Raw genomic sequence first — 1,072,055 nt, 5'->3', positions numbered from 1 at the left:
CATGCTGCGGTTTACATGCTATTCTACGAGCGCAAGGATCCTCTTCGAATTTTTCAATGACTACGCGTCTGTTGTTACCCACAAATTTATAGACTAATTACTAATAACGATTATCAAGGATTAACAAATGCTATTTAATTCAAGTAGCTCTGAAGTACGTTTCTGACGCGGTAGAGCTCACACACCCTGCGTGCCAGATAATAAATCTTTATTCACACAATGACGATGACCAAATCGCCTGCCTCCACCATATCACCGTTCTTGTGGAGCACATTCAACACCTTTCCATTTTTCGTGGCGTTAACCACCATCTCGGTTTTCATAGCCTCGATGACAACTAGACCTTGACCATTCTCCACAATATCTCCATTTTTGACTAGTGGCTTCCAGAACCGTCCGGAGTACTCAGAATACACCAATTCAGCATTTTCTGGCCAATCTTCAGGAGGCTTGTCAGACGTCGAGCTCGATTTCTGAAGTTCTTCATTGGCAACCTGTATCAACCGGCTAAATTCTTCTAGCTTCTCGCCCCCCTGGTTCTTTTTAAATGACTCGATACTTTGCGCGTTTTCCTGGATCCATTGCAAGTACTTGGTATGGTCGAACACAGATTCGACCATATCCACCTTGAAGAATCCATGTTCCCAATCGTCGCACATCTTGTTAAGCTCTGCCTCAGAGACCGGGTAAAAACTGACCTGATCAAATGGAGTCAATAACCATGGATTGCCCTCGTTTAAGTTCTTGGTGTGAACACCTAGAGAAAGCTTATCCCAAATAGGAACCGTTCTACCAACCAATTGATATCCGCCAGGTGACTCCATAGTATATATGCACATGTACATACCACCGATACCGACGGTACCTGGGGGAGTGTAGATTCTAGATGGATTGTATTTGGAACCCAAGAAACGTTGACGAGGATCCAATGGAACAGCACAAGGGGCACCGAGGAACACATCACCAAGCCCAAGAACTAAAAATCGGGCAGAGTAAAGCATATCTTGCACATCCTTATGTTTGATACCATTAACCTGTGCAATGAAATCCACATTGTTGGGCAACCATGGAGCAGAGGACCGAATTGTCTCCTGGTATCTCGTCACGGCATCCAATGTTTTCTTGTCTTCAAATGCCATGGGCAAATGAATTATTTTTGAGGGCACCGTCCACTTATTGGAGAATGCAACTTCGGCTTCGTAAGCCACTAGCGTCTCGATAAGAGTAGTCTGATCAATCTCAAGGCCATCAAACTCAATTAAGACAGACCTAACACCCTGAGACATTTCAACTATGCCAACAGTCTTATGCGTGTGGACCATATCGATCAATTTATGAACACGATAAGACTTGTTGAGGTCCATCGTGTTGTCACCATACTCAACAAGAACATACCTGTCACCGGCTTGTCTGTAGGTGACCAAGGGAGCGGAGCTCGATGGCTTGAAGGTAGCGATGATGGCCTTTTCTGGGGATGGCAATGAAGACTGAATGGATGGCATGTCACCAGAGAGACTTTCGATGGCATTATCCAGAGCCTTTCTTTGGACAATAGCATCGGAGAAGCTAACAGGAACAAAAGTGATCAAATCTCCGGCCTTTACTTGTCCAATCTTCCACATTTCAGCCTGGACAACAACGGCAAAGCAGACAAATCCGCCAAGAGACGGGCCATCACAGGTCAAAATCACCGGCTCATCACCAGTGAAGTTAATTGCACCAAGAGAATAGACGTAATCGTGAGTGTTGGATGGATGAAGGCCTCCCTCACCTCCGTTCTTACGAGCCCACTTTGGCTTTGGACCGACAAGTCTGACACCAAATCTGTTGGAATTATAATGAACCTTCCATTGAGCAGAGAAGAACTCGCCAACATATTCATCTTTAAAGAAGTCTGGGGCCCCGTGAGGACCGCATGTGACACCAACTTTCCATTCCTTGGCTGGAATATGAGGAACAAGAGAAGCTGGAGCAGCCTCGGGAGCAGAAACGGGAGCCGGAATGCTGCAGGCGGGAATTCCAGGTTGTCCAAGAAACAATACATCACCCATCTTAAGAACACGGCCATTGTAACCACCTAACTTACCAAGAGCAAACGTTGAACAAGATCCCAAGTATGTAGTGACATCAATACCGCCTCTAATTGCTAAGTAGGCTCTGCAACCAGAGGTAAGCTTACCAATAGAAAGCTTATCGCCATGTTTGATAGAAATTGGGGTGTACATCTTTATCGTTTCACCATTGAGAGTGACTGGTGTTTCACCACCTGTCACTGCAATGATCGTCTCGTGATGGAAAAGAATCGAAGGACCTTTTAGAGTAATCTCAATAGCAGGAGCTCTTGAATCATTGCCAACAATGCGGTTGGCCAATCTGAAAGAATAGACATCCATAGGTCCAGAAGGAGGAACACCAATGTGCCAATAACCTACACGACCTGGATAATCTTGCACAGTAGTGTATGCACCAGGCGCACTAATCTCAAAGGCATTAGGTTGGTAGTCATAAGAGTCCAATACTTTGGTAAACATCTGCGCATTCTCGAACAGGGCAGAATTGGCAATGGAGCGCAAATAGTCAATGTTAGTGACAACGCCATAAACAACAGTTTCGTTAAGTGCTTGACGAAGTTTCTTCAAAGCATCCATTCTGTCTTTACCGTGAACAATGATCTTGGCCAAAGTAGGGTCGTACTCAGCAGAAATAACAGTACCAGTCTTTACCCATGTATCAACACGGGCCCATGTTGGGAATCTGACTTCAGTCAAGGTACCAGGAGATGGCACAAATCCCTTAACTGGGTTTTCGGAATATAGACGAGCCTCCATAGATGCACCGTCAATGGTTAAAGCCTTAGTAAAATCAGGAGGATCGCCAGCAGCAATAAAGAGCATCCACTCAACCAAATCCAAATGAGTAACACTTTCGGTAATAGGATGTTCCACTTGTAGACGGGTATTAACTTCAAGGAAGTAAAACTCGTCTCTAGTAGCGTCATATATAAACTCAACTGTACCAGCACATCTGTAGTTGATGGATGAGCCAAGTTGCTCGGCGGCTGCACGCATCTTCTTCCTTGTAGCTTCTGGTAGGTTAGGAGCAGGGGTTTCCTCAATAATCTTCTGATTTCTTCTTTGCAAAGAACAATCCCTTTCGCCAATTGCAATGGCATTGCCTCTGCCGTCACCAAACATCTGGATCTCGACGTGACGAGCGTGATCAACAAATCTCTCCAAAAAGACACCAGAGTCACCAAAGAAGGCTTTACCCTGGTGTTGAACCGTCTGGAAGACGCTTTCAATATCCTTAGCAGAATCAACCTTCTGAAGACCAATACCACCACCACCGGCAGTGGACTTCACCATGACTGGGTATCCTAGCTTTTCAGCAATCTTCTTGGCCTCCGCAGAAGATGCAACCAATCCAGACCCCGGAACCAATGGAACACCAGCTTTCTCAGCAATCTGACGAGCAGAGTGCTTCAAACCAAGTTTTCTAATCGAATTTCCTGTTGGTCCAACAAATTGAAGGCCTTCAGCTTCAAGCCTATCTGCAAAATCAGCATTCTCGGATAGGAAACCGTAACCAGGAATAACAGCTTCGGCTGCAGACTCTTTACAAGCTTTGACAACCTTATCGATGTTTATGTAAGTCTCTGCGGCGGTTGTACCGTGCAAAGGCAGCGCAACATCAGCCATCAAGACATGTTCGGAGTATCTATCGGGATCAGAGTATATTGCGACGGATTTGATGCCAAGCTTTCTGAGGGTCTTGATGATGCGTACAGCAATTTCACCACGATTGGCAACAAGGACAGTTTTAAATGGCTTACTATGTTTGGCCTTCTCACTTGACGATCTTTCAACGTAAGGCAACCAACCTCCAAGTTCCGTGATATCGCTAGCGCCCTTGACCTGGTAACCAATTTCCTCGCAAACAAACCCTTTCACGAATTCACCACCGATCGTTTCAACGGTACCAATAGCTAAAGGCTCAGGGACCATTGCAATAAACTCGCCAAATCGTTCGGTAGGTATGGCATACACCTCGATGTCAATGGCAGCAGCACCACCCTCGGCTTCAACGTCGACTCTTTTCAAACCCGGCTTAGGAATTGCAGTTGGAGTCTTCGTAGGAAGTGCATACAACTTGTATTTGGGAGCCGTTGTAGTACTCTCAAGGAAAACAGCCTGCACCTTATCTAGCTGCCAGTGCAATGGCTGGCCTTTCAAGTGCGCGCCAACAACTGCGAGCCTAATAGAAGCCTGCATATTAGGAGCAGGTATGCGATCATCTAATTCATCGGAAACACCGGAGATTTTGTTCTCAATGTGACCAATAGGGCGGTTGTGTTCAGGATATAATGCGTGGAAAAATCTGGATGCCAAATCTAGCAAGGCGTAATCCTCAAAAGCCCTGCCAAGAAGAGTAACGCCATTCGGAAGGCCATCAGAATCCCTAAAGCCAACAGGAATAGCCAAACCACAGAAATCAGCCAAATTGACAAAGTTGGTCCATGTACCCTGTCTGGAATTTACAACAACTGGCTCTAATTCTACACTTTTAATGGTAGGATTCAAAGGGCAAGTTGGCACCATCATTGCATCAATATCTTTGAACTTTTTATTCACCTGGTTGAGAATGGCATGACGTTTATAATCATACTCGTAGGCGGTAGCAGCATCATATTTTGCACCACCTTTGATGATAGAAGAAACAGTCGGGTCCAAGGTGGATTCATCGGGATTGGTAGCAAAAAAATCTCTGGTAGCGGCCCATCTTTCAGCCACCCATGTACCTTCATAGAGGCATTCCGCCAAATCAAGCAAGGGTGAGAAGTCCAGCGGGACGACCTCGACGCCAGCCTTCTGCAAAGTATGCACGGCCTTGGAGAAAATCTTGGGATTGTCATTATCGCCGAACCATTTATCGGTCATATCAATTGGAATGGCAACACGAGGCTTAGGAGGATAGTGTCTAAGAGGATTAACTGGTAAAGCGCGAGAGAACTCGCATTGATCCATATCTGGTTGAGCACAAATGGTGTATGCCAATTGAGCATCGTTTAGGTTAAGAGCAAAGATGGAGACACAGTCAAGAGACTTGCATGCAGGGACAACACCGGCAGTCGAGATGGTACCGAGGGTTGGCTTAAGGCCAATTAAGTTGTTCAAAGCAGCAGGGACACGGCCAGAACCGGCCGTATCAGTTCCTAAAGCCAATGGAACTATCCCATTCGCAGTTGCAAAAGCAGAGCCAGCAGAGGAACCGCCACAAACGTTTTTCGAGCAGAAACTGTTAGGAGTGACACCGTAAGGAGACCTGGTACCGACCAAACCGGTAGCAAATTGATCCAAGTTGGTCTTACCAATGATAATAGCACCTGCCTCCCTAAGCAATGCAACAGCGGTAGAATCTTCTAGCGGGGTGTAAGCATATGCGGGACAAGCAGCAGTGGTCTGAAATCCAAGAGCGTCGATATTGTCCTTGATGGCAACAGGAACACCATAAAGCTTAAGATTTGGCTTATCAGATTTAGATTGAAGAATTTTCCATTGATGATTCAAATTGTACTTATCAGCAACGGAGATCCAAGCAGGGTCTTTGGGCGAAATCTTAAGGGATTCGGCTAAAACGAGTAACGTTTGAAAGGACTGCTCAGGAGTAGAGTCCCGGTGGAAATTGGTCCAGTCACAGACTGTCCATCCGATTGTGTTCGGAATAGAACCACTCATAGCGGAAATCAGGTTAAGTACAAAAGGATATAAGAACGACGATCAAGGAGTATGTGAGAGTCTCTTTGTAAGCCGAGTTAGAATCCAATCGATATAGTGAACGACGAATAAAGAAACAGGGAAGAATCAAAAAAAAGGGAAGGAGAAAAATGGCCGGACGGGAATTGACACCTATAAAAACGCCAAACAAGAAGTGAAAGATGAATGTTAAATGATTTATTCAAAGAAAATGAGTAAGTCCGGTGGTGGCATAGAGCGGGTTAGTGAGGAGAGAGGTCGTGAGGAAGTACGGAAAATCTGAGTATATCGTTTGTTATCTACAGCGAGTAATCTCTTTGGATTTTACCAGTATCGATAAAAAGAAACGTTTTGAATGAATGCCTAGCGGTGTTAGCACGCGCAGAGAGAAGCCATCTGAAAAAGTCAGCTTCTGAAGGTGTCCGTCCTATCTTCTGCATTTTAAAGTTGGGGAAAAAGGTACCAATTGATTATCATGTGTAGGCTTGAACTAGACCCTTTGGACCGATAATCAACGATGAGGGGTTTTCGTTTATAGGAGAAGACCGAGATCTGGAGCGAGAAAATGTCTTTTCACAAGCTGTCCTGCTCCGTTCAGTTACTGTTCCAGTTTAGGAAACTGCTTAGAATTTTTAGTTTCGCGCACAAGTTTCGGCGAGATCCTGGCGATCGAGTGAACTTAAGTTTAAGTTGTCTTTGCACGGCAAGTGACCGATTCCGTTAACTATCGGCATTCCGATTCATGTATAATGTCTTTCGTCATTTGTACTCTATAGTATTTAGAATGCAATGGCCTTGACAAGATTGAGAAAGAAGGTAAATATTTACAGTCAACTCCGACTTGCTAATAATAACTATGTTTTTAATTTTGATACCTATGTGGCAATCCACACCGAGTTTCTATTAATTCGATCTTCTTGGCTAATTACAGTTTTATCTTCACGTTTTCGATTTTTGTATTTTTCACTTTTCATTTTCGTTTTCACTTTAATTTTTCACTTTTCGTTATCACTTATTTCAATTTTTCACTTTCCATTTTCTCTTGAGCTCTCGCTTCCAGTCTTCTCGTTTTTCGCTTCTCGTTTTTCTCTTGGCTTTCTCTCGCTCAGCCGCATCCGAAATATATTGTCCACCAATCATTGAACGAACAATTAGCTAAGAGCTGCTGCTTCTCATCTCTGCTCCGCAATATCACCCAATCGGCCAACCAATACCACAGTCGTCAACTTTCTTACCGTTTTGGACGTTTTGAAGACTTTCAACTTACCGTAGTTTCCTTAGGTTTACCCGGAGTTCCCCGAACTCCCTTCCCGACCCCCTCCCACCGAAGTCCCGAGACACCCCCCAACGTCTGTCACATTTCGATTTGTTCAGTATTGTTCGCGGCTATTTTCATCCAATAACAACTGTTTCCTTCTGTTCAGGGATTAAATCTTGCATTTCTCCTATATAATTAACTATCATCTTAGCGAGAGGAGCATCCAATTCGTATCAAATATGTCCCCAAACGATATGCCTTTACTTTATAATTCAGTACCATTATCCCCCCTCATTTGTTTCTCTCATATATAGTTCTCTAATCCATTAGCTTATTCCTACAACTTTCTGTTCAATCACCCGAAGCTGATTTGAAAGCTCCGGAAAAAAATAAAATTTTTGCAGAAAGAGCTGGGTGAATTTTCTTTTCTTTAGTGCAAGAACGTGGACTAGTCCTGTATATTTTTTTTTTGGATTTTGTGTGTCTGTTAACCACAGGAGACGTAGTGAGGGTAGTTGAGATTTCTTATATATCCACCTTTAACATCACTTCTTCTTCTTCTTCCTTGTTTCTTATCATTCTTTTTGTGTGTTTCGTTTGCCATTCGGTATACAATTCAAACTCCTTATTAAACGCCGAGAAGCCGTCCGAAGCCAAAAGCGTAAACGCATATTTCTCTCTCTCGACAAGACGTTTTTTTTTTGAAAATCGATCGTTGTCCTGATCATTACATTCAACTTTCAAGTGGCTTCTGTGGCACCTTTGTGACTACTACTCTTTACTATACATCAAGCCGCAATCGATACTACAGCGAAGTGCACATAATTCGAAGTTCTTTTCTACTCGGTAATTCGCTCTACTACGTATAATCAACTCTTTTGATTTCCATGTGCAAAGAAAAAGCAACAAAGCTGATATCAAACATATCTATACATATTATTCACTAGACCTAATTCATTGGTTACTATTCATCTTTCTGTTATTGTTTTTTTCCCTTTTGGATTCCCCTCATCATGAATAAAGAGAGCTTTATAAACACATTACCTATTCAGCTCAGAAGCATCATCATGGACGGTGACTTGCCTGATTCAGCTGATCCCACTTCGAATGTACCTAATGGTACTGTGGCAGTACCACTCTCTACTTCTTCTTCCTCCAGGTCTTCAGGACGTAACGACTCCGTTAGATCTACAAGCTTCGCAGGATCGGTGGGTTCATCTGACTCAGCAGACTTTACTGAATCTCCCTCACCTTTTCCGGCTTCGGATTCTCGATCATCATCTGACTTAGCTGCAGCCTCATTGACAGCACCACTGCCTACTTCTGTTCCATACTCTGGAGATGAGTCACAAGTAATAGACGGAAAAGCCCAACAGTTCCTTGTCAACAAGCTTTTAGAACAGAAAGGCATCATCTTCACTGAGTATAATGACATTCAACTAAAGCTATTTGATGTGGATTCAACTTTGTCTCCTAATGAGTTTGATAGACTTGCAAGGAAATTGGATCCTCAAAGTAAAATTCTACTTTGCGAGAAAGTGAAACTCATATATGGTTTCAACTCACTTACTCCTTTCATTGTTAGACTGATCCATATCCTGAACTTTTCCACCTTCTTCTCAATATTTGATATCACCTCGAATATCAAACTTTACGGATTCTACAGTTTGAATTATACTAATCCTGTCGAAATCCTTGTCAAACAGATTCGTCATGATCTCTTCATTGTCAAATCCTTCAAGGAGTTTACCATCCAAGAGATGAAGAAAGAGCATGATTTCCATCTTCCTTACAAGGAGTTTAAGAGATTGAATTTGAATGATGGAAATTTGGTTGTTGTTAAGATATTGTTCAAAAATGAACAGAAACCTATAGATTTGGCTCTCATTAAGCCTTTGCTACCCCGAATCGAATTGTTACATCTTTCTCTTGAAAGTGAAGCCAAATTAAAGCCATTCAATGATTTAATTGATCAGTATGGAACTAACTTGAAATACTTAAAGTTTGGTGTTAATCGGGGTACTTTCAAGAAGATACCCATCCGAAACTCGATTGATGTGATGAAGTTGGTCAACATTGACAACTTGAATTTCATCAATGACTTGAAGAACTGTCAGTCTTTGGACGTATTCTTCGATAACTGGGAGTTACGCAAGAATTGTGATATCAAATTTCAGCAGAACTTCATCATCAAGTTTGACGTTAAACAGAGGATTCAAAATTTGAGAACATTGAATATATTCCACACATATCTGGACTCTAAGGATTTGAACAAGTTGAAATTATTTCCTAACTTGACCTATTCGAAGATCAGTTACGTTATCTTGGATAATGATGGGTTCGACATGAGTGAATGCAAAAAATTGCAGGAGTTGAAGATTCACTTCACCTACCAGAAGGCCGTAGAGGAGCCTGATAATGGAGAGGATGTTGCCTCTAGAATTCAGTGGCCTCCAAACGCCAAGAAGCTTTCTATTACTATCCACAATATCAAAAACTTGGATCAGAATTTTAGTATTCGCTTGAATATTCTCAAAAAGATTGCCAAACCCTTACCACCATCTATTGTTGACTTGTGCATTGATATCAGCTACGACACCGGTGGCTCAGGACCCGAGTTATACTCAATCTCTAGAGACGATATTCTCAAGATATCGATGTTAATAAACCAAATTCTGACGAGTAACTTGGAGAATTTGAAGTTGAAAGGTATTTCCCGTTACAACTACAAAATTGGGAAGCCTTTGATCTTTTCGGCTATAAACTTTCCTCCTTCTTTGAAACTTCTTTCATTGAATGACTTCATTTTGGATTACAACTTCATCAATTTGCCCAAACTTAAAAAGCTTTATTTTGAGCACTCTCTGTTCGATTTGGACTTTCGTTTACCAGATTCCGATGAGATTCTGATTGAAAAGTGTACGTTTAAAGACTTAGCTCACTTGCCTGCGAACTCAAGTAAAATTGAGTTTAAGATGTGTACTTTCCGCAAGATCCCAACATACAATGGAGATGTTTCTAACGTTGTTATTAATAACTGCAGAGTTATGGAGCAGCCTACTAACAATATTTTCAAGTTCCAACAGCAGCTTCAAACGAGTCGTGAAGATCAGAATGGTTCTGAGCAAAGGCAGTCTTTGAATCAGCGTCGTGGTCAAAAATCCGGCCGTCAGAATGGTCAGCCGCAGAAGGCAATTTCCAACTCCGTTACGCTGTCCGCATCGTCCTCGATGGAAGATGCTCATCAGCGGCGGCGGCCACAACGGCAGCAACAACAGCAGCAACAGCAACGCGAGACGATTCCTAGGCATTCCGGGATGCATCATCATCTTCGTCAGAAAGCTGCCCCGCTGCCCCAGCAAGCATCAATGTTTGCTTCTACGTTTACTTTTCACCCATCTCAGCAGTCTCAGCAGTCTCAGCGGGCTCAACAGGCTCAGCAGCCTGTGCAACAGTTCCAAATGTTTCCATCTTCCTCTCTGGGCAATATGACAAATCCTCCTAATGCAGTGCCCGCAATGAAACCTTCTTCGTCTGTCAACCAGATTATGGGTCCACATCAACCTGATATGAACTTTGCAGGTTACGACTATCTTGGAGGTTCTTCGCAGTTTTCGAATTTTATCGATAAGGATTTGGAAATGCAACTCAATGGTTTATCTCTTGACAATTCATCCTCCTATCTAGGTGCGCGCGGATCTCCATTTGGAAGAAATGCGCAAGAACAGCACGTTAGCAGTCCCCCACTCAACTCTCTGGCGATGTCCAATTCTTCCTCTAATCAGCAGGCGCAGCGTTCTGTCCGCCCTAATGAACAACTAATGCCTCAGTTTTCCGGTTCTGGTTCTGTCGGTCCTGTGTCTGGTGCCTATTCAGGTATGCTGCTCCAGTTTGCGCCGTCCGCTCTTTCTTCTATTCAGAAAGAAACAGCCCCTATACCTTCCTCCGGATATGGAATTCCTTCATCAGCTTATGAGAAAACATTTATGGCTTCTTCCACCAAGAGCAATGATGGCATTGGATATTTCGTTAATGGAGCTGTTTCTCAAGATTATGCTACTCAGCACTCACCACAGGTGGTGCCTGTACAGCAAAGAGTGGCTGTTCCAATGCAAGGGCAGCCTTTGAACAATTCAAATTTCATACCTTCCAATGAGCAGGCTTTCGTCGAGATGATGAACGCAGAGATGAACCGCGCTAATTCCAACGGTGTCTCTGATTCGTTTTAGTCATAGCAGATACATATATTTTTTTATGGCTCTCCTACTTCTACTTCAGATAGCTTTGTGATGCCTTTCCCTGTACCCGTGGTATGACTTTCTTTGTTATATCTTGATTATCCCATTCACTTTGTCGGCGTTTGTTATTCATTTTTTTGCTACTCTATCTCTCTCTATATATATATCTTGTTTATTTTATTGTTTTCATATCCTACCAACGGCACGATGCAACTAGATAATAATAATTCAACTACACTTGATAAATGGAGGGTAAAGTTACCGTATATGTACAAATGTGATCTAAAAATTAGCTGAAGAAAAAGAACGATCTTTCTGTGCTAGTGTAACCTTTACAAATGGATCGAAAGTAAGTCATAATTGCTGAATTGCTTGTTGCAATTCGGGCACTTACGCATTCTGGAAGCAAGACGGTTATGAATGCATTCGCTACAAAAGCAGTGGCCACAAGACTTTAAAGTGACATCTTTGAAATTCTTGTTGCAGAGCTGACATTTCGTCATCGTCAAAAGAGCCTGGTTGATCTCCTCATCTTCAGCCGATCTTGAATCAGATCTGTATTTTTCGACAAGCTTTTGCAATTCGTTCACTTGCGACTGCATCGACTGTGTGTGGGAGTCTAAAGAAAGAACCTTTTTATCTTTCTGGCTAATTACCTCTTGCTTCTTCACTAAGCTAGACTGTAAATCTGAGTTATTATCCTGTAACGTTTTCAACTTGATTTCAAGCTCTTTGTTCTTATTTCTTTGAAATGTGAGGTCATTATTGTAAACAGACTCGAGATTCTTCAATTTCGAGAACAATGAGTTTTCAATCTCAAGCTTCTTGAGAAGTTTCTTCTCATTGGCTTTCAACACTTCGATTAGTTCCGCCTGTTTAGTTAAATTTCCGTTCAATATCTTATTCTGCATGGTCAAAGCATCCTTGGTTCTCATTGCCTGAAAGTACTTTTCATCAGCTTTGCTTTTCTCCACACTAAGTTTGTTAATGTAAGAGTCTGATTCAATATATTTGGCAAGCTTGGTGTTAGCTAACTGCCGCGTCGATTTGAACGCATCCTCCATCTGCTTCAATTCTCGAGATAGAAGCTTATTGTGCTTGGAGAGAGTTTCAGAATCTTGGTTTCCCTTATCACTGTTATTCTCAAAATTAAGTTCGGTGTCCATCGATTCCTCTAGTTCTTCTACTCTCTTTTCAAGAATCTGATTCAACTTCCTATACTCTTCAGCAAGTTCACTCTTGCCCTTCTCTGCCTTCATGATGTTAATTTTGGCCTTAAGGCTATCTCTATCCGATCTTATTCGATTAATGTCGTTCTCTAGTTTGGCGATATATCCATTGTTGAATTCCATCTCAGACTTCAATTGAGCCTCCAATTTCTCCTTTTTTGCCGTGAAGTTGGATTCGAGTTCAAACAATTGTGATTCAATCTTCGAACCCTCAAATTTGACCTGGCTAATCTGTGTGCTTAGACTAGAGTTTTTGGCTAGTAAGGCCTGATATTCGGAACACCTAACTAGGTCTTTTTCAGATATATTAATCATCGCGCCTTTCAATTCGGTCACCTGCTTCTCTAGCAATGCAGCTTTACCACTCTTGTCGTCAAGTTGTTCGGACATTGCTTTGTTCTCAGATGTAAGACCTGCCAATTCAATTTTCAGGTCCTCAACTTCTTTTCGACTGGCCTTAAGGGCCTCTAAATCTTCTTCGACTTTAGCTGTACCGTTGCCATTAACACCCACTGTTTCACTTAAGCCATCGGCTACGTCCGTAACTTCTTCTTTAATAACACCGCCATCTTTATCTTCAGTTTTCAACTCCTCCTTATCGTGAAGATTATCACTAATGCGGTTGAGAGACTTAGAACTTCGATTCTCAACAAATTTAACATAAGTATCCACTTCCTGGTTCAAATCCTCAATCTTATCTCTCAACAACTTGTTCTCATCTTCCAATCTGGATTTGAAAACGTTCAAATTTGTGAGAGATTCTTCTAAATCCACCAGCTTGTCGTCTCTATTTTTGACCGGTTGTGATAACAAAGGTTGTAAGAGGGATATGAGTTTGGTACGTTTTGCCTGCAACTCTTGCTGCAGTTGGTCGGTTTCCTTTACTGCAGACTCGGGAACATTAATTAATAGATGCTGATTGAAATCAGATCCATCGCTAGCCTCCACCTTGGCAACCATATCAAAATTTTGAAAGTTGTCAATAACCTGTGACCACCAATTATTTATGATAGAATAATACTTGTTGAGAGAGGAGTAATTGTCATTGATCCTGCTAAGTTCTCTTCTCAAACGTCTGTTCCGGTGACGTACGAGGTTCAGCATACGGTATATGGCCTCTTTTTGATAATAAATCACATCGTCTTGGGACAATAGACCGCCATCTGTCAACTCCTCGAGCGAAGTTTCAGACCGTTTGAACTTCTTCTTGACGGATTGTTGACCGGTAGTATTCTCCGAAAATGGCCTTTTCACTGTAGACATCTTCTTTTTCCTCGCTCCAATAATATACAGACTATAGTACAGTACAGCACAGTCGACAACGTGTGGCAAAGGCAAAAATATGGGTGAGTAAAATATCCCAGGTTGTTCCTGACTAATCGCAAAGGAGAAAAAGGTGTTCAGTGTAACAAGAGAAAGAAAAAGAACGGACAGAGAGCCACGTCGATCCAACTGTAACAAGTAAAAGATCGCTCGCTCACTCTTTCGTCGCTGCGTCGCTAGCCCAGCTACTTCTACTCCGGGTAACTATATTAGTGGACGATTGGTCGGTCAATCAGAAGTAATTTTCAAAATATTCCCGCCGTAGTAGAAGCAGCCCACGCACGCACCCTCCCCGAGGACAGGACGATTCTATAGCTCAGTTCCCCGTAGTCCAAATCTTGATGCTTTTAATTAGGGGAATTTTTTTTCTTTCCATCCTTTTTCAGAGAAGCGAAACAGCGCCTTTAATTTAAGCTAGTTAATTAGTTGATAGCTGAACCGTTAAATATATCCTTACTCTGTTATTCGCCATGTTCAGACAAATTGCTTACGCTGCAAGAAATTCTGCCAAATTGGCATCGAGAGCTGCCACTTTTAGAGCCGCCACTCTTAGAGCCACCACTTCCGTTGGTTCCATGATGAGACCGGTAGCCTTTACTCCTGTCAAGTTCATGAGATTCTCCTCCACAGGATCTTCTTTGACTAAAGAAGATGTTCTTGCTAGAACAGTTTCTGTGTTGAAAACCTTTGAATTGAAGAACTCGACCGATAAGATTGAGTTGGAAACCCAGTTTACCAAGGATTTGGGAATGGACTCCCTAGATTACAACGACGCTTTGGTTGCTTTAGAGGAGGAATTTGATGTTGTTTTCGACGACAAGAGTGCAAATGAGATTAAAACTGTGGGTGAGACTGTTTCCTACGTTCTTAAAAACTACTTGCCAGAGCAGCAGGACTTGGACAAGGAAGTTCGTTAGATATTCTAAGAGAGGAGCTTTCCTTCTATATATGTATATATGTTTGTCATTGAACAACTTTTTTCCACCGTACCTATTCATTTATTCCGGGCTCAAGTGATGTAGTTAGTGCCTTAATTAGTTAGTAAGTGTTCATTCCATTCACGGCAAAAGTTTTGTTTCCACACTACTTTTCCTCATGAATCTGAATCTTGCAATCATCGGCTGACGAAAAGTATCCACAACAACAATTCTTTCCCTTGAGGCGGGCGCCTGTTTCTTTGCTGCTGGTTTTTTATTAGGCAGTCGATCAATGGCATACTAATTTCAATTCCTCTCGACCTCTGACTAGTACTTTTGTGCAGTTCTACAAAACAAAAGAAAATATTAACAGAAGGTTAGTACTATTTGCATTCGGATTATGTCTGGAGATAAGCAGGATCAGCATTTAGCGGACAAGGTCGACAAACTGCGCCTTCAAGAAGGTACAGAGTCTGTCAGCGGTGAAGTTGAAGCTGTTGACAGCTCTGGGGAGGCTGTCCGATCGATGTCTTCTGCCACTGATGATGAGGACGATGACGATGATAATGATGATGAGGAGGAGGATGAAAGTCCTATGGTTAAGGCCATTAGAGTCGAAGAAGAGATGAAAAAGAAAGAATTCGCCCATATTGAAAAGACTTATGGCATGACTGAGATTCCTGACTCTACTCCGCAGATTCTCCCCGCCGATAGTGAACTTACTGAAGATGTGCCCCTTGACACAGACTACATTGATTTGGTTCATATGAAGATCCGGTCTTTGGAGTCCTTGGGTCTAGACCGCTTTTCAAAATTGGAAAGTCTTGTCCTCAGAGACAATTTGATTGAGTCTCTTCATGAGTTTAAACTTTTGACTTGCAAAGATTGTTTGGAAGAGCTTGATCTTTATGATAACCGAATTAAGCACATCTCCAAACATATCAATGAACTGATTAATTTGAAGAGTTTGGATCTTTCATTTAACAATTTGAAGCATGTTAAGCACGTCGACAAGTTGACCAAGTTGGAAAACTTGTATTTTGTGCAGAACAAGATCCATTTCATTGAGAATTTGGAAGGTTTGAATCACTTAAAGAATTTGGAGTTTGGTGGTAACCACGTTGAAAGAATATCTGAGACCATATTGAAGTTACCTTCTTTAGAGCAGCTCTGGTTGGGTCAAAACAAAATTACAAAGCTTGAAAACTTGGATAATTTGAACAATTTAAAGATATTATCGATTCAGTCCAACCGTATTGACCACATCGAAGGATTGGATAAACTACAAAGTTTGGAAGAACTTTATCTCTCCCACAACAAGATTACAAAACTACAAGGTTTGGAGAAATTGTCCAATCTAAACGTGTTAGATATAACAGGAAATAAAATCTCAAGGATCGAAAATATGAAGGAGCTCAAGAATCTCACTGATTTCTGGGCCTCGTATAATTTGATCGATTCCTTCGACAACCTCCATGAAGAATTGGGCTGTTTACCAAAGTTGGAAACGGTTTATCTTGAAGGTAATCCAATCCAGCGGAATAACTCGACTCAGTATAGAACTAAAGTCAGATTAAACCTCGGCAAGTCGCTTAAAAAGATTGATGCTTTGTACATTGCGTCCAATCAAATGGTTCTTTAGTGTGAGGTAAATAGTTTAGCTAATTAAGAAAAGAAAAAAAATGAAAATGTATGTATGTAGTCAGGTAGTATTACACCGAGATTGCTCCCCCGCAGTTAAAGCACACCATATAGTCTATTCTCACCGAGCTTCTTCCCCACAAATTATTAATACCGGACCAATCACTACATTTAACTGCATGTGAATGACACTAGCTCCCCTTATAAATAGGGGAGCAGGTCTTCTCCTTGATGTAATTTGTGGGAGTTCAGAAGAGATGCCTTGCAAGACAGCGATCGGCCTTTCTCTTTTTTTTTAGTCTGTTAGATTTCTAGCTTCTTCTTTTTTTAAGATCTATCGGAGATATCACAAATTCTAGTTAACTTTCACTCCCGTACCTTTCTTGTCACTTTTTCAGACTCTAGCTAGCTATGTTCAGGTCTTCAAAATCTGTTCGATATATTCGTTTCCCGTCAACTTATTCGTTGGCGTCCAATCTTGTGCGATTTCAGTCTAGATGGGCCGGCGTTCCTCAGGCTCCATCAGATAAAATATTAGGGCTCAGTTTGTTGTACACATTAGACGCCAATCCTAATAAAGTCGATCTAGGAGTGGGAGCTTATAGAGACGGCAATGGAAGCCCTTGGATTTTACCGTCAGTTCGAATGGCTGAGAAAATCCTTCAAGACACGGAATCTGACAAGGAATATTCTCCTATTCTTGGTTCTCCCAAATTCATTCAGCTTGTGCAGAAGCTTTTGTTTGCGCATGACACGAGTGGCTTTCAGCTATTGGCGGATGGCCGGATCGTCACCGCACAGGGACTTTCGGGGACGGGTTCACTAAGAGTATTGGCCGAGTTTCTTCATAGGTTTCACAGCAACCATCACGTGAAAGTACCAGATCCTACATGGACCAACCACCTAAGTATTATGAAAGACTCTGGACTCACTACATCAGCATACAGATATTATGACCAGAAATCAAATGCATTGGATTTCGATGGTCTGCTGGAAGATTTAAGTAGATCGGAAGAAGGTACCATAGTGCTATTGCATCTGAGCTGTCATAATCCGACAGGTGTGGACTCTTCGCCAGAACAATGGGACGAAATTATCAAGATGCTGAGCGAAAGGAATCTTGTTCCAGTGGTGGACACGGCATATCAGGGTTTTCAATCGGGAGATCCAGTGAAAGATTTGGCAACACTATTTAAATTTAATGATGCCGTAGCCATGGGAAAAATCCCTACTTACCTATTATCGCAGTCATTTGCAAAAAATATGGGTCTTTATGGTGAACGTGTGGGTACATTATCGGTTATCTGCTCAGGTCCTCGAGAATCAGAGCGAGTTCGTTCTCAATTGGCCAAGTTAATCCGGCCCATGTACTCGTCGCCACCTACGCACGGCTCAAAATTGGTGGAAACTATTTTGGGAAATGAAGATATTTACAACCAATGGTTGAACGATGTAAAAACTATGTGTGATAGGTTAGACTCAATGAGACTATTACTTTATGACAAGCTAACTGTCGAATACAATAGTGCTCTTGATTGGGAACATATAATAACCCAGAAAGGAATGTTTTGTTATACTGGTTTGAATCCTCGTCAGGTTGAAAAACTTCGGAGTACAAAGTCCGTGTATATGACAGCTGATGGCAGAATATCCATTGCCGGCATTTGTCTCAAAAATATCGACTACTTGGCCAGATCTATAGATGAGGTGACAAAGGAAACAGCATAATTCTCTGTAGTACTTCGTATGCTTGTATATCCATATATATGCATATATATATTAACGAAGTCATGATTGTCTCTACTGTGAGGTGCTATATTAAATCTTCTTTCGGCTCTACTGACAAATGATGATTTGCGGGAACATTTCTTTTTTTTATGATGCAGGTGCTTTCGGTCCCCTTTGTCCCCCACAAAGCTGGAGACGACGACTGACTTCATCAAATGACACCTTCATGATTAGGTTTCTGCTTGTTTCTCTTTTCTTCTTTCTTCTTATCCTACTGCTTTTTATTCAACATTTACAATGTCCTTCGCCGTTATTACCGTTCCTACTAAACCGTTCGATGACCAGAAGCCTGGTACTTCTGGTTTGAGAAAGCACACAAAAGTATTCCAGGAGCCTCACTACTCTGAGAACTTCATCCAATCTATATTATCAGCAATGCCCGGCGGACCAAAAGAAAAGACCCTTGTTGTTGGTGGCGATGGAAGATATTACAATGATCATTTTCTCAACTTGATAGCGCAAATTGGTGCTGCCAATGGCCTAAAAAGTTTGGTCATTGGTCAGAACGGTCTTCTTTCAACTCCAGCTGCGTCTCATGTAATAAGAGCTTATAATGAAGCAGGAAAGACTGTGGATGGAGGTATCATTTTGACTGCCTCTCATAATCCTGGTGGACCAGAAAAAGATTGTGGTATCAAGTACAATTTATCTAATGGAGGTCCCGCACCTGAGTCTGTTACTGACAAAATCTTTGAGGTTTCCAGACAGCTCACTTCCTATAAGATCATTAAGGATCTTCCTAAATTGGATCTTACTCAGGTCAATAAAAAGTTTTACGGACCTTTGAGCGTGGAGATTATTGATTCTACCGCAGATTATGTTGCTATGTTGAAAGAAATTTTTGACTTTGATTTGATTAAGCGTTTCATAAAGAAGAGTCTTCCAGCTGGATTCACTTTCTTGTTCGATGGTCTAAATGGTGTGACTGGTATTTACGGTAAGGCAATCTTTGTCGATGAGCTAGGCCTACCTGTTTCTGCTATTCAAGACTGCACCCCATTACCTGATTTCGGTGGCATGCATCCGGATCCTAATCTAACCTACGCACGTTCTCTTGTTGATCGCGTTGACAAAGAACAGATCTCTTTTGGTTGCGCTTCTGATGGTGACGGCGACCGTAACATGATATATGGTGCCAATGCGTTTGTTTCTCCCGGTGATTCCGTTGCTATCATCGCCGAGTATGCGGCTGATTGCATTCCTTACTTTAAAAAGACCGGAGTTCGCGGTTTGGCAAGATCCATGCCAACATGTGGTGCCATTGACCTTGTTGCTAAGGATAAAGGTTTGAACTTGTATGAGGTGCCAACTGGTTGGAAGTTTTTCTGCGCCTTATTCGATGCCAAAAAACTATCTATTTGCGGTGAAGAATCCTTCGGTACTGGTTCAGATCATATCAGAGAGAAGGATGGCTTATGGGCTATCATGGCATGGTGGAACATTTTGGCCTATTTGGCTGAAAAGAACCCTGAAGATGACCCTACTCTCGCCAATGTTCAGCATTCTTTCTGGAAAAAGTATGGAAGAACTTTCTTCACCCGTTATGATTTTGAAGGATGTACTAAGAAGGCCGGTGACAGTGTTATGACTCTCTTAAAATCAAAGATTGATAATCCTGTTTTCATTGGTTCTAGAATAGGTGAGGCTAAGGTAGTTGAAGCTACCAGTTTTTCGTACACTGATTTAGACGGATCTGTGTCCAGTAATCAAGGTTTGATTGTTAAATTGGATTTTGGTGTCAGATTCGTTGTCAGATTATCTGGTACGGGATCTGCAGGTGCAACAATCAGATTGTACTTGGAGAAACATGCCTCCGACAAGTCCGATGTCACTTTAAGCAAGGACGCTGGCAGCTTCCTTGGTGCAGATATTAAGGCTGTTATCGAGTTCTTGCAGCTCAAGAAGTTCATTGGAACCGAAACTCCAACTGTGATTACTTGAGCAGATGATTTTCAATTTTTTACTTGTCTTCCTTTTTCTTTCTTCCGTTTAATCATGTAAGTGGCAGTGATGAAATAATCGTTTTATTCAGTTATGTAAAGGTAACACTCTAGTTGGTTTCTCTGAGACGTCTGAGTACCTCATCGTTATCGACAGCGGCATACGAGGAGGTCTTATAGTTTCGCGTACTACCGAACGATCCGAGTAAAATGGGCACCAAGAGTAGAGAATGAATAGAAGAAATCACTATCAATGATAGCCACATTCGAAAGTAGTACACCTGGAAGATTTTCGATCTGGTAAAGCCAAGCACAGAAATACCAATAAGTTTTGTCATAGTAATTCCACTGAGAGTCGTATTTCCAATGAAGCAAAGGGAATTATACGCCCTACCATCTTTTCTGGAAAGTTTTGGTTCGGTTTCAGAGTTAAAGTTGAAGTTGAAGTGTCGCACAAGATGAACGGTAAACTCCACAGCCAATCCAAGGCAGATCATCAAGTTCACAAGTGAGACGGCATTGAGTGAGACATTCCACAAAGCCATTGACCCCCCAACATTAATCATAATCAGCGCAACGTTGAGCACAATGATAGCGGCATTGGTAAAAGATCCGAGTAGAAGAGATGCTAGTGCAAATACAAGAACAAGTCCAATACAAATTAACGTAATGGAAAGGGAGATAATGTTCTCGTATTGGACAAAGAAAATGTAGAAAGGTGAGTATGCAAATACATCGAGATCTGGCTGTTCCTTCTTGATTTCCTGGGTAATACGTATTGAATCGTGATAAGCATCAATAAAATCTTGCTGAGAGCGAAGGGGAGAATGAGCATTTCGAAAAGAAGAACGAGCCACTTTTCCATCGACTAGATACACTGAAGATGAGTAGGGAGCTTTTCCACCCAAAGGACAAGATGTATCTGATGAAGATTGTATCCATTCATTGAAGAAAGAAGCAAACTCCTCTCCCTCGGGGAATCCATCCATGTTGACGTTCCATGTCCGGCCTTCATAACACGATCGGCATTGTCTTGGAGGTTGATGAGGGGAGCAAAATTCGGTACTCTCAAATATTTCCAAAGGAGCATTTGACTTCTTCATTCGGCAACAATCCTCCAAATCTGGATTGAGCCAAAGAAGGAAATCGTCGAGCCAACTTGCTACTGGCTCTGCAATCGTGCTCAAACCTTCTCTTTTGTATTCCTGCTGAAGAATGTTGACAAAAGACATGGAGTCACAAGTCGTAAATTTGCCACATAAGTGTCTCTGTTCATCGATAGAGCTCACGTTATTATTATCAACAACCCAGTATATTGGAGGTCCCACATTCAAGTACTTGTACATGTCATCAAAGTATCCGACCAAATGAGAATCAGCCGGCATAGCAAGCCTTTGATCCAATCCAAGTTCAATTTTTGGAAGCAAAGAGAGTGAAATACCAAGCCATGTTATGAAAAAAATAAGAACGCCTTTTTTGACAGTAGGCCTGAAAAGCCAGGGAGCTAGATGCTTCTTAATGAGATTACCAAACCAGCCATCACCTGAAGCGCTGGAAGTCCCGCTTAAAAGTTCAGAAAGATTGGCTTCGTGAGCTGCCGAATTTCCAGCTTCCGAGTCTTCTGGAAGAGAAATTAATCCTTCCCTTATCTGGATGAAAGGTAAAAGATCAAGGCGGCCTTCTTCAAGACGTTTCTGATCGAGAGCAAGGACAGCAACAAACGCGGTGAGTTGTAAAATGGTGTTGAAGAAAATTGCCAACGCAGAATAGATGGCAAAGTTACGTACCGCTGGCATTCCGACTGCACTCGCCAAGAGAAAGCATGCAACTTCACTCGTAGCACTAAGTAGAATACTAGGGCCAACATTGGCAAGCGTCTTGGCAACTCTTTCACACAACTGCAGGTCATTAGTCACATTTAGGTAGTTAATATCCTGAAGTTCATTGCAGAGGAGAAAAATGTTATCGACACCAACAGCGAGAACCAAGAATGGTATCACTTCAGCAATGATAAGAGTAGATTTTAAGTTGAAAATGCTGCAAACACCAACAGAGGAAAATACCGACAATAGCACAATGAAAACGCCAGCCAGCCCTAGTCCAAACCTGGTTCTAGTTAGAATCGAAAGCACACTGTCCATCCCAAATTTGTGGCCTGTTGGAACTATATTTCCCCCTCTAGTTCCCAACGCAATCGAAACGTATGCAAACATGACAAGGTAGGATATAACAATAATCTTAACATCTGTATTTGAAGACTTATTAATCTCCTTTTCAACAGAACCATCCGTGTTGTAAGTTATATTGACACCCCATGCCTCTGCTTCTGGAATAAGACTGCCAGAGATATACGTTTCAAGTTGTTCTTCCCAGGATTTTGCTTCAAGAATCTGATTGCTCTGTTGATCTTCATTGTTATTGAGGAGAAGAGTAACCACAAATGCTGGAGAATCGAGTACAGGTTTTTCAAAATCGCCGCCAAATAGCAAAGGCCGAGTAAGCGGCTGCTGGAATGTTGGCAAGCAGTTGACAGGCGATGCAGCACAACTGGAAATTTTCTGCTTCCAAGATGATTCGGGTAAGTAGTTGATGTCTCCATGGAAGTATTGAGAGAATGATTCAAGAGCGCAGGACTCTCCCGTAGGCTTGAAGCAAATATCTGAATAAGTAACATTCTTATTTTCAGCTTGTAATGTCTGAATCTCAACCTCTTTTTCAAACCACCATTTAACAAATTCGTAGTCTTGGAAAATACTGTCTCCAGTAGCATTGGAAACAAATAGCTGCTCTGACCGGTAAAAAGGACCGAAACTCTTATCAAATATGTCCTTCTGTTTGTATGCATTGGCCTCGGGACTAACCCATAAATGAATTGGGTCTCTTTCAAGCTGCAATTTATAGATGAATGAGCAGATTATAGTTGCAATTGTTAGTGTAACACAAATAACATGCCATGGGTATTTGGCACAATATAAGCCTTGTTGATAGAACAGTTTTTCAAGCCAGTCATTAAAAAAGTATGATTTGTTAGCCTTGAAAGAGTCGAAGTTGCTCATCTCATCCGCGGAAGAGAGTTCAGTAGTTTCTTCGGCATCGTTATTGTCGTCGCCCATATCATCAGTAAGCAGAGCAGATTCCCTGTCAAAGAGATTCAGTAAAGAGTTTTTTGAGTCACCATGAGCAAAAGCAACAATGTAAATGTATGCGGCAGCTACAGCTGTATATAGAAGGATAACGGCAAAGGAGAAGCACGGAAGTTTACCAACGGTACATCTGTGTGACGGGTTCAACTTTGAAAGAATGGGACATGCTTGCGGACAATCTGCGCAGGAGCATCTAAATCTTGGATCAACATCGTTGCATTTTCGAGCAATTGTAGTGAATGGAACTATCTTATTCTTGGCATCCTCATACTTGAAGTTCATTTGGAAGGGGGAGCCTCCCAGCATAGGCTTCTTGTCACCCAAAAATTTAAGAAAACCTGAATAGTTATGAGCACCACCACCGATTAAATCCATGGCATAGCCATTTGTGGCACCAAACTTTATATTCTTGCAAGAATCAAAGAACTCAGAAGCAAATGAAGCACTATCGATATAGAAGTCTAGCTCGTCAACAATGTCGTTGCCAGACGTCGATTCGCTGATCTTGGTTACATTGACAAAAGTTGATTGGTCGGGCGAGCAAGTAAAATGGCAGAACATCTGAAAGAAATTCTCCTGACAAGCCGGACATGATGATATCAACGGTCTCACTTTAGCTAAGTTGGTTTTCAACTGCTGGATTTGGCTCATATCGCAGCAAGCAGTATCCGAATTCTGCCAAGAAGAGCCACAAATGCCGACTAGTTCGTTTCGTTCCTCTGCTGTCAATGGCTGTGCCTCAATATTCTGAGGCAGAGGAATGTCAATAAACGATTCCTTGCCTCCAATGCCGTATAATGCACAGAAGCCAGGAGAATGAAGCTCCGTGTATGGGGAAACAGCTAGCGATAACGAAGCCCAAAAGGCCAATAAGGCAAAGGGGATGTTCATTGGGTAGCAGAAGAGAGATGAAAAATCAATTGAGAGAATGAAAATGAAGGAAGTGGTGGGGAAATATCTGGCCGAGGGTCGATAAGAAATGGGTTTATCTGGGGTAGTGATGGACCTACCTGCTGCGCCCGGTAGAACCTGATCAATGTGTGGCTGAGTTTTGACGAACGGGATGTTGCCGAAACTAGCGTAGGAAGCATTCCGCACTAAGAAAAAATTAATTTATAATGATGATGCAATCAATGTAGAAAGACAAGAACTTAGAGAAGCGCGCTTCCGTAACGGTGTTGTTACTCACTAGACTATCGACCGCAGAATATCGAGATCCCGATAGTACTTTAAGTGGCAACAAACAGATCGTGTAAATCAGACTGTTTCTCTTTTTCATTCGGATAGTCTGGATAATCCCTAACTTAGAGCTATCGAGAGAGCAAAAGGAGATTTGGTACCATTGAGTCATTATGACATCATCCTCAACCTCAAAATTCGCTAAGATTTCCGCTGCTGGGGCTACTGCAGCTCCTTCGAAACTTCCATCAACCTCTGAGCATCAATCTCAGGGTTCGTCTGGTTCACGTAAGACCTTAGACCTAGAGCCCAATCCTTTTGAGCAGTCGTTTGCTCAAACTAAGGATGGCCATGCAGATACAGCAGGATCCAATGGAGCAGATGAAGGCAGTAAAGGCGTTGAAGTCACAGGAGCTGGAGCTGGAGCCGGTGGAGAGGTTGGCATCGATGAAGCATCTAGGATCAATGGAGGCAGTCAAAGTAATGCAAATGGAGCCGCGCTTGCTACCTCTAAAACTGCAACTGTTACTTCAGTTCCTAGTTCTCTAGCAGCTATCGCTTTACCTCAAAGCTTTATGCATCAGCAGCCACAGGTCAAATCTGATGCTCAGGCACAGCCTCCTCAGCAGCTCTCTCCTCCAGTGCTAACTCCAGGTGGAACACGTAGACTTCATACTTCAAGTATGCTACCTCCCCTGGTAGGTATGATGTCTCCTGGTGGAGGCTCTCTGCCTGGAACGCCTGGGCTTTGGTCTGCATTCTTTAGTGGTGGTGGTGGTTCAGGAACCCCTGGCAGTGCAACTGCCCAATATTTCAATATTAATCCTTTGAATGGAGCCAGTGATCCACAGCAGCAACAAAAGCAACAGCAACAGCAACAGCAGCAGACTTCTGCTCAGGCTCAGCAGGGACAGCAATACTTTAACTTTGTGTCTGACTCCAGGAAGGCTGGCCTAACTCCTAACGAAAGTTCTATGAGGACAGGTATCACTTCTGGAGGTGGTATGTTATCAGCGCATCTCCCTGGAAGTAATGGATTCAATTTAATGATGGGAACTATGCCTTCTGACCCTATTTCCGGGATTCCTTCCACCCCTGGAGGGTCACTTGCCTCGTTTACTCTACAAGGTAGTGCTACTGGGGAGGGAAACCGAGGCACGGGAGTCACGGGACTTTCACAGCCTCTAAACTTGCCCAATCTGAAGCTGCCAGATAGTATTACCACGCATAAAAGTAAGGTGAACAGCAAGAAGATATGGGACGTGAAATCTTTGGGGGTGGCGGCTGATAGTTCTGGAGCTTTTAAGGGAAAGCATTCACTGAAAAACAGTGATAAAGAGTTGTCCAATAAGAAAAGAAAATTAAGCGTAAAGAAGGAAGCTTCTGCTACATCATCACCACCACCACCACCAGATAACTACGAAAGTGGTAACGGTAGGAAGAGAAAATCTCGCGGTGAGATGACGGAAGAAGAGAAGAGACAGAATTTCCTTGAGAGAAACAGACTTGCAGCGTCTAAGTGTAGGCAGCGGAAGAAGAGGATGGTGGAGAATATGAAGGAAGAATTGGACTTTTACACCAAACAATATCAGAGTCTGAACTCTCAGGTCAGTATATTGAGAGAGCATGTGCTGACATTGAGAACGATCTTGTATGCTCACAAGGCATGTCCGCAACTCGTCGAGCAGGTAGGCGGCATAGAGACTCTCAATACTTTACTAAACGGTACAAACTACGTGGCCCAGCTTCCACAGGCACATCAGGCTCCTCCACCAACCCAATCTCCCCTAACTACTCAAGAGATTTCGAGCTTACAAAGCCTCCCCTAACCACGAATCAGAAACGACCACTCCACAGACTTCCGTGGCTGCCGCTGTGGCTATGAGTACGAACGGACTGATCAATAGACACGAGCAGCGGTCTTAAAAATAGCTAGATGATGCTCAAGGTATTTAATTTTTTGTGCCTGGTTTATTTAGAGTCATATATTGTTTATTTCAAGCGTACTGTTTTCCGATATCAGATCCGAGGTCATTGATTTTTTATTTTATTTTCCAACAATGGAGAAGCAACAGAGAAAGAGAGAAAAAAGCCCATATTAAATACCGATGATTCCCAGTTACCTCTTGCCAAAGAGAGAGAATTAACTAACTGGCTCTGAGTTGAAAGTTGTCGCTCCATCATGTCGTATGATTATCTCAAACACGTCGGAAAGGTCCTCTGTATTGGTAGGAATTATATGGCCCACATCAAGGAGCTTAACAATGCCAAACCGATAGAACCGTTTTTTTTCATCAAGCCCGAATCGGCCGTGTTGAAGTATGGAGAAGGACCGATTTTAATTCCGAAGGGTGTGCTGGCCCATCATGAGATTGAGTTGGCTTGTATCATTGGCAAGCAGCTTAAGGATTTGGATCCTGCTAAATTTGGACCTCAGGAGGCAATCGATTCCATAGAAGGATATGCCTTAGCCATCGATATGACGGCTCGAAATGTTCAGGCTGTAGCCAAGAAGAAGGGATTACCTTGGACCATTGGTAAAGGATTCGACACCTTTTTGCCCATTTCACCCTTGTTGTCCAAGAAACAGATCCCGGACCCTTATAATGTGGAATTAAACCTCAAGGTCAATGATGAGCACAGGCAACATGATGTTACTAACCTCATGATTTTTCCTATCCACAAGTTCCTTAGTAAGATGTCCTCAATTATGACGCTAAATCCCGGTGATGTTATACTTACGGGTACTCCAAAGGGTGTGGGTATCGTCAAGCCTGGCGATATTGTCGAGTGCTGGTGCTCGGTCAATGATGCGGAAGTTCAAGGCTCTCGTATGAAGTTTGATGTGGAGCAGAAGCCTGGTCCATACGAATTTAAGGGTGAGTAGAAAACGCTGTCTGCTAGACAGATCTCGATTGGAAGCTCGCTTTATGTAAGTAATTTCATTCCTTTATTTTTGGTCTTGGCTTCAAGTAAATAGGACTTAAATCCTTCAACCCATTTGAGACTCGATTGACGCGTCGAGAACTAAAAAATTTTCCCATAAGTTTGGAGTTGTCTTTTTTTCCTCCTTAGAGATCATTTGTTCAGGTTCATATAAACGACTAGGCATTCACTAATTGTCTTTCACAAACTTAATGACGGAAACTGTTCAACCTTTAGGATCCATTATTAGTCAGTCGACTACTGAGAGCAGTAAGCCTTCCTCTACGGCAGCCGCCGCAACTGTTGACTCGGCTAGAGAGAACCGGACAGCTGCTCATACACATATCAAGGGACTCGGTCTAGATGAACATGGTTATGCAAAAAAGAACGAAGGAGGCTTTGTAGGTCAAATGGAAGCCCGTGAGGCTTGTGGTGTTATTGTCGATCTTATCAAGTCCAAGAAAATGAGTGGCAAAGCTATCTTATTAGCTGGAGCACCAGGTACCGGTAAGACGGCTTTGGCGTTGGCAGTGTCCCAAGAATTGGGGCCAAAAGTGCCGTTTTGTCCAATAGTTGGCTCTGAATTGTATTCTGCAGAAGTGAAGAAGACTGAAGCTTTAATGGAGAATTTCCGTAGGGCCATTGGCTTGAGAATTAAAGAGACCAAAGAGGTTTATGAAGGAGAGGTCACAGAATTAACACCAGAAGAGGCTGAGAATCCATTGGGAGGCTACGGAAAAACAATCAAACACGTGGTTATTGGTCTGAAAACTTCAAAGGGTACGAAGAGCTTGAAGCTCGACCCATCGATTTATGAAGCTATCCAAAAGGAACACGTTGCCGTCGGTGATGTCATATATATAGAGTCCAATACGGGCTCTGTGAAGCGTGTTGGCAGATCTGATGCCTATGCTACGGAGTTTGATTTGGAGGCCGAAGAATATGTGCCTCTACCAAAGGGAGATGTTCACAAGAAGAAGGAGATTGTGCAGGATATTACGCTTCATGATCTTGATGTTGCCAATGCCAGACCTGAAGGTGGTCAAGATATCCTTTCCATGATGGGACAGTTGCTCAAACCAAGAAAGACAGATATTACTGAAAAGCTTAGAACAGAGGTCAATAAAGTGGTTAGTAAATACATAGATCAAGGTGTTGCCGAGCTTGTTCCCGGTGTCCTCTTCATTGACGAAGTTAATATGTTGGATATCGAGTGTTTCACTTTCTTGAACAAGGCTCTAGAGTCTGAAATTGCCCCTGTGGTGATCCTGGCTTCTAACAGAGGTATGACGACTGTGAGGGGCGCAGAAATTAAGTCTCCTCATGGTGTTCCTCCCGATTTGATTGACCGTTTGTTGATTGTCAGAACTCTTCCTTACAATCATGACGAATCCAAGAATATCATATTGAAGAGATCCAAGGTGGAGGGCTTGGCGCTTTCAGGGGAGGCGTTGGATAAGCTTGCCACGACTTCGATGACTACTTCATTGAGATACTCTTTACAGTTAATGTCTCCGGCTGCCGTTATAGCCAGCGTGGATGGAAGAAATCAGGTCGAAAGTAAAGATATTGATGAATGTTTGTCTCTCTTCTTGGATGCTAAACGAAGTACAAAAGTGTTAGAAGACACCAAGGGTTATTTGTAAAAACTGTATAAATAGATTTAGTGTGTCTTTTATTTCTCTACCTATTATTACATTACTCAATGTTTACCGAGCTCCGCACATTCATCAAGGAATTCGTTCACGCTGCAAATATGAGTAGATCCATACGTGACAAGTTTCTGCCGCGATCCTGCAGCGCCTAAGGAGTTGTTCAAGCTATTACACCAATCCTGCAAATTGGAATACTCAAGATAGTTTCCTCCACCGACAACAAACACCATTGCCTCATTATAGGAATATCTCTTAGGAGGTCTAGAGTGCGTACCACGAGTAGCGTTAGGATCAAAGTACAAGTAGTCATCTGTAAGATTGATTGATTCCTGGTTAGCATTTGCAGGCATCACAATCGATTCCACAATATTGGTAATTGGCATATTTGCCTTTTCTGGAAGAAGATTCTTTATACCGCTAATTAATGAGCCGAAACCTTCCGTAATTTTCGATGATCCCTCCGTAGTTAATCCCATAAGCTTTGATGATAGACCACTAAGAAGATCACCTCCATTGCTTGATAAATTTCTATTCGTACCATTAGTCTGCAATGATTTTCCTGTGTTCATAGCAGACATTTTGTTGAGTTCTTTTACCTTCTTGATGTACTTAAGAGGTGCCAAGTCAACACCAAGATCACCTAATGTCTTTTCGCATTGATCGCAGAAACTCTTTGGCAAATCATCGCACTTAAGATATATGATAAGATAAGTTCTCAACTTATCTCTTGAATTATCACCTTTGGATTGCTTTTTTATTAGTTCTAAAAACTGCTTTTGGGTTCTCAAGTCGTTGAAATTTTGCTCAATCTCAAAGTAGGAATCCAAGTTCTTGGCATCTAGTTCCTTAATTAATTCCGTCAATACCGACATGTGCATGTCAATAATGTTCTTACGCTGGGTAAGCTCTGGCAATGCCTTAATAGCCTCTTGAATATGCTGTGTATTGGTCTTATCGGTAGGATCTATATCTTTGATGGACGAGTATCCAGTTTTGGAAGTGATCTCCTTAGCCTCCTGTGTATATTTACTAAGTTCAGCTTCAACGTGTTCAACGGCATCTGGAAATGGTAACGATGCGTTCTCGTTCCAGAAGAAATCATGCGGATCAATGTCATACCTCCTGACCGTAGACTGGTCATCATCTCCAGAGAGCTTGATTTCAATGGTGTTACGTTCCAATTTAAAAACGTCACTCACCATGCACTGATAAATCCAGGAATGTGCTAGCATAGAGGAAATATCAACATTTCTATCCAGCAAAACAAGAACAAGCTTGTCATGAGACGAGGATGAAGCCGTCGATGTAGATTCAGCACCAGTCCCCTTGTTCTGTCTAGTATTTATTACATGATCTCTAAGCCTCTGGTCGAGTCTCTGAGAGATCAATTCAGCGGGGCCGCCACGGTTGCATCGGATAATGGGAATAGATCCCATAGTCAATATAGCTGAAAACAATCCAGACACAATCTGATCAGCCTTAGATGTAATCTGGTCCTCGGTAGTGTTGGGATCGTTGAACTCTGAATATACGTTTTTCATATCAAGAGAAAAGAGGTTGGGTTCAGTTACTATGAAATCCAAATATTGGTCGTATACCTGCTTGATCTTGTAAGACTTCCCAGTCTGAGCCACCTTCTTGGCAAAATCTTCAAGTAAGGATCTGCTTAAACTCGAAGTAAAATTCACGTAGAAGTCATCATACTGATCGTTTTCGATATCAGCGATGGTCTGGGCGATGTTCTCGGCCGTCGGCTGCAGAAAGTAAATGGCAGGAACATCAGGTAATGCGGCTCTTCTCTGATCAATTAACGTGTGCATAGTAACGCCATATTCTAACAAATCATTAACACGCAGAACAGACGAAACTATACCCGAGGATCTGCGGTCCAAAATCAGCACCTTCCATGTAAGTTCTTCCTGATTTGACGATGATACAAGGTTGACGTCGGTACCAACGTTCAGATGAAGCATCTTCTTCAACTTCTGAATCTGGCATTCTCGAAGAGTCTGTGGATTTTCCATGAGAGACATGTTGTTAGTGTGAGAAAAAAAGAATTTAATAAGAAAGAAAAGGCACAACCTTTATTTGTTGCCAATTCGTTGTCCTTCTTTCACCTGATGAACAAAGGAGCTCGCGAAACATTTCAATTTGAATTCTTGTGAGTTCGAGATCCGAATATTATTATGGTGTAAAGATGTTTGATATCCGGACTACAATTCATCTACGCTTATAAGTATATTATCATGGTTATCATCACTATAAAACGAGGAGAATAAGAAAAAAAAATCGGATTCTCTACGGCAATCTCTTAATTGGTCCGCCAGGAGAATGCATGTTCCTAGCTGTAAGAATCTCTACTCCATCCTCGGTAACAAGTAAAGTGTGCTCGAACTGGGCACTTGGCTTACCATCAGAGGTTGCGGCAGTCCAGTTATCTGGCCACATTATATCTCTGTAGGTGCCCATATTCAACATGGGTTCGATGGTAAAGCAGATACCGGCCTTACACGTTCCAACGCTCTTATTTCTGGCATAATGCAAGATATCAGGCTGACAATGAAACAGGTTATTGATTCCATGACCGCAGTATGTTCTCACAACAGAAACATTGTGCTTCTTTGCATGCGCTTCAATCAAATCACCAAAGTGTCTAAACGGAATGCCCGGCCTAACAGTAGAAATAGCTTTCATAGTGGCCTCACGAGTGGTTTCCACCAAATTAACGAGCTCCTTGTTCTGCTTGGCCTTCTCACCAACATAGTAAGTCTCGTTCAAATCAGCGTGTAAACCAAACTTGTAAATGGTGACGTCTAAATTGACAATATCACCGTCCTTTAGAACGGTTTTATCGGGGATACCATGACAAATCACCTCGTTGACAGACGTACACACCGATTTGGGATAGTTGAAATAGTTAAGAGGTGAAGGATAAGCTTCCCTCTTGATAGCCTCCTTATAAATGATCTTATCGAGATCTTCTGTGGTGATCCCAGGTCTAACAGCTGCAGCTGCTGCATCCAACACTTCCCTGCCCAATTTACACACAACTCTCATCTTTTCAATCTCCTCAGATGATAATACTCTGACTTTGTTTGTTTTGTCATTTTTTATTTCCGAGACTGGTCGTCCATCACGTGAATAGTCAGGTCTTTGGATAGATTCGGGAACTTGAGGCTCGATGGTGAGGGGATAAGCAGGTTTAATATCACCACTGAATTCAAATTCTGGAAATGGGTTGTATGATTCTGCATCCTCTTTAGGATGATAAGCTTTATGTAGATGCCAGGATTCTCTGAAGCATTTAGAGCTGCAGAAATATTGTTTGGCACCGTTTTTCAGACAAATCGGGCACTTTAGGTTAGATGTCGTCTTCTTACCACACACAGGAGAAGCACAATATCTGGCTTCTTCTTGGTCATCATTTTTGGTTTCCTCCGCTGTCATTGTAAACAAAAGACAAATAAATAGAGAGACAAAAGATAGAACGAAAATAAAAAAGGATATGGAACAATAAAAAATTTTGTCAAGTTTATGACATCTCTCTCGATCCAACTCCTCTTTCCTCCGGTGGGTCTCCTACAAGATTCTGAAGAGATGAAAATTGAAAAAGACGAAAAGAAAAAAAAAATTCTTCTTCTAGAATTTCCAGGCTTTTTTTATTCACAAAGAACGACAGGAACGGTTCTCTTTTCTAGTATCACTATTAAAGAGTAGCTTTCTTTAATTATATATCGTTGGTTATGGCCATCAAGCAGCTCAGAGAATATACAGTTTTACCGGTTTTATTACCGGGTACCAGAAACATTTCAAAGGCATGGCATTATCTATTCATCAAGAAGCATGTAACCAAGGATGAAGCTGAAAGTAAGACAAGATCATTATTCATAGTGAATATACCTGTGGGGGCAAATTTCAATAATATGAAACGATTAATGAGTCAGGTAGCATTAGGCGCAAATATAGAAAGCTTTCAGGCATGTGAATACTACGACCCAGACAATGTCATCAATTATAACATGGATATCAACTTGAGTAAACTCAGCAATGCCGACTTTGGCGAAGAAAATCTTAGAGACAATAGAATACCTGTTGGTTGTGGAGTGGTGACGTTTCTAGACAGAGATGGTATGAATTTGGCATTATCTAGCATCAAGAAGCTAGTCATGTCATCAAAGAGTGATTGTAAACCACCTGAATGGGAGTTGTTTACGGATAAAGAAACGGGAAGTTCTAGATATCTTGGTGTGAATAATAGATTGAATGCTGGCAGTTTATCGAAAGATGTGTATTCTTCGATGAAAGCTTTTGAAAAGCGTGAGCACGAGGTTGAAGAAGAGCTTAAGCAGATGACAGAGACAGTTGATGAAGATGGATTTACAGTTGTGGTTGGACCTCATAGAAAGACCAAGAGTGGTATCATGGGATCTCTGAAAACTTTAACAGATCTTGAGCATGATGAAAAGTACTCAAAGAAAATAAAGAAGAAGGAAAAGAAGGACTTCTACAGGTTCCAGATAAGAGAGCGTAAGAAGCAAGAGGTGAATGATTTGCTTAAGAAATTTAAAGACGATCAGGAACGTGTGCGTATAATGAGAGAGAAGCGCCGGTTTAACCCATACTAGATAAAAAATCAATGTAATAATAGCATATGCATCTATACACGTTTATAATCGTCCCCCAGGAGTATCAAACTCCTGGTAATCAAGTCTGTCCTCTTCGTCAACCTGCCTGAGCATCATTGAAGGATTCAGTCCCAATTCGCTTAGTTCCTTAAATACCACGACAGGTTTCTCGTCGTAACTTAGCACTCTTTCCTGATCTCCTCCATAAACAATGACTAAGGCGTAGTTTTTCCATTCTGAGATGTCCAATCCGTGGCTTTTCATAGCGGCTTGAAGAATTTTATAACACTTGTCTTCTGTCCTGGCACGAAGCTGCTTTAGTGGTTCGTTGGAAGACTGTGTTCTATGCTTAGAATGGTGATGTGCTTGTGGAGTCAATGAATTTGGAGGTGGTTGAGCTTCCGGTGAGTTTGTAGGCACTGAGCCGGGTAGTATGGAAGCTGCATTGGATACTGTTCCGCTTGTCGGTATCTCTGATATACTTGCCACCGGCTTTGATATGGTTTCTACGGTCTGCTTCATAGCATTATCGCCTTCTGGTTGCACAAGTATAGGCCGGGCGTCCAACTTCCGTGCTGCAGTGGCTGTCACAATCTCTGCCGACGAGAACATGGACGGGAAGGATGACAAAGTTTCCTGTTCCAAAGTCGACTCTCCACTGTTACGATGGCTGCTCATAAGATCCATAGAAGAGTTTCTAGAAGACGCAGACATTACACTCATACGCTCGGATATTGACGAGTCTCTTTTTGACGACACTCTGCTCAATTGAGCCGATTTTGAAGGTGAGCCAGAAAAATACTGGCTCCTTTGAGTACTATTCAGATCAGGAGTAGGAAGAGGCTTCTTGTCCTTGAGTTCCTTAAGAATTGGCAAAAGATCCTCCCGAAGTTTTCCAAACTGATGCAGCAACGACTTATTACTGCTTTCCGAATTTGTAATAACATCATCTCGAATATCCTGTGAAATAGTATTGATTAAAGTCGTAGCCATCATCGTGGATTGTAACTGTATCATGATGGGATGCATGTTACTTCCTATAAAATTCATGTTTTTCTCCATAAGTAACGAACAGATATCTTTCATCAACCTGAGGCGTAGTTGTAAGTTTTCTATACCCATTTCCTTCAATTCTTCAGTGTTTAGAAACGGTAGAGTAAGTCCTGTAATATTGTGAGATCTAAAGGCATCAACGACATCGTTCGAGTACTCGGCATTTTTTAGCCAGAGAAGAAGCTGGTCATTACCCCAGGAGAGCATCTTGAAGTAAATATATCGTTACAGTAGAGGTAGTGGAGGATATGCAATGAAGAAAGAAAGTCTGCTCGTTGGTTCATTTACATACCGATGTGAAAAAGAACTGGATTATAGTGGACTACATCCTTCTATTAAAAATAGACGCAAGCCCTACGCGGGGATTGAACCCGCAACCTTGTGATTAAGAGTCACACGCTCTACCGATTGAGCTAGCAAGGCATCTACGCAAATAAAAATTTCATACTTTTACAACAGATATAGATGATTACATGTGATTTGGTTTTAGTATACATTTTGTGGGACCGTTGGTTATCATCTATTGAATTTTCTTCTTTATATAATGCGCGTGCATGTTATAAAGTTATTGGTGGAGTTTTTATCTAATTCTGTAAAGTGGTACATTGTGGCGTTATCGCTATATTCTTGAACTGATTACTACTGTTTTTTGTATACTTTTCATTTAATAATTTCTTTACAAAAAGACTTCTTCCAGTCAACTATTTAGTTTCATTTCTGCATTACTAAGAACCATCTTGGGAATAGTTTGAGACCCCCCTCAACAATAGCATCAACTCTTCTGATAAAGTGCTTTAAACGCGAGAAGTGACTGCTGTATTTACTTTTCGCGTGTTTCCCATTTTATTTCATTCTACTTGTGAAGTCAGTATTCAAAACTTATGGCTTTGTTTATGTCTATGTCTAGGGAAAGATCAAGAGGACGGTCTACAGTGACAGCAAGGTCAATTTCTGCTGATCGAGATAGCGAACAAGGAGAGAACAATAGGCAAACGCTTGGACCCTCGTTCTACTCTTCATCTGCAGTTGCTACGAACGACCCAACTAAACAGAAGATCCTTGAAGAGATTGAAAAAAAGGAGCAACTAGTGACATTCAATTCACAGGCAATAGATAGGGATTTATTGAAATGCAACAATGGAGCAATTGATAAGGTCCTACCGACGGTAAAGATCCTCAGGAATGTGAGCCATGCTAAAGAATTCATTGAAAATGCAGCTAGCGTGAGCGACATTACGACCACGGACCTTGACGACGCAGAGAAATTGTCACCTATAAAGCAGGGAAGGAAGTGTGAAATAAGTGAATCTACAGGTCGGGGGAAACAAAGCGATGGACTAAGCGAGTCTGAAAAAAGCTCAAATAAAATGCATTTGGCTAAAACAAAGTACAACAAATCCTCTTTATCAGAGGTGAACGAGGAGTTCAACGATTTCCCTTCTAGTTCCGCCGGAGTTGATAGCAGCAAGAGTTCAAGGGGACCGGCTAATGCAGATGTTAATACTGTCAGCTACTTGGAGCCTTCCTCAGAGATCAAACATCTTTTGCAAACTGAATCAGGGCCGGATGATAATATGACGAGTAGTATGAACGAGTCGGAACTAAATGTTGAAGATGAATCTACTGGAAAAGTATTACATAAAGTGATCAATTCTCCTAGGATACGTACAAAGAGGGGTGCAGATTCAGATGAAGATCTCAGTATAGAAACTAAAAGGAGCAGGATTGTGGATGAACTTATTAAGAAATATGATTCCCCTCCCTGGGAAGATCCTCCAGAATTGGAATCCGAGAAGAAGAGAAATCGATCTAGATCGAGATCGAGATCGAGATCAAGATCAAGATCAGAATCCAATTCACAACTAAGTTCAAACTCGCCTGAAAGGTTTCCCCGATCCCCGAAATACGGCGCTCAAGGGAAGCTTTTGCGAAGTGATCGAGGCCGAAAATTGGCTTTGGATTACGCTAGAGTGGAACTGACTCAGACGCACCCTGTTCTCTCGCTGTCGGGTGCCCGGAAGGAGGACCAATCACAGGTAGTAGGCTCTGCAGCAGACTCGGTTCCGGCGTCAGAGGACTCCAGCTTTAATAACTATTCTTCAAACACATCCTCGACGCTCGAGCCCCCAGTACTATCTACCGAAAAACTTGCGCTTAGCAAGAAACTCTCGGATAAATCGGACGATTCCCCTATGGTGGAGGCAGTTAGAAGGCTCCGAGCGATGGAGAAAGAATTCGGGTTAAGCGACGATGATGGTGATCAATTTGACAGTCCTCCGGTATTGTTGACAGAGGTGATACAGGGCGATACTGGTGAGAAAAGTGATACCAGAAAGGTAGACGATACTAAACCTACAAATGGTGTCACTGAAGTTCATAGTCCATTCCTTGAGTGAATTATCCCCACCCCGCGTGCCACGGCGAGTTACTGGAGCCGCGTGGTTTCCGCGCACCTCGTTTAAAGATCCTGGCCGCAGACGCGTCCATATATTTTTGCTGCAGTGTGGAGAAAAGAGTGAAAGATTTCCGGATGTTCACGACTCAAGTCGATCCATAAAGCCGGAGATATATATATGCTGTGATTATGCATCTTCTTAAACGAAATATATTTCTAGTCCAGAACCAGTTGCTAATGATATCACGTGCTTGAATTTGCTAAATAGATGAACTTTTCTTCCCGCAGAGATGTCTTCCCAGGCAGGAGAGCAAACGGCTTGCATGATAGACACCGCAGGAGATCGTCCATTCTCCATCGGGCACATCTCCATTTGTTTTGCAAGAGTAACCAAATATTTTACCTATTGTGTGCAGCCGTTTGCTTGGTCGTGTTGTTGGATCAGATGACGGGCTGGAGAATGTGCAGAGATGAAGAATCTCGCACTCAGGCTGAAACTAAATATGCGAGAATGCTGGGAGAAGTAGAATCGGAACCAGAAGATCGATTCCAGCCTTTTGATACACGCTCATTATCAATGGCCACGCTTCTGCTAGGTGCATTTGGGTTACTACTGCTATGAATAACATGTATAATATAGGTTGATAACAAAAAAAACGTTGCATATATTTAAACGTAAAGACAATGAAACCTTCAGAAGACCAATCCAGATTCAACAGATTTGGCATGGTCAAACGAGATAGATAATAATAACAAAGAGTAAAGTTGAAGGAAGTGACATAATGGGATAATTTGAAGGATAAGAAAAGGGATGAATAGTACCAATTGGAACAGTGCGCATGCACAAAATGTAAAGAATATGGATGATGAAATAAAAAATAGAATAATAGAGCCAGTCCGTTAGTTTGAAGCTGAGGCTTTCAAAAAGATGATTTCTAATATTGTTCTCTCGAACCTGCATCGATCCATTGAAAAGGGAACAAGAATATTTAGTTGGCCTTTTCCTTAAATAGGTGAAGATCACTGAGCTCCTCTTCAGTACCGTAAACTCGTTCATCTTTGTCACCCTCAACAACCTCTCTGATCTTGTCCATCTCAGCGGCTTGCTTAGCCCAGGTAGTTTCCTTTCTAGCCTTTTTGTCAAACAAGGCTCTCTCCGGCTGTCTGTAAGTACCACCAAGTCTGTCCCACAAAGTGGTAAACTGACCATAATCATAGTTGAAGTACAAATGATGAACGGTGTGACAAGCGGCGCCATTAATAATAGGGCCATTGGACAAGTACTGACCATCATGAATCATGACAGTCCAGAAGTTAACGAATGTAAACATAAACAAATAGGTGAACTTGTGAAGAGGGAACAAAAATGGATACCAATGGTAAGGAAGAGACTGGCAGTAACCATCAACTGGGTTGAAAGCATGGGAAGCAAATGGTGTACAAACGATCCATTTGTGGTGGGCTTTGTGCAAATATTTGTAAACCAAAGGCCAGTGCAACCATCTATGGAGGAAGTAGATACCCGCATCAGTAAACATAATACTTGCAGGGAGCTGGAAAAGAATAGTCTTCCACCCTCCAGTAGACTCATCGATGTCCCAGTACAAGTAAGAGTAGCCATGTAGCTCAGAAAGAAACCAAGGCACAGTCAACAAAACCATGACTGGAATAGCTTCAGTTGCTAGCCTTATCTCCATGGATATCTGATTCTTCAAATAACGAGGGTGGTTAAAGTTGCTCTTATCGTAGACGAGAAAGAATGATAACGATGCAACAGTGAAATACAACAACCAACCAAATATACTCATCATCACCAATAGTGAAAGAGATTGTCTCAAAATACTGGATCTTGAGAGAAACGAGGCATGTGTATACACGGTCTCACCAAAAAAGTGGTATGGTGCATTTTCACCATATATCATTGCTTCCTTACTAGTATCAGAGAAAGCTTTGGTAAGGAACGTCTGAAACTTTGAGTTTTCAGAGTAAGACATGGCAACCTTGGTACCATTATCAATGATCTTTGCCCATTCTTGTATGAAAGCAGGGGCCTCAGGAAGACTCTCTTCCATAGACTTTGGGAACCAACTGGCATAAAACTTATCCAAGAAGGCATAATCTAAAACTTCTAAAACTAAATCCATGGTGAGACTTTGATAATGACAACTGCTACGATCTCTAAAGAGTAAGAAGGAAGAAGAACAAAACAAAAAAAAATAAATCAAGATCTGCTCGAAAACAGATATATATATTACGCACCTTATATTTCAAATACTTATGTGCTGAAAAAGGCATTAAACGAGTTATACGAGATAAATATTATAGTGTGATTACCTTGAAAAATTCGTATTGCTCGTTTACAGTTGCAGGGCTATGTTCAAACAGTCTTACGTCCGAAATTGCGTGCTTTTATCCTACATTTGGGAGAAAGACCGACGTAGTGCATCTAACGTTTGTATTAATGCAGCAAACGTTTATGTTCTTATGTTCTGTTCGTTGGGATCGCCGTGCTATACCCGTTACTTCCGTGAATTTCATCCCTGCGAACCATTTTTCCCGGTGAGTTTCCCCCCCCTGACGCCTCGCGTCCCGACCTCTTTCTGTTTAGACACCAACCAATGGATGGCTCGGCAACAGCCTGCTTTCAATCACATACGAGCAGAGATCCAAATGTTTTTTTTTTTGGAGTCTTCGTTCCGACAATCTCGCATATTACTATCTCGCTTGATTCTACTCGTCAGAGATCGTACCATAAATGGCACTCTATTATTCTACATTATTATATGACACGATATTATCCGGGAAACATCTATCCCCATTTCCATCATACTGCTTAGTAGTCTATGACATTCTGATTTGCCCAGATACTTGAAAAAGAGATACCATATGGACCAGATCACTACATAAGCATCATTTTTCATCTCCTGAAGGATCCTAAATGTTCGACGATAATATTTTTTGCCGAAGAGCTTCTAGTAGTCTGTAGTTGTAGCCGTCAGGCAACTGGCGGAAATATTCTTCGCTGTCGACTGCTATTTCTCCCTTTTCCTGTATGTAATTCCAAAAAACTGCTGTTCCTGAGACGCCGCACGGGTCTTGGCAAATGAGAAGAAAATACCCGCAATTCTACTTTCAATGCCATCCTTCGGCTCCTCAACGGGCGATATGAACGAGTTTTCTAACCCCTTTCCCAAGTATTTTGAAGCCATTCTGTCACTTTTCTGGGGTCGTCGTAGCAAGTCCTCTTTTATGAAATCCGAAGGAATTTTGTTATCAATCATGGCCATCAGGCTGTATACCTTCACCCTTCATTATTTTAATCACCTTCACGGTTCACGAATCGGGCCCATTAAACGAAGCCCAAAGAAGATATTTCAATGAGGTTAATTCTGGTCTAAAAGTTCTCGCTCGTACATGTAGATTTTGCACAAGAATTTAATGATGGACATTACAGCAGACACTTCAAGCATCTCAATTTGAAGGGAGTCCAGAATATTTAAAAGATAGTGAACAGCTTCAGAAGTCTCCAGACTTGACCTTACCTTCCATTAAATATACGAGATGTCGATAGGCGAATGCATGTGAAGACTTCAAAGAGAAATAAATGACTTTATGAGATGGCCTGTCGTCGTGGGCCGAGTGAACAAAAAGAGAGATATGGTAGATCGCCAATCGGGGTTTTTAGGGGATAAGGCCATAAAAGAAAGACAAAAAGAGGATTAGAGTTATTCTATTGAATCAATTGAAGAACTAAAATATGTTGAAGAAAGGAAAAGAATACAACCAGATATCGAATTTCCAAGCTTCGGAACCACTTTGCTGTAACTAAGTAGTTCAGGGTCCAAAGTTCATTAATCTACTGAAAAGAGAGAAAATATGTCATCTGCTCCACTATGAAGAATCTGAGATCTCTGACCAATGAAAAGTTGTCTCTTCTCAGCTGCATATTTATATCACATTCTTTCCTCTTTAGAATCTGTGCGAATAATAAAGGTAATAAAACATATCAACAGAATGAAATTAAAGCCCTTCTTTTTCCTTTTACTATCTGTGTCCTCTACATTTATTTTCTCTCAAACATCTTTCGTTATACAATGTTCAGGTCTCTACCAAATCTCACTTTAAGGCATTCATGGTTTAAGAGTAGTTATGCCATCGCCAAAACGATTAGGCAAGTATCATCTACTTCTGTCAGATACCGATCTGCCACCAAGTTCAATGAGGAATCCCCAAATCCCGAGGATGCTGCCGATGCTACCTCGACCGTTCTATCGGATGCTGTTGATTTCCAAAAACGTTTACAATCCAAGAATAGACTGACTTGGTGGGAGATCCTCCAGAAGCGTTCCGAAAGAATTAAAGAGGGTAAAATGAGTGACTCAGACACATTGGATGACGTCAAGACTACTGCAATAACTGACAAGACGCGCTCAGATTCTTTTTCTTATGTGTGCCTTCCTTTCAAAGATGACATATTCTTAAGGGATTTTTACATAAATGCTCCAGGGAGACTTAGATTCGGTCATCTGTTTCAGGATTTGGATGCTCTTGCCGGAAGAGTCGCTTCCAGACATTGTAAGCCTGCTGAACCCATGAATGTTACCGCCTCTATTGACAGAATTTATGTTACAAAGAAGATTGATGAGATTGACAAGTTCAATTTTGTCCTCGTTGGCTTTGTCACCTACACCGGACGTTCCACGATGGAGATATGCATAAAGGGTCTCGCTTACTCGGGATCAATTCCCGCCAATATTACTACGGACATTGTGATATCTGACGCTGAGAAGTGCTTTATTTCTGCCAACTTCACTTTTGCCGCCAGAAACCCCATCACTCACAAAGCGCATGCCATTAACAAGATTCTTCCAACTACGGAGAGAGAATGGGCAGATTACAAACGTGCCGAGTCTCATAATGCAGCCAAGAAAATGCGTGCCAAATCGGAGAACTTGAACAAGGTACCTCCGACTGACTTTGAGTCTAAGATGATACATAGCCTATTTACAGCGGGAAAGGCAGCGGAATCGTTGGAGAAAAGGCCTGAGAACGTCTCCTTTATGAGAGATACACGTCTCAACTCTACGCAAATTCAGCAGCCGCAGTACAGAAATAGGAACGGTATTATTTTTGGTGGCTATTTGCTTAGACAAACCTTTGAATTGGCTTATTGTGCAGCTGGCGCATTCTCTAGAGCCGCTCCTAGGTTCGTTTCTTTAGACAACACCACTTTTCAGGCTCCAGTCCCAGTTGGCTGTGTTCTATTCATGAATGCGGAAGTTTGTTATACGGAGCACGTACATGAGACGAAAGAAGACGCACCTTCATCAGCACAATTGAACGGCTTACTGAATGATTACGATACAGCTGCGAACGGCCTTAGTGAGGATCCTCACGAACTTATTAGTGTTCCAGGAACTTTGATACAAGTCAAGGTGAGCACCAAGATCAGATCATTGAGTGACTCCAAACACTACATTGAGAGTGGAAAGTTTGTTTATTCATTCTTTGTTCCTAGAGATACCTCTGGTGTTTTCGATCAACCAGGATACTCTTCTGTGATTCCGGTTAGCTATGAGGAGATGATCGATTATGTGGAAGGAAGAAGAAGAGCTTACGAGACCGCAGCATATGCCCAACAATTGAAGCTCAATGGCGAGATGGCATACTAACTTATCTATTTATCATTCTATTTATTATTTTTTTTAAAGTACTTTTTGCTATTAACAATACGAACTGAATTGGTAAACTAATAATACAAGCGGTGGGTTCATCAAGGAAAACACAAAGTAAAAGCGTAAAAAATCGTAATCGTAATACCTTTCAAGCGGAAAGAAAAAGAGAGATAGTTACTAGAACCATTTCACTCAATCACACCGTGGTACGATCTGTTGTCAGTGTTTAACGGAGTAGCACTGGTCTTTTCTATCGACGCCCTATCTTGAAAATCCATCAACTTTGCCGACCCTGTGGAGCCTGAGTTCCCTGAAAAATCTCTAATTGGAGCCAACTTCTGTTCTGAGTGCGTGTTCTTATCACCGAAAGAAGTAATGTTATTCTTCGAGTTTGAAGCTGAACTATTCGAATCAAGAAGTTCTATATTTGACGAAGGTTCTGAGCTGAAGTAATCTGAACTATTGTTCCTCCCAATGTTGGTGCTGTTGTTGTTTTTATTGTGTTTGATACTGCCACTATCACGATTAGCAATGCTAGCCACACGACTGTTTCTATAGCTTGGTATCAGTTTTGTGTTGCTTAGATTGTTGTTGCTAAGGGCATTACTATTATGCCGAAGAAGTAAATTCATCTGTGATCTTCTTTGTAAGCTTGGATCATCGACAACGTTCATTGTCAATAGATCATTAGTAGTAACAGTGGCGAGAGATGTTAACGAATCTCTTGGCTTCCAATTGGATTTTGACCTCGTAGAGTTCTTTCTCCAAGAATTTCTAACTGCCCCCTTGGAATCTGAACTGTTATTATTGCTTCCATCACCTGTTATCACGCCATACGGTGTGTGCATCTGCCCTTGTTTTTCTCCATCACTATCCACATCGGTGGCAGATGAAGAAACCGATGAAGCCGAACCGCCGTCAAGTTTTAGCATGTTCTCTTCAACCAATCCGGCAGCGGCACCACCATCATTACTCAACGTATCGTTGGTTGGAAATTTATTCACAGGGCCTCCATCTTGTTCTTCATCCGTATCCTTTTGAGATTTTCTGCGCTTCCAGCAGCAGAAGAAGAATAAGATACCAGCTATAATGGCAGCGAGAGGGAGAGAAACACCCAAACCGATAGCGAGGTTCCTAGTCGTATCAGAGGACTTCTTACTTGAGGAAGAACTCGTAGGCGTAGGACTGACGGTAGAAGAAGAGACAGAAGTTGGGGTGGAAGAGGCCGTGGAACTGGAACTAGAGGAAGAGGAAGAAACTTTACCAATTCCTTCAATAGTGAACTCTCTGGAATCGGTCAAATCTCCCAGAGTTCCATTCACGGTAACGTCAACTGATTCAAAATCTTTAGGAACCCAACCGTTGAAAGTATTGTTGGAATAGTAGAAATTTAACCAGTTGGCATCTTCGTACGTGGCGGTAAGGTTAGTGGAATTTGCATGCATCAAATCGTCACTATCAATGGTATATTTGAAGAATTCTCCTCTAGTCGCATTAACTTCTGGGAAAGTGCCGATTGCGAACACCTGATCGAGGACGTCAACATCAAAGGAGATAAATATAGAATCTCCATATATGTCGGTAACCGTAACATTCAACGAAGTATTTGATAGAATATCATCGGGAACTGTACCAGCCAAAGTATCATTATCAGAAATAGAGACCCAGCTAGGGCCTTCATACAAATCAACGGAAGAAATATTAGTTGAAGAAATTTGTTGACCATCCAAATAAACGGAATCGATGGGAATCTCTTGAGATATCTCTTTACCGGCAGTGGCATTGATTATGATAGGAGATTCAACCTTGGAAATTAGGTAGTGACCACCAACCACGATATGGAAGGCACCATAAGCACCAGTATAACCAATATAGTCAGTCGCAATGAGAACAAGATCAAACTCCTGACTTGGAGCATCAACAGCATTAACTGTCGGAGCGGTACCGGAGAATGTTAGAGTATCGTCGTCGAACTGGCACCAAATAGGAAGAGAAGTTCTATTGGCAGATCTACCGTAATATGAAACAATACTACCACCGGAGCCAGAGCCCATCTCAAAAGTGTCGTTATCGAACTTGATACTGAAATCCTCATTGGGTTGGAGAACAATACCGTCATAACCATTGGTATTTCCTGATTGAGCCAACTGCTCATAGAGAGATGTCTCGGAGGTTAGTCTTGGGCCAGCATCTTCAGAGACAACAAGCTGACACTCCTCATCTACCGAACCGGTAGAATCAGTACCTGTGATAGTGAAAGTGATGTTTGTGGCATTCTCTGCAGTGCCCGTAAACACCAAAGAGGTGGCATCGAATGTCAGCCAAGACGGCAAACCGCTGGCAGAGTATGTAACAGACTCCCCAGTGTTATCTGACTCAATTGTATCACTATTCAAGGCGAAATAATAGTCCTCGCCAACGCGGGCCACATCAGGTAGCTGCTCGTTGAATGGTAAACCCACAATAGGGGTAGCAGTAACCAAGATGCCAATATGAGCCACTAGATATAAAAATGAGAGTACGTGGAACATTTGATAAACGAACGAATGGATAGGTAGAGAAGGAAGTAAGCAAGTGATTGAACGTGGATAAATGAGAGAAAGATCGAATGAGCTAGTGGACGAATGAATGAACAACTTTGATCTGACCTGCTGAGCTGCAAAATACTACCCAGCTTTACTTATCCCGAAAACGAAATGTGAGGACTAAGGAAAGTGAAGGATAAGAAGAAGAATAGGAGTGAAGGAGTGTGAAGAAAGCAATACTGATGAAGGGAAAAGGTGATTAGAAAAGAACAAGAACAAAAAAACAACCACCAGATGCAGTAAGACACAAATGGAAAACAGCACCAATTTTTCCCCAAAGGGACAAAAAGAGATCAAAGAAAGAGGGAAAAAAGAAGAAAAAAAAGTTTCACTCAGCGCACAAAGGATAATTTTAAGAATTTAACTCGAATAGGAAATCTTGGAAGGTGATTACCAAGCGCGTTTATATTTGGTAGCGGCGAGATAGTTTCAAAAGAGAGGGAAGACAACGAAGTATAAGAATAAAAGTGAAGTCAAGATTTGGCTTTCTACGAAAAATTTATCGTACCTGTTTAATCTTGCTCAGATTAGAACTGACTAGACCTTGCCTCTATTTATTGATGAACGATTATGGGTTAGATAGGTTAGAATTAGGACACGCGCTTGGAGAAGAGATATTGAGCCGCCCAGAAAAAATATAAATGCAGATTAATGCAGATTAGCGCGTTGGACACAGCAGACCCCTTTAAGGGTTTATTACAAAAGAAGATTAAATGAAAGGGGTGAGAAGAAACGCGTTAGCAGGACACTATTAGTGAAAAAATGGAGTGTGGAAACGAGGGAGAGGGGAGTTGTCAGATCCGTAGAACCAGTATAGTCGAAGAGAAGAAAAAAAAGTCGATGACGCAAATCATTGACGACGAACGAAACAACGGTCGCACGTGATGATACGCCCGTACACCAAATAATATCTAATTTCTTGGTGATAATAGGGATGAGATCAATCTCCGTTTAAATGCACGGCTTCATCTTCCCCCATGTTTTCTCTAAAATGGATATTATAATGCTTCCTTTTGATATACCTTGAAAGTATTTTATGGATTTCCATGGTCACCAATACGATCCTAAGATAAGACTTTCAAGTATGAAATGAAGAGGAAGCCACTAGCGATCGGTGCTGATTCTTAACACGGGCCGAAGACAGCGATCATAACCCGCTAAGCATAGTTAGAGATGGCACTCTACCATCACCTCGGACTGAGTATCCATTTAGCTCGAAATTTGAACTCATACAGACTGCGATAAGAATCCGTAAAAGGTTGCCCGCCCATTTTGGAAATTACTATGACGATCCAATTGCGGCAGAGTATAAAAATAGGAAGTTCGATATGGAGGTCAAGATGGCTTCTAATCTGGAGGCAATTTTGGAGGCAACCCTAACTATTATTCGGGAAACCCATCGAGAGACGGCTTAAGCGCTATCGCCATTTCTTACTCTAAACGGCAAGGTTTTTCCAATTTTCGCGCTACCCTATTAACAAGTAATGTTCCAGTGCGAAAAATTCCTTTGTGACAAAGCCCATTCATGGTACAGCCGCGGGAAAATTCCGTACGATAACCAAACTCTGCCCAACCAGAGACTCGGATTCAGACTTCGATAAAGAGTTAGGCATTCAAATCTGAGTAGTCAGCAAAGGTGACCTGCAAATAGAACGGCAAAAGAGTTGTCAGACTGCTGAACCAAGAAAAAACTTTTTAGAGCCTCGCATGTCTTCAGAACTGAATGCTGAAAGCAATAGGAAGAACGATAAAGGTACTAACGACTTCCATGTCAAATACCAATGGTCTCAGGGGGAGATATATTCCGCTTAGGTGATGCTTCGATAAATAGCACTGCCGTAGAAACAGCACATCTTGCGGCATTTGATCCTAGTCTGGTTTTTTGTTCTTTCGTTTCTTTTTTTTTCAGGTTTCATTATTTTTTTTCTCTTTATCCCCCAGGTATCTCTTTATCTATGTTCGTTATCAAGATTTAATGCTGAAAAAAGAAAGAAGATGAAAATATCAAATGCGATGATCGTCAGTTTCTCGATATAAATACATGAGAAGTTCTTTAATGATTTCTTGCCTTTTGATCTTTGCTTATCGACCTATCTGATTATTGTTCACCGATATGTCATTTACACATAAGACTGCATCCTTCTTGAAAGATGTGTTCATTCCTGTGTCGCCTGTTAAGGCTGTTGGTACTGCTGGAAGAGGTGCTCCTCATGTCACGGAATCACAACAGGCAATAGGTACCGGTTCTAGTGCCGGTTCGACTGTTCCTGAAGCGTTTGATACGGAGAAGAAGAATGGCTCTGTGGAAGTCACCGTTTCTAATGCAGAAGAAGTTACCAAAGAGTACAGAGAGTACGAACAGGGTCGCACGCATCGTCTTCTTTCAAATCGTCAACTTCAGTTGATTGCCTTGAGTGGTACTTTAGGTGTTGGTATGTTTGTCAACACCTCCAAAACCTTGTCTAAATGTGGTCCTCTTTCGTTACTTTTAGGTTGCATTTTTTGGGCCATTCCGGTTTTGATTGTCAATATTTCTTGTGGAGAAATGGTGGTTTATATGCCCATTCCTTCCCCTTTCATTTCCATTGGTCAAAGGTGTATCGACGATGCTTTTGGCTTTATGGCTGGATGGAACTTCTGGGTACTTCAAGGCTCGTTGGTTCCATTTGAGATGACTTTGTTCAATAGTTTGATTCATTATTGGAGAGATGACTTTTCCGCCGCTATTCCATTCACTATTATTATTATTCTTTACTTCCTCATTAACTTGAGTACTGTGAGATGTTATGCAGAAGTCGAGTTTTATCTTGGTATTTGCAAGATCTTACTCGCCATCGCCATGATTTTATTTGTCTTCTTCACTATGTTAGGCTTAAATCCTATGCACGATAGATACGGTTTCCGTTATTGGTCTACTCCCATGGTTGAATACATTGGTACAGGTGCCAATGGTAGATTCCAGGGTTTCTTGGATTCTGTTATTACATACTCCTTCTTAATGGCTGGACCTGAGTATATCAGTATGTGTGCTTCTGAGATTAAGAACCCAAGGGCTGTGCTTCCTAACGCTTATAAGTCCGTTTTCTACCGTATTGCAATTTTCTTTTTTGGCTGTGCCATTGCTACTGGTACTTGTGTTGAGTATGACAATCCTACTCTTTTGGCAGCAATTGAAAACGGTTCTCCCGGTGCCGGTTCTTGCGCATTTACTGTGGCCATGAAGAACCTACAAATTTCCGTGCTTCCGGACATCGTTAACGTTGTTCTTCTACTTACCTCCTTTTCCGGTGGTAACGACTTTACCTACTGTGCTTCCAGATCATTATATGGTATGGCTGTTGATGGTAAAGCTCCAAGAATCTTTGCCTATTGTAATAAAAATGGTGTGCCAATCTATGCTGTGCTTGCCTCATTGGTCTGGGCCTGCCTTTCTTATTTGCAACTAGGTGAAGGTGCCAGTGTGGTCCTTGATTGGATTATCAACTTGGTTACCGCTTCTCAAATGCTCAACTATCTGATCATATTGGCCACCTATATTCAATTTAGAAAGTGTGTCAATGCGCAAGGTATCAGCAGAGATGAATTCAAGTTCCAGGGCTGGTACCAGCCTTACTTGGCTTGGTTTGGCCTCTTTTTAGTCACTTGTATGCTTGGTGCCCAAGGTTACTACGTTTTCTTGCCAGAATCCTGGGACGTTTCCTCTTTCTTATTTTCTTACATCATGATATTTGTTGATATCTTCTTATTCCTTGTATGGAAGGTTATCAAGCGTACAAAATTCGTCAGACCAGAGAATGCTGACCTCGTTACCGGTATGGATGAAGTCGAAGCTCATGAGAAGTATTTAGAGAACATCGGTGAGCTTAAACCATTACCGCCTAAGGGATGGAAGGGCCGGATTGTCAACCTTTTGTATGGTTACTAGATAATAAATTTCATGTTTTACTATATTCGCAATAATTCTATACTAGTATTTTTTCCTTGATCAATTCTAAAATTTACCCTCTAAATAACCTCCTGTTGAAGGTATTATAGCTTTCTTTTTGCAAATTCTTTATTATGGGAAACCTGATGTCGACATCATTTGCTCCAGAGTGTACAGAACTCAAACATAAGTACGATTCCTGCTTTAACCAATGGTACTCGGAGAAATTCTTGAAAGGAGAGGGCCTTCATAATGAGTGCGTCGATTTTTGGGAAGATTATAAAAAGTGCCTCGATATTCATATGAAGAAGCAGGGCATCGATCATCTGATAGACGATGCCAGGAAAGATGCACCTTTTGAGAATGGTGGAAAGCTTCTCGATCCAGATGAACGGTCTCAAGGAAGGGGGAAAAAGTGAGGGACATGTATATATAGTGTACAATTAGATATCTAAGTTAATGATACTCGTTGAAATCGTCTTTAAAACCCGAAAGTATGTCGTCCGTTCCCGCGGTCTGCTCATCTTCATCTGATTCGCTATCATCTTCATCGGACTCTCCGACAGGTGCCAATCCTGGAGTAAGACCAGGAACACTAATGAGCCCTTTCTCAACTTTCGACTTGAATTCAATCTGCTGTTTACTCTCACCCTCCAGATTTGTTTCTGCTGTCTTTCTTCTCCTCCTTCCTGCTCCTCCACTTCTTGACTCACTACCATACTTTAAGTCTAGTACCTCTTTCTCCAACATCTTGATCTGCTCCTCATTTTCTGGCTCTAATTTCTTTAATCTTTCCAAATTCTGATCCACAAGTTCTTCCATTTCTTTAGTATCTCCAATGGCTAACCTTCCAAGCTTTTCGACTCTGCTTTGGAACTCTCTATTCTTCTGCATCACTTGATGCCTCTGCTTTTTGAGCTTATTCTTCATTTTCATCCTTTGACTTCGGCTTTTCTTTATGTTGTTAGCCTGCTTGCTTATTCTTGCAATCTCTGAGGCACCCGATTTGTAACTGCTGCCCGATGACGATGCTAAAAGACTGGCATACTCTTTTCCACTGCGAATATCCTCACTTGAACCCAGTACTGTCGATACTGACGGTAAGTAAGTTATAAGTGACTTATTCACTGAGTTTATAGTAGCCTCACGACTATTTTTAGATTTGAATGAGTCCATTACCATAAAGAAGCCCTATAAAAAGAGTTTTATGAAAAAACAAAAGTCCTACATTTCTTCAAACGTTTAAAATTAATTTTTTTTAAATCCTTGGGCACAGCCCTAAAAACAAAAACAAAAAGAATACATTTCTCAATATACCAGCATATACTCATAGTTTGGCCTTGATAGGTTCCCTGGAAAGGACTTCTTTTAGTTCATTCATAGACTCGGTAAGATAGTATGCCATAACGTCAGCTCTTAGTCCCAAAGGATTGTTCTTGAAAACCGTGATATTGACATGGCACCAATCTTTGTTGATCATATATGCCAAACCAAATCCTTCAGGAACAACGGGAGACCACCCATAACCGTTAAACTGAGAGGAGCTCAATTGTGACGTGGATACGTACCAATGCTGAGAGTATGAAAATATTGGATCAGTAAAAATAGCGGGCTTTTCCTCTTCCTTAGTGAGCATTTGAGTTAATCCAAGGAGATGACGGTCGACTCCAAGGCCATCGCTTGCTTGCTTGATATATTGAACATGAGCAGTGATGGCCTTTCTGAAAGAGGCAGTCTTCTCTGCTAAAGATTTTGTTGGATCTTCCCAGTCTCTTACAAACTTTAAAGACTCCTCAGACACCGATCTACAGGTCTCTGTTCTACCGCTAAAGTATTTTCTAGTGGAGGCACTTTCGTAGGTTGGTCTTACGGTTCCAGTGTACTTGTAATATGCCAATTGTATAAGCATCTGAATGAAAGCATCGGGAGAAGTCTTGAACTGTTTGATTTGGTCTTTACCTACTCCAAAGTAGTGCCAGACATTGATGTCTAACGAGTTGACAGTATTGTTAAAAGTGGCCAACTCCTTAGAGATAGCTGCCATCATAGTAGGATTGATTTCAAACTTCAACTCTGAGTAGCTAATTCCATGCTCAGATTGTGGTCCTGTCTCGAAGTCTTCAGCACTCATTTTAGACACTTGTTTAACAACCCAATCATTCATTCTTAAAGTTGGGGTACCGTCCATCTTAGAATGCTCTCCAAGGAATCCAGAGCTTGCGTTTTTGGCCACAAAGATCTCCACAGGTTTGTCAAACCATCTGTTGAACCCATTTCCGTGCCAGCAGTTGCGACTTTTCTCTGCCACCGTAGACGGAAAGTTATCATCGAGGCAGAGTACAAATGAGGATCTTTGAATTTGCTCGAGAGACATTGTGTTGACAGGATTCTTACATAATTCGCTATAGTTTTGAGCCCACACATCTCTGTTGGATGAGGTCAAAATCCCAACCGGATTCTTGCAAGGGGGCTTGCTATGTGCGTCTTCATAAATAGCATCAATGCCTGCATAGAGATCTGCAGGAGCAAGTATTTCGCAAGTATCAGGGTTGTGATGGTGCAACTTGTAAATATAACCATTGCTAATCACTGTCATAAACCTATTTTCTTCCGGCCTAAACTTCACAGTATCGTCTGCAGGTAATTTGGGAACACGGCAATTATTGAACATCCACTTGAAGCTCTCCATACAATAAGGATTACCTTTAATAAGCTCAGGCTCCAATGCTTCCTTTTCAATGGCTTCCATGAATCTAAGTATTTGAAAAGAAAGTGCCGAAGCCTTCAAGATTTGATCCTTACCAATGAAGGTATTAAGATCTTTGTGAGAAAAAAAATAGGAGACAAATGGAGACACAGGGTCTCTGTATGCAAGATAGGCGTATTCATCCCAAATATGGCTCAACCAGTTTCTATGACCCTTAGAGAATTTAAGCAAACGTCTTTGTAACTGAGATCCCTTTTCTTTACCGAATTCATCTATTATTTTACAAGACTTCAAGTAGTTTGGATCCTGCTGACCCATTGGATAATAAGGAACGATGGACTTCTTATATAATGTCAACGTATGCTCCAATGGAGGAACAGGTAGCGAAGGAAGGCTGTCCTGGTACTTGAATAAATCACCCTTCGTCGATGTTGAATAAAGTAAGGCAGGCATCTTTTGGAAAAGAGGACTTTTGAAAATTGCTGTCTTCAAGTGAAAGGGTGTATGAATGAGAATCATTGTCATAGATAAAAAAAATCAGCAGATGAATATGAAGAAATGTGGATTCTATTTGTACTAAAATGAGACTTCAATTGAGGGGAGCTGAAATCTGGGACAAACGGTGATTGCGAAAATCTTATGCCAAATACAGTGTATTAGGCCGAGTAATGTCAACGCAGGTATATAATGGCTGGTACCTATTTCAGCTTCCGGAAGGATATCTTTCCTCTTATTTATACTTCGCCATCTTAACATATATACTGTGTTGAATATCTCCTCTTCAGTGCATCTCAGTACGTAAAGTTTACCACATCTTACCTATAAGAATTATGCGGTCATCGATGCATTTGAGGCAGAAAGGAAAGAAAAAAGGTCGGAGATGAGGCTCTGAAAAAAAAACTAGAAAATTGCGGGGTAAAATCGGGAGGGAGCGGGCGGACACCGCTAAGACTACGAGACGTGAAAAGTCGCGAATACCCCAGGCGGAGAGAGACGCACTCTTGCTAACTGTTGACTATGCCTCCATATCATGCCTTCTGGATCTCGTAGATAAAGACATAATCGCTGGCCTTTCCGTGCCATCCCCTATTACCACTAGCACTGACCACAAACCTGGAGGTTGGATCTACGTACATATCACTCAAAACTCCTCCATTATGTCCCGGAACAATCATAAACGGCACTTTTCTTCTTCTCCTCTTATGATGATGGTGATCACGATGATGATCATAGGACCTGTCTTCTTCTCCCTGGTGGTAGTCAGAGAGTCGAAGATCGTACAGCCTAATATTGTCTTCACAACCGCAGAGTAGGTAATTTTTATTGGGAAGAGAGCGAACACAGCTGATTGGTCCAGAGGCCAAAGGAAACCGAAGAACGTCCTTATATTTTTTCAAGTTTCTCACATCATATTCTTCCACGACGGAGTTTCTTCTTCCAGCAAAGATCGAGTTTCCGTCCACAGACCATATGGCCGACATACACCACGGGCTCGTCTCATTATGAAGCCCTATAGTTCCGACCTGATTACTTTCTTCCGGCATCCTCACATCCCAGATATTCACTATGCCGTTAATAGATGACGATACAAACACATTGTCTGACCTAATAACACCTTCATAGCGTCCTTTCTGGAGTGTGGTCTTGGAGTCCATGGCGAGATCTTTTTTAATCTGGCCCTTTGTGCTATCTTCATCATCCTCAGCGGCGTCTTTATCTGGCTTCGAATCCATATCCTCGCCTGCATCATCATCTTTCAAAAGAGGTATATCGATACCAACAATTGGCCTGCAATCAATACTCGACACCTGTCCCGTTGACTTGTTGAAAACAGCAGTGCATGCACCGGTGTTGAGATCCCATTGCAAGATCTTTTTATCCCACGAACCACTTAAAAACTTGTCATCCGTAGAGTTCAATTTTAGACACGACACTGCACTGCTGTGCTGATGCTCTCCGAGACCATTTTTGAAGTAATACTGTATACAGCCTTCATTCGACCTAGTAGACTGTAAGGCTATTCCTCCGCTCTTCAATCCGCTTAACAACCAAAACGCATCCGATTGTGCAGCCAAAGAATATACTGGCGACAGCCGAGGCTCGTATAATGTAATTGAATTAATGTCCATTTTCTTAGTCCGTCCTCCCTTACCTTTTGTTTGTTGTTCCTTCACCAACTCTTTCAATAGTTCCTCTTTATAGTAGGGTTGTTCGTTCTCCCAATAGGATGAGATCATTCCCCCAAACGCTATCGAATCAACTAACTGATGCCTCTGAGCCACAGTCAACGGGGACTTTCCCTCCACAGATCCAAAGAAATCGTACTTCCTAATAAGACCGTCTTCTCCTCCGGTAAACATCCATTTAGGACCCTTACTAAAAGCTAAAGAATGAACGGGAAACGAATAAGGAATGGCTACCAGGGGAAGAATTTCAGTTACGTTCACCTTAGATGCGTCTCTTACTAGCTTTTGACGCGCCGTAAGATCTGAATTATCCTCAACAGAAGAGCTGAGATCCTTCTCTTCCGTTTGGCTGGTCTTTCCATGAACTCCTGGCTCTAGACTCTCGGTTTTCTTTGCATTCTTCCGGTCAGCAAATTTGCTTTGTTCTACTGTTTCGATTAGTTCCGTCGAATCACTTTGCTCCGTTATGTCAGTAGCAATTTTAGCAGACCCCGGTTCTGATCGCTTAGAAGTATCGGGGGGCTGTGCATCATACTTCGTATCAGTCGTTTTTGTACTACTTTCACCTGTCCCTTCGACATCATCAGAGCCTCCAACATCGTCTGTATCGTCTTCCGTGTCAACTTCACCATCACTATTACCCTCATCTTCTTCTCTGCCACCGTCATCATCATCTTCCTCTTCTTCTTCTTCTTCTTCTTCGTCCTCCTCTTCCTCTTCTTTTCCTTCATCCAGCTCATCTCCCTCAGCTTCTCCCTTCCTAGCATCATCTTCGTCATCCCCTTCGTCCTCTTCACCTTTACCTTTTCCTTCTCCCTCTCCTTCTCCTTCTCCTTCTCCTTCTCCCTCTCCATCTCCTTCTCCTTCTCCTTCTCCTTCTCCATCTCCTTCTCCTTCTCCTTCTTCGTCTTCTTCTTCTTCGTCTTCTTCTTCTCCTTCGTCTTCTCCTTCTCGACCCCTCTCTACCTCATCAACTTCTTCCTCTCCATCACTCTCCTCATCCATCTCCTCATCTTCCTCCTTTTGCTTCTCTTCAATCATCTTGTCGACATCTTCTTCAAAGATATGATCACTTGACGTCATTATCTTGACTATCAATCCAATTTAAGTAAACAGGAATTAGTGAACTTTCAGTTCAACTCAGAAAAGGAAAAAAACTGTTTCTAAATTTCAGACGGACTTCGATTTTCTTGAAGAGTGGAAAAAGAGATCACTAATTCACGTTGTACAACAGATACTTACTCCTTATTGTACTCTTCATATTTAAACGATCATGACTGAAGTTCCCTCAATTTACACAAAGAACTTATTTTATAGGTATCCGAATTCTCGAATCGGACTATTTGACATTAATATAACCTTGAAGAGAGGGTCTAGGATGCTTCTTGTGGGTCCTAATGGTGCGGGCAAATCTACTCTACTCAAGATTTTGGCGGGTCAACGTTTGATCAATGACGGTATAGTTTTGCTAAACGGTAAGGATCCCTTCGACATGGTTGACAGAGGCAGCCAGATTGTCACATATTTGGGTACTGAATGGGCAAATAACGAGATCACTAAAAGAGATATTCCGGTGACAGTGTTGGTTGAATCCGTAGGTGGTAACTTCTACAAACAAAGGCGAGAGATGCTTATCAATATGTTGGATATTGACATCACTTGGAGGATGAATCAATGCTCGGACGGTGAGCGTAGACGTGTACAACTATGCATGGGACTATTGAAGCCTTGGGATTTGCTATTGTTGGACGAGGTCACTGTGGACTTAGATGTTTTGGTCAGATACAGGCTACTTGAATTTCTTAAAAAAGAAACTGAGCAAAGAAACTGTACTATAGTTTATGCTACCCACATTTTTGATGGCTTGGGAGAGTGGCCTACTCAAGTTGTTCACTTGAATGGTGGAATTATTGTTAAGAAGTACCGTCCAGAGGATATTGACTTTATCAATGGCGCCGAAAGACCTGTTGAGGAAACAGAATTGAAGGAAGATGCAAAGATGGAAAGACAGGAGAGAAGATCTCATGTCGTTATAAATAAAATCAAGAGTTTCTACCCACTTGCGTTAAAATGGTTGAACGAGGATTTGCATGTCAGAGGAGAGAGAACTGATGATAATACTAAGCCCAAGTATGAAGAATTGACCCAGAGGTTGGTCAAATTTTATTATGATGATCAAGATCGGATCAGCAAGTACTTTGAAAGGACTCAGCAGTGATGTACACAAGACCCATTTCTGCCCTGTACGAATTATACCTGATATGAAGTTAACTGCGGATTTTCATTGAGAAAATAAATATCCTGTCAGGGCTTGAACGGACTTCCATAACAGTCCAACGAAATAGGCGAGGAAGTAATTATAGACTCAATTTGGAGCTGCTATATACCTCATGGTCCATAATGCATGAAAATTATTCTGATAATAGGTGGTCTGGTTAACAGCAGAGGTACCTATCTGTGCTCGAAACTCAGTAGCAAAAGTATTAGATTCCCTATTATTATATATATGATCGGACCTTTACAAAAACAAAATATTGATATTCTGCACCAGCTGATTTACAAACCCGTAGACCATCCAAAGGTTGTCAATAGCCATTTTCAATATCTTTTTACGATAGAGAATTTAAGTATACTTACTTATGTTTAGAAGGGGGTTGCCAGCGGCCACCATCCAAGTCCGTATGCCCTTTTCCCATCATTCTTGTACCGTCCGATAGCCGTCAAAATTTAGTCTTCCTTATATGCGGGACAATTCAATGACTACGTTCGGCCAAAAATATTTTGTGGGGTACATATGCATATTCATATGCATATTCACGCCAACAATAGAAAATCGTTTTTTCGGATTTTACTGGAATGCAACTACTCATGAAGAAAAAATGAAGTCGTAAAACACCTACTGGAAGACATCAGATTAAAAATGTGTCCTCTGCCGTTGCGAGATATCAAAATACACTTAATTTAGATTTCCCTTCAAAAGACCAGAATGTTCCCGGTGTGAAAAAGAAAAAGACCATCACCAGCATATCTAGTGGTGAAGGTGAGGATAGATACAGAGCTAAAAGGTAGGAAAAATGTGAGATGAGATGAGATAATCTAAGAAACGTTTTGGTCCAAGAAGTCGAATTGAGAGAGATTGCGGATAGAGAACTAGCTGAATATATATATTTTAGAAAAGAAATTCACCCAATCTTCTAATAAACTAACAACATTTCAATTTAAATTATTGCTTTCGCACATAAAAGTAGGTGGTGCGACCATCATTCTAGACTTGATGTAGCGATGTAAATTCTTAGTTCTCTATTTACGAACTTCATAAAATACTAATTTGTCTCTACTTGCCGGCTTTCAAGAGCGGCCAAATTATGCTAACAAAAATTAGAAGCAATATCCTGGTAACGAGTAGTGCGGTTCATCTTCTTGGTAATCTCAAACGTAGAACCAATATTTTCAGGCCTAAGACTTGCAAGTAATCCACTAGTTTGTTCTGCATCGTTGATCAGGAGGGGATGCATATAGCTAAATATAAAGGTATTGATGTCGCACAGGTTCACAAGTTCACATCACAGGCATGTTCTTCAAAATCCTAAAACCTAATGAGACGAAATGAGTAATGAGGACTAGATACATCTGTGTCGAAGCCTTTTCGAATAGCCGCTTCTTTTAATATAGGTCCAGTGCAGGAGTAATCAACACTAGAGCCAGTGGTTTGCACAATCCTCGTGAACTACTAACATGTTATTTGAAAGCGTAAATGCTAGCAGCGATCAAAAGATCCTGACAATTAGGAGCTATTAAACTCAATTTATCAGCGAAGGGCTGCAGTGAAAGTCATGGTTGCGTTAAAAGTTCCATAATTCTCTAGTGAATCTTTGGATTAATATACATTACCATGAGCTTGCCAGCCTCCAACTGAAGAAACACCCTAATTAATACCATGACCGGCATCAATATTTGCTTTGTACACTTTGTGATGCTTCAAGTTGGTATGGAATAGATCACCTTCAATCGTTCAGTAAACATATTCAACTTCAAGAAGGGGAGGGGGCATAGGCGTCAGGATCAAAGATGATTATTCCTGTACTCTGATCTTGAATAAAGGAAGTAAAAAAGTTGTTAGCAAAAAGTTTCAGAATTATAACTTCACGGCTAGTGGGCCATTATATCCTTTCATTTGAAGGTAATCTTCTGGCTTTCATCAATATTGGTTTCCGATCAGGAACTGCCTCTGATGTCCATACCGTATCAAACTACCAATTGATATCGATTTCAGTAAAGGAGTTCCGAAAAGCACAGCTTTTATAGAGTTTGTTGTGTGACCGTGATCGAGAAGTCACTGTACATTGCTTTAATTGGGTAGCAGTCACCCAACCTCACCGCTTGACAATAACGAATAGATGTGTGAGGACAAAAAAACAGCATCCAAAATTTCCCCACAACTAAGTGTTAAAAAAAAGACAATAGGCTATGCTATTGTCTTATGGAGATGTCAATAATACGAACCAGTAGCCCTATGACCAATAAGAATGATTGACACTGAGTCGGGTCTCAGCTTAAAACAATATAATTTTTCTGCTGCTACCAGTTTTCACCAATCCAGGTAAATGCCGTCTTTGCCGTGATCTGAAAGAGAAATCTTTTCTTTTTCAATATATTGTCTGACCTCCTAAAATATGCTAACGCCGCAAAGAGAACGTTCCAATTGCAGAAGTTATTAAAAAAGAAATTTTTATCACTGTGTCACACTTCTCCATTCTGCAGATACATTCAATAACAAAAGAAAGAAACCGGTGAAAACACAATACAAATTATAGTTATGCAATATTCCTCACAACCACCGGTTCGAAACTTCAGACTATAAATACTGGTGGCCATCGAGGCTGAAAATAATCTCTATGATTTCGTAGCTCAATTTAACTTGACTTGGCTTATAACACTATGAATAACTCGAAGCCAGAAATTTTGCATGCTGAATACCAGGAAGAAGTTTGTGAGCAGGATAATATTCAAGGGAAAAACAAAGTCGAATCTGATTTGTATAACTTTGACACTTCTGTTCTCGCAGATTTGGATGAGATACCAACATATCTCAAAGTATCAGGAAATAAGTTGCAACTTATGGCAACCTTGATGGGTTCTGTTGGATTTTGTCTTTTTGGCTATGATCAGGGGGTTATGGGTTCATTGCTTACACTTCCAAGTTTCAGAGACACTTTCCCATCAATTGATACAGTGACACACCCAGATACTCACACTTCCACAATCCAGGGATTTGTAATTGCAGTGTATGAGATTGGCTGTTTATTTGGTGCCTTAGTCAACTTGAGGCTTAGTGATAAGTATGGAAGACTAAAATCAATTTTCCTTGGTTGTGCTCTTATGGCCATTGGTGCTGCCATTCAGTGCTCTTCTTTTACTATCGGACAATTTGTTGTTGGAAGAGTCATCACAGGTCTAGGAAATGGTTTAAACACTTCATCTATCCCTGTTTATGAATCTGAGACGGTCCGGGCAGACGTCAGAGGTAAGTTAGTGATGCTCTTTGGTGCTGTGAACACTGGTGGTGTTGCCTTGAGCTATTGGTTAGACTTTGCTTTTTATTTCATTCATTCATCTGTTAGTTTCAGATTCCCGATTGCCTTCCAGATTCTCTTTCCTGTTCTCATATTACCGATGCTTCCTTTTTTACCAGAATCCCCAAGATGGCTTTCCAAACATGGACGCTTTAGAGAAGCTGCCAAAGTGTTTGCCGCTTTTGAAGGCACTTCCATAAACGATCCTATCGTGTTAGGAGAAATTGACAGAGTTAGACAATCCCTTATTGAAGAGAAAGAAGCCGGAAAGGGTCTTAGCATGCGCAAAGCTTTGTTCTCCCAAGGGAAGCATAGAAATTTCCATAGAATGATGTTGGGTCTCTGCTCTCAAATTTTACAGCAGCTTACGGGTATCAACCTTGTGACTTACTATGCCGGTACTATTTTCGAGTCTTATATTGGTATGAGTGCCTTGAACTCTCGTATTATGGCTGCCTGTAATGGTACCGAATACTTTTTCTTCTCCTTTGTGCCATTCTTTACCATTGAAAAATATGGTAGACGTGCTTTGATGATGATTGGCTCAGTATTTGAATGTTTCTCCATGACAATGCTTACTGTATTTACGGAACTTGCCAGGCAGGGACACAACAAAACTAGCATGGGCATCGGTGCTACAGTAATGCTTTTTGTGTTCAACTCTGCATTTGCATTTGGATGGCTTGCCATGACTTGGCTTCTACCTGCAGAACTTACTCCATTATCGATCAGAGCCCCCGCAAATGCCATTACCACTGCAGGTAACTGGTCTTTCAACTTCATGGTTGTCATGATTACGCCTATTGCGTTTAACAACATCCACAGTTACACATACACAATTTTTGCTATCTTCAACTTTTTGACTATCCCAATCATTTACTTCATGTATCCTGAAACCAAAGGAAGAACTCTTGAGGAGATGGATGAGATATTCGGCCAGTGCCCAATTAAAGAGCCCTGGAAGGTTGTTGGAATTGCCAAGAGAACGCCATACGAGGCTAGACGTTATATCAACATCGAAACCAGTACAATTGACAGTAGTTCAAAGAGCAATTCAGAGGCTGAAAAAGACATTGTTGTTTAGTACGATTTTATAACTACTTTTCTTCTTCACACAAAGTCACCATCTTCTCAGATTCAGGATCATTTGTGCTGAATATTCACTTCTACTTTAACATCTCTCGAAAATATCCTATTATCACAAACAGTGAAAAATGGGTAGTAGTGACATAAACATGAAAAGAGCACGGCTTAACATCCCGTAGGAATGGTGGATAGCTAAACAATCTTGCTAATCCCTTTTTGTAAAAGGCCAGGAGGAATCGGCATTGATGCCGGAAAAACTTTATGACAGGCAAGGGAGCCGTTTAAGTTCATCCCCGGTGGGGATAAAGAAACTTTTTCCGCGACTTCCCTCCTCTCTCCCTGCTTTAAAGTGGTTTCTGAAAGAAAAAAGAGACGAAGCAAAGTAAAGTGCCACAAGTGCGACGCTCGAGACGGGACGGTTTTGACTTCCAAGACACACCAAATTTTATATATTAGATTTAATTTCATTGCGTGCTATTCTCAAGGTTGGCTCTGTTTATCTACTCGCTTACACACAGAAATGAACTCCAATTTAGGAGGATCGGATGATAATTCTTATGTCCCGCGACAGATAGCAGATGCTACAGATGCTGATCTTCCGATGCATCCCCCAGTGAAAGCTGGGATGAATGATAGAGCTAAGAAGAATCCCAAGAGCTCTAAAACGCAGGCTCCAACTATCAAGGACAAAAAGGGAAGATCAACTTCTTGCTACCTCTGCCAGAAAAGAAAACAGAAATGTGATCAACGGTTCCCAAGTTGCACCAACTGTATTAGGGCTCATGTCAAATGTGTTCAACCTCCGCGATACGGTGAAAATTATCGATCGCATGTGAAGGACGATTATACAGCTCTCCTGGAGAAAAAGGTCAAGCAGTTGGAGAGCTTGTTAGATGAGACAACAAAGAAAATATATCAGCTAGAGCAGCAAGATAATCGAATTACTAGTAGTAGTGGTATTACAAGTAGTTCCGTCAGACAGATAGACACGCACGAGAACAATCATCGTGTAGACACTATCAATGCCAACGTGAAAAATGTTGCTTCTTTGCCATCAGCTGTGCTGGACAGATCAGAGACGTCGACTCCCTTTGATTCCAGCAGAATTTTAAAGTATAGAAAAATCGGTGATTTATTGGACATCTCCAAAAATACAGCTCGTTCTTACCTTCCTTACGACCAGTTTGATCATGCTTTAAACAAACCATACACATATTTTATGGCTGACAATGCGGATCGTGTCAAAAAGTCTTCAGTGGCTTCATACCATTTAACCAATTTTCTACGCTATGATCCGGTATTTGATCTCGATCAGGAATTGTCCAGACAACTTATTGATATCTATTTCGCTATGCTGCAGTATAAGTTTCCCCTACTCAGCGAGCAAGAAGTCAAGCAGTTTCATCACGATTATTTCGAGCGGAAAGTATTTTCCAACCATGTTGATTACCACTTTCGTGCCGCACGCATGCTTCTTATCTTTGCAATATCGGCCATATTATATCGTGCAACTGGAAGATACAGAGGTCCTGCTCCCTATAGGTTCTTTTCGAGTGCACTAAGACATATAGTGTTTTGCCAGAATTTAGAGCCACTCAAAAAAATCGAGCTACTCGTTTTACTCTGTTTGCTCATCAATAGGACGGACAAGGATTCTAATTGCCTTTATATGATAATCACAGATGCCATGAAACTTTGCATGCGGCTCAGCTTACATAAACAAAAATCGTATTGCAATGTCTCATCAACTCTTCGTGAACGTCATCTACGATGCTTCTGGTGTGCTTATATCCTGGAAAGATCTGTGTCAATTGCTGTTGCAAAGCCATTTACACTAAAGGAAAGCAAAATTGATAAATCATTACCCTCTTTTGACTCCGAAAGCTCCAAGCCTACGCCTCATTCTACTATTGGTACTAAGTTTATTAATCAGGTCATCAAGATTCGTCGCATGGAAGCTCACTTTGTTGAAGATTTGAATATTCTAAGTTCAGCTTCCATAGCCACACGTACCCAGCTGCCGAAAGTCCAGATCTACTTTCAGCGGTTACAAGAGTGGCGTAAAGAATGTCAGGGTTTCCAATCCGATAAGGAAACTGAGACACTATCCGTATATTACTATCGTGCCGTAAGAAATTTGATTCAGCCGTTTTTGGAACTTCTGGATCCTGATGATAAACTTTTCAAGGAATGCCAGGCTGCCGCAGGACAGATTTGCCAAGCAATCAAAACATTTCATCAGAAAACTGTTAGTGGCCATAGCATATTGAACATTCACACCACATTCACGTCTGGTGTTACACTCATATACTGCTTATGGTTGGAAAGAAACAGGGATGATATGAAGAGGAAGTTACTGGGAGATGACAAGAAGCACACGCGTCCATTGGTTTCTGCAGCGCTATTCTCGGGCATTGACGATCTCAGGGCTTGCTCAATATCTCTTTATGTGATGGCTGAGAGAACGAAATTTGCTCTAAGTTTTAGAGATTCATTTGACGAGTTGATGCATGCTACCGTTGACAATTTAATACTTCGTTGTGGACCAAACTCTTCAGAGATTTTGAATTATAGTGAACCCGGAATGCCCCCTGCTGTATACAGGCAGCCTTTGCAGCATTATCAGCTTGATTCTCGTTTTACACAGAAAACAGCAGCAGAGACCCAAGAGGATGAAGAGAGAACTAAGCGGACGGGGCACCTTACACGCTTGGCCATTCCAAGGGGCTTGAGCCATCTTCTTATTCACTCTCCTACCATAAGCGGAGTAAGATATGGTCAGATTGGTAATTCTTTGTCATCGGCCCAGCCGACAACCTCTACCTTTGCACCTCCAACCAAGCCCCTCATTCAATCTTCGGCTTTTGGCCAGTCGAACAACACTTTTTCAGTATCGAATTTTCACGCTCCGCCTCCGTCGGTCAGAAGCATGAATTTTGGGTCCTCTGCGACGATGCCGAACGTTTCCATACCTCCTGTCATGGCATCTCCCATAGCAAATACTGCTTCCTCTTTCTCTTCGATGTCGGCCGACACATTACGCCATGCTAATAGTGGTAACGAAAATACGGTAGAGGAGTTAGCACATTCTCAAAAGACTCTGAATGGGGCGCACGCAAACAATAGTGATGCTGTATACGCTATGAGTTCATCCGTCACCGATGTTGAACACACTCCCTCAACACCGACAACGACTGCCTCCTCTTCATCTTCAATCACTCCAGTCATTGCAAACACTCCAATTATACCAGAATTGCTACCATTTGTTGGTAGAACTACAGCTATGATCAATAACATTTCGGTGTGGACTGGCGAGTCTGGTCAACAGATTCCTCAGACTGGATTGGTGATGATCCAGCAGCAGAACAATGCCAATAGCAATGGTAACCCAGGATTTCTAATGAACTCTTCTGGAAATACCGATGGCTATACGGGGATGCCTTTCAGGGCCCCAAGTCAGACAGGGGCCGATTCAAGCATTTTCGGAAATCAGGTTGGTGTCGGAATGAACTTTATTGGAGGAAACTCTGGAACTAATGGTGGCAATGGTGGCAATGGTGGGAATGGGGCCAGTGGACAGAGTGGGGTTGAGGGTGCGGTCAGTGGTAACGGCAATGAACAAGTGATTGACTCGTCATCTGGCAACGGTATGGAACTGCTCAACAACTGGGGAAGCTACCCTAATGATGACTTCTGGTCTGTTCGAAATGATTTAGGATTTATACCTTAATTCCACAGATGGTATATAGATACTATTTAGGGTGTTAATTGGATTCTTTGCAAGTCCATCTCACATCATCCTTAATTGTAGTAACTCCTTCTTTGACCGGCTCTTCTTCCAATCCTTTTAGTTTACTGATACAGTCACCAAATTGAAGAATCGTTATCCATTTGGAGCCGTTTTGATGCCTTCTGATAACACTAATTGGGCAGTCAATATTCGATTTATCCCAAATTAAACCTTGGGCCCAGGCTCCAAGTCTGATGAATCGTCCCTCGTATTTTTCCTCGACTTCTATGTCAAACAAGGTCGATTTAAACCTCACATTATCGGTGCTATCATCGTCCAATTGAATCATATTATTGGGCTTACTATTGAGTGGATCCACCGAAACCCAGTGCTCTATGTAAGGTTCAACTTTTTTAGTATGTTCATTCATCATTTCCCCGGTCTCCTCTCTAATTCCAGAGCTCAAAGTGACAAAACGGCCACAATCAACAGGTATTTCATCCCTATTCGGCTTCACACTTGACTCTCTTCTCAAATAAGAGCTTAATCTTAATATATACGAAGAATCAAAGAACTGATGGGTGAACTCGATCTTAGTTGGGTTTTTGCTCAAAACACGTTCATCGCCAGCAAATGCCCAATCAAATGGAAATGACTTGAGTTCTGGATGAGAGTCAAGTGAGTTCTGTTTATAGCTTCTTATATCTATATACCTTCCGCTAGAAGTAGTGAGAACTAATGTATCTGTCCTTTCGGGCAACTGTTCAGGTTCTGAGTTAGGCCAAAAAATAGAGAGCCTAATGGATGCACTCATGGAAAGTTTGAAAGAAATGGAGCACTTGCGGTACACTATTAATGAACGTACAAGCAGTAGTAACTAGTGGATCTTTCTCTCTTCTTATTCCATCCACTTGAGAATGGATCTCGAAATTCACTACCGAACTAGGTAATTCTATTTCCACTAGCGCGGAATATTTCGTACGACCTATGAAAATAAATCTATTGAGATAAGATTAATAAGGGTACCTAAAAACTATCAATTTGCAAACTGAGTATGACGAGGTGGGAGTGTATCCATTTACTACCATATTTCCCTAAACTAAAGGCAGTAAGCATAAGGTGAGCTACCTAGATAATGATGGTATGGTGATGTCCTGGATCATTAATCACGTTACCCTCCTTATCAATAGTACAGTACTTGATATCGTTAAACCAAGAATCCGCTAGAATTTCGTCTATCGTAGCCCTCTTTTTAGGATCAACACAAAGCATGCGTGATATCAGAGGTCTAGAAGCATGAGGAAGCAACCTCATCAATCTATAAGGACCGTGAATTTGCCGATGAGTCTTGGAAACCGCCTTTTGGCGACGCTCTGGTACACTGTCGATTTCCGATTTAGGCTCTGGGCTCAACTTATGATGTGATGAGTGTAACTTGTCAGGTTGTGCTTCAAGCTTATTCTGGTCAACGTTCTCTAAGTCATCAACCTTCTGATCTGAATCTTCTTTTGCATCATCCTGCTCTTCATTCTTCACATCTTCTTTCACCTTCATATCATTATGGTCTTCCACAAATTTGTGCTCATCCCCATCACTCTGCTCATGCTCATTCACATTTTCCTTCTCCTTATTCTTCTCCTCGTGCCCGTGCTCCTGCTTTGACTCGTGTTCTTTCTCCTTCTCCTCATTCTCACGATCTAACTCAAACTCATCAGCGTTCTTCTGTTCATGCTCACCCTCATGCTCGTTCTCGTTCTTCTCGTTTTCGTGCTTATCTTTAATGTACACTGCTTCAACACCCTTCGTAACACCACAAAGATCATCGTTTTCATCTTGTTCCTCTTTTCTCTGTTCCTCTAACTTTCTTTTTTCTGCAATCTTCTGCTTTCTCTCCAGTAACAATTGTTTATGTCTTTTTGCACTCTCCAAGTAGTCATGGGGAATATCATCTTCCATGCAATACAGAGAGAAACTTGGATCATCTTTCTTAGGAGCTTTCCATGGAAATCTCCTGAGAGTCATACAACAATATATGATACCAATAGACCATATATCGACAAATTGTGGATCGTAACGATTGGTAGAAGAAAGAACCTCTGGAGCCAGGTATGGGTCTGATCCCACAATGCCGTGTGCCATCACCACTTCGTCTTCAAATGGATACTTGAACACTACGGCGGAGCCAAAGTCGATTAGTTTGAGTATTCCCTGTTTGGTCACCACGCAGTTATCTAATTTCAAATCTCTATGTGCCAATCCAACAGAATGTAAATATTGAACACCTAAGGTGATCTGTTTGAGGGAGCAATTGATTTCTGAACGAGTCATCTTACCGGACATAACCACAGAAAAGAAGTCAACAGGAGCGTATTCCATCACTTCATAGTAGTGATTGTTCTCGCAGATAATATCCAATGTTTTGATAACGTTGGGATGATGAAGCGTGGATCCGATACAAAACTCAGCTGTGCATTTTTTGGCATACTCCTTGACACTCTCATGGGCTCTTCGAGGAACAAACTCCTTGACGGCAAATGTGACATTATCGGATTCTCTGCTGATCAAACGAACGGATCCACCCGCTCCCGAACCCAACATTTTACCTGGCTTTCCATATTTCTTTGAGAGAGAACCTTCCAGTCCATCCCAGAATCTCTGATCTGTCTTAACTATCATGTTGTTATGTGAATCATGCGTAAAAGTAGGGCCGGAGTTAGCATGCGATACGGTTCGAGGAGACGTCGTTCCACTGTCGTGTGTAGTCCGCTTCCTCATAGGACGGAAAAACTTTTTCAATTGTACCATGGAAGATGAATAATGAGGCTGCGGCCTTTCAGCATGAGCAGACGTCATATTTAATTGAGTGTTAGCACCGTGGTAATGGTCCAATAGACTATCACCAGTATGAGATCTTCCCATAGATAATCCAAAGAATGAACGTCTAGAGCTGATCACTTGAGGCACAGATCCGGTATTCATACCAGAATTAGAAACAGTAGGACTCAATGAGCCATTGGTAGCCGCAAATGATGCAGCAGCTTCTCCCGCATTGGACATCTGTTGATTGAAAAGTTGTGACTTACTATGATTATGACTGTGACCCTGAATCATGCGTTGACTCTGATTTGCATCTGTAATACCAACTTGACTCTCACTATTATTTGAAGAAGATATCTGAGGCTTCAGGGCCATGGAGGATTGTCGGCTTGAAAGAGACTGTTGGGATGACTTTTGACCATCTATTAGGTCTACTCTTTTTTCCGGAATAGAAGTTTCTTGATCATTAGACTCCTCGTGGTGCCTAAGATGGGCCAGCATTGTTCCGAATCGAGCCATGATGTGTGATAATATAGTTCTTAAGTCCTTTAAAAGAAACTCTAAAAAAAAAAGCCAAAGATTAAAAAAGGAGAGAATAATAAGTGGGGACGAATATCCGCAAGGAATATACTCTAGCAATAGAAGAAGTTGGTCAACTAGAAAAGCTGGATATCTTGGCTTAAGGAATGGTCGATCCTCCTCCTAAAAAATGGTAACTGAGATAAAATGAAATAGCCTTGGAAAAGCAGGACATGCGAACTAAAACTGTATGACTTCTTTTTTAGAGCCAATATGGAAGAAGCTTTTTTTTTTACTCTCTATTTATTTTACGCTTTTTATTTGTTTCCTCCTGGTTCCTGTAGCTCATTGCTTGGCATTTTACTAGCTGTTCTCGGAGTGTGGGGAGGGGATGCAACTCTGTGAAGAATTCGAAAATTTTTCGTTGCTCCAATTTGCCTGACAGGGAAGAAAGTACGCCGCGATTGGCGGACGTGAGGAGTACCGGGAGCCCACCAGGTGATCGATCTTCATTGGAAGGCAGGTCATGAGGGAATTGACTCTTTGGGCAGTCTAGGTACGCTTATGTCTACAACCCATGTCCTATACAGAGATGCAGACAGTTTTACCTCTTTAGTATTAGAATTTGAATTTGTGTCTCTTTCCTTCGTGTCTTGCTTCATCACTCTTTCCACGGCCCGGAATATGTTCAGTTAGTAGATCGGATGTTCTGGTGTTCGGATGCTTCGGAGATTCTAGTGCATTAATATTACAACCGTTTATTACTTGTCTATTTATAAGTCAGTGATCGAGGGTTATGAACAAGAGTATGGGAACCTGCTACTTGGCTTCGGATGTTGCAGGCTCAGCCGTTGCATATAATCCGAGGAGTCCGGCATTGTTCCCGCGATCGTTGAAGTCCACTATGAACTTCCTTAAATTCTTTCTCATTTCATCCTTGGCCGGGAAATTGGTGTAGTAGCTGTTCGTCTTGTTATGACTGATATTCTGCATCAAATTCTCAATATCAATTAATCCTCTTCGTATACATGCATCGAATAGTTCCAGAATGTCCAGCTTATCCACACCTCCATCTCTTACAATGAGATAGTTGTCCAAGGAAATCTCTTTGTACCGTTTTAGTAAACGCTGACACATAAAATGTCGACTCTCCATGTAGTTGGCCCATTTAAAGCTTCGATTCACTAAAAGAAATTCGCACAGGAATCTCGATTCTTCCGTAGACATACTATACGGATTTCTAGAAGCAATATCAACTAACGGCACATTCTTTCTGAGTTTCTTCAACTCCTTCTGAGCCTTAACACTTCGGCTATAATATCTAGGCATGAACTTGGGAAACAAACAAGTTGTGGGCAAGATGTATGGTGAAAGCCAGCAAATTGCTAGGGAGAATTCTTCCAAAATGGCAAACAAAACAGCAAAAAATGGAAGTCTTCGCATGTCATATTTGTTTCTAATCATACTCTGTAGCTGCTTTCTTGAGATACGTATGTAGTTTCTGTCATCCTTCTTTTCAAATAGCCACATCTTGTCCCCTTCTACGTTATGCTGGCACCTTACCGCTGTAGCTAGCTCGCCAATGATCTGATCTAGTGACAGACTCCTCAAGATCATCTTCTTATCTTTCGAGCTTCCAGTAGCCTTATCGGATCTATCCAAACCATTATCAAAAATATAGAAAGGATCATGCCGTCTATACACAGTTTTCTTTAACTCTCTGTATGTTCTCCATACGTTACTGATACCTTCTTTGAAGAACTGGATGTAGCCGTGGATAATTCTGTACCATAATATTAACTTCCTCATACTGCCATCCTGTAGATCCGGTCTATCATGTTTCAATGTTGCTAATATTTCACCTCGGCTCTTCAATAGTTGCAATTGAGGTAGTGTTCGTAACGAGTTCAACATATCCTCTCCGTCATTTCTCTCCGTCATTTGCCTGGAAATCGTCCGAAATAGATAGTCCTCCTCTCTCGGTTGATTTAAACATTTTTCTATATCGTGCAACGATGTTAACTGTGACTTTCGTGCAATAACTGACGTATTAAATAGTCTGGCACAATTGATGCCGTGCAGTGACTGAATATGGAATCCTGCTGCCCTGCATCTTCCATTGATCGCCAGTCTGCTCTTGTACATTTCAAGAACTCTTGTTATGATTTGGAGTGTGTATTAATGTAAAATAGAAAACCTAGTTATAGAGAAGATGCGCTCAGGAACAGGAGCCAGATGAAAGAGACATTTTTTACCCACCGGGGATTTTATTGGGTAGTCACGGCGTAGCAGGATTCTTTTCCCAGGTAATACCGCGTCCGACGCTGATGAATTCTTTCAGCCTACTCTAAAATAGGCTTGTCGGTAGGATCTTTACCATACCAGACGTACCAATCACTGTACTTCTTTGCAATTTCAACCTTGAGCTCGTCCTCGTTTTCAAAGTTCCCTTCTATACTGTGTTTAGCGGCCATTGCAGATATCACATCAAAGAATTGGATCCCAAAAGATAGTTTCCGTGAAATTACTGGCGTCACTTCAACTATTTTTCCAAAATGGGAGAAATCCTTAATTACCGCTTCTACATCAAAGCTCTCTGTGTAATTATTTAAAGGATTAGGGTATGAGAATTGTTTTTTAACTCCTGTTGCTGTCTTCTTTTTGTTAGGAACAGGTCGTTTTAAAACAAGAACTCTTCGTGCCCCTTCTGGTTCAGCCATGTATTCTAGAACCTCTTTTTCAATATCGTTGGCAATTCCCTTATTGAATTTCCTTTTTGAGAATTCATTAGGAACCCATTGTGTAACAATATGAAACCCATTAACAACAAATGCTCCAGTTCTGGAATGTTCATAAAACTTCATCGCATTCTCATGGTTATCGAATTGAAGCCTAAGATTTGTTTCTCCCCAATCAATGCAGTCATTCCAATTATGAAGCCCTGTAATTAGATTCCAGTCGATTCTTCTTAGTAACTGCACGCTTTGTAATGGTCCTCCTCCAATCTGGGTAAGAATCGTTGCTAGACTTGTACATTTTGGAATATCCGTAAGAAGAAGCGTCCAAGAGGTAGCCAACTCCGTATTATTAGCAAATATATTTGCTATTGGTAATACTTGATTGAGAACAGCCTCATTATTCTGAAGAGCTTGAAAATATAATGCCTTGGTAGGTGGTAGCAATTGTTTTAGGGTTTTAGTATTCTTCGACTGGGCGCTTTCAGTGTTGCTCAAATTTGCCTCTATCAATCTACTTAATAGAAGTTGTTCCTTTAAAGCAAATTCGTCCTCTTTTTTCACAACCGTTCCTGATACCCTCCTTTCTTCCGAAAACCATTCGCTTAAAAAATGTCTACCACTTCTTCGACTGGTCTTTCTCGAGGAACGAAACCGGCTGGATTCGGAGGTAACCTCAGAAGCCTCGTTTTGAGCGAATAGACCTCTACTCTCTGTTTGTCTATTACCTACAACTTCACTAACATTAGAGTTGAAAAGCCAGTTCTTGGCTAGTTTTCTGAAATGTGTGTGCTTTTCTCTGTAGCTGTCACTTTCATCGACTCTATAAAGACCTTTTTCTAAGTTGGATCCCTTGGAGAAAGACCTGATATCGTTAGCTTTCTCCTGGTAGCCACTTTCGTGAGGAATTCCGCAATCCAATGGTCTCTTGAGTTTTCTCAGTGATGGCAAGAGTCTCGATTCTGATGTATCAGAATTTCCGCAAATTTCATCTTTGGCATCTGTAGATTGAACCATTGATGATTCATCTCGAGAAAGCAATTGTCGAAGCATTTAATCAGAAGGAAGGCCAGCTACCTTTGAAATAGCAATTTTAAGCAAATAATATGTTGACACTCAACGATGGTAAAAAAAAGATTGAGTGACCTTTTCATGAAGGAGGTAGAAAAGCTACGAGTCCCTCTCCTATACGCTTTTTCTCAAAACGGAAATTCAATTGCGTCGCTTCCTGATTAGGCGCTTAATTGGATTGTTCCTTCGGGAATCTGGCATGTAGTTCTTTTTTTATACATAATATGGAGCTTGACAGACCCCAGTGCACTATTCGTACTTCGTGTAGCTTCAAAGGACAATCGTAAAATAATACTCAAACACTTCTCAATATTTTACCTTGTTTGCTAGTGTACAATTTATTCAGAAAATATTGTCTAATAAGTGGTTTAGTTCTTCTTTGGAACTCCTCCATGAATTGAAGTATCTTCGACAATGAGTTCTCTCAAAGCCATAGTTGCATATGTAGAGGATGGAAGCTGCATCTTAATTATCAAGGCACTTTTATCACCGTTAGGATCTCCAGGAAGTATTCTATCCACACTAATATCCTTTTTACCCTCTTCCGTGGCCTTTTTAAGCAAATTCAATATCTCAAGATCAGTTCTAACCAATTCATCTGTGAAGGTGTCGTACTTTCTTATGTAATACTCCAAATTGCCTGCCCTGGCAATCACTTTTCTGTACGTACCTGGTAGCGAGAATTCTCTCACTCTTCTAGACATATTGAAGGGATCAAGACCATCTTTTTTCATCACTTCAACGTAAGAATTTCTCAATTCCTCATTTTCAGGATATACCACATCATAGCCTGGTGTTGGAAGAACTATATCGTGAATAGTGTACTTGTCAGCTTTGATATCGTCCTCAGTAACGGCTAAAGCAGTGGTGACAGTCTCATTCTTGACGTCCTCTACCATATCGCCGTCCTGTACCTTCTTATTGATAAGAACTAAATCACCTGGAACAACAGTGTACCCAAAGAGTTGGACACGACGAGAAGCAACAACATTCCACACATAGGATTGATAAGAATGACCATACATGATTCTTAAATTTCTAGGAATGCCCATGATAGCGTTGAAATACGCTCCAGAAGAATATTCGCCATCGTCCTCCTTCTCTGAGCGGTCCAACCGACTTAAAAGAGAGAACTCCGCACTGCATTTTCTAGGCATCTTCTTCAATGCCATATTTGCATCTCTAGTTTGTTTCCAAATATGTCTGGCATCTCTTGAAGAGGGAACAACAATCTCTTGTTCGCTAAGAATCAATTCACCCGCAGCTTTCCAGTTACCGTTCAAGATTTCCTTACCAACCTCATGAGTGGAGACCGAAAATGTTCCGAACCTCTGCATACCGTAGTAATTAACAAACCCTATTGTAGAAAGCGATTTCACAATGGACGAAACAGCTTCTTCAAGAGTGATCGATGAATCGATAGATTTAGCGTCTCTTAAAGTTATGATGAACTCGTTACCAGCTAAGGCAGCCAAATTAACCGGAGTATCGCTGTACTCGAATCCACCAATTTGGCAGCCACGCAATATTCTATTCAAAGAATTGGCCCTTTCAACAGGAACGTTCTCTAAAGAAGCCTTTTGAACAGTAACACCCCTTCTATCCTTGGTACCTGCATATTTAACATGCTTGACAGGAATACCCATGATTTTGGCAAGAATGTTTGCCACTTCCATTGTTTCTTTGTTCTGCTTGTACATGTTGAACCATAAAAATGTTTTACGAGGACCAAGGTTGTGGATAAGTCCTGGAGCATTGTTGCCATGAGTATTTTCCCTTTTCTCATGATTACGGAACGAATTGGCTCCAACTATAATTTTATCATCCTCTGTAGTGGCAGTCTCGAAACTATTGTCAAAGATCTTTCTTATCAGCTTGTGCACTTTGGTGCGTTCCATCTTATCTGGATATGACTTGGTTGTCTCCATCTTGTTTCTAGTACCAACCATAGAAATGAGCTTTTCTGTATCATCCTTACCAAGTAATTCGGTAAGGACATTTTTGTCTTGTTCGGAGATATCAAACTCCTGCTTGTCCTCTTTCCGCTTTTCCTCTTGTCGTTCCTTCCGTTCTTTCTTCTCTTTGTCTTTCTCTTCTTCTGATTTCTTAGGAGTATCAATTCCCAAGTCTTCCAAGTGTATCACCTTTCCATCAGGAGCAATTTCATTAACCTGAAAGTCTGTATATCTCTGTTTCAAGATACCTGTAATTCTGGAACCGGACCCATGATAAACGTACTCGGTAATGCCGACATCACTCTCCTTTATGCCTATTTTCGGTTGTGCAGGGCGACTAGATGTTTCATTCAACAACACTGAAGATATCTTACTTCTTTTGGCATCTCCATTATCTAATGAGTCAAACCCCCTTTTCAAGGTTGTTTCACTAGTCATTGGAAAAAGACAGTCAGAACAGAAATAACTAATTGGTTAAGTGAAAAGGGATTTTCATTTGTCTTGACATAAAATTTTTTTTTCTTCAGATTGAATTGACTGTGGCGTAGTGTGGCACAGCAGTTGAATTTTCACCGGAATTCTTTTCAACTCCTTCACGCGTCGCTTACTTCATGTAGATCAGATCAAGTCAGAGAGAGCTAGCTCTATTTAAATCTCGTTGAGCAACTTTGCACCCATTCCATGGCAAGTATTGCATCACCGTTTAAAAAGGGTGAGCGTCATCAGGTATCGCCATCGTGCCCTGCGCATGGGCAGAGCTCGAATAGTATCCCTGTTACAAGGGGAACCCCTGGAGGCGGATGCGGACGCACGACCCAGGTTACACAACCAACGCAGCCAAGTGTACACAATCAAAATATGGATAATCTGGCGGAATATCTTGTACGTTCAGGAGTGATATGCAGGCTTATATGTATTACGGATACTGACGGTAAAAATTCCTATATTGACATGAAATTGAAGGATCATGATGATACCAGTGGTCTACAGGAGTGGATATTCGGCCGGAGAATTGAAGCATGCGATTATACTTTACCTACGCGAAGCAATCGTATTAGTAATAAGCATTTCAAGTTATGGATGAATACCCGTGATCGTAATAAAAGTCATGATGCCAACGTGATGATTCAGGATACCAGTACCAATGGCACATGGATCAATGGTTCAAAATTGATCAAGGGTGCCAACTATATATTAGCGCAGGGTGATGAAATTAGCATTGGAATAGGCGTTCCTGCGGATGTAATTAGGTTTGTGGTTCACTTCCCTAAGTATTCCGGTTTCAGTAATGAAGAAGATAGCGGGTTGCAAGAGACTTTTGGAGGGACCAAACTCAAGCCAGAGAAACAGGGTAAGGAAATTACCACAGTACCATTGAATAGACGGGCGTCAGAGCATCATCAGCGGCCAAAGACTGGAATATTGGCAGACTTTATAATACGAGACGAGATCGTGGGGTCTGGTGCGTTTGCTACAGTGAAGAAAGCCATAGAGAGAAGTACTGGAGAAACATATGCTGTGAAAATCATCTCTAAAAAGAAGGCTCTAACTGGGGCTCTTGAAGGTGTCAGTAAAGAGCTAAGGATATTACAGAAATTGCATCATCCCGGTATTGTTTCCTTGAAAGCCTTTTATGAGGACGATGACGAAGATTACTTGGTAATGGAATATGTTCCCGGTGGAGATTTGATGGATTTTGTTGCTTCTTATGGTGCTGTCGGTGAAGCAGCTGGACGTGAAATTGCACGCCAAATACTGTTGGCGATCAGATACGTTCATTCAAAGGGCATTTCCCATCGTGATCTTAAGCCCGATAATATATTAATAGCTCAGGATGATCCTGTGACGATTAAAATTACTGATTTTGGTTTGGCTAAAGGTCAGGACAAATCAAACATGTTGAAGACTTTTTGTGGAACTCTTGCTTATCTTGCGCCCGAGGTTATTACCGGTAAGTATGGGCCGCGTATAAGTGGTAAGAAGCGATACTTGGGTAATGGTAAGAGTTTAGAGGATTCCTACTCGAACAAGGTCGATATGTGGTCCATTGGTTGCTTGCTCTTTGTCATTTTAACTGCGCATCTACCGTTTAGTGGATCCACACAGGAGCTTCTTTTCAAAAATATTACGGCCGGTAATTATCATGAGGCGCTCTTGAAGGAAAATGCCGTCTCTCTTGAAGGCCGGGACTTTCTGAACAGGCTTTTAGAGGTAGACGTCTCTCTTAGGATGAATGCAAAAGAGGCTTTGAATCACCCTTGGATCCGGGAAATCTGCCCGGAAGATTCCCAGATCAGTTTATCTCAGAGTCAGTCTTATCAACAGAGACTCTCTCAACAGATGTCTCAACGCGTTGCTGCTAGGGCTGACGTTAAAGCTGCAGTTACTTCCAACTTGCGTGTTAGTTCACACAACAGCCATCACGAACGAATGACCTTCAAAGTTCCGGACATCCCGAAACCTTCTCAACGTGCTGCTACTACCAATATTAGTGCGGGTTCTTCTTGCAGTTATATCACCACTGATCCTGTCTGTGAAAATGATGTGGAGACGGCCAACTCTACAGCATCCATATCTGCTCCCCTAGATATAATTAGGACCGATGTACAAACCCCTCCGGGGACGTTTCTTTCTTTAAAATTGATTTCTTCAACAAAGGATATCAAGCTCAAGCCACAAATACACATTAGACAGGGTAAAACAATGTTCTACTTTGGTCGTTTCAACGATCTTGATTGCACCATTACAGATGAACGGATCTCAAAACTCCACTGCATTTTAATGAAGAAGAGGCATCCAATTCAGCAGACTTCTATATTTGAATCGCCTGCTATGGGATTAGAAGACATTTGGCTGCTGGATTTGAGTACTAACGGCTGTTTCATTGGTGATAGAAAAATTAAGAAGGGACATAAGGTGAAAATTCACAACGGAGACCTTATCAGCCTATTTAGAGACAAACAGAAAGGTGATGGATTGACGTATCAGATAATTGTTAACGATGGTACCGGCCTATTTCACAGCGGTGAAAGGGATTCTGAGGTATGTGAGGATGACCCGATTGAGCCTCTGGATAACTTCGATATCAAACTGGCAAAGGATAAAATCACTGCTTGCTTGAATAATGGAAAGTTTGCATCGTCGTCATCGAAGCGGATTCACAAAAGGAAGCTTACTGAAAGTAGTCAGCCTAACTCAATTGATGATGGCTCTCAGAGATTGAAGAAGACCAGAAGGGCAGACTTGGTCGAATAAAAATGGCAATTCAATTCATTTTAGTTTACTAGATTATTTACTTTAACAATAATGACATAACGGATTAAGATAAGGAAAGATATCTTTAATGCATAGAGATGCTCTGCATTATTTTTTTAAGAAGACGAACAAGAAAGAAAACAGAAAAGCTAATGATTTTAGTACCAGCACTCCGCTAAGATTTTAGACGGCTTCAGCCAATCCAACGGCATCCTTAGCAAGGTCATACACTGAGTAGTATTTTCTCAAGAAAGCATCACCAATGATAGCCAAAGGACCAATTGGTTCAGGCATATCCATACCAGTGAAGGCAGACATGCAGCTTCCAGACACTTCCAAGGTATACTCGTAAGGAGAAAGAGTAAAGTTGTAACCGTCAAAGTTGAGAGTCAAATCTGGTAAAGAATCTCTCTTGGCACAATCAACAGTGTATTGTCCGGACCAAGATTTCTCAGCACCAATCTCAGAGTTCAAAACCTCGGCTAATTGAGATGGTAGAACAATCAAGGATGTACCAGTATCGATGGCTGCACCGTGCTTTTCCAATGGAGCATATTCGTCACCCAAGCCGATACCATTGAACTTAACTTCCCAGTATGCCTTTCTTCTGACTGGAAGCCAAGTTATTTTACCAGTGAACTTGGACTTGTCAATACCACCAAAAGTGCAAATACCGCCATCCTCTGATTTCGAGCTGTCACCCAAATAGAAGGAGAATTGAGGCTCGTCTAATAGGTCTTTGTCAATAGCATTATAGATAGGTGGAACAATGTGGTTGACAGCAATCGTATCGTAACCCAACCCAAGGATACCATCAAACTTACCAAATGCAAAGGCCAAGCCTGGCTCTTCAGTGGCCTCAGCAAAGTCTTGATTAGGAATGACTAGATCTCCCAATTTAAGTGTATCCTGGGAGATGTAACCCTTCATGGAGCCAGAGCCATACTGAATAGAGAAATCGGTTCCATTTTTCTCGTAAGAGGTAGACTGCTCATGATCATATTTGGTGTGCAAATAACAAGCAAGCGAGGAGCAATCGTTGCTTGGAACCCACAAATTGGACGAACCGGTATCCAAGATCACTTTGAAAATCTGTGCTGGAGTACCCAATTCAATTTCAGTAAAATACTGAGCATTCATGTAGTTTGTCAATGGAGTGTCATGACTAGCCTCAATTTGAACCTCGTTGCTCTTCTCGGCGAAAGGAACAAAAGGTGTCTGAATGTCACCAGAAAGAGAACCAACAACGTTGTTAGCTCTCCTCTTTTCAGCATCTAAGTGCTCCTGGAAAGTTTTGATGTACTTGTTCTTCAAAGAGTTGACATACTCGGTAAAGGTAATATCTTTGAAGGTATCAGCAATTGGGTTCTTCTTCAATTGGACCGAGTGGACCTTAGCATTGGCAGTATCGGAGAAAGCAAGCGCCAAAAGCACTGAGGTGCAAATGGAAAGGGAGAGTCTCATTTTGAGGGAAATATGAAAGATGATAAGAAGAGATAAAAAAAAAGGTAGCAGAAGCAAGAAAGAAAATAGGTTACGAGCAGATTACGAGGAATGATAGCTACTGATAAGGAGGGCGAAAAAATAAAAACTGCCAATGATTTTGAAGCAGAAGCAGGCGAGGCTGTTAAGGCTAACGAATCAGGTAAATAATAGATCCCGCATCGGTGAGAGTGCGAGCAGCTGAGCGCGGCTCGAGGCCCGGGGCAGACCAGGAATAACTATGTATTTACATTTAGTCATATGTGGCGAAACAATAACGTAACGTTCGTACTGAAAAGAATATATTTAAATTATATACCAAATACTATCATGACTTGTCAAAAGTGGAGTTTTGGTCATCTGTGTCTAAGTTATCTATAACTTGTTTATTAGGGAAATTGGGGTGATTGTGATCGTAGCAATCCTGTACTGGTGATAGTACCTTAGTAATGGTGTCCGAAAGCCGAGCAGCAACATCGGCAGAAGGAGACAGAGAACTCGCGACTGATCTGCTATCATTTTCAGCGGAACAACCGTAATCATCCAATAAAAAGTCAATTGGCGTGAGAGGAGTAAATTCGCTCAACTTGCGGATATGCTTTGGAGATAAAACACTCGGAGAGAATTTGATTGGTTTACTTGGAGATTCCATTAGTAGAGGAGAACGAGGGCAGTGGGTCAAAAGAGACAGATCTTGATGCATAGGCTCTTCTTCGCAGAAGCCCACAATATCATAGTATATCCACTGCAGTATGACAAATGCATCAAAAAAAACGGTGCCAATTGAGCCGACAAGGTAGCAAAGCTCATCCTCCCAGAATTGAATCGTGGTATGACCTCCTTTAATGGCATCCTCACTTGTAAGTAGCGACACTGCATACAGAAGATTTCCAACTAAGGCACAAATAATCAACTTCAGCGAGACACCTCCCGTAGATTGAACCTGGATGTTCTTGAAAATTTGAGGAACTCGTGAGGATATATATAAAAAGGCAGAGACCCATCCAAAGATCTTACCCAGTTTCTGGGTGTCTAATGAGATCAAATAGTCGAGCACTCTGTAAATGACTGAATTATTTTCTTTTTGCTTGGCAAGGCTAATAAATTGTGCTGTTATAGGCATTGCCTGTGCTTTTCCGAGTCCCATTATGATACCTGTGCCAATAATTTTGGTCAACTTGAGGGAGCTAGATGGTACTAGTTTAGTAGTAATGACTTGGGTTGACTCCGGTGATGATAACGAACTATATTTGGCATCATTCCCTGGCTCCGTTGTAGAATAATCGAGTAAATTCCGCCTTAGACAGGTCCGAGGACTAGTCCATGGACTAGAATTCACAACCGTCTTGGGACTACGAGGGGAAAGTCTTACGGACAGACCGTACTTAGGACCCCGATACATGCGACTATAGTAAATGTATTGGCCAGCCATTACAATATCCACAATGCAGTAGTAGAGGCTCAATAATATCTGGAACAGCATGGCATCATTCAGAAAACAACTCGTCAAATTCAAGAAATCACCCAAGAACCACGACGATAAAAATCCCGGAGATAGCCCTGCCACATCCTTCTCACTGTAATTTTTAATCACCTGTGGAAGCTGTGCAAACAGCCAAGAAGTGATCGAAAGATACCCGGAATACTTGGAGATCCTACCCATGATAACATGCAACTGTTTGTCTGTGAGGCTAAAGCTGCAGTCTCCCTTAGCATAGTATATGAGCTTGACAAAAAAGTTGAGACTTGCACAGTATTCATTATCATATGATGGATCTGCCATAGCATTTATATGGGGCCTAAAACAAATGAGTGGGTAATGGCTGAACGGGTAAGGATAAGAAAGATGCACGTAAAGGGATAAGAAAATGATCTCTCGTCGCTATCTTCAATTTCTTGTCAGTTTCTTTTTATCTTATCCTTTTTTTTCACTTTCTCTTTTTTGTTCACTCGCAGCCGAAGAGATCGCGGTAATGGCCCGGTATATACGAACTTACAACTGATAAGAAGATAAATCACGAGTAGTAGATATGAATTACAGTGTAAATAGAACCCTAGAAAACAATACTACTATTATATCTTGATGATGATGCATAAAATATTTCAATTTGAAGAAAATAGCCCGGTCAAGTCCTCAGTCGGAGCATCTTCCATTAGAAACCCTTTCGATCTGCTTAAATAACCAAGCGCTCGAGAAGTTAACCAATCGTATGGCCTTGGAACGTAGACTCATATTTCGGTCATCTGTAATTAGTATGTTGTACTTGAACGCACTAGCTTCAACACGAGTTAGTATCTTACCACCCTTGTTTATACGGTAGTTATTGCCCAAGAGAAGCGACTTCCCAAGATCATCGTTCAGTTTTATAGACTTCATAATGATCTCATCCGTGTTAGACCGCCAGTTTTGGTTCTGTTCGAACTCAAGCGTCTCGTTCAATGACGATGCCTTTGAGCCGTCAGCACGAACTGGCAGAACGTCCTCTTCTGAATATAGTTGGCGAATGATTATCACAGCTCTAGTAGCAGAATCTGCAACAGAAGCGTCTGTCGATCGACGAAGCGAACGTAGCTCCTGAAACACTGTTAATGGAACCGAAAGTCTGAAAATTTCAGCCCGAACACATTTGAACACTCTACCGCAATGCTTGAGCCAAGTATTGGTATCAAGAGATATAAATGTGAGCGAAGTGTCCATTTTATCACCGAGGTCTCCAGCGATTCTCAGTGGATCCGCCTGATAAGCACCATGTTGCAAGTACATGTCGTTGTACTCAACCTCATCATCAGCCTGCACCTGCTGTTCTTCCTGATGCTCTTCGTCGGGATTCACGGCTGGATATTCATTGTTGAGGAAAGCAGTCATAAATCCATATGAATTGGCCTCCATCGTAGGCAGCTGAGGACTGGCATTCTCATCGACCCATTTTTCAGCGTTGAAAGTGACTGTGAAGTCAGTTTTTCCAGCCAGCGTTAGCTCAGCAGAAGGCTTCTCGAAGAGGCCTTGAAAACGTTGATCCTGGCAGAAGGATTCTAATCTAGATGATTCCCCGGGGGTAATCATTGTGCCAGTTTGATCAGGAGCGTACTTGAAGATGTTGCAATCAATGGTGAGGCCCATCTCCGGGAAATTTTGAGCGATGTAATTACCCAACACAGCTATCCGCACAAATCTCGGTCTGTTCTCGGTGAACTTGTAACGAGGACCTCCGGCGGGCATATCGAAGATATCAGTTCTAACACCACTGTCGATAACTGATCCGTAATCCTTCTTGCAAGAAAGGGCATCAAACCACAGTGATCCCCAACATTTCCAAACCTCCCAAAGATTCTCATTCTCTGAATGGTACAGAAGAACATCGCGGTCATCGAGTTTTAAATTATCAATGTCTGCTTTCAACAAGGCGGAAGATTCCGGTGAAAACCGGAGAATGCACAGGATATCGTTTAAGTAAGGAATCACTTTAGACCAGGGAAAAAATCTGTGAACTAGTTGAATGAACAATGGTTTGGCAGACGGCTGCACTTGGACAGCTTTTCCAACAGCAGCCACAAAATAGAGCCAAACAATAACATGGGGGGTAGACGTTTGTATAGGCCCTGTAACGTACTGAAGAAGCATTCGCATGGAAAGCTCTACAACTCCACGATTCAGGTAGCTGAGAAGTTGGAACCATGAGGTTTCATCCTGCTCGGACGCAGTAGAGTAGTACAAGGCATCTGGATCATCCTCGATATTGGACTTGCCATCGGCATCCAAAGTGCGTGTCGATTTTCTGTGCTTATCCTTGCGTTCCTTACGTTCCTTAAGTGCTTCCGGTAAGTTGAAGAGTTTCGCTAACGGATTCCGGCTATCGCCGAATCCAATGATATGATTGATATTGCAAAGAGCAAAATTGGCAGACTTCTGATACCAAAATTGAAGCTTTTCACTTGGTACAGCCCCAGAGCGTAACTGGAAAAAGTCTAGATTACCACTATCCATGCCAAAATGAGTAGCGTAATGTGACACAAGGCTCACCATTTCCTGGCTTCCTTCATAGTTGGGTAAGAGCAGAATCTTATGAATCTTGACGAAATCGATCATAGCCATTTCGGTGGAGCTTAGGATGTTTCTCTGAGAGCAAACATTGTCTACAATCATTCGCAGATACTGCTGAGTGGGAACAAACGGATCTCGACAGGTAACGCTCTTTCCGATATCAACAAGAGCCTCTAGATTGTCACTTTCCACGGTGCATGCATGATAATATATTTTACCGTGGCCAAACTGCGTTTCCATGGCAGCACGATACCATGATACAGAGGAAGCTTTCCAATCCATGTATCTGCCAGGATAGAGTGCAATAGCCATGCGAGAAAGGTCGCCGAGCTTCTCCGCCCACCAGCCCTCTACACCCAATTGAGGGTCTGTAAGGCAGGATATGATGTTGAAAGCGTACGCAATGAAACAGGCACAGATTTCATGCTCTACAAATATGGCAGCGACATTCTTTAATACCTCCAAAAAAGAGACAACGCCATAAACCCACATTCGACGCAGGATCCGATAGTTCATCACAAGAGGCTTTCCGGCCCTTGCGGATGTGGGTGACAAAGCGTAGAGAAGAAAATCATAGTAGTGGTCCAAAAGCTGTACGACATTTTTGTAAACGACCCAAAGCTGTGACGTTATTTCTGCACCTGCATCATTTTCTATGAGTCTCTGATTCACTTCGGAACAGCCTTGTTGTGTTTCCACTTCTAGCTTCAAAATGGCCTTGTAAGTCTCCTGGAGATTTGAAGCGAGGATCTCTTCCTCCCCGGTCAGAGATCGTTGATTGGCAGCTTCAGGCTGAATTTGAGAGGACGTCTGTGATATGACGGTGCTGGAACTTTGTCTTCTAATAGCTTGAACTCTTTGCTGTGGCTGTGGTGTTTGTTGCTGTTGCAAGGGCTGTTGAGTCTGTTGAGGCCGTTGCAGGGACTGTTGTTGAGGCAGTTGCAAGGGCTGTTGCAAGGGCTGTTGAGATTGTTGAGGTTTTTTGGGCTGTGACTGTTGAGGCTGTTGCTGTTGCTGTTGCTGTTGCTGTTGCTGTTGCTGTTGTTGTTGCTGCTGTTGCTGTATATAGAGCAATTGTTGCTGTTGCTGTGGAGAAAGAGTATGAAGATTTGTAAGCGGGTAATGATGATAGTGATGATGTCTCTGCGCCTCATTTGATGCATCTATAGTAGCACCAGTAGTTGTAGCAGTGGCTGCAGTAGCATCGGTGGCAGCAGCTGCTCCTGTTAAAATAGGGGTGATTCCCCTTGACTCGCTGGTGGAGCCGTTGGGGCTGATCTCTGTATTCATTTGTTTAGCAGCGGCAGGCGAATATGGAAGTTCAAAAGCTGGCTGTGTTGGAGTACTATTCTCTTGGAAAGGTGTGCCTCTTTTGATCTGATATTGAACAATTGAAGAGTGAGAACCGTGTCTTTTCTGAGAACGATTAATTGAGTTGGAAGGTGAAATCTGTTTGAGTCTGGCAGAGATGTCCATTGTACCCCATATGGGAGCCTGGATATAAAGATGATTAATAAGGAAGCAGAGGCCAACAAAATTGAGGCAAAAAAAGGAAGTGGTATGATTCCGCCACAACAAGTAGATGACAGAAAACTGCTGGATGAATTAAGTGTGTCAGAGAAATGAGATCACTAGTGACGAGCAACAAGTTACCTGAAAATTGAGAACTGTGAGCCGGAAGATTCAGGCTACAGATTCATTTTCAAGCGAGGAAAAATTTTATTGGTAGAAAACGGTGTAAGGATGGGTGGGGACATGATATTTAGTATTTGTCTATTTAGTCTGTATTGAGAGCATGATCTATAAACTGAACGAAGAGTGGTATGATGCTTTGGTTATCGATCGATCTCATTCTATTCATAGAAACATAGGTTCTTCTTAGTCTCTGTAGTTGAGCAATAGAGACATTTACAGCCGGCATATTTATGTAGATTGATTGTGCATCTGTCCTCTCATTTTTAGCCTTGATGAGGACTTTCCCTCCTATCTGATTCAAGTTTTGGTATTGAATAACGCTATCCACGACTTTAGAAGTGAGTCTGTCCAACTCTTGAAGGTAGTCTGAGGCGGCAGCAGGTTTTAAAAATGTCGACTGGTTGGGTTTGGGAGGTTTTTTAAGTATGACACTGGTCCACACATCATCAAATGGTACCTCTTCATCATCGTAACTAATAGGTATTAGAGGGGAATCCCAACGATTACGTCCATCAGGTTCTTCAAAACGCATAATCAACTCTTTGACAAGCGAGGAATCCCAACGATCTGTTTCTGGTCTATCTTGATTCCATTGAAAGCAGACGCTGTTGGGAGCTATTACCTGGATCACGCAATAGGTGGTACTTAAATTTTTGGTCTCACAGAATAGTTGGTATCTGAATCCTTTAATGTAATTCAAGCCATCGAGTATCACTATGTTATTCTTAGAAAGATCCCTTTTCACTGCAGACATCTGTTCTCCCCTTGCAGCTTTCTCCGAAGTAGATTCTTTGTACATTTGGTGGTTAATTCTTAAAGTTTCGTCATTGTGAAGAATAACCTTCATACCTGCTCCTGGTTCTGTAAGATTGAGACTGGATATCTTTTGTTTGAGCTGTTCGCAAAGTTTCCGCGCGAATCGCGTCTTTCCAGACGACGGATATCCGACGAAAAGTATGAGTGGCATACGAAAAGAAGACCCCTTTTTTATTGATCAAGTAGAAGTAATAAAAGGTTGGTTTGTTATTTTTGAGATTTTTTCAGGTCTCGATTAAGCAGAAAGCTGATTCTAGATTATTATAGATATCGCAAACTTATAGCCAGTAATAACAGCGATGTCGACCATTCGTCAAGCTTTTAAACCCAGAATGATATTTCCGGAGTATAGGGTTAATTTGGCGGACTTCAAAGGGCATCAATCCAAGGCACTAAGTAGAATGAAGGAGCTTTCTCCACAGCTCGACTTAATACTAGAGCTAAGAGATGCCAGAGCACCAGTTTCCACAAGTAACCCTTTATTGCATCGAGTTTTCCGTGATAAGGAGAAACTTATTTTATATACAAAGCGAGATCTCAGTTCGATGACAGCCAGCCTACTTGATAAATGGCATGAACCACTTCATGAGAATTGGAGATTTATAGACTGTCGATCGTCCAACGATATTCACAAATTATTGGCCAGCATTAAGAAACAGTACGATTCTATGTATCCACGGCCTCCACTAGGGCTAAGATTGATGGTAGTTGGAATGCCTAATGTGGGGAAGTCCACCTTGGTGAACAGTTTAAGAGGTATTGGACTAAACCAAAAGAAGAAATCTGTGGCTAGAGTAGGATCAAATGCAGGGATTACTAGGAGTACCAGTGAGATTATAAGAGTGAGTCGAGATCCAGAGATTCTTCTATATGATACTCCAGGAGTTCTTCTGCCTCAAGTCAAGCAAATCAAGACAATGCTTAGTTTATCATTGATAGGTACAGTTTCAAAGGTGAATCAGGCGGACCCTGTGATTACCGCAGATTATATGCTCTACGTGATGAATCTTACAGATTCCAGCGGTAAACGCTATGGCAAATACTTGGATCATCCTACCAACGATATCTACGAGTTGTTGGGGGCCATGGCCAAGAAAAATGGTAACTATAAACGTTTCAAAGGAGAATCCGAAAAAAAGCTCAACTACTTAAGCTGCGCGATGGAATTAATTCAAAGTATCCAAATAGGGAAATTCGGTAAATGGTGCTTTGACATCGATGCCCTGAGGGAGCTTCAAAGAGGAATTCTACCACAGATCGATCATGCTCCAAACTGGGCACATAATTCCTTTATATCATGAACTTGTACATAAATACAGAGATGATCGTTTTTTTTACCAACTGCGAGAATTTCATTACTCACCCTCCCATCCTGCCATCTTCCTTTTTTGTAAGGCGATGATGATTAATGAAACTGTCCCAGAAAGAGAATTTAAATTTTTTTTGCTTGTGTTTAAACATTTTTTTTTTCCGCTAAAGGTCAAATTTTCCTCTCTTTGAGGCGGTGAGGGGGTAGAGTCGTATTACGGTAGAATCAATTAAAAAAAACCATTGCTTATACTTGCTTGTTCACATAAAAGCAGATTCGGCAATTGACCATGGAATCGATTCTAGATTTTTCGAAGGATCTTGATATCAGGCTTCTTGATCAGATAGTGGAGACCTTCTACAGAGGCTCGGGAGAGGAGCAGAAGCAAGCTCAAGAGATACTTACCAAATTTCAAAACCATCCGGAGTCTTGGACCCGAGCAGACCAGATTTTACAGTTTGCTACCGATACAGAAACCAAGTATATTGGCCTTTCCATTCTTGACAATCTCATCAAGACCCGCTGGAAGGCGTTGCCCGATCCTCAACGTCAGGGTATTCGAAACTTTGTTGCCAGTATGATCATTGCCATGTGTGAGGATGATGCACAGTTTGAGGCCCAAAGTGCTCTAATCAACAAGTGTGATTTGACTTTGGTGCAAATTTTGAAGCAGGATTGGCCCCAGAACTGGCCCAATTTCATTCCTGAGTTGGTGCAGTCTTCACGAGCAGGTTACAATGTATGCGAGAATAACATGAGAATTTTACGACTACTTTCCGAGGAAATTTTCGACTATTCTGCAGATCAGATGACTCAGGCCAAGGCTACAGCGCTTAAAACTCGTCTCTGCGACGAGTTCGGAGAGATCTTCAAGCTTTGCTTTGAAATTCTTGACAAAGCTACTAGACCTAGTGTAATTCTAGCCACTTTGAATGCCCTTCAAAAATATATGCCCTGGATACCGTTAGGTTTTGTCTTTGAGACGGAGTTGCTTGACTTGATTGCTGGTAAGTTTTTACCTGAGGATGGTTTTCGTAGAGCAGCTATTAAGTGTCTCACCGAGGTATCTCAATTAGTGGCTCCTCAGTACAATCAGCGTTTTGTTCAGATGTTTGGTTTGGCCCTGCAAGCTATAAATAAAGCGATTCCTTCCGGTTCCGATCTCAGGGCCATATATCGTCGTGCCGGTACTTCGGAGCAACAATTCCTTCAAGATTTAGCTGTTTTCTTGGTAACATTTCTTGGAAATCACTTGCAGCCTTTAGAGACCCCAGCAGTACTCAGGGAATTGCTTTTGGGTGCCCACACATATCTTATCGGTTTGTCCCGTATTGAAGAACGTGAATTGTTCAAGACCTGTCTTGATTATTGGTCTCAACTTGTCGCTGGTCTTTATGATGAGATCCGGGATCTACCTCGTCAACTGGCCCAAAGTCCCCTACAACAGTTACAGTACAATCCTCGTGTGGGTGCTCCTGATCCTTCTATTTTTGAAGGTCGTGAATTAAGGAGAAACTTATATCAGGATATTCTCTCCAAGTTAAGACTTGTAGTCATTGAAAACATGGCCAGGCCTGAAGAGGTTCTTATTGTGGAAAACGATGAGGGTGAAATTGTCAGAGAATTTGTTAAAGAGAGTGACACCATCCAGCTTTACAAGGCTATGAGACAGGTGCTTGTCTATTTGACCCACTTAGATGTGAAGGATACCGAGAATATCCTCTCTGCCAAACTGAATGCACAAATCGATGGTTCTGAGTGGTCCTGGCATAATATCAATACTCTATGCTGGGCTATAGGTTCAATTTCTGGTTCCATGGATGAAGAAAGAGAAAAAAGGTTTCTTGTTACCGTTATCAAAGATCTTCTAGCCCTTACCGAAATGAAACGTGGTAAGAGTAACAAGGCTGTTGTTGCCTCCAATATTATGTATATTGTGGGACAATATCCTCGCTTTCTAAAAGCCCATTGGAAGTTCCTTAAGACTGTTGTGAATAAGTTGTTTGAGTTCATGCACGAGACTCACGAAGGTGTCCAAGATATGGCCTGCGATACATTCATCAAGATCTCCAACAAATGTCGTCGCCATTTTGTCATACAGCAGCCTGGAGAAACTGAGCCTTTCATTGATGAGATTATTCGTAACATTCAGGAGACAACGGCGGATTTGCAACCTCAGCAGGTTCATTCTTTCTACAAAGCCTGTGGTATCATTGTGTCTGCACAGAATACTCAGGTTCCGCGTGCTAGACTACTAGCTAACTTAATGCATCTGCCAAACGTTGCTTGGCATACAGTGGTTCGTCAAGCTGGCGAAGATCCAAATTTGCTTTCCAACCCGGATATTGTTAAAATCATCGCCAACATCTTGAAGACTAACGTGGCTGTTTGCACTCCGTTGGGTCCTGGATTTTTGCCACAACTTGCCGGTATCTTCAACGACATGCTGTCTCTATACGGGGCCGTCAGTAGTCTCATTTCATCCGCAGTGGCAACAGATGGTCCTGTCGCTACAAAGACACCTAAAGTTCGCGGCTGGAGAACTATCAAGAAAGAAATTCTTACTCTTCTTGAAATATACATTTCCAAAGCCACTGATGAACAGCAGATTGTTACCGATCTTGTGCCGAACCTGTTGAGTACTGTACTTCAGGATTACAAGGAGAGTGTACCAGATGCACGTGATGCGGAGGTGCTAAATTGTCTATCTACTCTTGTGGCTAAGATTGGTCGTCGCATCCCCTCTGAGACCGTTGAAATTCTTGGCGCCGTTTTCGCAACTACTTTGGACATGATCAATAAGGATTTCACAGAATACCCAGAGCACAGAGTCGAATTTTACAAATTGTTACGGGAGATCGATTTGCAAGGATTTGAAGCATTGCTTCAATTCCCTCCAGAGTCATTCCAATCGTTTGTGGATGCCATCTTGTGGGCCCTTAAGCACAATAACAGGGAAGTGGAGAACACAGGTCTTACTCTCTGTGTGGAGTTGCTTGATAACATTGAGCAGCTTGGACCTTCCAATGCGTTTGCGCTTGGATTCTACAGAAACTACTTTTTCTCTATCATCTCGGATATTTTCTACGTTCTTACAGACTCTGATCATAAAGCTGGATTCCGTTTGCAAGCACAACTGCTATCCAAAATGATCGAATTGGTGTGTGAAAATAAGATTGCCGATTCAATCTATCCCGAAGGCTCAGCACCTAAAGGTACCGCGAATCACGTATACTTGAAAGAGTACCTTGGTAACATGCTTATGCAGGCATTTCCACAGTTACGAAAGGAACAGGTTGCCAACTTTCTTCAAGTTTTGTTCAGCAGTTACAACAATAAGGCCAAATTCCGAGGTGTTTTGAGAGATTTCCTTGTTCAGACGAAGGAGGTGGGAGGAGATCCCACCGATTACTTGTTTGCCGATGAAAAAGAAGAAGAGCTTAAGCAGAAGGCTTTGGAAGAAAAGGAAAAGGCTAGGATGGTTGGTGGCTTGTTGAAGCCATCTGAGATGGAGGATTAAATAATACACAGACGTGTATTCTGTGCTGTTACTATGCTATTATGTGAAATTTTCTACAAATATCCATAGAGATCAGATCTATCAAGATATATATATATAGGTAATTGAGCTTAGTGAGCTTCGCTAAATTTGTATGGTGTACGCGCATCGAATCTAGGGATGGGCTGTTTCATGTTTCTGTCCAATGTCTTTGGAGGTGACACAGCAGTTATTATCAGTGCTAAGTGATGAGATAACTCTATATAAGTGTGTTCAGTGTGTTGCGGACTCTGATGTGAATCAGGACTCTTCGTTGGGGTCGTTATTTAAGGCGGAAACTTTTCCTCATAAATATGATCCAAAGAAGAATATCCTAGATATTCTAGTCGAGAAGAGCCAATTGGCTCAATGCTTTGTTGAATGCTACAAATATCTATACATGGGTGAAGATGGTGACGACAAACTAAAGTATTTTGCAGCTTTGGGAATTCTACTAGTTACTCCAGAAGATCATACCGCTATGAAGTATGTCTCGAGTATCAGAGGCCCACAGTACCAACAAGATTTCCAATTCAGGATTATATGTGCATACTTAACCAGCTCTATAGCCAAGACTAACAAATCGTCCAGCCTTTGGGTCTGTTTTCGAAGATTACTCGTGAAGCTGATGGAGGATGATCGTTGTAACGTTGGTCCACTTTCTAGAGTGACTTTGAAGATCATTTTGATTTCTGTGAAAGTCCATCCAAGAAACTATTACGCTTTCAATACCCTCCGGTTTCTGATTGCAATGCTACGAGATAATGGAGATAGGTCTCTTTTAAATTATTATGAGGCTTCTATTATGGAATACCTTAAAACCGACGGATTAGACGACTATTCCATGTGGATGGCATTAGTTCAGCTAGCAACTGGATTGAGTACTGAAGAGTATTACTTGAAAGAATTCAGGAGGTATTGCAGCTACAAATGGGATGCTGAATTTATAGAATATCGATACACGAATGATTCCTATTCGGATCTTGTCAATTGGTTAAGGGGTTCCGAATATAAGTACTACTCAGGATGGTATGCTGCACTGATAATATCAACTAATATGGGAAATGATTTGCCAGATTTGGAAATGTATTTTGAGCTGAGTTATATCAATTTTGAGAACAGTCATAGTTGCATCATTGAATCGAGAACGGAAATTTTAAGAGATAAGAATTCAGGAGATGCTATCAACTTGGATGAAGATTTGCTACTAAAGGAGAAGTTTACTAAGAATTTAGCATTCAAGAAAATTTGTACACAAAAGGCAAAAGAAAGCACTGAACAAGTATCATAAAAGTATAGGTGAGAAGCTTCCTCACTCTTCTCCGGGTTGGTCCGCAATCTTCTCATAAGCAGGAATACGGAACTGCTTATCGAATTTCTGGCCAGGAAGAATCGGAGCCATCTCAAAGATGTGTTTTTTTATGGATTCAGTATCATGCTCGGCAAAGTCTTTATCAAGCGAACGGTCCTTGTAAATGATGAATTCCAACTTATCGTTACCATCTTCAACTGATTCTTCAATCGATAGCGGTTTGAAAAGCTTTGGATGAAACTCCACCCCTTCTTCTTCTCTGGCTGTAGCTTCTTTCCGTTGTTCTTCTTCGATCTTAAATTTCTCATCTGTAGCTATTTTATGGTCCCTATCAGCTAAAGCATCTGTGACTTTCTTCCATAGCTTCCGACTCTCATAGTCGCCCTGTTCTTCAAGAGGTCTAACCTTAGGTCTCAATGGATTGGCTTCATCGCAATCCCAAAATATCTTCTTCTCGTCAGAGTCCAAATCTTTAATGTACATCTGCTCGTTCCACTTACCTGTAATTTCATACAACGTTTCGTCTGTCCGTGTATCAATTATGACACCGTGGATGGCATTATAGGTGCCAGAGATAAAACCTTTCGTCTTGAACTCAATATCCGCTTCATAACCGGTGCTAGGACACTTCACAACCATATGATCTCCTAATTCGAACTTCAAAGAGCCAAAAAGAATACCACGTCCGTACATGTTTGGCTGTGTAAGGGTGTAGGTCTCAGGTTCTCCAGTTTCTGGGTCTCTGATATCCATAAATGAAAGTCTTGTAACTCCGTCCATGATGGCAGCCGTGGAATTTCCTAAAAATCGAGACTTTGGAATCACGATTCCATCAACCCTTAGATTAGAAGAGGGAATTGTATAAAAGTATGACGATTTAGGAGGATGATGAGACGTCTGTTCTGATATATAGTAGGCTTGCTCACCGTTAGGCAAGTCCCAATAGCAAGTGAAGAACTCTCCCAAAATTGGATTCAATGGCTTCTTAACCGCCTTCGGTGCGATGTGCCAGCAAGACATGTACCACTTAACAACAAGTAAGAATCGTTCCAAGGAGTCGTCCCTGGTAGCCTCGGCTTTCATTACAATGTCGGGTTGCTGCAATTGACTGGTGATCCTTTCCAACAGCGATTTTCTTTCCAAAATGAATGTAGGCAAAGTAATTCTAGACAAGTCACAACCCGGTCTTAGCTGTGCTATAATCCCCAGTAATATGCTTTGACCTTGTTCATCCACTTCATCGATATCATCGACATTCTCACAGCCATTGGTATTGGTAGTCGAAGCTGAAGTGTTCTTCCGAGATGATGACACCGATGTTTTCTTACTATCGGAGCTCGATCGACCCAATAGTTTGGAGGTGAATGAAGGCATTGCGGTGCTTTCCGTCTCTGATTACTAAAAAAAAAATGGAACAAAAAAAACACTACTAGTAGATGTTTCTACCTTGTGAAACTGAGATGGTCTGTCTCACTGCTTGCTACCGCTGCTGGTGCTGCCATTTTCTTCAATTTCCATCAGCACTTTCATTTATTTTTTTTTCTTCTCCTGGCTGATTGTCTCAATGAATCTCAGTTTCCAATTTTGAAACTGTATCCATTTTTTCTGTAATGATACGGCTAACTATTTCATTCAGTGAACTTATTCAGAACCAATTTTTTATTTTTATTTTATTTTATGTACTGGCGTTGGCCACGACTCCAGAGGAAGGCGGAGCTCCGGCTTGCACCTGGGTAGCTGCAGACGAGGAGGACGTGTCACCTTTCAACTTCTTGTGCGTAGACTCACCGTTACTCTGATGTTCTGAAGCCTTTCTCTTCGACCTCTTAACTGGTCTCTTCTCATCCTCTTCGTAAACATCATTAGGCAAGTTCCAAAGTTTTACGTGACGAATACTAAGAGAGTTCTTGTCCTGGTCAAAAGCGGGCCAGCCCCGACAGATCATGTCGAATTCCGAGCATGGTACTTGAATATCCAGCTTCTTGTTGGTACCTTTCATGTCCAATTTCAATCCAATGTATAGTTTCATCAAATAGACGATATGTTTGTTGGCCTTAGCTGCTTCTTCTTCAATTTTTTTCACATCAGTATCGTCATCGATCTTAAATTCTTCTAAGTGGTCTTTAGCGAACTTTTCCCCTTCTAGTGTGCCGTAGAGTTCTTTCATCTTGAAAAGATCGCTTTCTTCTTTAGACAAATATGCGTTCATCATGGGCTTGACGTAAGGATGAACTAACACAATTCCTTCAATTGGTTCTAATCTTTGCACTAATAATCTCAACTTCGACTCCACCATACCACTCCACTTCAAATGTTCCTCGTAAGAACCTTTAGTAGCTGTGATCACCGTAAGGTAAAATTTGTATCTATAGAAGAAGTCATGTTTTTCGAATAGAGCGTTCCACTTCTTATTTCCAGATTCTATATCCGTCACAATCTCTGAAGCTCTCCGAATTTCTTCCAAAATGATCGCCTGAGTGGATGCACCAATATTATGGGTGGCACACATGGATGGATAAGCAGGCGTGATAACTGGCATTATATGTGACCTGTCCTGGCCGTACAATTGAGGATTCCAAACTCTCACTGGTAATGGACCATCCCCAATCTGCTGAAGCACCACAGGCTGGGGCCACTTCCATTGAAGGTAAATGTGGAAAAACTTCTCCACTATAACAGCACCAACAGCATTAGGATATAGCTGACAAATTCTGGCCACAAGCATAGCCCAGGCAACACCTCCGGGAAAACCAAACATATTAGCATAGATCGCTCTCTTTTTGGCCCATAGCTTAATGGTACGTAAGGCTGCACGGAACACAGTTTTTTGTGGAACCAATTGTAGTATAAGATCGGTCACACGGGTACCATTCAAGGCCCGAAGATCTTTGTCATCAATGTTTCTCAACAAGTTGTTGTCCTTTAAAGACATGTCAAGTGGTACCTGGGGCACATCTAGACGGCTACAGATAATATCGATGTCTACGCCGTCAAACACGGTCTTGAGAATAGGCACATAAGCATCCGGAACTGACTGAATGTTTTGTAATTCTGGTCTCTTCCTTATAATTTGATCAAAAATCGTGAAAAAGTCTTCTCTCGTAACATGTTTAGGCACCACAACTAACGTATCGATATCCGATCCTGGTCCGTATACTCCTAAACGGTACGATCCAAACGTGAAAAGTTTACCACCAGCATCTTTCGACATTCCCTCGCTCATATTCTTCTTTCTCGAAACTGTATACACAAACTCTTCTACAAGTGTTTGCAACGTGGCAAGAATTTCTCTTCTTTTCAAAACTCCTGCCTCTGTTTCGAACGAGCCTTGATTTCTCAATTCTTCTATCATGGCATCGTTCAATTTCACTTGTTCAGGTGTTGATGCCGCCGTAGAAATCGGTGGTGTTACTCCATACTGTTTCACTGGCACTGACACACTCATTATTTGGAAAAAACTGCCACAGATGAAAAAGTAGCTATCTACCGCTAAATAGGAACAACTAGGGAACTTTTAAGGAGAAAATATCAAGGCTCGAAAATTCGTTATTCGATTTACTACTCAAATTCGGGCGGTGCTGTATATCTTAGTCTGGTTATTCAGTACTATTCATTAATCAAAGTCCTCTATATCTTTAGGTTTGGTGACTCCGTACAAGATAGTCTTCAGCTTTATGTATCTAATATCAACTATTGAAATTTCAGGGAGAGTATTCTCAAAGGCGTTATGGATTCTCAGAAAGTTGTATCCTGGTAAGAGTCTGAGAAATTTCTGTTCTATGAAGGATTCGTTCTGATACCAACTATCGAGGGTCATCTGTGTGTGCACCTCCAAATTCATCTTGGCTTCTTTGGTGGAAGACGGTAGCTCCATTGTCTTCCATTTTTTCTTCTCGTTGTCTTCGTTCTTATTGGGGTCGGTGTCTATCAAATTCGAGTAGTGAACTCCTAGGTAGCTCTGATAATTAGTCAACGTGTTTATATTATGGTTTCGTCCGACTCCGTAGATGCCAATTACAGCACCTTCATTTGTTCCAACAGTGCAAATCGAAGATTTTGCACTTTCATTACTGAAGAGGTCCTTCAAACGGACATCTCTCATAGTCAGAGTGGAATCAATAGCACCTATTGCTCCAGCCATCAAATTGAGCTGAGTCACGATAGAAAGTTGTTTCTTATCATCTATCAGTAATAAATAAAAGTTTCCCAAAAGATCACAAACAGCAATACCATCCCTGCAAATCATGGCAAATGTAGTAATATTGACACCAGAGAGAATTCTTGTAACTTTTGTTATTTTATCGGCGGAATCGTGAAATTTCACATAGTAGAGGCCTTCAATCGAGTCTGCAACCAATAACTCTTTACCATCGGAATCCAACTTAGCTACCTGAGTAATGTATCCGCATGGCAAGCCTAAACATTTGCTTGCCAAAACTATCTTGTAGCAAATTGACTCCTCTTTTTGGGATGCTGTTATGGTAATCCAAAACATACTATGAGGTCCCAATAGAAGACATTTATTTTCATTCAACTTCAGGATTTGATTAAGCTCTTTGTTAAGGATGGCCATAGTACTCAGCCGTAGCATATCAGCACTGTCATCTTCAATGATGAAAAATAAGATCTCACTCTTTTCCACGTTCGTATCATCCAAGAAAGTGCTCACTGCAAGGAATGAATTAGACATCTGATTGTCCAAACCTGTAAGAGACTCATCATTTTCATCAAGATGGCACTTGAAGCCTTCCAATGAAAGAAGATCGACACAGTTACGGCCAGGATCGAATTCATAGCATGATATTTTCTTGAAGTTGGAATCATAAATAGTAATACGGTCCTGAATGTTCATAGAATCAGGATCGTTAGTATCATCTGCAATATGCGATTCCGTCAAAACTACAAATAGTAGTCCAAATAGCGTACTATCCATGAGAATCACTTTTCGCACAGCTGCATCCGGTATATTCAATGTTTCTTCGCCATAATTCAAATACGTACCTTGGTAGTTTCCTTTAGCATACATCATCCTTTGCGAGTTATGTGAGGAAAGAAAAATTACCGGTAAGCATTGGTAAGTAGTAACCGTTTTCAAACTCTGGCTCGGGCTACTGATCTTGGAAAAACCAAAGCTGCCTAGCGCAGAGACCCCAAAAAAGGAATCTTTTGCACTTGTGCCGATCAAGTAGTCACATCTCAGCCCCTCTTCTCCACATTTGCATACTTCCCATTTCTCCAAATCAAAGCATTCGTTTTTTTCGGAGGGAAGTATCATCTTGTCTGGATCTAGTCTCTCTGATATAGAAGAATTGTTCGTCCTACTCTTTTCGGTCTTTTCCTTCACCTCGAGTATATAATAGCCACCTTTCTGAGAGCATAATAACAGCCGTGTTGTACTTATATTACAGGCTGAAACAAATACAGCGACGCTGCTGGCCTCAACGGTCACAAACCTCTTCTTTGCATAGCTTCCAACTGTTTTGACGTCATCCAATTGACAATGCATTTCACAGTTAGGAGCAGGATAGCAATACTGTATAAGTCCACAAACGATAAGTAGAGCATTGCACCCGGAAAGGGAATAAACAAGTGTTGGCTTAGAATCCAGTGGTGTCATTTTTTTCACTTTCTTTACCGATAACCGTCGCAGCTTGTAAATTCTGTACCATTCAAGAGAGTACCTTAAACTTATATCCCTTGTGATCATGCCAAACCAAAAATTATTCACGTTATCAACTTCAGACGGACCGCTTAAGAATCTTATTGAGATTATCGGATCAGAACCAACGGTCACAACGTAGGGGTCCTCGAACACCTTGAAGGCATTTAAAAGAGCCGCTTTCGAATTCTTTTCCACCTGTTTTGGAGGCCTGTTCTTGCTAGCTCTCTCTGCCAGATCGAGTTTACTTGGGCGAAGTTCAAATACCAATAAAAAGCATCGGCAGGAGTGTACTATAATGAACCTCTGCTGCGGATCCACTTCAAGTGAGGGTGTTGATGAGGGAACAGTCAAGATCCCCTTATCAACGTCAACTACATTATTCTGTCTATTGAGGTAATCGTGAATATGAAAGGTTTGAATGACGGTTAGTTTCAACTGATTGGAGTCTATAAGAGTTGGGCTTACTACCATTAGCTGATTCAATTCGTTCAATAGAAGTAACCATTCACCCTTCTGGCCATCCGAAAGAATGTGATTTGCGGCCACTATTCTGTATTTAGTCTCGAACTTCGATATGACAGAAGTGGTTTGTTTCTTGAGATTTAATCTGTGCAACTCGACTAGAAATGGCCTTATCATGAAAACATGATCATTAGTAGAATCACCATCTACTTCAGTTTTGAAACCAAAGCTCGCAATAATCACTCCCGGATGCTCAATTTCATCCTGCAAAACCAAGGACATCCTTTCTCAGAAAAATACGTGGTCTGCAGTGTGATTTACCAGCATCAATTGTAGAATAGGAATTAAAAATAAGACAACCTAAATGCAGAAATAGCCAAAAATATGTGCTAATGCTTGCACTCACGGCGGGACTCGAACCCGCAATCTCTTGATTAGAAGTCAAACGCGCTAACCATTACGCTACGCGAGCATTGCTATGCCCACTAACTGCTTTATATTAATTTGATAAAACATTATGTTTTCTGAAGTTTTGTATCTTAGTTAGGATTCTTTATAGAATGTGTATCAAAGTAATTGATATTTTCAGATTAATATTGTAGGCATAAAGAAAGCCAGCAAAAGTTCAAGAAAATCAATTATTAGTACTCTCCAGTGGTTTGTATGATTTCTTTCTTATCTTTCCTCATGACGATTATCGAAAATCAAAGAAAAAATTGAGAATTCTTGATAATGGTAAGAGAGGATTACATTACTTTTGTTGTTTAATGTTTTGAGAAACCAGATGCAGATCTCCTTAGCTCGTTATTTTACAAGTACAAGATTGAGTTTTCAAATGATTACGATGCCATTCTTGATTTTTGCCATATTCGAAAAAATAGCCATTTGCTTTTAATAAAGAGCCTAAGTAATGCGATGAAAGCTCAGTACTTGTATCTGAATGAAGGATCTTCGTACTCGACAAGTTCTTTTTCAACTTCTATTTCCTCTTCAACGACTGGAACAAACTCAGCAGCCAGCTTCTCCAGCTTCTTATTGGCACGGATAGCAGCAAGTCTGATAAGAAGAGTGAAGACAACATTCAAGCAGTAACAAATAATCCAGGAGAGGAAAGCATGAGGATAGTGTGGAGCATCACTGCTCTGGAACAATTGAGGACCTCCAATGTTACAAGCACAGTAGATGATGAAGATAGCACTGTTGACAGTAGATCTTCTTGTAGTTCCTCGGAAATTGGAAGCAGCCATACCAAGAAGCAATGGAAGAATTGCCGGCTGAACGTCAACGAGGAAGTAGCCGAGTAATTTAACACCTTTAGAGTTACCCTTGTAAATAAGGCAACCACCTGTGATTGCAAAGACCAAACAAAGCCAAATGACATAACAACGAGCATTCTTGAATCTCGAAGCAAGATAACCGGCCAAAGCAATGGCGAACCATGTAAAGATAGACAATGCCAAGTTAAGCAAAGTACTTTGAATGGAGGTGAATCCAAAACTGTCCAAAATGATGAAACCGTAACTTGTGATACCAGCGTTTGGAAGCACACACAAAACCGTGGAAAATAATAGAAGCCAGACTTGAATGTCAGTAAAAGCGGACTTTGCCTGTCCCCAGTCCCACTTCTTATCGACTTTAGAGGACTTCATCTCCTTCTGATAATACTGCTTTTCGCCTTGGTTCAAAAAACGTGCATTTTGAGGAGAGTCAGGTAGAAAGAAAAGAATGACAAAACTCCAAACAAAGGCCATCAAACCATAGGTTAAAAAGATATATCTCCAAGGGCTCCAGGGACCGTTGGCATGACCCAAACCAAATGCGATAAGAGAGTTAAGCACACCACCAATATCGTTACCGGCAAACCATAAGTTAGTTCTGACAGCTTGCTGCTTTTGAGTCCACCACATGGAGGTGATGAAAACGAAAGTAGGAGAGATGGCACTTTCCAAAAAACCGAGGACAAATCTGGCAACCAATAGTCCAGCGTAATTTTGAGAAGCAGTGCTGCAAGCAAGAGTGATACCCCAGGCACAAATGACAAAAGACACAAATCTTCCAATCTTCACCAAATGAATAAGACGAACAACAAAGAAATTTCCTAGCATAAAGCCAAAGAAGAAGATAGACGAGGCCCATGAATAATCTTGATTGACCAACTTCAAATCAGTCCGCAATCCAAACACAGAACCAGCACTAAGAGCCAATTTATCCATAAATTGCACAGCATAAGTGAACATCATGATAGGAAGGAGAACAAAATCTACCTTTCTGAACATGTGCTTAACGTCTACGAAGGCTGGAGCTTCGATAGCCTTAACCTCTTCTTCCATACTAGAAGTTTTTGCGTCCTTTTCTGAATCCATAACTTACGAGAATGAGCACCAGTGGGAAATATAAAACACAAGAGATATTCAAGACAAAAGCCATTACTCTAGGGTATATATTATATTTATATCAGATCATATTTCTGACTCCCCCCTCATCAAGAGATTATTGATTAGAAGATAAGAAGGGTCCACCCGAGCTTCTCGGACGAGGTACCTGGCGGGTGCCAAGAAAGTCGATAAAAAAAAAAGAAAAGAGGCCGAGGGAGTTAATAAAAAAAGAACAAAATAAATAACGACCGATTACCTCTAATCGACCCTCACCAGCTGATTCACTTTATCTATTCATTCACACATTTACTGAGTTACCCGAGATGACTATTGACAGCCAAATTCCACTTTGGATGGACTGTGACCCGGGCCAGGATGATGTAGTGGCCATTGCACTAGCAGCTTACAACCCTCACTTCAAACTGGTTGGTCTCTCTACTGTTCACGGTAACTCCTCATTGAAAAATACCACGAGAAATGCATTAAGATTTTTGACTGCCTTGAACAGAACAGATATCCCTGTGTATCCCGGAAGTGCATATTCTCTCGAAGGTACTACAGACGGGGCACCAGAAGTTCATGGAAAGACAGGTCTCAACGGGTCTAATCTTCTCCCAGAGCCCATTTTTGACGCTCAGAGACCCGACCAATTGTTTCCGGCTTTGAAGCAAGCCATTTTACAATACAATGGACAACTTTGCATTGCTGCTATTGCTCCTTTGACCAACATAGCCAAGTTTTTCAGTGAGAATCCCGAGTTGAGAGATAAAATTCGGTATATAGCGATTATGGGTGGTGGATTTCACAAGTTCAACCGGAACAATGTGGCCGAGTTTAACATCTATGACGACCCTTTGGCTGCGAAAAGGGTCTTAACTGACCCTATTTTATCTGAAAGAATCATTCTTGCTCCGTTGGATACCACCTCAAAAATTAGGGCCAGCATTTCGATTCAGGATAAGATTTTGGGCAGTCCAAGTTTAGACAGTGCTTCAAATTTCAGGGCCATGATGTACGAGCTTGTACACGCTTTCTATTTACGGGTCAAGGAGAGAATGGGTCCGGACTATGTGGGGCCTAGCGTTCATGATCCAACGGTAGTGGCTTCTCTATTACAACTTTGTGGCTTTGATAGGGAACTTGAGTGCACATCAATTAAACGCTCTGTTGATGTGATTGTCGGCGGCAAAAGGAACGGAGCAACTGTGATGGCTGAGGACACCGGCGATAACACCAAGAGAATAACGATTCTTACAGGATTAAACGTTGATCGTTTCTGGCAACTTATTTTGGACGCTTATGCTACGGCGGATAAAGATGCATATGTGAACACGGTCGATCGACAGACACTGATCAACCAATATAGACCTTAGAAAAAAAAAGAAACCAAACAATATACCATTCAAATAAATGTCACGTGACCTCGGTAAAACAGGACCTCATCGCCGTACAACAGAAGTACGAAATTAGGTAATTGAAGGCCCTTTGACTTCGCCGATCAAGATAATTTTTCATCCACATTCCTCTGTTGCTTCCCATTAGCTTAGTATATATAGGTAGAAAAGTGAGGAAAGGCCAAAACTGCAATTATCTTGAGTCACTTTTTTTTGTAATGACTGTTGAACCTAATCGGCATCTGTACGAGATCTGTCACAACGTCCCTAAAGTTGAGCTTCACTGCCATCTCTTTGGCACAATTAGGAAAAATACTTTTTTGGAATTCAACGAAAGAGCTGGAAAACCTTTCACGGATAAGGAAATCCTAGCATTTTATATAAGAGGAGAGAAACCGGTTGGTGTTCTCCGGGCATTTCGTACTCTTGATTCCAGGCTAATTAAGTATGCCAGAGACTTGTACAGATTGACGTTTGAATACCTCGAAGATGCCAAATCTCACAACATTCACTATACTGAGTTCTCTTGGAACCCTACTGGTACGGTAATAAGTTCCGGTATACCCTTTAAGGATGCTCAGAGGGCCATTGCTGATGCTATAGAAGAAGCTCACAGTAAGCTCCGAATAACGGGTAGATTAATCTGTGCCATTGATAGAGAAGATTCTCCAGAGAGGGCAGTGCAGATGGTTGATTGGATGATAGCCAACCCAGATCCTATTCACACAATTGGTATTGGTATCGATTATAGAGAAACCAACAGAGGTCCTCAGTTATTCTTCGATGCCTATGCAAGAGCTAAAGAATATGGATTCAAACTCACGGCCCATGCGGGTGAATTTGAAACTCCGTGGCAAAATGTTCAGTATGCAGTGAACTCATTGCAAGTGGACCGGGTGGATCATGGGTACTCGATGTTACATAATCCTGAATTGGTGCAACAGATTCTTAAAGAGCAGAAGGTCATTACGGTGGTACCGACCAACTCTTACTATTTGCGGACCCTTCCCCGAAGTCAATGGGCTTCCAAGCATCCGATCAGACAAATGATCAAGTTGGGATTGAAAATCCATCCCAACTCGGACGATCCAACACTCCACGACTCCAATTCTACCAAAGATTGGATGATGATGGTTGAATGTTTTGGAGCTACCATAGAAGATTTAGAGCGATTTTCTCTTAACGGAATCGATGGATGCTGGGCTCCAGACGAGAGCAAATTGCAATGGAGGGAGGATATTAAGGATTTTTTTAAGCACTACAAATAGTAATTCTATCTTTGGGCTTATATAGGGATCTGTAGCCTCTCACTATTTAGACCAACCTCAAGTACAAATGTGAGTATAATAGGCCCCTACTTGAATTACGTCTTGGATATAAGATTTCAAAAGACGACTCCCCAGAACTGTCTGTCTGCCCAGTTTTTAATCCGGACGCTAGGTAGGCAGAGGGTTAATAATTACTGTATTGGACAGTGAATGAGAAGCTTTATATAGCGAATGAATGCCCTGTCTCTTCCCCACGGGAAATATCAAAGATGATATCGGGTATTTACTTTTTCATCCTCTCTCGGACTTGGAAAAACAATTTCCCGTATCCAATCGGCTAAAACGGGTGCGCCCTATCCTTGATTATCTCAATAGGTCCTACTGGGTCCTACCGGGTCCTACCGGGTCCTACCAAGTCATACCGGATTTTCCGGGTGCCAGATCTCAAAAATTTTTATATGGCTGTCGTTCCGTTTTCGGGTTCGGGGTTTATCCACTCTTCCTACTTATTTACATTGATTAATTTATTGACCTCTCGAAAATTTTCGGAAGTCACGGCTGCTTTCTTTAGTGAGTATAAGTTTTTTTCTATACATAAGATCATATCTATTTCTTCTTTGCTGTCCCTAATCTGTCGCATTTAATTAACAACCAGAGATGAAATTTTCTACATTCGTGATTGGTGCTGCTGCTTTGAATTGCATGGCTTTTGTCTCGGCAGACAAGACCCCTACTGGTACTACCACCGTTACTAAGACTTACCCTAATACACACACTAAGGGAAGATTCAACAACACCCACGGTCAGAATCATAAGACTACTACTACTACTGGTACTCATACTAAAGGTAGATTCAACAACACTCATCATGCCCTCGCTACTACCACTGTTACTGTTGCTTCTAATTCCAACTCTACTATTGCAGCATCTTCCACAGGTGCCGCTTCTTCATCTTCTAACGGTGCTAACAGCAAGGCTGCCATTGGCATATCTGTTGGTGGTGTTGCTGCTATTGCCATCGCTTTGCTCATGTAGAAGAAGAAAAATATTTTCCGTGTTTCCAAGTTTGATACCAATACACTAGATCGATCATTTGTTCAGCTTACTTACTCCCTTTTTTTTTCCTTTGTATCTTTTATTTAAAACTGTTTTTACCTTATTTTGTTGATTAATTAAAGTTACAATCTTAGCATAAAAGAGAATAGGAACATATAAAATTAGGAAGAGAGGAAGAGAGAGTAAAAAGATGTAGACACAAATTAAAGAGATGAAAAATGACAGAATGATGGTTCAAATGGGTTAAAGCAAAGATACAAACCAGAGAAGACCCGAAAAAAACACACAAACAAAATGGGTATTCAGTTAAAGTTGAAACCACCTTGTTGGTAGTTGTCATTAACACCGAAACCGAACTGATCACCGGCCATTTCCGGCTGCAACTCATTCGCTTCCTCATCGTTGTCATCACCGTTGAAGTAGGTCTCTATAATATGATAGGCTTTCGAATAGATCTTATCGTTCTCGTTGTTCTGACACTCGAAGATCTTCTCTGCACCACCAGCCTCTTCGATGAAGATGGCGTTTTCATTGATGCTTGCTCCACGAGCCTCCTTCTCCATCTCACCTACTTTGAGAATGTTTTCAAGTGCATCCAATGCCACCTCAATCACCTTATTATCAGCAATAGCCAACAAATCACAGAGAGGTTTGATACAACCTTGACTAACCAGATACCTGATTTGATCTGGTCTAGTAAGACCACCAGAGGAAGCGTTGGAAATAGCCCAGCAAGCCTCCTTCTTAGTCTTGTAATCACCTGTAGCCAACAATTTGATGATTTGAGGAATCAAATTGGCGTCTATAACGGCCTGAATCTGGTCAGTGTTACCAGCAGTAATGTTTGAAATGGTCCAGCAGGCTTCTTTACGAATCGATTCCTTCGAAGACCTGAGAAGAGGAGCAAGAGCAGTTAAGACACCAGCATTGATCACAATTTGCGTCTGTAAATCATTACCCGTCACTATATTACCAACAGCTCGCAAAGCTGGGGTTTGCACAAGTGTAGACTCGTGTCCCAACAACTCCACCAATCTCTTAGGAATACGTGCATCGCAAACAGCCTGAATAGCATCTGTAGTACCATCACTTAAGTAGGAAATGGCCCAACAGGCATCGATTAGGGTCTCAACGTCAACAGAGAAAATGAGCTTTGCCAACGTTGGGAGAGCAGACTTGACAATCTGCCAATCCGGCTGAGGATTCTTGCCTCTACACAAATTCGAAAGAGTCCACGTAGCAGTTCGAATAAGTGACATTTTGGAGCATTGGAAAAGTGACAAAACAGGATCCATAGCATTACAAGAGAGAACATAATCTCTATAAGCCGAAGAATCACCTGCCACATTACCCAAGGCCCATATAGCTTGCTCTTTCACCTCCATAGATTGCGAATATAGAAGCTCGACAAAAAGCGGCACGGCACCTGCATCTACAACAACTTTGGTTTGCTCAGATGAACCAGAAGCAATGTTAGTCAAGGCCCAGGCTGCCTCTAATTGTAACACTTCAGGACCTGCCTTCATGAACTCCACAAGCTTTGGCACAACCCCAGTTTCAATAACAAGGTCAATAGGAGGATTATGCTCCTTCGAAAGGATCTGACGAAATTTGATGGTAGATTCCAGTTGACGCTCTAAGTCCGCTGATGTCACATCCTCCATCATCTTGGGTAACACCTCCTGCAGTTGAGAATAAAACAAGTGTTCCCCATTAGAAGTATCCGTGTCTTCTTCGCTGTCAGAATCATTTTCCTTTGAGATATCGGAAGAGTTGAAATTTCTTCTCTTGGTTAACAGTTCTTCCCTCTTTTGCTTTCTCAATTCCACCTGCTGTGTTTCCCTTCTTCTCCTCACTTCATCTTGCTGGAACCGATTCTTGTTTTTGAAGTTGGCCTTTCGGTACTCTGGCACGTATCTGGTAGTGTCTGTTGAATCCATCGTTACTAGAGTTACCTTATTACCAGTAATTAAAGCCTAAAAAACCTATTGAGACAAAAATCTGGAAATATATATAAGTCACAAACTAAAATGTGACCAGACAATAATGGAAAGCAAAAAAAAAATTATTAGGAAAGAAAAAATAGAAAAAATGATTACTATGTAAAGAAATCGAGATACCTAAGCGGTACGTAAATCTCAGGCAACGTACAAAGGACGAAGGCCCAAAACCCGTTAGCTATTATAAGATTGGAGATACTTCCAGACCCCTTTTCTGGATTATACGCCACCACGATCAGTTGGGTGATTGCAACTGTGGTGAAATGCAATGCCAATACTGAGAGGCAGAGTGAAATTTAAAACTTATTGGATGTCCTGAAGCCGTCATATCGTCGCGACGGAACAAAACTAATTTATTAAATATAGACAAGCTCATCTTACCACTAACTACTTCACGATATCTGCTTGCGAAGGGCCATCACGTCCTCGATCTTGCCTAGTGCAAGCTCCAACAACTCCTTTTTCTCTTGAAGTTCGATATGGCGTTTCACCTTTGGATCCTCTTTGGCGTATGCATCAATTTGCTCTTTGGTTAAACCAGAACTTAGCTTACTCTCCAACTCTCTTGGAAAGCTGTAATAGAAATCACTGAGAAGCTCCACATTCAAGAATAAAACGGCTGTCTGAGTCAACTTATCAGCAACAACATCCATAAATGCCTCCGGACACCTGTATTTATTGTCTTTGTTCTTGCAAGCAGAACTTCTTAAAAACTTCAACCTCATCGAAAGCAAAATAGACCTGTCTCGAAGAAACAAGGCTTCTTTACCACGCAGCATCAATCCAGGACTGAAACCAATATTTTCCTTAGCAATAGACTCTCCAACACTGTTATCTTCATTCTCAAGAAACGTCATAATCTGCTTCAATTTGTTGCCACCAACCGTTCTCTTTAAATCTCGATATGCATCGTTACACTGCTTCAACTCCTCTCGTAGAAGTCCCACAGCATGTTGACGGCTCATGGTCCATTCCCGTGGCTCCACATCAATTTCATACTTATAAGGTTTGATACAGTTCTCCACCTGATCAGAGGTAGAGTTGTATCTTTTAACTAAAACGGCCGCAGCGGCATCCCTAATTGCATCTTTCATACCTGGATGTGTGCGAAGCTCTGAATTATCAAGCATAACTCCAATTTCAGCCAACAAAGCATCACTGACGAGACTGGTAGACAACCTTCCTACCCCCAATTTAGTGAGACTTGCAGTGGAAAGTTCTAATTTCCGGCGCCAATAGCTGTCATCCACAGAGAGATTGGCCAGCTCTTCAAGAGAAGGCTCATTGAATTCCGATTGCTGCTCTTGCTGCTGTTTTTTTGCCGTCACAGGCGGCTTATTCCAATATCGCTGGGCCAAAAGATCAAGAACTCTCTGATCCAATTCAGAACGAAGTAAAGACTTCAGCTCCGGACGTCCAAATCTCTCGCTAAATTCCTTCACCACCAGCTTCAAATTATCAATAGTCTGAGCCATGTACTTTTCACTGGTCAAATCACGGTCGTTGAATTCCACTTTAAACTGATAACTGGCCTCCTCCAATTCATTGGCAACTTTATCATGCATGGGCTTCAAAGCCCTGGCCATAGAAGACTCTAAGACTTTCATCAATCTTCTCTTCAACACCTTAGTGCCTATACTAGTTCCTAAAAACTCTTCCTTGTTATCCTTGAAGTAGGATTTTTCAAAGCTCTGTTGAGCCAAATAGGCCTGCGAGCCCGTCTTTCTTCTGAAGATAGAACCCGAATTAGGAGCCCTGGTGATAACACCAACGTATCCCATCTTTAGTGGATACTTACGATTGGTCAAAAGAGCTCTTCCATCTTCAGGACTCACCAAATCTAACTTAGTTATGACACCAATAGTTCTTTCACCCTTGGGATCGGATCTTTTGGCTGCCCTTAAGGCAGAAGAGTTGGCAAGATCAACATCAGCAGAACTTATTGCTAGAATGATATTAGGCTCATCAAGATAACGGCCACAAACTTCGCGGATCTTCTCTTTTAAGCTTGCAGGCTGATCCGCGGCTTCTACCTGAATATAACCAGGAAGATCAACAAGCGACAAATCAGGAACTTTTGGAGACCTAATGGTGAGTTGAATAGGATCTCCGGAAACAGTTTCCTCATCTGGAACAGCCAGGTTCAAATCTCTAAGAATCTTTTGCACTTGCTGGAAATCCGTCATGTTGTACAACTTCAAAGCAGGGAATTCAGCAACCTCTGCAGCCTGTGAAGGATCATTAACAAGCGTAAGTTCAATGGGACGGCGCGTTACCATATTGGAACCTTTAGGAAGAAATTCCTGACCCACGATGGACTCGAGAACCGAAGATTTTCCAGAACTTTGAGAGCCAATAACAACAATTGCAGGAAGTGTAAGTGCGGTAGCACCATCTATACTCATAAGCAAGCTTCGTATCTCGATCATCTGTTTAGTAAGATTGACCATAGCATCATCGAGATGCTGTTCCTGCTCTCTTTCAGCATCCTCGTCTTCATCATCATCACTAATTTCGCCGTTCTCATTTAAATTTCCTTCATCATCACCGTCAAAACCAACTCCAACAGCAGCAGCTGCAACTCCAGCAGTAGCAGCATCATCACCGTCACCACTACCACCATTATCTTTCCCATTCTCTCTTCCACCTCTACCAAAGATCGATCCTATACCATCCCTAATATTACCAGCAAATCCCTTCATCTTATCAAGTTTATCAGAAGTGAAAGTCTGAACCTGCTCAAACTTATACATAACGTAAGATCCTGCGGCCGCAAGACCCCCCCCTATATAGGCAGGCAGTTTAACAGTCTTACTAGCCGCCTTACCCAATCCTATAAATGATATAGTTCTCACCGTGGTTCGCGCTTGTAATGAGGACATATTTCGACGAATTAAAGTGACCCTCACCTCTGACATAAGCGGAGACCTATACACAGGACCCATCTGATGCAGGCCTCTAGATACAAACAACGAAAAAAGACGCCCCCGACCTGGCCCTATCAAGCCAGTGGATAGAGATCCATTTAAAAGCATAACTAAGAACAGTTGCCTTGGCCGTTGGTCCTTTTATGGTCTTCTCGATTCAATGAAGCGTCTTGCTATTTTCCTGAAGCGATTTTCCCCTTCGATTTTTTTCTCACTCATGCTATTTTAGTGGCACCGATTTTTCTAGTAAATGCGATTGATGAGAAAATGAAGGGGCAGCAATCAGAATGATTCTACTGACGTAGTCGATGAGGTACGTAAACCGTATAATTTCGGGCTGTGTACATATACTGATGACTACTATTTTAGCGGCCGGCTTCTCGACTATTATCTTTTCTATGTACCAGCAGATACTTTTCACCAGCACTCGCAGGTCTTTGACATCACTATGAATTCGAATGTTCAACAAAAACGCTTGCCCTAGAACTACTTAGCGTTCTGTAGCGTGACTCGAGACATGAATGGTTTTGTTATGCTTTTCTTTTTTTAAATTGCTTCAGTTGTGTGGGGGGTATAAAAAAAGCCTTGAAGCTCATTTTATTTAAATACCAGACGCATCCGGACTCAACAATCAAATAAGGTTGATATCTGTTCAATTGAGTATTCAGTTTACATATAATAATGTCTGAAACAACTAAAGTCTTTTATAAAGGTGATAAGATGGATTTGTTTGTCTTTTTGGACTCTGAAGAAGCTTACCACAAATGGCTCAAAGGCGACAAAACTGTCCCTCTATCAGATGTTCTCTCAACCTTCAACGTCTATACTTATCTTACGAAGATCGGTTCTGAAGGCGTCTTACTAGCTGCCTCTAAGCAGATGATGTCGGAAGAATTTGGAAATTTCGAGTCCGTTGAAGATGAGATAATCCCTAAAATTCTAAGAGAGGGTAAGGTTCAGCGAAAAAAAATAGAAGAAGGCAAAGATATGAAGAAAAGACGCAACTCCCGTAGCTCGAACAAGAAGAAATGAACGTTGGAAAATGGAACATTGTATAGTTAATATAATTAATAAACCTTATCATTTTCTTGTGCTCAATCCCATCATTCCTCGGACTACACTCCAGCTACCTTTAGCTTGATTTCTCCCTCGGAGCCTTGCCTTATCATCACGGAAGTTCATTGCGGGGTTTGGTGCGAGCGATGGAAATGGAAGAATGATGTTTTTAAGTTCCCGAAGAGACTGATGGAATCGAACATGATGCTTTGTTTCCTTTCTCTCATCATCATCGTTTCCACGATCATCAGCAGTGAACTTGGAGAAGATTGATTGAGTCTCCTCACTTATCATCTTTCTCAAACTTATTGCAGATACGCTTCTTGACAACCTTCCTCCTTCAAGGTGGTATAACGGAAGCTCCTTAGACCATAGACTTCCAATTGACTTTTCCATGAAAGTACGATGATCTCTGCGAACGCTGACCAGTACAGCAGAAACATGCTTGATTTCCTGAGCAGAACTGATAATATCATCCTGATCACATTCATTTATCCGAGTGAGGAAGTGTCTGACCACAAATATGTGAGTTTTTTCCAATTCTTCATTATATTCTCCTTCCTTCTCCTTGTAATATCCAAGTTGGTTGGGAAGATGACCGGAGAACACAAATGGCTTTGAACCAGACTCGGTGAAAGGACGACTTCTCACGAAATCAGAGTATCCAAACTCGGTATCAGAAATTCTCTTTCTCCACTTACGTACCCGTTTCTTGATTTTCGATATCCAAATACTCTTCTCGTATTCACTGGGTAAGATAAGGACCACTTCGTATTGCCTATAATTCTCCTCGAACCTGAGTTTTAGGTGGAATGGATACCGAGTGAAAAGGCGTGTGACTTCAATCTCCTCTCTTTGAAAGCTGTTCAATAAAGAAGAAATTGGTATAATGAATCTAACTTGAGGTTGACCAAAATGATGTGGTTTAGTAATCAAAATGTGAGTATCGAAAAGAAATAGACCGACATATTCGTATACAACGACGTTGTCCTCTATCCAAACGGTACCACAACCTCCTGAGAAAATTGCGGCACCGAGGTTCTCTGGGAAAATGGGTCCCATCAACTTCTCTACCGCCCCGTTAGACAATTGCTTGAAGAGGCGAAGTTTGTTCTGTTTCTCCTGTGCGAAACCGATGTACGAGTTAATAGAAAGACACTTTTCTGTGAGACAATCGATTACTTCTTGACCTTTACCGAACAGTTCGCCATCAGGATCATCTTGCCGGACTTTATCCATTAAAGACCTTATGATAAGGGCGTACCTAGTGAATCTGGCAGTTGGCATTTGAATCAAAGAGATAAATCTTATATCCAAAGATTGATCCACCACATACTCGGCCCTTGTGGAGTCTATATGTTTGACCAAATAATCGTTTTTGATTTTGATGGAAAGACGCTTGTACTTATCAACATTTTTATCCTTGCAGAACTCAAGGACCCTGCTGAAAAGTGAACAGTATGAACAATAACTGGTGACATCAATAGCATCCTCGGAAACCAACGTAAAGATTTGCTCGAGATAAGGAGTCTCATTGAAAGGAACCTGGAAAGTTTCAAAGTCGGGAGACGCTATAGCGGGTTCCTGCAAGGCACTGCTCGTATGCTTACCCCATATGACATAGATGGAGCTAACCTTATTCAAAAAAATTGTATGGGTATGGATCAACTTGGCCACGACTCTTTTGAACGTTCTGAAATAAAGAGGTGTCTCAAGATCGGCCATAATCCCTTGAAGATAAGTGGACCTGAGAATTTCTAGTGACTGAATATAAACCCTTTCTGTGTTGAGGAGCTCTTTCACCTGTTTCAGTCTTGAAAAAGATCGTTTGATTAGTCCACTGGAAGGAAGTTGAGTGATTTTCGACGCTGGCGTCGAAAGGATAGTATCTGTAGCTGTTGCTGTTGAAACTTTGCCAGCGATTGGTTCTGGACTGCTCAAATTGCCCATCAATATCGAACCACTGCTACACTTAAAAGTAGATGTGGTCTTTATAACGGGTGAAGTATCATCAAGCATATTAGGCACAGAACAGATAGAGGAAAGAGTTATTGAGCCACTACCATCGCTTGTTCTTCGTTTTTCTTCAAGCATGATGAAGGAATAATGAAGAATAAACTATTAGAAAAGAATGAAAAAAGATAAAAGGGATTTAAAGACAAAAAGGGATTACGAAGTCGGTCCTCTCTATTGCCCCCTTTTTATACGAGCGAACTCGCAGGACAATCAAGTGTGGGACTATATACACATAATATCTAATTAACATTTTATTATGATAGGTTCTGCATAAGGGAACAGTGCCCATCTCTTGTGACGGGGACACAGTTGCTTATCCAGGTTAAAAAGGCTATCACTCTTTAGCGCCTAATTAAGAAAACGCCCAATCAATTTTTCAGGTGCGCGGATTGGGGTTTCTATTGTGGTGATGAGGCCCCCTCATTTAAAGAGGTGGGTGGGCATTTTACTTTTGATGGATTGATCCAATCACCATTTGATCTTGGAAGCTAGTTGACACACAATGTTTCGCAGTTACAGAACACTTTTCTCCAGAAGGGTGGCCAGAAATGGTGTTTTAAAACGTTTGAGTGGAGTTCCCAAGATTGAAGTCAGATTGTTCACAAACTCGTCTTATGCATTGGGTAAAAAGAAGAAGTCTCGTAAAGGAGGCAATAAAAAAGGTGAACAGCAACAAGAGGAAAATGAACCAACGGAGGAGATTGATACTCGACAGATTTTGAAACAGGCTGACAATGAGTTTCAGAAAAGTATTGAGGAGTATGGTAAGAGGGCCACTCAAGTGAAGATGGGTAAGGCCGACCCAGATATCTTCAACAGCTTGGAAATTGCATTAACAAATAAACGTAGAGCCAACTTTCAACAGGTTGCGCAAACGACCATGAAAGGAGGAAAATTCCTTACAGTTACAGTCTTCGATCCAAATGACACCAAGAGTGTTATTAGTGCGATTCTCGGTACCAACTTGAACTTGAACCCTGAAGTTGATTCGAAAAACTCTCAGCTATTAAAGGTTTTGCTTCCAAATTCCACCAAGGAATTGAAAACTAAGCAGCTGAAAGAATTGAAAGAATTGACGGATGACTTTAAAACCGCACATAACAACAAATTCTCATTAGTTCATCTCCGTGGGAAATACATGAAGCTGATTAAAAACGTCGAAGGATCCGAAGATGTGGTCCGAAAAGTGGAAAACGACATTGAAAAGTTGTACAAGAACTACGCTTCCAAGTTGAGCGATGCATATAAGGCCTCGGAAAGGTCCCTTAGATGAAAAAACCATCACTTTTCCATCTCTCCTATATATAGACATTCTATTAAATAATATGTGTGACTTTCAGTTGGCATTCTTGGCCAAAGTGACGACGGCCTTGACTCTTTGCCAAGCACTGTAATCATAACCCGCCTTACACAAAGCAGAAACAAATTTCCAGGCTTTTTTACCGTTTGAAATGGGATAATCTATGACATTTGGAATCGAGGTTGAGATAAGACTCGTTTTGTCGTAGCAGACAGACTTCTCTAGGCAGAGACCTCTCAAACCCTCTTCTCCACCAAATTTTCCATAACCGGACCCACCCACTCCACCAAACGGAAGCTGGCATACATAGAATGTAGCGAAATCGTTGATGGCAACGTTACCTGCACGCATACCGGCAGTTAACCGTTTGGCCCTTGCAAAATTAGTGGAGAAAACGGAACCTCCAAGTCCGAAGATCGTGCTGTTGGCCAAATTTAATGCTTCATCATCATCTTTTGCATGTATAACACACAATACAGGTCCAAACACTTCATTTGTGGCCAACTTACACGTTGGATCAACATCAACAAGAAGTGTAGGTTCGAAGTAATGTCCTTGAGGATAGTTTGGATGAGTGTATCGCTTACCTCCATGAAGTAAACGGGCACCGTGTTTGACAGCCTCTTCCACCCACGATTCTAGCTCGTCAAATTTGGCACCACCCATTATCATGGCACCCATATCAATCTCCTCATTTTGATCGATTGCAGAGCCTACCCGGAGGGTGGCCACTTTTTTGGCCAACTCCTGAACAAACCTTTCATAATTATCACTATCTCCCGACACAATGACACGTTCAATACCAATACAGTTCTGACCTGCACTTTGAAAAGTTCCACGCATAACTACAGATGCAATACCATTGACTCCCTTCTTTTTCAAATAATCTTCACATATTAAAACAGCGTCTTTGCCACCCAATTCAACGACGACTGGAGTGACAACCTCACTGGCTGCACGAAGAACATGCTTGGCTACCGGAATCGAGCCAATGAATGTAAGATGATCAAAACCTGGGTTTCCTGATACAAGATCACCGTCTTTACCCCAACAGCAGATCAATTGGACAAGATCATCATCGATATCACAAACTCGAAGTGCCGTTTTCACTAGATTGACAAAGTATTCAGAAGACCATCTGACACGCTCACTACATTTCACAACGATACCGTTACCAGAAAAAATGGCAGCAACGACAGGGTTTAACATATTATGGAAAGGATAGTTCCAAGAGACTAAAGCACCCACCACACCACGTGGCTCATACCAAACCTCAGCAGTCTTGTATTTCATTAACATACTAGAAGGTCCCGGTCTTCTTGAAGGTTTCAAAGCTGCTTCACCGTTGTTGAGTATCCAATTGATCTTTTCTAAAGTCACCATGATCTCACCCATTGAGGCATCCACCATAGTCTTGCCCGAATCACGGCAAGCAACACGAGCAATTGTCTCTTGGTTGCGAATGATGAATTCGTTAAGGGTTCTGAGAACTTTACGGCGCTTTAAAGAAAACTCTGGATCTCTATAGAAGTTCTGTTGAGCCTTACGACAATGAGCAATGGCAACATCAACTTCCTCCTTAGTGTTGGATTTAAACTTTCCCAAGTACTGTGCAGTTGCGGGACAATAGCAATAGATGTTATCTGGATCATTCTCCTGATAAATGTCTGCAGGAACAAGACGACGGCCTTTCCAGTTGGGCTTAGCCTCTTCAGGAGCAGGGAACTCAAACTTGGTGGGCTTCTCAATATTCTTCTTGGATCTTCTCAAAAGAAAAACTATAATAGGAATAAGACCTAGTATAACAGAGAGTGAAATCTGAACGGGGAAAATCGAATCCGATGTGGTGAAAAGCTTAGAGTTGGTGAAATTGGTAGCCAACAAGGCTCTAGTCAACTCCGTGACATTGACAGAGTGGATCGACTGGTTGACCTGTGAAACAAAGTCTGTAAAGTTGGACATCACACGGCTGCCCAAACACTATCTTCAGGACTCTGTTCTCAAATGGACGCTGACAAGAGTCAAGCTGCGAAACGCGCCATTTTCTCTTTCTGGATACCTTTTTTCTCTTCTTCACCTCGTTCCGCTGAATAAATATACTGTGCCACATACTGTGTAAAACCGTGGCGAGTAAGGACTACTCAGTATACCATTAAATTGTTATTGCAGTATATATTATTCCGCTTCACTTATTTCATCGTCCAAATCATCAAGTGCTCTGTCAAGTTCTTCCTCATCAAAATCAATTTCATCATCTTTGGCCTTATCTTGTATCTTTCGCGTAGTTGTAGCACCGTGCAATGGAGATGAATCAGGAGATGAAATTTCATCACCCAAGTTCGGTGTATCGATTCTAATATTAGGAGACGACAATCCCAAAGGAGTGCTTCCCCGGGATATAAGATTACCTGTAACTGCCAACTTTCTCATGCTAATGGGTCCTCTAGGCAGAGGAGAAACTATACTGGACGCTGAGTCTGAAGCATATGCTGTCGTCATCGTTGGGCGGAGAGAATTCTTACGCCTTGGATTGTCTTCTACAGTCACATGAAACAAGCCGCCAAGACCAGTATTTTTGAGGTCATCTAGTTTCGAGTTCTTATTGGTGACTTTTTCCAATACGTCATCTATACTTCTGGAAACAGAAGTGGCACCCTTATGATCTTCATCCAACTCCTCTTCCAATTCATCAGCAAATTCCGCAAGATCTTCATCACTCATCACGTGTTCAGTGGATTGACTGGATGAGTTTTCTGAAACTTCTGAATCGGACACAGCATTGCTCGATCTTTCTGGAGAACCCGTAGTCGAGCCGCTCTTAGAAGGCCCTGAAGTAACGATTTTTACATCCCCCCCTTTCGTACCTTTAATTCTAGTAGCCACTTTTCGTGTTAACTTGGACTCACCAGAAGTGAACATTCTTGGAGATTTTGCCACAGCTCTCTGAGCTGCTCTCAATAACTCGGACTTCTGTTTCTGTTTTTGCCTCCGCCTTTGCTTGATTTTTGGTTTAACAATCTTCAAAGGTGACACAGAATTGGAATCAGATAAGGACGGAGAATTGACATAAGAAGAAGGTCTTACCAAGTCAGAAATCTGTGGAGGAACACTAGAGCTTTTCTTTTTAAGAAAAGATATCCGATTGATGTGCTGAGAAAAAGTAGCAGCTGTATCATCGAGCTTCGCTGATTGCAAAAGAGAGTCAACAACACTGGTGGTACTACCTAAAGGATTTAAACTTGAGGAAAGACGCTTCTTCTCAATGTCACGCAATCGTTTTTCAAGAACCTCGGGCTCTCTAGACTTACTCAGCTTGATGACTCCATTGAATCGTTCCATACGAAACTTCTTAGCAACATCATCATACAGAAGAATGAAGTCTGAGAGGCTGGACATAGCCAAGGGGGTGTTGTAAGGATTGGTAACCGCCAAACCTCTTGCAATAGACGGAGAGCCGGCCGATAACGACGGCGATGACGGAGAAGACAATGTGGAAGAATGTGATACAGTCCTTTTTGCTGCGATAGTAGATTGAGGCATCTTTCCCTCGAACAAAATATGATCTTGACGAGTCGATCTGTCATGCGATAGAGAAGTGACGGCCTTAGTGTTTTCCTTAGCCTCTGTTTTCAAAATATACAGGTCATCATCGACATCCTTAACGAGAAGTGAGCTATAGGAATCATCAATTGTTTCAGGACGGAAGCCAACTAAATATCAAAGTTAGTAAGGGGAACCAAAATAAGCTAGCACCAAAGTAAACTTACACCTTATACCAAAGACATCGGACAATTGTTGGGAGCAGAAGAGGCCGGACATGTCCACCTCATATTTGCCATCTTCTATTATGTTATCTGGAGCCATTTTGAAGGAATATATGTCTTCCTAGTCAAAAGGAAAAAGTGGACTTGATAAGGTGAAATGGGAAATCTCTACGACTGACTAAGTCTAATTTAAGACTGTCGGCGTGAATGTAGGCGAGCACATAGCGTCAATAACCTTGCCAGTTATTCCATTTTGGGAAGAATTCAACAGGCTATTGAAAAAATTTGGGGCTCTGCGGCTCTACGGCTCTGCGGCAAGTAAGTACCCTTACTACTAACTAACTATACCATACATTCTAATTACTTAGTTTCTCAAAACCCTTAATCTCTCACTCAACTTATCCTCAGACTGCTCGACAGCCTCCTTCTGTTCCGGGATCTTCAAGTTATCGACCTTTGCGTCATTAATCTTATGCTTCATTTCAACACCAGCTTCATCAGCCACTTGCTGCATTAAAAGTTCGACTTGATCTTGCGGCTGCTGTGTAGCATTCATCTCGTTGGAAACCGTCTCGTAATAGTTAGTGGAACTCTCTATGTCTTCAAATTGCTCCTCAAATTTGTCCATAACCATAGTAATCCTTTCCAAATTCATGGTCTCCATCGCCTTATTCATTCCGTTCACTACACGTGCCATGTTTCCAGTGACACTACGCATAGTAACCGCCGTTTGTATCCGGGAGGAAACTGCATCGATTCTGGACGAAAGCCTTAAGAGGTTGAGATACTCCTGACCCTTTCGTATCGCATTCTGCGCATATATTTGTGCAATGTCGTTATTTCCCTCAATTAGAGCTTTCTTCACTTTACCCTTTTCTCTTTGCTCTTCTTTGCGCGCCTTAGCGGCTTGTCTGGTGAGCTGCTTAGCTGTAAATTTTAGCTGGAAAAGTGAATCTGCAAGAAGCTGCCTGTTAGTATAAGTCCAAAATGAAGCTATTTTAATATATCTACTCACTTTCCAATCCTGACATGTTTGCCTTCTCCAGAATGAACGACGTAGCCTTATTCACAGGGCTGGCTTATCGAAGTTAATCTTTTTTTTTCGGCATTTTTTTTTCCTTCCAAACTTTGAGGCGATGCACCCAAAAAGAAAGCTATATATACAGTTTGGTTAATAGTTTGACATAGAGATCTATATATTTATTTGTGAATCTCAGTCTCTGGCTTACTGAGCTGTTGCTTATTCCTGATAAACTTTTCCACGTCAGTAATACTTCCTCGAAATTTAGATCTCCCTAGTAATGTACTGTTATACACAAATTTGTCCAATCCCGAGCTGGTCTGTATCAAAAGCGTCCTTGGACCTTTAACTTTGATATATCTCCCATTAAAAGCAACCAATTTGCTCACTCTTGCTTGGCTAGAAGCTAGAATGGACAAAACTTTAACTAACATGGATTTGAATGCACCAAACCACGACAAGCGACTCTTTGTAGTTTCCAATTCCCCCAATCCCACCTCCTTCTTGGCTTTGACCTTCACAGATTTCGCAAAAGTCTTATTGTCTATATTCTTGCCAATGAAATATCCCGAAGAAAGCTCACTGACATCTTTTATCGTCGTGGCCAACAAATTAGCCTGCTTGATGTAGATCTCCTCATCTCGAGCCAATCCAAGCTTGAAGATAGATCCAGATCCAACCAAGGAAACGTATCCTCTTCCAGTCAATAGCGTATAACCCGACTGGAAAAGACTATATAACCCGGTGTCTAACTTCTTCTTCCCATTTGTCTTTTTGGGAAGCATCTGACTTGTGACCAACAGATTGTTACCCGTATACACGTGCAAAGACTTGGGATCAAGCAAAGCCCAATCCATCGTTCCATCCATAGCAATATTACAGAAAGTCTTGGTCGACTGAGCCTTAGTACTGAACATGAAAGAAGATAAGGGACCTCCTTTGGAATATGCGGAGATCATCAAATTCAATGATACCGTAGATAACAACCTTTGATATGTAGATGTGAATCCCCCATAAAGAAACCTCCTAATAGGTTGGTTGATTCTCAAGGTGCTTGTTACCGCGGTATCTAGATTAGCACCAGAATCAGCCATGAATATAGATATGAGAGACCCTCTCTTCACATAAACGGGAACAGATGGAGGAATTGTAAGTGATAATGTCGATTTTGGATTGCCCAATGTCTCCATAACAGGTTCATCTTTGGTAAATTCAATGGCATACTTCTCGTTCCTCGCTATCTTCAACGTCGACACATTTCCAGGCACGTCAGTATCGTCCACCACTGAAGCCTTGATAATAGGTGGGACTGAAGGTTGTTCTATTGAGATGCATCTAGAAAAAGTTAACAAAGTGTCAATTGCCTTGCCTCCGGAAACCAGGGGTCTGTGTAAAATCATAATGATTTGTCACCAACAAATTCAAAACTGAGGACAAAGACAGACTAACTGACAAGACATCCATCCTTTCCTAGCTTTTCTATTTGCTCGCAAGCCTCGAGGTCCGCGAACTGAGCGCGCTCTAAATAATCGGTGTACGGATGAGCTATCTCACAAGTTCATATCCATACTTTATATTCAGCAGGATCTACAAGTGAGCTGCTAGTTGTACAAGCACGAATGTAGCTGTGTGAAACAACTCTTGGTATTCTTTTGCAAAGCTTTCGTAGTTCATTTCTTTGCCTCATAGTTCGTTGTACTATAGCTGTTGTGCTAGAGTATGATTCGAAACTATTCTGCTTATCCACTTTGAAGAGTACTACCACAATCATTGACGCTTCTTCCAAGCTCTCGCACACCTTTCCGCCGTTGATTTCAATTTCTTGTGCAACAATTGAACCAATTCTCGCATTTTCTGCGGAGAATATCACCTTAAACTTCATTTTGTAGAAAACGAAGAAACTGTGATACCGATTCAATTCCTCTTGGCTCAAGTTCACTTCATTTCTCTCCTCGGATGGCACCATTTTCCATAATGTATACTCAGTCAAAGGAGTTACCAAGTTATTTCCAAATTTATCAAGTCTCTTACGGCAATCTTCTTCCAAGCTCGGTTCAGCAACTAGTATATGTGTCAAATCTGGCTCTATCAATTCCTTTACTGCTAGGCAATCTTCGCACCACTTGAACCGAAACACGTTATACTTATTGCTGAGATCTTTCACCTCAATAGTCATTTTCTCCGCTATAACCATTAGCCTCTCGTGCTTATCAGTATCTAGCACGACCGATTCAGGATTACGTGCTAAAGCTCCCCCATTATCACTAACAATCTGGTTAAGCTCTCTTATTCTTACCAGCTTTCCCAGATAGATGCAATCTGTTCTAATACTAAAAATGTAACTCTCAAATAGGTTGCTCTTAGGTGCCAAACCGCCTACCTCGTACTCTTCATTCAATTTTTGAAGCATTGTTATCTTCTTGCTTGGATACCCTATCCTTCTCTTTTTAGACTCATTCCCAATAACATTCTGAGCATTGTAGAGTTTCGACTGATTTGAAGACTGTTCATATTCTTTCAAGGTACTTGCAGTTTTCCAGTCTTTATCGGTACGTATCTTCACACAAAAAGCGTTGTATAGCGTGGTATCGGTAGCGTAAAATTCCTGCTCTGGCTGCCTAGTGATGGACCTTGCTCTTGCTTCAATTACTACTGAATCTCTTGGGTCTATCCAAACAACAGGCAAAGTCTTCCCGAACTTTACTAAATTATCGTTAGGCGGATCCATGTTGATGTCCTTCCACTTTCCTGCCGTTACCCTATCAATGTGTCTATAATCATCTTGAGAAAACCCGTTGGATATTTTGCACAATGTCATAAATTTACAGCCTGAATCATTATCGTCCCTTAGACCACATAAAAAGGAACTCTTAATGCCAGGAATCTTTCCAACCACTACCAAATCCAAATTCTCACCGAACTCTTCCAAATATTCCGGTTTGATTTTGATCCATTGCTTCGTAGTGGCTCCTATGTCGTATTTGGATTGTATGCTTTTGAGAACTAAACCTTCTGAATCCATGCCAATCGCTCTGTCCATGGCTTTCTCGATCTCATCACCAGTCCGAGCAACAATAAAATCAGCCGCCACAAATAAATTTGCAATAGGTTTCTTCAACACATAACTCAAAACCTTCTTTCGGCGCTCAAGTGGATACTTCTCAAGCGACTCGCCATTCACAAAGACACAGTCAAAGGCTACAAACATAGGATGAGGATTTTTACTTCCAGGTTTAGCTGAAAGAGAGTGTAGTGCAGACGTCTTAAGCACAGAGTAGGGAAGTGGAACTTTTAATATTGGATCATAGCATATCATTTCTCCATCCAATATGCAACTGTGCATATGTAAGTCAAAATTTTCAGGACCTAGAAATGGTGACAAACAACCTCTTAAAGACGTCGAAAACTCGCCGTAAATTGATGTGTAGTCCATCGCATTCCTGGTGTAATACTTGAACTGAAATCTCTCTCCATCTACCCGCTTAATATGAACTTGAATACGCTCTCCATCGAACTTCTCTTCAATAAAAAACGGCCCATCGTTAAAGTTCTCGGATGGAATTTTAACGTATTGGTCTCTAACTCTCTGACATCTCTGAGGAGTAAATGGAAGCATCAACTGTATTTCCTTTTCCTTATCCGAAAGCTGAAAATTGGGATCACTAAGCCCCCAGAAAACCAGTTTGAGATCATGAGTCAAGTCATACAATTTCTTAGCATCTCGATGCCAGCATCGTAAGAACACGCTTTCTGAGCCTATAGGATCAGTCTTGAGTACGATTCGAAAGAAGAAACGTAGCTCGCTGTCGGTCAGCCTATCTATAGCTTCTTTAATCAACTTCATCTGATCGAGTTTTGAATCCTGGGCAAATCCTTGCAATTTATCTAGCATATCATTGATGTCATCGACTCCCAGTGAATCTTTGATTACCGGTCGAACTCTTCTTTCGAGAATCACTTTTACAAGCAAATCTGAAAACTTGACAGTAGCATGAACCCTATTATAGGAGAGCCGTTTCCAGTTCGCAATTGTCTTGTAATCATCGCTGTTCTTCCCCAAGTTCAAGTATTGGCATACAAGGTGGCCGAGTCTGTACTCTTTCATCATGTAGACACGGTCCCTGTCCCATTTAGGGAAAAATAAATGCGCAACTGGTAATATATCGTTACCAACAGTTTGACGGTAGTTGCGAATAAATCTCTCTATGACGTCTGCTTTCTTCAAGCTTATCCCGAGCTGAAGGTTTCTAGTGATTCTCTCAACAGGCAAAAAAAGATCATCCACTAACTGTTTGAATTTCGGAAGTCCGCCATGATTCTGGGGCTTTGATACAACCAAGGAGCTGAATGAGACCAACTGAGCTTCATCAGACATTACACGTGAAGTATCATAAGAGTATTGTACATAAAGAGTAGAAGAGGACAAGAAGAAGGAAAAAAAAAAGAGAGTTCATTATTCGTCTTACTATCGCTGATTTATTTCATTACGGTCTTCATCACAGCCGCGCAGTGGAAAGCCAACCCAGGACATTTGACCTTCACTTGAGCAAACTCATCTACAAACTCGGCCAAATCCAGTATGCAGTATACCATGGCTGCCAATTTATAGTCGAACACGCTGGGTTTATTCGTTTCACTACCGAAGAAAAAGCCTTTTTGACCTGCGTCGTTGTAGACCCGCTCAAACTGGAGCAGAGCCTCAATACCTTCGTCCTTGCATCTCTGGTACTCCTCATTAATTGATTGGGTGTAGTATTTGGGCCTTATCCAAGATGGAAACCAAAAAAAGCCGGTGTTGAATGCCGAAGCAATTGACGGATTCCTTAAGTCAAACTGGAATCTCGACACTAAATGAGCCATCACCGATGGGTAAACCAATTTTTCAGAGATATCCTGCTGCTTTTCTTCGATACCAGACAATGAATATAGCCTCATTATAAGGCTCTTGTCTTTCGTCAGCGTTAGTCGAGAAATATAAAAGTCAAATAATCGGGTATCAACCAACTTAATATACATGAGCTCTGTAGTATCGGTAACACTAGCAAGGGCAAACTTGTTAACCACGGTGGTTCTTCTCACCTTTCTCTTGACCGTTTTGGTAATCTTATCGATCTCATCTTCTATTAAAATAGGCAACTCTCCATCTGGTGAAGCCCCAAATGCAAGTGAAACAATAGAACCATTACGGGTATTTGCATATCCCGCACTGTTGGTATCAGGCCCTAGTTTGGGTAGATAACATCCCGATCTAGAAGCAAGAAGTAGCAAAGCAAAGAAACATAACGGATCCACTGTCACCAAAATATTCTCATCGAAGTTAAATGGAAGCACATTGTAGACCCCAAGTTTGAATTTAGTGTACTGATTGACATTCCCGTTGTCTTCTTCTTCTTCGTCCACAAGCTTAAACTCCCGTTTACTTTCTAAACTATCAAATGATTCAGAAACATTGTCAATAGGTGCGTAAGTTACTAAAGGAAAGTTGCTGTTGAATCTATTGATTTCAGCTATTAGCGAGATCATTCTAGTGGGGAATCACTCACAATACAAATTGAAGTAAAGCTGATAGGCCGGCCAATTCTGTCAATCAATATGAATACTTTTTTCCGCTTTTCCACTTCGAAGGAAAAAAGTTTGAAGAATATTCCAATTAGGAAATATTCTTATCATGTCTCGGAAAACCTGATAAGATAGGGGGTCGAGATCTGGAATGAAAGCAATATTTACACTATTTAGATTAACCATACTACTATATACATCTCTGAAAGGAGTTCTGAGTATGCCATTGTTCAGTTTTCTACAAAAATTGGGCTTTTAGATGAGCCTTTAAAGTTGATTTCCCAACAGTCTTCACTCTTCTCATAGTACCCACTTGAAGTTCATGATTGCAGCCGGTATATGCAGAACAATTGAAAGATGGTTTTCGTGTGAAAAATATCTTGTGACCTACAGATGTTGCTATTTCTGTGTCAAGACTTCCTAAGGTGATTACTAAGACCGTTGATGATATAGAAAGTCCCGGATTACTGACCACAGTTGTCGGACATGTTGGGGACCGAAATATTCATGCATTGGAAATCTTTCCACGAGGAAAGATTGCTGTTGCTAAACAAGTCATTAACAACATGGTTCAGAGAGCAATTAACAACGATGGTGCTGTTTTCGGAGGGCATGGTGTTGGCATTGGTAAAAAAGAATATCTTCAGAAGAAGCTATAAACGCCATGAGGAAATTGAAGTTTGCTTTGAAAAAAGCTTCTCTTCAATCCACATAAAATCATCAAGACCGACCCTAATGAGCACCGCAAAGACACATCTTAGAATGAACATAACATAAATATACTCATTATTGACTAAAAATACATATAATACAAAGTGAGGAAGCGATCAATTCATCGGCTTTCCTCGCTTTTAATCAAAATAGAATCCTCCAGCGATGAACCGAATCATGTACTCATCGACATCTCCGACCCCATCATCTTCATCTTCATCTTCATATACTTGTTCGGGCTCATGCCCTTCCACTGTTTCCTCTTTCAAAGCTATTTTCTGTGCCATCTCGGCAGATTTGGTCACATCACTTTCCATAGGAGTTCCGACGCTCGGACTTCTACCACTGTCCTTATTATCGTCCTCGAAGTCCCTAGTATCCAAGCTAACTTCCTTCATTGCAACTTCAGCTGCCGCTGCATCTTCAGTATCTTCAGCCTGTTCCAACGCCTTTGTCAAATCTTCTCGGCCAGCATTATCAAGAAGAACTTTATTACCTTTAGAATAATTTCCTTCAACACCCGATTTCGTCCCGTCTCCTTCCTCAGCGCCACTCTGTTCTCCTAGTAAATCTTTAACGGTAATCTTGTTGAAATAATCTGTGGTAAAGTCACCTTCCTGGATGACAACGTTATCCAATTGCCGTTTTTGGTTGGCCTTCTTGAGAATGTTCGACTCAATCGTATATTCCGAGACAAACCGGTAAATATGGACGTCTCGTGTTTGACCAATCCTGTGACACCTATCCTGACACTGCTTATCCATGGCTGGATTCCAATCGGAATCGTAAAATACAACTGTATCGGCACCGGTCAAGTTTATACCCAATCCACCAGAACGTGTACTCAAAATGAAACAGTTTACACGATTATCTCTGTTAAACCTTTCCGTCATCAACTGTCTGTCTTCAATCTTTGTGGCACCGTCTAGTCTCATGTATGTATAGCCATTGTAATTCAAAAATTTCTCCAGAATATCCAAGACCTTAGACATTTGTGTAAAAATAAGTACTCGGTGCCCGTTACTAATTAACTCTTGTAGTAAGATAGCAAGTTTTTGTAACTTACCGCAATCATACTGTAAAAGTGATTTGTCCGGAAAGGCAATGGATGATTTTATCTGCACTTGATGGAACGGATTACTGATCTGATCGATTTGAGCTGCATGCTGAATCTCTCTTTTCAACTCTGCTGGAGCGCACATATCAACCATATCTTCAGCAGTAACTTTTGGCGTAATGAACGTGAAATTCTCAATAATGGGAGACATCAGCTTGGAACGGAAATCTATAGTCTTCACCGCTCTTAGCTCTTCAAGCTGCTCTATATTTTGCTTAGAATATCTATCAACGGTAAGCAGTTTGATCAAGTTCGAGGATATTATCTGAGCCTTGTTGCAATTATTGCTATTCACATACATGGCATGCTTTGTATGTTCAAGAAGATCATTGTTCTGCTTGTAGATCAGCCATTTGTAATAATCTTCCAAGTTTGCCAAGCTAGGTTCACTTTTTTCGACCTCAAGTTTACTCTTCAGTTCTTTGACTCTTTGTGCAAAAATATTAGAGGCTGAAAGCCTCTTGACACCACTGAGCTCATGAGATGTTAACAGATAATTTTGAGAGGGAATTAGATTCAGGAAATTGAGATCAACTTTCTTAAAAGGATCAGACTTCATGTGCCTCTTGACAACCATCTTCTTCAAAAGGAAATCAACAGTGACAGACTTCTTAAGTGCAAAGCTCGTATTGATAGGACGGACTTCAAATAGATCGGGATGGTTACAAACTTTCCTCAATTGCATCAAACAGTTGATGATACTCAAAAAGTTTCCGCTTGCAAGAGTCTCCTTTGTTTGGGCCCGACTCATGAAATCATCGTAGAGAAGTCTCTGTCTTTTTGACAATCTGCAATAAACTATATGCTCATATTTTGCAGGCATCTGCTTTTCAACGTCCTGTTTTAACCGCCTAAGAAGATAAGGCCTCAATACTTGGTGAAGCTTATCCACCGTTTCTCTGGTTTCCTTATCGTTAACGAGACCACCACCTTGAATGATTTTATCAACAGGCCTTCCAAACCATTGCTGAAAATTCATTAAATCGGCAAATCCTTCGGGCATGGATTGGTTGGTCTTCGAAGAAGGCATCAAGAAATATAACAAGGACCACAACTCAACGATGTTATTCTGAAGCGGAGTACCAGTAAGTAACAACCGGTGTTCTGTGTTGAAATTTAGCAAAGATCTCCACCGCTGAGAACGGAAGTTCTTGATGTTGTGGGCCTCATCTAGTATCATGTATTGCCATTTTTTTCTGCGAAACACGGCGTGGTCTTGCACAACCAATTGGTATGAGGTGACGCACACATGAAAAGAATCTAGAGTATTCCAACCCTTCCTCTTCTCCTTACGCTGCTGTGGAGAGCCATAGTACGTCAGAACTTTAAAGCCTGGAGCAAATCTCTTGAATTCCATCTCCCAATTAAGCATCACGGAGGTCGGTACAACAATTAAATGTGGTCCCCATTCATTTTTCTCACATGCAAGATAGGCGATCAAAGCAATAGTCTGAATAGTTTTGCCTAAACCCATTTCGTCTGCAAGAATACCGTTGGTACCATTATTGTACAACGAAGCAAGCCAGTTAAGGCCTTGCTTTTGGTAAGGCCTTAGAGTACCACGTAATAGAGACGGAAGAGGAACATCTGGAATGGACGAGGACTCGTCTTTGCCAGAGCCATCCTTAGGAGACGAAGTAGGAGTGTCAGAGTCATGCTCACTGTAAACAGAATCATCATCGGAATCATCAATGTTTTTATCCAATAAAGACTCCAATCCATGATCCGTGGGTCCATTTAGACTCACATCTCCGCTTTCACTGTTGACCGCACTCTCTGCTTCACTGTCACCCAGTGAGCCACTATCATCAGTGGAATCGGAAAAGTCGTCATCGTCATCATCGCCGTTATCTTCATCCTCAAGAAGTGGATCTGGTGTCTCGTTCGCGAGTAATTGTTTCTCCCTTTCAGAAACTTCACTAGACGCCAATTCAGGATTTAAGTCGACGTGAGAAGCATTACCCCCATACAAATCCGCTAGCCCTGAGCCAGGTAAATTTTCACCGTCATCAGATTCTTCTGCATCCTCTTGGTCTGCTTCTACCAAAACTTTGTACTTTTGCCTCAACTGCTCAGCCGTCAATAGATTATCATCACTGTTTTCATTAATTTGTCCATCAGTCTGCTCACCCATAGTCAGATCATTATCATCAGTATCCCCTTCCTCGTTTGATGTGCTGGAACTAAAGTAATCGTCGTCATTTATGGAAGAGTCGGTTTCCGAAGCCTCATCATGTGCGCCTAGCACTCGAGGGCTGGTACTTCTTTTATTAGTCAGCTGGGCACCTAATACCTTGGTACTTTGATCAAGTATCTTCGATAGCTGTTTCTTTGATTGCTCAGCTCTCTCCCTTTCCTGCTCTCGTTCTTCTAAAATCTTGAAGGCCTTAACAGCGATAAGCCACCTCTTTTTGACCTCCCGTGCAGTATCGCGAGCTAATTTAAGCTTCTTTCTATGAAATTCACGCTGCCGTCTCTCCTTCTCTTGCGAGAGCCGCCTAAAATGATTTTCAATCATCTGAGCGATCTTGCGGCCTTTTTGTAACTTGACAGTTCTCATATGATGAACCACTTTAGAGAGCTTGATACCTTGAGCCACTATATGATCATAATGAGTCAATTCATTCTTCATTCTAAATGGAGATGGAGGAAGTTTGTAATGACTGATATTATGCTGAAAATTCCGTTTGATGATAGTAGGCTCTCGACTGCCACTTGGAACGTTTCTGAAAATGTTTTCATTGAAATCCAATTTCAACAGCTTCCTCCGTAATCCATCTTTAATCTTATCTACAAGATGTTCTTGTGATTTCAAATATTCATTGTACTCTGGAATCGAGAGATCTCTAGGTGGATCCTCTATTGTGGTCTTATAAGAATTGAGAAACTCATCCAAGCTTTTGAATTTAGGCCTGGTGATGAACATTGGGTGTGCGATTCTTTGCGGTTTAATGTGATAAGATAGAGAAATCTTTTTTGGCAGATGGTAGTTTTCAGGTAAAGGAGAAACGTGAACGACTGAATCATCTGACGACATTTCAAAACTGCTATCCTCTTCAGACTCATCATTATGATCTTCTTCTTCTTCTTCCACTTCTTTTTCCTCCTCTTCTTCCTCCTCTTCTTCTTCCTCCTCTTCATCCCTTTTTTCCTCCTCTTCCTCTTCCTCATCTTTCTTCACTTTCCCCTGAGACTTCGTTTCACGCTTCACCATTGCCTTCGGTTTATCTTCCTTAACCTGTTCTATAAGTTTGGTCCGCGTCTTTTTGGAACGCTCAAATAGCATATTATGTATTTCAAGACGGAGAGGATCGGAATGCTGCATAACTCTGGAGCTAACACGCCTCCCGCGCTGTTTCTCTTCTATTTCCGGCCATAATTGATACTCCTGTTCAATCCGCTGAAAGCTCTCGGAGGATCTAATTTCAGAAGCCTTTTGGGGATCAAAATAAACCAAGGAGGTGTAATTTCGAAGATGAAATAGCTCGTCTATAAGTTTCTCGTTCGATATAAGTAGATCGCATAACTTCTGTTTGCCAGACTCTTGATCCACCACTTTTCTCTGATGAGATAGAATTGTCGATTGAGAATAGTATGCAGGAAGCTTCAAAGAATCATTGACAGAGATGGTGATTGAATCAGAATCACCTTGATTCGTTGAACCCGTTATTTCTTCTATATAGTGTGATTGCGCTGAGCTGGTATTCTGGTCCTTTTTTGACCTTTTGGCCAGTCTATTAGCAGTATCAGTATCATTACTTTGATGTCTTTTCCCAGAATTTGCCAGTCGACCTGACTCCAGCTTTACACTATAAGGCATAGTATAGTGAATGATAGGATGAAAAAAGAAGGAAGAAGTATCTGGTGCTAAAATGTTATACAAGCATGAAATAAAATGGGGCGCGATCCAAGCGAGGAGCGCGCACGGCGTTTGAGGTAGACAGCCGTCACAGCAGGGGGGGGGTGAAAAGGTGGGCTTCTGCTTGTCAATTTGCCAAGATGGAAGATATCAAAAATCACAAGACAATCAAATAATGAATTATCTGGTACATTGATTTTACCGTCATCCTTCAGCCTTCTGCCTTCTCCCTTGTGTCTTCTGTCATTCTTCGAAATCCTGTAATCCCAGCGCTTGGTATTTCGCCACATATATTCTCTTGTGGCACAGCAACATAAAATTTTTTTCGCGCTTTCTGGTTGGAGAAGATAGAGAGAATAGGAATAATCAAAGGGCATACAAAAGAAGATAGAGAAAAATAATTACGACAGCATCTAACACAATTGATCCTTGGCAAGCGTAAGAATTGTTTGTTGAAAATGTTCAGACAAGTAACTAAGAGCATAGTGGCATGCAATAGAAGAGGCATAAAAGATGTTTGTTTGCAAAGCAAAAGATTTGTAAGTTCCAAGGAAGAATACGAACTTCCAAAGTTCCTCCCGGATGCGGAGAAAGAGTTTGGTGTCGAAGTGCCTAAGGACTACGTTCCTCCACAGTACAGAGACCCGTATAAGAAGTACGATGATCAACAAAACAGAGTCAATTTTGGTGAGAAGATCCATCCATTCCATGATTACATGGATATGTGGTCTCCAGATCACTTTCATCCAGTGAGGGACAGAACGGCCCTCAAGCAAATCAGCGTGTTTTTTGGATGTTTGGGTGCCTTTGCTGCTGTTATCTATCTAGGGGATCTATGGCCGGACAGACCGAGTATGCCAAGGGATTACCCTTACGATGGTTTATACAAGGATCTTGGGGGAAGGGACGGTGAGGAGAAGTTGTTCCAGGCCAGACCGGACAAGGGTTTCAAATGAAGCTGAACGTGGTGCTCAACTATTTATTTATTTATTCATTTGTTATTTATTATTCAAAGATATTACGAAATATACATGAAGTATATCGAGTCGATTCAATTGGCAGCTCTGCCATCGTCTTTTTCTTTGGTTGGGGCATCTTTCAATGCCTTGTCGATGTCGATCTTGTAGTTCTCTCCATCCTTTACTATTAATCCTTTATTCAGTAGATTTTCAAAGACATCTTGAGGAACCCAGCCACCTGTGGCGGCAAATGGAGTGGATGAAAGATCCTTCTGAAGATCCTCGAAATCCTCCTTGAACTTGTCCAGGTCTTCCTCAGTAAACTTGATTGGACAGTCTCCCTCTCCAACAACATGATCCTCAGAAAATGACTTCCAAAGCATCTCAAGATCCGCAAGAGATGCTTCAATGTTAAGGTAGTCCTTCGGGTTTTTATCTTTCAACGCACTGGTAAACGACTCCCTGATTTTCTTAACAGCAGGAGCCGCACTAATGGCAAGCTTGCTAGTATTCTCTGCCAACGACTTTTCCCAGTAAACTTGGTTTCTGGTACGCTTTTGCATATACTCATATTGATCTTTCAGGTCGGCATCCAGTTTTTCCAAGTCCGGAATCTCACTAAGGTGGAACACTTTAGGACCAGTGTATTCCACAAACTTCGGTGCAGGGTTTAAGATGAAAGGTGTCACAGTACTGTCTTCAAAATCGACAAAGTAGTTCCCGTTCTCTGAAGTAATTACGTTCATTGGATCCAAGTCGGGAATGAACAATCTTGGTTTGATCATCTCTTTGAAATTTGGAATACTGGAACTCTTCAAGTCAAACAACTTTTCGCCAGTAGCCAATAGCGCTTTATATACCCTGAGAGCTTCTTCTGCATGTCGATTATTCTGTTCCTTTCGAAGACTAGCAATGTTGACTTGGGCCAAGTCAGAAACCATCTTTAAAGGCTGATCAAGGGCCCACGGTCCAACAAACTTATCCACTTCCTTCTGATCTAAATTCGATCCTTTTTCATAGTATGGCTTCAAAGTGGTAGGGCCAAGAACAAACTTTTCTTGGCCATCAATGGCAGGTTTACCTTGAGGATAATCCTGTTTAAAATACAATGATCCATAACCTGTGAACACTGGTTTAGTAACAGCCTTGAAAAAATCAAATATAGGGGTGATTACCTTGTGCAATTCATTGCTAACCTTTTTATCTTCAACCTTACCTTCAACAAGGGGATACCAATCTTTCATAAGTAGATCTCCCTCAATATACTCCGATAGAATGAAAGGATAGTTGAGATAATTGTCGAACTGACCCGAATAGGCCAACACCTTTGGCACTTTCAAGCCTAACTGTTCTCTGAGAAACTCCGTAGTGGCTACTTCACTATTAACAGCTCTGCTTGTATAGTAGTCAGGGTAGAGCTTATAAGGTAATCTGAGAATCATGCTTTTACCATTGTTCAGGTTCACCAAGTAAACGTGGTGAAACATACCTTCGTGAATAGAAACAACCTGTTTGATATTCTCAAAAGATGAACCTGTCAATTCTTTCAAGTTCTTGGTAAGAACATTTACATTTCCATCCATCATCTTCAATTCTCCCTTTTTGTCTACATCTTTAGCATTAGCAACATCCTCTAGCACTCCTGTGAGAATATTCAAGCCAGAAATCGAGAACTTGGTAATCCTCTTCTGTTTCTCAGCAGCATCGTTATTCATCCACGTTCCCCAATGATATTCAAATAGTTTGTTTCTCTTCGGATCTGTGTCATCATTTAATCTGGTGAACACCTCGTCTGAAGAATCCTGCTTAGCTTTGTAGGAGGTAGTAGTTCTGAAGCCCCTAATAAGGCTGATTCGGCCAATTCCTAGCGCTCTTTTAGCAGTAAGTGCGATTCCGGTACCTCTTGAAAGCATATTGAGATAAACTATAAATAATTAGATAAAGAAAGTTGTATCCGGTGGATCATCACGATGTCTTTTTGTATATTAGTTAGCTACCCCTCGGCCCCACAATTTCGAGGTTTCAAATTTCAAAACTTTTTTTTTCCAATCCATTGCCGCGTCTAAGATATAGGGCACAAAAAGGGACTGAAGGGGAACCAAAAGGGATCAGCCAATTCAAAGATATTCATACATTTTTAGATCTTCCCTTCTCTACCAATTCTCCATATGTCCTTACTACGTAGAACTCCATCTTCAAGGCTGCCGCTCTCAGTGAGTGAGGATTTGATCAATTCCTTCTTATTCATTGCCGTAAGCAGCGTGTCGTATTTGCGGGGTCTATTTGATGATTTGCATTTTGTCAAAACAAAGTACTCGTTCAGTAAGCGGTATGGCCGGGAAAAAAACTTGTCAGAGGCCCTTTCTGTACAACTTCTAAAGGAAGGTCTGTCTCTAGAGGCAGACACGATCATCTTGTGGCTGCGAAATTCTGTTGGCGAGGCAATTCATAGAGGATACTTGCAGGCCGTGTGCCTTACCATTATTCTCGATAACAAATCTACACAGAATGTGTTTGAATCCTACACATTTAGCGTCAATTATGAAAGACGTGATCATTATCTTACCATGGTTATCAATGATAATGAGCTAGTCGTCGATGATGAGAAAAATGCCATGATGAGCCTGTTGAAGCATCTCATCGCTGAGACACAATTATTACCCGCTCTTCCTCCCAAACGTTATCTTTTGATGAGACTCGTTTTAAACAAGGAGGCTCCCAAAGATTATGTCCCTGAACACTTCAAAACCATGAAGAATTCTTCTGATTCGCTCAAAAATCCTCAGTACTCGACTGATTGTGGTTCCGTTAAAACCATTCATCATGAGATCCGTTGCGAACTCTCTTCTAAAATTTGCACTAATGCCGCATCAACCTTGCCTAACAGAAATGAATCTGATTCTGATTCTGAACTGGACACAGACGTAGAAACGGAATTCCCATCAATTCCTTATCCCATGGCCCAAATGACAAGACATATCACTAATATAGGCTGTCCCAAATAAAACTCACTATATACCTACCTCTTTCTTCAATTTTTTATCGTTCAGATGCACAAACTGAACCAGGTCTTGCTTACTTATTACTCCTCTAAAGTTACTTGTACCCGCGTGGCAAACAAATATGTTACTTAGTTTCAACTTATCCATGGCCTGATATGCCGTCAAAAGGTTGAAATTGGGAGCGACAACAAATAGATCTGCCAACGGCGTCATCGTCTGGCCCAGAGAAAAATAGCCGTTGCTATTTCCGTCCTCGGCCTCATTACGAACAGATTCATTGGTGTCAGTTGTAGGTGTTAGATTAGTATGAATTCTATCCACTTCTTGGCCGATTTGAAACGAAGTAACATAACCAATGAGTTCAGGATCCGATGGAGACTTAAGAATTGGGTGTCCATACAGACTTGCAGGAACATCTTCAAGATCTTGCACAGTTATGCATCTGCTATCATATATAACTTCCAAATCATCGGCAGAAGTCATTAGCTGTGTTGCCGACATCATCGACATCTCTGATACTGTCATGGTATCCTCCAAATTTGATGGCAAGTAGCATTCATTTTCAGCAATGAGCCACAGCTCATAGATTGATTTTCCCAAAAACAAATCGTTCAAGACTTTGGCACAGAAGACTCCCATCATGATAGGGATGATATAATTGAGAGCACCGGTAAGCTCGAATACAATCACTACAGATGCAACACTCATCTTGGTGACAGCAGCAAAAAATGATGCCGATCCAACCACAGCATACGATGCAACAGAAATACAAGAGATTTTCTCGTTGTAACAGTGTAGAAAGACACTCAAATCGGAAAACCTGTACTGAATAAACTCGACAAGAACTCCAACAAACCTGCCTATCAATGCTCCCACCGTAAGGGCCGGAATTAATGCACCACCTGGAACGAAAATACCGTAAGTGTAAGCGGAGAGAAAGTAGCCCTGTACAATGAGGAAAAGAAGTACGAGCAACGTCTTTATAGGGAAGCCTTCGGTGTTATCTAAGGAGCATAGAGGGCTGTTGGGATCATCAGCACAATCTGTAAAAAGTAAATCCATCATTTCGGTTATACTACGATGAGAGGCATTGAAGCAGAAAGCTAAAACATTTGAGACGATAGCAACAACAACGACTTCGGTCAGACGAAGTCCTGAACTGCCTCCAATGTGTCTCTTTCTAAAGCGAGCGAATGTAGTGTTAAGCTTATTGAAAAGGATCCCAAGAGAGCCACATATCAAACCAAGAAAAATGTATACGAAGGCCTCGAAGTAAAGCCAATTGTTCTTAAAATCCACTTTGAAGGAGTCGTTGACTGAAACGTCCTTAAAGGGGTTGAGTTTCTGTAGAACAGTGACACCAATGGTGGTGCAAATAAATGAGTTCCACATCATCTTATCAACTGGGAAATATGACTGTATCTGTTCGAGTCCAAATAAAACCCCGCCAATAGGAGCATTGAATGCAGACGCTATACCTATAGAGAAACCAGAAGATAAGAACTCTCTTCTGATAGCCTCGTTCGTGAATCCGACGCCAAAGCGAGAAAAGACATCAAGACAGGTACTCAATAAAGCACATGCGATGTGAACCAATGGTCCTTCATAGCCTAGCCATAATCCACTGGCGATAACCATCAAAAGACTAATGATTTTGCTGAAAATTAGAGAAGAATTCAAGAATCGTGGAAGGAATAGACCAGAAACAATCATTTTCATCTCAGCAATTCCGCTTTTCGAAATATCAGAGTGTCTAGCAGCGATTTTAAAGGCACCAATAGCAAGGAGAGTAGTTGTGATCAAGACTACTGCGAAGTTGATAATGGTCTGAAGAAGTGTCTCACTGACAAACAACGGTCCCCAATTGGACCACTTAGTGTAACACTTAGATCTAACGCGATAGAATGAGTCAAGACAAATTCCAAATTTAATGTCATGAAATAGCATTCCTACATAATCGATTAGCAGAGTCACCATGGCCGTACCTATACTGGATATGATCAATGTGAGCCACCTCACACTGAGATTTTCAAATCTTTTGAACCTCGATGCACTTTGTGACCATATGCGCTTGGGAAAATTGAGTCTGGCATACTCATATTGCCAGTCTATGAACGTATTTTCTTCATATTTTGGAGATCCAGAAGGAGGGGTGATATCATCACTATCATTGAGGGTAGCACTAGAAATAGTAGTAGAATGTGAACTATAAGATATCACGGGAATGAGCGAAAACCGAGGATCGTCTTTAATCTGTCTAGCAGAAGTATATCTCGGTGACATATAGCAATGGTTTGTGAACTAAATAAAGAGATAGAAACAGTAAGGCTGAGATATAAATAAAATACTTGGAATACAAAACGTTCATCTTTACACCAGAAGAAGGCAAAGGGAAGAAAATGAAGTTAGATAGATAATCGATCGTTTCAATCGTTGATAAGAAGCATCTTAATGGCATCAGTCTCAGAAGCATTGCTGAAGACATCGTAAGCCTTTTCGATCTCATTTAGTTTGAAGCGATGAGTAATCAAAGACGAAGGATCCAATTCTCCGGATACAACTTTCCTGAGTAAATCTTTTGTAGAATGGCCGCAGACCAATCCGGTACTTATGTTGATATTCATGACCCATAACTTTTCCATAGCAAGTTTGCATGACTTAGAGTGAACACCGACATTGGCAATTCTACCGTTCATACCAACAATATCCTGGCACATCTCGAAAGTTGCCGGAATACCACAGCATTCGATGGCCACATCGACACCGGGTAGCTTACCCTGTTTCACAGGAAGCCCCATAACAAGTTTAACAACATCATCCTTGCTTGGATTAAAGGTGTAGTCGGCACCCAATTTTTTGGCAGTCTTCAATCTGGATTCGTTCAAGTCGATAGCAACAATATAATCTGGATTCAATGCCTTAGCACTGATCAAAGCAGCCAACCCAACAGGTCCCATACCGACAATGGCAACGGTACTTCCTTCTTTGACACCTCCATCCAGAACACCAAGTTCGTAGGAGGTTGGTAAAATGTCACTAAGCATTAATAAAGACTCCAACTTCACGTTATCCGGGCATTTGATTAAAGAATTGTCAGCAAGAGGAACTCTAACATAATCAGCTTGAGTTCCATCAATCTCACTACCCAAGATGCATCCACAGGTTCCCTCGTTCTGTGTACAATGAGCTTCGCAACCTTCTTTACAGTAAAAGCATTCACCACAAGGAGTGATGCAAGAGACGATGCACACATCACCGACTTTAAAGTTCTTTACTTCAGAACCTATTTGCTCCACCTTGATGATACCCTCATGACCCAAGATAAATCCTCGGCCAGCCTTTTTCTCGGCCAACTTGTTGAACTCTGGGAAAGCACCTGAAAGGATATGAAGATCCGATCCGCAAATAGTTGTTACAACGGTCTTTCCGATCACATCTGTAGGCTGAAGTAATTTTGGTTTCTCCACATCCTGGTACTTGATAACTCCTGGTCTGACATATGTTAAAGCTTTCATCATAGTGAATTGATAGTTTAGATAATAAAATATTCGATACTCCAGACAATAAAGCTACAAAATTAAGGATTCACACCTTATATTTATACGACAGCATGATTATCTCCTTAGCCCTGTCCCATGTGGAATCAGGCAGGCATCACTGGATGAAGGCAATCGGCAAAAAATTAGAGCTTCCCGGAAACTATCGAACCCGATAAATAACTCCGGTTAATTTACGGCCTCCGGTAGCTGACGATCAGGTGACGTACAGGATTATATATATATATTTTTTGGTTCCGTGATATTCAGTTTCCCAATTCTCCTGACCGACCACATGCTGCTAATTACTTCGTACAGGATTATATATATATATTTTTTGGTTCCGTGATATTCAGTTTCCCAATTCTCCTGACCGACCACATGCTGCTAATTACTTATTGTCGAGGATCAAGTAAGCAGTAAGTCTCGTCTGAATTCGGAAGAGGAAATACCAAACACAAGATATGCCGAATGCGGATTGATCCTTGCACTGCCACAAACCTTTTTGGGAAAATTTGAGTGGGACACGAATGTAAATAAAGGATATTTATCAACATTGGGCCTTGGACACGCATTGTTGATCTGACATACTTCAACAATTTTGTTTTGTGTTTTATTCTCTTTTTTTTACCATAGTTCACCAAGATGCTAAGAAATATCAAGTCTCTTCCCTCATTGAGGGTCTTTGCGGAGCTGCAATCGAATGCTGTCCTTAAAGCTGTCGATCGACCTCCTGCAGCCAGGACGTTTGCTACCCTGACAATGGCATCTACTACAGCTCGAGCTAAACCAACAAATAGCATGAACTGCAGTTCAAGGTTTAGCAAATTTTTTCACAGAACAGTACATTCTACCAGTAAAAAGGAGACTATATTGTTTGATCTGAATAACGGCTCAAAGAGTAAGTATGGTTCGATGAACTGTCAGGGTCTCAAGATGGAACTACGTCGGCGTGGATTGAAGGTTTCAGGAAAGAAACTTGAGTTGATTCAAAGATTATGTCAGGCTGATGAGACAAGAATGTCTCAAGGTTCCAATGCAAACACTTCTAGCAGGGCTTTCTCTACTACTAAGGTCTCGAATGGAAGACTGCCCATGAAAGAGAGCAAAGCCAAAAGACAGAGGACTAAGAAGGCGAAAAGCATTCAACAAGTCGCACAGTTTGAGATCAGGAAGGTTTCTACGCTTCATAAAGTTCCGGAAAAGCAGGCTATAGCTTCTCTTACGAGGAGTCTTAGCTCTTCTTCGCCTGTCGAGGCTAAAGATGATACTTCAAACATTGATTATTTCAGACCTGCAAAAAAGGAGGCACCACCAGTGGAGCATTTGAAGGTTCCGAAAGTAGAGAAGCCCGAAGAAGAGATTTACACCAAATCGGGTACTCAGAGTTTCAAGGCACCCCAGAAACCCAAGGAACCCAAGGAATCCAAGGGATCCAAAGAACCCAAAGAACCTGGAGTAGAGCCTAACGGATCCTCCGACACCAGAGCCGCTACTTTCTGGGGAGTTTCTGGTCTTTTAACACTAATTTGGTGGTCTGGAAGAAAAAGAGATGGTAGACAGTAAATATAACCACTGCTTCTGAGCAACTGAGGTACTCCAGTACTCTCGTTGGAGATATGGCAGATGGTTTCTACTCGTTCTATTTCTCACTTAATCTATATTCATGGACTTTTATCGAATACATCTAACAACGTCTGGCTTCTTTTTTCTTTTTCTTCTCTTCCCTTCAGTACAAGTAGATACTATCGACACATCCATAGCCTGCAGCCACGCCACCCTCGTTGCTGCTGCTGATCTTCGACCTTAAAAGGTACCCTTGATAAGCAGCATTGATCATCTCTCCAGAGTATTCGTTGAATAAAAATGAACTGTATATACCCAACTCGGAAACAATTCCATCCTTGGCCAACTGACCGTCTCTAAGCAGAATGTTTTTTTGAACTGGAGGATGAATCAACTCCATTAAGATATATCCGGACCATTCTTCCTCCGGAATTGACCTTAAAAACCCTGGAATGTCTTCTTTATAGATATTGTTTCCTCCTCCCTCTCTCTGAGGTTTAAGAACAAAGTTTTCTGGACATTCAAATGCCAATTTCTTGGCAGCAGCGGCTCTCGCTGAGTCATCTAAAGGATAAATCTTGCAGAAAGTAGAGTGAAGTTCTGATTTATCTTGCTTATCATAAAATTTAGCTAAAATTGACTCATCAGTCAATAGTTGCTGAATCTTTTTGGCCCCACTGAGTTGAGCCAATAATGATGGACACTTTATAGCTAGGGTTGTTTCCAAGAGAACCCTGCAATCCCAAGCCTCCTTGACCTCAAAATCATGGGGGCTGTAACCACTTCTATAGTATACCACTGACACTTCCCTGCCCTCGTAGTACAATCTATGCGATATTTCATCTACAACTACTTCAGATGTAACTCTAGCCAAATCGATCCTTTTGGAAACAATCCCAAAATCATCAAAAAGAGTGTACTCGATGGCCCTTTGATCGAAAGCGTTCCTCTCATTTGGCTGGATGACAAATAGCACTATAGTCTTAGTATAACCGTCCGTATGATGAGCCTCGTAGCATGAAACCCCATCTCTCAAACCTCTAGCCAAACCCAGAGAAGAATCGCTTACCGGCAAATCAGAATCATCATAATATGCATCTCCATTGGAGGTGTAGAGACCATTATCGTTGCAGAATTTGTGTAATTGGCCCACACATCTAGAAAGACCTGCAAAAGACACACTCACAGTGTTAAACTCAACTTGCTTGATCTGCTGTGTGGTTGTATCATACATGTAGTCAGATCTAGCAATACCCAATGATATAGGCTGTACAATTCCCTTCTTTTGTGCTTTCAAATAAGATTGATACAACATACCAGTGAAGCTGGAGTCGACTGGAGCAAGTGCCTCTATGACATTTATGAGCCAATCATGCTGAGATACAACATTGGCATAAAGTTCACTATACGCGGTAGCAAGGCTTTTAGCCTTTTCGAACTGCGATCTGGGAAATGGAGTAGGGAAAAGTGTTAATGGAGCCAAGTTGACCTGGTACTCCTGATAAGAAATAGGATACATGATAAGACCTTTCGAGAGACCGTATTGAGTCAAGTTATGAATAAGCTTGGATTCATCTTCATCGTGGAGTTGAGGAAATTGAAGCGGCATCGTTGAAGAATGGAGTGGCCTCAATAAGAACTGGAGGTGTGGTGGTATATTTTCTCCCTACTCTTTGTACGGAGAGCCCCCCATGTTACTCAGTCGCGGGGTACTTTTTCTTTCGCTGAATAATCAATTCAGTCGCGTCGCTCGTCCTTATGCCTGATTCAGGAAAATTTTTACTCACTATAAGCATGGAACCATCTATCAGGTCCCTTGTTCATAAGCCTATAGTCCATCGTTTGTTCTATCGGCCTCGCTTGTTTTCGACTTTGTTTTGGTGCTCTTCCTGCTCAATTTTGCATTGAGACACTTGAATTGATCTTCTTCTTTTCAACATGTCGTTCCATTTCTCTCAAGTCCTAGGTTCCGAGAACAATAACAACAACAATGACGACAACAATGACAATAACAGCATCAACAACGGCAATATCTCGACTTCTGGCAATGCCAATTCTCAGAGTATCAAAATCGTTGCCTCAAACCTCCAGAAAAGCCGTGCTGAAAAGAGAACAAGAGGCAATGGACGGCAAGGTTTCATAGGTTCATTTTTTTCTTCGAGACCTGCCAATACATCTTCACAGCTCATGAAAACACATCAGTCCGATGGAATTGATACTGGCAAATTAACCACTCCTCCATTGTCATCTTCATCGCCTCTAGCATTGGCCTCTGGCTGTGTCACTAATGCAATTACAAAGGACAACAGCATGCCACCATTGTATGAGGCTTTGTCAAAGTACGCGGTTGATAATTATAACTATAAGCCATCCAACGAATCCCTCACTCCTTTTTCAAGGTTCGAAAAATCAAATATCTTTAACATTCCTGACCGGATCTTCCAAAAATATAAAAGCCTGGACTGCATAACGAACATAGGTATTTTCACGGAGTTGCAGAAGTCTTGGTTGACCGTGGACGATAAATTGATCATTTGGAACTACAAGGCAGGATCGTCGGAGCAGGAGTTTTTCACGATAGATGACTTCAAAAGCACAATATTGACCGTTGCATTGGTTAAGCCAAAGCCCAAAGTGTTCGTCGACTCTGTGAACTACTTACTTTTGGTCTCTACATCGGTTAATATCCATATTCTTGCCGTTCAAAATACCAAAGATCACTTGGATGTCTCAGACACAAAGATGTCTGTGTCTACTCAGGGTCTATTGGTGAATAAATTCGTCACTTATGATGCTACGAGAGAGATCTTCTTTACGGGCGCTGGTGATAGTGAAGGCATATGGAGATTAAACTATTCTAACGATGATGAATGGTTCAGCAGAAACTGTTCAAAAGAATGTCTTACAAAATCTAGTCTATCCTCAGTGCTACCTGGGGTTCTGCGGACATTTTCGGGATTTGGTCTCATTGGTGGATCCTCGGGTAAGAACAGCAGAATGGAGACCATAATAGAACTCAAAATCGATCAGTCGAGAGGCATCTTGTATACTCTTTCATCAAAATCGATTGTTCAGGCATTCAGATTGAAGTCTGATAAGGGTAAAACGAGCTTGGGTTCTCGGCTTACAAAAAGATCTTTTGATTTATTGAAAGAACTGTCAACTACTACAATCAATATGCAAACTCCTCTATTGGCGAGGAACAAGATGAAGATGATCAATATATTTCCAATTTCTAAGCAAGAAAATAACAATTTTTTCTTAGTTGTCGTTACTGATACTGGGTGCCGAATCTTCCTTAATGGAAGTACTCTTTATGGGGATAGGTTAACCCTTACTGCTAGTCAGGTCAAATTTCCTCCTCCGGACTCCAGGTTTTACGACAATTTAGAAAAGAAGAAGGAACAGCAGCTGATTCAACAACAGAATTTCATTAATAATAATGGCTTCGTACCTTCTGCCAGCAAGTCGTCGATTACTAAGAACCCTATGGGCTCTTTGGTAACTGTGCGGGATTTGAAGCAAGCACAGGAATCTTCACAACTTCTTACAGGACTTACGAACACAATGATGATCGCTCCCGGTATTTTTATTGGCTTCACAAAGGACAAGAAGGTATTTTCTTGTGTTCCGGATTACGGCATTCTCAAGAATTCCTCCCAGTATATTGAGGATTTTGAGTTTGTTGACGGATTTGATAAGTTGCATTCCATTGTTCAGTTGACTCCAAGTTTCAACGCTACGAATACTCCGTCGGGGTATTGTAACGAGTTCGCGTCACAGTACTCCAGTACGCCTTTGAAGTTTGCCGTGTTGACAAGCACGGGAATTCATGTGTATAGATACAGAACACCCGATTTGATCTTGGAGGATTCTTTAGACGACAAGACTTTCCAGGAGTTTTCAAAGAAGTACGGTTCTAACGAAGCCTGCTCTTCTGCCTTATATTTAGCATGCAAGTATGGAAAGTCTGAGAACTTCCGGAACTTGGCCACGAAATATTTCATCTCTGGAGGTGAAAATGCCAGACTCAATAAGATGGTACAGCCAACTCTTGACGATGTCGAATTGAGCGATAGATTCTACGCATTGGTTATTTTAGTTTCTCGATTAGTGAGAAACTTTTGGGACAAAGAAGTCTTTCAGTTGAAGCCGGAGGTGAAATTCACTAGAAGTGGTTACATAGACATCAATTCAGTGAAGAAGATGAATAATAGTAAGATCATATTGAAAGGATTGAGTATAACGAAGTCGCAGTTGGAGTACTTTTTATGCTCTATTCTAATATTGGTCAAATACTTTAAAGAAAATGGGAAATTGATTCCCGGATTGTTGAATGGATTTAGCCAGCAGATGGATTCAACCTCTTGGAAGGAAAAGGAATCTGAAGTGTGTCTTCAGGCTGAACAGATTGGGTTCAGTGCTATGATGAACTTTTTGAATACTGTAAAGGAGGGACTTTCGTTTTTAACTATACTACTGGATGAGGATCCCAAATCAAAGAATTTCGAGGCAACCATGAACTATCTTTCTGTACAATCACAGGCGGATTTGAGTTGCTTAACCTTCAACGAATTCTTTACTTGTTCCAACACATATGTTTCCAAATTGAACAAGGAAATCCTATCGGCTGTCATTAATAAGAGTATTGCATCTGGAAATTCTGTCGAGCTTGTTGCCAACACGTTGCAAGAAAAGTGTGGTTCTTTCTGCTCTACCGGAGACGTGCTAATATTCAAGGCTATTGAAAGTTTAAAGAAGTCCAAGGATTATGCCAACTACAACGACCAGGAAATGAAGATGAACTATTTGCGTGCGGCTGTAAAGTTATTGAAGAAGACCAGTAATTCGTTAACGGAGGAAACTATCACTGACTGTGTCAATATCATGCTTCAGTTGGAGTATTATGATGGCGCGGTAGAATTTTTATTGGACGTGGCGAACAATCCAGAACAGGCCAAGCTTGCTATTCAATATGAGAACGAGATGCAGACTCAGATGGTAAGAGATCCGAAGAAGAAGAAGATGTACGAGCGCCGTCTGAATTTGTATCAGCTTGTCTTTCAGATTTTGGCAGATATAGATAAAAGGACCATCATGAGTTTAGAAAAGGCCAGTGCGGGTAACATTTCTGCAACTACACACACTGTCAATGGTACCGCTGACATATCGGGGCATGTGTTTGTTGATAAAAATGGTAAGTTGATCACGCAGTATTCTCAGATGCGAACTCGCTGCTATAATATTTGCTTGAACTATAAAGATAGGATGTTCCACTACGAGTTCTACAAGTGGTTTATCAGCAACGGTGTCGGTGAAAAATTGTTGGATATTGATACTCCTTACATTTTGGATTTCTTGAAGGACTACGCTTCGAAAGACTTGGAAATGGCCAAATTGCTTTGGGTTTATTATTCAAGAAGAGACCATTATTATGAAGCGGCTGAAGTGTTGTACGATTTGGCGGTTTCCAGCTTTCCTGTTAATCTTTCCTCCAGAATTGAGTTTTTGTCACGTGCCAACGGATTTTGTCATTGCATTCCACCTCAGTCATTACGTCAGGAGGTGCTTATTCTTTCTTCTGAAATCTCAGATCTTATGGCAGTTTCGAACTTGCAGGATGAGCTTCTCCTAACAGTTCTTCAGGATACAAGAGTAAACAGTGCCGCTAGACAGAATGCTACCCTAGCTTTGGATAGAGGAATTCACACCATCAGTGATTTGTACAACGACTTTATTGATCCACTTGGTTACTACGAATTGGGACTAATAACTTTCAAGATATCTGATTACAGGAATTCCGAGGACATTCTCACCAAATGGGAGTCGCTCTTTGGCAAATGGTATGTTGAGTATAAAAACAAACCCAACCCTGCCAGTGAGCCTTTCTTTCTGGAATTGACGAACAAGTTTGTTCTCATTGCTGCTCGACTCAATGACACCGACGTACTTTTCCCTATCCTGGACCTCTTTCAACTGCTTGCCAAATATATTTACAGTGAGGATTTTTCCGGTAACGTGCGGGCTCCAACAGGTGTTATTGTGGATGTTTTCATCAAGTCAGAGGTGAAGTATGGTAAGTTGTACTACAGTTTGAGAAGTATCATTGAATCGACTACTTTTGAGGTGTTCGAAGGCTACACAAAAATACTTAACGACGAGATGAGCTACTTAATTCATAGTTGGTACAAGAACGATAAGAAACTTAGAGAGATTATCTCTGATGATTCTGTGAAGAATCTTCAAACGTACTCTGTGGAGAAGGACCCGATTTACGAGTATATCAGGACTACTGGTAATCCATTGTAAGATGAAGGGTATATATTAATATTAGTCTATAATAATGAGATCTGGATTTCCATCCTTCTTTTCGTCATCGTCTTCTTCGTCTAGTTCAACTACGTTGAGTTCCTCGTCCCGAGGTACCACCTGGTTTATATCGTCCTGATTCATTTGAGACGGACATGTCTTGTTATCTTTTACTCGTCTCTCTGTAGCCTCTAGTATAAGTTGCCTGATGGGCTTTGAACTATTTTTAGTTGTCCTTAATGTGCCAAGTTTTGTCACTTTAGACACATATTTGGGCTTTCCGAGTTTTTTGAGACGGGCCTCTCTAACAGTGGAAGAGCTTCCTAAAAGTGAAGCACGACCCAATCTATTATTTTCCATCAAGTAACCTGTAGCTTGATAGGAGCCTTTGGCTTGAATCTCATAGTATTTATTCTTCAATTTGTCTAAAATCTCATAGAATTTATCGTTGTGGGGCCCACATTGATTGTGGGCCAACTCGTGAAGCATGGTACCTACCAACTCGTTCATAGGGAGAAACCAATTTTTGTTATGAGGAGGCCTAAGTCTTATGCAAATTTTGGATCCGGAATTAACATTAAGACCAAGTAGTTGGCCATTTTTAGGGAACATCTCGCAGAGCACACCCACTTTGAACCCGAAACAACTCATTATAGGGGCAGCCATTCGTGCAAGATCATGGAGCAAATCGAGGGCCTGATCTCTAGCGGGCATCCGAGTTAATGATGCGATCCGACCAATGAGTGGAGTTGGTGAAGGCTTGTTTGGGCGCTTAGGTGGCTTTCTACCGGGAAACCGACCTTTTCCTTTGACTACCATGAGGAAGGGGAAGAGATGAAGGTATATTCATTGATAATAGATTTTTCACTGTCGCGTTACTTAGTGTGGGTCAATTTTTCCTCAAACAAGTAAGTCCTTGATTTGAGTCTACGACCGACTGGCTCATCTAGTTCTACTATATTACATACATCTTTTATTGATCACGCACAGCATGAATCACAAGCCCCTATTAAATTGGACTGCAGAGATGACTTTTCCGTTTTTATCCTTGAGATTGTGGAACTTATCCTCTAGCCTATCTGGATTAACAATTCTTCTTTGAGGGAATATGGCCAAGGCAAATGGAAGAACGGCAAACGAAGTAACGGCAATTAATCCGATATTTGTAACAGTCTGGATTCCAAGGCCTCTTCCTCTTAATAATCCTTTTTGTAATCTGAGCAAGATCAAGGGAGGAATCACCATAATCGGAGTAGCATTGATTACTCTGGAGGCAGCAGTCTCACCAACGGCCTGGAAAGCAGCCTTTTTTGATGAGCCTATATCATTACCGTCATTATCAAACACTGAAATACCTTGCCTGATTTCTTCTCCTCTCATTAGAAAGACATTAACTATGCCAGCAGCCACCACTGCAGCGAAAGGCACCAATCTGCCGAGAATCAATCTTGTGTGTACATCAACATTCTTCAACTTTGGAATGACTGAATTTAAGCCAAGAGCCACACCGCACGACGAGCCAACGGCCAAAAAGTAACTGGACACAAGCTGCTTGGTTGTTAGGGGATGTGACTTGTTGCCGTTTGCAGTGTTGATGGCAACGTTCAAGGATTGGTTGGCTATTTGCCAAAAGACAGTACCGACACTGCCTAATCCCGGCGTTAGCATACCCGCTGTGACTACCAAATTGGAAAGAACACAGCAAGACATTCTGAAAGGGAAGAAAACGGTTTCGCCTGTATCTGGATGGACAGAAGAGTCCAATATCTTCTTGGCACGCCATAATTCCGAGGTCATCCGAGGAATCACACCATTTTTGTAGTCCCAAATGAGTTGCCTGGACTTCTGGATGTCTGTTTTACTTGATAGAAGCAGGGTAGGATCTGAGATCTCCGCGCAATGTTTCACTCTACCAGTATACGTGGATAGGTCATATCTTGATTCTGGTAAAACCACTGGGCCAGGAACTGATGATGCCATGGTTAAGCAAAAGAAGCAGAGTAAGAGAGCCTAGGAAAGATACTTTGTTCGCTCCTCATCGTATCAGTCATCCTCTTGAGATTGAGGCAATAGATCGGATGACACAGCCTGAAAACCAAAAATTTTTTCACCTCGATATTTTCCGAGGGAGTTAAGATAAAGCTAACAAACCGTTATTAACCGCGATGGTCGATTACCGAAAAGGTATACTATATGTGGCAAGTGAGATGGTGCGCCACAGGCATGCTTTGTTGTGTTTACATTTATCCTAAAGTAGTTATGTAATAGCGGTTAGAATTAAGGTAGGGAGAGGAAACCGGGGCCGATCAGAAAGGGTCTTGTAAAGGTCTTTCAGGTACAAGAAAGACGTAGAAAAAGAGGTTCTTCATTTGTTGCCCAGAATCTCATACGCATCAACCACACACTTTGGTTATGCCTCACGAAATTGATCTGAATGGAAATCCCAGAAATCCTTGGCATAATATCATAGAGGAACTTGGAGATCCTGAAGAACAGGCCAATCAACGAAATCGTCAGCACCTTCAACCTCCTCGTCCATATATTGGCGACAATACATATATTGCAGCCGATCAGCGAGGCCATGAATTAATAGGGTTCCCCGAAGAGGTATCACAGAAAGCTACTCAAGCTGCCAATCATGTCACTTTTCGAATGCCCACTAAGATTTACTCGCCTGAAAGATACAGTGTATCATCTCGAAATAGCAACAGCATTTCGCCAACAAGAAAATATGACTCACAATATTCACCTTCACCTACAAGGCCACTATTAAGGTCCGATGTACTCGGCAGTGGATTCAAGCCGGCAGGAATATCGCAGGGAAGAACCCGAATTCCTGATATACCCGATATGGATGGTGATACAGCTACAGAGACAACTTGTTCTTCAAGCACAAAAATTCCAGAACCTCGACAAGCCAATGAACCATCAGCTGGCCACATCGCCAGCCCGCAGAACTCGGATCCTTTCTGTGGCTATGACTTTGACGATGGTAACAGTGAAAAGAATGGCGATGACGATGAAGTGCGCAGACATGGAACTAGTGATCATTCATGGCAGAAAGAAGGACCTGAAGAGTTTGTACCCTTCCCAGACCTTGAAAACTCCTACTATCCAATCAATCCACCACAGGATTTCTACGACCCGTTTTCATTTGAAAGTTACTATAACGACGATGGTTCGGCTATGGAGTCTTCATCGGATGACCCCACAGTTAAAGAGAAGGGGGAAGACGATGATGATATGGACCAATTCATGGATTTATACGAAAATGGGGAAGGGCAGTCAGATCTAGCCGCCAGGCAGGTTCGTATGGTGAACGGTAACTTAGTGTTGGATTGTCCAGTCTCTGATGTGCTTCTAAACAAGTATAAAGTTCCGCTTACTGAAAGAGATAGAGAGTTTCTCTTCATGAGATTCCAGGCCTGCACTGCAGATCCCAACGAATTCTTGGAAAAGAACTTCAGTCTTAGACAGAGATTCTACACGCAGCCAAGAGGGACAGAAATGCTGGTTGTGATCACCATGTACAACGAATCTGAAATACTACTTGCCAGGACATTAAAGGCTGTATTCAAAAACATTCGATACCTTTATTCTTTAAAGCACAGTTCAACTTGGGGCAGAGACGCATGGCAAAAAATTGTTGTATGCGTAGTGAGTGATGGAAGAAGGAAGATCAATCTCAAATCCAAGGCTCTTTTGGCAGCCATGGGGGTGTACCAGGAAGGATTTGCTAAGAATAAGATTAACGAAGATAAAGTTGTCAGCCATATTTACGAGTATACCACCATGGTTGGCATTTCAAAAATATATCGTGATCATGTGACCCTTACAACTGAAAACCAGGTTCCTGTTCAGATGATATTCTGTTTGAAGGAGAAAAACCAGCAGAAGATCAATTCTCATGCCTGGGCCTTCCAGGCTTTTGCCAAAATCTTGCAGCCAAACATTGTCACATTAGTTGATGTTGGTACCGAGCCTCAAACTAAGTCGTTGTATAGACTCTGGAAGTCTTTCAAAGATCCTCGTGTGGCTGGTGCCTGTGGAGAAATCAAGGCAAGTTTGGGAGCCCATGATAAGCTCCTTTTAAATCCGTTGGTTGCTGCCCAGAATTTTGAGTATAAAACCTCTAATATTCTTGATAAGCCTATGGAGTCTGTTTTTGGCTTTGTCACAGTCTTGCCTGGTGCATTCAGTGCATATAGATACCAAGCATTGTTAGGAGCACCTCTAGATAAATATTTTAAAGGCCAAGATTTGAAAAAGAGCAACGATGACGGTATTTTCAACGCTAACATGTATCTTGCCGAAGACAGAATTCTCTGCTTTGAATTGGTGGCCAAAAAAAACTGTTCCTGGATTCTAAAGTACGTCAATTCTGCAAGTGCCTATACTGATGTTCCGGAGCATCTTCACGAGCTAATCAGCCAAAGAAGAAGATGGTTGAATGGTTCATTTTTCTCGGCTATCTATTCATTGTGCCATTTCTATCGAACCTGGCATACCTCGCATTCCCTTGGGCGCAAAATATTGCTTCATATCGAGTTCAGTTACCAGCTTCTTAACTTACTTGTTTCCTGGTTCTCATTAGGTTCATACTACCTTGTCTTCAGAACATTGACTGTGTATCTCGGTGATTCGGACTCGAACTTTGCACCGGGAAATGTACTTTCCGTCATATTCTTGTGGATCTACTTGGCATCTTTGGCTACAACATTTGTTCTAGCCCTTGGCAACAAGCCCAAAGGTACCAAGAAGTTCTACTTAGCCATTGTGTGGTTCTTCGCAATTCTCATGATCTACATGATCTTTGCTGCCATTTATATGGGCATTCAGGCTATTCAGGATATCCTCCAAGAACATTCATCCGACTTCAAAATCAAGTATCTATTTACAGAGACTCGATTTAGAGACTTGATCGTGGCCACTTCTTCCACGTATCTCCTCTATTTGGTAGGTTTCACAATGTACTTGCAACCATGGCATATGTTCAACAGTTTTATCCAATATCTGTTATTAAGTCCGTCATATACCAATGTGTTTAATGTGTATGCTTTCTGTAACATGCACGATATATCCTGGGGTACAAGAGGAGAAGACAATGCAAACGATCTCGGTGTCGCTAAAACCACCAAAAATGCAACGGATGGGGAGTTGGAAATTGTGATTCCAACCACCAAGCATCAGATCGATATGGCGTATAGAAAGATAGTGGAGGAGCTTACCACGAGAGATGAAAGTCCTGCTGAGGAGACACTGAGTATGGATGAAAAAACATCCTTTTACTATGCCAATATGAGATCTATTACTCTTCTAGTCTGGTTGTTCACAAACTTTGTTCTTGTTGCTGTTGTTACTGATACAGGAGGGTTATCGCAACTTTCCAGTGACAGCAGCGACGACGATCCGTTGCCAATGAATAAAACGTTCATCTTCCTTACGGTGATTCTATGGATAGTGGCATTTATGGCTCTTTTCAGGTTCGTCGGATCCTCGACATATCTTATTCTCAAGCTTGTAGACAGGTTCAGGTTACGCAAATTCAGAAAGAGTTACAGTATCCGAGGAGCACAATACGATGTATAATGGAATAGGTTTGTATGGCAATTAGTCCTAATTAGGCTGACCAAGTAGTCGCGCACCGAAATTTTTCAAATTTGCTTTCTCATCGATTTTACCCTTTACCACCACATAGCTCTTGAAGGACTCAACGGGAAAGCCAGGATGGAAAACCCCTTTTTGCCAGGAAAGAAGAAACGTACGGATGAGATGACTCAGGAGGAGCGGGCGGAGTATGGGGCTCATCAGATTATGGAGTTTGTGGCCTCTTGTCCCGGCAAAACTGTTCTTTCTGGAGCATCGGGATTTGCACTCGGTGGGTTCTTTGGTTTGTTTATGGTTTCCATGCAGTACGACCAACCATTAACAGGATCGGTCACACATATTTCAGAACTTCCTTTGAAACAACAGATGAGACTTCAGATGGCGGATATGGGAAAGCAGACGTGGAGAAGTGCTAAGAACTTTGGCTATATCGGTATGCTTTATTCAGCTGTAGAATGTGTATTGCAGTCATTCAGAGCCAAGGAAGACTTATTTAACGGTGCTGCAGCTGGATGTATAACTGGAGCTGGTTTGGCTATCAAAAGTGGTCCTACCGCTGCGTTGACCGGATGTGCAGGATTCGCTGCCTTTTCTCTTGCCATTGATACCTACATGCGAAGTGAAAATGGTGCTCCCCCGCCTACAGACTACGACTAGTTTCGATGAACTACCAAACAGATACTGACGTGTCTCTCATGTATATTAGTTCTTTCATTGGGTACACATATAAATATTACTACTGCTTATGTCATCAGTTAAACTGTCAATCCGGCTCTACTTCTCCCTTCTCTTTCCAAAGGAGGAACCTCCTTATCACTGATATCTTCTTTAGGTATCATACCCATTAATCCCTTGCTTTCAGCAAACTCTCTGGATCTGATGAAAGTTGGGTTCTCCTGATAGAACTCGTCGATTATCGGATGCAGCATAACAATCTGCTTCCTAATTGTTAGAGTGGAATTTGTTGGCATTGAGATCCAATCTCCTCTCTCGAAAGTAAGAGGCTCTGATGCCACCATAATGATGTCCTGAGATCTGTTGAGTCTTTCCATTTTGAATTGTCCTTGTGCTACTTCTATGAATTTGGAGCCCGTAGAAAAGTAAAGCGAAGCAGCTTCGTCTGTTTTTGACGTCACATACCGAGAAACCACGATAGATTCACCGTCCGTCACGGCAAAGTTCATTAGAGATGGATCGGTGTCTTCCAAATGCAAATCTGTCACCCAATCCTTAATATATTGAATAGTTTTCACTAATGCGAGTCTCATTATCTCAGCAGGAATCGCCCTGTCAAGTTTTGGATCATATCCCATCTTATATAGAGTGTCTAAAAACAAAGAAAAACTGCATTCGGAGTCTGTAGCTCCTTGGATAGTGAGGAAGAATTCATCTTCGATATGGCTCATGAGTCTTCTTTTGATTTTTCTGAAATTGCAAATTCCCCCATTGTGCATGAACATCAAGTTATGATAGGTGAATGGATGACAGTTTGTCTCGCTGAGAACACCATAGGTGGACGATCTTACATGAGCAAAAATCATACGCGATCGTGTCTTTTCAGCCAATCTCTGCAAATTCAAGTTGTTCCAGGCTGGAGTAATGGCCTTGTAGACACAAGGTCCGGACACCTTGCCTGAATTCATCTCATTTTCTTCGTCTTCCAAAGTGTAGTAGCCCACACCAAAGCCATCACCATTGATCGGCTGGTGGTCGATTCTCAAACGGGAATCAAAGGACTGATTGATGATAGAATGTGCGGGCTTGGTAAGGAGATTAGATAAGAGCATGGGCTCTCTCCCCTTGTATATAAGGAAACGACACATGTTGAAGGAGGAAAAGCAGCAGTTCATCAGAAGACAAATGTCAAGCTTCGTACTTCTGCGCGCTCTGTACCTTTTTCTTTTTCCCGCCACCGTTCTGCCGGTGGAGATAAATCTCCGGTAGCGTGCGGCTCTATGAGGCTCCATGGGGCCTCCACTTCATGGTCGCTCATGGAAAAAGGAAGGGTAGTGAGTGGATAAGCGATAGATATAGTTGTGGTTGATTAGGTGGCCTTTTTTGATTTTCCCCTTATCCTAAACGATGTCGAAAGTGCCCCTCTTGCCGATAAACGCCAGTGTACATCCACATAGCATTGACAAAGCCATTTCTGGGGTGTCCGAAGACAATTTGCCTCCAGTGGAAGAGGCAGAGAATGAAGATGCATTGGCAGAGGCGGATGCAAACGATGAGCAATTTAACGAGGAAATAGAGAGGAGGCAATTACAAGAGTTGATTGAAGAAACAGGATTTATGATGATGGATTATCAGATGCCTGTTGATACTGAGACACAGAGAAATACGCTCCACAATGCGTTACTGTATCAGATGTCTGAGGAGGAGTTGAGGGAGATGGATCCTAAGTACATTTCTGACAGCGATACTGAGCGATTGATGATGTCACCGGAAGTGGTATCTTCTCCGGTGATGGTAGATTCTGTTCCTAGCTTGCCGCTATCTCCTATAAGTAGTTCCGAGTTTAGTGTATGTTCTGAAGGAACGGACAATGCTGTGAATTTTCACCGTGGCGTCACTTTGGACACCTTCAACACTACTGCCCATGATCTATCCAAGTATCAAATCACCCTCACTCTGAGGCACAAGGATTACAAGTACACGAAGAGTGCCCGAACTTTGATATGCACCTACGATGAGAAACAGATGTCTTTGGCAGCACTTCGATGGACCATGAAAGAGATGGTAAGTGACTTCGACACGCTAGTCGTGTTTAGCGTACTTGATCCTGAGTTGGATATGGCACTAGTGAGAAAGAATCACCGCCAGAGGGCAGAGCATCTCCTTAATCAGATACTGCAACTCAATGAAAGAGACCAGAAAATCAAGATCGTGCTTGAGTTCAAAGTTGGTAATGTTCAATACATGGTAAGCAAAGCGATGAGGGACTACGATCCTACATTCCTTATTGTAGGTACTAATGGCAACGAGAAAACGGGATTCAAGTCACTCATAGCTCCTAAATCCATGTCCAAGTCCTTCTTACAATTGGCTAAAATGCCCGTAATAGTGATAAACCCGCTTTACAACTCTATGGAGAGCGAGTCAACGCTGATTGATTCAGCTGATCAAAATGCATTTCTTGATCGGCTATTGAGTTATCCTTCTATTTATACGAATCCAGAGGAAGACGTAATTACACCAGTCTCTTCGTCGGATTCTTCTACAAGTGTCGGTCGAGGGTCCTGGTTTCTGAGGTTTGGTAATTCAGGCAATACCACTGTGTCTCCTTCAAGGACAATAAGTCCGCTTCGTTTCTTGAGAAAGAAGTTTTAGGTTGTGAAATATAAAGCAGTTCAGTCTAATTTTAATCGTATACATTTTTCATTTGTCTCTAGTGTCCCATACAATAGTTACGGGACCATCGTTGACCAGAGAGACTTCCATCATGGCACCGAATTGTCCGTCTTTCACCTTTTCCTGGCCAAGTCCGTTTCTGAGCTCTTTTAAAAATGACTCATAAAGAACCTGTGCCAGTTCTCCTTTTTTAGCCTTATGGAAGTCTGGCTTCGTACCTTTCTTGATACTGCCGTATAATGTGAACTGAGAAACAGACAAGATTTCTCCGTTGAGATCTGTAACCGATTTAGCCCACGGCTTTCCTACCCATTTGGTATTTGTTCCCGCATCTTCTTTGCTGTCTTCAAACACCCGTAGCCTCAGCACCTTATTGGCCAGCTTACTGACATCTTCCTCGGTATCTTCATTGCAAATGCCCACGAAAAGTAAAAGTCCCCGTTTTATTTGGGATATGACTTCATTTTCAACCGTCACTGATGCTTCTTTGACTCTCTGAATCACCACCTTCATTTGCTTACTACCAACTTATCTTTTAGAAGAAGATTGGATATTCCACCAATCAAATATCGCGATTCGAAATTTCAAAGACATATCGTAATTGATTACAGGAAATCAAAATATATACATATATAAGTATTCAGTTATCGAAGAAATCCCTTCCATTATTAACGCCAGCCTTTCTCTCAGAGATTGCCATTATTCTGTCCATCTTAACGTTGCCAAAGCCGTCATTGATGTAATAGTACATTTTTAACCCCGTCTTTGGGTCCTCACTAACCAAATTCACATAGCCAAACCTACTCTCATAGTCATTTTTATCCGGGGCCCTTAATGAATCTACACGCACCAATTCATTGTAAGTTTTGAAGCCATTCCAGTTAATTTTCTCAAGAAGGATTTTCTCATCTTTGATTAAGTTCTCCATCGTCTGAGGTTTCTTTGTGTCATATATTCTAAACACTCGAGCCACGTAAGGTTGGTAAAGGTATAGTAGAACTGGAAATGGAATTAGACTTATTATTGCCACTGCTTCAGATATCTGGGGCCACACAATTCCTGTTCGGTCCATAAGATATGCAAATAACACACCTATCACACCAAAGGCCAGCGACAATCTCTTTGCTCCAATGACAAAATTGATTAATGGATTCTGATAAATCGCTTGATTTCCCAATCGATAATTCTCTGGAAGCCTCAAATTGTAAAACGATGTTCCATGGGTTCTGTATCTTATCGGATCCTCGGCCTCCTTTTTGTTTCTCACTTTATATCTAGGCTGATCTTCACCCATCTTGATCTTATTGAGAGATTTGATGGAAGTGCTGAAAAATCTCGGCCATCGAATGTTCCATCCAGGTACTATTAGCCTTGCCGGCGAAATTGGTAATCTATATGCTCTGCTAACTAGAGGAATCATTGTTTTAGATCCGTTTGCAATATGAATGAAGTAATGAGATCTTACGTCCACTCGGCGTTTTCTCTTCTTGGCGTATCTATTTTTGTGGCTGTGCTGTGTAAGGGATTTGGTTTTACATCAATGGAACACATCCTGCAAGTATAAAGCCATTTTTATAGCCGCAATATTTTTGAGTGATAAGTCCCTGTTAATTGGAGAAAAAGTGGTGACAGTGGTGGTTCTAGCAGTATAACTGGTACTGGGGCTAGAGATAATTTTCGTTTGATTATGATTCTACTTTTTGTGTGAGTCTCGGTGAATGTATTTAAGAGTTACTGTGACAGACACTGCCTCGAATATGACTTGAAGGAGTTACTGTAAGCAATGAACTGTAACGGACAATCTATTGATCCTAACAAGACTTTGCGTCCCGCATAATGCAAGTATAGTTAACCAAAAATTAATATCTTCCTTCATTTTATGTAGCTCTCAAGTATATAATGAATGTCAATTCAAAATATCAGCAAACAGTATTCAAGTCTTCAACAGAGCATGAATATTAGTTGACATTGATGAAGGGTGATCAATATTGAGGAATCTACTCTTGCAATTATACACCCAGAAATCTTATTCATAAAGTATCTGGTAAGAATAAATCAGGAAGTAAATTATGATTATTTTCGAAGCATTCAAGCATATCTATCAGCACCTCAAATGACTATCAAAAAATGCGGAACATTTTAAGTAAAAAGTCCTGGAATCCTTGTCATTCTTAAAACAAGCCTACTTCTGCAAAACTTGTCCTTATAATGATTGACTAGAGACACCCTGGAAAGCCAGGAATACATTTCTCAATCAATAACTTCTTATTGATATGCCTGAACCATCTTCTCGACTACGCTATTAATACAAACTGATATAGATAAAAAAGAAGATCATCTTAAGATTTTGAATTCTCACCTTAGCTCAGTTGGAAGAGCATAAGACTGTAATTGATTATTGAAATCTTGGGGTCCCCGGTTCGATCCCGGGAGGTGAGACTTATTTTTTGGTATACCTTACCAATAGCAGGTAGCTTAAATTACCGGAATATGACCAAAAACAAATCGAATCAATCTAAATAAGACATTTACAATAGCCAACCATCGGTCGACACAAGATACATACTAATAAACAAGCCATCAGAATGAGATACTTATAGATCAATCAAACTACCGGGAGGTTTCTGAGAGGAGGACTGCTGCTGGTTACCGAAGCCATAGCCCGTAGGTGCCGCAACAATTGTGCTTGGCATGCCGGCAAACTGAGTTCCCATAAAAGGGTTTCCAGCAGAGTTGCCATTTTCCTGACGGAATCCAGTACCGGAAGAGTTGAGAAAAGTTCCTGTTTTTGTATGCTGGGCAGGGATTCTAGAGTCTCCTTCATTACCAAAGGTATCAATACCTGTGCCTTGAGCCAAAAGATTGTTGAGCTCTGCGTATTGCTCAGAGATCGCCTGGTTGGCAGCTGACGGAGCAGCAGAGGTCTGAGCTTGCTGTTGTAGCTGTAACTGCTGTAGTCGTTGCTGCTGCTGCAATCTTTCAAGAGATGCATGATCAGGAGTATCCGTGGGCTGACTATTGAAAGCAAATGGATTGTTAGAACCAGTTTCCATAGGAACTTGCTGTGATGCTTGCTGCAGCAGAAGCTGCTGTTGCTGTTGCTGTTGCTGTGCGGCAGCCAATTGTTGCTGATACAACTGCTGTTGTTGCTGTTGCTGGGCAGCAGCCAATTGCTGAGCCTGAGCCTGAGCTTGTGTTTGCTGTTCTTGCAATAGTTGCTGCTGCGAGGCAGCAGACTGGTAAGCATTCTGAAGATAACCAGTAGGCATGGCCTGGTTAGCGTACACAGGATTACCGTACATATCGTAGCCAACAATCTGGCCTGACGAATTCATCGGCTGTGGCAGCCCAGTATAGTAACCAAGAACAGTGGGAGGCACAGGAGTATCATCATCAAGATCCAACAAGTTTTGTTTCTTCTTACGCATCTCATCCTCTTCCAGACTCAACTGAATAGCCCTTTCAATACTAGCATCACTATTATGACGGTTTCTCATCTCCTCTTCCTCTTGTGCAGTCATTTTACTCTCCTCTATAGCTCTCTCTAGGTCAAAATCATTCTCTCCTGGAATATTCTCCTGACTACCAGAAGCAGCATATCCCCTCTGTGCACGATGCCCAGACTTCCTGGATGCAGCTTCTCTTTCTTGCCGAAGCCTTTCATCATCAGCCAACAAATCAGTAAGCTCTCTAGCCTTCACTCTCACTATGCCACCTTGATCCTGGCCCATAGAATCAGTAGCCTGAAATTCTCTAAGTGTCTTGACCACATAGACGTTATCTTTAGCCCAAATAACCACGTCCTCACTTCCATATCGAACAAGATAGCCTAACAAAGTCAGCGACTTTGCAACATGACGCCAATTTTTCCCCTTGTCGTTCAAACGGCGATCAATAATGTCCATAATCTCTAGAAATTCGCCCCTGTCGTACGTGTGATTGGCCACATCTGCCATTTGAGTAACTGTAGGCCCCGAGGCGTCGTTACTGGTGGCATTCCGGACCATCACCTGGGCAGAACTGTAACCGTTGGTCACATTCTTTATACTTCTAAGCATAGATTTCGTCGTCATTGTTCTTGCCTATCTGTTGAAGGAGAACGATTCACTCGATCCTGCTTGGAGAAAAAAAAAATTGTGAATCGTAAAATGCAGAACTGCGAGACGAGCAAGTTGACGATTTATTGTGCCTCGCGAAATGAAAGGAGAAAATAAATTAGACCTCGAAGCCAATAAATTGTGGCGAATGCATTAGACAGCGTATCTATTAGTATATATCATTTCTTGCGGCTGTTGGATTCACATCCTGGACAGTTATGTAGAACTTCGTGAATAAACACATCACAGTCAATACAAAAGTCTTTACCGCAACTAGTGCACCTATATCTGGAGCTAGTTTGGTACTCTTTCTTATTCGTATTATTCTTTTGGGATATATCCAGTGCCTTAGGAAAGCCCACCTGGCAGCCGTAGCATCGAGTAGATGGGTATGAGTGGGAAATACGAACTTCGACAAAGAGCAGTAAGGGAAACAAATGATGGTAGGAGCGAGCAAGATGTGTAGAAAGAATAAGCATTAAGTCGCAACATGGACAAACCGTCGGTAACACACATACTTTACTCTTACACTTGGGACAAATGTAGCCTCCGTGGACCAATTTAGAATGGCATGCACATAGACTGGGGTTTTCCTCACTGATTCTCTGCGGGAAACCCATTTTCACCAAGGTGAATCCGTGTTTATTTCGAGACTCACTCTTGGCAACAGCCAATGGAGTCACAGCATCCATGAACAAGTCTCTGAAATGATGCTCGTTTAAGATCACATTGTATGACGACTTCAAGTCGCCGTGATTGGTCAAGCTGCAGAGTTCATCGCAGACTGCCACCCGGGCAGTCAAACCGATCACTCTAACACTGATTTTCTCCGCAATCAACTGCTTAACGGTATTGTGAATATTTCCAGGGTCTGAAGTGAACAATGCTCCAAATATAATCAACACTTCTCGCGTACAATGAGACGCTACATGCAATAAGAGACCTCGAGACATCTCCAAGGCATTTTGTAAAGAAGGATCACCCTCCGGTTCCATTCTCCTCAACTTCTTCAACGCTTCAATATGATCGTGAGGGTTACCACTCACCTCAGACACAATCTGTGCCAATCCATTTTTCATAATGACAATACTAAGCTGAGAAATCGGATTCTGATCGAAGAACTCGTTTACAAAATCAATAGAGTAACTAATCATCATAGAGGCTCTATTGGGTCGAAGATCCTTTTCTCTCATCACCTTGGAAAAGTCCAATACAAGCACCAAGGCTCGTATAATACCTCTTTGAAAAGGTGTAACATTCTTTAGATACTGCTTCTTTTGCGATTCCACCAAACCTGATACTATAGTCTCCAAACTACCACTCTCATCTTCCTGAACTATATCCCAAGAACGCCTATATTCATCTTCCCATGAGTATCCTCCACTACTACCTTTCAGTTGCTCTGGTGGTAGCTGGCTATCATCTATTCCCACTTTATCCGAATCCGGACCTTTAAGATGACGTCTCTTTGTTCGACTTGAAACACTATCCTGGCCAACAGAGACGCTATCTTCCGATTCACTTGTCGTTCTCTTTTCTCCCAACAAAGGAGGAGATATATCAGAGCCTTTATCACCTACATCTTGCTCGTTATAATCGTCATCGTCCTCAAACGACACTTTCGTTCTCGTTCGGTGACTTGTATTGACGATATCGTCTTCATCCACGTCCGATTGCATAAATTCAAAGGAAATAGTGCAAAAGAATAAAGAGGCAGATACCGGAATCGAGTCCCGGAGATGAAAAATAATATCTAAAGCCAAAAATGCTCCCTTTGAAAAAAGAAAAAAAAAATCGAGAAAAAAGTGAGCAAAAAATTCTTCAGGTGGGTAAATCCTTTTTTCTTTAGAGATTGACACGACAAAGATGGGTAAAAGGGGCAGAGAAGCCAAAAAAGAACGTGATGAGAAGCACAAGGATGAGCACAATCATGAACACAAGCATGAACATAATCATGAACACAAGCATGAACATAATCATGAACATAATCATGAACATAAGCATGGACACAAGCATGAAGATGGACACAAGCATGAAGATGGACTTGATGGAGAAGAAAAGGGAGTAGATGAGGATGACAAGAACTCAGAAGTGCTTGAAGTTAAACCATCAGGAACGACGGAGACCACAAATATGCCATTTTTTGGTCTTTTGAACTCAGAGCAATCTGCTTATTTCAGGCAGGCAGAATCTACATTGAATTTGGACACATTTGACAATGCAGAGGCCAAACGCGCATTTGTGGACAGTGTTCTAGAAGAGGCCAAAGGTAACGAGTTAAAGTTGGCCACGAACCAAATTTGCTCGAAGTTAATGGAAAGATTGATTCTTTTGAGCAATGAACGAGAAATGCGGCAGATTTATCATGGATGTAAGGGATTTTTCTATCAGCTATGTATCCATAAGTATGCATCTCACGTGATGGAGGCTTTTTTGGTGAGAACCGCTTCCATGGTGGAAAAAGAGATGCTTGGACATAAAGATGGGAATAATTTAGATTCTGAGGACGAGGATTTCACGTCAATGGAGGGAATAGTTCTTGAGATAGTGAAGGAGATGCAACCTAAATTGAAAAGTTTGGCAAAAGATAGGTACGGATCTCATGTGCTCAGACTAGTTCTCCTTATAGTTGCAGGTAAAAAATTACCATCTTCAATCGAGTCTAATTCGTTATTACGGTCTAAGAGATCGAAAATCGCCAGAAAAATGGTGGAAATCGAGGATAATGAAGATTACGAACGGAACTTTCAAGTACCATCCTCATTTGCCGATGCATTGAGTAACATAGTGACCCAAATGATTGATGGAGAAACAACGGAGTCTCTTAGAGAGGTGGCCATTGATCCTGTGGCATCTCCTGTGCTTCAGCTTTTGATTCAACTTGAGGGTAAAGTGAGCAGAGAAAGACCATATTGGAACATGACGTTTGCACGTGCGGACGAACCCAAAAATGATAAAGAGGGGGCATTTATGGAGTACTTATTGTCTGATCCGGTGGGCTCACATTTCTTGCAGACTGCGTTGTCCAATCAGAAGATGAAGAATATCAATAGAGTGTACAGATTCTACATGTTAGATCGAGTTGGTAAGTTGGCAAAAAGGGAAACGACAGGTTCTTTCGTTGTGCAGACTTTACTTGAAAAGTCGAAACCAAAGGACCAGGAAGTGATCTTAGATGAATTGGTTCCGATTTTAAACGAATTGATTGTGAATAATTTTGGCCTCGGTGCCAGTATTGTGGACTGTTCTGAGAGGAACAATGATTACTTAAAAAAAGAGATTGTGGACAAGTTTTTTGAATTTTTCAATAAGACTGTTAACGGAGAGAGAATGGATGATACGAGCATTTTAGAGAATTTACTTCAGCTTAGTCGATCCACTCTATTTTCTGTTAAGGACGACTGGCCAACCTCGGAAGAGAGAAGAAGAGCACTTTTTCTGGAAAAATTGATTGATTACGATGACAGATTTCTTCGGGCATGTGTGGAAGGCTTGATGGGGTTGGCAGAGGTCGCTAAGCCTCAAAAGAATTATGCAAGAGAGAGAAACAAGATAAATGAATCTGAAACGAGCGAGGTGGAACCAAAAGATGAGAAAGATGAAACAGATGAAACAGATGAAACAAAGGACATTAATTCTGTGGAATCAGAGTCAAACATGCTAATCGAGATTTGTAAGCATGGAGTATTCTCACACATAGTAGAAAGCTGCATAGCAAAACCAGAAAGACTAGAGATGGTGACCAAAAAACTACTTTTGAATCTTTTAGTGGGTCACGTGATTGAGCTTGCATGCAATGCACAAGGCTCGCACATTGTGGATAAGCTATTCGAACTAACGTTCCGATTAAACATGTACAAAGATCGGATTGCTAAGAAATTAGTAGATAACGAGGATTTAGTGAAGAGAACAGTTTATGGACGACAAGTTTGGAAAAATTGGAAGATGGATCTTTATGCTAGACGATTTGGCGAATGGAAGAGAATGGTTAAGCAGGAGGAGATCGATAAAAAGGTCCAGAAAGGTGTAGACATCGGATTAGCCAATAGAAAGCGTGGATTTAATGGTCAGGGACCTTCGAAAAGACTTCACAGGTGAAGCGAAGCCGAACCAAATGGGATCGGGCCTAGGTCATGGTCGAATTCGTTGACTGCCCACAGTATACATACAGATATCGATAACACATGCCGGATTGAAAAGTTCTGCTAAAAGAAGAGGAAAAGAAACGAGAATAAAAAAGAAAAGGGGAGTAGAATCAAGAGGGTGCATATACCTAGTACAAATAAATACGGCAAAAGTCACCAGAAGAGGTAAGGGATAGGATACCTGACTAAAACTATACACAATCGGGAAGTAAATATACAATGATGAACTTGATAGACTGCACCTGGATAGACGTCCGAAAAATGCTGCTTTCAGGACCGGACTCACATATGTCTACGGGTTGCATGAATGAATTGGAGGAGTTCATGGATACCTGGTAGCAGCAGACACTTATCGGCCTTTGAACTATTAACAACTTGAATACCACAACCCTTCTCGAGGCTCGATTTTTTGAGTTTTGAACCCTCTTCTATTCAATTTTCTTTTCAAATTTTGGGTTAACAACCACAATAAAAAAGAGGAAGACTTAGTATCTCAAGAAAAAAAGAACGATGAAAAAGCCATGGATCCACACAAAAAGTGACGACCGCCTTTTGCGGTTAAAACGATGTCAATCAACCAAAACCTATTGTTTCGGCTATTAGTCGGGTAATATTTAATGCATGAATCCATGCAGGCAGATTTGGCAGGTCAGGAATTACGGCTTTCTCTTTTAAGAAAGCACTAATAGCACCCTATCAGTATATAAATATCAGAAGCCGAACTAATATACACTACACCATGTCATTTAAGAAGTGATGCAAGCTCGCATCACCTTTTAGCCTACACCTTCGAGATATAGAGACCACTAAATGTAACGGGCAGCTGCACCTGCTACCTTATCCGGTGCTGAGGTGATCAATTGGGCTTTAATGTAAAATTGTTTCAGTCCTGTTTCAAAAACTGCTATTGTATAGTGAGCCACACAACGATAGGCTCATTCTGAATGAAACAGACAGAAGATAGTCACATCTTCTTTTAGTGGCACAGCAATTCGGAGCGGCGATAATGCAGGTTCTTTTCCCATAACAATCACGACTTGATGACTGGTTCTTTAGAGCTGCATGGACGCATAGACCGGGGAAGAGAGAACGAAATTAATCCTAAAGTGGACAAAACGCATAAAAATTCAAAAAACAAAAGAAAAGACATCATCAAAAAAAAAAAAAAATTGATACAGGGTGATATTTATCTTTCCATTAGATTGGCTTACACTGTAATCAAACTAGCAAAGTTATCAGCCACCTTAGCGACCATTGACCAATTCTTCACACCCAGATAAAGAGAAGGAGAGAAACATATAAAAACCTACATTGTTCCTGAAATTTTCACCCGATTACTTATCGTATCACATTATATCATACTACCATATCGGTACCTTTTTCGTTCCGATATTTCAGCTATCTACTTAGGGAGGGGTATTTAGTGTAACTTTCAAAGGTTTTTTCTTATCAAAGAAGAGTCGGTAAAAAATAGAAAGGGGAAGTCAACAGTTGACTGAATCATTCTCAACGTTCGATCGGCGCGTCGTTATCTTCATATCTATTTTTATTATTTTGTTCCATTCATCCCATTCATTCTTCATCTGATCTGACATTTGATCTAGAGCAAAATTTCACATTCTAATCCAAACATCTTATAAAACGGAACTATGGTGGAACAACAGTCTCCTATAACTACTTACAGGCATAGCATCAGCGGTGACGGTATTTCCGATACTACTACGGGGTCTCCTTCCTCGGTCAATCTTTCCAAAGATGATAAACTCACAAAGAGTGAGATAGAGGAAACAACCAAGAATCTTGAACTAATTCATGACCTTAAATTCTTTCTGCTGACAGCCCCTGTTAATTGGCACGAAAATCAGGTGATTCGTCGTTACTACTTGAATAAAGAAGAAGGCTTTGTTTCCTGTGTCTATTGGAACAACCTTTACTTCATCACAGGTACTGATATTGTTCGTTCCGTCGCTTACAAGCTGGAATTGTTTGGGCGAAAGATTGTTGATAGAAAAAAATTAGAAGAAGGAATCTTTAGTGATCTAAGGGCACTCAAATGTGGCACATCAGCCATTCTAGAGATGCCCAAATCCCCGTTTCTTCGGTTTTTGCATAGAAACCAATGTCTTCGAACGCAGAAAAAGCAAAAGGTCTTTTTTTGGTTCAGCGTGCCTCACGACAAGCTTTTCCAGGATGCCTTGGCACGTGACTTGGAACGGGGGTTATCTAGCCTTCCTTCTGCAACAGTCCCAAGCACAAAGCTTCTTAAGAGGTTCAAGTATGATCATACAGAGGCTCTTGTGCCTCAATTAGAGAGCCATATATTGGCACAAACTGGTAAGAGCTTCTCTTATATTCTCTCAGAATCTTCTCCAGAAGAGACACAGGCTGTCTTTGCAAAACAGGAGAAGGCAGCTGCAGAAGCATCGGTGACGACGACGACGACGACAGCAGATAACACTGCAAATGTCAGAAATTCAGAAGAAGAAGAATCAAGTATGCTGTCATTTTCAGACTCCTCTCCAGGATCATCATCTGACAACGATGCCGGATTTCCGTTGGACTACATACAGAACGACTCATTCCTCTTCAATGTGGACGGTGTTGGTTCTGTGACCGAATGTAATGGAGGTGCTATGGCAGCTGGTTCCGCTGCAGTGACCGATTTTACGTACACACAGAATCCATCCTCGGCATTTCTTCCGGATTTTCCATCTTTATGGCTTGTGTCTCCTACGGTGGGTGGAGTTCCAGACGACTTGCTTCTTGACCAGGCCACACCAGTGGTTCCCATGTTTGGTGCAGCTTCAAGATCACCGATTACTGCCACTACTCCACGCTCATTGTATTTCAAAAACACCGGATTTGGAAATAAGGCCACAGCCCTGGGCGGTGATGTACCTTTCAGTGGTGGCCTGGCTTCTCCGGGATTTGCCATGTTTACTACGCTCGGTAACTTTGAATCTGTCAATGAGACGACCGTTCAGCAGCAAGAAACGGGTCATGATGTTGCAGAAGCACAAGACAAACCTATAAAATCTTTCAGTTTTGTTCCTAGTGCTTCTTCACTCACAAATAATGGTCTCGCTACCAACGCTGACGATGTTTCCACAGAGGATAACGGCAATTTAAAGCCACAAATTATCACCATTCCGCCCGGTACAGGAATATTTGACGCTGCGTCTCTTTCGGGTCAGATGTTTTCACCGGTCATTGGCAGTAGCGTTGAACCAAATTTGTATTATTACTATGGTGCATCTCCATACTTTGCGGATTTCCCTGTTCTTCCTTTCAGTCGGCCCCTAAGTGGTATTAAAAGTACTTTCGATGGAGGTGCCGGTAACGGTATTGGCAAGAGCAATGAGAGAGTCAATGGAAAGACCAAGGGTGAAATTGGTAAGACGGAATCGGGACGAATAGGCAAGCCAAAAAGGAAAGGATTACTTAATCCTTCTCTACGGCATCTGGAGCTTGACATCCAGGAACAAACGGATAACGAATCACAACCGACCAACAAGGGAGAAGTAAGACTCAAGTTGGAACACGGTGTGGCTATGTGAATTTTTACTTAACTGGGTGTACATTATTGGTCTACTATATATGTTGGTATACAGAAATCACTTAGGATTATAAAATAACTTCCTTTCGTAGGCGTCGATCGACTGACCTTTGAGACGTTTTTTCTTCCGCCCAAGGAGCCTGATCCGATGAGATCATAAATCATCCATCGCTCACGGAGAGAAGGAGGGCCTTGATATTTGTTAGAGCGACAGTTGACAACGCACTTTTTGTTTGAGCTATTGTTTATAGAATTATAGCACATGCAGAAATTTGTTTAGAATTCATTACAGAATATACTTCAAGACCTCCAAGAGTCACTAGGTAACTAGCACTATTAGTGAGCGAAAAGAAAGAATAAAGAAAAGCAGTTAGCAGCCACCCCCCAGCATTCACCGTACGCAAAATCTTATAGATTAGACGACACCTGGCCATATATATCACTGCATTGCTACCACCTTATACATACATTACAATTATTTCTTTTTTTCCTTTACAATGAGTTTGGACTACCAGAGGTTCTTGAACGGAGGGCTCTTGCACAATCGTTACACACGTGTTGAAGGACTTAACGAGGGATCCTTCGGTATCGTTTCCCTTGCGAAGGATGCACTTAACGGCAGCAAGTTGGTTGCATTGAAGTATAACACAGGGGAATTGGAGGATTTTGAGGCCTTTGAACAAAAGGAAGCCAAGACTACTTATGCAAATGCTAAGATCGAGCATCCCGATGTCGACAAGTCATTTGTACTCTCGGAAACCACCAGAGAGGTGAAGATGCTTCGTAAGGCAGGCAGACATCCCAACATTGCTCAACTTCTTGACAACTTTGACACCTATATTGTACTAGAGTACGTGTCTAGAGGAGACTTACACGATGCCATTCAATTAGGAATTGCCCCCGTTTCTACTAGGGACGTTGTTGACGTTTTCATGCAACTTATTAGTGCAGTAGAGCACTGTCACAATCTTGGAATTTACCATAGAGACATAAAACCCGAGAATATCCTCATTGCCGAAGACTGGTCTATAAAATTGACCGATTTTGGACTTGCTACAGATCACCTCTGGTCCACTGATTTTGACGTTGGAAGTGAACGATATATGGCTCCTGAATTGCTAGAACACAATGATATAGACAGCTATAGGGCTGATAAAGTTGATGTCTGGTCAATGGGAATATGCCTTCTCAATATCGTCTTTGGAAAGAGTCCCTTTAAATCGGCCAGTTCTGGTGACAAGATGTTTCTCTACTTTGCTGCCAACAGAGAGACTTTATTTGATATTTTCCCCTCGATGAGTTACGATCTTTTTGGAGTTATGAGGCATTCGTTGACTATAGATCCTGAAAATAGAGACCTTCAGCAGATGAAGGAATCTTTAAGTAAGGTAGATGTCCTCACTTATGACTATGAATTTGAGGAGGAAGAAGAAGAAGCTACTTTCGACCTTCCCGAGCTTGCTGCGGAGCCTGCAACTCCTGAAATTATTCCTACTCCTATAAAGATTTCAGGAAAGCCCGAGGATGATACCTTGGGCAAGTATATACTCAAACCTTATTCAGGAGAGAATGCATTGGCAATGGATTTCCATGGTGTGAACAAAGTGCCAGAGCGGCCTGTTCAAACATCAGTTCCTGTGACTGCGTCTCAGATTTATACCGTTCCAAAGGGTAAGCATCGGTTCCCACATCATCGGAAACCGCTTAACATTCCAGCCGGCACTCGTCATAGGAACAGATCACAAAAGGGAAGGGTGAACAAGGAAACATACACCGAATCAGAGCTGAATGGCTCATTTTTGAGAGAGGACTACTTTACTCCACGGTCTGTATTTAATCATTACATGGAAAAGACCAACCAGCATCGGAAATTCGATCATAGAGCTCGTGAACAGCAACAGCAGCAGCAGCATAGATATGATTATCACGAGGATCGGCACAGCGGACGTGCTTGGAGACAGAGAAAGAACCAGCGTAGCTATGCTTTCAACAAGTATCGTTCTGGTAATAGGGTGAATGGAAGGAAACCGTACTTCAACTCGGGCAGAAACTACTTATATGCCAGGAACAATGCTAGATCGAGTTCATTCCAAGATGATCGAAACAATGGTGGCATAGCTAGAAGTATCCCTATTTCTCAATCATCTAATACGGCACGATGCGCCTACAAACCACGGACGCTACAGAACCTTAGTAGCCCCTCTGGAAAATACATTCCTCCGAATATGAGGAGCAGACCTCTCAGTCCGGGACTTCCACCAGTAATGGGACCGGAATTAGAGCTTGCTCCTCCATTAGAGGGTGCCACTGAAGATGACGAAATGTTCATGTTTGAAGACGCTGGAGCTAGGAAAGAGACTAAAGTTGAAGATAACAGTCAGCAGATCTCTGCCCTTTCGAGAAAGTTTAGAGATTGTACCCTCAATGTTACTTCTACAGTGCCAGAACTTTCACTCTCTGCACCTCAGGAAAAATATGTTCCTCCGCACCACCGACGGAAGAGTTCTTATTCGTCGAAAAGCAGACCTATTTTCTTGTGCCCCAAGAAGTACAATATTCCACATAATAACGTGACACCAATGACCGCAGCTGCAGCTAAGTCGGAAGACCGTGTCATCTCATCGTCCGTTCCTGCGAAGAACACCAACTGGTTTATGCAGCACTACCAGCCACATAAGGATAAAAGTACTATCATGACTGGCGATCGGAGTAACTGGTATGATTATGATGACCAGGACTTGGAAGATTACGTATCAGAGGGATTTGGCCTCTCTTATGTGAATGGAGAAAACAGAGAGGGTAGGCATCTCCAGATGAAAGACATACGTGGACACGGAAAACTAAACTAAATATATTAAGATTATTATATGGCATTTCTAGCCTTTGCCCTTTTGAGAAGAGCCTTAGCAGCCATAGACACCGTTGGATTGTAGTGCTTTTCAAGTAAAACATTTTCCCAGAGGACAGCCACTTCGGTATTGGCTCTTTCAACAGAATCCGCGTAGGAATGGTACACACCATTCTGAATACGGTCTTCCGTGGTATATAAACATTTGATCTCATCGTATCGTGACATGAGTTTATCTATGAACTTTAAGATGGCGATAGAAGTCTTTTCAGGAAAATTAAGCATGTCCAAGTAAAATCTCTTGGTGAAAGCCAAAGCACGAGCTTCTGAACCGGAACGAGAGCTAAGAAAAATGGCATCGGCACATCTGAGTAACAACTCAGCCTCTGTCGAGACGTTGACAGAAGGCTTCATTTGTAGCTGTGTTGAGAGGGGGTCCATAAGTCTAAGTGTCTTATGAGAGAACTCTATATCTGCATCCTGAGATAACATAGGAAGCAAGGAGTAAAGGTAGTCGACAAATTTGTTAAGGTCTAGGTGGACCTTTTTCGGAGGCATGTACGAAACCAAGGAGAATGAGGTGATAATACATAGAAGCACCTGCCTCATCTGATTACCAGTGATGCCCTTTCCAGACATCTGGTTGGTTAACAAGTCCTCAGAAATCTCTCTAAGGACCTGTAAGAAATCACCCATCAAGTCTAAGTTAACCTGATGCCCATATTTAGCTAGACCCTCCAAAACTGGGGCCATTAATTTCTCCGGTCTTCCCCTTAAGATTTCAAGGTACAAAGTGAGTAGTAGCTTAAGAATCTGAGCTTGGAATCTCTCTCTTTGCTGAGAAGTCACCTTCTGCTCTGCCTGGTCCCATTCTTTCTCAATCAGCTTGCGCTCTTTCAACTGCGCTCGCTGCTTCCTGGTCAAGTATACACGATCTTTCTTTCTCATCTTGGCTTCCTCTTCTTTTTCGTCCTCTTTCCGTAATGGATCATAGTCGCTCAAAACCGTTAGAGATAAAAAGATGTTGACAACACTCTCATCAACTTTAAAATCTCTATGTCTAATGGATCTGCATACAATCCTCACTATATCGAAGGAGACGTCACCGGACTCAAAATCTTCTACCAACAATCCCTCCAAGGTACTAATACACCTTCTGAATGCATCATGCTCGGATTCACTAGAAGGCTTCCTCATAACACGTCTTATCAACAGTTTGAAAAGGTCGGAACGAAAATTAAAGAACCTCAACGATTCTGTCAACTCACAGGCTGCCCTAGTAGCCACGATTCCCATCTGCTTATCAAGATTACTTGCTCTTGGAGAGTTGATTACCACAGAAGCTTTACGAGCGAGAAACTTCAAGTATTTTTGATAGTAGCTCACTAAATTTTGCTCAAAGAATCTCGTTCTCTGCACATCTTTCGACATTTTCTCCTTCCTTTCTGCTTCGGTAAGAGGCCTTATTCTATAGGATGGCGATATACTCTTGAACACAGGAACCAAAGAAAGAAGAGAAAGCTTGGCTATTATAGGATTTTTGGACGTCATCATAGTCAACACCCTACTCATCAACATAACGTTCTCCTCCGGATCCTCAATCATACTTTGGGCCATGTCGGCAAGATCCTCCTTTATTTTGAGAACCATTTCGGCAGCACTAAGATCTTTATACTTCTCATCATTTGATTCGTCAAAGACAGAATTCTTACCATCTTCTTTGCTAGCTTGTTCTTCTTGTTCTCGCTCTTCCTGTTCTTGCTCTTGTTCTTCTTCGAGCTCCTTCTGCTCCTCATCCTGAAGTCTCTTGGTTTTTCTCTCCTCTTTTTTCATAACAACCCTATGAATTGTTCCATCTGAACTTCTAACAGGTAATCCCTCAACCAAATCCTCATTCTGATCGTCAAAACGTCTTGGCTTAGCCTCATAATCGGCAATCTCCTCTTCTTCTACCACTCCATCATCCTCTTCTTCAAGCTCCCCATCCATTTTGTTGAACAAACTACCTCTAAGCTGAGAATCCCCCTGCTTCCGTCTTTTATTCTGTCTCAATTCTACTGATCTTTTAACTCGTTTTCCCATTCTTAGACCAAATCCCTGTTCACAAACGTTCCATGAAGTTGGAAACTCGGAAAATTTCACTTTTTTCAATATGAATTTTTTTTTCTCAATTTTCATCATCATTTTATGCAAACGTTTCTGCACATTTAAAGATTAATGAGCATTTATAAACTTTTATGGAAAAGCTATAAGCCCCCACTCATCCCTACACCACATCCCCCACCCCCACACAAGTCGGCCTTCCCTCCCCGCGCTTCTCCCGGATTTCTGCGGAGCGAAACATTTTTCCGTCTCTATCAACTGATTTAATTCCTCTCAAAAGCCGTCCGTGAAACAGCCTTGACACTCACTTTGTCAAGCATAGACCGTATACAACCTGTATAGGTGGAATTTTTTTTTTCAGTTAGTTTCGTTGAATTTTTTTTTTTCTAACCTTGTTGCCTGCCTTTTTGTTGTCTTGTTCAACTGATCTTTTCCCAGTCTGCTTTATCAATTGATCATCAATTTAGTACAATATGTTAAGAACCTTCACAGTGAGTACCACCAGAACGGTGTTTAAGGCCGTTATGGCTAGAAGAACTTTCACCACCACCTACGCCAGACAGGCCGCCAAGATCTATGAGATGCCTGCCATGTCTCCTACTATGGATGAGGGTGGTGTTGTTGAATGGAAGGTCAAAGAGGGTCAAGAATTCAGTGCTGGAGATGAGCTTTTGGATGTTGAAACTGATAAGGCTACTATGGAAGTTAATGCTGGAGACGACGGTATCATGGCTAAGATTTTGGTTCCTGCTGGAACAAACGGTGTCAAGGTCGGAGCCCCTATTGCTTTCCTTGCAGACCCTGGTGATGATTTGGCTACTTTAGAGTACCCCGATATCAGTGCTGCTGCTGCTGCTCCAGAAGCTGCTAAACCGGCTCCAGCTGCCGCTCCAGCCGAATCACCTGCAGCTCCCGCAAAGGCACCTTCCTTTACCGGAGGAAAGGCAAATCCAGACCAAACCTTCTTCCCTTCTGTTGAATTCCTATTGGCCGAAAACAAAATCTCCCGTGAAGACGCCTTACAGAAGATCACTGCCACTGGTCCAAAAGGTAAAATCTTGAAAGGTGATGTTCTTGCTTATTTGGGCAAAATACCTGCCGATGATAACACCAAGATCGCCTCCTTCCTTGAAGACCGCGAAAAGTTGGATCTTTCTCACATCGAGTTGGCTACTCCCGAGGCTGCCGCCGAGACTGCTGAAGGATCTGAAGGAGCTGCTGCTGCTGATAGCTCCGCTGCTGCTCCAGCCAAACCTGCCAAACAACCAGTCGTTGTTTCGCATCAATTCGTCATCTCAAGTGCTGTTCCATCCAAGATTCTTGCTGCTTTAGTCGCCAAAGCTGCTTCCAAAGCAGAGACTGCAGCTTATGCCACCAAGAATTACAAATCCTCCGACTTGGTTGATCCATTGTTTGAGGACTTGATTGCTCCTCCAGCAAATACCGAGAGATTTAAGGTTAACTACTCCATTAACACTACTCCAGCTCCTTCTGCTGCTATCTCGGAATCTATAGTAGACGAGTTCGATTTCGAGCCTTACGAAGAGCCTGTTAAATCATCTAAACCCGAACTTTTAACTACCGTCGATGTCGAGTTGACATGTAATGAGAAGGTCATTGACTCCAAGACCAAGGCTGGCGTGTTTGTTTCCAAGTTTGGCAACTATTTGGGCCAGATCGACCGTAAGTTCACCAGGGTTTAAGCTTCAGCTTAGGTTTTGGACGTTAGACGTTAGACGTTATTACCTCCTAGACGAATTCGAGTACGTACTCTTATTACGATTTGATTTGATTTGATTTGACTTTTTTGATTTTTTGATTTTTGTTGTTTTGTTTCCTGCCTTTTTGTTCAGTCCTGTTTCTATTTCTGTTTCTGTTTCTGCCTTTGATTTTCTATTTTTATTTATCTAGTGTTATTTACTTCTTAACGAACATTGAAGTTTCATTTTATCATCCGGGTGGAATTTTTATTAAGATTTCTCCGCGATGACGACACGTTCTTGAGTGAAAAGTTTCGCGTTATGACGCGTAAAGTCGTTCATACGGCTTTACTTGTGCGAAGAGAAGCTTTTTTCGTTACCGAATGAACTATGCAGTTCGATGGGAAAATAACCGAGCTTCCTCAAATACGGGTTGATAACTTCACTAATATTTCTGAGACGATAAGATATGGCTTTATATCACACGCACACACAGACCATTTGGCTGGGTTCGGCAGTAATAGTCTCAACGACATCGTGGTGTTCTGTACAGATGCCACCAAACAATTGATTAGAGGATTTCACAATATCGAATATGATAAGAATTTAGAGAAAATTCGTGTTTGTAGGTTTAATGAGACTATTTCTTTACATAACGGTACCCTCAAGGTCACCTTTATCCCCGTCTATCACTGTATAGGCTCTGCCATGATTCTATTAGAGGCACCAGACCATAAAATTTTATATACGGGAGATGCTCGATTTGATTCTCCCATTCTCAAACTCGTAAGCATGAACCATAGGCTTCTGGAATACATCGCAAACTCAGCCTGGCTTGACACCATTTACCTGGATACCACCTTCTCTTACAGATCGAAGAACATTCAAATCATGGATCGATATATAGGAATAGAAATGCTTATACAGTCGATTCAGACCTATCCTATTGGAACAAAGTTCAACTTGATCAACACCACATGCGGGTTTGAAGATGTCTGGATGAGACTAGCATGGAAATTTGGAGTTAGCAGTCTAGCATTTGATGAATCACTTAGAAAGCGATTCGAGTTGTTGAGAAAGGTAAGGGACAAATTTGAGTTGATGACGAATCCCGTGGACAATTTTCTGAACTTTCTAGGACTTCATCAGTCAGAGGCTAAAGGAAAACCTACAGATCAATCTTCTCCTTATTCATTTTATGTTGGAAAAGGCTTCGAAGGATGTGATGTTAGGGTTAGCGCTGCAATCAATATCACTTCAAGGGAATTCAACCAGAGATATATCGGCAAAGGGAAGGGAGAGTTCAAAAAACTAGTCATAGATGACCAAAATACATACTCTGGCACATTTGCATATCATATCAATGATCGAGTATCAATAGACTTGACTCAGAGATATCTGCCGTTTCCTGAAAGAGGAATTCTGCTTCCAACAGAACTTAAATTTGTATTTTCTAGACACAGCTCTTGCCAAGAATGCCTGAAATTTCTTGCGGCCTTTAAGGGGAATGTTAGAGAAGTATACCCAACTGTTTATAATACTGAAGCGTGGATAAGAGGGTTCAGCATGCAACGGTACTTTGGAAACTTCTGTATGCGGAATAGTTTTCGTTTTGATAGGGAAATGAACGAAAAGTACGGTTCTTCGGCCATTTCATTTACAGAACCAGTAAAGCTAGCGAATTATTGGCCAACTGAGTCTAACCCTTACCGTCGTCACCTTGACCTTCTGGGACAATCGGGCGGAATCAAGGGCGAGAAAGTTGAACGAGGGACATCACTGTATAGAATTAGGAAGCTGCGAAAATATCGTAAACTTCATCATTCTGATAACCGTGAAAAGGTATTCGAACAGTCGGAAAACCATCAGAAAGTGTTCAAGAGTCACAAAGTCCCCGAAATGAATATCACAAACTCTGAGAGCAGTAGTAACGATAACGATCGACATATGGAGGAGGCTGTAATTGCCAAACAACTCCAATTAACTTCAAGAAAAGAAATTATGGACTCTATTTCAATCTCAATAGATTATTCTGTAATAGAGTCTTCGACTACCACTGAAACAGACTCAGAGCCGCAGAAAGCTGAATTGAATCGCTGGAACGATTACGTTGTTGAACCCACTAAGGAGTTCGGCAACTGCGAAGAACCGATAAGTGTCAAGGATATTTATTGTCAAAAATATAACAGAAGAAGAGCTGATGTCCGTCATCGCATCTTGAAGATCTTATGAACAATGAAGTCTCCCGCAAGAGGAATTACGCAAACGGGAAATACCTCCGAGAACATCTGTGAAAATTCAGGCGGTGCACCGTATAGATAAATCCAACCAGTGAGCAAACTTCATGTTTGCTTGATTGTAATAGCCATGTCTAGCTATACCAAGAACACTGGCAATCTTTTCGATGCGCACTGCCATCTTTCCCCCGTGGTAACGAAGCAACGATTTTCTACGTTGAAAGAAGAGCTTCAAAAGAAATTATTGCAGGAGCCAAGTGATGGCTTTATATTCAAATACCCATGCTTAAATATGATGTCGACTAACTTCATCGACTATAAACTAGTGCATGAGCTTTCAAAGGAATTTCCAGGGTTTGTGAATCCAAATTATGGTGTGCATCCTTGGTTTTGTCACCTTTACACTTTCGTGGACTACTCCAAGGATGAGAACGCACCTCTCAGTTCCACACAGGTCAAAAGACTTCACTACAGCTCAATACTTCTACCGCACAAGGATATTTCTGACCAACTACTCGAAGCATTACCGGTTCCTATTTATATTTTTGATTATCTAAAAGAGGTTGAAGCGCTATTGCAGGAGAATCCGCTGGCGGGAATAGGTGAAATCGGTATAGACAAATCATTTAGATTACCCATGTGCGGCTATTTGGGTTCGGAACAATGCCTGGAATGGATAGACGACCCTTTTTTGAGAACGAAAAATCCCCAAGAACAGGAATTAAGACACAAATGGTCGCCGTTCCGCACAGATATGGACCACCAGATCCGCGTGGTTGAGGCCTTTCTTGATCTGGCTAAACGATTCAGAAGACCTGTCAGCCTTCATTGTGTGGGAAACCACGGTAAGCTCTTCGACTTGTTGAAGAAAGTGTTCATAGATGATACCTCCACCAACAACGGCTATAGGTTCTCATCCATAGACTTGCACTCCTATTCAGGTTCCATCGAACAAACCAGAATGTATACTCGGATGTTTCCTGGAATCAAGTTTAGTATTAGCAGCGTCTTGAATCTCAAAAGATACAGAAACCGCTTAGATGAGAGTCTCAAGAGCGGACACTTGACTCCCAAAAATCTTCTACTAGAAACCGACTTGGGTTTGGATGCATTGTATTGGCCTCAGAAAGAGGAGGATGGAGAAGACCGTTATGAATTATTGGTCAGTAGAAAGACGGGTTCTCTAGACAGACACACGGAGCTTCTCAGTTCTACGTTAGAACAGATATATGATCTCGATTCGCGAGTGTCGCTTCAGACCCTTAATGATAACTACCGTGAATATCTAAACTTGGTCACAAACTGATGTAAACTAATAATAAAAGGAAAGAAATATAAACATACCTTTTCAAGGAATAGTATATGACTAGAGAAAAGCGACCGTTCTGTTGCGGCAATTCTTGATGCATTTAATCGAGAAGACCAGCTCCTGATACAAGCTTACACCTAGTTCTGGAGACGCGGCAGCTTTTTCATATTGACCTTCTCTGGCTAAGGTAGTGCCGCCAGTACCCATTCTTTCAACTGTGGAGAATATCGATTCAGAAGAGGTTGGAGAAGAGGCAGGACCTAAACCAGAATCTGACGATATAGAAATAAGTTCCTCCGTTTCTGTTGACCCAATTGCCTCTTCATCCTCCTCGAACTCAGGTAAAGCCACGGTCACAGCGGACTCTACGGTAGATCTCCGACCTCTATTTCTTCTTCTTGGAATACAATAATCTATGGGCATGGTAAGACGGAGGTCCAAATCTAAAGAAATCTCATGTGCAATATTCAACCTGTAAAAAGTCTGAACAAAGATAGAAGGATTAGAACACACAATCACAAACTGATCTGTAGGAAAAACAATACGTAAGGTGAATGGCTTTTCATGGTAATCACAAGCATTTCCAAATTTGGAAAGTTCTTGGAGTGACCATGAACCAATAAGGGTCGAGGAATTGCATTTTAAAAGCTCCATCATACTCTCTGTCTTGTTAAACGTTGTGTTTGTGACATCGCTCATTGACGGTCTATAGTTGAAAAGACGTCTAGCTATCGAATCATCAAGAGATTGTGAGTGGTCTATCTTGTCACTGTCTGAGACCGATTTTTTACTTCTGATCCGGTCTAAAAACTTACTAACATGGCTCATATGGGACACCCTTGAATGAGTCGAGCACAACAAAGTAGAGGAAATAGACGACGAATAGGATCTAGTCATAGAGTAAGGCCCCACGCTCAGGTCTATAAGTTGCTGTTCTTGCTGCTTTTGCTGTTGTCGAGAAAGATTACTCTTAAGGTTGAGTTGAGGATCAACACCCTCAGACTTCAATCTGTCAAAAAAATATGATACACGTCTTCCTATTTCACCTTCAATCTGATAGAGAGACAGGGTTGTGGACTCTATAGACAAAATAGCAGGAACAAATGGTTCACGTCGTCCGGTCAAAATTTCTGCAGATTCACGAAGACAGTAACAGACAGATATGTGTCTCACAGAGGGTGAGTAATGGGGAGGAGGGGGGCCTGAGCTGCCTTTCAAAGTCTTCCGATGCTCCTTGAAGGGAAAAAGTTCATTGTAGGATGGAGGTGCAGGAGAGGAAGGAAGAGAAGGAACCTTAGTTCCTTTATTCTTGGTTGATCTCGTCGGTAGTCTCATGGAAACAAAGAAACATATAACAACTATTTTGGATTTCAAATAACCGAAATAAGCCGGTTCACGATATCGACGATCAAAAGAATCGAGAACAAGACCTCTTTCTGAAAAGTTGTTTTCTGAACGTAGCAACAATGAGAAAATGTAGTCTAACAACAGTGAGAAGATGTAATGAAGATAATGGATGTAAGAAAAGAAGAATGAGAGGTATTAAGGACAAGAAATACAAGAAGCAATATAAAAATCCCCTGTGAGGGACGGATTGCAAGACCCCTAAAGCGAAACTGGTTCCACCCCGCAGAAAGCTCCGCAGATGTTTATTGTTCCCCGCAAAACTGCGGTCGTCACGGGAGGCGAAGAGATCGCATCAGGAAATTCTTCTTTCAATCTTTTAAAGTGGATCGTTGAACGCTGGCGCGTGCTCGCGTACAGCGGGTTATCATTTCTTTTGAATCCAACTATATGTGATATGCAAGGACTCTGGAAAGGGCAACTTAGGATCACTTTTTATTTTTTATCCTTGTTTCTTTTTGATCTTCTTTTGGCGATCCTCGTTTGAGGTTACCCGATTGGTATGAGCTAGCATACATATGGGACTTGAAATGTAAACTTGGAACTGAATATATCGCAACCACGGCGAAAATGGTATTATTAAAGAGCCGTAGTGCAGAGATCGTCCGGCACTATTTCTTAAATTTGCTGTTTGGTATTTCGTATCGATGATCTAAGCCATAATACACACCTCTGGTGATGCGCATACCATTTGAGGCTAACTAACCGGAAGCCAAAGCATAACGCGTTCAGATCTGATAACACCTACGTGGGAATCTGCTCGTCAGTATACGATGCCGACAACTCACACCTCTCTGTTAAGCAAAATACTTTATACATTAAGCTACTACTCTACCACCATTCGTCCACATCCCCAATACAATACAGCTTCATGAAATCATAATAATATTACTATACACAAGTGATGCAAAGGTAGAAAAGTCAACAGACATGATTCATTCGTCCTCTTGAACCAGATCCCTTTTAAGTTCAGCGTCAACACTCAAATTGTCCTTATTGAAACCATCAGCATATCTGCTAATCGTAGGGAAACAAACAATCTTATCTGGCTCATCATTCTGACCTGCTTTGATTAACACAGGTAGATTATAGTTGTTGAGTAACCTTTTGAAATCAAGATACTTGGCAAACCCCTGTTTTAACAAGTCCAAATGCTCACTATCTTTGTAGACCTCTAAACGATAGTCACCATTATTGGACATGGATTTGTTGAAAAAACGGAAAAACACACGATTATCAAAATAGATCCAGTTGGAGAAACCCTCCTTCATCGAGAATGGCATAACGTTATAACCTTGATGGGTATTTTCGTTTGCACGACAAACAGAAATCTCGATGAATTTATCTGTTTTCGTCACCTCAAATTGACAGTTAAGGACTGTGAATCTATTTGGTTTGTGACCAGTATTGATGTCCTGCATTAACGAATTCTTCTTCTTGTTGGAAGGATTCTCAGTGAATGCAGAATACTTGTTATCGACCTTTGTAAATTCATGGAAAAAGTTCTTTGAAGGAGAAACCTGATACAACTTAAGGAATAGATATCTGTCCAGAGTGACAAAGCTGAAACGAGAAAACATATCTTTTGGAATCTTCAAGTTAAGCGAGATGGTCTCGGGATCGAATTTGACAGAACCATTCTTCGTCAGCGACCTGTCCATCAATGCTATTTCCCGCTCGACACGGCTATTGAATTTCTCAATTCTGGCAAGAGAGTCTAGGAGACGGGCCTTATGAAGTACTGGAGGAAGTCTCTTTTTTTCATCCTTCAACAAGTAACGGTAGTAGTTCCGCCTGGTAAGTTCGGGCATAAAGTTTGTAGAGTCCTCGAACCATACAAGTTCGTTCTCCTTACAAAATTGCAAAATCTCCTTTTTGTCCACCTCTAAAAGCGGGCGAATAACTTTCAAGTCGAGTGTCGGAGAAACCATTGGGAATCGGCTGACTGGTGTCATAGACCGAAGACCAAACAACGTGGAATTACTCTGCATGCGCATCATGAACGTCTCCAACTGGTCATCTCGGTGATGGCCCATAAAGAGATCACTAATACCCAGCTTCTCGCAAGCACCTAGCATGAGCTGGTAGCGAAGCTCACGGGCGGTTCTTTCCATCTGTTTCGGATCAATTTTCTGCTTAATCTCCAGAACATGATGAGTAATTGGCAAATGAGATATCAGCTTACTTAATTGGTCGACCTCATCCGTACTTTCTGGTCGTATGTTGTGATTAACGGTGATGGCATCAATTTTTAGATCGTTAAGCTTCTTCATTTTAATCTTTACTAACAAATTTAGGAGAGCCATAGAATCTGCACCACCACTTAATGCAACGGCCACTCTAGGAGGAAATTTTGTTAGATTGGCAGCAAATATTTTAGTTAGAGAAGTCAAGAACTTTGACGACACGGTTGCCGTGGCCGTATTTGTTAGGCCTAACGGGTTAATGAACATTGGAGAAGTAATGAGATTAGGCTTCATCTTTGATAGTTTAGACGGCTAAGATTATGTCGGGTATAAATAGGAAAGAAAAATCGGAAGAAGAAAAAGAAAGAAGCGGCGGAAATTTGTAACGCGCTGAGCGAAACTGGTGTAAAACCTCCCGCACGGCTTCCACAAAGTCTGCGGGATGAAAACTCCATCTATGGTGCTGCTTTGAATCACTCCATTATTCTGGAGAGTTACCGCCTCAAAAGAAGATCGAACATACTAGAGCTTGGGAAGGTTCAGGGCCCACGTTCCCAGATCATATAGGCCACATCAACTTGCAGTTGGGACAACTATAGAACAACTGATATACGATGAATATGTTAGCCGACAAGGCAGGGTAGCACAAATCATTCAGGGGGCCGAGCTGATCGCAAGGGTTGTACTTTATAGATGCTTATTTTGTTTTCAAGATGATTAATGAATGAGCAGAAGGAAACAAAGGACTCAATATAACGGTTAGTCCGCAAGGACTACCGGCAAAGATCGATTTTATCCGCAAAAAGAAAGAAATACCCGCGAACTATTTCCCTCACAGAATGGATGACCCGCAGACTTTTCAACGTGCGTTAACATAGCTTGTGGTGGAGTTGGGATTACACTTCGGACTTTTCCTTGCCATTGTTACGCCATATAATCTGGGGTTTACATTATATCCTTTGAAATCACCGTCGAACACTTTGGCCCCACCAAAAAATACAGACAGGGCAAGAGTTCCGACAGACTCATTTTTTTTTTCCGATACGATGACTTGGTACAATACATCGGAAAAAGTAGTGGCACCGCCCTAAGTGAAGATAACCTTAGGTTGGATCTCATAACGGCGGCGCATAACTTTGGTAGGGACGTGGATCTACGCGACAAAGACGAGTTCATTGTACTCTCACCAGTTGTGCATAACTTAGCATAACATAACATTTATTTATATATACGATTTATTCATAAAGGAAGCTTCCGTACTTCGCTGTCTCTCTACTCCTTCAACTCACCGCAGTCTTCGACTCGAACCTCCTGGCTGACTTTGCCAGACGAGGAGCCGACACCTTCAATGGTTTTGACAGTATCATACCCGTCGCTCACCTCTCCAAACACCACGTGATGTCCGTCCAACCAAGGACATGGAATAGTCGTGATGAAAAACTGAGAGCCATTACTATTTGGGCCTGCATTGGCCATGGAGAGCATACCGGGTTTGGTATGCTTGAAGGGAAAACCTTCGTCATCGAAATGGTCACCATAAATGGATTTGCCGCCGTAACCGTTGAAATGGGTAATATCACCACCTTGTAGCATGAATTGTGGGATAACTCTGTGAAAGATAGAGTTTTTATAGCCAAAACCTTTCTCGCCTGTACATAGCGCTCTGAAATTTTCCGCCGTCTTTGGGAGCTCTTTATCGAACAAATCAAAGACGATTCTTGGCTGTTTCTTGCCACCAATTGTGACGTCAAAGAAACACTTGGTAAGATTAATTGATGAGGTCGAGAAGGCTCTCTTGCTGATGTTAAACATGGTTATTATTCTTACTACGAGTGTCTAGTAACAAGAAAGAACTAAAAAAATTTTGCAATTGGTATAGAATATGCGAACATGCGAATGTGCGAGCGAATTTACGACCGACACAATTTCCGACAAGGAGACGCGACTTGCGACGCGATTTCCAACTACTACCTCAACTTCGAGTACACTTTCTCTAAGGCCTCTCCAAAAGCCTGTATATTCCTTTCGAAGAAACCATACTCTCCATTTTGCAACGCCTCTGTGAAGCCAGGAAGAACCTCCAATCGATAACCGCTGACTCTGTCTGGTGCAAATATCAAGTGCCGAAACCATTTTCGACCCTTCAATAGTCCTTCTCTCTGCCCATCCACGTCGACGTTCGTATACTTCTCCGGCGCAACAAACAACTTGTCTAAAGCCTTAATTTTAGCACTAGCAATCTTAATCTGAAATGCTATCTTGATCTTCACGTACATCTTGAACCATGGATAATCTTGAAGGATTTGTCGCTGTAGCCATACTAAATGATCATCGAAGTTCTTTGCGATCGCCACGATCTCACTCAACAATTCATCGAGTCGCTCTATCTCCTCACCAACATTACGGCCATCTTTCTGTCCTCTAATCTTCATCTTCTTATGCTTCCACCCGCTCGGGACACGGGAAGAGAGGACATCAAACCTTTGCTGTATACGTGACATATAATCACCTGTTCCGACATCGATTATCTCTCTTTCACTTATTTGCAGGACAAATAAACCAGCGAATTGGGCCACCAAGTTGTGGTACCGAAGCTTCCTGTCTAGCAATAGCTGCCAGTCTTCGGAGTCGTATTTGGAGTTAGTGTAGGGAACCGGGTCTTTGTCTTTGACGTTGGAAAACCCGATGTTGATGGACGGAACACCGACAAAGCACTGAAAAACGGAGTAATCACCAGACCGTTGGCTAATCAAGTCGATTTCCGACCCATTATGCTGGTGCCGATCGATGTAATACTCCCACAGAGTCGTATCGTCGTCCACTAGGATCTCCTTCATGCTCTTAACCAAAAGTTGACCATACAATGGGTTCGACTCAACCAAAAGTCGCGATCCTTTAACTCCATCCAAATTCACGTACACCACGGCATTCTTCCGAAGCTTTCCCTCGTAGAACTCACCAAACTCAGTCGATCCAAGCAGCCCCGCTGCCGATCCATCCCAGCTGATTAACTTGATCGTTCGTAGTGGCTTCCAGCCCTTCTTGGCAAGCTCGTTGAATCCTCTCGCCAGTTCTAACAGTTCCGAAAACCCACTCGAAGCTCCTCCAATTCCCCCAACAATGTCACGTGACGCTCCTACATAGATAACTTCGTCTCTTATGATTCCCTTGATCTCCGTGATGATATTATAGATGGGCTTGATCTTGAACTGAACTGTACTGCCTAATTCCAGTGTGTTCTCGGATACGCTGGCGGAGTAGCTGAAGTTCGCATAATCTCCTTTCCAGCCTAAATCCGCCCCATTGGATAAAGAGTCCAGTATGGGCTGAATGGCTGCAAAACTTATTGGCAAAACGGGAATTGTTGGGATTGTCTCTGGCTTCACACGTTTTGAGAAAAGTGTCGACGACCAGCCAGGAGTTGTCGGATCCCCGGGCTGCTCAAGTATTCGACTAAGGGTGTCCTTCTGTATGGCATGGTGATTTCTTGCAAATCCGTCGGGAAAGGCTGCATATCCATGGCTCTCTACGTATTTGCCGTCATCATAGGGATCGGAGTATATTACCGCACCCGCGACATGCACCCGCTGGGCGTTCTGAATCTTGATACTTGGATGTAAATTGCCATTGCGCAAAATAACGATCCGGTCTTCCACAGGGATTCCCGACGCGTTCAACTGTTGGAAATCCCCCACACTGCCATAATTCGCATAAACGTACTTGGCCCTCATTTTCCCGCTGGCACTGTATGGATAAAATGACATCAACTCGGTCTCTTGTAAGTTTGCGTCATATATCACCTTATTATCGGCAGATAAGACCCGTAGCCATGACTCCTGAGGTCGACTAAACCATGCTTCATACTTTTCCGTAGACGTCTTAAATGTCGGGAATTCCCTGAATAGTTCGACGGTGGCCTCATAATTATCGCCTGTAGTATGAATTTCCTCTGAATAGCACTTCATGTAGCGGCGGATATCGTTCTTCAACGTGAGGTGGGTGAGAAACAGCCGCGAGCAATCATCTAAGGTGAGATATTCGCCGTGGAGCCGTCGGAGATCTCTATCCAACGATGTGCGCGGCATAAAGATCAGCTTGAAAAGGAGCATGAAGATAACTCCAAATATGCAAACGGTTAGGAATCTCTGCCTTCTCATCTGCCTAAGGGTCATCTGAGTGACGCTAATCACGCTGTTTGCAATTGATTCGGTAATTGAGGTGGAACGAGATGCTAAGAATGAGTTACGCTCTCCCAGAGACCCATAATATCCGACGTTAGGGTGTAAAGTTTTCCGAACGTGGCTGCTTTTGCGATGCTGCTGAGGATAATCATGATAAGTAAACTCTTCATCCGTCTCTACTGATGTTTGCCCCGTACTTCCCGGAAATGGCGTAAGTCCTGCCGGCGCACTTTGTGTGGACGATATTTCCGCAGAATCTGAAGGCGACGACTCTGGCATTGAAAAGTCTGCTTATTAGAAAGTTATGACGAAACGCCTGTGAACAGATAGATAACGTAAGGCATAATATCATTTGAACCCCATATCTATCTAATCAGCAATATATGCAACCTTACACCATACATAAACACCTCTACACCGGACAGAGATTGTCTATATTATATAAAGAAAGATGGTACACAATGAATAAAGCCAACCTGTCAACGATACGTGGCAACCGCCTACTTCTTTGCAGCCTTCTTCTGGTACTCCTTTCGGTTCTGAGCACTCTTCAAAGCGCTCTCCGAGTTCTTCAAGTGACCACGATCATCCAAGTCGACCGATCCGGCAGTATCGAACAACGAGACCTGACCAAGTAGTAAGCCAATGGTATCCAGAACCTGTTGAGGGTCACTGAGGTATGCTTTTGCAACAGTCTGCTTGTTGGCAGGTCCCACTGTGACAGGGAACAACCCATAGTCGTCGCCAGTCGCGTTTTTAGTCACTCCTTGCATCTGCCAGTGCTTCTCAATGCTGTTCAAAGTCTTAAACATGTCTTCATCCGTCGTATCATCGCCCAAACAAAGAACAAAGTCTGGACGTTCACCATGCTTACGCACTACCTGTTTCACAGGGTCTGAGCATAACACTATTCGTCTCACCATCTCTCCCTTATTGACAAAACGAGGCCTGACTTCAACATTAGCCTTACCAGGCATCACTTCAACGTCATACTGTGAACATATCTCTTCTTCAAGCTGCTTACGACATTGTTCTCCTTGATATGCTCCCAATTCAGGGTCAGATTTCCTGTAATGCCACGTGAGTGCCACTTTCTTTTTCTCTATGAAAGAACCGGACGTCCGTTCGGTATAGTACTGGAAAACTTCCTCGACTCGTTTCTGCCAGTTCATATCCACAGATGCAGCTAGATTAGTCCACTCTGGGGTATTCGGATTCTTCAGAAAACATCCGTGCTCTGCACTAAGCCCCAACTCTGGCACCTCTCTCGCAAACCATTTCTCCAAAAATGCCTCGTCCCTTCCGGAAATGATCCAGACCTCGTTTCTCTTATCAGCAACCAAATCCTTCAACAATCCCAGCAATCTTGCAGAAGGAATAGCTGCTGCAGGATCTCTCACAATGGGTGTTAGGGTTCCATCGTAATCAAATAGAAATAACCTTTTCTGAGCGACCTCGTAACACTTCAGAAGTTTTGGCTTATTTAAATAAGGTGTGATTCCATTACGAGAAAATCGTTGGTTTCCATCACTACCATTCGAAGGAGTGAGAAACTCCAAAAGTGATGATAATATCTTACAAGTCCAATCCTGGACGGTATGAGAAACCACAGACTTGTATAGCTTAGTTTCTGTGGCCTGTTTCGTTGGTGCAGAAAGCAACAAACACTCATTTAACGCTCTTGAAACGCCCACTGTATCCCATGGATTGATCTGGATTGCATCAGGAAGAATCGATGCAGCACCCGAGAACTCCGAAAGAATCAACGGATGACCTTGAGTTCTTTGACAAACAACATACTCTAAAGCGGTAGTATTCATGCCATCTCTAATGGATGTGACCAAACAAAGATCAGCAGCACGCAGCAACGCCAAATATTCAGCCTTAGGAACCCTCATATTGTAATGGAGCACAGGAGTATATTCTAAAGTTCCATAGCGGCCGTTAATATGTGCCACCAGTTCAGAAACTCGCTTGACCAGCCTGCTACTATGATATGATGGTATGAAAGAAACTTGAATCAAAACAACACGACCTATCCATTCAGGATACAGTTCGAGGAACTGGTCAAAAGCCAACAACTTCTGCTCCACACCACGCACCGTGTCTAGTCGGTCTCTACCGACGATAAGTTGCCTACCACCGGTTAATTCATGCAATGCAGTGACTTTGGCATTGACTTCCTTGGAAAAAACGTCCTTCTCCAAAGCGGTGACGTCAATACCCAGCGGGAAAGTGTCGACCCTAACCTGTGAAGAATGTACATAGACAAAGGTAGGAGTAACATCATAGCCCAATAATCGAGTGCAACAGCTGAGAAAATGTCTGGAAAACGAATAACTCTGGAATCCCAACTGATTGGCACCCAACAGACCATCCAATATGATTTTACGCTTGGATAAACATCGGAAATACTCCGAAGAAGGAAACGGAACGTGCAAAAAGTGACAGATGTATGCCTCAGGAAGCTCCATACGCAATATTTGCGGGAGTAAAAGCAAATAATAATCATGAATCCACACAATATCACCAGGTTTATACAACTGTTTCACTTTAGCAGCGTAAGCCTCGTTGAACTTGACGTAATCATACCACCACTGAGACTCCTGTCTACCGTCACTTGGCTCGTTCAAAAGATAGTGAAAGAGCGGCCAGATCACGTTTTCTGCATACTGCCGCCACCGATCCTGGTCCTTACGAAGTAACCAAATAGGATGAATATTCTTATTCCCGTTCATTGTCCTTATTTTCTCGGTAACATCTCGCTTGTCCTCTTCACTGAGATACAAAGGATCATTCTCAATCTTCTGTGACGCAGGAATCGATCTAGGGACCATCTCATCTGCCTCAAACAACTCCCCTGTCCATCCAATCAGATGTGTTTCCCACTTTGTATGCTTGGAAAGAAACATATTACTGGCATACAAGGCTGAAGACCCCCTTATGTGCTTCACCTCCCATTCCCCTGTTTTAGTACGGTAAATCTCACTGGGCAACTGAGTTACGCAGTTGAGAATCCTACCGGAAAGTCGGAGACCCGAATTCTTGCAGTCACTTGGTTCAATCGACATTGTAGAAAAAAACAGGTGTCTTTTCATCTGCTCACTATTTTTCTTCTTCTGCTCATCTTCAACTTCGTCAAAAATAAAGTTGCCTCAAGGATTACGTAATCTCTGAAAACCTGCACAGCCCTTCACATCAAGGGTAACTCCGAACCGAGTGACTACTGCTAAGTTACACTTATAGTTATAGTTATAAAAGTAGAAGGAAGCAACTGCTCAGTATGACACAAATTAATGCGGCACACAGCATATCCAGTCCACTCATTCTGTTCTAGCAAAAAAAATGAATAGTCGGTAAGTCGACAGAACAACTACTAAGATCGGATACAGATCTTAGATCCATCTTTCAATCTCTGCATATCCTCCTTCGGTGGTTGCTCAGCGGACTTCTTAGTAAGGTTCTCGGAATGGTCTCCAGCTGGTTTCTCAGCTGGTTTCTCAGCGGGCTTTTCAACAGGCTTTTCAACAGGCTTTTCAACAGGCTTCTTCGAATTTCTATTGTGCTGCATGTGCGCACGGACCAAATGACCCGCTGCCAATGCACAGCACAACGATAACTCAGCAGCAAGAACGGCAGCAGCAACAATCTTGGCTAACTGTCTGGCATTAGCTCCCGGATGTGTAGGATTTGGTCCACGCACACCAAGCATGTCAAGCATGGCTGCCTGTGGCTCCAATATCGTTCCACCTCCAATAGTACCAACCTCAATAGAAGGCATAGAGACAGAGATCTCTAGATCTCCATCCGGTCTCTTTTCCATCAAAGTAATACAGTTCGAACTCTCCACATTCTGTGCAGGATCCTGACCCGTAGCAAGGTAAACAGCGGTAACTAAATTGGCAGCCTGCGCATTACAACCACCAATAGATCCAGCCATTGCAGATCCAATAAGGTTTTTATCAATATTCAGCTTAACCAACGCATCTACATCCGACTTCAGAACCTTCTTAATAATTTCAGCAGGAACAATAGCAGATGCAACAACACTCTTGCCTCTTCCCTCAATCCAGTTGATGGCTGCGGGTTTCTTATCGGTACAATAGTTACCAGAAAGAGACACAACATCCATATCCTCAAAACCACACTTTTCTTGCATATATTTCAATGCATATTCAACTCCCTTTGAAATCATGTTCATACCCATAGCATCACCTGTAGAGGTTTTGAATCGGATAAACAACAATTTACCGGCCAAAGCAGTCTTAGCATGCTGCAACCTAGCAAATCGAGAAGTCGAGTTAAAAGCACTCTTGATAGTTTTCTGTCCATCTTCAGAGTCCAGCCATCTCTTGGCTGCTCCGGCCCTACTCAAGGACGAGAATCTTACACAAGGACCACGAGTCATACCATCAGCAGTAAGCACAGTTTCAACTCCACCTCCGGCATTAAGAGCTTTACAACCACGCATGGTCGAAGCAATAAGACATCCTTCAGTAGTAGCCATTGGAATATGGTATGGAACACCGTCAATAATAAGAGGACCAGCTACACCAACAGGTAGAGGCATATATCCGATAACGTTTTCACAACAGGCACCAAACACTCGGTCATAATCATAACCCTTCCATGGTAACCGATCAGTATTCAAAACAGGAGCGTTCGCCAGCTTAGCGATAGCCTTTCTACGAACAACAACGGCCCTTGCACTGTCACCGAGTTGTTTTTCAAGCGCATACAAAGGCATTTTACCATTGGTGGCAAGTTCGCACACTTCAGCATCGTTGCACTCGTCTCTTAGTCTACCTTCTTTAAAGATGGAAACCAATTCATCCAATGGACGAACACTTTCGTCATTGACGGACTCCTCAGAAGAACTAGCACTATCTGATACAATCTGATGGTCCTTTACGTTATCAAAAGTGGAATTGGCAGGCACAGGAGCAGAGACAGGAGCAGAAGAAGTCACCGAAGAAGCAGGAGCAGTAACAACAGCAGCTTTCTTGCCTGCATGAGAAGTGGAAGCTTCGCCTCTGGACTTAACATCAGTTCTTTTCTTCTTAGAGATCTTTTCAGATATAACAGAGTCAGAATGTTTGAACAGATGATTTCTAGCGACATTTAGCAAATAGACATTGATGGCAAAAGAGATACCAGCGACCAAAACAATAAATTTAGAAATGTAGGGATCTCTAATTGCCTGAGAAAATCTGCTAAGAGAATCAAAAACAACATCCTCGACCTGAGTGAGTAAAGTGACTCTTCTGTAAACCTTAGTTGGCATCAGAGTAACCAAAGTACCTTGGATGCCCAATGGAATTTTCTCGGAAACCCTTCCAGATAGATGACCACCGATAGCATAGCTCAACAGTGCGGCCGACGGTGTGTAGTCACTGAAATCGTCGTACAACCAGGAGGTACCTAAAGCAAAGAGATGAAGAACTAAAAATCCCGCAATAGTAACAACTTTGAAAGCCCAGACATTTTTATCGTGCTTGAAAAGTGGCTGATAAGCAGAAGAGGCCAAACCAGTAGCAGCCACAGAATGTGCCACCTCCTCACTGACACCTTCTTCTTCCAAGGCTTCAGTAAGTGCGACCTGTCTGTGAACAATATTGATCTGGGCCTTCAGAGAAATAACGGCAGAATAGAAGGTGAAGGTAATGAAAAGATCGCAAACCATCAGAACGGCAGTAAAGACACAGAAATTTCTCAAACCAGGCATGTTTGAAGTGAACAATGCGATACCAAGGAAACAAGCAGCCGTTATAAGCTCTTGCTTAGCCAAAGGAGCAGCAGTCTTCTTCAAAACGACTTCCCACATGGTATCTGAGATATCACGGGTTGGCTCTTTACGAATGGCCTCCATGGCAGGAACAGTATAGGCAATCTTATGACGGAAACCCATGGATGCCACAAGAAATGGAATACCTTCGGTGAGAGAAGAGAGTGGTAAATGAATACCGAAAACCTCAGACGTTAACACAATGGCAAATAAGAAGGCTATAACCGAAGAAAGGAGTGAGCCAAAGGCCAACCAAAACTTAGAACCAGTGGTACGCATCTCATAGAAAAGTTGGATAATGATGAAGATCATTGCTGCGTAAGCAAGAGCCACCATGAGAAGGTCCAAAGGTTCAGCACCCTTAGCAGAACTCCTTAGAGTATTGGCCAAGTTTCTGATATACTCATAGTAACGACCTAGCCTGTTGCTTTTTCTAAGCTTAAAGACGTCGCCTTCTGCGTTTGTGAAAGATGGGGGAAGAGGAATTTGATGAGAATACTCGGTAAGATAAAATTTTTCATCATCATCAGGACCAGAGATAAAATGAGAATCGTTAGAAGGAAAAGGAATAGCATGAGAATGGGCTCTAAATATGATTGGAGTAAGAGCCCAGTGAGGAGTAGAGTTGAAGGCCAAGTCAGAGAAAGAAGAGTCAGAAACTTCGGAGGAGAAAGTGGTAGCCACATCGTTATCGTAAGCAGTAGCCAACTTGGAAGCGGCATTAATTTCGAACTCGGTCAGATTGGCAACAATGTCCCATTGAGCATCATCGGCAAGAGGAGAATGATAGAAGGTCAAGGAATCACCACCCAAAGAATTGATTCTGGCTAAATAATGGTCAAATATAGTCAAATAAGAGATGGAAGCAACAAGAAGAGTTGCCACGATGAAATGAATAGGTCTGTTGGCACAAAGCTTGGCAAGATATGCGGGAGCTTCAGTGAAGATCATTATAATAAATATAAAAAAGGAAATGAATAGATGAACACGACAAATGCTTAAGCTTATGCTTATGTTTATGCTTATGCTTATGCTTATGCTTATGCTTTTGCTTATGCTTATGCGCTAGTTAGTAAGGGCGCCACGGCAAAACAGAGGTAAACAAGTTGGCCTAAGTCCCCTTTTTTTTCAGTTAAGAGAAGTTTGTTTGGTCTTATTAGAGCCAAAATTTTTTTCCCAGCGTTGAGATAACTGAGATTCGCGAGCCTGTTCTTGGAGAGTATATACGAGCAAGAAGCTTGTAGACAGAGCGGAGAGGGGGTATGAACGTCGTACAGCTTAAGTAAGCGTAATCGGTATCAAATGAAAAGGAGCGAATTAACGGTTGTTTAAATAGGTTTCAAGGGGAGCGAGCCCAGTACGTCATACGAGATATGTGGGCGGCGGGGTGGAAAGCGGAGCAACGAGAGATTTGGGGTGGGCACGACCGGAAGGACTGCAGGGTACCGTGGCATATCGCCGTGGAAGTCACCGGGCGATCTATGAGTATGCATGCGGCTTCAACTTCTTCCTTCCTCCCCCTCCCCTCCACTGCATGGAAGAATCTCTACACCACTCAATTAAATTCGTCTGGACGTCTATTTTCAACATCTCCCTCCCTCCATGTCCATTTACCTTACAAACAGAAATAAAATGGGTAAAGAACTTATTAGAGAAAATCTTGTCAAACCGTGAGTATTCAGCACATGACGTAAATCATTTACCGGATATACTAACTGCATACAAAGTTACGTCCACACTCCATTGGATAAGAGTACAAAGGCATCAGACTTTGCTGCCTCTAACTTCCCCATGGTGGCTATGTTCATGAGAAACAAGGCTCTCTCATGGTCTGCATTGTTTATTGCTGTGCAGTCTTATTTGAACGATCCTCTAATTAAAGATCCTTCAGATCAGTCGCAGCCTGCCATATTGAAGGTGGTATTCGCATTCGTTGCAGTGACCACTAGTTATTTAGATATATTATTTCCTCAGATGAACCCTGCTGTTAACATGCAGGCTATTAATGCTGCTGCTGCTGCCACTGCCACTGCCACTGCCACTGCCGCTACGGTTACTGCTGCCACCGGATCTAACTAGATATACTTCTAATATACACTACTTATCTACTACCCGCTTTTTCCTCTTATTACCCATTTTTAAAGGCAAAACCTTTGGCTTCCTCTTTAGCCTCGTTATTAAGTTGTGATCGAACTTGGAATGACATGTAGGACACCTTTCATCGTCAGGGATAACACTTAAAATACACAAACACACAGAGCATACGTAGCCCACGTCAACCAACTTATTCGTAATGAAACATGATGCTCTGAAGTCAATGGAAGTGTTTGTAGGCAGAACCACAATGGGTCGAAGCAGTGGATCAATGAATAGTGCTGTCGAAAGATACTGAATCAACCCATCCGGATTGTTAATATGTATATAAACGCCATTTGTAGCGTCCGAGGCCTGCTGCAAGAACGTTGAGTCGGGTCCAAGCTTACACACATCAACAGAAATCTTCATCTTCTGTGCTGCAAATATCGAGTTCATGATAGAAACGTAGGGAAGAGCAGAGTCTCCACTGACACTGATACACAGCACTCGGGCCTTTAAACCTGAATGCTCGTCTGATTTCTGCAGCCGATTTATGTAACTTAAAGCCTGTGAAAGAGCCCCAGATAGAGTTCCCTTGATATGTGTGTTTCCTTTATTCACCATACTCTTTAACTTGCTCGGCTCCTCTTTTATAAGGCTATCCAACTTATCCACGATACTCTCATCGACGATTCGAAACTGCCTGTATATTCCAGAAGCTTTCAAGATATTGTCAGCATTCATTCTGCGCCTCTTACTATTCTGTTCGCTACCGTCACTACTATCGTCCCGGTCATCAAACCATGGATATACCAACTCAGCACCATGCAAATAGCTGTTCGCTATATATAGAGCAACTTTATTGCCACTGTTTAAAGCCATATGAGAGTTGAGCATCACAAGTAAAGCAGACACAACATTTTTGAAATCTAAAGTGCCTGAATCCATCAACTTCTTCCACTCTAATGGACTAACATCGAGAATTACTATGAGAAGGGAAGGTGTCTCATCCACAACCCTGTGGAGGTTTCCTTTACCACTTTGCACATCCACAAATGCTCTATCTGCAATTGCATCCATTTAAAAACAAAACAGACTGTTTGTCCCCCTAAGAAAGTAAAGTCGACGGGAGATGGTCGGTGGTCTCTTAAGCTCTTTTCTCTATAATGCTTAAAAAATTCCACCTCCTTCCATGCACCAAAAAAAAAAAAAGTATATAAGGTGGGTGAAATCTCTCGAAGTGCCAAGAACTTCATATAATCTTCAAAGCTTATCAATAGAATGGATGGATTATTGAAATGGTCTCTTGCACAGCAAGGAGGTAATGATGAGGCCAAAGAACGTGCTGGAAAACCGGATCCAAACGCGCTAGCCCAGTTATTGGGTATGGGACATTTTAAAGATGACCCTTCTCTGATGAAAGAAAGTGCAGAAGTGCTTAATAACAAAGAATCCACGAAAGATCAGTTGAAAATAGCCTTTGGAAATATGGAATTGCTAATAGAGAACTTGGATAATGCGAACAACTTGAAGAATATGGATCTTTGGCCCGCTGTTTTACAGCATTTGAATAATGAGGACCCTGATATCCAAGCTTTAGCATGCTCCTGTATCGGTTCTGCCGTTCAGAATAATCCACGTTCACAGAACGATTTTTTGGATCAGTGTAAAAGTAGCAACTCTGAATGGTTCGATACGATTTTGAAGCATGCCCTTGATACTGACCCAGATCATAATCAGCTTAAGATGAAGGCATTGTATGCGTTGTCCAGCATCACGAGGCACAATGCCACTGCCTACAAACTGTTTGAAGTATTGGATGGGTGGAAGGTAGTTTCTGCAGTATTGAATGATGCAGAGGCTTCCAGCAAATTGAAGCTGAGGGCATTATCCTTACTTACTTCTCTACTTTCTGAGGAGGAGGAGGACGCCGACCTTTCTAGTGAACAAGGCCGGGAGAAGATTCGGAGAATTCAAGAAGATAAAGTAGTGGATTCCATGATTAAAACATTGGACAGTGATGGAGACATTAACTGCAATGACCGTATTATTCACCTACTAGCAGTGTTGATCAGCCATGGATACAAATTCAAAGGAGACGAGGTCTCTCAGATTTCCCTTAAATTGAAGCAACTTGAACCAATAAAGGATCGTCTTAACGAGGACGACCTCAAAACACTAAAGTCAGTACTTTCATAGGTAACTTATACCAAAAACGCTTTTTTTTTGCCAATCTTTACTAACTCTTCTTTTACAGGACGTTTGCCAAGGTTAACTATAGAAAGCGGGTATATCATAATCATAGCAAATAATCTAAACTATATGAGTTCTTCACCATCTTCGGATAAGAGCACTTTGCGTAGCACGTTCTCCACATTACTTCTGACCACTGGTCGGCCTGCAGAATTGACAAGCTTATCACCTTGTTGCAACATAAGCATCAATTCCGTCACAGATTTGATACCTGTTTCATCAACAAGCTTGTCTGCAGAACTCGTGGTCATAAATTTGAATTGCTTCAACATCTCTATGAAGGAGCCCCGGGCATCTTTACCCGATCTAATCTGACCTATGTTTGAGAAATCCAAATTTCTCTCCAAGTTATCTATATATTTACTGGCCAATGTGTAACCGAGGCTCTTGAGCCATTCCACAAGATCTTTAATTCCCTTTATAGGAAATAAATGGATATCATGATCAACTTCGTAGCGTAGTAATTTCGCTTGAACCTGTTCAGCGGTAAATTTGACCTCACCACCATCCATATCCTTGATGTTCTTCCTTCTTCTCTTACGTTTGGTAGTTTCTGAATTATCTGAGGATTCCGTCTCTTGGGTCATCTCTTGCCTTACCTTATTGATGTACTCTTTGTTTTGACGGGATCTCACACCCTGTAAGAACGAGTCATATCCAGATAAAAACACCACCAAACGATAATCCGCATAGGTCTTTCTCATGGAACGAATGGTATCCCCCAAAAAATGAGATTTGAACATCTGGGGAAGTTTCTTGGAGTCCACGTATAATCCAATCATCTTCTCATTTTCTAAATGAGTCTTCACGGGAACGAAGGCTCCCTTAGCTTTATAATAAACGGAGTTAACTTTGCGCTGAAACATAATACTTGGATAGTTATCAGGATTCTGGTAGGCGGAAAAGTGCATTGGCTTCAAAAACTCTGTAAAGTTGGGATTGATCTCCTTGAGTTCGTCCATAAGTTTCACATCAAATGACACAGTCATCTGAGCTATAAGCTCGGGCTTAGTGTGTGACACAAGGTTAACTTGTTTTAGAAGCTTTGGATCATTACGTTTGGCTGTTTCCAACATTATATGAAGTTCCGAGTCCGTATAATGCGGTGTAGACAAACATGAATGAGATGTCTTTGGCTCCAGAGTGGTATTGATAGGTTGATAGTTGTGAATCTGGTGTAAAGGCGAGCTTCCAGTTGCTGCAGTACAAGTTAAGGGCCGAGATTCATTAGCATCCAGCAAACCTTCAATCACGATACTATCACTGTGATTTGATATGGAGCTGATGTCACTGTATGATTGGATGTGCTGATTAGATGCTCTGGACCGACGACAAGAGATCGAAGTATACTGGGACGTTGGCACACTAAAATCGATAATTTGATCTGACGATGACTCGACGGTTATGACTCCAGACTGACTACTTGGACAATCAGTTTCACTCTTTTCACTCTCGACTGATAACACTCTTGCAGCGTGTCTGGAACGAATGGGTGCTAACTGCTGAGAAGAAGATGGAGGAGAAGACGAAAGTAGCAATGCAACTGCTTTTGACGATTGTTTTATTCCAAGAAGATCACATAACTGATCGGGATCACTATAGATCAATCCATTATGGTCGTCAGAGAATTCATCGATCTCGTCAACATCTATAACGTTTTCCAATGGTTGACTAAAAACAGTGTTAGTAGGAAAAAATGCATAAGAGGCTGGAAACAAAGCTTACTCTCTATGTGGCGAAGTATCTAGGTTGATGACTTCTATATCAGACATCGAAGTATGAAGAAGTAATGATATACAGTAGGATTCAAAATAAAAAATAATGCGCTACATAAATAATATTATATGCGCAGAAATTGATTAGGCTACAAATACTCCTTCTGTACATCGTTACACCCCAAAGTAAAAGGTGTCTTCTCAGCCACCCACTTCCATCATCGGTCACGTAAGTCACATCAGCCACATCAACAGCAACTCATCCCATCTCCTCAGCCCCTGCCTGACCCTTAACCAGACGAGACACATCACCTAACTACGCCGTAGGAACTTCCATAACATCCAGACACCACTTTGATTGCAGATTTTTGATGCAGCACATGCATGGACTTCTTGGTTGTGGCAACTAAGATATTACAAGGTAATGGACAAATATCATGCCAGTAAATAATCATGATGGTGGTCAACTATCCCAGTAGGATAAACATGCTACTAGTTCGAGTCCGGGCATATATCTTAAGCTCTAATTCCGACCCCACATATGCCGTAATTATTCGACTCCCTTCCCACCCGCATTCGCTCCACTTTCGGTTGCTCCTGTTTACGTTTTAAGTTAAACCAAGTTGACTATTCTGGAAGCCTCCGAAAAACTTTTTTATGCTGCTGCGGGAAAATTGTTTGTATGTTTCCCTTTTTAGTGCCGCATGTCCTTTTGCTTTATTTTGACATCATTTCTTTAGAGAGACTGAGTCTTTGGTTTTAGCTTTGACTTTAGTTTTTGTTTTTGTTTTGCCATTCTACAGACTCTAGCTAATTCTTCCGAATATACTTCTGTTCCATTACAAATGTTCTTTACTTTAGTCAATAGGACCCTCACGGCTATTCTAATTGCCGGTGCCACTCTTTGTCTTTTGTTTATTATCCTTTCTGGTGCCGTCAACCATTCCCCTTTCAATCAATTCTACTGGTTACAGGCTCATACTGCAGACATAAAAAATGCGGGGGGTAGTGTTACCAGATGGACTTACTGGGGTGTCTGCCATCCTAACAGTGTGAATTCCTCAAAGAACGGCAACTGTACTCAGTTGGGTCCAGATATCCCTCTTTCTCCATTCGATAACTTTGGAAACAGCACCAGCTTGCCTCACGAATTCGTTAGCAACAGAGACACTTACTACTATCTTTCGAGATTTTCTTTCCCATTGTTGTTCGTAGCCTTTGGGTTTTCTGCTATTTCCTTCATCGGTCAATTCCTCACTCCTTGCTGGGCTGCCATGAGACATGTTACTTTCTTCTTTGTCTCCCTTGGTCTCATCTTTTGTCTTGCAGGTGCTGCTTGTCAAACTGCCGTTTCCGTGTTGGCAAGAAAGCAATTCACTAACTCTAAAATGGCTGCCAAGATTGGCGCTTCCATGTTTGGATTGGTTTGGGCTGCTACTGCTTGTCTTCTCATTGTCTTCTTTCTAACATGCTGTTCTTCTCTGCGCAAGGCTTATACTGTTCACAGAGAAACTTATGCCAATGATCGGGCTCTTGAATTGAACGAGGCTCAACAACAGGACGGTTTCCAACCTATCGTTCCTGGCCAGACATTGGCTGACGGTTCGCAACCTCAACTGGCCACTGTTCCTGGTGGTTCTGCTCCGGTCGGTGTCCAGCAAACACTTTCTCCAAGCGAAACTGGCGATGACTATCTCCAGTCTCAAGGAGCACTTCCTTCCAACGAGGGAGGTATCAGGTTCTTCAAAATTAAGAGAAATAACAAGAATACCGATGAGGAATCTCTATAAGAGTCCTCTAAACAACAGCAACAACAACAACTTTGATACCACTTTAAGTGCACTCTAACTAATTCTTTCTATCGTTGATGTGTTTGTTGTTAGCACATACCCCCTTCATATTATCCCTGGTTACTTTTTTTCCTTTATTCTGTCCCTTTTTTATCTTATAACTTTATTGTTTACTCCTCCTATCCTTCTTATTTCTGCCCGTTGCTTTCTAATACAATTTGCATATTGTACTTATTACATACTGGTAACTGTGTTCACAAGTAGAGGGTGTATCTGGAGCTCAGCATTGGTAAAGGCTTTTTTGGTCTGCTCCACCAATTCGCTGTTTTTCGGGAACCTGCCTATCTTAATGAGAGTAGACAGTCCTTGAAGATTCTCATATACAAACTCCATCTTAGCTTCGTCCAACGACCAGCCTAGGCATCCATCTACAGGATGCTCCTTAATAATCCAATTGGTAATATCTGAGACATTGCGTGCGATAGCATCAGCGTACGTGGTTAGAGCCTCACAATCAGGTGCAATTTCGACTTCCAGAAGAATCTGGTTCAACTGATCTGCTCTATTAATCTCATCTCTATACAAGTTCTGCTTCTCAAATTTGAATAATAACAGATCCTTAGTAAAGAGATCTCGAAACTTCTGGTTATAATTGAAAAACACAAAGCAGGACGAGTCGAAAACAAGTTCAACAAGTGCTTTATTAGCCACTATAATGCCCTTTAACCAATCAACCATTCTCTTCTCAGTCATTGCTGGAACAAGAGTGAAATCGAGTCCCAAAACAACAGTAGACAAATGCTGAGAAACCAAATCACGAAGCTCGTGATCATCATCACTAAGGAATCTAAACAACAATGCCACAACTTTCATTTCTTCTTTGGAAATCTCGCTGCTTCTTTCATCATGAAAGTAGTTTGTGTTGAAACCAATCAAAGATCTTAATGCAGCACTTCTCTCCGGGTATTCTAGATCATCATCAACCAACAACCTAACCTTTTCAAGCCATATCACAAAGAAAGAGTCCAATCCTGGAGTTTTCTCTAGTGCCAAACTTTTACCAACCAGTGGTCCAAGCGCTTCAATGCAGGCAAGTTTGAGAAACTTGTTAGCAGATTCTGAAGACGACAATAATGCCATCAATAGTTTAATCCTGTCTAGTTCAGAACCCTGAGAAGAGGTTACTCCCTTCTTCACCAAAAGCTCGTTAAGGAGCTTCAAAGAACGAGCTTTGATATAAGTCCAAGCTGGCAGTTGAACCAATTTCCATAGACACCTTACAACATCGTTAGCTTCTTCAGCTGTCATCTCATCCTCATGGTTCTCACAAAATGTAAGAGCGCTTTTTTGGACCTCATACAATTCAGATAACAAACACTCACTGACAACTATTCGGAAAATCGTCTTCTGAGACAAGCGATGCTCTAAAACTATCTGACATGCTTCACTCACTGCCAATTGTTTGCCGCCATTTAATCTTGAGCCCAAATTGACGTGATCTGCCAACCAGTTCTGCATACAATCAAGCTCAGTGCCATAGTCAGTTAAGTCATGAAACGTGGAAACCAATTTAAAGTATTCTAGTTGAATAGGGTAGCATGGGATGGCTAGCACATCATCTAACTTCGACATGACAATTTTCTTCACCTCTGATATCATCGACTGGGCCGTCAGGTCGATTGATGAGGCCTCTCTGGACCAGCCAAAGAGTCCTTCCCTCAATCGGAAGAGCAACTCCTTCGATGCCAACAATGCACCATGGGCCATATTCAAATCTTTAGTAGTTGATGTCACAGTAGAAAGTCTTTCGGCAAGCTCCCATCTCAAAGCTTTATGCGACGAGAGCAAAGCAGGAAGAGATCTTGCTGCCATCTCTCTCACTTTCCACTGCTTACTGCACAAGCATTGCAATATCAACGGGCGGAAGGCATCCAAACTCGTGTAGTTTGGAGTCGGATCTAGTCTACCCATAATCGTAAGAATGGGGAAAATTCTCTGCACCTGACGAGCATCACTGAGACCTGATTCAATAGCCTGTTGCAAGTTTCTGAGAAATGTTTCCTTGATGGAGCCAAACTTCGTAAAGAAAAGCTTTGCAGGATAAGTTGGTAAGAAATTATTACGAAGCTTCCTGGATGAAAACATTCTGTTCTCAAGGGCAGTGAAAAGCATCACTGCACAGTTTCTTATAGCCCATATTGGTGATTCAAACGATTGTAGCGCCAACTCCATAGCTCTGTCAATATATAACACGGAAACTTCCGACAATGCTTTGTCTACAAAGAAAGCTTTAATGCAATTGAAAGCGTTCACCTGAGGAAGGCTGACGTTTTCCATAGTTTGGTCAGCATCTGCCGGTTCTTGGGCTATAACCATTAACTTGTCGAATGTAGGCCCAGCCAGTTCAGGATCAGCAGTAAGAATACCGTTAATAAGGAAAGGAATGCCAGCGGATCGACGGGTGATGAAGTTGGATTTTTCGGTAATCAGTTGTAAATTGGATTTCAACCAATCCCTAGTTACTAGAGAAATCTCTGGTGTTTTATGACATCGCAAGCAGCAGGCCACAAATGTTGGATAAACAGCTGAGAATGCACCTCTATGACGAATAGTGGCAAGCTGTTTCATTAGGAGAGGTCCAATCTTTAATAGCTGCTCCTTATTGAGCGGTGCGTTGATTATGGCAATTTCGAGCATACCGGTGGACTCTTTCAGCGTTCTCCAAGCATAACTGGATATTATCTGAGTTCCCTTACCATATGTAGCTTCCAGCTCTGGACTGTAACTCTTCTCAATCTCCTTGGGTAAGTTACCCTCTGGAGAATCATGCTGTAATACCCCTTTGGATACATTCCAGCCATCAATAGCCTGATAAATAAGTCTATTGAGCATATCTATCATGAATTTGTCATCCCGAAAAGTTTTATCAAAGTCAATTATCTCAATAATAAGCTTAAAGGCAGCAAAATACCCCTGAATGCTATATTTAAAACATGCAGAAGCAATATCGCTCTTGGCTATGGCGATTCCTTGTGCCAAGTGGTCGTTCAAGCTCGAAAGAAGTTCTCGACAGGAGTCCTTCTCGTTATTATTCTGATACAACTGAAACAAGAAACAAAAGAAACGTGCTCCAGAATCAACGTTTTTACCTTTGAGATCTGCCAACAGCTGTAATGCTCTAACTTTGGCAAGCTTCAAATCGGTGTTGGTCAGAGAAAGGGGGGATATAGAAAGGACATTCACAGCACTATTCCTGTTATCCTCGTAATCATCGGAGATATTGTCGATCATAACTCGCAGTAAATATGAAGAATAGACTGCAACATCAAACGGATAATGAACAACTTTAAACTTATCATGATGCTCCTCTCTCACTCTTGAGTCCAATCCAGAATGAATAAGAGCAAGCAATACCATAAAGGCAAAAGCCTTCCGCTGGTGTGAAGACCCAGGCTTCAAATTAAACACCGAAAAGTCCAGCAGATTCTGTAAGAACTGCCGGCCCAACTCAATGTCATGCTTTTTCGATTCGATTTCTTCTACGAACCGCTCAGGATCCTTTGACTCCATATTTTTATAGTCCCTTTGTAATTTATGAGTAGAGTCTCTAATTCTCAAAATGAACTTCTTTAGCAGAGAAAACATCTTATTTCTAGTTTCCACGTTCATTTCTGAAAACAATGCATCCAGGCAGGAGCTAATAAGATCATATAAATAGGGTTTGATGGGACTAGAATGCTTGGGACAACTCACTAGTAAGGAAAATGCAGTGACTTTGAAATACTCATCGTCCTGAATCAGCAGGCTTTCCACAGTATGCAAGGAAAGAAGGGGATTCTCGCCATCAAATGGCTCTATAATGATAGAAGTAGATTGTGCAACGGTAAGACAGCCTAGTAGCATGGTGATATCATTCTCAGAATTGACTCGCTTGAGAAATGCCTCTGTGGCAGTCTTTGAGATCTTGAAAAGTTGAGGTAAAAGGTAAGTTTCTATACCTTGTCTTAACTGGAGGTTCTTGAGACTAATGATTAGATCATCGCACCAGCAATCCATCCATTCGGATTCATTCTCACTGCTATACATGTTTCTAAGCACCATAACTATGGCCTTGCCAACATTTGTAGCCAAAGAGCTTGACCATATGTATTCTAATGAGTCTCTAACAAAGGTTGGTCTCTTTTGGAGAATAAAATCAGCAGGCTCAACCTGCTTATAGAGATGCTCTATCAGAAAATAAAAGACTCTCATCGAATAAGGAATTTGCAAAGCCTCTAAAGTCCACTTTTGAAATAGCTGTTTCCTAAACTGATCATCTTCAGTGGCCGTAATGAAGCTCATCAACTTGATGAACATTTCTTTCAGAGCATTTCCAAGAGGAGATCCTGAATCCGTCCAAAAGTCAATGACATAATGGAGAAGCGAGTCTGCTGTATCGGTGGAAACAAACGAGCTCAATTCCTGGGCGTATCGAATCCTCGTGGCTGACTTCTGTGAATACACTAATTGAGATGCTCTAGACAACCACACAGCCATAGCATCACACGCCACTGTACGATAGTCTGTGGTTTCAATGTTGACATGATTCTTCGAAAGAGCGTTCAAGATTCTTCTAGGAACCTTGTTCAAGAAGACAATCTGCCCAGTTTGTTCATCGATATAGTTTCGACGCTTTATGAGGTATCTCTTAAGGTCGAATAGCTTCTGACGGCTTAGTTCTTCAAAGCAAGACTCGTCAAACCAGCATGGATCAATGACAGACATTATAAAAGAAAGCAACTATATTTCAGTCAAGTCCCTTCTTATGTCCAAATGTGAAATCTTTCAAAAGGATCTAAAAAAATTTCTCTAACTCATCCTCTTTCACATGTATCTCCCTCTTTCACGAACAAAGAAAACTTTCAAGATTCGCGTCGGATCGAAATCTGGGCTGAGCCTACACCGCAAGGCTGCCATAATCAGTTAGTTGGCTTGTCTTGACGGGTGTCTCAATTCTAAAGCGTCTTCTCTCATTGTCATCATGGAAGAGAAATATATAGGTTTAGCACTAGCCGTCTCGTCTTCTTTTGCCATAGGCTCATCCTTTGTTCTCACAAAACTCGGCCTCTTAAAAGATGGATCACGTGGTGAGTCCTATACTTACGTCAAGAACCCTGTTTGGATTTTAGGTACTGCTCTTATGGCCATTGGAGAAATAGCCAACTTTGCTGCCTATACTTTTGCACCGCCTATCCTAGTCACTCCTTTGGGTGCTCTTTCCGTCATTATTGGTGCCGTTCTTGCAGCCATATTTCTCAAGGAAACCTTGGGTGTTCTTGGAAAGATGGGATGTGCCATTTGTTTGCTTGGATCCGTCATTATTGTTCTTCATGCTCCTGGTGATAAGGAGGTGACCACAGTCGACGAAATATTGGATTATGCTGCTCGTCCCATGTTTCTACTGTATGCTACTGCAGTGGTAGTGTTTTCCTTCTTTATGATCTACAAAGTTGCGCCTAAGTACGGCTCGCAGAATCCTATGGTGTACATTTCAATCTGCTCTGCGGTCGGTTCCATTTCTGTTTGTGCCATTAAGGCTTTTGGTATTGCTCTTAAGTTGACATTTGGTGGAAGTAACCAGTTTACACACGTCTCCACCTACCTATTTATTATCACAGTTGTTGTCTGCATTTTGACACAGATGACCTTTTTCAATAAGGCCTTAGCACAGTTCGATACTTCCATTGTCAATCCGCTCTACTATGTTACTTTCACTACAGCCACACTTTTGGCTTCTTTTATTCTATTCTCTGGTTTTAATACCACTTCTGCTGTTGATGTCATATCTTTACTCTGCGGCTTCCTTATCATATTTTCCGGTGTATACATTCTCAACATTTCAAGGAAAAATCCTGAGGAGGTTAGTCGTGAAGAGTTTTTCTCTACCAATAAGGATGGATTAAGTGATATCTCCTTGAACAATGATATCTCTGCCTATCAGATCCGAAAGTCCATTGAAACGAAAAGACCAAAACTACATCAGGGTACAACCAGCATTAACAATACCGACCAGTATTATCAGATTCCTAACGAAAATTCAGCCTCTTCAGCTAGAAGATCGGATAGTTTCGAATTGTGATTCATTCTCTCTATCGATTCTCTCATAATAAGCCCATTATTATTAACAATAAAATATAGTTAGATATATCAAATCAAATATTATCAATATCCAATTCCTCATCAGTATCGTCTGCACTTCCAGTGCCAAACTCAAAGTTGGCGTCCTCATCCTCGTCCATATCAAACGTACCGGTTTGGTTGATCTTAGCACCTTCCGGTAATTCGCCCATTGAAACCAACGTTCTGGCCTCATCAGAGTTATATTTGTGCACCACATCACATTGTTTATCTTGGAAATCCCTTAATGCAACCAATACAATATCTCCCTGCTGCATCCAAACCTTCTTTCTCAATTTTCCTCGGATATGTGCAATTCTCTTCTCTCCATCAAAACATGTTGCTTCAACACGTCCGTTACCTAACATCTTTGTGATTTGTGCGTATTCCTGGTCCTCTTCTCTGAGTACAAGCTCTCTCTTTTGAGAGTAGTTTTCATGCTTTCCTCTTCTTCTATTTTTTCCTCCTTTACCTTTACCTCTGTTACCCATGATTCCAGTACTTTGATCAATCAATGAAGAAGAACACCATAAAACTACTTGAGCTAAGAAAAAATTTTCAATTCTTTTTTATTTTTCACTTTTTCACTTTTCAATTTATATTTTTTTTTTTAGACGCTACGCGATACCTGAATAATTGGCTCAAGACTAAACTCAACAACTTATTCAAGACAGGAGGGTAGAGGCGTCAACTTCCCAAGTTATTCAATGGATCCTTTTGAAGCTCGCATTTATTTTGCTAAACAGCTTGTCGCTCTAACGCCTTCCAAGGTGGCAGCCCAAGAGCTCATCCGTTTCCTTATACACTATTCGGGCATCCAGAACGACTTGTATCCTGCTGTCCTTGAAACTCTTCATAAAGTGGACCTGAACTATCGTATCAATATCCTTCAATTTCTTAATGATTTAATTTCTACTCTGGTTCTTGATCCAAAGCATTTCTCTACCATATCTCCTGCTTACGGTTATGTCAGACTCACTGTTAACCAGCTGCCGTCAATATTAGCTCAAGTGCTACCTCGGAAACCGGATCCGGATTCTATTGTTTCTATGGATCCAAAGCAGCTCGAAGAAATGCGATGCCTTACAAACCTCAGGGCCTCCTACTCAATTTTGATCGATATCTCTAAGTTACTCCAGTTTCCCGACTTGGAAACCTATGTCGACCAATTCGATGCTACGTTACTCACCCAAACTGATGTACAAAGTATTAAGCAGGATAAAACTTTCGATGAGGCATATATATACGAAACCGTCGCTAATAGAAAACCGATTGATCAACCTGAATTGGTTCCTCTTCTGCATCAGGAGAAGATGTTCATAGAACCTCTCACTGATAGCTGGAAGTTCATACTGGCCAAGAAGAGGCAGAGTCAATATGAACGAGTGATGATAGATACTCATCCTGGTAGACTCAAAGACTCTGATTTCTTATCAACTATCTCCACAGTACCTTCTGATCACCGTAATCCATTACTACTTTCTCAAAAGCAGATCCTTCAGCGTATGGAGGCAGATAGAGAGCGTCAGAAAAAGGGAAAAGAGACTTTATGGAGAGTACGCCGGCCAACCAACGAGGTGTCCATGCCGGAGTTCCAACATATATGGCACAGTTTGGACAAATACGATCTTAAAGCTGACCGAGCTTTGCTGGACGAGCTCAACGGATTGTACAACGTTTGTAAGACTCCGGATGTATCTGACTCAAGTGCTCATCACCGTAGACACCTACCTCCGAATCATAGGCCTCGCGGAGGTAGACGAGGAGGGGCGAATTCCAACGTTGTTTCTAGGCACAGGGCCGAATGAAACAACTATACTACTGCCTCTATGTATCATTATCTTCCATGTATAATTATAAAGTCAGAGAAAGAAAATAGATAGATTAGGCCACCCTTGAAAGTGCAATCAAGAGCTCATTCATACCATGCAACTTAAATTCGGCATTCGAGCTGTCGTGAGCTTTGCCCATCTTTACGGTCAACACGTTATTGGCGAACCGCTCTCTACGCTCTCTGAAGAAATTGTACACTTCTTCATTGGTAGGGCTGGTCTCTCCTGTAGCCATAACAAACGTAAGTTGACTCTGGTCAACAATGTAGGAAAGAGCCTTTTGCACAGTATCTGCCTCTTGAACCACGACCATCTTGTTCACTACATGAGCATGTAGGTTCCAGTCATGACCATATAATTCGTTGATATGAGCCATTAGCTCTCCGACAAGCTTGTCCCTGTGCTCGGGTTCGATATCGTGACTTCCCTCTGTGTGGAACCTCACCATAGAAGACTCAGTCTCCACGTAAGCTCCTGGAATTCTAAGACTAAAAGACTTCATCGTGTCCACCACGGCAGACAACCATTCCAATTCCTTATGAGACACCAAAGAAGTAAACTCCAATTCGTTACAGAGTCTAACATACGCACCATTCTCAGAAAGAATTCCCACATCATTCATACTTCTGCACCGCATTCCAAGATCAGCTTTGGTAGAGGAGCTTAATAAATACACTGCATTTGAAGGATCCGATGCCAGATTGTTGATGATACTATCTGTAAGTCTTTGCTGAATAGGGTTGATCTTGGTTCCGTGAACTTCCACGTTGGAAATAAGAACACCAAGGTCAATGATAAACAAACGAGAATAGGTACTACCTGAATCTGTATGTGACATCGAATTGCTCTTCAGAAGAGCATTGTCAACTGCGGCCCACGTTAGCTGCTTCATGTCCCCCGGTTGTTGACTTGTATTTAGTAAACTGGCCTCATCGATATCCTTGAGATCTTGAATAACCCAGTTGAGCGAATCATGGCGTAATACTGCCTCGTGCATAGCCTTCCATCTGCGTCCTTTCTCTTCAGCACTCATTTCAACACTAATTCGAATGGCTTCTGCCACCTGCCTAACATTGTAAGGATTGGTGATCAAGGCACCACCGGACAAAACTGCGGCAGAGCCAACAAACTCACTTAAAATCAACGGTGAATGGTCTTCTGAAGACGCTTCAACGAACTCATGGCACGTCAAGTTCATACCTTCACGAAGAGTGGACACAATAAACAAGCCCGCCTCACTAAGAAGGGCCAAGTACTGCTCAAATTGCAAGTCCTGATTAAGAACGATAACAGGCCTGTCACTAGCAATGTTGTCTCTGCGAGAATTTATTCTATCCACAACAGTAAGAATCTCGTTTTCCATCTTTTCGTCAGCAGCAGCACGCCCAGGAATACAGATAAGTAAGAGAAGAGTCTTCTCTAGATACTCTGGATTCTCGTTGAGAAATCGTTCATAGGCTAGAAGTTTCTCCTTTACACCACGAATCTTGTCCATTTTGTCTCTAGACACGATCAGCATCTTTCCAGCCCATCTGTCCCTCACTAAGACCCTCCAGTTATTCACCACATCACCATTAATGACCTTCTGCAATCCAAAAGCATCAATACCAATTGGATTATGGGTGACACTGATAGTTCTGTTACCGTAATGAATGCCGTAGTCATCAAAGTCTGCCAATAGAAGCCTGTTACAGCTCTGGAAAAAATGGGCGACGTACTCATCGGCTTGCATACCAACACAATCAGCGCCCAACAAACCTTCAAGGATTTGCTTACGTTGAGCCAAGCAACGGAAAACCTCACTGGACGGGAAGGAAACGTGAAGAAAGAAGCCAATCTTAGCCTTAGGTAAAGCCTTACGAACGTAGGCTGGAACAAGCATTAAATGGTAGTCGTGAATCCAAATAATATCGCCTTCTTTATACTTAGCAATTAATTTATCGGCAAACTGACGGTTTACAGTTTCATAGTCTCTCCATGAACCATTGAGAAACTCGTTGGCCTTCTGCTGTTCAGGAAGCTGATAGTGAAGAATAGGCCATAAAACTTGCTTGCAGAATCGATCATAAGCTCCTTCAAAGACATCGTCTGATACATATATTGGGTCGGAAGCGTATTCAGCATTTAATTTCACAGAAATGGCATCTCTGGTTTTCTGAGGAACCAAATCTGAAGGCATACAAGGAGTACCGATCCATTGAACATCTTTCAAATGACCACTTTCGACAGCTTGATGAACGGCGTTACGTAAACTACCGTTACCACGTTCGTAATGAACAACCTTCCAAGGAGCAGTAGCAAACACATTGTTCTGCTCGTTTAGCAAGGACTTGTAATCACGGGAGAAACCGCCGAAGGGAACCACTTTTCCATTGGTAGTCTTCTCAGCAAAGTAGCGATCTAATTGATCATCAGCTCTCTGTCCACTGAGTGGTTTCATCATTGCAGCCGAATCACCATCACCCTCAAATCCGACGTCAGCACCCGCTAATGAAGATCTCTGACGAGGAATAACCTGAGAGCTGGCTCTACGAGCCAACAAGGCTCTGCTCATGCTGCTACCAAAACTACGAGTTGATCTGGTATGTTCCAAGCTTGGTCTAGGAAGAAGCTCTGATACATTAGTAGGAGGGGGAGGATTTCTCAACCTCGAGTGAGGTCTAACATAGGCAGATGCAGAAGAACCGGCCAATCCAGAGGGTGGAATGCCAGATTTGCTTCTCTGAACGGCACCGGTGGGCGAAGAAGTGGAGGCCCCAGAGCCTCCAGAACCCACTGAGCCAACTGCAGGCACCGTGTTAATCTTGGAAGGCGTGGTAGCAATAGCAGACCCAGAGGCTGGAGATTCAGCAGTGGTATTAGTGGCGGCAGCAAAATAGCCGCCTTCAGAACGGGCCTGAGTATCCTCTATCGAAGGAGAGCTTAAAGACAGCCTGGAACTGTTGGGATTGTTGAAGAAAAAGTCCTGCACTGACACTCTATTGGAAGGAGTGAACATTATGGGTTGTTGCTGCTGCTGCGGCTGTTGCAGTTGCTGTTGCAGTTGCTGCCGAAATGATGGCTGCTCAGATGCTTCGCCGCTCGAAATAGAAGCCAATTCGGATTCTTCATAGGACAAGTTAGAAGTGGACTTGTTTTTGGCAAGAGACTTCAAAATGGAGATTGTGGAATCCTCATAGTCAGATTCTTCAGAAGGACTACCAATCCGCGTAGCATTATTGCTATTGAGGGATTCTACAGGCTCAACAATTTCGTCATCGTTGAGCATAGGCACCTTGGATGCCTCAACCTCAAAATGAATTGTGTAAGGAAGAAACAAAGATGCAATATAGATAGTCATTGTGTAATAGAACTCCAAGCAATAAGGAACAAACAAAGAAGAGATCAATCTTAACAGAGAAAATATAATCTCGCAAAATTAGCACTGATCGGAGTTCGCGAGTGCCAAAGTTAACCTGACCTAATCACATTTTGCTACAACTACTGCTGCTCTGATTATGTTGTCATATGTCATTATATAATTCTGTAATTAGCTATTTTACCATGGGACGCTTCTTTAGAAGAAGGAAATCAGCAAGCCGATCAAGGCACCAAGCAAAGTTGAGATGGTCTGCTTGGTAGCGCTGCCACAGTAGGTCGAGGTGATTCCTTCAACAGAACTGCCATTAGTGCTATTAGTGTAGTTGGCATACTGTCCACCATAGCCAGAGGTAGAATTTGAGTAGCTGTCGTTTTTTTCTTGCTGATGGACATCAGTGAAGTCATCGGTGTACTCTTTTTTCCAGAACTTGCGCTTGGACTCATACAAGTTAGCACATAGCATCTTGGTCATATCCGAGTAGTGAACAACCACGGACAAGTCCCCAATAAAAGCCTTATTTTCTTTGTTCAAAGACAAATATGGATCATAGTAGGTAGTCTGAAAGCAAGTAGTGTTGATCCAGCCATGCTTTCCAGATAAGTCACCCACTTGACAGTAGGAATCATCCTGATTGGAATCACATTCTTCAAAAGATGCTTCATAAGGATTGAAATGAGTTCCGGTGGCTTCACAGTCACCGCTTTCTGGAACTTTGTTTTGATGAAGGTGGTAGAAGAAAGGACCTCCTTTTTCTGGCAAACCAGTAATGTCCAAATGAACCTTGGCAGAACTATTTCTGGCAGTGTAAATTTCGATGATACCTTTAATATCACCGGAATCTAGATGCGCCTTGTAAATGGCTCCTTCTGGGTTGTCTAAGTTTTGTGGAGCCTCTTCTGCAGAAACAATAGTAGCTGATATGAGAAGAATTGAACCGAAGGAAGCAGATATTTTATTGAATGAAACCATAATTAAATACTGAAGACTTGATAATGAAAGAACCAACGAGAGGAAGAAAGTAGATAAACTCAAATTATATCAACCGCTCAATCAATTTAAATCAAAATTAAGCGCCAAAATGTATATTTGAAATCCTTTCCTCACAACAATGATTAAGTCGCGATGTAATATTTTTAGATGGCAGCAGAGGCGCAGATATTCTGTCTACCAATTCAATATGGGTTTATGGGGGATAAGTGTATTCATTAGTCTACAGTACCTCTCGCCCTCATGTCTATGTGTAATGAAATTCGATCAAGCTGAATAATTCAATTCCCCGCCCACTGCATCTGCCCATATCTCTGATTGACTCCCTATTGAACTCTGTCTGGCGCTAACTCATTCATCTACTTATCTACCTTCCATTCATGGGGCATTTGGTATTGCACGACCTTAAAAAATATTTCATTTCGATAATTCGGAGAGAATAAAAATTTTTTTCATCTGCCTCCAAAAAAGAAAACTTATCTAATCGCTGAATCTATCGTGGAAAATATCACTATCTGGACTATCCTATGTCTTTCTTTCTTTATCTTTATCCCTTTCTTGCTGATAATTCAGATTTTTTTCTTTGAGAGGAACATCATCTATATTATCATTGTGTTGATCATAATCTTTTCTGTTTGATATCACTTTTCTCTTTAATCGCTTCTCCAAACTTTCAAATCTGGTGACCTTATCGGTTTTATTTCGATCTTCTGTTCAATTGAAGGAAAAAAAAATAACATAAACTCGACCTCGTGTTTGAATTTTTTTTCAGTGATACTCTCCTCTTTTGGAACTTTTCTCCTCTTAGCGTGCAAATACAATGCTACAGGCAGTTCAACAAGACATTGCTGTGAAAAAAGAGTCCACGGCATCGTTATCTACTACACCACCTTCAACAGCAAATATTCCGTCGTCAACAACAACAACTACAACTCCAACGGCAACGACTACAACTCCAACAGCAACACCCTCCAATTATCCGTCAGTTTCCAAATCGGAAACTTCTTCCTCTAAACGATCCGCATCGCCAGTGTCGGCCTCAAATTCTGCCTCGAGTTCAGAACCTGTGCATCCTAACGCCAAAACAACCTCAACTAAACAGTCTAACGGATCTGTGACTACACGTCAAAGTATGTCCACTCCTATTTGTAAGAACTGCAAGACGCAGACAACTCCTCTCTGGCGTCGGGATGAATCTGGTCAGGTACTTTGCAATGCTTGTGGCTTGTTTCTCAAGCTTCATGGAAGACCTAGACCTATCTCCTTAAAGAGTGATGTCATCAAGTCCAGAAATAGAGTCAAGCACAATAACTCCAAGTCTGGGCCTAACACTCCCGAATTAAAAGCCAAAGACTCTAGGGCCAAGTTTTCATCGAAGCAGTACAGACCCAAATCTTCCAGATCTGGCTCTAAACGAAACAGCAACGGTAGCAATGTCACCAGTTCTCAATCTGAGAATGGCTCTAATGGAACTCCGCATTTTGGCTCTATGGCCGCCGTTACTGGCTCAGCAGCAGCAACGACAACAGGAACCACGGCTGGAGCAACAGGGGCTAATATGGGCTCTCCTGCAAATGGAAAATCACCCGGATTACTTCCCTTGCTACCACGTAATCAAAATGGCATTACTTCTCCCGTACAGGCATATGCCTACGGAAACACAAACTCTTGGGTTGGAAAGTCTCAGGTGAATCCTACCATTCACCCGTTACACTATCCTTCTTCGACTCCTGCTCAGTTTGCTTCCAACCTGGCCAGAGTGACGTCTCCTCTTCTTCTTTCGTCTACGGCGCCACCTAAGTTTAACCCATCACAATCTTCTGAAAGATCAAGTTCCCAGCAGAACCTGGGTAGAGATGCGATCCTCAATGCTGCCGGCGCATTAGAGACTCTCAGTCAGCAAAGCTCTAACGACAAGATTCCGGGAATGCGCTTGGATAACAAGGCTCAGTCAGCCAATGGAAATAGCGGTAATGGTAATGGCCTTCCAACACCTTCGGATTCTGCTCATTCGCATACTACTGAGGCGCTTCCTCTTATTGGTTACGGTCGGAAACCTTATTCTCCCTCTACAGAACTTAATGGTTACGCGACACCTCCACTTTTGCCAACTGGCTCCGCAAAGCTTCCTTCCCTAGATTCTGCAACGACAAGACCTGGAATGTCACCAAATTTCGGTGCTTATCAGTCTCAGAACACAGAGAAGTTACCTCCTCTCAAGAATCTTACTCAGAACTCTTCTCCATTGGGATCTAACCCACCAACTCCAAACTTTGGTGCTCAGCAACAGCAGCAGCAGCGATCTCAGATGATTTCGCCCATGCTAGTTGGTTCTGCAGATGGTACACGTCTTCCCTCTTTGGGGAGGTCCCCAATGTTGGCATCATTCCAGCAGCAACAGCAACAACAGCAGCAGCAGCAGACCCAACAGTTCCAATCTCAACAGAATGGATTGACTTCGAATGAAGAGTTGCGGACGCGAATTTCGGAGCTTGAATTAGTGAACGACCTTTACAAGACTCGGATTATCGAGTTGGAAGCTACAGACAATGCTGCCAAGCAAAGGGAAATGCTACTTAAGAAGCGGATCGATGACTTGACGGATATGCTTAGAAGAAGAAAGGAGTACAGATACTCAGGGGAGTATGCAGGTCAAGCTTTGCAGACAATGCGGGGAGTGCCTCAAATATCGGCAATACAAGCTGTTCAAGGGAAGAACCAAATGTCATCTTCGTCTAAACCGCATAATCAGCAACAAAAACCTCAACAGCCCCAACAACAACCTCAACAACTAGCCTCGCCTCCAGTGCCTCAAGTACAGCCCCAGCAAACTCAACAGCAGCCTGGAGGAGATCTCAAGAGAATTAAAGTTGAACCGAATTGAAATCATCGATGTCCTTTGTACCAATTACACTATAATGCCAATAAATGTACATAAATAAAATGCTGAGACGTATTTTTTTCTTTTTGAGGGTGGAGGAGCTGCCTGCAATTTGATGTACTGCTTATTTCTTCTATAGCTTTCAATAATGGGAGACCTTACATTATCAGAGGAGTTTGATGCTGTTGTAGAGAGACTGAATAATTTCCATCGAGACGGAAACCGCGCGGCATTCGTCAAACAATACAATGATCGGCTTGACCAATTAAAGGACCTTGACAACAAGGTAGATCAGTTACATCTTTTCAGCTCAAACGAGCCGCTAGACGACATCAGTACGGATAATTTGAAGTTCCTTGCGATTCCGTATCATCTCGCACATTTTATGGAACAATACGGAGGTGTTAGAAGTGATGGAGCTCCGGATAAACGGTCTAGATTGGTGAACCTACTTCACGCTGATAGCATTTATATGGGGTTCTTACACAGAGCACAGGATTATGGGATTTTAACTAAGGCACAGAGTGAGCTGTTGGATTCACTAAAAGAAAACAATCAACTTGAATTGTCTCAAATTGAAATTAGAGATCCAGTATTGAGGAGACAGAGGAAAATTGAGAACTACAAGAAGGAAAAGGCATTCAGAGAAGCATTGGAAGTGTTAAAGGATAAGGAAAGTATGAAAGAGATGGATGATGAAGTTGTACGCAATATATTACAGGAGCAGTTACAATATTATGCTTTAAAGAGCTTTGAAGCTTTAGAAGGAAACGTAATGGAATTGGAATTGTTGAAGAATGCAACGAGATTTGAGGAACAGGAGGTTCCAACTGAAAATGATTCTGATCGAGAGAGAAAGAAACAGGATCAGAAAGGGAAATTTGATAAGGGATTTACGGATAAAGTTGAATCGATTGATAATCCGGTCTTTTCTGATAAAGGTCGGGTTTTACGTCCATTCACCATCGTTCCCGCTCAGACAAGAGAGCAGATCCGTACCGGAATTCAAGGTACTGGACAGAAACTACCGACGATGACCGTGGAGGAGTTTGTGGATCATGAGCTCAAGAATGGAGGTATGGTATCAAACACAAACGAACATGAAGACAATGACGATAAAGACAACGACCAATATCAAGATAAAGAGACTTATAAACAGAGAGAGCTGGATGAGTTCAAGGACTATCATGCCAAGGGAAGTGGTAATACGAAGGGAAACATGGGCTGAATGTGGTGTAAGGATGCAGAAGCAAATTTGTACATACACCGTTTTATTTTTTTGATTTGGCGACGTTTCGTAATGAAATAAAAACAAAAGAAGCAGGTTTAATGTAGAGTAGATCAGGTCAAGGAATTCATCGATTAGAAAATGAGCTCGTTTGTGCCCGCACAGTTTTCATCCTTCACGTCGAATTTTGACTTTGATACTTTCAAGGTAAGTTTAAATGGGGAGCCGACCGATTTGCTTCGTACCTTCTGTACTAACATTGTTCTCTTGAAGAGTGGAACCAAGAATACCTTCACTTCCAAGCTACAACAGCTTAGAAAATTCAATGACTTTTTTGATGTTAGTCGTGTGAGCAAACCAACTAGCGTGCTCGACCTTCAACGCCGATGTTCCTACAATTTGTCTTACTTCAGCTCCAATTACATGCTTATAGTGGCAGCAATATCGCTTTATATGATTCTCACCAACTATCTTCTCCTTATTTTGATCATATTTGATGCTGCCTCATTATATTGTGTACAGAAATCTTTTGGTATTACTGATGAGTTGGATCTACATATGTTTACCTTGCACAGGAACGTCGTCTACACAATCATCTTGATAATCAACCTTCCTGTTCTCTTCATCTCCAGTCCTATCATCACTCTTCTATGGTTATTCTTTTCTAGTGCCATAATTGTCTTAACTCATGCTTCCTTGATGAATAAGCCTGTTGAGGCTTCCTACTCAGATGCCGTCTAGAATAGATAATGTATATACTTGCCTAATGAGAATGGTTACATAAATAAACATAAATGAGCGTAAATAAATTAAAAGCCCCCCTCTTTATCTCTTATCTACTGATAGCTGAGAGCGCCCTTGTTTACACTTGCTTTACACTTGAGCTCTATTTTTTTACCGCCCTGCAATGAATGCTAGTTTGCTCTGTACCATCATTGCAGTACTAACTGTGACAGTATCTGCCGGTATACCACAGCGTCTGCATCAGAATGTGCTACAAATGGATGATGATTACTCTTCAGGTCACACGTCATTCGCTTTGAAGCACATATTTCACAACGCTGCTGACGGCCACACACACAAACGGTTGGATATTGACGATCAGCTCTTGGATTCACTAAATATAAAGTCTGATGAGCCTTTGAGCGTTACTCAGCAACCGTTTACTCATATATTTGATATGTCTTCAGACACTCAATCGACCATCAGAATGGCTAATCGAGATCCCGATTTTGTTGAGTCATATCTGAATTATGCATTTGAAGCGAGAAATGAATCATTTATTCATCTTGATTGGTCTGAAGAGCAGATCAGTATTCCGAACATCACTGATCCAGAGACGATACTCAACTTGGCAGAGATGTGTTCTGACGCGTACGCTAAACTTCCAAGTGATCCTAGCTGGCGTGATGTAGGAGATCATTATAAACTTGGACGTGGATTTGGATGGAAAAAAGGTGGAGTTAGAGGACATGTGTTTGTAGAAAAGGTCCCTAAACTTGAGGGTAGAAGACCTCCTAAAGTGATTATCGCCTTGAAAGGAACATCCGCCTCCGGTATAGTGATTAGTGATGATATGGATGCGACGGGAGACGACGGAGAAACGGTGGATGGAGACAAATTGAACGATAACCTCTTATTTTCATGCTGTTGTGCTCGTGTTTCGTCTCTTTGGACAACGGTATGTGACTGTTATGAGGGCTCAACATATCAGTGCGACGAGACTTGCATAGAACGTGAATTTAGAAGACCTGATAGATATTACAAGGCGGCTTTGGATATCTACAGAAACGTCTCCAGCGAATATCCGCGTTCCGAAATTTGGATCACAGGCCATTCTTTAGGAGGAGCATTAGCTTCACTCGTCGGACGCACCTATGGACTTCCTGCAGTGACATTTGAAAGTCCAGGAGAACGCCTACCTACAACAAGATTGCATCTTCCGGTTCCACCAGGACTTCCAGAAGAATATGAGCACATCTGGCATTTTGGAAACACGGCAGACCCTATTTTCTTAGGAATTTGTAACGGTGCATCATCATCATGCAATATAGCCGGCTATGCCATGGAAACGCAATGTCATTCTGGCCTCGTTTGCACTTACGACTCTGTTAAGGACTTAGGATGGCATGTTAACATGCTCAACCATCGTCTTAAAAACGTGATTGATAACGTATTGTCAGTTTACAACGAGACAGCACCATGCGTAAGGCCTCCTCCCTGTATGGACTGCTACAACTGGTATTTTGTCGATCATTCGGACGAAAAATACAAGGCGCCTATAAAGTCAAGTTCAACGCCAGCAGGGTCCACACCTACAGATGATCCTTCGGGTGGGAAATGCCTAAAGAGGACATGGTATGGGCGGTGTTACAAGTGGGAAGGGGATGGACCAGAGTGATCAGACCTTCTGCCTCAACAGCATTTTATTCTTTCTCTTATTATTTTACTGGCCGCGTTTTCATAATTACACGAATCGCGACGCGTTAATTTCAGATTCTCAGATCTCATGTATTTTCATTTCACTTATATCTCTATAGTAGTTATTGAACTTAAATCATGTTCAGAAAGGTTAGAAGAAGAACAGATGGTCGAAGAAACTTTGACTCAAATCCCAGCAAAGGCTTTACTGATGATTTGAGTCGATATCCGCGTCGACTAACATTCTATCGTATGCCACCGTTGGAGGAAATCACTTTAGAGGAGTTTGAAACTTGGGCTATTGACAGGCTCAAAGTGTTGCTTGAAATTGAATCGTGTCAAAGCCGTGGCAAGAAGTTTAAGGAGACGAGCTCCATTGTGACGCCGATCTTGAGCAAGCTATTACCATTGAATCCACCGAGTAAAGAGTCTTCCTCGTTGTATCAGGAAAGGAAGAAAGACCACTATTCTCACTTTATTTTGAGACTAGCATTTTGTCGGTCAGATGAGTTACGTCGCAGATTTGTCAAGGCTGAAACTGCACTATTCAAAATTCGATACCAACAGCTCGGTCTGCAAGAGCAGAGAGAATTCGTGGATAGCATCGACTTACCATGGGAGGAAGTCAGTGAAGGAGAAAGAGAGCAGTTCAGAGATCAGCTTTTAAGTTGCTCATATAATGCTATTAGATCTACTCTCATGCAAACAGTGGATTACCAAAGAACCCAGCATGTGACGGATCAACAGATTTCGGCTTATCTGGATACTGTAAAGTTTTATAGGCTTCCCTTTGAATACGTGCCCGAGTTGGTTTCTACTCGTCAGTCATTTCTACATTTGGGATACGCTTATGTGGGAGAGTTTCAGCGATTGTCGTTGATAGCCACCGAGTTCTCGAACTTCCTTATGGAGCAGTTACAAGCAACAATGAAGGCTTTACCAACTTTGGATGAAGACGATCGTCTTGTCCCCGTTTTAAACAACCTTTCCAAGGGATATGTGGCTATTGATTACAAGTTGAATGGGTATGGAGTAGGAGAAGGAGATGGTAGTGATAGCAATGACATGATTAATGCTGGTAACGTGGGCCAATTCGTACAAGATTTTCCTCTATGCATGCAGATATTGATGGAAGGAGTTCAACAGAACCACCATTTACGATACAGCGGTCGTCAGCAATTATCGCTCTTCCTGAAGGGTATTGGGCTGAATGCAGAGGAGGCACTGAAATTCTGGCAGCAACAATTCACTGCCATGGGACCGGGATCTATGAGTGTAGAAAAATTCAACAAGGATTATAGATACAGTTTCCGTCACAACTATGGATTGGAAGGTGGTCACATCCACTATAAGCCCTGGGATTGTCGAACAATTATATCCAAACCGGGACCTACGAAAAATGAGTATCACGGATGCCCCTACAGAGATCTACATCGGGATGAGTTGAGCACGCGATTACAACAGCTCGGATTAGAAGACGATACACGACTAGGAGAGGTTCTTGAACTAAGCGAGAGAGGAGAGTACCAGACAGCCTGTACTAAAGTGTTCGAACTTGTTAACAGAGAACGTATAGACAGCTGCCTCAAGCAGGGAGTCAAAGTGGATGAGAGCTCTATAGTACATCCTAACCAGTACTTTGATCGGAATCGGTACCTTGACGAGCATACAGAGCCAACCAAAACTAAGTAATTAATACTAAAGTTAGCTTACCTAATGCTTTTCGCGTTACTTGGAATTTTCCTCTTCGGGAAAAAAAGATTACAAGCCACCACTAAAAGAGAATAAAAAAATATCCGAGAAAAAAAGATGATCGAAATTGAGAACAGGAGCAATAAGAGAAATGCTCGGTCTTACTGTTCTTCTTGTTGATACATAAAAAAAAGCATATAAACAACTAATGAACCTTATTTCTCGCGTTCTACATACAGACAATTCTTCACATTCTACAAAACATGGATTTCGGCTGCCGAAGACCCCGCGACTAGGGCTTGGAATGTCATCCAATACCCATAGCACACAGTTGACACCAAGAACGCTGACTGATGGAGGATTTAAAGGAGAGCTAAAGAGATCGGAAGTTCTTGAGACTCAGATTCGGGAGATTAGTCAGACCGCATCACAGGCTTATGACAAAATAGATGATTTGAAGACGAGGAACAATATGCTTGAAGAGCAGGTTGCCCAACAGAAACGGCTGATTCATAATATTATGGGAGAACTTGACACGGCTAAAGATGATGCTGAGAAAGTGGAATCATTGGTGAGTGAGGCAAGAGAACAAGCAAAACTGGCCAGACAAGCACAAGCACAGGCTGAAATGATAGCAGAGGAAACACAGGAACGTTTAAAGTCGATGCTCAGAGACAGCCAATCATCAAATGGGTCAGCCAGTAGCGGGAATGCAGCCAATATGAATGCGAATTTTTCCAACATGTCTTTAACTACAAGGGGAACACCGGCCACTTCTGTGTATACTTCTCCCAACAGTACTATTGAGATAAAGAAAGCTGTACAACCGCCATGTGTGGACGGAACAGATGTGGATAAGGTGGCACATGAGAATAATATTATAGACAAACAACAACATTGCATTACGGAGTTAAGGGCCAGAGTGAAGGAATTGGAGGTACAGACAGACAGAGACGACAAGGAATATCAGGATACTCTAAATAGACTGAAATCATCATTACTTGCAATTAGTGCCAACCGAAAGTTTCTGGGCAGCAGGTTAGAAGTTCGGGATGATGAAGAATACCAACGCAGACCTAAATATTTTGGTCATGAAGAGGGGAAAACTTATGTTCTTAAGTTGTGAAATCCGCCAGCATTAAACCCCCAGGAATACGAATACATACATACTTTATGAACAATTGCATAATACTAAATCTGAGTAAATCGCGAATTTCGAGTTCCGAGTATGAGTAGACAAAGAAGCAGGTCAGAGGCCACCAATAGTTAGATTCTTTGACAGCAGATCAATTTGCAAGGGACAAAAATCCACCAATGCTTCTTCTTCCAGTTTTTCTTATTGTTGCTTCGGTTGTGCAGGCTGCTCTGCCTAAGTCGCTCCTCAGACAGCGTGCTTCAGAGTCCGACAGCAACGTAATTCTCGTGCAAAGCGATGAGTTCGAACCAGTCTTCAACAGATCCAATGATAGAGATTACTTTATGGTCACCTTGCTTACTGCTTCTCATGCTGAGGCCAGTTGTGATCTCTGCAAATCTGTTCAGCCTCTGTTTGAGGAGATCGCGTCAACCGTTGGAAGGAAGGAGCCAAATGCTGACATCTTCTTTCTTCACATAGATGCACATGAAAATTTGGCCAATCTCAAGGAATATGGCATACGTAGCGTTCCCCAGCTGTGGATCTATCCTCCTTTTCAGTTAATATACAAAGAAAGTTCTGATATCGATTCTACTGATGATTACGATAGCAGACAGATCTTCCCAAAGAATCTCAACATAACCAGTGAACACTATGCTTTCACGTTATCAAATGAGATCCCAGAGTCTGTGCTAGAGCTAGATTTGGCCATGTTTATCTCACATATATGCCACGTTAACATACAAATAGATAAGGGAATTGAGATGCAGACGCTAGTGAAGTCATTCGTAGCATTCACCATCGTATTTAGATTGTTGAAGAAAAAGGGCCGCAAGGTCCTCGACCTTCTTAGCGATTGGAGACTCTACTGCGGTCTCAGCATCATACTTATTTACATCAACATGTCTGGCTTGAACTTCTGTATTCAAAGAGGTGTTCCTTTTCTAAGTAGAAGCAGCACCGGAAATATACAGTTGATGACTGGAGGAGTGCAGTATCAGCAGGGAGTAGAGATTGCCATCTCGATAGCTTTCCAAGTATCATTTACACTCTTTTTAGTGGTTCTTTTGCTATCTCCCGAGTATCTCGAAGAAGGAAATAAAGGTTTGGCTGTGACAATTAGTGTTGTGAGCATCTTCCTAACTTATAATACATTTACTACAGCATTTCTCGCCAAAGATCACGGATATCCGTTTAATGTTGTGGAGATGTTCCATCAAAAACTATAGAGTATTATTTAGTCTAATCATTTCGCTGATAAATCTCATCCACCTTTTCGTCCTTATTGACCATGTAGAAAGATACGCAAATCAAAGCTGCTCCGAACATGTATATTGGAGAGTTCCACTTAAATTTGAAGACAAAATCACACACCATAGCCACTGGAATTGTCATAGATAAACCAACGGTAACAGTCAACGGCGATGTAAGAAGCATTGCTCTGGCCCAAAGAAAGTCGGCCAAAAAAGAGGCGAGACAGTTGACAAGAATAATCATATACACATAAACATTGGGCGGTAGTTCCAGCTTTTCGTATCCAAGCTTATGCATTATAATCAATGGTGGCCAAAGAAAAAGGAAGTTGAACAAGCCTACAAAGCCAAAAAACAACTTCATGTCTATGCGAGAGTCTTCTTTGACTTTAAGTTTGAGCAAAATCGAATAAATACCGTAACAGAGAGCACCAGCCAAAGCCAGAAGATTTCCATAAATGATATCTGTTGTAGAGGCCTGATTAGTCACGGGATCATCATTGCTCGTGACAAGAATGATGCCTAACACAGAAAGACCAATTGAAATGACCTTTGTTTTGGAGAGTGACTCCATACTTGCGATGTAGCCAATAATAATAGTGAAAAAGGAAGAGGTGGATGCAAGAATAGTCTGCGAAGAGACAGAAGTAAAAATGAGCGAACCATTATTAAGAAGATTTGAAGTGAACCATAAAATGCAGAACCAGAAAGAAAGATTGATAGTCTCCGAAAAAGTGAGTGGTTGAAATCTATGAGACTCCACAATAATCAAGGAATTGGAAGGGGTAGGGTCAGAGTCGGCAACGACGGCATCAGCCACGTCTGCATTAGCAGCCTCTTCATCGACATCATTGATGGATTCTATCTTGGATGGTAAATTTCCCTTCTTGTAACGAAAACCGTAAGGAATAAGATAAAAGATAAACGCGGAAGTGTTGATCCATGTTATGAGAAACGGTTTGGAGTAGATATGCCTTTCGAACAAATCGTTAAGTAAGAACGAAGAAAGAACCCATAGCACCACCACACAAGAAAGAAATAAGAGACCCAAGGTCCAGTCCTTTGATTTTTTCAGCTGATCTCTAATACTGATAGCCATAACCAAAGAAGATCGACGAGGTGAAAGAGAGAAAGGCGATAGTGGATAAGATAAGTCCCATATGGCTGTTGTAAATTACTTAATCGCTTATGTCAGTGAGAAAGAACTCTTCTGAATCGCAGGTAAAAAATTTTCTGTGCCGGCGAAAAATGAAAAATACGGTAAGCCAAAGAAAAAGATAGTCAAACCCGGAAGTCGCTATGACAGAGACTGAAGGGCAGACATTTTCTTCGCAGTTATTGCATACAAAGGCCACACCATCCCCCTATAGAACACATAATGTGGTTTTTTGGCAACGATACAAAGACAGAAAATGGTGAGACTCTGAAACGAGAGCAAGAGCAGGTGTCCAATGAACCATCAAAGCGAAGCGAAGACGTCTCCTCTATCCTGAATACGACTGATTTCGATCCTTCAAAACTCCATCCTTTGGCAGGACTAGATAAAGATATTGAATATCTCGATCTGGACGACGAAAAATTGAATTCACTAGAAGGAAGTAGCAACGGTATCCTTGCTTCAAGAGGCTGGGGTGATGATATGTGTTACGGTGCCGGTACGGTGTATGTGCTGGGTCTTGGATTAGGAGGTTTGAAAGGTTTGGATGAAGGTATTAAACACTTGCCACATCCGAAGATTGATCCTGTGACGAGTGCATTGCGCCCGGTTCCCTTCAAGTTAAAATTGAACACAGTTCTCAATCAGGTCACCAAATATGGACCCCACGCTGGCAACAATGCTGGTGTCCTAGCCATAATGTACAACATTTTCGACTCATCATTGGATAATATAAGAGGAAAACATGACGACTGGAATTCGCTTGCCAGCGGTTTTCTCTCCGGAGCTTTGTTCAAGAGTACTTCTGGATTGAAAGCCATTAGTATTAGTTCCACGCTCATGACTATTGCAGCAGCTTCCTGGTGTGGGTTGAAGAGACTGATTTCCAGAAGGGGTGGAAGAAACAGCTTTGGTGCTTGAATGTATCATAACTTATACATATTGAATAACGAAACTAAAAAACTCTAATGCTGCTGTAATTGTCTCCTTAATTTACAATTAAACGCATTTCCCCATGATGCTACGATCAATGTGTAGTGCGAATTGATTAGATTCAACTCCTCTATTTCGTCTAACATCTCTAACTGTGAAATCCGCATGATCGAGTTTCTAACGATCCAGTTATAATAGATAAACTTCAGATCGCATACAACCAAGTCCTTTAAATCGATACCAAACCCTTTAAAACGGGCCTCCTGTTTCTCAATTGTATTATAGACCATCAAGTTTGGCATCTCGATTCCTCTGGTCTTCAAATTTCTCACCATCACTTCACCATATCGGCTGTCCTGTGTTTCTTGTCCTCCCATGGGCTCGTATACAACGAAAAGGCCACTTATCAACCATTTTCTCAGATATTCAAGCAGTTGATTCGATTCTTCTGTACCCATATAACATATACAACATTCACTGAGTACAAGAGTCTTTTTCGTCCAGTCAAAGTTGGCTGGGATCATCTCTTTACGCAATTTTCTCAAATCAGAAGGTATTAGATGATAGCAATTGGAATCTAACTTGCCATCAGAACTACTGAAACTGAGATAGTCAGTGGGAAGTTGACTAGCATTCGCAGAAGCTTCCACAAACAACTTAGCATAGAGACGTTTGTCTGTAAGAATTGTGAACTTCTTCACTTTACAGCTATCCGGAAAATCCAACTCGAAGTATTGGAGAGTTTTATGATACTTGGGGAGCAATTCAAAAGCCCTCGTATCATTTCCAGCACCAAGAGATAATATTTGAACATTCTCACCTTCATTTTGTTTCATAAAATCATCGATGATCATACTAATAGACGATGTTCGTAACCAGGTACCTCTATTAATGACTGGACTTTTTAAAGCACCCACAGGAACATGAGGGGTGCCAAATCGAGGAATATTATTGCCATTATCTGATGCTTTATAATCCACCAAGTTGAAAAAGGTTTTACGCAAGTTTCGAGATACTGCTAAGCGTCGAAACTCGGACTCAATTGACATAAGCTTATAGTGCATAAGTAAGGGAATTATCACCGGGAGTAGTATATCATTCGGAAGATATCCTTTTAAATAACAAGACAACCGACTCGATAAAGCGTCATAATCTGTGTTTCGAATGTTTTCATCTTCATCATGAAGAGCCATGCTAGTATGAAAACGTGAACCACCAGAAACAAAGTGGATCGGAGTGGAGTAATGAGAGCTATAGGCACAGCCTTGAGTTTTGAAGATGAAGATTCCTTTTTAGGAAAATAGGGATTACTATTCTTTTTATCTTGCTCTAATTGATAAGTTGTTGCATTGCAAAGAGAGGTCGCATTTGTGGTCTGCTAAGCTTGTCCTTATAGGAATTCAAGGTAGACGCTTCAAAAAGTCAGGATGTAATCTATTGAAAGTATGAATGAACACCTTCAGTAGAATTAGGGATTTGAAGGCTTAGCTGGGAAAGGCATTGTACATGGTACGTCTTCTTTAACTATCTATCTGAATCTCCACCAAGCTGACCTGGTTGAACATAGTGGTGGATCATCGTGGTCACATGTCCAGCACAAGTTACGTCGTTCATACTAATCGACGGGACGACATAGATTTTTAGAAGCTTGCCTAGAATAGTTGTGTGGGTTTGTTGGCGGCTTTTTTGTTGGGGCCGCAAAAAAAGTTAGATCTGGCCACCGGGTGATATCCGGTTCCGGGGTTACCTTGCGGCGTAGGTTGAAAATTTTTTGTTAAGATTACCGGCTACTCTTGCACACGTAGGTAGGATCGTCCCTGACGTCAGCTCAGAAGCATTAAGGCGCGGAATTTGTTGGAACAGGAAAGGGTTTTGAAATTTGGGATGAGCCAAGGAGCGAAAAAGGATTTCTGAATAACGATGTCTCTTCTATACCAAGAAATATCGCTATACATTTAGCTACAAACTCACCCAAAATCGTAACACCGGATCCACTCAAATTATGATAGCCATCTAGTTTGGTAAAATAATCAATGCATTTTGCATGGAAGGCTGTCTTACCAGGTACAAGCTTCGTTCCGGAGTTTACACCTGCATTTGCCGGCTACCAACATCTGCGCTATCTACACTTCCTACATAATGACCTCATTGTCACTACATCTTCAGTATATCTTCACCCGTTTCACTGCATTTCTTTTTCAGATCTACTACACCCTTTATAAATTTTTCATCTGACCAGTATGAACACATAATTTTCTTTGAATATTTTTTTTTCACTAGCTCAACAGTTGAGGCTGGGGAAAATAGGCTGTCTTTCTTATTGTATATATTCTGAGTAGTCCCAGGTTTTTCTTATCTACACCGATCCTTTATGAAGATCATTGCTCTCTTTAACTAGTCAATTCTGCTTTGAATATTTAAAAGGAATCCACAATAAAGCCAATTTATCCAAACGCTTTATTTTAACTTTGTTTGTTAACAACTCTCTACTTCGGTTTTCCCATTAGACTACCATAGAGAACTTTAACTTTGAAAGGTGATTCTGATTCTGATTTCGTTTGTGATTTCCCCGCAGATTCAGTTTATCTTCAGTTTTCGTTTTCATCAGTTTTTCCTAAGATTAGTTGATTCGGTTGTCCTCTATTCCTGTGTTAACTCTTCAGTTTCCTCCTTTTATTGAATCCAAGCGCGTACCAACTTCTCGCGTCACTGACTCAATTGCTGTTCAAGTTTTTTAGGACATTGTTTTTAAGGTAAGTATTAATTATTCACGTTCTTTCTCATACTGTGCATTGCGTCTGCTTTTTCTATTTTTCTGTTATCCTGCTGTTGGTGAGGCCTGTTCTTAATCAACTCCACCACTTTGTTTTCAGGCTGTGCATCCAACTTCAACTTCTTCGCGAATGTTAGAGCCATCTGTATCTTTTCTTGTTCAAATGTCTCTTCCAATCTCAGCATTCTCTTTGAAGTCATCACACAGCCGTCTGCATCTTTTCTACACATATTTAAGAGCCAACCTTTTCCTCTGCTTTTTTATTTTACCAGAGACAGCTTTCAGTCTTGCTTTACCTGCGCCGCTTTGCATCGTCTATGACCCCACTGGGTCTTTTATGGACGCCATACCCTTCTTTTTATGAACCCAAGACTAACATTTCATCCTCTTTTTCGTAGAAGTCCACTTTTGAAGCCACACTATATTTCGGCGCTTTTTCACACACCGTTTCGCTTTACATCCGTGCAGTCTATTCGCCATTTCCACTACTTCCCACACACTTTCATGTCATTCACATCCAAGCAGAAAGAACTTCCGGCCAATTTCATTGGTCTTCATACCGTGGAAAATGCCGAACCTTCTTCAATGAAGGATTTTGTTATTGAGCACGAAGGTCACACTGTCATCCGAAAAGTTTTAATTGCCAACAACGGTATTGCTGCCGTTAAGGAGATTCGTTCAGTCCGTAAATGGGGCTACGAGAACTTTGGCGATGAGCACATTATCCAGTTTGTTGCCATGGCTACTCCCGAAGATTTGGAGGCTAATGCCGAGTATATCAGAATGGCTGATCAATATATTGAGGTTCCCGGTGGAACCAACAATAACAACTACGCCAACGTCGACTTAATTGTCGAGATAGCCGAACGCACTAATGCTGATGCTGTATGGGCCGGTTGGGGTCATGCTTCTGAGAATCCTATTTTGCCTGAACGCCTAGCTGCTTCTCCAAGGAAGGTCGTCTTTATTGGTCCTCCCGCTTCTGCTATGCGCTCTTTAGGTGATAAGATTTCCTCCACCATTGTTGCACAGAATGCTCACGTTCCCACCATTCCTTGGTCTGGTTCTGGTGTTGACGATGTTGTTGTTGACGAGAAAACGGGCCTTGTCTCCGTCGATTCTATCACTTATGCCAAGGGTTGTTGTGAAGGCCCTGAAGACGGTCTTGAAAAGGCTAACAAGATCGGTTTCCCAGTAATGATTAAAGCCTCTGAAGGTGGTGGTGGTAAAGGTATTCGTATGGTAGATCGCCAGGACGACTTTGTCTCTATGTACCACCAGGCTTCTGAAGAAATTCCCGGTTCTCCTATATTCGTTATGAGATTAGCGCCTCATGCCAGACACTTGGAAGTGCAGCTATTGGCTGATGAGTACGGTACGAATATTTCTTTGTTTGGTAGAGATTGTTCTGTTCAGAGAAGACACCAAAAGATAATTGAGGAGGCCCCGGTGACCATTGCTAAACCCGAAACCTTTCATCAGATGGAACTGGCCGCAATAAGGTTAGGCCAGCTTGTCGGTTACGTCAGTGCAGGTACTGTTGAGTATTTGTATTCACATGATGATGAAAAGTTTTACTTCCTTGAGTTGAACCCTCGTTTACAAGTGGAGCATCCTACTACAGAGATGATCTCGGGCGTCAATTTACCTGTTGCTCAGTTGCAGATTGCTATGGGTATCCCAATGCATCGTATTGAGGATATTCGTTTGCTTTATGGTGTCGATTCGCATACCTCGACTCCAATTGATTTTGAGTTCAAGAACCCTAATAGTCTCAAGACCCAAAGGAGACCCGTTCCTAAGGGTCACTGTACTGCTTGCCGTATCACCTCCGAGGATCCAGGCGAAGGTTTCAAACCTTCTGGTGGTACTCTACATGAACTTAACTTCAGATCATCATCCAATGTCTGGGGTTACTTTAGTGTTGCCAATCAGTCCTCGATACATTCTTTCTCTGATTCACAGTTCGGCCATATATTTGCCTTTGGTGAAAACAGACAAGCTTCAAGAAAGCATATGGTGGTTGCACTGAAGGAGTTGAGTATTAGAGGTGACTTTCGCACCACTGTGGAGTACCTCATCAAACTTTTAGAAACCCCAGCGTTTTCCGGAAATACCATGACTACTGCTTGGTTAGATGAATTGATATCCAAGAAGTTGACAGCTGAGAGGCCCGACCGTATCGTCGCCGTTATTTGTGGTGCTGTTACCAAAGCATTCTTGCAGGCTGAAGGGTGCCGTAAAGAGTATGTCGCCTCTTTAGAAAGGGGCCAGGTTCCTTCCAAGGATTTGTTGAAGACTATGTTCAATGTTGAATTTATCTACGAAGGAAGCAAGTTCAAATTTACCGTTGCTGAGGCTGGTCAGGGAATTTACACGTTGTTTATCAACGGCTCTCGTTGTGTCGTCAATGCCAGATACTTGAGCGATGGAGGATTACTTATTGCTCTTGGCGGAAAATCTCATGCCGTTTACTGGAAAGAAGAGATTGCCTCAACTAGACTTTCCGTTGATTCCAAGACTTGCCAATTAGAGGCCGAAAACGATCCTACGCAGTTGAGAACTCCTTCTCCTGGTAAGCTAACCAAATACCTTGTTGAGAATGGTGGCCATATCAGTGTTGGACAATCATTTGCCGAGGTCGAGGTGATGAAGATGTGCATGCCTCTAGTAGCTTTGGAAAATGGTACCGTTCAGTTGTTAAAGCAGCCGGGTACTACCGTAAAGGCTGGCGATATATTAGCTATTTTGGCATTAGATGACCCATCTAAAGTCAAGCATGCTGTGCCCTTTGAAGGCACTCTGCCGAAAGTGGGTCCTCCGATTGTGGAAGGTACTCAGCCTGTTCACAAGTATTACAAGTATTTCGGTATATTGAACAATATCTTGGCAGGCTACGATGATCAGGTTGTTATGAAATCCACCCTTGATGGTCTTATGGCTGTATTAAGAGAGTCCCACCTCCCTTACTCTGAATGGGCACACAAAATCTCTGCTTTGCATTCTCGTTTACCATCCAAACTTGATGAAAATCTTGAAGAGCTAATCGAGCGGTCTCAAAACCGTGGTGCCGAATTCCCTGCTCGTCAGGTTCTTAAGATGTTTGAGAAAGCTCGCAGTGAAAAGGATACCGATATTTTGATATTTTCACAGACGATTTCTCCTCTTGTTCAGATTGCAGAGGCATACAAGGATGGTCTCAAGTGTCATGAGTATCAAGTGTTTGCTGACTTACTTAATGAGTATCACAGGGTTGAATTCTTGTTTTCGGCTCGTAACGCTCGTGCTGAGGAAGTCATCCTTAAGTTGAGAGAAGAATTCAAGGATGATCTCAATCAGGTGATCAATATTGCCTTATCTCATTCTCGTATCGCAGCCAAAAACAATCTTGTGATTGCTATTTTGGATGCCTATCAGGCCGTATTACAAGAAAGTCCAGAAGCTGTTGCCGCTTTCAAACCTGTCTTGAAGAAGCTTGTGGAGTTGGACTCCCGTTCAACTGCCAAGGCCACTTTGAAGGCTCGTGAAATCATGATTCAGTGCTCTATGCCCTCGATCAAGGAGCGTTGCGATCAGCTGGAGCATATTCTCAAGTCTTCCGTGGTTAATACTAAGTATGGAGATTCGACTGCTGCTGAACACAAGATGCCTGATAAGGCTGTACTTCAGGATGTTATAGATTCTAAGTATACTGTATTTGATGTTTTGACGCAATTCCTTACCTCAAAGGATCCTTGGGTTGCAGCTGCCGCAGCTGAAGTTTATATTAGACGTGCCTATAGAGCTTATTCGGTTTCCAAAGTCAAGCACGAAGTCTCCGGGACCTCTACCTTTTCAAGTTGTGCTCCTGTCTCTTTGTGGAGTTTTCAGCTTCCCAGTTTGTCTACTTCTCAGTATAACGCTATTCCTGCTGCTTTGCGTAAGGCATCTTCCTCTAATGTGTCATCTTCCGAGGTGATGAACAGAGCTGTTTCTGTCTCCGATCTTACATTTATGATCAACAAGAATGACTCTCAGCCTTTGAGAACCGGGGTTCTGGTTTCTGCTCCTCATTTGGATGATGCAGAAGATGCTCTGAGTAAAGGGCTTGATGCAGTCAAGCACATTGCTGATAAAAATGGTGATGACTTACTCAACGTTTGTAACGTTATGGTGAATTCCACTGATGGATTTCAGAGCCAGGATCATGTTCTCACTCGTATGAAGGAAATTGTTGATGACAATCGTGCTGATTTGAATGATGCCAAAATCAGGCGTATCACTTTTGTTCTTGGAGACAAAGCGGGCTCTTATCCAAAGTACTATACTTTCAAGACCTCTTCTTCATTTGCTGAGTACAAAGAGGACCAGGTAATCAGGCATATTGAGCCAGCATTGGCCTATCAGCTTGAATTAGGCCGTCTTTCGAACTTTAGCATCAAGCTCATTCCTACTGATAACAGAAATATTCATGTCTATGAAGCTGTTGCTAAGAATTCTGCTGGTGTTGACAAGAGGTACTACACTCGAGGTATTATCCGTACTGGATCCATCAGAGATGACATTACTGCTCCAGAGTATTTGATTTCTGAAGCACACAGACTGATTTCTGATATTCTAGATACTTTGGAGGTTCTGGACACCTCTAATACAGACATGAATCATATCTTTATTAACTTCTCGGCTGTGTTTAACATCACTCCTGCAGATGTTGAAAGTGCGTTTGGAGGATTCCTTGAACGCTTTGGAAGACGTTTCTGGAGATTAAGAGTTACGGGTGCTGAAATCCGAATAATGTGCACAGATTCTGACACCGGCGTGCCATTCCCATTGCGTGCTGTCATTAACAATGTCAGTGGTTATGTAGTGAAGTCTGAGTTGTATGTTGAAGAGCGTGACAGTAATAGCGAGTGGAGATTTAAGTCAATTGGTGCTCCTGGTTCTATGCATATGCGTCCAATATCCACTCCTTATGCTACCAAAGAATGGCTTCAGCCAAAGAGACAAAGAGCACATAGTCTGGGTACTACCTATGTTTATGACTTTCCCGAGTTATTTAGACAGGCCCTCTCTGATCAGTGGAAGAAGACAAACCCTAACATGAAGTTCAAAGACGATTTTCTCACATACGAAGAGTTGATCTTTGATGAATCTGGTGATCTCACCACTGTTGCTCGTGAGCCTGGTGCTAATACTATTGGTATGGTGGCCTTTATGGTTACTGCTAAGACCCCAGAATATCCTAAAGGACGACAACTCATTATTGTTGCCAACGATATTACGTTTAAGATTGGTTCGTTTGGCCCCAAGGAGGATGCATTCTTTGACAAAGTCACCAAACGTGCTGAGAAATTGGGCATTCCAAGAATTTACCTTTCTGCTAATTCTGGTGCTCGTATCGGCATGGCTGAGGAACTTCTTCCTTTCTACAAGGTTGCTTGGAATGACCCTGCTCATCCCTCTCATGGCTTCAGCTACTTGTATCTTACCGAAGAAGATAAAGTGGAGTTAGAGAAGGATGGTAAGTGGTCTAGTGTTCAAACCGAGATTGTTGTTGAACAGGGAGAAACCAGATATATTATCAAGACTATCATTGGTGCTGAAGACGGTCTTGGTGTTGAGTGCTTACGTGGATCTGGTCTTATTGCCGGTACTACATCTCGTGCTTATAAGGATATCTTCACTCTTACTCTAGTCACCTGCAGAAGTGTTGGTATTGGAGCATACTTGGTTCGTTTAGGTGAGAGATCTATTCAAGTTGAAGGCCAGCCTATCATTTTGACAGGTGCAAGGGCCCTTAACAAGTTGCTTGGACGTGAAGTATACACCTCTAACTTGCAGTTGGGTGGTACTCAGATCATGTACAAGAATGGTGTGTCTCATCTCACCGCTGACGATGACCTTTCCGGTGTTCAAAAGATCATGGAATGGCTTTCTTACGTTCCCGCCAAACGTGACATTCCAGTTCCAGTTCTTGTTGATCCTAAGGATGGGTGGGATAGACCGGTGGACTTCAAGCCCGTGGTTGGCGAGACGTACGATGTTAGATGGATGATTGAAGGTAGAGATACAGAAGATGGATTTCAGTATGGTCTCTTCGATAAGGACTCCTTCCAAGAAACTCTTTCTGGATGGGCAAGCGGCGTTGTTGTCGGCAGGGCCAGAATTGGTGGTATTCCAATGGGTGTCATTGGCGTCGAGACTCGAACCATAGAGAACTTGATTCCTGCAGATCCTGCAAATCCTGGGTCCACTGAGATGCTTGTGCAAGAAGCAGGTCAAGTCTGGCATCCAAACTCTGCTTTTAAGACTGCCCAGGCTATTAATGATTTTAATCATGGTGAACAACTTCCTCTGATGATTTTGGCCAACTGGCGTGGATTCTCTGGAGGCCAGAGAGATATGTACAATGAAGTGTTGAAGTTTGGCTCGTTCATCGTTGATGCTTTAGTTGGATACAAACAGCCTATATTTACGTATATCCCACCTACTGGTGAGCTACGTGGTGGTTCTTGGGTCGTTGTTGATCCAACCATCAACCCAGATATGATGGAGATGTATGCAGATGTTGAATCACGTGCAGGTGTTCTTGAACCTGCCGGACTTGTTGGCATAAAGTATAAAGAGAACAAATTAGTGAAGACCATAGACCGGTTGGATGATCAATGCCGGGAATGGTCCCTAAGATTGTTGTCTGCTGAACTTTCTGAGGAAGAAAAGACAGAGGTTACTGAGAAGTTGAATGCCCGCCATGCTCATTTGCTGCCAATATATCGCCAGGTCTCAATTCAATTTGCGGACTTGCACGATAGATCCGGAAGGATGTTGGCTAAGGGTGCCATAAGAAAGGAGCTCGAATGGACTGAAGCTCGTAGATTTTTCTTTTGGAGGGCAAGACGTAGATTGAATGAAGAGTATTTGATTAAACGTATCGCCGAACAGGTTACTACTTCAACACGTTTAGAAAGAGTTGCAAGACTTAATTCTTGGCTTCCTTCCACTTTAAACACCGAAAATGACCGTGAGGTGGCCAAGTGGATAGAGGATAACCATAAGACGTTGGAGACTCACATCAAGAAATTGAAGGGTAAATTTGTCAAGCAAACGCTTGCCCGCTTATTTAAGACAGATCCGAAACACACATCAGAGGGATTGTCAGAGATCATGTCCTTGTTGCCTGCAGAGGAGAAGAAGAAAATCCTTAAAGAATTGAAATGATGATTGCTAGGTAATCCATTATCCTTCGTTTTCATTTGATATTACTTTTATTCTTAATTTGCTTGTTTGTTTATAAATACATTTGTGTTTTATTTTATAGCTGAGTCTAATGAGATTCTATGATAAGAGAAGGTAGACATTGATGGTCTAACCCTTACTTCCTTTTTAACCAAAAGGCTATTTTACGATGCAAGCTTACTTGAGTACATTTAGCTAGTCTTTTTATTACTTGAGAATTTCGAATCGTTATACTTTTTCAGGTATTTTCCAAATTAGGAATTTCGCAATGTGGGAGTCTTAAGCGCTTAGTGTTCATTAATCATATTCTTCTATTATTACTTTATCTTCATTTGACTAAACAAAACATAATGAATCTTTTAATTGTGATAATATTGGCACTGATGCATTTTTCTGTGTGTGCACCGGTTGATGGTCTTTCATCATGGCATAAACCGACTAAGTACTTAATTCAGATGAAGAAACCACTAACAATGGAGGCATTATGCATTCAAGATGATCAGATAAAAGCATTCAATCATGTTCGTTCTGGTATTAGAAAAGTGTTTTCTTTTGGGAAGTTTGAGGGAATAGTTGGTGAGTTTACTAACGACGTTGTTCAGAGGTTGACGGACAATCCTTTAATCGAAAGAATCACTCCTGACATCGTTGTCAGTGCTGTAGATTATACAGTCCAGTCGGATACACCAGCTCATTTAGTAAGACTCACTCAAGAAAATGCTGTTGACAAAGAAGAAGATTCGGAATACTTTTATGATACAGCTCATTTAGGACAGGGAGTCAACGTATACATTATTGATACGGGAGTATTTGTTGAGCATCCGGAATTTGAAGGAAGGGCTATTTTAGGACCAAATTTTTCTGAAGATATAAGACACCTAGACTATGTTGGACATGGTACTCATGTTGCAGGTGTAGTTGCATCTAAAACATACGGTGTTGCAAAGAAAGCTAGAGTTATATCCATAAAGTCACTAGACAGGTTTGGACTGGGTTCCCTTTCATCCGTCATCGCTGGATTAGAATATGCAGTAAATCATCGTAAACAAGAAGATGTTCCAGGAGTAGCGAACTTGTCTCTTGGAGCTGCAAGAAGCTCAATATTGGACTCCGCTATAGAAGCTGCGGTTGATTCAGGAATGATTGTCCTAGTGGCTGCCGGAAATAGTAACATGGATGCTTGCAGAACGTCCCCAGCAGGATCATCCTACTCCTTAACAGTAGGAGCTATTGACGACAAAAAGGACCGAATTGCAGGATTTTCGAATTGGGGTCGTTGTGTGGACATTTTCTCCAGTGGTGTTGATGTGATTAGTCTATCAAATAATCCTTTTGATTATTCCCAGATTAGGAAGATGTCCGGCACTTCTATGGCTAGCCCTGTTGTTGCCGGAATATGTGCTATTTTATTAGAGAAGGGAATTTCTACTAATGCTATCAGAGGAGAGCTATTCAAACTAGCAATTGACGGAGCTATACCTCGTACCAGCCTTCTTCTAAGGCCGGGAAGTCCTAACATGATTGCCAGTACAGGCGTCAGAGAAAATATGTTGATGGGAAGACAAGTTATCAATTCGACGATTCATATGAAATCGAGTGCTACAGTATAAATAATCTAAGAATATATTTAACTAAGGTTATAAACAGTCAGAACAGCTCCGGCTAAATATGTGTGAGATAAGCAAAGAGTAATACTATCAGAAGAATCTCCTTCCATTATGAGATTTACTGATGAACTTGGTGGGAGAAACAAATCATTAAATCCCCATTTCTCATATCATAGTCTAAGAATATAAGCGAGTTGCAACCGCGATGTGTCAATTTTGAGGATTGAACATATATGTTTTCTTTAAATCCTTCTAGTTTAAGAGCTTCAGGATCAATATTCTCTTCCTTCACAGTAGTCAATGAACTATGATCTTTGGCACATTTTAAAAATCGTTTGATCACGGGAAATATCCGGGCATGATTGGACGACTTCTCACTATTGCCGTTTGTCTCATGATCTATGTCATCTTTCATGAAGATGAACTCAGCACCAGTGACATTATTGATTGGATCAATAAATCTATCGTAAAGCTTGTTGATAATGTTCGATCTGGATCTATCCGCACTCAACGAAGACTTGAGGAGATTGTCAACAGAAATCCTCGTGACAAATATCACTTTGTACAAGTCCTGACGCTTATTGAGTTTTAAAACGGTCAAGTAATAGTTGAAAATATGAACGATAGAAGGTCTGGATAGACAACCATCACAAAGCTGCCTGCCTCCATTGGGTGTCGCAATATTTCGAGAGCAATTAACACATTGATCAGCTCGCAGACCCAGCGCACTATATTGAAGGGAGTTTGTATATCGTTGATCATAGTGTAATTTCGTCAAAAATGACAGCTGGATCAGTGTCTGCTGTTCCTGGGGAAGACTCAACGGATTTGATTTTGAATCTATGCTTCTAATGTTGAACGAATAAAGGCCTTCATTGAAGATGGAAGGAGTTAAGGATGAGACACGTCCATGAGCGACACTACCATCACCAGCATTACCAAGCGGAATGACGTTGAGAGCGTTAAACGTAGAAGGAACGGCGGCAGCAGCAGCGGCGGCAGCTGAAATAGAGGCACCATCAAGCGTCACAATTCCTGCTCCGTTACCCTTTGAAACGTATGCAGAGTTGCCTCTAGCAAAACTGTTGGCAAGGTTGATGTTGATTAAGTTGTCAGAGTTCATAGTACTAACGTCAGGAACATTAAGACCATTTGTCAGTAGACTGGAAGAAGTATTTCTATTAACAACTCCCACATCCCCGACAGAATTTGCAGCACCTATCGGGTTGAAAACAGCAGGAGCATGGGATGTAGCCGTGGGCCCGCCACGTGTGTAATAAGAACTGGCTATATCTCTGTGAGCATGATGCGAATGAGAGAGAGAAGGAGAATCGAGTCTTGAGCTACTACCTCTTCTTCTGGCTTGATTCACCTTCTTCTGGTCTCTTTCAATCATACGGCAACGATAACATGTCTTGAATTGAAGATGCTCAGGAGGCTCATCTAGTGTTCTCTTTCGTTTGCACCGACGGCATGTGGATATCTTACCGTCGATATAGTAGAACCTAGCAGAAGGCATGATATGTAGTGGTGTAAGGATGCAACACAAAAAATCCGGGAAAAATCGATGTTGATGAAAACAAGGGCAAAAAAAAATGAAGCTAAATAATGGAGTATTCCGCCGTTAAAAGCAGCACAAAATATGCAGTTCTAAAGGAGCAATGCCAAGTTAGAAAAATGGCTATCACTAAGAACAGTAGAAGCGTAGGGAAGACAAGTCCTGTCAGAAATCGCTTCAGTTCAATGTTCTTGTTCGCTAACTAGAAAAAAAACTGAGGGAACGAAAAAAAGCTGAGACTGAGAAAAGATGCTTTTTCGCTGAGAGAAAACACTTATATAAGGAGAATGAATTCGCTAAAGCACTCGAAGAGAAATTTCAACGCTCTGAGAACCACTTTGAGTAAGACCGTTTAGCTTTGTAAAGAGAAAGAAGATGTAGATAATTAATGGGAAAAATAATCTGTGTTTCTTGGATGATTTTTCTGACCGTCGCCTACCAGGTTAGCCGGACGGTAGGTCGGTTTGGAAAAAATTTTGCTACTCCAACAATTAAAAAAAAATTCACAATTGGCACGGATGTCGGAAAAAACATACACTGTGGACGTGTAAAACACAAAAGTTTTTGAATTTATTTTATATGTGATTAGATGTTGGGTGTTGTAATACCCTAATAATCCTCTGTCCTAGAATCAGTCAGAGGAAGATTAGCAGTTAAAGTCAGTAGTAGAAACATTAAGGAGAAGTGTAGAAAAGGTATTTTCCCGATTTGGAAAATTGGGATTGTCGCGGCTACAAATATGGATAAATGTATTTCTTTTTTATTGAAATTTCGATGTACTAAACAACGAAATAATCAGAACTGATAGAATTCTTGTTCCTCCAAATAGAGTACAACCTTTTGAATAGCTTCGTATATACCATCATCACTGAGATCGGCGCTAATGTCCACGTTCTCAGGAGCCTTGAAATCCTTTGCCTCTGGATGCTCATCATAGAATCCAAATCTATCATTTTTGAGGCATTGTTCCAACGGAGTATTGACAGAAACCAAGATGAAAGATCCGGCTTTAGAAACAGATTTCTGCAATTCCGCAATCTGTTCTATAGTTGGAATTTCTTTGTCCTTCTCTTCAGAATTGGCAACAATGACACCAGCCCCAGCACGAACCAGCTCAGAAATAACCACTGGATAAGTATCTCTAGGAATATTGACACCATCAAGAAGGGTAATATGTCTTCTACCATTGAACTGATTGAAAGTGGCCTGTAAAGCATATCCCAAAGCAGAAACTCCTGAGTAAGGCAAACCAGTCAAATAAACAGCGAATCCCTGATGGGGTCTCGCCGGATGATACGTTCTAAGAATTTTCACAACCTCGGGATAGGAGAACCAATCAGGAATAGCAGCTCCAGTCTTCAATCTGAGTCTGAGCTCAGTACCAGAGATATTGAGAGTCTTTGTATTTTCGGCGACCGTGTCCAATGGGGCATATCTATTTTCGTCGGGAAGATAAGTAACCATTCTGAACGGAACCATTTCAATCTCTAATTCCTTAGAAAACTTCTTAACAAGAACCTGAGCATCGTAAGGACCATAGAAGGGAACTCCCTTACTGTTGCTACCAGGACCAGCATGATCTCTACCAACAATGAAGTGAGTAGCACCGTAATTCTTACGAATAATAGCATGCCAGACTGCTTCCCGATCCCCAGCCATCCGCATAGCCAACGGAAGCAAGGAAAGCTGGGCCATACCATTTGGATACTTTTTGATGATCTCTTGATATACTTTAACACGAGTGTGGTGGTCGATATCGCCTGGTTTGGTAAGTCCAACCACCGGATGGATTAACAAATTAGCCAATTTATCACGTGCAGCACGAACAGTCAACTCCCTATGAGCTCTATGCATGGGATTTCTGGTCTGGAAAGCCACCACACGAGTCCAATGTCTAGAGGCAAACTCGGATCTCAACTGAGCGGGAGTCTTACGAAGATCTGTGTAATCATAATGCTTAGGAAGAGAAATCGCATCAACCGCTCCTCCTACGTAGTACTCACCTGCTACATCGTACAAATAACGAACTGCTGGGTGGTCAGGATCACCTCTAAACACTTCTTTGGCCTCCGTAACCTTGTCTGGCTTGTAGACATCTTCAACTGTAATGATTGCCAATGGGGCATCATCCCTCGGATCCCTAAGAACGATACGCTCTCCAGATTTGAGTGAAGAGCCAACAGATTGCGAAACATCTAGATTGATAGGAATGGTCCAGATGACTCCACTTGTCAATCTCATCTTATGAACAACAGCCTGATAATCCTTTTGGTTAAGAAATCCGGTCAAAGGAGAAAAGCCTCCATTAAGAAGCAACTCCAAGTCACATATCTGTCTCTCCGTTAGAACAATGCTCTTTAAGTTTGCCGCTTCTATAAGCAATTGCTTATTTTTAGAGGCATCTCTCTTAATGAGATCCTGTAATACTCCTCCATGTGGTGTAAGCATGATTTCAGATATGATTATCCGGTGTAGAGATGTAATACAATAAGGCTTATATCACAGTATGCAGTTGAGCTATATCAAGACAACTATTAAGACGGCAAGCAATGCAACAACTTAAAAATGAGAAGGGAAAGAAAAAAGAGGAAAGCAAGTCGAACAGTTGAATAAATCAAGATTCCGGCCATGCACTCGCTGACTTCTTTGTTAATTAAGATTCATAGTTAACTGTGGATTCCATCTGAAAAAGGTTAGGCGGCTCTTGCTAAGATCTTCTCAAGTCACGTGCAATTGATCTCACCCATAAAAATGCGTTGTCACGTGAATGTGAAAGCTCCCCCGAAGTTAAATTGAATAATCATATTACGAGTTAAATGTATACAAACTTACAACCTATGACAACTCAAACGGAGTGTAGTCACAGTCATCTTCCGAATACATATCCATGCATTCAACGATTCTTAGTTCGCATTCCTTCATTGAACGGGAGTCCCCCATCTTAGCCTTGACCTCCTTACCCAAGTCTTTTAAGCATAATTCTCTAGTGACATAAAGAACTTTGGACATGATGGTCAAAACTTGATTGGTGGAAATTATAACGTCTCGAGTCTTGTAAAGTCTGTCCAATAAAAGGGCCGAAAAGAGATCACCTACCCCGGTAAAATAGGAATCATATTTGTCTATTTCGAAGAAGACTATCTTACCAGATTCAGCAGATGATATACAACTGTACATCTTTCCCTTTTTCGCTGATCCGAGTCCCAAATCTTCAGCTGTTAGCGTTAAAGAAGAGATTACCAAGTATTTCACATTGTACTCCTTGTGGACCAAGTTGACAGCTACTTTGAGAGATTCAAGACTAGTAATCTTAACATCTAGCAACAACTCCAACTCGAATTGATTCGGGGTAATGATATCCACCAGTCTACAGCAGAGAATGTCTCTATAAATGGGAATGGCATCCTCGCTGACATAAAGTTGACCCTCATCACCCATAACGGGATCCAAAAGCCACAAGGTTTCAGGATATGAACTCTTTATGGAGATACACTTTTGGCCCACGCACATCAATGCAGATGAGCCATGAATGTAACCGGTAAGAATGGCCTCATAGTGCGTATGTATCCCTTCAAGTCCTTCAAAGAGTTGTTCTATCTCTTCACCTGTACAACTATGCCCTTTCCAACTACCATATCCAGTATGATTGGAAAAATTCACTGAGTTAAGCACATCCACATCCCAATTGAGAGTTTGAAGTGGGAAAGTCGCAGCCTTGTTTCCGACGTATCCATGAACTACGTGAGATTGAATCGAAAGAACTCGATCTGCTTGCTTTGGTATAGTAAGAGGAGTCTTAGATCTGGTCATCATGTATCGTGCTGCTGCTTAAAAGCAAGTACAATAAAGAAAAGATGAATTTATTGAAAAGTTTATCAGATAAATAGAATCTGCTCGATACCGATTTGAGGATTCAACGTCTAATCTGAAAACTCTAACGGGGAGTCATTCTTTGTCGAACTTGCCAAATTTGTCAAACTTGAAGGAAAACTTGTCAAATGTGAAATCAGATCGTCAAATAGAATAAAAAATTAGATAGTCGAAAAACAAAGGTATCACTATTAAGTGTAAGGATGTAAAGGTATGGACACCACTATTAAGAATAAGGTATAGTGTAAAAGGCGGACTAACAGCAGGAAAAGACGGGATTTTTGCTTTGTACGGGATTGAGTTGCTCAATAATAACTGATTTTGTAGCCAGCTGGTTGAGACTAAGTTGAGACAAGCTGTAATCGTTGAACGAGATGTTGGAAGTACTAGAATTTTGTTCACCAATGATGGATTGGTGTAGACAAGTCTGAGCGCAAGAAAGCTGTAATTCAGAGTCATTTAGATATAAGATGGGCGAGCACGCAAGACTTGAAGACGGGATTTCGATTTTCTGATCAACTACCAACATTCTCGTCTTCCTTATCAAATTCGAAGGTCCTTCGTTGGCTTTCTTTAAAGTTTCAACTACGTTCCATGCCTGACCCTTGAGCACTTCCAGTTGCTTTTGAAAAAAGCTTTGAGTAAATGTCAAATCTTGCTGAAATAGTAGTTCAAGTAGGTATATGGTTTCTTCCCACCATTTGGGAGAAGTTAGAATTGCTAGGAAGTGACGACGTGTTGCTTCGGAAAACGGTCTTCCTATCAAATTCAACGGTAAAAATATCCAGCCGTAAGGAAACGATCTCCATTCATTTGGATGCTTCCAAGGAAATGATAATCCATTATCTATAGCCCCCAAACTTACTCCTGGATTTTCCGGATCTGAGAGATCCAATTTTATCATCCAGTTATCAAGGCCACGATCTGTATTTCGAATAATAAAGTCCAATATAACCAACTTTTCAATTTCTTGTATGAGTTTATAAACAAGATTGGCATTTCTCCAAATTGGACTATTTGGAAAAGGATAAGTCTTGAAGAATTGATCTGCTCCCATATACCCATTTAGAAAAAGCTGGAAAGAACCAACTTTGCTTCCACAATGTTTAAAATATGTAGGACAGTAAAACGCTGTCGATGATAGTGAAACAATATTTGTGTAAGGAACAATGTATATCTGTAACCTTTTATCCATTAAGCTGGCTGCGCTTTCCGAAATATAACCAGTATTCGCAATGAGGCACGACCGACCAAAGAAGCAAGGAAATAATTTCCTATGAATCCACTTAAGTAGCTTCGGTGACAATGGGCCATATGGCTCTTCGTCCTTAGGTTTAAATACTGCGATGATGTTTCCTTGACAATCATTTATAAAGTATGAACCGGAGGATCCTGCAGATATCAGTTTTGGACGAGAAATTTCTGTATCAAGAGTAATTGCCGTCTTAGCTTTTTTGACTATTAAATCAAACTCTTTTCTCTTGGACTCTAATTGTTCTGTAGAATCCTCCATCAAGAGATTAATTCCCGGAGGAGCTGAAAATACAGAATATTGGATTTCCGTGGGACAGGGAGTTGTCTTTGTATTATTGGATAAAAATATGAGTGGAATTTCCAGTATTCGTTTTGTCCATTGTTTCAATATTTGGTGAAGGCTGAAAGACAAACTTCTTTGACTTCTCGAATCATAAGTATCGGTCCGAGTAGAAGGAATCGTAGAAGATGGTAATAGAGTTGTTATTTCGTTCACTACAGGTTCATTTGCTGCCGAATGCAGAGTAATATACCAAGAATCGGAACGTGGTGGTTGAGTTGTGATATTCATAAGAAAGAAAAGCCTTCATCAAAGAAATAATTATAATCCTTAGCGCTATTACCGTTTTAGGCTTTGAGTGTAGTTCCTCAGCGGTTGTATTTCCCCTAATAAAACAATTTCGAGGACTCGAAGAATTTACTGTAACTTCATGAATATGTAGAACAGCTTTAAACGAAGAATATGCCTACACTTTCTTTATGATTATTAGATGCGTCTTTATGTTACATTTATTTGCATCTTTATCGAATCGGTAATACAGTTGACCCTCGCTCTGCTTGATGTGCACTGCCTGATCCAACAGCTATCCGGAGAAAAAATATGTTGAGATCTGAAGTACCAAACTTAGCACTAAAGATCAAGCCATTGACAATGTCTTGTTTTCATTTTTGCATTGACCTTTTGATGCGGCAAGTAGCTTCTTCTACTATACAACTTTTATTTCAATCGGATCTTTAGTTATGATCACACTAGAAGGGCTCCCCGACTCTATCCTTGAACTTGTGATAGATCTATTACCTCAACAGGCCAAATTCAATCTATGTCTTGTCAACTATAAGTTTTACCAAGTGGTCCAGCCAGAGCTCTACGAAAATCTAATATTTACTATCAGTTCGATTATTCCCTCTAAGTCGGATTTTCGCAGCTCTTTGGCCACTATAATCGGCGGATCCAGCAATCCTTTGGTAAGCACCGAATCGCAGAGAAAGCTGTATAATGTCAGACAGGAAGTGTTGCTTCAATCATTATCCATCAACGAGCAGTTAGCCAAATTCATCAAAAGGGTAATTGTTTATACAGGAAAGGAAGAAGGAGTTTTTTCTTCAAATTCTATCAATGATAAGAATGACGACGATAATGCAGCATTTCCTGCAGCCAATCTCAAGCTTCTTGATCTCATTAAGAAGCGATCCGTCAACTTGGTTCAATTCACTGTCATTGGAGATACATCAAGGGGCATCGCCGGATTGACTAAGGAGCAGATTTTGTTATTACCTCGTTTGGAGAGGCTTGATATAACTGATTTAACGTACCTCGACTGCTTGACAGATAGTATCAAGACTTTAGTTATTCACAAATTGACGACAAATCGATTCGACCTAAAGACCTCTAAACCAGATATCATCAATCAAATTGGTCGTTTGGACTCACTTATTATCAACGATGAAGATGCTCAGGTGAGATTTTTGCAATACCTCATCGGAGATAATCCTAAGTTGACGTTCAAGTTTAAAGCACTCAGACTTCTTCATTACCATGGCTTCAGTGATTATAATGTTATCAGCACAAGATTAGCTCTTCAGTTGCTAAATTACGTGGATAGAGAAACCCTCAAAAGTTTAGAGTTGGTCATGGGATGTGATCACATAACCTGTGATTGCTTGAAAGAATTGGTTAATAATATTACGGTGAAAAAGGACTTTGATCTTACTAGAATGGCAATTCAGCAGTTCACTGTCCACAAAGATCATAACTATTCGGAGAAATTTGACTTCTATGTTAGTGATTTGCTTAGTAAGATGAAGCACAGAAGTTCGATCAGATATCTTTGCATTAGTTACGATACCCCTAACGATTTCAATATTGGTAATGGGATTAAGGGTAATGGCATCGAGGGTAACTGGTTGAAGCGAAAGAGACTATTTGCCGCAACACTACCTAAACTAACAGGACTAAAAACCTTGGTGCTACCACATTTTCTTGAGAATGCGGCAGGCTACGAGCAGATCATTTCGGACCTGCTATGGAACGGTTGTAAATGTTCTCACTGCAAAGATTATCTATCTTTATTTGACTACTATATCATGCATCACCAATATTACAACAGTCTTGATGGTTACATGACAGATATGATATCCCCGATACTATTTGGAAGTGCCGGTAGAGTGATGGCCTCACGGGTGATTGAAGATTTCAATTTGAATGCATTGAAATATCCTCCTCTTGATACATACTGGAATTTCCACAAAGGTAATGGTATTTCACATTTCAAATCTCAGGATAAAAATGATTGCAAATTTAATGAGAGCTGTTTCAAACCGTTAACCAAATGTATCTCGCACTTTTTCTTGGAGTACGTTGAGAGCTATGGAAGCAGTTTACCATCTCTCAATTTGGTGGTGATGAACGGTGAATATTTTGATAGAGTTGAAGGTAAATCAAGTGAATGGATTTGTGAGTATGCTTAGATTCTTAATTACAATAAATGAATGAATTTATGAAATCATAAAAATGAAAATGAAAACGAAAATGAAAATGAAAATGAAAATGAAAATGAAAAATGTAATCTAAAAAAAGCTACTCCTCGTTACGGAGTTAACGACGAATCGAGAGATTGAAGACAAGGAATATCAAGAGACATGGCCAAGGACGAACGGAACAAGGAGATCGGCTCTCGGAACGGTAATGTATCATGCTGTTTTTAATCATCGTTGCTGTATTAATGCCGTGCATTGGGTATTGTATATCAGGCAAAATCTGAGATCTACAGCATATTTTCTAGTGCCTTTGGAAAAAAATAATGCCCCTCTTTCATTTGAATTTTTCAATTTGATAGCCTCTTTTCCCCTAAGGGTTCTGTTCCTCAGTGTCGTAGTGACACTTGATGATAGCTGCAAAATATTCATACGCGTAAAAATAGAAAAAAAGAAAACACCCCCTCACCGCAATAGGAAAGATTGTAGCTTATTGTTTTTTGACAGCCAATCGAAGAATACGGAAGCAATCAATCATCGGCACTCACACAGCATTCAATACCCCAAAAAGGGAATACAGAGGATGAAATCGATCAACTATTTTGATTCTCCGCTCTCGACATCTTGGGCTTGAGAGACCTTACAATTAAATAAGAGGAGTAAAAGATCAATGGGAATACGTTATGGAGAATTTATATGAAGACCATGCAGAGAGAGTGTAGAATAGATGCTCCCCTCAAACACTGATTCTTGCTTTTTATATAATGTCTCTCCGCTCCTATATTTTCCGACCTTTCTCCGTGTTTACGAGCAAACCTTCTGTTCTGAAACTTTTATTTATGCTGGAGACAAGATATTCGTATTTTTTCAGGTTCCGTTTCCCCACAGTCTGCCCAGTGACAGTTCCAATTGAGTCCTATTGTTATAGCTTCCATTTTTCATAGTTTAGTCTCTAAAAAAGAAATACACTGCATATTTTTCTTTTTCTTTCAAGTTGACGCCAATGTAATGGGGAATAGGTTATAGCCCGAGTAGAGTGTTCAAAGGCAAGCGGGGTTGTTTTTGTGTACTTGGATTGCATCCAATTTCTATTCTTGAAAAGCTATAACTATGTATAAACTTCCACCAGAATAGATCTAAGAGTAGGAAAAATTCGGTTGCAAAACATATAATCTATCATATTATTTTTTTTGGTTGTTTCAAAGATTATAATGTCCGCAATTTCCGATCAAGAGAGTTTCGATTCAAGAAAGTCTTTAGCAAACGATCAGCATACACCAACGAGAACTCCTAGTGCAAATGTGTCTCCAAAAGCATGCTGGAAATACTTGAGAACGAGATTATCCACTCTTCTTGCCATTCCTGCTAAAGCTAAGAATAAGAAAAACAAAACTTTGAATCCTTATGAAGCAATTAAAGCAATGAATAGACACCAGTGGAATCTATTTTCCCATGGGTTCCTAGCGTGGACGGTGGATTCTATGGATTTCTTCTGTGTTTCCGTCTGTGTCAGTGACATTGCCAAGGATTTGAATACAGGAGTTCAGAATATCACTTGGGGAATCACATTGGTGTTAATGTTGAGATCAATCGGGGCAGTTATATTTGGATATTGTGGTGATCGTTGGGGAAGAAAGTGGCCTCTCTGTGTGTGCTATTTTTTATTTGTGGTCTTAGAAATTGGAACAGGATTCGTGACTAACTTGTCCCAATTTTTGGCCATTCGTTCTTTGTTTGGTATTGCCATGGGTGGCTGCTATGGTCTAGCGGCCGCTACAGCATTGGAAGATGCTCCTCAAGTGTCACGTGGTTTCCTCAGTGGCATCTTCCTTCCCGGTTACTCTCTTGGATATGTTCTTGCTACAGCTTTCTTCCGAGCATTTGAGACAACCAGTTTCACTTGGAAAGCTCTCTTTTGGTTTTCTGCTGGTCCACCTTTCCTTTTACTACTCTGGAGATTAACTTTTGGGGAGCTTGATTATTTCAAGGAAATGCAGGAGGCTAAAAGATCGCACAATTTAAGGGTCAAACAGGTCAAAGAAAGCAGAGAATTAGGAGAGCAAACCGCCAATGATGATGAGGGTCTTACTGAAATCACCTTTTCTTCAGAATTAAAAGAGACTTTTAGAACTGAATGGCCTCTCATGATCTATTTAGTGCTTATGCTTTCAGGTACAAACTTTATGTCCCATGGATCACAGGATCTATTCCCAACTATGTTGAAGAAACAAGCAATGTTGAGCAGAAATGCTCTTACTATCACAAACGTGGTTGTTAATTTGGGGGGTTGTGTGGGTGGTCTTTTCTGGGGTCAAATATCTGAGTTCTTAGGTCGTAGAATGACCGTTCTGTGTTGTGCCATTTGGGGAGGTGCCTTCTTGTATCCAACATTCTTCAAACATACAGAACAATACATTATTCCTTGCGGTTTTCTCTTACAATTCGCTGTTATGGGCGCCTGGGGTGTTATTCCCGTTCATTTAACAGAGCTCACGTCAAGAAGTGCCTTAAGAACCATGATCTCTGGTACTGCATATCAGCTTGGTAATTTGGCTTCTTCTGCATCTTCTACCATCGAGGCAAAAATAGGTGCACAATTTCCACTACCAAGTCTTGGTCCTGACGCCTACGATTACGGTAAGGTAATGTGCATATTCATGGGATGTGTCTTTGGATACTTGTTGATAATTATGTTCTTTGGTCCGGAGAGGTTCCATACATCCATTAAAACGGAATTCATGTTGGAAGAGGAGGACGTAGACAGCGGCTATGAAATTGACAGAATTCTCTCTCCAGTTCCAAGACCCCAGTTCGATGAGAAGATATGGGTCACACATACTGAGAGAAAGTAGCCACACAGTGTATAGTTAAATGGATCCTCAATGGGTTAATCGAGTAAAACGAAATTAAATAAAAGCGCGCGAAAAAAAAAAATTGAATTTCGCGAATGGGGAAATGATCTGAATCATCTACTGATTTTAGGTAAACATAACGAACGTGTCAAAGCCATTATACAGCTCTCTTTGATACGTCATTTAATGATTCAATCTGAGATGACTAGCGAGGAGTCGGAATCTCTCAATACCTCTGAAAATCATTTGAAGGTTTGCGCGATTGATCCTGATCAGCTTATACGCTACATTCGTCCTGTCATCAGTTCATTACTGAACGTTTCCATTGAAAAACTTACTCTCTCAACCAATTCTACACTAATATCCGAATTTATCAGTAGCCCAAATGAACGTTCGCTTTATATGGTAAGATCCGCAAATGACTTTGCCATTCTTGAGGAACTTACCGTCAGTCCAGCCACATATTCTTCAATTGTTATCATAGCAAAATCTCAAGGGACCATTGTCCAGGAAAGGCCCATTGAAGACCAATTACTCATTAGTGAACTACCTCTAGAGGGTTCGGCCTACTCTGAGAACTTGAATAAGCTTCGCTGCATAATGTCATCTGTCGTTTCGACCTACTTCGATGTCATTACGAGTGCCCATCTCAATGATCAACTGTATGGCACTTCAACACCAATCAGTGTAGCTAAGAAGAAGATAAGTGAGCTTATATCATCTCTTGAACATTTACAGCAGGTGGTTCAAACACCCAATTTGCTCCTTACCGCTGACCCTATTGTTAAAACCCTCGTTGCTGAGAATGATGATATTGATGTCATTGCGAATGCTCATCCTCAACTTCTTGCGGATTCCTCCTTTCTTAATCGACTACAATCCATAGCAGGCGACTGGGTTAAGCAAATACAGAATCTTGTGTCTTTGTCTTATGACTTGACTCATGGAACTGCCTCTGAAGAGGTTAAATTTTGGGAGTCCAAAGAGCTTGCATTGCGTTCGGTAGAAAATGAGTTGCAGGACCCTGTTGTTCTTCTAACGCTGCGACTACTAAAGGATACAAAACGATTTCATGGTGGCTCCAGGTTACTTTCGGATTCTGGTATAAGAAACTCTCTTACTACAACTTCAAAGTATAACCAGTTGCTAAGAGATCTTCCTATAGGAGAACTCACGTCATCACGTGACCTTGTCAAAATCAAGGAGGCGATTATAGCCATATTCAATCATATCAAAAAGCTTAAAGTGATACAGTATCCCATTGACCGTGCGGTCCTATTAGTCCAGGTAATCACTATTGAAGCCAATGATCGCATACTCGAAATTTTAAAACAGATGAAACTCATGGACACCTCCTACAATGAGTTTACGCAGATTAATTTACAAGCCTGTGGAGTCTTGGAAGTTATCAAAGAGTGTATTAAGAAGTTTACTGTTCTGGCCAGGGAATTACTTAGAAAAAGATCTGAAAGGTTCATGGTAGTTAAAGTCGAAAACTCTGATTGTTTACGGGAAAGATTAGACAAAATTAAAGGAATTCGGGATGAATATGAAGAGATTTCAATTTCAATTCATCAACTTTCTAAGTCAATGAAAATAGACGTGGGAACATTACTCTCAGGTGTATATGATGTTCTCATTAATGATGACCTTTTAGATATTACACGTGCTGGAAAAAGGCGATTTGCTTCCATTGTAGGAGTGTACACAGAAATGATTGAAGCTGTTGAGTACAAAATTGCAGATAAACTACGGGATGCTCTCAAACTCTCTTTCTCAAACACCAACGAGATGTTTACCATTTTCCGGGATTTTGATTTTCTCTTGAAAAGACCTAGTATCAGGAATTCTGTTCAAGATTACCAAGATCAGCTTGTGAACCATTTGCAGGCTGATTTACAATCATTGGAGTCTCAATTTGATCTGCGGCAACAGAGTTGGCGGATACTACAACTGCGAAACCTTCCTCCGTTTACTGCCAACCTTGTTTGGATTCAGCAGATCCAAGTTGGTATTCAAGAGTTAATAGAAAAATTAGAGGTGGCTTTAACTAAAGACTGGATTCTGTATCCTGAAGGAAAGAAAATAGGCGCTCAGCTTGATCTTATCAGCGGAAAATTGAATATTCAAGGTATTTTCAATGACTGGGCACATAGGGCCATTGATCATCTACGATCTCCCATCATGAATGAGCGTATATTGATTGTTCAGAAAATGGATAAATGGTTAAGAATCGAAGTGAATTTTGACAATCAATCTGTCAATCTCTCAGATGAGGTGGATAGTTTAGAGACTCTTGGATTCTCTGTCCCACGAAGCGTTCACTCTTATGCTCAACAACTTGTTTTTATTTACCCTTATACAATCAACTTACTACAGTCTGTGGCTGGGTATGAGAACATGATGGAACAGGTAGATAGTCTTGGAGAATTAACTGTTCTTATGAAGCCTCTTCTTGAGCCAGCTCTATCCTCGGTCAAAATTCTTTTGAAAGAATGTTGGAGCAACATATACAAAGCTCATGATTTGATATCGTCGAATATTACGGACGTCGATGAAGTACGGACATTGAAAACTGTCGAGGCTTTGGGTCCAGAAATTGTCTCGATCACCAGAAAGTTTGAGTTGTTGCAAAATATTAGACCTTCTTTTGTCAACACTCTTCAGAAATTCAATAGTGTGGACTATGACAAGCAATGCATCGCATCCCTAATTATTTCCGTGCAAAAATTAGTTGATACATTGGTTGCAAATGGCTTTCAGAATATTGAAGAGCTGGTTCATATGCTTAACGAAACCATGACCTGCATGCTTATCGAGAGGTGTGAAAGAAGATTGGATAATCTTTCCAGGGAGTTTTCTTTAGATAGCCATATCCATAGTATCGTTCCATGTGTCAAGCACTCGATTCTGTTTCATGATTTGAGCATTATTGTTCATCCCCAATTGGAATTCTCGAAAAGTCGTTGGATCCGGTTGTTAAATCAGAATATGGAAGTCATTACCTCTCAAAAACTTCTTACTGGTAAACACTATGATGTTAATGTGGTTGCGTCCACCAGATCTTTGGACAATTTGTTGGACATTACCAGTCGTTTGTCAGCAAAGTATAATGACATTGCCGTGAAGATAGGTCAGCTTTTCGAAGTGGCTTCTCGCTACACTCTTCAGTGGATAGAGCTTCAATATCTTTGGGAACTGAACTTTGATGATATTGAGGCAACAATTGGTTCTGAGTTGACTTCTTGGCTTGATGCATTCAAAGACCTTACCACATCTAGAAATCTTGTTGATACAGTTGATAGTAAACATCTCTTAGGTCCGTTAGTTATTGACTATTCTTTAGTGCAGCCTAGAGTAAATGCTCAATATGATGTCTGGCAAAGAAAAATGGCCCAGAAGTTAGCCACAGTTTTGGGCAAAAGGATGTCCATAACAAATGAGCTAATAACTAAGCTGAGACAGAAACTTGAATCGGTATCAGTGAACTTCACTTCGGGTTCATCCACTGTTTGTCTTTGTTCCCTCATATACACAACTAGGCGATCATTAGACAACATTGAGGTTGCCCTGGGCACCTATAAGGCAGGGAATGATGTCCTTTTACAGGTGAGATTTAAGTTTCCGAGGGATTGGGTTTACTTTAAACAGGTATCTGACAATTGCTCATCGTTTTTGGAGTTGATTGATGATCGGTTTGGACGCGTTAACTCCAATAAGTCAATTGTTTGCTCCAGAGTGCAGGAAAAGGCCTCTGAGTTGTCTGGCACAGTAATTCAAGCCAGGAAGGCTTGGCTCGGCATCATCAACAAGTTGAATATCGATGTGGCTACCAGTGAGATCGACAAATTTGAAAGAATGTTCGACGAGTTGAAACATCAACGTGAGATGATTTTTAACTCCACAAAGCTCTTAGGTCTGGACGTAATTATCGATTGTGACATAGGTGACGTTGACTGTCAAGTCAAAAAGTATAAGGAGATATGGAGTTGTATTTATGCCCTTGTCGGTAAGATTAGTGTTATCAAGAGCACTTCATGGGAGGATTTCTCACCTCGTACTTTAAGGCTGGCATTGGAGGATATGCTTGCTTTTTCGAGAGAGACACCCATCAGGATTCGTGGTTACTCAGCGTTTTCTGATATCCAATCTGAAATCAGAGGAATGATTCATGTGGTTCCCATCTTAGCCTCTTTGAAAGTTGATGCAATGACATTTGATCATTGGAATCGGATTTTTGAGAATCTTAAGATAATGCACGTTCCCGAAAAGCTAACTCTTGGCGATGTATTGGATCTCAATCCAGCTAAGCACATAAAGTTTTTGAGGACAGTCGTTCAGGAAGCCCAATCCGAGAAGTTGTTGGCTGACTCTTTAAAGGAAATCGAAGAGTCTTGGTCTTCAATTACCTTCGAGCTTCAACCCTTTGGCAACGATTACCTGATTGTTAAAAGTTGGGGTAGTTTGTTTGATAAGGTAGAAGCCGATCTCAATTCTTTGGTAAGCATGAAATCTTCACCTCTCGTTGGCAACTACCGAGAAACAATCACCATACTGGAAAATAAGATTGGTAAGCTCCATGATATTCTAGATATTTGGGTTGTTCTCCAGAAGGACTGGATATATTTGTTTGGAATATTTCAGAAGAATGAGGATATCAGAAGGCTACTTACCATTGAATCCACTCGGTTCGATACTGTTACTTCTGAACTTTACCTTATCTTAAGATCTGCATATAGGGTGAAGTCTGTTTTGGATGTAATTACAGTTCCTGGTATAGCTCACACATTTGAAAAAACTCTTCAGGTCTTTTCGAAAACTAAGAAGTCGCTATCTGGATACCTAGAGAAGCAGCGGGAGTTATTCCCAAGATTCTATTTTGTGGGAAACGATAATCTTCTTGAAGTTGTGGGAAATGCCTCGAATGTGGGTGTCGCTTCTAGGCATATTAATAAAATGTTTCCTGGTATCTCTTCTTTAGAGTATGACTCAGATCGATCGATGATTATTGGTATTGTCTCCCCTGAGTACGAGCATGTTTTACTTCATGCTTCGATTACAATTACACATCCATGTTCAGCTTCAGACTGGCTCTCTTCCCTTGAAATCGCTATTAAGAAAACTATATTTCATTTATTAGTTCCTTCCTTAAAGAAATTAAATACCCTATGGGAAGACACTAAAGAGACCCTGTTTTTGTCTTGGTTGAAGAATCTGCCCAACCAGATACTTCTTGTCTCCTTGCAAGTTTTGTGGACATCTCTAACAGAAGCGGCAATCGCGAATGGAAATGGCTTGAAGTCTTTGGCAGTTAAGTACGACGAGCTCCTTATCTTGCTTGCGAAACTTGTGTTTGAAAAATTGACGGCGCTTGAACAACTCAAGTTAGAGAATGTTACTGTTGAAGCGCTTCATCAGAGACAAGCTCTTGAGGAACTTCTGTCAGCTAAAGATGTTTCCTTGTTAAGTTTCTCGTGGATATCCCAACAGAGGTACTACTTTGATAGCGAACATAGAGATTTTCTTGAAAGCTTGGTTGTTAAACAGGGAAATGCCTCGTTTTTCTACGGATTTGAATACCTAGGATGTCCTCGAAAGTTGATTTATACACCTCTTGTGAACAATTCCTTTTGTGCTATGACAGAAGCATTAAATCAGAACTTCGGTGCTTCTCTTTCTGGTCCTGCAGGTACAGGAAAGACAGAATCGGTCAAGGCCTTGGGTCAAAACTTGGGTCTAATGGTTTTGGTATTCTGCTGTGACGAGACATTTGATTTTTATGCAGTTACTCGAATTTTGGTCGGGGTCTGTAGAACCGGTTCGTGGGGTTGTTTTGATGAATTTAACCGACTCACTGAGGAAATGCTTTCCGCTATGTCCACACAGATTGAGAAGATTGAAGGTTTTCTAGGTTCCGATGGCTCCGAAGAGATCGATTTACTTGGGAAGAAATTGAAAGTCAATAAAAAAGCGGGTATCTTTATTACAAGCAATCCAGCTTATGCCGGAAGGTCAAATTTACCTGATAATCTCAAGAGTAAATACCGTTCTTTTGCGGTTGTTAGGCCAGATACTTTGGTTATTGCCGAAGCCATTCTCATTTCTCAGGGCTTCGTTCATGCTAAATATCTTGCACCTAGAGCTGTCTCTGTTTTTGCCGATTTGGAATCTAAATCTTCCAAACAATCACATTACGATTTTGGTTTGCGTGCATTAAAGGCTACGCTATTGAATTGTGGTAAAATCAAACGGTTGCATAAAGGTAAAGACGGAATCAATCATGGCCAGACTTTCGAGTCTCAGATTATTGTTAAGGGAATGCATAACATCGTTCTCCCGAGGTTGATACCGCAGGACGAACCTGTTTTCTTTGATTCCATCGAAGTATTTGACATCGAGTACAATGCATTTGATGCCAACGAAGAGCTAATCAAAGATATCGGCCTGGCAGCTGAGAGGATGTCTATCCAAACTGATGATAAATGGTTATCAAAATGTCTTCAACTTTATGAGATTTGGAAAGCACATCAAGGATTTATCATGGTAGGAAAGCCGGGCTCTGGTAAGACTATAATGCTTAAATGTCTCATGCAGGCATTGAAAGAGTCAACTGGCTCCGAAAATCTCTGGTATACTATCGATCCAAAAGCTCTTACTAAAGAAGAGCTTTACGGCTCTTTAGACTATGCAACTAATGATTGGACGGACGGGGTTTTAACATCGATTATCCGAAGTGTGAATGAAAATGTAAGGGGTGAAAGCACTAAGAATGTTTGGATAATTCTTGATGGTGACATTGATCCCGTATGGGTAGAGAATTTAAATAGTGTCTTGGATGATAACAAAATACTCACTCTTCCTAATGGAGAGAGACTTATTGTTCCCGATAATTTGCGCTTGGTGTTTGAAGTGGAGAGATTGGATTATGCCACTCCGGCTACAATTAGTAGGTGCGGTGTTGTTTGGTTTGCTGATTCTATGTTTGATCTAGCTGGTAACTATGCCGTTCTTGTTCATGAATTTCAACATAGTTTTATTGACAACGAAGAGGCATATAACTCAAAGCTAATTCAAGCTGGGTTGTCGGTTGCGGAGCTCAAAACCAATTTCGCCAAGAACATTTGTTCAGTGATCTCCTCTGAAATTCTTCAAAACATCTGGAACTTCTCTAAGTCCTATGAACACGTAATGGCTTCTGATTTGATGAGATGCCTGGAAACTTTCATGGTCTTATTATCACGCAAGTTCCATCTCTTTCTTGACTTCTTAGTCGAGAACATCTCACTATCTAATGAAGATTATAGTGAAGTGTTCTTAAAAATGGCTGTGGTTTCTTTGGCTTGGGCATTCGCCGGAGACATTGGTTTGAATGACAGAAAACAGTTTTGCAATCAACTAATATCTCTATATCCACTGATCCGACTCAAAGACTCCTTAAATGGCTCATTGGTATACACCGATGTCTCTTTTGAAACCTCCGGATGGATTGATTTCCAGTCTCGTGTGCCCATCATTTCTTTGGAGCCTCAAATGGTTATTCAGCCCGATACCGTGATCCCAACTTTGGACACCGTTAGAACAGAAGATCTGATTTTTTCTCTTCTCGAACAGCACAGAAATGTTGTCTTATCAGGTCCACCTGGAGCAGGTAAGACAATGCTTTTAATGTCTGCGTTGAGAAGATCCACCAAGTTCGATTTTACGGGAATAAACTTTTCCAAAGAGACTTCCCCAGGTATTGTTTTAAAGACTTTAGAGCAGCACTGCGTCTACAAGAGTGGTCCAAATGGTGTAGTGTTACAGCCTTCTAATCCTGATAAATGGATGGTAGTATTCTGCGATGAAATCAACTTGCCAAGTTCTGATAGGTTTGGCACCCAAAAGGTCATCGCATTTCTTAGACAGCTTATCGTTCGTCATGGCTTTTGGAGAAGCCGAAAAAACGATTGGGTTCATATATCACGTATTCAATTTGTTGGTGCCTGTAATCCACCCACAGATCCGGGTCGAAACAAGCTCAGTGATCGTTTTCTTCGTCACACCAGTGTTCTGATGGTGGATTACCCCGGGGAAGAGTCATTGAAGCAGATTTATACTACATTCAACAAAGCCCTTTTGAAGATGGTCCCTGATTTACAGGCTTATGCCGATGCCCTCACAACGGCTATGCTCGAAGTGTACGGCCGTTTCAGGATTAAGTTCGATAGGAAAGTTAGGGCTCATTACATATGTTCTCCAAGAGAGTTGACAAGATGGGTCAGGGGAATGTTTCACAGTATCCAAAACTCTACTTCGCTCACTGTTGATGGGCTTATTCGCCTGTGGGCATATGAGGCCCTTCGTCTATTTTCAGACAAGCTGGAATTTAAAGAAGACAGAAATTGGACTCTCAGCATGATTACGGACGTGGCATCCGAGTGCTTCCCTTATGCCGATCTTTCAATAGTTTTAAGACAGCCTATTATGTATTCTGATTGGTTATCATTTTCTTACCAATCGGTTAATATTGTTGAACTTTCCAAGTTTGTGGATGGAAGGCTTCGTGTCTTCTGCGAGGAAGAAGCTAATTGCAGCCTTGTTTTGCACGGTGATATGCTAGAGCATATTTTGAAAATTGATAGGGCACTGAAGAACTCACAGGGACATTTGATTTTGGTTGGTCCAAGTGGTAGTGGAAAAACGACACTTACCAGGTTTGTTTCATGGATGAATGGATTCAAAGTATTTTCTCTGAGTGTTTCTAGGAATTATTCTTTGGAGGATTTTGATAAGACTCTCAAAGAGTTAATGATAAGAACCGGTAGTAAGGGAGAAAAGTTATGTTTCATTATTGATGAATCTACTATTCTAGAGTCTGCATTCCTAGAACGTATGAATACTCTTCTCGCAAATGCTGAAATACCTGGTTTGTTTGAAGGTGATGAGTACAGTTCACTAATGGAAACTGTGTCTCGGGCATCGCAAGAGGCTGGTTTATACTTGAGTTCTGATGAGGAGTTATATCAATGGTTCACTCAGCAAGTGTCGGCCAACTTGCATGTTGTGTTTACGATGAGCAATCCATATCTTCCAAATGCTCCTCGGATTTTCTCTTCACCAGCACTTTTCAATCGATGTGTTTTGATTTGGATGGGAAACTGGAGCGCTGGGTCTTTACTAACTGTTGCTAGTGGCTTTCTGGAGAAATTGCCTCTTGATAAATCAGATTATGAGCCTCCAAAGAACAGCACTTTTAAGTCATATCGTAATGCTGTCGTCAATGCGCTTATTGATGCTTATACGAGCATGAATCTTCATCGAAATAATAGTCAACTTTCCATTCAAGCTTCTCCTCTCAAGTTCATATCGTTGATGAAGAATTTCTCTAAGATATTCATCCAGAAAGAGGGTGAATTAATGCAATATCATAGGCATATACAGATTGGTTTGGATAGACTCAAAGAAACATTGCTTAGCGTAAAGGATCTCAATAGAAGTCTGCAAGCTAAGAAGGAAGAGCTTGATCAAAAGGATCAAGAAGCACAGCAAATGTTAGACAAGATGCTTACCGAGCAGAATGAAGCCGAAAGGAAGGAGGAAGCGTCTATGGAAATCCGTGCTCTACTAGAGTCTCAAGATAAGAAGATCAAGGAAAGAAGAGAAACTGTATATCTTGAACTTTCCGAGGTTGAACCATTGATTGAAGAAGCTTCAAGAGGTGTCAAGAATATCAAAAAGCAGCATCTTACTGAAATGAGGTCCATGAATAATCCTCCAGAAGCTATCAAGCTCACATTAGAAAGCGTTTGCGTCTTTCTTGGATTTGATGTTAGGACGTGGAGGGACGTCCAAAATGTCATTAGAAAGGATGACTTCATTGCTAGAATCGTCGAGTACGACACCGAGAGGCAGTTTTCAAAAGAATTGGGTGGCTACATGAACAAACATTATATGTCCAATTCGATATACAACTACGAGTCTGTTAACAGAGCCAGTAAGGCCTGTGGACCATTACTATTATGGATTCAGGCTCAGCTTCGGTATGCTATGATCCTTGAGAAGGTGGAGCCATTAAGGAAAGAGATGAAGCATGTTGAGAAAAGCTCTTTAGAAACGAAAAACAAACTTATTGCAATTGATGGCATGGTAGCAGATTTACGCGAGAGTATTAAGGATTCGAAGCTTAAATATAGTCAATTGATTCGAGATACGGAGAATATCAAGACGCTGATGAGTAATGTGAAGCTTAAAGTTGCTCATAGCATCAGACTTTTGGAAAGTTTAAGCGACGAGAGAACCAGATGGCAGAGTAGTATTGTTGAGTTTGAGCAACAGCGCCAAGATTTGATTGGAAACGTGATATTGGTGGCTTGTTTCATGACGTTTGCTGGTCCCCACAACGAAAAGGTTCGTCAGAGTTTATGGACTACGTGGATGTCGAAATTGACTAAATTGAACATCAACTTTGATCAATATCTGTCCTTTACTCGTAGTATTGCGAATGTTGGTGAAGTGCTTAAATGGGAAAGAATGGGGCTTCCAAACGATGATTTATTTATGGAGAATGTGGCGGGTATTACTTCAGAGGTGTCCGATGGTTATGCTTTTATTATCGATCCTACTGGATTAATGATTGATTTTTTGGAGAAGTACACAGTGCCGAAGAAGTTGGTGATTACAAGCTTTTTAGATAAGGATTACTTGGGGCAGCTCAAAAATTGTGTTAGATTTGGCGGTTCAATACTCATTCTTGATGCTGAATACTATGATCCGGCCATAAACAGGGTCATATCTTACGACACGCAATTGACAGGAGGACGGGTTTTGGTCCGCATTGCCGGGGAGAGTGTGGATATGTCACCGGACTTTAAATTATATTTGCACACCAAGGATCCATCAATTCAAATCATAGCTTTCGTCGCAAGCAGAATGAATGTATTCAATTTCACTTTTACGGCAACTTCCCTGGTGAAGCATGGCATGAACATGACGTTGAAGAGCGAGAGGCCGGAGTTAAACAAAAAAAGATTGGACTCGATCATGGCGAACAGTGAGCTAAAGCAGAAACTCGAAGGATTGGAAACAGATCTATTAGAGTTGTTGAACAACGCCACTGAAAGCATTCTTGACGATGCAGAGTTGACAAAAAAGCTTGAATTAATCAAGAAGGAATCATCCACGATCAAGTTTAAGATAGCAGAGTCTAAGAATATCTTCAATGAGGTTTCGGAAATTACCGATTCATACCAGTCTTTGGCTCGCTTGTACACCTTTTTTTGCTTAATGGTGGCCGAGCTCTGGAAATTGAATTTGGTGTATCTTTTCTCAGATAACTATGTTACCTCCATATTACAAGAGGTATTAGCCATTCACAAAGGAAAAACAATTGATACGATCACCTTGCAGTTTGTGAAAAGAATATATTCGTGCTTGTCGATATCTCTACTACAGGTAGACAGACCATTATTAGGATTGCTGGTATACAATTTTTATCGAAATTGTTTGTATAACCCGAACCATGAAGAAAGAAGGTTTGTAACTGAGGGGGATGATGAACTTTGTGGTTTAGCTAATGACTACAGTCGACTAGTCAGAGATGATGCAACAGTCAGATTACCTGATGTTGGGGTACAAAGTTTCGAAGATGCCATAAATAAATCAAGTCTCTTTGTTTTGAGGGCTTTAGAAGGTTTTGCTTCTTTCAAGGTGATTAGCCATGGCAAGAGTGTTGGAAAGCAAGTGGTCACTTATTCCGTAGGATCCAATGATAGTCTTGAAGTGGCGACTAAACTCTTGAAAGAGGCATGCAAGAAAGATCAGTGGGTTGTCATTGAGAATGTTGATTTATCTAATGAGCTCTTGGATCTGATTCCTAAACTTTATGATTCGTTGAGAAAGCATAAGGATTTCAAATTGTTTTTGGCATGTTCTGTCAACGCCAAATTGACTAACATTCTTTGCAAAATGTCTAAGCAAGTAGTATTTGAGACGGCTCCGGGTGTCAGATTGATATTGGAAGACGGATTGTTGGCCAAAGATGGAGCATTGAGCATCCTACAAGATAGTCTTACTCCAGAATCCAAGAAGATATACTTTTTGTTGGCTTGGTTGTATAGTGTGTTAAAAGAACGCTTACGGTTTGTCCCGATAGGATTTGAAAAGAGCTACGAGTTCAACGAATACGATTTGGCATTCTCTAAGGTGTTTATTGACGAATCACTGGCTAACTGCGAAAAGATATTAGGAACTGCAGTCACCATAGATACTATACCGTTTGATTGGATAGCAAGATTTATTGGTCGCATTGTGTTTGGAGGCAAGATCGACAAGAACAGTGATCTTCAGTTTGTTACTTCTCTCGCCAACAAAGTTTTGTCGCTGGACTGTTTCGAAGGAAGATCGAACCTTCTTCTTACAAATAGCTATGATCTTAGATCACCAAACGATGACTTCAAAGGCTTTATTAGCAAATTACCAGAAGTTGAGCCAGTTGCATGGGTAGGATTGCCTGAAAACGCAGATTTAGTTCTCAAGCAGAAGCAATGTAAGAGGGTGTTCGATAAGGCTAAGATGTTGTTCGAAGAGGTTGTCGGTGTCATTTAGGATAAATCTTGTAACAAAGTAGAATACATTAATCCTTTGATTATGTAATCGATTGTATGGGGGGGTTTAGCAGATTGTGAATTTTCTACCAATTACATCTAGCCATCTACTATCTGGAGAGATAGATATCTGTTATCAATAGTATGTGGTTCGGTTGGGGATATTCAGGAGACAAAAGGGAATCTGGGAAAAATGACATTTCACTCGAAGTTCCGAAAGACCTTTCCGATTATCTAAAAGAAAATGAATCGAGCATCAGCGATAGAGAGTTTAAGAGCTTTCTTAAGCGGAGCCAAGAGGTGGAGGTGAGTAAGCCGATTCCTAAAGAGGAGCCTAAGAAGGAGGTAAATAATACGGCAAAAATAGAAAGGGAGAAGTTGCTTGAGGATGAAATGAGCAGCATACATCAAAGTCCGGTAAAGCCTACTTTTAAGAGCCGATACACTTCTACTGAGACGGAGATCTATAAAAGAGAGAATCCAACTAGGGAAGCTGTACTCACCAATTGTTCAGAGATTCAATACGCATTTATGAATTGTCTTCGGCAAAAGTCTACGATCGAAAGACTAACGTCTATGGCCAAGGGAAATGATGAATGTTCGATGCTAGCAGATTTCCTTAGTTCATGTATGAAGATGCAGAAAATGGCTCTAGTGATGTTTGACTACTCTAGCTTGGATAAAGTGGAAGAGTTCGAGACAGCTAAGAACAAAGTGGATAAGTGTTTCAATGATCATTTCAAGAATATGGACGATATACAGGATGATAAAAACTACATGGCGTATACTAAAGAGTTGAAAATAGAGAGGGAGGATTTTCATGGAAAGTTCGGCAAATAGACGGGCAGGCAGACAAACAAACTGTAAATAAGAATACAAATAAGGCTGCAAAAACGCAACTTGGTATTATTGTAGATGAATATAGAATGGAATGTAAGAAAAAAAACATACGATAGTCAAAGATATCAAAAAAATGTAATATAAAAATCAGATAGAGATAGTATGAAATCCCATATCCTTGGCAAGAGAGGCACCAAACGAAAGAAGAAAAAGTTGGAGGTATCAGGAAAAGTGGGTATCTTTGATGGGCGCAAGCTTTTTTTGTCTCCACATGCCGACTCCGGTCTAACAAAACAAAACAACACAACTCAACACAAAACAATGAAAAACAGTCAACGGAGAAAGAGTGCCATCTTCACAGGAAATCATGACGACTTCTCGTGCTGTGTAGAGACTCTTCTCATGGCAACCATGAAGTCCTCAATGGATCTTTGAGGAGGCTTGTCGTTCAATGGTTTGCCGTTCATCAGTCTGTCGAATTTTTCAGATTCAGACATCAAGTAATAAGCACCACCAAGAACGGAGAAGATACCGAAAGACCAGACGTAAACTCTGACCACGGTAACAATATCTGTCCAGTTCTGACACCACCAACCAAACAAACAGAAGCAAGTGGCAATAACATCGACTGCTAACACAGCACCGGCCAATTGCCACGATGGACATGAAGACCAGAATGGACCAACAGCACGAGTGATGAAAATAAGCCAGTTCTCAGTCAAAGAAATTTCCAAGAACATGACACCATCAATAGAACCGAAGTTCTGAATGATACCACCTTTTGGCAAGAACATAGTAGTCAAGGTAATCCAAGAGCCAAAGGCCAAGATAATACCCATGACGATGGACATACCCCACAATCTAGGTAAATCCCAGTTGACAGGTTTCATAGAGTATGGAGCATTATCATAAGCAATAGCAAGAGTAGCCACATCGGCGAAAATGGCAATGAAAACAACCAAGTTGATGTCCATCATTTCATCCAAAATGGCAACCCACAAACCGTAGAAAATTTCCAAGTGCAAAGACAAAGCAATACGGTAAACAACGTAGGCGTACATACGATGGAAAATCTGTCTCGAGGTCTTCAAGGCATCGATAATGGCAGACAAACCTGGGGCAAGGAAGACAATATCAGCAGCAGAACGGGCGGCATCGGAAGCTCCTTCGACGGCAATACCAGTGTCAGCTTTCTTCAAAGAAGGAGCATCATTAACACCATCACCAGTCATAGCAACCAAATAACCTCTCTCTTGCAAAATAGCAACAACGTTGTACTTATGTTGAGGGAACACTTCGGCAAAACCATCGGCGTTCTCAACGAAATCATACAACTCGGAACCAACCATGTCGCCGCCACCTTCTCCACCAAGACCCAATTTCTCAGCATCGTAGATGTTTGTACCAAGACCCAACTGTCTACAGGTTTCTTTAGCGATACCAACAGCATCACCAGTCAACATCTTAATTCTCAAACCCAATCTTTTGGCTTCGTTAACAGTCTTAGCAGTATCATCTCTTGGAGGGTCCATACATGGCATGATACCCAAAATTTCCCAATGGCCTTCACCTCTCTTTCTAGCAACACCAAGAGATCTAAAACCTCTAGAAGCAAATTCAGCGACCTTGTTCTCGTAAGCTTCCAAGACGTCCTCCGGAATTGGATGGTCCTCTTGAACAGTCTTCAAAACGAACAATGGGGCACCCTTAACACAAACAATCTGTTCGCCCTCTGGAGATTCGACAACAGCAGTAATCTTCTTGGAGACAGGATCAAATGGTTGGAATTCCAACACCTTGTACTCAGGCATGGCAGCCCGAGCTTTAGGGTAGCTGATTAAAGACTTAAGGAAGGCCTTATCAATAGCATCCAAACCCTTCTTCTTTCTAGAAGCAGCCAAACAAGCAGTAAGCATCAAGTCATCAGGCTCAACACCCTCGACTGTGTATGGTTCGTGCAATGAAAGTTTATTCTTGGTTAAAGTACCAGTTTTGTCTGAACACAAGATCTCAACGCCAGCAAGAGACTCAATGGCAGACAATTTTTGAACAATAGCTCTCTTTTTGGCCAAATAAGCAGCACCAACAGCCATAGTGGTGGTAACGACAGCAGGCAAACCAACGGGCACACCAACAATGGTGATAGCCAAAGTAAATCTAAGAATTCTAACAATATTGGAAGTCCTGTAGAAACAAGCGACCCAGATAAGCAACAAAGTGACAATAACTAAAATTAAAAGCATAGTACCAATACCATTCAACACCTCAGTGAAATGGCCTTGACCACCTGCAGCTTTGTTAACCAAAGAAGCGGCTCTACCAACGAACGTGTTATCACCAGTAGCGGTAACAATCATAAGAGCTTCACCACGCTTAACAGTGGACGAAGAGAATGTTGGGTCGCCACAACGTTTGTCGACAGCCAAAGATTCACCGGTAATGGCAGACTGATCGACCTGCAAGAAGCAGTTTTCAGAAACCAACTTACCATCGGCAGGAATAACAGTACCATCTTCAATCTTTAAAATATCACCAGGCATGACTAATCTAGCCTCAATGTCAACGAGCTCACCATTTCTGAGAGCAACAGCAGTATTGGCAAGAGTCTTCTTCAACTCCTCCACAATGGATCCAGCCTGGAATTCTTGAATGAAACCGACACCGGCATTAAGCAAAAGCAAAGCACAAATGACACCGAAATCAACCCAATCTTCTAGACCAAGAGCCAACAAAGCGGCAGCTTCCATGACAAATTGAATAGGACCGACGAAATAACCGCAAAACTTAACGAACAAATTCTGCTTCTCCTCGGACATTTCATTGTAGCCGAATTTCTTAATTCTCTGCTGAACTTCACTCTCAGTCAAACCGATAGCAGGATCGGTCTGTAAGAAATGTTCAGCAACTGGCTTGAAGGAGGCTTTATTCTCACCTTCTTCTTCCTCTTCGTCATCATCTTCATCTAAACCCTGGTTAGATTGTAACTCCATCACTAGCTGGTCAATGTCTTCGTCCTCATCTTCGCCTCCTTCTGGACTGTTCTTCTTTTCGGAACCGACACCTTTTTCGGCAGTAGCAGCAGCTTGCTGGGCCTTTTTTTCTTCGTCAGTAGAAGACATAATTGTAAACAAACAAGCTTAAAGCTAAATAGGGACTTGGAGTGTTAGCTGACAGAGCTGGGTTGACAAGCACAAGTCTACGAGCAAGCTAACGGACTAAGAGTTGGCACAGAAAGTATCCCTTGGAAATAGAAGAGAGAAAGAAAAGGAAAAGAAGAAGAGACAAACAGTGTATATAAGAAAAGAAAAAATGCAGACAGAGAAAATATAATGTAAACGGAAGGAACGGTAGACGCACTTCCTGAGACCCACTGGAGAGAAAACTACTAAGAGCAGATACGAAAGCAGTCAATTGTTACTGGGGGGGAGGCAGCAGAACAGGAAAACCAATAACACAAGCAGGCACCAGGCAAAGAAACGAGGGAAAAAAATCAGCAAAGATTTATCATGAAAAAGAAACATGAAAGTTAAGATGAGAAAAAAAGAAATTAATGATAAACAGGAAATTGAGATCGAGGTTGTTGCATGGTGCAATTAGATGTAGAGAATAAAGGCTGTATAGCATATAACGGAAGCCTTCGGATAGTTTCTGAAAACTAGTGTGAGACAACGGTTTCCAGTCTATACTAGCTGGATTGAAAACCGGTACGGATATAGCAATACTAGATAGTATTGACAATTTTGTTTGTTGTCCTGGACTCAGAGCAGAACGCAGAAATCCGGACCAAATCCGAAGTAAACGGAGTACCAAAAAAGCAATAGGCAAAAGAAAGAAAATAATAAAATTGTTTCTTTTTCTGTTCGGCTTTGTTTTCCTTTCGATTCTCTTTCTAGCTTGTTCTGTTTGTTTTCATCAATTGATAGATGATATGTTTCAGCATATTGCTTTTGCCATATTAAGTTTTAGCCACATAAATTACGTTTACACGTAGGAGAAAAAAAAAATCTAGTTAGTTCAGTCACCCGGTTGCGTGGATTTTATCTTTAAAAGATTGGAGAATTTTTCATATCAATAGTATGTCATAGCAAAAAAATGATTTGTGAATGAAATCTCTACCGAGATGCTTGAAAGCAGCTGGTAAATCTCTGTAACGTCTGGTAGTGGTGGCCTTGGTTCTATTTTTTTGGCAGCTCAATTACAAAAATTATAAATCTCCATGCTTATCTCTGTATGTTCTTTTTGGAGGTGGTCAATCGATATCTTCTTCGGTTATTGAGGCAACCGTTATTCCCTATGTTCTATTTAATCTTTTTACCAACCTGAAAGTGTCTTGTGAACTGGTTCCCAAGCTGGCTGAGCTGTTTCGGTCCGTATCGTAAGTGCTATACAGATCTTGTTAACTACTTTATTGTTCTCACTGCTTAACCGTCATTGGTCGCGGTAACTACAGATAAAGAGGAAATTTTGCTTTTTTTTCTTTTGCAGTATTTAACCTATTTCCTTTCGCACGCTCCCTTCCGTTTTGGGTCCCTGAGTAGCCGAACTGGAGAAACTTTTTTCCGATTACTGCCCCACGTAATACTCATTTTGTGCACCTAAATGCAAAGAACAGCAGCGGAGCAGCCAGAGGTGTACGGAGTAGTCAACGCAGCTCATAGATCTGGACGCTAGGCGAGCCCAATGTTTCGGCACACCCGGATATGATTTTGATTTGTTCCGGTGGTTCCAATGGCTCCAGTGGCTGCAGTAGCTCAAATGGCTCCCATGGCTCCCATGGCTCAGGCGGAAACTTTTATTTTCATCCCGAAATCTGATTGAATACATACGAACGGGCACGGACGGCCCATGCTTCTTAGATTTTAAAATCCGTTTTATCAGACGCTATGTAAATGGTAAACCGTTTGTCTCGGTTATGTTCTCCCCGCACCCCACCGTGCTACTGGGTAATTCTTTGTCTTCTTCTTCTTCTTCTTATTTTTCTCCTCCTGCCAGCATTTATTATGTCCCCGTTGTGCCTGCTTCTCTGTGTTTCTCTCAACGTGCTCCTATTATGACTTGTAGTTTCATCCTCTGACTCTGTATCAGTTACAATTCTCTCCGATCTACGACGGCCGGAATAGTTCAATGACTCCCCATCTTCGGTGTCATCATCATTATGATTATTTCCGCTTGTCTCCGGTTCCTGTGGTTCTTCCAACGCTTCAGGATCCTCTACCTCTTCTGGTTCCACCAACCTTGCTATTCTTCTACTCTCGTGTAACGGTTCTGGTGGGTGACGTCCCATACCCCACGATATGGAATTAACCAGATGTCCTGGCTGCTCCTGAGTCTCATTTTCATCTAAATCTTCTTCCTCTGTATCGCTGGATATCCTTTCCAGTCTGTGCTGTGCGGGTGATTCCTCCTCGGAATCGATATTCACATCAATGTTCGAATCTGAATCTGACTCTTTGTCTTCCCCTTCTCTCGATCGAGCAACGTACATATACTCGTCATCATCCTCAATGTCGGTGCTACTATTTTCGTCATCATCGTTCAATATCTCATTCAATGGCCTATGATCGACGAAACTGTCATCTTCTTCCTCTTCTTCTTTCTCTTCCTCTTCACTTCTTCTTCTGATTCTCCCTGTTCTTACTGCCTCAACTTGATCATCATACACGTAGCCAGCCATATCTCCGACTGATGGATCCCAGTCTGCATCCTCTTCATCGCCTTCCCCATCTTCTGCTGCCTCGTCATCGTAGAAATCGCCAGGTCTTACTCCACCAATGTTATGCATGATCCTGTTCATAATGACAGTGCCAATATCGTAGTCTTCATAGTAGATATCGTCATCATCCATAATCATGTTACTGTTTCTCGTGGAGCTTGGATTCCTCAGAATGGTTCTCCCACAGTTCTCGCACGTATCACCATGAACTTCCCAGTGACAAACAGAGCAACGTGGTACTCCATCGCTAGAGTCTATCACTGCTTCACTGAACTTGACAAACGTCTTGTCAAATAATGGTACTTCTGATTTATGATCCTTCTCGTAGTCCTCGTTCTTTTCATTCAAAAACTTATCTATTGCCACTTTTCTACTTGGGTCTCCTTGGATAATGGTCTCTATTATAGCCTCCAAGATCTTCCGTAGTTTTAAATCCAGTACCGGTTTGCCAAGAACCGTAGATCGGCACATTGGGCATGAAAGGCTATTGTTGAGCCAGCTTTTGAGACAGCTGTAACAAAAGCTGTGTCCACAAGAAGGGAGAATGAATGGTACAGTCATTGTCTCTTGACATATTGGGCACTGTATTGTGTTAAGTATCTGTTGAAGAAGCTTTGTCTTAAGTTCTCGTGACACCCTCAAAAATGGTTCTGCAATGGCATCATGCATAGTTGTTTCGCTCAGCTTCTTTGCTCTTTTATCTCTTGAAGCAGGCGGATAAACTCTACTGATCTCCTTTCTTATTTCTCTCAACTTTTTTTTCTGGTCGCGTCTATCAAAGGTCATTTTAGAATAAATATGTTAATTAGTAGTACACAGTAGAAGAGTCAGAAAATCAAAATATATACAGGTCTATCGTTACCAGACTCATCCACATCGTTTGTACTGTACTATTGCTCTCTATGCAAGTCATCTCTAATCCAGCTTGAAAGAAATTGCAAATCATCGTCAACTTCTTTTTCCACTTGACTTCTTTCCGTACGGTATTTCTTGTTCAATTCGCAAATTGTCTTATCATAGTAGTTCAACAATTTCATATAAACACTTTTCCTGAAGTTCTCTGGATCTTCATCTTCCTCTTCCAATAGGAGTGTTGTGTACTTCTCTTTAAGTCGAACAAGACTTTTAATGAAAAAAGGATTAAGATTGATATTAGGATCCTCTTTAACTCGCTCTAATACCAGCACAAGACTCTCAAAATCCTTCTGCTTAAAGAAAAAATTGACAAGGCAATAGCTGAGCCTTTGAGCATCGTCGGAGCATGCTGGCCTTAACTTCTTCACCCGGATATACTTCAAAATTTGATAGCCCAAGTCAAAGTCCTCAAATTTCGTGCTCATCATAATCAACTCCATGAGATTCCGCATCGTCGCTCTATCTAAACTATCCATATTCTCTATAGCACGACATAGGAAGTTTCTGACAGATCTGCCACCTGGCATATTCATTTTGAACTGCCTCTGCTTCCAGAATAATTGTATTTGAAACCCAAGATCCTCCATTTTGAGCTCTTTAGGATGGTGGCATATAAGTGTTACAATTCTATTGAATTGGTCAATGTTTTCACAGTACCTCATAGCTTTAACGACTTTATGTTGAGTGGGATTGATGCCGCACCTTATCCTTGACTCGATCGCGTCAATCGACGGATTGTCTGGCAGTGGTGTAAGATCATTACAAATGTCCTTACCATTTATGTTCTTGGAAGGATATGCAAACGCGCCGTCGCTCCTCCAATCCTTTTCCACTTTCATCCCTTTCAACAATGATCTAAAGATATGAGATCGATCTTGTTCAACAAAGTAATTGAATTTCTTCGTAATATCCGTGGAAAACTGCGGATACTGTTTCACAAGACTGTCCCAAATGGCTTCTGGATAAATCTCATGAATCTTTAAGCCAGCCTCTGAATGCAACTTTGATAAGAGCGATACCAAAGTTTTTGTCTGTCTATACTCCTTCAAGTGAACAATTATTTTATCTAACCTTCTTAAAAAGTGCTTCTCAGTGTCGGAATTGATCAGTATTGTTCTAGCTCTTTGGTAGTTTCCTTGACTGAGGTTTAAATCAATCAATTTGGTCTCAAACTCGTCTAGCAGAAAATTGCTGCCACTCAAAAGTCCCACCCATTTCTGATAGTCACCTTGAGAGTAGAATAGATCGAGTTCTGTACGCTTTCTTAGCTTCAGCATTAAGTCCACTAATAAAATCTCCGGGTTGGTGGCTCTATTTCTTCTCGCCAATGATCCCATGAACCAGTCTAGCTGCTCGGAGGATCCGCAGTCTCGCACAAACTTGTACATGAATGCGTCGGTCTTCGGCCAGGTAACAAAATCTTTAGAAAGCCAGAGTCTATACGCGGTATAGCATAAACCAACATTTCTTGTGGTTCTCTTCAAGTTCTTGAGATATTTGTCTAGTAAGAAGCACGGAAGCTCTGGTTCGGTTAACACCGATTGATTAAAAATTTGGTTAGCCATGCTAACATTATCTGTGTCCAAATACACCTTAAACGCTATACTTAGAATTGACGGATCGGTCGAATCTGAAACGTTGAGATACGTTGTGAATAGTTTGTCGAACATCGAATAGTCGTTATTGCTGTGAGATAGCATGAGCATTCTGCAAATGGTGGTGGTATCAAATGCAGTAATGTCATATTTTTGAGAATAGAGTAACACCAACGAATATGCCAAAGTTTTCTGAGGATATAGCTCTAATATTAGTTGCTCCAATTCCGTCGGCGTAAGAAAATTACCCTGGTCAAACGTCTGCTTCACTGTGGTATATGCAGTGACAAAGCACCGATCTTTAAGCATCCTTGCCAAGGAAGGAATTGTTCTATACTCCGAGTTGCCGGCTGCATCAGACTTTGGGGATAAAGACGACGATTGGTCAAAAAGTGTTCGAAGAGACTCAAAAGATCCTTGTAATAAATCGTAATAGTGTCTAACGGTTTCATTGGTCTGAGATATCGATGAAATGACATCAGATACATAATCCAGAGGTGTGCTGATAGCTGTGCCATTGACTGTTGATTCGGGATGGATGCCTTCAGAAATAAGGTTTTCTGAGTGTGAAGTTTTATGTATAGATAATGGTGATGATGTCTTCTTAATCTCCTGAGTACTGCCTATAATAGAAGGAGACAATCCAGAATGCGATATGAATGTGACATCTACTGGCTGGTTTTCTCGCACAATGGAGTTAACATGTGAGATAGAAGATCGATCAACGTCAGCCAAAGGAATATGAAGAAGCTTAGCAGAAGGATAATTTATAGATAATGAGTTGGAAAAACAACGTCTCAATTCAGCTAGACCGCAGGCACTGAAATGGTAATACTGTTGATGATGGAAGTAGCAGAGGCCAGACAGAAAAGCAGACTCATGGTCGGTTCTGTTTACAAGGGCTTCAGATAATGATACCAGAGGATGGCATCGTAGCATGAAACGCACACCACTTCGCAGTCGGTCTCCTCTGCGTATCATTGTGAAGTAATTGTGGGCAGTTCAACCTTGAGAGTCAATAATGGCATGGGATGTAATACTGTTCAGCAGCAGGCAATAATGCAATAAGTATAATAAGTGCAATGAATCTAGCAAGAGCTGCTTCAGATTAGAGGGATATTCTAATGAGAATCCTTCAGTGTTAATTTGTTATAGCTTCTAAGCTCAATTAGTCTCTTTCCTTTTTTCTACTTTTATTTGTCCTAAACCTTAAACTTTCTACGATAGCGTAAAAAAAATTTTCCCGCTTAAACCGATCACTTGTGACGTTCTGGTGAGGCTGTTCGTTTCGTTATCTCACCACTTTTGGAGCGCAGAGCGCGAGCAAAATGGTAATCAAGGATTTACCTGAAAGTACTTACTGATCGGATTACAAATGTATTTTTTACAAATGTCCTGACAAATTTATATGGACGGCCTTCGTCTGCTGGAATGCTGCCATGCCTGCCTCCCCCAATTCTCTTCCCACTCCAGACATTTTGTAGCCTCCAAAAGGGACTCTAAAATCAGCTGCAAACGTAATATTCACCCACACCTGGCCACTTTGAACGGCTCGAATATAATTCTGCGAGCGCTTAATGTCCTTAGTAAAAACATATGCAGCAAGTCCGTAGACGCAATCGTTGGAAAGTTTAATTGCTTCTTCATCTGTATGAAATTTAGAAATGGTAACCACTGGTCCAAATATCTCTTCTTGCACTATCTTCATCTTTTGATTGCAGTCAGCAAATATGGTTGGGGCTATATAATGTCCCTTACTTGAACTGAGAGATTCTGGGGTCTTACCGCCCAATACAAGTCTGGCACCTTCATCGATACCAGATTGGATGTAGTTCATCACCCGCTGTTTCTGGGCAGCAGAAACTTGAGGACCCACATTCACACCTTCCGTGAACTGGCTACCTTGGATGTAATTTTCTTCAACATGTTTAGCATATTTGGATATGAACTGGTCGTAAATGTTATCTTGAACGTAAATTCTGGAGGATGCAGTGCATATCTCTCCTTTATTGAAGAAGATACCAAGTGCTGCCCACTTGACAGCCTGCTCTAAATCGGCATCATCGTAAACAACCAATGGTGATTTTCCGCCACACTCCAAAGTGCAGGCTTTCAAGTTTGTGGATGCACCCACTTGAATCTGCCTACCAACGGCAGTCGAACCCGTGAATGAAACTTTCATCACGTCTAGATGTTCGGTTAAAGCTGCTCCAGCAGTCTTACCCGAACCACATGTCACATTCAAACACCCGGCAGGTAATCCGGCCTCTTTGAACAATTCACACGTGTAGAGCGCTGATAATGGGGTCAATTCACTTGTCTTAACCACAATAGTGTTTCCAGCAGCAAGACATGGAGCCACTTTCCAAGCAAAGGTAGAACATGGGAAGTTCCAGGCAATCACAGCGGCGCATACTCCATAAGGTTCCGTTATAGTATAAGTGAGCTTTGAAGGGTCCGTTTCAATGGTTTTCCCATCTTTAGCGGTGACTGCTAAGCCAGCATAATACTGGTAGACGTCTGCTGAATGAAGAACATCCCCTATGGCATTGTTGTTTTTGGTTTTGCCTGATTCAAGAGCTTCTAGATCGGCCAAATGCGAGCTATTCTCTCGAAAGAGTTCGGCTAACTTGTAGAGAATATCACCTCTTTGCTTACCACTAAGAGGGGTCCATGCTTTGTCAAATGCTTCTTTGGCGGCAGCAACAGCCTTGTCGATGTCCTCTTTATCTGCCAAGTACACAGAGCAAATGCTGTTTCCAGTACCAGGATCCTCTACTTCAATGGTTTCGCCAGTTGAAGACGGAACAAACTCGTTGTTAATGAAAAGACCGGTCTTCTGGTTCCAATGGTTACCATTAGGAACAGTGATTTTAACTTGAGTAGGATAGGACATCATGAGATTCAACGGTCTACAAGTTCCAAGGTAAGCTGAGTTTTGCCCATTTTACAACTCTAGGAATCATACTTATATATCAAAATCTCCTGCTGCAGTTTTGTATGTAGCGTATCAGTACAGTTTTATTGGTTGCTCTTCATCGCGATTAATAATATTTGTGCTCTATGAGGGAAATCCATGAAGAGCCGAGTACACCTTCCAAAAGTGGAAACTGTTTGCGTGCGACTGATTCCGTTGTTGTGATGAGAGATGTAGATCGGGGATGCAATCATCTACATGGTCAAGAATGTATTTGAAAATACGAAACGGTGCAATTATGTCATACTATAAATTAGTTCAAGTGATAGTGTTAACTAAATAAGGGATTTGGCTTAACAAAAATAGAAGATGTGGAAACATTGAATACATATCTGGAATACTTCAAAAACTATTTGTATCAAATTTTCTTTAAAGTATATTCACACTACAAAAGATATTGTTGCTTCTACATGCCTTCACTTAGTTCCATTTAGTTACATCTAGTTCAATTTGGTTCCATTTGGTTCCATTTGGATGAATATTCGTTACTCTTCCAACTCCAGCCTCCTTAGTGACAGCACCCTTTTTTTTGCACCTGCATTCGCGATGTGGGGAAATTGCTCTTTAGTACTCATTCTGCATTTTAGAACGTTCCAATTGTTCCTTCATTTCATACAATCGTCAATAATGACTTCAAAATGCCCCTCAACGCCCCTTCATCCTGATGCTAATCAGGAAATTGAAACACCTGCCACGAAAATCCCCCAGGAACTTACGTCCGCCCTTGATCTCGGCAGCGATTCTGAAGATGACGGAAGTAATATAATGCACGATGCCCATTTGGCTAAGGTGATATCTAAAACAGGTGGTCCAGAGCTTAGTGAGGAAGAAGATGAAATGGATAACAATGATTCTCTTATGGACAGCGATGATTTAGAACGTCTAGACCCCGAAGTGATGGATGCAATGGCACCAATGGGGGAACCTCTTTCACCAAGACCATCCCCTAGCAGTTCTGATTCTGCCTCTGGCGTTGCGTCTTCTGGCTTCTTTGATACTGATACACAAAAAAGACGTACTCCATTGAATCCGTTTGGCGGCAATTCACAACTTGCGTCTTCAGAGCCCATTCGTATTATTCGGAAAAAATCCCGGTCACAAGGAGCCTCAAAACCCCTTTCTATGAAGCAACAGAGCCGTTTAGTCACTTACATAGACGAACGCCTCATGGAAATACAACGAAGATTTATTAAGTACCTTTCAGCGCGTGAAGACCCTGATAATGAACCAGAATCTACTGCAACTCAATTTGGCTTCTCCGATTTGGCCGAAGCATTAGACAAAGTCATCACCATAATATGGTATTCGATTTTTCAGGTGAAAGTTGTGCCATTTGTGTATCATTACAATATACTAACGCCTAGCGAAGCGGCCGTCTTAGGCTACAACGAAGGTAAAGAGGTCGTGTTGGAGGAAATTACCCCAGATTTCCTTTTTGGACAGACCAATTATTTTATCAGGATTATGGGCGATCTTGTTGATTATGTGGAGAAGTTCGAGTTCGTGCATTTCGACTCGATTCATAATCTCCTTCTGCTATTTGCTAAGTTAGACAACATTATCTCCATACTCATCGATGAATATAGCGAAGACAATGGGCCTTCTAGAACAAACAATCAGCCTTTCATTAACAACACGGAAAAGATCAGAATCGATTCCATTATTAGTCGAACAAAGCTTCTTGTGATCCAGAAGTTTGATGTATTTAAAAAGATATCGCTTTATGAATCCGTGGACGAAAATGGAAAACGCAAGCAGATAGAGAGTGACATCAAAAAGGATATTCAAAAATATGAATTGTTGATTGGTGAAATATATGAAGGAATTCTCGATAGAACGTCTATATGAGCACTCACAAAAAGAATGAAACAACTGTTGCAAAGTTATTTGTATACGACAGCGCAGGCAGTAGCATATATTCTAGTTACATAGATGGTCGAAACCCTCACGACTTAAAAGGCAGTCGAAGCTCGTGCTTCCTCCAGATTCTTCTACACACCATCTTTCCTCCATTTCCATGGCCACGTTCTCGAAGAAAGCGAGATCAAGGTCGCGTGCCACCAAATGAAATTCTTTGGAAAGGAAAACCCTATTCTCTAAAGATTTCGAAGTGCAACCCGCAATCAATAGCGGAGCCACCTTTAGCCACGAGGCTACAGCTTCATCTTGAACAACTGACTGGTAGATGTGGATGAACTGTCCCATATAGAATGAAATCACCGGATTTGTTGAGATAATCAATGGATCACTGAGCTTGATATGCAAGATCTCCAATGCTTGATGAAAATATTTCGCGTACATCAAAAGAGATCTGGCTCCCACATGAGGCATAGAATCCAATTGAATTTCAGACGTTTGCAAAGTCGTCCAAATAAGTGTCATATCTCTCTTGACTTGACCCAAGAATAAAGTCCTGCGACGGCTGTTTATAGTCTTAAACTGCCTCAAAAGCCATAATAATTTGCACAGATTCTCGAAGCAATTAAATATCGAACCAGTAATAACATTGTAGAGCCAACTACCTGGTAGCTTAGAAGATTTACTGAAGAGAATTGAGCTAAACTGATCTCTATTCTGCTCGAAGATTTCAAATGGAGATGCCAATTCTGACAGAGCAGCTTTTGGTAAGAAGTACAAACCAACAGAGTAATTGAAAAGGAAGCTTGTTAGCACAGCCTTCTGTGAATCGTATGATTGATCAACTGTGACAGACTGCTTGCATAAGGCTGAACTTAGACTCATAATGCACTTCTCACTGATCAAATCAATTGACCTGCGCACCAATTGCATTGTACGAAGAGAGACCAACAACCAATCATTGGAAGATGAAGAAGAAGATGTTTTAGTTGCTTTGCCTAATATGTTTTCCTTAGTTTGATACTTAATCAGCTCGATGGCCTTTTTAAATTGCCGGTCAGCAATCTTATTGTAGTAGTCGCCACCACCGGGGCTTGAAGAAGTACATTTCTTAGCAATACATGCAGATCCATACGCATAAAATACCTCGCGTAATGCAGCGATTCTTGAAGGAGGTATTTCTGCCTCGGAATTGATGCCGCTGTTGCTGCCGAAAGAAGATGATGAAGAAGGAGATAAAAAGGAGCGCAAACAACTGCCGTAAAGGGCTTCGCGGTTATCGTTGAGGCTGCCGCTATTCGATGGCCACGACATCTTTGCTGACCGAAGGTTATCATGCAAGGAGGAGAACATTTGTGAGACACTTTGCAATTGTGTGAATGACTCATCCAAAGGAAGAGCGAAACTTGGAGATCCAGTACCAGAGGCAGAAACAGGCGATACAGATGAAGATGAAGAAAGGGATGCAGAAGAAGCTTCTGGAGATGCAAACGGTGTGCAGCGAACTCTGAACATAATACAATCAGGACTTTCAGGAACAGTACAAGAAACATTGGCACTCTGAGGTACAACATACTTGTAAGAAGTCAATGGGATGACCGAACACATATTTATAGGCACATTGAAATCGCTAAAATCAACAGAAGAATCTGTCTCAATAACAGAATGTAGGCTATTCGATATGGTAAAAGTGGACTGGACAGCTTCCGAAGCGCTATCAGAACTGACACCGGGACCTCCACTTTCAGCCTGCAAATCAGAAGCTGTAGATGAAGTTATCCGGAAATCCCTGGGCAGAGAATCGCCTTTATTCTCGGGCCAGATACAACATATAAAGTTTCGAGCACAACCGGAACAAACAGGATAGCATTCATCACATTTCTTCTTGCGTTTTCTGCAAGTAAAGCATCCCGTCTTAGTTCTTGTCTTCGGAAAAAAGGGATCAGGCCCTTTCATGTTTCTGATTTTTGTACCACCAAATTTAGACATCGTAATTGGAAAGTCTCAATGTATGATTTGGGATATTGTTGCAAAATTGTCGAGTGTCTGGATATTCTTCCATTCGATGTGAGGCTGATATGCAGTGTTGGATTGTAGTTAGCAACAATGGAGAACGTTTAAAGCTATTGTACGTTCAGCAGAGCAGTATAAGAAAAAATCGACTTGATAGATGCGATCAACTAGTCACTCGTATGGTCTCTATGTAAACCTCGGATAAGTAAATCAGTAATGAAAAAAACACTTGAAAGAGTATGAAGATCAGTAATAAAAGCAGCTATGTTTATGACGAAAGGCTACAGCTTGATATCACTATATGAATCACTGTTCGACTGAATATACTTGATTAAATAGTGGTGAAGAAGCCTGGGTAAGGTAAGATTTAATTAGTGAAAATCTCATATTAGAATTTCCGGAATTTCAAGTCGCGCAAACTCAAGTGACGTCAATAGGCTCTAAAAAAAAGAGAGTTGGGAGGTGGGATTTGAGGAGAGAAGTACCCAAGGATGCCACGGCAACAAACCAGAGAGTCAAACCAAGGGGAACGAACATAACCAAGATCAACACATCTGTACACTAGCCTCATACGCTAAATAACACTTGTTTTATTTTCCAGCTGGATATTATCGTCTACAAATTCCTATCACGTTCTGCCGTGTTAAACTTCCTAATTGGGCAACCGGTTCTGCTCTGATCCTTTCTCGATAAGCGCAGCGACAATAAAGAAGGACAAAATGCCTTTGGACGCGATTGCGATGTCATTTTCACTGGACATTCATCACCGTTAGAGCCTTATAAATATACCTTTTTTCGCCAAGATCTCTCTCTACTATTTTATTCGTAGTCAAGATAGAGCAACTCATTTTTAAGCCCCACTCTATTTCTTAGTCATGGTTGATATAGGTGCCCCTGTCAATATTGAAAGCTTCTATAAGTTCACGGACGACGTGTCCAATCCAGAACTATTCGAATCCTGGAAGCCTAAAATCAAAGCTTACCTTGAAGATCTAGATAAGGAATCACCCGCACAATATAAAATTCCCGAAAAGGAAGTTCCCGAGGATCTCGATGAGAAATCCTTTAGCACTATTGAATACTTGAAAGATACCATGTATTTGACCGATTCAGATAAGAAAATTACAGAAATGTCTGTGGTGGATTTAGCTAAAAATATTACTTCCAGGAAATTGTCGTCTGTGGAGGTCATGAACTCATTTGCTCACAGAGCTATCATTCTCAACCAGTTCACAAATTTTGCTTCCCAGTTCTTCATTAAAGAAGCGATGAATACAGCAAAGCTTTTGGATGAGTATATCAACAACACTGGTAACGTCATTGGCCCATTACATGGTATTCCAATCTCGGTTAAAGAGCAGATTGGTATGGCAGGTAAGATTACTCATGGTGGTTGGGTTGCTTGGCTTGACTATATTCCAGAAGAGGATGCTACCACCATCAAAGTGCTTAAGAAGCTTGGTGCAGTTCTTTATGTAAGAACCAATGAGCCTCAAACTCTTATGCATTTGGATTCTAACAACAATATTATTGGCCGAACTAGAAATCCTTACAATTCATTGCTAAGTTCAGGAGGCTCTTCAGGAGGTGAAGGTGCGTGTGTTGGTGGCAGAGGATCTGCGATTGGAGTTGGTTCGGATATAGGGGGTTCGATTCGTGCACCCGCAGCTTTTTGTGGCTGCTTTGGTCTTAGACCCTCCACCAGAAGAATCTCTACCGCTGGCGGTGTATCCTCTGGCAGGGGCCAAGAGTCAGTTGTTGCTGTTGAGGGCCCATTAGCACATACAGCAAAAGATATAGATTACTTTATGAAGAGTTATATTAACGCTGGAAAACCTTGGGAAGATGACCCCTGGTGTATGCCAATGCCTTGGAGAGAGGTCGCCAAGCCTGAACCTAGAGATGTCACCGTGGCAATTATGTATGACAACGGTATGGTTAAACCCCATGCTCCCATTTCCCGGGGATTGAAGACTGTGGAGGGCAAGCTAAAGTCTTCGGGAGTTAAAGTGATCAAGTTTGAACCGCTTATGATCGAGGAGGCATACGACGTGTGTCACCAGCTTTACACTTGCGATGGTAACAACGCTCAGAAGGAGATGTTGAAGCCTTCTGGTGAGCCTCTTTTACCTTTAACCAAATGGGCAATGTCCATGGGAAATGGTGATAAATGTCTTAGTATAACTGAAAACAGGTCCCTAAACGCTAGACGAGACACTATAAGAGCAGCATACAACAAATACTTTATCGAGAAAAAGGTTGATTTTGTTATCTCTCCAACCTATGTTGGTGTTGCTCCTTGTGCTATCGAAAACGGTATTGCAGGTCCTTATTATTGGGGCTATACATCTCTTTGGAACCTTTTAGACCTGCCTACATTGGTGGCTCCAACAGGATTGTACCAATATCCTCCTTCTGATTTGAAAGACCCATCCTACAAGCCTAGGTCACCTATTGATGAAATTGAGCAGAACAAATACATCCCAGAGTTGTTCAGAGATGCTCCTATATGCCTTCAAATTACAGGTAGAAGATACTTCGACGAGGAGGTAGTTTCATTCGGAGAACTATTTGAAGAGATCATGAAAAATAAAAGCTGATGTCTTTTTAATTTCACTGTTGTGTAGGTTATTAGTTGTATAGTTTATGCTAGCTTAATACAGGAAGAAATTGGCCTACAATAAGCATTGGAATATCAAATACATCACGCTTGATGGTCCAAACACAACAACACTTTAAATAGTCATTGTCGTCGGCCTTTCTCAAGTTACAATCAGTGAGGTAGGTGGCATTCAAATCACCAAATGCCATTTCGCTAAAACTTTGAAAGTACTTTAGGGTACTTTCATCATCCATCAGCTCCACAATGAATGTTCTTTTAGACAAAAGTGACATCTTTGAGTAGCCTGTCATGGTGGCAAATCCGTTTGTCAACGCCACAATTTCTCCCGTTCTTCTCCAGATAATAGTGGGTGATGGGGACAGGCTTATCAACTGTTCATACTCCAACAAAGCTCTTTGGAACGATCTTTCCGTAAAGATCAAATCGTTTTCATATAAAGATTTTGTAGCGGCGATGAACGATGGTCTGTATTTTGCCATGCACTTGGCTACTTCAATCAATTGATTCTTGTCAAACCTCTGCTTTAAGTAAGCAATGAGAGCATGATATGCCTTAGGGTATTGATAAGCTTTGACTATGCTGGTCAAATAAATATCATCTGGTTTCTTGATGACATGCCTCATTATTAGCGGAGAGGTAAAATCATCATCCTCTTGCAAGTCATGTGGAATCTCTCTCGCCGTATTAGGCATATGAGAATGCTCGCCGTTATAAATATAGGAATTTGGTGTGGTGTTGTTTGTATATGAGGTTCTCATACTGTTATCATCGATACCAATCTCTATGAATGGAAGCGAGATATGGTAATCGTCGTCAGTATCTATGTGACCACTAAAATCCTCCAAAAAGTCTTGAGATGGAGAGGGGGGATTTGTATTGAGCAAGTCTGTCAGCTTCACGTATTCATCGTTGGCAGTGGTTGACATGAACTTTTTACCACTCGAATTGTCTGACGATCCCTCTGGAGATTTGCGATCTAAGGCATTCGGGAATTGGTGATGCGGGGAAGAATCACGAGACGAATGCTGCAGTTGTTTCTGTTTGTAGACTGAAGAATCAATTGAAGCGGGAGCTGATAACAGTTCCTGATTTGATGACTGATGAGGAACATTAAGAGTATGCGATGAGGCTGAAATAGACGCCAAAGAAGGTCGTCTCGAAGAAGGAGCATTAAATTCAAGAGGCTCCTCCGGATCGACTGTAGACTGAAGGTCAACTCCAGAATCAAATGCACTGTATTGAGGAGTGTGAGAGGATACTTCCGTTGGTATATGATCGCTCAGTGTGCTGACATTGGCATTATCGCTAGTATTATCGGGATTAATTACCCTGATGGTAGAAGAATTGAAGGCAGGATCAATCTGTGAAGAAGCAAGGTGCGATTGTGGTTTAGGGGGAAGTTGAAAAGTTGGTACTTGTGACGGCGGTAATACACCGGAAGCATGACTGAGGAGCTTATTCAAGGTTGCAACAGACAAACTGAATGGCAAAATTGCTTTGGAGGTGTCCTCAAAATTGACAAAGCTGGCGGCTGAAAGGTTCTGGGATCCTGCTGGCAACGATGGCGAATGAAATCTGGTAGGGGCCTCCTGTTTGGAATCAGGAACATGTTTTTGTGTTTGTTCAGTCACTTGAATCATTTTCATAGGAGAGTCTGCTTTCTTCTTTCGCTTTCGATACTTTCTGCGCTTTTTCTTCACTTTTCCACCGATTTGAAGTTTCTTGGACTGTCCACTAACAGAAAATGCCGTTGAGTCAGAGTCCAGAAGGCGTATAATATTCGTGGTACCAATGGCAGAGGTGGAGCCAAATTCACCAAGCTGGCCGACTTGGCTCATAGACTCTAAAGATAAGTCGATGGAGTCTTTACGAGATGTGGACTTCTTTTTTTCGAATGGAGTCCTTGCAATCTTGGTGAAGCCCTCGTTTGATGCAGTTACTGCAGGGTCGACGGTCGTCACACTGCAGGTGCTTGGAATGACAAAATTCACATGCCACCCTGGTAGGCTTCCTAGAGAGTTTGACATTTGATGGAAGTCTTTTAGTCATCACTAAGTGAGTAAAAGAGGTCCTGTCTCTGGTGTTTGCTTATCAGGGGATGGGAAATGCTAAGAAAAGAGGAAAGAACTAAGAAGAAGATAATATGTGATGAAACCACAAATTGATAGGAAAGGCAAAACGCCAAAAGACAAAAAAGAAACAAAAAGAAAATGAAGTGTTATAAATCTGGGGAAAAATAAAACCTGGGGAAATATTAAATTTGTAGGGTTCTTTATACATAGACGTGGGTAACTGAGTACTTGAGTTATTTTCATAACAACAATTCTTTGTAACAGTAGAATGACTAGCAAGAGATGAAGAAAATGTGGGGAAAACGTTTCGACAGACCCCCCCACTGCGACTTATCATTGTTCGTACAATATTGCTGGCATAAACGATAGTTTTTCTCAAGAAAAAGATTGACAAATGAGAGGTAGCGTGAATGAAGGAGAGACTGGACAAATGTGTGGGAGCTTATACGAACGTACGAAAAAATTCAAGAGCCCATGCAAGTAGATGAATGTATGATCTCTCTCTCTCCATGCAATTGGGTCATCTCAAGCTTTAGAGTTCTTTGCCTGACTTCCCCACATTTTCCATAACCATTCGTTTTTCAGCTGGAAATAAAAAAAATTTACACCGCCTTCGCAATCAATTCATACAAGTTATATTACCTATACAAAGAAGACAAAAAAATTGAAGTAAATACCTTTCTTCTATTAGTTCTTAAGAACCTTTAAGAAAGCCTCCTTCTTCACTCCCTTAGCAGCAACCTTTTTAACAGAGCCCAACTTCTTCTCAGAGAATGCTCTGGCGTAAGGGTTCAATCTCAACAAAACCTGCTTGTTCTTCAATGGGTTCTTCTTGACAACATGTGCTCTCTTCTGATGATGCTGACCAGCTGGTCTGATAGAAGCCTGAACTTCAGCAGAATTGATGATGGTCAGGTAGTCATCATTAGAGATAACGTTCTTTGGAAGGGAATAGCCGGATTTGGAAGACTTAACCGTTTCAGAACCATAGATGGAATCCAATGCACCAAAGGCAGACTGGGTCCAAATGACGAATCTACCCATGTGGGAACCTGGAGCTAACTGCAACAAGTTAAGAGCCTGAACAGTACAAGTGTCGATACCTGGAATGTTTCTTAAAGCCTTAACTAAACCGTCGTCATGAGCGTAGATAACCAATGGACCTCTTCTCTGGGTGAATCTTCTACCTCTCATTTTACCATGGCCAGCTCTCATCTTTCTGGACTTGATGACCTTGATGACATCCTTGTGAGCACCAATAGCCTTCAAAATAGCGATGGCGTCCTTAGTCTTCTTGACAGATTCGAACTCATCAGAGACAACCAATGGAATCTCAGAAACTGCTTCGATTCTGTGACCTCTGGCAGTAACCAAAGAAGGAACAGCAGAGGCAGCAACGGCAGAGGCAGTAGCGTATCTCTTTTCGTTTCTGTTCACCTTAACGTGCCATCTTCTCCAAATCTTGGTTGGAGCAAACATACGACCACCTCTGCACATGTTACCAAAGGCACCCTGAGCGGCTCTACCGGTACCAGAACCAGCAATACGTGGAACTCTGGCAACAGCTCTACCAGGACCCCAAGATTCAGCAGAATGTTGCATACCAGTATTCTCAGAGATAGCATAAGCTTGTCTCTTGTTCTTGGCAACTTTAGTGAAGACGGACTGGACAATGTCAGCTCTGATAGGAGCTTTGAAAACAGCTGGTAAAGGCAAAGCAGCGGAGGTCTTTTGACCATCAACGCCATAGACAGTAACTTGTGGTCTAGCAGACATTATTATTATTAAGATTTGATTTAGTAACTGGTTACTAAAGAAAGGAAGGAGTGAAAAAACAAAACGGAAGAACCTCAAAAAAAGTTTCGAGAGACTGAAAAATTTTTTCGTAACAAAAGGAAAACAGAGAGCTTTGAATTTTATAATGACAAGGAGGCAGTGGATTTAGGGTGGGTAGAGATTAAGGCCGGGTAACGTATATTTTAATTTTTTTTTTAGGGTCTTATGTGGTCGATCGACGCTTTCAACCACAGCCGGCTGTAGCATAAGGGGATGCAGCAGCTGAGAGTGACTCCTGAAAGAGCAGAGATTTCGGGGAGGAGGGAGTCGCCAGGGGCAGGGGCGGCATGGTCTAGTCGGCTACGGTGATCAAAGAAAGCACCCGGCGTTTATTATATCCGTATTCTTTCATTCGATGCTTTAAACTATCTTCATGCACTAGTCTCCGCAGTCTTTATCTTTACCTCCCCTAAGCTTAAACTGATTGATCTCCTGGAACATGCGCCTGTGTGCCGGCAATTTTCCTTCCGGTAGATGTTGGCGACCGGGCATGGTCAAGCTTTCGATTTCTCTTTCGCTCTCCCATCAATTTTTTTTTCTTAACAATTGCATGATAAGCCACGCAACGCAACCCCACATTAATCTGGATATGGCTAAGCATTCACTCAATTAATCTACTTTAATTCTTTGGTTGTATTAACATATATATACGGTACCACATTTTTTTTTCTAGGGTGCCCTCCGATTTCCACTGGTTCTTCATTTTTACAAAGATATGACCAAAGTAACTGCTTCTATCGCCGTTAATGCCCTTGTGGATATCGATCCTTATTTAGCACCTCATGTTGAGGAGCTTGTCTATAGACGAAAGCTTGCTGATGATTGGCTATCCAAGTTCGACAAGGATGAAGGAGGTATTCTCAAATTTGCCGACTCTTACAAGTCTATGGGTCTTCACATTCAGTCTGACAATTCCATAAAATATAAAGAATATGCTCCCAATGCTGTTGCTGCTTGTGTAATCGGAGACTTCAACAACTGGGAGCACGATAAGCATGTAATGGAAAAGCAGGATTTTGGCTTTTTCGAGATTACTATTCCCCCAAATGCTGATGGTTCCCCGGCTATTCCTCACAATTCTCGTGTCAAGGTATTCTTTACTTTACCTAACGGCGAGAAAATCGCTCGGATTCCTCCTTATATTACTCGAGCAACGCAGCCACCTAAAGAGTACAAAAATCCCACTTTTGAAGCTAGGTTTTGGAATCCTCCTGTCAAGTACCAGTTCAAGAATAAAAGACCTGCTCTGCCTACTTCCTTGAAGATCTATGAGGCTCATGTCGGTATTTCCACTCCGGAACCTCGTGTTGGTACCTACAAAGAATTCACCAAAAATCTACTTCCAATCATCAAGGATTTGGGATATAATACAGTCCAACTCATGTCCATTATGGAACATGCTTATTATGCTTCCTTTGGTTACCAAATCACCTCTTTTTATGCAACAAGCTCGAGGTTTGGAACTCCTGAAGATCTCATGGAACTCATCGATACTGCTCATGGCTTAGGTTTACGTGTCTTATTGGATGTTGTTCATTCTCACGCTTCAAAGAACGTTGAAGATGGTCTAAACATGTTTGATGGTACCGATTATTGCTATTTCCACTCAGGTGGTAAGGGTACCCATGATCAATGGGACTCCCGTTTGTTCAACTACGGAAGCTATGAGACCTTAAGATTTCTTCTCAGCAATTTGAAGTATTACCTAGAGGAGTTCAAATTTGATGGTTTCCGGTTTGACGGCGTTACTTCCATGTTGTATATCCATCACGGTATTGGCGAAGGATTTTCTGGAGATTATAATGAGTACCTATCACCTTTTGCTCCAGTTGACAAAGAAGCTCTGACCTATTTGATGTTGGCCAATGATTTATGCTCAACATATTCTCAGGGGGAGAATTTTGAGATTACCACCATCGCCGAAGATGTTTCTGGCTATCCGACTCTATGTAGACCACGCCTAGAGGGTGGTGTTGGATTTGATTATAGGCTTGCCATGTCTCTACCCGACATGTGGATTAAGCTTCTCAAGCACGAGAAGGATGAAAACTGGAATATGACCAAGATCTGCTATACCTTGTCGAATAGAAGATACAAAGAGAAGTGTGTTGCTTATGCAGAATCGCATGATCAGGCATTAGTTGGAGATAAAACACTTGCGTTCTGGCTAATGGATGCTGAAATGTACACTAATATGTCTCTTCTTACACCCCTGACCCCTGTCATTGACAGAGGTATTCAATTACATAAAATGATTCGTTTGATTACGCAGGTTTTAGGTGGTGAAGCTTATTTGAATTTTGAAGGTAACGAATTTGGACACCCAGAGTGGCTTGATTTTCCCCGCCAGGGTAACGATGAGTCCTACTGGTATGCCCGTCGTCAATTCAACTTGATTAAGGACGACATGCTTCGATACAAACTCCTTTATCAATTTGACAAGGCAATGAATACCACTGAGGGAAGATATACCTGGCTTAATTGCGATCCAGCTTATGTCTCGTTGAAGCATGAAGGTGATAAAATGATCGTCCTTGAACGTAACAACAAGTTGTTCATCTTTAACTTCCACCCTACCAATTCATACACAGACTATAGAATTGGGGTCGAGAAAGCCGGTGCATATCGGATCATTCTTAATTCAGATCGAGCAGAATTTGGAGGTCATGACCGTATAGATGAACAAAAGTCGGAGTTTTTCACCACTGCATTTTCTTGGAACAACCGTTCTAACTATATTCAGGTCTATATTCCGTCTAGAGTAGCTCTTATTTTAGCGTTGGAGGAGGAAATTAAAGAGAATAACTGAGTGGACTGATAACAACTAGAATATGGGTATTTATTAATATACATGCTAAATCCGGGTGAGTTTAATTATGCCATTGGTGATGCAATCTAAGTATGTCTCTTTAAGTGAGTCTCTCGACTTCTTCACCATGCTGCTGTAGTTGAGGAATTTGCTCTTCTGTCGAAGATTTAAATTTGCCTCCGTATCCGCAAACAACATGGAGAGCCTTTCAACTTGATGTGAAAGCGTGCATTGGACACCCTCTAGTAATTGACGAGGGCACTTTGAATCTATGTAGTACATTATGGCATATGACCACATCAATTCTCGTCTGGCCCTAAGAAGAATATCAACCGATTCCCTGTAGAACAAAGTTTCGATCCATGATATGCTGCTATTTCGCTGTATCTCTTGGATCCTACTCTCGAATTGTTCTAGGAACTTCTTATCCTTCTCAAAGGAAGTCCTCTGGTTAGCAAAAAGGCGGAAATAGAACATATATCTCTCCAACGACTTTCTGTTCTTCTCTTGTTCAACTTTGGCTTCTTGTGTACCTTCATCGTACATGATACAGTTATAATTCATGTTACCATGACAGGCCCAGTCCTTCAAGCATACCCAGCAGAACTGATGTTGACAACTTCTACACACCATATGATTGCAACCTCCGTTTTTCTCTATTGGCGAAGAACACTTGGGGCAGTCTTTAGTGTTGGCAACAATCCAATGAGCTGTTTCCGAATCGTCCTTACACTTTCTCTCCCATTTTTTAACTATTGCACAGGGGCAAGGTGAATGATCCTCTTTCAAACAGTTGTAGCAGAATTCATGCTTATGGGAGCATTGAACACTTGGTATCAATAATCTTTTAGTATACTCGGCAAGTGTGGCCACTGTCGAAGAATCAAATCCAAGCTGCATAACTAAAGAGTCACAGTCAGGAAACGGACAATTCTTGAAGTTTTTGTAGTTCTTTGAACAATACATTGTGGTAGCATTGAACCAGTATTTCGAAAGTAAAGTGGAGTTTCTCCGGCGCTCTCGTTCCTCTCGTTCTTTAAGGAGCATTCGTTCTTGAAAATTGAACAACTCCTTTGCCGGCTCAACCTCCACGTTATCTATCGTCTTATTATCGTTACTATCTTTTTTGCTGTCGCTATCGTTGACTTCTGATGGATCCCCTATCTCTAGGTCAGAGAAGTCGGATAAATCAGAGTCCTGCTCGTTCTTTTGATACTTCTCTCTTATCTGATCCTCTGTCAAAGGAACGCGTGCTCTTTCCTTATTCTCTAGTTGCTTCTGGTCGTCCAACTTCTTCCGCCGCTGCCAATCGTACTCACTAAGTTGCTCGATCTCGCTTATCCTTAGTACATGATTGCATTCAGAATTTGGACATCTGATTAAAAGTTGTGAATTAGCGTTTGCCTCTTGAATGAACCTAATGTAGCAATTTGTACAAAAAGGATGATTGCAATTTTGAAGCCGGAAAGCTTCTAATGGCCTCTTCTTGCTTGGTGAGTTGTAACAGATATTGCATTCAAAGGATTCGTCAGTGATCTTTTCTAACAAATCTTCATTGTCCTTCTTCGCATATAAGTCTGAAATAATTCCAGAAGCCTTATAAAAATCCTCCGTCTTCCTACTGGTGAAATCCTCCAGTAGCCTATCGTCATTCCAGTCATACTCGATTAACAAGATTCGGCACTCATCAATTCCTATTTGTAAGATTTGGTTCAATTGCATCACTTTATCATCTAAAGACTTCTGAACGTCTTCAACACTTACAGGCATATATTTCATACGATGGGTTGGTGTTCCCATTCTTGTCTTGCTCACCTGGAAAGTGTAATGGACCTCTACTTTCTCCATGTTATCATCATCCAAATAGGCCTCATCTTCGTACTCAAACTCGGAACTCTCGTATTCTGAGTTAAATTCCTCCTCTGATTCTGGCTCTGACCCACAGTGAAAATCCTCTGACATCACAATGCAGACGAACAACTAACATAAGTCAAGGAGAAATTGCTGCAGCTCATCGAAGCTCCGATTTATTTTATTATGTACGCTTTCTTTTTTTCGGTATTTCCAAAATAATGTTGTAGTCCTAGCAAAATGTTAATATACATGATTTTATTTATACACGTTGATAACTCCGCTCCTATCAACACTAATCACCATGGGATATGGTTTAAATATCATTGCCACGTCGTTCACTCTATCCTGGTGGCGCTTGAGAGCATCCAGCTTCGTAGAATTTTGTGTTGACCCCGACTTGCTCTTTTGATTTGTATTACCAGTAGTACTCGCATAAATCTCGTTGATAAACGTTAAGTTCGAGTTGACCTGAGTCTCGGAGAATTTCGGTAAGCAATTTGTTTTAGTAGTGTCTGTAGACGACTTTGCCTCTACTATAACACGTGATTGAGTGGGGCTCAATAGATTCCAGAGTGTCACTTTTCCAGCACAGGTTACAGAAACAATGTACAACTCGCTGTTCTCCACTGGAGAGGAGATCACAGACAAGGCCGTACAGCTCTTGTCGTTCTCAATGCTCTTGATTGATATTGGAAGCTCTGAGATCTCATTATTGACACTGTCTACATCATCCTTTAGTTCCCTAACGCTGTAACGATCGATCGTAGAGCCCTCAGATGACGAGCATAAAACTAGCCTTGGCTGAAGTTTTGAAACATCCCAGATGATGACATCAGAATCTCCTGTTTCTCCAATCGTCACCACATACCTATTTCTTGCCTTATCAAGTTGAAAGCTATTTGGAAGAAGTTTGATCTGCTTGAATGGAAAAACTGGGGGTTTCACTATCGTGGATTTCACCTGAAGTTCAAAAAAAGTATCCCATAAATCTAAAATACCCTTAGAAGTTCCTATCAAAATCCACGAACTATTCGCACCAATTGCAAATGCGGTAGGAAGTCCGTGAGATATATCGTTCTGGATGCACGTCACTATACTCAGTGTCCGCAAGTCTAAGATGACTACTTTGCATGTGGGAGTATAATATGCAAGGTATGGTTTCTCATTAGTTACGGAAAATTGTATTCCCATAGCGTATAAGTCTTCTGTTGGTACTTTATATTCTCGAATGAGGACTATAGTGGCGGTCTTTCGATGACTGCCCGAAATGAGGTTCATGTCAACTCGGAAAATCTTGATAAAACCGTCGCCTGTGGAAACTGAAAGGCAGCATCTATTAGCCATAAAATCGATGGATTTGATAGCGGATCCCAAATTCAAAGAGCAGAATGATCGTCCCGTTACGTTTGTTTCTAATCGTGCCGTATCCCATAACTTTAATAGTCCCTGCTCATCTCCAGTGACAAAAAATGAGTAATCTGGAGATGATCTGACACAGTTGATTGACGATTTATGCTCTAATAAGCGAGAAATGAGTACGCTTTCACCGCTGCTTTCACCATTTTCTTCCGTTGATAAGGCCTCCCCAGTTTCTATCAATGACCCAAACTCTGTATAGTCATTTAAAGTAGGCTCAAAAGAGAGACTTCGTAAAAACTTGAGAATGTACGTATTGTTGCCGCTGTAACTGTGCCTTATCTTAGTAATTAGCTTTTGTAAATTGAGCGTTTCATTTTGAACGTTGAATTCGCTTCTGTCCGAAAGGATGTAATTTCCATGTCCCATAATAGAAAGTGAACTGGTTTTACCATGAAGGCTTGGTGCATCACCAATGGCATTTTCAGGGGATCGCCCAATTGATGGCAAAGATGTCACAGCATCAAAAAATAGAGCAGACTTGTCCCAAGGAGTACTCTTGCTATTAGAAGCATCGATTTTTGAAAGCATCGCTTTCCGACCTTTCCTATAGTCATCATCACTTCTCTTCGTTTGCTGCTTAGGAACTTCTCTCTGTTGATTTACATCAACAAACACACTGCGTGGCGATATATTCACCCGGGTATAATTGATATCCCTGTTTTCATTCTTGGCATTTCCGGAGCCAACATGTGCCACCCTATAAATGTACGATCTCAATGTGGCGAGCTTCCAAAGTTCAGATTCGGGAAATCCAATGTTCTTGAACCTTTCCACTTGTTTAGAGTCCTCCACACTAAGTGGAATCTCATAGTTTTCTACTACATTGTTATCAGTATTGCTGCCATTGCTCCCCGAACTGCTCGATCTAAATATCTGTGGACGTTTTCGAGACCCACTCTTTTTCATAAAGGAAACCTGTTTGTTTCCGAAGGAGTCAATTTTATTGGAGCTGTCGGTATTGTTTCCACCGGCACGACTAGCTTTTTGCCAGAAAAGCGTCGGTTCATGAGTCAACGACCAACTTTTGGCAATGCTGTAAACAGACCTTGGTATAGGACTATGGGCGCACATGAAAAGGCTCTCCCAAGTAAAGCTTGTAACTTCGTGTCTGAAATAAGGTCTGATCAACGGATACAGCATGCAGTATAAATCTGCAACTGGAAGCGTGTCACCAACAGCAATAATAAGATTTAAAACAGCATCTCGAATCATTTGATTTGGATGTAAGATAAGCCTCATATTTAGTTTAACCAAATCCCATAAATATTGCTTTCTAATAAATCCCAACTTAACGAGCTCGGCAAATACTTTCAGTAATTCAAGAACAACTAGTTCAGAAGGATCCGGTAGTGCCTGCACTAGAAGCGGAAGAATGTACTGCTCAAGGCTAACAACTCCCACAAAAATTGAAACAGTGACGATACTGGACACAAATGCAATTTTTAATTGGGGGTCCTTGTAGTTCAAGTAAGTGATAAGATGGCTCAAAATAACATCGTTGGTCTTTTCCTTGCCAAAGAAGGTGCAAAGAGGAAGAATGTTGTTCAATAACCCAATTCTAACGTAAGGATCTGAATCAGTCATAATACGAATGGTTAGGAATTCAAACCCATCTACTATCTTTTGGTAGTTGGCATCAATCAGTGATCCGTTCCCCATATTTAGATTATTTTCAGTCTCGGGATCATTGAACAGCTTCATCTGGGTGGTGAGCAAGTTGGACATATCGTAGAACTTCTGGGCCGCTAGTGCTAGATGTGGCAAGCAGGCGGCAAATGCTGTCCTTATATAAGATGTGCGGGTTGGTTCCCTAGTGTTGGAGTAGTTGTTGCCATTATCTTCGGTTATACCATTGTCGTCTGATGGCTTTGAGCCTTCTATACCTTCCGGGTTCAAATATGAACGCATAAGGAAATTGCGAAGCTTTGGGATAAGATATTCTGGGAAAAGCGATACATTCACAGGAGTGATTGAATCCACCATGAAAAGAAGTTGCGTCATTGACCGTAAAGCCGCCGCTTGAACGTCTTCGCTGGGGTCATCTAACATATAAACCAAATAGGGAAGACATCTATCAAGCTTGGCTGCGTCGTGAAGCTGTTCGGTCAAGGCAATCATAAGATCGCAAGCCTTTATTCTGAAAGCGGCATGCGTGGTATTTCTCACATTATATAAGACAACAGATAGTAGTATGAGTGTAGAGCAATCGGGAATCGAATCCCTTTTGAACACTTCGGATGTTCTTCTCGGTATATGTTGATGCATTCCCGGAAGGCTGAGTCGGAGAGGAATAGCAGATTCACCTATGCTAAAAGTAGTCTCTTCGGTAGGCTCTTCCGATATATACTTTTTGAACCCTAGATAGAGAGCAATCTTATCGAAGTCTTGGTATATCTGATTGATTCTGTAGTCACATTGCTGCATTGAATTGTTATTTTTCTCGTTTCCACTCCCGGCAACACTGAGCTTCCTCAGGTAAGGATGCAAAAAAGTGTAGAAATGATCGGGGAATGCAATCTTCCTATACTTGGCAAGATACTTTTCGGCTTTCAGGCGATTAGCTGGATTAATGCTGATCATACTAAGAACCATTTTCTTAATGCCAGGATCCCCGACACCATCCAAATTGGGCAAATACTCACCTTTCTTATACTTGAACATCTGTGGTAGCGTGAAAATAGGTAAACCTTCTGTGTATATCTCAGCTATTGTACAACCGAGCGCAAAGATATCCATTTCTTCTGTCACACTTGATCCTTCGTTCATATTGCTGACCCCCTCATCAGTAGAATTGACAAATCTCTCTGGAGCAACATAGCAAACATGTCTTTGAGAAGTATCAAAGTAGAAAGAAAATTGTGAAGGATTGGCCTCCGGTAGGTAGACAGGTTTGAACGTGGCGAAATCGCTTATAAGGCACCAGTTCCAAGAAGTCATGAGGATATTTTCGGTCTTTATATCGCCATGCGTGATTCCTTTAGCATGAATTCTGGCTATAGCAGATATCAATTGGTAGATTATCCACTTCTTCTCGATACCTTCCAAGAAGGGTCTGATCGATAATCGATCATATAGGTTAAATCTTATGTAAGGTCTCATAAAGTAGCATGCTCTTTGAGAGTCAATAATGGAATGGAATGGTAGCACATTGGGGACTCCAACAAGCTTCTCTCTTAGATCCTCCATCTGCTTGAGCAAATGTGTCAAATTGAGGTGTGAGTCCGGTTTAATCAGCAATTTAACGACCACAGCACCTTCTGTATCTAAGCATTTCACCGCCTTAAGAAACCGCGAAGCACCAAGAGGTTTAGAGTACTGTATACCGGGAATAAAATCAATGTAAGCGGAAACAGCCACCGTCTGTGCCGAAGGCACCATCAGAGCCAATTCAGGGCCCATTTTCACTCTGTAATTTGTTGAACCAGGGGACGAAGATAAGGGTGTAGTGAGAGTTTGAAGTAACAAGACTATTACATACCACTTCGGGCGATGAATGCGAAGAGTTTCTTTTTCTTTAGTGATGCTTCTCGCTTTCCGTTTTAGAACGATTTTCTGTTTTAAGGATTGGAGGCAGAAAATGTAATGTAGCCACCGATTCGAAGAGTCTTTTGTCAGACAAAGTTTCACTTATGCTCTACAGACTGATAATTTGATGTTACTTAGATTTCAGTATTCAATTGAGGGCAAATATAATTCCTAGGTTACGGATGAAAGGATGGACCAAAGTTTACGGTTACTCATCACTGTAGATAAAACATCGAGCACTTTTCCCATCTCTACTACAAGCTTCATATTACGGAACATATACCTCTTCAAATTTTGACAGACCTCGAACTTTCCTGGCACTCAGTTATGGAGGGAGAGATCAGTCTCGTTCGAATGAAAAAAAAAGAGTTATGTAAGATTGTACACTACTCTTTATTGAACTGAGTATGCAGTCTACTTTTGAAATTCTCAACCTCGTTATGGAGCAATAATTTCATCTCCTCAATAGAAGTCGAATTCCACTCGAAACTAAAATCAAAAGGCTCTTTGGCAACAGGCTCCTCATCGTAGTTTCTCACCTTAATAAGGAAGGGACTTTCGAGGGCTTGGCCAACGGTAAGTCTGTTATTGACTTCCCAACAAATTAGTTTCGAGAGCATGTCTCTTGCATAAGGGTTTGTATGTGGAAAGAGTTCTACCCAATCTTTTTTCTCATAATTAGGCCTAGAATTACAGAAGAAATCCCAAGCTGCGCCTGATTCGTACGATAGAACCACCTTTCTTGAAGGTGTGCCAATTATTTTGCAGATCTCATTGATTTGGTGCATCTGATTGTCTCCAATAAATATAGGTCTCCTACCGTAGAGCTCGCCAAGAATGCAGCCAACAGCCCACATATCAACCGGTTTCCCATACCCTTTTCTGGATAATATAAGTTCGGGAGCCCGATACCATCTGGTGGCCACATAATGGGTAATAGCAGGAGATCTATGGCTGAATCTCAGGAAGTTTTCATTAATTCCACGAGCCAAACCGAAATCACAAATTTTTAGCACTCCTTGTGAGGTTACCAAAATATTCCCCGGCTTAAGATCCCTATGGATAACATCAGCCGAATGAATGTATTTCAAACCGCATAGTATTTGATAGATAAAGCTTTGAATATGATACTCGGAGAATTGTACTGAAGAATGGATCACCTTTGCAAGATCGTACTCGACCAATTCCTGGAAGCAATAAAGTCCATCATATGGTTTGATGTATACGATATCCAAATCTATCAAATTTATAATGTTTCTATGTCCTTTGAAAAATGCCATCAATTTCAACTCTCTTATGGCTCTTTTGAGTAAGACCTCTTTATTGAATATATTGCAAACCTTTTTAATGGCAAGAGAAGGCTTTCCATTTGCTTTTGAGTTTATGGCGGAACAAACCGTTCCGTAAGAGCCTTTCCCTAACATATTGATTATTTCATATTTGCTGTCCACATAGAAGTTAACTTTCTCATAGACAGTCTTGTTGGGATCTTTAGCAAAAGAACTCTTTCTTTGACTCTGGAAATGCAACGAATGACGAAGAGGTGCTTCGGTCAGAGGAATTGCGTCGTTCATCGTGCAGAGGGGTTTGAAATAAAGGGTTTATTAAATTAAATAGTGAACTGTTGATGAAATCCTTTAAGCGCCAAAATATTTTGAATCACCCATTCTACATATCAGGCATCGATAAGGTGAACTGACTTGTAAAAAGAAATTAAATCAACCCAAAGTAGTCAAGTATGCATATATTCTACCAAAAAAACTTGAAAACCACCAAAAAGACAAAAAAGTAACTAAATACGAAAGAATAGAACGACGTCACATCCTAGGCAACAAACTCTATGCATATTCATATGACGGAGATGTTCCCCCCATCGGGAATATGAGATAACTCGAGCTGCTGGAATTTATCAGAGCATTTGTGGAAGTAAAGGCCACTTATAGATCCGGTCAACTGATTGAAACATATGTAATAAAAGCCAGCAAAAGAAGCGCCTCTAATGTCAGTGACTTTGGCATCTGGAATCAAAAATCTTTCCTTCCATCTCATATACAAAAATTCGTTGTCAGCGGCCTTCTCGTAAAGATCAGAGTTGGCAATATCGTTCTCTGCATTGAAGTTTAACTTTCGCCAACTGGGAAACCTTCCCCAGTGCTGTAGATCGTTTCTACTGTTTGATCCCCAAACAGAATGGTTTGTGTAGAAAGAATATTGAGGTCCAACGATTTCGGCCCTAAAAAAAGTTGTAATTTCTGGATGGCTTTCAGTCAATCCATGTATAGTTAGAAATCCAGCCAAGTAAGATCTCTTTAAATCCACCTCTTTCAAGTCCACCCGAACGTCGTAGATAGATCTTCCTGATTGTTGTGACCCTATAAAGCTCGAGTTCGGCTTGAGAAATGATGATGATGTTGATATATGGTTATTAGCAAATGGGTCAGTGATCTCTAACGGAGGCGACGACACTAATCTTATTTTAGATCTATTGCCCTTGAGTCCACTACGACTTCGAGATCCCTTTTGAGTTCCATTTGTTTGTTCTTGAATATTAGAGGCGATGGGCCTAAAATGTATAGCATCATTGCCATCACCCATTTCTATGTCGCTGGAATCTCTCGCATTGGAAGTGTACGGGAGAGAGCGGCGCATTTTCTCCTCAGAGACATTCACCTTAAGATCATCCTTCAAATCCCTTTTGAACTCTGGTTCAAAGATAGGTATATTAGAGTTCGGCGTTGGCATGGTTGATGAAAACAAGATGTATTGAAAATCGATTAGAAGAAAAAATAAAGCAGCTTATGTATGTTGAAAAGCCTTCTGATAAAAGAAGCGTATATACAAATTGATACTGGTGACCGCGCGATGGGTATAGCCCGTTCGGGAAACTCTGAAACGAGAAAACCAGGATTTTCGGAGATCGTTTGACGACTCCGGGTTGGCGATTAATCAAGTATACGGTTCATTTATTTATCTAAAACAAGTGATGAAGGTAGTTCTGAGAACAAAAGAAGATTATTTCGTTATAAACGAAGAGATCCAGCACTTGGTAGCTGCTTGAATGGAATTATATAAAGAAATAATCCCCAGAGTTTTGATAATTAGTCACTTCAGTGGTGGCCCTGTAGAGCTTAGTCAGTTCTGAAATTTCAACATTCTAGAGAACAGCACGTTTGTTTTTGCAGAAAACAGTTAAAGTGCTGATCCAGTCTGTAATTTCAGGGTAACGGGACGGGGTTGTTAGCTAAAAGTTGGTCAAGAAGGAAAATGATATTATGGACCAGAGTAAGATGGAATCGCATAGAAGGGTATTATCAGTCGCTCTTTTATTGGTCTCCAAGCGTTTACTCCTCTGGTTCTCCTATGTTCTCCTTCAGCCAAAATATATCATAAGCGGAAATTCAAAGCGAGTCAGAGTCACTCGGAATCTTCTCACCGCTAAGAACTTTCTTCCGACATCTGTTTCTTTTTTTTTTCGGATCTTTCACATGTTTTTTCATGCTCTTACCTCAACAACACCTATTCTTCACTGACGGTACTTCTGTTGCTCCTTCTTTGCCACGATGAAACAGCAAGCAACAGTTGCCATGGATGGTGCCTCACAGGTGCCTCAGGACTCCTACCGTGCTTTGAAAGATATCGTTGCAGGTACTGCGGGTGGTATAGCTCAAGTTTTAGTGGGCCAGCCTTTTGATACCACTAAAGTAAGAATTCAGTCTGCTCCTCCGGGTACCTACTCAAATTCTTGGGATGTTGTTAAGAAGTTACTCAGAGACGAAGGTCCAGCTGCTTTCTACAAGGGAACCCTTACACCGTTGGTTGGTATTGGTGCATGCGTTTCTGTTCAGTTCGGTGTCAACGAGTTCATGAAGAGATACTTCTATACTCGGAATGAAGGAGGAAGAATGTCATTGGGGCAGTTTTTTGTTGCAGGATCGGTTTCAGGTATTGCTAATTCTTTCTTTGCCAGTCCCATAGAGCATATTAGGATTAGATTGCAGACTCAAACTACTGGTCCCAAAGTTTTCCAAGGTCCTATAGATGTGATCAAGAAACTATATACCGAGGGTGGTATACCGTTGATTTATAGAGGCTTGGGTGCCACTTTACTTCGTGAATTTATCGGTGCGGGTGTCTATTTCCTGACATATGAAGGATTAGTTCAGAGAGAAATGGATAGGAATAACAAATTGAGAAAGGATGTGGAAAGCTGGAAGATGTGTGGTTATGGAGGCCTGGCTGGATACAGTATGTGGGCATCCATCTACCCTGTAGACGTGATCAAATCAAACATGCAGGTGGACCACTACAAAAATCCGAAGTTCAAGACATATGTTGATTCTGCGAAGTTCATTTTCCGAAAGTTCGGCTATAGAGGATTCTTCAAAGGTTTTGTTCCTACGATGCTTCGAGCTGCTCCAGCAAATGCTGCCACTTTCATGGTGTTTGAGGAAGTTATGAGGCTGCTCGGATGAGTCAAAAAGATTGGAATCTGCTGGACAGATACATAATAGATAGAGATATATAGACGATTTAGATGCTCTAGTTGCAGTCCAATCTCCTAAGTAGATAGTCTACCTCGACCTTCTTGGTAAGTGGAATTACGTAGTCTTTATAAATCTTCACTATGACTTCTGGCTTCACTTTGCTGTCGATATGCTCTGTAAACTTGAGTGTAGGATCAATTCCATAAGCCTTGCCCTTTTCCAATAATCTCTGCAAAATTTTATCCTCTACGATCTTGTTAGTGATTGCGTCCTCAATGCCCTTGATGTCCCTCTCCTTGATCAGTTTAGTAAATCTCTCACGTTCGTTTCTGAACTTGGCTTCGGCCACAAACATACCAAAATGGATTCTTCTCGATAACGATTGGAGAGAATCAATGTCTGCCATTGCTGTAGATCCCAAGTTTTCCATCTGATTCCCTTCACCACTACTAATACCGGGGGCAATTGCTTCTGTGTAGATCTTCTTTATTTCTGCGTTAATACTGATGGCCTCGGCATAGTTAGCCAATATAGGAGGATAGTCAATCTTCGGTAAGAAAGTAGGCATGACAGAATCTGGAAAAAATGGATATTGGTCTGGAGCCTCATATCTGCGGACCTGCGATTGAATCCTTTCATGTTGAGATAGCAACCAATCAAGGAACGAACCCTGGAAGTTAGGAATGGGGAACACGTCTGCCTTGTAAACTGAAGGACAGGTATGGAATTGAGATCTCTCTATGAAATTGAAAATAATACTATCCTCCATTCTCTGCAAGGCCTGGCGAATGTTGGCCAAATCAAGCACGGTCTCGGGTTTCATAAAATCCATAGTGGATGATCTAGAGAAGAGGAAACTGTGGGTCCACTGCAAAAAGTTATCAAAGGTGCAATCGCTATCAGTTCAGGAAAAATAAATAATGCGTCGTATTCTAAAAGCTCTTCCGTAATAAGTCCTATATAACCTAAAGAATAATGATAATAATAAGATGATGATGTCCCTCATCATTTGGCGTCGATTGGTCTGGCAACATCGGCATTGTCTCTCGCAACCTTCTGTCTTCTCTGTTTGGCCAACTTTTCATTGTGATACTCACGCATCCTCACCCTGCCGGTCTCTTCATCCCTTATGAGCAACCTTTGATCACGGAGATGTTCCATAATTTCATTCAGGTCTCCTAGGCTGAGTAGCGTACTGATTTTTCGGAACCAAAGAAATCGGTTTATGCGATCATCTTTGGTAAGACCTAAGCCGAAGTTGATATGAGCATCAGCCAAATCCTTCTCGGACTTTTCTTGCAACTCCTCAGACGCAAAGGTTTCACTGGAGTTCTGTCCAATGTAGTCTTCAAATAAATAAAGATGTGTTGCCTGTAATGCGGCATAGGCGGCAACGAATAGCGTCATCGAGATGAAAATGTTCTTCCTATTGTTGTAGAATTGCTCGTAAAACGTTTCTCCCTCAGCCTGCCATGTCTTATCACCTTGGAATCCATACGTGGCGCCACGCGTGTCCCAATAGTCCTCCCAGGTACCCGTATTTCCATGAGAATTGTACCTCTGATGATGCATATGTTGATAGAATGCACTATTGGGGCTGTGAAAATTCGGATCAGGTGACCTGTGTAGCAACTGTGAGTTGTCTTCCCAACCGATTTGATAGTTATCGTAGTTGGACCTCATAAGAGGATTTCTGAGAAGTGTGTAAGCAGAAAGGATTCTTTTGAACCGTTTTTCCTTGACCGGGTCGGTTAATTTACTTTCTTCTGACTTTCTTTCACCATTTGTTGTAAAGAACTTATGTTTAGATAGAGAGCATCCGTCAAACGCAGAGGAATCCGGATGATAGATTTTTGCTAGTTGATGGAACCGCTTCTTTAATGAGCCAAGTTGAAATTCACGTTCGCTCTTGAATCCCATAACCACATATGGAGACGATCCGTGCTCTACTGGATAAGAGTGCAGTAATTCGATTAATTCTGGATTATCCGTAGATGGATGCGGTTGCTGTTCATTGGGCTGGCCATCCACAGGAGTAGCGTAGTATCTATGCTGATATGATCCTGTGGGACACCCGCATCGAAGGGGGTTGCTTGTGCAACGAAATTGCCATACAAGCGGCAAGCTTCGATAAAGCATCGGTTAAGAATAGTTTTAGAGGGGTGATTGATAAAGAGAGCAGTGAAGTATAGAAGTAAGCAAGCATTGTACGAGTTCTATATATTGCTCACCGCGAAGGTTTCGCTACCACGGTATGTTTCTACCGCGAAATCATGGAGCCCCCGGGGTGGGAAGAACTGCCGCAAATCGGTAGAGAAATATTAGGCGACGCTCAAGAATCACAGGGTGATTCTTGGAACGCTCATCCTGAAACTCGAATTGCATGGAAGCTAAGGTCAGAGTTACCCGCCAGAGAGATATTATTAGGGGCATTTTTCCTTTAAATGATCTCAACGTTTTTGAAGTATTCTAAGCAGCTCTCTGGTACCCATGTCTGGCCATTTATTGAAATTCCTTTGGTTCTTCTGCCTTCGGCTCTCGGCTGTCGTTTCTGGACCCCCCGCCATCCCCTTTCAACGCTTCCCCATTAGGCAATGTTTGTCCAGTTTTTTTAATTTTTTTTTTATTATTGATAACGTTCGCATCCCATTTTTAGACCTTACGAGACTGGTTTTCTCTTCTCTACAACTTGGTTTATTTAGTCTCCCATACATTCATTACTAACTAGTCTTCACTCGCTTCTTCCCTTTTTACATCATGGGATTTTCGTCTTGGACCCCACATGTTGATTGGAAGCTTGTCTTACTCTGTTGTTTATGGTACTTTACCTCTGTGGTATCATCTTCCTCATCGAAGATGATTCTCGTGGAGTTCAGCTTTCCCGTCACGCTGTCTATGGTTCAATTCACCATGATTTTGTTCTATTGCATCCTTTCTGTCTACCTTGTTCGCAAAGTCGACTCTCTTTTCTCTGTCTATAGGCATACTCACCGTCGGAGGTCTTCTTCACCAACTTTTGAGTCCATATCACCTGATTACAGCGACACATATTTTAAGGGCAAGCGTTCCCCGGATCTAGCGTCTACTTCCACAACCAAAAAATATTCAACGCTACTCGACTCGTTTCCTCCGGGCACTTTTCCCAGTGGTCTAGAGAGCTACAACTACTCTATAGTTGGAGATTTCTTTAGGCCCTCGGTTCTTCTGCTCCAGGCCACATTACCGATGGGTACATTCCAATTTCTTGGACAGATTGCCAACAATAAGGCAACCTCGGTAATCCCAGTTTCTTTAGTCCATACCATTAAGGCTCTCTCTCCCCTAACTACCGTCTTGGTATACCGGCTCATATTCAGGAGACGATTTAGTGCTACTACATATTGCACACTTTTACCCATAATGTTGGGCGTCATGCTTAGTTGTATTAAGCCGGATGGTTTGACTCACGAAGATGACAGCTATTTCCACACGGGATGTATTTTTGCTTTCATCTCCATGCTGATATTTGTCTCGCAAAACATTTTTGCCAAGAAATTTCTTACCTATGAGGCTCATAATCATAATGATGCCTTTGGTACAGCTGATGATGGTTTTGTCAATGCTCTCAATATTCAGATCACTAAGTCTGAGTCCGCTGCGACCACTCCAATCTTACCTGTGTCTCTTTCTTTCGACGAGAAAAAAGAATTGAGCAGTAATAGACCTCCTTCTTTTCCCGTGACCCCCTTTTATGGCAACTCGTCGCAGTCTCTCAACGAAATGGTGAAGGATTCTGATCGCCGTTTGGATAAAATTTCAGTTTTATTCTACTGCTCTGTGGTTGGACTTTCTTTCACTTTCCCCTTCTATATAATCTCTGAGTTTACCAATCCTGTGTTCTCGTTGTCACTGATTAACAAACACATTATTGGACTAATGTTGATCTATGGAATTGCCCATTTTATGCAATCCATCGTGGCTTTCCAGATTTTAGGTCTGATCAGCCCCATTAATTACAGCATTGCCAACATCATGAAAAGAATCACCGTCATTTCATGGTCAATATTTTTAGAAGGAACACAGCTCATGGCAATACAATGGGCTGGTTTAGTTCTCACCTTCTCTGGATTATATGCATACGATCGTTGGGGACGTTCAAAAGAGTAAATACTCCCATATATCAATAAAATATTCCCATTGTATTACTATAGTATGTATATGGCTTTTATCTAGTTCCAGCTAGATCTCTCCCTCTCTCACAGTTTTTTGGCCTTTTGGGATCTATCAGCAATGTACTCTTTGGCATAATCACCAAAACACACCATGAACACCGTTTGCCAGATACCCAAGCACACTCTTGGAGTAACACCACGGAATAAACCTTTCATCCCGGCCTCCTTGTAGACGTATTTCAAAGTTCCCAGAACCGATAAACCTTTTGGTTTGTTTGGGTTGGGACTACGCGACTGCATCTCCACACGAACCACCTCGATTGGCTGATTCCAAGCAGATAAACCACCTCCGATGACAGAAGCCAGGATCTTCTCATGTGCAGCCAACCTGTCGTCTTCCTTTTTGTTGGTAAATTTTCTAATGAGTTGCTCAGCCAAACGGGATATACCGAAACGGGAACCCCAATTAGTACATTGTCTCAAAGCAACAGCATTGACACCACGGTTGATTCCCTTGATACCCTCATTCTTATATATCTCTCCAAACACTTGAAGCGTTGTCTTTGGAGGTTTACCATCCGGGCCAATATCCTTTTTACGAGTGATCTCAGCAGTTTTCATACAAGTACAGAAACCCATAGTGAGATATGCTTGTGCAACACCACCCGCCATACCTCCACCGATACCTGCAAGAAATGGCATGGCACCTAAGAGCCGGAGCCTATATTCAGCCTCGCTGGATACAGGTAAAAGAACGGCACCTTTGGTTGCACCTTCGATCCATCCCCAAGGAATCAATCCTTGATAGTATCCCTTAATTCCACCCCGTGAGAAAATATGTCTAATAGCACCAGGCAGTGACATGCTTCTATTGGCAGCCATTGTGGTCTTCATCACTTCGAAGGGCTGACCCAAAGTTGTGACTTCGCACAGGTTCAAGGCAGCACCCACAAATATGTTGGACCAGCTGATTGGCTTTTTCTGAACGGTAGTAGGAGAGGACGAAACCATGATGATCAGTGCAAAAGTGTTAAGACCCAAATATGAAGAGGCTATGTTGTAACTTGTAGTATCTGATATGAGATATGCCACCTTATTTATACAGAAGGTTTGAGTTAGCGCGATTTTTCACATTTTCCTCCTCTTTTGGCCGGACTTTGGCGGTAGCGGGAGGCGAGGAGGAGTCTTTGTGGAGGATTGTGAGAAGCTACCAGGGAGTTACAAGTCTCTTTTACACGGCTGTTAGCGGGCTTTTCATTCAACCCCGCTGAAAATTACGCCAACGACTTGCGCGTGGGCTGGTTACAATTGTCATCAAGCTCCTCTGAGGTGCATCGCAAGGCTTTAATGTCGGGGTCATGTTTGAAATTTTTTCACGGTATCCGGTACGAAAGTAAAAGTGTCATAGAAAAGCGTGGGCATCTTACCTCATGCTCAATAGTTGCAAAACCAGTACCAGTCGACCATCTCCAGGCATATATATCTGTGTCAGAGGAGTATTACAATTGTAAGACTACTCGATCGCAAGTCATTTACTGCCCAAATCAACCCTGTTCCTATAAATCTTTTAACTTTCCCTTTTTCGTATACTTTATGCAAACCTCCACAGCCGGGAATGCCTTAGCCGTGTTAGTTGCAGCATGACTAGTAATCCTCTAAATCCTATCTAGCTACCTATTTGCATGACTGATACTCGGATCTAGACAATAACGAACAATGGGCGGATATTTCGAAAGGTCACGAAAAGCTAACAATGCAATACCGGCTACAAATACACAATAGGTCGGTGTATCCGATCGGCATATCCGATTTTAGTAAATGGTCGATCCATCTCTTGAGCGACCCGAGTTAATGAGTCTATCAGTTGATCTATCTGGTGTAATGAGTTCCGCTAAGAATCAACTCTGGTCTATGACTTCAAATTTTTCAGAGTCTTCTTTCGGCAATTCTCGAAGGAGATGTGATACGTCTTCGCGGCAAAACAGCACATGCGAGAAGAGATAGAAAAAATGGAAATACTGATAACGAGATAACAGTTATATGGATAAAACCTTGTCGCATCGAAGCCCCTGAAAATTGATCTAGACTAGAAGAAATGACACGTTTTTTTCTATTCGTCCAGCTTCTGACTCCATTCTGTTTTTCTTTGATCAACCCCTTACAATCATCAAGGGACACTGCGATCTGACTCTCTCTCGCCCTATCTTATTCCCCCTTTTATCCCGTCCATATAACTCGTTGCATTCCGTTTCCCTCAGGCGATTTGTTGGATCTTCATCCCCAAAAAAAGAAAATTCTTCATACATGAAATTGGAAAATTGCAAGTCCATTAATTATCTCTATGTTAAAGCCGTGCGTACTATGGTTGAGTAATCCTGACCACCACCACTCAGTAATCATCGTTGGTAGAGTACTCTTTTTTCTTTCATTCTTTTCTTCGTGCATTCCTATAATTCCCATAATCATGTCTTCAGTCACTGTCACTGGATCCAACTACGAGAAAGAATCCACTCCCATAGTTAGTAAGAGAAATGGCAATATTGCAGGCTTCAGTAGAAGGACTACTACTGAAGGTTTGATCGCCAAGGATACTCTGGCCAATGATTTCAAAGTGCCTGATTATACTATAAAGGATATTCTTTCTGTCATCCCAAAAGAATGCTATGAAAGATCCTGGTACAAAGGAATGGCATACATTTTCAGGGATATTCTCTGTTGCGTTCTCTTTGGATATGCGGCCACCACCTTGATTCCTCAGGTGCCAAGTCAGATGCTGAGAGGCTTTCTTTGGACTGGATATTCTCTTCTTTTGTCTCTTCCTTACACTGGCCTCTGGGTTATTGCTCATGAGTGTGGTCACCAGGCGTTCTCTCCTTATGGCTTATTGAATGATACTGTAGGTTGGATCTTACATTCTTACTTGCTGGTTCCCTATTTCTCGTGGAAATATTCCCATAGTAAGCACCACAAGGCTACCGGCAACATTGATAGAGATATGGTCTATGTTCCCTCCACCAAAGATGAATTTGTTAAGAGCAGAGGTGCCATTAATTTTTCGGATATCGCAGTAGACGCTCCTATTCTGACTTTGTACACTATGTTTCTCCAACAATTTGGTGGTTGGTGGTGGCACCTCCTTTCCAATGCCTCTGGTCAGAAATATCCTGATCATGGCAAGTTTGAGGTCTCTCATTTCAATCCTAGTTCTCCTATTTTTGAAAAACGAGACTATTGGTACATTGTTTTATCCGATATTGGTATGTTATGTCAATCTTTCGTTTTGTACCAGTGGGTTTCCCGTTTCGGTTTCTTCACCTGCTTCATTCATTGGTTTTTGCCTTACATTTTTACAAATCACTGGTTGGTTTTCATCACTTACTTGCAGCACACTGATATGAGTTTACCTCACTATGAAAATTCTGAGTGGACTTTCGCTAGAGGTGCAGCTGCTACCATTGACAGAAACTTTGGTTTCATCGGTCCTTTCTTTTTCCATGACATCATTGAGACGCACGTCTTGCACCATTATTGCTCTAGAATTCCTTTCTATAATGCTAGAATTGGCACCAAAGCTATCAAGAAAGTTATGGGCGAATATTATAGATCGTCAGATGAGAATATGTGGAAATCTTTGTGGAAAGCTTTCAGATATTGTGAGTTTGTTGAAGGTGATAATGGTGTCCTTATGTTTAGAAATCACAACGGCTGTGGTGTTCCCGTCAATGATTAGTCCTTGACCCTTCGTTCAATTTTTTTATAAGTTTTACTATTCTATTATTCACACCTTAATCTGTTATTTTATAAGATTATATTATATTCATTTGAAACAAGATTTACGGACATCAACAGCCATGGTGTTACGTTGTTTCTAAATCCTTATGTCTAAAGTTATAGCTGCTGTGACATAAATGAGCTAAAATAATAGGTAACTTCATTTGGGCTTGTCAACAGGATAAGTACTAAACAGGAAAAAGCAAATGTATTTCCATCATCGCATATCTTTCTGGTAAGCGATACATCGTCTTTACGGAGTTAGTAAGTAAAAAGAAAGAGCCAATCATATGGGATGTGGTTAATTCTTGATTGAATATAATATCTGGAATAAGAAGTCTGCAGGGAGACCTTTCTATAAACCGGTTACTAGAAGCATGAAATAACAATATTATGGATCTATGGATAATATTATGGATAATATTATGAATTTTATTTACTTTTCTAATATTGTAGAACCATAATTCTATAATTATTTCCCAGATTATCAAAAGTGAAAAATCGGTTTGAACCATTCGCTATATTTTCTTAATCTTGTTACTTTTCTCAGCTACTCTTGAAAGCTTTTGTTGCCACCCACACCTTCAAAATAATACCCCAGACCAGAATCCGTACAAAAATGAAGATATAAATTTTGTATGAAAAGAATCATTCCTCATCAGAAGCCAAAAATTGGTCCCTTGGCCCAGTTGGTTAAGGCATCGTGCTAATAACGCGAGGATCAGCAGTTCGATCCTGCTAGGGACCATTCTTTTTTTAATTTTTGTTGTCCGATGGTGAGTAAAGGGAGGGAAACTCAATGACAATTGAATGTCGGTGGTCAGAGATTAACATTATATTGTAAAAGGGAAACCCTTATCACTTGGTCAATTCATCAAGTGTCAACGTACCCGGCATCCATTTTACTCAATTGGTGCTTGACAAATTTTTGTCCATACTTAGACACGCTTACTGTACATCTCAACAAACCAGAGAACAATGTTATTAATATTATAACAGTATATAAAAGAACCGAACAATGAAAATGTAAACTCCAATAACAAACAAAACCGATAAGAAAAAGAATGTACATGCATCTATTCGCAGATGCAGAAGACAAAAAATAGTAGTATAAATACCCGACACTTCAGTAAATGAGCGGAAGACAGGAAAAGAAATGAAAGGAAAAGAAGGAAAAGAAAGCGGAAACAATTGATTAGGAAAGCAGATAGTGTGAAAAATGCAAGAACCTCACAAGTACTTAGTGAATGTTGACTCGTTCAACCAACCGACCTTTTCGTAAGCTGCGTAAAGTCGACTAGCTTTGTTGACATCAATCTTACATGCCTTTTGGGCATCAGTTCTTCTAAATGGAAGATGGCTCTTCAGTCTCTTCATCTTCTCAGCAAAAATTCTTCTTTTTGAGTCAAGATAGACTTTGCATGGTAATCTAAGAGTGGAGGCTAAGAGAACTTCTGCAGGATGCAACTTTTCCACTAATGGATCATCGGAGAGATCCATGGCCTGCCCCTTCCACTCAGCCTTCAAACAACGAGGATTGTCTGGTAAAGTGGATAGCGCAGGAGAATAGTCGACGAGCTTAGTGTAATCGTAGTCATAACGAGTAGTAGCGGAATTCGCTTTTCTGGTGGTGGGCTTTCTTCTTCTTCTCTTAGGAGGAGCAGCAACATCATTTTCAACGGATGAAGAGTTATGCAAAAGCTTCTCAAGTGGAGAACTCACATAGCGCTTTCTGGTGATAGGTCTCTCGTAATCTGAGGAAGAAGAATGGTGATCGTATCTAGATTTTGAAACAGTGCTGTAACTAGATCTAATACTAGAATGCGATCCTGCAAATGGATGCCTCGAAGATGACGACTTGGGAAGGACTGCAGGTTTATTCTGAGTCAAATTGTAATGAGCAAGGAAACTGAACTGACGCTTTTTGTAGCCAGATTGCTTCATATCATCAAACGGATTGATGTAAAGAGTAGCACCCATCATACTTTCCACGGGGAAAGGACCTTTGCGTGCAGAAACAGTAGAGAGCTCGGATAGGGGAGTCATCGATTTGACTTCCTTCACCAATTTCGTCTCTTTAGGTTGCTTCATTAATGTGATCTCTTTTTCATTGCTTAGGATGTCACTTCTTAAAGGCTTACTAGCTTTAGGGAAAAGAAGCTTGGTGAAACGAGTGTCGCTCTCGTCAAAGTTTCTAGTATGAGGTGACAGAGGAGGAGATGGAATAGTATCCATTGGACTTGGTGGTCTTACCAATGGTGTGCGAGAGGGACCGACATGCATCACGTTTCCAGAGAAACTGATGGAACCCAAAGAGGCTTTGGTATCCATGGGACTGGATGAGCCATAAATATGTTTGAGCGTTGCAGGGTCATTGGTGGGTGTGAGACAACCATCAATTTGTCTCGTATGAGACATCTGATAGATAAGTGAGGACATAATTATCCACGCGGCTTGTTAATGTTGTATTGTAGTTGTAGGAAATCTTGAATAAAATCTTGGGTAAAATCCGATGTAAAGATAAGGAAAATAGAAGAAGATCTGTTTAGGATAAGAAATAAAATCTGGATTATAATCATTCTCAATCAATTGAAGACCAGAGATACTTGATGACTATTTATATGATTAGGTAGGGCAAAGAAAAGAAAAGAGAACAAAAAAAGAAATGCATTGAATAATAAAATTTTTTTGGCCTGCAAGTACAGCTGTTACAATGGGAAAATAATTTAACGGGAATTGCGAGGGGCAGCCCTTGGATCTATCATGATATTCTCTTCAAATTTCTTTGAGGTTTCAATGTCAATAGGCAATCAATGACATCGCAATTGATGCAATTGCATCTGGGTAGTGATTTAATGACAAAACTATAACCCAATTGACCTTGCCAAAATAAAAAAAAACTTTTGCGCATGCAAGAAAAAAAAAAAAAAAAAAATTTAAGAGATTAAGGGCTAAGAAAAAGGAACGACTTGGATTAATTGAGCACCCGTTTTCTTCTTTCGATAAATTAGTGACCGGTACAATTCTATCCAGTGGGGGCGTGAATGACGTTTTTTAGATTATTCAGCGCCTTCGATCAGAGTAATTTTGAAGATGCATTGTGATGGAGGATACTCTCTGATGACCAAAACCGGGCTAAAAAGATAATGTTATATATTCCAACTTCAATGGTTCTTGACTTCCCATCTCGTTAAACTGACGTCCATGGAACAAATGCACGAAGTTATCCAAGAAGTGGTGCGGCGAGATCCAATCGACCGTTAAGTAAAGGAAATCATCAGTGCATGGATTACTGAATTCGGTATGGAAGCCGTTGAGTGGCAATTACAGGGAAACTCTAAATTATTTCTTTTTTAGGAAATCTAAAATTTTTGAGACTGAATTTCTTTTTAATTCTGCTTTATTCTAGATTACTATCATCCTTTTCTTTGGTTTTCAGGGTATAAATCTCTTGTGCATGTTGATTTTAGTGGAGGTTAACCCTAAGATACCTGGTGTGAGACGTCAACTTTCTCAGCTAAGCCAGAAAAAGTATACTGTTTTCTAACGATTTCACTGGCTGTATAGTTCCCCCTTCTACCGAGCCGCTCAAAATAAAACGTTTTTTTTTTTAAGTACAAAATTTTTATTTTATTTTTCTATTGTATTCAAAAATATCTGTACGCGTAAAAAGCTGTAGAGATGGCTAGGGCCTCTGGATAACAAGAAAAACCTTGGCAACAAGTTGTCGAGCCATCCACAGCTCGTAAAAGTGACTCCATTGGGCAGGATGTGCGAATTCTGGGGAATTTTAAATCCATTCGCGGTATAGCGGTATTGGGCTGCATCAGATGTAAGCTGGAAAGCCAAACTGCGGCTTGGTTTCCACACCCGTAAACCAGTCAATCGGCTATCGTCGCATACTTTTTCTCTTTCTCTGCTTGGCACTTATTCTTCAAGGTAATAAGTGATAACATCTACTCTACGTAACAGGTGAATCCTAATTTCAGTTTGACAATGGCGGATCCATATAAGAAAAACCTATCGGAGCTGCTAGATGGAAAAATAGATCCGGAAGATGATGAAGAAGCCACAAAAAATTCTTCACAGGATGCAGTTGATCCGGCCTTATGCATCGATTGCCAAAGGATGCCCAAAGAGCTGTTTTGCGAAGACTGTGACGAACCATTTTGCCGGGTGTGCTTTCAATTCGCTCATCGTGGGGGCCGTCGGAAAAAGCATAACGTTGTCGTGTTGGTAGAAGAAGAGAAACCGGAATATGAAGAAACCGAGGAAGAAGAGGTCGAGGAGCAAGACAACATCGACCCTGAGAACTCCTTGTTACAATCGAAAGTATCATCTGGAGGTATGTTTTCGGGAATATTTGGGACGAAGGATCCTAGCAAATTAGCGGCCGAGAAACGAATCATGTTGGGAATCAAACGTAGTGTGAAGTTTATTCCCATGAGACTAAGCTACGCGGAAAGACAACATTTTCGTTTACTTGAAGCGGCCTTGAACGTGTCCGAATATACAGATCGAGTGGACGTTATATCATATAAATCAAAGGCACGTCGAATTGTACAGCAATTGCGTGAGACCTGCTCAGTTTTGGCGGGACTTGTCGTTTCTTCTGACATGAAGGTGGGACAGAAACTTATCGAGGACAAGAATTTTGCCGATAATGCTCAATGGTACAAGGATATATTTGAAATTGGACGTAGATACAAGATAATGAATCCAGAGAGAATGAGAGACACCTACGGTAAACTTTGCTATATGGTGATGGACTCTATGCTTCCCGAGATTAGGCAGACCATGGAATTTGATCTTTACAAGCCAGTAAAGACTGTTTACAGCGCTTTAAAAGAAGGTGGCGAAGGTTGTATGAATATATTGATGGATCCATTGATAATTGATGCCACAGCTGAAGTGAGACCTGAAGATAATACTCGGAGAATGATTAACCGGATGATTAAGCAAAAAGAATCGGCAATAGAGAAACTTGCATCTAGATATTCCTCTCCTGACGGAATTGGCAAGGAAGAAATTCGGGTTATACTATATTCGATTGGAGACTTTAATGCGTACACCAACAAAAATCGTCTTCCCGTACTCAGAATGCTTAAAAGACTAGATATATATAAGGATGCAGGTTCGACAAAGTATTCATTGGGAATTAGAAATGGAAGTGGAGGAGCCAGATTGACTCACGACCACGAAAAACAGTACTTGTACGTGAAACAGGCTTTAGCATTGTGGTCCGGGGTGATGAGGGATCTTGTGGAACTATGGGCATATGCGGACGATGATTTGTTTGATGGTAATAGATACCAGATTGCTGATACAGGCCAGGGATTCAATAGGATCAAATCGTGCCCAAAAGTTTACAAAAAAATGTACAATATCTTGGGGGAAGTTCAAAGGAAGTTCGAATACTGGGTGGGAATTCCGGTGATTCATTTAGGAGATGATGCTGTTCCTAATGCACTCTTTTTCTTGGACAAGTACATTCAGATCCCGTCAATTCTCATTCCAATTGATAGAACGGTGCGAGAGATTCAGAAGATGGCAAGTAATGATGATCACGTTAGAAAATACATCGAGTCGCAGTTTGATACAGCGGATAACCTCCGAAAGACAATCTTGTGCGACTACTTCAAGCACGGATTTGACGGCTCTGGCGCTGACAATTACTACTTCGCCGGATCCTGTGTGGACGCTACTTCGACGTCTAGTTGCGAGTTCTGCAACCAGATCAACAAAAAGAACTACTATAACTTCTTCCTTCTTGCCGGATTCACAAACTTCAATGGAGACGGTTACTGAATATAAACTAGATTCCACGTATAAAAAGGGATAAAAAAGAAAAACATGAAAAGCGTATATGCAGGTGTAACTTTTTCAACCCCCCTTTGAGTCTGATTCGGAAACGCATCGGCGGACGGGAAGTAGCATTTCCCGGCTCTGCAGTATCTAGCATGCAGTTTCTTGCCCCTCCTTATTGTTTATGCACACATGCTTGAGCTATTGAGTTCGCGAGAAGCTCTTAGATCTGCCTCATTCAAGATGTCACTTTTCCCCAGATTCCTGTGAAGAGTCGGCCACTTTCTTTTTACTTCAATCGGTACAAATGAATACTATTCATTTACTGTGCACTCTTGGAGGGTTGCGTCAGTTTTCATCTTCATCATCAGTCTCAGTTCGTCGATTGAAAAATGGAGTTAATGCCGGCTATACGTACGCCCAATCGTTTAAAATATGGATGGATTTCATCCTGAACTTCGAGGACGAGGACCAGTTATCGCAAGATCGGCTACTGAAAAACGAGATACCGTATTATAGAAATTATCAGGGTTTCTCAAGTCCTAAAGGCTTGAGTGCTTACAATGTTAAGACGATTATTGACTCAAAGGGAAACTACATTAATGAGATCCGAGTGGAGAATAACAGTGAAGAAGAAGACATGCTACTGGCATCAAATAGTGTTAATGAAAGCCATCCAAAACATCTAGTAATGATTCATGGTTATGGAGCATCGTGCGGATGGTTCTACAAGAACTTACACGGTCTGATCTGTGCAAATCCAAACTCTAAAATCCACGCGTTGGATCTCCTTGGATTTGGACTTAGTAGCAGACCTGAAATCAAATATGAACATGACACCAGTAGCGAGGCCAATTTGGATATCATTTATGATCAAAGTGAAGTCGTGAAGAACATCCCAAAGACATCGAACGAAAAGAAAAGGAAGAATAAGAAGACTTTCGCCACTCCCAAACACTTTAAAGTGAGGAGCCAAGATGTGTTGAAGTACATCAAGAACCAGAGAGATCTTGTGGACGAGGTAGAAGGCACCTATGTGGATAGCTTAGAGAAATGGCGACTGAATAATGGGATTGAAAAGTTCGATCTTCTGGGCCATTCACTTGGAGGATACTTGGCAGTAGCATACTGTCTGAAATATCCTAATCATGTCAAAAGACTTGTGCTTGTGAGCCCTGGGGGTGTCGAGAGAAGTCCGTTTTCTGTCACCAATCCACGGTATCTGGCACTACAGAAACTTTCCGAGGATAGAACGGACACAATACCAGAGTATTTGGAATCGGTGACGTCCCATTGGCCCGGAGACTATTCTTTCCTAGGACGTTACACTTCGGTAAAAGAGAGTTTCAAACTGATTTGGCAAACCAGAACATCGTTTTTTGCCATGCTTCGTTGGATGGGACCTCTAGGACCTAAAAAGCTATCAGAGAGAAACATTTCAAGGCTTACTCGTTCAGGATACTTCAACGATTGGAAGGAAATCGACTTATTCATAAAGTATATCTACAATACGGGATTGAAATCTTCCTTTTCGGAGACCTCAATTATGCGAATATTTGATGCTTCAGTGGTGGCAAAGTACCCACTATTGGATCGTATCGATAAATTGCAGGTTCCGAAGAGTCTATGGATATATGGCGAGCATGATTTCATGTTTACCGACTGTGGCCATGCAGCAGTCAATAAATTGAACTCAAAGCCAGGATTCGAGGCAAAGTTTGATCTGGTAAGCAATGCAGGTCACAACCTTTATTTGGATAACTACAAGGAGTTCAACCAAAAGGTTCTAAGATTTCTAGGTTGGCACGAGGCTAGGTAGGTGGATGGCCTGATCTCTCACACTTTATTCATTACCTCATCAGAAAGAAAAAAAGAAATTAGATTCCAGGGTGAAATTTATTGAGTTCGTTCGACGCGAGTGAAAAACTCTGAAAAGATGGATAGATTTATCCGAAGTGAGCTAAAATAAAGATTCAAGGAGAGGCTAATGAAAACAAAACACGTAAACATTGGAACTATAAAGAGAATGGCTGAGTTTATAGAACAGCCATATAGAATTACAACCATAAAGGGTCGTATACTTCCTATAAACTAATTCAGTGTTACATGCAGGGTTCTCATTTTAATGAGTAGCCGCGGGTGTCGAAGATGCGCCGGCACAAGCCTCCAGTAGTTGCCAGTTATATAATTAAAGCCAAAATTTCCTAAAATAGTGTTTTGAAGTGAAGCCTTTTTTTTTTGCTTTTAAATTCCTCCTCAGTTGAAATTGGACACATTCATCCATTATGTGATGGACGAACACTCTCACACTTGAACACGTATTCCACGCTGAATTTTTTTTTCAGCCATATAATATATCTTGTAAATTTCCCCCTTGTTTATTTTTTCTGTTCCTTCTATTCCTTCTTTGACGAGAGTTTAACACATTCTTGTATTATATACAGTCGCTTTCGTTTGTTCCGTATCTTGCATCATGAAAGGATTAATTCTTGTCGGTGGTTATGGTACTCGTTTGAGACCTTTGACTTTGTCTATTCCCAAGCCCTTAGTCGAGTTTGCTAACAAGCCTATGATATTGCATCAGATTAAGGCTCTTGCTGATGTTGGCTGTACCGAAATTGTCTTGGCCGTTAATTACAAACCCGAGGTCATGGTTGGCACTTTGACGCAGTACGAGAAACAATATGGCGTTCATATTACATTCTCTGTTGAGGACGAGCCTCTAGGTACTGCTGGTCCATTGAAGTTGGCTGAGGACATTTTGAAAAAGGATGATTCTCCAATCTTTGTTTTGAACTCTGATGTCATCTGTGAGTATCCATTGCAGGAATTGTTGGACTTCCATATAGCTCAAGGTGGTGAGGCTACCATTGCTGCTACCAAGGTGGACGAACCTTCTAAATACGGAGTCATCGTTTATGATAGGGATGTTGCCAACAGAATTGATCGATTCGTTGAAAAACCTGTCGAATTCGTTGGTAACAGAATTAATGCTGGTATTTATGTCTTGAATCCAACTGTTCTCGATCTAATTGAAATGAGACCTACCTCTATCGAGAGTGAGACTTTCCCTCTACTCGTTGAGAAGAAACAGCTCTATTCGTTCGACCTTCCTGGCTATTGGATGGATGTTGGTCAGCCAAAGGACTTCTTGACTGGTATGTGTCTATATTTGACTGCCTTATCCAAAAATCATCCTGAGGAGTTATCCAAAGGTGACTATGTTTATGGAGGCAACGTTCTTGTTGACCCAACTGCCAAGATCGGAAAGGACTGCAAGATCGGTCCTAACGTTGTTATCGGTCCTAAGGTCGTTATTGGCGATGGTGTGAGAATCCAAAGATCCACTATCTTGAAGAACAGTGAAATTAAAGACCATGCATGGATCAAATCGACCATTGTCGGTTGGGATTCCACGGTCGGAAAGTGGGCCAGACTACAAGGTGTTACTGTGTTGGGCGAGGACGTTAATGTCAAGGATGAGATTTACATTAATGGTGGTAAGGTTCTTCCTCATAAGTCCATCAAGAATAACGTCGAGACTCCTCAGATTATCATGTAAACGACCTGAAGGAAAGTCCATTGTTCTAGAGAAAATGCAAAAAGCGATGGCACAAAAACAATAACAGTCAGACGGGTTTTGCTCTTTTCTCAAACCATATATACCTACTCTCTTTTAGTCTAATACTGTGCTTAGTCATGTATCCTCAACATCCTTGACTTACGTAGTCCCCGCCTCAATAGACCCTAATTTTTCGCGAATTGAAAACACGGATTTTTTTTTTCGACCGATGTCTCTCTGACCTTACAATTTCATTCTTACTATTATTCCATCCCATGAACACCTTGTGTGACACAACGAACATGCCATATACAGAGATAGACAATTTGGAACTGGAGGTAAGTAAGCTTGAACAGAGCAATGAATTTTCTTTCGGCTACTAACAATCCCATTCTATAGGAGTTTGGCTTCCAAAGTAGAAGGCCCGTCCAGCTTTTTGGCGTTGATCAAATGGACGCTCTCAGGAAGGGCTATTTGAACTGCTTGGCCGTCTCTTACAAACATCAGATGATCATTGCGGCTTTTGGCGACAAGATAAAGTTGATACGTATTTCGGAACTTTCTCATGTCTTGGAATCAGATACAGAAGATAAAGAAACCGGGTCTTCCCCTGCTATTGATTTCACAGATAAGACCACTATCAAACTTAGCGCATCGGTTCAACAAATTTACTTGAATGCCGATGAGCAGCATCTAGTCATTCTTTTTGATGGCTGTCATCGCATTGGTGTCGTTGAGCTTGGGAAGGTCATAAATGGCCAGTGGACAGGATCATTAACAAAAATAAGGTTGACTAAGATGCCTGGAAGAATAGTAGAAGCTTCATTTTCCAAAACGAATCCAAATTTAGTTTTACTTCTTTTAGATATCGACGAGCTTTGGCTAATGGACTTACAGCAGAAAGATATCACAACGTCTACCAAACTTATTAAAAAGGAAGTAACGGCTGCCTGCTGGACCCAAGATGCGGAAAATCAGATATATATAGGAAGTTCTTTGGGAAAGAACATTTCCGTTATTAATATTAGAGGAGAAACGTTGTCTTCCATTAAGTTCGAAGATACTAGTCTCGAGGAGATCTTCAAGCCATTACACATAACGCAGATGAATGAAGACACTACTCTTGTCATATATGGTATCTCACGCGAGGTTAAAGATGTGAACCCTGAATTTAGATCTTTTGTGTTCACGAAGGGCTCTTTCACTAAAGAGGTCAAGGATGTGTGCATGCTATTTGCCGAGTTTCATCAAAATATTGCTTTTTATGAGACTCATTTGAATCATTGGTGTAAAGATTTTCCATACCTTACGTTTACAATAGCGTCCAATTCGACCGATTTCAATGCGCTCACACCGGAATGCCAGATTATTGAATTAAATGACTCCGACAGGGCTCAGATGCCGTTGGATCCGGAGACAAATGCCGATGACACTCCTATAGGATTTATTATGGATCTCCAGGCGTCTGAACAGGTTAAACAACCATGTATGACTCTTGATTCTTCTGGTCCATTGCCAAGGTTCATCATCTTATCCCACAGGGGTCAACTATTGACTTGGAATATCTGGTATACGAAAGCTATCAAGGCCCAGGAAGATGACTTATCTGCGGCTTTGAGTTGTGTATTGAAGGCCCCCCAAGAGGTGAAATTACCAACGCATACGCAAGTGCAAGCATCGTCACCGGCCATCCAAAAAGCTACCAATTTAGATTTTCCAAAATCTGATAGCATATTTTCCAAGCATGAAATGGGTAATCCATTTGGCTCCACTTCTAACCCATTTGGATCTGGAAAGGACTGTGTGGTGCCCGAGAATGTGACTTCTCCACTAATAAAAACTGCCCGTTCCCCGAAATTGCAGGGAAATATGGATACGACCTCATATTTACATGAGAAACCTGCACCTAATAATCCCCCTAATGCTTCCCCTGTCTTTGGAAAGTCTGGAATTCAAAACAGTACCAGGTTCTCGCTGTCCGCACGTGCAGGTTCCGATGCTCCTAACATTAAAAATTCAACCAACAGTGGATTTTCTGCCTTTGCTTCCAACGGTAGTTCTCCATTTGGCGCATTTGCCAGCAAAGATCAAACATCACCTTTTGGTGTAATTGCCGCTAAAGGTGCACATACATCACCCTTTGGTGATTCCTTTAAGCTTGGGGCTCAGAATAAGAAGTCATCAATGCTTGGGTTTGGGCAGAGCAGCGGTAAAATGGACGGTGACAATTCGGAGTCACCATTCAAGTTTAAGGCAAAAAGTGATGAAGCATCACCTATAGTGAAATTGCTGTCCAGTAAGGATAAGTCTCAACCTGTATTTGGTATCAACACCTCACACAAATCTCCATTTGAGAAATTGGCCGAGAGTTCAGGTAAGTCTACAGGTAAGGCGTTCAACTTTGCTGGATTTGCTTTATCTATGTCTGAAAAAAACTCAAATAATAGAAATGAACCGGATGAAAGTGAAGAAGAAAGCGACAATGATAAGGTGGATCAGGATGAATATGATAGTGAATTCGATTTCGATAGAGATGATGAGTCTGATAATGATACGAAACTGAACGAAGAGAGGTACGCACCATTTGTACCACTTCAGGAGGAGAAAATTGAAGACAGTACCTCTGTTACTGTCCCAGAAGATGCGGAAAGAATTCAAGTTGAAAGGGAGATTTTTAATCAACGAGAAAAAATGAAGAAGACAACTTCTGGTGAAGATTCTGAACTGAACGGCCTAGAGGAGAAGGTTGGGAACAGTTTACCAGGAACAGAGGGGGAACAACAGGGATCCAAAGAAGCCACAGAGAAATCTGTGCAAACTAAAGAGGAATTTGAGGAATCCACAAAGAAATCAACGGAAGACGATACTAAGGGATTTGAATTTCCTAGTCATGAAAATGAATTGATCAAAAAATTCAAGCATCCGACTTTGGCGAACGATCTCCTTTCATCGAGGTATGCTGATGGCGAAAGCGTGCAGACAAATCAGTTGGAGGAGGAAAACAAAGCGGTTGACATAAGACCTGAGTCAGCGGAGAAGGATGAGGTAAAAAGTGAAGATGAGATGTCCCAACTTCGCAAAGCCTCTGGATCAGAATATCTGATCCCCATGGCACAAACAAATTTGGAGGATGATAAGGCGGTAGAAAAGGAGGAGAACAGCTCAAAAATGGAACCGAATTCATCAGATGTAGAGGTTGAAACTGCTGAAGCGGGTTCTAGTGCTTCTTCTGAAGAAAGTTATGAGAGGATAGATAAAAGAGAGGTTGAAGAACAAGCAGATCATATACAAGAAATGAAGCAAAGTGAAACCACTAGTGATGCAGCAGTCGTTCCTTCCTCTACGGATGCATATCTCACTTCAGGAACACGCGAAGACAAGGCGGCTACTGACCAAGCTAAACTTGTTCGTCAAGCTACAGACACGCCCTCTTTGCTGAACACAGAAAAAGTGGAAACAGAGACTATGGAATATAAGGATGAAAAGATTGAAGTGGGAAACCAGCATTATGCTGATTTCAAAGTGGAATCATTTGAAGATGAGGAGGTTTATCTCAGTAAATTGGCACTCCCTCCTTCAGTTCCTCCTCTTCTCACTGTGAAAATAGTAGAATATCCCAATGAGGACAAGCCAGCTGTCGAGAAAGAGATGCTAGAGGTCGTTTACGATACAGAGACAGATCTCGAATTCCTTCAACGAAATATCAATCAGTTGAACTTGTTCTTATCGAAACATATGGACGACAGCGTGATGCACACACTTGAGAAGTCTATCGGGTTTTCCGACTTCTGGCGGTTGAACGAGGTTGGAACTGTGGAAGCGGGTATTCAAAACACTACCAAAACGCTCACTAATATGATGGCTCAACTAAGGGATGTGATTACTAGGGTGACAAAACTTAATGAAGAAGTAGCTTCTTGTATGAGACGGACTCCTGCAATAAAGGAGTCATTACTGATCGAACCTCAAGCAGTCGTCATTAGTCGCAAAGGAGGATTAACTTTTGATTCCATGCAGAGATGCCATAAGATCAACCTACTTGTGAATAAGGTCAAATCGATGGATTCTCAGCTACAATCGAAACTTCTTATTCTCAATAGTTTGGTCCACCCCGAAGCATTGACAGAACATCCTCAAAACATGGATATCGTTATTTCTGCCATGGACTCGCGATTCCAGCAGCTTTTGGACGGACTTTACGATATCAAAAAAGAATACGATAGTGTAGCTACTATGCGTCAATACAAGGACTCTGACAATACTATATCAGACTTATTTGATAACCCCAAGAACAGCCTCAAAGCATTCATCAAGGGTGACAGAACGGAAAACGAAACAATTAGGGTTTCATCCATTATATCGGCTGTTGGTAGTAGGAGTCGGCTAGGGAAGATGTTCCATGATAGGGCCTTTCACCCTAGGAAGGTGACTTTGTAACGACTATAGAGAAATGTGAAGTATGGGTAATCTGACTGGAAGTACATAACTCACTTAATGGTTATCTCTTATCCGACTTAGGCTATTCGGACTTCTGTCTATGTCATCAAGTACGATTATCAGTTACAATAGGTAACGAATTAATACATAGGTTACATGACTAAAAAAATCTAACGATCAAAGAACAATACGACTACGGATTGAGTAGGGATAATGTACTAAATTTGCATGATACAGTAATCGACGAGTCGATCGACTTTTGATTACCCCAGGCCTAGCAGAAAGACTATTAGCTCTATTAATGCATTTTAGTGAGTCAGAGAGCTATTCTTTCTGAAAATATACAGTTACCTTATTAACTTATGCCACATAGAGCCAGAATTCAGTTTGATCTGTCACAGGTTCGAAACCGGACGAGTCAGCGGACAAATGAGGCTAGTTTAGTTGTGGGTCGACGACGTACTGGCAATGAGTTGGTATCGACTGTGGAGACTAACTTTGGTAAAGCAGATCAGATATCGACCCAAAGTTCTCGTAAGATATCACTGCATAGTGCGGAGTCCAATTTGACTTTAAGGGGCACTCCAATTCCAATTGGCTCCAATGGAGATACGGCTTTTGCTCAACAGGCGAGCAGCCATATTGATAAGCCCGAGGCTACCTCATTGACCGTGAAGTTTCATGAGGCACGCACTTGTACTGATAATGTGATCATAGATCCATTATGTGTCTCAGGTGCCAGAGAGGGAAGTATTGGAGAGATGAGGTGCGTAGAAGGTACCAGCAAAAGACTTTATTTCGTGTTCAAAAAGCCACAACTTCATGCAATGACTCTGTCTACATCCAACACTATAACTACAACCAACGCAGGAGCAATACCGAGCGTATCTGGTACTGCGTCAATAAAGCTTGGGCCTATTCAGGAACTTATGAATTTGAAGCCTAGAACTCCCGTTCTGGTTGAGGTGAAGCCCCAAGAAGATGTGGAGGCTGACGTTGTGGAAATATACATCAAGGATTTGCATCTCTCACGTGGTGATATGTGGAATTTATCTGGCATGCTACTCAAAGAGTGCTTATATAGAACCCAGAAACTCAGCTTTCTACAAGGATCTATCAGGGGAGACGTTCATCGAATATACAGGAGGGGAAAGAAGGTATTCTCTGCATTCATAGGTAAAAAGACTAAGATTGTTTTTCGATCTGAATCGGCAAGGTTGGTGGTATTTATTCAGATCTCATTGGAGATGTGGCATTTTGAGGAAAGTGGCCAACAAATGTTTTATAAATTGGTGAACGCCTTGTTTCCAAGGGTGTTCAAGAGATGGAAAGAGCTCGGTACTCATCATTTGATTACCATTGTTCTTTTCACTAGTGTAGATTTGGACGAAGAAAGACATCTGAAGTATCAGGCCGGAGAAAGGCCTCCCAATAAGCAGGACTATTATAGGGTCGTCGTTGATCAAGTGTCTATCCTTCTGTGGAATGAAATCATGGCGACTCTTAGATTGGAGTTTTCGAATTTTAAGAGGGATATTCTTCTTGGTGAAAACTGTCACCGGACAACCAAAAACCCTCAAAAGGACACCATAACTGGTCAATTCCTTCCGGCTGTTAAAGGTAACCTCTTAGAAGCTATTAATCTTGGTATGAGTCTTGTTTCTGACGATTTCAGAGACCCAGACCTTCATCAGACTACCAATCATTTCATTATTGTGACCCCTGGTACCGGACTGTTTGACGTTGACTATGACATGTTGGTTCAAACAGGAAAGTTACTTGCCACTGTCGATTCAACTATAGACGTGATTTGTCTATCTCAACCTCCACTACATATAGTTCCGTTGTTTCGCTACCTTGATAGTCAGAATAAGCCTCATCACTGCATACCTAATTTCATGGATATTTCTTTTTGGAGTGATTCAGATTCTGCACGCGCTGTTCATCAATGGCTTCCTAGATGTAAGATCTATGAATTGCAGATGATGGGAGTCATGGAGAACGAACTCACCTCGATCAACATAAATGAACTGAATTTAGGAAACTTTACGTCTTCCATAGATGCTATGGATGATTATGATAATGCTACATTTCGTACCCCATTGGATCAGAGACGAAGGGCCAAGATTGAAAACAGAAAGAAGAAAAAGCTTCGGTATATGAAATCGGCGTCGTTCATCACGTCTTCGGAAAGTTCTGGTGCACCACACTTGATACCCAGACGCGCCATCTCCGATAAGTCACAATTTGATATGCAGGAGAGCAAAGGCTTTCAGCCATCAGAATTAGTGACCGTTAAGGCATCTACACCAACAACTTCCAATGCCATTGGCGTGACCACCACTTCCAAATCCAACGTTTCTGCATTTTCATCGCTTCTCTCGATTTCGAAGACAGCTACTAGGCAAATGAACGTGCCTAAAGCGCTAGACTTTGTTAAGAGAATAATGTCTTCTCCACTACAGGGTCCCACGTCTCCAAGAATTGCCCCTAATAGTTCCAGAAATGGCACCAGTTCTCAAATACTGGATGATATAAAGTCTTTGTCATTATCTAGAGATCCAAGTCACAATGATAACATACACGGCGCTGATGTTCGTGAGGCTTATAAGGAGTCATCGAGCTTGCCCGCTCCACCTGAAATCTCTTCTAAGACTGCCAGTATATCGCCAGCCTCGATTAGAAGAAACCAGACAAGTACTAGTGCACCTAGTGTCACCATGTCAGCCAACACTAAGAAATCAAACGATGGTAAGGGTAATCCATGGAACTCGTATTGGACAGCAGTTGAAAATCCATCGAAAGTTATGGCGTCAGAACTTTTAGGACTGGTGTCTTATGGTAGATGGCAGTTTGTATTCCCTCGCAATGTAAGGAGGAGAATTATCAAATGGACTTCTCTTGCATCTCCAGCAGCCTTACCTATCATGACCCCGTTTTTCCCTTCTGTAGAAGACTTCAACCAGAACTTCACTTTCCGTATATATGACGTTTTACTCAATCAAAACGGTATCAATGAAAACAGGTCTAGTGATACCCTTATGAGGTCCATGATTTCACTACGATTATCACTTGGATTCCAGATTTGCGTTGGTGAGGAGGTGAAGAAGGTGGAAGACCAAAGGAAGCCCAACGGCAACTCAGAGCAACTTATCGAATATCTTGATAAGGAGCATTACCAAGGTTCTAGAATATATCTCAGCTTATCCGATGAAATTCATCGTGTGAGTTGCGATTATAATGGACTTGTCAACGTTCAAGTGTATATGAGAACAGCCGGAGCAGATGGAGTAGAGATGAATGCACCTATCCACGATTATGTGGAGAACATTCGTACGAGGTACAGCCTGAATTACAGTCCCGTGACAATTCACCCTTCACAAGGGGAGCCTAGAAATTACAATTGGAACCAGCTTGATCAAATTTTGGCAGGATACGACGACTCGATTGATTCACATACAAAATACCATCGACTCAAATTCGTCATCTTACCGACAAATGTTCCTGAGAACAGTTTTAAGCTTGCCTCAGAGAAGTTGATTCCCGAAGAAATTAGACTGGAAGGTATAAGATCATTGGTCGCAATTATCAACAAGAACAGATACCGTTCGGCAGAAGAGAAGAAGCTTCGACCAAAGAAGACTGAGATTATTCCGGAAATCAATTTTTACACCGGCAATTTGTTCAAGTTCCTGGACGAACAGGCATCGTTAGAGTTTACGGGCGATATTACTCAGAGCCAGTTATTCTCAGCTCCAAAATATAGCAAGACAATATCGCTGAACCGTCTGGCTTCTATACTCCAAAGTGACGAAGGCATAGAGATCATAGATCGTAAATGGCACATGATAACACATAATTATTGCTTTATCGGAACAGACTTCGTAAGCTGGCTTATAGAAAATTTCGAGGACATTGATAATCGAGACGAAGCAGTTGATTACGGCAATCAACTTATGGAAAGAGGTTTGTTTAGACATGTTAATTCGAGACATCATTTCCTGGACGGTCATTATTTCTACGAACTCAACAAAGAGTACGTAAAGAACACTGGTGGAAAAGCAAGATCAAATCCAATGGCTGCCCTTACGTTAAGACATCTAGGTGCTCAAACATTATCTCCATCATCTTCGCACACAGAAACAGTTAAATCGTTGGACACCACTACTAGCACAAATAGCGAAACGAAGGAACCTAAGAAACGGAAGGTGGTCTTATCGCGAAAAGTCTTATATGACTTAGATCCTAACCAAATATCTTGGCAATCAGAACTGATTAGAGTCCATTACGATATCGTTCATAATCCTGAGCATTGCTTCCATGTGAGGATTGAATGGCTGAACACTACTTCAAAACTTATCGAAGATACTATCAGCAGTTGGGAGAAACACTGCGAAAGGTACGGATTGGAATTGGTGGAGATTCCTTGGGACGAATTATGCACCTTGCCGTTGAGCAATCCACTCCATTCTACAGTTGATATTTCGTTGGCGTTAAATCCATGGAAGGATGAAGAATTTAGCAAGTATCAGAGTATTCTCAGCAAGAACAAATACTTTTACCATTTATACCTTCTTGAAAAGAGTGAGTTTATGTTGGATAATCGAACCGCAAATTTCTTCAGCGATGATCGATTCGACGTGATGTACAGTTGGGGAAGACCGAGATTCAAATTTGCACAGTTCATTCACACTACTGGCGCATATATTGCAGAGCTCCGAGGAAACGGTAATTTCTTCTTGGCTCCGAATAATGCACACATTGCACGTGTCAACTTGAGTATCGGTCAACTTCAGGGAGGCAAGAAAGGAACAGTTTACTTTGATTCTCAAGGTGTCATGCTCGATTTCCGGTCGATTTGCAATGACAAGAGAAAGCTTAGACTGATTTTTAGAGAGGCTATCAAAAGCTATGAACTGAGCCGTGACGTGGAAGTGACACTGTTCGGAGACGAATGCGAAGAAACTGAAAACTAGCTAGACAAATAACAATTAATGTATTACGTATTTAATGGGCAATTCTTTGAGCGATTTTGATGACATCACCTAAAACACCCATGGCAGTAACTGCGGCACCAGCACCAGCACCTTGAATGATCAATGGATTTGGATATCTCTTGGTCTTGATGGAGATAACGTTATCTGAGCCCTTTAAGGATGCAAATGGATGAGAGAAGTCATACTTAAGAATTTTCACGGAAGTCTTTTTGCTTGGAACATCGACGGTACCAATAAAACGCAACACTTTACCTTCTTTGGCAGCCTCAGCTTTAAGTGACTCCATCTGGTCGTCAAATTCAGGCAATCTTTGCAAGAACTCATCGCCAGAAGAGACGGATTCCAATTCTTTTGGAATCAAAGACTGGACGGGGAAGGAAGTAGCAGATTCAACAGGCAAACCGGATATTCTGGCCAAGATAGTAACTTTTCTGGCTACATCTAATCCATTCAAATCATCTCTTGGATCTGGCTCCGTGTAACCTTTCTGCTTGGCAATCTTAACCACATCAGAAAACTTCGTGTTGGAAGGTTTTACAGCCGAGAATTCGTTAAAAATGTAAGAAAGAGTTCCTGAAAAGATACCCTCAATCTTCAAGACTTCGTCACCTGTTAGGATCATCTCTTTCAAAGGGGAGATCAATGGAAGACCTGCACCAACAGATGATTCATGGTAGCAGAGACCATAGCCAGGTTTTCCGGCATAATCGAAGATGCTGTTCCATAACTTAATATCGCTGGAGAAGGCTTTTTTGTTGGGAGTAGCCACAGATATACCTGCCTTAATGAAGATAGGGTAGGAGTTAGCAATGGTTTGATTAGAAGTATTGTCAACCAAAATGGCTGGAAGTGGAGATTTCTTCATGAAATCAGCAATCTGTGCAGGAGACATTGGTGGCTTACTAGAAGCCGCAAGATTTTGTTTCCAAGAAGACATGTTCAAAGGAGAGTAGTCCTCACTACGCAAGACATGCTTGGATTCAGCGAGGATAACCACGTTGTACTCAATGTAACCCTTAAGAGAAGTCAATTGAGAGATGAGCTCAGATCCGACAACACCTGCACCAATGATAGCAATATTAACACCTGCCATGTTTACAAAAAATGATGAAACTAAGAAAAGAAGAAGACAATTAGGTCTAGTAACTGTGGTGAAAAATTAATCCTCTTCCTCGAGAATTGAGTTACATCTCCTGTATCGGCTCGCGAATTTAGTCACCGGGCAGAACCGACAGCCGCAGCTGAAGGGAGGGGGATCACAAACTCTACGGCCAGTTGCATACAATTCTAACACTTCGATGGCCTCATATTACTAGTACATATTTCTGGCGGCTTCGTCCATCTCCAAATTCCACCAGTTCGTTAGACAATTCTCAGACCTGAGGTTGGCGTCAGAAAACTTTCCGGGAGAGCATTTGGTGCACTTATTGGAGTTCGGACAATTTGTATAGGGAATGTGATTGTAACCGATATCTCTGAACCAATGTATATTACTCTTATCAGCAAATAACGAGACCGCAACTGAGTGAATAGGAGCATCACCCCATCTTTCGTAGTAAAAACCACCAGTCTGATCCATATACTCTATCCATTCGGAATATGCATTGGAACGGTAAAAGTCCATATCTGCGATCTCGAAGTTTGACCAGAAATGACATGTTGAGTAACCATTAGCATATTGTGCTTTCTGTGGGTTCTGTAAGTCGTTAACGAGCCACGAGAATGAGGCATTACGGTTGACATACTCTGGATGCTGCTCAATGAACTCCATAGTTCTAGGCCAGAGTGATTTGATAGACTGGTGAATGTCGTAAAGGGCAAGAGTAAAACCGTAGATCTTATGATTGTCTCTCATAAATTTGAACACGTCGTAGTCAATATCGCAGTAGTACTCTGTTTTAGGCTCGAATCTCCAGTAGTACTTGAACTGCTTCATTCTGGGATGGTTATAGAATCCTCGACTATAGTACCGACACATATTATGATATGATAACTGCCGTGCATAGGCCACATTCTCGTTAGCCAACTCCTGCATCCCCTTGTTCTGCCTCTCTTTATCGATATCATCAGGCTGATTCCATTCCTTAGGGTCAATGGTTTCAAAATAGGCATCCGAAGAAATCTCCTTCTGAACCCTCTCTTTAAAGTGCTTACTGAACTCTGCATCATTCAAAAACACATATGGATAGTGGAACTTGGAATTGAAATGCTTCTCGATCTGCTTAATAGTATGCACAACATCACTTGAGTCCTGATTCCTTGCCAAAATCATAAAGGTAGCATTAGCACGCTCATATGAGGCTGGATCTTCGGGTGGCTTCACCAAATTATCAACTTTAGGCTCGTCAATTGTCTGCCCCATTATGCTACTAAGTTGTTTGTAGTTCTCATCGATAATTTGATCCCTGGTCAATTCCGACTTTCCATGGAACGACAGTACCTGCTTTATTTCCTGAAAAGTCACGGGACCTTTTGAGTTCGAGAATGAAATAATAGGCGAAGCAAATGAGTTTAGAGTATTATCAAACTGCTGCTTGAGCCGATCGAGAATTACTATGCCTGCAGTATCTGGAATGGTAACCAAGTTAAAGTTCCAAAGGGTCGAAAAAACCAAGAAAATGGCGATCAGGACTACCGTCAATCGTAGAAATACTCGTGTAATACGCTTGGGAATTGAAATCATGGTGAACGGAGGAGATCACGACAGATTCACGGAGTATACAATGGATGAAATGGATGTCAGAGGATATACTTTTATTATGGTAACGAGTCCTCTCCTCTCGCGATCCTTCGGTGTTTTCGCGGTGTGGGTTCCCCATCAAACACTCTCTACCGGGCCGAGCCCCGGTCCAGCAAGGAAACCCAATTTAGTCGCAGATCTCGATTTTAACTGACAGGCCTCGGTATTCTTCTCAACCTGTCCTCATACAAGATGTCCCTAACCGCTTTTCTCAAAACCTCTAAAGCCAACTTAATCGAAACTGCCTCGAGGCTCTCGAAGTTGACATTGGTGACGGGTAACCAGTCCTCTGACATGGACTCGGTTGTATCAGCTATCGCGTACTCATATTTCACAAAGCCTTCTGACACTCCCATTTTGCCGTTGCTAAACATTCCTAGAGCTGATTTAGGGCTCAGAAGAGATATCGAGTATGCTCTCAAACTGATAGACATTCAGGCAGAAGATTTGATATTTGCCGATGACTTACATTTCTTACCACGCAACATTAGACTAAATTTGGTGCTCGTGGATCATAACAAACCAGAAGGAGAGAACGAGGAGATGATATTGAAAGCTTTTAACACACATGTGACGGCGATAATCGATCATCATGATGATGAACATCTCTTTCTTCATGCCGAACCAAGGCTAATTCAAGTTACGGGTTCCTGCAGCTCTTTGGTTCTTGGCCACTTCCAGAAAGGTGTGCTCAACGCTAAGCTTGATTTGGCTACGGTGAAGTTCCTCGTGTCAGCTATACTATTAGATACAGGATTTTTGACCGATAAGTACAAGACTAAGCAGACCGACGTTGATATTCTAAATCATATCAAGGCACAGTACCCTGAATTATCAGATGAAGAGCTTTCACAAGAGAATACTATTCTCCATAAGCAGAAGAAGTCGGTAGAAGGATTTAACTTCAAGGACATTTTAAGGAAGGACTATAAAGAATACAACTGTGGCAAATTAAAGACCGGTATCAGCTCTGTAAGTGGATCTTTAGATCAGCTAGAGGCCACTTTTGGATATCAGAACATGGTGCAGGATCTTAAGGAGTTGAAAGGCCAGAGAAATCTTTCACTAATGGTCATGATGGCCAGCTATAATAGCAAAAGCAACAATGTTCACTGCAGGCAGATGGTTTTGGTAGGTGATGCCAACTCTGCTCTTTCATCGGATACGGCAGCTGCTCTCGAGAATAAATTACAGCTAGAAGTCAAAGTCAGCTCTTCCAGCGAGGAAATCAAAGCCTTCGAACAATTAAATACGGCAGCTTCAAGAAAACAGGTCGCTCCATTAATTACTGAATACTTGAAGTCTGTATAAGCGGACGGCATTTATGAGTTCCGTTCTGGTATGTAACCAATATCCCAGCCGTTAAATGAATTTTGTTGGTCTGGTAACAGCTGATGAGTTTCCAGTAATTCTGAAGCAAAGTCATCGTAGCAGATCTTATCTAACTCGATCGTATCGTACTGAACGGAAGACGATTTCGATTGCCTGACAAACTCATCTATTTCAGTATCCGAATTTTTAAACATTACTTTCAATGAGTTATGAAGAAGTAAATTGCCAATCACGACTTCCAAACCAAAGCTGAAACACCAAACAAGAAGTCTTGAAGAACGACTACAGGCATCATCCTTTGATTGCTTCACTTTCACCACGTAAAATCTTATCGCCGTGGCGCTGATAGAGTCGATGAGCAAAGAAAAAGCCTGCAAATAAGGATGGAAGGTCGAAATGACGGAGGATCCCGCTACGCGATGACCCAAGTTCCACATGTAAACTTTGTAATTACCTGTAGAAGTATCTTTAATACCCAACTGGAAATTACAACCAGCACAATTGCACGATTCTCCAATAGTTGTCATTGCAAACTGCGCCGGATTAAGGACAATATAATGGGATCCCACGATCAAATTATAATCTCCGGGGTGAAACTTGTTGAATCTATCGTTGATGGAGTTGTAAGAGTTAGTGCTGTCCGTTGCGGGTTTATGACAATGCCAAAATTCCATCATTTCAGACCAGAATTCGGACGGCATAGGATCAATTCGACGGACAGACTTCAATGGTATTAGTGTCCGATGGCACTTCAAACAAACAAAACTGTCATCATGAGCCTTAAAACTAGCCATCTCTTTGGCAGACCATGGCAAGCTGTCCTTGTCGGTCAATGTATCTATATCTCTAAACCTTTCTATGCTTTCTACTTGAGTGTCCTTTGGATCTGAGGGTAGCTTGAATGAGAGCATACCATTTTCACCAGTTACAGAAACATTGAAGTTTGGAATAGATCGCACTGGAATTTTCAATTGCAACTGCTTACCATCATTATCTACCAAAATAATCATGTCTCCTTGTTCATTGGTATGTAAGGCTTTTGGCAGAACATTTTCAGGATACTTAATGCATACCGAAATGGTCTTTAATCGAGGCAAAAACTCACTAAAGTATTGGATAGAAGGTGGAGATGGTCCCAGCACAGAAGACATGTCAGTAGAGGGACTTCAAGAGGGAATCGGATCACTATTGCTGTATCGGATTTAAGCCCAAATTGAAGAAAAAAACGTTATATATATAAAGAAGCACGAGACTCGCGAATAGGAAAGAGACTCTTCATGATGAGCATTTCAACTCGTTCATCCCTCTGGTCTCTTTGTTATTTTTATTCTTAGTCTCAGCGGAATTATATCAACATGCTTTCACTTGGTCAAAGGTTTTCGATCCAGGCAAAGCGCTGCCTTGTCAGATCATTCCACTCTTTATACCATACAGAACCACCAATTGCAGACCCGTCTACTTTAGAGAATAAGATTCTTTCTAAAGCTTACACAGATTTTGTTCCTAAAGAGGGATTTACAGAAGAAGCAGTTAATCATGCTGCTGCTGCTGTAGGAACCAATCCAAGCACTTTGGGTGCCATATTCAACTTCACCACTCCATCTAGAGACATGGCTATGGAATTGGCACTTTACCATATGAAGTTTGCTCGTCAGGAGATGTATGAGCAGAACAAAGAGGCTGCCGGGAAGATGTTCAACGAGAAGGATAGATTGCAATTCTACATGACTAAGAGATTACTTTTGAACGAGCCAATCATTCAACACTACCATCAAGCTTTGGGTAGAATGATCCTTCCTTCCAACGTTTCGGAATCCCTAAAAGAACTGCATAATCTTGCTGATGATATGTCATATTATGCTGGGGATAAATCAACCGACTTTGCTTGGTATTCAAAGAGATTTGCCGTTGCTGGTGCAATTATTCAGTCCGAATTATTTATGTTGAGCGATCACTCTAAGGGTTTCAGTGATACGATTCAATTTGCCACCGATCGTCTTCAGGAAGTCAATACAGCTGGCCGAATTTACAACTCTTTTGAAGAGTGGATTATCTTTAATGGTATTAGTACCCTCAATATGATCAGAAGCCAAGTTGCTAGAGGCTAACTATTTGAGGACTCTCTCGTTCTAAGAATCAATTAATATCATGCTTATAGTATAGTGTATAGTTTGTAAACCCGGGTTTTAGGACGCCTTGGCTGCCGGTTGCATCAGTGCCGTTCTAGCTTTGACCAACTCATCCCTGGCTTTAGAGAACTGCACCTGTTCAACCTCAATCTTCTTTTCAACCCGCTCAATTTCTCCCCCGATAAACTCAAGACGCTTGTCCACATTCATCTTAGCTTCAGTCTCATCCTGTGGCATCAAAACAGGACCAATCTGCTTGTAGATCTTAGTATCTTTTTTCAACTTATCGAACTCCTCTTTTACAATCTTATTCTCTTCATACTGCGTCTCCAATTTCTGCCTTGAACTGACAAGTTCGGATAGTTCTGCTTGGAGCTTATTATAACTTTTCGATAGTTGTTCGATAGACGACGACATTGGGTTTGTGTATAAAAATGACCCTGCTGATGACCTTCACCTAATTGGTGCTCGCTGCCAAATACACGTAAAAAATTCATATGAAGCAAAAATGATGCTCGAATGAGAAGGCGACTCAACAGCTTAACTCATTATTCTTGTTTCCCATCAAACCTCTTCAATATAATGGTAGGTATATTTCTCTATTGACAACAATCATTTGATATTAACATTGCTTAAGCTTAAACCATTTCAGGAATTGGCCACCCCTCGACACATCCTTCAGGACTCCCAGCCAGATGACAACTCCAATCCTTTACTAGAGAAGCCTACTGTTCTCCCAACAATCACGTTGGAACATCATCATCCTCACGATAACTCAAACTACTTTTTGGTGATTCCGGAAGTACTTTCAGTGTTGACGGAATCCATATTTGAGTTAAAAGGCATTAGTATTAAACGGATATCGACGATTAAAGTGACATACCCTGACACAAACGATTCAGACAACGATACTTTGGACTTTGACGAGGCCACACAGCTTTATAACGTCAAAGATAACTATATTCTTGAACAGGACTTGAAGGATATTCCTGTTTACTGTCTCAAAACTCCTTCTTGCAAAGTGGATTTTGTTACAATTCCCTCTTTTCGCAATAAGATCATCTACAATTTACTGGCAAACACAATTCTAAGCTCGTATGATGTGCATAGGCTAATTACATTCGGTACATGCGAGCTTTGTGAGGAGGAAACAGTACGTAAGCTCATTTCAAAAGATTACCATGATTCGCCTACCGTTTTGCATAAGATAAGCGATATGGTACCTCCAAATATTGTGACGGGAATCGCAGGCTCATTTTCCTCGAGAGCCGCATTGGTTAATATACCATTTGCTACTATTGGTGTTGATGCAGAAGGTGCATTCAGTTTGGATATGGAGAAATTGAACTTGGATGCTGTGTCTACCGTTGCTCCCGTTCTAAACGAAATGTTCAATATTGACAGCACCGGACAATTCCTCAAATTTATTGAATCCAAGCTTGACCTAAAAAGAGCTTCGAATGGTGGCCTTTATATGTGATCATTTCACTAATACATTCACATAGGTACATACTCCAATGGGAAATCCGTAATAGCGTAGAATCAATTACATAAGCGTAACAAGATCCCAGTTTTGCAGGGTTTTTTTGTAGAAAATTTTTCAGCCAAATTAAAGTTTGATAAAAAATTTTCTACGATATCCAACTCTGTATGATTGACATCTTCTCTTGTATTAAGGCTTCACAGTGTTTGTTTCACCAATAATTCAAAATGGCAGGACTAGACTACGTGTTGCACGAAGAACCTACTGGGTATGCAATCTTTAAAGTGAAACTTCAACAGGATGACGTTGGTGCCCGTCTTAAAGATGTTGAACAGGCTGCCCAAGACTTAGCGAAATTCTCCAAAATGGTGGAACTCGTGTCGTTTGCACCTTTCAAAGGTGCCGCACAGGCCTTGGAAAACATGAACGATATTACAGAAGGATTGGTTTCTGATTACTTGAAATCTATAATAGAGTTGAACATTCCTAAAGGATCTTCCAAGCACACCATCAACCTGGGTATATCAGACAGAAACTTGGGACCGTCCATCAAAGCCGTCTTCCCATACATTGATTGCTACTGGAATGAGGTTGTCCAGGATTTAATAAGAGGTATCAGATATCACGGAATAAAGGTTTTAAAGGGTTTGCAAGAGGGAGATTTGGAAAGAGCCGAGTTGGGTTTGGCACATGCTTATTCTAGAGCCAAGGTCAAGTTCAGTGTGCAGAAGAATGATAACCATATTATCCAGGCTATTGCTACTTTGGATCAACTTGATAAGGATGTCAATACTTTTGCTATGCGTGTTAAGGAATGGTATGGATGGCATTTCCCGGAGTTGGCAAAAATTGTACCAGATAACAAGACCTACTGTCAGGTAATGCTTTTCGTAAAGGATAAGACTTCGCTTACACCTGACAGCTTACATGATTTGGCTGCTCTTGTGGATGATGATGCTGCTGTTGCTGAAAAGATCATTGATGCTGCCAGAATTTCTATGGGACAAGATGTTTCCGAGCAAGACATGAATAATATGGAGTCGTTTGCGGAGAAATCTCTACATATGATTGAGTACAGAGCAGGATTATCCAAATATTTGAATGACAAGATGCATGTCGTGGCCCCTAACTTATCCGAATTGATTGGTGAGGTTGTGGGAGCCAGATTGATTTCTCATGCCGGTTCTTTGACCAACCTTTCCAAACAGGCTGCTTCTACGGTGCAAATATTGGGAGCCGAAAAGGCTTTGTTCAGAGCTTTGAAAACCAAGGGTAATACTCCTAAGTACGGATTGATCTACAAATCCTCATTTATTGGAAAGGCTGCTCCTAAAAATAAGGGTAGAATTTCTAGATACTTGGCCAACAAATGCTCTATTGCTTCCAGAATTGATAATTTTGCCGACGATCCAACGAATGCTTTTGGTAAGGTTCTTAAGAAGCAAGTTGAACAGAGACTTCAGTTTTACGAGGATGGAAAGCCACCAATGAAGAATTCCGATGCTGTTAAAGAGGCCATGAACCTCGGAGGATCGGATGCCGCTCAGCCAGAGGAACAGGGAAAATCAGAGAAGCCGGAAGAATCCGACGATACAGAAGATGAGGAAGAAGAGAAGCCTGCCGAGAAGAAAGAAAAGAAAGAAAAGAAAGAGAAGAAGGAAATAAGGGAGAAGAAAGAGAAGAAAGAGAAAAAGTCCAAGAAGGAGAAGAAGGAACACAAACATAAGCACCATGATAAGAAGAGAAAGGCTGAGGATGACTCTGAACATAAGAAGAAGAAGTCTAAACATTGAGGGTATGGTTGTAATGTAATGTATCTGCGTTTTTCGAATCTTTTTTTTTTTCAGTAGCTTTACCCTTTGGGATCGTTCGCAGTTATCGCGAGTTATCGCGGGTTAACAATAAAGTCCGATAAGAATGAAAATGTGTGGCTCGGATTGCGGATGAGTCAGTCAATTCTAAACTTTGTCCTATACTATACACTTTTTCTTTTCTTTATCATTGCACTAGTTATGTCTTCATCTTGGATACGCAAGGACCAGGATAACGGTGGTCTGTCCAGCTCTTCCTACTCTTACAGACAAAATCACTCATACAATTTATTATCTCAGAAAATGACACCTCAACCGTCTCAGAAAAGCAACAACGCACCTACTCTTCCTATGACTATTAAGAAGCGACGCAAGTCTTCATTCAACTCATCCGATTCACCTTATGCTCGTCGCAGGTCATTTCTTTCTAAATCGATGCTAGAAAATGACAACTTTCAGACTTATGAGCTATCTTACTATGCTACACTGTCACCGGCATCCTCTTCACCTTCTGGCTCGCTGCGTATGGCAAGGATTCCTTCATTTTCTATTAATTTGACAGAATCCCAGGGATTTATATGGAACCAGGATTTGTTTGCAAGCTCGTACCAGCAGGCTCGGGCAGGATTAAATCCAAACTCATTTCAAGGAGATTCGCAACCGGTCGAAGTCATTGACATTGTCGTGGACTCGTCCGATGAGATGGATGATGAAGCATGTGCGAAAACTAATTTGAGGGGGGAAAATACGACCCCTGCGTCAGCCAATTACAGAAAATCCTGTCAGAGAGAAGTCAGCATGAATGATGACATATTTGATAATGGTGCAGAGCTGATGTATGATGACGACTACTAGTAGGTCTACAGATAGTTGGTTTATATCGAGGGAATCCAGGGGTTAGGGAATAGGAAGTAAAGGGGTAGGTAAATTTAGGGTAAGGAATAAAAGTATGCGTTATATATATCTATTTGGTCGACCGACGTGTCTGCGCGCGACTCTAAGTTAACTTGAACCTGGACATCCTCAATCGACCGGGGTAAAAAATTTTATGTGGGCTTAAGTAGTATGATTGAAGCTTGTATCATCGCCCTTTTTTCTTACCACACCAGCCATGTTTGCAAGATTAGGCAAGCTCATGGGGGCTGCCATTTCGAGGAGATTTGCATCGACTATGCAATTTTCACAAAGAGGGATGAAAATGCGGCAACCTTTGCAAATCAAATTTCATATCGATGATGCACAGGGACTCTTTGCAGGTCTTTCGAAGGACACATTCGAATCAAAAGTTCTCTCTGAAATGATTACACCAATAAATGAAAATACAGTTAAAAACTTTCCTATTCAGATGACATCTGTGCTTCGAAAGAGAAGATTAAAAATGAAGAAACACAAGCTTAGAAAGAGAAGGAAAACGCAAAGGGCTTTGAAGATCAGAGTGGGTCATTGATTTGATCGATTGGAACCTTTTTGATCTATTCATGGACATATATATATCAAGAAAGAAAAGGAAATACAAGCTTATTTATTATACTAATCTCTAGTTATGATGGTAACTTGTTGGAAACTCCTTGCGAATGATCTTGCTTCCACTTAGTAAACCACTGGGTTATTCGGTCAACATTATCATCCAAGGTATCCACCTGTTCACTTTGTAGCTCTATGACAATTTGAGAATCGTAGTTCTCCTTGGCATCAGACAAAAGAACTTGCATAATTTCACATTCAACGTTCTCCTGCACCTTACTCTCTTTATAGCCTCGCTTTTTGAGTCTATCGTATAGCACTGTATTATCACACCTCAATACCACCACTAGATCTACCCATCTTTCTGGGTATAAATCACAGCAATGCCAGTCCAATACCAGACCTCCTTTATCTGCCAAAGGCTCTAAAAGGTCCAGAAGTTTGTCCTCTGCAACGATGCTAGTATCTCTTTCTGAATCCCATCCTTCTATGCAGTTATTCTTCTTTGCGAATTCGCTCACATTGATATGAGTAAGCTCCGGACATTGTTGAACAAGTTGTTCAGCATGCGAGGTCTTTCCACATCCCGGTGTACCAGTTATGACAATATTGGGAAGTTTTCTTCGAGTATTTGGAAGAGACATCTAGGAAAAGCAAGCAGTTAAATAAAAGAATAGAGTATAAATCTCTGGACTGAAAAAACATTTATATTTTTCAATACCTTTAACAACGCGTTAATTGTAGTGAATCAGACTTACCCTGCGTGTACCGAGAAAAGGAAAAAAAAATAAAAACACCTTGTCTAAGAAATCCAGCTTTCAATGAAAGTTACAGAACTAACGTGTATTCAGTTTGCAGCCTATTGACTCAAAGATCAGTGCACAACAAAACACTTCTGTCATTGAATTATGTGTAAGTAATGAATCTACTAATTTCCCGATCGCCGACCCTTTACTAACAACCATTTAAGCCGCGTGGGGAAACGTCACTGACGATCTTGATAAACGGCCTGGCATTTCTTACAAGGCAGCTGCCGGTGCGTCCGGCGGTATTCGAAGGAACTTAGATTCCACCTCTTTCAACGAACAATTTCCTGCACTAGACTCTCACGTTATTGGCAATGCCAATAACCTTGACAACAACGCAAAGATTCCTCTGCTCTCTCAACAACTCCAAACATCATCTTCTTCTCAGACACTACCAAGCCAAACAAAGGCGAATGCACAGGCTATCCTAAACGCTGTCAAACAGGCTTCATCTCTTGCCAACAGAAACAATAGTGGTGAAAACATTAATAGTAATACCACCGGCTTGACATCTTCCCAAAGTGCCACAAACATTCTCAATAGTCTTACAAATGCTGCTGCTGCTGCTGCTGGTGTTGCCACGGGTATCTCTGCTACTGAGTCAGGCATCACAAATACGCCGCTTAATGGCTCTCATAGTGATACACCTACACCACAGCTTCCTCCAGGTCTTATTCAAGGTAAGCTCGAGCCTAAGCAAGCTGCCGCTACCACCACCACCGCTACAACAGCTGCTGTGGAGGAGGTGATACTCACAGAGGATATTGATAAATTTGGTTTGAAAGGGCTACTTCCTTTGCTTAGAATGGAACCTAGTGACCAAGCCACTATAGCTACCGGAGTAGACTTGAACATGCTAGGACTAGACTTGTCAAACAATGACCCTAACTACAAGATCTCAAAGACATTTGCTTCTCCGTGGTTGGAAACGAGCAGATCGGAAGTTGAGCCGCTTTTCAGCTGCCCAAACAGTTTCCTTATACCAGATAAAGAATTGACTAATATTGAGAGCCGCATCAATACTTTCAACGACGAAACTCTATTCTTCATTTTCTACAGCAAGCCTAGGGATACTTTACAAGAGTTGGCTGCCCGCGAATTGAATAACAGAAATTGGAGATACCATAAGGACCTCCAGGTTTGGCTTACCAAGGATTCCAGTGTAGAACCTGTACCAAACGGTCCAGGATCAGAGAGGGGCACTTACGTGTTCTTTGATCCAACGTCTTGGGAGTATGTCACCAAAGAGTTTGTATTGTCATACCAGTCAATTATATGATTTGTACCTGTATCATACCAGTATATATATGTATAATGAAGCCAATTAATAGACCATGAAACTTCTCACTTGTCTGTGATTTTTTTAATACTCCCCGATAACGGCATAAATGAGAACGGATGAAAAAAATTAGACCGTAATCGACCAATAAAACGCTGACCAGCACAAATACAGACTAGTCTTTTCAGTACGCCCTATCTGTGTTTTGCATCTCTAACATGGGTACCATGGCTACTCAGAAGCATGACGGGTCGCCGTCTTTGGATCAAGCACAAATACTTTCCCTGCCCTTGATGGAGTTGAATGATTCTGATGACTCCAATTTAACTCCTGCTACCGGACCCAACATGCACTTCTCGCAAGGTCTACGCAATCAACCCGATATAGAACATAAAGTACACACAATGAAACTGAGAAAAAGATCTAAGCAGGGATGCATTACTTGCAAGCTTCGAAAGAAACGGTGCGATGAACAGAAACCAATATGTGGAGACTGCAAGCGTCTAAATAGACGGTGCGAATATATTACCGATGATATGATTCCAGAGGAGGCTTCACGTTTGAAGCACGAAATGGAACTGATTGAAGAGGAGAGTAAATTAAGGCATAGAAAGAAGAAGACTCCTGTGTTGAGCGGAACCGAGTCTGATGATGCATCAAACGCTACTGATGAGAAGGCCGATAAGTCGAGGAAAGCGGCACATAAGTTTATCAGGAGTAAGAAGTTCAGAAACAGCAATGCCGTTGGCGATAAAGTGGTATTCAATCCTTTATCAATCGATATATCTTCTGTCGCCAACACTAACTGGCTTCAGGGGATGGGAGCTACCAGCGACTCTCTTGGTAATCTATCAAACCCACAGGAGGTTCAAGATCTACAGACTCGATCCGCAGCATCTATTTATTCTGCCTCATCTATTCCATTGGCTCCACTGGCTCCACTGGCTCCACTGGCTTCATCGGCTCCATCACTCCTATCTACCCCTGCCACGACTGCAGCACCGTCTTCGTTTGGTACGAGGGGTTATGCCTCATTTTCTCCAGCACTGTCTCCCTATTTTGACAATCAAGTGATACAACGTCAACATCAAGATGAAACTAACGTTCCGTTGCATCGCATACATCCTCTATCTTTGGACGAAAGCCAAACGATAACCATTAATAGTCCAGGTGATCAGTTCTCTGAGATGTTTTCACCTGGTTTCTCCAAAGCGTTGCAAGATCATCTCCGAGTAGCTGAATTAAGCACATCGCTTGCTCAAAACAATATTGTTGACCAATCACTTCTGAATTCAATGCTTACCATTGGCCAAGTGGAAGAACTGTTCGAGCTTTCACCCAATGTTGGTAATAACGGCGACCAAAAATGGATTTCGCAAACCAATGATGATAATGATAGAGCCAGCCCAGCTGGCAATGGTCCTCATTTTGTTCGCAATAATAGCATCATGGGGAGCGTGCCAGCTGAGCAGAGTGGGCATTCCGTTATCTATATGAACCCTTCTATTGTTACTAGTACAACACTGGCATCACTCACACCAATTGGTAAACAATTGTATGAGTACTATAGAGATAAGTTAAGCTTGGTCGCATCTTCGGCTCCCAAAGAAGAGAACATGTACTTGCATACATTCTTACCAATGGCTCTCGTTGATCAGAGTGTACTGTACGGAATCCTTGCTTGGAGCGCGTTTCATATGGGTGGAACCAAAATGGAAAAGCAAGGAAACTATTACATACAGAGAGCTATTCAAGGATTTGCTAAAAGGCCAATACTGGATGAGGATAATCTGAATTATTACAAAGACGTGGCTACATATGTGGACGATACCGATACTGATATCATTAGAGAGGATACCTCTCCATTTCATGAAGAATGTACAGCTACTCTATCAATGCTTTCTAAAGATGATATGATCAACTTAAGACTCGCATCATTCCTTATTCTTTGTGGTGTAGAAATCTGTCGTGGTGATGTATCACGGTGGTCAAAATACTTGGAGTACGGTGCTAAGTTAATCAAACTAAAGGGAGGACTTCAAAAGTTTAATGATAGTAAGGACGAACATTTCCTTGCTACAAACTATGCATATCACGATATTACTGCGGTGGCAGTGTCGAAGGTGAGACCTCTTCATTTCGATTTGAAGGAGTATGAACAGATGTGGACAGCCTCTAATGATCTTGGATTTTTGGATCCGTTGCATAACATCTCATCTCCTATTTTCAATATTCTGGCCGAGATAAACAAATTGGTATCAACGTCACGGAGATTGTACAGGAAGATACGCAGGTTGCGTAGCCTTGGATCCGGCTCTGTAGATTGTTCCGATGACGAGGAATTTATGGCTTACGCTGCAGAGGAGCTTGCAGGCGTTACGGACAGCTCTCCTCACGTTTCTTCGGAAACAGCATCAACCAATTTATATTCAAATGTCAGCTTAAGCCCTGATGCGGGAATATTCAGCCAGGAAATGAAGGTTGCTCGAGAGGAGGCCACCAGAGACGCTCAAGATGAGACAGAAAGGAATAACGGTTGCGATGGGGAAGACGAGGAGGATGATTCTCTAGATTCTGATTACTCGCTTTCCGAGAAGTACAGTGAGATCATGGATCAGTGTCAGGATATTGAGAAAAGATTAAACGAAGCAAAACCAAGACAGCATATTATGTCTCGGCTGAAGCCTAAAGACTTAGAACTACAACTCACTATTTTTGAGTGCTTTCAGCTCACTGCTAAGATTCACCTTAGGCAGTCTGTACTTCGAATGACTCCGTCATCGTTAGAAATACAGTACTTGGTAAACCAACTAATCAAATCTCTGGATGTATTGTTGGGATCAGATATTGAAGCAGCACTCTGCTTCCCGATGTTTATTGCGGGAATGAATTCAATATATCCAAAGGATAGAAAGGAGATGAACCAGAGATATAACGAGTTCATCAAACGGTACCGCTGGAAGAACGTGTTGCGCTGTCAAATAGTGATGAAGCACCTTTGGAAATTAAATCCTTTGGGAAACAAGTTTGTGGATTGGTACAATGTTGTCGAAAGAATGGGATGGCAACTAAGTTTTGCATAAAGCAGGCCTATCGATGGTATGGTTCTCATAAATTAAACAGTAAGTGTTAGAGCAGAAGAAGGGGTGTTTAGAAAAAGCGTACGTAAAAAGTCGTGACAGTCATAAATGGTCATAAATAGAAAGAAGCGATTCACATGCCGTAGCTCTGACCTTGGATCCGCTGAGACTGGATTCTGTGTGCCATTTTCTGACGGACAGTATCCATGACGATCTTTAAGCCCTGACGGCTTGTTTTGGAATGTTCGGCAAATCTAGCCTTGGACCAGTTCTCGATACGGTCTCTAAGGTTGAGACCACCAAAACCAAACTTTCTGAAACCACTACTAAACTTAACAGTGGCGTCTGAGTCAGTAACACTCCTATTGAAATCGTAGCGATAGCTCGTGGACTCCTCTATGCGCAACAGCTTGGTATGGTCCATATTGCAATTGTAAGTAATCATAGTTTTATGTATAGGGTCAACGATGGTTCTCTCAACAATCCAACTGGAGTTAATTTTTCCCAAAAATGGTTTCACCCACACAGGTAGCCTACCGCTCTTGTGTATTATCTTAGTCTGATGAAGCTTACCATCAGAGTCGATGTGCCTTTCTATAGTGTCAATAGATTTAACATGATTAGAATAGGGATTAGGATATCTATTGAAGTACGCCAGAGTCACTGTTTCAAAATCGTGATGAAATGTGTGCTTATTATGGAAGAAGACAACCATATTCGAAACGTGAAGATGAAGATGAAGACCAAGTAACTAGCACCAGTTCAAATTTTCATCCCGTCCTTTCAACAACGAAAACGGATTTACAGCCTATTATACGAAGAATTGGAGAAAAAAAAATTTGGGTGGTGGGGGAATAAAAAATCGGGGAAAAATTACCGTGATGGATTAAAATCATACGGGATTCGTCGTGTGTCGTGATTAGACACATAACTAGCATGATAAGCAGTTTAAACATAAAAAAAAGTTCATCAAAGCACGTACAGACTAAAGTGATAAATATCATATCCAGAGGTTCAATAATACGTATAGATAACCCGTCTTAGACCCGATAAGTGGTCGGCAGTCACCCTCTCACCTGCTCGGGATAAAATATTAATTCCGAAGAAGTGTGGATGGAGACTAGCTAAACTCCGACAGATTCAAGGGTCTCGGAATAAACATTGCCAACCTGCTTTCTGATCGTGTCCAAGATTTTGGACATTCTGGCAGCGTGTGCCATGGTATGTAGAGGACTTTCAGTCAATCCCTTGGAGAGGCATTCGGCCACGTGATCGGCTTCAAAATACATGGCCTCTCCATCGAATTCAAACTTCTTATGAACTAGCTGCTTATTTTCGTTATCATAAATCCAATACTCGGTGGGATGGGATGCCTGGTCCACAATCACGCGGCCCTTGGTGCAATTGATAAGCACATCATGGCCTTCGTTTTTCACGATACCCGAGCAAGTAGAAACTGCAAGTGTGCCATTACCGTACTTTAGGATTGCAGCTGTGGAGATATCGACTCCAGTATCTGCGTTGTGGGCGAAAGACGTAATCTGAGGGATAGCTTGCTTGTTGTCCTTGTCAAGGAATCCCAAGGCCCAGTAAAGTGCATAGATTCCAATATCCATGATGACACCTCCTCCCAATTCCGGTTTGTAAATTCTCTCCATGCCGGGATCATTCCGAGGAAAAACCATACTCAAATCAGAGATAACTCTTTCAATTGTGCCAATGTCACATTCTTTGCTGCCAAATAAATAGTCGCAAATCTCTCGGTAAACAGGATTGAACTTTGTCCAATAAGCTTCCATAAGGAAAAGATGCTTTTCCTTGGCCAAACGAGTCAATATCTCACATTGCCTGTGGTTGATAGTGAACGGTTTTTCCAAAAGAACGTGCTTTCCATGAGTCAAGGCTTGATAGCAAAGTTTAAAGTGTGTCATGTTAGGAGTAGCGATGTAAATAATATCCACTTTCGGATCATCATAAATCTCATCATAAGAACCATAGCACTTAATCTCCTCGTTAGAACTCTGGTGAATGCTCTCATCTTTAAATTTCTGCGCTCTGTCTACTGAAGAACTGGAGGCAACAGCTACCAACCTATGCTCAATTGTCTTATCAAGAACAGATTTTCTCAAAGGATCTTTGGAATTGAGGAAGTCGTTAACAAACAAAGTTGCGATTCTGCCGGGGCCCATAACACCCCAATTGACAACAAATGGAGACGACATGGTTATTGAAGGATGAATAAAAAGTAACAAACGAAATAATACAAAGTTATCAAGCCACGAGGTTGCTGATATATTGTCGAAGTATTCCCCACTCTAATTATGGTGATTAGTAATTTAACTTGTAAAGGTATATCAGCGTTGAGAGAACGCATATGCGCATAAAATGGTACATTTATCCGTGACCTTTTATGCATTAATTGACGGAGGAATATCCTTTTATGTCTAAACCTATTAAATATATATGTGTGTTGATGCGTTGAGTGTATAAATGACCAAAAGTGATTATATATTAATGTAGGACGACGGTTCTAATTAATCTTCTTGGCCTTGGTTGTGAGTCCTCTTTTCTTATAAGAGTCGATGTAGAAGGCGGCAAATAGCATGGTCAAGGGAGTTAAATAAGCAACGTTCATGAATATGGCAAGAGCATCTTCTCCAGTATTGATGCAGCTTTGCGTAGTTCCCGTAATAATATCTTTATATCTGACAAACATATGGAGAACAGCAAGACATCCTCCCAGAACAAACTGAATGATCTGAAGAGTAGTCAAGCATTGCTTGAAACGCAAAGACACCTTAATCTTAAAGCAAGAAAGAGTGAAATAGAAATACATGATGGAATGAATAAAAGAGTTGAACACAACAAAGATCCAGATTGGTGGAGAGGAGAAACGAACACCGGCCCACATGCAGAGGATGGCTCCGGCATGGTGGTAACTTTGAAGTAGTGATGCCTGTCTACCCTTCAATAAGATGATCATAGTGTCAATTATCTCATAGAATTTAGAAAGGTAAAACAAGTAAGCCCAAAAGGACAATCCTCTAATGGAAGAACCGTGAGTCTGCCATATTCCATTATCTATGTTGCAAACGGATTGCCAAAACATATGGGTTGGTCTCAACTCGGAAGATGCAAAATAGTTGCCAAATAAAGCAGGCAAAATCTCTCGAGCATTCATCCTCATTGTGTAAACCAATCCAAAGAAAGTCGTGAGGGAGTATATGCAGAGGACAATGTTATGCAAGATTACGAGTGCTTTGAAGAGTCTTGTTTTAGAGAACCAGTAAGGTGCTGACACCAATTTTCTTGGTAATGTCTTAGCCTTAGGATGCCTTCTCGTATAAGCGTCAACCTGTCTTCTGAAAACGACATGGTTCAAAAAATGCACAGAACTGAAGTATGCGAGGGAAAACAACAGGGGAGTCGTGAGTTTGAGGGAAAATGGATAGAACCTATTCACCAGGAAATCATTTTTATGATTGAACGGATAATCTGGGAAAGGTAGATCGAAATCAGGAAGACTGAATATGCCCGAATCCGGTAGTGCACCGAAGGAGATTAGGTTACTTGCTGAAGAGCCTTGGAAATGAGGAGCATTGAATTTGGGTGATGGGGAAAGTTGCATCGAGAGAGGTGATACAATGAGTATAGAGAGAAGCAAGACGAGACAGAAGACTCACAAGAAACGGCAGACCAGGCAATGATAGGAAAAAAGGCAGATAGATCATATACGATGGTCTCTGCATTTACAATTTGCTATATTGTTCCTTAGTGCAGGCAGTCGTAAGGTGAAAATTTTATGCCGGTGTTACTAAGATCTGCAGAGGAATAGGTGAAGAAATTGGGTAATGAGTTTCCCCGGGAAGTTATCGGCTCTCGGTCGGATGAAAAAAACTACACCTAGAGCAGGAAAGTTGGGGAAGTCAAACCCAACAATTGCGAAAGGGATGTTTGTGATTAGAGTGAAGTGAACTAGGTAGAGTAGCAATGCTACCCAGCTGGTCACATTAATATATCACTTGGGTAATGTGGAGGGGTTAGGCCGAGTCTCTATGAATGGGTTACCTCATGGATACATTTTTTCAGGCGCAGCTCGCGATACGACGGCCTAATTGTCGTCAAATCAATTGATGGAATCACGTATGTAGAGAGATATAGATTGGGTGAATGGCTGAGAATGATACATAAACAGATGGAATATATGATAATTTAGCCTATTAGAAACAGGACTCTTTGGTTAAGAAGTTTAAAAATAACGTACTGATAGGGAATTTTCCTATTGTTCATATAATTTGTCGGTGAAGGAGATATCTCATGGTCATTGGGGATTACACCCTTTGTCGCCTACTCTAGTAAATCACATTTACATACCGAACAACTTTGTTTACCTGTGGACTTTCACATTATTATTGATTATCGTCAAGTTTACTAAATTCCTCTTAACTCGTCTTCATAGAATCGATAATAAAAAATAACATCTCCTCCAGTTTCACCTGGATTGGATCACTAAAGCACTTGTGAAACTCTTAAAATACTACTGACCACCGTTGGAGTAGCCCATATTAATACAAAAACTGCGGTACGACCACTTATTAACCACTTGTCCAGTTGGTAAATATGGTGCAACCAAATCATACCAAAAGCAGATAGTAATACTGAATTACTTCAAGGAGTGAGCTAAGTGATCAGTCGTTCTACTGAGACTTTCACTAAAATTTCTTTTTCAAAAACTACATCTACAGACGGGATTACTGCTCTAAAGAATACAATCCGCCATATTTGAAGAACCATGATATGGTATGATATTTCAGAATCTGGGCGAAAATTGATTGTTGGCAGCAAAATTCATTGTATTCAATCACTCGGAATCTGCGACCCCACGCAGTAACGCCCTCCACAATGCCGCTATGCTACTTGACTCACCAAAATCTACCAAATATTTATTAGTAGTCATCATGGCCACACTTTATGACCACTCACTATTCCCCCACTATCCTCAGCCACTTTGAATATAATAGGCAAGCGTGTACCTTACAATTCCAGATTTTTTCTATTCATTACTGGAGACAGAGAGAGCCCAATACAACACTATTAACAGAAAAACCGTCAAAAGATCAACCCACTCCCCCCTGTCTACTCCCATATTGCTTTCGATAAATCCCACTCAATACACCACGTTCCTGTTCTCCCCATTTGCATATCTTCCTTGTTTTGTTATCTTTGGGATTCTCCAAGTTAATGTGAATGAGCTATCTCACCTTTCTCGAAGCTCTTCACTGCTTATCATTCCGCTGAGACTTGTCTCATCATATTCCCGATGCCCGCCTCGTTTGTTCGCTGCACGCACGCCTCGTTTCTTTTTTTCTCAGTATCATCCTTCCGTAACGGAAAATGTTCTAACTTCGGAAAAACCTGACCGAAAAAAAATCTTTTCGATAGGGCGCGGTCGCAGAAATCACAATGAACCCGTTACCCCCACGCTGATAAGTTTCCCAGATTTCAGTTTCTCTTAATATAAATACTTTCAAGCAGCACTTGGCTCATTGATAAATTTGTGGTACCCTTTCATTTTTTTCCGGCCTTTTTTACAAATTCTAATTTAATACGCCTTCATAAATCCATTTGCGATTATATTACCAGCAAGCGAATCTTTACTGACTTTATTCTAAAATATTACATCTTCGATGGCTGGAGAGCAGCAACAGAAGATTGTGGACAATATCATTGTTCCAACACCCACTTTACAAGAGAAGAGGGAGAGTGACAGACCATACAAATGTCCTATTTGTGGTAAGGCATTTCATCGGTTAGAGCATCAGACAAGACATATCCGTACACATACCGGCGAGAGGCCGCACAGGTGCACGTTTCAAGGCTGCAACAAGAGGTTCTCTCGCTCTGATGAGTTGACTAGGCATTTGAGAATACATACCAATCCTACAGTTCGTAAGAAGAGAGGCCCAAGGAGAAAGAACAGTAATTCCAATGGTATAGTCGCTTCCAAAAAGGGTAACCAGCCCCAACTCAAAGGCATGATACAGGGCCAGAACGGTCCTACAGCCGCCGTACTTATGCCTATTGGGTACGACTTACAAGGCCAGCCAATGTACCCGCAACCTGTTCCGATTTACATTTTACCTCCTGGTACTACTATTCCAGTATCAGGTAACATGGGCTATCAAATGGCAGGTGGCGATCAGCAGGGGAGACAATTAAATCAGCAGAATCAGCAGAATCAGCAGAATCAACAGCAACCTCAAATCATACATCTTCGGCAAAGGTCTAGTACAGACAAGTTTGGCCCTCAGATTATTCAACAACCATCTATTCAAATTTCCCAGCCTGTGCCCCAGAATATGATTGTGTCGAATCCTCCTAATAACCCATTCGTTTCTTCATCTACTGCTCAGAATCATTTCTTTGGTTCCCAGGAGGTCAAGAGGCCATTTAAGTTTCAATCGATGTCTTCATTGTCGAACTACTTTACTCCAAAAAATACTGTTAGTGCTGCTTTATCTATGGGACTGAGCCCACCACATTCTGATCTTTCTTCCCGCACAAACTCTACAAATTCATTGAAATCCTTAGATTCAGGTGGTAACTCATCCAGTACAACCACTCTGTCGTCGTTTGGTAACGTGAAGAACTCACTGACATCTCTACACAAGCTCACACCTCTTAGAAGGGCCAAGAGCAGTAGGACATCTCTTATTTCTAGAGCACATACTACGGTATCTCTTTCCACGTTGGTGAATGAGGAGGATTATCCTTGTGACAAAGATGAACAACCAAAGAAAAAGTCTAGACCTAATTCTCCTATCACTTCGTCTTTTGGATTCACTTCCCCATCAGAGGTTCGAAGACCTGCTGCGGTGTTCAACATTACATCTCCTCTGGAGACACCATTTTCTACTCCACTTCAATCTCCTACTTTGAAACCTTGGAGTATGAGTTCGGTTCCATTGCATGATCTGCTAAACAACAAGTCTTCCAATAATGGTAGTACGAGTTCCACAAATAGCAGTAACAGCGAGAACAGCAACTGTGCTCATGCTCCTATTCACACTCAATCAGAAGTCCAGCTTCCGTCCCTCCAAACTATGCTAGGACCTATGGATGAGTTGGATTCAAAGCTAAGCGATAAAAGCGTTAGAGATGACCCGGACGAGCGCGTCAAAAATATTCTTAACAGATCGATGTCTCACGACAATTTGTCTATACTCCCACGGAAAGGGAGATCGGATTTGAACTTATCTTCCCTCAGTGAAAGATGAGCCAAAACTATCTCTCTTACGAATTTAACATGACTTTCATATCACAGATATCTTCTTATTCATATCTCTTCTTTACTATGCTATACCTTGAGTTTTGATGTACAAATTCAATACTCTCTCTCTTTTCTTGATACCAACATCCTACAAATTTGTTTCCAGTTCCATATTCAATACTTGACTAAATATATCTATCTCCATACCACCATTAAGTCGAACAAGTAGTTGTTCACCACCGTTATTGCGATTTCTTACTTTGTGGGGAAGTCTGAGCCGGATAAACTTCTGAGGGAATTAACAAAAACGGAATTCCCTGCTCCAGTCACCTTTCTTTTTGTTATTTATATTTCCCCTCATACTTTAGGTAAAGCCTCTCTTAGTAATTACTAGTTTGGGTGGGACCAAAGTTCTAAAATGGAATATATTAATGAATATTGAAGTTTAAGGGCTCTCTCTGAAACGTTTATAGTTATCTTGATAATGGCCATTCGTAGACTCAAAAACTGCAAATGCCAAAAAAAAAAAAATTATCACCTGATACCGGCCTTTGTGTTTTTAACAACCGCCATGATAGGCTCTATAATGCCTTTATTACCTTCCGCACCCAAAGCCTCACCTTTCTGCCAACCCATTTTTACCAATAACTGTCTTCCAATACTTTCCGGCCCAATTTCACTGGCATTTTCTCCTACAACATCTCCTTCTTTATATGTAAAAGCTCCTTTCCGCTCCTTTTTGCGCTTCTGTTCACTGGTATCTTTATCACTGAGTAATCTTTTCAACTGCTGCTTCTCCAATTTTGTCAATCCTGTGTCACTCCTAAAGAAAATTCTACGCCTTTGCATCAACTTATCCACCTCCTTGTAATCCGGTTTGAGTCTCTTTGCGACTGAAGTTTTAATCATCACCACATAGCTCTCGGGACTGTTGCCAAATTTACGCGCCTTAATATGATATGCTTTGGATAAATCTCGTAATGTCATGCATCCATGAGAGTCCATTGGAGGGAATCTCATCGAGTTTCTGCTCTTATCAGTGACGAAATCTTCTAGTTCTACCCTGAAATCTTCAATTCGCATCTCGTAGGGGTACTTTTTTAGTAGGTAGTAAGAATCACTACTGTGAAGAAAGGTATCCTCGCTAGTCTCGTCATCCGTGTAGTTTCTAACCCTTTTTAATCTTTTACCTTCAATTTTGTTTTCAAATTGCTTGATCAACTGCTCTCGAGTCTTGCCATCCACATCATCTGGGACCTCAAGCTGTCTATGCCTGCCTTTACCGTGGACAGAGAGTGAATGCGTACCAATATCTATTGGATCGTTGACAACCCTTAATCTATTACTCTGAAAGGCAATCATATCATCTATCCCTTCCAGCATCTCATCACTAAGCTCACTTTCGATGTCATCTGAGTCTTCCCGTAATTCCTTGGTAGCATACTGGATAAAAGCACCGAATCTCTTTTCAGGAAGACCTTGACTCACCATAGATTCCTTCAGCTCTTCTTGCGATGTCCAAGTGAAGTCTTCAAATCCAAAGAGTATTGGTGCTGATACATGATATTGAGCATCATCTCCTGCTCCTTTTCGTATACTATCAATTCTAATCTGCGTAACATCAAAAGAAACATAATCCTCTGGAAGAAATCCAAATTCAGACGGCTCATCATCACTTATCATGACATCGGGTTCTCCATCTAACGAAAGCCGTGGCTTGACTAGTTGAACTGAGGACGACGACGATGTCTTCAGCTCTTCAAAGCCAAAGTTGCGTCGAGATCGACGTCCAGCCTTAGGTAAATCCACGTAATAGTCTCCATCTTCACCACGCTTCAAGGGACCACTGAATTTGCCAATAACAATATCCTCACGCTCACTGCTACTCTTCTCATTTTCTAAGCCACTGTCATAATCATATAGTTCAAAGCCATCAGAATCATTTTCTTTCTCATTATCACTGCCGTGGTAATCGTCATCTTCATTATCATCAACAAATTCCATATCATCACCGTTATCCTCCTCATCACTTTCAATTTCACTTTCACTCTTTAAAGATACGACCTCAGTATGCGGAGACGTATCAGGGACATCAGATACCACCTGATCCTCCTCCTCCTCCTCCTCGCTAAGTCGGTTTACTCCATCCATAAAATCGTTGCTTACATTCATACTCTCCTTAATCATTTCTGTAGCACGTTCAAGAAGCATATCGTGGGTTTGCCCCTCATGTTCATCATTTGGCTGACTTAACTCTTGTCCTTCCCTTAGTATCAAATTTTGAACCATATCTTCTGCTGGGTTGTAAACTTCTTCAGCCATGACAAACTGAATCGGAATCTTTCGTAGTTCCTTTCTCAGGGTATCCTGATGATGCCTGCCTGTGTATTCAGCTATCTCGGCCATTCTAGCTTTTCTCTTATCCGCCTTGCTTGGCCTTTTCCCTCCAAAACTCATCGAGTTAATCGCCATTTCCCCAACATTGTTGAAATCACCACTGTATAATTCAACCATCGTATTTAAACTTCTTAATGCCGTTTTTATTGACCTTTTACTTGATCGCATCGACTGTGGTTGATCACTGCCCTCTGAGTCTGAGTGCAGAGTTATCTGATTTTCTCCCTTATGATGGTTGTTTCCGCGATGCCCCTTCTTGACATTCTTACGAGACCCTCCATGACGCTTGTTCGCTTTCTTTCTAGTCATACGTGTGGTTAATATGAAAAAGATCTACTGACGGATGTTAATATCCATGCTTCAATGAATTATTTTCAGCGTTAACTTAATTAAATTTTACTCCGAGATCGGATTAGATAATGCCTTACGTAACGTATTGAAGTGACACAAATAATCACTGATTTGCTTGCGCGAGTAGGAGAACTGAGGAAGCATTCACAACCTCGCAACTACACCTAAAAATCAAACTCGTGCTGGTGGTTATATAATATCAATTATGGCTAACAACTTCGGTGGCTTGCAGCATGTTATTGAATACATTTGGGATAATCCTTCGCTAAACGATGACTTTACCAATTCTCTTGTTGTCTTGGGAAACAGCTATAATCCTCAAAAGCCAGATAACCGAGCCGATAAGGATGACGAAACCCGCAAAGATGAAGACGATGATAAATTGGCCAATCCTATTAATTTTAGGGGAGAGATCAAGAGCTTTTTTGACAAACTGACCAATGACGTGAACGGAAATGCGTTTGGAGGAACATTACCGTGGCAATCACCTATGGCACTTGTATCAACTGTCAATCATCCGTGGCCCAAAGACTTTTTGGATGATGTCAAAACCAGAATATGGTTCACGTACCGATCTGGGTTTCCGATTATACCACGTGACGTTAATGGACCGTCTCCGTTGTCGTTAGGATCCTTGTTCAGGGGTACGTTAGATCTTAGCACCGTAAATCAGGGTTTTACTACCGATGCCGGATGGGGCTGTATGATACGGACCAGTCAGTCCCTCTTGGCCAATGCATTGTTAAATATTCACGTGGGCAGAGATTGGAGATATCATGAAGGAGAATACGATGAAAGGTTTGATAAACAGTTCAAAGTTGTGGCTTTGTTTGCTGATACTCCCTCTGCTCCTTTTTCCATACAAAGAATTGTCGATTATGGCTCAAAAAATTGCAACAAGAAACCAGGAGAATGGTTTGGTCCTTCTGCAGCGGCTCAGAGCATCGTGTATCTATGTGAGAGAAGTTACAAGACGTGTAAACTGAAGACGTATCTTACCGGAGTCATTGGAGACATCTATGAGGATGAGTTTTTAAAGGTTGCGCAACATGATAAAAGCACTGAGTTTACACCTGTTTTGATTCTTTCGGGAATACGTTTGGGTGTGAAAAACGTGAACCAGATATACTGGAGATTTCTAAAGAAGCTACTCGACCTTAATCAATCAGTCGGCATAGCAGGAGGCCGACCATCATCCTCTCATTATTTCTTTGGATATCAGGGCGATTATCTTTTTTATCTGGATCCTCATATGCCGCAGAAAGCACTTTTATTGGATTCTGATACGGAGGAGCACCTAAAACTAGATTTCATTCCATCTGTGCACACAGCCAAGATCAGAAAACTTCATTTGAGTGAAATGGATCCTTCTATGCTTATTGGTCTTCTTATAAAATCACGACAGGACTACGAAGATTTAAGAAAATCAATCGCCGAGTTTGATACAACGGAGAGATTTCTTAACATCTATCCCAAAAGACCAGAACTATTATCCAGCAGCTCCGCAGGATCGGCGTTACTAGATGAAGGCGATTTTATTGATTTGGGATCTAACGATAACGAGTGTGCAATTTCTTCTGATCGTGAGCCTGAAGTCGACGAAGAAGATACCCTTCACGAACTGGTACATGATCGCAAGTTTTCTCAACCAGTGATAATAAATCATGAAGATACAATTATACTACCGAACTCGCAAGCGCAGACAGTACATGAAATTGCGCATAAAGACGAGATAGAATTTGATAAAGAGGCCTCTATTATCGACCAGAATGATACTACAGAAAATTTTGAGCAAATCGATAAGAAAGAATCTTACGTGAGACCGGAAAGTGAAAACGGAATAGGCATGTTTGAGGAAATACAGAGAGACGAGCTGAGAACTGAAATACGAAACGGTGGTACTGAGACCTCTGCGTGAGTGTTTTCTGAGGATATCTTAGTGCATTTCAGTTCACTAATATAGGAGATCATCTGCGCTACGCGAAAGCGGGTGAAAAATAAAAAGAAAAAACGGTGGGTAAAATAAAATCGGTAGCTTAACGCGTCGCATATCGCATCTTTGTTGTAGAGCATTCATTATAGCTAGCTATGAGCATTGTGGATCGACGCACAAACGTGAAGTTGAAATCTGATGAAAGTTTAATTGACTCAGATGTAGATATCGAGGAGGAACTTGAAAGGGATAGAGAAGACACATCTCTCTCAGAGGTCGATGAAGACGCGGACAATGAGGAAAGTATAAATAAGACCGAGCAGCCCAGAGTTGTAACAGAAGATAGATTTTCTCAAATAAAGAACTACAAAAAGTCCACTCGTGTTCTCACAGCTGCAGAACAAACATTACAATCACAGATTTTACTACTTTGCTCTGCGTTAGGAGGAACTGATCCTACGTCTGAGAATAAGAGAGAATACATATTGGGAGTGGATGCCTTGGCTTGCCTCAAGGATCTCAAAAGATGGATTAAGGCAGTTGATGATGCTACTCACATGTGGCACGTGGCTGCTGCGTGTCACGAGAACGAATTAGTGGAAAATGACCTAATTCCAATCATGATTCAGATTCCAAAGAGGGCCAATAATTCTGATAGCAATTACATGCAAAACATCCTGCTCTCAGCCCTTGAATTACTTGTTGCTTTAACAAGGCCTCTTGTATTGGATGTCGAAGTAGCCTCGCCTGCACAAATCGATTTGTACATTAAATTAAAAAAGGCACACGTTAAATGCAAAGACAAGATCTTGAACTTTGATAATGGCAGATGTCTAAAGTCGGTGGTTGGCGTTGCATTACCGATATTAGCATTTCCAAAGGAGAAGAGAACTAATAGGGATTCTACTATCTTAAATTTGTGCCTAAATTTCTTCAGAAACGTCATACGAATTGGACCGGCTGACTTTACTGTTTCGAAAAAGAAATCTTCCTCAAAGACACAGCAGGTTATTGATAACATGCCTCCTGGCATAACCCGAGATGATATTTCTTATGATAATCTGATCTACAAGTTTAAGAAGAATAGAGTTCTTATGTTTGTGCAGACTATTACTGCTGGATTGGGTACAGAATTTGACTCTGAGGTTCTATTTTCAGCTTGCCTCGATATCTATTTCTATATTACATATGGTATTGAGCCCGAATTGCTGTTTATTGCTTCAGCAGAGCCTAAAAATCCAACAACTTCTAGTCCAGCAGAAGTTACGACTCATCTTACACCACAATCTGAAACAGGAGCCAGATTGGCTGACCTCATGGCCCAAGAAAAGGAAATAAAAAAGCAACTTTTCAGCAATAACATTACCAGACATGCAAATTTTGGAACGTTGCTCAGCATTAAGGAAGGCTCGGATGATGCAGCGCTTACTGTAGGAACTCAGAGAAGTTTTCTACGCTCGGATCCAATAGAGGAGCTAGATTCTGGTGTTTCCAAGAAGGTTGCAAGCACAAGATATGCGAATAGAAGTAAGGAAAGTACAAAATCTGATTTTGACACTAGTTTTGAAGCGCCCGCTAAGAAGTTTACCAACAGTCGGACTTCCTCCATTCTTAAAGAATTTTGCTCGGACTTCACAGAGGCTGGATTCAGTGTTTTGGGTACTGAAATACGACGTCAGGTTACTTCCAATGGTGTCAGTTTAAATGCATTTACCGAATTTCACTACTTTCAAGTTATGGCTTGGATTTTGAAATTTGAGAGAATACTAAGAGATGATTCAAACGACGGACTTTCTTTTAAGAGGTTTGGATATATTATGATGTGTTTAGAAGAGCAGATGATTCGGATGCTCCTTGTGGGGAGTTTGCCACAATATTTACAGAACAGAGAGTTCAACCTTCTGAGAGCAGCCACGAACTGTTTCAAAGAAATTCTTCTCACAACCATAGACATTCACAGACTGGATCAGAAAGATAATACAAACTTGAATGATGAAGATAAGGAGGAGTTAGAGGGCTACATCACCGTATCCGAAGCTGTTCTCAGGAACATCTTTGCCAATGAGGAAGTGATTGATGTGCTATTTCGTATTCCCCAGGATGCACGGAAAGTGTCCTTAAATTATGCCGTTGATATGACCGACTTCACATATGTTTTATTCAAAACGTTGCACTATCTCTCAAAATTGAAGGTTCCTATAGTGTTGGCAAAGAAGATAAGACAGACTAGCAAACGATACTATGGAGAAAATCACGACGCATCTGTTATTGGTTCTGAAGACGAGTCCGATGCGGAATTTGACGTCGCAGACCCTCAGAAGTTGAAACGATTCCAAGTTCTTGATAAAGAAATATATTCCAGATTCGAGGAAAGGCTATTCAACGAAAGAATTGTGGATACGTATATATGGGTGTTTAGCCGGTTTGGCGAACTTAACGAGAAACAGGTTCGCAGATGCATGTCCTACTTCAACAGACTTCTCTTAAAGTGGAAGGATCATTTTTTAAAGTTGACCCGTTTGGATTTCATGCTCATCCTTCATGACCTAAAAAATGCTCGATTTTCGGTGCATACAATGAATGACCTATCCAAAATGCTGAGCTACTTCATGCGGATATTGGAAAGGTTATATAAGCATAGTAAGACAATACTACTTGAAACCTTAACCGACCATCAGGAGCATGAGATTGATGTTAAGTTGTATTTACTTGGAGGTGACTTGACGACGGTTCGAGAGAAACGCTTTCAATCTAGGGCTGAAGATCTGAAGTTTTCTGAGGGTGCTATGTCTCATTCGTATAAGATTTCTGTGCTAGTAAGTCTTCTATGCTACGCTGACAAAATTGACTTGGTACAGGAGCTTATTCAAAAGCTAACAGACTATAGGGATCAAAAAGTGTCTTGGGAAGCTAAGACTGTTATGGAGGATGGTATCACTGGTTTACCAAGCTCGCCTGTCAGTTTCAAAGAAAGACTCGAACTTCCTGATAAAATGATGAGAGAAGAAAAAAGAGATGCCAGGTTTAGACTACTTCTTCACACAATTGGATTTGCCGGAAATGTCCTTATAAACCGTACCGCTAGTGACGAACTTAATCAAACGATCAGTTTAATCGACGTCGCATTGAAAAATCCAATGGAATCTTTTGAATTGGAGGGAAAGGTGATACCAGAATATGCAGAGCCTGATGAGCCACCTCATGAATCGGATGTCATCATTCAAAAAAGTGGTCCGAATGAAAAAGGGTTAGAGCCACTTGAAGATACAGAAAGGGAAGCAAGAGACGAAACTGATAAAGCTGCTGTTAAGCATAATATTTATGGCACTGATATAATTGATTATAGTGGATCGGAAGGTTCGGTGGATGATTTAGGTGATGGTAATGGATATGTTGAGGATAACATCGACTTGATGGAGGCTCGATTGGATGCCAACGAGAAGAGAATCAAGGGAAGAGCGCTGAAGAAGAAAAATATGAGATCGAGGAAACGGAGGCACAAGCATATAGACCCAGAAGATGACGATCCATTACCGTTTAGCAAAAAGACTGGTGGCAGTAAGAAACGAAAGAAGAATGCCAGTATTCCCATGCATGAGGGTGTTGAGAAAGTACAGAAGGAAAAGATTTCTGAACCTAAAAAGCACCTTTCGTCAAAGTTCATTGACTCAGACGAAGATGAATCCGATGGAGAAAAGAAGACGGCCTTTTTTGAAAGAGAAAAGAGACTTTTGAAGCTTGTCCATGACAATGAGAATAAACCGCTCACACCAGAACAATACAATGCTTTATTTAACTTGGATTTGGCAAAAGACACTTCATCTGAAAGTGAAGGCGATGACTTAAACTTTAGTGAGGAGAAGGAGATGGAAAACGATGGGGATAAGGAAGAAGTGGAGAAAGAAGAGATAATCTCAAACGAGTTACACCAGCATCGAGCAGTCATTAGGGATAGTGAGGATGAAGAATAAAACTATTCATACACAATAAATAACATATATATAAAATGAGAAACAACTGTCTATTCCACGCAGTGACTTCTATCTTTCCCACTAAATGAATCACTTAAAGTCTGAATTGATGAAACGATCATAACCACAAATCCAAATACAATACAGGCAATGGGTGGTATTCTTTGAACAAATGTTTTGTTCCTTTTAGTCATCTTATCGTAGCAAAGAGGCGGAAGAATATAGGCTATCATAGAAGCAGAAGTAGCACCAACCAATTCGAGCACTGCGCCTAAGTTACACGTGAAAAGAGAGATCACCATTGGAAGGAAGGAAACGAGGGACGTAACAGCAACATGTTGAGAGGTTGATAATTTTTCAATCTTGTATGATGGATCTCTTCGCCTTATTTGCCCATAAATAGTCATCAAATCCTTCACCACCTCTCTGACAACGTAAATTTCAAGGGGGAAAGTCGTGAGCATATTCAAGCCAAAACAGAATCTGGCAATGTTGACAACCCAATCATCTGCCGGAAAGTTGTTTAAAACGTTACCCTTTGTTTTTGATGCAAAAGTTAGATAACCAGATAAACCCATTATAGCGCAGAGAACACTAGAAACCAAACAAGACATATGTGTTAAGGCATTGAATCTATCCAAAGTAGGCTTGCGAATAGAATCATAAATAAAAGTGGTATTGTGATGGCATACCATTGCAAAGGAAACAACACTGATACCCTTGAAAAGTCCGTTTTGAATAAACCAATCAGCACCACTTATAGTACCACGAATATTGGACGGCATACTTGGTCCCCTAATGACAACAATGATGATGATAATAAGCATGCTAATTAATGCAAGACCACTAGCCTTGGCAAGCTTTGATATATCACGAACCAATGACAATGGATAGGAGAAGAAAACAACACAAAAGACAATAATGACATTTCTGCTAAGAATGAAATCGACAAACTTGGAATTCTTCGTAGCCTCACTGAAGAGACTTCTTAGGACATGCGGTATAGAGTCTCCAATAATGACCGCAAAACCTACACTTCCCCCAAAGGCAAACAAACCTTGAGACAAAAGGACCACAATCTTACCAATCCTTCCAAAATTCTTGGTCACAAATCCTGTGTAGGTTTTTGCACCTGAAAGCTTCGTGTTCAGAATAATGAGCCTCAAAGTCCAGTCATTCAATAATGCCAAAACTATAAGCAGCACAATTCCACTCAGTAAACCCATATTTTTTAAAGCTCTGGGAATACCAACTATACCTGCCCCAATGATTGAGTTAGTCATGTTAAAGAAAGCTGACTTCAAATTGCCTGCAGAACTCTGATTGGCTATCACAAACGGGTGTGCATCGTAGTGTCCTTCCTCTACGTCGAATTGCTCAAAGCTGGCATCAGTAGAGTTATCAAACTCCTGACTAGCACCCACAAATATATCGTCATCTAATTGACTATCTCTTCCATCATCCCCTTGGTTTCGTAATTGAGCGTCCTTAGACTGATCATTTTCACCATGATCCTTAATGGAGTCTACAATTCCTTCATGATCCTTTGATGTATTCTCCCAACCATTAAAGTCTCCAGATATCAGCTCGCCCAAATCTTGTTCTATTGGCTTGTAATGATCTGGCATCTAAAAAAATAAAAAGCAAAGGGACACATTCAGTAGAAAGCTTTAAGATATTAATAACACTTGATCTCAATCGATGTAGCTATGACGTTCTATAAAGACTGCTTATGGGCTTGTGACATAATATCAGGGTCGATAGACCTATAATCCGCGACGATTAATTTGATATTTTCTCCTCTTTTCCACTGATAACAAAAGTCGAACGTATGTCAAATAGAATGAGTGAAATAATTTCTTCTCTCATAATTTATCCCTCCTTAATTTTTTTTGGTGTCACCAACGCGAAACGTTCGAAGGAAGATTTTACAAGCTAGCGAAAAAAAAAAAAAAGGTTCTTCACTTAGAATCACCAATATAAGTGTACCGGTCCATCATCTTTTTACCATAAGGATATAACAGTCAATTTTCTTCGCGTTATATTTTAATTGAAGAATTAGTTTAATTGTGGGTATTTCACACGAGCTTTAAGGTGTGGTAATCAGCAATCGAAACCTTGTTTTTGTCATCTCCGTACCCCGCTACTTCCGCTATTACTACGAGATCCGAGATTGCGTGCCTATTCAATTGCTTTTTCAATACAGCTAGACCAGAATCATGAAGGAAACAAAGCATTCCGACGGGTTCATGGGATCCTTGATGAGTGTGCGACGGTCCTCCAAGACTGCCGACTCTTCCTCGTCCAAGCAAAGCACGACATTCTCGTCTTCGACGGGGACACCGACTAAATCCGGCTTCTTTTCAAGATCAAAAACAAGGAATATATCTGGGGAAACAACTTCCAGTGAGGATTTACCACTTTCCCGAATGAATACGCATTCAAGTTCGTTGTCTAATTCCAGAAATTCTGTTTATACACTCTCCTCCACGCATACCAAGAAACTTGGGGGAACGGCGTTCAAGAAGGCTCATCGGCATACCATATCAGATGAGTTTCAAATGGATCCACCAGATTCCGTCAAAGAAATCGAGCAAATGTTTGAAGAGGTGATGACAAGTCGTGACTTTGGAAGTTTACCTGAAAAGGCGCGTCATCAGATGGAAAACTATTCTCCTGATAGGAAATGGATGCTTATTCGCCAACACAAGTTAGCTGAGTTCAAGAAGCAAAAAATGAAACAGCAAGAGGAGGTAGCATTCATGCCTCCTAAAAGATATTCTACCATGTCCACTTCTGGTTCTTCTCGAAAGTCCAAGCTGCTGTATCAACAGCAGCAGCAAACAGAATCATTGATTCGTCATTCAGACCCTACTTTTTATGTGGGGCAACTCATAAGTAACGAGATTTCTCTTCAACAGTTAAAAGAGTTAGATATTTGTCTCAGTTCAGAGGAGATCACATGGACAGAAGAGTTTCTTCATCAAGAGGGTGCTCTCTGCCTTTGCAACGTACTAAATAATCTTTACAAAACGTATCCTACTCTTCCGAAAGATGAGGAAATTGTGAAGCCTGAGCAGCCAGCGGATAATAGTGAACATATTTCCAGAAAGCTGTTCACAAACATCTCTGAGGAGTATGCCATTATTCTGGAGAAAGAAATGAGACTATTCCGTTGCATCAAAGTAATTGCTGACCTTACCATTGGCATAGAAGATCTGAAGAAGAGTGATATCTTTATACAGTCAATTTTTGGCGGCTTATTTTCTGGTAAACCGCAGATTCGAAAATGGGCAACAGACATCATTACCTACTTCTATCACAAAACATCATACAGTGATACAATATACAAAACAATGAGCCGGCCCATGAACAAAAACGTCCACTTCAGGTTTATTCATGATCTTTATGTGGAGTCTGGCAACTTGGGTATCTTAGATCAGCGTTCACAATACATCCTCACAAATAGAGACAAAATCAAACGGTATGAGGTATGGCTCTGGGGAGTGCTCCGTTTACTTCAAGGCAGGGGTCGCATGGGCTCTAAAGTGGGCGCTTATCAGGAGTTTAGGTACTCTGGAACCGTAAACAACACATTCCTCGCTGAATATGCGCTTTCAACGCTTTTACTTATCAATACATTAATTCAGAAGTCTGGAGCGCTGGCTCAGAGGACGAGGATGCGCAGGTTGTTTATTAGCTCTGGATTGAGAGAGATATTTGAGTGCTTTAGAGGCTTGAATAATGCTGAAGTCAATCACAGTATCGCTAGTATCGAGGCTGCCGAGCAAGAAGATCAGGCAGAGCTACGACAGATGGAAGAGTTTCGTAACGATAATATTGAATTCAATGATCCGGTGAGTCTTTTTGTGTCGATGTGGAAAAAAAACAGAGGCTCAGATGTCGGTAAATACTTGCTTTCGATCATGCAGAACATGTTTGTGAGCCAGTCGGGCAATCTGACAGAAGCTGATCCAGAACAGGTTAGCAGAAATCTCAAATTGGTGGACAATTTTATTAACAATATTACTATGGTATCTGGAGATGATGATACTGATATGAATATTTCAATAAACAAGCTCATCGCGTCTTATCATACTGACGAGCTAGCACGTAAGGCAATGTCAGAAGCGAGTGAAGCTAAAAAGAGAGTTGAAGAGGCAGAGGCAGAAAAGGATATTGCTCTTCAGCAACTTAATGAAGGTTCTAAGGGTGTTGTTGAAGATATGAAAAAGGAACTTACTGAGAGAAGCCTAATTCTCACCCGTCTGCGTGAAAAGCTTGACGATAGGGATAAAGAAGTGTCGGAACTTAAAAGGAAACGTATATTGGATAAGCATCAGCAAGAGATGGAAATGAGAGAGATGTTATTGTTGCTTCATAGCTATCAGGGTATAAACGGTGGACAAGTACCTCTTGCTTCGAATCAATCTGCTCTTTCAGTTTCGCCGAGTGGGAATGCCCCTACTCCAGAATCTTCCATTCCATATTCTGGTAGGTCGTCTACGGTGACAGAACTAGAGAAACGATTGAAAACACGCGTGGATAAGAGTAAAATGGAATCTCGCCGCCTTGGATCGACAGGTGTCGAGCCAAGTGCTAGACTCCGTGATCTACGTCTGAAAATGGACTTACTGGAACGTGAAGCACGTGACTTGGAAAACATGGACTTCGAAGAATTTAGCGAGCAGATACCGGAACCTCCAGTAAAAACGGGCAGAGAGACTGATTTGGAGACGCTTACCAAGCTCAGAAGGAAACTAGATCTGCTTCAGAAAGATGCCAATAAAGTAATTAAAGTACAGGGAGATTTGGCCCATAGAGAAGACATGAAATTGCACAAGGTGGAGGCTTTGGATAGACTTACAAAGTTGCAGCAGTACATGGAGGACTTGAGAAATACAGAATCGGAAGATGAGGAGCGTTCATCGCATATGACGTTGGACCCGAAGTATCATAAACCCAAAGAACATTCTGCGCAATTAAACCAGGAACTTGACACTATTGAGGGCCTTTGTCAGAAATTGAAGGAGCAGCTGGCTACAGCTGGAGATGATCCTGCCGCTCTTTCTAGCACCTATAATCTACTCTCCAAGTTTGAGGATAAATATTCAAAGGGAAAGAAAGTGCAACCAAAAGCTGACTATTCGAACTCTACTGGATCCTTACTGAGTATTTCCGCAAAGAAAATGGATAAAGAGAGCATGCGTCCATTTCTTGGGGAATTGGAAAGGAAAGTTGCACGCCAGGCTGCTATTGGTGAGGCCGGCCCTTCGCATCCGCAGGAGAATGCTCCAAAATTCAGACTACCTATTTCTGCTGTACCTCTTAATCCTGCTGAACGCGCTAGCCAGATTAGAAATACTAAACAAAAATCAATGGATCCTTTGAGTGTCTCTAGCGTACCTGTTAATGCAAAGTTTACTCAGGGCGTGAATGCAAGCACTAACATGAGTTCTAATGCTGATGCCAGCAGAGATAACTCTGGTGTTAAAATTTTGAGCAATCATTCAAAGCAAAACAAGGTTGGTATACCTGCCGTGTCGGAATCAAGTGGTGCCAATCACAGCAAGAGCTATATCAGTGGGAGAAATTCGCATAAAACTTCGAAGTCATCCTCTTCCGCTGGCCATTTTAATGAAAGATCATTAAGTGCCGTCACGGATGATATTGATACCAGCTTTGCTTTTGATGCTGATGAGAACGAAGTGGGTGTAGACGTCCGAGTCCCTTCTGGTGCGCACACTATGACTGGTAGGGAATCAGATTATACTGGCAACGACTCTTCTAAAATTGCCAGTCAGCACAAGGTATCCGAAAAGGTTAGACATAAGCTGAACAATGCATCCATCTCTTTGGAATATTTATCATCTGAATCAGACGAAGAAGGAGATGATAGTACAACTCATACTACAGGCCCCGCAAGCACGCCATCTCGATATCGTCATCATCATCATCATCATCATCATCATCACGATATCCAACCGAAGAAGACTGTGCAGGTGTTGCCTTCACGCCGTTCTGGTTCTTCAGATTCTAGCACAGCATCATCTTCATATTCTGCTCCCCTGGTGAGCGCCAAATCTTCGCCGGTCAAGTGCGTGGTTAAAAAGGAAGCTGCTTTACCTCCACCCCCACCTCCTCCACTTCCTTCGATGTTTACAAAGAAGGTAGATGAAGAGTCGCCTACTGCTGCTAAGATATCGTCAACACCACCACCACCACCACCACCACCGCTTCCCCTTTCACTGGATTCTTCATCCACTAGATCTTCTCCTATTCCGGCCCCGCCTCCACTGCCCACTGGCAAGCCGAGAACCCCTACTCCTTCACCTTCACCTATCGTGGAAACTGGTCCTTTCGATATGCTTCCGAGACCGAAGAAGAAGTTAAAACAACTTCATTGGGAGAAACTTGAAGACACAGAGGACTCATTCTGGGCAAATATGGGATCTGAGGAGATGGCAAGACAGCTGCTACATAACGGTGTGTTTGATGAGATTGAGATTATTTTTGCGGCTAAAGAGGCTAAAAGAATTGCCAGAAGAAAGAAGGAAGAGGCAAACAAGATTACCTTTTTAAAGACAGATATCTCTCAGCAGTTTGGAATCTGCTTGCATTCGTTCTCATCGCTATCAGACAAGATGGTAGTTCTCAAAATTCTTCGCTGTGATTTGGATGTGTTAGATAAGCCGGCCTTACTCGAGTTTCTGGCAAAGCCCGAGCTAAATGACATATCTGTTAATATGACGAAGAATTTTGAACCTTATTCTACTGATTGGCAGTCTGGCCAACCTCAAAAACCAGATAAGGATCCCGCAGATTTGGCACGGGCAGACCGTATCTACTTGGAGTTGATTTATAACTTGCATCACTATTGGAGATCTAGGATGCGTGCACTGAACACAATGCTTACATTTGAGAAGGACTACGATGATTTGGTTGTCAAGCTCGAAAAGGTTGATTTGGCATTGGACAGGTTGGAGAAATCAGATACACTGCGCCGTGTATTTGATATTATTTTGATTGTGGGTAACTACATGAATGACACATCCAAGCAAGCCATGGGTTTCAAGTTGAGTACTCTTCAGCGCCTTAATTTTCTCAAGGATGGCAAGAACACATTATCGTTTCTTCACTATGTGGAGAAGATAATCCACAAGAATTATCCTGATTTAGAACAATTTGTTAGCGACCTCAAGCCCACATTTGCTGCTTCCAAGATCAGTATTGAACAGACAAGAGCAGATTGCCAGATGTTCATTACTACCGTGAAAAATATTGACTCCTCACTGCAAAATGGCAATCTCAGTAACCCTGACAAGTTCCATCCAGAAGACAGGTTCCTCAAGGTGGTTCTTCGCCGATTACCTACTGCCAGATCCAAGGCTGAACTTCTGAACGACAGGATGAAGATAGTACTTGACAGATTTGATACGGTGATGAGATATTTTGGTGAAGACCCTGGAAGTGATGAATTTGCCAGAAATACCTTTTTCAGCAAGTTCAGTGAGTTTGTGGAAAGTTTCGAGAAGGCGTCCAAGGAAAATAGAGAAGCGGAGGAAAGAAACAGGTTATATGAGATCAGTATGCAAAGAATGAATGACGAAAGAGAAAAGGAAAAGAAACTAGAACAGGAAGGAGGCTTATCAAAGAATTCCGACATGGAGAAGTTCCTCGAACAGTTAAGGCAGACAGGACCTCTTAGATCAGAGCCAACGTCAGCTAAAATTAGAGAGTGGGCCAAAAAGCATTCGGCTAAGTCTCAGGTTGGTGCTTCTGCAGCTGCTTCTTTACCGTTATCTCCTGTTGAGACTGATACTGGTATGAGTTTAGGTGTTGAGGATGCTTCTCCAGTTGAATTGTCATCAGAAGATAAAGAAGAGGAAAATATTCGTAATAGGACTCACGATCTCTTGATGAAGTTAGCTCAGCAGAACCATACTGTCTCACCCACAGCCTCGAATAGTGACTTACAGTTCAGGTTGAGCGATTTCAAACTTAGCGATAGAATGAAGCGCCGTCTGCAACAAAGCTCTAGGGCTAGCTCGGTGAGCTCGGTTGAGCTTGATTCAATCTCACGTTCTGGATCATATTATACTTCCAAATCGCGTCTTGATTTGGACTCAAGTCCGGTAGTGGAAGAAGGATCAGAATCTGATGAGTTTAAGAAAGAGAGCGGTGGTGAGGATGCTGAATTCAATGATGCCCCAGAAAGCTTCGAATGATTGCAGAACTAATACAAGTACGTATTTTTATCAATTAGATATTTCATATACACATCAAGTCTAGCTACCTCTTAGAAGTTTTAGTGCAGCCTCAAGCTCGCTAATAGCGGTGGAAATGTCCTCGTAATTAAGTGCGCTAATGGCAAAGCGTGCCCTTTTCTGAGCATGTGATATCACTTCCTCTTGTTGCCATATTTCATCAACGTCATCTTTGGACTTTGGATGAACGGCTTGGACTGGGGTCGAAATAATAGCAGGACCAGAAGTATTATGTGGGTGCGCTAGCTTGACTTTTCTTTCAGTTGCATCTGACTTAACATTCGGCTTCTGTTTTGATGGCGATTCAAGTTCATCTTCATTTGTTGATTTGGAGGTAGTTGATTTATGGTCAAGGTTATTCTTTGGCGACCTATAAATGGGGGCAGACGGTAGCCCGAGACTATTTTTCTCTCCTTTTATGAGAACAGGTGCCACAGGTAGATTGATTTCTCCTTCAATATCTGCGGGAGGCTTTGGCAATTCAAGGTTAACTTTAGTAAGGGTAAGCTCCGATGCAAAAGGTTTTTCCGTTTCGTTGCGGATCACAGAAGGAGTATCGAGGAGGTCGAGCTGACTAGTGGTGGTCTCTGGAGTTGTGGCAGAAGAATCCACAGTACTCGTATTTCGAGAATTATTCTCCATGTTCGCCAATTCTGCCTCATCATCTGCTGTGACGTACTCATTGGGATCTTCATCCATTTTCATAGACTTGAGAATTCTGGCACATTGAAACTTAGCATACTTAATCCTCTTTTCAATCCCCTCCCTTTCAGCTTCAAATAGCTCACTCCATAATTGCAATAAATTGTAAAAATCAATCGATGCTTTGAAATCCAGTGCCGTCTGTTTACTACAATTGTGTGTTTGCACCTGCTTATCTGCCTTGTTAAATATCACATTACTGAAACCAAGAACCATTTTGAAGCTCTTTTCTTTATCAGCAAGAACGTCTGCAATTTGATCACTGGTTTTTTCTAGCTCATTCCTACTGCTCTCAATTTCGTTCAGTAAAGACTCTGTATAATTAGCCACTTCCTGCGATTTTAAGTGGTACTGTCCTTCTAATATAATTTGAGCGCTGTACATCTTTGCAAAATATGCAATAATAGGCTGAAATCGCTCCAATTCGTTCGCCCTTTTAATATATGGACCAACAACCTTACGAATGTCTTTCGGTAACTCTTGCTGTTCGGACATAATTGGACTACTAGAAGAACTAAAGTTCTCTAAATATGTTCATAAATAGGAATCTGCTATATTCTTATCGGGTGAAATGCTATTTGGTTGATACACTACTTACCTAAGTTGGGGGATGAAGGAGTCTGAAGAGAAGGGGTCTGAAGGGGAGGAAAGATCACGACAACAGAGTGGATGTTGATATTTTTAAGCTCTACATGGAGGTGGCTATACTAACATGATTGAAGAGCTGATTTTCATTTTTCTTCGAATAGGCTTATTGATCAACTTCTGATAGCAGTTTCTGTAATATTCCCACGCTTGAGCGGATTGGCCTGCCGGCCACACTTGAAAAAAAAAAGTTAAGTAACGCGTCAGGAAAATGGAATCGAGTTGGCGAGAGGATAATTTCCATGTGTATTTCCTTGGTATCATTCTTATTTGTATAGCTCGTTGATAGGGTAAACCTTAATTATGGAACACAATTCAGTCGTTTCAGGGAAACTCCAATTGCCATCGATATCGAGCTCTCTACCTCAGCATGAGGATGTGCAACTGCAGGCTGAGTCACAGCTTCCAAACGGTTCCATAGCAAGTATAGATAAGGACAGCACTATTGACGCCGGTAGTATTTCAAGTATACATTTGGTAAAGCCATCAGAATCTCAGACGAACTCGCAGATATCCACTAACCAGTTACAGGCTGAATTACAGTTGCAGTCGGAATCGCAGTCGCAATCATCGTCACAGCACCAGCTACACCCAAAATCGTATCTACCCCCCGAAGTGCAATCGTCGGCCAAGCATAATGGAGATGAATCTCAGCCACATGCACCTATAATTTCTACTGATGCAACATACCATGTAACACCAGTGTACCGCGCTGCGTATTCAGGTATCGATGTATTTGAAATGGAAGTCAACCAGTGTCCGATCATGAGAAGAGTGAAAGACTCGTTCTTCAATGCTACCCAAATCCTCAAATTGGTAGGTCTTGATAGATCCAGAAGGTACAAATTGCTTGAGACTGAAATATATCAGGGACCACACGAAAAGGTTCAAGGAGGATTTGGACGGTATCAGGGTACTTGGATTCCATACGATCGTGCCGTTTCTCTTTCAAGACGCTATGATATATATGATGTTTTGAAGCCTTTACTACTGTATAATCCTGTTGTCAGCGAGGTTCAGACTTTTTCAAAAATACAGTTATCAAGGAGCTATTCCACTATGACAGAAGCAGATGCTGATGTTACATCTGGAAATGGATCTGGTCATACTGCCTCGAAACAACCATCTTCTGATTCACCTACTAAGCGACTCAAGTTTTCCCACGACAAACCTTCTCCGTTGCACACATTTGACCATGATACACGATTGGCCAATCCGAATGCACCCTTTGCGTTGAAACCTGCTTCTGAAACCCTAGTCGATGAAAAATCGAAAGTTATTCTGTCTTCACTTTTTCTTCCGAATCAGAAGGATGTTACGCTACTTGAAATTGTTGGTGGGGATGAATCACAATTAAACGGTGTCAATATTGATACTCCGATAGACGATAACGGACAAACGGCATTACACCTGGCTGCAACTTTAGGCAGGGTGCCATTGGTAAAGGATTTAGTTCAGAGAGGTGCGAACAGACTTCGTGGTGATGATGATGGGCAAACAGCCCTTGTAAGAGCTGTCCATGCTACTAATTGTTATGAGGCAGTTTGTTTCGACAAACTGCTGGATTATCTTTATCCGGTGATAACTGTTTTGGACCATAAAGGTCGTACTGTATTGCATCACATTGCTTATACATGCGGACGGAAGGGATGCAGCGATGCTTGTAAGTATTATTTGGAAACTTTACTTGAATGGGTTGTGAAAAGAGGTCCTATGTTACCTGGTAATCAGGCTCTTAGTCTTACTAAATTCATGCAAGATGTGGTCAATATACCGGACCGGAATGGTGATACATGTCTCAATATAGCTGCCATGGTGGGCAATAAGCATATAATTCAACAGCTTCTTGAGGTGGGTGCGGATCCTACAAAGGCAAACAAAGCTGGCGTCAGACCGGTCGATTGTGGTATAAGTGTTCGTTGGCCATTGACGACTACAACAACTTATCGAGGAGATAGTAACGGCGAGAGTGACGGCGATGATGACGATGATGGGAATAATTCATTAAAACCACAGCAAAATCATTCCATATCTCAGGAACAAAATAATGATAAGATGGATTCACAGACTATGCTTGAACAGTCGGAAATGAACCAGAAAAGTTATCCTGAAACTAGTAATAGTCTAAGGATTCTCGAATCTATTCGTCAGTTTGTTGAAAAATTGGGTGAGGATTTCCAGGACGAGATGAAAGAAAAGACAAAGCAGATAAATGGTCTGCATCCTACCCTTAGAGAGAAAACTTTAAAGCTTTCTGAAAGACGTAAGCAATATGAGCAATTACAAAAACTTGTGCGTACTATTACAGATTTGAAGACCAAGGTAGGAAATCTAGACGGTGCTATTCAAGAAGAAGACGAGAGATTTAGTGAGGATGTCAAATCGTTACCTCTTAATTCGTCTAATTTCTCGGGTAATTTTGATGCCGACGAACCTTTTACTGTCTGGCCTGTGTTTACTGAAGTGGAAAGAAACATAGAGCAGCTATTGACAGAGAAGAAACAAAATGAGGAGAGCACACAGAACGGTCATATATCTGCTTACGAGGAGGGTAATTCGGATGCCATTGGATTGCTTCAGAGTATGAAACCAGAGGATTTGTTGAACGTGGTGAAAAATAAAATGGACGAGAATCGAAAGAGTGGAGCCCCCGTAGACTTACCACCAAAAGTAGTGTTACGTGCACGCATCGATGCTTACAAAAAAAACAATCAGCTCCTCATAGAGAGAACGAAGGCACGAAGGTCGTCATCTCAAGAATTAGAGCAACAATTCAAGAGAGTGATCAGTCTTTGTATTGGCTCGAAGCCTGATGATATTGACGATAAATTGCTAGGAAGTTTACTGTTAAGTGTGGAGAATGATCCTGATCCAGAGATAGGTCAAGTTAAGAAAGTATTGGAGATTGTCAACGATATGGAGAAGTGAACGGTTCGCGTTATATTGCAATAAGAGGTTCATTCTCGATATTACATTCATATCTAAATCAATGATTGTAATAATACATTTTTTATATCTTTAATCGAAGTAAAACGCACGGTGAAACATCCAGTGCTTTAACCTGCGTATGGGTTTTTAGTGTAGCCTTGACTTGCATTATTGGTAAAATTGGCGTGTGCATAAGGCCCCTTACCGCCAGCAGTGTATGCTTTTTGCTGCGTGGAGGATTGCTGGACTTGTTGTGTCGCCAGTCTCTGAGGAGAGTCATACGGGTTCTGCACATGATGATTATGATGGTGTGGAGTACCGGGTGATTGCATATAAGGATTATCTGGATACTGCACTTGATGTGGGTCCTGATATTGGTAATTTTGTTTTTCATGTTGCTGTGGGTTCTGTTGAAAATGCTGATACTGCTGTGATGGCTGCTGTTGGCGCAGCTGCTGGGACTGAGAATGTACCTCCATTTGAGCCTGAGCCTGAGCCTGAGCCTGGCGTTGTTGCAGCCTAGGAGAGTTATCGTTGTACACGTGTCCTGCTTGAACGAGCCCATTATTGTCGAGCCGAGGTTGTTGCATTTGCTGTTCCTGCTGTTTGGCAGAAGGCCAATAATTTCGATTTCTGCTTGGCTCTTGATTCGCCCTGCCATAAGAGCCACTTTGAGGACTTGGGCCAGTAGTATGATTATATCGAGGGTCTGCATCTCCAGAGTAGTTATCAAACAATGGAGGCATCCGCAGATTTCTTGCTTCAGCAGTAAGGTTATGACCCGGAGCCTCCTGTTCGAGAGGTGGTGGATTAGAAGGTGGCTGCTGCTGATTCACAGGTGTGTGATATCCAAGAGAAGATGAACTCCCATTGCCGGTAGTTTTTAGATATGGATTTCGAGGCTTTTCATATACAATACTTTGAGGAGCAACGTTATGTGCAGGTGCACGTCCCTCCATGGAAGGTGGTGCCCTCCTTTGAAGCTTATGCTTTGCTGCCGAACGCAGCTCTTGCATCTGTTGTGCAGATTGACGAGAAGGAGCAGCATTGCCAGGTGATCCTTCTGACCTCTGCTGTTTAGGCAAAATTTGAGAATGTAAAGACGTTGCAGCGCCTATTGAAGCAGGTATCCGGTTGAAATTGTTTGGATATTTCAAATTGTCCTTCATGGAATGGTTAAAAGACTCATGGAATTCTGTAAAAGGTGAGAGCATCCCGGTCTGGTTACTTTTCAACACAGGGAGCTGAAAGTCAGAATCATCAGAGGCCCCATTGGAACCACTAGATTCAGCGGACTCCCGATTCTCCGGATATAGTCTGTTAGGAGAATGATATTTATCTGCAGAAGAAGGACCGCCAAATTGGTCGGATTGCTTCCATTCAGCAGGAATATCGGGACTGCTCTCGTCCTGGGGATATAAATCTTCCTCCTCGGCATCTTTAGAAGCGTCACCTTTAGAATCTAAAGAAAGAGCACCGGTAAGGTTAGTTAGAGTCTTGTCGCCAGGAGGTGGTAATTGCGCATATTTCTTATAGATACTCACAATCTTGCCGCCTTCACCAGATGCCCTAGAGTGCGAAGCCCGTGTCCCTTCTTGCGAGGAGAGATATGATGCGCGAGCATCAAGTGAGCTACGATCGGATGCAGTGGGGGAATGCTGAGTAGTCTGGTAGTGATGCTTGGTATCCAATTTCCTGTCAGGGGATTCTAAATTAGGTTTCCCACTTTCAATTGGATACATACTTTCAAACTGCTGAGCTTCCCGTTCACCACTCTCGGGATACATATCAAATGCAGGTAAGTTCGGAAGTGGATGAGTAGATAAAATGGACTTTGTCTGAACCACCGAGTTATTCTCATCCCCATTGTTACCATCATCACCCAATTGTATTCTCGGGACAGTAGCATGATCAAATTTCTCTGCAGTTTCAGACGAGGTAGCAAAAGAGGTGCCAATGGAGGACTGAGATGAACTCATCAGCGAAAGCTTACTGCTAAGCATTTTAGGTCTTGCTGCTGTCGAAGAGGCTGAGATTGTGCGTATCTTTCCGGAAGCCATATCCTTGGAAGCATCTAAAAAGTTGACAGCACCGATAACACCATCAGCAGATCCACAACCAGTATACCCTTTACTCATCTTGACCTGTATAATTTGCTTTATAGAGGTGTCCCATTGCGGAATATCCCACGCCAATGAAGAAGCACTTGAAGTAAGTTGCATAATATCCTGTGTCTCCAAGTAATGAACATTGGGAAGCACTGGAAGTGCAAAAAGAAGCGAATGAGGATCTGTCTTATCGGCATTCATCCTCTGAGGACGTCCATATAGTTTGAAGGCATCCATAAGAGGAATCAAAAACCGGATCAAAGTATCATAACCTGGAACGGCAGAATGTTGTTCCGGCATCATAAATATGGAACAACGTTTTGAACCTTCGCTTTTCTCAAACAGTATCTCACCGTCAAGCTTAAGCATAGTACTATGATCAATGACTGTGTAGTTACGTGGGTACACGGCGTAAACACTCTCTGCAGACATAATTGTTGCCATAATCAACTTCTTATTTTTCTTTTCACTCTCATAAAACACTGCATGACCCTGAAATTTATCCCCTGTCTTGTGCTTCTTGGATCGTTTTTTTGGAGGCTCTATAACACAGTAACACCTCTTCCAGGGCATTCCCGTACCAAACCGAACACTGGTCCAGTCTTCATGAGCAAATTTAGTTTCAGCCAATATGACACGAATATTGGACAGAAGTGAACCTCTCGCAGACAATAGTGCAGCAGTATATGCCTCCTGAAGAGACTTGTACTCAAAAGCAGCCAACCTGAGAGCACTATGCCAGCGACGAAACTGTTCAGTTGACGAAAATTGAAGAATAAAACGATTCTTTAGAGTAGTGGAAACAATGATGACATTAGCCATAGGTCCCTGACTAGAAGGAAGAGATACCATAGGCTTTATGACCGCATCAGAGAAGTTTATATAGGATGGTTTATTTTCTGTATTAAGATCACCATTCTTCATAATAGAAGCATCCCAGTAGGAAAGTTCATTGCCAATGAGTATTGCATAAACCTCCACCCAGCGTCTATCGGCTGGCTGACCAGCGGAGTTGAGGTCTTTCAATAGCATAAAAAAACCTTCATGGTATTTCCGGTTGGCTTGGGCGGAAAGTAGCGTCACTATAGGAGCCATCTCAGGACTCAATTCTCCTTTACCCTCCATTGTCATCGGAGTAGGTGAGCCAGGAGCCTCGCTATCATCAAAAGATGGAGATGTATATTGACTAGGCTCGGGAGACGGCGAATGTGATCCGAAGCCCGAGTTTCTTGAAAATGCTCTTAGTTTCTGCATAATCCTGCTGATTATTTAGGCCAAGGTGCACGCTTTTGCGGGTAATTTTGGCTTTAGCTAGCGTGCCGATTGATTACCTAAGTCAAAGGTGCTCAATATTGAGATTGGTTCGTTCGAAGTAAGAAGAGAATATGCAAAAGAAGGTATCGAAATATAAATATCAATAATCCCCTTGCCCCAAAAAAACAAGAGAAAACTCGAACGCGAGAAAAAAAGCCCCAATTAATTTATTGTCCACACTCATAACGCGCGAATGAAAACGAACAAGCGAATAAAAAAAAAAAGAAAGCACGGAAAAAAATAAGATGGAAGAGATGCATGGATTGTTGGTTTTTTTTTTTCTGATTGATAGAGAATACGGAGTTACGTCACCGTCAAGGGGGCTGAGTGTTGCAGGTTCTCGGTGATAGAAAGGGTAGGATCGGTGTGTGGAGTAACACTAACTGAATAAAAAAGATGTGTGTAGTGAAACCAATTACTGCTACTTGAAGCCACTACTTTAACGCATACTTAGGACGAGTTGAGAAGGTGTGAGTTACCAGATGATGAGGTCATCACTCGTTTTCCTTCCCAACGACGGATTTTGCTACTCGTCAAAACAAAAAAAAAAGTATGCGAAAAAGAAAGACTGGTTGCAAATTGATATACAGTAAATCTAATTAACTTCCTTGGTCGTCTATGAGTTGAAGACAAAGCACCGGAACAACACCTTTTTTATATGCATGTCTGTCGTTGTCAATTTTAGCTGCTAGACACCATCCGTCCTGATGTTTCAGCTCTACCACGCAGTGCTCGCCAAGTTCTAAATCCATTTCGTCGGGAAGATGAGCCTCGTACTCCAGGACAACAATGTAAATTTCAGTGGGATCCGATGTCAGTGTCTCTAGTGACATTTGAAAACTTTTATAACTTACGGCTGCCTTTTCTTGCTTTTCCTTTCTTCTCCTTTGATCGCTCATCTTTCTCCCTTTGCTTGGATCGCATAGAATAGGCACCTTGCTAATTTGCCTTACAGTTACTATCTGAGGTCTCAAATTTTCTTTATCAGTCGTAGAAACGTCTGCTTTAAGTGTCTTTGGTGTTATTCTTTTCCGCATCATGTCATTCAGACGATCAACTAATGTGAGACTTTTCAATGCTGCTCGCTTAGGTTTTGGTAAATTTTCACTCAGACTGGTCCTCTGGTTCTCAATGGTGGCAGCCATGCTTTTTCTGTTAAAGAATTTTTTGATGGCACTGGTTGGAGTCTGAATCAATTTATGAGGAACTGCAGTCATATTCTTGATTCTGTAATTTGTGGACATCTCTTCTAGTTTTTCACCTTTTCCAGCGGCTGACGTTCTACAGGGAAGTGACGGTACTTTCGATCGTAAGGAGAAGGTGGATAAACTTCCTGATGTTGCTGAACCGGCCGTAGAATATTTATTGGATCCTTTGCATTTCTGGGGCAGCTCCCATTCTGCATTTTCCAGAGAGAATGGATCGTCCTTAGTAGCAAATTCCTGAAATTTCTCTCCTGTGACATGATAATTGTTGTAATTATGGATGATTGAATCATTCCAGCTGTGTTTCTTAACTCTCTTTCTGTAGCAGTAAAAATACCAATATAATAATGCAGCAATACCAATGACTGCGACGCACAATGGAATAACAATGGCTATAATCAAAGGTGCTTTAGAAATATGACCCGCTGTATTATCAGAGAGTATTCCATTTAAATCTGTTGAAGAAGCCAAGGAGTTTGTAGAGGTACCAGTGTAGCTGGTCAAAGTACTGGATGGATTTGCTAATTCTGCAAGCTCTCGTCTATAAATATGGCCTTTTATTGGTACTCTGCTCCACTGAGTCACCGTAGTTGTACTGGTTGTCGTGGTTGTCGTTATCTCATCCTGAGCAACAATATTTACGCCCGTAAGGACGAGTTTATTGGAATTCATTACCAGGAAGATCAAAATGAAAAGAAATAAGCTACATATTATATCCCTTTAACTAAAAACCCGGAATTGATCTTCCATTTATGCTAATTTTAAAGGGCATGAATCAGTTTTGTACCAGTTTCAAGACTTGCCGGTGTGATCCCCAAATTACCGTTTCCGGCGAAATGTCTGATTTGCGCGAACCCTTACCTTGTGCATTGTTTCAGAGCCGTTTGAGTTAAATAAGAGAAATGACAGACTAACAAGGCTAGTCATACAAGGATATCTTTGTAAAGCTTAATCATGTATTTTAATACAGGACGGTTTTAGTTTTTTCCGATTGAGCGTCGTATTCTAGACTCCTGGTTCGTTGGGTCTAAGCGCCTTAATCTTTATACTGGGTAGTTTTTCCTCCTCGCTATTATCTCCGTTTATTCCACGCACGATAACAAAACTCCTTTTTGCAAGTTTAGATTTACTTTTATTTGACCATTCAAAAGAACGTATCATTTTTCTCATCGGCTCGTATTACGATTCTTGTTCAAACTCTTAATTAAGGAGAAAATTGATTGCGATCATATTATCCACTTAGACTTGTCTGACGCCCATCTGAGTCTCTATATCTTCATCGTACCTGCAACCGCTTACTAATTGTTAAGCGAGCATAGAATGGGTCAATCGTTATCACATTCGTCTCCGTTGTCATCATCTTCACCCCCAATCTTTCATCCCTATACTTCTTCATCTCTTAACGATACCGGTACTTCCGATGTTCCTTCGGTGTCCACTAGATCTAGACGGCTTTCATCTTTCTCACTGAAATTCTCTCGCAAACATAAAAGGAATCATCATTTTTTCAATCCTTTGAGGAGAAGTTCTCATCGCAACTCATTACAAGAGCAGTTATCGAGATCAGAACTGCCACATATTGCTTCTCGGGTAGATTACATTCCCTTGCAGGATTCTGATAGCGATTCCCGCTCCCCCAACCGATCTTCGCAAGCGTCTTCTACCTCGTCAGCTCGCCGTAATACAGTTCCCCTCAATCAGGGGTTGTATCCGCCTCCAGCAGGATCTCAAACGCCCATATCCCTACCTGATTTAGGGGATTCGAGAAGACATCAGCTTGCCGGCCAAACGTTGAGACAATTACAGGAATCTACAGCTACCACATCCACTATCTCTGCTTCTGATAACAGCAACATAATTCCTAATGATGATACGCCACCTTCAAACGAGTACTACGAGCACTTGCGCAGAGCTATACTGGATCCAGATCCAGGATTTGATGGCCTCCGTCATAGTAGACGCAGGCACATCGTCAACGAACAGTACGAGAATGTTGTTAGGGACATGGATATAGGTATGGTTGTTCAATTCCAAACACTTTCCACTCTTTTGGAGAGTGTTACCATAAGTACTTTGAGACGATTGCTACAAAATGATCCCTCAGCAGCAAATTCAGAGACTGAAACACTGAGTCAAGACGAAATTATGAGCCGATATAACGGCACCAGAATAGATCGGACAAATTTGACTGACGAAGAAGATGATGCCAATGTTGAAGATACAACATTTGCAGAATTTCTTGTGGGACTCAACAGCGAACATTTATTGCAACGTGAATTGGGGTCACAGGCGGGCCAGGGACAGAACCTTAGCTTTTTTCGTGCCTTTCAATTCAGTAGCTCATCCGTGCCGAGAAATGAGACGGCCGTAGTTCCTGCTATGATAGTGGGACTAATTAGTGTGAATAGTCAAAACTGGAGACATAGTAATGATGTCAATGCAGATGAGGATAATGACACCATATCTGCTGACAGTATAATATCGCATGTGACTAATCCATTTGAGGCTGCTGGTATTCCACTCAGTGGATCTGCCGCACCGCCATCTCGCAGTAGCAGTAATTATAGTGAAACTGCTTCTACACCAACTCAACCAGAAGAACATTCACTACCTCCGAACACCTATAGGTCGTGGATTATAATAGTCATGGCTCATCATTACAATGCCAATGACTCTATGCTCGGTGCAATGCCATTGTTCATTAGTCTACTTACAAACTATGTGAGGGGTCATAACACTGAAGATGACACAGATAACATATTTGATACTACTTCTGTGGGTGGTGGTGCTAATGGATTGGACGAGTTTAGAAGTTCGCTTTTCAGAGTAATGACAAAGAATTGTCACCTAACCGTTCACGAATTGGCCAAACATACTCGATCGATGTGCATATTCAAACAAGCTTCCAAATTTGACTGTTCATGGAAAGAGAAAACGGATGAAATGCGGGACGAGGAGCAGTACGCATATTACGATGTGGGAGAAAGATGTCCCATTTGTATGATCGGTTACCAGGAAGGAGATCCAGGAAGGAAGTTGAAATGCAAGCATGCTTTCCATCGAGAATGCGTCGATGAGTGGTTGATAAACGACAATACCTGCCCGATTTGCAGAGCAAAAGCACTATAATCATTTATAATAAAGACTTCGGTTACGATAAAAATCTCTATTCAGTCTCATTAAATTTTATATTGGAAGCAATAAGATTGTCAGTAGCAGACTGTACTAAAAAGTCCATTGGCCTGATTCCTCCACGAATAGCCATACTCTTCAAGCTGGCTAAAATATCCATACTGCTGCGTCCCATCAAGGTGGCGACAACTCCTGTCACTAAAGCTGCAGACATTGATGTACCCGAATTCACCGTGATCATTTCGTTGAATGGTGCCAAACTTACAATGTCTACCCCGTCGCAGAAAAGGTCAACGCACGGGCCATAGTTACTGAATTTGGCAATCGTATCTGTGTACGAATTGATTGACCCCACGGTGATGACGTGCTCTGCACCAGAAGGAGAATATTTGCACGCGTCTCTTGCAAAATTACCTGCCGGTACCACTATTGGAAAGCCCGCTGTCACAACCTCTCGTAGGGCATTTTCAAAAAGCACACTTTTCTTTCCTATAAATGGCATTAAGATAACTCCAGGGACGCCTGCCTTGACAATTTTGTCCAAAGCACTCAAAACATTACTGATGACTCCAATACCATTGTCATGAAGTACAGGATAATCTATTAGCGTAACCTCTTTTGAAACACCAAAAAGCTCGGAACCAACCAACGATGCTACAGCGGTGCCATGGCCATTGACATCACAATGTGTAGTATTTTTTGGGTCAAATGTTTGAACCCTTCCAGTAAAATCAGAGTGGTTGGACAATATACCAGTATCAAGAATAAAAACCCGAGTATCCTTCCCGGTACCGTTATATATGAAATCAAGATGCTGCTGCTTGACAATCGGTCCGGCTTGTGAGAGCCTTACCAAGTGTTTTGGAGCAGACTGTTGGTGGTGTAGGTTAGCAATTTGTACCTGTCGATCAATACTAATAGCTTCCACAGATTCGTCAAAAAACAGGGACTTCACAAAATTTGTATCGAATTCTCCCATTATTGCTTTGAAATTTCCAATCTCGATGCATTCATACTCTGAAATAAGGATCTTCTCCGAGAATCTAAGCAAGTCCGTTTTGGCGCTTAATTGAAGAATCACTTTTAGGCAAGAGACAGCAGAAAGTGTGAAAAAAATGAACACTAATAACAATTGGGTATTCATCTTGAAATAAAGCCTAGTGTAAGTTGTCCATAATATCGTTTACCCTTTTCCGGAAATGAAATCCCTAATAATGAAGGCTTTACTTCCTAGATTGCATTCTAAACTTTTTTCTCTTGAAGTAATGATCTTAAATCAGAAATTTCAATATTTTCTGTGGATTGAAGTGTTCCTCAGAATTCTTATATTCATTGAAGTTCTGGATGTACTTAAGAACCTTGTAATCTTCATGAACTTCAAGAGCCTCGGGTCCTCATTCCAAAAAGAGAAACTCAGAAGACTCCTAAGTAATCTCGCTTGGCGAATGTTCAACTAGAGGTATGTCCTTTTCGTTTTCTTGAAGCATCTTTAGTCTTTTCCTTTCTTTTCTTTTGAGATACTTCTCTCTTCTGGACTCACTCTCTTCAATCTCGTATTCTCTATATTTTGCCAAAAATATCTTCAACGTCTCTGCATAGTTTTCAAAACCAAGTGAATACATCGAATATAAAATATCTTCACCATTTAAAGTCTTTCGCTGTTCGATAGAGCCCTTCTCAGCGGCTTGAGAAGTAAGAAAAGATATGAATTCTGAGACACATTCTTGCATACAATTTGCTGCCGTTTTGGACAACTTTCCATAGCTGGGTAATGCCTTTCTCATAATCTTGCTGACATTTGTGATGGGCAACCACTGATCCTGTTCATGTATAACGTGGCGAGTCATCTTTTTTTTATCTGTTTTGATTGCTTTTCCCATTTTTCGGTTTAAATTGAACAGTGTACCAGCTTTGGCCAAAATTCAATTTAAAAAGCAGGATACAACAGAAATAATCACAACTATTAGAAACCAAAAGTATACATCAAGAAAAGAGTCAGAGGGAAGATAAAATTAAGAAGTATCTTTCATCATTATTCTTTTGTAAGTATATGCTATTTAGGAGGTATATGCTCATTGAGTACATTACGTCTTATAACAGCGTTAGAACCGTCGGAGTTATCGATCGTGATGCTTGCCAGCACCGCCTCAAGTACTAAAGCAAACGATCAACTTGGATTATAAGAACAAATACTCCTTATATTAAAGTATAAAGTAATCATTGAATAATATTTCTCGTCGAAGTAACCGTATATTTGAATCAAACTTACAAGTCAAAAGTCTCCTTATACCATTTAAGGAAACTTGAATGATTCAAAGGATTATGCGCTTCCCAAACAGGAAGTCTGGGGTCAAAAAAAAAAATAGAAGGAATGGGTCGAAGCAGAGAAGGAACCATTTACTCTCTTAACCCCCAGTACTTTTGGTCCATTCAGGCTTATCTTATTGTGTCCCTATTCCTATTTTCAATTCAATAGAGAGGTAAATCGGGGACAAACGCCAATGAACGTCGAATTATTTTCGTTATTGTTTCTTTTTCTCTTGGACACGCTTTTTTGGCTTTCATATTTCCCAAAGGAAGGCATCTTCTACCAGAATAGGTGATATACTATTTTAGTTGCCAGAACAAGATGAAATATACGCTTGCACGGATGCCGATCTGGATTACGTAATTGCTGCTTTTCGAACGCGTCAGAGAGTGAGTACGACCACCCGCTCCACAGAAACACGTTCAACTCTTCTGTGCATCGCCACACGCTGACTAGAAATCCTCTTCAGGACTGTTTTCTTTTTTCGCTACGAGTCCAAATTCAGGAAAAATTGGAGAAACGCGAACTCGATTTGGGGAGTAAAGGAGACGAAAACGCGTATTAAAACATACCGGCGCGGTAGTATTCTCCTCGCTTTGGGCTGGCAGGGAGAAATTTCCGGAATTTCGATATTTAGACAAAAGAAGGGGGTTTGTCGCACCGCTGACAGGGGCCGTATCTATGGCGTGCCACGGCTTGTGTCCTCAATGATCGACTCCTGAGATTATATTAAGACCCTTTTCGGTTAAAGTACTGTACTAAATATCTTTCTTCTCGCCGTGTGCTTCACGGGCCTTTTCGATCTCTCCTTCAGCTCCTAGCAAGGTATAAAGTGAATCTGACCTGCACTTTCTATTAGGTTTTTTATCCTGATCAATTTTTTTTTTCTTATACACTTTGGTTTACTTTCCCTTTATCTAATTATTTCTTAAGAAGAAGGATAATTGCTTTACTAGTCATCACTTCTAAAGGTTGCATCTGTCATTCATTTCAGACGGTACGATAACACGCTCGCTCATTCATTCGTTCTTTTTGTGCATCCACACAAATTCAGGGAGACGTTCATTCATTCGTTCATACCAACTAGCACCTTTGATTGACTTATTAATTGGCTTTTACACTAGCTCATAAGCTGATTCATCGATATTTTCCCATCAACTCCTCTTTGTTACCTATAACAGGAGCTTGTACTGAGAAATCTCAATTAGGTAATTACCTTTAAATTTTTTCACTCCTCACTTAGACGAAAAAAAGGGATCATCGAAACTCCTAAGGCATATATATACATATACGTTCATATTCCCTTTGTGCCCATTTCCTTTATCGATATCCATCCATTTTTTTTCCGGACAACCAACTACTTTCAGAATCTTATGACTGTTATATGCTGAGTTTTTCTTCATTCAATTACTTCCATTTGATATCCTTTCAACTTACGTATCACACCCCTTCCCCCCACTTCACCATCACATTATGGTTACAAAGCATTCATATGGTCCTCCAAAAAGAGCTGTGCCGAAGCCTTACTCTTCTAAATTAGAGTCTCTGGAGAATCTCAGAAATTATATGATTGCCAACGAGTACCTTCCCTCTATTATCAAGCATCTAAAAGATCTGGAGGCCAAATCAATCATTAATCCATCAATGATCGACCTTCAACCTGAAGTTAAGTGGTTCATGCGCCCATATCTTGTCAATTTCATTATCCAAATGCATTCATCCTTGAGATTGAAACCGCAGACATTGTTTCTCTGTTGGAATATTATAGACAGGTATTGTGCCAAAAGAATCGCTTTTAAACAACATTATCAATTGATTGGTTGTACTGCACTCTGGATTGCTGCTAAATACGAAGATAAAAAATCCAGGGTCCCTAGCATAAGCGAACTCTGCATGATGTGTTCCAACGTCTACGAGGAGAGCATGTTTAGGGAAATGGAAGTTCATATTCTCAGCACTCTGGGTTGGTCCGTCGGTCATTCATCTTTGGAAGATACCCTCCAGCTATGTGTCAAGTTTGCCGATCCCGATGGAAAAGAGACTTTGCAAAGACCCATTGATGAATACAGAGGTAATTCTCAAACTGTGAGTGCTATTTTGGCAGTGGCAAGATACCTCTGCGAGTTGTCCCTTTACGAAAGAGATTATCTAATGTTTCCTCCATCTCTGATTGGCATTGTGGCTTTTCTGTTTTCATGCTCCATGTTGGGACTCAATTACGGTTCTAAAAGTATGAGTCGCATCTACCATGAATATAGAATCAATATGGCGAGGAAAGCCCATGCTGCAAGAGGTTCCATATCGAAGGCTGCCACTGTAATGAGTTCTTCCGTTCCACCATCATTGGGACAGCTTCCAACCCCTGTCACACCAAACAAGAATACAGATTTCTTTGAAGAGGAAAACAACTACGATTCTGATAGTGAAAATAAAGATCCTACTAATGAGCATCAATATGGCCCATTTCTTAGCGGCTTTGAAGGCTTGGCTTCCATCAATAGACTGAGAACAATTTCCATTCTATTTTTGAAATCAATGCTTAATCCTTCAGAGGTGCTTGTTGAAAAGTACACTCCGTTGGGTGTCATCGCCGTGGTGAAAAACTTCGTTACAGAGAACAACCTCACAGAACTTGATATGAAGGATCTTAACGTCAATTCGAAGAGTATTACTGGTCCTGTCAACGATTTTGTCTTCGATCTCTCCAATTTGCTTTTAAACTTTGAATCAAATCTTGAATTTGTCACTGAGCAGGCTATGCAATATATCATTCCTACTTACCAGTCCCCAATGGCTAGTAAAGCATCTTATTCACCTTTCAACTCCCCTTCTAATCTTTCTTCGTTCAGCTCCGCATCGTCTCAAACGACCTATGATTCTTGCTATGAAGAAATACCAATAAAGGGAGACGAGTCAACTGGAGGTGGAATGAAGCGGTCTTATCCAAACTCCTCACCCATCGTCGATTCTAATTAAGAATATATCTGCCAAGCGGTTTCTTTTCAATATAATGCTGTCTTTTGTCCTGGTGATTTTTGGTTTCAATTGACGACTCTGTTCTGCATTTTGTGGCTTTCTGGTTCTCTGGTTCTCTTTTCTCTGGTTTTGCTGTTGAGTTTGTTATCTTTACTTTCTATGAAGGTCATCTTATATGGTTTCCTCATCACTATCTAAATTCTAATGCATAAGTGTCATATTTAAGAGAATTATTATACACGTTATCTGCTACTTGAAGGAGCTATTTCTCTCAACACCTTTGAAGCAGTATCGTTTTTCTTCTCCACCACTGGGGAAGATTGTTTCATCGACTTAGTATCAACCTCTATATCAGATATAACTAAATCTGGACTTCCTTTGCCATCAATAGCTTTAAGAAGTTCTTTATCTCCTTTATCATCGTTACTAGATCCACTAACCGTGATCTTATCCTTTATCTTGCTTTCCAATACATCAGGTACTGAAACAGAACTAGAAAAGATAGAGTCCACAGTAGTATCGCTCGAAGATCTCTGAATATTCTTTGAGGTCACATGCTGAGCTCCTATATCAATACCGTGGTAGTAATCCACGTCTAAGTTATCTTTCAGAGATAAAATGTATGTTAAAAGAAAGATAATCACAACAAAATTGAAAAAGTTCATCCTCTTCTGGAAACTAAGTGAACTTTGAAACGAGTCCATCCGCTGCTTATACGAGGACATAAAACTCTCAAATCTGTGGTTCTGGTAATTCAATAGTCCTTCAAAATTGACTGCCATGTCAGTATTTAACTTCCGAAAGTGAGTCACTTGGAAATGTATAGTGGTATTCAGTTGACCAATGAGTTTATCAAATCGACTTTTCTGTCTATTTTCTAAGTTTTCAAATGCCTCGGAGAGTATTTTTGATTGCTCTTCGATGTAGAGTAAAGAAAGCGTAGCATTAGATTCTAATAATGAGAGTCGCTTGATAATGTTTCTGTAAATTGATTCCTGAGAAGACGAAGAGCTAGTTGTTTCAAGTGAAATATACTGCGTAGATATGTTGGTGTTACTCTCACCGAAAACTACCGTCGTATTCATCGTGCAAAGATCTTGCTCTTCTTGTTTATGACCTTCAAGAAATTGCTCCAAGCCAACATGAGGAACAATAACACATGAAACATCATCATTCTCAATATCTTTCAAGTCCAAAACCTCGCTATCATTATTTAAATCAACGTTGAACTCGATAGATGCATCAAGTGGGTCCTCTTTCTCTGTCTGGACGCTGAAACTGGTCTCGTGATTCTCCTCTTTGAATTGCTCCATCATAGTTTTACCATAAACTTGAATAGTTGAAATCGGACAATAGAATTCGCTTCCATAGTAAGAAAGAATTTCTATTCTAAGAAATCTGGCCCAGATCATTGGATCTTCAATCTTAAACCTCTGTAGCTTCCTCAAATTTTCAGCTTCATACTCACCAATAACTTTCCAATCGGTTGTAGGATATCTATCGCCGACTGATATACGAATATCTCTGAAGACGGACGAAAAAAACTCAAAATTACCTATCATAACCTCATCGACCAAAATGTCCTCACAAAGTTCTATATCTAAGAACTTGTGAGGGGCTTTACATTGATTAAGCAGATAGGTGTCTTTGTTCTCATTCAAAACAGCGTTGGAGCCTTTAGACTCTTCGTTGGTCCTCACAATGGTAGCAGCACAATCAAACGAAGCATAATTGAACCGACCTTTGTAGGCCATACCCTCTTCAAGAGGAGCTGCCTCATCGCCAGTGAACAACGATGAATCAAATTCCATCTCTTCTCCAACGGGACCGTCCAAGTTGTTCAATGAACCACTGCCAACTTCACTTGAACGAATTCGCTGCTGACGAGACTCCTTCTCCTCTTCTTCCTCCTCTATATGTTTTAGCTGAAGTTCCTGAGATTTTCTAGCCACTTTTTGTTTCTTCCATTCTTCAAATGTAATGAAGTACGATTTCTCTTCATCAGTCAATTTAATGGATGAATCGTTGGACTCCAAGGCACCAGTCAAATTTTTGAGCTGGTCATTCAAAATATCCTTGGTCGTCGTTCTATGTGTTTGCCTAGTATCACACTCCGAGCTCTGATTAACCATATATTCCGAATCAGTAAGTCCAGTGGTTTTATGAAACGACGTGTTTATCATACTAGCACCTATTTCTAAGCTAAGATTGTCCGCCAAACTTGAAAGTGGAGGCGTCGGTACTGAAGATGACATTTTACTTGTTGCATTCCTTGATGTGCTGTTGAGGCATATTTCACTTGTATCGCCAGAATGAACCTTATCAGTTTCGGACTCTAACTCTGCAAAACAAAGCCCATTAAGTAAGCAAATATAAATAATGAATATCTCTTGAATAAACATACACGAAGTTATTAGCAATCGTCTGAAGGGTACTCGAATAACAAGCCAAGAAGAGCAAGCATTTGCGATCCTGGCTCATTTCATAAAGCTCCCTTTATTTTAAACTGTGGCGGTGTAAAATGTTGATGTGGCGCATGATCAGGGTAAAAATTCCACTCGTTGAGCATGAAAGTACAAAAAGCTAGGGCAAATACAATATCGCTTTTCTTTTCTGTAGACAACCCAGATATGACTCTGGACCCTCTAAAGTTTTGCACGGTATGTGCGTCAAATAATAACCGATCAATGGAGGCTCACAAGGTGCTCAAGGACCACGGATATCTTGTAAGATCGTATGGTACGGGATCCGCTGTGAGACTCCCCGGACCAACAATAGACAAACCAAACGTGTTTCTGTTTGGAACACCTTACACAAAGATCATGGAAGTGTTGAATTCACAGGATTTGAAAATGCATAAGATGAATGGAGTCTTGGAGATGACTGAAAGAAACATGAAGATTAAAAAGGCCCCTGAGAGATGGCCGTATTTGAATCAGCCTTCGCAGATGTTGGACACAGAGGAACATCCTGGTTTTGAGAATGAGCTGGACTTTCAGGTGGTAATTACATGTGAGGAAAGATGCTTTGATGCTGTCGTGGAAGATTACCTTAGCCGAAATTACTTTGACCCGGGAAAAACAAGCAAATTGGTCTACTGCTTTAACGTGGATATACGAGATGATCATGAAAGTGCCAGACAGGGAGGACAGGCCATATTAGAACTTGCCAAGATGCTTGATACGACATACAAGGCGGACTCCAGCGAAATGCCCTTGCAGGATAAAATTCCAGAAATAATAGTTCAGTGGCAGAAGAAGTACCCAAGCCTACCAATTCTTCATGCCCTTTGCTACCATTAGAGATAGAACGCTCGTATAAATTGTACTATATTTATTAATTATTACTCCTTATAGACAATAGGTCTTCCGTTGACGTACACGCGAATAATGTTCCGATTGTCACCATTAAACAACCATTTGCAGACTAAGTTCTCGAATCGCTTTTGAGATTCTTCCGGTTTTATAGCTCCCCATTTTGGCCTTTGAAAGTCAAATATGTCTATACTGGAATCTCTGGCACACAAGCCAATCAATTGAGCATCAAACTTCTTACCAACTTCGAAAGAACCTATCATATTCTGCATTTCTAGTACTTCAGCACCACCCATAGTAGCTAGATACAAGACATCTTTCACACTGAGCTTTTCCTTGTCATTGTGCGTGCGCATCACAAGATGATGAGAAACAAGTAATGCATGCCTAGCCACCTCCAATATCGAGGGAGTAAATCCGCCTGAGCAGTCAGTTCCTAGACTCACATGCAAGCCGCTATTCAACAGCCACCGGACCCGGGCTTCCCCAGAAGTGATTGAAGAGTTGGATGTAGGACAATGCGACACGCCAGTATGAGTCTTCACTAGTATATCCTTCTCGTCATCACTGAGGTGAATGCAGTGGGCTAGTACAGTTCTACGCCCAAGAAGTTTGTTCTGGTAGTATATATCCGTGTAGCTTTTGTACTGAGGGAAGAGCTCACGCATCCACTCAATTTCACTCTTGTTTTCAGACAAATGTGTCTGACAGTGGTAGTTGGTGGACTCACGGAGTTGGCCAAGCCATCCAAGTAAACTGTCAGTGCATGAAGCGGCAAATCTCGGGGTGATTATTGGCTGAATCAATTCGCCAGTGGGATCACGTTTCTGAATATAATGAATCACTTCCAACGTGCTCGCTTTGCTCTGTTCGACAGATTCGGTATAGAAGCTGGGAGAGTTGGCATTCATGCACGTTTTCCCCACAAGAGCCCTCTGACCCATTCGAAGAGCCATATCAGCAAGTAACTTTGTAGCTGCGCTATGTATCGTGGCATAGTATGCAGCAGTAGTAGTACCATACTCGAGAGTCTTTTCAATCACTATATGATACACTTCCTTAGCAAAAGCCAAATCCTTAAAAGACGATTCCAAGGGAAAGGTGTATATATTTAGCCAATCAAGTAGAGTTGTCTCACCAAATATACCATTATTAGGGTACTGTGGAGCGTGGATATGGGTATCGATGAATCCAGGAAAGAAAAAACGATCTTCTGAACCCGATATGTTCACGACTTTAACCCGATCCTTCGGTATCTGAAACTTTCTAGCGCCGATATCCAAGGGATCTTCAGTAGTCTCGGTTTCAATAAACTGAATCGTTCCTTCCGGGTCTACTCCAACCGCAGTCTTAGCGTGCACCTCAAGTACCCCCAACTCCGGAGTATGCGCAAAGGTTCCATAGTACACAGCGAAAGGTGCAGGGTCTAGACATCTGGCATGGATCCCATCAAAATAGTCTTTCTCAGCAGTCATCACTCAAAACAGATAAACGATCAATACAATTGCGTGAAAAATAGGAGCGGTAACCGCTCCATTCATAGCATGGGGAGCACCATCACCTCTTATATAGTTTCCTAATAATCCGTATACTTGGATCTTATCGCTAGGCTATACCGCGGATCGAGTGCCGCGGGGGTACTGCTCTTTCCGCGTAAAGAGCCAAAAATGCTTCGGCCGATCATTAGATCGTGTCTCCGGCGAGACCGTATCACTATCATATCAGAAGCTGGAGAAGGAAGGGTTAGAGTAAAAATATTGTACCACAGGAATATTGCAACCTGGTTCCTGTACTCGGATATTTGTCTGAACCATTATTCTAACATCTAGATATCCGTCATGGTCACTTATATTCTTTCACCGTCTAGACCAATAAGAGAGCTTTAATACCGACCTAGTCTTCCCCCGTAAATTTTTTTGAGTCCTTCTCCTAGACGCCGTGGTACTCTCAGGCAGGTCTTCGAAAATAAACTGAGGCGAAAACAAAAAAGTATATCTATTTGTATACATCCTCTTTGTGTTATCATCATCGACCCACAAGTACAATGGTCCAAGTAAGTTGAACATCAATGGACGTTTGCCCTCTGACTTCTCTTTACTAACATTTATAGTACGTCGCTAAGCCAGCCTACAGGGCCGCCAAATATATTGCTGGAGCTAGTCCAACAGCTTTCAAGGCTTACCTTCCTATTTTATGTTTCTGGGGTAGTGCCACCATTTTTGGCGTAGCCGTTTATACAGAAGCATGGCCAATGTTCCAGAAGGATTTTTACAGCAAGATTCCTGTCCTCGGCAAGCACTGGCAAAAAGAGGTCGATCCTCAAGATTTGCCAGTTTGAGTAAACTGTGACCATGGCGATTCTTCTTTCGTTTGTTGAAAGACACTACTATTCATGCACTCATATATCTATTTATTCAATTCAACCACGAAAATCTTACAATAATTGTAGACATCAATCTATAGAGTCCGCAGTCCCTGACGAAGATATTTCAGATTTGATAGGAACAACATGCTCTCTAGAATCCACTGATACATTCTCATCCGATAAGTTTTCATCATCGTCATCCTCACATCCAACGACTCCCCAGGCTAATCCTGTAACCTCCTTAAGTCTTTCCAAAATATCTGTAATTGGAGTAAAAAGTCCAAACTGTTTAAGTTCACCATCATACGAATGAAGCATTCCAACAAGTCCTAAACCAGTCAGGTGTTGTTCTTGTGACGAAACTATCTCTGTTGTTTGCTGATTATCGCCATCCATCACTTTGTGCGATCCAAATGACGGAATAAAGCTTTCAATGAAAGCGGAAAGTACCGACTTTCTAGCAAGTCCCGGAGGATGAACGGTGCTATCCTCATGAATATTCAACGATCTTTCAAGATTATTATCATGTAAATCCGCCAGCTTGGACATCACAAATGATCCAGAGTCTCCCCCCGAAGCGAAGGTCTTCTTATTTGAAGAGCTAATCACAAATTCACTTGTTTTCAATGATCCTTCAGACCAGTATATCATTTTCATACCGTTGAGGTGTCCAGTGGTAAAGTTTGTAGTCGATCCCACTTTAAAAACCCGAAGATTGGCGTGATTGAGCATTCCGTTCTTGCAATTGTTCAAACTAACTACCTCCTTCACGTACAAGTTAGAGAGAATCAGCGAGGGGTCAAACTGGTTCAAGTGTAAATCTTCACCAAGATAGTTTAAGTACTTTTTCCCCTTGCAAGCATCAATCCTGATGATTGCCAAGTCGGAAAGCTTATCATCATCAATGATTCTTTCACCCCAAACAATCTGACCGAAATCTTCGTGAGGTAAATTTCTTCTGTATCTTTTTCCTTTAATTCTTATCTCCTCAGTAGGGAACTGTTCATCCAAATTTCTCACTGCATCATCGTATGCTTTGTACTCTGCACTATTTACGTTATAATTCAATCTCTCCGCACTTAGGGCATCCTTATAAAGATTGATCAACACTGGGGAAGGAACAGAAACAAGTGGGTAGGGGTCGCCGTTATTCTCGCTTAGAGTGGTTTCGTTCAACACAACATGAGCGCATGTTAGCCCGAAGATCGAATTCCGATATTTTAACAGCTTTTCGTTTGAGCAATTTTTTGACACCTTGGGATAAAGATATCCACCTAGAGTTCCCGATAGTATCAGCGCGTTGTTGCATGCGATGGACATGGAGATAGGGAAATAATCGCTATCGTGGTTGAGCGTTCTATAAGGTGATTTAAACTGAAGAGTAGCATCTGTCCGAATCCTATGAGTATTGGCGGCCGGAACGATCAAATCTTTGATAACCATGAAATGCATGTCCTCCGAGTTAGTGGAAAAGTATTTAATGACATCTCTATATTCTCTGGTAGGCTCAGGAAAGCCAAAAATAAATGTTATCACTGCCAAATTTTCGTTATTGAAGCCACGCAACACTGGCGCAATGAACGAGCCATCTTGGTCAGAAAACAGTTCCCGCTTGGGCTTGGAAGTCATAGACTGCATTATCTTAGCAACTTTATCTTGATCTGGGAAATCCTGAATTGTCGCTCCAATAGGAAAGAACTCAGGTGATAAAAGAGAAAGACAACTATTTATACCGCTTGCATCTGCAGGTGAAGGCTCAATCAATTTCAATCTCAATAGCAACTTGTAAAGGCTTGTCAGCACCAATGATTTCGAGTTGTTGTAGACATCTTCAGTAATAATGTTATCGATTAAAAAGAGAACATATTTGATGAGTCTTCGAAGGCCTACCGATGAAATTGTACTGAACTGGTATGCAGGTAAGTAGGGAAGAAATTCATTTGCACTCATAGTCTGAGTAGTCTTCTCAATATTTTCACTGATAGTAATAGATGCTTTCGTCAAATTTATAACAGACTGAGACACTTGAATCATGACATTAGAAACTGCAATAGAAAGCTGCTTCAACTGCTTTAGGACAAATTCAATAAGCTTCTGAAGCTCATACTCGGTAATCTGAGAAGTTACTGCCCCCGCAGAATGTGAAGAAGCAATGCTACTGTTCCCTCCGGCATCATTAGCAGAAGAAAGCCGCTCTCTATCAATTTTCGTAGAGTGCGGATCATCTGCGGCGAGATCAGAACGCTTTCTCTGAGTAGATGACTGACGCAACGACGAAATATGGTCGACGGAAACTTCATCATCCTCTTCCAGTTCCTCCTCATGAACTACTCTCAACGGGAGACCAACTGATTGAACTTGCGTATTTTGTTCATTAGATAGCGGCTGAAGATGCGACTTCTTATACGAACGATAAGAACTTGAAGGCTGTGTGGAGTGCCCAGTAGAAACGGTCTTCTTGGAACTGAACAAAGAGTTTGTGTTAGAATTATAGGAGTACTGAAAACTCTTATAAGTAGATGAGTCCCCGCTAATGTTCGATGCCTCTGCCGGCCGTTCATCACCTTCCGATGTAGGCGATGCCGAAGAGGTTTGTGTGGGGCCAAAAGTGGAGCCAGGGGTGGAGCCTGCCGTTCCTGAGGCACAATCACCGGCGTATTCGTTACCTATCTTACCACTATTGTAGCCTTTGCGTCTAAAAAGCTTGTTCACGGGCATATTCAGTGGCTAATAGTAAAAAACTAAGGATGGAGTAGCGTCGACAATTCTAATTTTCTCCGCATAAAAACTGGGAAAGGAAATGGGAACTTTTTCCTTGAGGCTCAAGCCGACCGATCGGCTTCAACGAGAATAAAAATTATAATGCCATATAGATGAGCATTATAGATATCTATCTCTTTTGAAGATAATGCAGATTGGAAGTCTATTTCGTATTCAGCGGAGAAATATATCTCTTTTTGGTAATCTTGGCGAAAGTATTAGCCATATACTGCCCAAAGATCATGTCTACTTTAAGGTGAAACGACCTATTGGATTCCACGATCGTCCCGTACATATTGCAGATGCCCCCCAAGATAGTAGGTTCACGAAGGAAAACCTCAACATTCCAAAACGAATGTGGGATTTTTATTTTGACGGTGTTACAAGAAAGACTCGTGTGAGAAAAATTCAGAAAGAGATGGCTTACGGAGGAATGTACGATTTCCATGTCTATAATAAGACCAAGGGTCGTCTATTTGCTGCTCCTCCCTCTTATTTCAGACAAGATAAAGCTCTTTTCTTCCCAAACTTTCCTGTAAAGACTATAACTGGAGATCAGACTGAATTGATTGATTTGTTTCGCAGTTGCAAAGCTACAGTGTTACGAGTTTTCTCCACCCAAACGGGCGCTAAAATGACGAATGATTATTTTCAGATTCCAGAGGCTCAGGATAGTTATCTTTCTAATACCGGTGTGCAAAATTTGCATCAGACTTATCCTAATGCTCAAATTGTTGAGATGATTCTCAGTGAGACCTGGCCAAAATATTTGATGCACACACATATATCCGCAGGTAAATTGAAGAGTACAATTCCGGAAAGTCAGTATGATAAGTTTCTCTTTGCGATGAGAGATGATGTTCTAGAAAGAGAAGATAGAGAAAAATTGCTCATGACAAACTTGTATTCAGGTTATGTCTATGTGATTGACAATTCGTCCAAGATACGATGGATTGGATCTGGATGGCCAGACCAGCATGAAGTGGAAGGTTTGTGGAAAGCAGTTCGTGGTGTTTCGAAAGAGATTAATATAAATTCCGCTAAAATGGCCAAGTAGTTATTCATTTAGGAGGTTCTTCTGGCGTTTATCTGTACATAATTAAGTAAATATATTTTGTTCATATACCTTCGTGACTTGTTTCCTTTTAATGTTGCTCTATTACTTTTCATGACCTACGCTTTGTGTAGGTTGATTCCTGAAAATTGTCCCACTGAATTACTCTGTACTGGTCAACTTGTATCATCTTTCAAGTGGGTAAATAAGAGAAGCACACCTAACTCATGGTTAATTATCTTGCTAAATTATCTTTTTATTCGTCGGATGCACACCACGAGAAGTCTATCAATCAAAATCATGCCCTTAGTAGTAGATCTATTGAACAGATTAAAGAAAGTGGAAGCTCTACCAGACATGATGGAACAGATAACAGTGACATTAAGATTCATAAAGAGACTGAGAAAAAAGGGATTTCAGGATCTCCGCGACCTCGGACGATTTCCTTTTCAAGATATGAATCCCGATCCAGTCTCAGGCACAGAAAACGAGACTTGTCAGAAATAAGCAGCACTGATAAAGCTTCAGAGATAGATCCCACTAGGGATGCAGTTCTGAACTATACCTCAAGGACACACTGCTCACGAATATAGTTTATTCAAGATATAATAGTTACGAACGAGGTAGCAAAGTAACGGAAATAAAATGCATGAAAAAATATTAAAGGGTTGAAATAGTATCAGCTCTTACCGGTGCTGATAACATCTCCTGCAAGTATCTTGGAATTATCTCTTGTCTCTCCCAGCTTAGATGTGCCCTTCTCTTTGTAGGTAGAAACTGCAGGAATATCTGCCTTAATGCGGGTCACCAATGTATCGTAAGCTCTAATTTCTAACCTAATGAGCGTATGCAATGGGATTGACATCCAAGGGCTCTCTTCCTGATGGACATTCATGAAGTAGGCATAAATACACCTGAGAACAGCCTGATGTGTAATCACAAGCACATTTTCCTGGTTTTCCAATTCCATAATGATGGGTTCTAACCGTGTGATAACATCCCTATATGACTCTCCACCAGGGTATCTATACTCAAACTTGTTATCATCGCGTGCTTTGAAATCCTCTGGAAACCTTTCTGCGATCTCTTCATAAGTAAGACCGTCGCACGAACCTGCATCTAATTCATCCAGCGCCTTCCAAGTTTTCTTTGGATAAGGCAAAAATGATGCAGTTTGTTGGGTTCGAGTAAGAGTGGAAGTCCAAACGTGTAAACTACCGTGGTTAGGGATGTATTTCTCTGCCATGTCCTTCAATCTACGTGCATACTTCCAACCTCTCTCACTTAGATCTGCATCGCCTCCAATCTTACCTTCAAGATTATACTGCGACTCCCCATGACGGGACAGCCAGATGTATCTTGGTTTAACATGTAGGTTCATCACGTAGTAGACGATACGACTTTGCAGATAACTTTCGATTCTGTTTATAAGAATCTCGGAGCTTAAATTCAGCACCTTAATAAACGTGCAATCACCTTCATATTCAACATTCATGGGCTCGTAAAACGAATCGTAGAACCGAATTTTTTTCTTTAAATCTGCCAATGTGTATTCGACAGTCTTGTCCATATAATCGGGTGATGTCTGGTTGATATCCTGAATGTTGGCACGCACCTTGGATTCGTCGTCACAATAACTTTCTAAGAACAAAGTCTGTACATCAGAAGAACTGAGTGTTTCCTTAATCTTCTTGCGAATGTCTCTGGTAATGTTTGCACCATCATAAATCGCCACGCCCGACTGATGATTGCTGAACCAGTTCAGGATAGCACCCATACAATCCTGATGAGAGAGAAGTCTTAATTTTTTACCCTTTTCATTCAAAGGATCAAAAAGCTCATCATCCATGAATTTTAAAGACTCTGCACGCTTTTTCCGAAAAGAAGACTGAGTAAAAGATTCTGTAGGGACAGACAGCCAAGACAAATAACGACGGATCTTTTGAGAGATGAATGATTTCCCTCTGGCAGGCAAACCCACCATGACCACGCATATTCGGGCACTATTGAAAGAAGAATATTCCTTCGCAGTCATATCACCAAAAGCACTAAAGGAGAATGAAACAAGTCCAGTAAAGAAAGAACAAAAAAAATATGATTCAAAATTTGGGGGATATATGACGATACCTTGTAAAATGCGGGGAAACAAAAAGCCAAAGAAAAAAATAGGAGCCGACACGATGCGGTCAAAATGCTTAGAGCTGAAATATAATCGGTTACTTATAGAGGTATCAATAATTAGCTTACTGAGATCTGAGGTCTTTAGTCTGTCCTGCAATATGTGTAATTATACAAGAATCATGCATTTTGGAAATATTGATAGTGCAGGGTTGACATAATTTTTCCCTACCATTCGATTGTAAATACTCAAGGATATGTAGAGTCTTCAGGTGTAAATTGCTCGTTAAAATTTGATCACCGATGGTTAGAAAGCCATTAAATGCAACTTATTCTTCAGCCTTTTCGTCACGGGAATTGAAACTTTTGAGGTGTCTGAGTTGAACTTTTTTTCCCCTACTGTTTTTCTATGATTAAAATTTGAAATATCCATTCTTAGTTCGTGGCTAGCTGATTCTTATTTGTTGTTATTATTTTGCACCTCAAATCATGTCTAATAAGCAAAATGTGGAAGTACTGCTGAAAGAGATTAGAAAATTGGATGATGATGATGATACCCATCTACCACTCGATCCAAATCTTAAGACAAAGTTTCAATTTACCGATCCCTCTAGAAGTGAGATTGATGATCAGATCAGATCCAGATATTTAACTCCTCGAAACGAGCTCACCTGGGATCTTCTTGACGAATTTCAGAATGTGCCGGATGTTGACACGCATATCACCAAACATTTCTACCGCTCTCTACTATATTTACCGCCATTGGCTGATAGAACATGCATTAGATTCAAAAGACAAGGTATTGAAGGATCAATTGTTTCTTATGATGAGCAGTTTGACATTTCTCTACTAGAATCATCCATGTCGGCATCGAATTCCCTCTCTGTAAAGCGAAAATTCACCTCCAAAAGTCAGGCTCTTAGAGGAACTTCCACGAATCTTCCGTTTCAACCTGGTGGAATTATGTCGAGTCATGTTCTACAGGATGCGACAAAATATCTTCATCGTGATTCTCATGGATTGTTTGACATTCCCCAGGGATTCAAGCGAGGTTTGAAATTGCCGTTAGAGGATGATCAACAAGATGACGAGTTGAAGATAGAACAGCTTAACGATCACCCTGATGAGAGAGTGGATAATGAAAATAGTGAAATTGTCGTTGACGACGAAAATGACGAACAATCTTTGTTTGAGTCCAATGATAAAAGCAGTGAATTGGATGATGTAATATCCCGAATCATTCCTCCGGGATCTATTGTCAGACCTTCATCTGTAACTTCTGCTGGTACCACGCATTCTAAGCGGAATAAGGAATGGACGCATATGATTCGGTTGGACCATAAAATAGAGAACTTTGATGAACTAGTGCCTAACCCCGCCAGAACGTGGCCTTTCAAATTGGATGTCTTCCAACAGGAGGCAATATATCATTTGGAGCAGGGTGATTCTGTATTTGTTGCTGCGCATACATCTGCCGGTAAGACTGTGGTTGCGGAATATGCCATTGCTATGGCTCAGAGGAACATGACTAAGGTTATTTACACGTCCCCCATCAAGGCGTTGAGTAATCAAAAATTTAGAGATTTCAAAGAATCATTTGATGGTATGGAAGTGGGTGTGATTACTGGTGATGTTCAGATCAATTCTGATGCCAATTGCTTGATTATGACCACTGAAATTCTTAGATCAATGCTTTACCGAGGTGCAGACGTGTTAAGAGATGTCGAGTTTGTCGTCTTTGATGAGGTCCATTATGTGAACGATGTTGACAGAGGTGTTGTTTGGGAAGAAGTCATTATTATGCTTCCACCTCATATCAAAATGATTTTGCTTTCCGCAACTGTTCCAAATACTTACGAGTTTGCCTCATGGATTGGTCGTACCAAGCAGAAGGATATATATGTGATATCGACTCCAAAGAGACCTGTTCCATTGGAGATTGATATTTGGGCACGTGATAGGCCTTTCAAAGTGATTGACTCAAATAGGAAGTTCCTTGAAAAAGGATTTTCTGGTCATGTGGGTAAATTGACTTTGAGTAAAGCTTCCAAGAAAGAAGAATCTGGAAAGGGAGAAAGAGGCGGAAGAGGAGGAAGAGGAGGAAGAGGAAGAGGCAGTAGAGGCGGTAGAGGCTCTGAAACGAATGGCTTTCGTGGGGGCGGAAACAGATCTGGTGGTTCCAACGGTAATCGTAGATCGGGCTACGATGGACCTACAAGAAATACTTGGCCCACTCTCATCAATTATCTTCGTAAGCATGACCTTCTACCTGCTGTGATTTTTGTGTTTTCTAAACGTAAATGCGAGGAGTATGCTGATACTCTCAGCGGTATAAACTTTTGCTCTTCCAAAGAAGCCTCTGAAGTCCATATGTTCATTGATAAGGCGGTTTCTCGCTTAAAAAGAGAAGATAGAGAACTTCCGCAGATTTTGAAAATAAGAGAAATGCTTGAACGAGGTATTGCAGTGCATCATGGCGGTCTTCTTCCAATTGTAAAGGAAGTTGTGGAGATATTGTTTTCTAAATCATTAATTAGGGTTCTTTTTGCCACGGAAACATTTGCCATGGGTCTCAATCTTCCCACCAGAACTGTTGTTTTTAGCTCTCTTAGAAAACATGATGGTACAGATTTCAGATATCTTTTACCTGGTGAGTTCACACAGATGTCTGGAAGAGCCGGTAGAAGGGGTATTGATACTTTAGGTACTGTCATGGTGATGTCATACAATATGCCACTTGATAGAGTCAGTTTTAAGGAGACTACGATGGGTACTCCAACGAAACTTTCCTCACAGTTTAGGTTAACTTACACCATGATATTGAATTTACTTCGAATTGAGGCATTGAAAGTTGAGGATATGATTAAGCGCTCATTCAGTGAAAATTCTGCACAAGCCATGCTCCCAGAAACACAGTTGGAGGTTGTGAAATCCGAAAAGGAGTTGGAGGAGAAATACAAAGTAACTATTGATGCAGACGAATATGCGGTGTTGAAGAAATTTTATGAAAGCATGGAAGCCTACAGAGACACTTATAGGGAATTGATTGAGGAAGAGGACGCTTCTAGATTATTGAAGTCGTTATTCCAAACAACAAGACTCATTGTGTACAGAGATGCTGATGGATATAGTGGTCCCGCTGTGACTACTTCTCTTATCAATAATGATTCTACTGTTACCTGTTTCGGTGTTAATATGCGGAAAAAAGGCAAACAGTCTTTCAATATGGCGTTCAATCCTAAATTTGGTCACAAGTACATTACTGATTACTTTGCTCAATGGAAGGACGTCAAAAGTTATCGTACTGAGAATATTTCTTTGGATTCTATTGAGTACGTCAGTTCTATTAAATTGGATGTCAATAAGAATGGCCTCTTACGGAAACGGCACGATGCTTTTGAAGATTTCAGAAAGCAATTGGATTATCACTTTGAAAAGAGGTCAAGCTGGAGTGAAGTAAACTGGAAGAAGCATATGAATGCTAGCGTTCTAGAACTAATAACGGATCATGAAATGCAAGAAAGGGAGATCATTCATCAACTTGAAGATCCACATGTTGTCTCGTTGCTAGAACAAAGATCAAAATATGATCAGGTCTTTAGAAGAATGAATGCGGTGAAGAAAATTGAGAGCATGAAGCTTTCTATGAGTGAGGAGAATTTGAAACTTTTACCAGAGTATCAACAACGACTTGGGGTGTTAAAAGAGTTAGGATACGTGGATATCGAACAGATGACAGTTAGTTTGAAGGGTCGTGTTGCATGTGAAATCAATTGTGGGTGGGAGTTGGTTATTACTGAGTTGCTATTCACTAACTTTTTAGGAGATTTCTCGTCAGAGGAAATTGTGGCCTTACTGTCTTGCTTTGTATACGAAGGAAGAGGAAAAAAGAACGAAGAGCCAGCTGAGATTTCATTGTCAACGCCCAGGTTGGAGAGAGGTAAGAATAAGATTTGTGCTATCGTTTCCAGGCTCACCGATATTTATGTGCAGAAGAAAATAACTATGACATCCGAGGAAGAGACATTCTTGGAAAACAACCGATTTGGACTTGTTAATACGGTATACGAATGGTCTAGGGGCCAGTCATTCAAAGACATCATGGTAAACTCGAATGACGCTGACGAGTCTGAAGGTACCATTGTCAGGGTAATTACTTTTCTTGATGAGATTTGCCGACAAGTAAAGAATGCAGCCCTTATTATTGGAGATTCCGATCTTCACATGAAGATGACTGATGCTCAGGAGGGGATCAAAAGGGATATTGTTTTCTGCGCATCGTTATATTTATAGATTAACCACGATAAATTTAATATACATATTCTTCAACCCATCTAAGATCTCCGTGATCCAGGTTTACCAATTCCACTATTAATAGCTTTTAAAGGAGCATTTAATCCCCCATTGTTATTTAATGTTTTGATTAAAGGTTTCACTGTACCTTTGCCTTTCTTCAAATTGAGCTCTGGCCTCGAAGACGAACTTGGGGCTGCCTCGACAACAACACTGATGATACCTTCGCCCCTAATTATCACGAGTCCTAACAACCGTTTCTGTTCTTTTATACCTGACTCATCAATGATTTTCTTGTTCTGATTCGATTGCTTTCTCAACTGCATTTGGGACTTTTTGGTCAGACGGAATTCTTCACATTCAGAAAGCACCAAGTTCATGTACCTGTCAAAAGATACAAGTATGCCTATGAACTGGGACGAGTTGGTTGTAGTCACACGAACCTTGAAGTTTAATAGAGTGGCCAATTTGGCCTTCCTTGGTATTTGTCCAATCGCCATGCCTCCAGTGATAGAATACAATAGGATAGAAGATAAAGTGGTGACACCTGCTAATAGATCATCAAACTTTTTCTCCGAAACTCAAGTAATGTTGAAGATCTTTTTCTTGCACTGAATATTATTAGAGCTTACAAAAAATTTTAATTCAGGAAAAAAAAAAAAATAAAACGGAATAAAATGAATAATGTTTAGTAGATAGCACCTGGATCATCACCAACTCAACAATGGAATTCAGACGGTGCTGGAGCTAACTTATAATGAGTTCACTTACTCACTCACTGAGCTCTGCAACATGCTGCTCCTCAGGCTGTTTTTCAATAGATTTCTCCTCAGATTTATCCTGGAGGCTCTTCTTCTTTGAAAATGGGAGGTTGATCTTTGGCAGAGACATGCCTCTCACTCTGAACAAATAATACATGCTCAACATTGCAAATACGTTGAAACAGATATAAACACAGAACAAGCCAACATTTCTCCATCTGTGAGAATAAGCCATACCAAGTGAAGCCAAGTATTGATCACCGTTCGAATACTGACAGACACCACAGTTAGAGGCTGCATCTGGATTGTAGACATAACCATCATGAGTCGTAAAATATGGTTTCAAAAACTCGCCACAGGTCTCTCCGTTTGGAGGGTCCAAATAATTCATCTCCTTGGCACTACAAACAACAGGTCTGTTATGCAAGGAAATACTCATCATACTGTCAACAAAATATGTAAATGGAGAAGAACGCCACATAAATTTCCAAAAGCCTGGCATCAATGATGGCGGTTGAACGACACCACAGAAAGCGATGACAAAGTTAAAGAGCAAACCACTGATGACGTTAGCAGAAGGAAGGTCTGGAGCGAAATAGACGACCCATAGGGCAAAAGAAATATAGTAAAGTTGGAAGAAAATGCAGTAGGTGAACCACCACATACCAGCTATTGGAGCATTTAGTGGAAATTGAATAGGGAAGTACCAGCAAATGTAATAGAGGGTAGAGAACAACACTGCATACGGAACTTCCACCAAAAACTGAGAAAGAAGTAGTGTGGACCAATGGAAGGTATTAGACTTCGACTCACGCACCTCGAACAACTCACGAGACTGCATGGCACGTGCCTGTATTTGATTTGTGAGAGGAGCACAAATGACGATGGCCATAAAGTTAGCAAACAAAGCGTTCTGCATACCAACCACGGTGTGCTTGACACTCCAAAAGGAGAAGCCATGAATCAAACCACCGAGAACCATCAACATAAGTTTAGCCATGATATAGTTCAAATCTCTAAAAAACTGGTACCATGTTCTCTTGAAAACCTCCCTGAATTGGTAAATGTAAGGTGTGGCATATTTAGATTGAAGTTCAGATAAATCTTCCGAATGATCAGCTTCCTTTCGTGCCCTACTAGCAATCAAGTTATCAACCTCTACGGAAAACTTCTGATACTCTTCACTCTGTAACCAAGTATCACTCCAGTTATCATGTGAAGAAGCAGTAGCACCAGCACCTATTACCTCTAAGATATACTCGGCAGAGTTCTCCTTAGCATCGCACACTCTGCCACCGTGGGTCTCAAAGTAGTTAATCACAGTGTGCGAGTTTTTACCAATGTCACCAAAGTAAACTGTTTGACCACCTCTTTTAAGCAAAAGCAAACGATCAAATTGTTCAAACAAGGTAGCAGAAGGCTGATGAATAGTGCAAAGAATAGCCTGACCGGCTTCAGCCAATTGGCGTAACACCTGGACAATTGCCCAAGCAGACTGTGAATCTAAACCAGAGGTGGGTTCATCAAGGAAAAGTAACAAAGTTGGCTTGGCAACAAGCTCAGTCGCAATAGAAAGCTTTTTCCGCTGCTCAACATTCAATCCATAGCCTGCCTGACCTGCGATGGAATCGGCGTACTCTTCCATGTGCAAAATACGCATGATTTTCTCAACGTACTCGACTTTTTCAAAGTCCGGCACACTCATAGGTCTCCTCAACCTTGCAGCAAAGAGAAGAGATTCTCTAACTGTCAATTCGGCAATATGTAGATCCTGCTGCTGGACATAGCCAGTTCTCCTTTCAAAGGAACTATCCAATGGATGGCCGTCAATAAGAAAATCGCCGGTAACAACACCGACGTCCACTCTTTGAGAAAGAACATTCAAAAGAGTAGTTTTACCAGCACCGGACTCGCCCATAAGGGCTGTAAGAGTACCAGGAAGAACAAAGCCTTGAATATCATCGAGCAACTTTCTTTGCTTGCCTTCATAAGGAACAGTAAAGTTAACGTGACGCCACATGAATATGTCATCGGAGCCTAACTTATCATTGAAAGTGAGGTGTTCTTCAGTATCGCTCTTCTCAATATCGTCGTTGCTCTTAGAACCATCCGATGGAGACGTAGATGAGGCAGCAACATTGGTTGAGCCATTTCTTTTATGCTCGCTATTGGAATCACCTTTCTCGGGATCTTCTGAAGTACCAGTGAGCGCGGTTATATCTGATGGGATACGGCCACCTCTGACAAACAACAATTTATCTGAGCTAGCCACAATAGGATTGTAGAACTCGACAAGAACTGCGTTGATTGCAAGCACACCAAAGATGAAAGCAAACAATATACCCAAATTTCTCCAACAATGAGAATAGAAATATTCAAATGAAATGGACAAGTATACATCACCCTCCACTTCATTATTGGACGTACCATACTTTTGAGAAGTCTGAGCAGCACCAACAAAGGCACAAACTTGACTTCCGCTTGGGAGATTCTTGTAAGAAGGACCACTTGGTATCAATTGAGAAGGAGCGCATTGCATCCAGGAGCCGTGAAATTCAGATGTAATCAAGGATTCGAAGCCGTATAAGACAGGGTTGATGTAAGAAAACCATTTAAACCACCAGTACATGGATGGTCTCTGAATCATGAAAGAAGAGTAAAGAATCATCATCATCATCATGATACCAGTAATACCATTGGCTGCACTCAAAGTTGGACAAAGAGAGGCAATGAAAATGAACCAAGTCTCAACAGTCTGCACAGCGACAATCACCAAAAGCAAGAAGGTGAAAAAGGCACCGGCCTGACGCTTTAAATCGGAAAGGAAGTAAAGAACAATTGTGAATAATGTTATAGCCGTGACCAAAACTGGAAGCTGAATAAGCTGACCAGAAAGTAACTCGGCTGAAGGGTGGTATAACGTATACCCACGCTGCTTGTTCATGATGGGTTTGTTCTGGAACAACGCAGAAATTTCAGCAAGAGACATGATAACAAAGTAGAGGATGGCAAAGAAAATCACACCACCCCTGGAGAACGCACCCAGAGTCGTTGATGGGATATGGTAATAGAGGGAACCAACCACAAGGGACTGAACAACAGCGACGCACAACTGAGTAACAGTATAAGCCTTATTGTTGATAATATTGTAGAATGCTCTAGAGCAGCAAAGCTTAAGCTGCTCAAAGTAGTTGACGGTGTATTTGGATCTAGGTAGAGTCCATTTTTGCCTCTCCATAACATGGACATCATTGAAAGTCTTTGTAGTATCCTCGGGGTTGGACTCCAATCTTAGAGTGGCAATCTTTTCTTTGACCTCTTGAAACTCTGGTGAGTTGCGCCAATAGTCTTCAAATTCAGAGGCACTTGACGGCACTTTTGTTTCGAATCCAGGCAATGATTTACGCTCGAGAGGGTCAGTAACGGCGGTAAGAAACTCTGAACTGGTCTGACGAGAGTTCTTCTTATATCCCATTCTTTGGAAGTAGTCGACCGCCTTACTAGTACTGCCAAAGTAAATCTGGCGACCAGTGTAAAGAATCGAGACATAGTCAAATAATTCGTAGATACTCTCAGATGCCTGATAAGCGGTAACGAGAGAAGTAGTTTGAGTTATGTTTGTAGATGTACGAAGAGCTTCAACAAACTCCAAAGCAGTGGAAGCATCCAAACCTCTGGTTGCATTGTCGTAACAGTAAACGGTACCTCTAGTAGCCATAGCCTCTGCAATAGAAACTCTTTTTCTTTGGCCACCAGAAATACCTCTGACGAAATCATTACCAACAAGGGTTTTTTCAACGTGGTCAAGACCAAATAAAACAGTGTAAAGGTCCTTGATGGTGTTAATGTAGTCTCCACGAGATACGTTATCAACACGTATCGAAGGAGTCTTACAGCCAATGGCAAACTTAAGAGTCTGTTCAACTGTCAAGTAAGGAAAATGGTCATCCAATTCAGGAACATAAATCAGCTGACTTTTGAAATGACTAACCATTTTGTCTCTTGGTATCCCGTCGTAATGCACATCACCTTCAACGCGAATATAAGTCTGTGTCTCACCAGCAATGGCTTTCAAGTAGGTAGAGCAACCAGAACCAGGGCGACCAAGAACCATGGTCATGGTGCCTGGAATACCGTAACCTGTGACACCTCGGATTATCTCTCGAGTCTTGCTCATACGGGAAAGATCAAGTTTCTGTTCGCGTCCTAGTTTTTGTTTCAATAACACAAGGAATGGGAACAAGGCAGAGCCAACATCCTTGACGATAGCGGCAGAGCTATTCTTACCGATAACAGTTAAATCCTCATAGACAATATCAGTCTTCTTTTGCTTGATACCCTGTTCAGAATTCCGATTAGCAATAAATTTAAGGACCCGCTTAAGGTCAAAGTCGTTAGGGTCAATCTTAAAGGATTTCATCCCAGCATAAGACAAATGCGAAAGAGTCTGTGAGAGGCTCGAAAGTCTCGTAAGAACATTGCTGTTAGGATCGTTGGTGATGGATCTAGTAACAGTTTCATGGAGATGAGAGATTGCCTGTCGTTCATCATCATTATCTTCAGGATCACCTTGATAAGACACCACAGAAGAAGCCTCAGAGAGAGAATCATTGTTAGTCAATCCAGCAGCCGCATTACTGGTAACAGCCGTACTTGGCTGATTCGTATCTTTTTCCTCAGATAACATGCTCAAATTTTAACTAAGTCAAGTGGATTAAGGAAGAAAAGGATGTGGTCAGAGGCAAGTTAAGACAGGAAAGAATATGTGTAAAGAAAGAAATGTTTAGGAATTTAAACAAACTGAAATAAGTGCAATGATAATTTAATTTAATATAATAAATACACCGAGAACAATGTCGGCTATTTCTTTATTGTGAAGAAGAATTGCGGTTAGGGCCAACAGAAAGTCGCAGCATTCGAAAGATTGTTTTTAATAAGCAAGAAAAACGGAGCAAATGCAGCGTCCTAAGTCCGAAAATAAATAAGAATTGCTTTTTTAATTCAGATTGCCAGCGATTAACTAATTTCCTCACAACACGTCAGGGGCAAATAAGGAGGTAAGCCACAATCTCCGAATGTAACTCCGAGATTATGCTCATTTAGGATGTCAACACCGACACTTACTAATGTAGGGACACCAGGCCAAAAATTTGTCCGGGCGGAGAGATAATTGCTGCTGCCTGGTTATTGTCTGGACCCCCTTCCGAAGATTTCTATCTGTATCGGTCGGCCTCGGTCAAACATGTCGGCTCTGTCTTAGATCCCCCGAGCAGAGCCCCAAGTAGGAGCAAACGGTTTATCATAATCTTTTTTTAGATATAATGAGAATCCGAGGCTTAGAAAACGATAGAAGGAAATGCAGTTTAGTTGGTCCACTTCCTAAAATGAAGATGGGTATCGATTGTACTGACAATTAACGTATCGATTGCTAGATAATAGTCGCTTTGATATACTGTACTCAATTGAATCTTAACAGATCAATTGTAATAGGTGAAGATTGTTACATAACAATCGTATCTTTGTGAGTAAAAGAGTAATGATAAGAATAAAATAGGGATTCACTCAGGTAAGAAAAATACAGCTCAATCTACCAACGGTCGCGACTGACGTTAACAATCTGAAAAAACCAAAACGCATCGAAGATTTCAGATCAGCACCTCAGCCTCCAAAAAATAAGGATCCCATGAAGCCAGTAATCATGCTCTAATCATTCTAAATGGCTATTTAATTTTACATTATTATCTATTCACGTATATGTATTGATATACCTTTTTCTTGACTTAAAAGCTAAAGGTACTCAATATCTTTGTCACACGACTGACTTCCTTTTCACGCTGATCCCTCACGTTTCATCCCCGCGTTCCGAGAAGACAGAATTTCGCCGAAAAGTTTTGAATTTCAATTTCTTCTCTTGGTATTTTGTTTACTTTTTATCTATGTGTCCTATTTTGAAGTTATGTCCCGACTAAACATCTACTCGCCAGTATCATCTACTTCTTCCCCTAGATTTGAGGATGATACTTTGGACTCCTCGCCATTCGAAGAATTCCAGCCGGAAAATTATGAGCATACAAAGAACTCTTCCCGTTCACGGTATCGGATGTCGTCATTACTTCATAAATTTAAAGCTTATAAGCCTTTCAGAGGAAATCATAAATTCTTCCGATCAAGATGCAAATGGTACTGGAGGAAGGGTTATCTCGTCGTCTTTCCTTTTATATTGTTTCTTGTGATTTTTCATAGCTATCACGAGACCATGGAAGTTATGGCTCAATGGGAATATCACAATCCTCCAAATGATATAGATGCCGAAGATATATTAAAAGTACTAGCTCTGTCTCAAAAACGTATCGCCACGCTAAATCTTGGATATTCGAATCTACCGTTGTCAGGTTATCAGAAGCCGGGTGAGAAAAATACAATGTTTGATCCAAGACTTCCAGCAGCTTTATACATAGCCAAAATGTCTCAGCATATAGAAGAACAGCAATCTGATTTGCTTGATGTTGATTTTAAACTTCAGTTTTCTTGGAAGGACTGGACAGATTTTGATAAACGTCTTTTGCCCAGTGAGGAGTACCTTCAATGGCATGAAGGTTATCCGATTCAGGATTGTGAACAGTTTGTTTCTGAAACTGGTTTCAGTGTGTCACCAAACTGTGTGGATTTGTCCCCATCAGAGATTAAACATCTGTTCAACCCAATGTATCCGAGATTCAAAATGACCAGACCGGCAGATCCCCGAATCGCTAGAGACGCAAGAGTCTTAATTGCCAGTACTTTCCTTTATCACTCGTTCGATGCTCCCGAACGTATTCTTTTTGTGGATTCGGGTAGAGATAGTGTCGTTTCTATTAGAACTACTGACTCCACCAATAGAATGTCTCTCCTTAAACAAATGTCTTACGAATATCTCAACATGGATAGTACAGTATCCGAAACTGCCGGGATATCTCTCTCAGAACAGGTTGGCAGACTATTTAGCGATTTAGAGAAATGCAAGCTGGTTAGTGAAGCGGATGAATTAGATGAATTTAGAATCATTAAAATATCCGACGAAAAGCTGAATCAGCCGATAGAATTACCTCGTGCGACTTTCGATTGGGAGAAAGATACCTCGAAGTTACAGGCATCCATAGATGAAAATCTTTCCCAGTTTGAAGAATCGTGCAAAAAGACACCCAATGCTCCAGAATGTGACCCTGATAAAGCTGTCGGTATAAAGATGACTCACCATATAAAAGATGCTCTAGTTAAGTACGGCAATAACAAATTCCCAAAGCACTTTCATGAGGCCGGATATACGCCTAAAGGAAATGATAATGGTGCACATTTCGACTGGAGATTTATTGGAAGCAGGGCACTTTCGGAGTATGAGTCGACCTCTGGCCTTCATAAACTTATGAGATCCTGGTTGCGTATGACAAGAATTCTCGGAGTTGATACATGGATTGCGCATGGTTCTTTACTCGGCTTTTATTTCAACGGTCTCATTCTTAACTGGGATTTTGACCACGATGTTCAAGTGACAGAGGAATCTTTGATTCTCTTGGGTAGAGACTTTAATCAGAGTCTTGTCGTTGACATCAGCCCCGGTAGCTCTGATCAGCCGCAACTTTCTGATATGGGTACTGGGGAGTTTTTCATAGATGTTGGTTCTAGTATATATCACCGTGAAAAGGGTAATGGTAACAATGCCATTGATGCTAGGTTCATAGATATTCATACCGGTATGTTCATCGATATTACCGCTTTGGCAATTACCAAGAGCAAACCTTCCTCAAAAAGTATGGGCAATAATTTAAGCAAAGAGTACGCCAAGTTCCTAATTCAGAACAAATTGACGACCAACGATTACGGTGATTTTTTATCAGATAGAAACAATCATCACTATTCGATGAACGAAATTTCACCTTTAATTCCAACTCTCTTTGAGGGTGAACAAGTCTTCATTCGTCAAGGAATAATGAATATACTTAGTAGAGAGTATATGAATTACAAGAAAAATACGGGCTTTCAGGGCCATACTTGGAGAACACGTTATAGAAGTTGGATTTCTGATGAAATCTGCAACCATCTCGATCACGAAGGAAACAGTTGTAGCACTAACCCAGAAGTGCTGTTGGATGACCGCTTTCAACGAAACTATATCAGTTTGCATATGAAGGAAAAACAAATCCTTGATCAAGCAGATCATGAGGAGATTCGAAGAGAGCCGGCAACAATAAAAGCATATCCAGAAGTTTTAAGACCTGATGCCGTTCTCATGAAGATAGCTAAAGAAAGATTGCACTGAAACTTTATTGCATATATATAATATATAATTGTAATCTAAGCAAAAGCCTTGTCAAAGTCTGTCAAGGCTACTCTGTATCTACATTTGTTGTAGCGACATCTTTCAAGGCCCTCTTTGACACCATCGGAGCTAATTGGAATTTTCTCAACCCACGCTCTCACACCCTTTTCGACAGCCAATTTGAACATGCGTATCATCTCTACGTGAGAACCCAAATGAGAAGCGCCCATGAAGCATGCATTGGCCATGAAAGATCTAGGAGAAACTGTGAAAGGAGTTTCCGGCAATCCAACGTTGACCCATTTTCCACCAATCTTCAAAGACCGCAAGTAGGTGTTGAGATCAAAGCCTTCAGCGGAGTTTGCAGTACAGACGACTAAATCTAAATCGAATTCGACTTTCTTGACCCAATCTGGATCCTCAGCCGTAGCAATGAACTGATCGGCACCAAGCTTGATAGCGTCAGCTTTCTTTCTGCTGGTTCTAGAGAAGACAAAAGTCTCACAACCCAATGCATGGGCCCATTGAATACCCATCATTCCCAAACCACCGAGGCCCACAATACCGACCCGTGGTTTGCTCTGACCCTCCGGTAATTCCTTAGGAATGTTTCTCACTAGGGGAGAAAAAGTTGTTATGCCAGCGCAAAGCATTGGGGCTGCCTCCTCGTTGGACAACTCCTCTGGGATATGGAAGACGAAGTAATCGTTGATCCGAGCATAGTTAGAATATCCGCCTTGAGAATGTGTTTCGGTTCCATCCTGGTTCTGATAGACTCCACCAAAGGTGTGGACTAAGTGGGGACAGTAAATCTCATTATTAGACTTACAAATCTTGCACTTCAAACATGCTTGAGCTTGAGCACCAACACCAACCCGATCGCCGAGCTTGAAATCTGTCACCTTAGGTCCGAGACGAACCACTTTTCCAATAATTTCATGGCCAGGCACCAATGGATAATAGGCATTGGTCTTATTCCATCCGTTTGTAGCCGAATGAACATCCGAGCCACAGATGGAACATGTCTGGATCTTGATATCAACGTCATGATCCTCAAATGGTTTAGGAGTGAACTCGTACTTCTTAACAGTAGACCAAGTCTCTGGAGAGGGGTTAAAAACAGCAAAGCCTTCAAATGTATCTGGGTAAGTCATGATGCGCAGATGAAGAGAGTGAGTGAAATTTACAACACTTTGGATGCATATGCATTCTCAACTTCATAGCGGCTGTTTCGGCTCAAAGTTAGACATTATCCGAGCTTCCTTACGTAATCATTTAGATGCAAAAATTGAAATCATTCTTCACTCTATGTGACAGTATTCTAGTTGCATGCGCTGTTACCCATCCTAAAAAAATGAATGCCAGCGGCCACCTCTCTCAGCGACTACACCTCACACCTAGATATTTAAGATCTGCATTTTGATACACTTAGTCTCACTAGATTGATAGAGAATCCCCACTCACTGCACTGATTACCCACTGCGCTGGGTGCTCGCTGACTTCAAACGCATTGTTAATTCTTCACTATCAAACTCTCACTCTCTAGTTCATTTTTCGTGTTTTTCTTAAGAAGTTCGTATCTTCAAGTTCTCCAATTGACTTGGAAAATTAATGTGTACTATAATACATTCTTCTATTTCCCCACCAAAGATCTCCAGAAACTTTTTTTTTTCACCCTAAATATTCTCGATGCGATGCTCTGCTCTATGAAAAAGAGAGGTGTCGGGCATAATGGACACAAGAGAAAACAGTAGCTAGCAAATCTGTTGAATATCATTGTAGACAGCCAATGGCAAATGTAATTTCCTGGTTATCATGGAACTCCCCATCTTTTCTTTCCTGTTCTTACTTGTTTTTTGAGAAGTCGGAAATCCTTTCTTTTGAAGTATGAAAAATCCTCGATCAATACGTCTGAACTACCGGGGATTCTTGAATTTTTCACCTATTTCCCTCGCTAAAAAATTTTCCCAGAATCAACCTTACCTTAAGCCCGGCAGGTAATTTTTTTCTGCAGGCGGAGTGGTGGAAAAAAATTGCCGATACCTCGATTTGGGTGTCAAGACTTCTTTCTGCTTAGACTACACTTCTAGCCTTCCTTTGATTCTCCTCATTAGTAGACAAGATAGCCCAGATAAACTAGTCTTTTTCAACTCGAAATCTTACGCAGTTGTAATCACCCGTTTGGCTTCTTTTTGGTTCCATCGCTCTTCCAACAAAAGACTCTTTAAACTACATTCAAACAAAAGTAAGAGCAAGTGCCCTTCACCAAAGCAACAAGAAGCATAAGCATAAGAATTTGCTTAAGCCGAAGTCAATCACAAAGCGGAAACCGAAAATTGAAAGCTGAAAGTTTAATTTCTAATTATGTCCACGGTACTATCGTACGCACATGCTGCAGGTGCTGCAAATTCATCGTATGATTTGAAGGAAAATCAGGAATCTTCTAAGGAAGAGTCCGCTTTTCTTCCATCAGAAAATACCTCTGATAGTGTATCTGTTCCTACGACTTCCGAACTCTTGACTCCCTCGATTTCTTCGAAATCATCAAAATCTGAGCATGTCTCCGAGGAAGCCTCTGCGGAGCCGGAATTAACATCTAAACCGACTACCAAGGATGATACCGAGAATTTTGTTTTGACACCTGTTGCTGCTGATAATGATGATGATGACAAAAAAAAGAAGGTGGTAGAGAACTTGAAATTTGAGCCCAAACAGGAGTCTGACGACTCTGAAGGGCCAATTTTGTCTGAGAAAATTCCCGAAACTAAGGAAACTAAGGAAACTAAGGAAACAGAGGAAATAAAGGAAACTAAGGAAACTAAAAAGTTTGATGAAGCCGAGGATATTAACGAGTCCAAGGAAACTAAAGTAACTAAGGAAACTAAGGAAACCACGGAGTCCAGGGAAACCACGGAGTCCAAAGAAACTAAGGAGTCTAAGGAAACTAAGGAAACTAAGGAGTCCAAGGAACATTTCAAAAGAGCAAAGCTTGCTCCTGCTCCTCCACCTTCGACAAATGCTTGGGGAACTACTCCTAAAGCTAATCCTACTAGCAAAAGCCCAATCATTGAGACCATTCTTTCGGAAAACAACACAAACTTGAGCTCTTCTCGTTTCAAGGCTCCTGCAGGGAAGGAGAAGTGGGTTCCTTTTAAAGCATCTGTCGTTATTGCCTCTGCTAAGAGCGGTGCTAGTAATAGCAGCAGTGGATCCGGAAAGTCTGCTTCTGGAAAGAAGAAAAACAAGAAGAAGTCGAGGGACCAAGATAAGCGTGGATCCAAGAGGCAATCACAGCCGCAACAACAACAGCAGCAAAAATCTGCTGCTCCCAAGCAACATAATAAGACCCAGATCAATGAGAAGGCTATTGCTGGTGCCGCAGCAGTCGAAGCCACCGTAAAGGCCGCTACCGAGACTGTTGAGAAGATTTTTGATTCTGGGCTAGAGGCTTCTCCTGAGTCCGCTACTACTTCTGCTGCTGATGCAGATCCTAGTATCCATAGTTTCTCTGAAGGTACTCCCGATGAGTCGGTCGTGGAACAGGGCAAAAAGCATGGCAACTTATACAATCAGGAAAGTCCCAACAACTATGGATCTCATGAACATTACCAAGGCAAGCAGTACAGTGGGGCAGGTAATAAGGGGTTCTCCAACAACAATAGACCTTATAACAAGCGTTCTGGAAACAATGGTAATGGCTCTGCATCTCAAAATGGTAATACTTACCAGCAAAGGTCATACAGATCTCACAATAGTCAGAACACTGACCAAAGATATGGTAACGGTGCCGTACCTTACTTGCCATATAACAGGCAATATTTTGTGCCGATGATGTACGTGAATGGTAATGGAAGTGCAGCGCCTGTCAATGGTAGTGTTACAGCCCCTGTTGCATCTACCACTAATGTTCCTTCGGATTCTTCTAACTCCACCGCTACAACCGATTCAGGCAGCGTAACTGATGCTGCCACTGCTTCTAATATGAGCGTGGGCAGTAATGGAAGGCATCATAATAACCGTCATGGACGCAGAAATAATTTTGTGTCGCCTTATATGATGCAGTCGTTGTATCCTCCTATGGGATATATGCCTTATGGTCAATCATATGGTCCAATAGTTTCTGCTCAGTCACCTGTTCCATATGCTGCAGAAGATGGAAAATCTTCTAAGGAAGCACAGCTGGAAAGTCTTGCCCGTCAAATCGACTACTACTTCTCTCCTCAAAATTTGATCAAGGATATATTTTTGAGGAAGAATATGAACGATGAAGGTTTCTTGCCTTTGAGTGTGGTCGCTGGCTTTTACAGGGTGTCTGCTATGTCGTATAATAATGTTGACGCTGTGATTGAATGTCTTGATAGATGTCAAAACCTTGAATACGGTGTGATAAAGAATGACAAGGATGAAAAAACTTATAAATTGAGGCCTATTGAGAACCCATATCAGTGGGTTCTGTCTGAAGATCAGAGAACTGTTGCGGGACGGGACAATGTCACACCAAAAACACAGTTGAAAAGTGAATCTTCAAGGGCCACCGAAACCGTGGGAGAAGATGCAGAGCTTACATCCGAAGAAAAGAGATAATACATCTTAATGCAACTGACTTGTCGTGGTACTTTTGCCTCATTTCATTTCTCTCCTCAATCCCTTTTTTCCTCGACTTTAGGGACTCATAAATATAGAGCATCACCAAGATTGATAATACTGTCACAAGCTGTGTGAATGCCTGCCACATTCCCCCTTCTTTATTTCGTTTATTTTACGCTACCCTTTTTCTCTTTTTTTACCTCATCGTGTGATGCAGTTGTTATTGTGGAGGTGTTTTTTTTCTTTTATTTTTGATGTCGTTCCATTTCCCACTTTGATCGTTAAGGTTGTCCCCCTGAGTACGCTTATATCAATAACTTTTGCATTTCTAGGCTACTTTGTCTTGAGGCAGGAAAAATATATTTGGATACCAATGACAATATCTGTTCAAACTTACTGCCACTGGAGGTTCTGATTATCTCTTCTGGGGATGATGTCTTGCGTATGAGGTAATGTTGATCGCCGTCATCACCCTATACATTTTTTGTAACCGGATTTTATTTTTTTTTTACTGGTTCATTAGTCAGTATTTGGCTGAAGTGAACTGCTTTGCATTAACTTTGATAACCTTTTTCAGGTCTGTCTCATGTACAAATCACCATAAAGTTTAAAGGGTAAAAATGGAGACTAACAGTTGTGGGTTTGATATCCCTCATGTATGTGGTGTAAAGATGTCTTTAGATATCGATATAAGCCGAGTTCGATAACATAGCAAAGTTAGTTTGAAGACTTATGATCATTTTTATCTTTGTATCTAACAATAATTATCAAATGGCCGATCAATTTACATCAGTCAGTTGGGACAAGGAAGAAAGTAAGGCAAATGTGGGAGAAGTGGATATCAATGCTGAAGATTCTCCGAAAGTGGTCATTGATAGCAGCAGTGAGCCACCGCCCCTGGAGTCCCTAAAGGAGGAGAATGATCAGACAATTGAAGATAAGGAGGATCAAGATGGACCCGACAATGAATCCGGATTGATTACTTCAAAAATGGTTTTGGCTGCAAATGCAGAGAATAATGCTCCCGAAGGTGATAAAGCATTGGACGTTGAGGCCGATGTTAAGAATGTCAATGAGACTGGGAATAGTAGTGAAAGTAAGGCTGAACTCCAAAGTGATTATGCGCCGGACAATGTTTCCGGTAGTAGTCAAGCCGGAGCTTTCTCTTCTTTGGCTTCGTCCGCTCCCTCCTATCAAATTGAAACTATCGTTGGAGAACCTCTTACCGAGCATGACTCTTCAAATGCATTTGTGAGCTATCGAATAATAGTGAAAACCCAGGATCCTGCCTTCCCGCAAAAGGAGTTTCAGACTCGTAGAAGGTATTCCGATTTTTTCTTTCTTTATCAATGCTTGATGAACGATTATCCTACATTACTTATACCTCCTTTACCAAATAAGCAGAGACTTGAGTATATTAAAGGAGGTCGATTTTCGGATGAATTCACCACCAAGAGGTCAATTTCCCTATCAAATTTTCTTTACCGGGTATGCTATCATCCTATTCTTCAAAAGTCTGATGTTCTCCATATATTTCTAGCAGATACCGATCACTGGAATACGTATAAGTCTAACTTAAAGATACCTCCTGCCAGCGGCCTTGATACTACTAATAGTGCTTCGCAAAATCTTGAAACGGTCACTGAATTCATCATGAATTCCTTTAAGAAGCCTATTGTGGAGCCCCACGATAAGAAAGAATTCCAAGATATTCAAGATAAGGTATCGAGATTGCAAGAGAATCTCAGCAAAATCGACAGTATTTATGGCAAGGTGCTTCACAGACAACATAATATTGCGGATGATATTTCAAAATTTGGAGATGAGTTCAGCAAGCTAACATTGTTGCTCAGTAATGATCTTGACGGAAGCCACTCGGAACCAGAGGATCTTGACGGAAACACCAAAAGGCTAGTGAAGCAATTTAGTGATTTCTCCGGAAACTTGTCCGAAGTATCAGAAAATATTTATCACCTTGACCACAGAATCGAGTACAACTATTTGACAGCCTTGAAAGATCTTGAACATTATATACTGCAGTTGAAGAACCTACTGAAGTTGAAGGATGCTAAGGCACTGGATTTTGACATGCTTTCTAACTATTTGGATAAGGCCAAGCAGGAAAAAGAGCATTTGATGAATGGAGGATCCATTACAGTCACTACTGAAGGTACGCTGTCATTTTTAACTAGAAAATTGGAATCTGTGACTGGACTAGGAAGTCGACAGGCAGGAAACCTAACTAACGAGAGGATCGACAAACTTGATGAGAGAATCGATATGTTGGCGAAAGAAAAGGAGAAAGCAAAGAAAATATATTTTCAGTACGAAAGAGATATATTGACAGAGTATGAATACTTCAACAAGATCAAAAATCGTGAGATTGCCAGTTCTTTGGAGCAGTTAGGAAAGTACTACTTGAGTTTCTACTCAAAGGCGACTGAAGAACTCAAAAAATTGGATATCAACGTGGCATCTGAGGCATTTACATTTGATAACAAATTAACACAGGATGGAAAGCTCTTCTCGGGTAATCAAGTTCAAAAAAATGGTGAAATTATTGCCGATGATATTCAAAAAATCGATAACATGACTAACGGCAACTAAATTATGAGCACACTTTTTGCCTTTTATTCATAGTTTTGTCCGTGACTTTATTGATCAAACGTCCGTTATCATTGAAAGTCATTAAGTCGTTGTTATCATATATGAAACCGTATTGTTCACCAAACATTTCAGTAAATTCGGCCCTGCTAAGATGTTTACTGTAATTTAAGATAGGAAAGTTCTGTAACTCCAAGCGTCTATGTTTTTTATCGTTTGCAATTGGAGATTTGTCGTTATGCAAAATATAGAAATTCCGTAGAAGAATCACAGCTTCTCTGCTAAGGATTCCCGGATAAGAGACATAGGTTTTTCCTGTATGCACATGATACTGTTCGGCTAATTCACAAACATCGGTGTTGACTTGATAGACCGATCCGTTACCACCGAATCTTTCATTGGCACATCCAAAGAAAACACGTCTAATCTCCAGTTGTCTCAAGAGACTAGCACACATAATACATGGCTCCACAGTCACATAAAGGTCTGTCTCCTTGAATACCTCTCTGAAGTTATCTTTGAAAGTCTGTCTTATCTCGTCGTAGCCTATAAATTCGGAGTGTCGAGTACCGTTCAAAGTGAGATTAGTTTTGTTAAATCCTCTACCTATGATATGACCTTTATAGACATAGACACAACCTACAGGCACCTCTTTTGAACTCAGAGCAGATTGAGCTACCTTGAGCGCCTCCTTCATCCATCGGTAGTGAGATTGTGTCTCTTCCATTGAAGTCTCTTCAAAAACAGCGTTGAGCTGGCTGGCTGAGAACAAAAAAAATGCATTTCAGAATATCACAATCTCCATCTTCGCGATCAGTGAGTCTCGGTCAGCTTCTTTGATTATACAATAGATCATCATTTTCAGTATGCCCAGCAATTCGAAACAGATGAAAGCTGAAATCAGTTTATTGCAGACTGAGATCGATCAACTTAGTGAGCGATATGAACGACTACAGAAAGAATCGAACAAGGCCAACAAGGATGCTACTGCGCCTGAGCAGCTGCCCATAGAAGAGCATCCTGACCTCACGAACCACCAGTATTTTGAAGAATTGATCAATGGAATCATGATTAAAGGTATAACCGAGCAAGAGCGGTTAGATAAAGAAAAATTGGAAGGTCATTATAAAAGAAGGAAGTTGGCCCGGGAAAAAAACGTGAAGGATTATGAAGCTTTGAAAAGTCAGTTCCTTGACAAGGTGCAGCTTGAAAGTTGCTATAGATTGGGTGGTATTACCGCATTTCCTGTCAATGATCCTTCTGCTGATGATGAAGATAGATTTTTAGGCATACGTTTTGACACGTATGACGTATATTCTGGAAAATACACCACGCCTCATTATATAATCCTCAAGAAAAGGGTCAAGACGAACGACTGGTACGTGTTCAAGACCACGGTTCCAAATTTCATCCCAGTTAACGCATTATCCACTCAATTTTTAAACACGGAGATGTTCAAGTTTGTGTCTGAGATTCGGCGTCATCTTATTCTGCTACAAGTGAAGAAATCTGTGTTCGGTGTGTTGAGCTTGAAGCTTCAAACTCCATCGCGACTAGATAGCGATCTCAGTTTTACTAAAGTTAACATCAATGTACAAAACAAGTTCGAGATTGTTTTAATCTGCGGCGAAAAATCGATATCTAGTGTCATTGTGATAGGGGACAAGGACCAAAGTGGTGGATTACTTACTAAAGTTACACGACGAAAACTAGAGTTAGCCTTTAGAGGATGTAAGTACTCGGGCTTCGAAAAGCAGTTTTTCGAGATTCTGAAAAATTGTCAGATCTCTATATAAACTAACCAAGCGAGGTCGTTGCGTATACTATGATTAATTCAACACGTTCTATGTTTTTTTATCTGCTTTGACTGTATGTTCATCAGTAATGCGAGCGGATCTTTGTTTGTTGCTGCTCTTTCCATGCCTTTTGTTTTTGGGGCTAGTGGTACGTCTATTGTTATGGATGCTGGTTGTCCACATTGACCTCATAAACACTCCTTTTCTAAGTAGGAAAGGTGTTCTCAATCGGTATTTTGCGGGATATTCGTTCGAGATTTTTTTGTTGGTATTTTCCTGCATGAGTGCTTATATATATCGGTATAAATCAACCCGAATTCGTTACTCTGTGAGCCATGGGGCTAGTGGGTCGGTGATTCCGTCGTCCATTTTACCCGTTCATACCGAGAATTTGATTCTACCAAGGTCAAAGTCAAAAGTGCTTCTCATACAACTTCTAAAATTGGTGATTGTCTATACCTGGGTCACAGGACTCATTGTGTGGTTTTTTGGAGATCCGGTGTTTGATCGTATCTTAAAGCTTACGGGTGGTAGATGCTCCACTGGAGACCCAGCTTTAAGCTACCACAAATGTCTTTCCCAGGATGGAAACCACTGGGTTGGTGGTATTAAGATAAGTGGTCACTCTCTAATAACAAGTTGTTTCTCCATCACTTTACTTTTCGATTGGATCAGTTTGCTGAACTTACAGAAAATCAACCTACAGAATGAGATACGTTCATCCAATGACTGGTCCAAGAGTATATTTATTTGGTTGAAAGTCATCACGTATTCTATTGTGAGTATCTGGACATTCATATTTATGGTTACATCCATCTTCTACCATACCATAATTGAGAAGATATTTGGACTTGCATGTGGATTGGTTGTACCTTATATACTTGACTTCAGGTATCGGGCCTTCTTCAACATTTTAGATTGAGTACGCTTTATTATTAGAGATAATGTAAATTCAAAGTAACGAATAGTATAAATTAAAGTAGATATAAAGGAAAATAGGTGGACAAAATTATCATGAATCCTATGTTTCTTCCTCCCCTTCAACAGCGTCCAAGAAGTTCTCGTACAAAAGATAGCGGGTGAAGATCCAGAACTCGGTGAATTCCCACCAATCGTTCACCCAGTTCTTGATTATAAGCCAGTTGCGTATTCTGGCAGGGTCTGCACAGTGTGAAATAAGATGCCTCAACAGCTCATCGAAAAGCTTCATCATAGTTGCTCTGACTTTGCGTACTGAATAGTCTTTGAACGCCAACATACAATCCCGGTTAAAGTCAGACAGTCTGTGCACACTTCCTATCTCACTATACATGGCAAGGTGAGCCAGTTCCGGTACTAGAATTCTTAGTTCCACTGGATCCGGAAGGTGCGAAATAATTGTGGGAGTGTACTTCTGTGTTCTGAACAGTTGTGTCAGCTTCGAAATCATTACACGGCAGGTCTGCAGTAGTTCTCCATCCTCGGAATAAAGGTCAAGGTTATGAGCAAAGATTTTCTGTGCTTTTCCTAATATATCGAAATCCTCAAGGTCTTGGAGTAGTTCACCACAAGAGTTCGCTAAAATCACATCTAGATCTCCAGTAAACTTGTTGAGCTCGGAGAGACGAGAGACGGACCTTGCAAACAACTTCGCCAGATTCATCCGTTTCCGGTAATCAAGGCTCTCCAATTCAACGTGTCTTAGCTGCTTCATGTACTCACTAATATAGTTGTCAGCCACATTCCTGAATAATGACACAAACCTCTCGAGTGGTTGTCTATAAACCATATCTCTGAAGCATGCCACAAGGTTGTTGTAGATACGTAATTCATTGCTGTAATGAATGATTTGGGAATTCCCGAGCAAGTAACTCACAGCTCCAGCAATATCTTTCTCCACAAACAACCTTTTCACAAATGCAACATAAGTGGCCTGCGTCTCTTCATCCATCTTCATTAAATCTTCCTCTAATCTCACTTCGGCTCCCATGCCATTAGAACCCACCTCAGCCTGGGCTTTTAAGACATCACCAAAGCTCACGTTACTCAAGTGTGTAATCCTTTGTCTCATATTCAAGTTGTTGACAAGTAACTGATTAAATTTCAGGTTAGAATCTCCGTCATCCAACCTCTCTACTAACCTAAGGTATTTCTCTTTCAACTTGATACCAACGTAGTGATACTTCGACTGACCACGAATTCCCAACCTCTTGGTGCGGATCTTAGGGAAGGTTATTCGGATCAACTTGCCGATGGATGAGGGCCCAATTGGCTCCACTTTGAGGAACTCGCTAATAGTATGGTAGATCAAATAGAGGGAAGAGCGTAATACCTCGGTACCCCTCTCGTTTTTATCAGTTGGGTATGCAATTTCCATCAGACACCTAATTGAAAAGATGCTCTTAAAGTTCTCTTTCTCTTTCAAAGTGGACTTCGTGTTCATTTTATAGTACTTACCCAAATCTGCAAGCGAGATGTATCTTTCAGTCGTCTCCTTCACCTCTTGTAACAGCTTCTCCCTGAACTTTTTATACTTCTTAGAGTTGGTAATTGATTTCTGAGAGGGTTTTTCCTTAATCTTCATTTCAGTTCTCTTTCCACCCGTTCCTCCTAATTCTTGTCTAAGGTCGTGTCTGGTGCTGTTTGCAGGCGAAGAAGAACCTGTAGTAATAGTATCCTCTATAGACTGTGGCCATCTTATCTCGGATTCCGGAATTTCGGACTGAATTGACATAGAAATAGGCTGGGTCTGTGACAACTGAGGGATAGCAAGCCTCTGCTGAGGTTGAAGAGGTGGAAGTGGTTGCTCTGGTGGTTGCTCTGGTTGTTGCTGCAGTTGCTGTCGTGTTGATTGTTGATGATCTTGTGAGTGTATATGATTTCTGTTGACATTATCAATGGCTGTATGCTCGTTGTAAGGAGGCTCTGCTATCGGTTGAAAAGGAGAACCATCATGTTGGCTCGTACCCATGGATACATGTGACACTGCATTATCTTGGTATCCCTGCGATTGACGAGCATAATCTGGCCAATTTGCAAATGTTTCTGCAATTGTGCTATAGGAAGGGGTCGAGGCACCCATAGGTGAGTTTTCCATTTGAGAATAGTAGTATCCATTATTTGCTGAAGATTGCTGCGGCTGCTGCAAAGGAAAAAGTGATTGTCGCTGCACCTGCTGGGACATTTGTTGTTGAGAGTAATTAGAAGATGGTGCTGGTAATTGATGTTGCGGTTGTTGTTGTTGTCGCAGTTGTTGCAGTTGTTGCAGTTGTTGCAGTTGCTGCAGTTGTTGCAGCTGTTGTTGTTGCTGCAGTTGTTGTTGTAGTTGCTGTTGTTGTTGTTGCTCTTGATCTTGCATGTCAGAAGCTCCTTGAGAATTCTGACCAGGAAGAGAAGTACGTCTCTGAACAGGGACTTTCTGCAAGTCCATTTTGATATTAGGAGAATCTCCCCCGCTTGGTAAAGCCAGACCTTGAAAAGTTGTATCGAGCTCAATCTGTGGCCTGTACCGCAGCGTCTCGGAGTTCAAATCCTGAAACGCTCGTTGAATCGGTAATTCTCCCTGGACACCTATGGATCTTTTGTTCTGATCAAATTTCTGCGCGTCGAAGCTCTTAGGCATAGTTAATATTTCATCCATCTGTTCATTTAAATCTCAACGATGTGTTGTTTGGTACCTGCAGAGGATGGAATAAATCAAAGTAGAGAAAAGGTTATTGACGATGTTGGCTAAAGTCACTATTCAGATATCCGAGCAGACTAGCGTACTTTTATTATATCTCAATTACTGAACTGCGGGGTTGAAATCGTTATATTTTCAGCTTTCTGTCTAAGAAAGATAGGTCTAGAGCAAGACGTACATGACCGAAATGCAAGAAGAGTAGAGAAGAAAAAAAAGCAAGAAAAAAAAATTATGTGCACGGAACAAAGTCACGTTTCTTTTTGTGGATAGCTCAAGACTCTGTCCAGTCAAACTGTCGCTTATTTTGTAGATTGCTTCGGACCATATTTTCTTTACGATTCCTTCAAGCTTGGATGAGAAGTACCCTGAAATGTTTGAATCTCCTTGAACAAAGCAGCTGTGATACGCAATATGACATTACTGCCCAAAAATTCATGTTCATTGAATATCCTTGTAGGCTGGATATCTTGCGGAGGGAACCTCAAGTCTCATAGGAAGTTCATATCCTATTTAATTTACAAGCATATTATTTTTTGGGTGTTCCTGAACCTCACAGGTTATTGATTTTCTGAGCCCATCAGAAGTGCGCAATTTTCTCTCGATTCACAGTTAAGACAAAAGAAATTGTCATCTCGCAATAATTATGCCGGTGCTAATCATTGATGGTTCCACGCATATTGAAGTAATAAATAGTGGTGTTAATCTAATAATATCGCAATTGGGTTGCTCCTCGGCTAAAGTGAAAGAAATCTCTGTCTAATTATTTTTCTTCATCATCTAAAACTGGGAATTCTCCCTATATCTTCTGCTAATATCTTGTCTATGAGCTAATATTCTTATTCACAATTGTAAAATAATTTTACGAACTGTGGGAGTCTTCCAATACTCACTTAGCCTCCTTCCAAAACACTATTATGTGCCCTGATCCCCTCCCCCCCCCCATCGTTTTATTAATGCATTGCATCCCGCTGTCCCATATGTATCGTACTGGCGTAATTTTCCGAGTCGCACTTCTACTTCTAGGGTGTTCAAGTTCCAAGCATACGCTTTGTGAGGGCCCTCGTTTTTAGATCCACAGTCACCACCACATCTTCCGAAGTAAGAAAAAGAAATGAGAACAACAAATCCTGCAGTTACCTGTTTCTTTTTGGGGTTGATTGGATGATTTTCTTCAGACGCACTGTGTCACAAGCCTACCATGTTTTCAGTCGCATATTTCAATGTGCAGAAGAAGACGCGGAGAATCTACTCTACGTCATTGATAATTTATTTCAATCCCAGTTTGTATACCTTACGTTGAGATAATGTTCTATAAACTTCTATCACTTTTTAACTTACTCCCAAAAGTACTATTTTCACCAGCATTTCGATACTTCTGGTCATCTCCGCAGCCGTTAAATAAAAATGCAATGAGGAGATACATTGTTCTAACTGCCGTAATTTTTCTTCGCTGTGACTTGGAGCGGCTGAGAAGAATGTCAGGCATATCTTCTCTTTCTTCTTTGGCTCGCTTGGGATAAGATAACCTTGATGTTCTGGAGCTGAAAACCTACCTCCGCCAACGGGGCTAATTATAGCATCTGAGATTATGTCTAAAGTATTTTGGAGCTTTTCATTCCTCTGGGGTACAGCTTAAGATATGCTTCTGTATTTCAGATAACGCCATTAAACTACAAATGAAAAATATACAATAGATATACACGCGGCTAGTCTGTTCACTCACTCCGTGATCATCTTATCTTCTCTTTTTACCAATTTCTGCTTGATTTCAGCAAACTTCTCTTCGGCAAACTTTTGCATCTTCGTAGCATCGTCATAGACCATCGATTCTACTTGGTTGTAGGTCTTGGCATTTTTGAACATAGTCTCAAGAGCCAATTTGAAATCATCGAAGCTTTCGTACCGATTCTTCTTGAGCTTGTTTTTGATTTCTCTAATGGCCACAGGCTCGCGAATAATCTCGTAGTAATCCGGATAGATCTTCCGTGGTGGCAATGTCATGAACAGATCGGCCAATTTTCTTCCCCTTTCGTCTTTCATCTCCCTCAATTCCTTAAGTAGTTCGAGTCCCATACTAACAAATAGCTCTTGATCGGGTTCGGCAGATGCATCGTCAGACACTTGGTCGTATCCTTCAACGAGATGTTCTTCGGGTGGTCTCATTTTCCTCTTGGCAGTTGGCTCTTCTTCATCCTGATAGTCATCGCTTTCATTGACATCAAAGTCGGTAGTGCTCTCATTCTCTGATGGAGTTCCACTTCCCGTACTTCTGGCGCTCCGACGAGAACGACGTTTGTGTAGCGATTTTCTCTTACGAAGAGCAGCAGCCTCCACTGTATCGTTGTCATCATCCAGTGCTTGCAACCATTGTTCTTCTGTAAGGCCATCGTCATATATGACCCTTTTCCGGTTTCTCCTCCTATGAATTTCTTCATGATCCGGCTCCAACTGCATGTCCATATCCATTCTGAGTACCTCGGGAAGCTCTTCATCGGTCATTAACCGTGGCAATTTGTTTCCTCTCTCACTGTTATGTCTCTCCGTATCCATTTCCTCAAATAATATCTTCTCCTCGTCACTACGAGCCAAAATCTCATTCATCTCCTCATCGTCCATCTCATCTGTCTGACGCTCTTCGGCTTTTTGCTTTTCAGATTCAAGCATTCTCTTCAAAAACGCCTCCTGCTCCTCGGCACTCGACTTGTTATCGAATCGACCAGCTTGGATAACCTTTCCATCAATATCCAATTTCTGATGAGCCCTCTCTAATATCACCTCCTCCACGGAATCCTCAGTGATCAATCTGTAGATACGAACCTCATGTGTTTGTCCTATACGATGCGCTCTATCTTGAGCTTGCAAATCTTGGTGAGGGTTCCAATCAGTATCAAATATAACCACTGTATCAGCAGTCTGTAAGTTTAAACCCAATCCACCAGCACGCGTGGACAATAAAAAGCAAAAGTATTCGGAATGTGGGGCATTAAAGGCTTTAAGCATATCCTGACGATCATCAGCCTTAGTCGAACCATCAAGACGCAAGTACTTAACTCCTCGAAGTCTTAAGAAGTCTTCCATAATATCCATAACTTGTGTCATCTGAAAGAACAGCAATGTCCTATGGTGTGTGACCTGAAGTTTAGGAAGAATTCTATCTAGTAATTCAAACTTACCAGAAGACCTCCAGATAAGGTCCGTAGTGAGCCTACTAGGATTCACCAAATCCTCCACCTCCTCGAACACAAACGGATGGTTGCAAATCTTTCTGAGTTGCATTATCTTGTTGTTGAGGCCACGTAGCCCTGCTTTATTAGCGCCAACAGATCCCGATCCAATGAACAACGCATTGTGATCAAGTAATTGTTTATATATTCTGGTCTGAAGTGCAGAAAGTTTACACTTGATAATCTTCTCCACTTTGTCAGGCAAGTCCTTCTCAACATCCTTTTTAAGACGTCTCAAAAGAAAAGGTCTAAGAACTTTGTGCAAGCGTCTAATGATCAATAAACTTTCCTCTTCGGAAAGTTCAAGCTTCTCTTGGTTACCGGTATTAGCAAACGGTGTATTGAACCACTCATCAAACGACTTGACCGAGTTGAAAACTTTAGGAAGAATAAAGTTAAGCAAAGCCCATAGCTCGGGAAGACTGTTCTGGAGTGGAGTACCGGTTAGGATAAGTCTATTCCTCGTGTGGTAATATTGGGTAAGCGTCTGGAAAAGCTTCGAGTGAGTATTTTTCAAACGATGGCCTTCATCGATAATCATATGCGCCCATTTGAACTTTGCCAGCATTGGTCGATCTCTGATCACATACTCGTAGGTAGTCAAAAGGACCGTAAAGTCGCCAGACCTGACGCTGTATGACATAGCTTTACGCTGTTGCTGACTTCCCTTGTAAACAATTTTCTTCACAGTCGGTGCCCATCTGTCGAACTCCATGGTCCAGTTGGTAATGGTAGACAAAGGAACGATTAAAAGAAACTTGCCGGTCTCGTTCTTTTGTTCTAGAAGGTAAGTAATCAATGCAATGGATTGAATGGTCTTACCAAGGCCCATTTCATCGGCAAGAATACCGTTCAAATGGTTGTTGAAAAGAGACACCATCCATTCCAATCCCTTCACTTGATACTCTTTCAACGTACCACCGACCAACATATGAGGTTGCGCATTAACTTCTTCTTTAATGTGATGTGCCACCTCATAATAATCAACTTTACTATCCTTTTCCTCATCCGTGGGTTTGGACTCTGTGTCGATTGCAGTCTCCACATCACCTTTTTCGATCCTCTCCATAATCTTCGATTCCTGCTGCTGCATTTTAACTGCATCAGCTAACGAGTCCAAAAACGAGTTTGTTTGTTTCAACAAATGAGTGATACGTTGATCCTTGGTTTCATCCAATAATTTGATATATGCCTCTTCATCGTTAGCCTTTAAAGCCTGAAGTCTTTGTTTGGCTGTCCGCTCCATCCGTCTGCTCTCCTCTCTTTCCGATTGTAGGTGCAGGTGATGCACTGACTTACCAAGGGAAATGCGCAAACTCTTACGAGCCAACACCTCGTTTTGTGCCTCCGTGATCACCTCGATCAGTCCTTGGAGCCTGTTTTGTCTCAGCATCCGCATCTGCTCTGTGAGCTCCTTCTTCTGCTGTTCTTGAAGTTTTTCAGCCAAACGTGCTGTCTGAGCCACTCTCTGTTTGTTACGGATGCAATAGGTTCTTTTCCAAGTCTTGAAAACGGAATTCTTATTCAATGACTCGTCAACGATTATCCTATTTCTAGTAGAGCTAACAACTAGCCTATTTCTAAGCTGCTTCTGGAGCGGTAATAGTCTTAAGGCCTTGAGTTCTAAAATAGCTTGAATCTTCAAATTGTCAATGCCATCAATAACATCATCATTAGTGTGTTTTAGATCATTGGAAAGAGTAGTTCCGTCATAAACTCCCAAGTTGGAGGGAAGACTCTCTAGCTCTGTGACTCTCATCTGAATCTTTGTTCGTAATTGCTGCTCGGCAAAGTCAGTACCAACGGCGTCCAAAGCAGACTCCGCAGTCAGCCTCCGAGACTTAATGCCGAACAACGAGGCCTTTTTTTCATAGTCGTCTATCGGTAAACGTATTTGAGAACCATCCGACTTCTGCGGTTGTTGTGGCTGTTTGGAGTATTCCATAAGGGCCTCTTTCACCTTCTTCTCATCCAGCTGCAGCTGCAATCCGAGAGGTAGATCGAGGTCCCTAGACAACAGCTGAAATCCGGCAATCTGTTTCTTCAATAAGCCCAGATTAACATGTTCGTGGTTCTTTCTCCAGAGTTTGTTTTCCTCTGACAGATCCTTCTCGTACTGTTGCTGCTGTCTGTTGATTTTTCTGAGCACTTTCAATATGCCTAGTTTCTCTGGCTCGTGAGTACGACTAGCCTCTAGCTCCCTGTACCTTCTGAGTAATTGTTGTAAAGCATCAGAGGATTCTGGCATAGGGATCTCCAGTGGAATAACACCCTTGGGCTCGTCCGAAATTGGGGAAGCAGGAGCAGAGCTGGAATCTGCGGATCTTGCGATCGCAAAGGAGTCTGCAGATGTTACCGTACCATTGGCATCGGTACCGAGCGATTTCGCAAAGTCGGAAGACTGGTGTTCTATTAGCCCCGATTGCAATTCAATCATCACCCCTTAAATTAGTGAACACGGGTAAACGTTCAAAAATAAAAACACGTGGAAAAACTGGTAAATTAGTTGCAAATCTGCACGAAAATTGACGCGTTTGTTTCTGGACCTGTTGTAATAACTCCGTTGTCGCTATCTTGAACTAAGTTTTACTGTTTCCAAACACTGAATGCACAAGTGTTTCTTACCCCGATTGTAACCGTGAACTTTTAGGGAAGGAAAAAAAAAACTTAAAGTGCAAGATCCAAAAATTCGAAACTAAGGGAAATTAATCAAGGCGGCGAGGAAAGCAAAGAAAAATTTTTTTCCCATCGCGCCTCTTGTTTACACGGGATTCAAATTGGCAGCAACATATGTGTAGTTGTGAATTAAGGATTGGTCTTTGTATCTTAAGCATCAGCCATGACTCTTTCCCACATATATCTGAGTTGTAATGTTAATTGCGTTACTGTCTCTCCTAAAAACTTACACTCAAGGTATGGTTTTCTTCCTTTATTACTTTCTTTTCTCTCTTTCCTTTTTTGCGATTGTTTAATTTTACTATTCATGTTTATGTCCTCAAATGTTTATTAATCATCTATTGCTATTCGTTAGAACTCAGAATCAACGCAATTCCCCAATGAACATTGATTCAAAGCATCCAAAAATAGGTACTGGAAGGTTCCAGGACCTTTATGTTTAGCCAACTGGCCTGCAAGGCCTCCGGCTTCTTTATATAGCATACATGCTGCTAAGGTGGCCTGATATGGGTCTTCTCTATTTGCAGCCACAAACGAGCAGATAACCGAACCCAACGAACATCCGGTTCCTGTGATTTGTGACATCATCTCACTACCGCCTTCAAGGCATTCAAAACGTTGATTTTGAACATCACAATCGACCAAGTCTGTCTGTCCAGAGAAGATACCATCTGCAACGATATCTGTTTTACCGGTAACGACCACAACCGATCGAGTGGAAAGAGCAAACTGCTTGGCAATCTCTGAAAGCTTGGAAAAGCGGATATTACTAACACTATCACAGCCACCAGAAACGCCCAAGTCCATACCAGCAGCCGCTAAAATCTCATCTTGATTACCCTTAATAACCGTCAGATAACCCTCCATAAGAATCATCTTGGTAAAATTTCTACGGTAAACGGATGCAGGGCATCCCACAGGATCATAAACAATGGGTTTGTTATGCTCATTGTACGCACGAAGAGCCGAAATATACAATGGAACATCACATTGACTAATCTCACCGGAATTCAACACGAGACCGCCGGTAAATTTAGCAAGATCGTCAAACTCTTCGATACATTCACTCATAATAGGCGAGGCACCGATAGCCAAAGTAACATTGGCACTGAAATTCTTCACGACATTGTTTGTGATGTGATGAACAATTGGTCTCGAATTACGGACGTTCTGGGTGAGCTGCTTGTGAGTCAAATTGACTTTCCGAATCGTAGTACACCATTTCGGCACGGAGTTCCAACCCCGTGCTAGCTCCATGGTGGCTTTGGCAGCATCATCCTGCTTCATAATACAAGAAACAACAGCAACACCGTCAAGACGATTTTCAGGAATACCTGACTGGTATCGAACCTGCTGTATATTCGACTGGCTAATGCCTCCAATAAGACATGTCTTCATATTGGAACCTTTATTATATATTGCTCTGAGAATATCTTGCGCTCCTCTAGGTCCCTTGGGCATTTTAGTCGTAATCTTCGTCTGAGTATTAAAACAAAGACCAATTCCAACGTAATCTGCACCATCGTCGATTGCCTTTTCAGTTTCCTCAACAGTACTAACAGACACTCCGATGATCTTGTCATCTCCAAGCAATTTTCTCGCGGTACGGGCATCCATGTCGTCTTGACCAATGTGCAAATGAGCATCAACAGCCAACGCGATATCTAATCGATCGTTGATTATCAAAGGAATTCGAGCAGCATCAGTCAATTTCTTCACTGCCCGAGCTCTTTCAATGAAGTCCTTGGTTTCAATGCTTTTTTCACGAAGCTGAACACATGTTACACCGTTATCAATTGCCCGTTTCACCTGCTCAACGAAACTGACACCATCAGGCAACATGCCCGAGTCAGTGACAAGATACACAGAGAGATCAAAGTCGTTGCGATTCATGACTTCAAAGAAAAGACGTACGTACAGGTTCGATGACCGATCAAGATGATTGAATTGCGCGATTTTTCGTTGATAGAAAATCAATTCGAGTACTTAATTAAATATCCACTTACATAATGAATCTGATATTCGGATCGATCTGATGAGAGGAAGATAACTGTGGCTTCTGCGTATACTTTGTAGACAATACTGCACGAATGTTTTGTAGGAGGGTCAAGTAACTTTGCATAGGATTTTGAGAAAGCACTTGGATAAAAGCAAAACTCAAAGCACCGGTGAACTGCCCCATCTCTTGAGCATCTGCAGATGTTTGTGAATCTTTGCAACCGGAAAACATGATCACATCAGCAGCGGACATCTTCTGCTGCTTGATAGCTTCCTGATTTCCACCTGTATTGGCAGCGAAGCGCTTATAAATACTCTTCGCACCGCTGAACATTTCCATGGGGTTTCTGGAGGCATATCCCATCAGAATGTTCACTGCGTCTCCACCACTTTCCTTCCAAACGTTATACTCTTTCAAACCACCATTCTGAGCACGATAAACAAAGGGTAAATCCAGTGCACTACCACTGTGGCAGGAGTCAAAGATAGCAGTCAAACGACAACCTGCCGGAAGTGGTCTCACCATTATATCATGCATGATGTCATCGATTAAGGAACCGCACTGCTTGAAGTCGACGGGATATATACAATCGTCCTTACCATCGGCTTCATCACCATCTAAATCATCTTCCTGACCACCATGACCAGAATAATGAAAGAATAAAGAATCTCCGGGACGAGCATCCTTGACAAGCCACTGCATGGCTCTGATGATGTTTTGACGCGTAGGAATACTCATGAAATCCTTTTGATCATCGGTCAACATAACAATGTTTTCAGAGGGATAACCGTTGGTCAATAAGAAACGTCGCATATTGTTAGCATCATTGATACAGCCTCTTAGCTGGTTGCCGGTCCCAATATAATTGATCCCAATCAATAAAGCCTTCCTGACTCCGTTACACTGCGAGTACTCAAAGTCCTGAACCGTTTCACCGTTGATTTGATACGACATCACTGATTGAGAAGGCATTGGGGGAGGTTCATCTGGATTCTCGTATGTCACACCGTTTACCGTATTGGCTGCCCTAGAATTCTGATTCTCATACAACTTTCCTGGGACCAAGTTTTGCGGGGTGGGACAAGCAGGACGCTCGTAGTTTGAGGTGGCCGCTGAAGAACCAGCTTGTGGTCGATCATCACTATACGCAGGAGGCGGCTCATAGCCCTGAGGTGGATAGCCCTGAGGTGGATAGCCCTGAGGTGGATAGCCCTGGGGTGGATAGCCCTGGGGTGGATAGCCCTGGGGTGGATAGCTTTGAGCAGACACCTCCTGTATAGAGTATTCCGCTTGAGGACGACTAGAATTCTTCTTCTGCTGAGAAGAGTAAGTGGTACTTGACCTTCCTGGAAACATAACTATCGTAAACACGCCTGATGAGTAGAGATAAGTGACACCTAATAGTTAGCAATGCTCATCGCGCCGTGCTATCCCACTTAATGATGATGCACAGCCCCGTTTTGGATAAGTAACAGAATTATCTTTTACTTAGTAAAGAGATGTATATATATATCGCTGATGCTTAGGGCTTCCTCCTGTACCGGAATTTCAACCAAACCAAATCTTTATACTGTACCACTTTTCTGCACAAGGCACAACGACCTTTCGTTGAACCAGGCACATTTGAGCTTGCCATAGCCTTGTAAATGCAATCAGCACAGTAGAAATGGCCACACGGGCTCGCCACGCAGCGCTCTATAGGTTCCATGCAGATTGGGCACGTAATCTCCTTCAGTGTAAAGCTGTTTCTTTTCCTTGTTTCTCTGAGCAGATCGTCCGTCGTTTTTGCTTTCTCTGTCTTACCATCAGAACCAATAATAACTACCTCATCGTCACTACTTTCTGTGTCACTAACCTCAGTATCATCTTTTTCCTCTGCCGAGGATATCTCCACCATTTCCGAACCAGGAGGCGGTAGAACCGATCTCCTTTGCCTTTTAGGAGCAGGAGGAACATCTTTAATGAAAAGATCATCATCTTCGTTATCATTTTCAGCCTGAGCGTTTGTTTCGGCTTCTTTCTCCGTCCTCGTCTCCGTCCTCGTCCTCGTCCTCGTCCTCGCCCTTGTCCCTGTCTCCGTGTCTGTTTCTGTTTCTGCTTCTAAAGTTTCGCTTCGCACACGCTTACGAGAATAGTTTGATGCTTGTTCAGCACTTTGAGGTGCTGATTTGGAACGCATACATACGGCTCCCGAAGATATACCAGGATGTCTAAATGGCATGGACGATATAATAAATCAATAGATAAGCAAAGATAACAAAGCAAAAACATTGATGTATGTATGCCAAGAATTTTATAAGCGACCAAAACCCGGTGGCGCACTACGGGGGAAAACCTTAGCTCCACCGGAAACTTCTCATTTCCTACCAAGGCTTTAATAAGCACAAAATAAAACTAAACAACTAAAATAAAACAGGTAAAACGCTCAGAGACAATATCTAAGTATCAAGAAAGCCAATAGTATGATCAAGAATCCGGCAAGATATGGATTTATACTACTAGCAACCTTCGTGTGCGAGCCAGAATTGATTGAAGAAGGTGCCTTCTTTTCCGTCTTTTCCGTTTCCGTAGAATCTGAAGAACCCTTGGAACCTTTGACATGACGAAGAACAGTAGAAGATGTTGTGGCGGTGGCACCCGTAGCAGCAGCAGCCGAAGCCACAGCATCTGCAGCGGCAGCATCTGAAGTAGTCTCCTTAGCATGCTCAGGGACTTCAGGAACCTCGGATATCTCAGCGTCCTCAGGTTCTTTCTCCTCCTCTTGAATAGGATTGATAGCAGCTCCGTAGTTAAAGGAAACCTTCATCTTAATACCTTTAGAAGAACCACCAACAGCCTTTTGGAGAGATGCCCACTCGTTGGAAACCAATTTAGGATCAACGGTATCGTCACAAGGCACCGAGACAAAAAGAAACTTGTCCTTACATTTGGTGCCAATGGCAGGCTCCTCAGCTAGACCTTGAAGAATGATGTGCACAGTAACAGACTCACCGGGAGCAACGGTAGAGGCATTGGGTCTGACACAGTAGATCTTTGGAGCCGTTGTTTTAACCTTGAAGGCCAAGTAACTTGAAGTGTCATTAGAAACCGTCACTTCTTGAGTCTGCTGCTTGGTAAATGGAGAGCAAAATTCCAGAATTTTTGGGGACACTTGCATCTTACAGAAAAGAAAAATGCGTTACAAAGTTGATCTAGGGCGGAAAGAGAAACCACGTGTAAATGGATGGATTGATGGTCTATCGAGAAGGTTAATTCCAAATGTTGATGAACTATGTAATCGTTCAAAGATCAAGCTCACACTTAACACAACTGTAGTATATATAGCCTAACAAACTTTGTAAAGAAACAAAAAAAAACAAAAAAAGGAAAATTTAAAAAGAAAAATCGTTTTAGTGACAAAATGCCTCTTCACTCGAAAAGGCGAGCGCCGAGAGGATTTTGCAAGAAGAAAAATTGAGAGATTTTGCAAAAAAAAAAAAAAAAATCTCCCCCGATGGTCGACCCGTCGATCGTGCGTCTGGTCTTCCATATTATTCCTTGCTCTCGTTTAAGTTTAACACCTCCTTTAGCTCTGCCCCTTATTCTTCACGCGTCGTTACCCAATTTGTAATTATCTCTGTGGGCCATTAATTGGAAACGGCTGTGCACCCACACCACACCATACTAAAACAGACTTATGATTTGCTTTAGATATTCACAGCCACCCAAAAGTTGCATATCGGTGGCCATAGAGGGAAATTGGTAATCGTTAAGGAGGGCGCTGTCGCTTGTTTGATGACTTCCTTGCGACCAGCAATTGATTCATTATAAGACCAGTTATCTTTGATTAATCTATATTTGCACATCTTCCAACTTTCTTTTGAGATATGGACATTCGAGTGAGTCATTCATCCAGCTGATTGCTTGCTGATTCACTAAGGCTCCCTCGTGAACTTCTTTTTTTGTCCATATTGCATTCACTTCTCATACTTTGAGAACAATGCATGAAACGCACCTTCAGATGCTTAAGTTAAAGAAAAATAAAAAAAGTGCAGACGCGACCAAAAATGGCCAAAGTAGGGGTTTAGCATATCTGGCCCTTAAAAGAATAACCCAACCTCGTTTATTTCCTCCACCATCAATCCCCATCCATCTCCCCTCTCTCTTCCCGTTGCTTCTCTTTCTTTCACTTCTTAAGTACCTCCTTTTCTTCACGCATATTTCCAGACAATCCCTGGTGCTTCCTCCATCACACTCACCCTTTTGCTTACGCGTTACACTATGAAAACCATGAGACCAAATTTACACTTGAATCTTAACAGGCAGAACTCCTACTGCGATCCTACTGCCTCATGCAATGCACCTTCTCCACTGACACCATGCTGTGTTACTCCCGTTAACAGTAGTCTGCCTTCAGCTTTTCAATTTCAAAGGCCGACCTTTCCCGGAGCCAGTAATAGCTCTCGGAGCAACTCAGTTGGTTCTATTTCATCTGATACCAACGAATCCCAGCAATCCCAGCAACCATCACAACCTCAATACCAGCCACCTCACTTACACTCGTTATATCAATGCAACAGTACTGGCTCTATCGCATCTTCTATTGGAGGTAGTCCCAGCCCTGTAACAATGACTAGCTACGACTTTACTCAGCGATTTGACGACATTCTTATGCAGGTTTACCATGCATTCGCTAATCAGCCTAGTATTACTCCATTCAATGTCAATTTCCCTCCTTCTGGCATTTGTTCCAAGATTTCAAAGCAGATGTATCATGTGCTACTCTCTGATAGTACCATCTACATTGATATATCTCCGGAAAAGCAGCAGGATCTCATGTTTGAGACTAATAGTGCAAAATGTTTGGCTGTCATAAGGCGTAGACTTCTCGATCTTTGCAATAGTAATGCCGATCAGTCAATTCCCATTATGTCACGAGCTAGTTCAACTGTTTCTTTGGGGTATTCCCAACCTCAAAGTCCTGCCGCATTTGGATCTGGCTCCTCACTGCAGCCAGCTTCCCGTAGACCCTCGTGGCTTCATCAAAATTTTGGTCCTCCGGCTGCTAGGCTTTCATCCACAGATTCCTTAGTCGATTCGGTGCAGATGCCAATACAGCAGCCGCTGCAACCTTCTCGTTCCTCACATCAGTCACATTTTTTTCCACATCAGATTCCGCAAACACCATTCTATCCGCAAGAACTTATGACTCCACCTCCTTCTTCGTATGTGAGAAAGATATCCGGTAGTCCTGTACAATCAGGTGTACAATGTGGTTCCGCATACAGCATCCCTTCGATCCAACTCAATACGCTGCATTCTGGTTTTGCAACCAGCGACAAATCACAGGATAATTTTACCTTCGAGAGTTATAAACCTCTTCAAAGCCCATTTCCCGATAAGGTGCCACCTTTGAAGGGCCTAAGGAGGCCATCTTCACAGTCGGGCTCTACAGGTTCTGCAGGTTCTGGAAGTACACTAAGTTTGAAGACTCTGACAAACGTAAACGAGGTGGAACTGAAAAATTCTAGCCCTCTCTTCAACGCGACATCGCAACGAAAGAGAGATAGTTTGAAGATGAAGAGAAATATGATGTAAGACTTTGCTGCCAACGTAATCGCTCGATATCCCCCTAACTACGTGCTACACTTTATATAAGCTCAAACTATACTATAGTTATATGTTCATTAAGTAAACACAAACGTATCAGAACAAAATATAAAATAAACTGATCATATGATACGGGTCAAATGTTCATTAGCTCATTCCCACTTCTTGAACTGGTTGATCAAATTTCTGGTGGAAGCATCATGATTTTCAACCTTCTTTTCATCTTGCAATTCAGCCAAAATGACCTTGGCCAACTTCTTTCCCAATTCAACACCCCACTGATCAAAAGAGTTGATACCCCAGATTGCTCCTTCAACAAAGGTCATCATCTCGTAGTAAGCGATCAATGAACCCAATGTGGCTGGTGTGATCTTCTGACACAATATAGTGGTGGTTGGTCTGTTACCAGAGAAAGTTTTGTGAGGAATCAAATTCTCATCGGTACCCTCAGCAGCAACCTGCTGGGAAGTCTTACCCAACATCAAAGACTCGGCCTGAGCAAAGAAATTAGCAGCCAACATCTTCTGGTGCTTGTTGTTCTCAATTGGATTGTGAGACTTGGCAGCCATAATAAAGTCAGTTGGTATCAACTTGGTACCCTGATGCACCAATTGGAAAAACGAATGCTGAGCATTTGTGGCTGGTTCACCGAACAACACAACACCCGTTTCGTAGTTGACAAACTTGTTGTCTTTGGAAACTGACTTACCATTTGACTCCATAGAAAGTTGTTGCAAGTAGGCCGGGAATCTGTTCATATATTGATCAAATGGAGCAACCAACTTGGTTTGGGCCTTGCAGAAGTTATTGTACCATATGGTGAGCAAAGCTCCAATGAATGGAATGTTTTCTTCGATTGGAGTGGAGACGAAGTGCTTGTCGACAGCCTCGGCACCCTTCAAGAACTTATCAAAGTTTTCGAAACCAACGTACAAACAAATGGACAAACCAATAGCAGACCAGACAGAGTATCTTCCTCCAACCCAACTCTCGAAACCAAACATATTCTTGATGTCGATACCGAACTTTTGAACCTCCGTAGCATTGGTACTAAGGGCAACAAAGTGCTTGGCAATATGCTTTGGATTCTGAACAGTTTTCAAAAACCAGTTTTTGGCAGTTTGAGCATTTGCACAAGTTTCCAAGGTGGTAAATGTCTTAGAAGCAATCAAGAACAAAGTAGTTTCTGGGTTGCACTGTTTCAAAGCTTCGGCAATATGCGTACCATCAACATTAGAGACGAAATGCACCTTGATTCTTGGATGAGCATAAGGTTTCAAGGCCTCGGTGACCATGACGGGACCGAGATCGGAACCTCCAATACCAATGTTGACAACATCAGTGATCTCTTTGCCGGTATAACCCTTCCAATTACCGGATCTAACCTCCTCAGAGAACTTTTTCATATGCTTCAAAACAGCATCGACCTCTGGAGCAACATTGACTCCATCGACATACATTGGTTTCATAGATCTGTTTCTTAAAGCAACGTGATAGACGGCTCTGTCCTCGGTAGTATTAATGTGCTTACCGGAAAACATGTCGTTTCTCAAGGTCTCAACCTTAGCTTCCCTAGCAAGCTCGATTAAAGCCGAGAGAATATTCTCATCGATCAAATTCTTAGAGAAATCAAACAATATTTTCGATCCATCGTAGTTTTCAAAAGTGTGAGAGAACTTGTTGAATCTGTCAGAGTCCTTAGCGAAGGCCTCCTTGGTAGAATATGTCTTTCCATAAGAACCGTAAAGCTCTTGCAATTTTTTCCATGCAGGCAAGTTAACAGGCGAAGTCATTATATATTGTTTTTAATCAGTGATGATTTCAGGAGATGTAAAAGAGAAATAGTAAAAGGAGAAGAAAGAGAAAAAGCAAAAGCAAAAGACAAAAACAAAAGGTTCAAAAAAAACAGATTATGATTATTATTACTCCGAATTATCACTGGGATGCATTTCTAATTTATGAAGAGGACACACAAATATAATTGTGATTCTGAGAGCCCGCGAAAAAAAGGTGGCCGCCCGCATGCATGCCGTGCAGGTAGACGAATATGAACCATGTATTGTTTTAGTCGGAAAAACATCTAGGCAACTATTGCCACCACAAACGGGGCCTTCAAAGCAGTGGGAGTGAAGTAAAGAGAGGCCTAGGATATAGGAGCAGAAGAAGATCCACTCTATTCTAGATTTGCATAAACATGTATTTGGAATATTTAACTAATGGACATTTTATTTTGGTGGCCGTGGTCTCGGAGTACGATGCTGCGATGCCTGATGATTTTTTCCCCCCCCCTACATCCGGATAATCGAATATCCACCCGTATATTGATTCTAACCGTTGACTTTTTCTGGGGCTAGTTTATCCGAACCCTCCCACGAATCCCCACTTTTATCCGTGACGCTATCAGCTATCCCATAATCCTTTTGTGTACTCATCAATTTGCTTTACAGAGTCTTTAATTTTGTCAATATCTTGGGACACCACTTCATTCCTTTCTCCGAGCTGGCCAAATAACGCACTTTCATTGATATCCAAATGAACTAAAGGTTTATCCTGATGCTCAGACTTCTTTTTTCTGAACTTGTGCTTCTTTTGCTCTTTCTCTTCCTCCACTTCTCTTTCTTCCTCCTCTCCTCTATCCTCTAGTGCATCCCAAACTTCGTAGAACTCTCTGAACGAATTTTCGTTCATCTGAATCATATCCACCATCATCCCGACCTGAGCTTTCTTCAAATCGATCATCTTTTCATTGTATTTGGCGTCAAAGAATTTCATCTCCCTCAATTTCCTCACATCATTCAATATGTTTAAAGTCTCGTAGAGCCTGTCTTGATTGTCCACTTTCTGCGATACGCTAGGCATTTCATCGCCTATTTTTTTCTCTCCAAATAGAGGAATGTGATCTGCACCGGGTGCATCATCTCCTTCTCCATCATATGTATCTATATCATCTGTCTCATCTTCAGAATCTTCGCTAGTAATTCCCTCTCCAACTGACTCTGAGGAATTCTTCTCGTTACTTTCAGTGTTTCGTGAAGATCCCACAGGAAGAAATTCTAGAGAAGTAAGCGGGCTAACCATCCTCCTATGGTCTATGTAGTTGTTTCCACTCGCTATTCGACTATCAGAATGATCTCCATCGTTATCCTTACCACTCGGTGAATCAGAGTACACTTCCATATCTCTAATACTGTGAAACTCGTCCGTACTATCAGTATCCAGTGCATCTAAATCGGTATTACTCTCATTACTCCCCTGAGATAACGATGTATCTATTGATGCACTGTACGAATGACCATTACGTGTCTTACTTTTTGTACTCTGGGTAGACAAGGGAACTGCGAGTTCAGGGATCGATGAACTTCCCGTAGCTGACGACTTCAACGAGCCCTCATCCATGCTGTCTCCATGATTTCTTCTCACAGTTGAAACAGGTCTAAGTTCTAACGAACTTCGTGAACCAGTCAAGAAGTCGTTCAAAGAATCCTTAGACCCGTGAGATTCACTTCTGTCCCGTGATTTTGTAAACATATCCGATTCCTGGAGTCAACGAAAGGAAATTGAGGTGTTCCTTACGCCGAACTCTTTTTAATCCCGTCTCCTTTTCTTTTTCCAGCGTTATCTCAATTTTTTTTTTCTTTATCGCTTTCAAATGGGCTTTTCCTTCCTACCAAGTCTTCATCGCTATGGCGTTCCTGTCACATTCGTATAGACGGAATAGTATTAGCTTGCCGGAATTGCAGGCGACCAAGGGTTCAAGGTTTTTCAGGAAACAAACTACTTGGAAAAAATTGCTTTGGGTCAAGCAAGATTATGACGATGATTACACTGATAGCTCCTTCCTTTCTCAGCTGAAGAGGAACTCAACCGTGGTGAACTACTCCTACTGGAAGCTATTTAGAGATTTTTCGCTTGTTAACTTGCATCTTTCTGTCATAATGTGTGTCATTCTCGTTTTTTATGGGATGTACATGTTACGTTGGGATCCTGTTAGACCCATCATACTGAGTTCCGCACTCACTTTACTAGGATTCATAGTCTACGTGGTCACCCTTAAAATTAGAAGAAACAAAGAACTTATCAGACTACAACACTGGAAGATTCTCCAGCTAACAAGTAGTAGAGAATCAGGCTCTGCTGCTGCTCATTTGGACCTTGAGAAGTATATCACCGAGCCTGCCTCTCCAGGACTCATAAGTGCTTTCAAATCGTCAATGCTCATATTGCTGCACCTACTTACATTATCTCCTGTCTTGAAATCACTCACAAATTCATCTGCATCTGATTCTATCTGGGCTATAAGTGCCTGGCTATGTCTTCTCAATGTTTTATTCAACGATTATGTCATCGATTTTCCACAGAAGCAGAGATTTCCAGAATTAGGTGCTGTAGCTACTACTGCCAATGCAGCACCAGTTCTTCCCAAAATCGGTTCTCATTCAAACATGTCCAAAAACATAGCACTCTCCAATGCCATTGTTTTGGCATCCAGACTGAACTCCAATCTCTCGGCCTTTTGCTTTATTCTCTTCTCTATAGAACTTTGTGGACTCTTTCCTATATTCAATAATTTCACACGACGCTGCCAATTCTGGGTTTTCCACTGGCTTCAGGTTGGTACCATAGTCTTCGGTGTTTCCTATGCTATGTATAGGATATTTGGAACCGGCTGGTGCATTTGTTGGCTAAGCTTACACCTACTTATTGTTGTGGTGGGACCTCTATATTTCATTGCTTTGCAGAAGTATAAAGACGAGCTTCAAGGACCCTGGGACCCTGCTCATCCTGTTGTCAAAAGTATTCAATAATTTTGCTTTATAGTACACGATTATCCCATATAAACACCTGCTGCCAGGCACAAGTTCCTTCTAGTAAAGTGCACCTTGTAAACCGGTGTTTTCTTCGTGAAAAACACCGCCATATGATCCTGAGTAGCAGCAAATTCCTTTCTTCTCTTGATTTCGTCTGCAGCGTCGTTAGGTCTCTTATCGTCTCCAGCAATGTTGTCCACTCTTGTAGTTTCATCAGAATCTTTAGCGTTAATGACAGATTCGTAAGTAAACTTCTCGGGCCTTGGATTATTGCTGTCAAGAGTACCACGTTTCACATCCCACACTCTGATACTATTATCAGAGCCTCCACTGACAAGCACAGAACCATCTCTGCTGAAACTTAATGAATAAATGGAGCCACCACCATGGCCACGCATTGACTTTAACTTCCTGCCAGAGGCAATATCAAACAAATTAATTACACTATCTTCTCCTGCGGTGGCGAGCCAACGTCCATCCGGTGAACAAGCAAGAGCATTGATTGGCATAGTATGGCCTATAAAAACACGCACAGACTCTCCCCTAGCTATGTCCCACATTCTCACCGTTCTATCGCTCGAACCTGTAAATAGATAGGTGGAATTAGGGTGAAACTCCACCACATCCACATCATTCAAGTGGCCCGCAAATATCCGGAGAGGATATATATGATCGCAAGACCAAAGTCTAGCCGTCTGATCATGGGAACCGGTAACAAAATAGTGACCTAATGGAGAGAACTTGACATCCCACACTGGCGCATTATGGCCCTTGTATGAAACCAATGCAGAATATGTATCCATTGACCATAGCCGTACCGTCTTATCCTCAGAGGCTGAAAGTAAATAATGATTGTCCGGAGAAAAATCAAGCCCATAAACGGCACCACTATGGCCTATAAGTCTGCGACTATTGTTGATAGCAAGTCCATCATCAGCAGTCTCATTGAATTCGTCATGTTTTAAAACAGATCTCAACGGAGATCCGTCGATAGACCACAACTTGATGAACGAATACTGAAAGCCGCTAGCGATCATTGTAGAATCATCATTGAATTCAGCACACGTCATGTCGTTGTTGGTGTTATGGAAAGTGTACATGCAGACACTAGGTAAATGTGCCTGCACGGCATTCAATCTGATCTTGGCACGAGAATCCTGAACCTTGATGATTTCTCGTTTTAAATCATATACATTTTTCTGGGGAAGGGGAAGGACGTCTTTACTGGGAGACTCGTCTGCCGTCGATTCAATGTTGAAGTTTTCACTGTACTCTTGCATTAATGTCTTTTCTGGTGGTTTATCCCCATTTTTGTCCTTTTCTACATCGTCCCTTTGTTTCAATTCTGCTTCCACTTCTTTAGTAAAGTCAGAGTCGTTGGGAATCTGACCCAACTTCAAGGATTTACCATTGAGAAGTTCTGCTGGATTTGCGCGATCCTTTTCCTTTTGCTTTTCCTCAGCTAAAGTCTCTTCTCCGCTGTTAATCAATTGATAAACAGCAGGTATACCCTCCGCCTTCTCCAAAGCTTCTGTCTCGTCCTGAGCAGCAGTAGTTACCTCTATCTGAGTTACAACTTCCATATTGTTATTGATGGTTCTAACAAGAATACCACCACCAATACCTTGATTTTCGTTCAAGAATCCTAACACCAAATTCATAGATGTCGTCGAAACATATATCCGATATTTGTTATGCTTGAATATTGATGCCACCTGATTCTGCTCTATATGTGAAGGTAGGGAGATGCCTCCCAACCCTCTCACTTCGTAACCATGCTGTAAGAGATGGTCATTCTTGAACCTCTCGTAGAAGCTTCTAGATTCTGCAGATTCGCTTCTCTGAATCAACGCTAGGTACAAATAAACAAACAGCGGATACAAAAACTTGTCGAGTTCATACTGGTACATCTCCAAGGAGTTCTCGCACCATGTACGAAACATCGAATAAGCTCTTCCATACATACTTGGGTTCTCGTCATACTGCCTTTGTCTAGAGATCTTCTGCTGTTGGATAAACTGCTGTTGCTGGAATTGAAGGTTTGATCTGTCGGAGACAATAGTTTTAGGCTTTTCGAAATTCGAGTTTCCTGGGGTCAATGGAATGGTTGGTTGCCCCGGAATCTTAGTACTCTCAATTCGAAGTGTGGCCTCTGTCTGGTGATAGCCTTTTTTGTTTAGATATTCCAGTACCAGCCGGTTCATGTCTGCTTGTGTGAAATGGCGCGCTTGCTGTTGCCTTGAGGCATTTTGTAGTTGTTGCTGCTGCTGCTGCTGTTGTTGTTGTTGTTGTTGCTGTTGCGGCTGTTGCTGTTGCTGTTGCTCTTGTGGCTGCTGCTGACCTTGCTGCTGCGAAGAAACTTGGTTGGAGGCCATAATAAACTTGATTTTTTCTCAACGATCAATTGCAAAACACTCGTTATTCCATACGTATTCAACTTTGTGGTTAGTGCTTTCCTCAGTATTTTCGACATGAGACTTTTCTTCGGATAGGGCCCTCTTGAGCTTTGTAATCAAAAAATTTTCATAAATCATATCGTCGCATCCATCGACCGAAATCTACGGCATTTATCTTTAGCAAATCTGATACCATTGTGGCCAATCCGCGTGCATCTTAGCGTCTGATAAGAGAGATCGTGTCCTTTCTCTCCTTCATATTACTTAGTTTCTCCTTTCAACATCCACCATGATTTCGTATCAACAACTACTTCCAATAGGATCTCTCATGATGATTAGCACATGCTCTTTCATGCTTGGTATATTTTTTGCTGATTGGCCCTATGACTACTATACCTTATGGGATTCCTCTCACGGTGAAGAATTTTTCACAAAAGCCTTGGATCATTACAAGACTTTGGCCACGCAGCCTACAGTGATTATCAGCTCCCTTGCTGGAATTATGTCGATTGGCTTCATTGGTTCATTTATCAAGATTTTCAAGCCATCCGAGGACACCAAATACTTTGAGTATGGTTCTCTTATTGCCCTCGTTTCTGCTGTTTGTATCTACTTAACCAATGTTAGAACGGGACAAATGTCTGCCTTGTTTGGCGAGTGGGGTGAAGTTAGTCAGAACGTCGGATTGAGTGTTATTGCGGCATCTCAGGTGATGATCGTTGTATTGCTTCTCGGTGTGGTGGTGCTTCAGTGCGGCCTATTTTACGCTGAATATTCAGATTATAAGGCCAAGACTGACTTTTACATGAAGGAATTGGGCGAACAGTTCATCTCTGCCGAAGAAGCAAAACAGAGAGGATCCAAATCCAAGCCATCTGAGACTAAGACTAAGTCTAAGCCTAAGTCTAAGCCTAAATCTAAGGCTAATGCTAGAGCTAAAACCACGGGTGCTTCTTCTAAGGAAACTTCTACCAAGTCAAGAAAGGCTTGAAGTTTTTATCTAGGTATACAATATCACTCTGAATTCTAATTATTCTTCTTTGTAGGTCTCATTATACCAATGGATCCGTCTTGGCCAATATATCCTGGAGCCATCATTCGAACTGCGTTCTCCCATGCTTTAAAATTCTTCTTCATTTCATCTGTATAAGTATTGTTCAATTTTTCTATTAGTTCACACTCTTTTTTGGTTATCTCTTGAAAACTCTGATGAATTTGCTGTACCGTCTTGTCTCTGCACTCATCAATAGTCTTCGGTAGCTGGTCAAAGTCATACGGTAGTGTCACTGGTCTCGGCCTCTGATAAGAACCAGGAGAAACTATAAGAGGAATTTGCTCTAGGATTGGACTAGAAGGCATAATATAGGGCGAAACAGACAACTTTGACTAGCAACGTCTGTGTGATAGCTGATGAATGCTGACTAGATGTAAACGACTAATAGTAATAATTTTGCAGCCACAATTATTCATAATCTTTTGGATGTGGCGCAGTATTAGTCAGTCGGATCTCCAAGTGTCGAATTCTTAAAAATTTTCTGTAGGGCACCATCATTAAGGATCATCAGTAGTTTTTATTTTTCTCTTTTTCATTAGTAACAACCCAAAACATAATGTCTTCTCTACAAATCTTTTCAGATCGAGGCTCCAAGATTCCGTCTTTGGTCAGAAACTTGAAGATTGGTATTGGTGCTGCTGTGTTTCAACCCTCTGTCAAGCTTGTAGCAGACACCGACAACGAAGAGTACAATCTCACCTTGGTTGACAAGAAATCTGGCTTCCAATTAATCGAAGCAAACGCTATTGTCAAGTATTTGGCTGCTACCTCAAAGAAAGGTTCCAAGGATGCATTTAAAGTTGACCCTGTTGAACTTGTTCTCGATGATATTTTAAAGAAGAGGAAGTTCAATGACTCCATTCTTCCATTGGTGAAGCCATTTTCTCAAGCAGATGCCACTTCTATTCCTCAGATATTTGCCTTTGCTACTTTGTATCCTGTTCTCACCAAGACGGCTCATAAAAATGAGGGCTTTGAGGACCTCAAGAGTTGGTTTAATGCATTTGCCGCTCTACCCGAAGTTATTGAAGGTGTCAAAGCAGTCACAAGTCTCACCCACTTGGAGAGAAGCAAGGAGAAAAATACAGGCAAAAGAAATGTTATTGTGCGTCATGAAGTTGTGAAACCAGAGGGAAAACTGGCCCCAAAGGAAGGTGAACGCAATATACTTATCACATCCGCCTTGCCTTATGTCAACAATGTTCCTCATTTGGGTAATATCGTTGGTTCAGTTCTTTCCGCAGATATCTTTGCCAGATACTGCAAGAGGAGAAACTATAATGCTCTCTTCATCTGTGGTACCGACGAGTACGGTACCGCTACCGAGACTAAAGCATTAGAAGAGCACGTGACTCCCCGTGAGTTGTGTACCAAGTATCACAAGATTCACAAAGATGTATACGATTGGTTTGACATTGGTTTTGATTACTTTGGACGTACTACAACTGCAAAGCAGACCGAGATTTCCCAGAAGATCTTTTTAGAATTACACAAAAATGGCTATTTAGAGGAGCAGTCAATGAAGCAGTTGTACTGCCCTGTTCACAAAGGATACTTGGCTGATCGTTATGTGGAAGGTGAGTGCCCAAAATGTCATTACGAAGACGCAAGAGGTGATCAATGTGATAAATGTGGTACGTTATTAGATCCATTCGAGTTGATTAACCCTCGTTGTAAGTTGGATAATGCTACACCTGAACCTAGACATTCGAACCACATTTTCATTTCTTTAGATAAACTCGAGCCTGAGTTGAAAGAGTGGGTTAAAAAGTCATCCACTGAGGGTCATTGGTCAAAGAATGCGAAGACTATCACTAACTCCTGGTTGCGCGAAGGTTTAAAGCCTCGTTGTATCACTAGGGACCTTGTGTGGGGTACTCCTGTGCCATTGAAAGGTTTCGAAGATAAGGTGCTATATGTCTGGTTTGACGCTACTATTGGTTACGTTTCCATCACCGCCAACTATACTGATGATTGGAGAGCCTGGTGGCAGAATCCTGAACATGTCAAACTTTATCAATTCATGGGTAAGGATAATGTTCCATTCCACACAGTTGTCTTCCCATCCACTGAGATTGCTACTCGCGAGCCTTGGACTATGTTGCATCACTTAAACACCACCGAATACCTACAATATGAAGGCGGTAAGTTTTCCAAATCCAGAAACATCGGTGTCTTCGGTAATAACGCTAAAGAAACTGGTATTTCTCCTTCGGTCTGGAGATATTACTTGACCTCTATTAGACCAGAAACACAGGATTCTCAGTTCTCTTGGGAAGAGTTTGTTACCAAAAATAACAGCGAGTTGCTCGCCAATTTAGGTAACTTCGTCAACAGAATCGTTAAGTACGTCAACGCTAAATACAATGGTGTCGTTCCTCAATTCGATGTTAAGAATTGTGAGGATTACGCTAAAGCGTTGCAAGATTTCAACAAGTTGATTGAGACATATAACGAGGATCTTGATTCTGTTCACGAGAGAAAAGGTCTCGAAACCGCTATGTTAACCTCTGCCAGAGGTAACCAATTCTTACAAGACAACAAGCTTGACAACTCGTTGTATAATGACCATCCAGATAAAGCTGATGCCGTCGTTGCCATTGGCTTGAACATTGTTTATCTTGTGTCTGCATTAATTTCTCCCTACATGCCAGAAGCCACAAGCCTAATCGAGAAAATATTGAATGTTCCTGAATTAAGAATTCCGGACAAGCTTGAACTTTGGATTCAAGGTGGACATTGTATTGGCAAGCCTCAGTATTTGTTCAGTAGAATAGATGAGAAAAAGGTCGAAGAATGGAGAGCCAAATACGGTGGCCAACACGCATAAATCATTTTTGTTTATTATCTGCTTTGTGTTCGTTTTGTGTCGATTAATACATTTTCTAGTTAAAACGCTGAAATGTGTTTCAATGTGATCGAGTCCTACGTAGCCTAAGATTTTCCTAGTTGGGAAATCTGTGTTCTGAGGATTTTTAGCGCTTACAAGGCCAGAATACCGATTTCTTATAATATCCATCTGAGAGTAAAAGTGGTATCTTCTATCATCAGTGCCAGAATGCCGGAACACGAGTTCACATTATCAAAATCTGGTGTGTCCGAGGAAGATGCAGAATACCGTCAGACATACATTGGAAAAAAGCTGAGAATTCCAAGAATCATGCCTTCATATCAGTTGGAGCATGTATTTCCAATAAGTGCCGTGAGGAAAGAAAGGGAAACAGAGGGCTTGGATCCACCAAGATTGCTTCTCCCAAGAGATATGGTATACAGTATCCAGCCACCCCATGCACCTGGTTCCATATTCTCATTACCTTCAATACGTGCAAGTACATCAGATTTTCATACGCCCGTTTCACCTTCTTGCATAGTCAATACTATGCCACCCCACACGCCATCAGTTAGACCTGTAAGTACTTCTCCGATTCCACAGGCTGTTCTTCCAGCCCGCATTCGGGCACCAAGGAAATTTAGCCGTAGGGTGACAATATCTGAGTTGATAGAGCGGTTTGACGTGTCTACTGCTGACAAGTTCTTCAATATATATGGACAAACACTACTTCCTTTCATTTCTCCCAATGGACTCAGTTTGAAACATTTTCGGGACAATGAGGAATATGTTTATAGGGCCAACAGAAAGCAGCATGCAAAGACCCTACCTATTCGCTATTCGGGAATGAGTGACGTAAACTATTATGAGCCATTGGTACTCAGATACAAAAAAAGCAGTATGGGAAGAGGTATGGATGGGGGTGGCGAAGGACTTTGTCCTTACTGCCCGTTGCCAATGGGTGAACAAGATAGTGCTTTTTACGATAGGAAGGACTCCAACTATTTGCACCATGTCACTAAACTACATGGAGTCTACTCCAACGGTATCGAGATGCCATTCCCATACTTTGTGGGGAAAGCCATCGAAACGAAAACTTTGAAGACTCGTGGTGAAGTGGCCAATACCGTCAATGCTGTGAAGTGCACCAAATGCAAACAGATGCTCAAAATACAGCCGTTGGATTCCATCATCACATCTCCCGGAAACAAGTTCTTGGCTTATTTCCGTCATATGTTGATTCATAATCAGAAAAAGAATTACGGTAAGACTAAAGGGTACCAGCCAGAAGCATGAATGCTTCCATCCGCTCCCTCTGCTCTCTACATTTTGCATTAATCATACATATTTAAACGACTACTATCCTATTTAAAAATTTTTCCACTTCCACTCACTAAGCCTCTAACGCACTGGATCACTGGACCCCTCACGCATGCTCCCATATTCCCTTCTTTTCTTCAGCAGATTCGCATCGCACGGCTCCAGCAAGGTACAACTCTCCGGATTCAGGACCTGTAATTTAAGCAAGTCTTCGGTTTAATCGTAATCTCGGAACCCGCAGTTTAGGGCCTTTGTTTGATTTTTATTTTGCTTCGCCTTTACTAATTAGTTATTGTTTTCTTTCCTTCTACACATCATTCATCGCAAACTTTTCCCTTCCCCTTCTCCATTCTTGACTAGTTTCTTCTATGCCCATGTTAAGAAGGCATCATAAAAAGGCTAAAACTGGTTGCACTTCGTGTAAGAGGCGGAGAATAAAGGTAAGTTCCGACCGGCAAATGAAAGATCCATTACAGTTTGTTCTGGTCCAATTCATTGTATTCATTGTACTAACAGCTTCTTTTTCTTTTCCTTATTCAGTGCGATGAAGCCAAACCGATATGCCTGAAATGCCAAAAGCGTGGACTACAATGTGTATATCTTCCTCTTCCTCGAAGAACCCGTTTCAAAAGAGGCTCCTCAACTAGGTCTACTGTTGGTATTACCGGCTCAATTTCTTCTTCTTCAGTGGAGAGGCAGAACTCAATATCACCTGTTTCTTCCGATCCCGTAACTCGCAGGATCCCCTCCTTCATTCCTGCAATGGGTCATTTTGTTTCATCCAGAATGATGTCTCCCATTTCCGCCACTCCAAAGCCTGGTTTGACTCAAGTTCCAGTACTGATACCGATTCGGAATGCCGCCATTTCATCTTCGCAGCCACCTACGCAAACGTTTCAGCCATATGCTTCACGGATATTAGCAGATGAGTCGATCGATTCGGTTAAGTCTAATGAACGCTATCCGGATAATGAGCACTCTTATCTCCCACAGCCAGACTTTAGTAATATTTACCTACCTGTGGCTGACCCGATGTCTGGAGCGGATTCTGTTCCCGCTGAAGATACTCCAGAGCTGTATATGTCCTCAACTACCAACTACACTGGTGCGAATGGTAGCTTCGCTGATGGACTTGATCACACCAAAAAAAAGCAGTCTTCCCAGTTTGCATCTAATGATCACAAAAGCTCTCTCGAAGAGTGTGCTGCTATCAAGAGCGTGCATCCTATGTTTCTCTCTCGAAAGACCGATCTTTCATATGTTGAAGACCTCAAGATCCCTAAAGGCCTTCTTAGCTACACATTTTTTTCGGATGTAACCATGAAGTTGCACTTCTATGCAATGAATACGATGCCGTTCCGAATATGTTTGGATCCAAGCAATAGAATTCTGATTGTGGAGATCACGAAGTTTGCTCCATTGTATGATTTCATGTACCATTCTCTTCTGGCTGTTTCCCTCTTGGATTTGTACTACCAAAAGGTTCTGACTGGAACGGACGACGTCCTAGATCTGGATAAAAGCGTCTATTTAATGCTCGGTGACTATCATATGTCCAGGTCTATGCGTGAGTTAGTAGAAGAGGTTAAAGTGGAAGAGGATGTAAAGAAGTGTGTCACACTAATACTAACTACCATGATGCATATATTTTATGCCACTGGCTGTCCTCATCAAAAAATAGCATCCAAGACTTACTATACTCTTGGTAAAAATCTAGGTATTTTGTTCACCAGATATGCTCTGATATACAAGGGTTGTTCCTGTTTCAATAGAGCCTGCGCTCGCTACTGTCTTAATGATTTCTCTAGAAGTCCTTTGATATATTCTCCTACGTTCCTTTACGGATTGCTTGATGTTTTTTACCCACATTCAGATCAATCCTCTGGAAAGTTGAGAGTTAAGCCACTAGATAAGGAAGAAGTGGCTATTTTCACATCGTTGATAGATAGGCTCGACAGAGAATACAGAGCATATATGAACAACTTTGAGATTCCTAATCCCCTTAGAAGTGTAAGGTATGTTACCCTTGAAGGCCTTTCAAGTACCCCAGTGGGATCTCCTGTTTTGGATGGCCAGGGGCAGCATAGTTTTGAGTTTGATATGTACGGTACCCTGTCAAGATACATTGTTGATATTCCAGACAGATTTATCGAGATGGTTGATCTAGGAGATCCTCGAGCCTTGATCTTGGTGGCTTACAACATTCTCATTCTAAGTGTCAGAGTTTATGAGTACTGGCCTAAATCCGTTTTTGGAGACGAGATTATATACATTGACCACAGATTAGATAAGGTGGAGAACTCAGAGCTTTGGAAATCGTGGTTGTCCGTTGCTTATTTATCGGTTAATTCCCGGTAGGTTTTGTTTAACCATTTCCTACGTTTCTCAACCTTATACACATACATTCCCCTTTATATAAAATAAAGTTAAAAGCATTTCATTTTTGAAGAATTGTAACCAATTCCTTTTCTCTTATCAATTAAAGGAGACGGGCTTCAATTGTAAAAATGTTTACCAATCATTTATTTATATCCTTTTGAATTTTTGATATAATCTATACATAATGTCTAACGTTTTCTCTTGCTGAAGTCGAAAGAAAAGTGTGTGCTGGTTTCCATGGAACAGTAGTTTAGAAAGATTCAGGCACAACAGAAAGGTCGTCGTACAATACCTATTAATTCTGTACATATAATGAGATACTTTTTCATTTATCAACCGTGTCATGGCCAACCGCAATAGCCAGAAACCCTACGTAGTCTCTTATAAAAGGAGAAAATCATATTAAATGTCAATAAATCGTCTATACCAATGCTAAGAAATATATGGTCGGATGCCCTATAGATAGGCCATCATGCTTCTGCAGGGGTAATACTCATAGATTGAGAGAACCGCCATCCTTTCTAGCGCTCTGACCATACTTCTTGATTCTAATGGACTGGATAGCAATAAATCCGCTTGCATCAACAGGCTCAAAGCCAGTCAACTCATCCATAGAAGACTCGGTAGCATCATACAAATGCTCCGTGGAGGAATATCTGCCAAGAATGGACAAAGAACCCTTGTAACATCTTGCTCTAACAACACCATTGACAGTCTTCTGGGAAGGAGCAATCATAGTTCTGACGTACTCACACTCTGGAGTAAAGTACTTACCGTTGTACAACAATCTAGAATAAGTTGGGGTAACATAGCTGTCTCTGATAGCTCTAACCTCCCTGTCTAAAGTCAAACCTTCAAGATCAACATGGCAACTTCTTAAGATGGTCAATCCTGGAGTCTCATAACAACCTCTGGACTTGATGCCAATAAATCTGTTTTCAACAATATCAATTCTGCCGACACCGTTCCTTCTGGCAATAGCATTGGCCGTCAAGAATAACTTCACCGGGTCAGAAACCTCGGTACCATCGGCCAAGGTCAACTTAACAGGTATACCTTGCTTGTATTGTATGGTGAAATCTTCAGGCTCGTCAGGAGCGTCCAGAGGATCCACTGTTAACTTCCACATATCTTTTGGAGGCGTGTGATTTGGATCTTCCAAGATACCGGCCTCAAAAGAAATATGAGCCATGTTTTCATCTGTGGACCAGGGTTTAGATTTAGTCTGATGCACTGGAATACCCTTCTCAGTGGCATAGTCAAGCAAATCTTGTCTACCAGCAAATCTTTTGAAAAACGAAGGCTCTCTCCATGGAGTAATCACCTTGATATCAGGCTGCAAAGCGTAGAATGACAATTCAAATCTGACTTGATCATTTCCCTTACCAGTACATCCGTGTGTAACAGCAAAACAACCTTCCTGCTCAGCAACAGCAATCTGAGCCTTTGCAATAACAGGTCTGGCCAAGGCAGTACCCAATAAGTATACATTCTCATAAATAGCATTCACCTGGATAGCGGGGAAAAGAACCTTTTTCACATACTCCTCTTGAATGTCGACACAAACAAACTTAGTGGCACCGATAGCTAAAGCCTTGATCTTAGCAGCTTCAAAATCCTCTTCCTGACCAATGTTGGCCATAAAAGCAACGACTTCATATCCCTGTTCAATCAACCAGGCGAGAATAACAGAGGTATCCAAACCTCCCGAATAAGCCAAACAAACTTTACCTTTAGACATTATATGCGATATATTCTAAGATACTAAGAAAGCAAGATATACCAGTTATAGGGAAAGGAAAAAGGAAAAAAGTTCAGGTGTGGACCAAAGTTAAACGAGGAGGTCAAACCCTTCCTTTTTATAGGTGAATGGAAATGAAATTCGTGAGTCAATGATGGATAGGAAAGTACTTCCGGGTAACGGCGCTTAGTGTTAAAAATGCCAGATCGGGTAATTTTTGGTGCGCGTTAATATGTAATATGGCTATCTTCTTCAATTTTCCAGGTGAAAAATTTTCTTCAATGCGTCATAATTGGTTAATTTTCTCCTACAGTCCAGACTACGAAAGAAATCACTAACTTAGATGCCGTTGCTTGAAGGTTGTAACAAATATCCGTGAACGCCAGCTGTTATTTGTTAAAAGCCGATCGATAGATCTTAAGCCGCTGACGCCGCTGCTTGTATTCGACATCCCACCTCTATCTAATGTGAAGAACAATCGCACTTTTTTTCGTCCTCAAAAATAATCGACGCGGCTTTTTCCCTCTAAGGAATGGAGTCAATTTTGACACGAAGACGTTAGCGGTTACTAACATAAATACAAGAACGGAGGTCTTGGAAAAATGCTTACTAACGTGTGTATATATATGAATTATATACTCATTTGATCATTACCTTCGTTCCCCGTTCCCCGCAATATCTTCTTGCGGAATCCCTTCACCACATGGCCGAACTAGCAGCGTCAATTGCCATTTGCCATTTGCTATTTGGCTTTCGAGCCCCCACAATTTTTTCCTTTCTTAGCGGATCTGACTCACTGAAAATAGAAGGAAAAATTCAAAAAAAATTAACCGCTAAGCTAGCAAATCGGACTATTGAAGAACACAATGTATCTGACTGGACAGTAAAATCACTGAATTTCTTGTTCTGCTACAGTGGCGAAGTGTATATAAGGCCAGTTCCCCTCTCTTGAAGTGTATTCTTCTTAACGTTTCATCAATCTTTACTCCCAACTATGTCCTCATCTAAGGAAATCCAGGATTTTGCCGAAAAATATGGCATCAAAAATATCGAATTGGTGCAAACAGGAGCTCTTCTAAACGGAAAATGGTATAATGATACTGAGAACAATTTTGCAGTCAATAACCCCGCATTCAACCAGCCTATACTAAACGTTTACGATACTCCATTGGATAAAATTAAGCAATGTATTGAAGATGCCCAAGTCGCATTTGAAAAGTTCAGTAAGGAGACCACTGGCAGGGCCAGAAATACCATTTTAATGAAAATGTATGAGCTAGTTACTGAAAATACCGAAGATTTGGCTCGAATTATTACTGCGGAAAACGGCAAACCATTGGCAGAATCAAGAGGCGAGATTAAATACGCTGCATCGTTCTTCCAGTGGTACGCAGAAGAAGCCCCTCGAATCTATGGTGATATGATTCCCTCTGCTAGTGGATCAAAGCGTATTCTCACTATGAAGCAGCCTATCGGAGTGGTTGGTATTCTCACTCCTTGGAACTTTCCCGCTGCTATGATTACAAGAAAGCTGGGAGCCGCCATTGCTGCTGGCTGTACTGCTGTAATTAAACCAGCTTCAAATACTCCACTTACAGCTTTGGCAATAGCATACCTTGCTGAAAAGGCTGGTTTACCCAAAGGCGTGCTCAATATTTTTCCTACTGCCCATAACAAAAGCAGAGAGGTTGGCAGTATCGTGTGCGAGTCTCCGCTTGTGAAGAAAGTGTCTTTCACTGGTTCTACGGGAGTTGGCATGGCACTCATGTCACAATCTGCATCCACCTTGAAGAAACTCTCCATGGAATTGGGTGGCAATGCACCATTCATTGTTTTCAGTGATGCAGACTTGGAAAATGCTGTCAATGCTGCAATGGACTGCAAACTAAGACAGTCTGGTCAAACCTGCGTCTGTGCCAACAGATTGTTCATTCAAGAAGAAATATATGATAGATTCGCTGCCAGATTGGTGGAAAGAGTTAAGGCCACAAAATTGGGCAACGGCATGGATCCTGAAACGACTCATGGACCACTCATTCATGAGAAGGCAGTGAGCAAAGTGAGCTCTCAGGTGAAAGATGCCGTAAGTAAGGGAGCTAAAATTCTCACTGGAGGTAGAGTAGCTACTGAGCTAGGCCCAAACTTCTATGAATTAACGATACTTTCCGATGTGCCAACTACTGCTGATGTTAATATAGACGAGACATTTGGTCCTTTGGTACCACTAATTAAATTTAAGACTGAAGAGGAGGTTATTGGTCTAGCTAACGACACAGAGTACGGCCTAGCAGGTTATTTCTTCACTAAGGATTACACAAGACTTTTCCATGTGGCCGAACAGCTAAATTGTGGTATGATTGGTGTCAATACCGGTGCTATATCTGAGGCGGCATTACCCTTTGGAGGAGTGAATTGGTCAGGATTCGGAAGAGAAGGATCTAAATACGGAGTTGACGACTACGTTGTGATCAAATCTGTTGTGATTGGAAATTTATAATTGGATATTACGTAGTAATTTCAAACACTTGTGAAACAACTTCATAAGTTCTTCAACTTTCTTTCAACGGTGTCCACCTTATCCTTGGCAGTCTGGGCCTTATCAGTTCTTGTACCAACCCTGATATCGCTCTGTATTCTCAGGACCCCCATACTATGAACTTTTTCATGAAGTCTGCCAATAACATCCATAACTTCAGACCATTCGCCTTCGATGGTGGTGCCAGCACTATGTAGAGTACTTTTGAGACCACTATCTCTGATCATCTTTTCGGCCGCAGTCACATAGTTGGACACCGATGGGGCACCGGTACCAATTGGTAACAAACAAACATCAGCAATGCAATTAAGTTTAACGGGAATTCTAGGCATCGTGAAAATACTAGACAAAGCAAAATCGAAGCAACTCACTCTCTGTAACAATTGTCTTGATTACTTCAAATAGTCGGATATAGCCTCTCCGTTTATACTTCTCCAAGCGGTGTACAGATGCAAGAAATCCGCGCTCACTGTTATGCCCAAAGGAATGAAGAAGAGAGGGGGGGGGGGAAGAAGAAGAGAGGGGGGGGAAGAAAAACACGGAGAGATGCCTGGAATCAAAAAAAAAGGTTTATGTAATCTGGCTAGACAGGCCAAAATACTATCTTGCAGTTCAGGCCTAAAAGCTGTATATCATAACTACAGGGCTTGAGAAACTAATTGCGTTACGTCCTTTTTCTAACCAATGAGCTTAGACTTCACTGTGCCGAGAAATCTTCAGCCTGAAGTAGAAAGGAGCCTTTTCAGATTAGTTTCTGACTTTCAAGAAGGGTATTTAACGGAAAAGGGATACATAAAGAAACGACATGAAATACTGGAATCCTTGAATTTAAATGTACATAATATCCCCAATGTTAGAGGTGATTCAAGGGTTGACCCAAGGCACAACAGTACGCTTTCCAGAATTTCGACCTCTGCTGAATCAACGTTTGATCATACAGCCGCTCAAGACTTTTACTATTCACCATCTGAAACACAGGTTGATGGCTCTACAGGCAGCCCTTCGGAGGCACATATTTCGGGGCTTGATGCTGATGCTTATGAGTATTATAAATCACATGCGAAATCGGAGAACAGCGGAGTGCCTAAGGAGTTGCAGAGGCCCTTAGATCCAAGAGTTCTTGAACAGTACATTCAAACAGCAACATTCGACAATTTGGCCATGCTTTTGCGAAAGAGAGGAACTGTATATGCGAAAGATACTGCTATCATCATCATGGATCAAAGGGGAAAAGAGACACAAACGTTAACTTGGGATAAGTTGTATTTGAGAGCCGAGAAAGTTGCAAAACAGATTAAGACCAAGGCCGCATTATATCCTGGAGATAGGGTCTGCATTATTTATCAAAACATCGAGGTCATTGACTTTTTAGTGGCATTGTACGGATGCCTTTTGTCTGGTACGGTTGCCGTACCTATGAATAGTGGATTACCTGTGAAAGATATGGTTAAGATCATGACCGATACACAGTCACATCTTTGCCTTATGTCTGAATCTGTGTACAAACACTTTGAGAAACTGACACATAAACGGAAAACACCATTATGGCCAAAGGGAGTGGAAGTTTGGAAAACTAGCGATATGGGTACATACCAACCTTCCAAGAAGGAAGGACCTCCACCATTGAAGGTCAGCGATTTGGCATACATAGAATATTCAAGAGGATCGACGAGTGAGTTGAGAGGCGTTGCCATTTCTCATAGAACTATAATTCATCAGATGACCTCTCTTGCTTCGATTCTTTCCAGTAACCCTGACATCAAAAATGGCACTTTAATCAGACCTGCATCACAGTTTACTAGGTTGAAACATATGCTATTAAGTACCTTAGACGTGAGAGAATCAATTGGCTTAATTATAGGTGCGCTTTTCACCATATATTCAGGAAACACTCTAATTTGGGCCCACCAAAGGACCACCGAAGTTCCTGGATTGTATGCCCATATAATCTCGAAATTCAAGGTCTCTATATTACTTTCAGACTATCTAAGTTTGAAGCAGGTTGCCTACAACTATCAATCTTTTCCTCAATTGACGAGGACTTTTAACAAAAAAGTGAAAGTGAACTTATCTTCCGTGAAGTGGTGCTTAATCAATACTATGACTGTGGATTGTGAGTTTGATGATAAATTAAGTGATAGATGGTTCAAACCTCTAGGACATCCTAATCCTAGAAAAATTATAGCTCCAATGCTCTCTCTAAGTGAACACGGAGGAGCCATAATCTCCATACGCGATTGGATCGGCCACGAGGACCACCTCGGGTGTGTTTTTCAAAAACCGATGACAGACGAGGTTATTGCCAACGATGAAAACGAGGATGGAACTATGACTGAACAATTATCTGAGGTTTTAATCGATAAAGAGTCTCTTACTACCAATACTGTCAAAATAGTTAGCGACAGGCCGCCTCCCACCTCGTCTACGTACGATGACGAATCTTCTAAGTATATTCGTGTTGGGGCGTTTGGTTATCCAGTGCCAGATGCTACTCTTGCAGTTGTCAATCCTGAGGGCAAAATGTTAAGTGGCACTATGGAAGTCGGTGAGATCTGGGTTGACTCCCACTGCATATCAGGGGGATACTGGGGGCTTCCCGAGGAAACCCAATCGATTTTCCAAGCTGAATGCTCCGATTACGAGGGAATATTGAACTTGAACTTTGTGCGAACGGGACTTTTGGGATTTATCTACAGCGGTAATGTGTACATTTTGGGACTCTATGAGGATAGAATTAACCAGGATGTTACTTGGTATGACAAATATTTAGAGATTCAATCGCATAACCAGAAGTCCACCTCTACTGTTACTACAGAGCCAAATACAGAGGCCACAACTACTCCAGAAGAGAAGTCAGTTGAGTTACAAACACATATTACTCCCGGGGTTACTCAATATAGGTACCATTATGCTAGCCACCTGGTGAGAACTCTTGTTCGAAACATTCCGGAAGTTACCGACTGCTCTTTTTTTAATGTCAAAATCAACAATGAGTACCTCCCGGTTGCAATTATTGAATCATCTTCAGTGCCTCTTTCGAAGGAAAAGAACCCGATTCCTAAGGTGAACGAGACAGCTCTAAACGATATGACTTCGCAGGCATTTATGTTCATTGAGAGTGTTCATAAAGTCAGACTTTTCTGTGTGATGATTACTGCGCCAAATACGCTACCTCGGATCATTAGAAGCGGCCGTCTAGAAATTGCTAATATGCTTTGCAAGAGACGCTTTATGGAAGGCCGACTTTTTCCTACGTTTGTTAGATTTAACTTTGCAAACTCATTGGCTACAATTCATCATGGTGACGATTTAACGGGGGGAATTTGGTCTCGTTATTCATCTCAAATCAGAGTTGATGCACTAAGCTACGCCCAATTACAGTATTCTGGAATAGATATGAGAGATAATTGTACAGATGACCGGAAGAATATGGAACTCTCTGGCTACAAGAGCTTGGTCGATATTTTAAAGGTACGTGTAAGTCAACAACCAGATGAATTAGCGTTTGCTCTGATCGACGGAGGTAGTATCAAGGAGCTTAAACCACTATCATGGAAAAAGTTTGAAAATAGAGTTTTTGCCGTTTGCAGCTATATTTTGGAAAAGAAGAATTTAATGGCCGGTGACAATGTCATACTCGTGTACCACATGTCCGAAGAGTATGTTATTTGTCTTTATGCCTGCTGGTTTGCAGGATTGGTAGTTATACCGATCCCTCCACTTGATGCTACTCGTGCTGATGAAGACACAAAATCTTATACTGATATCATTAAAGAGTATGACGTTCGTGCTGTCTTTGTTAGTGGAGATATCGAGCAATCCATGAAAAGCAAGCCCATCAGTGCGAAGTTGAAACAATTGGTCAACGGCAAGCGAATGGAACTTCCAAAGTATAGAAATACGTCAAAGCATACAAAGAGTAATATCTCGTCGAAATCGATGCTTGTCAAGTTGGAGAACTATAGAAAGAGATTGAGAAAAACCAAACGTCAGGAATGCCTCCTCTGGATAACATGGAATGCAGACCATACATACAAGGGAGCTAGGCTTACATTTGGAAGCTTGCTGTCGTTGGCCATGAATCTAAAGGAAACCTGCCAGATGAGCAGCCTTAAGCCCATAGTGGCGTGTGTCAGGCATACCGCTGGACTAGGATTTTTGCAAGCCGCTGTCATGGGGATTTATCTTGGATGTACAACCTATTTGTTTTCCAGCGTTGAATATGGAGCAAATCCTACCGCATTTTGGATTTCACTTTCAAAATATAGTGTTGAAAATGTATTTGTGACAAGTAAGATGTTAGTATATGCTACTCGGACGGTCATCTCAAAGAGATGTGATCTTTCAAATTTGAAAAACCTCATGATTGGCTGGGAAGGTCGTCCAGACTCCAAGATCATGGATCGTTTCAAAGAAGCATTTCAACAATCCAATCTTCCCAGTACGGCGTTGTCCAATATTTACCAGCATCTTTTGAATCCGCTCATAACTATGAGATCTTTCCTCTCATTTGAGCCTGTGAATCTATGGCTCGATCCGCTCGCTTTGGCCCAAGGCTACATTAGTTTAGTGAATCCTCAAGACTATCCTGATTCAATTGAGGTTCAGGATTCCGGTATTGTCTCTATAAATACTCAAATCGCTGTGGTTAACCCAGAGACCAGACAACTTTGTAAGGTTGGCGAGCTTGGAGAAATATGGGTGTATTCTCAATCGACCCTAAGTGGCTTAAGCGGAAGTGCAAACACCAGAAATACTAACGACATCACACACGGCACAATTGAAAATTGGAACAGCGAAGTATCTTACTTGAGGACTGGAGACTTTGGATTTCTACACAGTGTTCATAAAAATGTAACGCAGGGAGACAATCCAGTGGAACTACAACTACTCTTTAATTTAGGAAAAATCGAAGAGAGTTTTGAAGTTCTTGGTTTGCAATACCTATCAAGTGACATTGAATCTACGTTGGAGCAGTTCAGAGTGATTCTCAAGGCTTGCGTCTTTAAGACAGGAAACTACGTCGTAGCAGTGCTGGAAACGTCAATGAAAAAAAATCATTGTTCGATTGTGCCTTTAATAGTGATGAGAATAATGAACAAGTTCAGGTTGATTATAGACGTGGTTTCGTTTGTCGCATCGGGTAGAATGCCAATTTCTCGGTTAGAAAAGGTGCAGAGAACTACTATTCTGAAACGCTGGATGGATGGTACCCTTAGACTGAGCTCGTCGTATGGCATTAACTTCGGTGAGGGATCGACCGTCAAAACGTTGAAATTGATGGAGGAGACAAACAAAGTGTGAACTCATGTAATATTACTGTAATATCTTAGCGTTGCTGTATTAAAAGCTAGCGAAAATGGTACGCACCAATTTCATAAAAAATGGAGCAGTCAGTGGCTATGATATAACATAATAAATCTATGATACAAAAGCTAAGAGTAAAGTAAAGCGAAGATAAATGGTGAACATCTTGCCTAGCGCTCAAGCTGACCGAACTTCTCATCCAGGATCTTATTCTTCATATGGGTATACCAATCATTCAAGTCCTTGTAGTTCTGGTGAAGCGCCACAATAATAAGAGTCATATTATCAAAGCCAATCCCTGTGACAGTATTTGCCATTCCAATGCAACTGTCTAATACTAACTCGTTGACATCAGTGAGCTTCTTGCCAAGGGAAAGCTCGTGGCGAATCACGTGGACAAGATCCTGAGGTCTATAACAGTCCCAGACACCATCACAAGCCACTATCAAAAACTCATCCTGAGTGGTGATTTTTCTGATAAACACATCAGGTTCGGCCGTCACTTGATACTCTTCTGGAGGAGTCAACTTCACTTTTTGCTTTGACCGAACTAGTGCAAACTTCCCATGATTCTTACTGTTGTGCATTTTGAAGTTGTAGTCACCAAATGCTCGACTAAGAGCGAGAATAGAGTTAACCCTATTTGCAGCAACATACCCACCATCATTGTGAATTCTCATCAACTCTCCCAAATGTTTGGGTTTATGATCGAGAGACATGTTCTTTGCAGCACCGCTTGTACTCAAAACACATCTTGAATCTCCTGCATTGGCAACAATGAAATACCCTTGAAATATTAACGCCACCACACCGGTAGAACCACTGTCGTTGTTTGGAGCATGATAATACATGGAATCTAGCCTCATGTAAGCATCCTTCATAACTTTTGGAAAGTTTATAAGCTCCAACACATCCTCACCGCGTATAAGCTTCCATTTTTGTTCATCTGATAGCTTCTGGATTTCTCCTTTAAGTCCTCTTGTCAACACAGATGGCAGACGTTCCGCCATATATCGAGAGGTGTTAGAACCACCGTGTCCATCAAACACTCCATATATATTGAATTTCACTCTCTTCATCACATAGTCCGTGTGTAAATGATCCTTCAAAAGCATATTTCCATTCAATTCATGTCTTGGAATTTGAGGTCGTTCTGCCTTTCCATGTCGATGTCCATCATTCAGGTCCTCGTGTGGCTCTTTGAATGTTGTTCGCTGTCCTTCCGACTTTACTCCAACACCGGAATCTGAAATACTTTTACTTTCCAGTTCGTGCACTATCTTCATCAACTTCGGATCTCTGATCTTAATCGGAAGTGTGTCGTTAATATCACAGTACGCATCTTCCATGCTGAGCCGATATCCTTGCATCTCTCCTATAGAATGAGAGATGTGATCATGCTGAACAAACGTAATGTTCTTCTCAGTTATAGGTTGTGACAATAATTGACCCATGTTGGTACAGCAGTTAATTCTTTAACCTTATTTGCATCAATGATGGCCCTTATCAATTAAACAACAACTAGGGCAAGCGAGGAAACTTGCAAATCTCTTTCTCGGAGGCCCGAACAATCTCAGTAAGGACAAAGGAAAAAAAAAAATGTTAAAATTGTCAGCCCGTTTTACGAAGTCAATTCAAACCCGGGTGAAAAAAATATAATGAAATACAGTTTTAATTTCTCGTACAATTTATTCGTAGATACCTAATTCCATTCTCTCGTGATCATTAAACCCTAGATAACTCCTTCACAAAAGTCTCCCCCCAATAACTAGCAGTGTACTTACGGATATACTTGAACATCTTGCGGAAGTTACTGGCCTTCTTTTCCTCACTTATAGTTAAACCTTCGTATATGGCTTCAGCGAGTTCTTCTGTATTCCACGGATTCACTATGATGGCTCCATTAAGATATTGAGCGGCACCGGCAAACTCACTTAATACTAACGAACCCTTTCCTTTCTCCTGGCAGGCAATGTACTCAAAACTAACCAAATTCATACCATCTCTCGTTGAGGAAACCAAACAGAGGTCACTGGCCGCATATACGGCAATAAGCTCTTCAAAGTTGACAGACTTATGTAGAAAATGAATAGGCACAAACTCTACAGTGCCATAGCGACCATTGATCCGGCCCACCAATTCGTTGACATTGGCGCGCAAATTCTGATATTCCTCAACATCACCTCTTGATGGAACAGCAATTTGAATAAGTACCACTTTTCCTACCCATTCAGGGTGGGCTTCGAGAAATACGTCTAAAGCGTGCAACTTCTGAGGAACACCCTTGATATAATCTAATCGATCAACACCTACAATCAACTTAGTGTCAGGTCCAAACATTTGCTTCAATTGCTGTATTCTAGCCTGAACAGAATCTTTCTTCAGACCAGTGAGAAACTTGTCGACGTCAATTCCAATGGGATCGGCACTAATAGTTACTTGTCTATGATCGTAATAAACACCCTGAGGGTTCGTGCGGATTTTGAGTATCTTCTCGACTGAACTGAGAAAGTGGCGAGCGTAATCATAAGTGTGGAATCCTATGAGATCACATCCCAGAACACCCCTCAAGATTTCGGCTCTCACTGGAAGAATCCTATATATCTCACTAGAGGGGAAAGGAGTATGCAAGAAAAATCCGATCTGAACATTTTTCAATCCCTTCTTTTTCAGTTGCTCTCGCAACATGGTAGGAACTAGCATAAGGTGGTAATCATGTACCCAGACAAGATCACCATCGTGAACTCTCTTTATAATTTCATTGCAAAACTGCTTGTTGGCCTGAATATACGCCGCCCAAGCAGCATCGTCAAAGTTCATTTCACCAGGGTGATAATGGAACAATGGCCAGAGGATAGAGTTGGAGAATCCGTTATAGTGAAGGTCTGCAACTTCATCACTTAGCCACACCGGGAAGCAGTTAAATTTCTCTTTCAAATCCTTCTCAATAACGGCGGCCTCATCTTTATCATCTACGGACATGCCCGGCCAGCCAAACCATTGAAACGGCCTTTTCATACCTTGTAATGCTGTAACTAGACCTCCGGATGACATGGAGTATCCATAATTGCCATCTTCGTCCTCCTTAATGGTGACCGGAATTCTATTCGATGCCACGATGACATTGCCATGATGTTTTGCTAACTCTTGTGACATTTCTGGAATTAGGCCGAATAACCAAAATATTTATTTAAGCTGATTTAGTAGCAAGAGAGATACTCAGGTGGTACAAGAATTAATAAGGGGAAAATATAATTTAAGGAACTTGCAGAATGACGAAATATAAAATTAAGGCAGCGCTAACGGAGGAAGATAAAGCACCGCGGATTTTTAGGGTATGGGATAGTAATACCAAGTCGGCTTCACTCACCGAGTTTTGGAGCCAATGATTGAAATAGAGCTCAAGCAAGCAATCAGTATCTTGTAAATCACATCTGAAGTTCTCCTGACCCATCTTGTTTCCTAACTGCTTAGTTGATAATCCTCAACAATTATTGCTCATAATACCGATATGCCTTACCCAATAAGACTAAAGAGGGATAATCCCCGTTATAACTTGGTGTACGGATGCAATATTATAAAAGGGTATATTACAACCTCTCTAAACTGGTATAGATGGTTAAAGAGGGTAGGTAGGTAGGCCACTTGACTCATTGAGTTCTGCGGTAATAGCCTTCGAGTCCCAATAGCTGAGCGAGTGAGCTACAGCTTCATATATATATTTTTCTCTTCTGTTCTCAGAACCAGGCTTTCATCTTTTCCTGTAAGGATCGTTGTTTGTATTATGGATTTCATATGGTTCATATTCTCAATTCCTTCTGTGATTGATACATTCCTCACTTCTAGACATGCTGCAAATAGTATCGATGGGCCTAGCGATATTGATAAGATAAATGAGTCCAAATTAGCTGAAGAGGCCATCCAGCGATCTTCCGGATACAGAGCGGTAAACATCCCAAGCTACTTTACAGGTGAACTAGAGGACTCCATCGACTTGCAGATCAAATCTCTTCTCTATGATTATCGACGACTTAAAATCAATGCATTGAGTCCATTTCTGAAACAGGATCCTACATCAGGAGGATATGACTTTGACTACGTACATTCATCTTACACCAAACCCAGTGATACAAAGGAGGATGATTTCATACACAACAAAAGATTGGATACCATATATAATCTCACACGGTTCAAAGAGGAACTATTGAATAACCCCTATCGAGTCCTAATCGACTACATAAAGAATAGGTTTCGTTCTTTGCTAATTCTCAGCGACTCACCCGACCAGATGCATCAACTTCCGGAATTGAATACTGCACAGCATTTTGAATTTCTTGTGTTGAGGCCAAACGATTCAGAAGAGAAGTATGTCGATGTACTTGTTAACAAATCTGGCATATACAACGAACATGGAGTAAACAAGAAACTCAGGATGCAAATATTGATGAAAGTGATGAATCGACAGCGTGATCTCTGCGGTCCCAACACCTTCAATAAGGATGACAGAGCTAGTATTATTAAATGCTATCTTGAGAATTTGGGACTACATATTCAAGTCGAAAGAATATATAGGGCTACACTTAAATCAAAGAGAAAAGAGGCTTGTGAGGCGCTGATCAAGCTTTCCGGAGACAAATCCTTTGAAACCTCTACGAATCTTAAACGACGAAGATCTCAGATGGTGACTCAGGATATTACCACTGGTAACTGTCTTCATATAAACGAAGAAAAGCCCGTGGTTGTTTCAACGAACTTATTTGATGAGACCACACCGCACACGAATAATGGAAGACCTGTCACTCTTGGTTGCAGTGCTGAAAAATTCGAGAACATCTACATTTCTGAAACCACATCTGATACACATCTGAGGGCATCTGATTCAGAGTCACAAGCATCAAGTAGTGCCAGTAGCTGCAGCACCAGTAAGTTTTTTTCCACAGAAGAGAAACTACTATTCTATGAACAGAGTAAGATGGCTGTTAGAATACGAATTGAAAGAGAAAGACTCTATTTGATTTGAACTGTAAAATCTAGTATTAATAACTTCTTCTTCACTAATGTATATTTAGAATTGTAATGCATCACAGTACTGCTGGCAAAGGTCACTGAGATAGTCCAACTTTGTCTCACTGAGAACATTGAAACATAGGTTTCCTTCTGGGAAATTATACGTTTCAATCAGTTCCTTTATTTTGCCGATACTTTTGGTGAACCTCATTATCAGCCTATTCTTTCTCTCTACATCCGTAAGCTGTCTTCGCCTATCTTCTTCCCGTTCTCGCTCATCTTCTTTCTCATCCAGATGCTCAATTTCAATTAGAAACCCCTTAAATGCTCCATGTAAAAAGCAATTACTGGTCCGAAGCTTAAACTTTTCTACTTGATCTTCCATGGCCTCCGATCCATCGCTCGATTGATTTGGAAGTGGAACGCTTATGATATATCCAAACCCTCCTTCACCTCTGATCGCCTGCTTCAGAGACCACAAACTTTGAAGCTTTGATATGATCAAAAAGTTGAAATTCTCCTTGGTATCAATAGCCAAGTTGTTACAGCATCCAAGACTTATATGCTCCAGCAATTTCTTATTTCTGGTGGCCTCCTCGATGGTATCCTCCTGATTCTTCTTCATAGCTCTCATAACAAGATCCTCATTATCATTGGCATCATTCTCATCATCGCTCGCGCTATCATTCTCACTCCGCTCATAATCGACAAGATCTTTCTCCAAGCTTGCGGTTGCTCTATCCGAATTGGGAATCGTCGTTACTATAGATTTCGTATTATTGATAATGCTAATAGTCTGTTTTTTCCCGCCCAAATATGATAGAGCTAAGCTGTAAAGATATCTATTCGGAACTTGACTTGGATGGATTTCAGCAGGTTTCGAAAACTTGTTGTTGAGGAATATCTGTAGCTCAAAACTCCAGGGACCTAACAATTGAGGAAGCTCGTTAGAGATTTGATCATGAAATGTTGTGATGGTGGACGGTGATGCATGCTGTACAAATAGAACTCTGTAATCAACGTTAGTATAATTTCAAAGCAGGTGATCTAGTACTCATTAACTTACGCAGTAACCATTATTATTATAACCCAAAACAGAGAGAAATATCTAACAAGGTGAAGAGGAATGATATCATTAATAGCGATTGAGATCGCGATCTCAGTTTTATAAATTGAATATTTTACGTCCCCCGACGCTTCATCTAAGGTAGGGAAACAGTGTCTTTTCCTTATTGCAAATTACTGATGACAACACTCTTAGAGGAAAAACGACGAATCTTGCAGGAACTTGATCTTATTGAGTCCTCCATTACAAAGCGAATCCGGAGGAACCCTGATATCTATATTCCTTCTATAACTTCAAAGGACCATGGCATCCTTGGTAGAAAGAAAAGGATATCACCTAGCGAAACCTTGTTACAGCAGCATGAAATCAAACATTTCATAGATAGATACAAGATTCAGGTGAAAAAACTATCCAAGCTTTCTTCTGAAATGGATGCCGATTTAACAGATGAGTTAAAAGTGATGAAAAGTGAAGAGGCTTTTGAGATCTTCGTGAAACTTTACAAGAAGTCTATTGAAGAGGATAAAAATCAGGCATTTCTAAAGACTAAGAAAGATTGGCAGATATACGATATGTTCTCTTCAAATGATGACTATCTCGAACTACGACAAAGGTTTGACGGACAGAAAACGAATGACAAAGAAATCAGTAAAAAGAAAAGGCATCTCTATAGAGTGCTTAGTGAGTTTTGCAAAGACATGACGTTGTCTTCGATTTTTTCCCGTACAGAAGAGTTTGGGAAATACCTAGATCTACACACACAGTACAAGAAGTGGCTAGTGCTTCCGAGAATCAAGCCAATCAATACCGACAAAATTCCTGGATATTTGGAGTACCTTGGTGAAATCACTAAATTTGACGATGATTTGTTCAACAAGAGTGATCAATATTACGAATATCTAATGGATCTATCCGCATACATTGAAAGATACTGGATTAAAATAAATCCATTAATGAGACCGGAAAGATCTCTCGTGAGTATCAAAAATCGATTTACAGAAATGCACTTCAAGGAACCAAGAGAACAAGGTATTTATTGCATGGCTTGCAAGAAGACATTTGCGAAGGATACCGTGTATAACTCCCATCTTAATGGTAAGAAACATCGGAAGTCTGTGACTGAGAATCGCAGGGGAGAGGTGCTAAAGTTAGAGTATTTCATTAAAGAGGTACTTACTACCTTATTAGCAGATCAGATGTCAAAGACACAAAGCGAAACAGAGAGATTTAATCTACTTACTGTAAGAGAACGGCAGATGGAGTTGACCAAAATACAGGATATTTCGCTTTACGAAATAGACTATTTTGCAACAGACTCTGATGACGATGTTGTGGGAGCAGACGCAGAAGCATATGGCTCAAATGCAAATGGAAATATCGAGGATGACGAAGACGGTCATGGCCAAAATTACAATCCACTCAATCTTCCATTAGGCCCAGACGGGTCACCAATACCTTACTGGTTATGGAAGGCCAGTGGATTGGGACTGGAATTTGGTTGTGAGGTTTGTGGAAATATCGAGTACCACGGAAGACGTGCTTTCAGCAACCATTTTTCCGAACCAAGACATGTAAATGGTTTGCAGATGCTCGGTGTTACCGAGGATTTTTCTCTCTACAAGGACTTGAATAAAATTGATGATGTGCTAAAATTACTAGGGAATCTTCAGAAGAGGCAGCGTGAAATTATTCATCTTAAAGAGTCTGGCGAGGAAGTTGAAGATGAGGACGGAAATGCACTCAGCAAAAAGGCTTACCAGCAGTTGAAAAAACAGGGATTGTTATAAGTCACATCAAGTTATATTTCCTATTAGTACACAATTTACATAAATTAGCTGCCATCCGTAGCAGGAATCTCCTTCGGCGCATACTTCTTTAGATACTTCAAACATGAGTTTTTCAATTGTTCATTGTTCTTATTATCTGCCTCCACATACATTTCCTTCAACAAGTCAATACAACCTTGAAACAGAGGAGGACGAAACATCATGAGATAAAGCACCGACTGGAAGCCAAGCTTTGATCTTGCAGGGTCCGCGCAAACTGACCTTATCTTTAGGATCATCTCTTTACTTAGGTATGGCAACTCACTGAGCAACCGGATGAAAACTTTTCTATCAGAGGGATCCAAAAATGGAATCAAGGTATCCAAGACTTTGCCGGTATAGTGTGTATATGTTGTATGAGTTTCTTCATTACCCGCATCTTCCGATTTAATACTCTCGTTGTAATACTCTTCATTGAGCCACTCTATAACACCGGTAAGCCCATCCTTTATATCAACTTGAAAATACTCAAAGATGGCCTCCCTAATATAATTGGAAATTTCTTCGTTCAAAATAGTACCTCTGGTAGCCAGTCTGGAAAGAATCTTTATCCAAGAATCACTTTTCCATTTTGAAATTGCGACCTTACTAAGATTATTTCCAGAAATCGGCTCATCGGTATTATCATCAACATTCTGAGAGGCAAGCCTGATAAAGTTATCGATGATACTTTTGATCTGTACCTTTTTTTGGTTGATGTCAAGAGTTTTTGGCAATGGGACGGAGTAAACATCTTCCTCCGAAAATACATCATCTTCATCATCATCATCAGAAGGGATCTTGGATTCTGATTTAACGACTGCTGAAGGATCGTAAGTATCATCACCTTCATTCTCATCGCCCAAATCCGCATTTCCCGCGAACATATAATCATCACGGGTCATGATCTCTATGTACCTATCGGAAGCCAACCCTAAGCCTTTCGCCAATTTCTGAATATCAACTTTAGATAATGCCGCAATTACCATCTTAGAAAGCATGTCAGGAGATATGGTGGACATATCAAAGTTCTCAAGTGCATCTCCAGGTTTGAGCAATGAGTAAATAGACTTATAATCATTCGCACGAGCTATCCGGCATTCGTTGTAGAAATCAATAGGTTCATGCATCTTATTATCTTTATCAGCCAATTTTCTTCTTTTACGAAGCCTCTGCACTTCATCCTCATCCTCGTCATCTTCACTATCTTCTAGAATACTTTTCTTTCTCAATTCAGCAGTTTTATCTACTAAATATCTTAGCTTATTCTCAAAACGTGCCTTCAAGCTTGGATCCTTATTGATGAAACCCCTATTAAGTAGCAGAGAAATGATAATTTTGTCGAGCCGATCATTGAATCGCCTATTCATTCTCAATTTCAATTTGTCAGCTTCAAACTTGGGATCTCGTTTAAGTTGCGCCTCATAGCCAAGGATAAAGCTAAGAAATTTACTAGAAACAACATTGGGTCTCAATCTAAATAACGTCATAAGCACAGAGACAACGGCCGAAAACACAGCCGTAGGAATGAGTATATCATCATTCACAGTAGAAAATAACCTATCAAGCAATGCCTGTCCCTGAGAGCCAATGTTAGAATTGTAAAGAAATGGATGATCTTTATCTACCAGAGCTATGGAAATGTCGTTCATATCTTTAACTTTCTTATCTCTAGAGGAAGATGCAGGAGGAAGATGTGTTGCTATCACTTTTCCAATGAGTCTAATTGTAGCATTTTTGCAGCTGATAGATCTGTACCAATCAGCATCTCGGTTATATGATAGTAAAGGGTAAGCACTTGGCCATTGGGAGACCACAAAGTCTCTAGTCTTGCACAAAGTAGCCCATAGAGGTTTATCAGGATGATCAATAAATCGGTAGAACATCAAGTCATAAGTGCTTGACAATATTTCAATACATCTTTCAGTAATCTTATATTTTGGCAGCCTATTGTGAACTTGGTCACTCTCTTCCACCATAATCAGTCTTGATAACATGTCAATAATCTTTGTAGAATTATTGCATCGAAGTTCGAAAGATTGAATCTTTCTCAAGTAGTATGCTTGGTAAACAAACTCGAGACAATGCGATTGGATAATGTAATTGTCAATTGGTTGTGATATACTGATGGTGGCAATAGTATCCAACACTTGATCAAAATATTTGCTATCATCGAAGGCCAACTTGGTAGCCTCTTCAATCTGATGGGTTTGTGCATTCAAATGTTCTTCGGTCGGCACTGATGACGACATAATGCTTTGAATTTTGGTTTACAACAAGGTAGAAAAAGCTTTCTTTTAATAAAGGTAATCAACAACAAGACACATTCACTAGGTGTGTGCTATGCGTAATACTAGATTTGAGGTATTTTATAACGTGAGAGACACACAGGAATAAAAAGAGATCAAAAAATATAGAGTTTCCAAGTTCCACTTGAGATGCTGCTGAACTGTGATACTTTTGGTTTCACGTAGTTGGGGTATCAACAAGTCTAAGAAGATGACAGAGGAGTTTATTTTGTTAAGTGTGGCTTGCCGTGTCAGTTTTTCTTCATCATTATTTTTTTCCATTAGCCTCAAAGTAGAAGAAAAAATTTTAAGGATGTACAAATTAGGGATTGGCTTTAGATATTGATTGATTGTACTAAGTATACAAAAGTGCTGTCCATTGGATAGTTTAGTGTTGAAGGTGGGGTGGAAGCTCCTGGGTTTCTTTATCATTATCTCCGTGAAAGTCGGAACGACCGTCGTCCGGAACATATTCATCCTTATCACCAGGAGCACCAGTAACCCTAGTAGAACCAGTAGCACCAGCGAAACCACTTCCCTGCTCAGTATGCTCTCTATGATCAGCATCTGGCGGTACATATGTTTCGTGCTGAAACTCTCTCTCCCGTGTTGATGCATATCTGAAATCCTGCTCAGGCTCGCGAGACGTAAAACTATCATATTGAGGTCTGTCGTTGTACTGATGACTATCGATATTCTGCGGCCTGCGATTATACTGCAGACCGTCATTATATCTGCGCTCACGATCTCCGTGGTAGTTATCTCTATCACCTCTCTCAGCACGATATCCACGTCTAGGCCCACCTCTGTAACTCTGTCTGTATCCACGATTACGGTCCCCTCCTCGATCGCCTCTATCTCCGAAATCACCACGGTTACCTCGGCTGCCCCAGTTACCACGGTTATCCCTATCACCTCGATCACCACGACTGCCCCGGTCATCGTATCTCTCTCTGTATCTTCTCTTGAGCCGTCTTCTTTGAAGAACGTGCTGTTTCTGACCTCCATCAAGACCCCTTCCAAATTGACGACCCTCCTCAAAACCAGGATCAAGATCAATATCCATCGGCTTACCATTAATCTTGGACTTGTTCAAAAATTTCACTGCATTGAGTGCGCTATTTGCTTTCTGGAATATGATGAAGCAGAAACCTGTAGGTGTCAATTTATTCTTATCCAATCCCATTATTATCTGCTTGATTGTACCACAGTCACTGAATAATTCAAACAATTGCTCTTCCGTTGTAGTAAACGACAATTTCCCTATGTATACTGTTGCTGACTCCATCGACTTCTTCAAGTTAGAATATCCATTAGCTTCATCTCTGCGAGCTTTGTTGACCAAATATGCCGAGGGCCTATCTAACCTAAAGGTCGAATTTTTGAAGCTTGTGGTATCAAATTCTCCTAAACTAGACATCACTGGAAACTTGATGGAGTGAAAACAAAGCTCTAAGCAAAATCACTCCAGACAGAAGCCGCGTTATGACTCGCCCAACACCGATTCGGCTTTTTATTAAGCGAGTGAGTAGGTTCGCTGGTGTACAGATGCATAAACGTGGCTGAGCACAGTGATCAATGACGGACAAAGATATATTCTCCATTGGCACTTGAAGCTAATCATTTTTCTTGCTTTTCAGCAAAAGCGCATTTGAGAGCACAATCGACTAGATTCGTATATCAAGAATACAGCCTTGATCCATTGATCTGATCAGGGCTGTTACACTTTCTAATCAGAAATTATTCAACTTTCAAGCATTGCGCGAGGTACTGAAGACCGAAGCATTGCACGACAGTTCTACGATCCATGCTACTCCCTATTCCTAGATATGATCAATATGTAGATGTAATATTAGTATTGAAGAGCACATATTCATTCGGCCAGATATACAATGTCTATTTCGCTGACCCAAAATTATTGCTCTTCCCCACCCCCCTCTCCTGCTGCCGTACCTGAAAAGGAATTACCGCCAATCATCCTCCTTCTTCCCCCACATCAGCCACAATACCGTCAGATATTGTTCGGGAAAAAACCCAAAAAGTGAGAGAAAAATTACTTCAACAAAAAAAATGGATGACTTCGAATGCAGCATTTCCGCCTATTTTTTGTCCTTTTGTATTTCGTCCATTTTGGTCTTTATCCATTTTTTTTCTATTCTTACCGTTCTATTAAAGGCAAACCTCCTTGAACTAGAGTTCATATCCTCGACTCAATATCTTAAGCGCAGGCTCAGAGATAACAAAAAGTACTAATACTCATAAAGAAAGGCTTAGGAAATAAGAGCTTATTTTTTCCGTGGAGCTTAACTTTTTATACTATCTGAATCCTCATAACATAGAGATACAAAGCTCGAGATCCGTTAGCATATTCTTTTTTCCTCTTTGTGTCCGCTCCTCCAAAGCATGGGAAATACATCGAGTAAAGATGAATCATCTGGCTCCTCTTCTGCCGTAGCTTCTGGCGGCAACGACGATCCTGACCCGTCGCCGTCGGCGCGACGGAATTTTCAATATACTAATAATGATCGTACCGGTGTGTACGATCAGGTTACCATGAATGGTAACGAATACGATAACAACAACACTAACGACAATGCAAATACCAACTTCAACCTTAAAAGCAACAACGATAACAAGAAGAACAAACAGGCCAAAGTGAGTAAGAGGAACCACGAGAGCGACCACGATGATGATAAGGCTTCCCAGTTCCATTTGGGATTATCCAAGGCTGATGCTGATAACTCTTTATCAGTAAGCATATCATCTTCGTCAACTTCCACTGCCTCCTCTTCCTCTTCTTCGTACTCCTCATCTCTTTCCGATGTGCCTTTAAAGGCATCGGTGCTTCAGATGACTGTAACTGATGCTACAGTTGGTTCACTGTCGAATTCCTTTGAAAGCAACCTGGACTCGTGTTTCACTTCGAACTCTGTGTCGTCAGGTTCTTCGGGGACCACTCCTCCTTCCTCCAGGGATAAGTCACTGTATCCTATCAAAGAGCATTCTGTTCTAGCTTTGAATAGTCCACAGAAGGCTGTGTTTCACCAGGAGGATCTCAAATCGCCTATCTTTAGCAAACCAACGGGGCATCATCATGAAGAGATATCTGAAAGGGTAAAAAGCTTCAAGGAACTACTGACGGCCGATGCAGCAAAACATGTTGTTTCCTGTCTTGACAAAGGTCAAAGGAAGGAAGTAAGTGTACTTGCTTCACCGGTCACGTCTAAACATTCGAGTCGTCATGGTAAGAAGCATTTTGCTAATGTAGACTCAATCATTGAAAGACTTGTGGAAGCCGGCCTTTCTAAAAGGGCTTCTAAGAAATTTATAATTTCTGTAGATGAGATTAGATTTATCTGTGCCAAGACCAGAGACATCTTTATGAGTCAGCCGATGATGTTAGAGTTAGCTGCTCCAGTAAAGATTGCCGGTGATATACATGGGCAATTTCATGACCTCTTAAGAATCTTCAAGCTATGCGGTTTCCCCCCAAATGCTAATTACTTGTTTCTGGGTGATTATGTTGATAGAGGTAAGCAATCCTTGGAGACTATCATTCTTCTTCTGTGCTTGAAAATTAAGTTTCCCGAGAACTTCTTCATGTTAAGAGGTAATCATGAAAGCGCAGGCATCACTAGAATGTATGGATTTTACGACGAGTGTAAGAGAAGATCTAGTCTGAAGAGTTGGAAGATGCTTGTCGATGTTTTCAATACTCTGCCGGTTGCGGCGACAATTGCGGGTAGGATCTTCTGTGTTCATGGTGGATTATCCCCTCAGTTGACTGACTTGAATCAAATCAAGAAGATTCAAAGACCTACGGATATTCCAGAGGAAGGACTACTTTCCGATCTTTTATGGTCTGATCCCCAGGTATCAGGTGCCACAGAGGAATACTTATCCTCTCGCTCCGAAAAGTCACTCAATTCTGGCGCAAGTTCTTCATCTCTTTCTAGTCTTCCCTTATATTCCCCTTCCCCTACAGATTCATCGTTACCACACTCTTCCCAACACTTTTTGAATAGTCATCATATAGGAGACTGGACTGAAAATGATAGAGGCGTTTCTTATTGCTTTAGCAGAAGAGTCGTTAATCGTTTTTGCCAACGTTTCGATTTGGATCTAGTGGCGCGGGGTCACATGGTAGTGGAACAAGGCTATGAGTTTTTTGCAAAGAGGAAGTTAGTTACTGTTTTCTCAGCACCAAATTATTGTGGAGAGTTTGATAACTGGGGTGCTGTTATGAATGTGAACAAAAAATTGATGTGCTCGTTCGAACTTTTAAAACCATCCCGTATTAAGCGTGATTGAATCTTGCCTTTTGCCTATATGTTTGTTTGGTGTGCATATAAATGGAGCACGCTGCTTCTTGCGACCTTTACTAAATTTCGTTTTTCCGTTCTTTTTTAACATCATTCTTGTTTTTTCTTTCCTTTTATTAACATTATATCCATATGACTTCGAGTGTCATAGGACGGTTTTCCTTACGACTTGAAATGAGATAACTATTATTTTATCTAGTGCTTTCTTTTGTATGTTTATTCAACATCAGTTCATTTTCTACAATTTTAATATAAGAACATATATACATACCCGTATAAGTGTGTAAGTGTGCACTATGAATGAATTTATTAAATTTCCTGGTGATAACTGCGGAATCCGTGTTTATTGCTCCTCTATCTATCTACCATTTTGGCATATGATTGTGAGACTTGACTCTACATTGTCCGCACTTTCTAATCACATCCGAAGGAACAAGCTTTAATGGACCATCTTCCAAAACAATTTTCTTCAGGCCGTCAGAAGTGCAGAGATTGTCGAGCAGCTCCGGAAAGACTGCTAGTCCATATGATGCTAAACCTCTGGTAGATGATTGTGTCGATTCCGAATCGATCTGTAATATTTTTCCCAGCAGTAGCTGTTCCTGCGATGAATCTTCTTTTTCATCCGATTCCTGTTCGTCTTGTTTATGCTCTCCCAGTTCTGACTCATCATTGTCAATTTCCTCGTCAGCTTCATCGAGCTTCGGAGGGGGAACAACGGATTTGACCAATTCCGAATGCTTTGCCTCAACGGCAATGTCGATCATCGATCTAACCTTCCCCATATCAGCCGTAGATGCCGCAGATGGTAATGGTAATGAGGCATTTGTATTTCCTCTTGAGCGGCCAATATGAGTGCTGATTGAAGATGAGGAAGAAACTGAACGAACTTGTAAACTGCTGGTATTTATATCAGAGCCGTAAGCATATTTAAACGCTTCATCTCTGCATTCTGGGCGATGGCAGAAACTGCAAGCATGATCGTTCTCATGAATACACAGTTCAGCCTGCTGAAAGACGCGATCCGAGAAAAGATCAAATAAGGTATAACGAGTTTCTGGGTCGGGATCGCCAAGGCGCCAGGCGATACGAGCAATACCAATGTCCATGAACTTGCGGGCAAATCTGTACTCCATTCCAGGCCCTTTTATGCTGGTTTTCTTGAAGTCAGGATTAATTCTAGTACTGTATTCTTTGACCGAATGCTCATAGTCACGGAAGGATGCGGATTGCTTGCTACAATCGTCAAATGGAACGTTTCCGTAAAATAGCACAAATAATATCAGTCCCAATGACCAACAATCCATCCTAAATGGGTCATACGGGACACGCTTATCGTTAGGAACGCCTTTCAACGCCTCTACTTCTGGAGGTTGATACGGCGGGGATCCAACTAGTTGTGTGCTCATTGCAACCGGCGAACTGAAATCGCCAGGGATTTCATGGCCGTACTCAGCGACGCCAAAATCAGTAATCTTCACGACACCATCCGCTGTGAGGAGAATATTTTCAGGCTTCATATCCCGATGAACAACGTCACACTCGTGCATATACTTGATTCCATATGCAACTTGTTTAAAGAGACACATTTTTTCTGAAGATGATACATGATTGAAGGAGTTTCTCGAAACAATATCAAAAAGATCAGCCTTGCAAAGCTCTAAAATTAATCCCCAGCCACGGGTCAGGCTTCTTTGATGAGAAATCTTAACCAAACTATGGCAAGTTGCAATGTGCAGTCCGGCATTCAAATTGTGGTGAATGATGTATTCCCTGGAGGCACGTCTGTAAAAGTCTTCTGATTTTTCACCTTTGAACAGAACAAACTTCTTTAATGCATATAGATCGCGTGGATGGCCTATTCTGCTGACTTTTTTCACAAAGGCAGAAGCACCGGTACCAATATTGGATTTGTCTTCAAGAAATTGGTAGTCATCAAACAAGTTTTGATGGTCCTCTTTAAGTTCTGGAGGTAGGTGATCGTTGGGGAGGTCGACTGGATATGGGACGACATTTGAGTCGTCGTCCGAAGAATCAAACACACCACCATGGTTTGAATTTCGAATAGAAGAGGACGTACTAACCCTTGACGGACTGTTAGTGCCTAAAGCACTAAGTCCATAAGGGTTATAAGTCATCTTGTTATGATTTCTAGGTTTGTAGTCGTTGATTGAAGGAAGGCCCAGTCTAGGACTTGAAGATGATAAACGTGTTGAAAGGGTCGAAGCTCTCTCACGCTGTAAAGATGTATTAATACTCAATTTGCTGTGTACTTCAGTCATGGCTTTGTAATTCAAGGAAGTAGCTGGAGAACTTGTGTGAGGAGGAGTTGAGTCGGCGGCCTCACCAAGTGGCCTGGGAGCAGGAATCTCTGGATGTAAAGAACTGGTAGATGCTGTATTATCATGCTTAGATCCATTTACCTTTGAAGTGTCAGCCCTCTGCGGCATAGTGCGAGAAATCCTGGCAGATGCAGACTTGTCGCGGACGGAGTCATGTATTTTGCTGCGTGTTTTGCTTCTGATTCTTTGGAATATGCCCATTTTGGGTGGTTCCTCGGAAGCCGTGGAGTGCTTACGCGTCTTCAATAGAGACACCATGAAGTAATGCGGTAAGAAAAATCAACAAAGAAGCAACAAGTGCTCTGAGCAAATGCAAACAGATGTAGATCTCTATGAAATAAAAGTAGCTGATAAATCTGTGGAAATTTATGCTCTCTGACCGTTTTGACAGGGCGGACTAAGATTTGCTGTATTATTTTTTTTTTCTTTGCAGAGCGACGCAGGCGAGTAGACGAGCAGCCGTTAGGAGAAAACAGCAAGGGAAAAACAAGCAAGACGAAGATTTCAGAAAATAACAAAGGTTAATAGAATGACAGTTAAAGGAAAGATACCAAATCAATAGAGAACAAGGTAATAGGGGGTTAAAAGAAAAATGGTGGGGGGGGACTTGATTTAAAGTCATCGGAAAATTTAATGCCAATTAATCCCCTCGTAAGCAGTCCAGACAATTAACTGATTTAAATGATTGAAACCCTTCTTCTGAGCCTAAAGTAGATTTACTGCGAGAGAGATGTGCGGCAAGAAATAATGTGCGCGGTAGCCATTCGGTGCCCCTATTCATCCGGTCCCTGCCAAGCGAGGCCGGAGGGGGTTGGCCAGGAATTTTACAGGCTGTGGGGACTCATGGAATCTTGTGGACGCCCCCTAAGATAAAAAGAACAGGAAAATTAATTAGAGGCATAAAAAAAGCCTGTGGAACATAAAAAATAAAAAGTGCTTATCTGAGAAAATGGATAAGCAGTGAATAGGAAGCAGACGGTCGTGTTCCTAAGAAAATAGAGTGTCACAATCCAATTCATCATCAAGCATATTTAAAGGCCATCACAATGTTTCAATGGATTTTTGGGAAAAGATTAACTCCCCAAGAGCAAATGAGGAGGAATCAGCGTCAGTTGGAGAAAACGCAAAGAGAATTGGAGCGTGAGAAAATGAAATTACAACAACAAGAGAAACAGCTTATACGGGATATCAAGAAAAACGCCAAGGTTGGTCAGGTAGCAACCGTGAAGGTTCAGGCCAAGGATTTGATACGTACAAGGAAGCAGATGGTGAAGTTTGATAGAATGAAGACACAAATACAGGCTATTTCGTTGAGGTTACAGACGATGAGGTCTTCTACACAGATGACCACTTCTATGAAAAGTGCTACAAGGATATTGAGCGGTTTAAATGGAAACCTCAATCTGAATCAGTTGGGTAGAATCACCCAGGAATTCCAGAAGTCGATGGATGTCATGGACCAAAAGCAGGAAATGGTGGATGATGTCATGGATGACATGATGGATGACGAATTAGAAGAAGATGATGAAGAAGAAGTTGACGAGGTGGTGAACCAAGTCTTGGATGAAGTGGGTGTTGGGTTGCACGATAAATTAGGAGAATCAGCCGTTCCTGAAGGGGGCATCGAGTCAAAGAGTACTGAAGCTATTCAAAATAAACCCCAACTTGTTGGGGCCGATGGTGGCAGTGCAGATGATGATCTTCAGGCTAGGCTAGATAGCTTGAAGAGATGACGATGGGTTGACCGTCATTATTTGTATCTTGAACTCCTCTGCAATAAATGCATTTATGCCTTATTTATGCAGGTGCGTAGATTAAAGCGTCTTTAATAAAGTTGAGTGAAGAAAAAAAATTGGAAGTTCTCCAGCATAGTTATCTTATTAGTGTTACTCTTTCTGTTCAGAAATGCTTTACGAACTCGTGGCAATTGCTCGTATATCTGATCCTCTTGCCCTTCATACTGAGGCTAAGGAGCTTGCATCAACTATCGGTAAATTAGTGATACAAAATAAGGGTGTGGTGAGAGAGATAGTGTCATTAGGTGCAAAGCCGCTACCCAAAATTATGAAAAAGGCCAATGAAAGGCATTTTCAAGGGTCCCATTTTTTGATGCTGTTTGACTCTTCCAGTGCTGTACAAAGAGAGATATTGAGATCTTTGAAAAATGATCCTCGGGTTATCAGAGCTAATGTGATCAAGGTTGACGATTCCACGGACATGAGTCCCGGTTCAAGTGTCAGCAGAGTAATGTCCGCACTTAAAGACACGGGATACGAAGGACTGTAAATATAGTCTCTTCATGGCTTCACTTGTAAATACACTTTTCTCCACATACGGTATAATTCTAATATATATTTGTCTATTAATCAATCCACTGTGTCCTCTATATTGATATTGTTGTCGCTGAGTTTCTCTCCTTGATTCTGATTACCTAGGCCCCACCGGAGAGTTTGTGGCCGTAGTGATTCTATGAACAATGCCCTTCTGATAGGTTTTATTTCTGTCGGTACAGATTCTTCAGCGACGTCCGCATCTCCCTCTGATCCCGAAGTAGTAACGCCTATCGTATTACCCTGTGAATCGGATGCCCTCACTGGAGATGGCGGGAGAGCTCCTGTAGGTAACTGTTGCTCAATCTCCTTCACAGTTTCTTTCACTCTGCCTCTGCCAACTTCGATGGACGTCAATTTATCCGTGGAAAGACTAAGATCCCGAAGCTGTTCATTCTGTTGATATTTCAAAAGCTTTTCTTTCACAGCCGATCCTGTCAATCTTCTCATATATCGTGAATGCTTAGCCTGAGCGGCCTTCTGTTCAACCTCCGTTTGCTGAGATGTTGAAATGTAGATAGGATCCATAATTTTAGGCTGAAAGAAAGCGTTCAATATAGAAGGCTTACCCAATGGTGGTAAGTATGATGGAATGTTCATTGTAGGTTCATTGGAATCTTCCAAGCTTTCCTCATCAAGATAGTCACCTTCTTCCTCTCTGTTCTCCTCTTCCTTCTCTTCTAAGTATGACTTATGTGCTGCCTTCTTATTCACCAAGGGGATACTCTTTTTGTTCACAGTTTTGGTATCATCATACTGATGTGACACTACTTCTTTCAATCCCAATTCAGCAGCTTTCGCTTCGTCAAATGCTGACATCAAGAACGGAAGCTTTTCAGCAAGTGTAGTCTTATGTAACACAGAATCTTCTAGATTCACCGACATTTTGTCGTTGTTCAGGCGCCTCTTTCGTCTTTCATCCACATTAAATGATATCTCCGCACTGTCTTCCTTGTTTAAATCTGTATCAGAGTCTATAGATGCTTCCCCTTCCGTAGCGGGACTTTCCTCTAGAACCGGTTCCATTCTATGCGATTCATTCTTTAACTTCTCTTCCTCTTCGCCTGTAGAAGAAGGTGGAGTCAACTCACGTTGTAACTCGTACTGGTCTGTTTCTTTCTGCCGCTGCTTCCTTTCTCTGTCTTCAATCTTTCTCTGTGTTTCCTCTTGTCGTTGAGCTTTCATGGTCAAGAACATCTTTTCCACATCATTAACAATTGCAATACATTCCATTGCCCCAATGGTATCATTAGTACTGACACATTTGTTCAACTGCTGAAGTAGATTATTAACAAACTGTTTGTAATTTTTGACGGTCGCATTATTGATACCACTGCTTTCGGAAGGGAACTCTTCTTCTTTACTGCTGTTGTGTACAAGATCTTCCAAACTGATTCCCATATTGACTAATCTTGCCCTTGAATAATGGATGGAGATTTGATCAGTAAGAATGTTCTGTAGTCGAATCACCCTCAAGTTGAGCTCTGTGAGAATGGTACCTGGGTCACTAATCTTCTGTATAGGTGACAATCTCTTAGAAAAAGAACTCAACTCATCTATCTCCACACTCAAATCTCCCAAAAGATTATGCAAATCCAAGCAATGCTTTGATACACGCTTAGCCAGCTCTAAATTAAACTTTCTTCTTTTGACGTCCTTTTCGTTCATCATGATAGAATCCACCGATATATTGAAATCCAACGTCTGAAACTCCCAATTGTTGAGTTTAACCTCAATCTTCTCCAAGTCTCGAAGAATCTCGAAAGATTCTATACACCATGATTTTAAGCTCGAGTCTTTTATTTCTTCAATGTATTCAACCAACTCTTGTGTTTTCTCTTTCTCTTTGTTTAGATTGGGGTCTTTTAACAACTCCAGTAACGGATCGGTATATGGTAACACTTCTGTGGACATTATGTATCAATGGCGAGAAATCTTTAAGAGTGGCGAATAGTAATGATGCAATTTCGGAGGATAGAGCCTCTATGTTGACATAAAGAAATCAGCGTGTACAAAACATATTATATATATATATATTTTTTCCGTGTAGAAACTGGAGAGCAGTAATCTACTGAAAACTTTCCTATTTGAGAAGTCGAAACAGATCCTAACGGAAGCATAATACTAGGTGAATAAGTGCTACAGGAATAGTTTCCGAGACATTAGCAAACTCAAGATTTTATGCTATACTGCAATGATTTTTTGGGATGATTTCAAGTTTCAAATCACACATTCATCTTCGATGTTTCTTAGATCATGGTTAGATTTGATAACCGAAAAATGCCTGACTTTTCGATCTCGCGAGAGCATCAAAGAAAAAAACACACCACCTTAGGAGATTTGAGGAAATGGGGAGAGCGCTTGCAAATACTGTGCATCCGTACACCTGGTTAAAGGATCTCAAGAAAGAGATCAATAAATAGTTCTATTGAGCACTCCAGACAAGACACGGTTTCCTACAAATCAAAATGAGTGACGAAGAAAAAAAGGATATAAGTAGGGAGAAGTCTACCGAGGAAGTTTCCCCGGAATTGACAGAATCTAAAGAGGTTGAATCTTTTAAGAAAAGACAGCTCGAAGAAGACAATAAGAAAAAGCACAGAAAGAGACATCATCGTAGTAAATACAGAGATCTACCCACCGAGGATGAACCTGAAGAGCAATCAGAGGAAGAAGATCCTGATGATGATGTTGCTGACGATAAGTTAATTGTGGAAGACGATGAAGAGGATGATTTGTCAGAAATTGATACATCCAACATTATTACAGGCAGAAGGACCAGAGGTAAGGTGGTTGATTATAGTAAAGTTAGTGCAAAACTGGCAACAGAATCAGGAAAGGGTGAGAAATCTGAGGAAAAGAACGAAGACGATGAAGATGATATCGACTTTAAGCTGGTGGAGAAATAAATAGGCGACGTAAATAGGTGTAATTTACATGAATATGAAGAAAGCAACTCATTACAAGCAATTATAAACCTAAAAATATACTCAGCAGCAGTTGGAGTTCTTAGAGACCTTTTTATCCTTTGGTGCAGGCGTTAGAGTGATTGTCTTACTGTTCAAATCTCGGTTGCCAGAACCTTCAGCGCCGTCCATGTCGAACTTCCTCTTCGACACCATCTCATATATGCTCTTTATCAACTGATGAAAGGTAAACTCGACGTTGTCTGCATTTAAAGCAGAGGCCTCAGTAAACAACAAGTTATGCTCAGCGGCGAAGTTTTTGGCCTCCTCAGTTGGAACCGCTCTCAAATGTTCCAAATCGGACTTGTTACCCACAAGCGCTATCACTATGTTAGCATCTGCATGCTCCTTCATCTCTTTCAACCACCTAGAAACAGATTCATATGAATCAGAGTTGGAGATATCGTACACTACCAATGCACCAACTGCTCCTCTATAATAGGCAGCAGTAATGGCCCTGTACCTCTCTTGTCCAGCAGTATCCCAGATCTGTGCCTTGATTCTCTTTCCATTAATCTCCAACGTTCTAGTGGCAAACTCAACGCCAATAGTGGCTCTAGAATCAGGATTGAACTCATCTCTGGTGAAACGAGACAAAAGATTTGTCTTACCAACGCTTGAATCTCCAATCAACACGATTTTGAAAAGATATTCGTAGTCATATGAATAATCGTCAGCTGTATCAGACATAGTGTATAAAAATCAAATTATCAACAGTCGTTATCCTTTTGTTTCAGTCTGTTTGATTTAGCCTGCTTAGCTGTTGTTGTCCACTCAAACTTTTATATCGTTTGAGACAAGAGAAAATGTGCGATGGACATTCGCGAAGATTTGCACGAGGGAAAATGTCGGTAGCAAGAAATGTAAAAGAGAAAAAAAAAGCGTGAAAGATAACTGCCACAACTCGATCTCCTCTAGTCGCGCCTAATCGCGCTGACTGACGCGTGAAGTCAATTAACTGATTGAAAAAATTTTCGACGCCTTATTATTGCGAGAGGGACGTATTCATTCTCCAACTTTTGCCTCCACTGTCATTAAGTACAAACAGTGTTTAGGTAATATTTATTAAGCAATGTCAGAGGTGAAAATTGATGAGGCGGCATTTCGTCGCAGATTGCATCAATTGCAAAAGAACTTAACCACTTCCGACTACTTCAAATCTGTTAATGGCTTGTTGATTATGGTTGGATCCAGCGATGATTTTAATCCTTATCAGAAGTCCACCATACTCCATACTTGGTTGCTTGGCTATGAGTTTCCTGCTACTGGTATCTATATTACTTCCAAGAAAATCCTGGTGGTTACCTCGGTTGGCAAGGCCAAATATCTGTCTCCTTTGAAAAGTTCTCCAAATGGCAGTTACACGATGACTATCTTGTGCAGAAACAAGGATCCAGAGCACAACCGAAAGTTGTTTGCAGAATTTCTTGAAGAGATCCAAAAATCTGGTAAAAGAATTGGCATTTTACCAAGAGATCACTACCAGGGTAAGTTTATGGAAGAATGGAATCCTATCTGGGAGGGTGCAAAAGCTCAATTCGATCTCGTTGATGCCTCTGTTGGTGTCTCAAAGACCTTGGAATTGAAGGATGAGGAGGAGCAACGTAACTTGCGTGTTGCTTCTCGGGCTTCTACCAACATGATGTCGTACTTTACTGATGAAATGGGTAGAATTATCGATGAGGAGTTGAAAATTACAAACTCTCAGTTGGTTGAACAGATTGAAAACAAGATTGATGATGTCAAGTTTTTTAAGAGAATGGAGACAGACAAAGCAATGAAGCGTCTTGGTAACAACTTTGATCTTAACAACCTTGATTGGTGCTATAAGCCTATCGTCCAAAGTAATGGTAAGTATCAGTTGAAGTTTTCTGTTGAGTCTAATGATGAAAAATTAGGCGGTAACGTCATTATGTCCTCTCTTGGTATGAGGTATAAGAGCTACTGTTCTAATGTAACTCGTACTTTTTTAATAGGACCCACCAAAGAAATGGAGCGGAACTATGATTTTCTCTTACGACTACAGAGCAAAGCCTTCAGCCTTCTAAAAGACGGGGCCATTGCTAGTGAGATTTATAAGGCAGTTGCGGATTATATCAATAAGGAAAGACCTGATTTGGATAGTCATTTCCTGAAAAACATGGGATCTCTTATTGGTATTGATTTTCGTGACTCTAACGGTGTAATCAGCCCTAAAAACGGCCGCCGCTTAAATGAAGGATCTGTTGTTAACTTGGTTCTTGGATTGCATGATTTGCATGATGACAAGCAGGGTGATTATGGTTTGATGATCGCTGACACCGTCCGTATCACAGGTGAAGAACCTATCATACTTACTGATTCTCCCCGTCTCAGAAAGTTTATTGCCTTCTATTTTGACGATGAAGATGAGGATACAAGGGATGATGCAAAAGTCAAATCTGAACCCGGAACCACCAAAATCAAGAAGGAGGTTAAGCGTAGTAGTGATGCTAAGATTACTAGTTCTGCAAATACTCGTGTATTGAAAGCAAAACAGAGAGCCAAACAGAAAAGCTCTGAAGAAGATCAGCTGCAAATCCAGCGTGAAATACAGAAGGAGTTGCATGAGCGAAGGCAAAAAGAAGGTCTTGAGAGATTCAACTCGGAGGCTGCTACCGAAGATATTGAAAAGAAACTTGTATTCAAAAAGTATGAGTCCTACGTCAGAGAATCTCAGATTCCAACCAATGTAAGAGACTTGAAGATTCATATCGATTCTAAGAACCAAACCATCATTTTACCAATATGCGGTAGACCTGTGCCGTTCCATATTAACGCTTATAAAAATGGTTCCAAGAATGAAGAGGGCGAGTATACTCAACTACGTTTGAACTTCAACTTCCCTGGTGTATCATCATCACGAAGATTGGAGCTGCCATATGAGACTGGTGACGACAAACAATTCATCCGTAGTATCACCTTCCGTTCTAAGGATGGTGCAAGAATGGCCGAAGTACTTAAGAAGATTACAGATATGAAGAAAGAGGCTGTTAAAAGGGACACAGATAAAAGAGAAATGGCCGATGTTGTTTCGCAGGCCAACTTGGTCGAGGTGAACCGTCCTCGTCGTTTGGATAATGTGTTCCTTCGTCCCACCCCAGATTCCAAAAGATTTGCTGGTTATGTGGCCATCCATCAGAATGGTATTCGATACCAGTCATTTGGCAGAGGTGATCATAGAGTGAATGTTTTATTCTCCAATATCAAGCACATTTTCTTTCAGTCCTGCAAGGGAGAGTTGCTTGTCATTATTCATTGTCATTTGAAAACGCCGATTATGATTGGAAAGAAAAAGACTTATAACGTTCAGTTCTACAGAGAGGCTACGGATGCATCTATTGATGAGACTGGGAGCAGAAAGAGAAGATACAGATATGGTGACGAGGATGAACTAGAACAAGAACAGGAAGAGCGTAGACGACGTGCCGCCCTTGACAAAGAGTTCAAACAGTTTGCTGAGCATATTGCAGATGCCTCTCATGGTCTACTCGACTTAGACGTTCCATTCAGAGAACTTGGCTTTCAAGGTGTTCCATCCAGGTCAGCCGTTCTTTGCGTGCCAACGAGAGACTGTCTTGTACAATTGGTTGACCTACCATTTTTGGTCATCACGCTTGAAGAAGTTGAGATTGCCCATTTGGAAAGAGTCCAATTTGGTTTAAAGAACTTTGATCTTGTATTTGTGTTCAAGGACTTGGGTAAACCAGTTGCTCACATCTCTACTATTCCAATGGAAACGCTTGAAGATGTTAAAGCATGGTTGACGGATGTTGATATTCCGTACAGTGAAGGTGCCGTTAATTTGAACTGGCCAACTATTATGAAAACGATACAAGCCGATCCATATCAGTTTTTTGTCGACGGTGGTTGGTCCTTTTTGTCTAGCGAAAGTGATTCCGAAAGCGATGGTGAAGAAAGCGCTGCTGAACCTGACTTTGCTCCCTCTGATGAAGATCCTCAAGATGATGATGAGGAAGATTACTCTGATGCTGATGACGCCGATGCTGACGATGACGAAAGCGACTTTGATGATGGTGATGATGACGATGACGGCGACGCCGATGATGACTCGAATCTTGCCGAAAGTGATAACATTTCCGATGAGGTGTTCGATGATTGATTCTAAATTATCGGCTTCGTCATTCTAATTTTATTATCTGCCGCATCCCCCAAAACATGAATAGTATGTATCTATGTATGTTCCATATATCAACAAATTATATCTATCCAAAAGCATATTCTATATCTATAAAAATGCCATCCATCCAATATACATCTGGGCTAAATTTTCATCTGAAGTGGCCTGTTGTATCACTCCATCTACTTGTGCATTTACAGACACCGAGAGTCCGCCGCTATCTTTAGCACCCGTATCAAGATCCCTAGGATCCAATATGCCCTTAATTTTCCTTCGAATGGTATTCAGAGCCACTTGTGGTTGTAGCTTGGAGCTGCTATCAGGGTTATGGTCCACACCTCTTCTCTTTTTGGATGTTTTCTTCCAATCTAAAATAGGATCATATAGGAAAGTTTCTAAAATGTTCATCAAGATGTTTTCATTCTGCCGAATCAATCTCATGGTCACCTCACATGCTTTCCTAAATGTTCCCTCGTACCCATTAACGCCCATTGCAGCCACCATATTTTGAGTCAATCTGAAAGGTACTCTTTCCGGAACTTGTAGTTTCTTACCCTTATCAAACAAACAATCAAAGTCGACATGCAATATCTGGCCTGTGATTTCGTTCAAAAGAATGTTGTCACCATGCCTGTCGCCCATTCCGAGTAAATATCCTACGATCGACATCACGGCACATGATCTCGTATACCTATTCCGTGCTTCGTACCAGTTAACTGGATTGGGAAACTTATCTGCAAACCAAAGCTGCAAGACGGGTCTATAGTATGTCTTCAGTTTTTCATAGTTATGAAGCTTTTCACTCAAAGATAGAGCAGGATCTCCCATAAGAGTCTTCATTTTTGCGTAATCAAACCGATTTCCTTGCCATTGAAGATACATTAGCATGATGTCTCTGATGGTCCGCACGTTATCCACCATTTCGATCAAACCCATGTTTTCATTGAGTGGCACCACGGCGTATGATGTTATGGAAAGGCTTCTCTTCTCCGACTCGATATCCGTCTGCAAAAGTCTATCCATGACTGTAGCAAACTCCATCAGCTTACTATCTTTTCTTAAGTCATCGTTTGGCTTGCAAAGAATGCTGTAGCGTTTGTTATCACTTCCAATGACATATATCTTTCTGGGCTTCTGCATGGAACTTAAAATACTGACCTCGGGCTCAAATTTCGAGAAAGTGATAAAGTTATCAATGTTATGGTGCTTAGTCGATTTTGATTTCGTGGTAAGCACGGGCGAGTGAAGCCTATCAAAGTTGGCTCTGATTGGTAGTGCCAAAGAAAGGCATTCTGAACCTCTCCTAAAGGAGAATTTTAGATCTTCCCATAACTTAACTTTGCCCTCCTTGGATGTTCTTGCTTGGCATATTCCCTTTAATGCTTCAAGTAATTCAAATGCGGACTGAACCTGGTTTACGAGAACTTCATCACGTGCATTCTGAAGAGAAGCACAAATCTTCTGACCTCTCTTGCGTCTCTCGGAAGAATCAGACTGTACCTGAGAATAGACGGAATACAAGATCACCTGCGGATACTTCATTGCCATCTGGGTAATTATGTGCAAAATAAGGGTCTCTGTATCCTTATCTCCATGAATCATACGCGATATTAACTGCGAAAGAACCGTGTACCACTTGTATGTCTCGCCGTCATTAATACACATAGTAATAAATTTCAAAATGCCAGAGTAGTTATCATTCCTCTTGGCCATAATAATCTCGCTGGAGTATGATCTAAGCAGCTTTGAGTCGCGATACTTAGTCGAATAGTCAAGCCAAATAGTCACAGCTTTAGGTAGCACTTCAAACAAGTACTCAGTAGAGAAAGAAGCTGATCTCATGTATGCCTTAATAACATTAAACTCCAAATCACCATAAAAATCCTTCTCTAGTCGTTTCAACCCTGGGGTTTCGATCTCCTGTGCGTCGAGCAATTTATTGTAATACCGTCCTAGATAGTATTGAGCCTTGCCGCAGAATTCCAGATTCTTGTTATCCTGAGCTACTGACCGATAACCTTTAATAATCTCATCGGAACTACCATTGGCTGAATTTTCCAACCACTGTGTGTACTGAAGGGCCATCTCAGGCGACTTGATTTTCTCACTGTCAATAACGCTTTTTAAAGTTTTGAGTGCTTGTCGATGGCCACCTTGTGCCCAAAGCAATTGAGCGAATTCAAAATTCACAAAAGAGTTATCCGTACCAAGTGTAAGAGCGTGAGTTATGTTTTTAGTAGCTAGATCAAGTCTTCCATACTCGCGTAAAAGCTGTGAGCTCTCCACTAGTGTACTGCTAAGTTGCTGTCTAACTTCCTCTATAGGATGTAACTTCACTATGGCCTTTTTGAGAGATTGAATCTTCCACCTCGTACGAAAATCTTTCATTGTGTTACCTTGTCGATAACGAAGTAGCTTGAAACTTGTTTCTAAAGATGGACCAGATTTTAATTTAGCCAAGAGAGAGAAATCATACAGACAATGTAGCAGAACCATATAGTCGGCAATTTTGGTATGTGATATCTCCTTAGAAACAGATAATGCGAGTCCGACGTACGAAGAAGCCCTTTCAGCATGATCTAAACAACAGGAGATATCATTTTCATGCAATCTGATGAGTGCTTGAGCAAATTCGTAATAAATGGAAAGTTCAGATCCAGGAGATGTTATTGAAGTACTCTGCTCTGATAATCTAACCCATTTGCATAGTTGGTTCAACTCACCAGTAAAAATTGAGGCCTGTAGCCCACACAAAAACATATCCTTAGAGTCAATCCAATGGCTACCAAGAGTAAGACTCTGGTATCTCCCCAACTCCAATAGAACCTGGTCGTACTGACAATGATCATCTAGGCATTTCAACAACGAGGTAATACGAACTGACTTATCCTGTCTACGAAGTGCCTCTCGATCGGCAGAAACAAGAGTTCCCCCTATATTTGGATATTCAGCTTCTGCAATTGCCGCTAACGACTCGTGGGTTACTTCCCAATCTTCACTATACTGAAACTGCATCAATTTGTCGTTGAGACTGTTCGCCGAAAATTTCTTTAGAACACCTTGTAATGCATCCATATCGTTTAGCTCTGCATACATATGTCTGATGGTATTGAAAAACTCGTTCTCACTCATCTTCTCTGTTTGGTAACTCTGCTCCAAGTTGAATATGGCACGCTCATAAGAGTTGCATTGAGCCGTACGCTTGGCCAAAATTTCTGTTGGTAAATCCGCTAAGAATTGCTCCACGATTTCCCTCTCCTTGACGGCTGACGTTGAGCGAAGATGTTTTCTATCTCTCTTTCTTTCAGATATCCACTCTCTAAAGTAGTCAATGATGGAAAAAACAGTACGGTAACAACTTTTCAAACTCTCCACAGCAAAGTCGCTAGCAAGATCTTCAATATCTTGAGTGAGAACAGTGGTTATTTCAATTTCAATGTTGGCATAAGTGTCATTCTCCCCGTAAACCACTAATAACAACGCCAAATATGGAAGTAAGAATTCGCATATACTGAGATCCTGATCTCTGATAATGACAGTGCAGCTCTCAAATATCTGTCGAGCCATTCTAGGCATCCTTTCGGCAGTGGCAGCCCTAAATGTAAGATCCTCTGTGAAGTCTGTCAACCATTTGGAATGCTTCTTGGTTTCCTTGTATGTTGGATACATCAATAACTTATGGGTAGACATATTCTTAGTATAGCGAGAAACAAGTAATGGCTTCAAAACTGTCTGAGAAAGGTTACTTAACTTCGACCAAAATATATTCTCCTTGCTTCCCCGTTCCTTGATCTTCTCATCAGTAAGCTTTAAGATCTTCAGATATTGCTGCATTGTGTATGCCAAATAAAGTTGCTTCTGGGGATCACTCGACGCAATGAAACACTTCATCAAGATGTTGTTCAGAAAATAAATAGAGAACTCTTCTATCTCTCTTTCTTTCGTCAAATTGGTTACGAGGACAAGATTTTTTGTATGTCTATGGAAGAATGAGCCAAATTTCGACGGATCTAATGCACCGATCATGGAGAGAACAAGAGAGCACTTCTTTGGAATGTCGGTACAAGTGACAGAAAATCTATTTGATGCTCCCAGAAGGGCACTGATTAACGAAGAAAGAGGCCCTACAAGTACAACATCACTGATGTATGTTTTTTGTACGTCAATCTGCCGTATATCAAAGAAGGTGAGTAAATCTCTCAACACCAACGAAACTACCCACTTGTTATCAGCGCGGAGTCTTCTTGAGAATTCGACAAGGATATTTCGTGTCCAAAAGTTGCAAGTGACAATTTCACTGAGATCAGTATTTGAAGACGCCAAAGAATATACGTAAGAAGGATGCTCTTTAATTATGCGGGGATCCTTTTGGAAGATGTCCTTCAAGATTGCTTTAGCAATGGAGCGGCATTTCATGTTGAAATCCGTATACTTTTGAATGAGGTAGGAAATCAGAAGATCAACAATAATAGAGAGTTGTAAATACTTCAAACGTGACACTATAACTCTTAAGCACTCCAATCCTTCGTACTGAAGTTCAAACGACTCCAAAGCAAGCTGTAAGCAAGTCATAATCTGTGAAAGGCAGGCATCAAACCTTGGAGATAGTTCTGTAAGACACCAAATGGCCCTGATAGCTTGAACTTTCTCAATAAAAGGTTTGCTTCCCTTGTTGTTGTGAATAATATCGGAGAAATCCTGTGCAAGACCCAAAACGGTCAATTTCATCTGATCATCTAGTAGTGAAGACTCTTCTTGTTCACCGTTTATAGGGATATCAGATGCACGTCTGGCAACGCAGACACAAACAATAGCATTGCGGATCCTCTTCAGCAGTTCTGGAGTGCAGTTGTAGAGAGACATAAGTTCCCATATCAGTTCCAATACATTCAATTCCCTAAGAATCAATTGGAGGCTCGCTTTTTTGTATCTAGGAATAAAAATACTCAAGATTTTTGTTATTTTGGCAGGAGAGATCACGTCTTCAGAAACTAATAGTAGTGCAGAGCATTTGCACAAATTTGCCGACACCAATCTTGTTTTAGACTGCTCTAACTGCTTAGCAATAAATCCAATTGGATCGCTATCAAAGTATTGGATAAGTCTTGGGATAGTGTAATCTTGAGTTCTATTGAGAAAAGCGCTGACATTCATCTCAATACATTCGCAGAAATTGAGAAGCAATCCAGGATTTGTAATTTGCTTTGTCAACAAATCGCAGCTTATCACGGGAATAAAAGGTTCAACAAGCTTCCATGGAGTTACGCGCCTAGTTGAAGCCACTATACGAATTTCATGCAAAGCTAAGTTCGATCTAAACTCGTCATTATCACCCATAAATTGAATCAATGGGTTCAAAAGTACAAAATACTTGGAGTCCAACTTTGAAATACAAAGGAGTTCTCCCCATGATACGATGATTCCTTCAAATATATAACTTGTGGATCTGCTAGGAGCAAATGAGCTCAAAAAGCCCAATATGTGATCAAGGTCCGAATGATACTGTGCTCCTTCGGGACAGTAGAGAATAAGTGGAAGAAGCCTAACTGTCATCATTCGGATCTCTCTAACAACACTAACAAAGCATTTCTGGATAAAACTCCACAATACAGTTCCCTTCGATAAGGGCGGTGGCCTATAAGTTCTAAATATTCTTCCAAGACTGATAAGAAGTGATAATACCAGTTGTTCATCGTCGAGTAATGGTTTTTCTACCATAAATCGATCCTCAAGAATTTTGTAAGCGGAATACATTATGGAATCATCTTTATAAGAAGGTCTATTGACATCGACAAGGTCTGGATTATAATGTCTTTCATCCAAGCAAGAGTCGCATCGCTCGCAGCACTTCCTGGTGAAATCGAAATCATCATTTAGTATGCATGCAAATCTCCCAAGGGAGTTTATTAGATAGTGCTTGCCAATAGAAGAACCTAGTATTGAATCCGGCGATGTGTTGAGTAGACTTTCTAAGGAATGTAGCCATTTAGCCAAGGTCTGTCTCGCGGAATATCCAGAAGTGGGGTCCCCTTTCACAATCTGCAAGAGTGACATTTGTGAATATGAGTGATTTAAATATAAAAGGGATTTCCCATCGGTGAGCCTCAACAGAAAATCAAGATTCATCGAAACATCATCTGAAGCGAATGACCTTAACAATCTCTCTCTGATAGAGTCAAGCATTCTGTTAACATAAGGCTTGATGGCACGATCGACAATAACCATGGAGCTTTCTCTAGCGGTGATGCCTTTTGATGATGCATTTAGCACAAGTAAGAGATTTATGGTTATATACAAGTCCTGGTGAAGATCCCCATTCATGTATCCAACAATAAAGATTCTCTTATCAAAGCATAGATCAGTTTTATTCCAGAAATATACGCAGGTTCCAAGTTCACGGCACTTTAAAAGTAGTTTCATCAATGATTCAGCAAGTACCACCTGCAATGAAGGGAATTTTGCGATAAGTGCCCAATTGAGTAGCTGTTTGCACTGTGATAATGCGAGATCCAAAATGTTCATCTGACAATCGTCATCATCATTGAAATACCCCACGGTGGAGTTCAATAGTACAGCAAAGAGTTGATCAAACTTATAAGCAATAGAAGGCACGGAAGTCTGTGAAAGATATGCGACTCCGAGATCAGAATCTCCAGTAACACCTTCACCTTCTTCCCTTTTCAAGTCCAAATTAATGACTATGTTGTTCATGCAAAACCATGTTCTTCTAATAAAGTTATCCAGAAGCATAGAACATTGTAAATGAAGCATGAATATATTCCTTAAAGTGGGATTCAAAAGCACCTGAAGAATTCGTATAGAAACACTGAGCTTGGAAAATTTGCGATCATTCTCCGAAGCAATTTCATTAGCATACATTATCACACCTTTACTGGAAGTATTATCATTGTTGTTGGAGGTACTCAATATGCTCCGCAACAATTGCTTCAAGTTGACTTCAAGTGTTTCTATAAGATCATTTCGAATAGCAAGTAAATACTTGTTGTTTCTAAGTTTGCCTCCGGTAAATGCGGCAGAGATTACTTGAACCAAAGTCAGGTTGGCAGAATCGGATAGTTCCTTCGGATATTGTATAGAATCGTAGAAAACTTTGATGTATTTCAACAATTTTTTATAAATTTCGTTCTCTATAATCAAGCTAGGACTTCTAGAGAGTAACAATCTCAAGGCTTGGAAGATTTTGAGAACGACATGCACTTCTTCTTGGCTAAGAGACCTGCCCAGGTATGAGGGGAGAACAGTATCAAGCAAGGCATTAAGTGAATTTGAATCCTGTTCTTTACCGCTCGATTTCTGCTTTAGAAGCGCATCAAGCACTTCAGATAATTGTTTTATTTGTTCGGCCATTTTGTATATGTGGTCCTTGCATCATCAAATAGACAAAGGATCTCAAATTGGAGGGCATGAGACTGGTAAAGATTTCAGATGTCTTTCTATTTTGGCTTTTTTCCCCCGTCAGTCGCGAAAGAATAGAAAACTAAAAATATCGACGCGTTGAATTACAGAAATAAGGAAAGGATGGAAGAAGAAGCCTAAGCCAAAAGTATAATTGATAGAGCTACTCAAAGAAAATTAAACAGCATTATACATTGAGTGCAAGGTCTAGATGAGTCTATATAAAAGACGGAGAAGGTCAATGAAGCGATGACTTGACGAAGGAGTGGCGAGATATATGAGGGGAGGTGTTGATGAAGGTGAAAGGAGACATCATTTTTTTGATCTTCTAAATAGGAGAATATGTGGTTCAGGAGCATGGCACCCATAATGGACCCACCCCAAACTTTGAGTGATTCCCAGTTGACCCCTCCATTCGTCTTCAGTTAGCAGTTTGAATGTACCTTTTTCCGTGAAATAATCGCTGGGTATCAGCTTCAGAAGTTCTCTGGGAAGCACAACGTGTCTATATTCAAAGTTATCATCGGAGTATCTTGGAGAGTAGTAATATTTATCTCTGAAAGCCCATATCTTTTCCCTTTCTTGAGGCGTGAAGGGTCTGGGTCTCTGTTGGTTTGGATCTGGAAAGGATTGTGACATTTTTGGGTATATCTAGCTGAAAGTGGTTCAAATCAAAAAGAACGAGTCACCAAGGCAGAAAAAGTTTGAATTGAGATTTGGTGGTCGATCGAATCGATCTGCGATTTTTTTTGGCAGGCAGCGAAATTCAGAAATCTAAAAGGAAAAATCATCGATCCGAAAGGAGTATAAAAGGATTATGGGACTGATGAATATATAATTGAAGAGCCAGATAGTGGAACACTCTGCAAGATCTTGAAATAGCCTAAAATTATGTTATTTCGAGAACTTGAATTCATTTTTTTATGAGGATAACTACTAGTACAATGTAGTGTCAATCATTTTGAGAAAGATGTCCAGGAAAATTGAATGAAATTTCCATTTATTCAAATCGTATTGAAATTTTTGATAAATACTTAAAAATAATGGTTTGTCAAGGTTATTTTTTTGAACTAGCAAACTACAAACACAAAAAATGGTGTATTCAAAGCGTTGCTCTCTATAGAAGTATATGATCTCCAGTTCCCCAAGAGTTTGGGAGGGATATACAAATATCTTAGTTTTCCACCCCTTTGGATAGTATCAAATATGGTGTCATAACCCCCTCTAAGTCGCACTTTCCGAAATTTGAGTATCTATTGTAGACGATCCTACAAAAAAGGCGTCAAGGCGACTGGCTTATCATTTCTGAAAGATGGTGTTCGCTAATTGATAGCCATCCAAAAGTGTTTCTGATCCTGTACAGTTGTTTCTTAATAAAGACGTTTTCTGAACGCTTGGCAATCTCGGTTTCTCCAACCTTCGGTACTAATTCGGCCACCCCTCAGCGAATGACGCGTTGAATTCTTCCATGCATTTAGTACTATGCGCGCTGATAGTTCCACACATCTCAATTCTTCGAATTATGGGAGAAAATTTTTTTTTTTTCTTACTGCTATTACAATCGTATTCTTGATGTGGTACTGTTTCAAAGGAGTAAATGGGAGGTCCCCTTTCGAATCCGTGTGTGATTATGTACTTTGCCCACCTATCCACTATTTAGTTTAATGACTTTCCTCTTGTAATTTGCTTCTTCTTTCTGGATTCTCTTCATCTAATACTACCTCTTGGCGTCTACCTTCGCTCTGATCGTTATTTTTTCACTCGCAGCTATTTAGGTAGATCAAAGAACAGTTTCCTTTCCTTATTCAGCGTTGGTCTTAAATTTTCCCTTTGCAGACTATTTTTGATTCATATTAATCTCATCAAATTTTCTTCTGAATAGTGTATCCAGTGCTTCCTCCATCTCATCTGCACCGTATTTTTTGAAAATCTTCAACTGCTTTTCTACTATCCCCTTTTCATTTAACTAATGAAGGAAGTCCTCCATTGTGTGCGGCTACCAAAATAATTAGAAAGCAACAGCAACAGCAGCAAATGCAACGTCAACAATCAAACCTCTCTACAGCAGGGCGAGTCTCTTCGAATGCTCAAACTTCAAACTCTATTGTCGACTCAGAATCATCTGAATTTGATTCCTTTTCCTCGATAATTACTCCTAACGTGAAAATAGGCATTAAACCTCTACCTCTGACTTCTGCGTTAGTGAAATCTGACCGTACTCTTGTTGAAAGCTTAAACTCGTTGGGATATGATTGTGTTCTTTTACCCGTTACTAATGCAAGGTACAAAGAGAATTGCAAGGCCTATTTCCTTGAATTCAGGCAGCGATTCAATGGTTCGGTTCCTTCGTCCTCTGACTTCACCTTATCCACAATTTCCGATGTCGGCAAATTGTTGGGAAGTCAGGCGAGTGATTCCTTGGGCCGTTCAGATGATAAAATTGATCTGGTCATGCATGATTCCGAAGTCGACGCACCAGTAAATGAAAGCGCTGAAGCTGTCAACCACAATCAAAATAGCGAGGAGAATGAGCAAAAGAGTGAACTCGATGATGATGACAATGACTACGACCTTAACTCACTGATGGTGCCTCATCCTAAATTAAACGAGATCAATATCATTACGGGACCACATATTGTCAATACTATCGGCCTTCTTTCCTCTTGGGTTGAATTGGATAACGAAAGCAGGTTAATCAATGAGTTTTCGCTGCAGGTCATTATAAATGAGGTTTCATATGCTCAGTATACAGGTATCAGCACCTTGCTTATTGCCCCTCCAAAGAATATCAACAATTTGCAGACCTATGCTGACAACCTAAATACTATTCTTCAAATGTATCCGAACATAGAGCTGTCCATATCTCTTCCTATCTGTGAAGATACTAAACAAGATCCGATTACTGGAGAGACAATGCCCATGATTGATCCATTTTCTACCTGGGATATTTGGAATTCCATTAGAATTCAATGCAATTATAATAGTAAATTGTCTATTTCGTTGGGTTCTCCAAAAACCAATGTTCCACAAAGTGTGGTTAATCGGTGGTTACTCGAACCTGTTCGGTTTTATCTCATATCCAGTTATCGTTTCATTCCCAACAGCAAGAACTATCCTGTTCTTAATAAGTTCAATCAATTGATTATCTGGAAATTCATTCAGAGAAAAGCACTGTCTCCACCTACTTTACTCCTTCACGGAGTGGATAAAGAAAATATGACGATTTCTTCCAGGGTTCCTGACTCTACAGTGACTTCAATATCTTCTTCATCAGTAACCTCTCGGGGAACAAGCGGTAAGAGAAATTCTGTGATCGTTACTGTCGACGGAAAACATGTATCTTTGGGAGATTTGGCTTACCTTGAGTATATTCGCTATCTTATTGCTGTAAGCTACAGGAATAATCAGTTACTTCCGTTCGAAAACTTTACCCTAAACAGTTTTCTACGCCTAAACTTGCGTCCGGATCAAATCTATTCCCCTGAGAGTTTGCAAACTCCTTTACAGCCTCTCTCTTCCAATTTGGATAATAATACCTATAGAATATTTGAGCAAGATCATGCCAAGTATGAGACATATCAGAAAGCAATAACTGCTGCGTTAGTCGATCTTTCCAATACTCCTCGGTTCCATCATCTTAAAGGATCCAATGCCCATGGCTCGTCGGCTCTTCCTCTATCAACTGGAGTGGACAGTAGTCAAGTCACAGATGCTGGTTCTGAAGAGAATTCCAGAAATTGTCTACTGAAAATTCTTGTGGTGGGTCCTGGAAGGGGACCCCTTATTGAAAGACTCTTTTCATCTATTCGATTACTCGACTTGAACTTGAAACATATCCGTATTGTGGGGATAGAAAAAAACACAAACGTGATGCTCTATCTAAAAGGAAGAAACAAGGACCATTGGAATGGTAAGGTTCAGCTCTATAATTGTGATGCCCGCTTTTGGGAGCCTTCATCTTCACAGGAAACTGGATTCAACTTGATAATCAGCGAGCTACTTGGAAGTTTTGGTTGTAACGAACTTGCTCCCGAGAGCCTCGATTACATCGCTCAATTCTGTGATCATCAAGACTCTGTGTTCATTCCATCAGAGTTTAGCACTTTTGTTGCTCCAGTTATTTCTCCTGCACTCTACAGTAAAGTGATAAAGCTCTATGATTCTGCAAAGTTTGATCGACCTTTTCTTCCTCTATGGGATGAATTTGATATGCTGTCTTCCAAGTATGCCAGGGTCTGGACATTTCGTCATCCTTCACGTAATCTCGGAGGTCAGAAGACCTACAACGGTACTAGAGGATCATTTGAAAACAAACATAACAGGAGGCAGGCACATGTTATATTGAAGTGTCATAGAAAAGGAACGATACATGGACTAATAGGTTATTTCTCCGCCGTCCTATACAAAGATGTTGTTTTGTCCACATGTCCCACTGGCAATGGGCCCACCCCACGCAATTTAGTTTCTTGGCTTCCTTTTTATCTCCCTATAGAACAACCTATTCATCTTACTGACGAACAGGAATTGAGTATTTTTATCAAAAGAGAATGCCAGGATGGTAGGGTCTGGTACGAATGGTCCATGGAGGCTTTCATGTATCTTTTATTACCAGGCAGAACTTCAGGTCTAAGGAACGATAGTAACACTGATTCCGAAATGGATGTCGACAATGATGGTTCCCAGGTCAGAGTGCGTACAGGAGTTACCAGAATTCACAATGCCTACGGTTCTCATTACTCTATGAAGCTTTGCTAACCGTTACAAATTTACTATCAACTTTATATATCTTTTCTCCGCATTTTCTGTTTTGTACAAAACTTTATATTTTTCTGCATCAATTTTACATCTGGGCTCTTTGCTTTCTTGCTTTTGATGATGCCATATCATTTGTATAGAAATGTATCTTTCATCTAATATCAATGTAATTTGAAATATAGCTAGAAAATACGTCATGTATAAATTCCCTGGGTGAGCATTTGGAATTGGTCATAGAGTCTGGTATACGCACTGTTAATACTCTTATTAATGAGAAAGTCTTCGGTAAACGCATCAATCTCCTCATCCGTTAGATGTAACTGAAGTCGTTGCTTCAAGAAGACTGAAGTGTTTTCTCCGGCACTAAAGCATGGTAGAAAAGAATCTGTTTGCATCAATTCCACTATATTCACAAGACTATCTGCATTTCTCCGAATTGATTTGAATGCCTGTTTAGTGAGAAATTTGAATTGCTGGAAGAAGTAGGAATCCACTCCCCCAAGAACGTCTACGTATTCCTGCGTTAGTTTGAACGGGGCAGACTCAAAACCCATGGATCCAGGAGAGTTCGAGAGTAAGAAACCAAAGTCTATGTGAATGATATGGCCCTCTGAGTCAATCATGATATTACCATTGTGCCTGTCCTTAATCTGTAAAACGTAGCAGACAATAGAATATGCAGCTAAAGACGAGCAAAAATTCTGCTGAGCAATCTTGTACCTTGGAGAGTCCTCATTACCAAACAGCCTAATGAAGTGATCCTTCAGGCTAACAATCAGGCCGTTCTGAATTTCACCCTTGTTTACCATGTACTCGGTAAGAGATTTTTTGATGGAATGAATAGATAGGGCGTCGGTGATAGTTTCAACAAGGCCTGTGTTAGAAGAAGTCACAAGGATACGCAACCTCTTAACCCAGACACGAACTCCATCTTTATACCACATATTCGCCATGGCCTGAATAAGTTGGCACGCAAACGCCTCCTGACCGAGATCCTCTCCAGTTTTGGCAATTACTGAGAAAAGATCCCAATTTTCGTACTGACCGAACTTTGACTGTTTCCTAATTCGCTCTTTCTTCTTGTTCCAATCCTCCCCAAGATAACTCAATCCGGCAACCTTTAAGTCGTTGGACAACTTTCTTTCTCCAGCTCCATCGTCATTGTCATTTGAGATACCCACCGATTCAAAACTGTTTTGCATGGACTTCATTGAATCAACAATACGCGATCGAATCTGCTGTGCCTGCGAAGTCGAAAGTGTAGTGCTAGAGGACTCTAACTGCCTGAGCATAATACCAGCAATACGTAACTGAACTGCCAAATTCTTGTCATGTTCAGAACTGTCTTTCATATGATCATGCAAAGACATCTTGATACTGTGAATCTGATTATGAAGACTCTGATCCTCAGAAAAAAAGCTTTTCGTAGGAAACATAAGCGCATCCTTGTCATCTATGTTATTAGTAAGTTTAACAACAGACACGTCACCGAGATCCGATTCCTCCACGACAGCTGTCCCAGCAACCTCTGACGAAGGAATTCTTTTTCCACAGCTACTGGTTTGTCTTCCAGAGGAGACAGTGGAAGCCCAAGAAGAGGAGCCAGGATTGATAATATGATCAGTTCTAACAGAATCACGGTACGCCAAATCAAATTTGTATTTACCATCGTCACCGGATTGCTGCAGATCGTACAGTAAACTCTGATTGTCAGGCGAATCAGGGTTGAAGTCCATACCATCAGAGAAGTATTCTATAAGCAATAAGTATGGAACACGCTCTGCAGAATTTAAGACAGCGCTTTCATTAACCGCTATATGACAGATTTTATGATGCTTGCCCCTCTTATTCTTCGGAAGAAGCGTGGGAATATCAACTTCGCATGGTAGATCATTATTGAGAAGGGCCAACTCGGCCTTAAGCGTAGACAATCGGGCTTCTCGAGGAACCTTAGATAAACGAATAGAAATGCTTTGAAAAGCAATGACAAACTGCGTAGTATTCTTGAAATAATTAGATTTGAGTAGTTTAACTTGCTGGGCCTTGTTCAATGGAACGCGATATGTTGAAAGTGACGATACAACTCCAGAGTCTTCGCCATTTAGACTTTCTAGTTCACTGCTGTTACGAAACTCAAAGGAATTACGAATTGAAGATGCGTACGAGCCGTGCAATCCAAAATTATCTGCAGTCAAAGAAGTATGCAAGTTAGGCATTGAAGCCACTAAATGGTCAATGTTGTTAGCGGGAGGACCAGAACCCTTTGCAGCGACTCGAGAGACACCAGGCTTATTTAGTGACATCATTGTAGTGGCTGAATGGCCGTAAATTGCATTTTCGGTTCGAGGAGCAAACTTTCCAGATTTTAAAGAAGGCCTCCGAAGCTTGGGCAGATGGATCTCCGCATAGGAGTCTACCATATCCAGTTCCAAGTCATCTGACCGTCTAAGTCGTGTAGCAGATGCGGAACCTGCGGTGCTAGCAACATCCCGGTTCAAGGTCACTGACTTAGTTCTTCGTACATCAGGGGAACTATCAGCTACCCTTCCATTTCCACCACTTCGAGCATTCTTTAGCGTGTTCTTCAGGGTAAGATTCTTAGTAAGACTCTTTTTGACATCCTTAAGGACCTCGAAGACTAAAGTCTTGACACGCTTGCCCTGAATTTTTACAACAGGCTCGACGTATGTTGTGACCTCAGGCACTGTGACACCGGCGAGAAGAGACGTTTGCAATACAATGGACGGGGCAAGATTCTCACGGAAGTTCTGGTTGACATCATGGCGAGAAACGAAACCAGTTGAAGTTGCAGCCAAACTTCCTCCGCCAGGACGAGAAAAATAATTGAAGAGTTGGTATTGTAACTCGTTTATCAGCCTTTTACAAGTCTGAAAACCGATACTTTCAGGCTCTGCTCCTAGTTGTTGGAGCAACGCCTGTAGATGCCAAAAAGTAATGAGACTGAAATGTGCATCCTTATTACAAAGGGTTTTCACCATTTCTTCAAGAGCCATTGACTGTGTCTCAACAGTTATCAAGAGCTGCAAAAATTCGGGAACAAAGAGTCGAAGTTCAGTAATAGGGTAGATTGAAGCACGCTTACAAAGTTGATACTGTATGCCCACGTTTTCTGAATACTGACGGAGCATGTCAATGCATTGGTATATATTAAACTCCGGAGATTGGATGACATTCCAAAGATCCACATCGGGATCAGAAGAGACAATTGCGGTTTGAGTGTCAGTCATGCACAAAGAAGTCTTTATAGCAACGGAATATATGAGACACAAATGGGATATAATATTCCAGACACCTCAGTAGCAGAATTAAATAGGTAGGCAGCTCTGTACGTCAATAACGACTGAAAACATACAGACCGACAAGTGAAACACCTCAAGTTAACTCTTTTGATGAAGTGGATCTGCCCGCAAAGCTCTGGGATCGGTCAGTTAGAATTGGTGTAAGTTTTTTTCTCCTTGCAGGAAATAATACGGGCGACGACAAAAGAGAAAAAGACGATCGACCAGCTTAGGTGTGGACGTAAACATGAAGGGACGAAAAAGTCAAAAGAACAGAAGCACTGAAACATCGACACTATAGTCGTTACTATTAGTAGGGAACTGCAACCCCAGATCGTTTAGATAGATGTCTATAGCCTTAGAGTATCCATTAGTGAGCTCACGTGTGACACCTAGGACACCTAGGCATCACCACCATCACGAGGCAGATAACTTTCCTGCTCAGCGGTTCAAAGTGGGATACCAGAAAGTCATATTGGACATTGACCTTGCCGAGCAAACTATTTATGGAGAGACTGAAATTACCGCTTTGCCCTTAGAAGCCTCTTTGAAAGAAGTGAAGCTTGACTGTCATGGAATTCAAATAAAATCTGTCATCGTTAACCAGAGATGCGCCCGATTCTCCTACTTAGATTTTGGTCAAAATGACGAATATATGAATGATACTGACAATTCCGTTTTGGCAGATTATAAATATGATTCTTACGTTGACACAAACTCTACTACGAGTTCTGTGGAGCAGCATCATTTTTATAGGGGCAAGCATTACCCTCTATATTCCGATCAGAATAACGCCTCTCACCCTTCTTCTTCCTACCCTCAATCTTCCTCAGAGCTTGTGATCAAGATACCTGAGAGTATCAAACTTAGACTTCAAACTACTACAAATACTACATCTACCAATTCCCGGCAGAACTTTTCGTCTCCAGTCGGTAGTGCCAGGTCCATCAATGGTACTCCAGCTACTGCCAATGGGTTGGTCAATTCTGATAAGGTGTACACTCCCTTGAATATAAAGATTATTTATACAGTGAGAAATAGCAGAAATGGTATTATCTTTCACGGTGGACGCCATACAGATATTCCAAAAAATCGATGGTTTTGCTATACGTTCAATAATGCGCTAAATTGCAGTGCCAGCTCATGGGTTCCCTGTGTTGACAATTTTCACGAGAAACCTGCTTGGGATATCAATATAGTGGTACCGAAGACTGTTGGAGACATTGGTGAAACCAAAATCGTCGGCACTAAGGAGGCAGAAAAGGCTTTTCGTAAGATTCAGCTAGAGGAAATGGATGAAGATGATGCTGAAGATGCTGTAAAAAAAGTGGCGGAAGAAGATGAGGAGGATGACGGTCAAGAGTTTATTGATGAATCCACGCCCATAGTGGTTGCTGTTCCGGATTTGGTTAGTTCTAAAGAGACTCCACAGCAATTTGATTTGGGTAAGAAAGTAGTGAATTTTCAATTCTACAATCCAATTTGTGCACATCATTTGGGATTTGCAGTGGGCCCATTTGAGAAAACTCCATTACTCGATTTGAAACCTGGCACCGACAGAATTCTTCCAAGCACAACGCTTTTGAACTCTTTAGACGATGCCAGCGATGAAGCAATAGAGTTATCAGTTGAGGCCAATTCCAATAAGGTGCCAACAATGTTTTACTATCTTCCTGGAATGAAGAGAGACGTGATTAACACAACCATTTTTCTCTATAAAGCCTTAGACTTCTATTCCAAGGAATTCAGCTCGTTTCCCTTCACGAGTTATACACTCGTTTTTATTGAGGACTTCCCATGCGATGCATGCTCTTTTGCAGGTATTACGATTGCAAGTGATAGCCTTCTTTATGGCCCGGAACTTGTCGAACCGATCTTCAAGACCACAGAGATTTTAGCTGTTTCTTTAGCTGAGCAGTATGCTGGAGTCAATGTTCTTCCGAGGACTCTAAATGATATATGGTGTACAGTGGGACTTTCTAAGTACATGGCGCTGCAATTTCTAAAAAAATTGTTTGGTCTGAACCAGTATAAGTATATGATCAAGAAGCAATCTGATTTACTTTGCAAACTGGATGTTGGAATGAGGCCCCTAGCCAATCAATGCTTTCGATTCCCCTTGCTATTTGATCAGGATTTGGAATTTATAAGGCTGAAGGCACCTCTTATTTTATACATTCTTAATCAACGTATGACAAAAACAGATAGATCTTTTGGTCTTTCCCGTGTCATTCCGAAGATTTTCCTTCAAGCAATGTCCAACGATCTACCTGGTGGTAACTGCTTGTCCACTTCACATTTTCAGCATGTCTGTGAGAAAGTTGCCCATCATAAACTTGACGAGTTCTTCTATAACTGGGTCCATAATACTGGTGTACCTATCTTCTCCATTACTCAGAAGTTCAATAAGAAGAGAATGTTTATTGAGATGTCCATCAGGCAAATACAACGGTCCAGTACGCCCAGAGACAACGATGATGTGCTATCTACGGAATTAAGAGAGGATAAAATCTCAGATTTCCGTAGGAGACATTTTGTCGACGAGGCTGGAAGATATGTCACAAAGGAGCCGGACTTTGAACCTCAAAATGCTTTCACTGGCCCCGTTACAATCAGAATTCACGAAGCAGATGGTACGCCTTACGAACACATTATGTATATTAGGGATGGATACACCAAACTTGATATTCAGTACAACACTAAGTACAGAAGAGCTAAAAGGAAGAAGGAAGGTGTTTGGGAAGAAGACGAGGAAAAGGAAGGCAGAAAGAGTAAAGATGAAGAAAAGAAGGACAGTTCATTAGGTGACGTGTTGATGACGGCTACAGAGGCTGAAAATTGGAGGTTGAAGGAGGATGATTCTTCGGATGATAATTCGTTTTCTGATCCTCAGGCATATGCCTTCGAGTGGATGAGATTTGATGCCGATGGCGAGTGGATTTGCCAGAAGCGTATTAACGTAACAGATCAAATGGAGGAGTCCAAACTTCGGCAGGATAGAGATGTGGAGGCACAGTTAGAGGGCGTCATACATTTTGGAGACTCTTTGAGGCCGAAATTGCACTATGCAAACGTACTACTCAGGACCTTGATTGATAAGAGGTACTACTTTGGTGTTAGGACTGAGGCTGTTCGGGGATTGAGTAAGATCTCCAAGGAAGAAAATGATCATATTGGCATGAGATATTTACTTAGAGCATTCAAGAATCTCTACTGTTATAACGGTGAAACGAATGCTTACTATGATGAGTTTGACCCGAAAGAATATCTTCCAGTCCCTAATGATTTCTCTAACTTTACTGATTTATTTGTTATGAAGGCCATTGTGAAGGGACTTTCGCAGATTAGAAATAAGGACGGTGATATCCCCATTGAATTGAAGAGAATTTTATTGAATATCTTCAAATATAACGATAACATGGATAATGAGTTCGATGACTGCTTCTACGTCTGTGACCTGCTCGGGTCGTTATCAAATCTTATCATTCATTCTAACAAGGTCATTGCTAATCACAATATCTCTGCTCTGGATGCTTCTGATACAGATGTTGGTGGTGACGATCGATTCTCGCAAGAGACCTTGATGGAAATGAATAGAGCTGTGAAGATGGACGAGTGGTCGCCATCATATCACGACTGTGTGGAGAGGAAGGTATTCCAAGAAAAAATTCGTATGGTTCGATGTGGGCTTATTAACATGCCTTTTCAAGAGCTTGTATCATACACCGGTGCTAAACATAACCCGGATATTCGTATTTTAGCCTTTGAAGGTCTGCTACTTCTGGGAGGACTTAAGAATGGTCATGTTTTGGAGCTCTTTTTTACCACCCTCAAGATCGATCCTTCAGTTTATGTCCGATATCATTTAATGAGGATTTTTGAGAAGGCTATAGGTGTTGCCGCATTTGATGATACACCATCAATTCTAGACGATGAAGAATTTGCTGAAGCTAAGTTAAAAGAACAAATTCAAAAGGAGCAGGAAAAGAAAAAGATGAGTATAAACGGAAACGGCCCTAGCAGTGCTAATTCGAATGGACTGGCAGGAAATGGCATGGTGATTGTTGAGGAAAGTTCTTCTGGTGACTTAATGCAATTCAGAAGGGATCAGATTGCCAGGAAAACGATTAGCGGTGCCATTGCACTTTTGAGAAGGGACTACGCCGTTGGCAATGGGTTGCAGAAACATATATGGGAGGCTATGCATTCCTGTATGCTTTCAATTGGGGCGAAGAGAGAGCTTCTTGACATCGCTATCATTCTCTATCGTGCTAGAAACACATTTGTTGTCAGACTGGATCTTCCTACCGACAAAAAGATAATAGCAGTTATTGAAGAAAAGAGTGTGGATCAATCAGATCCTAATACCGGAAAATTTGTAATTGGAATGAAGAGGGAGGGCAGATTGATGATTCAGATTCCTACAATAAAGCTCAAGAACACATACACAACATCATCTACATTGGCAGCAGCTCCTGTCCAATCTTCTATAGGGACTACGTCAAGGCCTTTGTTGAGATTGCATAGTGCAGGAAAAGAAAGATCTTCTGCAAGAACCCTAACTCCAAAGGTGGGTTCGAAATCGGTGGGACTCGCTGTTAAGGTAGCGGTAAAATCAGAACCTCTTGGTGCTGTAGAAATTCCACCAACTGCACAACCTCAAGTGAAGGATGTGCATGTACAGGTAGATGCCGCTGACGGGAAGTTCACCATCAGGTTGAAATTTAAGAAAGGTATATCTCTTCCTGGTGCTCCAAAGAAGGCGAAGTGTCATGTTACCAAAACAAGCTCAATCCTTCCGATCAGGTACGTGAAGATCAGACTCAATGAGAAAGAAATATGGTTATCTGATGCCGATAATTTTGGAATTAAAGCTCCTTCGAAACAGGAGGTGTTGGTTCCCAAAGGTAAACCTACAAAGCTAGTCTCCTTGAAGATAGTGCCCGAAAAACTGGCTAAATTCACCAGCGACTCACTTGATAAGTGATTCTGTGTATACATATATTTGTGTCGATAATTGCATCGATAAATTGTATCAATGCTATATTTATAATGCTTATGGAAATATATTTATGCAGGGCTCTATAAAACAGTAGAAGGATCAGGAGCCTTTGGTAAGGTGGCAACATCTAATAATGAATTAGGTGAAGAACCAGCGTTTGAAGAATTTAGAGCCTCCTGGGGTTCACCTGTTGATGAAGCAGGTAAAGTGGACGGCATGGTTGCCGGAGGCGGCTTTCTATGAGTTGTTAAGCTTCGGCTTGGTAGTTTTGGTGGAGTATTGATCTTCTCAAGAGTAGGAACCTGTCTTTGCGGAAGAGGAGGAGGTATCACTTTTTTTAAAGGAGTCATCGTGGTGGTATCGGCGGACGCAAATGGTTCAACAGCTACATATTCAGTATTCTCAGGAGCAGTTATCGTTTCCGTTGTAGCAGAGTCGCCAATATCAGGAGCATGATGCAACTTCTCAGCCGTCTTCAGCGAATTTTCCCACACGCTCATACCTGCTTGAGCTGGGATCGTGTCTTGCACATTGTGTACACTGAAGCTCTGTAGTGTGTCAGTTGATTTGGCATCGATAGTTTTATCATCCAAAACTGGGGACACCACAGATTGAGAACCGAGCACTTCCATATACTCATCGGGATCATGCCGCTGTCTTCTCAAATTCTCGCTGATAAACATTTCGGGACTTGGGGGGGATTCAGATATATTGATCTGCGCTTGATTCCCGGTTATAGACTCACTTCCTTCCATTGAAATAATGCTCGAAGAAAGGCTTGAATCACGCTTTCTTCTACTAGTAATCATTTCAGGAGGATTGTAGTTGTTTTCAGAAGATCCCGACCGTGAATGAGTTTCTGAAGATGTCTTCTTACTGTACCATTGCCTGAATTTTGAGACAGAAGTATTAACTCCATTCTTTATTTGTACAGCTGCCTGTGATAACTCACTCTTCTCTGTATCTGTGTGCGAATCCGAATTACTTCCGAAACTTGAATATTTCCGTATGATATTCTTACCACCAGTCGTATACTTTTGAAAGGACGAAGTGACAGACGGTGAATGCGAATGCATAGAAGCATTAGAGACTGAGTCCGCATCACCATCCTCATTTTCGATTACCAATTCCGGAGGAGGTGCTTCTGCAAATGGCGTCGTAACGGTATTGCTATCATCAGTACCTGAAACAGAAGTGCTAGTGGGACCGGTAGATTCGTGGTTGCCAAAATCCGCTGCTATTTCTACAAACGCTTCAGTCGTGTTTGAACTGCTTGTAGGCGCATTTTCAGAAGCTTGATCAAGCTCGACATTTTTAGAAATCGCTTTTGATTTTGAAGCCGTTTGAGAGTGATCCCAAATGCCACCCCTGAAAATTTCCTTGGAAGTGTCAAAAAATAAGATATCATCCATAAATGGGTACACCAAGGTTGTCCGTATGGCATCTTTGAACCGTTTGTCAAGAATATTAGTAACCAAGTTATAATTTACCGTACGCGAGCTGACAACGGGTTCTATTTCAAGGTCTATTTCAGGCATACTCTTGAAAGTGTACCAGATTCTGGTGGATGGCAGCGGCTTCATTTTCACTAAAAGATCTCCATGTAGCTTTCTAAGAATAACCTTAAGGTTAACATCAAATTCTCGCTGCCTGAAGTGAGCTCCTAAGTTTAAAAAAACCTTTGTAGCAATTTCCACTGTTAGTCCTCCAGAGTAATCAATCACCATTTCAAGCTCTAAATCGCCCTCTGGAGTGAGATGCTTCATTCGAGGATGTGTAATAAAAGGAGCCGACTTACCAACATTGATATGGCCAATTTGTAGCTCATCCAAAAATCCAGGGGTTCTTATGCGTCGGAGCTTTTCATCGAACTTCTTTTTGAAGCCTTGCTTGAAAGCATCGGTTTTGTACACGCTCAAAAAAAGTCTTCCTATTAGAGCATTGATCCATTTTGTGGATAGTTGGCCTTCTGTTGAGTTTATCGTCTGCAGAAGATCAATCATATGGGACGTATTGAAGAAAAGTGGTTTTGCATTAAGAGTGGAATTCAAAAGATCATCATCTGTACCATTGGAAACAGAGTCAGCAACCGATGTGGCCCTTAGAATGGCAAAATACCAATCCTCCTTATCATGATTTGTGTCACCATAAAGAAAGTACGAGCCGGCCGGTAGCGCTGTATTCTGGGATCCTTTGTGCAGAAGATAGAGCAACTCTTTAGTAGAAAGCGGTTTTGGTTTGTTATTTGTTGGCTGAGAAACCTGTTTCTTAAGCAAGCATATTGCCGTGTACTTGGTAAACAGTCGGGCATCAACCAGATTTCGTGGCCACATTGTGACGAAATAACTGTTCAAGACGATAACATGCTGAACATCCTTTCTTGTCTCATCTCTGTAAAGAAATAGATTCTTATGCTTTAGTACCGCGAAGAACCTGCTTCTCTTTCTAACTTGCTTTAATTGATGAGCGTCGGAACCTCCTACATCCGGCTGCGGATCTTTGCTGCTGTTATTTCCGATCTCTTTAACCATCCTTATAAACCCAGTTCCGTTGGATGATGAGTCACTTGTATTTTCTGTAGGATTGCCATTGAAAGAAGCATTCGATCTGTACTGATCTGCCTGAATTTCTGGAAGGGTATAGAACTCGTGGGTCACTGTGAGCCAACCTTCAAACTCAGCCTTGACATCGAGATCTTCGTCGTAGTACACCTCAGTACTCTTAAGGGTACTATAACCCTTTGGATTTCCTTTTCGCTGACTTTCGTTTTCCGATTTCTTAGTCTCATCCCTTGCTTTATCTTCTTCAGTAATCTGAGCCTTGGGTGAAGAGATCCAAAGAGAAACTAGGACAAGGGGAGCAAGCGTGACGCCTCCAACAATGTAAAAGACTACGTACCATAAGAGTTGAATCATGGAGAAAGAACAAAATACCCTGATTGTGGCTAGAGCTGTTTCTCCTTTTGAACTGGCAAGCTGCCAACTTGATTTGTTCCTCGCGATGGATCTGAATAGAAATCACTTACTCACACGGCTGTGCGTACGAAACGATAGTCTCCTTACGTAACACATTTGAGCACTTGAAATTTTTTCTCAGTTCAGAGGGAAGTCGATTGGAAAGGGGAGTGTTTGGGTAGATACTTATTCTCCCACGAGTTGTACGAGTTGTTTGACTTCGCAGAAGCATGCTGTCCAGAATAGGGTATAAACCAACAGGATACAAGCTTGTACGGTTATATGTCACAGGCCCAATCAAAATTCCTTCTGCGCTTCCGGAAAGGCCTGTTAAGAAGATTCGCATAGGTAAGGCCAGGCCGGCTATATACTACAAGTTTGATACACTTGTAGAACTTTCAGATGGTTCAGTGATTCGTAGAAGATCACAATTTCCTAAGGACGAAATCCGTATGATCTCGGATCAAAGAAACAATCCCATATGGAATGCTTCGAAGCCGGATATGTCGATATTGGACGCTGAGGCTAAAGGTAAATTAAGCAAGTTCAAATCGAAGTTTTCAGCTTTCGAGGACTCGGGAAAAACTCAAGAGGAATTGGAAGCGGAATCAAAGAAGGCAGAAGAGGAACGACATATCAAATTGATGACTGGTGCTGCACCTAAGAAAACTAAGGAGGATCATGACGATTGGTTGGACGTCCTGGAATCCAACTATACGGAACAGAAATTGGGAGGAAAGGTGGCGCAGAAGGTTAGAACTAAGAAGAAGAAGGCTGCGGATGTTGACGATAGAGCTGCTCCTAAGAAATGAGCTCCTACATATAGATTATTAGCGCACAAATTCATGTATTTAGCAATGTATAAACTTTATTAATTAGTGCCTCTTACCTCGCACGATGAGCGCAGATGATTCTTCTTCAAATATGTAATGACTTCGTGTGAGGTACTTCCTAACTGAGTGCTTTATCCTTGGAACTCCCCCAGCACTATGCATGCCGCGACCCGTAACGACTCGAAAGTATTCCACATGTACAGCTTTCTCTGGCCTAAGGCTATCACCGTGTATAACTCTAGCATTGATTTCATCCTGCCACCAACTGCTTACTGCTTCTTTACAACATTGAAGCGCACTGTCCACTAGTAGTCCATGAAGATCGATTTGATTCGTTTGCTTTGATTGTTCAACCTTTGCTCTAATCTCCCTTGCTTGGCCACTCTGCAAAGAGTTGAATGCTTCGCGGTACTTTTCTGAAGCTGTGGATGCATATATTGGTTTGATCTTCTTGTCATTGCACATGGCAGCCTTGCTCTGCATCCTTTTAGCGCTCGACAGAAGATTGTCAAATGATGGCCCCCTTTCCGAAATAACGGGATGTCGATTGCTCCAGCAACAGTCGCTTTTGGGAGGCTGTTTTGGAGCTGCCGTCGCCATTATCTCCTTAGAGTATAATTTATCAGGAATTGGAGTTTCAGGAGCAAAAGGAGCCAACGGTGCAACCACAGACGCCACGTAAATTACCGCTTCCACGCTATTCTCAAAGAATCTCATCCCATTCACATAAAAACTCATTGGAAGTCTCAGTAATACGACATTACTTTCACGTATAGCGATGAGTTCCTTCATACTCTCTGAACCCATGTCAACCTTGACAGATTTGGCCACTATTTCATTTTTCTGCTGCTTAGCCGAAGGCCTTATTACTGTATAACCTCCTTGTATTTTAGAATAAGTAGTGGCCTTGACCTTTGCCAAAAGATGTGCTGCAGACTGTTTCTGAATAATCGGATCTGGGGACAATTCCACCTGATCTACAGGTATTCTAGAGGAATTTTGGTCATCAGAATGATCCTGCATCTTTGACACCGTAGCCAATGTTCGATAGGAGATGGTTTGCTGTTTCTCAGGGGGCAGATCCGGATCAAAGTTCTCAATCATTTTTGACACTGTGTCGAGTAGTTTATAATTGTGCTGTTCACTATAATATTCAACCCATGGCTTGTATTTGGCCTCAAGCTTGAGAAGATCTAATACCTCTTCAACGAAATCAATTCTTCGGATCCATTCCTTCAACTCTTTTACAGACATCTTGTCATCATATATCTCATTGTTGTTACTAACAGAATGGTCTGATTCATTATCTGTATCAGAAGGCACCCCATAATTTTTAGCCTGAACCGTTTTTTCGGTTTCGGTCACTTTGTAGTTTAACAGCTCATCGGTAGTTCTAGCTGCATCCCCCTTGTTCAGAACCAACGTTTCATTGATATAGCCAAGGGGAATATCTGGAAACATTTCCGAAAGCTGCAATAATTTGCTACGCAACTCAAGATCCGGGTTATCCTTTCCCATGGCTCTCCATGCCTTCAGGTAAAGTTTCAGAAATATATATACACCAAGTTAGATGCTACGTAACAAAAGAGTGAGTGCAGACATTTATAACTGGTTCGGATACAGAAAAAAAAAGGGTTCAATAGATTTGGAAATTTAGACATGCTGTGACTTTTAGAACACCCATTCTAGGAGCAGATGCTCATGCACCTATTTGGGCAAAAGCTAATTATGGTACCATATATTATACATCAGTCGTCGTTCATGTAACTCGTTGTTTTCCGGGTTCGTTATCTTTCCAACCTCTCCTATCCCTTTGTGGGCCCCCTTGTAATTTTCCTTTAGTCTCTTTTGCGCCCAGTCGCGACTCGTCCTGCGTCTGCCGATCCAGGGTGCCGATCACCAGGCTTTGCATTTCCAGTTCGCCCACGGTCTCGTTCAGCGTTCAATTTCCATTATCTTTCTGTCAGCATACAATCTGGTATCGAGTATTTGCGTAATATCCGTGCTTAAAGTGTGTTCTTGCTATACTGATTTGTTTGCTTTTTCTTTAGAACTTTTATTTCTCTCACTATATGAGTGCTACGGATCATTCCATCACTCAGCAAGAGAGACTGGCCAGCAGAGGCATCATTGAAATGCCCAGTGGCAGGTTAAGATTGCCTCCCGTTATTATCCAGTATGCTGATGGAACCACGCAGAATCTCTTTCTAGAAGTTGGACATCAGAACGGTGAACTGGCGGCTTATTCCACCACCTTGTTAACTGACTTTTTACTTAGTCGCGGACAAAGAGCTTCTATGAATGGATTTCCTGGTGTGAACGGCGCCAACGGTGTGAATGGTGCCAGTCAAACTGGTGCAACGAGTTCAGGTACTGCTTCTGGTTCCAGTTTTACTTCTGTGGCTCCCATCCCTATTACAGCTACTACGCCTGTGCATTCTAACCCTACATCTACATCTCATCCTCGTGGGATCAGAGGTATTGATTATCCGGCGTTTGATGTCTCCAGAGAAGGCATTTATGGGGAGGAAAGAAGAAATCGATCTGACTTCATGAACGAGATTATGGGACCCATTCAAAGGGCATTAGAGTCAGCAGATTCCGCCAATACAGCCAACAATGCCACCGCTACAGGCAACGATGACCACTCGGAAACCTCCAGAAACATTATCCTCACAGTCAACTATATCTACGGCCAGTCTCCAAATGCTGCTCCTATTACTACCACTAATAATGGAAATGCGGCCAACAACTCCGACGGGATCACTGGCTCTCTTATCTTGCATGTGCCAAGTATCAATGAAAATGACGAAGAGAATCTTCAGGTCCTCGTACGCTTGGCTACTATCATTGCACTCAGAACAATTTCTTCATCCATAAAGAAGGCTTCGGGTGTTCCGGACCAAGTTTTTGAAGATTTCAAGCTTCCGCAGCTTTCATGTATAGAGAAATCCGACAGGCAGTGCCCTATTTGCTACGAGGAATATCAAAGCTCCCAGGAGGAAGATAAGTTGAATGACAATGGTAAGAGACCTATGTTGACAGAGAATTCTCCTTCCAAGAAGAGGCAGAAAACGGTGACCGGTGTCAAGCATACAAAATCTACCGGTACGGAACCTGATGCTGAGAGCAAGGAAAAGAGGCAAAAGTATTCTCACGTTCCCGTGGAAATGCCTTGCGGTCACTTGTTCGGAAGAACATGCCTATACGAGTGGCTAAAAACCAATAATAGTTGTCCACTCTGTAGAGATAAGATCAGGCATACTAAGGGCAGTGAATCTGGGTATGCTACTACTGTGGTTTTGCCTAATCTTGCTCAAGTGGTAAGTGATAGCAGGGAGGTGATTGATGGATTTAACTCGAGACATCTGGCGTTTCTGCTTCCTGATTCGAATGGTAACATTTCCGAGCCGAATGGATCTCCTGATCAAGAAACGGCTCTGCCTGTAACCCTTCCATTTAGGTTTCCTACAATAGTGGCATTACATCCGGAGGCAAACGGAAGGGGCATTTCGGCTGTTGCTGGTACTGCCGGTGCCCTTGGGGCTACTGGCGGTGTAAGCATTACAGATCCTGCAGTCAGACCCAATCAAAGCGTCATGGGGATTGTCAGAAACTTGATACAGAATATCAATGAACGTCTACATCATCCAATTAGATTGAGTAATGATGCAGGTACCACGGCAGCCATAAGCAATGGCTTTTTGGATCACATGCCCATAGTAAGAACAATTAGACGCAATCCACGTACTTTTCAAGCCCGCAGAAGTTCTTCTCAGTTACGTAGAAGGTTAGATAGAAGCAGAGCTGCAGCTCAGTCTACTAGTGCTGCTCATGAATCTCTGTTTCCAATGGGGGTAATGAGTCGAAGAGTCGAGCACGGAGTCATTACGTCCTCCATCAATAGCCGTTCGGCAGAGGAAAATGACGAACAAGAGTCCGAAAACGGACCTCAGCAAGATACCCTGAACCAAGATGATACCCAGTCGGCGGAACCACATTCTCACTCTCATACTGATTAAGTAATTAATAATGTATACTGCCAAGTTAGATCGATTTTCTAAACTCCTCTTCTCTTTCAGCGAGCCTTCATAGCTATTCTGTGAGCTTTGCGTAAAAAATTGACAATCGTTAGATCGATTTCTTTGCGTGTCAACTTTGCGCGATTATAGTGGTCCATCATTTCTTGCATCTGTTCTTGTTGTTAGTTCATCATTCAGCATGGCTCTATTGGAAATTATACAGAATAAAATCACCAAGTTCGGCCTTGTGCCGCGGTTGGTCAAATCTTTACCCAAGGTGTCTGTCTTTCTGGTATTGTCCAGTATATTATGGTTGGTGACGCTCCCACTCAATGGACAGTTTAGAGAGACTTACATTTCCGAGAATGCATTGATGCCCTCACAAGCGTATAGTTTTTTTAGAGAATCAGAATGGAATTATTTAAGAGGCTATCGAGATGAAATTTACCAGCATAAGTTGGATCCAATAGAAGATCGTAACGATATGCTAGACGACTGGCTTAAAGAGATCGGTTACAAGACGGCCCGACTCAATTATACAGAACCGCAGACAGGTGAGTTCAAGCCAACTTTGTATGCCATTTATCATGCTCCTAAAGGTGATGATACTGAGGCCATCGTTCTGGTGGCTCCTTGGCATACAAGCGATGGTATTATCAATCTTGGTGGTGTGCCCCTTGCGATCAGTTTGGCCCGGTATTTCCACAGATTGTCCATCTGGGCCAAGAATATTATAGTGGTATTTCCTGAGGATGGTCAGGATACCTTGCGCAACTGGATCAATGCATATCATACAAGTATGGATCAGACTGGTGGCTCCATCCTCAGTGCTATTGTCATGGAATATGCCAGTGGAGGCGATGGCATTGACTATGTAGAAGTGGATTATGCCGGCTTGAATGGTCAGCTTCCTAATTTGGACCTTGTCAACTCTGCAGTTATGATTAGTGATCATGAGGGTCTGAAAGTGTCTCTTCATGGTGCTCCAAGGGGACAGCTTTGGGCAGATGATTTCTCCAGTAGGCTTACAATGATTTTGCATGCTGTGTTCGATTACGCTCTCACGGGACTTCTTCCACCTGCTGGAAAAGGTGGTGGTAATGGATGCGAGGCTTTCAGTGGTTGGAATATTCAGGCGATTACTTTGCGTGCCGTGGGTGATGGTGATCATGATGTCACTACTTATGGCCGTGTTGTCGAGGCCATGTTCCGTTCAGTGAACAACTTATTAGAAAAGTTTCATCAATCTTACTTTTTTTACCTACTGCTAGGTCCAAGTTCATTTGTTTCTATTGCGACTTACCTTCCCGCAGCTGTGCTTGCTGCCTCTGCCTTCGCTATTGCTTCTGCTTCTTCCTTGTTGGGTAACCACAATGTTTCCAATGCTAAATTTCAGTTTTCACCCTCGTTTGTTGCACCTTCTTCTTCACATTCTGCAATTGCTGCTTTAATCGGTTTTGTGACTGCTCTCTCAGTCTCTGTTTTTGCAGGGTTGAAATTACAATCATTGTCTCAGACGAGTCCCTATAACAATGAAACTATGCGGCTGTACAGTATGATAACTTATAAGGTGTGCGTGATTCCTTCATTTATAATCACCTTGTGGCCTGTCATATCGTCTTACACTATTTCCCTGAAAAAATCCAGAGTCACTAACGACACTGTTCGTCTTCTCAATGCATTCTCACTTTTTTATTTTGCATTCACTTTGATTGCCTTGTTGGTGCTTCATTTTTCTCTTTCCTTTGTCATTTCGTTGGTTAGTCTACCCCTTGTCTTTGTGCGTTATGGACCTAATAACGATAAAAAGACTAGATGGTGCTCATCTTTATGTCTTTTGATGTCTTGTCCATTCATGTGGATTTGCATATTGGGTGTTTTTAGCAAGACAAACTTTCAGTTGGATAGAATTCGAAATTTGCTTCAGTACTTCCGGATTGATCTTTTAAGGAAAGAGATACAGTCGGTGATTGACTGGTCTGATGCTGTGGATCTGGGTCAGTTGTTGCAGGGACCGGTGGATTTGTTTTATGGACTCATCAGTGGTTACCCAAGATTCCAGAATTGGACTTGGTTGTTTTTAGTGATAAGTTGGATTCCTGCATGGATCTCAACATTGCTCGTCAGTGGTATCGACGTGGAATCAAGTGATCTTCAGGTGGAAAAGGAAAAGGACGAGTAATCATGTTTATACTACAGTAGTTTAGTGTTATAAGAAAAAAATCTAGATTAATTAAAAAGGCATGCCTTTCTCTTCAATACATTTCATCTTCTAGCGGTATTTCTTCATGAAATCCGCGTGGAATACCTTCCAATAGTTGATCCAGTCGGTACCGGGAGGTAAAAAGGTAGTTCGCACATGCCATGTTTCTGGTGCTTGGCCAAAGCCGGAACCGGCAACAGTGCATATACCAGTCTCAAGAAGCAATCTCTCGCAGTAAAAGACATCCGGACTGAGGCCTGCTTTTTCAGCAGCTTTGAATGCCCCCCCAGGGAGATCAAAACGCGGGAAGCAGTACATGGCGCCCATCGGGTTTCTACAAGAAACACCTTCCATCTCGTTGAAAGCAGTGTATAAAGTATGGGCTCTAGTTGACAAGTCATTGAACACTTTCTGTCTCTGCTGGTGATCCAACTCATAAGATGGTTCACCAGGTTTAGGTGGATTCACCATAAGAGACATCAAAGCTTGACTGATAACAGGTCCACAAAGGGAAATGGAAGTTAGTTTGGTCAGTTGAGTCTTTACGCTCGAATTAATGCCCACCAACTCCATGTAGCCACCTCTCTGGCCACACTCACCACTAAGACCTTTAGAAGTAGAATGTAAAGAGGCCATTTGCACATTATCATAGTAGCCAGTCTTGTCCGTGGCCTGAAGCTCTCTTAAAACTTTTTTCACAGAGATGAACTCACCTTTGTAAACATTCTCCTGGTATACTTCGTCGGCAATAATAAAGGTGCCATATTTGGCAGCGACATCCAACAATTTGACGATAGAATCTTTCTTGAGAACTGCACCAGTTGGATTACCTGGGTTGATCACAACAAGGCATCGAGGCTTAATGCCTTGAGCGATTGCATCTTCTATGACACGAATCAATTCGGAGGAGTCGATTGACCAGTCATCGTCCTCGTTCAAGTAGTATGGAAGAGCGTGGGTATTGTTCAATGCAATTGTAGCAGTATAAAGAGGATACTGAGGTATTGGAATGAGAAATCCAGTCTTCGGTCCAAGAGAGAGAAGATCGATAATATATTTGACGGCAGTAGAAGCACCAGCGGTCAAAAATATATCTTCAGGGTTCGATGGGTAACCATCCCGGCGAGAGATATAATTGGCAATGGATTGGCATACGTATGGAACACCTTGGGAGTGAGAGTAGGCACCAACGGAACCGGTAGCATCAAGAATTTTCTTTGCACGTAACACAACATCAGATGGGAAACAATTAACGATCTCTTCGTTTTCGATCAATTCAGGATCTTCCAAAAGAGCAAGGACACGACGATAGAAGGTAAGTGGCTTTTGATCCAATTGTTGAGGGTTACCAATGTTGGCATTGATAATTTTCTTAAACGGTAAGGAGCCGGGATCTTTAATCAATTGCTTTCTTAGTTCTTCAGCTTTGGCTGGAATTCGACCACGAACAGCATACTTGGCCTTCAAAATGTTAGGGTTCAAGTCGGTGTCGAAAAGTTTAGGGGCAGGAACTCCGGATCTGGGAAGAGTCATGGTGTAACACAGAGATCTCAAGGACAATTTGACAAGATTAGTGTTGTGAAATCTTGCAGAGAGAAGATTGAAGTTGGTTTCCGCATATATTGACAGCATTAAGAGGAATATAGTCGATGATATATATTCCTTCCGGATTGGGAACGCTTCTACAGTTGCTTGTGGGAAAGCAGCACAAAATGCAGGAATGGGTGTTAATGGGGGGGGAGGATACAGCAAATTTACCCACACAAGAAGCTCGAAGAAAATAATTGAGACAAAAATCGGAAAAAGAAAAGTTGGGGCCCGGTAAGGTCTGACGGTAGTCAGATAGTATGATATGCAGTGCACAGAGGTTATCTTTTTAGTATATAAGATATTACAGATTTCTGTTCGAACTTCCAACTATATCAAACAATATAAGTCAGTTATTGTTTCGGTATTATCTATTCTCTACATATTGCCGTACATCTGGGGCAATGCTAGCCATTATACGATTTCAGGAAGGTATAAGAGCTAAGCACAGTAATGGGCTTTGGTTTATGAGTCAAGTGAGAAAAAAAATTCTTTGGAAGAGAATTGAATAGGAAAAAGAAAGAATATTACCAATGTAGATAAAGAAGCATGAAGAGATTGAAAAATTGATAACGAGAATAGCCGATGGACTTATAGGAGACAGTCGGTAAACGCACTCCTGATATGCGGTGTAGGGATGGAAATAAATGCCGATGTTCAGGCAGTGCATCAGGCAGTGCATCGGTCAGCGTATCACGTGATTCACCGGTCAAACCGAGAAACGCTCGTATGTTTCGCCGGTCTGCGGCTTAATGACTTAGCTTGTAACCTAATTTTCAAAAGTCACATGCGGTCATCTAGGATTTAAATAGATGATATTTTCTCGTTTAGATATGAGAACGATGACTTTTTCAGTTCGTTTACTTCCTCTTCTTCCCTAATATCAAGTTGTTACTCATAGTTTATCATGTCTAAAGCTTGCGATAAGTTCGAAAAAGTTGCATTGATCAACAACGCTAATAGTCCTATTGGGAAGGAAATCACCAAACTGCTCGCTAAACGAAGCGTGAAGGTGTATGCAGTTGATCGCGATTCTTTGTTTTATATCGACGAATTGTTAAAGAATAATCCCGAAATGGAGTCAAATATTTCTCCTATTTTACTGTCTAAGAACAAGACTGTTACTGATCTCAGCGATCTTCTTACCAGAGAAGGAACTGCCAATGTTCATATCGTTGTCGATCTTAATTTGAGTGAAAACGAATTAGTTACAGATGATTTTAAATTTGTCTCTAATTTAATTGATTCTTCGTTGGTCGGTGAGAGCTGTGTTTTTTGTTTCGGTAACGTGAATGCAATCAACTCTCCATCCGTTTTGAAGGCTGCCAACGAGTTCATCGATGTTGTGCAGAATGAAGTGGAGGCCAAGCTTGGTGAACAACACAGCGCAGTGATTAATCTTTTCGATCCTCGAGCTTTAAGTCGCTACAATCCTGAAGATATTGCTTCCTTTTATATTAACTCACTGATCAGATGCTCCTACCGAGTCAGCAGAATTGGAAATCTGAAAGATGTCTTGTATACGGCAATGTACTACGGACTTCCACTAAATGCATACAAATATATGGAAGAGACTGGTCAAATGCTTGAAGATTGGACGTCTCCAAATCTCAATGATGTTGGAGAGCCAGAACTCTTGTAAGGTAATAATTATGGATATCAGGTACTTTTTTCTTTGTTTTCTATTGCTATTTTAATAAATAAATGCGAAGTTCAACTGGTTCAGGTAAGTTATTCAAGTATGGTGGGGATATGTATTAATCAGTGATTTATATCGTATAGCAAGGTCTTCGCGTGACTTTATAAAAAATGGTCGTTTATTTCAGAACAGAGTTCGCTGTTTGATGATTACGCGTATTCTCTATAATGCTTTTACTCGTATTGAAATCTGTTGGTTTGGCACATATTCTTATGATTCTACAAATACGGGATCAGTTACTCAACACAGCTCTTAGAGCGAAGGTTCATACTGATAGATGTAGCCAATAAAACATTTTCTAGTGAATGGTGGCTGGTTGAAAAGAATCCCACCTATATTGTTAAAGCTACGGTATCAAAAATTGCATGTCTGATTTTGTAGTCTTTCTTGAATCTATTAGTATAAATGTGTTTGGGATTTTAGGAACATTTTGGAATTTGAAACGCTTCGCGGGTTACCAGATTTGGTAATTCCGTGTGTAGCTCTTCCCAGCGGAGATAATACTCTCAGGTGCTTCCATGATAAGCAAATAGGATGCATCTGAGTGCGAAATATGTAATGTGATAGTACCTATTATTATGGCGTTAGAGCATTAAATCCATCTACATGCAACTAGACGATCAAGAAAGTTATCAGAATCATTTCGGAATCAAAAGATATATCATACCGAGTTCGCCGAATAAAGAACCAAAGGCTCTAATAAAAGAGATATATGGGTGATAATGAAAAAACCTAATTGAATAGTCAACTAGCCTGTACCATCCCCAACCCTTAATCTACGCACAATACACAATCATGCAGGGACTTCGCCAGATCTCATTCCACAATATAACACCGATCGACCCGACGATTGCATTCAAAATCACGGAGTCAGGGCTATTTTTTTTCAGAACGTCACCGAGTAGCCGAGCATTTCCTCTCAGTTTTTTCTCCTTTCCTGCTTCGGTTGCCGACGATGAGTGGCTTTTCCTATTTTTTTCCACCTCCTTAGTATAAAGCTCCGCTCAAAACACTTTACGGCATGCACTTTTCGGTATGCTGCCCAAACTGCAGTTTTGTCGACACTACTTTTAATCATCACCACATACGTCTTAGTACTCACATCCGACTAATGACAACCTTTTTTCGGCCATTGATTGTATTGTAATATCAATTCCTAGTAATTTTCCCCCTAAACGAGACGTACCCCGAAAAAAAAGACTCGCTCCCCCACAATTTTTACCTTCTCTCGGAGGGGCAAGACACCAAATACACAGGGAAGGAGTTTGGAAAAAAAAAGATGCTCGGAGGAAGCGCTAACTTAAAACACACAGGACGGAGAGAAAAAAGTAGGGAGAAAAAAAATAACTGAGCCGATAACGAAAATTGGCAACTGTAACAACATACATATACTTCTTTCCTCGTTTAGTCTTTACCATAACATCCCTAAATTTGCTCACCCCGACGAAGCGGGCCCATATCTATCATCAGCAAGAATACTAATTGGGATAGTCATTTGCTACTCATGGTTACTGACAAGTCGTCTGCCCAGAATGATCAGCAGCACAAGAAGCTTCGCCAAAGGCTTGAGGACGAACTTTCTTTTAGGAACAGTGAACTGGAGGCCGCTGACTATGACTGGTTTGTGCGTTCTTCGGGCTCGTCTATTGCACCACTAAATTCTCTCAAACCTCCTGGGGTCACAGATGGCGCCAGCCAGAAAGCTGCCCCTTCTGTGTCTGCGAACAGATCAAATGCTACATCCCTCTCGGTTGGGTTGAAACGTTCAAAAACGAACGATCTTGGGTCTCTTCCTTCTACAGAAGATCATAAAGAGCATACTGATCCTGCTGCTCTTTCAAAGCTTACGAGAACGGCAACTAATGTCACTCTTTCCGATGTTTCTACTCCCACAGGTCATTCGGGCATTCTTGGTACATCTACCGGTACAGGCCGTCCTAGATCTCGCTCCACAAATCCCGATATAGGATATCCTTTTCCTTTGTCGGAAGATTCACATCCCACGCAGCACAGAAAGGAAGCTAAAGGTAGCTTCTTTAAAAGGCTGTTTGGAAAGAAGGAGGAGACAAAACATTTCTCTTCTTCAAGAAAACCTTCCTTAGTCATTTCTCCAACCTCGGCTATTACACCTATATCTATTCCGTCAACGGAAAAGCGCGCATCCATATCGTCCGTACCTTCAAAGTTGTCGCCTTCAAGTTCCGCCACTATAACCGGCTCAGGAGCTGCTTCTGAAGATATGGCAAGCGATTCTTCTGTTTTGTCTATTCAAGGCAGAAAGATTGCATCAAACTCCGAATCCAGCTCGACTATTCAATCTGCCGATTCTTCGGCTGCTCCTTCGTCCACATCCGAAACACTTTCGGATCAGTATAAGGATATTGATCCTTTATTGGCGCGATACCTACGTGATATAGAGGCTGCTTCTAATGACAGTAGCTTGCACAAATGCATTTCATCCGATTTATCAAGGATATTCCGCCCCGGAGCACATTTTCACTTGAATTATAAAGGCGGAGTAATTCCTCCCCATCCTGATCAACCTAAGCTCTCCTCTGCCTTTTCAATGAATCCTCGATTTGGTGGCTCTATAGAGCTGGAGTTGTTTGAGAAATCCAAACGCGAAAGGGCCCAGTCAAAGGAGTCGGCAGGTGTTTTTGGCAGCTTGTTGAGACGACAGAAGTCTAATCCCACCGAAAATGCCTTGATGCGTGTCATGTGTAACGAGAGCGAGGCTTCACCTCCGTTAAACTTCAAACATGTGCCTTATGTCAAACCTCCTCCTAAAGTGGAATTGAAACCCCCTATGGAACCGTTAAGAGATGTTAAACCTCTGAAGAAAGTTGCCTTTGCAACTACCACTTTTGTCAATGATCCACCTCAACAAATCCCTTCGAGACATCCTCGTAAAGGTAATGTTGAGATTGGACCAAGCGGCGAGTTAATTATCCACAAGATCACTGCGGAGGATAAAGCCCACTCTACGTGTGGCATTGTTGTGGGGGGCTCCGGTCATTTAAAATTGATGAGTGAGATGAACCCGGAAAATAACCCAGATAACGAAAACAGAGAAGTGGCCGATAAGATATCTGATTCGGAGTCCAGCACCTCTACATCTCCTGCTGCCCCGGTTATGTCCAGAACTCCTTCCGATCACACAATTAGAGAAGAGGATAAAATTCTGGCCGCAGAGAAAGCATTACAGAATGCCGGTGCCCACGCTGACGAGAATACGGAAGGAAATCTGAGGAAAGACAAAATTATGATTGATACTCCGATGGTTCGTCGCAGGCGACAGATGGAGAAGCCGGTGGTTACTTTGAAGATCGATGAGTTGTATACTCGGTGCTGCCACCTCAGGGAGATATTACCTATTCCAGCTACTTTAAAGCAGATTCCTAAGGGTTCGACAGATCCTATTCCTGTGCTACGGTTAAGAAATCCGAAGCCTTCAATGATTGAGATTCTCTCGTTCACAGATTTTATTAGAATTGCTCCTATTATATGTCTCTCGTTAGATGGTGTGTCTTTGACGCATGAGATGTTTAGGTTGATTCTCTCGTCTTTACTGTACAAAAGGTACTTGGAAAAGCTTTCCCTCAGAAACACCCCTATAGACGGTGACGGTTGGAAGATGCTTTGTTGGTTTGTATCCATGAACAAGGCTCTGAAAAGATTGGACATTACACAGTGTCCTGCTCTCAGCGTTAATACGCAAAAGGTACACAAACATAAGAAGAAGCCCAACGTCGCTGAGCTTCCTCGAATGATTTGTAACATGGAGGATAGAGGCGATATGGACTGGCCTTTACTGACAGCATCGATTATTTATCGTGGAGGTATTGGAGAGATGATTCTTTCCGGTTGTAAGATTAGAGATAACAGGATGTTCAGGAGCCTTCTTCATTTAGGCCTTTCACACACTCGAAAGCTTGGACTTGCCTACAACGACCTCAATCTATCACAATGCGAGATCGTGGCGCAATGGATGCATGAAAATAAGGATTGCACTGGTATAGACTTGGGTTACAACGATATGTCCAATAATTTGAGGCCATTCATCGACTATGCACAATCGGCCCGCTTGCATGACCAACTTTGGATGTTGTCGCTTAACAGTTGCAACTTGATCGATTCACCGGAAGCCGAGCAGATGTTCAACTCCTTCTCAAAGCTTCAGCATCTCAAGTACTTGGACATTTCGAACAACAGCAAATTCTTCCGCACTTTTGTGAACAAACTTTTTGCCTATCTCCCCTTATTCAGCGAGTTAGTCAGATTGAATTTTGATGACAACGGCTTAGATTCTATGTCCATGATCAAACTCTGCGAATGCTTGCCTCTTATGGCCCATCTTAACTATATTTCCATTAGGGGAAACAATATGGATGAATCTGTCTGTATTGCTTTGTGTAGATCATTACAAAGCTCGACATCTATATTTACACTTGATTTTGATAGGGACTCTGTGCCGGAGCGGTTTCAGCGCCGATTTGGTCTTCTCACCATGAAGAATATGGAGCGCACACTTTACGACGATAATAAAGACAATAAGAGTACATTCCTTGGAATTCTTGGTGAAACTGAAGCAGACGATATTAGGAAAAGTCTTAACATTCCAGATGGAGTTAGTTTCGGTGAGGCATTGATAGATGTCATTAAGAAAGGGGATTCTTTACCGCCTGGAGAGGTGGGTAAGTATGTGAGTGTGGCAGCACGCCTTCGAGTTAAGATGAAGGAGATGATTTCAGAGCTCATGAAGTTGCACGTGATAGGGAAGCTTTCGATCGAGGGTAAGGAGCTCTTAATCAGACTTATAAACTTTGACTCGTCTATCTCCAAGGGCATCGAGTTGACTGACTCTGTTCACTTTGGTAAGAAAAAGTCCGCAGATACTTCATCTATGGCTGCAAAAGAGTTGTTTGATAGGATGTTTGAGAATGAGAGAACGCTGCCTTCTTCCTCTCCGGGAGCTAGAGAGAACGAGGCTATTGAAATTAAGTCCGATGACACTGATTTACCTACTTCTATGTCTCCTGAGGCTGTTGAGGCATCATCGGCCATGATTTCTGCGGAGGCAAGAGCTTTCAAGGCTCATGCCGACAATGGTACATTGGGTTTCAAAGATAAGGTGAAATCCGCCGTTTCCGCTTACTACGGCGCATTATCGCCAGAGAATAAAGAGAAGTATAAGAGGGTGATGATGCATACGCATGATGCATTTGAAGTTGTAAGGCTTTTGAATGGACTGAAAGCGAAGGGTGTTTGCTTATCAGATCTTTATAGGAAACGGCCTGATAATACTGTTGTCAATACAAAGGCTAATGCCAGGAAATCTGGTATGACTGTTGTTGAAAATAAGAATGCGGCATCTGGCGAAGAAACTGATGAGGCGAAAGAGGAAGAGGACGGAGCATTTGGAGATGGGCTCTCAGATATGATGAACGCTGATGAATCCTTTGAGCACCATGATGATATGATGGTGCTATACGACAAGGTTTTGAAGGATTTGGTTGATGAGGCGAATAAGAGAAGGCAAGGAAATGCAGAGAAGACAGCATTGGCTGCAACAAATTCTGATTGACGGAAATATTCCGTAGTGTGCCTATATGGTACGGTATAATACTTGTATCCATGTGTGGCTTTGTATAACTTGTTTTAGCATTAATGGTACATTCATTACTCATATTAGATTATTCAGGACCGCTTTTCAATTGTACAACCGTACACCATATGCGTGAGGGTAGATATGAAATGAACTCAAATAATAACATCAAGTTTTCTGGGCAAAAGAGCGAATAAAGGTATTTGTATTCATCATCTTACAATTTTGTTTGTTGTGAAACACCAATTGACTATCCTAGCTAATGTTACTGTTACAACCAGAGAATTTATTGATTGAGAAAACCTTTACAAAGGCTTTGGCTGTGGGATATGTCCCGATGACTCTTGACCGGATTGTCACGGACTTCGACTTTACCGCATATCACATCTCAACGCCACAGGAGAAAACGGGGATCCTCCTTTCTGTGGCTATCAAATGCTGGAATGATTTGGTTGCACACGGAACCACAGAATTGCTCGACACGATTTACTCGAAGTATTCAGCCTTTTTGCAAATTCTCTCCGAAGATAATGCCGAGCCGGGCTACAATTATAGTCTCTACATCCAATTGGACAAAGCCAATTTGGCTACGGAGGAAGAAAAGTTTACTCTCATCAAAGATTTATCTTTGTTAAAGAGAAACAGCTTTGCGGCACCATTCCTTGAAGCATTTAAGAAATACACAGAGTTGGCCGAGGAGCAACCTGCTGATCCAAACAACATTTATGGAGAAGACTCCGCAACAAGGTCCGATGGAAAAGTGATTGCACTAAATTACAGAGATCGTGAATCAATTTTCATCAAGCCATCAAATGATCGTGTTACCGTGATTTTTTCGACAATCTTTAGTGACGAAACTGATAGGGTGTTCTCTAAAATTTTCTTACAGGAGTTCAGTGATGCAAGAAAGAGATCCATTCAAAAGGCACCTCAGGTGATCAATTCTCACCACGAGATTCCATTAGAGATCCAGAGCTTGGAGAAGGAGAACAACGATAACAAATCATACATCACATTTGTTCTATTTCCTAGACATCTCAGTACGGAAGAAGTCCAATGGAATACCATCACTCAGATAGGGACTTTTAGATCTTATTTTCATTACCATATTAAGATTGTCAAGTGCTACCTACACCAGAGAATGAGATTTCGTGTTCAAAGCTTCACGAAGGTTCTAAACAGAGCCAGAAGAGAAGTTTCTGAGGAAGAGCACAAAGCAGAAAGAAAGACTGCCAGCGGAAGACGTTTTGAGCAGCGCAATTGAGGACTTAGGATAAGACTTATGCAACGTAATACAGTAGAATCCTTTTCTGTTAAGTAGACATCTTTACACCAGATCTCATTGCATGGCGAAGCGAAAAAGAAAAATTTTTTCCTTAATGTTTTCTGTGTGCGGTCTGCTGAACTGAGACCTGGTGAAGACTGGAGAAATTGAATCTAATATTGCTAGTCGTTACTTGTTGTTGTTGTACTGATAAGTATAATTGCTCGTTTATTTACTGTAAAAGACTATGTCATTTTTTGGCTTTGATCCTAAGGGATCACCCGATCATCAGAATGACTCGCAGAATAATAAGCACGACGGAAAAGTTGACATTGACCGGTTCCAGAATTTCGAGGATCAGTTGAATTCTGATGATGAAGATGCTTTGAATGATGAAACCTTTGGCACCGAAAGCGGCAAAATTGGTGCAGATTTTGATTTCAGCTCTGGATTTGGATCGAAACCTGCGTCTTCTTCTAAAGGTGGATTGAAAGCTGCTTCTACTCCGGCTCGAAGTAGTAACATCTCTTATGCCCAGGCAGCCCATACGACTGGCAGGGGAACCGAGAACTCTTCTCTTAAGCCTATGGAATCTTTGTGGAATGATCAGAATCAGGGCATTGCTGGTGCCTCTGCGCCGATCAATTCTCAGGAAATTGGTAACACTGCCGAGCCTGAGAAGAAAGTGTTTTCTTTAGAGGAGATTGAGGCTAAGCTGAGAGCCCAGCCTCCGATTTCTCAGCCTCAAATGGCCCCCCAGCAACAGCTTCCACCGGGAATGAATCCATTCATGCTTCCACCTCAGGCTCAGCAGCAGATATTGGCTTCTGCCGTCGCCTCTGGTAGATTTCCAGACATGCAAACTGCTGCTAGAGCCATGAGTCAAATGTTGATGGCTCCCCCTCCTCCTATGCAGCAGGGGATGATGCCTCCGCAATTCATGGGTTTCCCTCAGATGCCAATGCAACCAATGCCAATGCATGTCCCCCCAATTCCGCAAGGTCCACAGCTTCAGCAGGTCCAGCAGGCTCCACAACAGCCAATTCGGACTGCTCCTCCGATGCAGGCCACTTCCCAACCATCACAGCCAATTGATGAGGCTCCTATCCATCGTGTTGATCAATCGGCTCGTGCACAAACTGCAGAGGATAAGACCGACTCGAATTCCTTCTCGTCCATTGACGCTGTGCAATCAGACGAAAATCAGTCTCAGTCTACTCAAAATTCTTCCTCTTTTTCATCCCGTTCATCGCCACCATCTTCACAACAGCAGCAGTATCAGAGACGTCCTCAGCATCAACAGCAGTTTCATCAGAGTGGATTTCAAGGATACAGAGGAGGAAACAACTATAAGGGACATCATTTCTACAACCAGCAACAAAGACAGTATCAACACCAACAGCAAATGGAAAATATGTCACCAGAGGAAAGAGCCAAGTTTATCTCTAGACAGGAGAAGGTTAATAGAATCACTCGAGCTTCTGGTTTCATGAATCCTCGTGATAAGGACTTTGTTACCAGATTCCAATTGTCACAAATTGTCACTGACGATCCTTACAATGAGGATTTCTACTGTCAAGTTTATAAGGTTCTTAACTCGTCAGTGGAGGAGAACAGTATGAATTCTTTAGCCAAAAAGTATTTGGAGCAATCAGGACATCGTTTAGGTGGCCGTTCCAAGCGTGCAGATATTGCTTTGCAACGTATGCAGCAACAAGTTTCGAGGGCAGTTTCTGTTGCTAAGGAAAGAGGCCAGAGAACAGGTATATTGAGTAAGGAAGGAGCTTTGGGCAAAGTTTCATTTGCTACTGGTAGGCAGCCGAGACAAATGTTGGTTGTAAACTCTGAAGAAACCGAGAAGACACAGGAGATTGACGACGACAACCTTCTCCCTAAAGAGTATAAGTTTTCAAAATCTTCAAGATCATTCCAGCTTTCGATTATTGAGAAGGTTTATTCTGAGGTGCTAAAATCCGAGTCGAGAGAAAGAGAAAACGAAAAGTCTAGTGATGCTGACCTTTGGAAATCACTTCATTTGAATGACAAGATGCAGACCTCAACAAACGAGATGATCGATCCATTTATCTCCGTTCTCTCCTTTGATAAAATGATGAAAGTGTTTGGTAGAGTGTTCCATCTTTTAACGGCAGAACACCAAATTGGAGTTGTGGAACTTATTTTCTCCAACTTGCAGAAGATTGATGTGATTTTGAAAGGATCCTACAAAAACTATGTGCAAGAGAACTATCAAATTCCAGAGGAGGTTAACAATAAGATTGGGCTTTTCCAGGTTACTATTTTGAAGAGTTTGGTTTTGTACTTGAGTGAATCTAAGTTTGCTCTTGTTATACATTTCCTTCAATGTGTGGTTGAGAACAACAATGTGTTGTTCCTCTCTACAGCCAAGATAGGATTATCATTGGTTACGGTACTCATTTCTCGCTTGGAGTTGATTAAGCAAGAATACGCTAAGGACTTGAGTGCACAGGATTTATCTCAATGGCAGCAGATTTATGATAGTCTTTTCCAATGTCTTGAGGGAAGATTGGTTTCCGTTTTCCCACCTTATTTCTCAAATGATGAGCAGAAAATGGTGAGAAATGACGAGTCAAAGGGCGACGATTCTTACATTTGGCAATTTCTTGCCTCTCTTTCGTTGGCTGGACAACTCAGCCATCAAAGAGTCATTGTGGATGAGGTGCGGAATGAAATATTTGGAGCTATGGGTGCTGCCAAGAAGTTGAAGGAGGAAGAGAAACAAGAAAGAGCCGAAAAGTACCTCAACAATTTGAATCTCTTCCTCAACGTGATGGGATTGAAGGCCAGTGAAAATGACATTACTGAGCTCTCGGATAATTAAGCACTAAAGTAATTAATACTATCTTGAAATGTATCTGAATTTTTTCATGTCTCATCTGTCGCTTTCTTTTTATTGAGGCCCCTCGCTTAATTTCTTATTTGGGACCCGCGAGATCAAAGCCAAACCATAAATTTCCCAAACAAGACAAACCAGCCATCCTCTAAGGAATTTTGTATTTCAAAGTTTATTTAGTTAAGAATTGTTGTTCGAGTAAGCAGTTCTCGTTTAACAAGATTCAACCTTGTTTCTTTGTTTCTTTAACAGAGTTTATCAAGAATTATCAATCAATCATGTCTTCAGGTACTATTTCGGGCAGCGATTCAACAGGCAACTCAGGTTCCGCTTCAGCAAACTCAAAGGATAATTTAAAGGCAGGTTCCAGTAAGGCAGGTTCCAGTAAGGGAAGTTCCGGTAAGGGAAGTTCCGGTAAGGGAAGCTTTGGAACAGAAGCTTCGTTGGGAAATACTAGTCCTTTCAAAGCGGGTGTCGCTTCAACAAGGAGTGGAGCTTCTTCATTTTTCAAAGAGAAAGCAAACAGATTATCGCTGCTTTCCAGTTATTCGGGAGTTGTACACAATGCTGATGTCGATACTATCCAGTACGTAGTTAGCAAGTCCCCAACCAGAGAAACGAGCGTGTTATCAAATGCATTTTCTGAATTGAGAACTGTCACTAGCGGAAACACACCTACGATTCCTCAGAGTCCTAGTAATAGCATTAGACATTCATTGACCTTGAAGAACATCAACAAAGCACTAGGTGAAAGTGCTCAAGATTGCACAACAACACCAACAATATATACTCCACCTGTAAGTGAGGTGGGGTCAATTCAAGTGCCATTGATTCTTCCTACAACTCCCAAAACATACCACCAGAACGATATGTCCTCAAATAAGACTCCTGACAGGGAGCAGACCATGGATTTAGAAATCCCCATCCCCGCACGCTCTGCTAAGAGACCTAATTCGGTTTATCTCGATCCGAGCTTGGTGTCCCCTTCAAACAGCTTGAAAGACTTCAATGCTGATAGCGTTACCTTGTCTCTAACGCCTAAAAAGAAGAGCAGAATAAACTTGATGGGACCCAGATCTCCTCCACCTATTTCCCCACTCCCTTCGCCAACGAAGGATAATTTCATAACAGAGTTAGCGTTATCTGACAAGGGTCATAAGAGAACAAGCACAGTAGATACTACCGGTACTCTAGGTACCATGGACAGTATGACGTCAAAAAGAAGTGAGGTGATCGGAGGAAAGTTGGACGATATCATGCAACAAGTGGAGAATGTGAGATGTGAAATCGATGGCAAGGCACAGCCGGTTAATATCCGAACTCCAACAACCCCTGTGAGTCTTGTCTCCAATTCTTCTGGTAAAATGGGTGTGGAGTCGCACAGCATTTTGACCAGTACGGAGTCATTCCATACCGCGCAATCGTTCGACAGCGACTGGGTTGATGACGAAGAGGAAGAGAAAGATAACGAGAACGACGAACAGGAATCACTTCAAACAAGCACACTTCCAAATGTGCAGAGCTCTCTTGATAGAGCATCTATTTCGACGTTACAAAATCCTGCCTACGTCTCCAGAGCTTCTACTGTTACAGCAAGAGATAAACATCAGAGTGGTACACACATTTCTCCTCAAGGTTACACTACTAGTCGTGACTGGTTCAATAAGACATCAACGGGAGGAAACCGCGCTCTTCCAGGAACTGCATCATCGTCTAAATACAGTCTTCAACAACCCAACATACCTCGTCCTTCGGAAAATGCAGCATCTGAGTATCCATCTTCTTCAATAGTCGATTCACCTTCATTCAGGGCTTCTGTGCTAGGAAAGACGAAGAAAAAGAACAATAAGAGAGTTAAATCATTTTCCTACGACACATTGGCACGCCTATTGAATGCTACTGATGGCATAGTCATCGGTCAGGAGTTCGCAAATCTTGGAATGCCTAATGAGGAGAAGTATCTTATTGAAAAAATTGTCACCTCTTTAAGTCGACTCACCGCCAACATGATGATCAATCCAAACAGATACGATCAAAGTTGTACCAGGCTTGAAAATGTGTTGAACATGCTAGAAGGCTTTGATTAAAGATATCTTTAGGGTTTATAATTTATTGTACATTGATTGGAACATGATTAGTAAAAACAAGTGTAACGAGAGAGCTCAATTCGGCTTTCGCATATTCGGTAAGGATGGCTGTGACTGTGAATTTGGCTCTGCGTTAAGTAAAGGTGCATTTTTAAGCATCTCGGGAAGAGAGAAGAACCGTATTTGCGAACCTCTAACAAATATTTGATCAATGTGCTTCACTTCTCCATCCCTTTCGGTTACTGTGACGTCTCCCAACTGCACGTTCATGTTATCTTCTGACTCTACCAACTTCCCTCTATATCCTATACCGTTACTCAACTCCAAGGATATAATATGGCCCTATTAGTTGTTAGTAAATCAATAGTAGAAATAAAAATTACCTGGATAACTTACCTCTGCCTCACCTAGAAGCTTGACTGGAATGCTTATAGTCATATTTAAGGCAACAGCTAATACACAAATGAAGCTCGAGACTAAAGACCGGGAAGGAGAACTGTACCATTTTTTCTCTTTCGATGTTTTTATCTCTAACGTAAAAAAGGATTACGTAATCTGGCCAGAGAAAAGTCCATGAGATAGGTACATAGTGAGAGTTGGTGAGAGCTTCATCAGTATCCCCCAAAACATCCTTGCCGAATTAATCAAGCGAGTATTTATGAACGGACAAATAATGAATGACGAGATTGAATCTTATTCGGGACATGAGGCCGGTCCTAGGTTCAGCTTGGAACCCGTTCAACTTCAATTTCAGATTGCTAGTCGTATCAAAAAGCTGCTTGTGAGTAACAACTTTCTATACCTAGTGTTGATTGATGGTTTAGTCTATAGAATCAATTTGGATAGCCCTGAAACGGTGGATAAAATAGCAATTGAACTCTCTGGCGCCACAGTCAAGCAGGCATACCTGGATAGAAAGGGCTATCACCTAATAGTTCAATCTACAAAAGACAGCTTCTATTATCTTCACTATCAGTCTACCCATTACAAAGAACTTTCCAAGATGAGAGAGCTCCCAGTCGTTTCGATAAGTTTCTTTGATAAGTATAGTCATAAGAATACCACCGGACCTATGGTGGTATCCACATCAACGGGTATCGTTTATGAGGTTAACATTGAGTCCAAAAAGGAGAGGATTATGAAGCAGATTTGGAAATCGAGGGACGGAATCAAATACACCTGTGTATCATCTATGACACAATCAAAGGGATCATATGTGGTATATCGGGTTTTATGTGCGTTAACTAACAATAAGATTGTTCAATTCTGCTGTACGCTACCCGATACTGTTTCCAGCTCATCTTCATCGTTGCAGTCATCGTTTGAAAAGGGACCGATTAGTTTCAACTTCAATTCATTAATTCACATCACCAGTAACATCGATACGGTAGCGTTTTTGGATGTCAGTGAAGAGGACAGTTCGTACCAGATCACTTACGGAAGGGTTGATTTTAAATCCAAAAAGGAACTCAGCCATTTGAAATTAGATTCGGCTACTGGCTCTGCTGTTGCAAGCATTTCACTAACGAAGTACTACATTATGATTCTTACCACTAGAAATGAACTTCTTGTATTTAATCAACTCAGTGGTAAAGAAGTCTCTAAGCAGAACCTATCTACCACCGGTAATAGATTCATTGGCTTTTCTTCTGATAAGCTTCTGGAAACTTACTGGCTTTATTCGTCTGAAGCCATTTATGAAGTTCTTGTTGAAAACGAAAACACTGGAATATGGAGACTGATGATGGAGAAGAAGATGTTTGACGAAGCAATATCAACGTTAAAAAATCCTCATACATCCGATGCCGAAAAGTATCACACCATTAGAATTAACCAAGGCAAGTTTCTATTGAAGAAAGGAAGCTTTAACAAAGCCGCTAAGATTTTGGCTGAGACTAGTGAACCTTTAGAGGAGATCACTTTGAAGTTTATTGAGTCCAATCAGCTCAAATCCTTAAGGATTTATCTTAGCAACAAGCTCAAAGCGTTGCCAAAGACATTCTACATGCAGAAGGTGATTATCAGTAGTTGGCTAGTGGAGCTGTATGTAGAAGGTTTGAATCAATTGGATGTGGAAATGGGCCGATCTCGGAGTAACTCCATTATAGATACCGCTGAAGTTATCGATGAACAAATAGCACAGAGAAAGGAAAAGTTCCTAAGGGAGTTTTATTCATTCTTGGATGAATCTAAGAATGACTTAGACAAGGATGCCGTCTACCAGATTATTCTTTCGCATAACAGGAAAGACGAATTACTTTATTTCGCCAATTCCATCAAGGATTACAACTTTGTTTTAAATTATTATATCAACTTGCAGAAATGGGAGGAGTCCTTGAAGGTTCTTTCCTTGCAAAAGGATAAGGCGCTTGTGTACAAGTATTCTACTTTGTTGTTTGTCAATTACCCGGTCAAGACTTGTGATACTTGGATCCGCCTCATCGACGATTTGGAGTATCTAAAACTTCTACCGGCTTTGCTTACTTATAACCAGACTGTGGTGAAGGCACGAAGAATCAGGCCAAACAAAAATCAGGCTTTGAGATTCCTCAACTTTCTCATTGAGGAACGGAAAGTCAAAGATAGAATTGTTCACAATTCTGTCTTATCAATTCTCATCAGATATCCAAATCTGAAGAATGAGGATCCAATTTTAAAGTATCTTGAGGGCCAGCATAAATCGAAATCTCTATTCACATCAGATAAGAACGACTTTGATATATCGTTTGATCCTGATTACATACTAAGGCTTTGCTTGAAATACCACAGATACCAGAGTGCTATTTATATATTCTCAATGATGGGGGAGTATGAAGAGGCTGTTGATCTAGCATTAGATCATGACTTGATTGAGTATGCCGTGCTTGTAACCGATAAACCTGCCGAATCATCTATCGCTGTGAGAAAGAGGCTCTGGTTGAAGATTTCTGCAAAATTAATTCATAGCTTGATCGAGCACGATAAGTCGTTGGACGAGTATCGCCAGTTATTGATGATCGATGAGAATATTTTGACGAAGGGAGGTGAAATCAAATGCTTGCTAAAGTACTTGATGAGCAAATGTGAGTACTTGAAGATGAAGGATTTATTACCTCTATTTCCTGACTTCATGGTCATCGATAATTTCAAGGAAGAAGTGGTGAAATCATTACAAGATATGTCCTCTGAGATGAGTAACCTCTCTCTTGAGATGACTGAGTCAATTGCTCAGTCGTCTAAGATTGGCCAACTGATTAAGGATTTCAAGAAGGACAATTTCCAGATCATAGAGCCTTATGAATCATGCATGATCTGCCGTAAGATTCTTACAACGCGTAAGTTTATTGTTTTTCCCTGCTATCACTCTTTCCACCAGGACTGCCTTGTGAAGGATATTTTGCGGTCCAATGATTATAAGATGAAGTCTGAAGTCTACAAACTCCAGAAGAGGATTGTCGACAACAGCGGGGATAAAAAGGCACTTGGCGAACTCCGAGCTGAAATTGACAATTTGCTCTCTCGGAAATGCTGTCTATGCTCAGATATAAAGATTAACGAGATTGAAGAGCCGTTAGTGGGACTCGATGATAAAGAGGAAGATGATTGGAAATTATAGATATGATATGCTATCTATGTACAGCTACTTGTATGGATTATATATATACATAGGATGAATAAGTATGGTTAATGCTTGCTAAAAGTCTTGAATCTCCGAGAATTCATGGTTGAGGTCGATCTTAAGTTACCAAGCATCTCACTAATTTTAAACTCTGCCAATTCTTTCAATTTCATGGCAGACTCGATGTCGATGAAGTTTTGTGGGAATCTATAGGATAACCACATATATGAACTAAGCATTTTATGAAATTGCTCTAATTTCATTAGTCTATCTTCAATGGGATTTAGCCTCTTAACGTAGGACTTTCTCGATCTGAAATGCTCTAGTTCCTCTTTCTCTAGCTTTTCCAAAATCTTGTTTTTGATACCTGCTGGAATGGGCTCTGCTTCTATAAGTGGACTATTCCTCTTACTGAGGACCTTGTTACGCGAAGTGCCGCTATTAATCAGGTTCTCCGTCGAAAGAAGATAGAATGGAACAGCATCGAAGTCGAAAAGCGATTTTTTTGTTCTCTTGATAATATTTTGAATGAACTCTTTGAGAATATAGTTCAAAACAACTTTCAACGGCTGGTTTGGATTTGTAGTCAATGTTGTTGGTGCGCTGATACAGCGAAGCTGGTCCGCAATGTTGAAATTCTTCTTCAACTTCTCTCTGTGTAAAAACTCAGACATTACCTTCTTCTCGTCCAAGGATTCGACTTTGAAATCACGTTTCATCTTTCGAGTAGATCTATAAAGTTTGGATAGATCAGTTTCAAATTTTCGGTACATGGTAAGAGCATCTGTGTCTTTGGTGAACATCGAGTAGTATCTAACCCATAAGTCATCAGGTGGCCAAAGTACTGCTCTATCAATAAATTCGATAGGACTTTCGATACCCTTTGTCACGTTAACCAATTCATCTTCTGAAATGGCACTTATATGGCCAACTGAATCCCCCATACCATATCTTCCGGCCCGTCCTCCAATTTGTTTGACATTGGAAGGTGATAGACTAACATTCTGACGTCCATTGAACTTCTGCGTTGTGGTAAAAATAACCCTATTGATCTTAAGGTTAAGTCCCATTCCTATGGCATCGGATGCAACAACAATATCATAGTACCCATCATTAAATCTCTGCGCCTCCTGAGCACGTGTTTCTGGCGGAAGAGCACCATAAATAACTGCACACCGCAAATTGGTCTGCTGCTCAATTTGCAATTTCATATCCAAAATGGATGTTTTGCTAAAACAGACAATGCAGTCACCCTTTCTGAGGTCATTCATCTTAGCAGTTTCGTCGTCGACAACTAATTTGCTGAGACGATTGTACTCGTTGATCTCCAACTCATCATCCGTCATGGCAACGAGTCTTTTGATGAGAGGAACAGCTGATGCTTCTCCACAGAGATGAATCTCTTTGGCACGGGCTCCAAGTATAGCATTGGTCCAAGCGGATCCCCTAAATTGATCCCCAATCATTTGAATTTCGTCCACCACGATAACATCGTAGTTTTCTGTAAGAGAGAGCATTTCAATGGTTCCAGAAGTGACACCTGCTTTGTTGCCACTCTCGTCCACATCAACGATCACCTCCTCGCCCGTCACTAAGTTGCATCTTATCCCTTTCGACTGGAACTTATCATACACTTCACGAGCAAGCAATCTCAAAGGGCCGGCAAAATATCCTTTAGAACAGTTTTCTAGCCTTTGTAATGCATGATATGTCTTACCGCTGTTAGTGGGTCCAACGTGCATAATAAACTTTCTCTTCAACTTCCGGGCCTCTGGGAACCACTCATAGGGATTATCTATATCCATGATATTGAATGTGAGATTGTTGTTGAAGTTTTGGTTGTTGGAAGAATCGTTGTAAACGAATTGCAAATTGTGAGGCTTCATACTGCTATACACTAGTCGTTCGACTATCCCGTCCACCACCCGTTGAGGAACCTCTTCCTTGGGAACACTGGCAGGAATATGCCAAGGTATGTCGTTAAGATCATTCTTATGCTTTGCTACGTAGTCAATTAAATACGGCGCATTTGATTCATGTGGTGTAATGAAATCATTTAATACTCTTCTCTCGTCCGTAGAATGGTGAACATCGTCGGCGCCAATCATAGAGGTCTCTCTAATCAATTGTGACTCTATTCTACCAAGATATCGAAGGAAAAACGACTCATACTTTTTCATGAAGGTCCCAGTGTAATTCTGTTTTATCAAATCATCGCTGAACTCGTTATATTTTCCCTGCTTTATCTTTTCTCTAAATGCACTTGCAGATCTCCTGATTAAAGTAGAAACGGTAGTATTTTCCACAGTTGTCGCATACCGCCTTAACTGTAGGTAGTTTCGTACACAACGCCTTATATCTCGCACAAAAAGCCCCATCCTTCACTTCTCAGAACTCTCTTATTAAGATAATAAGAGAAGATTAATAGATTCATTCAAAATACAAGAATTAATTTCTCAGATGATATCCTATATGGTTGCACAGCCCGGTACATAATTATGTAGATCGTTAATTACAGAATTATAATCCTTCTTCATTCGAACTTGCTGAGTTCAGTGCCTCCCAAATCCGGGTCAACACCCAATATTCCCAAACCCCTAATTCTGTTCGCTCTTGATCTCCTTGCCCTCACCAATTTATGAACAATTTTTGTGCCAAGTACCAGAACTGTAACTACGATTACCACAGCTAGCATTATTCTCATCCATGGAGTAGCGATAGCGCGGCCTCTATAATTGGAAAAACTGGCCCTTACGATTGTGTCAACGACATCATCAGAAGCTTCAGCATTCAATGTCTTACCTAGATGGTTTTTATCCCAAAACGAGTTACCAAATCGAGATAATAGAATCAAATCTCCACCCTTGTAGGCTTCTGGAATGATATTTTTCCATCCAAGTTGGTCCCTAAAGTAGCTGAACTTATCCAAATCGACATACACGACTTTCAAATCATTATCCATCTTCTCAAATGCTCCCGGCACTTTAATACTCATTGTTTTCATAATGTCATGATACTCAGCATCTTCCTCTTTAAGTGTGGCCACTCTGGCATACTTATCACCCCTCGCCTTCTCAAGTTTTGAAAACTGTTCTTTGAACTTCAAATATGTGAACTTATGATAGACATACGACATGGCATAACCGATATTTGGAAGCTCTTTTGGTTTCTTGAAGTCCATAAGCGCAACTAACACTTTTTCGCTCTTATCGTTGGATGTGCTATCAAAATTGAGAGGGAATACTGATCGCATATTTCTTGCAGTTAATGGACGTGCCATGGGGTGAGCGTTTTGACGAATAAAGTCCCACACCTTTTCAGGATCACGTGTATCCCTAGGACTAAAGCTTTTCATGACAGGACTAATTAGCGAGTTAGACTTCAAGCAAATAACCATCGGCAAAGTGGACATTGTTCTAGCCGCAAACATAGCAGGGTCGAACTTTATTCTATCCCTGGAATCCTTAGGTAGGTCTCCATTGAGATACTTGTTTTCAAGAGACTCTTCTTGGTCCTTCAATAACTTGAGAAAGCCAATTTTATCGGTACTCCTATAAAGGTGAACATTTTCCTTCGTATTCATGACACGTTGTAGTAACTGGTTGAGGACAAAATCGTCCTCCGGAACGCGAGAGTCGGGATCTTCAAGGAAGATGAATGAAATCTCTGAAAAGTCCGGAATTTCACCTAGATTATTCTTCAAAACCTTCACGATTCCCATCTTCTGTTTGATGTCCCTAAGCTTAACATCTTCAAATTTATATATATCAAGCAAGCGTTTGATCCAAGAGGAAAGATCCTGCGCAACAAATGGGTCTGGTTGGTTGTATACTATTCTGGTAATTCCTGAGGAAGAAGGGAGAAACATCATCACTTTTGGCGTGATATCGTCAATCGATTTGGATAACCAACCTTCCATTCCTAAGCTATTGCAAACAGAAGGGTTGGTACCGCAGTTGAAGTAATTTAGGGATACATCCTTTGCGGTAATACGCTCTCTCAGTCTCTTGGCAGCGCTATTCCATATGTTACGGAACGCATAACAATGAGAGTACTGACTAAAGAATGAAACAGATTTATGATCACCCTGGAAATCCTCTTCGCCAAGTGCATCATCAGTGGCTGGCCAAAATGAAACGAGCTTTGGCTGATCACTGGAACCTTCACCAGCAAGAAGTTCAATCATCTCTTTTCTATCTAGTAAATGAGTGGCCTCTATCGAAACACCTTCAGAGGTGTCCTTTCCAAAATCCGACTTTTCATTTCCCCAAACTTCCAACTGATCCTCGCAAAAAGCGCCAAGGCCATCTGGGGTCCTATCGTAGTTGGCTCCCATTGATCCGAGAAGCTTTCCACCAGTAGAATAAAAACGAATGTTGGGATAATACTTTATTCCCTCTCTGTCACATAATTCACCACTAGAAACACAGTCTACCTGATTCAAAAACAGATTATAGTCAGCCTTCAAACTCTTCTGGTTCTTCACATAGAACTCATCCCAAATGGGTTTGAAATGCGAACAGTGAGGACAGTACGGAGAAAAAAACTCAACAACATGGTAACCGTCGGCGAGCTCTTGATCAAAATTGGCTTGAGTCAAAGGATCGGGAACAGAAGGAACTTCCGTAGTCACGCTTTTATCACCTCCTTCTTCTCCAACTTCCTCAACCAAATCATCTGCGCTCACTCCGAGGAGGTGAAAACCCAAAAATGCCAGGAGGAACCCCAACAAAAAGTTGCTTGTATGCATTCTTAAGGAATTGTATTGAAAGAATGGAATGGAATAGGGAAAAAAAAAAGATGATCTAGTTGAGTTTATAAGGTTGAGATTACTAAAATAATACAAGACAAGAAAAATATAAAGAACGAAAATGCGTCAAATGAAACCGTGCGGCTTGTATAGAGGCGGTAAGGCGAATTTTATTACCTAGTATTAAGAGAAAGTTGATGTGTATCCGTAAAGAAGATGAAAACATGACCAAGCTCTACAAAATGCTAGGGTACCCAATAAAAGCGCTCAAAGCCTTCTTTGAGCGATTTTTATACTGTTTCAATTCTTGCTGAATCTTTGTAGAACCTTCTTGAAGTATTCGAAGGAAACCATAGTGATAGCACTGGCAGGAACTGTTCGGGTCAAGTTAACAAGAAAGCCACTGTAAAAACCCCTCAGTCCCTCATTATAGTATATGGAAGAGATTGTCTTCACAACTCCAACGAGTTGGTTCTCCCCGAGAAAGGAATTACTGTACATCTGTAACCGGGTTCTCACGATTTCGTGGGGATAGGTGATGGCGCTAGCAATCATTTTAGATAGTGAAGAAGCTAGCGCAAATTTCAGAAACATGGTGAGATCTCTCTCCTTGACAGAAGGTGACATATAATCCTGAATGTTGAACCATTTTTTCAAGTTCTCGTATAAAGGAAATTGAATAGCGACGTGAACAAGGCCAAAATATGATGGTAGTAATCCTCTATAAAAAGAGCCTATTCCCTCTTCTCTGTACATTTTACCAAAAGCATCAAAGGTACCGTTATACCATTGTGTTAACGTTTTTGATCCTGCTTTCTCTAAAGAGATCTTTTCCATCGGAAGACGGTCATAAATAGTCTTACCATTATCCATTTGAAGCATCATCCTAGTTTTCACAACCCAGATAGGGTTCGTAAGCGTCGTTGACACCGCACCAGAGGTAATTGCACTCATGAAATAACTAATATTATCGTCTTCGATGAATTTTCCATATATGTTCTTGCATCGTTCATAGCATGAGAAATAGATCATCCATGTAGGGAAGTATCCCAAAGTGATCGGCACCAAGCCTCTATATAAACCACGAATTCCTTCTTCCTTCCAAATAAGGGACATAGAATGAATGAGTCCCCGATATTTGCACTGATCGAACTTCGCAATGGTCTTGGTTTCCAGTCCCTTGATGTGCTCCAGATAAGATCCCTGTGCCTGTAACCTCGTTTTTGCCACGTCTAATGGACACACTGCCACACCTGAACAAAACCCTGCCATGGCTCCTGCTAAAGACGTTATTTGACTCTGTGATAGGCGAAACCTTTGAAATGCTCCTCTAGCATTATTGCCGTTGATGGTTGTAAGCTCGTTTCGTTGCGGCAGCCCGGTACCAGTATTCATTATAACCGTTTGATCTCCTCCTGCAACGGTATGTTCTCTTGGAACAAGTGTACTGACAACCTTCGGCTCATTGGATCGCATATTCGGCGTTGATTCCAATGATTGTGCTCAATGGTGTCTCGTAGTCTTCTGTAGAGATTTGACTTTTATAGTGCTACGTTTTAGTCCTCCGTTTCGTATACAAGCTGCCGTAAGATTTTTCTCCAATTGTTGTTATCCTTCACCTGGTTCAACCAGAAGAAAAAAATGCTTCTTTACTGATTACTAACCGAAACTACTCCGTATTTCCCCCCCCGTACACACGTTAAATGAAAAAAACTTTTCCGCATTTGGGGTGTCCGGAGAAGTAAATGCACAAAGAGAAATTCTGGAGAGATTAGAATGGAAATGATTGAAAGAACTAAGATAAAAAATTTACTGTACTTTGGCCAAACAAGCATTTTCTTTGTGGGGAATTGAAATCACCGATTACCCCGATAAATGTGGGGTGGGGACCTCACCCCCTTACGAGGCAGATGAAAATTTCCTCCCAATAATTTCTAACCTTGTTACCTGCTTTCTAAAGCTATCTAACTGACTTACACGCGGACTAAATAAGAAGTAATATTGTATCTATTCTGTAGCATCTTCTAGCACCCCGTAGTTGAAATTTACAAAACCCTTGCATTCTATACCTCAATAAGGACCAAAGGCCCAGCAATAATATTTAACCCCATTAATATTTTATCCATTATGTAGCTGATCAGTTGCTTCCAAACTGACTATCCAATTGGCGAAGACATTTAACAATACTTTCAACTTCGACAAACATTCCATTTGTATTCAAGTTATTGATAACACTGCTCAACCCAGCTCTTCTGAAGTTCGCATGTCGACTCAAAGTCCTGTACGCATCTGCACATGGAACATAATGCTTACCAGGATTACTGAGCTCTAGTTCCACCAAAGATGGAATTTGAGATCTATCAGCATTCTTTTTTTGCTCGATCAAAGCTCGAGGTGCAGGAAGTATGGTTCCTGCCTTGTTCTTGCCATTGCTTTTCCTGAGTACCGGAGCTTCCTGAAAACGCACTCCGGAAGTTGCAGCAATGGTTGTACAGAATAATGTAGACATCGGATCCTTCTGACACTGGGGGCAAGAACCTGGACTTCCTGTACACATAGCTATCTGTTTCTTAATCTGCTGTAGGCGTTCTGGGGACAGAATAGAAGAAGACAAAGCCTCTAGGGACGACTTGCTTTTGGAGTCATCTCTCAACTTCTTCTGTTCAGCAATCTCGCGACATAGACAGGGAGTATCCTCAGAACAGAAACCACACTTTTCGTCAGGAGAAATTACAGACTCTTCATAGTTGACACCGTCGCTGGAATTTGCCGCCGCGTGGTCAAGAAAAGACGACGAGGATGTAGATGAAGAAGACATCGAAGAGGCCTTTACGGCAGACACAACATTCGATAATGTAGGCATTTTTCTCATCAAATTTGACTTCGATTTTGTAGTGAAATCTATTTCAGATGAGGTGCCCGACTTTAATGGTACAGCAGCCATCGGCTTGAAGCCGTTTAATATATCCGATAACGACCCTGATGAGTTTCTTGACTCTCTGAGTCCAGCGTCTTTACACATACACTCGTCGCGTGAACATAGGCCACATTTATCTGTTTTAACGGATAGAGAAGACGGCACGCTGCCAGAATTTTTAAAGTTTATCATCACAGAGGCAGCCTCTGCAATCTCTGTGCTGTTATGGCTTTTCGAAAGAGTCTCGGTTCTTGGCGGAGTTAATGGCTCGCTATCCGATGATACAGATAAACTGGAGTTGTTCATGCTTCGAACACCACTACCCTTACGTCTCTTAGCACTTACGTGGTATTCTGCAGGACTCACGGGATCCGAATGAACAGCCTTCGACTTTTCTTGCGTTAAACTCTTAACCTCATCAGTCAACCGTGAAATAGTATTCTTCATCTCCTCGACTTGCTTTTTAAGTCCACAGTTCTCAGATTGTAACGTTTTAACGGTATTGCAGAGTACTCCTTCCTTGACGCTGTTATCGCGCTCTAACTCCATAAGCTGCTGTTCCAATTCGCCCACTCTATTGGCACGTCTCTCCCTGAAAGCTCTCTGTGCCGCTCTATTTTGAGCTTTACGCTTTGTAGATGGAATATCCGAACTTGGTTTGCGTCCTGGTTTTGGTCTTGGCGGTAGCACCCATGTCTTGGACGTGACGATCTGCGTAATCGGTCTGGAGGAGACTACGTTGACAGAATTTCTACCAGCAAGTGAAGTCACCCGTCTTAGCGAGGTGATGATGTCCGAGTTATCCGGCACTCTGGGCGAAATCGATGGTGAACTCATATCAGGATTGGCTTAAACTAGTGTTCCTGTCCTCTACTTCTTCCCTACTGGCCGAGGGCTAATTGTCTTATATATCTATACGCCGCGTTATTTTTCTGCCCAATTTTTTTTCAGCTCCGATATCCCCCGCGCTCGATCATTTTCGGCTCATATTTATCAGGAAAGAGCTATCTCTCTGCAGCACAGATCCCTGAAAGATTTGCAATTCTCTGATTTGAATTGGTTACAATTCTGCGAACCTACCACATTGGTCCTTGGGTTATTTGAAATTTCGGTAAAGCTAAACTCCGATTAGTTCTGGTTAGTTCGTTAAATGACATCTAAAATTACTGAGACAATCCATGATAAGCTTCCCGATGGCACTGATGTAACCATTCTTCCTTACAACTCTGTCGACGAGGCCTCTGAAGAACTCGTACAAAGTCTCCAGGATCTTATGAACGAAGTTATTGAAGAAGGTACTACGTATGTCCAGGATCAGACTTTTGATAGACAAGGCTTTCTTAATTACTACTTTTCATATTTCGTCGCAGTGATGGTGGAGGGGAATGTTAGGGATGCCCAAGCACTTGATATGTCCAAGAACCGATTGCTAGGTTGCTTCTACATCAAGCCTAACTACGTAGGCAGATCGGCACATATCTGCAACGCGGGATTCTTGGTTCCATTAAATCTGAGAGGACGTAAAATTGGTAAAACTATGGGTAAGAATTATATCAAGATTGCTTCTAGGCTAGGATATAAGTACAGTGTGTTCAATTTAGTTTATGCGACAAATGTCGCCAGTTTAAAAATTTGGGACGATCTCGGCTTTCAACGTATAGGTAGAATTCCGAACGCCGGACAAATGAAGGGACAAGGCTATGTAGATGCGATTATGTTTGGGTACAGTTTCGAATAGATGAGTCATTAGGGGGTTTTTTGTAGCTCACCGGGCGTGTACCTCACCGGCACCTCGCCTTCGGACAAACTCTACCACCAATCTCCGTGCCACACCTCCCCCGTACGGCTCAAATGAACGGCTCATAGCCGTTGAGTTGTAAGGGTATATTTGCCGGGAATGTCTACCAGGGCAAATGCCTTGGCTCGCCATCATCTACTGGGCACTCGCTGTTCACCTCCGTAGCTCGGCACCTTGACATAATCTTTTTTTCCCGCTCCCCATATTCTTCCCCAATAAGGAAAGAGTCCACGCATACGTGTGGCACCCTCACTGAAAGAGAAAAAACCTATGACTCAACCGTCTCCTTCACTCTCACAACCTGAATGACTAAATGGCACCTATTCTCCTTTTTTTCTTTTTACTCATAACTTAGTTCTTTCTAACTCTTAGTCATTTGTGCTTTTGCAGATATAAATCTTCGCTGTCTCCAGCCCAGTCTCATCTTACTTTCTGTTTCTACTTCTTCTTTATCCATTTTATCGATCACTTGTACTGGAAGTCTTGAAATTCCGTAAGTGACAACAAAACGGACAAAGAATCTTGATTCAGAATTTACTATCTGCCCACTTCTCTTTTCATATTCATACACTTTGCACACAAAAACACTACTAAGGATTAATTAAAAAAATGGCTTATATGACTGTTGTGATCTTCTGAGTTTCTCAGTCCATAAAGATATATACGCTGAGGAAAATACAACACCGTTTGATATTCACTTTGATTTTTTTTTACTCCTTAAGGCTGACACATAGTGATTTGTCAAGTCAGAGACCGGACAATACCATTTGAGAGACTCCTGCACAAAGTCCCTTTTACTTCTGATCTCTTTTTGATTCAACTGCAACACTTTTATCTCTCATATTCGCATTTTGTACATTATCGGTTGCATTTATACACGATTTTTCCCTGATTCACATTTTCTCTTCATCAAACTACTTCAGGCCAACACTTTCTATGCTTAATTATACCTATCATTCTGGGAATTGTGCGTCTAATCGCACACACTTCGAGACTGATCATAACGACACAGTTCAAGGAATAAGTTCGCCACTCTGTTATCATACTCCAGATTTGATCTTAGATTCGGATACCGATTCGGCTACTGAATCTGACGCTGATTTTGACTCGAATTACGATCTCGATATGCCGAATTCTTGCTTATTCTCTTCCCAATTAGAGAAAAACGAACGATCCAATATTATGAGTCTCGTTGTATTGATTACATCTAACCAGATCAACAAGAAAACTGGTTCAACATCTAAAAATCTTTGTAACTTTTTGACAGATATGGTTCGAAGATCCCATATATCCCTAGATCAATACATGACAAATCTTGTCATTATGCAAAGATTGTTTGCAAATGATGATACTGCTGACTGCCAATTCTTCAACGATACCCGAAAACTGATTCTCTATTCTTTCATGTTGGGGTCTACTACAAGTAGCAACATTGATTTTGATCACTGGTGTGAGGTTACTGGTCTTTCAAAGTCACAGCTCGCCTCAGAGCTGGTGGAATTGGGTCACGCTCTGGGAGGCTTACATACTATTAAGACGGTATCGCTAGAGGATTTACAGGTCATGAAGGACTCTTTGAAGTCCGAGGTTAAGAAGTATGTCAAGGTTATTTAGGTTATTCATATTTTATATATATATATGTATTTTTTTTTTCTATCTCTCTTTTTCTCCGCTATTCTAACTTCACTATTAGCTATAAAATGTAGGTGTGGCTGATGCTTGGTACGGATAGGGCATAGGAATCAAAGTGTGTCGTAGAAATGAAGTTGTTAAAACGCTAATTCTTTGTTCGTGAGCTTTATGAGTCAGGCACAGTTTTACTACTACGACGAGGAAAGCGACAAGCCTTATACGGATGATCACAACTCTGGACAGGCTGTAGATGAGAAGCAATTGGCAAATCTAGGTGTTTTTTACAAGCATCTTCGCACTCTGGAAGAGGTGGATATTCTTGCTCGAAAACGTGACTACAAGAACCGGGATACGATCAATTTGAAAGAGGAAGGCTTCCCTGGGGGAAAGAATGCTCTTGACGCTAAATTGGATATGTTTTTTCAAGAGCATCTTCACGAAGACGAGGAGATTAGATTTATTCTTGATGGAGAAGGGTTCTTTGATGTGAGGGATATCAATGACAGATGGATTCGCGCCAAAGTGTTTAAGCACGACCTGTTGATTATTCCCGCTGGTATCTTCCATAGATTCACCCTCAGTAATAGCAAATATGTCAAAGCTCTAAGATTGTTCAAGGATGAGCCTAAATGGCAAGCATTTAACCGTACCACTCCAGGTATCGGTGAAAACCCATACAGAAAGCAGTATCTTGACCAGGTTTTGACCAAATAACTTATAGTTCAGCTATTAATATTAATTCATTGAGCATTTATTGGAATTCGCTACGCTAGTTAAATTATTTCTCCAGCGTATCTATCTCTACTCTCTTGTACTCAGCTTCTCTGAATTGATATGTTACCATTGTTTTCTTTTCAAGCGAAGTGCCTTCTTGTAGGAGGCCCGTCTAGAGTGTTTTATACTCCTTCTATATATTTGCTATGCGGCAATCATTCAACTGGCAATCGGGCACAGTCTATGATCCGGTATTTCTCTTCAACCAGATCTTACAATCTTATCTACCAGCCAAAGGCCAAAGTCAGCAAACAAAAGGAACCAGTTGCGATTGATACCAAGAAGAAGCATCTGTCAATTTCTGACGCAGAAGACGCTGCAAAGGATGCTTGTCTACTGAAGAATAAATATTATCTTAGATGCCCCAAGATACTTAGGCCATATTTGAAAGAGGTTATGGTGAGACCTGTCGGGTTTGGTTTCAGTATAGTTATACTTCAACAAGTGTTTGTTGTGGTTCCATTTCTTTTATTGTGGTATTACTATTTCCAGGTGGGTGTCGAGCCAGACCAAAGTAATGAAAACCTCAAAAAAGGTCTAGATACCATCAAAAAGGGACTGGTTAATCTAGATATGGATGATGAGAGTAAATTGAAGATGGCCATTGCTGGTGCTGCATCGTACGCGCTGACTAAATCGTTGCTGCCCGTGAGAGTTCCCGTTTGCGTGGCTCTAGCTCCATGGTTTGACAAGTGGTGTATAAGGCCCATTATTCGGATTTTAACTGCCGTATTCAAAAAGAATGCCGTGGTTAAGCCAAGACCTCGAAAGTAAGTGCTAGTACCTACCACTATAGTATACATATGCCTATGTAATTTTTGCATCTTTACACCAGAAAGGTGCCTCTATTTCTCTGAGATTCCTGACTTCGGTTCTTCCCCCTCTGTTTGCTTCTTCAACAGCATACATATACTTCACAATGGCACAGCCAGTGCCCAATGCAAAAGGTCTACCCGATCAGCAGCTTAGTTTCTCGTATATGCAACAAAAGGGACAAGTACCTGGACTAAAATCCGTTTCCAATAGCGTTTCCAGTTCACATAATCAAGGGGACGCCCAACATTTGCCTGATTTCACTATGCCTGTCCCACAGACTTTAAGGCAACCGGCACAGACGCAACGTTCATCGCGAACACAGCCGTTATCCCAAACGGGTGCTCGGTCATCGCAACCAACAAACTCTCAGCAAGCGATCCATCCAAATCGTCAAAACTTTGCCTATGGGGCCGTGGGATCAAAACCCACCAGAGTGGCGTCCAACGATTTCTTCACTATCGGGCCCTACCGTAAACGCAAAGATCAAAGCCGGGTATCTGTGGTGGAAAGATACGATATTCTCGGGTATATTGCTGCTGGTACCTACGGTAAAGTGTATCAGGCTCGAGGTAAGCTTGGTGCATTTAAAGACAATCTATATGCTATTAAAAAATTCAAAACCGACTCAAAGGATAACGAAGTTGCTCACTATACAGGTATCTCGCAGAGTGCCATTCGAGAGATGTCCTTATGTAAGGAGTTGAATCACAAGAACATCTCGAAGTTGTCAGAGATCATCCTGGAACGGAAATGCATCTACATGGTTTTCGAATTTGCCGAACACGACTTATTACAGATTATCCATTATCACTCTCATCCTGAACCACGACCTATACCTCAACTCACTTTGAAATCAGCTCTCTACCAGATATTACAGGGACTTTCGTTTCTCCATCAAAACTGGATTTTGCACAGAGATCTAAAGCCAGCTAATATTATGGTGACGAGTGATGGCATTATCAAGATTGGAGACTTAGGTCTTGCTAGAAAGTTTAACAACCCTTTACAGGGGCTCTACTCTGGTGATAAAGTTGTTGTTACTATTTGGTACCGTGCGGCAGAGCTTCTATTAGGTGCAAGACATTATACACCTGCTATTGATATGTGGGCAGTTGGCTGTATCTTGGCTGAGTTACTCTCTTTGAGACCCCTTTTCAAAGGTGAAGAAACTAAGATGGATAACAAGAAACAGATTCCTTTCCAGGAAAATCAACTCCTCAAAATATTGGAGATCTTGGGCACTCCTACGTTGGAGAAATGGCCATCGCTCAACAGCTATCCTGAGTATCCACAGCTTTCTCGGTTCACTCTATTCCCATCAAACTTGAAGGCATGGTATCATACTAATGGTGGTACTAACAAGAACTGCTTGAAGTTGTTATCTCAGTTGTTGGAATATGACCCCTCAAAGAGAATTAACGCTTTGGAAGCATTAAAGCATCCCTGGTTCCAGGAGAATCCTAAACCTGTTGCCAACATATTCGAAGAATCTAAGTTCGAATATCCGCAAAGAAAAATACAGAAGGAAGACATTGATATTCTAGGCAAAGGACAAGGACAAGGACCTTACAATCGTATGCAACACTATGGAGTTCATCATGGTAAAAGAGCATATCCTGTGGCCAATGGAGCTGAATATGAGTTAAACAGAAAGAGGCTGCGATGATGATGTTCCCGCATTCTTATATATATATATATATAAAGAAACTATATACAGGCATCTACACCCTTACATTTATAGATTAATGTACTTTAAAATCTCCACAAAAATCTGCTCGGGCTCCTTGGTTCCACAAAACACTTTATATACATGGTCCTCTAATTCTGGAACCTCTAGATCGTCAAATTGTGACTTCAACATGTTGGCCTTCATATAATGGTTTGACCGTGTTTCCATTCTCTTGTATATGGTACTAAAATCATTGTAAAGCACAAATAATTGAGTCTGGGCTTTAGTTCCAATAGTTTCCTTAATATAGTCTCGGTACTTTTTTTTAAGCATCGAACAACTTACAACCACAGTATTTTCTCCACCCTGCACCACGGAAATAGCGGCTTGACACAGTATACTCAACCACCCCCATCTATCTTCGTCCGTTAGCGGAATTCCTTGACTCATTTTGTCTATGTTGGCCTGCGGATGAAACTCGTCACCCTCGATGAAGGGACAATCGAGTTTCTTTGACAACAATATAGATATTGTTGACTTGCCTGTTCCAGATGGGCCTCCAACAAATATTACCCGGGACATTTAACAGGATAAACGGAAAGAATTATGCAAAAGAACTATGCACTACCTCTAATAGGATATGAAACGAGGAGAAAAGGACCCTGTCATCCTCGTCTCCCGCTTGCCATTTCATTAGCTCTCTTCACTTTCACCAGCCACGTCCCAATCCAGCCGCATCCACTGAAATAAAAGATAGTATAAGGTTAATACGAATTAGCGAATTTAAATGCGATTTAGCGAGATTAACTTTACGTCAGCAAAAGAAAGAAAACTCAAAGAAGAGAGATTTTTACTAGCCCTTCAAAAGCATTGGGTGGTTCACGGGTCATAAATTCTATGAGCGAAACAAGGAATCCGCATACGAAGCTGGTTGAATCCACTGCCGTCTTTGACAAAGCCTTGGAATCTTGGTCGATAATCGATTTACCAGGGCTGCAAAAGCAACTTGACAAATATGCTCTTGAGTTCCAAGATTATCAGAAGCAATCGTTATTGGACAGAAAGCATTTGGCAAGTAAGACAAAAAGTTTTAAAAAGCTTCCATCTGAAGAGAAAGTTAATGAGATTAAACCTTTATTGAAGAGTTATCAAAAAGAGATCGACGATCTAGCTAAGAAGAATAAGAATGTTGACAATGCTTTCTTCCAGTTTTACAGGGTAATTGTCGAGGCTCCTGATCCTAAATCATTACTTCAAATGAGTCTTGATGCAGTGAGTTCAATGCCTGAATTGGAGAAGGTTAAAGAAGAGAACAGACAGTTGGAGGAGAAATTGTTAGGTTTTGCTGACTACGAACAGATCAAGGCCAATAATGCCAAATTGGAGGAGGAATTGATTAAGGCTGGAATTTCCAAAGTTAAAGCTAAGGACGATGAATGGCAGGTAATCCTTGAAGAGAAACAGAAAAATTGGGACGAGGAGAAGAAGGATTACCAGCGTAATGTGGATGTTTTAAAGAAGCAAATCGAAGATATGAAGATCAATGAGGAAATGATGAAATTGAAGATTGATAATAAGAATAAAGCATTGAGAGAGCTTGATGAGGATTATGAGGCTGGGGAAGAGGTGGAAAATTGGAAGGAGAGTAAATATGTTGAAGTTGAAGACGGTAACGCTTCAACGTCGCTTTCTTCATCTGCCAATGTTCAACAGAGAGCCGCTAGTAATATAGAGATTCAGATCTTGAATAGGGATGTTGAAAGTTTGAAGCTAAGAATTATGGAACTTGAAAAGCGTAATGAAGAACTCAGAAGAGAAGCTAGTCTTGCCAAATCGGGTACCGCCAACGAGAAAACCATTCAGGCTATCAAAAAGCGGACTTCCGAGTTGGAGAGTGAAAATTCGGTTCTTACAGCTCGGTTAGAGCATGAGAGACAGGTTGTTGATAGGCTTACAGCAAATATTACCGCCGTGAATGATACCAATGATAAGAATGTTCAGAGACTAATGACTGAGTTGGACTGGTTGAAGAACTACAAGAGCCAGACGAGAGATTATGACGAAATTAAGAAGGAGCTTGAAGTTCTGAGACAGATTGAGTTTGGCGATGAGGATGATGTCAGACAGAAGGAGGATCAGGATCCTGCCTCGGTCACATCAGATGCATCTTCTGGTGTTGATTCAGCTATTGTCCAAAGAAACAAAAAGCTCAATAAAGAAGTGATTGAGTATAGGTCCGAAAATGAGGACTTGCATAAGAAGTATGACGAATTAAGCTCTCAATTGAAAGATTCCGTTGATCAGTTGAAGGAAAGCAGGCAGATTAACGAGAAATTGGAGAATGATCTGGAGAATTTGGACAGTTCTGCATCTGCTGCAGGAAACAAGGACAGATGGGAGACGATGTCGATGATATCCTCTATAGCATCTTCCCCTATGGGTGATAACGGGAAGATATCGCCGGCCACGTCTATTGCAAGAGGACTTGGCGGCAATGCAGGCGCAGGTATAATGGATCCTAATAGATCGCTTCAAGATTCATCCATATTACCTATCATCACTCAACAACGTGATAGATTCAGGATGAAGAACAAAGAATTGGAGGAAGAAGCAAAGAAACAGTTTGGAAAGATAGTGGACTTGAAACGGGAGGTGCGCACCCTCAAATCGGATAATAAGGACTTGTATGAGAGGATTAGGTTTATGGAGTATCATCAGGCTACGTTAAAGGGAGCTGATCAAGTAGATACAGGCAGCATTGACGATGTTGAGAATAGGTACAAAGAGTCTTACGAGACACAGCTTCACCCAATTGAAAAGTTCAGAAGGATGGAATCCAAAAGAATCAGTTCTAGGCTGTCGCCTTTTGAAAGAGTGTTTATACAGGTGACAAAACTGATTCTGAGTACCAAATATACTCGTTGGTTATTTGCGTTCTACTGTTTGGGATTGCACTTTCTGGTGTTGATTCTTACTGTAAGCTTGATGGCGAATACAACTAGCTCGATGCTTCCGGCGAAGTCAATTGTTTCCGGGAGTACTGGAGGTATAGCGAATGGAGTGGTAGACAGAATATCCGGTCGTTCAAAGCTTGATTCAAAGCAACCATGAGCTGGCTCTTACATACTACTACTGATATTTTAATGAAGATACTTAATTATTATTTTCGATTACCCCACGCTTGGAGATGAGTAAGGATTTCAGTGCTGTGACAAGTGTTCTAAATTTCAGTCTTTTTTGAATTTCACTTATGAAATAGTGGGTTTCATTAAGCTGAACTTTTCTGGTCTACTTCATGGAGGCATCAATTTTACAAAGGTCTAAGAATATTGTGACTGGCAATATATTCATGCACCGTTAGGTAGGCCGATGCCTAATTGTGAGGCAATATCTGTTCATCTCGCATATGAAACTGTTTGTCTCTTCTTGCTTCATGATTTTCTCAATTAGGAATTTAATAGGTATTTTCTGAAGGTGTATGAAAAGGACATTGCCGCATTGATAGGACATTTGCGCCAAGGAAATCCCCCAACGTTGATTGGAAAATCATTATCATTAGGTTATCTCTCTTGAACCGTTATCTATCTACCTATCAATCTTAAACGAGCGGGGATTTCCGTTAACTTTAAACAATACAAAATAAAAATATTCATAACTTATAGATTATCAAAGTAGAATTCAGTCACTCGACTCTTCATTTATGGATTGTATTCTTGATTTTGTTGAAGTAGTAATTGGCCTTCTCAATAACCTGCCTTTCATTAATGTTGGTCATTTTTCTGTCCTTCATGACTAGCTGACCGTCAATAACGCTACTTCTAACAACACTTCCATTGCAGGAGAAAACGATATTACTGTAGTAATGCTCCGGATCAGTACCTCTTGTTATAGGAATAAACTTCTCATTCATAATATCAAGAGTAATGATATCTCCCTTGTAGCCCTCTTTCAAAAGACCAATTTTGACAGGAACTTCATCCTTATTTTTAGTATAGTTAAGACCGATATTACCGTTGATACAGCACATCTTCAAAACTTGCTTTGCCTGCAAAACCGTTGGATCCTGCAAATTGGCTCTATGGATCAAAGAGCAGAATTTCATCACCTCAAACATGTCTCTTGAGTTGTTACACTCAGCAGCATCATGACCCAAGCCGACTGTAACACCAGCTTTTTGCCATTCAAATAGCCTAGCAATACCGTTACCAAGTTTAGCGTTGGATGACGGGTTGTGGGAAATGAAAGTATGTGTTTTAGCCATCAACCCGATCTCACGATCACTGAGGTGAACACAATGAGCGGCAATACAATCGGGACCCAATATTCCCGCCTCGTAAGCCAACTCAGCAGGTCCCAACCCACCGGACTGCTTTTTAACAATTTCCACTTCCACAGGACTCTCGTTCAAATGAATATGGATACCGGTGTGCAACTCATCGGCCAATTCTCTGGCCTCAACAAGCATCTGCTTATCTGCAAGTGGCAACCACTCAATACCGACTCTGACCTTGATACGTCCATTAGCGAGGTCGTTGTACTTGGTAATCGACTCTCTAGCATCATCTAAGGTATCTATTTCATTCTCAGGAAGAGCGACATCATTACAAAGGGTGGCTCTAATTCCAATTTCTTGGGCTGCCTTTGCCAAAGAACCAACAAATCTGTACATATCGTTGACATGAGTTGTACCAGATTTAATGGCCTCTAAGTAACTTGCCAATGCAACCCAGTAACAGCTCTCATCATCTAAAGCTCTAATAGAAGGATACCAACATTCCTCTAAGTATTCCTTTAAGGGCATGAAGTCATTCCAACCCCTCGCCACGGCACTGTGAAAATGCATATCCACCAAGCCAGGCATAACCACCTGATCTGTGCAGTCGACAACGGTATCATCATCTGCCGCAGTATATTGATCTTCAGGAACAATTTTCTCTATAAGGCCTGTTTCTTGATCCACGACGATACAGTGATGGGTAAGAATACTGTCTTCTTCATCTAAAGTGAGAATATCACCACCTGTGAGAACTGTCTTAGCCATGATCGATCAATAACTGAAGAAAGAACACCTGTATCAACAACCATCTATCTAGCAATTGGTCTACTCTTATACGTAATGATAAGTGTAGGATTGGGCAGAGATTACTGGTTCGTCTCTCTATTCAGTTTCACCTAGCTTATCGGAGAAGAGAACAATGCGGAGATCTCCATCGCGACCGGGGACTTCCGCCTCATTGCGGACCGGTCCTATCACCTCGAAAAAGCTAGTAGGAACCGCGAGATGACTCTGGTTTCATTGTTAAATTTTTCAACAAGTGATATCGCGTGGGAGGTTTGAGAAAACCTAATCAAGGTTAACTATAGGTACAAGTATATAAGAATAGTAGTAGTCCGTATGTTGAGGGGTTGATGAATAGCATAATATTCTTAGTGACTTTACTACCTACCTTCGTTCACTTCAAATGTCCGAAACAAACATGGAAAAAAATGCTCATGGAAATTCGCTCAGTGATACTGATAAGACTTATTTCAGTCAGCAGACAGCCGAAGTTGTCGTCTGTAACGATGAGTCCAAATCAGGCTTCAGCTCAGTTTCCAGAAGTTTTAAAGCCTTCTCTGCTAAACTTGATGCCCTTGGTGCTGAAGCTCGTGGTATCGAGCGTGTCCCACCGGAGGAGCGTGATTACAATATGTCCAAATTGAACATGTTCTTCCTTTGGTGTTCCGGTACTGGCTCTTTGACCTCTGCTTCTGGTTTTTTCCTTGGTCCTATTCTATTAGGATTGTCTTTGAAAGATTCTATGATCTCTGGTTTATTTGGGGCTTGCTTCGGTGCGTTAGTTGCTGCATTCACCTCTACCTTGGGCCCCAAATCTGGTTTGAGACAGATGGTTGGCTCAAGGTTTTTCTTTGGTTGGTATTTCTCTCGTTTTTGCTCTCTCCTCAACTTCATTTCCGTGTGTGGTTTTAGTGTCATCAACTGTGTGTTTGGTGGTCAGATTCTTAATGCCATTTCTCATGGTAAATGTCCTATAGAGATTGGTATTGTCATCATCTCGGTACTATCTGGTATCGTTGCAATTGTGGGTATTCGGTTTGTTCACAAGTGTGAAAAGTATATGAGTGTGCCGTTGCTCATATTCTTCTTACTTACCTTTATTTGTGCCGGTAAAGACTTTGATAACTTTACTCCTTCCGTGGGAGATTCCGTCACTGTTGCTGGCAACTGTCTTTCTTTCTTTGCCGTTTGCTTTGGTATCAACGCTGGTTGGGGATCTATTGCTAGCGACTACTATATTCTTTTCCCTGAAAAAACATCTTCCTGGCTCACTTTTAGTGTTACATTTGTCGGTATTTTTGTTCCTTCTGCATTTGTTGGTTCTTTAGCTATCTGTATTGCATCTGCTTGGCTTTCCAATCCGGCATACCAAACTGCTTATGATAATTATGGTAACGGTGGACTCTTGAAGCAGGCTCTCTCGAGATGGAACGGTGGAGGAGACTTCATTTTAGTGATTCTTTTCCTTTCTTTATTCACCAACAATATCTTGAATCTTTATTCGATGCCTCTTTCGGTTCAGGTGATTCATAGTTTCTTCTTCAGACTCCCAAGATGGTTCCTCACTGTCGTTGGTTTCATTATTTGTTTGGTCTGCTCTGTTTGCGGTAGGAACACTCTTTCCAACTACTTGAACAATTTCTTACCTATGATCGGTTACTGGATTATTATTTTTGGAACTATCATATTTGAAGAGATGATATTCAGAGGATCGAAAAGCAACTTCAATTGGGCTGACTGGAACACTAAGGATAAGCTCACTCATGGTTATGCTGCATCTTTTGCATTCTGCTGTGGTGCAGCTGGTGCCGTTGTGGGTATGTGTCAAGCCTATTATATAGGCCCAATTGCCATTAAAATTGGCGAGTATGGTGGAGATGTGGCTATCTGGTGTTCTCTAGTGTTCACTGGAGTTGCTTATCCACCTTGCAGAATTCTTGAGAAGAAGTACTTTAAACGCTAATTCTACAAGGTATATATTTCTCGCTCTTCTTTCTACTTCATTTGTCATATCTTTTTAATAGTGAATGTAATAAATTAATCCTCTATTCATCATGATTTAAAATACTTCTTAATCAGGAAATCGAAAGAACCCGCTAACCTTAGATGCCTCATCGTATGAAGAAAATTTATTATCCTCGAGGGGCTTCGCGTCAAGTACAAATCCAAGAATAAAGACCTAGTGGCCGAATTTAGTTTAATTTGTTCCTTCCTGTCTGCATAGTGTGTTCCCTTGTCTTGTTTCATCTGGTGACCACCATCACCACATTCATTCTCTTATTCATCGCTTTTAGCTTTCTTTTTTCTTTGCTCTTTATTTTTCCGCTTCTTGTTTCATTATGTCTCACTTCCCTCGCTTTCAACAGAAAGAACAGCTCACAGACGTTTCACCCCTCGAACAGTTAGAATTATCGTCGCGTCGTCAAGCTGCCGATCACAGAAACAGTGTTACTCAGGCCATTGCTGACAGATCTTACTCTTCTTCGAGTACTGTCGACACCACTCTTTCCTCAAATTCGACCACTACACCGTCAAGCAGTAACTCAGATACGTTCAATGGTTCTTTTAATTTGAAAAATGTCAGCAGGCAAAGCCTCAGCAGTTTGTTATCTACAGAATCGAGTTCCACTACTGGAGGCCTTTTAGCTAAGCTAAGATTGGATGATGCTGAGTGGGAAGCCGTATACGATGGTGAAGATGATAACATCTCGCTTACCCGTAGGTCTACCCTCCAGCAACCATCACCAATCGATCCCACTTCGATATCCATTCCTGCCAGTCAATTTCGTTCTTTGCGTCCTTTGTTGAACTCTCTGAAGCGTAAGAAGTTTGTTAATTCGGCTGCTAACTCCGCCAAAGCCATGGGTAACACTGTCAACCGTGTGCGTAATGATGCACCAGTACTGGTTTCTCGAGCTGACGTACAATCCATTCATATCATGCGTGTTTCCGATGGTGAGGAAGAAAATGATGAAGACGATGACAGTTTTCTTCCTTCTCCTCAGGCAACCTCTGCTAGTGGCGACGACACTATCAGTAATTCTACGGAGATGGACGAGAGGGACACGCTTTTCTCGTCTATCAATGACACAGAGGTCACCCAGAGTACCCCGTTCTACGAACATCATGATATCACATCTTCATCACCCGCAGTGGCTCCAATTACGCCTCCCCGTAATGGTTTGCAGAAACCTGTACGTGGATTTGGTCATATGCATTCATTTTCTAATCCTGTTGATACCACTACTTTAGTCAAGCGTAAAGCTAGCTGTCCGGACTCACCGTTGGCAAAGACTTTCCATCACAAATTTTATCATGCCACTGCGCCAAGTCCCATAACTGGAATTTCCGATTACTGCAGTAGCGGTAAGCAGGCCCATTCAGATACCGTTCTTACACCCACCTCACAGGGCCCCATTGTTTTGCATTCTCGTGAGGCCATGGATCAAATGAAAGCTAAAATAGTTATAGATAACTTGAATTATCAACGAGAGCGGGCAAACTCGCTTCTTAGAACCCCTTCTGTGCCCAGTTTGTTTAATATGTCCCTTGATGTGGCGCCTGCTGATCCTTCGCCAAAGCCTCCTCATGCGTCACAATCAGATCCTCTTGGTTCTTCTGCGAAATCTTCTCCTCTTCACGTTTATCGTCAACTTATTCACCCTTCTTCGTCTCCTTCCAGAATGCACACTGCTAATGCTTCTCATTCTTTCCCTATTCCACTTCCTGATGTCCGGTCACAATCAAGACTTCCTAGACTGCCTGTATCTCCTTTCAGACCTCTCTTTCTCACCAATACTTTACCACCATTGGTGTCATTTTCTCCAGCTACTTCCTTGCATAAACCTGAGAGAAGTGTCGATTCACATCACAGTGCATATGCACAAAGCAATAATGTTTCTTTGAGCACACAAACTATAAGTAAGGAACCCTTAGTTCAACCACCTCCTATTCCTATTTCACCCCTGGCTATGCGTAACTCTTGTCCTTCGACCATGCAATCTCAAACGAAGACAAACTCGTCGCTTACACCGGAATCCCGAGTCTCTATGGCTATCGCCCTACGTAAATCTGGTCAGAGCAAGGAAGCTGCCTACCAGTTACAAGTGGCCGCCAATCAGGGTAATGCTGAAGCTATGTTCCTATTTGGACTCTCCCTGAGATATGGTTATGGTGTGATTAAAGACAAGCGTCTTTCATTTTTGTGGATTTGCAAGTCAGGTGGCATTGTAGCAGACAAAGCTTACCACTTCAAAGTGAATCCAAAGATTATTTTAGACGAGCTCGGAAAAGGTGGTACTCTGTTAAGGCCTAAAGAACCCCAGAGTTCAATTTTCTTTGAGATTGGTCAGGCATATCTACATGGTTGGGGTTGTAGAATGGACACGAAGCAGAGTTTGCAATTCTTTGAGCTTTCAGGCAGTCTTGGCTACTGTGATGCAATGTGTGAAGCTGGAAAGATGTGGACCAACAAAAGACTTAATGGTGTTAAAAGGGACTTGTTCAGAGCTGCTTCGTGGTTCCGTTTAGCTGAGTGTTGCGGTGCAGAACTGATAGGCAGCGAGTGGATTCGTAAGAAGAAGTACGATTGATTCGTTGCGAGTCTGCTAACTGTAAATATATTAAGATTTGTAATAATAGCTGTATTGGTATTGTATTATTGTACATGATCACTGGCCTATTTTCTGGCTTCGTGCAATTTGATGCTTTTCGTGACGTTGTATCCATCACTGAGAAGCTGCTCAACTTCTTCCAATTGTAGAGCACCCAATTCCGGATACGTGAAATAAATCACTACGAAAGAGATAGCTGTGACGCTTGCAAAAAGAAGAAACGTGCCTGAAGGTGTCAGCCATCTCATCAACGTAAGAAATGAGGCCGATACGACCATTGAACCGAACCAGTTGGTTCCTGTAGTGAAGGACGATCCCAATCCTCTTACAGATTGAGGAAATAGTTCGGATTGTTGCCAAGGAACGTTACCCAATCCTGTCGCGTATGAGGCAACAAATCCAATTAGTGCTAACATAACCATATAGTCCCAACCACTAAGGGTATCGGCCTTGTTTGTAGTCACATCTATATTCAAATGTTTGAATGAGAACGCGGATAGAAGTTGAGTAGAAAATAAGAATGGCATAGTAATGAGAAGAATGTTACGCCTTCCAACTTTGTCTATGGCAAACAACGACACCACGGTGAAGATAAAATTGGTACCTGCGATAACGCAGCTGACACTAATGGAGTTGCGATATCCAAGCATCTCAAAAATCGTTCCTGAAAAATACATGATTGCATTGAATCCTACAAACTGCTGGACAGCTTGAAGACTGCAGCCTATAAAGAGTGCCCGTCTATTTGAAGGAACCAGAAAAAGCATTCTATTACCATTGACAATCTTTCGCCAAGTACTATTACCAGGAACAGATGAGTTTAAATCTGACAGTTCTTTAATGTTTGCCTCTATGAGATCGTTAGATGACGATGGATACACCCGACGAAGCACAGAAAAAGCGTCGCTATATCTCTTCTTCATGATCATAAAGCGTGGAGTGTCAGGAAGAAATAGCAACGAAATGAATTGTAGTATGCACGGTACCAAAGAAAGTGCCACAGTATATCTCCAGCCAGAAGTCGTATGTGAGAATCCAGCTCCGACTGCGTAAGCAATGAGCTGGCCGCCGGTGATTGCTAAACAATTTATGGTCACAAGACGTCCCCTAAACTTACTAGGAGAAAGCTCGGAAATATACAACGGGGCCGTTAATGATCCAATGCCCACACCACAGCCCATGATAAATCGACCGGCGATCATCCAGGAGATGTGTCCACAGAAAAACTGGATTAAAGCACCAACAGCGAAAAGCAAGTCGCATAACATGACAGAGGGCTTTCGACCAAGCGTATCAGCCATAATTCCAGCAAATAAAGATGCAAAAAAGGCACCCAACGATGTGGATGACGAAATCCATTCTTTTTCCTCTATAGTTAAATACCTTCCGTCTAAGTCCTTACCGATCATCACCAGAACTGAAGAGATATAACCTGTATCGAAGCCAAAAACAAATCCAGAAATCGACGCCACAAACGTTAACATGAGAACTAGAAGAGATAGATTTGGGTTTTGTACTTCGAGGACAGTGGATGTAGATTGGGAATCTCCGGTATCCGAAGATAGCACTGAGCTCGAGGCCTTGTTCCAATGGTTTCTCATGCGCCCGGACAGTGTATCATGCTGGTGTAGATTCTGTGGGTCTATGAGGGGACTACTAGCCAAAGAAATGCTAGAACTTCTTGATTGACACCGCGGCGATAGGTGAGGGATCATAAAGAATGATGAAGAATAAGCATGCAAAGAGTCAAGTTTAAGATTACAGATTACATCTGCTCCACTAAGAATGTGGGGTTAAAACTTATTAATTTATGTACATAAATACGAATAATGCATTTACCACCAGTCGAAGGAGGATTTGTCTATAGGTTTTTCATCTTGCAATTCCGATGGTGCTTCGTCGTCATAGCCATCATGGTCATTTTTTAACGTTCTTCTCTCTCTATTGTTTTCCCCCTTGAATTCGTATACGATGCTGGCGGTGTCGTCTATTCTTGCAAGACAGCATCTCATGGCAAGATTTCTTTCCTTCAACCTTCTCTCAAATAAGTCGCAGAGAATCTCTAATTCTGCCTCTTCCACTCGGCTTTTCTCCTGGTAACTATCACTATAAAACACAAATGTATTGTCCGGAATCCATTTTAGCTCGCAGTTCTGTATTTTGGTGAGAACAGTACGATCCTGCCATAAATCGTTGGTAGCCTCTTCCAATTTGTCTCTTGTAATCCCAAAAAAGACGTCTCTAATTGCTAGGGCATTGTAGTGTTCCCTCTCCTCTGGAGGTTGGCTGTTCTGGCGCTCACTGAGAGCATACACAAGCTGTTGGTGCTTTGCTTTTTCTTCTTCGACCTGCTTCACTTGTCTCATTACCGTGAGGGATTCTTTCAAAGAAAGCGTAGGTCGACGACTCTCTTTCGAAGTCTTGACAAAAACAGACCTCTTAGGTTCTGGGTCTTGGGATTCTGAAAACACATTGTAAGCGTCAGCCAACTCGTGGACAAATTGGCGTTGGACCATTTTCATTGGGGAGAAATGGTGTGAATTCCGGCTCAACTTTCCCAACACAAGGTTACTGAAAATCAATTCTATACTGGTACACCAGACTGGTTGCTTAGAATAGAGAGCTAATACCTCGGGTGTGTAGGTATTATCAACAGCCAATCTCTGGGCAAGTAATTCCGGAGAAACCAGAGTAAGGGGCCCTTCGGTTTTGCTATCACCTAAATTGAACGCAGCAAAAAGAGTGTTGTTACGTTGTTCACGAAGACATTCATCATCACATTCCAATTTCTTCCCTTTTGCATGCTCAAAGCACATAATTTGAGCCTCTCTTCTGCCACATGAGCAGCTAACATCCACCATAACTCGGCAAGGGATCTTTGGATTGCAAGGTGTGGGAGCGTGGCACTTTTGATGGCATTTATGTCCACAAGAGAGTACTTCCCCGCATTTCTGAGTGCATTTCTGTTGGCATTGACCGGAAAGGTGGCACACCTTTAAGCAATGATGCACTCCGCATGGAAGCAGGTTTCCGCACACTTTACCACAAGAAACCACTTTCTGAGAGCAAAGAACATTCTTCACGGATACATGCTTCTCACATTGGCATGACTTGGTTACTAGCACAGTACAAGGAGGGCATGATACATCATCAAGATGGCAAGGATGGTTTTCAGGAGGATGATCACAAGTCTTTGGTCTCTGGCATGGATAGGGGCATAGAGGTAACTTCGTGCCGCATCTTACAGGTGCTAGTAGGATGGTTTTGCCGCAATTGCAAGCAAGATCTTCTGAAGAAGACTCTAGACATGGAGGACACTTGCCAGCATGGCATGTGGCATGACAGCGATGTTTACTGCAAGAGAGCATACGTCCACACTCTTTGGTGCAGATATGAATAGCCTCTATTAAATTGTCGTCGATATTGGTAGGGTCGAGTACATGGCGCCTAATGGCCTTAGCACGTTCACGTTCTCTGACAATAGCAACCTGTTCATGAATACAACATTGTCTCCCACAGTTGTGGCGATGACAGCTAAGCTTGGCTTGGCAATGGTGGTGGCACACGGGTGTGTAGCCTTGTTGAGCCAAGGCACATGCCACTGAGTAAGTAGTGTGACCACAGCGGCACTTCAGATCCACAAAAGTATAGCAACGAGCACATGGGCCCTCGTGACATAACCAGTAGCATTTATGGCCACAGGATAACCTCTTACCGCAGACTTCGCTACATGTGGGAGCAGAATCTAGACAGGATTGTCTTTGCTTTCCATTTTGAAGTTCTGAAATCAGGTGTTTGCCGCAAGGACAATGAGTGAGCACAGTAGGACTGCGGGGACAAATATGCGACTCTTCAAATTGTGGATGGCAGGAGAGCGTACATTTATGAATACCGCAGTCAAGCAATTGATCGCATACATCATCGCACTGATAAGCACCAATCCAGAAAGTATCTGAATGCACATCTTGAGACCTTTGTGCATCCCTTTCACTGCAATTTATCACCTTCTCGTGCTTTCCGCAGTAGCATTTCACCTTGATGTGCTCTTTACAAGGTCCACAAAGCCCAGAATGGCACTCCCGAGCACATCTATGTAAGCCACATGACATAATATCGCCACAAGGTTTGTTACAGCTCCATCCACTAGAATATGGAGTAAGTTCACATGGTAGCTGTCTCTTTTCAGAACCGCAGTGGCATCTCATCATGGGCCCCATAGCAGTACACTTGGAGGCATGTGGACCGGGGTGGCATTCTAGAGGACAGCCATGAATGCATCTCTTCATCTTTGTACCACAAGTCTGGCCACAAGAATGAGGAGTTAGCGGGTTCGGCTTGGGATTTATTACCTTGCCACACCAGCATGTGTATCTCTTGGGAAATTGGTGCATGGTGTTGTTACAAGAAGGGCATCTCCAAGAACGATCTTCCTGCGTGGACGAGCCTCTCTTGGCCCAGTCACGTATACAGTCCAGATCAAACACACGGCTGCAAATAGGGCAGGACCATATTCGTGACTCGCTGTCAATTTCTCCAGTACAAACCATGCATGTGTAGGTACCTTTATGGATCTCTGTAAGAATACGAGTGGCTAGTAAAGACAGTCCTGATTCATCAACACTTGAATCGGACTTATCCCCTTCATCATCAGACATATTTGTAGTAGTAACAACTTCAACTTGAAGTTTCTCCATTTCTTCTACCATCTTGTTTCTACCTAGAAGGAGTATTGTGGTGTCTACTCAGATCTAAAGCTAGATCTGAATCCTTTAATGGGCCGGGACTCGATCTGAATTTTTTTTATTCCGACCCCCGTTCTTAATGCAGTGTACGGATGTAAGACCAAAATTTTTCTCGTTACTACTGAGCCAACAACCATTGGAGACAAAGACGGACTTTATGAGAGAAGAACCAATTGAATACCAAACTCTCTAATTCTGAGTAAATTTCCCTCTATACATTATGCCACATTTAGAGAATCCATGGAAGGCAAGGTAAGTTATGATTTTTTCGGTTCTTGTTCCTGTTCATGTTTACTAACTTTGTGTCAGAGATGCTTGGAGATATCAAGGTGTGTTTGCCAAGGGGCAGCGGTTTAAGGGTGCTCTCCCTGGTATAGGCATTGGCTTTGTCGCTTTCTTGGCCGTCAGTATCTACGAAGATTATGTGGCACCAAAGAAGGAAACTAAGCATTAATTGCGATTCGGATTACAACAGTTCTTATTGAATCTATTTATTTATATATTTATTCACTGGTCGAAATGGCCCCCTATTCATGTACACAAGTGAGGAATGATTATCGTTATTTGTAGTTATAGTTGTAATCTGCGTAGTATTAATACATGTCTAGTCATCTTCTCTCCGGGGAACGATCTCTATCGCCCTGTCCTTTGGTCTCGATCCAGCAGCTGTAATGATACACTCTACCTCTCTGCTTGATGGCATTTCTCCATATCCATTCACCAGAATCGTCGTCAAACACTCCCACCAATTTGTCCCTACAAATTCCGCATATGACTTCATTTTCAGCATCATCCGGAATTGTAACCACCTTCTTATTCATCTCTTTTTCTGTAAGCACCGGTTTCTCGTTGATTCGATTATTCAATCCCACGCCAATATCATAGTTATCGTTACCTCCAACAATCTCATCCTCCTGAAATTGTTCCCATTGCTGGTCAGATAAAAACCATGACCTATTATGGATCTGCTTCGACATGGCCTTAAGCTTTTTGTTCGTTCTAAAGTGCCAGTCAAGGTGTAAAGCCTTCTTTTTGGCATCCTCAGGTGTACTGAAGAACCTTTTCGAGCAGTTAGAACACTGGTTATCCTTAATCGTATAGATAAGTGCAATCTCTTCTTCCGTAGGCTCATGATTATTTATAAAGTTCTGGTTCAATTCGAATCTCGTGAGAATCACCTCTGGTGTCTCATTCTTCTTGACATGCACCGGGTCTTTCTCATTGACCCTTATAATGCCTGCATTTCCTTTCATAGGTGGCACTTTTACACCCGCTTTGGACTTTCGGAGAATATCTTTTAAAAATTCCAAGTTCGTTAATCCGAGAGAGCTCTCGTTACTGTTATCCGAGGGGTCTTTGCTACTGCTCTTACTACTCTTAGCATTAAATTCTCCGTTATTGACTTGGAATTGCGGCTGCTGCTGCTGCCGTTTCTGGTCCTGGTTAAGAATCGAACTCATCATACTGAACAAAGCCTGAGCATTGGCATTGTTAAGTTGGTTTGGAGGTTGCTGTTGTGGTTTTCCAAATGGCGCCTGATATGAAGGAAAGTTATTGTTGTTGCCGCTTGGTAAATTCAAAAGTCCTTGAAGCTGGTTCACTGAGAGCTGTGGCATCTGTTTTGAGGCTGGTTGTTGTTGCTGTTTAAATGCATTAAGCCTCAACAACTCATCTTCCCTAATGGATTGAAGTTGTTTCTTGGTGAAATCAAGCTGTTGTTGAGGAATAGACGATGGTTGGCTGAGAATGGTGCGTAGTTTTTGTAAAAGCTGGAATCTTTCTCTTCCCTTTGAATCATCAGGCATCTGAAGAATCCTTGAATTGACCAAATTGGTGAGGTCGTCGATTTCACGCAGTAAACTACTCTTTGTAGCCTTACTATTCGACAAATCGATCTGCCTCTGTTGCTCAGGGGGTCTATTTGCAGCGGTAGCACGAATAAGAAATTTGTCAATGAGTTCTATTTGATCCTCATCAAATAAGGAAAGTCCTGTGACGGCATTTGGAATCTTCCAAGTGCGGAAAAGTTTGATCAACTTGACTCGGGTGGGATCGTCCACAAGGGAATAAGCCTGGCTAAATAGCTTGAATATATTTGCACCAAACAAAGACGGGTACGGGACTCCCACATTCTTGCATATGGAGTCCAGTAAGTAAAAAGCGTAGAGTTTTTGAGAGGGAATAGCCTTGTTGATCCGTTTCTCGACGGCTTTGGCGATATCTGTGGCAGCTTCTGTATTCTCTAGGGCCAGTGACGTTAGACTTTCGATGATAGGCCTTGAATTCATTGTTAGACTCGACAATGAGTCGTAGTAGTCTTTGCCTATCTGGGCCGCTGAGTTTTCATTTTCTGACATCTGAGGCAATCAACGCAGAAAAATGGATAAGGGGGTAAAAGGCAAAGAGACAAAAGAAGGGATCTTCCTAATACAGATACACAGGTAGAAATTTATACAAGCAAAAAGTAAACACCAAAAGGAAGTGACTTCCTGTAAACGTGGTAAAAGCAAGAACAAAAAAGGGACAACCACTAATAAGAAGAGGAAGAAGAATAAGGAACGGACGGAGTACGAAGGAAGAATGGACGAGAACCAAAAAGTTAGGGGTGTCCAGTGGCAGAGAGAGGCCTACGGGAGAATTCTGGGGTGGCTTGGCCGATAGACGGGTCTAATCACAAAAGGAAAATTTTTTTTTTCCTAGGGTCAGGATGTCCCGGTGGAGGGGAAAAGCTGGTCAGCATCTTTTCTGGCGCGGGGTGGAGGGGGGAGTCGGAGAAAGAAGCGACGGCTCACGACGAGGATAGCAAAGGCCCAGGACCTTGGAGGACGTAATACAACTGATCTCCTTTCTCTAGTTAATTTCTGTTCCTTTTTCGGTTATTTCATTTCGTCTAAGAAGCATTTCAGGGCATACAAAATGCAGAGATTTTCGGCACTATCTAGATCTGTTGTTAGAGCCAACATATTTGCTTCGAGAAGGGCTATCAGTGTTGGCCACCGGGCTTTCTCGTCTACCCCAAGGTATATGTATGCGGAGGCAAAAGAGGGTAAAGATGCTAAAAAAGAGGATACCATCAAAGACGAAGGTAAAAAAGATGCCAAGGATAGTAAAGAAACAAGGACAACTAAGGATGACGTCGATGCTCAACTTGATGAAACCAACAAGTCACTTGAAGAACTGAAGAAGCAGAATGCAGAGCTGAAGGATAGATATGTCAGAGCTGTGGCCGAATTTAGAAATTTGCAGGCTACTACACAGAGAGAAATGAAGAAGGCTAGGGACTTTGCGTTGCAGAAGTTCTCGAAAGACTTGATTGAAACTGTGGATAACTTCGATCATGCTATCGAGGCGGTCGCACGCGAGGAGCTCAAGAGCAATAACAGTCTTTCCAGCTTCTATGACGGTGTCAAGATGACTAAGGATGTTCTTGAAAAGACCTTAGAGAAGCATGGTTTGAAGAAGATTGATCCTCTGGATAAGGAATTCGACCCTAACAAGCATGAGGCAGTGTTCCAGGTGGCCGTGCCCGGTAAGGAGCCTGGAACGGTCTGTATGGTCCAGCAGCCTGGCTATGAATTGAACGGTAGAGTTTTAAGGGCTGCTAAAGTTGGTGTTGCCAAGGCAGCTGACAATTAATGATCATATCTTTGTTTTGTTTTACCCTTTTTCTTCCTTTTATATATTTCTTATACATACGCACCTTCGACCTTCAATCTTCAGTCTTCCTTTTACACTATATATCTATAATTGTTGACCTTAGGCTGTGCAAATGCCACCTTGATCTTTCTGTCTCGTAACGTGATATCTCTTGTCTTTTGAAGGGCATTGTAAGCAGTCTCTTTTGAACCAAATCGAACAAACCCATAGCCTAAGTTCTTCTTGGTCACTGGTGCTCTAGACAAGCCACATCTTAAAGCTTCATAAGGAGCAAACAAATGCAATACCTCATCCTCTGTAACATCATATGGAAGGTTCTTGATATAAAGGATCTCGTATTTCTTTTCGTCAAGTCCTTTGTATCTGGACTCTGACTTTACACTCACCTTAATAGGCATATTATGTATCACCAATCCTTGCATCTCTACACTGGCACGTTTGGCCCGATTGGCATCTTCAAATACTATTCGACCATATCCTCTTGACTTTGACGTCTTGTCATCGCATTCAATATGCACGCTGCTGATGCCCCCGATCGGCGCAAATGCCTTCTCGATCTCATCCTCAGTCAAGTCAAAAGCTAGTCTATTTAGAAGAAGCGTTCTATCTGGCAATCCAGTTCCATTCAAAAGAAGTGGAGCAAAGTTGTGAAAGTTACGCAAGCCAGTACTAAGATTTCTTGTCCACCTATTGAGCATAATTGACATTGTCTCCTAGTGTAGCACAGAAGAGGTAAGTACCTTGTCTCCGCTCGATCTTATCTCATCTCGGTGTAAAGATGTAAAAGACTCCCACTATTTTCTTCTCACATTTGGCACTAAATCGCGACCGATTGATTGACTCAACCATACATATACTATTTGAAGTTCTTCACTCTTCACATAGAATTGTCTATACCCAGTTCCCCACAAATACTTTTCTTCATGGCTGGTCCTCCTCCTCCGCCGCCTCCTCCTCCCCCTCCGGGAATGCCCGCCGGCTCTTCGGCTGCTCCCGCTATGCCAATGATCGCACCTAACAGAAACGCACTCTTTAGTGACATCAGGAAGGGAAGAAGACTTAAAAAAGCCGTCACCGACGACCGTTCTGGCCCTAGCGTCGATGGTGGCGTTGTTTCGGGGTCGAATTTTTCTGTACCCTCTGTCCAGTCAGCTACCTCAGTTGTTTCAGCTCACTCTTCTCATTCAGCTTCCTCGAGGCCCATGGGCCCTCAATTGGCTGATATCTTAGCAGGTGGTCTTCCCAAATTGAAACATGTTGGTAACGCACATACTAGTTCATCAAATGCTCCACGTGCTCCTGCTATTCCTACATTTCCATCTATACCGTCGTCACGACCTTCCAAGAGGTCTAGCATGTCGTTCTCCAGGGCTGCACAGGCACAACAAGCCAATCAGTTTCCTCCTGCTCCACCTGCTCCTCCAATTCCAACTTTTTCTGTTTCATCTGCCTCTTCTGTACCATCGGCTCCTCCGATTCCTGGATCGGCTCCTCCACTTCCAACATCTCTAGGCGTACCACAATCGAGTCTCTCGCACTCTCGTCGGGCCTCTTCAGATTCAGTCTCTTCCATTGCTTCCACAAAGTCTAAACCAAAGCAGCCTTCCCAAAGGCCACACAGAAAATCTTCCGCACCATCAGTGGCTCCTCCTTTGCCTGGATCTGCTCCTCCTCTGCCTGGAGCTGCTCCTCCTTTACCTAGTGCTCCTCCTCCTCTACCTAATACTGCTCCTCCTCCGCCTGTCGCATACCCTCTTCCTTCATTGACTTCTGCTCCTTCCACGCGGCCCACGCATCAACTTTCTCAGTTACCTCCTCCACCTCCTGCACCGACAACTCGTGCAGCTCCTCCACCTCCAGCTCCACCTCCTCCTCCTCCACTATCTTCATTTAGTTCCCCTCCAAAACACAAGTTACTTACGCATTCTGCTACACCTTCCTCTACTCCTGTTCTTTCTGGACTTCCTTTCCTTGCAGAAATTAACCAAAGGCGAGACGATTCTCATGTCGTGGATAGCGATCATGCAACCAAAAAATCTCTTCAGAGATCCACTGCCCCTGCTATCACAAACACTGTCAAAGCCCCTGCACAAGATTCGGTAGAAAGCCCACCCCAGGATTCATTCTTAAGTGCAATTATGAACAGGCAGCATCAGTTGGCCGAGAAATCGGCTTCCCATTCGTCTCCTGCGGCTTCTTCTGTATTTTCAGCAGCTCCCCCAACATCAAATTCGATATCAGCAGAGGTTCAGCAAACTCTGGCTATTCCATCCATTCCGCCCCCTCCGATCTCACTTGCTCCTAGAGCTCCTTCTACGCCAGTTGTTTCGGCATCACATTCTCCATCCCATGTTCCTCCTCCCCCTCCATCATTTTCTTCGCCTCCTCCGCCTGCTCTTGCACCTTCACTGGCCTCTATGGCTTCAAGGGATCGATCATCTTCAGTTACTTCTTCCATGCGCAGCAAGAGGGCGCCCCCACCTCCACCTCCATCTGTTTCTTCTGCACCTATTTCAGACAATCTCTACACCGAAACTCCTGCTGAAATACTAGAGCAGGAGCCAGTGCACAAGATCTTTGGCTACGGGCTTCGGCATACCGTCAAGTCGAATGATGCTAAGATCAATAGGCAACAAGATGTGGGTTCCGGTTTGAGGAAGATCGATATTTCTGCATATACCATCACGGGATCAGGTGTTTCTGCAGGAAGCAGTTCTTCCAAGGGAAGCAAGATCATCATAGATGATTCCAGGTTCAAGTTCATTAATTCTAATGAACTGCCTAAGCCTCGTAAGTTTACCGGTAAGATCAAGCTCTATCCAAGTGGAAGAGGAAGTTCTGTTCCTCTCGACTTGGCTCTATACAAAGAGTAGGAGAGGTCTCTCTACAGTTGTATTCATAGATATTAATGTTTATTTCGTAAGTAGGAATCCATCCATATATATATATATGTACAAGTTGAATCTGGTTTGTCTGGTAGGCCTTTCTAATCACATCTGCCATCTTCCCAGCCATCCTTCCATCTCTTTTTCCAGAGATTACAGTCGAATTTCGGTTTGCCCAACTTCTCGTTGACTGCATTATGCGCATCACAGAGCCATCTTCCAAACTCATCCTGGGTCATCACTTTAGGCTCACTCTTCTTCATGAATTTTTGAAATCCCTTCGCACAGAACCAACAAGGGTACACTTTCGAGAAGATGTTCATGAACGTAGTCATCTCTTTTTGCTGTTCGTCGGAAGGACTCTCCGGATACATGGCAGCCATAGTATGAAGGAACGTCCATGTCGAACGTCCTAATTCTTCAACATCTGCAGGACAGTCTTTACGATTGGCTGTTGCCGCTGTAGCTGCTGCTGCTGTTGCCGTTGAACCAGTTATCGCTAAACCAGCCAATCCCGCCTTTTTGGGAGTCTCCTTCGATGTAGCCATCCTAAAATCTAGCAATGTATTGCAAGTACGGCACCTAGAAAAAAAATGGAAGGAAGAGTTAGTATATTATATTCAACAGCTTTTGCATATTAATATCGATACTTACGGTTTCCCATTCTCGTCGTATATAATCTTTCGGCCGTTGGCACCAAAAACCGGTTTTCCCTTCGGTGCAGGGAATCCAGCATTCTCCGACATGGTTGCTTTTCGCTTTCTTGTATGTAATTCCGGTAGCTTCAGATATCAGAGATCTGCGATCAACCGCCCTACTTATATATCTTAGTGAAAAAGATTTATCCTATAACCATCTTCCCCTTATATAATTTTTTGAAGTGCGCTTACTAATTAGTCAACTTAGTTATATTCTCCAGACATTATTCTCCGAAAGCATAATAATGTTCTCATCTTCGAGCTTGTTCAAAGCAGCTTTGGCCTCTTCTCTACCAAATTGATCTTCCTGTTGAAGCTTTTGATTTATTAGCGATACCAAGTGTTCGAATTTGAAGGAGACGTCTTGAACTTCTCTAAACACAGAAGACATAGTCTTTTTGAATAGTGAGTATCTGCTCTCCGAGATTGCTCCCTCAAGGAAACTTTTGTTTTCTTCCTGAGGTATCTTGATCTTTAGCGCATTATCTGTACTTTCGCTTGTCTCCGCGGTCTCCACGGTATCCTTGACTTCTTTTGTTTCTGTAGCTAACTTACTAATGCCCTCGCTAACCTCCTCCACCTCTGGATCCTCTGGATCCTCTCTGATACTCGCTGTGTCTTGACTACGCGTGGTCATTCTGTGTCCTGGAGGTATCTTCAGGTCTGTCATTTCCATATCATCTCCGTTTCCTGCTGCATTACTTTCTTCCTCTTCTTCTTCTTCTTCTTCCTCCTCATCAAGAGAACGCGTCTTCCTCTTCTTTCTCGGACTCTTAGGTTTCCGTGTCTTTTTGGCGACCTCTTTGAACAAAGAGAACCGTAGTAATTGTTCTGCAACAGAAACATCTTTAACTTCTACTGTCTGCGAAAGACGCACTTTGGCGTGCGCTGTAGAGAGACGGATCATCGTCTCTAGTGTTCTAGGAGTGATGGGTGATGTTCTTGAGTTCTTGTTTGTGTCACTGTTACGAAGATCCGAGTAGATATCAATGATCTTGTTGGTAGCATTTTTTGTGAGCACTGGCTTGATACGCTGCTCGGCGTACTGAATATACTTTTTCAAAAATGGAATAGACACGATCTTAGGCGAGGTTCTTGATGCTGCTATTGCCTCCTCATCCATCTCAATTCCGTGAATCATAGGATTAAACTTCTCATAGACCTCTGAGCCGCCATTTTCATTATCCTCCTCGTTCACCGGCTCATCACCGACCGCTAATGTGATCGTAGGTGCCTCTTTGATCGGTTCACCCTCAGCATATCCTGGCGGTATATATCGGTGCATATTTAGCACATGCTTACTAATTTTCCTATCTTTCTCATCAGAAATGTCATCCGTCACAACAAACAACATATCGAAACGAGAAAGAAGAGAATCTGGTAGCGCTATATTCTGCTGGGGAGACTTGAACGTATCATATTGGCCGTAGATGGGATTGGCAGCGGCCAAAACAGAACACCTGGCGTTCAAAGAAGTATGAATACCGGCTTTAGATATAGTAATAGTCTGTTGTTCCATCACTTCGTGAATAGCCACTCTATCCACATCGTTCATCTTATCGAATTCATCAATACAAACAACACCACGGTCTGCCAACACCATAGCACCAGCTTCAAGCCTTCTTTCTCCGGTTTCCTTATCTGAAGTAACAGCTGCAGTCAAACCGACACCAGAAGAGCCTCTACCAGTCGTGGCAATTGCCAACGGTGCAGTATTCAAAACGAAACGAAGCATCTGGGACTTGGCAGTGGAAGGATCACCCACCAATAGGATGTTGATATCACCACGCAAGTGGGTACCGGTGTCCAAGTTTTTCTCTACACCACCAAGAAGCATGAGCAACACGGCCTTCTTAATATATTCGTGTCCATAGATAGAAGGAGCAAGAGAATGCGACAGAACTTCAAAAATGTTCTCCTTCTTAGCCAACTTGTTGATATTTCTAATATCATAATCTGTTATGTGTTCAATTGCCCTGACTGCTGTAGATCTTTCATGCAATGGATAGACGGAATTTCCCAAAATGATAACTTTGAAGCCAACAGCGTTATTCTGGCCGCTACCCAACGATCTGAAAACACCTATAATCTCTACACGATCTCCTGGTTTGACTTTATCAACTAAATCATCATCCAATATCACATCCAATGACCTAGGAAGTTGTCCAGCAGGTGCTGTTTCAGGTAACTCCTGGATTGTAATGGTCTGATGGTCTCGATATTTAGAAAAGCCGAACTCCATCGTTAGCTTGTTACCTTCAGGATCCTCGGTAGGATAGATAGCCACTGTAGTTATTGGATTGAAACTTGTGGTCTGATCCCTATATTCACGAGAGTGAAATCTTCCAGTATTCTCGCAATAATGAATGGATTTGATAATTTTAGGTCTTATAAGAGATGTCCTAGTAACGACTCCTCCCACAGAAACCATTTTGGAAAGATACGAAGAGTTGATGGTACGTGGAGTCAATTGGTGCGAGCCAAATGCACCTCGAAATCCTAAATAGAAGTCAGTATCTGCATTAATTTCCGACTCTGAAAACTCGTAGGGGTCGTAGATTGCCATAACGGTATCCTTTAATGCAGTTTCTGCGGCAGGTAAGTAATCAGCCGGCTGGTTCATGATTCCTTTCGCATACTCAGAGTCAAATTCTCTTAGCTCATCGACAGAAACGGTAAGTCTCCTGTTTCCTCTTTGTAGCATAGTTTTAATTGTATCTTTATAATCGGTATCATTGTCGTCAGAGTCCAAGAATTCCTGGAACTTTCGGACGCGTTCACCGTATAAGGCATCGACAGCTTCGTTAACTTCTTCCATTTTCCTTTTTTGAAGAAAACTAGATGAAGTGGTCAAAAAGTCAAGAAAGTAACGGAAGTCAAGAAAGCCGTTCGCTTTAACTTCTCAGTTTTCGGTTTGAAACAATTTTAACCCATAGTGGAAATCGGGGAAATAATTAAAAAACTTTCACCCCCTTTCAGACGCGTAATCTGAAATATTATTTCCTCTTACGGATTAATTACTTGCAGTAAGAATCTTTGGATTCTTGGTGTAGGGATGCATTGTGTGACACATTTGGTAGCTGTGAAAAGGGAGTGAAAAGGAAATGAAATAAGTGCTTCTGGAGATTTAAAAGGAAAAAAATGTTATCATAGGAAGTGGTATGGTATGAGTCAAAGAAATCAAATAATAATGATAAAAATCTGTTGAATCCTATTTATTGAGGAAAGATAAGGAATATATTATAAATATCCTATAGATACTTGAAATATATCTAGTAACAGTGTTCATAGACTTTAAAGCTGACGACATTTTTGTCATTCTACAGAGTATTCTATTATGTGAGGCTGAGACCAGCTACCACACTTCTATCTCTGGTGGATCTCCATATGTTCCTTTACCATTCCTAGAATAAATTGATTGAACCTTATTGACCCGTCGATAGTCGTACTAGAACGTACTGATTAGGAAGAAAGTAAATAAATAAAAATCATTCCTCTTAAAAGGGGAGAAAGAATGACGACATGTAATAAGGGGTAGGAATGGAATGGATGAAGCCACCAACATCCACACAGCCGATCCCCCCTGAAATCCAAAATATAATCTGAGTGGCCCTAGAAATTTACGAAGTCAATTGTAGTTACCATGTCGCTATAGTTTTAAAATGACGAGTCAAGGAGCAAAACAAAAACCCTGAAAAAAATAGATATAACATTAAACACACCCTGTGATCTAACAGCAAATTCGACTTACAAATGGATATAAGATTTCCACACCAAGAAACAATCTATAATTCACTGCATCCATCCAAACTTGATCAGTCACAACTAATCTGCCTCAACTAAAAGGACTCGTAACGCCAACCGGTAATTACATTCGCGACGTAACGGAAAAAAACATTTGTTTAGGTTTTCTCTTTTTGAACCAAGATTGGGGTAAAAAGTGCCAATAGTAAACAAACAGACAGGGGAAAAAAAAAATAGAGTAGAATGAATTAAATTGATCTAAGTTTCTTCCATCTCCGTTAAGTGTTTTGCTATATCTTGTTTTCATTTTCACTTCAGTTTGTTTTCAATTGTTTTGCTTTCTCCGACTCAAACATTTCTTGGTTTGTTTCTCCTTTTTGTTTAATTACGGTGCACGTCTTCTTGTTAGCTGACGTATTCCTTTATTAGCACAGGACAAAAGAATGTTATCTACAGCATCTCCTATTATCGGGGATGCTTCAACTGCAACATTGATGGCATCTGCAGTTAAAACTACGACTACCAACACAAACTCCGCTGCTCCCTCTTTCTCTGGGTCATCCGGTCGCTCAGCTGTTTCAGCCAAACGCCGTGGTCCACGCGAAGTGCGCTTTGGTGTTTATGTACTTGGTGCCACTTTAGGTGAAGGTGAATTCGGTAAGGTCAAACTCGGTTGGAGGAAAGATAACCAACAGCCTTCACAAGCAGCTATCAAACTGATTCGTCGAGATACAATTCCACACGGGTCTGAAAAAGAAAGCAAGATCCATCGTGAAATCAATGCTTTGAAGAGACTCCGGCATCCAAACATTGTTCGTCTGGTGGAGGTACTACAGAATGATAAATATATTGGAATAGTACTTGAGTATGCATCTGGTGGAGAGCTATTCGACTATATCCTGGAGCACAGATATCTCAAAGAGTCAATGGCCTGTCGCTTATTTGCACAACTTGTCTCCGGTGTCGACTACATGCATTCTAAGGGCCTGGTCCACAGGGATCTAAAGTTGGAGAATTTACTTTTGGACAAACACAAAAATATCATTATTTCGGACTTTGGCTTCGTCAATTCGTTCCATACAAATGATCTGATGCGAACCAGTTGTGGTTCCCCCTGCTACGCTGCTCCCGAATTGGTTGTTTCCAATCAGCCCTATCAGGGCGCCAAAGTTGACGTCTGGTCGTGCGGTGTAATTCTCTATGCCATGCTAGCTGGCTATTTGCCATATGATGATGATCCACAGAACCCAGATGGCGAGAACATCGCTAGGTTGTACCACTACATTACCACAAGCTCTTTAACCTTCCCGGAGTACATAACCCCCACGCCCAGAGATCTTCTTCGCAAAATAATCGTGGCCGATCCAAGACATAGAATATCTCTCCATCAGGTTCGTGCTCATCCTTGGTTGGCCCCCCACGCTCCTTTCTTATCGGTTACTCCCGAGGAATGGGACCGCAATTATAAGGCTGCTCGTATGCTGTTCTCTCAGTCAGATAAAGCCCATCGTCGCTATTCTCTCATGGAGAATCATACTTCTGCGTCCCTCATGCTTAACAAGCATTCCATCAAGTCGTACAGTACTCATAACGTATCGCAAGCTCTCTATTCCAATCCCGCAGCACCCCAAACGTCTCGTACTGTGGCCATTTCTGCATCCACTTCTTCTTTCGAGCTTAAGGCTGGCGACAACAATAGCAGCAGTAATACCAACAGCATCGCCGTTAATATATCAATACCATCCAATACTGTTGCTAGCTCTCCTTATGAAACTTATCGTGCCTCGCATCATCGCCGGAATGGCTCGTCTGCCAGTATTGCTTTGCAGGCTGTTGTGGAAGCCGATAATGCTGAGCATAGTCGTCGTAACAGCTTGAGCGATGTTTCCATAACGAACATCGTGCACTCCAACTTGCCATCAGCAAGATCAAGGCCTTTCCAAAGACCTACGACATTTGCTGCTACGAGTCAGGAGACACCAAGCGCCTCTTTTGTTCCGTTGGATACCCTTATTGGAACAACTGAAACGCAGGTAAACTCGGGTATAGAGACCATTGTGGAGGGAACAGAAAATTCCTTGCCTTTTACCACGGTCAGCAGCCGGCCTCCACGAACTTCTTCGAAGCTGAATAGACCAAGACCTACATCGTACCACCCGGGTTTGATCTCTTCCTCCCATGTTTCGGCTCACGACTTTGCATTCCTTATGCCTTCTTCTAGAATGGACACGTCAAGTGTCGGAGACATTTCCAGATATAGGGAGCGGTCATCCGCCACAAATTCAAGATCATCGTCTCCTATTAAGGACTCACAATCGAAGCGCAATTCTTGGTGCCAACCTAAAATCAGCGAACCTGCTCTTGATATGAGTTTAGCCAATGGCGTTCTTACTAAGTTGAGTGAACCATCTAGGAGCGTCGTACCAGTTGAACAGAACTATATAAACTCATCTTACGAAAAGCGGCGGTCTATCGCCCTGGATTCATTGTCGAATGCTATGGAGAATCTTTCAGTCTCCTCAGATATCCCTAAGGAAGAGGTGAAGAGAGAGCCAGAAGAGAAACCCCCTGAAGGATGCCCAGAGCACTCAGAGCGCGCGAAGAACACAATGGAGATATCTGCTGATTCTAGCCAACACACTCGTCACCACCACCGTCATCATCAAAAGAATATCGAAAATACTGCTACCAATGGAGTTGGCAGAGTTATTACGTCGAGTTCAGAGAAGGAAAATCATATCTCTCTTAGTACATCGGTGACAAACAAGTTCAAGAGGTTCAGTCTTCTTAGTTTCTACACAAAAGATTCAATCTATGAGACAGCTACTTCTACTCTGAAAAAGCGTTCATCATACGCTGGGGGCAATTCTTCTCACGCTAAACACAGCCGAACATCCAGTCGGACGGCTAGTAGGACTTCTAGAAGACCGTTAGAGCCGAGTAATCTCTTGCCAATGACAGCTGAAGAATCCGTTGAGAACAGTGCAAACAACTCCAGAGTGGCCTCAAACTCATCGAACAAGCCACACACTAGAGAGCCATCAACAGCGAAAAGAGTGATGGATTTCTTTAGAAGAAGAAGCATCAGAATATAATAAACTGACTTATTCATTCATTCCTTTCTTTTATTTTGTATCGCTTAACGCTTAAGCTGAATATAATGAATAAATATAAAAGATCAATAAATAAATAGATAAAACAGTGCTCATTTTTGCATCCCCTTTAGATACTCTTCCTTGACGGTCTCCCAGTGTTGGTCTCTGTCAGAGTTGTACTTCTTCATCCATTTCGAAGGAGAATTCTTCATGATGATGTGCTTTCTGAGAACCCAAGGCTTAGCAGTGCTGGACGCAAAGACTATGCTGTTGGTTTCGAAAGACTCGTCAGCTTCAGGATCGGCTTTGGTGCCTCTGAAACTGCCGGTTAATCTAAGGTCTCTCACGGCCATATTCTTATCCCATTGATCCGTCTTAATCCTTGGTCTAATCCAATCTTTCTTTTCTGTAGGAGTTGTAAAGTTCGATTCGTGGTTAGGTCCCTGAGCATTTCGTGTTAGAGATGAAATGGAAATTGCATTCATTCCGGCACCTGCTGCACCGAAGAACTAATATGAATAGTAACGTTAGTAAAAGCTCTTGAGATGCGACCAGAACAGACCTGACCGTCAAATACTTACAGCAATAATAAAACCGTACGGAAGAAGGCCCTCCCAAGGAATCATTGTGTATTAAATGTTGTGAACACGAGATGAAGATAAAGCAACAACAGCTCAGTTCTGTTGCTTCTTTGTTTTTATTCGCTACGTTGAGACTCAAATCTAAAAAAATACCGCTACTTGATAGGATGTGCCAGTGTAGGGATGTTTTTTAGTAAGATAGTAAGCAGCTTTTAGAAGAGTACATACACTAGTTAAATCCCAAGCTGCAGCAAAGCAAAGCAGCAAGCAGCCCAACAACCACAATAAGCGGCTGCTGCAAGTACACTACTACAAATAGTATGCTTATAGCAGAAAAATATATGAAACATAGACAACAAAAATAGAATTAAAGATGTAACAATTTATACTTCCTTAAATGTTGGATGGGTAAAGCATAATTCTAACAGAAGCACCAAAGGTCTTTGGTGGCAAATTGTGCTTGAAATGGGCTCTGACTATACCAGAGTTGCCGTGAGATCTAGTAACCTTACCCCAGATACATCTGATCTTGGTACCTCTGACGGCCTTAGGAGCTCTGTAAACATATGCGATTCTCTTACCCAAGTAAAATCTAGCATCTTCCTTATTGTCCACACCTTCGATCTTGATCAAAGAGCACTTTGGCTTGGTGACCGACTTGGATCTTTGATAAGAGACATGCTTGCCCTTGACGTATACTATAGAAATGTTAGTAAACACTGATGAACGTGGATGTTGTGATTGGGGGTTTCATTCAGCATTGTATGAAAGTAGTAGCTTGATTAGTTCTTGTGATCGAACAACTCTGACAACGATTAGGTGATAATAATCATCTATTTGCTATTCTTATTGCTTCAAGCTTCACTTTCTATACCAATGCTCTGAAACCAATTTCACGTTTCATTTGTTGCACACTTACATCTGTGGGATTCAGCCATTTTGCTATAAGAGTTGAATGTCTATTTGATTCCTAAACCAATGTTCAAGAAAAGGCTTGATAATATTCAAGTATAAAAATTCCTCTTGATTGTTAGCACTATGAAAAGAAAAAATATTAAAGAAAAATTGTACACCGCGAATAAGGGAAAAAAAATTGTTTGACCGCCGTAGCAGCAGAGGCCACAGCGAAAGGGCCTGGCCGAGTTCCATTTGCCCCGAAAAATTTTCCCTGGTGGAACTTGTTAGTGACTGTGCTTCTATTTCCAGATAGGTGCGAGGGTTAACATGAAAAAACCTATTCTTCACGTGATCATACATACCTAAGTAGATAAATAATAATAATAACTTCACGTCTTTCTTTTCCACAGAGTAAAATCGTACTGGAAGTTGCCCTCATGGTTTCCTGTAAGTTGAAATTCGTCAGCTAAACCTTTACTTACTAGATAGCTGCTCAATTCTGTCTCAAACCGCTTCTCCCATTGAGTAGAATCCAGAGCGAGAAAAGTATCCAATTGCAACTGCTCCAGACTTGTGATTTCTGTAAGAAGAATCCGATCAACCATATGAGAGGCCTTATCCAACGCCGTTTTATAAAGCTGTGCTCCTCCAATGATGAAGATCTCTTCTATTTTGGTAGGATCTACAAATAGTAATGCCTGGTCCAAGGACCCAGCCAATTGTAGCATGGAGCCGTTAGCTGCCACTTCCTGCTCCATTTTTTTTCTATAGCTATCCAAGTCGCGTGACAACACCACGTTGACACGGCCTTTTAGAGGTCGGAACTTAACGGGGATCGATTCATACGTGTTTCGGCCCATAACTACCATGTTCTTCTTTAACGGATCGTGCGTTTTAGTAGTCACCTCTCTAAAGTATTTCATCTCCTTCTTCAATCTCCAAGGAAGTTTTCCTCTATTACCAATTCCATGGCTCGGCAATAGTGCTGCTACTATAATCGATACTTCGGGCCTATCCATGTGCATATTAGAATAGCTGAAAACCACCCTGAAAAGAAAAGAAAACAGATCTTTCCCCAACTCAGTTACACGCTGCTTCTCTAATACGCGAATTCTTCATTCTCTATATAGTTATTACTTCACCTTTAATGCATCCACAAGCGAACAGTCTTATCTTTTCCTCCACTGGCTACTCTTTTTCCATCGACGGACCAATCCACAGCGTAAACTTCGTCAGAGTGTCCTGGTAGGTCGCACATCATTTTTCTTGATCTAACGTCCCACACCTTCAATGTAGTATCTTTGGAACAGCTCACCAATAATCTGGAGTCTGAAGACCATGCTGTTTGATAGACTGGAGCCACGTGCCCTCTCAACGAGGAAAGAAATTTACCGGTTCTTCCGTCCCATAATTTCACAGAATTGTCAAACGAAGCGGAGGCGATGTATCTACCGTCGGGAGAAAAAGCCACATGATTTACAATCTTTTGATGTCCAGTCATTCGACAGAGAGGCTTCGTGGATTTGGACGGTTCCCATAAAAACATAGTGAAATCATCACTAGCACTAACCAATCTTTCTATCACTTTGCCACCGATCTTGGCCACCTTTTCGTAATTTTCAAGTGCCTTCGCCTGTTCTTCTTCTGCAGACTTTGGTGCCTGTCCTTTATAATCATAGGCACCGATCCTCAAAGCATAATCTGTCGAAAGAGCCAAATGATTCACCCAGTGTGCATGTGACCTCAATGTCTGCAGACACTTTCCATTATTAGCATCCCAAACTTTTATCGTTTTATCATGAGAACTCGAGTAGATTAGATTTGATCCACCCCATTTAACGCACGACACAGCAGATTTATGCCCTGACATCGTCATAGCACATTGTCTTCTAGTAGTATCCCAAACTTTGATGGTTCCGTCTTCAGATCCTGATAATAATCTAGGATTTTGACCGGGCTTCACTAGATGAATTGGCTCCCAACAGAGAGAGCTGATCCATTTTCTATGACCCTTTAATGCACCACCTAGAGGCTCTCCTGTCTTGCTATCCCAAAGTCTAATGGTGGTATCCATGGATCCAGTTGCAATTATATCTCCACGAGGAGACCAACTAACACAAAGTACCCAATTCGTGTGTCCCCGAAGTGTATATTGAACCGTCTGAGTATTACAGTCCCAAACTCGAGCAGTAGAATCACCTGCTCCTGTCACCATCTTAGCACTGGTATTAGGTGCAAATTGCACAGCCAAAATAGTAGATCCATGCCCTGCAATGGTTGCAGAAGCTCTTGTTACAGGTTTCACCTTAAAAACGGCTCGTGGTGTATACACTAAAGTCATGAAATCCTCGGTAGTCTTAATGCCAGGCTTCAAAACAGAGATGTATAGGTTATCTTTGATTTCTACCTGGTCATCCCCATTCTCAAGTGCAAAAATGTATGGAATAGAATCATCTGTAGTGCCATTCAACTTATTCAAGAGTTCCTCGAGCTGCTTCTCTGTAATGGATCCTGGTACTCTAATAGATCCTCCTACAGACTCACCAGTATCTGAGGCTTGAAACTTTATCAACACATTGGGCACGTCTTTTGGAATGATAGCCACATCACGTGGCTTTTGCAACTCCCGCTTTTGTCGCTTGGATGCAGGTGGAATCTGCGTAGACATATTGAATAAAAAGACTCAACTTTCAAGGAGTAACCAGTATGTAATTCTTTTCAAGCAGGATTTTGGAATAGTCCCATATCTGGTGTAGGGTTGGCATATTAGAGTTACGGAGATATCTAGTGAAAAGTTTTCATGTTACGTTAAATGTCATCTATAACTAATTCTGAGTACTTAGTGACAATGCTAAGATCATGCTTGAATACAACTACTGTTCCATATACGTAGCAATGTGTTATTAACAACTTCTATCTCTTTACCTACTGCTTAAGATTCTCCTTTTTCTGGTTTCTCGGACTGTAGTAGATTTTATTTCTTCTCAATTTTTCAATTTTTCAATTTTTCAATTTTTTTTAAATTTTTTTTAAATTTTTTTAGGCTTTCTTTTTTTTTCAACCAGATATGGAACTCTCTGATGAAAAACGATGATAATAAAATAAATTTCGGAAATACGACCCTCGACCTGACTTTTCAAGGGTCCGGATTTAACATCGATTATGAAAATAACAAGGGTAACTGGAATGACAATCCTTGAAAGTTTATGAATTAGCAAGAAAATGGCCAGTAGTACAACGGTATACATTTGAAAAAGCTCCCAATTTTAACGACTGTCTCATTGAGAAGTGTGTCAAGGGAGTTGCAATTTAGCGAGTGAACATTCAAAGTAGCTGGAATTTTATATTTTCTACAATCACATACTCTTTTTTTCTAATATTAGTAGAGAATATTTGGTAGGTTCAGTTATGAGTCTAAGTTCACGATCATCGCTTGAGACAGACCATTCAGGTTTGGATCTCGAAAACAATGAAATAGCGCCTATTCAGAGTCTTTCTTCTTCTTTGAGTCATCCTGCCTATAGGGTGAGATCTTTCGGGTCTAGTTTAGCATCGAAGGTGTCACGAGTGAATACTCTTCGCAGAAATATTTCAACGAATATTAGAAGTGCTGCTGAAAGAATCCAGGATGACAGTGCGAAGCATGCTAAAGATGAAGCAATAAAGAGAAGTACTCGTCTTGGCCGTGGGATGAGTAACTTGGGACTTGAAGAGGCAATTCGTATAGCCACATACAGGTCTGAAAACCAGCTCTCGCTATCTCCCGAAAACAAAGAGGAAGAAGCCGATCTCGAAAAGGTGGTAACAGGCGAGGTATCTGGAGAAAACGTACCTCCCCAGGATAAAGGTTATGCTTGGGTGATGGCCGGATGTGGATTCATGCTTCTTTTCGCTACTTGGGGTGCCAATGGTGCTTACGGTGTGTTTTTAAGTTACTGGATCAACAATCAAACCTTTCCTGGTGGAACTGCTAAAGATTATGCACTTATTGGCTCTATGGTTCTTTGTCTCTCCCAATCCTTGGCTCCACTTGCACAGATGCTATCGGCCATTGTTGGTATTAGACCCGTCATGATTGTAGGGGTGATACTTCAGTTCCTCGGATTCATTCTTGGTTCATATGCAAAGACTTTAACGCAGCTATACTTAACTCAAGGGTTTATTCTTGGCTTAGGAGTTTCGCTAGTTTTTAATCCCATGAATACGCTCATGCCCGAGTGGTTCGATAAAAAGCGTGGCATATCTTCTGGTATAACTGTCTCTGCTAGTGGTGTTGGAGGTGTACTCTTTTCTCTGGCGTCCCAAAGTTTGATTAATGATACAGGTAACTTCCGATGGTCACTAAGAATGATTGGAATCATTTGTGTCGTATTTGAAATCATTCTCACAATCCTCACAAAGCCTAGGATTCCAAAAAGGAGGCTTAAAACCGTTCACGAGATTAGAACAAGGGCTTCTGTCATGTTTAACGTCAGAATTGTTAAGCTATGGTATGTTCATTCAATTACCATGTGGTTCCTGCTTGTGCTTGGATGCTACATCATTTCTCTATTTTCCCTTTCCACTTATTGTACATTTATTGGATTCAGCCAGCAGGTCGGCTCAGATATGACTGCCATATTCAATGGTTGTCAGGCCATTGGAAGACTTGCAATTGGGCTTTGCTCAGATTATACTGGTCGAGTCAATTTGGCCTTAATTCTTAACGTTGTCATGATAGTGCTCATATTTGCCATGTGGATCAACTCTTTTAGTTATACATGCGTTCTTATGTACTCCATTCTTTCGGGACTCACGTTTGGAAGCGCTTCAACCCTTAATCAACCTATTCTCGCCGATCAAGTAGAGCCGGAACTCTTCCCTTCTGCATGGAGTTTTGAGAACTTCTTCATGGGAATCTGGTCCTTAGTTGTGGAGGTTATTACCTTAGGATTAAGAGACGAAGGAAAGAAAAGGCCATTCATTCGTTCTCAAATCTGTGCTGGATTTTTCTCTGTCGGGGGTCTTTTCTTTCTTATTCCAATTAGAGAATTGAAGATTAGGCTCTTTCTGGAGAAGAATCTTAATAAAACTGATCAAACGCTTGCGAAGGATATTGATCTTACGACAGAGGATACAGCTTTACTTGAGAAAAGAAAAGCGCATTACAACAAGATGCTTCAACCTGGAATTCATGCCTACTTCAAACGTCTCATTCATCCTATTGCAGTCTAGAATTTTTAATTATATACCTTTATCGGTACTTTTATTTCCCTAATGGATACGGCTTCATGGGACGACCCATACCTAACCGCTTCCTTTTCACCTTCTTATTCAATGGAGCTCCTGTCACAGGGTTCAAACCAGTAATTCTCGATATTCTCTTCTTAGCCGTCGTGAAAACAACTGGCACTGCAGTAGGTATATGGCTAAACTCCTTGTAAGCTTGAACAACCATCCGAGCATTTCTCGACTTGAACTTCTCAAAATCAGCAGCCTTCTTATTGGCACTGGCAAAGCCAACCGCTCTACCGTAATTCGAATGCTTTCTTTTTTCGACAAGTTTCATTGGGCGGCCCTTAATCAAGCTGGATACAGTTCTCTTCTCCGTATCTTGCCAAAAACTCTCCGCCTCAACAAAATAACTCAAGTAAAGCCTCTCCTTAGCCCTAGTAGTAGCTACATAGAGACATCGACACTCTTCATCCATAGTGGCGTTTCGCTTTTTTGAATTTGGCTCGTTGAGCACGTATTTAGATGGAAATATACCATCAGCTAATCCGGGAATGAAAACGACAGGCCATTCTAATCCTTTGGCACCATGAATTGTAGTAATGGTGACTTTTCCCTCAGAGTTATCATTCTCTTTGCTCTGCTTATAATGGGTTTGCTCATACAAATAAATAGAGTCCAAGAATTGGGTCAAAATATCTGACGAGTCTTTTGATTCTTCTGATAGTCTTTCCGATTCTTTATCAGTATCTTCAGGTAAAACTTGTTCTGCTGGAGCGAACGTTATAAGTTGATTCTTCAACTCATTAAGATTCTCCGTAATATCATTTCTAGCCTCTTCCTCAGATTTAGCTTTGGATTTCTTGGAACACACTAATTCGATCAAGTTGGATTGCTCAACAACCAGGTCAAACATTTTGTTTAACCTTTTTGGCATCTCTTTGGATTCATTCTTCAATATATGCCGAGCCTTATGGATTGTTTTCACATACTTCCTCAGACCTTCTCTTGCTTTCGTTGAAAATCCTTTTCTATCTTCCTTAACAATGGATTTAATGATTTTATACACATTACCCGCGTGACCCTTTCCTCTTCGACTTTCAAAATCATTTTCAATGCTCTGCAAGGATTTGGTACCCAACCCTGTTATGACAAACTCCATAGAACGACTATATCCGAGCCAGTCGACATTGGATGCAATGGCCCGGAGGTAATCGACCATCAATTTAACCTCTCTTAGCTCCCAAAACGATCTTCCATGAACAATTATGTAAGGGATATTAGCATGGATAAGCTCCTGTTCAATCATACGCGATAGAAAGGCAGATCGAATAAGAATGGCTATATCTGAGTACTTGTAATCTAAAGTCCGAACATCTTCGGCGATTCTTCGAGCCTCCTCCTTATTATTAACATATGCATCGAAATATACTGGAAGATTCTCCTTCTTGGTATTCGATTTCAACTTTTTGGGCTCCCTTTTGGACTTCTGCTTAGAATCAATGACCGTTTCTGCAAAACTGAGAATATTGGATGTTGATCTATAGTTTTCATCCAACTGCACTTTCATAACCTTGGCACCCCTTTCAACGTAATAGTTCTCCATTCGATAAAAGTTGTTTGCCTCGGCATGACGGAATCCATAGATACTCTGGTCTGGATCTCCCACTACTGTTACCCGATTATGACTATTCAGTCCAAATAGGTACATCAATTCCAATTGGACCAGATTCGTATCTTGAAATTCGTCTACTAATACGTGCTTTATATCGTGCAGGCATGTAGGGTACTTTTTCAATAGCTTATAAGCCAGTAACAAGCAATCATCAAAATCAATCAAGTTATTCGTCCGTAAAGAGTGCTGATACTTCTTGTATGTGTAAATGTGATCTTCAAAAGCTTTATCAGTCAGATCCAATGGTACCTCATCCGGAAAAAGAGCTTTGGATTTGCAGGCAGAAATGAAATATTTGTACTCGTTGATGTCTTTATCCGTGACTTTGACAACGAGAGTAGTACTGGCACCAGGAGCATCACTGTATTTGTCTTGTAAAACCCGTTTAATTAGCTGCTTGGAGTCTGTTTCGTCAGCGATCTTAAATCGGGAGTCCAATTCAATCTTGCTACCAAACACACGGAGAATCCTCACGCAGATAGAGTGGAACGTACCGATGAATAAGTTATTCAACTGAATTTTGGGAGAATAATCCACCAACATCTCATTCAATCTTCGTTTCATTTCATTGGCTGCTTTCTTGGTGAATGTGGTCACAATGATATCCTCTGGTGCTAGATGTTCCACACATAGTAGATAGGCGACCCGAGCAGTAATGACCCGAGTTTTTCCAGTTCCAGGACCAGCAAGAACTTGGAGTACGTCCGAGGTCGGGGATACCAAAGCCCTATACTGACTTTGATTCAAAGATGCAAAAATTGATGGTATAGCTGTAGAATCATGGTCAATTATAGACATAATTGTCTGCAGCGCCTACTGAAGGATTTCTTTGGTTGATCATCTGGGATTGACATGGTTAGTCCCCTAAATTTTTCAGAACGCGTCAGATCTCAAAATTCATAATTTTTCACTTCCCCCGGTCTACTGATCCTGATTGAGTTACAAGTACAAAGTATCATTAACACTAAACAAAAATAAAGTAGCTTAAAACAAAAGGGTTCAATTAAGAGAAAGAAAAAGGAAAAAGATACAAAATGTACAAGAAAGGAAGATCCTCTCTTTTTTTATTTCTTTTCCCACTCTAACATTAAGTGGAAAAAGGGGTAACTAACTCCTCGAAGCTTACAACAAAGCGACTCCGGAAATAAGACCGACTAAACCAGCAGCAAGTGCGTAAGATCCAGATCCCTGTGGAGCAAGGATGGCAGCACCGGCAGAACTAGATGCTGCAGCAGAAGAAGATGAAGCACCAGAAGAACTGGCTTCAGAAGATGCAGCAGATGTGATCTTCGAAGACGAAGAGGCCTTAGAAGACGAAGCGGCAGAAGATGATTCGGAAGCAGAACCAGATTCGGATGCAGAACCAGACTCGGTGGAGTCAGAAGCAGAACCAGACTCAGAAGCAGAACCAGATTCAGCAGAGCTAGAAGCATCAGCAGAGCTGGAGCCAGAGGCAGAAGCGGAGGAGGAAGCATCCGAACCTGTCTCCGAGACAACACCCTCATTTGGCAAGATTCTCGAGGAGTACCAAGGGAAACCGGTGACTATATTCGAAATCGACGAGGACAATGCAGGGCTTATCAAAGTGGTGAAAGAATCATCAGTGTAGGTCTCGGCAGCAGCGTACAAAGACAACATTGGAGCCAATTCAGAAGAGCTGCTCTGAACTAGGGACAAATACTCAGCAGCATTGCTCTTAATATCACCATAAAGGGCAAGAATTAAATCAGCCTGAGCAGTGGTGGCAAGGACGGAAGCGAGAGCGAAGAGAGTAGAAGTATTGACCATTGTTAAAGATGAATGTAAGCTGTGGATAATAACCGTTAGAGACTAGAAAGATCTTCGTCCAACCCGTTACCTAAATCTGCATGGAAATGAACGCATATTTATACTTTTTTCATATTCATTCCCCTCTTTACTGTAACCTATTCAAACCCTTTGAACTCGCAAATCTTCCTCTACCCCAACAATTCGTCTTTCAAAAGTCCATTTAGGCAATTCATTGTGTCAAAAAAATCAAGCTACATCTGGAAGAACCCAGTAGTAAAAAATTAATTGGCAAAAAAAAAGAATTTACAGTAAACTTTTACCTCATTGGTCTCAACCCCGCTTTAAAGAGCATCCCGAGCAATAACAGAAGATTCCACACTCTCTATCATAAGTGTGGCATTTGCTTGAACAGTTTGAACAGCTTCAACAGCTTCAACAGTCTGCTTGACAAATGATTTTTGAGTCAGGCCGGCCTCCCAACTTTCTAATTCTCAAACCTTATATTGTCTTTGTTTTCCCAGTTGTTGGGAACCGAACGGCAGTAAAAAAAAGAGCTGCCTAAAAGAAACGACTAAAAGTCCTCGAACGAAAAGAAACGGTGAAAAATCGGGCGGATTGCGTTTTTGTCTGCATCTCTACACCAAGCAACCGAAATAGCTTAGACGTAAGAGGGTACTAAGGATTGATTGCTGCAGCTAGCCTTCGAAATATCATGGTGCCATAAGTGTGGGGATAACGACGAAATAAATCAGTTGATCTAATAATAGTACTAATAATAGTACTTGTAATGTTAGCTGTCTCCAATTACCATGAATAACGGAAAACTGCCTCCTCCTGTTTGTCTGTAAGGTCCAATCCGTCCTCTTCCAGATTATATTCCCCAGAAGGAGGTCCATATTTTGCGTCTCTTTTCCGGTTCTCCATTATGCAACCAATGGCATAAGCAATAATAGTTGTAATTCCAACAGCCACAAATCCTAGAATGGCATTAAAACCCATCTCGTAACCAGGTGCCTGCGAAGACTTAAAGAATTGTGGTGCAATGATGTTGGAAACACAGTAGGAAATGAAGGTCATTGCATTGACAATTGTTTTCTTGGTATAGCCAGATGTATTGGCCATAGATAGAGAAAGCACGCCGACGTAAGGACCCCAATAAAAATAGAACAAGTAGTATGTCAATAACAAACCGTTTTTGTTGATCGTTTGATGATTTAATTCTTTGATCAAAATACCGCACACCAAAGGACCCAATCCAACTAGCGCAATGGCAATGCTCTTGTACTTCCTTGGTATTTTCAAGGTGGGAAGAATAATCACAAAACTGCTCAACGTCATGAACACTCTGGTTGGCATTCCCAATAAGGTAGTCCGTAAAGGAGAATATCCAAAACCACTAACAATCTGAGCAGCAAAGGTCACCAAGGCACCGTTAGGGATGTTGAAGCATAAAACGAATAAGCATACCAACCAGGATTTGTAATCTGTCAAAGCTTCGATCACTTGCTCCTTTTTTAAAGACGTGTTCTTGGTACCAGTTCTGTTTTCTTTGGTTCTGTCCTCAGCAATATAGCTCTCTCTTTCGTCAAGCCAGCGGCAAGCCATTGGTGAATCCGGAACTAAAAAGCACATGAAGAAGGTGAAGAATAAGGTAATGCTACCAAACACTAAGAATAGTAACCTCCAGTTGGCAATATTGACATCTGCATGGCCAATAGCGTAGGAGAGGATACCCGTGATCAAAAAGGAGAAACCGGAATACCAGATGGCACAACGAAGTCCTTGCTCACTTTTTTTGTAGAACATAGAAGTAATAACGGTACATCCTGGAAGGAGAAATGTTTCACCAATACCCATTAAGAATCTTAGAGCCGCTAAACTACCAAAGTTATTTCCAGTAGCCATCAACATCAAAATCGTGTTCCAAAAAAAAAAGGATGTTATGATACATTTTCCCACAGGGAGCCTTTGAAGCAACAAGTTTGCTGGAAGTTCTCCCACTAAGTAACCAATGTAAAAAATTGATCCTAACATAGAGTACTCACTCTTGTTTTTAAGCACACTGGTCATACCATAAAGAGCAGCGTTACTGATAACGATCTTGTCAGCGGCAGCTAGTGTAATACAAATCGTCATAATAGGCATTAAATGCCAGTCAATTTTGGAAAGAACCCTTTTGGCTTCCTTTTCAGTATATCTAGCATATTCCTTATTCTCCGACAAATACTTTGCTCCAAGGTCAATCTCTTTGTCTATTTTTGGAGCAAGAGATGGTTGAGGACTCACCATCTCATTGATTTCAACCCTCTCCGGGTTTTTATGAATAGATGAAAAATCGGACATTGTTGAAGGTTGAAAATGGTCCACTTACTTTGGCCATATGAATATGAAGCAGATCAGATCAAATGCTCTGATATTTATAAACCAAACCTTGAGCATAAGAGATATTTTTGTAATTTGCGTCTGCAGAACAAAGAAATAAACTTGACCAACTAGGCACTATTGTTAGTACCGAATAGTAAACAGATCGAAATCAATTCATGACTCTCTTCGGTACAGTGTTTCCGCTTGCCAAGTTTCCTTACTTGCCTTGATGTCTTTTTTGAGTGCGTATATGTGTGAGAGAGAGAAAAAAAAGAAACATTTCTCAAGAGAAAAGACGGTTGCAAAATAGCGCTCCCTAGAAACACAATTGGGACTTTCAGTAAGCTAGCTGGAAGTACGGAAAGTAGAGAAGGCTAACGATAAAGAGATTCATGTTTCTTATTGGATCATTTTTTGGCAATTATTTTTTCTAGATGACCAGATATAGTGATGGACGAGAGAAGGAGGATAGAATAGTAAACATAATTAAACTTTAAAGCCACTGTGGAAAGAGCCATAATGATTCTTTGATAGATGATTTTTTTTGATTCTAATTCAAATTATGCCATTAAATACCACAATATTCAAAAATTGGATTCAACATTTTCACCAACTCAATTCACTTCAGATAAGTCCAGAAAATGGTACTAATCCCCCAATCACAAACTTGAAAATACCACTTCTACATTTCCAGGCTTTTCCAATGGTAGAAGGTATTTTGCACCAGAAGCAGGTAAAGCGATTCTCAATAAAATGATGTCTGGATTGGGAGGGAGGGAATAGCTCATCTCAACCTCAAAAAGAATAAGCTTATCCTTATGAAGTTTGAATTCTCGGGAATGAGTTTGATGAAAATGACAAACAAGCCTGTTGCCGCCAGCTAGTCATTAACATCAATAATTCTCCACAGATAAGTTGCCTCGACAGCCATATTTGTATACATAAAAACGTTATATTTTACTCTGAATACCTTATTATAGGACTTTGCAAAAAGTAAGTAAAGGCTTTGATTGTGAATCGATGAGAATGGAGATCGCGATAAGATAAGATGATACCATGGATTATGCACCACCCCACATTGGTGCAAAACAAAAGAAAGAAAAAATAAATAAAAGCGCGGGAAATGGTAGTGCATTATGGTACTTTTAGAGAGTGCAAGTTGGAGCCAAACTTCTGCCTTTTGATCCTTGCTAAGAATATGTATGTTGAAGAAAAGAGAAAACGGAAGCCATTTCTGTATCCAGATTTGAGAAGTCACAAGAAAACCAGAGACGCAAGAGGTGTGATGAAACTAAGCCAATCTGTATGAGATGTGTTCGATGTGGAAGGAGCCGTCGAGCCCTACACTAAGCTTGGAATATATTTTGGTTGTGCTCCCAGCAGACACATTAAAGACAACTTTTCGGATTTGAGGGCCCAAAATTTCAACGAATGCTAAAGTACCGGGCTTATTAGGGTTTGATGAAGGACCACACCAAGGGAGTTAATTTTTATGTGAAGGCCATCAGAGAGTATACAAGGGTTGATTTTCGTCTGTATCTTGAGAGCGCAGTGCTGAGATTGTGTACCAACATATTGTTTTCGAGGATTCGACGCATAACTTTTGTGTGACTAAATTCATGATCACCATAAACGGTAAGATGTGTTGCTACTTTTGATTTCACTCGTACTCCACCCAAAAACCACGGTAATATGAACTCACCTCCGGCAGTTACTTATTCGGCTGCTATCATTTACAGTGTGAGGCATCATTTGAATCCAACGTTCCCCTTAACAAGAGTTCAATTCAAGTGAATCTTCCGAAGAATTCACTTCTTCATCCTTCCAAAAGTACCGCGGTCGTCGCTGGTAACTGTCAAACCTCTCTTGGTATTGGGAGTCCAACTGTCTCCAGTTCTTTGGTAATGGAAAGAGTGAGTCCTGTTCGCTTTTGTTTACTCCGAAACTGTTTATGACGGGTCTGGTGCCAATCCGGGAATTGACGGTGTAGTGCAAATTCACATGACCAACACCAGGCTCACCGCTGTTGAGGTCCTAGAGAGAGAAATGCCTGTAGTTATTGGAAAGTTTTCCATCGGTCACAGCAGTGGCGGCAGAGGTGAGATAAATGGTGATGGTGGTGTTATTAAAAATGGGGAGTGCATTATATATTTAGTATTCTTTATAGTTAGTGAAAGAGGAGTGACCAGACCGTATGATATGGAAGGAAAAGAACCGGGTCGTTAAGGCCTGAATATGATTCTGGCACTTTGAGGATGGCACTAGATTGGTTAATATCTGTCCAAATGCTACTGTGTCATTAAATAAAAGCAATCGTTTTATTTTGCGCACTCTTGGTGGTGGTAGTGGTGGCAAGGAGAAGCAGCTGAGAGTAAAGAAAGCAAAGCTTTTGAGCAGAGAAACCCGGAGAGCAGGTTTAGCAATGCTTAGAGAGCCATCGGTACCATAAACGAAATTATTGAAACTCAATATACTTTTCCTTAGGCATAGAAAATATTGTTTATCCATATAGTCTTCTCGAACTTATTCCGGATAACTTCAAAGCACAAATAATAGATGCAATCCTTTTTTGATTGTCTCGCTTCTTCTTTTTCCTTTGATGTACATAAATTTGTAATTATGTAGCACCATCGTTAAGATGCGCCCCCGCAAACCACCCCCATATATATTGCTTCGCCCACTCTCTTCTTGCTTTGTTTGGTGAGTATACATATAACGCTGCATGGCTATTTCATTTCCACCAGGTAAAGGGCGAGTGCTCTATGCGAAGTCCAAGGTGTACGTCCATATGACTTCCTCTAAGAGGGATAATATTGCTGGCTATTTAGTGATAGTAAAGCCTTTTGTCGACTCTCCCAGCACAGATCTCGTTGTGGCGTACATCCCAGAGTCGGATCTTTCTGAAGACGACAAGGCATCACTTGAATACTTTGATCTGTACGGATTAGATGGTGAGAGCCATGATTTCTTTGGATCTGGAGACGGTAATAGCACTAGCTCTTCTTCTTTGAACAAGCCTAAGGTGGCCCGGTTTATCAATCGGCCTCGAATGTCGTCGATGTCTTCATTTGCATTTGGTCTGGCCATTTCCAACATTTTTAGCATTCAAGTGAGGCCAAAAACTACAACATTATGGGAAGGATCAATTGTCTTGCATCCGAAGGATCTTCTAGAGAAGGTTCCTGCGTTGTTTTTCCATGATGAAGAAAGTGCAGGAACTAAACGAGAGCAGAAGTTGAAGAGCAGACGGTTTGATCCTTTTGCAGAAAACTCTAAAGGTGACTTATACTGGGGAGGAGATAGGTTTATTAGTTGTATGAAGAATTACTGCGTATTGGAAGAGTCTACTTTGGAGAAGGGCATGTATTTGGTTAATCCAAGCAAGGACGACACCATCAATTTCATTCCAGATGTGCTGGATAAGCCCCAAATGAATCCTGGGGAAAGTGTTGGAGATGCAGTTAATGACTTTATTTCAGATGCCAAATGGAAGATGCTAACTGGATTGGCGTCTGTGACAAAGTTCGCCAAGAAACAGTTTAGCGGCATTGTTGAGAACGAAGCCATTCCTGCGCCTATCAGGCAGCTGCTTGGAAAGCCACAGGTCAGAGTGATAGGTGATGAGTTCGACAGTGCCAACGTTTATTTGGCTAAATGGGCACTTGCCGTTCAAGAGGAGGCCGATAAATCACGTAAACAGATTGTCGGTAACGATTTTTACAGAGAATTGATGGAATCTGAGTTTGGTGGTGATACTACTGTTACTTTGACTCCTCAAGAGGTAGCACATGCACGTAGGTTAAAGCCTATTACCGAAGTAGAATGGGAATCCATGTTTGACAAGTCTGGTCGATTGCAGATAACAGTGAAAGAGGTATTGGACCGGATATTTCATGGGGGTGTTGAAGCAGAGGCTAGAAGGGAAGTGTGGCTTTTTTTATTGAAAGTGTATCCGTTTGACACCTCTATCGAGGAGAGGGAGCAGTTGGTTAAGTCATTGTATGAAAGTTATGTTGAGTACAAGAATAGCTGGAAGGGAGATCTTGAGCGTCAGAAGAAGGATGATTATTGGAGAGATCAGAAGGTGCGGATTGACAAGGATGTGAGACGTACAGATAGAGAGCAGGATATCTACAAGGGGGGCGATCCTGTGAATATGGACATAACAGGTAATGAAGATCCTGATGACGATGCCGGTTTCAAAAATCCCAACTTGTTGGTGTTGAGAGATATCTTGCTTTCCTACAATGAGCTCAATGTGAATTTGGGATACGTTCAGGGGATGTCTGACTTGGATTCTCCGTTGTACTATGTTATTAGAGACGAGCCGCTCAGTTTCTGGGCCTTTGCTAGATTCATGGAGATTATGGAACGGAATTTTGTGACGGATCTTAGTGGGATGAAGGATCAAATGTTGGCTTTGACCGAGCTCGTTCAGTTCATGATGCCCTCGTTGTATCAGCACCTCGATGAGTGTGACTCCGGTAACTTGTTTTTCTTTTTCCGAATGCTATTGGTGTGGTTTAAACGAGAGCTCACATTCGAAGATACTTTGAGACTATGGGAGGTTTTGTGGACCGACTTTTATTCCTCACAGTTTGTTTTATTCGTCTGTCTTGCCATTTTGGAAAAGCATTCCAAGATTATTATGAGTACCCTCAACAAATTTGACGACATTCTCAAGTATATGAACGATTTAAGTGGTACACTTGAAGTTGATGATTTACTAGTGAGAGCGGAGTTGTTATTTTTGAAATTCAAGCAGATGGTGGAAATGATTGACAGGAGGAATGCAGGTATTGGTTTTGGCGGTACTGTCTCTGAAGATCAGGGACCTAAGAGAATACCCATCAGTAAACAGCTGCGACTTCTTCTATCTCGGAAAACCATTATTCAGAAGGAGAAACCTCGTGATCCGGAGGCACCTTTCGGATAGTAGTGATTGGTTACTTTTTTTGAAGTTTATTAATGTTATGTGACATGAACTGTGTTGTAGAAAAAGGATTGTCTTTCAAGTACAATTCTTATGAGGTAGCGTATAAATCAATTTAGGGTGGATTAAAATAACCGAGTACATACTAGATGATAAGTAAACACATATGCCGACATTTAGTCGATCTATATGTATTATGCATATCCATAAAATTTGAAGAAAGTACAAATTGGTAATAGGAAAAAAGGAGAGTTGTGATTTGTGGGTAAATGAAAATTAAATCCATTTGAGAATATTATGCTGTCGTCTATATACCAGAAGCAACATTCTCCATTGAATGAAGTGAAAAGACTATCACTTTTTACCATACCGAATGTTCAGTTTTCTGGTACATCTTTGGTTTATGAAGAGTATATATAAACATCCTTACACCTAACAATGATCAAAAGTTTTGAAAAGGTTTTCTGCGGAATATTGGAAGACGAAAATAACAACACTCTTTACAGGAAAACAACACTACACCACTAATTGCACGTTTTTTTATAGTAAACACCACTCAAGGAGCCAGTTTCTGCTAGTTGTCAGATAATGAGACCTGAAACAAGAACACATCACTCCATTAGAGCGGCCAAAAAGCAAGGTGAGGTCAACATGGATGACAATATCAAATTTGTGAGCAAAATTGAGGGCAAAGCCCTTAATGGGATTCATTCTGAGGCCCACGGACCGACTCATCCTGACACCAACGCGGAGGATGAGGAAGCCATTGAAGAAGAACTTTCGAGATTGGAAGCACGTACTGGAAACGATGAGAGCGACGAATCTATCGGAGCAAACGAAGCGTCACTCGAGAACAGTAATGTCGCAGCAGCAGCCTTGGCTGTAGCCAGTGAAGAGGCTACACAACGAGACTCTCAGAGAAACATCAAAGGTGGTGACCGAGGTGATAAGAAAGACAGGGAAGAAAGTTGGGTGCAGAAGCAGGAAGTCTCCAAAGGTCAGAAACAGAGTAAGGGCCAGCAGTCAACTGGTAGTGAGGGAGACGTGATTCCGAAATACGTTTCCACACCGTTGTACGAGCTTTTTAAAGACAGAAGATTCACTGTCTATGGGCAATCTGCGGCTGCGGATGATGTTAGGCAGATGGTGAAGAACTTGGGAGGTGAGACTGTTTCAGAGGGAACTCGAGGAGCCATTGCACTTGTCAGAAGTGCCAGCTCTGCCATTCCTAACAATGTGCAGGATGCCTTTTCGTTTGATTTCGTCTATTATGCTCACAGTAAAGGTGTAATTCCCGATCTGGAATCTTTTAAGATTCGGAAACCTCCAGGTTTACCCTCTAATTTTAAGATCAACGTCGGAGAATTGGCTGCAGGAGGAGAAGCGGGACCTAAGGAACCTCTAGGTGCCAGAGAAACACCGACAACAGGAGCTAGATCTGAAAATACAACCAGTATGGCACTAGAGAAGCATCTTGAAAAACCAGTGATGGGAGCTATGCCACATTCAGTGTTTCCAACTCCCAAAAAGCGTTCATCGAAGTTCACGGCCCAGGAAGACGCTGCTATTCTCGATCTTATCCGTAGAAATCCTTATCTAAGATCGACGCATAGTTTTTATGCTCAGATTGCGCAGCTTCCGTTGCTTTCGAACCATACAGGCAACTCAATTCGGTTTCGATTCAGAAAAGTCCTCTCCAAACAGCTGGACTGGGTGTATAAGGTGGACCCAGAGACCAATGACATACAAATGAACCCAGAGACCAATGAACCATTGAAAATCAAGGAACTTCCAGGCCTTTTGAAATCTCAATACACTGCCGAAGAGGATTACGATCTCTGCAAATGTGTCACCGAATTCCGCGAGAATGGTGGAGGTATGACGAGAAAGAGAAAGATGGACAGTGGAAGCATTCCGGAGTCGATTTTCCAAGGATTGGCGGAGAAGCATCCTCGACACTCTGCCATGTCTTGGCGTGACCGTTACAGGAAGTTTGCATCGGTGTACGGACTGGAGAAATATATAAGCTACTACGAAGAGTGTTTGGCCAGTAACGAGAAACCTTCTCCTATGAGAAATCTCAGCTCGAGATCGGGATTAAAGACGAGCTCGAAGAGGAGGAGAACTGTTAAAGCCGTAGATGCTGAAACCGACCTTAACTCTGCCAAGTTGACTGACTCTTCGCAGCAGGTTCCCATGGATCTCGGAGCTGTTAAAATCCAAGAGCTTGCCCGAGCTTCTGTTGAGAGTAAATCTACAGACGAAATGAAAGAGAAGAGGGATGCCAACGGTGGCTCCGAAGTTAAAGGAGAAACGAAAGACGATAATGCAACAGGGGCCACTGGTGTTGAGGCAGTTGGAGCGGCTGGAGCGGCTGGAGATGTTGCTGCTACAAGATCCACTGGCTCTGAGTCTCCTTCACAGTCTGCCAATTTATTTGAAGATGCAGACGAGATGAAGGCACTCAACATTGATATTACAGGTACTATCAGTTCCCATGGCAGTCTTTTAGGCAATATGAGTGTTGAAGCATTGAGAAAAGCAGAACCACAACCACTGACAGAGAGGAGCAAGGCCAATTCCGAGGAAATATTGAAGGACATTGAAGAACTGTTTGGGGATTTCGGCTCAGATATCACGTCTTCGGCAGAGTTATTTAAGACAATCCATGATAAAACCGGACTCTCTGTTGCATGGATGAACTACTGGTTTGATTGTTCTTGTGGAATGTTCAACGTTTTTATTGATGCTGTTCAGAATTACTTGAAAACAGGCCAATTAACAATGGAAGACCACCGTGGCTTTTGGACGGCTGAACACGATAAGATGCTCTTAAACCAGCACAAGTTGCCACAACTCTACAAGCTACATGGAGAGGATTCCGTCAATAAGCGTAAGGCCACCATAATGGGACCGCCTAACGAGTGAATGCCATTCTCTAGCAATTTTTTTTTCTGTTTTGAAATTCGTTTTTATTAAGGACTTTGTAGTCCGTCTTGTTTTATTGAACAATGTATTATACTGAAAGAAAAAGCCGTATACGTACGTAGGGGGTAGCGTTTTCCCACACTTCGGAGTTTTCAGAGCTATACACGATCCTTTAATCAGTACACGACCCAGATATCTGGAGCTGTGTTAATCTCCGCTGGATTTTGTATGCGATAAGAGCAACCAAAGAGGTCTAGATGTAAATGCCCTGGCTTTGAAGAGAATGGTATAAATATGGTGAGACCCACCACTTCATTGTGGTTATTTAAACTGTAGATTGTATTTTTTTTTACTGTAATTGATCCATACGATGTCTTTGAAAGGAAAATCTGCCATTATCACAGGTGCAAATAAGAACTTGGGCCAAAAAACTGCTCTTGCTTTCGCCGAGGAGGGCTGTGACTTATTAGTCCACTGCCATAACCCTAAGTTCAAGAAAGATTTGGATTCGTTTGCCGAGGAATTGAAGAAAGACTATGGTATCAAGGCAGTTTCTTTTCAGGGGGACTTAACTCAGGAGGCTCCTAACAAGGAAATGTTCGAGTTGGCTTCTAGCAAATTGGGAAAGATCGATATTGCAATTAACAATGTTGGAATGGTACTCAGAAAGCCGTTGGCAGAGGTCTCGTTGGACGAGTACAATGCCATGTTTGACATCAATACCAAGGCAGCATTTCTATTCTTAAGGGAAGCAGCAAACAAACTTGCTGAAAACGGAAGTGTTATCATGCTGACTACCTCTTTGCTTGCTGCCTACACGGATGGTTATTCGATTTATCAGGCAGCCAAGAGTGGTGTGGAATTCATGTGCAAGGCTTTGTCCAAGGAGACCAAAAAGCAGATTTCTTTCAACTGCATTTCTCCAGGCCCTATGGATACTCCATTCTTGTATGGTCAGGAGACTAAAGAGAGAGTTGAATTTTTCAAGACTCAAGCCTCGGCAGGAAGATTGACCAAGGTTGAAGATATCATTCCAATCATCAAATTTTTGGCCAAAGATGGTCACTGGATTACCGGTCAGAACATCTTTTGCTCGAATGGTTTCACTGCTCCTAAATAAGTTAGCTGTTTTGTTTTGGGGCTCTCCTAAAACGGAAAGATGATTCTCGCTACAGTGAACGAGCACCTTCTTCGTATATACGAGATTCGTATATAAGAATGAAAAATCTCTAGGCAGTTAGCTATTTTGTCCTCCTCTACCATATTTATTTCTATTTACATAGTTTCTTCTTTGTTATCGTAATGGACACATTCTACTTCGTTTATTTCTTGATCCACATTCCCCTGACGCTTCTAGTGGACGATGCGTACTTGATTCCTCCAAAGTACCAGCTTGGTATCCAGAAGAGCCTCTTTGAGTACCAGGTGGTTCACAATAAGGACTTTTTGGGCTTGGAATTGCCTCTTTGGATGAAGTACTTCGTGGCCGTTGAACTTTTGTTCCAATTTCCTGTGTTTTTGTTGTCAACTGTCAACTACATGAGGAACAGTACCAAGAAGTTTAGTCAATGGTTACATCCGTTCCTCCTAATGTACGGATTCAATGCTGCCTTCACCAGCTTGCAATGCATGGTTTATATATATTTGGAATCGGAATCGTACGGCTTATCTTCCAAAGAATCCACAAGCTTGCTTGCCCTGTACACACCAACCTTTGTGATCCCTCTCTTTATGTGCTTCGATTTCAGCTACAGACTAATTCGAAGCGAAAAAGTCAAGAAGAATTAACTAGTATTAGAATTTACAATCTTCACTTAACTAACTAATCAGTTATCGTACTTGGCGAGCAAATTGTCAACCAACTCAATATACTTTTTTTCTGCCTCTTCTTGGCTCATGCCTTTCAATTCATCCCAAGATTCCCACTTGTACTTGCCCTTGAAGTCGAACAATCCCGGCTTGGTTGTGCCGTTGTCACCGACGGTGGCTTGCTTGTAGAGACCATACAACTGCAACATCTCATCATCAGTAGGTCTGTTTTTCATGTGGGAAACGGCATCAGCCTAATTTTGTGTTAATATAACGATCTCTCAAGCGATAGAGATTCTTGATGCTTACCTTTTGTTGAAACAATTCGGAAACCATGTTGCTTTAATTCGATAATAGTAAATGAAAGAAGACGAACAAACGGATGCTCGGATAAGTAGTTGGCTTTATATATTTCGGTTGAATTTCTCAAATCTCTGCCGGACCCCACTTTTCTGATGGGTATTTGCTGAGAGGAGATCGAACGGATAGCTGCGCAGCGGGAGCTAGGGGAGTCGAAAATCCATGTAGCAGAAGCCAAACAGCAGGAGCCAGGGAAGTTTAGAAGGCTGCATGTGAATACAGTTCATCTTGTTTTGGAGACTCATCAAGGTATCGTCTTTCTGTCTACAACCCAACAGAGGAATCCCTGGGCTTTTTCTTGTCGATCATCGAGGGTCCACCAGGTCCACCAGGTCCACCAGGCTCACCAGGTACCAGGTACAAGGCACACCGGGAGATCCAGCACGCTTCGCGCTTCTTCACCGCGCTTACCTGTCCTTTTCGCGTTTTACACGTCATCTCATCCTTTCTCATCCACTCTACTGTCTCTACTCTCTCTATCACCACTCAATGCACCTCCTTCACTCCCAGAGAGCGACCATTCTCGTGGTAGGTGTTCTCTTTCATCTACTTTACCTATGGTCAATCTTCGACATATATTTCGTGTCCCCATTGGTTCATGGAATGCAGCAGCACAAAAGTACACTCCGGCCTCCTGCAAAACGTTTGTTCCTCATGGTGGGTGATGGACAAAAGGCCGAGACCACATTTGCCTGGTCCCATCATCCAGTCACAGGAGAGGACGAGTTTTTAGCGCCTTATCTCAGAAATGTCATCATTAATGAAGGTACTTACGGTGTCTCGCATACTAGGATGCCTACAGAGTCGAGACCTGGCCATGTTGCTATGATCGCCGGCTTTTATGAGGATGTCAGTGCTGTCACGAAAGGTTGGAAAGAAAACCCCGTTGATTTCGACTCCTTCTTCAATCAGTCTACTCACACTTATTCCTTTGGATCTCCGGATATCCTTCCCATGTTCGCCAAAGGCGCATCCAGCGTAGACAAAGTGGATACATGGATGTACGGCCCAGAATTTGAAGACTTCACTCATTCGTCAATTGATGTGGACAAGTATGTTTTCGACCATTTGGATTCTTTATTCGCCAATTCGACCCGAGAGCCAGCTTTAGATACTCAGATCAGGCAACCAGGTAACGTCTTTTTTCTTCATTTATTAGGAACAGATACCGCTGGCCATAGTTATAAACCATATTCCGCCGAATATTACGATAACGTTAAGTATACTGACTCGGAAATCGAAAAGTTGGTTCAGAAAGTCAACAAATTCTTTGGAGATCAAGATACCGCCTTTGTCTTTACTGCTGACCATGGAATGAGTGATTTCGGCTCCCACGGTGACGGTCATCCTAACAATACCCGTACTCCATTCATTTGCTGGGGTGCTGGATGCAAAAAACCCGTTCGTATTGATGCCAAAGAGAACGAGTACTTGAAAGATTCATATGAAGCAGAGCAGATGAATGCATGGCACTTGGATAATGTAAAGAGACACGACATTAAGCAGGCAGATATCACTTCTTTGATGAGCTATTTGATCGGAGCAAACTACCCAGCCAACTCGGTTGGTAAGTTGCCCATCGATTACATTGATGCATCAGAAGATGACAAGATCCATGGCTTGTATTTGAATGCTCTAAGTATTCTAGAACAATATCATGTGAAATTGGCCGAGGTTTCATCCAATCAGGTTGATTTTAAGCCATTTCCAACATTTGAGAAGAAATCCATTGAGGCTTACCAATCCGAAATCGAGTCTCTTTTGAAAAAGGTGAAACATAATGATGAATATGAGAAGGAGACTGTTGGTGCCATTCATGATTTTATCCATGCCATTCTTGATGGACTAGACTACCTTCAAAAGTACAACTGGATGATGATGAGAACTATAGTCACTCTAGGCTTTCTTGGCTGGATCGTTTACTCGTATACAATGTTCCTTGAGATGTACGTGCTTAATGCCAGAAAAGACACTTCGGAAGGTTACCATCCAATTGTCCATGCCGCTTCGCTCGCCATCTATTGTGCTATTGCGTCTGTATTTGCTTACCAGAAGTCGTCTCTAAACAACTATCTTTATGCCGTTTTCCCTGTCTTCTTTTGGGACCAAATCATCTCCAAGAAGAATCATCTGATCAAGGGTACTACTGTGTTTTTTGAGGGTGTGAGTAGACTGTCTATGATACTGATTATTGTCTCAATCTTCTGTTTTTTCGAAGCAATCGCCTACGGTTTCTCTAACAGAAGAATCTTCACTGTAATGTTCCTTCTTCTTTCCGTGTATCCGGCTATCTTGGATGGCAAAACACATAGAATCAGTGCCAAAAAGCATGCATTTTGGTTTGTTTTGTGCGTGGCACTCTCATATTTTCCGTCACAGAATCCTATCAAGACAGAAAACTTGCCTCTTATCATTGGTTCCGGCATCCTTATGATTGTCGTTGGCTTTCTTGGATTTGCAGATGCACCTACTTCAATGAGTAGATACACAAAAAGTGTGATACTCTTACAACTTGCTCTTGTGGCTTCTTCTATCTATTCTACAAGCATTGCTATTATCTCGTTACAGAATAAGGAGGGACTTCCTAAGGTGGCCCAGTATTTCAATTGGTTCAACCTCGTTGTATCCCTAATTGTTCCATACCCATTGCACCACTTAAAGCCTAACCACAACTCCGAAGTGCGCTATCTAATTATCTACCTCACCTTTGCCCCAACATTCTTAATCCTTACGATCTCATTTGAGGCGTTGTTCTATGTTCTCTTTGCAGTGATGCTCCATGAATGGATCAATATAGAGAGCAAGCTAACAGACACCAAGGAATCATCGTCGAAATGGCTACAGCTTCTTAGAGTCTCGATCATCGGGTTCTTTGGGTTGCAGATAGCCTTTTTTGGTACGGGTAACGTGTCATCGGTGTCGTCGTTTTCGTTGGAATCGGTTTGCAGACTACTTCCTATTTTCGATCCGTTCCCAATGGGTGCACTACTAATGTTGAAACTTATCATCCCTTACGGACTACTTAGTGTCGCTCTAGGATTGATGAACGTCAAGCTTGAGTTGAAGATTTTCAGTATTTCCAGTTTGCTTATTTCCGTTAGTGTGATTCTCTCCCTCAACTTTTTCTTTATGGTCAAGACAGAGGGATCATGGTTGGATATCGGACTTACTATTTCAAACTACTGTCTAGCAATTCTCAGTTCGCTTTTCATGTTACTCTTAGAAGTAGTGTCCCACCTACTATTGGACGATGTCACCATCGCCACCACCACTACCACCACGCAAATTGAAAAACAGAAAATGGTGCGAACTTAGTTCTGGATCTTCTACAGATAATACTGTATATAGTAGTTAATGCTAATGCTAATTTAGACTACGTCATTGTAAAGGGGGAGAGAAAACTAAGGTGCGAGCAAAGCTCGATAAACCCGAGATAATTCCGCATTCAAACCAAAACAAAAAGTACTCCTCCACCTTTCCAGTTAATTCTTTTAGGGGCTCTCACACGTGTCAAAAAAAAAAAATAAAAAATTTTAAACCAACCGATCTACCAGACATCATATAACCAGTAACTCCGAGAGAAGTCATCCGGTCATCAAAGAAATGTTGAGAAAATTTTACCCCAAACTAAGTTTTCCTAAACGGGGTAAAGCACTGAAAATATGCGTCGGGCTCCAATCCTTAAAATAACTCTCTTCTGTGTGGGGCTTTGAGTCGGACTCTGCTAAACACATCTTCCGAGCAACCGACAAACCACAAATCTCAATCGTATAATCACCCGTTATTAACATTCACCACAATCACACCGGCCGCTACAGCAATATGTTCATCCGCTAGAGCCGAGCTGAACCTTTTACTCGTAGCCGGTAGGTTGCTTGAAGCACAGCCCCCTCCCCAGTCCCTAGTTCCCAGCCTATAACGCGCAAATTTTTGAAAAATTTCAGAAAATTTCACGATTTAGGCACTGAAACAAACATGTGGCGGAGAAAAATTTTCCAAGTGATGACTTTGAGTGCTGGAATTTTTGCTTTGCGGCTGACTCACCATATTTTCATATTTATCTCTGGTATGAAGCACACACATATATATATAGATCGAAAACCTTTCGTTTGGTTAGAGAACTACTAGTTAAAAGATATGTGTGGTTACAGGTTAGGTTTTCTTTAGTTTCTCTGTTAGTTCTATTGCTTGTTCTTCGTTCTTCGCCATTTACTCTCTATAATTCACTATGTTTGCGTTTGAGGATTTTTGCATCGTTTGCGACAAGCAGTGCCCTAGAAACTCGGTGTATTGTTCTGAGGAGTGTCGGAAAGTGGACGAGGAGCAGAGTTATTCTCCTACGTTGTCTGCTTGCTCTTCGTTGAATCATTACTACAATAGTAATACAAGTGGAAACGGAACACCCGGTCTTCTTCCGAGTGTTGTTTCTCCTCTTCTGACCCCTCAATTCGTTCCTAAGGGATCTATCAGTTTTCCGGCTTATACTTGCATTACACCAAATACTACCAAGTCCCAGCAAATTAGAATACTAAGTTACGAATCACCGATGCTGTCTTGCACTACGTACAGAGAGGGATGTGCCAGTGACTTGGATTCAAACAAGTTGGACCTAAACAAATTGGACTTGAATTATTCTGTCAATGGAGGAGTTTCTTCATTTGGAATCAAGTACAACAACAACAGCAGCAACAGCAACAGGAACTCCGATGGCTTAACTACTACAAATACCTCATCCATTTCTAACGTTTCCAATATTTTGGATAGCTGTGCTTCAGAGAATTATAAGAAATGGTTGTCCAGCCACTAAACGACAGGAGCAAAAATTATAAAGATAGAAGAATTTAATGTGCAACTAAATGCATCCTTTGCATTTTCTTTCACTCTGCATCGTCTTTGAGATCTACGGTACGATCCTCTGACTCTTCTTTCTATATACATAGGTTCTTTTTTATATATATAGGTTTAATTAATGGGATTAAAATGGAATTACAATGGAATTACGTGTTTGTGTAAATTTATATTAGTGCCGGACACTGCCACTGTTCTCAAATCAAATACAATGATGATTTACGTCACAAAGGTTATCAATATTATGTCAAATCCGGTTTAGGTAATAATGCTTCCCCCCAACTTGAAACTGTAGTTGAAAATGATCTCAATGATCGTCAGCTTCAGCCACGCGTTTCAGGTGATGAGAGAAAATTATTTTAGCTCTCGTTTAGCTCCTCTCACAAGATATATCACATCATTGTCCCGAATCTCCTTGGAAACACGACCAGCCGTTGAAAGATAAACAAACTCGGCATCGGAGATTCCGGCAGCATCGTTTGAAGCCCGTTCGTTTGGCCTTCTCTTCCTAAAAACAGTGAGTCTTTGTGACTTGTCAGTCACTCTATTGTTCAAGTTTTTGACCTTCATCTGCTCCGTACAACTGTCCAACATCCGGCCAATCGGCCAAGCTTTTGACACCCATAATTCCGTCTTTTCGCTGACGCTGTTGCTCTTCTGGAAGTCCTCCACGTAAACGCACCATATGTAGATACGTTGTGTAGAAGACACTTTGGGATCCCCCTTGGCAGCCTTTTTCAATTTCGCCAACTCTACTATTTGTAGCGTAGACTTGGATGAAAAACGGTGAAGTATCGATAGCTTAGCCCCTCTATTTGCTGCTTCCTTTTTGCCGCCGAGAAGCACCTTTAGCCTCGATAATGCATGCTCCGCACTACTCAAAGCCCTATTAGTGGAGTCGTCCCTGTACTTATTTCCCCCTTCACTTCCCAACACATGATCTCCTCCATTCTGTCTCTTGGCCCTCTCATTGGCCTTTTCTCTAAGTTTGTCCAAATCTGGAAAGAGTGACGATGCAGGCGGAAGGTTCCTTGTATTCACTGGTGGAATCCTATTCTTCTTCAAATTCATCTCCACTATACATTTATGACTGTTGAAATCTGCCCGATGCTCACCGCAGAAGGACATGTGGCACTTGGGACATGTAAATGGAAGGAAATCAAGACGATGACACACACTGCAATGCTTGCCAATGTCCATAATTCCTTGCTCTTCGTGTATCGTTGTCATGACTAGAGAATATATCTATGATTGAGATGGTTCTTTACCTTGCCCTTGGTTCTACCAGAGATCTGTGCTCTATTTATGCTAAGCTGCTCTCCTATCTCACTTTTTGCCCTTTTTTAATGCGATGACAAAACAAGACGTACCGAATGACGCGCAGAACATCCCAGAAAAATATACCTTCGACATATTGGGAGACGCACGTGATTCATAGCAGATTAAACTTTTCACTAAAAAAAAATAAAAAATACTACTGTAGTATGATACGCTTACTCTCTTCTGGTTTGCGTACCAACTATGATCTGCGACTTGAACGTTGTATATCCGCAAACGGACTTTTTGGTGAGGCCTACAGCAAGAGATCTGGCCAAACTAAAGGGATGTCTAGCAGTCCTAGAACAGCTTGGTTATACGCATATAGCACTCAACTTTGAGCCTCAATGGGCTACAGGAAGTCTCAATAAACAGATTCCAAGCGATATCAGACTTTTGAATCCCATAAATATTGAGACTGACTTTGCGGAATTTGAAGGAAGACTCAAATTATACAGTCGAATCACTCTGAAAGTGGACGATCCATCTCAATGTCAGAACCTCACACGATTCCAACAGGTATTTGACCTCGTTGCCGTAGAGCCACAGACTGAAAGAGCTCTACAACTTGCCATAACAAACTTAGAGATTGATATTATTACATTCAACTATAAAGAGAGGCTTCCCTGCTACTTAAAACACAAGACTTTAGGCTCTGCCATAGAGAAGGGTATTCATTTCGAGATCAAGTACAGCGATTTGCTTGAATCTGATAGTCACGCTAGAGCACAGTCCATTTCCAATGTCAAGCAACTCATAAGGGCATCTCGATCACGTGGATTGATTTGTTCCAGTGGAATTTCATCCCCAGATATATCTAGGTTGAGAAGCTGTTCCGATATAGCCAATCTTTTGAACTTAATAGGTCTTGACCACAATAGATCTGAGCAATGTTTTAAAGATTGGAGCTTGAAGACTCTCCTTTCTGGCCGCTTACGTATCAAGTCGTACAAACAAGTTGTGGCCGTAAGTGGTGACGAGAGCCTTATAGATAACAGCTTGGAGAATAAAAATTGGCAGGCAAGTCAGAAAGGCGTGTCAGTTAATGCCAAGATGGATGTCAGCAGTTACAAAAAACGTAAGGCAGATACTGCTGTCGATAGAGTAACCAAGAAGAGCAAACCTGAAACTACAGTATAATACTAATATAATGCCTAATATTTGCGAAAGATTTCATTATTGGCTCCACAGCCAGTGACTTAGAGATCCTATTACCACCAATTTCCTATTTGGCGTCATAAATATATACGTTGGAACTGGTATGTCTGCCGAGCTCTGGTGAAGGTTTAGGGCGCTTCGAGTTACCCTTAGTTGAAATATCGATTCTACGCTTAACAGGTGGAGAAGATACTCTTATAGCACTCAGCATTACACGGGGAGTCCTGATAAAGCCTTGCTTGGTCACCATCTTAGGATATGATAATAAAGACGGCACATGCGACGAGGCACGTGATCTAACAATTTTGTCACCCGTCGTTATTTGAGGTTGCTTCGTTTTTATCGATAGATTTGATACTCTTTTTCCTTCAGATAAAAACTGACTCCGAATCTTATTCTGATGCCGAGCCTTTTCCAATAGCGAACTCTTGAAAACAGAAGAGTGCTGCTGAGAATGCTGTAATTGTAAAGTCCCGCGAGGTCCTCGAGAAGAATGAATCACGTGATCGAGGGTTTTCACTTTACGCTTATTTTTGCGCATGTTTAAAGTTCTTGTAAGCTGCTTAAAGGTCATTGTAGCCTGTTTCCGTTGTAACTCTCTCTCTTCTGCGTACTTTTCGTAGAGATCTCTTGCAGGGACGCTGGATCTCTTACCATTCTTCACCTGATACTGCTCAAGAGGTCTATCAAAGAAATCCCTTTGTATAAGAGATCTCCAAAGTGGATCCGAGTAAGGAAGGATTTGAGGAGAGTGCTCTTCGATGATGTGAAGTGATTTGGCAGTTTTTTTCTTAAGTATAGGCTCAATGAGATGGTATGGAGTGCATCCTATATCGTTAATTAGATGAGAGTTCTGCAAGCACCTGAGCCGAGCTAAATTCACTAATGGCAATGCTCCCGCTCGTCGTTCCGTCATGACTAATACTAAAAGGAATCCAGTAACAACTATAATAGATCCGATGATGTACGTCTTATTTATAGCTAATTAAAAATTTGAGCCAATGCACAGCCGCGATTACGTAATTGCACTTTGATTTCAATATAAGGCACTAGCCAGTGCTTGACTGCTGAGTCCAGGGGCCTTGCTGATGGATTAGGATACATAACGGAATTAACTGATAGAAGCTAATTTAACTCTCTGAAAGCGTGACGTTTGGCCATATAAAGTGGTAACGGCTGGTCACGCTCATCATGTTGTGATTATAAAGCGACGAAATACTGAGTAGATAGATGGCTTTACCATTCTCTTATACGGGATAAGTACAAACAATAATTCTGAGTACGAGCCGTAATTGAATCCTTGTCAAGTTGCGGATTTCGTATAAATTCGTTGTCAAGAAAAGTATTATTTGTAAAAGAGGTGATTTAACATTAGTATGCGAACTTACTATTGCTGAATACTCTTTAAACAGTCAGGCTCTATAATATGGATCCGAAAAGAATGATTGCAGACAATTGTCTATCCAAGGAAATTCGGTATCTTAATAATCCAGGGTCCTGAATCGTAAATTTCCTTATCGGGCCGAATTTCGCGATACTTTCAGGACTCAAGTAATTGATGAGGTAAGTGACATGAAGATCAACTAGCCGATTGAACTATAAGCAACCGTGCATAATCAAATATGAAAAAATGAATAAACTAAAGGAAAGCTGATCTAGAATTATTTTGGATGGATCAATCATTTTTGTAAACAGTTTTGAAATGGTTTGGAAATGTTCATTGGTAGCAATTTGAGTAAAATTCCAACTCTCTAATATGACAAGATTTCTACTGAAGAGTTCGTGGTTTTGAAAAAGACACCACACCCTTAAGATTGGCTACAAAGAAAAAAAGGTGATAAATCGGAAGATAACAGCTACCGATTATTCTCGAAGAAACATAGTTTTTCTTCCAATGACTAATGAATGAAATGTAATTGAGGAGGAAACAACTATTAACGGGTGCTTAGTAATATAGTAATTAAACGTTTACAGGCGGAGTGGTTCGGTAACAGACGGAAACTGTAGTTGAAACCTACACAATAGATGATATATGGTCCCATTTTTCATTCGGGAGTTTGACCCGATTTGGTGAGTCATTGGAGATGGTCTAATAGAGAAAAACTATTATAAAGAGCGAACATCTAAAACCCGATGCCCCCTCAATTAGATCAGAAAAGCTCAAAATTAAGGAATACTAGACGAGGATCCTATAAGCATCACAAAAACCAAACTTTACTTTAAGGTGCAATGAGTAACAATAGTCTTGATAACTTCGATGATCAGAGCTCTGATCCACCTTTGGAGGATGTATTGCCGTCCTTTGAGATGCATAACTACATGTTTAACCGAACATTCTACGATATGAAGGAGATGCATAGTGGGGAAAAGCCCCCAGACTACGACGGAAAGTCATATGTATCCCGCGGGTCCCATATATCAAACGAATCCAATGGATCTAGTGGATCTTTACCGGGATCTCAGAGATCATACTATGAGTTTGATCCCATTAAACATCCGGATTTGGTCATTCTCAACAACTTGAATCAGCTTCAAAAAATTGATCTTCCCTTAAAGGTGAAGGTTCAGTTAACTAAAAAGCCCCCTAAATTGAATCACACGTCCGAAAACGAATCTCCTCTTAGGGAATACCGGCAGGGGGATTTAATCACCGGATGGGTTACAGTTACCAATAAAAGTAAGGATGCCATTCCCTTTGAGATGTTCCTCGTTTCTCTTGAAGGATCTGTAGCTACACCAAGATGGCCACGAGGAACTGGTGTATCGAAAAGTATTAAGCATAACATCATCAGAACTTATGATCTCAGTGCGTGTTTTCATCCCAGTGATATTCACTTAGAAGCTGCGGGTTGTGTAAACTGTGGTGATGAGGATTCTATAGATGGGTCTCATTACGGTTTCCCCTGCGATAAACGAATGCAGCCAGGCGAGACTTACAAAAAGTTCTTCACCTTCGTTGTGCCCAAGAACTTGCTAGATACTGCTTGTACCTATCAAATTCCAGAGCATCTTCTGCTTCCTCCCTCTCTAGGTATCGATACTGGTGCCTGTGGAGGCCAAGATGTTGAAGTAAGTCCGATACTTGGTTATGGCCATGCAGACACATGCGGAGCCCCAATAAAGGCACGGGATCTGGCTCAGCCAAACCAATTCGTTAGTTATTCTGTAACTGTTCAACTTATAGGTGCGCACTTGGACTATTATAAGAAGTTCTACACTGAGACCACTTCAAATACTTTTGATCTTATCTTTCTCAAAGATTTCAGACACCATGTGAGGATTAGTACTTCCCAGGATCCAGACGATAGTCTTCTTCCACCTTCATTCTTTGGCGATTCCGCACATTCTGCATCTACTGTGGATCAGTTGAAGCTGTTTGATAGACAGGTCCTATCTTTGTTGGAAACTCTTAGCTCGTTGAACGATAATATTACCGAAACTAATAATACAGAGGACTTTATCAGGGACTCTAAAGAGCAACTCAGGAATTCTGCTCAGAGCTCCTGTGAGGACTTGAAGCACCCAGTGGAACCTAGATATATTGCTCAAAATACCATTAGCCTACCCAAGTCGATATTCTTTAAATCCTCCCCTGGAGACCTGGATATCAAGGTGAGTTCTTCTCAAAAAATGAACATCCGATCCATCTCACCAAAGGCCTTTTCTAAAATTCCGCCTAGGACCAGTCATAGCCCATTGTTGGACCGTCAAGGATCTTTAGGATCAATTCCTAGCATTGCTTCAACTGTCAAGTCCCTAAAGGAAAACCAGATTCATGAAGTTCCTCCAGCAGCTTCTCCTTCTGCTACTATTCACGTGGAACTAAAATTTACTTCCAGTGAGGTGTCGAGAAAGTGTTTACCTCCAGAAGAGGTCGTTATTCGGCCTCGTCTCCAGGTGATTGACTTAATTTCAGAAAGATCGCTACCTATTTCCTTTGACGATGACTACATTTTTCAGGGCAACCTTAAGGGTAAGAAAATTGTTGACAGCAAGCGCAAATATACCTTATGGCATCAGCAGATTCGTGAGTTGGCACAGAAATTTAATGCTCCTGTACCTAAGGCATTATACCATGGATTGGCAGCTTTGAACAACTTGCATCACTATGAAACAAATGTGAAGAGGTTTTTTAAACCAATTACATTGGCACATATCCCGTGGGAATTCGACGTTGAGACCAGGACACACCGTGCAGCCATGGACGTAACATTGGAGGTGAGCTCCGAGGCTATGGAGTCCAAGTACTACATTTGCCCTAACTTCATGACTTGCTTCATGAGCCGGCTATATGAAGTCGTTGTGGAGGTGGGTACAAAGCGGTATACAACCGAGTTGGCATTGCCAATCAGGGTTATCTGAGCTATACAAAATAAATAGGTAGGAATAGATTGATTATATAGAGAAAATTGACAAGAAAAGATAACATAAGGTAACGTAACAAATACAACTTAAATCATATGTCTGACATCATCTTTCCAAAGATCAACGACATTTTCATCAAGCACCTGTTGGAACTCGGTACTAAGCCGACGAAGATTGGTAGCGTCGTTTAAACTGTCAGACACCTTGGCCAAGACAGAAGCCAACTGTGATGCATATGGCCAAGTAACGGCAAAATAGTCAAGCATCTCACGTGCTAAGGGAAGATTTGTCTTCACCTGCAATAGATCGATACACTCATGACACAGACAGTAAAGTAAAGCCCTGCTGAGCGAGATAAATCGGTAAAAGACAGTCCAGCTATTTGGGAACCAGTTCGAGGTGTAAAGACTGTACATGAAAGAGAGTCCTTGCATAGCACATTTAGCCAACATCTCAAGGTTCTCTGGCAAAGGATGGACAATCAAGTCTGATGGCTTGTAGAATAGTATGAGGAGTTGATAGTATTCAGAGTTGAACCACGCGGTAGGATTTTGCAGAGGCATCCGAGCAGCACCAGGAAGTCCCACAGATGATTTAGCAGCCAGTTGGGCCCTGTAACCACTACAGCGTGAATACCAAGCCTCGATCTCTCCACGCAGAGCTGTGTATATTGCAGCCCGTTCATCAGTTGAGCGGAACGACTCTACAGCACGCACAGCATGAATGTTCTGTATCAGTAAGCCTTCAACACGAGCCATTTCGATGAGTCTACGAGATATCTCAATATCTGCTTGAGATTCACAGGGTGCCCTTTCCGGAAGAGAGACATCGATGTCATCATCGCTGATACCTACTGGACGACCCATAGTAGCCGAAACAGTGCGATCCAACGAATAGATAGAAAAGAAAAGTCTGGAACGAGCATCAGAAGAGTCCTTATTGTGGGAGGATTTATGGGACAATGACTGTGGCACAGCCAACTTGTTGCGACGGGCATGATGAAGGTTTAATGCAACGGTTAGCCTTAAAAGTGAACCAAGAACCATCCAGCACTTTGAAGTATTGTCACCGTAGATGAAAAATGCACATAACAAAGTCATTAAACGAGCAGCCTGTAGTCCGGTAAGAACCACACCTTTGGCCATAATATCTCTTGCGTGGATGAAGAAGAAATGGGGGTATTGTTGAGTCTTCGAAGCAGCACCAGCGCTTTCAAGTACGCGACAGCCAATAGCGAGCACCATCAGGACCTCTACAGAAGCAGCATTCACATTGGAAGTGTTGTCTGAAATGTCCAGCTTACGGGCATGGGATCGAACGTCCTTCTCGGTGAGGAAAGGATATTCTCTCTGAGTATGAACGAAATAAGCATCTAGTGCAGCAGATATTATTCCTTGCGAAGATATACTTGCTGCAGAATCGGCAAGAGAATAACCAGGACTCCGATTTCGTCCGAAAGAAAATTCCCCGGAATCTTCCAAGAACGACTTCACTATACTAGTATATAGTAAAGACGGAGTATTGGATAAAGTGCGAAGATTCTTCTTTGCGGATGCAATAGGGGTAGGGGAAGAGGTAACCTTAGCAATTGCAGTATTGTTGATAGCAGTCAAAGGAGCCAAAGATACTAAAGGTGCTGAAGAAGTGGAAGCAGATGTACTGGAAGTGAATTGGAATGGGCATAAAGCCTTACCTTGTGCACCATTTCCTTGAATAGGAGGAGTAGTCCCAGAAGAAACGGAGGACGCTATAGATGAGCTATTTGCTTGTCCACTGAATGTGGCGGAGTCGACAGATGCGGTCATGGATGAAGTACGTTGGACAGCAGCTGTGGAAGGAGAGGGAACAGGCGATAGTTGAGGTAGAGGAAGACCTTTGGTGGCAAGAGCCGTTACCGAAGAACGACAAGCAGCCGGATTCCCACGAAGAGCTGACTGCTGCTGCTGCATCGAGTATATGCAGATGGTAGAGTTTGAAGATGAGTTTGTGGAATCGTTGGCGGACATGTTTGCTATGTTAGCTGAAGAGTTTGTGGCTGAGTTTGTGGCTGATGTATTTGTTGAAGAAACATCTGGTTTCTGGGACTGCGATCTTGATCTGCGTAAAAAAGGAGGGAGCGATGAAACACAACGTAATGACGTCGCGGCCACACCGGAACTATTCACCAAGAGTTGTAAAGAGGGGAGAGATGAAATGTGAGGAGCCTTATTCTTGCCCCCAGGAAGATCGGAATTCGCAGATGGCTGTGGTTGTAACGCCTGTAGTGGAGCAAGGAGTGGCTGCAACATATGCAAAGGCTGCCTTTGCACAGGTAACTCTGGCAGCTTAGGCAGCTGAGGATCAGGCCGCGACTCCAACTGAGTTCGTGGCTGAAGTTGTGGCTGAAACCGTGGCTGAGTTAAGGATAATAATGCCTCCTGGGGCGACGACATTGCAGATCTTGGACTTGTAGTGGCAGATCTGGCAACTTTGTGCGAACACTCAGAGGAAATGGATGACGATGAAGTGAGAGAATGTCTGCGCTTGTTCTTACGCTCGACGTACTCACAGATCTCATTCTGTTTGCGGCAATTGGCGCATTTTGGAAACTCTTTGGAACACTTCTTTTTGAGCCGGCGGCAACGGGTACAAGCGTACTGATTCAGACGCTTTTCCATCATAGGAGTAGAGTTGATAGGCATGAAAGGAAGACAACAAAGAAGTAGGTATAGAAGTACACGTGACTCTGGACTGGAGAAATAATAGTAATAAAGGATTGAAAAACCATACACCAGTAAATCCAACGGATGGTGGGGAAGCACAAAATATATATAGTCAAGATGAAGGACAAGAAAAGGTGATGTCAAGTGACTGTTGACCGCAATTACAAGAAAGTGTTACCAGAGATTATCGCATTTTCAATGACTAAAGAAGGATATGCGGGAAAAATTGAATCGGACCTTCTGAGTCAGGAGAAGTCTCGTTTCTTTTTTTTTCTCCAATTACCGGGACGAGGAGTAACGGAGGAGCAACGGACTGGACGAGAGGATGAAGAGACCGGGGAGGCTACGGCCACGGGGGAGAGCAGCCGCGGGGAAGCGTCGGCAAACTCCAGCGGGAGCGCATGTTCAGGGAGAGGTCGCAATGTTGTTTCTTTTGGGACTCCGAATGGCTCCTGGAGAGTCGGAGAAGATGAGAAGATAGAAAAAAAGGGGGTGCGGATACAGTATAGGGGTGATGAATTGGGAGGGGAGTAAACTGGGGGTGAGGAATATGGGGATAGGGAAGAACTAGGTGTTCAGGACGGAGGTTTGTTGCGGGAGGGAACTGCCGATGTGGCCTTTTTCCTTTAGCGTTTTAAAAGTAATTTGGCGGTTTGTCGGTGATTAGTTTAAAAGCAGGAGGACAAATTTCGGCTGTTACTGGCTCACGCCCATTTAATTACAGTCAGTTGCCTTCCCCCGGAGTGGAAATCTTGTCACTTCTGCGTATATCGGATTAGTTAGCGAAATTATCGAAGTCGGTGACTACTCTAAGGCAGCGCACGATGGAGCCAGGAGCTGAAAAAGAAACGCGAATGGGCAAAAAGTTTTCCATTTCCAGCGAAGGGAGTGGGTAAGGCGGAGGGAGTTGGAGTAGTAAGAATTAAAAGTCAAGTTAAGCAAAATGTAGTATGAATAATTAGTGGTTACGTATTTGTTCTTTGGAAGGTATGCAGAAACTTTTCGGAATGATTTTAAAGTGGTTCGTTGATAAAGATAATTCCCATAGAATTAGGTTATATCGATCCCGCACACGATTTCCTGAGATTTGGTTTTTAGCGACAGATTTCTCGCAGGAAATTGAAGGCCGTTTTTTCTCTTCGAGTGAAACGCCTTACGCAAAAGAAATAACGAGCACACCGTTTTGCGCTGCGGGCGGACAAATGAGAATCTTGAACCACGGGTAAATCGGGAGGCAGATGTGAACAGCGTTGGTTTCCGACTCGCACTCCATTTCCTATTTCGGACCTGGATGTCTAGGGACCGACTCCGTTATTTATCAAAATTGTATTTAGTTTGCAGAGGATAACTGGTATTGACTAAGTAAATGCGCCGTATGGAGTCACGTATCTGGCTGATTCGATTAATGATCCGGATGGAAAATTGATAATTCGAATCATGCTTGGCGGGGGCTGCCACGGGGTGTACGTCGGAGATGTATTCGAGTATGTTGTAGGAGAAAGATAAACCGAGTAAAGGACATAGTGTAATGTGGGGACTTGCTGGGGACGAGGATCGACTAAAGGTAGCGGACATTTTAGCCTTTCCCTTAGATGATGTTATCCACATCACACATAATCGTCAAGATGGATATTTAAAGTTGACTAGGAGTCCATTCACACAAAAAACAAAACGTAAAATATAACAGGAAGAGTATTTGTGAGATCCCACTAAAACATCCCACTCTTTAAGCCCTCTGAAACTCGTCGAAAAAATTTAGGGATTACCTATTTTAGGTCAGCTGGACAGTCGGGCAACGCGTGAGTACCCCGAAATTACAGAAGTCTAAATGCATCAGGTGTCAGCGGCTCTTCGATTTCCTCTGTGCGAATGTGAGGCAGGCGCATTTCTTTATTTTTCTTCTGTGGCGCTTCTTAAAACCTTGGAGAAGGTGTTAAACGCCGTATTAGGTTAAGTGAATCAGATTCTAGACGGTGAGGGTTGGGCGGGTGAGAATTTTTTCTCTCTCTCATTGATTTATATAGTGTTAATTTGAGTGCCCACATACATCTAATTGTTGGCCCACCCAATCATTCAAGATATGATGAAAAGGTCCGCTTTCAATTTCATGAGCCCTGCCTCCAAAATAGTACCGTGCTACTGAGCGCCCCATAAACAGATTGCGTGTAAAATCTGGAGACCTGCCATTTGCAAGGTGAGTTTGGCTGCCATTACGTTGGGCATGCAGAATATGATTTCAAAATGCTGTCACATTACTCGATACCCCCCCCCCCCCCCGACACGACTCAGAAAGTCGAACAGGGGGTGCGTGCTGTTTCGACGTACCGGGAAATGAGAACACAGCCGCTTTTCTTTTTCCCTTGTAAGCTGAATCTTGGTCTCCCCAAGCTCGGAGTCCAAATGAAAAAACTGCTCCGGAGATCATCCTACACTTCTCCCGAAGAAAAAAGAAATGTCGGATGCAATTAATACGGGTGTCTGATTGGCGTCATTCCACAGAACCACTTCCTTTTCTCCGCGATGGAAAAAACCCGCTTTTTTTTGCCATCAGCTGACATCAGCAGTCGTGTGATAATGAAAAAAGGGTAAAAGTGCGGTGTTCTTGAGATTTGACGTACAACGGACCAACTGTTCGCAGGAGAAAGCTTTTCCGTACACGTGATACTGCCGAGCTTATGTAATACAATCACGTGATGTACGGAGATCTAAGGATAGCGGATAACGTTCTCTTTGGCAGACCCTGATTGCTATTTCAAAGCAACACCCATGTTTACGCAATTTTACAGTATAATGCTGCAGGCTTCTCTGGATGTGAATACTTCAGAAAATTTCCCGAATAAATGCACAAGTGCGTAAGAGGTATAGACGCCTTTTTATATGCTCACGTCACTTTTCTATCTATACATCTCACGAAACCTTTTAATTGAATATTAATTGTTATATTGGGCAGACAATTCACACAATATGGACCAGACCTGATGCTAACTTACCATTAGATATGTAATATATGGATTTTCCTTCATCCAATTGGAAATCCCTATAGAGAATACCTGCCGCACCAATAAGAAGTTCAAAATCATTGACGCGTCTGTAGACTTGGAAATTAATGATCCCTTTTTTTTGCAGCTCACATTCCTTATTGTTTACATTTCGAGGCAGTGGGATTGAGAAAGACCCGATTATTCAACAGTGTTATAAGCCGTTGAGAAGATCATGTCGAGTAGAATCCAAGAGATGAGTTTTGAAAAGTCGACTGATTTATCATTAGCACCTTCTAAAACATCTGCACGCGGTGGCAGTTTTAACGGGGGGATGATTGATGAAAAAGGGACACAATTTGAAGTAGATAACGTTAGTGAACGTGATAAAGAGAGTAATGAGGGAGATCAGGACAATACAAAGGCCGGCGAATCTCTCGTAGAGCAGTTTTTAAGCTTCAACATATCAGAAGATCCGATATTGGAGTTACGGGGCTCTGATGGAACCAGGGATGTGACTAGTGATGGGGTGATGGGCACAACCAATACCTTTGCAGGGTCAATAGGGACGTCTACTGGGTCACCGGCGGCCTTGCGAGATAAATTTATAGTGAGGAAGAGAACGCAATTTCTTCGGAGTTTGCCTGAGAACCGGAAAGCAGAGGAGGAAGCTAATTCCAGCGTAATATCGGACATCATTAACCGATCAATGCATCTGCCGCAACTGGATTTGAGTTCCCTGGATCAGAATTTTAGGTCTGGAAGCAATGCTACTGAAACAGTACAGCTTAGAAAGGAACTTATGAATTGTAGGATCCAATTGAGGCTTCAGAGTGATTTATTGAAGGAGAAATACATAGAAAAGGTAGGTCAAGAGGAGTTATCAGCTTCCGCACACTTGAGTGCTGTTAATGATGCGTTGAGGGGTGAATTGGAGGACCTTGAAGGATCTTTCCATGGTGTTAAAGTTCAATTGGAGAAGATGCATTTGGATTATGAAGAATGGCAGGCTGCTTTGGGGAAAGTAATGACAAAACTTCGTGAGAGCAATGACAAGAAGGTGCAAAAAGTGTTGTTGAACTGTAAAGAAGAATCAGATATGAAGAACAAGTTGGATATTGTGGATTCTGGAGTGGGACTATTGATTGAAGATAGAAAGAATGAAGGGATCTCAATGAATAATAAATTAAAGAGCGTGTTAGATGAGCTGAAATCCGAGAGAGAACAATTTGAAGTACTCAGCAGAAATCTTGAAGATTATAAGTCGTCCAGTAAGATGGCAAGCGAGTCGGATGAAGTGGGGAAGCTTAGAGATGAACTAGGAACGAAGGAGGATGCATACAGACAAGTAAAGGAAGAACTAAAGGCATCTGAAGAGAGAGTAGGACGATTATTAGACGAGCAGAGAGAGACTGCAGGAGAGATTGATGGATTACAAGAACAATTGAACAATTTTAAAAAGATGAAGACCGAACTGGAGTCAGAAATTAATGACTTGAAAGTACAGAACGACGATTTGGCCAACCAGACTTCAGATGCTGAGGGTAACTCGCGTGTCGATGCCATTTTGGCCACTGACATCAATTTCCAAACGCACGCAATAAAGATCTTGAGCCGTCTTTTAGACAAAAAGTCTATTAGAGAGGCGGCTGAGAAGGTACTTCAATTGGCCAACAGAGATCAGCTAGAGCTTAAAAATGGTCCAGTGAGACAGCTTCTTGCAGCTGTGTATGATTATCTGTTGGCAGGAATACAGACGGTGGTGATGAGTCGACTTGAAATGACCCGAGAGGCCAATGATCAGATCGAACGCGATCGTAAAATTATCGACAATGTACAGAAAGAGCTTAAAGAAAAGCCTGGTAAATTATTGGAAGATGCGACAAGTTCCACCAGCAAACTACGCATCGATGAGCTTACAAAGCGCTGGAAAACTGCCGAGGAGGCCCTTAGTTTTGAGCGCAAGCAGAGTAAGAAGCGGTTGGATGAGTTGGAGCAGGAGAATTCTCGACTTAAAGCAAAGGTGGATCTCACAAGCCTACAAACGTAGCTACGCTCTAATTCTACACGACCCGGGTAATCGCAGCAGTGTCTGCTTAACTTTTCTAGATAATAAAATACCTAATTACTCCATCTCCTCATCTTGATCGCTATTTTCACTTCCCTCATCATCATCGTCGTCGTCATCACTATCTTGCTCTTCTTCAGCATATTTCACGGCTTCATCAAAAAGCTCTTTTGGGACCAATTGATGGACACCCTTGGTCTCCGATTGACTGACCCACGACACTTCTAACTCGAAATCCTTGTCCTTATTATCCTCATGAGCCATGTATATGATTCTAGCGGCTTCTTTAACGGCATCCTTTGCAGAAATGTTTGGTAGATCCAATTTCTCCAACTCGGCACGAGCAGTTTGTCTTCCCTTTCCTGTTGCTGTACCATAGTAACCCCAATAGGTTCCAGAAGGTTCCACCATATAGAGATGAGAACCCTCAGAGTCAACACCTCCCACTATAGCATTAATTCCAAATGGTCTTACTGAATTGTAGCACGTGTAAGCCTGCACATAGTAGCCCAATCTATCTATAAGTCCCTTTAATCCAATAGGTTCCTTGTATAGTGATCGGAACGAGCGTGCTTCTTCTCTACCTCTATTGACAAAGTGCCTTCCATCTGGAATAAGCCCCGAATAAACCACTCCAATATGACGGTCAATTGATTGGATGCGCTTGTTTTTACCGGGCACCAAAAGTTTTGAGTTCACCACCTTTTCCGTTGCCAAAACTACTCCATCTTTACAGCAAATACCCACAGAGGTTCCTGAGTTCTCAACCGCCTTTGAGGCGTATTCCACCTGAAAGTTTCTTCCATCAGGCGAGAAAATCGAATTGGCAAGATCGTATCCTGTTCCAATAGATGTCATGATGCAGCAATTAGATAAAAAATGGCAGACTTAAGCAATAAACAGAAGGACGCGTTGAACCAATCAGTAAGAGAACTTTGATCTCAGTTGAGTCGACTACTCAGTGGGCTCTAGTTTGCCCTCGCAGATGCACCGCCACAAAATGTTTTTCAGCAATAAAATGACGTGTGGCTGGGAACTTGGTAGCGATTCCCTAGGATTGTCTGGCCGTATAACTATATATCTCCTAGTACGAGCGTATCAGGCATAAGCATAATATTCAGCCAGTCAGCCAGTTATACCGGTCAAACCAGTCATACTGGCTATACGACTTTTAATATTCGGCTATATTTCCCGCCATATTTCCCGCCGTATTTCCCGCCGTATTTCCCGCCATACTGCCCGCCCATACAAGTTATCCTCCTCAGACACCCCGTGCGGCCTTAGGCCTGTCTTCAAAATTTTTCCACCTCGTCTGCCTAAATGACCACCGTACTGATCTCACTCAACATCCTCCTCACTGGATGGTTTCGCAGCCCTTTCTCTCTACATGTAATATATCAGCCAATTTTTTTCCGCTTCTTGTTTACTCTGTTTGTTTTATCTACCTTTGTTTCACACTTTCTAGTTCCTCTTACTTAACGTGACTGCAAAGCAGGGTGCTTATTACTGCTATTTGTCGTTCGGTTTGCCCAAATCTATTTATTTTCACCCGTTCACCACCATTTTCCTTTGCCCCTTCTTTTTCTGTCCTTCTATAGAGCAACTCTTTCACCACATTTTGCATCTTCACAATGTCTGGAATTTGGCCCTTCTTCAATTCCTCTTTCTCCAATGCTTCTATCAATAAGATCCTGGCTGAAATTGATCTTGATCAGCAGAAACGAGAACAAGAGGATCAGCAGCGACGCCAACAACAGCAGCAGCAACAGCAACAGCAACAACAGCAACAACAACAACAACAACAACAACAACAACAACAACAGAAGTCCAAACAAACATCTGCCAAGTCTCGGGGCGTCTCGAAATCCGGGAAAATTGATATCAACGAGGGCTCCGCGGACCCATCCTCCAATACGTCGTCAGGTACCTCGGGATCCTTTTCCCCTTCTACTAATCTCACAAAGAGTACAGCTCGTGTTTCGATGACTTCAGCGCAAGCTCAATCGGCTTCAACCGATCAACCTACGCAGTCTACTACTCACCAGATGGCATATTCTCCTACTTCTCGGCAGTTCAATCTAACAGCTTCTCAATTGTTACATCATATAAAGGAAAACGATATTAATTTGGCTCAATCTCTGGGGCAACCTCAGTCTTCCAAGCAGCAGCAGCCACAGCAGCCGTCTTTGTTATCTGCTGAAAAGCCCACAAATTCGAACATCTCTGTATCCTCATCTTTAGATTCGTCTATAAAGCCAGCGGCTCCAACGGCTCCAACGACTGTGGTAGCTCCGTCTACTTTAACGGCTCCGCATCGCGCTATCAGCGTGTCTTTACTCAACAAGCTCTTGGATCAACCGAACTTAATGGATGAGATTAACCTTGCCAAAAACCAGCGTTTGATTAACTACATCTCGCAGATCGATGTGATAGATGTCATGATTGATTACATTTTATATTCTCTCGAATTAGCCAAACTTGATAGAGACCCTAATGAGGTTGAACTTCAAAGCGAGATTTTTGCCGAAGACGCTGAATCCGATAACAAGGCATCCAAAGACGATAGTAGTTCTTCCGACGAAAAGGAAGGTTCTGTTACTGGCGAAGAAAAGCAAGAAGAAGAAGAATCTCAGGAACAACTTTCGGCATTTGAAAAAGCTCTTCAGAGAGCCTCTGTCTGTAGCGAGATTATGATTCTTCCGAACACAAATATTCTTCCGAATTTAATGGCATCGACTCCACTAATGACCAAGCTTTGGAGAGGATTCTTCGATAAAGATGTAAGTTATTTTTACAAAAATTTCAAACTGGTTACTGCGGAAGCGATGGATGCAGAAGAAGAGCGGGAAGTGGAATCTTCACATATTCCCGAGACAGCTGCTACCCAGTCATCTCATCAACTTCTTGATGAAGAAAAGTATGAACGGTCCAGATTTAAAGACAATCACGCACTGTTACTGTTCAATAATTTCCTCAAATTGGTTGATGATATGGCGACCATGAACATAAATGAGCTGATGAATTTCATTCGGTTCGAGCAGCAGCACTGTCCTTTAACAGATCAATTCCTTAAGTTTATTCCTTACTCCCCAACCACTTGTGATTTGCTAGTTCGGTTGGTTTCCACCGACAAACCATACAACCCTAACGGGCTTATCAATATTTTGATTGATCAGAACCTAGTATTGGAGCTGTTCAAGATGACCAAGATTTACTACCTCGATCACCAGGTACAAGATAATCTTTGCAATTTGCTCAATGGTATAGTGGGCATCTCTTCGAACGTTGGATTTTGGGACGATCCATCCCTTGCCAACGGTGGACAGCAATTGAACGAGTTTGGAGAACCTATAGACCAAGATCAGGCTAATATAATGCGCGCTAGTAATCCCAATGTCGGACCCAATGATCTCACTAGACAATTGGTTTCTAAACAATGCGTTATGGAGATGTTGGATATTATCATCAACTATGGCAATTACGGATTGGTTACCGTTGTTTCTGTAATCATTGAGGTTATCAGGAAAAACAATTCCGACTATGACGAGTTTGATTGGATTGCATGTGTTGAAGAGCAGGAGATCACTGAGACTGAGGCTGAGAACGAAGAACCAAAAGAACCAGAAGATTCCACCGATGATATTGTGGTGGCGACACCCGACGAGGAAGATACCGGCGCTCCATTAAAGCGAGCTAGTGAGATCGCCGAAGTCTCTGAGGACTCCAAATCCAAGATTAAGCATCTTCCGAATTCGCGTGATCCAATATATTTGGGTGTAATGCTCAAGCTGTTTTCTCTTCATCTTGCTGAGATAGTGGAGAACTATTTGACGAATAAGTACTTTGATCTTCGAAAGGTCACCAAGTTGAACACTGCAAATGGAGACATGATTGAACCTTTAGGATACGAGAGATTCAAAGTGATGGAGTTGATAGCCGAACTGCTTCATTGTTCCAATATGATTCTTATGAATAAGTCTTTGAAATTGGACTACCTGATATACAAACGTGATCTTTGGAGAGATGTGAAGCATACAGAGAGTCTTGTCAAAGATGCGTTGAACGACAACATCAATGAACGCGAGACAAAGGACGATAAAATTATGGACGAGGAACTTCTTCGGCGTGTTCAAAAGATGAGTTTGAGCAACCCTTTGAGTGATGGGCTTCCACTGGAAGAACGGTATGTCGAGATACCAAGTGATTTGTCAATTGGTAATTTTTTCAAGTTCAAGTTACTTCAAACGAACTCGATCCCACTTATTGCACTGAAGATGCATCACTTCCCTTGGAATAACTTTATGCATAACGTGGTATTTGATTTGGTTCAGCAGGTATTCAACGGCCGTCTTGCCAACTGGGACGAGGACCAGGCTTCAAATCAGGAGGAGACAAAATACGACGACAATTTGTCACTTAATAAGGTTCTTATTTGGTCACTGTTTGGTGACTTTGACAAGTTTGACGGCGACTACGTCGATGATCCCTCTTTCCCTGGTTTTTTCAATTTGCCTCAATATATTCTTTATTGTTTCAAACTCTCTGAGGAAAAAGAGGCAGAGACAAAATTCAAGCTTGGATACATGGGCCATTTAACGTTGATAGCCGAAGAGGTTCACAAGTTCCAGAACTACGTAGAGAACTTTGGTATGGCCAGAGATGATCAGACATTCAGTTTACTCAAGGAAGAGTCAGATTCGAGTTCAGTCTTCTATCTGAAGTCCTCGTTCTACGTATTCAATACTTTGTTTGAAAGAATCTTTGAGAGCGGTAAGTTTGATGAATGGAACCGTTTTGTCAGCTCTACATTAAAGGATCTTAACTCGATGTACAACAAGGTTTTGGGAAACCCTAACGATATTGGAACTGGAGACGAGAATGGAAGTAATGATGATGATAGTGGAGTTCTCATTACGGATGACAGCATTCCTATCTCTGCTTCTCCAGTCAACGAGAACGCTATAATATTGGATAATGGTGACAGCGAAGAATTCCACAAAGGGGTGGAAGTGATAGAGGGAGAGGCACAGAATAATGGAAGCGGCGAAGAAGAAGGCTCTGATATTTCCCACGAAGAATACGAAGAAAATTACAAAGCAGGTGCCGATGAGGATGTTGAAGGTGCGAATGAAGACAATCTTGGTGGCGGCGATCTGCGACCAATCAAAGGCCACCACGAAGCAGAGACATATGAAACTAACGATTCTAACGAACCTAATGATGGAGCCAGTGAAGCCAACTAGGCCTAAATTTTCCAGCGAGAAGGAAGAAACACGACTTCTACTGACTTCTACTGGCTCTGTTTTATACACCGTGTACTAACTGGTACACATGTTTTTTTTTACTTAATGCTTTATTTAACGTGCAATTAAACATTCTAAAACTAGAGAAAGCTTGATAAGCTATTTATGCTTTTTATATGCGACTTTGCCGTTCGGTAGCTTGACTTTATCGTTCTTTTCTTGGATGAGGTTGATCTTGGATGATATTTCAGGGTGTTTATCCAAACACTTCTTCGTTGAGATAAATTTGTGAACCAGTAAGGACGGAAGCATCAACAGTTTGACTATGAGTAAGCTGGAAACTCTGACAGGTTCTAGGTCATCGGTAGTGACTGGGAGAAGAGGGATGCTATCCTGATCTTCCTGGTCGTCCTTTGAGCGTTTAGTCACAGCTCTTCTTTGCCGTCTATTTGCATGAGCTGATGGATCAGCATCGATCTTATAGGCTTTACGAAGATTTGCAACGACTTCATTCAAATCGTCCTCTGTATCAAAGGAGCCAGAGTAATACCAAATAGATCTGTCCACTTTGACGACAAATAGCTTATCGTTAAGCAGCACCAATTTGTTACCGAAATCGGGAGTATCTTGATTGCCGACAGCAGGCAAACTCTTGGACCTTATTTCTGAAATTAGTCTATCTACGCGCTTGTAGCTCCGATTATGGTTGACTTTGAGAACAAGATACTGAAGAAGGGAAGCGACAATGACAATGATTGAGAGAGTCAGAATGAGATTGGGCTTGAAACGCTTACCAAAAATAAATTGACCCGTTGCTTTGTCGTATTGAGGAAACCCCTTTTTGAGGTAGTAATCGTACCTTTGCTTCTTTTCGTGGTCTCTAAGGATGGTTATAATCAAGGAAAGCTTCTGAAACCGCTTTTCCGCTCTGTGCTTAGTTTTAGCATCTCTATACTTGTCCGGATGCCATTTTCGGGACAGATTTCTGTAATGCTTTTCTATGGTTTTGGCATCCGAAGAAGCACCGTCTGGGAGTCTCAAGAACTTGTAGAAATCATAGTCTGTTCGTTTTGAATCCTCGACAAGCTTCGATTGGACAGCGAAAATCTCCAAATCTTCTGCTGAATACTGAGCAGCATGGGCAATCACGCAGAAAATTGACAACAGTAGCGAGACCAGCCGAATTAATTGCATATATGGGAGGGTGGTAGTGGAATATCGATGGCAGTTGATGAAGCAGAAAATCTCTCTGAATGAAAAATTCAGATACGCGTCTAAGTGAAAAATAAAAAGGACAGTTAGAGATAGATCCATCCCTTAGGACACCTTGGAACACTTCAATTTAAGCTCCAACAATGCCACAGTATGCCCAGTATCCTAGATTCAACTACACGCAGCTCTATCTTTTGACTGCAGATATTGCACGATGCATTTTGTATCTTTCGGTGCATATGAGGTTTCTCATCCTTTTACCTCTCACCGGTGTTAGGTTTCTTCCTGGCGGCATAGCCGATTTCTATCTAGTTGTGAGGGCCATCTGCGCAGTAGTTGATTGCTTCGACTATGTTACGATATTTGGGAAAATACCCAGGGAGAGTCAAGTGGTCCATCCACAACTAGGCAACCTAATCTTCACCTTGTTGGAGCACCTTGTAGTGAGTTTAGCTATATTATGCTATCCGAAAATTGCAAAAAACAACGCGTTTACCACACTTGTGTACAGTGAGTCGTTAGTGGAAGTCATTAGATATTACTACAACTTTTACAAAGTGAGGACTTTTGATCGTCGCCACAAAACGCTTCGATTCTGTAAAAAGCTCAGCTACACGATCCTTGTGCCAGTACAGGTTTTAGCCGAGATGTGTCTACTTTTGGACTCCCTTCAATTTCAAAGTTATTACGAGGAATTGGCAGAGTATGACTTTGGCATCAAAGTTGGCATTCGGATCCTTTTGCTCTTCTATCTACCTGCGTTCTACACGGTTTACAAGGGTAAGTTGTATGACTATTACATCTTGGCATGGGTCACTTCGAAAGAGCATGCCAAAAAAATTTGATTGAAAGATGTTTTAGATCAGGTATACACTCCAACATAGGAAGACAAAAAGAGTTCACCGAAGCCGACAGCAAGAGAAGTGATGAGAGCAAGAGCAGAATAAGCAGCCAATTCCTCGATAATGGGATGCGAAACACCCTTGGTGGCCGAATTTGCAGGAAGGGAAATGCAGTACATTAAGCCTAACACACCTACCAAGATGCATACAAGTGACAATGAGCCTGTATGTTCTGACGCAGTCACAGGCGTATATTCAGCGTACTCTTGAAAGAGTTTCTAAAGAGGTTTGTTAGAAAGAAAGTTTCAGGGGAAAAAATCAATCAATTGAACGATATACTTACCACGACAGCTTCCATTATATTATATACTTTTAAGAGAATAGAAGAAACGTTGACAAAGTAATTATTGGTGTTCATTATTTAATTCATTTGATAATTGGCTCTGGAGCGAGCGCGAAAATCCAATCGGATTTTTGGTCTCTACTGCAATTCAGAATCGGAATCCACCACGGGCTTCACGTCAATTGACTCTGAATCATCAGAGAAATCGAAATATCTGCCTTCAATGGACTTGACATAATTGTTGAGTCTATTAACAGAAGCAAATCCATCGAGCATGGAACATGCATACCACTCCATCTTATAGTCCACTGGAATCCTGTAGTAGGCCATTTTTGGTCTTAGTAAAGTGAGAGATTCAGTCACGTGAGTAATCATGGCTCCAAGTAATATGGTGTCATTCCAAGGTTTGAAGGGAGGAATAAGGGATATTCTACCTAGAAGTCTATTATAGATGAAATCCGGGTTATAATGGCCGATGAAAAGTAACGACATTCCAAAAATAAGCAGCCAATTGATAGGACTAAACGGATAAACAATCTTTTTAAGACAAATAGGACTAACATTTTTCGCGTTGGCAGCAGTATAGCACATCTTCTGGATGGTAGACTCCACCTCGTTCCAGTTCTTACATACCCGATCATCTTCGTAACGGAGAGGTTTTAAAATCTCAAAGTCGACCATTTTATGGTGGAAACCGATGGTGATCTGTTCGAAATCGATCTCTTTAACTCTGATCTTCTCAATCTCATTTTCCTGAGTAGCCACCTTTCCATAGTAGTTTAGGAGGTCATCGAGACAATGTTTATAGCGTCTATTCAGCTTAGAAATGATCAAAGCAGCACGATTTTTACTGGAAGGCATGGTTAATCCAAGGAGAAGATTATGCACTTAATTACTGTGCAAATCTTGTTCGAGAATATTGAGTTGTGTTGGATTTTGGATATATTCATTTACCCAGGGTCCCCCCCCCACCACCAACGAAAAATTTCCGATATACGAGGGAATCGGGTAAGAGCACCGCACCACCTTAGCCACCGTGAGGTGACGAGGCAGTATTCCAGCAATCAAGTTTTCTCACCCGCCTGTACATTTTTTCCTCTTCTGCCCCATTCGCCCCATTCGCCCCTTCCATCTCCCGGCTCCCCCAAATCCCGTCTCGATTTTACCGTCCCTCGATTCTCCCGTCCCTCGATTCCCCTTGCCCAAGGCTGACTGACCTCTTCAACTGCCTGCTGCTCGTTTCTGGTAGATTTGCCTTGTCTGCTCTCGCTTTCTCCATTGCTTTCAAAAGTCTTTTTTTTTAGACCATCCATTCAACTTCAATTTTCTTAATTTGCTATTCAAGTGCTGCTAGTTCAGTAGATAATTGTATTTATTTATCAATTATCGTCTCATGTCGGCATCTCACCTTGATCCGGAGGCTCCGGTGATTACCAATGCAAAGAAGGTAGCAGATTCCATTCTTGCTACTGACACTAGTATTGGTGCTGTTACTACCGACCAGTCTTCAGCCACGGTGGGCCCCAGTCTCAATGCTTCCCTTGTCAAACTTAAACTGTTGGACTGTATAAGAAACGACGACTCGGAAAAGCTCTCACTCTTACTTGAGGACATATCTGATAGTAAGGATAAACAGCTTCGCAGACTTCGCAAAGAGCTTCTTCACTATGCTGTTCAAGTGGGCCCTCTTTCCATCATCAGACGCATAGTGGACTCTAAACTGGTTCACAGTGTCAATTACCAGGACAAAGATGGTAATACTCCTCTTCATCTGGCTGTCATGTCTGCACGTAATGATGTCATCGACTATCTCATGTCCCTATCCTCCATCAATGATACTATTCTAAATGAAGAGCTAAAGCAGCCCATCGAATGTACTTCCAGTATGGAGATTGTTCAGCTTATGAGCGATTTGCGAACTCGTTATGTCGAGAAGGAAGCTGCAAGACTCCGTCGCGGATTTCAGTCACGTGACTTTTCTTTACTAGAGTCTGTTCTCTCTGTTGCTCGAGCAAGAGAGTTGCTGGACATAAATGGTACGGATCCAGTCACTGGTGACACGGTTCTTTTGGAATTTATTAAGAAGGATGATGTTGACCTGGTGAAGTTTATATTGAAGCATGGGGGAGATCCATTCAAGCGTAGTGTCAGCGGCCGTTTACCTGTCGATTGTACCACTTCTTCTTCCATGCGAAGAGTCATAAAGACTGCATGCAATGATCAAAGTGTAATAGATTCGAATTCTGATCATCCTGCCGTGGGTCCACCTACTTTCAAGGGATTTCTTAAGAAATGGACCAATTTTGCAGGTGGCTATAAGCTTCGATGGTTCGTTCTAGCCGCAGATGGCACTCTCTCCTACTATAAGTCTCCTAATGAGATGGATAATGCTTGCCGTGGTATGATCCATCTTGCTAAAGCTCAAGTACGTATGGATAGCTCAGAGAAGTGTAAGTTTGAACTTATCATTGCCAATCTAACAGGGGGCTCTGTTAAATGGCATCTCAAAGCAAACCACCAAATAGAGAGTAATCGATGGGTTTGGAATTTGCAGAATGCGATTAAATATGCACGCGATGAGCAAAAGGCTTCCCGTAAAGTTAACCAGGTGGCATATCGCAAGCAGAAAAACGGTAAACTAACTTCTGTCCAGGAAGCCAGGAAGCCGCAGTCTTCTCATCACAACGCTTTTTCGTCTACCGATGATTCTACCGTCGCCCATGGTGGTCTCAAGCGTAGCTCTTCCGAAAGCAGAATCAGTGCTCTTGCTTCTAACCCGATTACCAGATCCACTACTTCAATTGCATATGGTGAACATCGGACCCAGCCAGCGCAGCCGCAGGAAGAGCCGCAAAGTTTACACTCTCGCTCTTTATCTCGTGATAGTGCCTCTTCTTCGACTTCCTCGCATAATTCTGTCGCCAGCACTGTGGCCAGAGGTGCTAAGAACCTCTACAAGAAGCCTATACATAAGTTTAACAAACTTGCACACAGATCACGGGATCAATTGCCACAGTCGTCTATACAATCAGAAGACTCTTATTATCTCAACAGTGAAGATAGCACTGTGGGTACAACCAGCAGAGAGGATGAAGAGGATGATGACGATGACGATGACGATGACGACGACGGGGATGATGTGTATATGGAAATGATTCTTGGTAAGCGTAGACCTGACAACTCAAAGCTTACTATCATTCGAAATCAGATCCGGATGGAGTTGAAGTCTTTCTCTGAGTTCCTTGACCATTTCAAGACTGATAGCAATATTAGTAACGAAGATGTTGTCACTGTTTCCTCCAGAATTCTCAAGAATTTGTCTCAGCTGTATGAAAAAGAAGAAGATGTCATTCAGGAGAAGGAATTCCGTTTGGAAAAGCTGTTCGATAGACAAACAGAGATATCTAATATCTGGGAATCTTCTATCCGCCAATTGGAACTTGAGATTCAGGACAGGGAGAGTAAGATTTGCGATCTTGAGGATACTATTAGATTGGTTCGTAGGTCTCTTCGGGCCAGTGTGATTATTCCTGCAGTTTCATCTCCGGACATTGTTGCAACCGAGCCTTCATCTCTCTCACAGAAAGAAGCGGTGACAACGAAAAGGGACAGATCTTCGATATCTTCTTATAGAGAAGATCCTCAATTGGCCAAGTTTCTTGAACAAGAGGATGAGAGTGAGGACGAGTTTTTTGACGCTGCAGAAGAGGAAGAGGAAGAAAAGGAGTCGAAACATGTCGAAGAAGAAATTTTGGGGACCCCTGAGAAGGAAGAAGCCAAACAGTTGGGGAACATAATCGCAGAGAAGGAGCGTCGGAAATCCGAAGAGGCAGCTGAAAAATCAACCCAGGAGGTTTCTTCTCAAGAAGCTACTTCGGATAATGAAGAAGAGATCGAGGAAATCGTACGTAAGGTGAAACCAACTTCTGGACCTTTTCAGCCTATTCTTGTTGACGGTAGGTTCTTCGTGGACAACTACCCAATTGAGAGTGAGGCTCAAAAGGCCAGGTATGTGAAGATACTGGACGATGCCACCTTTAAAGGATACGAGGATCCTATCAGGACAACTCTTGCCAGGGAGGATAACAGACCGAAGATTTCTCTTTGGAGTGTGCTCAAGTCATTGATTGGTAAGGATATGACAAAGATGACTCTTCCGGTTGCATTCAATGAGCCTACTTCATTATTGCAGCGTAACATTGAGATTATGGAGTACTCTGATCTACTTGATAAGGCTGCCAGTATTGAATTCTCCCCATTAAGAATGGTTTATGTGGCAGGCTTCGCTGCTTCTGAGTATGCTTCTACTGTTGGAAGAATTGCTAAGCCGTTCAATCCATTGTTGGGAGAGACTTACGAGTACGCTCGACCTGATAAGGGATATCGTGTCTTTTGTGAGCAAGTGAGTCACCATCCGCCTATTTCTGCGGTGGTTTCAGAGTCACCCTATTGGGCATACTACGGTGAATCCAATGTGAAGACAAAGTTTTATGGAAGATCGTTTGACATTAGGCATTTGGGTACGTGGTTCTGTGAACTTTATCCGAGTACCCTGCCTATAGACAAGAGGACTGGCAAGCAAACTGCTATGGAATTGTATTCTTGGAAAAAGGTGAACAATTCTGTCGTCGGCATAATTATCGGACGTCCTACTATTGACAACTACGGTGAAATGGAGATTAAAAATCATATGACCGGTGATTATATGCATTTACACTTCAAAGAACGGGGATGGAGATCATCAAATGCCTATGAGGTAAAGGGTGAGGTGTATTCCGCAGATAAAACGCTCCAGTATCAGATTGCTGGACATTGGAACACTAAGATCTATGCCAAGTCGGCGACCGACCCTTCATTGCAGAAATTTGTTGTCTTTTCAGCCAAGAAGCGTCAGGATATGTTGTTTCATCTTACCAATTTTGCCGCTGGTTTGAACGCCCCACAGCCGCATTTGTTGCCTGTTGTTGCGTGTACGGATACACGTTTGCGTCCTGATCAACGTGCCATGGAGAACGCAGAGTATGATTTGGCTTCGGAAGAGAAAAACAGAGTTGAAGAGAAACAGAGAGCCCACAAAAAAGAGATGGAAGAGAAAAATATAGTATACAAGCCATCATTTTTTGTCAAGGATAAACATCCTGTGACGGGAGAGGATTACTGGAGATTTACAGGTACCTACTGGAAGGATAGAAAGGATGGTAAGTTGAAGGACTACAAGGATATATTCTAAAATGTCTTGTTACCATGTTGATTTAAGTCAGATGTATCTAGCCTATAGATGAATGAATTAATGTACGTGTCTAAATGTATGTATTTATGCTAGAAGGTGTGATAAACCGGTATCTATCGCCTACTGGGCTGCCTCATTATGCGATTTGTATAGTCCTGCAGATCACGAGGCCCCTTTAATTTATTACTTGCTAACGTAGGGGGAGAAGTGCTGCGACGTTGGGGCGCCTGATTTTCCTTAGTCTTCATCATAAGTTGTTGCCTAATTGGGGTCGGTAGCTCACTTAAGATCTTATTGAGTTCAATATCCAACACATAATTGAACTCCCTTTTATATCCATTACGAATTTCCTCGTTCTTTAAGTTCATCACTCTACACTGCTCGTCAAGTTCCTTCTCGTACTTTTTGAGTCCTTTCTCTAACACTACCACCTCTTTCTCCTTCTCCTTCAATTTCATTTCTCTCTCAACCAGCTCCCATTCTTTTCTGTATATCTTGAACGATGAATCCTGGAGTAGCTGGTTTACTGTGGCACGTTCCCTTGGATCTGTGATAAGACAGGCACTTATACACATCTTCAAACGATGAGAATAATGCTCCGGAATGGATGAAAACACACCCGCTTTAATCTTTTCTTGCAATTTGAGATGCGTTTTTGCCTGAAATGGTGGCCGTAGAGAGGATAGTTCGTACATTACACACCCAAGTGACCACACGTCACATACAGGGTCATATGGACGATCCATGATCACCTCAGGGGGCATATAGTATGGAGTACCCACGTAGGTCTTAGCAAAATCGCTCGCGGACGAAAGGCATTTAGCAAGGCCAAAATCGCCAAGCTTCACAGTATATCCATCGCTTAAAAGAAATACATTATCAGGCTTGATATCACGGTGGATGACTACGTGAAAGTTGGCCACAGTGCTAGGCCCTATCTCGGGACTGGACGTGAACACAGACTGCACAGGCTCAATATCCGCGCCATAATGGCATCTATATAGTGCCAGCAATACCTGAGTGAATATTTGCCAGATTAAATTCTCTGGAACGTACTCGTCATTGTCTTTGTATCTCTTGATTAGTTTGCTGAGATCTCCTCCATCACAGTACTCCATGTATATATAGAGCATCTGTTGGTCCTCTACGTCTTCGTGGTTCAGATACTCAACAATATTTGTATGGTGCAATTCCCTCAAGATACGGAATTCGGACGCTAACTGCCTTATCTCGTTGTAATTCATTGACATATAGGATATCTCTTTCCTCACAAACACCTTTCCATCCGCCTTTCGCCGGACTTTCCGGATACATCCAAATGATCCTCGACCAATGATTCCAAGATCCTGGAACTGATCCCTGAAGGCCATGATGATGACGATGAACAATTGATGGAATGCAGGAAGAAGGAAATGTCAGAGGAGAGAGTAGAGAAAAAAGTAAAGACTGCTCCTTATTATTATTGTTAGGAGAGGGGGGGGGTATTCAAGGCGGTGCATTCCAAGCTAGATAAATAAACGACATTTTCTTTCGGATTTTTTGTTTACATGTATACTAAAGAGGAAATTGAATTACTGGATACGTCACCATTGGTTTCCAGTCAAGTCCTCGTAGGCTTCGATATATTTTTCACTCGTTTTCTTCAAGATGTCTTCAGGCATGGTAACATTCTGCTTACCATTCAAGCCTTTGGCTGTGAGCCAGTCTCTGAGAAATTGCTTATCGTACGATTTCTGGGATCTTCCTGATTCATAGTCTTTGGCACTCCAGAATCTTGAAGAGTCCGGTGTGAGAACCTCATCGGCCAAAATAATATCACCATTTTCACCATGAGCGAATTCAAATTTGGTATCTGCTAAGATGATTCCCCTGGTTTTGGCGTAATCTCTGGCCTTCGTGTAGAGTTGCACGGCCTTCTGACCGACCTTCTCGGCCAAGTTCCCGCCTATCAACCTAGCTGCCTTTTCAGGAGAGATATTCTCATCATGAGATCCAAGATCAGCTTTAGTAGAAGGGGTGAAGATAGGATGTGGAAAAGGATCTGACTCTTTAAGTCCTTTTGGTGCAGGTAATCCGTGGACAGTACCAGATTTTTTGTATTCTTTCCAAGCACTTCCCGTTATGTAACCTCTGACGATCACTTCCAACGGAATCATATCAAGTTTTTTGACCAATAAGCTTCTTTTAGCAAGTTGGTCTCTGTATTTAGGCTGCGAGAGCTCCTTGGGCAATTTGGCCAAGATCTCCTTATCATCAGAGGCGATTAGATGGTTCTCAATCTCCTCTTTGAGGAAATCAAACCAGAATATGGAGAGCTGTGTAAGAATCTTTCCCTTGTCCTGGATGCCGTTATTCATAATAACATCGTATGCAGATATCCTGTCCGTGGCCACAAATAAAAGGCTGTCGTCATTGACTTGGTATATGTCTCTGACTTTCCCCTTAGCCACAAGAGGGAGAATACTGTCCAATTCTGTAGATGCAAGCGGCATTGTTGAGTGATAAATAATGAAGAAGAAATGAAGTCTGGAGGAAACAAATACACCACCACCACATCTACTATCGCACACTCCTATAAACCCACCTAATTTAATTTCCGCGAATTGCACTGAATCGGTTTTCTGACTTCTTTAAATCCGAAAACTGAAATTTTTTTTAATTAACAAGGGACTCATGCATATTGTTATAACAAGCTGAAATGGATGATTATGATTACAGTCCACCCGAATCGTTTGGAAATCATTACGGAGCCGACGATAAGAGTGGGAAAAAGCGGAAGCTATATTTTTCCAGCGATGCGAAAACCGATGATGATGACCAGTATACGCCTCCTCATGGGTCTTACCATAGTACCTCGATCGAGTTGTTTCCAGGATTGTCGATTGATTTGGGTGATAAAACTGAGAGAAATGAGGATGAAATCCCTGAAGAAGAGTCGATACTCTCTAAGCAGAGTTCTGTTCAACAGGCTATCGCTGAAACAGCTAATTTAGATGAAGATGTAGATCTTACAGAGAAAAATGTCTCGATTCAAGGAACAAACATCATACTTGAATCCGATGAAGACATCCAAAAGTGGGTCCAAGAAAGGCGTAAGAATTGGCCTACGAGCAGACGAATCAAAGAGAAGCAGAAGCAGAGAACTGAAGAAATGAGAATACTAGCTGCCAGTTCGGCTGATTCTGCTGATTCTGCCAATTCCTTGCAATATTCCTCTGGTGCCTCCTCAAACAGGAGAATTTGCAGATATTGGCAGTCAACGGGTCGCTGCAGAAATGGATCCAAATGTAAGTTTCTTCATGAAGTTCGCTGTAACAATGGAGTCAGGCACCTTCCTAATCATAAGATCAAGATTATTCATGGAGTCCCAGTTCAAATTCCTCAAAGGTTCTCACCAATGGTCAACAAAGGAAAGTCTCTAACAAGTCTTCTGATGGAAAGTGATCATCTCAAGGATGAGAATCTCAAATTGCTAGACGTGTTTGAAAATATTGTTAAATCTGGTCTCATCAAAACAGACTGGGACTCGTTAAAGAGGAAACTTCAACTAGACAAAAAGTGCTAACTTTTCTATATCAAATGTTAATGATTAATGCATCTATAATTACTGTATTATTTACATTCCTCTAAATGTGTTTTTGCTGGCCTTTCTTCTGCCTTCGTATACCTGCTTCTTCTTTCCGTGTAGTTCCTGTTTGTCCTCTTCATTATGACCACCATGTTTTTTCCTATGCGAAGAAAACGTAATCTCAGCAGCTCCAGATGGTGCCTTGTGAATCCTCACCTTCTCTTGGCTCTCCTTGACCTTCTGGTTCTTCTTTCTTTGTAACTCCACCTGCTTTCCGAAGGAAACTGTCTTGCTCTGACCAGACTTACCATTCTCGTTCACATCCACGGTCTTCAATGTAGCTAAGAATTTCCGTTTCTCCCCTTCTTCATGTTTCTTCTGCTTCTTCCTCTTAATAAGTCTTTGTCTAATCTTTTCTGCCCTTGCTTCCTTGGCAATGTTCTTCGTTTCTATCTCTTCTTCTTCTTCTTTCTCGGATTCACTTTCACTATCTGACTCTTTCGCTTCTTGTTCTTCTTCCTCCTCTTCCTCGAGTCTTTCCTCGTCAGACTCTTCAGCGGCAGTAAGTGGCTTCACCTCTCCTGTACCATTTTTATTCGAAGAAGAGTTAATCTGTTGATAATCAAAGTTGTCCGTATCAATTTGGAATGCAGGATCTTCAAATATCTCCTTGAAACGATCGTCATTAACCACGTTCTCCGCAACATCGGATCCAAATTTCTTCTCCAAGTGACCGACAAAGTCCTTGTTGACCTTCACCTTCGTGTTTGTTACAGCTCCAGCAGTTCTTGTTCTGGATTCTCTTGCCTGCTCGATTCTCTTCTTGATTTCGTTTTCTCTTTCGTACTCCATGGCAGTAGGATTTGCAATCAAGTTCACCTTATCATAAAGCTCTGTGTTGATGAAGTAACCATGCATATAAGCCTTAAGAACTTTGGTGCCGACAAGATGCTCGATACTAAGTTTCTTAACATCTTGTTTCGTAATAAACCGATAGTTAGAATAAACGGTGTTAGAAGGTTTCTCCTCCAATTCTTCAGTGATATTGTCCAAAAATGAGCACCACTTAGGTGAGGGTCCCAACTCTGGAATATAATATGTGTGCATGGATATCGATTCTGTTGCCATGAAGAACATACCAGATTTAGGAACGTATTCAACATCGTTTATATTTACACTGGGCTCCATGGCCGCAAATGGTTTACCACTATGACAATTCCACACCTTGGCAATTTTCTTGTCTGAAGTCATGATCAAATTGTTGTTGTCCTCGGTACCAGTATTGTCAAGCCATATGATCTTCTTTATATCAAAGCCGTAACCCTGGTCCTTCGTAAGCAATGGAAGCGATGTTCTCATATCATAAAGCATTGTCATACCATTTGAGGTACCGCAAGCAAAATTCAATCCATCATTTCTAAACTTAACGCAACTCACTTCACCTTGAGACCCACTCCCATCATTAATGACTACTTTGATCACTCTCTGCTTAGCTCTAGGGTCCCAGAACTCCACAGTTCCATCCTCAAGTCCAGCACCAATAAGCCCATGAACTGAATTTATATCGATACTGTTCACACCGGTATCATTTTCCACTTCGAACGGTCTCATAAATCTTCCTTGTTCCAAATTTAGTCTATAGATCTCGTTTCCCGAGGCTCCCACATACAAGTCACATGACACATCATTGTACCTCAAACATCTTCCGAATTTCGGTATCCTGGTTTTGTAGTATCTGCCACCATTCACCTGAAATTCAAGTGAACGATCATTTTGCAAGTGAATCGATTTGGTCCAGTCATCACTGAGTATAGCGAAGTCCACGTTCTCTGCATCAGTGTGTCTAGAAAACTTGATAGCCAAATTAGAGAATTCGTAAACATGGATCTGAGGCTTATATGTTCCCGTTGCCATGGCATATTGACCATCTTTAGTGACTTTGATCTTATTAGAAGCCTCACTAAATTCGAAATCTTGGATCAACTCCACACGATTCTGGTAATCGACGTCATACTTAAGAGCTCTTTTCCTTTTTCTGGCCATCCAATCAGGAAGCGATCTTGAAATATTAGTACCAGACACTTGGTATACTGAAACACCATTGGCGTTGGTGGATTTTAGCATAGTTAGAATGGATGCAGTGTAAGCAGTATTTGATGAAAGTGTACAGGATCGAAGTTCAATATTCAGTCCTACTTTATCCAATTTTTTTTTTCACTCAGATGAAAATTTTAAAATTTGAATTCTATGAGGCAGTGCAAACGGTTGGACTGCTCGGGAAGCTTTAGTTTGTTAGCAGTTTGTCTCTGCTGGAAGGAAGTCTGGTTTTCACAATAAAATAATCATCAACAATATCAATAGATCAACTAAAGTCATTAAACACTATGGATCTCACCAAATTATATGACCATGAGTCACCTCCAAAGACGGAGACAGCGTCTCCTGTTTCAGCGGCTGTACCTGAAGTTAAGACGAAGAGAACATCCAAAGAGTACAAATTTCTCTTTTATTTTCTTCTACAGAAGTTCGAAAATGCAGACTGGAAGTCAAAGAAGTTGAAAGATGATCAGGATCATTGTGAAAAGCTCGTTAAGTTTCTTCAGCTTCGAAACTTTATGCTAGTGGATTTGTTGAAGTATATTGATCAGAACGAGGAATTAAGTCCTTTATCTCCTCTTAGTAGGAGACGCGAAGCTGAGATACTTAAGAGGATAGTAAATTCAAGGCAGGAGTTGGCTTCTGTGCTCAAGCCGTTGATGGAATTGCCTGACAATGAGTCTTTGAAGGATCCTGCAGTGCTGAAGAAGTCAGTTGAGAGTCTGCATTTACGTGACGAGTTGAACCATGAGTTATATATGTTAGAGAGCAATTCCATGCCTGACATGTATTTGGATTCTGATTACAATGATCTTTTCGACAGGGTTAAACGAAATCGGTTCTACGTTCATGATACTTTGAGATATGCGGATCCTAAGAGAAAGATGACGGATCTTGATGACTTGGAGACTGAAGTGGAGCCTCAAAGAAGAAAAAGAAGGTCTGCTTTAAAAAAGGAAAAGGAGACCATATCGGAGGACCTTGCTACTGCTGCCGGCACTTCTGGTGTAACATCTTTGCATTCTCAATCCCCTGAAGCTGCCCATAGCGTTGTGTTGAAGTTCACTAATAAGCAGAAGTTGAATGATGTTATGGAAAGTTCGATGCTCAACGAGGAAAGCTTGCAGGAGAAAGAGGAGGACAAACCATTGCAATCCCAGCAAATTTCTCCCTAGCTGAATCTTATCTACTGTTAATATAGAATAACATTCTAATAAAATTTTGTATTATGAATCGTCACGAATTACAGGAACAGTCCTCTTCACTTTTCTCTTCTTCGGCTTCTTTCTCGTCACTGTAACTTTGTCGTTTTTGCCTGCAGCGGTTGGTGCAGAAGGTGCAACAACCGAGGTATGCGAGGATGTCTTCTCGAACTCTTTTCTCAGCTCTTCCACCTCTTGCTCGATCTCGTATGACTCGAATCCAACACTCTCAGGAGTCGACTCTGGCTCGGCATGAAGGTCCACCTTCTCTAAATTTGACGAGTCGACCATGAATTTACTCTGCTTAGGTCTCTTTTTCGATCCTGCAGTCTCGGGCACTGCGATGTTAATGCGAGCATCGTTAATCCCGCTGTCTTCCTCTTCCAAAACAAGCACCTTCTCCCTTCTAATTTTCCTTGGCTTTGTATTCTTTTTAGCCGTCCTGACATCGATCTTTGCCGGTTGATCCGGCCCAATTGTCAGTTCCTTTCCCTCTGTAATATAATATGGATCGTCCTTCATTCTTTCTTCTCTCTCTTTTCTTCTGTGATCTTCCTCAATAGCCTCCTTTTCATCATTAACGGAGGCATCGCTGCCTAACGACTCATCTCTATAAGACTCATCCGTGACAATCCCACCTTCTTCATCACTCTCCTCCTCTTCCTCTATAATGTCTTCTAATTGGGCGTCTTCTTGCTGGATCTTCTCTAATAAATAAGCAAACTGCGACATCGCTTCTTCGTCTACGGCACTCGATAAATCTAAGTCCGATGGAACTAAGATGCGCTGCTGCATAGTCTTCGAAATAGGTTTGATCTGTGCAATTTCAAACATTTGATTGTAACCTTCAGTAAGAAATTTAGGGGTCTCAGCTGAAGTAGAATCACCCATCTTCTCCATGTCCGTAGAAATAGCATCCAAAGCAAGTTTGAGCATCTCTATAAATGAAACAGCTCTCTCCTGAGCTTCAAAGTTAGTACAAGTACGGAACTTCTCCAGCCATTCAATCACATTCTCACATAGTTGAGACGCTGATTCAAAGTCAGTCCTGCTCCAGTAAATACCAAGAATATTACAGTATTTGCTGAACAGCTTGGCCACAGTTTCTGTATATTTGGCCACCGTGGTATTGGACTCGTCCTCAGCTAGTCTCATCAAAATATCCTGTTTAGAGATCTCTGAGATAATGAATGGAATTGTGAGCTTCTGTGAATCGTCATCCTCTTCATTTTCCTCTTCCTCCTTCCCACTATCCGAAAAGGTCCAGTAATCCTCATAGTATTCGCCAATGATCCAAATGCATCTTGACAACCCTTGACGGAACATTAATAATTCCTCATCCGTTTTCACGGGGAAAATGCATAGCTCCAAGCATGTCTCGATCAGGTATGGTCTAATGCTTGGGACTCGTATACTCATGTCTATGAATTGCTCAGTGACTATCTCATCCACTTTAGATATCTCGTTTTCTGTATTCAACTTGATGATATCTCTAAGAACGCCCATATACCAATGGAAGTTTGGAATATTGTTGTAATTATCTAGACAACAAACTTCAAGAATCTTTTCTATGACTCGAAACTTGTAGGTATTAGACACAACAACAGGTTGCTGTATTTCGGTGAGGAATAAGTTCTCTCTATCCTCCTCTGAAATGTTATTGATGTCTTTCAATCTTTTCTGTTGTTCACTGTACGGAATAAGCTGAAGAAGAAGTCTTGTCACGATAGTGATGATATTCTTTTCTGACACTAGATAGTTAACTATCTCAAGAGATGTCTCTCTGATGGTCAAATCGACATCATAAAGACATGAAAGTAAGATTTTGTCGTGCTTTTTTATTAGTTCTTTGTGGATTCGGCAGGTTTTAATGAATGCCAAAAGGCAAACGTATTTTAGGTTCTGGTCGTCGCTTTTAAAGAATCCCAAAAGCTTGTTGACAATCAGCTCTGCCACCTTGACATCTTCTTCTCCAAGCATATTACCGTTAAGAATGGCATTGATGCACTCGTACACCAACGAAAGCGCATCGGTGGTACACATGAGATCCACAATCTCTGGTAGCAGTTTATGCTTTAATCTAGGCTCCACAAGGGATAACGAGGAGAACAACTTCAACAAACGGATGCACATCCAGTTATTATTTGTATCCTTCATCAATCCGTACAATTTTGGAGTCAATTCTATGTAGTTTTTAGGGTTTGCATGTGCTAACTCACAGATGACGTTGACGGTGGCAGATACTACAGAGTTGTCAGTATCGTCCAACTTGTCCACTAATTGATCAAAATACATCCTTAGCGCCTCCGGATACTTTAGAGACACCTTGTACATCGCCAATACTGCCCGCTTCCTTATTAAAGGCTTCGAGTGATTTAGCATCTTAGCCAAATCATCGCATATATCATGGGCCAACTCAGTCGTTACTATGGAGGCTATGCAGCCAATTGCCAACCCACATTCGACGGAATGGGATGAATTGAGGTCCTTTTTTAGTTGATTGGTCATAAGCATCAACGCGTCGTCATTGTTTTGTCTTTGCATGATCTGAATGGCAGCCAAGTACCCAATCCTCTTGTGTTGAAACTTTGAAGACGAGAGAACCTCAAGGATATAGAATGAGCACCAGCTCATATCAAAGCCGTACATTTCCAAGTAGGTAAGTTTCAAGATGGCCATTGACTTTTGTTCGATATCAGAAGTCTTCAATTCGTTCTTACATTCTTGGATGGAACTGTCTAGGAATGCTGCCAATTTCTCAGGATTATTACCATTGGCTCTAATTCCTTTGATAAGATCCTCCAAACTTTTGTCAAAGTTAATGCCAAACGGCCGCAATCGAGCTATCATTTGCGAGGTCGACATTATTCGATTTGGCGAATCTGCAGATGATAAGAATAACCTGTCTAGAACACACTAGGTGCAGATACAGTGGTGTTTAGAGTGAGGAAAAACTGAACCACAGGAAAGATGAAATGAATATATACATCATTACACCACCTCTTTCAGATTAGGATAGGATATCTTGATCAAACCATCACTTCTTATCTGGAATAGGAGTTGTTTCTGATAATAGTATTCTTTTCATTCCATCAATAGTAATGCCTTCAGAGTTTGCTAGACAATCAAATCCGTCAATAGACGGATTTCAATTCATGGTTCAATCTGATACTGAGTCGTCCATAGATACGTCTGCCGGCACCAGTTATACAAGCAACGATGAGGACGAAAATCCCAATCCATTGGAAGAACGGGCCCATCATTCAGATAACGAAGCAGGGGGTATGATTCCAAGTGCATCCCGGTTTAATGCCGTCGATTATCTCATCAACTCGTTATATAATTCATTAGATTCAGTGGAACTTGATCAATCGTTGGTGCAGCAGTCTCAAATATCTGGAGAAATGAATAATACAGCCAATGAAATCTCAAAAACGATCAAGGAGTTGAAGCAATCTTTGCAGGAGCATATAGAAAAGTATGAGAAGCTAAAGAAGAGAATAATCCCTGAAATTATAGCCAATCTCAATCAGAGCTCCAAGATATCCAAGAAATTGGCTGTTAAGATGAAGACACAGTATCCAGTTGAGTACTCCAAGAGTAAGGATAAGGTTCTTAATAGGCTAACTGATGAAGAGCAAGATTTATACATTTAATGAATATGCACAGAGATGAATTTGTGTAAAGCTTCAGATATGTGATAATAATAATTTTAATAAAATACTAAACAAAAAATTCTCTTGAGGCCAGATAGGCTTTCTTGCTGAGCCTCTAAAGTATCTATGTAAAGGCTTTTAATTCATACTCAAGCTAGCCTTACATAACAACTACAGAACTATATTCGGTAAATATCAATCAATAAAATTTTAATACAACACTGCTAATGCCTTTTTTGGCTGTAAATGGGTCAATGGTCTAGTGGTATGATTCCTGCTTTGGGAGCAGGAGGCCCTGGGTTCAATTCCCAGTTGACCCCGTTTATTTTTTGGTTTAACTTTTTTTGTCTGATCACAATTTAACGTGAAAGTTAGAAGGTTGAAAGACCATCGTTTGGAAAATAAGAGATAGATACAATCAGGAGATCCACAGTGAAACGGAGATAGAGGATCACCGCCACGGTGATTCTGGATCTTTGGAACTCCGAGATCCGAGATACATTTTTATGAATTTTGAATTATTTTTCATGCACATCATCTATTCGGGTGATGCTAACCCATTGTTTCTTTATAAGAAGGTTTATCTCTCTGAATATAATAGGGACTTGATGAACGCTGACGAAGATAACTGCAATGACTGTGACAGCACGTACTCCTAGATTGATTATAGTCCGACACGGACAGACAGAATGGTCGAAATCTGGCCAATATACGTCTTATACAGATCTTCCATTGACTGACTATGGCGTTCACCAAATGCGAGCAACAGGCCGGATGTTGGTTGGATATGGTGTGACCAATTTGGTTAAGCCAGCTGAATTGAAGGTGATCATTAGTTCACCTAGGAAAAGAGCTCTTCAGACCCGCGATTTGCTTTTAGAGGCTCTTCCAGTTTCTCAGAAGATGGGCATTCGTATGGAGGTCGACGAGGACGTTAGAGAATGGGAATACGGAAATTATGAAGGAATGCTCACGGAAGATATCAAGGCGGAGAGAAAGAAGAAGGGCTTAAAGGGCCAGGACGATTGGACCATTTGGGAATTTGGCTGCGAGAACGGAGAGACTGCTGATAACGTCACTGAGCGTGTTGATAGACTCATCGCCAAGATTAGACGATACCATAAAAAGGCATTGGACAATAATGAGTTTTGTGACATCATGGTGATTGGTCACGGTCATATTTTAAGATGTTTGGCTGCCAGATGGGTTGGCAAATCGATAAACACAAACCCTCAATTCATGCTAGATGCGGGTGGCGTTGGTGTGTTGAGCTATCAGCACCATAACATTGATGAACCTGCCATCTACTTAACTGGGGCATTTTTAGTTCCCGTTGAGGAAGAAGGAGAGAGTTTATGAGATGAGATTATAATTAATATTAGAACTAAATAGAGATCATTTCTTCAGCTCACTCAATAGCTCTGATTGCTCAAACGAGAGGGCTCTACTGTGACCTCTCAGCATTCCAGTGGTAAAATTCCTGCCAACTTTCCGGTTCTTGTGTAAAATGTTTCGTTCGTCTCTTTTGAGAGACTGATAGCGAGTGTTAATAGGGGAGGGCTCTGATGCGTTGTTTGTAGAAAGCGAAGATGGTATCTGCTGCGAGGGTTGTAATTGCGATGTCAAGGCAGAGCCTTCTGAACTATGAATAAGAGGTGTTAAATCTCCTTTAGATATCTGCAATGTCTTGCTGTCGATTGTGTTCATCTGGTTCTGGATTTCATCGATAGTATTGCTGAGAGAGTAGTTGAACATGTTATTTGAGTTGTAATCCTCATTTGCATTTGCAGACGTGTCGACAGCGTTATTAGAACTCGTTTTAGTTTTAATATGCAAACCATTTCTCTGCTTGGAAGGAGATATCAGCTTTAGAGGCGATAATTTATCAGCCGCAGCCTTACCGAACTGACTGAACATCGAATAAGACCTATAAACATCTGCTTGAAGTGATTGTGATGAATTTGCGTGTTTCACTACCTTGTGAGGGCTCTGAGAGCTGGACTTGTCCCGGCCGCGTATACTCATCAGGAGATTCAAACCAGAAGATATGCTGGTGTCAACGGCCGGATCGCCAATATCGCCTTCATTATGGCCAATATCTGCATCTGCGATTCCGTCATGGTTGTTCACAAAGGACGAGGAATCACGAATGGAGCCAAAAGACACATACTCAGGCATTTCTTTTGTCACTTCACCTTGGTTTGTAGGACTAGTTTGACGAAAGCTCCCACTACCACACGTTATAGATTTTCTATGTGAACAAGACGAGGCACGACTGAGTGAGGCTTCATCAGAGATTCGGGTGTTACCGGGAGTGTGGAATGTATCCATCGATTTCTTGAAAAAACCAGAAACTTTGCGTCCAGCCGAGTGCAAATTTTCAGTTGTCGACTTGATTAAAGGCGTGAAGAACTCGTTAGCATTAGAAAGAGAACGAGGTGCAGAAGATACAGGCAAACTAGCAGATGGTGTCAGATTTTGAGCCAAACCATTACTCGTAACGGTGCTCTGACCATCACCATACATAGACGGTGTTTCATGAGGAGTTGTAAGTTGCTGAATGGAGGTGAATTCCGGATCTTCCATATCTTGATCAATGTTGATCGTGGAAGGAGCAGCTGAACTACCTCCTATACTTCCGTATATAGAAGTTGTCGAGCCTAAAAGAGGACTGGCAGTACCGGCATGCGATCTAGTACCAGTACCAGTATGAATGCCACTAATATGTTCATTCCCACCACTGAGAAGAAACACACCGTATATCACCATGGAAGTGCCAAGAAAAATCCAAACCTCTGTTGAGCCTTGAATGACTACCCACTGCTGGTAGAATATGAGCCCATTCGCTATGCTGATTATATTATAGATGCAGAATACCAACGGGTACAGCACTGCAGTGGATACATTTCTTAAACCCTGGTTGAGGAAGTATAATTGTGCGAGACAGAGAAGGAGGAAGACCCCCACAATACCGTATATAACGGGGCTGTTCAACGTGCTTAGTCTGTGCTTGTAGAAGGTATCCACTAAAATATCCAAACTAGATTTAGCCAAAAGCAACGAGTGTGCGGATAGAATTCCGGAAACGCATCCATAGAGAGCACCCTGATACTTGCATAGCAATTCATCAGAATATCCAAAGCAGATTCTGCCAGTGTTAGAGATCGCTGATTGCAGAAATGATGGCAAAGAGACAGAGCTCAGCGAGGGTAACGAGACTTTCCAAGAAGAATGTGTGGACTCAGCGTCATGTGATTCAACATTATTATCAGCGAGGACAATCCAAATCAATATGACGACCACAATAAACAAGTTTAAGAGTGCCCAGACAATGAATGCATGCTGCTTGAGGAGCTGAACAAATGTATGTAAGTTTGTATCTGGCTCTGTCACTTGACCACCAAAAAATGCAATGAAGAAAGCTCCGATACTCACAAGGATGGTGCCAAAAAGTGAGTTCAGAGTGAAAGGTTCATGGAGTATTAGAGAATGGAATATGGTATTAAAAACGAGTCCTGTAGATTGTAGAGGGGAAAGGACAATCAAGGGAAGGTTGGCCAGTTGAATGGTAGAACCAAAGACGTTAGCAAATATGAAAAGAAAAAAGCCGATGTGCCAAAGAGATCGTCTATAGGGAGATATTGAAGGACCCTTGAAATTTTCCAGGGTCTGAGACAGAAGATGAGCTTTTCTTTGCAATATGAGACCAATTGATTGGCATGCAGACGATACCACTGCAGCAGTGCAGCCAACAACAATATTTAACTCAGATGCCTGAATTTGCACGTAGCTGCTGAACACCGATATCATAATAAACGGAAATCCAGCATAAGTGGGAGGAAGAAGATCAGCGTGGAAAGATGAGGTCTCAGAGCTGGCTTTATCAACTCTTCAGCCTCACAGCCATTGGAATACGATGCACCCGTGCACCAGTGAATTTAGAGACGAAAGAAGAAGATGATAATTAGAAAAAAAAATGTTGGCAATTATGACCATTACCAAAAGAGGAAAAACATCAACAAAGACAATCTAATTTAGATAGGAAACTGCAAAAAAAAAAAGAAGTTTAGTATAAGGAGCTAAAGAATACATCCAAATAGTATTGAAGTTACACAATTGTTGGTCTTTTTCGGTTCTTTAGAATTCATTCTCCATTTTTGAGCGGGCGAGCATGATGAGTCTTGAAACGTGTCTAGAAGACATTATTTCTCGAATACATTCGTCAGATCCACTTATATTGCATAAAGGACTTGAGCAGATAGATAAGCTATTATATGATTTCTGTGCTCTGGCCAATTCAAACAGCCCCAAAAAGTCGAAAAGAAACAATGTGAAATATACACGACATCGATATTCGCATTCATCTACATCATCTGCAGCGTCATTGTCAGGATCAGCGATCAGCTCTTTGAACGAGCCATCGTTGGACTCGCCAGGAGCATCGTCTTCGTCAAGCTCATCTTCACCTTCACCTTCACCATTGACTTCACCGGAACCATCATCACTGGCCACTGCTGAGGATAAACACAATAATAAAAGATGGAGAGTTCCTGGAAAGAACGATCCCGTCTTTGGAGAATATATAAAATTGCAGGACAACTTTCAGTACAACATAGTGTCCCAACTATTGGGAGTACTTCAGAGCATCCTGAGATCGAATATGAACGAATGTTTGGTCGCAAATATATCGTTGCTTCTGAAAAGCCTTCAAGGATGCCTATTAATACATCCCGGATCGAGGAAAGAGTTTCAACGAGAGTACAATGTTAGGCTACTATTGGATATATTAAAGCCGCAGATGGACAATAACATATTAATTAGCTGTGTACCTGTTTTAGTGAGTTGTATGGTACGAAATGTGAAAAGCATTCGGCTATTTGAGAAGTTGCAGGGACCTCTGATTGTATGCAGTCTTTTAAAGGCCAAAGCAGAAGAAGAACAACAACAACAGAAAGCGGAAAAGGACAATTCATGCAAAGAAGTTCAGGTTAAAGTATTGGAGTTTTTATTCTTTTATTTGATTCCCGAGTCGCATACGACAGAGAACGCCGGAAGTCACAAAACAGGAGGTATAATGGGTAAAGATGGAATTTTAAGACGTAGCATGGAAAGTAAAGAGGAGATCTTGAACGATTATTTAAACAGGGAGGTTACTCAAAGTTTGGTCACCGAGCTTTTGGAGAGTAGACCATTTGGTAGGATGAACATGGAGTGGTAATCAGTGTGTAATAATAAAACGAGTGCATCATGTGACATATTATCACATGTATTCCGACTGGTGTCCCTTATCCGTTCTCGGAGTTTGGAGTTTGAAAGTTTTTTATGACAGGAGTAACGTATAGGGACGGATTAGGGTCAGAAGTAATCCAGTACAAGGAACAGAACTAAAAGAGAACCAAAGGAGAACTGTACAAAAATGGAAGAGGAACTGAGGAGGAATTGAACAACTCGAAGATAAATCCAACTCAACCTCCTTACCTTTCTACTATGAATCATCGCATCCCTGATCGGGAAAGCTTCGAGAGTGAAAAAAAAATTAAGTTGAAGGCCGACACGCAATGCAGCCCAAAAGAGTAGATATAAATTCGTCTCCGAGAATTTTCACAATAGGAAGGCATTCTTAAGTAAGTGAATCGTCTACTTATCCGATAAATTTTGCCCAGTCATTACCTTCCTTATCACAGTCGATATGTTTTCCCAAATTTCTAGAAGAGCGTTTGTTCCCTTTGTTCAGACATCTTCTCAATTGAGCAGAAGAGCAATGGCTACCACAATCCGCGAACCATCACTAACAAAGAAGTATGGAGGAGTTTTTACAGTGACGTTAATTCCTGGTGACGGTATTGGTAAGGAGATCACGGACTCTGTCAAGACCATATTTAAGGCGGAGAATGTTCCTGTTGCATTTGAGACTATCGAGATGTCTGGCTTGAGCGCCAAAGACAGCACCAACACTCAACAGCAGATCGATGAGGCCGTTCGTTCTTTGAAGAGAAACAAAGTTGGTTTAAAAGGTATTACGTACACTCCTACGGATCAGTTCCACAAGTCGTTGAACGTTGCCCTTAGAAAAGAGCTGGATATTTACGCGTCCTTGGTTCTCATCAAGAACATTCCAGGTGTTCCAAGTAAGATGCATGATGTGGACTTTGTTCTGGTGAGAGAAAATACCGAAGGCGAATACTCTGGTTTGGAACATCAGTCTGTTCCGGGTGTTGTTGAGTCATTGAAGATCATGACCCAGTACAAGACGGAAAGAATTGCACGGTTTGCCTTTGATTTTGCAAAGAGAAACAACCGTAAGATGGTTACCGCTATTCACAAGGCCAACATTATGAAACTGGGTGATGGCCTATTTAGAAGAATCGTTAAAGAGGTGGGTGCTGCTGAGTACCCGGACATTAAGGTCAACGATCTGATTGTTGACAATGCTTCTATGCAGGCAGTGTCGCGTCCTCAGCAGTTTGACGTTATGGTGACTCCAAACATGTACGGTGCTATTTTGTCTAATATTGGTGCTGCCTTAATAGGTGGTCCCGGCTTGGTTCCCGGCGCTAACTTTGGTCGCGACTATGCTGTGTTTGAACCTGGTTGCAGACATGTCGGATTGGATATCAAGGGTAAGAACGAGGCGAACCCAACTGCCATGATTCTCTCTGCAACCATGATGCTTAGACATCTTGGCTTGGCTAAGGAAGCTGACAGAATTAGTAAGGCTACCCATTCTGTCTTGTCTAGAGGAAAGACTACCACAAGAGATATCGGTGGCTCTGCTTCCACCACCGAATTTACCAAGGCTATTATTGATAAATTGAGTACTATGTAAGGGTATAGAATTACCGTGTTATATTACCACTCTGTTGTAGCAGGTTGTAGTCTCTCTCCACTATAGTATCTTCAACCACGACACCTTTAATTGTTGCACTTAGGCTTTATGCCTCGCGCGGCAATTTGCGTTCAGTCCTGATCCACTTCAAAATTAATTCTCCTTATCTATTGCCTTCCTATCTGAGTACATATCCATTTTTCTTTATCTCCCATCATTTGCCTGATCACAATGTCTATAACAGAGACTCTCTGCTCAGCAGATTTCTACCTTGATTTAAAGGGGAGTCAATTCAAGATCCCCATTGAGTTAGCCAAGAAGAACTTTAAGAACCTCCAGAAGCTTATAGAGAAGCACCGAATATCCACAGAAAAGTATTTAAAGCTTCTTAAAGATGAGTCTCTTGGAAAAAGGGAAAAGTTGAGGATCGTTAAGAAACTGATTCAATTGCAAGAAGTGTTCAACAAGAAGCTGGCCTTTAGAGTTAAGCAGCACAACGAGTTCATTGATAGGTTGGTTTGCCGTCTTGACCGGTTGAAGCAGTTAGAAGAGATGGAGAATCGTGCGAAATTGGCCAAGAAGGAGAAAAACGAGTCCATTGATGACTCAGTCATCAGTGGGAAATTGACAGATTTCTATAAGGATGAGATCAACTTACTCATCATTGATTTTCTTCTTCGGACATCAAAGAGTCAGAATCCATTGCAAAGTTTGGACTCCAATGCGGGCTACCAGCTTGCCAAAAACATGAAGTTGTCCCAGCTAATTGATTATGACGTTATTCTCCAAGGCTTGAGTATCTACAATGAGATTAAATTCAACCACAACTTGAAGCTGTTGGTTGCCTGGTGCACAGAGAACAAGAAAGCTTTGACGCAGATTAGACATGAGAACAATCCCCAGACGACTACAAATCTTGAGTTTGAGACGTACTTTCAGAAATTTCTTGAGAAGGTTAAGGAGAATGATTTGTATGGAGCTTTGCAGATAGCCAACAAGAACCTGGTTAACTATGCCGACTCTGTGGACGGAGAATCATCCGAGGAAAGCGACAATTTTGATAAAATATCAATGGGTGCCGCGCTACTTTGGTACAACTTTATTAAGAAAGATACCAAGCAGATGATCTTTGACAACGAAGACAGAGACAAACAGAGTGTAGACTACTACGACTATGGGTGCCAGATGGTGAATCAAATCAAGAAAAATATGCTTTCCTATGAGGAGCTACTAGATGATGTGAAATGGAGTCAGTTGGCGAATTATTTCCTTTACAATTTCAATTTATTGTATGGTATTGACCAAAGAATGCCTCTTCTCAATATGCTAAGTATTGGAGGGGCCGCTTTGAAGACCAGATCGTGCCATAACGTCTACAGAGAGGGCAGCGAGGTGTCATTTGGAGATATTATCAAGATAGGAGATCAAGAACCTGAGGTACAACAAAGCTTCTCTAGTAATCAATGTCCCGTTTGCTCGGCTGATTTATCCCGCCTTATGACTATTCTGCCATATTCACATCAAGTGAAATCGAATATTTATGAGAATCCCGTTTTGCTTCCCACTGGAAATATATATCCTAGAAATAAGCTACTCTTGTTGAACAGGAATACGCTTTTGAAGAAAATGGGGGACGACGAGGAAGAAGAGGAAGAGGAGGAAGAGGAAGAAGAAGAAGAGAGTGGAGAAAAATATGAAAGAGAACAAGGCAATCTATTGTCAAATGATACCACGAACAATCGTTGGAACAAATTAAAGAACTTGAGACTTTCTGACCCCGCTACAGGAGATTCGTTCTTTGGAGATGAGCTAGTTAAAGTGTTTCCAACCTGATCTGATGATAAGTGGGCGGTGCTAAATTTCAGAGTAGGAGGGAGATTTTCAGAATTGAAAATTTTATATCTATGAAGCTTTCATGTCTAGTTGAATAAATAGGGATAATTTTGGATAACGAAGATGGCCAAGAAGGGACGACTAGCCAGGAGGCAGCGAAGAAAGCAACAAAAGCAGGAAGAATCTATCAAGAAACGGAGAAAACTAGACCACAAGGGTTACGTTGGTGGAGGACAGGATACGTCATTAAGCAGTAAGGGACCAAAAGGACTATCAATTCCATTCGATGAAAAAGAAAAGATCATTCTTATAGGAGAAGGAGACTTTTCTTATGCCGTCAGCATAGTGGAGGAAGGATACATTAAGCCTGAGAATTTAATAGCCACATCCTTCGATACATTAGAAGAGCTTAAGCAGAAGTACCCGGAAGTGGCCGAGGCCAACTTAAAAAAATTAAATGAGTTGATGGTGAAAAAGGTTGTCCACGGAGTAGACGGAACTAAACTAATAAAAACCCTTAAATTGAGCTGGAATCCCAAGAAACTGGATCGGAATCGAAACGCAATGAATGGATTGAAAATAAATCTGGTCCTCTTCAACTTTCCTCATGTCGGAAGAGGAATCAAAGATATGGACAGAAATATCAAGGCCAATCAAGAAATGCTGGTGTCTTTTTTTACAAATTGCAAAGAGCTATTCGAATTGTTGGCTCAAAACAGGAGTCAAGGTGGGGAAAAAGGGAACAACGAAGATCTTGATAAAATTGCCGTGACACTATTTGATGGAGAACCATACAACTCATGGCAAATTAAGCAGTTAATTAGGAACACTATTGGATATAAAGTGAGACGAAGTGGTACGTTTGATTGGAAGGCATATAAAGAGTACCATCATAGAAAGACTGCCGGAATGCACGACACGACTAAGGTGGCCAAGGAACGAGCAGCTCGGACGTATTTGTTCGAACCAAAGAGAGGAGGGAAGAGGAAGAGGGTGGAGATGGAGAGTGAGAGTGAGAGTGAGTAGGTGTCCAGAGAGGTCTCTACTGCCCCGTAGGGTTCGACGGTGCGCGGTTCCTTGGACGGGTGAAAACGTTTTTTACTCCACCGTTAATTTATATAGCTCTAGCCGCGGCCTGACCAGCTATAACATCTCTTTCATCGTCACTATTCACTACATACAGCTATGCAATCACCGGTATCTGGACAGCTTTCTCCGATATTCGACGATCAGTTTTCTCGGGACCAGCTTCTGAGGGCAGTTCAGAGCCAGAAGTTTTGGAAATATCATGTGATGAGGCTCAATCCCTTGGAGTTCTATATAACCACCAATCCTGATAATAGACATAAATTCATGAGACGTGGTCCCAGCTACTATATTCAGGTTCAACTACCTGATGCATCGGATACAAAGGGTAAGGGTAAACCTGTTTCTCATACTGCGAAGGGGTTCAGAATGGTGTTTTCACAGCAACAATGGAATTCTACCGCAGCATCACCATCGTTTAGTGTAGAGAAATTGCCCGAGAGCCAGGGAGGCACATACATAGCGAAGGGGTTTTTCAACGAGCATGAAGATGGAGACAAGGAGATTCGTAATATTGAAGGCAAGGAGCAATTACAAGCGTTGAATTGGCAATTCGATAGAATCAGTGCCCCTATAGAATATTATGGAGATGAGGTGACAGTCGAGAACGGGTATAAAATTGGGTCAGATCTCAAAGTTTGTACACTCAAACAAAAGAAGAAGAATTACTTCTTTAAGAACAAGATCGATGGAGTTAAGTTGGCCAAAGAGGGAGCCACTTATTTCATAGACGAAAAACAATTGAGAAAGGATTGCTGGTTCAATCCTGTAGTGGCAGTTTACAGGCCCTGCAAAAGAGAGATGACCAGTAAAATAGTGAAGAAAGTGGTAACGTCTTCGTCGAAACTATCGAATTTGACATCCAATTCGTCTGTTAAGTTGAGACGCAATGCCGGCAGTGCGAGCCCAAGAAGTGAATCTGATACGGATGATGGGGACGACGATTTCCGAATGGAGTACACCACTTATAACGACGAAAATACTAGAGTGAAGTATTACATGTGTAAGGACGGAATCAAAGATAGACATCCAGAGGACGATTCACCAAACGACTACAAATTGGGATGGATAACCATATACGACAAGGAGGGGTATTTTAAGCAGGATACTCAAAGGGGAAGTAACTGGGAGGTAGTGTTAGGGATGACGTTTGCATATGGGGTTCAAAGCTCATTGGATCGTATTTTAAGGGAGTCAAGTATATAGCGAGAATTGAAAACTGAAAATAGATCTGATATCTTGTAACACTTTTTTCTTTTTGTAGTCTGTGCAGGTTTGCCAGATGGCTCGAGTTCTGGTATACTACTCTACTCAGACAGATACGTCCAAGTTATTGGGTCAGGACTTCGGAGCGGTTCTCAATAATACATTTGGTGAAGGCATATGCAAAGTGACTAACATTAGAGACTTGGAGGGACTAGACGTGCTGGGAGAATTTGAACTTGTGTGTTTTTTCATCAGCTCTTATGGAGATGGCGAACAATGCGATGAAGGAATGGAGTTTTATCAGACTTTGATGTCAGCGGATGACGGTTATTTCGACAAATCATTGACTCATTTCACTCTGTTCGGATTGGGGAGCTCTCTATATGATTTGTATCAGGGAGCAGCCAAAGACTTCTACGGGCAACTACTTGAAAAGAAACTCGATTCTCTCGGGCAGTTCGGAATGGGTGACGATGGCCTTGCGACGTTGACCGATGATTACGAAGGGTGGAAATTTGATATTCTTCCTCAGATATCGGAGTATTTGAGGATTCCCTACCAGGTGAGTGAAAAGTACAAAGGGCGATACAGAGTTTTGGAATTGGTAGAGGAGAATCAACTGCATACTCATTTTTCTACTGCCAACAAACCTCCTTATCATTCTGACAAACCGTACGTTGCACACATTCATGGCTTGAAACGATTATCCGCGGTCAATAAAGATTCGAAGACTGTGATTCATGCTACCATAGATCTAGACTCATCAGATTCAGGACTTCACTACACTACGGGGGATCATATAGGTATCTTCCCCAGTAATAGCGATGAAAATGTGGACGATTTCTTGAAGATATTCGGACTTTACGAAAAGAAAGATCAACATATCAGCATTATTCCTGTTGATAGAATGTCTACAAAGTGTTTTGTTCCTTCTCATACCACATACAGGCAGATCTGTAAGAATTTCCTTGAGATCAATGCCTGCTTGAGTCGGAAGATATTGAGACAAATATCCGAGTTGTTTATCTCATCTGAACAGACGAAACAGCAGTTGCTAGAACTAAGCAAAGATAGGAAAACGTTCATGGATAGAGTTGTATCCAAGCATAAAACTTTAGCCAGTTTGCTGGTTAAATTCGATACGGACTGCTCAATGATTCCATTTTCCTTTCTATTGGAGTCCTTGGGACCACTTAAACCTAGATACTATTCAATTTCTTCTTCCAGTGTAAAGCAACCACAAGCTGCAGATATTACTGTGAGTACTGTGCAATCGGAAGGGGACAACTTTGAAGGAGTATTCTCGAAGAACTTGATGAATATGCTTGATGATAAGGATCAAACGTTCTCGGTACCCATATTTTTGGAGCAGACTAAATTTAGATTGCCGTTTGATACTACAACACCTATCATTATGATATGTGCAGGAGTAGGAGTCGCGCCATTCAGAGCATTTATACAGGAGCGCACCAAGAGTACTCCTACCAAGAAAAGGCAGACTACAAACTTGTATTTATATTATGGGCTAAGAAACATTAGCAGAGACCTACTTTACCGAGACGAATGGGAAAGCTATTCAAATGATGAATTGGTGGTGAAGTTTGCCGAATCCAGACCTTCTAAAGGTTTGAGAAAGTTATATGTTCAAGATCTATTGCAAAAGGATGCGGGACTTATCACGGATCTAGTATGTGAACAGAAGGCTAGTATATACGTGTGTGGAGATGCAAAGAAAATGAATAGGGGAGTGTCAAAGACTTTACTAGAGATAATTAAGGAGAAAAAGGGTGGAATTAAGCAGGCAGATAAATTTCTAAAGTACCAGAAGATACTTGGAAAGTATCAAGAGGATGTATGGTGATACTACTATATGTCCGAAAATGGAAAGAGTGGCGTGTAGCAGGTCGGGTCGTATGTAAACTCTAGTTAAAGGGATTTGTACAATAACGTGCACAACAACTATTGGTTCAACTGGCTTGCTATTCATCTAATTTTATCCTGCTGAACGTGTGCTGTTAGCCGGATCCTACAGACAAGTGCCGAACCCAATCCAGAGTTTTTCTCAGCCTCAAATTCCCCTATGATCCCACCCAACCGGGATAGGGGATTCAGACCGAGGGCGAAACGCAAGCTAAGAAAAAAAAATGTACGAGCAGATATAAATATCTAGAAGCGTATAAATGTATCAAGACCTGCCGAGCAATACACTAGGAAGGGTCAAGTTGCAATAGAATCGGCAAGCTCAATCCGACGCTCGTTGGCCGTTTATTCTATGTCATTTAGTTCTATATCGTCAGTGGCTCTCTCAAGAGATGCATCCGATATCTCCTTCCATATTAACGATGACTCGTCACCTCTGTTAGACGATGCTATGCTTACGGTTGACCTTGTTCTTTCGACACAGGCAAAAGCTATAGCGTACTTGACCAATCAGTATCGGAAGTCTCAGTGGTCTCGGAGCCAGATGAAAAAATCGCTTCGAATCCTGAACAATGGCTTAAATGCTGGTGGTAAGATAGTTTTATCAGGAATAGGCAAGTCATACAAGATTGCCGCCAAAATCGTCGCGACACTGAACTCGCTAAGTGTTCAGTCGGCACTATTGCATCCTTCAGAGGCCCTTCACGGTGATCTCGGTATTATTAGAGAGGAGAGAGGGGACGTTGTGATACTTGTTTCTGCCTCGGGAAATACTACAGAATTGATCAATCTCTTGAATTATATACCAGGAAACGTACCTGTGATCCTAATGACTTCCAGTCGTAAGTCTCAGCTGTCCGAAAATCCGAGGGTGTCCTCTTTGCTTTATGCAGAGCTTCCTAAAAGGCTCAGCGAGAAACTTCTGTATGGATTGAGTGCTCCTACTATCTCAACCACACTCTGTCTTACTTTATTGGATGCCACATCCATCGCATTGGCTGAATTATACATGAATGACCTCGAACTGAGAAGAAGCGATTTGGCGATCGCCACCCTGGAGGTGCAATTGGCGCAGATACAATGAGGGAACGCACAATGGCATTTTCCAAATTAAAGATAGCTGCTACGGCTGTGGATGAAACCAATACAAACTCTAACAGCAATTCGATGATGAGTGCTTTGGGCAAGAATTCTTCTGAGACGTCGAATTCCAACGATGCTTGTGAAGAGTCCTCTGACGATGGTCTCAGTATCTCCAAATTGATTTTACTCAGCAAACTCAAAACTAGCAGATCCAAGACCACTGTCAGCTGTTTGCCAGAAAACGATGAGCTCAAAACCGTGAGCTTGATGGTGCTGTACGATTACATTATAGTTAGAGGAGACGAAACAGCGGACGATCCAATGCGCGTGTTAACATGCAAAGATGCACAAGATATTTATAGGACCTCGAAGCTTCAAGGAGATGAGTGGCCGGAAATCAGGTGGAAACTTGACCAGCTTTTAGAGACAATTTAAGAAAATAGGTAGCCATGTAACTAATAATGTTGAGTCTCGCTCAGTTCTCGGTTCTTCGTTCGGGCGACGCGAGAAAAAGTTTCAGATTTAATAAGCCTTAATTCAATCTGAGACAATCAGAGCTTCGTTTGTATATTCTTTACGGGTAGGATCTGGCTACAGTAACGACTCAAAGTTCTTTATAAAGTTGCTTAAACCATACACATAACAACTTGCTGACTCTGCTGCCAATATTGACACCGATCTCTACCAAATTTGACTTAACTGTTTTCTCCCAAGAGTCAGGAAGGAAAATTTTTTAAGCTTTCCTTCACTATCATCAATTACAAGTCTTGTCCTTAACAACATGTCATCATTCTTTCGTAGAGTATCCAGGGACAAGGATTACAAGGTTTCCAAGTCGGATCTCACAAACATCAGAATGGGGACTCCTGGAACCATTGGTAGTACTGGTACTCCAGGTACCACTGGCTCCGGTATATCTCTACTAAATGCTCCCACCGAGGTCGTTCAAGCTGTGCGGGCGTACATAGCTCAACTTCCTGGTGAACTAAGCTTCAACAAAGGTGATTTCTTTCATGTTCTGAGTCGGCCAGATGAAACTATCATCGAGGTACATGATCCTGTTCGTAACATACGGGGTAATGCTCCTGTTTCTGCTTTCAAGTTTTTTGAGAAACCCCATCGAGCTGCGGGTGGTCGTACTGACTCAGTAGGTACTATAGGAACTACAGGCACTACAGGTACTACAGGAACCACAGGTACTACGAATACTTCAGGTACTACAGGTACTACGAATACTTCAGGAACCGCAGGTACAAATGGTACAAATACATCCTATGGGGATCCCCATACATCACAGAATAGCTCTACAGGATCGCACTCACACCAACGTGGACCAATGAGTTTTGGCCAGTCCGAGCTGCAGCCAGTCCCACTTCCGTCCGCCAGAAGAGGCTCATCAGGCTCGTCTCTTAAACATCCTGCACCATTACCCTCACTCTATGGTGTGGTACGATACAATTTTCATGCCGAGAGACCGGACGAATTGGAAGTCATAGCAGGAGACAGCGTTATATTATGTGCTCATCACGAATACGAGTGGTTTATAGGTAAATTCCTAAACAAAATTGGAGAGCCAGGACTTATACCCGTCAGTTACGTGCAGTTATATGATGTCAATACCAAAGTGCCCTATACAGATGTTGCCAGAAACATCATAGATAACGTGCAGCTTCCAACTGTGGACGAATGGAAAGCCATTAAAAACAGGCACAAGGCCAGTGTTCGCCCTGTAGGCCCTGCTGCCACTTATGACAGTGCAACTGCTGCTATTGCTGCTCGACAGAAACCATCACAGATTACTCCCGGAGTATCTTTTGATTCACGTAGAAACCAAGGTTCCTTTCCATTGAACTATTCAGTTTTACCCGGCACTAGCGCCAGACTTGGGTCTGCTGCTTCCAAAAGCTCCGCCACTGCTCCTTCCACCAGTCAAACCTCTCTATATGCGCAAGAGGTCAATCTTGAATCTTTTTCGTCCACTAACGGCAAGTATTGGTTCCTCGTGCGGGTGGTTCTATCTGACGATTCCACAAGATGTTTATGTAGATACTATGAGGACTTCTTCAATTTCCATCAGAGAATATTGACTGCATGGCCCCAAGAAGGCGGCAAGTTCGATACCAAGGATCACAAAGAACGAATTATTCCTTTCATTCCGGGGCCTATGATGGATGTCAGTGAAAACCTTTGCCATCGCCGGATGATGGATTTAGACATATATTTGGGAACTTTAAAACAATTGCCCGACTATATCTCAAAATCTGTTCTTGTCAATTCATTTTATGGTCTTTGGGAAGGTGATCAGCAGCTGTCATTTAACGACGTTACCCAGAATTCTCCAATTAGACCTTCCAGGCCCCCTCCCAATCTGATTATATTGGGTAACAGCAACAACAGCGGCAATAGCAACAACAACAACGACAGTAATAACAATGCTCCAGCTTCCAACGAATCTCCAGGACGGCCTCAACCTTACTTTCCTAAGCAGCGCTCACCTTCTAAAAACTCTCAATCACAAAGAGATCGAGCATCTGAATATGAGCATAGCCGGCAAGGCTCTCTTGCCAGCAGACTAAGTGGATTGGCTTTGAACCATCATAACAAGCGGATGTCATCTGCTTCATCATCATCTTCTGTCATTCTCAACAACCTTGGAAAGACCAAGACACATAGTAGAAGTCCTACTAAGCTGTCTATAAAATCAGTGCATACTCCGAATTCTGTCGTGGGTGGTATGGGAGATTCAATGAACAAGCTCAAGTTAAAATTCTATTACAAAGATGATATATTTGCTATTGCTGTTCCTGAAAACATCACTTTGACCAGTCTTAAAAGACTCATTATTCCAAGAATCGACGAATGCAAGGATCCCCAGATTGAGGACAAATTAAAGGTAATCCCGAAGGATGTAAACAATGTGGATATGTTTGAATATCTTGATGAGGACATCTTAAGATCTGACAACCAGTTAAGGGATTCACAGAGTTTTATGGATAAGGGCAAGTTTTTAGTTATAGTGTAACATGCACTATATTCATACATGGCAGGCTAGCAAGATGCATCTATCATTAAATATATAAATGAAAAACGAAAGAGATAATATATGTACATGGTCCCCAGTTTCGACTTAAGCATTTCTTCCCTTAGAGAAAGGCGATCGTTTGAAAAGCTTACTTCTCTTAACAGCCTTATCACTGTAAGCTCTGAGCACATTCTGGTAAAAGCTGGCATTCGTATCAAGGTAATGCTCCTCCAAACCAGTCGGAACAGTAGTAGGTGCAGTATTGGAAGAGGCAGAAGCAAAAGAATGCATAGCAATGCGAGAGACATTTTTAAAATATCGTTCTTTGATGAACTTCTTGTCACTGATTTCATCGATCTTGTATTGAATTTCCCATTCAAAATCGTCATTCTTATCCAATATTTTCAATGATGGAGTAGGATACTTCTGCTGGCATAACGTACCGTCAAAAAAGTGCTTGCACGTGATCTGGAACATAAAAGTACCATTCGGGTACGATTTATCTAGTATTTGTCCATTTAACCGCTCGAAACGCTTTCTTTGAAAGTTTCCATTCCGAGACATCTTTTTGATTCTATCGCTAGGCAACAACTCATTAGAGGCATTTTTCTGGGATTCAGATAACTCTTCTTTATCCTGCTGAAGCTTTTGATCGCCTAAAAGTGTCAATCGATCAATGTCCTTCTCATCAATAATATTGGCAATAACTTCTATGTCACCAGAAGTTTCTGAAGCAGTATCTCCGTTACAGTATTTGACAATCATCCTGAATGGTTTACCCTTAGATTTAGCGGTCAAAATATCCAGCAAATCCTGTAAAATCGTCAAACTCACTTTAAATTCGTGTTTGGCCATCAAAGATGACAAGGCTTCTCTTTTATTTTGCCAGTGCAGACCGATGTCGTTCACGATCCCCTTCAACTTCTTTTCAACTTTTTCCTCATCTGGCTTACCCTTACTTCGGTTGGTTTTGTAGATTTCAATATCAGAAGCATCAGTATGTCCAAAAAAGATATCGTCAATAACTGACAATGGGAAGTATTGGAACCCCAAAATATTCTTCACGTTGTGATATGCTACCAGAATACCATCCATGTTACCAATTCTTGCTTGAAGACCATATTTAAACATGACGATCTTGGCCATTTCAAAGATTTCCCTCTCAAAGCTCTCGTAGAGACCTTCAGTACGATTGATTTCGTAATTGGTGGGGAAGAAATCGGTGTGAGAGATATCGTAGCGAATGGCACATACAGCCCTTGTCTTGAGATCAAATACTCCTGTTCCCGGTAACTCCTTATCTTTGGCATCAAGTTGCGACCTCATGAGAAACTTTCCAAACTTGGCATAATGATACGCCGAGCCAGAATCTCTACCTGAAGCTTCTGGATCATCAGGCGAGCCTTTCAGATACTTGCTAAATGTATCCTTGTCCGTAGTTAGCATAAGTTCAATAACATTACCTAAACAGGATAGTATCAACTCTGTATCAGCCGATCGATCTGAATCGATGGAAAAAATAGATTCCGAACCCACCTGTTTCGGTGTTACCACAGAGCAAACAGGAAATCGGGAACTGGGAGACATTGTGGTGACGGATGGAAAAGATTTGGAAAGAAATGAAGTGTCAAGAGGACGGTTATTGCTTAGTAAAAGGTGAAACTGACGAAGAATTCCCGTGAGAGAAGAAGTAGATGAGTAGTATCGAATGCTATCATCAGCATCTGTATTAGAACAGTTATGTGCATTCGCAACTTCCAACAATTTAGAGTCATGCGAAGGTGATATGAATGGATTCACCTTATCGAACTTGAAGTCATCGACATGGGGGATATCAAGTAGACTAGGACTGAAATTGATTCGTTTTGTTCTAGGATCCTGCATGTAATGAACTCCAGGAGAGAAAATAACATTTTTGAGTTCTGGATAAACGTTAGGAACCTTATCTATGGAATCATTGAAGTTGGCGAGGGATATATATTGAGCCATGCCATCAAAGTTACTTATCCTACGGCGAAATAGAGTTTTTCCGAAAGGACGAGTAGCAGAATTACCTGATCTAGTTTTGGATCCTTTTGTACTGTGATGTAAATGTCGATTCAAATCGGAATTCTGTTCAGAATGAGACCCCTTCTTTGTCGCTATAGTTTCTATGACATTTTCTAACTGTTCGGAGTTCAAGGAATTTTGTGTGGGTTCAACAGCTCTAAGTCTCCTGCAACATACAGAGAATCGTCGCGCACCAAACATTAAAGCAAACAGCGCTGAAGTAACGACTATAGATCCAGGAAGGTGGAATGATCTGGTTGAACTTGATGGCTTTCTTTTCTCTTCTGTCATGATTTCAAATTTTTCACCGATGAATTCATAGATAGGTTTGGTGTGCGGATGTTATTGGAATTGATACACTCGTAAACCTCCCTATCAACGCGGCTGAATTCTCCCACACGCAAAAGTCCGGCCCCGGGGTGGATATGACGTAGCTCCTATAACCCATAAGGTGACCTACTAGCCAGAGCATCCAGCATGCCTAAAAGAAGCATGAAGCCCAACTGTATTCAGGATGTATTATTCGTCAGAAGCGATATACTAAGTGAACTTTTAACTCCATCTCGTTTGCGAATCGTTTCGGAAATTATAAACGATCATTAACGAGAAACTAATATAGAGTTAGACAGGGACTAATTACATGCAGGCGACACGAAAAAGAAGCATCATTCATATTTTACAATAATCTCATTACTATTTTTCCAAGTCCGTATGGTATTGGAAATAATCTCTTATAAATCTAAATGCTTGTCATTAAGTATTCTAATTTGTCATGTCCCGAGTCTCTAATGTAGTTTTATGAGATGATAAACTAAATCTGTTGAAAATTTGAAGAGAGATGCTGTAATTTTAGCATCCATAATTTTTTTCCCTTTAATTAGATTCCTTCTTTCGTTCTCCAATTTGTCTTTTTGAGGCTTTTCTTTTCAACATTTTTATATTTCCTTTCCTTTACTTTCCTTTCCTTTCAGGAGTATTTAATCTTCTCCCTTTTTTTTGTGATACCTTTTCTCATATTATTCATCGACCTCATTCTGCCACATATTGGAAATATCGAAAGAACCACCACTAGCTTAGGTACATGACATCTACTGCAGCGCCTAGTACCGGAATTAATGCAACTTCGGGTCTTGACCCAAGTCCGGGTTCAAGCCCAAGACCGGAGCTATCTAAAAAATCTTCCCCAGATTCTTCACCATCAACAACTCCATCTTCTGCGTCACCGGGATACTCTTTATCGCAGAAGAAGTCGTCGGATGTAGAGAAGCAGGAAAAGGCAAGACCATTTATATGCCCTACCTGTACAAGAGCTTTTGCAAGGCTTGAACACTTGACAAGACACGAGAGATCTCATACAAACGAAAAACCATTTCAGTGCGCAGCATGTGGTCGCTGCTTTGCACGACGGGACCTTGTTCTACGGCATCAGCAAAAGTTGCATGCTTCTCTTCCTACAAACAATAGAGCTAACGCCCCAAAAAGAGTGCGTGGACCACGGGTCACGCCGAAAGATGGTGAGATAGTTAGCGACTACTTGAATGATAATATTAATATAGTGAAAAATAACACTAGCAAACAGCTACCACTACCGAAGAAATCAAAGAGAAGGGGTGTTTACTTACTAGACAAGAAGTTAGATACTACTGAACCATCCGACACTGATTATAATACTCCGTCTATGCCTAAGTGCAAACAAGTTGAAATATCTGATTCAGGGGCAGGCTCCGGTTCGGGCTTTAAGAAACGCAAGAAAGTTTTACCTGTGTCACCATCACAACAACAGATCAACTCACCTGCGGCTGGCTCGATTGGATCGATTTGCTCAATAGGATCTCGCGGCTCGAGTGGTCACGACTCTCTCTCGTCTATTCAAGAATCTGCTCCTTCCACTTTTCTAAACTTGCCTGAAAACATCGTACATCAGGTTCAAAATATACCTTCCGAACTGTCACATCCCTCACAAGAGTCTCTTCAAGGCCTGATCGATAATAATTATGACAGTTTGTTGATGATGGATAATTCAAACCTGGAGTCTCATTTCAGAGATCAGAGACATGCTTCGTTCAGTGCTGCGGCTTCTGGATCATACACGGGTTTTCCTGAACATCATGCACGTGGTGCTCCATTGGATGCTCTGGATACCATTGAACAAGAAGCACCTCCTCAGGTCAAATTCTCTTCACCTCAGATGAAACATGAAGCGGATGGACATTTTGGGTATTTGAATTTTGCTGAACTTGAACAACTCGAGAACCCGAACTTCCAAGGAATGGACGACATAAATCTTGATTTAAGTCCCAGCAATTTAGATACTAATACCCTGCTGCAAGGACTTGCACATGAAAATGTTCATGATATAGCGGATCATTCCCTTCCAGATGTTTCCTCAGAACATATGCATCTTCATCCAGAGCACGAATATCATTCTCTTTTCAGTCATAAAGTTACTGCGTCTGTAAGCCTTGCTCATTCTGTTGTCACTGTTCCCAAGCAGATGAAACACAACTTTGAGTCTTCTGCAGAATCGTCTACTGCTTCTTCTGCTCCGGGTTTTCGCACGGTATCTACACAGACGCCAATTACAGACAGCCCCTTTTCTCCTTCACAGCAGAAGGCTATAGATGCCACAATCGTTGAACAGTTACAGAAAATTACATCCACGTCCACGACAAGCGATCCCACATCGACCGGTGAAGTTACAAAAAAGGGTCCGGAAGACTGGCTATCAGAGTTTATAAATGCACCAATAGAGAAGGATTTTCCGTCTGTCTCTGACCATATTGGATTTGGTGACTCCCCTTGGACGAATAACACAAGTAACAACGACAATTCTCCTTCTGCTAATAACAACGACAAGAACTTATCTCGATATTTTAGGTCCCGTCAACTTGATCTTTCTAAGCATATTAGTGTTACAGAGCCTTTGCAGAATTCTGTGATACCCAGACTATGCTCAGACAAGATTCGCACGTATATCGTGAACACATATCATTTGAAAGAGTCACAATTTCCTCATTTGGAAGACATGAACCATTACTTGTCGTTATATGACTCTGAATTCAATAAGTATTTTCCATTTGTTCATATTCCATCGATGAATGTCGAAGGGCATTTGGAAGAGATTCCTTTGATGCTATCCATGGCCGCTATTGGCGCATTATACTCGTTCCATGCCCGCAACTCCTCTACCCTTTTCAACTTCTCTCGATTTTTGATTCATAATTTTATGGAGACGAGACTTCACCTTCACGAGTTTAATCACGTGCCCCTTCATATTACGCAGGCATTGTTACTTCACCTGTTCCTTGGAATGTTTCACAACGATCTAGAGGTTACGAAATTAACTGGAAGACAGCTTACATCTTTGGTGTCTTTGGCTAAAGCTACCAGATTGGATATGCCTATAGAGTCGTTCTTTCTGCCACCAGCACTATCTGCAGATATATCTACCTTGAACGATGGCTCTGACAACTCGCATCATCAGTTGAAGACATGTTATGATTACTTTATTCTTGCCCAGTCAAGAATAAGAACCATTCATGTGCTCCATTATCTCTCTGTGCTATTTGGGATGTTTACAGGCTCAAAAGTGGAACTTGTTGCTGAGGATATTCGATGCGGAACTTTTTGCGTTGTTGAAGATCTTTGGAAAGCAAAGACATGTAACGAATGGTTGAACTTAATCAAAAACCATGATCTCATAGTGGATTCGAAGTTTTCATTAATACGGTTGAGTGACGGTACAAACTCTTTTCGGGATCTCTGGCACGATTTGACCAATCTTACACTGGATAGGGACATTGGGCAGCGGAGTCTGTTGTCCCTTCTCATGTCGTTGAATAGTTTTATCCACGACGAACGACTAAAAATTGAAAACTCTTCTTACAGCGAAGGTGCAAAGATCGCCAAATGGAGAATGGACGAAAGGCCGTATATTGAGTCCCTTATCAAGTCATGGGAGACATCCTTTGTTCGTAACGGTGGATTGCTTGTTCCAAAAGGACAAAATTTGCATGTCATCAACAGAAGCTCTGCTTTAAAGTTGATACTACCTTTACTATCACTTGCCAAAATTCGCAAGTGCGTATACATTTCTCCCGTTTTATCAGCAGTTTGGACTAGAGATTGGGATGCCATGAATATCGAAATCAAAAAATTGACTAGAGATCCGGAGGCATTGAGGGATGCCGTTACTTACTGTTTGGATATCGTCAATCTCTGGATCGAGATTATTTCCATCACAAAGGACGCTGAAAAGACATCAATCAGAACACCAATTTTCTTCTTGACTTGCCTATTCACATCCACTCTTCTAATATCCGAATATTTATACACAAGCGAAGTTTGGGCCAATCGGTATATGGAGAACGAAGAAAGTCACCAGTATCTGGCCACTGCCGATAGAGTACTGTGGCTTAGAGCAGAGAGAGTTTTCAAGAAAGTGGAAAATAGCTTACTACCTTCAAGTGCCAATAACACTTCTTACAGTGAGTTTTTGCGTATCCAGGCTAAAGGCGCTTTGGATGTGGATTCATTGGATGACAAAATTGCCATGCTTGCCTTGGACCCGGAAAATGTTCAACACATTGCTGCAATCATTATTAGTGGACGTCTCAGTGCAAGATGTTTATCGTTAGGTGTAAGAATTTTGGCCGATGCACCAGTATGGCCAATCGCTTTGGTCTTTGCTGAAGCTTTAAAGGCCCGTGCTACTGCCATACACCAGCACCTATCAACATTTACGCCCATATCCAGCTCATCTACAGGATCCATTAAGTCCTAATCTTCCCGTTTATGATCTGTATTGTACAATTATATTATGTAATCTCTCGGAAACGCACCATAGATTCTTATTCATAGCGTATAATGAAGCGGCGCAAAATGTTGTATTTTTTCTAAAATTTTCAGTTATACAGATCACCACCTTGTCTGCCTTTCTATTGTCTTTTGCTTTGATGCAGAGAGTTAGATGTCCCGATTCTAAAAATCTACTAGCATATAGTCTTACTTTAAGGAAGATCTGCACGCCGAGTATCATGACAGTCACCGAGAAGAGAACTACACTTCTTCCTCAGCCCAAGGAGGAAGAACTTATAGAGCGCAAATCAGATATCATCTTTACTACCCCGCCGGTTCCTAAAGCTTCTGGATTTCAATTATTTGAGAAATTAGGCAGTCCTACTAAGATCGTAGCTCCAATGGTTGATGGATCTGAGTTAGCATGGAGAATACTATCGAGAAGATACGGAGCGGAACTGTGCTATTCACCTATGCTTCACTCCAGACTTTTCTCAGAGAATGAGAAGTTCAGGAAGACGATACTATCTCCATTAGACGGGAAGCCGGGTCTAGATAGGCCTCTAATAATTCAGTTTTGTGGAAATGACCCCGATACACTACTTTCTGCTGCTAAGCATGTTGTTGGAAGATGTGATGCAGTGGATATAAATTTTGGATGTCCTCAGGGAATAGCGAAAAGAGGTCATTATGGCTCGTTTTTAATGGAGGACTGGGACTTGGTTTACAAATTGATCCATAAATTGCATACAGAGTTGGAGATACCTGTTACTGCGAAGATTCGAGTGTTTGAAGATTGGTCGAAGTCGTTGGATTACGCAAAGATGTGTCTTAGTGCTGGCGCTCAGTTTCTTACCGTGCACGGGAGAACCAGAGACATGAAGGGACAGAAAACAGGTATTGCTGACTGGAATCTCATTAGATATATCAGGGATAATCTTCCAGAGGGTACTATCTTCTTTACAAACGGTAACATCCTATACCAAGATGATGTTCCGCGATGCCTCAAAGAGACCAAATGTAATGGAGTGATGTCAGCAGAAGGAAACCTTACCAATCCAGGAATATTTTGGACACAGAATGAAAATAAGGACAAGTTATTTCCTCGAGTTGACAAATTTGTAAGAGAATACTTTGAAGTAGTAAAACAGTGCGGTGAAGGTGAGTCCAAGAGGTGCTTCAAGACACATCTTTTTAAATCGCTCCAAACATTTCTAACTATGCATACAGATGTGAGAGCCGAGATCGCTACAATTAATAGAAAGTCATCATGGGATGAGCTGGAAAGGATCGTGAAAATGATCGAGAAGGTTGTAGAAGACATCTTCAAAAAGGATAATATTGAGGAATTGGATACCATCAAAGTGGAGAATTTGGAATCTTGGGGTGGAAGGTATAGAGATGTTCCCTATTGGAGATTACAGCCTCATTTCCGAAGAATTAATGGCGTTGATGGTAGGAGCGTAATTAGGCAGATTGTTAAACAGAAAGACAGCAAGAGAAAGGCCGATGAACCTGCTGATGAAGAGGACAGCCAAAACAAGGTAAGGAGAAGTGAATAGCTTATAAATTAGGATACTATATAGACTAAGGGGACCGCCACAATCTTCGTGGCGAAGTAATTTTAAGGTGAAAAGAAAACTACAGTGTGATCTTACTACTCTAAGCATCCTTATTTTGACTTTATTTCGATGAGACTCTGTCGTCTTGGGATACTTTGGAAAAGGACGTTTTCGTCGACCGTGGTATCGAGTTATGATAAAGGCAGACTTTCACCATCATTGATGAAACTACTCAATGATCATGGAGTAAATGTGAGTGAAAGTGATTTCAAATCTGATCTGAAAGAGGCTCTACTTGCACATCTACATAGGAGGAAACTAATAGAGACATGTGTCAATGAGGAGCAATTAGAAAAGGCCATTCAGACGAGAAAGCTTGGCTTGTACTGTGGTGCGGATCCGACTGCCAAGTCGTTGCACTTAGGAAACTTACTCCCACTTATGATTTTGCTACACTTCAACATCAGAGGACATAACATTTTTCCGTTAGTTGGTGGTGCCACAGGTGCTGTAGGGGATCCTTCGGGAAGAAATACTGAACGTAATGCCATGTCTGACAATGCTCGATTGGATCACGTGAAGAGAATAGCCGACCAGTTTCTCAATTTCTTCTCTACAGCACTTAAATATTCCCAAAGCAGAAATCCTTTGATAGAGTATGCCGAGACGGGATCGAGACAGCTTAAAGATAACTATGAGTGGTGGAAAGATATGGGAATGCTAGAATTTCTAGCCATGTTTGGCCGATACTTCAGGGTGAACCAGATGCTTGCACGTGACTCGATTAAAAGCAGATTGTTGTCTGAACAAGGTATTGGTTTCAATGAATTCACCTATCAAATTCTTCAAGCCTATGACTTTTACTACTTAAACAAGAATTTTGGAGTTGACATTCAAGTCGGTGGAAGGGACCAGTATGGCAACATTGTTGCTGGGATAGATCTAATCACCAGACTCGGCCGGCACGAGGAGAATAAGGATCAAGGGCTTGAACTGGATCTGGAACAGGAATCCAAATCGAATTTAGAATCACAACCTTCCTGCTATGGACTAACGGTTCCCTTGCTTACCACGGCTTCAGGTGTAAAATTTGGTAAAAGTGCGGGAAATGCCATCTTTATTGACCGTGAACTTACTCCTTCCTACGAGATTTATCAATTTATGTACCGTACCGAAGATGAGGACGTTCAAAGATTCCTCTACAAGTTTTCAATGCTACCCATTCCTGTCATTGACAGGATTGTTCAGGCACATGACACTGATAGAAAACAGAGATTTGGTCAGAGAGTACTTGCCATGGAAATGTGCGATCTTATTCATGGTGATGGCGAAGGATACGACAATGAATTGATCAGCAAGACACTCTACAGTAAAGAATTGAACATAAAATTTGATACAGATGAACTCTTACGTGCACTTAAGAGGCAGAATATGGTTACTACACTCACTAGAAAACAACTTGCAAAAACCAATGCCACCCATTTACTCTTCACCCTATCTAAAGGTGCACATTCCAAAAGCGACTTCAGAAGAAAGATCAAGAGTCGTGCTATAATAATTGGAAGGAACAAAAAAGAAAAAATCAATGCTGTTGATGAGATTATCAAGCGTAACAGATTGATAGACGATAAGCTGCTTCTTTTGAGAGCTGGCAAGGAGTACTACATTGCAGAAGTGGTAGAAGATTAGGCATTATGACAGCTGTGCATATATATATATAGAACTTTCATGTAAATAGAATGAGTATTTTCTCATGATCCTCCTCCCTTACTGTGCCTAAACAACTTCATGCCCAGCCATGACATCAGACACCATATCCATATAATGACAAAGTTGAGGAAAAAGGCATTAGCATAATAGTTATCCATAACCATTTGTTGAGAAAATACCTCAGATAGATAAGGAATTCTCAAGAACAAGCTGGAACCTTGGAAGCACCAACTCCAGAGTCCAAATACTGAACCCAAACCTCCCACAAACGTTATCCACGTTATTATGAGAATGACATAACCTTTCCATCGAAGATCTTCCATATACTTCTGCATTTTCTTGGAATTGTCAATTTCATTTTGGGAAGTCAGAGGTGGCATCTCTGTACTGTAATGGGACCAAATGAGCGCCTATGCAGGGAGCTATGAAGACTATATATTGAAACGGTGATAACTAAAGATGGCTAAAATAGTGTGCTCTAATTTTCGTTCGCGGTTCCCCTTGATGAATTCTTCCTTACTTGTTTAATCAAGTATGCCTAATGAAGAGCTAATCATACCTCTTAGAAAGAGACTCGCGAGGGCGAGGAGAGAAAGCGTGAATGTGCTTTTTGCCAAGATGAAGATGGATGACAATCTGCAGAAACTAATGCAGACAGATGCATTTGCCAAAAAGTTGTTGTCGTTGACTTCGTTAATGGACCCTTATGAAGATCCCAACAGTCAAAGCGAGGCTTTGAATATCATTATTTCATCACCTGTTTATGAGAGAGTGGAGGAAGAGGAAAATATATTGAAGAATACTTCGAATAGTACCTCGGAGAGTACCTCTTCCGACTATACAGATCGCTTGGTCAAACAGCTGCTCAAGTGGTTTAAAGAGGAGTTCTTTTCTTGGGTCAATAAGCCTGACTGTCCCAGATGCGAGAACAAAGATCAAGATCAAATACAATCTTTGCGACCATGGAAACCATACAAACAAGAACATTTCGACGGCAAAGCCTCTGTGGTGGAGAGATATAAGTGCCTTAAATGCAATAACATTATTGAGTTTCCGCGTTATAACAATCCATGCACCTTACTTAAAACCCGCTGTGGAAGATGTGGTGAATGGGACAACTGCTTCATCTTGCTCATGAAATCTCTCGGACTCAAAGTTAGATACCTTTGGAATATGGAAGATCATGTTTGGTGCGAATACTACTCTTCCAACTTGAATCGATGGGTTCATTTGGACTGCTGTGAAAATGCATTTGATAACCCTCTTCTATATAATCAAGGTTGGGCTAAAAAGATGTCCTACATATTCGCTATATCCGAACATTACATCCGAGACGTCACTCTAAAGTACATAGCTAAGGACTTGAATCGTACCATTCCTCGCGATAAGATTAGCCAACTCAACCTTGGCAAAGTCCTCGCTCTTATCAATCTATCACAGTTTAGTGCAATTCAAGACGATGATATTCTTTTGGAAGTATCTTCCGATCTTATTCACGACTACCGAAATATGAACGGCTCCAGTATAACACCCCAAGCGATGCTTCCTAGGCAGAGTGGGTCTGTACAATGGACAACAGAAAGAGGTGAAAATGGGGATTAGATAACCATCATACTTTATAAGGCTTACGTAATGTGAAAAATTTTAGATTCTTAGTTAATATTTTTTAAAAGGATTTTTCAGTTCTTTGATATATAGTTTTCCTGTTTAACCAAGCCTTTTTGATTTAGTATATCTTTAGACTTAGGAGAAGTTGGATTATAGACTGACTAGAGACAGATTAACTTAAGTTTTTTGTTAATTAGCAATTTTGGCTATTAAACATATCTGGATCAGTACTTTTTCAGCTATTCTATCAACAAGATGAGCTCTATCGAAAACTGCGTTACTATCAACCTGAAGGATTCCTCCTCGGTTTTCAGGAATTTTCAAGATTTCTACGCCAATAAACATATTCCTGAAGATTTTGGCATCAATAGATCCATTTCCAATTCAGATAACTTATCAAACATTTGCATTCATTTACTAGATGACGTCTCTTCTACCTGTTACTTGTACGCTTACAGACCGCTTACAATTGAGCTCGTCGCGCGATTGATCTGCAAAAGTGAACTTGAACAAAGATACCTATCAACTTCTCATACAAGTATAGTCATTTCAGGTTCTTGCACACTAAATACCATCGCTAGAATCCTTACATCTGCCAAGGAAGTCGCCAATTTAGTGGAATACTTTTTGGACTCCAAGCGTTTCTTTTATGCTTTAAGTCAATGCTCTACTAGTATATCACAGTCGGAGTTGCAGACCATTTTACTTGCTTTTTATAGACTTATTTCTGCAGACAGACAAAAGTTCATTAGATTTATAGATCCTGTCCTCTTGCACACTGCAATCACCACCGATTCCACATCTGATATCAACAAGTATTTGGCTATTTTACTTGAATCATCCTATCTATCTATAGCCGAAGATGTGAAACTGCATAACATTGAGAAGTATGTTGACAAGTCCAAGCTTATTGGCGTCTTTGATAAGGAACCTTCTTTTAATTATGAATTTATTTCTCTATTTGAAGGTCAAAGACTTTCAAATCTTTCAAAACTTCCATTTCTCTCGGAGTGTTTAGAATCTAATGGAGATGTGAATTGTATCTCTTTTGTTACAGAGGATTTGTCTCCAGGCGTGAGAATCATTGGAGGTGTGTTGGTTCCTCACATCAGAGAATTGGAGAACGAGAGACTAATTAAAACGCCATCTGAGTTTATCCCAATCAAAAAATCGGTTGATTCCCTCAGAAAATTGGCCACCCACGTTAGAGCTTCGGATCCCGTCTTACTTATTGGTAAGACCGGCTCTGGAAAATCTTTCCTTGTGAACGAGATCGCCAAGATGCTTGGTGTCGATACATCCAATCTCATCAAAATTCACCTTAATCATCAAACAGACCCAAAGCTTTTGCTTGGCACCTACACATCTGGATCTAAACCCGGTACATTTGAGTGGAAGAACGGTGTTCTTACAACTGCCGTCAAAGAAGGTAAATGGGTTCTTGTCGAAGATATTGACAAGGCTCCCAATGAGGTTCTCTCCATCTTACTAAGTTTACTAGAAACTAGAGAATTGACTATTTCTTCTCGTGGTGATGTTATTAGAGCCGCTAACGGGTTTCAACTTATTTCAACCATTTGTGAATCCTCAGATTCAGATGAGATCACGATTCCTGATATGATTGGTCTTAGATTGTGGAAGACAATCATTTTGGAGGATCTTAATCATAGCGACTTATTGTCAATATTGAAGAGTCGTTTCCCGCTCTTGGAGCATTTCATCAAGCCTTTCATCACAGCTTTTTTCAACATCAAGGAAATCTATGAATCTAGAAAAATAATCAATATGAATAACGGCGTACCACCAAGACCTATTTCAATCAGGGACTTGATGAGGTTCTGCAAGCGGTCGAATAAATTACTTTTGGATTCAGAGATAAAGGATTCAAACGACATGGTATCAGATTCTCTATATGATTTCATTTTCCAGGAAGCTGTTGACTGCTTTACTAGTGCTTTATCGTCCAACGATGCTATAAAACTTCTGACGGCGGAAGTTGGAAAGTCTCTTGAAATCCCAACAAGCAGGATCGAATTACAATTCCAGAAGACTGTTCCTCCCTTTGAAGAATACGAGGACTCCATAAGAATCGGACGTGCCCACGTTTCGAAACATCACATTATTGGGATCCATAAGAATGGCAGAAATAATCCTGGTAACAGCCGCTTTGCTAGAACATCTTGCTCGTTAAGACTAATGGAAAAGGTTGGTGTAGGTATCTCTATGTGTGAGCCATTGGTTTTAGTGGGTGAAACGGGTACCGGTAAAACTACGATCGTTCAAGAGATGGCAAAGCTTTTGAATAAGAAGCTGACCGTGATTAATATGTCTCAACAGACAGAGGTTGGCGACTTGTTAGGTGGATTTAAGCCTGTTAGCACAAAGCTAATTGCACTTCCAATTCAAGAAGACTTTGAAGACTTGTTCAGCAGATCGTTTTCCACGAAGAAGAACTCGAGATATTTGCAGCTGCTCTCCAAGTGCTTCAATAGGTCTCAATGGAAAAAAGTTGTCAGACTCTGGAAAGAGGCTTATAAGATGACTCAAGTCACCTATGATGGGAAAGAAGAAGGAACCTCTCTTGACGTCAACGAATCAGGAACCAAAAAGAAACGGAAGTTAAACGAAACGGATATATCTGTTCTTTTGAATGAGTGGTCTGAAATGTATCAAAAAGTGTGTAGTTTCGAGAAACAATTCAAGGACACTGAAAACTCGTTTGTTTTTCAATTTGTCGAAGGTTCGTTAGTGAAAGCAGTTAAAAATGGTGATTGGGTTCTTTTGGACGAAATTAATTTGGCTTCAACCGAAACTTTGGACAGTATATCGGACTTGCTTGCTGATGAAGAACTTCAAAGAAGTATATTGTTGACGGAAAAGGGAGATGTTGAGAGTATTAGAGCCAACTCTGGATTCAGAATTTTTGGCTGTATGAATCCAGCCACAGATGTGGGTAAAAGGAACTTACCTTCTGGAATCCGGTCCAAGTTTACTGAAATCTATGTCCACTCTCCGGATGAGGATATCTCAGATTTGTTGATGATTATCGACAACTACATTGGCAAGTTTTCACTTAGTGATGAATGGGTTGGTAATGATATTGCTGAGCTTTACTTAAGTGCCAAAAGGTTTGCAGATGCTCATAAAATTGTCGATGGTGCTAACCAGAAGCCTCAGTTCAGTATTCGTACCTTGACTAGGACCTTACTCTATGTTCAAGACATTATACAGATCTATGGTCTTAGACGTTCTTTATACGAGGGATTTTGTATGTCCTTTTTGACATTGCTAGATAAGAAGTCTGAGGGGATTTTACATCCGTTGATTCAGAAGTTTACTGTGAGTAGACTCAAGAATGCAAAGTCGGTATTGAGGATGATTCCACCTAATCCAGATCCATCTGGTGAAGCTTACGCACAGTTCAAGCATTACTGGATTAGAAAAGGTCAAGAGATTCCAGTTCCTCAGGATAGTTATATTATTACTCCCTTTGTCGAAAAGAATCTACTTAACCTTGTTAGGGCCACTAGTGGCAGGAGATTTCCTGTACTACTCCAAGGTCCCACATCGGCTGGTAAGACGTCTATGATTAACTATCTTGCCAAAATCACTGGCCATAAGTTTGTGCGTATTAATAATCATGAGCACACAGATTTACAAGAGTATCTTGGTACTTATGTTTCTGATGATACCGGTAAACTTTCATTCAGGGAGGGCATATTAGTCGAGGCTTTGAGAAATGGATACTGGATTGTTCTTGATGAGTTGAACCTTGCACCAACCGATGTACTGGAAGCCCTTAACCGATTGCTTGATGATAACAGAGAGTTGTTCATTCCTGAGACACAGGAAGTTGTTACCCCACATCCAGAGTTCATGCTATTTGCAACCCAGAACCCACCTGGTCTATATGGTGGAAGAAAGATTTTGTCCAAGGCCTTTAGAAATAGGTTCCTTGAATTACATTATGACGATATTCCCCAAGATGAGTTAGAAATAATTCTTAGGGATAGATGTCAAATTGCTCCAAGTTATGCCAAGAAGATTGTTGAGGTCTACAGGGAGCTATCTGTCGAGCGTCAAACGACAAGACTATTCGAACAGAAACACTCGTTTGCCACTCTTCGTGATCTTTTCCGATGGGCGGGTAGAGATGCTGTTGGATATGAACAGCTAGCTGCAAATGGTTACATGCTTTTGGCTGAGAGAGTGAGAAGACCTGAGGAAAAGCTGGTGGTGAGGCAAGTTTTAGAGAAGGTTATGAGAGTGAAACTTAATATGGATGCTTACTATACCAATCTTGAGAATAAGGATCTTTTACTGATAAAAAGTTCTGTTATTTGGACAAAGGCTATGAGAAGACTAGCTGTGCTAGTTTCCCTGGCATTGAATCACCATGAGCCTGTTCTTTTGGTTGGCGAAACGGGTTGTGGTAAAACTACGATTTTTCAGCTTCTCTCGAGATTTATTGGCAAGGAATTAATCATGGTGAATGTTCACCAGAATACTGAGACAAGTGATTTGCTTGGTGCTCAGAGACCTGTTCGTAATAGGTCTCAGCTACAGCAGCAACTCATTCAGAAGATCATAGAAGTCTCAAGCAGAGCGGGTGTCGATGTATCTACGATAGACTCTCTTTCTTCTGCTTTAATTAGTTGGAAGGAAAACAAGATTAACATTAACATTTCTGACGAGGATATGAAAGCTGTTGAATACCTTTTGCTGGAAAACAATGCCTTATTTGAATGGTCGGACGGTCCTTTAGTGTCAGCATTGAAAAAAGGATGTCATTTCTTGCTTGATGAGATCTCCTTGGCTGATGATTCGGTTCTAGAAAGACTAAATTCTGTTCTAGAACCCGAGAGAACGATATTGCTTGCCGAGAAGGGACCTGACGACTCCTTGGTGGTGGCAGCGGATGGATTTCAGTTTTTTGCGACTATGAATCCAGGTGGAGATTATGGTAAGAAGGAGCTTTCTCCAGCTCTTCGTAATCGTTTCACTGAAATCTGGGTTCCCTCTATGGAAGACTTTGAAGATGTTACTCAAATTGTTTCTGCAAAGTTGAACGGCCAAGTAAAGAAGTTCACTGATACAATTGTGAACTTTTCACGCTATTATGGTCTTCAACTTGGCGGTGGTAAGACTGATACAGGCGTTATATCTTTGAGAGATATTTTAGCATGGATACAGTTCATTAACTTCTGTCACGATGATGGCATTGATGATCACGTAGCACTTTTACATGGTGCCTGTATGGTGTTTATTGATGCGCTTGGTACTCACAGTACGTCTTATTTGGCGGAGAATGAGGAGAAACTAAGAGATGTGAAGCTGAGCTTTGTTAACAAACTTTCCGAGTTCGTGAAAATGGATTTAGCCGCTATATATTCTGAGAAGGCAGTTGTAACTTCAGGTTCAGACCATTTATTGTGTGGACATTTCAAGATCGGCAAAAAGATGGCAGATTCATCTATATCTTCATTCAGTCTACAAGCGCCAACTACTGCTGCTAATGCTATGAGAGTTGCAAGGGCATTACAAGTGAGAAAGCCTATATTACTTGAAGGTAGTCCTGGTGTGGGTAAAACTAGTTTGATTACGGCTCTGGCATCTTCTACGGGCAATAAGTTGACCCGTATCAATCTTTCTGAGCAGACTGATCTTATTGACTTGTTTGGCTCTGATTCTCCCGTTCAGGCAGGTAGAGTTGGAGAGTTCGAATGGAGAGATGGTCCTTTTCTCAGAGCTATGCAAAAGGGAGAATGGGTTCTTTTGGATGAAATGAATCTTGCTTCTCAATCAGTCTTAGAAGGACTCAATGCTTGCCTTGATCACAGGGGAGAAGCATTCATTCCGGAGCTTGATAGATCTTTTGTAAGTCATCCTGATTTCAGAGTATTTGCTGCTCAAAATCCACAATCCCAAGGTGGAGGACGAAAAGGTCTTCCAAAATCTTTCATCAATCGTTTCACCGTTGTTTATGTTGATACATTGAAGGAGTATGATTTGAAGCTTATTGCCACCCACTTGTATCCAAATATTGATTTGGCTATCCGTGATAACCTTATTAATTTCATGTCAGCTCTAGAAAAGCAGGTCGTTGTTGAGAGAACTTGGGGTTCTTCTGGCCAGCCATGGGAATTCAACTTGAGAGATACTTTACGTTGGCTCTCCTTGCTCAATTCGGGCTCAATTGCTAACACAGTGGATCCTGTTGACTTTTTTCAACTGGTTATCCGACAGAGATTTAGAACTTTGGAAGACAGAAGCAGAGTTGATGAACTATTTGAATCCGTTTTTGGTGCTCACAGTCCAAGGGATCCTTACTTTGACCTTAAGCCTTCATATATTCAAGTGAAGAACGAGGTCATCATTAGAAATGCGTTTACACAGTACACTGCAGACACTAGATTGGTCGGCTTGCAGAGTAATATTGGTGCTTTGGAAACATTGATGCGTTGCATCAAGATGTCATATCCATGTCTTCTTGTCGGTCCTTCCGGTTCAGGAAAATCTGAATTGATCAAGTATTGTGCAAGCATTATTGGTTCGAGAGTTTTCGAACTCTCTATGAACAGTGATATTGATAGTATGGATATTCTTGGGGGATTTGAGCAATCTGATTTGAACCGTTCCCTTGCAGAGATTTTGGATGATATCCTAGTGGAATTGTTGAACACGGTTTCACTTCAGATGTCGCTAGATTCTTGCAAAGAAGAGGCTGTCCGTCTTGCATTGTCGATAATTTCTATAATTGTTGATGCCAATGTTACTGTTGATTCATTGTCCTCGATGATCACTTCATTGAATGATCTAAGCATTCTTATTCACAGTGATGGCTTAGCTCAGTTTGTAAGAAGGCTTTCCACTCTAAAGATTGAATCAGAAAAGCCGTCTTCTGTGAATTTCCAGTGGTTCGATGGTCTCTTAGTTCAGGCAGTTGAAAAGGGATATTGGTTAGTTTTGGACAATGCCAACTTGTGTAGTCCCTCTGTTTTGGATCGCATTAATTCTTTGCTTGAGCTTAATGGTAGGCTTGTTGTCAGTGAATGCACCGATGATGAAGGTGCTTCCAGAACCATCATTCCTCACAAGAATTTCAGACTTTTCTTGACCTCAGATCCAAAGTATGGTGAGTTGTCTAGGGCTATGAGGAACAGAGCCGTTGAGATTTATCTTCAACCTTTAACAGAGAGGGCAACTACATTTGATATTCAATGTCTGGGACTGTCTTCCAGTCAAGACTCTACTATATCATCGAGATTGGGAAACATGGATCTTGATCAAGCCACTGGTTATAGGCCAATTACATCCTTTGTTAGTTGCTCTGATTCTAAAACAAGAGATTATGCTCTTATCTTAGACGCTTTGAACTTGACGGATGGACATTTTGAGCGGCTAGTGCTTGATTTTGCTGGTCTTGACATACTTAATGAACTTCCTTTGTTGTTGGACTCTTGTATTTCCTTACCCGAATTCGAACATTCTCAGATGTTTAGCAACACATTGGATTATCTAAACTTCTTGCATGAGAAGGGGATTCCAGATCAGTTGTTCAAAGTTTATGAAAGATCGTTGCAATCTTCGCAACGGCTACAAAATATCCAGTGCAGTTTGGCTTCCTATCAGACTTTTTGTGCCTCATTGAACGAATTTATTCAACCTCTATTGGCTCTCAACTTCAAGTTTGTGTCGTTGTCATCAGAGCCACACTATTTTGTCCAAGATATAATGATGTTCTTCGACTCTACTCAGTACCTACAAGGTGTTTGTCTTAGAGCGGAGAAGTCTAAAATGGTTCAACTCAATCCATTGGAGAGGTCTGCTGCTATGATTCTTGGACGAGACACTAAAAGGCCACCCAAGTATCCACTATACACCCTTGTCAACTCTGTATATCAGTTCATTGGTGAAGCTCTATTGCAAGGGTCACGTGCAGATCTTATTTTCATGTCTCCGACTTACTTCCAATCCATCTTTTATTTAGAGCTTTTACTAGTTCGAATAATTAAGGCTTCCGAGAGTTTTAACGAGTCTTATGTTCGGGTTCATCAGGATGAATTGCTTGACTGGTTAGATCATAACTCGGCACTTTATGAACCGGCTTCCATTAATCGGTTATCAACTAAGGTGCATAGTTTTGCATCGCAGATGAAGCTATCCCGTGGTCTTTCCATGTCTCTTATTTGGAATTCTTCCAGAGCTGATTACCCAACTACGAGCGAAGCTTGGTCACACTACCAGACCTTATCTTCCATTGGAAATAGGTTTGATGCTGTCTCCCAAAAGCAATTTCCGGAAACGTACCAAACAATCACCAAGATGAGAGTTCTATTTGTGGAAATGCTCAAGGCTTGTAAATTGGAAAGCTGTTCTTCTGATCTATTGGTGTTTGAAGAGAAGGCCGAACAGGAGGTTTCTGTACTTGAACAGATCACTGATGGATTCTTATTACAAAGGAACTGTTCGTTTACTCGGTTGTTTGATACACTTCTTGCCTTCACCGAATCCGGTATGCTTAATGCTGTTCGGGTGATTCCTTTGAGCGAGAGTATCCTAACCCTTTCTCTTTTGGGTGCTAGACCTACTATAGCGCTTACTAGGTACTCTGACATTACGGACTTATTTAAACCTTATCCGGCAATCTTTGACTCTTTGTGGAGTAAATCAGGTGATGGAAAAATGAAGGTAGACATCGTCGATGACGAATTTTTCAGACAACTCTTTAGGTCTGCTAACAATATCAAGAATTCTCCAGGTGGGCAGATTGAAAATTCTTTGAGTGACCTTAGCTTCATGCTCACTCAACTGGTGTCCCAATCCAAATTTATTATTGAAGATCATATTTCACAATTCAAGAATCTTGCCTACAAGTGGATACATTATATTTGCTCATTGCACATCAAAACGCTTCCTATAGAGGTGCAAGAGCAGGCCGCTAAACTATTTGATGAGTCAAGTTATGACGATTACGCTTCCTTAATGTCTGCTAATGGGCTTGATTCGTTTGTCAGTATCTTTAGGAACTATTTTCTTTCTTCGTTGACCACAACTTGTGATGACTTTAGTTCCTTGGGAAGTGCGTGGGTAAAGCTTGCCTTTGGCATGATTTTGTTGTACGTTCCAAATTCTACTTTTGATCCCGCTACTTTAGAACACGCTACCTATGAAGGCTACTTGGAGCTTCAAAATGTTGTTACTGGTATTCATCAGTCGTTTGAACACTTCCGTCGTGTTGCCTTCGGTGATTCTGAAATCCAATGTGAACGGTTCCTTCCTCAGGTTCCTGATAGTAAGGTACCTGAGAAGCCTCAGGTTTATCGATTCACAAACTCGTCAACTGAAGAGTTGTCTAACGAGTGGACTTCGTTCTTTGATGCATATCTTGATAAGAACTACGTGGACATGTTGGTCCAAGCTGCAGAAGATTTATCAGCAAGCTCTATCTCAAAAGTAAACAACTTCGAAATCAATTCCTCCCAATTTATCATGAGATTGAAAGATGGATATCCCCTTTTCTCAGACTTGAACGACATTCTTGTTGGATACATCTATGGTCTTAAGTTCGGTTTTGAGTTGCTTCAGAAAGGGGCAAGTCAGAAGTCTTTTGTACTTCGTTCGCCACTATGGATTACTGACCCTGTGGCCCTAGGAACTGCTTCCATTGTAAACCTTTCATTTGAAGACTCAAAATCTGTTTGTAAGAATTGTTCAGTCAACAAATCTGATGCAGATAAAACTTACTTTGCTTACCTCCGAATAGCTAACTTCCATAATGATGTTGCTGAACAGGCCGATTCAAATAGTTTCTTCAACCAATCTCTTCTTGGGTTGTACTACAGATGGTCGATGAGAAACTTGAAGCAGGAAGAGAAAGATTCTACTCAGCAGGGTATCTATAAGTTTAGTGATCCTACCATTGATGTTGAAGGTGACTTTGAGTCCCTCTTTCCTGAAGCCGGAGATCTTCTTGATGCTTCTGTCTCAAGGGACTCTAAGCAGTCTGATACTTGGGAGGATTTGTATTCTCAGATTGCTAGCGTGTACATTGATATTTTCCGTGGTAAGAAATCATCAGCCACTGAAATATTCGACGGCATACTTGCCTTGAGCCCAGAAAATTTGGCTTCCTTTGAAGCCATGACACATGCGACGAGGTCAGGAGGCAATAGTGCATCAGCTCTTCTTCTCTCTACATTATCTATCTACGATGAGCTAACCAAATCCTTTTCCCAGGATGGCAATGACTCTGGTGTTGATTTCTATCATGGATATAGTCCATTCGAGATCAAATTTGCCAATGGTATTGTCAAAACATTACAAGGGTCTGTTCGTGGGTTGTTGAAGAAATGGCCAGAGAACGCCACGTTACAGGAGTTGTTCAGAATCTCTACTGAATTCTTGGCCTATCCTGTCAACACACCAGTGTACCGATTACTTGGTAAGGTGGAACAAATATACACTTATGTGGCGCAATGGGAAGAATATGCCCACTCTGGTGTCTCTCTTGGAGATCATGCCAGCAAATTGTCGGCTCTTGTGGTGAGATGGAGGAAACTCGAACTATCGTCTTGGAAAAAGGTTCTTGAGAACGAAGAAGATAGAGTTGTACAGCTAACTGGCAAGTGGTGGTTCCACTTGTTTGAGACTATTTTGCTACCTGCTATCAAGGACGAGCTCTATGAAGAGGAACGAGTGCAAATTGTTGGTGCTGTCAATATCTTTTTATCGCAGTCCACGTACGGTGACTTCGGCTACAGAATGGATCTTCTCAATGCGTTTGCGGTTCATATTAGATTAATGGCTGAAGACTCGCTCATTTCCGATTCGCTCTTTAATGTCATTGCCTTTTACAGGCAGTTTGAAGGATTGTCTTTTGAAAATATTAAAAGCGTCAGAACCCAATTAGAAAAGGACGTTAAGGATGTTATTTTGCTGGCTAGTTGGAAAGATATTAACATTGACGCCCTAAAACAGAGCTCTCAGAAATCTCACAGAGCTCTATACAAGATCATGAGAAAGTACCGAGGTGTTCTTGTACAACCAATTAGACCGTTGATTGAACAAGGCATCAATTTAACTTCTGAGAAAGACAACTCTGCTCAGTTGTCATCATTAGCTTCTCTATCACCTGTTGCTATAGACGCGGATGTAATGAAGTTGATTACTCCAATCTGTGCCAAACTTTCTTCTTGGAATGAAAGGCAAGCCAGACTTCGGGATATATCAGTGGTCAGCAAGAATATGGAGATTTATATCAAGAATTTGAATATGGAGTCTTATCCAACTCTTCACGATTTTGCTGATAGTATTATCGAGCACGCTTCTCTTCTTCGCAAGCAGACTCCGGAAGAGCTCACCGATGACAACAAGACACTATGTAACTCATTGAAGTCTGCGAAGAGAAGACTCTTGAGTGATACACTTCGCGAGTTGAAACGAATCGGCTTGAAGCTTCATTTGACTACGGAAATTACCTCAGCTTTGAGTTCTGTCACCGGTATACTTGCCACCTGCAAGAGTCTTCCTAAAAAATCATTTGGCGATGATGTGGATAAGTACTTCTTTCGTATGTTGGACCTTTTGCCAAGGTTGAGATCTGCAGTAAGAGACTCCAATCCTGAATTTCCACCTATCGCTGCTCATAAGTGCTTAGCTGCCGCTGAGACATTGCTTTCTACTCTTGTTGTTGAAAGGGACCCAATATTTGAAGTCGTAAAGCTTTCCAAGTATGTTGATTGTTGGATTGAAGAAATCTCTCAAATCACATTTTCCAGTGATCATCGTCCAATAAGCTCTAGTAAATCTGAATTTTGTCAGCAGGCCTCTGGTGCAGCTGAATCTTTGTTGAACGGATTGCCACTTGTTTTTGAGTATGCTAAGAAGAGCATTTCTATTGCTGGTTCCCGTACCCATGAAACGTATGATGAAAAAGTGTTTGATGATGCCTTAATGGGGCTAAATCATTATGATACGATAAAGAAGCATCTGATTTATTCAGTCGACAACCTGAATGATTTGGAACAGCTTGGTAATTTCATCGAAAGTTTACGCTTAAACTTGATGAAGTGGAAGAACAGCAACGAGAATGTTGCATTTATTGCGAACTACGTTCTTGAATGGTTAGCAGAACAACCATTTATGAAGCTCACTTTAGCAAGAATTTCTGACTTCAAGACGACTACACTGGACGAGGTTGAAAAATCGCTTCGTGCACTCTGCCTGAGTATTATGCTATGCATTCAAGAGATGAGCAAAATTCACTCGGAGAAATCAACTATTAGTTCTGAGGAAGACAAATGGCTTCAGCATTCCCAAAAGCGCCTTGTGAAATACTTCAAGCTCCTTCACTCTTCCTTAATCATCAAGCAATTGAGGCAGTTTATCATTAAACTAAGTAGCGTTGAGTACTCTGACGAAACTTCTACTATCGCTTCTGCTCTTGTGGAGCAGGCGTTACCCCTGGTTTATCATTACAAGAATCTTATTTCTGTGATCGAATGCAAACTTACATCCAATTATGTTGATTTATCCACATCTGTGTATGATCTTTCTTCCTTGTTGTTTAATTTAGCTAGGGATGGATTCTGTTCTCCGCAAAAGCCTTCCAAGGCTCCAGCAGAATCAGGCGAGATGAAAGATGGCACAGGCCTCGGAGATGGAGAAGGAGCTAATAATAAGTCAAACGACGTGGAGGATGATGAGGATTTATCTGAACAGGCTCAGCAGGATAATGCGGAGGAAAATAAAGATGACGATGGTATGGATGAAGATAATGATGATGCTGTTAGTATTGAGGGAGACATGGCTGGCAATTTGGAAGAATTATCAGAAAAAGAGGATGAAGAGAATGATGAGAAAAGTGGTGAAGAAGAAGATGACGAAGAAGATCTCGATGATGAGGTCGATGATATTGACGACACGGATCCTGGTGCTATTGATGACAAGATGTGGGATGAAAATGCCGCTGATGATTCAAAGGAGAAAGAGTCAGAAAAGATGCCAGAAGATTCTAAGCCGGAGAGTGACGAAATGCAAGAAATGGATGAAAAGAATGATGATGGTCGTGAAAAAAATGATAATAACGAGCCTCAAGAGAAGAATGAAACTGAAAACGACAGTGAAGCTGAGGATGAAGAGGACGTTGGAGAGCAAGAAGATGAAGTCAAGCAGGCAGACGATGATGATAAACTTGATGATAATGTACCAGAAGGTGATGCTTTGAATTTACCCGAAGATATTGATTTGGACAGTAGTGGAGAAAGCGAAAGTGAAAGTGGAGAAGAAGAAGAAGGTGAAAAATGGAAGGATGATTTGGATGAGATGACGGATGATAAGGAGGAGGATAACGCAGAGGAAGGAGAAGATCAAGAACAAGAAGATGAAAACAATGAGGGTAAAGATCAAGAGGACAATGAAGCAGATAGTGAAGAAAAAGAGGAGGAAGGTGCAGAGTCTGAGGATGTGGCTTTATCAGATAATGGTGTTAACGACGAGAACGGTGAAGAAAGTGAAAGGGATGATGTATTAATGGATGTGGACGAGGAAAAAGACTCTGAAGAGGGTAAAGAAGAGTCTAAAGAGAACCTTGAGGGTGTTGAAGGTGACCAAGCAGGCCAAGAAGCTGATGATGATATAGATGAGGATGCTGCAGCCCAACAACAGAGTGGTGTGCAGACAGAAGGTGCGCAAGCTGGTATTGATCAAGAGGAGGATAATGTTGGTGGTGATGGGGGTTCCGCTAATATTGGAGATCAAGAGAAGAAGGATGCTGAAGAAAAAGATGAAGAGAAAGAAGAAGAAAATGATCAGCACGCAGATAGTTCTAGAGAAAAGGCTTCTAAATCGTTGAAGCAATTAGGAGATGCAATGAAGGAGTTTCATAGAAGGCATCAGGAGATCAAAGAGACTACTGACGACGATATGGTCGATCAGAAGGCTGGAGAAAATCCTGATGAATTCCAGCATCTTGAAAGCGAGTCTGCCGAGAACGAAACACAGGCATTAGGTTCGACTAGCAAAGATCAACTTCAGACCATTGATGAAGATATGGCAATAGATGATGAGAAAGAGGATGAAGAGCTCGAGAAAGAAACGAATGAAACTGATGAGGAAAATGACGAAGACAGTGGCGATACGCAAGGTGTTCATAAAGATACTACGGCCGCTGAAAATGGCATAGTAAGTGAAGAAGAGGATGAGAATGCACTTCCAAAAGACAATGGAACAGTTGTTGGGGAACGCAAGAAACAAGAAATCGATATAGATGAGGATGACGAAAGCGAGAACCTTTCGGATGCTATGCTTCAGAGCACTGATGTTGAGGCCTCCAAGTCTTTGCGTCCTTATGAGGAGGCACAGAAACTTTGGATGCATGCGGATGAAGCTACCCGGGATCTTACATCGGGTTTATTGGAGCAGTTGAGACTTATCCTTGAACCTACTTTGGCTACCAAGTTGAGAGGTGATTACAAGACGGGTAAAAGGCTCAATATGAAGCGCATAATCCCTTACATCGCCTCTCAGTTCCGTAAAGACAAGATCTGGATGCGGAGAACGAAGCCAAGCAAACGCCAGTACCAGATCATGATAGCTGTGGACGACTCTAAGTCGATGGCTGAGTCGAATGCTGTGGATATCGCATTCCAGAGTATTTCATTGGTTTCGAAAGCACTTACTCAACTAGAATCGGGTCAGTTAGCCATCTCCAAGTTTGGCGCCGACTCGTTATTGGTTCATCCCTTTGAGAAGCCGTTCAATACTGCATCAGGAATCCAGGTGTTTAGACACTTCGAGTTTGATGAAACTAGAACAGACGTGAAAAATCTTGTGGCAAAGTCTTTAAGTGTCTTTAACGAGGCCCGTGCAACGGGTGACTCGGATTTATGGCAGTTACAGATTATTCTTTCAGACGGAGTGTGCGAAGATCATTCTACTTTACAGAGGTTGGTTAGAAAAGCCCGTGAAGAAAAGATCATGATCGTTTTTGTGATTATCGATTGTATCAACAACCAAGAATCAATTCTGGACATGAGCCAGGTTACTTACGAGCCTGATTCCAATGGTCAAATGCAACTTCAAATGAATAAGTATTTGGACACTTTCCCCTTCGAGTACTACGTGGTGGTCCATAACATCAAGGAGCTTCCCGAGATGTTAGCTTTGATTTTAAGACAGTATTTCTCAGAGATCTTATCTGCCTGAAAGGGGAGAGACGTTTAGGTTAACTATTAGAATATAACTTCCATTTATGGACATATTTGTATTTTAAAAGTGGATGACTTTCGCGGTGGATAACCGGGAATGGCTTCCTTCAAGAAAATTTTTTTACATCTCTATCTTTCTGTACCCCGTGTGCGTACTACTCCAGGGGAGATGATGGCTGAAAGTGGATGTCAGAAACGAAATTTGCTTAATCAAGTAACGCGGTCTTTCGTAGTTTGGGGAAATGGAAGACGAGAGTGCATTTGTCAGTCATTGAAGCAAATCCATATATAAGGTTATGATTTTGTTGCTGTAATGCCGAGAACTAAAACAGATGATGCGTTTTCCTTTTTGTAGATCCTTTTCATTTTTCTGAGTGTATCAAACATGTCGAATTACCGCGAATACCAACGCATAATCAAACTCAATATGAATCCGATGACGGGGCTTCACTCGGGATCGCCTACTGCTGCCACCAGTCGAAGCAAGCCAGAAGACGACTCTTCTCTAGTGCAGAAGCCACGAATGAAGATTACGAGAACTAAGACTGGATGTTATTGTTGCCGCAGAAGAAAGAAGAAGTGTGATGAGAAAAAGCCTATTTGTTCTGGATGTCTTCGAAATATGTTACACTGTGTTTACCCTACTGAGGGGGAAATCAATAAATCTAGTCGAAGAAGAAGACGAAGAAGAGCAAATTTCAACGACACTGACTCCCCGAAGGTTGCTGTTGCCAAGGTTTGTTCCATTGGTATGTTATTGAATGCTGGTAAGCAAGACAGTCATGAGGTTCGCGATGATTGCATCCTTGTGAGGTCCCCTCTTTCCTTAAACTCTTCTATTCCTGCTTATCCTGGTTCCCCCTATTCGACTTGTTCCGCCTGCTCGAGTAATGGTACTAGTGACTATATTACGCCGGTTTCTTCGCCTGAGCTTAAAGCATACACATTATCTCCTATTTCGGATCGCGAATCCGATACATCTCTCTCCTCTATTGCTGCCAATCGATGTGCTTCCTGTCGAGGAGCCAAGACTGTCATCAGTGTCAAGAGTCTATTAAACTAAGTCTTGTGAAGAGTAAGGAGGGTCTACGCTATCGCTCTACTTTCATCTTTTGCTACATAATTATAAAACTGATATGTACTTTTTTACCCATTCCTTCTCTCTGTCAATATATTATCGCATATATATATATACCTCAATTCGGTAATGAAAGCCAAGATTGGATTTGTGAGTTCTTCCGGTAATAATTTTTTTACTTTTATTGAAGCTCATCTCTCCTGCGAACGGCTGGCTCTGCAAATAGCTATTCCACTAACGTTAACGGTTACCGAAAGTATAGCACATAGATTTTTGTCCGTTTAGAAGGCGGCTCATTTGGTCGCCGCTTTGGTCTTTCTCTTATAATCTGCTAGACTGAATTTCTTAACCACCTTGGGTCTCGTAGGGTTTGTATCCTGTTTCGAAAGTTTGGATATACCAGATCTTTTGGTACCTTTAACTAGCGGTATGGTTTTCACTTGTTGACTGGCATTTCTAATCGTCAACTTGTCCAATTCTTCGGCTTTGATCGGGAAAGGTGTGTAGAGAGGCACATTCGCGTCCTTCACCTTTATCGTAGGCTTGGTCAGTGATCGAGTAAGATACTGCTTCATTAGCTGATACTTTGGTGGTGCCATAGCCATTTCAAGCATCGATTCCCAGGGAACGTGAATGAATCCCATATGATCGGCATCCGTTTGCTTCCAACCTGGACACACGGTAGCAGATAGGGTGGAAGCACGAACTGGCTCGGGTCGCTCCTCATTATTAGCCTCTTTTTTCCTCGTAACAATAGACCTGCTGATGATATTCTCTCTAGACTTCAAACGATCCTCGATTGGATCGTATGTCTGGTTCGGAGTAGGTGAAATAACTACTTCTCCTGTTTTACTTACCACTGCTGATGCTAATTTATTCACCTTCTCTAGCAAGCAAGTACTCGGATCGGTGCATGCACAGCAGGCTATGCTGCTTATAGCATGAAACGAATTGATAAGTTTTGTGCGTGCTGTCTTGCCCAATTTCTTAAAATTTCCAACCTCTCCTCCAATCTGATTTATTGGGTGATTCTCATCCCATTCCCATGGTAATGTCAACTCATCACCAGCAGCGATACTCTGTGATGCAGTCAACACAAACACACATATTCTCCCCCCTATGATAACTGTTCGGATCTCACAGTTTGGACGACACGACTTGCGTGCGAACCGAGTGATATTACCTACTGCTCTTTCATCGATTACTAGGGGAAGATGAGGAATAAAGAAAGCATTTGGCTTACAACATCCAAGAATCCAATATTTGTTACTCTTCTCTTCCAAGTAATCTTGCATCAACTGGAGCCCGCCGTACATTGGAGATATAAGCTGGCCTTGGTTCATGGGTCTGGTAGCACGTAGTCCAATCTTAGAGATACCCGTGAACTTGCTTTTAGGAACGTCGGGTGGTAATTTCACCAAAATAGTCGAAGGCCGCACCATCTTCCTACTGAATTCGTCAATGCTTCTAAAACTCAATACTCCTTCCTTGCCTACAATCAAATTAGGCATTCTTTTCATCAACTCCATTATCTTACTACTGGAATATTCATAGTGGGAAATATTCACGTAGAAAGTCTCGTATCGTTTTAAGGCAAACCTTTCTTCCTCTGGTGTCCTTTTTCTTTCCTTGGTTGTACTATCTTCGATGGTTCTTTTTGATTTCCGATTGGACTCTTGTGTTGGCGTTACATTTGCAGGCTCTAAGGGTGTGACTATCTTTTCTGTGTCTAAGTTTGTAATTGTTGCAGCTGTTGTGCCTATGCTTTCACCTACACTGGTGTCTGCAGATACCTGCTGCTGTCTTAGAGTGTTGATTCTTGCTTCCTGAATACTTCTAGCTCGTTCAAAATCTATACGAACGGTTCTGTCACAAAGATAACACAAGTATTTCTCTGGTGCCTCATCAACATTATTGATATTCATGCAGACAGCATGCTGCCATCGAAAGCATCGATCGCATTGAATAGTGAAACCATCATCATGACCAAAGCCACAAATACAGCCTATAATGCCGGCATTGGGATCAACTGCATATGATGGTGTTCTACTCCTTGTAGAGGGTCTCCTTCCACGCGAAGGCTTGTCGTCCTCATCTTCTATCTTGGGTTGAGTTTTCTGTCTTTTCGATTGCTGCTGTTGTCGAGACCCCTTCTGAAGTTTCTGAAGGTGATGGGTTATAGCAGCGGCAGTAGCTGCAGCATCTATCTGTGATTGGGTACGCTTTTTTGGAGATTGATTTTGTGCGTCTATTTCTGTAGTCTTTGGGAATTCGCCCTGGTGGTTCTTTATGAGTAAAGGCAGTGGAGTAGCTGCTGCTGCTGCAAGTGCCTGTGCGGCAACAATGGCCTTATTATTGGAGCCACTTCCACTTGCCAAACCGGCTGCAGCAGGTCCTGGTGATGTGACATGATTCAGATCTGTAGATTCTATATATGGCATATTGTGGGTGGTTGGCTGCTTGTTCGCAGGTCGGATGGAATTTTCTTCATGGGTTCCAGGAGAAACAGGTGCTCCTGTTGAGCCTTCTGAGAAGCCCCTTCCAGACAAGATACTCTGTGCAGTTCCAGGAACTGGGCCCTGCAATGTTCCTATCATGCCTGGCACTGAAGAGACCGTTGACACGGGCATTACTGGACGCGAATATCTCTGTGACTGATTAGAGAAAAGCATCAATAAACCTGCAGCCTCTTTATCCCCCATCTCAGACGTTGCATTTTGAACTGGTTGAGACATGAGTAAAATATTGGAAAAGAGATGCAAAAATAAGGATGATTGCTTTGCGAAGGCGAGTTAAAGCCAATGTTGAGTAACCAGCGAATATGGTAATATAAGAGAATAATAAAGGTTGAAATAAGACACAAAATAAAGGATAGCAAATACCGACAAACGCTAAACGAGATGATAGGACCAGAACGAAGTGAAAACTTAATGCAGGATAACAAAGTAACTTGTTGAAACTATTCTCCAAAATATGTTATACGAGAGAAAATTTCAAAACCGTTTGGTCGTTCGTTCTCGCCGGCACCGATCTAATAGTTTTTCGGTGCGTGTCAATATGCCAAATCAGACTGAAGGAGGTTATGCCGGTAAACGAAATCACAGGGTTTTTTTTGTCCCCCTGCCGAGTTTTCAAAATTTGCCCGGCCTCGCTCCGCTCAACAATTCGATTTGAAGAAAAACAATAAATGAAAGTTTCACCCATAAGTTTTGTTTCTTTTTGCTCTCGGTGTTTGAAAAGATTAATGAGATTTCCCAAAGGGGAAAGAAGACAGAAAAAGCAAAAACAATTGCAAAATGGCAACTTTAGAATCTATAAAGAAGAGTTACCAAAATTGCGTCCAAAACAAATTACCAAGAAAAAATTACCAAGAAAAAATTTTGAAAATTACAAGAGAATTTTAAATCGAGATGTAGAAAAGAATTAAATAACAAAATTGTAGTAAGTTCAGATTTAGGTGTGAGAGAGAGAGTGAGAGAGACCTGTTAAATCTGCGATATTCCGGGTGTTTACAAAATTTAGTTAAGAAAGTGTACTTACTTGATCGATCTACTTTCACAACTCATATTATGGCTCACAGATTATTAGTTCAAATAGTTTTTACGGGTGCTAAAGTGTTTGGAAGGGCATTCACTGAAGCTTACAGGCAGGCAGCTGCTGCCACTACAGCACAACAGGCTGCCGGTAGTACAGGTAGAGCCCGAAGAACTGCAAGAGATTCTGAAATCTCTTTGGATGAGTCTTGTAAGATTCTAGATATTGAAAGGACGGATATGTCACTGGATAAAATGCAAAAGCGGTACCAGTACCTTTTCGATGTGAACTCTAAAGAGAGTGGAGGATCATTTTACGTACAGTCAAAGATTTACAGGGCTATGCAGAGAATTAAAGATGAGCTTCAGGCGCAGAAGGAGGACGCAGAAGCAGATAGCTCCAATCCCAATGATAAAGGAAAAGAAAGTTCACCGTGATCAACGACTCAGCCAACTACATGTAAATATATACATCACATCTAATTTACTACGAATATCTCCTGTTACTATCAGCTATTACGTATGTACGAACACCATTAGTTGGACAGAACCAATAGACAATGACAAAAATGTCACCACCCAGTGATACCATTAAAGGTATCTGGAACTATCGTATCTTCCTAACGCATTACTTTGGGTCTTAATCTAAGAACGTGAAACGAGATACTAGCCGTGACTTCGGTGTTAACAAAGTCGACTAGCTTCTAGCTGATTGGAATCGGACCGGCGATGCCTAAAACAATCATAACGACTGAATATCCGATTTCAAATGGTCCTATATAGTAATTAATAGTAATATTAACCACTACTGATGATTAGTTTCATGAGTTAGAAAATGTGAAAATTTACGCCAGATCCTTCTCTATTTATATTAATGGAAAAAAAAAAGTTGAGAGAAAAATTTAACTGAAAATTTTTATTAAGGGTTCGGGACCACTGCTTAAACGCCAACCATGCTGAAGATAGTATTCTCCTGTTCTTCCTCATCGCCTAGTTGAACGACTTTCGATTTTGCTGTAACTGTATCACTTTGTTTCAATTCTTTATTTTCCTTAGTTCCTTTCTCACCCATGTAGACTGGTTTGGTCCATTTAGATGCATCCGATTGGTAATCCCATACATTATGACTGTTCTCCTCCAATGTTTTTGTCTTCTCGTCGCTTACTCTAGCTTGGAGTCCCTTTATTTCCTCGTCGTCACTAAGATCTTCGGCGATCTCTGTAGGTGCGTCCACCTCTCGTATAATCACCTTTCCATTTCTAATAGACATGTCCATCACTCGCTTGCCACGACCAGATCTTCTGTCGTCCGCTTCCTGCTGCTTGCGCAATTGCTTCTGCTGTCGTTTCAACTGAAGTGCCCTTTCCAATGGTGTTGCCCAGAGATTATTTGAAGAGGTAGGAGCGTCGAAATCAGATGCTTGATCGATGATCTTAGTTCTTTCTGCACCATGTAGCTGGAAATCCATAAGAGTATCTAATTGTTGCTGTGCACGTACTAGTTCTTCGTCTTTATCTTTCAGAGAACTGTAGTAGTCTAGTTCCCTTTGGACCTCCTCCACTTCTTCCTGCTTCTGCTGCTTTAGCTCCTCTTTTTTTCTCTCTAACTCCCTCTTTCTTTCTACTCTTTTGAATGCCATTTCCTGAACTTTATAGTTATTCTGTCCCGTCGAGTTGATCGATATTTTGATCACGTTCTTTCGTCTCCTCATATTATCATCTTGATTATTAGATCGTTCGTTTTTATTACTCTTTCCTTCTATCTCTTCCTTCTCTCTGTTCAAAACCTCCACAATTTGTAGTCTTTCTTCATTGTTCAAGAGCTTCTTACCACAAAAAGAACACGGCTGAAACCCCTCCTTGGCACAGATGATCTTACCACAGTTAAGGCAGTTGGGAAACATCTCAAATAGTGGGTGTCGTGTAGCGTTGCAATTGCAAACACGTACTACCCGATCGCTTTCCCCCCGGTTTGTCTCATCTGACACCTCGAGTTCGTTTAACGCAGCATCAAGGTCTTTCAAACTATCCAATGTCTTCTGGGCATCTTTCTTTTTCATTGAAACCTCTTTTGCAGCTTTTGGTGTTTGGTCTATTAACTCAGAAGTACTTGTTCCTTGTACCGAAGCGTTTCTCAATCGCTGATCGTGCTGACCCTTGGACAACGTACTACCGGTTGCGCTATTCACCCAACCAGTGTTATTCTTTGAAGGTTGAGACAGTTTCTTTTCTATTTTAAGTTTGTTGGGATCTCCAAAAAGTATGTTAGAAAGTTTCGTTATGAAATCAAGAGCCTTTGGTGATTCCCCTAGTAAGTTTGTGAAATGCTGTCTCACTGCCTCCCTCGTTCGGAGTTCTGTAATCGCGTAATTCACCATCTGAGATATTGTTTGTTCATCCAACGGCAAAATCTCATCAATGGCCTGTGTAGCGTATGCTTTTATCTCGTTGAGAGTGTATGAAGACATCTCTAATTTATGTCCTTACAGATAAGAAAGGCAAGCCATATCAATCCATAACCGAAGGTAAAATGAGCTTTAATCAAGGCGCGCTTAGAGTAATTTTTTTTTTACCTTTATCTATCTATTTGAACACTACTATCTTCTTCGTTCAGCGCTTCAGATATGAACAAAGAGCAGCAGTTACAGCAAGATTTAGTGAAATTGAAAGATGGTATTAACAGCAAACGTCAAGAAATCAATAAACAATTGAAGTTAAGACAGCAAGAACTTAGTAAGCAACAGGATATATTGAGGGAACGTCTGAGTGGCCACACGGCACCTAAATCAACGATATCCAAACGGAAGAGGATCAGCAATAGTGAGAAACCCTCTGCAGCATCCTTATCATCGAGCAAAAAGGCACAAATAGAAATTCGCAAATTGAAAGCCTTGGGAAAGGCTAAGAAAGCACTCTTCAAGTACATTTACCAAAACAGAATCAAGTACAATTACAAAAATCGCATACTAATAAAAGGGCTGAAGTATGTGCCAATTCATGGCCTAAATTCTTTAGCGCTTACGTCAACTGAAAATGAAGATACACACAAAGAGCTTACTAGCATTGATGATTTAGATTTATGGGTCTCTTATCAAGGTAAGAACTACGTTAAGGATTATAGTGGGAAATACAATTTACAGTCTAGAGATTGGATTATGAACCCCCCTAGCGAAGACTGTATCTATTATATGAGGGCAGGACACTGTGAGAATCGTAAATGTAAGTATTTGCACGATCCAGATCATGTGGCTCTATGCCCTAATATCTTGCTCTCGCAAAGAAGATGTACGAAGAGTCATTGCTGTATGTCACATAAACCATCACAATTCAATGCTCCTTCGTGTAATTTTTTTCAGGAAGGTTCATGCACAAATGTTAATTGCATATACTCTCACAAATTAGAAAATGGGTCTGACATTGCCATTTGCAGGCCGTTCTCCATGAATGGTTACTGTAAAATGGGTAGAAAGTGTACTTACAGACATTTTTTTGACTGTCCGGATTTACAAGAATATGGTTATTGTATAAGAGGCAGGGGCTGTCATTTAAACCATTCATTTTTACTCAAGACTGGCCAAGAATCCCTCGAACCGATTAGAAATACCGATAACGACGATGTCGTCGTTTATTTCGATGATAATAAGGATCTCGATAACCCTACAGATTCTTTGGGTGATGTCATGCTACGTACATTAAGTACATCTGACCTCAGCTCTAAAGACGGTGATCATATCCAACAAGATCAGGTGGACACCAATTTTTCTACCAACGCTGACTTTGTCTCTCTTTAAGGTATACTTTCACAATCATGTATTTTATTTATGTATTTATGTATTTATGCAACTAATAGTTTAGCAAAGAATAGTAGAAGATCTTACTGGGTTGTCGTCCAGTCATAGAAACTGTTTTCGTATTCATTCAAGTTCTGGTCATAGCTGTAGGAAAGGGTATCAATCAAGTTTTGGTTTCTTGATCCTTTTATTATGTCATGCTCGTTGTTGTACGAAGAGATATCCACAGTGGGTAATTGTGATTCGTTCCTGTTAGACAAGTGATGCTTCTCCCTCAAAATTGCTGAATCCTCTGGCGAAATCTTCTCTATTGGCGTCGTAGCCAATCTTTCTCCATCCGTGTTCTCGAATTCAAGAGCTTCCGATAATCGAGATTTCAGGGAACTATTGATACCAAGATCGAAGTAACCAGTTTCTTCCGATCTGCCTTGAAATTCTTCATAAGGCTCTTCTTCTAACGAAGGAACACTTTCTTCTTCTGTGCTAATGCTCCTTTGTACGTCGTTGGACGATTCGCTCTTTTGTTTAAAAATACGAAACATGTCCATAGTGATATGAGGCAGCCTTTTGAGCTTGGTCTGCCAGACCTCGGATGGTTCCTGCTTATTTTCATCATTAAAGATGGTATCTGAAGTCACTTCTGGTAGTGGAATCTTCGTTGATTCTTCATTATCGAATTTGACTTCCAAATTTGTCAAAGAGTTCTGGAAATCCCTTCTCACCTTATTCAATTTCGCATCTTCTGTCCGGAGAACGGTACAGTCGAAATATGAACTCTGCGCAAGCTTTTCAGCAATACCTCTCAGCTTTGGATCCCAAAGCAAGCATGATTGAATGACTTTATAAAGTTCGTGACGTTCTGATCTCTCAATATCTTTTCGAGGGAGGACATTATGAATGGTGCTTCCCGGTAATTTTGGTAGGCAGAAGCCTAGATTTGAAGCCAATAGTTGGGCATCCTCCCAATATCCACCAAGAGGAGGTGTGACGAGAAGGTCTAAATCATCGGAGGATGTCTTTTCTGGATATCCGAGCAACTCCAACACTTTCCAGGTTTGATCCAATTCGTTTTGCCCTGGAAGAAGTGGGGTGAAAGTTGCAGCCTCTACCGCGACGCAGCCAAAGGCCCAAATATCTACTGGAAAGGAGTAACTCTTGTTTCTGAGAAGGATTTCTGGAGATCTGTACCAACGAGTGGAGACATATGCAGTAAAAGGTTTGGTGTTACTTATATGCCTGGCTAGGCCGTAATCTGCGAGCTTCACAACATAACTATCCTTTCTCATGAGAGGTGGAACGCTCTCTTTTGAGCCATAGAAGGATACGGTAGGCATGACAAGAATATTTTCTGGCTTGACATCTCTATGGAAGAAATGACAGCGATGAATGTGACGTATTGCAGCCAATATTTGAGAAAGAATACTTTTCAACGTTCCAGAAGAAAATAGACTACCTTTTCTGGCCTTCAGAAGCTGGTAAAGATTTTGATCCAAAGCTTCCATGACTATATGCAACTTGAACGAAGCTTTATCCACGAATAGATCATAGACTTGCACCAAATTCTGATGAGAAGTCACCGAGAGAATGAACTTTACCTCTTTGACTTTGCTGTAGTCTTGCAAATTTGTTAGTTTCCGGTTCAGTATCTTGATGGCTACCAAATCGTATGAGGTTTTACCGCTTTCCTTAATTGGTTCAAGTAAAGTGTCATGCGACAGACTCATTTCTTCTTTGATAATTTTTAGGGCGCTTCTTCTAACTTTGGCCATCATCACCGAGCCAAAGCTACCGCTTCCTAAGCCACCCACCAATCTGTATCTTTCATTGGCCAACTTGACGGGAAGCGACCGGGGGGTGCAATCATATGTTAGAGGGTATATAGGTACTCCACTCTCGCATCTCCAAACATGGGACATGGAATCAGACCTTTGTTGTATTTGTGACATCACAGAGAATAGGGGGGGAAAAAAGGGATTTTCTTCAATTCAATAAACCAATAATAGGTGCTGTCCGACCAATTACTTCCAAGAAGAGAAATAAGATCTTTGAGCAAACAGAATAAGGGTGCTCTCCCTCTTTTATTCAAATCTCGATCGATCGATCTCCACAAAGTATCTTGGGGCTTTTGTTTTCCTGTCTCCCTGTGTCCCTTTCTCACTGTCTCCTTGTTCCCCTTTTGGTCATATATTTCTGTTAGTCTGATTCTGAGCCGCATGCTCCCTCTCTGTTAGTCTCTGAACTTCCTGTTTGGGAGATATATTCTTTTTCATCGGCTTCTCAAGAGCGTTAGAGAAAGACTTGGAATAACTAGGATATAAGCAGTTAATGTACTTTAAATAGATAAGAGAACATCATATTGTTGATATTTTTGCTTTGAGGAGGGTTTTGGAGTGCTTTTATTTTTAATCTCCGATTATCGTAAGCTTATATCCATTCCTATTCTAACTCTCTTAGTCGAGATTTTTATTCTTCTTTCAGTCTTCTGCGGTGATCAATTTTTCGCCAATATTCTCAGAAGAGATAACAGACAATCTCAACTAGTCATCAAGGATATCTATTTTTATCGTTATTTTTTTTTCTTAACGAGTTTGCTTTGAAATGGACGGTACTTTTAAAAGGAAACTGATTCTGAATGCTCAGAATATCAAGGAGCTACAGAGGAAAGATGATAATTCGAAGCTTTCGTTACTAAAGATTGCAGGAAAATTCTACAACGATGACTTATACTCAGATTTCGATAAGGAAGTTCTACTAATGAAACCTAATGATTGTGCCATTGTACAGAAATATTCCAGAATGGAGACTTTCGACTTGGAAAATCATCCTCGCCTTGAAAAGCTTACCATCAACACTATGTATAGCGGTCATCCATTGAGAGAATTCTATAGACGGTCGATGTTGAAGTTAGAATTGAATGATAACGTCGACTCAAAGGGGTTAGAGAATGCCAGAAATCAGATTGATATTATTAAAAAGCTTCCTATCATTGTATTTATTCACGGATTGGGTGGTCAACTGTCTCAGTTTGAGCCTATACTTCAGGAATTTCGTAACTGCGCAGACATATTTGGTATTGATTTACCTGGTTTTGGCAACTCAAAGCCTCATTTACGGTGCCGATCATTTTCCAGATTGTCCTCATATACCGATGAAGAAATATACAACCTCGAATCTTCGCTCTCTAAAATGACATGGGACGATTTTCAGTTCGATGCCATAGTAGATATCATCTATCAGATCTTAATGGTCAAGTTTCCAGCCAGGCGCTTTATCATTATTTCCCATTCTATGGGAACACACATTTCCATTAGATTGATCAACAAATTACCGACTGATCGCGTTGAAAGTCTCTGCATGATTTCACCTCCGGGGATATTGGACTCTAATACTACTCGTGTCAAACTGCCGCTATTTACGCGAGTATTTCTTGAGTTGTCTAGCTATTATCCGCGTCTATTTGATCTCTATAGGCTATTTGATCGTCGTGGTGGTCTATATTCTAAGTCTGTTGACTCTTATATATATCCAGAAGAAGATGATCTACTCAAGAGGTTAGCACAACTTCGGTGGAACCTTGATACAAACTCTAAGATCTTTCTCGAATATTTAAAAGGCTTCACTCCAGTTAGTGTTGAGGAGTTATTGAGTGCTGCGTCCAAGATACACGATTCTACTGATTCGAAAATACCAAAGATTCTTCTCTGTTGTGGAGATAAGGATAAGTTGACGCCAGTCAGTAGCAGCAGTAATATCTGTAATACATTGAAGGAGGCAGGCTTTGCTGCAGAACTGAGAGTGGTGAAAGATGCCAATCATTCTGTGTTCTTGGATAGACCACATTTACTTTCCGGAATCATCTACGAGTTTGTCGTCTCGTTGAATTTGCATATTGATTGTACATGGGTGCTAAAAGTAAAGGCATTAATAAGTGGTGATAAGTGGAGTATGAAGAATTTGGAGAAGTGGAATAAAGCTGTGACGTTATCTAAGCCGTTGTTGAACATAGCCAGTCCAGACAAGCCAAAGTGTCCCTTGCTAGGCATGAAAACACTTCGTGAAACAGCTAACCAGCATAATCCTAAGATTTTTGAGCAGGACCATCCTGAAATATTTGGTATAGTTGACATAGGGTCGGATACACCATCATACGATCCGAATGATTTTAAGAGACTTCAGTATATTAAGTTCAAAACTGAATCGAAGGTGACTCCAGATGATGTCACCATAGCCAAGTTCTTGGAGATTATAGATAAATTGGTGGCCAAGAAGGGGCCAGATCAGTTCATTGTTGTCCACTGCCACTATGGACAGAACAGAACAGGATTCCTTATTTCATGTTATCTAGTAGAAAGACTAGGATGGAATGTGAGAGAATCCTTGGACGCATTTGAGCATTCCAAGGAGCCAGGTATAAAACATGAACATTTCAAGAATGCTCTATATCTACGATACGGAGAATAGGATGTTGAAAAGTTACTATGTATTATATTAACGTAGTAAAGACTAATGCGAAGGAGTAATAATGAAACAAGACGATAAGAAAAAGCGTACCATAGAAGCCGAACCCAAACGGCAAACAAATAAATGGAATAGAACTGAAGGTGAAGTGAATAATAAGCCCAATAAAGAGAAAGAAGCATTTAAATTCTAAATGCATTTCTTTCATTGAAGTGACCGTAAAGAGGTGATTCCTCATTCCTGCTTTCTATGGAATGTTTTAGTGGAAGAATAAATGGAAGACCTAGACCCACAGCTAAGTAACTTAGAGCCGCAGCTCTTTGAGCCAGTGTGATACGGGTAGGTCCTGCAAATTGGTATAAGTTTCTAAAGAATAACGCCATGTTTGATAATAATGAGCCCGCCAGCAGGAACAGTTAAGAATAAGATAATGTAATGAAAAGAACACCAAAAAATATGTTATGTATGACTTTTGTTCCCACGATCTATCTACATATATATATATAAGTACACTACATGTTTTGTTGTGCATAGTACAATAATCATCCGAGAAAGTAATCTCGTACCGCGAGAAAAGTGGAGCGATTTTTTCATTCCAACTTTTTTTTGGCACAAGTTGGCTGCAGATAATTTCCTTTTTGGGACGTAAATGCGGTGGCTTTCCTTTGAGCACTTTTTTGATCTTTTTTTCTTTTTTTACAAGCTTCAGCGCCCGGGATCAGGGGCCGGGCTTCATGGAGGAACGACTGATGGATATTGTAGGCAGAACAGATACACCAATATACTATGGTTTTAGTGCTCTCTGTTTCTGTAATATATAACCATTTGACCAGGTCTACAACTGAAAATATATAGGTATTTCCGGACAACATGTAATCTCTAAACCATAGATCGGCTAAGCTGAATTCAAAGTAAAAGTCCGCCGAGACTACCAAAACGGGAATGGATTACCTCTAAGTAACATTTAATTGGCCGGAGAATTAATAATGGACAAAAAAAAAAATATTATGCCTAAAAATAATCTGAAAGTTCATCACTGTATAGATCCTCCCAGTTATTATATCAAGTTTAAGAGGGAGATATCTTGGCACGAACAGGTGTGTGGGGATAGGTAATATCGAGACATTAGAGGACCATCGACGGCAGTAGAGTTAGTTAAGTCACGTGATCTCATTGACCATCTTGAAATGGACACTGCCTTGAAACGCGTTAGGCTTAAGATGGAGGATATTCATTGATATTTTGTGTTTCTTTCCGAGAGCTTCTATCTAGTACTTCACTTGTACCTTACACTATGCCCAGTCGGGAGATTAAATATGACCTTGCAGCAGCATCATTATTAGGAGAACCAACAACCAGTATATATTCCAGGGTGATAACCACGAATGGTGGATTGATATTATTGGAAATTCAAGGTGAATTAAACATTCCACAGAAAAGGCCGGAAGATTTAAACCCTGAAGAGGAGAAATTGTTCATTAAAGGGCATATCCCGCAGAAGTATGTGGGAGTGAATGATACCATTATTGACCTTGTGAAAATAGGAAGACTCGAATTGGATGAAACGTCAGGGCAAGCAGTGCTTTTTATCAGCACTTCTCAAAGGTTACAAGGAAAAGTGGAAAAATTGGAGCCACCGTTAGGAATTCTGAAAATCCAGAAGAATGCTGAAGAAGCGGTCGAGTTAATAGACATAATTGAGAAAAGGATAGTGTTTAGAAGCAGGCCGTTGCCAATTATGTGAGCGCATATTTTAGGTCAACGACAGGGAACTAATGTTTCGTTCTGGCACCTTTCAGGACCCTAAAGGGTAATTTTCTTGCAGATTGCTACAGTGAAGCAGTTCATGGGGATTGGAATTGCACCTACTTTAATTATTGAGGAATTCTTTCTGGTAAGCCTGAAAATTTCCCTTTTAGGAACGCAAAGGATCTATTTGACGCGACATCTGATCGGTATCATAATTAATCCTCAAATAGGAAACCAACTTTCCTGATCTGGAGTGGTCGGTAGTTGATATTCTAGTGGTTGTCCCTAATAGTTGGATAATGAAGTTCTTCTTTTGTACAACAAAGGAATTATTGGAAACTGTATCTACTTGAAGATACAGCTACCATTTGTTTCAAAAGATAGAGGCTAGCCTTGAATATGGATGGATCGTAGTTGCTAACTCCTTTAAGGATTAGTATTTAAGAGTGTAGTATTTCACTTCTTCATCGATGAAATTTCTGACCTCTCCTTTCTACATCACTAAGCAGTCCGTTCAACCTTCTATCACTACTACTTACACGATGAAGTTCTCAACTACCGCAATCATTTCTGCTCTTTTCGCTTCTGCTGTCATGTCAGCCCCTGCTCCAAATGCCGATGCTGTCGCCAATGCTGATGCTGATGCTGACGCACGCTGGCAATGGAGAAGCTTTGAGAGAAACAGAGCCATTTACAAGAGAGAGGCTGATGCCGATGCCGATGCCGATGCTGATGCTGATGCTGATGCTGATGCCGATGCACGCTGGCAATGGAGAAGCTTTGAGAGAAACAGAGCCATCTACAAGAGAGATACCAACTCCACTGCCGAATTGGGTGAGGATATTGTTGGATTTGCTGTCGCTTTCAATGATGCTGGTGTACCAGTCGATGTTGTCTACGCTAAGAGCGAGTAAGCGACTATTTCCCGCAATTGCTCGAGAACACTATTGCATTTGATTTTGTGTTCTCTTTTTTCATTATTTTTTATCTAAATTCAATACATCCTCGGGATCCTTAACATTTGTAAAGGTAATCAAGAATGATACTTGATCGGGATGTCAGCGAATTTTTTCCTTAGTGTTTTAAAGACGCGTTGAGGCACGCGATGCACTCACTCACTGGCCACCCGGCTATTGCTCTCAACGATATTTCAATCTGCATATTGGGTTCAGTTGGGATGGGAGACATTGATATACCAAGTAAGTTTTCTAATACTAGTTTAAGGTTGGTTTCATTCAATGTCAACGGAGTTAAGACCTTGAAAAACTATTATCCTTGGAACCAGAGGCCAGGCTATGATAACGCATTGCATTTCATGAAGGCAGATATAGTGACTTTTCAAGAACTCAAATTGCAGAGAGAAGATATTGATGTCAGTATAGCCAATCCTACCGATTACAAGGCTTTCATTACTGTTCCTCAATCCCGTAAAGGCTACAGTGGAGTCGGAGTGTTTGTACGTAAACCAACAGATCAAGATTCCGATATGGTGAAACGCGCGTTGACTGTCGTCAAGGCTGAGGAGGGAATTACAGGATATTTCCACCTGAAAAGAGCCCGAAAATCTTATAGAGATTGTTCAATTGATGATAAGTACAAGGATATGTGCATTGGGGGGTTTCCAGCTTTAGAGGACCCTGTGGATGGGCGGCACTTGGATAGCGAGGGAAGGTGCATATTAATAGAATTAGCGATTGGCTTGGTGATTATATCAGTTTATTGTCCGGCTAATTCAGGACTGACGGAGGAAGGAGAAAACTTCCGACTCCTTTTTCTAAGATGTCTCTTTGAAAGAGCAGAGAATTTGATGAAAATGGGGAAAGAAGTTGTCATCATGGGGGATATCAATGTCTCTCCTGATTTGATAGATAACGATGACTCGATCAATGAAGGATTTATCCAGGGTATAATAAAGAAGTCTGAGACTGCTTCTGAGTTTGAAAATATCAATAAAGCTCAAGCACTCAGCTTTAAGAATAATACTGAAGCTCGAAGATTGCTTAATAGTTACCTATTCGATACCACTAAATTGGTGGAGAATGAAAGTAAAGATAAGATTATTCATGATATAACCAGAGAAATTCAGGGACGACGACTGAAGATGTACAGTGTATGGAACACTCTTAAGAACAATCGTCCGGTTAATATTGGTTCCAGAATTGACCTGTTCTTAGCTACCTCTGGGATTGCATCGTGTGCTAGAAATTCTGATATTTGGCGGGATCTCTATGGTAGTGATCATTGTCCGATCTATTGTGATTTGGAGCTGAACACAAAGATAATTGAGCAATTGGCAAACAGAAATACCTACACTACTAAGTGCAATTGCAGACACATGGAGGCTAAAAATTACTACAGTTTGGGAAATAGTAGGGGTATTTCGTCTTTTTTTAGAAAGCCTGAGAAGCATCATCAAGAGGATGTGGTTAGTGGAAATCAAGCGAAAAAGACAAAGTCAGGCTCAAGTTCGGTGTATGTGAGTCGGAAGAGAACAGTGAAGAGTCAGAGGAGTCTTACAAGATTTTTCTCTATCATAAAAAAGACCCCTACAGAAAATGATTTATATCTACCACCTTCATCTAGTGGATTATTTGTTGGTGATTCTGATGAGGAAGATGAACCGGATAATAATCAAGAAAAGCACAAAAGCTCTATAAGTGCCACCGAGTTCAGAGATTTGTTGAGGACCAGTTCTTTTTCTTCGGCCCCGTTATGCTCTCATAATGAAAGATGTGCGTTGAGAACCGTCAAGAATTCAAACAGTGGTAACGTTGGCAAACGATTTTGGTGTTGTTCCAGACAAACCAAGAACGAGACGTGGAATTTTGACAAGAAGGGTCTTGCCGATGATACTGGTAAACAGTTGGATGAGTACAATTGTGGATACTTCAAGTGGGTCGAAAAAAGATAAGGGGTTGGATTCGAGAGCATCGAGCATCGAGCTTTGAGCTTCGAGGATGAGGATGAGGCTGTGCAAACAAAAAGATTTCATTATATTTTCTTCTTCATTGACACTTCTATTAATCACTTCTTTCTTCGATAGCTTTTAATACAACGATGGCTATTGGAAAACAAAGTACAAGCAAAACAGCTAAGAAAGAAGTGATTGAAGATCCTGGAAGAGGTGCTAGGGTCAGTGGAAAGTGGTGGAAGAAAGAGAAGAAAGTTTTCAGAATAAGGTCATTAGGAGTGCATAGTTCCTGGAAGGACAGAGAAGAACAAAAATTAAAAGACGGGCAATTCAAGGCCAAACTCAAAGAGCTGAAAGAAGAAAAAGAGGGCGAGAGAAAAGCCAAGATTGATAGAATTAAAGAAAGAAGAGAGAAGCAGGAAGAGAAGGAAAGATATGAAAGACTTGCCACTAAGATGCATAGAAAGAAGCTTGAGAGACTCAAGAGAAGAGAGAAGAGGAACAAGATGCTCAGTGAGCGCTAAGGCATATTTAATAGAACACTAATTGACGAGATAAATACAGGTTTTTAAAAAGGTTAGTTAGAAATGTATAGGCCATATGACACTCAACTTTCAGCGATCTGCAGAATCTGCAAAACATCCAGACGAGTTCTTAACGGCATAACGATACTCTTACCACCCATGAATCACGTATTAAATCTATGAAAACCAGGGAAACCGCATAACGCGGTCAGAACCTAGAGATTAAATCGTACTGTCTATATGGATGGTTGAATAACAAAAAGGAAAAAACATGTATCAAGCTGGGAAGGTGGAATGAGGATGAGTTTTTCAGGGAAATTTTAATTCCTCGAAATTTTTCACCCCATGAAAAAAAAAGACTCCTTGAAGCAGCAAAACAAAAAGAAACCAATGCCAAGTATTGAGGGTTTTGAAGAAGGAGTGAAAAGTCCGAACTATTGAACTTAGACCTTATCACTAGTTCTTTTACGGACGTAATTCCATTTTAAATACAAAAATGCCACAGAAGAAGGATCCGAGATCAAGATTCACTATTTTGGACTTTGTTCAATTTTTAGGCGGAGTCCTTGCCCTCTGCTGTATTCTCTCGTATGTTTTTACGGGTACTAGTACCTGGGGCTACACAGGAAAATACTTGAACTCTCAGTATTATAAGTTTGTTGTCCAGCATCAATTGATATCGCATGAATCAATCTTGTTTACAACTGACGAATTGGCACTTTACAATGGTACCGATACCAATTTGCCGATATATGTCTCGGTAAATGGTACAGTATTTGACGTATCCTATGGACGGGACATATATGGACCTGATCACGGAAGATATCATCTCTTTGCCGGACATGATTACTCTAGAGTGTTTGTGAATGGATGCTTCCACCGTAAAGATCAATGGACATTTGATTTGAGAGGATTGGATGAAAAGGAAGCCGAAATCAAGCTTCAGTCATGGATCAAGTACTACCGGAAACATCCTCAATATTGGGAAGTTGGTCAATTACAACTCCCCAACTTGAATAATCAGCCGATTCCAGAGGAATGCCGTGATGGGCTAAAATTGCCGAGTTTTTAAGACCTAATTGATTGAACTACGTAATTCTTTCTAACTGTGTTTGTTTATATTAACATGTGGAATAATAGAGAAATAGCTTAGAATTTAGCCTTGACCTTTTTCTCGATTGTTTCTGCAAATCCGTCCTCGGTCTTCACAGAATCCTCCGAAAGAGCACGAGCCTTAATGAGACTGTTGGCACAAGAGACAAGAGAGTTGACAGAAGCCCTAGTAATAGACTCGTGCATTCCAATACCCCATCTTGTGACACCGTTACAAGAAAGTTTGACATACGTAGCAGCCTTGGTCTTAGAACCTTGACCCACAGAGTGCTCAGCGTATGTTTCAACTTCCATTTCGATGCCAAGAGCTTTCGATAAAGCGTTAAGGAAGGATGAAATAGGACCATTACCCTCTCCATGAATGGCTATTTCGGTACCATCAAAATCGATTATGGCATCAAGGTGTGTACTCTGCTCAGAAATCTTATGGAAGTTGTAATCCTTCACGGCAATTGAGTTATTAGCACAGTTGTCAACATTATAATGGCTCTGAAGCAAAGAAATAATTTCGTTGGCCTTCAATTCACGACCCAAGCCATCGGCAGTGTCCTGAACAATGCTGGAGAAATCGATCTGCATAGGTTTAGGAAGATCGAGACCCAAGTTTCTTTGCACGATCCAGGCAGCACCACCTTTACCTGATTGAGAATTCACACGAATAACGGCTTCATAGTTACGGCCAATATCCTGTGGATCTAAAGTCAAATAAGGAATCTGCCAAGAATTGTCACCTTCAGTACGTCTCTTCTCCTGTGCTGTAAAGCCTTTTTTAATGGCGTCCTGGTGAGAACCAGAAAACGCACAAGTGACTAGAGATCCACCATAAGGAGCACGTGGATGAACGGGGATCTTGTTGCAACGCTCAGCTACATCAATGATAGACTTCATGTCGGAGAAGTCCAAATCAGGTGAGATACCAGTGGTATACAGATTCAGAGCAAGTGTCACAAGGTCAACATTACCAGTACGTTCACCATTTCCAAATAGGCAACCTTCAATACGGTCACCACCAGCAAGAAGACCGAGTTCTGTGGCGGCCACACCGCAACCACGGTCATTATGACAGTGAAGAGAGACTACCACACGATCTCTATCTCCAATGTGGCGGCAAAAGTATTCAATCTGGTCTGCGTAGACGTTAGGGGTGGACACTTCGATTGTAGCAGGCAAATTGAAAATGATTGGATTCTCTAAAGTAGGCTCCCAGGCATCCTTCACTGCTCGACAGATGTCCACGGCGAATTCGGTAGGAGTGCTGGAGAAGCATTCTGGAGAGAATTCATAGGTCCAGTTGGTTCTTTGTTGGGATGCGTCGTCCTTGGTAAGAGATCTAACAAACTTGGCCGTTCTCACTGCTTTTTCTAAGGCTTCCTTACGAGACATTCCAAACACGACGTTTCTAAAAAGATCGGAGGTTGCCAAATACGTGTGAACAATGGCCCGCTTGGCTCCTTCAAGAGAATCAATGGTTCTTCTAATCAAACGCTCTCTGGACTGTACAAGAACCTGAATGTCAACATCTTCTGGAGCATTCTTCACAGCCCATCGAGTAAAATCAAAATCCGTTTGAGACGCTGAGGGAAAAGACACTTCAATCTCTTTCAACCCGATTTGTACCAGCTTCTTGAAGTACTCCTGCTTCTGCTCTATAGACATGGGGTCAGGAAGAGATTGATTACCATCTCGCAAATCCGTGGCAAGCCACCTAGGAGCCTTTTTGATGTGATTGTTGGGCCACGTCCTATCGGTAAGATATATAGCTTGGAATCCAGAGTACTTCGTAGACGGATCTTTGAGCATATTGGAATACGATGAGTTTGGTCCGCGAACCTCATCCTTAAGTGCCTTCTGTAACACTACACGACATCTTTTGAACATAGTAAGATAGCCTGTGAATAAATAAATAGAACTAACTGAACAATATACGAAAGCCTCTGCTTATTTGTCTCTTATAAAGATCATTAACCCAGGTTCTCATCCAATCGGACAGAGTCTGACTCAAATAGTGAAAAGTTGGCCCGAAAATTTTTTTCTCCTGTACCGGACCGGCTCTGCGTGTGATGAGGGGCTTTAACAGAAGCCGAGCAGCGTAAACCCTCTCGGTTATCAGCGAAACGCGGGGGAACACGGTAATACGAGGAGAGCTCGTCGAATGCAAATGAATAGATCATTCTACGAGAAGACTCATTTTAATCTCTGCCAAATCATCATGGTCAAGTCCAACCTGGTTCTCCAGGTAAGCATCCACACTGCCATACTCCTGGTCTAAGTGAAGAATAGTCTCCATCATCACCTCGTACCTTGCAGAAAGTAAGTTGTCGAAACCGTCTTTTTGTAGGGACCAGTTTTTTCGGCCTTTGCTGATCACCTTGTAGAACGTTTTGCGGCTTTCGTAGTCTCCTGATTCTTCCAATGACTTCATAAACTTTCTCTCCATTCTAGGTCTAGCTGGCAGAAGTCCATACTCGGTCATTTCGTACTCTCTAGACACTATTGGTTCAGGCACTCCAAGCAATCGAAGTAATAGCATAGCCAATACTCCAGTACGATCTTTACCCGCCGTACAGTGGAAAAGAAATGGCTCGCCCCGATGATTTCTAATATGGGTAAAGATCTGCTTAAATTGAGGAGCTGCAACACGTAGAATGTCAGAATAGACGTGCACAAAGGTGAACCATGATGTCATCAAATTTGTATAGAACATCATAGCTTCGGAAGGTGCCAAACTCTGGTCTCCAAATAATGGAACGTGTATATTTGTAATACCTTCCGCATCAATCATACCACTGTCACCACGCTCATACGTGGATCTTAAATCAAACACTGTCGTTATACCTAGTCGTTTCAACTCTGCTATACCGTTCTCTGTAATCGAGCCTGGATCTGCACATCTATACATCATGTTATAACGAACATGCTTGCCTGTAGTAGACAGATAACCACCAATATCTCTAAAATTGGTCACTCCTTCTACTTTTTTCCATCTCGGCAAGAATCTGTGAATCATCTTGTTCTTCATGTAAAACCGTTTACGACCACTCTCATGGTTTAAAAAGTCAATAATAATGTCTACCACATCTTGATTGTAATCTAATACTCCACTGCGTTCGCAGTAAGGATGAGAATTGTCGGTGGCATCTTCTGCAGATATTTTTGTCACCCCGTAGTACCGATGATCGACATCACTTATCAAAACAAGTTTATTTCGGCCACTAAGTGCATTAGAATACATGGCCGCATCCTGTAAAGGAATGATCTCATCTCGTGTACCGTAGATGCAGAGTGTTTCTGTGTCACCGTTAATTTCGCTCACATCATCCATATCGTATCCCCCAAGGTTATGGGTCTCTGAGGCGGGAACCCATATCTTTGAATATTGACCCTTGATGATAGCAGGTTGTGTATGACCGCCACTCTTCTCAAAATCAGGATATTTCTCCCGGATCCGGTTCACAAGTCCTTGTCCAATGAAACGTCCCGAAGCAGCGACCATTGCCGGAACATAATGCTCGTCATCGTTATGGTGCAAGGCCCATTCAAACATATCAACAACTCCTCTTGAATGGCCAACCATCAAATCAACCATCAACTTGATATTGTTGAATCCGCCATTCTTAACGTATTGGTATACTGCCTCGATATCCTCTATATCCTCCTCGACGGTACGACCATCTCTACCATTCGGACTGGAGTCTCCACAATTTCGAAAATCGAATCTTATCGAATACATTCCCAGCTTATCGGAGAGGTCCTGAGCCAATTTAACGGCGAAGCAGAAATTCTTGTGACTATTGTTACCGTGCATCAATATAGCACATCTATGTGTTGCAGGAGCGAGGTTGTTTGCGTATGGATCTTCTACTAAGGCCCGAGGTGTACGCATTATGCATGCCACATACCTCAAGGAGCCTGGTGTAGGCGTAGAAATGATAAACTGCTCTTCAGTAGGGGCTAGTTCGTACGGCATGGCTGTAGATATCAAAATAACCCAAGGAAAGCAAGAAGTTGGAAGTATCGAAAAAAATTGTAGGAAACCGGATGGTTATCAGTAAGTATGGAAAATGCGACTGCATCCCGGTACCGGGCAGAGCTTATGGTCTCTCTCAACTTCTTTTCATTAACTTCTATCATTAGAATACAAGGTATTATAATACATATATTAGATATCAATTCAAGCTGCATCATCCTTGAGACATTCTTCAATGCCGTCCAAGCTTTCGTCCACCTCATTCAGAGGAACACCGGAGAGCTTTGACACCAAGTGCCTATAGTTGTTAATAGTCTCGGTGTTCTTGGAAGCATTAGCGTACAATCCTACCAAGTCATTAACGGTCAGCTTGCGAATAAGTTGTAATTGGGTCAATTCCACTACGAGCTCTATTGCCTCCTTATCTTCCTCTTCATTCGCAGCTTGTTCGTTATGTTTATCGGATTTATCCGACTCTTCTATCTTGTTCAGATCCTTCTTTTCCTCTTTCTGCACAATGCTGGCCAAGTCCCGGGCCTGCGATCTTTCGATCAATTTGTGTAATTGATCAATTTTCACCTGGTATTCAGATCTGATTGCATCAGCTCTCTCCTTAACCGTGTTCATGGCCTCACGGGAAGCCTGTGAGGAGGGATCAACCTCAATATTTTCAAAAACAGATTGTAATATTTCTTTGATACCCATTTCCGTCTTGGTAATATCCTGATCCAGTTGGAGCAGAATGACATGCAACTCCTTGGCGTCGCTATCCTCCTGCTGCACCTCGGCATCAAAAGAATTGGCGAGTTGCGATAATTTATCTACTATTTCTCCGGACTGTTGTGTTACTTGCATGGCAGCTTCCGAGTAATGAGGAATTGTAAGGTAGCTGGAGGTTATGAATCCCGATCCTAATTGAGATGGGGAGCCCACATCGTTTCTATTCGAAGAAAGAATCGATTTTCCTGGGGGTTGTAGCTGTCGCTGAGCCCCAAATGATGGGTTAAAGGGTCGAAGGTGATTGAATGAGTCCCCTGTCAAGCTTTGACCAGGTCGAGAGCCAGTAAAGCTGCTACCAACAGCACCAACAGAGATTCCAGCAGGCCCAGAGGCTCCCAACTCTCTAGCTCCAGTAGGTCGGTCTCCAGATGTAGCAAGGAGATTGTTGTTGTATAAGTAATCACTGACATATTCATTTCGGGAATTTGGAATGTCTATTCTAGCGTTATAGCCTAATAAAATGCGAATACATTTGCGAGCACCGTTGTAGCTCATGATGTGCAATGATGTGTTACCCTCGTCATCTTGTTGATTAATGAAATTGATGATTCTTTCCATGGGTTGCACAATTTCTGCAACCTTCGTAAGAAGAATCTCCGTGTGATATCTGGCGGCGGGAAGGTTGCTGTGGCAACTGGTAGATAGTGCAATGTGATGAAGGATGGTCCTCCCATGGGTATCTGCATCCAAGAGTGAATCTCTAAGAAGATCCAACATCTTGGCAAATGTTCGTCTCGAATACGAATTTGTGTACATCACTGACCGCATTATCGGCACCTCCCCCTTGTTGTTCAACGCCCTAGCGTTGCAACCACGATTAAGTAATGCCTCGCACATTTTCAAATCTCCCATGGCGCAAGCCCAGTGGAAAATTGTATTTCCATCCTTGTCTATAGGCTGGTTAAGATCATATGTACCATATTCGCTGGTAATGAAGGACGGAAGTGGTGTATTACCGTTGTCCTCTGACGACAAAAAATACTCTAATAATTTCTGTGCGTATATCTTTTTGGGGTCGGTTTCATGTTCAGGAAGCTGGATTTGTTGCCTAATTTGATTGGACGATTTAGTTTGCCGCTTATTATCACCGGCTACTAAAGCTTTATCGAGATCTGCATCACTCAGGAAATCCTCCGGAGATGAAGCTTCTGACAGATTGTGGGTGATGGGTGCACTGGAGTTGTGTGATGGGCCTGTTGCAGGAGCATCTGATTCGCTTTCAAAGTTCACAGAGACTTCTGAATCTGATGACGTTTGAATATGAGGAGTCGTGCTACTAGCACTGGAAGCAGGTGGGTTTGATATGCTTGCAATACTTGCAATACTAGCAATACTAGCTGGAGTGTTCAAATTACTTAAGGTCCTCTTAGGCGCTTTCAAAGTTCTTTTCCTCTTTGTAGATCGCTTGTCGGAGATGGAGCTGTATGATCGTTTAGCAGGAATTGGGCCGGCTTCTTTACCCATCAAGGATGTAGTTCTCTTTATACGACTCAAACCAGCAGGCATCGTGGCCGATCGGCGTGCCTTAGCAGCAGCCGATTTTCCACGGGCACCGCCAGAGGCATGGTGGTGCTTCGGAGCGGGAGGAGGAGATGAAGAACCATTGACTTGCTTGTACTCTAAGAGAGAATGCAAATCGCCAAAGACACCAAATTGCTTGGCTAATTCAGTGGCCCGAGGCAACGGCACCCAAGTGCCCTGATATTTACCATAACCACCTTGCACCTTTTCATGGACACCAATTTGAACATCACGCTCTAAGATCCTGGTTCTCTTGGCCTTGGGGAAGTTTGCAACCTTAAGTATGTGAGTGGCGTTAACCCAACCATCCTTCTTCCGGCGCATCACAGAAGATCTCGGGTGTATGAATTCATACACCTGAACGCCAGAGTATGTGGCAGAGTAGAGGTTTTCAGCCATCATTTGGCCATGGAGTGTTTAATGGTGTAGTGGTGACTGTTGCTGTCGTTAGTGAGGTAGTTTGTTGACTGAGGGAAAGAAAAAGAAGTAAAAAAAGAAAAAGATAAAAAGTTAGAAAACAAAAGAAAGAAAAAATCGGAAATTCGCGAACTGGCTGAAAATCGTGAGAATTATTTACTACGGTAACAGGACTTGAACAATCGGATGCAACTGAAGAAGAAAAATTGGAAAAGAGAATGGAAACAGTTGATGATATGAATGCACAGAGCGTTCGGCGTTCTAAAACACGCCTGTGAGAATTTGTTACCACCGTCGAAATTGCTTTCTCAACTATCAACCATGCTCTATCCTGAGTCGATCGCCTGGACTGTGAGTATCGAAGTTTGTCGGGAACCGCGCTCTTCCGTGTCTTCATATCTGTGAATTCGCTGTACAAGGAATTTAGGAACCAAAGGAGTCGATTAGCGCCAATGCCCAAAATTACTCTGCAGGGAATAGTGTCAACATCAATCCTGGATTGCTAATCTACTCATCTCTCTATGTATCCTAGGCATTACCTCCCAGCATTCTAAAGGCTCCCGTATCGCATTGTACATAATACACGCGTAGAAATCGAGATTTCAACTTTGAAAAGTTTACACGATAATTCCCAATCTTTCTCCCTTGAATTCCGACTCCCTTGAAATTTCCCTTGAAATTTCCCCTGAATTTTATTTTTGCTATGTAAACCGCGTTCACTCATCCCTGTAAATCAAAGGGTTGTCATACCCAAAGCGGAATAAGCACAACAGCATTTTCCACACCATTTCTATTCCAACTTACATTTCGCCTTCTCTTTTCTTCTCTATCGGCAGTGATTTTTCCTTCTCTTCCGCTTCTTCTCTTCTTTGCTTTCATCAGGTCATTTTGTTGATTAGTTGGTGAGTAGAAGCATTCAAATATCATCTCATCTCGATCTCATACCCTGTCCTAAGCCCTGTTTCCCCCTTTTTTTGTGTTTTGTTTCATTTGTTTTCATCTTTTGTCATACCCTTCTTTTCATCTCAGTTTCTATTCATCATGTCTCCTGCCATTTTGGTTTCCCCTGCTATGCATTCTTCATCTTCATCATCATCAGTCTGTGCCTCAACTCCAGCTTCATCATCGGTTTCCAATAAACCTCGAAAGCTTGTTTTCAGACCTTTAACATTCGATAAAAGCAGATCTTCACGGCATATATCCATCTCTGGTCCCCTACACGTGGAAACGAGTAACGAATATGTGCTTTCGTCCAATTCTCCCATGTCATCACGATCTGCCAGATCTGTTTCATTCCCTTCATCTTCCATCAATGTGCGTCCTCGCCGGGCGGCCAATCCAGCCATTACTCCTACATTGACCCGATCTAACGACTCAATTTCTGCTCTTTTCAACAAATTGGATAATGAGCTACGCAAGTCTCACACCCACGTCACTCTTGACGATCATTTGGCCCTTATTGTTCCCACTATTGTGCAGAAATGTGTCAATTTTCTCGAATCCAAGGACCCTGTTCAAGGTGTCTTCCGTATTAATGGTTCTATTCGTAAGATCAAACGTATTGAGTTGGCAATTCATCAGAAAGGTATTGATTCATTTGACTTTGATACGTTCAGATTGGATGGAGATGACGGCCCCAATTGTTATGATGTGGCTATGGTCCTTAAGCGTTGGTTGGCCAATCTTGAAAATGGTCTTATAACACCACAGATAAATTCTAAACTAAAGAGGGACAGGCTCTCTCATCTGGACAGTTCATTTGATGAAGAGGAAGAGCGTGAACTCGAGAATTATAATGATGGCTACATTGCTGATACTGATAATGATACCACTATGGCTGATACAAGTGTTGCCACCGTCTTAATTCATGAGTCATTGCATCCAATTGAACATGCCAAGTCTCCTGAGCAGGAAAAGGAGACTACCAATGATACTTCATCCGCCACTTGCACATCAAGTCATTCCTCATCCGCCATAAGCAGCTCATTTGATCATCTCGTGTCGGAACCCCATAGTCTGACAATATGCCGTCTCTCAAAACTTCCGACAGAAAATTTGCATCTTTTCCTCTATCTTCTTGGCTTTTTAAACAGATTGAGCAGAGAACCTACTGTTAGTATCACCAAGATGACCGCATCCAACTTGGCCAAGATATTCCAGCTTAGTTTTTTCAAGAGCGACGATTTGACATCTTCACATCCAATATTTACTACTAGTGCTTTGGCAGAAGAGAGCTCCGAGTCTCTCTTGGAAAGTTATAAAGTCAATGAGGATCTCTTGCACAGCTGGATTGACTCCTATGATGAGATCCGACACGGTTTGGAATCTAGTGTTTCCAGCAAGGATGCAGATTTTCAAGAGTTGTTAAGTCATCCTTCTGATCCTGTTTATGAACCAGAAGCAAGAGTTCCTACGAACCCTTTGTCCTCTCTGGATAAAGTTTCAAAGAGAAGGTCGATGTTCGGGTACAGATCATTCTCTAATATGTTCAGCAGCAGCTCATTTTCGTTGGCGTCGTCGCGGAAGTCGTCGTATAGCAGCTCTTGCGACGAGATAGATTCGACCTCTGTTTCATGTTCGCCAGTGGAGAACCTCAAGACTGGCGGTGCTTCGAAATCTGGAGCGCCTGTGACGAGTAATGGGGCTAAACAGCATAAGGAGTCGCGTAGTGTTTCAGCCCCAGTCCGCTCCTCCTGGGGAAGGAAACCTCTGGGCGAAAAATCTATTTCCTCCTTGGAAAGCAAACAGAATGTTTGTGTTAGCAGTGAAAAGGCTAAACGGATTAATACCCCCGCACGTAGAAGACCTCGATCCATGTTCATCGAGAGAAGATTGTCTTCGTTGTTTCCTACTCATGACCATCATGTCCAGCTCGACCATCACAACCAGCTCGACCAGCATGATCAGCATGACAATCACGACCATCATAACCATCATGACCATCATTCCTCTACTTCAACGGATATAGAAAATAATATGTTGGCAACCAAGCATATAGTTCCCATCGACAGGAAATCAAAGAAAAAACTGTTTGGATGGTTTAGTACACAACATACCTAATGGATTTACCTGTCCTTGCTGATTTGTTTTGAACCTACTTTTTGTTTTCCTGCTTACTGCTTCTTTCTTTCTATTTTACCTATTTATTTTCAAGTGGAGAGATACTATAATAATTCGATTTACTGTGCGAGAAATTGTAAGGCTTTCGCTTATTGAGCCATACCCCTCTGAATGCTTACGTAGCTTCAAAAGCTGTGTCGATCGAACGATAGCTCGTACTTTTCAAATGCATTTGTTCTCTTGCAAAAAGGCTAGATAATCACCCAAAGAATATGCGTCGAAAATAATTTCTCGCTTGCCGGCGATTCACTGCAGGTAACAATGTGAGAGATTATGCAGAAGAGCTTCTGTTCTTCTTAATCTGGTAATCAGTAACCCTATGCATTCTAGTTTCTTTTTCCGGAGAAAGAAAATTTAGGTTCTCGGCATGTCGGCCTCAAGTTGGCACCTGGTCTCTATTGTAGATTTTGATGAGTATATACACAGACTTGATTCTCCCAAAAAAGACAATATGTCCTTCAATGTGGAGTCACAAGACTGTCGAGAGCATTGTGGCACCTCAACTTTATTTGCATCCTCTATTTTCTGGATTCAAATTACTATGAATTATTGCCTTAGAAGCTGTTAATTACCAAACTGTATCTTTCAAATACATTATATGTATTGCCACTTACAACCTAGAAGACTTGAGTAGGATGGACAATATTTTGGGAAAATCTAGAAAGAGGACATTTTTGGGTGTTTAATGTTCATAAGTAATATTTTAGGAGGCCATGGACACCAAAATGATTGGTCTCCGAGATTCGTATGGAAATCTTGCTACCAAGCAAGCTGGTTTGGGGATCCAGTTATGACAATGGAGCAAAACAGGTCAATCTTTTCAAGATTCAAAATCTATGGTGTCTACTATGACTCCTCGAAGATAGGGTTGGTTATTTTGTGAGATTGAATTCTGATTTAACACGATTAATAATTTTGACTGTAGCCAAGCTACTAACTTAAAAAATGGTAGTGAACTTTCTGATGATGCAACATTTGTTTCTAATAATTTAGTCTTTGGCAAATTGTTCGTGTACTCCAATACTTTCTTTCAATTCCAAAGGATATCATCAATTCACTTGAAACACTCCATATGTCCTTGCTTTTCATTTATATGATTATTATATAGATTATCTTTTGATGCTAGCATAAAAATCCTATGGCGCTCACAATCTCTCAGGGTCTGGGTAAAGCCGTCCCCAGCGGACTCACGTTGTCGACACTTTCTTTGTACGGCTTGCCTTCCCGTGTGACTTTCGCGATTATGCCTGAGATGCCGAGCTTTGTATTGTACTCGCTCAGAAGCGCAAGAAAATTTGAAATTGGCCTGCAACGATACTTTTTTTCTCACTGAATTTTTAGTTTGAGTCCTGTTTTCATCAACGCAGGAAAGGATATGACAGATGAAGATAATGTCCGACCGCAGCCAGAATTCAGCAATGGCATGAAGGATCCCGATAATTTACAGGGGGATCGCAGGTCCAGCCAAAATTCCTCTGTTACTGAGATAGAGATGGATGACCTAGTCGAACAACAGATACATAATGATTATGAGCGATTTTTCACCCAACAACAGGATTCTCAGTCTGCGTCTTTATGGAAAGGAACTGACTCTACTCCAGTTGATTTAGCTGCTGACGTTAGCGGTAACGTCAATGTGAATTCCAATTTTTCTATGTCTGTGGACAAGGCTCCGAGTGCCGTCTCTACAGGCAGTACGGAACCATCAACCCTTCCTCACTCTTTACAATCACCCGGTCCCACTCTTTCCACTAATGTCCCTACTTCTTTTTTCTCTAATGAGTCTATGCCATCTTTGTCTTCGCCATCCGTGTCTACCTCATCTCCGTCTACTCCATCTCTGTCTACTCTGCCTCCAACTACTCTGCCTCCATCTACGATGCCTCCATCTACTCTACCTACATATGCATCATCTACATCCACTGCTTCTCTCCCAACAGCTCCTCTTCCTCCTACTGAGGAAGAGCTCAAAAAAATAAGGAAAAGATCCACCATGATGGCTATATATGTTGGTCTCATGAGTGCCTTAGGTGAATTAATTTATGGTTATGATACGGGCGTCATCAATAGCATGTTGGAAATGTCATACGTGCGAAGGCATTTCCCAAGTAACGGCAAATCGTTCAGCACTACCGAGGTGTCAGTAGTTACAGCTATCTTGTCCGTGGGCACCTTTTTTGGTGCGCTATCGTCACCTTTACTATCAGATCGTATTGGACGTAAGTGGTGTATCGTCGTAGATTGTTCGGTGATTTTTAATATCGGCATAATACTACAGGTGATTTCAGATGCCATACCGTTACTTTGCATTGGCAGATTCATTAGTGGTTTTGGTGTTGGCATTATCTCGGCCGTCATACCACTTTATCAGGCTGAGACAGCTCCTAAATGGATTAGAGGTTCCATTATATCCTTTTCTCAATGGGCCATTACTGTGGGGCTTCTCATATCTAGTGCTGTGTCCCAAGGAACGCACGATATGGACTCGTCCGCTTGCTATAGGATCCCTATTGGTTTACAATTGATAATATCTTGTATTCTTTCCGTGATTATGTGTTTTCTTCCTGAATCGCCTCGTTATTATGTCAAATGTGGCCGCCTAGATGATGCCATTATGTCTCTTTCAAAGCTTCGAAGACTTCCACCAGATGATGAATTTTTAATTGAAGAGTTGATTGAAATTAAAGCTTCGTACGATTACGAGGTGAGCTTTGGTTCCACTTCTCTGTTGGACTGCTTCCGCAATTCGCCCGGTCGTGTGTGTCAGAGGAAGAGGATGTTTACAGGTATCATGCTACAAGCGTTTCAACAATGCTCTGGAATTAATTTCATCTTTTACTACGGTGTTAACTTTTTTGTCAGAATTGGAATTGGTCAGTCCTATCTTATCTCGTTCATCACCTACCTTGTGAATGTTATCTTTACTATTCCTGGTATATTTTTTGTGGAAATCCTTGGTAGAAGAACCCTTCTTCTCACAGGTGCCATTGGTATGACTGTCTGCAATTATATTATAGGTATTGTCGGTGTAGAGACCAACTCTATCACCGCAAACAAGATCATGATTGTATTTGTGTGCGGCTTCATATCCTTTTTTGCCGCCACTTGGGGTCCTGTTTGTTGGGTTACCGTTGGAGAAATATACAGCTTGTCTGTTAGACAGAAAGCAGTCTCCATCTGTGCTGCCACCAACTGGTTCATCAATTTTATTTTCGCATACGCTACGCCATATTTGGTTGATACAGGTTCTCATACTGCTGCACTTGGTACCAAGATATTCTTTTTATGGGGCTCCTTGAATATCACAGGGTTTGTTTTTGTATATTTTATGGTTTTTGAAACCAAAGGATTGATGTTGGAAGAAATAGATGAGTTGTATCGTGTTTGCAAAGTGGCTAGCAAGTCTGCTGCATACAAGGGGAGGGTCAACGGTATTTCTGAGCAAATTTCGTTGAGACAATCTGGTGAGGGTGGTGATCCTACATTTCCTAAGGAAGAGGAAGATTCGAACGACACTGGTAATACATCTATAACTCCGGTAACTCCAATTCCCTCACCAGCATTGGTTTCTGATGATTCGATCATGATTCCGCCAATGCATGTTACGGACGACGAGGTCAGTCAAGGGAATACCGATGATGGAAACGGTTTCAATCGGTCGGCTCTTTTGATGGACAGTATATTGCATATTCCCAACGATCAGCCACCATCTATTATTTCGGAGGAAGAAGCAGATGATAGTCATGTGGATGACGATCCTCTATTCCCGGATCCCGGACGTGATTCCAGTCTTGATGTTTTGGCATACGGTGACGACACATTTAATAGCCGTCCTCGAGGTGCAGATTATATGTACACTAACCAAGAGGATCTCCTGAACTTTATGCAGACCTTGAGTAGCCGAGTGGCTCAAATGCCAGTGGAATCCAGCCACAGCAGCACTGCTGCAACCCAATCTGATGCCAGTTCTACATCCGGTTCTAACTCGTCGTCTAACTAATTTACTACATATTTTTCCCTCGCCTATTTAAGTATATAGCGTGATCTATTGAGCCCTAGTATAGGGGCATTTAGATATGTCTCCTCTTCCTAAGTGTTTTGACGGTTAGTAAATTTTTCGTTTTCCTCTCACTATGAATAATTGACATGTCCTAAAAAAATTTTAATAATCGCATCGCTTTCAAAATGATGGGAGAGCATTCCTTGCCCTTGTTAATCCCCTAATACTGCTTGAAAGTCCCGCAAACATGGTCGAAAAGATCAATTTGGAAGAAGTTAAGCACAATATTGCTGAGTCGAACCAGATTAACACCAATGTGTCTCCTAATAAATTGGTAAAGGACCAAGCACAGCAGCTGGAAAAGGAAGGATCTCTCAATTTGGAGGTAGGCGAGAATGGACCTATCCAGTGCTCTGCTGCCTACAGCAACGAGTCATTTATTGCCTCTTTCAACAATATTTTCAAGACGTTGATCTCACCCAGAGATGTCGGAACTCGTTCGAAGTTCTTCAAAGAGGGAGAGCACCCCACGTATGGTCAATTGGTAGAGTTCTATATCTACTACTTGGTTCTCACTATTATATACATTTTCATGTCAATCCTTAGGCTGTTTCAGTATATGAGCAATCGTTCAAAGCTTCGGTTTTTCAGCGTGGCGTTTAATTCGGCTGCCGATCCTGAGGTGATCAATAGTGATGTGAACAAACTCCCAAAGATCCCCCGGCGTATCTCAACTATTCTGAATTACAAATCAGAACAGGAAGAGAATGGTGGCTTGGAAGGATTGTGTAACGATGCAGCCCAGGTGGCTTCGTGGTGTCTTTCCAGTGGTATCACATACCTTTCCATCTACGAGTATCATGGAGTTCTCAAGAAACGAGTTCCTGTATTGAAAAAAGCAATCTATAAGAAGTTTATTGCATATTTTGGTACAGAAAATATCCCGAATTTCATCATCAAGATCCCTCATTTGAACTTAACGTTTCCTGGTAGCATCGATGGGAAATTGGTAGAGTCAGAATCAGAAGCGGTTAACTTTCCTAAAAACGTCCAATATAACATCGAAGTCACTCTCTTGAGCGTCGTAGATGGTCGCCCTACAATTGTGGAATTGACCAGAGTGATGGCTGAACTTGCTAAAAAGGGAGAATTGAAACCCAAAGATATCACACTGAAGTTCATGGATCAAGAGCTCCAGCAGTTGGTTGGTAAAGAGCCCGATTTGGTAATTATGTTTCAGCCCTTTCTGAATTTCCAAGGCTATCCACCCTGGCAGATCAGATTGAGTGAGATTTACTGGGAGCCTGATAACGATAGCACCTGCTATGCCGTCTTTCTAAGAGCCCTTCAAAAGTACTCCACCTGCAAAGTCAATGTGGGTCGTTGAACGGTTTCTTACACTTTGCTTTACCCCTGAACGAACCCAACGAACAGTTTTCTCTCTCGTCTCATATTCGTGTGCGTGCGTATGTACATGTGATGTTCAGCTCTTTGCTTCTAATATATATTATTGCATACTCTTTAGCGTAGATCTTCCGTCGTGTACCGACGAATCGACTTTTTGTGCTTTTCAATTTTTTTTTTCTTCTTGGCCTCGACTTCGCGTTGCCTTCAGTTTGAATACGTGTGCTTATCAACGATTTTTCTGTAAAGTTTGTCATCTTTTTGATACCAGTATCATAATAGAAACGGATAGAGGTAAGTTTGAGCAATTGAACCAATTGAGATGTGATACGATGTAACTGGGGAATTGAGCCATCGATTTTGAGGCATCCGGAGAAAGGTAGATCCATGGAACGCAGATTGATTATGGGGCACATTTTAGTACAGTGTGTGATCTTTGGTTTGTGCTGTGGTTTTCATTGGCATCTGTGATTGCTTCTGTAGGTGTTTTGTTCTTGCCAAGTGTTCTTATATCTACCGGTGTCTGTTAGTGCTTTCCCTCGCAAGTGGTCCGTCCCGGTAGGTATTTGAGTCGCGCTGTTGCATAGAGTTCAGGTGCTGCGCCATGCGCCATTCCCCCTACGCGGTAGGCATAGGAGCGGGCGGATTCCCAGCCGGCTTCTCAATCGCGCTCCTGCTTCGCGCTCCTGCTTGAGGTTGATTTTTCACCGTGAATTTGAACTAAATGAACCAGTGAGGAGTTTAAGTTTTTCCTGAGAGCCAATGTTTTCACAATTGTTTTTTTTCTCGGCTTTTCAGTTTTTTTGTTTTCTCATTTCCCACGATTTCACATCAATCGTCTCAGTTGGTCTTCATTCGAAGCATTCATTTTATTTACTAACACATTTGCATATAAAGAAATTTGGATATCATCATGGGTTTGTCTATTTCCAAATTGTTGCAGGGTCTTTTTGGCCGCAAAGAGATGAGAATTTTGATGGTTGGTTTGGATGCAGCCGGTAAAACCACCATTTTGTACAAGTTAAAATTGGGCGAGATTGTCACAACCATTCCAACTATTGGTTTCAATGTGGAAACCGTCGAATACAAGAATATTTCTTTCACTGTTTGGGATGTCGGTGGACAGGATAAGATCAGACCTTTATGGAGACACTACTTCCAAAATACTCAAGGTATTATTTTCGTTGTTGATTCTAACGATAGAGATCGTATTGGTGAGGCAAGAGAAGAATTGCAAAGAATGTTGAATGAAGATGAGTTAAGAGATGCTGTTCTTTTGGTCTTTGCTAACAAGCAGGATCTTCCAAATGCTATGACTGCTGCTGAGATCACCGAAAAGTTGGGTCTCCAGTCTATTAGACCAAGACCTTGGTTCATTCAGGCTACATGTGCTACTTCCGGTGATGGTTTATACGAAGGTTTGGAGTGGCTATCAACCACTCTTAAGAGTAGTTCTTAGCTCTTGTGTGTAGGTTCTTATCTTCTTTCTATCTTTATCTTTGACCTCTCTTTGTTTTGTTATCTCTTTTTTTTTGAACTGTTGTTCTTATCTTTTATGTTCAGGGAAGAGGAAAGACGAGGAGTTTTGGGGCCTCTTGAATTAATTCATTAAATCTTCTCGTACTATTAGGGGGGCTTCATTACTCGGTAGCTTTTCTTTCTTTTCTCATTTATACTGTTAAATAAAAATCAGAGCTGTTCTTTTCCAAACTCTACTCACTGTCCTGAATACGGCCATTCATTTAATAATCTACATGCCAGTGAAATGATGTCAATTTATATCCACAAATTAGTAGACCGCTAATATAATTCTTCTCTAGTAGTTTATATCTTGTACAAATTGTTACTGGTAGATCATCATAATCCCCAGTTTTGTCTGTAACATTTCCATTACTGGTAGGTCACCATAATCCCTAATTTTATCCGCAACACAGCGTTTGTCGTAACAGATGCGGATCTGGAATTTACATTTAATTTTGAAATCTTGAGTTGGCACCGAAATAGCTCCAATTTGTCAACAGCCTTCTGCAACATAGTGCCATACATATTACCTTGGCACACCGTAAATCATGTCCTGCTTTCCTATTCAAATGCCTTGAAACTCCCTCCGACGTCCTAGTTACACCTCACACCACATGTTATCTCGCAGTCACAAAATTTCCACCAGGAAATTTCATCTCTCTACCGGGAAAAGTTTTTCGCTCACCCTCCAAACCACTCTGAGGGTCTCTGGATGTGAAAAAAAAATTTTCAGATTGTTAACCATCAACCTATAAGCCTTGTTTCTGATCTTTTAGCTAACCCAACCGTTCATAAGAAGTATATTGGAAACAAAATGGTATGTATTACAACTCATTTCTTGAATTCTAGTTTGACAGAAGGAGCGTCTGGAGTATTGAATTTGCAGATGAACACAGAAAGGCTTCATATGGTCTGAAAGTTAAGGCGCACACTATTTCCATTAAACTATTGTCATCCAAAGCTTCCAGACTCCCGAGCATACGATACCAAGTGCCAACATCTTACCAGTTTTCCCCACCGAAGTACTTCAAGTCTTTCACTCAAGAACTGACCCATCAAATCTTTATGATTAAATACTAACATGTATCAATAGGCTAGTGTTAAGGCATACGAACTTAGAACTAAATCCAAGGAGCAATTGGAACAGCAGTTGGTCGACTTGAAGAAGGAGCTTTTTGACCTTAGGGTGCAAAAGTTGAACAGACCTTCTCTTCCAAAGATCAGACTTGTCAGAAAGAACATTGCAAAGGTTTTGACCGTGATCAACGGTCAGCAGAGACAATCTGTTAGAGCTTTCTACGCTGGCAAGAAATACATTCCAAAGGATTTGAGACCAAAGCAGACTAGAGCTATCAGAAGACGGTTGACCAAGGAGCAAACAAATTTGAAGACTGAGAGAGCTAGAAAGGCTGCTGCTGCTTTCCCTGCTAAGTACTTTGCCATCAAGGCTTAGAGTTGTGATTGATGACGGTATTTGCAAATCACATAATGTTCTATTCTAAATAGAACTCTTCAATATAATCAATCTATCATAAAAACTAAAGGGTCATCCTGTAAACCCATATGCATCCTTACACCATTGTGTGAGAGCTACGATTCGCGCCGTTGATATCTAGCCCTTAATAAATCGATCATCGCCGTTGATATATATAAGTATATAGCAACTGTCTGACTATAAAATGAGTAGTCCTGAAGATATCCGTGCAAAAAGGGTTGCCAGATTGGGCTTACTTTCACAGCGATCAGCAAAGCCGGAACAGTCCCAAAATCATGAAGAATCAAAGGATCCTGGTCATCAAGCGAGTACGAGGAACAAGGATTCCAAGTTGGATTCGGTTCATCATTCCCCGGCACCCGAGTTGCACACGACTAAACCTGAGAAGAGGACGCGCAAATTGAGGAAGCAAGAGGATATTAACGAGTGGACCAACAACCAGTTAGAGCGGATTTTAGATGCTACGTTGTCGTCTTCTAAGGCAACTAGTGATAAGGTGTTTCAGTTGATAGGTGTCATCGATGGGGATAGCAAATCCACCAACAAGCTCAATTATGATCTGATTGATCCTGCATTACTTGAGATACTTACAGAGCAGGGCGTTGGCAGGTATTTTGAGTCTCCAATGGAGTATCTATATAGTACATGGGAGAAAGCTGATAGTTCTAAGAGAATAATTAGATCGGACGATCCGTTGGCTTCACAGAAGTTGAAGGTGATCAATGAAGTACTCAGATTGACGTCAAGTTATGCCTCTATCATGTTTCAAGTGCCTGACATGTTTGTTGACGAGATTGATTTGAGCAAGGTCATTGAAAGTATCTGGAGAGATGTCAATCAGCACGAGGTGTTTCTTATGGATATCATCGTGCGTGCAGTAGAGAACGATTCTACTCTCGACTTACTAAATGCCACTATTCCTGAATTGACGGACAAATTGGAGACATTGGAGCAGAATGGCAACATTGATTACCTCAAGATCTTGACGGTGATTCAGATCTTCTTAAGTAATAAAGCTGTCGCCTCGGTGTTCCATCAAGTAGATGGTTATCATCCGAAGGGCTTGAAAGGTGTCGAATTCGAGTCTAAGACGATCTTGGGCCGAATCCTAAGAATTTCACCCTTGCTTCCTGCCGTGGCTGCTTCTAACTATCCCGGTTCTCTAAGTAAAACACAGATTGTGAAGACCCATGAATCGTTGCAGACAGAGCATTCGTTACTAGTGTCGCGTCTTTTCAGCGTGTGCGATCGGTTAGTTAGAGCAGGAGGGGAAGCTCGTCAGGAGTTTCTCGCTTGGATGGCTGATGTTGTTAATACTAACCATTTGAGGAGGGGTGAGCATGCTGATCCGGAGAAAGTTGCTTCGGATTCATTGATGTTGAACTTAACGTTGATCTTAATCAAGTTTGCTCAACCATTTTTAGGTACGGGTAATCTTGGACGGATTAATAAAATTACCCAAGATTTTTTGATCCATAGCAATAAATTGATCGATCTTAGTGATGAGACTAAGATTAATGCGACAATTGGAGAGTACAACGAATACTATACTGAGGATAAGATGACAGAAGTTCCTCTCAATTTCGTTTCTGAATGTTTCTACCTCTTACTTACCTATCTTCATTATGGTCTTGGGGGATTGTTTGTCAGTGCTGATAGGTTGAATAATTATGTCAAGCAGTTATCTCAGCAGTTGAAAAAGTTCGATGACATGATGCAACAGAGTAATAGCAATGCCAGCAATCCGCTAGTAAAAATGTTATACGATACCAAAATTAAACCGTTGAGGAGACAGATGGAGACACTTAAGGCACGCAAGTTGTCCATCGAGATGTTTTTCTATAACAGAAACATGCAATTGGAGGTGTTTGAAATTATTATCGGATGCATTACGTTCTTTATGAGACTCATGGATCCTGAAAACAAGTATCCAGAGGTGCCACTGAAAGTTCCATTCCATGATTATGACGATAATACTGCTAACATGGAAGACATCGAATACACGAGGAAGTTTGCTCCGATTCCTTTTAGATTTTTTCCAGAGATTTTCATTGAAGGTATTATCAATTATTGTCATTATGTGTCTAGGTTCAACAACAATCCGATGTTTCATAATGAGGGCCAGTTGGATAAGTTGGTAGAGTTTGCTGTGGTTATATTACGATGTCCCGAATTGGTGAGTAATCCTCACTTGAAGGCAAGATTAACTGAAGTTTTATTCTTTGGATCATTACCGCTGCAAAATGGAAGAGATGGTTATATGGTGGACGTCTTCAACAACAACGAGATCGTGAAGAAAAATTTGATGGTAGCACTATTGGATTTCTATGTGATGGTGGAGAAAACAGGCGCCTCGTCACAGTTCTATGATAAGTTCAACTCGCGGTACCATATCTCGTTTATTCTTGAAAAGTTGTGGAAGTTCGATTACTTCAAAAGAGACTTGAAGAGAATCTCAGAGAAGATGCCAAAGCTTTTCATCAGATTAATTGCAAGGATGTTGAACGATACAACCTATCTCTTGGATGAATCTTTGAACCATTTGCATACTATTGGTGCTTGCCAAAGGGAAATTGAGGATAGGGAAAGAAATAAACCTCCTGCAATGGAAGAATCAGACGAGGAACTCAAGAAGAAATTGGAAGAAAGCGAGCGAATGGCCAAATCGTTTGTTCAACTTTCAAACAAGACGGTGTTATTGTTTGATTTGTTTACAGAAGAGACACCACAGTCTTTCGCCATTGTAGAAATTGTGGACCGATTAGCAGGTATGTTGGATTACAATCTGGTAGCTTTAGTGGGACCTAAATATAACGAACTCAAAGTTAAAAACCCGGAGACTTTCAAGTTCAATCCTGGTGAGCTTCTATTTCAGCTTTGTTCCATATTCATCAACTTAGCTCTGAAGCAGGAATTTGTGGATGCAGTGGCACGTGATGAGAGGTCTTTCAGGCCGAAATGCTTTAAAAAGGCAATAGAAATCCTATACAAGTTGGGAAAGGTACCAAATAAGGAATTTGAGGATAAGTTAACAGTCTTTGTGAGAAGAGCACAAGAGAAGAAGAGAGAGGAAGAGGAGGAAGAATTGGAGCTGGGAGATGTTCCAGATGAGTTCTTGGATCCATTGATGTACACGCTGATGAAGGACCCTGTGAAATTACCTCATTCGAAAGTTTCAATGGACCGTTCGGTATTAAAGGCCCATTTAATGAACGATCCTACAGATCCGTTCAACAGAACTCCTTTGAAGATCGAGGAAGTGTACGAAGACGTTGAATTACGGAATAAGATTCAGGCCTGGATTAAAAAGAGGAAGGCAGATATAAGAAAGGAGAAGCAGGAGAAGATTCTCAGCCAAACAGGAAAAGATGTCGATGGTGACGTGGATATGAAATAGATCAAAAAAGGCCGATGATCAACAACTTATGCGACGGATAAATAAGGAGTTTCTTTTTTTCTCTTATCTGTTTTTTCAGTTACACGGATTAACTATAATAATTTATTATACAATGTGCATTGTAGCGAGCCGGTCAAGTCATCGAATACTTAAGTTTCGACAGGTAGGCGCGGAATTAGCATATTACTGTGGAACTGCACAAGCCCCGCCAGTTGGTCCGACATACGTATAGAGATTGCATGGGTTACGAGCAGAAAGCTGTAAAAAAAAAGAGCCCCAGAGGTGGTCCTAACGCGGGAAAGACGCATTGTTTGTTTCATGCACCTCGTTAAATTTCGTTAAATTATTATTGCTCTTGGAGCTACCATTTGATGAGGTGGGTCAATTACTCACCTTGAATAGCTAACAGGCCAATTGGGGTAGGTTGACTTGTCGAGGCCCCACGGAAAAAGAATCAGCACCCCCAAAAGATGGGGAATATACCGCGACCCCTGGTAAATGAGGCTTACATATCGGTAAAAGCTTTAGTCCATTCGAGTTGAACTACTCCCCCTTGCGTTTTCTTCGTCAATCATTGCCCCAGAGCCATTGTGTTTTTTATTATCGCGCGCAATTTCCGTGTAGTAAGTTTCCGCAAATGCCTATAATGCCTGCGTGCACAGATATGTTGTGTCATTTAGGTGAATTTTTTTCCTTATAGAGCAAATTTTTTCACTTCTTTAAGAATGGCAGGAGAAGTAGTAGTGGCCTCGAGATGGGAGAGTCAATATAAACGAACAGACCTCAGTCCCAAAACTGGTGTAACGTACTTACAGTTTAGGCTGAATAGAGCTTCCTGTCTCCTACTAGAAAATACTTTTCGCTCCACTTCCTTACTAGTCCAGGCTGCTTTTGCTCCCAGTGTTATTCGAATTCTGTCTTCAATTCAATCTAACTCGACCAATTTTTCAATTTCTCAGAATTCTTCAATTTTTCAAATTTCAGCTCAGCACTTTTTAGCACTTTATTTTCTTTAGTAACTTGTTTCGTCCTTTTTCTTTTCTTAATCTTATTTTTTGTTAGTCTCGATTTTCTTTGGTCTTTTTTTTGCAGTTTTCTCTTCATTATTGCTCAATTAGCTCAATTGATCAGTGATGACATCGAAAGAAGCTGACAGTCCGCAACCGCCATCTGTCGCGTTGTCCAAGGCTTCGAGCAACGTATCGACGTCTGCTTCGGCAGCCTCAACTGAGGATAATTTAGCGACGACAGAATTTATCCCAATAGAATTGAGCTCTTCCGATCCTTCGCAGATGATGCATGAGCTCTCTAGTCGTCACTATGTGCCAGAAATTCTTGTCAAGTCGTTGTTTGATCTCAACTCCCGCAATAAATCGTCCGATGGAAGGCTTCAGTCCAATGATCGAGAATTCATACTGAATTTGGAAGATGAGATTGTTGAGTTTATAGTGAAACCCAACGTGGACTCATGGAAGCTGACACCTTTGAATTCCTATTATCGTCTTCTCACCCACAAGCTTGCCGAGTACTATAACTTGGGCCATATTCTTTCGAATGATGGTTATTCCATGGTACTTTTCAAAATTAATACCTCTTTGGTCAATGCTGATGACGAAATAAAAAAGACTGCCAAGTTTGACCAGGACGGTAATATCAAACCGCTTGATTTTAGGAACTTGAAATTTGACCCCGTTGAGAAATTGAGTCGTATTAAACTTGCCGAGCTCTACAATGCTTATAAGGACAGTTTCCATTGCGTAGATACGCCGCATCTGCAGGTGAGCCCAGAAACATCCACTTCGATGACCAATGCTACAGCTCCGGAACTTTCTGAAACCTTTCGCGGGTTGAATATTTCATCAAGTCAGCTTCCTCCTCAACTGTTTATGCAAGATGGCGACGGTCACTACAGCATTCGTATTATGAAGCGTAGGTCACAGAATATGGTCCGCTCAATGCCACGTACGATGGGTTCACATTCATCTTCTTCGCATATTTCCACATCCGCGGCAAGTGCCACGACGTCTATTCATGGTATTCAGGAAGACAGACTGGACCGTGAGCAGCGATATAATCAAGCTAAGGAGCGTATCGAGCGTGAACAAGGTGATGATGTTGATGAAGACGATGCTGAAGATAGTGAAAGCAGCAACAGTAATGATAAAAATTGCAGTCGTAATTATACCGACTCTTTGGTATCTGACGAGGAAGGCCCCGTCAATTCCAGCAGTAGCAACAATGACGGCAGTTTTGCACCAACTGAACACAGAAGGGGTGGATATCGAGGAGGATCTCGTCAAAGGGATGGTTTTCATAGCTACAACTACAGAAATGGTGGTGGGCAAGGCTCTTCGTTTAATAACAATGGCTACGGACAACCTATGTACATTCCTTCGCCGCCACCTTCTGCACAACAGATACAGTCGCAGCAACAGCCGTCCCGTTCTGGTATGGCTCCTTACCCTTACTTTAGTCCTTACATGTATGCATACCAGTATTTTCCCCAGCCTCAATCCACTACAGCTTCGGCTCCCGGTTCCCCTGGTCAAGGTCCAGTAGGATCTCAAGGACCTCATATGCCTCAGATTGCGCAGATGGCTCAGATAGCCCAGCTGCCTCAGGGAAGTCAGTTGTCTCCTGTTCCTCAGGTACCTCGGGTACCTCAGCTGTCGCCCATTCCCCAGCTGTCTCCTGTTCCTCAACTTTCTCCTGTTCCCCAGATGCAATCAGCGGGTAACTCACCGAATTCCTCAACTTTATACCCATACTATTATCTGCCTCAGCCAATGCCATACGCGCCCGCAGCGCTGCCGAAAGCTCAATTCAAGCAGACAAAGAATACTGATAATAGTAACGAAGAGAATGAAGAAGGAGGAGACGAGAATACAGAAAGAGCACAGTTGCAGCCGCCAACTGCTTCTTCTGAAGCTAATAAAGTTGGAGGAATCAATGATATCGTATCTACGAATACTCCTAGTACATCGCCGTTGCCACCTCCTGGCACGCAGTTCCAGTACTTCTATCCATCACCATTCATGGGACCACCAGGCTCTGGTGTTCCGGCTGGAATTCCTCCCGCGATGGGAGGAGCAGGACCAGGGGGTCTGCAAGGTCCCCAACAACAATTTATTCCTCCTTTCTACTACAACAATGCAATCGGACCTCGGTATGGGAGTGGAAATAACAACAGTAATAAGAAAGGAGGTCATAGGCATCAGCAATATAGAAGATATAACAATTATGGACGAGGTCGTGGTGGAAATAGAGGAGAAAGCTACAATAATGATAATGGTGTGTTTATTGACCGGCGATCTAGCCGAAAAGGGAATCACCACGATAGTACTACCAATGAAGATGTTACACCTAATGATACAAGCAATGTGGCAAAAGTAGTGAATGCAAGCGGTGCAAGCAATGAAGACGCTGAATAGTAAGATTGCATACGTAATATGCATCTATATATATATATATATATATATTTAAATATATGCTTTTACATCTTTGCACCCAACTTCCTGGCACGATCTAAAGCAATGTCGCACATTGCATTGAATGCTTCAACTACTTCGGCCAAGAAATCGTGTCGTTGGATTCTCATCTTCATGTTCCTCATGATCACCTCCCTGGATCTGCCGTTAACAAATACCACATAGCGAAGTCCCGGAAAAGTTGATTCATACAAATCATTAAGCTGTGTGAGTTTCTTGGTGAGGTTTGGATCTCCACCGTTGAGGGAATTCTGTTCACTCTGGGAGTTGGTAGATAAAAGCACCTGCTTAGGAGCCCCCAATCTAGGATGCGCCCCTACTATGGCGTCGATGATCCTCTTGAGATCGGGAGTGGGATTCGTTTGGTACTGGGATCTTAAAACCATTAAGTGCGAGCGAATCGACTCCACAATCTGCGTGTACGAATCATATATACTGTCAGCCTGGAAAACTCTTGGGATGATGTAAGAGGTCAAGGTAGGACACGGCTCAAACAACTCATTCAAAGAGCTAATCTGAATTGATCTTGGAAGTTGACAAATAGATGAAGCAGATGGAAGAGACATACAGTAGAAAGAAGTAATCGTTAACAGATAGAAAAGAAGTCGATGTTACATTTATGCGCTAGAGGCCGGCACTCATAGCGCGGTCTTCTCCGACGAGTAGAGATGGATAGGATTACGCTGCACCTGGCGGATAGGGGAGGGGGTATGAGAAACAGAGATAATTTTACCTGCGGGCAGATATCAGAAATATAGTTAATAGAGAGAGTTCCGTGTAATGAAGTGATCAGGCTTCTTGGTTCATTTCCCGGATATTCCTGGGATTTCCTTATCGGTCGAAATATGCGCACGGATTGGATGGACGGAATTAGTGTCCAATTTTCGGACGATTTTCAAGATCTTTCAATTGCTTGGATCTGTTGTTCTCTTCAATTTTCCAGTATGACTGATGACTTAGAGAAGGAATTAGTTCCCAGCGATATTCCTGGCTTCAGGATGGGTCAGAAAAAGACCATCGATGAGTATACCAGATTGGACTCCAAAGATGAGTCTTTGAACAAGTGGAAACAGTCGCTTGGTTTGAACACAGGTAAACCTTTAGTGGTGCAACCAGATGATAAGAGAACCGTGGTAGTTGTATCGATGACTTTGAATATCAAGGGACAGAAGCCTGTAGTGGTGAACTTGGAAAAGGAGGATTCAATATCTTTGAAGTCAAAGAAGATCAAGTTTAAGATTAAAGAGAGGTCCGTATATCATCTCGTTATCAGGTTCAGGATTCAGCATGATATCATTACTGGCTTGAGATATATGCAGGGTGTAAAGAAAGCCGGTATTACTGTAGACCGTATGGACGAGCCACTAGGATCATATGCTCCAAATACAGAAGATAAGCCTTACTACGAAAAGGTGTTTCCCGAAGTCGAGGCTCCGTCAGGACTACTCGCCAGAGGATCTTGTAATGCCCTTTCCAAGTTCATTGATGACGATAAAACCACTCATTTGACGCTTCCATGGTCATTTCAAATCACAAAATAAAGAGTCTCGATTATGATATAATAATAACAAATGGCTTGAAGGACAAAACCGAATATAAAGATTAAAACAAAAGACAGAGACAGATACGGAAACGGAAACGGAAACGGAAACAAAAGATACAACAAAAGAAGATCAAACAAACACAATCAGCAGACTCTACATGTTATGAAGACACGTAAAATAGACCCAATAGTATATTCGAATCTTATCAGTCCTTTTTTGTCCTTTTTTCTCCTTTTAATTAGCTTTCTTCAATTTTTTTTTATTTCATCATCACGATCATAAGAAGTAGTCGGGAGTCTTTCTAGTCACCGTTGGTTCACCAGGTCTGATAGAAGGATCATATTGTAAGAAATCTCTGTTTAGGTTCTCATCAACCTCCATAATGGCAGCCTGATTACCGCATCTATAACAGTAATTAGGAGCGGAAAAAATGGTCACTACCAAATCTGGATGTGACCAGCTATAACCTTCCATTACCAACTGGTGAGCTCTAGCGGTGAGAGACAATCCATTCGTATGGTTAAATTGCTCGGAGATATCCTGACCAAAGGTGAAACCGGCACCTCTTGGAGAGATTCCCCATCCTCCTCTGTCATCAGGATCTGACCAGAGTAAGTCACACATCGGTCCCTCGTGTGGCACCTCCTGGAACCTATTCAATTCACGCACTTGGTCTATAGTCTCAATCATCGGCGATAAACCTCCATGAAGGCAGAATATCGAGTTATCAACCAAAGCAGTAATCGGAAAGTAGTCAAACAAATCGGTAAACAGTTTCCAAACGTTAGCAGAGCCATATTTTCGGAAACATTCATCATAGAACCCATAAACCTGAGTAATCTGTCTACTTTCATGATTTCCTCTCAATATGGTAATCCTCTTTGGATATCTTACCTTCATTGCAACAAGATAACTCACCGTTTCGACACTGTAGTATCCCCTATCGACATAATCTCCCATAAAAAGATAGTTTGTGTCAGGACATGGTCCTCCTATCTTAAACAATTCCATAAGATCATGAAATTGACCATGAATATCTCCACAAATCGTCACGGGAACGCTCACCGGCTGAACATTCTCCTCGTCTTTAAGCACATCAATAGCTGTGTCGCAAAGCTCTTTGACAGACTCTTCACTAAGAGGTTTACACTGACTTAACTGTTGAATCCACCCATCCAACGTATTGATCTGTGTCTTTGGATTTGTTGTACTTATAGTAACCTGTTGTAAAGGCTTACCCACACCCGTATTCTCTTGATCTGCTGTATCTGTTGCCTCTGTTGCAGCTATCAAATTATTGCTCATAACAGTGTCGTCTCCATCCCGATTTCCTCCACTCTCTTGTTTGTTGCTGACAGGAACATTAGTTTGAAGTTCGTCCTCCTGCTCTATAGCATCTTCCATCTGAACGTCTGAATCAAGATCCATCATGAATTATAAAAGAAATGCAAATGTGAAAAGTGGCTGCTCAATAATCAGTGTGCTCAAAATGATGAGTCTCCTTGTTTCGATATACTGAAACTAGATGTTTGTTAGGGAAAAAATTGCCTGCGTTGGTTGGAAAGATAGCCTGTTCTAAACGCTTTGATATATGTTTGTAATTAGGTTTCACGTTTGATTTTTCTCTGCCGTATTCGAAAATAAATACTAACTGCAAAGGCGGAATGTTGATGTCTCAATTTTTTGCTTTCTCTCTTTCGTCCTCCTCTGAATTTTCTTCGCGAAGGAGAAGAGACTGAAAAACAAGGCGAACTACGCAGAGCGGCGGTGATCCGAAGTTGGGTGCCAGCCGGAAAAAAGAAACCCCCCTCCCCCGGCATATGGCATAGGTAAGAAAGATGTTTGAGCCCGGTAGGTAAATTTTTACCCCACCAATTATCACGGAGCAGCTGGAAACGACAATTACAAACTAGGTGAGTCTACATATCCGTTAATCCGGGAGGAGACATGGGTTGAAAGCTCTGCAATTGTACCTGAAGACCCTCTCGGTAATCACAGTTTCCGCCTTTGTACTTCCTGCTTCCTCGCGCCATTGCTCTCCCTCTTTTACTCGTGCCATTGCATCTCTACACCAAGCATTTAGACGCCCAATAAAGTAATTACAGGATTGTATTGTTCTTGTTGAAGTAGATCTGGTTATTCTCATTTATGAATCCTACTACCCATCAGATTCAGCTAGATCGCATTCTGTACATGGATCAGAAGGATGATTCACCCACTCATAGGGCTCCTTATCCACTAAATTTTCCCATTGGTGAAGATAAGGAGTCCATCCGCAAACGAATTCAAAGTACACGATATTCCGATCCGTTCTATTATGATACTGATACGTTCACAATGGCAATGGAAGATAGATTTCTTCGATGGAGACCTTCTTCGTCCAGTCATTTTTCTGGAGATGCATTAAATGGAGTCCATCCATATCAATTGGATTGTCAGGACAGACAGCTGGATGATATTACTACAGTAAAGTTGGTCACTCCAACAACATTAGTAGATAAAAATGATAGCTTGATGAAAGAATTAGAATCTATGTACAACGATTCAACTATAAGATTGATTCTTAGTCTTCAGAGGAAGGAACTACAGGGTGACGATCAAAATGAGGAGGACGTAGCCGAAAATGGCAGCACAGCTGAAGACTCTCTCAATATTCTTAGTGAGTACTGCTTCAAAAAGTCGGAATACGGATCACAGCTACCGCCAATTGACGTTACATCCGCCATGATAATCCCAGCTACACCAATGAACATCTACGAGACTGAAAGTACGAAACTAGGACTACCAGTCACCAGTCACCAAGAAACCTCATACTGGGTCCCGTGGTGCTCATGGATTTGTTTTTGATAAGTGATTAATATTCATCAGTAAAAACAATGAAGATTATACATGATAGATAGAGCAGGCTGATCAGTCAAAATTAACAGGGCGAAAAGAAGAACGATAGTATTCACTACCAAATCTATTGCTAAGACACTTCAACAAACCGGCCAATTGCCACTCGTACTTACGCCTCCTGAAAGGATCAAGGCAAAGCGCTTATTTAGATCTGGCTCTGACCTTTCTTCTCTTTCTTTTTAATCTTCTAACTCTTTTCTTTCTCCACTTAGCTCTCATGGTGGTTTATAATAAATACCGTAAGATAAGTATTAAATGCTGGGAAAAGAAGAAGAGAAGAAGAAAGGAACACGCAGAGAGCAACGAAAAACTATCAGGAATTACACTTTCCGCTATAAAAATTTTCCTGCTGGCTGAGTCCAATGGGACCCGGTGGGTCAACAAAGTCTTGGAAGTTCGCGCGCGACCGCATTTTTATCTTTTTTAGGGTTTCACACTCTAAGACCTCAACCCAGTCACGTGTGTGATGAAGAGGTATTTTCCATTTCTGGTCAATTCATTATTCCTCTATGTGCATTTTCCTACGTTCCTGAGCCAACACTGTAAGCAAGTTGTCAGCCAAATTTGGAACCCCAAGAGCTTGACAGATTTTGGGTACGCTATCTTCAGAGATGAGTAGTACTTCAGGCATATTGGCCTTCTCAGTATCCGCAGCTTCTATGTATTCCTTAACGTTGGAACGGCATGTACCATCGATAGTCTCCAAATACAATTGATCCAGAGAGCTTACGCCCACCATTTCTAGATGATTTGAACCTTGAAGCATCAAATATTTCAAATGTTTAATTCCTTTCAAGACCTGCCAATGGCAATAGGCTCGGTAAAGTAGGTAAAACCCTGGTACATTGGGGATGATCGGTATGAGGATAAACGGAACAGTCAACGGAAGAAGAAGAAGATCTGTGATAAGAGATTTTCGCTGATGCTTATAGATCTCCGGGAGATCTGGTATGATCTGGCCAACCAATCGGCTCGGGGTGAGTAGATTTTCGGGATAAAAGATTGGAATCGATCGCAACTCCTTAGACGTCAGTTGCGATTGCCTAATCTGATAGGCGTCGACAGGCTTGTTGCCCTCTTTGGTGAACCTTGTAATTTTGCTCTGCGAAGGAATTGATCTTAATGACGTTTCTATCCAGGGGATCCTTTTTAGCAGGGTATTTATCCAGGATACTATTTTTCTATTGATAGAGCGTGGTGATCTCTCCATCCTCTGCCACACCTGGGCAGTTTTGTTTATCATTCTAGTCTCCAGTGACTCTTTACCTCCTGGCAACGCACGCTTGGTATATTTCGAGTAAAGAAACGAATGCTTTGATGTTATGGGGATCGAAACCAGATATATTGGATAGACAGAGAATTCCGGCTTGTTGGATATACTACTCTGTGATCTGGCACCTATGGCACCTATGGAACCGATGGCATCTACTGGGCCAAGTATCTTCCTTGACCCAGCAAGGCTCAGTAGTGTGACAATTGGTTTGGATGCTTTCCTTACAAACATGAGCAATAAAGAATAATGAATTAGAACTCTACTTTATATTTTGCTATTCATTCCATTTAATTGCCTACATATATATATATATATATTTTTTTTCAGCCGTTCACTGCTCAACCAAATGAGATGCTCCCGATATTCGAACATCACATGAGAAACAACAAAAACTGGTAACTCAGCTATCGTGAATAATCGGGTATCTGCAGTTTATTGTCCTCTCTTCTCTACCCCATTATATTGGTTCGTTTGTTCATTTCCTGTCTTTTGAGTCTCGTTTATCCGTCTTATTTGAATCTCTTTCCTCGGCCAGACTGGGGAAATCGCGGCTGACAACAGATTCAGAATACTTTCTTAGTACATTGAATTTGAGCGTTTATCACATTAACATTATACATATTTTTCTTAGTTAACAGTCTTGTTTTGTTCTTCAATCGATGTCGAATTCCGATTTAACCCCTTCTTCCACTTCTAAATATGAGAAGGAGAATGGCTTGAGCCCGCAAAAATCATCTCGGCTGTTTCAAAAACCAAGGCAGACTGCCCGTTTAAAACGGTCCAGATCCCTGCTTAGGCTGGATGGACCTATCACCCCTTTAAACGCAGCCATCAATGCTGATATCACCCAGATTACGCCCACTTCCATCACTTCACCTCAGACCGTTGACAGATTGCATTACCTTGTTAGTGGAGGAGCACGATACAGTAATAGGGGTACTACGAGCCGAGAGATTCGAACCATTCCTACCTATGTTTTGGATAGGCTCTCAAAGACCAAGGACGAGTCTTTGAAAGGTGAAGAAAAACAGGAAGAGAAAAACAAAGTTATAAGGGTAGATACCATTCATCAGGGAAACAATGACCCTTTCATACAGACATTTAAAGACGACACTAATACCTCCAAATGGCAGGATTTCCTTGGAACGGTACGTATGCCTGGTTCTACTGTACAGAATTCCGATGATTCCGATACCGATTACATTCTGAACCATTATGATTTGAATGGCAGATGGAAGGGTGAGTCACGATTAGTTAGCTATTTTCAGAACAGCAGTAATGGTGATGATGATAACGATAATGACAATGAGAAGGAAAGATCTTCCACTGATTTGGAATCAGGAAGTAAAACACTTCAAAAAACAAAGCATTACAAAGATAGGGCCCGGTACTGGATCCAGGAAAACAAGAAGAACTGGAAGCCAAGGTTAATTGAGTCACTTCTATCAAACTCTTACGTGCCTCTCGTATTTCGAGTGATTACGCTTATTCTTTCACTTGTAACCCTCGGAGTTGGTGGAAGTTTAATTCAACTGGATGCGTCTGACGGTTTTACGCGATCTCCAAGTCCAATCATGACGGTCTGTGTGCAACCAATAGCTGTAGTTTACATTCTTTATACCACCTATGACGAGTTCACTTCGCAGCCCCTTGGTTTGAGAGATCCAACCACTAAGATAAGGTTAATCTTGTTAGACTTGTTATTTATTATCTTTGGTTCCGCAAATTTGGGCTTAGGATACCAAGAGTTGTTCGCCTCGGATGGCATCTGCATCAATCCTGCTGCGTATACCGGCCCCAGGACCCTGGCTCACAGCATATGCAAACGAGAAAGAGCATTGACTTCATTTCTTTTTGTCATCTTAATTGCCTGGTGTATTACGTTTACTATCAGTCTTTTCAGAGTTGTGCATGTTGTCGCCGACATCAGAGACAGGCATTAGCTTTACTTCATTGTATACTATACATGATATCTATTCTTCATATATGCGTTTGGTGTAGGGATGTTGCCGTGTTTGAGGTTCGTGTTTGGAAAAAAAAATCAATCGACCGAAATGGTACAAGGAGAAGGTGCCAACGGTTTGTTCCAGATCTATCAGGAACGAGATCAAGCATTCTTCTTTTTCTTCTTACTGCGTCCACTTAAGAGTGTCGTAATACTTCGCTAAAATAGCCTAGCTTGAATAGAATCATGAGTGCATTGACAGTTCCAGGTGAGGAGGATGGTGTGCCTGCCAGTGGGATCAGCGACGCTGCTACTGTGAACGACCCTTTTTTAGAACGTACATGGAGGGAAATTGAACCTTCTATTTATATCATTCTTGGTGACGATAAGAACTCTCCCTTGGATTCTAGAATGTATACCCAGACTTACTCTAAGGTGTACAATTACTGTACCACTGCATCGTCGCGAAGGCCGCCCTCTGTCAACAAAGATCATGACGGTAAAGGTACCGTGAAGTTGGTTGGTGCAGAATTGTACTACAAGCTTCAGGAGTATTTGAAATACTACTTGGAGAACTTGAAACAGAAGGATGGTGAAACTTTTCTCCAGTTCTATATCCGTAACTGGCAGAGGTACTTGATTGGATCTACAAGGCTCAACGATGTCTTAGATTATATTAATAGGTACTGGGTGGCCAAGGAAAGGGCTGATGGTCACAGAGAGATTTATGATATTCTCAGTTTGTGCCTTCTCTCTTGGAGAGACTATAAGTTTCATGCCAATCTGCCGACTCTTATGAGCGAAATCATGGAACAGATTCGCCTTCAGCGTGAAAGTAAGATCGATTCTGTGGGAAATCTTAGTGTTGCCATCAAATCGTTCGTTCTATTGGGATTTGATGTCAACGATCTCAAAAAACAGAACTTATCCGTCTATATCAATGATTTCGAGAAGACGTTCCTTACAGAGACTTATAATTTCTATGCGGAAGAATCTGAACAATATATTCATGAGCATGGCGTTGTTAATTATTTGGTGAAAGCTCAAGAGCGCATCGACGAAGAGTTGAAGCGTCTGGAAGAATTAAACGATCACACTCGTCGTCCTTTGAATGATGTTCTTAACCAGGTTCTTATCACTAATCATTCCGAAGAAATACGCGCACAATTGACATCTTTGTTGGATCAGGAGCGTATCACTGACATACGCCGAATGACCCGTTTACTACGGCGTGTTCCTATGACTATTGAGCCGTTACTTCAAGACTTCCAAGAGTATGTGAAGCAGAAAGGTTTAAGTTCTGCTCATAAGATGAAGACCGATTTTGAATTAGAGACTCGATCCCAGGGATATAATTCTGGCTCAACTTCTCCAGGACCTCATTCCACTGATTCTCATCCACCTCGCCACTCGAAGCGTATGAAGGAGAAGGAATATTACGATGCTCAGATATATATCAGGACTTTGCTTTCCGTTTATTATCATTTTGTTGGAGTGGTGGAAACTGCCTTCGACAATAACGAGGCCTTTGTCAAAGCGCTTGACAGTGCCTGTCAGTCATTTATCAATAAAAATGAAGTTGTTACGCCAACGCTACGGTCCAAATCTAGAACCCCAGATTATTTGGCAAAGTATAGTGACCAAATGTTGAGAAATAAGGGCCAAACAGCGGAGTTGAATTCGGAGTTGTTGATGACATTCTTCAAATTTGTTGATGATAAAGAAAGTTTTGAAGTTTGGTATAGACGGTACTTATCTAAGCGTCTTATGAGTGGTCATATGTCTCCAGAGGATGAGGAAAGAGAAGAAGAAATCATCCAGAAACTAAAAACGGCAAATAGTATCGAGTATACGACGAAGATCACCAATATGTTCAACGATATAAGGGTTTCCCGAGAATTGGGTAACGTTTATAGAGAAGCTATAGCAGACCCTCGCAACCGTCCTGCTGGTTTGCAGTTTATTACCGACTTGGAACCTAGAATTTTGGACTCATCTTCCTGGAACGCCATTTTCCGTGGATCTAGTGAATCGTTCATTCTTCCTAAGGAATTGATTTCAACACAGGAAAAGTTTGAATCGATATATCAAGAGAGGTATAGTGGACGTCAATTGAACTGGATCTGGAACCGTTCGAGAATTGAGTTGAAGGTGAATAATCTGTCTCGTCCTGGAAAGCCTCCTTACCATTTCACAGTGACGCTTTTTCAGTATGCCATTTTATCGCCTTATAATGAACGTGATGGCATGAATACTTACGAATTGCTAGAGAATACTGCACTGCCTGTAGAAGTGTTCAAGGCCAACATGATTCCACTTGTTCGGAATAAGTTAATGATTCAAAAGCCTGCAGGGGAGGAAAATATGACCAATCCAACAACGCACTACACAATAGTGAGGGAATATACATCAAAGAGAATTAAGGTGAACTTTGCAGCGGGTGTTAGAATGGTGGATACTAAGAACGAAGACCGCGAAACCACCGAAGAGGTAGAAAGAAGACACCATGAATTATTGAAAGCATGCATAGTTAGAATTATGAAAGCACGGAAGGAGTGCAAGCATGAGAGATTGACTAACGAGGTCTATCAGATCATAGATAGATTCAAGCCAACAGTTGGAGATATCAAGAAAGCCATAGAGGTGCTTATTGATGAGCAGTACCTTGCACGTGGAGATGATGGTAGCAGTTACATGTATCTATCGTGAGCTTTACATTAATGAAAGAAGCTAAATAAAAAATGGGTTTGTCTTTAACTGAAAAAGCATGTAATTACAACCTTCCCTTTTGGGAACGACTGGCTAAAAAATTTTGATATTTTTCATTGATCATTCATTTTTTTTTTCTCTGCATGAGTGAGTAATAGTATATAAATGGGCCAGGGTTTCCAAGAAATCGGGTTTCATTCTTCTACCTGCTGTAGCTAACACGACTCATTTATTTGTGATCCTACTCATTCTAACAAAAACATTATGTCGGCTGGGAATTCTACAGGTAAGTTTTGGCAGCTGTATGTGTTGCGGCTTTAGGTTGCTGCGGCTCCTCAAAATATAGGTCTTACTAACACAGTAAATCTAGAAGGATATTTGAAAGTCAACGAAGAGCCTCACAAGAAGGTTCTCAGAAATCCATATGGTCCTAACCCGGGAGATTTTCTTTCGAATGTGACTTCTTTCAAGATCATTGAATCTACTCTAAGAGAAGGAGAGCAATTTGCCAATGCTTTTTTCAGCACCGAGAAGAAGATTGAGATCGCCAAGGCATTGGATGATTTCGGTGCAGATTATATTGAGTTGACATCTCCACTTGCCTCCGAGCAATCAAAAAAGGATTGTGAAGCTATCTGTAAGTTGGGTTTAAAGGCCAAAATCTTAACCCATATCAGATGCAAGATGGAGGACGCCAGGGTTGCGGTAGAGACCGGTGTGGACGGTGTAGATGTGGTCATCGGTACCTCCAAGTACTTGAGGCAGTATTCTCACGGTAAAGATATGTCATATATTGCAAAGGCAGCTATTGAGGTGATTGAGTTTATCAAGTCGAAGGGAATTGAAATCCGGTTCTCCTCTGAGGACTCGTTCAGATCAGATATTGTCGATTTGTTGAACATCTACAAGACTGTCGATAAAATTGGTGTGACTCGTGTTGGTATTGCTGATACCGTTGGATGTGCCAATCCAAGGCAGGTGTATGAGTTGGTCAAGACGTTAAAGTCTGTGGTTTCGTGCGATATTGAGTGTCATTTCCATAATGATACGGGTTGTGCCATTGCAAATTCTTACACGGCATTGGAGGCTGGTGCCAAGTTGGTGGATACTTCCGTTTTAGGTATTGGAGAAAGAAATGGTATCACTCCTTTGGGAGGACTTATGGCCCGTATGATTGCTGCAGACAGAGACTATGTCTTGTCCAAGTACAAGCTACACAAGCTTCGTGATTTGGAAAACTTGGTTGCAGAAGCCGTGCAAGTCAACATCCCTTTCAACAACCCAATCACAGGATTCTGTGCTTTCACACACAAGGCCGGTATTCATGCCAAGGCCATTCTTGCCAATCCTTCTACCTACGAGATCCTCAATCCATCGGACTTTGGTTTGTCTAGATACATTCATTTTGCCAGTAGATTGACCGGATGGAATGCCATCAAGTCGAGAGTTGAGCAACTTAATTTGGATTTAACTGATGACCAGATCAAGGAAGTGACTAGAAAGATTAAGGAATTGGGTGATGTCAGACCTTTGAATATCGATGATGTTGATTCTATCATCAAGGACTATCATGCGGACATTCACACTCCTCTGGTTAAGGCGACTGATGGCCCTACTGTGGACGACAGAGAGGACGTTATGTTGGACAACGTCAAAAGACCAAAGTTGAATTAAGTAAGCTATTTATCGAACCTTAGGATATGAATATAGTAGTGGTAGTGAATATCATAATAAGAATACTAATAATAGCTAATTTAAAAGAAAGGGTCTTGTCACCTCAAATGGACTCGATCAACTCCACTTCTCCCGGGTTGACTAATAAAAAGGTAGAAAACATAAAAAGAGAAAAAGAGTAAAGAGTAAAGAGAAAAAACAAGAAACGAAAACGATAAAAAAGACGATAAAGGGATGAATGAAAGAAGCCAAAAATGGGTCCAAGGCCATGAAACAAAAAATAGAAAAATATAATAAAGGTGAAGAGCAGAAGATTTGAATGATATAGATGCACTGAAGGGAATGGTACTGATGCATGTGAACAACATGGCAGACCTCCTGCTCAGGGCCGGATTAGACTTTTTTCTCAGTCTCCGCCTTCCTCTCTTTCTTTGTTTCTTTCTATCTATCTTTTCTTCGAGTCCGGCTCAGTCCCTTAGTTTTTGTCAGTCTCAATCTGTGGATCAACTTGGCTCTGTTTCTCCAATCTGTCCAACTGCTTCTTTTGCTCTGCCAATTGAACCTTTAAAGCAGCAATCTGCTCGGCCTGTTGTTTCTTGATATATAAATCCTCCTGAGCTCTTTCTCTTTTCTATAGTAAGTAAGTTAATTGTTAGTATTGATTGTCCAATCAGATGAAAGAAAAACTTTCTCTCTCTCTCTCTTTCGCGGATACAAAAGGAGAGAAAAGGAAGAAGCGTCTAAGCAGCAAATAAGTCAAGCAACGAAAGCAGTGAAGCAATAAATATCCACGCTACATGGTCGGTCAATCCGCCATCGGTGAAAATCCCCCACTATGAAGTGATACCTGCTTCGCTTGCTGACTCACATGTGCCAAAAGTACCTCCCCTCTCTAACTACTTACCGTAAAGTTATCGGAAGATCCGTTCTGTCTCACAGAACCCGTAGCTCCTTCGCTGGAAGTGAATCTCACACCCATCACTCTGTATGGGGATCTCTTAGTGACGTTTGTTAATGCTCTTCTTGCGAACATTGTCAATCTGTAGGTTGTATGTATGGATAGTTATCTCTTGACGAGTTAAAGGTGAATAGTCTTGATAATTAGAAATGATGAGTAGAAGACGCAGTCTCTCTAATCGATTGTGTTGACACTTTTTGACGATAACGCTATTTTATACGCAACTATAAAATAGAAAAAAAGTGTATGAAGAAGGACGGAAAGATTATAGTGTGAAAAAAAAAGGATGACGATAGGGCTGATGGTGATACCTGGGGTCACTCGAAATTGGAAGAAGGTACTGGCTAAAAGAAATATATAGCGCGGATGTGGGTTTGGTACCCGGTGGCTCACCCCGGGTTGTTTTCGGCTTTAATTCAAAATTGTTTCAGGTTCTTTTAGGATACATGGCAGCCGCCCTGCAGGAAACCGGAAGGAAGGAAGAATGGCAGGACTCCGGGTGCCCCCAGTGACCCAGTGCTCCAGGGTTCCAGGGGCCTCCACCGGGTCCCTACAAATTGTCTGTGGAGTTTTCCCGGTGGAAAAGGTTTGCCCTTTACCTTCCAATTAGAAACATCGCAATTATGGGCGCGACTGCTGCACCCAAATCTGCAAACTTATGAGGTATCTCTGACTCTCGGACTCTCTGGCCGCGGTTCTCCCCCACAATTTCTAAAGCACGTTACGTTGCTAAGCCACATTACATTACTTAGCCACCTCATTTGTGACAACTACAACTCAGCCACATCATCGCATGGGTATCGGATGGCATATGATTATTTTTTTTTTCTCCGATGTCCGACGGCATGATCACTTACCCTAAAAGAGTCATTCCGGCATCCCTATCTGATTGTTCTTTTTTGATGTCGTTGGTTGTACACAATGATCGGAGATCATCCTTGCAGAATCGAAAATTGTCCGCCCTAAGATTATCTAACTCTCGCCGTACCCCTATCTATACTGTCAAGTTTAATGACAACGCATCTCTAATTGCATCGGCCGGAGATGACCACGATATCACTATCTGGAATACTGATTCAATTGTTCCGGGTGATTTTTCCGCTGATTTCACTAATGGTACTCCAGTTGATTATCATTATCTTCCTTCCGTGCATAAATCTGCCATTACGTATTTGGCCTGGTCTAACGTCTCTCCGTCTTTACGGCTCTTTACAGCTTCGGCTGATTCAACTGCGGCTCTCCTGGATCTTTCAAAAGCTCAGAAAATTAAAACTTTCAAGCACTCCGGCAGTGTCAACCAGTTGGCAGTCTCTAAAAGAGATCTTTTGGTCACGTGCTCAGACGACGGTTCTGTCAAGTTATGGGACATACGTTCCAAGTTCCCGACGGCTCAGATATCTACAAAATATCCAGTTCTAACATGCTGTGTCGACTATGATGAACAAGGGATCTTCTTTTCTGGAATCGATCCGACTATTCACTGTTACGATCCTAGGAATATGGATAAACCACTTTGGGAAGAGATGAGCCAGTCTAATAACGTCACCTCCCTTTCGCTCTGTCCTGACTCGTCAGAGTATCTTGTGAGCAAGTCAATAGACGGGAGTATCAAGTACTTTGATTCCAGATTCATTGCTCTCTCCTCTGTTCACAGTCGCGCCAAACCATACATTTTCGATGGATCTGAGGCTTCCCCTGAAGACTGGCTCATCAGGTCGCTGCTCGTCAAAGATGGACAAGGAGCATTGCGGGTCATCAGTGGTTCTAACGACGGTTGTGTCTATTTATGGGATTTTGCTAGTAGAAAACTTGTTGCCAGGTTGGATGGCCATATTGGTAGCTCGTTCGATGTTGATTACAACCAGAAATCTGCACGTCTTGTCAGTTGTTCCCAGGATGGAAGTCTTATACTTCGGGATTTCTAGGCCCCCGTTCGATTGGTATTGTATGTTATTAATAGATATAGATAGATCTTCCGCATTTCTTTATCCTGTAAAGTGTACTTTACGTCCCTTTTTGAGCTTCTTCATGAGTCCCAACGTCTTTTCGTTCACTCTCTCCCATGCCGTGGTCTTCTTTTGAGGGACAGCTTCTGTTTTTAGAGCACTTGCAGCCTTTCCTCTCTTTCTGTTCTTACTGAAATCACTCTCATTCAGTTTCATCATACTATTCTCAGTAAATAGCGGAAGAGCCCACTTTCTTTCCAAGTCAGGTGTCACGTCGCTTTTCGCAAAGCGCATTGTAATATCGTTGTCCTCTTCTGTGCTTCCATGACACTTCTCTTCAATGCCATACGTATTCAGTCGTAGAGGTATCGACGTCTTCGACATTAAAGGAGCAATTTCTGAAGCCTTTTCTCCAAAATGAAACCGTAAAAACTCAAACCTCATTATATACTTTTGAATCCCTGTATTATCGATGAGCTCCTTTTCCGTTTCCTTTACTTGTTGCCGACTATTCTCCACTAATCCCTTCGCAGACCTCCTGTAGTACATCTCCTCCTCAATTGTGTTCTTCAAGATCAACGTCTCTACGTAAACCTCGTGAGTCTGTCCAATTCTATGCGCTCTTTTCACAGCTTGCGCTTCAATAGTTCTGTTCCAAACTGGATTGATGAAAAACACATGAGTAGCGGCAAGAATGGTTAATCCATGAGAGGCTAATTTGAGATCCATAATCAATGCAATTCCCTGCTGCTTCTTTGGATCCCACTCGTCAAATCCCGCCAAGCTCTTTGCCCGCTCTGTCAATGAAATATGTGGTGAATACATCAAGTAGTTCATTCCCAAAAGATCAAGAAATTCAGTCAAATAGTATGCAGAGTTCTCTAATTCGTAAAACACAATCGATTTAGCCCCTTGAATTTGGTTCTCTAATAGACGAGAAGTCAAATATGAAAGTTTTGCAGAAGCAGTACCTCGAATAGTGGCCTTTCTCATCAATGATCCCACTTTTGAAGACGTCATATAATCAAGATTCGTATCGTCTTCACAGTTAGGTGTTGATGAGATCATCTTCGGACAGTCTTTTTCAACAATTCGAGGTACTTTCTTTTGGAAAGCAGGAGAGACTGTCTCCACTTCTCTCTTTACTCCATGGGGCATGTTTTCTAAGGGGTAAAACTTTTCCTCCTCAGAGACAGAATTAAATCGATTTACCCAGTTAGGTATCTTATCAATTTCTTTGATGGCTTCAAAATCAATGCTCCTGAAGTCTAATTCCTTGTTCATTACAGATGTACCCTTACGAATTCCGTTCAGCTTATCATTGGTCCTCCCATAATGCTGCCAGAATTTTCTCGTGTAGTCCCTCATCTCCGTTTCCAACTCGTGTTCTGTAGATATCATTCTGTGCTTATAATAGAAACGTTGGATGGAAATCAGCTGTGGGAATCCATACACACCGATCGGACTAAAGAAAAGATCTTTCAAATCAGGGTACTGAGATATTGTAAAATCCCTTCTAATGCAGGGTGGTAGATTGTCCACAAAGTAGCTCATCTCGTGAACGGATGAGTTCGTTCTCCATCTATTATTGGATAATGCCACTTTTGCTACGTACATGCACTTCTTAAGTAATAGCTGGTCTGCCTCACTGTACCTTTTCTGATTTTCCCTCAAGGAATACCTGCAGATATTGAGCAAGTTCTCTATATCTTGGATGCTGAAACCCGTCCAATAAAATGTGGCCTTACGTAAATTGTTGATCAATCTTCTCAAGTCGCTTTTATTTGATGGATTAAACATGAAGTCAACACCGGTTCTCTCAGAAGTAACCGCATTGGCCGATAGCACAGCGATAAATAAGTTAATCGACAGTTTATCAAAAAATGATGGCTTTAACAGAACAGCTCTGTGGTGCATCTTGGGTAGCGTAATATCTCTCTGTACATCTTCAATTGTATGCCTAACAATTAAGTTCTTTAATAGCTCAGTTAGCTCGTACTCACTGTGAAAAACCCTCTTTTCAAAAGGTTTGACTACCGTATTGTTCCAGAGCCTACTGTTGGATTTCCATGGTTCTATCTGTAAGAAATTCGACACAACAATTCCTAATCTGACAAGATCCTGTTTCGCATTGAAATTCTTCGTCACTGTGTACTCGTTATCATCTTCTTCCACAAGTAAACTAGTTAGTCCCGAGGTCGGAGTACCAGTAATTGTCCATCTACGCTCCGCCATTAAGGTAGCAGCCATTTCAACTGCTCTAGAATGTTTTGCGTTCATCGAATGTCCCTCGTCAACGATCACTCTCTTCCAATAAATTGATCTTAGTATAGAGTCCGGATTCTGTGATTGTCTGGCAAATGCATGAAGAGATATTAGCACCACATCGCTGTTAACAATATCGGCGACTTTGTCTGGCAATGAAATTTTCTCGTTAGGAATCTCTATGAGCTTTAGATAGTTTTCCATTACGTGCTTTTTTACTTCAGAAACCCATTGAGGGAACAAATTGTCAGGAATAACAACCAAAGTCGTCGAGGAGAGGTAAACTCTTCTAGACGAAATAGTCTCAAATGCATTATCTTCAATATTTGTATGCGCCTGACTTCTTGTATGTCTTGTATTATGCCGTGTAACATGAATATCAACCTTTTCAAAGTACCCCAAGCTTACTTCAAGTTTCTCTATGCATGTCTTGGGAAGGTCATTGTAGTATTGTCTCCACTGAATTGAATTATTGGAGATAAATTCAACACACTTGCCCATAAGGGACTTCACATGAGGAGTATTGGGGTTCCCGATCCGACAATCCCTTGGAGTCTGAGATATTTGAAGCTTGGAAAGGCAGATAAGGGCCAAGCAGATGCAAGTCTTTCCCAGACCCATATTTTCAGCCAATATACCCCCTCGAGGGGTGCAGTAAGTCGGTGGATTGACCATAACTTTGAAAGATGATAAATCAATGTACATCATGCCATTTTTTATTTGTACAATAGTAGGCATCGGTACGCGTCTAGAATACATCTCTTTCTCATACATTTTTGCAACAGATCGTCTCTGATAGTTGTACAAATTACTTTTGAATCCAGGTACCCTTCCATTCAATATTGCAGACAGAATCTCTTGTTGATCTGTACTGATCTCGTTAAGCTTTAAGTCCAAATGGGGGGATTTAATCACCGAATAAATTCGACTGACCCTCTCCTGAAGAGTATTTTGACCCAGTTTTTCTTTAGATTCGTCAAGAAGCAAAGCTGAAAGGACTTTTGCAAACGGCTTTCCATTGATTAGCCTGTTCATATGGTATCCAAGAGATTCAAATGTATTAACTTGATCAGACCAGCTATTTCCAATCATCGAATCGGCATTAAACGGGCTGTAATCTGCCAGGCAGTTGATCAGAGGTATTACTCTTTTCTCTGAACCAATATACTTGACAAATTGGGCATCGTTGTGGATCTTCCAAGCCATTGGATCATAATCAAGAATTGCCATCATCTGTTTCATGATCTTTTGATAAGCTTTCGCATGCCATGACAGTTGTCTATTCAATCTTCCATAATTTTCCCTGTAAATATTTAGGATCCCTTGGCCTACGAACCCATCCGGAAGAATATATACTCTCAAGACGGCAAGTCCGAACTTGAGTACTCTGCTGGTGATTCGAATATATCCTCTCGATACAAGATATCTGAGGTCACAGAGAATATGAGAAAGGCAAGAAGAACCTTTAAAGCAAGCGTTGTAATCGTAGGGAAAATCGCCCCAACCGTAACAATCGCCTGCAGAGATTAACTCGGCAGGGATGCCAGGCAGATTATAACAATAGAGTACACCAAGATGCTGATAGTTATCAAGGTCATTGGTGATCGCAGTCAAACTCTGAAGAAACTTTTGTTGATCTGACACCTTCATGACAAGTTCTTAATGCTTCTTCGATCATGATAATCCGTAAATGTCAGACACAAGTTGGTGTGATTAGAGATAAGAAGGGATAAATTGAAAAGCATTGAAATCAGCCTCGATCTGTCAGAAACTGTGCGGGTAAAAAAAATTGTTGATGCCAGAAGAGAAGTGACAGTCAGTCTCTCTTTTCTATAAAATTAGAAACCGTTTAAGCAGACGTGAGCGGTTACAGGTGGTTGGTCTACGTTGTCTATTCATCTTCTCTCCATCATGTCATCTGCAATCAAAAAAATTTTGAAACCGATTTCAAAGGAGAAGTTGTTCAAGTTGGAAAGATTACAATGTCAAATATTCCGCACTACATATAATCCGACTAAGCAAAGAACAGGATCAAGGATACTAAGGCAGCCGTTGAAGGGCCAGGCTATGGCTAACTATTATGGACCAGCTGATTTCCCCACGGTGTCTAAAATTGTGAAATTATGGAAGAACGAAGAGTACAATGTGATAAATGAAAGCGAGGAATACAGATTAGAGAGAGTAGAAGACCTTAAGAGACGAGGTAAAGGTGCACCAAAGAAGAAGAGGGAGGCCGGTGGAAAGAAGAAAAAATAGATGGAACGTTATGTTCTCCTGTATATATATATAAGAAATATTTTGGTATTATCTAGAACATCTTTTTGTAGTCGAAAGTGTCGATCATCTCACCAAGAAAGATGTCCTTTGAGATGGTCATGGGAGACGCTTTATTCCAGTTAGTAATGACATCTTGCATTCCATAGTTTGCAGGATGGTTTTCATTGATGGGAGCGTATACCTCGTTGTAATTAATGAGGTTGAAGTTCATCATAGAACGGATATGGCCTCGAAAGATGTTGTGCATAGTTAGCCACTTTGTGGACAGAGTAAAGTGCTTTTCCGAAGCAGTGATACTAATACCAGCTGGAAGTCTCTCCTTATTTTTGAGCCTGAGAAGAATCACTCCAAGAGGTAAGTGGTTCAATGAGATGAGTATAAATTCCATCAAAACCACAATAGTAAAGCAAATGATTCGAGTTCCAACAAAGGTAAGATAAAAAGCAGCCACCGTTGGAAGCAAATAGAGAAGAATAGTAAAAATGATAATTCCTGACATAAGCTCGTCAAACTCGTAGTCGTTAGAGTCTATTCTATGTCTCAATACGTTGTATTTCTTGCCGTAAAATAGCCGAAACAGTGAAGTTAACGTGTGGTACAGCCAGTGGTAGACTCTAGTACATGCAGTATAGAATCCTTGCAATTCTAAAGTCAGAAGTTGGAAAACGTCAACCATTAGGGCCACGAGTAAAGATACACCGCAGTACCTAACACAAAAAATGGCTATTGAGAGCAATAAAGCGGCATTTTCCGAAGCCGGTTGAATAACCTCAACCTCCCAGAATTTCATAGTCCATAGAATCATCTCTCCAAAAAATCTGGCCAATTCGTTGTTCAATTTGAAACCAGCAGGAGAATTCATCAACCAGATCACATTAGAGCTCATGATGTTATGCGAACTTCGAAGTAGAAAGGAGAACCCCCAAATGACTTCTTCTTTATGCAATCGAAGTAGATTGGAGACAGTAATACCCATTAAAATGTCATTGATAATCAACCAAACCGTGTTGTAGAACTTGATATACACAGTTGGAGAAAATTTTGTACCTTTGAGAATCAGGGTTTCACTCTCTGATCTGGATAATCGCAACTTTTGGAGCTGATCCGGTAAATTGTACAACTGTTTGAACCGGGAGTTCAATTGATGGAAGGTATGCGAAACTAATGCAAGGGAAATCACAGAACCGGTTACTATAGGTGAACTTGTGTCCTCGTTTTCCGTTTCTTCATCATCTTCGTCCTCATCACTTACTCTGGTATCTGCCTTCGCTATTAACGGATACTCGAGTAAAAAGTTGATGTATCCACATACGGGTTGGACTACTAAACTGTAAATTGAAGCAAGTATTCTAAGTATAGCTTCAAAAGACGATTTGCAAAATGTCGCATACTCAGAAATGGGACTTCTCTGATGTGAAGCCTGGCGCAGCCGAGAACGAGAGTACTCAGTCAAGTTTATGTACCTTAGCAACTCCTTGGTGTTGGCAGTGGTACTATGAGAAGGAAAATGATACTCCAACTTCGAAGAGTATCGATCCAGTTCGATGTCCTTTGGCATAGGACTCTTGAAATCGGTAGAAGTCCAGAATATATTTATTGCTATGGGATCGATTGAAAAATATTCCAGCTTCCCGGACCTAGGCGGCTTGTACAGAATCAACAATTCGTTCGAGTTCAAAATAGGCCTCTTAGCAGCGTAGTTGTAGTTCACTCGCCTGGGTATCTGCTTGCTGTGAAAATTGATAGTACCCAAAGCTTGTAGTCGTTTCAGTCCCCTAACGTGTTTGGATAGATTAATCTTTTCGTAAATCTCTAGGGGAACGAGATCTATCGCCACGACTTTTACCATATCTATGATATATCCAACAATTACCAAAGGAAGCTCTTCAGAAGGATCAAGTAAGTCACATGGCCAAAAGATAGACACAACACGGTTTTCAGAGATACAAATGGTCATGACAATAGTAGGAACCAGAATGGCCGACACTGTTTCTTCGAGGAAAGATTTTAACCTGACTTTCTGTTATGAGTTCATCAACAACCAAGCGGTTGACTAGGTAATCCAGTGAATTGAATAGGGCCGAAAGTAATAACACAACAAGGCAAAGACGAGCACACAAAGAATCCTTGATGAAGTAATCGAAGGTAGACTTCAAGTCGGAGGTCATGAACAGAATGAATGGAAAGAGAGAAAAATATGATCAAGGAAAACAAAAGCTACATCAACAAATATGGATTTGTTTCTATTAAAAGTATCCGTATGTTTTTCCTTTCTTCTCTATGTTTTTGAATTTCCGGACAACACTTAAAGTCCCAGGTATAAAAGGAATGGATTACAGTCAGTTATAAGTATACTTCCTTTCTATCTCCTAAACAAGATCTCTTTGCTCCTTTCATTGTTCAATGTTTTCCTCCTGACCAAATTGTGATATTAGGCATGGGATCGAGAGCCAACAAAAAACAAGTAGAGGAAAAGATTACACAAAGCTAACGACAGCAACAACGACTATAAACTAAATGTATAAGCTTTTATTAGAAAGCTATTTACCATGAAGCAGCAGCGGTAGCACCTTCGACATTCTCGGCACCCTCAGCAGCCCAGTCACCGGTAGAAGAGGTCTGGGCCCAGTCAGCAGCGGTTGGCTCGGCAGTCCATTCGGCATCAGCAGTCTCGGCAGTCTCTTCGGTTTCATCGGCCTCGGCATCAGCAGCAGCATCGACAATTGGTTCCTCTGGATCTCTGTAGAAGTACAAATCAGGCATAACTGTCCATGGCTCGGTTCTGGTTGGAAGAGTACCTCTAAGTCTGAGAACTTCTCTAGCAAGCAACCACCACATCAAACCAATAGAGTGCTTACCCTTGTTGTTACATGGGATGGCAACGTCGACATATTCAGAAGGAGAGTCGCAGTCAGACAAAGCAATAACTGGAATGTTAACGTAAGAAGCCTCCTTAATGGCCTGAGCATCAGTTCTTGGATCGGTGACAATGACAAGTCTTGGCTCCTTGAAAGATCTGGTGATGTAGTTAGTGAAATTACCTGGAGTGAATCTACCAGCAATTGGAGTAGCGCCAGTGTGAGAAGCAAACTTCAACACAGCTCTCTGGCCCAAAGTTCTAGAAGAGACGGCAACAACATCAGATGCATTTGGGATAGCTGCAATAATTCTGGCAGCGAGAACAATCTTCTCCCAAGTTTTGTTAACGTTGATGACGTTGACACCATCTGGTCTGGTCTTGTAGATGTATGGAACTTGGTGAACCTAAAATGGATGTTAGTAAGATTGATGAATAAGAAGGGCTTCTATAGGAAAAAAAAAAATAGGTAACAGCAGCAGCAGCACTGAGTATCTTGGTGATCTTAGGGAAAATGGGTTGTCTATGCTCATGTCAACGTTCATGTTCATGTTCAAATATTCAAATGTTCAGTAAATGGTAATATCCCTGGGTTATCCTAATCTCATATATACTTGCTGTTGTTGCCCAGATCTCCGTCCAGTAGACGTTCGGCAGTAAAAGCCGTGATATGACATACGTTAGTGTTCTTAGAACCAAGATGAGCATTGGCTGCAATCAATAGTTGCAAGTCCTCTTGAGTCAATGAAAAGTCAGCCATATTGGTAGTGCTTTATAGTTTAATAGTAGCTCAAAAATGGATTAACGTTCGACTAGCTTATAGGTATCTAAAAATGAACCTCAAGATGAAAATCAAAAGGCCTTTTTCAGAATGAAAAATTTTTCAGAGAGGTGTACAGATTAAAGCCACGAAAATTTTTTCGAGCATTAAGAGAACAGGGTGAGGGTTAAGTCACGTGGAGGGTTATTCCTGCAGCGTTCAGAGCACTGCTACGGATTTCAGGGGCAAACGTATCAGAAAACTTGTAAGTATACCGTGACACAAATGAGGATGACCTGTAATATCTGAGAGTGGCTTTTTGCTGAATACTAATTCCAAAAAATTTATAAGGTACTGTTACCATCCTCCCTTACCCATCCTAATCAGGTAACTAGAGTATTAATGCTTAGACGTACCGACGCGTCGGGGCCTCGCTAAATGTTATCTATTTGATCAGTAGATCTAAGAAGAGATAACGCAATGTTAGAAAGATACTTTACCAAAGAGCGAAAAACAATAGGGATCATTAAGTTTAGTTTCCCGTAGTATCATTTGTACGTATTTAATGATTGTGGAGTTTCTTCATTGGCATTCTTATTTGAAAATCGTTCCATGTCTCCTTATAGTAGACAATACGTCATAATTGGAGTCATATCTTATCTCTCTCTAAAAATTGAACCACCACCGTAATTTATCCATTCAGTCTAATAGTTTGGATGTCCATGTCGTGGTTTCATTTCATTTTCAGTCTCGTCGTACAGTTCCATCTGATTTTGAGCTCTGACATCTAAGTTTTCTTTTCTGTATTCACTCATCATTTCTCACCAGTATTTCTATATAGCGCGCACTTATCGGATGCCCGGGACGTCAATCTTTGTTTTTCCCACTTTCTGTCCTTCTCCTTTTAGAAATCAGTGGTGAACTTCAAGTCATCAATAGGTATTTTCTCCTTATATGGGGAAACCCACCAAATTGCTCATATTTTTTCTTCCATGCTAACTGTTCTTCTGAATCCCTGTCAGAGACATTCCAGATGACCCAGATGACAGCACATTTTATACAGCTGATTGCAGAGTCGCTGTCCCGTTCTACTGAAAAGATGGCAGGGCAGGAGGTAACAGTAAGATACGGTTATTATACTGTTGCTGTAACTATGTTATGCCTTCTTGTCATACCGTTTGCACATAGAATTCAAGGGGCGCTCTCGTCACCCATGCATCGTCGTATCTTAAGGCGAGTAAGGGCCGTCCGAATGAGGAATAGTTACGCTATGTTGAACAATTCGCTCTTCAAACTTATCTCTTTGCTTATATTGATCTTGTTACCTCTAACATTTTTGGAGACAAATAATGATCTAGGACTCATCGCTGCCAGACTCGGTAGAGTTCCCGTCTACTGTTTGCCGTCGGTGCTCTTCTTGACTCTACGACCATCGCCGTTACCTCATACCCTCTATCTGAACCTTATTCCAATTCATAAATGGCTTTCTAGGTTGGTGGTGTTGCAATCACTTATCCATTGTCTAATGTATACGGTGTACTTCGTCACTAGAGGTACCACTTACAAGCTCTGGAAGCTGAAAAACTTGACTGGAATCATCGCCATGTTGGCCTTCTTCATAATAATTTTGACCTCATTACCTTGCATCAGAAGATCTTATTACAGATTCTTTTATTTCAATCATTATACATCCACATGGATTGTTGTTATAGCTCTTTATTTCCATGCACGTCCTTCCATACCATTTCTTACTTTGGCGAACATAGCTATTCTCCTATATCAATCTTATTATAAGTTTAGAATCAGCTCTGTCACAACTGTGAAGATTTGTCAGGTGTCTACAAGTATAGCCATTGTCGAAATTCCTAATTCTGCTCTTAAGCGTAAATCGTGTCTGCCAGGTTGTCATATTAGAATTATAGATTTCCCTAGAAATAGCTTCTTTCGGCGTCTATACAATGGTCTCTTAATTCCAGAGCAGCATCCCTACACTTTGTCAACGTTACCCTCTGATGATCATCAGAAATTGATTGTTCGAAAGGGCCATTTCTTATTCCAAGGAGATCGAGAGTATCTTGTGACCGGTGTTTTTTTACCTTTCCTTGGATTCATCCAGCAGATTCCTAATGTCAATCCCAAATCCTTAGCGTTTCGTACCCATGTGAAGAAATGCTTGATAGTTGTAGGTGGTTCAGCTATCAGTTTTGCACTTCCGATATTAAGGGTTTTGAGTTATAACGGCGCTATGGTTAAAATTATTTGGGTTATCAGAGATCATGAGGACTTGAAAGTCTTGGACTATTTCAAAAATGCCCTAGTTAGTGATGATTGCATCGATATATTTATTACAGGCAAATACTCTGACTCCGAAAAAATGCATTTCAGAGAGGCTGTAAAGGAGCTTCATCGGCGGAAGGAGGAGCTTGACAAAATTCAAGGATCTCGTATGATGGACTTTAACAATAGGTCTCGTTCCAATCCCAAAAGTCAAGGTGGTTCTTCTAGCCCAAGGAGTTCTTTGGGAACTGAAAATACGGAGTTAGACGAAGAGACCAATGATACTAATGGCATTGGGTCTAGTCTTCAAAGGGCCGCACAGAAGAAAAAAAGTTATCTATCCTTAAAAAATCATGCTCCTTCAAGCGGTTATTCTTACTACGATGAAGACAAGTTTGAAGATGTGGATATTGAATTGAAAGGGCACAGCTCAGAAGCTACGGATAGATCACCACTCATTCGTAATACGGGTGCACCTGAAAACTATGGGTATCTGGCTACTCAAGGTGGTGAGAATGATTATTCATCTGTCTCTGGTCCCGATATGGGATATTATCCGTCTGCCAATATATCCGGTATTTCTGGATCCGCTAGTAAGAATGACACTTCATCCTCAGAATTATACGATGATTTGGCCGACTATTGGATTTTAAAAGGTCTTTCATGTCGAATTGATTTTGGAAGACCAACTTTAGGTCTATATTATTATAGTTGGTGTACCGGCTCCTCGTGTACGGGACCAATGTTTGATCTCCAGAGTGGGGAGCCTGTCTGCTATAATGAGCTTTTATCTCAAGACCCTCCCTATAATGTGAATGTTAATGAGTCTGAGGATGACTTGTTCAATAATGCCAACTTTATCAGTCATAGAAAGGCCCGATTCCGTGATAGGGGAGGTAAACCAAATAATAAGATATTGGTTGTAGCAGCTGGTCCTAAGGGTCTTGTCGATAAGGTTCGATTATGGGCCGATGATTGTGGTTTCTGCTTTCATGATGAAAGCTTTGGTATATAGCGAAATAGCATAATATCAGGTAATTTAATTCTTCCCGATTAGGAAATAGTAAGGAGCGCTTTTCCAGCGCTTATAAAGCTCGATGGATTTCGGGATGTACTGGAGTGAGGTATCCTATTTTCTCTCGTTACAAACTATTTGCTATCAAAACAATGGACCATGGTCCATCTGTGGCACCTCGCTCGTTTCCTCAACATCAAACTGAATTACAGATCACTGGGGATATAATCGATAGGTTCATTCCGGAGATAAGGAACCTGGGAGAACGTTCTCTGCATAGTTCATGTTTCAAGTTGTTGCACGAAAAGGAAAAAGTACTAGATCTCAAGTCTGATACGTCAGAGAAGCGCTCTAATGCTCGCGCCCGTTCTGCGCCAAGATCCTTTCACATTCAAAATGGATATTTCCTAGTGAGTCCTAACTTGCATCTTGATATTACTACGAGAACTGAATCCGAGACAAGTTCAGAAGACTCTGATTCCTCTACAGATTCTTTGCTTTCGGGTTCTTCTAGTACCAAAGCTAAGCTTCGACGTCAGGGCGACCGAATCGCAGGAGCTCTTGGATTCAAGAGAAAGTCAAGGATTCTGAGCTTCAAGCCATTTAGTTTTGGCAATACGCATAACAATAAGCATGTATCCTTCAAGATGCCTTCTGTGAATTCAGATTCATTTGTAGAAAGATTTGCTAGGGGTAAAAGTCAGAAGAGGAAAAAAGAAAAAAACGAGTCGTCCTCCGCAAAAGAGATCTCTTTTAAAGTGCTCGATGCCCCAGGACTTCGGAACGACTACTATTCCAATACAGTATGTTGGTCTAAAGAATCTGATGTTTTAGCTGTAGGACTTGGTGCTTTCTTATACATATGGAACGAGAAACAGGGTACAATACCGATGCAAAGGCTAAATAGTGAGATTGTCTCCTCCGTGTCGTACAGTTCCTCTGGTATCTTGGCCGTCGGAACGAAAACAGGAAGAATTACTTTATATGACAGTGGGTCCCAAAAGATAGCGGTCAGTTCAATTTTAAAACCAAGTACAGGCATTTCATGTATTAAATGGGTCAATGATCATAGTCTCTTCTATGCTGGTGATGACTCAGGGGACGTTGCACTATACGAATTCGAGAAAAATCGCGACTTGGATGGGGTGTACCGGTACACTGTAGTAACACGAATGACGATACGGTGCAATCAGCAGCAAGTCTGCGGTATCGATGTAAACCCTGAATGCACACAGCTTGCCGTTGGATCCAATGACAATAGTTGTACGCTTTACAGAATCGATGATTTGAGGAAACCTAAGAAAATGTTCACGCTAAATCATCAAGCAGCAGTGAAAGCAGTTGCGTTCTGTCCTTGGATGTCAAACTTACTATCCACAGGTGGAGGAAGTAAAGATAGATGTATTAGGTTCTGGCATACCACTTCGGGCACTTTGGTAAAGAAATTTGAAACAAAAGGTCAGGTAACATCACTAATCTGGTCACGTTCCAGAAAAGAGTTGCTGGCAACGTTTGGGTTCGGAAGTCCCGGCGAAAAAAATGGACTTTTAAGGGTCTATGCGTATCCATCACTGAGAGTGGTCAAAAAGGTTGACAGCAATTCTGAGATGAGAGTATTAACGGCTGATCTTTCGTACGACCAGAAGTATGTCTGTGCAGGTCTCAGTGATCAATCAGTCAGAATATACTCGATATGGAACTCCAAATATGACTTGAGGATAGGAAATTATGACAGCGGACTCTTTGAAAGCCAATTGATAGAGCTTGAAGAAGGTGTTAACAATAGCTTCGAAATCATTAGATAGCATCGCATTATCGGATTCTTTTCTTTTCTCCCTTCCTTCTTTCTTTCTTTCTCTTTTACAAATATATCACAACCGACTATTTAAGCGTAGTCAATTCAAGATGCTACACCTTCAAACTCTCCAGCTAATCGGTCGTTCATCAACCTTCTCCAATGTCGTCTATTCTTGTGAACTGGAACTCTGTTGAACTGGAAAGCAATAAGTAGCAACACCAAAACGAAAGATACCACCGATCCCGGCGTAATCATTTTGATGAAAATCCTTTTAGAGATGGTTTTCTGGTACGGACACACAGTGTTCACACCTTGTACCCAGCAGTTAGCACTAGAAATAGAGTTGATATTAATCCATACACCGTCATCGTCACCACTGATCATGTCAGTCATTTTGCTCTGTTCTCCAGCAGTGTAAGGTACAGCAACCACATATGTCTCATTTAGCTCATAGCATTTCTCAGCAGCCGAACGATAGTTCGATGTATCGTCTGTGATAACATACTCAGCATCATGATTACTATTTTGGCACATTGATCTATATTTCAGAGCACATGAAGTGGCCTTCCAGCCAAGTTTCGTCACCACGGCACATCTCCCCGCGTTCTTACCAACTTCGATAATTTCCCCGTTGTTACCCTCTATGGACCCTACAAAAGGTGGCTGGCCGGACCTCCAACTCCATAACGAGTTATCTAAGAAATCAGATATGTCGCTGAGATTCGAGAAAGAACGAGAGATTATTTGTGAGTATCCTGATGATATGATAGTATGAAACTCCGATAATGTGAACTGACTGTCTGGGGTTTCGTAGAGAAACCTAAACTTTGTTTGGTTAGAGTCTGATGAATTATATGTGTTTTGTAAGTCGAACGGCTCGTATAACATTGGTAGCGGATTGAGCGTATTGCCTTGGACATCTTGATATTCACTGGCCTCCATTAAATCACTGGCAATGAAAACAGTGTCTAGGTCGGACGAAAGATCGTAGCTTGTATTGGCAGGCATATTGTTCTCGACAATGACAACAGACAATCTTATATTCTCGGTGAAGAGTAGATTGCCAATAGTCGGAAGCTTAGAAGTGTGGATCATCTCCGGAGTAATAAGGTTCGTTATGTTCTTGAAGATCTTCCCCAATCTATGGACGCCGGATAAATTAGAGGACTCGTGGTCAACCATGGAATTCAAGTTCAATAAAACATAGAACATGTTTGTATTAAGTATGGAATCCGTGTCTAGAAGAAAAGAATCAACAATTGATGCAATTGAGGCCAAGTTAAATGTAGAAGCATTGCCACATTGAGTTGCCAGTGAGTTGGAGTTGACGGCCTTGTAAGGACAGAGAGACCAATTTTTCGTGTATTCGTTATAATAGAGATCCAACGATAGGGCCTGTATACCGACATTCAAAAGATCAGTAATATCTGTGAAGGAGCTGTCGTTGTATCCCAAAGACTGGAATATTACAGTGGTAAGATTGACACCCGTTACCACATCATATGTAATGAGAGAGCTTTTGGAAATATCCCTCTGCGTTCTCAGAGCAATAGCTCTATTGGCTGAAAGAAAAGGCCAGGCGTCATACTGGCTATTATAGAGTGTACCAGAAACAAAACCAGTGATAAGTAGTAGAACATATGCAAACCTTTCTATTCCGAACAGCATGGCTATACTATGTACATAAGTGGTGGTTAAAACAAACCAAGACATCGTTACGGATCAGAGAGCTCAGATGCAAAAAAGAACTTCAAAGGCATAAAAAGCCCTACGCGGGGATTGAACCCGCAACCTTGTGATTAAGAGTCACACGCTCTACCGATTGAGCTAGCAAGGCAAAATTCAAATAAATTTGAAAGGCAGACTTCCTAGTCTAACAATTTAAGTATGTCATAAACGACAAGTAGTGGTAAATGACGGCTGGGAATTGAAACGAAAAGAGATAGAATATTTCAAAACTTTAAGTCACATAACAGTTGACTACTTTTTTTTCTGGCTGTGGTTCAATAAAATAGTTAGTCAACAGCAAAGAACAGAAGTTAAAGAGAAGAGCTATTACGACTTTTTTAACATTCGATTATCTCTTAAAGGATCAAAATCTGCATTATACTAACGTCAAGACTAGCCAAATACAAGCAACAGGTTTCATTTGGATTTTAGAAGACTCCAGATCTATTCGTGAATTTATCCCGGTTTCATTTTTACTCTGTTCTCAAACCCCAAACCACACATCGACAAAGAACTTCCGTCATTCTCCATTGATAAAAGGTTCCTTGCATCATTGTCTTGAATACGAGACTGCACACAAGACATACAATAGATGATGTCATTCCTTAGATTAGTCTCTGAATCATTTAGTTCTACTCTGCTCTATAAATAAAACTAAAAGTGTTCATTTAATAGGTCTAATCTTGGTTTTCCAGGGTGTCTACTTTCAATTCTTATGAGGATAGATTTAACATGGCTATTGCTTGCTACAGAGTCAAAGCGGCCGTGGTGAAATATGCCGTAAGCTAGTTTTAGATAGCCTTAGTATGGCCATTCCAGGTTCAAACAAGGACACTGACCTAAGGGAATGATATATTATAATCTTAAAGTATGCTACTGAGCAAGCAGATAATTCGCCTCACCTGGATGCACAGAAATACTCATAAGTACATGAATAATATATCTTCTCCTCAAAAGCTCCCTCAAGAACATCTAATAGTTTTTTAAAGCTTTACTTTAAAGGTAAAATTAGCGATATTTTTCTTTTTCCTATTTGGGAACAATCCAGAAATTGTTCAATATGGTAGGCCTAGTCAGGATTGAAACTTCGAATTTACATTTCAACTCAACACTTCACAGGGTGTCTTACCAACTTCTTTGCAATCGTTTGGCAGAAATAATTATGAATTCGGTATTTGAGTCCCATAGAACTATTTGTAAGAAACCGTCGTTGTCCATTCTTTCAGGTTCTTCAGTGAATAAATTGAACAATGCTCAGAACGTCTTTCCGCAGAAACCAATCAAAGAAAGAATTGTTAGTAGGAGCACTGGATTGATTAAGTTTGCTCTTGAGCGATCTACCAAGACATCAAAAGAGGGTTTAGTTTTGGAATCATCATTAGAGAAAGAAAATACAACCAGTTCAAAGAGACAAGGATTACCGATTTTCATTCCGGTTGAAGAAAACGAGAAGGAAGATGAACCAGAAATTGAAAACGAAGAAGGTTCAAGTTGCAACGAGCAAGAAAAAAAGTCGCTGCATAGTCAGCAGGTGAGAAGCCAGGGATTACTCTACAAACTTGCTGCTAAACAGAGAAGAGTCTTGGACCTCAAGGAGGAGTTGGCAGAAACGGAAAAAGAGCTTGCTCACCTGGAGTTAGAATATACGGATGAAGTTCTTCCTCAAAGCCCGGAAAAGCACAAACAGATAGACCAAGCCAAACTACATTCTTCGTCGTCGAATGGACAATCTAGAAGAGGCAGAAAAATTAGCAAGAAGCCATCCATTATGGAATTTACTTCACAGCTAAGCAAGAAAGCATCGATGATAAACTTCAACGGAAATGATGCTCAGGCAATTGCAAAGAGTTTTAGCACGATTGGAGACAACATCTCGCATAATATAGCTGCTAATCCGATTCTTAGTAGAGGCAAGAATATGCTAATGAATATGAACCGAGATAATGAGAGATGGTTCAACAAGCAGGCAAATCTGATTAAGCAAAAAATTCAGCAGGATCCTAATACATTTATTGGGAGTGTGTACAATAAGGTTAATAAGTATAAAAACGACATGGTCGAAAAGAGAGCTTTTGAGGAAGATTTAGATGAAGATTTGCGGGATGATTTCGACGAGACCTGCGACGGACTCGATTACTCAGATTGTTTCTACTACGATTACGATCAAGAGTCCGATACAAAAAAATTCAGGCAGAAAATTCAGGGTACCATAGTTTGTGATGTAGATCCAGGGGAGCGCAGCGGCTTATCGAGATCGTCGAGGAAAGCTCCACTGCGAAGAACACCACTGCAGAGAGCGCCACTATGTACCTTTTCAAGCGATTCGGAAGATGAAGACAAGGATTACAGTAACGCAGTTCCTTACAAACAATAAAATACTAAAGGATCAAGGCTAACCTCTTCACAGGGTGGACCCAAAATTATCTCCCGGTACGGGGCTTATCGCGAAATCTCCACAAGCGGCGTAAACGCTTCGCCTTCGCTTGCCCTCACTATCAGCTTTATCCACTACTAGTTCTTTCGCCCATATTAGATTTATATTCCTTTTCCATTACCAATAATAACTATGACAGATTCAACCAAGACACCTGAAAACACTAGCAAAGCTACTGGTGAGAACAAGACATTCATCGTAAGTAACAATGTCGCCCTTGACATGCAACGCTTCAATACTAACTACTTCATAGGTGACTCTCAAAGAGAAGACTACTGAGCCAGCTGTTGCCAAGTAAGTAAAAAAAAAAAACAGCAGTGAATAAATTGAGATTAGTCTCTTACTAACCAACTACAAGATTCAAACAAGCTGTCAAGACCATGGGAGGAACTATTGAACATGAATACAGTTTGATCAAAGGATTCGTGTAAGTACTATAAATGCACTTTTCACTGTGAATTGCTGTTACTAACATATATAGTGTTAAATTGCCTCCAATTCATGCTGCCAAATTGAATAAGGATGATAATGTGGAGACTGTCGAAGAAGATAAGGAGGTGAAAGCCAATAGCGTCTAAGATAGTACTATCGACGCAACGGAGGACGACGCTGTAACCTCTGCGTCGATATTCTGACTTCTTTTAAGGACTTTAAATTGATTTTCAAATTTCTCGAGGCCAAGCTCCGAGAGCATCAAAACTTTTCATTTTTCTTTCATTTTTTTCCAGTTTGGAGTTTGTCAAAGCTTTTTGTAAGGCTTTAAGAGAAGCTTTTGGACAGGTTTTGAAGTTTTTTCGACCTTTTTTGGACTTTTTTTTTCTTTTTTCCATTATTTTCCCACCTATTATGACTGAAATTTGAAGCATGGAGTAAATATATAAGGAAGATGCAGCGAAATCGAAGGATGGGGTTTTTTGTTTTTAGTTGTCTCTTTTGGGTTTTTCTTGTTTAACGTGCTCTGCTCACGTTCTTTTAATATTAGCATAACAATATAAAAACGTACAAACTAAGATGGCTGAAGTCGTTTTAGGATCTCAATGGGGTGACGAGGGTAAAGGAAAGTTGGTGGATATTCTCTGTGAGGATATCGATGTTTGTTGTAGATGTCAAGGTGGTAACAATGCTGGCCATACTATTGTGGTTGATGGCAAGAAGTTTGATTTCCACATGCTTCCATCTGGATTAGTCAATCCTAAGTGTAAAAACTTGATTGGCTCAGGTGTCGTTGTGCATCTTCCTTCTTTCTTTGCCGAGCTCCACAAGTTGGAGGCCCAAGGCCTTGATTGCAAAGGCAGGTTGTTCATCTCTTCTAGAGCTCAGTTGGTGTTTGATGTTCACCAGAGAGTGGATAAATTGAGAGAAGCGGAACTTTCCGGAAATAAGAAATCTATTGGTACTACGGGTAAGGGTATTGGCCCTGCCTACTCCACCAAGGTTTCCAGATCTGGTATCAGAGTGCATCACTTGGTGAGTGATGAGCCTGGTGCTTGGGAGGACTTTGTTACTCGTTACAGGAGATTGGTGGATACTCGTTTGAAAAGATACGGCAATTTCAAGCACGATTCCGATGCTGAGATCGAGAGATACAGAAAGTTGAGAGAGGCTGTGAAACCTTTCGTCGTGGACTCTGTTCCATTTATGCACAATGCTTTGGCTGACCACAAGAAGGTTTTAATTGAAGGTGCCAACGCCTTGATGTTGGATATTGATTTCGGTACATATCCTTATGTGACCTCATCTAACACTGGTATTGGAGGTGTGCTTACCGGTTTGGGCATTCCTCCTCAAGCCATTTCCAAGGTGTATGGTGTTGTTAAGGCCTACACTACTAGAGTCGGTGCAGGTCCGTTCCCAACCGAACAGTTGAATGCGACTGGTGACAAGTTGCAAAGTATTGGCCACGAGGTTGGTGTTACTACTGGAAGAAGGAGAAGGTGTGGATGGATGGACTTGGTGGTTTTGAAGTATTCTACCTGGATCAATGGATACACTTATTTGAACATCACCAAATTGGACGTGTTGGATTCATTCAAAGAGGTGAAGGCCGCTCTCTCTTACAGCTATAAGGGTAAGACTCTTGAATCATTCCCTGATGATTTACGTATCTTAGGAAAAGTTGATGTTATTTACAAGACTTTCCCAGGTTGGGAGGAAGACATCACCAAAGTGACCAAGTACGATGATTTGCCAACCAATGCCAAGAACTACTTGGAGTTTATTGAGGACTTTGTTGGTGTTCCAATCAAGTTCGTTGGTACAGGTCCTTCCAGAGAGTCAATGCTCGAGAAACCCGAGAAGAACTGATCTACTCTTCGTTCTTTTTATTGTCTGCGTTTATTTTTCACTTGCTGCTAGTTAATAATTTTTCTTATTATTTTCATTTTCATCTAGATAGATTTTTCTAATAAGTAAAATATGCTGTTCAAGTGGCTTGCATGGCTGGCTGGATGGATCTCTGTATCTCTGACGTGCTCTGCCTCTCTGTATCTCTGACGTTCTCTGTCTGCTCGCTTTTCCAAGATCACGTTTCGAGTCGTCATTCGCGAACTTTCTCTTCAAGACTGACGCCTCACTTTTCCCAAAGTGGAACTATCTGTTAGGGCTCACTCCGGAGCATCTCTTAGCCTTGCTTGAACCACTGTTGTTTCTTATATAGCGAGATTTCTGCTTTTGCAATCGACTCATTGGCAACTCTATTCTCTTTCCTACGCACACTTCTTTTCTTCTTCACCTTGTGTTTCGAACGCAATTCGTTCTCATCCTGTTTCTCATCCAAATATCGTCCTAAACACCCTTTAAGGACTTGAATATATATATCTGTCCACTCCATTACGCCGTGCTATAAGCAATTAGCCAGTGAATCCTCACTGAGGACATGAATCAAAGCTCAAGTGAACCATCTCACAGCGGAGATGGTGGTAAAGAGGAGGTTCAAAGACTTCTTATAGAGCTGCTCAATTCTCAGAAACCCAAGATCTCACCCAATGCTCAAACTAAATTACTTAATACGCAAATTACTGATGAGGATGTTAGTTTTTTTAGGGCTGCCAATGAGGTTATTAAGCTCCATCAGTACCGAATAGATCCCACTATAAGAGATATTCTCAGTAGGCTTCAGTATTCCAACTCGCCTCATGGAGGAATTCCGCTTTCTCGAGAGTACCTGGACACTGTGGGATTGGGAAGTCAGCAGCAGCGGGATGAGCCATCACAGATACAACAGCAGCAACAGCAACAGCAACAGCGTCAAGAAGAAATCACTGACTCTTTGCTCTTTCCGCAAAGATCACGAAGTATCAGTGACACAAGCAGCTTGCGCAATGGCATAACGACGGGTAACGGAGACAACAACGGCGGGTTTCCTGTTCTATCCAATAGCATTTTCAAGATGGATGCCCCGCCAAACCTATTGCATACGTTGTCTCTTCTTTCTCCTCTTAGTGCACAGCAAACATTAGTTCAACCTCAACAGACTCAAACTACTGCTAGCGATTCCAACGGGTCCAACGGCTCTCAAACTGGCCTGGTGAACCAGCTAGTCGCCCGTATAAAGAACATGGATGCATCTCAGCAACAGAACTTGATCAGTGGCATCGCTCAAATGCTCGTGGGAACATTATCTGGGGGACAGGCTCAGCAGGCTCAGCAAGTTCAGCGGTCTCACCAATCTTCAGGTCAGCAGCTAGCGTCGTTAACACAGCCTCAGACACAAGTACCAATTGCGCCTCCGCAAGCCACGTTTCTGAACCAAAGTCATTCATTTACATCAGGTGAACAGCCTGCTTTTAAAGTACAGAAAAACAGCGAACCTCATACTCAATTCATTTTGGAGACACCTGCGTCTGGAGGAATGACGCGTTCTTTCAGTGGCTCTAACGCTAATTTTAAAAATAGTGCTGCAAAGGGTCGACATTATGAAAGTTCGAGAAATCCAGGGACTCATGGCGAAGGTAAGGACGAAAAAAGGCATTTCATCTGCGGTCAATGTGGTATATCATTTAAAAGGTCTTCGGATCTTAAGAGACACGAGAAGATTCACTTGGATGTGCCTCCCAACATTTGTCCCTTGTGTAAAAAGGGATTTGCGCGGAAAGATGCCTTGAAAAGGCACATTGATACACTTACATGCCGCCGGAATAGGGAAAAGCTACTTAAAAAATTGACTAATGCAAATGGCACCAAGACAAGCAAGTGAATCTACTTTCGTGTCAAATCTCTGTAAACTAGTTTATACATTTGTGTTTTCATCTCTTATTTATAACATTCCCAAAAGAATCATCAGAATAAGTGCTTACCCAGTATTACTCTACCGTTATTGAATGGAGTATCTCTTTTACTCGCCACACTTTAAACTATGGCTGAGCAGCAACTGCTTAGATAACCGTGAGAGTCAGCGAATAATAGTAAGAAGTGTACACTTGTTGGTCTACCAGGGCCTACTGGGTTCTACTCCCCGTGACATTTGTCGTTCTCCCGGTCCCTAAGAAAAAAAATTTTCAACTCGAAAAGTGGGTGAAAAATTTTGGATGAGAGTTCAAGGAGAAGAATCGTCATAGGAAAAAGGAGAACAAGGAAGAAGCACATTGACTTCTTCTACATATAACAGTTTACTTGCACACACAAGTTTATATTTGTGAAGACTAAAGCCAATATGCCTGTCGATCCAGCCAAACTTGCCAAACTTAAGAAACAATCTGCCAAGAGAGTGGGTGGCTCTAGAGTTAAGGCCAAGAAGGTCCAAAAGAACCCCGAGGGAGACGACACAAAGCTTCAAAATGCTCTAAAGAAGTTAAACGCTCAGGTTTTGAACGATGTTGAAGAGGCTAACTTTTTCAAGGAGGATGGTAATGTTTTGCACTTCAATAAGGTTGGTGTTCAGGCTGCACCAATTTACAATACCTATGCTTTCAGTGGTTTTGCCCAAGAGAAGAGTGTTACCGAGCTTATCCCCGGTATCTTACCTCAGCTTGGTGCTGAGAATTTGTCCATGCTCCAGAAGATTGCTCAGCAGTTGCAGGACAGACAAGCTGCTGCTGGAAATAAGGAGGAAGAAAAGGACGAGGACATACCTGAATTGGTTGAGGGTGAGACTTTTGATAAGGCAGATATCGATTGAGTGTGCTCTTTAGAAAATCACAATAAGCAATAATGCTACTGCCGACTAAAGATGTTGTTCACTTTAATGTTAATGCTGAATTTAATGTTGGTGTTGTTACTTTTTCATATAGTTATAATACTTTTCCTAGTCACATAGATTTGATACAGTAGTTGATATTAAAGTGAAGAAAAAGAAGAAAGAAGTTAGACAAATATCGTAGCTTGGCGAAATCACCCTGCTAAGTTGACCTGCTTTCTCAGACGAGACAACTGAGGAGGGCGGCACCAACAGCAATACCGATTGGCAAATGATGCATATTGGCCGCACCTTCGAATATTGGCACTGAAGGAATTGAAGGAACTGGAGGGACAATTGACTGAGTTGGAGCAGGAAGTGAAGAGTTGGCTGTAACAGGATACGAAGGAACAATAGTTGGTGTGACAACGGTTTCATTAGGAGTAATATGTTTTGTTGGTAATGGACAGAGAGTGGTAGTGGCGATAGTCGTGTTGTTAGCAGTGGTAGTGACAACTTTGTATCCTGTAGTACAGAGGGTGCCTTCAGAGGTAAAGACTGTGGTTTTAGTTTCAGGGCAGTCATCAGTTGTTTCAGGAGTTTCCGAGGACTTGGATTCAGGACAGTCATCAGTAGTTTCAGGAGTCTCGGTGGTCTTAGTTGTAGAATCACAGTCATCAGATGTAATTTCAGATGAAGTCACAGACTCCGAAGGACTATTCCACTCACCGGCGGAAGCCAATGCAGAAAAAGTCAATATGACAAGGGCAGTAATGGAATTGGTTCTCATTTTGTATTTAAAAGCGAACGAAAATATCACCTAAGTTTATCTTGATAGCTACAAATGAGAACATTTTGCTAACTACGAGCAAGAGACATCCTTCGATATTTGTACTACAATCCAGATTGTCAGAACTCCGAAATTTAGCCAGAAAATGAAGGGTCAACTTGCAGATAAACTATCCTTCAAAGGGTAATAAATGAAGGGTTTAAAAATTAGACCGCTTCTTTGACCCTCAAGACGTGCAGATAAATTGCCTAAAAAGGAAACTGCATATTACTCGAGATTTTCTTTAAGGGACATCCTCGAAAAGTGGCCTTGTTAATCTGTATATTAGCTGTAAAGAATAACCAGCACTCGTTCTTTCGGAAACAACAATTGTCTTAATCCGGAAACAACAGTTCATGGAACTATTTAGGATCTTTAACTGGTGCCGCAATTTCCCATTTAGCAGAATTTTCTGCTCAATTTATGACATTCCAATTCTGCTCTGCATCAGTAAGTAGTTCCATCTATTTTACCAAAATATAGATCAAAAATTCTGTACAATGGGCTGTCATTCAATGGAATAGAGACACAGTAAATAATATATATATATTTCAAATGAGTAAGATGATCAGATGATGTGCATTATCCGCTTTATCACTACAGCCTAACAACTTCGACTTATGCTAGGAAACGGTAACAATGAAAAAGAACCAGGTCAAAGTATGCAGCTCACATTTTGTTAAATTAATCGTCATGACTCGAAATCAAATAGATTGAAACCTACATGGAAAAGGAAATTTTTGTCAGTCGGAACCGGTATATTTTTTTATGCGTTCGCATCCTGCATGAACAATAGCCCAGGAACAAAAATCGATGCTGCACCCGCAGACCCCCAATGCTGAAATTGTCCGCGATGCACATCGGATTATGTAGTCCCTAATAAAGACATTGATTTCAGGAACAGTGAGGTACCTTCTTTCTGATTCTTATTAACTTTATCTCTTGTGACGGTCAAGGGCATAACCAAATAAACTAATCAAGATAACCATAAATGATGATGGCTTTAAAATGGAGGGAGTGAAAACTAAGAGATATTTGAGCTGTTGTCTTCCCTTACCCTTAATTATTTTCTTTCTCTAAACTTGTTGGTTTCTTGTAATCTGGCAACATAAACCTAGATCTGAATCTGAGGAAACAGCGAGATAAGCATACTTTCTTTTCTATTCTTCTTCCGCTTATATTTTCATTGCTTATTCCTACGATATCAGCTTAAATATTATGGAGATGATGTAACGCCTTGCGAACATACAAGCGTCAATTCTCAACAATTATAAATTGTACTAAGAAAACATTGAACAAGACCGAGAACGGTTAAGCTACTGCTCTACTACTAGGTACTAGTATAACAGCTATCTAAAATAGGCTGCATGAGGACAGATATAGTTAAGCAAACAATATGTTATTACCAGCTTTAGGTTGGAAGTTAAAATTGTTCTTGTTTTGTGAACGCAAATGGTAAGGTAAAATTCGGAAAATGGTCCAGTCCGTCAAAAATCTGCAGATGTCTACTAGATCCTCCGTATCTTACCAAATCAAAGGCAGGGAACGGTTGGACTGAAGAAACACATGTCCTACATTTTATATTCCGATCAGAAAAATCACTACATGAGCTCTATTATGGACTAAGCAGACCACCACAAACCAAGATTAGGGATTACTGAAGATGACGCTAAAGCATTTGCACAGCCCGAGGATCTCGGAACAAAGCGAAATCTCAACAGTTAAAATTTTCATTTCTATTTTGTTTAGTGCCTACTATCTATATTATGCTTTCGATTTGATTATTTAATTTTATTCAACTGACAGCTAACATCTGATATATAACAATATGACCGAGTCTTTGAGACCTAAAAAAAAGTCCAAAACCTCGACTATAGATACTGAGAATGAAGATATAGAAGATGGATATGGACTAGATCTCGATAAGAGATTCCAAACGACGATAAAGTACGCCAAGAAGTTTGAAGACGGTAAGATAAATCCGTTCACGGGCAGAGAGTTTTCTGATAAATATGTAAGCATTTTAAAGACAAGAAGGAATCTCCCTGTTCACCAGCAGCGAAAGGAGTTTCTAAAGATGTTTCAGTCGAGTCAGATCATGGTTCTTGTTGGTGAGACAGGTTCTGGTAAGACCACTCAGATTCCACAGTTTGTTCTATACGATGATATGCCTCAGCTTACAGGAAGTCGAGTTGGAATTACTCAACCCAGAAGGGTGGCTGCCATGTCTGTTGCTGCGAGAGTTGCCGATGAAATGGACGTTAAATTGGGTGAAGAAGTTGGTTATAGTATTCGTTTTGAAAATATGACTTCTAGTAAGACTGTCTTGAAGTATATGACTGACGGTATGTTACTTCGTGAAGCCATGGAAGACCACGATCTATGCAAGTACTCTTGCCTCATATTGGATGAGGCCCATGAAAGAACGTTGGCCACGGATATATTGATGGGCATGTTGAAACAGCTTTGCGAAAGAAGGAAAGATCTCAAGTTAATCATCATGTCGGCCACTTTGGATGCTGAAAAGTTTCAGAGCTACTTCAATAGTGCCCCGTTATTGACGGTTCCTGGACGTACGTATCCTGTGGAGCTATATTATACTCCAGAATTTCAGAGAGATTATTTGGATGCTGCAATTAGAACCGTTTTACAAATTCATGCGACTGAAGAAGCCGGAGATATTTTACTTTTCCTAACAGGTGAAGAAGAAATTGAAGACGCTTGTAACAAAATCAGTTTGGAGGCAGACCAGCTAATTAGAGAGGAAGGATGTGGTCCTTTAAAAGTGTATCCATTGTATGGTTCGTTACCACCGTATCAACAGCAAAAGATTTTTGAAAAGGCACCTCAAGCTTTCAAGCCTAATGGAAGACCTGGAAGGAAGGTGATTGTTTCCACCAATATTGCAGAGACATCTTTGACCATCGATGGTATTGTGTACGTGGTTGACCCTGGTTTCAGCAAGCAAAAGGTCTATAACCCTAGAATCAGAGTGGAATCATTACTTGTTTCCCCAATTTCCAAGGCTTCTGCTCAACAGAGAGCCGGTAGAGCTGGTCGTACCAGACCCGGTAAATGCTTTAGACTCTACACTGAAGAAGCCTTCAAGAAGGAACTGATACAGCAGAGTTACCCAGAGATTCTCAGGTCCAATCTATCCTCTACTGTGTTGGAATTGAAGAAGTTGGGAATTGATGACCTTGTTCATTTTGATTTCATGGACCCTCCTGCTCCCGAGACAATGATGAGAGCATTGGAAGAGTTGAATTATCTAGACTGCTTAGACGATGAAGGCGAACTAACGTCTCTTGGTCGTATGGCCTCGCATTTCCCCTTGGATCCCATGTTGGCTGTGCTTCTCATTATATCACCTAAGTTTCACTGTTCCGAGGAAATTCTTACAGTTGTCTCTATGCTTTCTGTTCCTAATGTGTTTGTGAGACCCGGAGGTGCTGGTGCTAGAAAGGCAGCTGAAGATGCCAAAATGGCTTTTGCGCACCCTGATGGTGACCATTTGACCCTGTTGAACGTTTATAATGCATTTAATTCGGACGAGGCTAGGCAAACTGGTGGCAGAAAATGGTGCAAAGAGAACTTTCTTTCATTTAGATCGTTGAAGAGTGGCGATAATGTCAGAAGACAACTATCTAGAATCATGGAGTCCTATAATTTGGAGATGAATTCCACGGCATACGAAGATCCAAAATACGATGATAACATCAGAAAAGCGCTTACTGCCGGCTTTTTCATGCAGGTGGCTAAGAGAAAGAGCACAGGTAAGGGCTACATTACTGTTAAAGATAGTCAGGATGTTTTGCTGCATCCATCTACGGTGTTGAGTAAACAAGATGAGTGGGTAATCTACAACGAGTTTGTCTTGACATCAAAGAACTACATTCGTACCGTTACTAGCATTAGACCTGAATGGTTGTTGGAATGTGCTCCAATCTACTATAACTTGGACCACTTCCATGAGGACGATGTCAAGATGACTTTGGAGAGGGTCCGTGATAGAATGGAAAAGCCGGACAAGAAGCACAATGGAAAGAATTTCTAAGTGTTACAATGTGTATAGATCAAAAATAGGATAGCATCATAAGAAAAGTTTAAGAATGAAACTGAAAACGTTAGATTAAAAAACAAAGATAAAAGACAATCAAAACAAACTTCAATAGCGTCAAAAGGCAAAAAGGCAGGGCAAGACAAAACAAAACAAGACGAAACAGTGGAAAAACAGAATAGAAACAAAGACAAACGGCCGACAAGATCAAATAAGAAAGTTTATTCTTTTTTTTCACTCTCTTTCTCTCTCACTCTCTGGGCGACAGTAGGCCTGTCTAGCAATCACAAATCAATCAAACAAAAGACGAAAAAACGAAAAAACAAAGGGGGGAACAAACAAGATAAACGACAAACAAACAAACAAAAAAAACAAAGGCAACAAGTAAAGCAGACATCATACCGTGATCATAAGAGATTTGATTATAAATATCGTGGATGAAAGGTTTAAAAACGAGATATCAATGTATTGATAAGTGGAATAAATGCGTTTAAGCCCACTCACCCAAAGACATAACCTTCTCAATACCTCTAACAACGGTTGGGGTGTCTGGGAAAGCAAAGTCCTCCAATGACTTGGCGTATGGAGTTGGGGTTTCACAACCAGTAACTCTAACAATTGGAGAGTCCAAGTAATCGAAGGCAGAAGATTCCATGACCTGTGCACAGATTTCAGCACCGACACCAAAGGCAGGGAATCCAGACTCGACAGTAAGAGCATGCTTAGTCTTGATGATGGACTTCAAAATAGTATCCCAATCCATAGGCTTGATAGATCTCAAGTTGATGATTTCAACATTAAGACCGTACTTGTCTCTAACGATATCTGCAGCTTCCAAACAGAAGTTCAAGTTTCTGGTGTAAGAAATGATAGACAAATCTTTACCCTCTTTTAGAATCTGGGCCTTACCAATTGGCAATGTGAAATCAGGAGAAAGAGCCTCTTCAGAAACAGGGAACGATTGACCATAAAGCAATTCATTTTCCAAGCAAACAACTGGGTTTGGGTCTCTAATAGCAGCCTTTAACAAACCTCTTGCATCTTCGGCAGAGTAAGGAGAAATGACCTTTAGACCTGGAATAGCACCGTACCAAGTAGAGTAATCTTGGGAATGCTGAGCAGCAACACCGGCAGCGGCACCGTTAGGACCTCTGAAAACAATATTGACTGGCAATTTACCACCAGACATGTAATAAGTTTTACCTGCAGAGTTGATAATTTGATCAATGGCCTGCATGGCAAAGTTCATTGTCATGAACTCACAAACTGGCTTTAAACCAGCAAAGGCTGCACCAACACAGAGACCGGTGAAACCCATCTCAGTAATTGGAGTATCGACGATTCTCTTTGGACCAAACTTATCCAACAAACCTCTGGAAATCTTGTAGGCACCATTGTATTGGGCAACTTCTTCACCCATAAGGAAGACACTTGGATCACGGTCTAATTCCTCTTCCATGGCATTGTCTAATGCATCTCTGACAGTCATAGTCTTTCCTGCAGCGGCAGTGGCCATACTTCTTATAGAGTGTTGGACAATTGGAGCCTTGGAAAGGGCTCTTCTAAAGGACATCATATTTGCAGTGAGGTAGAACAAAAAGACAAAGAATTCACAAGGGAAGTAGATCTAGTTAAATCTAACAATTACAAGGAACAGTTAGAAAGAATAAGAAGAAAGCAAATTGGAAAGAAACGGAAGGAGAAAAAAATAGGACAAGGCCATCCCCAAAAATGGAGCTTAAGCAAGAAAAATAAAATACAGTGCAATCAGTCGGTAAATTGAGGAGGACGGGATTTTTTTACCTCGCTCATTCATCGTTTTAGCCTGAGAAAGCGGAAAAGCTGCGCGCACCGGAAGACCCACCTCCATAACTTTCGCACTGAAGCTTCCCCTGCTCGCATACAATAACTCTCCGCAACGCTCCGGATAATTTTTCTAAAAATTTTTTGTGGAAAAGGTGGGGACTGCGCCACAATCCAGTTCTATTTGTCATAATAAACTAAATATCACTTGCCACAAATCTGGGGATGCGGGCGGGTTTAAGGGAAAGCAGCCCCCGATGTGGGGTGAGTGTGGAGGAATTATCGAAGCACCGCGTTACAAGGGCTGCTATAGGCCCGCCGAGGTATTATACGGGAGTACCGCCCGAGTAGTTTTGGTGGGGTTGCCGACTCTATGGGCATATCACACGTTCCTTAGGGTACCTGCTGATGTTTACCTGGTGGCTATGAGGCACTTGGATATGAAGCGCTGATCTGACATATTAGGCACTGACTTCGACTTTGTTCGCCCTTACATTCTTGTTTCCGATCATGGCGGATATACATTTATTAAGGGTTAGGACATAAATAAAAAATCTTTTTATGTTTTATGTATGATGATATGTACATCACGTGTGATTGTTCACGTGCTTTTAAGTTCTCTATCTTTAAGTTATTGACTGAGTTCTACTTAAAAGAGTAACTCTTCTTATTGGTGATTAGTAAAGGTATGCTATCCTCAATCAGAAATGAAATACATATATCTGAAGCGTGATGTGTCCTGGTGTAAGGTTGGCGGATCACAGTCATGACGACTAGTGAGTCTGGCGAGTAGTGAAAATGTTTCATATCGTTACCGTTAAGCCTATAACGGGTTGAATGTAAATATGTACGAAAAGAGGACGAAGTGTATGCTTGGGAAGGTTTCAGAATCCCGAAGTGAAGTAATAGAGACATTAAGGTGCCAGTGAAGGCTTACGAAGTGATGTGAAAAATAAAGCTATTGATATAGAGCCAAGTGCTCGGCATCAAAATTGATCCAGGCTAATCCCGTTCGGATGCAAGGTTTTTGTTCATAACGACTTAATAACTCGCAAGCTTGAAAGAACAAGCATTACTGGTATCTTTTTGGGATACGCAGGAGACACTACAATTATTTACCGATCAGATCTAGGGTTGGTATGATTAACCATTAGCAACGCTGCAAGACTGGACATATCATATTATGTCCCGCTATTGTCAAGGAGTCTTCAGAAAGCTATGAAGATTTACCTGCAGAATGTTAGAAAAGTTATTCGATATTTAGAAAAGTAATATTTTAAAAGAATAGAAAACCTAGATTTGCATTATATGATCACAAACTATCTGGCATGCAAGAAATAAATGGGAGATTGGGTGGCTATTATAGGATAACCTGAGTAAGCGATGCCGACCTTGGTGGTCCCTCGCACTGTAATATATTATAATGAAACTGCTTTATATATAGCAAACTGTAAATTATCCGAATATGGGAATGCAGGGGAGTGTGTAACAATAGAGAAGTTTATTCAAGCCGGTTTTGATTTGATGATTTATTGGTTTTGCGTAGTTATCATCCTACTTCGTTGCTCATTCACTACTCGATTCGATCATTTGATGGGAAACTGGAACCAATCCAGGTTGTAGCAATGATATAAGGACACAACGATGAGTGGCACGTACATCACATTTATCCAAGATGAAAAGCAACCATTCGTTGCGAACTCTTCATCATAATTGCATACAAGGCCGAGCACTTCATTTGCATCGACCGACTTTTCACCTTCGCTTTGCGCCTCTGTTTCAATTTCTGCCATACTAAATGATATGGTCGTGGCAAGTAGAACTAATCCAACGAAGGCCGAGCTGGAAACATGAATGAGCGATAATGCCTGCATCCATCTTCTGACTGTTATTTGATTGTCCATGTTTGCGTAGTAGGACAAGTAGTTGGTCATATTGACTGTAGAGTACTTGCACACCTCGAAAATGCATCCCAAAACAGTAATCCAAGCTTGAAACGATTCTATGTAGATCAATATGTAGCCACCTTTCATAGTGACAGGAAATAGAAATGAGTGTAAAACAGCAGAGCAAAATACCACCATGAACCAACCTAATCCTTTCTCTAAGGCCAATCCGTGAACAAGGAAACCTACTAATACTGCCATATAACAAAGCTGGCACGCTATAACAAGAGAAAATATTATGCACTTTATCATCCAGTTTCCGGCTTCTCTCAGGATCGTGTCCACTCTCATAAACATAATGAAAAAGCTGATAAAAATCATAGTAGGAGGGTCCTTTGTGTATTCAGACAGTCTATACACTAGATGATTGGGCACTCTATCGGACACTTTTGTGGCCCAAAACATATACTCGTTATCGGTCATGTTGAGCGCCACAATCGAAGCGATTGAAACTAGAGACGCAATTGAGAGGAGCATCTTCTCCCTTGTTCGAGGGTTGTGAATACTCTCATGAGCTTCACAGTGTGATGCGATCTCTACTTCAAGCCTTTCTCCTCTATTTCCCAGCATATACTTACTAGTCTACACCAAGAAGAATCATTCAGCTTTTTCACCGGATGTTGAGCCATATATATTATGATTGTCTTTGTTACTAAGTAGGTTGATTATTCACAATTAACACAGTGTGCCAGTATACACCAGAAGCGTAATAAACATAATAAGCACATGTGTCTCGCTCATTTATCAATTTACTAATCCGGGAAGGCACCTGCATCTTATTTTCAGTCATGTGCTAGCGCCATCAAATTAACTATTCTCCCGCGCAGATCTTGCTGCGAGCAATCAGAGAGATGCAGTGGTACTTGCCGATAACTTTTTCTCCTCTCTGCCTATTACTCATTCGAGAGGTAATATTTTCGATTGAGGGGGAAAATCTTCCTTTCCTCTCCTTTCCCCTTCTATTCGAGCCGCACGCGAACCTGCAGGATGTAATGCTGCACGGCAAAATTGAGAAGAGCTTGCACCTTTTCTTTATCTAAGTAGTGCATAGCAGCTGTCGGGAGCTGCCAAATTTAGAATAATCTGGCCTGATTGGTTTATGCAGAATCATGGTGCATCAATTCAGTACTCATTTATATGCGGTATGTCTTGACTATTAAGTAACGCAAGCAGCCATTTCCCCCTCTATTCGGTTGCAGATATTTGTGTATACCTGTACCTGCGAATGTGTATGCATGTTCGCACAGACTAGCGTACCTTGATTAATTAGTTTAATTTTCCATACATATATTAAGAAACTCGTGCTCACTAATCTCTCCATCGCCGTCCAAGTCGAACTCGTCAATCATGGCCATCAGCTCATCATCGGTGAGATTTTCACCCAATTCTTTGGCAACCCGGCGAAGGTTCTTCAAACTAATTTTTCCCGTCCCGTCGTCATCAAAGAGTTTAAATGCCCTCTTAATTTCCTCTACTGGGTCTCTTTCCACTATTTTACTGGCGACAAATCTGTAGAAATCATCATAACGTATCAGCTTCTGATCGTTCGAATCGTACTTCTCTATTACAGAGAGAACCTCTTTCTTCGAGTAATTAAACCCAAGTGCTCTCAAAGCCACCTTCAATTCATGGTAATCTAATAATCCATCATTATCCAAGTCGAATAAGGTGAACTGGTGCAACAACAATCGTTAGTAATGTAAATTCAGCTGTGTCTTTTTCTTTCTTTGTTCGTAGTTATACTTACAGCTTCTCTGATTTCCTGCTTCTGTTCATTTAAGAGTTCTTCTTTCGCCTGTCTATTTGTTTTATTCACCGAAAGCGGTGAGGGTCCAGCTGTACTCATCTTCAGTGTAGGTGCGAGAATAGTCTTAGACAATGAGACAGGTAACATTTTAACACCTTTTTTACCTTTTTTATTCCCCTTTACGCGACTAAAACGCGATGTTGATCTACCGCGATTAATTCTCGCAATCGTTTCCAGTTCCGTCTCATTGTGAGACTATCGACCTGTATCAAAGTCAGGTATCTACTTATTACATCTATATTTGTTTCTACCCTAGTATGTCAGACGAAGTCGATAAACTACACAATATCATACGACGGCTTGATGAAAAGCTTAAGACTTTTTCTGACCAGGTTCAAAGCCTCAAGGAGGAACTAACTAAAAGTCACCAAGACAACGATGAGGCATCGAGATTGATAGACAATCTTTCTGAAGAATTGGAGAAGCGAACAGTTGAAGTCAACGTCTTATCGATTGAAAACAGAAATATAGAGTCTGAGTTGCAGGCTGTCAACAAATCGTACAATTCACTCAAGAAAGAGTATGCTAAAGCTAAGGATCAATTAATACTCCAGTTTGAGGTGGAACATGATAATATTAATGAGACAATGAGTCCAGATCAACTTCGAACACGAAACAAGTTGTTGGAATTGACACTGGTGAAGCTTAGAGAAGAATCATTGGATAATGAGTTGAAACTTAGTGAAAAGGTCAACTCGTTAACGGATAAGGTTTCCAAGTATGAGACTAGGGCTTCAATGCAAACCGATTTGGGAAGATTGAATGAGGAACTTCAAGCCCAGCTAGAGAATTTACAGAAGCCCGAAGAATTGATTGAAAATCTTACGCTAAAAAATCAAGATCTAATTACTCAGAACGAGAAGCTTGCTGAGAATGTGAAAGAGCTCGAAGAACTAGAGTCCTTGAATCAAGAGCTTATCGAGAATCACAGTTTAATTCAAACGGAGCTGAAGCAGGAGGTTTCACAGTTGGAAAAGAAATTGCGAGAGAGAGAGCAGCAGATTGATGAGCTTGACTCGAAGATTCAGAAACTTGAAAAGGTAATTCTACGTCTGAATGCTGAAAAGAGCGGTTCAACGGTTCAGGAAAAGACTTCCCAGCCAATCATAACAGAAGAATCGATTGTAGAGGTTCATGAAATGAGTTCTAAGAAGTTCAACGAACATTTGGATAACTTACTGATAAGAGAGGATAACTTCAAGATTGGCGTAATGAAGAAACTTGTTGATCTCTCAACTTTAACGTCTTATTTCTTTGAAAGAGTTGCTGCTCAAGTGCATCTTGGAAAAGAAGAAAGGCATCTAAAGTCCGCTAATTGCCTTTTCAAGATCAACGCTTACGCTACCTCCCTGTTGGAAGTTTACAAATTTAAATCCACTGTGATACCACATGAGATTGTTGAGCAGATCGACGTTTATCTACGCGAATTTGTCGATAACTACAAAGAAGGACAGTTAGAACTGGATATACAGCTGGACCTAATAAGTTGCGACGATTTGCTCCGAGGACGAGAGCTGGCTATCATACAGTTGTCCACTTTTAGCGAAGAGTTGAAATTGGGATTAATAGTAATTAACAATCTAGAAGGATTCAAGGTGGGTCAGATTAAAGAGAATCTTTCCAGATTGATCCAATTAACAGACGCCAAGTTGACTAAGTTGATAAGCATGAGAGCAGCAAGGGAAGGAGTTGCAAGTATCACAATTGACGTTAAACCGCTTCATATCTATCTTTGCAATCTAATTGCTACCTTTGATTCGCACCATGTTACAGAAGACGATATCATTCTCGATGCAGCAGTCATCAATCAAAAATGTAAATTATTAGAACGCCTTGAATGGAGGCGGGAAAAGATACCTGTATCCATCGTATTACAAGAGGATGCCTCGAAGCTGGTTCAGCATGCTCTTGTGAAACAGCCAGAGACAAATAATGATGGTTTCATTGACAAACTTAATCTGAAGATCGGTGTCCTTGAGGCAAGGTTGAAGAAGCTTCAAATTAATGAGGAGAAGTTGACCGAGGTCGGTAAATCCCTTGAAGACGAACATATAACGAATGAAAACCTCGTCAAACAGGTGACCGAGCTGAAATCTTTGAAAGAAGAGCTACAGGACAAAATTAATCATATGAACAAGTTATTAAATGCATTTGGTCTTGATCATTACAACCACGACGAGCGTGAAAGTAAGAGTCAAGTGCATGAAGAATTCCATAACTTGACCAAGAATAGAATGATCAACGAGATCGCCAAACAGAGAGATCTAATAGAGAGGTTATCGACCAAAAAAGGGCCTTCAGAGGATTATTCTTGGCTTGAACAAGATATATCTGTCGCCAGATACCGTGATGATGGAAAGACGGCCATATTTATAGATGGTTTGTTTGATCTAGCACTTAATTTTATTGCAGGTGCCCGTACTATATCGAAGCAGAAGCATGATGTTGCCGAATATTATGCTGGTATCATGGAAGAGAAGCTCACGGATTTTATTTTGAGATCATATGGTGGGAAAGGAGAGGAAAGTTATCTGATGAATCTTTAGGGATGCGAATAGTACTTGTTGGGCCACTTTCTAGCCTTATCGATATCTTTTCTAGGCCACAGCCAGTCCAACACCCTCAGAATGAATATGTCAACCACCACGCATAGAACAAACAACAATCCTGCCCACGAGCCACAGTTGTAAAATTTAATAAGCCGATTAATGAGCGTAAGATGATCCTGGCTGTAGACGCTATCGTAGACTTTCTCTGTACGTACGGCTATATCAGACCAGTCGTACATCTTTTCAATCTCCTTATGAAATGAAGAGGTGTCAGTTTCTCCCCTCTTAAGTTTTCCCACGGCAACGTTGACAGATTCTACCAAAGAATCCTCTTCTGGCTGTGCGAATACAGTCATTTTACTGGGAAGCACCTCGGGAATACCACCAACATTTGTAGTGACAACGAGTAAGCCACAACATGCTGCTTCAACCAAAACTGTACCAAAGGCCTCAGTTAAAGTGGGGTGAAGATAAATTTGGCCTTTTATCATAACATCTCTCACTTGCTCATGTCGTATACTACCAATTAACTCAACATGATCTTGAAGCTGATACCGTTCACGCATCTGTTCCAAATCAATGAACTTTGGCCCATCACCAGCGACAAGAAAACGAATTTCAGGGTGATCCATGCAAATTCGAGGAATAATGGCGGTGAGTAGATCAGCACCCTTATTGGGGAACAATCTTGAGATGACCACTATTGTAATGGTCTCTAGAGAAGGACGAAGATCTGCAGGCATAAAATCATCCGCCACAACAGCATTAGGAATCACCGATACCGTGGAAGGGTCCAAAGAAGCCCGAAGTACCGTGTTCTCCTTGCATGTATTGCTGACGCATATCACGTGACCTACATCTGTCAAAGTAAACTTCAAGAGCTTGTTACCCAGAATAGAGCCGACAGTGGCAAAACCGAACAAGGAGTGGTCAGTAAAGACAGTCTTAAGACCCATAGTACTGCCATGAAGAATAGCTTCGTGGCACAGAGAACTGAAACTACCATGACCATGTACTATATCTATTTTCTCTCTAATGAAGATGTATCGGAGAATAGGGAAGGCAGAAAACACCGTGGGAAAAGTACACTCTCTATAAAGCACCACAAATGGAACATAGTACACTTTAAGACCATTGGTCAGGATTCTGACACCAGTCCGATCTTTATAGGCGTGTGTTATCACTATAACTGAGTGTCCCCTCGCAATAAGCCTTTGAGCCAAGTGGTATATATGGAGCTCAACTCCTCCCGGTTGAGGGTAAAAAAAATCAGACACCATGGCGATATTGTAGCTCCTTTTCTTAGAGAGCATGGCAAAAATAACGACCGAATAACACTTCTCTAAATATAAAACCTGTCGTAAAACTGAACTGCCACTGGATGAAGAACACGGAAAAATAATATTATGACGTGCTGCGAAGTCTGAAGGAAGCGAAGCATTTCATTTTCCATTTCTCAGCCTGCTTTCTTCACCTTGAATTCCATACATAGTATTTTTTTGTTGTTGGTTCGTTTCAGTCGTTCTTTTCTGCTCAACCCGTTTTCTTCATTCAGTGCTTAACAAATAAATGCCCTCAGATAAAAAGAATTACACACCGTTGCCGAAGGGACTTGAAGGTGCCAGTAACGGTTCTGTTGAGTCGCATTCGGCAGAATCTCTGCCCTCGGCACCAGTGAGTATTGAGGCCAATTCCGGTCAAATGTCCGAAGATCCTCCTCCATATGAACAAGGGGGCTTTGAGCAGTTTGAAATAGAGGACCCGGTTGCCTTGGAAGCCTCATCTTCTCGACCGGGACTTCTGGGGAAGGCTGAGGATTTGGCCAGAAACATCAACACGAGAATATTTACGCCCATAAACGAAGCCCTCGACCCGGTATATGAGGCATGGCGCTATATAAGCAGCAAGATAGATGCATGCATTTCCAAGGTGGGAAATCCCTTAATAGTGAAACGACTACTGTACGTTCTATTTGTCGCCGTCCTCATCTATATGATATCTGCAAGTAGTGTCTATGGCAGGAACAACAGTTATTACGGTTCTTTTCACGACTTGAATGTTCTTTCTCAATACATTGAAGATAAAATTGATCCTCATCGTCTTGAGGAGAATCTGGAGTATCTTTCTTCCATGCCTCATATGGCAGGAACGGCTGGTGACTTATCCCTCGCTCGTTATATCGAAGAGTATATTAAGAAGACAAATATTCGCCAGCTTGATGGACAGCCCTTCCAGGCTTTCACTGAATATCCTTCCAACGATTCCTTTGTGAATTTAGTGGGATCTGATGGTCAGATAGTGTATAACTGTTATCTTGTGGACAGTGTCCAGGATGGAACGGATGTTGAAGAGAGGGACGATAACAAAGAAATTCAAGAAATTCAAGAAGAAACCAGTAAGGATAGCAACGACAAACCTAATGATATATCCCACTGGTCATTCAATCCTGGCTCTCGTTCAGGTTCTGCAACAGGTAAAGTTGTGTATGCAAACTACGGTCTTCGTCGTGATTACGACACTCTTGAATCCTATGGCATTGATCTCTCTTCATTTGTTGCCTTAGTAAAATACGGTGGAGGTATCCCAGATTACAAGAAGATCCAGTATGCCAAGGCAAGGGGTGCCGTTGCCGTTCTTTTCATAAGTGATCCTGTTTCAGATTCGCCTTATTCGCTCTATTCCATTCAAAGAGAGCCTGTTGCGTATCCGGATATTGCTTCCGGCAATATCATTGATCCAGGTCCAGGATCTGCCGACAAGATCCCCGACTATTTTGATTCCGACACGCTTTTAGCTACTTCCTCTGCTTATCCAGAGATACCTTCTATTCCTATTTCATGGGCCGATTTTATAGAAATCATGGATAAAGTGAAAGAAACTGGCGTACATATTTCTGACTGGAATGTACAGATTGGCGATAAGAAAGTGGATATTTGGACTGGTAGTGATCAATTTAAGGTCAATATGGCCAATGAGCTCGTCCAGCGTCCGTTCAAAGAGATGTGGAACGTTATAGGTAGAATTGACGGCAGTGAGCAGGATGCTCTCGCTGTAGTTATTGCTGCAAATAGGGACTCTGCTTGCTATGGTGCCAGTGAGGCATCCGGAACTGCTGTCTTGCTTGAATTAATGAGTGTTTTGTCCGAGATGAAAGCGTCTATGAAATGGTCTCCTCTCAGATCGATCTATTTCATATCCTTCTCTGGATCCAAGTACAATCAAGCGGGCGCTGCCAATTTAGCTGTCCGAAGATCCGAATTCTTTAAAAGGAACGTCTTTGCTTATATCGATTTGAGTGACGCTGTGGCGGGATCCAAAATCAATTTCTCTGGGGATCCGTTGTTCTACAATACGATGATCAATTTACTTCATGATACCATGGATCCAATTCAGAATGTCAGTCTCAGTGATATGTGGGATAAGAAATACGACTACTCGTTGGATGTCACCAAGAGTTATATGCCGTTCGTTTCACACTTTAGTATTCCTTCTTTGGATCTTAGCTTTGAGGGATCCGGCGAAAGACGATACCCCAAAAACTCGTGTCTAGACACTTTTCAGCGGTTCAAAAAGATGGATATGGACTCTGAGATGAACTATCACAAGACTCTAACGAGCCTTCTGGCCAAGGTTCTTTTGGAATTATCTGATAAGCCTATTATTCCTCTGGATATCTATGCGTTAGTATCTTTGATGAATGAAAACGCCAAAGATCTTCGAAATTATGCGAACTTGAAGCTGAAGAACTCTAATATCCATCTTGACTTTTCTAAGTTCGAGCAGGCCCTAGTTAGAATGAAAGAAATGGGTCGTGAACAGCAATCCTTTTTTAGTACCTGGATGGAAATTGTGGATTCCTCGTCCGGTATTGAGCCTAATCTACTTGCAGTTAATAGATGGGACTGGAATACGAGGTTGAGTGTGCTTCAGAAAATATTATCATCTTCCGACGGAATTTATAATAGGCCTTGGTGTCGAAATATGATATTTGGACAACAGCTGAATCTACCCGAGGAGTATGATGATTCGGGAAATCTTATTACCTTCCGGTACAATAGTTACCCTGGCGTCAGAGATGCTCTTAATGATGGAAATTGGAAAGATGCTCAGACAGAGTTGGACAGAACTACCAGCTTGATTAATGAGCTCGCCAGTGTATTCCAGATTCCTTGAAGACGTACATAAAGCATATACAGTCATTTTATTTTTTACCAAGTTTTCTTTTATATTTTAATGTTGATGGGTTCTTCATATGGCATTATATCTTTCGCATTAAAAAGAGAGTGTGTGTATACATGATCTAGATACATCTACTAGCAGCCGGCACCAGCGTTCATGCGCTCTTCGATAGCATTTGGTCGACAAACTCGTTTGATTGTGCAAATAACTCCAGTACCTCCTTGTCAACAATTAGCCCCTTTTCACCAAGTAGCTTGACCAACCCGGCTACTTCCTGGAAGCATTTGAATCCTCTTATGAGTTCTGCACTTGAAGAAGCATGAACAAATTGGAATGATTCGTTAATTGAAGCAAATGATTTGGATAAGTCGAAATTATCTAAATACATTTCAAAGAATTGCTGCGAAATGATACCCAACAAGACACTTGGAAGAGTACTACGGAATGGTAGCTCTAGGATAAGTTTCCTCCATTCGCTGTTGTCTCTCTCATATTTGTCTAGATCATCCTGGTTCAGGAGAAGCAATGCTATCAAGTTTGAGCGGACTGCTCCACCAATGTTTGAATTGAGCTTGTCAAAGACAGATCTAAATTGAAGCAACGGTCTAGACACCTTGTATGCATAGTTGACGGAGCTCAAGTTGTTCATTGAAAACAAACCAACAAACTTCGAGATGAGAATCGCTTGTTCCTTATGCTTTTTGTTGATGGAGTGAAGGTCATAAGGTTCCAACAAATCGGACAATTTCAAGTCCGGGAATTGTTTGAAAAACCAAAGAACTAGTAGTAAGTACTGGGAATTATACGAAGACCGAGCAATGCATCTCAATGCGTCACCCCAAGCATTGAATTTAAACTCTCCTTCTTTGATGAAACCATACAATAACAATGTTCTCATTAGAGAAGTAGAAATCAACTCGTAGTTAGTGGAAATCTTGGTATCATCGCTGTTACTTGCCTTTCTCGGGATAGTGCATTCGGCAAGGAAATCATCGGAAAGACTGGAAAGAAGAGTCACTAGATCGAAGGATCTTGCCGTAGCGTGCCTAATAAGAAGAGGCTGCAAACTGAGAAATATAGGTGGAGACATTCTCTGAACCAACTCATACTCTTCCGAACCATTGAAGTAAGTGGTGAGCTTGAGTTTCTTAAATTGGTAGTATCTATTCAAAGAGTTGGCGAGAAGATTGATAGTCTTACCTCTTATATCAAGTGAATTATCACTGGTCACTAAGCGGCGGTATAGGCTAGTTAACGCCATATCAGGAGGTAATCTTTCGACAGCGTTACTATGCACCAATGTTTCACAAAGATCAAACGTCGTGAGACCGATGGATTGGTAAAAGAATAACTCATCAGGAAGTCTCTGGCCAATAAATTCGTGCATATCCTCGGGAACTTTCTCTGAGGAGGTTCCCTTTATGCTGCTGCTATCAGTGCCAGAAGAGTTGGGGATACCAGAGGAAGGCACCGACAAGCAGGAAGCATCGCTATTGATCTGTCTAGGCTCAACCCTTCCGTTGAGTTTCAGGACGGGCATAAAGCGTAAAGCAGAGCAACCTTTCATATATATTTCAAAAGATCTTCCATCATCAGTCAAGCCGAGAAGAGTGTTGTAGATAGAGCCACCGTTAAGCACAAAATGGTGCAAAGCAGTGAAGGTACTCTGCGATGGAATGTGAGGAAATATGTTCAAAGTGAACGGTTGGAACCCATTACCAATACACATAGAAATATCCTTAAATTGTTTTGGAGACAAGTTCAATTTGGAAAAGATATTAGACTTATCCAGATATTTAAACTGCTTGCTCTCGAATTCAATACTCAAGATAATACGATCAACACCTTCAACCAAGAGTCCATCTGTGGAACCAAAGATGCAGTTGATGAGATGCTCATTTAACATATACTGCAATTGAGCCCAGGCAGAAAAGGGACTGACGATGTACTCAACGTTCTTAGAGTCTAGCAACTCCATGAATTGATCCATCACCGGCCTCATAGTCAATGGAGAGTCTGGATCACGGAAACTTTCGTTGAAGTACTCTTTATTTACTTTATCATCCCAAACATGACGGAAAGTTCTCTCGCGTGACAAGATCTCGGCCTGCTCTAGATAGCTATATTGAATTGCAGTACGAAGGCCAGAAAATACAAAGATAGGCTTAACATTGAGATCTTTGAAAAACTTAAAGTCAGAGTCCATCAGCATTTTCAAAGTCATCGGCAATCCACCTATGGCCTCCAAGTTTGGTTCCTTTCTTGGAGTGAAGAGCCTCGAAAGATAATGCTCCACGTCAATGCCGACGACGGCATTTCTTAGCACATCCAACGGACAGTTGCTGACTGTCTTCAGCTCGAACAAATAAGGTTCGAGTGACTTGATCGGCATGCCTAGTCAGTCAGTTACAGTAGAATGAAAGCTGAGGTGTACGTGTAAAAGAAACAGACCAAGCTTAATTGATATTCCTCACTCTTTTACTTTCTCTTTCGCTAAGCTATTCATCCGAGTTGAGCCAACGCGACAAAAAAATTTTGAGCTCGAAGGCCCCTCAAAAAACTGAGGGAGATGCAAAAAGGTGATGTGTGTCGATCGACTTCTAGCGACGTGATGTATTTTTGCTTACCAAGGGAATAGAAGAATACGTGTAGTAGAAAGAGATTAAGGATACGATCAGCACTCTCCTTTTTGTGTCAATTGTACCATGCGGCTTCAATCATTACTTATTTGTGCCTTTCTGACGGGAATTTCTCTAGCCGAGACGTTTAGTCATGTGGTTAAGTCATTGGGCTCGAATGGACCAGTTAAGGTGACAGACAATAACTACCAGGAGGTAATGGCCAATGAAGACTACTCTCTTGTTCTCTTCATCACAGCTTCGAGCCCTAGAATTGGATGTGTTCTTTGTACTGAGGTAATGCCAAAGTATTCTCAGTTGGCTTCTTCATACTATAAAAACTTAAGGGCTTCAGGAGTATTGAATGTCAAGGACGATGGCCTGAAAAACGAGGACTTGGAGTTGAACAAGTCCAAGTTTGTGATCGCCTATGCGGATCTCAGCGATGCACCTGAATTTTTCAAAATTTTGGGTATCAACAGTGTTCCTAAGGTCTATTACTATGATCCAAGAAAGGCCATGGATGCTGCTAATCCTACTGATCAATATCGATTCGCTGGTGATGATATACCACAGAGGATGAGCGGTTGGATCATGTCGCATTCCAGTAAATCGGACCCAGAGCTATTTCATATCATTGAAACTCCTGACTATCAGTCCATGATGGCTAATGTGTTTGCTTTTCTTGTTGCTTTGTTTGTTCTCTACAAGAAGTCTGACAGACTTATGCAAGTCGTGTTCAACAAAAAGCTCTGGAGGGCCTGTTGCATGATTCTTGTTATCTTACTATGTTCTGGCTACATGTATAATCGAATTAGACAAACGGAGTTTACAGGACATACTCAAGAAGGTTTGCCTGTGTATTTTGCTCCTTCACAACAGTCTCAATATGCTGCAGAGACTCAGATTGTCTCCGTCATTTATGCTTTCGCTGCTGTCGGCGTGATTGTGATTGCAGATACCGTAAATAGAGCCGTGAATCCTAAGCATAGATTTAGTATTATAGTTGTTTGCTTGGTGGTGGTCTACTTTGCTTATGCCTACTTGATGGCTTGTTTTAAGGCCAAGAATCAAGGCTATCCATTCTCTCTTATGAGTGTCTTTTAAAAGTATTATACACTAATATACAGTCATTTCATGTTATTCGTTATTTTGTCTATCCGTTTTTCCACTATCTCGAGTTTCATACTGATTTTCTCCACAGTCTGTCTAAGTTTATGGATTCTTTCTGAGTAAGTATCGAGGTTGACAGTATCATCGCTATGATCAGTAGTAATACTGGAGGAGTCTTCGTTAACCTTTTCATCTCCACCTTCAATATTCTTGAGGCATTCATTCAACTTCGACTCCAACCTCTTCAAAATGGTAGAAAGTATCACTTGGGATTCGTATAGCGAATTGAGATTCAAGCTGAGTAGTTCCAATGGTGATTCTAGTAGCGATTGAACAGCGAGTTCCATGGGATGCACCGGAGCCATCGAGCTAGTTGTAGTGGCAGTTCTTGACAACGGCTCCAGCCGACTTCTCGCTCTCTTATCCGACATATGAAACCGAACTCCTGTGAATAGTGAAGCGAAGGGAAGCGTATAAAAAGCGTTAGAGGCTGAAAGCTCGCGATAATATATTTCATTTCTCTTGCATATATATCACTCTTCTCGGTTACCTCTACTCAGTCATACCAAGTATTTGTACTTGTATGCCATGCTTTCACGGATACTTTGGCGAAATTATGCGACTTCTGCAATTCTTCGTGACCAGAAGCCTTTGCTGATGGACATTTTGCCGAGTAAAAAGGTCATCAGCAGGTTACTCTTCGACTTCAATGCTAAGTACAATTTCCATCATTACTTGCCGGTATTATCTGATATATACGAGAAAATGGGTAGTGATGAAGAAGTGGATACTAAAAAGTTCAAAGGCATCGATCTTCTTCTGTTTCAAAACGTTATGAAAGAGATTCGGTTGCAAACTCATAGTGCAAACAAGTATTTGATCCAGCTTGAAGGAGCACTTGTGGAGCAGGCTGCGTTATTGGGCAACAGGGATGCAATTACAATGCTCTCTTTCAAAGCCCTAGATGATGCCACGGGAGAATATACAGAGGATGATAAGGAGCATGCTGCCATATTTATTAACAAGCTTTCGAAGTTGAAGCATCCTTTAGTGTTTAAGATGGGTGGAGATTATCATTACAGGAAACATAATTTAGCTAAGGCTTTAGAGCTATACAAAAAGTTTTTGAAGCTAGATAACAACTCGTTCATGTCTTCAGATGTTTATCGTACCTTAGGTATGATTCTTTTTCAGCAGCAGAAGTTGATGCAAACTAAAGTGCTAATGGAGAAGTCGATCAACTTGGCTCCTATCAATAAGGTGTCACAGGCTCATTTTGTTTTAGGATTAATCAACGAAATCGACCCTTTGAATGCTCGATATCATTTCGAGATGGCGGCCAGTGAAGGGTTTTTGGAGAGTTTCGTGAATTTGGGATTCTTGGAACTCAACTATTTCAGCAACTTATACAAAGCCAAAGAATGGTTCAAGTTGGGAGCCGAACTTGGTGATTATAATTGTATGATTGGCTTGTTTGACTGTTATATAAAGGAGGAAAACTGGAAAAATGCCAGGATAACCTACACTAAGACCAAGAAGTTTCTTAAGGACAGCAAAGTTGCGGTGAATTTGGATGATATTAGGGTACAGTCAGTAGAATTGATGAACACCAGTCTTGGGCCTGCTGTCTTTAACGAGCAATACCCAAACAAGTTGCCTGGTTCGAAACATAAATCAAAGTGGGACTTGTAGGCGCCAATTGCATGTACATATATTTATTTATTAATTGGATTCTATGCTCTATGATAGATTATGAGATCACCTGTTCGTCTGTAATCCCAGTGAAATCGACTGTTGAAGAGTCGTTCCTCTTCGACATAATCAGAATCTGTCAAGTACTTTTTCATGACAGGTTCTAACTGCTGGAAGATAACCAAGTAATCAGGCCAGGTATGTGGGTATAGGGCTGAGTCTGGAGCGATATTATCCAGGGAGTTTATGTCAGGAAAATTTCGAAGAAGGAATTGATCTGGATCATCGTAAAAATGATCTGATTCGTCTCTGTATTCGAGTAATCTCTCAGAAGAGTCCAAATTAAGGGGTGGTTCACACGTTAGCCACCAGATATCAGCAAACTTTGGTGGCAAGTGGAAATGGCTTTGATAGGGAGTTGAATGACATGGAGTTAGAAAGCCAATATCAACGGTGCCATTCTTGTAATTGTTGATAACTTTGTCTCTTAGATCCTGTGTGATTTGAATGACACCACTTTCGTGGTAAATTGAGAAATAAAATGAGACAAACGTCGAAATGAGGATTGTAACTAGAGCTACTATCTTAGAAAGCCGTATTGATAGCCTCTGGAACAATTCCTTTATGCCAAAGGAGCAAAAAAGAAGGAGGAATGGCATCAATGGATAGATAAATCTAAACTCCTTGTGCTTGATCAAAGAGAATGAAAGTAGATAAATCGCACTTATAATCTTGACATGGTAGTAGTCTTGGGTATAATAAAGGCCGATCAATAAGAACGGTAAAAAGTTTAGCATTAGGACGGGAACAGCCTGAAACAAGTAAAAATCTAATCTTGATACGCCGTAGAAAGATGATAAACTCTTAGAGACATTGAACTCATAGAACTTGAGCAGTGGTAACTTCCAGTCATTGTAGTACCAGCGGTTTATGACAAGATCAAAAACAAATGCCGAGATGCCGACGAAGATGGCAATCAAAGTAATTGTGAGTCTTTTGGACCACCCTCTGGCTCTGTAGAAAAGAAGAGGGCCCAAATAAAGCCAGAAAATGACATTTGTAGGCCTTATAAGGCAGCATAAGGCAGAAATCACTAGAGATGATGTGAGCAGAGGTCTCGAAAAGCCGACCAATGGAAAGTAATACAGAGCGACAGTAGTCAGATGCATTTCCAAAGAGTTAGAGAACGATCTGGTGGTACAGTACCAATTGAAACTAGACATCAAACTCAATAAAAGAGTCAATCTTGATATTCTCTCATTCTTGGTAATTTTCTTCATAAGATAGAACATATAAAATTCTCCGATAGAGGCAATAAAAGCATCAAGCACTTTAGGCATGTTAAGCACATAAAGATAGGAAAGATCTAGCAAGTCGCAGAGCTTGTACACTGCAGAATATAGAAGAGGATGAATAAAAGAACGAAGTCCAAGTCTCCATTCCCAAGTTAGAAAGCCATACCCATACACGAGACGATGAGCGGGTTCTAGGGCCTGCCAGTACTCGTCTGGTTGGAAATAAGTTTTGAGAGTGAGTGCATTGATCAATCTAACGGTTAGGATGGTGCAGAATAATTTGCAAGGGGAATTGAAAAAACCCGAACCAAGCACAGATTCCGATACCCAATTCCAGCCATTTGCAGTGCACTTCCTGTTTGGCTCCATAACAATTGTAGATAAGAAATCGTGATCACCTCCATAGAAGAAAATCGTGGATCAATTATGATGCTCGTTTTCAGGCTGTGTATTACCGAAACGAGAAGTCGGTATAAGTAGAGAGGACAAATGAATCATTGAAGAGATAGATATTGCTAGCACGTTACTCTTTCAGTATTAATTTCACTATCAGTAAGAAAGGTCAGATAACCACTGAAATGTAATTTAGCTGAGGCAGAGAATAATCTTCAATATCTTTCTGATCTGAGGCAAAGAACAATCTTACATACAAGATAAACCTTAACAGAATTCTCTTCAATGAACTTCTAAGGGATCTTCTTTTCAGGTAAATTCATGCTTTTAGATGCATAACAATCAAATTTAGAGATAGAAAGAAAGAAAGCGAAAGATACCATTTCTTAGAGTGATATCCATCATTATATTAACAACACTGGCGTCTTGTCGTACCAACCACTGTCCATTTCTAACGACCGTGATCACCCCATTTGACCTTCCATTTGGCAGATAAAGGAAAGTGAATATGCTTACCAGTTCCATGTATGTGCCTCTTCGCACTGATCATGGTAGGCATGTCTGCTCCTCACTCCTTAATTTCCCAATTGGGCCAATGAGGTTTACGACCCTAATTTTTTCGTCTCCCGCCGCACAAATGCGGGCCTTATTTAGAGTGAGCCAAGTTTCGGTTCAAGAGGGGTTGTAATTGATTTCAGGTCGTCTTTCAGTGTGTGCTTTTGTTTGACGCTAACGATTTTTTGATAATCATGCCATCAACACCTCCACAGACTCCTGTTTTTGACAAGGGTAGGAAGCCTGATCTGAATGCTACTACCAACTCTCTTTTCGACGTCTCTACATTTAATTCCACCACCCTCGATGAGGATGATACATTAAACGAGAATAAAGACCAAAACCCATACTATTCCCCTACTTCTCCTGTTGCACTTTCAGAGTTTCTTCCCTTTTCTTGCGACAAAAAGGAACCTCAAGAACAGAAAACACCTACTACATCCTTTTCGTACGATAGATACCCACTAAAGTCGGAAAGACTTCGAAACTTTGTACTATCTTCATCGGTGTTTCATATCCGGTTGGTGGACCGTCTTGGAAAAGGCACAAACTCGTATGTATTTGAAGCCATAATGAGTTCACAAGGTGGAAGTGAACTTGAAGTGGCTGTGAAGATTCCAGTGAGTAGAAGCCGGGTCAAATCTTTGGAGAGAGAAACGGAATTTATGCTTCTTTTGAAGAACTTTCGATTAAATTCTAACGAAAACTCAGATACGTTTCCCTTTGTGATTCCCTATGGCTTGTACTATCTCAATCGTGAGAGTTTTGTTATGATGAGAAAGAGAGATGAGTTACCATGCCTTGTTATGAAGAAGATGGATTGCACATTGACTGATTACATAAGGGTGTGCGGCAAAAGTGCGTTACCGGAGCACATTGTCATTAGCGAAGAACTTTGGTGGTATCTTTGTGGCGTTCTTTTGCATGCACTTCGTATATTAAGGGTTCTCAGCTCAGTGCATTGTGATTTAAAGACCGATAATGTGTTGGTTTCATTACAGAAGAACAGTTGTTCCCTTCAATTTAAGGTCAGTGACTTTTCCTCATCTTCTAGAGTGGAGGATATGGATAGCATGCTGGAAACTACTCCCCAATTTGCTCCACCGGAGCTTTTGAATACAGGTGATCCTCTTGCGAGAGCCTGTACCCAAACAGACCTTTTCAGCTGTGGTCTTATTCTTCTAAACGCTGCCACCGGAAAGGCACCCTACCAGGCATACTCCTACGACCAGTTCTATATGATCTCTCTCGTTAAAGAAAACAAGGCATTGGAACTTCTGGACCGTGAATCCATCAATATTCTCCGCAAGAATACAGCTATTTCGCAGCTGATTCACATGATCGTTAAGGATCGCTGTACTTTGGATTCCGCTGTCGACTACTTCCATCAACATCAAAATTTGGGAACTTTACACGTTGCTTTATAGATATCGGGTGTTTCATTCCACCGGCTTTTCAAAGATCTTTCCCTCTAATAATATTACTCTATTGTCGATTATCTATCTATCTTGGGATTTAAGTATGTAGTTTTACTCTTCACGCGGTTTTGTTCGCGATGTTAGCGAAGCTCGCAAATCAGGATTCGAGTAAAATTTAAATTTGAGTTTTGTTTTCTATACGCTTTCATTTTCCTTTGTTGTTGAAGCAAAATAAGCCATTTTTACTTAATCGGTCTTTCATCATGTCTGGCTCAATGACATCAGGTCAGCAGCAGTCACAGGCATCTTCACATCAACCAGAGTCTTCGCTGTCTGACTATCATAGAATCAATGGTGATTCGGAGTTAGCAGCTCTAGGAACTGATACTGGTAATGGAATCGATTCCATTATGGATCATCCTCCTACCCAAAATGAGATTACTTCACTTTTGGCTTCGTTGCCTTCGGGGAATCAGTTAATACCGACTCAGAATAAGCACAGGTCACCCATTATTCCTACGTCACCCGCCGAAGGAGCATCAGTTACATCGAAGACATCGCCAACCACACAAATAGCATCAGTAAGAAATGATGTCATCCATTCAACCTCCCCGGCATCTGCGATAGTTAGCAGCTCAATGGTAGATAATCACCCTTCTCGATCCGTACATGGGGTGACCGTTCAACATGATAACGAAGAGAATTCTTTACCCCCCGAAAAGATCCAAGCTTACGCTTTAATGGACTTTGAGAACTTTACCTTTTATGTTCAAACCATGCAGATATTGTTGGGACGGATGGTGGAAGGTGATAAGAACACCGAGGCTTTGGACATACATTTAGGCTCGCAGAAGGCGATATCGAGACGTCATGCCAAAATATTCTACAATTTTGGTCATCAGAGGTTTGAAATGACAGTTTTAGGACGAAACGGTGCATTTGTGGACAATTCTTTTATTGAAACGGATGTTACGCTACCCCTTCATGATAACACGAGAATTCAGATAGGTGAAACCAGGTTCAGATTTATTCTTCCAAGTGAGGACTCTGCCAAAATCGGCGGGTTGCAATCCCCAGAGCTGCATAACTCGCCTATAAATCCCTCGCAGGCTGTTAATTTGAAGACATCGTTTAATAGTAGTCATAGTGGTATGTCCACTCTGACGGTTTCCAGAGCCGCATCTACATCTCCCAACTCTGCCAATGCTGCCGTTGCTCTTGCACGTAAACCTTCAATGGAGACGATCTCTTCGTCGATGCAGCCATCTCTACAACCAAGACAGTCACCACCACTCATTTCGCAGGCTGATCTACTTCGCACTACAAGCGCTCATGCTGCACAGGCTCAGGCCATTGCGCAAAATGAAGCGTTCGCCATTCAAAAGGGGTATCTACCTGCCAGTTACTTAAGTGGAGCTTCTGCTTCACTGGGACCTATTTCCACCTCTGTTTTAACTGCCCAACAGCAACAGTATGTCTCATCGTTGCAACAAACACCCTACAATCCGCAGACGCAGAGTGTACCTAAACTGGGAAAGGAGTTTATTGACGAGCTTCGAGCTAATGCAGAAGCTTCTGTAATCAGAAAGGAAGAGGCTAAAGCAGCGGCAGCTACCACAACAAGTTCTTCATCTGATACGGCTGTTAGCGGCCACATCCTTTCTCCGGCAGCATTGACTCAGCTTACTCACAATACAACTTCATCTTATGTTGCAGACCAAGCTTTCCACTCTGCTCTTACACCGGATTCAGAGCCAGTGAAAACATCTGTTCCTCCTCCAGCTTCAGCTTTGGCATCAGCTTCAATTTCGTCTTCAACTTCAACTTCAACTGCAACGTCAGCGCCTGCGTCGAGGCTGATGTCTTTATCACCTCCGCCTTCGAACTCTGCAAAGAAAGAAAAGAAGAAACAACGTACCAAAAAGGTGTATACATTGGAAGAAATTCCTATACAATATAGAAAAAAGCCAACCCTTTCTTATTCCAAGATGATTACCGAATGTCTTCGGAGATATGGAACTGCTAGAGGGATGTCACTCTCCGAAATTTATCATCAAATTCAGAAAATGTACCCCTACTATCAGTACTGTTCGGACGGATGGCAGAGCTCTGTTAGACACAATCTGTCAATGAATAATGCATTTATCAAAGTTTCCAAGGAAGGTAAGGGATGGCTTTGGGGACTCGATGAAGGAATTGCTGCCGAGAAGGAAAGAGCAAAAGGACATAATAAAGAGAACAGCGATACTAAGAGATCACCATCGCCGGCACCAAAGCTTTCCGGCGATACGAAGAGGGCTTTATCATACTTACAAAAGGAGTTGGTTCGTCTCACCAAAGATCGAAAGATGTACGATAAGGTTACGACTACCCAAATTTTGACACAGGCTCTAGCGATGACGATAGCTCAGGTGGACCAAGCCGCTAAAAATGCTGGTATTAAAGGTTCGCCACTGTTGACTCTAATTGACAAGAATCCAAAACACGTAACGATGATTTTGAGTGCGGCATTGAATGCGGCCACCATTCAGATTGCCCGTAGGAACGGTCTAGCAATTCAGGAGCACGAGGCCTTGCACAAGTCAGAGATAACTTCCCATGTATCAGCGTCCACAGTCAAATCCCCAACTACCCAGATCAGGACTTCTTCTGCCAGTTCAGAAATAAAGATGCCGCAATACTACGGGAACTCTACACCGATGAAACATACATCAAAGCCCGCTACGTTCACTATACGTCCGGTGAGACCCCCGGTACCTTCTCTTTCAAAAAAAAGAATATCTATTGAAGATCTTCCTGAAAAGTTTCGCCAGTTTGCCCGTCCTACACCCCCCATACAGGCGAAGCCGACCAAAGATGAAAAGGTCATTGACAACGATCCGGAGGATGATGATGATTTCAACAGGATGCTCGATAGCCTTGAAGAACAGAATAGCAAGGAGCAGAACAGACTCAAAGAACAGAGAGAAGCCCTTACCAAACTTAAAAGACATCTCGATGAAGGTCAGTCTACAGATGGCAGCAACAAAGCTCCTAAATTAGAGTGATATATATAGTTAGATCTTTTTCTTTACTTATCCATATTTGTACACTATTCCTGAAGAAGGCACGATAAATAGATTATATTTATTTGGTAAGTAGGCAAATTTGGAGATAATCAGCTCTTAACGTTGTTAAATGAACCTTCTTTCTCCTTAATCTCCCAAAATAGAGGACCCACGTCGTAATTACCGTGGTATACCCAACCCTTCTCAGTGACATGATACAAATTGATAGAACCACCAGAATAAGCATCTCTATGTGTGGCAGCCAAAATAGCCCTTTTTCCTAAATAGAGGGCCTCATCAACCGTGAGATCCCAGCGATAGTTGGAATCCATAACACCATAGGCAAACGTCTGACCAGAACCAACCGAAAACATATCACCTTTAAGTCTCGTACCATCCGAATCAACATAGAAGATGGTAGGACCCTCTTTAGGGGTACATCCACACACCATTGTACCCATGGACAACCCCATTCCCTTGTATTCGTAAACCAAGTTACAAAGAATTTTGGAAGCAGCCGCCACAGAAATTCTCTCCTTATTTCGAAGTTCGTGAAGACGGCACTGCGTACCAAGCCAAGTTTCCCAATACTGACAATCAGCTGCACCACCGGCCATGGTACCAAGTAACATAGGGTTAATTTCGATGACTTTCTTCACCGTCTGAGAAGCCACCCAACTACCGGCAGTGGCTCTAGAGTCGACAGCCACGATGATACCGCCTTGAAATCTAAATGCTAACGTCGTGGTACCATGAGCAATCTTAATCTTACATCCTGGGTTGGATACATCATCTGTATGGGCCCTGAGAAAATCCGTCGGTCTAGAAATGGGAGGAAGTGATAACGAAGGAGACAGAGAATCTAGGCTGGGCACCATATGCTGATAGTCCTGAGTGGCATCATCCAACTCTTTGTCGGTAGACGACCTATAGCTGTATTTCTTTGCAATTGCATTTATCGACATGGTGAATCACGAAGAAAACAACGATGCAACAAACGAAACGGGAGAGATCTGTGCTGATCAATTGAGAACGACCTGACCTGGCTTTATTTTGCCACTCTAAAACCAAAGCAAGGCGAGACGTGGCGGTGCAGAAGGTAAAAATGTATGTGGCTGGTGCAGTGAGGTCGGTGGGTCGGTGAGTCGGTACCGATGATGATGATGATGATGAGCAGGATGAGCTAAGCGATCTTACTATTAGAGTTAGACTAACTAACTACCGCGATCCTTCCTTTGCATCTTATCGCAGTGAAACACTTCTCCCAGGTAGGTTGTACCACGCTCTTAAACGCTGACTTACCCAGCAACTTCCATGTGGTTTCCCAAGGATTCTTTATGGCTCCTCCGTGGCTTTATCGAGGCCTGCCAGGGCCTCCCGGTAACGTCCCCGCAGAAGACTCACCCTCAACCCTCACGCTAAAAATTTTTTCATTGGATTGAGAGTCTTAAAATTTTTCACTTTTGCAAACTGCACTCTACTTATTTCATTAGGTTTTATATACTAAGCCAAAGTATAATAGAACAAGATGTCGTCGCAAAGTCAAAATCCTATGAAAGAGTTGAAGATTGAGAAGTTGGTGTTGAACGTCTGTGTTGGTGAATCTGGTGATAGACTTACCAGAGCTTCCAAGGTGTTGGAGCAGTTGTCCGGTCAAACACCAGTCCAGTCCAAGGCCAGATACACCATCAGATCTTTTGGTATCAGAAGAAATGAGAAGATTTCTGTCCACGTTACTGTTAGAGGTCCAAAGGCCGAGGAGATTTTGGAGAGAGGTATGAAGGTCAAAGAGTACCAGTTGGACGCCAAAAACTTTTCTGAGAGTGGTAACTTCGGTTTCGGTATCGCTGAGCACATTGATTTAGGTATCAAGTACGATCCAAATATCGGTATTTTCGGTATGGACTTTTACATTGTTATGGGCAGACCTGGTTACAGAGTCGCCAGAAGAAAGAGATGTAAGGGTAGAATCGGAAAGTCTCACAAGGTTACCAAGCAGGATACCATTAACTGGTTCAAGGCAAAGTACGATGCTGTCGTCACTGGTGCTTAAATTGTATAATCTGGAGACTTATCAATCCTTTTTGTGCGTAATAAACTGATTACTCTAAATATCCGTAGTTAATCTTTTTGTAGCTGCCTCTCAGCCAGTTGAACTCCCACCACTATTAATTCATCGATCTTTTCATTCCATCTATTCCTCATAAATTCGTTGATTGGCTTGAATTCAAGACATCTTCGTTTTCTGATTTCCAGTAGTTCATCAATTCGTCTTCGCTTCAAATTTAATTCAGAATCTGCTTGCTTGTTCAGCCTTTCCAGTTGATCCAATTTCATTATCCATTGATTTCCCACCAGATTACTATTATGCTGGAGTATATCAAGAGATCTTGATCTTAACATCGAGTAGCTCGCTAAAAGTTTCAATTTATCCTCCTTAGTCATCATTGAACCCCCATTAAATGACGTGTATTTCTGTGCCAATGACGGTATTCCCATACCTTTGCTTGTAATGGGAATATCGTATGGAAGCACTATATTACCATCTGGAAACTGCTCGACAACTTTAATATGTAACTGTTTCGTGTTTGCGATCTTCGCCATCTCCCTCTCAATCTCTTTTTTGACAGCCATAGTCACTGAATCATCATCAATATCATCATCATCAAGAAGCGGTATATAATCGAGGGTAAAATCGGACATGTTCTCCCTAAAGAAGAAATAGGACTGCTCATAATCTTATTCTTTTTTTTTTCGTACTATTTGTTTTAAGTTGACCCGCCACAACATTATTATTTGTCATAAATGCTCTCGTCTAGCCGATGCAAACACTCAAATCTATCACTCTTACCATCATTTATAACTACGTACAATGCGTATTGCATCCTTGCGTTTCTTAGCTACACGATTTTTTAATAAGCTACACATGAGCTAGAAGCTCTCAGGCTCTTTGGTGGATCGAAACCCTGACTCGCCGAGGCCTACAGGCTCCTTCTGTATAGAATCCTGGGCCCCCATGGCGTCCCGTAGCGTCCCGTAGACTCCTCCTGCCGAAACAAACTCAATTCGCGCCCACATGATCAGCTAGGCTGAGGCAATTTGATTACTGCCCAATTGTGGCGCACGGTTTTTCACCATTCTCAGCCTTACATTACGATAAAGAGCAATATAGGCAGGACGTGGGGAGGACCATGGGTAAGCCTTATCTAAGAAGGACGATGCTCCCAATGTATAGCCAAATTGGACACCAGTGCGTCATCCCCATTTCCCATATATACTGTGCCTCCATTTGGACCATTCTGCATCGCTTCTATCCTATAGGACAGATCACAAGTCACATTTTTTTATTTCTTTTGATAGGATCCAATGGACCCTTAATTTCTAAGCCTCATACAGCAAACACACAGGGTTCTTAAGTAGCATTGTATCTGTATTCTCTTTTTTTTTATCATTGATTTACTGTCTTGCCTTCTTGTATTTTACCCTCTGCCATTTACTTAGGGGTTTCCAACGATAGCATGTCACTCCTGTCTTCATCGGCTCCCACTGCTGATACTACGACGACAACCACTTCAACATTGAAACCTTCACAGTTCTTCAACAGACGTGTTTCCTTTGATAACTATCGACCTGAGATTATCGAGCCTACTGATATTCCCCATACACCTTCTCATTCCTATGAATATAATACTGATGACTTTGAGTTCGTCAAGTCTCCATCTCCCCATCTTAAACCGATCTTGAAAAAAACAGTCAATGAGGCAAATATACCACGTTCTTCATCTTCTTCTTCCAGAAGATTATATGAGATCCCAGGTACCCGTATAAAGAAACATCTTTTGGAGATGACCGATGAGGAAATTCTTCTTTTGGATTCACAGTTCGCCAAGAAACAGATCGATGTTGAAAAGAACTACCGTTTTGATTCTGACCCGGCGATGTCTCCGGTAGGTCACCGCCTGGATGCCAAGAAAGAGTCTAACTCCGGGTTCAATTGCCTAAACATGACAGACTATCCAACCAAACCAATCATCAAGAAGAATTCAATATGCTTGAATTTCCGTCACTCGAAATATACCCAAGGAATCAACAGCGACAAGTTCTATCTTATCTTGATCTCGAAGCATAAAAGTTCCCTTTCTGCCGTTGACTTTTACCTTGAAAACTATTCCAAAAGTGGTGATAATTTGGTTATCTGTGCGTCTATCTCCAATTTATTCAAAGAAGACATCCTCCAACAGTGCATTTTTCAGTTGGTAGAACTCATTCTTCAAAAATTTGTTCGATTTAATAAAGATCTGGCCTTGCAGATCAACTTCGAGTTCTTCCGCAACATAAACTACATGTCAGAAACTTTGAATTTGTATCAGCCAAGTCAGATCATTGTGGGATGCAGGGCTGCCAAGAATAAGTATACCTCCATCGCAACATCTACCAAGAATTTCGTCTCTTTGGTATACGTTGGCACAGATTACAAACCGAGAACTGAATATTCTTCCGGTAAAGGTTCTTCCAAGGTCACTTTTAGGACCCCCTTTGCCGATAAAAATGTGTTGACAGTACCTTCTCTTACAGGAGGCTCTCGCAGATCGTTATCACCGTCAGCTGCAATTCTGTCCCCGAGTGAATCCACCACCTCCTCAATTTCTGATGTATCGTCAATTGATGGGGATGCTGACGAAGACCTGCAGGCTTCTTTCCTTGACGACAGTAATGCAACATTTCCATTTTTGAATTCTGTTCCACATCTCGACCATATAAGCAGGGCCGAGAAAGAAATACATACTATTCATTCGATGATTCCGCGTACAAGGGCACAATCATCTCCTTCACTTGGAACAACTAATTTAGCAACAACTAGCACGAATTCGGCCTCCTATTCCGCGCCTTCTTCTTCCACACCTTCTTCTTCCGCACCTTCTATCTTACCACCCGCTCGTACAGGTCCAACTGTTATCACACCAGAGTGGCGTGAGAAACATGCCATGTTCGAGCGATACAACCGAAGACTTTCCTCAGTCAAGATTCAACCACAGAATCGGTCTTTGACCTTCGACCCCCCTGTTATTCTCACTACCGATAGTAGCCGAAAGAGCAATCCCGGCAGACGCCGGTCATCGTTGTTGTTGTTGAGGACACGTTCAAAATCGAGATCTGACAGTAAACTAGACTTGGTGAATTCAAATGCTGTGCTAACAAGCTCCTCTTCGGAATCGTCTCCAACATCTGATGACGGATCAGATGGTCCGCAAGGATTCTTCAAGAAGTTCTGGAAACGCAGGTAAACAGAGGTGTAACTACACTCTAAAAGATACGGTTATTTTCTATGTTGCTTAATAAAGGTATTATATAATTCTGCTGGTCACATAAGTTTGTAGCTCTCAATTTTTCGGGAGAACGTTTGACGGGTAAGTGAAACCAGTAACTTCCTGGAAGTTCTCCTTGATGGCCCTTGGAGTGACCCATCTCGAGACAAAGTGTGAGCTACCAGCCTTATCGTTGGTACCCGAGGCTCTAGAACCACCAAAGCATTGCTGTCCAACAACGGCGCCTGTACATTTATCGTTGATGTAGAAATTACCAGCAGCGTATCTCAATTTCTCCTCCGCAAGTCTAATTGCCGATCTGTCTGTGGCGAAGACCGAACCAGTCAAGCCGTATTGGCTTGTGGAATCAATAAGGGCCAGGACCTCTTCATATTGCTGGTCAGGATAAACGTAGCATGTGAGCAGAGGACCAAAGAACTCCTGTTTCATGAATTTATGTGACGGGTTCTTGGTTTGAACAATAGTTGGTTGAACAAAGTAACCCTGAGACTTGTTGTACTTACCACCAGTAAGAAGTTGCAATTCTGGATCAGATTTGATACTATCGATGCCTTTCGCTAGCTTATCGAACGACCTTTCATGAATTACTGGTCCCAAAAAGCTATGAAGACCTTCACTGGATGTGGTATTTGCCGGAACGATCTTTTCGGTTTCCTCAACAAGAAGCTTCTTGAACTCAGGCCAGATCGACTGAGCGACATAGCAACGAGAGGTAGCAGAACACTTCTGGCCTTGGAACTCGAAAGCTCCCCTGAGAGTATTATAGACTGCATTTTCAAGGTCAGCCGATCGATGAATCAAGTGGAAATTCTTACCTCCAGTCTCTCCTACAATTCTTGGAAAGTCCTTGTAGACACCTTCAGAGACGTTTTTGGCAATTTCCCCCCACAGACTACGGAACACTTGGGTAGATCCAGTGAAATGCAAAGCATTGAAAGCAGAGCTGGAGAAAACCTTCTCGCTGATCAACACGGGATCACCAGGAATGAAGTTGATGACACCTTTTGGAAGTCCTGCTTCTTCGAAGATCTTGTAAACAAGATAATTACTTAAAATGGAGGAATCAGATGGTTTCCAAACGACGGTATTACCCATCAATGCAGGGGTTCCAGCCAAATTACCGGCAATGGCTACGAAATTGAATGGAGTGACAGCATAAACGAAACCTTCCAAAGGACGGTACTCTACCCGGTTCCATACTCCTTGAGCAGCTTTTTCGGGTTGGCTGGCATACAGTTCAGCGGCCCATTTTGTATTGAGACGCAAGAAATCGCTCAATTCTCCAATGCAATCAATCTCTGCCTGGAAAACGTTCTTACCTTGACCCAACATAGTAGCTGCCAACATTTTATAGCGGTATTTGGTAGTTATCAACTCTGCCGTTTTCAAAAAAATGGATGCACGATCGGCAAAGCTCGTATTGGCCCATTCCTTCTTTGCTTCAAGAGATGTCTGAATAGCCTTGTCGACATCCTCAGGTGTAGCTTTTGCATATTGACCCAAGGTCTGCTTCAAGTTACCAGGGTTGATAATGGGGGCCTTTTCTCTACCTGAAAAGACCTCTTCACCGTTGATCACCAACGGAACTTCTGTGGGTTCATCGGTAAGCGAAAAGATCTCACTCTTAAGTAAATCCCAGTCCAAACGATCATCCCGTCCAAATGCCTTGTTGGTCTGGTTAGTGATATAGGCAGGAGCCTTGAAGCTGGCGAGGTTGGCAACACCTCTCCTAGTTATGCCGATTGAGCCGAAAGGGCTAGCTCTCATAGCCATCGCAGTTCTCACAGCTCTCACAGCTCTCGCAGCCCTTACAGCCCTCACAGCGCTGGCGGCTGCTCCAGCATTTCGAATAGATTTAGAGAACATTGAGCAGAAAATTGAAGAATTAGGGACAACAAGAAGACTATCGATCGATAAATTGATTAGAAAACCTCGTCCTAAAGTTCCCTCCTCTTATTTATATATTTAACAACCTGACATAAAAATCACACGGCAAAAAACACGAGGATAGTTTGGAGGGAGCAACTGTTAGCGAGCCCGATTGCATTTGCACAACCTGGTAAATTTATAGTGAGAATCAGCTAGATAGCGCGCCGAGCAGAAGGGAATCTGCAAGCGAGCATGATACACCTGTTAGTGATTCAAAGCAAGACCCCACAAGCATGGAGAGTTTACATCCTGAAGACAAATCATCCTTCCAATCAGAGAATTCCAGGAATATGCTACTCTACCCCACATAACACTTACGCACCTCGCTTGCAACCTTTCAGGCTTTGCGGAGAAACCCCTCTAAACTTCCCCACATCTGCGATAATAAAAAAAATTAAATCGAAACTTCGGTCCAATTCCAGGCATATATATATATATAACTGGATTGCCTTAACAGTAACTGTAGTAGTCAGGGCTCCAGTATTCTTTTTCCAAAAATGCCGTCAGAAATCCAACCACCCCCAAAACCTCAGCCAATCATATGCACAAAGCAAGGCCAGGTATTCCGTATTCACCTCAATAATCCAAGAGCTACCAATGCCCTCACTATTCCTCAGTTTGCTCAATTTGCAAAATTCATTCAAAAAGCCAACGATGACCCAGATACCACTATAACATTGATAACGTCATCAGGTCGTTTCTTCTCTACAGGTGCTAACATTAAGAGCATTAGTAAGATGACCGGTAAAGACAGTAACTATTATCTATCAGAGATCTCAGCCAAAAATATGTATTTGGTGAGTCTTTTCCTAGAGCACAAGAAATTACTAGTCTGTGGGTTGAATGGGCCTGTTATTGGATTGATGGCTGCGTTAGTATGCTTATGTGATCTCATCTATGGAATTAACGAGGAATCCGTTTACATGAGCTTCCCCTTCACCAACATAGGACTCATTAATGAATGTGGAGTTTCTGCTAGTCTAACTGCAAGATTGGGACTAAGTAAAACACTTGAAGTGGTTTGCTTATCGCGAAAGTTGAAGTGCAAAGATTTGATTAGATCTGGATTGATAAACAAAGTTTACCACTTCCACAACGTCGACGAGTTCAACGAGTCGCTTTTGGAGATGTTGAATCACGAACTGGTTGGCTTGGATACCGTAACACTTCTGCAGAACAAGCAGTTGATAAAATACAGCTTCAAGAAGTCTGTGGAGAGTCAAATCTTGACCGAAACCATGATGGGACTCGAGAAATGGACCGCTAATAGTCCACAGACAGCATTTTCAGAGATCTTGAAGGGTAAAAGAAAGCATAAGTTATGAGAACCTCTTTAGAATTTGAACTGGAACATTCTCATCCAAATCGGCTTCATAATCATGACTTTCCTCGTCTGCCGGCTCGTGTCTATATGAGAGCTCTGGATGTTTGATGTTTGATTCATCTTCAGCCTCGACAGCTTTCATCTTTGAAGTTAATCTCCATCCACCAAGAATCGAAACTGCCATCAGCATTATGGCAAATATTCCGGCCCTGGTCAACTCCCAACGGAACTGTTCTATAGTGGACCTCAATCCAGACATCAATTCGCTGATTATTCGATTATTTAAATCTGTGTTCTTTATCTCCAGTGATCTCTGCTGGAGGTTGTTTTCGTGCTTAAACTGACTTAATTCCATTCGAATGGTATCATCGTTCAACTGAATTGTAGTACTTGTCTCGTCCTGTAGATTATTGAGCACCCTTTTAAGTATAACTGAAGAGTTTTGTAGGTTCATCAAGGAGATTTCTCGGGAATTCGTCACCTCCACCAATAATTCGTTGTGTGCTGCCTGAAACAAATAGCTCTCATTCTCCATATCCACCCTAGGTGCCAATTCTCCATGTAGCCAAGTCATCTTCTTCTGCAGCGCGTCACGTGTCACATTCATGATTATTTCTGATTGTGCGTTTGTGAACCCCCCCCTTTTCAATTCTTCTACCATCTCATTGGTATCTAAGAATGACTCCGGCATTCCCTGAGGATCGGCTGATTCAGAGGGTTGAGACCTGAAGTTTTTGGCATCGGACTCTGATGTCAACTCAACTCCCTTTTCAGGGTGGGTTCTTTCATACTGCTCAATATTGAATGGATCATGCTTAGGTATCAAATTAGGATCCCTAAGAAACTTGAAGTTATTGGCGTCGTTGATTTCTATAATTGCATTGGCAATGTTTGTACCTGTGGTAGTCATCTGAGTATTTTTGTTGGCATTGGATCTACTTCGAAAATTGTATCTTCTAATGAACGGCCTGCTAAAAGCGTAGCCATTCTTAAACGTCTGTCCAAATCTTAGCACCATGATAAAGATGTTTACAAAGGACTGACTGATTGGTTACAGTATCGAAAATGAACTAGTTCTTTTTGGAATCCTACCAGGAACACATGTCGCACCGCCGCACCTGGAGATCTACCTCTCTCTACGGGGTGAAAGTATTTCGCGAGGTGAAAAGTTTCAACTCTCCGACAGTTTAGTTTCCAAGTGTTAAGCCGTTTTCATTATCAAGCCAATTCGTTAACAAGTATTGCGACTTATAATGTCAGAATTACTCAATAAGGCAAAGACAGAAATGTCTGAAAAGGAGCTTCAGGACCTCGAGGAATATGAATTCGAGCATGGCCCTATGAAGCTCTTGACTCAAGCAGTTCAAAAGAACACAACCGTTCTCATCTCTCTAAGGAACAACCACAAACTGATAGCCAAGGTGAAAGCATTTGATAGACATTGCAATATGATATTAGAAAATGTCAAAGAAATCTGGAACGAACCGGCACCCAATGATAAGAAGAAGAAGGTTCTTAGGGAAAGATTCGTGCTTAAGATGTTTCTCCGGGGAGATTCCGTTATAGTGATATTAAACCACAACGAAACAGGAGGGAAATGATCCTGCGGAGGATTTTAGATTCAGTATCTCTTTGCTCTAACTGTATATTAATATATGACTCGATAATCAAATAAGAGACACGATCTCGCGTGGTGTAAAAAAGCCATCTCATCCCGGCTCCAGACAGACATATTTGCCTTGTACAAATTTGACTTCTCTACTTGAATGCTTCGATTGGGTTCTCGGGTTCTTTATAGGGACATAAAATGCAGCTTCAGACCCTTATGGTACTCTACATCGCGATGGAAGTACCCTACAGATCCCAATACTACTGGATATATGAAATATAAGAATTACAAGATTGATCTGAAGAACAATCCAATTAAAGTGAGTTCAGACCAGGAATTGGCTGAAAGAATGGATAAGATTCCTTTGAAAAACTATAGAAACTTCATAATTGTGGCCCATGTGGACCACGGTAAATCCACTTTGAGTGATAGAATGCTAGAGATCACTGGAGTGGTTGATCCCAATGTCGCAAATAAGCAGGTACTCGACAAGCTAGACGTTGAGAAAGAGAGAGGCATTACTGTTAAAGCCCAAACGGTCTCGATGATCTACTATTACAAAGGAGAAGATTACCTATTTCATTTGGTTGACTCTCCCGGTCACGTAGATTTCAGATTGGAGGTCACTAGATCTTATGCTTCTTGTCAAGGAGCGCTACTTTTGGTTGATGCTTCTGAAGGTGTCAAGGCTCAAACTGTGGCCAATTTTTATCTTGCATACTCAATGGATCTTAAGCTTATTCCAGTAATTAATAAAGTGGATCTAGATACGGCTGATATTTCAAAGACAGAGGAACAGATTCAATCGATGTTTGAGCTTCCAAGGGATGATATCGTTCACGTGAGTGCCAAATCCGGTCTTAACGTTCAATATCTACTTCCTCAAATTATAGAAAAGATCCCACCGCCACTTCATTGCAGACCAGAGGCACATTTCAGGGCCCAGATTGTTGATTCATGGTATGATTCGTATCTCGGAGTCATTATGCTTATCAATATCGTGGATGGGACCGTGAAGAAGGGATCTAAGATCGTGGCATATAGAACTAAGGATAAATATGAGGTGAAAGAGGTAGGAATCATGTATCCAGATAGGAAGCCCTTTCCCAAATTGGTAGCCGGACAGGTGGCATACATTATTCCTGGACTCAAGGATCCCAACACAGTCTATGTTGGTGATACTCTATACGAAGCGGGCGCGGATATAGAACCATTGGAAGGATTTGAAGAACCAAAACCAATGGTGTTTGTGGGAGCATTTCCAGCGCAAGGTACTGACTTAAAAAAGATGGAGGAAAGCTTGGAGCACTTGTTTCTTAATGACCGTTCTGTGACTTTCCAACATGCGACATCCAGCGCCTTAGGGCAAGGTTGGAGGTTAGGTTTCTTGGGATCGCTACACGCGTCGATATTTAAAGAGAGATTAGAGAAAGAATACGGAGAGAAGTTGATTATCACAGCTCCTACTGTTCCATATAAGGTGCACTATAAGGATGGCCACGAAGAAATCGTTTCAAACCCTGATGACTTTCCTGACAATCTTCGGAAGACAACAATATCTCACTTCAGCGAGCCTTATGTCGAGGCGTATATGTCTCTTCCACAAGAATATGTGGGTAAAGTAATGCAACTATGTGATACCAATAGAGGAGAACAAAAAGAGATCCAATACATGACGAATGGCCAGGTTCTTATGACCTATTTGATTCCAACTGCACAGCTAATAGACGATTTTTTTGGCAAATTAAAAGGTATTACCAGAGGATATGCGTCGTTGGACTATGAAGACGCTGGATACAAACCATCGGATGTCTACAAATTGGAAATATTGGTTAATGGTGAGAGTATTGATGCACTTTCGATGGTGATGCACAAGTCGCAAATAGAGAAGAATGCAAGAGAATTTGTCAAGCGGTTGAAGCAATTCTTACGTATTCAGCAGTTTGAAGTGGCCATCCAGGCCCAGGCAAACGGACGAATATATGCTAGAGAGACTGTTCGGGCCAGGCGGAAGGATGTGTTGGCTAAACTACACGCTTCTGACATTACTAGAAGAAAAAAATTGTTGGTGAGACAGAAGGAAGGTAAAAAGCTATTGAAATCGGTAGGAAGAGTTAAAATCCCACCGCAAGCCTACCAATCATTTCTTAGAAAGCAATAATGTAACCATGTATAAATATTATGAGCTCTCTATCGAGCTTCCCTGATCTATTCAGACATCTAACTCAGAGAGATAGTGCTCACATTCCAAAGCAGCCATACAACCAGTGCCGGCAGATGTGATAGCCTGTCTGTACTTTTTATCTTGGACATCACCGGCAGCGAAAACACCTGGAACAGAAGTAAGAGATGTTCCTGGTTGTGTCTTAATATAGCCTGTTTCATCCGTATCCAATTGATCTTTGAACACCTCAGTAGCTGGATTATGGCCGATAGCGTAAAACAAGCCATTAACCGCTAAGTCCTTGGTTTCACCAGTCTTAACATTCTTGATACCTAAAGCCGTCAAGAACTTACCGTCACCTTTAGCTTCTAATCCGACTGTGTTGTATATGATTTCCAATTTGGTATTGTGATCCACTCTTTTCCGCATAATGGTCGAGGCTCTCATATGATCTTTTCTGACAAGCATAAAGACCTTTGAGCCATACTTGGTAAGAAACAAAGCTTCTTCACATGCAGAATCACCTCCTCCAATAACGGCCAAAGGCTTGTTTCTGAAGATTGGCACAGCTCCATCACAGACTGCACAAGCAGAGATACCTTGTTGCCAATACTTCTCCTCTCCCGGCAAGTGTAACCTCTTGGCGGATGCTCCAGTGGAAATGATAACAGCATCTGTGGTGATTGGCTCGGCATCCTCGTTGAATTCTGTCCACAATTTGAAAGGTCGACTGGAGAAATCAACCTTTGAGATAGTCTCAGTAATAACCTCAGTACCGAATCTCTCTGACTGCTTCTTCATCCTTTCCATCAAGTCCGAACCCATAAGTCCTTCGGGAAAACCAGGGAAGTTTTCAATTTCAGTGGTGGTAGTTAACTGTCCACCTGGAGCAATACCATTAGCCATCATACCTTCGTATAGAATTGGTTTCATCTCTGCCCTGGCCAAATAGATAGCGGCAGTGTGAGCAGCAGGGCCTGAACCGATGATAGTGACTTTATTGTGTACCATTCTTTTAAACTGTAATTGGATATTTTTCGAAACTGAAGACGAGATATGCATGCAAGATGCGAAATAGCTGTCTTTTAAGGAAAATGTAACCCTTTTAAATGAAAGAACAAAACGCCCCTGCCTATTCTGCTATTCTTTTTATCTTGATTTTTTTTTTCCTTTCATCGTTCCTCATTTGTAATGCGGGTCTGATTCTAGAATCCGATAAAATACATAGTCGAGAATTGACGAGACAATTACTGATGCACACGTGACCCCTGACCAACACGTTATAGCGATTAATAATTCCCTTACATTAGTAATAATCTAGATAAAGTGCATTAAAAGACAACCGTTTCGTCATCTTCTGCGTAACACAAACTTCTTAATTTCTGGAGTGGACGCCAAGGAAGGATTAAGAAGTACCGAGTTTAGCCAATATTCCAATGCTTTGCGTCTTTTTTCAAGAAATACAGGGTCAAAACGATCCTGATAAAAAAATGTCTTTGGTGGTAGATCCATGATATATGTAGAAGCACCATATGCCTTATCAAGCTGTCCCTTTAAATTTTCGAAGTCGGAATATCGCCTTCTTATAATTATCTTGGTACCACGGTATGTGATCATCTCTATGGTCCAGAGTGTATATTTCCCCCCATTGTTTCCCGATATGATCGAAGGTTCTCCTATGAAAGAATTTTTGCACCAAACTGTGTCTCCCTCTTGTGCTACGAGGTCTTGTTCTGAGCCTCTTCCATCATATACTTCGGAATTTTCTGTATTATCCTGTAGTTTAATGGGCACGGGAGACACTTTACTTAGCTTTGCGAGATCAAAGTGGTGACTGTCTCCCCTAGGTCTTGTACCTATATCATTTGACATAATATGAGCATATGGAGCATCCAATGAGTAACTGTTGTATACACTTATAATCAAGGACCTTTCCCCCTCCTCCTCCTGATCAAATTATTGATAAAAAATTAAACTACCAGGGCCTTTAGTAAGAAAAAGTTGAAAATCAAAAAATCAAAAAATCAAAAAAGAGAGACGGTAAAGAGTTACTTTGTGTTCCTGAAGTATGACCATGCCAATTCAATTTTGGAAATTGATAAAGCATAGGGACATCAGACGTTTTGCTTGTGCGAACAGGACAATTTTTCACGGTTATATTGGTACCACAAGCTCGCTGAACAGGCATATACACACATCAATCAAATGCCGTCAAGACGATAGTCAGCTTCCATGGTATATGAGACCTGAAGAATCTCCTAAGATATCTTCTCCGTTAAACAAAGTTGAAATCCCCAATCTCCCTGAAAATAGTCCTCAGACTTTGCGAAATATAGTGGAGTTCCTTGTCATAAAGTTGGGTATAATAGATACAGAAGTGTTTGATCTTAGAGACGATGAGGAAGGAAAGGTCAACGAGGGTGCAAAGGATATTGCAAACTTTATGGTCATTGGTACGGGAAAGAGTGCTAAGCATCTCCGGAAAGCATCTACCGAGTTGACATATTTTATTAAACATAAATTGCATCAAGTTCCGTCTACAGAAGGACTTGTTACCAATGGAGAGTATGCTAAATATCAAAGGAGACTCAGAAAGAAGGGTAAAGGAGGGCCGCAGTATGCTAAATTTGATTATGGGGCTTCTGAAAATTCCTGGGTTATGACAGATTCCAAGTCTGATGGAATATACATTCATATGCTTACTAAAGATCGTAGAGAAGATTTAAACTTGGAGTTTCTTTGGGCCAAGGACAAATCCAAGTATCATAACCACGAAGGCCCGAAAGAGAGTGACAATATCTTGACTGGCTTGAGATATTACTCTACGGCAGCACCTCATGCCAACGCAGATGCCACTATCTTTCACCCCGAAATATTGACCAGAGCCAATTATGGCCAAAGATTTCAGCAATTGAAAAAAGAGCATCTTGAAGACCCCACCAAAGTTCCTATAGTCGAAATCCAGAACCATTTCGATGCCATGCAAGCCAATGGACTTCAACTTAACGTCGACGATGTCTACAGTTATGTTGACCTTATATGCCAGTCCTTGGAATTCCACCTGGGTTTAGAGCATGAGACTGATGTGTTTAATAAGCGGTACCATTACACAGTCTATATATTGAAACGATATCAACCGGTTTTTTCTGGACCAAGGGACTTGAAAAAGCTACTTCCTTTGCTTGTTGTTTCTGGTTCCCAGTTTGACAACGACCAGTTTGTCACATTGGACAAGTTGTCACAGCTTTCTGACGATGAACTTTTGCGATTGGGTGACGAAGTGTTCAAGTATAGTCCTGTGGTACATAAGCTTTACCAAATATCATTGAAGTTGACTGGCAAAAGGCTTGACGTTGATCGATTTCAGTCCGAGATGGATATTCTTTGTCTTACAATCTTTACCAACCGTAAGAATTGGGTATACAGCAAAAAAGTGGTTGAGAATGCCTTGAAAAGAGAGGACTTGAACATTCTCACAGCTGCTTTACGGCTTATAGCTATAAAGGGAGATACTACGAGTTGCTCAGAGTTTTTGAACTTGTATTACCCTCTTCTGACGTTGTATAAAGAGTTCGACTTGAATCAGGACGGAATATACGTACGTATGATGTTATCCAAATGCGATCCAGAGGGTTCGCATCATGAAGAAATTAGAGAAACTCTATAGACTTGTAAATACAATATACATAGTTATTTTTGACTGAAGACGACTTTGTACCAACGATAGTAACAGCAGATATCCTCCCCGTCCAGTTTAATAGTAAAGAAATCATTGCTAAGCTTCAACTTATCACCAGGTTTAATCTTGATCCATATTTTCTGGAAATTGAGTAACCCCACCAGAGACTTGTCCAGAAGTTGTACCAATTTAAATGACTTAGACATGTCGTTAACAAGCCGCACTATGACAGCTTTCTGAATCTCTGCCACGTCACCTGTAGTGAAAATTGGTTGATCATACGCGAGAATCGTATTCATAGTATTTATACGGCCCTGTTCTTTGGTCAATTGACCTGAAAGTGGCCCATCGGTATGGAACACACGAACACTACTACGCTGAGGTACCACGTCGCTTGTGCTATAAGACTTTTTGGCAGTGCTGTCAGTGTACACCAGACTCTTGGTAATCTCAGAGCCATCCATACCCTTTTGCTTTGAGCTTGGTGCCGAAAACGACTTAATAAACGACGCTATATTAGCACTTCCTCTGCTGCGACTATTCCTATCATGTCCATGCCCTTTCTTGAAGAAGATTTTCGTGATCTTTGATACATTACTCCGTCGAAGAGAGTTGGTAAATAGCTTTGTCTTATCAGCGAGAGGAACACGCTTAGATTCAGTCATAACAAAATGTCTGCTATTGAATGAGATCTGTAAACAATAGACTAAATATAAGAAGAAAATAGTTATATAGGGAATCGCGTCTTTTTCTTTCATTGAGTACTATAGTCTATTATACAATTCAAAGCAGATTCAGAAGATAATACCGTTATCTGTTGTTATAGTTGCCGTGATTACCGCGATTGTAGTTGTTATAACCTCCACGATTTCCGTACCCACCACGACCAGTACTTCCTCCTTGATTGTATCCAGAGCCGTATCCAGAGCCTCGTCCTCCACGTCCCCCGCGTCCCCCGCGTCCTCCACGTCCTCCACGATATCCATCATAGCCATTGGAGCTTTGGTTATAGCCACCCTGGTAACCCCCTCGATATCCTCCTTGATTACCCTGATTTTCCTCACTATATCCTCCCTGATAACCTCGACTTCCCTGAGATCCCTGTGCATTATTCAGATGCCGCTGCTGCTCGTTGTATCTGTTAAACTGTAGAGTCTGCTGGTAGCGATCTGAGTTGTACTTGTACATCTCAAGATAGCTTTTATAACCACCAGGCCTAAATGAATACATTGCCTTGCCATAAGGTCCAACGTACTGGCTATAATCAATTTCATTAGTAACTTCAAATCGGCCACCCCTTTGAAATCTACCATAAGCGTGTCTAACACGGTCCTTATCTTCTTCAGTTAGAATAACAAGCTGGGGAATAAAGCCATTCAACAACATAGATTTACCATGAACCTTTGGGGGCATTCTGTAGCTAACTTCTAAGTACGTGCTGTTAGGAACATCAATATAGTTTTCTCCTTCCAGCTCAGAAGAAACTATCAGTGGAAATTTCCGAACACTTTTCGGATCGTACTCCTTCGAGGGGAGAATTGTACCAGCTAATCCTGTTTTACGTCCATGAAACATAAGCTCGGCACATTCTTCCGTCTCAGAGTTGTACAAGGTCTTAAATCTCTCAAAATGCTTGTTCTGGCGCCCCACAAATAGGATCTCGTGTTTCAAACTATTTCTCTCCACCTCTTCTGGAGTCAGCTCATCATATTTTGATCGAACAGCCTTAAGCAACCGTTTTTCATCAATGAACGGAAGTAAGGAAATGCCCTGCCAGGCCATCTTGGCACCGTTCATATCAATTTGAAACTCCTCAGGGTAGAAATCAATAATTTCGGAATCCGCGTTACACATTAAAGGTCCAAACACATTTGGAAGGTTGTGCTTCGAAGCTGCAGGTAAAACACTCATCAATTGTTCAAACGGCCTGAAAGGTGAACCCAAATCGAACGACACCTTAACTTCACCCAAATTCGTGAAATCAGACGCAAAGGGTGCGTAATGGAAAGGATAGTACCAATTCCACGACGGACAACCTTGGTAATAATATAGTAAAACCCACGATATTCCTTCAAGGTATCCTTCAACCATCTTCCTGCGAATACCATTAATCTCTTCTTCGTCATTTGTATGAAACTTTGTTTGATAGTACCGTGTTCTATAACCATCTTCCCACATTCTAATAGAATCATCGTTATTATCAATATTTTCCATGGAGCTCTCAGAGTCAGAAGTAATCTCTGAAGAAGATGAAGGGAATGCCGAAGTCGAATCTCTCTTTTTCGAGTCTTCCGAAACATCAATTGGCTCACCTGATGCGACATTTCCATCAGCATTAGCGCCATCAGTATTCTCTGCATTTCCATCAGCACCTGCAACGGCATTTCTCACCATATTTTGCTTTAGAATTTCCGCCACGCTCTTATTGGCAGTATTGGCTTTGGAAATCGAATTAAGGTTCTTAATGATCTCACTGTTGGTCATCTGTAACCCCCCTGATGTTTTTCCCGTGTTCAAGCTTGTGAGCACCATGTTCTGCGATGGCATCAAAGGAGCATTGTCGTGACCCTTAGACACCGTTTTAAGAAGCTCGTTTTTCAGAACACTCTGTTGACTTTTATCCACTCTGCGTCTTTTGAAATTGTCATTTCTACGTCTGTCCTTGTCATGCTTTTTTCTCAAGATATCATCTTCCAGATTTCCCAATTCACTTAGCAATTGTTCGACCGCTGAAAGGTCTAATTCACCATCGCAAGTGATATAACCTTTCATGGTAGGCATGATTCTTTTCCAAATAGACACCAACGTATCAATACTACTATCTCTCACGTCAAGACATGGCAAATGAGGTAAAAAATCGTTACCACAGAAAAAGCACACAAACACCCAATCATCAATTGCTCTTTCTAAGTCGAACTTGAATGAGAGTCTAGGTGTTGAAAGCTCGACCGCCAAATACTCGCGCAAAATGCCAATATGAAGCCAGATGAAAGGCTTCTTCTTGTCTACTTTCTGCAACTGCTTCTTGGTTTCTTCATCCATGCCAAACCGATCGGAGTTCTTGAGCTTTCTCTGGATCTGATCATTGGCATAAACATCCTCTCTCAATACTCTGAAATGAGGCTCGTGTGTAGCCAATGACAAGAAAATTAAATCTGCATCCAATCCATAAATACAATGGGTAGTGTTAGGATTGTATTCCGGGTCAGACCTCTGGGATCTTATAAAGTTCATAATCTTGTGCTCACCTTCACCTGGAACGGAGGAATCACTGATCACCACCTGCAATTCAGCCCAACCAGGATCATTCGCCAACTTATATGCTATCCAGTATCGTAGGGAGGTGGCCAAGATATCCATGAATGGAGTACCGGGGGTAATGGCATTAGAGTCCCATGTTCTTTTTTTTTTGATACCTTCGTCAATCACTTCACCACGGTCCTCCATCTCTTGCACTTCCCGTTCTTTCTCCTCGTTAGATATCTTAGCCTCCTTGGCTGATCTGAACCGTCTAGATCGCTGTTGATTCATCTTGGCACGAGGGGCTACACCATCTACGGCAATCACCAATACTTTCCGCGGTCTAGCCATTCTGAGCACTCTGTCTGTATATTCAAACACTGAAAGCATCATTTCATCCTCAGTCTCTGGAGGAGGCTTGTTTTCTGGATGTGAACAAGGATGAACAATACCGTTCATATCCAAGTAAAGATTATCAAGCTCTCCATTAGGGTTTGCGCCCGCGTAATTAATAGGCTGCTCTATGTCTCCTACGACAACGGGCTCTTCTTCAATCACCGGAGAAATAATCTTGGGATATTTTCGAGATAGCCATCTGAATAGCGATGGAACACCCATTTTGACAGTATAGTGAAAGGGTGAATAAACGTAGAAGGAGAGCTCTGCATAGCTTACTTGTGGACCCCTCCATCTATTTATTTGAAGTTTTAAAATTTTTCAGATTGAGTATCGCACGACTGATTGAAAGATGGGTGAAGATAGATTTCTCTTTTGGCGATTGGAGCTTTAACTTTCATCATTGTTTCCCCCATCTGTGCTTTGAATATGATGCTTAGGGTCAATTCATTAATAGGAAAAGGTAGTCTTGGTAATACTGGTATTATCGATTTGGGCTATCGAAGCTTATCAACCACGGCCGCCCCTAAGGCATTTAGGAAAAGACCCACGTCTAAATCGAATAAGTTCATTCATGATTATTCTGTATTACCGTACATGCTGCAATACAGAATTGCAACTGACGAAGAATTGCAGCTAGGACCTAAGTCGCATTCCAACATAGCAAAATATCTATTCCAGGAAGGAGGTGTTGAATCGCTCGATTGGAGTACGAATTCGGCTATGTTTGAGAGGTATCCGTTGACAGACAGCAGAAAGCTCAAGAAAAGAACCAGAAGACCAAAGAATGTGAAAATGCTAACATCTGATTTTATTGAGGATTCTCTATATAATCCAAAATATGGCTATTTCTCGAGGGAAGTTGTGATTTTCCAGCCTGACGAACCGTTCAACTACAAGAATTTGAAAGGAAGAGATGATTTTCTGGACCAATGGCTGAAGGCCTACAATAAGTACGATAAAGAGCGTGTTGCTAAGTTTCCTCAGAGTAAGATAAAGACTGAAAAAGAAAATGCAGTGGACAATTTGGTTTCAAAGAGCACCAATATTACAGGAAAGAAAGATGTTCAGATCGAAAAGCCTTCACTTCAACTATGGCATACTCCTACAGAATTGTTCCAGCCCTACTACGGAGAAGCTCTAGCCAAATATATTCTGATCAATTATAAGTTGAACCAATATCCATACAATGACCTAATCATCTATGAGATTGGTGCAGGTAATGGTACACTAATGTTGAATATCTTGGACTTCTTGGAGCGAAATGAACCGGAAGTGTATAAGAGGACTAAATATAGAATTGTGGAGATCTCTTCAAAATTGTTCAACAAGCAGAGCTCTAGATTGATCAGGCATATGGATAAGGTGGAAGTCATTAACAAATCTTTTTTGGATTGGGATACTTTGGTGGACGAGCCGTGCTTTGTTGTCGCCTTAGAGGTGTTTGATAACCTTGCACATGATGCTGTGCGTTATGATATCAATACAAATAAGCCATACCAAGGATATGTAGTGGTTGACGAACATAATGACTTTCGAGAGTTTTATTCTCCTGATTTGGAACCATGGACAGCCCATTTTTTGAAGTCCAGAGAGCTGAGCGACATTCCTATTTCATCAATCCCCGAACATCCGGTGAATCAGCTTTCAGTCGTGATGAAACTAAAGAATTCTTTAAACCCTCTGAGAAATGATCTAACGGGTGCGGAGTATGTGCCAACCAGATTACTCAAATTGTTTGAAATCCTCAGGAATTACTTTCCCAACCATCAGCTTCTTGCGTCAGATTTCTCTACGCTCAATGAAGCTAACCGTGGATACAATGCCCCTGTGGTACAGACAATGCTTCATGATAATATGGTTAATGTGGACTCTTATATGTGCGATCAGGGATACTTTGATATCCTGTTTCCTACGGATTTCGCTGTTATCAACGGCCTTTACAAACAGGTAGTGGGTAAGATAAGCAATACTTGCACCCATGAGGACTTCTTGAAAGTGTGGGGTGATATTGAAGCTACAACTACCAAATCGGGCGAAAATCCCATGTTGGAACTCTATTCCAATGCATCATTTATCTACAGTTGAGTCATCTCTGTGGCCATGCTATTTATCTGTATATATTATAATCATCAACAATAGAAACGAACGAAGATCTATCTACTTCTTTAATCTCTGCGGCTCGCGATAACGAAGCACAAAAATTTCTTTTTTTCTAGAACCATCTGGAGAATTTCCTTCTGCGTCATCGATATCCTTCGAGAAGGTTCAGGTAAGAAAAAAAAGATATGACATTTTGTCATCATTTTGCCTCCAAGATATCATAGTTGTAGTATTTAAAGGGAGATGATTGACCGTATCTTGTAGCCTTCCTTATCAGTATTTTGTAAAGATAACGACTGGACAAATAACTCACGATGCTTTTCGTCACACCAAACTACTATTATCAAGCATATGCACCTTCCGGATCCTGTTCTCTTGAGGTGCCAGTTGATAGATATCGCTATGAGATTGAGCAGAGAATGAGGGAAACAGAGCTTGCTTTGAATAAGCCCCTTGTGGACACTGCCGAAGATTCCTTTAACTACTATATATTGTTGAAGAAGAGAAATCTTGAACCATACGATGACTTTGAGATCCGGACGTTCAGTAGCTACGAGATAAGAATAGCTAAGCATACCTTGTTGATAAGGTCAACAGCTGATCAATACTATGATACTTTTTTACTTCCTGCTGATGCCAGTAATGATATTGATTACAAATTACTTAACGATGGGTACTCGTTGTTGGTGGTTATACCAAAGGAAATGAAGGTTAAACCATTCAGGAAATTATGTGTTGGTGGAGAAATTCCTCAACTCTACTGGGATGCTCCATATAATGTCTACTCCAAGAACTCTGAGATATTTGATAGACATGATCCCCAAAACATGATTCAGAAGGTTCCAGAGGTTGCACAAGGATCTTCTAGTGGTGTTGTTAAGGTGAACATTGCTAGAAAACCTATGGCAAAGTCTAAAATGGATGCCTTGTCCAAAGGAAAAGTTCAGAAGCTTGCTGAGACATCTTCAGACAAGATGATGAAGCACCCAGAATGCATGATTAGTGTTCCTATCTCTTTTTCTTTACCTACGCTGGTTGAAGCTCCCAAAAAGTCAGCAACTGCAAATGAAGAAGAGGAAGAAAGAGAGGCTAATAGAAGTACTACTGAGGAACCTGAGGAACCTGGAAAATCTGACAACTCTGAATACTCTGAATACTCTGAAGAACCTGCAGAACCTGCAGAGCCGGAGAAAGATCCGCTTTTAAAGAATTACGAGACTCTCAGCCGGAAGACAATATTCCCTCCTGATACGAAGGATGAAGAGGCCAGTACGCCAACGAAAGTGCCAAAGAGCCCAATATTGGAAGATCTGGTGGATGAAGAGTTTGCGTAAAGGTCAAAATCAAGAACTGGAATTTCTTCGACGATATTTTACTATGAACCATTCACATATACATACTCACAAATATATTAAAATAACTCATTATCATTATTTGTAGCTCTATTTATTTATACGTTGTTTGTTGATCTTGTAGGAAGCCTTGAAGGTATTCCCGGCAGGAGATGATCATCAAAAACTAGCTGAAAACTTTCGTTGAGACTAGAAGTGTTAGAGACTTGGGAAATGGTCTTTGTAATACCACTCGAAGCAGTTGATGGAACAGAAAGCGGAGTGTTTTCGGAATAGTCGTAAGGGAGTACATTCATATTTGGATGCTCATATGATATAGTACTCATTTTTGCGTAGGTTCCCCGAGCCTTCTCTATATCCTGGATATTCTGCGTTCCATAAGTCTCCTTTGCCCTGAGTTTTCTTTGGGCTTTTTTGAGTGATTTTCTCTTCAATAGATGCCGTGAACCCAGTGAATCCCGCAGGCAGAGTATTTTGATACCATGTCTTCCCGCTTCTTTATTGGATGGCGCGCCCAATGTACTCGTGGCCGTAACTGTCCGTAGAGAACTTCGATGCCTAGTCAAACTACTATCCACCGTCGGATCGCGAGTAACGAATTTCTCGGAAGCAGCTAGTGGTTCGGCGGGTAAGGAACCTAATCGGGTCTGGTTGCTATCGAATTCAGAGGAGGATGATCTTGAGAGAATTTTCAGCTTACTAAGGCATGGAGATTTTGATCTTGATGGGCGCTTGTTCTTAGTTGCACCATCATCACTCTTGTTACCCTTATGTAACTCCAAATTTGCAGGTGGATCCAGTATACGTTGCTGTGATGGTGGTTGCTCTTCGTCGTAGAGGGTCCGCTGGGGAGACGCCGGAACCTCGGTACACTTTATCGTCTGCACATCACTCGTATCTATAGTGAGTATCTTACGCATTCTTGTCACCAATCCAAAGGACATCCAGTCGGCTAGATCATGTATTTGAGTGATGTAGCCCTCCATATTATAAAGATTGAAGTTGATATATAGATGGCTTACTAAAAACAGAAATAATTAAGGGCAAATGCTTATATGATGATATAGTTGGGCTTTATGCTTCATTAAGTACTGCAAATAAAAAATATACCTGTTAATTGCTGTCGGATAAAAATCCCTCTACCGAGGTGATAAGCAAAACCCGTGAGCTCTATCTTAGTGGAGATCTTATTGGGCGTCGGGATAAAAATCCGGGTGGAGGGGAATACCGATAGGGTCTGGGTCTAGGCCCGGATCTTTAGCGGTTTCTCAGGCGATGATTATGCTTGCGGCTTAACGGTGCATCCGGTCCTAAGTACCCGAATACCGAGTACCGAGAAAAAAAATCCGATATTTCGGACAGACATTATATATTTCCGCATTCTTATCTCGGAAAATCGGGGATCTAAAAGAAGGATTGCGCGACCACAATGATTTGTAAGATGCTATCTTACTCTATATAATAAACTTATTGAATATGGCCGATTAGTCAATGCACTAATTTCTGTAATCTCAGCTGACTCCACGTCTGCCTTGAAAGTGACGATTGGTTATAGCTGCTTTCAAAAGAGAACGGGCAATCAGAAGCTTTCGAACTTAGTCTTAGTCGATGCTCATAATGTAATTTCGGATGTGTGAGCACTGGAAGGGGAGTACCTACACTGATATTTAAGCCTTTTAGATCCAACTGCCTCCGGTGTTGTGGAGGCACGGCCATAGGGTTCGCTCTAAGGAATGGATGACGATCGTGATTTGGCTTTTTTTGCTCACTCTTGGCTCTGGTAGGAGGAAGAGCACTTGAATATGAGTCGTTGCATCTCTTGCCCGATATCATAATTTCCTTCTCCTCCTCGTTCAAATACAAGCTATCCGATGATGATGAGTTGTCGTACATAGAGGGGGGTGTTCCACCAAGTGGAGGTTGGCATTCCTCAACGAACAAGGAATCTTCAGTCGAAAGAGAAGATTCAGATCTTGAGTCCGATTTCAAGTAAATATCACTGTGATTTGTGTAGCGACTTCTAGTAGAAGATACGTAATTGGACAAGAAGGCGTCCTTGGCTACGGTAGAGCCGGTATTTTTTCTCTTTAGCTCGGCACTGTGCAGATCCATGTTCATCTGAATCCGTTTACTTACCGCTGCCTTCATGAAATGTGTCCAAATTGGGAGGATTGTGTCTAACTCAGACTCAGAATTATATTCACTTGTGTCATCGTTGCTACTATTGTTATCATCATCGCTGAGCTTGTTGTCATCCGAATTTGACTTGATCACAATGGTATCGTTTCTTGATATTTCCACGTTACGCTCAGGAACATGAAGTGCGGAATTCATTGCTCGCTCATTCAATTCGTAAGGCGCTGGTAAATGAGGGTATGCGCCAGAGGGAATATATCTCTCTGCGTCAACGAGGCCTTCCACACTTCTCAATCCGGAACTATCTGCAAAAGATCTTTGACCAGCAGTAGTGGTACTAAAGTGGTGGTTATGAAGTTTCGTACTTCTCTTTCTACCAAAGGAGAACATTGACTTTCTCTTCGATCTAACTACCCTCCATCCATCATGTGCTTTCCTCTTAATACTTCGAAGAAATTTTCTTATCTTGTTGGAGATCCAACCAATTCTTCTTCTAATTGCATTTGATCTCTTTAGTCCTGGTGCTGCGCCTAACGTGGCAATTTTCCTTGATTTGTAAAGAGAGTTATGACGGGATATGTATTTGATCGAGGTAGAACGATGAGGCTTTACACTGACGACAACATTTTTGTGTGTAACGGTCGGAGCTTCCGTGTCTTGTATATTATTTTCTGTTTTGTCTGAGGGTATGTCGATCTGAGATAGACTTTCCAGTCCGGGCTCTTCTACAATTGCAGTAGATACGCTGTTCAGGTATGGATTGTAATCGGTGGTGCCGGAGATTTCTGAGACCTGTTTTGATGAGATCGTAGCTGCATCTGCTGAGTAAATTGATGAGGATATTGTGGGTGGTCCATAGCAACTGCTGGACGCACTGGCAATTCTCGCGGATGAGACGGTTCCAAGAGATTCCCGTCTAGGTAGGGCAGTATTAGAAATACCAGCCAGAGTCTTGGTTCCATGTCGTCCAGCCAAAGAATTCCTTCCACGAACTCTGGGAATTCCGTATCTTCTTGTCGATGTTGTAGAGGTCTGTCTTGTAGGAGCTGAGCATTGAGTTAATGCTACCATCATGGATTTCCTGGTCTTAAGAGGGCATCCGTTGTGGTCAACGGGAGTAGTGAAACTTGGAACTTTTCTTAACGCTGGTTTCCTGATTACAATAGAGAGAATACTTTCATAGTCATCATCCGTTAGTTCTTCGTTTGTCGTCATACTCTCGCTGCTCATATTATTGGTATCAGGGCCGTAGCTGGTGTTATCTGATCTGTAGCTTTCTGATGAGGATATTGGATTCATGGGTAAGCAAACTGAAGAAATAAGCAAAGTTCGCCGGGAACCAAATCATATTAACATATTACTCTAGCATATTAAATGTATATTACAGCCTATGTCATTTCAATTCAAGGTGGCTGGCCTGTAAGCCTTAACTTTAATCGTTTAGTTTCTGGATTAGGAAATTAAATTCTGAAAAATTTCTTGATTAGTTTCCTATGTGGGTCAGACCGAAGGATGAAAATAGGGAGGAGAGTGGGGGCTGGCAAACCGATCTACTGCTTAAATCAATGAAGAACAACTTGTATCTGTTTGACTAACATCCCTGCTTTGAGTTCAACTAAATTTATTACCGTAAAGCTATTGTTACGTAAACAGGTAAACCCCATATTTATAAGTAAAACCCCAAGCGCTTTTTTTTATATTCTTAACCTTTAGATTTTTTCTTTCTTCAGGCAATCCAGAACCAAATCCTTTCAAAGATATTTCTTGGCTTCTTGGGAATGTAAGCTGCCTGTTCGGCTTCGATTTCTTTTAATCCGGTAATACAGTCAATTTCTTCAGGAGGAGCAAATAACCTCCAATTTTTCGTCCAAATAGCGTGTCCAAAATATAAGACTAGAATAATAGGAACGGTAATGTACGCAGCAATAAAATCAGCAGCGTTGAAGTCGAAAAACACCGGGAATCCATTAACAAGCGTGATGACGGTGAAGATTACTACGCAAAAATAGGCACCAATCTTTTGTAGCGGTGGTCTATAAGTGATCCTCGATTCCATATGATGATATGCAATGGCCTTCCTATACCGAATGTAAGTTATGCTGATGAAAATCCAAGACAGGAATCCAGACACTGTAGAAATGTTGGACAACCAAGTAAATGCTGTCGAAGAACCATTGGACACAGTGAGGTATGCCAAGCATGCGACAACCGCAACTGCAGCAACCGAGTAATATGGCACTCCAAATCTATTGCATCTAGCAAAAACTCTTGGGATGGCTCCGTTCACAGCCATGGAGTGTAAATTTCTGGAGGCTCCGAACATGAAGGAATTACCGGCTGAAAAGGCAGAAGTGAGAATGGCGGCATTGACAATGTGGTTCAACACCTTAATACCTGCATTCTGAATTCCAATCACAAATGGAGAAGCTGCAGCACCTTGAGCACCTTCGTTAATGGCAGACATCAACCGACTGCTATTATAAGGGACAATGATACCAATAACTAGAGCACCACAAACATAAAAGAAAATCAATCTATAGATGAATCTCTCGGTGGCTTTCGGTAAGTTAATTCTTGGGTCTTCTGCCTCAGCAGCACAGCAGGTAATCAACTCGGGAGAGAGGACGAAAGCAAAACCCGACTTGACCGTGGATTCCAAAACTGCTAGAAACTTACCGGTAGCTCCTTCAACAAGAAATTCCTTAAATGATCCAGGATTCTTCCAGTATCTAAAACCTAACACACCGTGTTGACTGGGTCCGCCTCCAAAGAAAATTACTACTCCCACAATTATCAACCCGGTTAGTGTAATGATCTTAATGGCTGCAATCCAGAACTCAATTTCTCCAAATGTACCGGAACTGCACATGTTGATAGCAACGATCAACACAAGAAATATTGAAATCCAAATAGCAGGATTCCAATCCAACCAGTAAGACACAATAAATGCCGCAGCTGAAATTTCAGCTGGAGTCAAGATAGCCTGGGCATAAGCCAAATTTAATCCTTCCGTAAAAGCTGCAGATTTGTTTCCTGTATAACGCAAGCACATAGCATAAGGAGTGGACCTTCCAGGTAAAGGTATGTAGGTCACCATTTCTGAAAGCAGATTCATAATTGACCAAACAAAGATGCAGAGAATCGTGTATCCCATCAAAAGTGGAGCGGGACCACATTTTGAAAGTACAGATCCAGTGCTAATAAATAAACCAGTACCAATAGCACCTGCAATAGAAATAAACTGGACATGTCTTGCCTTAAGACTTCTTTTCAAGCCACCCTTAGTTTCAATGACATTCAAATAACTCTCATCGTCGGTAGATCTCTCATCGTCATCGGCAGGTTGAAGCTTAATTTCGATTTGCTCATTTTCTTTTGAAGACGAGCCTTGCTCGAGGTCTTTAATCGAATGATTCATGATTGAAGAAGGAAATAAAATCCTTATTGAAAAGGAAATTTGAGATCTGTTTGTATATATATATATATATTATTGTTATTGCTGTTGGACCAAAGGACAAATTACCGATAATATAAGCGACAGACAGGATCAATGACTTGGAAAAGAAATGTCAAGAGCTACCGCACCGGGAATGACCCATTGCGGAACGTCGTCTTTCAGAAGACAGATAAGACAATCTCTTTTTTGATTCCACACCGTTAGAAATTGTTGTAAAAATGAAAATGGGTAAGGAGCAGTGGCATTCTAGCTTACTCCAATCGAGACATTATGTGACAAAAGTTATTCCCTATGAATGTTGCATCATGTCTCTTACTGGGGTATAAAAGATGAGGCATAGTGGTTTTTCCGCTTCTCCAGATTTGAAGGTCATGACATAATTGATCTTTATATTTCTCGTAGCAGAATAAGTAATTATTTTCATGCATAACCGTTTTCTTTCTTTTTCTTACCCAATGATTAGCTTTTTTGATAGATACGAATAAGGAAATACTGCGGCATTTAACCGCGTCTAAAAAAATGTCAGCTGAACAGGTCGGATGCCTCTTCCCGTCAACGGCATTAGATTCCTGGCAGAAGCGGCATTATTCAGAGTTTTCAGATGCCCTCTGTAAAGTAAAAAAAACTAAAGAGATGAACAGTAAGCATGTTTGACAGCCTCGATTTAGTGGGGTAAGAAAGAAATGATTATTAAATGCCTTGTAAGCCTTGCGTCTGGGTCTCAGATCCCACAAGCACGAAAAGGAAGTAAGGAAAACAGCCAAATAAAGAAAGCAACGTTGGAAATATGCCCGTTGTAAGATATTTTGCAACTGTAAGCGAGATCTCTTTCAATATCCTCGTTTAGAATTACCATCTTATATGGCAAGCGCGTACGGATCACCAATTCCTTGTAGGGACAATATATAAGCTAGGTGAATCATTAATGACGCAACTACATGCGGGGTACAGGAAAAAAAGACACAAAAATTAAATTAGTTGAGTACTCGAAGTAGTTGGTTACTCGAAGTATCTTGGTTCGTCAAACACGTGATAGTGGTGACCTCTAACACCTTCACCGTAGAAAATTTTTGGATATCTCATATCCTCGGGCACAACGGATTCCTCTATTCTATTCTGAGAGTATGTCTCATCGTAACTTTCGCCCGACTTAGGAACAATGAACTTACCAGATTGGATCTCGGTATCGGTAATTGTTCCACGGCTAACTCTAGCATAGCCAATACGGTGAAGCCTCTTGTACAAGACGTATTCGCACCAACGGTCGTCGTCGGATGGGTCGATATCGTGCATACCAGACTTGTCGCTGACATACGTGTTGTAATTTCCTTCCAATGGCTTCGTCACTAAGTAACTCATAAGAATCATTGGCTTGTCGCTGGAACCCATAACTTCTGCAAGACCATTACTTTGAAGACGACGATCTTCTACGTCTTCCTCCTGGCCCGAGTGGAATACAACAACATCCACAGGCTCGCCGTAAGCATCTAACGTGGCGTGAATAGCACAAGCCAATTCACCCGCTGGAGATGGCATTAGATAGTGGGTAGAATTCAAGATAGGGAATTTCGAAAACAATGCACATCCCCATGTGTGTTTGTTAGGACCTGGACCGTAGTCGGTATACATATTAAGTTCTTCAGCAATTCTTTCCGTCAAGTCCCTGTTACCCATAATGATTCTCTCTGTGTCCGTTTCCAACATTCCAAACACATCGACTTCCAAATCTCTCATAGCATCTATCATTCTAGTTTGGGAGGCCCACATATCATTATCTAAACCAAAATGGATCGTCCAGATACCTGTTGTAAGGACACGGGAATCCGGATGATATGGAACAGGCTTCTCCTTAGGAATTCTTTGCGTGGCAATTATACAGGAAAGTACGGCGATGGCAATACAGAAATTGATTGTCTTTTTGAGGGCTGGGTTCGTACGGTTTGTATTAACAACGGGAGAAGTGTAATTAAGCACCAGACCAACGATGAGCACCACTGAGAGGCCAAGCACTATATCGGTTCTTTCCCTCAAATATGATCCACCTGGGACAAAAGCATATGCGACAATCCAAACATGCATCAACGTTATAATACAAGTAACCACAAATGATAGTAAAAAGATGCTACCAGTTCTACGGTGGAACTTGGACATCTGGTGGAGACACACAGGAATAATGCCAGAAAGCCAGACAATGTACATTAGGCCACCCATATAACCGACCCAATGACGGAATTTATAGAGCAAGAAGGCACCAACAACACCCTGTGCTGTTAGGAGTTTGATGAACTTGCGGCTTCCATGACGCATACCTAAGTAAATACCAATGCACATGGCCGTTAGAGATACAGCACCGTAAGGGACGGGAGTTGGGCCCCTCACTGGATATCCATCCCACGTCCACAAGATGATGGTAGAAGTGTCGGTGAGCATGGCAGAAATGGAAAAGATAAGGGCACCAAATCCAAATGCGGTGAGAAGGAAGGAAGGACTCGAGGTAGAAGCATCTGCTGATTCTTTAGCAGCATCTGATTCTTCTCGTTTTAGTGTCCGCGATGGAAGTCTAGTAAATAAAGCAGAAATCAAACCAACGGTCAAACCAGTCTTATTCCAGCCTCCAGTTTTACTGTTCATGATCGGCCAGATAGGGTTTTCAGTCCAAAAGGCGAATTTGGCCAAAGAAGATAGAGCCACGCCAAGAGTGAACGAAGTTGCGTATGACCTGATGGCGCCAACATTGTTGAGACTTCCGTAAGCAGAAATTTCCGTGGCCAATGCAATACAACCGAAAGCAACACCGGCAGCGATAATGAGTAAACGAGTGGCCGGTTCTGTGACCAAGTATGCTCCGATACCGAATAGGCAGCATAGGAATCTTGCCACTTGAGGCTTGGCAGTGAACAAACGTTGAACCCCAGGAATACAAAGAAGAAGAGGAGCAAAGGTTGCTGCGGCAGAAGCCTCATAACCAGATATACCCATGTTCCAAAGAGGGAAATACCAAATGCACAAGTAAAGCGAGGTATAAACACTCCAGAATATAAAGGAATTGACAATATCAACAAGACTGCGCAAGTAAGAAGCGTTGGAAGACTTAGGAACGAGATGATTGTGTTCATTACCAATCTCGTGCTTTTCGTTCTGCTTTTCCTGGATAGCCTTTGCCTCAAAATTAACGTTGAAGTAGTCGTCATTGTCTCTGGAAGCTCTCACCTCGATGTACAAATCCTCAAAGTCCTTAATAGACCAAGCATCAAAGGTAATATCCAAAATTATTAGAGACCATTCGAAGTAGGCGTAGTGAGAGTAAGCACCCGGAACCTTGTGAACCTTGTGTTGGATGAACAAGTAAATTAAAGGTATCAAAGAGGCAAAGAAAAGAATGGCAGTGTATTTTCTGCGTCTACGTTGGATAGAACCGGGGGGTGAAAGCAAAGTGATGGAAGCATCCCAGGGAATTGTCAACACAATGTAAGCAATCATACAGAAATCGTGAAAATCGTGGTCGTCGGTGGAAGTGATATAAACCCATCCACCACAGGACACAGTCCTCACAATTCCTGAGATCAAGGCAAACTTGGGTAGTACTGAGTTTGATCTGTAAAGACATAGGTAATCGGCGAACAAGAGTAAAAACCTTGGACCGGACGTTAGAGCGATCAAAATCTGGAAGACAGATCGTTCGGGATATCTATCACCGATAGTGGCGGAGACACTAGGAAACCATTCATCAGGATAACCATAGTGTTCGTTCCGAACAATCTTGTAGTAGTGAAGGCAGCATCCAATGATTAAAGCGACAAGGAAAGCACTTATTGAGCACACAGTATGTGTAATGGCTATAGCTTGGGCATTTAGCTTAAGTAATGGTGTGACAGCCATAGTGACAAATGAAACTATATCTGTCTTTCTATCAACAACAGCACTCTGCAATTAAAGATTGAGTAACACACACAATTCGTGAAAAGAAAAAGGATAATAAATAGGAGAACAAATATGTAGTAGTAGTTTGTTTTCACAGTTCTCGGCAGAAGTCGGTGAACTTGTTCAATTAGTGGAAGTGGAAAAAAAAAGTTTCGCCGAGATCACTGGGGGAAGCCCTGCTTTTCCATCTCTACACCATATTCTCGTCGAATTGCGACAAGGTTAAAAAAATTGTTAACGGGCCCACTCTTGACGTTCTAAGCGCAGATGTCGGGTGTATAGTCAGGCTTTAAGTTCTATAAAGCAAGATGACTGGTAGGTAATGTTAATGAATGCAACGCTCATTGCTATAAATACTGACTATTTTTTAGAAGGAAGACCTAAATTCGAGCACGCTCCTGAAGTTTCGTTTGATGAAATTGATTACAGAAACCATGCAGACTTGAAAGCTGCCCAGGAATCAATGCTAAAAGAGCAGTTTGTGAAAGTGGAGATGGTGAAATTTGTTAGAAAGGCGTTAGAGAATTGCTTCAAGGTAAATGGTCCTAATGGTTACGAGGAGTGCAGGAACTTGGCTGATAAATACTTGGACATGCTTCCTGAGTGCAGGGCACAGGGGTATTTAGGCTACCAGAGAAATGACCCCAAGAAATAATACATTCTTAACTTATTTATTATCTATTTATTTATCTGATATTATCTGTAGTTTAAGTGTGCTCTTATATACAGCAGCGCTTTAGTGCAGAACAACCAACAGTCTTCTTGGCTGGTTCGTAATCAAAAATGAAGTAGCCCACACCAGCACCAATCATACACGATATAAAAATGTAGCCGTTGAAATACATGAAGAGAAGCATCACCACGTGATGCACACTCCATTCTATTGTATCTAGGATACAGTTTACTATGTGCTCCATCATAGTTGGATAAACGTAAATGTTATCACCTTCCACTATGGCTCGATCTTTGTTAAGGCACCAGTACCACCGATGTGAAAACGTTTCTGCCACTACAGTCCACCAGTCTCGAAACATGCCGTTTTCGATGAGATCGGAATCGGAAAAGGCCGCCTTTCTGATCGTCAATTGAGTACCAGAGGCAAGTCTGCCCTCTACTTCAGCCCCTGCGTGTCTGCCACATTCCAATTTGTATTCTGCAAAGAATCTTCTTAACCAAAGCAATGCAATAAGAAGAGCAAACACCCCAACGCATGATCCGCCAAATAGAGCATCGGTACTAGTTCGCCAGCTTCTGGAGATGAGGCAAACATCCTTATGGTACCAGTTCCAGAGCATGCTCATTGTGCACGTTCCTGACACTGTTGAAGATGAACTATTGCTTGTATTCGAACCTGACATACTACTCATACCAGTAACCATAGTCGACATGGTCATACTGGTAGCAGTAGACATAATCATCTCTGACATGCTTGACATACCTGACATACCTGACATACCTGACATATCTGACATACCTGACATACCTGACATTTTGTAGTTCTCAATATAAAGTAAATGCAAACAGGGGAAATCCCTTTCTTATGTAATTTTACTCTCTGGATGATTCTACAAGCTGAGTTCTGCGTATCTGACCATTTTGCATTCTATGTTGCATCTCCTGATGTTTAAGTTGCCATACCTTCCTCTCCCAGGAAATGTTCTCACCCTCAGTGGTCGTAGCCGAAGAGAACGTTGCTCAATGCTCCTAAAGAGGAGGAAATCTGCTCGCCCAGCCGCGCATCTCGACATAAGCTTCCTTTTTCGGAAATGTTCTGTATCATGTTCAGAAAAGAACAGATTAATCTCTGCATTGAGCAAATAAATCAGGGATCCCAATTAACCTATAGCAGTGCCTCAATCAGGGTTCAAACAGTCTCTCGTTGTCAGCAAATCACATCATTCTCCTGCTTGAACGAGTAAAAAGGAAGGAAAAGTGTAACTGGTTGATAGCCAGAGTCATAAGTGGGTTAACGGAATCTCTTGTCAACTAAGCCAGCCCGTTTGCATATGTATATATATATGAACTTAAGTAACTTGCAAATCTACGTAAGTAATTTTCTTTATTTAAGCTAGCTGGTAAAGATGTCTCTTCCCTTCGAAGTCATGGAGAAAATGGACATGAGCAGTAGCTCCAGTAGCACTGCTTCTGCCCACGCGTGTAAGATTTCTATGCTATGGAATTGGTACACCATTGATGCTTGCTTTCTCTCTAAGACATGGCACGTTAACTCCAGGGGAATGTTTGCCGGTACTTGTATTGGTGTCTTTTTCTGGGTTTTGGCATACTTATGGTTCCATAGAATGATTGTTGAGTACGATCGAGCCATAGTTGAGTATAAATTGGCTCAATATGCTCAAACCCATTCTGACGCTTGTTGCTGCTGTGAAAATGGTGCTGGAGAGTCTACAGATATTACTGAAAAGGCTGCTTCTTCTTCTGATTCTAGCGATGCAATATACAGTGTTACCGACTCCAAAGTGTCACAATTTTTTAGGCCTATCGCACGAGTGCTCAAGCACAGATGGTTGGTTAATCATTCACATTCAGATAAAGACGGAAGTATTTTGGTCTATCCTTCTCCGTTGGAGCATTTGTTCAAATCGGTCCTTTACATGATGGAATGGGCTTGCTCTTTCTTGATTATGTTGATGTGGATGTACTACAATGGTTACGTGGTTATCACTTGTATATTAGGGTACTTTTTTGGCCAATTACTCTTCAGTTATGCTCCATTAACTGTTATTGGTAACAAGAAATACTTACCCCCTAAAGAAGAGAAAACTCACTGCTGAATGATATAATATAATAATGAACTGAATCCTGAAATCCTAATTTCTCTTTTGGTACGCACCCTTTAAGAAAAACATCCTTACATCTGTACGGCATACTCTATACCAGAATGGACGTCTCCTAACCCTTCGGCAAAAGATCTCCTTTGTGGTATAACCGTCAAAGCAAGATCTTTCTAGATGGCATAGCACGCACAGCTTCGCGCAAACTCCGAGATTCACTATTTCGTGACGTATGCGTTAACTTACTTTTTTTTTTTCAAGTCTGCCCGCCACCGCAGTTTTTCTCCGGAAGATATCCCGCCGTGATTATGGACACTCAACCAAGAGCGGAAATGGATGGACAGGTTTAAAGGGTTCGGTGATCATTTGAGAAGAGTTACAGGGTGAAGCGAGGGAGAGTTCAGTTAAAACCGCATTTTAATGTGGCTTGATGGTTGATGAAAATGAGATCAGATAGGAACTACGCTGCGTCTAATTTAAAGAGACTGTGAGGGTTGCAATCTGTGGTTCTCCTGTAGTTCAAGCAACTACGATTTAAGTATGTATATACAGAAATTTTAAGGAAGATTAAGATTTAACTTCCATATTGTGAAGATTCGGAGTTGAAAGTAAAGCATGCTTTTCCCCCATGTGGTAAGGAATGAAAAATTAAAATAATAAAGCTGAAAATCGGCTTGATGCCAATGAGGTAAATTGAATCACGTCTATGGAGGCTGCTGAATTTGATCAGGTGAGCGGTGAAAAGCATCCAATACGGACAATTTGCGAAAAGACTCCGGAAGGAAGGGATTTATATGGTAAACTATTTTTTTGGTGAATTGGGTGCCATTCAATTGAGAGGGGGCCAGGTAGTGGGACTAGTATTATTTCATTGGGGTTTTAAATGTCATTCGTAAACTCGAAGATGATTTAATTAATGGTTATAAGTAGTGATGAAGGCGTATATGCTCAGAGACATTGCTGACGACGTCCTCTACCATCGGACTACACCACATGCGTCGGGTATGCACACCGCGCGAACGGCTTTACCGTATGCTCACCATTTTCCCAATCCTGCCGGGTCTTTTCTTTTTGGTCGGTAGTCGCGCTCTTCCCGTGCTGGGCTGTCTGCTCCGAAATTTCTCCTCCAAGTGTTGAGGAGTATTTAATAAATGAGATCAGCTACTCCGAGCAGAAGAAGTGTTGGTTGTAGCCTTTCTTCTTTCTTGTCCTTTTCGTCTCTTTCTTTTTTCTTTCTCTTCTTTCTTCAGTGAGTTTTGAATTTTCTCAATTGATATTCAACAGCAAAAACAGTTTATTACTTTCATACATAATGTCGTTATCTAACAAGCTTTCCGTCACCGACTTGGACGTCGCTGGTAAGAGAGTGTTCATCAGAGTCGACTTCAACGTCCCATTGGATGGTCAGACTATCACCAACAATCAGAGAATTGTTGCTGCTTTGCCAACTATCAAGTATGTTCTTGACAAGAAGCCAAAGGTTGTTGTTTTGGCCTCCCATTTGGGTAGACCAAATGGAGAGAGAAACTCGAAGTTCTCTTTGAAACCAGTTTCTGTTGAGTTGCAGAAGCTTTTAGGTCAGCCAGTCATCTTTTTGGATGACTGTGTTGGTCCAGAAGTTGAGAAGGCTGTCAAGAATGCTCCTGAAGGCGCCGTTGTCTTGTTGGAGAACTTGAGATACCACTCTGAGGAAGAGGGTTCAAAGAAAACTTCAGCTGGTAAGGTTAAGGCCACACCAGAGGCTGTCGAGAAGTTTAGAGAGCAATTGACTTCATTGGCTGACGTTTACGTTAATGATGCTTTCGGTACTGCCCACAGAGCTCATTCTTCTATGGTTGGCTTCAAGTTACCACAGAGAGCTGCCGGTTTCTTGATGCAGAAGGAGTTGACTTTCTTCGCCAAGGCTTTGGAGAATCCAGTCAGACCATTTTTGGCCATCTTGGGTGGTGCTAAGGTCAGTGACAAGATCCAGTTGATTGACAATTTGTTGGACAAGGTTGATAGATTGATCATTGGTGGTGGTATGGCTTACACTTTCGTCAAGGTTATTAATGATGCCAAGATTGGAAAGTCTTTGTACGATGCCAACGGAGCCAAGTTGGTTCCAAAGTTGGTCGAGAAGGCTAAGAAGAACGGTGTCAAGATCTACTTGCCTGTCGATTTCGTCACTGCCGACTCTTTCTCCGCTGATGCCAAGACTGGTTACGCTACTCTTGCTGAGGGTGTTCCAGAAGGCTGGCAGGGATTGGATATCGGTGAGAAGACCATTAAGGAATTCTCTGCCGCTATCGCTGAGGCCAAGACCATTGTTTGGAATGGTCCTCCAGGTGTCTTTGAGTTTGAGAAGTTTGCCACTGGTACCAAGGCTCTTTTGAGTGCTTGTGTCAAGTCTTGCGAGGCCGGTAACACTGTTATCGTTGGTGGTGGAGATACTGCTACAGTTACTAAAAAGTTCGGTGGTGCCAACAAGTTGTCCCACGTCTCTACTGGTGGTGGTGCTTCTTTGGAGTTGTTGGAGGGTAAGCAATTGCCAGGTGTTGTCTTCCTTTCCGACAAGAACTAACTTTAGTTCTAGTTTTAGTGTTAGTGTTTAGTTTTACGATCTATTGAATTTTGGTTGAAATAATTGTAGTATTGTACAAGGACTGTAAGTTGGGTAGAACCCCCTTCGAGGAAAAACAATAATGAATCTTTCAAAATCTTGAATGATTGTTCCTTCTATTTAATCATGAAATCGCCAATTGCCCTTCATAACTATCTGATTCTGTCTCACAGACTCAACCAGATTTCTAGGTATGTCTCCGATTGGGATGAAACCATCACTGCTCAGGATACTATTCCTCTACTCTTCAGATGGGTGCCCGATGACTCTCCTTACAAGTTGAGTTACTTCTACAAAATCTACATGGATTCCTATCAAGATTATATTACGAGGCAACTCCCATCGAAGCCGTATCGGGCTCGTGACTCCATTGCGAATGAGATAGCTTATCAGAAGGATATGAAAGCAGTGGAGCTCAGTTCCTTTGAGGCCTGTATTAGATTAGACATTTTTAGAGGATTAACCAAACAACAGTTGGAATCTCTATACACTGATGTTTGTGTGAAGCCGGGTTTTCCTGAGTTCTATAGTAAACTTATCTGTAGGAAAGAGTTACAATTTGGGATCCTCAGTGTCAACTGGAGTTCGTTGTTTATCAAAAAATACTTCAAGGAGACATTCGGTAGTGAAGTTCTGGTATCAGCCAACGAGTTATCATTTGACTCTAATATTTGCACAGGAAAATCAGCAGTTGATTCTGTCAACAGTATACGAACTGGATATGATAAACTAGTTCAAATTAAACTGAAGAATGATCACCTGGGAAGGGGTAAGTTTGTCTACATTGGTGATTCCTCAACCGATGTCTTGGCATTGATATACAGCGATTTGGGAATCATCATGAAAGGCGGGTCTGCTGCTAAGCAGTTGAGACAGATGGGATTCAGAGTAGCAGATATCAACTCGGATGTCTTGGACAACGACGCAGATAGCATCAAATTTGTACAGATAGACGACTGGTTCGACATCCTCTACATGATGGAACCAAAGTTCCTAAATCAGTAGCAGAAATACATGAATTTAATAGATTATAGATTACGACAGGCCGGCTGCTCCTTACCTTTGCCCCTCTCTACTCCGCCACATCAGTGGTGCTTTCTAAGTATTCGAGTTGAGACATAACCTCGTCACAGAGTTCCTTCTGGCTAATGTTTTTCTTCCGGAAATATTCGAACTGAACGTCGGGGTCGCAGGCGAAAATCTTCATGTTTTGGTACTGTGCAAGCTCAAAATCGTAGCCAAGCTTACGAGCAAAGTCGTCTCCAAAGAACCTATTTCTTTTCTTGGTCTCAGCATCAAAAACAAATTCCTCTACTTTCAGCTTAATTGGATCCAATTTAGGGAAGTTCACGTGCATGAACATCATCTTAGGCTCCTCTTTAACTGGTTCCACAGAGTCTTTGTATTTGATACCAAGTTGATAGTCCGCCATAGGGTCGGCCTGTCTCATGGCCACGCCTCTAAACTTACCGTTCTTGTACATTCCGATGGGTGAGACAAGTTGTCTCACTTGATAGTAAGGACGATTCAAGACGTGAGCTCCAGCAATAAAAGTTTCTTTATCACCTTCACCAGCTGCACCCTGCGAAAATAATGGGTAGAAGTAGTTGGGTCCGTACAAATTGTAGTAAAGGGCCATCAAAATATCTTTTGTATGCTCTTTCTTGGAGATAAGAAGCTGTCCAGATTCACTTGAAGGATCCGGAATGGCGCCTTTCAATTGATGGAGTAACACCTTACCTTCAGGACAGTTGGGCTTTTCATATTTACCATATCTAGCATAACCTTTCGAGGTACGGGATTTCTCGTTCAATTTGATGCCAGCAATACTGTAGAAGTCGGGAGAAGTTGTTCTTTTCCAGAAATCAGGCCAAACCACCAAGCCCGTTGAGTTGAAAGGCTCGGCCTTGAAAATAATTTCAGGATTTGTGGTAGGAATGTTGTCTGCATCCAACATAAGAACATTCTCAAAAGATGAGACAAGTAGTGCCAACGACTTGTATTGATATCCTTTGAATAAGAAGTCCGACCGAACGTCATTGTCGAGTACCTTTGGAAGGAAGATGCAGTGTGCTCCATAGGTTGGAAAGAGTCTTTGGCAGAGGTCCGTCTCGTACTCATCAATTTCAGGGATGATAACCTCAATGGGTAAAGTGCAACCTAGTCTACGGAGGTGTTGAATGGACAATAGTGCGTACCAATTGAAAGCACCTCCTCCAACATAGACGATACCATTACCCTTATATAATCCTTCTGGATAGCTATCAGGAAGGCTCTTCACCATGAGTTCGTGCGATTTTGTCAATTCTTTCCGCTGGTCCTTACTAAGATCAATGAAAGAGGCAAGATACTCCTTGGTGAGCACAGGAGAATTGTCAATGCTCTCTACACCAACGGTCTCTGCTCCAGCCGAACTTTTACGCTGAACAATCTTGCATTTTGGCTCTCCTTTACGGAAGATCTTGAAGATTTTCTGGTAGTAATCTTTGGCCATCTTTAGCCTCTCCCCTGTGGGGTCGTTGTATTCGTTTTTGTTAATTTCAACCAGTTTATCAGCCTTTATCCGTTCTTCAGTAAGCTGCTTTATTTCGTCCTCGTCGTTACCGGGCAACATCTGGTCAGCAGCATTGTTGTTAGATTTATCTGTAGCATCGTCATTCACACCGATAATTTCCGGTGGTAAACCAAAGGTTTTACTTGAAAAAGCAGCACCTAATATAAGTAGTATAGCAATAAGAACTAACACGTTGGCTACCACCTTGGTGCGTCGAGTGCCAAAGCGTAACTTACGCATATTGAACATGGGTGAGTGGATTGAAGAAGTAGCAAAGTATAGTCAGCACGACCTCACTTAAGCTCCTAAATATATTTATATGAAAGAAGGCAGGACACGTAGAATAAACTGAGATATTTATGGAATAATTTATTCTCTTAAAAAAGAATGGCTAGATAAGCTTGCACAGAACACAAGAAAAAATGTTTACCAAATTCAGTTCGTCTCTCTAAGAAACAGTGCATATTCGAATAGAGAGAGAGCATTGTCGGTTAGTCCTTGCCTCAAGCCGCCTACCCGGTAGGCGGGACAATAACGAGGAGCAAAAAAAGTTCCCCCCCCCCGTGCCACCTGAAATTCAAACCAGTATTAGTGCTGCTCCCCCCAAACTTGAAATAACTTCTTGCTCAATGCGGGTCCTATTTTACGAATGCCGACTTCATTCTTGAAAATTTCATGTATCATCATCTGGCGTGTTTTCAGCTTTGCTTCTTGTTCCATTTCTTCGCTTTGCTTGTAATTGAGATAGTTATCGATTAGTCGCTTTGGTGTATGGAAGTACTTTTGGATTTCAATAGCCTTATCTAGCGAAACTCCTCGAACAGTCATTAGCATCCTGATGAACATCTCTCCTACAGATGTCATGGTACTTTTGCTCATAATACTTTGGAAAGTGTCAAAGTTATAAACTGCTTGAAATCCCTGCTCGGACTCTTTTTCAAAATGGTTCCTAAATTTATCCAAAATATCTTTATAATCCCTCTGTGATTTCAAGTTCCGTGGCTCCAGTACCACCAAAGATTGATTTTCGTAAAAAAGCATGGATCCGTTTATCCAGAGCAAGTAATAGACGAACTGTATCATCGCTATCCTTGGTTCTCTTCAAATGGAAATTGGAGTATGTAATAGCCATTGACATTGAAGTCTGTAGTGCTTCACTGAATCGAGAAATGTCGCTAGCCATCTGCTCCTCTACTAAATAGATGATTCTCTTCAATCCTGTTCTTTCTAGTCGGGATTTCTGCTCTCGAAAACGTCCATCCTTAATAGATCCGACAAAATCGTCCAACCTTTTCCTCTCGAAGATGAAATCAAGCGTAGCCCATTGCTTGGTTTCCTTATTAATGGCCACCCACACTCCGTCACCAACAGATAATGCCTTTACTTCACACTTGACTCCTTGAGATCGAATATGGTTTGAAAAGAAATCTCGGTCACTCTGCGATCGAACCTCTCTATTATCAGATACAAATGTGATTTCGTAACTTCCCGCACTCCAAATTCGATAATCCACATCATCGAACTGCATTCTGGGAAGAACGTCATTGTTTGATCGGCTTCCTTGAAGCAAAGGTGAAGAAGGAAGTTGGTCACTCTCCTTTCGTACCACCGTACTTTGTATAGTTGTTGTCTCTCTAGTTCTATTAATGCTAGGAGAACTGTCCAGTTCACCTTCAACTCCTTGCTGTTGACTCTTCGTCTCGTTATCCACTTTCTCCAAGATTTTTGCAACTTCTTCTCCTTCTTCTGTCAAGTAGTAATATACAGGTCTTCCCTGTGATAGTACATACTCATTTTTAAGTAGAGTATTAATACTGCTCCACGCAGAGTAGAATTGTCCCGTGGAAGGATTTGATGTGAAACTGGCACTACAGAATCGAGTGACCTGTCGAATAATCTCGTTCTTGGTGAGCCCTTGACGATCCCCATCACACATATAAAGCACAAGTAAAATTCCATAACCACCTGTATTTTTGGCAGGGATATATTTTCTCTTCTTCCTCTTCTTGACTGCCACTTCTTTATCATGTTTTCGTTTCTTAGAACTGTGGGCATCATCATTATCCTTCTCCGTATGCCCCTCTGGTTCTTCTGGTTGCTTTAGACCATCTGGATCTTCCGGGAAGTTGTATCCATTTTCAGAGCAATACTCCTCCAATTTCTGTGTCATCATCTTCACTAACTTTTCTCCTATAAACTTCAAGCTCTGCAGCTGCTTAGGATGCTTCAACGGATAAGGGCACTGCCTGACGCTCTTTAATGCCCTATAAAAGGTCGTGGCATTACGCAGTCCTCTCTGAACTTTGGCCTTGTATTCCTCTTCAAGCCACTTTGTAAACAAGTACTTAATATCTTGTTCTAAATCCATTGTTAAAGTGTCATTTACCGTTCTGATCTTGTTTCCTTATCAGTGATGAGTTCAGGTTTTTTTCATGTTGACATTTTATCTCCCTAATATTTTTTGGGGGTAAACACTGAGAAAGGGGACTTCTCTCTCCTTCTTACTAATCTTTCGATCACTTTCTTCTTAACTGATTTGCTTATTGCTTCGCCTTTTGCAAATAATGTCATTTGAATTGGATATAGTTGGAGGACTATCCACAGCCTCCAAATCGGATCGTCTTGTCGATGTTAAGGGCGATTTAATTGCATATACCTCTGGTCAACGAGTCATTGTTTGTAAGCTTGAATCTCAGAATGTGAGGAATCCATTCAAGTGGAAGCGATTTTACTACACAAAGTACAAAACTGGAGAGAAAAGGGCATCCAGTATTCCTGTTAGTTGCGATAGGTTTGGCTTTCCCTTAAGTCCTTCACCGATCATAGTGCAATCACAGCCCTCACAAAGTCCCCGACTGAATATGCTTGAGCAGTTTGTTCAATCCAAACCCTCAAAGTTAACCAACATTAGTTGTATAGCGTTATCACCAAACGAGCAACTTTTAGCCATTGGAGAAGTTGGTGTCACTACCGGTAGGATTCTTGTGTATTCTCTTGCACCAGATGCTGCTCAACATCCTCTTTTCGTGATTAAATCACATCGCTTCGGTGTGGCGATGTTGGAATTTTCGCCTGATTCTCAACTCCTTTGTTCCCTTGGAGTCAGAAGAGATAGCTCAATGAAGATCTGGAGTATCAGTGGTGAGCAAAGACCCGTTCTCATGGCTGATGTCACTGTGCCTACCGCTGTAATTAGGCCTATATGGTTCAATTCTAAAACTATTATTACTTTGGGGAAAGCACATTTAAAGGTGTGGGACATGGATTCTTCTTGTTCTTTTAAAGGTCATAATATTCTGATCCAGGAAAGTCTGTCCAGGAGTAAATTTATCGATGCTGCTGTTCTCGGAATTGAAGGTATTATTATTCTTGCTAGTGACGGTCGGCTCGGATATCTAGATTTGGACAGCCAGCCTCTATATCTTTCCTTTCTTACCCAGCTATCTAGTTCAGTGTTGAGAATACTGGTAGATTATGAAAGTATGGTGTTAACTACTGCAGGCGATGGTATTCAACTTATACCTCTATCAGATACTCCAGCATCTCAATCAATTGCACATTCATCAATAGACAAGTTGATTTCAGGTATGTGGTCATGTTCTCATCATGGTTTGATTTACTTGAATGATGGTTGTCTATATGCTGTTGATTCCACGTTGAAGGGGGATAGTTGTCAGTTGGTTGATTCCTTAAAGGGGACGCTTACTGGATTGAAAAGATCTTTTGATCATCAGATCGTGGCCTGGTCTGCTGAGGGAGATGTAACCACATTCTTGCAAGGAGGCTTTCCTTCTTTAATTGCGTCTTTGGGTAACAGTGGAGAAGAGTTAACTGCTTTGGATATGTATAAAGGTAATTTGGTTCAGGCGACAAACCGAGGGGTTGTTTCCTTTTACAGGAAGTACTCGAATTCCTATGAGAAGATAGCCAGTTTCCAATCGCATCAGGCGATAGTCAAAAGCGTGATTTTCTTCCAAGTTAAGGGACTCTTGGCTGCTGCAAGTGGTGCCCAAGATGGAACTATTTCCGTTTTTATACAGCCAGAATCCAATGGATTGCTATGGGAGAGAGTAAAAATCCTTTCAGGCAAGGGGAAAGCTAGTGTCATAAAGCTCCTCTTTATTAATGGGTGTCTTCTTGCAGCTCTTTCAGACAAAACAATTGGTGTTTACCGAATTTCAAATCAAATGGTAGGTGGATTGATTGTTTCTAGTGAAATGTCCGTCCAATTGACTGCACTGCCATTGGATATCGGTATATATGAAAATCAGTTACTGGTATCCACAGACGGCAGACAACTAGTGAGTTTTAGCCTTCGAGGCTTCTTGTTATCAGAAACTCGGCAGTTTGCTGACGGTAACGGTCTTCCTATCCGTATTTCATGTTTCAGTATAAAGCATGGCTATTTATTGATAGGATCCTCCACCGGTGAAGTCCTTGTTTTTGATTACAAAAATGGCACCCTGTTGGCCGAGCAGTATGGAGATTCAAGGATCACCTCGATAATTTTGGATGATACTTGCAAACGGCTTATTACTGCAAGCGAAGACCGGTGCATTCAATTCTGGAAGTGCCGATATGACGTAGCAAGAGCTCCAATGACGCCGCATACCCTGCATGATGTTTTAACCGGACTTCACACTCCACTATCGTTAAAATCAACGCCATCACGCAATACCTATTCACCTCAGTCAAGCTCGGATTTTATAGGTTCAACTGTTTCTCAGCTAGAGCAGCTACAACATGGCATTGCTACAGGTAAAGTGAATGTCCAGAAGAACTCTAAAGCAATTTCAAATCTAGATGCAGAATTAAAGACCACTATAAACCTTCTTCAGGATCGAAGGAGAAGAGCCTTTGACGATAAAGAAAATATTATAGGATAAATAATGATTATATACAGACTAATGAATAAATAATAGTGGCAGGTTACTACTTGGATTTTTAAGCCGAGCTGGTCTTCTCGTGTTCCTTTTGCTTCCGAGTAGCTTTTTCACCCTCCATTTTTTGAATCTCTTTGTACATGTTTTCAACCATTTTATTGTCACTCAAGTTCTTTTTATACTCCATCTGTTCACCCTTGAGTTTGACGACTTTCTGCAACTTTTCGAGTCTCCTTTCATCATCCACCAATTCCTGTACTGTAGGTGCTTTATATCTTGAGTATCTCAACCATTGAAGCCACTGTATAGGTAGCTTATCAAAGTAGTCAAATACGAATTCTTCGGACTTGTAAGGGTGCCATATTCTGCGAGGCTTCTCGGGCCCCTTACCTCTGGGATAGAACTCCCAGTAGGTATTCCCTTTCAAATCATAGCCGGCGAAGAACTGTTTTCTGAAAGGAACACTTTCAAGACTTTTCCAGCTGTACCATACCCTCCTCCAAATCGGCACTACCTTGTTGATCCTATCCATGGCTGTAATTGAGGATAAAGGCGTAAAGTAAAAGGCTTAGTTCAAGCAAGTATTCCAAGGACTGAAAAATCGTCGCGTTCGTCGCCATTGGCGCGACTATGACCGTAACAAGTGTTGCGCAGACTAGGAGTTACGTAGAACTGATTTCGGCACAAACTGAAGCCATATGTCCAACCAGTGTGCTTCAATAATCGATGAAGAAGGGATGGTGATATTAGAACTGTTCTAATTTTTTATGTTTTACTCCTGTATTAGTTAGTCGAAAAAGGTATCGGCATTTAAGCGAAAATGAAATATTAGCGAAAAGAAATCAAATCCTTTAAGTCCCATTAAGAGACATAGTATTGTTATAACTGACTAACTTCCATCTTATCAATGATTTTTCAGATGGATCAGTTCAAAATATAGGATGTTCCGTTTCCAACAAGTCCTTATATTTATTTCTATTCGCCCATTTGCAAACTTTTCGAGTTCGGGCTATGAAAAAAGTAGACGCTCCGATCCGCTGTTTGAAAAGCCTCTCTTGCGTCAAGATAACGGTGTACGTCACAAAAGAAATTTTCAGGCCAAATCCTTATTGTACTCGTACGCTTGTTTCCGGTGTTTGAAAACCTCTTTTTTCTCTGTGTGTTAGTGTACGTTAGACTGCTTGAAAACCGGAACGTACATCTCTCTTTTCATTGCAGTCGCAAACTTGAAGCGGATATCTAAAATAATCAAGGCTTTTTCACATGGACTTCGGTGTTTCCTATCTTCGCTAGTGTTACCAAATGTTTTTATCATATTACATTTTGTTCCTAATACGAATCATTTTCTGTTTTGCACAGTTCCTGGATGACCCTCAACAACCCATAGAACAATACAAACCAGCAAATGCCACCTTCTACACCCTTTGCAGAAATAGCGATCTTTACGATATTCTAGAAACAATTAATAACTACAACAACCGATTCAACAGTGAATATCGCTATGACTGGGTGTTTTTGAACGATCAACAGTTTACAGACGAATTCAAAAAGCTGGTCAAGGTGAGTGTTGCGGGACATGCTTATTTTGGACAGATTCCAAGTCAGCATTGGTCCTTACCCAATTCCGTGGATCATGACACCATGAAGGAAAATATGCAAAAGATGATCAATGATCCAGACGGTGCTCCTCCGTATGCAGATTCCATGTCCTATCGTCATATGTGCCGATTCGAGTCTGGCTTTTTCTTCAAGCACGAACTCCTCCAGAAATACGACTATTTCTGGCGTGTTGAACCTGGTGTCAAACTTCGATGTGATGTCAACTACGATTTGTTCAAGTACATGATCGACAACAAGTACGACCATGGCTTCACAATCAGCATGCTTGAATATTCAAAGACGATTCCCTCCCTCTTTGAAACTTTCCGGAAATCGCTTGTCAGCCTAGGCCTGAGCAAACTGCTTTCTGATTCAAGAAACTACTCTGGATTCGTCATAGACCCTAAAAACGGACAATACAACCATTGTCATTTCTGGACAAACTTCGAGATTGGAAATTTGAACGTTTTTCGATCAAAAGAGTACAACCAGATATTCAACGAGTTGGACAAGTCTAACGGATTTTATTATGAAAGATGGGGGGATGCTCCGGTGCGATCTCTTATTCTTTCCATGATATTAGTTAAGGGTAAGATCAAAAGGTTTGATGAGATAGGTTATACTCATCCTCCTTACACCCAGTGTCCTCAAGAAGAAGGTTTTAGAGTCTCAAACCGTTGCTCGTGCAACCCAGACACCGACTTCACTAGCAAATGGTTCAGCTGCTCAGGGCATTTCGATGGCCTTGAACAACAGCATTAGAATAGCATCAAATAATATAGTACTTCCTTTCATACTCATCTACTATCCAATCCATTCCTTTAGTCAAGTTCTTCCCGGAATATGCACTACAGCATAGTAAATTCCAGCAATGATTCTCCAGTTTCTGTAGTTGTAGCGTATTTATAACAGCTTCTTTCAACTTTTCCGTGTCACCCTGATAGACGTCAATCTTGTTGATCAATATAAGTAATCCGCAACCAGCCAATCGATCCTCTTTTAATACTTTGTCAAACTCTTTGAAGTTCTCAGACAACCTCTGAAGACTCGAGGAGTCGATTACCCATACGAGGAAATCTGTCTTTTCAAAATAGTTGAACCAGAATGTCCTCAACGAACTCTGCCCACCGATATCCCATATATTCATGTTGAAACCTTTGTAACTGATTGTGTCTATATTGAAGCCCATCGTGGGGGAGATCTCCTTGATATCTTTGTGAAGCAAAGATTTGACAATAGTGGTCTTACCGGAGTTGTCCAATCCCAACATCAACACCCTGACCTCCTTTTCTTTAAGCTTCTGCTTTCTGATGATCGATAATAATCCCATTGGCGAGGATCAATATGGTGGAGAATGAATAAGGCTTTAAAAAAAGACGCCTCGCGTAAAAGATGCAAACTTGAACACTGTAATCTCTTTACAATTAAATTCAAGGATGTGCACAACATGACCCCAGTTAATCAAGAAATTAGTACGATTAAACAGTCCTGCATTTTACAGTTTTGTAGGAAACGAGACTTGGAGGAGGGGGAAGTGAGGGAGGTTATACAGACCAAGGAAGTGATCACTATAGACGATGAAGATGAGGGAGTAGAAGACAAAATAACTGCTGGGGAAGAACTTAAGGTTGATGGGGATATCTTATGTCCCATTTGTGAGATACCGTTGAATAGTTTATCATTAGAGAGAAGATATGAGCATGTGTGTTGCCATATGGACAATGTTCAAGAAGAGAAACCAACTGTACTGCCTAAAACAAAGAAGCGCAAGGCAAGAAAGAAGAAAGCAGGCAAGGCTTTGAAACCTTCTAAGAGACGCAGACCAGCCAAACCTATACCTGCTCACAATATTCTTCAATTTGGAGACGATAGGGTGGTGGTAGATGCGTTTTGTTACGCAGAAGACCCTTCAATAGATGTTTATTTGCTCTCACACTTTCATTCGGATCATTATGGAGGTTTGACGAAAGGTTGGCATAAAGGAAAAGTAATTATAGCTACGAAGACCACTGTCAGACTTGCGGTTCACAAGTTTCACTGTCCCGAGGAGCTTTTTCTGCCTCTAGAATACAACGAAACTAAGCAGATTCCCGGAACGGAACTTAAAGTGACTTGTCTTGATGGAAACCATTGTCCTGGAAGTGGAATATTTATTCTTGAGTCAATCAAGACTGGAGAAAAGTTCCTTCATTGCGGAGATTTTAGAATAAGCCGACTCATGATTGAATATCTTCTCAAATGGGGCTCATTTAACCGTATTTATCTTGATACAACGTACTTGAATCCTCAGTACAGCTTTGGTAGACAAGAGACCGTCATTAACGCTACTTGCAAGGTTTTGAGGAAGAGAAGCCAATGCAAACAGACCACTCAAAAGAGGGTGATTGACTTTTTTTGCAAATCTGAAGACCTCTCTATCGATCCTGCGGAGTTTCTTATTGTGGTAGGTACCTATTCCATAGGTAAGGAAAGATTGGCTATAGCTATTGCTGAGACTCTGGGTAGTAAGATTTACTGCACTAGGAGCAAAGCAGACATATTACATCTACTTGAATGGGATGAATTGGAAAGACTACTTGAAACGGATCCAAGCAAGGCTAAATATTGTCAGGTACATCTTGTCCCCCTACTGGGTACCAACAAGAACTCTCTCTTGGATTATTATAGGCCATATTCCAATCATTATAGAGCAGTAGTAGGCATCTGCGCCACTGGATGGACTGGTGTTCAAAGAAGTGAAGAAAGAGGATTTGCACAGCCGGACGAATACTTGAGCAAGTTTGTAGATGCCGTAGACGAGAATGATATCTATAACGTGTTACTTGGACAGATGGAGTTTCGAAATAAGAAAGAGAAGGAGAAAGACTTGTTTCTTACAAAACTGTTGAGGGTTCCTTACAGCGAGCATTCTTCCTTTAGAGAGCTCTTCTATTTTATCAATTTAGTGCCTTGCGACATGCTGGTACCTACGGTGAATCTCGACAGAATGGACGAGCACGCAAAATGGATTCGGATGTTCAAAGACTACAAAGGACAGCTTGATTTGGCCAAATTATAGGAAGAGAGAGAGTATTTACCTTATCATTATGGTGCTGGGGCTTTTTCTTGTTCTTTTATTCTTTCGCTTCATAGTAACAAACCCCCCCAACCCGTACCCCCCCCCAAAAACAGTCCTAGTAGTAAATTTAAAATTTTTTTTCTTAGGGCAAATCCGATCTATGGAAAATGTGAGAGCAGAGAGTGTCTTTTCTTTGTGACGTGTAGAAAGCTAGAGGCAAACAGACTCGGGCGTCTTCTTGAAGCAACAACTTGCGTGTGGTCAACAAAAGGTACTAAACAGGGCTGTCTAATCAAGGATGGAAATTAGTCAAGTTTTAGAGAACGCCATCTTAAATCCGGATGCTCAGGCACGTCAGGCTGCTGAGGCCAAGCTTGCTGCCATGGCTTCGGAAAATTGGGTTTCGTATCTTGGGCAGATGGTTCAAGTTCTTGGTGATGAATCCCAGAAGACCGAAGTACGTATGTTGGCCGGTCTTGGTGTGAAGAACCAACTTACTTCGAAAGATGCTGTGAAAAAGCAACAGCAGACTGAAAGATGGGTTCAGATCGATGCAGAAACCAAACAGCACATTAAAGATATAGCCTTGAACACTCTTCTCAGTCAAACTGATCGTGTGGCCAACCAGGCTGCTCAACTAGTTGCTGCCATTGCAGATATCGAGCTTCCGCGCGATGAATGGCCTCAATTGATGCATGTTATTGTCGACAATACTAAAAGTGATCGTCCCGTGAACGTCAAGCGTGCCTCCTTACTTACCATTGGATATATTTGTGAGACTGCTGACCCTGATAATCCACAGGTTTCTGCGCAGTCCAACGGTATTCTTATCGCCATCGTTCAGGGTGCTCAGTCATCTGAGCCTGCTATGGTTGTTCGTCGCACTGCAATCAGTGCCCTTGTCAACTCTTTGGAGTTCATTGCCGGAAACTTTGAAAGAGAGGGTGAACGTAATTACATTATGCAAGTTGTTTGTGAAGCCACCACTGCAAACGATGCCGACCTTCAGGCTTTGGCGTTTGGTGCTTTGGCCAAGATCATGAACCTGTACTATCAGTATATGGGTGTCTATATGGAGAAAGCTTTGTACGGATTAACTGTTACCGGTATGCATAGCAGCGATGACAGGGTTGCCTGCATGGCTGTAGAGTTTTGGAGTACTGTTTGCGAGGAGGAACTTGAGATTCAATTAAGACACGAGGCGATGGCCGAACCAGCGCAACCAAGTACTGCAAACAACCACACTGCCGACTTGGTGTCCTACAACTTTGCTCTTGTGGCAATTGGTGACGTTCTTCCTACCTTGTTGAGTCTTCTTACCCGACAGAACGAGGATCCCGATGACGATAGCTGGTCTGTGGCTATGGCTGCGGGAGCATGTCTCCAACTTTTCGCCCAAAATACTGGTAATTATGTTGTGCGTCCCACTCTACAGTTTGTGGAGCAAAACTTGGGTGGCGATGGCTGGCGCCAAAAAGAGGCTGCCGTTATGGCTTTTGGATCCATTCTAGACGGCCCTGACAGGGGTGAGCTGCGCACTGTCATTTCACAGGCCCTTCCTCCTATCTTGCTTCTTATCAAAAATGAGAGCGAACCTGTTCGAGAGACCGTGTCGTGGTGTCTAGGACGTATAGCCGACCTCGTAGTCGATGCTATTGACATTCAAACTATGCTTCCACCGCTGCTTGAAGCTGTTGTTTTTGGACTTCAGAACTCTCCAAAGGTTGCTACAAACTGTTGCTGGACGCTTATTAATCTTCTCGAGCAGTTATGTCACGATTCCACCGAGCAGCAGACCAGTGTCATGTCACAGTACCTTAATGGTTTAGTTCCAACACTTCTTCAGATATCTGCCCGTAATGACAACGACAATGCTGCCAGGACATCTGCTTACGAGGCTCTTTCCTCTGTCGTTTTGTACAGCGCTCAACAGGATATGAACTTTGTTTCGCAGATCGCAACAGAAGCCCTGTCAAGACTATCTCAGACCATGGAAGTGGAAACTTCTCAGCCCGGTGCCACAAGTGGCGAGAACAAAGCGGAATTGCAAGAATTACAATCTAATATTCTTTCTCTATTGACAAATGTGACGCGTAGAATCGGTTCCGAGGCTGGATCTGTTGCCGACCAGCTCATGGAGACTTACCTCAAGTTGCTTGGTATGCAAGAACCAGATTCAGTCATCGAGGAGGACATCTTTATGGCAATCTCTGCTGTGGCGTCATCGGTTGATGCGGGCTTCGTCAAGTACATGGCTGCATTTCTACCATTCCTTACTAAGGCTTTGGAAAGTGTGGATTCACCGGTCTGTGATGCAGGTATAGGACTAGTGGTGGACATTTGCCACTCCCTTGGAGAGAACTTTATCCCTTATTGTCAGGGATTCATGGCTATTTTGGGTAACACGTTATCGAACCCTCATGTTCGTCGTGAACTCCGGCCCCTAATTCTTTCGTGTTTTGGAGACATTGCCTCATCTATCGGTAAGGAGTTCATTCAATACTTGGATGTAGTGATGAACATCTGCAACTCGGCTCAGAGTCTTCAGTTGGAGGAACAGAGTTATGAGTACGAGGACTACTTGATCAACGTCAAGGAATCCGTACTGGATGCCTATGTTGGTATAGTGGCGGGCTTGCACGATTCTCCTGATAGCCTCTTTCCGTACCTAGGACAGATGTCACAATTTCTCATGAACACATATACAGAGCCTCAGCTTGCATCAAACGAGTCTGTGTGCCGGTCTGCCGTTGGCATGATTGGTGACTTGGCACATATGTATCAAAACGGCCAGTGGAAGGAGTTTTTCACTCAGGACTGGGTCGCTGATTACATCAAGAAGACTCGTAGTAACCAGCACTTTGGTAAGGTGACTCGTGATACCGCCAGATGGGCTCGAGAGCAACAAAAGTTGCAACTACAGGTCTAGGTAGGTGGTTGGTTTCTGGACCTGATCTCTTATCCATTCCTCTTTTATTACCTATATTTTTGTTATCCTTTCCAGTTCACTCTTTACTCATATTTAACCTCTTTCGTCTCTTTTTATGTTAACTTCTCTTCTCTTCTATTTTATGCCGCCTTTCTTTCCTTTTAACTTTAAATTCCAAACATTGCATTTGCTTTTCTCTACTATTCTCTCCTTCTCTCTTACTTCTATCTACAATTAATATATAAATCAGGTTTTGGAGAACCTTGCTTCTTGACATTACTCGAAACAGTAAATTCGGGATTCCGCGGCTGTCTCAGCTGCCGCCGCCCACTACCGCCCGTTTCGCGGATGTGGCTGACATCTCACCCGGTGATTTCTTGGAGCCTAGTTAAAGACTTCTTTACAGCTGTGGCTCGGAGATAATCATCGATGACATAATAGGTGGAGGGAGATTTAAATGTATAAAAGGAATGGCATGATTTCTTAGCTGCGATGTTTAAGTTCGAAGGACGTTCTAACACCAAATTTCTAAGGAATGTCTGCATTTTCTGATAAAAACTTCGATGCTCATCAGTACTCCAGTTTCCGACCAACTTACCCGTCGGAGCTCTATGAGATGCTGATCCGGTACCACTCCAAGGGGAACGATGGCCAATTGAACACAATTCTAGACCTTGGATGTGGTCCAGGTGAAGCATCGATCCCTCTATTGAGACAATGTACCGGCAAGATTGTCGCCACTGATTTGTCATCTACAATGATTGAAGTTGCCAAGACCAATTTTCAAAAGGCATTAACAGAGTTGCATCTTACCAATCAACCAGCAGTCACTGTGGCAGTCTCTCCAAGCGAAGATGTTTCTAGTGTGCTTCCTGAAGATGGTACTGTGGACTTGGTAGTGGCTGCCGAATGTGTACATTGGTTCCAATGGGATAAATGGCTCACTGAGATGAACCGAGTGTTGAAAGAAGGAGGTACGTTAGCCTATTTTGCCTACTGTGACCCTGTGTTTGTTGGAAACTCGAAAATGGATGAAATCTATGAAAGATTCACTTGCGAGAGTGGAGAGTTGGTCGGACCATACTGGCAGCAGCCTGGAAGATCTCGTTTAAGGCATCTTTGCAAAGAGTTAAACGATATAGTGCTTGCAGATGGACGATTCACCGATGTTAGGGTAGAGTATTATGAACCATTGAAAAACCCCAGTAAAAAGGAGAAGATGGTAATTGAACGCAACTACACTATGGAAGCATTTATGAAATATGTGGACACTTGGAGCGCCTCGCACAGATGGAACATGGCACATAATGGGAAAGATGAAAATGCAGCCGAAACCTTTTACAAAATAGTCCATCAAGAATTAGGATGGACCAAGCAGACAGAGTTCCCAGTGTCGTGGAAAACAATGTATGTCTTTGCCAGGAAGTTATAGATTTTTGTACGAACAAAAAGAGTTTATATTATAGTATGTGTGTACATAGACGAAATGCTTACTCCTCATCAACCTTGCCGCCCTTTCTGGCAATCAAAGCTTTTCTGTTTTTGTCCAAGTGTAACTTGGTGATGACAACCTTTGATGGGTGGATGTTGATTGGAACGGAAGCACCGTTAGACTTCTCTCTGGTCAACTTCTCTAGCTGAATAGCATATTTCAATCTGTAGACGGAGGAGATGGTACCTTCCTGGCCCTTCTTTGAACCTCTAACGACGAGAACCTGATCAGCTTTTCTGACTGGAAGTCTCTTGACACCGTATTTCTCAACCAAGTCCTTGGACAATGGTGCAGACATCATCACTCTTCTGACAGAGGATGGAGCATTAAAGTAAGCCTTTCTAGACTTGTTTCTGTTGGATGAGACGTCCTTCGAACACTTAGCCATCTTGATATATATACTGTAAAAGCTTGCTGTGCCTGATACTAAGTCCAAACAAACCAAAAGCTTAATCTATCACTAACAGTGACAAATTGAAATAAAACTTTTTCATTTACCCCTACAGATTCTTTCCAGAGCTCGCGTGGTGGATTCCGGCGGGCGGTGATTTTTTGAGGTGAAAAAAAAAATAAAAGGAAGAGAAAAAACTTTCACTGGGAGCTACCCGGTAGATTTCGCGGAAGTTATGAATACTGGGGATTCCAAAGGTGTAAGGTGTGGATATTTCTAACAAACCCTGAAACTCGACGCGTCGACTGCAAAGACAAAAAATAAGATTCACCGTATGACGTTACCAAATACACTGGAGTACTTCAACGCATACCGGCGAATTCGATTTTCTGGAGGAAATTATGCTCATACTGTAAGACAGGTCTGATCTTTTTACGTCGATAGTACCGTACTACTGGCACAAAATGATCAACAAGATCCATGCCTATCAGATTGCTACGTCTCTTCCTAATGGATCTTTCGGATATAGTCTTTGAGTATCACACCTCTATCAATTACTAATGCAATTTGTGAAACAGGCCAAGGATAGGTCAGAAAAAAAAATAAACACATACGGTTACAGTAAAATGTAAATACTGGGAACGGAAAAGCACCTTGGCTTACGGCAAATCACAAACAGCGACGCGTAAAAGAAAATGGTAACGCGAAACTATTAGCCAGGAAAAGTTTTTACGCGTCTACCAATGTTTGCATTTTTTCGCGTTCGTATATTTGCCCTCTGCTGAGTTGTTTATATATATGTAGAGCCGAAATCCACTTTTACTTTTTCTTCTATTCTTTCCCTTTTCTTGTCATCCATTTCTTTCTTATTATTGGAACCCTAGATACATTAGAAAATAAAGATGTACGTTTTCAAAAGAGACGGTCGTCGTGAGCCTGTTCGCTTCGACAAAATCACAGCCAGAATCTCTCGTTTATGCTATGGTTTAGATGATAAGCATGTTGATCCAATTTCCGTGGCCCAGCGTGTGGCTACCGGTGTCTACGAAGGTGTCACTACCATAGAGTTGGATAATTTGACTGCAGAAACTGCTGCGTACATGACCACTATTCATCCAGATTATGCTACTTTAGCAGCAAGATTAGCCATCTCAAACTTACACAAGCAGACCAAAAAGCATTTTTCCGATATTATTGAGGATCTTTTCAACTACTATAATCCAAAAACCCATAAGAAGTCTCCTATGATTTCTCAACAGACCTACGATGTGGTGATGAGACACAAGGATGAGTTGAACTCGGCTATTAACTATGACCGTGACTTCAATTACAACTACTTTGGTTTTAAAACCCTGGAACGTTCCTACTTTTTGAGAATCAACGGCAAAGTTGCCGAGAGACCTCAGCACTTGATCATGAGAGTGGCTGTTGGTATCCACGGAGATGATATTCCAAAAGTTATTGAGACTTACAACTTGATGTCCAAGCGTTATTTCACCCACGCTTCTCCTACTTTATTCAACGCAGGTACCCCACGTCCTCAGATGTCTTCATGCTTTTTGGTTGCCATGAAGGATGACTCCATCGAAGGTATCTATGATACCCTAAAGCAATGCGCATTAATTTCTAAGACTGCTGGTGGGATTGGTTTACATATTCATAACATTCGTTCCACTGGTTCCTACATTGCCGGTACTAACGGTACCTCCAATGGTATTATTCCTATGATGCGTGTCTTCAACAGCACGGCCAAGTACGTCGATCAGGGTGGTAATAAGAGACCTGGTGCCATCGCCATCTACTTGGAACCTTGGCACTCGGATATTTTTGACTTTGTCGACATCAGAAAGAATCACGGTAAGGAAGAAGTCCGTGCTCGTGACTTGTTTCCTGCCTTATGGATTCCTGATTTGTTCATGAAGCGTGTTGAGGAGAATGGCATGTGGACCTTGTTCTCTCCTTCTGAGGCTCCTGGTCTTTCTGAAGTTTACGGCGATGAATTTGAGAAGTTGTATACTCGTTACGAGAAGGAAGGTCGTGGCAGACAAGTTGTCAAGGCCCAAAAATTGTGGTATCACATTTTGGAAGCTCAGACTGAGACAGGTACCCCATTCATGTTGTACAAGGATGCCTGTAACAGAAAGAGTAACCAGAAGAACTTGGGTACCATCAAATCTTCCAACTTATGCTGTGAGGTTGTCGAATATTCGTCCCCAGAAGAGGTTGCCGTTTGCAACTTGGCCTCATTGTGCTTACCGGCCTTTGTCGAATCCGACGACAAGGGCTGTTCTTACAACTTTGAGAAGTTGCATAAGATTGCCAAAGTGCTTACACGAAACTTGAACCGTGTCATTGACAGAAATTATTACCCAGTCCCGGAGGCACGAACCTCCAACATGAGAAACAGACCTATCGCAGTGGGAGTTCAAGGCCTTGCAGACACTTTCTTCCAGTTGCGGTTGCCATTCGATTCTACTGAGGCCAGAAAGGTGAATATTCAGATCTTTGAGACCATATACCACGCTGCTCTCGAGGCTTCTTCTGAGATGGCTGCTGAAGAGGGTACATACTCAACTTATGAGGGGTCTCCTGCTTCTAAAGGTATTCTTCAGTACGATCTTTGGGGAAAAAAGCCTACAGATCTCTGGGATTGGGATACTTTGAAGGCTAAGATTGCCAAAAACGGTTTGAGAAATTCTCTATTGGTTGCTCCAATGCCTACTGCTTCCACCTCTCAGATCATGGGTTACAACGAATGCTTTGAACCATTCACTTCTAACATCTATCAAAGAAGAGTTCTTGCAGGTGAATTCCAAATCGTTAATCCTTACATGTTGAGAGACTTTGTCGACATGGGAATCTGGAATGATGCTATGAAGAACTATATCATTCACGATAATGGTTCCATCCAGCACTTGCCTAATGTTCCTGACAAGTTTAAGAAGTTGTATCGTACGGTGTGGGAACTTCCTCAGAAGGCTATCATTGATATGGCAGCCGACAGAGGTGCCTACATTGACCAATCACAATCCATGAACATCCATTTACTGTCTCCAACAATGGGTAAATTGACTTCTATGCACTTTTACGGCTGGAAGAAAGGATTAAAGACTGGTATGTACTACTTACGTACTCAGGCTGCTGCTGCTGCTATTCAATTCACTGTTGACCAAAAATTGGCTAAAGAAGCTGGTGAGGTTAAGGCTAATGTGGACGGCGTTGAATTTAAGGACTATGTCCCTAGAGAAACCAGCGCTGTTGAAAACGTCCCAGTTGTTATGGACGATTGTGTTCCATTGTCTGCTACTAACTCTCCAATCACAAGCTCTCACGACTCTACTCCTTTACCCGAGACTGATTCTGTCTCGACTTCTGTTGAGACTTCGATGGTTGATCTTTCCTTAAAGGATAATATACCGGAAGATGATAAACAGGAAGAAAATGAAGACACTGAAGAGCCCGAGACTGCTGTTACAAGTGAAAAGAAACAAGCCGCTGGCGATGATGAGGTTGATATCTACAATTCCAAGGTTATAGCTTGCGCTATTGATAATCCTGAGTCTTGTACTATGTGCTCCGGTTGAAGCTTCCTTTTTTTTCTTTTTGTCGCTTTTGGTTTCGCCTCTTTCGTTCTTTGATCTTATTTTTTCTTCTTTTCGGAGCCATCCATCTATTTTTATTTTACTACACTCTTTATATCGGTTGATTATTCATATTATACCACTCATCAAAATGGAAATAGTAGTAGTATCTACCTCCTTACACCATTATTATATACTCTGCGAATAGAGATATATTTTTATAGTCTCAGCAATGACGCGACAAGAGAAAAAAATTGTTATGGGAGTGGAATATGTGTTAATTAAGCCTTTATTTTTAGCTTGAAGACTGTATCTTCTTTTCTTATTCAGGCAATTGTTTAGGAATTGAACGCAGAAAGCATCTAGTTTGGCCCATAAATAATGGTAAGTACCGTGTTAACTGTATGAATTTGTTATTGAAGCAGTCTTCCGCTTTGATATATTTGAATTCTTTTTTACTAACATATTGCCTTTCAGAGTGATAAACTTACATCTGAGCAAATCGAGGAGTTTAAAGAAGCTTTCTCGATCTTCGACAAGGACGGAGATGGAAAGATTTCTGCTTCTGAACTCGGTACCGTGATGAGAGCGTTGGGACAGAACCCTACGCAACAGGAGTTGAACGATCTTGTCAATGAGATTGATACAAACGGTAACTCTACCATTGAGTTTTCCGAGTTCCTTACCATGATGGCTAGACAGATTAAGGAGCAAGATGTGGAAGAGGAAATTTTGGAGGCATTTAAAGTGTTCGACAGTGATGGAGATGGAAAGATATCTCAGACCGAGTTAGTTAGAGTTTTAACCACTATTGGTGAGAAATTGACGGACGAAGAGGCCCAGCAGATGCTTCAGGCCGCAGATACTGATGCAGATGGACAGATTGATATTGAAGAGTTTGCCAAGGTTCTTCGTGGAAAATAAATCTGTCTCTTCTATATACATCACTTTATATTAACCTCTTTATTGTTAGTCTATTTGCCAACCCCTTTCTTTCTTTTAACTATAATATCAGTTTGTTTCACTTTAACCTGAAATAGAATATATTTTAGTATACACAATTAGATCTTCACGAGCTGGTTCCCAATACATGGCCCGGACCCTTGAATGTTTCTGGGGAACCCGCTTCACCGGCCTCGGCAGCCTCACCAATCACTCGAGCATCTCCACTAGCCATAGGGACTGCTGCATCTGTAGTGTACAATGGTAACGACAAGTTATCGTATTTATATCTGCCGTTCTTCACGTCAGATTCTCGGATATAATGTAATTGATGAGGAATCAATTCGATGAGTTTATGGGCTGCCACTTCAACCTTACTGATGAGATCCATTGGAAGAACAGTAAGAGGAACTAAAAAGCCTTTAGCCATAACAAAACCGGCTATAATACCTAAGAGATGGCCAACAAAACTGGAGTTGGGAACCATCAAAAACACGAAACCTAGAAACACAAATGGAACAGTAATAGTAGGAATGTCAAAGCGTCCAAAAAATCGAATGGTTTTATGCTGCAATGAATTCACATACGAGAAATAGGCGATAAATGAAAAAACCCAGCCAGAGCAACCTAGAACAGAAGTATCAGGGAAGAAGTAGAAACCTAAGAGACAGTATGAAATAGCAGTAACTAAGGATAGAGCACTCAACACCAAAGCTGTATGGAAAGTACCATTCAAGGTTTCAAACTGCGCCATTGGAGCCCATAAGGACACCAAGTTAAAAAAAATGTGTAAGAAGCCAGCGTGAACCAATGGATAAGTGTTGAGTCTTGGAAACTCAGGAAGGCTGAACAAAGCATCTGGGAAAAGACACATCTTCTCAACCAAGTTATCGTTAAATAACGACGCGATATAAAAAATCGTCAAGACGACACTAACGGTCGCTGTTAAAGCTGGCACTCCCGCGCCTGCAGAACTCGGATTGAGGTATTTCTCAGCCATACTGGCATACCTATTGAAGTCAAGATTATCTTGAATACTCATAATGATTGATAGAAGAAGAAGAAGAAGAAGTAGAAGGAAAAGGAGTGAATGGCAAAACCATCAAATAAATGAAATTAATTCAAAGCTCAGAAATCCAAATTTCAAATTTCAAGTTCCAAATTCAACCCCCCCCCAAAAAAAGAAAAAAAGAGACGCGTTGTTATCGCTTTTCCTCACTCACCTTTTCAGATTGTTAAGAAATTCCATCACATTGATTAAATTGTCAAGCTGGGAAACCGTGTCGGGGATTTCCTTCTTAAGAAGAGCTATATTCGCCAGAAATTTCTCATAATCCTGTACTAAAACAGCATAGTTGGCCTCCTCATTGGTGTCTTCCGCTTCTGCATCCATCTGCTTCTCCAAGCTCGATAGACATCTATCTCTAAATTGCTTATTTTCCTCCACTTTATTATCGACCCATTCTTCGTTCGCTAAAAGCATCTTTTCATAAGCGTTATAGTAGTCCAATGGCTTCACCTTTCGCAATTTTGTCACTTCTTCTATCTTCTCTTCTACTTGTAAATACACATTTCGGAGCTTGTCATTGAGAGCGAAGTCATACGGTTCCACTTTCGTTTCTGAATCTTCCTGAACCTCTTCAAGCTGTGTTACTATATCAGTATCGGGATCATCAATAACTTCTAATAAGCCATCATCCAGTTCAATGGAATATTTGATCGCATTGAATAGTCTATCAAGAAATTGGTTTAGTACAAGCTTTCTCACCTTCTCCCGTAGCGTTTTCCCCTTCTTGGACCGCGTCTTAGTATTACCATCCAATCCAAGCTCTTCTAGCTGCTCATCGATTTGCTCCGAGAGATACCTTTTCAAAAGATCGTAAAGGGTTTTCAACTCCTTTGTCTGAATGTGTATCTTCACATATGTCTCCGGTACCTGTGACATAGCTGCACAAATCCACCTATTCCTCTGGTTACATCTAATAAACAAAGTGTAGTTTACGTAAGCAACTTCAACTAAGAGCTCCGCTGGAACTTTTTCCTGGCTTCTCTCTCTCCACCATTTCGCGACTAAGATGCACATTAAATTTATTCATTAACTCACTTGGACACTCGTCATCGCTTCTTAATACAGCTTCCTGTCTATCAATTATTCTTGCATAATGTAAGTATCTTAATGATTTTCATTCGTATCTCTCTTCTAACAAATCATCAGGTCTGTCATAATTGACGACGAATACGCTCCTGCTTACGCTCCATTTTTCGGATTTGCAGGCTGCTTCGCTGCCATGGTGTTTAGTTGCCTTGGCTCAGCCATCGGTACAGCCAAATCCGGTATAGGTATCGCTGGTATCGGTACTTTCAAGCCGGAATTGATTATGAAATCGTTGATTCCAGTGATTATGTCCGGTATCTTGGCTGTGTATGGCTTGGTAGTGGCTGTGCTTATAGCTGGTAATCTCAATCCTCAGTCTGACTACACTCTATTTGCCGGTTTCATGCATTTTGGTTGTGGTATGTCTGTGGGATTGGCTTGTTTGGCTTCTGGTTATGCAATCGGCGTTGTGGGTGATGAGGGTGTTAGACAGCTCATGCACCAACCGAGGTTGTTCGTTGGTATCGTGCTTATCTTAATTTTTGCCGAAGTCTTGGGTTTGTATGGCATGATTGTCGGTTTGATCATGAACACTAAGGGTAACGCTTAACTTCTTCATTGTAATATAGAAATTAAAGAATCAGTAAGAGAATTAGACTAAACTAACTAACAAATGTACATAGATACACATACCAGCGGCAGGTCTTAAGCCTCCGAAGTGTCCATCTTATCCTTATCCTCATCATCCTGCTTAGATAACTTCACTTTGCCCTGATCATCAATGTAACTCTCACTATTCCGTTCCAAGAAATCAACGGATCTGGCGCTGTCCAAAAACAACATGTAACTTCTTTTGATATCCTCGATGTCCACAGCAGACGCACGTCTTTTGAGACTGATCTGGTAGCTGACAGAGATAAGATTGGATGCGTATCGAAGAGAAGTTTCCATTCCAATTTTAGTCAACAAACGAAGAGCATCGGGAGTGGTTTCAACCTCTTCTTCTTGACATCTGATACCTAAAATCTTGGCAACATCATCTTCAGAGTATGCCTCGGTCTTAATAATAATGGTTCTATCAAGAAGATCCAATGGAAGACCATGTGGTGACATGTAATTGGTACCTCTGGTTTTCGATATTCCTCTGTTGGTAGCCATAATGACAATAGGAGAAAAATCGTCTTCCAAGGCACGGTTAATGTAAGAAAAGCATTCAATGTCAAGCATGTGAACCTCATCTATGAACAAGACACCGGGAACAATCTCTGCCTTACCTTCTTCCTTCCATTCGGCAACCTTAGTGTTTATCTGATCTCTAACTTCCGGTCTAATTTCACCCGTATCTCCACTAAACAAAGCCAGAAATCCCTGCTGGCGAGAGTTGATGACATCGATCTCATGCAAAGAAACCGTGTGAACCACCTCTTTCCTCGTCTGAAGCTCCCCTTCAGGGCAAGACACAAACTTGGTGTCCGGACCCATGGCATCATAATCTCTGGCCCTAGCATACGATCTACCAAGCTTGGTAACTTTTCCGTTAGACTTGTCTATGGATATGACATCCCCAGCTATAACCTTTTCTTTAGTCAACTCTTCAATCATCTTGTTACCTAACTCATAGATGGTTTCCATATCGGTAGTTCTAATGGTCAACTTACCTTGTTTATGTCCTCCAGTAAGAGATCTATCAATCTGAATCTCCACCACTTCTCCCTCAATCATTTCTGTCTCCTCTTTAATTTTAATACCTATGCTTTTTCTGAACGCCTGTGTAAGTGCCTCCGTCTTACTTATGTCTTTGGAAAACACCTCAGATGCCGCAATGGCAGTGAATGGAACTCCTGTACCCAAATTCTGTGATAATCCCATGGCTATAGCAGTTTTACCTGTGGAAGGAGGACCTGCAAACAATATGGCACGACCTGCAATTTTACCATTTTGAATCATCTTCAGTATGACACCTGTGGCTTTACGTGCCTTCAGTTGACCAACCATTCCCTGAGCACAGTCTTTAGGCTGCAAGTGATCATCTAAGCCAAGACCTGAAATGTGCGAGTGCGCTGCGATCAAAGACAAGTTACTAAGAATAGAGCCTTCGGATTTTGTTTGAATCGACGTCATTACTGTGGAGTTAAGTGAAACAGCCTGGTGATCAAACTAGACTCAAATTTTTGTTTAGGCCATTTCAATCGATTTCTAAAATTTTTTTAGCTCTTGATTTTCCACTTGTTTTGGTGCACGGATGTAAGCAAAGCTAGTAGGTCATCCAAAAGAAAGGGACCCAGTACAGCTTATCTTTTCTATTCTATTCGTTCCTCCCTCTATTGCTTTCCATAATGTGGGAATATTTGACATGCTGTTTTCCATGCATACTTGATAAAACACCTACGCTTCGGATTAATGGTGCTTCTTTCAAAATTCTCGATCTCCTAGGAGAAGGTGGCTTCTCTTACGTCTATCTAGTGCAATCCCAGACAAACCATTCACTTTATGCCCTTAAAAAGATCAATTGCCCCTATGGAGACACCAATTTTCAGCAGGCCATGAAAGAAGTGGAAAACTATCGAGAGTTCAAGTCCCCATATATCATGAAATCCATCGACTCTTCCGTTGTCCAAGAGAAAGATGGGTCTAAGACGATATACATCATTTTGCCTTACTTTGAGAATGGGTCGTTGCAGGATATTATTGATAAAAGCAGTGTCAATAAAGTGAAAATGAATGAAGACGAAGTATTGAGGCTATTTATTGGGATTTGTCGTGGATTGATTGCATTACATAGACATCAATTGAGTAAGAACTATCAGATGATACTGTCCATGGATGGAAGGAGGGCTAGAGGTGGGTCAGAAAGTGAGATGGATGTTCCTGGTGCCACTGATACCAATGATAACGAGGAGGACAATCCATTTTTAAGCTTACAAGAAAGGCAAGGGTTGTCAGATGAAGACCCTACTGGTAGGAATCAACTACCCGGACATTACGCTGATGCTGATAGCGATACAGTAGTGGATCTTTTAAACGCACAAGACGGTACAGAACTTACAGAAACTGTCAGTATGGCCCACAGAGACATCAAGCCTGGCAATTTGATGCTTTCTAAAGACGGAACCCCCGTTCTAAGTGATCTAGGGTCATGCGATAAAGCTCAAGTCTTGATCCAAAGCCGATCGCAGGCAATAACGCTTCAGGAGTTTGCTAATGAACATTGTACGCTAGCATACCGAGCTCCCGAGTTGTTAGATATTAAAACTGGGGATGAATTAGACGAGAAAGTAGACATATGGTCTTTGGGGTGTACCTTGTATGCTCTTCTCTATGGATGTTCCCCTTTCGAGCGTGAGGAAATCGTTAACGGTGCAAACATTACTTTGGCTATACAGTCTGGCAATTATTCATTTCCTGACGAGCCTATCTATCGCGATGGATTGAAGCTGCTAGTTCAGTTCTGTTTAGTGATTGAGCCTAAAAAGAGGCCAAGCATCGAGGAGGTATTGAGTAAGGCATTGGACGTCCAAAGAGTTTGACTAAGTTATAAATTACGTATGCTTGAATAGAAAAAAAGAACCCAATCGTATAGAGGTTACATAATTTTTCACTTCTCACTAGAAGTTAACTTAGTGAAGGAATCTCGTTTATTGTTCATCATGGTAACCAGCCAGAAAGATATCCCTAAGCGGGTGAAATCGTATCAATTTGCCCCCAGTACTATCCAGGGATGGAATGATTGTCCTGAATTGCCGCTTTCAAAATCTTCGAACCGCCGGTCACGGCCTAGACGAGCTTCCAGCTATGCGTCGTTTCTAGATGTCGAGCAGCCACGAAAGGGAACTGGTTCCACAAATCGTTTGTCCAGTGCCACGAGACCTCCAAAGATAAGCAAATTCATTGTAGAAAGCAGTTCGGAATCTCATGAACCTGTTGGCAATCTCTCCATAGACGTTCAATCTAGTCTTGACGCACTCCTCTCCAAAAAGACTACTCTGCCCTTAGATGCGTTCAATTTTTACTCAGCGAGACTCGGTGACAAGTCCGTCCTGACCTCAGAGGACAACAGACACCTTTCAGCATCAATTATTGAGGATATCAAGAATGGTCATGATAAAATATACATAAAGAATCGGATTCTAGAGTTTATGAAGGTACATGCGGGTATGAGTTGGTGCTAAGCACTTGACAAGATTGTCGAAGGAGCTATTTTTTGAACATGAACGTTCTGTCGAGAAGATCTCGGGCTGCATTAATCTTCATCGCCAGATACGGTGAGCCTCCCCGATCTGGATGGTTAAGAATCATCATCTTACGGTGCCTCGACTTCAATAGCGCCGGGGTCAAATAAAGAATCTGCTCCCTACTTATTCCTAGTATTTGTAGTGCTTCATTTTGATTCATTTTATCCTGAAAGCCCCCTGGAAACTGTGCAAATATACTTGAATAGTATTTATCCTTTGATGTAGCGTTTGGGTTGACGAGCTTGATACGGTTGAGTCGTGCTATTTCTCTTGCTGTGAGCCGGGAGCATCGGGATACCGTAGCTATCACGGCATTTGCTGTTAATGCGGCTATGGTAACTCCTACCCCTATAATAATTGGAATCTACATTATGTTAGTAATCGACAAATTCATGTTTATCAACGTGGAGTACCTACCATATCTTTCAATAATGTTCTATGAGAGCATTAAGATGAAGATCATTCGCAGGCCCATCAAGATCTGATCGACTCCCGCGATTTCGAGGCATTTACATTTTTTTTATCGAGATCTTAATTTGAATCTATCCCTTACCTTAAACTGCTTTCTTAGATCTTAGACGGAAAGTTGGCTCCATCTGCTATGAAATCTTCTTTAGGAAAGTCGTCTCTTCCTCTTCTTTTTGTTTGCTGCGCTGGAATCTACTCCTCCTTTCTTACTTGGTCCTATTTGCAGGAGAAGATTTCTTCGAAAAACTACTCGGTCGATCTCGATCAGCCTGCTTATTTCAAAGCTACCTTGATCATCAATGCGGTCCAGTCATTTTTTGCCATTATTGTTGGTACTGCATACTTGTCTATAAAGAACAAAGCAGTGTCTAATCCTGTCTCTTTTCTCATCTCCAACCCTGAACTTTTCTCCAAGTTCTCACTCATAGCTCTATCTCAATCTGTGTCTTCTCCTATATCATACCAATCGTTGAACCATGTCGACTACCTTTTCTATCTTCTAGCAAAATCATGCAAATTAATTCCCGTTATGCTGATTCATTGGTTGATTTATGGTTCTCGGTTTCCCTTATACAAGTACATCGCCGCTTTCGTCATCACTCTAGGAGTCATAATTTTCACTGTTGGTGATGGAAAGAGCCGCGGCTCCGCCTTATCCAATGATGGCCAAACCCTTACAGGTTTGCTTCAGCTAATGGTATCATTGATGCTAGATGGTTACACAAATTCGACGCAGGACCAACTCTTCAAGCAGTCTTCATTACCGTCTCGTAGAAATAAAGAGCCTATGACTGCCGGTCATCTAATGGCAGTATTGAATCTCCTTAATTTCACAATGACATTTGTTTATCTTGTTGCTTTTACCAACCAATGGCAGCAGTTTACCGATTTTGTGGCTACAAACGGTAAAGAAGTGCTGCTTGATATTGTCTGTTTTGGACTTCTCGGAGCTTTGGGCCAGGTGTTTATCTTTATTACCCTTGAACAGTTCAGTTCAATTGTTCTAGTAACCGTTACAGTGACCCGAAAAATGCTTTCTATGTGCCTCAGCGTATTCTTATTTGGTCATCAACTGCGCTGCAATCAATGGGTTGGACTCGGTTTGGTCTGCACTGGCATCTTAACAGAATCGGCGTACAAGATTATCAGGATTAAACCAAAGGCTAAGAGAGAGTAACTATGTACTATTGTATAGATAACGATTTTACGGCGAAAACGTATAGACAATTGAAAAAAAGCATGCAAAAAGAAGGTGGCATCAGTCAATATATCATTTTGAATATACCGCTTTGTTTTTTTCAATCATCAAACGATTCGATCTATATTATTATAACGAGTGACATCATTGAATATAAGTTCATCTGTGTGCAAGCTGTAACAGGCAGCGAGCAGCGCCTATTGAGGAGGGAGTGGATTGAAGTCTCGAAGGAGACTTAGTTTGAGCTTGAATTTCGTCTTGATTAATGGATTGGTACCTATCAGAAGAACCTGCAACACCTAATTTAGGAGCTCGGGTGCCTCTAACAGGAGTCAGGATCAGAGATGAAGTGTTTTGAATTATCGTTGCATCGAGATCTTGAGAATTGGTGGTTGGAACAGAAGGAGGAAATATAGATGTCCTAGCAATACCTCTTCCGGTATTTGAAATTAAGAATCTCGAGGGGGAAGTCTGATTTGAAAAAGATTGATGGTGAAATGGTGTAGGAAGAGTGAGTCCCATTCTACTCGCAATAGGAGGAGCTGACAAAGGCTGAAGATATGATGGCCGTGAGCGTGTGCAGTCAATAGAGAAGGCATGTATATGACCATACATGGAGAGCGGCTGTTGCTGTTGCCGTTGCATTAATGAAGAGGCGGATTTTCTGGCTGCCACCACATCGTCTAGTCTCTTCCCTCTAGTTTTCCCGGAATGGTTAATAGATTTTAGCATTTTATGCTTTCCAGATCTGCCAGGACGTCTATGAGTGGCATTTACGGGGTTGGTTCTCTTGAAAAGTGGAGATGATGCTGCCAACAGGTCGGAAAGGGCGTCGAGACTCTTTGGCTGACTCTTCGACTTCCTATGAATAGGTTGGTTTGGAGAGCAGGGTGCCGTATCAGGAGTAAAGGAAACATCATTATACTTTCTACCAACTCCTGGAAGCCTCAACTGATGAACAGGAACATCAGCCTGGTTGGTTTTCACCTTATAGTAGGCCAATTGAAGCCTCATCTTCAGAATCCTGGCCTTCTCTTGTCTTGGGGTCAGTTTGGCCCGGCGACACAGAAGCTCTTTCTCCTCTAGTCCCATACTCATAGACCTCTTGAGATCCAACTTACAGCTTTTGTCCTTTGACGCAAGAGACATGCTTTTTGTATATCCGCCAAAAGACCGGATTCTGTTCGCATGAGAAAGATCGATGTTGATCCTGGACTCAGACAGAGGTGCCAATGCAATACGTCCCACCGTCATACTTAAGCAATGCCGAACGGAAGGAAAGTGTAGGTAAAGAGATTGGAATTCCAAAAAAAAACAAAAGGAAACACTGTCAGGAAAAAAAATGCTTTGTATACCAAAATGAAAGTTGGCACAAAGTTGAACCCCCCAAACCAAACTATGGCCTCGCTCACTCTGTTTCTGTTTTCCCTCATACGGATGGACCAGCGACAGAAAGAATGTAGCCGTAGCTTTTTCTCTCGAATTTTTGTTTATTTTTCACCCCAATCAAGCGCGCCCTCAGCGCGACTGAAGAGCGATCACACGCGCTTTGCATAAAACACGCTTAGTTATCTTTTTTAGCCGAGCCCAATAACGGTTGTGCATCTCTTGATGTGCTCTGTGTATCACGTTCAGCTCGCATAGATGCCTTTAGCGCCTGATTTTTTCTTTTTTTGGATGTTGATGTTGTTGTTGTTGTTTTCTTGCCCCTATAGTGTCCCTTGCATGATGCATCGTACAAGGGGGCAGGAAAAAAAGAAAGGGCGATAGATAAATAAATAAATAAGTAAGTAAACAAATAAGCTATATTTCGAATAGAACATATATAGTTTTAACTAAGGTGCAAACTTTGTAGCGTCAATCCTGAGAGCCAAATCTTTCAGCTTAGTCACGTAATGATTAGAGATTCCATCTCCATGGCCACTCGCCACCCTCAATAAAAGTTCGTTCAATGCTGCAGATCCTAATATGTCCACATGATCAGCAGTCTTTGCTCCACCTCTAATATCAAATCTATCAGGTTCGTCCTTAATCTCCACTATAGTGACGTTGGAATTTCCCGGATTGTACATGTTATGTCCAGCTTCAGCCCATTTGTAGCACATATAATGCGTCATTAGAGAAACTGTACCGTCACCTTCTCCGAAAAGAACTGGCACGTCTCTACTCATATCCACAGATACATTCAAGTGTGCACTAGCTTTGTCCTCCTCTTCTTTATAGTAGTAGGCACGCTCTGTTGGCTTTCCAACTCCGTAAAAGCAATAAATTTTCATATCTGGTGCATTTGGCAATGCCACTTCCAATGGATTCACCCATTTATTATGCTTATCGTTGTTGTCCTTTAGCTCCTCTTCACTGGTGGCATAACCCGTCGAACCATGTTCCAAAGCATTTTTCTTGAACGAGTGAGAGCCCTGTTCATACAAGAAATCAACAGACTCCTCGATGGACAAGTTCCGCGACGAGTATTCTCCTGTAGGATCGGTAAACCGGATAAAGTTACCAAGAGTTCCACTTGAGTTATCTTGTCCCTTCTGTAAAAGCAAATCATCTGGAGCCCCTTGCTGATTCCCCCATATTAGATCTCCTCCCTTTGGTAGCATACTCACAACACCTCCCCAAGATTGAAGCAGTTCCGTTCTTTCACTTCTGGAGAAGAACTTCTCTAGTACCTGTACGCCCAATCCACGCATTTGAATGGTATCTTTCATTTCTCCCGATAACAATGCCACTGTAGCCTTCGGTGTTCCTAGCAGGCATCCAGAGATATCCACAAACGCTTCAATATGGTCGTTAACCCAATGCTTTCCCCCATTACCAAAGTATTCACCATCAGCCTCCACCCATTTCATAAAATAAAAGATAACCTGTGCTCCCATCGAATGGCCAAGCAGCACGGTCTTCTGACCATTTACACTCTGCATAGTTTCGATGTTGTTTTTAAGCCGAGTGAAGTATCCATCCCTTATCTCCAGATCTAAATATGCTAATCTCCAATCGTATGATGCACTAAACATATTGTCAGGACCGTAACCAATCACAGCCAGATTCTGAATAATCTTATTCCAAATCCAATAGCCAGTGATGAAAAAATCTGCCGCATCAAAGCCTTGTGAAGCTCGCAACTTGACTCCAGGAGGATCCAATCCTGTCGTCGGATCCAACTTAACGTGTTTCAACCAACAGTCTTTATCGAGAACCATAGTCTTGACCATGAAAAAAGATCCCCAGAGCCTCTTTCTAAAATAAGACTCTGACGGGCATCCTTCTACACCTTCTAATCCCCAACTTTCAATACCGCTACTCGTAGTTCCAGGAACAAGAATCACGTTATGTTTCGCCTCGTATCCTTTCTTCTTCACCAATTTCCCGATGGCAAATGACGCGCTTGGATCATGAAATTCTTCCTTTCCCGACTCTTCTAACAACGACTGGAGCCCCTGTGGTAGCACATCCTTCCAATCCTCCCAGTATTGCGTCATACGATTGTAAGTGTCAGGGTCTGAAAGAAAATCGGTATCCATCACCGTTTTAGTTCCAAAATATCCTGCACACACAATTCCCAATACAATTCCAAAAATGAATATGAATCTTCGAGTACTAAAGAAGTTGTTGTTGTTCTTCTTCTTCTTCTTCTTGTGCTCTACTTCTGACGTTATTGTCGTATGAGCAGTTTTCTTAGGGGCAACCTTCTTCTTAACGGTAGTTTTTGTTTTGATTCTCGCAGAAGTCGAAACATCACTGTTTCTTCTTCTTTTCGGAGTCATTTGTAAAGTTCAATGGAAGAGGAAAGAAAAATGTGTTAATCGATTAGCAAAGAAAAAAAGAGCTGAATGGAGTTAAGAAAACAATTGAATACATGAAATCTGAAAGAAGATCTGAGACTCAGCAATGAACGGGATAACAATATTTCGATGTATATGAAGTGATAAATGAATGTCAGTAGAAATGCAGTAAGAGTAATGTGACTGACTGCCCCCCCAATGCCTGTGTGTTGTTGTACTCCATTTCAAAGATCTCTTCATCAGCCTCAATATCTTTAACGAACCGCCACATTTGCTATTTAATTCATCGCACGGCTGTTAGCAAAAATGAACCAGTGCCATATATTATATATATATATATATATATCGCGCGAGTTGCCACAAGTTTATAATATTTGCATTTCTCTTTATAGTAAGAGCAGCACTCAATGGCATCAGAATACATCAGATCCACATTCAGTTCGCTCAGGGAGTATCTCACTCCGGTAACCCATACTTCAACATTCATTACCACTGGAGAAATTACCCCGGAGGAGTTTGTTCAGGCAGGCGACTATCTTGTCTACAAGTTCCCTACATGGCAATGGTCTCCTGCGCCGGAAAGCAGGCGACGTGATTTTCTTCCTCAGGATAAGCAATTTCTTGTTACGCGTCATGTTCCGTCGTATGTGAGGGCTATTGATTATGAAAAGGGAGAGAGTTCAGACAACATGGATGAATTTACAGATTCGTTATCTCCCGAGGAAGCGTGGACTTCACCGCAAACAAAGGGTATTCGGCGGCACTGTACGCCAGAGGATGAAAGACGTCACTCCATGGAATATGTGCAAATGAAGGAGAGTGGTGATACTGTTAGTGGACACAGTATAACGACACGTTCTTCTGGAGAAGGGGACATAAGAGCAATTACGCCTAAGATCACAGACGAGTCCACCTCCCTTGGAGATGAAGATTTCATTAATGATATAGACGAATTGATTGACGATGAAGCGGAAGAATTCATTGAGGGTGAACACAAGAATCCGGAGAATTCACGAGAGGAAATTGTTAATGACCCAAGTAAGAGAAGTTATGACCTGTATATCGCTTACTCCACGTCATATCGTGTTCCCAAGATGTATATGGTTGGTTTTGATTTAAATGGAGCACCGCTAACTCCGGAGCAGATGTTCCAAGATATTGCTAGTGATTATAGGCATAAGACAGTAACTATTGAGAAGGCACCTTTTCTTACAAATACTACCTCTGTGTCGATACATCCATGTAGACATGCCACTGTTATGAGAGCGTTGATGAAGATGGCATCAAAGAAGATACATAATGTAGATGAGACTCAGGGAATACTGAAGGGCGTGAGTAAGTTAGGGTTGGCAGACGCTGCACAACAAACAAGCTCGAGCACAGCTACAACTACAACTGCCAACGCAGAGGCTGATGACGAGGATTGGGAAAGCTTGCAAGATCAACCACAAAGCTCGATCCGTGTGGACCAGTATTTGATAATCTTCTTGAAATTTATGGCCAGTGTGACTCCAGGAATTGAGCACGACTATACCATGGATGCGCTATAGCTATATTTCTACACATTTTCTATTATACATTATTCATTAACCGGTTTCCAAACTCTCACGCTCTTATCCACGTTACCTGTAACAAGTCGAATACCGCTTCGATCGAAAGACGAGCAAAGAATGCCCTTCTCACTATTCAACGAGCCTGGCACTGGTATAGTAGTTCCCTGTTCGAATACTGTGCCACTTTCCCAGTCCCAGAATCCGTACTGTCCGTTATCTGCGCCAACAAACATGATTCCGTCGTTGTTGCAACAATTAGAGTTAAGAATTAAATTACCCTGGTTGAGCTGATCGTGGGGTAGCCCGTCCACCTCTTGTAGGTACTCACAACTTGGTAGGTTGAACTTCTTAAGTCCATCCGCCGAGCCTGAAATGAACTCTTCTCTGGTCTCATCGCAGCAGAAGCTTCGAACAGACTTCGAGTGATAAGTGAGAGTCTTGTCGCATTTGCCAGCAACTAGATCCCATGTCTTGACAGTAGAATCCATCGAGCAGCTGATAATCTGAGGGTCCGTAGATCGGCAATACACTTTATTGACGGTATTTTTGTGGCCAGTAAGCGTGTACACTGGAAGCTTGGTTCTTATATCCCACACCTTCACAGAAGAATCCCGACCTCCTGTTACTATGAGATCCAAAGTTGGATGAATGTCAATAGTATAAACCGAACTGAGGTGTCCGTGATAATCACGAACCACCTTATTCTTCTCCAAATCCCAACACTTCACTGATTTGTCCTCCGAGCAACTAAACATGTAAGGATGCCTGTCGGACACGACAAGTCCCCTGACTGCCATAATATGACCTGTTAGTGTGAGCTGTAATTGGCCACTCGCAAGATTCCATATTTTTATGGTTCTATCGCTCGATCCCGTAACAAAGTACTTGTTTTGAGGGTCAAACGCAAGCGCCGTCACCTGGCCAGTGTGCCCCATCAACACTCGGAACATTTTCCATTTCATATGTTGAGTAACCTTTTGGTTCGACTTGTGTAACTTTGGAACAATCAAATCGTTTGCAAAAATGTCTTCCGAGCGTCTGTCTTTGTAAAGAATCTGATTCTTTTGCAGCTTCGATAGAGCAGACGATTTAGTTGTAGTAGATCTGGTAACTAGAGCTTGGTTACCGTCAATGATCGGTAAGCCTAGATCATCCTTTGTATTTGCATTTGGCGATTCTTCTTTCAGTTTCTCTAAAATATTTTTATGCTTGTTTAGCTTCCTCTCTAAGTAACCTGGTAACTGACTAAACTGAGAATAGAGAGATAGGTTAGTGATGCATTTCTCATACGCCAAGTTGCTTTTTTGATTGTACAAGGAGTTCCGAAGAGCTGCCGCTGTAGGCGTTTCAAACAATGCTTTCGTATCCTTTTTCAGCCGTTCATATGAAGAAATTGTCATTATGCATAGGGAATAGGAATAAGGTTGATATGTATATAAAGTTGACTTCTAATAATTATAGTGAATTTTTCACCCTCATCACAAAAGAAAAAAGATAAAAAATTTCAATGCTTCATGATTATTCTTTATGACCTTTCTTTTACCTTCAATTACAACCATGTCCGAGGAACCTTCGCAAGAATCTGCAGAACATTCTGACACAGATCAACCTGAGTATGTATCTGTTCAGGAAGTTGAAGAAGTTATCGATGAGAATGATACAGGAACGCCAGAAGCTGAAGATGAGCCTATGGATTCCACTATGAATGGAGGTGACAATTCAGAAGGCACTAGTGGTAACGGTGTGACAGAAAAAGAGCAAGGGAACATTGAAATTGATCTATCCAACAATTCTGTGGCGTACTTCGATCAACACGAGGACTCCATCTTCACCGTTGCAACTCACCCTACTCTTCCATTGGCCGCCACTGGAGGAGGAGATAACGCCACATATCTATGGACTACGCACACCTCACCGACACGGTTTGTTGGAAAACTAGAAGGATACACAGAATCGGTGATTGCGTCTGGGTTCACTTCAGACGGCAAGTACTTGATTACCGGTGATATGACAGGTAAGGTGCTGGTTCATAAAGCCAAGAAAAAAGGTCAAATATGGACGCTATTTGCTGAACTTCAGCAGGTGGAAGAGGTTTCGTGGATCTCTGTTCATCCAAAGCAGGATATATTTGCGTTTGGCGCTACGGATGGTTCCGTTTGGGTCTACCAGATGGATGAATCCAATAGCCCCACTGCAGATTTGGTCTTTACCGGTTATTCACATTCTATGGATTGCACTGCAGGAGCCTTTTTTGACGTTGACAACACCATGGGTGAATTGAAGCTTCTTACGGTAAGTGAGGACGGATCGATCATTGGCTGGAATTGCTATACACAGCAGCAGCTATTCAAGTTGAACTCCAACCAGATGAAGGGATTGACTCCTCCTTGGGTAACACTTGATATATACGAGAATAGTGACCATAAGATCGCTGCCATTGGATCGCGTAACTCTCAAGTGGTCATCATAAATTTGGATGCAGGCACCATAGTTAATGTGTTCACAGCACTGGAACTTGGACCTGATGCAAATATATATGACGCTTCCATTGAAGGTATCTCGTGGTGTCGTTGTGCGAACTTGAACCTGCTAGCAGTCGGCTTAGTGTCTGGAGATGTTATTATTTTTGATACCCATACTTGGGGTGTGCGTAAGAACATGAAGTGTCAGGATGCAGTGACTAAGGTGGTATTTTTCAAAGATTCTGCCTATCTTTTAGGATCATCAATGGATGGAAAAGTTTATAAATGGGATGCCAGAACCGGAGAGGTGGTTCATACTTACGTTGGTCATCACATGGGAGTTCTAGGATTTGGCATTGATTGTGGTAACAGATTGATTACTGCTGGGGATGAAGGTGTTTCTTTGGTATACGATATATAAGCATTGTGCCTTGTTTAATTGGCCAACTTCTGGTCCACTATCTTACTGACCAACTTGTACAAGGTGGAGTTCTTATTGAAAGCTTGTCCTTCAAGTTGTAACTCAACCTGGCGAGCAATCAACTTGCCAGTAAGATCAACCTCGACATTTACCAAATCGCCAAGTCTCTTTTTGGGGAGAACCACTTTGTTCTGTGTGTAAGCTACCATCATGATCTTGAAAGCGGCTTCTCTATAATCAACGTCAGTAACTGTCAAACTGGTTCCATCGACAGCGATAAATCCTTTAAGGACAATATAATTGATGAACTCTCTATCTCTCAATTGGAATTGGAAGGATATCGAATTTCCATCGGCTTGTCTGTCCACTATCTTGGCAACAGTGTCTATATGGCCCTGAACCATATGACCACCGAACCTCACGTTTCCAGAAATGGCTCTTTCTAAGTTCACTTTATCTCCGCGACTTAAAAGACCTAGATTAGTCCTTCTCAAGGTTTCGTCCGAGATACCAACCTTAAACGTATCGCTGTCGAACCTCGTAACCGTAAGACATGTGCCATTGATGGCGATCGAGTCTCCAAGGTGACAATCTCCTAATATGGAATCAGCATTTTTGATGGTCACCGAGGCACCATTTCCGCCTGCTTCCGATATATCCGAGGAAAGATACTCTTTGACTTCTCCAATTGCTTCGACGATACCGGTAAACATGTCAATATAATCAGGTCAGCTGATAAGAATGTTAAATGGATCTCTAATAAATGTGCATTAATCTTCAGCATAAAACAGAAAGTAGCCTCGATGAGAAAAAACTTCATACTTGACGACACGGCATTTTCTTTTGTTCTCTTTCTCTTTACAATCGGCGGCGCCTAACAGTATTTCTGGAGACTTGTATAAGGATATGCAGGTGTGTAGATACACTGGTGAGTAGGCACTGGGATCTTATCTCCATGATTATTCTCTTCCCGTAATGATGATGGTAAACGAATCCCAGAGAGCGAATTTGGGGAGTAATGCGTTCAGTCAGGTGAACCTTGGCAGCCCTTTTGGGTTGTTTTATTCTTCATCTGGCTGGATCTTTTTCCTCAATACACTTTACAGAGGTTGCTCGTCGCACTATAGATGACGGGGGACTTTTGAAGGGTGCATACATACTAAAGTAAATTAACTCCAGGTTTTTCGACCCGATGATGCGTCGACCGACCTTAACGGTCCCCGCCTTCCAGAGCGGAGTTTGCAGCATCGGCCTTAGCTGAGTTTTTTGGGCTTCGTTTCTTTTCATTGTATCTGCGGAGAAACAGCAATTCATCATTTATATTGTATTACTAAGTCAGGCAAAGAAAAGTTAACGCATGACTGGGTACGTCTCCGCAAAGAATTTGGATGGCAGGTAAATATATATATATATACTGTAGATGATCCAGAAGTGTAGCGTATTCATAAGTGTTTCAAGGGGTAGATTAAATATGACCAGGAATATTGCCATTGACAGCAAAAAGAATACAGGTGTTAGAGTGTGCGTGCTGGGGGCTGCGGGAGGTATTGGCCAGCCATTATCTTTGACTTTAAAGATGAATCCTCATGTTAGAGAGCTCTCTCTATATGACGTATCCCCTCATGTCCCTGGTGTGGCAGCGGACCTCTCCCACATAGATACACCAGCCAAAGTTACTTGGCACACGCCAGAGACGGGTGGACTGAAGGCAGCACTTGAAGGGTGTGATTTTGTTTTAATTCCTGCAGGAATTCCAAGGAAGCCGGGTATGTCACGAGATGATCTATTCAAGATCAATGCAGGGATCTGTGCCGAATTGGCTGCAGGTATCGCTCAGTACTCTGCGTCTGCAACAGTTCTCGTCATTTCCAACCCCGTCAATTCCACTGTCCCGGTATTTGCAGAGGTTCTAAAGAAGCACGGAGTGTTCAACCCTCGTAAACTTTTTGGTGTAACCACGTTGGATTCGGTCCGGGCTGATACCTTCATCCACGAGATCAAACCCGATCTTCCCTGGGGGCTTATCAAGGTGATTGGAGGTCATTCAGGAGACACGATTGTGCCTCTTCTCTCAACAGTGCTCGGCAAAGAAATCGATCGGGTGCCTAACGAAAAGCTTCACGCCGTTAATCATCGTGTTCAGTACGGAGGTGATGAGATCATTCAAGCTAAAAAGGGGGCCGGCTCTTCAACGCTTTCCATGGCTTACGCTGCCTATAAATTTTTCACCACTGTGCTCAACAGTTATTTGGGATTGACCGATAAGAACGTTGCGTGCACTTTTATAAATACTGAATATGACGACGATGCACTTGATGGAGTTTCGGAGTTGAAAGATCTCGTTAAGAAGTTGACCAATCGTCCAGACATGAAGCTTAAGTATTTCGCCATGCCTTGTGTTTTTGGTCCTAACGGTATAGAAAGGGTGGAGTATGAATGTTTGGAAACGTTGGATAAAACAGAGGTGGATATGGTGAATATTTGCTGCGAAACACTCGCCAGCAACTACAGCAAGGGAGTGGATTTCGTCAATGGTAAGTAAATGAAATACAAATTATTCTGTGCTTATTTATTGTATTAAGTTTGTAAAAAGCACCATATTACAACAGTATATAAGTGCAAAACCCCTAAGATCCCTTCAGATGTAACCGATCTTGTTGGCAATGTCCAAAGCGTCGTAGTCAGAAGTCAACTTGATGTAAGCCTTCTTGGTTCCGTTTGGTCTGATCAAGGTATTAACCTTGAGAGCCTCAACCTCATATAGTTCTTTAACAGCCTGCTTAATTTGGTACTTGTTAGCCTTAATGGAAACCTGGAACACAAGTGTGTTAGCATCTTCGACCTTCTTCATGGCAGTTTCTGATGTGATAGGTTGCTGAATCACAGTCTGAGCATCTAATCTTGGGTAGTGAGGAACAGACTTGGTGTACTTTGGAGATCTTGCCAATTTCAAAGTCTTTGGCAATCTGAAAGTGGTAGAGTGTCTCACCTTTAGGGCTTTCGAAGAGTATGAACCTTTCAAGGCACCCTTCTTGGCAGATTGAGCTTTAGTTTCGGCAGCCATTTTGATTGTCTATGTAAACTATTGCCTGATGTTGGTGTTCCAATATAAAGGATAGATAATCTATTAGGTTACTCAAGGCTTGTGAAAAAAAAATTTTCCTGCAATTAGCGAAATCATTCCGCAGTCACGGTAAGGATCGCGGGAACTAGCAGCGGGACAGGAGAAGGAGGGATCCAAATTTTTCATTTGTGGTTTTAGGTGTGATTGATTTAATAGTAATATCACGTGATTAATTCATTATGTACAGGTATGAATACAAGTAGATGCTCAAATTCTTCTTCTTGAAGGAGATCTGACACCACCAAATTTAATAGCCGTCAAATCACTCAACTTAGTAACATTGTCTCTGATACCCATTCCTTCTTTGCCCTTCAAAGCGTCGAAGAATGCTTTTCTACCCTTGCCGAACTCTCTAACCACGATCTCCAAACTCTGGCCGTCTTCCAACATGTGTCTTTCTCTTATAAGTTTAAATATATGCGAAGTTAACTGGAATGAGGCCTCATATTCACCCCTTTGAGCCTTTCGAAATCCAACGTATCCTGTAGACTGCGATAGGATTACCTTTTGTGGTAAAGTCAAATAATATAATACTTTCTCATTGAAACTTTCGTTTGGATTGTTATGTTCATAGTTCATATCCACTTCCACTTTCGTCAACGTAAGGAAGGTGTTGTTTTTCCTAAACTTGCAATGCAGAATGTGTTTGAGAGTCTTCATGTTGGTGTTTTTCTTAGTTTTTATAGTATTAGCCGTAATTGTTGATGATTGTGGAATAGTTCTAGAGTTTCCAGCACCTGATTCTTGGCCTAGAATTGACCCGAAAGTGTTATTGCCGGTTAATTCATTGAGTAGCGATCTGAATGTAGAGAACGCTGTAGAACTGTTAGTACCGAAAAGCAAATAGAATGTTTCTGAAAGACATACCTCTTAATCCATTGAATCGGACCCTGCTTATATTTTTGAGCATGATTAATACGTCTGAAAAGTTGCAGTATTAGGGAAAAATCCTCCTTCTACAACCTTTGTTTTATCTTGTTAAGTACAAAGAACTTAAATAATCATCGTCCCCAAGTTCAAAGTTCCGAGCATGAAAAATTCACAGCCTTTTTGATTATGTCATCATATAGACATGATCATTGGAAGAGTGCTTACTCGTTGAACTTGTACCACTTTGTGCAATATTTCTCTGTCGTTTTCTCTCTCAATGAGCTCTGTTTACTTGGACATCCTCATTGGGGGCAAGCCAATGGGTAGAATAGTGATCGAACTATTCGTTAACCAGGCGGTGAATGCGACGGACAACTTCTTACAGTTATGCAAATCCAAGTCATACAAAAAAACATATTTCCATCGAGTGATCTGCAATTTCATGGTACAAGGAGGTAATAACGAGGTCAAGAGCCCGATAACCGAAAGTGCCTACCCCTATGATGGGGAGAAGAAGTTGGCTAAGGGTGGTCACTCTATATTCAAATCCAACGAGAATAGCTATGGAGATTTTAAAGATGAGAACTTGGGTAATTTGGACAATTCATTTCTCGTCTGTATGGCAAATTTGGGAAGACCAAATACCAACAGATCGCAGTTCTTTATCACCACTGCTAGTGCTAGTCATTTGAACGGTAAGCATACCATTGTGGGAAAAGTTACTCATGGTAAGAGTGTTGTAAGGGCTATAGAGCATGTTGAGGTGTATTCTACGGACCCAGAAGATGCTCGGGGTTGGATTCCCAAAGATCCAGTGGTGGTGGCAGATTGTGGTGTTTGGAACAAGGATAAAGATGACACTCCGGTTTACTGCTGTTGTGAGGATAGTCTTGGAGGAGATGTGTTTGAAGAATACCCAGATGATAATGAGAGGCTAGAAGAGATGAATCTCAGTTTGGACAACCCGGAACAGGCCTACAGCATCTGTCTTGTGATCAAAAAGTCGGCGACGATGCTATTGCAGCACAAGAGATATCAGGACAGTTTGTACAAGTACAAGAAAGCGATGAGGTATTGCAACGAGCTTTTACCTGACGAGGAGAAGCATAAAGAGGATTATGACAAGTTTCTTGATTTAAAAAAGACGTTGTATCTCAATTTGGCATTTGTTTCGTTACAATTGCTAGAGTACCAGAAGTGTATCGATTATTGTGGGTATCTATTTGAGTTCATTAACGATAATAAAGGGGTTAAGTTGACATCGATTCAGGTGAGCAAGGCATTTTTCCGCTTGGGTAAAGCATTCGAGGGATTGAAGAGGTATACGGAAGCATTGGATGCTCTCAAGAATGGTCTAGCGGTGAATATAGAAGATGCCGGAATTAAAGCAGAGGTTGTCAAAGTGAAGAAGTTAAAGTTTGAGTCTGAGAAGGGTGAACGTATGAGATATGCCAGGTTCTTTAACTAAATAGAAGACAATCGTCTAAAGAACAAACACTCGACAAGGTAATTTTGATTTGAGAAGAGCTTGTTCTGTCAGACTCCATGGAACAGAGAAGATGCCGGCGTTAATTTTGGGCATATTAATAAGGAGCTTGTCAGCCGAATCATCAGCATGGTTTAAAATATCTCTGACCTGTTCGTTACCGACGAATTTAGGATCAGATAGCTGTTTCTTTAGATCAATCATAGCATTCTCTGTATTTGAAGCGATCTCGTTTTCTGTTTCTTCTCCCATAACACTAGTAAAAAGACAGACGATGATAATTTGTTCGCCTATTCCTCTAATGAAGCCTCTATCTTTCGGCGACACAGGAAGTAGCAATGAAGTCCCAAGCAACTTCTTAGGGTTCAGCTTAAATTGCAAGCAATAATTATGGTATAGTTTATAGGCCGAGTAGAATCTCTGCTTGAAAGCAAACGCTATACCTCCTCCCCATACCCCCTTACAATTGCAAGCATGTGCAAGCAAAACGGGTCCTCTGGATGCCTTCTTAGTTAGTTCAAACAGATCTCCTTTTGCGTAGCAAATCAAACTCATTGCCAGTTATTTAAAGATGGGAAGAGAAATCAAGTGAGCTCAGTTTATCCTAGAGTCAAAAGTCTCACCCTCACTTTCATTCTATTACAGTTCCTCCGGTTTTCTTCATGGCATGACAGATCCCGAAATTCTCAAGGACCTCAAAGAACTTGAAAAGTCATCCAGAAGATCCAATCTATCCATCCGTAATAGGCTTCTCTCCATTTTGCACGACCACTCCTACTTGGTTAACCTTCGAAATGCAGTTTTCAAAGAGTTCGATGTTTTGTTTATACCCAACGAACGTTGTGGACTATGGTATTTAAAGCACGATGAATTTCCCGCTACTTGTTACTTTAAGTCTACCGATGGTCATACAGGTCAGTGGGATTTTAGTACTCGGAGGCTCAACTTTCACTTGCTACCTCTTCTAGCTTCTCATGATGCTTTGGTCATAGTGGATTCGACCAGAAGCGGTAAAAAAATGTCAGATGCCTTTAGTCGTACTATACCCATTTGGTGTTCCATTCTTGGAAAGATGATTAGCCCGGAGTTGTCCTGGAACCAGTTGCTATTTGTGCCATCCGTCGTCTCTACTATGGAAAGAGAGACCATCATTAAAAAGCTTGATGTACTATATGAAAAATTCCTCGGACTAGATCTTAGCATTCCTGTTCCTAAGCCCCTGCGTCCCTTTAGACCCGTATGGATTTCTCCAGGTAGCTTGATAGATGCTTCTGCTGTAAGGGAGTTGCTGAATTTGGAAACTCAACAGTTTCAGCCCTTATTTCTCGTCACTGCCAGCAAAGCTTGTCCCGATGGTGAGGATAAAATGGCAGCTTACACTTATGTCCAAGGAGCTGCCGACGACCATGAGTCTTGGTCTCGTGGGCTTGACTCACAGATGTTCTGGAATCATGTAGAATGCTTTAGTGATGTTCTTACGGATGAGAGTATGGTTGTCTCCAATGTGGTCCGGCTTGTTGATAGCGCAAGATTAGCATCTTCTCCGGTGCAGACAATTGTTTCTGGGTGTACTGCATTTTGGGATACTACAGACGTTACCCAGATAACCAGCCAGATCTTTCTTGGAAAACTACAGGATCAATTGCCTCACCATATCGACGTCAACTGGAAATCTAACGATTTCACTTTAGTAGTGGTACTGGATGAATCGATTGTGGCATCCACTCCCCATTGTGCTTCTTACCCATTGACATCAGGTTCCAAAAAATCTTCCAGGCAGCTACGTAAGGAACTTCCCAAGATTATGAACCTTATTAAATCGGTTCTCTATGCTGACGATTCCAATAGGATCATTCTTCTTTGTGGTGACGGCAGTGATCTGTCTGTGGGTGTGCTGTTAGCATGTCTTTGTATGTACTACAATGAGAATTGGACATATAGATTGGATTCACCAAACATTAATAAAGTAGACAAGGTACAGATACATCGTCATCTAGCCAGAATCGTGGAGAAACGAAGAGTTAACCCCAGCAGAGCCACTCTCAACTCAGTCAACTACGTTCTCATGTCTTAAAGATAATGGGAGAGCTTTATATATAGACAATAGTTTATAGATAGAATTAAACATTTCATTAGTATGGATGATGAATAAACCATATATTACAGCGCCTGTGAGTCAGATGACAGTCTCTACTAAGCTCGCATCATGTTTTTCTTCAGTGCTAACACCACCTTTTTCTTCTTCCTCATCATCATCATTCTCACTTTCTTCCTCTGTTACAGAGGTTTCTGGTTTGTCTGAAAATCGGCGACGTTGACGATGCTGATACTTGTACGGCCTATTAGAATACTGTCCTGCAGATGATTGTGGGTACGGCTGATAATACATCTGGACTTGAGGAACATAATATCCAGGTTGAGATGGTGGGACCAGCTGTGGGGAAGACAGAGAATAGCCGCCATGCATATAGAAACCAGGGCCTTGAGTCATTGCCGGAGATCCGACCTGGCCCTCGGACGAATAGTAACCACCGTTGCCATAGTATGCCATCGGTGAGCCCATCAGGTTACCATCGTTTTTATAATAAGAGTTGGTATTTTCATACCCTGACTGGCCAAATGGATTGGAACCCAGGGGGCGTCTCGATGGCCTTCTTCTTCTATCATGTCTGGAATGTGAACGTGATGACGAATCGGACGAGGCTGGATAGTACTCGCTGGGTTTTCTCAATTTCGTGCTGCTAGAATTCATCTTCTGTTTTATTTCTTCTTCCGTCTTCTCTTCAACAACTGCATCCATTTTATTCTCATGTTCTTCCTTTTTCTTTTCTTCTAAAGTTGTCGAGCTAATTTGCATCCCATCAAGGGCAGCCCGAAACTTGGAATCTTCAAACTGCTTATTATCGTTCCCTTCATTATCCGCAGAGGATGAGCTTCTGCTGGTTCTGTTCTTCTTTTTCTTTTTCTTCTTGGGTGGAATACCGCATCTATCTTTTCCAAAGGATATCTTGAAAGGAGTATATCTCCCATGAAATGAAGCATTTGTTCTTTGGGAATCAGGGCCATTGAAACTTTCCACAGCCTTCATACAAGAGAGAATGTTGAAGAAGTTAACAAAGGCACAGCGGCCATCCTCAAAATAGTTGATCTGTTCTATGCCTCCAAAGAATGAAAAGTCTCTCCGAAGGGTTTGTTCCTCCGGAATTTCAGTTCCTTCTGAAGCATTGGAAGAGTTCAAGAATGGTTCTGATGACGTTTTCTCCTTCTGATGTTCAGCTGGCTCCTCTGGATCAGGCTCTGTATCCTCCTTCGCGCTATTCTCGTCTTCATCCCTGACTATGCCGATGTACAAATTTCTGCAAGCGCCATTTTCAATAGCCTCCTCAATCTGAGGACGTAGAGGACCAGAGTTTCTGCCCCATGCAACCTTCAAGCATCTAGAACGCACATAAACACCGGAAGAAGTTGCCCTAGACATGAATTCAGCTGCGTCTTCTGAATGTATAAAAGTGACAAAGCAAACTCTTCTGTCACGAAGCAACTTCACAGACTCTAGTATACCACCACGGACAACGTTACAGATATCTTCCTGGTTAGTCACTGAGTCCAAGTTTCCTAGATAGATAGTTCTGTTGCCAAGATTGTCAGGGATGGCATCGAGGGCATCATTTAAGCTTGAGCTATGGCCATGATGTGAGTTCTGGCTGTAAATCTGTTGCTCTGCAAAAGTACCAGATAAAGGTGACATCGAAGAATTGAACGTCGACGAGGTGCTGTGTACGAATGGGGACACAGAAGCATACTCTGGAAATGATGAATATGGTCCAGGGAGTACACCCGCTGACGAAGGAACCAGTGTTGGTGGAACATTACCTGGGGCTGGAATAGACATAGGCAACTCCATTTGAGAATTAAATCGTGCCGATGAGGATGTAGATGAAGAATGCCTGAAGATTCTAGAAGCGGAGGCTCTTGGGGAAGAGATGGATGTGGAAGGAGTCAAGCACATATCTCCCAAACTATCATTTACGCTAGTATAGTAAGAGTCAATGGCTCCTCTGACAGAGTCAGGGATATTGGTCTGAGAGGTGTTTTTATCGGGTGCATAAAATATCTTCGACTGAGAAAACATTTGGCCCTCTCTGTTAGCAGAAGATAGTTCGCTAAGGCAACTGACTGCACTAGCAATGCACGTGAAGTAAACAAATGCCGAGTTCTTGCTTAATTTATACTTTAAAGCCTCGATCTCTCCATATTTCCTTAGCTCCTTTAGCATATTGCTCTGAGAAACGCCCTTAGGCAAATTGGAAACACAAATACCTCTCGATGCTCCGTCTCTCTTTATGGCATCCCTCAATTCCTGCGACAAGGGTTCACCTGTGACAAGTTTCAATTCTAGCTCTGGAGAGTTTAATGCAGTCTTCAAATCTGGAAGCATTTCTTTAAGCTGCGTGTAACATCTAACAGCAACAGCTGGACTCACAAATGAGAGTGAAGCAGAAAGTTTTGTATTAGTATTGCTATCAACGTCATCGCCAGCATGACTCTTACCATCATCATCATCATCATCTCCATTATTATTATCGTCGGCGCTTATCGTGGGATGGTGCACCTGGCAGCTCTCTATGGGACCGAACTCAATGAGATTCAATATATCCTTAACCTTATTTGACTTCTCCAATTTACTAAACTTAATAGTTCTATCCTCAGAAGTTTTGGAAGAACATAGCGGTTGTTGTGCTTTTGTGTCTGACAATGGTTGGTTCGGTGGAGAGGGAGACGAGGGGTAAGCCAATGGTGATACGGAGCCATCAGTGGACAATTTTTCGTCATTATCATCGTCCTGCACATCCTGAACCAGCCGACTACTCAAATTAGGGTCAGGAGGAAGATGTGTGTTTGGGACATCTTCCTCGCTAGTGAAGGTGGCTTCTGATAATGAAGACGTCAACTTTCTTCCTGAAAGACTGTTGCCGTTTTTGTACAAATTGGGCGCAGAATTTGAGTTGGACAGGTTCATGTAGACAGGCTGTGGCTGTGGAAATGCGCCCTGTTGAGGATAATAGTTGTAATAGTAGTATGGTTGACCACGTGCATTCTGAATGCCGTGGGGACCTTGTGGACTCTGCATATAATAGGACGTGCCTTCCACAAACGACTCTGCAGGGGATGGGGCAAATGGAGAGCCAACAAGTAATTGGCTGGGTAAAAATCTTTGCAAAGTTGAGGAGCTATTTGGAGGAAGAGGAGGAGGAGGAGGAGGAGTATCATAGTAAGCATAAGGTGCAGGTCTAATAGGGGCGGGCCTTTGTCTTCTTCTGTGTCTTTCATTTCGTGGCAGAGAGTTCTTGGACTGTTCGCGATTACTTGTCTGATGATGTAGAGAAGAAGAAGGAGGAGGAGGAGGAGGGGCAGGAGTAGCAGAATTCTGATATTGGGCTGAAGACGTCTGAGCCTCTTCTTTGCTTGAAGCAGTAGTAGTTTCTGCCTCAGCAGATACTGTTTCCAAATTCATTGATGGAAAAGGATATAATTGAGTCTGACAAAATGAAGACAGAAGAAAGAAAATCGGATCAACAACACCAAACAATCAATTGTTTATTTCTTTAGTTGAGAAAAATTGAGGTAGTGTTAAGAAATGAAAGATAGAAAGAATGAATGAAAAAGAAAAAAAGAAATGGCTAGAAAAGTCAAGCCAGAGTAGGAAAGAAAATTTCCAGCCAGTGCGTGATATAAGAAAAAAAGGTTCAGATGGAACGGCGAAACAGTGAGCAAATGAAAATACGTCCGGCTCGTATATCTAGGTAAATGATAGAAAAAAAATGTAGACAACAGGTCGAGCGAGTGCAATTGACGAGAAAGCAAGAGGGACTCCAGGAATTTATATTTAAGAGGATGATCAATTACAAATTAATTAAAGAAACAGCCCTAGTGATACATTGTGTTAATCAAATCGACGATGATGATGCTGCACCAATAATGCCCAACAAGCCACAGTGGTGAAAAAAAATTTTGAATAGAGAAAAAAGGGTGCGAAAAATTCAAGTTAATGAATTATGAAGTGATAGAGATATATCGAAGTAAGGAAGTGAATGATAGAGCTGAGAAAAAGAAAACTGGACTAAAGCTTTGAACATGATGATTTGGAGTCTTGCCAGAGATGTACATAAGCAGAGCTCAAAGCTACATTGAAAAAGTTGTAGAAAGAGTGAAAGGGTGAAATTATGGGCTCGTATTTCAATGACGCATAAGCGCGAGAACAGACAGTGGGGATGGATGCTGCATGGTAAAGGAGTAACAGTATGACAAATAATGAAATGTCTTAAGCCATAGCACAATCAATTTAGTATACATTTTAAAAGGCACTTCGTTAAATTTCAAAAATCAAGTACGTACGTTAAAACTAAAGTAGATAAAATAGTTCAAAAACCGGTAACTTAAGCGGATCCAGAAACCTTGGCAACATGCTCTAACAAGTCGACAACTCTGGTGGAGTAACCGTACTCGTTATCGTACCAAGAAATAACCTTGACGAAAGTTGGGGTCAACTGGATACCAGCCTTAGCATCGAAGACAGTGGAGTGAGTGTCAGTGACAAAGTCAGAGGAGACAACAGCCTCGTCAGTGTAACCGACGACACCCTTGTAAGCACCCTCGGAAGCCTTCTTCATAACAGCACAGATCTCTTCGTAAGTGGTTGGCTTCTTCAAGTTAAGAGTCAAGTCAACAACGGAAACATCAGTTGTTGGAACTCTCATAGCCAAACCAGTCAACTTACCAGATAACTCAGGCAAAACCTTACCAACGGCCTTAGCGGCACCAGTGGAAGATGGGATGATGTTACCAGAAGCAGTTCTACCTCCTCTCCAGTCCTTGGAAGATGGACCATCGACAGTCTTTTGAGTGGCAGTGATGGAATGGATAGTGGTCATCAAACCTTCGGCAATACCGAAATTGTCGTTAAGAATCTTAGCAATTGGAGCCAAGCCGTTAGTGGTACATGAAGCGTTAGACAAAATCTTGATGTCTGGAGTGTACTTGTCTTCATTCACACCCATGACGAACATAGGAGCGTCCTTGGATGGAGCAGTGATAAGAACCTTCTTGGCACCAGCGATGATGTGCTTCTTGGCCAATTCATTGGTCTTGAAGATACCAGTGGAGTCGATAACGAACTCAACACCGAGCTTTCCCCATGGAAGATTCTCTGGGTCTCTCTCCTGGAAAGTCTTGATGGTGTGACCATTGATGATCAAATTGTCACCCTTGGCGTAAACTTCACCCTTGAATCTACCGTGAGTAGAGTCAAATTTGAACATGTAAGCGGCATATTCGGCAGAGATGAATGGATCGTTGACGGCAACGATGTTGATGTCCTTTCTCGCGACAGCGATTCTGAGAACCAATCTACCAATTCTTCCGAAACCGTTAATTGCAACGTTAAAAGTCATTATGAGATGAAAAGTTTGTTTGTATTAATGTAATTGAATGTGATATGATATCAATCAATCGATGTGGAAAGGAAAGGAAAAAAAGGAAGAAGAAAAGGGAGGATCATAACCAGTTCGGAGTTTTTCCAAAAGGTCTGGGAGGACACCTATATATATCTATTTACAACGGGAAGGGCGAAAACTGGAATTATATTTTTTTGGCCAGCAGATCTTAATGAGGTCAGCTAGTCTCGGAGTGTGTGGTGAAAAAACCCCTGGAAAGCTGGAAAAATGCGGTTAATCTGGACGGCAGTCATACCCAGCCGGACTAGTTTAGGGCGCGGGTTGGCCGGGGTTGGTGACTCGGGCTGTGTCGGGGAAATAAAAAAGCAACGATGGTTACCGGAGCTGAGTCGAATGGATGATAAATAAGTGAGCGGCTTGAAGTGGATGTACTTCTTTCTGGCTTGAATGGCGGCCGAAGAGGAAGTTTTGAATAAGTGGGTGATCAAATGTCAGGAGATTGAAGTGTGTAGGGAAAGAAGGGTAGAAGGCGTTGTGTATTTGTGTAGATGGACCAAGTAGAGATCTACATCCCTCTCAATGTTGTCCAAATCTTTAGTTTCATCCTAATCACATGGTTATTACTACAAGAATGGAATACATCGTGGCTTTGAGTGGAATATACATGCCAATGGTGTTATGTGATACGCATGGTCGCGGAATTCGGCATTATGATTGATTACTCTACTTGTCGCCCGCTTTCCCGCTTTGCCGCCTTGGCATCTTGAACCTCCGATTCTCACTGTCCACTCTGACCTCACTGTTCTCAGTTCTCAGTTCTAAGTTCTCGGTTCCACGATTTCAGTCCTCACAAAGTCCCCTCCCTCACTACTCTCCGGCGCCCTCCTTCGCTCCCCCCGTGGCCACGCAGTATCTCGGAGAAGCATGCCGAACCCAGCAGTAGACCAGGAAAAAGAAATGCTCGACTCTCGAATTTTCTTTTATTTATTCATTTGGCCATCATCTTACGTTTTGCTTTTTTTTCAACTCCGATCCGTTGCGTCGGTCAGAGGCTGCTACATCTGATAGTGGTGCCTAGTATCGTTACGCTAGCTGTCTTTTTCATTTTTCACACCTTTCAAATTAACTTTTTGGGAGTTTCACTCCTACAGCCTCACTGTAGCCGAATGTTTTTTTTTTTACTTCTCCGTCCTCCGTCTTCCATTTCTTCCTGTTCCGTATCGTGCTTGTTTCATTTACGTGTTTGCCTCAAGCCTTCAAATGGTGTCCGCTTCCGTGTCTCTCCTAATCCATTCTACCCTTCAATGATTTTTTTTTCTGTTTTGCTCTTTAAACTTCCACTCCCTACAAATCCACTCCCAATTTCTTTTTCGGGTCGATGTTAACCACTTGAGTTTTTCCGCACATATTCCATCCTCATTTGTCTGCCTTTCTTTTTTCTTCATCCGCTCCGTCATCTGATGCCAACTTTCGATGAGATCTGTGTGCCACCACTGGTTGGTGGGTTTCATTAGTAACTCGGCTGTTATTTTCGCCTAGCACGTTTCCTGTTTAGCCACCTATCACCAGCTATTTTTCAATTGTCCATTCCCTCTATGTAGTGTAAGCCTTTCTTTCAATATTCTTCCCTCTTCTTGTTAAGCATGATTCATCAAAATGACATTTTTTGCCTCCTCTCTAATGATGTCATGCACTGCTATTTGAAACACTAATCTATCCGATTCCCTACCCCTTCCTATTATTGTCACGTATTATAGATCACGTGCTTAGCTTGTATTACTAAGCGTCTTGATAGACTTCGAAGTTAGAGGTATACTGACTTCACTGTTACCTTCCTGTCACTTCACTGTTACCTTCCTGTCACTTCACTGTTACCTTCCTGTCACTTCACTGTTACCTTCCTTTTATTTTATCCTTGTTTCTTAATGACTTTTTCCCTTCCAATTGGACCACTTGGGATCCCCCAATTGGGATTTGGTACTGGTACCTACTACTATAAGGGTGCTGACACTCTCACTTTTAATCAGTCGTTGGTCGACATGCTTGTAGAAGCTGTTCACCAAGGTTTCATTCATATCGACACTGCTGAATCCTACGGAGTCTACCCTGAAGTGGCTGCTGCTTTGAAGCAATTGTTGACTGAAATGGACAGGTCGTCTATATTTATCACTGACAAATATTCCGGCTCACCTTCAAAAGGTATATCAAAGAATGGCACTCCATACGAACACTTGAAGAAGATTTTGAATAAATTAGGAACAGATTATGTAGATCTCTACTTAATTCATTCTCCTTTCATCACCAATGAAAAGATCGGCTTCACCTTGGCGGAAATCTGGAAATCTATGGAAAAATGCCTAGACGAAGGTTTTGCAAAGCGAATCGGTGTTTCCAACTTTGCCGTTTCAGATCTCCAAGACATTCTTCAAACGGCCGGGCACAAGCCCCTAGTTAACCAAATTGAGTTCAATGCATTCTTACAGAATCAAACTCCGGGCATTTTCCAATTTTGCAAGTCCCACGAAATTACTTTGGAGGCTTATTCTCCTTTGGCTCCTTTGACCAAAGTGGATCATTCCTCCGGTGTAGGCGAGCAGATGGACCTATTTTTAGGTCAATTGGCTGAAAAATACGATAAAACTAAAACGCAAATTCTGTTGAGATGGGTTCTACAGCTCGGCGTCGTTCCTATCTCAACGACCTCTAAGCGATCCCGTCTCCAAGAATGGAAAGGTGTTTTCGATTTCCAGCTTGAACAAGCTGAAGTTGATACAGTAACTTCCATTGGTCAATCCTACAAACCTCGACTCCGTCTCTACATGAGATCCCAGTACTCTAAGTATGATTAGCTATATATGCACTGTTCACATTCCGTTAGTGCCAATTGAATAGGCTATTGTACGAGTTATAATCTCCTGTACTCGTCCCATTTTCTCTAGGTTGAATTACAGTATTGCTTGGTGATGAGTTTCCGTCAATTTTCGGTTTTTTGTTCGGCCCATCAAGCTCAAAATCCATTAGTGGTAAACCAAGGGATGCGTCAACCCCAAAGTCGTTTAACATCAGTAGATCTGAAAATGATTTAATAGGCTCCGAGACCATTTGTTTGTGTATTTGTTGGACAGTAGGCTGCTGTAACTGATGCTGTGTCTCCATATTTGGCGGTATTTGTTGCACTGTAGCATTCATGTTCTTATCCTCCTGGTAGTGGTTCATATGAATCATATTTATTACATTTTCTCCGTTGGAATCCTGTAGATTTTGCAAGCTCTCGTTCAACTGCTGTTCTTGTTCCTTCCTGTAAGATCCCATATTGTCGGGATTCCACGTAATAGGAGCCTGCAATGCTTGGGTTGCACCAGCACCGGTATAGCCTTGTGCAAACCCGCTTCCCGAGGAAACGCTTCGGCTTCTCTGCTGTTGACTTTGAATAGGCTGCCTCATTTGTTGTTGAAGAGTCTGGATCTGATAACCTGCCTTATTAGAGAAGATGTCATTAAGGGCTGATGTAGAATCCTGTTCCTGTTTCACCGCGGCATTTCCTTCATCCGGCATTATTGCCACATTCTTCAAGGGTGATGATCCCTTACGGCGGGTATCATTTTTATGAGGATCTATTCTATCCTGGATAATATGTGCGGTAGAAGGTGGTGGCGAAGGCGACACCGAAGGTTTGGGTTGTGACAAAATGGCATCGATGGCATGCTCTAAGCACGTGCAGCAGTTCATTGAGAGACATCCAAGCATGTTAATGTCGCTTTCGTTCTTCAAGTCATCCGTGACAGCGTTCAATAAGTTCTTGGATTCTTGGAATAAAGCACCCCCTCTCGTATACTCCAAAGCACCTTTGGCTGCCAATAGAGCAAACCGGGCTTTCTGTCGTGGTACATTCATTGGTATAGGGAGATAATAATAGTTGTGCTTCTGAGAACTTAGAACTTTCGTAATGGTTAGAATGGCAGTGGTGGCCTGCTGGATACTAATAAAAGCAGGTGAGTTCTTCGAGGTACTTTTCGACTCCGAAGCCATCAATGGCATATATATCAATGCCTTTGCCTGGTAGTATAGGTATAATAGGGTAAGCTGGGTATCATTCAATTTCTCATAATCACTTAATTTCCCATCGACGTCCAGACGGTCAAAGCTAATTGTGGGTGGCATCTCCCTTCTCCATGAGTCTAGCATCTCTTCCAGCACTAGACACGACGATTCGTCCGCGCTTGGCTTTTTCAGGTTGTTACTGCTTCTTTTAAAAACTGTATCCACAATTGTACCAAGTATTCTGGCATATCTCATCACACTCAATGCAGAATCGCCAACCTTGCCTACCAACGAAAGTTGACTGTTGTTGAAAGTGATCATATTAGTATCAGAGTCCTTCTCTTTATTGGACGAACTAGAGGATGGTAAAGCGCACTCGATCTCATAATCCTTGAAAAGTCTTGGAACGCCCAATATGAAGGCGCTGAATGCATCCAATGTGTAACTGCACCAGAATAAAATACGTCTTTCACCCTGCTGCAACTTGGAAACACTGGATCCGTTGTATCCAAGAACAGCAGCAGGACATCTCTGCAACCGTAATTGTTGAGACATTGTTACCATCTTACCGCGAAGCTCATAACTTGTGTTCAAATCACCGGTAGTCAAACAATAGAAAAGCTCGATGGAGACCATCTGAAGAGAGGGGATCGAGCAGATAGAGCTCAAGTTTGATTCAATAAATTGCTTAATCATATGGTCGTAAAATTGAAGAATCTCCGAATTGCTTGCGTTCTTTTGGTGTTTGGATTGACTAGAATTGTGACGTTCATGTGAAAGCATCACCAATGCCGTGATTATTACCAACAATTCTCCAAACTTCTCCAATCCAATCATTTCACCGTCCTGAAAGTTCTGTTCTCGACTCTTGCTGAATCTCATGTAGTTACTCATGAAAATTTCTTTACTCAGAATAGGTATCACCTTGTTCCAGGTATCGAAGAACACTGTGATGCATAAATCTAGGTTCATATAATTGGGTAAATTCAAATCTTGAAAGAATTGAATAGACTCCTCCCGTTTCATAGCATTAAAATTGATTCCTTTGAAAGTGAATGAAAACTGACTATATCTGCCCCCCTCGTTTGGTTTTTCCTTCAGCAAAGCAATGCTTCTTGCCGTGAGATAAGGCGCCTTAGAATTGAATCCATGCACACTGACGATTCTTGCCAATAATGTCGGTATAAATAATGTTTCCTCTGTGGATCGAGGAATAGATGCTGCAATTAAATTGGCCAAGTTCATAAAGTTCTTGGTGCGAAGTTTATTTTGAAGAGAAATGGCAGCAGCAGCACCTGGAGCATTGGCCTGTTCAAATGAGTTATATCCATAGCGATCACGAAGATCATCGACGCTGGTGGTAAGGGGGTATTGATCAGAAGGAGTCGCAGAGTATAAGGAAATGTCGTCATCACTCAGTTCACCACGATCGATGTCCACTGAACCTGCAATGGACACGGGCCTATTATGGATTGAATGAGCATATCCACAACTACATGCCTCATCATGTAAATGGCCACAGCTCAACACTTCGTGATCAGCTATAGTATTTTGCACGCGTCCTTTCTGTTGCTGATTATTAAACATGGTCAAATTCTCATCGTTGAGCGGAAGTTTATGAGTCGAAGGAGTAGTGGCAGAAGAATGTTCTTCTGAGCTACTATGAACAATTCCATCTGGACTCTGAGAAGTAGGAGCGGAAGGAGATTCGGCAGATGTTTCATTCTTCAAGGTGAGAAGCTTCTGCATCTTCTTGTTCTCAAACTCAAGTTCACGAACTCTTTCCTCTAAGGATTCGGTATAGCCACGCGGAAAAGCCTTTCGGGCCAATTTATCAGTGAATATACATTCTAAACCGACGGCTTTACAATTACCGCACGGTCTTGTCTCTCCGGGTTTGTAGTCCTTATCATCGTCATCGTAAAAACAACGAATCTTTTTCTTTCTGCATCGATCACAAGCAACAGAGACCCTGGTAGTATTGGATCCGGGAGGTTTGATGGTCTTTGATTTTGACGTGGAAGACCGGGCACGATGGTTTGTAGACGTCATGGAATAATAATATCAATAGAAATGCGGGGATCGAATGTACTGTATAGTAGTGTCTTCAGTGAAAGAATATAATAAGCCTTCTTAACAAAAAGATAAGAAAATAGTTTGATTGAGAATTGGAAAGTAAAACTGATTACAGAAAGCTAAAGATAAAGGGGCGATGTTGTTGCGGAGAAAATCAAAAATGCCTTTGTACTGCTGTGACCATCTCAACTGACAATTTTTTTTATTTTTTTATTTGTTAGTTCCGCTGTATGGTTTGTAATTTGAGTCATGATAGAATTCGAGCGGTAGCGAAAAACGGTGGGGGGAGGGGGTATGCTACGCCTGCCTGGAAGGAGCAGAAGTCTGTTCTCGCATGTAGTTTAGAGAGCAGGAACGCTGATAACAACTGTAAAATACCTGTACTGCGATCTTGAATTTGCTTTGGAGGGCAGATGGATATGACTCCAATGGTGGTAATTAAAGTGGACTGACTCTCTCAGCTTCTACCTCAATACCTGATGTTTTCTCCTGACTCCGGGACATCGATCCGCGCGGTGAGTGAGGTTTTTGTGGGGAAACCCAAAATGGAAATGTCCGCATTACGGCTGTCTGCCCTCATGTTCTCAGAGTCGCTAAGGACCTTGGACACATTCAATGACTGTCTTTCAATGCTGAAAAATGTACATATACAGGACTGATGTGGAACTCTATAGAAATTTGAAGTTTAAATTTGCTGGTGAAGTCCGGTTTGCAAGAGCTGCATTGGCTGTTGTATCAATAATATCTGTAGTACTCAAATTTGGGATTTCTCTAGTTGATGTCAGATAACGATCAGCATTTTATATCTTGAAATCGGGCTTCTATTTGCACATCCTTTTGGTTTTCTTCAAAAAATCCATGAATGTCAATCATTTTAAACCCAATAGCGTTTTTATTATTTCATTTATGTTTAGTATCTGATGAAAGATCTTGTTAAGACATTTTACTTTCCGTCCAAAACATCCTTACTTAGCTTGTATTTGCATTTCAATGCTATATTATTTGCTTCTTTTTTCGTCTTTCAATTTATTCTCTCCAACCCGGTATCTTTTACAATCCCTAATGCTACCCTTACCTATTGTTGTGCGTGCACCTGCAAAAGTGAAAAGTCTGAAAAATTTTCAGAGGAAGACTATAAAAAGCGCACAATTCCTCTCAGTATTACTTTTTTCTTCTAAACTTTTGTAGGTGATCTTTATGGGTAGAGTCCAGTTGGACTCGGTTGTTGTTAACTTTGAACATACTTCCATCCGAAGTAGGGATAGGGAAACAGTGATTGTTGACGGAATAATATGATGAATCTTTAATTTACAACGAATTTCTTCACCTGAATTTAATGTGGACAAATAAATTAACAGAGCTTTTTAACCCTGAATATATTCCTTCAACAAAAATTACTGTTTTTCTCTTCTTTCTTCACTATGTAAGTAGCTAAATAGAGATGACACCTGCAACTACCTCACCAGACATCCTCTTGGTACCTATTTTGGATTTTCAGTTGCTTAACCATCTCGATAGCATCATCTTCTAGAATCTCTTTCTCCTTAACCATAATATCTATCAATGCCTTCTGAACGTCCCTTGCCATCCCGGATGCATCTCCACAAACGTAAAAGAAGGCACCCTGGTCCAGAAGTTCTGCAATCTTCTTACTATTCTCCCTCATCTTGTGTTGAACGTAAACCTTCTTATCAGTCTCTCTAGAGAAGGCAGTAATCAACGTGAATTTATCTCCTAACTTCTTGGCGTACTCGGGCCATTCGCTTTTGTATAAGAAATCTTCAGTAGATTTTCGACATCCATAAAATAGAACAACATCACCTTTGCCTGCTTTTCCGTTCTCAGCCAACTTAACCTTTTCTCTAACAAATCCTCTAAACGGTGCCACACCTGTACCCGGACCAACCATAATTATTGGAGTATCTTGGTTTGTTGGCAACTTAAATGTAGATCTTCTAATATGCACTGGTAGCCTGTATTTGCGGAACTTGCCTCTAGGACCTTCTAGATTGTAGCTTTCAATAGCCTTGGTACCATTGCTATTAGCTTCTATATCGTAAAGAAGATTACTTGCGACACCAGTAGTCATACGGTCAGTACCAGTCACCTTGTTGGCCTCCACCATGACAGTAATATGAACAGTCTCTTTCTCAGAAAGAAAGGAAGATGAAATGGAATAATACCGAGGTTGAACGTGTGGAATAGATTCGATGATGAATGCAAAAGGAACAGTAGTCCATTTAACGCCGTGACTGAGAAGCAACAAAGCATCCGCGATGTTAAGTCCCTGATCAGTTATCTCTTTCTGGAATAGCTCCTTGTTACCCGAAATCTCATCAATTTTTCCCTTGGTAGCATCATCCGGACAAAACTGGGCCACAGATTTGATGAACTGACGGGAGACCGGGCCCGAAATCTCCAGGTAGTATCTTATAACGGTAGCATAAGTTGTTGGAGTCGGTATCAGGGAACGAACAGTGGGATCCAACGAGTGAATTTTGATTATAGTATCCTTCTTGGAATCTAAGTCAAGAGCAGATATCATCTTATTCACTTTAGAATCGGGATTGGAAGGCCAAATGGCAAGATGGTCACCAGTAAGATATCTGAGATTGGAACCGGAAATATCTAGCTCCGCATGAATACAATGCCTAACAGGACACATATCCCTGATAGAAACCACAGGTGCCAAGAATGGATGAGTATTGTCGAAAGGACCACGCTCAAGATATGTCTTGTCCTCAGGAGTGACTGGATTAACATAGGAGGCATCGGGTTCCCCCAATGACACACTAGGAGAATCTTCAGTAAGTGTATGATCCTCGATGACCTCAATACCGGCCTCATATTCAAGGTCTCTCTCTTGCAAGCTCAGCGAATCCTTAATCACCTCAAATAGAGAATCTTTCCATGAAAGATAGTCCTCATCTGTGGTTGCCTTACCATCATCTCCCAGTCCCAGCTCGCCAATAAGCTCAGCATTTTTCTCCTGCAAAACCTTGACAACTTTTTTACCAGAGGCATTGTAAAACTCATAGGTGGAATTACCGAGACCAAAGCAGGCAAATTTCAGACCACTCAAATCCTCACAATCATTCTCCAAGTACTCAAAAAAGTCTATTGCATTGTCGGTAGGATCACCCTCACCGTAGGTAGCCGCAAGAAAGATCACCATCTGGAAATTAGGCACTTGAGTAGGAATCTTCTCAAAGTTATCATAGTCATAGTCAGCTAAGTCACCACACATGGTGGGAATGCCGAACCGAGATTGGAACTCTTTGGCAAATTTATGTGCATAGTCTTCAGCGGTACCGGTCTGCGAGCCAAATAGAACAATGGCCTTTTTGCCGGTCTCATTCAACGTCAAGACGATATCTCTAGAACCGGAAGCCCCTGAAGCACTAACATCCTCGGCGTCTCCCTTCGCCCAAAGTTTTCCCTTTGTAAAATATGCAATAAGAGCCGCCAAAATGGCGACGAGAATGGTCAAATCTAAGGTATCAATAGCCATGGTGAGTTGTAAACGAGGGTCAAACGAATGATAAATATAATCTTCAAAAGAGTATACGATAGGACAAATTATGTCTGAAACAAAATATTGAACTCTCTCAGAAGGGTATTCTTGAAAATAACGAGTAGGAACAGAATGAAGTAACTAGAAATCCTGGAAAGAACAGTCACTAAACTGTATGAAAGAACACTGAATCAGAACAAATTACCTAATATATAAAGACGCGAAGCAGTGAAAAAAAAAAAAGGTTCGGGGGAAAAAATCGAACGTTTTGCGGTACGAGGAAGCGGCAGATAAAGTAAGTGCGATATCTCCCACGGGCTTAGCTCCATAGGCTAAAGCGCAGATGTGTGTTCCAAAGATGATTATGAAAAAGGACAAGAAAGTGATGAAAAGTATAGAAATGTACCGGAAGAGTTGGTGAAACAGGTGGGATTGAGGGTATCCGTTACGGTTGTCGGAATATTCCAGCTCTTCTGCTTCTGTCCAAAGACAAGAAATAATCATTGCCTAAAAGGGGAAACAATTCCCACGCGATAAGAAAACAGACTTAACTAGAGATGTACATAATTAAGCCCTAAACTTCAAAGTTAGAATATACTCCGGCGCTCAGGTCATCCAGCTCTTGTAGATTGTTCAGTGTGTAGAGAATGTCGTTGTCAAGCGAATTACTGGCGAGTTTATTGGACTGTTTAGTAACTGCCGCCAACAACGAAGCCAACTTCACCTTGGTGAGTTTCTGTTCATTTGCAAGCATTTTCTGATCCTCATTGTTAACTATGGCCTTTCTTTTCAACACCATATCAGCAAAAATACTATCTAAAACTTTAGAAATACCCACGGTGACCAACAAGTTGAGTATCGAAGAGACTTGTTCATTGCCTAGATAGTCTTTCAATTCCATCAAAAGCTTGTTGAGGTTCTCTGTATGCGTTAGGTTAGCATTGAAGCTAGACAAAAAGCCGACATCATTGGTTTGTTGTAGTAGGAAGAATTGCAAGTCAGGTTCCGGTAGAAGGGATGATACAATTAGACCTTGAGTGGTGTTATCAGCTGCTGTGGATGCTATGGACTTGCAGATCTTCTGCTGAACGGCGTTGACTAAGGTGGCAAACTCTTCAATGGTCAACTCCTGTCGAGGATTAATCTCTCCAAACACATCTTCAATACTGTCCTGAATAAGGTTTTTAAGCTGTATCCAGCCCTTATTTAGGAGCCACCAACTGAACGACAAAAATGCCTGTTCTGCCAAGGTGTTTTCTTCTTCTTCTTCATCATCTTCTTGTAGGGTATTGGAGACTCTTTGAGATGCAAGCTTCACTGCGGTCTCAAAATATGACTTTCTCGAGAGAACATTGAGCTGCAAGTGTAGAAAGATGATCAACAACGACTCGCTGTAGAGTAGTGTAAGAAACCGAGTGAGGGACTCTATTTTTAACGTGTTCCAAAGTTCTGTTTTGGTTTTCATTGGCTGCGTTGCATTATTATCATCATTAGAATCAGCACCTGCATAACTTGAAGGGAAATCTTCACTAGCAACAGTAGAGAGGCCGGGTCCACTTCCAACAACATCTTGGCCTTTCTTTGACTTATCAGTACGACGATTTTGTAGATCTCTAGTTATCTGTTCCACATTGAGCTCTTCATAAATCGGCTCAACAAGAACCGGTAGTAATGAAAGAAATGTCATATAGCAATCGCTTTGTGTCTGCTTGAACCTCCTTTTAACCTGCTCTTTGGCGAAGTTCTCCTCTCTTAGCCTCTCCTGAAACTCATTGACCTTATTAGTCACGTATCGACCAATTAAATAAGACACAGTAACGACACCTGTTGTTACAACGATTTTACGCCGATGCTTTCTGGCAAGATCTCTCCAATATTGAAACATGCTGGAGCAAAACGTGAGAAAAGAAGAGATCTCAAAAGATTATCGAGTGTGACGCAACTACTCTTAACTTTATCTTGCTTGCGTTTCGCGCTCTCCACGGGACTCGCCCGGGCTACCTACCTCGCCAGTAAATAACTACTCTGTATTCATCTCTATATTTGTATTATTTATGCACATGCCCTCTTTTTTGACCGTTTTTAGGACCCGTCTTCGGTTTGCTCATGGCTTGGCGTATCTTCTTGGATTCTTCCGTGGAAATTGTCTCTATATTAGTCTTAACGTCAAATCTCCTATGCTTTCCCTCAAAATGCACACTGGAGATTGCCGGTCCTGAATGTCCACCAAACTCTGCCTCTAAAAACTTTTGGGCAGCTTCTTTTTCCACCTTCTTTGTATCTTCCCTCTCCGTCTGCATCTTCTCAGCTGAAGCCACTCTCTTAGTATATGCCTTAACTCTAGCAAGCTCCTGCATGATTGGATGATCATTATGCTGATTTACACCACTAGCTTTAAGGTAGGAAAAATACAGCGACGCTATCACATAGGCGTACGAGTTTAGTAATTTGCATTTATCTAGTTCCGATGTGATCTTATTAGATTCATCGCTGAGATCGGACAAAAGCTCGTTCAACTCCTTCTTTATGAGAGTATCATATAGTGCACTATTTAAATCCACCGTCTCTTCACCAAGAGACTTGATGATCTTCTGAACTTCCTCAATATTTTCCATCTTGAAGAACAGTAAAGATGAGATGAAAAGTGACAAACTCAAATTGAAGAAAATCTTCCTTAAAAAATTATAGTTCCTATTGAGAAATCAATGTAAGGGAAACCATATAGAAATTACATGAAATGTAGAGAAGTATGAAGCAGAGTTATATAAAAGTACAGTAAAACGGAAATCCAGAGGAATGAAATGACCCGGTGGATTTAGTTTATGCTTCGTGGACTTACATCCTTGCTTAACTGCTTAGTAGTGCTGACTTTCCTTCTCTTGATATTTGAAGGATCAACTGTCCATTTTATCTTACTATTTTTTGCTCTTTTGCGGGCTCTTGTCTTAGATTGTGCCTGAGTCGGTATGCGAGAGGTCTTTTTTTGACTATCGTTGTGACCTTTACCAGAGTTTCCTGGAACCTGAAACTGCTGCAGCTTGAAACGAGCTGTATTCTGGGGAGGTTGGTGGGAACTTGAGCCCGCAAGAATAGTAGGATCTGTAGGGGCTGTACCAGCCATCGGATTCATCCCATCCAGAGGGCCCAATGATCCCAAGGGAACTGTATTATCACTCAGACCAACAACGTTTTTAGCATTTAAAAAGCCACGCAGGGACTGCGCTACTTGATGTACGGGTTGCTGTGATTGCTGTGATTGCTGTGATTGCTGTGATTGAGGGTACAGCTGAGGTAGCATATTCAGCAGATTTTGCGGCGGCACCGGAGACTTCTCATCACTGAAGATAGTTTTATTGAAAGAATCCAAAGAGGATATTGGAGATGATGACCCCAATATATGATGGTAATACATCAACGGCTTGGGTAAGTTCATTACATCACCGATCTGCATGATACGCAGGATGCTTTCATGAAAACCATAACCATTATCACCCAAAGAGGCCATAAAATGCTTCTTAATGACACCGGCATCGGCACCAGGATGCGAGTTTAAAAAAGATTCCAAAGGCCCCATTTCAATGCCCCAGGAGCACTTCAGAACAGAAACGTCGAACTTCTCAATTCTCAGATGACTGTTAAAATGAACCTTTAATCCACCATATCTAGTCTTATATGAACCATCAGGGTACCACCATCTCTGTACCAACCTTGCGCACTCTAAGTGGGCCGACCCGTTTGCCAGAACACTAGCTTTAATGAAATTTTGCGAAACCTCCAAAGCTGTAGCGCAGTCTCTCACCATGGCTTGTAATATTAGGGGAAGTAAAGTACAGGAAAAGTTGTACCGACGCATATCCTGACCCTGCTTCAAAGCCACAGAAGCAAAACCAGATTCACTGAAGAAATCACTGACGACACGTCTCCAATAGTCCACACTATCAGGTCCCACTTTTACACTGAGTTTTTCTGTGAGTTCAAAGAGACGGATTATGGCCACATTAGCGATATTCTTTTTGATAGCATCATTGGCAATCCCGTCCACAGTGCTATTCTGTTGTGCCTGATGATCTGATGGCATGTCTGAAGTTCGCGACGATTCAATAGGCCGGTCCATCTGTATATTAGGAGGTCCAACGGGCTGAGGTTGTTGGATTTCCTGTGGCCGTATTGACTGCCTCTGCCTCACCTGCTGTTCTTGTTGTTCCTGCTCTGGTGGCACGGCCATCATTAATGGAACATCCACTGGTGTAGACAGAGAAGAAGCCGATTTACGAATAGAGGAAGAAGCCCTTGGGGAAGACGCTGAAGTAGACCGAGGGGATATATAGTTACCCGATGATTGCTGAGGCAGCTGAGACAGCTGCTGCTGCCTCAAATCCTTTGTCGTGTACTTGCGTTTCTGGTAAAGTTGCTTGTGAATATTATTTTGTAAATTCCCGTATGAAGCCTGAAGCTGTTGCAGGGCTATCACCTGTTGATGGGAGATACTTTCAGGCCTTCCCATCATAGCAGATGCGGCCGCAGCTGCCATAGTATTTGTATTCATATGGCCAGTATCAAGTCCTTGTATTTGATATTGCTGAAGCTGGTCTGATGCCTGTATGAATGAAGGCGTAGAGTGGGCACTTGGAGCATTAGTAGAAACGTTTATAAAAGGACCGGCGGCATCCATAGACTCAAGAGGGCCCGTAGGAATATTCAGATGACCCATAGGACCCGTAGAACTCAGAGGACCTGCAGAACTCATAGGACCCGTGGAACCAATAGGGCCCAGGGGTCCCAGTGGACTCGAGGGGACCCATGGCACCCAATGGACCCGTAGAACCCGCAGGACCTACTGAACCAACAGAAGGTCCGACGTTGACAGGAACGCTATTAGCACTGCGAGGACTCATATTACCACTACCACTACCAGTAGGAATAAACTGCATTGAAACAGCTCCGGGCATTCGCACGAAAGGCTGTAGTTGAGGCCGTGATAAGGAATGGGATGGATGTTTGGACAGAAATCAAGACAGTAATTGGTGATCAGGCAGAAATGGAGATCTAGGAGATACTTGACAGACTTGTACTTGTGATTGCTCTTGATTGTCTACGAGCATAAGCTTCTATAAAAAAAAAAGATTAAAAAAATAAGGCGACAAAGAATGAAGACTGACAGGTTTGAAATTTACTGAGGACGAAAGAAATCCCACTCCCCGATGAAACTGATGCTGCGTATAATCGTAATCATCAAACGAGTTGAAAATCTTGAAAAACACCGCCGCTCCAATCTGCATTTGTGGCAAAAAGAAAAGGTTCTTTTATTCTTTATTGAAATAATAGTTCAAGATGCTGAGCGATAAGGGGATGGTTTAGATAAGACTATGTAAATAAGGAGAAGAGCCGGATCGACGTAAGGCGTGGTATTTCTTGGAGAGGAAAGGGAGCCGTGTGGATATCTGAATGCAACACGCTAACTATCAAGCTTTAAATATATGCGTGTAAACGAAATTGATGCAGAGCGCGACGCAGTAACGCAGTCCTACCAGTGTCCCACGTAAGTTATCTATTATATGTATACTTATTCTATTTAAGCTTGGCAAGCTTTGACTCAGCCTTTTGGAGCTTTCTCTTCTTCTTTTGGAGTGCACCCTTTCTCACTTCATCTTTGTTAATGCCGTACTGCATCTTCTTGTAAAGTTTACGCTGCTTATTGCTCATCATAATCATCTTCAACTTCTTTTCTTCTGTTTCTTCTGTTTCTCCCTCAATCTTTCTCTTCTTGGACTTCTTTTTAGCTTCTTTCTCTTTGACATCAGAGTACTTCACACCAGCAGCCTCCATCTCAAGTTCCTTTTGAGCCTTAAGATCCTCATCAATAATTGCAGAAACTTCAGTACTTTCCTCTTCATCAGCTTCAGCTTCAGACTCTTCAGATTCTTCAATTTCTTCATCTTCACCAGCCTCTCCAGCATCCTTTTTGTCCTCTTCCATAGGATTGTACGAACCAGAGTCTCCCCATGGTGAAAGATGAGGTGGTAATGTTTCTCCCGGTGCATAATCAGACACATTCAATAGACTTTCCTCATTAAGACAGTCAAATACCCATTGAGGTTGAATATATGTCCTTCCCTGAACTTTATTCGCCACCTTTGGCCTATCAACGATTTGATGTGTCACAGAAGACAAATCTATCTTCCTAACATCACCATTTAATGTAATTTCATCCAATGCAGCTTCACTAATCACTTTTCCTCCTGCTGCTAAAACTACAAATTCAAGAATGTCAATAGGAACCTCCCTGGACACATAAAACACAAACTTGGAGAACAAGGTCGCCGTAGCGTTCTCAAATTCACTTGGTTGAGCCAAAACATCACCCTTGATTGAATTTTTGTCTTCAAATTCATCAAGTTTCTTTTCAACGTCTTCGCCATCTGCATTACTGTCAGCTTTTCCGATCTCCTCAGAATCTCCCTCTTCTTCTTGATTGTCCTCATCTGCTTTAATAGCGTTGGTTATTTCCTCCTTAGAAAGGATGGCCTCTTTCTCTTCGCTACCTTCAACCTCCGGGAACAACGTATTGTCATCTTTTCTTCCTTCGAGCACATACGAAGACAATCCTCCAATACCCTTTAACTTCGACTCATTAATTCTTGGTGGATACACCAATCCAGATGCAGAGTAAAGTCTGTAAAGAACAAAATGTAACAAAGTAGTGTAGAACTCTAAGAAAGTTGCCATCACTTTGAAATCAATATCCGTAGGAATGTTTTGAGGGAACTTGAACGGAACGGTCCAGATAATCTCCTGACCCTTAATATTGGCAGAATAGTACACACCCTTAATAGAAACAAAAACCTTCTTCAAAGATCTCTCTCTAGCAACATAAGCCATCCATTCGTTAGTAAGCTTTGTGGCTTGACTAATCACTTTTGCATGCACCTTATCGGTAGAACGCATACTACTGAAAAGGAAAAGCATATTCAAAGCATCGTCCAGATCCCTCAATGCATCTGGAAATGAAGGATATCTCTCTTTAATCACTCTATCCAACTTGTATCTTGGACGATGCTCTTCCAACCGCTTGGCATCTCCAACTTCTCCTTTACCAAGTGCTTTGGATAGCTTCTTGGCAAATGACTTGTGCTCTCTAAATTTTTGAATGATGGGCTCGTGCATCAAAAACTGTATATCCTTTGCATAATAAAAAGTCACTGGAGCTGTCGATCCATTGTTAGCCTTCTTTTTGTTTCTCGGTTCTCTTGGATAGATACCTTTGAAGATACACAACCTTCTAAAATCTGTAAGTGACACCTGTAGCTTTCTGATAGCCCGCGTTCGGGTAATGAAGTTCTTAGCATTACCAGAGACACCTCTTTTCTGTATTCTACCCATTGTCTTAGCTGTTTAATCGATTTTGATATCTGATACAAAAAGAAGTAGTAACTAGTATCATTTAATCCCTCTAAAAAATTTTCCTAAAATATATGAAAAAAAAATTTCATGAAATATTTAATTTTTCACCTTCCTAATCGGGAACCCCCAGTTTTTGGTACCTTGGTAGACATTTTCGATAAGTTACCTAATTCGATGGTGAACAATGATCCTCATCTCTTAGTATGTTCAAAATAGGGCAAAAGATATCATTTCGTTTTTGCTTTTTGCGAAAGGCATCCACAAAAGCATTTGTCGGTGAAGAGCTGGTTACTGCACAGCAGCTTCATGAGTTTTTCAACGAAACCACTTGGAGCACACATGATCTATTGAACAGTTCAACAGTAGGTACGAAGGTCAACCAGAAAGTGATGGATGGTTTATTAGACCTCACAGGATTGAGGAAATCCTTGAATTCCGGGTCACAGTTGAAGCTAGTCAACTCTTTAAATGAGCAACTTCAATTTCTTAATGAGTTGCACTCTATACAAATACCCAGAGACGAAGAGAAAAATCTTAGACTCAGTCGACTCGTAGACGACGCTTCGGATGAAGCAGCCCTTAATTTTGATCAACTTCTTTCGAACATCAAGGATTCAGAACCTGAATTCATCAAAGGAGAAGTCGAAGAAACATGGAATCCAATATCTTTCACTGAAGAACACGATGAAGACTACTACATTGTGAAGGAAGGTCTTATTAAGAAAAACAAGACAAAAAATTGAAGTTTCCTTATGTACATAATGCATCTGTGTATAGTTTATAATTATTCATCTAGTTCCTCAAGATCGAGCTTTCTCTTGCCGCTATTACCCTCTCTAATATCTGCCATCTTTCTTGCATTGGTCTGCTTCTTGGCCCTTCTGGTCATTCTCTCGATCTCCTCTTCTGCATTATCTGCCTCTTTTTCTGCAAAGTCTAAAACAAGTCTACGACCCAACAAATGAACACCCTGTAATTGATCCATGACGTTTTCAGCTTCTTTCACAGTACTAAACTCAACAAACGCAAAGCCTCTTGCACTTTTATCGAATTTCTTAGGCACTCTAACAGACTGTAGGTTACCAAAGGAGTTGAAAAGTTCAAGAACGTCCTTTCGAGTGGCCTCAAAGGGCAAGTTCTTAACGATAATCTTTGGACTTTTCGACGAACGTCTTTTCTTAGACTCAGAGCCACTTTCCCTCTCCGACGTTCTTGTAGAAAGCTTCATTTGAAGTTTGTGACCATCCAAGACGTAACCATCCATTGCTCGAATGGCAGCCAGAGCTTGTGTCCTCGTTCTGAATTCCACAAATCCAAATCCCATACTCTGCATTTTACCTGGGTGCTTAGAGTCCGGTTTCGTCTTAACTAATGCAACAACAAATCCCTCAAGAGGTTTGAACAAGTTGTTAATATCAGATGTAGTAGTGGCAAAGTTGAAGTTCTTCACAAAGACGGACACTGTAGGTCCGGTTTCCTCTTCATCTCCTTCGCTTTCGTTTTCACTAACATTGCCAGTGACAGCATTTCCTTGCTGCGGTTTGGACTCTTCCCTCATCAATTCGTCCATGGATTGCTTCACTTCGGTAACACCATCCAAAGAAGTCTCGCTCTTTTCATCAACAACATCACCTGCCTCTGCTTCTTTGCTGAATAGTCCCTTTGGACCCTTTTCCAAGTACAAAATCGATTTTCCAAGTCTTTTGAAAGACATTCTGTTGAAAGCAATCTTTCCAGACGAGGTGTCTCTAAATTCAACAATAGCTATGGTGCCTGCAGGAGGCATTAGAATTCGTGTTAACTTACCATATTGAGCAAACTTCTCGCCTATCTCTTCCTTAGTGATTCCATGCTGGAAGTTCTTCACTAATATTACTTTATCATCCTTCTCTTTCTGGTTGAAACTGAGAAGATCCACACCTTTACCTTCAAAGTACTTTCTAACGTCTCCAATGACATGTGCTTCAGCCAATGCTTGCTTAACAGCAGAATTACTGTTTTCAGGATCAATTAAATCCAGCTTGGTAATCCCCAGATTAGAAGCAACACTTTCCAATACAGCGTCGTTGTTCATATAGAGGGAATTCCAGCTAAACTGCTGCTTGGCAGCACCAATTTTTCTTTTGAGGAGCTTCTGCTTTTTCAGTGGCATATTTTGAAGTGCAAACTCGTCCAACTTGTTCTCCTTTTTGGGTTTTGCAGGAATAATATGAAGTAATCTTCCCTGGAAAATGCTTCCATCGAGTTCTTCATAGGCCTGAATAGCGTTATCGGGATCCTTAAATTGAACATAGGCAAATCCTTTCGAGGAACCATTTCTCGAATCAACAGCAACATGAACTTCTTCCAGCTCACCATATTTTGAAAAAATACCCTGGAAATCAGACTCTGTAGCAGAATAAAGGATGTTACGAAGGAACAAACGACCACTTTTACTGATGAGTCCAGCATTTATCTCGTGTTCTGAGAGCCGAGGTTCAGCTTCAGGTTTGACAGATGTAGGATGATGCTTTTCTACGATCTCAACATTATGTGGTTCTTTCTTTTCTTGGTCCTTAGGTTCTTCAATTCTTTCATGACTTTTCTCTGGAATCCTCACTCTTTTGGTCTTAAACCATTCTAAGTCATCCATATCAGAAGAATCTTTCCCCTTTTTTGGTTGTAAAACCTGCTCTTCTTTCTCCTCCTTAGATTTCGTTGTCACATTAACCTCACTATGATCATCTTCGCTGTTAGCCTCAAAAGCCTCGTTTGTGGCCCCCTCGGTAGCCCCCTCGGTAGCCTCCACTAAGGTTCCATCCCCCTTTGCTAATGCCCTTTCCAAGTCCGTAGCAGTAGGAATATTCTCAGGATCAACAACCTCATCATTGTTCCATGATCTACCTTGCCCAGAAGATTTCATCGTTTCAAGATACTGTTGAAGCTCTGGATTCTCTTTAATTTTCTCTTCAAGAGTGGTCCCGTTACTTTTTTTTTGTTTCTTTCTTGATCTCACTGATCTCTGCAATTCTTCCATATCCTTCATCTTCTCCTCCATCTCTTGCATTTCCCTCTCTTTCAATTTTCGCTTCTCCCTCCACGAAAGAGGTAAGGTTGGATCAGTAGATATCTTCGCTAGTTGAACATCAATCTTAGCAGTGTCAATGAATGTACCATTACGACTTTTCACGGCACCTTCTGCATCTTCCATAGATCTGAAACCAATGAATGCAAACCTCCTGGATTCTCCATTTCTCTTTCGTATTAGTTTGACATCGGTCACTGATCCTTCCTCGGAAAACACATGTCGAAGCTTTTCTTCTGTATAATAAATCGGAATACCTTTCACTATTACTCTAGACATGTCGGAAGCTCAATAAGGTAATAAAGGCACCAATAAGATGATAAGGATAAGTACTTGAAAAGGGACCAAAAGTAGACAAAAGTTTTCTAATTTTTCAATTTTTCAATTCTTTAAACTTTTTTTTTAATTCCTTTTGTTTTATTACCCGATCAGGAATGCGCTATACTATTGTATTAAGCGAGTACAAAAAGAGGATTTTAAACAGTCTTATCAGTCTGCTTCTTTATTAAACATGAAATCTGAGCTTTGGGATCACTTGGGACTGGAAAGTTTGAGAGAATATCTCTATTTTAAAAAGAGCTACTTCAAGGTGTTCAGAGCATGCTTGTTTTTGGCGGTATTGATTAGTTATCTTGCCTGTTACAAGATCTTTTGTGTTCTAACTTATCCTTTCACAGCTTTAGTGCCAAGAACAAGAGAAATTTATCAAAGCTATTTTTCTGCCGGCTTTTGGACCTTATGCTGTTACATTTTGGTAAGTCTGGGAAAGAGCGATGTTAGACGAAGTATTGTTTTTTTACTAACTCAACAACTATTGCGCAGGAGATGAATGAATTCAAAATCGTGGTTGCTGGAGATAATTTGGAGACGGAAAATGCACTATTTATCAGTAACCATCTCTCTTTGGTCGATTATATAATATTTCCATTTTTAACAACCAAAACCCTGGAGGAAGCTGCTAGACAGCAAAACAATCTTTCGGGTCTCGAGTCACCCATCTACGCCAAAGATTTAACATCATTTTTGCTACCAAAGCTTCAGTTCTTTACATGGTTCCAGATTTGGAATATGCCAAGCGGTAGATTTTGGGCACGAATATCACAGACTGATGAAAATTGGGAATTGGACGGACAAACTTTGGGGTCTACTTTCAGTGAATACTTGGAGCAATCCAGAGGAACTCAGTGGCTAATCACATTCCCTGAGGTAAACATATTTACTGAAAAGAATAGTAAGATGGAGCAAATTATGGGGGAGAAATACTACTTACCGCATCTGGAGCATGTTCTTTACCCAAGATTTTCAGGATTCGCTAACTGCATCGGAGGTCTTTACAAAGCAGAGTTCAACAGAATATATGATACTACATTGGTGTATTTTCAAAGAAGCAAAGAAACAGGAAAGATTATCAACTTCACTGCACCAAATTTGCTGCAGGCGCTTGGATTGATTGAGGATGAAATCGTCATTATAGTTCATATCCACGGTAAGTTACTGAATCGAGTTCGTCTGAGAAGAGACAAACTGGAGAAATGACTCGAACGAAGATGGACCAAAAAAGATAAATTAATAGCCAAATTAAGGTCACAGATGGAAACCCAGACCATGGTATAACATTATACTTAAATGTGAGTAGAGGCGAGCTCTTTCTCCAAAGAGGCCAACTTATCCTCAATGTTCTTTCTTTGATCGTCATCTTCTTCCTTTTCGCTCTCGTCTTCGTCTTCGCTCTCAGCTTCTTCTTCGGAATCAGGTTCTTCCAAGTCGTCAAGCTCGTCCAAGGATCCCTTTCCCTTTATAGCAAATATACTGTTGATCTTATCAATATACTCCGAATCCTCTTCAAATCTGTTGCCGTTCAACTCCAATATAGAATGGCTCTTCAAGTTTGGCAACAAACCTACCAACAGCTTTAGCCCATCAGAATTTAGCTCATTGTACTGCAACTTCAAAGCCTCTAATTTGGATTTGTCACTGAACTCGGACAACTTCGCCAAGACTTTAACACATCCCTCAGCTTTCATCAGGCAATCATTGATGTTCAACTCCCTCAGATCGGGCCAGTGAGATATGCTTTCAGCCAAGGCTGTAGATCCAGGTAAAGTGAAAGTGTTATCATCCAAATCCAATACTTGTAAGGCAGGCAATCTGGACAAACCATGATAGACTAATCTTGCAATTCCATTAGGCCTTATACCATTCTGGTAGAGTCTAATGTCTTGCAAATCTGTATTTGCTCTCAACCCGAGAGCTAGAAATTCTGCAGATCCACTCTCCAATCTATTTCTTCCACACCAGAAGGTCTTCAAAGTTCTAACGTTTTCATCTTCGATATTGCTAGCTTCTCTAAGCTTGGCCATTTTATATAGGGCCTTACCGACCCTGGTTCCGGAGAACGGACCTAGACCGTTATTGGAAATGATGAAGTGCTCAAAATACTTGGATTTGGAAATGAAATCTTCCAAAACATCGATGGTATCCTGACCAAATGCATTGTCACTCAAATTTAACACTCGCAATTGAGGAAGCTGCTCTATTGCAGCAAAGAACTCCTTCAAAGAAGCGGGAATTTCAAACTTATCTCTGGAGGTATATATATCTTGCAAGTTCAACTCTTTCAAAGTATCCCTATGGTTCAAGAACTCCTTGGCAAGATACTTGGATGCCTCTGGGGAGATTGTGTTACCAGAAAGATCGATCTTCTCGAGGTTCTTTTTCTTACTAAGTTGGTCTATGTATGTTTGCACCTGCTCTAAGCTATCCAACTTGAGAGTCTTATCCTTCAAAGAAAAAGACCTTTCAGCAGGAATGTTGAGTTCTGATTCGTAAAGAGTGGCCATATCGGAGGTGAAGAAGATGTTGAACTGAGTAGACGACAGCAGTTCAAGCTTAAGTCTTGGATTTAGTGAGCAAAATTTTTTTTCACCTTCTCGGGATAAATGATGCCCCCCCCATGCCTCACCTACATTTCTGCGCCATACAAACTACATTCACATACGCCAGCCGTTCATATTATATCTATAAACCTACATCACGTAGTCAAACCCGATATTGCTGAGAACGGGTTCAATTCTTCTTCTTGAACAATGGAGCACCAAGATTCTTTCCTCTCAACTTGATACCCAGAGCTCGTTCCATTTTACCGAGGACCTGCTGATTAGGAATACCTTTTCCAGACTCGTACTCGTTGACAATGGTTGGCTTCTCATTGATTCTTTGGGCTAGATCTTTCTGAGTCCACTTCTTTTCCTGTCTAGCCTGTTGAATAACCTTACCAACATCTGCATCCAACTTCTTTGGAACGACGATATCATCACTTCTATCCACCCTCGTTAGACGTTGTCCTTCTGGATCGCCTCTAAGATTACCAGCATTATATTTCTTTTCAACTGAGGTGACGGCACCTTGTCTTCTGGCTGCATTTAGAGCACCCGATGATCTGACGACCTTTTCCTTAGGGCCAGTATTTGTAGAGCTTCTGGCCTTTCTTCCGATAACAGTGACATTTTCCCAATCCGACATGATTGATATGAGGCGTGTGATTTAATTGAACTATACTTGAGCTAAACTTGAGCTAAATTTGAACGATAATTGACAAAACTAGTGTGAAACTGGTCAGTAGTATTAAGAATGAGAGACGAAAGGAAGGCGAAAGTCTACTATAAATGGGTGAGAGTAAAAAAAAAAGAAAGACACGAATAGAGAGTCGTCGAAGGAAATTTCCAGAACCACGTGCATGAGATCACATGATCTCTAACAACTGCATCAATCATCAACTCTACTCAACGTCTCTGCCAAGATAAGCAAGTATCAGCGAGATCTGAGAGAGAAAAATTGCTTAATTATGATTATTATTATTACTACGATCATCGACCTTAACGAGACCTACTAGTACCTACTTTAATGGTGCCATTAATGTATAACACGATCGAAATGAAGAGATAACGGAGAGGAGGAAAAGAAACGAAGCGAAAATGGAGTATGTAAAAATCTCTCCACAGAAAAAGTACGTGATTTTCCCCGTGGTCTGATCTCACACCACTCTGAGGACAAAGAAATAAGAAGCTTGATTAATTAGGGACTGAAATCTAAAGGATGGTGTCATTTTTTGGAACCGTTGCTATTATTATAGGGCACCCGTGCATGTCCGATGGTTATTATAAATAGAAGCTATTTTCTCCTTTAGTGTGTAACTTTGTAAGCTTACGGACTTTCTGCGTACAAATCGCTGTCTCTTCACAATGGGTCAGGTTTCCGCAGCTAAATTCTTGGGTGGTATTCTTCTAGTAGCCATTCCTTTGGTTGGCACTTCTTACTTTGCCAGACCTACTTTCGCCAACGCTATCAACAGTAAGCTTGTTCAGGAGGATATCGAGAAGAACAGGAAGCACAATTATAGCTCTGATGGCTACAATCCCTCTAAATCTCAGGATGAAATTATCAAAAGGTACATGAAGTCAGGATCAGGAAAGGCCAGAGATTTCAAGCCAACCACCAACTAAGACTATGATGACGCTCCTTAACGACTTGATGTTTTTCTTTCTGTTGCTTTCAATCTCTTTTTTAATGTCAATTTATTCTACTCTCATCCGCGTAACTTCTGTTATTTGTATAAGTACATCTGTCTGGTTCAGCCTAATAAGTTTGGACCATTGTAGACTGATGAGAATGGCTGTCCATTTGATGTAGCGTTCTGTTCCCCATTTGATGTTTGCAGGAATGGATTGTAGTTTTGGGGAGTCTGAATCTGCATTTGGGGTTGCATTTGCATCTGCGGTTGAAATTGAGATTGAAACTGAGCTTGAAACTGAGCCTGAGCCTGAGCCTGAGCCTGAGCCTGAGCCTGAGCCTGAGCCTGGGCCTGAGCCTGGGCCTGAGCCTGAGCCTGAGCCTGCATCTGTGCTTGCGCCTGCTGCATCTGCTGCATCTTCTGCTGATGTAACTGTCGGGCAGCATCCATCTGCCTCTGCTGATCCGCACTTTCCCGTCTAGTCTCAGGGAAAATTGGAATAGTAGGAAGATTTTCTAATCCTCCAGCAGTAGCTTGAGGCTTCAACCCCTGAGGCATTGGTTCAACGTAGGGCGTAGGTGCAGGTCCAGCCGAGGTAAATGGATTTGATTCCATGCGCGATATCGCTGGTCGTTGAGTAGACCTGTCTTGGGGAAAGCTCATAGCTGTGATACCTGAATTCGACGAGAACCGAGTATTTGCAAAAGGATTATGACTATCGACAGAGACGTTCGAGTTCTTTTGTGAATCCATAATAAATGGATTCGTCGACTGCCTACGAAGGTTTCCACGAACTGAATTGCCCGTCGTTTGGGCACGCTGGATGGGCTGTGGAACCACAGAACTCATTGCAACCCCGGGAACTGTTTGTGGAGTCTGCTGCAAAGCACTCTGCATTTGTTGTTGCGGGAATTCTCCTATAGTAGCTGCCGAAACCAATGAAATCGGCTGAACAGTCGGTTGCTGAACAAATTGGACTGGTGGTGGAATCTGTTGTCCAACTGTCTGCTGAGGAAACTCTGGAACAGGAGCAAGATTAGAAGGCTGAAACCGAATGTAGTTAGAGAAGGGGTTAAACCCAGTCGTTTGCAACTCAAGGCTCCCTTGAACAGAAGGTACACTCTGCTGCGAACTCTGGGCCACTGCCTTGCTTTCCTTCTTCTCGTTCTCTTTTGCCTTCTCGTTCTCTTTTCCCTTTCCGTCTCCTTTGCCGTTTTTCACGTCTTGTTCAGCCAGATACTGCCTCCGATTCACTTCAAAGTAAGGGTCATTGATATAATCGCTTAAAGATTCAGTTAAACTCGTCTGTGCATGTTTGATCGTGGGGACATGCAGCTTTGTAATATGTTCCAGATGCTTGGCAACGCGCAAAAATTCGATGACCTGCGTCGTCTCCTTGGTAAAACTGGTATAGATCTCAAACGCTCTTTCCGCATCAACCTTACTCAATTCGAAAAAGTGCTCCAAGATATTCAACACACCCTCGTTTAACGTCTGGTAGAGAGACAGTAGATCTGTGGTGAGCATTCGAAATCCCAAGACAACCAAGTCATTATTGACCTCGGATTCTCTGAACCGACAACGAATGAGTGCCTCAATTTGCCTCTGAACACTTTCAATTTCCCGTAACAAGCCTTTCTCCACAGAGAGCTTCCTCAAGCTAGAGTTTGCGACTTGAGAACTCCAGGAGCCAGCTGGACGTTTCGTCTCTCTAATAAAATCGTGCGTTGTAGCACCAAATTCCCGACCCCTGACGGCAAAATAGTTGGCATACGTCAGTAGCATGTGCAACTCTCCTCCGTTCGCTATGTAATGACCGCTTCCATTGGTAATCTTCAACTCAAGCATACCGGGATGCCGAGCAAGATATCTAATGGTCACATTTTCATCACCTTCCCGAATCATAATGTGTAGGGTAATCAATGACTTATAGACAATTGTCCACGCCGAATCCTGAAGCCTCCGCGTGAGCGTCCTCATTACAGTTCTGAATGATTCAGCATCGTCTCCATTGGCTGTAGCCATAAGAATGGGCTCTATATATTTGGGTTTAGGAGGAGCCAGTTTAATCTTGGTGGCACCCTCCACCAATTTTTCGTAAGTGGTCATTCCTGAGTTTTCAATCTACCGTATAATGCTGCTGTAAGGCAGTTTGTACGATAAAGCAAAACAAATCAGCGAAGGGAACACGACGAGGAAAAAATATAGAGATTCTCATAGCCAGAAGATTAGCCGGTCGGCTACCCAGAATTTTCAGCTTTCTCGTGGCATAAACAAATCGTCGCGAAAGTCGCGTCGATCGCGTCGATATTGATATGACATCGCCAATCGGCACCTACATGGCTTTTGAAGCAACGCATCTCACCAGTTGAGGCCAAAATGGCCGTTGCGTTGAAGCGTTTCCGGCTTCCTCCGCATCTTTTGTCCCATTATCCTGACTATTGGAACTATCACGGTAACTATCGTCTTCGATTGAGAGATTCTCATGGATCTGCTCTCTTCTACTCAGCTCTCTGGAAGCATCCATCATCATGGCTATGGTTTTGTCTAGGGAACTAAAAGTTAGTATGTTTTGTTGATTTGCAGCATATCATTTCTGACTTCTACTTACCATGTAACTCAGAAGTGATCCTTGTTCTTTGCGATTTTTTCCTCTTGTCAGAGGACATATAACTATGCACGTCTTCAGGAAGTCGTCTCTTTCTATCCATGGTCTATTTGATTTCCTGACTTGTACTCCCGAAGACAACTTGAACTCAGTAGCATCGCGTCAAATCCCTCTCTGATTTGAACGCGGGTCATCTCGCGCGTCCGACATGTGTGGCTGAGTATGTATCTCTAGCCACACCTAGCAGGTAACGTCCCATGTGGAGAAGCTGGGCTCTTCTGGTTCTTCTAACGTTCTCTTCTTTCTCTACTTTCATACCTGATATTCTCACAATGCTTGGAAGACAAAATCAGCAAACTACGACCGAGGGTGGTCCTCAGTCTGCTTCGTCAGTTCCTTCTCAAAACTTCTACAATCCTGTTCGCTCCTCTCTATACATAATCATACTCACCCTTACAGTTGGTGCACTTCAATTGGCATGGTCAACGGAGTTCTCTGAAGCGACTCCATTTCTTTTTTCATTGGGAATTTCAAAGCACGTCTTGGCCTTGATCTGGTTGGCTGGCCCTCTCTCAGGCTCAATAGGTCAACCAATAGTTGGTCTTCTCAGTGATCGATGCTCCTTATCCTGGGGCCGAAGAAGAATTTTCATAGTGATAGGATCCATAGCCACCCTCTTATCGCTACTATACTTATCACATTCTAAGGACATTGTCAGTTTTTTTGTAAGCACAAAGGATCAACAAAAGATCGATCTCTACACTGTTCCATTTGCATGCATAGGTGTCTATATCTTGGACTTCTCTATCGCACTTATTCAGGCATCTGCGCGTGCATTAATAGTCGATGTGGTTCCTACATCTCAACAGCAGATAGCCAATGCATGGGCTGCTCGCATGATTGGCATTTTCAACATTGTTGGTTTCTGTTTTGGCTCTATCAATCTACCGAGAAGGTTTCCCTTCTTTGGAAATACCCAGTTTAAGGTACTCAGTGTCATTGTAACTATCTTAATGGGCTCTATGATTGCTTTCTGCTGTTGGTATGTAAAGGAAAGAGATCCTAAACACGATTTTGCTATCAGACTTCAAAGGCAGAAGCAACAGATGAGACTGAGACAGCTGTGTTCGGACTCAGATGAAAGCCAGAAGATATGGATTCAGACTCGGCTTTTCTTTGCACAGATTGTTCGTTCTTTCAAAAGGCTTCCTCCTCAAGTTAAAATGGTATGTTACACCGAGTTTTTTGCTTGGGTCGGCTATTTCCCTCTGCTTTTCTATACCAGTTCTTACGTGGGAGAGTTGTACCTTTTTGAGAATGGATATGCTTCTCCTGATCAGTTACCAATAGACTTGAAGCAGCATATCTTGGACGAGAGTACCAGGCGTGGCACTATTGCCTTGCTAGCAAATGCCATAGTGACTCTAGCCGTTGATTGTCTTCTTCCATTCTTGGTTGAGAGGGCTTGCCCGACAAGTCGATGGTATCGGTTTTTCAGTACAAGATATATGTGGACATTATCTCACCTAGTGTTTATCCTTGCCACAATGTCAACATTCATGGTGACTTCATCTACTTCTGCTATTATCCTCTTTGCGTTCTTGGGATTCCCTTGGGGATGTGCAGTATGGATTCCATTTGCCATGATCAGCGAGGAAATTAGCCGAATAAAGGATGTTCGAACCATCCAGATTTACGATCAACAACAGAAACTCAATAATGAGGACAATACACAGCCCGCATTCATGTCAGGACAATCACCGAGCGATCCCGCTCAGGACTCAGTACGTAACGGCAAATACATGGAACTCGAACAGGAGATGCCGATGGAGCGTCCCTCAATCACCAAGAAGAGTAGGATATATCTTGCACCTTCATTGGTAGAACATTATGACAATCTCGAGCACGATTCTGGTATTCTGTTGGCCATTCATAATGTGTTTGTGTCAGCACCTCAAATGGTTTCGTCAGTGGCATCTTCAATTTTATTCAAGCTACTCGGTAGTAAAGGAGGGTACGATGACTCTCTTGCATGGGTTTTTAGGTTCGGCGGTGTTGTATCTATTGGTGCTTTGGTATTAAGTACGAGGGTTAAAACGAACGATCAGTTATACCAGGACGATAAGGAAATGGCTAAAGAAGCATGAATGCGATATATTATTCTTCATACGCAGGTACGTACGGGTTTTTATGTACATGATTCGATCTATAAATGGACATTACGCTGTAGTAAAGTGGAATTTGTCTTATTCTACTTCCACGTATCTTGGTTTGTACTCATCCTTGATACCAAATAGCTTGCACATCTTTGAGTATCTTCTAACTATGGACTCATCAGGTTCGAACCGTTTTGTCTTCTTCAGATTGACATCTGAAAGAGGAAGAAGAACCTCCTGATCAACATCAACATCCACAGAAATCTTTCTAGGTCCATCATGCAACATATTCTTGTTGAATTTAGACCAATTGACTGTCTTTTTGATATCCTCTTTGGTACAGAGTCTGTACCATTCTCTCAAAATAGTTATTGCTCGAGCATTCAATCGTGGATCATTGGCGAAGACAAATACAGAAGAGTATGATCGGATTAACTGCGAGTCTATTTTTACTAAGGGATCTTTTTGTAATCTTGCAAACAATTCCTCTGCTTTCTGGACAGCAGTTTTGAAATCTGGTGTATACGATCTCAGGCTCGAGAACATCTCAGTATAAGTACGAACATCCGGTCTCAATTCCCTTCTTTTCGATGCCAAGATATTGTCATACAACTTTATTGCCAAATCGGGTTTCTTGGCCCTGCGAAATACCTTCAAGAGGGTATTCACATGGACGATGGAAACATCTGCTGGAGATGTCTCTAAAGCTCTTAGGAAGATAGAGTAAAGCGAGTCCACTTTACTCCCGGAAATTTTAACGGTCTCCATATCACCTTCGCCGTAGTTGGCAAAGCCATTAAATAGAATGTTAAGCACTCTGCCGTTCGGCCTTTGGCCACGTTTCTTGATATCATTGAATAGTGACAGCGCCGCATTAAACTTTTCATGGATCAGTAGGTACTTCAGTATAGTGCCATAGGCAAAGATTCCCTGATAACGAGCCAACCGTGCCAACCAAACGGCTTTGGTCACCTCATCTCTCTCCAAGTATTTGATGACGTCTCTATCAACGATAAGTGAATCTTTAAGCTGATTACCCGTCGTTCCTAGAACCTTATACTTCAATCTGAGGTTTCTTTGCTTGAAGATAGTGTTCAATTCCTCTTCCGTAAACGATGTACGGGGGCCTATAACTGTATTCTCTTCCAGTTGCTTACCCAATAGTTTCTCAACAAGAGATTGCGCAGAGGCATTAGTCACAGGTCTCGCGTTCTTCTCCTGAATTCGTCTCTCTTGACGCTCGTTCTCTGACTCCACGTCTCTTGGCACTCGACTTAGCTTCACTGCGGCATTCAATCTATTTCTCACCCTGTGACCGACCTTGTGCGGTATGTAGGAGTGAAATCGTCTTACAAACCCCTGAAGTGATGGCATTACAGATGAGAGAGAAGAATGGAATCAAAGCAAAATCAAGGACTTAAATTTTTCAGCCCTCCTAAAAATCAAATCTATTTCAACATCGGCCTCTCTAAAAATCATCTTTCAGGCAATTGATCATTTTTTCATTCTCTATTCGTTGAAAATGGACATTGACATCGTTAATGATTATATAAAGAAGTACAAAGGTAAGCATAAACAGACGTCTATGGCACATTTCTATTTGACTAACATTCCGTTTAGTGGGACCGTTATTTATTCGACGGCTGTTCTTTGTGGTAGGAAAATACTCCGAGGATGCAAGAATCGTTGTGGTGGTGAAGAGATTACTTGAGCTTATATTAACTTCAGATTCATATTACAGGCTGTTCAACGGTATACCAGTATTGATTGAAGTTCTTAATCGTCATGGCGAGACGCAGGCTGCATTTCACTACATAGATCTATACAGATCTCTAGCCGAGCCTTATTTAGTGGCCGATCTCAACAGTCAAATGGCATTGGTTAATAAGAAATACGATGGGGATATTTCAAATTATACCAGTAAGCAAGTTAATCAGGAAAACTTCAACTCGTTAACAGAGTTATTGAAGAGGAAATCTCTTGATTTGTTGATGTCTACAGGATCCAGTGAATATCTCAGCGATAACACCAGCTTTTACTATAACATCAATCCTCAGTACTTAGAGTATTACAAAAGAGTATCTTTGAAGGAGTTTGAAGATTACATGGTTTATAGAAACTATAATAACTCTTTAGGATTAGCTCGTGGATTCTTGGCTCGGAAATTGGAGCAAATCCTGGCTTATGATAAGGAGAGAGAACCGGAGGGTGAGGAAAATGATGAAGAATTGACAGACACACGATCAACTGGGTCACCAGATATGTTGGACAAGGATGAATTGGTTTTGAACAGTAATTCTGTGATTACTGCTGCAAAATTGTCCCAACCTGAAATTGTCAGCTACTTCCGGTGTAGGTGGTATCTTATCTATGCTTCCTCCCTGAATAATGACTACAAAGGAGTGATGAGTGATTTTGATAAGATTGTTGAGGAGAACTGTTTAGGAAACTTGGGGGTATCGGCCTCGCAAGTTTTGTCGGAGCAATTCAGTAATGAGCTTGTTCTGAGCGTCAACTTGCTCCGTATCATATGTTTATCAGTTCTCATAGTGAAGAGGAGTTCGGAGTTGGTTCGTTATTGGAAGATTCCTCTACTCAAGAGTGCCATTCTATCGGATCCTCTACTAAATGGTCTTATAAAAAGCTATTCATCTTGTAAGTTTGATCAGTCTTTGAAAATACTGGCAAAGATGGATGAGGAGTATCGTTATGACTATCAGATATCCACTATATTCCCGGACATGCAGAGAATCCTTCGGTACAAGGCTTATATAACTTATCTTTCTTTGGTGATGAGAGTGAGTGTAGAGCACATGGCGGGCATGTTCGGTGTGGATGTTAATGTACTTTATGATGAGTTGGTGATGGTGATCGACATGTTTGGACTTCAATTCAAGATGGATGTGACCAACAGGATAGTTGAATTCTCTCCAAGCTCGTCGCGGCTCCACAAAATGGGACAAGAGCTCGAAGCCATTGATGAAGAGGTGAAGATAGGTTCGAGATCTCTGGAAGTGAATTCGATAGTTCAAGGGACCTTTCCGGAAAAGGATAATTGATTATATATATGTATATGGTTTCTCTTCATAATGAGTAAACATCGATCACCTCGTCTTCGAGCTTTGTAGTGACACCACTTTTGGCAATGGATTCAATATCGGCAATCTCCTTTGCTGCCTCTACGGTAAAAATCACATTGGTATCCTTACCAATAGCGATATCGTCCTCAATTCTAATACCCATACCACGAAAAGCCTTTGGCCATTTAGTGTCGTTCGGCACATACACACCTGGTTCCATGGTGATGACCTGACCCTTACGGAACTTGGCAGTTCTGGAGTACGTTGGAACATCGTGAACATCCAATCCCAAATTATGACCAAGGTAATGGGGATACAAGTACTTCATCACTTCCCACTCGGTTAATTCGTTGAAGCCAATGTTCCGAAGCTCCTGTGTAAGCCACGTGACACTTTTGTAATGTAGGTCGTTAACAGATACGTTGGCATCTTCTGTACATTCCGCAATGCATTTTCTTTGCACATTCAAAAGTGCCTCGTATAAATCAGCCTGTTCTGGGGAAAACTTACCATCAACAGGCCAAGTCCTCGAGATATCTGCGCAATAGCCACCTAGGGATCCTGCAGCATCAACAAGTACAAACTCGTTCCCCTTTAGTAGGTTGTCATTTCTCGTGTAATGAATGCATAGCGCGTTTTCACCTCCGGCAACAACCGGAATATAAGAGTTTCTGTCACAGCCTCCAGATACAAATCTGTACTCCAAGAAGGCTTGGAGGCCCTTTTCACTCTTGAAGTGACGAGCATAAGCTTGATTGTAAGCTCTTCCAGAGATCTTACCGGCTAATCGCATCATTTTGAGCTCTGCATTGGATTTTATGGCACGCATAGGAGCAGTGATAGATTTTAGAGACAACAAACTAATTCTACGCTCTCTTAGGATGCTCCCTAGTGCATTTCTTCCAGCTTGATCCTTCTTGCCGATTATTTTCGAAAAAGATGAAGATTTTTGGGTCTCGTCAAAATCATAGTAGACAGTTTTGTAATGGTTAAGCAATCCCTCCAAATGAGGGCTCAGTTTGGCTATAGACTCTGTGATATCTGCATTAAATATGTCCATAGCTCCTTGAACGCCTGTCCTATCGCCCTCCCAAAGTTCTTTTGCAGGATCACTTGGCTGAACAATCATGTGGAAAACCAATGACGAAGGATCTGCTGATGGTTTTTCCAATATGCAAACAGAATTGGGTTCATTCCATCCGGTGAGATAGAAAAGATCATTGTTTTGCTGGAAATAATAAAAGACGGATTCTGTGGCAAATTTTGTGGGCTGACCAGCAATAACAGCAATTGACTGTGGTTCCATGTGCTCGGCAACTCTCAATCTCCTATTGAAATACTCCTTGGCAGAGATTCCTGGCGTGATATCACCAGCCTTGATCAGATGGGGTCTGGTCTCATGAAGAGGCTGGCCAGCCCTCAATGTAGCATAACGTCTGGAAGAAATTCGGAGTAACGCAAGGGACTTAAGCATGATCAGAAAATCCAGTCAAATTAGTACAATCTATGGAAGCAATGCAAGTGAAGTAAAGAAGAACTGTGACATGTCCGTGAAACTCCAATTTTCTTGAGCGAAGAATTTCGAGGACCATAGCGGGAAAATGAGCCGCGGCCCGTTGGGCCCGGTGGACAGGACGAACATTGATCTACCTACTCTTTCTTTGGTTTAACGATACGTCTCCTGATCAGCTCTCTCTCATTAAATATCACTATAATCACCATGAGTCCTCCAAGAGCAGCATTTTCGAGAAACTGATGCAAATTCGTTACATTTCCATTTTCAAAAAGTACGTATTGAATCATCTTTATTGCGACTGATGCAACATAGAATGGTAGATAGTGGTGAAGATGAAAAGCATTTAGGTCAATGAAATCTTTCAACTTGTACCAACAATAAGATATTCTCAGTGTCATATTCAACATGTTTCCCAGAATAAGTCCTTGGAGTTGAAGGTGGCAGAATTTAACCAAAAAAACAATCAGAATAAAGAAAAGAACTGAGTTAAAAAGCATCAATCTGGAATATTGATTCACATCTTTAGATGCAGTAAAGATTGAATTGAAAAGTGCTTCAGTAATACCGTTAACAGCAAGAATGGGGATATAGAACCAGTATAATTTGAAGCATGACACTAATTCATCGTTGGAACCGAATCTTTTGAACAATGTCGTCACCAAAAATGTAGTACTTGAAGGAGCAAATAGTAGAAGAAGCCCAAGAAGATAGAGGTAGACTTTAAATATATTTGGGAGAATGCAGTTTAGTTTGTCCAATTTATCTTTGAGCTTACATTTGGACCCAAATAATAAGGTGATGTTGATTCTAACGGACTCCTCAATCGGCAGGAACACTAGACGAGCTAATAGTGAACCATAATTGGATACTAGTGAGTAATAGCCCTGGATTTTGATGTCCAATAACAAATTAACAAAGAATTTATCACCTTCTGTCAAGAACTGCTTAAATATCTGTTGCAAGAAGACGGACTGAAAGTATTTAAATCCTGTTTGCTCAAACCATGTTCCATTCACGGATCTTGGATAACAAATATTGCAGTCTCCGGCCATATATGCCAAGTATATAGTGGTTGAATAGCAAAATTGGCCAGCAGCATAGCCAAAGAGGTAATTAGAGTCGAAGTGCTCAGGATTTCCAGAGTGCTCTCTGGATAAGTAAATCACTATGAAAAATTGTACGGAGCACTTGACAAAAGAAGCAATACCCTCGATCTTGGCTCTTCTAGAGAAGTTGAAATCGACATATTGATTGATATTATAATATGGCTCACTTAAAAGTTCAAGTAGAATGGATGAAGTAACCAATACAAGAATTGCGGCGGAATTGGGGACGGCAGAAGCAAGGTCTTTGTTGGTATCTAATTGGAAATACTTCAAGGGTAACCCTATAACCAAGAATATCACTAGGGGTATGATGAATGAGACGTTGATAATCAATTGAATTCTCTGAGATCGATGAGGGAAAAAGGTCGATGCGCAAACTTTAGGAACACTCAATCTTACCGATTCTCGACATATGAAAAGGATGTAGTTGACCACAAACTCTACTAACTGAGCGAGTCCCATAGACCGAGGAGAGACGAACTGAAGAAGGAGTTGATTCATAGTGAAGGTCATGATTTTCATAGCCATCTGACCCACCATGAGGATGGATGCAGAGGTTGCAATGCTGGACATGAATTGGTTAGCTAGGTTCTCTGAGACGGCCTTAGTTTGAGTTTGAACTGGTTTTACTTTTCAATATCCTGAAAGCCATCCGACGTGCACCGATCAATTGCATTCTGCTTTGATTTTTTTTTTCTCTATTTGCGCACTCTGAGTAAAGGAATTGGGCCTTTATCTTAACCACCGTCTAGCAACTTGTCTTCTCGTCAGTATTATATTTTATAGTTAATTTTATCACAGTTATGACTGGATATCAACTCAGGGAGCAGGATAGATGGCTACCGATAGCCAACGTGGCTCGATTAATGAAGAACACTTTACCTGCTACAGCCAAAGTTTCTAAAGGTGCAAAGGAGTGTATGCAGGAGTGCGTCAGCGAGTTTATTTCCTTTATAACAAGTGAGGCCAGCGACAAGTGTCTCTTGGAGAAAAGGAAGACAATCAATGGTGAGGATATTCTTTATTCTATGAACATATTGGGATTTGAGAATTATAGTGAAGTATTGAAGATCTACTTGGCTAAATACAGGCAACAACAGGCGTTAAAGCAAGAGCGTGGAGAGCCACGAAAGAAGAAGAGCAAGTCAAAGAAGAAGACAGATGAGGGTGGTGGAGTGAAGGAGGAAGTTGATGAGATTCAGAGTGATAATGAGACCCACGATACAGCAGAGAGTGATGACGTTAAACATGGCGAGAGTGAAAAGGAAGAGGAGCAGGAAGATGTTGCGAAAGACGGTACTACTACATCTATAGATGCTATTGACACGACTCGGACTGATGGTCAGCAGGACTCGCCAGCTCCTCCTGAGTCAAAAAATAGATATGTGGACCAGCTATATGAGCAAAGTTATGGAGATGGACAGTATGCACATAACCCAAACTATCATAACGCAAGCTACGGTGGCGGAGTCGATATGGCCCGAGTTTCACTGGATCCAACGCGGGTGTCACACTTAGAGACGAAGGATGAAGCCTCTGATGATTCAGCGGCACCTCGTGCAGCAGTTACTGAATCATCGAGTAGTTCCTCTACCCCGACTGGAAATAATGGAATGGATAATATAGCAGGTTACGTGGATAGCAACAATGAAAGTGAGCAACAGCCCTTGGTAGCAGCATCCAAGATGAAGACTACAACTACGGCGACGTCAGCGGACGCAGAATTGTCACTAAACTTGAACGATAATGTAGCTACGGCGGTTAGCGAGACAGAAGAATTGGCAGGTCTGACGAACGGACACCACGGGGAAAATGTGTTGTATAGGTATCAGGCAGATTTCTAGGAATTCCAACTATTTATTGTACTCTTTTAGTTGAGGCTGAGAAAAAGTTTCGTGCTTTTCGCGAAGGACTGGAAGTAAATCAAGTAAGCGGACAAAAAAAAGATCGTATTTAGTAACTACTATTTGCTTTTTGGTGCTTTTGGCAATGAGAATTTGTATATCAGATGCCAGACACATATTAGTGTCATTAGTACTGCTCTGCGGGGTTTCGCAAGCTGTTGATCTTGACGTCACCAGCTATGCTTCTATCAAAGCTGCCTGTGAATTGTTATCCACTGGTTTGATGGATTATTACTGGGGAAGTCAATATGGAGGAGATATTGGTATGTTCACACATCCATATTATTGGTGGGAAGCCGGTGGAGCTTTTGGTTCAATGATCGACTACTCGGTTTTTTTTGAAAATGATACTTGGGTTACAACAATAATCGATGGCATGATATACCAAACCGGTACAGACGACAACTATATGCCTCTAAATCAGACGACTACAGAGGGTAACGATGATCAGGTGTTCTGGGGTATTTCTGCAATGGAGGCTGCTGAAAGAAACTTTACTAATCCTTCCGGTAACAAGCCGCAATGGTTATATCTCGCACAGGGAGTGTTCAACACTATGGCATGGCGTTGGGATACGAGCTCCTGTGGAGGAGGGCTTCGATGGCAGATTTTCGAGTGGAATTCTGGTTATGACTACAAAAATACGGTTAGTAATGCTGGATTATTCCATATGGCTGCGCGTCTTGCACGGTATACGGACAACTCGTCTTATTCTGATTGGGCAGAAAAAGTCTACGATTGGTTGTTGGATGTCGACTTTATTAGCGAGAACGATGCCAGTGGCTACTACCTTGCCTACGATGGTGCATCGACGGATGAGAATTGTACAAATGTGAAGTCATACCAGTGGAGTTATAACGCGGGTCTTATGGTGGCTGGTTGTGCCTATATGTACAACTATACGGAAAATGGCACGTGGTTGCAGCGTGCAGAAGGCTTTGTTACTGGTGCCACTGTGTTCTTCAATTCTTCTACCGATATTATGTACGAAGCTGCCTGTCAGGGGGCGGGCTCGTGCAATAATGATCAGAGATCTTTCAAGGCATATCTAGCCCGTTTCTTGTCTGTGACAAGTATTTTAGTGCCAAGCACTTACGATGATATTAGCTCTTTGCTTACTACTTCAGCAAAGGCAGCGGCCCTTTCATGTTCCGGTGGTACCGATGGTCATACTTGCGGTATGAACTGGTTTGAGGATGGATGGGATGGAATGTATGGTCTTGGAGAGCAGATGGCCGCTCTTGAGACTATTCAGAGTCTTGTGGCTAAGGACAGACCTGCTCCTTACACTTCAAAGAATGGAGGATCATCGACGGGAGCAGGAGATGCAGGTATGGGAAGTACAGAAGTTCTTGACAAACCGTTGAACTTGAAAACAGCAGATACAGTAGGAGCAGCTATCATTACTGTCGTTCTTGGGTTATCGGTGATAGCATTAGGGTACTATGTTATAGTAAAATAAATCTACGGTTTTTGCTTGACGGTCTATTCATAATTGTACATTAAGTGAGATAAAAAAGCAAAACGATAGAAAGAATAATAGTAATGACAGGAATTAAATGATCTAGTTGGCGGCCTTAGCCTTCTGCTGTCTAATTTCCTTTTGTGCCTGTTCAGCCTGTAAGTTTTGCGACATTATCTGCCTCATGTAATCGTCGTCGGCCAGATCGTCGAATTTTCGTGAGTTCTTTGCGTCTTTATCATCCATCATACTCAATCCTATGGAACCCAAAAGTAACACAATGGTGATGAATTGCGCGTACATTCTCGCATCGTAGAATTTCTGGGATTTGGAAAGAAGTTTATCTCTGCTGACATATTTCCATGATCCCCACATTGATAGGGCCCAAAGTCCGGTGATGATTTTGTACTTGTTGCTGTTCAACACTTGAATAGTTTTCTGTCTACCAGTCATGGCAGACCAGTCATCGTTCTCCTTTGCCCTTGCTTCGCTTAGAGCAACATCGTCGTTGTACTTGAGACTACCAAAGCTCTCGGAAGCATTAGCGGCGTTAACTGTAATACAAAATGCAGGTGGAATAACAAAGGCACCTGTTCTGACAGACCACGTCATGTTGGCAACTCTCGTGGGAAACTTGTAACGGGCAAGTCCAAAAATACCAAGCGAAATGATCACACCGAGACCCGCACCTTTAAGACCAGCCTGTAAAACCCATTTGTTGTGTTCTTTGAGCTCTTCGTCACTGATAACCTTCATGATTGTTTATATTAGCAAATAAAAACCAACAAAAAATGAAACTTCGAAAGGACCCACTATTATAGCTGTTTGTCTTGAAATCATGGAAATATCTCTCCTTTTATACTTTGCTCACTCCCTTATCCATCGCTGGAAAAAGGAAAGATGAAAAAAGATTTGAGCTTCAATTGTTTGCACAGCCCGGATCCAAAAGAGTAATGTATCCTTCAATCAGTTGCATCGGAGCGGCAAGGTTCCGATTAACATGTAAGATTCTGGAAGAAGATACCTAGGAAAATTACATCATCTTAGTTTGGGATTGTCCGTGCTGCTTGCTCATAAACAGACGATCTCGGGTCCTCCCGGTAAATCTCTATCAGGCAAGCCACGGATGATCTACATGAAACTTACTTTTGAGGTCAGTATTATGCCAGTCTGGTTTTCGAAGGCCTAGTTATCCGAGTCTTCTTCCTTTACTCTGCCTCCCAGTATCTTGATATTTAAGATTTTGTTATGTCACTCGCTTTCCAAAGCATTCCTTTTTTTTTATTTTTCAGCCAACCATCGAAGGTGGACCGAATTAGATCCGTTCAAGCCGCATCGCTTTTTAAGCTAGCCTTCTGTTTTCTTCCCTCCTCGTCTTTTGTTCCTCTACTCTTGTGCCGTCCAATAAGGTAACTGTATTTACTCAAATCCGTGCAGATGACCTCTTTCCCTCCATGATCAGTTAACTTTCGGATTTTCTCCACGTTTTTCATAAAACAGTTTATTTCTCATTTTCATCCCCACCAATCGGCTGTCTAGTTTCTTGCCGGATTTGTAAATTAATATTTGACGTTAAGCAGTAAAGCAATCTTTTCGTAACCTGCCATCTTCCGTTTTCTCTTTCTTACGTCAATTTCTCAGCTTCTTCCATGCATTGACAATCATCCATCACTTTCCTAAACTGGCTCCAATCCTTATCTTGCTTTCTCTTCTTCTTATCGCATCCTTGCACCATATAACATCGATCAATTTTTTCTCTCCCTCATGATGACTCAATGAAAAGTCCAATTGTGAAATTGTTTTCCTCTTTGAACTCCTTTTGTCTTTTCTCTGATTGCTCATGTCGTACTGTATTTTGAAGATGCCGTTGCTGGTTCCTCAGTTGAGACTAGTTCTAACCAAAGGTGCTCTATGCTCGGCTAGATCCATTGGTACGTCTACTGCTGCTGCTACACTTAAGAAATTTCCCGACTTGAGGCCTTCCGACCTTCTACCTAATGGAAGGCCAGATTACGTCAAGATGATCCTTACTTCTAGAGTTTACGATGTCATTGATGATTCTCCTCTTTCATCTGCGCCACTCCTTTCGCAAAAGACTAAGTCCAATGTTTATTTGAAGAGAGAGGATATGTTACCAGTCTTTTCTTTCAAGCTTAGAGGTGCCTACAATATGATCGCTAATCTAAGTAAGGAAAGAAGAGAAAAAGGTGTCATTGCATGTTCTGCAGGTAATCATGCACAGGGTGTTGCTTATTCTGCTAGACAGATGGGTATTCCAGCTACCATTGTCATGCCTGTGGCCACTCCTGCTATTAAATTTAATAGCGTCAGCCGTATGGGTGCCAGAGTCGTTCTTTTTGGTGAAGATTTCGACGCCGCTAAGGATGAATGTGACCGTTTGGCAGAACAAGAAGGTCTTACCAATATTCCACCTTTCGATCATCCATATGTTATTGCTGGTCAAGGTACCATCGCTTTAGAATTGCTCAGACAAGTTAAAGCCAATAAGTTAAGTGCTGTCTTTGTTGCCGTTGGAGGTGGTGGTCTTATTTCTGGTATTGGCTCTTATTTAAAGAGATTGGCACCACATGTCAAAGTTGTTGCCGTTGAAACTTTCGATGCTGATGCCATGTATCAGTCTTTGAAACTGAATAGAAGGATTACTTTGAACTCTGTTGGACTCTTCGCTGATGGTACCGCTGTCAAGACTCTTGGTGAAGAAACTTTCAAAACTTGTCAAGAGTTTGGTGTCGATGAAGTTGTCAGAGTTACCACCGATGAAATCAGTGCAGCCATCAAGGATGTGTTTGAAGACACTAGATCTGTGATGGAGCCTTCTGGTGCCATGACTGTCGCTGGTATGAAGAGATACGTTGCCGATCATCCCGAGATTGATCACTCCGATAAGACTTACGTGCCCGTGTTAAGTGGCGCCAATATGAACTTTGACAGATTGAGATTTGTTGCTGAAAGAGCCGTTCTTGGTGAAGGTCAGGAGGTTTTCCTCGGTGTTCAGATCCCTGATGAGCCTGGTACTTTCTTGAAGTTGCAGAATATCATTGATCCAAGAGCAGTCACCGAGTTTTCCTACAGATACTCTGACGAGGCCAAGGTCACTGGTGTTGCAAATATCTACACCTCTTTCTCTGTGCATAATAGAGAGAAGGAGTTGCCACAATTACTCAAAGAAATCAGCGGTGCTGGTTTTGAAGCATGGGATCTCTCAGACAATGAGTTGGCCAAATCGCACGGTAGATATTTATTGGGTGGTAAATCCTATGTTCCAAATGAAAGAATCGTTGCTTTTGAATTCCCAGAGAGGCCTGGTGCCCTTACAAAGTTTTTGAACTTGTTGCAGACCAGGTGGAACTTGACCCTATTCCATTATAGAAACCATGGTGATGATATTGGTAAGGTGTTGGCAGGTATTTGTGTTCCTCCTGAGGATAACGCCAAATTTCAAGATTTCTTACAGAAATTGGGTTACAAGTACAGTGAGGAGTCAAGTAACATTGCCTTCAAGTTGTTCTTGACAAAGACTAATGAGTCTTCTCAAGAGAATTAAGTTATGCATAATCTAATAGAGAACTGTTTAAAGTTTATAAATGTATCATTTAATGTTTCATGCATCCATCACCTAATTTTTTTTCACCTAGAATTTATTCACTATGACATTTCTCTCAACCATCTCTACTCCTGTTCTGCGGGCAGATATAGCATGTTCAATAGAGTATTTCATGGAAATGAAAGAGTTGTACTCTGGCATATACAGCGAGTATCTGGGAGAATATGTGGAATGCTAGCACGATCGTCTCATCCTTTTGATTGTAACTACAGCAGTGTTGCAGCTAAGAGATCGAGGTTTGGTCGACAGCTGGGCAAAAATCAGGATAAAGCCTTTGAAAAGCATCTCTCTGAAGGAGCGGTGAAGGTGGACTTACATCCATCTTTGCTAGATGTGGATGAGAAAAAAAAAGGTGTGAATAAAAGAAAAGAGAAGGGGCCAAGGACAAAGAGTAAGACTAGAAAAGAGATTGATAAAGGTGTTCAGGATTTCAAAGACCACAAGGATCGCAGTGACAGCAAGGATCATCACAAAGATCAAAAGAATCATTGGGATAATAAGAGTCACATTAGGGGTGAGAACTTTGCTAAAGTCAAATCAAAACCAGTCAAGCAGAAAAAGAAGAGCAGTGGGAAGAAGGTCAAACTAGACATTCCGTCGTTTCTCTCTGTTTCCAATCTTGCCACCATATTAAGGGTTCGGGTTCCCGATCTTTTGGGACAGTTAAATGAGTTGGGTTTCGAGAACATGACCAACGATTACATTTTGGATGGAGACACGGCTGCTCTCATTGCCGAAGAGTATGGATTTGAAGTGAATCAGGATGATAACTTGGGAGCGGATTTATTTCCCAGCCCTGATCCTAAGGACATATCCAAGTTGGAGCCTAGATCTCCTGTGGTTACCATTATGGGACACGTTGATCACGGTAAGACTACAATATTGGACTACTTGAGAAAATCGTCAATAGTCAAGGGAGAGCAAGGAGGTATTACTCAACATATTGGTGCATTCGTTGTTAAGACGCAAAGTTCCGAAAGAAGTATCACCTTTTTGGATACCCCAGGTCATGCTGCCTTCCTAAAGATGAGAGAAAGAGGTGCTAATATGACAGATATTGTGATCCTAGTTGTTGCTGCTGAGGATTCAGTGATGCCACAGACTGTTGAGGCCATTAAACATACAAAGAGTGCCGGAGTTCCCATGATTGTGGCAGTTAATAAATGCGATAAGGAGGATGCTAATCCCGATAAGGTTGTGGCTGATCTATCTAGATACGGTGTGGACGTGGAAGATTATGGAGGAGAAGTTCCTGTGGTTAAAATTTCAGCCAAAACTGGATTGGGTATGAAGGATCTTGAAGAAGCAATTGTTACCGTGGCCGAATTGTTGGAGTTGAAGGCAGAACTTGATAATATACCAGTGGAAGGATGGATTTTAGAGTCTCAGATAAAGAAAGGATTGGGAAATTGTGCCACGTTTTTGGTGAAAAAAGGCGAACTAAAGAAAGGTATGATTTTAGTTGCCGGTACTACTTGGTGCAAGGTGAGGGTGATGAATGATGAGAATGGAGAGCCGTTGAAAATTGCTGGCCCTTCGACACCAGTTGAGATCTCAGGATGGAAGGAGGTTCCTGAAGCTGGGGATTTGACTATTGAAGCCAAGGATGAAAGCTTTGCAAAAAAAGTTGTCGGTAATAGAGAAAGGAGGAAGCAGCAGATGGCTGAAGCCGAACAAGTCGATGAGATGAATAGTAGAAGAGTGAAGCAGTTGAAGGATGCGCATAGAGATGAGAAGATCCAAGAGTATCAGAGAGATGGATTCAGTCTTGTAGAGATAAAAGAGTTAGATCCAGATTTATTTGATGCCGAAGTAAATAAGAAGAAGGAAGTTAGTTTCATTATCAAGGCTGATGTTAGTGGATCTTCTGAGGCTGTTAGGCAAAGTATTGAAGGATTGGGTAATGAAGAGGTTACTGCCCAGGTTCTCTATGATGAGGTTGGGGCTCCCACGGAATCGGATATTGAGAGAGCCAAATCATCAAATTCGCAGATCTTGGTATTCAATTTAAAGGTTCCAAAGGATATTGCCAGTTCTGCATCTGCTGCTGGTGTAGAAATTAAGGAGTTTGGCATTATTTATCATCTTATTGAAGACGTGGTGAATACTTTGACTGAGAGCTTGCCGCCTAAATTTGAGACTAAAGTGACTAGTAAAGCTACCATCAAGAAATTGTTTGATATCAATTTGAAGGGTAAAGAATCCATGACTATTGCTGGATCCAGAATCATTGATGGTATATTCAAGAAGAGTGCCGAAGTGAGACTTCTGAGGAAAGGAGAGGAGATTTATAGAGGCAAAGTGAAGCAATTAAAGGTGGAAAAGGACAGTGTTTCTGAGGTGAAGAATGGTGCTGAGTGTGGTATAGCTTTAGAGGGAGATCCGGAGCTTCATGAGGGAGATATTCTTGAAACAATTAAGAAGATTTCGATTAAGCAGCATTTGTGAGTGGTGCGTGCCCAGTTCTTGTATATACAGATAGAGATAGAAACACATATATTTATGTTATGATTACATTCCGATGCATATATAGCCATCCTTACATATTTGCTCAAGAAGAGTCCTTTTTTCGGGGGAGATTTGAAGTGGTGGATCATCTATAAGAGCACTCAACCTCCTCAGGAAAATAGTACGGGATTCGTGGAATCGAAGAGACATAATGAGTCTATCTATCCAAGTTGAATTTGTGATTATTCTGAGGTAGCTAGATGTCCCAATATGTTTAGCAGGATGCTTTTTATCGAAATCGTTAGTCAGATATGCAAGCAAAGATGTATCAGCGTTGAGGAAGAACTCAAGAATTCGTTGGGACTTCAATCGATCGAGAACTTCTTTGGACAGTGATTTACAGAATGACTTCAATTCCAATTCAGGATCAGGTAACGCAACGGGCACAGAAAGTTTTACAAGAGGTAAATTCGAAGATCTTTCCGGCAGATCTTTCGGCGAAGAAACGTCCCTCGACGTCTCGGCGCCTCCATTCACAATAAGAGTGGATGCCAGCTCGCTGTCCGAGTCATTATCATGCTCTACGGTAACTCTCTCGGCCATTCGAACCCATACTCTGCGCCTGACCATCCTTCCAAATCCCCTCGTACCCTTCCAATACTTGCTTCCAAATCTAATGTTAGAATATACCCACCCATCTTCGTCTACATCACTAATCATCATCACGTGCCAGCTGTCCCAGCTCCAGCGCCAGTCACGCCCAGGTAAAGGATAGATCCCCATGTTTCCAAGGCCGCAACCGTTCAATGCCTGAAACGTTGGCGGATCCGCTCCGTAGAACATCGACTGCTTCGAATACATAGGAACACCAAACAATGTGGAACCTCTCTGGTTCTCCACGATGATTTCATATCTAGCCGCCTTGTCCGAAAGACTATCTTTCCATGACGCCTCCTTCAAACTCTGCGCCAAAAATTCTAGAAATTCTCCTTCTCTGGCAAATTGTGGGATTTTGATGATTGTCTTTTCAATTTCTCTATACTTGTCCACTGAATCCTGCACCGTGAGTGGATTCCCTAACGATATTGTGGAGAGACTCGATGATTGTAGGGCTGACGATGGAGCCACACAACCACTAGCAAAAAACTGCTCGGTCTGCTTATCACCATTTGACTGAATCGTCAGTAACTCAGAAAGTTCTGGCTCAAGCTCCATGAAGAGGTAGACTTCTATCATGAAGTTAGTGCCATTAAGTTCAAGTCCTGATATTTCCTAATGTAAGGATGTCTTTTTTTTTTTTTGCTTCCTACCTTTTTTTTTTCCATCCAACTGTCACTGGATGGTGAGAGAGAGCAGGGGGTTTTCACTTGTGTTTACTCTGTCAAACACTGTTTGTTGAGCATTTTCAAGCTCTTCCTTTGCATAGAATCTTCTGACTGTCAGTCAGCTTATAGTTGCTTCATCATGGTTAGAAATATCCATATAGTTTCCAGTGGTAGTGGAAGTGAAAGTGAGATTTCATCATCCGCTACTCCACAACCTGATGGGGTCAAGCTGTTTTCACACTTACCGGATAAGACCGAGGAAGCGCTCAGTACATTTGAATTATTGAGTGAAAATCATTATATAGATAAGCTCAGGAACGTGTATTCGGCCTCTGGGGAAGTGATGACGTGTGACTGCGCAGAGCGTCGCGTTGCAGGGGTCAATGTGGCCTGTGGTGTAGATTCAGACTGCATCAATCGGTTAACCAACGTGGAATGTGTGGACGATCAATGTGTATCGTGTGGTTCACAGTGCCAGAACCAGCGATTCCAGCGAAATCAGATGGCAGATGTTTCGGTCTTCTTGACTGAGCACAAAGGTTATGGAATGAGGGCTAACTGTGACATTCCTGCGCACACTTTCATTGTTGAATATAAAGGTGAGGTGATAGATGATCGGGAATATAAACTTCGTAAGGAAAGTTATGCCGACGAGGGTATCGGGCATTTTTACTTTATGATGATACAGGAAAACGAGATAATAGACGCCACTAAGAGGGCTAGCCTGGGTAGATTCTGCAATCATTCGTGTGATCCGGTTGCCTACGTGGAAAAATGGGTCGTTAATAAGAGGTATAGAATGGGCATCTTTGCTAAAAGAAAGATAATGAAAGGTGAGGAGATCACGTTTGATTATAATGTGGATAGATATGGTTCCGAGCCTCAGAAATGTTATTGCGGTGCGAAAAACTGTGTAGGCTTTCTGGGTGGTAAGACTCAGACAGAAATTCTGAGATTGCTACCTTATGCCGCCAGAGAGGCTCTTGGTATAAGGTCCAGTGATGAGAAAAGGTGGATTAGATTGGAAAAGAAGATGGGGATCAAGATATCCAAGGATAACGTGGAGGCCAAAGTGGGTGATTTTGTTGAGTCCTTTGAGCTTCAGCCTCTTACTATCTCAGATATTCCTAAAGTTTCTAGTTGTCTCTTACTCCCTGACAATGATGTGTTGATTATCGACCGAATATTAGAGCGGTTCGACACTGAAGATACTGGATATGGTGAATTGTTACATATGTTCAATAGGCTTCACGGTTTACAGGCGTTAACTTCTAGTATCAACACCATTCTGTTCACCGTTAGCGATGGTAAGGAATTAAGGCAAAGGGAAAAAAATGCCCTTGTCAAAATTGTCAACATCTTCGATGCATGGCCCAAACTAGCGTCGAAAAATACTATCAACAGCTGTAACTTGGAAACCCTCCTTCAGGAATTGGCTGTAAAGATGGCAGATAAACATATTGCGAATTTGATTGATAGGATTCTACTCAATTGGAGGGATCTACCAGTGATATATAGGATTCCCAAACGAATTGACGGTGGAGAGGATGGGAAACCCATGGACAAATTTTCCACGCATATTGATGACAGAAGGTCACGGTTGGCGCAATCTGCTATGCGTCTTGTTGATCCGGCAGCATCTGGAGCTGGTTCCTCGGCGGGTTCCGCCATGGCCTCTAGAACAGATTCTGCTGGTGAATCTGTGTCCTTATCCCCAGCGATATCTGCAGTCTCTAAAGGTCAACCGAATGATGTTGATGTTGCTAGTCTTCCAGAATCAAGAAAAATCGAAGGTAAAGCATTGCCACCTGGTTGGGAGTGGACCACAGATCCGACTTCGGGATCTGTGTACTTTTATAACAGAGAAAAAGGCTTGACACAATGGCAGAGGCCAGAATGGCCACCAACCAATTTGAAGGCTGGATTAGAATCGATATTGAAAGCTGTTCCCAATTCAACAGTTGATGACGGAAAGAAGAAGAGAGAAAGAGAAAGAGATCGTGAAAGAGATAGAGAAAGAGAGCAGAAGAAGAGATTGAGAGAGCTTGAGAAAAAGAGACTTGCAGAACAAGATGCCGTCGTTAAGATTGAAGAGCAGCGGATGGAAAAGCTGACCAAGATCATTGAGCAGGCATCTAAAGAGGCCAGCTTGAAGCAAGCGAGGGGCCAACGTCATCATTCGCATGACTCAGAGGGTGGTCGTGATCGCTCTTCTCGCCATACTCATAAACATCAGCATACAACTTTACATGCTAATCATTCGCATCGCCGTGATTCCTATGAAACCAATGATACTGAGATTTCATCTGGGAAGCACGGAAAAGTCGAAAAGCAATGGATGCTATTGTTTGCCTCAGCAGTTCCAAACATGTTGAAGAAGTATGAGTCTCATGTTGGCCGAGGGAATATGAAGAACTGTGCCAGGGAGATCACACATGTGTTAGCTCAAAAGGATATGAAGAGACACACAGGACAGCCAGTTCCATCCAAGCTTTCAGACGAAAGGAAGAAAAAGATTGATTCTTTTGTCAGCGAGTACATGCACAAGTTTGTTTCAAAGTTTGACACCAAGAAGGCCGAAAAGAGGCATTCGAGTTCTGAGGAGTTACCTTCAAAGAAGCTGAAAGATTAACACTAGTGTTGTACAATTAATATCATGTAACAATTTATTCTACATAGTTGAAAGCTTTATAAATTTCTGGATGATCTATGAATAAACGAACAAAAAGAAAATATATTAGAAGCAAATCTGATTACAGCGGTTCAAATAGAAAATAATGTGCCGTAGGAATATAAAGGAAATAGATAGAGCAACTAAAAGCAGAATGCCTTACTTCAGAAAAAGAAAAAAGGAGTTTGCTATTAGAAAGATTTATTTATATTACAAGTGATCATTCCTCCTATAATATAATACAAACACTTTCCCATCCATTCGCCTACTCTCAAAATATATACCAGTTATTGTACACGTTAAAGTCAAACATTTATATGTCAGCTTTTGGAGGATTGGCCGAGTGGTCTAAGGCGGCAGACTTAAGATCTGCTGGATTGTTATCCGCGCGAGTTCGAACCTCGCATCCTTCATATCTTTTTTTATCAATCTGGAGCTGACTATCTTTTTCTTTTCAACTTGTCAATAACTCAACTACTCCTGAATACCTGATTATTTCTTTTGGAATCGACATGGACTATCAAAATCGTGTTGGATCGAAAAAGGGAAGCGGAGGGGTTGCTGGAGATGCAGAGACGAACCAATACAGACGAGAAAGACTTCGAAAGCTTCTTCTTTCGAAGATCGATATCGATTCGGACCCGTATGTGGTTAAGAACAGAGCTGGAGTGTTGGAATGCCGACTTTGCCTAACAACACATTTTTCGGAAGCCTCATACGTTACACATACTCATGGTAAGCGCCACCAGTTAAGTCTCATGCGTAGGGCCGATAAAAAAAAGGAACAGGCGACAGGAGAACAGACAGTAACTGGAATATCGGACATCCCCAAGAAGAAGTTCGTCAAAATCGGTCGCCCTGCATATAAAATTACTAAGATTCGTGACCCTGTGACTGCACAGAAGGGGCTTGTATTCCGCCTACAATTTCCTAAGATCAAACTGGATGTGAAGCCCAGATACAGACTAATGTCTTCGTTTGAACAGAGCGTGGAGAAACCTGATTCCAAGTACCAGTATCTTATAGTGGGTGGAGAACCGTACGAGAATGTGGCGTTCAAGATCTCGAGCGACTCTATTGACTTGCGAGAAGGCCGAACGTGGGATTTCTGGGATCGAGATATAAAGGAATACTATATCCAGCTTTTTTACATGTAACTGCTAGTATGTATAATACAGATCGCTCGCTATTGTATTTTACAGTAATGTACAGGGGTATTAAACAAGGGATCAGTGTAATGACAAACCTAGTGGCTAGTTTTTCGATTCACCAGTCCCAACTCGTTCTTCTGCTCCTTTAGCTTCTTACTCATCTCAACTTCGTAGAGTTGAATGTGTGAATTAAGCTTTTCCAACTCAAAACTAGCCTCTCTGCACTCAGTTTCAAAGCTCCTCTTCAAATTAGACATCTGCATTTGCCAAAGCTCAATTTGGGACTTTTTAGAAGTCGCATCTGCATCCTGCTCGGCCTTTTTGGTCTTCAATGACGCAAGTTCCGTACTTTTCTGTTCCATCTTCTCTTGCAGCTGTCCCAACTTATCAGAATAAAACTTGGAAAGCTTTTCAATTCTCTCCTCATTATGCTGCACTTGCCTTTCTATTTGTGCAACTCTTCTAGTATAATCCTTTATCACGCTTTCTCTCTCTTCGGTCTCATTTTTCAATTCGTTCAGCGCTTTGCTGGAACTATCTTGCTTACTGGTCTCTACCTGAACATCTTCCAGTGTTCGGTTTAACAATTTAAATTCCTGAATCAATAGTTGAAACGAATCAAACGAGATCGAAATTTTCCTCGATCGGGTCTCCAAATTCTTCAATTTCTCTTGCTCCTCTGCCAAAGACTCTTGCATTCTGGTTATCAATTCCCTCACACTTTCAGGAGACTCTTTAATATATGGTCTTACCTGTTCAAGATCTTTCTCTGACGCTATGTATAACGCACTCTGGTTCTCCAACTCTTTAATTAAACCTGTCTTCTCGGACTTGTATTTGGTATGTTCAGAGGCAAGCTTCTGTTGATTGGAACGTAACTCTTTCAATTGATTCTCTAACAAGTTATTCCTTTCATCCACTTCATCCATGGTATACCCTTCAGCAGCAATCTGATTGTTTAGTGAAGTCATTTGGTTCTCTAGCTTCTCATTTTTCTCAAGAACCTCTCGATATTTGACTATAACGTCTTCACTCGAATCCAGTAATCCATCACAATCATTCATTCGCTCCTCTCTGAACCTTGCAAAATTGATAATTGCACTTAAAATGATCCTTACCCGCGTCGGATCTGGCTTTGAAACATCCCTTATACTGAAGTCATTCACTCCACAGTCGCAGAGAAACTTGTAAACTATGCGTTTGGGAGCCATTACATTCATCGAAGTATGAAGGTTGTCTTCCTCCTGAGCATCTTCGAACTGGGTCTCCTGAATCTTTTTTCTTAATGAATAAGGAGGCACATAAAGAAATTTGTCAAGCACCTGTTCTATCAACGAGTTCATGAAGCTGAATGTAGGCTTCACAAGCATCGCCTCGCTGACACCAAAATCCAGCGCATCAAAAACCTGGATTATTTCATCTGCCTCTAAGATGGGAAACTTATACTGAGTTCTACTGAATGCCGGAACCTTAGAAAACCGGTAAATGGAGCTAGGTCGGGGCATTGCAAAGCGTGGCAACGAACAAAACAATTGCCTAATGATCACAAGAAGAGCTAAACGTTACTTTAAAGACGTAAACACAATTCTCGCGCGCGCGCTCGCGCTGGAGCTTGAGCCTGAGCTTCACGGGACGCGAAAAAGTTACTGCGACATAATTATCGACGCGACGAAGACTCAACTCTGATCTCTTCAGATGTCCTATCAGTCTCTTCTCCTGTAACCTACCATCTCTGGTCTTCCCCATCGTATGACTCAGAGTAAACATGACTCTCGAATGCCGCTATTATACGGAGTTTACCTTCTTCGATCATTGACTAAGCAAAACTCCTTCTATATTGGATCTACTCCTAATCCTTATAGACGACTTAGACAGCACAACGGAGAACTATCACAGGGAGGAGCCTGGAGAACGAAGAAGAAAGGGTATCGCCCCTGGCGAATGGTGATCTATGTTCATGGATTTCCCTCAAACATCAGTGCATTGCAATTTGAGCATGCCTGGCAACATGCCTATCGGACTAGACATATACCGGTGGAGAAGCGACGTCACAACGGAAAGAAGAACACAGGCAGTGGCACTACGGTGCATGAGAAGGTTGCAAATTGCAGACTATTACTAGGTTCCGGGTCTTTTAGCAGACTGGGATTGAAAGTGACCATTTTTAATAGAGATATCTACGACGTGTGGCTCACTAACAAGTTTCAGATCGATATTCCAGACTACATCTTACTAGAGATTAGAGTGGATGATGCCATCGACCAAAGGCTCATTGAAGGAGGTAACTACGAGCAGGTAAAGTCATTTATGAGCGATATTCAGAAGATGGAGGAGCAATATACGGATGAATCTATTGAAACTTTGAAGCAACAGCAGGAGCAGCATCTATGCTGTATTTGCGAAATGCCTCTAGATGTGGAATCTGATGTGATATGCTTCTGCTTTCATAAGGAATGCACAGCAATTTACCACTGTGCATGCTGGAGCAAACTTATCATGTTAGAAAATCCGACGCAGGAGATGGCTCCTGTGCTTCCTATACGGGGAAAGTGTTGTCAGTGTGGGAAGGTGAACTTCTGGAATATGGTGGTACGAAATGCTCAGACAGTTAAGGAAAGATGCAGAAAGAAGGATTATTTATTTACAGCCTAAATACAAAATTACTGGCGCTTGACGGCGGTGGTTTCATTTTTCTCAGACTCCGTAGGCTTGGAAGACTCTCCTACAGCCTCTTTGGGCTCAGTCTTTGGAGACTTTACTGCTGCAGGTGTATTAGAATTTCTCTCACCTCCAGTAATCAAATACAATAACGCAGACCAAAATGCAAACACCATTGAGAAGAAACTGACAAGCACCGACGAGTAAAGAACAGCTTCGCCAGGTCTATTTGACAAGGTATGAACAGGATCTGACATTAAATTTAGCAGGTAGCTGTTAGCACTGTTCAAAAAGACGAATGCTTTGCCAACAACAGAGTCAAACATGGTGGAATACCAAGGTTCCGGCTCCCATTCGGTCTCCACAGGGTTCTCCGGCTCGTATTTGGCTTTTGGAGCACTTGCTGCAGACTCTTGATCCTCTAACTCCACCTTGGGGAGGAATGTAGAGTTACCGATATCTTCTGCTTCTTCAATGGAATGTCCAAGATATATATTATCAAACAATATCGAATCCGTCACGGTCCATAGTTCAAACCCGAGGGCTCCAATTGGCTCCAGATTGGAAGGTGTTTTATCGTCATAGAATTTGGGATTAACAATGGTTCTTGGCTCCCATTCTCCCTTGTAAGCGGGATTTTTGACCATAGGTGGGAACCATTTACCCTTGAAGTTAGGATTTTTTACTTTAGGAATATTCCAAACTCCACAGCCATGGTCTTTACATTCCGGATTGGCAATTAAAGGTGCTTCCCATTCGCCATCTTCTTCGTCGTCCCAGTATGAAGGCTGGCTAGCCTCGGGATCTAGAATTGAAACGGGGGTATCTTCATCCCAATCATTTGGCTTAGTGGCAGAAGGATCTGCAATCATGTAGGGGGCATCCTCGTCCCAGTTTTCAGGTTTAACAGCATTCGGATCCCGAATGAACTCCTCATCAACCCAATTCTTAGGCTTTTTATCATGCTTATCGACAATCTCCTTTGGTGGGTTCAATTCAAAGTAGCGAGGATCCAATAGAGAACCTGCTTTAACAACATCACCATCGATTCTAATCTCAAAATCTTGGTTAGGCTTAATAATCAACGTATAAAGAACACTTGTCTTGACAATTCTTGCCATCGGCGGAACCTTAAGGGCCTTCTCCTCGTATTTTCCAGACTGTGGATTCTTTCTTCTCAAAATGAAATGAACCTTGTTAACGCTACCACATTTATCAGGACCAAACATCACCTGATAAGGAGTCTCGTTGTTGAACTCGTTTTCTTCCAAATCGGGAGCCCCATTGGCATCAAGGAGCTTAATGTAAGCACCGCCACAATCTAATCCCTTCTGCAATTTCACCTCATATTGCAAAACCAACGTGTTGTCCTTATTATCAAACACTTTCGGCAATGGCACACTGATAGCATGCAATGCAGCCTCTGATTTCACCACAAGACCTTTATCACCTTTAAATCCAATGTTAACAGTTGATTCCTCAATCTCCCACTTACCACTGTAACTAAGTTCACCATCTTTCTTGGCATGTGAAACTCTCCACTTGTTCTCAGACAAATCAAACTGCTCGAAAAACGAGTCCTCGGAGAGGGTTTTCGTATATGGCTTAAACTGCGGATGATCAATTGCCAGGGCAACGGAAGAAAACACACATCCGGCTACTGCAGCTGAAATTAGCTTCATTATGTAGGAAGAAATAGACAGGTATTGAAGAGAAAGAAAGAGAGAACGAACAAATAGACAAAAAAAATAAATGTACACGGTACGGTGAGGTAACCTTTGCGGCTGAGCGAGGGAACAATCGAGAAAACTGGGAAGAGAAATTATAGAATGCCTTGAGAAGCCTTTTTAATTATATAACTTGGCATGTATCTGTCTAATGGCATTACCAAACCTTTCAGAACCAGTATAAATGTCGTCCAATGAGGCAAAAGCATAGGTGGCTCTAAAACCGGCCATATTCAACTGATCGATCATAAACCAGTGGCCCTTAGCCAATTGAATTTCGTCCTGTAGTGCTTGCTCGAAGATCATATCTTCCAATTTGGCCGCCCATTCAGGATCAGTAAGCTGGCTGTATTCTTCTAGTTTTGGAAATTGAGCTATGCTGATCTTAATCCACAAGAACATGCCGTAGGAAGGTTTGTTCCAGGAGCATAGATCAGCAGGAAGATGCCTATCAAAGGCATCGAGAATAGTATTTCTTCTTTTAAGATAGATATCCTGCACATGAGTCAACCAAGAACGGAAACCGTCGTTCTTCCATTCATTCATCAACATATAGACGATGAGCTGAGAAGGAGCAGCAGCAGAGTGGATAGTTAACTCATTCTGCATAGTTAACATCTTAATGAACGTTTTGTTGGCAGTAACAATAGAGATTCTCATTCCCGGCATGAGCATCTTGGAAAACGAGTCAATTCTAATGACTCGTCCATCGGTATCAAACTTTAACAAACTTGGAATCTCTTTTTTGTCACCGTCAAGCTGTAGATGATAGTACGGATCATCTTCAACCACCAAAACATCATGCTTATGACACACGCCAAACAATTGACGTTTTCTTTCCACCGTCATCGTGACACCTGATGGATTCTGACCAACAGGCATCGAGTAAAAAAACTTAGGCTTCTTGTAGTCTTTAGTAGAGAGATCTGTATACCAATCAGTAAGAATTCTCTCCATATCCTCGGGAATAACTCCGTGATTGTCAATCTTCACGGCGAAAACCTTCAATCTAAGAGGTCTACAAGTCTCCAGGAGACACGGATATGTCAATTCCTCGGCCAAAATAGTATCTTCGCCTGGATTACAGAGCATTCGAATGATGGCATCCAAGGAGAAAGTACCTCCTGACTGAATCAAAGTTCCCCACTCGCCGTATACAGGCTTATGAAACTCTTCTATGTGATGCCTACAGAACTTGTCGAAAAAGGTGGTTCCTCTACCGGACATGTACTGACAAGCCTCATAGATCTCATCATCTGCCTGTGCAGCATTGACAGCATCTTCGTTGGATCCGGTAGCCAACTTGGAGAATCCGGAATCAGCAGTCTCATATTTGATAGAGAGGCCTTTCAAAGGGAAACAATCAGGGTGAGGCATCCCACTGGCAAAGGAAATAGTATCGGGAGTTCTGGCGGCCATCTTCATAACCGATGGCTCTCTGAGTTTTGCCTCATTACTGAAATATTTGTCCCAATCAACAGTCATCAAAAACTAAGGAATGAACAAGAGGAGGGAGCAGTAGGAAGAGAAAGGGGTAAGAAGAGAAAGGAGTAAGAAGAGAAAGAAGAGAAAGGGTCTTTAAAACAAAGAGTCATTGCGAACATGTTAAAAATCGGCTTTTGACGCTAGTCTACAAAAGAAACGTTGATAAGGATCAACTACCGTTAATGGAAAGTTTGGTGGAGGGTAAGCCATGGCATTTCCATATCGGGCACCGCAGACTATCGGGTATTCGATTGGCCAGTATCGCAAGTCGCGAGGGGGGCCTTAAGGGGGCCCTGGGAAGGCCCGATAACCTCTCCTGGTCACCTCAGCCACCGGGACAGCTCTTTTCCCCATCTCAGTCTGCTGCATTTCTGCCTTCGCGATTAAATTAATCCGACTTGAGTTTTTTCTCTCATTAGCTTGCTTATACCTAATCGTAGCTTTTATTCTTATTTCATTACCTGCATCTCTTTCATAATGGCCGGTACAGACGCAAATTCTGCCTCTAAAGAGTCAGTGTCAGTGGACCCTTTTTCCAAAGATTCGCAATCGTTACAGCAGTTGCAACAGGAGCTGAAACCAGAAAAGCTTCCACAATCACAGCCACAGAAGGGAACTGGTTTCGGTTTCTTCAAGGGGTCCGGATTCGGTGCTGCCGTTTCCAATCAGGTTCCCCCTAGAAATTTCAATACCAACAGAAGAACCAGCGTGTCAGCAGAGGCAATGAATCCGGACAGTTTTAAAGATAATTGGAAGCCACCTATGCACCAGTTGACTCATGAACAATTGCAGCGGTTGAACGATTCTGCCGTGAAGAACTTTTTGTTTGGCCAGTTAGATAAGGAATCCCTACAAATTGTTATATTTGCCTTAGAGGAGAAACGCATCCCCAAGAACACGGAGATAATCAAGCAAGGTGATCAAGGAGACTACTTCTATCTTGTCGAAAGGGGTGCAGTGAGTTACTACGTGGACGGTAAAAAAGTAAATACATCAGCAGATGGATCATCGTTTGGAGAGTTAGCCTTGATGTACAACTCGCCTCGTGCTGCCACGGTGATAGCTGATACAGAGTGCATACTTTGGGCATTGGATAGAATGACATTCAGAAGAATCCTTTTGGACCGTACTTCGAAAAAGAGAAGCATGTATGACAGGTTTTTACGTGACGTTCCTCTTTTAAAGTCGCTCTCTTCATACGAGAGATCCAAATTGGCCGATGCCTTGAATACAGAGAGCTATGAGACGGACCAGAACGTGGTTACTCAAGGAGAAGATGGCGAGAACTTCTACTTCATCGAGGACGGTACCGCTGATGTTATAAAAGATGGCTCAATTGTTCAGAAGTTGACCAAGGGCCACTATTTTGGAGAGTTAGCGTTGCTCTACGATTTGCCTAGACAAGCTACCGTCAAGGCTACATCTCCACTCAAAGTAGTGACTTTAGGAAAGAGTGGATTTCAAAGATTGTTGGGTCCTGCTGTGGAAGTGTTGAAACTTCAAGACCCAACGAAGGGAGATCAGGAGAAGGCCAATTGATCGAGCATCCAATTTATCTTTATTGTTTTGTGTTTTGTGTTTTTTTTGTTTTTATATTATTATTTTATGTTACTTTTTCATTTCTATTGCATTATGTAGTAGAAGAGCCAATTTTACTCAGATCTGGGCAATAAGACCAGTGTAGAAATCTTTCTGAGAGATCATCCACGAGATTGAAATAGTAGACACGATTAAAGGACCAAAGAGACCCCTGTCAAACCTGCAGGTACGGTAGAACAACCACTCAGAGCCGAAGTGCCACAATGCGACGCAGTAAGAGGCAATACAAATGTTGTAGACGTTGACATCGTCAATATGGAAAGCAGCAAAGTAACGAATAATAGCAGAAATGAGAGTCCAGGTACCGAAGGTACGAGCAGACAAATGGGAAACCTCCTGAGGTTTGTTACCATAAACTTGTTTAGTCAATTCCAAGTTAATGTAGGTCTGAGCGGAGTTAAAAATGGAAACGACGGAAATGAAGAACAACCATTTTGGTAACAAGCCAGGAGCAGTAGGCAAGTGAGAGGTAATAGTATCGATGAGGGACATGACTGCAAAGAATAAGAAACTATGAATAGAAGGGTCGGAAAAAACAGAATAGAGAAAAGGGAAAGTAAAAGTAAAAGGAAAAAGAAAAAAGTGGACTTCAGCAAGAAGAACAGACTGTTGGGCCCCCGTCTTCGAATCCTTGTGATAAATACATCTATGATCTCACCATTGGCTCGTATAAAAAAAAGATGAGGTGATAGCGACGTGAAAAATTATTGGAAGACAATCGACGTAAAGCCGCGAACTAATGGATATGCATCCACCGCTTGAATACTCTGACCTTCTTGTAGTCTTCAGCGGTCATAATAATGTCAGAAGAAGCATTTGATGCATCACTAGATCTTCTTAGAAGGTTAGATCCGAAGAAAATTAAAAAGAATCTTGACAATCTTTGTCGATTGCAGCCGGAACTAGCTGAAGATCTCTTATCTTCTGTTGATACTCCCTTGAGGGCAGAAGTATGCCAGTCCAGCGGCAAAAGTTATCTCTGCTGTGACTATAACAGGGATGGAGACTCATTCAGATCACCTTATAGTAACGAGTACTATCCAGCGATTGAAGATGAGGCCGAAGCACCGCATCCTTCTTCCTATTTGAGACAATTGGAGATGCAAGCCAATGATTCTTTCGATATTTATCGTGAATTGTACTACGAGGGCGGGATAAGCAGTGTTTATTTATGGGATGCAGAAGATGAAGTGGTGGACAAATCAGGAAGAATTGGCTTTGATGGAGTGGTGTTGTTGAAGAAAAGTATTGACAATGACTCTGGAGGTGCATGGGATTCCATACACGTGTTTGAAGTGCAGCCAAAGATTAATGGCGATGCCAGCTATAAGCTCACTTCTACGATTATTTTGGATTTGTCTACATCCAATGATATTGATATGTATTTGAGTGGAAACTTGACCAGGCAGACTACTCGAGAGGCCAAATATACAGATGCCGCATCTCATGTGGCCAATATTGGGTCTCTTATAGAGGACACCGAGGGTAAGCTTAGAAATATGCTACAGGAGGTCTATTTCGGGAAAACTAAGGATATAGTGGGTGATTTGAGATCAATTGAGAAACTCAACGTGAAAGAAGACCAGAAGTTGAAGCATCAGGAGATGATTAAGGAGTTCGAAAAGATCTAAGTAGAACTTATATAGCAATACATCCGTACACCAAGCAGGGAGACCTTTCTCTAATAAGTGGGTGGATGTCAAATTTTTTTCCTATACTATTTGATGCATTCGGAGTAGGTCAAGAGAATCAGCTATTGGACACAGCTCGTAATCATGGCAGTCAGTATCTCTAGAGTATATGCTGATATTAATGAGCATAAACCTCAGTCATACTGGGATTATGAGAACGTATCAATCTTTTGGGGTCCTCAGTATACCTATGAGATAACGAGAAAGGTAGGCCGTGGAAAATATTCCGAAGTGTTTGAAGGATACCAGATAACCACGGGAACCAAAATTATTATCAAAGCTTTGAAGCCTATCAAAAAGAAGAAGATTAAAAGAGAAATCAAGATTCTTCAGGATCTTGCTGGAGGTCCACAGATTGTCGATCTTCTGGATGTGGTGAGGGACCCAATATCCAAGACGCCGGCCCTTATCTTTGAGTACGTCAATAATACTGAGTTCAGAACTCTATACCCAAAGCTTTCCGATATGGAAGTGCGCTATTACATGTACCAACTTTTAGAGGCTCTAGATTTTGCGCACTCCATGGGGATTATGCATAGAGATGTCAAGCCTCACAACATCATGATTGATCATGCCCACAAGAAGTTAAGGTTAATAGACTGGGGTCTTGCCGAATTCTATCACCCAGGAACTGACTATAACGTGCGAGTTGCCTCAAGGTACTTCAAGGGTCCTGAATTACTAGTCGATTATAGATACTACGACTATTCATTGGACATATGGTCATTCGGTGCCACTTTCGCCTCCATAATTTTCAAGAAAGAGCCTTTCTTTCATGGCAAATCCAATACGGATCAATTGGTTCAGATAGCACGAGTCTTAGGAACCGATGAACTTTATAAGTACTTAGATAAGTACGGTTTAAAACTCGGTCCTGAGTACGAAGATTTGGGCCATTATGTGCGACGCCCTTGGAATCGATTCGTCAATCCTAACAACAAAGATTTGATAAGCGACGAGGCCCTAGATTTTGTAGACCATATTCTTAGGTACGATCATCAGGAACGGTTGACGGCTAAAGAGTGCATGATGCATTCTTACTTTGCTCCTATTCGAGAGGAACAAAAAAAACAGGCCATTTCTCAAGCTCAGCCGGTCGACCTCGCCGACTAAGAGACCATCTTAATTGCTCAAATATCATTCCTTAATTATCAGATCTTTCTGTTCAAGGAAAAATCTCAGTAGTCTAGCATTTCCGCTTCCCAGAAGGAAAATTTGTAGCTGAGTTAAACTGACGTTTGAACTCCAGTGTAGCAACTTGAAGAGGAGCTTGAGCAAACAAAGAGTAAGATCTTGGAATGTCTGGCCGTGCAACGATGCTGATTTAATTTTCAATTTGTAATTCCTCACTAATTGTTTGTATCTGTGACTTCCAACGCTTCCACGGGGACTGGACGAGTTCAAATAAATGGTATCTTTTATGAAATTGGTGAGTTTGCAAACAATCAACTCCTTGTTTTTTACAAAATGATGTATCATCAACCGGAAAATGCGAGCTAGGGTTCTATATGCCTCGAGACATTTAATCCTATTTTCTCCTCCATCTTGTTTCCGAGAAACCATGATAAACAAACGTAAAACGGTAATGGTCGACGTGGCTTCTTTGCAACTACTTTTGAGGACATGCTTAAAAGATCTGCAAATCGTCTGAAGTTGTTCATTGAAATCGTGCATATCTGGATTGACTCTATGTAGCTTTCTTAGTAAAGAAACGATACACTGTGAAGAGAGCCTGGAATTAGATGGATTCAAATATTTCCTCAAGGATTTGATAAACGCTGGACTCAAAAAGTTAGTAGCAAAAAAGAATATACACAGGTAGATTTGGATTACGTACAGTCAAACGATTGGGATCTGTTTTCCCTTTTTCGGTACGCCCTTATGACCACAACGACCTTTGGGTAGTTAGTATTAGGGCAATGGAGAATGTAACCAATACATACAATAGCGTAATCCAAATTGGAGAAGTCCATTGAGTGTAGTTTCTATACGAGGCAACAACGAAAAGTAAGGAAATACTCGCTACTTATATAATAATTTTTCAGATCCTGGATTTCCCTTTTCCGGAAATTGAAAAGGATCTCGAAGACAAAACCTGATTTAAGACATGCTGCTTGCCTGCTGTGACGTATCAAAGGAAGTCTACAACAACACTAGAAAAGATATTCGAAGTCTAATTGAGCCTAGCATTTTCTTACTCTCTATCCAACCACTTCATATATATTCATGATGCCTTTGGCATTTGGCTTAGATGCCCACGGGCACCCGCCAAAGCATCTGCGCACCCACTTATGTGAGAGGGGTCTTCACCGGGCAGGGCTCGCTTCCCGGTGGCCGGTGTTCGCTCAAAATATAAATGCTCCTCGAGTTTAGCCGTACATCATAAGCCCGACAACATGGAATCTCGCATGTCGACTTGGATGTGCTGGAAGAGGTGATTACAGGTCAATCTTGGAGAGTTAGGATCTACAAAATCAAGGACCAGGATACATTTGGTCGTGAAGACACCAATTGGGCAAGAAGAAAATGCAAACAGACAGTCTCAGCATTCTTGAATATAGCAAATGAGTTCTTAAACCCGAGCTCGATCCACACACTTAAAGAAGTTCAACAAAGTAGCAGAGGGTAGTAATTAGTAATTCTCAACTCGATAACTAATTGTAAGCATTTCTGCGCGCTAAAACCCGAACTAAATCCGTATCCTCCCAGCAAGGACCAAGCATATAAATATAAGGGAAAGGAGCTAATTTATACAAACAGATAGAAACCGAAGAGAAGCAGATTACTAAATGACCAAATCAATTTTTGTTACAGGAGCCACTGGCCTAGTCGGTAAAAACACCGTTGACGAGCTACTTAGGCAAGGATATCACGTGACAGGACTTGCCAGATCCGATGCTTCGGAAAAGGCCCTTAAAGACAACGGCTGTGAGGTGATAAGAGGAGATTTGAAGGACATCGAGGCGTTGAAGAAAGGTGCTGCGGAAAGTGATGGTGTCATTCATTTGGGATTTGTCCACAATTTTGCAGATTTTGAGACGTGCGCGTTGATTGATCGGGCTGCCATTGATGCCATGCTTTCTGCTTTGAAGGGCACCGACAGGCCATTCATCAGCATTGGGGGAACTTTGGGAGTTAGTGAAGGAGACGGTAAACCTAACGATGAGGATAGTCCTTATGTGGATCTCCCTGGGTTCGGCCTCCGCTTTGAAACCGAGAGACGCGTGTTGGCTTATGCCTCGAAAGGTGTAAGAACTATCAGCCTCAGACTTCCACCTACTGTCCATGGAAAGGGTGATGTTAACGGCTTTATACCTATTCTTATTGCAGCTGCGGAAAAGGCAGGATACAGTTTCTACATTCCAGAAAGTAAGAATGTCTGGTCTGCAGTGAATGTCGAAGATTGCGCTTCATTGCTCGTGCTTGCTTTGAAGAAAGGCAAAGCGGGAAAAGCCTATCACGCTGTAGGCGAGCCAGGTGTTCCCTTGAAGGTGATCGGCGAGGCCATTGGTAGGAAACACAACTTGCCAACCAAATCCATTAGCTACGAAGAAGCAAAGAAGCTATTGGGATTCTTCACCGATATGACCCTCCTGGGGGAAACGTCGTTGAGTGAAAAGACCCAGAAGGAGTTGGGATGGAAGCCAACTCATGCCACTTTGGTGGAGGATATTGCTGAGTTTTACTGAATATGAGAACTAACATATGTATCGAAGAAAACCTTATTTCAGACCAATCTGAAAGTAAATAAGAAAGGCGTCTATCTAAGCCATCTGTGCCATCTTTGAGCCAGAAGCTCATTTAAGGAATGGCCAGGCTCTCTGCCAACACGCTTCTCATACGTGTAATATGCAGCAACACCAACACTAATTGCGAACAATGGATCCAACCACCTAATACATAATAATGTTAGAAAAAAGAAGACAATAAAAGAATCATGTTTCAAGGGTAGGCAACATATGCTTGTAATCATAGCCAACGGCTAAGAGATTGTTCACTCGTGATGTTGAATCATCATATAAAAGAAATCTACCTTGAAGCTTAAATTAAACGAACTTACTTCGAGATCAAGTATGGATAGTGCTTGAAGGACTCAACAGCCGGGGATACCATAGTTAAAGAAGAGAAATGGGTAATTGACAAAGGAAAAGCTAAGTATTTGAGCAGGAAGAAATTTTTCTACTTAGCTGAGCCAGTAATTTGTCTGAAACGGTTCGGTAGAAAAATGGAGGTTAATTGAGACGCGACGGAACAGTGTGTACGGAACGCGAATAGACTCGAGTCTATACTTATGACTTGAGCAAAGATGATGGTCAATCAGGGTATAAACACTAATTATATAATCTTGTTTTTAAACCAAAATCCTGTATTTTCCTTTTCCGGATATGAAGAACACACACCTGAAACAGTCTAATATAAGAGTATCATGTGATTTAACTATAGAGCATATTTTGCTTGCAAGCATTCGACTCGACAGTCGACCGAAGTTTGAGGATAAGGAGATATACCTTTGGCACCTTGCATTGATGCTTCGCGTTGATCCAAAGCATCAACTCAACGCGTTTACTTGTGTGAGCGGGACATCACCGGGCAATTGACCCACTCGGTTATTGTTCGGTTGCTGTTCGCTTCCCGGTGGATCTCGGTGGCTCGCGGCGACACCCGGTGGACGGCGTCCCCTCATACGGATGAAAAAAAAATAAATACTCGTCCTGTTGAGCCGTACATATACTCTTCTTTCAGTCATAAGCCCGCTAACTTTCCCGGCTTCTTGATCTCAACACCATGGAATCCCACATGTTGTACACACATGGATATTCCGTTGATCAGCAACAGCCTTCTCGGTTGCCACCTCAGCCCGAACAAGTACGATCAGAATCACAATCACAGGCACAACTACAATCACAAGCTCAGCAACAAAGGTCAGTCAGTAATGGCTACTCGGAGTACCCTGACTATGCCTACTCTTCCAATGTTTACTACCAACGGACCCCAGCTTACAATATGCAACAAGGACAGTTTTCGGGCTTTTCATTTGAAGCCCAATCTGACGCCTTGACGGGAGGTGCTTCGGCTTCTTCTTCGTCGCCATCCTCAGCGTCTCGCGTAGGCTTGTCCAATAGAACACTTTCTTCCTTTTCCCACAATCAACAGCGAATAGTGCCTGCATCTATACAGGCTGGTCAGATGGGTCCAGGCCTTTCTTCTGACTATCTGATACCTCTGCTAAGAAATAGCTACAGCGATCCATCTCAACAGCAGATATCTTCTTCTTCCAGTGTATTTCGTGACCCTTGGGTTTCTTCATTCACTTCCAATTCCCGAACAACCACTAATGAGTATCAACCTAATCTCTCGAATGTTCGTCGCACGCCCAGAAAGTCGTTCACGTCAACTCTTTCGACAACTTTTGAGGACATGGAACTTACATCGGGACTGAAGCGGCAGAAAACTCCATCATTGCAACCACTACAGCCATTACAGCCTCTACAAGTTGCTTATCAACAAGAAATCGTTCCTCCGTCTCGTATTGACCCTCCTCCACCTTCAACTCTTACAGCGCAAGCTCATGCTCCACCCAGAAGGCAATCCGTTGCTGCAGGATACCTTGTTCCTAATCATGAGAGAGATGAAGGCACTTCCAGCACATCTTCGTCACCTGTAACAAGATTTCAGCATGGTTATCCACAGGGCTACTATCAAGTTCAACCATCAGTCAAGACATTGTCGCTTAAACCGTTGGCGCCTATTGTTCCTAAACGAGTTCTTCCCGCACCCAAGTTTAGAAAACTCACCTCCAGAGAAGATCTCAGTCCTCATATCAATGCCAAACCAAAATACAGGAGGGCAGCTTCATCTAATACATTTCTTTCTCCACTAAACGCGTTGACATCGTCTCTTACTGTGACGTATTCAATGTGCGTTCCCGAATTTGACTACAAGACTTCCAAGAATCCGAGAAGAGTGCTTACAAAGCCCAGTAACGCAGTAACAAACAATGGATATGACAACGAACAGAGCGATTATATATTGTATGTTAACGACGTCTTAGGAGTGCAAGAGAATCGGAAGTATATGGTGGTGGACATCATAGGCCGAGGTACCTTTGGACAGGTGGTGAAGTGCCAAAATTTGGATACACAGGAAATAGTCGCCGTGAAAGTGGTGAAATCAAGACCTGTGTATTTGAACCAGTCACTCACGGAGGCCGGGATCTTGGAGTATTTGAACAGAAAAGTGGATCCCGGGGATGAACATCACCTTCTGCGAATGAAGGATAAGTTCATGCACAAGAACCATTTTTGCTTAGTGTTTGAGCTACTCTCATCCAATCTTTACGAACTCATAGGTCAGAATCAATTTCACGGATTGGCAATAAAGCTTATCAAAAAGTTTACGGTTCAATTGTTAGATGCGCTCTGCGTGTTGAAAGATGCTGAGTTGATTCACTGTGACCTGAAACCTGAAAATATTCTCTTGGTATCGTTGGACCGTCCTGAAATCAAGGTGATTGATTTTGGATCTGCATGCCACGAGAAACAGGTTGCTTACACTTACATTCAATCGCGATTCTATCGTTCTCCAGAGGTAATTCTAGGCCTTTCGTACGGATCGGCAGTTGACATGTGGTCGTTAGGATGTATCATAACTGAGTTATTTCTTGGACTCCCTCTATTCCCAGGAACGTCCGAATTCAATCAGCTAGAAATAATAGTCAGAATGTTGGGAATGCCACCTACATGGATGATTGAAATGGGAAAGAACTCCATCAATCTAATTAATAAAAGGGTGGATCCTCAGACAGGCAAGAAATACTATGCTCTCAAGAGCGTGGAGCAGTATTCACGAGAATCCCATACTAAACAGAAACCCGGAGAAGAATACTTTAAAGACAGATACTTGGATGATATTATAATGCATTGCCGGCTTCCAAGGAAAAATATGACAAAGCCGATGATTGACCTGGAAATGGAAAATAGAAAATGTCTGCTACACTTCATTAAGGGATTATTGAACTTGAACCCGTTGGAGAGATGGACACCTCAAGAGGCTTTTGCCCATCCCTTTGTTACGAACCAGAAGTTTACTGGAGATTGGAATCCTCCATCAAGGAAGATTTAAAATTATCTATATAAAACTGTCCTTGATCTCACTCAACTCCTCTTCTTCCCTTATAATCAATTTTTTCTGACCACATAAAAAAAATGGAAAATCTGAAGCACCAAAAGTGTTAAAAAATTTTCCCGACGACCAACAAAGTGAGTAACATAGCGGTTGGTTAACTGCTAACAGTAATAAGGTTGTATTAAAGCAATAAACAATATGTCAACGCCAGAAGCAGATCACTCAAGAGATCCATGCCCAATCGTTATCTTGAACGATTTCGGAGGTGCCTTTGCCATGGGAGCCATTGGTGGATGTGTGTGGCACGGTATCAAGGGATTCAGAAACTCGCCTTACGGAGAAAGAGGATCGGGTGCCATAAATGCCATTAAAGCGCGTGCTCCTGTGGTGGGAGGAAACTTTGGTGTTTGGGGTGGATTATTTTCGTTCTACGATTGTGCCATCAAAGGTGTCAGAAAGAGAGAAGATGCGTGGAATGCCATATTAGCCGGATTCATGGTGGGTGGTTCTTTGGCTATTAGAGGTGGCAGAAGACATATCTTCAATTCGGCTGTCACTTGCGCCTGTGTTTTGGGAGTGTTCGAAGGTGTTGGTATGATGTTTTCCAGATACATGGCATGGGCCAACAAGCCTGTGGCTATGCCTGTGCCCGATGGACCAGGCTCACCGTTGGCAGCGTAAGCAAACTCGGCGAATTTACGATCTTTGCAACTTTGCAACCTTTTCTATTGGCAGTTTTATGACTCTAGTTCTTGTACATAGCATACACAACTGGTGTTTATATATACATAATATATGTGCTTTTAAGTAACCAACCCCCCTGAAAAGTACCCACCACGCAGTGAAAAATATATAAAAAAAACATGCGTCGAAAATAATAGTTGATAGAAAACAGCCTTTGTCTTCTTATATTACTTTCTCTACAAAACATGAATATTTCTACATCGGCAGGCGTGAAAAGAAGAAGAGGAGGACGGTCAAGTCAGCCGGAAGACGAAGTGAATGCTTCAGAACTTAAACTTGGGCCGGAATTCCAACTTGATCAGTTGGACAACCACGGTAATCACACTAAACTTATAGCGTTGAATCTCTCAGAGGCAAGAATTTTAGTTAGAGCAGCCTTGAAAGAAAGAATGGAAATGATTCAAGGGTTTAACGGGACGAATGAAACAATGGATAAGGATAAATTGATGGCCGATGGAGAGCCAGATGACGAGACTTTGGCTAGATTGGCCACAGCTCCAGGAGCCAACGAGGTGCTACGGAAGACTTTGGAGTATTTATCAATGTTTTCGAGATTTAAGGACGCAGAAACTTGTACTGCGGCCGAAACTTTACTTAAAAGCGAGGAGAATTCGGGTCTACATCCGTTCGAAGTGGCCCAACTCGGTTCTCTTGCCAGTGAGGACATCGACGAAGCAGTGACGCTTATCCCAAGTTTGAATGAGAAGAAGGATGAAATCGATCTTCAACGAATCTTGGATGAATTGAACAGATTAGAGACAAATTTCCCTTGAGAAATTACAAAAACTATTATATATATTCCTCCTCATAGAAATATTCCCTCATGAACCGCTTACCGCTTCCGTATCTCCACCATCTGGGTAGACAACTGTGCGCAAGGATGTCAATGTTCTTTTCACCTTCGGGGACAAGGCACCGTTTACCCGATCTCATCGAAAGAGAGTCCGGGAACGTAAAGAACGGTGTATGTGTATAACCTATATCTTCGAAATGCATGATTTCGTCTTTATTGAGCAGTAACGATGCGGCAATGGAATGAACCGGCGCATCCCCCCACCTTTCGTAGTAGAAGCCTCCATTTTGACTCAAATAGTTGAAGTAATCCAAGTACTCTTTACTTCTGAAGAAATTGAGGTCTCCGATCTCGAAATTCGACCAGAAATGGCACATATTATAAGGAGAGTCAGTGGTCGACACCACTGTCTTGGGGCCTATGGGTTCCTTGGTGGTGATGAAGTCTACTGCCGAATCAGTATTTTGATACTCTGGATGCTCATGCAAAAAGTCTTCCACTGTATCCCAGAGTGTGGGAATGGTATCTGGGTATTCTAGTAATGAGATGACGAATCCGTACTTTTTACCATTATCTTTCATCAATCGGAACGGATCCATCTGGAAATCGCAGAAATACTCGATACCTGGTTCCACACGGAAGTAGTAATCATAGGACAGTAACAAGTCTTGACGAAAGAAGAATCCCGAATTGAAACGGCACATGTTTCTATAGGATCTAGAGCCACCGTAGATGACATCGTTTTTAATATAGTCTTTGAGACACTCTGCATATCTGGTCTTATTAATAGAATCAGGCGTATTCCAATCGTTTTCGGGAATCAATCCATAAGAGGTGGGGCCAGTAGCCATGTTGGTTGTTTGCGAAATAAAATCACCTGTAAAGTTAACATCGTTGAGGAATACCCACGGGTAATGATAATCTCTGTTAAACTTATCCTCCATAGAGCGCATCGACTTTAACACCTCCGGGAGCTCCCAATTACGACAGAGCATAAGAAGCGTTGCATTTTCAAGATGAATATGTGAGATTTGCTTACTATGCAGAGGGAACCTCGGTTTAACATACGAATTTGTGGCCGGTTTGAGTCGGGCCTCTTGTAAAATTAGATTTGTATTATTGTCCAGATAGTGCGAAGCTTCGAGTGATTGTGAATAGAGTTCTTTCAATCTGGATGAATTGAGCGAGGGAAGATGAACGAATGAAAAATCTTGTTTAATCACATAAAATAACCATGCTATGAATAATATAGACAACGTGAAACCAAAATTGAGCATTAGATGAGGTAAAGATATACACTAGAACAGAAACAGAGTTACAATGATCAGACTAAAAATAGAGAACAACTCCAGGGCCGAGAAATCTCATCGCGCTTCAAGGCCAGGAGTCTGATTTTCAAGGATTGGAACAGTTACACTTGTAGCGGTTTTAAGATGCAAATCTAGAATTCCAGCCATGCCACCGGAAATAACACCACCGACAGGTTGGAATTTGGCGTTGGTTAGATATTCGAGGATGGAATTGATGTTTTGGACCAATTTTTCACTGCTCATATCGGAGAACCCCACTACGATGGAGAGACATTTACCGGTACTAGGTACAAATGTAGTACTTCGGCAGATCATCTTTACCTGTCTTAACAAATAATCAGGATCGACACGTTCGTCTTTCATTTTGGTGGATTTCTTTGACTGGGTCAACTTGGCATCAGCAGAGGGTCGGGCCATCTGGATCATAATTGGATACTTCTTACTACTTTTTTGAAAAATGGTACCGTGAAGAAGATCTGGAAGAAACTTGTGTAGTCTATGATCTATGAGAATGAAGTCGTTGTCATGATATACTCTGGCTGTGGATTTGCGACTATGAGATATGGATTTGAACTTTCTAAAAGCGATTATGGTGGTGAAGACATTGTCGGTTGCAGAGTCTTTTCCCACTAGCGGTTCTCTATAGAGTGAAACAGGATCTTTGGTGATTAGAAAAATCTTACTATTGGAGACTTTACCGATTCGGTTGGTCAAGGGAATTATCCTAGGAGTGAATTCCTTGCGCTTGCACGTAGGAAGCTCTGTATCTATGATCAAATATATGGGTTCATGCTGCAAATTTTGAGTTTCAAGATGTTTCTTCAAGGAAACAACAGCCTTCTGAGCACTCGCCTGGATATTTGAATCCAGCATGTCAAATGAATAGATGACACAGGTAGAGAAAGCAGTAAAAGATGAGAATTAGTGAAAAATTAGAATATTAGATTTAAGGCGGTGAAGAAATAAAATAGGCTGCCTTCAAGTTGCCTGCCTCTTTACTTGTCCGTGTACCAATGCACGTACTTAGTTTAGTTCCTGTGAATCTCGCTTTACAGTTGTTCAAAGGAGCAAAGTATGACCAATCTACGAATCTAGCCGAGACGCATCTTCCTGTGGTGGTTTGGCATGGAATGGGCGACTCGTACAACTCTGAATCGATGCACTGGGTGAACGAAACGCTCAATAGTTATATTCCAGGACTTGATGTCTACTCCATAGCTTTGAAGGAGGACGGCAGAGGAGATCAAGAAGCATCAATAGTGGGAGATGCCATGACACAGATTCTTCAAGTATGTGAGCAACTTCATCAAGAAAGTGCGTTGAATGAAGGATTCAATGCGATAGGGTTCTCGCAGGGAGGCCTATTTCTTCGATCGGCCATGGAGTTATGCGGATTACCCATTAATAATCTCATTACATATGGATCTCCTCATAATGGAGTGGTGGACCTTCCAGAATGTGATAGCTGGCTCTGCAAGCAGCGTAATGCTTTCCTTAAGAAACATATCTATGATGATAAGATACAGGACTCGATTATCCAGGCGCAATATTTCAGAGATGTATACAATTATGACGAATATATGGAGAAATCGGCCTTTCTTAAATACGTGAACAACGAGTTAGTGGTGAACAGAACGTATTCCGAGAATTTGCAGAGATTGAACAAACTAGTGTTGGTGAAATTTGATAGGGATAAAACACTAGTGCCCAAGGAAAGTGCGTGGTTTTATGATATAGACACAGTTACAGGCGATTCAATTCCGTTCACACAGACAGAAAACTTCGAATACGACTTGATAGGGATCAGAAAGTTATATGGGGAGGGAAGGATCGACTTCAAAGAGGTGGACGGACAACACATGGAGATAAACGAAAAGGATCTCAAGGAAATTATCGGGTATTTATAGTTATAGTTATAGTTAAAGTTAAATGGAAACAGTCTTCTTAGATACAGTATATTAGGATGCTCGAAATTATTCGAATTATATACCTAAACACAATTAACACCAACTCAAGCAGCAGTCAATCTCTTCTGCTGAGCAAATCTACCCTTTTGTCTGGAGTTCAATTTTGAAGCAACCTTATCCTCCTTGGCCTTGGCAATAGTCTCCTCCTCCTCAGTCAAGATAATCTCAATATGGGATGGGGAAGATTGGTAAGCGTTAATACTACCGTGAGCTCTGAATGTTCTTCTTCTCATCTTTGGGGCCTTGTTAACCTGAATGTGAGAAATGATCAATTTAGAAGTGTCCAAACCTTTGGCCTCGGCGTTAGACTCAGCGTTGATCAATAAGTTCTGGATGAACTTGACGGACTTTGCAGGCCATCTGGCCTTGGTGATACCAAATTCATTACCTTGTGCGGTTCTACCAATAGAGTGCTCGTATCTTCTAAAAGGAATGGCTCTCTTATGATCGAGAACGGCATCCAAGTAGCTCTTGGCCTTCTCCAATTTCCATCCGTTGATAGCCTGTGCGGTCTCTCTGGTATTCTTGAAAGAAACTCTCAAGTATGAGCCTCTAGCGGAAGCAGACTTAGCTGGGTTTGCTGGAACAGCTGCGTATCTAGCCATTTTGTCGATATATAAAGTCTAAAGCTTGAGGAAAAAGACTGGTCAAATCCAAACTCTTTAACAAAAAAGACTCAAATTTTTCAGCCTCTGTGTTTTGTTAGGTTGAAGAAATTTTTGCGCGGGTGGAAACCCCCCCCTCCCCTGGGAAACATTCAGCTCCAGCGGGCAAAAAAACTTTCACAGTCACTTAACTCTCAGAAAAAGGTGTGAGGTGTTTAACCTACAGCTGATATTTTGACATGTGATCCCAATTCCGATTATTGCTGAAAGCCACCTATAGATTAGATAAAGGAAGAGATTATTAATTTATAATCATCTGACGGGCGGCACTTTATATTAAGTTGTTTCATTTTATTTTACTTCAAAGTTCCTCAGCGTGACAATGCACGGCTCTCTTATTGTACTCAGCTTGTTAGTATCAACAGTGTTCTCTATAGACCTTTCTAACAAGGCGTTCAAAGAGTACACTGCTATTAAGAATATTGCAGGTGTTCACAATATTGAAAAGACCAAATCGACACCGCCTTCTACAACTACTCAAAAATGGTACATAAATATGGTGGATCCGGAACAAAAGGACCTTCCTAAGGATATCGAGGACGTCAAGGGATGTCCGTCGGGCTCCCAGATATGTGGCTTAACTACAGTGAAGCTTCCTGAAGGGGACGACAAAGAGGTAACCACGGAAATCTTTGCATTTTCTAGCAAGTTAGTCCCTCAATTCGATGATGATGACGAACACGATGAACTCACCGTGAAGTTAAGTGGTGCCAACTGGGGAGATAAGACACTTGAAGCTGTGCTTAATCTAAAATGCTCTCCAGATAAAAAGGAAGACTCTTTGGATGTGGTATTCGATTACACTACATTGAAAATTAACTGGGAAAACAATGCATTCTGTAAAGATGCCTCTGCCGAGAAACCACACGGAAAGCATCATAAGGATGATCATAGGCATGGTAAGGATCGTTCGTGGGGACTTTTCACGTGGTTCTTCATCTTGCTTGTCCTCGCGCTGGCTGGATACATAATAGGACAAGCCTGGGTCAACACGAGTCGTGTGGGTAACTCTGGTGAATTCCTCAACGAATTGGGAGACGCTACCGTAGAAACTGCTGGTAAAGTTCCCGAATTCCTCAAACAAGTGGTGTCTAAAGTCACCGGAGGAGGCGATAGAGGCGGTTATAGTGCTGTGTAGATATAATAAAAGAAAGAAAGAAAGAAAGAAATAGCTGGTTATTTTTTCTCGAGTCTGTCAAGGATTCTGTTCATGTTGTCCACTGTAGTGTTGATTGATGTCTCTAAGTATCTCTTTTTCTTATCCAAATCGGACATCACCTCGACGTTTCCATCTTTCTCGTCCTTCAATTTGTTTTGGTACTGGTTTCGATTCACTCTAAGAAATGCTTTCCCGCAGCTTTCCCAGATATTCTCATTGCCAGAGCCGGCGATCTCTTGGAGGGAAAGGTCGATCATCTGATTCCTACTATCGAGGTCTGAAAAGACAATGTTGGCATTTTCAAGATCATCCTGATGGTTCTTGAGCTGAGTACTCATTTGCAGCAACAATTGCTGGACATTCTGCGACATAACTGAAAATGAGAACTGAACAATGAGTGGCTCTCTCCTAAATGAAATATGAAATTTCAGCTTTAAATTTTGTCTTTTTTTTGAAATTTGTAATTCATGCGCGAATCTTTGTCCAATTCGCGTTTATCTCGGTCTTTGTAAATTTGATCCATTTTTAGCCTCTATTTGTTATCTCATCTATCTCTGTCATGGCTCTTCGACTACCCCCGAGGAACAAGAAATCGGTGCTGTCATCGCATGCGGTAAGACGTTTCATTCGAGCCAATAAGGGTCCCAAGTCAATCATCATCTTTATTCTTCTCATTTCTTTAACCAATTGGGTACTTTTCGGTAATGCATTTTTGGGACCACTTGGTAAAGGATCATTACCTTCCTCTATCAAATCATTTTATCATTTAATGACTCCTGCGTATCTGGATAAACTTCAAACCACCTACGGCTTCCAAGGTCATGATACAATTCCTGTCAAGACTCTTGAAATAGTTCCAGACGTTCAAGATGCCTCAATGCTACGGCATTTGGGCCTAGATAATCTCTTCAGAGTTGAGGTTCACACAAAGGATTCTTCGGAGGAGAAGCGATACTTTTATACACCGGACTATTTTGAAGAAGTTAATGTTGAAGGTGAGGCTATCGCCTCTTCCTCATCGAAGGACATTGTACAGAAGGCTGTCGTTGCGTTCAAACGGATGGGAAGAACCGTTTATAAGGGTAGCAAGTCTCCGCAGATTGTGCTGGTGATGGGGTTAGATTTTCAAAAGTATGAAGATGAGTATGCGTTAAAGGTTCTTCCCAACAGGGTGAACTATGCATCTAAGCATGACTACGGATTGTATGTTAGGTGGATTCAAGAGTTCACACCAAGGCTTCAGGAATCCCACAACTTGGACACCAACTGGTGGAGACCGCTTTTAATTCGGGAGGCCATGAGTGCATTCCCTCAAGCTAAGTACTTCTGGTTCTTGGACGAGAGGAGTTTGATCATGAGGGACGACTTGACATTAGAGTCATACTTGCTAAATGCCGACTCACTTGGAAAGGCCATGCTACGAGACCAACCTGTTATTCTTCCAGAGTCTGCCATCAAAACCTACAGAAACACGGCGCCTTCTGATGTCAGCTTTATTTTTACACAGGATTCCTACGCTCTGAACACCGATTCCATCATAGTAAAGAATGATATGTATGGGAAATCATTCTTGGAATACTGGGGAGACAATCTCTACAGAGGTTACTCAAATTTTGCCGATAATGAAGTGAAAGCCCTTACGCATATACTACAATGGCATCCTTATCTCCTCAGCAGAACAGCGTTGGTTCCCCCCAGAATGTTGAATTCTATCCACACGGATGAGAAGGCCAAGAAAGACAGCATGCATAGCTACCAGAAGGGAGATCTTGTGGTGAATTTCAGGTCGTGCGAACTTGGAAACACCTGCAACAATCTTGCGGAGGCTTACTTAAAGGATAAGTAAATTGATCTTATGAAGTAAATATATGTATTCTAACTATATTATCCTAGTCATGCGTGGAATGTGTAGTATCCTGGTTTCCCTTGTCAGCCACCCTTTGCTCCAATACTTTAAGAGCGACACGCTTTCTTCTGTCAGAGTCGTCATTAGAGTTAGCACCGTCAACAGCATTGCTTTTATTGAGCCTTTGAATGGTTCTCAAGTTACTTGATTCGATATCATCATCGTTGAACGGACGGAACAAACCTAAAAACACCGAGGAGTGATAGAAGAACCTTGACATCGGCTTGAGGTATCTCTGCCAATTATCAGGGAAAAACTGAATGAACGCAAATGTATCAGAAGCATCACCTCTCACTGTGGAAGAAGAAGTAGTGGCAGTCGTTGATCCCGCGGTAGTAGGCAATATATCTCCAACGTAACTGATTTGATAGTAACGAAGGTAACACCAACTAACATAAAAGTTGATAAACAATGGAGTGAAGAAAGGATCAAGCGAACTTGTGATAAAGATAGAAACGAACAATGCAACAGAAAGGATGATGAAGGGAAGTCGCTTGAGTCTGAATTTGATCACCTTGAAAAGTTTGACATTGTATTCTGGAGAAAGCTGCTTGATGACTACGACAAAACTCATCACCACTGAATATATACCGTAATTGATAGGATGAAATAGCGAGACCGAGGAAGTAAGTCCGAGCACGGCCAAAGAGCTCTTTAGCAACACGAAAAGAATATTAGTGACCAAGGGGACAACAAACAAATAATGAACTGTCTCATCGAAAATGCGCTTATTCGATGAGTAGCCGATATTAGCAGCAGTCCAATTGGATTGGAGATACTCGATACCGAAGAAAGTAATCACTAGCGAAACGATGAGCCTGAAGATGGAAGTCTGAACAAGCGTGGCAGTCAATAAGGTCCATGGATAAAGAAAAAACTTGCTGGGAACCAATTGAAGGGAGGGGACCACGACAACTGAATTCGAATCCACACTGTTACTTTGAGATTTCAATTCATTATACGACTGAAAACGCACATAGGCCGTTAAGGAAGAGAACAAGATGATCAACCAGATGTAGATGATGGTGAGCGGCCATACCTTAAACGAGCCAATTGACAATTTTTTCATATTTTCAAGAACGGTGTACAGATATTGAAGAAGGAATAGAGATGAATGAGACTGAAAATGCGGAAAGTCCTTTTCATATGAGATTCTGTGTTCGTTAAGATCGCGCGAACCGCGTGAACCGTTTAAATTGCGTTCGCGCGGGGGGAAAAAATAACGATTCGACAAAGTCAAAGGTCAAAGTGAGTACTATAAGGACAAACAGATCTTAGCTGTAACATGGCGGATGCAAGTATAGAAACAGAAGACACATCGAGAATTTCGTCTGAAAGTGTTGGCGTAAAGAAGCGTCGCAGAAAAACAGATCCTTCGAAACAACTCTCCGAGGAAGAAAAAAAACTTCACCATATACAGTCTGAGCATAGAAGAAGAGAACAGATTAGATCAACTTTTGACCGATTAGTGGAGATAGTACCGAATTTGAATGCCAGCGAGAAAAGATCAGAACTTGTCGTTATAAGCAAAACATCCAATTATATTCAGCGACTCCGTGCAGACAACGAGAGACTTATAGAGATAGCTAAGGCCCGTGGTATTCAGTTACCTGAAGACTTGTAGTGAGAGGCCATCTATCTGTGTTTTTACTATATAGATTAATTTATTCATTCGTCATTTTCCTCGGGCCACCATTCTGGTAGGTAAACTTTGCATCCAACTCGTCCGTTTATTTGCGGCCTGGACTTGGAGGAGACAGTAAATCGATTATTCTTATCGTTACCATGGTTCATGTCGATTTCACTTACTTTGACACTAGCAAGTCCTATATTTGACTCAACTCGTATAATATTGCCAATAGCAAGAGTAGGGGCTTTGGCATGAACTCCAAAAGGGTTCGCGAAGTCAGTAGAAGCATCAGATGTAATAGTACTTGTATTATTCCTTTGAATCTCTAGATCATTCACCCCAGACAATAGAGAATTGACGGCATCATCAGGTATATATTGAACAGTATCCTGCAATTTCTCCTGTCCCAAAATATAGAATTGTACTGGCATTACCCTTTTTCTTATGACTCCACTAGAGTATGTCCTTATAGTGAGTTCTTGGCCAGTATAGCATCCCTTCTCAAAGTTAATTCCATTCATATAGTCGATATTGTTCTCAAAAGGAAGTGATTCTCTAGAATTTGAAGCATAATCCGAAGCCTGTACTATACCTTCAGTGATTCGTTGTAGATCAATAACCTTACTACTTCTAGGAAGCACAGATATTGATGCAGATGGTTCGAACTGGGACATAAACTTATCACTGAATAGCGACTTTAACGACAAGGTAGATAATTTGTTGCCAAAGATGAATCGAAGTCCAAAATTAGGACATCGATCGTCAATGGCAAAGCCCTTAAGATTCTCTCTAATCTCATCGTAATGATCTGCTTTAAATAGAACGTCGTCATGGATCAACTGACTTGCCAATTGCAAAGCAAACTCCGGAGATGACGATATCCTGTTATTAAAGTATTTATCCTTGAGATCGATTAGATAGTCTTGAAACTTATTCTGCTTGTTGAAATATATCCATGACTGTATTCCTGAAACCCTCTCAATATTGATTTGGGCTCTGAGTTTATGCATCTTCAGAATCATCAGACTTTTGTTGAAACGAGCCGAATCAGTATTGAATTCCAAAAGATAAGATGAGATTCTACTACTTTCTTCTGCTGGCAAAAACGGTGACGGGTATAGGAAAAGGTCAGAGATCACTCGACCTTTCGAACTCAACATCATACCGTATCTCCCATCTCGTCTGATACCTAATCGATCCTCATTACCTTCTGAATACTCATCCTCGTGAAGAAGACCCCAATTTGAATGCTGAATTTGGTCAGGAAAGATCTGGATCCTTTTCGATTGCTCAATGGCTTCGAGATCCAGACCTGAGATCGTCGTTTGATTGTGCTTTGATACTGAAGGAAGGAGTTTTAATGTAAGTAGTCCGTTCAAAAACTTGGCAGATTCAGGACCTGAAACTAATGCTGTAGTGTTTGATGTGGCCAATCTAGCCAATCCATGAGATAAAAGAGACATAACACATAACGAAGAGTAGAAGAAGTGGATAGAAGGTATGAGATATACGCTCATAAATTACTAATCATTTAACTAATTTATGTACATTAAAAGACATATCATCCATTATACCACAAACCCTACTTGCTCCTCTTTTCCTTCTTTGCTGCTTTCATTCTTCTTGTCAAGAACTCATTCACCTGATCCTGTAGGTCAGTCACATAGGCTCTCAACCGCCCTATATCTGTATCTCTAAATTGGTTAGGCATATCCTTATCCACATAATTACCCTCGGTCACCTTCAATAAATAATCTGAAGGCCCTGTTGTCTTACCTTCAACCGACTTCGGATCCGATTCTGATACAGTAAACTTCCTACTAACATCAGGCGACGTATATGATGCTGATGGTAATAATTCGCCCATTGGAAAGCGGTAGAATAGATGATATAGACAAGAATAAGCTAATTTTATAAGTCTTCGATTACATAATCCTTTGGAAAATGAAGAACCAAAAATATTTTTATTTTTGAAACCTGATGGAAGAGCTGAAAATTTTTCTTTTCTTGCAAACAAAAGACACTCACTCACTGACCACAAGAGCAAGAAGCAGACTGGACAAAAATCATGGCTTTCAGTATTGTCCTAAACAGATATATAAACGAGTCTGTGGCAGAGTATGGTGCCATTTTGGATTTTGAATTGAAAGAAGTTGACAATAAATACCAAAAGAGTTATGAAGAGCTATTGAAGAATGATGATAAGCAAGAACTTTTGAACCAAATAGTGGGCTCTTCCAAGTTCTTATTGGTCAATTTTTCTGACAAGTCTCTTGAACCAACAGCTAATTTGTATATACACATTTTGGATGCGTTGACATCTGAATTGAATATTGATATTAGCGGGGTTTTTAAACAGGTGTTGACCAACTTTTCTTCAGAATCGTTGTCAAAATCTGCAGAAATCAAACCGACGACAGTGATTTCTTTGCTTTCGAACATTTTCAACTTCCTCAAAGAATCGAACCATCTTAGGGCTGATATTCTCAAGGATATTATAACATTGGTGTCAGCCAATGATCTTCAGAGCATGCTTTTGCCTATAGCGCAGAACTTCTCTGTGTGGCTGTCTGATATTGAAGGTGTGACTGATGATGAATGGAGGGCCCTCGCTAACCAAATATTTGCGCAGATTTATGCCCAGGATCAGATGGCTGCGTTAACTTTCTACAAGAAATTGGTTGAATCAGAGACGGACTCTAGCAAGCTACAGCCACAAGATTATGATGAGTTCTTGGTGAAGGTGTTGTCGTCTAAGAAATACTTTAACGTTTGCAATCTTGACATTGGTGCCAAGTTGGGAGATGGTTCATTGGCTCACTTGTTTGAGATTATCAGGAACGCAGATCTCAGTGAATTCTTGACGTTTGTGAACAGTAAAGAGGGTAGCAAATTGGGCGACAAACTGGATTTAGCCAAACTGACATATAAAGTGAAATATCTTGCTGCACCCCAAGTGTTGGAGAAGTTTGAAGAAGAAACCGGGAAGAATGAATTTAGTTATGAACAGATTGCGCAGCAGTTAGATGTCCCATCGGACAGCATTGAAGAGTTTTTGATCAACTGCATCCAACAGGGATTAATCACAGGTAGATTGTCGCAGGCCAAGCAGGTGTTTTATTTGAGCAAGATAGACCGATTGAACACTCCAAGCAAGACTTTGAATGCCAAGGATTGGCATAGAGCCAACCAATATTTAGAGAACTGGTCTCGAACAATCGAAGACTTACAATCTCTCATTAAAAACCTTACGAGTAGAAAAGGAAAAAAAATGCTTCCTCCTCAGGCCATACAAACATTCCATCAGCAGAAGCAGGAGCTGAAAGAGCACCTGCAGCAGGAGAAGCAGAAAGAAAGGGAAAGACATCAGGACGACGAGGAGACAGAGGATTCTCAGGAGCCTGCTGTTCAGCAAATTGTTGCTTGAATCATCTTATAATCATCTTATCTAATACAATCCATACACTTTCTACTTGAGTTAAATCAGAAAAAATTAAGACTTGAGGAGTTGGCTCGAAAATATTTTGAGTATATCTCGCCTCTGCTTCACTTTGTCTTTATCGGCATACATTAGTTATGTTTTGGCGTCTGGGTTTACGTTTGTCCAACAAAGGTTTAACTGTTTCATTGAGACGGCCTGCTCCGGGGTTTTCGTCATTTTTTTCGTCCAGGCCACGCAGTTACACCTGGAACTTGATCAGCAATACCAAACCAAGGCTCAAACACATCTACACTAACTATCTGAAGTTTCAGAAACGCAAATATGCCACATACTCTGAGTTGGGATATGGGCCCGGTCGTTCGAACTTTAGTCGTTCGGAAAGACAGCCTCATTTCAACAACTCCACTAACAATATCCTCAAACCAACCATATTTACTCTTCTTTTTTCTGCGGGCACGTATTTCATAGTGCCTTATTTATTCGACAATACCCCATTAGGCTACTTTAAAAAGCACCCAATGCATCTTCTATATGGATTGTTGGGTATTAACTGTGCTGTTTTTGGTCTTTGGCAGTTACGCTACAGTAACTCCAGGTTGTACAGATTGCTTGAACAGTACTTTCTCATGGATAGGAACTCACTCACGCGGAAGACTAATTGGTCAGTGGTTTTCTCTACTTTCAGCCACCAGGATTTCTTCCACTTGTTAATTAATATGGGATGTCTCTACAGCTTTGCCATTTCCATGATCAGCGTTATGGGTGTATCTAACTTTACTACTGTCTACTTGATCTCAGGCTGTGTCTCATCTTTGGCTTCGATGATCTTCAGCTTTTTGACTAGCAGTTATGGCTGCTCCTTGGGTGCCTCGGGTGCCATTTCGGCCATATTTGCAGCATTTACCGCATTATTTCCGGCGGCACACGTCGCATTCTTTGTCTTTCCTATCCCTGGAGGAGCCATTACTGCATTGGCCCTATTTACTGCCTACAATGTTGGGGGATGCCTCTTTAAATGGTCCACCTTCGATTTCGCTGCTCACTTGGGTGGTACCGTGATCGGATATCTATGGGGATTGAGTTACAAAAAGGAACTCAAAGATCGGTCCAGAAAAAGACGGGGATACTGGTAAGTAAAGTAAACTTGTAAATATAGATAAGTGAAAAATTGAAAATTCATTTTTGTAGTACAAAAACTTCTTTGGGTGCATGTATTTTTTTGACTTTCTGGCTTAAGTTTGTTTACTTTACACTTCCCACTTGTTATGGTCTTCTCACATCACTCTCACTCGGGACAGTATGTATCTCACGCAGTCAACACGTTGGATGAGGTGGTTTCTCGTGCGAAGGAGATGAACTTTCGCACTTTCTGTCTCACTGAGCATTGTCCGCGATATTCCCGAGACTTGTTATATCCGGAAGAATCTGAGATCTCTTTAGAAGGACTTTCTGCTACATTCGATCGATATGTTACTCATGCGAAGAAGATTCAAAGACAGGTCAACTCGGATAAGACCAATAGGTTGAAGATCTTGGTGGGATTTGAAAGTGAAGGAGGAATTGACAGTTCACATCTTGAGAAGTATCAGGAATTGCGTGCTAAGTATCATATGGATATTGTGCTAGGGTCTGTGCACTACATCGATAGAATTCCGATCGATTTTGATCGAGAAAACTGGCTTCGGGCCAAATCACACTACAAATCTTTCCACGATTTCTTTTTGGCATACTTCAATTGCCAATACGAAGTTATTTCAAAGTTGAAGCCCGAGGTGGTTTCACATTTTGACCTTATCAGACTTTTTCAAGATGAAGATAACGATACCTGCGAGATTACAGGTAAGCCGCTAAAGGATATTAATCTTGCCAAAGATTGGCCACAGGTTTGGTACTCCATTGGCAGAAATATTGAGCTGATTAACCAACAAGGTGCACTTATTGAGCTTAATTCAGCCGCTATCAGAAAAGGCTGGAACTCGCCGTACCCTAAACGAGATATAGTACAATATGCGCTATCTAAGGGTGCTAGATTCTGCTTGAGTGACGATTCTCATGGTATCAAGCAGGTAGGCTTGAATTACCATAAAGTACTTAGCTACATTGTAAGTTTAGGTTCACAGATCGAGTATATATACTTTTGGGATTTGGATGATTCAGGTGCATCCTTCGTCAATAAGGAAACCGTTGCGGATCTTTCTAAAGATTCTTTTTGGAAAATAAACTATCCAAACCTTCCCGGAGTTTAAGGTTAGATGTATAATATGCTGGCGGGTAATCCATGGATTCGACATATTCTTTAGATGGCGTTTCTTTTCTATAGCTTCTGTCAAATATATTTCTCTTTCCGGATACAACTGTAAGAGCTATCTGACCAAACGGTGATTGTGTTCTGGATGACGTAATTTATTTTTTCTTATTGGCTACTTCATATCTGAAAACCAGAAGTGAATTAATTAAATTTCTTCAATTTTACCTTCATCCCGATGAGATGCCATGCCTCGAGGCCCCATCGGTGATGATGCACGAAAAAGAAATTTCCTGAGGTTGAGGGTATACCTGGACGCTAAATGTCTCACAGTTTGTTGAGGAGTAGTGAAATCAGACTGTCCAAAGAATAGACAAAGTAACCAAAGAAATGCTAATAGATAGGATTTTATTTAGAATTATGCCAGTTGTTAATTGGCTCTCGTAAATTGATACTCTACGTAAGAATAGGCCTCCCATATCCGCTAAGAAAAAAAATCTCTCTATTCACCATTTCTTTTTTACTAAAGAATGCCGTGTGCAAGTTCGGAAGATGCCTGCAAAACCTCTTAGCGGTTAGATGAGATTTATCGGTCTGAACCCGCTGCTGAAATGTGTCTCCTCTTCTACAATGTGTTGCCCCGCATCTAGGACAGATAAGCCAGAGATATGAATAGTTGAGAATGAACGAGTCTATATATATTGAGTCTGACATCCTAGCCGCAGATATGGACACCTTGATTGGTGTCTAGTTTCTTAATACAATGGGCATTAAAGAAACACTATCAAATAATATTCTGGCTGTTGGGATTTCACCAACTAACTCGTTAAGTCGTGTACATAGTATTGGCAGTCGAATCTCAGAAATTAGAAGTGCACAATCAGAGATCCGAGACATCGATCCGAGAAAAACGGTTGGTGATGAAGGACTTCTAGCTGAAATTGGTTACAAGCAGGAGCTAAATAGGACCTTTAACACGTTCCAGGTGTTTGGCATAGCTTATAGTATAATGGGACTTCTTCCGTCTATCTCGTCTCTAACTGGCACCGGTTTAACAGCTGGTCCCGCGGGATTTCTTTGGTCATGGTTTGTCTCGGCTCTCTTTATACTTTCCTTAGGTGTTTCTATGTCTGAACTTGCCTCCAGTGAACCTACCGCTGGCGGACTTTTTTATTGGACATTCTATTATGCTCCTAGAAAGCACCGTGTTTTAATATCTTATGTTATTGGTATGAGTAACTCTATGGCATTGATTGCTGGTTCTGTTAGTATTGCCTACGGAAATGCAGAAGAAATCCTTGCAGCCGTTTACCTTTCAAAAAATGGTAATTTCGACATCACCAACGGAAAAACGTATGGAATCTTTGCCGCTTGTATTGTTTCCCAGGCCATCTGCACATGTATTTCCTCGAGACACATTGCCTTATTGCAAACGATATCTGCTGTTTCGAATACTGGATTAATTGCTCTTTTCTTCATTGCGTTACCTATTGGAACAATGAGAAACAGAGGTCACTTCAATGATGGTTCCTTTATCTTTGGTCAAGTCAACAACTTTTCTGATTGGCCCATTGGGTTTCAGTTTTGCTTGTCCATGATGACAGCTGTTTGGACGATTGGCGCTTTTGATTCATGTGTTCATATGTCTGAGGAAGCACGTAATGCTAGTATGAGCGTTCCTATTGGTATTACCAGTTCTATCTCATTTTGCGGTCTCTTAGGATGGCTCATTATTATATGCACAAACGCTTGCATGAATCCAGACCTTGATTCTATTCTAAGTACACCTTCTGGATTCCCAATGGCCCAGATCATCAGTGACTCGTTGGGAAATAAATGGGCTGTCGCATTCATGTCTTTGACTGCTGCATGTCAATGGCTTATGGGTGCCTCTATCCTTACTGCATTGTCCCGACAGGTTTGGGCATTTGCACGTGATGATGGCTTACCATTTGCTTCTTGGGTTAAGGTTATTAATAAAAAAATGAAAGTTCCAATCAGGGCAGTTATCTTTTCTTGCATAATTGCTCTTCTTCTTGGATGTTTATGTCTTGCTGGTTCTGCTGCCTCATCAGCTCTTTTCTCTCTCGCAGTTTCTGGTAATTATGTTTCCTGGTGTACTCCAGTGCTATTCAGATTGACCTCGGGTAGAAAGAGATTCCGTCCCGGAACATTCTATCTTGGAGATCGGTTGTCTATAATTAACGGCTGGATCACCATTGCATGGGGAGCTTATATCATCTGTCTTGCAATGTTCCCTAGCTCCAAAGTGGTTGATAAAAGCACAATGAATTATACAGTGGTTATTACTTGTGGAGTGTGGATCTTATCCGCCCTTTACTTTATCTTGTATAAGTACAAGCACTATCACGGTCCGAAGGCCAATATTTCTGCTGAGGAGGCTCTGTCCATCGATGGTTCTGCTGAAGTTATTCCAATGAGTATTGATGATAAAGTCGAGTGAACGGTTTATATATGAAATTCTTCTCTATTCACAATTAACTGAATTGGTTTATACGATTTATATTTGTAAGTAACATCAGAGAGTTTACCACCTCTTTTACAGGCTGATGATGGTCCCTGAATACTGCTATAATTCTTGATGCAAAGAGTTCTTTCACTTCTTTAATCTCTATCACATCTTTTGTCAAGTTATACAGATGGAAATGAAGTCTCATGTGGAAGAAAATAATTATCACTGTTAAGTCTGACGCGATTACATGAAGTCCCTTTTTGAATGAAGGAATTTCAGCATTTAGAAGCTCATTCATCCCCGTCAACATTGATAAAGAATTCTGTAAATCCTGATCTAATACAAACTTCTTCTCATGTTCAGAGGTAGTCAGCAATTTTTTTTTGTTTAGTTTGGCAAGGTCCTGCTTAAAACAAGTTATATCCAAAATCAAGTATTCACGTCGCTTGAGATTTTTGTTCACCAGTTTCAACAGCTTTAGAATCTTAGACATAGTATCTTTAAACTGTAATTGAAAAGATTCAATCTCTGTGCTAGCCTCATGTATGACCCCATCAAGTCTAATTATAAGAATTTCTGAAAGCCTATCCTGGGCTTTTCTGAAATCTACATTTGATTCCAATATTTCTTTAAAAATCTGGTACAGCTTTAAGCTATGTTGCATAAAACTAGTCACTGCTTTACAATGTCTTAGTACTGAATCTTGGAGCAGAATAAATAAGTTGGAAATCCTTCTAATATCCTCAAAAAATTGATCCAACTGATCATTTTCAATATCCTTGGTGACTGAACTGTCGCAATTAATTCTCTTAAGAATCTTAGGAACGCTTGCAATTTGTTGTGACAACCCTTGCCAATCAATCTCAGTACTGATAAATGATCGGGCCATTTCGATTTAATTGAAGAGTTAAATATACGTTCATTATGGAAAAATTTAAGCGCCATATATATGAAAATCAATACATCCAGAAAGGGAAGTTTAAATTTCCCCGCATACACCATTTCGAGAATGATCGCTTATTGTTCTATTATGTCATTCTAAATTGTAATAGTCTTTAAGAGGCTTCGTGGTTATGGAACTTCTTTTCTCATCCAATCCAGGATGACCAGAATCAAAACCGGGCCAGGCCATGATCTTATGAGGCTTTCTATGTTTAAGAAACATACTGTCATTGCTGCTTAACATATCTTCAAGCTGCTTAAATTTCCTGTCACCATCAGTTTCGCGGCTAATTCGCTCTTTTAGAGTCTTGACTTTCTCTCGAAGGATGCTGGTTAAGGCAACAACAAGTCTTTGCGCAAACTCTCTATCTGTAGGAGTATTGGCCAAGACGGCTATCCGTAACTTTTTGACCATCCGAATCGATCTCAAGGACTCCTCAAAAGATGCCTCACGGTTGGAGATTAAATATGAAGGTGTTCTTAACACCAGCAAGGCTGCGTAGTAAAGCATAATATGTATATGAATTGGAACATACCTCAAAGCAGAAATAATATTGGGGTCTTCCAAAACAATTTTGAGAACTGTCTCTGCTGCCGAAAAAGCCAATTCAGATGAAACTCTTCTGCTCTGATAAGGAGACATTTCTTTAATAATATCCTGATAGGTGTTATAATCAGAATCATCGTTTTCGTCTTCTTCACTATTTTCGTTCTCCTCAATTGGGTTTCCATTCGTATCCAGTTGGGCCCCCTTGCCGGTTTCTATTTTCTTGGAATTCTCATTCCAATCATCATCTACCTCACACTGGTCCAACCTAGGCAATTCTGTACCGACGATTTGAAGCTTTCGAATAGCAGTAGAATTGATGTGCATTTTAGCAAAATTATAGTAAATAAGAGTGGACTTTGAAGACCATACGGGACATGCCTTCAGACTGGAGAGTAGAACTGTCCACTGAACCATCCATTTATCTAATTCAAGATTCGTTTTGTAAGGTAGTCCGAAGGATGCGGGAGCAAAAAGGTCCCATGCTTCCTCCTCAAAGGCACAATCAATAGCCTGATGATATTGAACCTGAGAAACCAATCTTAGATTCGAATAAGTGGACTCAAAGCTGTGATCTTGAGCTGGCTGTTGATCTTTATTAGCGCCCTCAATCTTTCCAGCCTCAAAGTCTTCGGCTTCCAGTAGAATGCTTTTTCCCTTAGAAAGAGTGATATCTCTTGGATCAACCAGAGTCTGTCTATTGAATACCAAAGACTGCTGCCCATCCAAAATATAAAGTAAAAACCAGAGCTTCACCCGATCTTTTCTAGGTATCTTTGATTGCTTGTTTAGAGAGGACATCAAATTCATACTTCTGGCCAATTGTAAGGCCAGACCTGTAAACATCTGGTCCTTCTGAAACCAGAATCCACAAAAACAGAGAGCCATTATAGTGTTGAATGCTTCAAGTTCAGTTTTCGGGCTAGAGGAAAGGGTGTCCATGCTCAATTTATGGATAAGAGCCTCCAAAGAAGTAAAAAGATTATTGAAAACCGGATGATGAATCGATGAAATACAGCAGATAGTGGCAACAAGCAATGGGCAAGTCTCCCAGACGCTGTTTACAGAATATTGGCCGACACTAAAACCAAAAAGCTGCGACGAGATATTGGCATCAAAGTAGTTGAAAAGTTCCATAGCTTGTTTCCTTGTCAATATATCATCAAGCGACTTGTGATCTTTATGTTCTATCTTACGCCTCTTATTTGGAGGAGAAATCATCGTAAGATCTAAAGATGAATTACGAGATATAGGCCCAAACTTCGTCACGGGAACATTCGATGAGATGCAGGGGGACGTGGAAGTTGCGACGGATAGAGCATTGCCCATGAACGCATTTAGAGACGGTAGTTGCCGTATAGGATGTGGGGAAGAATTTTGATCGTTCAAAATGGTGATGATGGAGCCAAGCTTGGAATCGAAATTCTTCAATCGTTCCTCTACAGAGTTCTGCCATTCGAACTTTGGAGAATTTAAAGGTTCTGAAGAGGTGTGAGGTGGTTCTGAAGAGGTATGAGGTGGTTCTGGAGATTCATCTGATGGATTCAACAGGTTAGAGATACTTGCCATAGTCGAAGAAGCAGAAGAATGAGGGAGACGAGACAATGGAGCAAGCGGATGAACTAGACGTTGTTGGCACGGAGGATCAGCCTTGGCACCGGTACCAACGATCCTATAGCTGGCGATCTTGTACTCATAAACACATTGAATACCCTGATTTCTGCATCTCTTGCAAACTTCGTCGTCACCCAACTTGACACATCTGACTTTAGATCTCCGACAGTTTGTGCAGGCTTTGCTTCGCTTTTCAAAATGTCTAGAAGATGACTGTTTACTTTCGTTGGGTGTAGTAGAGGATATTCTCTTCTGACCTGCCTCGGTTACACCTGCATCTTCATGCGTAATCCGAGTAGTGACCTGCTCCTGATACTTTTCCAGCTCTAGTTGAAGCTGGTGAGTTGGATTCGGCAAGATGGGCTTCAAGGTCGACTCTCGGATCTCATTGGCCTTTAAATTGGTCATTGTTGTATTTTGCTGGGAATGGCATCTTTCGTATAACGGTGAAGAAAAGAGCGTTTTTCTGTGGATGGATGATACGGCGAATTCTCCGTGGTGGCTACTGCAGCGCGGGCGGCTGAGGTTTCGCGTTAAGTGTTGTTCACGCGTAGGTATTTATCGGAGTTTGCAATGTGTATATAAATAGGTACCAACTTGCCCTTAAAAACCAGACGAAACTTAAACCGAAACCAGAAGTCTTTGCTCCATTGATTATTAATTATTATTTAATTATGTCTGCTATTAAACAATTCTTTTCCGACAAAACTCATTACTTTGTGGTTGGTGCCTCGACGCAGCCTGAAAAGTATGGTAATAAAGTACTTAAGTGGTATATTGATCATGAATTACCCGTGACACCGGTGAATCCAAATGCAGAAACGAAGATTTACGGCTTACCAGTTCTAGAGTCCTTGGCTGAAGCATTGAAGCGTCATTTTGACAAGGATCATCCTAAGATTAGTGTCTCTTTTGTCACACCACCAAAAGTTTCTTTGAGAGAGATTCAAATGGTAGCAGATATTAGCGCTCTTACTGAAATTCAAAGCCTTTGGTTCCAACCGGGATCATGCGATGACGATGTTATTAACTTCTGCGAATGCTTTGGATTTTCCAAGGAGAAAGGAAATCTCATTGATGGTGAGTGTATCCTAGTTGAAGGGGAGGAAGGATTAATGAAGTGATGACACTATTATATCTATTCAAGAAATTTCTTTATGAACTTGTAGCCATTACGGAGGAGTTCTTCACCAGATGGAATGTTTGGTCTGTAGTTTGGATTAGTATTTGCATCTTTCTGTTCATGCTGTAGTGGTGTGGTGGTCAATATGAGATCGCCTTCTTCAGTTGTAGTAACGTATTCCAGGCTGGCCAGGCTTCCTGAAACAGATCCAGAAGCAGATCCAGAACCGATGTTGGTCCCAGTTTCCAAGGTAGATTTAGATGACATCTCGAAACTGGCAAACGCACTCTCCAATGACTTTGGTTCGTGAGTGTTCAATGCAAACAAGATTTTGTAGGGAAACGGAGCCTTATCCACAGATTGAATTGGTGGTATATGGCTTCTGTTCTTATCAACGTAATCGAACAACTTAAACATGTTTTTTTCAAAGTCCTCCTTGAAGAAATCAAGCCTTGAATTGGTATCGGTCTCAAGCATTTTGGTATTGTGATTGTTCAAGATGGTGACTTTCAATATCCATTTTTCCCAGCAGTTCTGATATTTTTTAGTTCTTCGAGGCATTAGAATCGACGAAGATGATGCAGAGCTTGTGCTTACATTATTACTTCCCTGTCGGTCCTGTAATCCATTGCTATTATTGTCTAACATCACAGCTTTCTCATAGAACTTCACCACAATAACACACTTGTAAAGCAATTGATCATTATATTCCTTTTCCCCTTTATTTAGCTCCCCCATAATACACTCGATTTTTGATTCGATCAGTCGGTCGAGTTCGGGAAGATCTGTGGTAGGATAAGGGACCCCCAAAAAGTTAAGTCCATCTTGAGGTACAATAAATCCAAACAATCTATTGAAGAAAATCGTCCAAACGATTCCCTTGATATAATCGGCAGCCGTATCAAGATCGGTCACTAGTTTAAGATTGAATTCCATGATTTAGGGAAAAGAAAATGTAGGACGGCGATGGACAGACCATGCTGCTAAGCTCAAAGTGTACATTATTACGACTACCAAAAAGTTGTAGCATGATGCGCACATCCTTACACCAATTCGATCAATTTAGCCTTGTTAACCCAACTGTATTATGTACACATTACTTATGACCAGAATCAACCTGGAATGCCTGAAATCTCCGCTCTAATTCAAGGTATTCAATGAGTTCTGACAGCCTTGTATTTATTTTCCGAAGAACCCAATTGCTCTTGTACTGCTCATAGAGCTCATCATTAAAAGTGATATCTGGCTCGCGACCGTGTCGATTAGGAGAGCCTTGTAGAGTGTCGGGCTTTTCTGACTCGGTCAGTTTACGCCTTCTCACATCTTGGCGATTTATAGAAGGTGTGAGAGGAGTGGTATGTGATCTCTTGACTCCATGAACCGGAGTTTTCAGTGTTGTTGACATGCTAAACAGAGTAAAAAAGTAAACCTCTATAAAAAAATTAGTTAGTAAATTCTAATTCGAGAAAGAGATGAATTCAATTGGTTTTCTTTTGTTCGAGATTTGTTTTTCAGTGACTCTCGTGTCTTTTCCCTTCCTACTTGTTTTTCTTTTATTTGTCCAAACATGTCTAATAACGAAAGAACTTTCATTGCTGTTAAACCAGACGGAGTCCAAAGAGGTATCTACCCAGAAGTTTTGAAAAGATTCACTCAGAGAGGCTTCAAGTTGGTGGGTATCAAGCTAACCTTGGCCAATGAACCTTTGTTGAGAACGCATTACGCCGATTTACAACAGAAACCGTTTTTCCCATCTCTCTTGTCCTATATGATGTCTGGCCCTATACTTGCTACTGTTTGGGAGGGTAAGGATGCTGTTAAACAAGGAAGAGCAATGTTAGGTGCTACGAATCCATTGAACTCTGCTCCTGGTACCATAAGAGGAGACTTTGCCATAGATATGGGCAGAAATGTCATTCACGGCTCTGATTCCGTCGAAAATGCCAAGAAGGAGATTGCGTTGTGGTTCAGGCCCGAGGAATTGGTCGACTCTAAGTCCACTTTGGCCTCTTGGATCTACGAATAGATTCTAAGGCCTTAGCTTATATATACACCCTTATAATTGAATTATTTTCTTCCCATTGAGTTGTTTGTGGATGGTAGGTACCAGCTCTTCAACGGAGCCGCTTTGTTGCTGCTCTATGTGTAGCCCAGCAAAATTTTCACTTTTTTTCTCACTCTTCAAGTCCCAAAGAAGAAAAAATTCGATTAAACCGTATATATATATATATTTCCTCTTTCAGTTTTCGGTTAGTGGCATCTTCTTTTCTCTCAAGTTCACGTCTAACCATGTCGAAAGTTCCGCAGATATACTGCCGTCAACCGAAATGCGTTGAGCTTATAGAGGCAGAACCTGTTTTCAAGTCTGTTGCCGGATTCACCAAGCCAGAGGCTGAGGTGAGATGCGCTGCTTACTCGCCCGTGGGTAACTACTTTGTTTATTCACAACCAACTGGGCTCATTGTGTGCGATCCATTTAGTGGAGAGCAGTTGTTCACGATACAAAATCCTGACGTGTTTCATTTTGGCATCTCTCCCAAGGGTACTTTTCTTACTTCTTGGTCTAGACCCACCAAGATGGAGGATGAAACTGGAAATTGGAACGACAACGTTCAGATCTATAGATTAGATATCACTGGACGTAAGTATGAGGCAATCCAAAGTTATCTTAACAAGATGCAATCTGGCTGGAAGCCACAATTTACGGCGGACGAGTCGATTTTCTGCAGACTGGTTAACCCCAGTCAGATCAGCTTCTACGAGACCGACTCGGAAGAAATTCATAAAGCACTGTATTCTTTGAATTTGAAGGATATTGGTAAGATTCAATCTTTCGAGCTCTCTCCGGGTAAAAATCCTTCTCTGGCCGTATTTATTCCCGGAAGTAGAGGTAATCCTGCGTTCATTAGAGTGTATTCTTTGCCTAACTTGAACACTCCAATCTCTCAAAAGCAGTTCTTTAAGGGAGAAACTTGCCTGTTCCAGTGGAACGGTCTGGGTACGTCAATCTTGGCGCTGGTTTCCACAGATGTTGACTCTACTAATAAGTCATACTATGGGGAATCTCAGCTCTATCTTTTTGGCATTACGGGTGCATTTGACCAGAAGATCAATTTGGATAAGGAAGGTCCTATCCATGACATTACGTGGTCTCCAACCTCTCGGGAGTTTGCTGTTATTTATGGCTACATGCCTTCTATCACGACATTTTTTGATGCCAGAGGCAACGAGATTCATACGCTGACTGAAGGTCCAAGAAATACCATATTATATTCTCCTCATGCCAAATATATATTGGTTGGAGGTTTTGGAAACTTGCAAGGTAATGTGGAGATCTTGGATAGACAGAATCGGTTTCAGAAGGTGGCTAGCTTTAAAGCCTCCAATACTTCTGTGTGTAAATGGTCTCCAGATGGACGGTTTATCATGTCTGCCACTACTTCTCCAAGATTGAGAGTCGATAATTGTGTGAAAATCTGGTATTTCAACGGTACTTTATGCTACATTAAGGAATTCAATGAACTTTATGGCGTTGATTGGAAATTCCAGCCGTTGTCGGACTTCTCACCGATCAGTACTTCGACTGCAGACAAGTGTGAAATTACACCGGATATCTCTGCCATCGAGTATATGGCCAAGAAGACAAGCATTTCTGGGGGAAATCGTGCTGGTTCTACTGGAGGTGCCTACCGACCACCTCACGCTAGAAACGGAGGTGCTGCCAAGCCTTCGAGATCATTGGCTGAAGTGGAGGCCCAACATTCTTCATCGATGTTGATTAGTTCCAGTTCTTCGAATAACAGTTCTACGGAGAGTTTTGCATCTTCATATGCGAATAGAAGAATACCGGGAGCTTTACCAAGAAGGGTGATTCCAGGAGCGATTCCATTAGATAAGAATGCGAAGAAGAAGAAGAGACACCATAAAAAGGATGATACGGAAGATGAGATAAACTCTAGTAGCCAACAAGAAGCAACAACTGCTGTCGAAAATGGTGGTTCGATGGTGGTTGGAGGAGTGTTCTCATTCGAAGAGAAGAAGATACGAAACTTGTTGAAGAAACTCAGATCAATTGAGAAATTGAAGGTTAAACAAGGCAATGGAGATTTCCTAGAGAAAACACAGGTTCTCAAGATTGAAACAGAACCTCAAGTTAGGAAAGAGTTAGAGAGTTTGGGATGGACGGAAGGAAGATAACTATATAAAACTGTCTAGTCCTATATGAATTAATTCCTCCACTACTTTTCGATTGATCCAATTTCCATTTCGCGATTTTCTTTCACTCTCGTTGGCTGAGAGCTGGGAAAAAAATTTTATGATTGTTTAGCGGGGTGCGAGTTGATGCAGCGTTAGTGGCTCAATTGGAGAGGAAAAAAATATTGTTGTCTTGATCAAGCTCTTGTCTACTCAGCATTTGCTATTATATTATTCTACTTCAGGCCAAATATGTTTCGCTTAGGAGCTTCGCAAGTTTTCCGTGCAACTCTTGCTGCCAGGGCAAGAAATTATGCGACGTTAAGAGAGATTGAGATGAGATTGAAGTCCATCAAGAACATTGAGAAGATCACAAAGACTATGAAGATTGTTGCGTCTACAAGATTGACAAAGGCACAGAGAGCCATGGCCTCTTCGAGATATTTCAAGGGTGCCGACCAGGACTTCTTTGAGGCTGCGGGAACTGTTGCTCCAAAGGAAGCCGAGAAGGTTCTTCTTATTGCCGTCTCCTCTGACAAGGGTCTATGTGGTTCTATCCATTCCTCCGTTGCCAAAGTTGCCAAGGCTAAATTACAGGATTATCCTAATGCCGATATTGTTTCTATCGGTGAGAAGGTTAAGCTACAGTTGTTGAGAACCCATCCAGACAACATTCGTATCTCGTTTACCGGTACTGGAAAAGTTGCTCCTACTTTTAAGGAGGCCTCTTTAATTGCCGACGAAATCGCCAAATTGGGTCGTTACGACAGGGTTGAAATCATTTACAACAAGTTCGCCTCTTCTGTCTCCTTTGACTCAACGGCTGCTCCAGCTTATGGTAAGGCTTCCATTGAGAGCTCCAAGAACTTGTCTACTTTTGATATTGAAGATGACAGCAGCGCTGTTGCTGGATTCTCGGACTTTTCTTTTGCCAATACCATCTTCTCTGCTATGGCTGAGGGCTATGCATCTGAGGTGTGTGCCAGAAGAAATGCCATGGATAACGCTTCTAAGAATGCTGGTGATATGATTAACAAGTATTCTATTCTATACAACAGAACCAGACAGGCTGCCATTACTAACGAGTTGGTGGACATCATTACTGGTGCTTCTTCTTTGGACTAGGCCCCCATTCGTTGATTTATATTCGTTTATATTTAAATTCAAGATAACTACATCTTTGCACCAACAAGACTGGAGAAAGAAGGAGGAAGTAAAAAAAATTTTTTTAAAGCGTGAAAAATCATAGATGAGACTCATTACAGTCTATGAACAATAAAGTTCTTCAGCAGATCTTTGGAATCTCATAGTTGAAAACAGGATGTTAGATATCTTACAATTTATTGACGAGAAGGGTGGGGATGCAAAGGCTATTCGTGAGTCTCAAAAAAAGAGAGGTGGTTCGGTTGAGATCGTGGATGAGATTATTGCTGAGTACAAAAAATGGACTCATGTTAGATTTGAGCTTGATGAGTTGAACAAGAAGCAGAACAAACTTCAGAAGGACATTGGTAAGAAGTTCAAGGCAAAAGAGGATGCCAGTGAACTATTGAAGCAAAAGGACGAAATAGTTGCTCAAAAATTGGAGTTGGCCAATAAGGAGGATGAAGCCGACAAGGCACTTCGATACAAGGTTAACCAGGTTGGCAACATTGTTCATTCCTCTGTGGTTGTTTCTTTGGATGAGGCTAACAATAGCTTGGAAAAAACCTGGACCCCTGAAGGATTAGAGTTTGAGAAGTTGACTAAAACAGCTACTGGTACCCAGAAGCCAGCCAAGTTGTCACACCACGAGATCTTACTTAGACTTGATGGTTACGATCCAGAAAGAGGAGTGAAAATTTGTGGACACAGAGGCTTTTTCTTGAGAAACTACGGGGTTTTCTTGAACCAGGCATTGATCAACTACGGTCTTAGCTTTTTGCTTGAAAAGGGCTACACCCCAATGCAAGCTCCGGTGATGATGAACAAAGATGTGATGGCTAAAACTGCGCAGTTGTCTGAATTCGATGAGGAATTGTATAAGGTCATCGATGGCGATGATGAGAAGTATTTAATCGCTACTTCTGAGCAGCCTATCTCTGCCTTCCACTCTGGTGAATGGTTTGAAAAGCCTGCTGAACAGTTACCTGTCAGATACGCTGGTTACTCTCAATGCTTCAGAAGAGAAGCTGGTGCTCATGGTAAAGATGCCTGGGGTATTTTCAGGGTGCATACGTTTGAGAAGATTGAACAGTTTGTTCTTTCTGAGCCTGACAAGTCTTGGAACGAGTTTAACAGAATGATTGGCGTTTCCGAAAAGTTCTACCAATCTTTGGGAATTCCTTATAGAGTTGTTGGAATTGTCTCTGGTGAATTGAACAACGCTGCTGCTAAGAAGTATGATCTCGAAGCCTGGTTCCCATACCAGCAAGAGTTCAAGGAGTTAGTCTCTTGCTCTAACTGTACCGACTACCAATCAAGAAACTTGGAGATCAGATGTGGTATTAAAGCCCTCAACCAGAAGGAGAAGAAATACGTTCATTGTTTGAACTCTACTTTGTGCGCTACTGAGAGAGCTTTGTGCTGTATCCTTGAGAACTATCAGACCGAGGATGGCTTGGTCATTCCAGAGGTGCTAAGAAAGTACATCCCTGGCGAACCTGACTTCATCCCATTTGTCAAGGAGTTGCCTAAGAACTCCACCTCCAACAAGAAGAAATGAGCTATGTAACTTAAGTACTTAATGAAAAGCGCGAGAAGCCTAAGACTTGACTATTTTTTTTCCACTCTATTCTTATCTTCATTACTGTTCTTCTCTTGTCCTGTTGTTGTACAATGACTCTACAGATCACTTCCTTGCTTGAAGATCGGACCAGTATATCTCACGATATTACCTGCCTTGCTGCTGCTACCACTTTGGTCCCCTCAGTTCAGTACTCTTGTAAGGATGAGCAGATCGACCTAAACGCCGATGATCTTTCTAAGAGCGACAATTTCACCATCATAGACATCTCTGACAATTTATCCGTGGATAAAACTACATGTCTTTCAAATTCCTGGCAGGTGACTCATGTTGGGATTGAGAATTGGAAATTTGAAGATGCAGGTGCTGAAACGTCAAAGGTGGATACATTGAAGCTTGTTGTTCTTCACGGAACGCAGTCGGAACTTTCAATGGAGCCCAACAGCGAAGTGGATGATGTTGTGCCCAGGAACGATTTAAAATATACAGCACAATTGGCAACTTTGTTCACCGAGCGCAATAAGCAGTTGAATGAGATGATCGATCTTAATTAAACATTTTACATGATACTACCCAAATCACCTGGCATTTCCTCGATCTCAGTAGTATAGAACCGCTCCAAATCGTGAAGAGTCAGCACATCATCCTTTGTTACGAAGCTCACAGCAATTCCACGTCTTCCAAACCTGCCTGATCGACCTATTCTATGAATGTAGCTCTCTCTATCCGAGGGAAGATCATAATTTATCACGAGAGAAACTTGCTGAACATCGATACCTCTGGCCCACACATCCGTGGATATAAGAACTCTTGAGTTTCCCAATCGAAATTCGTTCATAATTCGATCTCTTTCCTCCTGTTTCATGTCTCCATGCATTGAAACCACTGTGAAGTTTGCCTTTCTCAAAGAGTTTGCCAACCAGTCCACTTTCTTCTTGGTATTACAGAATATCACGGCTTGGGTAATCGTGAGAGAATCGTAGAGATCGCATAAAGTGTCGAATTTCCAATCCTCTTTCTCTACCTGAATATAGTATTGCTTGATACCTTCCAATGTGATGTCATCTCTCTTCACTAAGATCTTGACTGGATTGTTGGTGAACTTTTTGGTCATTACTAGCACGCTTTTCGGAAGGGTAGCACTGACCACCACCACTTGAGTTCCTGGGGGTAAAAATTTATATATATCGGAAATCTGATCCTGAAATCCCTTTCCTAACAATTCGTCTGCCTCATCCATAACAAGTATTCTGATATGTCTAGTATTAAGCACTCTTCTATTAATCATATCGAGGACTCTACCTGGAGTACCACTCACAATATGCTGGCCTTTAGCTAGTTGCTTCGTATCATCTCCAACTGCTCGTCCTCCTGTACAAGCATGACATTTAACATTCATATAGTCACCCAACGATTTCACAACGTTTTGAATCTGCATAGCCAATTCTCTAGTGGGGGAAAGAACTAGTGCTTGAGTATCTTTCTTTTTAATATCTATCACCTGAAGCATACCAATCGCAAATGTGGCCGTTTTACCTGTACCAGATTGGGCCTGAGCTATTGTGTCTTTACCAGAAATGATTTGCATGATACCACGAGATTGAATGGCCGAAGGAGCCTCGAATCCATAGCCGTAGACTCCTCGAAGAAGGTCCTCTTTGAGGTCCATCTCTTCGAAGGTTGGTACCACGGGGACACTTTTAGTGGTTTTAAATTTGAGACTCTTGTCGAGATCTTTGTTGAATTCCATACTATAGAGATGTGGGTGAACTATCTGCAAGATGAACAGAAGAGAGTTAAGGTGACTACATCACAAATATCAAAAAATATAAAAAAAAGTTGAGTGAAAAATTCCTCAGTTAGGGACTTTTCAGGTGAACATAAAGATGCAGCAAACGGGATCCAAAGTACCTCTAAAATGGCATAAAGTAACATATTTCAACCCTCAGGCAATGCTGGATTCCAATGGTACTAAAATCTCATCCATCTAATTTGAACTTACAAAGGCCGGCTCTGAGCGTCAAAAACGAATAGGAAAAGAGTGCGGCATATGAATGTATAAATCCGGGGTAAGTCGTAGTATTTATTTATGCATACACAGATATATCTAGATATATATATCTAGAGCGACCATGTCCCAACAGCTTGCGGTTTGAGAGAGCTTGCCGATATCCAATGGTGTGGTCAGTTCAGAACCCCGGCGACGTCGGGATTTGAAAATTCTGAGATTTCAACCCCGATCTCGTCAGTCTCTCAAAAAAAAATGAAATAAAACGGCCCATAATCTGGACCTTCCTGTCATACATAGCTTACTTGTTCTTCTCAATTCTTAGAGTCCCTTCTCAATATCCATATTATTCAATTAGTGTAAAAGTCTTGCACAAAAAACAACTTAAATCTATTCTCCATAATTCACGAGTATGAAAGTCATTAATAAAGAGGAAAGAGCTGCCCATGATGCTGCAGTCAAATGGGGTGGTGCCAAAGGTTTGGTTATTGGTACAGCCGTTTCTTGTGGTCTTTATGTGGCTGCTCGTTTCAGGTATAAAAAGATTCTAGCGCTAACTGCCTCAGCAAAGACTGCAATTTTTGTCACACCTCCAGCTTTCTTGATCTCTCTTTATGGGGAATTGGCCTCCAATGGTTTTGACCGTAACATGTATTCTTCTGAGTCATCTCAGCGCGCCATAATAGAGGAACACAAAAAATGGGATGCCATGTCTACGAAGAACAAGATCACCATTACTTTGAACGATAACAAGTACAAGATCATTACAGGCCTTTGGGCCTTATCGCTTTGGGGTTCTTGGGAGTACGCTAGTCGGGACAAGCTTTTATCGAGGGCTCAGAAGTTCTACGATGCCAGGATGTACGCTCAATTCATCACCATTCTCCTACTTTTGGGTTCTATTGGACTCAGTGTTCAGGATGAGAATAAGGCAAAGGGAAAGAAGCTTACCAACCAAGATCGCTATCTTAACGAGATGATGTCCAGCGAAAAAGAATGAGTGCCTATGTCCTATAAATATTAATAAACGATGATTAGCAACTTCTTAAATCTCAAATCTGAATCACCATTTTGTTTCTTTTTTGGTGAGTGAAAATTTCAATTTTAGACTTTAATTCATACATCATTAACTTAGTTGTTCTGTAATCGATTCAATATGGGTAAAATCAACCAACCTTCTTCTCAGATCAGACTTACCAATGTTTCGATAGTGCGAATGAAAAAGGCTAAGAAGCGATTCGAGATCGCTTGTTATCAGAACAAAGTTCAGGACTGGAGATCAGGGGTGGAAAAGGATCTCGATGAAGTACTACAGATTCCACAGGTTTTTGTCAATGTGTCAAAAGGCTTTGTGGCTCCTAATGATATGCTAAGGGAAAGTTTTGGTACTACGGACCTCGACAAGATCATATTGGAGATCTTGAACAAGGGCGAACTTCACCTCAGTGGTAAGGAAAGATCGCAGCAAATCGCTAAACTGCACAATGAAGTCTTGACAATAATATCTACAAAATGTATCAATCCAAAAAGCAAGAAACGATACCCACCGACAATGATCGATAAAGCCTTGAAGGAATTGAAATTTAATATGACTAATGCCAGAAATGCCAAGACTAAAGCTTTAGAGGCCATAAGGATTCTTGTCGACAAGCAGATAATGCCCATAGCCCGGGCCCAGATGAAGGTGAGAATCAATGTTCCCAGCAAATTATACATCTTAGAGGAGAAAGAGTTGAGAGCCAATATGTTTTCGACTATAGAATCCATTAAGAAAATAGAAAGTGAAACAGAGATTGTCTGTTTAATAGAGCCGGAGAATTATAAGCAACTTGGAGCTAAAATGAACGAGTTGAAGGGAACAGTGGAGGTTTTAGATATGGCAGTGATAGATGACGAAGCAACTTTATAAAGTCTGTATAATTTTCTATTGTGTACCTAAAAAATGCAACATCTCTCTACCGACAGTCTCTTGAACGGCATCTGCCCACATAACATCAAGATGATTGTACTCGGGTATGGATAGACGACTGAACTTCCCCTGCATGGAAACTTCCTTTGCTTTTAAATGCTCGTAGAATAAGTTTCCATCGACCAACCTATCCTGTTCACCAATAACAAGTAAAAGCTCAGGGGTGGACGCGTTAAACCAGGGGACATCCTCGTCTAATATAGCTTTTCCCTCTCTAAACCCCTTTCCCTTCAACCACCACTTCATTAACTTGGATGACTGATAACTAGGAGCAAACAAAAAATGGATATCACGTAGCGAGCGATCCCAACGATAGTCATCACTGGTGAACAAATAACTAAACATAGCGTACGAGCTTAATCCATACATAGGACTTCGATACATATGATTTCTCATAAACATCATGATTGGAATAAAGGCATGGATGCCGAAGAACAAGTCAAATAGACTGTTCGGAAGAAATCTCATGAATTTAATAAACAGTTTCCTGTTTACGAGATGCCCCCCATATACGGCAGGTGCCAAAAGCACACACTTGTCGATTTTTTCCTCATATCCAAGACTGAGCTGGCTACTTAAGAGCATGGTAATCTCCGTCGTACCCTGGGAATGTCCTAGAAGTGATATCTTACCACTGTATTTGGTGATCTTCAACACTTGATCGATCATGCAGGTAAGATCATACTTACACATCTCTGTAAGGTCCCAGTCCCACATTCTAGGATCATTGATGCTATAACGAGTATGCTGAGGGTCAAATCCGCATCTATTATTACCGAGCCAAACGTCGTATCCGTTCTGGACTAACAAATACGCCAAACTCTTATAGCCCCCGGAGAGAAAAGCTCCAGAAGACTGTAGTAAACCGTGAATCATAAGAATAGGCTTGCAATTGTGATCGGCCCTAAGAATTTTACGATCCACAAGCCGATTCAGAACTATAACAAACCCATCTTCTGTGACTAACTTGTACTCGTATAATTCGCAGCCTAGAAGTTGAGCATAGTATCGAAGATCCAAGGAGATCTTGGGTTTTTTTATGGGATAAGCATCCTTGTCTGAAGCAGTATACCTGTGCTCTCGTTTAATGTGGATTCGATAAAAGTAGTAAAGAAGAGCCAGCTGCGTTAACACGGAAAGAAAGAAGAGGCTTAGCACATTGGAGATAAAGATGATAATAGAGGTCTTCACCTTCGCGCTTGTAGTCATCTCACCAAGATCTGTCAGCTCCTCATCCTTGATCAAAGGAGTCCCTATGTGAATTTCCTCTTCTTCGGAAGTCATCAAAAGAGGAGTCATTTGAGCGGAATTAAAGGAGTATTTAGGGATACAAGAATAAGATAAAGACTGCATGCCTGCTATACGAATTAAAGTTAGTTACCTGGTTACGCGAAAAAAAAAGAAGAGAAGAGAAGAGAAGAAAAATAAAGCTTCGGTTTTTGTTAGGACTTATTGATTCAATATAACATGTCAAACTTGGGATTTGAAGAGGGACACAGAGAGATATCTCGGCAGTTAGAGTCATGCGAACTCACATGCAGAATCGTGGAGTTTCTGGATAAGGTTATCGTGGATATACAGAAGGATGGAGAGATGGACGTTAGCTACGATATACAATTAGGTAAAACAGGTATAAAGAAGCATCCCATCGGAAGCACAATCGAAGAGAATGTTTATGATGCTGTGTTGGACAATAATATAGTCCCAACGTCACTACTTGATGGAAGCTGTAACGTGAAAAATCAGGTAGTGGCCTCACAGATCGGCAAACTTATGGGTGAACTACAGAAGAGAAATGTAATAGTGAATATGAGCGGGAAACTCTTTAAGGGTACCGAATTTGAAAAGTCCGATTTTCAGCGATTACAAATCGTTGTGAAGTTGGTTAGAGACACGTACGAGAAAAAATCTTGAAGGAGGAATATCATTTATATAATAGGTTGACCTGGTCAGCGGTTAGGGGTCCCTTTCCAATAAAGTTTTCTTTTGGATCTACAGTATGTCGTCTGGAGCTAAACCCGATGCAGCCGAGAACCAGTTCGCTACGGATCTCTGACCCCTTTTTATTTCGCTAATACCGAGAATCGCAACACCGAGCATGACAACGGAGAACGCCTTATCTCCGAGGGTGTATCGGAGAAAAGAAAAAAGCATTTTAAATACGGATTACTTTGTTATTGGACTCGTTGGCAGGCGAACGATGGGAATATAAAGACCAAATAATATCCGGCTAGTTCCGCATCAACTTTGAATGATATTTTTGTTTTCACTATTAAAACATGCCCTCAGAAACAAGTCTAACAAAAATGAAGGAAAACAGCTCCAGCGTCTCGGGTTCACCTCAAGAATACGAAAATGCTTCAGGTCTCGAAGAGTTGGATAAGAGCCAACCTGAATCTGCAACTTCCAGACTTTTACGAAGCGTCTCACAGTATACAGCATACTCTGTTGCCTCTGGCCAGGCTGCTAGAGATACGCAAGAGGAGGAAGAACATCATGAAGGAGTTGCTGATCCTCCTCCGGCTCCAAAGTTTGGATTTTGGGCCTCGGAGAACAGTGACCTGAGGAAGACTGCATTCAAACAATGGGGCTTTACTATTCTTTTGTTATCGGCCTATGTATTGGCGGTTTTCTCTATCTACTGGGGTTCTATGTATAATAGATACGACAGGTTGATAAACTTGAAAGTGCTTGTTGTGGTAGAAGACGATGAGAGCGGTGTCATTAGCAGTTCGTTGCTTAGAGCCATCAACTCTTCATCGGTCAATAGATTAGCCGGGTGGACTGTCAAGAAGTATATGCCACCTGAAGAGGTTGTGAAGTTGGTTCATACCGAAAAGTACTGGGGTTCTATCTATGTCTCCAGCAACAATGCCTCCACCGAGCTTGTTTCAGCTTTGCAAAATAACAGCACCCTCAACGACACTGGCTTAGTTGTCTCTTACTACGAGACCGCCAGGGACATGATTGCAGTGGCTAGTTACGTCAAGCCTGCATTGTTGGAAGCGGGAGGTATCTACGGAAACATCATGCAAACACAGATTTATCCTCAACTTGTTGCCAATCTATCCTCTGATCAGTTTGGAGCACTTCAAATGAACCCTCTTCTCACCAACACTCCAAACTTCGAATACGTGGATGGCAATCCTGTGATAAGCTCGATGATGCTTGCTCCGCTTCAGGTCGGTCTAATCTATATCATCATCTTGTCATTTTTCCAGATCCTTTGGTTTATTAAATTGAACGGTGAATTGGCTCAGAGAGTCAAGCCAGTTAGCTACATTATTACACGTCTGTTGATGAGTCAGGCAAACTTTTTAATCTTGTCACTTGCGTACACTTGTCTTAATAAGGCGTTCCAAATAGATCTGAACAGAGCTTGGAAAGGAGGGTTCGGTGTTATGTGGATGGTTTCATATCTTCTCATGGCAGCAGTTGGTGGTGCCAACGAGAATGTAAGTATGGTTACAGCTGCCACTCTACCGCCTGCAACTGGTTTCTGGATTTTGTTCTTTGTTATCATCAACATTTCGGCAACTTTTGCTCCCATCGAGTTGTGTCCTCAGGTTTTTAGATTCACCTATGCTATGCCAATCAAAAATGGTTACGAGATAATGAAGGTTGTTCTTATGGACACCTACAGAGGCAATCTTGGTCGGAACTTTGGCGTTTTGGTTGCATGGCTCGTTCTTAACTCAATATTGCAGCCGTTCTGTATGCTGTTTTTCGCATACATGACTAAGCGGAGATTAGAGAAGCAGGGATTGGCAAATATCGCTGCTGATAAAAAGGCTGAAGCTGAGAGAGAGCTTAAAGTAAATGAGAAATGATTCGGTCCGTTTTATAAGTATAATGAAGATAATCGCAATAAAAACAACAATAATAATAGTAATTTCACATTTCAGTTGGATGATCGCTTATAAAATCCTGAACATTGACTGTCATTGGAATCTCCAAGAAGGGAGCATAGTCCGCGAGTTGTCCACTCAATAGAGATACACTCATACTGGGGATCCGAATCAACTTCTTGATATTTTGAGGTGCAAATATCTGCCAGTAATCACTTCCGTCTCCCTGGAAGTTATCTATTTCTATATAGCCCATATTATCAAATATCAAGTCGATTTTCCCCTTAAATGGAGGGATTAGGTACCTTCTCATTTTGGGCGTGACGAGTCTATCACTTCGGGCCATTTTTCGAGTGGCAGCAGAGTATCTAGAATAGACTGCCGGCTTCCCGTACATAAACCTTCGATATTTAAAGCCGGTGATACCTCTTGGCTTAATAAAGAAGAATTCACCTATGCTAAATACCTCTGTTGTGGTAGGTGATTTGAACTCCACTCCTAAAGGAGCAGAATCTACCTGATACTGCGTATACAAGTTCAGCCTCAATCGTTCATTTAATATGCCAAAGATCCCATTTCTTTTCTGCAAGTATCCAGGAGTATCTATAAGAGTGAAATCAAACTGTGGAGCATAGTATGTCATGTTCTTTCTAGTTCTAAACGGTGAAGGAGAAACCGTATAAAAATGATTTGCATTCTGTCTTGAATCTACATCTTCATCTTTGGAGTCTCCGTTCTCATCATCTACTCGTTTCACACATTTCCCCTCTTTCATAGCAAGCTTCATCAGTCTCTTAGAAAGCTTAGATTTACCCGAATTGGTCTCTCCAATAACATAATATGTACAAGAATGTAACGGTATACTTTCGTAGAGCTGCAACAATGGTTTCTGGACTTTATCTGAAACGACAAACATATGATCGTCGCAGATATCAAACTTCATTTTAAGCGCAAGTTCTTCGACGAACTTTCGAAGACTTATGGTATAGTATTGCTTATAGCGAGCAAACGTATCCGTATCAAGATTGTTGCTGATACTGTCCAACATGGTGATAACATAATAAATGTTATTGAAGTTAAGTCCTCGGAGTTGTGCGAGTCTAAAGAAACGCTTGGCCAATGAAAGTGGAAAGTCTCGTGCACTTAAACAATAGATAATACGAGAGTCAGAATTGCGCGGTATCGTGCCAAGAACATCATCCAAAGTGGCAGGAATGATATCCAAGACCTGCTTTTCATCTTTGTGGATGGATGCATTCTGCATTTCATCAATGAATCTTGTTCTCTTCTCCTTGGGTAGGTTTTTGTAGTACCTTCTATGCGTCCAATTAGCAGGGAGGAGAAACGGTCGAATCTCTACCATGCTGTGTAAGGAGCGACAAAGATCACAGCATACAAGTCGTGAGGGTACGGGCATCATAAACCGTGGACTGTAGGAGCTTCTGGCACTATTAGACTAGGTTAGTAAAAAAGGATGGTGATTGAATACATAGAGCTTGACATAAAGCATGAAACATAAAACATAAATTTTAACCTAAACATAAAACATAAAACATAAAACATAAAAAGATGGTTTGGAGTTGTAGATAGGTACAGTGCGCTATTTTGCTACCAAATCAGCCATCTTGGCAGCTTTAGGAACTGTAAGATCTCCAGTATCAAAGACATCTGTGATACCTGAGTTGGAATCCGAATCCGAGTCTTCTGAGACTATAAATGTATTTCTTCCAGCCACATCTTCACTATTCGTAGCGGCTCTATCCTCCTTTTGTTGTGAGAATACGACAGAAGAAGAAGCATCTTGTAGAGGTATTTCCATAACACGAGGATCAGAAGAAGAAGAACTTTCTCCTCTTTCTATAAAATCAGTGTGATTGATAGGGGGTCCTTGAAAGTGGTTCCTTCCCCAGCCGAACCATGAGGCAGTAATCAATACCACAAAGAAGAAAAATACCACAAATGCATAGTTCATCGTCTTTAAGTCAATGTAACTTGATGCAGGGAAGGAAAGAAACACTATGGTGAAGACAATGAATAGGCAGCTGAGAATGTTGATAAGGTATCCAAACTTCCTAAGCTTGAATACGGCACCTCTGATCTTTCTCCGTCTACCCAAAAGAGAGCTCAATATTGGAATGCCATTTGCCACGTTTAAAGCAATAACAGAACAACCAATGAAAGCACTGAAAGCAGATGATGAGAGTAAAGAGAAAAAGCCCATCAAAGAGGCAAAGCCAACCGACAATAATAAAGCATTTTTAGGAACGATCTCCTCATCCTTCATAGTATCCACACGTTGCCATAGATAATTGAAAGGTAAACCGTTGTCTCTACCAAAAGCATACACCACTCTGGATGCAGTGGTAAGAGTACCGACTGTGGCAAAAACCAACGAACCTACTATAAGTAGTACCAAGACAATTGACACCAAAAATGATTTCGTTGATAGCTTAAAGACGATGTCAATAGGAAAAATGTCTGGATTATCGTCTAGCAACCTTTCAAGATCCGGAAGAATCGTTAATATGGGAATTATAAAGCTTATTCCAATGAAAGTACTGATTAGTACCGAATATATCATTCCTTTAGGTATGGTGGTTTCGGGAGTAAGAACTTCTTCGCTCATGGATGTAATTGATCCATAGCCGTTGAATGTCATCGAAGAAAATTGGATTCCACCGATGACAAATGCAAGAAATGGAGGCCAGCCACTTCTAGAGGCATCAAAATGCGTAAAGATGTACTTCAAATCATGGTACTCGGTGGAAAAGAGAAGCAATAAAAAGTCCATAATCAAAATGGTATAGACTGTCCAATATATGCACAACTTGTTGAGTTTCTCAAGGTATTTTTGGCACTGGAGGTTGACAAACCCGGAAACAACAACAATAATAATATACAACAACAAGACAACATAGTCGTCATGCCTATAATCGGATTCTTTCAAACCAAAAATAGAGAGAATAAACTGAGAACCTCCAAAGGCACATGATATAAACATGAGCCAATTTCCTATGATGAGAAACCAGCCTGTGTACCAAGACGTGACCAATCCGTATTTCTCATTGGCCAACAAGTAACTAAAATGATAAACACCACCAGAACTGGGGAATTTGGACACTATTTCACTCAAAGAAAGCGTGATAAGCACCGAAAAAAAGCCAAACAATATCCATCCCCAGCAGATGGTAACGCTGCCTCCACATACCAAACCTAGAGATAGCGTAGTAGATATACCAAATGGCACATTCATGATAGAAAACCCCAATCCCACAATCGAGGCAACAGAAAAATGCCTTTTCAACTCAGGCTTATAGTCAAAATGCTCCACGTTTTGACCGTTATCATCATCGAGGTAAATTTCTTGAACAACCTGCTGACCTATTCCACGAAGTGCTCGTTGAATTTCCTGTGTATTCAAAATATCTGTATTGGGTAGCGCCGTATATATTGACTGCCTTATCGTTATTCGGGGTCTCTCATCGCTATTAGAATCCATTGATAACACGGAGAAGGAAAAAGGGAAGGCTTCTGAAAGATACAATTTCTGAAAGATGGCTGTCTATTTTATTTCTCTAATTAATATTTTTTTTTTCCAAACTTTGAGTTGTTACCTTCTTCTATAAATCTATCAGAATGGATGAATACGATGAGTTTGGTAATCCTATTGGAGGATCCGCTGGAGAGAGTTCGGAAAGCTCATCTATCAGTTCAGAAGATCACGACGAGTTGAAGCAGATTGTGGAAAATGAGGAGAGTGACCATGAAGAGAAAGGAATAGAGACATCATCGAATCAGATAATTTTACCGGAGGATAAAGCATACTATCCGTCTGCTGAGGAAGTTTTTGGTTCCGAGGTAGAGACTATAGTAGCTACTGTTGATGCTAAGAACATCAACGAACCTATAGTAGAGCCATTAGATGAAGAGGCATTCAAGATTGAGGAAAAAGATCTACCTGAAACAATGTATTCGAAACAATACATGTGGGAATTGATGAAAATCCCTTCAAAGGTGAGGAATGTGGCTCTCTGTGGAAGCTTGCATTCTGGAAAGACCTCATTTGTGGATATGCTAGTTAATGAGACGCATAAGTTATCCACTCCAAGCTCTAGGTATACAGATAACCAGACGTTGGAGGTAGATAGAGGAATAACCATTAAGGCCTCTACCATGACGATGCTTCTTGGAGATATCTCGGGACACTCGTTGGTTGTCAATTTGATTGATGCACCAGGGCATACAAATTTCATTGATGAGGTGGCAGCGTCAGTAAGATTGGCTGATACTATGGTCATCGTGGTGGACGCTCTTGAAGGTGTGACGAAATCGGTAGAATTGGCTCTCAAAATTGCCGTTAATACAAACACCGAAATATGCCTTATGGTCAGCAAAATCGATAGGTTGATTATGGAAGTTCGATTAACCCCTCTAGATGCCTATTATAAAATTCGAAAGACGATAGAAGAAGTGAACGATGTGTTAAAAGCAGTAGGTGGAGAAAATGTCAGTCCGGTACTTTCTCCAGCTTTAGGAAATGTCTGCTTTGAGTCAGCTACTTTCAATATATGCTTCACGTTGATGAGCTTTGCTAAATTATACATTCAACAGCGCAAGTTGAATGCCATATCTGCCTATGATCTTGCCGCCAAATTCTGGGGAGATTCTTATTTCCTCGATGGGAAATTTACCAAGATTACAGATGATGTTCTTGGCTCTGCTAGTTCAAGGACTTTTGTCAAATTCATTTTGGAACCAATTTACAAGATTGTTACGCGTGCCATCACACTGGATCCAGAGAATTTAGAAGAATTCGTTAGAAAGAAGCTTGGTATATTAGATATCAGACACCCGGAGTTCAAAAAGGATCCTCGTGTTTTACTTAAGCGTCTGCTGGGATCTTATTTTGGTCTATCTTCATCCCCTTTTGCTGAAATGTTGCGAGATATTGGACCTTCACCGATTAGGAATGCTCCTAATAAGCTGAAAAGTTTATACGTGTCAGAAAAATTAGACTCAATCACGGAACACGTTCAAAAATGTGATTGTGATGGTCCTCTTATTGCGTACGTCTCGAAATTGGTAAACTCTAGAGATGGTTCGAGGTTTTATGCGGAATTGAGAGTTCTTTCCGGTACGTTGAAACCTTCTTCGTCGGTCAAACTTCTTGGTGAAAGCTATTCACAAGAGTTTGCTGAGGATATGAAAGTTCAGGATGTTAGAAGAACTTTTTTGGAATGTGGAAGGTACCGCATCAAAGTGGAAGGAATACCTGCAGGCTCCATTGGATTGATATCAGGCCACGGAATTGATTCCTTCATTACTAAAACGGCTACAATTTACGATATACACATCCCGGATGACCAAATGCATATTTTCAAGCCAATGGGGCATGTACTACAGCCCGTTTTTAAGGTGGCAGTGCAGCCATTTAATCCTTCCGATATGGCTAAATTTACTGAAGGACTAAAACATACCAACCAGTCATATACAGGGTGTGAGATTAAAGTGGAGGAAGGAGGTGAACATGCCATTATTGGATACGGAGAATTATATATGGATTGCCTACTTAGAGATTTGAGGAAGCTATATACTAAGATTGACATCAAGGTGAGTGATCCAATGACAAGATTTGCAGAAACTTGTGTTGATATGTCTATGGTTAAACTGGATATCAAGTCCAACAACCAAAAGAACTCAATAACCATCATAGCCGAGCCTTTGGACCCTCAGATTTCTTCAGATCTAGAAGGGGCGTTGATCACTATGTCAACACCTGCAAGAAAGATGAGTAAAATCTTCAGACAAAAATATGGGTGGGACGCTTTAGCTGCCAATTCTATCTGGGCGTTTGGACCAGTTGAGAATCATAGTACCTGCGTGTTGTGTGATGATACTTTGCCTGATGAAACCAATAAGGATAGCCTCATGGCAGTAAAAGAATCGGTCATTCAAGGATTCAGATGGGCTGCTAGAGAAGGGCCGTTATGTGATGAGCCTATTCGAGATGTAAGGTTTCGAATCATCGATGCTCGCATATCTCCCGATTTTATAGAAGCCAACAGTGCGCAGATTATTCAAATGGTACGTAAAGCATGTCATTGTGCGTTGATGACGGGCACTCCAAGATTGCTTGAGCCATTGTTCGAGATTGAAATTACTTGTTTGTCCAAGATTGCGGGGAAGATGGGTCGTTTTCTAGACAAGCGTCGTGGATCGATCATTTACAGGAGCTTCATTGATGGAACACCACTTTCTAAAGTTATTGGTATGGTTCCAGTAATCGATTCAGTGGGACTTGAAACCGATATCAGACTTCTAACTGACGGTAAGGCGATGTGTCAGTCAGTGTTTACTAAATGGCAGGTAACTCCTGGAGATCCAATGGACTCCACGTGCTACATTCCGTTGCTTAAACCGGCACCTATCAAATCGCTAGCCAGAGATTTCACCATGAAAACGAGAAAACGCAAAGGCTTAGACGATGAGCCCTCTCTACAGAGGTACGTGGATGAAGAGACGTGGCATAAGTTGCAAAGTACGGGGTTGTTTGAGTAATATGATTAGGTTATTATAGATAATATTACATTCACATAGTTTATTTCTTCCAGTGTCTTCTCTTGCTCTTTCCAGGTCTCTGCTGTTTTCCTTTGTCCTTACTCTTTGACATCACCTGGTTGTGAATTCTTCTTTTCTTTCTTGACACTTCTTCTTTACCCGCAGAGGCTTCCTCAACACCAACGTCAAATTCCTTGTTATCGATCTCGTTGTTCTGTCTCTTCTTCCGGAGACTCTTGATCTTGTCCAAGGTATCATGCTTGTCCTTTTGTCTCTGCTGAAGAGTCTCGTGCTGAACTTGCTTACCAAACTTCTTGAGCTCTCTCTGTCTCTTAGCCTCTTCCTTGGCTTTCTTGTCGGTTGCCTCCGCCACCAATTTCAATCTCAATTTCTCCATATGTTCATCAGATTTCACCATTTCGGCAAAATAATCTGCAGGTCTAGAGAACGGCACCTTCAATGCTAAAAGCTTCTTTCTACCTTCGTTGGCAGCATCCAATCCTTGCTTGAAGAAGGCAAGCTCTCTCTCTGTATCATCATATATATCCTTAATCTCCAATTCAACCTTCTCATGATACATGATGCTTTGACTCTCATCAAATGGATGCTTCTCCCATGGAATAGATATGCTTGCATATGCTTGTTTAATTGCCGCGTTGTTATTGACGGTCAATTTTGTATGTGGAACAACGTCTGCATCATCATCAAGTTCGACGTCTGAATATGGAACATCATCCGTTTCTTCTTTTTCTTCTTCTTCTTCCTTCTTCTCACTTTCAAAGTCTTCAACCTCATTTTCATCATCACTTTCGTCTAATATATTAAGATCCATACCCTTTGTACCTTTATCCTCCTTCACCTCCTTCTTATCTTCCGTTGCTTTTTTTCCAAGCTTCCTAAGAAGCCTATGTTCTTTCTTACTCAATGTATGGCTTTTATACTCAGAGTCCTTAGACATTATTTCTGTCATTATGTTTAGCAATGCCTTTAAACAAAAGGGATTCTATCTTATCAAAGAATTTTTTTTTAATTTTATTTTTTAACATTCAAAAAAAATTTTCGACTGAAAAATTATTTTGGTTACCGACCGTCTCTTACTTTTCTTCGATGCAGAGAACAAAAAATGGGCACCGGCTCGCGAAGCTCACTCGGTACGAGCTACTTAATTGGTAGAATTATTTGGATATCATGGATGCCTCATATGCATGGACAACATTTTTCCTTTGTTCAACATTAACAAAATTTCAGTATGAAGGCAGATAAAGCTGGATCTAGAAGCAAATTCCTATCGGTATTTCCCGATCTTGTCGATGAGACCATTGAAGTGTTGAAAAGCTATGGTATGCCACAGGATGCCATTCAGTGGTTCAAGCAAAACTTGGATTACAATACTCCTTCTGGAAAATTGAATAGAGGTCTCTCTGTTGTTGATACTTATGGGATTTTGAAAGGCTACCAGACCGTTGAAGATATTCCTGTAGAGGAATACAAGAGAGCAGCTGTTTTGGGATGGTGTATTGAGCTTTTGCAGGCATATTTCTTGGTTGCTGATGATATGATGGATCAGTCGATTACCAGAAGAGGAAGCCCTTGCTGGTATAAAGTGGAAGGTGTGAAAGAGATTGCTATTAACGATGCATTCATGTTGGAAGGTGCAATCTACATTCTCTTGAAGAAGTATTTCTCTAATGAGTCCTACTATGTGAAGTTGATGGGAATTTTCCACGATGTCACTTTTAAGACTGAATGTGGTCAGTTGTTAGATTTGATTACTGCCCCAGAGGACAGTGTCGATTTGAACAAGTTTTCTCTTGACAAGCAGATGTTTATTATCACATATAAAACTGCCTTCTACAGTTTTTACTTACCTGTTGCATTGGCTATGTTCATGACGGGTATTGATAATGAGAAAGATTTGAGCCAGGCCAGAGAAGTCTTGATCCCATTGGGTCAATATTTCCAAATTCAAGACGACTACTTGGATTGCTTTGGTAAGCCTGAAGATATCGGTAAGATTGGAACAGATATTCAAGACAATAAGTGTTCTTGGGTAGTTAATACCGCTCTAAATGTCTGCACACCTGAACAGAGAAAGGTTTTAGACGAAAACTATGGTAGAAAGGATGCGGTCAAGGAAAAGAAGTGCAAAGATCTTTTCTATGCATTAAAGATTGATGACTTGTACCATCAATACGAGGAGAACGAAGTTGCTATTCTAAAGGAAAAGATCGCCAGAGTCGATGAGACTAGAGGTTTCAAGGGAGAAGTTCTCACTGCCTTCTTGAGCAAGATTTACAAGCGTAAGAAATGAGGCTTATAATTTCCCGCTATATTTTAAAGATTCTTATATTTAAGAGAGGATGTAGAGCTATTCCAGAAGTCTACCATGAAGCCTTGTAGTAAGCGTGGAGTCGATCGACTCGACGAATAATTTATCACATGAAATTTCTGCGAAACACGAGAAAAAAAGACCTCTGGTCATTCCTCACCTGACTTTATTCTAATTACTGGTTAAACAGAAGCTGTTTATTTTATCCTATTTGCACGCCAAACACGTATATTTTAATTATTAGACTGAACCAACTATAGTGAGTGTGTCTTGAAATGTCTGGAAAGAGAACGCAACATTCAGAAACAGCAGTGTCTGGCTCTAAGAGGTCGAGGGTCGAGGAACAAGCTCCGACGCAAACACGTGATAGTCACGCTTCTGGTGATCCGGAAGGTGCTGATGGAGGTAAGGATCGCAATGAAGTTTCCACCAAACTCGAAGAAAACGATAGCAACAATAAGCCGGAAGACAATTCTGAGAAGGAGAAGATTAATGGCGATGAGACTGACTCTACTGTCCTGAGTGCCGTTAGTGCTGCTGCCACGGCCGCTGCGGCAACTGCCGCTGCCGTTGAAGCCAATGTGGCCGCAAAGTTGGAAGCAGCATTGCCACCACATTCTGTTAATGCAACTTTAACCGTTCCCCAAGTTACTCAGCTTCCTCCGGAGATGGGAAAGCCTGCCCATGGAACTGAGGAATGGCATCGGTTGAGAAAGTTGAACCATAAGGAGGTTGAAAGAAGAAGAAGAGAGTCAATAAATATGGCCATCCATGAGCTTCAGGACTTACTACCTACCCACAATAGTAATAAATCGCAGATTATCAAGCGTGCTGCTGAATACATTCGAAGATTGAAGGAGAATGAGAGTGCCAACATTGAGAAATGGACTTTGGAAAAGCTAATCATGGACCAAACAGTCAACGAGTTGGCCAATTCCAACGAGAAACTTAAGAGTGAATTGGAGAAGGCTTACAGAGAGATTGAGCACTGGAAGAAGGTATTCTTCGACACTCAGAAAGAGATCGACAGACTTAAAAAGCTCAACAATGCCGAGAAGAGCTAATTCTCTCAAACTAAATTGTACTGTTTTCTTATTGTATTTGTCAGATTAACTAACTAACTAACTAACTATATTTCTACCCCTCTAAGGAGCACCCCTTCATTACCCTGTCCCAAAGATCCGTCAACGTTAAAGTCTATAAACATGTCTCCTGTAGCTTCATTGAATCTGGACGGACCTCCATTGAATTCAAATATCGATGAAGTTCCAGCATACATCATACTTCCTTCCATTCCACTTCTATTACAAATTATGACAAGCTTCTTTTTCCCTGGATGCGGCTTTGTGTAGAGCGGATTCATTCGCAGAATCCAATATCTTCCTGTCTTCTTATCAGGTTCGCAACGAACAAAGTGATCTGGTTCTTCGGGAGCCAAAATGATTTCGTTCTGGGACTCGTCTGTATTGACTTCAATCGCTTCTTCTTTGTGGTACAGTTTGGTGTACTTATCCACATCATTCTGTGTCCAGTCTTCACTCCAGCTGGTATTTAACCAAGCAGTAGGAAGAAGAACTAAGTCAACATCATTTTTATAGCAAAAATTGGCAAACTCGAACTTGTCAAATGGTGCCTTGAATTTATAAGGATTTAAATCCATGCAGATACCTATTGAGGTTTTAAATGTATGTCCCTTTATATTCAAATTGAATGCCTGAAATCCATCCGGAGATTCCACACATCCCCAATTTTCATCCGTCTCGTACAAAAATGTCTTGCGATAGTTGAAGACAACGTCCCCTGAGGGAGATATCAGTATAGCAGAGTTATATACCTTGAAATCGTTCGAACTCAAACGAGATTTCTCAGGATACCCGAGTAATGTATGGCAATGATACTTTTCAGAGAGTTGTCTTCCAAGTTTATAACTGCGTCCCTGTCCTTTAAGTTCAAGATACGGATTAATATGCTCTCTATTCCTGAAATTGTATCCCGTTAATGCAAGTTCTGGAAGGATGATAAGGTCTGGGGGCTGTCTGGATTTAAAGGCCATCTCAATAATTTGAACAGCCCTTCGACAATTGTCTTCCACATGTCCAATAATTGGGTTCAATTGAACTGCAGCAATGCGTAACTTCATAGTCTTCCTAGCCAGATAAAATGAGCTTGATCCAGTAGAGAAATCACTCAGCTGTCTTCGCGCCTTTTAAATCTCTAATCTTCAAACCTTACTCTCCTTTGGTTCTCTCGTTGGCCTTCACACTGTCACTATGAATATCCTCATTGATAGCCTGATTAAGCTATGGGTTCTTCTTCCCATTTCTGTTGTTATGGTTCTTGTCGGAATTTTAAGAACGTATATAACGCTGCTTTTCCAGCCATCTCCGTCTCTTCAGGATCGGGAATTGGTGCGTCAACAGCAACATCTTGCTCGACTTGGAAACTATCTCAACAACCGTTCTGTGTTTAATTCTAAGCGAGACTATGACACAAAGCTATCTTATCTTGTCAATGAGTATTCAGAAGATAAATATCTCAAGGTAAAGTTTCCCAAAGACCCTTCCCAGGAAAACCCTGCTAACCCACTAGAGGCTCTCACTTCTCCTGCCTCGAATGACATGCTGATGCAGTCCGTCAAGGCTAGCATTGCAAACTATGTTCCTCAAAGTGTCATCATGTGGTGGGTTAACTATTTTTTCAAGGGCTATATTATCATGAAGCTTCCCTTTGATGTAACTGCCAACTTCAAATCAATGTTGCAAACATCTATCAACACTCCCGATTTGGATGCTTCTTATGTGTCTTCAGTGAGTTGGTACTTCGTTAATCTCTTGGGTTTAAAATCTGTTTATGCTCTAATATTCAACGATAATAGTTTGGCCAATAAATTGATGGCTCAGCAACAGCAGCAGCCCATTCAACCGCAGATAGCTGGTGCAGGTCCTTCTCCCAAACAACTGTTCCAGAGCCAGTTAGAGAACTTGAAAATAGCTCCATTTGAGAGCTGTCTTACAGATGTTACCGATAGGGTCGTCAAAATGTATAAATAATTATTAGATACTATATTTCATCCCTCAGTTGTTCGATCACCCTGAGGGAATCCGACGGTAGTCGTCCCGGTAATGGTTGGTCAATCATTGAGCCTTTCAGATTCGGCTTTAAAAGTTTGATGAGCTCATTTATGAAATCGGAGTCTGCCTTCTTCTCCAAGTTATCAACCCATAATTTTGTAGCTATTGGCGATTTAAAAGTGGCATACAGTGTAGCTATCAACTGTTTTGTTTCCGAGTCAAAAGAGCTCTTTGGAATCTCCATCTGTGAGATGAATGCCGTTAATGAGATTGATTTATCCACATTGGAATCATCGAGTCTGCCTATCTCTTTGGCGTATGTCTCCAGTAGTTTTCCAGCACATTTCGGCATCACGTTCTGGTACCCTGGACAAAGCTTTAGAAAGTTCACAAACCAAGGAAATTCGCTTTTCGTTAACCATGGTATTATTATTTTCACCAACTTGGCACTGAGCGTCCCTGGCACTCTCATGGTGTAAGCCACAGAGGAAGAGTAGGCGTTAAACACTAGCTTCTTACTTCTGAAGTTAGACTTGATCGCTCCAGCTATACTGGAAACCATTTCTAAATATTTCTCAATAGATTCAGTAGGTGGACATGCTTTGTCAACGATTATGAGGCTCTCTAGGTACTCTGAAGCTAACTGAAAACTCCTCGAACAAGTATATCCGTCAAATAACTCTAATTTTATTGACGGTGATGCCGAGTTTATGAAGTTGGTTGCGGGCCCGTTTATCTTGTCAAAGCTTGATATTATTAAAGATGCATGGTCCATTTCGCCATTAATAGCGAGTTGACCCACCAATCCTTCGATTTCCGCCTGATCAAATTCGACAACTTCGAATGCCACATACTGAGCCAATGAACGGATGGCAGAAGCGGATTGTTCAGATTTCTCTTTCAACAAGTAAAGCAGCATACCACTAACGATGTTTGCAACAGTATATCTATTCAGCTTGTCGGCCAATGCCAAGACAAGTCGACTCACTTGCTCTGGGGTATTAGCCTGGTAGATCTGGCTGATAACCCTCTCCTCAATATCTTCTGGTAGTGATACTTGGTTGCAAGTGAAATGCCTTTGCAGGACATTAAGAGGGATAAAAGTCCTCTTGGAATAATCCATCATCAAATCAAGAAAGTTTTTGTTGGCGTGCCTGTAGTCTCTTGCCTGACTATCCTTGATGCTAATATACTCCTCGTATCTGGTGAAAAGAGGTTGTGTTTGATTGGTAAGAGCAACATCAAGGTAATCTGTATAATTAAATCCAATGAACGGTGTTCTATAATTTTCCTTCTGCTCTAAGGTTGACTCCAATATCTTCTTCGACGGTATATTCACTTCCTTTTTGGCTATAGCGTCCGAACTTGTAAGCACTGTCAGTAGATCCGTCATTTCCAGTGGAATTTTCTCATTTTTTTCTGTTTTCTCTACTGACCTCAATTTATATGCCTTCAAAGCATAACATCTCCTGAATATATTCGTTGATGGCATCCTTTACAGGTGCTCAGAGAGGTATAATAAGTGTCTGCATAAGAAGGCCGCCTTATTTTCTTTTTTTTTTACAGGCACCGAGATCATTAGCGATTTGCCAAGCCTCGAAACATGGGGCAATTTCTACGGACATATTTGATATTTGTCTTGAGAATTTCTTGGTATTTATATCAGCAGGTGGAACGATCAGACTTGGGAGATCATTACCTCGTTTTAACTATATTCATCTGATGGGTGGCGGTGGTTATACCCTGAACAGGGTCTTTTTGAAACTATTTTCTGCCTTCTTTCTTTGGGTCTTCATTTCCACGATTTCACCCTGTATCCTTAAGTCGTATTTTCCAGGTCTGCTGATTACTTCACTACCGGACAATGATGGTTACCTCCACAGCTCTTCTCTCTATCAACTTAACGCTGAGACTGTCATCTCTAACGATCTTGTTAATTCTGATATAGTGCTCGTTACTGCACATCCCGATGATGAATCCATGTTCTTCTCTCCTACTATAATGGAGCTCAATAAAAAGAACTACGGTAATCAGATTCATCTTGTGTGTCTTTCGAACGGGAATTTCGACGGTTTAGGTGAAGTTAGAAGGCATGAAGTTGATAAGGCTTCCCAGTATTTGGATATCAGCTCAGTGGTGGTGCTTCGTTTTGAAGATAACATTTCTAAAGAGTGGGATCCCGTAGAGATTTCCCAGCGTCTAAATGGTGAATTGCCAAAGATGCATTTCTCCTCAAAGAGGCTCATTTTTCTCACTTTTGATGAGGATGGTGTCTCTGGTCATCCAAATCATCAGTCCCTCTTCTATGGTGTTAAACGGTTTGTTGATTCTAAAGATAGGGTTTTCATGAGAATGGATATTCGTTTTTTCAAGCTTTCTACTTGGCCCATTTATAAAAAGTACTCTGGTTTCTTTTGGGTCAATTTTGAGCTTCTCCGAAAGACAATAAGGGAACTGGGAGTCTTTGACAAGATTAGATTCCTCTGTAACGAGTTCTTTGCCAATGTGAGCCCTCTCAAGTCTGCAACGGTAACTAAAGCTCCTGTTATGATCTATAATAACTTCAACACTTGGATTGTCAGTCTGTCTACCATGACCTATGCACATTACTCGCAGATAGTTTGGTTCCGCTGGTTCTGGATCTTCTTAAGTAAGTATATGAATAGCAACGAGCTAGTTGAAGTTCTGCCTTAGAGTGAATATATTACCATAATCCCAGCATGCTGTCTTCGTCATCGTCATCTCTAATTCTCTGCCTTTCGAGAACTCTTTTATCCTTAACTCTCTTTAAATATCTCTGCTGGTAACTGTTCAACCTCCTCAGAAGAGTCTGCTTCATCTGTTTGTTAATAGAGAATCTGTTGATCATATCTTCAGTCTGGTAGAATTTTCTGAGCTTCATCAGCCTTATACGGCAAACGTTCAAATATGAGAATAGTAAATTCTCATTGTATGCAGCTTCACTCGCCGTAATATTTACCGCAGGATCCACACTACGTTGATGGATCTTCGGTAAATCTCTAAGCAAGGCTTTCAAAGAAGCGTATGAAAGTCTTAGTCGAACCATCGACTTGGACGGTTTCTGCACAATCTTTATAATATGCTCCCACATCTCGTCGAAAATATCTTCACTCAATAACATTTCACATGAGTATTCGTCTTTATCGGCCCCAGCTTTCCAAAGTTTAGTCTGAATTTCTCTATAAACGTTTTCGCATTGTAATGCAGTACATTGTAGTACGGTTTCCCAGTATTTTTGTGATCTGATCGAATCAAGATCATAATTTTCTATTATGGTGTTGCAAACAGACAATGGTTTCACAAGTTCACTATTGTACGTGTAAGCCAGCACTATTGATCTAAGTATGTCAAAGTTGGGATAATCCAAAGAATTCTTCTTCGGAATCTGGAATCCCTCCACCATCTCGCCGGTTTTTGCATTAACTCCCCAGACATTAAGAATTAGTGAATCTAATTGACTCATTTCCTTAGACTTGCCTGAAGCAAGAATAAGTGCTTCGTATACTCTCCTGTCCGGAATGAGGTTACTATCTTCGTATTGTTTCACTAAAGTCGCAACACCTCTTCCATTCAGCAATGGATAACTATAATCTTCAGGAAGAATCTGTGCACGATTGCTCTTCAAGTCGTACCGACCAAGAGACCAGGTCTTTTCCGTGGATCGACATAAAATGCTGATTTTATCAGCCCATAGTGAATTGCGAAGTTTCAAGCTCGTATCACCTTGTCTGATTTTAGTCTCCATCTCGCATATGAACTCTATGGCATCTCTATATCTGAGATTACCCATACAGAACGATACTATAGTCTCGTAGTCCAGGTTATTTAAATGATGGTTCCTGCCAATCTTCCTTAGAATGGATCGAACTCCCTGGTACGTCTTGTCTTTCATCTGAACTAACCCTCGCATGTTAGAATCACTATGCAACCTGGAAGAGTATTTCTGTTCCACTGTGAATTGCTTAGAAATAGCTATCTGATAATCTGTAAGTCTTTTGATTAATAGTGATGTTTGAAAAGGTGATAATCTTTCAACCAGCGTCGGAATAACGTTTTGGTTGCATTTTAGAATATCATAAAGTGCTTCGTCATCGGCCGACTTAAGACAGAGTTTGATTTTACTGATCGTAATCCACTGTTTTTCGTTGAGTCCATGTAAATTTCCATGTTTGACATCAAGGTCATTTTCGTTCACGGTGGCAGCGGTTCCTTGGCTGGACGAAAAAGGACTCATAGTATTGCTGATTAAACGTGACAACTGACGCCCCGTAAACTCAAAATGACGATTTGAATGGCCTGCATCCTCCTTGTCATGTTTTGTTTGTGGTGCTGCAAAATCTGTCCCCTTTAAATATCTTTCAAAAAGTTCCAAGTCATGGTAGGTCAAAAGTGTAGCATTCGATTCTTTATCTAGCCTAGCAAACCTTCGTGACTTCGAATACAATCGTGTCTGCACAAAAAGTGAACGTGGATACTTAAATATGGTTCTAAAATATATTGATACAAGCATAACAATACATTACATGAATGGGTTGATTCCTTCAGGTCTAAATTTTTCAAATTTATGATCTTTTTTTCAGCGATTTAATTCCTCGAGAAAAAAATATAAGACAGATCTGAGATCTGAAAAACTACGTAAGTAGTACTAAAATTCAACCGCAGTACCTATGTTCCTCTCCTTTGCTAGACTAAGAATAGCGTTTCCTATGGAGACATCCATTATGGCTAATCCTACTAGCTTCGAAATAACCACCTTTCCTTTTTTCAAGTATTCAATCTGCTTCTTTGCATTTTTCGATGATGGTTCCACAAAGAGTGAAGCTAACTCAATTAATGACTCCTCGCCAATATCATTCTGTATAAATTCACCTGCCTCTGCTAGACAGTCAGACACTGAATCTACAATCACTTTACCTCCCTTTGCCAAGCATTTCTGTTTGATCAACTCACCTTCAATTTCAATCATTTGAGGCTTGAAGGATCCAATTGCTCCTATGAAGATTTTATCACGGTTATTTGCATCAATTTCGCAATTGAGTACCGTGGGGGAGGTAGTTGGGACGCATGAGAATATTACGCTAGCATCTTCATAAAAAGTCAGTAAATCATCTGTATCATTCAGAGCACATGTTGTTACGATAATTTGAGGGAACTCCTTGTGTATCATGCCAGTCAATTTATGTGCCTTTGAAACTGTTCTATTAACTATGACCACCTGTTTGAATCGGTCCCCGTATAGTAACAATGCTAGTCTTATATGCCATTCAGCTTGGGCACCAACTCCGTAGCATATTAAATTTCCACCAATAGAGGATTCCGGATCATTGAGTGGAAATGTCTCTGTTAACACCAAAGACGTGCAGAGTGCCGTCCTAAAAGCTGTCAAAGTAGCGGCGTTTAGGATTCCAATTGGATGACCATCCTCTTTATCCAAAATCGTGGTGAGTCCATTGAATCCCTTGGAAGAACCTGTCACTGTTTTCATTCCAACCGTAGTACCAATTGAAGGCATGAAGATATGTGTTGCATACTGTGTAGTGATAACTGTTCTAGGAGGGAGTATACTTTTGTTATGATGGAGTTCTATTAATGAATCAAGTAAGGTCTGTTGATAGAATCTTATATCCCGAATACTTAGATGTGATAAAATGCTGACAACATCTTCTTCTTTAACAATTAGCATTGCGAATATGGAAGGATCGTAAAAGAAGAGAAAACAATTTAGACGGTGTGAACTTTGAAAGTCAACGAATTTGTTTTTTAGAAGTTTCGTCTAAAGTCATGTATTGATGTCATCTTAATTCGTCTAAAGTCATGTATTGATGTCATCTTAAAGAATTAGCTACCGAATATTTGATCATTATATAATATGACGGTTTTGTTAAAGTACCGTTTGTAGTTATTTTATCGGTGGGAGAATGTCTAGAATTTCTGTAACCATGTCTTCTATAGAATTGTATCGCCCTCTCGTTGGTACTAAACACGGTTAAAGAAGTACCGTCAATGGGTCCAAACTTGTCAAGATACTCCGTATTTGCATTGATACTATCCGGCAAACTTGAAAAAGCTTCCATCAACTGTGATCCTAATCCCATTCCCCGATAGTAATTGGCGATCTGAATTTCGTAAAGGTAGATCACCGACAAGTTATCGTCTACAACTAATTTCATAGACATGAAGCCAATCAGTGTGGAATCTTTTTTTAATAGCGCATACACCAAGCCTGATTCGTTCATCTCCCTAATTTTATCCACCTTCCAAAGCCGGCCATGAAGTTTTTTGTAAGTCTCACCCAAGTTCGAAGTCAAGATTTCTAAACATTGGAGAAGTTGATGCTGGGAGACGGATTCTACCCCCAATACATACGGGGTTATAATGCACCGAGACTCGTTTTTACATGTAATTGAAAGCGGGAAGTGTGCTTTAATTTCATCTTCAAGAATCTTAGCCTGTGCGATCTCTGATCCGCGCTCCATGTATACACTACGCGCATTTTCAGACTGCATTTGGAGCTATGGGATGGGAAAAGGTAGTAAAGAAGGCAGATGATTGATCGAGAATCGTAAGGCTTTTCTTTCCTTTTTCAAGTCGTTTCGGTTTTTTTTTTTCTTCCAGAAATTAGTGAGTCACTTTAACAGAAATAGATAAAGAGTATATATTATCCCTATAGAGAAGCCAAGTCTTGCACCTTCGTCCCATCATTTTGTTCCTTAATTATGACTTTTGATATCTCGAAGATTATCAGGCCGAATATCTTGACACTAGAGCCGTATAGGTGTGCCAGAGATGACTTTCAAGAGGGTATTCTTTTAGATGCCAATGAAAATACCTATGGACCGGGGCTTGATAGACTCAGTACGACCGAGAAAGCCTTGAACTTGAATCGATACCCGGATCCTCATCAAATTGAGTTGAAAAAAAAAATCTGTGCGTACAGAAATTCTCAGGCATTGAAGCCTGAAAGCCTCATCAAGGTTCCTTCTGGTCAAGAGTTGACTGCAGACAATTTGTGTTTGGGAGTTGGCTCCGACGAAAGTATTGATGCACTCATCCGTGCCAGCGTTAAACCTGGAGCCGAAAAGGTGATGCTCTGTCCTCCAACGTATGGAATGTATAGTATCTGCTGCGTAGTTAACGATGTCGAAATTGTTCAAGTGCCGCTAAATCTTGATACTTTCCAAATCCAGCCTGATAAGATTCTCGAACAATTGCGCAGAGATCCGGCCATTAAACTAGTCTACATTACCTCTCCTGGTAATCCTACAGCTACTTTGATTAAGCAGGACTTGCTTCTAGAAGTGTTAAGAGGAATTGAGCGTCTCTCTTGGAATGGGTTTCTTCTTCTCGATGAGGCATATATCGATTTCTCGCCCATTGGATCTTCCATGTGTGTTCTTGTCAACAAATACAAAAATTTGGTGGTTATGCAGACCTTCTCCAAAGCTTTTGGTTTGGCTGGTATCAGGTTGGGAATCACGTATTCTACGCCCGAGCTCTCGTCTTTATTGAACGCAATGAAGTATCCTTACAATGTTAGTAATATTACAAGTAGCATTGCGTTGAGAGCTACAAATTTATCGTCTTTGAAGAAAATGAGAGCCACTGTCGATGTCATTGTTGAACAGAGGTCTTTGGTTTTGGAACAAATTCTTAAGCTCAAAGGCGTGGGAAGAAATATCGGTGGAACCAATTCAAACTTCATTCTAATTGAATTGTTGAATAGGCAAGGTGTGGCGGATAATGCTGTGGCTCGTGAAGTGTACTCGAAGCTAGCTACTGAGAGGCAGGTTGTTGTCAGATTTCGTGGTAATGAATTAGGATGTAAGGGATGTCTCAGAATTACTATTGGTACTCCTGAAGAAAACAGGAAGTTGTTAGAGCAGTTTGAACAGGTTTTAAATGAAGTCTACGAAAAGTCTTAATGCACGGTAATGTGTATTTTGAGTTACATATCTCAGTTTTCTAAAGCTTTTCTGGCAAAGTTTGGAAGAACAAACGAAGCTTCATGAATCTCCTTGTTGTAGTAAGTGTAGAGCTTTCGTTCAGTCTCTGAATCAACGGTTCTGAGTGGCTTTTGAAGGTTGGCAGTTTTATCCTTACAGCAAACCATGAATCCAATCTGTCCGGATGGATAGGTTGGGATGGTGCAGTAGGCATATTCAACGACAGGAAATACTTTCTTGCAGTCGGCTTTGACCTCCTTAATTAATGGTAAATGTAACCAAATGCATTCACCTTGGGTGGTCATGACACCTTTCCCTGTAAGTGCATCGCTGAGCAACTTGAAGTAAGGCTCCTGAAACAAGGATTTTGCAGGACCTTCTGGATCAGACGAATCAGTAATGATGACATCAAAAGTGTTTTGATATTTTTTCAAAAACTCAAAGCCATCTTGAATGTGAACGTGAACCTTAGGATCCCGGTAAGACTTGGACATTTCCGGAAGGTACTTCTTTGAAACCCTGATGACGGCGTCATCAATGTCGCAAAGGTGTGCCTCCTCAACGGTGTCATGTTTGAGAATTTCTCTCAAGACACCACCGTCACCACCACCAATAACAAGAACTTTCCTTGGATTAGGGTGAGAGTTCATTGCCAAATGAGTGATCATTTCTTGGTATGAAAATTCATCTCTTTCAGTATCCTGAATGGCACCATCGAGGACCAGGACATTGCCATAATCGGTAGACTTGAACACTAAGACATCTTGGTACTTGGATTTCTCAACATGAAGGATTTTTTCCACACGAAGGGACATTGCCTGACCTGGCCACATAGTGTTGGAGATTTCGGAGAACCAGCCGTCTTTGATCATTGGATGAGTAAGTTCTGACATAATGCAATACGATTTGAGGAAGAAAGAATGAAGGGGGGAGTTACATATTTTCCAGTAGTTTTTTTTTTCCATTTTGAAAAGATGTCTTTTTTCAGGTTCTCGAGAATCTCCCTTGATTGGTCAATTCAATGATCCGAGAAATGGAACTGCATGCAGCTTCCTGTTTTTGTACATCAGGCATTCGGTTCTTCGAATAATCTATTCAATTTACTTAAACTCTTTTCGATGCTAATCCCTTATGATTAAACCCGCCTAAAACGGATACTCTTACGGATCTGAGGATGAGTCTCCAATGAGGTGCCAAAATCGTTGGTCATGGTTGAAAATTACTTCCAAACTTGGAGAATCTGCTTCCCACCGCGGAAAGAGCCAAAAGGAAAATTAGCACATACTAAATATTTATTTACGTACCGGATCGTTTAATTTAGCTTAAGCCTAACTCCTTGGCCAATTTGATACCTTCGGCGACATTCTGAACCCTGGCATCAACTCTGTAGCCTTTGTTTTGTAGATCCACTAGTGATTCGTAGAAGTTATTCAATGGAACAGTGAAAGTCTCGATGAATTCGTTCTCTTCCAAATGTGTCACAGGGTGGATATTCTCTTCCAGTGACATGTCCACCTCAACAGTCACAATTACAGTATTTGTATTAGTGAAGCCTGGATCGTTAAACACTTTGGGAGAAACAGTCTTGATGGATGCAACCAATCCAGTTTCCTCCTTCAATTCTCTCAAGGCGCATTGCTCAACAGTCTCGTTTGGATCGATCAACCCTGCAGGCATTTCTATGCAAATCCCACCAACTGGTGGACGAAATTGCTTTTGTAATACGATATTAGGCACTTCCCCAGCCTTGTGAGTTTTAGTAATAGCCATAATTCCAACACCATCAATTTCCATTCCCTTTGGACGTGTCGTACGGTCTGCCATCTCCCAATCTCTCATCTTTCCATCTGCACCTTGGTATTTGATCTTGCTGAGACGAATAAACCTCGACTGATCATTGGTCAAGGGGGTGATTTTGGTAACCTTGGCAAGAGCAAGATCGACGGTTTTTTTGGCGGCAGAGCTGGTAGTGATTGACATTTTTCTAGCAAAAGAAGTTAGTCTATACATCCAAAGCAGGAAAGCGTAAAGATCACCTAAAGCGATATACTGCGATCATCGGTATTTGATTTTTTATGGTCAATTTTTTTTCCTGTACACTTCAACTTCCTTTCCTTTCTCTTTTGGATCTCCGTTGTTTGATTTCACTTATACAGCTAATGACTAACGAGTCGCCTGACGAACTCCGACTTCGTATACAGCAGGAGTTGGTTGCCAGTGGCAAATACCAGGAGATATACAACTTACTTAAGGTGGAGCTCGTGAACTCTGGGTGGTTTGATAAATTTCGCGATATGACCAACGACACTATCAGTCCCAAAGGAGAAAATGGTGATTTGAAATTCGGAGAGATTGTTGGCCAGTTGGAAGGTAAGGGCTTTGAGATGGTCCCTGACGATGTCAAGGTAAAAGTGTTACGCAAGATCAAGGAGTTTCTAGATGGCGTCGTCGAATAGCATGAAGGAAACGCCAGCAAGTGGTTCACGTTTTTTTTCTTACGGGGTAAGTACATACATATTGCAGTTACTAAATAGGTAGAAGTATAATATAGCATAAAATAACATAATCAACACATGGTACTAAAGTTACAGTCTGATCAATCAATCATCATAATCTTCATCTTCTTCAATCTTTCTGACTGGAGCTTCTGTCGCAGCTTCATCTTTCTCGGCCGAATTCGAAGAGCTAGTACTCGAGTTGGAGCCATTACTTATTGATTTCTCCTTCTCTTTATTCTTTTCTTCCTCTTCCTCTTTTTCAGTCTTTATTTCCGCCACTTCCTCCTTATCCAACGGTTTTAATTCAATGCTTGGTTTTGTCTCTTTACTTGAGGATTCCTTATCGCCATCAGTTGCCTCAGTCGGAGATATTGAAGGTGCCGCATCAGCAATGGATGTCACATCCTTTTTTGCACCCGTTTCAGAAGTTTCGCTTTCACTGGCTTCCGGCTCTACAGGCTTCTCGACAGACTGCTCCGATGCTTCTTCTGCAAGCTTTTCGACTGGTTTCTCTGAAAGACCGTCGTTTGGACTATCAACCTTTTTATCTGTCTTATCCTTCGGCTTCTCGGCCGCAGGTTCAGGCTCTGAACTGTTTTCCTCTACTTCGACCTTCTGTCTCTTATAATCATTGTCTTCACTCTCACCTGGTCTCTTATGGTTTTCATGAGCTACAATTCCCGTAGGAGTAGCTGCTCTGGCCGCCGGTGTCGGACTTGGAGAGTTTGTCGAGATAGGTGGAAGTGAAACTTGTTCGTTGGCACTACTGTCAGTATTGCCATTTTCAGGCTGCTGAACAGGTGGGAGATGTGCCTGCGCACTACCTGAGACAGGTCTCAGTGGGGCAACTGATTGTAATTGCTGTTGTTGTTGCTGCTGCTGCTGTTGAGGCTGCTGAGGTGGAGGCAATGGAACTCGAGAGCCTGCAGTCTGCGGCAACTGCTGAGCGCCTGGGAACTGAAGTGGCGGTCCAGTTGAAGAAGATCCCGTAGGGCCTGGTGGAGGTGGTTGACGCAGCTGTGGTGGTACCACGCCTGGGCCACCAATGGCGGCAGCAGTGTTTGTTTCTGGTTGAGGCATTGGTTGTTGAGCGGCCTGTGGTGGTGGTGGTGGTGGTGGAAGAACTCCTCCTTCCTTCTGGTATTTGGTAAGTTGGATCAATCTCTCCTGAATATGGGGATTGTTTGGATCCAAAGAAGCAGCACGATGGTAAGCATCGAGAGCGTCACCAATCTGGTTGTTACAAGTTTCATACAACGTTCCCAAATCATACCAAACCTCTGACAGGTATGGGTTGAGTCTGATTGCCCTGGTATATGCATCAAGGGCGTCCTTGTACTGAGATATTTTGTAGTAGAGAACACCGATGGAGCACCAGAACGTTGGGTTTCTTGAATCAATGTTAACGGCATGTTGGAAAGCCTCATAAGCATTTGGATAATCTTGTTTTGACATGTAGACACGACCCAAGTAGTACCAAGAATGGGCATCAGCCTGATTCAATTCCAAAGATTGACGTAGAAGATGAAGGGCAATATCTGAGTCATGGAAGGGAGCTTCCTGTTGTGAATAAAGGCATCCCAATTGTTGGAGGACTTTGGCATGGTTAGGATTGGTCTGTAAGACCCGTTCGTATGCCTCCTTGGCACCAGTGTAATCCCTGTTTTGCTCCAATACTGAGCCAATTTGAAACCAGACGTCAGACTGTGACAAGGGAGCAGGGGGCATTGTGAGAATATAATTAAAGCATTCAAGAGCCTTCTGTAGTTTTCCCTGAAGCTTGTAGATGATTCCCAACCTAAAGTAGATCTCGTTGGCCTTTTCGAAGTTAGGGTCCATCTCCAAAACACGAACAAAGGCCTCTTCAGCGTATTCAAGAGAGCCGTAACGGTCGTAAAAGGATACCAATTCCGTGCCATAATTTTGGCACGTTCAAGTTTTGAAGGTTCAAAAGTGCCTGCTGATAAGCAGTATATGCACTTTGTAAATCGTCCAACATGAGATAGCAATGGCCTAATAATCCCCATGTCTCGCCGTTGTTTTGATCAAGAGATAGGGCACGTCTGTATAGATCAGCTGCTTCTGCAAAGGCATCACGTGTACGATATACGTTGGCAAGTTTTGTCAGTGCTTTGGGATTGTTTGGAGTGTACCTCAAAGCTGTTGAAAATGCTTCCACGGCTTTTTCAACACTGCCAATGGTATCAGCACATGATCCAATAGCGATCCATGTCTCCGCGTTTTCATGAGCAAATCGACCATCCAATGAATTTGGGTCGATATTCTGAGATTGATTCTGAGCCTGAGCCTGAGCTTGGGCCTGAGCTTGTGCCTGAGCTTGAGCCTGAGCTTGGGCCTGAGCTTGTGCCTGAGCTTGTGCCTGAGCTTGTGCTTGTGCTTGGACTTGTGCCTGTGCTTGTACTTGAGCTTGTGCTTGAGCCTGAGCTTGTGCTTGAGCCTGAGCTTGTGCTTGAGCCTGAGCCTGAGCCTGAGCTTGAGCTTGAGCTTGAGCTTGTGCTTGAGCTTGTGCTTGTGCTTGTGCTTGAGCTTGTGCTTGAGCTTGTGCTTGTGCTTGAGCCTGTGCCTGTGCCTGTGCTTGCGCCTGAACAGCTTGCTGCTGTTGGAGTGGAATGCCACGGGCACCGTTAAGTGTCTGGCCAAGAAGTTGCTGGTTCATGCTTGCAAAAAAGAGTGAATAAATACAAACTGATAACGGAATAAAGCGAGCAAAAGAGCAAAGTGGCAGCAGAGTAAATATAATAAAGGAAAAATGGGTCCCCCCTATTGTCTCTAATTATTACAATGAGTATGAAAAATTATATATATATCCACAACTAGAGGCGAGAAACGCCAAGCGAAGCTTAGTCAAGTTCGAGGAAGCAAGAAAAAATTAGAAAGGAAGGGATGAAAAAAGAAACTCTTGAAGGAAGAGTAACTCTAAAAAAAGCAATAGTTTTACCTGGTGCAAGATGAATAAAAAAGAAGGCGACATCATAAGGAAAGATGGGAGAGATGTAACCAAACCCGAGCCGTTGAAAGAGTAAAGTGAGAAAAAAAGCAAGTGAAGAAGTTACCACCAACAAAGGACAATCAACGATTTTACTGGAAGAAAAAGAAACTGATTGAGAATAATAAGCCAAATAAGGCCGGAATAGACTTGGCCCACAATGGGTTTCTAACAACTAGGCAGCAAGACAATAGAGCGGAGTGAAATAAAGGCGGCAGATATCTCATGCGAGTAGATTACATTACAATAAACGTCTTGTTCGGCAGTTGGCAACAGCCGGCGACTCAGTTTCTTTCACCAGGCTGCGTTTCAACTGTCCCCCCCCCCCCAAAGTGCGTCTCTCCATATTTCAGTCCAAGTGGGCGATCGCGCGGGTTCTGCTCAGGGGCTAGTAGAAAAATCAACAACTCCAATTTTCTTTCCTTCTTATATTTTTCTTTAAGGTAACGAGATGAGACCCGATGCTGAGGAACAATAGAACCTGAAGATTTTCCATACAAGTAAAGAATAGTAGTGTACGAGGGACAACACCGCTTAGTCAACCAGATACAGATCAACTGATGCACCATTACGACAACATATGTATATTTCAAGTTCTTTTTTTTTTGTTGTTGTAACTCTGTATAGTATATCAGACTAAGCATTTTGTGTCGTTATGACTGAGGACACATCATTCATCTCTCCTCGAGATGTCACAACTGTCTCTACTTCGCCCTTTCTCACAGTGGGTGGTGATGTGTGGCTGTAACATGTCTAAAAAGAAACTATTCCACATTGTTTCCCTAGTGTAATTTCATTTTTTTTTAGAAAAAAAGAAACAACACTGATCAACATCATTCCGTATGGATCATTTTTCTGCCGAAAGAAATGAAACCCAATCTACCCGATATGAGTCTGATTTCCTCTTCGAGTAATGCTGCTAAAATCTGGCCATCCTCGTTGAAGTTATAAAGCTTAGGCTTAATCAGATAAAAGTTAACACAGAGAGGCGGGGTTGAATACTTTCGTTTCTTTTAGGTTCCCTTCTATGTGTTGTTTATGTGCGATAATCCGTAATCACTCCTACATATGATTGGTTATTTGCGGTCATCCGTCGTTTTCCGTGTTTAGAAGTTTCATTATAATTAGTTTAATTATTGGCATCTATCTCATTTCAATGTCTTGATAAACGAGTCCAAATTGTACTCTTCCTCGTATTGCGATTCGTCCCATAATTCTCCAAGCCCCTTTACCGCGTTGCCAAGTTTGCCTGACAATCCAACCTCATTAGGAACATCTTTTTCCGCTCCACCTCCTGCCGTCTTATCTGAGCTGTTCCCTCCGTTATTATCTGTATCACCTTCGTATGTATTATCACCCCCACCTAATTCGCCAGCCTTGATGGCCCCGTTGGCATCATCGTCGAATAGGTTTAATAATTGACCCGCATCCATTGATGATAGTCCTGCATTCTGCTGATTAACCACAGTGTTGGCAATATTCAGCTTGAATTTCTGCAATCCCATAATCTTCTCCTCCAAAGTATCCTTGGTGATCAACCGGTACACGTTGACTACTTTCTTCTGGCCAATTCTATGAGCTCTATCCATAGCCTGTAGATCGTTCATTGGATTCCAGTCATGTTCCACAAATATAACAGTATCTGCACCCGTCAAGTTCAATCCTAATCCTCCAACTTTAGTAGTAAGTAATAGGACATCAATTGAAGGGTCGCTGTTGAACTTCTTCACAATTTCTTGTCGGTACCGAGGATCGGTCGATCCGTCCATTCTCATGTACGTCACACTTGGCATTCTCTTCCTCAAGAGTTCATTTTCCACAATGTCCAGCATGTCCTTCATTTGACAAAAGATCAATGCACGATGTTGTGAAATAACATTCTCCTGTAGCAACTCGGCGGATCCTGTCGCCGATGACAAGTCCCCAGACAGTCCGATACCGCACTCTTTCAACAAGTTCTTCAAAGCCATTAATTTTGGAGCGTGGTGGATATCGTTGATATCCATATTGTATCGATGCAAGTACGCAGTCACTTCCTTGTATTGGGGATGCTTTGGTGTCAATACGAGAGCAGGAGAGTTGCACAACTTCCTCATGTATTGCAATGCCTGGAATATATGTTGCTTACCGTCTTTCTCGGTGTCTCCCAATTCTTTCTTCACCGAACCTTTCTGCTTCGATATGAAATCCTGATATAACTGCTTCTGTAAACTGGAAAGTTCGCAGTAATAATCCTGAATGATTTTAGGAGGAAGGTCCGAAAGAACGTCCTCCTTCAATCTACGAAGCATGAATGGTAGCACCTGTTTGTGCAACGTCTCTAATGCTAAAGCACCAGCTTCTTGCTCTCTACTACCCTTGTTGGTTCTCGAGGAGGCTATCGGCTTGACAAACTTATCATGGAATGCCTTTTCAGTCCCTAAGAATCCTGGCATCAAGAAATCAAACAATGACCATAGTTCCAAGACGTTATTCTGGATAGGTGTACCAGTTAGAATCAATCTATGCTCGGCACGAATTCTCTTTGCCGCTTGAGTAAGTCTTGAATGGGCATTTTTGATGATGTGTCCTTCGTCCAGCACCAAGTAGTTATACTCGGACTGTATTATATATTCGATATCATTTCTTGCAGCATCATAAGAAGTCACAATGATATCGTACTGGCTCATCTTTGGACGAAGTTGGGCCCTAACAACAGGAGGTCCTGCATATACCAAGACAGACATGAATGGAGCAAATTGGGCAAATTCCTGCTCCCAGTGGCCAGTAAGAGAAGGTGGACACACAATCAAAGAACAGAGTTTTCTTGCATCAGATGCCCCCGTCTTCTCAAATCTCTCCTGTCTTAAATGATGGTCACTGGATACAATGCAAATTGTTTGCAATGTCTTACCAAGACCCATATCGTCACATAAAATACCATGCAAGTGGTATCTGTTAAGAAATGCCAACCAATTAACACCTTCCTGTTGATACTTACGAAGGGTAGCTTTGATACTAACTGGCAATTCGAAGGGCTTTATCTTCGATGGATCCATCATCTGTTGAATAAAGTCTCTCTCTTTCTCCCTCCCGGCCAACAATTCTTTCGGCATGTCAGCAGGATCAGGAATACCAGCCTCTAAGGGCACCAATTTAATTATAGAGGCAAATGTAGTGGTTGCAAGAATTCGTACGTTCTGATCTGAGTCGCTCATTCTACCCATTACCGGAACAATTAAAAACACCACATACGGAAGAATATCTGAGCCCATCAAATTGGTGATGTGATAGATGCATTCAATTGCACCCTGTCTTTGGGTCACCTCCACAGGATTGCTCAACATAGGTAATATGCTCTTAACTAAGGTTCGGAATCCGATACTTGGTGCGGTGGCACAAACACTGCCCATGCATTTCGACGCAGAATATCTGAAAACAGAGTAGCTTGATTGCAATGCTTTTAAAACAAGGTGAGCTCTGTCAAAGATCTCGGAGTACAATGTTTTGTCTAACTTCCCAACCAATGATCTTATCAACTCCAGAGAATCAATAGCAGCTTGCCCCTCACGATCGGTTGGCACCCGCTCCTCGTCAACATCAAAGATTTCCAAAGCATCCAACATCATCGACTTGATTTTAGGAATCTTATCAAACAAGCTTCCTTTATACTCTTCAAGTAATGTATCCAATGCCATCTTACTACCCCTTCTCTTGATCTTGGCCAAATGGATTTCTCTCTCGGCAGCAGCCAATTCGGCAGGACCGGTCTTAGTCTCCTCCTTCTTCAAAGAAAGAACAATGTTCTTGTACTGCCTGTTTGGAATGAATTCAGGAACTTCCGATGTATCGACGCAGAGAAAGGCGCATAAGTTTTTCACCATCTTATCCGATGCACCGACCTTTCCTCTCTCGTGTAATAGAATGATAAGGGAAGCAACTGCCTCTGCACTTCTCGATTGCAATTGGGGAGATTCTTCCGTCTTAATACTATCCATCAACGAACGAATAATTGGGTTCAACTTTTTAGGTAAACCATCCAATCTAACAAAGCACGATGCATAAGAAGCTAATATACTGGTGGCCCGAGAAACTTTCGAGGTTTTAGCCTCTGCCACACCCATACTGATCCGATGCTTGGTGTCTTCAAGTGGCTGAATAGCGCTCATCCTATAAAGCGCGGGCATCGATTTGTATGTTTTTTTATACCAGTCACCAACGATATTTTCGGCGGTAGAGATACCAAAGGCGCCTGGTCCTGAGTCCCTCTCACCTTCCACTACAACAGCCAGAGTTGGTAACTTCGAGCTTGAAATCCTACCAATTTCTCTGAAAACGCCAAGCAATTGCAGACATTGGGTTCTCAACCCTCTCAAGGTGGGGACAAACTCACGGAATGTTGGTAAACTCGAAGGGTCGTTAAGAGCCTCTTGGAAAATCGGCATAAAAGCTGTCTTGGAGGATTGAGAAGGTTGTTTACCCAACTTATCGCAAGCTTTACAATACTCATCTACCACAATAGCTAAAAGCAATCGCGGAGTAGAATGTGAATCGTTTAAGTAGTGAGTAATCTGCTTCCATATTTGATCGAGGTTATTCTCGTTCTCATAGCGCGCCAATGTTAAACCCATTGCGGTGGCCGCAAACATTCTTGTATGAATTAACACTTCCTTGCTAACCAATGTAAGATCTCCGTTGATAACAGGAGCATCTATATTGACTCTAAGGTCATACTCGGAATCGGGAATACCTGCTAGTACTCTTTTCGTTTCGGCTTCGTCGTCATCGTTTTCGGATGGTGATGTCAATTTTCTCTTTCTGCCGTGCATATGCTGAACATTAAATCCAGTCAATCGAATATCGGAAGACGCCAGGGTACTACCACTAGGCCGAAGAATGTATTTTGTGTCCATCGAGTAATTGAAACGGGCGACACCAATTGGTGTTGTTAAAAGCTTTAGAAGAGGAAGCCAGTGTTCCTGAAATAGGTCATCCATGCACCCATGGCCACCCTTGCCAACTTCTTCAAGTAATTTCTGGTACACCTTCATCGAAAGTTGAGTCACTTCAGCGTTCTGCTCCATTAACAAGTTCTGGAATATTAGTCTAAACGTCTTACCGTCAATCCAATCCTTTACGGAATCATCATCAATTTGCAAGAAAGCAAGAAGCGTTTTCAACATTGATTTCCTGACATTGGTTATGGAGTGTCTCAAGAAAGGATATAACTTGGGAACAAGAAACTTGAACTTGAATTTCTCGTTTTTGAGTGCGTATTCCTTCATCTTTTCCAAAACTTTCTTATGGAGACAGAGCTTTGCAAGAAGATCCATCACAGAACCGGTGGATGCGGAAAGGTCGTCCTTCAAATCAGATAGGTTACTCCATATGGCATTGAGCACTTCGAAAACCATATCCAACCTGAGGTTGACGAACTCTTTTGTAATAGGAATCAACGTGGCGGCTGCCATGCTTTGTACATCATCGTCACCATTATCCGAGAGACAGTATAACACCAGCGCTATTGTTCTGTCAAGAAGTTCTGGATGCGCAAAAAGCAAATCGGTTCTGATGCTAACAAAATACTTCAAACCAAGAATGCCACCATGCTTGGCTTCCCAACAGGGAACTTTGGTGCCCAACTCTGCGGGATCCTGTCGAATTAGAGTGACAAGGGTATCGAAGATCGTCAGGACCGTATCATCAGGAAGATGTAGAAGTAATGCAGCCAAGACTTGGCCTGCATTTTCCCTCACTGGGGCAACCACTGTATCTGAAACGTAGTCACCAAATCTATCTATAGCAAAGAGGGTAATCATTCTAACGCAGAGATCCTCTAGAGTGCGTCTGTTTCGATAATCGTTTTCCTCTCTACTCTTACCCTTGACCCGGCCTGCACCTGTAGCCTGGTACTTGATAAGCTCTCTGAGACCTAGCGCGCAGCCATGTCTAATCTCCCATACGTCACTAAGCAAATCCCTTACTAAGAGTTCGTATATACCTTGGAACTGCCACGCATATTTGCTGTATTTAGACTGCTCTTCCAAAAGTGGTGAAATTTCCACTTTACTCTCAACAACCAATTTAGAACCCTGCGCTTGAGACGTCACGTCATATGATTCCTTCTTAACTTTCTCGTCTTCATTTAGATTTCCACTGTGGAAAAGTTCACGAGAAACTGAGCTTTTCATTAGATCCACATTAACGTTTCTATGATTATGAGATCGAGCAGCCTTGGCTTTACGTTTGGCCAGTGCTCTCATACGAGCGGACACGTGATGAGGATGAGGGGGAAGAGAAGAGGTAGGCTGAACCTGCATAGGTATAGTATCTTCCTTCTTCACCTCCTTTTTAACATGTGGTTCCTGTTTCAATTCCTGTGATTCCAGTAATTGTTGAGACACTGCAGCCTCTTTTTTAACTCTATCTAAACCCAATTTTGTAGTGAACGTGCTCTTTCTTCTTTTGGAACTACCATCAGCACCGGCTCCTTCAGTGCTGAAAAGATTGTATTCTACTCCGGAACTAGCCAATAACACAACACCGGATTGTAATACTTCTGCCAAGCTAAAATCGGCCAAAGTGACAAGGTCTCCCTCACATTTCGCCAGTACTTCCTCGAAGTTTTGATCTGTGACTGCTGCTTCAGCATCAACAGCCGTATCCTCCTCCTCACAGTTAGGATCCCACTGGGAAGCATGTGATATGATTCCACCAAGAGCCCTAGCAGCAGTAATTCGAGTTTCCCACTTCTTGTTTTGTAAGAAAGGATATACTCTAGAAAGAAGACTGATTATATCTTCCGGATGTTGCTTTGCCAGATCGCTGAGTTGATCTGCAGCAGTATTTCTAATAAAAGGAGTCGATCCAGTCTCAATTAAGGTTACCAAGCGGTCTAATCTTGACATGATGTATAACCGTTAGACCCTTTCAATAGTAATGGTGCAGGGGTGTAGCGTTACGCGCTTACGTTAGATCAAGGATAATTTGGCTTGTTTATATAGTTCGCGAGTTTCGAGCAAGACGAAGAAAAAAGCGTAAATGAAAAAAAAAATTCGAGGAAGAATAAAACAAAATAAAAAAACTTCAGTGCGACGAACGATCAGGAGGGGGAGGGAAGGATGTTAAGTCTTGCATACATCGTAGGGTAAATAGGGGGCCACGCCACCGCGTCACCTGGAAATACAAGTAGAGTACTACACGTTCACTAATGCTTAAGTATCCAATAAACAATACGCTCGAAGGGACTTTTTGTGGAGAGAATACAAACAGTCTTCAAGACGTCATTGAACATCACCAATCAATATGTGCCTATTTTTGTTAGGGGAATTTCACTTTTGAGACTTGAGAGACTTGAAATCTCAATTTTTTTTTTTTTACAGAGAGACAGTCAGTGCCTTTTGTCTTAGTTGGAGGTACATCTTTTGGAGATTGATCGATGGGACTAATAGATTCGGTGTTCATTGTCGATGAAAAAGATAGATTGGTTTTTGAGCATATAGTCAATAGTTCTAGCCCGACTTATAACTATGTTCATACTCAATTGATACAGTTAAAGAAAGAGTTGGCTATAAATGAGGGTACTGATAATAGCACTGAGAAGTCTCGAACAGTTTTTGATGAGGACTCGTATACTTCATTAGATGGCGTTGTAAAGATTGATTCTAAATGGCTGGTTGCATGGAATAGAGTAGACAGTATTTGTGTCTTGGCTTTGGGGAGCGTTGATCCAGAGTACGTGGAAGTATATAGCGATGAAGAGGGTGGGGAAGGTCAGGAGGGTCAAGAGGGTCAAGAGAGTCAAGAGGGTCAAGAGGGTCAAGAAGGAGGTGAAGGAGGTGAAGGGGGCGAAGGTGATTCTTCTTCCGCCCGCATAGTTATGCACCCGCTCAATCCCTTGCAGTACTATCAATTCTTTAAAGACTTTACGCTGGTGGCAAAAGCGTTTCTAGAGACAGATATCCTTACCGGGGCAATTGTTGAAAGCTATAGTTACAGATTGGTCATGATATTGCAAGAGATGGTGGATGCTTCGTACCCATACATTGGTGACTTGAATCAATTACGGGAGTTACTTCCGAACAGCAGTATAATCAAAAAGATCATATCCACTACAAGACAATTACAGCGCAGTGCCACGAACTCTCTGCATCCTATGAATCAACGGCCTGCCGTTCTTCCCGGCACTATTGCACCCAGAATCACTTATGTGCCTAAGAATTCGTCAATATTTGAGAAATCAGGGAATGAAATACCCTGGAGAGGCGTTAACATCAAATATACTCAGAACGAGATCTTTGTCGATGTCATTGAAAGAATAGACTATATCGTTGGATCATCTAAATCACCGCTGCTAAATTCTCATGCTCAGTTTAACAGCAGTGGTTCGGCCTATTACGATTTGCTCACTGTGAGCAACGATCGTTCGATGGTGGTTAGAAAAGCACATCCTCCCGTCAGTGCCAATATTCAAGGCCAAATTGTCTTCTCGTCTAGTTTATCAGAGATGCCACAAATAGAGCTGATTCTTGACCCTGCTAGGCATAATCTTGGTATTCCAAGCTTCCATAAGTGTGTTGACCTTGGATCATGGTTGTCCGATCATCACACTCTTGAATTCATTCCTCCGGATGAGAAGTTCACGCTAATGGAGTACAGTATCAACCTACTTGAAGAGCTGGGGAAAAACAACTTTTATAATAGTACAGGATTGGTCGAAGCAGATATGACTACTGGGCTAGGAATAGCTAAAAACATGTTTGAAATAAGGTTGCAAATTAAGATTATGCATACCGTGGAGTGTGTGGATAACTTAAAATTGGACATATATTTACCTCGAGACTATGGCTATACTATAAAGGTGGTCCGAATCACTCAAGGCAGCGTTGAATTGAAAGAAAGCGGTCGGTACGAGTGGATTTTCGACAAGCAGACACCGACTGGTTTATCGTGTGTGCTCAGAGGAGAAATTCGCAGTGATGAGCAAGAAGAGGCTGATGTGACGGACGATCCATTATTTGATGCCACCAAGGCGAAGGTTGTCAAGCCAAGGTTTGTTAGGCTTTCGTATGAAAATAAGGGATGTGTTCCTAGTGGGTTGGTGGTGAAAGCGATGAAAGTGAGGGGAGGATTGGGTGGTAAGGTGAAGCCATACAAGGGAGTCAAGTATATGACGAAATCCGGCGAATATGTGCTGCGCTAATATCCCGAAAAGCCGGTCATCTTCCTGGCCACTTTGGGTTTAACTTCGAACCCGTTCTGTAAAATATCTATCAATTGATGGAAGTCATCAACTATGTAATCAATTTCTGGAATCTCTTCGACGAGATGACCGTTATCCTTATGTCTCATGAGAACAAGGGAGCATCCTGCCCGTAATCCTGCAAACATATCATCTCTAGAGTCTCCAATCATAATAAGATTTTCGGGCTTAATGCCCCAGCTCTCAGATATATGTAAAAGTGGTTTTGGAGAAGGTTTCGGCGGGTCAAAAGATCTCGTTATAATTGGCTCATGCAACTTGATACCATCAAGGAAATGATCTAACAAGTAGTTGACAGGAGTAATGAGATTCCTGGTACATATGGTGAATTTCAGATCGGTCTCCTCATGAAGAAACTTGAATAAGTCCTCGACACCCTTTTGAGGCTGCATCTTGAGCATGGCTCTGTGCTCGATATCTTGGATTCTCTTGGCAGCGATCTCGCGCTGAATTCGGGGTAAACTCTCCAATTGCGTCAATATATCAATTGGCTTATCCACTATATCCAAGGCCTCTCGCATCTCTTTAAACATGTACGATTGTGGCTTGGTCAGGGTACCGTCCATATCGAAAATAAGGCCCTTAACAACCAAATCCCCCACCTTGGATGGTATTAGTATCATCCGGTGAACCTGCACCGTCATCTAAAATTAGCAATGTATGACAACACACAGCAATGCTTTACTGTAATTTGTGTTATGTCTGGACTCATTTCATTGAGAATTACAGGAGGAAAAAAAGCCCCTCCCCCTAAAGATCTTCGTGATGCCCGGTGCCTGCGTATTGGTTTTGATAAGTACACTAAGGGCCCGCTTACTTGCTATCGAGGGATGATAGAACAGCAGCAGTTAAGCCGCTATTACGATACAATTGCGCCAGTGGTGGTGGCTGTAATAACTAATCATCATTATATGTTGTTGGGAATTAATTATATGCACCTCCCGTCATTACACTTGCTATGAACGAGGTATATAAGTAAGGTAGAATCAGCAGTAGTGCCTTGAAATTACAGTAGAATAGACTCACATCGAACTCTGATAAAGCCAACATAACAATGTCTAACCTTATCAATAAACTATCTGAAAAACTCGGCGGCGACCATGAAGAGTCCAAAACTTCGCAGGACTATGATCAACAGCAGTCTCAGGGAGGAGTGAAGTCTCAGTCAGGAAACTCGCGCCCGCAAGGATGGGACCAAGATGATATGGGTGCCGAGAATTTGGGTACTGAAGACTCTCAAGATACACGTTACCAGGGAACACGTTCTCAGGGTACACGTTCTCAGGGTACACGTTCTCAGGGTACACGTTCCCAAGGTGTGCGCCAGAACCAAGGTATAGGCCAGGATCAGGGTACACGCCAGGACCAAGGTCTGCGAAGCGGGGAGCATGGAGGCCAAGGATTGAGAGGCAAGGCTGGCTTCGAATCCACTGGTGAGCAGTCGATGCCTCAGCAGGAGACTACCCGTCACCGTGATGAGTACGAGACCACTTATGGTCATGAAAGAGACATTTAAATAAGTGTCTATTCTAATTAGTTCTTTGTATAACGAAAAACATATTTTATGGCTGCCCATGTGTTGAAAACTCTGTAGCTTTCTTCCATCTATGAGCACCAGCCGTTTCTTGAGTCATTGGTCAACCTTGTAACCATATAGTCATCCGTCAGGTGGCACCAACTTTTCAGCATCGATGCATGGTCAACCGCACTGTTTGTACTTGTCTTGATCAACCTAATGCCCACGTTCTTGCTGTTTGCAATATTCATTAAACATGATTTGGCAAGCTCATTCGGTAACCTCAAATTGACACAACGAGCAACGTTATTGTCAGTGGTCTCAATAACCTTACGAATCTTGCCGTTGAGCATATCCGTCGAAAGCATCTCGTTCAAGTCAATCATTCCCTGAAGAACTGTACGTGTGCTTTGAAGAATCTTGAGGCATTTCAATACTATGAGAGAGAGTAAAGGTTGCAGTTTGAAGATCTCAAAATCATCGAGCTGCTCGTCAATCAAATTGATAATCTTCTTGCACGTCTTGAAAACTTCATGTTGTGATTGAAAGATAAATTCATCGATATGGCCAGGTTCGCACTGGTCAATCAATCCGGGTAAGTGGTGAATGTAGATGAGACTCTCATTCGTATACTTCATAATGTTCAAAAACTTGTAGTCAAAATTTCCAACATCCAACTTCTTGGTAGCGTCAATATCTTCCAAGTCATTCGAGAGAATAATGAGCGTCATGCCAATCTTTAAGAATTCCAAGCTCCCCGAGTTGTACTGTGATTCGGAATCCGTTTGTTGGTCCCGTTCTAAATGCTTGATGTAAGTTGACAAGAAATTCATATCTAGAGAGCTGCAAAGTGTCGAACTTCTTGGTGTGCCGAAATACAACGAGTAGCAGTTATCCAACATCATCAATTGAATCAAATTGTGGAAGTTGACGTTATCTATATCGTCCTTAAAAATCATCCAGTCTTTGAAAATGGAGAAAGCAACACCGAAGCCCAACGAGAAGTTGTAGCCGGAGAGAATCACGATGTAATTGAATAGAACTAGAGCAGTGGTGAATGGAATCTCGCAGTACTGGTTCCGATTGATAAATGATTTTGTGGGATACAGCTTGACCACATCTTCAAAGGCCTTCACAACTTCGGGAAAGGAAGAGTTAAAATCCATAGAATTCAGGACTCGAAGGGCACTCTCGAGAAGTTGTAGAACAGGCATATAATCCTGTCCCTCCAAGTTCTGGATGCAGTGAGAAAGTATGTTCTTGGGCGGAAGAATTGGATATTGCTTCTGTAATTTCTCGTAGAAGGTGTCGAGGTTGAACTGAAGCGATTTATAGAATTCGAGATACTTTTGTGACTGTTCTGGCTGTTGCTGCAGTTGCTGAGATTGAGACTGGAATGGTTGTGAGGATATGCTGGATCCACTCGACTGTGATGGCAGAGATAGTCTAGCGATACCATGATTGATATCTTGCAGAGAGGACAGAGATTGAGCAGGGCTAACAGAGCCCTGCTCTCTGGAAAAAGAATTCTGAGGAGAAACGACTGGTGCACTTCCCAGCGGCGCTTTGAAGGTACCCCGAGAACCCTGAGGAGAAGAAGAATTAGAGATAAAATAGTCCTCTTCAACGTCGGAACTGTTGTTTGAGTTCTCGGAAATATTGGTAGGCGAATGAGCCGACATAATGCCAGATATAGACGAAGGTCTGCTTCCCAAAGAATAAGGACCACTACTGATGGACGAGTTGACGGAATCGATAGAACCTCTTCTACCGGAAGTCAATGGAGGCATCTCGTAAGGTACTTTCCAAAAATAGGTTGGTTTGAAACATTCTGTCCAGGTTGAGAATAAATGGATGTGGATTGTGGTCTCTGAAGAGGTGGAAGAATCGTTGAAGTTATTGAAGATCCATTGCTTGTATCACTTTGTGTGAGTGACTGTGGATGAAGCGCGCCAGTGATAATAGGAGGAGGCTTCTGTTGGAACTGTAATGAGTTGGAAATTGGTAGAAGAGGAGTTCCAGGAGCAGAACTGGAGCGTGATTGTAGTTGCTGAGATTCCTGCTGCTGCGACTGTGATTGGGATCGGGACAAAAGGATCTGCTGATCCGGCTGAGTTGGAGGAAGGGAGCTTAGAGGGGGAAGAACTATCTGTTGGGCAGTAGTAAAAGCACTCATTGGCAATTGGTGAGGTTGCAGCTGCCCAAGGAATCGAGGGCCTGTAGAAATAGATTGAAGTGATGATGGTGTGGCGACGAAGGGGACAGAAGATCCTAACGGAGCAGTTTTAGGGTTAGTTAAGTCACTGAAACTATCATTTTTCTTGCGCCCCTTGATATAGCCTTTGCTGGGACCCCTCTTCAGTGGCACACGAGTAAAGGTGCACGTTTCGCCATTCTTTTCACAATTGGAACATATTTTAACAAGCTGATTGGTGGTTATATTAAGAGAAGCGTCACAGCGTATTTTCTTGCGACGGCACTGGTCGCAAGCCCGGGACACTTTACTCCTTTTGCGGGGTGGCATTTGCTGCCTCGATGATAGAAGTGTTGATTGCGTGGCAGAATGAACTGACTCTGTAGTGGAGGATATAGAGCCTGATCGTGAGCCTGATCGTGAGCCTGACTGTGAGCCCAACCCAGAGCCTAGAGGTTGACCCGAGGCCGAAGGTAAGGCTGATGTAGAGTCAGCACCAGTTGAAGTATCAGAGGGAGATTTATCAACGCTCGGAGTATCATCGCTGTTGAGCATCTTGTGAATGGGGGAGTCCGTGTGGTGTAGTTGGGGCTGACGCAGCTGGTGGGGTTCAGGTTGAGATTGGTCGTCACCTAATCCTGTATGTGACAATCTATGTGCGGCAGTCGGCTGTAAGTCTATAGAGTCGAGTTTCTCGTGTTTGACAAACGCGGAGTCCGGTGGCTCATTGGAAACTTTTTTGCTCCGTGGCAGTGGACATATTTGAAAGAGGACGAAATAAGAAGAGAGAGATAAATATTGAAAACACAAAAAAATGATATCCAAAAGAACAAGTAGAAAAGAGCAAGAAGCGTTAAGAAGTAAAGATATCCTGAGGAAGATCAGCAAGATCGAGAAAAGACACCTAAGAATGAAACCTGGTAGAGTCAAATATATGAAGTCAAATTCAAACTATTTTGGAAAACTCACCCCTACTTTCTGCACTGAAGAATGAGGGTCTATTGTTCGGGAGTCCCGGTGAAAGAGAACTACGCGAGCTACGGGACTTAAGACTTCTCTACCCACAATTCCACAAGCTTACACAATATTACACAAGAAGTGTGTTCCTGGATGAGTATCTGTGTGACTATTTCGGTTACAGGGTCATTGGATGTTCATAACGCAAACTTACACCTGCTTATGATAACGTGAGTTGCCGATGAGGTCGAACGGAAGTCAGACAGAAAGAAGAACGAGAAAAGAAAAAAAAAAAAAAAAGAAAAAAAAAATAAAAACAGAAGGTTAAAATTAAAATTACAGCGATGGAGAAGGCGTTAAAGAAAGAAAAGAGTAAGGAAAAAATCCCGGAAAAAATAAAAATGGGGCTCCGGGGTCTTAATATCCCGACTTGCAAAGTACCAAACTGCAAATTAGAGCAGCCGAGGTGCAAGGAATTTCGGTGAATTCAGCGATATTGGATGCTTCTGGTTCGTCTACTTGAGTAAACCTCGCTCTATGTTCCGAGAAGCCGGAATATAACTTAAGACAAAGAATTGTAGTATCAATTGAAACGAGCCGGATGATTCGTTCCCATGCATCCGTTATGTTTTGCTATTCAAAATGATAAAAGTATGGGGTCACGAAGAAATTTTTGATGAAAAGCGGAAAAAATTCAAGTTTAAGCGCATTGGTGTCGGCGTAGTTTGTCCAGTGAGTTCACCTAGAAGTTGAGTATTTGGATCACAAAAGATGCTGCAAGAGGACCGGTTATGTGCCGTGAAATCATTAGAGGGTGAAATTGGTTTTCACGATGTTTTTCCCGTGTAAATTACAAGTTCCCACATCTTAGCTCTTCTTACCATTTTTTTGTAGGGGTTCGTTCCATCACAGTTATTTTATGCAATGCCGGATTAAATACTTGGAGCCATATTACTGACGCTAGTAGTGAAGCCTCTGTTACAACTCAAATTTAGGGATCATTATTCTCTGATGCCTTCTAGATGAATTGTGTTGTGTAAGGGTTTTCGAATTTTTCACTCAATCCAAAGATTAGGTAGGTCTCGGGGTAAAGTCTCTTGGAAACAAAAAAGCAATGTGATGGAGAAGGTGCTTAAAAGAAAAAATGTGGGGAAATGGTGTAGAGATGTTTGTTAATTGTCATTCACTACGAATGGGTTACTCTGTGATCTGTATCAGTCAGAAGACGACGACATGCTGGTTCGTTCGACCCATACTAGGCATCTACTAATGAATCATAGTGATCGGTTTTTCCTTTAAACTTTTGTTCTTGTTAGGTCATTCCGTTTTATGAGTGTTTCTCAGATCTTTTCAAACGGAAATAACGGATAATCTTTGGCAGCGGAAGAACTATGAAGAAGTTCAAGCCACAGGACAAGATGAAACTTCATATGGGTGATTTTATTGGAAATAAACTACTGTTCTTCATTTTTTTACTCTTTGCTTTTTGCTCTCTAGTCTTCACTCTTTGCTCCAAAATTTGGCCATGACGTTCTTCCCTACATCATAGATCTATGAAATCAATCATAACCAAACTAAAAATTTTCATTGCTCCTTGTTCCCTCCTTCCTTTAATATAATATATCTCACCTGGTTGCCTCAGTTCCGTCCATTTACATTTTGGCTGTGTTTTGCTGCCGTCCCATTCTTCAGCGATCTGTTGTCATTATCGCTGTATCGGTGAATTTCCTTCATAAATGTCTCAGCGCGATCGCGATTGAATTTCCTCTATTTCTGTATCTTGAACCTTTATCAAGATGTGTGCAAAGGCTCCGCCTAAAAAGCGTAGAAGAACCCCGTTTTCATGTATCGCTTGCAGAAAGAGAAAGGTGAAATGCGATCGAGGCAAGCCTTCTTGCACGCGTTGTCTTAAATTGCATTCCATGTGCGCATATGATGGACCACCCAATTGGAACATGGATGGGAGTAGACGCTTTGATTCGCCCAACAGCGATCTACCGCTTCCTCAAAAAAGCCCGAAATCGTTCTCTGATATCAAGGAATTGTCCAGGACTCCCATGGCATTTTTGAATATGGATCCTGGTGACAGCCAAGCTCCGTCTGAAGCCTCTGTATTGGCGATTCCTTCGACGGCTATATCCTCGATGCCTATTCATATGCCTCCTCCTCGTTATAACACCATATCTACACCTTCTCTTAATGTGCGAATGGATGGTTTACCACCCCTTTATGCGCCAACAGATGTGGCTGTGACAATTCAGACTCTCAAACGCAGAGTTGATGTTCTGGAAGCGAATCTTCACGATGATGCACAAAATGCCCAAGATGTTATAAGTCTCGCAGTGGCTGAAGATGGACGAAATGCCATCAGTTTTGGTGTCAAGAAAAATAGAATGCTGGCCCTTGGCTCTTTCAAAGGACCTGTCGTCTGGAAAAGAGACCCGTTCATGCAGACGTTATTTACAAGCTTCCGCTCCATCAAGAATAGGTTGGAGACCAAGATTCTGGCCGGAGGTAAGAAGTTGCAGGATAAAGATAATGGACCTAGATATCTTGTGGGTCTTAAGAACATGGAGAGGCAGGTGAAATTACGGAAAAAGATGAATAAGATGAAGGTATCTCGGCCAGAAGATTATGGTTCTCTTCGTACTAAAATGGAATCGATGTTTCCGCCGGAGAATATCTTCAAATGGCATCTTGAACGGTTCTTCCATTATATTTATCCGTTTTATCCGATTTTTGACGAGTATACAGTGAAGAGCTATGCTGATAGGATTGTGAAATACCAACATCCAGATCACAAAGTGGTTCTTGACATCGAAGACAAATCTGATATCGTTAGAGCTGCCACTCTATTATTAATACTCAGGTTATCCTACATTTCGCTCTACCTAGAGACAGAAACTGAGAACCCTTTTGTCTCCAGGAAAGAGCATCTGGATATTCTCCTTCATCCTATTGAAGCCAATGCTATTGTTTTGGTCCGAATGACTCTTGAAAAGGTTAACTTCTTAAGGAAAACCTCCTTGGAAGATTTTCAATTGCTCCTTCTTATGAGAATGTATCAAATTATTGCTCCCGAGGATGGTGACGGTGGAGATTATACCGATGGAACGGTATTCGTGGGCTTGTTGACATCCACTGCCATGTGCATAGGTTTAAATAGAAAAGTGGACCTGCCTTTGAATACAGAAACGTTTGCGCGTAGTAATGATTCTTTCCAAGACCTCTGGGCTAAACTATGGAAAGTGTGTTTGGGATGTGATTTAGAACTATCTGTTGTCTACGGAAAAAAGCCTTATCTTGAAGGTAGTGACAGTGATAATCCCTCACCTACGGTGGTTATTCGCAATTCCAACTTGCCGAACTTTAATATAGACCGATTCTCCATCGGCAGTCTTGCCAAATTCGGTCAGATTTACGCTCCTTTATATGATCTTGTCAGGATGTTGCATCGAGTCTCTAATTTCCCCACAGTATTGGAAGTCCAAGAAAAGGTGGCTTCCACTATATTCCTTTGTGAGAGATTGTATCCGATTCGGAACTTGTTTGCAAATGCTCCCCAGTATATGCGTTACGATGATGTGTCATTGGAAATTGTCAACACGGTGAAGGCCCGACTGGTAGTCGATCCATTTCTTCTTAATGTAAATTACTATTTGTTGGTTCATTTTGAAAAGAGGAATGCTTTGAATAACTTTCTTTCTGCTTTTGATAGTGCCGTCGATTTGTCATTGGATTGTATGAGATTGGCGATTCGTTCTTTCAACAGCTTGTTCAATGTGATGAGTGTTCATGCGTTGATGTTGACACCGTATATTCTTCAGGCTGTCGGTAAAGTGTCACAATTTTTTCTCTATTTTGCAGTGCATCTTCTTGTAGTCAAGGCTCGTTTGGAAAAGCGTTTAGCAGGTGACTCTGAGAGGAAAGCTGAAGAGGCTGCAAAAGATCAGATTGAGAAGTTGATCGGAAGAGTGGCTAAAGTGATGAAATTGATCATCAAATGTACGTCAATCTCATTGGATCATTATTATTCGTCGTTCCGAGGTTACGGTGCTTATGCTTGTATGATTGGATGGATCGAAAATGGAGGCAAGCCGATCTTAAACTTTGATGATGAGCGGTGGGAAATGTATCCTAACTTGCTTGAGAAATTCAATTGTGAGCATTTTAGAAAGCTGAATGAGAAGCTGGAAAGTTTTCTTGAAGAGGATTATTGTAAGGTGTTATCAGTCAGAAATAAGAGATGGACTTCGGACGGTGATGCTAAAGGTGTGGTATCTTTAGAGAAGGAGAGTATGAAGATGAAAACCGACGGTAAAGGGGTGACGATTGGCGATTATGTTGATGATAAAAGTAATGGTGATCCTGGGGAGCAGATTACTACTGATGTCACCAACATCCAAGAAGAATTCCCTGTCTCGTCCAATGGGACATCTGACATTGTAGACCCGGACTTCCTCCTTACGAATCCTTCATTTGGCGATACGGATTTGGAGGAATGGCTGGAAAACCCAGAATTCATGGACTCTTTAGATATGCTTGCCGATTTCGGGCTTTCATCGTTTTAGACAATAAATATTCATAATAAAATTGCATTCACTTAGATATATACAAGTTAATTTAAGTCCTTTTTGGAGAGTAACCCTCTTCTTCTCCCGTGTAAAGGCCATTCTGAACACTCCATTCGATGAGTTCCTCTCTCTTTCTGGCTTCTTCTGCTCTAACTTTTTCCTCAAACTTCATCACGTTACTCTCAGTCATAAAAGCGGCAGAATAAGTAAGGATTATGGTGTGATAGAAGACTCTGATTCTGGTCCCAAAGGATCTATAGGAAGGGGACCTCCATCTTAGTAAAAGCTCTGTAGGAATAGAAACCAGCGCTCCGTACAAGGCACCTGTTAGTGTGGATTTAATGATCACGTGGGACAATCCAGTAATTATTTTATCGGATTGGTAACTGGCATTGGCATTAGTGAATGGTTTGGTGGCCGTATCTTTTTGATCTGAAGAGGCGGGATTTGGTCGAGATGAAGGCATTGCAAGCGTTATGCCTTAGAATAATAAGAGGTGATGTGTATAAAGGTAAAGAAGCCTGGTAAACTAAGAATAGTTCGAAGCGATCTGTATGAAGATAGAAGAAGCGCAGTGAAGAGCAAAGCCCGATTATACCCAAATCGCGATGATTTAACGAGCAGATGAGAAGATAGTGGACAGAAAAAAGCACCGGACAAGATTTAATTAAGGTTTTATATGGTTATCGTTATATTATAGATGTAAGGTTCAGCAGTTAACTAAGGTTTTGACCACTTGGCCTCTAACTATCTCATTAAATGTGTCTCTGTTATCTCTCCAAAGCTTTGCGGCATCAACGTTGGCAGGCGAGTTGGGATTTGGTTCAGCCAGCATCGAGCATACACTAAGTAAGATCTTCTCTATACTCTGTAGAGGTCCCCAACGCTCGTCTGCAGATTCATACATCATGGGATCATCTCCTGGAGGATGGAGGATTGATATACAGACTGTACCGTCTTTATAGATATTGGGATGTAAGATTGGGGTGTCGAATTTCATCTTCGGTGGAGATAAAGGATAATCTTTTGGAAATTTCATGGTAGCTCTAAATATTCCATACTCGTAGGGGGTTCCAGATGGTCCCACTAAGAGGCAATTCCATATGAATAGATTGTCTTCACAAACGGGACCCGCTATAATTCCCTCTGTGGGTTCGTTTAAAAGCTCCTTGAATTCTTTAAGAAGTCTCTTTTGTGCAGTCGATGGACGAGCCATAGCGATACGAATCAAAGAACGAGAAGCAATTTATAAGACTATCAAATCAGTGGCTATCAAAGTCCGTGTCTCCTTTGTCCAGTTTTTCGTCTCGATGCATCGGTCGATAGACTTACTTTCAAAGGTCGAGATGCTCACGGCTGAATAAATGAGCAAATTATATCCTAAAGTAGTTTGTGGTACGGCTAAGGTGGTACTTTCAGGCAGGTCCGGTACCATTAGATACGAGAAAGGAACCGGTTAGACCATGTCGTGACGACCAATTTTTCATCAAGTCTTTAAATTTTCCTTTACTAGCCTTTTTAGGATTTATTCAATACCCAAATTCGAACTTAAAGAGAGGTTCCAGCAATTTCTTCTCTAACTTTTGTGTGATGATTTTAGTTGAAGGTGAAAAGTATGCGTGCGAACGGTGCATCAGAGGGCATCGGTCATCTACATGCAAGCACATCAAGCGACCCCTTGTTCTTGTGAGATCTAGAGGAAGACCTGTCACTGACTCCTCCCAAAGAATAGCGATTATGGCGGAGACCGTACCTGAAGATGTTTCGAAGGATGAGAATACGATTACTTTTGGGACGAAGGAAAGTTGTGCCAGCTCTGCGGTCGGCTCTACGGTCGGCTCTTCAGTCAACTGCTCAGTCAACTGCTCAGTCAACTGCTCAGTCAACTCTGCGATCGGCTCTACGACCGGCTCTACGGCCAGCTCTTCAGTCAACTATTCAGCCAGCTCTTCAACCAACTCTTTGGCGAACTCGTCCGGCTCTCATACTTCATGTTGCTGTAAAGTCTCTTCATCTTCGCCCCCCTCCTCGCCCTTAATATCTTCTGCTTCTTCTACGACTTCTGTCACATCTTGTGATTGTAAAGAAAAGACTTCTTGTATGCATGATGGAGCTTTCAACTCTGTCTTCATTCTCAAAGCATCCACACGAAGAGTCTATAACGTTGAAAAGGGATCGCTAAAGCTATTGGATGCCGTGGCTGAAATCCCCAACAATCAAGTGGGACTGGAAATTATGCACAACTTGTCGAAGATAAAACGACATGGCCGTAATATATGCAGAAGTCGCAATTTGAAGACTGGTGAGCTGGTGATTGATTTATATCCAATTGAGAAAACCCATCGCTGTTGCATCGGTAAGCAGTGGCAGCACGTGGCGCTTCAACAACAACAACAACAACAACAGCAACATCATCAACAACATCAACAACATCAACAGCTGCAGTCCCTGCCTCTGTCTCAGTCACCGGTTGACTCTCGACTGTATGACCTCTTCTTGGCTGATATCTGCACTGTCCCAGGGACCTGTTCCTGTGATCCGGGAAATTGTCAATGCTCTGATTGTGTGGTTCACAACGGTCCTTTGAAAAACACTGATCTCACTTTACAGCAGCAACTTGATGAATGCGTTCTACCGTCTCGGTCTGTTGCTTCTTGTTGTGGGGATAATCCTGCACCACAACAGCAGTCTTTTAAGAGTGGCCTGTCTTATCCTTCTTCTACTTCCACTATTCTACCCTACACTGAAGGAGTCATCTCGTTTGGCCAAGTGGGTGTTCAGCCTGTTCAAAACTCTCCTACCAGTAGCTCTTCTAATGTATCCACTCCAGACTGTCTATGTCAACCAGATGAATGCGCGTGTTATAATTGTGATGCTCACGGCATCGTCCACGGCATTCGGCTATCGGATGGTGTTCAGGTATCTACCTTAAACGAGATGCCTCCTGAGATGCAGATGGCTTATGGAACTGGGTTGTGTGGCGATAAAAATGATGGTCCTATCGCTACTTCTGTGGTCCCTGATTCTCCTGAAATCCCTGAATCTAAATCTTTCCCCGTACCTACTTCAGCATCCGCGATGGTATCTCCTATTAATCAGATACTTCTTGATTTCTCGGAATTTAATGACTCCTGCTCCTGTGCTGATGGTCACTGCACCTGTCCTAATTGCTTCAAGCACGGAAGATTTGGAAATGCAAATATCTTGTAAAGGCATCCAACATGATTCCATCGTTGAAAGCATCTACCCATTTCGCCTGTACATAGGGATTCTCGCTACTACGATGAGTGCTACTCTCTGACTTCACATCCAATATTCATATTTCTCATGTATACCTACTTACGATAAATCTTAAAAATCAATTTCTCCCTTCATCTTTCCTGTCTTGACCATAATGTACTTTCCTTCTCTTTTGCCGCTCATCCAAGCTCCATGAACTGCTCCAGCCCCGTCCAAGATGGTGTGTTCTCCGGCAAAACGAACGTTGCCCATTCCTTTCGTTAACTGGATCACCAAATCCGTAGGATCGTTGCCTGGCTCGCAAGCAGCAAATGAGCCTCTGCTATACGGATCCACGGTCCATTGTGAGGAAATCACGTTTTCTGGCTCGAGAACGTCCTCTGGTTTCTTTGCTAGCCGAGAGACGATCGGCTTCATGTACTCCCACACCTTCTGAGGGTTTCTCTCTAAGTACTCAGTCAATGGACCTTGAGTGAAGCAGAGTAACGAGGCCACATTGTTCACCTTGTACAAATTAAGTATTAGAACTGGAAAGTCCCATGGCTTAGGAAGCTTTGAAGAATCGCTCTTGGGTAAAACCGGCATCTTATTGTGCTTAAGAGCACTGAGGATGTGTTTACCTTCTACAAGGTCTGGGTTGGCAATGGCAACAAATCTATCGGTGTCATGGTGCTTCCAGAAGGCTTCAGGAAATTCCAAAATAAATTTACCCAATTTACCAAAGCTCATATTGGCCAACGGCTCCTCAATCCTTTTGGGTAGTTTGGGCTCCCACTCGATCCCCCCTTGTTCTTTAGGATCCAATTGTAGGATACTTTGAGGAACAGTGACCACCAAATAGTCGCAGGTAAATCTACGACCATCTGTAGTGAACACCTCAATCCTTTTGGCATCATGGTGTATCTTAGAAACTACCATGTTCTTTAAGAGACGGTCTTTTGGCAATTCCTTAACAAGGTGATCAATCACATGATCGTATCCCTTTCTAAGGACGCAGTTACGTCCTACATTATCCACTAAGGAGTACTTAGAGCTCATATCCTCCCAACTGATTCCGTGCCACAATTCTAAGTGACGGATAAATTGAGGCGCATACAAAATCTGCTCGGGAGTAAGCAACTTACGCTGTCTGTAGGCATAGTTCAGCGCAATTTCTCTTAGGGAAACATCCTTGCGACCCAATTCCTGAAAATAGGCCAATTCGACATATTTTCTCATCTCCTCGACGACTTGATTAACTCGATAACCCTCAAAATCTGCATCATCCAATTTTTCACCAAAATAGTACGGTCTCTGATCGTCATAATAAAGATCGTAATTGTAATCGCTAGCTACAATTTCGTCAAATAACGGATTCGCTAATGTATCATGAGCCCAAGAAGGGCCAATTTCATAACTGCACTTGCCTGTACGATCAGTATAGATTCTGCCGCCAAAACGACCTCGGGCTTCCAAATCGAGAAAATCCACATCGCGGTCATTTAAATCCGCACAGCATTTCAAGCCTGAAATGCCAGCTCCGATAACAATCACCTCATGATGCTCTGCTGTATCTTCACTCATGCTTGCTATTCAGTAGAAGACTAATTATAAGAAAAAAAACGGGCGGATCAGATCGGTTGTGCATGGAACGTAGCCGTCTCTCCAGACTTCCCTATTTATATTACAATCTGTATATTCACTTTGAAAGATTTGTCAATAAAAGAAGTATTTTTTTTTGTGCATCTATTGAATTTCTGGAGTTTAATTCTTCCGGCTCTATTTTCTTCTAAAATTTCTTTTCCAATCCTTTTTGGCAAAAGTCCGACAATAGAATGAAGACAGTATTAAGTTGTACGCTTGAATGAAGGGCCCTCTTTCCTTTTTCCTTACTCTTCCCATTCTCGTTTCTTCGTCTTCAAACCGTGGGCTTCCAATGAAATATTTTTGTCCGCCGTATCTTTTTCAAAAACCACAGGTCCGGTCGGCTCCTTGGAGGACAATTCGTCGAATCGTCTTTCCTTATCGAGTTTTCTCTTCTCCTTATTTGCATCACTACCGCTACCGCTACCAAGTCCCTTATATCTATCCGGTTCTCGAGCTCTGTATATATCGTTGATAGCTGAGGTATTGCCAAAAAGTGCTGAATCATAGACTTGGTCTTCACTGTGGCGAGTGTTGGTACCCGCAGCCTTCAAATAGAGACGAGAATCGTACATTTCCTCGGTATTGTTCTCGGCGCTTCTTTTACCTTTATTCTGTGACACTCCAATGGCAACTCTCTCAGACACTTCTCTGCCTTGCTCCTTCGCAAGCATTTTAACTTTGTTCTCGGTACTTAAAGAACCTGTATGTAGCTCCTTTTCAGCCTTACGCCTTCTTTCTTTTCTAATCCACTCTCTTCTCAAAGCGGCGCTATCTTTTTCCCTATTACCCTGTTCTTTTTCGTCCTCCACCTCCCATTTACTTCTTCTACTAGATCTTGATCCCGGTATACCTCGAGCTTCTTGAGCAATCCGACTCAACTTCTTCTGGTTTTCGAGTAATTTTTGCTTCTCTAACTTTTGATTGAGTCTAGCTCTCATTTCAAGTTCCTCTTTGGCTTCCTTGTTCGCTTTATCTAAGGCTTCACTTAGTGTACTAAACTTATCGCTTATCTCATATCGTTCACTATCTTCAACTGTACTGGCTAGCCTTTTGTCTATTGAAATTGTAAATCCCTTGGTGTTTTTCCAGTTGGATATAGCAGGTGGTATTGTCCATATCTTCTGTTCCTTCTTAGTAAGTTTCGCCGTTGTCTCCTCATGTAGTATTGGCACTGGTGCTTCGTCTGAAGGGCCTTGGGGCGTTTTCCTAATTTTGAAACTGGGTGGTAAAGTCGGATCTTCTTGTTTGTCAACGATTTTGATGATTCTTTGTTTCTTGGAGGACCCTTGATTCAATAGATTTGTACTTGGCGTGTATCTAATGTATATGGGGTCGTTGCTATGAGATCCACTGATAGAAGAACCAATTTTTTCTCCGTTCAATTTAGCATCAATTATTTTCTGAACTGCATGTTTAGTTCTAGCCGTCGTTTCGTCAATTTCTTTGCTCATTTTGGCAAAAGAATACTCTATGGAAGAAGAGCTACAAGAGCAAAATCGCAAAATCCATGATGAAGTTTTTATTTTTCTTTCTCTTATCGCGGAGTTTTAGATCGTCTCTTTAAGGAAATAAACCAAGAGGATTGAAAATGTATTTGAAGACCCAGTGAAACGATGCTCATTGTCAATTATTCCAGATGCCAACGTATTTTTTAGTTTATAATAATAACATAAATTCTTGTGTGTGATAAGAGAAGTTAGCAGAATGCTTTTCGGAGGTCTACAACAACACTATCTGTTGTCAATTATGGGCAATTCATCAAGAATAATGAACAGAAGAGGTCTGAAAAATAATATCAAAATTCATCTATATGGAGTCTACTCAATTAGATTCTTCTCCGATTATATGTTCCTAGTTTCTTGAATCTTAAAGTCTGGATTCTATTTAGCCTATATAGTTTGAATGGAATAAGAATTTCTGTACAAAAATCTTTTTCAATGTATTTCGTCTTTTTTCTTACCTTCCCTTCATTAAGAACACCAATGTATACTCTTGCTTTCTAGCATATCAACCTTGATTATTCATTACCGGCTACCAACTTGGTGTACGCATCTGTCCTTCAATCCCCACATTTTTCAGAGGTCGATCGTCTCCTGTTCGGCTCGTTCGGCCTTCAACTCCGCGAATATAATTAAAAGCTTGTCGACTCTTTTCGACTCCACACTTCCTTTTGTCATCTATCATCAATTATCCATGTATCTTCCACCAGATCTCTCGAGATACTCGAGGCAAACGCCTCAACAGTTTATGCAGATGTTGAATAGTACCATTTTACCATTGCAGACGACTGATCCCAATTGTATATTCAGGCTAAAGGAGGAGGAATTCGAGTTCGACCTATTGGACGCAACTTTTAAACCTGATATGGCCCTCAGGGTTTCCCGAACCCCATTATTGAGCACAGACCCTCGTACCTATGCTTCTTTGTCGAAATTTATTGAGTATAACCTTAGAAAGTACCACTCCACTCTTGCTAATGCCAATCAGAATCAACTCATCCGGCCGTTGGGCCTTCCCCCGGATTTGACCGGTGTTCAGGCAGAAAGTAAGACAGAGGTGCTGCCGTTAGGATGCAGCATAAATCCGCTTAGTTCCGATCCATTCAAGAATGTTCATTTGACGCCGGGATTTCTGTGTGCCATAGTGGATTATGCTGTGGTGGAGGAATGGCAATCACGTGTCGAAAAGCAGAGACATGCTGGGAGTCCTGCCGCTACCTCCAAGTCCAGTCATTCTGCAAGCAGTAAAAATGCCGAATCTTCGGGGCTTCCGGGAATGCTCTTTGGAAAGAGTCGTCAGAACTCCAAGACCCTTCCTGACCGTAGCCTCCATTCGTTGAAATCTCCTCAGACTGTAATTTCTCGAAACAGCTCCAGCTTCATCGATAGAGTGGTGACTGGCGACAATTTTAACAAGAAGTTTGCCAATAATGGTAAGCTTTTGATTGGTTGTAATGGTCGGGCCATTAACATGATTGTACTAGACAACAGTCCCAAACATATAGAGGTGGATCCTCCTGCCTTGAAGATGAATGCTAGTTCCAGTGTGATCACTTGCCTTGATACTTTTCCTCACATTGGTAGTGATGGAGAGAGAAGCTTGGACGTTTTGGTGGGTTTTGGATCGGGTGACTTACTATGGCTAGATCCGATCATACAGAAATATACGCGGTGGAACAAGAGAGGATGGCTTAAGGAAGGTCCTGTTATGTCTGTTGAGTGGTCTAAATGTGGATCATTTGCGATGGTTGGATTTGCCGATGGTGATGTTCTCATCTTCAGTCGAGATCTGGAAGATGATGAAAGTTATGGAGACACTCCGAAGACGCTAGTTTATAAGGACAGATATATGAGGACATATCGAACTTTGATGACAGAGGGAGACAACAGGAGAAAGCGGAATCCTATAGCACACTACAAGTTTTCTAGGAAGGCTATAGTGGACATAACAACGCATCCTTTATACCATAACATAGTGGCTATGGCATGCGATGATGGATACTTACGAATATTTGATTTGTTGAAGGAGCGAATTACTGATATACAGGAGTCTTATTATGGAGGATTTCTCTCGGTCTCTTTTACCGAGGACGGTAAGTATCTTCTTGCTGGTGGAGAGGATGATCTTGTTTCAATTTATGAATTTCAAGGGATAAGTAAGTTTACTCCTGCAAGCAGTGGATTAATAAAGCTGGTTGCTCGTCTAGAGGGATCTAAATCGTGGGTTAGAGATATCACTGTCGATAGGCACAGGTCTAAGAGTGGTATATTGTACCGGATAGGTACTGCCGGCGATGATGGAGTTCTCCGATTCTATGAATTTCAACCTAGAAATCTTCCCAAGGTGAAGAAAATTGCCAGAAAGACTGCGATTTCTACCTCATCTGCAGTAAGGGCGCTACCCCTGAAAGTATCCGTATCAAATTCGATGCCAGCCAAGGCTACGGCTATGCGTCGTGCATTGACCTCAAAGCACGGCAAGAATACAGAATCTATCTCATCACTGACGTCTTCCAATACGAATCGTAGACTTTCCTTACTTGAGATGATCAGCCATGGATCGGCAACTTCGTTACAACAGCTACAACAGCAACAGGAAACAAATCTTGAAGATAAATGTGTCAAGGCGAATTATATATTCTCGGATCATAAGTTGCCATGCTTGAAAACTGATAGTGGTACTTTAGGTTCGCATTTCCATATATCAGTTGGACTGAAGGAATGTCCAATCATATTTCCAATTTGCGAGAAGGATGTCAAGTTGGGAAGATTGAGTGGCTTATATTTTGAGAAAGATTATGTTTGGGCGTTTGTTGCCACGGGTGATTCAGTGAGATGGAAGAGACCATAACCTTTTACTAGCTAGAGTCCTGTATTTACTAAATCTACATATTTTGGTTCGCGCATAAATTATAGCCGCATCATCTTTATATCTTTTGATGGCGTAGCTTATCGTCCATTGATGCCAATGAATTCCGAGACTTTAGTGAAGGCTCCTTCTTTGAAGGTACTCAAAGGGACGGCTACATCCTATCACTACTCCAATCAGATTCCATTATCAATTTGGGTCCGTACAGCGTCGCGAATCCTTAAGCATGCGAACAGCTACGCTTCTAAAGACGTGCAAGATCAAGCATTTGTGTTATATACAAGATTTATAGATTTGTTTGCCTATAATTTGTACAGGCACCCCGACTTAGTGCGAGCCAAATCGGATTATCAAGCAAATAAGAAGACAAATGAAGCCAAGATTTATAGAGAATACGTGCAGCTCAGGTCGAAGTTACCGCAGCTGATGGAAGAGGCCGAGAAGCTAGGTTCGGCTTTGAAATTGCGCTACAACGAATATCAAGAGAAGCTTAAGAGGGAGGAAACGACCCCAGATCGGCAACGATTGATAGCAGCAGAGAGTCGACGACCGGAACCTCAGCTGAAATCGGGCCGTGTGTTCAGCGATATTGAGCTTTCCAGAAAACTTGAACGTCTTTCAGATACATCTCAATCGAGTGTTTCGGGGAAGAGAGTTTCCCAGTTGAAATATCCGGAAGTTCCTAGTACGAAGAGCTTTGAGGTGGCTATAAGTGGACATGAGAATTCTATACAGGTGGCACCGGTAGCATCTCCTCTTACGCATCCAGCCATAAACTCAACCGAAGGACGATCCCCCTTGCGAACGATCTTTCTTCCATCTGAACTGATCAACAATTTTCTCGATATTGCATCGCATAATACCCAGCAGGGAATGGAAACATGCGGCTTACTATGTGGTAAACTCAACAGAAACGCTTTCTTTGTCACTTACTTGGTGATTCCTGAGCAAACATCTACTCCAAACACCTGTAGTACTAAGAACGAAGAGCATCTCTTCGATGTGATCGACCAACTCGATTTGTTCATACTAGGATGGATTCATACGCATCCTACACAGTCGTGTTTCTTATCTTCTGTCGATCTTCATACCCAGAATTCTTATCAGATCATGCTCAACGAAGCTGTTGCTGTGGTATGCTCACCTGGAGAGAGGTTCTCCAAGAAATTGGGCATTTTTAGACTCACAGACCCTCCAGGAATAGCCACCATAACTAGTTGTGGAAAATCTGGATTTCACCCACACCCAGAGAAGAACTTGTACGTAGAATGCTACAGAATCAGTAAGGAAAATGCCAAAAGTGGACATGTCGTGATTAAAAAAGGTTTACCGTACCACTTAAAGGACTTGCGATGATCGCGCTATATCGTTTATACTTCCGAGTATCCTAATCGGTGGCCATTGCTTCCACTCCTTTGGCCATTCTCTTCTGTGTCTCTTGCTCTTCCTCCTCCTTAGCTTTGTCGGGAAATAATTGAGCAAACCTTTCTCTATCCTTTTGCTCATTCTCTTCAAGTTGATTACTTAATATCTGGGTTTCCATCTGCTTTCTAAGAGGCTCTGATGTATGATAATTTGCCACTTTCTGCGTGAATTCCTCTAAATTAAACCCGGCTGCAGCCTCGGCTTCTAACGTTGTGAAAGGATTTACCTTTAATAACTTCACTCTTCGCTTGTGGACTTTTGTCTTTAAATGTTGTGCCAATGCTCCGTTGTCTTGGAAATATTTAGCACAATGAACGCAGTAATATTGCCCAAGACCAGGCTTATCTTCATCACATGCCTGATGCTTTAATTTTTGAATCGATTCAGGTGAGGAAAGATCTTCGAATATCTGATCCACTTCTCTCTTTCTTCTCTTTGTCTTATATTTTCTACGAGCGTAACGTCCCATAATGATACTAACTTTGGTAAGAATCACTATAGAGACTGAAAAGTTATAAATAAAAAATTGAAAATTTCACTGCAAGACTGAAAAATTTTTGGGGTTACCTAATTGATAAGGAAAAGGACTGAAGATAAAGCGATCTACTGGGCAGGGAAGAATCATCACTTAATGATTGCCATCATCATCAAATAGAAAACTTTAGATTTTACTTTACTTGAATTTTGGTACACTGCCCTATTGACGTATCGCAAGTTGTGGCCCTTTGGGATTCATTCTGATTCATTCACCTTCCTGTCTGCCATGCCCATCGATATCGCTCCAGTAGCTATCTGTTAGGTGCTTTCTTTAATGCGCCGATGGGCGTGAGCCTGGGTCGCAATGAAGCATGCTACTTTTTTCCAGCACGTGATTTAAACCAGGGCTGACATTCTCTTCCGCGACAAACCGCTCGCGGGGACAGAAGCGGTGTGACTGCGAAGAAACATTTAGGGGGAGAAATTTTTTTACTTCAACTATCCTCGAGTCCTCAGATCCTTCTATCTTCTCCTTTTTTTGCTTGGATTGATAACCTAATATCCATATTAACGGAAAAGGTAAGTGACATTAAGAACAACACTATTGGTGAACACTATGATTAATATACGGATTTCCAGAATACAGAACAAGCCATAAAAAAGTTACAGTAGGACTTCAAGGCAGACACAGATACCAGATCCATCGGAGTACAAAACAGTTGTCAACGTCAAGTCTCTATAATAACCTCGGATTTTTTCTGAATACTAGTTTGAACTGGTTATTATGGACGCCTTTTTTCAAAGACGTTTGAAGCCTCGACAGTGAGTCGCCCTCCTAATGATTTAAGTCTGTCTGTCTATTAGTCCGGAAAAAAATTTCTGCTTACAAATCAATCCGTATATATATATAGACAAGAGTGTTCGTGCAACCAAAGTAAAATTACAAAGGCAACAATCGACTAACATTGATATTATAGGAATAGCAAGAATCATTCAAGATGGCTAGAAGACCAGCTAGATGTTACAGATACTGTAAGAATAAACCATTCCCAAAGTCCAGATACAACAGAGGTGTCCCGGAATCAAAGATACTTATCTTTGACTTAGGTAAGAGAAATGCTCCAGTTGATGAGTTCCCATTGTGCATTCACTTGGTTTCGAACGAGCTTGAGCAGTTGTCATCCGAAGCTTTGGAGGCTGCCCGTATTTGTTCCAACAAGTACCTTACTACTTTTGCCGGTAGAGATGGTTTCCATTTGAGAGTCAGAGTGCATCCATACCATGTGTTGAGAATCAACAAGATGTTGTCTTGTGCAGGTGCCGATAGATTGCAACAGGGTATGAGAGGTGCTTGGGGTAAGCCACACGGAACTGCCGCCAGAGTTAACATTGGTCAGATTTTGTTTTCTGTCAGAGCTAAGGAGGCTACTAAGCCTATTGTTATTGAGGCTTTGAGAAGATGCAGATACAAGTTCCCTGGTCAACAGAAGATCATTATCTCCAAGAAATGGGGTTTCACCAGTTTGAACAAGAAGGAGTACCTCGCTTTGAAGGATAATAGTGAGATTAAGGATGATGGTTCTTATGTCAAGTTCTTGCCAAAGAAGGGCTCATTGGAACATAACTTCCATGAGTTCCCTGATTACTTCCTTACTAAGGCTTAAGCTTAACTGGGTGCCACTCTCTTCTTTCTTTTATACTTAGTTCAAATTACATTAATTACCTTATATAAAGGGGAGGGAGAATGAAGAGATTTTGTTCAAATATCATTGAATGTAGTATGTTATGTATGATCATTTGGTTCTGCGTAATGACAATGACCGTTGTGGTACTGGTGCTGTAGGTGCTGTCGGAGCCGTTGGGGCCGTTGGGGCCGTTGGGGCCATTGGGGCCATTGGGGCCATTGGGGCCATTGGGGTCGGCGCTGTGGGTAGAAGATTCACAGGTGACGTAGCCATTGTCGTTGCAGAGATTAAAGGTGTAGAAGGTGTAATTGGAGTGTCCACCCCGCTGTTATATCCGCTGTTGGCTCTGCTGGTGTTTGCAGTCGATGGGAGTGCATTACCAGCGGCATGAGCTGTCTGGATGGCCAGTTCAATGTAATCATCGTACGAAAGATAGCCACGTCCAGCATCGCAGACCTGGAAGTTGGTGATCCAGTCACTCTGCCAAATCTGATAAGTTCTCATACGGTACTTTGGATCAGGGTTAAGGATATTGTACAAGGTATACCTTCTGGAATTAGGAAACTCTCCCCAATTTATTGATTCAATAGGGTTGAATACTCCTTTTCGGATAGTCTTGAACTGCTTGTTTCTTGTTGTAGATCCCTTATGATAATCGTACTTGGCTCTAGTCTCCAAAAACTGCTCATATCGTTCGTCACAGTCCTTGGCAACGTCCCAGCAGTAGTTTCCATACAACATCACAAGATAAATAATACCTAAAGACCAAACGTCTGCCAACCTAGGATCATATTCTTTATCGAGATCATATTGTTCGGGAGAAACGTATCTTTCGGAACCACAGGGGCCCTTAGAGAACTGAACCTTGCTTTCCCATGCTGTTTTAAAAACGGCAGAAGTACCAAAGTCGATGATCTTTAACTGTCCCTTCTTTGTCAAAAGAAGATTCTCTACCTTTAAGTCGTTATGCGATATACCCACAGAGTGCAAGTAGGTGATAGCATTCAAAATCTGCTTGAAGAAGCAGTCGCATTCAATCACTTCCAATCCATTTGTTGACGATATAAGCGAAAATAGATCACCACAGGGGATGTACTCCATGATCTGCGAATATGTCATGGACACGGGATCCAACATCAAGTCATAAACGTTAATGATAGCCTGATGAGTCAAGCAAGAAGAGATCATAAACTCGCTCGTCACCCTGTTGCCAAAGTGATGCATCGTTTCGCCTGATCTTCGTTTCAACTGTTTGATTGCAAAGTACGTCTTGTGCTTTCTGTCACCCGGATATGTCTTCGAGGAAATTGATACAGTACCATAGGATTCTTTACCTATAAAGCCTTCAATGCGGCCATACTTTTCTATTAGGGATTTCTTGTTGGAGCCTTTGGTACGTAGTCTCTCCCGAAACAATTCTGGATGCTCTATCTTATCCAGCATCACATTGATAAGTCGTAGTTGTTCCTTACCGATTATTGGTTCAATGAGTTCATCTTCAGCCTCGTCATCAAAATCGTAGTCTTCGTCATCGTCATCGTCATCACCTTCGTTATTATCGTCGTCTTCGTCACCTATGTTTTCATCCTTATCGTTGTCCTCCTCGTCATTCTCGTCGGAATCGTCGTAATTCCAACGGTAGTTCTCTGGGTTTCCCTTAAGTTCTATTAGTTGCTTACTGTAGGAGTCGGGCAACAGACTAATCGAATGCTCCAACGTTGTAAAAGAATCCTCTTCGGCATCTTTCCGTTTCATCCACCCAAAGAGGCCTCTATTAGGTCTGACAGGCTGAGTACGAAATCGATTATAATCGTGCTCGTGGGTTTTACCATCTGCTGAAATCTTGATACGTCCACTCTTCAATTTGAACATCTTCTGATTCAATAGATGAGCGGATGAATAATTGATGGACTGTGAGTGCTTCAACACATTGTCTATGGCGTCATGATCGTTCAAATCAGATGCAGTCACAGATGTGGCTCTATGTCGGGAGCCATGATTGGAGCTAGATCTTGAACCCGAGTTCGATCTAGAAATGGGGGGAGACGTCGACGGATGTGGCACTTTTGAAGCGGAGCGCTCACGCTTTGAAGAATCCTGCGAATTGGTCCGGGCCGTCGACGATTTATTGGTTTCCAGGGCGGTAGAGGTAACTCCCTCGTGAGGACGAATCAGAGGGGAAGATGGCAAGGAACGGGACGAGGTAGTATGGCGACGAGATCTGTGTCCGAGCTGCTGAAGTTGCTGTTGATTCTGTGATTGTGGGTCGTGATGGTGATGGTGATGATGGTGATGATGGTGACGGGGATCTGTAGATTCAGAAGTGTAGTAGCCAGTATCATCCTCCCTGCTACTATTAGTACAACTACCATTTTGCGGATTGATAGCAAGGTCATCGTCTTCGACGTTGTCTTCGTCTTCTTCAAGCAAATCGTCCAAATCGTTTTCAGGAACAGAAGGCATAATTCTCAGTTTAGACAAGGCACTAGGAAGATCAGAATCGCTGGAATTGGCACCTCGCTCGCCAGGAGAAGAAGATGTGCTTCTTGGAATGACTAAGGGGGAAAGAGTAGGCGAATTGGGCTGCAATCTGGGAGATCGTCTGGATTTAGTACGAGGCCGATGTATAGTGGGAGTGAGAAAATCGTCATTATCCCCCGAAGAATCCTGACATGTTTGTGTTTGTAGTTCGGAAACCGGATGCTTGTGAAGTGACCTAAAAATGTCAGGCTTTAAGTCAAGGACAGGAGAACTTGGCATTGATTTTGAGCCCAAAGAGACATTGGAGTGGGAAACAGGAATTGGCGAGGCGCTCAAAGGACCGGCAGAAGGATATACAGAAGTGGTAGGCCCGGTAACAATAGACACGGCAGGCGCAGTAGTTAAACTGGTCGACCCTCTTTCAGCTTCTCGATGAGAAGAGAAGAGATGCTTAAGTCTTTGAGACAGAGAGCTGCTCCTGTGTCTACTCTTCAAAGCAGAACCATGAGATGATTCCTGTACTGGGGTGGAAGCAGCAGTATCATAGAGGGTGGTATCACTATCTTCTTTGGGGATGGGAGATTGAGGACGTAATGTGGATGGTGACTTTGCAGATGAATTAGCAGAATCAGAAGCCTCTGGTGAGGATGGTAGTGATAGTGATGGATTTCTGGAAACTAGAGGCGATGCCGCTGCAGAGGCCGTTGCAGAATCTGTTGCAGAGATCGATCCCGGGTCCGTTGCAGAGACTGTAGCAGAACCCGTGATTAAACCACCAGCCGATGCTGGAAGTGCAGTGGAATCCCCGACAGAATTGATTTCAGAGTTAGAGTGAGAGGAATCCCTTCTTGAATCTCTGCGAAAAGACGGCATTAAACAACGACTAACTAGTAATAATAAAAGGAGTGAGAGAAGGAGATCTGTGCCCAGAAAAGTTAAATTGAATTGGCTTTTGTGACAGTGTGTGAATTTTTCCGTATGACGTAAGCTGACCTCTGTGCGAGCGACGCTACAACGACGCTGGCACGTCGCTAAAACCCTCTCCCACGGCGCCACCAAAAAACACGCAACGCGTCCCCGGATTATGTTCTTCCTAATCGGGAACAACAATCCAAAAATATACTGGCCTTTCGACTCGTCTGTTTTTTTTTTCCCCCTTAGTCTTCGCAATAAAAAATTTGGAATTTTAGTAACCTCAATTGGACTCAACAGTGAGACGTTTCGACTTTGTACATTCTTAACTTCTGGTTACAATCCAGCACTTTGCCGCAGGTGCTCTTCTTTCGTTACTACTTTGATTGTATCCATGTGCTTTTGTTAGTTTTGTTGTTGTTTGTCTCTTTCACCCACCCACTTTTTTTTTCAATCGTTATCATTCCTTCTCAATGACGAGACCTAGCAATAGTACGCAAGGCCATGTGCGAGACGGTTCTCGAGACTGTTCCAGGAGTAACGTGAAATCTTCAACTCTTGACGTCATTCAAGAATCCTTTGAGGATGTTCCTTTGTCTTATACTCGACAACCTGTTTACTATCGTCATGGCAGACCAATAAGGCGCCACTCCACAAATATGCATCAACCATCCAGCCCGACGCGGTCAACACTGTCGTCGCGGTCGACACACTCGCTCAATTTTTTACAATCCTGCCGTTTCTCAGGCTCAGGCTTTGGCTCTGGCTCTGGCTCTTTGCCGTCCTCACGCTCAATTCATTCGTTGTCATCGTGTCAAAATCCAGCCTTTGCGCCAGCCCTCACGTCTTCTCAACGTTATAGAATCAGGATGCGCCTGCAAAAGAAGCTGAAGGACATTGAAAAAGAGGCTACGGCGTCTCCATCGCCATTGCTCAATACTTTAGACTCGTTGTCTGATGATGAGTTACCGGATGACTTGATTGTCTTTGATGTTCCTTTCTCCAATCCCCTCAAGGCACTTAGTGACCACAGAACTGCCTATAAAACCTCCATGTTTACTCAGTGGGGGTCTAATCCATCCGGTAAGCTAAAGCGTTCGCGCTCTGCAGATCCTGTGTATCATTCTGGTCCTTATACAGCTGCTTTCTTGGATTCTACAACGTCTTCTGGAGCTTCCACTAGGTCACATGAATCTTCTGTTTCTGCTCCTGGTTCCTTCTCTTCTCCTTCTACAGGGAATTTTGTGCATAATGGTTCGCTCGCCCCTTTCAGATTCGCTTCAAGGTCTACTGACAGCACTACGAGCAGTCATTCTGCATCATCGTCCCGTAGTTCTCCCGTTACAAGGGCTTCGTCCATCTTTTCGATCGCCTCAGACCTATCTGAAATGAGTTTCATGGATGACGAGTCGAGCAATCTGTCCTTTGAAGGTAAACTATTGAATAGCAATAAAGATCTCAGATTAGATGAGGCTTTGCAAAGGATCTCTATGTTGAAAAGCATGTCACATTTGTCTGTGAGCCAGTTAGCAGAAGAAGGGGGTCCAGATCATAAGTCAGTTCTTCCGAGTAAAGAAAAGTTAGATTGTCTCTCTGTCACCCGACAACCTAATTTACCTCCTAAGGATAGATTTGAATCCATAAAGCATCAAAGAGATTATGAGAGTCTGGTGGAAACACAGATCCATGAGGAGAAGCAGAAGCTGGCGGAGTACAGGACTCAGCAAGATCAGCTGAAGAAGCGTGACGACCATGATTTTAAGCTTTGGCAGATGGTGTGTCAGAAGTACGACATATTGGTATGTCTACCCACTACACGAGAACTTTGGTGGCGTGGAATTCCCGCCAAGGGTGGTCTTCGTGGCAGTATATGGCGTCATCAGCTGGTCGGCAAGCGTAAACTTAAGTGCGATCTCAAGCAATGTCTTAGTGAGGCACACGAGATCATCGATAAAGCTTGCGATTACAAAACTACCATCAGTGAATTGGGCAGAAAGAAGTTCGAAAAGGAGAATGTGGAAATAATGACTGTCATTCAGAGTGTGGAGGTGTATTCTAACCAGATCCAGAGGTGTTTCCCCAACTTATTGGTCTTCCAGCTCGGTACAACCTTCGAATCCGTTCTATCCATTGCCATTGCATTTGATATCATGAAAGCACATGAAGAAAGTGTAGAGCTCAGTCTTATAGAAACTGGTAAACTTCTTCATCTCATATGTGTTCTTCTTAAAAACTTGGAATCGGAGGAATTGACCCTCCATGCCTTGATTGACTTGATTCTCAAGAGGTTACCTCGTGCCTTGCTTACCTCCAAAAATATTCCTAGAACGCTAAACGAGCAGTTGCAGTTTGAGAAGGGCCACCAGTTTGAAAAAGACAGTGGATACTTGAAGGACATTAAGGATCAGTTCGATAGGTTCTTGCTTAGCACTTCACCTAACGTCTATAACCATTTTGTTCAGCACGGTGTGAACACACTCGTTCTCATTCAGAGTGCCACTGCCAACCTGTTTTCGACATTGTTGAATATGGATGTTCTTGAAAGAATTCTTGATATCTATATCTTTGAAGGAGATACTTTTCTATTGCGATGTCTGCTAGCACTGATCAAGAAAGTATCCTACAAGCTCTACGGTAGCTGTGACGAGATATATAAAGTGCTCGGAGAAAACTGTTTGGATGCTCTCAATAGGCACACTAGTAGGAAAGGTGCCCTTGCAGGGTATGTCTATTTGGATGTGGGCGAAGCTGATCATTTCATACGTGATGTTAGAAGCATTCTTAGAAGACACACGTCTTGAGATTTTTTTTTTATGCTTATAGTTATAATTATCATTTCAATCTTACTTTATTTGAATCCTCCAATTCATCGTCTAATTCTGACAGCTCTTCACCTTCTCTAGTAAGGTCTTAGCGTCGTCTCCAGTCTTTACCTGTGCTATATACATATCCACCTTACCTTGGGAGTTTACAACAGGAACTTGCAGAATATTCTTCTTGCTACCCATTAGTGAGTACTTCATCTCCTTTAATATCAGTACATTCAACAAGACGTTGCCGTTTCCATCAGATCTCACTAAAATCCGGGCTTTGTGAGTCTTGTCATTTACCAGCACCTTCAGTTCCCCAACCCCCACGCTTTTGTATGGTGTCTCTTTATCTTCAGGATCATATTTGGAAATCTTGCTTCTCTTAACGTATATAGCCTTTTCGTCTTCCTCTCCAGTTTTGGTTTCCACTTTCTCGTCTAGTTTTACAACGGCAAAGTCACCCTTAACATTATCATCCCCATCGTCTGTTTTTTCTTTCTGTGACTCTTCTGAATCGATCGCTGTATCCGCCGTAACCGCTGGCTTGGGAGGAGTAAATGAGAATCCGAATGATGATGATCCGCTAGCAAATGGATTGACGGATCCGTTATTGTGGGCTCCAAAATTAAATTGAGAGGGTGGTTTTGATTCTGTCACCGTATCAGTTTTTGAGCCAAAACTGAAGGCCGTTTTGACTCCCGGATTTGTAGATTCGAATTTGAAGCCTGAGAAGGCTGGTTTGGCTGGTTCAGTTGATCCAAATTTGAATGCAGCAGGAGCAGCAGGAGCAGCAGGAGCAGCAGGAGCAGCAGGAGCAGCAGGAGCAGCAGGAGCAGCAGGAGCAGCAGGAGCAGCAGGAGCAGCAGGAGCAACCGTAGCAGGGGTAACAGTGGCAACAGTGGCAGCAGGGGTAACAGGGGCAGCAGGAGCAACAATAGCAGCAGGGGCAACAGGGGCAACAGTGACAACAGTAGCAGCAGGGGCAGCAGGGGCAACAGTAGCAACCGCTGCCGGATCCTTATCCTTAGGGACAAAACTCATCGGCTCCGAAGGTCCAGATGAAAATTTAAAGCTGGAAGAAGGTGTTGCACCAAAAGCAGGTTTAGCCGGTTTAGAAGTCAAATCTGTATTAGTTTGAGTAGATTTGAATGAAAATAACGGTTTTTGCTTCTCTGCTTCTGTCGGCTTAGGCTTCAAAGAAAAAGTGGTCTTTGGTTGATCCGAAGGTGTTGCTGGCAAAGACTTTTGGTTAGAAAGCTGCAGTTTAGTAGGAAATTTGAATGCAGAATCAGGATCGGGCTTCTTCAAATCGGCAGTAATCTTGAAAGTAGGTCCTTCCACTTTAACATCATCATCAGATTCGTCAGAGTCTGCAGGAGGTTTGTAACCGAACTTAAGGCCGTAATTATCCGATGTAGGCACCTTGTCAATCGTGAACTTAGGACCAGAAATCCCGGAAAGTTTCGCTGGCTCGGAACCCACAGCCTCTTCTGATTTCTCTGCAGGCTTTTGTACAATAGGGTTAAAGCTAAAAGCTCTAGAAGTGACAGTCGGCTTGACCTCGGTTTTAGGAACATCAAGATGTTTCACTTCAATTCTTCCCTCGTCCACTTTGAAGTAGTACTCAGAATACTTGGCACCAAGAGGCCTCAAATCAGCCACAGGGTTCTTCATGAGAGCGTCGTTAACGGCTTTGAGAAAGTTGGCATTCAAAGACTTCAACTGGGTCGCCTTAGTAATAGTGGAAGCTTTGCTATTTACCGAAGGACCCGATCGATCGCTTGAAGGTTTTAAATCTCCAGTTTGGCCGGCCACCCTGGATTTGAAATGTGCAATTTTTCGATGAGCCATCACGGCCCGAGAAGCGATTTTAGGCTTGGCTTCAACCTCGTCACCATAATCATCACTTCTCTCTACGTACGCCTGTTCACGAGTTAGCTGTATCTTCGTCCGTTTCGATCCCATGATGAAGCTATAAAAATTGAGATGAATCGAGGCAAGACAGAGGAGTAGGAAAAGAAAACAACCACTTCAGATAGGACGCGGCATTCGAATATCGCTGCGTCGATCGACTTCTCACTAGGAGAAGCAGTTAGGCTCCAGTTGGGCTCCAGTTGGGCTCCAGTCGGGCTCTAATTAGTGAAGGAAGCCGCCTGCTAGTCAAAGTAGATATTGCTAAAGTCGTTTCTACTATTCTCGTTCAATTCATTTCAAAACATGTTGGATCTATTTACCAGTCCTCGTTAACTGCCTCCCCTTAACGTAATTGACGCGCTGAAGATAGTCGTGCAGTAATTAGACAGCTTGGCCGAAGCTACTGAAAAAATTTCACTGCTCTTAGTGGGAAAAAAACTGGTGAAAAATTTTTCGTTAAGGACGGGCGAGTTTAAGCAGGGGAGCGAGTGTGAGATTGGGTTTTGGGTATAATGTAAGAAGGTTGATTTCTCTTCAGTTTGGTCATTTTTCTTCTCTCCTTTTCCTTCTTGTTTTTGTATATTGAAAACAGATTAGAATGCCTGCTAAAGTTCAAGCAACTAAAGCTGCTAAGGCTGCCGCCGCCGCAGCTGGTTCTAAAAAAAGTAAGAAGAAGTGGTCTAAGGGAAAGGTTAAGGATAAGGCCGACCATGTTGTCATTTTGGATCAGGAGAAGTATGACAGAATTCTCAAGGAGGTTCCAACTTACAGATTTATTTCTGTTTCTGTTCTTGTTGACAGATTAAAAATTGGTGGATCTATTGCCAGAGTTGCTTTGAAGCAGATGGAGAGAGATGGTCTCATCAAGGCTGTTGACAAGCACTCCAAGCAGTGGATTTACACTCGTGCTACTGCTTAAGGAGAGAGGGGGATAATGCCTAGCTTCTTTGTTATGTGTTTTCCTTATATATATTCTTTTCTCGTTAATATATCAGTTCAATCGAACGATGAGGTTAGGGAAGTCGAAATTGGCTTCGCCCACTGCTGTAGCCTATGGATATCTTAAACTTCAGTTGCTTCGCTCTACTGCTGTAGCGTACGGACATGTTCTTCAATTGCTTCTATTAACCTACAATATATCCATTTTCAGTCCTTACCATTAAATTACTGAGGTTACAAAAAACGCTTTAAATTTTCATCTTTCGCTGCCCGTCATAAAAATTTTCGTCTCAGCAAAGCTTCTAATACTTTATCACTAGTTTTTTCTCTATCAACGACGGTAAGTACCAATAAATTATTGTACTTAGTGCCTATATGATGACTGTGCCAACCACGTTAACCGATCGGTGATATCTTTACGGAGTATGAGCCTCAATCTTTACATGCATCACCATCTGATTCAGCAATAAGAATGATTTGTATGATTTATCTCTCTTTTACTAACCTTTTTTTTTTTTTTTAGTCTGTTCATTGATACTCAGTCGAGTGTCTACGTACTGTTAACAATGCGTAATTAACCTAAAATAGAGAAATTATGCTTTCTTGCTTGCTCTTATATGATGAAACCAATTTTCAGTTCTGCTTCTGATTACCAATTGAAGATAATAAATACTTACCAAAACTTTCTGAATAAGAGTACAGCACAAATGCCTTTATAAATAATTTCCAACTAAGCGAGGAATTCGGCTTGGAAACGGTCATTTTTAGCCGTCAAGAAATTCTTAACAACAGACCACGACTCGGCCACCTTTGGATTCTTCTGATTAGACATGAAGCTGTCTAGTTTACCAACTACAGTGAAAAGTAAATGTCTTGTATCCTCGCTCTGGATAACTCTTAGCCAATACATGGCAGCGTAAATAACTAAAGCATATCCTGAAGTACTTCTTAGGAAAATGACGTCAACAAGCAACACGACAAAGATGAAAACTTCGTCGTAGGCAGTGATAACTTTTAATTTGGATGAAAGTTTGAGCACGGGTTTCACGTTGAACTTGGAAGCCAATTGCATTGTTGAAACGACCAAGTATGGGAATATTTTGAAGAGGGAGCCTCTGTTAAAGAACCACACCACACTAAGAAGTAGGTATTGAAAGTTGAGAGTTCCCAATAGGGAACGATAAGAAGGTAGAGACTTCTTGTTGAATTGAGAAGCGATTGTGCAGCAGTAAGACAACATGACACCCATCAACGACAATCTGTAGGCGTAGAACGAAATCCGGGAAGAGTGCGAACGGAACAGTAGAAAATATGAAGTGTAGACAGAGCCCATTACAAGCGTAAGGCTGTGACCTACCAACCATATGGTTTTGATGAATGGTTTGGCTGGTTTGGCTTTCTTCACCAATTTTTTGTGCTTGGGCACCTCGTTCAAGGGCCTCTTAAATTCTTTTGAAGTCATACTGTTGCAATTGTCAGGATAAAAGTAGTAATACAGAAGGGTAAAGAAAACAGAAAAGTGCGCATTATCTGTGTTTGAGCGTTTGGCTTCGCGACTAGCAAACGAAGAAGCGAACTTCATTACACCATTAATTTATGTTGAGGTCCCAAGGGATATTCTCCAAGCTGGCCACGATATCGAATGGAGAATCCACGTCAAAGTTACTTCCAAAGAACTTCTGATCGTCGTTTTCGCGAGCGTTAGGAACATCTTCGTAGTTGGCAAGAGGTTTATTAGTTGACGGTGGCTGCTGTTCTTCTACTTGCTGCTCTTTTTCATTTTGCTGCATTCCTATGATATGGTCTATCGCAGCACTAGTAAGCTTTGTAAGGACGGAAGTGCACACACTAACAATACTGTTGACTCTCTCGGTGTGCTCTCTATCCGCGTTGTAAAAGTTATCGATACGTTGAAACACCACCTTGGAATCATTGCATCTCTGTTGGATGTGTTCAATCTTGGCCTCCAGACAGATTTCATCACACTTCCACACGCAATAGTTGTACATGACAGACGCAAAAAATAGCGATGAAACACTAAGGATGCGGTAGGTCAATTGGTGCTTATCGCTCATTCCCTTGAAAATATCGATGATTCTCCCGGTCGCATCGTAGAGGTTCCTGTAATCAGATACGGAAGGTTCCGCATAATGCTGGTTGGGTTTGTAAAGTAAGCACACAGCCTGATAGTAAAGTAAGGTCAAATAACCGGCATAAAAATTACTTCTTCCTTTGAATTTCAATTCAAAGCTCTCCACCTCTTTTCTCGTGATGTTCAATTTCTCTTGCATCTCTATCTTCATCGTCTGGAAGTATTTCTCTTTATCATTTCCATTTGCATGACCATCAAACAGTCGCGGCATATAGTTGGAATAGAGTAAGGCGTTGATCTCAGACATGGTTCTGAAATATTTTATGTAGAATATGGAGTACTGCTTAGTACTAAGCAGCGTATTGCTTTCCGTTTCACCAAACATGCACTCATCGTCAATGGTAGAAAAATATCGAGTAGTAATGGAAAATTCGTCTATCAAATGCGGTTTTGAAAGACACAAGCAGACGTAGCGATCCATTAGATAGGCTGCCCAAAAGCATCGTCTTTTCAGATCAATTTTCTTGGCTCCACCCACATCGGGACATATTACTATAGATTCATCAAAGAAGCCCTGCTTCGTTACTATTGATGATATAAGACTCGAGATATTCCATAAACCGGGAAAACATGGTCGACATAGAGCGATTTGGCCCAGTAAAACCATTGCTTGTAGTTTTGTAATAGTATCGAGACGATCAAAAATAATTCCGGCTAGATCATATACTGCTTTCAAGTAGTAGTCACGATTGTAGAAAATGTTTGATAGGGTAAACTCTTTGGTATGGGTGCTCTCCAAGTTACTGGCGGCCAAAGCAAAGATCAAATTAGAAAAATACAAGTTGCTGAACGTCAATAACAATGTTTTGTTGGATATTTCAGCATTATTGTTCATGGAAAGAGCATTCTTGATCTCTGCAATCTGATAGAAATTGGCATATGTATCGACCTGATTGAGAATTGGATATATGGGATACTCATTGTCAAGATAAATCTTGAGAAGATAGTTGGAGAACTGACTTGTAGGTAGCCTTTTAAGAGACTTAATGAGTGTGTTTCTATTTGCAGAAAGACCATCAGTAGATCCTTCAATTCCAGTATAATCCTCATCGGATGTTGTTAAAGAACTGGCAATTCTAGTCAGATGATCAGCTGAAGAATTGACGAGATTGTTACTCGAAATAATGCCTGAGGCACTACCATCATTGCCGCTATTATCGTTATTTTTGTCTCCAGTAGGAGACAAGTGACGAATAGGCTCAGTAATTTCGTTCTCTAACGACTTGTGAATAGGATTTGTATAGTATTCTGTGTACAGAAGCAACTTTTCTTTATCCTGGATTGTTCCGTCGGTCATCAGTGAGCTGACATCTGTCTCTAAAGAATTCTCAAACGATGAATAAAGCCGCTGCATATGTCCCATTTCCTGTTCTCCATTGCCAACTCTTCCGTCAATTGCTGGAGAGTTTCCCTGCTTCAAGTCACTAATCAGATTACGCTGACTCTCCACAATCTCTTTGTATCTGGATACTTCTTTCTCCATCATCAGAGTGTAATCCCGCGGTAGTAATCTATCCGAAAGAGGATCCTTCTGAAGGCAAGGCGTGCCGTTCTGATCGCAGCTGATACATTTAGGAAATCGACGATCGCATTTTCTTTTTCTCTTTTGGCATCTATAGCAGGCAATACGGTTCATGGTATCTAGGATAAACTCTCATCAAATGGAGGAATCCTCCCTCACTTCCTACAATTTTTTTTCTTAGCCTTAAAGATAAGGCGATGAAATCTGCTTCGGACTTTGGAGAGAACGGCTGATTATCTTACATCAGTGCACCTAGAAATAAAAGGGATTAACAAGTCTATCTATTCTTTATTCTTTACAGAGATAATATACCGTTTACCACCTTCTGAACAAATCTGTTATGTTTATAACTCCACTTACGACATCTGTCGCAGATTCCTTTCTCTTCATTTTCTTCATCCTCCCAAACTTCTTCGTCGATTCTTCTTGCGTCCGTGTCGATGTCCACTTGGTCCACCGGAACCAGCCATGGATCATGCTTGTAGACGGTGAGCTGAGAACCGATCCAAATGACGAAAAACATAATAAGCGAGACGTAGTTTGCAAAGAAATCGGATGCATTGAAATCGAAAAACACCGTATAGCCCTGCACGAAAGTAATGATGGTAAGGGAAATCATGGAGAACCAGCCAAAAAATGGCATTCCCCTTGCCTTGTAAGGAAGAGTATCTCTAGAGATGTTTCTTGATTTCAAAATGGCCATAAATCGTAAATGAGCAGCGCTGATAAAGATCCAATCGATCATACCGGCCACTGCAGAGATATCCATCAACCAGTTGAACACAGTTTGACCACTATGCGAAATGTTCAAAAATGCTAATAGACCTAACGATGAAGTGATTAGAATACCGATATATGGCACACCCTGTTTTGTTGTCCGGCGGAAAATCTTTGGAGCAGTAGTACCTGCCATAGCATAAAGCACACGGGAACCAATGTAAATATCGGAATTACCAGCAGATATGATAGTACAAAGCATGACGGCATTAAAAATCGATGGAAGCACTGGAGTACCACTATTCTGAATTGAGATCAAAAATGGAGATGAGGATATGAAGCTAGTATCATTAGTCAACTCTGGATCATCGTATGGAACAAGTAATCCCATGAAGAACAATGTCAAAATATAAAAGATGAAGATTCTAACAACAACTTGGTTGATGGCCTTTGGCACGGTTTTTCTAGGATTTGAAGACTCACCTGCACTGATACCGGTGAACTCAATGCCTTGATATGTGAAGGCAGCGTTCACCAATGAAGAAAGCCAGCCTAGGAAACGATCTGTCTTTACGTTCGATGCTAAACCTGCACCGGCACCCCAAGGACCAGGATTTCTCCAATAGCGAAAGCCTATTGGACCTTGCACTCCCGCACCGCACACCATGCAAAGGGCATAGATGATAAAGCCGATAATCGCAATAACTTTAACTAATGCAACCCAAAATTCAACTTCTCCATAATATTCCACGGGAAAGAAGTTGGCGGCAGTTAAGAGGATGTAAAATATAAGCATCCATGCCCAATTAGGAACAACATCGGTCCAGTACTCGATAACCTGGGCAATAGCAAATAATTCGACTGCAAAAGTAATAGGCCATTGAAACCAGTAAAGCCAATTACTGGCAAGACCAATGGATTTCGAAAGGTATCGGGTGTTGAAGATGCAGAAAGAACCGGAAACAGGAGTGTGTGTGGCCATCTCGCCCAACGCTTGGGTAACAAAGTATGCCAAAACACCAAAGAATAAATAGGCAATCAAAGCATTAACTGGACCGGCTTCATGTATTGGAGTAGAGGTACCAATAAACAAACCAGTACCAATAGTACCACCTAGGGCGAGCATTGTCACATGTCTTGTTTTAAGACCTCTCTTAACTCTAGTTTCACGAACAACTCCGATATTATCCAGTTCTACTTCTGCATGTCCCTTCAAGGGGGAGGTGGACTCGGTTGGTCCCACATTCTTTTCCTTTTCAAGGTCTCTTCCAGACTTGCTGAAATCACTCTCCGAGCTTTGAGTGGCAGACATTGCTAAATTAACAGTGCTAGGTTGAATTTTTCTCTTGTTTCTACTCTGAAAAGACAACCTTTTGTTGGAGGTGAATATACATATACATATATGAGTGAATTGGACTTTGAGACCAAGTTATTGGCAAAAGGCTCCAAAAGGAAAACGAGAGCGATCGGACACTCTTGTAACGGGAAATGGGGCATCGTGCATCGGAAGTTTCTTTTTCGGTGATATGATGACTGAACGAAGTCCATCTTAAAGGTCGTTCAAGTGCTTGTAACCCATGCTTTGTCCTGCGCCTTTTAAAGACTTCATATAAGTTGTAAGATGTGTTGAGGTCGCTTATCAGTGTCTCCTTATCAGTCTACAGGATTACAACCTTCACTAGAGTTGAGCAGATAGCTAGTAGTTGACGTTAGTGGAATACTTTTTATCTGACTCATTTCACGGCCACTAACGTCAAGGCGAAGGCATCGGTTAACGTTAGTGGACGACAGGCACGGTCTGAAAAAAATTGGCAATGCCTATGAAATATAACAATAAGTCTACGGCATCAGAGTACGGCTGGAGCCTTTACTTAAGCTTTTTTCGTGATGACACAGCTGAAAGGTCGGTGGAATATCCTCATCGGTGGATCTTGCAAAAGAAACAAAAAACGCCATGAAGTTTTTTTTTCCATAGGCATCTCTCTGTTTGAACTTTTGAGGTTATTCCATGTAGAGAAAGGAAGCCATGATCAGCAAATATAATGACACAATCTTATGAATTTCACCTTGTCCTCTTTCCCATAGAAAAAGAAGAGTGTGAAACCACTATTCTTGTCAGTTACCCTGGGCCATCTCATCCCATCTCATTTCCGTTTCATGCACCATCACGCATTGTGAAAAGCAATTTTTTCCTGCCACAAAGAATACTCAAGTTGGGCCCTAACGGTAATTGGGAGCGAGAATTTTAATAACCCAGAGAAGAAAAAACATCAAATGAAAGTAGAAGGCGTGACCAGAGCTCTAGAAGTCTTTGTTCTTCGAGTAGCTGAGAACGAATGAATTCCCTTGAGGATAAGGATGTTATTATAGCACTGAGCCCTGATTTATGCTAGTTTGCGGAAACGAAATGCGTCCGTTTTAGTACTTGTTCCAGAATGTAGCCAGTAGTGCTGAATCTGAGGTGGTTGTTCTTTTAAGCAATCGGTGCCTGCTAGGTTCCAAAAACGATACAGAGTATTAGTCATGTAACATATGAAATGGTGCGTAAATCTGACTCTTGGCGTATAATCAGTCGAAAAAATACATCTGTGCTTACGGGTCGGTATATTGTTCAAATCATTGTCATAATTGATGAGAAATAGTTTGTAATCTTATTTTGTAAATAACTAGGCCATACGATGTGTTTAAAAAACGAAAAGAGCGAGCTGTCTTTGCTTTGCTGCCAAATGATAACATAAAAATCCCTACTTACCACACTAATCGAAATCAATATCAAAAGTAAAATCAAAGTCTTGAATGTCGAGTCTGTATTTGTCGAGAACAGCAGGTCCACAAGCTTCGGAACCAACACCATGAATAGCATGATCCAATCTGACATAATACTGATCATAATGTTTGACATCACATGGATGATCAGCTTCTTCGACGCCATATTCGTCACTTAATTTGAAGTTAAAAGTTTTGTTTTTTTCAGAAATCACCAGTTTTTCTGCATTCTTGTATTTGATCTTCAAATAGTGAGTTTCGGTATGATTACCGTTCTCTTGAGGATAGTCGTAGACGAAGTCTTCCACCCCATTAGAGTTAAAATTGCCAAACCTTTGAGAAAGCTTCTTGTCCGGATAAGATTCTCCAGGGCCACGACCAGTCCATTCATAAGAATCATAATTATCACCTAGCCAGAATTCATAACCAATCCTAGGAATATCCTTTGGCTGGTAATCACCAGTTAACTTCAAAGTAGTGTGTAAAGTTAGCCTGTTCGGGAAGATAATGTATTCTTGAATGACATCAAATCCGTAATAGAAAACAGGCGGACCAACCCGAGACTTGACAATCACCTTCGCCAAATACTCGCCTGTGCCCTTTTTTACAATGACTTCACGAACATTTTGTTTGACTAAGTTCATGTTGAACTTCTTCCAGTTCGGAGCATCCTTTGCATTGTCGTTGTTTGTTGGTGGTCTCCAAAATGTAATTGAAGAGCCATCATACTTGGTACTTACAGTCCTATCGCCGATTGTCAACCGTTCAATTTTTCCAAGGAGTTTATTGAATTCAAAAACAACGTTTTTTGAAGTAATAGTAACAAGTTGAGCAGTCTCTAAAATAGCAGCTTCATCTCTGACTGTCTCTGAAGTGGGCTCTATAACCTGTAGATCTGGTTCGAGTTGACCCCATGCAACTTCAAATCCAGCTTTTAGTACGCCAGAGTCCCTCTTCAATACAGCCGATACGTTCTTGGTGGTGACATCTAAAGTGATAGATTCACCCGGCTTCAAGGAGGTGACCTCCAAAACTTTATCATTGTCGACATCCAAAAACTTCAAATGATCGGTCGTAGAGAAGTCATACCTGTTAGTTATCTTAACTTTAGATGATGTCAAATCAATGACAACGGGTTCCAATGTCTTTTTTAGTTCAACCACACCTGGTGTTGGATTGTGCTCAGAGTTCAATAAACCATCCATGATAAAAATTCCATCGTTGATCTCTTCATTAAAGTCACCGCCATATGCGTAAGCCTTGTGGAGCTTTCCATCTTTTCTACTAATAGTCTCAAACTCGATACCATGATTGGCCCATTCCCAAATGAAGCCTCCTTGGTAAAAGTCATGACTGTAGAACATGTCTTGATATTCCTTTAGGTTACCGGGACCATTGCCCATAGCATGACCATATTCGCACAAAATTAATGGCTTATCAAACTTTCCATTGCTGTCAGTATGATTTTTCCTCCATCTTTCCATCAAGTCTAAAGGTGGATACATGAAACTATACACATCAGCAGTTTTGGCGTTAACATCGCCCTCATAGTGAACAAGTCTGGAAGAATCTAGCTTCTTGATCAATTTGTACATCAATTGATGGTTAGTACCATAACCGGCTTCATTACCAAGAGACCAAAGGATCACAGAAGGATGGTTTATATCACGTAACACCAATTGTGATGCCCGATCCAAATAAGCCGTCTTGTAGTCTGGATTGCTTGACAAGAAGCGAACGTTTGCATCATAGTTGGCATGTTTAGTGTCACTGCCCTCTGTAACGATATCGTTGTATCTGTTATAAGGTTCCTGAACACCATGAGTTTCCAAATCGGCCTCATCAATAATCCAGAAACCTAGCTTGTCGAAGAAATTGTACACTCTTGGATGGTTCGGGTAATGAGATGTACGGACAGCATTGACGTTGTGGAGTTTCATGATTTTCAAGTCCCTGATGACAAACTCTAGAGGAACTGCCCTACCATATCTAGGGTGATGCTCGTGCCTGTTAACACCTCTGAAGAGGATTGTCCTGCCATTAACCTTAATGTTACCATCCAAACGTTCAATCTGTCTGAATCCAACGTGATTGTGGACAGTATGAACAGAAGTTCCATCCACTCTGATCAACTCCAAAGCATATTTATACAAGTAAGGGTCTTCTGCAGTCCAATGCTTTGGAGTAGTGACAGAAATCTCTAGAGTTTTCTGGGCATCTTCCTTGCTGAATTTAACAAACTTGATTGCTGAGGTTATTGGCTTGTCAAAGTCATTCAGCAAAGCTTCGGTATCGATACTTTTGTGGGGATCTTCAAAATCATACAAAGTAAACTTTACAGAGTCATAGTCGGTACCAACAACACTTAGATCTAGAAGTAATCTGGCATCCTTGTAACTGGAGCCAAGAAATCTCGGATCCACCTTATAGTTTTCAATATGTGCAGCCCTGGGTAAAGTGAGCAATGAAACATCTCTGAAAATACCTGAAAGCCACCATTGATCCTGGTCTTCAATGTAAGAAGAATCGGACCACTGAAAGACTTTCACAGAGACCAAGTTTTGGCCCTGAACCAGCAACTTCTGTACATCAAATTCAGCTCCATTACGAGAACCCTTGTTGAATCCAACGTACTTCTGATTGACATAAACCTCAAAGCTATTATCAACACCTTCAAATCTAATCCTGTGATTAAATTCTTCAGGGTTGGAAATATAGAACTGTCTCGAGTAGACACCAGTTGGGTTTAGTGTTGGAGGATTTGGAATATCAATTTGAAAAGGAAACTGCACATTTGTGTAATGAGGACGCCCATATTTTCCATCACCCTGCAATTGCCAATGGGATGGAACTGATATCGAACTCCAAGAATCAAAGTCTGAATTTCTGAGCTTTGTCAAGTCGGGTGACAAAATAGGAGAGTCGAACAATTTGAAAGACCATTTGCCATTCAATGACTGAAAGATATCAGGATCATAAGTATAAGCTCTGGTTGGAAGTCGATTTTCGAAGACAACCTTAGGATCTTTCAAATGAGAGGGAATCAGCTGTGTCGTCATTTTTTCGGTGTTTAATTCTCTCTATCTTTTTGGCCGTTGCGTCTCACAGTTTAAGTGCGCGGGCCTGCTTTTTTATTCCTCAGCTGCTGAAAAACAAAATTGAGGAGGAGTTGTTATTTCCGACATTCCATCAATTACCTCGATAAAGGTGAACGACATCATAGCGGGGATGAATGAGTATACATCATCAGCCCCATTGGATTCTGGGATAACTTATCTTTGAATGACCCATATACACTTTCTCACGTCATCATATTCTGCACTAGTTTACTTTGAATTAACTGTCCTGCTTGGGATTTTTGCGTCTGCCAGGTATCTTTGGGGACCCTAATAATAATAATACGGAGAAATATCCTCTTTTGGGAAAAGTCTTGCGAGGTCGCCCCTCTAGGGAGTGGTTTGGAACGAATTTAAGCGCCCGAGATGGTGAAAATGGCTGTACCTTCGGATTAATGCGGGGTGAATCACTGCAGGGGCCCAGAAGGTGACTGCTTCCGAGCCAAAGAATATGTTTCTTGCAAAAACTTTGAACATCCACCAATAAGCAACATTACTATCAGTTCTGATAAAGACATGGAGGAAGGGAGGTCTTTTTTTGATGGCTGATCACATTCCTCAATACGTTTATACAGTCATATTGTTCCAACATGAAAAGTAGAAGTTAGTCTAAGTTCATAAGCCCAAAGTATAGCTCCTCTTTCTTTCATAATTTTGAGCATGACCAGAGCCGAGCGCAGATTCATATGTAATATCCATTCCGGGAAACTTTTCCGTTTGGACCGCGTTGTGGAGAAAGTTATAATGATCTTTTATTATTTCCGGTGGGGTAGGAAGACAATAAAATTACGGCTTTTATTGTTCTCCCCTCTTTAAATTATATTTTTTGGGCGTTGCATTTTTATTTTTTATTCTGGTGCCAAGTAGTCATTTGCCGAACATAAATGGGCATTGAGAGCAAATTATCTCTCATGGTATTCAGTAGTGAAGCAAGCTTATGAGGGAGTTACTCTTGGACACAACATGCGGAGAGAACTGGTGATGCTCTTTCAGGTGTGTTGGGTGTTGTATAAATAGACCTCCATGGGTGCGTTAATATTCTGTTTGTTGCTTGGGCTTTCTTTTATCAAGTTACTATCTCTATATCCGCAAGAAATAATGTCAGAAAGTATTAACTCACTGAATGCTGCTCTCGACCGAGAGGATAGTGCAAACTCTAAAGCTGCCTTAGAGAAGTCTGAAGATGACGTTCCTGAAAATATGGATAACATGGAGCTTCCACCGGCATTTTCAAAGCAATACATACCGTTGTATTGTATGTGTCTTGTTGTGTACTTTGTCTCTACTATGCAGGGATACGATGGTTCCCTAATGGGTTCCATTTATACCATGAAGGATTATTTGGCCTACTACAACTTAGATGTTAATTCTTCTACAAGTACTGGTCTAGTCTTTTCTATTTATAATGTTGGTCAAATTACAGGTGCATTCTTTGTTTGGATAATGGACTGGAAAGGACGTAAGATTGCCATTATGATTGGTTGTTTCGGTGCTATTGTTGGCGCCATTATTACTGCTGCGACCACAAATAAAGAAGGTCTAATTGGAGGTAGATGGTTTTTGTCGTTCTTTACTACCATCGCCAATACTGCTGCTCCAAGTTACTGTGTCGAAGTGTCTCCACCACATATCAGAGGTAAAGTTGCTGGTTTGTACAATACATTGTGGTATTGTGGTTCTATTCTTGCCGCTTTTACCACCTATGGTACCAATAAGAATTTTGCTGGTTCTTCTTTGTCTTTTAAAATTCCATTATATGTTCAAGTCTGTTTTCCTGGCTTAGTTGTCTTGTTTGGATGGTTTTTGCCTGAATCTCCAAGATGGTTGGTGGGTGTTGGCCGTTACGATGAAGCTCGTAAGTTTCTTGTGAAATATCATTGTAATGGTGATGACAGCAATCCATTGGTGGATCTTGAAATGGCTGAAATGGAGGAATCTTTCAAGGACGTGAAAATATCCGATCCTCTTACTGCCATGGATATTAGACCATTGTTTAAAAATAGATCTGATCGCTATAGATTGGGATTAGTTGTCGCCATGGCTTGGTTTGGTCAGTTCTCGGGTAACAATGTCTGCTCATATTATTTGCCTACAATGTTGATTAAAGTTGGTATGACTTCCGTTTCAACAAATGTGCTAATGAATGGTGTTTATTCAATCGTTAGTTGGATTTCTTCTATTTTGGGATCCTTTGCTCACGATAAAGTTGGCAGAAGAAAAATGTTTATGATCTCAACTTTGGGATCTGCCTTAGCCCTTACGGGTCTTGCTGTATGTACTGCCAGGTATGAGGCCACTCAGTCTGATGGAGCTTCAAAAGGCACTTTGGTATTCATCTACTTGTTTGGAGTCATCTTTTCCTTTGCCTTCACTCCTATGCAGCCTATCTATCCAGGTGAAGTCTCTTCTAACTTGATCAGAGGTAAGGCTCAATTTGTTTTAAGTATTGTAGCTGGTGTTGCTCAATTTGTCAATCAATTTGCCTCTCCAAAGGCCATGGAAAATATCAGATACTGGTTCTACGTTTTCTATGCTTTCTTTGATATCTTTGAGTTCATCATAATTTACTTCTTCTTCGTTGAAACTAGAGGTAAGACATTGGAAGAGTTAGAATATGTCTTTGAGGCCCCAAATCCAAGAAAGGCTTCTACTGATCCTGAATTTCTCAGTAGTATTAGAGTTGCTAGTGGCTTTGAGGCAGAAAACATGAAAAACGAGCATGACATTAAAGCTACAGTCGACCATCTAGAAGAAGGAGTGGATTCTGAATGATTTTTTTTTTCTTTACTATGTGTGGATTTTTTATGATTTTTACGTACCTTATGTATAACCTATTTACTTTTGAATGAACGACCTTTTGCTGAAGACATTGTACGGCTTTCCATCTGGGTTCATTGAAACATGTCAAATCACAAATGTTGCACTTTTCATGCGTTGTTTCTGAGGGAGCAATTGTACCACTGACCAATTAGGGATCAACCCCTGCGTCATGTCAGAAATTGCATGGCCAGAAAGGATGTTTGTATCTCTGATACAGCTGAAGATTATGATTTTTCCCCCTCTTGCACATTTTTTCAACCACAAGATACTTGCATTTATTGATATTTTTTTGATAATACTAAGAAATTCCGGATTTGAGGAGATCTATGTAGTTTCAATGCTGCTAGTGATGTCGCTACTGGAATATTTGGTAATTCAGCCTGTTACAGATACTGTGGGTTTCCCGTAGTTAAAATGTTGGTTATGACACTTCTATTTCAGATACTAGAACCTGTAAATATACTTCTTGATCGTGGTGTTTACCCAAGTGTTAAGACGACACAACAATCCATTTATTCATTGGATAAGTGATCAATCAACATCTTTTACAGAATAAGAGTTTACATTACCTTCTAAAGCATTTTTGAGATACAAAAGTATTATTTTATTTCTTTATTAACTGAGAGACTCTAGTCTCGTGATTCTTCTGAAGACGTCAAGCTCAGCAAAATTTTCATGTGATATTGATCACGTGTAGAATAGCAAAATGTTGGTAGCATATGTGTTCAAAATTAAATGTAACTCATCAAATATAGTACGTACCTTATTCAAACAGGGCATATTACAAGTAGAACTAGTTTGCCATCTAAATTTTTTTGATTTTTGAGATAAACATATGTGTATAGAATATTTCCTAAAGATATTTAGTATTAAAGTAAAAATCCATTTGATATGCTTCCACCAAGGCCCGAACAGCTAAATAAGAACCACAACCACCTTCAGAAATAAAAACAGAGTTTGCAAATACTTTAACCAAAGGTACCAAGCAAGAAATAAAAGTGCATGGCCACCAGAGAGAAAGAAAGAACATATTTACTGTAATGTCAAAGGATATATTAAATGCCACATCTCTAATAATTCATTTCTGTCTGACAACGTCAAAAAAGCTCCATTTGCCTGAAGTGTCCATGTCAGGAACCGACTTATGTTTGACTACTGTGGCTTCTCTGCCAGGCAAATAGAATATATCAATCTTGGTACCGAGAGTGAGATGTAATTCACCCCCAGAAGGATTCTTCTCATACTTCCGCATTCACTTTCAGCGAATCTGGGACAGAATGTTGTCACGCTCAACGAAGACAGAAATACTGCAGCCCAACCCATCTTTGGTCCGACCTCGGTGATGTCACCGAAAGCAAAGATATTATCAAACCTGAAGATTTTCGTTTACTTTAATGTGGCCCACTGGAGTAACGAAACCCCCAAGAAGTTTTTTGAATGGATTTGATACCGTTTTTTGCCAGTGCAACAATAAACGAGATCATATTCTTTTTTAGTACCAATAGGAGGATACAAAGTATCGCCCGCAGCGGTTGGACCACATTTATTAATAACGTTAGCGCCAAATTCTTCCAGGATGTGTTCGGCCTTCTCTGCCACAGTAGGCCCAAAGCGTGGCAAGATGTGGTCAAGAGAACTGTAAAGGTCAACTGTCTTTCCTTCTCCTACAATCTCTTTAATATCCAAAGATAACTAGACACCCACATCACCTGCACCAATAATAGCTATTGTCTTGGCATTTTCAATGCTTTTCTAATATTTTTTGTGTTCTGCAATACCCCTAAATTATTGTCAGATGAATGTAGACGACCAGGAGCATATCGATTTCTTCCCGTGGCAATGATCAAAAAATTGTAAGGAATAGTTTTTCCAGATTTGAAGATGACATTAAGAAGTTCTTCGGGAACAAGTGCTTTTGATTTTCTTCTTAAAAGTGAATTGAAACCATTTTCCTCATAAACTCCTAAAACGCTGTATCTAGGAAATGCAAAGGTATGGTGATGGTAGGGAGCATTTTCTACGACGGTAACACTAAATCAGGATGGAATTAAAATTAGCCAACCATTTAGTCACATTGTAACAGCATACAAACCTTCAATAATTACTCTTTCATTTGGTTCATTACCTGGCTTGTATAAGTAGTAATGATACCAAGAATATGGCATCTCGGTCCACCACCACACTTATTCGACTCGATAAGATGTGAAGAATAGTATGAATTATCCTTAAAGGTAACATTGCAGGTGAGAAAAGTGGGTAGATAACAACTGAATGAGTATGGTTGGATTGGATTTTGGTCCCTTATAGATAGTTGATGCCCTAATTATTTACGAACTGTTATACCCGAATATTTCAAAATTATCGGTGCCAGCCAAATATGGTTCGCGAACTGGGGCTTTTCTTATATCTATTACATAAGAATTAAAAATATGAATATATGCTTTTACTGTCTTCACCAGTTATAGCATCAGACTAACTAGCACAGGTATGCTATTTCGGATATAAGAGAAATTTTTTCCTAAAAATATCGATAAATTTTCCTAAATAGGACGCGTACCGCGTTTATTTTTGAAACATTTAATGCCACATAAAGTTCAAAAGTGCATCAAAGCTCGAGTATCGGCATCCCAATATCGTAGGTACTTGATAAATTGAAGCTTCGCTGTACGGCAATTTCTTTTACTTCTTCAGTAAGACATACTATTTGATATCTTAAGGTTCAAGTTACCAAGACACTCAGAGATTTCCGTATCCGAAGTATGCTGAGGCCAGCATTTCGGCTGTGAGCTTTTCAGCGGCCCGAGTTATGATAAATGTATTATACGGTTTACACTAACATTTTCAACCTGTTCTGAAACATTTGAAATCATGAGAAGAACATTTAGCTATGTTCGACAATCCTTCAAACATAGGCAAAGGTTCTGGTATAGGTCCAGTTAAGAATACTAAGAGTATTGAATCAACTCTCTCCGCAAGCCTAACGTAACTTCACTTTTGGATGAAACCGAGAATAATGTGGAATACCTAAAATTCGAGTGGTATATGAAGTTATATACTTGACAACCTATTTTTTTTTATTGCATCACTTAGCAAAATTGTATTTTCCAGTCAAAGGATGTAGAAAATAAGCAATCAGAAGGGCCTTGTTTTCAATACAGCCAAGTTTTCGTGCTATACGTTTCTCTTCATACCGAAGGTGTTGCAGCAACTAGCATGCACTTTCATAGAAGTTCTTATTAATTATTAGCGACTGGCATTTAATCGAGGCATGAAAATGGCAACCGTTCAATTCCGTGTATGGACTATGTGGGGTAATTATGCTACTATTTGGTAGAAATCTGTGGGGTCTAATGTCGCACCACCCCTCGGAATTAAGTCACAGGATGATTCACATATTGGTTTCTTTTTATTTCTCGGTAGGGACGAAGATTTTCCGAGGGCCGAATTCCCAATTAGGAAACTTAAAGATATTTAGCATTAATGGGTACACTCTCTCGTAAGCTGATAGTTCTATCCTACAAAAGTGATTTGGATGTGCAGGTTCTCTTATTTAGAGCTTCTTACCTCAGTGTCTTTATTGTCCTCATTGGAAGTCGAGTGGTGGTGGTTCGATATTAAATAATACTAGGATATATTTGAAAGTAGATATTGAGGGAAACAAAGTGAAGCATAGGAAGTGGTAGTGACTTAAGATAAACGCTGAGGATTTGAAGGTGATAGCTGTAGTAGAAGATGAGATACGATGGAATTGGTGGTGTGGGGTAAAACAAAGAAGCTGACATGGTATGGCAGGTAATGAACACATGGTGTAAGGATGTGTATAACGTAGCCTTACAGATGGAGTTTACGCATTTAAAAGTGAGTTGGAAGCCAGATGGGACGCGTGCGGCTATATTGCGGAGGTGGTGGTGGACTAACTAGGTTAACTGACTGAGGGAACTGACTCTACGCTACATGCTACGCTACTCTACATACTCTACTCTACTCTACGCTACAGGCTACTCTACGCTACATACTCTACGCTACATGCTACAGGCTACACTACAGGCTACATGCGCTACGCTGCATCTTCTGGGGGAGGGACAACGACAGACTGGAAAGCTCAAGAGAACGAGCGGACTTGGAGATGGAAGAAAAAAAAAGTGATGGGGAGAGAGGGAACTCGAGTGGATTAAAGACTGAGAAGACGAAAAAGTGATAGGCGGATGGGAGAAATTTTTTGGGATGGTTGACGCGAGTTGGGAGACGGAGAGGGGAGGGGATGTCGGAATAGAGATGGATGACTACACGAAGAATACAGAGAATACGCGTAGTTCATTTCCCTCACGCACGCACGCACACACACCCATCCCACACACACGCGCGTCGAATCTCAGAAGGGAATTGACTGAAGTGGATGGAAGTGCAAACGGAGCTTGGGGGAGGGAGATGGAGACTACACAGAATACACGTAGGTGGTGTAATAGAAGACGAAGGAATTGATGTTAGGAAGATTGATGCTGGCACAAAGGCTACAAGACTACACGAAGACTACACGTAAGCTTAGTTCACTCACGCACGTACGCACATCCGACCCTCACTCACACCCGACACTCACTCACGCACGTACGCACATCCGACCTTCACTCACACCCGACACTCACTCACACCCAACACTCATTCACACCCGACCCTCACGCACTCACACCCATCCCGTCAAGTCAAGTGAAACTTTCAGGGAAGTAGTAGACGCGTAAAGGTATTTGAGCATTGACCCTGGATTTGTAACTACAAAGTAAAGTTGACGGTGGATTAGTGCACTATGAATTATCATTCTCCCCGCCCGACCACTACCGACTAACCACAAACCCTCACGCCCACACACCCACACACCCACACACACACACACCCTCACCCACACGCCCTCACGCACATACACCCACCCCGTCGAGTCCCGTAAAGTTTTAGAAAGGTCGTGTATTCTTCAGAGCTCTAGTCGACCAGGCTCATTCCGTGGAGTCGGCAAAAAGTCGGACGCGTAACGCATTGCTGAGGATGGGGTAAACAAATCTGCTGGTGGTAGGGAAGATGAGTCAGTGGAGTCCAGAGGCTTTGAGGAGGATGGGAATGGATACTGTGGATTGGTAGAATTTGAAATAAAGGTGTACTTGACTAAATCAATAGACTACGAGAAATAAAATCTTCTCCCGCCAGACCATCGACGAGTCGCGTAAAGGTATTTGAGCATCGACCTTGGATTTATAGGCTACATAACAAAGTGGTGTATCTGACCCTGGATTAGTACACTATAAATTATAATTCTCCCCCGCCCGACCACTACCGACCACACACCCACACACCCGCACGCCTTCACGTCCTCACATTCACACGCACGCCCACATGCCTTCACGCACACACACCCACACCTTCGAGTCCCGTAAAATTTTCAGAAAGGTCGTGGATTCTTCAGAGCTCCAGTCAACCAGGCTCATTCCTTGGAGTCGGCAAAAAGTCGGACGCGTAACGCATTGCTGAGGATGGGGTAAACAAAGTTTGCTGGTGGTAGGGGAAATGAAACCGAGATGGATACTGAGGATTTGTAGACTACAAATAAAGGTGCGTTTAGAGACGGATCAGCAAAATACATAAAGGTTTTAAAGGTGTCAATTTGACTGTCAAATCAGTGCACTACAAAAAATAGAATACTCCCCCGCCCGACCACCACCACTAACCAACCGACCACAAACCCTCATGCCCTCACGCCCTCACCCCCGTCGTCCTAGAAGGTCTTGTATTAAGAGAGTCCGTCCGTCGATACTGCCAGAGTCACCTCGTTGTGCGTCGGCTTAGTTTGGAGAATGCCAAGTACGAGGTGCATTGCTGTGAAACGCATCTATTTCCACGCCATTTGGGGTGTGCGACCAGACTTTACCACCCCGAGACTACCCTTAAACTGCCTGTGGAGTGGCGGTTTAAACGTTGATACCAGCACTACATGTCACTTCTCCACTGTCACTAAGTCATCTAAGCACAAGTCGGGTCTACTCACTGGATGCCCCGTCATTCCGAACCTGCATGAACGTAGCCGGCACATGCATGAATTTCAAACGACGGTGCGTCGAGCGCCGAGGTCGACTGGTGGATATATAGCGACGTTTCCTGGTTCACGGGCTGTTGAGTGAAGCATTAGATAGGCGATGGTTGGCTAGACCTGACTAGGCATGTGCGAATCAGAGTTTGAGTCTTCAAGAAATGGAGATTGGCAACTGGAGTTTGAAATGAGTCTACCCCGACCATTGAATCTTCCGTTCCCCTCAGAGTCATACTTGGGCACTTCTTGTCTTCAGTCCACTACGAGTCCGATGTCTGAGTCTTCAAGAAATGGAGATTGGCAAGTCTCCAGAGTCTACTTTGAACACTTAGTCTTCAAGTCCTATTGCAGTCTACTGTTTGATATCTTGAATCTTCAGCGCACTAGAAGTCCAAAGTCTGGGTCTTCAAGAAGTGCATTGGGTTGTGCTACACGGAGTCAAGACTATATGCATGTTTGCGAGTCCGCCATTTGACTGTTGAATTTGATCATCGACTTTGAATATTCAGTCCACCACCAGTCCAGAGTCTGAGTCTTCAAGTGATAGATTGGAGATTGTCAATGAGTCGTTGGTGTGTACACTTTGAACATTGAGTGTGAATACTATATGCAGTGATGTTGCCAGTTGTCAAGTCCAGACTCTGAACTCTTCTTATCCTCAAGTCTTCAAGAAATACATTGGGAGTTCGTCAAGTGGTGTTTGGAATGGGTCTACTCTGACACTTTAAGTCTTCAAGCTTCAAGAAGAACATTGGGTTGGTTGTATCTACACTTGGTACATTAAGTGTGAATACTACTGTTGTGATATTTGAGATTGTCAAGTCCGCACTTTCAACACTTGGAATCTTCCGTTCCTCTACTCTTTGAACTTTCGAGTTTTCCGTTTCCCTAAGAATCACACTTTGGGCACTTCTTGTCTTCAGGAAATGCATTGGATATTGGCAATGGGTCTGTGGTGTCTCCACTCTGACCACTTTGAATCTTCCGTTCTACTTAGAGTCACACTTTGATACTTTGACACTTCGAGTTCTCAAGAAATACATTGGAGATGGCAACGGATGTTTGAAATGGGTCTACTCTGACCATTGAATCTTCAGTCCACGCCCAGGGTCTGCTACTGCACTGGACGTTTGATTGTCAAGTTGAGTTCTTCAGCCTATTACAATTTCCCCTTCAGCCTCAACTAGTGCACGAGATTGGCATGCCTCCGTCATTCCGAACGTGCATAAACGCAGCCGGGCACATGCATGAATTTCAAACCCGACGGTGCGTCGAGCGCCGATGGTCCGATCGATGGATATATAGCGACGTTTCCGTGGTTCACTGGCGATTGAGGTTCAGTCACACCAAGTTAAATATTGGATGGGTTGCTACACTGTCAGACTTTGATCGTCGACTGAATCTTCAGTCAAAGTGTGAGTTTTCAATCCAAAGTCTGAGTCTTTAAGCTTCAAGAAGTGCATTGGGTATTGGCAATAGGTTGTGGCTAAGCTGAGTCTTCAAGCCTATTGCGGTGATGTCTGCAAGTCTACACTTTGACGAACCCCAATAGACTTTGAGTTATCCGTTCCTGTAAGAGTCACACTTTGACCCCTGGGATCTTCCATCCTTCACTCTTTGAACCTTTGAGTCTTCCGTTCCACTGAGTGTCACACTTTGGGCACTTCTTGTATTCAGGAAATGCATTGGATATTGGCAATGGGTCTGTGCTGTTTACACTTTGATCACTTCGAGTCTTCCGTTCCACTGAGAGTCACACTTTGACACTTTCAGTCTTCAAGTAATACATTGGAGATTGGCGGTGAGTTGGTGGCGTCTACACGTTGACACTTTGAATCTTCAAGAAAAGCATTGGGTGTTGGTATTTGGGTTGGTGCGGTTTACACTTAGTACACCGAGTCTTCAAGTACTACTGCATTGATGTTTGCAAGTTCACACTTTGCGTCTTCAAGACATGCATTGGATATTGGTGTGTGGTGGTGTCTCCACTCTGACCACTTTGAATCTTCCCTTCTACTTGGAGTCACACTTTGATACTTTGACACTTCGAGTTCTCAAGGAATACATTGGAGATGGCAACGGGTGTTTGAAATGGGTCTACTCTGACACTTTGAATCTTGGGTTCATCTATAAGTCCAGAGTCTGAGTCTTCAAGAAATGCATTAGGTTGGCGACTACACGGAGTCTTCAAGTCCTACTGCATGATGTTCGCGGTTGGCAAGTTTACACTTGAATCTTCAGTTCTACTGTTCTTTGAACCGACAGGTCTTCAGTACAAAGTCTGAGTCTTCAAGCTTCAAGGAGTACATTGGGTTGTGCTACACTGCGTCCTCAACTACCAATGCAGTGATGTTTGCGGTTGGTGAGTCACGTTGACTCTTCAGTTCTACTCTTTGAACCTTTGAGTCTTCCGTTATAT

The 1,072,055-nt window shown here is 41.6% G+C and overlaps 505 protein-coding genes and 6 non-coding genes across 511 annotated transcripts in view; 260 read left to right on the top strand and 251 right to left on the bottom strand.

The window, feature by feature from the left end:
• The window catches only part of FOA43_000512 (uncharacterized protein), a gene marked incomplete at both ends in the record, with an annotated part of 2,358 nt that extends 2,298 nt beyond the window's left edge, over window positions 1-60 (top strand). Inside the window, one exon of the mRNA XM_038920842.1 lies at window positions 1-60. This exon is cut by the window's left edge and continues 2,298 nt beyond it. Within this exon, the coding sequence (XP_038776770.1) occupies window positions 1-60 (60 nt within the window).
• A 152-nt stretch (window positions 61-212) lies between these two features.
• On the bottom strand, window positions 213-5,735 carry DUR1,2 (urea amidolyase; the record flags this gene model as incomplete). Its single annotated transcript, XM_038920841.1, has 1 exon — window positions 213-5,735. The coding sequence occupies one exon, from the start codon at window positions 5,733-5,735 to the stop codon at window positions 213-215; it is 5,523 nt and encodes a 1,840-aa protein (XP_038776769.1).
• Window positions 5,736-8,078: 2,343 nt separating this feature from the next.
• On the top strand, window positions 8,079-11,240 carry FOA43_000510 (uncharacterized protein; the record flags this gene model as incomplete). The annotated part of the gene is made up of 2 exons (XM_038920840.1): window positions 8,079-8,085; window positions 8,371-11,240. 2 exons carry the CDS (start codon window positions 8,079-8,081, stop codon window positions 11,238-11,240), a joined length of 2,877 nt encoding a protein of 958 aa, XP_038776768.1.
• A 341-nt stretch (window positions 11,241-11,581) lies between these two features.
• Window positions 11,582-13,741, bottom strand: FOA43_000509 (uncharacterized protein; the record flags this gene model as incomplete). Its single annotated transcript, XM_038920839.1, has 1 exon — window positions 11,582-13,741. One exon carries the CDS (start codon window positions 13,739-13,741, stop codon window positions 11,582-11,584), a length of 2,160 nt encoding a protein of 719 aa, XP_038776767.1.
• Window positions 13,742-14,271: 530 nt separating this feature from the next.
• Window positions 14,272-14,718, top strand: FOA43_000508 (uncharacterized protein; the record flags this gene model as incomplete). Its single annotated transcript, XM_038920838.1, has 1 exon — window positions 14,272-14,718. The coding sequence occupies one exon, from the start codon at window positions 14,272-14,274 to the stop codon at window positions 14,716-14,718; it is 447 nt and encodes a 148-aa protein (XP_038776766.1).
• A 400-nt stretch (window positions 14,719-15,118) lies between these two features.
• SDS22 (Protein phosphatase 1 regulatory subunit sds22) lies at window positions 15,119-16,360 on the top strand (the record flags this gene model as incomplete). The annotated part of the gene is made up of 1 exon (XM_038920837.1): window positions 15,119-16,360. One exon carries the CDS (start codon window positions 15,119-15,121, stop codon window positions 16,358-16,360), a length of 1,242 nt encoding a protein of 413 aa, XP_038776765.1.
• Window positions 16,361-16,770: 410 nt separating this feature from the next.
• Window positions 16,771-18,087, top strand: FOA43_000506 (uncharacterized protein; the record flags this gene model as incomplete). The annotated part of the gene is made up of 1 exon (XM_038920836.1): window positions 16,771-18,087. One exon carries the CDS (start codon window positions 16,771-16,773, stop codon window positions 18,085-18,087), a length of 1,317 nt encoding a protein of 438 aa, XP_038776764.1.
• A 297-nt stretch (window positions 18,088-18,384) lies between these two features.
• Window positions 18,385-20,088, top strand: PGM2 (Phosphoglucomutase-2; the record flags this gene model as incomplete). The annotated part of the gene is made up of 1 exon (XM_038920835.1): window positions 18,385-20,088. The coding sequence occupies one exon, from the start codon at window positions 18,385-18,387 to the stop codon at window positions 20,086-20,088; it is 1,704 nt and encodes a 567-aa protein (XP_038776763.1).
• Window positions 20,089-20,197: 109 nt separating this feature from the next.
• Window positions 20,198-24,121, bottom strand: FOA43_000504 (uncharacterized protein; the record flags this gene model as incomplete). Its single annotated transcript, XM_038920834.1, has 3 exons — window positions 20,198-20,896; window positions 20,945-20,964; window positions 21,247-24,121. The coding sequence occupies 3 exons, from the start codon at window positions 24,119-24,121 to the stop codon at window positions 20,198-20,200; spliced, it is 3,594 nt and encodes a 1,197-aa protein (XP_038776762.1).
• Window positions 24,122-24,582: 461 nt separating this feature from the next.
• FOA43_000503 (uncharacterized protein) lies at window positions 24,583-26,238 on the top strand (the record flags this gene model as incomplete). Its single annotated transcript, XM_038920833.1, has 1 exon — window positions 24,583-26,238. The coding sequence occupies one exon, from the start codon at window positions 24,583-24,585 to the stop codon at window positions 26,236-26,238; it is 1,656 nt and encodes a 551-aa protein (XP_038776761.1).
• A 353-nt stretch (window positions 26,239-26,591) lies between these two features.
• Window positions 26,592-27,296, top strand: FOA43_000502 (uncharacterized protein; the record flags this gene model as incomplete). The annotated part of the gene is made up of 1 exon (XM_038920832.1): window positions 26,592-27,296. One exon carries the CDS (start codon window positions 26,592-26,594, stop codon window positions 27,294-27,296), a length of 705 nt encoding a protein of 234 aa, XP_038776760.1.
• A 250-nt stretch (window positions 27,297-27,546) lies between these two features.
• On the top strand, window positions 27,547-28,980 carry RBV1 (RUVB-like protein; the record flags this gene model as incomplete). The annotated part of the gene is made up of 1 exon (XM_038920831.1): window positions 27,547-28,980. The coding sequence occupies one exon, from the start codon at window positions 27,547-27,549 to the stop codon at window positions 28,978-28,980; it is 1,434 nt and encodes a 477-aa protein (XP_038776759.1).
• A 56-nt stretch (window positions 28,981-29,036) lies between these two features.
• On the bottom strand, window positions 29,037-31,022 carry FOA43_000500 (uncharacterized protein; the record flags this gene model as incomplete). Its single annotated transcript, XM_038920830.1, has 1 exon — window positions 29,037-31,022. The coding sequence occupies one exon, from the start codon at window positions 31,020-31,022 to the stop codon at window positions 29,037-29,039; it is 1,986 nt and encodes a 661-aa protein (XP_038776758.1).
• A 265-nt stretch (window positions 31,023-31,287) lies between these two features.
• Window positions 31,288-32,436, bottom strand: FOA43_000499 (uncharacterized protein; the record flags this gene model as incomplete). The annotated part of the gene is made up of 1 exon (XM_038920829.1): window positions 31,288-32,436. One exon carries the CDS (start codon window positions 32,434-32,436, stop codon window positions 31,288-31,290), a length of 1,149 nt encoding a protein of 382 aa, XP_038776757.1.
• Window positions 32,437-32,732: 296 nt separating this feature from the next.
• FOA43_000498 (uncharacterized protein) lies at window positions 32,733-33,614 on the top strand (the record flags this gene model as incomplete). The annotated part of the gene is made up of 1 exon (XM_038920828.1): window positions 32,733-33,614. The coding sequence occupies one exon, from the start codon at window positions 32,733-32,735 to the stop codon at window positions 33,612-33,614; it is 882 nt and encodes a 293-aa protein (XP_038776756.1).
• A 42-nt stretch (window positions 33,615-33,656) lies between these two features.
• On the bottom strand, window positions 33,657-34,874 carry FOA43_000497 (uncharacterized protein; the record flags this gene model as incomplete). Its single annotated transcript, XM_038920827.1, has 1 exon — window positions 33,657-34,874. One exon carries the CDS (start codon window positions 34,872-34,874, stop codon window positions 33,657-33,659), a length of 1,218 nt encoding a protein of 405 aa, XP_038776755.1.
• Window positions 34,875-35,017: 143 nt separating this feature from the next.
• On the bottom strand, window positions 35,018-35,090 carry FOA43_000496. Its single transcript has one exon. It is a non-coding gene; the product is annotated as a tRNA-Lys (tRNA).
• A 458-nt stretch (window positions 35,091-35,548) lies between these two features.
• FOA43_000495 (uncharacterized protein) lies at window positions 35,549-37,063 on the top strand (the record flags this gene model as incomplete). The annotated part of the gene is made up of 1 exon (XM_038920826.1): window positions 35,549-37,063. One exon carries the CDS (start codon window positions 35,549-35,551, stop codon window positions 37,061-37,063), a length of 1,515 nt encoding a protein of 504 aa, XP_038776754.1.
• A 988-nt stretch (window positions 37,064-38,051) lies between these two features.
• FOA43_000494 (uncharacterized protein) lies at window positions 38,052-40,349 on the bottom strand (the record flags this gene model as incomplete). The annotated part of the gene is made up of 2 exons (XM_038920825.1): window positions 38,052-39,228; window positions 40,132-40,349. The coding sequence occupies 2 exons, from the start codon at window positions 40,347-40,349 to the stop codon at window positions 38,052-38,054; spliced, it is 1,395 nt and encodes a 464-aa protein (XP_038776753.1).
• Window positions 40,350-41,156: 807 nt separating this feature from the next.
• On the top strand, window positions 41,157-42,734 carry FOA43_000493 (uncharacterized protein; the record flags this gene model as incomplete). The annotated part of the gene is made up of 1 exon (XM_038920824.1): window positions 41,157-42,734. One exon carries the CDS (start codon window positions 41,157-41,159, stop codon window positions 42,732-42,734), a length of 1,578 nt encoding a protein of 525 aa, XP_038776752.1.
• A 191-nt stretch (window positions 42,735-42,925) lies between these two features.
• Window positions 42,926-45,268, bottom strand: FOA43_000492 (uncharacterized protein; the record flags this gene model as incomplete). The annotated part of the gene is made up of 2 exons (XM_038920823.1): window positions 42,926-43,746; window positions 44,002-45,268. The coding sequence occupies 2 exons, from the start codon at window positions 45,266-45,268 to the stop codon at window positions 42,926-42,928; spliced, it is 2,088 nt and encodes a 695-aa protein (XP_038776751.1).
• Window positions 45,269-47,435: 2,167 nt separating this feature from the next.
• FOA43_000491 (uncharacterized protein) lies at window positions 47,436-49,247 on the top strand (the record flags this gene model as incomplete). The annotated part of the gene is made up of 1 exon (XM_038920822.1): window positions 47,436-49,247. One exon carries the CDS (start codon window positions 47,436-47,438, stop codon window positions 49,245-49,247), a length of 1,812 nt encoding a protein of 603 aa, XP_038776750.1.
• Window positions 49,248-49,703: 456 nt separating this feature from the next.
• Window positions 49,704-50,423, bottom strand: FOA43_000490 (uncharacterized protein; the record flags this gene model as incomplete). The annotated part of the gene is made up of 1 exon (XM_038920821.1): window positions 49,704-50,423. One exon carries the CDS (start codon window positions 50,421-50,423, stop codon window positions 49,704-49,706), a length of 720 nt encoding a protein of 239 aa, XP_038776749.1.
• A 151-nt stretch (window positions 50,424-50,574) lies between these two features.
• On the bottom strand, window positions 50,575-52,407 carry FOA43_000489 (uncharacterized protein; the record flags this gene model as incomplete). Its single annotated transcript, XM_038920820.1, has 1 exon — window positions 50,575-52,407. The coding sequence occupies one exon, from the start codon at window positions 52,405-52,407 to the stop codon at window positions 50,575-50,577; it is 1,833 nt and encodes a 610-aa protein (XP_038776748.1).
• Window positions 52,408-52,982: 575 nt separating this feature from the next.
• On the bottom strand, window positions 52,983-55,223 carry FOA43_000488 (uncharacterized protein; the record flags this gene model as incomplete). Its single annotated transcript, XM_038920819.1, has 1 exon — window positions 52,983-55,223. One exon carries the CDS (start codon window positions 55,221-55,223, stop codon window positions 52,983-52,985), a length of 2,241 nt encoding a protein of 746 aa, XP_038776747.1.
• A 190-nt stretch (window positions 55,224-55,413) lies between these two features.
• On the top strand, window positions 55,414-56,358 carry FOA43_000487 (uncharacterized protein; the record flags this gene model as incomplete). The annotated part of the gene is made up of 1 exon (XM_038920818.1): window positions 55,414-56,358. One exon carries the CDS (start codon window positions 55,414-55,416, stop codon window positions 56,356-56,358), a length of 945 nt encoding a protein of 314 aa, XP_038776746.1.
• A 2,720-nt stretch (window positions 56,359-59,078) lies between these two features.
• Window positions 59,079-60,797, top strand: FOA43_000486 (uncharacterized protein; the record flags this gene model as incomplete). Its single annotated transcript, XM_038920817.1, has 1 exon — window positions 59,079-60,797. One exon carries the CDS (start codon window positions 59,079-59,081, stop codon window positions 60,795-60,797), a length of 1,719 nt encoding a protein of 572 aa, XP_038776745.1.
• A 130-nt stretch (window positions 60,798-60,927) lies between these two features.
• On the top strand, window positions 60,928-64,529 carry FOA43_000485 (uncharacterized protein; the record flags this gene model as incomplete). Its single annotated transcript, XM_038920816.1, has 2 exons — window positions 60,928-60,931; window positions 61,318-64,529. The coding sequence occupies 2 exons, from the start codon at window positions 60,928-60,930 to the stop codon at window positions 64,527-64,529; spliced, it is 3,216 nt and encodes a 1,071-aa protein (XP_038776744.1).
• Window positions 64,530-64,563: 34 nt separating this feature from the next.
• Window positions 64,564-65,343, bottom strand: FOA43_000484 (uncharacterized protein; the record flags this gene model as incomplete). Its single annotated transcript, XM_038920815.1, has 1 exon — window positions 64,564-65,343. The coding sequence occupies one exon, from the start codon at window positions 65,341-65,343 to the stop codon at window positions 64,564-64,566; it is 780 nt and encodes a 259-aa protein (XP_038776743.1).
• Window positions 65,344-65,657: 314 nt separating this feature from the next.
• Window positions 65,658-67,865, bottom strand: FOA43_000483 (uncharacterized protein; the record flags this gene model as incomplete). The annotated part of the gene is made up of 1 exon (XM_038920814.1): window positions 65,658-67,865. The coding sequence occupies one exon, from the start codon at window positions 67,863-67,865 to the stop codon at window positions 65,658-65,660; it is 2,208 nt and encodes a 735-aa protein (XP_038776742.1).
• Window positions 67,866-68,684: 819 nt separating this feature from the next.
• FOA43_000482 (uncharacterized protein) lies at window positions 68,685-69,806 on the bottom strand (the record flags this gene model as incomplete). Its single annotated transcript, XM_038920813.1, has 1 exon — window positions 68,685-69,806. One exon carries the CDS (start codon window positions 69,804-69,806, stop codon window positions 68,685-68,687), a length of 1,122 nt encoding a protein of 373 aa, XP_038776741.1.
• A 401-nt stretch (window positions 69,807-70,207) lies between these two features.
• FOA43_000481 (uncharacterized protein) lies at window positions 70,208-71,617 on the bottom strand (the record flags this gene model as incomplete). Its single annotated transcript, XM_038920812.1, has 1 exon — window positions 70,208-71,617. The coding sequence occupies one exon, from the start codon at window positions 71,615-71,617 to the stop codon at window positions 70,208-70,210; it is 1,410 nt and encodes a 469-aa protein (XP_038776740.1).
• Window positions 71,618-72,039: 422 nt separating this feature from the next.
• FOA43_000480 (uncharacterized protein) lies at window positions 72,040-74,064 on the bottom strand (the record flags this gene model as incomplete). Its single annotated transcript, XM_038920811.1, has 1 exon — window positions 72,040-74,064. The coding sequence occupies one exon, from the start codon at window positions 74,062-74,064 to the stop codon at window positions 72,040-72,042; it is 2,025 nt and encodes a 674-aa protein (XP_038776739.1).
• A 420-nt stretch (window positions 74,065-74,484) lies between these two features.
• Window positions 74,485-76,881, top strand: FOA43_000479 (uncharacterized protein; the record flags this gene model as incomplete). The annotated part of the gene is made up of 1 exon (XM_038920810.1): window positions 74,485-76,881. One exon carries the CDS (start codon window positions 74,485-74,487, stop codon window positions 76,879-76,881), a length of 2,397 nt encoding a protein of 798 aa, XP_038776738.1.
• A 183-nt stretch (window positions 76,882-77,064) lies between these two features.
• On the bottom strand, window positions 77,065-78,345 carry APR1 (aspartic proteinase precursor; the record flags this gene model as incomplete). Its single annotated transcript, XM_038920809.1, has 1 exon — window positions 77,065-78,345. One exon carries the CDS (start codon window positions 78,343-78,345, stop codon window positions 77,065-77,067), a length of 1,281 nt encoding a protein of 426 aa, XP_038776737.1.
• Window positions 78,346-78,691: 346 nt separating this feature from the next.
• FOA43_000477 (uncharacterized protein) lies at window positions 78,692-79,765 on the bottom strand (the record flags this gene model as incomplete). Its single annotated transcript, XM_038920808.1, has 2 exons — window positions 78,692-79,550; window positions 79,749-79,765. 2 exons carry the CDS (start codon window positions 79,763-79,765, stop codon window positions 78,692-78,694), a joined length of 876 nt encoding a protein of 291 aa, XP_038776736.1.
• Window positions 79,766-80,497: 732 nt separating this feature from the next.
• FOA43_000476 (uncharacterized protein) lies at window positions 80,498-83,891 on the bottom strand (the record flags this gene model as incomplete). The annotated part of the gene is made up of 2 exons (XM_038920807.1): window positions 80,498-83,816; window positions 83,887-83,891. 2 exons carry the CDS (start codon window positions 83,889-83,891, stop codon window positions 80,498-80,500), a joined length of 3,324 nt encoding a protein of 1,107 aa, XP_038776735.1.
• A 291-nt stretch (window positions 83,892-84,182) lies between these two features.
• Window positions 84,183-85,067, bottom strand: FOA43_000475 (uncharacterized protein; the record flags this gene model as incomplete). Its single annotated transcript, XM_038920806.1, has 1 exon — window positions 84,183-85,067. One exon carries the CDS (start codon window positions 85,065-85,067, stop codon window positions 84,183-84,185), a length of 885 nt encoding a protein of 294 aa, XP_038776734.1.
• Window positions 85,068-85,215: 148 nt separating this feature from the next.
• Window positions 85,216-86,217, top strand: FOA43_000474 (uncharacterized protein; the record flags this gene model as incomplete). The annotated part of the gene is made up of 1 exon (XM_038920805.1): window positions 85,216-86,217. One exon carries the CDS (start codon window positions 85,216-85,218, stop codon window positions 86,215-86,217), a length of 1,002 nt encoding a protein of 333 aa, XP_038776733.1.
• Window positions 86,218-86,514: 297 nt separating this feature from the next.
• CRM1 (Karyopherin transporter) lies at window positions 86,515-89,745 on the top strand (the record flags this gene model as incomplete). The annotated part of the gene is made up of 1 exon (XM_038920804.1): window positions 86,515-89,745. One exon carries the CDS (start codon window positions 86,515-86,517, stop codon window positions 89,743-89,745), a length of 3,231 nt encoding a protein of 1,076 aa, XP_038776732.1.
• A 184-nt stretch (window positions 89,746-89,929) lies between these two features.
• On the top strand, window positions 89,930-91,054 carry FOA43_000472 (uncharacterized protein; the record flags this gene model as incomplete). The annotated part of the gene is made up of 1 exon (XM_038920803.1): window positions 89,930-91,054. The coding sequence occupies one exon, from the start codon at window positions 89,930-89,932 to the stop codon at window positions 91,052-91,054; it is 1,125 nt and encodes a 374-aa protein (XP_038776731.1).
• A 21-nt stretch (window positions 91,055-91,075) lies between these two features.
• On the bottom strand, window positions 91,076-92,605 carry FOA43_000471 (uncharacterized protein; the record flags this gene model as incomplete). Its single annotated transcript, XM_038920802.1, has 2 exons — window positions 91,076-92,464; window positions 92,600-92,605. The coding sequence occupies 2 exons, from the start codon at window positions 92,603-92,605 to the stop codon at window positions 91,076-91,078; spliced, it is 1,395 nt and encodes a 464-aa protein (XP_038776730.1).
• A 145-nt stretch (window positions 92,606-92,750) lies between these two features.
• FOA43_000470 (uncharacterized protein) lies at window positions 92,751-94,520 on the bottom strand (the record flags this gene model as incomplete). Its single annotated transcript, XM_038920801.1, has 1 exon — window positions 92,751-94,520. The coding sequence occupies one exon, from the start codon at window positions 94,518-94,520 to the stop codon at window positions 92,751-92,753; it is 1,770 nt and encodes a 589-aa protein (XP_038776729.1).
• A 168-nt stretch (window positions 94,521-94,688) lies between these two features.
• On the bottom strand, window positions 94,689-98,050 carry FOA43_000469 (uncharacterized protein; the record flags this gene model as incomplete). Its single annotated transcript, XM_038920800.1, has 2 exons — window positions 94,689-97,482; window positions 98,043-98,050. The coding sequence occupies 2 exons, from the start codon at window positions 98,048-98,050 to the stop codon at window positions 94,689-94,691; spliced, it is 2,802 nt and encodes a 933-aa protein (XP_038776728.1).
• A 72-nt stretch (window positions 98,051-98,122) lies between these two features.
• On the bottom strand, window positions 98,123-99,562 carry FOA43_000468 (uncharacterized protein; the record flags this gene model as incomplete). Its single annotated transcript, XM_038920799.1, has 1 exon — window positions 98,123-99,562. The coding sequence occupies one exon, from the start codon at window positions 99,560-99,562 to the stop codon at window positions 98,123-98,125; it is 1,440 nt and encodes a 479-aa protein (XP_038776727.1).
• Window positions 99,563-101,186: 1,624 nt separating this feature from the next.
• On the top strand, window positions 101,187-102,236 carry FOA43_000467 (uncharacterized protein; the record flags this gene model as incomplete). Its single annotated transcript, XM_038920798.1, has 1 exon — window positions 101,187-102,236. The coding sequence occupies one exon, from the start codon at window positions 101,187-101,189 to the stop codon at window positions 102,234-102,236; it is 1,050 nt and encodes a 349-aa protein (XP_038776726.1).
• A 657-nt stretch (window positions 102,237-102,893) lies between these two features.
• On the top strand, window positions 102,894-103,271 carry FOA43_000466 (uncharacterized protein; the record flags this gene model as incomplete). Its single annotated transcript, XM_038920797.1, has 1 exon — window positions 102,894-103,271. The coding sequence occupies one exon, from the start codon at window positions 102,894-102,896 to the stop codon at window positions 103,269-103,271; it is 378 nt and encodes a 125-aa protein (XP_038776725.1).
• Window positions 103,272-103,594: 323 nt separating this feature from the next.
• On the bottom strand, window positions 103,595-105,232 carry SRP1 (Importin alpha subunit (Karyopherin alpha subunit) (Serine-rich RNA polymerase I suppressor protein); the record flags this gene model as incomplete). Its single annotated transcript, XM_038920796.1, has 1 exon — window positions 103,595-105,232. One exon carries the CDS (start codon window positions 105,230-105,232, stop codon window positions 103,595-103,597), a length of 1,638 nt encoding a protein of 545 aa, XP_038776724.1.
• A 452-nt stretch (window positions 105,233-105,684) lies between these two features.
• FOA43_000464 (uncharacterized protein) lies at window positions 105,685-108,174 on the bottom strand (the record flags this gene model as incomplete). Its single annotated transcript, XM_038920795.1, has 1 exon — window positions 105,685-108,174. The coding sequence occupies one exon, from the start codon at window positions 108,172-108,174 to the stop codon at window positions 105,685-105,687; it is 2,490 nt and encodes an 829-aa protein (XP_038776723.1).
• Window positions 108,175-108,736: 562 nt separating this feature from the next.
• FOA43_000463 (uncharacterized protein) lies at window positions 108,737-109,251 on the top strand (the record flags this gene model as incomplete). Its single annotated transcript, XM_038920794.1, has 2 exons — window positions 108,737-108,743; window positions 108,920-109,251. 2 exons carry the CDS (start codon window positions 108,737-108,739, stop codon window positions 109,249-109,251), a joined length of 339 nt encoding a protein of 112 aa, XP_038776722.1.
• A 48-nt stretch (window positions 109,252-109,299) lies between these two features.
• On the bottom strand, window positions 109,300-111,341 carry FOA43_000462 (uncharacterized protein; the record flags this gene model as incomplete). Its single annotated transcript, XM_038920793.1, has 2 exons — window positions 109,300-111,246; window positions 111,336-111,341. 2 exons carry the CDS (start codon window positions 111,339-111,341, stop codon window positions 109,300-109,302), a joined length of 1,953 nt encoding a protein of 650 aa, XP_038776721.1.
• Window positions 111,342-111,793: 452 nt separating this feature from the next.
• On the top strand, window positions 111,794-112,564 carry FOA43_000461 (uncharacterized protein; the record flags this gene model as incomplete). The annotated part of the gene is made up of 1 exon (XM_038920792.1): window positions 111,794-112,564. One exon carries the CDS (start codon window positions 111,794-111,796, stop codon window positions 112,562-112,564), a length of 771 nt encoding a protein of 256 aa, XP_038776720.1.
• A 63-nt stretch (window positions 112,565-112,627) lies between these two features.
• FOA43_000460 (uncharacterized protein) lies at window positions 112,628-114,553 on the bottom strand (the record flags this gene model as incomplete). Its single annotated transcript, XM_038920791.1, has 1 exon — window positions 112,628-114,553. The coding sequence occupies one exon, from the start codon at window positions 114,551-114,553 to the stop codon at window positions 112,628-112,630; it is 1,926 nt and encodes a 641-aa protein (XP_038776719.1).
• Window positions 114,554-114,766: 213 nt separating this feature from the next.
• FOA43_000459 (uncharacterized protein) lies at window positions 114,767-116,455 on the bottom strand (the record flags this gene model as incomplete). Its single annotated transcript, XM_038920790.1, has 2 exons — window positions 114,767-116,301; window positions 116,359-116,455. The coding sequence occupies 2 exons, from the start codon at window positions 116,453-116,455 to the stop codon at window positions 114,767-114,769; spliced, it is 1,632 nt and encodes a 543-aa protein (XP_038776718.1).
• A 264-nt stretch (window positions 116,456-116,719) lies between these two features.
• On the bottom strand, window positions 116,720-117,386 carry FOA43_000458 (uncharacterized protein; the record flags this gene model as incomplete). The annotated part of the gene is made up of 2 exons (XM_038920789.1): window positions 116,720-117,348; window positions 117,371-117,386. The coding sequence occupies 2 exons, from the start codon at window positions 117,384-117,386 to the stop codon at window positions 116,720-116,722; spliced, it is 645 nt and encodes a 214-aa protein (XP_038776717.1).
• A 169-nt stretch (window positions 117,387-117,555) lies between these two features.
• On the bottom strand, window positions 117,556-121,751 carry FOA43_000457 (uncharacterized protein; the record flags this gene model as incomplete). The annotated part of the gene is made up of 3 exons (XM_038920788.1): window positions 117,556-118,685; window positions 118,826-118,895; window positions 118,947-121,751. The coding sequence occupies 3 exons, from the start codon at window positions 121,749-121,751 to the stop codon at window positions 117,556-117,558; spliced, it is 4,005 nt and encodes a 1,334-aa protein (XP_038776716.1).
• A 101-nt stretch (window positions 121,752-121,852) lies between these two features.
• FOA43_000456 (uncharacterized protein) lies at window positions 121,853-122,899 on the bottom strand (the record flags this gene model as incomplete). Its single annotated transcript, XM_038920787.1, has 1 exon — window positions 121,853-122,899. The coding sequence occupies one exon, from the start codon at window positions 122,897-122,899 to the stop codon at window positions 121,853-121,855; it is 1,047 nt and encodes a 348-aa protein (XP_038776715.1).
• An 887-nt stretch (window positions 122,900-123,786) lies between these two features.
• Window positions 123,787-128,583, bottom strand: FOA43_000455 (uncharacterized protein; the record flags this gene model as incomplete). The annotated part of the gene is made up of 1 exon (XM_038920786.1): window positions 123,787-128,583. The coding sequence occupies one exon, from the start codon at window positions 128,581-128,583 to the stop codon at window positions 123,787-123,789; it is 4,797 nt and encodes a 1,598-aa protein (XP_038776714.1).
• Window positions 128,584-129,080: 497 nt separating this feature from the next.
• FOA43_000454 (uncharacterized protein) lies at window positions 129,081-129,578 on the top strand (the record flags this gene model as incomplete). Its single annotated transcript, XM_038920785.1, has 1 exon — window positions 129,081-129,578. One exon carries the CDS (start codon window positions 129,081-129,083, stop codon window positions 129,576-129,578), a length of 498 nt encoding a protein of 165 aa, XP_038776713.1.
• Window positions 129,579-129,673: 95 nt separating this feature from the next.
• On the bottom strand, window positions 129,674-131,494 carry FOA43_000453 (uncharacterized protein; the record flags this gene model as incomplete). Its single annotated transcript, XM_038920784.1, has 1 exon — window positions 129,674-131,494. One exon carries the CDS (start codon window positions 131,492-131,494, stop codon window positions 129,674-129,676), a length of 1,821 nt encoding a protein of 606 aa, XP_038776712.1.
• A 255-nt stretch (window positions 131,495-131,749) lies between these two features.
• FOA43_000452 (uncharacterized protein) lies at window positions 131,750-132,586 on the top strand (the record flags this gene model as incomplete). Its single annotated transcript, XM_038920783.1, has 1 exon — window positions 131,750-132,586. One exon carries the CDS (start codon window positions 131,750-131,752, stop codon window positions 132,584-132,586), a length of 837 nt encoding a protein of 278 aa, XP_038776711.1.
• Window positions 132,587-132,592: 6 nt separating this feature from the next.
• On the bottom strand, window positions 132,593-134,866 carry FOA43_000451 (uncharacterized protein; the record flags this gene model as incomplete). The annotated part of the gene is made up of 1 exon (XM_038920782.1): window positions 132,593-134,866. The coding sequence occupies one exon, from the start codon at window positions 134,864-134,866 to the stop codon at window positions 132,593-132,595; it is 2,274 nt and encodes a 757-aa protein (XP_038776710.1).
• Window positions 134,867-135,009: 143 nt separating this feature from the next.
• Window positions 135,010-136,101, bottom strand: FOA43_000450 (uncharacterized protein; the record flags this gene model as incomplete). The annotated part of the gene is made up of 1 exon (XM_038920781.1): window positions 135,010-136,101. One exon carries the CDS (start codon window positions 136,099-136,101, stop codon window positions 135,010-135,012), a length of 1,092 nt encoding a protein of 363 aa, XP_038776709.1.
• A 780-nt stretch (window positions 136,102-136,881) lies between these two features.
• Window positions 136,882-137,685, top strand: FOA43_000449 (uncharacterized protein; the record flags this gene model as incomplete). Its single annotated transcript, XM_038920780.1, has 1 exon — window positions 136,882-137,685. One exon carries the CDS (start codon window positions 136,882-136,884, stop codon window positions 137,683-137,685), a length of 804 nt encoding a protein of 267 aa, XP_038776708.1.
• A 163-nt stretch (window positions 137,686-137,848) lies between these two features.
• FOA43_000448 (uncharacterized protein) lies at window positions 137,849-139,294 on the bottom strand (the record flags this gene model as incomplete). The annotated part of the gene is made up of 1 exon (XM_038920779.1): window positions 137,849-139,294. One exon carries the CDS (start codon window positions 139,292-139,294, stop codon window positions 137,849-137,851), a length of 1,446 nt encoding a protein of 481 aa, XP_038776707.1.
• Window positions 139,295-139,623: 329 nt separating this feature from the next.
• Window positions 139,624-143,994, top strand: FOA43_000447 (uncharacterized protein; the record flags this gene model as incomplete). Its single annotated transcript, XM_038920778.1, has 2 exons — window positions 139,624-139,628; window positions 139,848-143,994. The coding sequence occupies 2 exons, from the start codon at window positions 139,624-139,626 to the stop codon at window positions 143,992-143,994; spliced, it is 4,152 nt and encodes a 1,383-aa protein (XP_038776706.1).
• A 21-nt stretch (window positions 143,995-144,015) lies between these two features.
• On the bottom strand, window positions 144,016-144,813 carry FOA43_000446 (uncharacterized protein; the record flags this gene model as incomplete). The annotated part of the gene is made up of 1 exon (XM_038920777.1): window positions 144,016-144,813. The coding sequence occupies one exon, from the start codon at window positions 144,811-144,813 to the stop codon at window positions 144,016-144,018; it is 798 nt and encodes a 265-aa protein (XP_038776705.1).
• Window positions 144,814-144,990: 177 nt separating this feature from the next.
• Window positions 144,991-145,974, bottom strand: FSF1 (Putative alpha-isopropylmalate carrier; the record flags this gene model as incomplete). The annotated part of the gene is made up of 1 exon (XM_038920776.1): window positions 144,991-145,974. One exon carries the CDS (start codon window positions 145,972-145,974, stop codon window positions 144,991-144,993), a length of 984 nt encoding a protein of 327 aa, XP_038776704.1.
• A 432-nt stretch (window positions 145,975-146,406) lies between these two features.
• On the top strand, window positions 146,407-149,583 carry FOA43_000444 (uncharacterized protein; the record flags this gene model as incomplete). The annotated part of the gene is made up of 1 exon (XM_038920775.1): window positions 146,407-149,583. The coding sequence occupies one exon, from the start codon at window positions 146,407-146,409 to the stop codon at window positions 149,581-149,583; it is 3,177 nt and encodes a 1,058-aa protein (XP_038776703.1).
• A 138-nt stretch (window positions 149,584-149,721) lies between these two features.
• Window positions 149,722-150,258, top strand: TIM22 (Mitochondrial import inner membrane translocase subunit tim22; the record flags this gene model as incomplete). The annotated part of the gene is made up of 1 exon (XM_038920774.1): window positions 149,722-150,258. One exon carries the CDS (start codon window positions 149,722-149,724, stop codon window positions 150,256-150,258), a length of 537 nt encoding a protein of 178 aa, XP_038776702.1.
• Window positions 150,259-150,356: 98 nt separating this feature from the next.
• On the bottom strand, window positions 150,357-151,451 carry DUG3 (glutamine amidotransferase subunit; the record flags this gene model as incomplete). The annotated part of the gene is made up of 1 exon (XM_038920773.1): window positions 150,357-151,451. The coding sequence occupies one exon, from the start codon at window positions 151,449-151,451 to the stop codon at window positions 150,357-150,359; it is 1,095 nt and encodes a 364-aa protein (XP_038776701.1).
• Window positions 151,452-151,683: 232 nt separating this feature from the next.
• On the top strand, window positions 151,684-152,851 carry FOA43_000441 (uncharacterized protein; the record flags this gene model as incomplete). Its single annotated transcript, XM_038920772.1, has 2 exons — window positions 151,684-152,664; window positions 152,801-152,851. 2 exons carry the CDS (start codon window positions 151,684-151,686, stop codon window positions 152,849-152,851), a joined length of 1,032 nt encoding a protein of 343 aa, XP_038776700.1.
• A 128-nt stretch (window positions 152,852-152,979) lies between these two features.
• On the bottom strand, window positions 152,980-153,465 carry FOA43_000440 (uncharacterized protein; the record flags this gene model as incomplete). The annotated part of the gene is made up of 1 exon (XM_038920771.1): window positions 152,980-153,465. One exon carries the CDS (start codon window positions 153,463-153,465, stop codon window positions 152,980-152,982), a length of 486 nt encoding a protein of 161 aa, XP_038776699.1.
• A 127-nt stretch (window positions 153,466-153,592) lies between these two features.
• On the bottom strand, window positions 153,593-154,246 carry FOA43_000439 (uncharacterized protein; the record flags this gene model as incomplete). Its single annotated transcript, XM_038920770.1, has 1 exon — window positions 153,593-154,246. The coding sequence occupies one exon, from the start codon at window positions 154,244-154,246 to the stop codon at window positions 153,593-153,595; it is 654 nt and encodes a 217-aa protein (XP_038776698.1).
• A 1,060-nt stretch (window positions 154,247-155,306) lies between these two features.
• FOA43_000438 lies at window positions 155,307-155,391 on the top strand. The gene has a single exon. It is a non-coding gene; the product is annotated as a tRNA-Tyr (tRNA).
• Window positions 155,392-155,546: 155 nt separating this feature from the next.
• Window positions 155,547-157,025, bottom strand: FOA43_000437 (uncharacterized protein; the record flags this gene model as incomplete). The annotated part of the gene is made up of 1 exon (XM_038920769.1): window positions 155,547-157,025. One exon carries the CDS (start codon window positions 157,023-157,025, stop codon window positions 155,547-155,549), a length of 1,479 nt encoding a protein of 492 aa, XP_038776697.1.
• Window positions 157,026-157,228: 203 nt separating this feature from the next.
• FOA43_000436 (uncharacterized protein) lies at window positions 157,229-158,728 on the bottom strand (the record flags this gene model as incomplete). The annotated part of the gene is made up of 1 exon (XM_038920768.1): window positions 157,229-158,728. The coding sequence occupies one exon, from the start codon at window positions 158,726-158,728 to the stop codon at window positions 157,229-157,231; it is 1,500 nt and encodes a 499-aa protein (XP_038776696.1).
• A 187-nt stretch (window positions 158,729-158,915) lies between these two features.
• Window positions 158,916-161,147, top strand: FOA43_000435 (uncharacterized protein; the record flags this gene model as incomplete). Its single annotated transcript, XM_038920767.1, has 2 exons — window positions 158,916-158,919; window positions 158,947-161,147. The coding sequence occupies 2 exons, from the start codon at window positions 158,916-158,918 to the stop codon at window positions 161,145-161,147; spliced, it is 2,205 nt and encodes a 734-aa protein (XP_038776695.1).
• A 1,053-nt stretch (window positions 161,148-162,200) lies between these two features.
• FOA43_000434 (uncharacterized protein) lies at window positions 162,201-164,751 on the top strand (the record flags this gene model as incomplete). The annotated part of the gene is made up of 2 exons (XM_038920766.1): window positions 162,201-162,206; window positions 162,859-164,751. 2 exons carry the CDS (start codon window positions 162,201-162,203, stop codon window positions 164,749-164,751), a joined length of 1,899 nt encoding a protein of 632 aa, XP_038776694.1.
• Window positions 164,752-165,247: 496 nt separating this feature from the next.
• Window positions 165,248-167,599, top strand: FOA43_000433 (uncharacterized protein; the record flags this gene model as incomplete). Its single annotated transcript, XM_038920765.1, has 1 exon — window positions 165,248-167,599. The coding sequence occupies one exon, from the start codon at window positions 165,248-165,250 to the stop codon at window positions 167,597-167,599; it is 2,352 nt and encodes a 783-aa protein (XP_038776693.1).
• A 14-nt stretch (window positions 167,600-167,613) lies between these two features.
• FOA43_000432 (uncharacterized protein) lies at window positions 167,614-169,680 on the bottom strand (the record flags this gene model as incomplete). The annotated part of the gene is made up of 1 exon (XM_038920764.1): window positions 167,614-169,680. The coding sequence occupies one exon, from the start codon at window positions 169,678-169,680 to the stop codon at window positions 167,614-167,616; it is 2,067 nt and encodes a 688-aa protein (XP_038776692.1).
• Window positions 169,681-170,174: 494 nt separating this feature from the next.
• On the top strand, window positions 170,175-171,404 carry FOA43_000431 (uncharacterized protein; the record flags this gene model as incomplete). Its single annotated transcript, XM_038920763.1, has 1 exon — window positions 170,175-171,404. The coding sequence occupies one exon, from the start codon at window positions 170,175-170,177 to the stop codon at window positions 171,402-171,404; it is 1,230 nt and encodes a 409-aa protein (XP_038776691.1).
• Window positions 171,405-171,722: 318 nt separating this feature from the next.
• Window positions 171,723-173,633, top strand: FOA43_000430 (uncharacterized protein; the record flags this gene model as incomplete). Its single annotated transcript, XM_038920762.1, has 2 exons — window positions 171,723-171,729; window positions 171,898-173,633. 2 exons carry the CDS (start codon window positions 171,723-171,725, stop codon window positions 173,631-173,633), a joined length of 1,743 nt encoding a protein of 580 aa, XP_038776690.1.
• Window positions 173,634-173,636: 3 nt separating this feature from the next.
• FOA43_000429 (uncharacterized protein) lies at window positions 173,637-174,944 on the top strand (the record flags this gene model as incomplete). The annotated part of the gene is made up of 2 exons (XM_038920761.1): window positions 173,637-173,641; window positions 173,777-174,944. The coding sequence occupies 2 exons, from the start codon at window positions 173,637-173,639 to the stop codon at window positions 174,942-174,944; spliced, it is 1,173 nt and encodes a 390-aa protein (XP_038776689.1).
• Window positions 174,945-175,004: 60 nt separating this feature from the next.
• FOA43_000428 (uncharacterized protein) lies at window positions 175,005-175,768 on the bottom strand (the record flags this gene model as incomplete). Its single annotated transcript, XM_038920760.1, has 2 exons — window positions 175,005-175,709; window positions 175,763-175,768. 2 exons carry the CDS (start codon window positions 175,766-175,768, stop codon window positions 175,005-175,007), a joined length of 711 nt encoding a protein of 236 aa, XP_038776688.1.
• Window positions 175,769-177,286: 1,518 nt separating this feature from the next.
• On the bottom strand, window positions 177,287-178,804 carry FOA43_000427 (uncharacterized protein; the record flags this gene model as incomplete). The annotated part of the gene is made up of 1 exon (XM_038920759.1): window positions 177,287-178,804. The coding sequence occupies one exon, from the start codon at window positions 178,802-178,804 to the stop codon at window positions 177,287-177,289; it is 1,518 nt and encodes a 505-aa protein (XP_038776687.1).
• Window positions 178,805-179,809: 1,005 nt separating this feature from the next.
• Window positions 179,810-180,349, bottom strand: CYP1_1 (heme binding; the record flags this gene model as incomplete). The annotated part of the gene is made up of 1 exon (XM_038920758.1): window positions 179,810-180,349. The coding sequence occupies one exon, from the start codon at window positions 180,347-180,349 to the stop codon at window positions 179,810-179,812; it is 540 nt and encodes a 179-aa protein (XP_038776686.1).
• A 155-nt stretch (window positions 180,350-180,504) lies between these two features.
• Window positions 180,505-183,062, bottom strand: FOA43_000425 (uncharacterized protein; the record flags this gene model as incomplete). The annotated part of the gene is made up of 2 exons (XM_038920757.1): window positions 180,505-182,988; window positions 183,054-183,062. 2 exons carry the CDS (start codon window positions 183,060-183,062, stop codon window positions 180,505-180,507), a joined length of 2,493 nt encoding a protein of 830 aa, XP_038776685.1.
• Window positions 183,063-183,218: 156 nt separating this feature from the next.
• FOA43_000424 (uncharacterized protein) lies at window positions 183,219-185,789 on the bottom strand (the record flags this gene model as incomplete). Its single annotated transcript, XM_038920756.1, has 1 exon — window positions 183,219-185,789. The coding sequence occupies one exon, from the start codon at window positions 185,787-185,789 to the stop codon at window positions 183,219-183,221; it is 2,571 nt and encodes an 856-aa protein (XP_038776684.1).
• Window positions 185,790-186,094: 305 nt separating this feature from the next.
• FOA43_000423 (uncharacterized protein) lies at window positions 186,095-189,454 on the bottom strand (the record flags this gene model as incomplete). The annotated part of the gene is made up of 1 exon (XM_038920755.1): window positions 186,095-189,454. The coding sequence occupies one exon, from the start codon at window positions 189,452-189,454 to the stop codon at window positions 186,095-186,097; it is 3,360 nt and encodes a 1,119-aa protein (XP_038776683.1).
• Window positions 189,455-190,105: 651 nt separating this feature from the next.
• Window positions 190,106-190,582, top strand: FOA43_000422 (uncharacterized protein; the record flags this gene model as incomplete). The annotated part of the gene is made up of 2 exons (XM_038920754.1): window positions 190,106-190,173; window positions 190,231-190,582. 2 exons carry the CDS (start codon window positions 190,106-190,108, stop codon window positions 190,580-190,582), a joined length of 420 nt encoding a protein of 139 aa, XP_038776682.1.
• Window positions 190,583-190,600: 18 nt separating this feature from the next.
• Window positions 190,601-191,659, bottom strand: FOA43_000421 (uncharacterized protein; the record flags this gene model as incomplete). Its single annotated transcript, XM_038920753.1, has 1 exon — window positions 190,601-191,659. One exon carries the CDS (start codon window positions 191,657-191,659, stop codon window positions 190,601-190,603), a length of 1,059 nt encoding a protein of 352 aa, XP_038776681.1.
• A 201-nt stretch (window positions 191,660-191,860) lies between these two features.
• Window positions 191,861-192,778, top strand: FOA43_000420 (uncharacterized protein; the record flags this gene model as incomplete). Its single annotated transcript, XM_038920752.1, has 1 exon — window positions 191,861-192,778. One exon carries the CDS (start codon window positions 191,861-191,863, stop codon window positions 192,776-192,778), a length of 918 nt encoding a protein of 305 aa, XP_038776680.1.
• A 119-nt stretch (window positions 192,779-192,897) lies between these two features.
• FOA43_000419 (uncharacterized protein) lies at window positions 192,898-194,604 on the bottom strand (the record flags this gene model as incomplete). Its single annotated transcript, XM_038920751.1, has 2 exons — window positions 192,898-194,503; window positions 194,558-194,604. The coding sequence occupies 2 exons, from the start codon at window positions 194,602-194,604 to the stop codon at window positions 192,898-192,900; spliced, it is 1,653 nt and encodes a 550-aa protein (XP_038776679.1).
• A 788-nt stretch (window positions 194,605-195,392) lies between these two features.
• On the top strand, window positions 195,393-196,337 carry FOA43_000418 (uncharacterized protein; the record flags this gene model as incomplete). The annotated part of the gene is made up of 1 exon (XM_038920750.1): window positions 195,393-196,337. One exon carries the CDS (start codon window positions 195,393-195,395, stop codon window positions 196,335-196,337), a length of 945 nt encoding a protein of 314 aa, XP_038776678.1.
• Window positions 196,338-196,571: 234 nt separating this feature from the next.
• On the bottom strand, window positions 196,572-201,101 carry FOA43_000417 (uncharacterized protein; the record flags this gene model as incomplete). Its single annotated transcript, XM_038920749.1, has 1 exon — window positions 196,572-201,101. One exon carries the CDS (start codon window positions 201,099-201,101, stop codon window positions 196,572-196,574), a length of 4,530 nt encoding a protein of 1,509 aa, XP_038776677.1.
• A 256-nt stretch (window positions 201,102-201,357) lies between these two features.
• On the top strand, window positions 201,358-202,455 carry FOA43_000416 (uncharacterized protein; the record flags this gene model as incomplete). Its single annotated transcript, XM_038920748.1, has 1 exon — window positions 201,358-202,455. One exon carries the CDS (start codon window positions 201,358-201,360, stop codon window positions 202,453-202,455), a length of 1,098 nt encoding a protein of 365 aa, XP_038776676.1.
• Window positions 202,456-202,528: 73 nt separating this feature from the next.
• Window positions 202,529-202,984, bottom strand: TIF11 (Translation initiation factor 1A; the record flags this gene model as incomplete). Its single annotated transcript, XM_038920747.1, has 1 exon — window positions 202,529-202,984. One exon carries the CDS (start codon window positions 202,982-202,984, stop codon window positions 202,529-202,531), a length of 456 nt encoding a protein of 151 aa, XP_038776675.1.
• Window positions 202,985-203,200: 216 nt separating this feature from the next.
• FOA43_000414 (uncharacterized protein) lies at window positions 203,201-204,301 on the top strand (the record flags this gene model as incomplete). Its single annotated transcript, XM_038920746.1, has 1 exon — window positions 203,201-204,301. One exon carries the CDS (start codon window positions 203,201-203,203, stop codon window positions 204,299-204,301), a length of 1,101 nt encoding a protein of 366 aa, XP_038776674.1.
• A 76-nt stretch (window positions 204,302-204,377) lies between these two features.
• On the bottom strand, window positions 204,378-207,665 carry FOA43_000413 (uncharacterized protein; the record flags this gene model as incomplete). Its single annotated transcript, XM_038920745.1, has 1 exon — window positions 204,378-207,665. The coding sequence occupies one exon, from the start codon at window positions 207,663-207,665 to the stop codon at window positions 204,378-204,380; it is 3,288 nt and encodes a 1,095-aa protein (XP_038776673.1).
• Window positions 207,666-207,881: 216 nt separating this feature from the next.
• On the bottom strand, window positions 207,882-208,655 carry FOA43_000412 (uncharacterized protein; the record flags this gene model as incomplete). Its single annotated transcript, XM_038920744.1, has 1 exon — window positions 207,882-208,655. One exon carries the CDS (start codon window positions 208,653-208,655, stop codon window positions 207,882-207,884), a length of 774 nt encoding a protein of 257 aa, XP_038776672.1.
• A 1,150-nt stretch (window positions 208,656-209,805) lies between these two features.
• Window positions 209,806-211,557, top strand: FOA43_000411 (uncharacterized protein; the record flags this gene model as incomplete). The annotated part of the gene is made up of 1 exon (XM_038920743.1): window positions 209,806-211,557. One exon carries the CDS (start codon window positions 209,806-209,808, stop codon window positions 211,555-211,557), a length of 1,752 nt encoding a protein of 583 aa, XP_038776671.1.
• A 145-nt stretch (window positions 211,558-211,702) lies between these two features.
• FOA43_000410 (uncharacterized protein) lies at window positions 211,703-212,782 on the top strand (the record flags this gene model as incomplete). Its single annotated transcript, XM_038920742.1, has 1 exon — window positions 211,703-212,782. One exon carries the CDS (start codon window positions 211,703-211,705, stop codon window positions 212,780-212,782), a length of 1,080 nt encoding a protein of 359 aa, XP_038776670.1.
• Window positions 212,783-213,576: 794 nt separating this feature from the next.
• On the top strand, window positions 213,577-215,183 carry FOA43_000409 (uncharacterized protein; the record flags this gene model as incomplete). Its single annotated transcript, XM_038920741.1, has 2 exons — window positions 213,577-213,582; window positions 213,771-215,183. 2 exons carry the CDS (start codon window positions 213,577-213,579, stop codon window positions 215,181-215,183), a joined length of 1,419 nt encoding a protein of 472 aa, XP_038776669.1.
• Window positions 215,184-215,341: 158 nt separating this feature from the next.
• Window positions 215,342-216,895, top strand: FOA43_000408 (uncharacterized protein; the record flags this gene model as incomplete). The annotated part of the gene is made up of 1 exon (XM_038920740.1): window positions 215,342-216,895. One exon carries the CDS (start codon window positions 215,342-215,344, stop codon window positions 216,893-216,895), a length of 1,554 nt encoding a protein of 517 aa, XP_038776668.1.
• Window positions 216,896-217,046: 151 nt separating this feature from the next.
• FOA43_000407 (uncharacterized protein) lies at window positions 217,047-218,021 on the top strand (the record flags this gene model as incomplete). Its single annotated transcript, XM_038920739.1, has 2 exons — window positions 217,047-217,053; window positions 217,135-218,021. The coding sequence occupies 2 exons, from the start codon at window positions 217,047-217,049 to the stop codon at window positions 218,019-218,021; spliced, it is 894 nt and encodes a 297-aa protein (XP_038776667.1).
• Window positions 218,022-218,123: 102 nt separating this feature from the next.
• On the top strand, window positions 218,124-219,259 carry FOA43_000406 (uncharacterized protein; the record flags this gene model as incomplete). The annotated part of the gene is made up of 2 exons (XM_038920738.1): window positions 218,124-218,127; window positions 218,226-219,259. 2 exons carry the CDS (start codon window positions 218,124-218,126, stop codon window positions 219,257-219,259), a joined length of 1,038 nt encoding a protein of 345 aa, XP_038776666.1.
• A 13-nt stretch (window positions 219,260-219,272) lies between these two features.
• Window positions 219,273-219,857, bottom strand: FOA43_000405 (uncharacterized protein; the record flags this gene model as incomplete). The annotated part of the gene is made up of 1 exon (XM_038920737.1): window positions 219,273-219,857. One exon carries the CDS (start codon window positions 219,855-219,857, stop codon window positions 219,273-219,275), a length of 585 nt encoding a protein of 194 aa, XP_038776665.1.
• An 804-nt stretch (window positions 219,858-220,661) lies between these two features.
• On the top strand, window positions 220,662-221,360 carry FOA43_000404 (uncharacterized protein; the record flags this gene model as incomplete). Its single annotated transcript, XM_038920736.1, has 1 exon — window positions 220,662-221,360. One exon carries the CDS (start codon window positions 220,662-220,664, stop codon window positions 221,358-221,360), a length of 699 nt encoding a protein of 232 aa, XP_038776664.1.
• Window positions 221,361-221,404: 44 nt separating this feature from the next.
• On the bottom strand, window positions 221,405-222,436 carry FOA43_000403 (uncharacterized protein; the record flags this gene model as incomplete). Its single annotated transcript, XM_038920735.1, has 1 exon — window positions 221,405-222,436. One exon carries the CDS (start codon window positions 222,434-222,436, stop codon window positions 221,405-221,407), a length of 1,032 nt encoding a protein of 343 aa, XP_038776663.1.
• Window positions 222,437-224,132: 1,696 nt separating this feature from the next.
• FOA43_000402 (uncharacterized protein) lies at window positions 224,133-224,375 on the bottom strand (the record flags this gene model as incomplete). Its single annotated transcript, XM_038920734.1, is given in 2 exon segments — window positions 224,133-224,356; window positions 224,372-224,375. 2 exon segments carry the CDS (start codon window positions 224,373-224,375, stop codon window positions 224,133-224,135), a joined length of 228 nt encoding a protein of 75 aa, XP_038776662.1.
• Window positions 224,376-224,649: 274 nt separating this feature from the next.
• On the top strand, window positions 224,650-231,342 carry ACC1 (acetyl-coenzyme-A carboxylase; the record flags this gene model as incomplete). Its single annotated transcript, XM_038920733.1, has 1 exon — window positions 224,650-231,342. One exon carries the CDS (start codon window positions 224,650-224,652, stop codon window positions 231,340-231,342), a length of 6,693 nt encoding a protein of 2,230 aa, XP_038776661.1.
• Window positions 231,343-231,833: 491 nt separating this feature from the next.
• Window positions 231,834-232,970, top strand: FOA43_000400 (uncharacterized protein; the record flags this gene model as incomplete). Its single annotated transcript, XM_038920732.1, has 1 exon — window positions 231,834-232,970. One exon carries the CDS (start codon window positions 231,834-231,836, stop codon window positions 232,968-232,970), a length of 1,137 nt encoding a protein of 378 aa, XP_038776660.1.
• A 115-nt stretch (window positions 232,971-233,085) lies between these two features.
• Window positions 233,086-234,486, bottom strand: FOA43_000399 (uncharacterized protein; the record flags this gene model as incomplete). The annotated part of the gene is made up of 1 exon (XM_038920731.1): window positions 233,086-234,486. The coding sequence occupies one exon, from the start codon at window positions 234,484-234,486 to the stop codon at window positions 233,086-233,088; it is 1,401 nt and encodes a 466-aa protein (XP_038776659.1).
• Window positions 234,487-235,320: 834 nt separating this feature from the next.
• On the bottom strand, window positions 235,321-236,973 carry FOA43_000398 (uncharacterized protein; the record flags this gene model as incomplete). The annotated part of the gene is made up of 1 exon (XM_038920730.1): window positions 235,321-236,973. One exon carries the CDS (start codon window positions 236,971-236,973, stop codon window positions 235,321-235,323), a length of 1,653 nt encoding a protein of 550 aa, XP_038776658.1.
• A 387-nt stretch (window positions 236,974-237,360) lies between these two features.
• Window positions 237,361-238,338, bottom strand: FOA43_000397 (uncharacterized protein; the record flags this gene model as incomplete). Its single annotated transcript, XM_038920729.1, has 1 exon — window positions 237,361-238,338. One exon carries the CDS (start codon window positions 238,336-238,338, stop codon window positions 237,361-237,363), a length of 978 nt encoding a protein of 325 aa, XP_038776657.1.
• A 2,331-nt stretch (window positions 238,339-240,669) lies between these two features.
• Window positions 240,670-242,397, top strand: FOA43_000396 (uncharacterized protein; the record flags this gene model as incomplete). The annotated part of the gene is made up of 1 exon (XM_038920728.1): window positions 240,670-242,397. The coding sequence occupies one exon, from the start codon at window positions 240,670-240,672 to the stop codon at window positions 242,395-242,397; it is 1,728 nt and encodes a 575-aa protein (XP_038776656.1).
• A 1,217-nt stretch (window positions 242,398-243,614) lies between these two features.
• Window positions 243,615-245,255, top strand: FOA43_000395 (uncharacterized protein; the record flags this gene model as incomplete). Its single annotated transcript, XM_038920727.1, has 1 exon — window positions 243,615-245,255. One exon carries the CDS (start codon window positions 243,615-243,617, stop codon window positions 245,253-245,255), a length of 1,641 nt encoding a protein of 546 aa, XP_038776655.1.
• Window positions 245,256-245,441: 186 nt separating this feature from the next.
• FOA43_000394 (uncharacterized protein) lies at window positions 245,442-257,837 on the top strand (the record flags this gene model as incomplete). Its single annotated transcript, XM_038920726.1, has 1 exon — window positions 245,442-257,837. One exon carries the CDS (start codon window positions 245,442-245,444, stop codon window positions 257,835-257,837), a length of 12,396 nt encoding a protein of 4,131 aa, XP_038776654.1.
• Window positions 257,838-257,980: 143 nt separating this feature from the next.
• Window positions 257,981-258,676, top strand: FOA43_000393 (uncharacterized protein; the record flags this gene model as incomplete). The annotated part of the gene is made up of 1 exon (XM_038920725.1): window positions 257,981-258,676. One exon carries the CDS (start codon window positions 257,981-257,983, stop codon window positions 258,674-258,676), a length of 696 nt encoding a protein of 231 aa, XP_038776653.1.
• A 365-nt stretch (window positions 258,677-259,041) lies between these two features.
• On the bottom strand, window positions 259,042-263,262 carry PMA1_1 (plasma membrane H+-ATPase; the record flags this gene model as incomplete). Its single annotated transcript, XM_038920724.1, has 2 exons — window positions 259,042-261,812; window positions 263,259-263,262. The coding sequence occupies 2 exons, from the start codon at window positions 263,260-263,262 to the stop codon at window positions 259,042-259,044; spliced, it is 2,775 nt and encodes a 924-aa protein (XP_038776652.1).
• A 350-nt stretch (window positions 263,263-263,612) lies between these two features.
• On the bottom strand, window positions 263,613-264,950 carry FOA43_000391 (uncharacterized protein; the record flags this gene model as incomplete). The annotated part of the gene is made up of 2 exons (XM_038920723.1): window positions 263,613-264,806; window positions 264,945-264,950. The coding sequence occupies 2 exons, from the start codon at window positions 264,948-264,950 to the stop codon at window positions 263,613-263,615; spliced, it is 1,200 nt and encodes a 399-aa protein (XP_038776651.1).
• A 329-nt stretch (window positions 264,951-265,279) lies between these two features.
• Window positions 265,280-267,780, bottom strand: FOA43_000390 (uncharacterized protein; the record flags this gene model as incomplete). The annotated part of the gene is made up of 2 exons (XM_038920722.1): window positions 265,280-267,705; window positions 267,777-267,780. The coding sequence occupies 2 exons, from the start codon at window positions 267,778-267,780 to the stop codon at window positions 265,280-265,282; spliced, it is 2,430 nt and encodes an 809-aa protein (XP_038776650.1).
• A 503-nt stretch (window positions 267,781-268,283) lies between these two features.
• On the bottom strand, window positions 268,284-269,798 carry FOA43_000389 (uncharacterized protein; the record flags this gene model as incomplete). Its single annotated transcript, XM_038920721.1, has 1 exon — window positions 268,284-269,798. The coding sequence occupies one exon, from the start codon at window positions 269,796-269,798 to the stop codon at window positions 268,284-268,286; it is 1,515 nt and encodes a 504-aa protein (XP_038776649.1).
• A 705-nt stretch (window positions 269,799-270,503) lies between these two features.
• FOA43_000388 (uncharacterized protein) lies at window positions 270,504-271,724 on the top strand (the record flags this gene model as incomplete). The annotated part of the gene is made up of 1 exon (XM_038920720.1): window positions 270,504-271,724. One exon carries the CDS (start codon window positions 270,504-270,506, stop codon window positions 271,722-271,724), a length of 1,221 nt encoding a protein of 406 aa, XP_038776648.1.
• Window positions 271,725-271,796: 72 nt separating this feature from the next.
• On the bottom strand, window positions 271,797-273,722 carry FOA43_000387 (uncharacterized protein; the record flags this gene model as incomplete). The annotated part of the gene is made up of 1 exon (XM_038920719.1): window positions 271,797-273,722. One exon carries the CDS (start codon window positions 273,720-273,722, stop codon window positions 271,797-271,799), a length of 1,926 nt encoding a protein of 641 aa, XP_038776647.1.
• Window positions 273,723-274,621: 899 nt separating this feature from the next.
• Window positions 274,622-276,346, top strand: FOA43_000386 (uncharacterized protein; the record flags this gene model as incomplete). Its single annotated transcript, XM_038920718.1, has 1 exon — window positions 274,622-276,346. One exon carries the CDS (start codon window positions 274,622-274,624, stop codon window positions 276,344-276,346), a length of 1,725 nt encoding a protein of 574 aa, XP_038776646.1.
• Window positions 276,347-276,395: 49 nt separating this feature from the next.
• Window positions 276,396-278,396, bottom strand: FOA43_000385 (uncharacterized protein; the record flags this gene model as incomplete). Its single annotated transcript, XM_038920717.1, has 1 exon — window positions 276,396-278,396. The coding sequence occupies one exon, from the start codon at window positions 278,394-278,396 to the stop codon at window positions 276,396-276,398; it is 2,001 nt and encodes a 666-aa protein (XP_038776645.1).
• A 732-nt stretch (window positions 278,397-279,128) lies between these two features.
• RPL4A (60S ribosomal protein L4A) lies at window positions 279,129-280,217 on the bottom strand (the record flags this gene model as incomplete). The annotated part of the gene is made up of 1 exon (XM_038920716.1): window positions 279,129-280,217. The coding sequence occupies one exon, from the start codon at window positions 280,215-280,217 to the stop codon at window positions 279,129-279,131; it is 1,089 nt and encodes a 362-aa protein (XP_038776644.1).
• A 775-nt stretch (window positions 280,218-280,992) lies between these two features.
• Window positions 280,993-283,086, top strand: GLC3 (alpha-1,4-glucan branching enzyme; the record flags this gene model as incomplete). The annotated part of the gene is made up of 1 exon (XM_038920715.1): window positions 280,993-283,086. One exon carries the CDS (start codon window positions 280,993-280,995, stop codon window positions 283,084-283,086), a length of 2,094 nt encoding a protein of 697 aa, XP_038776643.1.
• Window positions 283,087-283,131: 45 nt separating this feature from the next.
• On the bottom strand, window positions 283,132-285,048 carry FOA43_000382 (uncharacterized protein; the record flags this gene model as incomplete). Its single annotated transcript, XM_038920714.1, has 1 exon — window positions 283,132-285,048. The coding sequence occupies one exon, from the start codon at window positions 285,046-285,048 to the stop codon at window positions 283,132-283,134; it is 1,917 nt and encodes a 638-aa protein (XP_038776642.1).
• A 147-nt stretch (window positions 285,049-285,195) lies between these two features.
• On the bottom strand, window positions 285,196-289,758 carry FOA43_000381 (uncharacterized protein; the record flags this gene model as incomplete). Its single annotated transcript, XM_038920713.1, has 1 exon — window positions 285,196-289,758. One exon carries the CDS (start codon window positions 289,756-289,758, stop codon window positions 285,196-285,198), a length of 4,563 nt encoding a protein of 1,520 aa, XP_038776641.1.
• A 512-nt stretch (window positions 289,759-290,270) lies between these two features.
• Window positions 290,271-291,458, bottom strand: FOA43_000380 (uncharacterized protein; the record flags this gene model as incomplete). The annotated part of the gene is made up of 1 exon (XM_038920712.1): window positions 290,271-291,458. One exon carries the CDS (start codon window positions 291,456-291,458, stop codon window positions 290,271-290,273), a length of 1,188 nt encoding a protein of 395 aa, XP_038776640.1.
• Window positions 291,459-291,732: 274 nt separating this feature from the next.
• Window positions 291,733-292,626, bottom strand: FOA43_000379 (uncharacterized protein; the record flags this gene model as incomplete). Its single annotated transcript, XM_038920711.1, has 1 exon — window positions 291,733-292,626. The coding sequence occupies one exon, from the start codon at window positions 292,624-292,626 to the stop codon at window positions 291,733-291,735; it is 894 nt and encodes a 297-aa protein (XP_038776639.1).
• An 818-nt stretch (window positions 292,627-293,444) lies between these two features.
• FOA43_000378 (uncharacterized protein) lies at window positions 293,445-294,356 on the top strand (the record flags this gene model as incomplete). Its single annotated transcript, XM_038920710.1, has 1 exon — window positions 293,445-294,356. The coding sequence occupies one exon, from the start codon at window positions 293,445-293,447 to the stop codon at window positions 294,354-294,356; it is 912 nt and encodes a 303-aa protein (XP_038776638.1).
• Window positions 294,357-294,423: 67 nt separating this feature from the next.
• On the bottom strand, window positions 294,424-295,200 carry FOA43_000377 (uncharacterized protein; the record flags this gene model as incomplete). The annotated part of the gene is made up of 1 exon (XM_038920709.1): window positions 294,424-295,200. One exon carries the CDS (start codon window positions 295,198-295,200, stop codon window positions 294,424-294,426), a length of 777 nt encoding a protein of 258 aa, XP_038776637.1.
• Window positions 295,201-295,373: 173 nt separating this feature from the next.
• On the bottom strand, window positions 295,374-297,766 carry FOA43_000376 (uncharacterized protein; the record flags this gene model as incomplete). The annotated part of the gene is made up of 3 exons (XM_038920708.1): window positions 295,374-296,431; window positions 297,312-297,399; window positions 297,698-297,766. 3 exons carry the CDS (start codon window positions 297,764-297,766, stop codon window positions 295,374-295,376), a joined length of 1,215 nt encoding a protein of 404 aa, XP_038776636.1.
• Window position 297,767: 1 nt separating this feature from the next.
• On the top strand, window positions 297,768-298,514 carry FOA43_000375 (uncharacterized protein; the record flags this gene model as incomplete). Its single annotated transcript, XM_038920707.1, has 1 exon — window positions 297,768-298,514. One exon carries the CDS (start codon window positions 297,768-297,770, stop codon window positions 298,512-298,514), a length of 747 nt encoding a protein of 248 aa, XP_038776635.1.
• Window positions 298,515-298,603: 89 nt separating this feature from the next.
• Window positions 298,604-299,530, bottom strand: YHM2 (Mitochondrial DNA replication protein yhm2; the record flags this gene model as incomplete). Its single annotated transcript, XM_038920706.1, has 1 exon — window positions 298,604-299,530. One exon carries the CDS (start codon window positions 299,528-299,530, stop codon window positions 298,604-298,606), a length of 927 nt encoding a protein of 308 aa, XP_038776634.1.
• A 1,453-nt stretch (window positions 299,531-300,983) lies between these two features.
• On the top strand, window positions 300,984-302,249 carry FOA43_000373 (uncharacterized protein; the record flags this gene model as incomplete). The annotated part of the gene is made up of 1 exon (XM_038920705.1): window positions 300,984-302,249. One exon carries the CDS (start codon window positions 300,984-300,986, stop codon window positions 302,247-302,249), a length of 1,266 nt encoding a protein of 421 aa, XP_038776633.1.
• A 715-nt stretch (window positions 302,250-302,964) lies between these two features.
• Window positions 302,965-303,038, top strand: FOA43_000372. Its single transcript has one exon. It is a non-coding gene; the product is annotated as a tRNA-Ile (tRNA).
• A 482-nt stretch (window positions 303,039-303,520) lies between these two features.
• FOA43_000371 (uncharacterized protein) lies at window positions 303,521-304,708 on the bottom strand (the record flags this gene model as incomplete). Its single annotated transcript, XM_038920704.1, has 1 exon — window positions 303,521-304,708. One exon carries the CDS (start codon window positions 304,706-304,708, stop codon window positions 303,521-303,523), a length of 1,188 nt encoding a protein of 395 aa, XP_038776632.1.
• Window positions 304,709-306,286: 1,578 nt separating this feature from the next.
• FOA43_000370 (uncharacterized protein) lies at window positions 306,287-308,098 on the top strand (the record flags this gene model as incomplete). The annotated part of the gene is made up of 1 exon (XM_038920703.1): window positions 306,287-308,098. The coding sequence occupies one exon, from the start codon at window positions 306,287-306,289 to the stop codon at window positions 308,096-308,098; it is 1,812 nt and encodes a 603-aa protein (XP_038776631.1).
• A 436-nt stretch (window positions 308,099-308,534) lies between these two features.
• On the top strand, window positions 308,535-309,914 carry FOA43_000369 (uncharacterized protein; the record flags this gene model as incomplete). Its single annotated transcript, XM_038920702.1, has 1 exon — window positions 308,535-309,914. One exon carries the CDS (start codon window positions 308,535-308,537, stop codon window positions 309,912-309,914), a length of 1,380 nt encoding a protein of 459 aa, XP_038776630.1.
• A 654-nt stretch (window positions 309,915-310,568) lies between these two features.
• Window positions 310,569-311,657, top strand: MPG1 (mannose-1-phosphate guanyltransferase; the record flags this gene model as incomplete). The annotated part of the gene is made up of 1 exon (XM_038920701.1): window positions 310,569-311,657. The coding sequence occupies one exon, from the start codon at window positions 310,569-310,571 to the stop codon at window positions 311,655-311,657; it is 1,089 nt and encodes a 362-aa protein (XP_038776629.1).
• A 275-nt stretch (window positions 311,658-311,932) lies between these two features.
• On the top strand, window positions 311,933-316,094 carry FOA43_000367 (uncharacterized protein; the record flags this gene model as incomplete). The annotated part of the gene is made up of 2 exons (XM_038920700.1): window positions 311,933-311,995; window positions 312,057-316,094. The coding sequence occupies 2 exons, from the start codon at window positions 311,933-311,935 to the stop codon at window positions 316,092-316,094; spliced, it is 4,101 nt and encodes a 1,366-aa protein (XP_038776628.1).
• Window positions 316,095-316,456: 362 nt separating this feature from the next.
• Window positions 316,457-321,070, top strand: FOA43_000366 (uncharacterized protein; the record flags this gene model as incomplete). Its single annotated transcript, XM_038920699.1, has 1 exon — window positions 316,457-321,070. The coding sequence occupies one exon, from the start codon at window positions 316,457-316,459 to the stop codon at window positions 321,068-321,070; it is 4,614 nt and encodes a 1,537-aa protein (XP_038776627.1).
• A 31-nt stretch (window positions 321,071-321,101) lies between these two features.
• On the bottom strand, window positions 321,102-322,184 carry HOM6 (Homoserine dehydrogenase; the record flags this gene model as incomplete). The annotated part of the gene is made up of 1 exon (XM_038920698.1): window positions 321,102-322,184. The coding sequence occupies one exon, from the start codon at window positions 322,182-322,184 to the stop codon at window positions 321,102-321,104; it is 1,083 nt and encodes a 360-aa protein (XP_038776626.1).
• Window positions 322,185-322,403: 219 nt separating this feature from the next.
• On the bottom strand, window positions 322,404-323,453 carry FOA43_000364 (uncharacterized protein; the record flags this gene model as incomplete). Its single annotated transcript, XM_038920697.1, has 1 exon — window positions 322,404-323,453. The coding sequence occupies one exon, from the start codon at window positions 323,451-323,453 to the stop codon at window positions 322,404-322,406; it is 1,050 nt and encodes a 349-aa protein (XP_038776625.1).
• A 570-nt stretch (window positions 323,454-324,023) lies between these two features.
• FOA43_000363 (uncharacterized protein) lies at window positions 324,024-325,142 on the top strand (the record flags this gene model as incomplete). Its single annotated transcript, XM_038920696.1, has 1 exon — window positions 324,024-325,142. One exon carries the CDS (start codon window positions 324,024-324,026, stop codon window positions 325,140-325,142), a length of 1,119 nt encoding a protein of 372 aa, XP_038776624.1.
• An 11-nt stretch (window positions 325,143-325,153) lies between these two features.
• FOA43_000362 (uncharacterized protein) lies at window positions 325,154-326,314 on the bottom strand (the record flags this gene model as incomplete). The annotated part of the gene is made up of 1 exon (XM_038920695.1): window positions 325,154-326,314. One exon carries the CDS (start codon window positions 326,312-326,314, stop codon window positions 325,154-325,156), a length of 1,161 nt encoding a protein of 386 aa, XP_038776623.1.
• A 204-nt stretch (window positions 326,315-326,518) lies between these two features.
• On the top strand, window positions 326,519-327,271 carry FOA43_000361 (uncharacterized protein; the record flags this gene model as incomplete). Its single annotated transcript, XM_038920694.1, has 1 exon — window positions 326,519-327,271. One exon carries the CDS (start codon window positions 326,519-326,521, stop codon window positions 327,269-327,271), a length of 753 nt encoding a protein of 250 aa, XP_038776622.1.
• Window positions 327,272-327,349: 78 nt separating this feature from the next.
• On the bottom strand, window positions 327,350-327,709 carry FOA43_000360 (uncharacterized protein; the record flags this gene model as incomplete). The annotated part of the gene is made up of 1 exon (XM_038920693.1): window positions 327,350-327,709. One exon carries the CDS (start codon window positions 327,707-327,709, stop codon window positions 327,350-327,352), a length of 360 nt encoding a protein of 119 aa, XP_038776621.1.
• A 165-nt stretch (window positions 327,710-327,874) lies between these two features.
• FOA43_000359 (uncharacterized protein) lies at window positions 327,875-328,772 on the top strand (the record flags this gene model as incomplete). Its single annotated transcript, XM_038920692.1, has 2 exons — window positions 327,875-327,877; window positions 327,930-328,772. 2 exons carry the CDS (start codon window positions 327,875-327,877, stop codon window positions 328,770-328,772), a joined length of 846 nt encoding a protein of 281 aa, XP_038776620.1.
• Window positions 328,773-329,002: 230 nt separating this feature from the next.
• On the top strand, window positions 329,003-330,568 carry NOP56 (snoRNP complex protein nop56; the record flags this gene model as incomplete). The annotated part of the gene is made up of 1 exon (XM_038920691.1): window positions 329,003-330,568. One exon carries the CDS (start codon window positions 329,003-329,005, stop codon window positions 330,566-330,568), a length of 1,566 nt encoding a protein of 521 aa, XP_038776619.1.
• A 321-nt stretch (window positions 330,569-330,889) lies between these two features.
• On the top strand, window positions 330,890-331,441 carry FOA43_000357 (uncharacterized protein; the record flags this gene model as incomplete). Its single annotated transcript, XM_038920690.1, has 1 exon — window positions 330,890-331,441. One exon carries the CDS (start codon window positions 330,890-330,892, stop codon window positions 331,439-331,441), a length of 552 nt encoding a protein of 183 aa, XP_038776618.1.
• A 686-nt stretch (window positions 331,442-332,127) lies between these two features.
• On the bottom strand, window positions 332,128-332,694 carry FOA43_000356 (uncharacterized protein; the record flags this gene model as incomplete). Its single annotated transcript, XM_038920689.1, has 1 exon — window positions 332,128-332,694. One exon carries the CDS (start codon window positions 332,692-332,694, stop codon window positions 332,128-332,130), a length of 567 nt encoding a protein of 188 aa, XP_038776617.1.
• A 264-nt stretch (window positions 332,695-332,958) lies between these two features.
• On the top strand, window positions 332,959-334,135 carry FOA43_000355 (uncharacterized protein; the record flags this gene model as incomplete). The annotated part of the gene is made up of 2 exons (XM_038920688.1): window positions 332,959-332,962; window positions 333,021-334,135. 2 exons carry the CDS (start codon window positions 332,959-332,961, stop codon window positions 334,133-334,135), a joined length of 1,119 nt encoding a protein of 372 aa, XP_038776616.1.
• A 218-nt stretch (window positions 334,136-334,353) lies between these two features.
• Window positions 334,354-337,218, top strand: FOA43_000354 (uncharacterized protein; the record flags this gene model as incomplete). Its single annotated transcript, XM_038920687.1, has 1 exon — window positions 334,354-337,218. The coding sequence occupies one exon, from the start codon at window positions 334,354-334,356 to the stop codon at window positions 337,216-337,218; it is 2,865 nt and encodes a 954-aa protein (XP_038776615.1).
• A 130-nt stretch (window positions 337,219-337,348) lies between these two features.
• Window positions 337,349-337,930, bottom strand: FOA43_000353 (uncharacterized protein; the record flags this gene model as incomplete). The annotated part of the gene is given in 2 exon segments (XM_038920686.1): window positions 337,349-337,906; window positions 337,925-337,930. The coding sequence occupies 2 exon segments, from the start codon at window positions 337,928-337,930 to the stop codon at window positions 337,349-337,351; spliced, it is 564 nt and encodes a 187-aa protein (XP_038776614.1).
• A 409-nt stretch (window positions 337,931-338,339) lies between these two features.
• FOA43_000352 (uncharacterized protein) lies at window positions 338,340-339,437 on the bottom strand (the record flags this gene model as incomplete). Its single annotated transcript, XM_038920685.1, has 1 exon — window positions 338,340-339,437. One exon carries the CDS (start codon window positions 339,435-339,437, stop codon window positions 338,340-338,342), a length of 1,098 nt encoding a protein of 365 aa, XP_038776613.1.
• A 308-nt stretch (window positions 339,438-339,745) lies between these two features.
• FOA43_000351 (uncharacterized protein) lies at window positions 339,746-340,843 on the bottom strand (the record flags this gene model as incomplete). The annotated part of the gene is made up of 1 exon (XM_038920684.1): window positions 339,746-340,843. The coding sequence occupies one exon, from the start codon at window positions 340,841-340,843 to the stop codon at window positions 339,746-339,748; it is 1,098 nt and encodes a 365-aa protein (XP_038776612.1).
• Window positions 340,844-342,902: 2,059 nt separating this feature from the next.
• Window positions 342,903-344,492, top strand: FOA43_000350 (uncharacterized protein; the record flags this gene model as incomplete). Its single annotated transcript, XM_038920683.1, has 1 exon — window positions 342,903-344,492. The coding sequence occupies one exon, from the start codon at window positions 342,903-342,905 to the stop codon at window positions 344,490-344,492; it is 1,590 nt and encodes a 529-aa protein (XP_038776611.1).
• A 527-nt stretch (window positions 344,493-345,019) lies between these two features.
• On the bottom strand, window positions 345,020-346,999 carry FOA43_000349 (uncharacterized protein; the record flags this gene model as incomplete). The annotated part of the gene is made up of 1 exon (XM_038920682.1): window positions 345,020-346,999. The coding sequence occupies one exon, from the start codon at window positions 346,997-346,999 to the stop codon at window positions 345,020-345,022; it is 1,980 nt and encodes a 659-aa protein (XP_038776610.1).
• Window positions 347,000-347,438: 439 nt separating this feature from the next.
• On the top strand, window positions 347,439-349,151 carry FOA43_000348 (uncharacterized protein; the record flags this gene model as incomplete). Its single annotated transcript, XM_038920681.1, has 1 exon — window positions 347,439-349,151. One exon carries the CDS (start codon window positions 347,439-347,441, stop codon window positions 349,149-349,151), a length of 1,713 nt encoding a protein of 570 aa, XP_038776609.1.
• A 170-nt stretch (window positions 349,152-349,321) lies between these two features.
• FOA43_000347 (uncharacterized protein) lies at window positions 349,322-353,137 on the top strand (the record flags this gene model as incomplete). The annotated part of the gene is made up of 1 exon (XM_038920680.1): window positions 349,322-353,137. The coding sequence occupies one exon, from the start codon at window positions 349,322-349,324 to the stop codon at window positions 353,135-353,137; it is 3,816 nt and encodes a 1,271-aa protein (XP_038776608.1).
• A 50-nt stretch (window positions 353,138-353,187) lies between these two features.
• On the bottom strand, window positions 353,188-354,765 carry FOA43_000346 (uncharacterized protein; the record flags this gene model as incomplete). The annotated part of the gene is made up of 1 exon (XM_038920679.1): window positions 353,188-354,765. The coding sequence occupies one exon, from the start codon at window positions 354,763-354,765 to the stop codon at window positions 353,188-353,190; it is 1,578 nt and encodes a 525-aa protein (XP_038776607.1).
• Window positions 354,766-355,687: 922 nt separating this feature from the next.
• Window positions 355,688-361,365, top strand: FOA43_000345 (uncharacterized protein; the record flags this gene model as incomplete). The annotated part of the gene is made up of 2 exons (XM_038920678.1): window positions 355,688-355,691; window positions 355,712-361,365. 2 exons carry the CDS (start codon window positions 355,688-355,690, stop codon window positions 361,363-361,365), a joined length of 5,658 nt encoding a protein of 1,885 aa, XP_038776606.1.
• Window positions 361,366-361,425: 60 nt separating this feature from the next.
• Window positions 361,426-362,601, bottom strand: FOA43_000344 (uncharacterized protein; the record flags this gene model as incomplete). Its single annotated transcript, XM_038920677.1, has 1 exon — window positions 361,426-362,601. The coding sequence occupies one exon, from the start codon at window positions 362,599-362,601 to the stop codon at window positions 361,426-361,428; it is 1,176 nt and encodes a 391-aa protein (XP_038776605.1).
• A 453-nt stretch (window positions 362,602-363,054) lies between these two features.
• Window positions 363,055-365,679, top strand: FOA43_000343 (uncharacterized protein; the record flags this gene model as incomplete). Its single annotated transcript, XM_038920676.1, has 1 exon — window positions 363,055-365,679. The coding sequence occupies one exon, from the start codon at window positions 363,055-363,057 to the stop codon at window positions 365,677-365,679; it is 2,625 nt and encodes an 874-aa protein (XP_038776604.1).
• A 128-nt stretch (window positions 365,680-365,807) lies between these two features.
• Window positions 365,808-369,041, bottom strand: FOA43_000342 (uncharacterized protein; the record flags this gene model as incomplete). The annotated part of the gene is made up of 1 exon (XM_038920675.1): window positions 365,808-369,041. The coding sequence occupies one exon, from the start codon at window positions 369,039-369,041 to the stop codon at window positions 365,808-365,810; it is 3,234 nt and encodes a 1,077-aa protein (XP_038776603.1).
• A 659-nt stretch (window positions 369,042-369,700) lies between these two features.
• Window positions 369,701-370,978, bottom strand: FOA43_000341 (uncharacterized protein; the record flags this gene model as incomplete). The annotated part of the gene is made up of 1 exon (XM_038920674.1): window positions 369,701-370,978. One exon carries the CDS (start codon window positions 370,976-370,978, stop codon window positions 369,701-369,703), a length of 1,278 nt encoding a protein of 425 aa, XP_038776602.1.
• A 648-nt stretch (window positions 370,979-371,626) lies between these two features.
• Window positions 371,627-373,435, top strand: FOA43_000340 (uncharacterized protein; the record flags this gene model as incomplete). The annotated part of the gene is made up of 1 exon (XM_038920673.1): window positions 371,627-373,435. One exon carries the CDS (start codon window positions 371,627-371,629, stop codon window positions 373,433-373,435), a length of 1,809 nt encoding a protein of 602 aa, XP_038776601.1.
• Window positions 373,436-373,472: 37 nt separating this feature from the next.
• Window positions 373,473-374,582, bottom strand: FOA43_000339 (uncharacterized protein; the record flags this gene model as incomplete). The annotated part of the gene is made up of 1 exon (XM_038920672.1): window positions 373,473-374,582. The coding sequence occupies one exon, from the start codon at window positions 374,580-374,582 to the stop codon at window positions 373,473-373,475; it is 1,110 nt and encodes a 369-aa protein (XP_038776600.1).
• A 280-nt stretch (window positions 374,583-374,862) lies between these two features.
• HAP3 (transcriptional activator hap3) lies at window positions 374,863-375,285 on the bottom strand (the record flags this gene model as incomplete). The annotated part of the gene is made up of 1 exon (XM_038920671.1): window positions 374,863-375,285. One exon carries the CDS (start codon window positions 375,283-375,285, stop codon window positions 374,863-374,865), a length of 423 nt encoding a protein of 140 aa, XP_038776599.1.
• A 1,934-nt stretch (window positions 375,286-377,219) lies between these two features.
• On the top strand, window positions 377,220-378,722 carry FOA43_000337 (uncharacterized protein; the record flags this gene model as incomplete). Its single annotated transcript, XM_038920670.1, has 1 exon — window positions 377,220-378,722. One exon carries the CDS (start codon window positions 377,220-377,222, stop codon window positions 378,720-378,722), a length of 1,503 nt encoding a protein of 500 aa, XP_038776598.1.
• A 242-nt stretch (window positions 378,723-378,964) lies between these two features.
• On the bottom strand, window positions 378,965-380,977 carry FOA43_000336 (uncharacterized protein; the record flags this gene model as incomplete). The annotated part of the gene is made up of 1 exon (XM_038920669.1): window positions 378,965-380,977. One exon carries the CDS (start codon window positions 380,975-380,977, stop codon window positions 378,965-378,967), a length of 2,013 nt encoding a protein of 670 aa, XP_038776597.1.
• Window positions 380,978-381,352: 375 nt separating this feature from the next.
• FOA43_000335 (uncharacterized protein) lies at window positions 381,353-382,024 on the top strand (the record flags this gene model as incomplete). Its single annotated transcript, XM_038920668.1, has 1 exon — window positions 381,353-382,024. One exon carries the CDS (start codon window positions 381,353-381,355, stop codon window positions 382,022-382,024), a length of 672 nt encoding a protein of 223 aa, XP_038776596.1.
• A 41-nt stretch (window positions 382,025-382,065) lies between these two features.
• Window positions 382,066-383,511, bottom strand: FOA43_000334 (uncharacterized protein; the record flags this gene model as incomplete). Its single annotated transcript, XM_038920667.1, has 1 exon — window positions 382,066-383,511. One exon carries the CDS (start codon window positions 383,509-383,511, stop codon window positions 382,066-382,068), a length of 1,446 nt encoding a protein of 481 aa, XP_038776595.1.
• Window positions 383,512-384,488: 977 nt separating this feature from the next.
• On the bottom strand, window positions 384,489-387,119 carry FOA43_000333 (uncharacterized protein; the record flags this gene model as incomplete). The annotated part of the gene is made up of 1 exon (XM_038920666.1): window positions 384,489-387,119. The coding sequence occupies one exon, from the start codon at window positions 387,117-387,119 to the stop codon at window positions 384,489-384,491; it is 2,631 nt and encodes an 876-aa protein (XP_038776594.1).
• Window positions 387,120-387,309: 190 nt separating this feature from the next.
• FOA43_000332 (uncharacterized protein) lies at window positions 387,310-388,218 on the top strand (the record flags this gene model as incomplete). Its single annotated transcript, XM_038920665.1, has 1 exon — window positions 387,310-388,218. One exon carries the CDS (start codon window positions 387,310-387,312, stop codon window positions 388,216-388,218), a length of 909 nt encoding a protein of 302 aa, XP_038776593.1.
• A 676-nt stretch (window positions 388,219-388,894) lies between these two features.
• FOA43_000331 (uncharacterized protein) lies at window positions 388,895-390,199 on the bottom strand (the record flags this gene model as incomplete). Its single annotated transcript, XM_038920664.1, has 1 exon — window positions 388,895-390,199. The coding sequence occupies one exon, from the start codon at window positions 390,197-390,199 to the stop codon at window positions 388,895-388,897; it is 1,305 nt and encodes a 434-aa protein (XP_038776592.1).
• A 623-nt stretch (window positions 390,200-390,822) lies between these two features.
• Window positions 390,823-394,626, top strand: FOA43_000330 (uncharacterized protein; the record flags this gene model as incomplete). Its single annotated transcript, XM_038920663.1, has 1 exon — window positions 390,823-394,626. One exon carries the CDS (start codon window positions 390,823-390,825, stop codon window positions 394,624-394,626), a length of 3,804 nt encoding a protein of 1,267 aa, XP_038776591.1.
• Window positions 394,627-394,667: 41 nt separating this feature from the next.
• On the bottom strand, window positions 394,668-395,126 carry FOA43_000329 (uncharacterized protein; the record flags this gene model as incomplete). Its single annotated transcript, XM_038920662.1, has 1 exon — window positions 394,668-395,126. The coding sequence occupies one exon, from the start codon at window positions 395,124-395,126 to the stop codon at window positions 394,668-394,670; it is 459 nt and encodes a 152-aa protein (XP_038776590.1).
• A 271-nt stretch (window positions 395,127-395,397) lies between these two features.
• Window positions 395,398-400,074, bottom strand: FOA43_000328 (uncharacterized protein; the record flags this gene model as incomplete). Its single annotated transcript, XM_038920661.1, has 1 exon — window positions 395,398-400,074. One exon carries the CDS (start codon window positions 400,072-400,074, stop codon window positions 395,398-395,400), a length of 4,677 nt encoding a protein of 1,558 aa, XP_038776589.1.
• A 1,569-nt stretch (window positions 400,075-401,643) lies between these two features.
• On the top strand, window positions 401,644-403,683 carry FOA43_000327 (uncharacterized protein; the record flags this gene model as incomplete). The annotated part of the gene is made up of 1 exon (XM_038920660.1): window positions 401,644-403,683. One exon carries the CDS (start codon window positions 401,644-401,646, stop codon window positions 403,681-403,683), a length of 2,040 nt encoding a protein of 679 aa, XP_038776588.1.
• Window positions 403,684-403,718: 35 nt separating this feature from the next.
• Window positions 403,719-404,837, bottom strand: FOA43_000326 (uncharacterized protein; the record flags this gene model as incomplete). Its single annotated transcript, XM_038920659.1, has 1 exon — window positions 403,719-404,837. One exon carries the CDS (start codon window positions 404,835-404,837, stop codon window positions 403,719-403,721), a length of 1,119 nt encoding a protein of 372 aa, XP_038776587.1.
• Window positions 404,838-406,047: 1,210 nt separating this feature from the next.
• Window positions 406,048-408,267, top strand: FOA43_000325 (uncharacterized protein; the record flags this gene model as incomplete). The annotated part of the gene is made up of 1 exon (XM_038920658.1): window positions 406,048-408,267. The coding sequence occupies one exon, from the start codon at window positions 406,048-406,050 to the stop codon at window positions 408,265-408,267; it is 2,220 nt and encodes a 739-aa protein (XP_038776586.1).
• Window positions 408,268-409,041: 774 nt separating this feature from the next.
• On the top strand, window positions 409,042-410,877 carry FOA43_000324 (uncharacterized protein; the record flags this gene model as incomplete). Its single annotated transcript, XM_038920657.1, has 1 exon — window positions 409,042-410,877. One exon carries the CDS (start codon window positions 409,042-409,044, stop codon window positions 410,875-410,877), a length of 1,836 nt encoding a protein of 611 aa, XP_038776585.1.
• A 1-nt stretch (window position 410,878) lies between these two features.
• Window positions 410,879-411,571, bottom strand: FOA43_000323 (uncharacterized protein; the record flags this gene model as incomplete). Its single annotated transcript, XM_038920656.1, has 1 exon — window positions 410,879-411,571. The coding sequence occupies one exon, from the start codon at window positions 411,569-411,571 to the stop codon at window positions 410,879-410,881; it is 693 nt and encodes a 230-aa protein (XP_038776584.1).
• A 190-nt stretch (window positions 411,572-411,761) lies between these two features.
• FOA43_000322 (uncharacterized protein) lies at window positions 411,762-412,670 on the top strand (the record flags this gene model as incomplete). Its single annotated transcript, XM_038920655.1, has 1 exon — window positions 411,762-412,670. The coding sequence occupies one exon, from the start codon at window positions 411,762-411,764 to the stop codon at window positions 412,668-412,670; it is 909 nt and encodes a 302-aa protein (XP_038776583.1).
• Window positions 412,671-413,691: 1,021 nt separating this feature from the next.
• On the bottom strand, window positions 413,692-416,271 carry FOA43_000321 (uncharacterized protein; the record flags this gene model as incomplete). Its single annotated transcript, XM_038920654.1, has 1 exon — window positions 413,692-416,271. The coding sequence occupies one exon, from the start codon at window positions 416,269-416,271 to the stop codon at window positions 413,692-413,694; it is 2,580 nt and encodes an 859-aa protein (XP_038776582.1).
• A 1,779-nt stretch (window positions 416,272-418,050) lies between these two features.
• Window positions 418,051-422,540, bottom strand: FOA43_000320 (uncharacterized protein; the record flags this gene model as incomplete). Its single annotated transcript, XM_038920653.1, has 2 exons — window positions 418,051-421,997; window positions 422,534-422,540. 2 exons carry the CDS (start codon window positions 422,538-422,540, stop codon window positions 418,051-418,053), a joined length of 3,954 nt encoding a protein of 1,317 aa, XP_038776581.1.
• A 42-nt stretch (window positions 422,541-422,582) lies between these two features.
• FOA43_000319 (uncharacterized protein) lies at window positions 422,583-424,124 on the bottom strand (the record flags this gene model as incomplete). The annotated part of the gene is made up of 1 exon (XM_038920652.1): window positions 422,583-424,124. One exon carries the CDS (start codon window positions 424,122-424,124, stop codon window positions 422,583-422,585), a length of 1,542 nt encoding a protein of 513 aa, XP_038776580.1.
• Window positions 424,125-424,233: 109 nt separating this feature from the next.
• On the bottom strand, window positions 424,234-427,387 carry FOA43_000318 (uncharacterized protein; the record flags this gene model as incomplete). The annotated part of the gene is made up of 3 exons (XM_038920651.1): window positions 424,234-425,603; window positions 426,034-426,186; window positions 426,727-427,387. The coding sequence occupies 3 exons, from the start codon at window positions 427,385-427,387 to the stop codon at window positions 424,234-424,236; spliced, it is 2,184 nt and encodes a 727-aa protein (XP_038776579.1).
• A 2,584-nt stretch (window positions 427,388-429,971) lies between these two features.
• PGI1 (glucose-6-phosphate isomerase) lies at window positions 429,972-431,612 on the bottom strand (the record flags this gene model as incomplete). Its single annotated transcript, XM_038920650.1, has 1 exon — window positions 429,972-431,612. One exon carries the CDS (start codon window positions 431,610-431,612, stop codon window positions 429,972-429,974), a length of 1,641 nt encoding a protein of 546 aa, XP_038776578.1.
• Window positions 431,613-432,219: 607 nt separating this feature from the next.
• On the bottom strand, window positions 432,220-433,347 carry FOA43_000316 (uncharacterized protein; the record flags this gene model as incomplete). Its single annotated transcript, XM_038920649.1, has 1 exon — window positions 432,220-433,347. One exon carries the CDS (start codon window positions 433,345-433,347, stop codon window positions 432,220-432,222), a length of 1,128 nt encoding a protein of 375 aa, XP_038776577.1.
• A 155-nt stretch (window positions 433,348-433,502) lies between these two features.
• Window positions 433,503-434,624, top strand: FOA43_000315 (uncharacterized protein; the record flags this gene model as incomplete). The annotated part of the gene is made up of 1 exon (XM_038920648.1): window positions 433,503-434,624. The coding sequence occupies one exon, from the start codon at window positions 433,503-433,505 to the stop codon at window positions 434,622-434,624; it is 1,122 nt and encodes a 373-aa protein (XP_038776576.1).
• Window positions 434,625-434,644: 20 nt separating this feature from the next.
• On the bottom strand, window positions 434,645-437,002 carry FOA43_000314 (uncharacterized protein; the record flags this gene model as incomplete). Its single annotated transcript, XM_038920647.1, has 1 exon — window positions 434,645-437,002. The coding sequence occupies one exon, from the start codon at window positions 437,000-437,002 to the stop codon at window positions 434,645-434,647; it is 2,358 nt and encodes a 785-aa protein (XP_038776575.1).
• Window positions 437,003-437,312: 310 nt separating this feature from the next.
• FOA43_000313 (uncharacterized protein) lies at window positions 437,313-438,014 on the top strand (the record flags this gene model as incomplete). The annotated part of the gene is made up of 1 exon (XM_038920646.1): window positions 437,313-438,014. The coding sequence occupies one exon, from the start codon at window positions 437,313-437,315 to the stop codon at window positions 438,012-438,014; it is 702 nt and encodes a 233-aa protein (XP_038776574.1).
• A 619-nt stretch (window positions 438,015-438,633) lies between these two features.
• MES1 (methionine--tRNA ligase mes1) lies at window positions 438,634-440,907 on the top strand (the record flags this gene model as incomplete). Its single annotated transcript, XM_038920645.1, has 1 exon — window positions 438,634-440,907. The coding sequence occupies one exon, from the start codon at window positions 438,634-438,636 to the stop codon at window positions 440,905-440,907; it is 2,274 nt and encodes a 757-aa protein (XP_038776573.1).
• A 228-nt stretch (window positions 440,908-441,135) lies between these two features.
• On the top strand, window positions 441,136-442,203 carry FOA43_000311 (uncharacterized protein; the record flags this gene model as incomplete). Its single annotated transcript, XM_038920644.1, has 1 exon — window positions 441,136-442,203. One exon carries the CDS (start codon window positions 441,136-441,138, stop codon window positions 442,201-442,203), a length of 1,068 nt encoding a protein of 355 aa, XP_038776572.1.
• A 786-nt stretch (window positions 442,204-442,989) lies between these two features.
• Window positions 442,990-444,585, top strand: FOA43_000310 (uncharacterized protein; the record flags this gene model as incomplete). Its single annotated transcript, XM_038920643.1, has 1 exon — window positions 442,990-444,585. The coding sequence occupies one exon, from the start codon at window positions 442,990-442,992 to the stop codon at window positions 444,583-444,585; it is 1,596 nt and encodes a 531-aa protein (XP_038776571.1).
• Window positions 444,586-445,099: 514 nt separating this feature from the next.
• ARG1 (argininosuccinate synthetase) lies at window positions 445,100-446,347 on the bottom strand (the record flags this gene model as incomplete). Its single annotated transcript, XM_038920642.1, has 1 exon — window positions 445,100-446,347. One exon carries the CDS (start codon window positions 446,345-446,347, stop codon window positions 445,100-445,102), a length of 1,248 nt encoding a protein of 415 aa, XP_038776570.1.
• A 994-nt stretch (window positions 446,348-447,341) lies between these two features.
• Window positions 447,342-448,844, top strand: FOA43_000308 (uncharacterized protein; the record flags this gene model as incomplete). Its single annotated transcript, XM_038920641.1, has 1 exon — window positions 447,342-448,844. One exon carries the CDS (start codon window positions 447,342-447,344, stop codon window positions 448,842-448,844), a length of 1,503 nt encoding a protein of 500 aa, XP_038776569.1.
• Window positions 448,845-448,885: 41 nt separating this feature from the next.
• On the bottom strand, window positions 448,886-449,215 carry ECM15 (UPF0045 protein M15; the record flags this gene model as incomplete). The annotated part of the gene is made up of 1 exon (XM_038920640.1): window positions 448,886-449,215. One exon carries the CDS (start codon window positions 449,213-449,215, stop codon window positions 448,886-448,888), a length of 330 nt encoding a protein of 109 aa, XP_038776568.1.
• A 352-nt stretch (window positions 449,216-449,567) lies between these two features.
• FOA43_000306 (uncharacterized protein) lies at window positions 449,568-454,187 on the top strand (the record flags this gene model as incomplete). Its single annotated transcript, XM_038920639.1, has 1 exon — window positions 449,568-454,187. One exon carries the CDS (start codon window positions 449,568-449,570, stop codon window positions 454,185-454,187), a length of 4,620 nt encoding a protein of 1,539 aa, XP_038776567.1.
• Window positions 454,188-454,360: 173 nt separating this feature from the next.
• FOA43_000305 (uncharacterized protein) lies at window positions 454,361-455,644 on the bottom strand (the record flags this gene model as incomplete). The annotated part of the gene is made up of 1 exon (XM_038920638.1): window positions 454,361-455,644. One exon carries the CDS (start codon window positions 455,642-455,644, stop codon window positions 454,361-454,363), a length of 1,284 nt encoding a protein of 427 aa, XP_038776566.1.
• A 271-nt stretch (window positions 455,645-455,915) lies between these two features.
• Window positions 455,916-457,346, bottom strand: TPS1 (Trehalose-6-P synthase/phosphatase complex synthase subunit; the record flags this gene model as incomplete). Its single annotated transcript, XM_038920637.1, has 1 exon — window positions 455,916-457,346. The coding sequence occupies one exon, from the start codon at window positions 457,344-457,346 to the stop codon at window positions 455,916-455,918; it is 1,431 nt and encodes a 476-aa protein (XP_038776565.1).
• A 628-nt stretch (window positions 457,347-457,974) lies between these two features.
• Window positions 457,975-459,210, top strand: FOA43_000303 (uncharacterized protein; the record flags this gene model as incomplete). Its single annotated transcript, XM_038920636.1, has 1 exon — window positions 457,975-459,210. One exon carries the CDS (start codon window positions 457,975-457,977, stop codon window positions 459,208-459,210), a length of 1,236 nt encoding a protein of 411 aa, XP_038776564.1.
• Window positions 459,211-459,982: 772 nt separating this feature from the next.
• On the top strand, window positions 459,983-462,050 carry FOA43_000302 (uncharacterized protein; the record flags this gene model as incomplete). The annotated part of the gene is made up of 2 exons (XM_038920635.1): window positions 459,983-459,991; window positions 460,482-462,050. 2 exons carry the CDS (start codon window positions 459,983-459,985, stop codon window positions 462,048-462,050), a joined length of 1,578 nt encoding a protein of 525 aa, XP_038776563.1.
• A 44-nt stretch (window positions 462,051-462,094) lies between these two features.
• Window positions 462,095-464,320, bottom strand: FOA43_000301 (uncharacterized protein; the record flags this gene model as incomplete). The annotated part of the gene is made up of 1 exon (XM_038920634.1): window positions 462,095-464,320. The coding sequence occupies one exon, from the start codon at window positions 464,318-464,320 to the stop codon at window positions 462,095-462,097; it is 2,226 nt and encodes a 741-aa protein (XP_038776562.1).
• Window positions 464,321-464,744: 424 nt separating this feature from the next.
• On the bottom strand, window positions 464,745-465,776 carry FOA43_000300 (uncharacterized protein; the record flags this gene model as incomplete). Its single annotated transcript, XM_038920633.1, has 1 exon — window positions 464,745-465,776. One exon carries the CDS (start codon window positions 465,774-465,776, stop codon window positions 464,745-464,747), a length of 1,032 nt encoding a protein of 343 aa, XP_038776561.1.
• Window positions 465,777-466,759: 983 nt separating this feature from the next.
• FOA43_000299 (uncharacterized protein) lies at window positions 466,760-468,667 on the top strand (the record flags this gene model as incomplete). The annotated part of the gene is made up of 1 exon (XM_038920632.1): window positions 466,760-468,667. One exon carries the CDS (start codon window positions 466,760-466,762, stop codon window positions 468,665-468,667), a length of 1,908 nt encoding a protein of 635 aa, XP_038776560.1.
• Window positions 468,668-469,040: 373 nt separating this feature from the next.
• On the bottom strand, window positions 469,041-471,128 carry FOA43_000298 (uncharacterized protein; the record flags this gene model as incomplete). The annotated part of the gene is made up of 1 exon (XM_038920631.1): window positions 469,041-471,128. The coding sequence occupies one exon, from the start codon at window positions 471,126-471,128 to the stop codon at window positions 469,041-469,043; it is 2,088 nt and encodes a 695-aa protein (XP_038776559.1).
• A 938-nt stretch (window positions 471,129-472,066) lies between these two features.
• Window positions 472,067-472,753, top strand: FOA43_000297 (uncharacterized protein; the record flags this gene model as incomplete). Its single annotated transcript, XM_038920630.1, has 1 exon — window positions 472,067-472,753. The coding sequence occupies one exon, from the start codon at window positions 472,067-472,069 to the stop codon at window positions 472,751-472,753; it is 687 nt and encodes a 228-aa protein (XP_038776558.1).
• Window positions 472,754-472,925: 172 nt separating this feature from the next.
• On the top strand, window positions 472,926-473,306 carry MRP17 (mitochondrial ribosomal small subunit component; the record flags this gene model as incomplete). The annotated part of the gene is made up of 1 exon (XM_038920629.1): window positions 472,926-473,306. One exon carries the CDS (start codon window positions 472,926-472,928, stop codon window positions 473,304-473,306), a length of 381 nt encoding a protein of 126 aa, XP_038776557.1.
• Window positions 473,307-473,386: 80 nt separating this feature from the next.
• Window positions 473,387-475,264, bottom strand: FOA43_000295 (uncharacterized protein; the record flags this gene model as incomplete). Its single annotated transcript, XM_038920628.1, has 1 exon — window positions 473,387-475,264. The coding sequence occupies one exon, from the start codon at window positions 475,262-475,264 to the stop codon at window positions 473,387-473,389; it is 1,878 nt and encodes a 625-aa protein (XP_038776556.1).
• A 554-nt stretch (window positions 475,265-475,818) lies between these two features.
• FOA43_000294 (uncharacterized protein) lies at window positions 475,819-476,259 on the top strand (the record flags this gene model as incomplete). Its single annotated transcript, XM_038920627.1, has 1 exon — window positions 475,819-476,259. One exon carries the CDS (start codon window positions 475,819-475,821, stop codon window positions 476,257-476,259), a length of 441 nt encoding a protein of 146 aa, XP_038776555.1.
• An 81-nt stretch (window positions 476,260-476,340) lies between these two features.
• Window positions 476,341-477,006, bottom strand: YPT32 (Rab GTPase ypt32; the record flags this gene model as incomplete). Its single annotated transcript, XM_038920626.1, has 1 exon — window positions 476,341-477,006. The coding sequence occupies one exon, from the start codon at window positions 477,004-477,006 to the stop codon at window positions 476,341-476,343; it is 666 nt and encodes a 221-aa protein (XP_038776554.1).
• A 382-nt stretch (window positions 477,007-477,388) lies between these two features.
• FOA43_000292 (uncharacterized protein) lies at window positions 477,389-480,457 on the top strand (the record flags this gene model as incomplete). Its single annotated transcript, XM_038920625.1, has 1 exon — window positions 477,389-480,457. The coding sequence occupies one exon, from the start codon at window positions 477,389-477,391 to the stop codon at window positions 480,455-480,457; it is 3,069 nt and encodes a 1,022-aa protein (XP_038776553.1).
• A 126-nt stretch (window positions 480,458-480,583) lies between these two features.
• FOA43_000291 (uncharacterized protein) lies at window positions 480,584-487,843 on the bottom strand (the record flags this gene model as incomplete). Its single annotated transcript, XM_038920624.1, has 1 exon — window positions 480,584-487,843. One exon carries the CDS (start codon window positions 487,841-487,843, stop codon window positions 480,584-480,586), a length of 7,260 nt encoding a protein of 2,419 aa, XP_038776552.1.
• A 2,082-nt stretch (window positions 487,844-489,925) lies between these two features.
• On the top strand, window positions 489,926-492,646 carry FOA43_000290 (uncharacterized protein; the record flags this gene model as incomplete). Its single annotated transcript, XM_038920623.1, has 2 exons — window positions 489,926-489,932; window positions 489,960-492,646. 2 exons carry the CDS (start codon window positions 489,926-489,928, stop codon window positions 492,644-492,646), a joined length of 2,694 nt encoding a protein of 897 aa, XP_038776551.1.
• Window positions 492,647-492,840: 194 nt separating this feature from the next.
• On the bottom strand, window positions 492,841-495,894 carry FOA43_000289 (uncharacterized protein; the record flags this gene model as incomplete). The annotated part of the gene is made up of 1 exon (XM_038920622.1): window positions 492,841-495,894. The coding sequence occupies one exon, from the start codon at window positions 495,892-495,894 to the stop codon at window positions 492,841-492,843; it is 3,054 nt and encodes a 1,017-aa protein (XP_038776550.1).
• A 397-nt stretch (window positions 495,895-496,291) lies between these two features.
• Window positions 496,292-500,932, top strand: FOA43_000288 (uncharacterized protein; the record flags this gene model as incomplete). The annotated part of the gene is made up of 1 exon (XM_038920621.1): window positions 496,292-500,932. The coding sequence occupies one exon, from the start codon at window positions 496,292-496,294 to the stop codon at window positions 500,930-500,932; it is 4,641 nt and encodes a 1,546-aa protein (XP_038776549.1).
• A 95-nt stretch (window positions 500,933-501,027) lies between these two features.
• On the bottom strand, window positions 501,028-503,862 carry FOA43_000287 (uncharacterized protein; the record flags this gene model as incomplete). The annotated part of the gene is made up of 1 exon (XM_038920620.1): window positions 501,028-503,862. One exon carries the CDS (start codon window positions 503,860-503,862, stop codon window positions 501,028-501,030), a length of 2,835 nt encoding a protein of 944 aa, XP_038776548.1.
• Window positions 503,863-504,131: 269 nt separating this feature from the next.
• Window positions 504,132-504,713, top strand: FOA43_000286 (uncharacterized protein; the record flags this gene model as incomplete). Its single annotated transcript, XM_038920619.1, has 1 exon — window positions 504,132-504,713. The coding sequence occupies one exon, from the start codon at window positions 504,132-504,134 to the stop codon at window positions 504,711-504,713; it is 582 nt and encodes a 193-aa protein (XP_038776547.1).
• Window positions 504,714-504,776: 63 nt separating this feature from the next.
• On the bottom strand, window positions 504,777-506,252 carry FOA43_000285 (uncharacterized protein; the record flags this gene model as incomplete). The annotated part of the gene is made up of 1 exon (XM_038920618.1): window positions 504,777-506,252. The coding sequence occupies one exon, from the start codon at window positions 506,250-506,252 to the stop codon at window positions 504,777-504,779; it is 1,476 nt and encodes a 491-aa protein (XP_038776546.1).
• A 554-nt stretch (window positions 506,253-506,806) lies between these two features.
• FOA43_000284 (uncharacterized protein) lies at window positions 506,807-508,756 on the top strand (the record flags this gene model as incomplete). Its single annotated transcript, XM_038920617.1, has 1 exon — window positions 506,807-508,756. The coding sequence occupies one exon, from the start codon at window positions 506,807-506,809 to the stop codon at window positions 508,754-508,756; it is 1,950 nt and encodes a 649-aa protein (XP_038776545.1).
• Window positions 508,757-508,955: 199 nt separating this feature from the next.
• On the top strand, window positions 508,956-510,938 carry FOA43_000283 (uncharacterized protein; the record flags this gene model as incomplete). Its single annotated transcript, XM_038920616.1, has 1 exon — window positions 508,956-510,938. The coding sequence occupies one exon, from the start codon at window positions 508,956-508,958 to the stop codon at window positions 510,936-510,938; it is 1,983 nt and encodes a 660-aa protein (XP_038776544.1).
• Window positions 510,939-511,028: 90 nt separating this feature from the next.
• FOA43_000282 (uncharacterized protein) lies at window positions 511,029-512,492 on the bottom strand (the record flags this gene model as incomplete). Its single annotated transcript, XM_038920615.1, has 1 exon — window positions 511,029-512,492. One exon carries the CDS (start codon window positions 512,490-512,492, stop codon window positions 511,029-511,031), a length of 1,464 nt encoding a protein of 487 aa, XP_038776543.1.
• A 961-nt stretch (window positions 512,493-513,453) lies between these two features.
• Window positions 513,454-514,188, top strand: FOA43_000281 (uncharacterized protein; the record flags this gene model as incomplete). Its single annotated transcript, XM_038920614.1, has 1 exon — window positions 513,454-514,188. One exon carries the CDS (start codon window positions 513,454-513,456, stop codon window positions 514,186-514,188), a length of 735 nt encoding a protein of 244 aa, XP_038776542.1.
• A 1,561-nt stretch (window positions 514,189-515,749) lies between these two features.
• On the top strand, window positions 515,750-519,829 carry FOA43_000280 (uncharacterized protein; the record flags this gene model as incomplete). The annotated part of the gene is made up of 1 exon (XM_038920613.1): window positions 515,750-519,829. The coding sequence occupies one exon, from the start codon at window positions 515,750-515,752 to the stop codon at window positions 519,827-519,829; it is 4,080 nt and encodes a 1,359-aa protein (XP_038776541.1).
• Window positions 519,830-520,112: 283 nt separating this feature from the next.
• Window positions 520,113-521,114, top strand: FOA43_000279 (uncharacterized protein; the record flags this gene model as incomplete). Its single annotated transcript, XM_038920612.1, has 1 exon — window positions 520,113-521,114. One exon carries the CDS (start codon window positions 520,113-520,115, stop codon window positions 521,112-521,114), a length of 1,002 nt encoding a protein of 333 aa, XP_038776540.1.
• A 247-nt stretch (window positions 521,115-521,361) lies between these two features.
• FOA43_000278 (uncharacterized protein) lies at window positions 521,362-523,974 on the top strand (the record flags this gene model as incomplete). The annotated part of the gene is made up of 1 exon (XM_038920611.1): window positions 521,362-523,974. One exon carries the CDS (start codon window positions 521,362-521,364, stop codon window positions 523,972-523,974), a length of 2,613 nt encoding a protein of 870 aa, XP_038776539.1.
• Window positions 523,975-524,264: 290 nt separating this feature from the next.
• On the top strand, window positions 524,265-526,073 carry FOA43_000277 (uncharacterized protein; the record flags this gene model as incomplete). The annotated part of the gene is made up of 1 exon (XM_038920610.1): window positions 524,265-526,073. One exon carries the CDS (start codon window positions 524,265-524,267, stop codon window positions 526,071-526,073), a length of 1,809 nt encoding a protein of 602 aa, XP_038776538.1.
• Window positions 526,074-526,746: 673 nt separating this feature from the next.
• FOA43_000276 (uncharacterized protein) lies at window positions 526,747-529,668 on the top strand (the record flags this gene model as incomplete). Its single annotated transcript, XM_038920609.1, has 1 exon — window positions 526,747-529,668. One exon carries the CDS (start codon window positions 526,747-526,749, stop codon window positions 529,666-529,668), a length of 2,922 nt encoding a protein of 973 aa, XP_038776537.1.
• A 68-nt stretch (window positions 529,669-529,736) lies between these two features.
• FOA43_000275 (uncharacterized protein) lies at window positions 529,737-531,841 on the bottom strand (the record flags this gene model as incomplete). Its single annotated transcript, XM_038920608.1, has 2 exons — window positions 529,737-531,805; window positions 531,838-531,841. The coding sequence occupies 2 exons, from the start codon at window positions 531,839-531,841 to the stop codon at window positions 529,737-529,739; spliced, it is 2,073 nt and encodes a 690-aa protein (XP_038776536.1).
• A 2,880-nt stretch (window positions 531,842-534,721) lies between these two features.
• FOA43_000274 (uncharacterized protein) lies at window positions 534,722-535,816 on the bottom strand (the record flags this gene model as incomplete). The annotated part of the gene is made up of 1 exon (XM_038920607.1): window positions 534,722-535,816. One exon carries the CDS (start codon window positions 535,814-535,816, stop codon window positions 534,722-534,724), a length of 1,095 nt encoding a protein of 364 aa, XP_038776535.1.
• Window positions 535,817-536,558: 742 nt separating this feature from the next.
• On the bottom strand, window positions 536,559-538,175 carry FOA43_000273 (uncharacterized protein; the record flags this gene model as incomplete). Its single annotated transcript, XM_038920606.1, has 1 exon — window positions 536,559-538,175. The coding sequence occupies one exon, from the start codon at window positions 538,173-538,175 to the stop codon at window positions 536,559-536,561; it is 1,617 nt and encodes a 538-aa protein (XP_038776534.1).
• A 313-nt stretch (window positions 538,176-538,488) lies between these two features.
• FOA43_000272 (uncharacterized protein) lies at window positions 538,489-540,750 on the top strand (the record flags this gene model as incomplete). Its single annotated transcript, XM_038920605.1, has 2 exons — window positions 538,489-539,065; window positions 540,200-540,750. The coding sequence occupies 2 exons, from the start codon at window positions 538,489-538,491 to the stop codon at window positions 540,748-540,750; spliced, it is 1,128 nt and encodes a 375-aa protein (XP_038776533.1).
• Window positions 540,751-540,896: 146 nt separating this feature from the next.
• FOA43_000271 (uncharacterized protein) lies at window positions 540,897-541,482 on the top strand (the record flags this gene model as incomplete). The annotated part of the gene is made up of 2 exons (XM_038920604.1): window positions 540,897-540,901; window positions 540,942-541,482. 2 exons carry the CDS (start codon window positions 540,897-540,899, stop codon window positions 541,480-541,482), a joined length of 546 nt encoding a protein of 181 aa, XP_038776532.1.
• A 120-nt stretch (window positions 541,483-541,602) lies between these two features.
• Window positions 541,603-542,316, top strand: FOA43_000270 (uncharacterized protein; the record flags this gene model as incomplete). The annotated part of the gene is made up of 1 exon (XM_038920603.1): window positions 541,603-542,316. One exon carries the CDS (start codon window positions 541,603-541,605, stop codon window positions 542,314-542,316), a length of 714 nt encoding a protein of 237 aa, XP_038776531.1.
• Window positions 542,317-542,461: 145 nt separating this feature from the next.
• SSN3 (cyclin-dependent protein kinase) lies at window positions 542,462-544,024 on the top strand (the record flags this gene model as incomplete). The annotated part of the gene is made up of 1 exon (XM_038920602.1): window positions 542,462-544,024. One exon carries the CDS (start codon window positions 542,462-542,464, stop codon window positions 544,022-544,024), a length of 1,563 nt encoding a protein of 520 aa, XP_038776530.1.
• A 69-nt stretch (window positions 544,025-544,093) lies between these two features.
• FOA43_000268 (uncharacterized protein) lies at window positions 544,094-544,609 on the bottom strand (the record flags this gene model as incomplete). Its single annotated transcript, XM_038920601.1, has 1 exon — window positions 544,094-544,609. One exon carries the CDS (start codon window positions 544,607-544,609, stop codon window positions 544,094-544,096), a length of 516 nt encoding a protein of 171 aa, XP_038776529.1.
• Window positions 544,610-544,924: 315 nt separating this feature from the next.
• Window positions 544,925-547,138, top strand: FOA43_000267 (uncharacterized protein; the record flags this gene model as incomplete). Its single annotated transcript, XM_038920600.1, has 1 exon — window positions 544,925-547,138. The coding sequence occupies one exon, from the start codon at window positions 544,925-544,927 to the stop codon at window positions 547,136-547,138; it is 2,214 nt and encodes a 737-aa protein (XP_038776528.1).
• Window positions 547,139-547,721: 583 nt separating this feature from the next.
• Window positions 547,722-549,068, bottom strand: FOA43_000266 (uncharacterized protein; the record flags this gene model as incomplete). The annotated part of the gene is made up of 1 exon (XM_038920599.1): window positions 547,722-549,068. The coding sequence occupies one exon, from the start codon at window positions 549,066-549,068 to the stop codon at window positions 547,722-547,724; it is 1,347 nt and encodes a 448-aa protein (XP_038776527.1).
• A 421-nt stretch (window positions 549,069-549,489) lies between these two features.
• Window positions 549,490-551,049, top strand: FOA43_000265 (uncharacterized protein; the record flags this gene model as incomplete). The annotated part of the gene is made up of 1 exon (XM_038920598.1): window positions 549,490-551,049. The coding sequence occupies one exon, from the start codon at window positions 549,490-549,492 to the stop codon at window positions 551,047-551,049; it is 1,560 nt and encodes a 519-aa protein (XP_038776526.1).
• Window positions 551,050-551,425: 376 nt separating this feature from the next.
• FOA43_000264 (uncharacterized protein) lies at window positions 551,426-553,678 on the top strand (the record flags this gene model as incomplete). Its single annotated transcript, XM_038920597.1, has 1 exon — window positions 551,426-553,678. The coding sequence occupies one exon, from the start codon at window positions 551,426-551,428 to the stop codon at window positions 553,676-553,678; it is 2,253 nt and encodes a 750-aa protein (XP_038776525.1).
• Window positions 553,679-553,764: 86 nt separating this feature from the next.
• FOA43_000263 (uncharacterized protein) lies at window positions 553,765-555,183 on the bottom strand (the record flags this gene model as incomplete). The annotated part of the gene is made up of 1 exon (XM_038920596.1): window positions 553,765-555,183. One exon carries the CDS (start codon window positions 555,181-555,183, stop codon window positions 553,765-553,767), a length of 1,419 nt encoding a protein of 472 aa, XP_038776524.1.
• Window positions 555,184-555,534: 351 nt separating this feature from the next.
• Window positions 555,535-556,560, bottom strand: FOA43_000262 (uncharacterized protein; the record flags this gene model as incomplete). The annotated part of the gene is made up of 1 exon (XM_038920595.1): window positions 555,535-556,560. The coding sequence occupies one exon, from the start codon at window positions 556,558-556,560 to the stop codon at window positions 555,535-555,537; it is 1,026 nt and encodes a 341-aa protein (XP_038776523.1).
• A 2,489-nt stretch (window positions 556,561-559,049) lies between these two features.
• Window positions 559,050-560,729, bottom strand: FOA43_000261 (uncharacterized protein; the record flags this gene model as incomplete). The annotated part of the gene is made up of 1 exon (XM_038920594.1): window positions 559,050-560,729. One exon carries the CDS (start codon window positions 560,727-560,729, stop codon window positions 559,050-559,052), a length of 1,680 nt encoding a protein of 559 aa, XP_038776522.1.
• Window positions 560,730-561,357: 628 nt separating this feature from the next.
• On the top strand, window positions 561,358-562,077 carry FOA43_000260 (uncharacterized protein; the record flags this gene model as incomplete). The annotated part of the gene is made up of 1 exon (XM_038920593.1): window positions 561,358-562,077. The coding sequence occupies one exon, from the start codon at window positions 561,358-561,360 to the stop codon at window positions 562,075-562,077; it is 720 nt and encodes a 239-aa protein (XP_038776521.1).
• A 92-nt stretch (window positions 562,078-562,169) lies between these two features.
• Window positions 562,170-562,796, bottom strand: FOA43_000259 (uncharacterized protein; the record flags this gene model as incomplete). The annotated part of the gene is made up of 1 exon (XM_038920592.1): window positions 562,170-562,796. The coding sequence occupies one exon, from the start codon at window positions 562,794-562,796 to the stop codon at window positions 562,170-562,172; it is 627 nt and encodes a 208-aa protein (XP_038776520.1).
• Window positions 562,797-563,021: 225 nt separating this feature from the next.
• On the top strand, window positions 563,022-564,971 carry FOA43_000258 (uncharacterized protein; the record flags this gene model as incomplete). The annotated part of the gene is made up of 2 exons (XM_038920591.1): window positions 563,022-563,028; window positions 563,287-564,971. 2 exons carry the CDS (start codon window positions 563,022-563,024, stop codon window positions 564,969-564,971), a joined length of 1,692 nt encoding a protein of 563 aa, XP_038776519.1.
• Window positions 564,972-565,889: 918 nt separating this feature from the next.
• FOA43_000257 (uncharacterized protein) lies at window positions 565,890-568,499 on the bottom strand (the record flags this gene model as incomplete). Its single annotated transcript, XM_038920590.1, has 1 exon — window positions 565,890-568,499. One exon carries the CDS (start codon window positions 568,497-568,499, stop codon window positions 565,890-565,892), a length of 2,610 nt encoding a protein of 869 aa, XP_038776518.1.
• A 1,369-nt stretch (window positions 568,500-569,868) lies between these two features.
• FOA43_000256 (uncharacterized protein) lies at window positions 569,869-572,520 on the top strand (the record flags this gene model as incomplete). Its single annotated transcript, XM_038920589.1, has 1 exon — window positions 569,869-572,520. One exon carries the CDS (start codon window positions 569,869-569,871, stop codon window positions 572,518-572,520), a length of 2,652 nt encoding a protein of 883 aa, XP_038776517.1.
• Window positions 572,521-572,630: 110 nt separating this feature from the next.
• Window positions 572,631-573,146, bottom strand: FOA43_000255 (uncharacterized protein; the record flags this gene model as incomplete). Its single annotated transcript, XM_038920588.1, has 2 exons — window positions 572,631-573,029; window positions 573,102-573,146. 2 exons carry the CDS (start codon window positions 573,144-573,146, stop codon window positions 572,631-572,633), a joined length of 444 nt encoding a protein of 147 aa, XP_038776516.1.
• Window positions 573,147-573,494: 348 nt separating this feature from the next.
• Window positions 573,495-574,039, bottom strand: RPL33A (60S ribosomal protein L33A; the record flags this gene model as incomplete). Its single annotated transcript, XM_038920587.1, has 2 exons — window positions 573,495-573,799; window positions 574,021-574,039. 2 exons carry the CDS (start codon window positions 574,037-574,039, stop codon window positions 573,495-573,497), a joined length of 324 nt encoding a protein of 107 aa, XP_038776515.1.
• Window positions 574,040-574,387: 348 nt separating this feature from the next.
• On the bottom strand, window positions 574,388-575,023 carry FOA43_000253 (uncharacterized protein; the record flags this gene model as incomplete). Its single annotated transcript, XM_038920586.1, has 1 exon — window positions 574,388-575,023. The coding sequence occupies one exon, from the start codon at window positions 575,021-575,023 to the stop codon at window positions 574,388-574,390; it is 636 nt and encodes a 211-aa protein (XP_038776514.1).
• Window positions 575,024-575,142: 119 nt separating this feature from the next.
• Window positions 575,143-576,666, bottom strand: RSA4 (ribosome assembly; the record flags this gene model as incomplete). The annotated part of the gene is made up of 1 exon (XM_038920585.1): window positions 575,143-576,666. One exon carries the CDS (start codon window positions 576,664-576,666, stop codon window positions 575,143-575,145), a length of 1,524 nt encoding a protein of 507 aa, XP_038776513.1.
• Window positions 576,667-577,406: 740 nt separating this feature from the next.
• FOA43_000251 (uncharacterized protein) lies at window positions 577,407-579,212 on the top strand (the record flags this gene model as incomplete). Its single annotated transcript, XM_038920584.1, has 2 exons — window positions 577,407-578,488; window positions 578,588-579,212. 2 exons carry the CDS (start codon window positions 577,407-577,409, stop codon window positions 579,210-579,212), a joined length of 1,707 nt encoding a protein of 568 aa, XP_038776512.1.
• Window positions 579,213-579,243: 31 nt separating this feature from the next.
• FOA43_000250 (uncharacterized protein) lies at window positions 579,244-581,972 on the bottom strand (the record flags this gene model as incomplete). Its single annotated transcript, XM_038920583.1, has 2 exons — window positions 579,244-581,620; window positions 581,965-581,972. 2 exons carry the CDS (start codon window positions 581,970-581,972, stop codon window positions 579,244-579,246), a joined length of 2,385 nt encoding a protein of 794 aa, XP_038776511.1.
• A 34-nt stretch (window positions 581,973-582,006) lies between these two features.
• Window positions 582,007-582,672, bottom strand: FOA43_000249 (uncharacterized protein; the record flags this gene model as incomplete). Its single annotated transcript, XM_038920582.1, has 1 exon — window positions 582,007-582,672. One exon carries the CDS (start codon window positions 582,670-582,672, stop codon window positions 582,007-582,009), a length of 666 nt encoding a protein of 221 aa, XP_038776510.1.
• Window positions 582,673-583,458: 786 nt separating this feature from the next.
• On the bottom strand, window positions 583,459-584,997 carry FOA43_000248 (uncharacterized protein; the record flags this gene model as incomplete). Its single annotated transcript, XM_038920581.1, has 1 exon — window positions 583,459-584,997. One exon carries the CDS (start codon window positions 584,995-584,997, stop codon window positions 583,459-583,461), a length of 1,539 nt encoding a protein of 512 aa, XP_038776509.1.
• A 2,743-nt stretch (window positions 584,998-587,740) lies between these two features.
• Window positions 587,741-589,954, top strand: FOA43_000247 (uncharacterized protein; the record flags this gene model as incomplete). Its single annotated transcript, XM_038920580.1, has 1 exon — window positions 587,741-589,954. The coding sequence occupies one exon, from the start codon at window positions 587,741-587,743 to the stop codon at window positions 589,952-589,954; it is 2,214 nt and encodes a 737-aa protein (XP_038776508.1).
• Window positions 589,955-590,539: 585 nt separating this feature from the next.
• FOA43_000246 (uncharacterized protein) lies at window positions 590,540-592,879 on the top strand (the record flags this gene model as incomplete). The annotated part of the gene is made up of 1 exon (XM_038920579.1): window positions 590,540-592,879. The coding sequence occupies one exon, from the start codon at window positions 590,540-590,542 to the stop codon at window positions 592,877-592,879; it is 2,340 nt and encodes a 779-aa protein (XP_038776507.1).
• A 370-nt stretch (window positions 592,880-593,249) lies between these two features.
• Window positions 593,250-593,999, top strand: FOA43_000245 (uncharacterized protein; the record flags this gene model as incomplete). The annotated part of the gene is made up of 1 exon (XM_038920578.1): window positions 593,250-593,999. One exon carries the CDS (start codon window positions 593,250-593,252, stop codon window positions 593,997-593,999), a length of 750 nt encoding a protein of 249 aa, XP_038776506.1.
• A 706-nt stretch (window positions 594,000-594,705) lies between these two features.
• Window positions 594,706-595,024, bottom strand: ACB2 (Acyl-CoA-binding protein 2; the record flags this gene model as incomplete). The annotated part of the gene is made up of 2 exons (XM_038920577.1): window positions 594,706-594,942; window positions 594,998-595,024. 2 exons carry the CDS (start codon window positions 595,022-595,024, stop codon window positions 594,706-594,708), a joined length of 264 nt encoding a protein of 87 aa, XP_038776505.1.
• A 678-nt stretch (window positions 595,025-595,702) lies between these two features.
• FOA43_000243 (uncharacterized protein) lies at window positions 595,703-598,363 on the top strand (the record flags this gene model as incomplete). The annotated part of the gene is made up of 1 exon (XM_038920576.1): window positions 595,703-598,363. The coding sequence occupies one exon, from the start codon at window positions 595,703-595,705 to the stop codon at window positions 598,361-598,363; it is 2,661 nt and encodes an 886-aa protein (XP_038776504.1).
• Window positions 598,364-599,276: 913 nt separating this feature from the next.
• On the top strand, window positions 599,277-599,855 carry FOA43_000242 (uncharacterized protein; the record flags this gene model as incomplete). The annotated part of the gene is made up of 2 exons (XM_038920575.1): window positions 599,277-599,284; window positions 599,438-599,855. 2 exons carry the CDS (start codon window positions 599,277-599,279, stop codon window positions 599,853-599,855), a joined length of 426 nt encoding a protein of 141 aa, XP_038776503.1.
• Window positions 599,856-600,250: 395 nt separating this feature from the next.
• On the bottom strand, window positions 600,251-601,126 carry FOA43_000241 (uncharacterized protein; the record flags this gene model as incomplete). Its single annotated transcript, XM_038920574.1, has 1 exon — window positions 600,251-601,126. The coding sequence occupies one exon, from the start codon at window positions 601,124-601,126 to the stop codon at window positions 600,251-600,253; it is 876 nt and encodes a 291-aa protein (XP_038776502.1).
• A 291-nt stretch (window positions 601,127-601,417) lies between these two features.
• On the top strand, window positions 601,418-602,353 carry FOA43_000240 (uncharacterized protein; the record flags this gene model as incomplete). The annotated part of the gene is made up of 1 exon (XM_038920573.1): window positions 601,418-602,353. One exon carries the CDS (start codon window positions 601,418-601,420, stop codon window positions 602,351-602,353), a length of 936 nt encoding a protein of 311 aa, XP_038776501.1.
• Window positions 602,354-602,438: 85 nt separating this feature from the next.
• FOA43_000239 (uncharacterized protein) lies at window positions 602,439-603,287 on the bottom strand (the record flags this gene model as incomplete). The annotated part of the gene is made up of 1 exon (XM_038920572.1): window positions 602,439-603,287. The coding sequence occupies one exon, from the start codon at window positions 603,285-603,287 to the stop codon at window positions 602,439-602,441; it is 849 nt and encodes a 282-aa protein (XP_038776500.1).
• Window positions 603,288-606,822: 3,535 nt separating this feature from the next.
• On the bottom strand, window positions 606,823-609,293 carry FOA43_000238 (uncharacterized protein; the record flags this gene model as incomplete). Its single annotated transcript, XM_038920571.1, has 2 exons — window positions 606,823-609,117; window positions 609,285-609,293. 2 exons carry the CDS (start codon window positions 609,291-609,293, stop codon window positions 606,823-606,825), a joined length of 2,304 nt encoding a protein of 767 aa, XP_038776499.1.
• Window positions 609,294-612,651: 3,358 nt separating this feature from the next.
• FOA43_000237 (uncharacterized protein) lies at window positions 612,652-614,466 on the top strand (the record flags this gene model as incomplete). Its single annotated transcript, XM_038920570.1, has 1 exon — window positions 612,652-614,466. One exon carries the CDS (start codon window positions 612,652-612,654, stop codon window positions 614,464-614,466), a length of 1,815 nt encoding a protein of 604 aa, XP_038776498.1.
• Window positions 614,467-614,541: 75 nt separating this feature from the next.
• Window positions 614,542-615,342, bottom strand: PRE10 (Putative proteasome subunit alpha type-7; the record flags this gene model as incomplete). Its single annotated transcript, XM_038920569.1, has 1 exon — window positions 614,542-615,342. The coding sequence occupies one exon, from the start codon at window positions 615,340-615,342 to the stop codon at window positions 614,542-614,544; it is 801 nt and encodes a 266-aa protein (XP_038776497.1).
• A 773-nt stretch (window positions 615,343-616,115) lies between these two features.
• Window positions 616,116-619,727, top strand: FOA43_000235 (uncharacterized protein; the record flags this gene model as incomplete). Its single annotated transcript, XM_038920568.1, has 1 exon — window positions 616,116-619,727. One exon carries the CDS (start codon window positions 616,116-616,118, stop codon window positions 619,725-619,727), a length of 3,612 nt encoding a protein of 1,203 aa, XP_038776496.1.
• Window positions 619,728-619,886: 159 nt separating this feature from the next.
• FOA43_000234 (uncharacterized protein) lies at window positions 619,887-620,921 on the bottom strand (the record flags this gene model as incomplete). Its single annotated transcript, XM_038920567.1, has 1 exon — window positions 619,887-620,921. One exon carries the CDS (start codon window positions 620,919-620,921, stop codon window positions 619,887-619,889), a length of 1,035 nt encoding a protein of 344 aa, XP_038776495.1.
• Window positions 620,922-621,082: 161 nt separating this feature from the next.
• Window positions 621,083-621,784, top strand: FOA43_000233 (uncharacterized protein; the record flags this gene model as incomplete). Its single annotated transcript, XM_038920566.1, has 1 exon — window positions 621,083-621,784. The coding sequence occupies one exon, from the start codon at window positions 621,083-621,085 to the stop codon at window positions 621,782-621,784; it is 702 nt and encodes a 233-aa protein (XP_038776494.1).
• Window positions 621,785-622,262: 478 nt separating this feature from the next.
• Window positions 622,263-622,985, bottom strand: FOA43_000232 (uncharacterized protein; the record flags this gene model as incomplete). Its single annotated transcript, XM_038920565.1, has 1 exon — window positions 622,263-622,985. One exon carries the CDS (start codon window positions 622,983-622,985, stop codon window positions 622,263-622,265), a length of 723 nt encoding a protein of 240 aa, XP_038776493.1.
• A 532-nt stretch (window positions 622,986-623,517) lies between these two features.
• FOA43_000231 (uncharacterized protein) lies at window positions 623,518-627,354 on the top strand (the record flags this gene model as incomplete). The annotated part of the gene is made up of 1 exon (XM_038920564.1): window positions 623,518-627,354. The coding sequence occupies one exon, from the start codon at window positions 623,518-623,520 to the stop codon at window positions 627,352-627,354; it is 3,837 nt and encodes a 1,278-aa protein (XP_038776492.1).
• A 113-nt stretch (window positions 627,355-627,467) lies between these two features.
• Window positions 627,468-628,724, bottom strand: FOA43_000230 (uncharacterized protein; the record flags this gene model as incomplete). Its single annotated transcript, XM_038920563.1, has 1 exon — window positions 627,468-628,724. The coding sequence occupies one exon, from the start codon at window positions 628,722-628,724 to the stop codon at window positions 627,468-627,470; it is 1,257 nt and encodes a 418-aa protein (XP_038776491.1).
• A 213-nt stretch (window positions 628,725-628,937) lies between these two features.
• ADE1_1 (Bifunctional purine biosynthetic protein ade1) lies at window positions 628,938-629,846 on the bottom strand (the record flags this gene model as incomplete). Its single annotated transcript, XM_038920562.1, has 1 exon — window positions 628,938-629,846. One exon carries the CDS (start codon window positions 629,844-629,846, stop codon window positions 628,938-628,940), a length of 909 nt encoding a protein of 302 aa, XP_038776490.1.
• Window positions 629,847-630,052: 206 nt separating this feature from the next.
• Window positions 630,053-630,919, top strand: FOA43_000228 (uncharacterized protein; the record flags this gene model as incomplete). The annotated part of the gene is made up of 1 exon (XM_038920561.1): window positions 630,053-630,919. The coding sequence occupies one exon, from the start codon at window positions 630,053-630,055 to the stop codon at window positions 630,917-630,919; it is 867 nt and encodes a 288-aa protein (XP_038776489.1).
• A 51-nt stretch (window positions 630,920-630,970) lies between these two features.
• On the bottom strand, window positions 630,971-633,046 carry FOA43_000227 (uncharacterized protein; the record flags this gene model as incomplete). Its single annotated transcript, XM_038920560.1, has 1 exon — window positions 630,971-633,046. One exon carries the CDS (start codon window positions 633,044-633,046, stop codon window positions 630,971-630,973), a length of 2,076 nt encoding a protein of 691 aa, XP_038776488.1.
• Window positions 633,047-633,306: 260 nt separating this feature from the next.
• On the top strand, window positions 633,307-634,194 carry FOA43_000226 (uncharacterized protein; the record flags this gene model as incomplete). The annotated part of the gene is made up of 1 exon (XM_038920559.1): window positions 633,307-634,194. The coding sequence occupies one exon, from the start codon at window positions 633,307-633,309 to the stop codon at window positions 634,192-634,194; it is 888 nt and encodes a 295-aa protein (XP_038776487.1).
• Window positions 634,195-634,245: 51 nt separating this feature from the next.
• Window positions 634,246-637,086, bottom strand: FOA43_000225 (uncharacterized protein; the record flags this gene model as incomplete). Its single annotated transcript, XM_038920558.1, has 1 exon — window positions 634,246-637,086. The coding sequence occupies one exon, from the start codon at window positions 637,084-637,086 to the stop codon at window positions 634,246-634,248; it is 2,841 nt and encodes a 946-aa protein (XP_038776486.1).
• A 236-nt stretch (window positions 637,087-637,322) lies between these two features.
• Window positions 637,323-637,877, top strand: FOA43_000224 (uncharacterized protein; the record flags this gene model as incomplete). The annotated part of the gene is made up of 1 exon (XM_038920557.1): window positions 637,323-637,877. The coding sequence occupies one exon, from the start codon at window positions 637,323-637,325 to the stop codon at window positions 637,875-637,877; it is 555 nt and encodes a 184-aa protein (XP_038776485.1).
• A 248-nt stretch (window positions 637,878-638,125) lies between these two features.
• On the top strand, window positions 638,126-638,197 carry FOA43_000223. The gene has a single exon. It is a non-coding gene; the product is annotated as a tRNA-Pro (tRNA).
• Window positions 638,198-638,510: 313 nt separating this feature from the next.
• FOA43_000222 (uncharacterized protein) lies at window positions 638,511-639,236 on the top strand (the record flags this gene model as incomplete). The annotated part of the gene is made up of 1 exon (XM_038920556.1): window positions 638,511-639,236. One exon carries the CDS (start codon window positions 638,511-638,513, stop codon window positions 639,234-639,236), a length of 726 nt encoding a protein of 241 aa, XP_038776484.1.
• A 36-nt stretch (window positions 639,237-639,272) lies between these two features.
• Window positions 639,273-642,850, bottom strand: FOA43_000221 (uncharacterized protein; the record flags this gene model as incomplete). Its single annotated transcript, XM_038920555.1, has 3 exons — window positions 639,273-640,690; window positions 642,221-642,391; window positions 642,844-642,850. The coding sequence occupies 3 exons, from the start codon at window positions 642,848-642,850 to the stop codon at window positions 639,273-639,275; spliced, it is 1,596 nt and encodes a 531-aa protein (XP_038776483.1).
• A 716-nt stretch (window positions 642,851-643,566) lies between these two features.
• Window positions 643,567-644,703, top strand: IDH1 (isocitrate dehydrogenase (NAD(+)) idh1; the record flags this gene model as incomplete). The annotated part of the gene is made up of 1 exon (XM_038920554.1): window positions 643,567-644,703. The coding sequence occupies one exon, from the start codon at window positions 643,567-643,569 to the stop codon at window positions 644,701-644,703; it is 1,137 nt and encodes a 378-aa protein (XP_038776482.1).
• A 231-nt stretch (window positions 644,704-644,934) lies between these two features.
• FOA43_000219 (uncharacterized protein) lies at window positions 644,935-646,536 on the top strand (the record flags this gene model as incomplete). The annotated part of the gene is made up of 1 exon (XM_038920553.1): window positions 644,935-646,536. The coding sequence occupies one exon, from the start codon at window positions 644,935-644,937 to the stop codon at window positions 646,534-646,536; it is 1,602 nt and encodes a 533-aa protein (XP_038776481.1).
• Window positions 646,537-646,659: 123 nt separating this feature from the next.
• FOA43_000218 (uncharacterized protein) lies at window positions 646,660-647,562 on the top strand (the record flags this gene model as incomplete). Its single annotated transcript, XM_038920552.1, has 1 exon — window positions 646,660-647,562. One exon carries the CDS (start codon window positions 646,660-646,662, stop codon window positions 647,560-647,562), a length of 903 nt encoding a protein of 300 aa, XP_038776480.1.
• A 159-nt stretch (window positions 647,563-647,721) lies between these two features.
• Window positions 647,722-648,828, top strand: FOA43_000217 (uncharacterized protein; the record flags this gene model as incomplete). The annotated part of the gene is made up of 1 exon (XM_038920551.1): window positions 647,722-648,828. One exon carries the CDS (start codon window positions 647,722-647,724, stop codon window positions 648,826-648,828), a length of 1,107 nt encoding a protein of 368 aa, XP_038776479.1.
• A 76-nt stretch (window positions 648,829-648,904) lies between these two features.
• Window positions 648,905-650,689, top strand: FOA43_000216 (uncharacterized protein; the record flags this gene model as incomplete). Its single annotated transcript, XM_038920550.1, has 1 exon — window positions 648,905-650,689. The coding sequence occupies one exon, from the start codon at window positions 648,905-648,907 to the stop codon at window positions 650,687-650,689; it is 1,785 nt and encodes a 594-aa protein (XP_038776478.1).
• Window positions 650,690-651,100: 411 nt separating this feature from the next.
• On the top strand, window positions 651,101-651,832 carry FOA43_000215 (uncharacterized protein; the record flags this gene model as incomplete). The annotated part of the gene is made up of 1 exon (XM_038920549.1): window positions 651,101-651,832. The coding sequence occupies one exon, from the start codon at window positions 651,101-651,103 to the stop codon at window positions 651,830-651,832; it is 732 nt and encodes a 243-aa protein (XP_038776477.1).
• Window positions 651,833-651,843: 11 nt separating this feature from the next.
• FOA43_000214 (uncharacterized protein) lies at window positions 651,844-652,266 on the top strand (the record flags this gene model as incomplete). Its single annotated transcript, XM_038920548.1, has 1 exon — window positions 651,844-652,266. The coding sequence occupies one exon, from the start codon at window positions 651,844-651,846 to the stop codon at window positions 652,264-652,266; it is 423 nt and encodes a 140-aa protein (XP_038776476.1).
• Window positions 652,267-652,612: 346 nt separating this feature from the next.
• Window positions 652,613-654,853, top strand: FOA43_000213 (uncharacterized protein; the record flags this gene model as incomplete). The annotated part of the gene is made up of 1 exon (XM_038920547.1): window positions 652,613-654,853. One exon carries the CDS (start codon window positions 652,613-652,615, stop codon window positions 654,851-654,853), a length of 2,241 nt encoding a protein of 746 aa, XP_038776475.1.
• A 105-nt stretch (window positions 654,854-654,958) lies between these two features.
• On the bottom strand, window positions 654,959-657,103 carry FOA43_000212 (uncharacterized protein; the record flags this gene model as incomplete). The annotated part of the gene is made up of 1 exon (XM_038920546.1): window positions 654,959-657,103. The coding sequence occupies one exon, from the start codon at window positions 657,101-657,103 to the stop codon at window positions 654,959-654,961; it is 2,145 nt and encodes a 714-aa protein (XP_038776474.1).
• An 880-nt stretch (window positions 657,104-657,983) lies between these two features.
• On the top strand, window positions 657,984-661,685 carry FOA43_000211 (uncharacterized protein; the record flags this gene model as incomplete). Its single annotated transcript, XM_038920545.1, has 1 exon — window positions 657,984-661,685. The coding sequence occupies one exon, from the start codon at window positions 657,984-657,986 to the stop codon at window positions 661,683-661,685; it is 3,702 nt and encodes a 1,233-aa protein (XP_038776473.1).
• A 98-nt stretch (window positions 661,686-661,783) lies between these two features.
• On the top strand, window positions 661,784-663,261 carry FOA43_000210 (uncharacterized protein; the record flags this gene model as incomplete). The annotated part of the gene is made up of 2 exons (XM_038920544.1): window positions 661,784-661,788; window positions 661,905-663,261. 2 exons carry the CDS (start codon window positions 661,784-661,786, stop codon window positions 663,259-663,261), a joined length of 1,362 nt encoding a protein of 453 aa, XP_038776472.1.
• A 222-nt stretch (window positions 663,262-663,483) lies between these two features.
• Window positions 663,484-664,950, top strand: FOA43_000209 (uncharacterized protein; the record flags this gene model as incomplete). Its single annotated transcript, XM_038920543.1, has 1 exon — window positions 663,484-664,950. One exon carries the CDS (start codon window positions 663,484-663,486, stop codon window positions 664,948-664,950), a length of 1,467 nt encoding a protein of 488 aa, XP_038776471.1.
• A 639-nt stretch (window positions 664,951-665,589) lies between these two features.
• On the top strand, window positions 665,590-681,786 carry FOA43_000208 (uncharacterized protein; the record flags this gene model as incomplete). Its single annotated transcript, XM_038920542.1, has 3 exons — window positions 665,590-665,840; window positions 666,132-666,530; window positions 667,161-681,786. The coding sequence occupies 3 exons, from the start codon at window positions 665,590-665,592 to the stop codon at window positions 681,784-681,786; spliced, it is 15,276 nt and encodes a 5,091-aa protein (XP_038776470.1).
• A 1,373-nt stretch (window positions 681,787-683,159) lies between these two features.
• Window positions 683,160-685,601, bottom strand: FOA43_000207 (uncharacterized protein; the record flags this gene model as incomplete). Its single annotated transcript, XM_038920541.1, has 1 exon — window positions 683,160-685,601. The coding sequence occupies one exon, from the start codon at window positions 685,599-685,601 to the stop codon at window positions 683,160-683,162; it is 2,442 nt and encodes an 813-aa protein (XP_038776469.1).
• An 834-nt stretch (window positions 685,602-686,435) lies between these two features.
• Window positions 686,436-686,837, top strand: FOA43_000206 (uncharacterized protein; the record flags this gene model as incomplete). The annotated part of the gene is made up of 1 exon (XM_038920540.1): window positions 686,436-686,837. One exon carries the CDS (start codon window positions 686,436-686,438, stop codon window positions 686,835-686,837), a length of 402 nt encoding a protein of 133 aa, XP_038776468.1.
• Window positions 686,838-687,339: 502 nt separating this feature from the next.
• On the bottom strand, window positions 687,340-688,866 carry FOA43_000205 (uncharacterized protein; the record flags this gene model as incomplete). Its single annotated transcript, XM_038920539.1, has 1 exon — window positions 687,340-688,866. One exon carries the CDS (start codon window positions 688,864-688,866, stop codon window positions 687,340-687,342), a length of 1,527 nt encoding a protein of 508 aa, XP_038776467.1.
• Window positions 688,867-689,022: 156 nt separating this feature from the next.
• FOA43_000204 (uncharacterized protein) lies at window positions 689,023-690,189 on the top strand (the record flags this gene model as incomplete). Its single annotated transcript, XM_038920538.1, has 1 exon — window positions 689,023-690,189. The coding sequence occupies one exon, from the start codon at window positions 689,023-689,025 to the stop codon at window positions 690,187-690,189; it is 1,167 nt and encodes a 388-aa protein (XP_038776466.1).
• Window positions 690,190-690,272: 83 nt separating this feature from the next.
• Window positions 690,273-692,135, bottom strand: FOA43_000203 (uncharacterized protein; the record flags this gene model as incomplete). The annotated part of the gene is made up of 1 exon (XM_038920537.1): window positions 690,273-692,135. The coding sequence occupies one exon, from the start codon at window positions 692,133-692,135 to the stop codon at window positions 690,273-690,275; it is 1,863 nt and encodes a 620-aa protein (XP_038776465.1).
• Window positions 692,136-692,787: 652 nt separating this feature from the next.
• On the top strand, window positions 692,788-694,650 carry FOA43_000202 (uncharacterized protein; the record flags this gene model as incomplete). Its single annotated transcript, XM_038920536.1, has 1 exon — window positions 692,788-694,650. One exon carries the CDS (start codon window positions 692,788-692,790, stop codon window positions 694,648-694,650), a length of 1,863 nt encoding a protein of 620 aa, XP_038776464.1.
• A 2,216-nt stretch (window positions 694,651-696,866) lies between these two features.
• FOA43_000201 (uncharacterized protein) lies at window positions 696,867-697,310 on the top strand (the record flags this gene model as incomplete). The annotated part of the gene is made up of 1 exon (XM_038920535.1): window positions 696,867-697,310. The coding sequence occupies one exon, from the start codon at window positions 696,867-696,869 to the stop codon at window positions 697,308-697,310; it is 444 nt and encodes a 147-aa protein (XP_038776463.1).
• Window positions 697,311-697,501: 191 nt separating this feature from the next.
• On the top strand, window positions 697,502-699,307 carry FOA43_000200 (uncharacterized protein; the record flags this gene model as incomplete). The annotated part of the gene is made up of 1 exon (XM_038920534.1): window positions 697,502-699,307. One exon carries the CDS (start codon window positions 697,502-697,504, stop codon window positions 699,305-699,307), a length of 1,806 nt encoding a protein of 601 aa, XP_038776462.1.
• Window positions 699,308-699,453: 146 nt separating this feature from the next.
• FOA43_000199 (uncharacterized protein) lies at window positions 699,454-699,831 on the top strand (the record flags this gene model as incomplete). The annotated part of the gene is made up of 1 exon (XM_038920533.1): window positions 699,454-699,831. The coding sequence occupies one exon, from the start codon at window positions 699,454-699,456 to the stop codon at window positions 699,829-699,831; it is 378 nt and encodes a 125-aa protein (XP_038776461.1).
• Window positions 699,832-700,327: 496 nt separating this feature from the next.
• On the top strand, window positions 700,328-700,903 carry FOA43_000198 (uncharacterized protein; the record flags this gene model as incomplete). Its single annotated transcript, XM_038920532.1, has 1 exon — window positions 700,328-700,903. The coding sequence occupies one exon, from the start codon at window positions 700,328-700,330 to the stop codon at window positions 700,901-700,903; it is 576 nt and encodes a 191-aa protein (XP_038776460.1).
• Window positions 700,904-700,980: 77 nt separating this feature from the next.
• On the bottom strand, window positions 700,981-702,822 carry LEU4 (2-isopropylmalate synthase (Alpha-isopropylmalate synthase) (Alpha-IPM synthetase); the record flags this gene model as incomplete). Its single annotated transcript, XM_038920531.1, has 1 exon — window positions 700,981-702,822. One exon carries the CDS (start codon window positions 702,820-702,822, stop codon window positions 700,981-700,983), a length of 1,842 nt encoding a protein of 613 aa, XP_038776459.1.
• Window positions 702,823-703,111: 289 nt separating this feature from the next.
• On the bottom strand, window positions 703,112-704,911 carry FOA43_000196 (uncharacterized protein; the record flags this gene model as incomplete). The annotated part of the gene is made up of 1 exon (XM_038920530.1): window positions 703,112-704,911. One exon carries the CDS (start codon window positions 704,909-704,911, stop codon window positions 703,112-703,114), a length of 1,800 nt encoding a protein of 599 aa, XP_038776458.1.
• Window positions 704,912-705,115: 204 nt separating this feature from the next.
• FOA43_000195 (uncharacterized protein) lies at window positions 705,116-707,611 on the bottom strand (the record flags this gene model as incomplete). The annotated part of the gene is made up of 1 exon (XM_038920529.1): window positions 705,116-707,611. The coding sequence occupies one exon, from the start codon at window positions 707,609-707,611 to the stop codon at window positions 705,116-705,118; it is 2,496 nt and encodes an 831-aa protein (XP_038776457.1).
• A 1,059-nt stretch (window positions 707,612-708,670) lies between these two features.
• FOA43_000194 (uncharacterized protein) lies at window positions 708,671-714,749 on the top strand (the record flags this gene model as incomplete). Its single annotated transcript, XM_038920528.1, has 3 exons — window positions 708,671-710,626; window positions 710,873-710,883; window positions 712,091-714,749. 3 exons carry the CDS (start codon window positions 708,671-708,673, stop codon window positions 714,747-714,749), a joined length of 4,626 nt encoding a protein of 1,541 aa, XP_038776456.1.
• A 247-nt stretch (window positions 714,750-714,996) lies between these two features.
• FOA43_000193 (uncharacterized protein) lies at window positions 714,997-716,136 on the top strand (the record flags this gene model as incomplete). The annotated part of the gene is made up of 1 exon (XM_038920527.1): window positions 714,997-716,136. One exon carries the CDS (start codon window positions 714,997-714,999, stop codon window positions 716,134-716,136), a length of 1,140 nt encoding a protein of 379 aa, XP_038776455.1.
• A 930-nt stretch (window positions 716,137-717,066) lies between these two features.
• Window positions 717,067-717,612, top strand: ARF1 (Arf GTPase arf1; the record flags this gene model as incomplete). Its single annotated transcript, XM_038920526.1, has 1 exon — window positions 717,067-717,612. The coding sequence occupies one exon, from the start codon at window positions 717,067-717,069 to the stop codon at window positions 717,610-717,612; it is 546 nt and encodes a 181-aa protein (XP_038776454.1).
• An 876-nt stretch (window positions 717,613-718,488) lies between these two features.
• Window positions 718,489-719,127, top strand: RPL35A (60S ribosomal protein L35A; the record flags this gene model as incomplete). Its single annotated transcript, XM_038920525.1, has 2 exons — window positions 718,489-718,491; window positions 718,768-719,127. The coding sequence occupies 2 exons, from the start codon at window positions 718,489-718,491 to the stop codon at window positions 719,125-719,127; spliced, it is 363 nt and encodes a 120-aa protein (XP_038776453.1).
• A 226-nt stretch (window positions 719,128-719,353) lies between these two features.
• On the top strand, window positions 719,354-722,566 carry FOA43_000190 (uncharacterized protein; the record flags this gene model as incomplete). The annotated part of the gene is made up of 1 exon (XM_038920524.1): window positions 719,354-722,566. The coding sequence occupies one exon, from the start codon at window positions 719,354-719,356 to the stop codon at window positions 722,564-722,566; it is 3,213 nt and encodes a 1,070-aa protein (XP_038776452.1).
• A 1,133-nt stretch (window positions 722,567-723,699) lies between these two features.
• Window positions 723,700-725,997, top strand: FOA43_000189 (uncharacterized protein; the record flags this gene model as incomplete). The annotated part of the gene is made up of 1 exon (XM_038920523.1): window positions 723,700-725,997. The coding sequence occupies one exon, from the start codon at window positions 723,700-723,702 to the stop codon at window positions 725,995-725,997; it is 2,298 nt and encodes a 765-aa protein (XP_038776451.1).
• Window positions 725,998-726,059: 62 nt separating this feature from the next.
• FOA43_000188 (uncharacterized protein) lies at window positions 726,060-726,620 on the bottom strand (the record flags this gene model as incomplete). The annotated part of the gene is made up of 1 exon (XM_038920522.1): window positions 726,060-726,620. One exon carries the CDS (start codon window positions 726,618-726,620, stop codon window positions 726,060-726,062), a length of 561 nt encoding a protein of 186 aa, XP_038776450.1.
• A 378-nt stretch (window positions 726,621-726,998) lies between these two features.
• FOA43_000187 (uncharacterized protein) lies at window positions 726,999-727,595 on the top strand (the record flags this gene model as incomplete). The annotated part of the gene is made up of 1 exon (XM_038920521.1): window positions 726,999-727,595. The coding sequence occupies one exon, from the start codon at window positions 726,999-727,001 to the stop codon at window positions 727,593-727,595; it is 597 nt and encodes a 198-aa protein (XP_038776449.1).
• Window positions 727,596-727,874: 279 nt separating this feature from the next.
• PPH22 (phosphoprotein phosphatase 2A catalytic subunit pph22) lies at window positions 727,875-729,026 on the bottom strand (the record flags this gene model as incomplete). The annotated part of the gene is made up of 1 exon (XM_038920520.1): window positions 727,875-729,026. The coding sequence occupies one exon, from the start codon at window positions 729,024-729,026 to the stop codon at window positions 727,875-727,877; it is 1,152 nt and encodes a 383-aa protein (XP_038776448.1).
• A 720-nt stretch (window positions 729,027-729,746) lies between these two features.
• On the top strand, window positions 729,747-730,452 carry FOA43_000185 (uncharacterized protein; the record flags this gene model as incomplete). Its single annotated transcript, XM_038920519.1, has 2 exons — window positions 729,747-730,365; window positions 730,394-730,452. 2 exons carry the CDS (start codon window positions 729,747-729,749, stop codon window positions 730,450-730,452), a joined length of 678 nt encoding a protein of 225 aa, XP_038776447.1.
• A 1,976-nt stretch (window positions 730,453-732,428) lies between these two features.
• On the top strand, window positions 732,429-738,097 carry FOA43_000184 (uncharacterized protein; the record flags this gene model as incomplete). The annotated part of the gene is made up of 4 exons (XM_038920518.1): window positions 732,429-733,555; window positions 733,771-733,789; window positions 733,943-736,397; window positions 736,794-738,097. The coding sequence occupies 4 exons, from the start codon at window positions 732,429-732,431 to the stop codon at window positions 738,095-738,097; spliced, it is 4,905 nt and encodes a 1,634-aa protein (XP_038776446.1).
• Window positions 738,098-738,572: 475 nt separating this feature from the next.
• On the bottom strand, window positions 738,573-739,130 carry FOA43_000183 (uncharacterized protein; the record flags this gene model as incomplete). The annotated part of the gene is made up of 2 exons (XM_038920517.1): window positions 738,573-738,710; window positions 739,002-739,130. The coding sequence occupies 2 exons, from the start codon at window positions 739,128-739,130 to the stop codon at window positions 738,573-738,575; spliced, it is 267 nt and encodes an 88-aa protein (XP_038776445.1).
• Window positions 739,131-739,957: 827 nt separating this feature from the next.
• Window positions 739,958-740,980, top strand: FOA43_000182 (uncharacterized protein; the record flags this gene model as incomplete). Its single annotated transcript, XM_038920516.1, has 1 exon — window positions 739,958-740,980. The coding sequence occupies one exon, from the start codon at window positions 739,958-739,960 to the stop codon at window positions 740,978-740,980; it is 1,023 nt and encodes a 340-aa protein (XP_038776444.1).
• A 60-nt stretch (window positions 740,981-741,040) lies between these two features.
• FOA43_000181 (uncharacterized protein) lies at window positions 741,041-744,916 on the bottom strand (the record flags this gene model as incomplete). Its single annotated transcript, XM_038920515.1, has 1 exon — window positions 741,041-744,916. The coding sequence occupies one exon, from the start codon at window positions 744,914-744,916 to the stop codon at window positions 741,041-741,043; it is 3,876 nt and encodes a 1,291-aa protein (XP_038776443.1).
• Window positions 744,917-745,574: 658 nt separating this feature from the next.
• FOA43_000180 (uncharacterized protein) lies at window positions 745,575-747,500 on the bottom strand (the record flags this gene model as incomplete). Its single annotated transcript, XM_038920514.1, has 1 exon — window positions 745,575-747,500. The coding sequence occupies one exon, from the start codon at window positions 747,498-747,500 to the stop codon at window positions 745,575-745,577; it is 1,926 nt and encodes a 641-aa protein (XP_038776442.1).
• A 587-nt stretch (window positions 747,501-748,087) lies between these two features.
• RPS0 (structural constituent of ribosome) lies at window positions 748,088-749,687 on the bottom strand (the record flags this gene model as incomplete). Its single annotated transcript, XM_038920513.1, has 4 exons — window positions 748,088-748,807; window positions 749,080-749,170; window positions 749,577-749,605; window positions 749,661-749,687. The coding sequence occupies 4 exons, from the start codon at window positions 749,685-749,687 to the stop codon at window positions 748,088-748,090; spliced, it is 867 nt and encodes a 288-aa protein (XP_038776441.1).
• An 85-nt stretch (window positions 749,688-749,772) lies between these two features.
• Window positions 749,773-752,452, top strand: FOA43_000178 (uncharacterized protein; the record flags this gene model as incomplete). The annotated part of the gene is made up of 2 exons (XM_038920512.1): window positions 749,773-749,785; window positions 750,927-752,452. The coding sequence occupies 2 exons, from the start codon at window positions 749,773-749,775 to the stop codon at window positions 752,450-752,452; spliced, it is 1,539 nt and encodes a 512-aa protein (XP_038776440.1).
• A 152-nt stretch (window positions 752,453-752,604) lies between these two features.
• FOA43_000177 (uncharacterized protein) lies at window positions 752,605-754,257 on the top strand (the record flags this gene model as incomplete). Its single annotated transcript, XM_038920511.1, has 1 exon — window positions 752,605-754,257. The coding sequence occupies one exon, from the start codon at window positions 752,605-752,607 to the stop codon at window positions 754,255-754,257; it is 1,653 nt and encodes a 550-aa protein (XP_038776439.1).
• A 95-nt stretch (window positions 754,258-754,352) lies between these two features.
• On the bottom strand, window positions 754,353-755,918 carry FOA43_000176 (uncharacterized protein; the record flags this gene model as incomplete). The annotated part of the gene is made up of 1 exon (XM_038920510.1): window positions 754,353-755,918. One exon carries the CDS (start codon window positions 755,916-755,918, stop codon window positions 754,353-754,355), a length of 1,566 nt encoding a protein of 521 aa, XP_038776438.1.
• A 96-nt stretch (window positions 755,919-756,014) lies between these two features.
• FOA43_000175 lies at window positions 756,015-756,087 on the bottom strand. Its single transcript has one exon. It is a non-coding gene; the product is annotated as a tRNA-Lys (tRNA).
• Window positions 756,088-757,140: 1,053 nt separating this feature from the next.
• On the top strand, window positions 757,141-758,990 carry FOA43_000174 (uncharacterized protein; the record flags this gene model as incomplete). The annotated part of the gene is made up of 5 exons (XM_038920509.1): window positions 757,141-758,182; window positions 758,552-758,610; window positions 758,666-758,706; window positions 758,771-758,839; window positions 758,894-758,990. The coding sequence occupies 5 exons, from the start codon at window positions 757,141-757,143 to the stop codon at window positions 758,988-758,990; spliced, it is 1,308 nt and encodes a 435-aa protein (XP_038776437.1).
• A 433-nt stretch (window positions 758,991-759,423) lies between these two features.
• FOA43_000173 (uncharacterized protein) lies at window positions 759,424-760,716 on the top strand (the record flags this gene model as incomplete). The annotated part of the gene is made up of 1 exon (XM_038920508.1): window positions 759,424-760,716. One exon carries the CDS (start codon window positions 759,424-759,426, stop codon window positions 760,714-760,716), a length of 1,293 nt encoding a protein of 430 aa, XP_038776436.1.
• A 571-nt stretch (window positions 760,717-761,287) lies between these two features.
• On the top strand, window positions 761,288-762,607 carry FOA43_000172 (uncharacterized protein; the record flags this gene model as incomplete). Its single annotated transcript, XM_038920507.1, has 1 exon — window positions 761,288-762,607. The coding sequence occupies one exon, from the start codon at window positions 761,288-761,290 to the stop codon at window positions 762,605-762,607; it is 1,320 nt and encodes a 439-aa protein (XP_038776435.1).
• Window positions 762,608-763,063: 456 nt separating this feature from the next.
• EGD1 (Nascent polypeptide-associated complex subunit beta) lies at window positions 763,064-763,528 on the top strand (the record flags this gene model as incomplete). The annotated part of the gene is made up of 1 exon (XM_038920506.1): window positions 763,064-763,528. One exon carries the CDS (start codon window positions 763,064-763,066, stop codon window positions 763,526-763,528), a length of 465 nt encoding a protein of 154 aa, XP_038776434.1.
• A 238-nt stretch (window positions 763,529-763,766) lies between these two features.
• FOA43_000170 (uncharacterized protein) lies at window positions 763,767-764,203 on the bottom strand (the record flags this gene model as incomplete). Its single annotated transcript, XM_038920505.1, is given in 2 exon segments — window positions 763,767-764,180; window positions 764,198-764,203. The coding sequence occupies 2 exon segments, from the start codon at window positions 764,201-764,203 to the stop codon at window positions 763,767-763,769; spliced, it is 420 nt and encodes a 139-aa protein (XP_038776433.1).
• A 1,979-nt stretch (window positions 764,204-766,182) lies between these two features.
• PRP43 (DEAH-box ATP-dependent RNA helicase prp43) lies at window positions 766,183-768,411 on the top strand (the record flags this gene model as incomplete). The annotated part of the gene is made up of 1 exon (XM_038920504.1): window positions 766,183-768,411. The coding sequence occupies one exon, from the start codon at window positions 766,183-766,185 to the stop codon at window positions 768,409-768,411; it is 2,229 nt and encodes a 742-aa protein (XP_038776432.1).
• A 493-nt stretch (window positions 768,412-768,904) lies between these two features.
• Window positions 768,905-769,987, bottom strand: PDB1 (pyruvate dehydrogenase E1, beta subunit; the record flags this gene model as incomplete). The annotated part of the gene is made up of 1 exon (XM_038920503.1): window positions 768,905-769,987. The coding sequence occupies one exon, from the start codon at window positions 769,985-769,987 to the stop codon at window positions 768,905-768,907; it is 1,083 nt and encodes a 360-aa protein (XP_038776431.1).
• Window positions 769,988-773,434: 3,447 nt separating this feature from the next.
• Window positions 773,435-774,009, bottom strand: CDC31 (Calcium-binding component of the spindle pole body (SPB) half-bridge; the record flags this gene model as incomplete). The annotated part of the gene is made up of 2 exons (XM_038920502.1): window positions 773,435-773,836; window positions 773,911-774,009. 2 exons carry the CDS (start codon window positions 774,007-774,009, stop codon window positions 773,435-773,437), a joined length of 501 nt encoding a protein of 166 aa, XP_038776430.1.
• A 218-nt stretch (window positions 774,010-774,227) lies between these two features.
• FOA43_000166 (uncharacterized protein) lies at window positions 774,228-776,516 on the top strand (the record flags this gene model as incomplete). Its single annotated transcript, XM_038920501.1, has 1 exon — window positions 774,228-776,516. The coding sequence occupies one exon, from the start codon at window positions 774,228-774,230 to the stop codon at window positions 776,514-776,516; it is 2,289 nt and encodes a 762-aa protein (XP_038776429.1).
• Window positions 776,517-776,552: 36 nt separating this feature from the next.
• Window positions 776,553-777,799, bottom strand: GPI3 (Phosphatidylinositol N-acetylglucosaminyltransferase gpi3 subunit; the record flags this gene model as incomplete). The annotated part of the gene is made up of 2 exons (XM_038920500.1): window positions 776,553-776,567; window positions 776,735-777,799. The coding sequence occupies 2 exons, from the start codon at window positions 777,797-777,799 to the stop codon at window positions 776,553-776,555; spliced, it is 1,080 nt and encodes a 359-aa protein (XP_038776428.1).
• Window positions 777,800-778,088: 289 nt separating this feature from the next.
• Window positions 778,089-780,692, top strand: FOA43_000164 (uncharacterized protein; the record flags this gene model as incomplete). Its single annotated transcript, XM_038920499.1, has 1 exon — window positions 778,089-780,692. One exon carries the CDS (start codon window positions 778,089-778,091, stop codon window positions 780,690-780,692), a length of 2,604 nt encoding a protein of 867 aa, XP_038776427.1.
• A 160-nt stretch (window positions 780,693-780,852) lies between these two features.
• Window positions 780,853-783,090, bottom strand: FOA43_000163 (uncharacterized protein; the record flags this gene model as incomplete). Its single annotated transcript, XM_038920498.1, has 1 exon — window positions 780,853-783,090. The coding sequence occupies one exon, from the start codon at window positions 783,088-783,090 to the stop codon at window positions 780,853-780,855; it is 2,238 nt and encodes a 745-aa protein (XP_038776426.1).
• A 313-nt stretch (window positions 783,091-783,403) lies between these two features.
• FOA43_000162 (uncharacterized protein) lies at window positions 783,404-784,423 on the top strand (the record flags this gene model as incomplete). The annotated part of the gene is made up of 1 exon (XM_038920497.1): window positions 783,404-784,423. One exon carries the CDS (start codon window positions 783,404-783,406, stop codon window positions 784,421-784,423), a length of 1,020 nt encoding a protein of 339 aa, XP_038776425.1.
• A 23-nt stretch (window positions 784,424-784,446) lies between these two features.
• On the bottom strand, window positions 784,447-784,860 carry FOA43_000161 (uncharacterized protein; the record flags this gene model as incomplete). Its single annotated transcript, XM_038920496.1, has 1 exon — window positions 784,447-784,860. The coding sequence occupies one exon, from the start codon at window positions 784,858-784,860 to the stop codon at window positions 784,447-784,449; it is 414 nt and encodes a 137-aa protein (XP_038776424.1).
• A 334-nt stretch (window positions 784,861-785,194) lies between these two features.
• FOA43_000160 (uncharacterized protein) lies at window positions 785,195-786,121 on the top strand (the record flags this gene model as incomplete). The annotated part of the gene is given in 2 exon segments (XM_038920495.1): window positions 785,195-785,198; window positions 785,211-786,121. The coding sequence occupies 2 exon segments, from the start codon at window positions 785,195-785,197 to the stop codon at window positions 786,119-786,121; spliced, it is 915 nt and encodes a 304-aa protein (XP_038776423.1).
• A 2,437-nt stretch (window positions 786,122-788,558) lies between these two features.
• On the top strand, window positions 788,559-789,791 carry FOA43_000159 (uncharacterized protein; the record flags this gene model as incomplete). The annotated part of the gene is made up of 1 exon (XM_038920494.1): window positions 788,559-789,791. The coding sequence occupies one exon, from the start codon at window positions 788,559-788,561 to the stop codon at window positions 789,789-789,791; it is 1,233 nt and encodes a 410-aa protein (XP_038776422.1).
• Window positions 789,792-790,045: 254 nt separating this feature from the next.
• Window positions 790,046-792,829, top strand: FOA43_000158 (uncharacterized protein; the record flags this gene model as incomplete). The annotated part of the gene is made up of 1 exon (XM_038920493.1): window positions 790,046-792,829. The coding sequence occupies one exon, from the start codon at window positions 790,046-790,048 to the stop codon at window positions 792,827-792,829; it is 2,784 nt and encodes a 927-aa protein (XP_038776421.1).
• Window positions 792,830-792,939: 110 nt separating this feature from the next.
• On the bottom strand, window positions 792,940-793,794 carry PRE2 (Proteasome subunit beta type-5; the record flags this gene model as incomplete). Its single annotated transcript, XM_038920492.1, has 1 exon — window positions 792,940-793,794. The coding sequence occupies one exon, from the start codon at window positions 793,792-793,794 to the stop codon at window positions 792,940-792,942; it is 855 nt and encodes a 284-aa protein (XP_038776420.1).
• Window positions 793,795-794,357: 563 nt separating this feature from the next.
• Window positions 794,358-794,882, top strand: RPL11A (60S ribosomal protein L11A; the record flags this gene model as incomplete). The annotated part of the gene is made up of 1 exon (XM_038920491.1): window positions 794,358-794,882. The coding sequence occupies one exon, from the start codon at window positions 794,358-794,360 to the stop codon at window positions 794,880-794,882; it is 525 nt and encodes a 174-aa protein (XP_038776419.1).
• A 68-nt stretch (window positions 794,883-794,950) lies between these two features.
• On the bottom strand, window positions 794,951-795,532 carry FOA43_000155 (uncharacterized protein; the record flags this gene model as incomplete). Its single annotated transcript, XM_038920490.1, has 1 exon — window positions 794,951-795,532. One exon carries the CDS (start codon window positions 795,530-795,532, stop codon window positions 794,951-794,953), a length of 582 nt encoding a protein of 193 aa, XP_038776418.1.
• An 815-nt stretch (window positions 795,533-796,347) lies between these two features.
• FOA43_000154 (uncharacterized protein) lies at window positions 796,348-798,114 on the top strand (the record flags this gene model as incomplete). The annotated part of the gene is made up of 1 exon (XM_038920489.1): window positions 796,348-798,114. The coding sequence occupies one exon, from the start codon at window positions 796,348-796,350 to the stop codon at window positions 798,112-798,114; it is 1,767 nt and encodes a 588-aa protein (XP_038776417.1).
• Window positions 798,115-798,210: 96 nt separating this feature from the next.
• On the bottom strand, window positions 798,211-802,427 carry FOA43_000153 (uncharacterized protein; the record flags this gene model as incomplete). Its single annotated transcript, XM_038920488.1, has 4 exons — window positions 798,211-799,885; window positions 800,408-800,445; window positions 800,661-800,691; window positions 801,415-802,427. 4 exons carry the CDS (start codon window positions 802,425-802,427, stop codon window positions 798,211-798,213), a joined length of 2,757 nt encoding a protein of 918 aa, XP_038776416.1.
• A 235-nt stretch (window positions 802,428-802,662) lies between these two features.
• SMD2 (mRNA splicing protein) lies at window positions 802,663-803,010 on the top strand (the record flags this gene model as incomplete). The annotated part of the gene is made up of 1 exon (XM_038920487.1): window positions 802,663-803,010. The coding sequence occupies one exon, from the start codon at window positions 802,663-802,665 to the stop codon at window positions 803,008-803,010; it is 348 nt and encodes a 115-aa protein (XP_038776415.1).
• Window positions 803,011-803,175: 165 nt separating this feature from the next.
• GUF1 (Translation factor guf1 mitochondrial) lies at window positions 803,176-805,179 on the top strand (the record flags this gene model as incomplete). The annotated part of the gene is made up of 1 exon (XM_038920486.1): window positions 803,176-805,179. The coding sequence occupies one exon, from the start codon at window positions 803,176-803,178 to the stop codon at window positions 805,177-805,179; it is 2,004 nt and encodes a 667-aa protein (XP_038776414.1).
• Window positions 805,180-805,230: 51 nt separating this feature from the next.
• On the bottom strand, window positions 805,231-806,193 carry TRR1 (thioredoxin-disulfide reductase; the record flags this gene model as incomplete). The annotated part of the gene is made up of 1 exon (XM_038920485.1): window positions 805,231-806,193. One exon carries the CDS (start codon window positions 806,191-806,193, stop codon window positions 805,231-805,233), a length of 963 nt encoding a protein of 320 aa, XP_038776413.1.
• A 1,057-nt stretch (window positions 806,194-807,250) lies between these two features.
• On the top strand, window positions 807,251-808,849 carry FOA43_000149 (uncharacterized protein; the record flags this gene model as incomplete). Its single annotated transcript, XM_038920484.1, has 1 exon — window positions 807,251-808,849. One exon carries the CDS (start codon window positions 807,251-807,253, stop codon window positions 808,847-808,849), a length of 1,599 nt encoding a protein of 532 aa, XP_038776412.1.
• Window positions 808,850-808,872: 23 nt separating this feature from the next.
• On the bottom strand, window positions 808,873-809,526 carry FOA43_000148 (uncharacterized protein; the record flags this gene model as incomplete). The annotated part of the gene is made up of 1 exon (XM_038920483.1): window positions 808,873-809,526. One exon carries the CDS (start codon window positions 809,524-809,526, stop codon window positions 808,873-808,875), a length of 654 nt encoding a protein of 217 aa, XP_038776411.1.
• A 145-nt stretch (window positions 809,527-809,671) lies between these two features.
• Window positions 809,672-812,719, bottom strand: FOA43_000147 (uncharacterized protein; the record flags this gene model as incomplete). The annotated part of the gene is made up of 1 exon (XM_038920482.1): window positions 809,672-812,719. The coding sequence occupies one exon, from the start codon at window positions 812,717-812,719 to the stop codon at window positions 809,672-809,674; it is 3,048 nt and encodes a 1,015-aa protein (XP_038776410.1).
• A 210-nt stretch (window positions 812,720-812,929) lies between these two features.
• On the top strand, window positions 812,930-814,585 carry FOA43_000146 (uncharacterized protein; the record flags this gene model as incomplete). The annotated part of the gene is made up of 1 exon (XM_038920481.1): window positions 812,930-814,585. One exon carries the CDS (start codon window positions 812,930-812,932, stop codon window positions 814,583-814,585), a length of 1,656 nt encoding a protein of 551 aa, XP_038776409.1.
• Window positions 814,586-814,914: 329 nt separating this feature from the next.
• On the top strand, window positions 814,915-815,934 carry FOA43_000145 (uncharacterized protein; the record flags this gene model as incomplete). Its single annotated transcript, XM_038920480.1, has 1 exon — window positions 814,915-815,934. One exon carries the CDS (start codon window positions 814,915-814,917, stop codon window positions 815,932-815,934), a length of 1,020 nt encoding a protein of 339 aa, XP_038776408.1.
• A 116-nt stretch (window positions 815,935-816,050) lies between these two features.
• FOA43_000144 (uncharacterized protein) lies at window positions 816,051-816,872 on the bottom strand (the record flags this gene model as incomplete). Its single annotated transcript, XM_038920479.1, is given in 2 exon segments — window positions 816,051-816,850; window positions 816,869-816,872. 2 exon segments carry the CDS (start codon window positions 816,870-816,872, stop codon window positions 816,051-816,053), a joined length of 804 nt encoding a protein of 267 aa, XP_038776407.1.
• Window positions 816,873-817,440: 568 nt separating this feature from the next.
• FOA43_000143 (uncharacterized protein) lies at window positions 817,441-819,457 on the bottom strand (the record flags this gene model as incomplete). The annotated part of the gene is made up of 2 exons (XM_038920478.1): window positions 817,441-819,355; window positions 819,450-819,457. The coding sequence occupies 2 exons, from the start codon at window positions 819,455-819,457 to the stop codon at window positions 817,441-817,443; spliced, it is 1,923 nt and encodes a 640-aa protein (XP_038776406.1).
• Window positions 819,458-819,814: 357 nt separating this feature from the next.
• On the bottom strand, window positions 819,815-821,506 carry FOA43_000142 (uncharacterized protein; the record flags this gene model as incomplete). Its single annotated transcript, XM_038920477.1, has 1 exon — window positions 819,815-821,506. The coding sequence occupies one exon, from the start codon at window positions 821,504-821,506 to the stop codon at window positions 819,815-819,817; it is 1,692 nt and encodes a 563-aa protein (XP_038776405.1).
• Window positions 821,507-822,544: 1,038 nt separating this feature from the next.
• Window positions 822,545-825,424, bottom strand: FOA43_000141 (uncharacterized protein; the record flags this gene model as incomplete). Its single annotated transcript, XM_038920476.1, has 1 exon — window positions 822,545-825,424. One exon carries the CDS (start codon window positions 825,422-825,424, stop codon window positions 822,545-822,547), a length of 2,880 nt encoding a protein of 959 aa, XP_038776404.1.
• Window positions 825,425-825,774: 350 nt separating this feature from the next.
• On the top strand, window positions 825,775-826,121 carry FOA43_000140 (uncharacterized protein; the record flags this gene model as incomplete). Its single annotated transcript, XM_038920475.1, has 2 exons — window positions 825,775-825,781; window positions 825,838-826,121. The coding sequence occupies 2 exons, from the start codon at window positions 825,775-825,777 to the stop codon at window positions 826,119-826,121; spliced, it is 291 nt and encodes a 96-aa protein (XP_038776403.1).
• A 1,518-nt stretch (window positions 826,122-827,639) lies between these two features.
• FOA43_000139 (uncharacterized protein) lies at window positions 827,640-828,258 on the top strand (the record flags this gene model as incomplete). Its single annotated transcript, XM_038920474.1, has 2 exons — window positions 827,640-827,648; window positions 827,680-828,258. The coding sequence occupies 2 exons, from the start codon at window positions 827,640-827,642 to the stop codon at window positions 828,256-828,258; spliced, it is 588 nt and encodes a 195-aa protein (XP_038776402.1).
• Window positions 828,259-829,570: 1,312 nt separating this feature from the next.
• On the top strand, window positions 829,571-830,821 carry PGK1 (phosphoglycerate kinase; the record flags this gene model as incomplete). Its single annotated transcript, XM_038920473.1, has 1 exon — window positions 829,571-830,821. One exon carries the CDS (start codon window positions 829,571-829,573, stop codon window positions 830,819-830,821), a length of 1,251 nt encoding a protein of 416 aa, XP_038776401.1.
• A 165-nt stretch (window positions 830,822-830,986) lies between these two features.
• Window positions 830,987-831,865, top strand: FOA43_000137 (uncharacterized protein; the record flags this gene model as incomplete). Its single annotated transcript, XM_038920472.1, has 1 exon — window positions 830,987-831,865. One exon carries the CDS (start codon window positions 830,987-830,989, stop codon window positions 831,863-831,865), a length of 879 nt encoding a protein of 292 aa, XP_038776400.1.
• Window positions 831,866-831,932: 67 nt separating this feature from the next.
• On the bottom strand, window positions 831,933-833,663 carry FOA43_000136 (uncharacterized protein; the record flags this gene model as incomplete). Its single annotated transcript, XM_038920471.1, has 1 exon — window positions 831,933-833,663. One exon carries the CDS (start codon window positions 833,661-833,663, stop codon window positions 831,933-831,935), a length of 1,731 nt encoding a protein of 576 aa, XP_038776399.1.
• A 721-nt stretch (window positions 833,664-834,384) lies between these two features.
• On the bottom strand, window positions 834,385-835,782 carry FOA43_000135 (uncharacterized protein; the record flags this gene model as incomplete). The annotated part of the gene is made up of 1 exon (XM_038920470.1): window positions 834,385-835,782. The coding sequence occupies one exon, from the start codon at window positions 835,780-835,782 to the stop codon at window positions 834,385-834,387; it is 1,398 nt and encodes a 465-aa protein (XP_038776398.1).
• Window positions 835,783-835,978: 196 nt separating this feature from the next.
• Window positions 835,979-838,300, top strand: FOA43_000134 (uncharacterized protein; the record flags this gene model as incomplete). Its single annotated transcript, XM_038920469.1, has 1 exon — window positions 835,979-838,300. The coding sequence occupies one exon, from the start codon at window positions 835,979-835,981 to the stop codon at window positions 838,298-838,300; it is 2,322 nt and encodes a 773-aa protein (XP_038776397.1).
• Window positions 838,301-838,358: 58 nt separating this feature from the next.
• FOA43_000133 (uncharacterized protein) lies at window positions 838,359-838,829 on the bottom strand (the record flags this gene model as incomplete). The annotated part of the gene is made up of 1 exon (XM_038920468.1): window positions 838,359-838,829. One exon carries the CDS (start codon window positions 838,827-838,829, stop codon window positions 838,359-838,361), a length of 471 nt encoding a protein of 156 aa, XP_038776396.1.
• A 770-nt stretch (window positions 838,830-839,599) lies between these two features.
• FOA43_000132 (uncharacterized protein) lies at window positions 839,600-840,658 on the top strand (the record flags this gene model as incomplete). The annotated part of the gene is made up of 1 exon (XM_038920467.1): window positions 839,600-840,658. One exon carries the CDS (start codon window positions 839,600-839,602, stop codon window positions 840,656-840,658), a length of 1,059 nt encoding a protein of 352 aa, XP_038776395.1.
• Window positions 840,659-840,665: 7 nt separating this feature from the next.
• On the bottom strand, window positions 840,666-841,226 carry FOA43_000131 (uncharacterized protein; the record flags this gene model as incomplete). Its single annotated transcript, XM_038920466.1, has 1 exon — window positions 840,666-841,226. One exon carries the CDS (start codon window positions 841,224-841,226, stop codon window positions 840,666-840,668), a length of 561 nt encoding a protein of 186 aa, XP_038776394.1.
• Window positions 841,227-841,343: 117 nt separating this feature from the next.
• FOA43_000130 (uncharacterized protein) lies at window positions 841,344-842,954 on the top strand (the record flags this gene model as incomplete). The annotated part of the gene is made up of 1 exon (XM_038920465.1): window positions 841,344-842,954. The coding sequence occupies one exon, from the start codon at window positions 841,344-841,346 to the stop codon at window positions 842,952-842,954; it is 1,611 nt and encodes a 536-aa protein (XP_038776393.1).
• Window positions 842,955-843,252: 298 nt separating this feature from the next.
• FOA43_000129 (uncharacterized protein) lies at window positions 843,253-845,883 on the top strand (the record flags this gene model as incomplete). The annotated part of the gene is made up of 1 exon (XM_038920464.1): window positions 843,253-845,883. One exon carries the CDS (start codon window positions 843,253-843,255, stop codon window positions 845,881-845,883), a length of 2,631 nt encoding a protein of 876 aa, XP_038776392.1.
• Window positions 845,884-846,418: 535 nt separating this feature from the next.
• FOA43_000128 (uncharacterized protein) lies at window positions 846,419-847,315 on the top strand (the record flags this gene model as incomplete). The annotated part of the gene is made up of 1 exon (XM_038920463.1): window positions 846,419-847,315. One exon carries the CDS (start codon window positions 846,419-846,421, stop codon window positions 847,313-847,315), a length of 897 nt encoding a protein of 298 aa, XP_038776391.1.
• Window positions 847,316-847,373: 58 nt separating this feature from the next.
• Window positions 847,374-847,763, bottom strand: RPL26A (60S ribosomal protein L26A; the record flags this gene model as incomplete). Its single annotated transcript, XM_038920462.1, has 1 exon — window positions 847,374-847,763. The coding sequence occupies one exon, from the start codon at window positions 847,761-847,763 to the stop codon at window positions 847,374-847,376; it is 390 nt and encodes a 129-aa protein (XP_038776390.1).
• A 905-nt stretch (window positions 847,764-848,668) lies between these two features.
• RNR1 (ribonucleotide-diphosphate reductase subunit rnr1) lies at window positions 848,669-851,350 on the top strand (the record flags this gene model as incomplete). Its single annotated transcript, XM_038920461.1, has 1 exon — window positions 848,669-851,350. The coding sequence occupies one exon, from the start codon at window positions 848,669-848,671 to the stop codon at window positions 851,348-851,350; it is 2,682 nt and encodes an 893-aa protein (XP_038776389.1).
• Window positions 851,351-851,606: 256 nt separating this feature from the next.
• FOA43_000125 (uncharacterized protein) lies at window positions 851,607-852,271 on the top strand (the record flags this gene model as incomplete). Its single annotated transcript, XM_038920460.1, has 2 exons — window positions 851,607-851,612; window positions 851,825-852,271. 2 exons carry the CDS (start codon window positions 851,607-851,609, stop codon window positions 852,269-852,271), a joined length of 453 nt encoding a protein of 150 aa, XP_038776388.1.
• A 145-nt stretch (window positions 852,272-852,416) lies between these two features.
• On the bottom strand, window positions 852,417-853,331 carry FOA43_000124 (uncharacterized protein; the record flags this gene model as incomplete). Its single annotated transcript, XM_038920459.1, has 1 exon — window positions 852,417-853,331. One exon carries the CDS (start codon window positions 853,329-853,331, stop codon window positions 852,417-852,419), a length of 915 nt encoding a protein of 304 aa, XP_038776387.1.
• Window positions 853,332-853,508: 177 nt separating this feature from the next.
• On the bottom strand, window positions 853,509-854,234 carry FOA43_000123 (uncharacterized protein; the record flags this gene model as incomplete). The annotated part of the gene is made up of 1 exon (XM_038920458.1): window positions 853,509-854,234. The coding sequence occupies one exon, from the start codon at window positions 854,232-854,234 to the stop codon at window positions 853,509-853,511; it is 726 nt and encodes a 241-aa protein (XP_038776386.1).
• Window positions 854,235-854,577: 343 nt separating this feature from the next.
• Window positions 854,578-854,994, top strand: VMA11 (v-type proton ATPase 16 kDa proteolipid subunit 2; the record flags this gene model as incomplete). The annotated part of the gene is made up of 1 exon (XM_038920457.1): window positions 854,578-854,994. The coding sequence occupies one exon, from the start codon at window positions 854,578-854,580 to the stop codon at window positions 854,992-854,994; it is 417 nt and encodes a 138-aa protein (XP_038776385.1).
• Window positions 854,995-855,089: 95 nt separating this feature from the next.
• On the bottom strand, window positions 855,090-856,505 carry RVB2 (RuvB-like protein 2; the record flags this gene model as incomplete). The annotated part of the gene is made up of 1 exon (XM_038920456.1): window positions 855,090-856,505. The coding sequence occupies one exon, from the start codon at window positions 856,503-856,505 to the stop codon at window positions 855,090-855,092; it is 1,416 nt and encodes a 471-aa protein (XP_038776384.1).
• Window positions 856,506-856,720: 215 nt separating this feature from the next.
• FOA43_000120 (uncharacterized protein) lies at window positions 856,721-857,911 on the top strand (the record flags this gene model as incomplete). The annotated part of the gene is made up of 1 exon (XM_038920455.1): window positions 856,721-857,911. The coding sequence occupies one exon, from the start codon at window positions 856,721-856,723 to the stop codon at window positions 857,909-857,911; it is 1,191 nt and encodes a 396-aa protein (XP_038776383.1).
• A 120-nt stretch (window positions 857,912-858,031) lies between these two features.
• On the top strand, window positions 858,032-860,261 carry FOA43_000119 (uncharacterized protein; the record flags this gene model as incomplete). Its single annotated transcript, XM_038920454.1, has 2 exons — window positions 858,032-858,542; window positions 859,195-860,261. The coding sequence occupies 2 exons, from the start codon at window positions 858,032-858,034 to the stop codon at window positions 860,259-860,261; spliced, it is 1,578 nt and encodes a 525-aa protein (XP_038776382.1).
• A 180-nt stretch (window positions 860,262-860,441) lies between these two features.
• On the bottom strand, window positions 860,442-861,536 carry FOA43_000118 (uncharacterized protein; the record flags this gene model as incomplete). The annotated part of the gene is made up of 2 exons (XM_038920453.1): window positions 860,442-861,386; window positions 861,531-861,536. The coding sequence occupies 2 exons, from the start codon at window positions 861,534-861,536 to the stop codon at window positions 860,442-860,444; spliced, it is 951 nt and encodes a 316-aa protein (XP_038776381.1).
• Window positions 861,537-862,117: 581 nt separating this feature from the next.
• On the bottom strand, window positions 862,118-864,052 carry FOA43_000117 (uncharacterized protein; the record flags this gene model as incomplete). Its single annotated transcript, XM_038920452.1, has 1 exon — window positions 862,118-864,052. One exon carries the CDS (start codon window positions 864,050-864,052, stop codon window positions 862,118-862,120), a length of 1,935 nt encoding a protein of 644 aa, XP_038776380.1.
• Window positions 864,053-864,477: 425 nt separating this feature from the next.
• On the top strand, window positions 864,478-865,620 carry FOA43_000116 (uncharacterized protein; the record flags this gene model as incomplete). The annotated part of the gene is made up of 1 exon (XM_038920451.1): window positions 864,478-865,620. The coding sequence occupies one exon, from the start codon at window positions 864,478-864,480 to the stop codon at window positions 865,618-865,620; it is 1,143 nt and encodes a 380-aa protein (XP_038776379.1).
• A 29-nt stretch (window positions 865,621-865,649) lies between these two features.
• PRL1 (Protein pleiotropic regulatory locus 1) lies at window positions 865,650-867,023 on the bottom strand (the record flags this gene model as incomplete). The annotated part of the gene is made up of 1 exon (XM_038920450.1): window positions 865,650-867,023. The coding sequence occupies one exon, from the start codon at window positions 867,021-867,023 to the stop codon at window positions 865,650-865,652; it is 1,374 nt and encodes a 457-aa protein (XP_038776378.1).
• A 157-nt stretch (window positions 867,024-867,180) lies between these two features.
• FOA43_000114 (uncharacterized protein) lies at window positions 867,181-868,506 on the top strand (the record flags this gene model as incomplete). The annotated part of the gene is made up of 1 exon (XM_038920449.1): window positions 867,181-868,506. The coding sequence occupies one exon, from the start codon at window positions 867,181-867,183 to the stop codon at window positions 868,504-868,506; it is 1,326 nt and encodes a 441-aa protein (XP_038776377.1).
• Window positions 868,507-868,520: 14 nt separating this feature from the next.
• Window positions 868,521-869,219, bottom strand: FOA43_000113 (uncharacterized protein; the record flags this gene model as incomplete). Its single annotated transcript, XM_038920448.1, has 1 exon — window positions 868,521-869,219. One exon carries the CDS (start codon window positions 869,217-869,219, stop codon window positions 868,521-868,523), a length of 699 nt encoding a protein of 232 aa, XP_038776376.1.
• A 758-nt stretch (window positions 869,220-869,977) lies between these two features.
• FOA43_000112 (uncharacterized protein) lies at window positions 869,978-871,048 on the top strand (the record flags this gene model as incomplete). The annotated part of the gene is made up of 1 exon (XM_038920447.1): window positions 869,978-871,048. One exon carries the CDS (start codon window positions 869,978-869,980, stop codon window positions 871,046-871,048), a length of 1,071 nt encoding a protein of 356 aa, XP_038776375.1.
• Window positions 871,049-871,144: 96 nt separating this feature from the next.
• On the bottom strand, window positions 871,145-871,570 carry RPL25 (60S ribosomal protein L25; the record flags this gene model as incomplete). Its single annotated transcript, XM_038920446.1, has 1 exon — window positions 871,145-871,570. One exon carries the CDS (start codon window positions 871,568-871,570, stop codon window positions 871,145-871,147), a length of 426 nt encoding a protein of 141 aa, XP_038776374.1.
• A 267-nt stretch (window positions 871,571-871,837) lies between these two features.
• On the bottom strand, window positions 871,838-872,540 carry FOA43_000110 (uncharacterized protein; the record flags this gene model as incomplete). Its single annotated transcript, XM_038920445.1, has 2 exons — window positions 871,838-872,445; window positions 872,498-872,540. The coding sequence occupies 2 exons, from the start codon at window positions 872,538-872,540 to the stop codon at window positions 871,838-871,840; spliced, it is 651 nt and encodes a 216-aa protein (XP_038776373.1).
• Window positions 872,541-872,819: 279 nt separating this feature from the next.
• On the top strand, window positions 872,820-873,968 carry FOA43_000109 (uncharacterized protein; the record flags this gene model as incomplete). Its single annotated transcript, XM_038920444.1, has 1 exon — window positions 872,820-873,968. The coding sequence occupies one exon, from the start codon at window positions 872,820-872,822 to the stop codon at window positions 873,966-873,968; it is 1,149 nt and encodes a 382-aa protein (XP_038776372.1).
• Window positions 873,969-873,983: 15 nt separating this feature from the next.
• Window positions 873,984-874,541, bottom strand: FOA43_000108 (uncharacterized protein; the record flags this gene model as incomplete). Its single annotated transcript, XM_038920443.1, has 1 exon — window positions 873,984-874,541. The coding sequence occupies one exon, from the start codon at window positions 874,539-874,541 to the stop codon at window positions 873,984-873,986; it is 558 nt and encodes a 185-aa protein (XP_038776371.1).
• Window positions 874,542-874,653: 112 nt separating this feature from the next.
• FOA43_000107 (uncharacterized protein) lies at window positions 874,654-876,060 on the top strand (the record flags this gene model as incomplete). The annotated part of the gene is made up of 1 exon (XM_038920442.1): window positions 874,654-876,060. One exon carries the CDS (start codon window positions 874,654-874,656, stop codon window positions 876,058-876,060), a length of 1,407 nt encoding a protein of 468 aa, XP_038776370.1.
• A 102-nt stretch (window positions 876,061-876,162) lies between these two features.
• On the bottom strand, window positions 876,163-879,083 carry FOA43_000106 (uncharacterized protein; the record flags this gene model as incomplete). Its single annotated transcript, XM_038920441.1, has 2 exons — window positions 876,163-879,036; window positions 879,075-879,083. 2 exons carry the CDS (start codon window positions 879,081-879,083, stop codon window positions 876,163-876,165), a joined length of 2,883 nt encoding a protein of 960 aa, XP_038776369.1.
• A 1,340-nt stretch (window positions 879,084-880,423) lies between these two features.
• Window positions 880,424-881,437, bottom strand: FOA43_000105 (uncharacterized protein; the record flags this gene model as incomplete). The annotated part of the gene is made up of 1 exon (XM_038920440.1): window positions 880,424-881,437. The coding sequence occupies one exon, from the start codon at window positions 881,435-881,437 to the stop codon at window positions 880,424-880,426; it is 1,014 nt and encodes a 337-aa protein (XP_038776368.1).
• Window positions 881,438-883,365: 1,928 nt separating this feature from the next.
• Window positions 883,366-884,289, top strand: FOA43_000104 (uncharacterized protein; the record flags this gene model as incomplete). Its single annotated transcript, XM_038920439.1, has 1 exon — window positions 883,366-884,289. One exon carries the CDS (start codon window positions 883,366-883,368, stop codon window positions 884,287-884,289), a length of 924 nt encoding a protein of 307 aa, XP_038776367.1.
• A 25-nt stretch (window positions 884,290-884,314) lies between these two features.
• Window positions 884,315-887,533, bottom strand: FOA43_000103 (uncharacterized protein; the record flags this gene model as incomplete). The annotated part of the gene is made up of 1 exon (XM_038920438.1): window positions 884,315-887,533. One exon carries the CDS (start codon window positions 887,531-887,533, stop codon window positions 884,315-884,317), a length of 3,219 nt encoding a protein of 1,072 aa, XP_038776366.1.
• A 1,483-nt stretch (window positions 887,534-889,016) lies between these two features.
• On the bottom strand, window positions 889,017-891,068 carry FOA43_000102 (uncharacterized protein; the record flags this gene model as incomplete). Its single annotated transcript, XM_038920437.1, has 1 exon — window positions 889,017-891,068. The coding sequence occupies one exon, from the start codon at window positions 891,066-891,068 to the stop codon at window positions 889,017-889,019; it is 2,052 nt and encodes a 683-aa protein (XP_038776365.1).
• Window positions 891,069-891,645: 577 nt separating this feature from the next.
• Window positions 891,646-892,956, bottom strand: FOA43_000101 (uncharacterized protein; the record flags this gene model as incomplete). The annotated part of the gene is made up of 1 exon (XM_038920436.1): window positions 891,646-892,956. One exon carries the CDS (start codon window positions 892,954-892,956, stop codon window positions 891,646-891,648), a length of 1,311 nt encoding a protein of 436 aa, XP_038776364.1.
• Window positions 892,957-893,119: 163 nt separating this feature from the next.
• FOA43_000100 (uncharacterized protein) lies at window positions 893,120-895,743 on the bottom strand (the record flags this gene model as incomplete). Its single annotated transcript, XM_038920435.1, has 4 exons — window positions 893,120-893,686; window positions 893,911-893,939; window positions 893,988-894,409; window positions 894,488-895,743. The coding sequence occupies 4 exons, from the start codon at window positions 895,741-895,743 to the stop codon at window positions 893,120-893,122; spliced, it is 2,274 nt and encodes a 757-aa protein (XP_038776363.1).
• Window positions 895,744-896,639: 896 nt separating this feature from the next.
• FOA43_000099 (uncharacterized protein) lies at window positions 896,640-898,451 on the bottom strand (the record flags this gene model as incomplete). Its single annotated transcript, XM_038920434.1, has 1 exon — window positions 896,640-898,451. One exon carries the CDS (start codon window positions 898,449-898,451, stop codon window positions 896,640-896,642), a length of 1,812 nt encoding a protein of 603 aa, XP_038776362.1.
• A 327-nt stretch (window positions 898,452-898,778) lies between these two features.
• Window positions 898,779-899,215, top strand: FOA43_000098 (uncharacterized protein; the record flags this gene model as incomplete). Its single annotated transcript, XM_038920433.1, has 2 exons — window positions 898,779-898,782; window positions 898,836-899,215. The coding sequence occupies 2 exons, from the start codon at window positions 898,779-898,781 to the stop codon at window positions 899,213-899,215; spliced, it is 384 nt and encodes a 127-aa protein (XP_038776361.1).
• A 41-nt stretch (window positions 899,216-899,256) lies between these two features.
• On the bottom strand, window positions 899,257-901,815 carry FOA43_000097 (uncharacterized protein; the record flags this gene model as incomplete). The annotated part of the gene is made up of 2 exons (XM_038920432.1): window positions 899,257-901,764; window positions 901,807-901,815. 2 exons carry the CDS (start codon window positions 901,813-901,815, stop codon window positions 899,257-899,259), a joined length of 2,517 nt encoding a protein of 838 aa, XP_038776360.1.
• A 546-nt stretch (window positions 901,816-902,361) lies between these two features.
• FOA43_000096 (uncharacterized protein) lies at window positions 902,362-903,072 on the top strand (the record flags this gene model as incomplete). The annotated part of the gene is made up of 1 exon (XM_038920431.1): window positions 902,362-903,072. One exon carries the CDS (start codon window positions 902,362-902,364, stop codon window positions 903,070-903,072), a length of 711 nt encoding a protein of 236 aa, XP_038776359.1.
• An 86-nt stretch (window positions 903,073-903,158) lies between these two features.
• On the bottom strand, window positions 903,159-904,376 carry FOA43_000095 (uncharacterized protein; the record flags this gene model as incomplete). The annotated part of the gene is made up of 1 exon (XM_038920430.1): window positions 903,159-904,376. One exon carries the CDS (start codon window positions 904,374-904,376, stop codon window positions 903,159-903,161), a length of 1,218 nt encoding a protein of 405 aa, XP_038776358.1.
• A 226-nt stretch (window positions 904,377-904,602) lies between these two features.
• On the bottom strand, window positions 904,603-905,058 carry MBF1 (multiprotein-bridging factor 1; the record flags this gene model as incomplete). Its single annotated transcript, XM_038920429.1, has 1 exon — window positions 904,603-905,058. The coding sequence occupies one exon, from the start codon at window positions 905,056-905,058 to the stop codon at window positions 904,603-904,605; it is 456 nt and encodes a 151-aa protein (XP_038776357.1).
• A 719-nt stretch (window positions 905,059-905,777) lies between these two features.
• FOA43_000093 (uncharacterized protein) lies at window positions 905,778-906,038 on the top strand (the record flags this gene model as incomplete). Its single annotated transcript, XM_038920428.1, has 1 exon — window positions 905,778-906,038. The coding sequence occupies one exon, from the start codon at window positions 905,778-905,780 to the stop codon at window positions 906,036-906,038; it is 261 nt and encodes an 86-aa protein (XP_038776356.1).
• A 128-nt stretch (window positions 906,039-906,166) lies between these two features.
• On the bottom strand, window positions 906,167-908,660 carry FOA43_000092 (uncharacterized protein; the record flags this gene model as incomplete). The annotated part of the gene is made up of 2 exons (XM_038920427.1): window positions 906,167-908,157; window positions 908,654-908,660. 2 exons carry the CDS (start codon window positions 908,658-908,660, stop codon window positions 906,167-906,169), a joined length of 1,998 nt encoding a protein of 665 aa, XP_038776355.1.
• Window positions 908,661-908,986: 326 nt separating this feature from the next.
• FOA43_000091 (uncharacterized protein) lies at window positions 908,987-910,801 on the top strand (the record flags this gene model as incomplete). Its single annotated transcript, XM_038920426.1, has 2 exons — window positions 908,987-909,135; window positions 909,385-910,801. 2 exons carry the CDS (start codon window positions 908,987-908,989, stop codon window positions 910,799-910,801), a joined length of 1,566 nt encoding a protein of 521 aa, XP_038776354.1.
• A 99-nt stretch (window positions 910,802-910,900) lies between these two features.
• Window positions 910,901-912,184, bottom strand: FOA43_000090 (uncharacterized protein; the record flags this gene model as incomplete). The annotated part of the gene is made up of 1 exon (XM_038920425.1): window positions 910,901-912,184. One exon carries the CDS (start codon window positions 912,182-912,184, stop codon window positions 910,901-910,903), a length of 1,284 nt encoding a protein of 427 aa, XP_038776353.1.
• A 148-nt stretch (window positions 912,185-912,332) lies between these two features.
• Window positions 912,333-913,869, top strand: FOA43_000089 (uncharacterized protein; the record flags this gene model as incomplete). Its single annotated transcript, XM_038920424.1, has 2 exons — window positions 912,333-912,375; window positions 912,431-913,869. The coding sequence occupies 2 exons, from the start codon at window positions 912,333-912,335 to the stop codon at window positions 913,867-913,869; spliced, it is 1,482 nt and encodes a 493-aa protein (XP_038776352.1).
• A 25-nt stretch (window positions 913,870-913,894) lies between these two features.
• On the bottom strand, window positions 913,895-915,364 carry FOA43_000088 (uncharacterized protein; the record flags this gene model as incomplete). Its single annotated transcript, XM_038920423.1, has 1 exon — window positions 913,895-915,364. The coding sequence occupies one exon, from the start codon at window positions 915,362-915,364 to the stop codon at window positions 913,895-913,897; it is 1,470 nt and encodes a 489-aa protein (XP_038776351.1).
• Window positions 915,365-917,315: 1,951 nt separating this feature from the next.
• FOA43_000087 (uncharacterized protein) lies at window positions 917,316-919,878 on the top strand (the record flags this gene model as incomplete). Its single annotated transcript, XM_038920422.1, has 2 exons — window positions 917,316-918,337; window positions 918,594-919,878. 2 exons carry the CDS (start codon window positions 917,316-917,318, stop codon window positions 919,876-919,878), a joined length of 2,307 nt encoding a protein of 768 aa, XP_038776350.1.
• A 102-nt stretch (window positions 919,879-919,980) lies between these two features.
• Window positions 919,981-920,634, bottom strand: FOA43_000086 (uncharacterized protein; the record flags this gene model as incomplete). Its single annotated transcript, XM_038920421.1, has 1 exon — window positions 919,981-920,634. The coding sequence occupies one exon, from the start codon at window positions 920,632-920,634 to the stop codon at window positions 919,981-919,983; it is 654 nt and encodes a 217-aa protein (XP_038776349.1).
• Window positions 920,635-921,718: 1,084 nt separating this feature from the next.
• On the top strand, window positions 921,719-923,443 carry ILV1 (threonine deaminase; the record flags this gene model as incomplete). The annotated part of the gene is made up of 1 exon (XM_038920420.1): window positions 921,719-923,443. The coding sequence occupies one exon, from the start codon at window positions 921,719-921,721 to the stop codon at window positions 923,441-923,443; it is 1,725 nt and encodes a 574-aa protein (XP_038776348.1).
• A 231-nt stretch (window positions 923,444-923,674) lies between these two features.
• FOA43_000084 (uncharacterized protein) lies at window positions 923,675-925,951 on the top strand (the record flags this gene model as incomplete). Its single annotated transcript, XM_038920419.1, has 1 exon — window positions 923,675-925,951. One exon carries the CDS (start codon window positions 923,675-923,677, stop codon window positions 925,949-925,951), a length of 2,277 nt encoding a protein of 758 aa, XP_038776347.1.
• Window positions 925,952-926,014: 63 nt separating this feature from the next.
• FOA43_000083 (uncharacterized protein) lies at window positions 926,015-927,166 on the bottom strand (the record flags this gene model as incomplete). The annotated part of the gene is made up of 1 exon (XM_038920418.1): window positions 926,015-927,166. One exon carries the CDS (start codon window positions 927,164-927,166, stop codon window positions 926,015-926,017), a length of 1,152 nt encoding a protein of 383 aa, XP_038776346.1.
• Window positions 927,167-927,415: 249 nt separating this feature from the next.
• On the top strand, window positions 927,416-929,908 carry FOA43_000082 (uncharacterized protein; the record flags this gene model as incomplete). Its single annotated transcript, XM_038920417.1, has 1 exon — window positions 927,416-929,908. The coding sequence occupies one exon, from the start codon at window positions 927,416-927,418 to the stop codon at window positions 929,906-929,908; it is 2,493 nt and encodes an 830-aa protein (XP_038776345.1).
• A 368-nt stretch (window positions 929,909-930,276) lies between these two features.
• On the top strand, window positions 930,277-930,360 carry FOA43_000081. The gene has a single exon. It is a non-coding gene; the product is annotated as a tRNA-Leu (tRNA).
• A 99-nt stretch (window positions 930,361-930,459) lies between these two features.
• FOA43_000080 (uncharacterized protein) lies at window positions 930,460-931,104 on the top strand (the record flags this gene model as incomplete). Its single annotated transcript, XM_038920416.1, has 1 exon — window positions 930,460-931,104. The coding sequence occupies one exon, from the start codon at window positions 930,460-930,462 to the stop codon at window positions 931,102-931,104; it is 645 nt and encodes a 214-aa protein (XP_038776344.1).
• Window positions 931,105-931,193: 89 nt separating this feature from the next.
• On the bottom strand, window positions 931,194-932,603 carry FOA43_000079 (uncharacterized protein; the record flags this gene model as incomplete). Its single annotated transcript, XM_038920415.1, has 1 exon — window positions 931,194-932,603. One exon carries the CDS (start codon window positions 932,601-932,603, stop codon window positions 931,194-931,196), a length of 1,410 nt encoding a protein of 469 aa, XP_038776343.1.
• A 244-nt stretch (window positions 932,604-932,847) lies between these two features.
• On the top strand, window positions 932,848-933,750 carry FOA43_000078 (uncharacterized protein; the record flags this gene model as incomplete). Its single annotated transcript, XM_038920414.1, has 1 exon — window positions 932,848-933,750. The coding sequence occupies one exon, from the start codon at window positions 932,848-932,850 to the stop codon at window positions 933,748-933,750; it is 903 nt and encodes a 300-aa protein (XP_038776342.1).
• An 8-nt stretch (window positions 933,751-933,758) lies between these two features.
• Window positions 933,759-935,438, bottom strand: FOA43_000077 (uncharacterized protein; the record flags this gene model as incomplete). The annotated part of the gene is made up of 1 exon (XM_038920413.1): window positions 933,759-935,438. The coding sequence occupies one exon, from the start codon at window positions 935,436-935,438 to the stop codon at window positions 933,759-933,761; it is 1,680 nt and encodes a 559-aa protein (XP_038776341.1).
• A 165-nt stretch (window positions 935,439-935,603) lies between these two features.
• On the bottom strand, window positions 935,604-936,968 carry FOA43_000076 (uncharacterized protein; the record flags this gene model as incomplete). Its single annotated transcript, XM_038920412.1, has 1 exon — window positions 935,604-936,968. One exon carries the CDS (start codon window positions 936,966-936,968, stop codon window positions 935,604-935,606), a length of 1,365 nt encoding a protein of 454 aa, XP_038776340.1.
• Window positions 936,969-937,445: 477 nt separating this feature from the next.
• FOA43_000075 (uncharacterized protein) lies at window positions 937,446-938,507 on the top strand (the record flags this gene model as incomplete). Its single annotated transcript, XM_038920411.1, has 1 exon — window positions 937,446-938,507. The coding sequence occupies one exon, from the start codon at window positions 937,446-937,448 to the stop codon at window positions 938,505-938,507; it is 1,062 nt and encodes a 353-aa protein (XP_038776339.1).
• Window positions 938,508-938,624: 117 nt separating this feature from the next.
• On the bottom strand, window positions 938,625-939,059 carry FOA43_000074 (uncharacterized protein; the record flags this gene model as incomplete). Its single annotated transcript, XM_038920410.1, has 1 exon — window positions 938,625-939,059. The coding sequence occupies one exon, from the start codon at window positions 939,057-939,059 to the stop codon at window positions 938,625-938,627; it is 435 nt and encodes a 144-aa protein (XP_038776338.1).
• A 308-nt stretch (window positions 939,060-939,367) lies between these two features.
• Window positions 939,368-940,198, top strand: FOA43_000073 (uncharacterized protein; the record flags this gene model as incomplete). The annotated part of the gene is made up of 1 exon (XM_038920409.1): window positions 939,368-940,198. The coding sequence occupies one exon, from the start codon at window positions 939,368-939,370 to the stop codon at window positions 940,196-940,198; it is 831 nt and encodes a 276-aa protein (XP_038776337.1).
• Window positions 940,199-940,342: 144 nt separating this feature from the next.
• Window positions 940,343-941,371, top strand: FOA43_000072 (uncharacterized protein; the record flags this gene model as incomplete). The annotated part of the gene is made up of 1 exon (XM_038920408.1): window positions 940,343-941,371. The coding sequence occupies one exon, from the start codon at window positions 940,343-940,345 to the stop codon at window positions 941,369-941,371; it is 1,029 nt and encodes a 342-aa protein (XP_038776336.1).
• Window positions 941,372-943,047: 1,676 nt separating this feature from the next.
• On the top strand, window positions 943,048-943,947 carry FOA43_000071 (uncharacterized protein; the record flags this gene model as incomplete). The annotated part of the gene is made up of 1 exon (XM_038920407.1): window positions 943,048-943,947. One exon carries the CDS (start codon window positions 943,048-943,050, stop codon window positions 943,945-943,947), a length of 900 nt encoding a protein of 299 aa, XP_038776335.1.
• A 1,096-nt stretch (window positions 943,948-945,043) lies between these two features.
• On the top strand, window positions 945,044-947,380 carry FOA43_000070 (uncharacterized protein; the record flags this gene model as incomplete). Its single annotated transcript, XM_038920406.1, has 1 exon — window positions 945,044-947,380. One exon carries the CDS (start codon window positions 945,044-945,046, stop codon window positions 947,378-947,380), a length of 2,337 nt encoding a protein of 778 aa, XP_038776334.1.
• A 201-nt stretch (window positions 947,381-947,581) lies between these two features.
• Window positions 947,582-948,064, top strand: TIM17 (translocase of the inner membrane; the record flags this gene model as incomplete). Its single annotated transcript, XM_038920405.1, has 1 exon — window positions 947,582-948,064. The coding sequence occupies one exon, from the start codon at window positions 947,582-947,584 to the stop codon at window positions 948,062-948,064; it is 483 nt and encodes a 160-aa protein (XP_038776333.1).
• Window positions 948,065-948,312: 248 nt separating this feature from the next.
• On the top strand, window positions 948,313-948,900 carry FOA43_000068 (uncharacterized protein; the record flags this gene model as incomplete). The annotated part of the gene is made up of 1 exon (XM_038920404.1): window positions 948,313-948,900. The coding sequence occupies one exon, from the start codon at window positions 948,313-948,315 to the stop codon at window positions 948,898-948,900; it is 588 nt and encodes a 195-aa protein (XP_038776332.1).
• A 16-nt stretch (window positions 948,901-948,916) lies between these two features.
• On the bottom strand, window positions 948,917-951,103 carry FOA43_000067 (uncharacterized protein; the record flags this gene model as incomplete). The annotated part of the gene is made up of 2 exons (XM_038920403.1): window positions 948,917-950,157; window positions 950,338-951,103. 2 exons carry the CDS (start codon window positions 951,101-951,103, stop codon window positions 948,917-948,919), a joined length of 2,007 nt encoding a protein of 668 aa, XP_038776331.1.
• A 140-nt stretch (window positions 951,104-951,243) lies between these two features.
• FOA43_000066 (uncharacterized protein) lies at window positions 951,244-952,137 on the top strand (the record flags this gene model as incomplete). Its single annotated transcript, XM_038920402.1, has 1 exon — window positions 951,244-952,137. The coding sequence occupies one exon, from the start codon at window positions 951,244-951,246 to the stop codon at window positions 952,135-952,137; it is 894 nt and encodes a 297-aa protein (XP_038776330.1).
• A 104-nt stretch (window positions 952,138-952,241) lies between these two features.
• RPL17B (60S ribosomal protein L17B) lies at window positions 952,242-952,802 on the bottom strand (the record flags this gene model as incomplete). Its single annotated transcript, XM_038920401.1, has 1 exon — window positions 952,242-952,802. One exon carries the CDS (start codon window positions 952,800-952,802, stop codon window positions 952,242-952,244), a length of 561 nt encoding a protein of 186 aa, XP_038776329.1.
• Window positions 952,803-953,184: 382 nt separating this feature from the next.
• On the top strand, window positions 953,185-954,000 carry FOA43_000064 (uncharacterized protein; the record flags this gene model as incomplete). Its single annotated transcript, XM_038920400.1, has 1 exon — window positions 953,185-954,000. One exon carries the CDS (start codon window positions 953,185-953,187, stop codon window positions 953,998-954,000), a length of 816 nt encoding a protein of 271 aa, XP_038776328.1.
• A 38-nt stretch (window positions 954,001-954,038) lies between these two features.
• On the bottom strand, window positions 954,039-954,359 carry FOA43_000063 (uncharacterized protein; the record flags this gene model as incomplete). The annotated part of the gene is made up of 2 exons (XM_038920399.1): window positions 954,039-954,298; window positions 954,356-954,359. 2 exons carry the CDS (start codon window positions 954,357-954,359, stop codon window positions 954,039-954,041), a joined length of 264 nt encoding a protein of 87 aa, XP_038776327.1.
• Window positions 954,360-954,580: 221 nt separating this feature from the next.
• Window positions 954,581-955,867, top strand: FOA43_000062 (uncharacterized protein; the record flags this gene model as incomplete). The annotated part of the gene is made up of 1 exon (XM_038920398.1): window positions 954,581-955,867. The coding sequence occupies one exon, from the start codon at window positions 954,581-954,583 to the stop codon at window positions 955,865-955,867; it is 1,287 nt and encodes a 428-aa protein (XP_038776326.1).
• A 43-nt stretch (window positions 955,868-955,910) lies between these two features.
• FOA43_000061 (uncharacterized protein) lies at window positions 955,911-956,996 on the bottom strand (the record flags this gene model as incomplete). Its single annotated transcript, XM_038920397.1, has 1 exon — window positions 955,911-956,996. The coding sequence occupies one exon, from the start codon at window positions 956,994-956,996 to the stop codon at window positions 955,911-955,913; it is 1,086 nt and encodes a 361-aa protein (XP_038776325.1).
• Window positions 956,997-957,595: 599 nt separating this feature from the next.
• FOA43_000060 (uncharacterized protein) lies at window positions 957,596-959,020 on the bottom strand (the record flags this gene model as incomplete). The annotated part of the gene is made up of 1 exon (XM_038920396.1): window positions 957,596-959,020. One exon carries the CDS (start codon window positions 959,018-959,020, stop codon window positions 957,596-957,598), a length of 1,425 nt encoding a protein of 474 aa, XP_038776324.1.
• A 605-nt stretch (window positions 959,021-959,625) lies between these two features.
• Window positions 959,626-960,984, top strand: FOA43_000059 (uncharacterized protein; the record flags this gene model as incomplete). The annotated part of the gene is made up of 1 exon (XM_038920395.1): window positions 959,626-960,984. One exon carries the CDS (start codon window positions 959,626-959,628, stop codon window positions 960,982-960,984), a length of 1,359 nt encoding a protein of 452 aa, XP_038776323.1.
• Window positions 960,985-961,517: 533 nt separating this feature from the next.
• Window positions 961,518-962,132, top strand: FOA43_000058 (uncharacterized protein; the record flags this gene model as incomplete). The annotated part of the gene is made up of 1 exon (XM_038920394.1): window positions 961,518-962,132. The coding sequence occupies one exon, from the start codon at window positions 961,518-961,520 to the stop codon at window positions 962,130-962,132; it is 615 nt and encodes a 204-aa protein (XP_038776322.1).
• A 132-nt stretch (window positions 962,133-962,264) lies between these two features.
• Window positions 962,265-963,245, top strand: FOA43_000057 (uncharacterized protein; the record flags this gene model as incomplete). The annotated part of the gene is made up of 1 exon (XM_038920393.1): window positions 962,265-963,245. The coding sequence occupies one exon, from the start codon at window positions 962,265-962,267 to the stop codon at window positions 963,243-963,245; it is 981 nt and encodes a 326-aa protein (XP_038776321.1).
• Window positions 963,246-963,774: 529 nt separating this feature from the next.
• FOA43_000056 (uncharacterized protein) lies at window positions 963,775-965,708 on the top strand (the record flags this gene model as incomplete). The annotated part of the gene is made up of 2 exons (XM_038920392.1): window positions 963,775-963,779; window positions 964,115-965,708. 2 exons carry the CDS (start codon window positions 963,775-963,777, stop codon window positions 965,706-965,708), a joined length of 1,599 nt encoding a protein of 532 aa, XP_038776320.1.
• A 34-nt stretch (window positions 965,709-965,742) lies between these two features.
• FOA43_000055 (uncharacterized protein) lies at window positions 965,743-966,606 on the bottom strand (the record flags this gene model as incomplete). The annotated part of the gene is made up of 1 exon (XM_038920391.1): window positions 965,743-966,606. The coding sequence occupies one exon, from the start codon at window positions 966,604-966,606 to the stop codon at window positions 965,743-965,745; it is 864 nt and encodes a 287-aa protein (XP_038776319.1).
• A 144-nt stretch (window positions 966,607-966,750) lies between these two features.
• FOA43_000054 (uncharacterized protein) lies at window positions 966,751-969,228 on the bottom strand (the record flags this gene model as incomplete). Its single annotated transcript, XM_038920390.1, has 1 exon — window positions 966,751-969,228. The coding sequence occupies one exon, from the start codon at window positions 969,226-969,228 to the stop codon at window positions 966,751-966,753; it is 2,478 nt and encodes an 825-aa protein (XP_038776318.1).
• A 266-nt stretch (window positions 969,229-969,494) lies between these two features.
• On the top strand, window positions 969,495-969,944 carry FOA43_000053 (uncharacterized protein; the record flags this gene model as incomplete). Its single annotated transcript, XM_038920389.1, has 1 exon — window positions 969,495-969,944. One exon carries the CDS (start codon window positions 969,495-969,497, stop codon window positions 969,942-969,944), a length of 450 nt encoding a protein of 149 aa, XP_038776317.1.
• Window positions 969,945-969,958: 14 nt separating this feature from the next.
• FOA43_000052 (uncharacterized protein) lies at window positions 969,959-970,879 on the bottom strand (the record flags this gene model as incomplete). The annotated part of the gene is made up of 1 exon (XM_038920388.1): window positions 969,959-970,879. One exon carries the CDS (start codon window positions 970,877-970,879, stop codon window positions 969,959-969,961), a length of 921 nt encoding a protein of 306 aa, XP_038776316.1.
• A 631-nt stretch (window positions 970,880-971,510) lies between these two features.
• Window positions 971,511-971,969, top strand: NDK1 (nucleoside diphosphate kinase; the record flags this gene model as incomplete). The annotated part of the gene is made up of 1 exon (XM_038920387.1): window positions 971,511-971,969. One exon carries the CDS (start codon window positions 971,511-971,513, stop codon window positions 971,967-971,969), a length of 459 nt encoding a protein of 152 aa, XP_038776315.1.
• Window positions 971,970-972,232: 263 nt separating this feature from the next.
• On the top strand, window positions 972,233-974,140 carry FOA43_000050 (uncharacterized protein; the record flags this gene model as incomplete). The annotated part of the gene is made up of 1 exon (XM_038920386.1): window positions 972,233-974,140. The coding sequence occupies one exon, from the start codon at window positions 972,233-972,235 to the stop codon at window positions 974,138-974,140; it is 1,908 nt and encodes a 635-aa protein (XP_038776314.1).
• A 249-nt stretch (window positions 974,141-974,389) lies between these two features.
• Window positions 974,390-975,262, top strand: ATP3 (atp3 gamma subunit of the F1 sector of mitochondrial F1F0 ATP synthase; the record flags this gene model as incomplete). Its single annotated transcript, XM_038920385.1, has 1 exon — window positions 974,390-975,262. One exon carries the CDS (start codon window positions 974,390-974,392, stop codon window positions 975,260-975,262), a length of 873 nt encoding a protein of 290 aa, XP_038776313.1.
• A 196-nt stretch (window positions 975,263-975,458) lies between these two features.
• Window positions 975,459-976,841, top strand: SES1 (Cytosolic seryl-tRNA synthetase; the record flags this gene model as incomplete). Its single annotated transcript, XM_038920384.1, has 1 exon — window positions 975,459-976,841. One exon carries the CDS (start codon window positions 975,459-975,461, stop codon window positions 976,839-976,841), a length of 1,383 nt encoding a protein of 460 aa, XP_038776312.1.
• A 113-nt stretch (window positions 976,842-976,954) lies between these two features.
• FOA43_000047 (uncharacterized protein) lies at window positions 976,955-977,416 on the top strand (the record flags this gene model as incomplete). The annotated part of the gene is made up of 1 exon (XM_038920383.1): window positions 976,955-977,416. The coding sequence occupies one exon, from the start codon at window positions 976,955-976,957 to the stop codon at window positions 977,414-977,416; it is 462 nt and encodes a 153-aa protein (XP_038776311.1).
• Window positions 977,417-977,421: 5 nt separating this feature from the next.
• FAL1 (RNA helicase) lies at window positions 977,422-978,612 on the bottom strand (the record flags this gene model as incomplete). The annotated part of the gene is made up of 1 exon (XM_038920382.1): window positions 977,422-978,612. The coding sequence occupies one exon, from the start codon at window positions 978,610-978,612 to the stop codon at window positions 977,422-977,424; it is 1,191 nt and encodes a 396-aa protein (XP_038776310.1).
• A 670-nt stretch (window positions 978,613-979,282) lies between these two features.
• Window positions 979,283-979,870, top strand: FOA43_000045 (uncharacterized protein; the record flags this gene model as incomplete). Its single annotated transcript, XM_038920381.1, has 1 exon — window positions 979,283-979,870. One exon carries the CDS (start codon window positions 979,283-979,285, stop codon window positions 979,868-979,870), a length of 588 nt encoding a protein of 195 aa, XP_038776309.1.
• A 156-nt stretch (window positions 979,871-980,026) lies between these two features.
• FOA43_000044 (uncharacterized protein) lies at window positions 980,027-980,779 on the top strand (the record flags this gene model as incomplete). Its single annotated transcript, XM_038920380.1, has 1 exon — window positions 980,027-980,779. One exon carries the CDS (start codon window positions 980,027-980,029, stop codon window positions 980,777-980,779), a length of 753 nt encoding a protein of 250 aa, XP_038776308.1.
• Window positions 980,780-980,794: 15 nt separating this feature from the next.
• FOA43_000043 (uncharacterized protein) lies at window positions 980,795-982,138 on the bottom strand (the record flags this gene model as incomplete). The annotated part of the gene is made up of 1 exon (XM_038920379.1): window positions 980,795-982,138. One exon carries the CDS (start codon window positions 982,136-982,138, stop codon window positions 980,795-980,797), a length of 1,344 nt encoding a protein of 447 aa, XP_038776307.1.
• Window positions 982,139-982,306: 168 nt separating this feature from the next.
• FOA43_000042 (uncharacterized protein) lies at window positions 982,307-982,753 on the top strand (the record flags this gene model as incomplete). Its single annotated transcript, XM_038920378.1, has 1 exon — window positions 982,307-982,753. One exon carries the CDS (start codon window positions 982,307-982,309, stop codon window positions 982,751-982,753), a length of 447 nt encoding a protein of 148 aa, XP_038776306.1.
• Window positions 982,754-983,145: 392 nt separating this feature from the next.
• On the top strand, window positions 983,146-984,669 carry FOA43_000041 (uncharacterized protein; the record flags this gene model as incomplete). The annotated part of the gene is made up of 1 exon (XM_038920377.1): window positions 983,146-984,669. One exon carries the CDS (start codon window positions 983,146-983,148, stop codon window positions 984,667-984,669), a length of 1,524 nt encoding a protein of 507 aa, XP_038776305.1.
• A 64-nt stretch (window positions 984,670-984,733) lies between these two features.
• Window positions 984,734-986,050, bottom strand: FOA43_000040 (uncharacterized protein; the record flags this gene model as incomplete). The annotated part of the gene is made up of 1 exon (XM_038920376.1): window positions 984,734-986,050. One exon carries the CDS (start codon window positions 986,048-986,050, stop codon window positions 984,734-984,736), a length of 1,317 nt encoding a protein of 438 aa, XP_038776304.1.
• Window positions 986,051-986,287: 237 nt separating this feature from the next.
• Window positions 986,288-988,186, bottom strand: FOA43_000039 (uncharacterized protein; the record flags this gene model as incomplete). The annotated part of the gene is made up of 1 exon (XM_038920375.1): window positions 986,288-988,186. The coding sequence occupies one exon, from the start codon at window positions 988,184-988,186 to the stop codon at window positions 986,288-986,290; it is 1,899 nt and encodes a 632-aa protein (XP_038776303.1).
• Window positions 988,187-988,323: 137 nt separating this feature from the next.
• FOA43_000038 (uncharacterized protein) lies at window positions 988,324-991,245 on the top strand (the record flags this gene model as incomplete). The annotated part of the gene is made up of 1 exon (XM_038920374.1): window positions 988,324-991,245. One exon carries the CDS (start codon window positions 988,324-988,326, stop codon window positions 991,243-991,245), a length of 2,922 nt encoding a protein of 973 aa, XP_038776302.1.
• A 40-nt stretch (window positions 991,246-991,285) lies between these two features.
• Window positions 991,286-992,215, bottom strand: EBP2 (rRNA-processing protein and EBNA1-binding protein ebp2; the record flags this gene model as incomplete). Its single annotated transcript, XM_038920373.1, has 1 exon — window positions 991,286-992,215. The coding sequence occupies one exon, from the start codon at window positions 992,213-992,215 to the stop codon at window positions 991,286-991,288; it is 930 nt and encodes a 309-aa protein (XP_038776301.1).
• A 279-nt stretch (window positions 992,216-992,494) lies between these two features.
• On the top strand, window positions 992,495-993,556 carry FPS1 (glycerol channel; the record flags this gene model as incomplete). Its single annotated transcript, XM_038920372.1, has 1 exon — window positions 992,495-993,556. One exon carries the CDS (start codon window positions 992,495-992,497, stop codon window positions 993,554-993,556), a length of 1,062 nt encoding a protein of 353 aa, XP_038776300.1.
• A 293-nt stretch (window positions 993,557-993,849) lies between these two features.
• On the top strand, window positions 993,850-994,638 carry FOA43_000035 (uncharacterized protein; the record flags this gene model as incomplete). Its single annotated transcript, XM_038920371.1, has 1 exon — window positions 993,850-994,638. One exon carries the CDS (start codon window positions 993,850-993,852, stop codon window positions 994,636-994,638), a length of 789 nt encoding a protein of 262 aa, XP_038776299.1.
• A 65-nt stretch (window positions 994,639-994,703) lies between these two features.
• FOA43_000034 (uncharacterized protein) lies at window positions 994,704-995,714 on the bottom strand (the record flags this gene model as incomplete). Its single annotated transcript, XM_038920370.1, has 1 exon — window positions 994,704-995,714. The coding sequence occupies one exon, from the start codon at window positions 995,712-995,714 to the stop codon at window positions 994,704-994,706; it is 1,011 nt and encodes a 336-aa protein (XP_038776298.1).
• A 130-nt stretch (window positions 995,715-995,844) lies between these two features.
• On the top strand, window positions 995,845-996,624 carry FOA43_000033 (uncharacterized protein; the record flags this gene model as incomplete). The annotated part of the gene is made up of 1 exon (XM_038920369.1): window positions 995,845-996,624. The coding sequence occupies one exon, from the start codon at window positions 995,845-995,847 to the stop codon at window positions 996,622-996,624; it is 780 nt and encodes a 259-aa protein (XP_038776297.1).
• Window positions 996,625-996,634: 10 nt separating this feature from the next.
• FOA43_000032 (uncharacterized protein) lies at window positions 996,635-998,038 on the bottom strand (the record flags this gene model as incomplete). Its single annotated transcript, XM_038920368.1, has 1 exon — window positions 996,635-998,038. The coding sequence occupies one exon, from the start codon at window positions 998,036-998,038 to the stop codon at window positions 996,635-996,637; it is 1,404 nt and encodes a 467-aa protein (XP_038776296.1).
• Window positions 998,039-998,367: 329 nt separating this feature from the next.
• Window positions 998,368-999,339, top strand: FOA43_000031 (uncharacterized protein; the record flags this gene model as incomplete). Its single annotated transcript, XM_038920367.1, has 1 exon — window positions 998,368-999,339. The coding sequence occupies one exon, from the start codon at window positions 998,368-998,370 to the stop codon at window positions 999,337-999,339; it is 972 nt and encodes a 323-aa protein (XP_038776295.1).
• A 10-nt stretch (window positions 999,340-999,349) lies between these two features.
• On the bottom strand, window positions 999,350-1,001,176 carry FOA43_000030 (uncharacterized protein; the record flags this gene model as incomplete). Its single annotated transcript, XM_038920366.1, has 2 exons — window positions 999,350-1,001,116; window positions 1,001,171-1,001,176. 2 exons carry the CDS (start codon window positions 1,001,174-1,001,176, stop codon window positions 999,350-999,352), a joined length of 1,773 nt encoding a protein of 590 aa, XP_038776294.1.
• A 135-nt stretch (window positions 1,001,177-1,001,311) lies between these two features.
• FOA43_000029 (uncharacterized protein) lies at window positions 1,001,312-1,003,172 on the bottom strand (the record flags this gene model as incomplete). Its single annotated transcript, XM_038920365.1, has 2 exons — window positions 1,001,312-1,002,210; window positions 1,002,557-1,003,172. The coding sequence occupies 2 exons, from the start codon at window positions 1,003,170-1,003,172 to the stop codon at window positions 1,001,312-1,001,314; spliced, it is 1,515 nt and encodes a 504-aa protein (XP_038776293.1).
• A 210-nt stretch (window positions 1,003,173-1,003,382) lies between these two features.
• Window positions 1,003,383-1,004,588, top strand: FOA43_000028 (uncharacterized protein; the record flags this gene model as incomplete). Its single annotated transcript, XM_038920364.1, has 1 exon — window positions 1,003,383-1,004,588. One exon carries the CDS (start codon window positions 1,003,383-1,003,385, stop codon window positions 1,004,586-1,004,588), a length of 1,206 nt encoding a protein of 401 aa, XP_038776292.1.
• Window positions 1,004,589-1,004,620: 32 nt separating this feature from the next.
• On the bottom strand, window positions 1,004,621-1,005,502 carry SPE3 (putrescine aminopropyltransferase; the record flags this gene model as incomplete). The annotated part of the gene is made up of 1 exon (XM_038920363.1): window positions 1,004,621-1,005,502. One exon carries the CDS (start codon window positions 1,005,500-1,005,502, stop codon window positions 1,004,621-1,004,623), a length of 882 nt encoding a protein of 293 aa, XP_038776291.1.
• A 424-nt stretch (window positions 1,005,503-1,005,926) lies between these two features.
• Window positions 1,005,927-1,006,589, bottom strand: FOA43_000026 (uncharacterized protein; the record flags this gene model as incomplete). Its single annotated transcript, XM_038920362.1, has 1 exon — window positions 1,005,927-1,006,589. One exon carries the CDS (start codon window positions 1,006,587-1,006,589, stop codon window positions 1,005,927-1,005,929), a length of 663 nt encoding a protein of 220 aa, XP_038776290.1.
• Window positions 1,006,590-1,006,768: 179 nt separating this feature from the next.
• Window positions 1,006,769-1,007,065, top strand: FOA43_000025 (uncharacterized protein; the record flags this gene model as incomplete). Its single annotated transcript, XM_038920361.1, has 1 exon — window positions 1,006,769-1,007,065. One exon carries the CDS (start codon window positions 1,006,769-1,006,771, stop codon window positions 1,007,063-1,007,065), a length of 297 nt encoding a protein of 98 aa, XP_038776289.1.
• A 144-nt stretch (window positions 1,007,066-1,007,209) lies between these two features.
• FOA43_000024 (uncharacterized protein) lies at window positions 1,007,210-1,009,784 on the bottom strand (the record flags this gene model as incomplete). Its single annotated transcript, XM_038920360.1, has 2 exons — window positions 1,007,210-1,008,967; window positions 1,009,038-1,009,784. 2 exons carry the CDS (start codon window positions 1,009,782-1,009,784, stop codon window positions 1,007,210-1,007,212), a joined length of 2,505 nt encoding a protein of 834 aa, XP_038776288.1.
• Window positions 1,009,785-1,011,262: 1,478 nt separating this feature from the next.
• Window positions 1,011,263-1,017,001, bottom strand: FOA43_000023 (uncharacterized protein; the record flags this gene model as incomplete). The annotated part of the gene is made up of 1 exon (XM_038920359.1): window positions 1,011,263-1,017,001. One exon carries the CDS (start codon window positions 1,016,999-1,017,001, stop codon window positions 1,011,263-1,011,265), a length of 5,739 nt encoding a protein of 1,912 aa, XP_038776287.1.
• Window positions 1,017,002-1,017,972: 971 nt separating this feature from the next.
• Window positions 1,017,973-1,019,266, top strand: FOA43_000022 (uncharacterized protein; the record flags this gene model as incomplete). The annotated part of the gene is made up of 2 exons (XM_038920358.1): window positions 1,017,973-1,019,189; window positions 1,019,260-1,019,266. 2 exons carry the CDS (start codon window positions 1,017,973-1,017,975, stop codon window positions 1,019,264-1,019,266), a joined length of 1,224 nt encoding a protein of 407 aa, XP_038776286.1.
• Window positions 1,019,267-1,019,291: 25 nt separating this feature from the next.
• On the bottom strand, window positions 1,019,292-1,019,999 carry FOA43_000021 (uncharacterized protein; the record flags this gene model as incomplete). The annotated part of the gene is made up of 1 exon (XM_038920357.1): window positions 1,019,292-1,019,999. One exon carries the CDS (start codon window positions 1,019,997-1,019,999, stop codon window positions 1,019,292-1,019,294), a length of 708 nt encoding a protein of 235 aa, XP_038776285.1.
• Window positions 1,020,000-1,020,409: 410 nt separating this feature from the next.
• Window positions 1,020,410-1,020,871, top strand: FOA43_000020 (uncharacterized protein; the record flags this gene model as incomplete). The annotated part of the gene is made up of 1 exon (XM_038920356.1): window positions 1,020,410-1,020,871. One exon carries the CDS (start codon window positions 1,020,410-1,020,412, stop codon window positions 1,020,869-1,020,871), a length of 462 nt encoding a protein of 153 aa, XP_038776284.1.
• An 89-nt stretch (window positions 1,020,872-1,020,960) lies between these two features.
• Window positions 1,020,961-1,023,047, bottom strand: FOA43_000019 (uncharacterized protein; the record flags this gene model as incomplete). The annotated part of the gene is made up of 2 exons (XM_038920355.1): window positions 1,020,961-1,022,672; window positions 1,023,044-1,023,047. The coding sequence occupies 2 exons, from the start codon at window positions 1,023,045-1,023,047 to the stop codon at window positions 1,020,961-1,020,963; spliced, it is 1,716 nt and encodes a 571-aa protein (XP_038776283.1).
• Window positions 1,023,048-1,025,944: 2,897 nt separating this feature from the next.
• FOA43_000018 (uncharacterized protein) lies at window positions 1,025,945-1,028,593 on the top strand (the record flags this gene model as incomplete). The annotated part of the gene is made up of 1 exon (XM_038920354.1): window positions 1,025,945-1,028,593. One exon carries the CDS (start codon window positions 1,025,945-1,025,947, stop codon window positions 1,028,591-1,028,593), a length of 2,649 nt encoding a protein of 882 aa, XP_038776282.1.
• Window positions 1,028,594-1,028,645: 52 nt separating this feature from the next.
• On the bottom strand, window positions 1,028,646-1,029,062 carry FOA43_000017 (uncharacterized protein; the record flags this gene model as incomplete). Its single annotated transcript, XM_038920353.1, has 1 exon — window positions 1,028,646-1,029,062. The coding sequence occupies one exon, from the start codon at window positions 1,029,060-1,029,062 to the stop codon at window positions 1,028,646-1,028,648; it is 417 nt and encodes a 138-aa protein (XP_038776281.1).
• A 243-nt stretch (window positions 1,029,063-1,029,305) lies between these two features.
• On the bottom strand, window positions 1,029,306-1,029,812 carry UBC7 (Ubiquitin-conjugating enzyme E2 7; the record flags this gene model as incomplete). The annotated part of the gene is made up of 1 exon (XM_038920352.1): window positions 1,029,306-1,029,812. The coding sequence occupies one exon, from the start codon at window positions 1,029,810-1,029,812 to the stop codon at window positions 1,029,306-1,029,308; it is 507 nt and encodes a 168-aa protein (XP_038776280.1).
• A 2,135-nt stretch (window positions 1,029,813-1,031,947) lies between these two features.
• On the bottom strand, window positions 1,031,948-1,033,399 carry FOA43_000015 (uncharacterized protein; the record flags this gene model as incomplete). The annotated part of the gene is made up of 1 exon (XM_038920351.1): window positions 1,031,948-1,033,399. One exon carries the CDS (start codon window positions 1,033,397-1,033,399, stop codon window positions 1,031,948-1,031,950), a length of 1,452 nt encoding a protein of 483 aa, XP_038776279.1.
• A 305-nt stretch (window positions 1,033,400-1,033,704) lies between these two features.
• Window positions 1,033,705-1,034,913, bottom strand: FOA43_000014 (uncharacterized protein; the record flags this gene model as incomplete). Its single annotated transcript, XM_038920350.1, has 1 exon — window positions 1,033,705-1,034,913. One exon carries the CDS (start codon window positions 1,034,911-1,034,913, stop codon window positions 1,033,705-1,033,707), a length of 1,209 nt encoding a protein of 402 aa, XP_038776278.1.
• Window positions 1,034,914-1,035,655: 742 nt separating this feature from the next.
• Window positions 1,035,656-1,037,812, top strand: FOA43_000013 (uncharacterized protein; the record flags this gene model as incomplete). Its single annotated transcript, XM_038920349.1, has 1 exon — window positions 1,035,656-1,037,812. The coding sequence occupies one exon, from the start codon at window positions 1,035,656-1,035,658 to the stop codon at window positions 1,037,810-1,037,812; it is 2,157 nt and encodes a 718-aa protein (XP_038776277.1).
• A 111-nt stretch (window positions 1,037,813-1,037,923) lies between these two features.
• FOA43_000012 (uncharacterized protein) lies at window positions 1,037,924-1,039,186 on the top strand (the record flags this gene model as incomplete). The annotated part of the gene is made up of 1 exon (XM_038920348.1): window positions 1,037,924-1,039,186. The coding sequence occupies one exon, from the start codon at window positions 1,037,924-1,037,926 to the stop codon at window positions 1,039,184-1,039,186; it is 1,263 nt and encodes a 420-aa protein (XP_038776276.1).
• Window positions 1,039,187-1,039,217: 31 nt separating this feature from the next.
• On the bottom strand, window positions 1,039,218-1,039,724 carry FOA43_000011 (uncharacterized protein; the record flags this gene model as incomplete). Its single annotated transcript, XM_038920347.1, has 1 exon — window positions 1,039,218-1,039,724. The coding sequence occupies one exon, from the start codon at window positions 1,039,722-1,039,724 to the stop codon at window positions 1,039,218-1,039,220; it is 507 nt and encodes a 168-aa protein (XP_038776275.1).
• A 1,801-nt stretch (window positions 1,039,725-1,041,525) lies between these two features.
• FOA43_000010 (uncharacterized protein) lies at window positions 1,041,526-1,044,771 on the bottom strand (the record flags this gene model as incomplete). Its single annotated transcript, XM_038920346.1, has 1 exon — window positions 1,041,526-1,044,771. The coding sequence occupies one exon, from the start codon at window positions 1,044,769-1,044,771 to the stop codon at window positions 1,041,526-1,041,528; it is 3,246 nt and encodes a 1,081-aa protein (XP_038776274.1).
• Window positions 1,044,772-1,045,679: 908 nt separating this feature from the next.
• FOA43_000009 (uncharacterized protein) lies at window positions 1,045,680-1,047,611 on the top strand (the record flags this gene model as incomplete). Its single annotated transcript, XM_038920345.1, has 1 exon — window positions 1,045,680-1,047,611. The coding sequence occupies one exon, from the start codon at window positions 1,045,680-1,045,682 to the stop codon at window positions 1,047,609-1,047,611; it is 1,932 nt and encodes a 643-aa protein (XP_038776273.1).
• Window positions 1,047,612-1,047,683: 72 nt separating this feature from the next.
• Window positions 1,047,684-1,049,585, bottom strand: FOA43_000008 (uncharacterized protein; the record flags this gene model as incomplete). The annotated part of the gene is made up of 1 exon (XM_038920344.1): window positions 1,047,684-1,049,585. The coding sequence occupies one exon, from the start codon at window positions 1,049,583-1,049,585 to the stop codon at window positions 1,047,684-1,047,686; it is 1,902 nt and encodes a 633-aa protein (XP_038776272.1).
• Window positions 1,049,586-1,050,132: 547 nt separating this feature from the next.
• On the top strand, window positions 1,050,133-1,050,453 carry RPS25A (ribosomal 40S subunit protein S25A; the record flags this gene model as incomplete). The annotated part of the gene is made up of 1 exon (XM_038920343.1): window positions 1,050,133-1,050,453. The coding sequence occupies one exon, from the start codon at window positions 1,050,133-1,050,135 to the stop codon at window positions 1,050,451-1,050,453; it is 321 nt and encodes a 106-aa protein (XP_038776271.1).
• Window positions 1,050,454-1,051,203: 750 nt separating this feature from the next.
• Window positions 1,051,204-1,051,935, bottom strand: FOA43_000006 (uncharacterized protein; the record flags this gene model as incomplete). Its single annotated transcript, XM_038920342.1, has 1 exon — window positions 1,051,204-1,051,935. One exon carries the CDS (start codon window positions 1,051,933-1,051,935, stop codon window positions 1,051,204-1,051,206), a length of 732 nt encoding a protein of 243 aa, XP_038776270.1.
• Window positions 1,051,936-1,052,062: 127 nt separating this feature from the next.
• FOA43_000005 (uncharacterized protein) lies at window positions 1,052,063-1,054,217 on the bottom strand (the record flags this gene model as incomplete). Its single annotated transcript, XM_038920341.1, has 2 exons — window positions 1,052,063-1,054,187; window positions 1,054,210-1,054,217. The coding sequence occupies 2 exons, from the start codon at window positions 1,054,215-1,054,217 to the stop codon at window positions 1,052,063-1,052,065; spliced, it is 2,133 nt and encodes a 710-aa protein (XP_038776269.1).
• Window positions 1,054,218-1,054,442: 225 nt separating this feature from the next.
• Window positions 1,054,443-1,056,176, bottom strand: FOA43_000004 (uncharacterized protein; the record flags this gene model as incomplete). The annotated part of the gene is made up of 1 exon (XM_038920340.1): window positions 1,054,443-1,056,176. One exon carries the CDS (start codon window positions 1,056,174-1,056,176, stop codon window positions 1,054,443-1,054,445), a length of 1,734 nt encoding a protein of 577 aa, XP_038776268.1.
• A 1,444-nt stretch (window positions 1,056,177-1,057,620) lies between these two features.
• On the bottom strand, window positions 1,057,621-1,060,689 carry LAC4_1 (Beta-galactosidase (Lactase); the record flags this gene model as incomplete). The annotated part of the gene is made up of 1 exon (XM_038920339.1): window positions 1,057,621-1,060,689. One exon carries the CDS (start codon window positions 1,060,687-1,060,689, stop codon window positions 1,057,621-1,057,623), a length of 3,069 nt encoding a protein of 1,022 aa, XP_038776267.1.
• A 1,080-nt stretch (window positions 1,060,690-1,061,769) lies between these two features.
• LAC12_1 (high-affinity glucose transporter) lies at window positions 1,061,770-1,063,518 on the top strand (the record flags this gene model as incomplete). Its single annotated transcript, XM_038920338.1, has 1 exon — window positions 1,061,770-1,063,518. One exon carries the CDS (start codon window positions 1,061,770-1,061,772, stop codon window positions 1,063,516-1,063,518), a length of 1,749 nt encoding a protein of 582 aa, XP_038776266.1.
• Window positions 1,063,519-1,072,055: the final 8,537 nt, after the last annotated feature.

The sequence above is a fragment of the Brettanomyces nanus genome, chromosome 1, assembly GCF_011074865.1.
Source record: "Brettanomyces nanus chromosome 1, complete sequence".
Taxonomy (NCBI): domain Eukaryota; kingdom Fungi; phylum Ascomycota; class Pichiomycetes; order Pichiales; family Pichiaceae; genus Brettanomyces; species Brettanomyces nanus.
The sequence above is the reverse complement of the archived record's forward strand: the minus strand, read 5'-3'. Positions and strand labels throughout refer to the sequence as shown.